This window comes from Mobula hypostoma, chromosome 19, assembly GCF_963921235.1.
Source record: "Mobula hypostoma chromosome 19, sMobHyp1.1, whole genome shotgun sequence".
Lineage (NCBI taxonomy): Eukaryota > Metazoa > Chordata > Chondrichthyes > Myliobatiformes > Myliobatidae > Mobula > Mobula hypostoma.
In genome coordinates, this window is record NC_086115.1 from 47,118,270 (window position 1) to 48,093,444 (window position 975,175).

At 40.0% G+C, this 975,175-nt stretch overlaps 3 protein-coding genes across 6 annotated transcripts; 1 reads left to right on the forward strand and 2 right to left on the reverse strand.

The window, feature by feature from the left end:
- Positions 1 to 120,324: 120,324 nt before the first annotated feature.
- On the reverse strand, positions 120,325 to 122,091 carry foxi1 (forkhead box i1). The gene is made up of 2 exons (XM_063071198.1): positions 121,497 to 122,091; positions 120,325 to 120,854 (listed from the first exon to the last, which is right to left on the reverse strand). Exons 1-2 carry the CDS (start codon positions 122,089 to 122,091, stop codon positions 120,325 to 120,327), a joined length of 1,125 nt encoding a protein of 374 aa, XP_062927268.1.
- A 272,532-nt stretch (positions 122,092 to 394,623) lies between these two features.
- Positions 394,624 to 970,140, reverse strand: dock1 (dedicator of cytokinesis 1). 3 transcript variants are annotated; one of them, XM_063071820.1, is made up of 53 exons: positions 969,944 to 970,140; positions 908,862 to 908,945; positions 898,434 to 898,474; positions 885,522 to 885,577; positions 877,282 to 877,378; positions 867,142 to 867,290; positions 861,785 to 861,920; positions 838,237 to 838,394; positions 832,992 to 833,073; positions 830,435 to 830,570; positions 829,202 to 829,274; positions 821,817 to 821,896; positions 814,798 to 814,923; positions 812,181 to 812,305; positions 811,820 to 811,918; positions 811,644 to 811,716; positions 810,478 to 810,581; positions 809,477 to 809,654; positions 789,820 to 789,917; positions 787,922 to 788,011; positions 786,851 to 786,951; positions 785,641 to 785,775; positions 780,394 to 780,502; positions 778,681 to 778,751; positions 775,616 to 775,722; positions 772,954 to 773,081; positions 757,116 to 757,271; positions 755,438 to 755,533; positions 622,041 to 622,142; positions 620,121 to 620,215; positions 574,519 to 574,597; positions 562,034 to 562,134; positions 535,911 to 535,969; positions 526,880 to 527,028; positions 521,360 to 521,445; positions 521,033 to 521,189; positions 519,285 to 519,325; positions 517,697 to 517,787; positions 513,901 to 514,020; positions 501,416 to 501,505; positions 501,218 to 501,322; positions 467,268 to 467,409; positions 461,232 to 461,313; positions 449,607 to 449,691; positions 445,216 to 445,302; positions 436,082 to 436,258; positions 433,077 to 433,160; positions 422,335 to 422,472; positions 411,663 to 411,808; positions 406,284 to 406,482; positions 404,773 to 404,911; positions 400,877 to 401,022; positions 394,624 to 395,817 (listed from the first exon to the last, which is right to left on the reverse strand). In XM_063071820.1, exons 1-53 carry the CDS (start codon positions 969,984 to 969,986, stop codon positions 395,725 to 395,727), a joined length of 5,724 nt encoding a protein of 1,907 aa, XP_062927890.1. In that variant the 5' UTR covers positions 969,987 to 970,140; the 3' UTR covers positions 394,624 to 395,724. The 3 variants fall into 3 exon arrangements, with proteins under 3 accessions (XP_062927890.1, XP_062927892.1, XP_062927891.1); XM_063071821.1 differs by lacking the exon at positions 757,116 to 757,271 and having other exon boundaries at positions 394,626 to 395,817; XM_063071822.1 differs by lacking the exons at positions 877,282 to 877,378; positions 885,522 to 885,577; positions 898,434 to 898,474; positions 908,862 to 908,945; positions 969,944 to 970,140 and adding an exon at positions 876,548 to 877,197.
- Positions 671,594 to 725,208, forward strand: LOC134359016 (inhibitory synaptic factor 2A). Of its 2 annotated transcripts, XM_063071823.1 has the most exons (4): positions 671,594 to 672,003; positions 682,035 to 683,171; positions 695,453 to 695,524; positions 723,949 to 725,208. In XM_063071823.1, exons 2-4 carry the CDS (start codon positions 682,042 to 682,044, stop codon positions 724,136 to 724,138), a joined length of 1,392 nt encoding a protein of 463 aa, XP_062927893.1. In that variant the 5' UTR covers positions 671,594 to 672,003; positions 682,035 to 682,041; the 3' UTR covers positions 724,139 to 725,208. The 2 variants fall into 2 exon arrangements, with proteins under 2 accessions (XP_062927893.1, XP_062927894.1); XM_063071824.1 differs by lacking the exon at positions 695,453 to 695,524.
- Positions 970,141 to 975,175: the final 5,035 nt, after the last annotated feature.

Sequence of the window (975,175 nt, forward strand, 5' to 3'; positions counted from 1 at the left end):
TATTAGATAAAGGAGGTACCTAATGAAGTGGCCACAAAGAGCATAGTAATTTTGTGTCTTGCAATGTACTACTGCCACAAAACAAATTTCATTACATATTTCAGTGATGATAAACCTGATTCAGACTCTGAAAAAGTTAACAGTCACAGACCATCTGTAAAAGTTTATATCTTATTAAACCGATTTCAAGATTATACGAAAGCAACTGCTGTGTTTGGACAAAAACAGTTCTACTTGGTTAATAGTTGAATAATAAGACCATTATAAGTAGGCCATTTGATCCCTCAGGTCAACTCCACCATTGATTGGTATAATGTGATTTTCCTCCAGCCCACTTTTTTGCTCTTTCCACATAATCTGTGGTTGCCTCACTGATTAGAAACATATCTATCTCAGTCTTAAAATATCTAAAAGATTTGACCTTAACAGATCTCCATGAAAATGAGTTCAAATACTTATGACTCTGTGAGAGACGAGAGTCTTACTCATCTTAGTCTTAAGTGGGTGGTCCATTTTGGAACAATCCCTTGATACCCAAGTTCATCTCTGAACCATGTAATATGAAATAAATTCTTTCCTTATATTTGGGGACCAAAACTGTTTGTAGTATTCTAGATATGGTCTGAATTAGTTCCTTGCACAATTGCAGTGAAATTTCTCTATTTTCATTCTCCAACCAATGTGAAATAAGGGCCAATATTCCATTAGCTTTCCCTATTGCCGAAGGACTTGTATACCAGTTTTCTGTGTTTCTTACACATGGAACTTCAAATATCTTTGTGTTGCAATCATCTGTAGTTTTTTCCCATTAAAATTACTCTACATCCTTCTCTTATACTTCCTTCCAAATGAATAACTTTACATTTTCAAGCATTGTAGTCCATTTGCCAACTTCTTGCTCATTTACGACCTTTGTAAAATGCTTTGAATCCTTCTCAAAACTCACTTACTCACCTACTTTTCATTTTGTTTACGAACTTGGCTAGTAATAACAAAACATGAATTGTTATAAAATGTGTTCAAGTAATTTTCAAGTAAAATGTGTTCTTTTAATTGATCCTTCAAGTTAATTACTTGAACACATTAATATGAAACAGAATATTATTCTTTGGTAAATATTTCATTAAAATGTACACAATATACCTGCTACCTTGTCTACGTATAAAATGCAATACAATATAATATTGCACCAAGCTTCAGTAAATGTTGCCCTGTTGACCAGAATTTCTGAGCATAGTGTTAACTTTTCAAATAAAATAAAATCATCTCAATTTTGACAAGTCTTGACATTATCCGAATTTGATCAGTTTGCAATCCAATTTTCACCAAGAAAAATGTCAGTGCATTACATATTATTGATAGAAAGCCATTTTCTATCCGGACAGTTTCTGTAAATAAAGTCACGATTGTTTAAAACAAACCACGAGAGGTACTGTTAAGTGATTGTTCAAATACCAGATTGCATTATGTGCTTTTATGACAGAGAATGCAGTTTAGTAGAATTTCCCTTTTTGCATTTAATACACTTGATTGTGCACAGGAAATGTCATAACTTACATTAATATCTGTTATATCTGTTAATTCTGCTTCCTTATTTGAACAATATACCAGGGCTGAAAGCTTAAAATTTATGTTCTGTTTATGTAATAATGAGATAAAGTGATTGAGTTAGGATTTAATAAATATGGTTGCCAAAAGCAGTGTAATTGAAAGCCAGTGGGTTTTACTAACATATAAATATTAACTACAAAATAATATTGACAGCAGTTGTTCCTGTTTCAATAAATAACTTGGAAAATATAAAATAAGAAATTACAAAATGACATGATCTGAGGAACATCTCTACACTCAAATTACTAAGAAATAACCCACAGAAGTAATTACGATATTAATTCCTGATTGTAAAGATCACGTTTAAAAAATTATATTGATTTTATGATTAAACAAAACAGAAACTGACAATGTACAGTTGAAGCTGTAAAATTTCTGCCAGGAACGTGTTTGACTTTTGTGTAATGTCAGAAGCCAGCTGCTTGAGTATCAGCAATAACAAAGCCATCTCTTAATGAATAGACCCTACTGTAAATATCGGTGGTGGAAATTACCCTTTTGCAGGGAGCAGTAGTACTTTAGGAAGTAACTACACATTAAAACCACATGGTAACATTGACAGTTTAAACACAAATATCCCACGAGGATTGCTATCTTTAGTGCAGATGTCAGTGCTCTTTAGCCTATCATAATACTGAGGAAACAGGCCCATGAAGATGTGACATGTAAAAACACTTTCACTGTACTCATGCTGTAGTTTAGTTTCACAGATCAGGCTTGATATGTCACCCAATTAACCAATCTTCTTATCTGACTCTACAGATATCAAAAAATTGGTAGAAACACTTCGCAAGTAAGGCAGCATTTGTGTAGAAAACGCATCAAGTTTCCAGCAGTTTCTGTTTTTTTTTAAATTTCAGATTTTCATCATCTCAGATAGTTCTGATTTTTATGCGTTGCTCTATATTCTGTGAAGACTCCTGCTTTTATTCAAAAATTTACATCTACAGTATTTCATATCAGACACTTTTATGGCAGCGTTTATAATCTACATATTCCATTAGTCTGTGTTCCAAAGTCGGAAAGACATTTGTTAGAGCTGTCTTCAGGGATCACCCTGTTCCACCAGTATTACTTTCACTGGACATTCAGTGGAATCTTTATGTGTGTTCAGCAACTCAGGATTTGCACCATTTTTCAAGTGTAGTTCTTAAGTTAGTCTCTATCAGGACTTTTTTTTTATTCCAGTCAGTAATGAACCATTTAATGAGAACATCCTAGAAGTTACAACAAAACACCTAAGGAGCAGAAGAGGATTTATTGGTGCCTTCATCTTCCCAGAAGAGCCATGTAATTGTGATAAAACCAGAGCAGCCTGAATGGTGCCTGCACAAAATATGTAATATATATTCTGCTTCTCTGGGCTTTCTGTGTAAGACCAACTATTTCACATATATCCAAAACCTAGTAGAATGACAGCAAGTCCAGCTGCTTGAGAGTATCAACTCTCGGGACATTTCAGAAGAGTTTGTGTTCTGATTAAAAAGTATTAAACCTGCAACATTAACTTCATCCCTTTCTCTGCAGATGCTGCTTGACCTCCTGAGTAAGTCCAGCATTCTTTGTTTGACCTTCAGCTGCTGCTTTCTCCCCTCACGGTCGTGGCTCACAGCCTCTGGTTCCTGGTTGCCCAGGAGCCAACTCTCACACAAAATGCCGGAATTTAGCAGTTCAGGCAGCAACCAAGGTGCGGAATAAAGAACCGACATCTCAGGCCAAGATGCTTCATTGGGACTGGGAAAGAAGGGGGAAGGAGCCAGAATAAGAAGGTAGTTGGCTTCTTCCCCCTTCCTTTCCAGTCCCGATGAAGGGTCTTGGCCTGAAACATTAGCTCTTTATTCCTCTCTATAGATACTGCCTGACTTGCTATGTACCTCCATCACTTTGTCTGCGTTACTCTGGGTTTCCAGCATTTGCAGAATCTCTTGTGTTTACAAATTCTCACAATTGGTGCCTTCCATCCTGAAGATGACAGCTGTGAGAGAATGCCTGCAACAGTAGTGCGATCACTGGAGTCGAGAAGGATGTTCTCCAAAGGGATTGTCCGCACGTGGCTGTAGAGGTCAGTCTGGGATCCACATAACCGTGATGTTAGAGTAGATTCCCTTATTGGAGAATGTCGATGTGGGACTTTGTTGAATGTGGGGAGGCCGATGGAAGGGCAGACACCTTGACAGATTGGGATCAGGGTTCAGTGGCATGGAATACAAGATGACTGGGGACCTGTAACTGATACAGTCTTCCTCCACCTTCACTGCCATTGTGATGTGTCATCATCTTCCACCAGCTCCACCGTTGAGATTTTGGTTGGACGGCTCTTTGTTGGAAAATTCCCCCTTCATTGCAGCACCATGGGTGATCCTAATCAGAGCTAAGTGCAAATTGCTAAACTCCGGATGGCATTGCTCTTGACATGTGGGGAACTCAATAGCCTTTCCACCATAACAAGGTGAAGAACCTTGGAGAACAGCTTTGCTTGCAACAGTCTTGCCTTTTGTTGAAAACAAAGCTCTTGGAACTCAGTGGGTGGATGAGGAATGCCTCTGGCTCATTGACTGCATGACATGTTATTTAATTTATTGTACCAAAATAGCTGTTATTTCTTTTTAACAGCTAGCATTTTCCTCTACTTACCTTTCCTAAATAAAGCTAAGAGGAGGTGATAGATAGATAGGTGCAACAGGGAGGCAGTCACCCCTAAGCAGCAGGAGGCAAGTACCTAAGTGACTAAAAGGAGAAAGAAAAGGAATAGGCAGCCAGTCCAGAGTATCCTGTGGCTGCTCCGCTCGATAACAAGTATACCGCTTTGGATATTGTCAGGGGGAAGCTGCAGCCACCACGTCCCTGGCTCTGAGTCTGGCTCTGTGGCTCAGAAGGAAAGGTGGTAGTGTTAGAGGATTCCATAGTTAAAGGAGCAGACAGAAGAGTCTGTGGATGTGAACAAGACAACCAGATGGTATTTTCCCTTCTAAGAGGGCATGGCTTTAAGGTAAGAGGTGGGAAGTTCAAGGGGGATATTAGAGGAAGGTTTTTTACTCAGAGAGTGGTTGGTGCATGGAATGCACTGCCTGAGTCAGTAGTGGAGGCAGATATACCAGTGAAATTTAAGAAACTACTAGACAGGTAAATGGAGGAATTTAAGGTGGGGGGGGGTTATATGGGAAGCAGGGTTTAAGGGTCGGCACAACATTGTGGGCTGAAGGGCCTGTACTGTGCTGTACTGTTCTATGTTCTATGTTCAAAGGTCGGGGTTGTCTTAGATCAGGTCCACAGCTTTCTAAAAGGAAGGGATATGCAGCCAGGAGTTGTGGTACTAATGACATGGTGGGGGTGGGGGGGAGAGGTGAAGGAATGAGGTCTTGAAGAGAGAGCATATGGAATTAGCAAGAAAGATGTTAATAAGGTTGAAAGAGTACAGAGAAAAGTTACAAGGCTATTGCTGGATCTGAGTTATAAGGAAAGATTGAAAAGGTTAGGACTGTATTCCTGAGAACTTAAAAGAGTGAGAGGAGAGTTTTTAGAGGTAGCAAAATTATGAGGGGTATAGATTGGGTAAATGCAAGCAGGCTTTTTCAGCTGAGATTGGGTGGGACTACAACCAGAGGTCATGGGTTAAGTGTGAAAGATGAAAAGTTTAAGGGGAACATGAGGGGAAACTTCTTCACTCAGAGGGTTGTGAGAGTGTGGAACAATCTGCCAGCACAAGTGGTGAATGCAAGCTTGATTTCAACGTGTTAAGTGAAGTTTGGATAGATACATGGATGGTCGGGGAGATGGAGGGCTAAGGTCCCGGTGCAGATCAAAGGAAGTAGGCAGTTTAAGTGGTTTCAGCATGGACTAGATGGGCTGAAGGGACTGCTTCTGTGCTGTACTTTTCTATGACATGACCCTATGACTCTAAAAAATCTGAAGAGCGGGACCTCCAGGGTAGTAATCTCTGGATTGCTGCCTGTAACATTTGCCAGTGAGGGTGAGAATAGGAAGAATTGGCAGACGAATGTGTGGCTGAGCTCTTGGCCCAGGGTCGGGGTTTCAAATTCCTGGATCATTTAGATCTCTTCTGAGAAAAGTTTGACCTCTACAAATGGGATGTATTAAACCTGAAGCTGAAGGGGACTAATATCTTTGCGGTCAGGTTTGCTAGAGTTGTGGTGGAAGGTTTAAACTAATTTGGCAGGGGTTGTGAACCAGGGTGATAGGGCTGAAGATGGGACAGTTGGTATTCAAGTAGATGCAGTTTGCAGTGGGACTGTGAGAAAGGACAGGCAGATGATAAGGCAAAATTGCAGTCAGTGGGATGAATGAAAGTGTAACATGGGAGCAAAATCAAAAAGGGCGATGAATACAGGACTGAAGGTATTATATTTGAACTCAGGAAGTATATGGAAAAAGGTAGGAGATCTTTTAGCACAGTTAGAGATTGGCAGGTACGACATTGTGGGCGTCACTGAGTCGTGGCTGAAAGAAGATCATAGTTGGGAGCTTAACATGTACACCGTATTGAAAGGACAGGCAGGTATTCTGAGGGGGAGTGATGGCTCTATTGGTAACAAATGAAATAAAATCTTTAGAAAGATAACATACGTAGGATTGGACGATGTAGATTACTTATGGGTAGAATTAAGAAACTGCAAGGGTAAAAAGATGCTGACATGTCCAAACAGCAGCCGGGGTGTAGGATACAGATTACAATGGGAGATAGAAAAGGCAAGTAAAAAGGGCAACATTGTGATAGACATGCGGCATTTCAGTATGCAGGTAGATTGGTAAAATCAGGTTGGTATTTGGATCCTGAGAGAGAGAATTTGTAGAATTCCTCTTAGATGACTTTCTAGAGCAAGGTGCAGTTAAACCCATTAAGGGAAAGGCAATTCTGGATTGGGGATTGTGTAATGAGCCAGATTTTATTAGGAAGCTTAAGGTAAAAGAACCCTTCAGAGACAGTGATCACAATATTACAGAATTCATCCTGTTTGAATCCCCATGAAGTTTGATAGGAAGAATATGATGTCAGATGTATCAGTATCAGTAATGGGAATTACAGAGGCATGAGAGAGGAGCTGGCCAAAGTTGATTGGAAAGAGACGCCAGCAGGGATGACAGCAGACCGCAATAGCTGAAGTTTCTGGGGGCAATTTGCAAGGCAGAAGATAGATACATCCTGAAGATGAAGAAGAATTCTAAAGGAAGGATGAGGCAACTGTGGCTGACAAGGGAAATTAAAGGATTGGAAAGCTTTCAAAACCTACCTTAAGACAACTAAAAAAGCCATGAGGAGGGAAAAGATAAAATATTGAAGAAAGCTAACCAATACTATAAAAGAGGATCCCAGAAGTTTTTTTTAACATATACTATATAAAGAGTGAAAAAGATGGGAGATTAGATACCAGACCACTGGAAAATGAACCTGGAGAGGTAGTATGGTGAACAAACTTAAGAAGTATTTTGTGTCAATCTTCACAGTGGAGGACACTGGCAGTGTGCCAGAAATTCAAGCGTGTCAGGGGCAGAAGTGAGTGTAGTTGCTATTACAAAGAAGAAGGTGCTTGGGAAGCTGAAAGGTCTGAAGGTGAATAAGTTACCTGGACCAGATAGACTACACCCCAGGGTACTGAAAGAGGTAGCTGAAGAGATTGTGGAGGCATTAGTAATGATCTTTCAAGAATCACTAGACCCTGAATGGTTTGGAGGTTTGGAAAATTGTAAATGTCACTCCACTCTTTAAGAAGTGAGGGAGGCTTAAGAAAGGAAATTACAGGCCTGTTAGCCTGACTTCATTTGTTAGTCCATTATTAAGGATTATTATCCTTTAGTAGAGTACTTGGAAGCACGTGATAAAATAGGCCAAAGTCTGCATGGTTTTCTTAATGGGAAATCTTGCTTGACAAGTCTGTTGGAATTTGAGGAAATAACTGGCAGGATAGACAAAGGAGACTCAGTGGATGTTCTTTACTTAGATTTTCAGTAGGTCTTTGACAAGGAGCCACATGTAAGGCTGTTTAACAAGAGAAGAGTCCATGGTGTTACAGGAAAGATATTAGCATGGATAGAAGATTTTCAGACTGGCAGGAGGCAAAGTGTGGGAATAAAGGGTGCTGTTCCACAGTAGTCGGTTTCAGTGTTGAGACCGCTTCTTTTCACGTTATATGTCAATGATTTGAACAATGGAATTAATAGCTTTCTGGCCAAGTTTGCAGACAATATGAAGACAGGTGGAGGAGCAGGTAGTGTTGAGGAAGCAGGGTGTCTGCAGAAGGGCATAGACAGATTGGGAGAAAGGGTGAATATTTGCAGATGCAATATAATGTAGGGAAGTGTATATTCATCCACTTTGGTAGAAGGAACAAAGGTCTAGACTCCTCGAAATGGGGAGCAAATTCAGAAGTTGGAAACGAAAAGGGACTTGGGAGTCCTTGTGCAAGCTACTTAACTTGCAAGTTGAGTCTGTAGTGAGGAAGGCAAATGCAATATTAGTATTCATTTCAAGAAGATGAGAATTTAAGAGCAAAGACATGATGCTGAGGCTTAATAAGGCATAGGTCGGACCACAAAGGAGTATTGTGAGCAGGTCTGGACTCCTTATCTAAGAAAATATGTGCTGGCATTGGAGAGGTCCAGAGGAGGTTCATGAGAATGATTCCAGGAATGAAAGAGTTAACATATGGGGAGCATTCTATCTGATTGGAGGCCAAGTTATTGAGTATATTTAAAGTGGATGTTGATAGGTTCCTGATTAGTCAGGGTGTCAAAGGTTACCAGGAGAAGGCTGGAGAGTGGGTTTGAGAAGGATAGCTTGATGCAAACAGGAGGTTTTGGTGGATTCTGGTGCAGCAGATAGCTTCCTGTACTTGACTCTTTGGGTGCAGCTTGAACTCCCTACCAACTCACTCCTTGGACTCATCCTTTCTGCATCACAGCCATTGACGGACATTGATGGTCAGAGAACGCACAGGGCCTGTGCACATGGGCATTGGAGAGCACCGCGAGTCCATCCAATTCCTCTTTATCAACTCACCTAACACTCCTGTCATCATGGGTTACTTCTGGTTCTCCACTCAAGACCCTCACCTTGTCGGGTCATCCAGTTCACTATTGAGTTGGGGACCCAACTGCCTGTAATCTCAGCTGACTTCATTCTTTAAGTCCAAGGAAACAGAGGAAACTCTCCACATCACCAGACTCCCACAGGAATGCTGCAACTTGGCAATTGCCTTAAGTAAGAGGGAAGCCAGAACCCTGCCACCTCACAGACCACATGACTGTGCGATTGACCTCCTCCTGGGTGCCATCCCTCTCTGAGGTCATCTGTTCTCCCTTTCCCCTCTTGAGACTCAAGCAGAGTCCTAAGAGCTACAGTATGGCTCACTCAAGCGTCCCAGTCCCCAGCCATTGCTGGCTTCTACTTTGTCCAAAAGAAAGATGGGGGCCTTCAACCCTGCATCAACTATCTGGACGCAACAATTCACCACTGAGAACCATTACCCTCTCCCCTTGATGGATAGCACATTCAAAGCACTTTGCAGGGCCCAGATCTTCACTAAACTGGATCTACAGTGCGCGCACATTCTAATCTGCATCCGACAGCGGACGAGTGGAAGACGGAAGTCGTCACACCCCCTGACCACTATGAATATCTGGTGATACCTTTTGGACTTTCCAACAGTCAGCTTTCATCAACAAGATCCTTCGAGACACATTGCATGGGTCCATCTACCTCAATGACATCCTCATCTTCTCCATGGATCAACAAGATCACATCTGTCAAGTCCATTCAGTCCTTTAGCATTTCCTTGAAAATCAACTCTACTGCAAGTTAGAGAAATGCCAGGAAAAAATGTCCTTTCACCCCAATGCATAACCATGGACCCAGAGAAAGAGCACGCTATCATTGAATGGCCCTGACCACACTCTCTCAAACAGCTATGGCATTTTATTGATGACTGCATTGGCGCTGCTACCTGCACCCATGCTGAGCTCATCAATTTCAGCAACCCACCCTGTCCTCAAATTTACTTGGTCCATTTCTGACACCTCTCTCCTCTTTGTCGATCTCCCTGTTTCCAGCTCTGGATATGACTCACTGACTCTCACAACTATCTTGACTATACCCCTTCCCACCCTGTCACTTGTAAAAATATCATCCTTTTTTCTCAGATCCACCGTCTCCGTCACATCTATTCTCAGGATGAGGCTTTTCATTCCAGAACAACTGAAATGTCCTCCTCCTTCAGACAGTGGCCCCCTTCCTCCACTATCAATGCTGCCTTCACCTGGATCGCTTCCATTTTGCACACATCTACTCTCATCCCATTCTCCCACCGCCACACCAGGGATAGGGTTCTTCCCTATGACCCCAGAAGCCTCCACATCCAGAACATAATTCACTTTAACTTCCACCGTCACCAATGGGATCCCACCACCAAGCACGTCTTTCCTTCCCCCTCAATTTCCATTTTCTGCAGGGATTGCTCTCTCCACGACTCCTTTGTCCATTCGTCCCTCCCCACTGATCTCCCTCCTGGCATTTATCCTTGCAAGTGGAGCAAGTACCACACTTGCTTCCACACCTCATTCCTCACTACGATTCAGGGCCCCAAACAGTCCTTCCAGGTGAGGCGACACTTCACCTGTGAGCTTATTAATGTCACCTTCTGTATCTGGTGCTCTCAGTGTGGCCCCCTGTATATCGGTGAGACCAGTTGTAGATTGGGAGGCCGCTTTGTTGAACACCTTCGTTCCATTTGCCACAAAAACCAGATTTCCCAGTGGCCACCCATTTCAGTTCTACGTCCCATTTCCTATTCTGACACGTCAGTCGATGGCCTCCTCTACTGCCACAATGAGGCCACATTTAGGTTGGAGGAGCAACACCTTATATTCTGTCTGGGTAGCCTCCAACTTGATGGCATGAACATCGATTTCTCAAACTTCCAGTAATTACCCACCCACCCCCCCCTCCCTGCTCTCCTTCACTATTCCCAATTCTTGTTTCCCTCTCACATCTTGTGTTCTGACCTGCCCATCACCTCCCTCTGGTGGTTTTCCCCTTTCCCCTTGTTCCATGGTCTTCTGTCCTCTCCTATCAGATTCCCCCTTCTTCAGCCCTTTATCTCTTCCACCAGTCAGCTTCCTAACTCTACTTCACCACCTCCCCCTCTCCCAATTATACCTATCACTTGCCACCTTGTTTTTCTTCCTCCCCTCCCCCACCTTCTTATTCTGACTTTTTCTCTCTCCCTGTCCAGTCCTGATGAAGGGTCTCAGCTCAAAACGTTGACTGTTTATTCCCATCTATTGATGCTGCCTGGCCTGCTGAGCCCCTGCAGCACATTCTGCGTATTGCTCCAGATTTCCAGTATTTGCGGCACCTCTTGTGTCTTGGGCTTCTGCAATTTCTACCACTGTTTCATCAGAAACTCGAGCCAAATCACTGCTCCTCTCACCTCCCTCACCAAGACACCTACCTCACGAATAACCAGGTCTGCTGCCATGGACCACACTTTTGAGGAGCTCAAGAGATAGTTTACGAACACTCCCATTCTCTTCTAGCCAAACCCTGTGGACGATTTGTGGTCTTCCTACAAAGCAAAAACAAATATCATAAATGTCTGCGATATTTCACTCCAAGATAAGCTCAAAGCCTTTCATGCATACTTTGACTGGGGATTAAACTACACCTGTGCGAATCACTGCAGTATCAGCTGACCCTGAGATCTCTGTCTCATTGATCAATGTTGAACATCTTTCCAGAAGGTGAACCCTCTTGAGGCATCAGGTCCTGATGGTGTAACTGGTAGGTCTCTGAAAACCTGTGCCAAACAACTGGTGTGAGTGTTCAAGGACATCTTCAATCTCTCACCGCTGTAGTCAGAAGTTCTCACCTGATTCAAAAAGGTGACAATAATACCAGTGCCTAAGAAGAGGAGGGTGAGCTTCAAATCTACTACGATAAAGTTCTTTAAGAGATTGGTCATGGCCAGAATCAACTCCTGTTTATTGACTATAGCTGAGCATTCAATACAATCATACCCTCAGTTCTAATCAACAAGCTCCAAAACCTGGGCTCCTGTATCTCCCCCTGTAACTGGATCATTGATTTTCTCACTGGCATACTACAGTCTATGAAGATTAGAAATAACATCTCCTCCTCGTTGACAATCAATATTGCTGCACCTCAGGGATGCTTGCTTAGATCGCTGCTCTACTCTCTCTACACCCACGATTGTGTGGCTAGGCACAGCTCAAACACCATCTATAAATTTGCTGACAGTACAACTTTTGTTGGCAGAATTTCAAATGGTGATAAGGAGGTGTATCAGAGCGAGATAGATCAGCTGACTGAGTGGTGTCTCAGTGACAACTTTGCACTCAATGCCAGTCAGAGCAAGGAACTGATTGAGGACTTCAGGAAGGGGAAATCAAAGGAACACTCACCAGTTCTCATCAAGGGATCAGAAGTGGAAAGGGTGAACAGTTTCAAGTTCATGGGAGTCAATATCTCTGAGGATCTATACTGGTCTCAACATATTGATTCAATTACAAAGAAGGCATGGAGGTGACTATATCTCATTAGGAATTTGAGGAAAATTGGTAAGTCACCAAAGACGCTGGCAAATTTCTACAGATGTACGGTGATGAACATTCTAACTGGTTGCATCACCATCTGGTATGGAGGGGCCACTGCTCAGGATTGGAAAAAGCTGCAGAAAATTGTAAACTCATCCAGCTCCACCATCAGCACTAGCCTCCCCAACACCCAGAAGACTTCCAAAAGTTGATCCCTCAAAAAGCCGGCATCCGTCATTAACTATCCCCATCACAGAATGTGCCCTCTCTTCATTGCTGCTATCAAGGAGGAAGTACAGGAGCCTTTATACTTTACACTTTATTGTCACCAAACAATTGATACTAGAACGTACAATCATCACAGTGATATTTGATTCTGCGCTTCGCGCGCCCTGGAGTACAAATCGATAGTAAATATTAAAAAGTTAAATTATAAATCATAAATAGAAAATAGAAAAGGGAAAGTAAGTTAGTGCAAATAAAACTGAGACGCAGGTCCGGATATTTGGAGGGTATGGCCCAGATCTGGGTCATCCTGAAGATATAAATCAATGTTTGAGGAATAGCTTCTTCCCTAGTGCCATCAGATTTCTGAATGGCCAATAAATCCATAAACACTAGTTCAGTATTTTTCCCTTCTCCTTTTGTGCTACTGTTTTAATTTTTTTATATAAACTTCTTTTTGTAATTTATAGTTTTATTATTATGTATTGCAATGTTTTGCTGTCGCAAAGCATTGAACTTCATGACATATGTCAGAGATGTTAAATCTGATTCAAATTGTGGTGGAGGATATTTCATATACCAGGATAATTTATACTGGATTTTTTTTCTATAGGAAAGGTGTCAAATCACTTAATATGGTTTAATGTCCTAGAGTGCTGAATAAATCTGGCAATTTATCCACTCTTAAAGATGTTGGATCATGTTAGAGGGTCAAATATATTTATTTTATTTAACGATACAGAATGATTAAAGGTCCTTTTGACCCAATGAACCCAAGACATTCAATTACACTCATGTGACCAATTAACCTACTAACCCGTAAGTCTTTGGAATGTGAGAGCAGACCAGAGCACCCGGAGGAAACCCAGTAAAATGAATAAATAATGAAATGTATAAATCATCAGGTCCCAGTAAAAGATAGCCCATGCTCTTAAATGAAGCTAGAGAGAAAAAAATAGATAATCATTTTTCTAATCCTTTTTGGCTTTATAGATGTGCTGTCCAACAAAGGGCCAAACAAAAAGATATATTAACAACAGGCTAGACAGACACATATGGATGATGGGAACATTTCTTGGAAAATATTCTGAGGAACTGTATAAAGCAGCCTTTAGAGAAACATATGCTAATAGGGACAGTTACATTGGCATGCTAAAGTAATATTCAGCTATAGCTACAGAGGTAACGAGGAATGTCAAAGACTAACACACATTGATGCAGTATCCGTGAATTTTGTCGAGGCATTGAAACTTTCATCAAAAAAATAAAAGCTCAGAAGATGCAAAAGAAAATGTTTCACTCCATCATGAAAGTGATAGTTTTAGTGGCTGTGTTGGCGAAATACATATGATTTTCTTTTCAGGTTCAATGTTCAGCTTCTTGAATATCTGAAGAGCCTTAATTTATAAAACTATAGACCAAGATCTGGAAACTGGGATTTATTTATTTTGGGTTGAAATGGAGCACGTAGACTAAATTTGTGCCATCATTTCTATGATTCAGATAGGTAGATAGATATACTTCATTGATCCCGAGGGAAATTGGGTTTCGTTACAGCCGGACCAACCAAGAATAGAGCATAAATATAGCAATACAAAAACCACAAACAATCAAACAACAAAATGAGAACTATGCCAGATGGAAAATAAGTCCAGGACCAGTCTATCGGCTCAGGGTGTCTGACCCTCCACGGGAGGAGCCGCAGGTTCGATGGCCACAGGCAGGAAAGACCTCCCGTGCCGCCCAGTGTTGTATCTCGGTGGAATATGGCCGAAGTCCAACAGTAAAAAGTTCAATATCCGGTCTACAAACATGTTCCTCGATCATAATATGACCTGGATTGCACCATCTGTTGTTAACCAGAATAGTAAGCACCCAACTCCTTTATACTTACTGCTCTCAGTGCACTTCCAGTCAGCCCGAACGGTCTGGAAGCTGTCCATGGAAAAGTTTTGGTTGGGTATGTCCTCATGTAGCCCCGTTCCAGTGAAACACATAACACTGCACTCCCGAAATGTTCTCTGACGCCTGGCTAGCGCCATGAACTCGTCCATTTTATTACCCACCAAACTCCTCTTCTCCATAAGTCTCTATTGTGTCGATCCGGTCCTCTTTCCTCGACTTTGTGATCCCCCTCTGCATCCTCTGTGTGTTTTCCTCCAGATTTCAGCAGGGGTGTCCGCCGCTCTGCTTGCTAAACCGGCAACCCACATTCTTTAATGTGTAATACTCACTAACTAATTTTTGGATCTGCTTAAGTCTCAGGGCTGTTATGAAATACACAGTGATAAAGTGAATTTCATTTTGGATCCTGTTTTAAATTGAAACAAATGGTCTTTGCTAAATAGAGAGTATAAATACATTTAGTATAAATATTCTTGCAAAGGATATACTTGTAAACCTGTGGCAAAGCTTTTTAAAGGCAATTTTTGAGGGGGGGGAGTTAATACCAGGGTAAGGAATTTCAATGTTATCGTACAACTGAATTTAATAATCTCTTCGTGCATTGAATGTTCCAACTTTTAATTTCAGTTCACATTACAACTGACTCTCATTTTCCTACAAATGTTGAAGGCTGCTATAAAACATTCTTTAATGATTCTTGAACGTACTCAAGTGATCAGATTACAATTGCAGTCATTTATTCATTTATTACCTTACTGTTCATTTTTGAAACCAGATTCCCAGATAGAACTCGTTCATGTTATTCCATCCTTCAATAACATGGAATTTTCTTGTGGGCAGTTTTCAATGATGTTTTTGTTCTTGCTTATATTTCATTTTAGTCTTTAGTTCTATACTTCTTTGATTCAATCAAAATGATTTAAATGCACAGTTTGTATTGTTAATTAATAGCGTCAGTTTTGTTTTTGTGTATAATGTTTTGTGAATATTCATGTAGTTATCACGTGTCTTCTCTGCACCTTTCCTTAAACGCTCTGGTGCCTGGGAGGCTGCATTCTGCATTTTTCCAGTTGTTTTTTTTTGCAATTACTGCTCACATTCAAAGCCACCAAACTGTACATCAAGTGTAACCTAGAAATTGTATAACCTAGAAACACAAACACTAGAGCAACACACATGAAATACTGGAGGAACTCAGCTAGTCAGGCAGCATCTATGGAAATGAATAAACAGTCGATGTTTCGGGCTGACTCTGTGTGTTTTATTTTGGATTTTCAGCATCTGCAGACTTTCTCATGTTTAAGACTAGAAATTGCTTCACCATGCAGGAAAAGCATGGTTGATTTTAGCTCATCTTGGCTTCGTATCCTATACTCTTGACTGGTTAATATCAGAATATGCAAAGTTTTTATCTATTATTTTAGTGAGAGAGAGGTGTCCACTTTTCTAGCAATTCAAAAGATTATTAGCTAACTGTTTCCCTGAAGGCTAGGCTCTAATCACGGTCACGACTCACAATTCCTTTGCCCTAATAAATCTTTTCAATCTATTTTAGTTTTTTTATTTTAATATTTTAGGGGATACATGTTTAGGTTGCGCAATTGTTCCTCAATCTGTTCCTTGCAGCAGAGTTAACATCCTGCGACGATGCACAGCTCAAGGCAGAATGGCACATAGTACTCAATTGTCGTCCATCCATCAATTTGCAATGGTGTTTCAAGAAACATTTTTCCCGATCGTTCAATCGTCTGGTTAAATATAAAAAATTAGAAGCAGCTGTAGGTCAGATGGCTCTGTCAACCTACTCTGCCATTCATTTAGATCATAAATGACCTTTTAGCCCAGGCTTTTCACCTGCTCGATCCCCATATCAATAGATTCCATTAATATCCAGATGTCTACCAATCTCTGAATGAACTCAATGACTGAGACTTCACTGTTCTCTGGTACAGCGAATTATAAAGATTCACCATGATCTGATTGAAAATAGTTTTTTTTCAGCTCAGCTGGTAAAGGACCAATCCCTTCTTCTAAGACAGTGACTCCTGGTTCTAAAACATCCTCCCTGCATCTGCTGGGTCAATCTCTGTAAAAAAAAATTTGTCCATTTCAATCAATTCATTTCCTAGGTTCAAGCAAATAAAGACCTAGTCTCTCAGTCTCTCATCATGTGGCAAATAGATCATTCTAATTATTTTTGGGCCTACCTGTAACATTTAGTAATCAAAACCATTGGCAAACAAATGTTTAAATGACCATAATCCCATGTACAATAAAACACAGAAGTACCAAAATTATCTACTGATTTAGGAATTCTCTGCCCCGAAGTCCTCATGAAGTTTCATCTAGTTGGGATTCTGATTGAATTCAATGAGAATTTTAGGCATACTGATTAGGAAGTTAAGTGAGTTTCTTTCTTGAATGATCCTTCCTTAGTTCTGTGTTAAATTATGTCTAATCATATCATAGACATAGAATCTACAGCTTATTACAGGCCCTTCAGCCCACAATGTTGTTCCGACCATGCAACTTACTCTTGAAACTGCCTAGAATTTCCCTACTGCATAGCTCCCTATTTTTCAAAGCTGCATGTACATCTTTGAGTATCTTAAAAGACCCTATTGTATTCGCCTCTACCACTGTCGCTGGCATACCCACCACTCTTTGCGTGAAAAACTTACTTCTAACAACCTCTTGTATCTACTTCCAAGTACCTTAAAACTATGCCCCCTCGTGTTAGTCGTTTCAGCCCTGGGAAAAAGCCTTTGGCTAGCTACACGATCAGTGCCTCTCATCGTCTTATACACCTCTATCAGGTCACCTCTCACTCCAAAGAGGAAAGGCCAAGTTCACTCAACCTATTCTCATAAGGCATGCTCTCCAATCTAAGAAAATCTCCTCTGTATAAACACTCTTATTTTTATTTATTTGTTTATTATTACAGTACTATCTGACGTGGCCACATGGTTAAGGCATTGGACTAGCGACCTGAAGGTCGTGGGTTCGAGCCCCAGCCGAGGGAACGTGTTGTGTCCTTGAGCAAGGCACTTAATCACACATTGCTCTGCGACGACACTGGTGCCAAGCTGTATGGGTCCTAATGCCCTTCACTTGGACAACATTGGTGTCGTGGAGAGGGGAGACTTGCAGCATGGGCATCTGCTGGTCTTCCATACAACCATGCCCAGGCATGCGCCCTGGAGAGTGAAGACTTTCCAGGCGCAGATCCATGGTCTCGCAAGACTAACGGATGCCTTTAAACTATCTGACAAGAAAATCATTTACTTCAAATTTAATCATTTTGGAATGTCTCTAAATGTCAAAAATATTTAAAAATATAAATTAACAAAACATTTTACCTCTGGAAAAACCTCAGCTCCAATTTAGCTACCCCCAATACTCTCAGGTGTGACTATATACTACAGTTTATCATTCAATATTCTGTACGCTGCACTATACTGGTCCGAAGTGCCAGTGAGAATCTGCTAGATCCCAATCTTCCTTAGCCTTAAGCACATGACCAGCTCTGGGCCCTTACACCGAAATGCTCCTGGTTATAAATCCCTGACCACCAACCTCTCAAGTCTTACATTGTCTCTGATGGCCGATTACCCTTATTATGGGCCTTAATTTATGTTTTTTTCCATGTGAATGCTGCATAAATGATATTACATGTCTATGTTGCTGCTGCAAGTTTTCATTGCACCTGTGTTCACATATGCTTACGCGAGTAAACTCAACTTTGACTTTGATTTTGTCTTTGAGTAGTCCAACACAAACCAATATCTGTGTGACGAAGGTTACCCAAATTCATTGTGGGATATTTATAACCCCCTAACTTTTTACTCTTGTAAAGATAAAGTGAAATTATACAGTGTATTTTATTGAATATACTGCAATTACAACAGAGGAGAAGTCAAATTATTGTGAATCTTTGTTAAAGCAATTATTATGTCTTCTCCTCCTGATGATTCATATCAAGATCTCTAATAACCAAGCAACTTTCCTTTAATCTTGCTGTAATTAGTATTGTTTATAGCCCTCATTTTTTTCCATATCTATTAAGAGGGTCTGAGGAAGAAGAGAGAATTAAGATTGCAATTTTACATTCTCAATTTTCAATCCATGTTCCTTCTGGTGCAAAAAACTGCTGGAGGAACTAAGCGGGTCAGGTGGCATTTATGAAGGCCAATGGATAATCGATGTTTCAATGCTTAATAGCCTCTATTAAATAGTAGCAATTGCTTACACTAGTTGGAGAGACTGGGATCAGAGTCAGTCGACAAAGGGGCTTTCAATCCTTAATTCTCCACTTGAGAGGGCTGTGGATACTTGCCAATGAATATATTCAAGATTGAGATGAATAGCTCAGTAAATTATTATCTGAATCTGACTTTAAAGTATAAGTCATGTTTTATAATATCCATTCACTTTGCTACTTTGCGCTGATGAATTAGATTTCTGAAACTAGAAAACGATTTAGGTGGAGAGAGAAGGAAAGTACTCAGAATCACAGATTTATTGTAATCATATATTTAGTTTATTTTACAGTGAAACAAATGTGCAATAATAATGAAATTAATATATAATTTTGTTCTTTCTTTCTTTTTAATTCTTTTTATTGAATAAGTATACAAAAAGGTAAGCCATATAGGCACTAATACACTGTTAGAATATAATAAAATTACAGAAGATATTAATACAAAAAAAACTACACAATGTAATTTAAACATAACGTACCAAAGTAACATAATAGTATACTAATTTTTATATATATATCAATAGAGAAAAGGAAAAAAAAACCCCCAAAAAAACCCACCGTGCAACTAACTAAAAGCAAAGCAAATCAATGGGCTAACTTGAAACCAAACAGAGTTAAAAAACTTAAAATCAGTCCTCAATCCCGACCTCCATTAAAAACAGTAAAAAAAAACAAGAAGGGTATATATTACATTAAATGAAAATATTGAATAAAAGATCTCCAAGTCTGTTCAAATTTAAATGAAGAGTCATAAAGATTGCTTCTAATTTTCTCCAAATTCAAGCATAATATCGTCTGAGAAAACCAAAAAAAGGTAGTTGGAGCATTAAGCTCTTTCCAATGTTGTAAGATACATCTTTTCGCCATTAAAGTAAGAAATGCAATCATTCTACGGGCTGAAGGGGAAAGATTACTGGAAATTTTAGGTAGTCCAAAGATAGCAGTAATAGGGTGAGGAGAGATATCTATATTCAATACCTTGGAGATAATATTAAAAATGTCTCTCTAAAAAGTTTCCAGAGTAGGGCAAGACCAAAACATATGAGTTAAAGAGGCTATCTGCCCCGGACATCTATCACAAAAAGGATTAATATAAGAATAAAAGCGCGCTAACTTATCTTTGGACATATGTGCTCTATGAACAACTTTAAGTTGAATTAGGGAATGTTTAGCACAGATAGAGGAAGTATTGACTAATTGTAAAATCTGCCCCCAGTCATCCACAGAAATGATAAATCCCAATTCCTGTTCCCAATCTACCCTAATCTTATCAAATGGAGCTTTCCTAAGTTTCATAATAATATTATAAATCATAGCCGATGCACCTTTCTGACATGGATTAAGGTTAATTATAGTATCTAAAATGTATGTAGGAGGAAGCATTGGAAAGGAAGAAAGTATAGTACTTAGAAAATTTCTAACTTGTAGATATCTAAAAAAATGTATTCTTGATAAGTTATATTTATTAGATAATTGTTCAAAAGACATAAGACAAAAGACAAAAGACATAAAAATAAATCCAAAAACCGTGAAATACCCTTAGTCTTCCAAATTTGAAAAGCACGATCCGTAAAAGAGGGAGGAAAAAATATGTTACCTAAAATAGGAATCGCTAACCCAAATTGATTAAGATCAAAAAATTTTCTGAATTGAAACCAAATACGTAAGGTATATTTAACTATCAGGTTAGACACCTGTTTAAGGCGTTTCAAATCAAAAGGAAGAGAGGAACCTAAAATAGAGCCAAGTGTATAACCCTGAACAGATTGTAATTCCAATGCTACCCATTTAGGAATGGATAGTATATCCTGGTCAAGTAACCAGAATTTCATATGTCGAATATTAATTGCCCAATAATAAAATCTAAAGTTAGGTAATGCTAAGCCTCCATCTCTCTTAGCTTTCTGTAAATGTATTTTACCCAGTCACGGGTTTTTATTTTGCCAAATAAATGAAGAAATTTTAGAGTCGACTTTGTCAAAAAAAGATTTTGGAACAAAGATTGGTAATGCCTGAAATATATATAAAAATTTTGGCAAAAAAAACATCTTAACTGCATTAATACGACCAATCAAAGTTAAATATAAAGGAAACCATTTAGATGAAAGTTGAATAATATGGTCTATTAATGGTAAAAAGTTAATCTTAAATAAATCTTTGTATTTACAAGTAATTTTAATCCCAAGATATGAAAAATAATTATTAATCAATTTAAATGGAAAGTTATAATATAAGGGAAGTTGTTTATTAATCGGGAAAAGTTCACTCTTACTAAGATTTAATTTATAACCTGAAAAAAGACCAAATTGTGCTAATAGTTCTAAAACAGCCGGGATGGATTTTTGAGGATTAGAAATATATAAAAGTAAGTTATCAGCATAGAGTGATATTTTATGGGACTTTAAGCCCCAAGTTATCCCAGTAATATTTGGAGATTCTCGAATGGCAATCGCAAGAGGTTCTAATGCAATATCAAATAATAAAGGACTAAGAGGACAACCTTGTCGAGTGCCTCGAAAAAGAGGGAAAAAAGGTGAACTTAAAGAGTTAGTATGGACCGAGGCCACAGGAGAATGATATAACAGTTTAATCCAGGATATAAATTTCGAGCTAAAATTAAACATTTCAAGCACCTTAAATAAATAAGGCCATTCTACTCTATCAAAAGCTTTCTCAGCATCTAAAGAGATAACACACTCATAATTTTGTTAAAGAAAAGTAAACAATTACGATCATTCAGGTTAGCAAAAGCTGTACTTTAGGAAAAGCAATTTAATATTTTAGTTATTTATTTAATATTTTAGGGTGATAGAGGCTCTTAGATAGAACATAGAACATAGAAATCTACAACAATGTTGTGCCGACCATGTAACCTACTTCAGAAACTGCCTAAAATTTCCTTACCGCATAGCCCTCTATTTTTCTAAGCTCCATGTACCTATCTAAGAGTCCCTTAAAAGACCCTATTGTATCCGCTTCTACCACCATCACTGACAGTGCATTCCATACATCCACCACTCTCTGTGTGAAAAACTTACCTCTGACATCCCTCTGTACCTACTTCCCAGCACCTTAAAACTATGCCCCCTCGTGTTAGCCATTTCAGCCCTGGAAAAAAGCCTCTGGCTATCCACAAGATCAATGCCTCTCATCATCTCATACACCTCTATCAGGCCACCGCTCATTCTCCATCGCTCCAAAGAGAAAAGGACAAGTTCACCCAACCTACTCTCATAAGGCACACTCTCCAAACCAGGCAACATCCTTGTGAATCTCCTCTGCATTCTGTCTATAGTATCCACATCCTTCCTGTAGTGAGGTGATCAGAGCTGAACACAGTACTCCAAATGGGATCTAACTAAAGTCTTATACGGCTGTAATATTACTTCATGGCTCTTGATCTCAGTCCCACACTTGATGAAGGCCAACACACCATACACCATCTTAACAACATTGTCAACCTGCGCAGCTGCTTTGAGTGTCTATGGACATGGACCCCAAAATCTCTCTAATCCTCAACACTGCCAAGTCTTACCATTAATATTTGTAAAGACATTTGATAACTAATCTAGTTAATTTGGCACAACAGGCTGAGGGGCCTGTTCCTGTACTGTATTGTTCTATATTCTATTTAACAGTTGTGATTTAATTTGAAACTCTTATTAAAACATTTTCTCTGTCAGCTAGTCTGCATATGCCTTCTTTAAGGTATTAGCATCTAGCAAAGGCATAACCAGGGTTTCCCAACCTTTCTTATGCCTTGGACCAATACCATTAAGCAAGAACCCCATGGACCCCAGTTTGGGAAAACCTCTCCCCCAGGCATAACAATTACTCCCTGGTCATAAAACAAGTCTTTTGTTTCTGAAATAAAAATAACAACATTCCAAAGAGCAGATTAGACCTATTTTGTGTTTACAATTATTACCAGTCCTATCCCTGTCACATGAGTCCTTGAGGTGATGCTGCTGAATCTGAATTTACCAGTAAATATTGGGCAGTCTGCATCTATACATCAGGCAGCAGCCTGGAAAGACACAACTGGTTCTTTCTGGTATGATGCAATTCATCTGTGACATTGTCTGCTTTCATTAAATTTTCCCCCATTGTAAAATAATAATTCACTGATGTTGTGCACGAGGTGTATTGTTGATATGTAAATAAAAGGCACCCACTCAAACACTCCCTGTAAGTTGACCGCAAAATATCAATTTGCCATACTAATCAGCCCGAGTTTAATTTCAGCTAAATAGATATATTTACATTTACCCAAGCAACCCACTGCTTCTGTTAAGAAGGGACAAAAAAGTAGAAGTTGGGGTAAGAAGATCAAATAACATTTAATCTGATGTCTGCAGAAACAAGAATGATCAAAAGACGCATTAGATCAGACAAAAATGTTTTTTGTTTACACAGTGTTAAGTATGTTAATAAAGTACTCTCTTGTTTATCTCAAGTGTTTGCACTCAGCTGAAAATTCATCTCCCTACATCGAAAACTCCAAATATTATTGCTCAGTAATAAACTTTGCTTCAGTTAATAAATGATTTGTGAGCATCCTGCCCATAACATAAACGCAAAAATAACATACAGGGCAAAATTTTTTTTAATTGAAGTTTAAATAATACAAAAATGATTCAGAGAAGACATTGTTTTCTTTTCTGAGAGGTAGGAGGGCAGGATCATTGTTGTCCCGTAGACCACGAGTTTGTGGCAGGTCAGGGACCTTGAACGTCAAAGATCCTTTTCTGCAACAGAGCAGAATCTGTGCAGGCACCCTTCCTACTACATAAGAAAACTACCACCTACAATATCACTGAAAATCACTCTATTTTCACTGAAAGTTTACTCGTGCCAAACTGTATCAGTCTCCACTGGTCCTTTGGATTCATCAGCTGCATGGAGAGGGGAAGCTTGCTACATGGGTAATAGCTTGAACGCCATATTATACTGCCCAGGCTTGCTTATCTAAACGGCCAGGGTACAATATCCATGGTCGAACTTGACCGACGGAGGCCTCATCATCAGCATCTTATCATGACTCCATAACTCCATGAGAATAGCGCTATGACATCTCCTGGTCCTCCAAATGAAGAGTAGAATAACTAACCTCTGTTGACTTCTTTTGGTGCTGATTCCTCAACACTTACAGCTCTCGCTGCTTAAGGAAAGCTATAAACACCTGTAAGGACAATACACACCCATGCAATCATCTGTTTGAACTTCCTCCATCTGGCAAACGTTATAAGATTTTCTATGCCCGCACTTCCAGACTGAAAAATAACTTCTTCCCCAGAGCTATAATTGCTCTGAACCAATCGATCAAGCATCATCCACAAATTTGTTATATTGCTACTTTAATACTAGTTTTATGGCTGTCATGCATCTGAGTTGCACTTTTGTACCACAGGACATTGCTTGTACTGGCTGGTGACTTGATTTTATTTATTGTTTAATTATTTATTTTATTTGTTATTTTATAGCATTGAATATGAGAGTTGCAAACTCACTTTTGCTGTATTGGTGCATGACAAATTGTACTATGCAATGACAATAAAGATATTTCATTCATTCATTCATTCAAAAACTGGTCAGGAAACGTAAATTAGTTTTCTCTTGGGCATCTATGGAAATGAATGAACAGTCAACATTTCAGGCCGAGACCCTTCTTCAGTATCGGATGTTTAGATTATTCATCCATTTGCAAACACTCAGCAATATTTATTCATTATTGATGATTTTATGCTGTGCTACAAATTAATGAAGACTGAAAGACTTAAGTAACTCACAGCTGGGTTAATGTAATCTACTTCAAATCCAGCTGCTTCAGTCCTTCAATTATACCTTGTTTGCCTTTCCCAAAGTGTTTTGGTGGTGCTACTGAAAACGTAGAGATTTGAGTCAAGGACAGCTTTCCTACAACCTTCTTTCTTAGCCTGCTATAGTTTGTTACAGGACATGTGATTCTTTGAAATGGTAAGTGGATTATTAATTATGGCCAAAGTATTAGTTAATCTGTTTCAGGGTTTATTCAAAACTTCTCATTGGTCAGGTTTTTAAAGACAAAGGGCTGAGGAATGGCAGCAACTTCCATTCTAATAATTCTCGCCCAGCTTGGAGAAGTTTCTGGCTTCTACCCAACACCTCCCAGCAGCAGTACAGCTGAGAGCAGATCACAACAATGTGGGTGGGACTGAATCTACATCTCTCTGTTACTTTATTTGTTGGTGGTCTAACAAGTTGCAGCACTAATTTTCCCTCTATGTTCACTTTTGTACACAACAAATAACTTATGGAGAAACTAACATTAGTAAGTCTCCAGTTTTCATCAAATATATAGTCTGTGTTGCAATCAATTTATTTTGTAATTCTTGCTCATCATGATGATCCAAATGTTGATTTTATTTTCAGTATGCTGCTGATTACTATGAAGAAATCCATCGAGGAAGACTGGTGGTCCAGTTATTAAGGAAATGATGATGAATGCCTTCTTTGTGTAGCACAGCAGAGCAAACACAAACTGTAACCTTAGCACCTCACAATACAGCATTAAGCTGATCTCACTGGATTGTACAAAACGGTCTTTTTGTGTACCTTACAACAGATAGTCTCTGCCGCATGTCATTTGAAAAGTTCAGGTTTGAGCTGTACAGAGCATAAATATTTTCAGCTTGCCTGTATTTAATGTTAGACTTAACAGCTCCAACATGAACATGATCCATCATGAAACACATTAATGCCACAACTCACAACTGATAATGGTGAGCCAGAGAGATTTACCACATCAAATCATTTGACAAGTAAATCATAGCAAAAATAAATTCTGCAGATGAAGGAAATGTGGAATAAAGATAGAAAGTATTGAAAATACTCAGCAGCTCAGGTGGAATCTGTGAAAGCAAAAGAAGAACTAAGTGTTTAGATAACAAAAGAGCTCATTATTCAGATTGATGATCTTTTGTCAATTCTGATGGAAGGTTATGGATATGAAATGTTTAGTCTGTTCCTTTGATCACAACAAACCTGCTGTGCATTTCCAGAATTTACTGTTTTCATTGTCACAAAAACTATCTCAATGAGGAACTGACACATGGAATGGCTACAGGTTAGTATCATAATCATCAACATCATTCTAATACTTTAGGAAATTGCAGCAATGTTAAGACACAATGAGTCCTTTTTATTTTATTCATTTTTTGGGGATCTGGACATCACTGGCATTTATTGCTCATTCCCCGCTGCTCTTGAGAAAGCCATGATAAACTGCCTTCTTTCTGTCCTACTGAGCAAGCTAATCATACTGGGCTGTCAGGCAAGGAATTCCAGAACTTAAATCAGTTTCAATGAAGGATAGTTAAATGTTTATAAATAGTTTGGTGTGTATCTTAGAAAGCAAACTGCAGGTGGTGCTGTTTCCAGCAACAGCCATCCTTGACCTTGTTGGCGACAGAGGACGACCGCGTGGGAAGTACTATTGGACAAGTAACTACTGTGTTTTTTGTAGATGCTGGATTCTGTGGCTACCGAGCCCTCATTTATAGAGGGAATTAATGTTTAGGGTGGTTAATGAGGACCAATACAGAGGTTCTCTGTCCTCGATTATGTCAAACTTCTTGAGAGTTGTTGGTGCTACACACATCCATGCAAGTAGAATTTTCTATCACATTACTGATCTATGTCTTGCAGATGATGGAAAGGTCTTAGTGTGTGAGGAGGTCAGTCACTTACCATAGGCTATCTATCCTCTGACTTGCTTTTACTGCCAGTGTTTTGATATGGCTGGTCCAGCAAAGCCTCTGGTCAATGGTAAACTGGTGGGAAACCCTTCATGTAAGTGACATTGAATGCCAGGTGAAGCTGGTATGGAACTCTCTCTCATTGGAGGTGGCCTGGGCATTGTCTGACACTCTTGGAGCACCAATGGGACTAGCTCAGATGGACGTCTTGTACTGCATTGACGAGTTTGGCCAAGGGACTTGTTTCCATGCTGCATACATGTACATCTCAGGTTGAGAATAAATCTGCAAATAATTGACTGTGTTACAGTTTGATATGATATAGCTACCGAAAAAGATCTATATAAATCCAGAATATTGTAAAACATAGAGTTCAAGAAATGCAAATAATTATTGCATGATTGTTCTCAGTTCTATTGCCTCCTCTCACAAGGCAATAAGTTAAAATAAAGCATCCATTCTATATACTTTAACATTTTGATCTTTGCCATGCCCAAATGCCAGCTTGGCGCCTAACTCCATTCACTCCAAACAGGCAAACAAAAAAAAATCTTTTAAAACTTTACAAGTTATAAAAGCAGACAGAAAGACCATCTAAATGACTACTGTTATGGCAGTTTGCTGTCTAAATTATTGAACATGGGTGTTATTAACATAGTGATAAAACTGATTCAGAGTGCAATTAAATGTCCAGAGGTAGGTATTGTGTTAGTAGTTTATTTTATGACAGAGGATGCTTTTGTTTAATCCCTGAATCGGATTGTGGTAGAAGACTATTTTTATGAATAAATTAATTATTATAATATTCAAATTATCTGACACTCACTGGATTCAGCTGTGATTTGTTTATTTTATATTTTTCATCTTTAAGTTAATGGAATATCTCACTCCAGCTGTGTTTTTATGTACTTTTTAATTAACGTGTTTAGATAACAGTGGCAGTGTTAGCTGTGAGGAGGATGGTAAGAGGATACAGGGTGACTTGGATAGGTTGGGTGAGTGGGCAAATTCATGGCAGATGCAATTTAATGTGGATAAATGTGAAGTTATCCACTTTGGTGGCAAAAATAGGAAAACAGATTAGTATCTGAATGGTGGCCGATTAGGAAAAGGGAAGGTGCAACGAGACCTGGGTGTCATTATACACCAGTCATTGAAAGTGGGCATGCAGGTAAAAGGCGAATGGTATGCTGGCATTTATAGCGAGAGGATTCGAGTACAGGAGCAGGGAGGTACTACTGCAGTTGTGCAAGGCCTTGGTGAGACCACACCTGGAGTATTGTGTGCAGTTTTGGTCCCCTAATCTGAGGAAAGACATCCTTGCCATAGAGGGAGTACAAAGAAGGTTCACCAGATTGATTCCTGGGATGGCAGGACTTTCATATGAAGAAAGACTGGATGAACTGGGCTTGTATTTGTTGGAATTTAGAAGATTGAGGGGGGATCTGATTGAAACGTATAAAATCCTAAAGGGATTGGACAGGCTAGATGCAGGAAGATTGTTCCCGATGTTGGGGAAGTCCAGAACGAGGGGCCACAGTTTGAGGATAGAGGGGAAGCCTTTTAGGACCGAGATTAGGAAAAACATCTTCACACAGAGAGCAGCGAATCTGTGGAATTCTCTGCCACAGGAAACAGTTGAGGCCAGTTTATTGGCTATATTTAAGAGGGAGTTAGATATGGCCCTTGTGGCTACGGGGGTCAGGGGGTATGGAGGGAAGGCTGGGGTGGGGTTCTGAGTTGGATGATCAGCCATGATCATAATAAATGGCGGTGCAGGCTCGAAGGGCTGAATGGCCTACTCCTGCACCTATTTTCTATGTTTCTATGTTTCTATAACTTCATATTGCAGTCATCAGTTTCAGATAAAAGTCAGTCATTGTGAATTCCCAATGAACAAGGAATGGAACTACAATCTTCTGCTTGAAACAACTTTTTAACAAATCTAGTCATAAAGAAATAGAGCAGCTCAAGAAAGTTAAGATGCTTCCGTGTTTTGTCATTGCTTACCATGAAGAATAGGAAAGATAAGTTAAATTCCAGCTTCTATTATACAGAATACAGTTCTCCATTTAATGTATTCAGCTGAAGTGACTATATTAATAAATGAATAAATCCACATATTAATGTCTTTTTGGTTAAAATTGGTGAATTGGTGAAAAAAGATGATTCTCAAAATATCAATAAAATCTGTCAATATATGCTACAGTAGCACAGTAATAGGATTTAATTCGTTGTTTTACCTTAAATCTCTGAGTCGATTTATAAAAAAATGCCAAAGCCTCAGACTACCAGGTAAATCAAACAAATTAGGTTCCTTTTAAGCTAATTGTTCTCTTGATTTACGTCTGGATATAGCTAACTTGCTTGACATAGGTTAAATGTGCCTGAAGTTCTGGGTTCAGGTGGTTCAAGCTAGCCCAAACCTCCTTGCAGGGCAACACCTGACAGGCTTCTAAACCTAGGTGGAGCAATTGCTGCAGGCTATGAAGCACTATGGTTCTTCTCTAAAAACAAAAGACCAATGACCTTTGGTCATCCAATATTTGCTAGACACAAATATCTGCCTTTTTCTAGGCACTGGCCTTTTTCAGATTGAACCAGATTCTGTAAAACATATTGTTCACCGTTTGGGCTATGATTCAAAATCTGAGACCTCTGAGCATTTGGCGGAGGAAAGTAGGGATGGAAGACCAGATAGATATTCTATTATGTTCAGGTATACCTCCTTGGAGCCTTCCTGCAAATATTCCTATCCCATCACCAATTCAGTTAATTCCCAGGAATTTCCTATACAAGTTCATGGGAGTGAAAATCCAATATAAAAAGTAGTTTCTGTTTTCTTTTGTCTGTACCAGACCCAAAGAAGATCTGGCACCATTCAGTCTCACTGTTCACAGTCCATGTGAAATAAATCATTAGTATCAGTCTAGTCATTTCCTAGAGTCAGGAATCCAGCTAGATTGCTTCTATTGACCATTTGAAGACTCAAGAGAGGCATTCTGACTAAAAGAAAATGAAGAACTAGTCTACTAGTTCTAAGAGGTAAATGAAGAGGAGATGGTGAGATGAGGGCAGGGGTGATTGGAGGGGTAGTATGTGATCAATTCCTCCCTGGAAATTGGATGTTTAACTTAAATTAAATCATGAATGTATTTAATTTCAATTTTGATCTGATACCTCCAGGCCAAGTTTTCAAAGACACAACCAGAAGCAAGAAGGATGAGCTTTCTCCCCAATTAAAATTAAATATTAATCATCAATTCTATTGGCCAAGGTTTGGATTGGGGTGGGTGGGGCACAAATTAGATCAGAGCTTCAATTGAGGGCCTCAGCTGGAACACTGGAGGATCAGACTAGGTGACTTAGTGCCATGAGGACATGGTTCATAAGGGCTAAAAGTAAACACTGGCCTTAACTTTGAGGTGTTGCAACCCAGCATTGGACTGGAAAGAATTAATTGCTTAAATGCATTCAACAATTGTCACTCACAGGTCCAATATTCCTGGCATTGTTTAAGTGGGTGTGTTGTACAATGAATAATATCACACTATGTAGGTTCACAAGAGTAAAAGTACCCAACCGAGAAATGATCGTACTCACAATATCACTCAAATATTAAATACACAACACTTCCCACTTCCCTGATATTATCAGAGCCATCCAGGGAAAATAATAAATCATCCTCATTTTTGGTCATTTAGGTGTCTGATAAATACAGTGCCCTACTTTTCAATTTTAAATTAGCAGTGCGAAAATCTATAAATTAGGAGTTCTGTTTTCCTGAAATTTCCTCTTGTTGAACACCATATTGGCACTGGCAAGATGTAGATGCTTCCAAACACGTGTAGAGAGCTGGTGAGGGTTAATCAACTCGATTTAAATGCAACTAGCAATAATAAGGTTTCTACACTTTGCTATGTTGGACCATCAAGGCATGGCTTGGTTATCTGACGCTGAGTGGAAAATACATTGGCCTCCTTTGAATAAGGCTGACTGATCGCTGTAAACTCATGTTATTTTGGAGGACAACAAATCTAGCAAGCTCATGTGACAGCTTACAGAGTTGCCATAGGTAACTGATTTGGTTCCAATATTCTATCAACAGATTTTTCAACTTGGATTCAATTCAACTCAAGAGGTTTTGCCAGCTCAAGTGGGATGGGCAACTATTGGAATTAAGTAAACAAAGTACTACTTACTTCTTTGAACACTGTTGAATGTTACTTCCAAGTGTCTTGACTGCTTGATATTTTTTTCACACTTCCATAACTCCCTGCTCCCAAGTGCTTGCAATGTTTGTATTTATTCAGCTGCTAAAAAGGGGGTGATCCTTCCTTTATTTTGTCTTCCTTCCATTTAATTAAAGTCCAAAGTTCAAAGTAAAGTTATAAGCAATCTGTGTATATACTACCTTATACTATCTTGTCGTTTATTTTCTTGCAGGCATTTACAGGAAAATTAAAGAGATATATTAGAATCTACAAAAAAAGCATAACTGAACAACGGTTGACAAAAAAACAATGTGTGAAAGAAGGCAAACTGTGCAAATTATAAAAATGTTGATGACAAAAGACCATAATACACCAGAGTAAAATTAGGACCTTTAACTCATTGAGTCTGTTCCGCCATTCCATCATAGCTGATTTATTTACCCTCCATTCTCTTCATAACTCTGGACTCTCTTAAATGAAGTTTAGCTTTATTAGTCTCAAATACATCAAAACATAGTGTGGCGTGTGGCCAAGTGGTTAGGGTGTTGGACTAGTGATCTGAAAGTGGTGGGTTCGAGCCCTGGCTGGGGCAGTGTGTGTGTCCTTGAGCAAGGCACTTAACCACACAATGCTCCAGTCTCCAGTCTACCCAGCTGATAATGGGTACCTAGTGATAGATCTATCCGGGGGCGAGGGGGGGGGTGCTCACAGTCGCTTCACGTCACAAAAACTGACATAAGCATAAGCACTGGTCTGATGGGCCACAAGACTTGTGACAAACTTTAATTAACATCAAAACATACAATGAAATATATCTTTCTGTCTCAACAACCAACACAGCCTGAGGATGTACAAGTCGTGCCATGCTTGCAGCTCCAACATAACATGCCCACAACTTACCAACCCTAGTGGACGAAACTGATGGCATGCTCATGATTAAAGGAGAAAACCGTCATCATTATATGACGTGCCATATGGCGTAGGCAATCATGAATTGAATATAATTGTTCTTGGCAAATTTTTCTACAGAGGTGGCTTGCCATTGCCTTCTTTACAAGATGGGTGACCCCAATCACTCTCAATATTCTTCAGAGATTGTCAGCCTGGCATCAGTAGTCACTTAAACAGGACTTGTAATGTGCACCGGGTATTCGTATGAACATCCACCACCTGCTCCCATGGCTTCACATGACACTGATCGTGGGCGGGAGTGGGGGGGGGTGCGGGGAGGTGCATAAGCAGGAGCTACATCTTGCCGTAGGGTGACCTGCAGGTTGCCTCATACCTCCTTTGGTAGAGACATATCTTCACTCTGCCACCGGATATGAGAGAATGGGTTATTGTGAAATGGGTGGGAGGGGTGGATTGATGCGATCAATTAGAGAACTGGCATAGAGTTGATGGGCTGAATGGCCTGCATCTATGTCATTAGGAATATGAAATCATTATCAACGGGCAATGCATTTTGCTAATACTCTGTAGCAGGTTACATTCAGGGTTTGACCAAATAAGATCAGTCTCCTAACGCTAAGAGATTTAAGTGATCTAGAAATATTTCCACCATGCCAAAAAATTAAACTATCTTTTGAATCCATCCATCTTGGCACCTCACCAATTATGTTATTCATTTAATACTGCCACTTCTAACTAGGAAATGAGTTAGTGAGTGGAGGGATGGAAGGACGGGTGAGGAGGTTCAGCTATCCCCAACACTTCAGTTGATCTGTACTGACCCACATGGTAATTTGTAAAAATTCACTGTTTTTCTTCCCTCCCTGGAAAGAAAAGAGCTTCTGCTCAGACTCTTCTGCTGCTTCAGCCATGTAACGCATGTTTATAACCCCACATCTGACTTTCCTGTAGCTTGATGCACATGCATGCAAAAGAACCTTATCAGACACATTCTGTACTGTCATTTTATTTAGCTGGATTAGGTGCCATTTGAGTGAAGCTTGGCAAATTTAGGAAGTATCAAGCTGAACTCATATTTTTATGTTAGATAAGAGCTGGTATTTATATTTACCTTACCTCACAGTGGCAGACCAGGGATCATTGAATGTCATTCTTCATGCGTGCTTTAAATTATTGAAAAATTGTCAATCACTGTGAAATGAAATATTGAATAAGTCAGATGTGTATATCTTTTCTCAATTATTCCATTTATTAGTGTTCCAAAGCACTGCCCCACCACAGAAGAAACAAATAATTGCATTCGTTAATATCTGAGTTGCAGGCATAATTTTTCTGTGCATAATTACTCTTCATATGTTATTGTCTTTATTAAGGTATCAGCTGCTGAAATATAGGCTTAATAGCATGGGTTAAATATTATCACCAAAACATATTATCAATCTTAATAGAAGGTATTAAAAACACCTTTCCTTCCTTTAGCAATTTCTTAGCTTTGGTTATTCCCTCAATTTATACCAGTGAGGTTTTTTTTTTAATTGTTAATAATATATTGGAATAAGCAGCTGCAATGGTTCAAGAGGAGGCAAGTTACAGCTCATCTTTAAAATGAGTCTTAAGTCAGTTTACCAGCATTTTAACTACAACCTTCTGAGAGTCTACCATGTTGCCAGTGGTTTTGTATTTCATTGGCATAGAATCTAAGGTTTTTTTTTATGTTGCCTAATGACGTGCCCTTGTGTGAAATATGTTGAGATCCATCTAGTTGTAGTATCATGTATCAAATAGTGTTAGAGGCTTTTGTGTTCTTTATGAAGTAATTTGCCCACTTAGTGGCTTGAACAGCACAATGGAAATATTTGCTGTCTGTAGGCAGAGTGTGGGTGGAATCAGTGTTTGGGTACTTGTCCAAAGAATCTTGTGAACAGCATAATATCTATATAAAGTTGCTTTGGGAATATGTTGTAGCTTGACATACATATCTAAGCTGCCCTGTATTCAGGTTTTTTTGTGATCATGGAAGGTATGAACAGTATGTATTGTATTGAAAAGATTTTCTTATCAGGATATTGTTTGCATATGGCAAATGAGCAATGAAGCATTCTATATGTTTATAATGATTTTTTCGACGACATGTAACTCTCAAAACTGGGTTAATGTGTTTAAGTTCAGAATCTAAGTTTACTCTGTGCTATAAAGCGGCACATTCTTTAATTGATGTTCTTTTGTTCACTGAAGTTCAGAGAAACAAAACTTGAACTTGGAGTCAGATGAATACTCAAATCTATTTTGGGAAAAAGATGACAATTGTGCTAAGTGCAATCTCTGGACTCAACAACAAAATCTAGGGCAATATTGCACACATGCTAGTTTTCTTTTATTCCTTAATGATGTTGTATTCATGTACATTTTGTGCATTAAGACTGAGTTTCATAATTTTGAGGATACACAGATATAAATCAACTTTGTAATATGATTTTACCAACTAGGATGATCAACCAAAAGTTTCAAGCAATTACTTACAGCATAACCTCCTTTTAAGTAGATGAGTACAAACACGTTCATTTTATCACTTGCCCCCCACTGATACCTGCTTATCATATCTCTGTTAATCCCTTTTCACTTAGATAACCCATTCTGCCTCTTAACCACTCTGGATTTTATTTTTATTTGCAATGGATAATGCAACATCAATGGCCTTGACTTCTCCACTTCCATCACCCTCTTCAACCCCACGTCCTTCCAACTCACAGCAGTCGACTCACCTCATACCGATCCACCTTCATCATGAAACCTCAGACATGGGCATTGCAGTTCTGGGCAAGTGGCTGTGGTCTAGCACACCAGCCTCCACATAGCGAAGGCCAGATGGCAACTCTCAGACACCTCCTCACACCTTCCCCTGGACCATGACCCTCTAATGAATACCGGGTCAGATTGCTATAGATCTCACCATCTCATGAGATCTCCCTCCAAAACCTCCACCTTGAAAGTGACCATTCCATTCCTCCCTACATCTATGACACCCCTCATGCCCTCCACCATTTTGACAATTGCCTGGCCCCTTCTGCTTCATATTCAGAATGGACATCCATTCTTTAAACACCTCCTTTCCCAATCAGGAAGTTCATAGGGATCTCCACTTCTTTCTGGAATAAAGAACCAACTAGCTCACCTCTACTAACTCTTTCATCCACCTGGCAGAGATCATTTTCACCTTTAACAACTTCTCTTTCAATTCCTCCCACTTCCTACAAATCAAAGATGTAGCCATGAGCACTTGCAGTGTCCCAACTGTACCCATCTTTCACCATCTTTGAGGTGCAGTCTTTATTCTGAACGATCCCACAGCTCTTTCTCTGCTATTAACAGTTGTATTTGTGCTGCTTCCTGCACCCATGTGGAATTTGTGATCCTTATCATCTTTGCTACCAACTTCCACCCTACCCTCAATTTCACTTGGACCAATTCTGACCCTTTTCTCCCTTTTCTGGATTTTTGTGTCTCCAACTCTGGAGATAAACTATCCACTGTTTTTACTATAAACCTACTGACTCTCAAAGCTAAGTTGATTACACTTCCTTCCAAAATGTCTCCTTTAAAGGTGTTATCCATTTTTTTTAGTTTCTCTGTCTCCACCACATAGTGTTCTCAAGGTGGGGCTTTACATTCAAGGACTTCTGAAATGTCATAGAATCTTAGAGTCATAGAACACTACAATACTGAAGCAGGCTCTTCGGCTCATCTAGTCAATGCTGAACTATTAATGTGTCTCGACCCACTGACCTGCACCAAGCCCACAGCCCTCCATACCCCTTCCATCCATGTACCCATATAAATTTCTCTTAAATGTTGAAATCAAACCTGCGTCCATCATTTCTACTGGCAGCTCGCTCCACATTCTCACCACCCGTAAACTGAGGAAGGTCCCCCTCATGTTCCCCTTAAACATTTCGTCTTTCACCCTTAACCCATGACCTCTAATCAACCAACTGCAGAGGAAAAAAACCTGCTAACATTTACCCTATCTACGCCCTTCATAATTCTGTATACCTCTATCAAATCCTCCTCCTTCTTCTATGTTCCGGCGAGTGAAGTCCTAACTTAATCAACCTTTCCCTATAAATGAGGTCCTCAAGTCCTGGCAACGTCATTGTAAATTTGCTCTGCACTCCTTCAGTTTTACTTAGATCTTTCCTGTATGCACTTGACCAAAACTAGACGCAATACAGTACTCCAAACTAGGCCTTACCAACGTCTTATACAACTTCAACATAACATCCCAACTCTTGTACTTAATACTTAGATTTATGAAAACCAAAAGCTTTCTTTATGACATTATCTACCTATGAAGCCACTTCCAAGGAATTATGGATCTGTATTCCTAGATCCCTCTGTTCTACCACACTCCTCAATACCCTACCACTCACCATATAAATCCTACACTGGTTTGCCCTCCCAAAATGCAATACCTCACACTTGTCTGCATTAAATTCTACCTGCCATTTTTCAGATATTTTTCCAGTTGGTCAAGATCTTTCTGCAAGCTTTGTAGTCTTCCTTGCTGTCCACTACATCCCCAGTCTTGGTGTTATCCACAAATTTATGATCCAGTTTACCATATTATCATCTAGCTCAGGGTTTCCCAACCTCTTTTATGTCATTGAGCCATACCATTATCAGAGGGGTCCATGGCAGGGAATCTCAAATCTTGATTAGTGGTATTGATGACAACAGACCCAGCACCAATCCTTGTGGCAAACCACTAGTCACAGGCTTCCAATCAGAGAGGCAACCGTCCACTACCACTTTCTGGCTCCTCCTGTGAATGCAATGTCTAATCCAATTTACTACTTCATCTTGAATAACAAGCAACTGGAAATCTCCTATACAGGACCATGTCAAGGCTTTGCTAAAGTCCGTGTAGATGATATCCACTGCCTTGCCTTCATCAACTTTCTTAGTGACTTCCTCAAAAAAATCTGTAAGATTGGTTAGACACAACCTACCATTCAAAAAGCCATTTTGACTATCACTAATCTATCCAAATACTTATAAATCGGCTCAATTAGAATATTTTCCAATAACCTATCCACTACTGATGTCAGGCTCACCAGCCTATAATTTCCTGGCTTAATCTTAGATCTTTTCTGAAACAATGGAACAACATTAGCAATGCTTTGGCATCTCACCCATGGTTAAGGACGTTTGAATTATCACTGCTAAGGCACCTGCAATTCTGCACTAGCATCTTACAGGGTCCAAGAGAGCACGTTGTGAGGCCCTGGGGATTTAACTACCATAATTTTCCTCCATGACTGTGTTAGCAGTGAGGAGGATGCTAAGAGGATGCAGGGTGACTTGGATAGGTTGGGTGAGTGGGCAAACTCATGGCAGATGCAATTTAATGTGGATAAATGTGAAGTTATCCACTTTGGTGGCAAAAATAGGAAAACAGATTATTATCTGAATGGTGGCCGATTAGGAAAAGGGGAGGTGCAACGAGACCTGGGTGTCATTATACACCAGTCATTGAAAGTGGGCATGCAGGTACAGCAGGCGGTGAAAAAGGCGAACGGTATGCTGGCATTTATAGCGAGAGGATTCGAGTACAGGAGCAGGGAGGTACTACTGCAGTTGTACAAGGCCTTGGTGAGACCACACCTGGAGTATTGTGTGCAGTTTTGGTCCCCTAATCTGAGGAAAGACATCTTTGCCATAGAGGGAGTACAAAGAAGGTTCACCAGATTGATTCCTGGGATGGCAGGTCTTTCATATGAAGAAAGACTGGATGAACTGGGCTTGTACTCGTTGGAATTTAGAAGATTGAGGGGGGATCTGATTGAAACGTATAAGATCCTAAAGGGATTGGACAGGCTAGATGCAGGAAGATTGTTCCCGATGTTGGGGAGGTCTAGAACGAGGGGTCACAGTTTGAGGATAGAGGGGAAGCCTTTTAGGACCGAGGTTAGGAAAAACTTCTTCACACAGAGAGTGGTGAATCTGTGGAATTCTCTGCCACAGCAAACTGTTGAGGCCAGTTCATTAGCTATGTTTAAAAGGAAGTTAGATATGGCCCTTGTGACTACAGGGGTCAGGGGGTATGGAGGGAAGGCTGGGTTCTGAGTTGGATGATCAGCCATGATCATAATAAATGGCGGTGCAGGCTCGAAGGGCCGAATGGCCTACTCCTGCACCTATTTTCTATGTTTCTACCTCCTCCTCTGTAATCTGTACAGAGCCCATGACCTCACTGCTGCTTTGCCTCACTTGTGTAGACTCTATGTCCATCTGCCAAGTAAACACAGGTGCAAAAAGTCCATTTAAGATCTCCTCCATTTCTTTCAGCGCCATGCGTAAATGACCACTCTCATCTCCTAGAGGACCAATTTTGTCCTTTGCTATCCTTTCGTTCTTATTTGGAATTCTCTTTCACCGTATCTGCTAGAGCAATCCCAGTACTTCTTTTAGCCCTCCTGATTTCCTTCTTAAGTGTTCTGTTGAAATTCTTACACTCCTCAAGTATTTCATTTTCTCCCTCCTGCCTATACCAGCAATGCAGCTCCATCTTTGTCTTCACCAGGGCCTCAATATCTCTCAAAAACCAAAGTTCCCGAAACTCTTTGTTTTTGCCTTTTATTCTAACAGGAACACACAGATTCTGTACTCTCAGAATTTCACTTTTGAAGGCTTCCACTTACCAAACACACCTTTGCCAGAAAACAACCTGTCTCAATCTCTACTTGCCAGATCTATACTGATAGCATCAAAATTCGGCTTTCTCCAATTTAAAACTTCATCCTGAAGATCAGGCCTATCCTTCTCCAGACCTATCTTGAAACAAATGGAATTATGATCACTACATCATAAAGTAAATTATGATCACTATGATCAAAGTAAATTGGAAGGAATGCTGGCAGGGATGACAGCAGAGCAGCAATGGCGTGAGTTTCTGGGAAAAATGAGAAAGGTACAGGATAGATGTATTCAAATGGCAAAATAGTACAATTGTGGCTGACATGGGAAATCAAAGCTAATGTAAAAGCATAAGAGAGGGCATACAACAAAGCAAAAATCAATGGGAAGAGAGAGGATTGGGAAGCTCTTAAAACCCTACAGAGAGCAACTAAAAGAATCATTAGGAGGAGAAAGATGAAATATGAAAGCAAGCTAACAATCAATATCAAAATAGTTAGTGAAACCTTTTTCAAGTACGTAACAAATAAAAGAGAGATGAGAGTGGATATAGGACTACCAGATAATGAGGCCAGAGAAATAATAACAGGGGACAAGGAGATGGCAGATGAACTAAATGAGTATTGTGCATCAGTCTTCACTGTGGAAGACACTAGCAGTGTGCCAGATGTTGAAGTGCGTGAGGGAAGAGAAGTGACTGCAGTTACTATTATAAGGGAGAAAGTGATCAAAAAGCTGAAAAATCTAAGGATACATAAGTCACCCAGACCAGATGAACTGCACCGTAGGATTATGAAAGAGATAGCGGCAGAACCTGTGGAGGCATTAGTAATGATCTTTCAAAAATCATTGGACTTTGATATGGTGCCAGAGGACTGTAAGATTGCAAATGTCACTCTACTCTTTAAGAAATGAGGGAGGCAGCAGAAAGGAAATTGTAAACAGTTAGCCTGACCTCAGTGGTTGGGAAGATGTTAGAGTCAATTGTTAAGGATGAAGTGATGAACTACTTGGTGACACAGGACAAGACAGGACGAAGTCAGCATAGTTTCCTAAAGGGAAAATCTTGCCTGACAAACCTGTTGGAATTCTTTGAGATTACAAGTAGGAAAGATAAAGGGGATGCAGTGGATGTTGTATATTTGGACTTGCAGAAGGCCTTTGACAAGGTGCCACACATGAGGCTCTTTACCAAGTTAAGAGCCCATAGTATTACAGGAATGTTACTGGCATGGTTAGAGCATTGGCTGATTGGTAGGACCCGTGTCATGGTGAGGCCAATTGCAAACCAGGTGAGCAACATTTCATATTTCATTTGGGTAATCTACAGTCCAATGGTATGAGCATTTAATATTCCATTTCCAGGTACCTCACACCCCTTGTGTTTCTTTTCCATTCCTGTGGTCTACCTAAGCTCTCTCCTTTATTTTACCTTTTCCATTCCATGTCCCCATTACCACCCTGTTTTCATGATTACCTCCCTGCCTCATCTGGCTCATCTGCCTATCACCCATACACCCATCTGGGCTTCTTCGCCCTTGGCTTATCCTTCCTTTCCCTTCCACCCATCTGGCTCCATCTATCCATGATCTCTCCCTTATTTGGTTCCAATTATCACCTTCCATTCACTGCTTTGGCCTTAACCTTTCCCCCCTCACCTGGCTTCACTTCTGTACATGGTTCCAGCTAACACCTACAGCCTCATGTCTCACTCCTCCCTCTCACCAATTCCATCTGACTCATCCTGATGAAGTGTGCTGACCTGAAGTATCAGCTATTTCCTTGAGTCTGCTGATGCTGCTCAACCCCAACGACAGCAGTTTGCTTTTTGTTCCAGCAAATAACATCCATTGTATCTTAATATCTCCTTTCTAGTTGATCACATTATAATTACGCTTTGAGAAATAAACAGACTTCTAGAGAATCGTTGTGTTTAATATCAAATACATATTCAAAAGTGGATAATCTACAAAGATAACATTAAATATTACAGTTGAATATCAATTCAAATGCCAAACGGCAATAAATGATTCCATTCCCATCAAATTAGCTTGATAGTACAAACCCATTTTTTTAAAACTTGTGAGCATAATTTTCTGGTTTCACCACCAACCACCACAATATCAACAACATAACACCAGAACAAGAACATAATCTGTCTTTTTGGATATAAGAAGAACAGTAGGGATGTGTCTCACATTGTTTGGGCTTTGCTCGCTAACTCTCATGTCCATGTTCTACAAGTGAAATTATAGCCAAGAAATTGTTGCTTTCTCCATTCTGCAAGTGTTACTGTCAAAATCTGTTTATGTATTGAGTTTTTCAGCCCACTTCTAGTAAACTAGAGCCACTGGAATAGAAACAGTACTAAGGAGGTTTCTTGTCAAGCTTTAATAATCTGCAGGAGGTATTTTGGATCTGTGAGATTTTTTTCTGAAAGGAGTATGGACATTGGTCCATAAATGTGAGCTCTATGCCTTGCGGCAAGGCACTCCTGTCAATGGTAATCAGATCTTCTGACAATGCAAAATCTCATGCACGTTCAAGCCTGAGTCGGTCTGATCCTGTGCTATAAGTTTCCAGAGACATTCACTTTGCCCAGTTTACATACTTCCAAGGAATATTAATGTAATAATCATATGGTGCAGTTAATAATCTGTTGACATTTTCTTCTTCATGTCAGAGTTATTCAAAGATGTCAAATTCAAGACTTCTGATTCAAGTCCCAGATGCCAATTCCAGCTCTTCATATGTTCAGCAATTTTGTGAGCAAAAGTGCTTCAAGCTAAAGTGTGCATGAGTAAGTGTAACAGAAACCTGCATGGTGTCCTGTTACAGCAAATTCTAGATCCTTAAGTGCTTAGCAAATTACATGAGCAAACCTAATCACCAAAATGTTTTCAAATTCACGATGAATTTTGAGTGCATGAACCTCATATATAAATATAGTAAATACTTAAAGTTTCAAACGCAGCCCTTGTCCAAAATGTCCACAGAGCTGAAAAGCAGCTAGAAATTCTTGCAGTGTATCTGTGATTTTGGTTGAAATTATGCCAATTGGCAGTCACTGAAAAGTAGCGAAACAATTCGTCGGCAGACCTGAATTTGGGACAAAGACCAGGTCGATGATAGGTGGATGCAGACAAGAAAAACAAAAGGCAGGAGAAGCCAGACTGGGGGGACTTGAGATTGATGATGGAGGTAGCTGCTGGAGGCTGATAGACATGTACACAAAAGCTAGCAAGTAAGGAAGGTGATGATGGGGAGATTAAGGGAGAGATGAAGGGTAGATGGAACAAGATGGGAAAAGGAATACATTGGCTGAAGATTGTAAGCAGTAGATGCAAGAAGGAGAGGGAATGAAAATGGGTGATGGGGGAGGGAAGTTGAAGGGAGATATGGAATGGGAACTAAAGTAAGAGGACCAGAAGTGGAATTTGGGATAGGGGGCAGCACAGAATGTAAGGTTTACCTGAAACTGAAAAATTCAGTGTTTATACCATTGTGTAGTGGACTACCTAGGTGGAATTTGTGTTGTTCTTCTAGTTTGGTTTTGGGAGTTAAAATAGCCATGAGCCCAAGATGGCCATTACGGACAGAGATCAGATAGTCTAGTATGTAAACCTTTGCCTCACCCAGAAGGATTCTTTATGTCACTGAATGGTGGTGAGATTGGAGGTGGGTCAATTCTCTCTACGACTCCCTTAATGGCTCATTCCTCCCCATCCCTGGTTTGCTCACTTTAAAACTGCAGGAAGTGCGGTCCCTACACATGTTCCCACTGCTCCATTCTAAATGGGCTCACTAGGACCCCACCTCTCCCCTATCTAGTTCCACCTGCTCTTCATTAATGCTTCCCATTAATACCTTCTTAATTTACCAGATTCCAATGCCAGTAGCCTTTGCCTTCCCGGTTATCACTCTCCATCTTCCCTCTCTCCACCTTCCCTCTCAGCTCTCTCCCACCTAGCTCCATCTACCTTTAGTTTACCTTGTCTTTCTACCCTATCAGCCACCTGCCTCTCTTTCTCAACTCCTCCCCTTCACTTCCCCTACCAGCCTCCATCTCCTCATCAACCACTGCCCCTTCCACAGTCTACTTATCATCCACTGGCCCTTTCTTCACCCTTCCTCCTCTCCTCATTATACCAGCCATCTTCTGTCTCCAATCTGAGACCTGATGTAGAGTCTCAAGTAGAGCCACTCCGGTTCCTTTCCCTCCACAGATGCTGCTCAGCCCATCGAGTTTCTCCAGCAGTTTGATTTTGCTATTCATTATACAGTAGATTCCATGCCATAATCTGTTACCAATATTTGTGGCTAAATGAACAGCAAAACAAACAGGCTTTTTATTTCTTGATGAATAAGCAAATGATAAGTGGCAGCCTAAGAATGTGTGATTTATGTTGCCCTGTTTTATATAGGGGCAGTGCCAACCCTTTGTGAAACAAATAAGGTTGAGTTTCTGTAAAGCACAAGATTTGAATTCTTAGTTCTCTCTTGCCTCAAACATTGCCACAACATATGTTTTGGATCATACTTCAATATCATTTGATGCATGATGAAGTTTGTTTTGTAAATGTTGGGAAGACTGAATTCGGTTTGAATCAATGACATCCACATTGAATATGATCTGCTGTCTAAATGGTGCTTGTCGAGAGATCCAAATCTGCGTTTTTGGTCTAAGAACTTCCAGGTCTGAACTTGTGCTTGCTGTTAGATCTGTTCATTTTATTGGCTGTTTCCTGTGTAACTAATGCACCTCCTACTGATTCACTTACACGTTACAAACAAAATGAAAGTGAAATCCTTCTCAGTAGCAAAATTACCACCGGTACTGGAATGCAGTGAGCTTTTTACCCTAAGGTTCTGGTTACCAAAACAATCTTTTTTCACTTCCAAAATATATCATCCAACTCTTTCCCTCGCCTTCCCTTCCCTCCTCCCCCATCCCCCCACCACCACTGAAATTGTCAAACATCTTTTTTTTCAGTTTCATCATTTTGCTGCGGTGCTCCTTGAAGTTAAATCTTCCTAGCCATTCCCTACACAAGTTCAAATTCATTTTCTGCTCCATTGCTGGTATTCTATCCCAGTCAAGATCCTTTTAATTTCATAGTTCAAAGTTCAAAGTACATTTATTATCAAAGTATGTATACCATATACAACACTGAGAATCATCTTCTTGCAGAACGTCACAAAACAAAGAAGCACAATAGAATCCATGGAAAAAAAAACACACCACAAAGACAGTCAATCATCCAATGTGTGAAAAAAGAAATAACAAATTGTGTAAACAATATAAAAGAAAACAAGTATTCGACAGAACGTGAACTGCAGAGTCCCTGGAAGTGTGCCCACAGACAATGGAGACGGCTCTTGTGGTGCATCTGTGGTTTTGGTTGAAATTATGTTGATTGGCAGTCACTGAAAAGGAGTCAAATAGTAACTATTTGGGGACTCGCAAATGAAAGCAGAGAGCCAGTGTTCTCTGGTAACGTGTTAAATAAAGGTCTTAAATGAGGAACTGAACATCCCAGTAACAGTGTTATGTACTCAATTCATAACATGCAGTTGAGCGACAGGTTCAAATTCAAATTCAAATGAATACGTTAACTAAGCTAGCTAAAGCTTAGTTAACGTATTCATTAAACAGCGACACATGAGACTGCAGATGCTAGAATCTGGAACAAAAACCAAACTGTTACGGAAACTTGATGAGTCGAATGGCATCTGTGGGGGTGGAAGGAATCGTCAATATTTTGGGTGGAGAAACTGCTTCAAGGCTGATAGTGGAGAAAAAAAGATAGGCAGTATAGTGATGACAGGGATAGGTGATAAGAGATTGAGGAAGTGTAAAGGATGAATGGCAGATGGAGGCAGGTAGGGTCTGGAGGTGGCAGATGTGGATTTGGGACATAGAGCAGATGGATGATTGGTGGATGCAGACAAGGAAAGCAAAAGGCAGATGGAGCCAGGCTGGGGATATTGGAGGGTGATGTTGGAGATAGCCGCTGGAGGATGAAAGACATGCACACAAAGACTAGTAATGCCGAAATCTCACAAGTAAGGAAGGTGATGATGGGGAACATTAAGGGAGAGATGAAGGGCAGATAGAAGCAGATGAGTAAAGGAATACAGTACCGGTGAGGCCTCACCAGTGCTTTATAAACTCTCAACATTACATTCTTGCTTTTATATTCTAGTCCTCTTGAAGTGAATGCTGACATCACATTTACCTTCCTCACCACAGACTCAATCTGCAAATTAATCTTCAGGGGAAACTACACAAGGACTCCCAAATTCTTTTCCACCTCAGGTTTTTTGTATTTTCTCTCCATTTAGAAAGTAGTCAACTCTTTTATTTCTTCTACCAAAATGTGTGATCATACACTTTCCAACACTGTGTTTCATCTGCCATTTCTTTGCCCATTCTCCTAATCTATATAGGCCCTTTTGCAGCCTGCCTATTTCCCCAAAGCTACTTGCCCCTCCACCTGTCTTCACATTGTCTGCAAATTTCGCAACAAAACCATCAATTCCATCATCCAAATCATTGATATATAATGTAGAAAGAATCAGTTCCAACACAGACTCTGTGGAACACCACTAGTCACCAGCAGCCAACCAAAAAAGGCTCTCTATTCCCACTCTTTTCATCCTGCCAATCAGCCACTGCTTTATCCATGCTAGAATCTTTCCTGTAATACCATGGGCTTGCAGTTTGTTAAGTAGCCTTGTCAAGGCCTTCTGAAAATTCAAGTACATAGCATCAACCGATTCTCCTTTGTCTATCCTGCTTGTTATTTGTTCAAAGAATTCCAATAGATTTGTCAGGCAAGATTTACCATTGAGGAAACCATTCTGACTATGGCCTATTTTATCAGCTGCCTCCAAGTACCCCAAAACCACATCCTTAACAATTGACTCCAACATCTTCCCAACCACTGAGGTCAGACTAACTGACCCATAATTTCCTTATTTCTGCCTCTTTCCCTTCTTGAAGAGTGGAGTGACATTTGCAATTTTTCAGTCTTCCAGAGCCATTCCAGAATCTAGTGATGTTTGAAAGATCATTACTAATGCCTCCACAATCTCTTCAGCCACCTCTTTCAGAACCCTAGGGTATACACCATCTGGTGCAGGTGACTTAACTATCTTCAGACCTTTTCAGTCTCCTAACAACCTTCTCTCTAACAATGGTAATTTCACGCACTTCATGAGTCCTGACATCCTCAACTTCCACACTGTGCCTTCCACAGTGAAGACTGATGCAAAATACTTATTCAGTTCATTTGCCATTTTCTTGTCCCCCATTACTACCTCTCCAGCATTGTTTTCCTGTAGTCTGATATTCACTCTTGCCTCTCTTTTACACTTTAAGTCACTTTTTCCGAGCTCTGCAGCCAGAGAGTTGGCACCAGGAAGGCACAGTTCTCTGAACACACAGCCCCCAGCAGCTAACCCACTGCTCCCAACGTTCTGTGTTCTCCTGCCACATTTCAGTCAGGGACACCAGTCTAGAATCAGTACGTCTCCAGAGTCACAAAAATCCAGAAACCTAAATGTGCACTTGCTTTCCAGTCCGCGTCCTTGGGATATCAAAGAGTGGCCGGTCATGAGGCCCTGAAAGTGGGTCCCATTCCCGCAAAGAACCAAAGTCAGAGTGTAACTCCAGGTCAGGGTCTTCAAAAGAGCATTGAAGAGGGGAAAAAAGAGGCATCTAAGATAAATCGAGCTGTTTCCGAAGATGTAAGCAAAAGAGTCTCCATTTAGTGCCATCTTGACCTCGCTCTGCCTCCGTCTTCTGTTCACGAACAGCATTGCAGGTGTCTGGTTTGTCGTCACATGAGCAGAGGTCCGATACACAAAAAGGAAGTTGTCCACCTTGTAGTAGAGCTTTAATGAACTTCTTGAAGGTTTGGACAAAACTTTCAACTAACCTATTCATTGCGGGATGGTGAGGAGCTGATTTGAAATGTTTGATGCCATTTTTCTTCCTGAATAGTCCAAACTCTTCTCACGTGTGTTGTGGTCTGTTATCACTCACAATTTGTTCCGGTAAGCCACTTCTGGAGAAGACAGTCCTCAGATCAGAAACAGTCTTGTCTAAGGTGGTTGACTTCATTGGTATGACCTCAGGCCACATCAAATGAGCTTCCACAGCAATCAGAAACACAGAGTCCATGAACAGCCCAGCAAAGCCAATATGCACTTTTTGCCATAGTGAAAATGGCCACTCCCAAGGATGTTACAGGACCTATGCAGGCGCATTTTAAACTTTGTGGCATCCCAAACAGGTTTTGGTCAAGTCTTCAATCTGTTTATTTATTCCCAGCCACCACACGTAGCTCTTGGCAAAGCTCTTCACCTTGACTGTACCCAGGCGACCTTCAAGCAGATTTTCTAATGCTCTGGTGTGTAGTTTAGAGGGAACCACAACACGAGATCTACACATCAGCACTCTTTGACATACAGACAGTTGATCTCATCTCACTGAGAACTCTGGAAACATAGGATTACCATGAGCTGGCCATCCTTGCATGGTGATGTCATAGACTTGTTTCTCTTTGTATTTCAGAATTTGTTACTGGAAACTGGTCCACCAATGCTGTGTGGAACACTTCTGCTGGGTCACAGAATGAAGACTTTTCTTCTTCAGTTGCTAACAGTGGAAGAAACCTGTGATAGGAGTTTACAAGGCCAAGTATGACCTAAGCTGTGACACATTTTCCAGTTTGGGTGCCTGCAACACTGCTTCAATCTTCTCTTGTGACTTATGTAAGCCATGCTTGTTAATGACAGTCCACCATATGAGATTTCATTCTCAAAAAACTCACTATTCTCTCTCTTTGCACGCAGAAAACACTCACTCAGCCTGATCAGCATTTTACCAAGGTACCGAAGGTGCTATTCATCATTCTTGCCTGTCACAATGATGTCATTGTGGCAGGCAAGGTTTCTGGGAAATCTTGTAACACTTGGTCCATGGCTCTTTACCAAATTGCTGGAGTTGGTGCGACGCCAAAGACGAGATGATTATATTGGAACAGTCCCTTGTGAGTGTTAATTGTGAGGAACTTCCTGCTTAACTGCTGAATGTCCATTTGCAGATATGCTTGTGACGTCAATCTTTGAAAACCTCTCTCCCCCCCCCCCCCTTGCCAGACATGTAAAAACGTCTTCTATTCGTGGCAGGGGATATTGCACGGTATACAGCACAGGGTTGGTGCTCACTTTGAAGCCCCCACGTATGTGAACAGTTCTGGCTTCCCTTTCTTGATCACCGGAACAATGGGTGTGGCCCAAAGACTCCACTGAACCTTGGAGATAATGCCAAGTACCCCCAAGATTTGCAGTTCAGCATCCACTTTAGAACGTAGTGCATACGGCACTGAACGTGCTTTATGGAATCTTGGTGTTGCTGCTTCAGCCAGTTCCATTTGGACCTTCATGTCTTTGAGTTTATTAATCCCCTTCTCCAACACCTTCTCATAAGCATTAAGCAGCTGTGACATTCTTTGGTTAGTGCTACCATTTCAGCTACAGTTCCCTGTCAATGACACATTGAGAGCTTTGACTGTATGCCAGTCTAGTTGGATTTTTCTCAACCATTCGCATCTGTAAAGTGCTGGCCCTGCACTCTAGCAGCTGTGTTTTACCTCCATACATCACAATCACTTTCAGTTTGCATTTGGGAGACACTTTTTCACCTGTGCAGGTGAATATTCAAGATTCATTTATTATCAAAGAATGTATAAATTACACAACTTTGAGATTTGCTTGCTCACAGGTAGCCGCAAAGCAAGAAACTCTAAAAAACCCAATTAAAGAAAAATATAAATAAAATACCAACACTCGAAGCACAAGAAAAAAAATCATGCAAACAATTGAAGCGAACAACATCATTCTAAACAAAAACTACGTCCTCGGATCTGAACCCTGGAGCAGTCTGGATTGGACATAGAGCCCCACTTTTCAGTTTATCATATTAGTGGGCACGGAGCACAGCAACCGGGGCAGTCTTCATAACCTCAGTGCCATGGAGATGAATGAGCGAAATTGGTTCTTGCCTCCGATCCTGATACCTTGTCTTTTCAAGTTATCCGGGCCAGTGTTTAAATTGACCTGACAGCAAAAGGTTCCAAACCCCTGGAGAGAAGAGTGAAGATCACAGACAGCGAGCAAAATTGGCTCTTGTCACCGATTTCGGCCGACGTTTAAATTAGCTAAACAGCACCTTGTGCCTCACACTTGAATCCAGGGACTGCTGCTGTGAAGGGCCCCGGGCCTAGCCCATGCTGCCCAGCGACTTGCTCCGGGCCCAAATTTCACCACCCATCGACTCACTCTGGGCTCAGGTTTTGTCACCCTGCCCAAAGCTGCTCTCAAGCTCTTCAAATCATCTCAGTGCCCAAAGTGATCCAACCTTGCACCCAGGCCAATTGAACGAGCGGTGAAACTTCTCTCCTCAGGGTTCTGCAACACTTCTTGACTCATCTCCTGAAGTGGCTTTGCCATCATTTGCCCCTCCACTGTTAGCATCAAAAATTTAACACAATTTCCTGAGAAGAGGTAATTTTAGTGATGGTTTTAGTCGGATTTCCTAAGAATAGATATTTTTACTGATGTTTTTAGTCGGATTTCTTAGCTTTCTGACTACCAGAAGCTATCTGACACATTCGGTAGCACCATCTTAACCGGAAGTCTTCAGTATCATTGAGGTGATTTCTAAAAGTAGCTTAGAAAACAGCCTATTGTAGTCAGCTTCTGAAATTATAGGCAAAGCTGACCCTGTATCCAGCTCCATTTTCATTTTTACACTTTGCGATCTGCTTCAGTAATGCTATGCAGTTCTAGGCATGGCAGTGCAACTTTGTCATACTCTGTGTTGTCCGATTCAGTTTCACATTCAGTCACTTTGTGCCTCTGTTTAGTTTTGTGTTTGAAGCCTTTCACTCTGTGTGTTTTTTCACTCTGGTTGTGCTTTTTGTCTGACTTGCATCCTCTCTCTCCGTGACCTTGTCTTTAACACTTCCTGCAATTTTTTTTCTTTGAACCAACAGTCATTTACATTATGGGAGGATTTATCACATTGATAACAGTTTTGGCTTTTTTGCACCATTCAGGGACAGTTTGTGCATTTCACATTCTAAACGCTTTTTCTGTCATTCTGCTGCAGCCTCTAACAATATTACAATGGTCAATGCCCATTCTAAGGTTAGGTCTCTTTCGACCAGTAGCCTCTTCTGAATGCTTTGACTGTGCATGCCACAGCCAAGCATGTCCCTTAATGCATCAGAAAGTCCATCTCAGTATTGGGAAGGTTTGCACAGTTCAGCAATGCAATCACAAATGCTTTCATCCTTTGGTTCCGTTTGTGAATTTTAAATTTCAGCTATTATTAGTGATTTAGGCCTCAAGTGATTTTGTAAAATTGTAACAATTTCGTCGAACGTCTTGCATGCTGGCTTTTCAGGAGTTACTAAGTTGCATAAGAGCTTGTACGTTTTAGCACCCATTAAGCTAAGAAGCGTGGAGGCTTTCTTTTCCCTGTTCTCATGGTTTGATTTACAATAGTTATACGATTCGATTCCCATTCTTCAATATCACTATCAAGTTCATCAACTTTTCTGACTAAGGCCACTGTCATGTTATTTTCACTTTAACTTTGCTAGTTGTGTGACTCTCACTGTGTACCGTGCACTATTATTCACACATCCATTTGTTAGCATCCGTGACAGACCTCTCTGTACTGATTCACTCTTTCCTCTCGCTGTCTCTCTCCCTTCTTCTGAGTTCTGTCATCTGATCTGATGTTAGCTGACATTCAGGTTTGTACTTGTCACCAATTTACTGTGTCTGTGCAACTACATATCAACTAAATAAAAGCACGCACGCGGAGATGAGGTTAACTGGTGTATTATCTTTGCAGTGAGAGAGGACAAAAGATCAATGCGCATGGGTTAGTTATCAGTCAATAAATAGTGCTAAGGGGAGTCATTGCACTAAAAGAAATAGATCCATACATTACACTTACAAAAATCCCAAACCTCATAATTGTTCTCAATATCTATTGCTTGAACATCGTTATGGTTACTTCTAGCTTATCTGATTCCTAATTCAAGCCTATTGACCCTCTATTATTGAAACTGCACTGACAGAATTATATTTGTAACTATTTTCTTAATTGTGCAACATTTTGTAGGTTATTTGTGCATTGCACTTTACAATTCCAATGCAACGCATGAGACCTGAAAACTTATCAAGGTGCATTTGGGCACAGCAAGGTGCCGTTCACTTGCTGCTGAAGGCTATATAGTACTTAAGGAGCAACCTCTAGAGAAAGGCCCAGTGCTTGGTGTAATTACTGCCATGAACACAGAAAGCTCATTGTAGTAAACCCTTACATTCTTTGAAGTGTTTAATTTGCTGGACAGCATGCCATCAAGCAAGCAGTAATTGCTGACACATGGAGAGGAAAGTTATTTAATCGAAGCATCACTTTATCAAAAAATACTAGGTGGGTCATTCTAAAGGGAAATGATGTGTTTTAAAATCATTAGCAGCTGCCTCAAAGTTCACGATAAAAGAATACCTTCGAAAGGAAACGTTGACAAGAAATGCTTTGAAAAGAAAGAAAGTGATAGAGATATAACAGAAAACTATTCTTTGAAAAAGTATTATTGCTTCATTGCTACATTTCTATTTTGTTATCAGAATAATCTTCAGCTCATAGATGGTAATGCGGAGTGGTGGTTATGGAGAAAGGTTAAGATCCTTATCAGCCCATCAGCAGAAAGATTTAAGTGCAGGGTCCACAGTTTTTGGAAACGTAGGTTAGGTAGGCCAGTAGTTATCTCCATAAAAGCAGCAGGTAAATCCCCTGCTGAGTTCAGTCTCAATGGCAGGAAATGCACACCAGAGACTGAGCTCTGCTCAATATACAATAGAATGATTCTTAAAGAACCCATCATTACTTCTATTATTATACTAAGAAACACCTCTTACATGTCTATGGAGGGCAATTTTGAAAGTGTTTGGAGCTATTTAATTGTTAGACTGGCCAGACTGATTTATCTCGTTGCTTGGGGCTCATTACTAGAATCTTCACAATGTTTCTCTGATAAATTAGAAATGACTTTTGTGATAGTTTTGCTAAAGAAGCCTTAGGGTTTACTTTGTATGAGGTGTATTAAATAATACTACCTTAATCGTATCAACAAGGTTTCTTTCACTGTTTATAATTTTGCCACACCAATTCCTCCAAAACATATTAAACAAGCAAAGATGGATATTGTTACCTATACAAAATGGCAGATGGGATTTTAAAAAAAAGTACAGTTAAAATGTTTGCAGCTTACTTCATTGAGCAGAAATAGAGCCACTATAATAAGACTAGTGTTCATGCATTTAATTTTGTTAGAACATTTTAAACTTACATTCTGATGCAATTTGCATTTCACTACTGCACTATATAAAATAGATGTAGCACTATTCAAGTTCTTTATCTAGATGATATAAAAATGAAAAAAATTAGATAATATCTTCCAAGACCTAAGGAGGCACCGAAGTAATTCTTGGGCAGTGAAATATTTTTGAAGAATTCCAGTGCACGGACATACATACCATATAGATCCATACGCTCTGATATGATACATGACCAATGACATAAAAGCTGATCCCAGATGGCAGCCTTGCTTTAGCGCTTTACTGAAAAGATAGTGTATTGAGTCATAGAGATATACAGCTTTGAATATGGCCTTTTCGGTCCAATTTGTCCGTGCTGAACAAGTTGACTGAGCTAGTCCTAATTTCGATGTTTAGCCCAAGCTTTTGCATATTCAACCACTGATAAACCAATCCCTGCAGTCTCACTAACACCCTCGTGAATCCTGTAAGCACCCTCTTTAGTTTAGTGGCAGAAAATACATATCACTCCAAATGCAACCTTACCAATATCTTCTACAGCTGTAACAACCCCTGTGCTCATTATCCTAACTGATGAAGGCAAGCATCCACACACATTCTTCACCTCCCTGTCTACCTGTATTGGCACTTTCAAGAAACTATCTACCTGCATCTCTAAGTCTTTCTGCTGCAATGCTCCCCAAGGCCCTACCTTTTACAGTGTAAGTCTCTTGTTTGATCTTCTCAACAAAATACAACATCTTACATTTATCTAAATTAAACTCCATTTGCTATCCCTTAGCCCAGGACCCTGTTATATTCTTAGATAGCCTTACTCACTGTCCACTAAACCACAAATTTTAGTATCCTCCACAAATTTACTGACATTGCCACCTAGATTGTCCCCCAACCCATTAATATAAATGACGAACACCAGTGGACCCAATGTTGAACTTTGCACCATACTGCTGGTCACAAGACTCCAGTTTCAAAAACAACGCTCCAGCACAATCCCATGTCTCCTCTTCAAAAAAAATCAGCCAAGTTCGTGAGACATGATTTTCCAAACACACAATCATGCTGACTAACCCCAATCAGCCCATTGCCTTTCCAAATGAATATAGATTCTGTCTCTCAGAACCCCCTCCAATAACTTTTCCACCACAGTAGTTAGTCTCGCCATTACGTAGCTTCCATGTTTTCCTTGTGGCCTTTATTAAATAAAGTGATACATTAGCCATTCTCCATTCTTCTGGCACCTCATTGTTTTTATCCATGATAGCACTACCTCCATACTTGATCTAGACCTGGGAATTTATCTACCTATATGAATTTTAAGACAGCACCTCTTCTTCTGGGCTAGGAACTCTTTTCAAGACATCACTGTTAACTTCTTTGAGTTCCCTTGCATCCACATCTTTCTCCACAGTAAATGCAGGAGAAAAATATTCATTAAGTACCTCTCCTATCTCCTGTGGCTCCACACAAAGATTATCTTTAAGAGGCCCTGTTCTCTCCCTAGTTACTTCTTAGCTCTTTGCTCATAATATTTGGATTCTCCTTTACCTGAGCTATCCTGTGTCCCTCTTTTTGTCCTAATTTCCCTCAGCATTAAATTGTAGTTTACCATTAAAGATTAGATTTTTTTTTAAATCCTTAGAAATGTTGTAGCAATATTAACTCTTAAAAGATCTATCCAATTAATCCTATTTGATTGTTCCTTTCACAGACATTATATTTCCTTTGAAAATATATCCACCTCTTCTCTGCGGTGCAAGGCATTCTTGTGAATTACGTTTTTGTTGCAGAATCAAAAGTATCATTTTTACAAATAAGTTTTAATGGGAAATACTTCCAATTTTCCTCTTTATGACTTCTGCATTGCCATCAGTGGATGACCTGATGTAAATCAACCAATGGAGAATTTGGGGTAATGCATCACATTTTCTTAAAAGAGAGCTGGGCAGATTTGGTTCCCTGCAAGGCTATGGGCAAACTGAGCTGCAGCTTCACCTTTGAATTTCCCCAACAGATTACATTAATGTACTTCTCACCAATATCTTGATATTATTTCATTAACATGGTATGCCCAACAGAAAGACCCAGAACATTTCTGATGATGGCCTAAACTCTTGGCCTTAAATCCATGAAGCTGATCAGAATGTCAGTCATGTCACATGATACAAGTGGGCACTGCCAAAGAAGGCAAACTTCCTCAGCCCTAGAGCACAATTGGAGCTGAAATAATTTCTAGGGCTTGACCAGGATGCACAAAATAACAACCACAGCAGATCTCCTTTTCATATGGTGTCCTACCATGCTCTTAACCCACAGTAACATCTTCACTCCTTCACATCATTGTGTTTTGAAGTCAAACTTTGTAGAATAAAGCATAAAGAATTTGGTAAATAGTAGAGAATAACAGTTCTAGAAAGAGTGAAGAACTGAAATAAATCACTACTGGTTAAAAATAAAGTATTTTATAAATTAATAGGAACAAAAACACCAAATTCCATAAACCTGATGACCTACGTCCCAAGGATTTGAAAGAAGTGGTTTTAGTGACTGGGTGCACTGGTCATCATTTTCCAAAATAACAATGATTCTAGATCAGTTGCCTCAGATTAGAAGGTAGCAATGTAGTCTTAATACTTAAGAAATAAGAGATGGGGAATATATAGAAATGCAGACCAAAAGCAGGTAACTCCTGGGCCTCATCTGTAAATGTCTCAGGCTTTACTACCTGCAAATAGTAAGGACAAGCAGCTAGACAGTAAACAAGAAAGGAGCCAAAGGTACTCCTGCTCCTCCAGATTCCACAGAAAAATGTAATGTTAGTTGGTTTTCACTGGCTCCGACCTCTCTTCCCAGCTGGTTGAACAAGTAGAAACTTCTTAACAACTCCCCTTGCAAACCACTGTTAAAATAGTTTTCACCTTCCGTAGATATCAACAAGACACATGGATATATCTAATCCCTAATCCAGGAGAAGCATGGTGGGAGGCGGTGGGATACAGTTCTTTCTCTTTGATGACCAGTTTAGTGACATTTGCAATGGGCGATAGGTTTGATGGTGGGAATGAGACATGCAGGGACATCTTTGCTTTTCCCTCTTATTCCACAGGCACCGCAATGAAGCCATTTAAATGTTCCCCACCACTCCTCAGCTGCTGATGCTCTCTGCATTGAGTTAGAAAGTGAGTTAAGTGCTAAAATGAACAATCTATTGCCTGAGATCAACACCTCGCCATCCCCACTGGCTCTTAGTGGAAATAAAAGCTGGCAGGTTTCTAGCTTTATAACAGAGTGAAGATGCTAGAATCTGGAGTAAAAACATGCTCATTTCCTCCAGCACATTGCTTTTCTGCTTCAGTTTGTCAGAGAGTTTCCAATTAGAATCGAAACAATCCCAGCCAATTCAAACACAGCAACCTTTAACCTTTAACAAAATACTTCCTTGTTTGTGAAACGTTTTGGGGGCTGGGGTACAGGAAGTTCATAAAAGATCCTCCATATATTGAAATCCCTGAAAATTGCTGATTTTTTTGTGTATGTTAGAACAGTGTTGAGGGTCACTCCAACTCCTGTGAAGGTCACGAGAAATTCGATTCCAAGATTTACAGACATGCTGTGTTTCCTTCTGTAACACCATGCATGCATTGTCAATTGTAGGTCAATGCTCCCATTTGAAAAGCTGCAGATCCTTATAGTTATCAGCATGTAGTACAGTAGGTGTAATGTTTGCAACCAGCTCTAACAGCAATTCCAAGTGACCTGGCACTGTTACTATCAAATGAATTGATATTGAAATGGTGAAAGTGGGGTAGAAGTGCATTTCCAGATGGTCAGGTGACTTCAGACCTTGCTAGAGGCGTGTTCTTTGTGAATAGATGGATTTGAAGTTCCTTCATGGCTATTGCCAGATATTTCTGCAAGGACATGAATAAACTCTGTGAATCCCTGTTCTTTTTAGATGCCTGCAATAGATGCCTCTTCCCTCTCTGCCTACACAGTGGCTAAAGGAAAATTACACGGTGTCTTCTCTCTCTGACCCTGAAGTTTAGATCAGCAATGAGATGGAGCAGATATCAGATGATCCCTGTTGACATGCTTAGTGTGAAGTAGAAGAAATATTGTCGAAGATTAGGTCGATTATATAGTACAAGCATATTGAAGAAATGCTTACCTTGGTTCATCTATAATGACTGTCTTGATTAACAGAAAGACAGTGCTTTGATGGATAGAATTGCATCTACATACAGTCAATGTCTGTATGTGTGGTTTCATCCACTGGGATCTTCTTCGTCAGATATCTTCAAAAAGACTCCTTTTTTGTGTTCCTGATTGCCATTGCATTTCTGCCAACAAGAAGTCATGCGCCAGTCCAAGCATTAAAAGAATAAACACCAAAGGTTGTTGCTTTTCATGCCCTTTTTAATAGAAATTTCAAAGTTCGAAGTTCAAAGTACACTTACTATCAAAATATGTATACCGTCTCCAACCTTGAGATTCATTTCCTTACAGGCAGCCACAAAATAAAGAGACACAATAAAACTCATCAAATACACAATGTGCAGGAAAAAAACATGCAAACAATAAAAATACCCAACTAATGTTCAGAAATAAAGTTCACAAAAGCAAGTCCACAGCCACAAAGCCATTCACAGCCAATCCAGGAGACTTTCCATTGCAGGCCACAGCCTCAGTTCAGCATAGAAGTGAGTAAACCTCATGAGCAGTGAACTGAACACCAGCCTGTCCCTCTGCTCTGGACCCAAAACCCTGACCTTTTCAATCTGGCCAGGCGCTTAAATCGGCCAAATCTCGGCTTGTTCCTCACTCTTGTACCCAGGCCCCGCTGCTTTGATCTGCCTCAGGCCCAGAACATGCCACCTCAATGCGAATGTGTGTCCTTGAAAAAGTTAGGGAAATTCTTGCATCTTTCTTTCCGCAGAGGACAGGGTCTGTAATGGATCTTTCTTTTCATCCTGGGAACTTCCCTGAATATTCATCCTATTGCAGTTAGAGTACTTCCAAACTGTAACCAATTCAAACATTTTAATTATTACATAAACATTTTTTACATTCAGAAATAGAAATCTGCAAAGTAAAAAAAGCAAGATCCAATAAAGAATTAATAAGGCATGCATGTATTAAATCCTGACAGCAAAATTGGAAAACAAAATAACTTCAGACATTTTAAAAAGTGAAGAGTGGTGGCACTTCTCCTGTGCCCATTTAAAATAGCTGATGGTGGACCTCCCTATAGTTTAATCTATTGGGAATTTCTTCCCCAAAATATCCTTTAATGGAACTCTATGTGGAACTTTTATGTAGCTGATCTAAACTGCCTACCTGTAAACCAATTATAAACCTGGCTAAGTAGCACTGTACCTGATTTTCCAGTCATCTAGTACTCGCTGCGCTCCAGCATCAGGGGTCCTAATAACTGGAATTCATGTCTCCGTCAGGTAAGCAGTGGTTTGAATAACGCTGTGGGAGGCTAAATAGGCAGGGTGGGCTCTTTTAAATATTTCAATGGCTTTCAGAAATTCTGTATTGTAATATGTCAAGAAGAGACATAATGTGAAATTGCTATTGAATAGTTTTCAAAAGACTGTTTATTCATACAGTATTAATTAGAGAACATCAGAACATCTATCAGAACTCCCACTTTGAAATTATCACCTGCTTAAGGTAGGTGGACAGTCTTACATTTCCTGTTTGCCCCAGGCACAACGTGCAAATTAATCTACGGAATGAACAAGTCATCCTCCAATGTAAGTGTTTAGAAATGTTATCAAAACTCTGTTCTGTAGCCAACATATGCAGTGCCATTAAAATTAAAAACCTCTTAGAAGAATGTTCAATGTGTGTTTAAGGAAATTGGCATGTCATCGAAGACTCTGACAAACCTCTGCAGATCACACTAAAAAGCATTCTGACTGGTTGTTTCACAGAGTGACATGGAAACTCCAATGCAAAGGAATGCAAGTGGCGACAGAGAATCATGGACTCAGCCAGTTCCATAATTGGGACAGCTCTCTCCACCATGAGGGACACCTATCAGAGATAATGTCTCAGCATCAGGAGCCCCCACCGTATTGACCACAGGAGTGAGGATACTTGGACAAGAATTTAAAATCATTTGTCCAGTGAGAATGCAACATAGGAGGGTCAAAAGCCTTGAATACAAGCCTCTTCATTGCAGGCCAATATAATGTTCTTGATATCACATCGTCATGGATGGTATTCCGTTTAGCATCAGGGTAGATTCCATTTATAGTCAAAGTTTGCAGCAATAGTACAAGATATTATTGACTACATATGAGAGATGTGGAGAGGAGAGTATGTTGACTAGCTGTATCACAACCAGGTATGGAAATACAAATGCCCTTGAATGGAAAATCCTACAAAAAGTATTGTATACAACCCTGTCCATCACAGGTAAAGCCCTCCTCACCATTGAGCACACCTATACAAAAATGTTGTTGCAAGAAAGCAGTATCCATCATCAGGGACCCCACCACCCAGGACATCCTCTCATCTCACTGTTGCTCTTTTGGAAGAAGATACAGGAGCCTCAGAACTCACATCACCAGGTTCAGGAACAGTGATTACCCCTCAACCATCAGGCTCTTGAACTAAAGGGGATAACTTCACTCAACCCCATTTGCCCCATCATTGAAATGTTCCCACAACCTACAGACTCACTTTCAAAGACTCCTCATCTCATATCCTTGATATTTGGTGTTTACTTATTTATTATTATTATTTCTTTCTGTTTGTATTTGCACAGTTTGTTATCTTTTGCACACTGGCTGAATGACCAAATTGGTGCAGTCTTTCATTGATTCTATTATGGTTATTAGTTTGTTATGGGTTTATTGAGTATGTCTGCAAGAAAATGAATCTCAGGGTTGTATATGGTAACACATAAGTACTTCAAAAATAAATTTATTTTCAACTTTCAACTTTGAAATCTCTTATTGTCTTCTGTCTTTTCAACAAAATCTCAGTAGGAGGAAATAGTTGGCCAGAAGGAATCAGAAGAAGGTTTTTGACTATTTCTTCTTTTGGAAATCCTTGTGAATCAATAAAAACATAAATAGTTCTCCCATGCCTCAAAGGGTTGTACAAGATTCAAGATTCATTTATTATCAAAGAATGTATAAATTTATATAACCTTGAAATTTGCTTGCTCACAGGTAGCCACAAAGCAAGAAAACCCAAAAGAACCCAATTAAAGACAAATAAAAATAAAAGACCAACATGCGATGTGCAAAGGAAAGAAAAAACAATCATGCAAACAATTGAAGCGAACAACAACATTCCAAACCAAAAGTAAGTCCTCAGATCCGAACCCCAGAGCAGCCCAGAGTTATTATATTAGCAGGGACAGAGCACAGTAACTAGTGCGGTCTTCACAGCCTCAGCACCATGGAAATGACTATCACGGAGAATGAGCAAAATCGGTTCTCGTCCCAACCAACACCTTTTCTTTTCAGTCTATCTGGGCCTGCGTTTAAATTGGCCCAACAATGAAACAGTGAAAGGCTCCACATCTTGGAGAGAGGAGCGAAGATTGGGGAGAGCAAGCGAAATTGACTTTCACCACTGATCTGAACCAGCATTTAAATTGTCTAAACAGCATAAGGTACCTCAGACTAGGACCCAGTGACTGTGAAAGGCTCCGGGCCTAGACCATGCTGCTCAGTGACTCGCTTCAGGCCCTGATTCCATCACGCAGACCAAAGCCGCTCTCAAGCTCTTCATATACTTTATACTTTATACTTTATTGTCGCCAGACAATTGATGCTAGAGCGTACAATCATCACAGCGATATTTGATCCTGCGCTTCGCACTTCCTGTACAAATCGATAACAAGTATTAAAAATTTAAATTATAAATCATAAATAGAAAATAGAAAAGGGAAAGTAAGGTAGTGCAAAAAAACCGAGAGGCAGGTCCGGATATTTGGAGGGTACGGCCCAGATCCGGGTCAGGATCCGTTCAGCAGTCTTATCACAGTTGGAAAGAAGCTGTTCCCAAATCTGGCTGTACGAGTCTTTAAGCTCCTGAGCCTTCTCCTAGAGGGAAGAGGGACGAAAAGTGTGTTGGCTGGGTGGGTCGTGTCCTTGATTATCCTGGCAGCATGGCTCCGATAGCGTGCGGTGTAAAGTGAATCCAAGGGCAGAAGATTGGTTTGTGTCAGATATCAGCTTGGCGCTCAGAGCAATCCAACCTCACGTACAGGGCCAGTTGAATGAGCATTGGAACTTCGCTGCCCATGCCCCGACTTCTCCTTTTGACGCACGGAGTGATCCAATCTTGCTCCCAGGACATCGGAACTCTATCTGCAAGAATTCTGCAACACACTATCGTAACTCACCCCCTGAATTTGCCTCACCATCACTCGCCCCTTCACTGTTTGCAGTGATAACTTAACATAATTTACCTCAGAAAAGGTATTTTTAGTGATGGTTTCAGTCAGATTTCTTAGATTTTTGACTACCAGAGAGCTGTTGCATATGTTCGGTAGCGCCATCTTAACCAGAAGTTTAGGGGTTGCCCAGTTAGTTTCTTTCCAGTCCTACTGGGGCAGACTTTTGCTATATAAATTTTCTTTTTGTCCACATTACCTTTCTTCCAATGTGCATGGGAGGAAGGTGTTTAGGATTGTGAGTGAGGAGAGTTAGTTAGATAGACCCCTTTCTGCAGCCTACGATCAATAGATCCAACTCCCACCTGTGAACTAGGAGGTGAATCTGGCTTGGTGTTAATTGAGACTTTCCAAGTATCTGTTTAAATGATTCATATTGTTCAGATTGATAATACCTCTATTTTCCATGTTCTTATCCACCATAGTGCCAGCTGGTGGAGTAGTGGCATCTGCATCGGACTTTGAGGTGAGTGGTCACAGGTTCGAATCCAGCCGGCTCCTTGCTGCTTTCCATCTGTGCTGGGTTGAGCATTGAGCTAGCAACTTGGCCTTGTAAAAAACAGCCAAAAATATAAATAACCAGCAAGTCTGTCACCCAATGTGCCACAAGGCACAGAACGGAACAACATACATACCCATCCACCCTAAAGAGGACATTTTAATATTTAAGCAACACACATAAAAGTTGCTGGTGAACGCAGCAGGCCAGGCAGCATCTCTAGGAAGTGGTGCAGTCCACGTTTCAGGCCGAGACCCTTCGTCAGGACTAACTGAAGGAAGAGTGAGTAAGGGATTTGAAAGTTGGAGGGGGAGTGGGAGATCCAAAATGATAGGAGAAGACAGGAGGGGGAGGATGGAGCCAAGAGCTGGACAGGTCCCTTTATGTATAGATGAAAAATATGTACACCATTATTTGGCATCTGTAACAACATTTAAACAAATAATTTGGGTTAGTTGATCTCTAGCTTATTTTTTTCCTTGAACCTGAGCTCTTCAGATTTTTTCAGTTGCTGATCTACCTGATTTCAGAGATGGAGGATTATAAATTGCTGCACATACCTGAATCAGAGCAGGTGACAGATCCATCTGAATTCTGCAGATTTCTCCGTTCTCCACCTAAAGGCATAGATTCTTTGTTGGGGTGTGGTACATAGAGCATGGACGCCAACCAGAAATAGTTCCAAATGGAAATCTCATGTGAGTGATCACAGCAAGTACTCACAAGGACACGTTCATGCCTCCAGGAAAGACAGTGTTAAAATGTGGTGTGACTGAGCAATTTTCTCTTTTCTGTGCAAGGCATTGGTACAAAGCTTCCAATCACATATTTTACAAATCCAGGAAAGGCTACAGAATAACGGGGGGAATGAGGAGTGCTTTCATATGTGCTGGATGTAAAATAGACTGGGTTTCATGTGAGTAAGGCTTGAATTGTTTGGTTTGAATTGTTCTCCGACCTCGGTAATTTACTTACAAATGTTTTGGCATCATATGAGGAGACATCATCAGTGCACTGTTGATTGCAGTGTGTCCCCTGAATGCTTGGCATTTATATACTTATCAATCAGCTGATTTGTCACCATTTCAGAGACTCAGTTGTGATGTGGGGAGGAAATCTCACTGCTAATTGGTTGTGCGGCAAATTTCCTGCATTGTAGTCTGGAATTTTGTCTGTGTTGGCTCATAAATGGGATCAAGGTCTATATGTTTGTTTACAGAATTGTTTGCAGAAAATCAGGCTTCTACAAATTCTCTTGCATGTTGTGTGTTTGCTTATGCCATGACTTCCACTGATGCCCAATTGAATTTGTGCCCCTCTCGATCTTTATGCATAGAGACTAAGCTTGAAATGCCCAGAGCCTAGTGCTCTTGAGATTAGTGTGGGTAGGGGATTGATATGTATGGGATAGAGTAGGTAGGGCCTAGCATGGGCAGGGTGTGGTGTAGATGAGGACCAGTGCGGTTAAGACCGATATTGTACATGACAGTCAATTTAAGTTCAGAGCACCTGCCCAGGATGGAATCGTTGACGACCCCAATTCTTTTCCCTTCTTCCTTCAACTCATTCTTTCCCTGTCATGTTTGAATCCCTGAGGACGGGGGAAACAAACTGGAACATTTGAAGCAGTTTCTAAACCTATAACCTTCTCCACCAAGAAGGTCAGAGGTATCTACACAAGACAGTCATCAACAGTTCCAGGAGGAAGATTGCCATCACCCTATCTAGAACAATTAAGAAAGAGTTGCACAGAATGGTCTTGCCAGTAATTCCCATATTCTGTAAGTTAATTAGTTAACCTGTCTGCACCCACAATTCAATAAAGAATAGTCCTATTTTACAATCCCACTTGTGTGGCCAGATTTGGGCAATTGATGGCAATTAGTAGTGTTACAAAGGTCAATATAAGCTCCCATTCTGGCAGCCACTTCAGTGATAAGGAAATCAGCTCTTGTTGCTTCTTGATGCAGAGTTTGAACCATTATCTATAGAAAAGATAAATCTAGTTGGAATAAATTATTTGATTTTAGAATAAATTATTTGTAGGGCTGACCCTACAAGTGTATCTTTTGTAAAAACTAAACTTCTGTCATGATAATTTTAGCAATGAATTGCTTTGTATATAAGTGGATAGTTTTAAGTTCAAATTCTATGAATGTGTATTTTGCCATCATTGAAAGCAAATTATGTTGTCCATCCATTCTTAACACACAGGAATCAACATATAATTTTTTGATAATTTTCTACTTCCCTTTTCTTTCAAAAATGTGACACATTCAAAGAAAATGGAAATAAGCAACTGTTGAGTCAGGAAGTGAACTGATCTCCCAAGTCTGTCCTCTTGAGCCAGCCAGTTTCAGACGCCGTCTATAAATCATACAGTTTCACATAAGTATTATATAACCCCAAAACATTTGAAGTATCCACAAGTAGCCGTAAATGATTAACTCAGAGTGTTTTACTGTCTTTTTATTTATATCTGTCCTAGTCAGACAGCTGTCAAGTGAACTGTCTGATTAGACCGATATAAGGTGTGGGAATGAGGTTTTGTAAATTTAGTGACAATATTTGTTTCCCGTATCTATCTTTAATATTTTTTTGTATATATTGTACCTCTGCATCCAAAGCTGTAAAATTATTAAAACAATTAATTATCCTCATTTAAATTGTTTCAATAATCTAAACCTTATACACATGGCTAACCTTTCCACCAGCCTTGTTTCTCAGGCCATCCCCTAAGAATGACCATATCCTAAAAATGATAATTTATCTTCCTTTGGAGAACTGGCCTGTGCTGCATTTGTTCCAATGGCCACTCCGATCCACTGAAGCAATTTGTAAAACTGGGTGAAAATACGTTAAAAGACCCACACCATTTCATGTACTGAATTGAAGCCTTGGTGAATCCCATTGGACCTCAATGCTCAATAAATTGTTGTTGCTCTCTGTACTGGGAAGGCAGTCAGCACTTAGAATGCCTTCACCACTGTAACTATGGTGTGGTGACAAAAGAGACTGCATGCAGGTAAGGAAAAGTATTGGGGTGAGAGGACATGATATGCTTCAGTTTGCCTTGGTGTCCCTATCATTAAAACTGGAACTATCAGCTTTCATGCAATTGGTGGACTCCAAGCCACCACAACATGGGGCTGAACATGAGGGCACTGATCATAGGATACAAAGCAAAATTGATTGTAAAACAGATTGCAATTAGTGAAGGAAGTTGCACTAAATCACTTTGCATAAAGCTGAGCATTGAAAAGTGAGACTGGAGATGATAGCAAGACATTAATGCGACAGCATGAAACCTTTATCTCTGATTTCTTTCCTGAAACTTGCATGATGCACTCTAGGTATTTTTTTAAATAGGTTAACAGTGAAGGCTGTGATTTCCCTCAAAAGCCTTAATTTCTTACATTGTTAGAGCAAACATATGATTTTAAATCATATTTAAGTCAACAGGTGGACAAGTGCCAGTTTCCCCAAGGTGCATTATGCTCAGGAGTGTCCAGGCAAACATCTTGATTATCAGTGATCAATACAGAACCGATTACAAATATGTAAAAGACATATGCAAAAAGATTCAGTTTCTAGACATGTAAATTACAATTAAATCTTTCCTATCATACTCTATCTTTATGGCAGCGTGCTGACTATTTTTCTCTAATGGTAGCCCTAAGGTACATAAACAAGTGTTATTTCAGATGAACTGAAAAAATGTTACTTAATTATCATCAATAATATGAATAGAAGCAGGGTATAAACTTTCCTGGGCTTAGCCATTCCAGAATGAATCCTGCTTGTCATTAGTCCATTGTGCCTTTATCCTGTCCTGCCAGTAGATCTAGATTCAGAATAAAGCCAACTGCAAGGTCTTAAGATTTATGTTCTGCAAAGCTTAGCTGCATTGCTCTCTTTTTGTGGATTATAGATTCCAATTTGTGTTCAATATGATGCGTGATGCACAAGTGCACACCTGTAAGCTATATCTGCATTATTCAGAGTTCATTTATTACTATGCAGTAATTGTAGATAACATATACAATCCTTTCACCTCCAGAAGAATGCAGAATAAGCACATCCACATGGAAAACTGATATAATTGCTTCAATTTTCTAAATTGGATTTCAATGTCACAGTGGGTCATCCATATTACTTCTCTCAATTCAATGCTGGAAGTAGCTTCACATTTGAATGTTTCTTAGACAGGAAGCCACTATAATTAAATTCAAAATAGTTATCAGTTTCCAAACTGTAGTTGTATGTCATATGACCTAGTGCAATGGAATGAGATAGACAAGTAGCCAAGAGAATGCAAGCAACTTAAAAAATGTCTCCTATTCTTCACTGTATGACTTCACTGTAAATGAAGAAGTGTTACCTGTACTGATGGGGAATAACTATACTGTGTGTGCTGGGTGCAGGACAGGATACAAAAATAACACGTGGTTAAGTTTGGGCTGGGTTCAGATGTCTTTTGTTGGCATTTTTAATTTTAGGTCCAAGCCTACTCCTACTTGCCAGACTCAAAAATCCGACTCCAGAAAACCTGCAGAACCAAACCTCTTTCCCATTTTAGCAAAATTATTAAAAATTTCCTGTACATTCACATCCAAATCATTTGTATAAATTACAAAAAACAAAGGTCCCAATAGCAACCATGTAGACACAAGCCTCCACTTCAAATAACAACTCTGGATCATCATCCTCTGCTTCCTACCACTGAACCCATTATGATTCCAATTTGCAATGTCCTTCTGGGCCCCTTGCAATATAACCCTCCAGATTAGGCTGCCTTTATGAACTTTGTCAAAGACCTTGATAAAGTCCACGTAGACAACCTCCACTATCCTATTCTACCCTGTTGGTTATCTCCTCGAAGAATTCCAAGAGATTTGTCTGACAAAGCCATTTTGACTGGCCCAAATCAAATGCTATCTCACCAAATACTGGTAGATCTTGTCTCTCAGAATCTTCTCCAGCAACTTACTCGACACCAATGAGAGATACACTGCCCTTTAGTTTCCTGGCTCATCTTTGCTATCCTCTTTAAATAATGGGTACCACATTAGCCACTCTCCAATCCTCCAGAACCTCATCTACAGCCAGAGGTGAAACAAAAATCTTTGCAAGGGCCACCACAATTTCTTCTCTAGTTTGCTACAAGGTTGAAGAATATTTTAGGTTCGGCCCTGGGGAATTATCTATCTTAATGTACTTGAAGATCTCCAATACCTCCTCCCTGTTAATCTGAATGTGGTCCAAAATAACACCATTACTTTCCCCCATTTCCTCAGCTTCCATTATTTCATCCACAGTAAAAAGCGAAGAGAAATATTAAAGAATTCGCCCATGTCCTTTGTTTCTATACATAGATGACATGCTGATCTTTAAGAAGGCCTATTCTCACCCTAGCCATCCTTTACATATTTCCTCATATTCCCTGCCAAATATTTCTCATATCTGCTTTCTGCTCTCCTGATTTCTTTCTAAGTGCACTCCAACACTTCCTGTGATCATCAAAAGATTCATTAGTTTCCAATTGCCTTTGCAGTGTGTATGGAGTAGCAGAGTTTTCAACAAGTGTGTTTATAAGTATTTATTCTTCAACTAAAGTCACCATAATAAAAATGTTTATTTTGTCATTATCTCATTCATTATTTTAGTCATCTTATGTACAAATTGGCTGCTGTTTTCCCTATAATATAAAATAACCATATGTTATTCAAGATATAATGTTTTTCAAGACATAATGAAGTTATGAATGATGCTATATCAATGCAAGATATGTTTTTATCTTTCAGAGTAGCAGCATTCAGTTTGTGCTTGCAATACTCATTGGGAGATGAACTTTGAACCATTACTGTCAAAGTTCAAATGTGCTCCACTAGAATTCTGCCCTGCAGCTTTTGTTCAATGATAGTGTTTGGTGGAAAGGGGCAAAGGTTAATTCCATGCTTTGCATGCAATCTTCCTGAGTGTGCAACAATTGAATATTTTCATTTTGAGCTACAGCACCCATGGATGAACACTAACACTATAAACAAAGCTGTATTACTAATTTCCTTTGGCCCAGGATGTTCAGGGAGCAACTCTTCTGCCTGAGCCTCAGCTTGGAACAGTATGTGAAGAGTCCATATTTCACTGGGGACACAGATATATACTATTTCTCTGGCAACAACACTAACTTTAGAGCAGACTAAGGACTGTTATACCAGTGACTGTTACATTTGCAGTTGGTTTGAAATGTTATCTGGGCCAGAACTGAAGAATTTTGAAGCATTTCATAGATTGCCATTCAATGCTGAACATTCCATTTGAAGTGAGCTGATTGTATTGAAATCTATCTCGCTATGTAATACAGTAAACAGTAAGGTTCAATGCAGGTGGTCGTTCAGAAATTCTGATGATTCAGCATTTGACTTACTCGTCAGTCCATAATGTGAACCAAGGGTTCAGAATGCAAGTGGGGTCGAAAGCCCAGGCATCCGGTTTGCATCAGGGATGGGGTGCAGAATATGGGCTGGATGTACAACTAGAGTTAGGGATAGGTCCTGGAACACCAGGGTCAGGAACATGGAGCAGAAGCCAGGATCCAGAATACTTCTATATTTTCAGCTCCCTTTTAACCCACTGGACAATTAATATATTACCATGTAACACATGACATAAAGGTGTGTTTAGGTATTAATAGAAGTAACATCCTATAAACTAAAATATCTGCTGGCTTGGCACTACCAAAGTCCCTTGGGTTTCAGATTATCAGATTTTACTGGAGAAGGGGAAATAAGCACATGGAATTTTGTGACTTGCAGCCTTTCCCACATTGCAGTGTTCCACTGACTGCAGGAACATCACTGCAGGCTGCAGTGTCAACTCTATGGTACACCATAACTGAGAGAAATCCCACAGATCAATGCCTGTAATCCTGGCAACAGTAATGGGTCCTTCAGTCTCTAGCACCCAATGTACCGTTTGTATTTTGGGACAGCATTGCAAGCTTAGCAGAGCCATGGGCAACAGGAAATGTTTTTCTATAACATGGACCACAATTTCAGTGAGCAACCCATACAGATGTAAACAAGCATGTGAACAAATGCAATGAACGCCAGTTATCCTAGGCAAAGCATGAAATATGACCAGCAAACCATTAACTTATTCAGATTCCACCACTTTGAAAGCCCTGAAGGACCGTTGTAGTGCTTGTCGGCATTCAAGATTCGCAGAAGTTTGCTGTGAATCTTTGTGGTTGCGAGAGTTCACCCCTCTCCACTAGCTACATGCTGGGCAACATCGACCAGGGGTAGTTGGGTGTGGAGAAGGAGGAAAAGAAAAAGCAGAAGAAAGAAGGTGAAGATGAAGATGACAGCTCATTTTTGAACAATTCACCTGTCTGTAATATTTACAAATGCTTTATGGCTGAGAGTGGACAACAGACATGCTTCACTGTATCTTTGCAACATTACTTGGTATGTCGCAGGAAACAAATAATCTTGCTGGTTTGCTGTGACACTCCACCAATCCCTTTAGTAAACCAGCATCCCTTGCCAATTAGTCAGTGAGGAGAGCTTATATGTCAAAAATCTGAACTTCCATAGCAGCATACAACCCTTATTTCTCATTCACCCAGTGTCTAGAACAGGCTCTCCCTTGCACTAACCAGTACATCACTTGCTTCTCCATAATGAAAAAAATAAAGAACAACACAATGAAGTTCTAAAACAATATCATAAATCAAGGGATGACAAATTGCAAACAAACATCGTTTGTGAATTCCCTTTCCACTTGTGCAGAGAGAGCTGTTTCCAATGAATACAAATGATTGCTGATATTGTGTGGAGTAGATAGCAGACAGTGCTGAAGGACACCCTGGACTTCATCATCTCGGAATGGACAGAAATGTCCTGGGCTGCCTGACTGAAAAGCAAACACAGGAACACTCAACAGGGCAGGAGTGAAACCACAAATGCTTTATGGCTGAGAGTGGACAACAGACATGCTTCACTGTATCTTTGCAACATTACTTGGTATGTCTCAGGAAACAAATAATCTTGCTGGTTTGCTGTGACACTCCATCAATCCCTTTAATAAACCAGTATCCCTTGCCAATTAGTCAATGAGGAGAGCTTATATGTCAAAAATCTGAACTTCCATAGCAGCATCCAGATGTACTGTGAGGTATTGCATACTGGTTCTCTGGTGAAGGCTGGGACATCAGACAATATCTGTTCATTATGGCTGGGTCCACACGTACTAATGCAGTCACCAACCATGTCCATGCTGGAAAGGATGGTCACACTGTAAAAAGACCTGTAGTGTTGGTAATGGAGCCCTCCATGCTTTTTGACATGGCACACAGGCCTTCCGGCTCCATTTCCCCTAACTCTCTTTTGTCAGTTGTCATATCAAGTTATTGATCTGAAACTTCTGCAGCCAAAAAACTAATCCCACCTACTGACAAAAGAACCTGCAATAATCTCTCCTTCTGCTCTGGTTGTAAATGGGTGTGTAGTGAGTCATCAGACACATTAATTATGCAAAATACCTGAAGCTGGTCTGATGGCTGGAAGCATAAAAAAAATGAAGCTGAGAGATAAATTCATCCTTTTATCTATTCTGACATTGACTCCAATGGAATGTAGCTTAGAAGCAGAGTATACTGTCCAGGTGGTATAGTATTTTATCGCCAATTCAGCATCACTGTTCCAAAGATGAATTTTGAGGCCAATATTTTTGTTTCTTGGGTGGTCTTCTCCCTTCTATCTCAACTAGCTATTTTACAAATTGTGACTGTTCTTGAGGATGGAGTTACAGTGAGAAGAGATGTTGAAGAATTAAATGTGTAATTAGGCTCCAGTTTTGTTGTGGGATGAGAGAGAAGTGGATTACAAGAACAACAATAAGGTATACTTGCACCCTTATGCTTATAGCCCTATTATTGATTTAATAGTAGCTGCTCCAAGAAAGGCAACATTTATTTCCTCAATGAGGCAAGCACAACCTCGCTGTCTGCAAATATGCACTACTTTCCCTCACAGGATAGGTAGGTGTGCTGTAAGGAATGGTATGCATGCATTGTAGTGAAATTCCTGTCATGAAAAGCTGCTAGTAAATACAATCTTTGAAATACAGGTACAAGGCTTGCAGTGGTGCGAGATATCAAGAAGTACAGTGAAGAGGATGTAAGTTTAATGAGGTAGATAGAGCTGTGGTTGTGTGGGCAGTGTCTATTGCTTGCAATGCAATTGATTAGATAATTTGAAGATGTATTTTCTAATCTATACCAAGCAGCCACTAATTTAAATGCTTGTGAGCAATCAAGTCCTCAAGGTATGATTTCTGGCATGGATTGACACAATTATCTTCTCCAGCAGCTTTTACAGTGTGTGTTTGGAGTATCTCACATTCCCCTTGTGGAAACAAGCCATCTGTCCTTCTGTTGTCCTGCGCTGTGGTTTCTAATACAGCATCAGCGAATATGGTACCTATTTCCTCTTGTCAGAATACCCTCACCAAACATATCCGAATTTGAGGTTCTGACTGACTTTAAGTTCTCCAATTTGGTTCTGAGTTCAACCACATACGAAATTAGACCCTATTGAAAGCAGTGTGTCAACGATTGACATATTTAGCCTTGATTACAAACAACAATCACATAAAATAGCAGGCAGCATGAAATATTACCAGTATGGAAGCAAACGATGGGTCTTAATATCCTGCTGGTGAAAGCTATCTAATTTATTTGCCATGAAACAGATGTTCAATTTGAATGAGAAGAGATTGGTGGTCTGGTTGGTACAAATCCAGCTCTCTTTTCTGGTTCTGATGAAAAGTCTTTGACCTGAAATGCTTACTCCATTTTTCTTTGCAAAGAAGCTGCCTAACCTGCTTTGTACTTCCAGAATGTTCTGATTTTGCTTCAGATTCCCAGCTTCTGCAGTCTTTTTGATTTTCATTAACTATCTCCAGCTGGTTAGGGAAAGCAGACTGCTGAAAGATCTCAACGGGTCAGGCAGCATCTCTGCAGACAAAGAGATGGTCGATATTTCTGGTTGAGACCCTGAATCAAGGCTACAAACTGAAACATCGCCTATCCCTTTGCCTACTCAAACACTGACCAGCTAAGTTCCTTCAGCAGATTGTTTTTCTGATCCAGATTTCACTGCCTGCAGTTATCTTGTATTGTGTATGTGATTGATCTCATGGCTCCAGTGACAAAATTATAGTTTTAACTTTAAATTAGGAGGAGGAGAAGATGGCGACGCGACGGCAGCACGCGCGGCCACTTCGGTGGTGATGTCTGTTATCTGTCAAGTAGGGGACCGTGCACAATTCTGATTTGATGGAGACAGATGTGAAAGTATGGAGGAACATCTGGAAAACTTCTGAAATGCCCGCTTCACTGCCGCTGGTGGTAACCTTTGTGGTAAACTTTGTGGTAACCTGAATCTCCGGAGCAGAAGGCCCCGAAATCCTCGGCTTTGCGTGTTTCAGGGGCTGGGGTGAGGTTGTAGGCGCTAGGGAGGCTGTATCGGAGAGGCTGGTCGGAAGCTCAAAGTTTTCCGACGGATGGACTCAGTGTCGGCTGTGGTCGGCTGCTTCCAAGGCATCGGCAAGTTGACGGTGCCTAGAGGTTTATGGCAGGGAGTTTCTCCCTTTTGCTGCCTGCTATCGGGGACTCGGGAGTCGATCGGCTCGGGGACTTTTGAGACTTCATTTACCGTGCCCATGGTTTGTTCTTCATCAAATTATGGTATTGCTTTGCACTGCTGTAACTATATGTTATAATTATGTGGTTCTGTCAGTGTTAGTCTTTGGTTTGTCCTGTTTTCTGTGATATCACTCTGGAGAAACATTGTATCATTTCTTAATGCACATATGCATTTCTAAATGACAATAAAAAGAGGACTGAGTGTTCTCATAATCTAAAATAATCTAAATGTGAGATAACAGGTTAACATTAAAATTGCAAACATGTCATTCCTCAGGTCCTGAGTGAATAGCTAGACATTTGGTGGCTGTCTAATGTTTATTTTGCACAGACATAAAGTGACTCAACAATACAGAACTGTGCAAAAGTCTTTGACATCCTAGACTTTTTATATAAATTTTGTTTTGGATATTTTTTTTTGTCTTCTGCATTAGTGTGTCAGGAGCAAAATTTAATTTCCAAACATTCATTTTCCAAAAAATTAAATGTTACGAAGAAATGTATTCCGTTAAAGAAACGGTTCAAATAGTTCAATTTATTATCAGAGAATGTATATAGTGTACAACCTGAAATTCTTACTCTTTGCAGATATGCATGAAACAAAAAAACCCAAAGAATGAATGACGGAAATATCAGAACCCCAAAGACTCCCCCCCCCCACCTCCCATGCACAAGCAGCAGAAGCTTCAACCCCCCCTCCCCCACTTGCACCAGGAAAAGCAACCCCCCCCCACTCCATGCAAACAATAGCAAAAGCCCCAAAAAGAACTTGATCTAGCGTCCATTAAATACTACAGTCCATAACCCAACACTTCAGTATCTCAAACAGGCTGTCTCTTGCTAGTGAAAAATAAAAGATCCCATTACAGTTAAACTAGTCCATTGTGCATGCAACATTGGAGCTCATACTGGAGTAGTCAAGGGTGTATCTCTTTACTCACATGCTGGACCCACAGTCTGCGTGAAAGCACCCACCACTTTCCAAACTCCCCTCAAAGACCATCTTGAATGAGTTGGCTCTCTCAGGAGTATTGGCCCTTCCTCCTTAGAGCTATTCATCTGGACAAAGCACTTCATCCTGCAGCATCTTTCCTGGCACCCCATTCGGCAGCTCCTGCCAAAAAACTCCAAACAAGTCTACTGTCTTTCAGAAAACTCTTCCCCACAGCTCTCTAGAACCTTCTCTCACATCCCACAATCCTGATTGGCTGACTCACATTCCTAAGTTAGCCAACATGGGTCCTTATCTTAGCCAAAGTCAAAACACTCTTTCCAGCATGACACATTGCTTTTACAGAAAACAGTTAATGTCAACTACCTTACAGCATAGCAGTAGAAATCTTAAACAGGCCATTACAAGTAATAGACTACTTCTCAAATACATAAAAAATTGATTTCTTTGTAGCTAAATAGCCCAGTGCATGATTAAACAGCAATATCAAACCAGGATGCTAATGATCAATGACTTAATGTGGTGAGGAAGGAGTCAAACTGGGTAAAGGACAACCAAACTAAAAGGTGAGGGTCTGGCAGATGTGACAGTTTAACCTTCCAATCATCAATTCTTACACCATGGCAAAAATGAACATAGCAGTAAGACACAAATTGGTCATTCTGCATCAGTAAGGTCTCTCTCAAGCCGAAAACTTATGGCAGACAGGAGTTTCAAGGTGTGCTGTCCAAGCTCTTCCGAAGAAGCACAAAGAAATGAACAAGGTAAAGGGCCAGAAATACAATGGTTGACCTCGAAAACTGAGTGCAGCAGCCGAGAGATTCATCAAACTGACGTCCTTTCTAAATCGGACGAAGTTCAGCAGCTCTGAACTCACGGTACACCCCTCCAGAGTCCAGAGATGCCTTGTCAGAAGTGGTCTTCATGGAAGAGTTGCTGCCAAAAAGCCATTCCTCCCAAGTGGTAACAAAACCAAGAGACTTTTTTAGGCTCAAAAACATAAGGTCTGGGGTGCAGAACAATGTCAGCAAGATGAGTCAAAATTTGAAACTTATGGCTCAAATGTGAGGAAATTTGTCCATAGAAGAGATAGAGAGTGCTACATAGATGAGTGTCTACAGCCAACGGTGAAGCACTGCGGAGGTTCCCTGCAGGTTTGGACCTGCATTTCTGCAAATGGAGTTGGTGATCTGGTCAAAATTAATGGAATCCTCAATGTTGAGAAGTACAAGCAGATTCACATCCATCTTGCAATTTTGCAGCAGAACAATGCCCCCAAACACAGAGCCAAGGTCATAAAGAACTATCTTCAGCGAAAACAAGGACAAGGAGTTCGACAACAGATGGTGTGATCTCAGCTGAGCCCTGACCTTAACATCATCAAGGTTGTTTGGGATTACCTGGAGAGACAGAAGCAAACAAGGCAGCCAATGTCTGCAGAAGAACTGTGGCAAGTTCTCGAAGATACTTGGAATAACCTACCAGCTGACTTTCTTATAAAACTGCATGACAGTGTACTTGAGAGAACTGATGCTGATGCAATTTCAAAGACAAATGGTGGCCACCTCAAATATTGATTTGATTTCATTTTTTACTGTTTACTGCTCTTTATAGTAATTTTTTGATATTTAGAAAATTTTCATTATTTTTGAAAGCATCTTCGCTTTACAGAATTTCTTTACATGTGCCTAGGATTTTTACACAGTATGTTGCTATATCATTTGCCAAAAAATAATATTGAAATCATTATATTATTATTATAGATATGCATTAATTATTTGGAGGTGAAATCAAAGTTGCTTTTTATAGATGGAAAACAAGTACATTGTCCATGAAAAAAATAAGATGAGAATCAGAATCAGAATCAGGTTCATTCTCATTGGCATGTGACATGAAATTTGTTAACTTAGCAACAGCAGTTCAATGCAATACATAACATAGAAGAAAAAAAATAATAAATAAAATAAGTAAATCTTATTCAGTATACTTTATATAGTATACATATATCGAACAGATTAAAAATCATGCAAAAAATCAGAAATACCATACACTAAAAAATGAAGTAGTGTGCTGTTAAAATATTTATCAGCAACACAAACATTAAATGCTGAAAACTCAAGTATTAGCTATTTTAAAATCTTATATAGAGTTTCATATGAGTTTCAGAACACATCACTATAAAGATAGCAGTCTATTTGAATTGTAATATTCCTTTCTGCTGTTGAAGTGTTTACTTATTTCACTCCTTACTTTTGTTCTGCAGAATTACCTCAGGTACAGATAAAGAAAGAGCTTATACTTGATGATACTCATTTTAAAAACCTTTTCTCCATTTAAAGTCAAAACAGAATTCAGAGAGACCCTGAAGGAAGACAAAAAGGTAATTATAAGTGTATTAACTTGTGGAAGATTTGCTCCAGCCCTGGAGGTGTAAAATGTGCTAATCCTCTATTTCAAGGGGAAGTGATGTGCTTCATACACCTGCACCTCAGTCACTGAGTATTCGATTATTCTCCTCTCATGAAGAATACACCTCATTTTCAAAGTTCCGTTTACAAGTCTTAACAAGCTGTGTGTTTTGGAAGGTGTAATTTTGTAGATCATTTAAAAAAAATCTCTTCTGTAAACAATGTCTAAAATAGCAGAGCTTAAAATCAGAAAAACAAAAATCACCAGCTACCAGACGGAATTACAAGTTGCAATGCATGTGTTGTACAAGATAAAACTGAAGGGTAATTAACTTTGGTTTATTCTTCTTTATGATAAAACGTTGATCAGAAAGAACTAAATTTAATGCCCCCATACAAAATAGTTCAGAATCTTGATAACTTTTCTCATTTATTTTGAATTTTGAACTGTTTTGGTTGTTTCTTTTGTATAGTTCAAGCTCTTATTGCCATTTTAAAAAAAAGTGGCTAAATAGAAATAAAGACTTTAGTGTATGTGCAATACTTTAAAATAGAGGGTAGTTAATATAACTAACATCTAAATGCTGCCAATTATAAGATTAGACTTATTGCATCGAATACAGATGCTTATTGGTATAGGACAGCATTCTGCAGGCACCTTCATGCCCCTGACTTGGATTCAGATATGGAGCCAATTGCCAAACTACTCATGATTTTCATACTGTTTGGCAGGAGAAACCATTTTGCGTCAGTACAAGAATGTCACCATAACTGTTGCATAAATCTGCATCCCACCTTTTGGCTCTTCTTCTACCTTGTAAAGTCCTGATGCAAGGTTTCAATGCAAAACATTGATATTTCCTTTCCATACACAAATGATGCTCGACTGCTGAAATCCTCCAGCAAATTATTTGTTGCTGCAGGTTCCAGCATCAGCATTCTCTTGTGTCTCTACTTCGACCTTATCTGGCAGCTTCTGTCTCATTCTGTTTAATATTTTATTTTCTTTCTCTGCTGCTTCACTTTTTCCCTTAGTCTCATTACTGGCATCCTGCTATTGTCCATATTGATGTATGATCTAGTCTTCTTTCTTTTCCCCTCTTCCATATCTTCATTCTGATTACTTTTCTGTTAGCGCAGTGGATTATTACTTTTACTCAGCAACTAAGTCTAGTGAATGTCCCTTCCTGACATTGTAATTAGCTAATACAATCACTCTTGGTCTGCAAGTTAATCCATACATGAGGCTCGAACAACTGATAATTTGCCAGTAATTTTCACTAAATTCATATTTATTAGATGAGGTGTAGGAAACAAAACATCGCATTAGTGATATAGGAGATACTGGTGTGCTTTGACATTAAAATCAGAATCAGGTTTATTATCACCGGCATGTGACGTGAAATTTGTTAACTTAGCAGCAGCAGTTCAATGCAATACATAATCCAGCAGAGAGTGAAAAAATAATAAATAAAATAAAACGTTATAATAAACCAACAAGTAAATCAATTACGTATATTGAATAGGTTATTAAAAATGTGCAAAAACAGAAATACCGTATATTTTTTAAAAGTGAGGTAGTGTCCAAAGCTTCGATATCCATTTAGGAATCGGATGGCAGAGGGGAAGAAGCTATTCCTGAGTCACTGAGTGTGTGCCTTCAGGCTTCCCTATCTCCTAACTGATGGTGACATAGAGAAAAGGGCATGCCCTGGGTGTTGGAGGTCTTTAATAATAGACGCCGCCAATATGAGAATAATAGCAAATTTACTGGGCAACTTGTGTGTTTGATGCTGACACCAAGGAATAAATTCACTGATTGTACATTCCAAGCAGGGAGCAAACCCAAGGTCACAGAGACTAGAGATTGGGATGCAATGCTAATTTTCACACCAATGTTCCTTAAGTGTACAGGTACTGTAAATTCACCATTAAACATCACATATAAAACTGTTCAATTCTTCAGCACTTTCTTTAATCTCAATGCTTTAGCAATGCAGAATGCTAAAGAACTTACCTTGCCCTGTCGTGTTGCCAAAGGGTGTACAATATTATTATTTTTACTGAGAACCCTTTGAGATAGTGATGTCAAAATTGATGTTGTCCTTTATTTTCCAGAAGTAAAGATCAGAACAAAGGAAATAAAGGTAACATTGGGATGGTAAGTAGGGTAGGTTGGGAAGAAACAGCAACATACTTTATATTTTATTGATACTAGGGCGTACAATCATCACAGCGATATTTGATTCTGGGGTACAAATGCTGAAGAGATGCTTGAATACACCTGATTCTAATTTGTTACTACCAGATGGGAGGAGGCACAGAATGCACACTCAGTTGTGTTAGGAACAGTGTCTTCCTCTGTGCACCAAATTTCCTTTGGAATGCCAAAGGTATGCAGGAGATCAGTATAAGAATCAGATTTATTATTACTGAATTATATGTCATTAAATTTATTGTTTTGCAGCAGCAGTAGAGAGCAAAGATATAAAAAATATGACAAATTACAAAATAAATAAATAATTCAAAAACGAAGGGATAATGAAGTTAAGCTCAGGGGTTCATGAACCATTCGTAAAGTTGATGCAAATGGGAGAAGCTGTTTCTAAGACAACAAGTGTGGATCCTGTACCTCCTCCCCAATGATGGTAATAAGAAGAGGGCATGTCCCAGCTTGTGAAGGTCCTTAGTGTTGCATTCTTGAGAAACTGCCTCCTGAAGATCTCCTCCGTGGTGGAAAAGGTTGCATCAATGGCCGAGTTAGTTGAATCTACAACCCTCTGCAGCCTCATGCAGTCTTGTATTTTGGATCCTCCGTACCAGGCTGTGATACAACCAGTCAGAATTCTACATATCAAGATTGTTATTGCAAGTCCATTCAACCAGCCATATCATGTGAGTGTCACCAGGTAAGTGACAAGTTAAGAAAAGAAAGCTAACTATGAGCGATAAGGCATTCTGACATGGAGAAGGAAATCCTGATGAACAGAAAAGATATAATGAATTGAGAGTCATCAGGAAAAACCAATTTGGAGAATATAAAATATATTTTAAAAAAAAATATATATATAATACAAAACAAAACATATAGGTACAAGTATATTCATTTAATTAAGTACTCAGATTATTATTTCAATATTATTACTAATACATGCATTATTATTAATAACAGTGAACCAATTCTATGTAATTCTTCAATACTAATAGGACATCCTACCTCAGCAGGACCCCCAGTTAATTCTCTAGATAATCTTCTTCTATGATTTTTATACATTTCCTGAACTCTCTTAAAACATTCTTCTTGGTTACAAACTTTTTTAAGGATTATAAATAAATGGTATAAATAATTTCAGTTTTGTTCCCAGATAATATAATTTCAGAAGAAAAGGTATCTTAAGAACTTCAGAGAATCTTAATAAACATATTGGTTTAATCAAAACTACACCTATAGGAAATGAGAAAAAGAATATTAGCAGAGTACATATAATTATTTTATGCTTACTAATGTACTTCTTACTTTGGAAGGATTGATAATACAAAATAGAACTCTAATTCACACGTTTTTGCTTATATTCAAGCTACAAAAATATGAATCTTGAATGAACTATATTAAATGACAGTGATACTGCAGGTCAGACGGATTTAAAAAAAAGACTATTGTCTACTACTCCATCAATCTCTTGGCCAGCAGGACAAAAACCTTCAAACTGACGGTAAACTGATGACTAGTAGGTCATCTCAGATTATGGAGTCATAACCTCAGCATCTATTGTTGCAATTCATCAGGCTGGAGTACTGTTGGTGGTTTTCAAAGATGGTTAAAAAACTGATTAGTGATCTGTAATTCTGTTTGGCTAACCTTTGACTTCTGATATTTAAAAAAATTTGTTCACTATATGTGCTAATGAGAAGTGCAGATGCTCACTGCAGTCCTGTATGTGAAGGTTTAGTGGTCCCATTCAGAATTTGCACTGTGGTTCCCCAGAGGGTGGCAGCATCCGGATAGCTCACACAGGTAATGTAAATGTCTCTGGATGCAGAATCTTTTTCTGTAAATATGAGAGCAGAATGTGAAATTATGTAATTGACACAACTCATGCTTCTTGGAAGACATTAGACTCAGATATCAAATGTACATTTCATCTTTTACAGTGCTGTGAAATGAAGCACCTCTCTCTGCTTGTAATAGTCACTGTCTGCCCTTAGCTGTCATCAGACTGTATTGAACGTAGATATATAACTGCCTCCTGAGATTTCAGTGTAACGCGTTACATGACTTGGTATTTCTCAATGACTAGCATGAACAGGTGGGCAATAAAATTTCCATGTAGAAAATACTCCTATAATCTGGTATTGCACACTGTGGTTTACAGTCAAGTTCATTAAATGTGTTGACAATTCCTCCATTTTTGTTGAGGTCAATTCATGCTTATTTTCTCCATTTTCTTATGTTTTGATTTATTTTCTGTGTGATATATCAGATTTGAAACGCCATCTCACTGTTGCGCTCAACAAACCTCCCACTATGGTTATGAAAGTAATTCTTGAGTATGTAAGGTAGTTGTTTTCTATCAAAGGAAGCAAAGAATTTGATCACGGAAAAATTGTGATTATACTTGTGCTGCAATCTGGAAAATGCAAGTAAAATTTGAATATCAAATGCAGTTCAAACTGCAAAACTCTGCCTTCTTTCTGAAAGATCCTGCCTTGAAGCATTGTGTCATAGGGATAGTTGCTGCTTCAGTAAAGATTTCTCCAAATGGTCTAATATTGAATAGCAAGATTGGAAAATAGCTAGTGGATAATATTTATTTATGATACAAGTGCACAAGAGTTCAATTGAATAAATCAATTGTACATGTTCTGTCATCTCTCTGTGCCTTTTTGTGTTTCTCTATGCATGTTAAACAGTTTAGCTTCAAATTAAGTGTTTTCTTCTTCTTCTTCTTAAGATAACCACCTGTACTGAGGCATAGGCTGCCAACAATAGCTCACCAGTCTTTCAAGTTGTCCCCAGGTAAAGCCCATCTTTGAAGATCTTCATCATCTGGAGCTTCTGTTTGCGTTTCTGCTGCACTGGGTTTTTATGAGGCGGGGATACTAGTCCCATGCCCAATCCTCCTTTCAAAGCTGGGCATGGAACCATACATGGTAGTGCACACACATATACAAAATATCAAGTTAGTAGTTCATCATATGAAAAACCAGAGACTTTTTTTCCCAGGCAGAAATGGCAAATAAAGATAATGATAATGATTATCTTGATCTTTATCTAATATGGGGGGGGGGGCATAATTTTAAGGTGATGGGAGGAAAGTACAGGGGCAATATCATGGGTAAGATTTTTCAGAAAGTGGTGGATGTGTAGAATGCCCTGCCAGGGTGGTGGTGGTGGTAGAGACAGATACATTAAGGACCTTTATATAGGCACTTCGATGACATAAAAGAGAGGGCTAAGTGGGACGGATTAATCTTAGAGTCGGCAAAACATTCTGGTATATCAACATGCATGACTGAACATTTCAAGGAGTTGCCTGGAAGACCAAAACCACACATTTTTTCTGACTTTGCAGAAAAATATAGCATAAGTCAATGTCTCACATTTCCATTGCAAAAACCAGCATGAAACAGATGAAAAGCACAAGAAAACTAGTACCATTGTCCATAATACTTCCTGAGCAAAAATTGCATTGCTGTAAGAGCCAGAAAGGGACAAAAACAGTTTACGATCGTGCAAACAAATGGGTTTATGAACCTAAAGTGCACAAGTGTTTTTTCACAGCAAATGCATGGTAGAATTTGATGAATTTATAGTGAAGAGGAGGACATAAAACAGAAAAGTTTTGAAATATTCAACAGTCAACAAGCATTTGTGAAGTGAGAAGTTGTCTTAACATTTAGATTGACAAGTACTCAACATGAAATCAGGATTTGATAAAGATCTTGCAGAGTTAATGGATAAGTGATCTTTCCCCTCACCTGGTCTCACCTATCTTCTCCCTCCACCTTCTTGTTTTGGCTTCTGTCCTCTTCCTTTCCTGTCCTGATGAAGGGGCTCAGCCTGAAACATCAACTGTTCATTCCCCTCCATGGATTATGCCTGACTTGCTGAGTTCCTCCAGCACTCTGTATCTGTTGCTCAAGATTTCCAACACCTGCAGGATCTCTTCTGTCAATAATAGGAAATAATGCTATCTGTCAGGAATGCAGCAATTAGCCACCGAAATACTTTAGGAAGTTCAAAGAGTACACTCTGATTATTATGCAAAAGGAACTGATAGCCTCAAATATAGTCACTAAAATGGATTAAGGCAAATTATTGCTTCAGAAAGATTTCACAGAGCACTACAGCACAGAAATCGACCCTTCAGCACATCTGTTCTGTGCTAAACTTTTATTCTGCCTTGGCCCATCAACCTGCACCTGGACCATAGCCCTCCATACCCATCCTATACATTTACTCCTATCACTTTTATCTAAATCAGCGGTCGCCAACCACCGGGCTGCAGACCAGTACCGCGGGCCGCGAGGAAACAATATGATTTGGCGATATGAAACGATATGAGTCAGCTGCACCTTTCCTCATTCCCTGTCACGCCCACTGTTGGAACCTGAATGCACGCGAGGTCATGACCCACGCGTCATCCATGTCAGCGCGGGAAGAAGATCAACTGCTGGAGCTTGCAAATGACGGTGACTGAAAAGTACAAACGTATGTTTGACATAACATCTCTGCCGGCATTCTGGATCAAAGTCAAGGCTGAATATCTTGAGATAGCCACGAAAGCACTGAAAACATTGCTTCCATTTCCAACATATCTCTGCGAAGCGGGCTTTTCTGCAATGAATGCAACTTAAACTAAATTGCGGAATAGACTGGACATAAGGAACCCATTCGAGTATCACTGTCTCCCATCACCCCTTGATGGCACCGTCTTGTTGCAGGGAAACAAGCCCAGGGCTCCCACTGATTCAGCAATATTGGTGTGTTGCAATGATTCTATATGTTCATATGGGGAAAATTTGCGCTGTGTATTTAATACTAAATTTGTTAGATATACCCTTTTAGAAACAAAATTGAGTGTATTAGTGACTTATGAGTGACTTAGTTGACTTATCACCTATATTCTGGTCATGATTAACACCTCCCCCCCCACCCCCGTGGTTGGCCTGTCCACAAGAATATCGTCAATATCAAACCGGTTCGCAGTGCAAAAAAGGTTGGGGACCCCTGATCTAAATGACTACCGCCCAGTGGCGCTGATGCTGAACAGCTGGTAATGGTACATGCCAAAAACCTTATTTCTGCCACACTGGACACTCACCAACATGTTCACCGACAGAACCACTCTATGACAAATGCCAGAGCAGTTGTCATGCACCCAGCCCTGACACACTAAGAAAACAAGGGCACTTTTGTCAGAATGCAGTTTCTGAATTTCAGATTGACGTTCAACCCTATTGTCCCACAGACCGTGGTGAACAAACTCAGTCTAAATATACCATTGTGCAACTGGACATTGAATTTCCTAACCAACAGACCTCATGTAGTCAGGGTGCACAATCACTCCTCCCTCCTATCATCCTCAATCTGGGTGCCCTCCAGGGCTGTGTGCTGAGTCTATTGCTATACACTCTACTCACACACGACTGCACAGCCAAATACCTGAGTAATCACATTGTCTTTCTTTCTTTTTAAATCTTTTTATTGAGTAAGTATACAAAAAAGGTAAGCCATATAAACATTAATACAATGTTAAAGTATAATAAAATTCCAAAAGATAACAATACCAAAAAGAAAATACTACAAACAATGTAATTTAAGCATAAGAAACCAAGATAACATAATAGTATACTAGATTTTATATATATCAATGGAAAAAAAGAAAAAAAAAACCCCAAAAAAAAACCCACCGTGCAACTAACTAAAAGCAAAGCAAAGCAATGGGCTAACTTGAAACCAAACAGAGTTAAACTTAAAATCACGTCCTCAATCCCGACCTCCATTAAAACAGTGAAGAGAAAACAAGAAGGGTAAATATTACATTAAATGAAAATATCGAATAAAAGGTCCCCAAATCTGTTCAAATTTAAATGAAGAATCATAAAGGTTACTTCTAATTTTCTCCAGATTCAAACATAAAATCGTCTGAGAAAACCAAAAAAAGGTAGTTGGAGCATTAAGCTCTTTCCAATGTTGTAAAATACATCTTTTCGCCATTAAAGTAAGAAATGCAATCATTCTACGGGCTGAAGGGGAAAGATTACTAGAAATTTTAGGTAGTCCAAAGATAGCAGTAATAGGGTGAGGAGAGATATCTATATTTAATACCTTAGAAATAATATTGAAAATATCTCTCCAAAAAGTTTCCAAAGTAGGGCAAGACCAAAACATATGAGTTAAAGAGGCTATCTGCCCCGAACATCTATCACAGAAAGGATTAATATGCGAGTAAAAACGCGCTAACTTATCTTTGGACATATGTGCTCTATGAACCACTTTAAATTGAATTAGGGAATGTTTAGCACAAATAGAGGAAGTATTAACTAATTGTAAAATCTGCCCCCAATCATCCACAGAAATGGTAAGCCCCAATTCCTGTTCCCAATCTACCCTAATCTTATCAAATGGAGCTTTCCTAAGTTTCATAATAATATTATAAATCATAGCCGATGCACCTTTCTGACATGGATTAAGGTTAATTATCGAATCTAAAATATATATAGGAGGAAGCATTGGAAAGGAAGTAAGTATAGTACTTAGGAAATTTCTAACTTGTAAATATCTAAAAAAATGTATTCTTGATAAGTTATATTTGTTAGATAATTGTTCAAAAGACATAAGGGAACCATCTAAAAATAAATCCAAAAACCGTAAAATACCCTTAGTCTTCCAAGTTTGAAAAGCGCGATCCGTAAAAGAGGGAGGAAAAAATATGTTACCTAAAATAGGAATCGCTAACCCGAATTGATTAAGATCAAAAAATTTTCTGAATTGAAACCAAATGCGCAAAGCATATTTAACTATCGGGTTAGAGACCTGCTTAAGACGTTTCGAATCAAAAGGAAGAGAGGAACCTAAAATAGAACCAAGTGTATAACCCTGAACAGATTGTAATTCCAATGCTACCCATTTAGGAATAAATAGTATGTCCCGATCAAGTAACCAAAATTTCATATGTCGAATATTAATAGCCCAATAATAAAATCTAAAGTTAGGTAATGCTAAACCTCCATCTCTCTTAGCTTTCTGTAAATGTATTTTACCCAGTCTCGGATTCTTGTTCTGCCAAATAAATGAAGAAATTTTAGAGTCAACTTTATCAAAAAAAGATTTAGGAACGAAAATTGGTAATGCCTGAAACACATATAAAAATTTTGGCAAAAAAAACATCTTAACTGCATTAATACGACCAATCAAAGTTAAATATAAGGGAAACCATTTAGATGAAAGTTGAGTAATATGGTCTATTAATGGTAAAAAGTTAGTCTTAAATAAATCTTTATGTTTACAAGTAATTTTAATCCCAAGATATGAAAAGTAATTATTAATCAATTTAAATGGAAATTTATAATATAAGGGAAGATGTTTATTAATCGGAAAAAGTTCACTCTTACTAAGATTTAATTTATAACCTGAGAAAAGACCAAATTGTGCTAATAACTCTAAAACAGCAGGAATGGATCTCTCAGGATTAGAAATATATAAAAGTAAATCATCAGCATAGAGTGATAATTTATGGGACTTTAATCCCCGAGTTATCCCAGTAATATTTAAAGATTCTCGAATAGCAATTGCAAGAGGTTCTAATGCAATATCAAATAATAGGGGACTAAGAGGACAGCCTTGTCGAGTACCACGAAAGAGAGGAAAAAAAGGTGAGTTTAAGGAGTTAGTACGAACCGAGGCTACAGGGGAGTAATATAACAGTTTAATCCAGGATATAAATTTCAAGCTAAAATTAAACATTTCAAGCACCTTAAATAAATAAGGCCATTCTACTCTATCAAAAGCTTTCTCGGCATCTAAAGAAATAACACACTCAGGAACATTTTGTGAGGGAGTATAAACGATATTTAACAATGTACGAATCACATTGTCAAGCTCACCATTGACGTGACAGTGGTGGAACCCACCACCAACAACGAAGAGAGAAAATGGAAGAGCTCAAGGCCCATTGTCAGGTAAACAACCTTTTCCTCAATGTCAAACAAGATGAAGGAGATGGTTGTCTACCTCAGGAGAACTCACACCTCTCCTTTCCCTCTTTACATAGGCAGCACAGCAATAGAAACTGTGAGCAGTTTCAAACGCCTGGCAGTTCACATCTTACACAACCTCTTATCGTCCTAAAACACATTATACACAATCAGGAAAGCTCACCACTCCCTCTCCATTCCGAGGAGGCTGAGGAGAGTTGGACTATGCCCAGTTATATTCACATCATTCTACAAATAGCAGTAGTCAGCATCTTAACAAGCTGCTTCACTGCATGGTAAGGCTGATCAATACTTCCACCCACTAACCCACCCCTCCGTACCCCCAACCACCACTACTTTATCATTTCCTGTCTGTCATCTTATATACAGACACTCCTGTGCCTAACATCACTTTATGGACATACAATCAATCTGTGTATATAAGATATCTGATTTATTTATATTTATTGTGTTTTTATTAGTATTGTGTTACTTACCTTATCGTGTTTCGTTTTTGTGCTACATCATATCTAGACTAATGAATTGTTTCATTCTCCTTTACACTTGTGTACTGGAAATGACATTGAACAACCTTGAATCTTGAAATGTTGAACTCGATCCTGCATCCACCACTTCTATTACCAGCATGATGCACACTCTTACCACTCTCTGAGTGAATTTTCTCATGGATTATTTGTCTGTAAGAACTCGGAGTTAATGGACTCCTATTTTATACATTTTTGTTTAGGTGTTTTATGCAATGTTATCAGGCAGGAGGTACAGGAGTCTGAACATCACACTCCAAGGTTCATCAATCACTTCTTCCCATGCCATCACATTCTTGAACTAATCTGGAAATACTGTAACCCTAATTTGGGCTATATTGCATTTCTTTCTCTCAACTTACTCTAATGTTGCTATATTTATCATCTAATTTATGTATAATTTGTTAATTCATGTTTGTCACATTTGTAATTGACTGTGCTGTTGCTGCTGCAAAAAGTTAATAAAGGCGGGAGGAGAAGATGGTGGCGCGACGCAGCGCGCGTAGCCTCTCCGGTGAAATTATATTGTATTGTTAAATAGGGGCCGTGCACAATTCTGATTTGATGGAGACAGCCGTGAGAGCACGGAGGAACATCTGGAGTAACTTCTGAAATGCCCGGTTCGCTGCCGCTGCTACTGTGCGATCGAGAATCTCCGGAGGGAAGGCCCCAAAATCCTCAGCTTTGCCTGCTGCTGGCAGCCGGGGCTGGGGTGGAAGCATTTGGCAGAGATGGTGCTTGGTGCTTGGTGTCAGAGGGCTGGTCGGAGCTCGAAGTTTTCGGACGACTCAGAGTCGGACTGTGGTCGGGTATGGCAGGGAGAGTTTTCTTCCTTCTTCCATCTGCGTGAGATGTGAGTCTTTCGAGAGACTTTGAAATTCTTACCATGCTAAATGGCCTGTTCTTCATCAAGTAAAGGTATTGCTTGCACTGTTGTAACTATATGTTATAATTATGTGGTTTTTGTCAGTTTTTCAGTCTTGGTCTGTCCTGTGTTTCTGTGATATCACACCGGAGGAATATTGTATCATTTCTTAATGCATGCATTACTAAATCACAATAAAAGGGAACTGCGTGTCCTCATAATTTAATCTAATCAAATCTAATATTCATGATATTTATACCAAGTGTATGTATGCTTTTGACAATAAACTTGAACTTGAAATTAGTGATATTAAGCACACACTTATTCCATCACATTACCAAAGTCAAGTGATGCTACTGGCAAATCAGTGAGAATTGTATAACAAATGGCATTGCTAGGGTGAAAAAGTAAAATACTTCAGATGCTAGAAACTTGGAACAAAAATATAATACACTGGAAATCTCAGTAAGCCAGACAACACTTGTAGCGGGGGAAAGAAAGTTAGCACTTCAGGTGGATGGGAGATCGTGTTCTATCTTTTATTATAGAAACACTCAGGTTGAGCAATAAGATGTCAATTAGAAAATGTTTGGTAAGCTTCAGGAGGGCTCTACATTCCATGACAATATCTTTGTCCTCTCACCTTAAGCAATGCCCTCTACAACTCGACCTGGGAGAAAGAAAGTGGCCGTTCATCTTATCTATTCCCATCGTGAGATTATCTACCTCTATAAAGTCATGTCTCAGCCTCCTAACTCCAGGGAAAACAGCTCCAGCTTATCCAGCCTCTCCATAAAACTCAAGCTCTCAAGCCCTAGCAACATCCTTGCGAATCTTTTTCTGCATCCTTTCCAGTTCAATAACATACCTCCTATATCTGGGCAATCAGAACTGTACACAATGCTCCAAGCGCAGCCTCACCATCCTCTTGCAACATGACATCCCAACTTAAGAAGGGAAAGCTGTGTAGCATTTTAGTTATGTGTTTAATTCATACACATGTGCATAGAGTCATCGACTGGTTGATTGAACCAGTTGGACGTGTTCCATTGCACTTCCTTGGCTCAGTGTGTTTCTCTGTATACTTCGCATTGCTGAGGTTTGAGGTTAGGAACTCGTACAGATATATACGCAATTACAGTGAGCTTAAAGAAATTAGCTCCTATATCCTGGTTATTAAAAAAATGCCACAAGCTAGGAGCAGATTAGAGTTCATCCAGAAATGTTAATAGGACAAAAGGAAATAATGCAGCAAAAATAAATTGCTATGTTAAATTAAGGGGTGTGGAACCATCCAGTCACAGTTAGCATTTAAAATTCAATTAGACCAGGTTTTTTCAAATCAGGGTTTGCTTCCTTTAAGGAACATTATGGTATGGCTGCCCATTCGCTCTTAAATAAATTGCAATATCGTTGTGCCAATTTGACAATTGGCTATGTCAAAATTGAAACACGAACATTTATTGCTGTTTGAGTTGTTTTGGCATTCAAAGATCACACACGATTACACATGTAGGAACTTCATTTCCATAGATACTGCCTGACTTGCTGAGTTCCTCCAGCATTACGTGTGTGTTACGCTAGATTTCAGGCATCTCTTGTGGATAGACAAATACCTTCTTTCATCCATAAATTTTGCACAGAAATAATTTGACCTCCGTTAGATTGCACCAGAAATTATTTTTAAATGAAATGCTGCCTATCTGGAATCAGGACAACACTTCCACGTGCTTTCTATGTGAGCCCATCTGACATTTTTCCAGCATCAGGAAATGTTAGCATCCACCTAATGACTTTATCAATATCAGTTTTCTCCCTTATTAAAATAAGTGAGTGATTAAAAGTGCAATTTGTGATTGTTACTGAATGATCACAGTACCACAAGGATTACACGCACCACATGATTGCATATATCTCTGCTTAAAGGGAGCATTTTGCTGGCTTCAAAATACTTGAATAGGTACCTTCAGAATGGCAGTTTGCCTGTCCCTGATCAAGTTGTATTTTGTCAGGATTTACTCGCTAAGGTCATTGTTTAATGGGTGTCCGTGATGACACTGCTGGCAGCAATCTGTTATCAGAGGAGAGGGCATGACAATTTCCGTTCATATGGGAGTGTTGGAAACCTCAGGGCAAGAGGCAACAGTAAAGAGGCTAGTCTCACAGTCTCTGCGGCACACCCTACGGAATCCTCTCTGATAGTCACTGGAGCAAACCACCAGCTAAACGTGTGTATTAATACTGGATCAATATTACAAACTCTGGTTTCCAGTGTTCTGCTTGATCGAAGTCAGTAGCAGCATCTTCAATCCAGCCTGTGCACAGATGCAGAGGATTCCCTACTGAACCTAGAAGAGCAGAATGTTCTCCTGCAGCACTCCCAGATCTCAAACCACTTAGGTGAATGGGAAATATAGAAGAAAACTTTGTTGTTACATTTTTATAACATATCTTGGTTGTTTTAAATTGATGTTCAGTGTGTGGTTGTGTTTTCTAGCTTTCTAAGTATAAGGAAAAAGAACAAAAGTAATTTGATGTCTTTTATCCGTATTACTTAAGAACTTAAGAAATAAATGAAGGAATGGGCTATTCTGCACCTCAGGCCTCTCCATCTTTCAGTAAATCATGGCTGATCTTATGTCTCTGCCCCTACAGTATCGTATGTGTTCAAGTGAATGGGGCTATCTTAGACTGCTGGTTTACTGTTAAGCCATCAGATACCTGGCACCTTGGTTCAATTTGTCACGGAACACCCTTAGACACAATTGTAAATTCAAGACCAGAGCAATACGTCAATTGTGCCTGCAACTGATTGCCAGCATATTCCATGTTTTCCCGCTACACATTGCAGGAGATACAGACTGACGTTTTTTTTTGCTACCTCACAGCTACAAACAGACTTGCTGCTTATTTCTGAACCCATTGTTTCCCACCCAAGCTAAATGGCACTTAAAATTGTGATCCTTCTTTGCAAATACTCCTATGCCCTTGCTACTGTTTTTCCCTTCTTGAAAGTTTCTGAGATGCCTGCCTTAGAAAATAAATCATAGAGCACAGAACACAGATATAGAACAGTACAGGCCATTTGGCCCACAATGATGTTCCTATCTTGGCACTAAATGTCCTCCTCTTGTGTATCATCCATGTCCCTCCATCACATTCATATCCATGTGTCTATCTAAAAGCCAGTTCAACTCCACAAAACTGCTTGATTCCTCTACTACCTTGCTAATCTATTTCAGGCACTGACCATTCTATGTGTAAATAAGCTTGCTCCTATTATTGTCTTTAAACTTCCTCCCTCTATCTTTAAAATCATGTCCTCTGCTGTTTGACATTTCTACCCTGGGGAAAAAAAGATTCTGACTGTCTACATAATTTTAATATCACTTCATAATTAAAAAAACACTTTCAGATCTCCATGCATTATCTGAGACTCTAAAGAGACAACACAAGATTGCCCAACTTTTCCTTACAGCTCATACCCTGTAATCCAGGCAACATCCTAGTAAACCTCTTGTGCATCCTTTCCATAGATTCCATATCTTTCTTATAATGGGATGATCAGAAATGTACATAATACTCCAAGTGCAGTCTGACTAAAGTTTCATGTAGCTCCAGCATGACTTCCTTACTCTTAAACTCAACAATGAAGGCATGCATCCATATGCCTTTATCCATTATCAATCTGTATAGCCACTGTCAGTGAACTATATACGTGGAACCCAAAGATCCTTCTGTACCTCAATGGTATTAAGAGGCCCACCATTAACTGTATATTCGCTCCTAGATTTGAACTCTCAAAGTACAACACGTCACACTTGCTCAAGTTAAACTGCATATGCCACATCTCTGCCCATATCTGTAACTGATCTATTTTCCCTTGCATTCTTTGATAGTCCTTTACACTGTCCACAACTCCAACAGTCCTGGGGTCATCTCACAAATATTCTAATCTATTTTTCTGCATTTTCCTCCAAATCTTTGATATATATCATAAACATTAAAGATCCCAGCACCAGTCCTTGAAGAACACAACTGGTCGTGGACCTCCAGCCTGAAGAACAGCCTTCCACCTCAACACTCTTTCCTCTATGGATAAGCCAGTTTCAAATCCAAATTTGCAAGTTATCCTAGAACCCACGCATCTGCACCTTCTGAATCAAGCTACCTCAAAGGAAATTATCAAATACCTTATTAAAGTCCATGTAGATAACATCCATGACCTTGCCCTCATCAAGCTCCTTTTTCATCTTCTAAGAACTTAATCAAGTTTGTAAGACACGCACAAAGCATGCTGATGGTCCCTAAACAGGCCATGCCCTTCCAAATGCACATGAATCCTATCACTCCAATGGTTTTCCTATCACTGACATGAGATTCACTGACCTATAATTAACTGGATTATCCCTATTTCCTTTCTTCAGGAAAGGCTCAACAATTTCTACTCTCCAGTCCTCTGGGACTTCACCTGTGGCTAGAGAGGACACAAAAATTCTTGTCAAAGCTCCAGCAATAAGCTCACTCATGCCTTTCAATATTCTGGGATATATGCCATTCGGCCCTGGGGACCAATCAACCTTAAAGCTTTTCAGAAGACCCTACACTACCTGCTCCTTAATCTCGAAAACATTACCATGCCCCACTTTTTTTTCTCCATTATCCTCCAGTATTGTCCCCTTTGTAAATATAAATGCAAAATTCTCATTTAGTGTCTCAGCCACTTGCTCTGGCTCCAAGCACAAATTCCCTCCTTTTTCCTTCTCCTCAGTTATTCTCCTTTTCTTAATATAAAATGTCTTGGGATTCTCTATGACCCCATGAGGATAGCAGTAACATTCCCCTTATCAGTAGTGCAACTCCTCCATCTCTTTTACTTCCTTCTCTATCACATTTTAAAACAACAAAACCTGAGAATGTTGAGCTGCTTGTCCTGTCCTTCATGCATCCAAGTCTCTGTAATGGCAATAACATTGTAATTCCATGTATTGATCCAGGCTCGAGGTTCATTTTCATTATCCATAATAATCATAGCATTGAAATAAACAGACTTTAGCCCATCAGCTCTACCATGTCGATTAACCTGCCCTTTGCTGTTGTTCCTATTCATCAAGCTATGGCCTTTCATGCATTTTTAATTTAGTCACACTGATGAGTGTCAGTGCCTTCAGCTCCCAAGTACCTAAGCTCTAGGATTCTCTCTCGAAGACTTTCTACTACATAGACCTTTTTCACTCTTGAAGATACATCTTAAAACCTAGCAACAACCTTGAAGCTCTCTCTGTGGAAAGCCATTGTGCATTTTACAACTGGAAAGGCTCTTTCTAAATACAAACTTTGTTGTAGGTAAGTAATTGGCTTCAGAGGAGGTAGTTGAGGTATCACGTTGAACATTGAACTTAGAACATAGAACATGGAACATGGCCCATGATGTTGTGTTGACTGCTTAACCTACCCTTAGATCAATCTAACCCTTCTCTCCCACATAGTGCTCCATGTTTCTACCATCCATGTGCCTATTTAAAAGTCTCTTTAATGTCCGTAATGTATCTACCTCTGTCACCAACCCTGGCATTGCATTCCACAAACCTAGCAATTTCTGCAAAAATACTTACCTTTGACATCCCTCCTAAATTATCCTCTGATCATCTTAAAATTATGCCCCTTTGTATTAGCATCTCTGCCCTGGGGAATGCTTTGGTTTTTCACTTGATCTATGCCTCATATCATCATGTATCCTCTATCAAGTCACCTCTTATCCTCCTTCACTCCAAAGAGAAAAGCCCTAGCTCACTCGACCTATCCTCCTAAGACATATTCTCCAGTCTAGGCAGCATCCTATTAAATTTCCTCTGCACCATCTCTAAAACTTCCACATCCTTCCAATAATGAGGCAACCAGAATGGAACATAATATTCACTGAACAGAACATGAATATTAACATATTCATATTAAGTGTGGTCTAAAGAAGGTTTTATAAAGCTGCAACATTACCTCATGACTCTTGAACTCAATCCCCAACTAATGAATGCCAACACATCATACATCTTCTTAACAACCCTATCAATCTGTGCAGTCTTTTGAGTTTACTGAGTAGTTTAAAGGGAGTGTACATTTTGTTTTCAAACAACAGGTCATACATTATCAGTAGGATCTATTGCAATCATATTCCTCCATCCACCAGCTGAGTGGAACTGCCCCTGCCTGGTTCAATACTTACCAATCCCACATCGTAGACAAAAGAAAATATAGATATATTTCAGGCACTTGAGAATTATCATGCATTTAGAGTTCACACTAGAAGTAGCACTTGTGGTGGAATTAGTAAAAGCATTTTTCATTAGTTTTCTTATTGGAGCAATTGAGAGTTTGGGGGTTAAAGTCTTAAGGTTTATGAATAGCCAGCCATTAAATTATGTGAGAATAGTTATACACTTATGGCAATAAAATTCTCAAACTTCTATGATATTCCATTGGACTCAACAGTTGTGCAAACCTAAACTAGATACTAGTTACAGCCAGATCTTGAGAGAGGGTCTTAAATGACTTTGGGGTTTAAATATTCAGGGTTATATAATGATCACGTGTCTATTCAAATTCTCATTAGCAGGTTAATATTTTACTGATGACCCTGAATTTATTACTCCTAATCCTCTTCCGTATTCAGACAGCAGGCTGCACAGCGATTTACTTCTTCTCCATTTGACCAGTTTAATGCTGCTTTTCATGATACATCTCATCTCACATCATAGCTGATACACAACAGGTTCATCTGTATTGCTTCAAAGACTTCCCTGCAGTTACTTGACTTCTAATGATTTTATTGTAGAATGTTAATGAGCTAATGAAACTTGGAAAAGTAAGTGTATTATCAATGCTTCTTTGATCAAACTTTTGTGAATAATTCACACACAACCCAATTCCTCCCTCAGACGAAAACCAACACATCGACCACTCAGAACCCCAACCCACCAATCAGCAACAAGAAAGAAAATACGAAAAAAAACTGAAAGGGAGCAATATAAACCACAGTCTAATAATTACATTAATCTTTGAATTTCAAAAACATGTTCCCGTCAGAATCCAACTCAGTCCTTCTGTGAAGAACAACTGCCGTGCCACTGACCTGCAGCCCTAGGAACGGTGTCAACCTGGCTACCAACCCGTCGACACATGTCCTCCATGGAGGATGACGACTGACCTCCTCCACATTTGCCTCAATGCTTCAATCATCGATTCTTCAAAATGGAGCCGATCATAGTCTCTGGTTTTCTTCACGAGGTAGCTCTCGGTCCTCTCTGGGGACAGCAGACTGCTAGATCATTCAGTCAAACTCCAAGCTGCATGTCACAGTCTCCAACAGTTCTGAAACGTAATCAATACAAAAAAAGAACGAGCAGATGCATAGAAAAATGAAATAATTGAAAGGTTTGGCTATCAGGAAGATGTTGCCCAAGGAATTGTTGCTCACTGGAGCCATATTGACCAGAAGTGGTGCTGTTCAAATTGAGTTCCTGCCCTGTCCTTTTCATGAAAGAATTTGCAGCTATGGGAGGTGCACTTGGAGTAGCTGGAGTACACGTTGTGCATTTTGTAGATTAAACATACAGCAGCCACAGTACATCAAAGTTGGAGGCAAAAGCAATATTTCCGGTGATTGATGGAATGGTGATCAAGTTGGTTGCTCTGTCTAGAATAATGCTGAGTATTATTAGAATTATAATTATTGACATCAGTGGAGAACTTTCCATCATTCTTCTGATGCGTACCTTACAGATAGTGGAAAGATCTCAGAATACACAGCTTCTGACCTGCTCATGTAGCCACAGGACATTGTGTGGATGGGCAAGTGACTTTCTGGTCAATGGGGACTGATGGTAGGAGACCTGACCATGGTATTGCCAAATGAATTTCAGGAGCAGGTGATTATGACATGAAGGTACCTGCTGTTTATTGGCACATACATAAATGTTGTCTAGATCTTAATGCTTGCAGTTTTGAGAAACTTCATTTGCTAAGGAATTGCACATAGAATTGAACATTGTGCAATCATCAGCACATATCCTTGCTTCTTATGAATGATGAAGGTCATTACTGATAAATTAAAACAAAAATTGCACCTGAATTAATAGGTTCATACTCTGCTTAGATAGATAAGGAATGATTTGCGATATGACAAAATGGGGGCGTGTAAGAAAATTTTTTAAAGGGAAGAATATACTCTCCATGGCTACTTTATTAGGTACACCTGTACACCTGCTGATTAATGCAAATATCTAATTACCCAGTCATGTGGCATCAACTCAATGCAAAATGTTGTGTTCAATTCTGAAGGATAATGTAGAACACATGAGGTTATTCAACTGAATTTTATGGATAATGCTACTTGTACAATGTGTAAACTCCTACGTGGAAGCGGCTAACTGAGTGGAATAGGGTTAACCCATTAACTACCGCAACCTCTCCCCTTCTTGAACAATAAAAAGAAAAACTACATATGTACTTCTTGTTCATAAAACTGCATTGAAATTATAGTCATTGAAATTGAGTGATTCAGTTCACTTTACCCATAGCACATAACTTATTTTCCTTACATAAACATAGAAAAGAATTGCCAACATTATAACTGTCTTTATCTTTGTTTGCCTCCTTTTTTCCATCAATTCCATTTTTTTTCCCAGGAACAGTTTCATTTTGTGAAATGTTTTCAACATTAGAATTCTTTTAGAAAAAACACTAAATCTAATGGAGGTCAGGATAGACAACCTGAGCACTCCAACAAAGTGAGAGGATTACTCTGCCTCTTTATTCACTTCCCTAAGCTATCAGGCTATGGATTCTATCTCTGTGGTGGAACAAATAAATGACCATATCGGGTATAGAATGCTGGAAGTGTTGGAGCAGATGGAGATTCTTGAACAGGTGCACCCTGTTCAGGTAAGCAGTCCTCAACATAAGGATCAGTCCACTCTATTTCTTTCTCTACCTTTTACAGACTTTGGAGGTGCACAAGTGCACACCTGTTCTGCCTGATGGTCTGTGGCAATCGTGATGCGTGCTGCTGGACTATTGTTCCTTCCGCTGATTGCTCTGGAGCCGAAACAGTGTCACCACTCCAGAGCAGCGACAAAGACTTTGTTCTGTGTCTGAGATCATGTATGCTCTTCACTTTCTCACACTGTGTTGTCTCAAAATTTCTCACCTCATCTAAGAATAGTAAGTGGGGTTGGAGAAGGGAAGGAAGAACAAGCAGGCTTATTCTCGTTCTCTGGCCTATTGACAACTCTGATAGACTGTAGTCATTTGCAAGACGTGTAGAGCAATAAGCCAGCAGTGCTTTGTAGGCGTCTTTTGCCTTAACAGTTTGCACTGTTCCTTCCGCTTCTCCATTTTCCAGTGGGTAACCGTGGACTGCTTGTCTGCTGTTTGAACTCTTACAAGAGGAGCAAAACTCATTCTGATGGTTTGGTTGGAGCAGTAAAACTTTGAAGCAAACTGTATGTCTTTAAAAATGATGCACTTAGCAAAATTGACACTCACTTCCCATTGGCTGTTTCATTTGCTTCAAAATACTGTTCCAATAGCTCAGTATACATGAGCCAATCACCTGCTGTGTAATCAAACTCATCAGTCTTTCTGATGTATCCAGACATTTCTGAGTTGTTTTAATGATTATTATTACCCTATACTTATTCTTTATGAACCCTGAATTCTTCCATTTATGGCCTTTTTGTTTTAACTCGGTATCTCTGCACATGCTGGACTGCTTCTTTTAAACTTGACCATTCCTTGCAGCATTCTTCTTTAGTTCAAACTTCACGCTTCACTTTAATAAGTTGGTAGTCATCTTGGGTTCATTTTAAAAATACCACATCACCAATGTTATGTTTTGTAACTTCAAAACATTAAATTAGTTCAAAGGAAGATACAGGAGTCCGAAAAGCAGGTGTAACTTTGTCTTTACATTAAACAAGGTGCACACATATCATCTGATGAAGTATGCAGCTCATATATCTTTACATATAACCAGTAATTAGTTAAACAAACAAAGATATATACACATGCAAGATTACTCAAATATAACTAAAATATTAAATACACAACATCAACATTGAATCTACCTGACTACTTCACCCTGACTGCTAAGTAAATGCTGAATTTAAGAGTTGTATATGGATACATGCTTTGATAATAAATGAAACTTTGACCTTTGGCTTAACCTTCTGGACCAGTCTCCCATGTGAGACATCATCAAAGTTCTTGCTAACATCCAGGTAGACAATGTGCACTGTCTTCCCTTCTTCAATCCCTTTGAAAAATTCTGTAAGATTGGTTAGACTTGAAAAGCCAAGCAAAAAGCCATGTTGACCTTTCCTAATCAGGCCCTGTTTATCCAAATATTTATATACCCTGTCCCTTGGAATATCGTCCAATAATTTATCCACAACTGAGGTCAGGTTCACTGGTCTGTAATTTCCTGACTTATTCTTAGAGACTTTTTGAACAACAGAACAACATTAGCTATCCTCCTGTCCTCCAGTAGCTCACCCATGGTTAAGAAGCTTTTAGGTATCTCTGCCAGGGTCCTTGCAAATTCTGCACTAGCTTCCTACAGGGACTGAGGGTACACCATGCCAAGCCCTGGGGCATTTGATAAGGTACCCCATACAAGGCTTATTGAGAAAGTAGGGAGGCATGGGATCCAAGGAGACATTACTTTGTGGAACCAGAACTGGCTTGCCCACAGAAGGCAAAGAGTGGTTGTAGACGGGTCATATTCTGCATGGAGGTCGGTGACCAGTGGTGTGCCTCAGGGATTCGTTCTGGGACCCTTACTCTTTGTGATTTTTATAAATGATCTGGATGAGGAAGTGGAGGAATGGGTTAGTAAATTTGCTGATGACACAAAGGTTGGGGGTGTTGTGGATAGTAAGGAGGGCTGTCAGATGTTACAGCAGGACATTGATAGGATGCAAAACTGGGCTGAGAAGTGGCAGATGGAGTTCAACCCAGATAAATGTGAGGTGGTTCATTTTGGTAGGTCAAATATGATGGCAGAATATACCATTAATGGCAAGACTCTTGGTAGTGTGGAGGATCAGAGGGATCTTGGGGTCTGAGTCCATAGGATACTCAAAGCTGCTACGGAGGTTGACTCTGTGGTTAAGAAGGCATACGATGCATTGGCCTTCATCAACAGTGGGATTGAGTTTAAGAGCCGAGAGGTAATGATGCAGCTACATAGGACCCTGGTCACACCCCACTTGAAGTACTGTGCTCAATTCTGGTCGCCTCACTGCGGGAAGGATGTGGAAACCATAGAAAGGGTGCAGAGGAGATTTACAAGGATGTTGCCTGGATTGGGAAGCATGCCTTATGAGAATAGGTTGAGTGAACTCGACCTTTTCTCCTTGGAGCAACGAAGGGTGAGAGGTGCTCTGATAGAGGTGTACAAGATAATGAGAGGCATTGATCATGTGGATATTCAGAGGCGTTTTCCCAGGGCTGAAATGGCTAGCATGAGAGGGCATAGTTTTAAGGTGCTTGGTAGTAGGTACGGAGGAGATGTCAGGGGTACCTTTTTACGCAGAGAGTGGTGAGTGCATGGAATAGGCTGCTGGTGGCAGTGGTGGAGGCGGAAATGATAGGGTCTTTTAAGAGACTCCTGGATGGATACATGGAGCTTAGAAAAATAGAGGGCTATGAGTAAGCCTAGGTAGTTCTAAGATAAGGACATGTTCGGCACAGCCTTGTGGGCTGAAGGGCCTGTATTGTCCTGTAGGTTTTCTATGTTTCTATGTTTCTATATATCCACCCTAATTCCCTTCAAGATAGCAAGCACCTCATTTCTACTGACTCTGTTTGGCTCCTGAGTAAATACATATGCAAAAAATTCATTTGACATCTCCCTCATCTCTTCTGAGACCATACAAGATGACCACACTGATTTTCAAGAGGATTAGTTTTGTTCTTTGCTCTTTTTTGTTCTTAATATAGCTATATAAAGTGCTTGGGTTCTCCTTCACCATGTCTGCCAGAGAAACCTTATGTCCTCTTTTAGCTCTCCTGATTTCTCTCTTAAGCATTCTCTTACAGTTCTTAAACTCCTTCGTTTCTAATTGGCTATATCTGATACACAACTTTTTTTTTTCACTCAGACCTCAATACCCTGAGATAACAATGTTCCCTCAACCTGTTAGCCTTACCTTTTATTCTAACAGGAAAAAACAGATTCCCGAATTAATATTTCATTTTTGAAGGCCTCTAGCTTATCAAACATCTCTTTTCCGGGAAACAGCCCATCCCAGTCCAAAGCTGGAAAATCTCTTCCGATGCCATCAAAATCCTTTTCCATATAGTTAGCTTGAAACTAATGAAATTATGATTTCTTGATCCAAATCTGAGTACATTCAGATTGGAGGATTGTGACTCGTGGTGTCCCACAAGGATCTGTTCTGGGACCTCTACTTTTTGTGATTTTTATTAACAACCTGGATGTGGGGGTAGAAGGGTGGGTTGGCAAGTTTGCAGACAACACAAAGGTTGGTGGTGTTGTAGATAGTGTAGAGGATTGTTGAAGATTGCAGAGAGACATTGATAGGATGCAGAAGTGGGCTGAGAAGTGGCAGATGGAGTTCAACCCGGAGAAGTGTGAGGTGGTACACTTTGGAAGGACAAACTCCAAGGCAGAGTACAAAGTAAATGGCAGGATACTTGGTAGTGTGGAGGAGCAGAGGGATCTGGGGGTTACATGTCCACAGATCCCTGAAAGTTGCCTCACAGGTAGATAGGGTAGTTAAGAAAGCTCATGGGGTGTTAGCTTTCATAAGTCGAGGGACAGAGTTTAAGAGTCGCAGGGTAATGATGCAGCTCTATAAAACTCTGGTTAGGCCACACTTGGAGTATTGTGTCCAGTTCTGGTCGCCTCACTATAGGAAGGATGTGGAAGCACTGGAAAGGGTACAGAGGAGATTTACCAGGATGCTGCCTGGTTTAGAGAGTATGCATTAGGATCAGAGATTAAGGGAGCTAGGGCTTTACTCTTTGGAGAGAAGGAGGATGAGAGGAGACATGATAGAGGTGTACAAAATAATAAGAGGAATAGATAGAGTGGATAGCCAGCGCCTCTTCCCCAGGGCACCACTGTTCAATAGAAGAGGACATGGCTTTAAGGTAAGGGGTGGGAAGTTCAAGGGGGATATTAGAAGAAGGTTTTTTACTCAGAGAGTGGTTGGTGCGTGGAGTGCACTGCCTGAGTCAGTGGTGGAGGCAGATACACTGGTGAAGTTTAAAAGACTGCAAGACAGGTATATGGAGGAATTTAAGGTGGGGGGTTTATATGGGAGGCAGGGTTTGAGAGTCGGCACAACATTGTGGGCCGAAGGGCTTCTAATGTGCTGTACTATTCTATGTTCTATGTTCTATGTTCAAAGTGTTTCCCTTCTACTCATTCCCAAGTGGAGAACGAATATTGTGTTGTCTCTTGTTGGCACTTCTGCATATTGATTAAGGAACTTTCCTAACATTTAGCAAACTCTATCCCATTCAGTACCTTTGTCATATGGCAGTCCCAGTCCCTCCTTACTGCAACTGCTCTCTCTCTCTCTCTCTCTCTCTCTAGAAACCCTGCACCTCTAAATCTCAGTGACTACTGGAAGGTCTATATTATAGTCTCATTAACATGGCCATCCATTCTTTATTCTCCACTTACACCCAAATTTCCTTAGTAGACAAGCCTTCCATTATGTCCTCTCTGAGCACTGCCATGACATTTTCCCGGATGAGTAACACCACTCCCTCCTCCTCTATCATGCCCAGAACAATGTTACCACAGAATATTGAGCTGTCAGTCTGGCCCATCCTGAAACTAAATGTTACTAATAACTGCAACATCATTATTCCACATATGGATCCATGTTCTAGTTTCAGCTGCCTCACATACAATATTCCTTGCATTAAAATAGATGCAATTTTGCCTCTATTTTCCTTAATCCATGAAAAGAATAAACCATCACATCTTGTCTCATTAGCAAATTCCATGCCTTTTGGTTTGAAACACTTTCCTCAGAAGTTCCTAAGATCGGACCATTCTACTGGTAATATCCTAAACCCAGTTTAAAGATTACCTTCCATCCACTTGCCATCAACGGAATCAACAACTTCCACCTCTGTGATGCCACTTGGCCCAGTCCTTGGTTATGTCCAATCACCACTCAAATGCTTTACCTGGTTTGAATATCCCAATGCTCTACACACATTGTACACCTTCCACCCTTGGCTAACTCAAAGATTTCCATTCTGGTTTATCCTGCACTAATTTAAAGCTTGAATACTTATTTTTATTTTTAATGGACCAACCATTACTTGTTTAATTGAACTCTGCCACCTTATAAATGTTCCTCCGTCCTGGGTCTTTATCTCTCTGGTTATTTTTCTTTCTATGACCACATCACTCTCAACTGTGCTTTCATGAAAGTAGGCCCCACGTTCCGGCATTTCTTCTCAAAACGATTGCACCTCGGTCCCTTTAAAGTTCGAAGTAAAATTAATTATCAGAGTACATACATGTCTCCACATACAACCCTGAGATTCTTTTTCTGCAGGCATACTTAGTAAATCTATAGAACAGTAACTGTAAATTATAAACATCAGCAACTGTAAACAAGTTGTGCAAATCCAGATATAAATAAATAGCAATCAATAGCCAGCATGAAATAACAATATAACAAAGTCCTTGAATGAGTGTAGCTCTTGTTCAAGAGCCTGGTGGTTGAAGGGTAGCAACTGTTCTTGAACTTAGTGATGTGAGTCCTGTGGCACCTGTACCTTCCACCTGATGGTGGTAGTGAGAAAAGAGCATGGCCTGGGTGGTGAAGATCTTTGATAATGGATGCTGCTTTTCTATGGCAATGTTTCATGTAGGTGTACTCAATGAGTGGGAGGGTTTTACCCATGATGTGTGGGGCTGAATCCACTACTTTTTGTAGGATTTTCTGCTCAAAGGCATTGGTGTTCCCATACCAGGCCATAATGCAGCCAGTCAGCACACTTTCCACCACACATCTATAGAAGTTTGCCAAGGTTTTCAATGACATGCCAAACCTCCGCAGACTCCTGAGGAAGTAGAGGTGCTGTCATGCTTTCTTCACAATGACATTTATATGATGGTCCAGGACAGGTCCTCTGAGATAGTGACACCCAGGAATTTAAAGTTATTAACCCTGTCCACCTCTGATCCTCAGATGATTACTGGCTCATGGACCTCTGGTCTCCCTCTCCTGAAGTCTACAATCAGTTCCTTGGTCTTATTGACATTGAGTGAGAGGTTGTTGTTATTACACCACTCAGCCAAGTTTTTAATTTCCCTCCTGAATGTATGCTGTTTTTGCCAATCTGAAATGACTGGGACTGCAAGTGATGAAATCCAGAATTCAATTGCACAAGGGAGTATCGCGACACAGGTCTTGGAAGCATCCTGCTTAACAACCATCTCCTTGACCAAGTTTTTGATATATGTGATGAATGGTGAGCCTTAGTTACAATGTTCATCACTGGTCCTTCACACAAGCTTGTAAAGGAACAGGCAAGCTGTTGAAATGTGACATTCACTTTGAAGTCAAGAGTATTAACAGTGAAAAATAAGTTCATAAACTAAGGAGAATTCTAAATGTTTTGTTTTGCGTTCTATTTGTCAAGATAAGAAAAAATCAACAGAATTATTTGCATGAAATTGCATTACAGTCAGGTAGAAAATAAATATGATTGAACACCTCCAAGTCAGAATCCTGCCTAAGTGTTACAATCTTATAATTTACTTACTTTGGTTAATCTTTATGAGGTGCTTGTGTGATAGTAGAATTAGTCTCTGTATCGCTAGGCTAAGGTAGAATGCTATGCAAGGTTTCCACTTCTAATCAACATGCAAAGATTCCTGCTGCAGTACACACTGGTAGACATCAGAAAAGAACAAGTTAGCTTAGCTGTGATATTTCCCACAGTCAAATAATCTTTTGAATACACTAATAACAGACAATATCAGGAAACAACACAATAGAGTATATTAGAAGTGCAATGGTACTGGACAAAGTCATCCCATTTTGTGATTCTTTACCTTTTATTCAGATTCTAGTTTGTCAGGATGCTGTGCCAACAGACAAACACACACAAAGTGCTCGAGGAACTCAGCAGCTCATACATCATCTATGGAGGGGAATAAACAGTCGATGTTTTGGTCCGCGATCTTTCATCAGGAATTATTGTGTGCGTGTATTAGTCAGGTAGCATTAGAAAGACAGATACATTGTAATGTTTTGTTAAGAAATAAAGAAGAGTTTAACACAGATATTTGATGACCATTGTGGGTTGCTGAGTAACAATAATATAGAAGGAATTTGTCAATAATACAGAGAAATTTACAGAATTAATTATGGCCACAAAAATAGGGCACTTTAAAAATCAAAGTTAACTGAAATTAAAATTAATAACAGCGCACAAATGAATAAAATTTCATGGAATACATTCAGGACTCTTTTCCAAACATGAAGCCTGGTTCTAGGAAATAATTTTAAGCAAGTAAATAATGTGGATGTTGGACATTTCGTGGCCAGTAAGTCTCTGAACTGGAGATTCGAATCATACGGGTAGAATGATCTGCAATATTTATGCATAAGGCATGCCTAAGTTTCTTTTATTCTGGGATTTTTACCTAATGTCATATAAGAGAAGAAACAGAAATAAAGTTAAATAGTAAGTCATAAAGAGCAACCTATATTCCAGTCATTTGTAAAGTTTCACTGAAAAGTTGTATTAGCAAAGCAGTTTTCAAGATGGTTATTTAATGCAGTAAGGTACAAAGTTAAGAGAAACCTCTGACGGGAGACGATGAGCTTGTCCAAGTCTAAACTTTTCAATCTGTACAAAAAAGGAATGTTGTCGCTTCAGTTTTAAAGAATATTGTTTACATCCCAAACATCTTGGATAAAATAGACTCAACTACATCATTTAAAAAATTACCTGTGGTTTAATGAAATTAATCTTGTAACAATGCAATTAATGCACTGTAACTCATGCTCATATTGCCAAATAGTAGAATTTAATACGCCTGTAAATGATCTGGCCCAAGCCTTCTGATAGAAACAATGGTGACATGTGCCATAATTCAAATCAACAACTTGGAGCAATAAGCTCGTCTCTCATAATCGTAGTTTAACAGGAAATCTGCAGATTATAGTGTCTATCCCAGCTCATGACATATGAGATGGATGGTGACCCTTAGTTGCAATGATCTCTTGTTCCTAACACTACAACTTCAGGAAGTGTTGTCTTTTTTTCATTGTTTTGCCCGTGGTGTGACACCTAACCTTTCTTAACATTGCTGTTCATGTATTTCACTCAGTGAGCATTAGGAGGATATAAAGAGTGGAAGAATGTTCCTTTCTCCTTAGCAGATTAGATTGTTGAAGGAAAGCATGCAGCATTTAGGGTCTGTAATTAAGAACTCCTCTATTTGGTCTTGATCCCCTGAGCCTGAAACCTTTCATTAAAGTATTACAGGTTCACCCCTGTCCAGAGATATATGACCAAACCCAAACCCTCAGGCATGTTAAAAACAAAACTCCAATCTACCTATCCAGGACCAAGTCAAGCAGACCTGGGTTAGCGCAATTCCGGGACTGAGGTAAAGTAGCCTTGGGGATACTGCAGTGCAGTGAAGCATACAAAATAGAAAACTAAACTCACAGTTTTCTATATTGTCAAGGAAACGTGGATGAAGTACTTTAATAGGAGCATGTACTGTATTTTAGTTCATTCTCTCTGTTGTAAATTCTGTTGTATAATACATTATCACAAAGTATATGAAGGATATAACTTGTGCAAGATGGCACTTTCGGACACCATGTTATTTGCATGAAGTATCAAATGTAGAACTGATACAAAATTATTTTACTTTCCTTTCAATAAAGCAGACTTCACTTACATTACAATAATTTACCAGAGAGATTTGATTCTGATAGTGTTTTTGTTAATGGATTTATTTCATTTCTACTGTTTTTAGAACTTTCATAAAATCCATGAGTAATATTAAAAGATATCAAACATTTGCAAGCTATACTAGTTATAAATTCATCACAGTAACATAAAATGTTCATAAATAATCATTTTAATTTTCAAATTTCATATTGATTCACAGATATATAAAGCTAATATTGATATATAAATACTATCACAATAAATTTATCAAAGCCTGATTTCTGATTTATGATGCTGGTGCTGTTAAAGCTGTATTTTAAAGTATATTTGGATACTGTCATTAACTGTCACAAAACTAACTACACATAAGTTCTACGCTGACAAGGAAAACGTAATATTTGGAACAAAGACAGCCTTGTAAATTCAAAAAGATGAGTTGTGCTTCTTAGAAGCTATAAAAATAGGAAGTGAAATAGGATTTGGGAAAAGAGTTGCAGAAACCAAGGCTGTGGTAAACTGTTAAAATGTGGGTTATGACCAAAGGAAAAATGGCTAGAGTCACTTATCACTTTAGTGCAAGGGTGTTTATTGGGTGCATCAAGAATCAAACTTACAAAAATTAACAAAAATAGTGAAAAGAAAGCTGCCAATATTTTCAAAAAGATATCTACCAGAAAACACAATAAAAACTCCGTACTTATTCATATCCAGTGTGAACTCCTGGCAGCCCTTATTTCCCTCCCCTACTGAGGGCAAAGAGCTCTTTTAATTTTGCACTAGGACATATTATCTTTAATTACGAACGAAGTTAACTTAAGACCACACATGAATGAGAATATGATGCACCCCACAATGTAGTTACAATCATATCACAAACTAAACAGAAGCATCTACCTTAAATACAGTATACAAATAACATGTACACATTTACACATTCCTATTACTAACGAAATGGAATTTTCCACCATGTATGGCAGGAAAGGCAGCATAAAGCCAAACCGAGCTAGGACCAATTATGAGAATATATTGCGGAAGACAATGGAGTGCGTACACAGTGCGACGACAGCAGAATGACAAGGCAATATTTGTGTGTGTGTGAATGCGCATAAGGAGTGTGTTTACCAAGTGCTCTCCGTCATATTTTCAAAACCGCAAACAACTTGAACAATGGAGAAGCATACAACATGCCACAGGAGGAAGAAGAAGTGGTACAACCAGCAGCTAGCTTGAGAACCATTTCTACTCCTAGCTGTGGCATGTTGCATGATATTCTTAATTGTTTAATCCCTCTACTTTCGTATTTGCTTTTTGCAAAGTAGGGAAGTTGGGGAAGCAAATGATTCAGATGAAGTTCACAATATCTAAGTGCAAAGAAAGTAAAGGCAATTTAGGTCCATGGGTATTGCAACAATTGTTGAATAAGATTTTGTGTGTTGTAAACTTGGACGAAATAAGTGGGAGATTATCTATGTTGGAATTTGGAAGGCAATGAAAAGTACTGAAAGTTAAAGAAATATAAATGAGTAGAAGTGGAAATGAGCATTTTTTTAAAGATAGAATCCAATGGTTTTGATGGGTTGAGGTCAGAGATAGGGTTGAACCCTTGATCAGAGCAAAGTGATATCCAAAACTATTTCATTAAATGGAAGATTAACATAGAAACAGCACTGCAATTATTTTAATTGTGTCAAACCAAAGTGAAATAAATGAAACAAGATTAAATGATAATTTAATGTAATAGATTATCCCATTTGTATTATTCAAATATCTATACTCTGCTGCTACTCAGTAAGAACAGGAGTAGCATATTATTAATATTCATCTGTCTAGAACAGTGGGTGATATCCCCCCCCCCGGGAGTCATGGGCGTTTCAAAGGGGGCAATATAGATGAAGGGGTGGTAGGGTGGTGGGGGAGTTATGTGGTAGAAAGGAAGGGCAACTGAGGGATTACAGGCTTAATTTGAGAAATGAATGACTTATTAGAAGCATTGGATCCTCAGTGCCTCAAAATTGATTACAATGATCACGTATTCACTCACTTGATAACCCACCATTCTCTTAGACTTTGCTTGAAGCATGTTATAGCTGTTGAAAAACAATGTGACATTTCTGTATTTGGCATATCATGAGAAATCAGTATTGAAGAAATTATGTTATTTTGGGGCCCAGTCTGCACATTATTTCCATTCACTACTATGGTATGATTCCCATACTCCAATCACGCGGTAATGAAATTCCTGTAAATTAGGGTATGGTGTTCAATGGGGTAAAGTTCAGAATCTGCCCTAATGAATGGTCTTGACCACATTACTCTAACCCACAGCCCAACGAGATACCACAACCATTTTAAGCACCTTCGGGCAGAGAGTCAGGTTTTGCCTGCACTCTTGATGATGTCATAACTTTCCCCTTTATACGAGGGGTGATTGTGAAGTTCGTGGCCTAAGACAGAAGGAGTCAATTTTTGAAAACCTAGCACATTTATTTTTCAACATAGTCCCCTCCTACATTTACACCTTAGTCCAGCAGTCATGGTGCATATGGATCACTTCTTTGTAGAAGTCGGCGTCCTGGACCTCCAGAAAGTGGTCCACAGCAGGGGTGATTGATAAGTTCATGGCCTAAGGTAGAAGGAGATGAGTTATTAACTTCAAACTTTCTGCATAATCACTCAGAGTTGAACTGCACGTGCATGTAACAAGAGCTGTACAACTCATCTCCTTCTACCTTAGGCCACAAACTTATCAATCACCCCTGTTGTGGACCACTTTCTGGAGGTCCAAGACACCAATTTCTACAAAGAAGGGATCTGTATGCTCCACAACTGCTGGACTAAGTGTGTGAATGTAGGAGGGGGCTATTTTGAAAAATAAATGTGCTAGGTTTTCTAAAATTGACTCCTTCTACCTTAGGCTACGAACTTATCAATCCCCCCTCGTAGATCACAATGCTTGAGGTTCAACTTTAATAGTAAGCAATTGACAGTCGTTATTCATCCAAAATTAAAATGGCAGAAGCAGGCCAAATGAAAATGACGTGTAGACAGTATAGTGTGGAGTATCTGAAATACAGACTTATACCAGCACCAAGCAACCAACAGTAACCAATGTGTCTGTTGTGTGAAAAAAGACTTTTCAAAAGTAGGCAATGAAACTGTCCAGGTTCTTACACATTTGAAGAGAATACACTCTGATAAAGCAAACAAGAACTTACTTTTTTCAGACACGTTGTGAAAATTTGCAGAAATGGGAAACTCTTCAAAACCTGTTTGCCAGCGCTTCACAACAAAACAGTGATGGTTTTCCTGCTTCATTGCTGATTTCTATACCTGGAAAGCCCCATGTAATTGGAGAAAAACTGATTCTGCCAGCAGTCATGGGAGTTCTATGAATGGTTTTGCATAGGTCATTAGACCAAATAAAAAGCGATAACTCTGAGACAATGTCTGAGAGTGTCGATGACATATTGTGCAACATACTTAAGACAACAGAATTTGTTCTGCAGTTGAATGAGTCAACGTGACTGGGCAACAAATCTTCATTTCTTGCTTATGTTTGCTTCATAAAAGATGAAAGCATAGTTCAAGAGTTGTTATTTGCAAGGGGACTAGAAACAGATATGAAAACAAAGTCAGATTTTGGGGTTGTTGAGCAATTTCTCAAAGAGAAAGGCATTCTGCTCACCAAAATTCTTGCTTACAGCACTCTCAATGACAGAGCAGCACCATGGGATTATTACTTTCCTGTAAAAAAGCTGTACCTAACGTATTGACTATTCACTCTGTAACTCACATCTTGTTGCAAACAAAAACACCTAAGTAATCAGCTATATGAATCATTGAATACTGTTATCAAAGTAGTAAATAAAATCAAGTGCCACACTCTCAATTCTCAACTATTTTGAGAGCTTGGTATTGAGAATGGTTGCTGTTGCAAACAAAAGTCAAATGGCCCTCAAAAGGAAAATGACTGAGTTGTTTTTATACACTTTTTGAAACTGATAAAGTTCTATGACTATTTGAATTCTTCATTCAGAAATCAACTCAAGAATATCAGGCATGACTGCTTATTTGTCAGACATATTCAGAGTTTAATGAAATCAATCTTCAATTGCAAAGAAACAACATGAACCTTATCAAAGTCAAATTAGTTGTCTCCACTTTTCTGTCCAAGTTAACCTTATTTAAATGCAACATTGGCTGTCGCAACATTTTTCAGTTTCCGAGCCTCTCTGAGTTGGAAGAGAAAGAAGGATGATGATCTCCAGATGCTGATCTTCAAGTACACTCTGCCCTCCTAGGTGAGTTGCATAAAAACATGTCAGAGAGATTTCAGGGTCTTCTCTTGATCCAAATTCCAGATTAGGTAATAGATCTATTCCTGAACACTTGTAATGAGGAATTAACAGGAAGGATGGAGGAAGAACTGATCTCACTGCAAATTAATTAAGCTGAAGCCGAGGTTCAAAAAGTCTATCAAGACTTTTGATTGCAGAAAGAAATCTCTGAACATTATCCTGCACTGTGAAAAAAGGTCAAAATGTTCGTTATTGCCTTTTCAACATATATTTAGTGGAGCACGGGTTCAGTGTAGTCGTCCAACTGCTTTCAAAGCAATGAACAGATTCTAAATTACTAAATATGGGGATATGAGATTTCTTCTGAGTGATATTCAGCCTGATGTTGAGAAGCTGATATCTCTGCACCAAGCCCATCCATCTCATTGAAAGGTGGAAAAGCGAAGTAGTGAATAGTTGGACAACTAAAGTACGCTCTAAAATTGTTAATGAAAATTGTTTTACTGTAACTATCTTTAAAAAATGTCATTTGTAGATTTGAATAATTTTTGCAATTATTTGTCACTGCTTTGAATTTGCAGCTCCTATTTCTCCACTGTTCATCGTAAATCAAAATCCTTTATAGTTTTTATATAGTGGCTGGAAAGGAAGAAGGTGTGCATTCCACCTCACCTCCATTCTAAAGGCATGTCCGTGTATCCTGAGGCTTACTCTCTGGTCTAGACTCCCCCACTATAGGAAACATCCTTGCCTCTTCCACTCTATCTAGGTCTTTCAATATTCAGTAGGTTTCAGTGAGATCCCCCCTCATTCTTCCAAACTCAAGTGAGTACAGATCCAGAACCATCATCTGTAAACCCTTTCAATCCTGAAACATTCTTGTGACCCTGCTCTGGATCCTCTGCAACATTCTGTCTGATGAAGGGCCTCAATCTAAAACGTCGATTGTTTACTCTTTTCCATCAATGCTGCCTTGTCTGCTGAGTTCCTCCAACATTTTGTGTGTGTTGCTTTGGATTTCCAGCATCTTCAGATTTTCTTGTGTTTGACGATCTTTCATAGTTACAGAGCACAAATCTGCTCACAATACTCCAAGTGTAGTCTGATCGATGCCTTATAAAACCTTAGCATTACATCCTTCTTTTTATATTCTTGTCCTCTCAGAATGAATACTAGCATTGCATTTGACTTCCTTACCACCACCTCAACCTGCAAGTAACCCTTTTGGGAATCTTGCCTGAGGATTCACTAGTCTCTTTGCACTCTGATTTCTAAATTTGCTCCCCATTTAGAAAATAGTCCATGTCTTTATTCCTTCTACCAAAGTACATGACCATACACTTCCCTACACAGTATTCAGTCTGCCAGTTCTTTGCCCATTCTCCTGTTGTGTCCAAGTCCTCCTGCAGTCTCCATGCTCAGCACTGCCTGACCCTCCACCTATCTTTGTATCAGCCACAAAGCAATCAATTCCATTATCCAGATCATTGGTGCATAATGTGTAAAGTAGCAGTCCCAAAACCAATCCCTGATCAACATTACTAGTCACTGGCAGCCAACCAGAAGAGGCCTCCTTTATTCCCATTCTTTGTCTCCTCCCAGTTGTCCAATCTTCTACTCTTGCCAGTATCTTTCCTGTGATACAATAGGCTCTTATTTTGTTTAGCAGCCTCATGGCTGCACCTTGTCAAAGTCCTTCTGAAAATCCAAGAAGACATTTGCTGACTCTCCTTTGTCTATCCTGCCTGATATTTCCTCAAAAATACTACCACTTGTGAAGAGGCCCTTTGGACTTTGATTATTAGTGCTCAAATACCCAGCAAATCACTTCTGCCTGTTCAATGTTCATGCCCTTCTATTTCCTACACATTCATGTGCCGAAGAGCCTGGTGAACATCTCCATCAGGCTGGCCTCCATCACCATCCCTAGCAGCACATTCCAGGGTCACATCACAGTCTGCGTAAAAATATTGGCCCACACATCTTTGACCTTAACCCCCTCTCACTTTAAATGCATGCACTCTGGTATTAAGCATTTCAACCCTGGTGTAAAGATACGGGAGATCTATTCTACCTATGCCTCTCATCATCTTATATATCTTTATCAGATTTCCCCTCATTTTCTGCCACTCAGAAGAAAACAACCTATGTCCAGCCAACCTTTCCTCACGGTATATGCCCTCTAATCTAGCAGCATTATGGTAAATCTCTTCTGGATTGTCTCAAAAGTCTTGGCATCCTTTCTATAATTGGGGGTGGGCAGAACTGGTGCAATATTCCAGATGCAGCCTAACAAGAGTTTTATAAAATTGCCACATAACTTCGCAACGCTTGAACTCAATTTGTCAACTAATAAAGGCAAGCATGCCATATGTCTTTTTAATCACACTATCAGCATATGTAATCACTTTCGAGAAGCTATGGACTTAGACCCCAAAATCCCTCTTGCACATCAACTATATTAAGGGGCTTGCTATTAACACTGTACTATCTCTTTGCATTCAGTTGCTAGTTTTCCACACAATCCGCAACACCACCAATCTTTATATTGTCTACAGATTTCTGTGTCTGTCCATCCAGTCATTTATATATATCTCAAACAGTAGAGGTTCCAGTATGGATCCCAGCCAAAAAGGACTATATGCAGATCTCCAGTGAGAATGAAGTTCAAAGTTCAAAGTAAATTTATTGTCAAAGACATATACATCACCATATACAATTCTGAGATTCATCTTATGGGCATAGTCAACAAATCTAAAAAATAGAAACTATAACAAGAGCAATGAAAGATCAACCAGAGTGCAGAGAACAACTAACTGGGCAAATGCAAATATAAATAAATAGCAATAAATAATGAGAACCTGAGATGAAGAGTCCTTGAAAGTGAGTTCGTTGGTTGTGGGAACATTCCAATGGTGGGGCAAGTGAAGTTGAGTGTAGTTATCCCCTTTTGTTCAAGAGCCTGGTGGTTGAGTGGTAGTAATTGTTCTTGAACCTGGTGGTGAGAGTTCTGAGGCTTTTATACCTTCTACCCAATGGTAGCAGCAAGAAGAGAGCATAACCTGGGTGGTGGGATCCCTGATGATGAATGCTGAGTTACTCCAATAGTGTTTCCTGTAGATACGCTCAATGGTTGGGAGGGCTTTACTCGTGATGTAGTGGGCTGAATCCACTTCTTTTTGTTGGATTTTCTGTTCAAAGGCATTGGTGTTTCCATACCAGGCTGTGTCACAATGGTGGGGCATTGGGAGCAAGGGTGGACCCAAATGCAAGACACATCTTGTGAGGTTACTTAGATTTAGTTTATTGCTGGATACCAGGAGAGCAAGGCAGGAGCAGGAGTAGCGAACTGGACAAGGACTCAGGACTACTACTAGTCTGGGACCAAGGGTCTGGGCCAGGACTCAGAATTGGATCCCAGAACTAGAGGAGACATGAAGAGGCTAGGGTATGGACTCCGAGCCAGGGACTGGGCAAGGACCCAGTACCTGGATCTTGCCCCAGGCTCGGACCCCAGAACCAGGCACGGACATCTCATGGGCTAGGGAGAGGAGGAATATGGGAACACAGAGCCTCGGTCTCGGGAGAGCAGGTACATGGACACATACACAGAGCAGAGCCTGGACCCCTCCTTGGGTACAGGACATAGGGCCGGGACTCATGACCACCCCCCCGCGGGGCAACGGCAAGATGGCCTGACTTACCCCATGGAGGCGAGGACAAAACAAGACAAACACCAAAGAACAACACAATTCCTATCTAGCTCCAGCGATAGAACTAGACTGAAGCGCAGACGAGGGCTGCAGATGAAGGCTAGAGGTGAGGGGGGCAGAGAAGGGATTCAGCCAGGTGGGTAGGACAGGAATCACAGACCGCCGGGGCCAGGACTCGACTCGGAGCCTGGAAGCCGCCGGGGCCAGGACTTGACTTGGAGCCTCCGGGTAGTGGCGAGCTCTCGACTTGGTCCGGGAACAGTAGACAGCGATTCCCTCCGGCAGGTTAACTGATGGACCCACCTCGGTGAGGTAACTTTGCAGGCTCGCTTTGGCGCGGTAACTGGACAGGGTTGCTCTGGTGAGGAAAGGCGAATTACCGGCACTCGCTTCGGGCGAAGACAAGGCTTGCTCCGGCCAAATGACATTGGCACACCGTGACTTTACAGACACTCCTGCCCCGAATGGCTGAAAGCCAGAGACTATAAACTACCGGTTCAGTCGAGAGTAATTGCCTCCAATCACCAAAGCCGAGGGACACGGGAAAACAGGGAACTAAGGGGAAATAGGGAGTCAATGGTCCGGATCATAACATAAACAAAGTAAATTTAAAGGGACCCTGATCCGGACCATGACAGGCTGTGATGCATCCTGGCAATATACTCTGCACTACACGTCTATAGAAGATTGTAAAAGTTTTAGATGTCATGCTAAATCTCCACAAACTCCTCTGGAAGCAGAAGCACAACCGTGCTTTCTTTGCAATTGTCCCATCAACCTCTACCCTCTGCTTTCTATGGTCAAGCCAATTCTGAGTCCACTTGGAAGAAGGGGGGGAAAGGGGCTGGGGGAGCTACTTGAAGGAAAACTCAATGTTCATGCCATCAGGTTGAATGCTGCCGAGATGAAATTTGAGGTGTTGCTCCTCTATCTGGGAGAAATTCTGGGAATTTCCTGGTGCCAACCATTTAAACTCCTATCTCTAATCTCATTTTGATATGCCAGTTCATGGCCTTCTCTTTTGCCACGATGAAGCTACTCACAGATTGGAAAAACAAACCCTGATATTCCGTCTAAGTAGGCTCCAACTGATAGCATGAACAACTGTTTCTGCTTTGGGTAATTTTTTCCCTCCTCTTCCGCCCCCCCCACTTCCCTCTTCTTCTATTCCCCACTCTGGCCTCTTACTACTGCTCCTCACCTGCCCATCACCTCCTCCTAGTGCCCCTCCTTCTTCCCTTTCTCTCATGGTCCACTATCCTCTCCTGTCAGATTCCTTCTTCTCCACCCCTTTACCTTTCCCACTCACCTGGCTTCGCCTATCACCTTCCAGCTAGTTCCCCTTTCCGTTCTCCTATCTTTTTATTCTGTTGTCTTCCCTCTTCCTTTCCAGACCTGAAAAAGGATCTTGACCTGAAACATCAACTGTTTATTAATTTCCATATATTCTGCCTAATTCCTTCAAAATTGTGTGTGTGTTGCTCTGGATTTCCAGCATCTGCAGAATCTCTGGTGTTTATGATTTGCTAAAACTGATGTAGATAACATCCACATTTCGGCTTCCATCACCTCCTCAAAAAACAAAATCAATCTAGTGAGGTATAACTCCACACAAAGCTCAACACATTTTAAGTATTCATAGTAAACTATTGTGAAGACAAGAAGAGTAAGGTTCAATTTTTACTGTTTTTGTCAGTGAAGTGAGTTTGTTCTGGCTTGGTTAACAGGTTTATTTCAGGCTTGAAGAATTTGCTTTGATGTAACAAATATTTCAGGGAGACTGGGGAAAGACCAACTGCATTCAGAGTAGCAGCAGTTGTTATAAGCTCGGCAGCTCACTTCAGACTTCAGACTTCAAACTTGAGTCAGTATGAACACACAGCAATCCGAGGGGTAGGTAATTCATAAGAATGGGTTTAACATTTAGCAGTAAATTCTATTTCATCTATAAGTACTTCGGATTAATGAGAGAAGATGGCCAGTGACCTATAAATGCTGTTTTTTTTCTTCCTTAAACGATTCAATTGGAAGCGTTCTTCTCACTCTCCACGTCGTTCTACACTGCAATCTGCCATGTTCCACTATTGTACAATCTACGTGAAATACTTTGGACTTCCTTTAGCTGTCAACGAAGTAATATATTGAGGTACAATTAAATAATAAGTACAATAACTAACGATAGGCAGCAGCATAATTCATTTGGATTGTTAAATGTTTGCCTTTGCAACAACAATCACTAAGCCCTAGAATACTCTGAGGTATTTTTTGGTTGTATCTAGTACAGGTGAGTAGAAGTGTTATTTTAGAAAAGGAGTTCATTTTTCCCAGTGGATATTATCTAAGAAAATGCTTTCGCCTCTGTTGAATACTCAAATGTTAAAAACTGGAATTACGATTTTTGGCATTTTCCATATATTTGCAGCATCTATGCGGATGTCCTAATGCCAGAGGTTAACTTGAAAACAGCAAACCTTATGACAAATGATATTGCTAAATTCCACGTTGTTAACCTGTACATTAGCACAGACGGCTTGGCGTTTGGCGATTTCCCATAGTTTATGTTAATATGTAAGGACGTTGTTAGTATCAGTTGCACTAGAAACGCGCTTTTAACTATTTATGCTGCGGGTCATAATGTAAAATGTCATTGGATTTTCACGGCATCTGTTGATGGCAATTTGTCTATTGACTGCTCAAAGAATGTAAGATAAGTCTCGCTGACGACTTAAGTTGCCGATAATTTATTATTTCATTTTAAAGATTGGTGCTTCTAGTCCTCTCGTCATTTAAGCGCAATATGGCAAAGGGGGGGGGGGGGGAGTTCATTCGGCCGTAGTTTAGAAAGTTCCCATTCTCTCCCTCATCTCCATATCCACACACGCAAAGGTAATCTCCAGTGTCCTATCCTGCAGGGAAAAAAAAATGGCTTTTGTTACTCTTTCCGCTGTTTAAATAATTCTTCGAAATATATTTGATCATAATCAAAAGATGATTATGCTGTTTCTAAATTTTGTTCACGCTATACTCCATGACACTTGTGGAATAACTGAACATGCAATACTTTGTCGGTTGCCGAAATCCCTTTGCACAAATCACTTGAGGGTGTTTGAAGGGCTGGGTGCTTCCCTATTGCTGATGAGTGCATCCTGAAGAAAGTGTACTTTAAATGGCATAATGCGTTCACCAGACGCGAGGTCAAAAGTATTTGGCTCGGATCGCAAGCGTTCCCCATTGCGTGGGACATTCAGTCATTTAACTGAACTAGCGCAAAGATGCGCAGAGATCAATACAAACCACAGCCCTGTTCAGTTTCGCCTTGCCGTACAAAATGCTCCGTGAGAGGATGGACGTTCTACCAAATAGCGTGGGAGCGATGTATTGTCGGTATATGTCAATATGATTGTAATTTCGACTTTGGGCAACGAAATTGAAAGCAGATCTGCAGACATTGAAAGACCACCCATTCTCCTCCCCTCAGTAAGGCCAGACAAACCGCTTCGCCACCCCTTCCCAAACCTCCAAAAGTGGCGCAAAAAAAAATGTACAAGTGGGCGCAAAACATTATCGCTTTACATGGTCTCCCTCATAGCTAAAGAACGAGGCGCGTAAAAGTAAACAATGATATTTGTTAGGCCAACATTTCTGCTTGTTGCCTCATTATGTAAACTTAAATCACAAAATATTTAATTTTATTCTCATTTCAAAGCTAACAACTAAATTCAATCTCTAGGTTAACTATATAACGCATAATGAAAACATAATCAAATCAATGGAAGGCTCAAAGCTAATTGTCTTACTGTCCTCGCTGGATTTCTAGAAATACCCGTCGACTGCCATTACATTTCAGTTTTCCAGTGTGTTTATCGTCCCAATCTGTGAAGATTCTTGTTTGCATCAGGATTTGCTTGGATACTCTGTTGTTGTATTGTCGCTTGATTTTTAATTACTCTGAAACTCGACCTCCTACCGGCAAGCAAAAAGAGCTTTGTCCTTAATTGGAAGGGAAGGCAAATTCAGAAATGAACCCAAATAATCCAATCAATTTGCAAGGAAACAAAATATGTGCGCACATTTATCAGTGGCCAAGAGTAAAGCTGAACTTTCGAACCAGGCTTTGAGATTTCGCTTAACACCCTGTTGATCCAAAGTGACAAGCAGTCAGTACACCAGTCTCAACTTCTAAAACGGAGCTGGCAGCAGACACGTGAGTCCATTCATTCCGTGCCTGGAAGTGGTCTGTACGATTCAAATATTAAATGCCTCGAGAAATCACAGAACAACTGTGGTTATCTAGTTTAGTATTTCATGTCACCATACATGAAAGTAATTGGCTTTTTCCCTCATATTGGGGGATAGCCGTTCAAAGCATTTTGTTCAAAACAAAATGAAACTAACTTTTAGTATGTAAAATGTCACTGGATTTTCACGGCATCTGTCGATGGCAAGTTGCCCGGGTTGAAGCTATAAGTCAAACACTAAACTGTATAAACAATAACTCACATATTATTTTCTTCTATTTTACGTGAAGTTAATTTGGATCACATTCCAAAGGGAAATTGTGCGCAGGCCATAGGTATAAAAACGTAGTGTCAAGGGCAATAACAAAAGTGTGTACCGCTAGGATGTTCATATTCACTGAGAGCCTTGTACTGCGATTTTATTAAATAAATAATATTTTTTTTAAAGAATACAGACAATCTGTTTCTGCAAAGTATGTAATTAAATATCGGCGCTGCGGTGGGGGGAGCGCGGATTAAACTTTTCAAAATCTGTATGAAGAGCTACTCACTAATGTATTGCTCAAGATATCGGGCGAGATCCCACACAATTAACGTTCTAGCTCACATCAGCAGTGTCCTAGCACGGGTTAGGTATTGGCGGACGTGCAACTTTTAGGGATCTGGTCTCTACATCGGGAATAGCATTCCCAGCGTCTTTGCTTTGATTCGCCCCTTTCCCCCCCATCCCTTTAACCACCCCTTTAACCACGTTTTAAGCATCTATCCTATTATTTGGATATCGTTGGTCGAAATCAAATTGTTTCTGATAAGGCTCACTGGAAGCGTCCCGGGACTTTTTTTTGGTGAAAATTATTAGTAAAATTTAAGTTTGTTGATTTCATTTATATTTCAACCGAAGGTTGATTAAACAGGTCGGTGTATTTGTTCAGCAAGACGCGTCTTGTATACCCGTGTAATTAAATTAATTAATTCAACGTCTACAATAAACCTCAGCATTTCCTGAAATATATTTACCCGCATCCGTTTATATTCTACAATAACATAATCTTCCCTTTTTTTGCATTTACTGGTGCTTATAGTGAATCCGATTAAAAGAGTATGCATAAATTGACAAAGAATTAATCAAAAGATTATGAATTAATCAGTAAAAACTGAACTCAAGTCAGCATAATAGAGAATGTGATAATTAAGAGTGCTTCATTTCAAGATTTAAAATCTCTTCAATTGTGTAGATTTCTCTGTTATCCGAAGTATTTCTCGGTATTCCGATCAAAATGACAAAGAAATCCGAGTTTTATTTTTGGTTCCAGTCATGCCTTTAACAAATAGCATTTCGCATAATAATACGCGATTAAAGATAAGTAGTCGTTGCGCACTAACAGTGGTGTATCGTATTTACCGAGGAATGAACCAGTGGTTTGCAGTAATTGGAGCTCCTAAGTCATCATTTACTTTGATTTGTTACGACAATGAAAGATTAACCTGAATTTTCTTCCGTTTATCACCCGTACTTCCACTTGAAATTTTTATATTAATTCTATAACATGCATTCACAACTGCAGCGTCAATAAAGCGGCGATTACACTTAAAGAGCGAGTCGGTCCACGCTGCCGCAAGCTGAGGGATACCCGAAACTCCAGTTTCTCTTCAGCCGGTCTCTCTCCAATAGATTCGGTTTCAATTGTTGTTTATTTGCTTCAGCCAAAGTAAACACACCCAGTTTCCGGGTAATTTCACCAGACTCGTTTGCCAACCCAAATAACTAAGTTAATTGATGATAACGTAATCTGTGGAATATAACAATTTAAAATTTTGCCAAAACACACTACAAATATCAACTGCAAAACATTACGGATTAAAAATAAGTACAATAAATATTATTGTAATGTATACAATCTGCAAAGTGCTTTGGTAATCGCAAAAGGACGTCTGACATTGTGTTTGACGGGTCAGATCCCAATACGATAAAGTGGCACAACTTTAAAGCGTTCGTTCTGCACTTTTAGCCTTCTCAAGCCTCGGATAATCTTTCAGCACGAAATCAACTTTTCCGCCTTCGGTTTGCCGTTTTATTAATTTGCATTCAATCCACTTTAAAGCATCAGAACATCCCATCTTCGAGAGTCTGTTTCTCTTTCCCACGCTTTTCTTTACAACGGAATACAGTATTTAATAACGTCGAAATTGTGCGACAGCTGTAGAAAATCTGTAGAAACCAAGCTTGTCCTTTCGTTGTTCAGTAAGAATCCATTTCTCCTTACTTAATAAAATGATAACTGTGGTCTACACACCTTGTCAAAAATTTTAAAGAGCACTAATTAAGATTATACTAATTAGAGTACCAACTGTGTACATGCACACGCTGTATGCTGGCGACTCTCTTCAGTTCAGCAATGTTTAATGTTAATTAAATATATTTCCCCAACAGGTAAATAAATAGACGCCGGACTTCACGTGTTTGTCAATTTTGATAGGTAAAGGGTTGCGTAATTAAATAATTATTTATACCAACACTTCATATATCAAAATTTACACATACATACATACACACACACACATACACACAGAGCTAGATTAGATACTTTATTGATCCCAAAGGAAATTAGTGTCCTAGTAGCATTACAAGTGCACAGATGTACAAATATACAAATATTAAAAGGGAAGTAAGAAAGAATAAATAATAAGTTACCTCAAACAGTCTAACGGGGCGGGGGGGGGGTGGCGTCATCACTTCCCCAGCTATAGATTGACTCATTATAGAGTCGAGGGCAAGAATGATCTCATATATCGCTCTTTGGAGCAGCGCAGTTGCCTTAGTCTACAGCTAAAAATGCTCCCCTGTTCAGCCAAGGTGGCATGCAGAGGGTGAGAGACATTATCCAGAATTGCTAGGATTTTCCGTAGGGTCCTTGTTCTACCACCGCGTCCAGTGTGTTCAGTTTAACTCCTAGAACAGGGCCAGCCTTTCTAATCAGATCTAATCATATATATAAATATAACAATACATATTCCAAACAAAAGAGATATGGTCGCCTTCCCTCTTTCCGTGCCTAGGATGACAAGCTTATCACAACCATTTCAAGGGATTTCGGCTAAAGCCTGGGTTTAAAGTTAATGACGAGTCTAAAAAGTGATTAAGCACCATTTGAAACAATATATAGCTTTGAAAAATATTCCAGATGTGTTGTGCAGTATCTAGAACTTTCACACCTTTAAATTCATGTTGCTAAACTGCGTCACGCATGAAAACTACCAGAGGCTTTGTTTAAATAAGGTAGGCGGTTTAATTTGCTAGGTGAAAACAAAAGGAATGGCAGTTTAACTAAACAGAATACAAGTGAAATGTTGCAACACAACTTTAGCACCACAGAGCAGAATTATCAGACAGAGAGACACTGCGCCAAATACATACAGGTCAGTCAAACAGTTTAGTGAACGCAAGTCCAAATGCCTTCATCATAAAAAATTAATGCGGAAAACTTGGTATTTCAGCTTTACGAAACTATGTAACTTTCAGTGTCCGTCAATGGATAACAGCCCTCCAGGGCAAAGATCTGTGACCAATAGATACATTACGTATTCATCTAAAAATAATCAATTTATTGTTTGCTGATTGTATTATTTGCCGTCTACGCGATTGAAACAATTTTTGTTTGACAATCCAGCTTTTTAAAAAAAATCATTTTGCATAGTGATGCTTATGTAAACAAATGATTTGTGACGAAAGGCCAGGTAAAAGTAAACATAGTTCTGTTGATGCTTTATATCAGTATTAAGGGCACTTGTAACACAGGAGATCAAACCGTTTACGGCAAACTACACTAAACATATTACTTACAAAGTTATTTTCTCTCTATAAAAAGTATTTTCTCTGTTTCTCTCTAGGATTTTTACACTTTGTATTTCCAATTTTTCTGTTAAACCTCCGTGCCCTCTCTGCTGTAGATTAGATTATTGACGCTGAAGTTGCACAGGGGCCGCTAAATCCAGTTTGTTGATTTGGAACAGTAGATTGATAGTAATTCAATCGATTGTGAATGTCCACTGTGTTGTGTATTGAGTTATGTGAAGGTGAATATGAATTGAGTCCGGACAGGTTTTGTCGACCTTGTGATAACTCTCCCATCAATCCGCTTGAGGAAATCGGTCTGTTCATCCCATTGTTCGCACTGATCACAGAACTCATATTAGTCACAAAGTTACTAAAGCAGGAATTGGATTGCATGCTTGGAGGAGGCGAAGGTTTAGAATCGCTTGTGGTTCCGGGGGAGCTCTCCAGTCCGGGGGAAGTAGAATCAAGGACACTGACTGTGTCTGAAGGTCTAATGACCCCACCATTGTTGTCGTCGGTCTTATCACCAGCCCCGTGATCACTGGGACCTGTGGTGTCGGATCTGCGTTTTCTCTTCCTCCTGAAATTCCCGTTGTCAAACATTTTTTCACAGTTGGGATCCAAGGTCCAGTAGTTACCTTTACCTGGAATGGCAAACAAGAAGAATCAACGTTTAAATTGTGCGACTTGGCCATTGACTGTGAAACTTGTTTAATGTCAAAAGAAAAATTGTCGTCAGTCTTGGTTTCCTGGCCGTAGAAGCAGAAAATGTAATCTAAACCAAGAAATGGCGGAAAAAGTAGTAAGCGTGAGCATGTAAGTGTAGCTGATGAGATCAAAGAGGTTCTCTCCGCCATTAAGCATACATAAACACATACACACACCACCTACCCTACCGCAACCCACTCCTGCGGAAAAAAAAAACAAACTTCAAATGAAACTGGCTTTGTTTTGACAAGTAACAGTAACTTCTTCAGTTTTAGCAAACATCGGGATTTTTGAAACGCCCTCATTGGAATCACAATTTTACGCCGAGTTGATTTTATACGCTTAATCTGACTGCATTTGGAGTGCAATGTTAGCAATTGAAGACAAACACCAGTAAATTCCTCAATAACTACTTGCAAACCTTAAGAGATGCTTGTTTGATTTTTTAAACATATTATATAATTAAATTTCTCAAAACAGTGTGCCAGCTCTGCCACTACGCCAGATTGTTAAACTGCGTCTTTACTCAATTTATACAAAGTTGAAGAGCCACCGGTCAAGAAACCAGCAAACTGTACCTGGATCATCCTCGTCCCTGGGAACTTTTTTGAAACAGTCGTTGAGAGACAAGTTGTGGCGGATGGAGTTTTGCCAGCCCGCTTTACTTTTCTTGTAGAAGGGGAAATTCTCGGCCACGTACTGGTAAATCTGACTGAGCGTCAGTTTCTTGTCGGTGGCGTTCTGGATGGCCATAGCGATGAGCGCAGAGTAGGAGTAAGGCGGACGAACCATTTTGAAAAGTTCTTGCTGGCTGGGTAGGGACAGCCATCCCAGCTCAGTCCCTCCGAAGCCCGAAGGGGTTGACAGGAATTGGCGCTGGCCAGTCCCGTAACCCGACGGGATGTAAGCAGCTCCATTGCTCCCTGGAAGATAAGGAGGAGAGTTAATGGCCGGTCCGTTGAGCCAAAGGTAGGGGTTGGTGGTCGGGGTGGTGTAGTCGGCCAGCCCATAGCTCGGTGGGTGGGGAGAGGGTCGCTGAGGATGGTGATGGTGTAGATTCTGCGGGTACATGCTGAAGTTGTCGCAGTATAGGGCCATGTCCAAGATATCCTGCGCGCTGGAAAGTTGGTGAGGGGAAGCATTTGGCGGAGCTTGCTGTCCAAAGGCGTTCATAATCCGCTAGGCACGCTGGTTTAGGCTTTAAATTTATGGACAGGCGTGGTGTTACACTTGCCCTGATCCCTTGCAGCTGAAGAATGGGAGCCAGAGCCAAGTGCGGTATTTAAGTAATGACTAGGTGCATCGCCTGCAGTCTCAACTCGAACAGGTATATCAATCTGACTGCCCCTCCCCCAAACCGTCACTACTAGCAGATCTCCGTGTCCCTCGCAGATCAGGCCAGCCTCTGGAGGGAACAGCACCAGGACAAAATATTCTAAAGTCTTACTACCTCATAACTGACATAAGTGCACTCTGGCCGATATCTATACATATTTAGCTTAAATTTCATGTATGGATCATAGTTGACATATTGCAATTTTAATACGGCACAGTTCTAAGTATTTGACACTAAGTCTACTGGCCAGCGCTTCAAAGTTCACATTTGCGTTTAAGAGCAGAACGTTGCACTCGTCTCTTAGTTTAAAGATTTCATTCGATTTACCTGTGCAACTTTTGGCATATTCTCACTTCGAATCTGGGGTCGCAGTCCTGTCTGTATCAGTGTTCTCCGCGTGTTATTTCCCTCCACAGAATGAGGCGCTGTGAAATCGCTTACCGACTTTAAATAACTAAATGCAAGCAATCTTTTAGAAATTACCGTAAACATCATTGTGTGTGTGCAAACTCGGTCTGAGTTGAATTACTTAATAATAAGCAACTGCTGTTGCAGAAATAAACAGTTACATATTGATCAACATACACTGACCAGAGCAAAAGTAGGACAGTTAATTTGTATTGTATATGCAAAACACATAACAGTTTTCGTTATTTATCGGCAAACGCCTAACCTCTGCTAATATTTCTAGTTTATAGTACTGTTTGAACTCTGAACTCTATATAAAGAAAATATGAGTGCTTCAACGAAAAAAAAGGAAGGCGCAAAATCAAAAGTTTTATAAACATGCTTGCGCTATTTTGCATTATAATTGCCTGAGGACGAACCTACTTCTTACTTACAACATAAGTTGTTCATTTTTGATAACTGACTCGCAAAAAGAGATTGTACGTTACTGACCCCTATCGGAGATCCAGGTACACCATGATCAAACCGATTTTACAAAGGGTTAAACATATCCAGCGAGGTTCTGCAGGGAGCTCCTTTTGCTCCTAGTAAGTTTCAACAACAATCAATAAGGCAAATGATTAGCTATCCTGATTTTACTGTTTTTATTCACAGGCTCCGGATGTTGTTGGCATTTCATTACTTTTCCAGCTGATCCCGGAAAGGAGTTGGCTGTTGGTAAAGATATACCCACAAATGTCAGGTGAAGGGTTTCTAAGTTTAACCCATAGATGATAGGTAAGATATAAACCGAACAGCGGGTCGAGAGGCATCTGTGGAGGGAAAGAGATAGACAACACTTTGGCTCAAGACGGAGAATGATAGCAAGGGTACAGGAGTAAGAGGCTGAGATGAAGTAAAAGATGGAACTAGTTGGGGTGGATGACGATGAGCAAGGTAGGAAATTCTTTCAAATTTCTATAGATTGATGGTGGAAAGAGTTCTGACTGGTTGTATCACAGCCTGGTAAGGAGACTGCAATGCACAGAAGATACAGATAAAATTAAACCCTTGTTTGCAATACAAAGCAGTGAAGAGAAAGGCTGTGCAAAACAAGATATTAATGCAATAAAAAGAACTCAGCCTCTCTCTCCTTATCTCCTTACCTGCCCATCACCTCCCTCTGGTGCTCCTTCCCCTTTCTTTTCTTCTGTGGCCTTCTGTCCTCTCCCATTAGATTCCCGCTTCTCCAGCCCTCTATCTCTTTCACCAATTAACTTCCCAGCTCTTTACTTCACCCCTCTCCCTCTCCAGATTTCACCTATTACCTGCCATCTTGTAATTCTTCCTCCTCTCCTCCTCCTTCTTAGTTTGACTCCTTCCCCCTTCCTTTCCTTCTCGGACTGAAATGTTGACTGCTTACTCTTTTCCATAGATGCTGTCTGGCCTGTTGAGTTCCTCCAACATTTTTTGTGTGTTGCCTTGGAGACAAATTGTCATACGGAGGGCATTGGGAGCACACCCAAATGCAAGACACAGACACTGAAGTACTAGGAACAGGACTCGGAATGTCAAGAAAGTAAGGGAAATGGGGAAGAAAGGACACTGGACATTGACTAGGAGCTGGGACAGGAACACAGACTTGGGCTAGGACTTTGGCTGGGTAAGTGGGACCAGGACGAGGAACTGGGAACTAGGAGCCTGGGTTTGGACTCTGAGCCAGAGACTGGACAAGGACACAGAACCTGGGTCTTGACTTGGGCTCGGAGCCCGGAACTAGGCGAGAACATGACGTGGCTACAGGACTGGACATGGCTTGAGTTCTTTGAGGCTTGGGTTCTCTGAGGCTTGGCTACAGGACTAGACATGAGACTCCTGGACAGGATGAGGGAACCCCAGCACAGGACGAGAGAACCCCAGCACCGGGCTGGGCGAGGCACATGGACAGGACAAGAACACAAAGCCTTGACTTGGTCGAGGGAAAACAGGAACGCAGAGCCTTGGCTGAGGGAGAACAGGAACGCAGAGCCTTGGTCGAGGGAGAACAGGAACATGGAACGCTGAGCTGGGACCCCTCCTTGGGAACAGGACTTGGGGCCGGGGCTCTACACAGAGTCAGGACCCCTCCTAGGGAGCAGGACGTAGGACCAGAACTCATACGCAGGACACTGAGAGACAGATTGCCGCTACCTTGAGCGGAGAACGGCCTGACCTACCTAGTGAAGGCATGGACACAGAGACAGTTCCCAACTCAAGGTAGCGGCAAACAGCCGGACCTACCTAGTGGAGGCGAGGGCACAAAGAGACGGTTCCAAACAACGAAAGACAGTTCCTTATCTAGATACAGCAAAGCCAAGATCTTGCCCTGATGGTGTTACAGGCAAGGACACAGGTGAAGGTAGCAGGTGAGGCTTCAGGCAAAGGTAGCGGGCGAGGCTACAGCCAAAGGCTATGGGGGCAGGGAGGGGAAGGGAACAGTTCAGCAACTGAAGCTGAACCCAGGAGTTGTTTATGTAGCCAGCCCAAAATGAGAATCATGTGCCTCAATTAAGGCACACAACAGGACAAGGGAAAACTGGACAACCTGGAATAAGGATCGATGGACCGGTCCGTGAACTTGAATGTGGACTTCACAGACCAGACCATGACACAAATCCATTTATTATCTCCTTTTATTATTCTCACATTATTATTGCCACTTGTAAGACATGTACATGTGAAAAGTTTCATTCCACATGCCGTCCAGACAAATCATTCTGAACTCAAGTACACTAAGATAGTACACAAGGAAAAGTAATAGCAGAATGCATAAAATAATGTCACGGTTACAGAAAACGTGCAGTGCAGGTAGACAAATACTACAAATGTTTGTATATATGGGCTATCATCAGGAAGATTGAGAGATCAAGACTTCATCTTTATCATACAAGATAGGTACTCTGTTGTACTCCATTGCTGAGTTAAGGTGAGTGTTGTGTAGGTTAAAAAACCTGGTAATTGTACGAAAAAGTTGTTCCTGAGTCTGAACACATGACATTCTGCAGATGCTGTAAATCCAGAGCGACATGCAGAAAGCTCAAAATGCTGGTGGAACTCAGCAGGTCAGGCAGCATCTATGAAAATGAATAAACAGTTCATGTTTCGGGCTGAGATTCGTCATCAGGATTGAATGTTCCTGAATCTGGTTGTATGGGACTTCAGGCTTCTGTGCCTCCTGCTCGATGGTAGCACCGAGGTGGGCATGGTCTGGATAGTGGGGTTCCTCAGTGCTACCTGCCTGAGGCGCTGCCTCATGTCAATGCTTTCAATGCTGGGGAGAGCTATGCCTGTGATGGACTGCTGTCTCCACCACTCTCTGCAGTCTCATGCATTCATGTGTGTTGGAATTGCCATATCAATCCATGATGCAATCAGTCAGGATATGGTTTGTGACATGTCAAATCTCCTTGGGCTCTTTCAAAGCAGAGGTACTGGTAAGCCTTCTATCTGATTGCATCTATGTTGGGAGCCTGCAACAGATCACCCAAGATGTTAATGTCCAGAAACTTGAAGCTGCTATCTCTCTCTACCTCTGACCCACCATTGAAAACTGACATGTGGTCTTTTGGCACTGACTTTCTGAAGAAAATTATTAATTTCTTGGTTTTGATGTTACTGAGTAAGAGGCTGAATTGTGGCACCATTCAGGCAGGTGTTCGATCTCACTCCTGTGCATTAATTCATCACCACCCATGATTTGGCCAATGACAGTGGTGTCTTCAGCGAATCTGTAGATAGTGTTGGAGCTATGCTTTACATCACAGCTCTGAATGTAAAGAGAGTAGAGCAGAGACTTAACCAAACATACCCGTGTTGTGTTGATAGCCAATAAGTAGAAGATGCTGTTACCAATCCGCACTGATTGTGGTTTTCCAATGAGGAGGTCAAGGATCCTGTGGCAAAGAGAGCTACAGAGACCCAACTGTTGGAGCTTGGTGATACGTTTGATGGGGTGATTGTGTTGTAGTGTGATATGTAGCTGCAGTGTGAACAATAACCTGTTATTCAGATGGTCCAGAACAGAAGGGCAAGCCAGTGAAATGACACCTGTAAGCAAAATTACCTAATTCCACCTGCAGCATGTTTTTTCCACAGGCTCACCTGCAGATCATACTGTAACACTTCCTATTTGAGTTAAATGCTGCTGTTCTAATATTCTTCTGCTCCCCTCAAAGGAGTTGACACTTTGGCTCGATGATGAAGGTAGTATGAGTGATATGCTGTGATGTGGTATACTCTGGTGCTGGTAATTACCCTCAGCATTTCACAAATGCCCCAGTTTGGAGCTGTCAGATTTGCTCTGTCTCTGTCCAATGCAGCATGACGATAGTACCTCCACTGTAGATTGTCGTGGTGTCAGAGAGCCGTACAGCATAGAAACAAGCTCTTTGGTTCATCATACCCATGTCACCCATTTTGCCTATCAACATTGATCCCATTTCCCAATGATATGCCAATCTTTGGTGATTTGCATGCTTGTCCTGAGGGTATCACCTCCACCACCTCTAGGCAATGTAATCCTGACTTTAACCACCCTCCGTGTGGAAAAAAAATCCCTTTAAACCCCCTCTAACCTCCTGCATCTCATCTTAAACCTATGCACATCCTGCCATGGGAAAAGGATTTTTATTATATACCCAATTTATTTATTATTTCATACACCACAGTCAAATAATTATGACATTGATAATCTTGGTGAACATGGAATGGTACTGCTGGGTTGGAATGGTACTGCTGGGGCTGGTGCTGTAGGAACAGAATATAAATAAACTTCTATTGACTTCCTTTATAGGCCGTAGTAATGGGATATGAGCTTTGGAGAAATTAACAGCTGAAATTCCAAGGTTCTGAGTAACCTGTTGTATTGTGATCCTTTTCTCAATCCAGTTTCACTGGATAACTATCCCATTAAGTGGAAAACAAAGAAAATGCAGATACTGGAATCCAAAACAAAATAAACAATATGCTGGAAGAACTCAGCCAGTTAATCAGCCTCTGCGGAAAGAGAAAACAGCAAATAGGTTAAGGACACTTTCTCTGGGCTCAGAATATTCACAAACCCTTACATTCACTGCCTTCCATCTCCACAAATGTTGTTTAATTACAAACACGAGAAAATCTGCAAATGTTTGAAATCTAAAAAACACACACAAAATGCTGCAGAAACTCAGCAGGCCAGGCAGTATCTATGGAAAAGAGTAAACAGTCAACGTTTTGGGCCTTCATCAGGACTGGAGAAAAAGATGAGAAGTTAGAGCAACCATGAGCAAATCTCCAGATGCTGGAAAGTCAAGCAACACACACAAAATGCTGGTGGAACGCAGCAGGCCAGACAGCATCCATAGGAAGAAGCACAGTCGACGCTTCAGGCTGACACCCTTCGTCACAGCAAGAAGGTGGGGGAGGGGAGGAGGAAGTACAAGATAGTAGATGATAGGTAAAACCGGGAGATGGGGAGGGGTGAAGAAAAGAGCTGGAAAGTCAATTGGTGAAAGAGATAAAGGGCTGGAGAAGTGGAATTTAATAGGAAAGGACAGAAGGCCACGGAAGAAAGGGAAGATGGAGGAGCACCAGAGGGAGATAATAGAACATAGAACATAGAACAGTACAGCACAGTGCAGGCCCTTCAGCCCACAATGTTGTGCCGACCCTTAAACTCTGCCTCCCATATAATTCCCCACCTTAAATTCCTCCATATACCTGTCTAGTAGTCTCTTAAATTTCACTAGTGTATCTGCCTCCACCACTGACTCAGGCAGTGCATTCCACGCACCAACCACTCTCTGAGTAAAAAATCTTCCTCTAATATCCCCCTTGAACTTCCCACCCCTTACCTTAAAGCCATGTCCTCTTGTATTGAGCAGTGGTGCCCTGGGGAAGAGGCGCTGGCTATCCACTCTATCTATTCCTCTTATAATCTTGTACACCTCTATCATGTCTCCTCTCATCCTCCTTCTCTCCAAAGAGTAAAGCCCTAGCTCCCTTAATCTCTGATCATAATCCATACTTTCTAAACCAGGCAGCATCCTGGTAAATCTCCTCTGTACCCTTTCCAATGCTTCCACATCCTTCCTATAGTGAGGCGACCAGAACTGGACACAATACTCCAAGTGTGACCTAACCAGAGTTTTATAGAGCTTCATCATTACATTGCAACTCTTAAACTCTATCCCTTGACTTATGAAAGCTAACACCCCATAAGCTTTCTTAACTACCCTATCCACCTGTGAGGCAACTTTCAGGGATCTGTGGACATGTACCCCTAGATCCCTCTGCTCCTCCACACTACCAAGTATCCTGCCATTTACTTTGTACTCTGCCTTGGAGTTTGTCCTTCCAAAGTGTACCACCTCACACTTCTCCAGGTTGAACTCCATCTGCCACTTCTCAGCCCACTTCTGCATCCTATCAATGTCTCTCTGCAATCTTTGACAATCCTCTACACTATCTACAACACCACCAACCTTTGTGTCATCTGCAAACTTGCCAACCCACCCTTCTGCCCCCACATCCAGGTCGTTAATAAAAATCACGAAAAGTAGAGGTCCCAGAACAGATCCTTGTGGGACACCACTAGTCACAATCCTCCAATCTGAATGTACTCCCTCCACCACCACCCTCTGCCTTCTGCAGGCAAGCCAATTCTGAATCCACCTGGCCAAGCTTCCCTGGATCCCATGCCTTCTAACTTTCTGAATAAGCCTATCGTGTGGAACCTTGTCAAATGCCTTACTAAAATCCATATAGATCACATCCACTGCACTACCCTCATCTATATGCCTGGTCACCTCCTCAAAGAACTCTATCAGGCTTGTTAGACACGATCTGCCCTTCACAAAGCCATGCTGACTGTCCCTGATCAGACCATGATTCTCTAAATGCCTATAGATCCTATCTCTAAGAATCTTTTCCAACAGCTTTCCCACCACAGACGTAAGTCTCACTGGTCTATAATTACCCGGACTATCCCTACTACCTTTTTTGAACAAGGGAACAACATTCGCCTCCCTCCAATCCTCCGGTACCATTCCCGTGGACAAGGAGGACATAAAGATCCTAGCCAGAGGCTCAGCAATCTCTTCCCTCGCCTCGTGGAGCAGCCTGGGGAATATTCCGTCAGGCCTCGGGGACTTATCCATCCTAATGTATTTTAACAACTCCAACACCTCCTCTCCCTTAATATCCAAATGCTCCAGAACATCAACCTCACTCATATTGTCCTCACCATCATCAAGTTCCCTCTCATTGGTGAATACTGAAGAGAAGTATTCATTGAGGACCTCGCTCACTTCCACAGCCTCCAGGCACATCTTCCCACCTTTATCTCTAATCGGTCCTACCTTCACTCTTGTCATCCTTTTTTTCTTCACATAATTGAAGAATGCCTTGGGGTTTTCCTTTACCCTACTCGCCAAGGCCTTCTCATGCCCCCTTCTTGCTCTTCTCAGCCCCTTCTTAAGCTCCTTTCTTGCTTCCCTATATTCCTCAATAGACCCAACTGATCCTTGCTTCCTAAACCTCATGTATGCTGCCTTCTTCCTCCTGACTAGATTTGCCACCTCACTTGTCACCCATGGTTCCTTCACCCTACCATTCTTTATCTTCCTCACCGGGACAAATTTATCCCTTACATCCCGCAAGAGATCTCTAAACATCGACCACATGTCCATAGTACATTTCCCTGCAAAAGCATCATCCCATTTCACACCCACAAGTTCTAGCCTTATAGCCTCATAATTTGCCTTTCTCCAATTAAAAATTTTCCTGTCCTCTTTGATTCTATCCTTTTCCATGATAATTATAAAGGCCAGGGAGCAGTGGTCACTGTCCCCCAGATGCTCACCCACTGAGAGATCTGTGACCTGACCCGATTCATTACCTGGTACTAGATCTAGTATGGCATTCCCCCTGGTCGGCCTGTCCACATACTGTGACAGGAATCCATCCTGGACACACTTAACAACTTCTGCCCCATCTAAACCCTTGGAACTAATCAGGTGCCAATCAATATTAGGGAAGTTAAAGTCACCCATGATAACAACCCTGTTATTTTTGCACTTTTCCAAAATCTGCCTCCCAATCTGCTCCTCTGTATCTCTGCTGCTACCAGGGGGCCTATAGAATATGCCCAGTAGAGTAACTGCTCCCTTCCTGTTCCTGACTTCCACCCATATTGACTCAAAAGAGGATCCTGCTACATTACCCACCCTTTCTGTAGCTGTAATAGTATCCCTGACCAGTAATGCCACCCCTCCTCCCCTTTTTCCGCCCTCTCTATCCCTTTTAAAGCACTGAAATAAGAGCTAGTAAGAGATTTGAAAGGGGGAGGGGGAGATCCAAAATGATAGGAGAAGACAGGAGGGGGAGGGATGGAGCCACGAGCTGGACAGGTGATTGGCAAAAGGGATATGAGAGGATCATGGGACAGGAGGCCCAGGGAGAAAGAAAAGGGAGGGGGGGGGAAAACCTAGAGGATGGGCAAGGGGTATAGTCAGAGGGACAGAGGAAGAAAAAGGAGAGAGAGAGAGAGAGAAAGAATGTTCACCAGCAACTTTGATGTGTGTTGCTTGAATTTCCAGCATCTTCAGAATTCCTCGTGTTTCCATAGTGTCAAGATCTCTCAGGATCTATCCCTGTCCCAACATATCAATGTAGCTATAAAGAAGGCAAGATACTTCATTAGGAGTTTGTAGATATTTGGTTTGTCACCTAAAACACTCAAAAACTTTTATAGATTTACCATGGAGAGCATTCTGACAGACATCCACACAAGACAGGACAAATCTGTAACCAAAGCTTTTTCTCTCCATTTTGATCCTCCGTCCACACTGAAAAGGTGTTTTCCTCCCCTGAAAACGGAGCTTTTCTAAAACACTCTCCAGAGTGTGTAAATCTGAAAACGCTGGTTGGGCGGTGTAGTGTTTAAAAAACCTGTCATCCCTTTCATTGGTGAAGAGACTATGGCTGTAGGAAAAGTTTCCAGGGTGACCCCTTTGTGGGAGTGGGGAAGATGTTGGTGGGGCCACCCAGGGGTCTGTGTGTCCGTATGTGTAGCTATTGTAGGGTCTGTGAGGCTGGTATTGTCGCAGTGAAAGGTATTGGGGGTGGGGGGAAGCCATCATATTCCTCAACATTGCAAATCCCTCTGCAACAGAGTTAGTCAGTTTTTCAATGTTCGTCTTCAGCCGGGTCATACTGTCCATGAACTCCCTGTTGGTTGCCTCCATACGCTCCAGTATTTGTTTTTTTAGTTTTAAGTCCTCCTGCCCGAGAGCCAACAGCTGTCTGTCGTTTGGCAATTTCCTTTGCCAAGTTTACGGACAAGTTTTTCTATTATCTAACTGGACAAATGCGCACCAAGTATACCGTTTCCCCTTTGCTTGTTTTCTGTAGATGTGTCCTGCGCATGCCCAGTAGGAGGAGTTTTGCCCAAATACCCGTTTTAATGTGGACGGAGGTATTTTCAAAAACGCCTGGTGTGGACGCCTATCGTTTTTACGCAAAACCGGCGTTTTCAAAGTTATCCGGTCTAGTGTAGATATAGCCTTGGAAATACAGAAAGTAGCAAAATTAGTTAGCTCCATCTTGTGTAATAGCTTGCGTAGTATCCAAGACATCCTCAAGGAGCGATGCCTCAGAATGGTGATGTCCACTATTAAGGACCCCCATCGCCCAGGGCATGGCCTCTTCTCATTGTTACTGTCAGGAAGGAGGTCCAGAGGCCTAAAGCTGTCAGCTCAGTGACTCAGGAACAGCTTCTTCTCCACTGCCATATGATTCCTAAATGGATATTGAACCCATGAACACCACCTCATTTCTTTAATATATATAATTTCTGTTTTTGCACAATTTTTAATCTATTTAATATGCATATGTAAACTTACTGTAATTGATTTACTTTTTTTTCTGTCTGCGTAGCTTCCCACCTGATGGTAGGAACATCGATTTCATGAACTTCCAGTAATTGCCTTTCCCCCACTTCACCATTCCCCATTGCTTTTCCCTCTCTCACCTTATCTCCTTACCTGCCCCTCACATCCCTCTGAATCTGCTCCCCCTTCCCTTCCATGGCCTTCTGTCCTCTCCTATCAGATTCCCCCCTTCTCCAGTATCTCTTTCACCAATTTATTTTCCAGCTCTTTACTTCACCCCCGCCCCCCCCCCCGGGTCTCACCCATCACCCACTACTTTGTACTTCTTCCTTCCCTCCTCCACCTTCTTACTCTGACTTCTCATTTTTCCTTCTCCAGTCCTGATGAAGGGTTTCAGCCTAAAATGTCAACTGCTTACTCTTTTTCATAGATGCTGCCTGATCTGCTGAGCTCCCCCAGCATTTTGTGTGTGTTGCTTTGATTTCCAGCATCTGCAGATTTTCTCTTGTTTGAAAATGCTGAGAGAACTCGGTTAACTATGAAAAGACAAAACAGTGAATAATTCATGTAGGGGACACTTCCTTGGGGGTCAGAATATTCAATGACCCTTGCGTTGACTGGTTTCTGTTTCCACAAATGGTGCTTAATTGGCCGAGTTCTTCCAGCATTTCTAATTTTATCCTATTAAATTTCTCTTCCAAGTTAATGCCATAATCAGATAGTATATACGCATTTGGTGAGATTTTATCAATATATCGCTTTTTCCAGATTAAAATTATTCACACAAAGCAGCCAATAAAAGAATAATTATTAATCTACTTTTTGGCAAAAATATTTATTTTCATTTCTTGCTGTGCAATTCTATCTCAATGTTTATATTAGATTTGGAACATGAAAGAATTTGTCCCACCAATGTAAACAATGTCACTTGTTATTTAAATCACTTGAAAAAATATATTTCCAATTACTTATGTTGTCTGTCATAGCAGGAATAACTAAATTTATTCATTGCCGTAACTTGAATATCCAGATAGATGGTTCCAGTTGTGAAATGCATCTAATTCATAATTCTCCACACAATCTAATTACACCCATCAAAGATGTTGGACTTTCTTTATGCACTCTAGATATTCCAACATATTTTGAAATCAATTCATTATTTTTGAAATGTGCTTACTGAATTATAACATAGAGCACCTTGACAGTCACTGTAATATCTTACAGTATATGGATGTATAAAATAATTTGACAAAAATGAAAATATTGGGCTTATCAGATCAAATGGTATCCAAGGAGAGAAAAGGTGTTAATATTTTAGATCAACGGCCTTTCATTAGAACAGGAAAATTGAGAAAACAAGTGTGCGTTTAAGAGGAGGAAGAGTCAGGAATTTGAGAAGATGGTCAAGGACTACATCTGCGGCATGCTGCCACCCACACCGGATCTCTTACATTTCCCTACCTTCACAACCGCTTGACAGAGAAACCTGCTGCAGATTGGATGGCTGCTTTACAGATATTGGTTGGAAAGGGTGACCCTCATGTTATAGTTGCATATTACTTAAATTATCCGTCTCGCTCTGACTTCATCATCAAAGAACTCCTACTGTTCCATTGGAGCCCAGCGTAAGTCCCAGGAATAACATCTCAACTGTCTAGACCAGGGTTTCCCAACATTTCTTAAGCCAAGGACCGATACCATTAAGTCAGGGGTCTATGGACCCCAGATTGGGAACCCCTGGTCTACACACTTAACAGCCCTACAGTTTCAGTTAACCAGCCTTTCCTGTTTTGTCAGTGTTGGCAGGTTATGATGTCAGATCATCCATAAGCTGTGTTCTGCAACTCAATGTTTCAGCATTCTTTTATCTCCCCACTGATTTCATTTATCTGCCTCTAGGTACAACCTTCTAATCATTCTTTTTTTTCTCTATAGATACAGACACATCTTCTGGTCAAGATAATGCTAGTGACCAATGATTTCTTGGGTGACATCTTCTTGATACCCAATCTCTTCAACTATTTCACTTCTTCTATTCCTTCTGCTTGTTTTTTTTGTCTTGATTGTGTTTCAGAAACTGTTGGAGCCTGCGACGTGCAGTTTGAAGTTGGAACGAGTGATCTAGCTTTCTTTCTCTAGGAAGGATCGCAAGCACGAGCTTTCTTATGCAGATGACCAGGGATGGGGAGTGGGACCATGATCCAAACCATTTTGAAGCATTGAGGAAGACTGAATCATCGAGGTGAATGCAGAAGAGGCGAGCTGTCGCTCGCCATGGTGGTTGATGGCGGTTGGTAGCCAGATTGGTGGCGTGGCGGTCAGTAGGCAACAGGTCAGCGGCACAGCAGTCGCTCTTCACAGAAGGACCAAGTTTGAGCAGCCGCTCTCTTGGGCTCTGGCTGGAGGATGTTTTCAAAATTATGAAATTTATGTGATTATTGGACTGTAGTTTATATTTTTTTCCTTCAGTTTTCTGTATTTTCTTTCTTGTTGCTATTTGGCAGGTTGGGGTTCTGGATGGTCGATCCGTTGGTTTTTATGCAAGGGTGGGGTTGGGAGTTGGGGGGTTTGTGTTGTTGAGGTTCTGGCTGCTGTCTTCCAGGTGGGCAATCAGTTGGTTTTTGTGCAAGGGATGGGCTGGGGGTGTTTGGAGTTTGGTGTTCCAGCTGCCATTTTCCATGTGGGTGGTCTGTTAGTCTTTTGTGCGAGTGATGGGGTGAGGTGTTTGGTAAGTTTTGTTTGCTTCTTTTTCCTTTTCTTGTGTGGGGGGGGGGGAGGTTGATGCCTTTCTTTCAACAACTCCCAAACGTTTTCTGTACTTCATGGCTTTCTGAAGAAGGCGAATATGAGAGTTATACTGTACATACATACATTGACAATAGAATGAACATTTGAACCTTTGAACTTTTGAATGATCTGCTGAGTTCCTCTAGCATTTTGTGTGTGTTAGTCCAGTTCTTTCATTTTTGTTTGTTTTTTTTTGCTTTTTGAAATCATAGACCAATTTGTTTCAATGAAGTTGTCTGAGCAAATAATATCCGCCTGGACATTAGGAGGGAATTTCTGTTTGTTAATTGTTTAGTGCAAAAAATGTTTTACTTTTATATGATCAAATTATTCTGTTTCACCAAGTAGGAAGATCAGCGACTTGTCTATCAAGTGTCAAGTCAAAGAAAAATAAGAATACCACAGAGCAATTGCAAATTTCCAGATGATCAATCATTAGCAATATTGATAAAAGCACACAAGTGCAACTGTGGACCCAACCTTGGAAGGTGGATACACTAAGCTCAGATCTGGAGTGGGATGGAATCTGGGGTAGTCCCGGCCTTAGGCAGTAATGATTTTTTTGAATGGATAATTAATTACGAGCAAACTATTAGCTGCAGGCATTTACCATGAAGTTAATTGGTAGGGGAAATACTGTATGCATTTCTTTATATTCAGTTTTAATCACTTACTTAAGAAAAACAGGCAAATGACTGACTCAAGAGACTGAGATGCTGGACATATTGAGCAACATACACAAAATGTTGGAGGAACTCAGCAGGTCAAGCAGCATATAGGGAGGGAAATTCCTTGGTTCACTGTCCACTCCTTTTAGATTCTTTCTTCAGCCCTTCATTTCCTAACTTCTTACATCATTCCCCTTCCCCACCCACCCATCTTCTCCCCACCTATCACCTGCCAGCTTGTTCTACTCCTCCCTCTTCCACCTCCTGCACCCTTCCTTTCCAGTCCTGATAGAGCGTCTCAGTCTGAAATATCAACTGTTTATTTCCCTCCGTTGATGCTGCCTGACCTGCTGAGCTCCTCCAGCATTTTGTGTATGTTGAAGGAAAATGACTTCCTGCTGATATCCTGTTAGAGAATAATTATAAGATCTTTGCAACAAAAGGAGTTATGGTGGTGGCTAAAGCTGTAAGTGTTTTCTTTGGTAAGTGTTCTTGATCTTAATTATAGGATCAAAGACACATACAGTTTTGAGAATGTAAGGATAAAAATGTGAGCAGAGAAAAACTTGGTTTATGACGTAGTGGCAAATCATGTCAAAGATTAATTAACTGCCTTTGCAACTTAGCATACTGTTCCTTTGTGTTTGCTAAATCATTCAATATAGGTATGACACATTATCTACCTCAACATAACAAACCAGCTCTCTACGCATACTTCTTGATGCCTTGGCATTTAGATATTTATCTCTTTCTTAAAAATATTCAGCAGATTTGTCTCTGCCTCTGTATGTTGTAGTGCATTCCACAAGTTAACTATGGGAAGGAATTTCTCCTTATTTCAGTTCTAAATCTTGTGCCCTGTAACCTGAGACTGTGGCCATTCATTCAGAGAAATGAACTCCCCACATTACATCTGCCTAGTCCCATCAGAATTGTATAAATTCCAATTTGAACCCTTCTAATTCTTCCAAACTGCTGTAAATACAAACCTAGTTGAATATGTTCTCGTATGGCAGACTCACCATCCCAGGAATCACTCTGGTGATCCTTTACTGCATTCCTCCATAGCAAGTGCATCTTCTCTTAGGTAAGGAGACAGAAACTGCACATAATGCTCTAAGTGTGTCCTCAACAGAGTCATATGTACTAGGAGTATAATGTTCTTGCACTTTTTCAAAACTCCATGTAAAGAAGACTGATGATCTAAATGGAACCAATCACCATCTGCTATGCTAAATTCTTCTTTATCTGAAAGTTTCTCTAAATTTTCTCTGCTCTAGGGAGAACAGTCCTGCTTTCTCCACACTTTCCTACTTTCACAAGTACCTAAACCCAAAATTTTTGAATCTTCTGAAGGCTTGACTTCCACCTAAATTATGGTGACCAGAATTGCAGGAATACAAGAATTTCAACTGCAGCAATGATTCAGCTGTGGACAAGGCAGTTTTAAAAAAATATTTGTCATATTGGCTTTGGTTTATACTCTGTACCTCTACTTATGAATTCATTTTTTCTACCTTCCAACATACATTGCTTCACTCTTCTGTGTTATGCATTCACCTCTTCTGCCACCGTTTTAACGTCCTCATCTATTTTAGCTCAAACCTCCTTCTTTCTAAGCTTTGTGTCTTCTGTAGATGTTCATTCACCCCTCAATTCCAAAATCTGAAGTAATGCAAACTTAAGAATTTCAGCATTCACCAGGATCAGTGATCAAAACATTTCTGTACCACAAAAGTTGTAGTACTTAAACCTAATGCTAATACATACCACAGTATATTAATTCAGTATTAAACCAAAAATATTGAACTCAAGCTGCAGTTTACCCTATGAAGATCTAAATATTATGTCATTACAGTGGAATCATGTATGAATTAATAAGGGCCATGTAATTTCACAAACTATTTAAGAAAAGCACGACAAACACAAAATGCTGGGGAAACTCAGCAAGTCAGGCAGCATCTTATACAACTTCAGCATGTTGAAGTTGTATAAGATGTTGGTGAGGCCTAATTTGGAGTATTGTGTGCAGATCTGGTTACCTACGTACAGGAAAGGTGTAAATAAGGTTGAAAGGGTACAGAGAAAATTTACCCCATGTGTCCTCATCAAAGTCCTGTGTATGAGAAGAATAATGTTCTTGTATCTTTATTCAAAACATCATATAATAAAGACCAAACATCTAAATGAAAACAATTGCAGTACTGAGTTATAACCTGAGTCACAAACTGAGTTATAAGGAAAGATAGAATAGGTTACAACTTTATTCCTTGGAATATATAAGATTTAGAGAGATTTGATAAGTGGTTAAGGCCTTGGTCTAGTGATCTGAAGGTCGCTAGTTCAAGCCTCAGCTGAGGCAGCGTGTTGTGTCCTTGAGCAAGGCACTTAACCACACATTGCTCTGTGACGACACTGGTGCCAAGCTGTATCGGCACTAATGCCCTTCCCTTGGACAATATCGGTGGCGTGGAGAGGGGAGACTTGCAGCATGGGCAACTGCCGGTCTTCCATACAACCTTGCCCAGGCCTGCAACCTGGAGACCTTCCAAGGTGCAAATCCATGGTCTCATGAGACTAATGGATGCATATAAAGAGAGATTTGATACAGGTACACAAAATTATACGGGGTATGGATAGGGTAAATGCAAGCAGGCTTTTTACCACTGAGTTTGGTGGGACTACAACTGGAGGTCATGGGTTAAGGGTGAAAGCTGCAAACTTTAAGGGGAACATGAAGGGAAACTTCTTCACTTAAGGGCCGCGGGAGTGTGGGATGAGCTGACAGTGCAAGAGGTGCATGTGAGTTCGATTTTAACATTTAAGAGAAGTTTGGATGGGTACATAGATGTTAGCGGTGTGCAAGGCTATGGTCAAGATTCAAGTACATTTACTCAATTCAAGTCCATTTATTATCAAAGAATGTATAAATCATACACCTTGAGATCTGTTTGCTTACAGGCAGCCACAAAGCAAGAAACACAAACAACCCACTTAAAAGAGAGACCATAAAAGAGGGAGAAAAATCACACATCATGCAAACAGTAGAAGCAAACAACAGAATTCCAAACCAGACAGGTTCCTTAGATCCACTTCCTGGAGCAACCAGAGCAGGCCCAAGCCATCTCAGTTCATCATATTTGGGAGGCAAACTTGGCATGAAACTCGCAGAAATGACAGCCACTGGAGAGAACAATGAACATTGCGGGACAGCGAGCAAAATCAGCCTTGCCTCCGGTCCCAATGCTCAGGTTTTCCAGTCTATCTGGACCAGCATTTAAATTGTCTGAGCACCGAGCAGTGCCTCGAACCAGGACCCAGATCCTGGCGCAGGGACATGTTTGGGCCACATAGGCCAAAGTTATTCTCGATCTCATCTAATCTGCTCGGCACTTGGAGCGATCCAACCTCTCACCCAGGTTAGGTGGACAACCACCAAAGCTCTTCCACATTGACTCATCTCCAAATCATTTACTCCAACAGCAACAGTGATACAAATTCTGTCTGCAACCACATCTTGAACACATTGTTCCTCATCTTTGCGATGCACCTGCATGCCTCTTCTTTCCAATCAGCTTCACCTCCGCTTCTTCATTGTTTGCAGTTCCAGTGCAGGTTGATGGGAGTAGGCAGCTTAAATGGTTCAGCATGGACTAGATGGACCGAGGGGCCTGTTTCTGCGTTGTACTTTTCTAGGACTCTATCTATGGAGAGGAATGCAAAGTCAATGCTTTGAGCTAAGACTCTTCATCAGCGCCATTTAAAAAAGGGGCCATCCATAAAGAATTTCCCACTGGAAGATGATTCGAACAGTGATATGATAATCAGCAGATTTATCTGTTTTCAGAAAGTTCAGCAAGGGAAAAATTTTGGCCAGAGCACCACTCTGTTTTTCAAAATAATGCCATAGTATCTTAATGTTTTTACCTGAGACAGGCAGTCACAGTTTAACAACTCATTGGAAAGATAACACTTTCAACAATCCTGCAGTACTGTACTGAAGTGTGAGCTTAGATTTCTACACTCAAGATTCATTTTACTGAGTTCTTTCGCCTACAGAGAATATTTGCCATTTAAAACATCTTCAAGATTTGTATATGCATCATGTTTTGGTAATACTATGATCTCACACCATTTTTATATTATGAAACCATACAACCTAATCAATGACTTTGTCACTTGCAACTTATCATAAAGACAAAATTTCCCTTATGTTCATGATATGTTTAGTGCAATATATTATAATTCCTGTTTACTTATATCTTTTTACAGCATTGTTATGTGAATAACTGGTTATTTGTCTTGCTTATGCTGTTTTATTGCTACATGGTTTAAAAAATTCATCTCATGGTGTCAGTGAACTTACTAAGAATACTTTCAATGGATTTACCTAGTGGGTCTATAAAAATGGATTTTATTGAGATTGTCATGCAGTGGTAACATGAAAGAAAATTCCAAGTGAGTGAGTAAATCAGTGGTTGGAGCTCAGCAGGAAGTTTGTCTCATGTGGTAGAGTCATTTTTTTTTCCCACAAGTTTACATTTGTGCCTAAGAATATATTATGTTGGAAACAGAAGTTCTAGTCACTGCTATAAGTAATCTATCACCTTTACATGTGTGACTGAAGTACACACTATCTAAAAACATTGTAATATAGCCTAGGGGTAAAAGCCATAGGGCCTGCACACCCTGCTTGAACTAAATAGGATATCTATGTCATTCTCTCAGTGTGGCTTTAATCCTTTCAGAGGCTGACAGAACATTTGTCAGCATGATCTCAGATAGAAATTGTCTAGTTCTTTGTCTTAATATGTATGAACATCCATTTACAGTTATACTCAGAGTCACTCAGTACAATGTTTCTTTACATAATAATGGAGCCATACAACATAGGAACAGACCCTTCAGCCCACCAAATTCATGTTGACCCATTTCCACCATTTTATTATCTCCGCGTTCTCCCCATTTTCCATCAGATTCTAGCTTTTATCTACACACTGAGGGAAATTTACTAAAAACATTTAATAATGGGTTAAGGGTGTACAACGCGCTGTAAGGTTTCACTGCTAATGTAATGGTTTCTCTGTAGCAGCAATGTTTGGGTTATGACTAGAGATAATGGGGGCTTTAAAATGGGTGCCATCCAATGTCAGGCATGTTGTTCTTTCTTGTGAGTCAGAGAGCAGGGATTTCATGGTCTTTTGTCGGGGAGGGATGAAGAGAGAAGACGCGAGTGGAAAGAGTTGGTAGAGCGCCAGACGGAGTGGACTTGGAGCGAGGTTCCGAAGACCAGCAACACTCGGAGGAGGTCAATGGGGAATGTGCGTATTAGATTGTTGCGTTAAAATGAACCCTTTTTCTTTTTCTTTTCTTTACTAACCCTGTAGTCAGATTAAGATTTATAAAGTTCAATCATTTAATTGCATATGGTGTACTGCCTGATATTTTGCACTTCAGATTTGTAACCGGGCCACACATCACGTAGCATCCACACTAACAAGATTTCTCAATTTGGCTGGGCCAGAGGCCATCTTCCTCCGGACAAATGCATGCTGGTTGAACCTGAGGGTTACAGGTGAAAAGCTAAAGGGGAACATGAGGGGAAGCTTCTTTACTCAGAAGGTTGTGAGAGTGTGGAACAAGCTGCCAGCGCAAGTGGTGCACGTGAGCTCGATTTCAATGTTAAGAGAATTTTGGATAGGCACACAGATGGCAGAAGAATGGAGGCTATGGTCCCACTTCAGGTCAATGGGAGAAGGCAGTTTAAATGGTTCAGCATGGACTGGATAGGCTAAAGAGCCTGTTTATGTGCTGTACTTTACTATGACTCTAACGCTTGAAATGTTTTTGTTTTCTGGGAGGAAATTGGAGGATATGGAGGAAACACACACACACACACTGGGCTTGATCACTCAGATGTGATGGTTCAGATCTGGCAAAGAATATGACATTCAATTTATTTAAATGTAGGTTCTCAGCCTGTACAATAGGGATATAAAAATATTATTTTAAGGTATTGTGCTTTAGTGTTTAAAATAGTTTCTAAATGTTTTAATTCTTAGAGATATAGCATGGAAGCTGGCCCTTTGCTCCAGCAGCTCTATGCTGACCATTGAGTAGCATTCTAACTTCAGCCATTTTGTTCTCTCCACATCTGGACACTAGGGCAACTTACAGTGGGCAACTAATTTACCAACCTGCATACTGTAGTTTTGGGATGTGGGAGAAAACTGGAAGACTGGAAGAAAATCCAAATGGTCGCAGGAAGAACATGCGGGCTCCAAACAGAAAGAAGGGTGTGAAATCAGGATTGAATGCACGTCACAGGACCAGCAAGGCTGCAGCTTTCCGAGATGTGCCACTGCACTGCTCTAATTAATAAAATACTGTATATACAACTTTTATTCCTCTTAATTAATAGTTTTTGAATTTGAGTTTTCATAGAATTTTAAAACTGTTAACATGTCTCAAAGCTTTGTCAGATGTTGAAACCCTGTCAGAGATGATCCGTGGGCTGAGGCTTCTGGAATAGGCTGCCTGAGATCTTGGTGCCACAGAGCACCAGTGAGGTTGGCTTTACGTGTCTCAGCAAAATCAGCAAAGGTGATGTTTGTACAGGGATGAGCTTGTTACACGTCGCATGGAATGTCTTCACCTTGCCTTCGCATGGCATATACAGACTATGTTGAAGGTGGAGCACCTGTTTGGGCCTTAACCATAGAGTTATACAGTGTGCTAACTGGTCATTGTAAATTGTCTCATGATTAAGCTAGGATTAATCAGGGTTGTGGAGTGATACGCGCACACCTCGCTTAAAGTAAAACACAAAGTTAGACTCACATTTTGACTCCCGTGTCTTCCTTTGAATTATTTAATGTTTTGAAGTTACAAAACATAACATGAGGTTGCTGGGGTGGTGTGGCACAAAGGGCCAGAAAGGCCTACTCCACGCTGTATTGCTAAATAAACATTTTTAAATGGCAAGAGGACGTGTGTCCCAAAGGGTACATGTTATCCCAGATGTCCTACAGGTTTCCTTTAAATTTCTCCCTTCTTAAATCTATGCCTACTAGTTTTAGACTCTCCCACCTTTGGAAAAAGACTGTGACCTAGCTCTGAACAGCCGTTTTGTTTCACTTTCTTTTAAGCTCAGGCAATATTGGGCTCAGGAAACACAAAAGGATATGCTTCTTTATAAATATAGTTGCTTATGTAATGTACTTTGCAATAATCTATCAGAGATGTCAATCTGAATGTTAGGCCACAAGACAAAACCACAAGATTAATTTCTGTGCTTTCTTGAGACATTTGTTTCTCTTAGTCATATCCTAAAGTCTTTATTTAATTTTTCAAAGTGCTCCTGGAAGATGTATAAACTTTTTTCACTTGACAGAAAAGTTTTTCCAGTCTTTATGAATAAGAAGCTTCCTTTTAAAGAAACACTTTCAAATTGTGAATGCTTTTTCCTCTTTTGCCAAACGGAGACCTCGAACACTTCACGTACATTGACAAGCTATTTATAAAGTTACCAAATTAGATAATCAGTATTATTTTAAAATATTTTTCACATTTTATTATAGATGGCAAAAATCATAAATTTAGTTTTCTGTTGAAGTTACATGCAAAAAATTATATCTTTGAAGGAATGGCAGATATAGAACTACAAATTCTACATGCAACAGGAAGATAATCATGACAGACAGAATGGTAACAACTAATTTTCTTCAGCTCCACATCTGATAATTCACTCAGAGTTTCATTGACAGTTGGTATTTCCCATATAAAACACACTGCTGAACAAATGAAGTAGTTGTATTTCTCGGATATTATGTGCACAAATGAAATGACTGAAGGCTGACAATTGATGACATTGGTCCTTGTATGACTGTATTTCTTTTTGTATTCTCAAATTGTGTCATAAGCACACAGCCAACACACTTGGTGAGTCAAGGAACAGAGGTTTTATGAACTAGAAGAACCAGCTGCATCTTCCCAGAATGGGCTTTTACATTGGTATACATTGGGTGCATTATCTTGGGAGTTTTCTATGTTCAGCTTGTTTGTATTCAAAAGTCTAATCACATCACAGAAGCCATAGTTTAATAGGGACTCTTGACGACAGGCAGATACTGCAGGTTCACAGAATTTCTTTTAAACCAAAAAAAGTTAACACTCCCTTACAGATGGAGGCCAAGCATGGAGGACTTACTAATTTAGTGTTATTATGACCATTTGATGTATGAAATTGTATTGCCACACACTTGAAAAGCAAGTTACTTTACCATTGCCATATACAAAAGGTAAAAAGCAAAAAAGATTGCTACATGTATATTGCTACATCGAAACGTACAGTGAAATGTGACACGTGTGTCCACAACCAACACAGTCCAAGGATATGCTGGGGGCAGCCCACAAATATCACCATGCTTCTGTCACCAACATAATATGACGACAACTTTAGAACTCATATGTTTTTTTTGGAATATGGGAAGAAACTGGAGCACATAGAGGAAACTTACACGGACATTGAATTCTCAAGGAAGTATCCCATGTCCAGTAAAATCTGTTCACATAAACCCTCATAGTAGATCCCATAAACCTAATGAAAGCCTGTACTTGGAATATCTCCTGCTGAGCGGTCTTGTGGTGGTCAGTTTTCAGCATCAGAAATGGATGTCACCCAGCCAGAATTCCAGATGATGACGTGATTACATCAGGTGTGTGGATGAGTAAGAGATCGGCCCAACCTGGAAACCTTATGAAGAAATACAACCCAAAATGGATTCAACAGTTTCTCTCCATACATCCCCCTACCTGTGGATAGCCATTACTTTTGCACCCATTTTTGATTCTCAACCAAACAAGATGGTCGAAAGATTATCAATTTGGAGCTGCTGTTCGCTTGAGCTTGGGAGAAGTATAATTCATTAAACCCTAAAGCCAGCGAGAAGCCCCAGGCTATAGTAACCAGACTGTATTTTGGCCCTGGCCCATGCACAGAAGCAGGGATAGGTTATGTTCATTCTTTGTATGTAGTTTTCTGGATATTAATTATAGGTTTAGATATGTGTCAGCTTCAATAGAAGGCAAGATGTCTGAAATTACCTTTCTATGCAATGAGTAAGAGTTTTGGGAACTTGCACTGGGGCTTCAGCATTACTGGTAATATTCATGTGTCACGATGATGGAAACAAATACTACTGTATTAGAAGCAGGTATTTAACTCATAATTTGATGGTCAACTGCTGTTCTAGCTTCAGGAAATATAGGGATCTGTTACAGCACAGATCATAACGTCCTTAAAGCCACTACAATTCTGGTATACACAGGCATGGCAGCAATCTGAATTGTCACGGCAGCAAATGTAACTTGGATGGTGGAAGTATGAATTGCCTCTGAGTTATTTCAGTCTACGCTACAGTTCAGGCTGAAACTTCAGCTTCCAGGTGCTGCATAATCGGTCCTCTTAAAACAGAGGTGCTCATTGCTTCCAAAAGCTATTGGCACTCAATGCAGATACATAGGGAATAGTCTGTATTGACCATCTATCACTCATTTATACCGATCCTACAATAATCCCATTTTTTAACTCTTCCCCACACTCCCTTCACTCACCCAACCTTTTTTATGCCAATCAATTATCACTACCATTAACCGAGGGGTCCATGTTAGGAACCCCTGCTGTAGTCCCTCAGCACTTCCCAACCTTCTCACCTTTGGGATGTGAGAATAAATCAGACCACCTGGAGGAAACCCACATAGTCACAGGGAGAATTTGCAAACTCCACACAAGCAGCACGACAAGTCATGATTGAACCTAGTTCTCTGTTGCTATGAGGCAGCAGCCCTAGGAGCTGCACAACTGTGTATCAGATCTTTGAGTTGAATATAGCAGGGATCCCCAACCTTTTTTGCACTGCGGACCAGTTTCATATTGACAATATTCTTGCGGACCAGCCAAACCGGGGGGGGGGGGGGGGCGGGCGGGTAGGGTTGCCAACGGACAAGAGCAGCAGTCAAATACATTGTTTACCCCGAGAGACTACAATGACCATGAAGCCTTGAGCGGGCACCAGTGCTCATGTGTGTACGTGCCAATTTTTTCTACAAATTGTTTTGGCAATTCTGTTCGGTGGGGGTGTTAATCACGACTGGAATATAGGTGATAAGTGGCTAATACACTCAATTTCATTTCTAAAAGGGGTTATCTAACGATTTAATATTAAACACACAGCGCATATTTTCCTCGCATGAATATAGCGATAAGTCAGTTATCAGGGGAGGACAGGGGAGCTTGAAGTAAGTATTGAACGAACTTCCAGTAGAAGTGGTAGAGGCAGGTTCAATATTATCATTTAAAGAAAAATTGGATAGGTATATGGACAGGAAAGGAATGGAGGATTATGGGCTGAGTGCAGGTCGGTGGGACTAGGTGAGAGTAGCGTTCGCCACGGACTAGAAGGGCCGAGATCGCCTGTTTCCGTGCTGTAATTGTTATATGGTTATATAAGTAAGTCAACAGCATCATAACATTTTAAGTAATGTTTGGATATTAAACACACAGCACATATTTTCCCCACATGAACATATAAAATCATTGCAACACACCAATATCGCTGAATCAGTGGGAGCCCTGGGCTTGTTTCCCTGCAACAAGACAGTGCCATTGAGGAGTGATAGGAGACAGTGATACTCGAAGGGGGTTCCTTATGTCCAGTCTATTCCGCAATTTGGTTTTCATTGCATTCATTGCGGAGTTATGTTGGAAATGGAAGCAACGTTGTCAGTGCTTTCGTGGCTATCTCAGGATATTTAGCCTTGACTTTGAGATCCAGAATGCCAGCAGAGATGTTATGTCAAACATACTTTTCAGCCTGCCATCATTTGCAAGCTCGAGGAATTGATCTTCTTCCCACACTGACATGGATGACGCGTGGGTAATGACCTCACGTGCGTTCAAGTTCAACAGTGGCCGTGACAGGGGATGAGGAAAGGTGCAGCTGACTCATATTGCCAAATCATATCGTTTCCTCGCAGCCCGGTAGCGCATGCTTCATGAAGATTGTCCTTCTGCTGCAGCAGACACATCTTCTCATGTTATGCAAGCGGAAGAAAACACATCTTCCCTTTCTTGCTGCATAGACAGAGGCGATAGTGGGAGTACATCCATGATATTTCCCGTATGGATTTCTTCAATCACCACCCCTAAAACAGAGAACTTAGTGTATACCCTACTGAATACACAGAGTAGCAACACTTTTGTAGACCAAGAGGTATGTGAGAAGATGGGGGCAGGATTAGAGCCAGTCAAGTTAAAGCTTACCACTATGATGGGAAAAGATTCCATTGTTCAAAGTGGAGGAGTTAGTGGGCTTAAAGTTGGAGGGTTTTCCTCGCAAAGTTTTATCAACTTGCCACCTGCCTATACCAGAGATTTCATCCCACTTGAGCGTTCCCAATTCCTACCCCTGAAACGGCTAAAAGGTGGAAACATCTGAATGGAATAGTACAAGAAATACCAGAGTTGATGGATTGCGAGGTCTGGCTCCTGATAGGCTACGACTGCACGAGAGCGTTGGCACCACGGCATGTCATCACAGGAGGTGACAATGAACCATATGCCATCAAGACTGACCTGGGTTGGAGCATTGTCGGCAGTTCACCACGAGTCGCAAAGTCGACAGAAGTGACAGGTCTGTGCCATCGTGTATCTGTCAAGGAATTTCCACCATTGACACCAGCCACTGTCATTAGAGCCATTAAATCAGACTTCAGAGATAGAAACCCTGGGGAAAAGAGCATATCACAAGTTGACCACAAGTCCCAGGTCAATGAGCCACAGTCTTCGGAAGTGCAATCCCTGGAGAACACGCGTACCGTCGAGAAAGGAGAGGGTTACAACTTGGGGCAAGTAAAACACTCACTGCCTGAGAAGCTTCAACAGTTAAAGAGTTTTGTCTCAGGGTGGAGACTCATGAAAAAGATGAAACAACTACACAGCTTGAGCAGGAAACAAAAGCTTGCCGGCAAGAGACTATAAACTTGAATGAAAAAGTCAAAATTTCAGTGAATGACAAATCTCTCCTCCTGGAAGAACTTGAAAATGTCCAGGAAATGTCAGACAAAGTCAAGAATGAGAGAGAGTACCTGGAGGCAGAATTACTAAAAAATGTCGACAAGATTGATCAATTAACTGAAGCACTAAAGACACTTCATATGCAGAATAATTCACTTGTCAATGAATTAGATTGCTTCAGAGAAGAGAAACATCATTTGATCAAAGAAAGAGAAGCCCAGGAAACAAAGGTGGTAAAAGAGGACAATTTTTTGGAGACTTAAACTGTTCTCAAAATGGCATACATCATTGAATGTGGTTGCCTGGATCCAGCAACTAGCAAAGAGAAGCAAAACAGCAAAACCCATAAATGTCGAAGACATAAGAAAGGCCAGTCTTGTGCTTGTAAAATTGGCACAAAGGGAGGCCTTCATAGAGGAAATGCGAATACTGAGTCATGACAAACTGCCACACAGCCATCCACTGTTCCAACTTGACCCAGTATTGCAAGATGGTGTTCTCAGGGTGGGAGGGCAATTAAAGAAAGCTTCTTTACCTCTCGACTTGAAGTATCCAGTAACCCTACCAAGAGATGGTGTGGTCACACGTCTGATCCTAGATTACTGCCATGGAAAAACTCAGCACCAAGGCAGAGGACAAACCCTTAATCAACTGAGCGGAAATGTTTACTGGGTTGTTGGTGGCAGCAAAGTTGTGTCGAACTACATCAAACAATGCGTTACGTGCCGGAAAGCTCGCAAGCCAACAGAAACGCAAAAGATGGCGGATCTTCCTGCTAATCATGTTGATCCCTCGCCACCATTCTCGTACTGTGGGATGGATTGGTTTGGACCATTTCACACTAAGCAAGGTCGTAAAGAGTACAAGAGATACGGTCTCATATTCAACTGTCTGTCCTCGAGGGCAATGCACATAGAAATGTTGAAAGATTTAACAACTGATGTCTTCATAAATGCTTTACGGTGTTTTATAGCTATCTATGGAGCTGTAAGACAAATCAGATCAGATCAAGGGACAAACTTTGTTGGAGCAAAAAATGAACTGACAAAAGCCTTAAAGGAAGTGGACAAAGACAGACTGATGGTTTACCTGGCCGAAAGACAATGTGACTTTACCATGAATGTACCTGATGCCGGTCACAGGGGAAGTGCTTGGGAACGGCAGATCAGGACAGTTAGGAGTGTCCTAAGCTCAGTCCTCTTACAGAGCGCTAGAAGATGAGATGATGCTTCTTTGAGAACCTTTTTCCATTTGGCCATGTCAATTATAAACAGCCGCCCACTCACCACTGACAGCATCAATGATTCCAAAGGCCTAGAGCCACTTACACCAAACCATTTACTTACCATGAAAACCTCTGTCCTACTGCCTCCACCAGGAAAATTTATGGCAAAAGATCTGTATGCCAGGAAAAGGTGGCGCAGAGTGCAATATCTGACACAGCAATTCTGGAGTAGATAGAAGAAGGAATATCTATCAAACATCGCCTTCAGACAGTGCTGGCACTCTTCAAGACGAAATGTGAAGATTGGAGATATTGTCATCGTAAAAGAGGAAGGGATTCCTTGTAGTGAATGGAGACTTGGAAGAGTGCTTGATGTTTGTGAAGATGAAGATGGACTGGTGCGAAGAGCCATGATACAATTAGGAAATAAAAATCTAGGAAAAGAGGGTCAACGACTCATTAATCTGTCCATTCTTGAACGTCCTATTCATAAACTAGTTGTCCTTGTGGAGAACAACTAAAATGTGTTCCGATGGAACTAATTTCTAAACACACCTGTGTGGAGAGTTTAAAGTATCCGTCTTGACCTAAGAGTTTGTTACAAATACCAATTATCTGGTTGTGGAAATTACTAGATTTATTCAAATATTTGTATAAAGGTTATCATAAATCATAGTAACTTGGTGGGAGTGTAACTGTCTCATGGACAAGTTTCATTGAAATGTTTATTTTATGTTTTTGTCATAAATTCATAATTTATCACCTTAAAGTATCTTATGTCAGGTTTATTTAATGCAGAGTGTAATGGGTCACATGACCAGAGTTTGATGAAAGCATGACTGTGGTATTATGGGTCAGAACCACCATGGAAGCAGAGAAAGACACATGGCCCTAAAATAACCTCACTGCATGTGGTCCAAGAGGTGCACATGATAATTGTTTTTCTTAATTTGTTTATATAATGTTGTTGAGGTGTCTTTATATGAACAGTGTGATACGTTTTAGTGATTTATTTGATTTCAGCATACTCCTGATGTGCTAACGTGTTTGGGCCTGTTTATCGGCGGACACTAGCTTGAGAGAATTTAAAAGACTGAGGGATATATGTTTCAAACTTTATGTCCTTTATTTTCTTGTAGTTTTCACCGTGTCTATTGAAGAGAGAGAGAGAGAGAAATAAAAATAAATCTCCAAGGACATCTGTATGTTGTGTGGGCATTATTTCATTGGACTGGTGCAGTTACAGATCCTTTGAAATGATAACACCAGGAAATTTAAAGTTGCTGACCTTCTCTGTCTCTGATCCTCTGATGAGAACTGGCCCATGGACCTCTGGTTTCCTCCTCCGGAAGTCAATAATCAGCTCCTTGGGTGACATTGAGAAAGAGGTTGTTGTTGTGGCATGACTCAGCCAGATTTTCAATCTCCCTTCTATATGCAGATTCGTCACCGCCTTTGACTTGGCCTACAATAATGGCATTGGAGCTTGTGCTTAGTCACACAGTCATAAATGTGAAGCAAGTAGAGCAGACGGCTAAGCTCACAGCCTTCTGGTGCACCTGTGCTGATGGAGATTGTGGAGGAGATGTTGTTGCCAATCTGAACTGACTGGGGTCTGCAAGTGAGGAAATAAAGTATCCAATTGCACAAGGATGTATTAAGGCCAAGGTTTTATTGTTTAGTTTTGAGGGGATGATAGTACTAAAGGCTGAGCTGTTGTCGATAAAGACTATCCTGATGCGTACACCTTTGCTGTCCAGATGTTCTAGGGATGAGTGACGAGCCAATGAAATGACATCTTCTATGGACCTGTTGCACCAGTAGGCACATTGGAGTGGATCCAAGTTGCTTCTCAGGCAGGAGTTGATGTGTTTCATCACTAACCTTTCAAAACATTTAATTGCTGTGGATGTAAGTGCTATTGGATGATAGTGATTGAGGTATGCTACCAGGTTCTTCTTAGGCACTGTATAAGTGAAGCCTCCTTGAAGCAGATGGGTACCTCGGACTGCTAAAGTGAGAAGTTACAGATTTCAGTGAATATTCCAGCTAGTTGATCAGCCCATGTCTTTAGTACTTGGCCAGGAACCCCATCTGGCTGGTTGCTTTTTGTAGGTTCACGCTTCTTACGGATGGCCTCAAAGACTGAAATCACTGAATCATCGGGGAGCTGTGGGAGATCATGATGGTTCCTCCATGTTTTGATGGTCAAAGTAAACATAGAAGGCATTGAGCTCATCTGGAAGCAAAGCCCTGTTTTCATTTATGTTGCTTGATTTTACTTTATCAAAGGTGATAGTATTCATGCCCTGCTTCAGCTGATTCAAGTTTAGTCCGGAATTTCCACTTTGACCATAAGATGGCTTTCCGAATATCATACCTGGAGCTCTTGTAACTTTCTTAGTCTTCAGACTTAAATGTTTCTAATCTGGCCCTCAGCAGTTCGCAGAGTCATGGTTCATCCAGGGCTTCTGATTGGGGAAAGCTCTGAATGATTTTGTGGGGATATACTCACCTACAACTGTTTTGAGAAAGTCTGTGAAAACCATACTGTGTTCATTCAGATCCACAGATGAATCCTTAAACACAACCCTGTCCATGACTCGAAGCAACCCTGTAGCCACTCCCTTGCCTCCTGCAACCACCTCTCTGTTGTCCTAATCTCTGGAGCCTTGCTCTTTAACCTCTGTCTGTATGCAGGTGAGAACATGACAGCCAAGTGATCAGATTTCCCAAAATGCCATCTGGGCATGGAACGGTAAGCATTCCCTATCTTAATATCAAATACAAAATGCTGGAGGATCTCAGCAGGCCAGGCAGCATCTGTGGAAAAAAGCACAGTCGACGTTTTTGGCCGAGACCCTTTGGCAGGGGCGTGTCTGGTCTCCTGAGTTCCTCTAGCATTTTGTTTGTGTTGATTGGATTCCCAACATCTACAGATTTTCTCTTGTTTGTCCTTAGAATATCTGTGCTGTAGTATTTTGGAACTTCTGGTGCTACAGGTTATATGCTGATAATAATAATTGGGCAGGAATTTCTTCAAACCTGCCTAATGGAAGTCCCCAACTATGATTTGAAATAAGGGTGCTTCATAAGCCTTGTGAACTGCTCCATCGATCATTTAGCACCAAATTCTATTGATCAGGACTGATACCAAATAATTGCAAATGCCACTACATTTTCACACATTTGCCATTGATGCAGCACCGATGTTAACATCTCACAATTATGAACATTTATAATTTTCAGGCATATCAACCAGACACACTGCAATACAATGACATTCTTTCTCCCTGGCAAGACAACAATGTGGTTAGAGAACTACCACCAGCAACTATACATTGGCAATGGTTAATAACATGGCTATGAGCTCCATGACCTAAAGTAGAGAATGCTAGCCTTTAATTAAAATGGCTGCCATAGAGATTGTGCCAGCCGTGGTGAAGAGATCTTTGAAGTTGCTGATCTCCACATAACTAAACCTGCTGCTCATATCTCAGTTCCCTCTCATCCCTAAATTTCTTCTAAGATATCGAGATGATCCAGACAAGTCCTGACCTCTTTAACTATTCAATAATAACCTGTACTCCAATCTCTGGTTGCTGAGCGACAACAAAATGAGGGGAAGGGACACTACGACCAAAAGTCAGACCTACTAGCTCCCTGCAGACACTCCATTTCTTGTGGAGTGTAGTTTAGCCACAGTATGGGGAAGTGTCATTCCTGAAAGGAGGCCAGCTCCCTCAGGGGTGAAGTTACCTTCATCCCGCTCCAGAGGGCAGCAGTGATAGTCATCTTCAGTTGTGCTAAATTAGAGTAATACCTCCCAAACCCATGAAGTACAATCCTGAAATTCCACCCCTTGATTAGGCATCAATATGACAAACAACATAATCAGTATTGCCTGGATGCTACAATTATGATGAGAAGCAGAAGTTCAAATTTCATGCACTACTGCCTCAGTGCAAGTTTTGCAGTCCAATTCAATTTCTCCTCAATGTAGATAGACAGCATCCATCACTTCTCGGGGCTGTGAATTCTATCTTTGTAAACTAAATGAGGCATTCTCAGTTCTCTGTGCCTGAAAATGAAATATTTTCACTCAATTGGAAATCAGACAAAAGGAATTTAGACATGACTGTGAAGGAAAGTAATAAATTTAGTAGGTGCAATGATGAATCCTTTTCTTCCACAGTAGTTAAATCAAATTGCTGGTGCAGAGAAGGCACCTTTCTATTTTGCAGATAACCCAGAGGACGTCTGGATGGACCACTTGATTAAACTTAATGTAAATTTTCTCCCTTATATCTTGAAGAAGAATTTACCAATTGTTTTATATATTATAGAAGGGTTCTGTGGCAGCTTAGCGGTTAGTGTAATGCTATAACAGTACCAGTGGCCTGGGTTTAATTCTGCCACTGTCTGTAAGGAGCCTTTCCATGACCACATAGGTTTCCTCCACACGCCCCGGTTTTGACTCATGTTCCGAAAGATGTAAGGGTTAGTAAGTTAATTGGTCACATGGCTGTAATTGTTCATCATGAGCTCATTGGGGCCAGAAGGGCTTGTTATCGTGCTGTATCTCCAAATAAAAACTAAAATAAAGGAAATTTTCTTTAAAGCTAGCACCAGGTTCCAAAATGCTTATTCTATGATGATTTAGCAATTTACTGCCAAACTTAATGACAATTAGAAATTTTGCAAGATTCTTATTTTTATGAAATGACAAACATGAACAGAGTAAAGAGCCACCTAAAATACAGAGTAATCCTAAGTACATGCAGTACTGTGCAGAAATCTGAGGCACATGTACATATAGCCAGGTTGACTAAGACTTTCACACAGTACTGTATTTGTCAACTTGGAGCAGAGAGCGAGTTTGTAATTTTGGCTCGAGCAAAAGATGTTGGGAAGGGTGAAGTGCTGCTGGAGGTGTGTGGGACAGGTGGCAGAAAAGGAGTGCTGGGGCGGGGTTTGGTGCTTCTGCTCTGAGACATCATGCAAAGTCATTTGATTCCAAACAATAGATTTATTGGTCATTGCAGATTGTCTCTCTGGTACTTTCTGCTCCCTCCCCTCTCCCTTGCCTTTTCCCAATCATGATTCCCCTCTCCCTGCTCCCTTCCCACTCTCAGTCCACAATAGAGACCCATATCAGAATCAGGTTTATCATCACTCACATATCATGACATTTGCTCTTTTTTTGCGGCAGCGGTATAGTGCAATACATAACCTCGAGGACAGTGAGGAAATGGTCGGAGGAGGCTTATGAGGCGCTCCAGGGTTGTTTTGAGGTGACAGACTGGCAGGCACTCTGTGTGCCACATGGAGAGGATATTGATGGGCTCACAGAATACATCACTGATTACATCAGCTTCTGTGTGGACTGCAATGTTCTGACAAAAACTGTCCTTTGCTATTCAAGTAACAAGCCATGGGTGACAAAGGACATTAAGGACATCCTGAACGCTAAAAAAAGGGCGTTTAGAGATGGAAATAGGGAGGAGCTGAGGGCAATACAGAGGGACCTGAAAGCCAGGATCTGGGAGGCTGAAGACAGATACAGGAGGAAGCTTGAGCGGAAACTCCGGCAGAACAACATGAGAGAGGTCTGGAGGGGGATGAGGACCGTCACTGGGTTCCGGCAAACTAGCCACAGAGGAGCTGAAGGCAGTGTGGACAGGGCCAACGAACTTAACCTGTTCTTTAACAGATTTGACATTGTGGCCCCTGCCCATCCCCCACATGAGCCATCTGTTGTCGGCCCCCAACCAACACACATTCCACTCTCCCCTCCCACCCCTCCTCACAGTCCCCCACCCTGCTCTCATGACTATACCCCTCCCCCACACAAAACCACCACGGTGGACTTCATGGCTGAACAGGTGAGAAGACAGCTGAAACGTCTCAACCCAAGCAAGGCTGCAGGACCGGATGGTGCTCAAAGCCTGTGCCCCTCAGCTATGTGGAGTACTTCGCCATGTATTCAACCTGAGCCTGAGGCTCCGGAGGGTTCCTGCACTGTGGAAGACGTCCTGCCTCGTCCCTGTGCTGAAGATGCCGTGCCCCAACAGCTTCAATGACTACAGACCGGTGGCATTGACCTCCCACTTCATGAAGACCCTGGAGAGACTTGTGCTGGAGCTGCTCCGGCCTGTGGTCAGGCCACACTTAGATCCCCTCCAGTTCGCCTACCAGCCCTGACTAGGAGTTGAGGATGCCATCGTCTACCTGCTGAACCGTGTCTGCGCCCACCTGGACAAGCCAGCGAGCACTGTGAGGGTCATGTTTTTTGACTTCTCCAGTGCATTCAACACCATCCGCCCTGCTCTGTTGGGGGAGAAGCTGACAGCCATGCAGGTGGATGCTTCCCTGGTGTCATGGATTCTTGATTACCTGACTGGCAGACCACAGTACGTGTGCTTGCAACACTGTGTGTCTGACAGAGTGATCAACAGCACTGGGGCTCCACAGGGGACTGTCTTGTCTCCCTTTCTCTTCACCATTTACACCTCGGACTTCAACTACTGCACGGAGTCTTGTCATCTTCAGAAGTTTTCGGATGACTCTGCCATAGTTGGATGCATCAGCAAGGGAGATGAGGTTGAGTACAGGGCTATGGTAGGAAACTTTGTCACATGGTGTGAGCAGAATTATCTGCAGCTTAATTTGAAAAAGACTAAGGAGCTGGTGGTAGACCTGAGGAGAGCTAAAGTACCAGTGACCCCTGTTTCCATCCAGGGGGTCAGTGTGGACATCGTGGAGGATTACAAATACCTGGGGATACGAATTGACAATAAACTGGACTGGTCAAAGAACACTGAGGCTGTCTACAAGAAGGGTCAGAGCCATCTCTATTTCCTGAGGAGACTGAGGTTCTTTAACATCTGCCGGACGATGCTGAGGATGTTCTACGAGTCTGTGGTGGCCAGTGCTATCATGTTTGCTGTTGTGTGCTGGGGCAGCAGGCTGAGGGCAGCAGACACCAACAGAATCAACAAACTCATTCGTAAGGCCAGTGATATTGTGGGGATGGAACTGGACTCTCTGACAGTGGTGTCTGAAAAGAGGATGCTGTCCAAGTTGCATGCCATCTTGGTCAATGTCTCCCATCCACTACATAATGTACTGGGTGGGCACAGGATTACTTTCAGCCAGAGACTCATTCCCCCGAGATGCAACACAGAGTGTCATAGGAAGTCATTCCTGCCTGTGGCCATCAAACTTTACAACTCCTCCCTTGGAGGGTCAGACACCCTGAGCCAATAGGCTGGTCCTGGACTTATTTCATAATTTACTGGCATAATTTACATATTACTATTTAACTATTTATGGTTCTATTACTATTTATTATTTATGGTGCAACTGTAACGAAAACCAATTTCCCCCTGGGATCAATAAAGTATGACTATGACGATGACTATGACTATAAAATTACTACAGTTCTGTGCAAAATCTTAGGTACCCTAGCTATGTTATGTACTGAAGGCTTTTGCACAGTACTATATACAACATATTTCTAATGGCATATTGGTTTTACAACTATGATGAAACAGTTTTATTAAACTCTATACAAGCATATATCCTATCCTAAATGCAGCAGAATTATCTGATAGACAACACTGTTAAGTACCATTCAACTACAATAACTAATATTTTCAGGTTACAAGAATCTGAATTCATTCAAGTATAGATTTGATTCTTAAAACAACATCAACCTCAAGCATGCAGAAATTATAGAGAATTGCATACTATAAAAGACCATGAGATATATTGATTTAGAATTTGTTTCAAGACTGTTACGTTCTGTTTCTTAAATCCCTCAATTTGTCATTGCATTTAGAAAACTCCAGATCCAACTTGAATTAGTTTATGCCAACTATGGGTTTGGACAACTCCTCTTAGAATAGCTAGAGATCCATACTACTACTCAAGTAAGACAAGTTCGTCCTATTGTTTTCATAACGACGTCAGCTATGATAAAGCAGTGTGATCTGTGTTTTGTTCAGCTGGACCTCCAGTAACCCCTGACAGCCCCATTTCTCCCACCTTATCCACTGCCATATTTTTGCTGCAAAGTTTTCCCAACATTTAGTTGGCACTGGACGGAAAGAAGATGAGTTGCTGTGCACTATCTTGTAGTTAGTATTGACTGCATAGCATTGAGGATAATTTTATATTCTATAGCTAACCAGACTATATGTGGGTAGGAGTTATTGGTAAAATTGCCATGGCTAACTGCATTTTGTCACGTACACCCTAAGAGCACTCAAGAAGTCAAACTTGAACTTGGACAACGAAGTCAGTTTGATTTATACTACGTACATCATAAAGAACATTCATCTCCTCCATAAACAATAGAACTTGACCTGCAATATCTTCCATCTGCAAGATACAGTGCATAATGTATCAAATCAGCTGCAGCAACATCTCCTTATTCTGCAGCCTCTGTCACCTTGAAGGACAAAGATACTAGGTGCATGGAAACACCACTGTGTCCAGGCAGCAAGCAGAACCAGCGACTGGGGTTCAATTCCTGCTGCTTTCTGTAAGGGGTTTGTACGTTCTCCCCACATGCTTTTCCTCCGGGTGCTCCAGTTTCCTCCCACATTCCAAAAGTGTACAGGTTAGGATGAGTAAGTTGTGGGCATGCTATGTTGATGCCAGAAGCATAGCAGCACTTGTGGGTTGCCCCCAGGACACCTTGTTAGTTGTTGATGCAAATGGTGCATTTTGCTGTAGGATGTGATAGTTTGATGTACTTATGACAAATAAAACTAATCTTTACACTATGTCCAAGTCACCTCTGAGTCATATTCTATCCAATCTTGGAAATATGTATTTCATCATTGTCACTTGGGCAAAATACTGTAGCTGACTCCCTAGCAGCACTGTGGATGTACATGGACCACAATGGACACAATCCACAATGTACACACTGTGGATGTATATGGACCACAATGGACACAATCCACAATGTACACACTGTGGATGTATATGGACCACAGTGGCTGGGGTGGCTCAATAGAAATGTCACTGTCACATTCACAAGGGCAGTTGGGGGCTTGATTGTAAATGCTGTCCTTTCCTGAATGTCTCATGAATTAATAAACAAAGTAGTAGCTATAGTATAAATGGCTTTAGAAAAATTAGCTCTACTGAACTGTGTTTTCACCGATCTATTTAGCTCTGATTCTGCATTCCGTGACAAAATAATTTCTCTTGCTGAAGTGCAGATATTTTGCAGCTCAAGGCTTCTCACTAAGTGATGGTGCTGCCCTCAAGTGGTTTGTTGAAGTTCCATGATTTAGCTATGATTATAAATTATATTTGATTTTTCATCTGTTCCCTTCACAAGATTTCAAATAATGTTAATGTAATTGTTTTAAATTATACAAATCATATTTTCAAATATTAGTGCTTTCCTCCAGCTATTTCTACAACAAAATTGATCCATGGCTGTATTTTTATTTCTCTAATCAATATATTTGATATGGTAACAAATAGTAGTTTATTAAAGTTTAGAATAATGTTTTCTTTTTAATCGTAGAATGACAATATTAGAATGGATTAGCGCACACAGATTAGTTTGAGTCCACACAAATATCCCAGACATATGAGAAAATGCAATGCACTGCTTAGAACAGCTCTTCCATACAGTAATAGGAGGTTCAACCATTCCACCAATTGAGAAGAATTACGCAAAACAAAACATGTCACTGGAAATACTCAATAGGTCTGTCAGGTAATGTGGTGAGAAAAATGGAGTAACTGTTTCAGGACAATGACTTTCCTCCAGAACGAAGAACAATTAGTAATGAAACAAGTCTTGCTGGCGGGTGGTGTAGTGGCACCTGCAGCGGACTTCGAGGTGAGTGGTCCCGGGTTCGAATCCGGCCGGCACTTGCACACTTTCCATCTGTGCTGGGTTGATCAAGGAGGCCTCGTAAAAAGAGAAATGGGAAGGATGCCCTCGAACCGCCACATGGAACAACAAACAAGTCAAGAATCAGAGAAGTGAGCGGGATAGAGAACATGAAGCCACTGTCTTTAAAATGATGGACACGACCAGCATTAGAATGGCATATATGGTAGTTGTGCTGGTTGTGAGGGGTTGGTGAAGGGTAGTTAATTGCAGATCACCTATCTGCAGGTGACATCTATAGGAGGTGAATGTAAGCAGACAAGTGCTGAATGCTGAAAATGTAAGATACTAAATACACAAGAAACAAGAAAAAAAATGGAAATCTGAAACAAGAACAGAGAGTGCTGGAAGTGTCCATCAGTTCAGGCAGCAACCTTGGAGAGAGAAAAACGAATTTAAGGTTGTAGGCTGATAATCTTTAACTAAAATTGGCCTGTTCTGATACAAACTATAGAGATTCGCTATTAGAAACTATTGAATTCAGTTTTAAGTCTGAGGGTTATTACGTGGCCAATCAGGAGATGGGATGTTGCTCCTAGAGCTTAGACTTGGCTTAGTTGGAAACAGAGTGGAATTGGGATGAAGAATTAAAGTGATGGGCATCTGGAATCTCAGAACTAACTGAGATGTTCTGCAAAGCTGTCAACCGGTCTCAATGGATTATGCAATATGAGGACCATATTACTGGAGGTGGGATGTTATGTTGAAGTTGTATAAGACATTGGTGAGGCCTAATTTGGAGTATTGTGTGCACTTTCGGTCACCTGCCTACAAGAAAGATGTAAATAAGATTGAGGCAATACAGAGAAAGTATACAAGGATGTAGCCGGGTCTGGGAGTGTGAATGAGATGCCAACACAAGTGGTGCATGCAAGCTCGATTTCAATGTTTAAGCCAAGTTTGGAGAGGTACATGGATACTAGGGGTATGGTGGGCTTTGGTCCCGGTGGAGATCGATGGGAGTAGGCAGTTTAAATCATTTGGGACAGACTAGAAAGACCAAATGGCCTGTTTCTGTGCCTTACTTCTCTTTGACCACTTTTATTTATATATTTTAGTCTATTGAGATACAGCACAGAATAGGCCCTTCTGGCCCTTCAAGCCACACCGCCCAGCAAATCCCCCGATTTAACCCTAGCTTGATCGTGGACCAATCTACGATGCCCAATTAACGTCCCAACCAGCACGTTCTTGGACAGTAGGAGGAAACACACATGGTCACGGGGAGAATGTACAAACTCCTTCCAGGTAGTGGCGGAAACATCAACAGTGAATGAATGTACACATTTGGTGCACGTCACTTCCTCCTTTATTACTTGGTCCCAATACCTCTTACCCTTCCTGTCTCTTCTTTCCACTCTTTTGGCCTTTTGGCCCCTCCCTCTCTTCTGCTGTGGGCAAATGACCATTTACAATACTTTGGACTGAATAAGAGGCATGGCCTATCCATCTGTTCATGTGAGGATTTTTCTGCAAATATATTCCTTGCAGCTGTTCCAGGGAAGATTGTTTTAAAGTAGCTTTCAGTTTACTTTGGAAATAATCGTTGATTCAGCATTGTTCACTGCTGATCACATAAAGGCATCCGTTAGTCTTGCGAGACCATGGATCTGTGCCTGGAAAGTCTTCACTCTCTAGGGTGCAAGCCTGGGCAAGGTTGTATGGAAGACCAGCAGTTGCCCATGCTACAAGTCTCCCCTCTCCACGACACCAATGTTGTCCAAGGGAAGGGCATTAGGACCCATACAGCTTGGCACCAGTGTCGTTGCAGAGCAATGTGTGATTAAGTGCCTTGGTCGAGGACACAACACATTCCCTTGGCTGGGGCTCGAACTCACGACCTTCAGGTCGCTAGTCCAATGCCTTAACCACTTGGCCACATGATATTTCCTCATCAGGCGACTACAGAATGAATACTGAAGCTATTGAGCAGGACTGCTCCTGGATTCAATCTCTAAAGGCTGGATGTACAAATCAGAAGTTATACCAAATAAAAGGAGTCCTGTCAAGATATCATACACAACAGCCAGTTTTCAGTCTATTGACAATTCTTTCTTTTATTCTCTCCACTGATTACAAATTCAGTATGTGTTCTTCATAATTATGGACTGATACTTTGAATTTATCTCACTGTAATATCTCTGCTGGTAATTGTACTTCAGAGTGTAAGTATACAGTGCTTTCCAAGTTTGAGTTTACTCATCTGAGTGACATTATCTCACTCCAGAGTTCAAGAATATTCATTCTGTGCACTCTCATTCATAGTATTGTTTTATAGGTGATGTGAGACTGGTTCTCTGCAACTGTTCAGACAAGCACTGACTTGCTTTCTTGCATTTTTTCACCGACACAGGAAACATATGGCGTTGAAAGATATTTTAAACAGAGGCAGGTTTTCCCCATACAGTACTGTGCAATAGTCTTAGGTGTGTGTGTGTGTGTGTGCGCACACATACATATATATACTTTCCAGCTCTTAGCTTCATCCCTCCCCCACCGGTCTTCTCCTATCATTTTGGATCTCCCCCTCCCCCTCCCCCTCCCACTTTCAAATCTTTTACTATCTCTTTTTTCCGTTAGTCCTGACGAAGGGTCTCGACCCAATACGTTGACTGTACTTCTTCCTATAGATGCTGCCTGGCCTGCTGCATTCTACCAGCATTTTGTGTGTGTTGCTACATATATATATATAGCTAGAATGCCTAAGTTTTTTTCACAGTACTGTATATTGGTTAAAATAGGAAGATGGTTGGGAAACATAAATAAGAGTACTGAGCTTTGTATTAGCTCAGTAGCATTAAGTGTTATTTGGTAACTGGAAAGACGTAATATACAGTACTGTGCAAAAGTCTTAGACATCTAGCTATATATAGATGTTCGCAAGACTTTTGCACTGTACTGTATATAACTTGATTCACATAAGGTCACCCATCACGTGCTTTAGTACTAATTTTCCATGCATTTGGAAAGATAAAGGAAACTACATTTTCTTTTAAAAATTAAATGATAATTTAAAAATAAATATTCAGTAAATTGAATAATCAAGAACGGAGAACTTCAAGTTGTACTATTATTTTTCACCACAAGAGGATGCAGTTCTTTCATGAGCTACACACCAAAATGATTGCAAATCAAAGTTTAATGGAGTATTGTGAAGTATCTAGATCAGGGGTGGCCAACCTTTTACTTTCTATGCATCAATTTTTTCACGCATGAGTTCAGATGCGATTTTTTTCACGCATGAGTTCTATATTAACATATTTTTACTTGAATTGGATGGGGGTACAAGAGTTATATGGTGCATCTGAACTCATGAGTGAAAAAATTGACACATGAGGATACTTTCCAACCCCATACAGGCAATTTTTGCTGATAATAACCTACAAAGTAACATAAATAATATTGACAACCTGTGGGTGAAATGGACTCTTAAAATATGGAAAACCATTATAAAAGAATATAAACTAGAGAGAGACATTGCAATTCTTAAATGGTGTGCATATGACTTGGATTTTACGCCAAGTAAACTGGATGCTAGATTTAAGGACTGAACAGCTAAAGGAATAACAGCTATTTGCAATATAATGAAAGAAGGAGCACTGTTCAGTTTTGAAATGCTCAAAGAGAAACACCTATTAGAAAAACAAGACTTTTACCAGTATTTACAGATGTGACAGTATGTTACTAGGACAGTTAAAAATGTAACCAAGGCAAGTACATGTCTGATAGAGCTATTTAGAAAAGCATATAATTCAGACAATGGTAGTAGAATAATTTCAAGTGTGTATAAGGTTACGTCAAATCTTAAAACATATTCTACTTCATACATTAAAACAAAGTGGGAGAAGGAAGGAGGGATAATAACACCTGAGGAAGACTGGACAATAATATGGAGGTATCAATGGAAGTGTACCAGTTCACAGAAATGGAGGGAGTTCAGGTGGATAAACTTGATAAAATATTTTATTACACCCTCTCAGAAATCCCATTATGATAGTAACCCCCCTGCTTGCTGGAGAAATTGTGGAAATCAAAATGCAAACAATTATCATATTTTCTGGGAATGCCCCGTTATCAAAGACTATTGGAGTTGGATACATAATGCCCTACAAGACATCTTTAAATGTGAAATACCCTTAGAGAGTAAGACCATATATTTTGGGTATATAGCTCAAGAATGGTTGAAAAGAGATAAATATTTAATGAATGTACTGCTGGTGGCTGGTAAAAAGACCCTTACCAGGAAATGGTTATCACAGGAGAGCCCAACTTTAAATGTATGGATGGAAATTACAATGGACATTTACAAAATGGAGAGGATAACAGCATCTGTTAATCATAAGTTGGAACAATTTTATTCATACTAGAAAAATGGTTTAACTACATAACACCTTATAGGCCTGATTTTATTCTCACAAGTCAATGAATATGTTGTTAAAAAAAAATCACTCCCTACTCTGTACATAGTTTTCTTCTTTCGATTGTTCTTTCTTTCCTCTCCTTTCTATAAGTGTATATCTCAGATTAATATTATGTGGAGATTTGTGACAAATATGATTATATGATATATATGTACAGTATCTGAAATACATCTTATGGAAATATTTTTTTGATGATGAAATTCAATAAAAAATAAATTACAAAAAAAAAGAAAAAAATCGACGCATGGAATGTAAAAGGTTGGCCACCCCCGATAGACAATTCCCTTTAGCAATTTGATGCATTCAGACAACGGTGGCATTTGAAATCAGTCCAGCTGGATGTGAAACTATCACAATATAATGAAAAATGCAAAGCACAAATGAAATACAATGTACAAGCATGCAAACCTGTTTGAAGAATATCAACTCAGGACATAGCTGAACAAATACTGCAGATTTGAACATGAGAAACAATTTTCATTATTCCAGAGGCCATGCATAAAAATGACTAAATTACCTCATTGATAAAATGTGACTAAAGGTTTTTTTTTACTCAAAATAATTGGAGTGTGCATGCCTTTAAATGCTTTATAAATTCCTATTTATTACCACTTCTGTTGATCAAGATATGAAAAGCATCACATTTGTAGTAATTGTAATTCTATTACATATTATCGGGGTACTGATTGTGGATGATCAGCCATGATCACAGTGAATGGCGGTGCTGGCTCGAAGGGCCAAATGGCCTACTCCTGCACCTATTGTCTATTTAATCAGCAACAATGTAGCAGTAATTCAATGCAGAAAAACATGCAGACACGGTCAAGAGGTTCAGCTGTCGTTCAGACCAAACACCAAAATGGAGAAGAAATGTGAATTTGACCGTGCGATGAATGGTGTGGTTTGTGTATTGCAGAAACTGCTGATTTTCTGGGGATTTCATGCACCATAGTCTCTAGAGTTTACAGAAAATGGTGCAAAATCATAAAACATCCAGCGGCTGGCAGTTCTATGACTCAAATAATTACGCATTACAATAGTAGTGTGCAGAAGAGCTCATCTGAACGCACAACATGTCGAACCTTTAAGTGGATGGGCTACAGCAGCAGAAGACCACAAACACACACTCACCGGCCACTTTATTCAGTCCAGGAGGTACCTTATAAAGTGACCACTGACTTCATGTGGGGAGGAATGTGTTTTAAATTTTAGTGACATTCTATGCATTCACACCATTTTAAACCCAGCAACCATGAATGGGGGGAAAAACACATTTCAATTCCCCTTTGCCCATTTGCTAATAGCCTTTTCCTCACTCTCAAGTTCTGAGGGTTCTAAAAAAGCAACTTTTTATTGTCCTTGTTTTATATCCTGAGAAGGCTGCGGCGGCAGTCCTCCCTCAGTCAACATTGCTCTTGTGATTATGTTGCAATTAGAAAGATGCTAGATAGGGACATTTCCTGATAATGAATCGACATTAATGAAAAAATTAATGAAATGCTATGATGATGTCAAGGGGGATCTGGAAGTGATATCAGGGAGTAGGGAATACTGTCAAACTAAGTTTCACAAGTTATTGAATGTGTATCTTGTAAGAAATATACTGTACAACCAAACAATAGACCATAGATATCAATGGCAGTTACATCAATTCTGTTTTTCAAAAAGCAAAGCTCTTTAAGAGCTACAGCATTTGCACCATAAGCAAGTGCTACATACTTCATCATAATTTTGATGTGAGCTTTTTAAATACCTAAGATTTTTGACACTCTCATTAGAGAGTACCTACACTGTGATCCGCCATGATGTTGAAATGGCTGATTTTATTAAGCAGGAAATCCATGGTAAACTATTTTACTGGAAATGGCTATTGCTTATAAGTTACATGGCATCCTTCTCCAAGGAGCGCCACATTATTGTGAAGAGTAAGAATTTCAGGTTGTAAGTTGTATCCATTCTCTGATACTAAATGGAACATTGAACCATTGGAGAGGCTTGTGAGCTCATTAGGTCCATACTGGGGACTCCCATGACGGTAAGATCAAGGGGAAGATCCCAGACAAAGAGTGATCCAACCAAGACCTCAATAATGGAGCTAGAGGAAAATAATGATGCATCACAACGGCATTGATGGCAGAGCCAGCCTGCAGCAGTGAAAGTTCACAGGCATCATGCATTCCATGCCAATGCTCCATGATCCCGATCATATGGACAATATGACAGCTGCTTGTTCATCAGCCTCCTCCATTAAACAAGGTCATGTGCAGGTGGTCTCTATGAAGGGAATTCTCCCTAACACCAAAATAAATGGATCCCAGATTAGCCTTCATAGTCACCTGAGGACCCATCAACAGCCAACCCTTTACGAGACCATAATACTCAACTTGAGTGATCACATTACTTCAACTAACACTACTACAACTACATGACATAAGCGGACCGAACAACTATCAGCCTGGACCTGGATATCATGGGATGATGTATTCTCAAGGAATTCTGAAAGGAGATATAAACTGGAATATCTAACAGAGTATTTCAGTCATGACTTTACTCTCAAGCGAAGGTTAACAGATGAAGCAGATGGCTGAGGACTGTCCTGTTAAATTCTTGCTGTATACTTGGATTGAAGAGACTTTTCTCAAGTTATGTTGACAGTCCTTCCCTTTGTAAGTATGATTCCAACTATTGTAGATTATTCTTTTTGGCACTTATTGATTTCTGTCTTATCCTTTTTGCCACATTCTTTCAAATGCTGCCTTGATGTTAAAGACATTTACTTATCCCCTGACTCTTAGGTCTTATGATCAATCCTGGATTAATCTTTGAGCATGTTATTGGCAAGTAATTGATGTTTGATTCCCTTCCATCATTTTGCTGATAATTAAGAGGATTCTGTTCAGGCATTAATTGCCTGATTGGATTCATTTAACATTCCTTGAAGGAGACCTGAACAAATTTACACATTGTTAGATAAATGCTGGTGCCATGTGAATCTCTTAGTGGTCCACTCTTTCCAGTACACAGATTATCAGCCTTTGTCCATTTATGTGTAGATTTTTGTAAAATACTATTGTATTTCTTTTCTCCCTGTAAATGCCTGCAAAAACTGAATCACATAGCAGTAATGTACGTGTACTTTGATAATAAATTTACTTTGAACTTTGAGTTGTGTAGAAATGCAGAGTTTTTGCTGTGTCTTGGAAACCTTAAGACTTCCAAGTGCGCCTTCGAATGATCGAAATTGGCATCTCTCAGTCCAGAGTCGTCAGCAGAAAGCTGAATTAGATGGTCCACTTTGGTCACTTGATAGAAGAGATCTGTAAAAAAAATTAAATTAGTTGTTACCTCTGCTCTGGAGATCTTTTATTCAATATTTTCATTTAATGTAATATATACCCTTCTTGTTTTTTTTACTGTTTTTAATGGAGGTCGGGATTGAGGACGTGATTTTAAGTTCTTTAACTCTACTTGGTTCCAAGTTAGCCCATTGCTTTGCTTTGCTTTTAGTTAGTTGCACAGTGGGTTTTTTTGGGTTTTTTTTTCCTTTTCTCTATTGATATATATATAAAATTAGTATACTATTATGTTACCTTGGTATGTTATGTTTAAATTACATTGTAGTTTTTTTTTTGTATTAATATCTTCTGTAATTTTATTATATTCTAACAGTGTATTAGTGTCTATATGGCTTACCTTTTTGTATACTTATTCAATAAAAAGATTTAAAAAGAAAAGTTGTTACCTCTGCTCAAATGCTGGGCTCCAACTGAGAAGACATTTATAAAATATCATCACCCACTGGATGTCTATTCTCATATTATTCATAGATATTGAGGAGTTTTAAAAATACATCCACTGTTTTTTGCTGCTTGATTCAAGCAACAGCTTGAGCATCTCTTATCTAGCAATGCCCACTCTGAATAAGTAAGAACTCTGCAGATACTGCAAATTTGGAAGAAAAAGCAGAAAATGCTAGAGGTAGGCAGCATCTATGGCAGGAAAAACAGAGTTAATGTTTTGTGACTCTTCATCGGAACTGCTTCTGATCTTAATCAAATTACAAATTTCAATAACTTCTGAATTCAAATTCTCCTCCAAGTCTTTCTACCCCTCAACTTTTCTCTGCTCTCATCTCTCTCCTTCAGTCATTTGCCTTGCTGAGTTCTCATTTACACCTCTGATGTTTCCTTCTCTGACCCAAACCATATATGCTCAGCAGAGCCCTCATCTGGTTGAACAGGGAACACTCCATCACCTCACTCCTTTTGATCTCAACAATGTCCTGCATTTCTAAAAAATCCTGCCCTCCAAAATAGTTAAACATTAGCATCATGTACACCTCTTATCAAGCCTTCATAAGCAGTGCCTTTAGATGTACTTGGGTATGACATTCCAGAATATTTTTCTTTCAAAATCTACCTCACCAAATGCTCTTCATGACCTTTTCAAAAACTCATTTCTTTTAACAAGTTTTGGGTTACCATTTTAAACATTTTTCATTATTTGGCTCAATGTTTGTTTTTTTTTAAAGCTACCATAGGACATTTATGGACATGGAAGATAAACACTGCTGTTATTTGATAATTACATTACCGGATGCTTGCTCATTGTTTGGCAAATTTATTAAACTGAATTTCTCAACGATATGTCGTGTGTCTGAAGTTGCATCTTGTGTTTTATTGTGAGCACTAAAATTATTACTGGTTTAAATCAGTACCCTTTATTCACCAACCCACCAGACAGGCTAAATTGAATAGGTAAGATGAGGTAGTTGGAAATAATATTGAACTACATGTGCTTTAAAAATCACTGCCTTCAGTATTTTTTTATGATAAACTGAGAGTTTATTAAATTTAATTACTGTATTTTTGAACTGTGTTTACTGTATTGACTTGCCTCAAATGCAGTTTCTTTCCTAGCTTACCAATGGACTCCATAGATCATATTTTTGAAAGGCATCGTGACTGACAGCAACACCTATAGGTGAATGCATGTATGTGAAATAGGAACAATCAATTTCTATCTCACACCATCTCTTCAGTATAATGGGTTATTGTATATTAAACGTTCTGCTACTATAGTACACTGTCCCATTTATTGTTAAGAACTCCAACTGATGACAATAAAAAGCGTTGACTGAACTGCAGAGAAAATATTTTCCCACTCTGTCACAATGGCTTCGATACAATGTAGTCACATAGTGTGAAATCTGGCCCTATGAATACCCAAAAACAGACGTAGTAACATATGGAACCTTCAAGATAATTTCACTTACAAGTGACGCTTTGAGTTGTTGCTTTCTTATTGATTATTCATACACGGCACCATTCAATATACAAAACCTATCTACTTACTTTAGCCCTCATGAAGTGTTTCATGAGTGATTTCACTTATAATTTCAAAAGGTTTGTTGTAATTCTTATTGTGTCAAATAACCAGGAGGTACAGGACATGGGTTTCGTCAACTTCAGGATATATTTGAGAAAATAGCTGTTAAGTAATAACATAATGCATTCCAGCAATTCCTACAATACAACAAATATAATAATAGGTTAAAATTCTTCAGCTCTTTTCCACCTACACAAATCTTGAGTAAAGCTACATGCACTTCAGAAACAAGTTGGAAACACAGATGCCAGCATCTTGAGTGCCTACAACTTATAATTTGTATAAAAAACCTTTACAACATACAATATATTTCTCACAACCTACTCATTTGTGTCTGTCACTGAGTTATTTAGGCCATTGCCATGTTCTTCAAGCTGAAGATTATCAAACCAAAAGTTAACAAAAAGAACACAAAAAGACATAATAAGAACGAGAAAGTCTGCAGCTGCTGGAAATTCAAAGCAACACATACAAAATGCTAGAGGAACTCAACGGGTCAGGCAGCATCTATGGAACTGAATAAACAGTAGACATTTCGGGCCAAGATCCTTCAAGACTGGAAAGGAAGGGGGAAGACATCAGAATAAAAGGGTGGGGGGAGGGGAAGGAGGATAGGTGAAGCCAGGTGGGTGGAAAAGATAAAGGGCTGGAGAGGAAGAAATTTGATAGAAGATAGAGGATGATAGGAGTAAGGGAAAGAGTGGAATCCAAGGGGAGGTGATAGGCAAGTGAGAAGAGGTAAAAGGCCAGAGTGGAGAATAGAAGGAGAAGGAATGACGAGGAATTTTTTTGATCAGAAGGAGAAATCGATATTCATGCCAACAGGTTGGAAGCTACCCAGAAGGAATGCAAGGTACTCCACCCTGAGGGTGGCCTCATCATGGCACAAATAAAACTTTGCTCGGGACAGCAAGGGACGAGAATATAAAGGTAGATGAGAAACAGAATGCATATGACAACCAATTGGTAGTGTGTGGGGTGGAAGAGTGGAGAGTCAGGGCTAGGTTATTTACAGAGAATGTGAAAGAAAGAGTGAACATCACTGTTATGGAAAGAGAAGAGACACAGACACAGGATTCTGATTCTTCTTGAACCTGTTAAGGTTGGATGTTTTTACCACCTCCATACAAGAATTTATTATCAGTATTTTACACATATTATCTTTTATTTGTTTTATATCAAACTATTTTCATACATCCTTCCATTGCTTGTGAATCCATCATATTTCAATTATTAGCTTCAATGATGCATGCAAAACTTTTTTAAATTTGAAGCAAGGCAGGTGTGTACATGTGTGAAGTTATTTAAAATCATAATACTGATTGTTAGGCAAAAAGAACACATTCTTTTTAGATCAAGTGGTCATTTTTCTCTACCGAATGTACAGTACTTCCAAAACATTTAAAAAGGGAAATTAATTTTTGCCTGTGAAATAGGGCATAATATTTTTAAGAAAGGGGAAACAAACATAAGACCTAGGAGCAGAATTATGCCACTCAGCCATCAAGTCTGCTCTGTCGTTCCATCATGGCTGTCAACCCACAAAAAAAAAATAATGAGTTGGTGTTCATGGGTTCATGGACTGTTCAAATGTCTGATGGTGGAGGGGACAAAGCAGTACCAAAATCACTGAGTGTGAGTCTTCAAGCACCTGCTACCCCATTGATGGTAGTATCAAAACCAAGGCATGACCCAAGATGACCATATGACCATAACATATAGAATCAGAATTAGGCCATTTGACCCATGATTCCATCATGGCTGATTTATTATCACTCTCAGCCCCCTTCTTCTGCCTTTTCCCCTTAACCTTTGATGTCCTTACTAATCAAGAAATTATTAATCTCTGCTTTAAATATACCCATTGACTTGGCCTCCACAGCAATCTGTGGTAATGAATTCCACAGACTCACCATCCTCTGAACCATAGAACCATAGAACACTACAGCACAGAAAACAGGCTATTCGGCCCTTCTAGTCTGTGCCGAAACATTATTCTGCTAGTCCCATTGACCTGCATCCAGTCCATTACCCTCCAGACCTCTCCCATCCATGTACCTATCCAATTTATTGTTAAAACTTAATAGTGAGCCCACATTTACCACGTCAGATGGCAGCTCGTTCCACACTCCCACCACTCTCTGAGTGAGGAAGTTCCCTCTAATGTTCCCCCTAAACCTTTCCCTTTTCACCCTAAAGCCATGTCCTCTCATATTTATCTGTCCTAATCTAAGTGGAAAGAGCTATTCACATTTACTCCGTCTATACCCCTCATAATTTTGTAAACCTCTATCAAATCTCCCCTCATTCTTCTATGCTCCAAGGAATAAAGACCTAATCTGTTCAATCTTTCCCTGTAACTCAACTCCTGAAGACCCAGCGACATCTCCTGGCTAAGGAAATTCCTCTTCACCTCTGTTCTAAAGAGATATGCTTGTATTTTGAGGCTGTGCCTTCTTGTGTTAAACTCTTACACTTTAAGGAAACATCTGCTTCACATACACTCTGTCTAGACCTTACAATATTTGATAGATTTCAATGGGATCCCCCGTCATTTTCTAAACTCTACCAGTACAAGCCCAGAGCCATCAAGCACTCCTTGATGGCTGCATCACTGTCTGGTATGGAGGGGGGGGGGTGGTGGCTACTGCACAGGACTGAAAGAACCTACAGAGGGTTGTAAATTTAGTCGGCTCCATCTTGGGTGTTAGCCGGACCTCCAGCACCCAGGGCATGTCCTTTTCTCACTGTTACCATCAGGTAGGAGGTACAGAAGCCTGAAGGTACACACTCAGTGATTCAGGAACAGCTTCTTTCCCTTTGCGATCTGATCCTTAAATGGACATTGAACCCGTGAACACTACTTCACTGTTTAAATATATATTATTTCTGTTTTTTGCACGATTTTTAATCTATTCAATATACATATACTGTAATTGATTTGCTTTTTTATCTATTATTATTTTATTATTTTTTTCCTCTTCTATATTATGTATTGTATGGAACTACTGCTGCTAAGTTAACAAGTTTCATGACACATGCCGGTGATAATAAACCTGATTCTGATTCTGATTCGTATGTTAACCTTTTCGTTCCCATAATCATTCTTAGGAACCTCATCTACACCTCTGCAATGGCAGAACATCTTTTATTAGGCAGAGTGCCCAAAACTGCTCAAAATACTCCAAATATAGTCTGACCAATGCCTTATAAATCCACAGCATTACATCTTGGCTTTTATAGTCTATTCCCCTTGAAATGAATGCTAACATGCCATTTGCCTTCCTACCATTGACTCAACCTGCAAGTTAACCCTTACGGAATCCTGCGAGTCCCTTTGCATCTCTGACTTTTGAATTTGTTCCCTGTTTAGAAAATAGCCTACCATTATTACTTCTACCAAAGTGCTTGATCATTCACTTCTCTATACATTATTCTACTTGCCATTTCTTTTCCCATTCTCCTAATCTGTCTAGGTCCTTCTGATGACTCCCTACTCCTCAAAACTACCTGTCCCTCCACCTATCTTTGTAGAAACCTCTGCAGAAACCCCGAAACCTGGCCATGTTGGATTGTTGTCAACTAATAAAGCCAATTTCCAAGCCCCTTTCATCTCTCTGAAGTCATGTAAACTTACCATCACATGAAACTCTCCCTACTCTTTATATCCTGAGAAGCAATCTGCATAATTGCAGTATAATCATCAAGTAAAATCCCAAACATGAGAAAATCTGCAGATGCTGGAAATCTCAGCAAAACACACAAAATGCTGGAGGAACTCAGCAGGCCAGGCAAGCATCTATGGAAAAGAGTAAACAGTCAACATTTCAGGCTGAGACCCTTCATCAGGACTGAGAAGAAAGATGAAAAGTCAGAGCAAGAAGGTGATGGTAGGAGAAGAGGTAGTACAAGGTGGGAGGTGGTAGGAGAAACCAGGAGGGGGACGGTGGTGAAATAAAGAGCTGAGAAGTTGATGGGTGAAAGAGATAAAGGGCTGGAGAAAGGGGAATCTGATAGGAGAGGGTAAGAACACCATGAAGAAAGGGAAGGGGGAGGAGACCAGAAGGAGGTAATGGGCAGGTAAGGTGAGAGAGGGAAATGGGAATGGGGGAATGGTGAATGTGGTGGGGGGGGGGAAATTACCGGAAGTTCAAGAAACCAATATTCATGCCATCAGGTTGGAGGCTAACCAAAAGGAATACAAGGTGTTGCTCCTCCAACCTGAGTGTGGCCTCATTGCAGGAGTGGAGGCCATGGAGTGACATGTCGGATAAGATAAAATTCCAGATTGTTTATCTCTCAGTAGAAATTAAAACTTTGGTAGAACAGAGGGCTCTGGGGATACAGATCTATAATTTCTTGAAAGTGGCGCCACAGAAAGATAGAGTAATAGAGAAATCCTTTGACATATATCAGAGATTTGAGTGCAAGGGTACCTCATAAATCAGAGTATTAACTACAGAGGTTCGGATGTTAGATGTTATATTACGTTGGTGAGCCCACATTTGGAGGATTGTGTACAGTTCTGGTGACCTAGCTACAGAAGAGTCATTGAGAAAGTGAGTTACAGGGAAAGGTTGTATAGGTTAGCACTTTATTCCCTGGAGCGTAGGGGAATGAGGGGAGTTTTGATAGAGGAATACAAAATTATGAGAGGTATTGATAGAGTAAGTACAAACAGAGTTTTTCCACTGAGGTTGGGTGAGACTTGAACTAGAGGTCATAGGTTAAGAGTGAAAGGTGAAATAATTAAGGGGAACCTGAGTGGGAACTTCTTCACACAAAGGGAGGTGCAAATGTTAAATGGTCAGCAGAAGTGGTGGATGTGGGTTTGATTGCTAAATTTAGGAGAAGTTTGGATAAGTACATGGCTGGGTGGGTATAAGACCACAAGACCATAAGATATAGAAGCAGAATTAGGCCATTTGGCCCATTGAATCTGCTCAAGCATTTCATCATGGCTGATCCATTTTCCCTCTCAGCCCTAATCTCCTGCCTTCTCCCAATATCCCATCATGCCCTGACCAGTCAAGAATCCATCAACCTCTGCCTTAAATATACGTAAAGACTTGGCCTCCACAGTTGCCTGTGGTAATGAATTCCAGAGATTCACCACTTTCTAGCTAAAGAAATTCCTCTTCATCTCCATTCTAAAAGGATGCCCCTCTACTTTGAGGCTGTGTCATTTCATCTTAGTCTCTCCCACCAGAGGAAACATCCTCTCCACATCCATTATCGCAGCCTTTTAACATTCGATAGGCTTCAATGAGGTCATCCTCAGTTCTTCTGAATTCCAGTGAATAAAGGCCCAGAGCCATAAAACACTCTTCATATGACAAGCAGTTCAAATATGGAGTTATTTATGTGAACCTCCTTTGAACCCTTTCCAGTTTCAGCACATCCTATCTAAGTTAAAGCATCCGAAACTACTCACAATACTCCAAGTGAGGCCTCACCAGTGCCTTATAAGGCCTCAATATTACATCCTTGCTCTTATATTCTATTCCTTTTGAAATGAATGTTAATATCACATTTGCCTTCCTCACCACTGACAGAGTCTGCAGATTAACCTTTAGGAATTCTGCACAAGGATTCCCAAGTCCCTCAGAATTTTTGAATTTTCTCTCCATTTAGAAAAGTGTCCACCCTTTTATTTCTTCTACCAAAGTGCATGGCCATACACTTCCCATTACTGTATTTCATCTGCCACTTCTTTGTCCATTCGCCTAATCTAAGACCACCTGTAGACTCTCTACTTCCTCAAAATGATGTGCCCCATCCACTTACCTTCATAGCGTCTGCAAGCTTTGCAACAAAGCCAACCAAGTCATGGGCATGTAACATAAAAAGAAGTGACCCCAACACCACTAGTTACCAGCATCCAACCAGAAAAGGCTCCCTTTATTCCCATTACCAATCAGAAACTGCTTTATCCATCTTTCCTGTAATACCATGGGCTCTTAACTTGCTTGGAGAACTGAAGTTCAAGTGTGGGTCGATGGGACTAGACAGAATAACAGTTCAGCTGGACAAGATAGGCTGACACTTCTGTCTCTGTGCTGTATGACTATCTTCAATATTACTTCTCAGCATGCCACTGATTAAATGGCCACTTACACAAATGGAGCTAGTCTCTACTCCAATACTGTTCACTGGATATAAAACAAGGAGCTTGTACATAATGGTGGATTATGCACAGTGGAAATGCAATGCCCATCACTCAATTAAAGCAAACCAAGTATCTGGTACAAAGATTCATCACTGGAGTTAAAATGACCATCTTTAATCAAAAGGGCATCAATAAGAAAGCGGTCCAAAGATAGGTTGTGGGGAAGGACTCTTCCACAAGTGTTTTATTTACATTGCATTATAACCATTCACCAGGATGAGTATATTTCATTAGGAATCCTGATGGAATGTTCTCCACCTACAGCATTATCTCTATTGTCTCTGATAGACAATATGCAGGTTGCTGAGTATTCCCAGCATTTTTTGTTTCATCATCATCATCAGATGCCATGCCCAGTTTGAACTTTGACTGCCATGGCCCACACACTCCTGTTTCGGGTCAGTGGATCAATTCACTGGTATTCATTTCCAGTTCTCTGGCTGCTGTCTCCATCATCATTTGTCTTTGTCTTCCTCTTGCTTTCTTCCCTTCAATCTTTCCCATAATTACTGTGCATTCTAACTCCTCTTTCCTAATCACATGTTCATTGAAGTCACGTTGCCTTTTCATAATCTCATACATTATTTCTCTTTTTGTGTTTGCTCTGTTCATGACCTCCTCATTAGATAGTCGTTTCATCCATAATATTCTTTGCATCATCCTCAAAAACCACATCTCTGCTGCTTCAATTCATTTCCTCATGTTACTAAATATTGTCCAACATACTGAGCCATATAACATAACTGGATAAACATAACATTTTGGTGCTCTGAAGCGGGTTGTCATGCCTAGTTTAGTGTTGGTCAGTATACTCCTCATTCTCGTAAAGGTGTCTTTCACCATCCCTATTCTTCCTTTGATGTCCATGTCACACCTGCCATCTGATGTCACCCAGCTTCCTAAGTAGCAAAAGTTCTGTACTTGTTTTATGTCTTCCCCGTTTATTCTCAGCCTGCAGATAGGATTCTCCTTCTTTTTGGATATCACCATACATTCTGTCTTTTTGCAATTGGTAGGTAGACCCATTTTTGCACTTTCTTCAACAACTATATCAATTAAGTTTTGTAGTTCTTCCTCCGTACTTGCAATTAACACTGTCATCTGCATATCTGAAATTATTGATGTTTTCACCGCCAATTTTGATTCCCAAGATGTCTCTTATTTTTTGTAAGATTGTTTCACTGTACACATTAAATAAATCAGAGGAGAAAACACACCCTTGTCTAACGCCTCTCTTGATTTTCGTAAACTGACTCACTTCTCCATCTATTCTTACAGCGGCAGTTTGTTCCCAGTACAGATTTCTGATTAGGTGGAGGCCTTTCGAATCTAGATCTAGAGTTTTCTGTAATATTTCAAATAACTTATTGTGCTTCACTTTATCAAGTGCTTTTGTGTAGTCGATAATACAAACAAATCTTTTTGCACTTGAATAGCTCGTTCTGATAGTATCCTTGACATCAATATTGCATTTCTTGTACCTTTATCTTTCACAAAACCACATTGTTCTTTACCTATTTCAGCTTGTATCTTACTTTTAGCTCTTGTCATCAAAATTCTTAGAAGTATCTTGGTGATATGGCTCATTAAACTTATGGTCCTATGTAATTCACATTCTATTGCTCCAGGTTTCTTAGGAAGAGTGATAAATACTGATTTTTTCATCTCTTCTGGTATTATTCCAGTATCATAAATGTCATTGATTAAATCAGTAAGATTTTCGATTCCATAATCTTCAAGGGCGATAATTTGTTCTATTACTAATTCATCACAACCTGCTGCCTTTCCTTTCTTCATCTTATTTATTGCATTACGAACTTCAGATTTTAAAATACTTGGACCTTCAATGTTTTTCTTAATTTCTGGTTTTTTGCCTTGATTGTCTTCAAACAATTGACCATGGTTTTCTTAGCAAATAGATTCTAGGAAACCTAGTATCTAGCAACAGTGGTTTGCTATTGCCTACCGTTGGGCCAACTAAAGAAATCGCCATTTCTCCCTTACCAAATGTTCATCCGCCACTGACATTTGAGGTCCTAGCTCATCCGCCTTTTCCGTCATAAGTTCAGTTACTGAACCTGCCAGATCTGCCATTGGCCTTCGCGCGTATCATGAGCAGGAACCCTTGCAGGTGCTACTGTTCCAGGTCAGAGCGGCCCTGGGAGCAATGAATGACTAAGGGGTAACTCCACTTTCCCCAAAGCTCTGAAAGACCCCAATCAGAGCCTCATCACTGGTTGCAGCTTAGAGTCATACCCAGGACAGATTTTTTGTTTACCGTTTCCAATTTCCAGCAGTATTTTGCTTTCCTGTGCAGTATTCATTTTAGCGTGGCATCAGACTAATACTGTATTTTCATTACTTCATTAACAATAGCCTTTTTGTCACTTATATAAGATGACAGTAGTATTTTGCACTAAACGCTATATTGGTACCTTATAAAGCTTAAGACACTCATTTGTGCATTGAAGTGGTAAACTGTAAAGATTGTATCTTAAAACAGCAGTTCAAGGTAATTGGTTAAATGTTCGCTGTAGTATAAGAAGAATTGTACTGTTGCAAATTTCTCTGAATTCTTTTTCACAACAGATGACAAATTCACTGGGCAGGCAAATTACTGAGGAGCAGAATTTGTTTTAATGGTGGTATTAGAGTTCATAGCAATCGTTTTCTCATTTAGGACAATTTAGTTTCAATGTCATTTGGCATGAATTCGAGTTCATTTAATTGGAAAAAAATCCAGACTTTGTCTTTATATCCAAACACAATAATTAAGAACATCTCGATCCTTGTGTTTCTACGAATTATTGAATAAAAAGCTAATGTGCAAGATGAAGGTAAATTCAAGCTACTTAAAATCAATTGCCTAACATTAAGTGGGCCAAATTCATTAAATAGGTGATAAGGTTATTTAAAAATCAATCAGCAAACTTTAATTAGACCAAACTCATTAAAGGGGTGACGATCACAAGTTGCATAGACAGGCTCTATTTATGGGTAATAGTGACTATGAGATGGATGGGTTGTCCTAGAAAGCCATCTGTTCCATGAATGACCTTCAGCAAATTAAATCTGCAGTTTTTACCTGATCTGATATAATTACGACACTGTCCTATGGCAATGCAAAAAACATTATGAAGAGAGATATCAAAGTTTAACTCTGAACCAGCAGCAACTCTGGAAAAATAAAAGAAAATGATGAAACCAAGATTTTAGAATAAGATCTGCCTTCTTAAATTTTCCAACAAGTCACCACTTTCTTAAAGGCAAATAGGGATAAGTATTAAATGACCATAGTCTATGAATGAGAGAATAATTAGCCTTGCAGTTAAGTGTAATTAATTTTATTCATTTTTCTCACAAATTAGTATGAGATCATCTGTCCTGCCCAGTGTATGATGGCTCTTAGTATAATTCCTTCAAACCCATTCCTCCATTTCTTTCCTCGTTCCGTATTTTCCACTACAAGGTCATCACCACTTCATGTTGATTCTCCTCATGGTCACCAGGGATAATTTACAATAGCCATGTAACCTACCCACCAGTGTGTCTTTGCGATGTTGGAGTGAACTACAGCACCTGGCAAAACCTATGCAGTCCAGGGAGCAAACTCCACGCAGACGGCACTCATCAGGCTTAAAGCTGGGTTTCTGTATATGTGAGGCAGCAGCTGAGCCTCTGTGTTTTCCTTAGATACCGAGCCAAAATAGAATACCTTCACTGCTTATTTTTGGGCTAGTGAAGGTGAATTGGAGCAGAAACCTGAATTAATGGATTTTATCACTGAATTTGTCAACCTTGGCCTGAAATGTACTCATCATTTCCTGTCAGCTTGGATGTGTATGAGCTCCTGACTGGTTAGCATCGTCCTGATATTGAAGAGCTTGGGCACTGTAGGCTTTACTGAGCCCAGAGGTGATACCTGACCATCCTAAGCCAAGGGACCAGATGCATATCAAACCTAGCTCTTCTAGGTTTATCCAGAGTCACTTTCATTTGATTTTCATTTATCCATCCAGATGCAAGAAAGCAAGTTAAAGGCAATGCAGGGATAGGGCCTCAGGACTGTTGCCTGAGGGCTTAGCTATTTACGGACTGTTTACTCTTGTGGGACAGCTACAGCAGCGAAGATTTGAGGTTGTCTGAAGTCATAAATTTTCACACAAGTGTTAGCATGGCTACAGGGTAAATACTGGGATTGAACTAAATGTTCATCTCTGCACCTTATCCACCACAATCATATCTGTAATTCAGAGACCACTGTATCACAGTATTCAACCTATTTAATCATATATGTTTGATCTTCATGTGCATGATGATGCTGATACAAAAATAAGACACCAATGCATTTGACCATTTTATAAACAATGACTTTGGCAGTTGGTTATACATGCAGATAGCCAGTTATTTGATGAAAACTTTGTTCCCATTGACACTAACCCAAACTTAACTGCAAATCGGATTGGATACAATAGGGATGTGTCCAATCAAATTGGAGTGGCATTGTAGCATGGCGATGATTCAATTCCTGCCACTGTCTGTAAGGAGTTTCCATGACCAAGTAGGTTTCCTCCAGGCACTCTGGTTTCCTCCAGGCACTCTGGTTTCCTCCCACATTCCCAACCATGGGTGGGTAGATTAATTGGGTGTAATTGGACGCCATGAGCTCTTTAGGCCAGAAGGCCTCTAAATAAAAATGGAAGGCATACTCACGAAAAGCCACCAAATCAGTTTAGATTCACGCAGGAGCCTAAGATTTTAATATTAAGCTGCTTTTACACTGCAACTGCACAACACTACTGAGCATATATATGAGTATGTTAAAATTCTCTGTACATCTAGAATCAATACTCAAATTAGCACAGATATAAACAGTGAAACTCTGCAGGAAGGGGAAATTTCGCTCCCTGTTGTTACAGACATGCTTTAGCCCAGAAAATGAGTTGACAAATTGGGCTCAAGTGCCAGCAAAGCCTGGGTTCCTGCAGAAACACAGATGGTCAACATAAGCATAGTACAAACTTGTTACATTCCCTGCCTTTGGCAGTCAGCCAGATGCAGAAACACTCTGAGTCTTTTGAATAGAAAAGGAGGACACAGAACTTACTTTTCAGTGTGTTTTCATCAGGAGGTATGTGAAAGGCAAGTTCCCAATTTTAGATAACATATTCGTTTTTTCTGTCTTTGTAAGAGCCATTTTTGCCTGCCACTATTTTTCATCTTCCAGCGCACATAATCAGACCTGCAGCACATGTCCCACAAGAACAGATTATATACACATTTAAAGAATAGCAACAAATTACACCAACCATAGTAGCTTATATGACTTCACTCTATCAGAGAACTCCCCTTTGTTCCACCTATCACTCTCCCCACCTCCACTGTTACCTACAGTCAGTGGCTACTTTATTAAGTACCACCTGCACCTAATAAAGTGGCCACTCTGAGAATATGTTCATGGTCTTCTGCTGCTGTATCCCATCCACTTCAAGGCTCAATATGATGTGCATTCAGGGATGCTCTCCTGCACACCACTGTTGTAATGCATGATTATTTGTATTACTGTTGCTTTTCTGCTAGTTTAAACCAGTCTGGTTATTCTCCTCTGACCTCTCTCATTAACAAGGTGCTTTCACCCACAGAACTGTCACTTACTGGGTGTTTTTTTTTTGTTTTTCACACCATTCTAGAGACTGCCGTGTTACATGAAAATTCCAGGAGATCAGCAGTTTCCAAAATACTCAAACCACCCTTTCTGGCACCAACAATCATTCCAAGTCACTTAGATCACATTTCTTCCACGTACTGAGTAACAAAGGAACCTCTTGACCATATCAGCATTCTTATAGGCATTGAGTTGCTGCCACATGATTGGCTGATTAAATATTTGCATTAGTGAACAGGTGTACAGGTGTAGCTAATGAAGTGGCCACTGAGCGTGTAGTACCTTGTGTCTCTCTGAGGGCTGAAGAAGTTTCCCTAATTAGAGATGTTAACTTTTCTCTCTCCGCAGCTGTGACTCGATCAGCTTAACTTTTCCAGTAGTTTCCATTTTTATATCATGCTGTCTCATTTCTCCTTGACATGTTTTGTATAGTTTGTGGAACCTTCAGAGATGGTGCAGAGGAGATTTGCCATGAAAACGTGTCCTATGATGAAAGGTTGAACCTGCTAGAACTTTTCTCCTTGGAGTGAAGGAGGATGAGAAGTGATTTAATAGAGGTATATAAGATTATGAATGTGGGCATCTAGCACCTTTTTCCCAGGGTAGCATTGGATAGTATCGAAAGACATCTATTTAAGCTGAGCAGAGGAAAGTTCAGGGCAGGTCAAAGATATGTTTCTTTTTAAACAAAGATTAGTAGGTGCTTGGATTTCACTGACAAGGCTAGTGGTAGAGGTTGGTACAATAGGGACATTAAAGAGACTTTTAAATAGGCAGGTGGATTTAAGAAAAATGGACGGATATGGTCTGTATAGGAGAGAAGGATCAGATTGATAATGAGAGGAAGCAACAGACACATTATGTTGGAGGAACTCGGCAAGCCAGGCAGCGTATAGGGGAAAGAGTATACAGTTGACATTTCAGGCCAAAACACTTCATGTTTGCATGATTGATAATGCTGTTCTGTGTTTGCAGATTGATAATGGATTAGGTTTACATACAGTAAGTCCTCATAAGTCGAAGGGCCCGTACTGTGCTGTACTGTTCTGTGTTATATGTTCTATATTCTTCCTGAAGAAGGCGGCAATGGCAAACCACTTCTGTAGAAAAGTTTGCCAAGAACAATCATGGTCATGGAAAGACCATGATCACCCATGACACAGCACATAATGAACAAACAAACACATTCTTCTTGACTTGCTCATCATCACCAGTATTTTCTGTATAATATTTCCAGAAACACAATGAAGTGACAACATTAAAAATTAATCATCCGGGCAATCAAAAGATGCTGTACGTTTGTGTCAATAGCTGACGGTTGAAGTTCAGTAAGGGAAAAAGAAACTCACCTCAGACCTGTAACTGAGGTTCCTTAAATAGTTTTTAATGTACACTTTTAATATCTTCTTTAAATTTAGAATTCATGAAACCTATACTACCTACAATCAAAATTGATAACCAAAATTTCTAAGCTCTGTCACTTGTGATATATGTGTTATGTAGTAATGTATTAGTTCTGAGCAGTCTTTAAATTTACCACAAATTATGTGATAAATCTTACACTGCCAATCATTGCCAAGCTAGTAGATGAAATGTTAAAATTAGAAGATAGATTCGTAGGGAACACCAGCATATTAGCAGCACTTTGTTATAATTATTCACTGGGCAGGTTAAAGTTACAATTGTCCTATACTTTGCTTCAGCATTTTTGCTTTCCCCCACTTTTTAAAAAGCTAATGGTCTCTTATTCATAAAGGGGAAAGAAAAGTAGATGCAAGGAAGCAATAGAGCGAAAACTTTACCTCAACTCCCCCAGCAGGATTTATGTAGCCATATTTTTATATTCTTAATATTTCCACTAATATAAAATAATTCCTGTTCTTATTACAAAAGGAGAAATACATTGTTATTTACAGAGAATACATTATCACATCAGGTCCACTGGAAAGTCAAATAATTTCAAACATAAATAGTTTCTAAAAGGCTCAGACATAAGCATTTCAGTGAAAGTTTGATATGTGCATTGAAGCCCAGAACAGCTGAAGTCTCCCAATTCCACTGAGACACATTACAAAGCTAAAATTTTTCTAAATTTCCAAAAAAAAATTCAGGGATGTACCTTTGGGCTAATGCCTGTGCTTTTACCATTAGCATTTCCAAATGGAGAGATAAATTTAAAGATTAAACTGTCTAATCTTTTTAAGAGTTGGCTCCTTTATCAGGAGGTGAATCTTAGGTGAAACTATTCATACACTGCTGATACCTTCATGCCCCACTAAAATCATTCTAATCTCAAGACAAAGCCTTGCATATGGGCACATCATCCTTCGAAGTAAGACAAATCAGTTTTTTATTAAACTCCAGTATAAATTAGATGATGTCAACAAATGCCAGAGACTTTCATTGTTAGAAAAGTTCATAGATAGAAACAAAATCGCTGCTCTAATTCTGTGAATCATGTTAATAGTTTGTGACTAATATTGAATGTAGTACTTATTCTATCTCAGTGAAGTGTGTTGGAAATAGAGGTATTTAGTGTTCCAGTTTCAATAATCGATATTTTCTATACCTTACACAATAAAACTCATTTGGTAAACAGCTGGTGAATAATGTTTTATTATAGCATGAAATATGTAGTTGTTATCCCTTAAGGATAAAATGAGTAACAAAGAAACCAAGATATCACAACATTTAATTTTCTTTATAAATATAACTGTAAAACCTGCATTCTGGCTTACGGGGAACTGAAAAATTACAGTCATATCTATTGCAATGCATGGGGAATTCCATCATTTTGAATGCAGAAAGTATAGGAAAAATTAAATATATTTGAGCTGCATTCACATTATGTAATCATGTAAACAAAACAATTCCAACTAGTGATTAATTTTTTTCCTGTTTGGATTTTTCTATCCATTTGATCAATGGCAAAAATAGCTATCTCATTTACTTACAAACTTGTATTGAGTTCGTAACTATTTATCAAGTGCGTGTATCAGACTGTGGGAATTAAATATGACTACACTGAAATGTTGAGCAATTTTTTTTCTTAAACCATGGGACAAGAACACTGGTAACAAGTTCATTATTAATATTCTTGATATTGCTATGACATACTTTTCTTGGAAATATTATTAAGAATGTATCAAAGAAAATTAAACAAATGTACTGCATTGTGCAACAATTTTCTTAAATTAATCATGTTAGAATGAACATAAAAGTTAGTTGATTTAATTCAAAAAGAAAATAAGGATGTTTTCCATAATTGATAACAACTTAGGTATCTAAATCAATTGCATGCTGTACAGCTATTAGATCAATTAGAAGTAGAATTTTTATCCAAAATGATTCTCAGTGTACAGCCTTCTGAGTACCCACTCCCAAATACAGAAGAAGAAAATAACAATATTTAGTAATTATAAAAATACATGTAGATACTTCAAAGTTGATGTGAAAGCAACTTTAGTAACTGTGACTTTAAACTACAGAATTGGCCTGATGACCCCTCTGAATATGAACATTTATTTTAAATACAAAAAAGGACCCCTCATCTCCCCACTTCAGCCCACCACATCAAGTAGGCAAAAATGTGAATCATTTATTATACTTGGAAAACGAAGCACGTAATGAGGGGAAGGCAAAAATTTGTTCACCTAAACATTTGTGACAGACTGCAGTCATCCCCAGATGCTTAACTGGCAGCAGCTGAGGAAATGAGTAGAAAAGTTATGTGCCTATTGAGCTGTAGTTTCTCTCGATAGGTCATCTCTTCTTTGCTGCACCTTCAGGGCAAGACGTAAAAGCAAAGGGATTGACAACTCACAACCTCGGGGAAGCAGGTGAAACAACTTAGGAAGCACTTTACTAAGCCAGCCGGGGCCCAAACATGTGCAAAGAAGAACTTGGTGTACAATGGAAGGCATCCACACTGGAGAAGGCAGCGACTCAGACAGAATGTAACTCTATATTCCCTGTGTCACTATTATTGATGAAACAAGAGCTGAGACTGAGAGGTTTTTAACACTTTGCATAGTTCTGGGCATTCAACCATCCCATGTCCTTGCTATCAGACTCCTAGATGGAAGATTGCGTTTTTTCCTGTCACATCTTTTGCTGTGAAGATTCCTTTCCCAGCTATAAATCACCTACAGTTTGGAGAATAACAGCATCCATTAAGGCTGTGTCCAGACCAATCCATAACTCTTTCAATATTTTTTCTTTAAAACAAAGAGCATGATCTTGGGCCTCCATTTGTCAGGGCTTCGAGGCTCACTTTGTCAGACTATGCTTTTAATCAGATTTTTATCTGAGTCAAATACCAAGAACTGTGAGCACAGAACTTAAAATAAAACCTTCAGGCAGAGAAAAGAAATTAATCTCTGAATTTGCATTTAGCTGCCTAAAGGCCTGAAGCAATCAAGTATTTAAAACCTCCCACACAGACTTAGAAGCCAGAATTCATACTTTCATTACCTGGTTTTTGAGTTCATTAGGAGCCCCACAGTTTCCATTTACTATGAATCAGAAGTTGCATGCAATCACCTATCAGTCTTCTAAAAAACTTCCATTAATGAAAATATATTTGGTACTTAACAACACTCCCTGGAGAACACATGCACAGTGTATGTAAAAAATCCAGACTTAACATCTGGGAAACAATGTTTAATTTAGTAGTTACAAATCAGTTCACACTTGAATAATGCTAGCATCTTTCAGTTTGAATATTTCCTGTCCAATATTAATTTAGTAAAGTTTCCTTGTAATACATTATTAGTTTAATGATAGTTAACATTGATTTATTAATTAAATAATCAATTTTGCACATTGGTTGCTTATGCACAATTTTTCATAAATTCTACTGTATTTTTTTATTTCCTTGTAAATGCCTGAAAGAAAATGAATCTCAAAGGTAATATATGGTGACATACACGTACATTGATATAAACTTACTTTGACTTTGAAATGAGCCCCAACTAATCTTTGAGCCCAGGTTGTTGTTTTCTCCTAAAAAAAATTAATGTGCATGAATGAGTTTCTGATAAAAATGTTAGTGGATTTTTCATTCATATTGCTCTAGGTTTGCCAGAGATCTTTGTATTCTTTTTTGCCATAAGTGAGATCCCAGAAGACAGGAGACCAGCCAGTGTTGTTCCTCAGTTTAAGAAGGACAGTAGAGAAAAATCTGAAAATTAGAGAAAATTATAAGCCAGTGACCTACCATCAGTGGTAGGGAAATATTTGAAGGTGATTCTTAGGGTTAGAGGCTACTTCCATTTGGGAAAGCAGACTTCTTAGGGATAGTCAGCATGGCTTTATGTGGGTGTGTTCACATCCCACCATTGTGGGCACGTGACCAAGTGGTTAAGGCATTGGACTAGCGACCTGAATGTCGTGAGTTCGAGCCCCAGCCAAGCCGGGCAACGTGTTGGGTCCTTGAGCAAGGCACTTAATCACACATTGCTCTGTGACAACACTAGTGCCAAGCTGTATGGGTCCTAATGCCTTTCCCTTGGAAACACTGGTGTCGTGGAGAGGGGAGACTTGCAGCATGGGCAACTGCTGGTCTTCCATACAACCTTGCCCAGGCCTGCACCCTGGAGAGTGAAGACTTTCCAGGCGCAGATCCATGGTCTCACATCTTACAAACCTGATTGAATTTTTTGAGGAGGTAACAGAAGTGATTGATGAGGGTGGAGCAGTGAATGTTGTATATACATGGACTTTACTCCCTCATGATAGGCCGTGCCAGAAGATTAAGGCACTGGGATCCATAGAGAATCAGCTGACCAGATTTAAAATTGTATTAGTCATAGGAAATAGTGGATAGGTGTTATTCTGAATGGAAGTCTCTGATCAGTGGTATTCTGCAAGGATCAATGTTGAGACCATCGTTGTTTGTTGGATGAAAATGTAGGTGGGTTGATAAGTCAGTCTGCAGATGACATGGCAATCAGTGCAGTAGCAGATAGTGAGGAAGGTTGTCAAAAGACAGAGCAGGATACAGGCCAATTAGATGGAGAAATGGCAGATAGATTTTAATCTGGAATTGTGAGGTGTTGCCCTCTGGGAGATCAGATGTAAGAAGAAAATATATAGTAAATGGCAGGACTTTTAGGAGTGTTGATCTACGGAGGGAACAAGTCCATAGTTCCCAGAAAGTGGCTACACATGTTAACAACAGGAATTCTGCAGATGCTGGAAATTCAAGCAACATACATCAAAGTTACTGGTGAACGCAGCAGGCCAAGCAGCATCTATAGGAAGAGGCACAGTCGACGCACTGGTCGGGGTCCTGGGCTGGGTACAAAAGTCAGAAAGATATGTTGCGACTACATCAGGAGTATTGTGTGTGGTTCTTATTGTCATCTTAGAGGAAAGATGTGAACACTTTGGAAAGGATTCAGAAGGGGTTCACTAGGATTTTGATTGGATTAGAGAATATTGGCTATTGGGAGAGTTAAGACAAACTTGGGTTATTTTCTCTGGAGCATCAGAGATTGGGGGTGACCTGTTAGAAGTTTCTAAAATTATGAGAGGCTTAGGGTAGATAGTAAGAGTCCTTTACCCATGGAGGGAATGTCAAATTCTAAAGGACATTGGTTTAATGTGAGAGGAGGAAATTTCAAAGGAAAATTGAAAGGCAAGATTTTTTTTCAAAATGCAATGGTAGATGCCTGGGACACGGTGCCAGGGGAAATGGTGGAATCAGATATGAGAGTAATATTTAAGAGGTATCTAGGCAGGCATATGAACAGGAAAGGAATAGAGCAAGGGTTCCCAAACTGGGGTGCATGGACCCCTTGCTGAATGCTGTTGGTCCATGTCATAAAAAAGGTTGGAAACCCCTGGAATAGAGGGACTCATGCAGGCAGAATTGGTATGGTTAGTACAGACACTGGGGCCAAAGGACATGTTCATGTGATGTAGCTTTCAAAGTTCTATATTTATGTAGTTTCTGATTTGGCAGATTTGGCAAATATTTCGAAAGGTTCAATTAAAAAATACTTCCTTGTTTTTTTTAACCCAGAAAACACACATCAAGATTAAATTGTGAACAAAACTTTGGCATAAAGTCTGTCATATTCATTCAGTTCAATGAACTTTATGGGTTTCAATGTCAGTATTTCCAAAAACTATCCAATCTTGTTCTCTATTAGCTCAGAACACATAGCAGAATTTTAAATTTGACATGAAAATTTTCAGCTCCCAGGCCTTTATTGGCATCTGTAGTTTAATTTTTTAATCACAAGAAAAAATTTTCTGATGGGCCAAGTTCATAGTAGTGGTCAGAAGGATAAGAATAATATAAGTTAAGCACCTCCTATCCGGTATGCTTGGGGCTGGAAGTGTTTTGGATTTTGGAATATATAATGAGATAGCTTGAGATCACCATAATTGCCGATTCTGAATTTACGTGTTACTGGTAAGCAGTTTTTGTCTTTCATTTCTTCATCACATATGTGTACTGAACAGTAAAATGTATTACATACTATTAATATAATGTGAGCAGGGTGACAAAAACAACACAGGAGTGTAGGGAAAATACCTGAATCAGCTGTTGAAAAACAACAAACAATGGCAAGCTTTCAGTCTCCACCTACGATGCCATGTTTTGATTAAAAGGTTACAGTACACTGGATTGGTATTTTAATTTTTTTTAGGTTTTATGAAAGGTATAAAAGCAGTCAGCATTGTAGACTTGTTCTGGTGTTAGATTTTCATTAGCGACAATCTTTGTAAATTCATCAATGAATTTCACTGCTGCTTCGTGATCAGCAATCACTTAAAAAATTTAACGCCATGCCTTTTCTTAAACTTCTGCAAGCAGCCTGATGAATACTCACAACTACCTTCAATTCTCAGTTTGTGAAAGATATTTGCTTGTTTCATGATCAGCATACTGTTAAGTGACATGTTCACTACAACGCCGATGAATCAACTCCTTCAATACATGATCGAAATCTTCATTTTTCAGTTTTTACAGTGTTTTTCAATTTTTCATTAACTTTTGTTCATTGCATATGTGAGGTCGCTTCTCAGAACTGCATGTGGAGCACAGGGACCTACGCATCACCTGGGAATCTTCCCAATGCCTTGTGGAATTTTCCATTTGTGACATTATGTCAGCAATCAAAAATGTTCAGACTACAGAAGTTTTTGGATTTTGGATTTTCAGATAAGGGATACTCAACCTATTGAGAAATACTGGCTGCTCTATTGTTCTTAAGATTTTTTGATAAAATGTTGCACCAGACCATGCAAATAAGTAAGAGTTTAATATCCTCAACAAAGGTTGTTCTGTTGATAGCTCTGCAATCAGCAAGACTAAAGAGCCAACAGATACTACAATGATATTGGAGTGTCATTGCTTCTTGAAGTAACAATCCAGTATGAAGAAAATGGAGAACAAGAGTTCTCTAACAGGAACAGTGATGGTCACTGGATGTGATGGTTGCGTTGCCGAGTTTTAAATGATTTGCACCATGTATAGAATGAGTGGGAATGTTTGCTGGTAAACAATACATTGCCATATTAAATGCTGCTTTTAGTTTAGAACAGGGGTTCCCAACTTTTTTTAATACCGTGGACCAATACCATTAAAGCAAGGTGTCCGTGGACCCCAGGTAGGGAATCTCTGGTTTAGAAGTTGATTGAGCTTCATTAAAGGAGGTTGTTTTAAAGCTCTCCCTCAGTAATTTGTAACATTGAGCCAAAATGTTAACTTGGAACCAATTTTGTGTTAGTGTACATGTCCTAAAGGTTTACACGGCAGTGGTTCGTATGATACTCTCAAGCATGATAGGCACTTGGAATCCCTACATAAAATAGATTTTGAATCCTACAGTTGCTTAACTGGTATTTAATTACAAATAGGAGCATTTTTCCACATGCATAGAAAATCCAGGGATTAGCATCCGGTGAGTTCCCCGCTCTTTACTCTAACCAAGCACTTTGTCTTGTGGTATTTAATGGGATTACCACTTTGTATGTTTTGTCAGTTTCTGATTAAAAGGGAAGTTTGCTACTGAGAAGTGTTGTTTAACATTTGCGGTGTTTGTTGGTTTCATAAATCTACAGGAACGATATGGCTGAAGCTGGGACTGTGTTGACCAAAAACTGAGAGATAGAAGCCTTTAAATACTGAGCATAATAGAACAAGGGGAAGAGCAACAGATTTAGAGGAAGGGAGAGATAGGAGCCCATTGTAAAACTTTTCAGAAGCGATTTTCCCAAGTGGAGGGTACTTGGCTTCTGCAAAGAGGATATTAGTAGAAATAGAACACATGCAAATGTTGTTTGAGATCCCCTTTTTCTCTGCTGGGCTGGTTGCAGTGGGGTGTTTAAGATGACTCTCTGAAGAAGATGGGCAATGTGACATAAAGCTTTCAGTAGCAAGAAGGACCAAGGAAGAATTACACCATATCCCTGTCCCCAAATGCCCCTAAATTCTTTGAAAGAAGCCAGTGTCGGCGATAGAATTTCATCTCCTGTCAATGTTAGCACTTCAATTTTCTTTTGGTATCTCTGACATACAGAGACTTTTTAAAAACAGCTGCAAGTGATAAAAATACAAAAAGAATTAAAACACATTTAAATAAGTAAAAATAACTAAGAATCAGAATCAGGTTTAATATCGCCGGCATAAAGCATGAAATTTGTTGTCTTTACGGCAGCAGTACATTGTAATATATAATAATAGAAAAATAAGCTATGGATTACAGTAAGTACGAGGGGTGATTGATAAGTTTGTGGCCTAAGGTAGAAGGAGTCAACTTTAGAAAACCTAGCACATTTATTTTTCAACATAGTCCCCTCCGACATTTACACACTTAGTCCAGCGGTCGTGGAGCATACGGATCTTGGACCTCCAGAAAGTGTCCACAGCGGGGCTGATTGATAAGTTCGTGGCCTAAGGTAGAAAGAGATGAGTTATACAGTTCTCGTCACATGCACTTGCAGTTCAGCTCTTTGAGTGATTATGTAGAAAGTTTGAAGTTAATGACTCATCTCCTTCTACCTCAGGCCACAAACATATTAATCAGCCATGATGAGTTATTAAATTCAAACTTTCTGCATAATCACTCAATGAGTTGAACTGCATGTGCATGTAACAAGAGCCGTATAACTCATCACCTTCTACCTTAGGCCACGAACCTATCAATCGCCCCTCATATATATGTATATTAAATAGCTAAATTAAATAAGCAGTGCAAAACTGAAATAAAAAGTAGTGAGGTAGGGTTCATGCGTTCAATATCCATTCATAACTTGGATGGCAGAGGAGAAGAAGCTGTTTGTGAATTGTTGTATATGTGCCTTGAGGCTTCCATCCTCCTTCCTGATGGTGGTGATGAGAACAAGGCATGACCTGGGTGATGGGGGTCCTTAATGATGGATGCCGTTTTTCTGAGGCATCACTCCTTGAAGAGCTATTTTCCCAACCTGGAATGCTCATGGAAATTAATAGTGTGTCTAGTGTTGTACTATATCTATCTAGTATGCGATCAAAGAATCAGATTCCCAAGTATGCTGCAGTAGACTGTTAATGAGGCAAAGCACTGCTGCTGGACTCCCATTGCTGTACAGCAATCAATCAGTATGATGGCTGCTAATACATCTGTTAATCAACATCTTCCAGACTTATTTGAGACTGGGACTACCGTCTAGTCAAAACAGCTAAATTTCTGTAGTTCCCTTCAGCACTACTAACCATAGCTAGCACTACTTGGTTTATGAACACTGATAAATAGGATAACAATGACAAAAATAGAATGATAACATATCAGAAAGGGATATTAAAATTGATTTTTTTTCTCGAGGCACACAGAATGGAATTAGGTCCTTTGTACCATCTCATCTATGCCAATTAGGCTATCTTCCTGAATTAATCCCATTTACTTGCATATGGCCCATATTCCTCAAAACCTTTCCTATCTATGTACCGGTCCAAATGTCCTCTAAATGCTGTAAACGTCCCTGCCTCTAACATTTCTTTTGACAGCTCTTTCCTTATACCCACTTACCTGTGTGAAAAACCTACCTCTCAGGCCCCTCTCACCTGTTGGACCTGGAGACTTTTTTGATCCACAGGTTCCTTTAGGGCTCCAAGAATGAGTTAAAAACTTGCTGCTTTATATTCATTTATTTAAAGAATAAGCCAAGGAACAGGTACAGAGTATATGAGACTGAAGGGAAGAACCTCAGGAAACAATGAAGACAAGATACTAAGAACACATGCAAGATGCTAAGAACAAAGACTAGATGGTGATTTTCACAGAAACTGACACTCTTATACTGAGGTAAGGGCACATTCTTGAGAGAAGTGAAGGGTCAATTAGAAGACAAACAGGCATAGCATGTTTAAGACTTAGCGAATGAAAAATGAAAGATGATAAACCGCTATGTAACTGTTATATCGCTTTGCCACCAGTAAGTGGAGTCTAGCTCCACATATTGTGAAAAATACAAGTTAAAAATGTTAGTAAAACTATACATTAATTCTTGCTAAAAAGTTATTAAAAATAAAAATACAACCAATTCCAACACACCTTAAACCCATACCCTCTCGTTACAGATTACGCTACCCTGGAAAAAAAGGCAGACAATCCATCTTTCTACAGGATGTCCCCTCATATTCTTTTTAAGGAAACAAGATTGCTCAGAAGCAATTTTGTGCCATTGGACAGGGAAATGGATGAATTGTCATCGAAGGCAGCTCACTATCTGCTTCTCAAGGAAGGTTAGGGATAGACAATTAAATGCTGGCTCAGTCTGCAAAAGTTACATCTCTTGAATAAGTAAAAGAAAGGAAGTTTGCAAGGGTTTGTTAGGCATTACAGACAAGGCTTTGATAGAACATAGGAACAGGCCTTTTGACCCATAAAGCACTGCCTGACTAATGACGTTCATGTAAATAGCCAAAACAATCTAAAGGACAGTAAAGGCCTTCAAAATCCAACTCTGAGTGGATGAAGTGATTTCTTCCAAAATGTTGTCATAAAGTACGATCGTGAAGAATTGTGGTCATTTACAATTTTTACGATTTGCAGCATTTAAGTACTACCTGATGCGTATTATGGATAGAATACAATTCCAGAAGGCTTATTCACGTGAAAGATAAATTATTTAGTTCAATACTAATTGAGCTGAATGTGTAAATAATTGATGAATTGAGGCAGGATGAGCAGAGTCATATCCTGTGGCTCTGTACCCTAATGACTCCTTGATTCTACAGCTCATATATACTTCATGATTTGCTTATTTTGCAATAGAGTGAAGGAAGTTTGAAATGAATTATTTCACAACTATAGTAGACCCTGGTTTGATGGCACCTTGATACCACAAGATAGGAAGAATAGAGAGAACTTGGAAGAGATAATACTTAGAAATAATAGATTACACTGGGATATATCTTCTGTCATCTACGCTCAGTGGCCACTTTATTAAGTACAGGAGTGGAACCTAGTGCGGTCTTCTGCTGTTGTAGCCCATCCACTTCAAGGCTCAACATGTTGTGCATTCAGTGGTATGTTCTCCTGCGGACCACTGTTGTAACATAGAAAACATAGAAACATAGAAAATAGGTGCAGGAGTAGGCCATTCGGCCCTTCGAGCCTGCACCGCCATTTATTATGATCATGGCTGATCATCCAACTCAGAACCCAGCCTTCCCTCCATACCCCCTGACCCCTGTAGCCACAAGGGCCATATCTAACATCCTTTTAAACATAGCTAATGAACTGGCCTCAACAGTTTGCTGTGGCAGAGAATTCCACAGATTCACCACTCTCTGTGTGAAGAAGTTTTTCCTAACCTCGGTCCTAAAAGGCTTCCCCTCTATCCTCAAACTGTGACCCCTCGTTCTAGACCTCCCCAACATCGGGAACAATCTTCCTGCATCTAGCCTGTCCAATCCCTTTAGGATCTTATACGTTTCAATCAGATCCCCCCTCAATCTTCTAAATTCCAACGAGTACAAGCCCAGTTCATCCAGTCTTTCTTCATATGAAAGACCTGCCATCCCAGGAATCAATCTGGTGAACCTTCTTTGTACTCCCTCTATGGCAAAGATGTCTTTCCTCAGATTAGGGGACCAAAACTGCACACAATACTCCAGGTGTAACACATGGTTATTTGAGTTAATGTCACCTTCCTGTCAGCTTGAACCAATCTGGTCATTCTCCTCTGACGTCTCTCCTTAGCAAAGCACTTCCACCCACAGAATAGCCACTTACTGGTTACTTCCTTTCTGCAGCATTTTCTGTCAACTCCAGAGACTGTTGTGTATGAAAATACCAGGAAGTCAACAGTTTGTAAGATACTGAAACTACCCAGTATGGCACCACTAGCAATTCCACAGTCAAAGTAACTTAGATCACATTTCTTCCCCATTCTGACGTTTGGTCTGAACAACAACTGAACCTCTTGACCATGTCTGCATGCTTTTATGCATTGAGCTGCTGCCATATGATTGGCTAATTAGATATTTGCACTAATGAGCAGGTGTATAGGTATACCTAATAAAATGGCCCTGAATGTATATAAGTTAATGGGCGGCCTGATTGAGGTTTAAAAGATAGTTAGAATGGTGGGAATATAGCATAGAAAGAGAAAATAATACTAGAGTTTATTCTCTCACATCTATATAGCTAATAGGCAGTTTGTTGCGATTTTACAAGAGTGGAATTGATGGGGTAAATGAAAAGTAAGTATTTTCACTGTTTAAAGGATCAAGGATAAAGAGGTTAAAATTAGAACTAGATCTTTCAAGAGCAAAATTCAGAAATATTTTATAGGCATAGTCTTCTACTTACAGCAATCAATAGAAAATCAACTGCTAGGTATTATACATGCGAGATTTAAAAGTTTTGGTAACCTTTAAAGCAGATCAGTTAAAGGTGATAATACAGATTGCAATCATAAACTAGCCATTATTTCATTGGTGGAACAAGCTAATCAGCTGCTCCTGATCTATATGCTTATGTCCCTTTCCCCTAACAGTTGCACGCTTACACTATCTGAGGTTTTCATATAGTTGAGGTGAAGGATACTGATATAAACAGAATCTTCAGTGGGCTCCTTGCTGCTGTTGCACATCATATCTAAGTCATTACAATAACAACAGCACAACCCTCTCAGTGGTTGAGATAATTGTTTGCCCAGTTTGCAGACACTTCTATTGTGTGCTAGTTTCTCAGGAGTATGTATCAGTGTATCTCTTCCAATGTGTTTGCATGGGCAATATACCTTCAATCAATGAACAGTCCGCACAAGCTGCAAGATGTGAGTGAAGTGACGTCAAATGTGAGACATGCGAATGTTAGGTAAAATCCTAATTAAGTATGTCAGCATACGATTGGCAAGTATGTATCACTTTTAAAATCACTAGGAGATGAGATTTGATAGGTTGACCAATCAATAGGGATGCAGACTTCTTACAACAACACAGCTCTTCTCATTCACTTCAGTGTCACCCCCTCTCACCGCCATTTTGCTGTGGTCTCGGTGGGCTTCCTTGATCATTTCATCGACAAAGGCGTCAAATGATTGTCGGGAAATCTGAGTGTTTGTTCACGTGTTTAATTGAGTCTTTCAAGAAGATGTGAGAAACACAGAAGCAAAAGCATTAGAAGTATATTTTTACTAGGAAAAGTTCTTCAACCCAAAATATTAACTCTGTTTTTCCATCCCCAGCTGCCTGGCATGCTGGATACATGATGCATCTGCAACATGATTTCATCACTTGGAGCCACAAAGCACTTGATCTTTTGAGGTACAAAATGGTGTTCATTATCATTGGTACCAGTGGGTGATGATCAGTAAAACTTATCTCTGATTATGTGACAGAACTCACAGCAGTCTGATTAGTGCTGGATGCTAAAAACATTGCTTTTCAGGGAGCAGCACAAATTTTGTGTGCACTCTGCATTGGGTCAAACTGTTGCATCTTCCTTCTACTTCATAATCCCAGTAATGTTTATTCCACACCCTCCAGTTTTGTCTCCTGACAGTTCCTATGCATGTTGGATATACAAATTTAAAGCTAAGGGAAGGATTTTCACCTTTTTCTTTACAGTTCAAAGAACATGGACATTGCTGGCTAGGCCAGCGAGTATTGTCCTTTCCTTGTTGTCCATGAACTGTGGAAGAGATTAAGAGTTACCAAGACTGACAGTCTAGAATTGCATTATAACAGTCTGAGTAAGGACATCCAATTTCCTTCACTGAAGGATATTAGCAAACTGGATGGGGATTGACAACAATCTGGTAATTTCTTTGACAAGGTTTGTACAAAAATTCCACGTGATATATTTTCCCAGCTGATGTGCTGGGATTTCAATGTATTTCTGGATCAATGGTCATGAACTCTGACTGGTAGCCCAGGAACTTAATCACTCCACTACCATATCCATAGCTACCTTGATTTACTGCAACACAGTAGTGAGGTATTCAGTGGGTAAGCAAGAAAAGCCTTGCTGTTTAAGAGAGTTCAGCTCTCACTTATGATTTATTGTGCAAACGGAGTCACCTGCAGAACTCCAGAGATTTTTACCTGCTTGTTTCTAAGGCCTCATACTGAAGGGCCACAATTTTTTCTTGGTTTCTATGTTCTGAGAAATATATGTATAATTCAACTCTTTGATCAGGAAATGGGCTGCTCTAGTATTCTGTTGGGTTGATGAATGAGAGACTGGCAGAGTTAATGCAGAATGGCTTCATCCCTATATTTGGGAAAAAAGTACTATTGCAATGTGCTCCACCATCAGAAGTGTGAATAGAACTCACCCTCAACAAAAAGGTACGCATAATTATTTCAAGGAAGCTGTATTACCATTGGCAAGGATGAAAGAAATCACTAATTTGTGACAAGAATTAACAAGCCTTTTTCAGTCTGCAGCCCTCCACCTGACACAGACAGCCTGGGAGAGATGATCTGCGAACAGCATTCTCGTCATATTATCAATAATGACAAGGGCAAACAGCACCATTATTTAAAACCTGAAATGATCACTACAACTACAGCTAATATTTGCTCTCACATTTTGACATTGCAGCATACTGGGGAATAGTGTTCAAACAGGAAGTTGGCTGAGACACACCATGAAAAGTGACGAAGTTTAACATCAATGTTATCAGAAAAAGTCAGTGTAAATACTGATTACAAACTAATTCAACAGGACTGCTGTATACACTGTAAAATTCAACTACATATTACGTAGCATACAAACTGCTATCTGAGTATTGCGTACTGTAGGAGAGATGTTGACGCTTTGGAGAGGGTGCAGAAGAGCTTTACCAGGATGCTGCCTGGTTTAGAGGGCATGTGCTATCACAGAGGCTGGAGAAACTTGGGTTGTTTTCTCTGTAGTGTCTGAGGTTGAGGGGAGATCTGATAGAGGTTTACAAGATGAGGAGAGGCATAGACAGGGTGGACAGAGGGCATCGGTTTCCCAGGGTTCAGGTGCCTAATACCAGAAGGCATGCATTGAAGCTGAGAGGCAGTAGGTTCAAGGGAGATGTGAGGGGTAAATCTTTTACTCATAGAGTCATGGATGTCAGGATGTGAACTGCCTGGTATGATGGTAGAGGCAAATACATTGGAGGCTTTTAAGAGACATTTGGATAGGCACATGGATTTAAGGAAGATGGAGAGATATGGACATGGTGTAGGTAAGAAGGATTAGTGTTTGTGTGTTTTTGATTTGCTTTTCAGCTGGTCCTGCACAAAATTACGGACTGAATGGCCTGTTCTTGTGCCATACTCTTCTATGTTCTTTGTTTTATGCACTACTTTTGACAGTCCTGAATAAAGTTATGAAAAGCAAATGCATTGGTTTACTATTCATCTTAAGATTTTAGAGCATTTTACTTTTCACACAATACAATGCATTGGTGTATTATTCTTTTACTACTAAAACTGAGCGACTGCTAAAAGAATGCCTTATGATAAACGACGAGACTGTACAACTTTAATCAGTGTTAATATTTAATACAATGGTTTTCATTAAGTGTTACTAAGTAGCCTCGGGAAAGATTATGCTGAAGTTATTTATTTTATTTAGCGATACAGCGTGGAATAAGCACTTCTGGCCCTTCGAGCCATGCTACTTCAGCAACCCCACAACCCCAATTAACCCTAACCTAATCACGGAATAATTTACAATGACCAATTAACCTACCCAGTACGTCTTTGGACTGTGGGAGGAAACTGGAGCGCCCAGGGAGAACCATACGTTCCACAGGGAGGACGTATAGAGACTATTTACAGAACGGCGCTGGAATTGAACTTCAAAAGCCAGAACACCCCAAGCTGTAATAGTGTCACGCTAACCGCTACACTACTGCAAGTTGTCCTCACACCAGTCAGGAATTTTCATAAATAATATGATACTTGGACTTACACTGCGGAGGTATTTGTTCCTGCATGGCACAATGTGGACATATACCATCATTCTTTCACCATAATTCTTTCAGCGAAGTTAGGAATTGTGAAATTAATTCATCAAATGTCACCCATTTTAGTGAAGCTTCTGGGCCTCTGCCTAACTGCAAGAGCAAACGTCATCCAAATAAGAGTTACCAGATCTGCTGCAGCTCTTTAAGAAGAACATGGCCACTTGCTTCACGGATGAGCCTTCATTGAATGGCTCATTTCAGGCTGGAATTTTTTCTACTATGGCCCAGAGCGGTGCTTCTGAACAGTCCGTCTGACCACCCTGCAAGCTCTCCTGTTCTTGGAGTTCCCAGCCAATTGAATTCCATGGTGTTTACACATATGTAAAATGTCAGTTCAGCCTGTAATAAGCAGTAGCAAGAAAATGAAGCTTCTGTTTAAATAATGCTCATGCATTTTTTTGTTACAGCATTTTACAATCTAATACACAAAGTACATATGCTCAACTATGTAAGTGTGTAAGGAATTCACATACATAATGTTATTTATTTATTATTTATTTTTTTATCTCTTCATCAAAAATATATTTAACTGCAACCACCTTCAAAATTAGCCACACGAGGTTAATGGCAAATACACTGGTCAATACTGCTTTAACACTCCAGTACTTTTTCCACTCCCTAAGGAACCTTACAATCACTATGTGAAGAGAATTTTAACACTTCTTGTACACTGTGTTAACCAAATGCAGAGAATTATATTTTGAAACAGGTTCTGAAGATTCAGCTTTCCGTACATTTACATAATTAAATATTTTCCTTTTAGTTATGAATTCAGAAGATAAATCTGGAACAAAATGGAATTTGATTAATTCTAACTCATTTTCTTTTCAATTCCAGCCATTTTCTTGATGTTTATCTTGAGCTGATCCAATGGCAGTTCATAAAAATCTGTCAGTTATTTCATCTGGTTTAGATAAAGTTTCCAAGGCTCTCATCTCTGACTCATAACCTGTTTTATCATAATGAAAATCGTGGGATGCACTGGACCAGGGAGATAACATCAAATAATTGACAGCTCCCGTTCTATCTCATTTTAACCAATTGCAATTTTAAACTTCAGATAGCAACAGCATTCTTTACAAACCAGTAGATGCATTTTAAAATGTATATTGAGCACTGTTGATGTCTGACATTTAAAGTCAAATCTCGAATGAAGCAGTTACAGTGGAGCAGTAGATAAAGCTAGACGAGATCCAGAATCATTCATTTTAACACTTCCTTTGGTTTCACTGTTTTTAGGCCACATGGAACCATGAGTCTTTTCAACCTGACAATATTTTGACCTGTATGTTAGCTGGTTAACATACTGAAGATTAAAGCAGCTTTACTTCCCGTTTGGAATTGGAGAATATTGACAACAACCAATTAGTCCTGACGAAGGGTCTCGGCCTGAAACGTTGACTGTACCTCTTCCTAGAGATGCTGCCTGGCCTGCTGCGTTCACCAGCAACTTTGATGTGTGTTGCTTGAACCAATTAGATTGGTTGCTTGATTGCCTGAGGGCATCAGAAACAAATATACTGTTACTTCCATTGTATATTGAGGAATATATATTTTCAAATGGGTTGAACATTTTAAGGAAAGTGTTTAGTTTTTCCAAAAGAAATAAAATATAACAAATAAGCAGCTAATATATATCTTACAAAACTATAATTGTGTTCCAAGGAACGTTCCGAAGCATATCCACAGCTATCATTTGTAAAGGCTCAAGTTAATCAAAACTGTTTCTTGAAGTTTATTTTAAATGTTCCTGACAAACTGACTTAATGAAGTTTCAGAAGATTTGAGTTTATTAAACACATGCTGGAAACTGCAGGACCCAAGTGAAAATTGTGATCTATTTTTACCATTTATCCTTGGCTTCTTATTTATTTACAGATGATGAATTTGATGAACCCTTTTAGTTATTATTTGTGTTTAGAGTGAAGTACGTTCCCTAATGTAATAACATTTATTGATATAGAGAAAGTAAAGGGCATGAATGAAGGACAAGCTTTGGTTCAGTCAGATGGGATAGTCATCCTGAGCAAAGAGAACAGCCTGTATCTGGGATGAACATGAAGCATCTCCAGCTACAGCTGGTAAAAGTCCATGATCTTCAGTAGGTGAAATCACTGAAGAGTATTTGCTAGGATGAGATCTTCATGGACAACATGTTTAAAGAGGTCATCACAGGGCAGAGTAACACCCACGCAAGCAGAACACGATTGGTTGACCATCAGGCAGAGCTGAGGAAGACAGGTAATGCAGAAATCCATTTGGGACACCCCATTTTGAATACAAATGAAGAAGACAACTTCTCAGGGGAAGAATCAAGTCTGTGGTGCCATGAGCAGCTAATCTGCATTGGAAGGGAGGAAAAGAGTGGGAGAGCTACAGCAAAATGAAGGACTTACAATTGCATGAGGGACAGAAAGGCATTTCTACTGCTGCAAATATGACTCCAGGATGATGTGTTGCCTCTTGCAAGGTCAAGGATATCATAAAATGGCTGCAAGGCAATGTGGGAGAGAAGGATGAACAAGCAGTGGTCATTGTACAGTTCGGTACCAACCACAAGAATTAAAACAAAATTGATGAGGTCCAGTAAGGAGAATGTAGAGAGTTAGGAGATAAATTAGAAATTAGGATTCAGCAGATTTTAATCTCTTGATTACTCTTAGTGCCACATGCTAGCAAAAGCAGTAACACAAGGGTAGATGAGATGAATGCAAGCCTAGAGGAATGGTTTGGGAGGGTGAGATTTAGATTATTCAGATATTGTACAAGTTCTGGGGAATATGGGACCTGTGCAACTTAGAAAGATTACACTCAAGCGGGACTGACACCAATATCATTGTGGCAGTCTTTGCTCGTTGTGTTAGTGATGCTTTAACAGCATAGCTGGGGCATGAGCAAGGAGTTGGAGAGAAATTGTAAATGAAAGTCAAAAATATAAAGCATAAGGGTAAGGCGCACAAAAGAAAAACATGAAACATACAGAGATATAATAATTAACAGATTGGGTAATGAGGAGAAGAGTGAGAAAAAGACAAGATTAAGAGTTCTTTATCCAAAAGTAAAATCAATGAATTAAAAGCACTATGTAGGCATAGTGGAAAGAAAAGCTGGTGAGGTAGCCTTACTGATAAGAGTTGAAGGAAGTACAGCCATGAGAAATAATCTAAGCAGTCCATTTGGATGGAACTAAAAATAATAAGGGAAAGACAACAGTGGTAGCAATGCTGCATTGGCTTCAGGATAGTTATTATAGTGGAGGTTAAAAGTAAAAGTCAGAAAATAATGGGAGCATGTGGAAAGAAAAGTGTATTAACCATGGGTAACTTTAATCTGCATATAGATTGGGTCAGTACAATTGGACGTGGTAGCCATGGGAATGAATTCAAAGAGAACATTCAAGATAGTTTTGTAGAGCAATATATTATGAAACTAAACAGGGAACAGGCTATTTTGGATCTGGTAATGTGTAACGAGACAAGTTTAATAAATGAGCTCAAAGTCAGAAACACTTCAACGAAGTGGTGATCACAGCATGAAATGTTTTAGCAACCACATGAAGTGAGAAATATGGGTCTGAAGTAGCTGTGTTAAATTTAAGTAAAGGGAATTACGAAGAAATGAGGATAAAATTGCTAAAGTGGACTAGGCAAGTAGATGAGCATGTAAGACAATGTAAGAAGATGATTCATGTCACCCAGCAAAAACATACCCCAATGAGCAGGAAAAATTTAAAGGGGAGGATGAGTCAATCATGGTTAACCAACAAAATTAAGCAGGGTATTAAGTTAAATGAGAATACATACATGGTAGCAAAAATTGGAATAAAGATTGGGATAACTTTAGAATCCAGCAAAGGAGGACCAAAACATTCAGTGGAAAATAACAGGGGGAAAATTAGAAATATCATAAAATGAAAATAAGAGCTTCTTTAAGTACACAAAAGGAAGATATCAAAGTGAACACTTTGTTTCTCAGAGATTAAGGCTAGGGAAGTGATTATGAGAAGTAAGGAAATGGCAGAGAAATCAAACAGTTATTTTATAGGAGTTTTTATGGTAAAATATACTACAACAAGGCATAATTAAAAAGAATTACCATCACTAGAAAATTAGTATTTGGCAAATTAATGGAACTAACATCTGATAAGTCCCCTAGAACCATGATTGCACCCCAAGATCCAAAATGAAGTGCTTGCAGAGATAATGAATCTTTTGGCCATGATCTTCCAAAAAGACTTCAATTCTGGAGAAGTGCTGGAGGACTGGAAGACTGCCAGTTTTATACATTTATTCACATAACTATAGGTCAATGTCAATTATTGTAAAAATATTAGAACGAGTTACTAAGGAGGTAATAGGAGAACATGCGGGAAGTCATAATCTGATCAAGCAGATTTCAGTAGTGAGAGAGGCAAGAATAAGGGGCCAGTCATAAAAAAACTAAATTGCCTGGGCATTTCTTTTCTCAGAGGTTAGTGAATCTTTGGAATTCTTTGCCCAAGGCTGATGGACTCCAAGTCATTAGATATATTTAAGGTGGAAATAGATAAATAATTGATGGCTAAGGGGAATTGACACAGAATAGATAATACTTACATAAATCAACCATGGTCATATTGAGTATCAGGGCAGGCTTGATGGGTCTGCTGGCCTAACCTTGCTCCTATTGCTCATGCTGCTCTCTGTAAGGGGTTTGTGCATTCTTTCCGTGACCGTGTGGGTTTCCTCTGGGTGATCTGGTTTCCTCCAACAGTCTGGTTGGTAGGTTAATTGGTCATTGCAAATTGTCCTGTGGTTAGGCTCAGATTAAATCAGTATCAGAATCAGAATCAGGTTTATCATCACCGGCATGTGACGTGAAATTTGTTAACTCAGCAGCAGCAGTTCAATGCAATTCATAATCTAGCAGAGAGAAAAAAAATAAATAAAATAAAACATAAAAATAAACAACATTAAAAATGTGCAAAAACAGAAATACTGTATATTTTAAAAAGTGAGGTAGTGTCCAAAACTTCAAAGTCCATTTAGGAATCGGATGGCAGAGGGGAAATTGTTTCTGAATCACTGAGTGTGTGCCTTCAGGCTTCTGTACCTCCTACCTGATGGTAACAGTGAGAAAAGATCATGCCCTGGGAGCTGGAGGTCTTTAATAATGGACACTGCCTTTCTGAGACACCGCTTCCTAAAGATGTCCTGGGTACTTTGTAGGCTAGTACCCAGGATGGAGCTGACTAGATTTACAACCTTCTGCAACTTCTTTCGGTCCTGTGCAGTAGCCCCTCCATACCAGACAGTGATGCAGTCTGTCAGAATGCTCTCCACGGTCCAATATAGATGTTTTTGAGCGTATTTGTTGACATGCCAAATCGCTTCAAACTCCTAATGAAGTATAGCTGCTGTCTTGCCTTCTTTATAACTATATCAGTATGTTGGGACCAGGTTAGATCCTCAGAGATCTTAACAACCAGGAACCTGAAGCTGCTCACTCTCTCCACTTCTGATCCCTCGATGAGGATTGGTATGTGTTCCTTCGTCTTACCCTTCCTGAAGCCCACAATCAGCTCTTTTGCCTTACTGACGTTGAGTGCCAGGTTATTGCTGTGGCACCATTCCATTAGTTGGCATCTCTCACTCCTGTACGCCCTTTCATCACCACCTGAGATCCTACCAACAATGGTTGTATCGTCAGCAAATTTGTAGATGGTATTTGAGTTATGCCTAACCACACAGTCATGTGTATACAGAGAGTAGAGCAGTGGGCTAAGCACACACCCCTGAGGTGTGCCAGTGTTGATCGTCAGCAAAGAGGATATGTTATCACCGAACCGCACAGACTGTGGTCTTCCCATTAGGAAGTCAAGGATCCAATTGCAGAGGGAAGTACAGAGGCCCAGGTTCTGCAACTTGTCAATCAGGATTGTGGGAATGATGGTATTAAAGGCTGAGCTATAGTCGATGAACAGCATCCTGACACAGGTGTTTGTGTTGTCTAGGTGGTCTAAAGCCGTGTGAAGAGCCATAGAGAATGGTTGGGAATTAGGGAGTGGCTGGGTGTCATGGCCTAAAGGGCTGGAATTGCTGATTCTGTGCTGTATCTCAACAAATAAATTAAAAAAGCGATACCATGTGTGCCAATATAAAAGCCCAAGAGGGGGCATACAATAGAGCAAAAATTAGTGGGAAGTTAGAGGATTGGGAAGCTTTTAAAAACCAACAGAAGATAACTAACAAAATCATTAAGATGGTAAAGATGGAATAAGAGGATATCAAATGTTTCTTCGGATACATAAAGCGTAAAAGAGAGGAGAGAGTGGACAACAGACCATTGGAGAATGATGCCAGAGAGGTAGTAATGTGAGACAAGGAAATGATGGATGAACTGAAAACTATTTTGGCAGAAGTTGATAGATTCTTGGTTGGTCAGGGCATGAAGGGTTGTGGGGAAAAGGCAGGAGATTGGGGCTGAGATGAAAATTGGATTAGCCATAATGAAATGGCAGAGCAGACTCGATGGACCAAATAGCCTAATTTTTCTCATATATTTTATGGTCTTAAATATTAGGTTTAATTACTTAAAGTTCAAAGTAAAATTTATTATCAGAGTATATACATGTCACCAACACAACTCTGAGATTCTTTTTCCTGTGGGCATATTCAGCAAATCTGCAGAACAGTAACTGTAAACAGGATCAATGAACAACAAACTATGTAAATACAAATATATATTAATAGCAATTAATAACGAGAGCATGAAATAACAAGATTAAGAGACCTTAAGTGATATCATTGGTATTGGGAACACCAGAAGTAGAATGAGTGCAGCTATCATCTTCTGTACAAGAGCCCAATGGTTGAAGAGAAGTAATTTTTCTTGAACCTGGTGGTGAGAGTCCTGAAGCACTTGTATGTTCTACAGCAAGAAAAGAGCACGGCCTGAGTAGTGAGTATCTTTGGTGCTTTTCTATGGCAACATTTCATGTAGATTTGCTTGCATCATACACCAGGGTGCTCTCTTCAGTTACCTGATTAGGAAACCATTGACTTTGGCCAGGAGCAGATGTTGTCAGGTGGTGCCCAACCTTCAAAAAGTGTTTCAACCCTTAACTCTACATCCTCTGGTTGGCGGACCAGCAGTGGTGGCCAGGCCACTGCCCGTCTGCTCCTGACCTCCAGCTTTTAACTCCTCATGCCTGCTCCATATCCAGCAAGAGCCTCTTTCTGCTTCCTCCCCCATCCTGCGAGCTGCTTGGTTCTTGCTCTTTTCATCAAGACCCAGTGCCGACAGCAACCTCCATGGCATCCTTGCTGGGAACCCTCTATTGTGAATCTCCACAGGGAATAGCCACGTCTGCCACCCTTTGTCCCTGCATTTCTAAACCAAGGGCCTTTCTCTCATGAGCCTCCTCGCATCCTTCCTCCCGTGGTACTGTGAACTCCACCAGGACGATGTCTGTTCAAAGTGTGGTTTGCACCACCTTCAGGAACTGCAACTTCCTCCCCACATCAACCCTCGTTTCCCATGATTTGGATGTTGGCAGCAGACTGGATTTAGGCCTCTTTAATACGACTGGCATGGCCATCCCCTTGATGAAAATTACTGCCCTGTTTGCCACTCTGCCAGTTGGTCTCTTTTTACACCTCTCCCGTTCAAGTGTGTCAGCAATGGACAGCAGGACCTTGACGTGGCACCACCTATACCAGCAATGGTTGGGAGGGTTTTACCCGTGATGTACTAGGCTGAACCCACTACCTTTTGTAGCATTTTCCGCTCAAAGGCATTGGTGTTCCGAATGCCATTGTGCTGCCAGTCAATATACAGTACTTTCAACCACACATCTATAGAAGTTGAAGTTTGCCAAGGTTTTTGATGACTCTGCAGACTCCTGAGGAAGTAGAAGTGCTGTCATGCTTTCTTTCCAAGTTCTTTTTATGTGATGGGTCCAGGACAGGTCCTCTGAGATAGTGACACCTAGGAATTTAAAGTTACTGACCCACTCTACCTCTGCTTCTCCGATGAGTATTGGCTCATGGACCTCTGGTTTCCCTCTCCTGAAGTTTACATAGTCATAGTCATGGTCATACTTTATTGATCCCAGGGGGAAATTGGTTTTCATTACAGTTGCATCATAAATAATAAATAGTAATAGGACCATAAATAGTTAAATAGTAATATGTAAATTATGCCAGTAAGTTATGAAATAAGTCCAAGACCAGCCTATTGGCTCAGGGTGTCTGACCCTCCAAGGGAGGAGTTGTAAAGTTTGATGGCCACAGGCAAGAATGACTTCCTATGACCCTCTGTGCTGCATCTCAGTGGAATGAGTCTCTGGCTGAATATAATCCTGTGCCCACCCAGTACATTATGTAGTGGATGGGAGACATTGACCAAGATGGCATGCAACTTAGACAGCATCCTCTTTTCAGACACCACCGTCAGAGAGTCTAGTTCCAACCCCACAATATCACTGGCCTTACGAATGAGTTTGTTGATTCTGTTGGTGTCTGCTACCCTCAGCCTGCTGCCCCAGCACACAACAGCAAACATGATAGTACTGGCCACCACAGACTCGTAGAACATCCTCAACATCGTCCGGCAGATGTTAAAGGACCTCAGTCTCCTCAGGAAATAGAGACGGCTCTGTCCCTTCTTGTAGACAGCCTCAGTGTTCTTTGACCAGTCCAGTTTATTGTCAATCCGTATCCCCAGGTATTTGTAATCCTCCACCATGTCCACACTGACCCCCTGGATGGAAACAGGGGTCACCGGTACCTTAGCTCTCCTCAGGTCTACCACCAGCTCCTTAGTCTTTTTCACATTAAGCTGCAGATAATTCTGCTCACACCATGTGACAAAGTTTCCTACCGTAGCCCTGTACTCAGCCTCATCTCCCTTGCTGATGCATCCAGCTATGGCAGAGTCATCAGAAAACTTCTGAAGATGACAAGACTCTGTGCAGTAGTTGAAGTCCAAGGTGTAAATGGTGAAGAAAAGGGGAGACAAGACAGTCCCCTGTGGAGCCCCAGTGCTGCTGATCACTCTGTCGGACACACAGTGTTGCAAGCACACGTACTGTGGTCTGCCAGTCAGGTAATCAAGAATCCATGACACCAGGAAAGCATCCACCTGCATCACTGTCAGCTTCTCCCCCAGCAGAGCAGGGCGGATGGTGTTGAATGCACTGGAGAAGTCAAAAAACATGACCCTCACAGTGCTCGCTGGCTTGTCCAGGTGGGCATAGACACGGTTCAGCAGGTAGACGATGGCATCCTCAACTCCTAGTCGGGGCTGGTAGGCGAACTGGAGGGGATCTACGTGTGGCCTGACCATAGGCCGGAGCAGCTCCTTGATTCAGCGAACTTGAATATAGCGTTGGAGCTGTACTTAGCCACACAGTCATTTGTGTAAGAGAAGGGAATCAATTATACTGTGGACAAAATTGTGAATGAGACATTGGTGAGTGGGAAGCTGAGCTGTACAGAGGATACAAACAGTTTACAGAGATAAATTGATAGTTTAGTGAAAGCTCCATTAATGGGGGAAAGTGTGAAGTTATCTATGTTGGAAGGAAGGATGTTAAAAAGATTACACATCCAGTGGAAGACTGCAGAAGCCTGAAGCAGGGTAGAACAGGCTCAAAGCCAAACTTCTCCTATTTCAAATTTCAACATTCGAAGTACAATTACTATCAAAGTATGTACACATTATACAACCTTGAGATTCATCTCCTTACAGGCAACCACAAAACAAAAGAACTCTTTCAGAAAATGACCATCAAAAACCCAATGCACAGAAAGAAAAAAAACATGCAAACAATAAAAGTAAGCAGAACTGAAGTTTTATGAAAGACACAAAGCCAAGCATCACCACAGAGCAGGCCACAGCCTCAGTTCATCTCAGAGCCGAGTAAATGTCACGAGACCACAGATGCGAAGCCTGGCATGACTGCAACTGGTTTATGATAATGGAGCTGACATGTCCCTTGTATATTTCTATATCAAAAGCCATTTTTACATGAACAGGCCATTCGCCCAATTCATGAAACTCCACCAGAAGCACCAATAGGCTGGCTTCAGTCTTATTACTACCTCGTAATCTACTTTTCTTGAATTGCCCAGACTAGCAGTTTAGTCTATCTGTGATAGTTATCCGGTCATAGGGACACAGTAGCCTTTTGCATTAAAGTAAGATGCATTCCTTGGTAAAGAATGAAAGATAGTGAGACTAAATAATTAAAATATCAAGTTAAAAGGCAAGGTTTTTAGATATGCAAATAAAAATAATTCAGCACATGAATACATTTAAATTTAAAACACAACATAAGTTAAAAATAAAAAAAAAGAATGTGAAAAATATCTTGCAGGATCTTAAAGCTATTGTGTTGCAATAAACATGTTCTACAAAAAAAATACTTGGGGGAGAACAGTATGCTGTTACAGTACCAGTGGCCCAGGTTCAATTCTGCCATTGTCTGAAAGGAGTTTGTACGTTCTCCCTACGACCAAATGGGTTTCCTCTGGGTGTTTCAGTTTCCTCCCACAGTCCAAAGACCAATAGGTTAGTAGCTTAATTGGTCACATGGGTGTAATTGGGTGACACTGGCTCTTTGGGCTGTTAGGACCTGTTACTGGGTTGTATCTCTAAATAAAGCATATAAAATTAATTCCAGTTTGAGCCTATTGTTGCCGCAGGCATACACAGAGTATAATTACTATGAAAATTAGCTTTTTGCAGCAGCAGCACAGTATATAGAATGAAAAGTAAATGAGTGTGAACTGTTGAGGACAAAGGGAAACAAAACTTATGAATAATGAAGAATGGTAATTAAAAAGCAGAAAGAGTGAGTATTTTCATTCTCATAACTTCTTGCTGACAACAAGTTATAGAACATTTCCAGTCAGATGTGGAGATATCCAGTTTAAAAAATGTGTATTTTCCCTTTATTCATATAGTATGCCAGAGAAGATGGGGTGAAAGAAAATGGGATAAAAATTCTACCCCTATATAAATCCCACTGTGAATAGAAAATCATATTAATCAGGAGTTTGTTCATATAATTCATGTCCTATCACCAGTTAGTAATATTTATTTTCTGTTTTTTGGCAAGGTTTGTGTTTACCAGCGATGTTTTTCCAGTATCAAAGTTACCCACATATCATTAACAGTTGTGGCTCATTATTGGTGAGATTTTCCACCACATTGGTCTGAATTATAACAGCCACCTTCCACTAACAAAAGAAGCTTCTATTTTACTAATGCTATGGCAGAAGATAAGAATTTACTAGACACCACATCTTTCACCCAGACACAGAGAACCACATAACAAAGAACAACACTTACACAGAGGGACTAGGCTGCACTTGCACAGAATAGTACTCAAATCTATGATCTCTTAAAACTTCAGTTACAAGCTCATACAAATGCCCCAAATGAACTTACAATGAACTTCAAGATTATATCTACTCTCAAGATCACTCCAGATCACCTGTTTTGATAGGTGTCACATATCAGTTTGATGACCATTGCTGGATTTGGAGCATCAGTGATGCTCTCTGTACTTCAAAATCTTTTGCAGAACTGGCACTAACACTTACTAAAATTGCACACTGCCCCAAGCTGCAGGCATAAGAGCCAGGAGCAGAAATAAACCATCAACTATCACCCACCCACACTTCAAAGAAAAACGCACCAGGCAATAAGACCAGGGCCGATGCAATTTTGCTCACAGTATCACTCTTCTGCTTTTCCCCCAGAACACCTGATTTTGTTATGATTTCATTAATCTCTGCCTTGAATATTTCAATAATTCTGCCCCCACAGCTCTTTAGGGTAGAGGAAGGAAAAAGAATCATATTATCGCGAGAAAGAATTTCTCCTCATCTCTGTCTTAAATTGACAAACCTTTACTCTGAAACCAAGTCCCAAAGTTGTAGATACATTGGGAAACACCCACCTACCCTCCTGAATGAATGTCATAATCTTAAGTGCAAGAAAGGATCACTTCTCATTCTTTGGAGCTTCAATGAGCACAGGCCCGACCTACTCAATTTTCCTTCATACATCAATCACTTCATCCCAGGAAACAATCTAATGAGCTACCTCCAATGTAAATATATTGTTACTTAAATATACAGTCCAAAAATGGTGTGTGGTGTTCACCAGCGGAGGTTATCAAATCTTCTCTAGAATTAAGACTGTTATGATAACTTCTTGCCAGGAATATTTGGCAGTGTCTCCATAACCCAACCACCTGAACAGAGTACACTGTGATTCGCAAGGACAATCTCATTAATTCTAACCTATCATGGATTAGATTAGATTAGATTGGATTATGAGGACACGCAGTCCTCTTTTATTGTCATTTAGTAATGCATACATTAAGAAATGATACAATGTTCCTCCAGAATGATATCACAGAAACACAAGACAAACCAAGACTAAAAGAAACTGACAAAAACCACATAATTATAACATATAGTTACAACAGTGCAAAGCAATGCCGTAATTTGGTGAAGAACAGATCATAGGTACGGTAAAAAAAAAGTCTCAAAGTCTCTCGAAAGTCCCATCATCTCACGCAGACGATAGAAGGGAGAGACTCTCCCTGACATGAGCTTCCAGCGCCGCAAATTTGCCGATGCAGCACCTCGGAAGCATTCAACCACAGTCCGACTCCGAGTCCATCCGAAAACTCCGAGCCTCCGACTAGCCCTCTGACACCGAGCACCGAGCACCATCTCTGCCGAGCGTTTTGACCCCGGCCCCGGCAACAGGCAATAGGCAAAACCGAGGATTTGGGGCCTTCCCCTCCAGAGATTCTTGATCGCACAGTCGCAGCAGCAGCAAAGCGGGCATTTCAGAAGTTTCTCCAGATGTTCCTCCGTGCTTTTCACATCTGTCTCCATCAAATCAGGATTGTGCACGGCCCCTATTTAACAAATACGATATCATTTCGGAGCAGCCACGCGCGCTGCCTTGCGCCGCCATCTTCTCCTCCCCAACTCCAACTACCAACTTCCAACTTCTAATAAACAACACTATTCACTGGCTGGGAGAACGCTGCTGTTGTGTCTAAGACTAAAGATGACCAATCAAGCTGATTGTGCAAAGATTGGCAGCGGCAAAAGATTCAACAAGAGCTTGTCAGGTAAATTTGATTTTTGATTTAAGAATTGCCGATGCACATTCATATTTATATTAGAAACCTCTTTTAAAATTGTGCTATTGTCAATGTAGTCCACACTTCAATTTACGAGTTCCTCAGCTACTCTAAGCCCCAGGTCCCAGTGACCTTTAGACCATGGCCCTGCAGCTATTCCGCAGAATGGATGGGTCCACGGTCAGTCAGGACTGGAGAAAATGAAACTCTGGACTGGGTTACCAACCATCAGTCAAAGACAATTTCAGCTACTTATAAGAAGCTCTGAATTGGCAAAGATGTTTAAAAATAAATCTAATTAATTGATGTGGCAACACAAATGTCAAATAAAGGGTAAAAATCAAAACAAGTCCAGATAAACTAACTTTTTTTTCGAAAATGAAGTTGGATGTCCACGTTCTGATCTCTCACACATCTGTGTTACATAAATGCAGTTACACCTCAAGTCACGGAAGGTATTTCACTGAATTGTTGGCAAAAGGTGAGTACTATCCTGTTCATTAAAAACTTAAGTGTGTGTTTTATTTTGTATACATGTACATTCACTCATAGTTAAAGATTCTAAAATTGAAAGTGCATAAACTCGTCCTCTACAAAGTTCAAAGTACATTTTATTATGAAAGTATGTATCCACTATACAACCTTGAGATTTGCCTCCCTTCAGGTAGCCACAAAACAAAAATCCCAATAGAACCCATTGAGATCCACTGAAGACCACCAAAATGCCCAGTGTGCAGGGAGAAAGAAAAAACAAATCTTGCAAGCTGAAAAAACAAGCAAACAGCATTGACAACTGAAGTTCACAATGCCAGACGTCATTGCTGCTGATCCAGAAGACCACTAGTTGCAGGCCATAGTCTCAGTCCCACACAGAGGCAAGCAAACATCACAACTAGAAGCAAAAATGAAATGTTCTTACAATATTAACCAGAAAATATAATTTAGAGCAAAAATATCCAGCAGCTTTGCTACAAGGATAATAGTAATGGCAGTATATTGTTTTCTGAAATGTTCCAATAAGATAAAGATTACTTTTATAGAGCACATTGAAAAGCATTATCTTCAATCGTCAGGATGTCACATACAATTCTCTTCACAACCTATTCAGACATCACTTTAAAAAAACTTTGAAATAATGAAATTTCACTTCTCTGGACTGGAGGTATAATAGAAATTTTTAAAAATGTAAATTCAATCTATCAGAAATCAAGTTAATTGAAAAAGGAAAGAACAAACATAAAAGAGGGGGAAAAGAATTGGTTATTATTCTCTTGAGTCATACAGAAAAAGTATTTAAGTTACATCTTGATTTTCCAAATGTGAAATTACAATTTCTTAATGTCTTCACAAATATTTAATAGACTAACTTGATGAAAAAGCCCATGGTCATGATTTTCTTTCCTTTTTGCTACTATCTAGTTTGTAGTTGAAAATGGACTATTGATAGCTGTTCCAGTTTATAATATGGCAAGTAGAATACTCACAGGCTAATGTTAAAATTCACAACCATTATTTCATAATGCAGTGTTTCTTTATGGATGAATATGACACCGAAGAACTATTCAAATATATGCAAAGTTCAAAAGTTCAAAATTCAAAATCAATTTATTATCAAAGTACATATAGGTCACCATATACAATGTTGATATACATGTTCTTGCAGGCATACTCAAAAAATCCATAATAGAAAAATAACCATAGTAGAATCAGTGAAGGACCCTACCAACCTGAGTTTTCAACCAGGTGTGTGAAAGACACAAACTGTGCAAATACATAAAGAAAGAAATAACAAAAAATGAGCAATAAATAGCGAGAACGTGATAGTGGGCCCTTGAAAGTGAATCCATAGGTTGTGGAAACATTTCAATGATGGGTCAAATGAAGTTGAGTAAAGTTATCCCCATTGATTCAAGAACTTGATGGTTGAGGGGTAATAACTGTTCCTGAACCTGGTGGTGTGAGTCCTGATGCTTCTGTACTTTCTCCCTAATGGTATCAGTGAGAAGAGAACATGTCCTGTGTGGTGGGAGTTCCTGATGATGGATGCTGCTTTGCTGTGACAACATTTCATGTAGATATGCTCAATGGTGGGGAGGGCTTTGCCTTTTTGTAGGAGATTTTCCATTCAAGGGCATTGGTGTTTCCATACCAGGCTGTGATGCAGCCTGTCAATATACTCTTCACCATACATCTATGGAAATCTGTCAAACTTTTGGACATCATGCTGAATCTTCACAAACTCCCAAGGAAGTAGAGGCGATGCCCTGCTTTTTTCACAATTGCAGTTACGTGTTGGGCCCAGGACTGGTCCTCCAAAATGATAACACCTAGGAATGTGAAGTTGCTGACCTTCTCCAGCTCTGATCCTCCGATGATTTGCTGACTTGAGTAAGGGGTTCTTGTTATGACACCACCAGCCAAATTGTCAAACTCCTTCCTACATGCTGATTCATCACCAACTCGAATGTAGCATTGGAGCTGTGCTTAGCCACACAGTCATAAGTGAAAAGTGAGTCGAGCAGGGGGCTAAGCACACAGGCTTGTGGAGCACCTGTGCTGATAGAGACCATGGAGGAGATGCTGTTGCCAATCCGAACTGACTGGGTCTGCAAGTCAGGAAAATTAGGTATTCAGCGGTATTGAGGCCAAAATCTTGAAGCTTATTGATTAGTTTTGAGGGACGATGGTATTGAATGCTGACCTCTAGTTGGTAAAGAGCATTCTGACATATGCATCTTTGCTGTCTAGATGTTCCAGGGGTTGAGTGAAGAGCTAGTAAAATGGCATCTGTTGTTGACCTATTGTTCTCGTAGGCAGATTGGAGCGGATGCAAATTGCTTCTCAGGCAGAAGTTGATGTGTTTTATCACCAACTTCTCAGAACACTTTATCACAGTGGACGTAAATGCTACTGAATGATAGTCATTGAGGCAGGCTATCTCATTTTTCTTAGGCACTGGAATAATTGAAACCAGCTTGAAACAGGCGGATACCTCAGACTGCCGAAGTGAGAGGCTAAAGATCTCAGAGGGCACTCCAGCCAGCTCATCCGCACAGGTTTTTAGTACTTGGCCAGGTACCCCGTCTGGGCTGAATGCTTTTCATGGGTTTGCCATCCTGAAAGCTGCTTGCACGTCGGCCTCAAAGACTTAAGTCATAAGATTATTGGGAGTTCACAATGGTTCCTCTATGTTTTGACAGTCAAAACAAGCATAGAATGCATTGAAATCAGCTGAAGGTGATGCCCTGTTGTCACCTATGTCACTTGACTTAACTTCATAAGAGGTGATAATATTCAAACCCTGCCATAACTGTTGAGCGTCCTTCATTGATTCAAGACTAATTTGGAATTGCCACTTGGCCTATGAGATGGTTTCCAGAGATCAAACATGGACCTTGTGTAGCTTTCTAGGTCACCATAACTGAATGCCTCTGATCTGGTTCACGCAGATTGCAGATCTCATGGTTCATCGAGGACTTCTAGTTGGGGAAGACTCTGACTGAATTAGTGTGGACACACTCGTCCACAACTGTTTTAATAAAGTCCATGACAACCATGGTGTATTCACTCATACAAGTCATTCATTCAACATACAAGTTGTATGCGCATTCAACTTACAAACTAAAGTGAAGGTAAAATAAACTCTCTCCACAAGAATCATCTGCCATCCTTTTCTGGAATGGTTTATCTATTGTCTTCATTTGCCATTTAATTTACACCATAACAATAAGCTTGTACTTCAATAATTACATTAGTACCTCTGTCAGTTTAATATTCTGTACTGGGTGGCTAAGCACAGTGCAAATACGTACCACTTACTCATTTACAGATGACTCCACTGGTGTTGGTAAAACCTCATATGGTGATGAGGAAGCATACACGAGTGAGATATATTGGCTGGTTGAGTGTTTTGTAACTACAGCCTCTCACTCAATGTCAGCAAAACCAAGGAATTGAGTGTGGACTTCAGGAATGGGAATTTGGGAAAACACCAGCCCTCATTGAGGGGTAAGGGTGAGCAGCTTCAAGTTCCTGGGTGTCAGCATTTCAGAGGATTTATCCTGGGCCCAACATACTACTCTAATCACAAAGGAGGCATGCCAGTGGCTCTACTTCATTACAGGTTTGAGGATATCTGGGATGTCACCAAAGACTCTTGCAAATTTCTATAGATGGATGGTGGAAAGCATTCTGGCGGGCACTCTGGTATGGCAGCTCCAATGCACAGGATTGCAAGGATCCACCGAGGTTTGTAGACTCCTGCAGTTCTATCACGGGCACAATCCTCCTCCTCATCAAGGACATTTTCAAGATGTGACGCATCAAGGAGGTGACACCCCATCACTAAAGGCCCTTAACATCCTCTTCTCATGACTATCATCAGGGAAGAGATACAGGTGCCTGAAAACCCACACTCAATGAATTAGGCACAGTTTCTTCCCTTCTGCCATCTGATTTTTAAATGGTCCATGAACCCACAGACACCACCTCTTTATTCCTTTTTTAACAATTTATTGTAATTTGATTATTTTTGGTATTATTGTAATTTTGTACCTCTGCACAATGACATGGAGGCACAACCCATATACAATACATTTCACATCCTATAATAAAGTTTATTCTGGTTATGATTTTTGTAGCTCTGTTTCTTCACTCATCAGTGCAAGTAGTTAGAATGATAATAAGAATGTCATCCTCCATTGGTAGTACCATAATTTATAGTAGCTGTTAAAATATTTACGCTAGCTAACGATCTAAAAAGAAATGCTGGAAGTCACCTTCTGAGACAGTCCTTTGGGATAGAGGACACTTGCTTCTTTTATGAGTTTTGGGCCAGCTGATATGAGAACCGCAGTCTCTTCTACAGCTGGGGCTGGAGGAGTGTCTTCTTTATGCTTCTGATGCATGACCATCAGGTTCTCAATATCATGCAGAATTTTGCTTCTCTGCTTTGAGCAGTCTTAGATCAGAGATCCCTATGAATCACTTGAGCACATTCTTGAATCATCCGTCCACTTGCTAATTCCTCCCGCCACAGAGTTCAGAGGATTGCTTATTCTGGGAGTCTGGTGCTGGATGTGCAAGTACGTCAACTGCCCTGCATCAGTGACCAAGAATAAATGATACCATAATGCTGGGGATAGGATCCTGATGTTGATTCACTTCTCCTTCCTGTGAATTGGTGACATTTTCCTGGTACTTCTTGTAGGTGGTACAGGGTATTCGAGGCATATAAGGAGGCAAGCATCATTACTGCTGCATAGATAGTGATTTTTATACAATAGTGGCTCCACATTCTACTTGTTTCTGCAATTTATTTCCACTGAAATCAACAGCAGCAAGTTTTGAAAGGATGCAGAGTCGTTATTTAATATTGTGCTTACGGCTTTCTCTGTCAGATGAATTTCTTGGCAGGCAATTTGAAATTGCTGCATATGGACTGTGAGGGGAAGCTGGTTTGAGTTACTTGATGGGAAATAGTGTATTGAGACTAGATTATCTTTGTAAAGAAATTCTGAAAGCAGGAATGTATTGAATGACAAAATATGGATCATGTTCAGACAGGGAGATTTAGTTTAAATTGGCATCGTGTTCAACACAGACATTTGGACCAAAGAGCCTCCTACTGTGCTTTATTGTTCTGTATATTTTATTATCTCCTCTAATGCAGCAAAATGTCCTATGGTGTTTTAAAGGATTATCACCAACAAATATCAACACTGAACCATGTCAGGAGATAACATTGTAGATGAAGGAAAACTTGTATAGAAGTAAATTTTAAAGGAGGAAACTGTAGAGAGTTAGAAAGGTTTGGGGAAGGATTATCATAGCTCCAGGGTTTGGCAGCTGAAGCTATGAAACTAATTTTGGATTGATCAAATTCATTTCTTGAGGAACAGTATAGTGGTAGGTGAAAGATGCAGAGCCAGAGAAGGAGAAAATAATTGAGGAATTTGAAAAAATGTGGAAAAAATTTAATTGAGATATTATTAACAAAATAACTTTAACAAAATAGCTTGTTTAAAATTGATCAGGTTGATTGCTCACATCAGATTGATCAGCTAGTGTCTAATACTTGCAAATAATGGCCCAATATTTGTTGAGAAGTTGTAATCAGACGACTAGCATCCATATATTCTGATGATCTCTACACGGGTGATTCCCTGCATTAGGGAGTGTTCAGGTAATGGAAATTCAACCTAGTGAAATTCACATTTTGAAAGTATAAATTTTGAAAGCTCAATAATTTTTTAGGGTTGTAAGAATACAATCGAATATTTTTCAGAGAACTTAACTTTAAGGAAGAAAAAGACCACCAAATCTTTGAACATGGAGACAATTATAAAAGGTAATATTTTAAACTCTCTACTAGCTCACCCTTGTATGACAAGGAAAAGAGGAGGTAGCAGAAATAACATAACAGACCCACTAGAGCAGTTGATCCCAACCGGGGGTCCATGGACCCCTTGATTAATGTGGGGTGCATAGCATAAAAAGGTTGTGAAGCACAAAGATAAAGGCAGGAGGAATAGCTGTCAGGTCTTATTAACCTTGTCACTAACTGGTTTGCCAGTTATTGTTGAGTGTAACAAACTTCATCAAAATATGAACATGAACTACCATATTCAAATAAAATTAGACACACTCAGTCAGGTATTGCTTGATATGAACAATTGTACTGCTATGTAGAAATCTGTTGTTTCATTCTGCTTGCCCCTGTCATTCACACCCTCATTTCATTCACAACGTTGGTAAATGCGAGATCATCCACTTTGGAAGGAATAATAGAAGAGCAGATTATTATTTAAATGGTGAAAGATTGCAGCATGCTGTTGTGCAGAGGGACTTGGGAGTGCTTGTGCATGAATTGCAAAAAGTTGGCTTGCAGGTACAACAGGTTATTAAGAAGGCAAACAGAATGTTGTCCTTCATTGCTAGAGGGATTGAATTCAAGAGCAGGGAAGTCATGCTGCAACTATACAGGGTACTGATGAGGCCAGTACTGTGTGCAGTTCTGGTCTCCATACTTGAGGAAGGATATAATGACTTTGGAGGCAGTGCAGAGGAGGCTCACCAGGTTGATTCCAGAGATGAAGGGGTTAACCTATGAGGAGAGATTGAGTTGCCTGGGACCAATCTCTCTGTAATTCAGAAGAATGAATGGGGATCTTATAGAAACATACAAAATTTTGAAAGGGATAGATAAGATTGAAGTAAGAAAGTTGTTTCCATTGGTAGGTGAGATTAGAACTAGGAGACATTGCCTCAAGATTCAGGGGAGAAGATTTAGGACGGAGATGAGGAGAAGCTGTTTTTCCTAGAGAGTGGTGAATCCGTGGAATCCTCTGCCCAGGGAAGCAGTTGAGACTTCTTCACTAAATATATTTGAGATACAGTTAGATAGATTTTTACATAGTAGGGGAACTAAAGGTTATGGGGAAAAAGCAGGTAGATGGAGCTGAGTTTATGGACAGATCAGCCATGATCTTATTGAATGGCAGGACATGCTTGATGGGTCGGATGGCCTACTCTTGCTCCTATTTCTTATGTTCTTCTGTTTTTCCTTATGACTCGCTGATGCTTTTACATTGGTTCCACTCAATCTATATCCTACCATCTAATCTGTGGGGTTGTTTATCTGGAGTTAGGTGCAACTTTTCTCCCATCATTTAGCAAAGGCCATTAAACTAATGTGGATGTTTACGCATCTCAACTGGCTCCAGTCTACCTAGATTAATACAGCTAGGAGTTAATTAGGGTATTGAAATAATGGCCCTGCCGATGACTTGGTCACCTGCATACACAGGATCTTATGAAATTACAGTACTCTGCAAAAGTCTTAAATACCTTAGAGTTTTTATACAGTTGCCGACGGTATAGCCTCCTCAGAGCCCTTCATCAAGGCTGTCTGGGCTTACCTGGAGAGACAGAAGCAAGTAAGACAGACAACACCTGCAGAAGAACTGTGGCAAGTTCTACAAGATGCTTGGAACAACCTACCAGCTAATTTCTTATAACACTGCACAAAAGTATATTTAAGAGAATTGATGCAGTTTTAAAGGCAAAGAGTGGCCACATTAAATATTGATTTGATTGCTTTTTACTGTTCACTGCTCTTTATAGTAACTTCTTTAATATTTAGAATCTTTTCATTTCATTATTTTTGAAAGCATGTTTAGAATCTTTTCATTTCATTATTTTTGAAAGCTTTTATACATGTGCTAAGACTTTTTCACAGTACTATAGCTTAAGGTAGGAGTTGAGATAACAATATACTGGATTATACTTCTACTTTTCCAATATTGTCACAGAACAGTACATCGACTCCTGAGCCTATGCTATAAACAAGTTCCCATATATCCTCGATAGATGGTGGAGCACTCAGTCCTTACTTTTTTTTCATCATGAAGTGTTTCTTTATTAATCTGAGGATATTTCAAGTCCGTGATCTCTTCCAGAAGGCCATTTTCACTGAAGTAGTAGAAGGAGACATCTTCCATTTGCAAACATTTACCTCGATGGTGAAACTGGAGTTAGATGCCTAGCACTGCGTTATCCATCTACATTGGTGCACGTTGATGTCTCTGTTCAGGATTGAGGAATTCTGGTGGTTCCAGCAGTTACTCTTCATATGACAAAATGTCTCCTTCCAGCTCCTACTGATAATAATCAACTTCATTTTCCAGATACATACAGCCCTCCTTTATCATTACCTTTCATGTGTTTCACTCTGATTAGTACAGCAAAAACACTTCTGGTCTCAGAAGGATGCTTCCTTCCTAGCCATGAAAGCAGGATTCTGGACAAAGTAGTCAAAGCTTTCAGTCCCCTTTATTGGGTCTAGTTCCTTTTGCATAAAGTTGAATGCCCCTATCCTTAAGAAGCTTTGAGTTAGTCATCTGTATAGAGGTAGAAGAAACTGTGCTAGAAAATAGTTATCATTGTTCCATGAGACTTTGGATAATTAAAATTGAATTTGAAATCAATCCATCAGATTAGTGCATTCTTTAATTCAATTTGGCCATTGTTCAGATTGAAAAGACAATGTTCAACTTATGCATGATTTAAATTAAAGTTAATTAAATTTAAATCTATCAATTGGATGGATGTAGCTTTTTAATGTTAATTTGCACACTGGTTAGATTGAAAGCTCTAAATTTATAGAGGGACATTCTGCACATTTTGTCTACCCAGCAGTCTTGGGGGTGGCATGACTGCAAGAGGAGGAAGAGAACTCAGAATAAGCAGCCTCATTCACCTTGGATATAGATCAAACTTTACTGACACATTGAATGAAAGCACGACTGAGCTTTGTGACCTGCTGCAACTATAATTGAGAGTACAGAAAGCGCTTGCAGTGGCTGTCAAGGTTATTGATTCCTTCAACAATTTTGCCACAAAATGAGCTCTGGTTGTGCTTGGGGACAACAATAGTTTCTCAGAGATGCAGTACACACTTGTATCAGGGAAATCATTAAGGCGCTCTATACCACCCATGGTTCATTCCATATTCAGAGTAGAGTAAGGTGAGAGAAGGCTAACTAACAACTGCCTGCAAGATCTAGACTTATTCCATTATTGCAGCTTTGCATTCTTACAAGCCAAAAGGATAGAAGAGAATAAATACACTGTTGGATATTGGTAATGTAGAATACTACAAGTCCAGTTCCCTGGTTTGCTGGTGAGATCATCGGCAGAGGAGCTGCATCGAATTGGTTGTAGCACAGACTAGGCCTCATGCCTTGTGCTCTCCTGTTGCAGCCACCCAGGAGAGGAGGTGCTGGAGGCACTTTGGCACAGAGTCCATGCTGGATTGGAGTCGGTACTGCCTTCCAGTGTTTGCTCGGTGGAAGACAAAGCGGAGGGCTCAGGGTCTTAAGCTGTATTATATATTTTAGTGTGACTCTTTGCTTATGTTACTCTACGTTTCAGGTTAGTGATCCTTCGCCGTAGTTTTACTTCTGCTTTATTACAGGTCAGTTACCTGGTGCCAAGAGTTAAGTGTTCTGGGAGTGAAAGAGGGACCTCCATGCAGCCTGAACCACAGTTCCACAAAGAGTGTTGCTAAATGGTCAGTGTGCCTGAGCAATCCCTCCACTATGTGAAGAAGTTGGCATTGTGCCTGAGTGTGGATCCAGGTTTTTATTTATTTATTTATTGGTGTACAGCCTTGAGTAGGCCCTTCTTGACCTTTGAGCCGTGCTGCCCAGCAATCTCCCAATTTAATCCTAGCCTAATCACAGAATAATTTACACTGAACAATCAACCTGCCAACTGTTATGTCTATGGACTGTGGGAGGAAATTGGAGCACCCAGAGGAAACTCACGTAGTCACGGAGAGGAGGTGCAAGCTCCTTGCAAGCAGAGCCAGGAATTGAACCGAAGTCACCTGTACTGTAAAGCGTTGTGCTAACCACTAGGCTATCGTGCTGCCCCAGTTTTTCTTTTACTGCCTGTCCACAGATTCACTCTCATGAGGACCAACCACCAATTTTTTAATTGTTATAACTAAAAGCAGTTAAAGCAGAAGCAATTGATGCAACATACCAGAAGAGCGTTGATGAAATGACAGCGAGGGATTATTAAACAGTATGGAGTGCGTCATATTGGACTTAATATTGTAGAACAAATTGAGCAATGAACAGAAAACAATGAGTGGGAATAAACAGATGAATTTTAACTTGTTTGATTGTGATCAGTGGGGTGCAGCAATTCACCATATATATTAATGAATTGGATGAGATATATGCTAAGTAAATGGTAGCAAATCTTTCAAACTCACTGCCCAGCAAAACTATGAAAGCTTAATCACTGAGTACATTCAAGTTGGTGAATTTTTAAATATTAAGAGACTGTGGGGTTAGGGCAAAAAAAAAAATTGGCATGAGCAAAAGAATGGTTTATTTCTGCTTCTGCCCAATGTCCTTAAATGTAGAGGGAAATGATGGAAAGAGAGAATGTGAGACAGTGACCATTGGTTTTGCTGGAACTTTGACAGAAATACCCCTTCAACTAAATCTGTTCCCTTTTCTTCAACAATCCCACAGTTCTTTCATCTGCTCTTGCAACCTCTATCTAATTGCTTTCCTTCACTTCAAACTTATTGCCTTCTCTTAACTAGGAAGGCAATCATCAACATTAAATCCTGAGTAAACAGCATATCAATAAACAAGATAGGGCTTCACATCTAAATTAGTAATGCAGACTTTTTGTAAGGATTTACAACACTTAGGAAATCAATGAATACTTGATTAGATATATTTATTCTCAACATCTTGTGAGCTTCAATCTTCACAATGGCACAAAGAGTTCTGCGTGTCTATTTGAAGTATGAATAGCGATATGTTAACATTTAAGAACTTGAAAAAGTTATGGTTATTGAAGGCACAAATGTTAATTTTAACACAACAAGCCTTCGGTCATTATTTGCCAAATCTGGTGCCTTTGGGCCGGCTCTCTAGCAGTAATAACATAGGAGGTTGAGAGCTTCTTCGTGAGGATCCAGTTATGGACTTTGTGAATTACTTTGAGCTCTCTGAACCTGCAGGGGGCAAGACGTACGCTGCAGTCTGGAACACACTGCCATACAACAGAAAGGCTACAGCGATTCAAGAAGCTGAGTCTGCACTAAGTTACTGTGGATGTTTAGGAATGGACAATAGATGTTATTCTTTCCAGTGACAACCAAATCACATAGTGAGGTGAAGGGAGGAACGTAATGAGAGGGAGCCTTTAACACCTGAACCACTGGATGACCAAAGAGTGACCAAAACGGTACAGATTTAGGTGTAAATTGTGGGCGAGGTATTGCCAAAAAAGGAAAATAAAATTGTGATGACAAAAATATGCTGGCCAATATTCTTTTTAACTATTCTACTGATAGTATGTCTTATTAATAGCACTACCATTCCTCTTTTTCCTCTTTGCCTGTTATTCCTAAGATTTGGAGTGATCATTTCCCAAAGCATGCCACACATGATGTCTCCTGCTTCTGTATACTCTCCGGAGACCTGGAACCATTTTGTGTGGATGCAATTCCCTTGGTCTCTGGAGGTGTCCACCACTTCCCAGATTTCACAGTATGCACATTCCACTCCACTGAGCTTCCCTGCTATGCCTCACGTTCAGAAATTAGTCAGAAAACACGTACCAGTCAGCTGCATTCATTTGGCCAATGTCACTGTTGAAGTGTGACATCACATTTTCAAATTGATGTCAGTTTTCTGTTGCTTCTGCTGACCGTGTTCACCATTGTCCTACCACACAAGAGCCCCCTAAGTCACCAATCTGATGATTGTGCACTCTGTGGCCCTCCACACATGAGGGACCACATGCACCCATGGGAACCATGCTGTAGGAGTTAAGGACCCTGCACCCAGCGCCTTTCCTAACCAGACATTACGAAGATCCATATTGTTATTCATACATTCAAAAGAGAAATGTGGAGCTAATCTACACATCCACAAGGAAATTCCCAACTTGCATTTGTGACCTCAAATCCTCAAGCTCAGTTTCTTTTAGGGGGCTTTGCTGAATCCACAGTGAAGTCAAAGCAACCCACACTCTCAAGCTACCAACATTGGAATCATTGAAGTCTGCGTCTACAGGTATATCCCATTTATTATAAAAATTGTGATATCACCGTGTAGGAGAAGGCATAAATGCGTTTTACTCCCCAAAGCCAGACTTAACACGTTTTTCTATTGGACCACAGGAAAAGGCAGGCAGACCACCCACTGTAGCCTTCTCTAAGGTCTGGCTGCTCAGGTCCAAGAGATCTCCACTTTGACTTCCAGCCAGGCCTATTTTAGCTGTGGCCCTTGGGGATCTCTGTAGCTCCTTGAAGTGAGAACATAGATTTTGCAAGTGACATCATCTACCAGCCTATGAACCTACCTTGCAGTAAGACTACGAGCACACCATTTGTGCTGGCTTCTACAAATAAACTGCACTCTCTAGTGTTAATAAAATAGTCTCTTGCACATATGGCCCAACAACACTATTTAATCAAATGATACCTTTGAGTACTGCTATCCTTTAGGAGCTTTTTGAAACAGGATTCACAGCATATACTGCATATCAAAGATTTAATGCAAAGTAAGTAGTGTAATTTAATTCATGGATTTGTTTGCTTAAGTACAGGAATGACACTTGAACTTCAAGGCAGACACGTAACCAACCGAGCAAACGTAACATCAGTTCAAATTGTTCCAAAGTTACATTGGAAGGTGCATAAAAATTGCATTTCATTCTGTACATCTGTACATTAACACTTTTTGATCAGGAACGTAGTTTAATTAATATATTCTGGACACTTAGCAGTTGAGCATCCGGCATGAGAGATGATTAATATGCATTTCAATCTCTATTTCTAAGGGAATATTCCTTTTGCTAAGGTCGCTGTTAAAGATATTAAATTCATCATTATCATGCTACTCCATTGTGCGTTTCACTGGCTGGTTTTTATAAAGATTTTGAAGTTTACTGACTTCATTTAACCAAAATTGTTCAGAACACATTTTTCTTTTATGAACCTACCTATAGAAAAGTGCTTGTTTCTTCTTCATTTCCACAAACAAAATAATGTAGAAACAATCTATTTTCACATCACCATATATACAATATTTCACCCGTTTGGCTACTTTATTTGAAAAACAAGTCAGAATATAACTTGTTTGAACCAAAGCACCAGAAAATATTAGTTTCCAAATATTATAAAATTGTAAATATAAAACAAAAGGCAAACTTTGTTGAGTGAATAATAAAAATAACAGACATGCTTAACACATTTGAAAGATATTTCAAAATACTATTACATTGAGCTGTTCAAATAATAATGAATGAATAAATGTACTTTCTATTCGTCATCGCTAAGTAGATCTTCAGAAACTGATTCATTGTAATCATTAAACTAAAATTCCTGCTGCATTTAAAATGTCAGGAAAGTGTCCAGACAGGCACCAAAAAGTACTTTAATTCGTTAAATTAACAATTTAATACTATCTTTATCATCACTTAACAGTGCCTCATCCTGAAGTAACCAGAGAGAAATGTGGAGAAAAGTGAATGTGATGTGGATGCATGACAGTGAGAAGATGACTATGTGATGAATGTTTCATGTAATAGGCTCTATCTGCAAAGTATTCTCATAAAAACCATTTACAACGCAATGACTCAGAACCAGTTATATGACCTTATCCATGTGAAATTTGAAGAGCTACTGTGGCTTTCACTATAGCTGTATGTTTTACTTTATTTGATTTTTTAACTGCAACTTTCTTTTGTGGATTATATGGATAAAATTCGGACTAGTTCTATGGAGCTGGTAGCAATTCCCAATCAATTTTTTTTTCATAAAACTAGATAGTACAGTTTTCTCCTTTTTTTATTCTAGTCCAGAAATATTACTTCAATAGCACCCAAAATTAGCATTTAATTTGCAAGTACTCATAGAAGTAAATTGAGTATGGTTTTAGTGGCTGATAATTACAACAAAAAGAAAATTAAGATTGAACTTCATCACATGCTGAAGTTCCTTTTCAGTATAGCAGCACAGAATATTTTGATGTTTGAAAAAAGCTAGTGGTTAATTAACAATGCACAGAGTGGTTAGATAAGGGTGTGCTCTTATAATTTCTTGATGTGAAAATTCACAATTTCAGCTGCATTGTCAAAATGAAGGACTGAATTGAATGGTGTCTCAGCCAAGGCACCCAGTACAGTTTCTGGTGACAAATTAAGCTGCAACATTGTTGAGACTGCTGGTTGATCTTTCAGGCATTAACTACCTTGTGAAACAAATGCAGATGTGAAAGGAATATTTAATACAAGAAAAAATATTAAATGAGGTATATAAATCATTATAGTTGTAACATAGCACTCTTTAAAGAAGATGTTCTGCATATAAAAATATTCTGCAAATTTTCTTATGAATCTCCATGAACTGAACAATTTCTCATGCATTATAAAGTTTAGTTTAATATTTTAAGATTTTTCACTATATTTATACTGATGACGGTTTACTGTAATGACCCGAAAAGAGCTAAAATAAATAATAAGTTTCATATCTATTGTAAAGTTTCTAAATTTCTGAGCACTGTCCTAACTCAGATTTTGATTAATATGCTTATAATTAGTTATATTTTTGAAAATATTGTAATTGGTTTATGTTGAAAATATGTTTGTCAAATCAAATTTACATTGATTTCCCAATGTTTAAGTGAATTCCTAAACTTATTCTCATATGTTTGCTGCATTTCAAACTAGTATCAAAATTGATTTGTATGTTAAGTATTTATTTAGTAGGAAATTCTTTCTGATTGTGCCTTCTAAACAATGTACAAATGCTACTTGAAATATATATTTAGTTACAGTCTCGTAATTCATAATGTTATAGGCAGGAGTCATAATTCAAAAGTTTAATAACAGTCCAGGGTAAATCAGTCTTCATGCAAAGGAGGCATTCCTTTTACTTAACAGGCAGGCAACATCTATGAGGAGGGAAGCCAAGTTCAAGGTCAATGATGTTTTATCTACAAGGAGTCAAGGGGTTGGGGAGAGGATAAGCAAGTCATGTTGAGACCAATATTGCGCCAACCAGGTGGAGCATCTTAAGGGGATGACCAGAGTACAGAGCTGGTGTACTGGAGCTCCTGCTCCAGTTTACCAAGTTCTTATCAGAACTCTTAATAGAGATTACATTCATATTCTAAGCCTATTCTAGTTCAATGTTCAAAGTAAATTTATTGTCAAAGTACACATATGTCACCATATACAACCCTGAGATTCATTTTCTTGTGGATATATTCAGTTAGTCTATAGAATAATAACCTTAAAACAATCAACAACAACATGGCATCAGACTTCAGGGAAAATCTTTTGCTCTGAGCAAATGCCAAAAATGCCCCAGCATTCTTGGTCATTATAAATCCACAGCCCTGGAAACTTGTGCTCCCTCTTATTTCATAGGCAGTGTGTGCTTCTTACTTTTCCATTGAGACTCAGGCCTATAAGGTGTAAATCTGCATTGTCTTTAGTTTTCTGATACCTATTCATAATCTGGTTGATATTTTCATAATTTCCCTGAATATAGGAGACAAATAAAAGTCAACTATACTGATAGCCTGTAATCACATATATGATCGGGCTAGGTAAGGCTGAGAGATAACCACCCTAAAGGATGTTCATGTACTAGATGGGTCTTTTGCAACATTCTGGTAGACTCTGTAACTTGCATTGTTTTGCATGTTTATTTAATTGCTAGATTTGAAGCCATATCTCCAGATCAATATACAGTGTCTCTTGATACTTTAATAATGATAATAATATAAACATGAAATACTGGAAACATACTGCAGGTAATTCAGCATTTGTGGAAAGAGAAATAATGTTTTAGTTTGAAGACCTTTCATCAGTCCTTTCCCTTTAACTTAACTACAGTACTGCAGAACCCAATAGATTTATCTGTCTTATTTTGTGCTTCCTATAATGTTCAATTATGTTTAATAGATTTTATAGATCTTTATTAATGATGTAACATTTTCTTTATTCTGTGATATTGAAATGTATGCTTCAAATAATAATTATATATTTTTTTGTTCCCAAACTATAACAATTATGTAATATTTAGCAAAATTCTGTGTTTTTTAGAAATATTTCATTGCTTCCTGATTTCCATGGAATAATACAGATGTGCAAACCTTCGGGGATGTTTTACAATACAGTGATAAGAGCCACCTGAGGTGCTGAATTCATTGAATAATTTATCACTACACTTTGCATTGGCAATCACTAAATTATTAAATGCATTGATGTTTTCAAATTGTCAAAAACATCAAGGAAGAAAAATAATTTACTGTAAGACCCAGTGGTTTAAAAATTGCATTTTCTAATGATGAGAGAATGTTTCTGTGTGAATAATTCATCCTGAATTTTCTCAGCAACTTCTTCCCCTATTAGCTTCCTAAACTCAGAAGTGTTTTCACCAGTGTTTTACAGATAAATTAAAGCAACTTAACCTTTGCCAAACATGATGTCAATTCTAATACATACCTTTGACCATTTCTGTATAACAGATTTTAATTATTATAGATTATTGCTATCAGGCAATAAATTAGAATGAAGGGTTTTCTTTGTTCATGATATTGTGGGTAATTCAAACTCTCAGCCAACTGGTGGCAGCATTTTCAAGAGTAAAATTCATTTTAAAAGCTATCAGGTTTTAAGCAGCCGCCATAGAAGCATTTTGTTTGTGAATTGAACTTATGATGCTAAGGATATATCCCAGGATACACTGGGACTCATGTAAGCTAAGGTCATCAGGTGTTTCAGGACTTTCAACACCAGGCACCCTCTCCCAGATGACCCAGCCAGGGTTAACCAAGCTCTGGCTTGTGTTCCAACAGCGTTGATCCGCAGGTCACACCTCTTGATCCATAGCCACCTGGAGGCTCGCTCAGCATTCTCTATGACGGTCCTGATGGCTCTTCTCCTTGCAGCCCCGAAATACCAAGGAGAGAGTAGGTTTTCACAGCGAGCAGGCAGCAAAACCTCTACACTCCACCTCTACAAACTCGTATCAAGCCCTCCATCCCTGCCTCTGACACTGCTCTACCAGCTCCTGGTATTTGGTCCTCTTACCCTCAAACGCCTCCTCATTCTGGTCTTCCCAAGGAAATGTCAGCTCTACCTGACCACCTGCTTCGAGGTTTCTGACAGAGTGACCATGTCAGACCTCAGTGATGATGATGTGATGAAGTCAGGAAACTTTAATTGCTTGCCAAGATCAACTTTCAGTCGCCAGTCAGACATTGTGGTGAGCAAGCCTGATGGTGAACTGGGCTGAAGCTGTGGTTGGTCTCCAGCTTTGACAAAGCCTATCAGCCCTCTGGGTTGGCAGAGGAACTTACTGTTGTTAACAGCCAAGGAGGTATTTTCTTCCACTGCCTTCAGCACCTGGTCATGGTGCCAGCAGTAGCGGCCTTCTGCCAGGGCTTTTGGGCCGATGCTGATGGTGTGATCCAGGGTCCCTCTGCCAGGGCAGAGAGGACATGATGCTGCCTCACTTTTTCCCCAAGCAAAAAGGTTCACTGGACTAGGCAGAAGGTCATACACAGCTTGGATTATGAACTTGATGTGCTCGGATTCTGCCTACCAGATGACGGACAGGGGATCTTCCACTTCTGTGCACCTTCTCACCTTATCCAAGCTTCCTGCTGCCCTGTTCCTACCATCCCGGTGGTATACTCTGCTTCGACAGCTGGTCAAACCTCTTCCTGGATCTGCTTCAATTTGTCTCTACCCTTAATTGAAAATTATTATCACAATAGCTAAATCACCATAAGGCGGGAGGAGAAGGCAGCAGCACACCATGCGCGCGCAGCTCTCCGGTGAAAATGATGTAGTATCTGTTAAATAGGGGGCCATAGACAATTCTGATTTGATGGAGACAGATGTGAAAGCACAGAGGAACATCTGGAGAAATTTCTGAAACGCCCATTCACTGCTGTTGTTACTGTGAAATCGAGAATCTCCGGAGGGTAGGCCCCAAAGTCCCCAGCTTTGCCTGCTGCTGGCAACCGAGACCGAGGTTGAATCGTTTGGATAGAGATGGTGCTTGGTACTCGGTGTCAGAGGGCTGATCAGAGGCTCGAAGTTTTCGGACAGTGGTCGGGCATGGCAGGAAGAGTTTTCTTCCTTCTCCCATCTGCGTGAGATGTGGGACATTCGAGAGACTTTGAAATTTTTACTGTGCCATGGTCTGTTCTTCATCAAGTTATGGTATTGTTGCACTGTTGTAACTATATGTTATAATTATGTGGTTTTGTTAGTTTTTTCAGTCTTGGTCTGTCCTGTGTTTCTGCGATATCACACCAAAGGAATAATGTATCATTTCTTAATGCATGCATTACTAAATGACAATAAAAAAGAGGACTACGTGTCCTCATAATCTAATCTAATAATTTAATCTAATATTCAAATTTCAGTATTATATTTTCTACAATCTCATGTGTTCTGCAGTAATTTGCATATGAAATAAAAAACCTGTTTCAAAAGGAGTCTATTCAGTGATGCTGCAGTGATGTACCTTTCTGCCAGATTTCTTCTATGGAATTGGTTCTGATGATGCCATTTTGCATTCCTAAGCTTCCAACACGTCTTCCCAATTTTTCAAAGATTTCCCCTGCGCTGAAGTAATGCTACCAAGTCAAGTAGGGCTGAGCAGTGGCATAGTGGTTAGCAGAATACTTTACAGCACTGGCTGTAAGATTGGGGTTCAATTCCTGTCACTGTCTGTAAGGAGTTTGTACATCCTCATGACTGCATGGGTTTCCTCGCTGTGCTCCTCTTGCATCCTACATTCCAAAACTATGCGGGATAGGATTAGTAAATTGCAGGCATACTATTTTGGTGCAGGAGGCATGGTGACACTTGAGTTATTGATACAAATGATGCATTTCAATGCATGTTTTGATGTTTCAATATACATAATATACATAAATACATATACATAATTCAATAGACATAAATAGAGCTAATTTTTAAAAATAATTCTTTCCTCAAAACTCAATAGGATGCCATTTGCCATTGCCTTCATTTCCTATCTGCTGCCTGTTGTGTGAGATCAGCACATCTTACTCTACTCTCAACTTCCAGCATTCCGAAGGAACTATTCACTGAGTTACAACCTGGCCAGTTTTCAGTAACTCCTAAAACCTTACCATGAAATGCAATTGTTCCCCTTTTTGGGAGCCATTTGGATGGGGAGAGGGGATCAATTTTGGGGGACAACTCTGTTCAATTTGCAGGCATTATATTAAATTTCAGTTGCCTGTCATTTTATTTTTCTGCCAGACTAACATGTTGAGTTTATCTTCCTGGCCTCCTACACTGTTGTATTGAAGCTTATGCTAAGTTCAAAAAAGAATAGCAACTTATAATCACAACTCATATTACAGTAAGACACTTTACATCTTTCTAAATCCAGTTTTGAATTCATTTCTGGCCATAATTCTCCTTCTAATTTAATAACAAGAGCAGTTTACAGATATTCTGTTACTTCCATTTATAATCCTAGATCCATTTTTGTTTCTTTTTTTAATCCTATTACACTCTATTTTTGCCTTTCACCATTATCCTTTTTATCGTTTAATCTCTTGCCTTCCACTTTATCATGGCCTTCCTCTTTGTTCTTTCCTCTCCATTTCCTTGCTTTAGTAGTTGGATAAGACCTGATACATCTCTAATTTATTTCATTTCAAGTGAGGCGTTGATGTTGTTACGTACCCCGTAACTGGGTTGCCAAACCAGCAGAAATGGATCACTCAGTTGGAGTCTGGAGTACTAGAACTAAGAAAGTTTTATTACAGAAACAAGCAACACAGTAATCGAAAGGATAATAAATGCAACAGTTCAGTGATGATAAACACACATGTGCACAGAATTAAGATAACAGCATCAATCAAGCTCTATCGTTGTCTAGGGGTAAATGACCAATTTCAAAATGACTCAAAGTTCAGTCCAGTTTAGTAGCTCAGTTCGCAGTAATCGTTGCCATGGCGGTGGACAACGTGGGGGAAGAGAGAGATAGAATAGGAACAACTCATCATTCAGAACGGCTTCACTCACAGACCAGCAAGATGGCTCACAGACCAGCGAGATGGCTCACAAACAGCTTTTGGGCGGGTCCTTGGTGATGTCACCTGAGGTCACCGACTGTGACCCCTCCTCCAGATGCGGTCGATCCTCTGCAGTGAACCCGGCACCCAGGCAAGGGCGGACACACACCGGGTTCCCGCTGATCGTACCTTTCCACCCTGTGCGTTGTCCGGTACTTCTCACCACTCGTGAGAGGCGCACCGCTTCCAGGGTCTCGTTACCTCGGGTGGCGTGTGTGTCTGTCTTAGCGAACCTGTCCCTTTTTATACCCCTGCTGGGGTATCGCCTGTCCATCACTTCAAACAGTTCAGGGTTCAAAGGGGGGAGCCGCTCCAGACAGCTCTTCCTCCCACATCCCTTCATTACACATCTCCAGACGCTGCTCCATTGTTCCTTATCTCTCCTTCCCCTGAGGGCAGGTGGCAGACCAACTGCTGATGCCACTGATGCTAGCCCAGGCCAGCAAACATCTTAATTTTATGTGTATTCTCGTAACAATGTGAACATTGATCCACACTTCACAGGCATATTTGTTCTCTGTACTGATATATGAAAATACATTAGATCCACCTTTTCTTTATACCAGCTAATAGAGAACTTGCAATAAAGTGCCAACATAAAGCTCAGAGACAAAGTTCTCCCCAGGGGCAAATCCTTCAATTCACGAATCCAATCACGTGAACTGGGGGCATTAGTTAGGGTACATTCTGATATGGGGCCAGAATAAACCCTAACCATGAAACTGCAGCAAAGTATAGCCAACAGACTTTAGACCAAAACACCATAAGATATAGGAACAGAATTAGGCCATCTGGCCCATTGAGTCTGCTCTGCCATTTCATCATGGCTGATCTATTTTTCCTCTCAATCTCAAACTCCTGCCTTCTCCCAATATTCCTTCATACCTTGACCAATCAAGAATTTATCAATCTCTGCCTTAAATATGCATACAGACTTGGCCTCCATGGCTGCCTGTGGCAAAGAATTCCACAGATTCACCACTCTCTGGCTAAAGAAATTCTTCCTCTTCTCCTTTCTAAAAGGACACCCCTCTTTTCTGAGGTTGTTTCCTCTGGTCTTAGACTATCCCACCATAGGAAACATCCTCTCCGCATCCACTCTATCAAGGCCTTTCACCATTCGATAGGTTTCAATGAGGTCACCCTTCATTCTTCTGAACTCCTGTGAATACAGGCGCAGAGCCATCAAACACTCTTCATAAGACAAGCTGTTCAAATCTGGAATTATTTACATGAACCTCCTTTGAACCCTCTCCAGTTTCAGCACATCCTTTATAAGATAAGGGGCCCAAAACTGCTCACAATACTCGCAAGTGAGGCCTCACCAGTGCTTTGTAAAGTCTCAACATTAGATCCTTGCTTTTATATTCTAGTTCTCTTGAAACGGATTCTAGCATTGCATTTGCCTTCCTCACCACAGACTCCACTTGCAAATTAACATTTAGGGAATCCTGCACAAGGACTTCCAAGTCCCTTTGTGCCTCAGGTTTTTGTATTTTTTCTCCATTTAGAAAATAGTCAACCCTTTCCTTTCTGCTATCAAAGGGCATGACCAGACACTTCCCGACACTGAATTTCATCTGCCACTTCTTTGCTCATTCTCTAAATCTGTCTGTCCTTCTGTAGCCTCTCTATTTCCTCAAAACTACCTGCCCCTCCACCTATCTTCTTACCATTTGTAAACTTTGCAACAAAGCCATCAATTGCATTATACAAATCATCAACATATAGCATAAAATGACCCAACAAAGATGCCTGTGGAACACCACTAGTCGCTGCTAGTCCATCATAAAAAGCTCCCTTTATTCCCACTCTTTGCCTCTGCCAATCAGCCACTGCTGTATCCATGCTAGAATCTTTCCTGTAATGCCATGGGCTCATAGCTTGTTAAGCAGCCTCGTGTGTGGAACCTTGCAAAGGCCTTCTGAAAATCCAAGTACACAACATCAACCAAATCTCTTTTGTCAATCCTGCTTATTATTTCATAAAGAATTCCAACAGATTTGTCAAGCCAAGACTTTCTCATAAGGAAACCAAGCTGACTATGGCTCACTTTATCATGTGCCTCCAAGTACCCTGAGACCTCATCCTTAATAATCAACTCCAACATCTTCCCAACCACTGAGGTCAAACTAACTGGCCTGTGATTTCCTTCCTTCTGCCTCTCTCCCTTCTTCAAGAGTGGAGGGACATTTACAATTTTCTGGTCTTCCAGATCCATTCCAGAATCTGGTGAATCTTGATAGATCATTACTAATCAGAATCAGAATCAGGTTTATTATCACTGGCATGTGACGTGAAATTTGTTAACTTAGCAGCAGCAGTTCAAAGCAATACATAATCTAGCAGAGAGATAAAAAAATCTAATAAAATAAAACATAATAAATAAACAAGTAAATCAATTACATATATTGAATAGATTTTTAAAAATGTCTAAAAACAGAAATACTGTATATTTTTTAAAAAGTGAGATGGTGTCCAAAGATTCAATATTCATATAGGAATTGGATGGCAGAGGGAAAGCAGGTGTTCCTGAATCACTGAGATGTCCCTAAAGATGTCCTGGGTGCTTTGTAGGCTAGTACCCAAGATGGAGCTGACTAGATTTACAGCCTTCTGCACCTTCTTTAGATCTGTGCAGTAGCCCGTGGACCGTCACCTTGTCACAGTGGAGAAGCTTGTGTGGTCCTGTGATCCCAAGAGCGATGCCGTCTGGAGCTATGCTCCTGGTAGGGTCACCCATGGCGGTAAGGTCGAGGGTGAAGTCCCTGACGAAGAATGATCCAACCAAGACCTCAACGGTGGAACAGGCAGACAAAGTTACTTTGAACTCAACGGCTGTGAAGGCAGATGAAGGCTGCAACAAATCCATCAGCTCCAATCGTCGTGGCTTCCATGCCATTGGAATCAGTTGGTTGACTTGTGAAGTATTGTGTGCTTCTTGGAGTGCAACATCAAGTACATGTTAAACAAATACACGCACAGGTGTCTTCGCTCTGTACGGAACGAAGACCATAATCCTCGACCTCGAGGGATAGCCACGACGACGAGTAGCCCCTCCATACCAGACAGTGATGCAGTCTGTCAGAATGCTCTCCATGGTACAACTATAGAAGTTTTTGAGCATATTTGTTGATATGTCAAATCTCTTCAAATTCCTAATAAAGTATAGTCGCTGCCTTGCCTTTTTTATGACTACATCAATATGTTGGGACCAGGTTAGATTCTCAGAAATCTTGACACCCAGGAACTTGAAGCTGCTCACTCTCTCCACTTCTGATCCCTCTATGAGGATTGGTATGTGTTCCTTCGTCTTACCCTTCCTGAAGTCCACAATCAGCTCTTCCGTCTTACTGACGTTGAGTGCCAGGTTGTTACTGCAGCACTATTCCACTAGTTGGCATATCTCACTCCTGTACATCCTCTCGTCACCACCAACAATGGTGGAATCATCAGCAAATTTATAGATGTTATTTGAGCTATGCCTAGCCACACAGTCATGTGTATATAGAGAGTAGAGCAGTGGGCTAAGCACACTCCCTGAGGTGCGCCAGTGTTGATCGTCAGCAAGGAGGATATGTCATCACCAATCCTCATAGATTGTGGTCTTCCAGCCAGGAAGTTAAGGATCCAATTGCAGAGGGAGGTACAGAGGCCCAGGTTCTGAAATTTCTCAGTCAAGATTCTGGGAATGATGGTATTAAATACTGAACTATAGTCGATGAACGGTGTCCTGACGTAGATGTTTGTGTTGTCCAAGTGGTCTAAAGCCGCGTGGAGAACCATTGAGATTGCGTCTGCCGTTGACCTATTGTGGCGATAGGCAAACTGCAGTGGGTCCAGGGTCCAGGTCCTTGCTGAGGCAGAAGTTCAGTCTAGTCATGACCAAACTCTCCAAGCATTTCATCACTGTCAATGTGAGTGCTACTGGATGATAGTCATTAAGGCAGCCCACATTATTCTTCTTAGGCACTGGTATAATTGTTACCTTTTTGAAGCAAGTGGGAACTTCCACCTGTAGCAGTGAGAGGTTGAAAATGTCCTTGAATATTCCTGTTTGTTGGTTGGCACAGGTTTTCAGAGCCTTACCAGGTACTCCATTGGGACCTCCCGCCTTGCAAGTGTTCACAGCCTAACATCGATCTCTGACAGAGATCACAGGGTCATCAGGTGCAGAAGGGATATTCACAGCTGTAGTTGCCTCCATGACCACTTCAGCGACCTCTTTAAGAACCCTGGAGTGTAGACCATCTGTCCAGGTGACTTATCTACCTTCAGACCTTGTAGTTACTGTGAAGTTACTATTACTAAGGAGAACCTTCTCCTGACACCTGGAACTTCCACCATACTGCTAGACTCTTCCACAGTGAAGACTGATGCAAAATACTTATTCAATTTGTCCACCATTTCCTTGACACCATTACTACCTCTGCAATTCTTTTCCAATCAATTCCGATCAACTCCTCTTTTGTACCTCTGTAATTTCCTTTACTCCACTGTAATAATGATACACCTGACCTTAGCTTCTCCTTCTCAAATTTCAGGGTGAAGTCGATCATTTTATGATCACTTGCCCCTAAGAGTTCTTTTACCTTATGCTCTCTAATCAATTCTGATTCTATGCACAACACCCAATCCAGAATAGCTGATCCCCTAGTGTGCTCAATCATGAGCTGCTCTAAAAAGCCATCTCAGAGGCATTCTAGAAATTTCCCCCTTTGAATCCTGCACCAACCTGATTTTTCCAATCTACCTGCATATTGAAATCCTTCATAACTACTGTAACATTGACCTTTTGGCATGCATTTCTATCGTACAAGTTGTAACTTGTAGACCACATCCTTGCTGCTGTTTGGGGGTCTGTATATAAATCCCATCAGGGTCCTTTTATCTCCTTTTTAGCTCCGCTTGTCTCCAGCTGTCAATGTTTCAGAATACTTCTGGTATTTAAAAGTATTTCAAACCATTTAAAAATGATGACAATTAAACTGTGGTGTCTAAAAAGCAAAATATGTGAAGCGACTTAGATAAACTTTGTCAAATAAGATACCTAAAAATACCATTATTTCCAGAATTCTGTATTTTATTCAGGTTTCCACATTTGCTTCTGTGTTATTCAATTGACATTCCTGACCTAACATCAACATATTAGAAAAATTATTATTTCATCAATGTTTTCCAGTGCAGATCAGTACCAGGCAGAGTTGTCATGAAGCTGCTGACAGGAAGATTTAGTGCTTTCAAAACAAACACAGAATGTGTAGGATAAACCTGCATTACGGAATGGTGTCTAGTCTGGTTAGTCAAACTGAAATCAAATGCACTGTGAATTTCAAATTCAAATCACATATAATGCAAGCATGAAGTACAGTTATGCAAGACTATTCCTAATTAATTCTAATCAGACACTTCAGCTCTATCTCATTAAAGCCTTGGTCTAAACAGGAACAAAAGAGTTGAATTTCAGAAATGAGGTGACAGTGACTGTCCTTGACACAAAGGATACACTTGATTGAATGTGGCATCAAAGAACCCTTATAAAATTTAAAAATAATATGAAACAAAGGGGTAAACTCATCATTGGTTGCCATATCTAGAAAAAAGATGGTTCTGGTTATTGAATATCAATTATCACAGTCCTAAGAAAATGCCTCACAAATGATCAACTTCACCTGTATCTTCACTGATCTTTCTTGCTTCAGAATGGCATTAATGATTGTATGAAGTTTAATTTCATTTATAGCTCATCTTTTATGCAATAAAATGTAGATAGTGGTCGAGAAAATAGGAAGCAATTTTCACACCATACAAGTGTTAGACAATGTCCATTTAAACAAGGGAGACTTCAATCACATTTCCATGTTATGTCATGTGATTATATAGCATTTCCATCGCTCTTTTTTTTTCTGGCAAGTCCTTCAGTAATTTCCTATCTGCACCAAAGCATTCTGGCTTAGTCCCACAGCTCATCACCATGTTTTTTGACAGGTGGATTTATGCTTACCATCGGGTGTCCATCTTGTTGCTTTTCCAGTGGTAGCATTGGCTTCCATCTGAAATATATGATCACTCCATCTCCATCACCTCAGAGTATTAATGGCAAAGAATGGTTTTGGTTTGAGTTTGCTCTGCCCAAAAGATACAAAAGATTTTTCTGAGCTGAGTTATATGAGATGTAGGCAGTTTAGACCGTTATTTCCCAACATTCAAACTATAGAGAACTGTTCAAAGCATACAGCTCTGATACATCTTGAATTTGTTTTTGGTCTTGTTTCTTAATTTCTTCCAGGGTATGTTTTAAGTTTCTGAAGACAGCAATGGCTTTGCCGATTTTGATTTGGATATCTTGGCTTTGTTCTACCATTTTGGCTAATGGTACTGTACAGATAAATGAATGTCTTGCATTAGTGAAAAGGTGAACCAAGTGTAGCCCTCATGTTGAGAATAGTCACTGTCTGTTCTAGTGACAATGAGGTAATTGTAAAGGTCACAATATCTCTTTGGCTGCTTTTAAATTTTGGCCTAATTTGCTGGTTAAGTGTATTGAATCAGATTGGTGTTTTCTTGTTTTTTTTGGGTTGGATATATTGTAGGAAAGTGCAATCATCTGCTAAGTCAAATTATGCAGGGAATGAGAAAAGTATCCATCTGATGCCTCTTGGCATGTCATCTGTTGTGCGCCACATTTTCTAATTCATTGCAATGCTTATCACATTCCTGTTTAAATTTCCAGTTTGGGCACATTGTGATAAACATTTCACATGATGTTGATTAGAAGTTCTTCCCGATGTTGAGAAACAGACTCCATATGCTTGGAGAATTTAGCAGAGTGGAACAGCAATTGGTGCCTCAGCGCTTACAGTTTCTGTGAAATTTACAACTTTTCCATGTGACTTTGGATATCCTGGTTACCTCTCACATCCCAAAAATGTGAGTAGGTTAATTGTATATTGTAAATTGCCTCATGAGAGAGCAAAAAACAAAAAGTTACTGAGTACAAAGGAGAGAAGAATGGGATTAATGGAATTGCTCTGCTCAAAGCCATCACAGGTTCAATGAGCTGAATGGTTTTTCTCTAGTTAGTTAATTAAATCAATGAATAGTCTTGTGAATGACTTTCAAGTCCATCTCCAAGTCTATGGAGTCTATAGAGCTGTTGCCATTCTGAGAATTGTTCTGTCATGTTTTCTGGAATAAAAACTAACCTATGAATCACCACTCTTTCGAAAAGTTAGCTTACTCTTTACTGAGAAGACTTTCAGCTGCGTTTGATTTATGCCAGACGGTGACCTTACACATTGCCTTGCCAGGCACAAGTAACAAAATGTATCACCACACTAGCTTGAAAATCAATGAGTGTTCCTTTCCTAGACATGTTCACTGTAATCCTGTTGGTTCACCCATCTGTTTTTTTTTCTCTTTCCTAAAATGATGTGAGTACTTTTATTGTTTGCATGATTTAGGTTTTTTTGCACATTGGACTATTGACAGCCTTCTTTTTTTTCTAATGGGTTCTTTGGCTTTCTTTGTTTTTGTGGCTGCCCGTAAGGAGTCGAATCTCAAGGTTGTATTTCAATAATAAATACATTTTGAACTTTGAGATAGTTTTATCTTCATGGATCCAATAGTTACTACAACACTCCACGTACTTCATGTATAAAGTGTGGTAGCACAGCAATTGGTGTTGGTGTCTCACAGCTCAGGGGACTTGAGTTTGATCTTGAGTTTGTCTGTTCTCCCTGTGACTATATGAGCTTTGTTAATGGCACCAGTTTCTGCCCATGTCCCAAAGAAATGCTAATAGGTTACTTTACCCTTTGTGCAGGGTAAGGATTAGAGTTTTAGAGGCAATTTGTTGAAGAACATTATTTTAATCCAAGGAGTAGTTGGAAGCTGGAATGCACTGCCTGAGTGGGTGGTGGAGGCTAAGGCACCACCAAGATGGAAAATGTAAATAGGTGATCACTTGTATTACCAGTGCATACAGGCTAAGTATGGGCAAATGAGTGTCATTAGGTCATCAAATTGCTAGCATAGGCACGGTGAGCCAAAGAGCCTGATTCTGTACAAGATGACACTGCGTGGATACTCAAGGAATCAAAGGGGAAGATGTGATGGCAGGGAGTTGAGGAGAAACAGAACTGGACTTACGGGATTGATCTGCTGTGAACTGCAGTACACTTGGAAGACTGAAAGGCTTCATTCCCTGTTGTAATAATTAATCTATTCCTTTCTTTTCTTCTCACCTTGGCTTGAGCAGGCTCCATTGCACCTTTTCTAGATCCTTGTCATTTTGGCCCCCTCGTTCCTCTTCTCTTCATCAAAGTCATTAGCTGTCTAAGCTAGTTTTTCAACTGCAGAGTAAAGGCGTTGTATATTTTAGGGAAATTTAGCTGATTAACATTGATGTTTTTTCCTGGGGACTAGGCTTCTCAGTTTTAACTTAGTTGAAACTCACAAGCTGATGGTTGCTGCCAACTTTGGCTCCCATTCTCAGAGAGGATCCTAAATATGTAACCTTTCATCTATGATTACAGTATTTGCCATTAATCACGTACTCAGTCTTGTTCTGATTTTTACCATTTGGAAAACACCGTGTTCACTGGGAACTTCTCAATGAAAATAATGAGAATATGGCAACTAACAACAAAATGCTCACACTTCTTCATTTGCGATACCATAAACCACAATCTCCCATTACCCCATCATTAATTTTGTTGTCCACACAGATTCCCCATGATGATAGACCACACCATCATACTCTTGTTAACTTTACCTAAGGAGTATAATAGCATTTGTTACTTGCCCTTTTATCAGTCACTTTTCAGAGCAGAGCATTTAATCAGTGTCTGTATACCTCTCCATCTGTCTGGCATTCATAAATCTGCTGCTCAAGGCTTTTCACGCAGTCTGGGACCACCGCAATTCCTTCTTCTAAAACATGACAGTACTCCTGTGGTGGTCCATCATTCAGTTATGTAATCCCAGAACCTCCCATCCAAAGGTACTGTGAGATTGCCTTCTCACTGTAGACAGTGTTGTTCTTCAAGGCAGCTCAACACCACTTTTTTACATTAATTTAGGGTGGACAGTAATTGTTAGCCACCACCAACATTTAATCTCACCTTAATTAAACAGCTTAAAACATCAAAATCCAAGTATAAAGCCTAGTATGGTCAGACTAGTAAAATTCTTCCCCACTATTTCAGAGTCCCTCATGCGAAAACATGGTTTTTCCTATAAATCGTTACACTAGATGTGTGTTGGTAATAATTCCTTTGCCCAAGGATATGATAAATAAATATTGACTGATTTAGGCAGGTACTTAAAGCTGTAGAAATTGGATTGTATACATACTATAATAAAACATGCAAGTCTAATAATGACCAAGACGCCTATTAATTTTAATGTTATATACAACTTTTGTCTCTTCTACTGAGTGGCTGCTAATCTGTTAGGTTAAGATATGTCTCCATGCTCATGATATTTGTAACAAGAGGCTTGATAAGTCAGATTCTTCATGGAAGTGCTGATGGCAACTGCTGGAATTTCCTCTTATAATGTCACCATTTTCTGATTTAAACATGGGAGTCCCAAACTTTCTGGATGCCCTTCATCACCCAAATGCAATCCAATGTTGAATTTAGAGTCATAGAGTCATAAAGAATTACAGCACAGAAAAAAGACCTTTCAGCTCATCCCGTCTATACCTGAAACCATTTAAACTGCCTTCTCCCATTGACCATAGCCCTCCGTAACCCTACCATCCATGTACCTATCCAGATTTCATTTAAACATTGAAATTGAGCTTGCATACACCACTTGTGCTGGCAGCTCGTTCCACAGTCTCATGACTCTCTGAGTGAAGGAGTTTCCTCTCATGTTCTCCTTAAACTTTTCACCTTTCTCATGAATTTCTCATGAAGCCCAGCAGCAAAAAGCAAACTTGTAGCAATTCCTCGGTGGTAATATTGGATGATCACAATGAATCTGTACCAGGTTTGATCAGATGAAGAAACAATAACCACAACACCCTCCCCATTCATTTCAATGGAGAAAAATAACTAGAAAAGAGCAACATATTAGGCATTTTACATACTGTTAAAATAATTGAACTTAACAAAAACTTACAATTGTTCTGAGTATTCTTAAATGGTTTTAATTGTTTCTTTCTTTAACATTTAAAAAGTACTTATAATTCTTTAAATTGCTTTATGTTTAAAAGTTTTGGATGCTTCTCTGATTGTCAGGGATATTAACATATAGGGTATTGCCATCTAGGATTAGGTAGAATGAAACAGCAGGTTGACACCAAGGATCAATAAAAGTCAAATATGGATCTTTTTATATAATGCCTGTTTGTTGCTGGCAAAACTTTCCGACCTACATGATCTGACAATTTTTCAGACAAGCTGAATAGACAGTACTAAATTGCTTAGAGATTAAATCATATAGAAGCAGACATTTATGTGTGAAGTTTATGGAAAATTTATTGATTGTTAAGACCACAGTGTTTATTCCATGATGAATAGAAGATCCAGATACGTGAATATCCAGATGCTTTTAGTATTTGCATGAGTAGCCTCTGCCATCTCACGCAGAGTGGTTTTCAATTTATTCAGCTCTCCTTTGGGTCCCCAACACAACCCCTTCCCGAGCTTACCACTATTACACAAATATAGCCCTTACTCATTATCTCACAAACTGACCCAACAGCCAAAACTTGATACACAACCTGAACCATTGTCTCCACCTGACCACTAACCCTCTCAAACACAACCATCGCTTTGCAACCCCTGCACTCCCAGTACTCTAACCATTGATCATTGTCCTTCCCACAGCACCAGACATCTGCAGCAGTCTCGTTCCTCTAAACTTCTTCCAGTCTATGTCTTCCACCCAGTACCCGTGACCCCTGCTTAACCTGGCCTCAACCCTTTCCACTAATGCAGTCCGGAAGGTTAGGTGAATAAAAACTGTAATTAATGTAGGGTTAGTTTGAATGGATGGTCGAAGGGTCAGTTTCTGTTCTTTATCACTCAAAATCTTCATGATAATGAATTGACAGAGTGTGCAGATAAAGTCTAGACTCCTATAGGACTTCAGTTTTGAGTGTTATTGAATTTCATAGTAGTTAGTTGACAACCAGATTACAACTAATTAGTGTGAAATTCTTTGCAACTGGAACTAATTAACCCTTGCTAATCAATAACACACAATTTGTTCCAGATCATATCTAAAAAAACCTACTTAAAATAAATCAAAAATTGAATGTAACATTAAGAAGATGCAGTGGCTGATTACCTAGACCAACTATGAAGTATTGTTTCTCAATATCAATTTGTAAATTGTAGCCTTAAATACATTTGCTTTGATAGTAATATTTTATATGCAGGAAGATTTGTATAATATCTTGTAGTGATTCATGTAAGATTAATTTTATACATTAATCACCGGCATGTGGTATAGCTTTTGGATATGTGACTCTCCATGTATTATGTACTGTGTACAGTCATAAATGCCTGGACCATTGTGGATAATGATACCACAAAATGAGGAACTGTTTAGATGATGTTCCAGACTTCTTCTGTGCAAAATAGGTAATTAACACTTGGATTATATGGTTCAATGGTTCAATTGTTCCATTTAATATCAGTGAATGTATACAGTATACAACCTGAAATTCTTACTCTTCATAAACATCCACCAAACTTAAGAAAAACCCCAAAGAGTAAATGACAGATAAACATAGGAACCCAAAGCCCCCCCTCCGCCCTTCCCCACACAAGAAGCAACAAAAATCAACCCTCTTCCCTTCCCCTCTCCTCATTTGGTCCAGCATAAATAATCAGCTCCCACCCCACCAACCACCATGCAAGCAATAGCGAAGTCCCCAAAGAGACCATGATCTAGAATACATCAGAAAAAACACTGTTCATCCCAAAGCTCTCTCTCTTTTTCTTTTTCTCTCTCTCTCTAATGAAGGAGAGAGAGGTATCACTTCTTCCACAGCAAGCTCACTGTTTTGATGTTACAGTCTGCAGGGTCGCTTTATTTTGAGTTTTTCTGACTCAAGAATCGGCAGCAAACTCTCTCACTATGAGAGAGAGCGAGGGAGAGATTGCTTGAGTACAGAGGCCTCTGACAGCTGCATCCGCTGTCCCGATGTTCTGATCTCCTTTAGACCTAACATAACCAGAATTGATTTCAACGTAGTTTGTTGGTCAGAATTAGAAGGTAGAGAGAAATATATTTTTTTCAATCATTTTTGTTTAGTTTAATGCTTGAGGCATTTAAAAACTCAGAAATTTCTCACAGCTTTTAAAACCGGATTTAGGGCCTTGCAGGATCTAAAAGGTTTCTGGTGGGGTGGGGGAGGTGATTTGGGTGCAGGTTTTTCTTGCTGTACATAGGCCAGGCCATACCACATGACATATATAGATAATGCAGGTTTTAAAATGGAAGGAAAGCAGGCGATGATTCAGGATGGGTGGACATCAAGCCAGCAAGATTTGGTCCATTATTTCATGTAACTCATCTGTCTTTCTACAAATTTCCATATAAATGTTGTAATCAATGGTAGGAAAATGCCTTTCCAAATTTGCTCTCAATCCTTCATAGCACATTTTTAAAACAATTTCTTCCATAGTTCAAAAAGAAAAGTAGAAATTGGTTTGAGGTATGTTTTGTGATTGTGATGTAATGCCTCGTTACTGCTGTATGGCTCCCAGGGATCAATGAGCAGCAATTACTTTACTCCAATGTTAGATGAGATTCTTCAGTTAAATTGTTCCACTGACTGATGATGGCAGCAGTTACCAGATGGCCAAGAAGCACCAATGCTTAACAGTTACAGTGGACCAATATCAAATGAGATTTTATACTCTTTATTTTGGTTCAGCAGACCAATCATTGACTAAAATAAAATCTATACAAAGAGAATATTGCATGTTTTTTTGATTGATCAATTAGGACCACAATACTGGAGTGGTCATCTTATTATGTAAAAATACATGATATACTTAGAATAACTATCAGCCAAAAATTGCTTGTGTATGGCTGTATCGCATTTTATAATCAGAAGATAAAGATACTTTCATTCCATTGATCAGAGCTGAATTCTAATCCAGGTTGCAAAGGTAAAATGAGAATGCAGGCAGCCTAAAGGTCATCAATCATATCTTAAAGAGGATGATCGAGTCAGCTGTTTGCTATTCATGACCTTTTCTTGTCCTTTCATTCTTATAAATCAGGATTAATTTAGCTACGTTAATCCTAAATTATTTTCAGGACAAAGGGCCGTGGGTAGAATTGCATTATGCCCTAAGAATTTACAGAACAATCCATAACACTCATTTTTAAAAATTTAGATGTTACATGTAAGATACTAAGAGCTTCTGCTACGTTTTTGACAACATCAAGAGGAACTTGGTACCTGGTTGATTAACAGAATACCCCGAAAAGCAATTATTGAATTCATACTGATGAGCAGATGTAAAACTAAGAAGAAAATGAATATATGAAATATTAATATTTCACATATTAATAGGCATATGATAAATAATTAGGGGAAAATACAGTTTATATAATACAGCATGTCCATTATTTACAGAATACTATGTATTTTTAATTTAGTTCAATATATACAATGGTTTGGTTCTTTTCATGGAAGTATGACTTATATTTGAATGTGACTTATTGGTGCTGTTCCGACACCAGCTGTTCCTTAGAAACCACAGGTGCACTTCACTGATGCAATTTCATTCTGTCATTTTGCGTCTATGTCATTAATCAATAAGCATCTGTTTCTTTTTAATTTATACAGATAACTAAATTCAGAAATTAATTTCAGTCAACTGCTTCTAGATTAATGAAAAGTGTCTTATGTTCACTAAGTAAAGCGTGTATATTATGTATATACAGTATGTTGCAGTTATCAAACATCAGGACTTAATTTAAAAAATGGTGCAATAATTGGGACTCAACTTATTGCTCACGATCAACAAGGTAGGTTGCCCGACGCTGGTATTTGATAAGTGCAAGTGGCTGTAGAAGGCACACAGGTACAGGAAGCTCAGGAATAAATCAGAATCGGATCTGTTATCACCAGCATATGTCGTGAAATTTGTTGTTATTGGCAGCAGTACATTGCAATACACAATAATAAAAACTGTGAATTACAGTAAGAAATATACAGCATATATATATATTAAAACATTAAATTAAGTAAGTAATGGAAAAAAATGTATTGAGGTAGTGTTCATGGGTTCAATGTCCATTCAGAAATCTGATGGCAGAGGGGAAGAAGCTATTCCAGAATCAATAAGTGTATGCCTTCAGGCTCCTGTACTGTACCTCCTCCCCGATAGTACCAATGAAAAGAGGGCATGTCCTGGGTGATGATAGATACTGCCTTTCTGAGGCATCACAACCTGCTATCTTGATAGAGTCTGGCATATATATGACTCCAGTCCTACTTCAATTAAGTTGATTTTTACCTGCCTCTAAAATGACCTAACAAATGACATAACCATTCAGCTGTACCAAACTGCTCAAAGAACCATCAGTACAGAAACAAACTGACCAGGTATCCTTGTTTGTAAATCCTTAAACTGTAACGTATCTCCTGTCCTCTGTCACCTCCCCATCAACAAACTTATTCTCTCATATTTTGCATTTACTACAGGTCGACCTTCACTAATCCGACACCATTGGGAGCTGAGGAGTGCCTTATTAGTGAAAATGCCAAATTACAGAAGGATCACATTAAGCATAATCAGCGCTGGATTATCGAAGGAACCGGATTACAGGTAGTCGGATTAGTGAAGGTCGACCTTCATTAAGATACAGAGCAACCATATATTTAATTTGTTCAAAGAGAATATCTTTATGAAAAACAAACTAATATAAAGAACTAATCCAATCACATAATATTTGGTGAAAAGCTGAAAAGACAGTCAGAATAAAATTATGAAGATTGCCTGCTAATCCGGAATACATAGCAATCAGATGACATAACACAGTACAAAAACTATCTGATGATGAATAGTGGCAAAATTCAAGATAAAGAATTCAATTAACTTAATTCTGAATGACTAGGAATGCTTAGAATATTAGTGCAGTATCATCAAGTTGGTAAACAAGGAGATGCAAAGTGGTTAATATAGTCTGCCTGATCAATTGAGATAAATCGCTAGCTAGTTTTAAGGAAAACCTAGCCAAATACATATATGAAGAGGAAGAGGCGGATAATGGTAACAGGGGAAGTTGAAGTAAAGTGGGACCAGTCTCTTGTGAACTGTAACCACTAATGAGGACTATTTAGACCAATTAACCCAATTCTGTGCTGTATATTTTATGTCATTCTATATAATTTAAGAAAGACTCAATTATTCCAAGCTTTAATGCAGAATAACAGGCACCAGATTTCCATTACTTGCAAAATAAGCAGTATGAAGGCTCAGTTAAGGGACATGGCACTATTTGTCCTATCTCAGCTCACCTATTATTCATTTATTCAGCTTCAATTAGTTTTTAAACTACTCATTATTTATCTTATTTGTGAATATGCCTTCAGGAAATGCATTATTTTCATTACGTGCTCTAAAAGCTGCAAATCATAATTATTGAAGTGGCTATCACCATTTAGGATCCCGCGTATGACATTAATATGGAACAAGTCTGTTAGTCAACTTTCATACTGCGTTGGACTTGTTACCTCTGGATGTCTGAGATGCTATACTCCTAATATTGTAAATAGGGATGCAAAATATTGCCATATCCATATTTTTCTCATTAATATGCATATTTAAAGAAGCATAGTGCTATGCTTCCACTATAAATGAACTTTTTTTGTCAGAAGCTTAGAATAACATTACATTTTTAAAATATTATTCTGATGAAAGGTGGCGGTGTGAAGATACATCTCTTTTGAAGGAGGTGTAGGGTGCTTCTTCCCTCCACTAGCCTACTGGACACCCTTGGGCAAGGTGCTTAGCCTACACCCCCTCCAATCAAGGTCACGTGAAGTCATGGGAGCTGGTGGTGGATGGCTGTATGAGCAGCTGGTGCATATCTCAAGTCCTGGTCATGTGACCATCGACACCAGGCAGACAATCTCTGAAGAGTATTGATAATGGTTGGGGTCACCCCTCCTGTAAGGAAACTGCCCAGAAGAAGGGAGTGGCAAACCACTTCAGCAGAAAAAAAAGCCAAGAGCAATTATGGTTATGGAAAGACCATGATTGCCCACATCATACGACACGGCTCATAATGAATGAATAAATTCTGATGAAAGAATTACTCTCTTACTACTGCACTAGAGTGTTGCTCGAGAATGTTATACTTAAGAAGTGGGTTTAAATCCACATATTTTTATTTGACTCCAGAAGGAGAACCAATAGAAGAACTGTTGACCTCACACTAGACACAGCAGGCACCAGGGAAGAGCTACTGTACCCCTGCTCTTATTTTACTTGCTCTATTGATGTAGGGAAGTTGTTGAAGCAGTGCCCAAATATTTCATGATGGGATAAGACATTATTTTCCAATACTAAATGATTGCTCATTGTTTGCATACATTTCAAAGGTGTCAATATCTTGTAAATAGAAAAGCAAGCTAAATAGTGGCCAATTAATACAAATCAGATTAACGTAATGTGACTTCCGGAATCTTTGCAAAGTGAGTTAAAATTCAAACTGATTCATGTAAAGGTAAAGCAGAATTCACACAGAGTTAAATATGGCCAGAGTTGAAAAGAGAATTTGGAAAATAGTCGTGGGATTATAATGATATCATAATCTGTTGTAAATCCAAAGTCTTAATGAGCTTATGTAAATAATCGTTCCATTCAGGAGAACTGCTTTGGGTTCCAAGCAATATCCTGTAACTTACTCTCTGGATTATGTCCTATGAAAAATCAAGCAAAATTAATTAAAAGAATAGGCAGGCTGGATGTAATATTTTCCAACCATTTCCACCTAATTATCAAGTGCAAACAAGATTATAGCAGAACCAAATTTGCATTAGCACTTTTATTTGTAGGATGTAAATATTTTGTTTCCTCCTTGGCATAGGAATATTTTCTAAGAGGCGAGTTCTACAGAAAATGCACAAGAACAGTCTCTTTGGCCCACAATGTTTTGTCGAACTGATTAAATTAGTAATCAAATGTCCAACTAAACTAATCTCTTTTACATACATAATGACTATATCCTTCTATTATCCTCTGATTCACATGCCTATCTAAATGCCTCTTAGAAGTCCCTTATGTATCTGTCTTTACCAGGCAGTGCAATGCAGGCACTCATCATTCTCTGTGTAAACAAAACTTGTCCCTCCCTTCTCCTTTGAAATTACCCCCTCTCACCTTAAAAGCGTGCCTTTCAGGAATTAGACATTTCAACCTTGAGGAAAAAGATACTGTCTGTCTACTCTATCTCTGCCTCTCATAATCTTATAAACCTCTATCAGATCTCCCCTCAACCTCTGCTGCCACAGAGAAAACAACTCAAATTTGTTCAACCTCTCATTATAGCACATGCCCTCCAATCTAGTCAGCTTCCTGGTAAGCCTCTCTGCACCTTTTCCAGAGCTTCAAAATCCTTTCTGTAATGCGGTGACCAGAACTGCAGGCAATACTCCAGATGTGGCCTTACTAGAGTATTAAAAAGCTGCAACATAACTTCCTGACATTTAAACTCAATGCCTCAACTAATAGAAGGAAGCATGCCATATGCCTTTTTAACCACTCTTTCAACCTGTGAAGCCACTTTCAGAGAGTAATGAGCTTGGACCCCAGATTCACTCTGCTCATCAACGTTGTTATGGGTCTTGCCCTTAACAGTGTACCGTCTTTTTACATTTGTTCAAGTTCAAGTTTAATTATCATTCAACCATATATGAATACAGCCAAACAGAAGTGTCCCTCCTGGGCCAAGGTGCAAAACACAATACCAACAGTCACCTGCATGCACAAGATACATGCACGCATTTGAAAAAGCAGTAAACATACAGTCACACTGAAGGTATGTATAGTCCATCCCTGAGTGACATGTCATGTAATTTGATGGTGTATGGGTGTTGTCAGCAAGAACAAGCAGTTCTCAGCGGTCTGCAGACAAATGCACGCAATCCAGGTTGTCTTCCACTGTGTGAACACTAGAGAGCAGCACTGCAGGAGAAGCCAGCTTCCAATCCAGCATGCACGCCGCGCCACACTGCCTCCAATGTCTCCACACCTAGACTGCTACAACAGGTATTTGACCTACCAAGATGCAAAACTTCACATTTGGCCAGGTTAAATCTGTCATTCCTTCGCCCATATCCACAACTGATCAATATCCCACTGAGTTCATTGTCAGTCTTTTACACTATCTGTAATGTATGGATCTATATCTTTTAGAGCAATGAACCCCCCCCCCACTAAATATTGAACTGTTGAACTGTTGTCTGCACATGTGCATTGTTCTCCCTCTCTCGCTGCAATGTAAATACACCCGCTAAAGCCATCTCCCACGTCCATGCTTCTATTTAATTGATATGTAGTTGTACAGACACAGCAGATTGGCGATGAGTATGAACCTGAATGTTACCAATTGCACCGACAGTATAGGGCGAAATAACGAGAGTTAAACAGCACAAGAAAGCCTGTCACAGACACTAACAAAGGTGTGAGTATGGTGTAGTATGCAGTGAGAGACGTGCTGAACTTAAAGTGAAAATAACATGGAGATGGCTTCAGTCATACAAGTTAATGTATTTGATATCACTAATTAAGGCTGGGAGTCATATATCGAGAGGTAGGAACTGTATTGTATTGCAAACAATGTGGAGGACCATTATAATACCTTCAGAGCCTACAGCAAAGGATGCAGCAGAACTACAAAAAAGAAGATTAGAATGTGAAGTGCACAAAATGTCCTTGAAATGGTGTATTGATGTGGCAAATCTTCCCATGATGCAAATGACTGTTGGTTCAAAGAAAAAGTCTACGGAAAGTGTCACAGACAAGGCCACTTAGAGAGAGTGTACAAGGCATAAAGTTACTGAATGTAAAACAGAATCAGACAACATAGAGTCTGACAAAGGTGAACTGCATAGTATAATTGAAGCAGATCACAAAATCATTTAGATTACAATAGATGTGTCTGGTGTAAAACTGAAAATGGAGCTGGTTACAGGGTCAGCTTTGCCCATACGTCCAGAGGCTGACGACGGCATACTGTTTTCTAAGATACCATTAGAGAAGACCTCAGTGATGCTATAGAGTTATAGAGGCAAAAAAGTGTCTCAAAGGCAAACTGAAAGTAACTGTGATGTATGGCGGCCAAACACAACAGTAAGAGTTTTTTGTGTTGAAAAGCGGAGGGCCAGCCTTTTCGGATGTGAATGATTGAGAAAAACCTAACTAGACTGGCACTCAATCAAAGCTCTCAATGTGGCATCAACAACTGCAGCTCAAATGGTAGCACTAACCAGAGACTGACACAGGTGCTTACTGCTAATGAGAAGGTGTTTGAGAAGGGAATAGATAAACAGATTGAAGATTAGGCCAAAAGCTTTTCAGAATGCCAAAAAGATCTAAATGCGCCTTCACAGGCACCTTTACACCCATGGGAGTGGTCGTTAGCAGCATGGCAAAGAGTACTTATTGACTCTGCTGGGCCATTCACTGTGAGTGACAGCAGACCACAATACATGTCAGAAGAATTCCAACTGTTCATGAAAAAAAATGGCATCAGACATTTCAGGTCAGCCACTCACCACCCATAAACAAATGGGTTAGCTGAAAAGGTTCATCCAAAACTTCAAAAAGTCCATTAAAGTGATGGACAAGAAGGACATTTCTCTAGAGCACAAGGTGGACAACCGTCTTTTCATGCATTGGACCTCTGTTCATGCAACGAAAAATCAAACACCTGCAATGCTGTTTGTGAGCAGGAATCTAAGATCTTGCACAAACCTCCTGAAACCAAACCTCCGGAGGGAAGGTTGCCAAGTGAAGCAGCAAGGAGCATCGAGATTGGACAGGAAGTCCGAGCGTGTGATTACTGAGAAAACAAGAGGACACCTGGCAGGATAGTTACAAGAACTGGATTACTGATGTACACAATGGATGTTGGAGATCAGAGATGGAGGCATCATGTGGACCAGATACTGGATGCTCCACCGAAGAACACACCTGAGTCGATTGCAACAAGACGAACACATTACAGTTTCCGGACTTACCTCCCTGTGATGATCATGTCACTGACAGCAACATGACGTGGAAACTGAGAATGTGTCTTAGACAAAACACCTACAAAAGGCCACTCCACAGGTCCAGCGGTTATCATTGTTATCATTGACAAAACTGCTGCCAAACTTGATGCCACTCCGCAGGTCCAGAGGCGCTATCCTGAAAGAAACAGGGCACCACTCAAAATACTGAACCTTTAGAAGTATGAAGTTAGTTATGGACTGTTACTGTGAAAGCATCTGTATTTGGAATATGGGTTTATGAAAGGGAAATTGAATGCTTTGTGCATATACAATTTTATGTTGCTTTAATTTAATAGGGAGGAAGTATAATGTATGGATTTATTTCTTTTAGAGCAATAATCACCCCCCTCAGCACTACGTATTGATCTGTTGTCTGCACATGTGCTGTTACCTATGCATCTGCATTGTTCTCTCTGCCTCTCTCTCTCTTTCATTGCAATGTGAATTCATCAGTTAAAGAATCTCCTGTGTGCGTGCTTTTATTTAATTGATATGTAATTGTACAGACGCAACACTATCCAGGACACCAATCTTTAGATCACCTGCAAACTTATTAATCCACTAACCTACATTTTCATCCAGGTAATTTATATACATCACAAACAGCAAAGGTCCCAGTACAGATCCCTGCAGTACACCACTAATCACAGACCTCCAGCTAGAGACAAACCCCTCTGTCTTCTATAGGCAAGCCAGTTTTGAATCCGAACAGCCAATACATCATTGATATCATACATCATAATCTTCTGGATAAAGCTCCCGTGAGGGACCTTGTCAACCCCGTTACTAAAATCCATGTAGACTACATCCACAGCTTTACTTTTATCATTCTCCCTCATCACCTCATCAAAAAGCTCAAATGAGTTAGTAAGACACGATTTGCCCCACACAAAGCCATGCTGATTAGCCCTAATTAAGCCTTGGCTTTCAAAATCTTCTTAAATTCTATCCATAAGAATTTTCTCCAATAACTTCCCCACCACTGATGTGAGACTCACTAGTCCATAGTTTCCAGGATGATGCTTGGTTCCAGGATTAGTTACTCGCCAGTAGTCCAGACCACACCTGTGGCTAGTGAAGACATAAAGACATGGTCAAAACCCCAGAAATCTCTTCTCTTGCTTCTCTCAATAACCTAAGGTAGATCCCATCAGTCCCTGGGGATTTATCCACCTTAATGTTCTTTGAGACCCAACACTACCTCCGCCCTTACCTCAAAATGCCTTAGCATATCAATACATTCGGTATTGATCTTCCTGTGCTCGTTGTCCTTCTCCTTGGTAAATACTGATGTAAAGTACTCATCCTCCACATTCAAGCAAATGTACCCCTTTATCCTTGAGTGGTCCTACCCTCTCCCTAGTTACCACTTTGCTCTTGATGTATGTATAGAATGCCCTGGGATTCTCCTTAATCTGACTTGCCAGAGTCATTTCATGGCCCCTCCTGGCTTTCCTAATTCCCTTCTTCAGTTCTCTGGCTTCTTTATAATCCTCATGGCTCTGCTTGATTTTAGCTTCCTAAGCTTTACATGTTTCCTTTTTCTTCTTGACTAAATTCATCATCTCTCTCAACATCCAAGGTTCTCTTACCTTGCCATCTTTGTTCTTCTTTCCGACTGGACCTGTCCTTTACCCTGTACAGATGGTCTTTAGATACCCCCCACAATTCAGATGTGGACTTTCAAAAATAGCTCTTCCAATTAACTCTCCCTAGTTCCTGCCTAATGCTCTAGTAATTTGGCATGCTTCAATGTAATGCTCTCCCACAAAATCCTCACTTATTCTTATCTATAGCTATATTAAAGCTTAAGGAGTTGTGGTGACTGTTGCTGAACTGAAAGTTTGGTCACCTGGCCAGGTGCATTACTGAACACCAGGTCTGCTACAGCCCTTCCTCCTGTTGTATTTAAGAAACATTCCTGGATGCATCTAACAAATTCTGCCCCATCTAAACCTCTTGCACTAAGAAAGTTCCAGTTTGTATTAAGGAAGTTGAAGTCGTCCAACAACCATTTTTACATATTTCTTTCATCGGCCTGCATGTCTGTTCCTCAGTGCTGGCTATTAAGGAGGGCTGGTGTCCGAGGTAGAATCCCATCAGAGTGATTGTACCTTTCCTATTTTAGAGTTCTATCCATATCAACTCAGTGAATGAGCCAACCATTATGACCCATCTGAGTGCAGTTGTGATATTGTCTCTGAAAAGTAGTGTAACTACCCACCTCCACCTCTTTTACTTCCCTCTCTATCTTGTCTAAAACATTGAAACCCTGGGACATTAAGTGTCCTCTCTCAACCAAGTCTCTGTAATGGCCACAACATCATAGTTCCATGTAATGATCCATGCTCTAAATTCATCACCTCTACCCAAAATACTATTAGCATTAAAATGCACACACATCAATCAATCTGCCCCATTGTATGTATTACAAATACAGTAGAGATTGTGCCAAAATCAATTTTCGTACATAATTTGCACCTTGAGATGCTTGAAAGTGTACTGTAATGCTTTTATCATTACAATGTCTGCAACATGGTAAATCACTGCTATATTTAATACTTCCTCCTTGACTCCAGCATGGGCATGCCCTAGATTTATGGAAGATTACTGATATGTGTATATAAATAATGATTTTCAGTTTAAATTTAGCTGTTGTCCTTGTGGGGACCAACAAACCTTAATAAACCCTTTGCCTCTAAACTGTGAAAGTGAAACCGATATATTTCTCCCTACATTTATTCAATATTTGCTGTAAAATGCAGTGAGATTGTGTTGCATGGGATCTTTGTTTTGTTGTCTAATTTTATTTGTAGAAACAATGCAACATGCAAGACTTTTTGAGGTTAAAGAATTGGGGAAGGGGCTGGAATCTTTTGCTTTATTTGCGCTGAATTGATTGTGCAAGGAGTGAGCCCATGATGTTCAGATTACAATTTTTAGATGGGAGTTTCGTATTAAAGCCTTGCTGTTGTATCATTAAATTCCTTGTCAGATTTCATGTCTGTCCAGTATGCAATCCAGCTCCGAGCAGCCAACTCTGAGCTGCTGTGTGTAAAACTAATAAAAGACTTTCTCAGATGTTCTCTGTGTTTGGAGTGTAAGATGTTATCTTTGTTTGGAGTAGAAGAGGTCATCGTTGACAGTGAATGATGATCTCAAGCCACACTAGGTCTGGTATGGCCTGGATATTGCCAGGGTGATCTCAGCATATAGCTGCTTGTTGGACATGGAGGTTGACAGGCCAGAACAAAGACAACAGTTAAGTATGCATTTGGGATCACAAATGCAACCATCTTGAGAGAAAATGACTTGTTCTCTATGGGCCATTGCGCTTCTCCCTAGGCAGTAACTCAGCTGATCTAATCATACTCTGAGAGAAATATCTTTGGAGTGGCGTATGTTAAGCAGCATATGTTGAAGTAGCATAATCAGAAACCTTCACCATTTAATGGTGCAAGATATTTGTGTTCACAAATGGATTTAACCACCATTTTCATATTAGCAAGGAAAAGCTCCAGGCTCTATATAAAGCCCTGTACTGCAATGGAGATGGACTCTCCTGTGCTTCTAAACGTTCATATAGTGTTCTAGGCAGGCCTTCCAAAATCCTAAGCTTCCCATGTGACTCTAATTTTAGTCTATGACCTGATCCAGTCATGGTTCTCATCAGGAGCCTTCCAGAACTGAATTCATGCATGTTGTCACCCTCCAGACAGCTTGAAACTTTGGTTATCCTTGAAACTTCCCCTGCACCCCAACAGTGATTGTGAGTGGCAGCTTGAATGATGGAGAGTTTCCTTCAATGACTGTGACTCAATAGGTGAGGGAGGACTGGGTGGAAGCAGTGGTGTGACTACATGGAACAAATAAGAGCGTGATCATAAATGGGGGGAGATAATTAGAGTGGTAAACTTAAACCATCCATGTTTTATAAAACACACAAGGAGGAAGTTGTATGTGAGACAGAATAGAGATGAACACATCATCATCTTAAATGACTTCCATGCAATTATTCCCACCTACATCAATATCAGTGACTTTAATTTCCTCTAAAGCAGAGGGGTCCCAACCTTTCCTATGCCATGGTCTCCTACCGTTAACCAACGGGTCCATAGCATTGTGTAACCTTCATACACTTGCACTATTCCAATTTTTAGATGGGAGTTAGAAGATAAGACCATAAGACAAAGGAGCAGAAGTCAGCCATTCTGCCCATCGAGTCTGCTCTGTCATTTTTCATGAGCTGATCCATTCTCCCATTTAGTCCCACTCCCCCGCCTTCTCACCATAACCTTTGATGCCCTGGCTACTCAGATACCTATCAATCTCTGCCTTAAATACACCCAATGACTTGGCCTCCACTGCTGCCCGTGGCAAGAAATTCCAGAGATTCACCACCCTCTGACTAAAAAAATTTCTTCGCATTTCTGTTCTGAATGGGCACCCTTCAATCCTTAAATCATGTCCTCTAGTACTAGATTCCTCCATCATGGGAAACAACTTTGCCACATCCACTCTGTCCATTTTGTAATAAAATCATGGTGTTGTATCATCAAATTCCTTGTCAGCTTTAACATCTGTCCAGTATGCAATCTAGCTCCTAGCAATCAAATCTGAGCCCCTACCTAGTCAAGAAGACTGGTGGGGTCCACATTTTGGAGTAGAATAAATATATGCAGGTCAGCTCTTAATTGTGACTGGTTGAGGAGGTAAACAATGAGTAATCAGTGTTTGTAGCATGGTGTGCTGCAGTTGTTGATATGTTGGCTGACTGTAGCTAAACATACAAGGTCCCAGCTCTGCAGCCAAGCTCAAGCATTCTGTGTGCGAGCTGCATCAGACAACATGAAATCGTCTGACCTTCATGCATCATAACTCCAGCACTCATAGTGCAGCAAAATGAAATTTATCTTCTGGTCTGGTTCACAAAACAACTTTCAGCTTTTATTTTTGCTTGGAGGCACAAGTGACTACAGATGCTGTAATCTGGAGCAGAAAACTAACTTCTGGTAGAAATTGTAGAGGCTGAGAAATGGAGAATGCAGAAAGAAGATAGCTAATATAAAGAGGTGAGAGGCAGGGGCTGGTCAGCAATAGGGGGATGTTGGGCATATGAGGGTAGAGGGAGGGCAAGACTTGAGTGACACTCAATGCTGGCTGATAGGTAGAAACAGATAAGGAAAGAGAGGAAAATAAGGGAGGCAGATGGTGCTTGTTTCAAAGTTCGAAGTTCAAATTACATATATTATCGAAGCTGGTGTACATTATACAACCTTGAGATTTATCTCCTTACAGGCAGCCACGAAAAAAAAGAAACGCAAAAGAACCCACAGAAAAGGAGGGGAAAGTAGAGGTAGAGAAAAAGGCTGGAAGGACAAAGTGAAATACTGTCTCCATCTCCCTCCCCCCCCCCTTCCTCATATATTCCATCTGCCCACTTCTACTTCCTCACTTGGTTCCACTAATTGTCTGCCATATCTTGTCTTACCATTTCCATTCTCTTCTTTACACCGGCTATCTCTCCTGTGACTTCTTTGTCCTGTTGCAGGGTCTTGATTCTAAACATCAAACACCCTTCTGCCTCCACAGATGCTGCCTGACCAGCTGAGCTTCGCCAACAGTTTGCTTTTAACTTTGTTTGCTTTTCTCATCCTCCACTCTTTAAACTATTGACTAACTCAGCAGCTCATATTTGCAGGACAAAATTTTAGCGACAAATTCATATTTTTAAAGTATTCACTCAAAAGTAATTTCAAAAGTTTGAATGATTTGTGATTTATGAACAATGGGCTTGTTAATTAAACTACATACTTACTGAAGTTCATCATCCCTACTGGGGCACAGGCTGCTGACAGCAGCTTGCCAGGGTCCTCTGTCCTGGGCCAGTCTTACAGGTTGTCCCCAGGTGTAGCTTATCACCTTCCATGTGAAGATTGTTCCTCTCCCAGGAATAGTCATAGTCATAGCCATACTTTATTGATCCCAGGGGGAAATTGGTTTTTGTTACAGTTGCACCATAAATAATAAATAGTAATAGAACCATAAATAGTGAAATAGTAATATGTAAATTATGCCAGTAAATTATGAAATAAGTCCAGGACCAGCCTATTGGCTCAGGGTGTCTGACCCTCCAAGGGAGGAGTTGTAAAGTTTGATGACCTTAGGCAGGAATGACTTCCTATGACGCTCTGTGCTGCATCTCGGTGGAATGAGTCTCTGGCTGAATGTACTCCTGTGCCCAACCAGAACATTATGTAGTGGATGGGAGACATTGACAAAGATGGCATGCAACTTGGACAGCATCCTCTTTTCAGACACTACCGTCAGAGAGCCCAGTTCCATCCCCACAACATCATTGGCCCTACGAATGAGTTTGTTGATTCTGTTGGTGTCTGCTATCCTCAACCTGCTGCCCCAGCACACAACAGAAGTTCGGAGCTCAGGTTGGCATTTCTGTAGCTCTGGGTTTTTACAGGATGGGGTTGCTAGACCCATGCCCAGCCCTCTTCCTTTCACAGCCAGACCCAGGACCATCAATGCTGGAGTTTAAACAACAAAGACTACGTAAACTTTACCAGTTTATCATCAGATGTTGTGGTGTTTGGCAGAAACTTCTATCATGTATAATAGACCTGCTACTCTGTCACTTAACAACCATTGTGAAGTTAGCACTGATACCCTACATTTCACAGACACTTTGTCAAATTCCTGTGTGAAACAACTGTTTAAAAGTAACATGAAATGGTAATTTTAGAGTTGCTGCATGACATTACTTGTGAAAATTCACACAGTGTAATCGAAGAGTTGTGTGACTGGACTAAGGATTCTAAGACACGATAATTAATATTGTTAGCATGGTCTTAGATGCTGTTTTCACCACCCCGCCCCCCCGAGACCTAAAAAGAACTTTAAGTTCTGAAATATATATTTGTACATGCTCCTGGAAGATGGTCCTGCACCAACCTTTCATTACTTTTTTAAAACACTTTTTTACATTTATCAACCACAAAGATATGAATGCTGAGCTGAGTATCTTCATACACAGGATCTAACACCTACCAGGGTAAAACAGAGTCAGATGCAGGGTAGAACTCTCACTTAAATTCCAAAATGCCATGGCCCAACATCAGAAGGTAATATCCAAGTGCATCTTTGCAACATTTTTGCCCCTTCTCATTTAAAAATCTGGTTTAGAAAACATGCTCACCTTAGAATGCATGGAAATGTAATTTTTTTTTACTAAGACTATTAATGCAAATGTTCCATATGGCACCATTTTGTTCTACAGGCCTACCAGGAATGGAATTGCAACTGCCTCAAATTCACCCATTTTCCTTTCAGCCAATAGATAGATTTCATCTAGTCAATTGGGATTGGAATCCTTGAAACTAGCTACTAAACCACTCAGATCTCTACAAACAGCTTTTTTTTTCTCCTTAGCTCGTTGAGAATTGCAGCAGCATTATATAGATATTAGACTTCAGAATGCAGAGTGTTTGGAGTCCTCAACCGTGCAGGCCCTGGAATTTCTTCCTATGTCTGGTATATTTTTATCATAAATTCCAATGGTTGGCCTAATTTTGCTGATGTCATGTCATGTCTAACCATCCTTACAATTTCATTACTCTACACTTTAAATTAACATAGGTGTAGGAGCCATGAATCTATTTTCATCTCCAAAGTTATGTGAAAGAGTGCCAGCAGTGGACTTGGAATGCAGTGATGGGGAAGGTTATTCCATGTCATGGTGTTTAACACTCCAGAAAAGGGAAACTTTGTGTTGAGTTTGACTGTGGAGAAATTTTTCAAGGAGTATCACTTAATGCTTAGCTTTTTTTCAGTGAGCAGATCTCAGTACTTCACTGATTGGAGTCATAACTCAACTCAGAAGGGAACCAGTGTTGATCATGGAGGATACAAAATCAATATTTCATCAGGTTAAAGTACCAGTGAAAGATACATATCTGCTGAGGTTTCTTTGGTGGTCTGATGGTGACCTCACCCAAGATATGGTGCACTGTAGAATGGTGATACATCTCTTCAGAGCAACTTCATCACCAAGTTGCATCAATTTTACTCTTAGAAAATATGCAGAAGACAATGAAAATCAGTTCAGCTGCGAGATGGTGAATAAGATTTTCCATTGCTTCTATACTGATGACTGTCTTATGTCAGAGACCTTTGAGGATGAAGCAGTGTCTCTCTATCATGACCTTATATCCATCCATGTTAAAGGTGGTTTTCAACTCACAAAGTGGATAAGCAACAGACATAGTGTTCTATCTGTGATACTAGAAGAATAAAGAGCAAAGGACATGAGGGATTTGGATTTGGATCAAGACATACCTTTGGTGGATAAAGCACTCAGTGTAAGATAGTGCAGTCAGACTGTTACTTTAAAGTTTAACATCACAATCCAAGGCAGACCACTTATCAGGCGGGATCTTCTTCACAGTTAGTTCCATCTATGATCCCTTAGGAATCTTGAGTCTGGTGGGGCTATCTGCTGAGAAGATCCTGCAAGATCTATGTAAGAAAGGCTTCGCTGGGATATTGCTATACCAACATTAGTCGCTCACAAATGGACAAGCTTGCTGGAAGACTCTGCCAGTTGTGAGACTCCAAGGTCATTAGGTCATTAGACTTGTTCTGGAGCTGCTCCAGCCTATGGTTAGGCCACACTTAGATCCCCTCCAGTTCGCCTACCAGCCCCGACTAGGAGTAGAGGATGCCATCGTCTACCTGCTGAACCGTGTCTACGCCCACCTGGACAAGCCAGCGAGCACCGTGGAGGTCATGTTTTTTGACTTCTCCAGTGTGTTCAACACCATCCGCCCTGCTCTGCTGGGGGAGAAGCTGACAGCGATGCAGGTGGATTCTTTCCTGGTGTCATGGATTCTTGATTACCTGACTAGCAGACCACAGTATGTGTGCTTGCAACACTGTGTGTCTGACAGAGTGATCAGCAGCATTGGGGCTCCACAGGGGACTGTCTTGTCTCCCTTTCTCTTCACCATTTACACCTCGGACTTCAACTACTGCACAGAGTCTTGTCATCCTCAGAAGTTTTCTGATGACTCTGCCATAGCTGGATGCATCAGCAAGAGAGATGAGGTTGAGTACAGGGCTACGGTAGGAAACTTCGTCACGTGGCGTGAGCAGAATTATCTGCAGCTTAATGTGAAAAAGACTAAGGAGCTGGTGGTAGACCTGAGGAGAGCTAAGGCACCGGTGACCCCTGTTTCCATCCAGGGGGTCAGTGTGGACATGGTGGAGGATTACAAATACCTGGGGATACGAATTGACAATAAACTGGACTGGTCAAAGAACACTGAGGCTGTCTACAAGAAGGGTCAGAGCCGTCTCTATTTCCTGAGGAGACTGAGGTCCTTTAACATCTGCCGGACGATGCTGAGGATGTTCTACGAGTCTGTGGTGGCCAGTGCGATCATGTCTGCTGTTGTGTGCTGGGGCAGCAGGCTGAGGGTAGCAGACACCAACAGAATCAACAAACTCATTCGTAAGGCCAGTGATGTTGTGGGGATGGAACTGGACTCTCTGACGGTGGTGTCTGAAAAGAGGATTCTGTCCAAGTTGCATACCATCTTGGACAATGTCTCCCATCCACTGCATAATGTACTGGTTGGGCACAGGAGTACATTCAACCAGAGACTCTTTCCACCGAGATGCAACACAAAACGTCATAGGAAGTCATTCCTGCCTGTGGCCATCAAACTTTACAACTCCTCCCTGGGAGGGTCAGACACCCTGAGCCAATAGGCTAGTCCTGGACTTATTTCCTGGCATAATTTACATATTACTATTTAACTATTTATGGTTTTATTACTATTTATTATTTATGGAGCAACTGTAACGAAAACCAATTTCCCCCGGGATCAATAAAGTATGACCATGACTATGACTATGAAGTGCTTGGATTTTGGAGAAGGTACTGCTGCACAGTTATACCACTTAACAGATGCAAGCAAAGATGGCTATAGAGCAGTGACCTGCATAGTGTTCCACAAAACTTCTTCTCAGGAGCACAGTGTTTTAATTATTGGAAAATCTGGGGTAGCTCAATTGAAATCAGTTTCTATCCCTTGTATGGAGTTCATCACTGTTACGATGACAAGCTGTATGGGCACGTTGTGGAGGAAGGAGTTGCACAAGCAACTTTAGGACGCAATGTTTTGGACTGATAGTATTTCTGTGTTGAAATATATCAAGAATGATTCTTCTACGTTCCAAACCTTCATTGATAACCTAAGGTGTCACAAGCATCTCAATGGAGGTATGTAAACTCTTAAAGTAACATTGCAAATGTAGCCTCCAGAGGGCTGAAGGTGAAGGCTTCTCTGAAGAATAAGTCATGGGTGTCAGGACCTCAGTATCTTCTTCAGCCTGTGAATCCTGATTGTTTTGGAAAACTTCTGCTGGATGATTTGGAAGCCAAGAGGGTTGATACGATGAATGTCATGCAGATTGAAGAGGAGGTGGATGCAGTAACACATATCATCCATCCCTTCTCATCTTGGACCCATTTGAGAAAGAGAGTGCCCTGGATTCTTCGATTTAAGAACCTGCTTTTGTTTCTGAGTTGGAAGAGGAAGTAATTAAATATTGTTCTTGCTGACATGGATGAAGAACAACATGGGTATTCTTGGGAAGAGAAATTGAGAAGGTCAAAGATCGGATTGGCTGAGATTGGCTTTCAGTGGAAAAGTTCAGAAAGGCTGAAGTGGGGATAGTTTTTGCCGAAGAAAGCAATTTCCAGATGAATTCTCGAGTTTGCAAAGGGGAGGAAGTGTGAAAAGGAGCAGTCATGTTTTCGAGCTCAATCTAGTATTTGAAGATGGTGTCTTGAGAGTTGGTGGACAGCTTGGTAAGGCAGCCATGCCCAAAGAGTCTAAACATCCTGGAATACTGGCAAGGGATCTTCATATCTCAGACCTCATTCTGAGGCACGTATATTAAGAGGAGGGCCATAACTACATGTTATCCTGGTTGCACCAAAAATACTGGATTCCCGGACATCAACCGACTGAACTTCAGTACTCCTCTCACCTCTTCAAATCTTATCCCCTCCGAATGCACTGCCCTCAACTCTCTCTGCACGATCTCAACCTTGCCATCAAACCCAGACAAAAGGAGTGCTGTTGTATTATGGTGGACTGACCTCTACCTTACTGAGGTCAGGCAGCAACTCTCAGACACTCCCTCTTACTTACCCTTGAAAAGCAACCTCATCAACTCCAGAGATCTCCCATCCGCTGCCCCTAACCTCATAATTCCCTTACCCAGCACTGCTCGTTTCTACCTCCTACCCAACATCCACAAACCTGACTATAAAGGCAGGCCCATTGTTTTTGCCTTCTCCTGTCCCAGCGCATCTGTAGATATGAACTTCCCACTATTCAGGACATTTACATACAGGTGCATAAAAAGGGCCCGAAAGATCATTGGGGACACAAGTCACCCCAACCACAAACTGTTCCAGCTGCTACCTTCCAGGAAACTGTACCACAGCATAAAAGCCAGGACCAGCAGGCTCCAGGACAGCTTCTTCCACCAGGCCATCAGACTGATTAATTCATGCGGATACAATTGTATTTCTATGCTATAATGACTGTCCTGTTGTACATACTATTTAATTACAATTTACTATAAATTGCACATTGCACATTTAGAGGGAGATGTAACAATTTAAGAAATAAAGTCAATTCGATTCACTGAACTTTTGTCAGCATACCTCAACTGCATTTTATCCCCTTTGGTTCAGTGCCTTCCCTTCTACATCTATGACACTACTCATGCCTCAACAACTTCCAGTTCCCTGCCCTGACCACCTCATTTTCACCATGGATATCTAGTCCTTATGCGTTTAAGGTCAAGAAGACCTGAAAGCTCTTCTGCTTCTTTCTCAACAGACCTGACCAGTTCCCCTCCACCACCACTCACCACCATCTGGCAGAAATGGTCCTCACCCTCAACATTTATTCCTTCAGCTCCTCACACTTTCACCAAACTCAAGGTGTTGCCACCGGCACCTGCATGTTCCCTGACTACAGCTGCCTGTGGAACAGTTCATGTTCCAAGTCTCCCCTGCTATTGCTCCCCAACTCTTTCTGCTCTACTTTGACAACTGAATTGATGCTGCTTCATGCACGCATGCTGAGCTCTTTAATTTCATTAACTTTGCCTCCAACTTCCAACCTGCCCTTAAATTCACTTGGTCCATTTCTGACAACTCTGCCACCTTTCTCAACCTTCCTGTCTCCACCTCTGGAGACAAACTGTCCAGTGATATCTGTTATAAACCTACTGATCGTCATGGCTATCTTGACTATACTTCTTCCCATCCTAACTCCTGTAAAAATGCTATTCCCATTTTTCAGTTCCTTCGTCTACACCACATCTGTTCCCTGGATGAGGCTTTCCTTTCCAGGACATCAAAGATGTCTTCCTTCTTCAAAAAACAGGTTTTCTCTTCCTCAACCATTCATGCTTCGCTCACCCACATGCTTCTATTTCCCCGATATCCGTGCTCACCCCATCTGCCCACTGCCTTAACAGGGATGGAGTTCCTCTTGTCCTCACCTACCACCTCATGAGCCTCTGCACACAATACATCACTCTCTGCAAATTCCACTTTTTTCAATGGAACCCTACCACCCCCCCCCCCCCACCACCGACTCTCCGCTTTCCACAGGGATCAATCCCTCCATGATTCCCTTGTCCATTCATCTTACCCACTAATCTCCCTCGTAGCACCTATCCCTGCATGCAGCAGAAGTGCTACCTTTGCCCATTCACCTCCTCCTCACCTCCATTAAGGGCCCCAAACAGTCATTCTAGGTGGGCAACACTTCACCTGCAAATCTGTTGGAGTCGTCTACTGTATCCAGTGCTCCCGATGAAGCCTCCTCTACATTGGTGAGCCTCGACATAGACTAAGGGATCACTTTGACAATAGACAATAGACAATAGGTGCAGGAGTAGGCCATTCGGCCCTTCGAGCCAGCACCGCCATTCACTGTGATCATGGCTGATCATCCACAATCAGTACCCTTTTCCTGCCTTCTCCCCATATCCCTTGACTCCACTATCTTTCAGAGCTCTATCTAACTCTTTCTTGAAAGCATCCAGAGAATTGGCCTCCACTGCCTTCTGAGGCAGAGCATTCCACAGATCCACAACACTCTGGGTGAAAAAGTTTTTCCTCAACTCTGTTCTAAATTGCCTACCCCTTATTCTCAAATTGTGGCCTCTGGTTCTGGACTTCCCCAACATCAGGAACATGTTTCCTGCCTCTAGCGTGTCCAATCCCTTAATAATCTTATATGTGTAAGGGTTTTTTTTTATGTCACTGCGTAATCTAATTAAAATGGCTTCTTTGTTATGGATTACCTATTGATAACAAGATGTTATAAACCAATTGGGATAGTTGTTATGTTTTTGCTGTATCTGTAAGATATTGTATGCGCGGGGTTTTGGGGCAGAAGGGGGAGAGAGAGAGACAGAGGATGGACCAGGTGCTGTGAGTCTGCTAACGGGGTCGGACCCCAAGCGGGGCATTCGGCGAGGAGAGGAGACGGAGATAGACTCGTGTGGAGCGTCTGGTCGACCACCATTGTTGGTCCCAGGCGGCCGGACGGGGTGGTCCAAGGTGTCGCAGGGTGAAGAAGAAGGGTCCTGAGCTCCAACTGTTTGTGCACGAAGAGATTGAACTTTGATAAGTGTGGCGCCTTTTATTTTCCTTTTATATTTTATTCTCTATTAATTATATAGTTCTAGTAATATCTATAAATTGTAAATCATTTAATCGTATCTGGTGTATTGTCTGTTATTTGGGGCGGGGTGGGGTACATCACACAGCATCCACACAAACTAGTTACCCAGTTTGGTGGGGCTGAGGGCTGTTTCCCTAGACGACAGCGAGCCAAGTGACCCTGAGGCCGGCCAGGCGGGCTACATTGTGTGGGCTTTTGTCCAGGATTGGATCTACTGGCATGCTGTGTGGTTGCCCTGTTTAAATCAGTAATGTGTGTCTCTGTGGGTTATTTGCTGGTTACTGCTGTATGCGTTGTGGGTGCGGTCTTCGTTCGAGTTCAGACTAGCATTGACGAGTTGGAGGTGGAACTCGGGGCTGTCCATGCTGTTGGGAGTGGGAGGAAAGAGTGGTCTGATTTGGAGGTAGTGTCTGCGAATAACTGTTCTAGCTCTGGCAGGCTCTGCCTGGCATTTGGGATAGTGTCCACCCCAAAAGGAGCGGAGGCGTGTGAGACGTGGGCGGAGCGGATCTCTCAGTTGTTAGATGAGTGGCAGTGGTCGGCTGAGGGAGAGCAACAGGGATTGGTTGAAAGTTTAAGTAGGCGGGCTGGTGACGGTGTTAGAGCTGTCAGGTTCACTTACACCATAGTGACAGCTGTCAGTTATTTGAAAGAAGGGGGAAAGTTTTCAGTGTGTCTTCTCTGGCTAGGAGGGTGGCTAAATTGCTTGCAGTGCCAGGGGGATCATTTCAGGGGATCAGCCCCTCCTTCAGTTGTTCAGTTGATCAGAGAGGTGTCGGAAAACTTAGTGGAGGCCCAGTGGGGGAACGGCTTGGGGTCTCTGGGGAAGCACGTTCCCAACAATGTACCGATGAACTTCTGAAAGGAAAAGACCCTATTCCTGAAGGCTTAGAGGGACCACGCCCCAGGGTGTTTTTATGGATAGAGGGAAGCGATGCTAAAGCCATCCTCGACCCAGGGGCGCAGGTCAAGTTGTTGTACAGTTTGTTTTACAACTGGTGTCTGAAGCATTTATCCTTGACAACCGCAAGGGCACCGGAGATTTTGGGTACCAGTGCCAGTAGTTATCCAGAAGATGATGATTGGTTAATGACCCTGGAGTTCATGGGGGCATTGTCTGGGCAACCAGCGTGTCGAGTTGCTTCTGAGGACGTGTGTAGCAGCCTTGAGCCAGAACCGAATTTAAGCGAGACCCAGCGGTGGTACGGCCTGGGGAAAGTAGCTGAGGGTGAGACCCTCTTAGTAGATGCTCGAAACTACCACGAGGGAGGGGACTACCACTGAGGAAACTACCTCAGTGAGAGAGAGGTCGCAGCAACTGGACCCTGGCGCCGTGGAGGATGTAGGCAGTGCGTGTGTGGATTATGTGACATGGTTTAATGTGCTGGATCTGAGGAGTGGATGTTGCCATATCCTGAGGAGTGCAGCTGTCGAGCCGAAGATGGCCGTTATTAGTTCCCTAGGATTATTCCGATCCGAAAAGATGCCCAGGGGCATATCCGGAGCCCCTGCATCCTTCCTGCGGGGCATGAGGAAGAACATGGGGGAAGTGAAGGTGTGTGGAGTTTTGGCATATGTGGATGACTGTCTAGAGCTTGGATTCGCCTGGGGGGACTATGAGGCGAGGCAAGTGGCTGAGCCCAGGCGACAGAAGCAAAGTGTCACATTTGGAGGAGTTTGGTGCAATGTGAGAAAAATGACCCGACATACCAGTTGAACTTCCTGGTGTTGGAACAGACGGTGGTGGACCTGGGGATGGAAACCCAGGATGTCAATCTGAATGAGACACGGGAGAGAGAGGATTTGCACCGTTGAACTGAGTGTTCAAAAATGCCGGCCAGAGACTGAGTGCCGCACTTGTGGGGCGACATTTGCAGACTTGGAATTCACACTCGTCAACATGGAGAAGGAGCAATGGAATTCCGAGCCGACACTGCGGTCACGTACTGATGAATTAATCCAGCGAAAAGAAACAATGACCCACCTTCGAAGGGATCAGCAGAAACTCAAGACGTCGATTCTGAAAAGATTGGAAGACTTACAAGTTGGGGAAGATCAAGGAAGTGTTCTGACTAAGCCAACAGAAAACTGAGAGCCCAGGGAGGGGAGCTTGACTACACTCCCGAGGAGGTGAAGAAATGGAAGACAGATTTGGAAAAGGGAGGCGGATGCTTGAAAGGAACCTGAGGATGACTATTGATAGTTTAAATGAAGTGGAAAAACTGGAAGTTGACCTGGAAGAAGCTGGTGGGGTAACTGCGTCCCAGATTGAGATGTCCAAGAACCCTGAGTCAGAACGGCTGAGGCTGTGGCGAGAGTTGAAGGAGTGCCCGACGAAGCTGCCGTCTCGACTGCAGGAGGCTGAAGGGGTACCCCGGCTAAATGTTTCAGTTTGGAGAAACTCAAACAGCAGCTACCGATCGAGGGAATGAGGAAGAATACAGATTTGAAGGATGATGTGCTGGACATGTGGTACATGCTGCCTTTCACTAACTTCCCCGTGATTGAGGAAGAGACCTTTAGCCCTTCTCCCACTGAGTCAGGTGCAGTGGGGAGGGCTAGCTGTGGGCAGTCTGAGTTACAGCAGGACCAGGAAGGAAAAGAAGCGGGGCCCCGGACACGGGACAAGGGGTTCCTAGTTGTAATGGTGGCCTGAGTGAGAGAGGAGATGGCAAGCAGGCCTGAGGTATCCCTAGTAGTGTCTGAGCCTTTAAGATTTAGGTGAGGGGATACGGAGGTCTTGGAGGATTAGGAAGCTCTCAGATAGGTTGGCCTACGTAGCGCCCGTGGACGGGCGGAAGGTCCACTATTTGGGAAACAATGTCATTATGTATATCTGGATGGGTTTCTGTGTCTGTAGGACTGGTTGGTGAGTTATTTGGAAATCATGAGGACGTGACTTTATTTGGTGAGGGGAGAGTGTAAGGGTTTTTTTTATGTCACTGCGTAGTCTAATTACAATGGCTTCTTTGTTATGTTAACTGCTGAGAAAGTCCTTCCCACTAGCAGTTTGTTTTGGATTATCTATTGATAAGTAGATGTTATAAACCAATTGGGATAGTTGTTATGTTTTTGGTGTATCTGTAAGATATTGTATGCGTGGGGTTTTGGGGCAAAAGGGGGGAGAGAGAGACAAAGGATGGACCAGGTGCTGTGAGTCCGCTAACGGGGTCGGACCCCGAGCGGGGTGTTTGGTGAGGAGAGGAGACGGAGATGGACTCGTGTGGAGCATCTGGTCGACCACCATTGTTGGTCCCAGGCGGCCAGTCGAGATGGTCTGAGGGGTCACAGGGTGAAGAAGAAGGGTTCTGAGATCCAACTGTTTGTGCACGAAGAGATTGAACTTCGATAAGTGTGGCGCCTTTTATTTTCCTTTTATATTTTATTCTCTATTAGTTATATAGTTCCAGTAATATCTATAAACTGTAAATCATTTAATCATATCTGGTGTATTGTCTGTTATTTGGGGCGGGGTGGAGTACATCGCACAGCATCCACACAAACTGATTACCCAGTTTTGTGGGGCCGAGGGCTGTTTCCCTAGCCGACAGTGAGCCGAGCGGCCCTGAGGCTGGCCAGGGGGGCTACATATGTTTCAATCAGATCAAGATAGCACTTCCTCTCCAAACACAAATGTGGGATTTCCTGGTTGCCAATCATTTTAATTCCTATCCCCATTCCCGTTCTGAGCATCAGTCCATGACCTCCACTTCTGCCACAAGGAGGACCCTCTCAGGTTGAAGGAGCAACACCTCATATATTCCTTCTAGATAGCCCCGAGACTGATGGCATGAACCTCTATTTCTCCAGCTTCTGGAATTTTCCCCACCTTCTTCCGAATTTCTCAATTCACCACTCTGACCTCTTACCTCTTCTCCTCACCTCCTCTTAGTGCCTCTCCTCCTTCCCTTTCTCTCATGGTCCACTCTCCTCTCCTACAGATTTCTTCTTCTCCAGCCTTTTACATTTTCCACCTATCACTTCCCAGCTTCTTACTTCATTCCCACTCTCCCACCCACCTAGCTTCACCTATCACCTTCTAGCTTGACCTCCTTCTCCTCTGCCACCTTATTCTGGCATCTTCCCCCTTCCTTTCCAGTCCTGATGAAGGGTCTCAGCCTGAAACATCAACTGTCTATTCCTTTCCATAGATGCTGCCTCACTACAGATTTCTTTCAGCACTCTTTGTGTGTTGCTATGACCTATGGACTCACTTTCAAGGACTCTTTACAACTCATGTTCTCAGCATAATTTTCATTTGCACGGTTTATCTTCCCTGGCACGTTGGATTTTTGTCAGTCTTTGTATGTTAAAGTATTGCATTTTGTAAAATTCTGCTGTATTTTTTCCTGCAAAAAAACAAATATCAAAGTAGCATGCAGTAACATATATGTACTTTGATAATAAATTTATGTTGCGTGTTTTTCTCTGAGTCTTTGGTTTTATTTTGTTTGTTCATCATCCACGAACATCAATCACAGATCATTCAAGAACCTAAAACTAGAAATGATATTAATTTTTAACATGACATACATATCTCATAAAAACAACATACTGTAAACTGAAAATGGGGGGCACATGTCAAGTAAGGATAATTTCTGTTTTAAATCGCTCAAATTTACAAATAAAAGACCAGGGTTTCTTATCACATTAGAAAACTTGGAACTCATCTCCTCCCTAACAAATGAAATACAAATACTTGCGATTGAAAAATCAGTGTTTTGGAGGACAGGGAATTTGACAAATGGGTGTGAGAGATGGAGAGAGGTTGGTGTAATATTAGTCAGTGGATAGTACACTTTCCTCTGAGTTCAGAAGTTTCTTGGTTCAAATCTTAGCCAAAGAATTGAGAGCAAATATATGGCTAGACTCTGCTGCAGAACTGAGGGAATGCTAAACTGTGGCTGGTGTTGGGTTCTCTTTTCATGTTTAGAATAAAGGGCACTTTAACTTTCTTCTGTGGAGAAATTTCCTTATTTCTTGAAAATATACATCCCTTGATCATGCTAAATAGTTACTTGTGGTGGTTTGTGGTAGTTCAATGCCCTTCGAGAGTAAGTGTGGGTAATTGGCTCTAGCGTGCTTTGGGACACACAAATGTTATAAAAGATGCTTTGAAAATGCAAATCCTTCATTTCTCTGTAAAACGTGTGCACCTATTTGCAAATGTAGAGGAAAATACTGGACCATTACTTAGTAAAATTGTTGAACTGGTCTCTAATAAGCTCCCCGCTGAATGTCCAGCTCAGTCCAAGCTCATCATTAAGGTAAAAATTTGCAGGTTTTATTTTCTGAAGCCAAGTGTAAAGCATCCTATTACTGGTCGAGCACCCTTTATCCAAAATGCTGGTGGCTGGAAAGTGTTTCAGATTTTGGATTTTTTTGGATTTTGGAATATTTGCATTGATATAACGAGATAGCTTGGGGATGGGACCCAATCCAAACACAAAATGCATTTATATTACATATACAGCTTATGCACAGCCCTGAAGGTAATTTTATATATTTTAAATAATTTTGTGCATGAAATAATAATGTATATATTGAACCTTCAGAAAAGTATGCTCTCTCTACCTCAGCTCCCCGGGTGGACAGTCAGTGGCCATTTAGCATTGCCATCATTCTCAACTCTGAAGTTGTGTGTTATGGTAAGCAGTCTTTGTGTTACACTTGCTCATCACACATATATGCTGATGCAGCCATACAGCGCGTTAGATTTTCATCAGCGACAATTTTGACAAACTCATCAATAAATTTTGGTGTTGCTTTGTGATCTGTGGATGTTTTATCACCAGGAATCTTTAAAAAATTAATGCCGTGCCTTTTCTTAAATTTCTGCAACCAGACTGCTGAATATTCATGATTACCTTCAATTTTCAGTTCATCGATTTTCAAAAAATTATTGTATAAATCACATTTTTTTCTTGGATACAATCACTACAATCAATAGCCTGTAAATCCCCTTTTGGAGTTCAGCTGTTGAGCCACCTGTACATGCTGGCATTTTTGTGGTGTGAACTGAAGGTTCCGGACAGTTCCAGTATTGCATGTACGAACCGAATCAAAGCAGCGGAACCCAGACAAGAGAGCCGGTGCAGAGCGGGAAATGCACCAATCTTTGGCTATTGCTGGAGCAGACTTGGAGGCGATTCGATGCTGCAGAACTGGGGTGAGGTGAGCTCAGGTGATGCAGTGTTGGGGCTGCAGGGCCCAGTCCTAGGCCCAAGAGCAAGGAAAGGCCTAACGTTTGACTGACTTAAGCCCTGGGCTAAATAGAGGCTGAAGGGCCTGGGCCCAAGAGCATATCGAAGCGGCAAGGCCCGAGTCCAAGTCCGAGGAACAATCTGGGGTTTGGACAATTTAAGCACCGGGCCAGACTGAAAAGGTCAGGGTGTCAGGGCTGGAGGCGTGGGACAGTCTGGTTCAGATTGCTGCTCTTCAAGATTTACTCATCTTTGTGCCGAACTAAGGCTGTGATCTGCAACAAATGGGCTTCTGTATCGGCTGCCGTGATGACTAACTTTGTGGCTGTGGATTCACTTTCATGAACTTCAGTTCTGAATGTTAATTGCATACTTTTATTGTTAGCATGATTTTTTTTTTCCCTGCACATTGCATGTTTGACAGTCTTTTTTAATGGGTTCTAACTGGGTTTCTTTGTTTGGTGGCTGCCTGCAAGGAGATGAATCTCAAGTTTGTATATAGTATACATATTTTGATTACAAATGCACTTTGCACTTTGATAAAGTCTTTTTTATATAGCTGATTGGCTCATATGTATTTTAACTGATACACTGCAATTCAAGAGTCTTCCACCTGACTAGCTGATGTTCGAATTATTGACTTTTAATCATTTGTAAAATTCTTATCAGATGAAAAGTGAACAAATTAAATATAACACTCAAAAATTCATTTGTTATTTCCTTCTTCAATCTTCTTCCCATGAATTTAATTTACACTCAGAATGTAATTTCTAATATAATATTAACATTATAAAGTTAGCTCATAGTGATATGATTAAATCACCCACAGAATTGCCTTCTATGTCAATGAGTAACTGAAGTAATATTTATGCCTGGAGGCATCGGCCTCAAAATTCTAAACTTAGAGTTGATCTTGCAGAACTTCTGAATAAAATTAAGTTTGAGTGACATTCTGCCAGCAGTTCCCAGGATGCTGCAGTCTGAATCAAATATCGGAATCAGAATCAGAGTCAAAATCAAAATCAGAATCGGATTTAGTAGTGGTGGTGTCTGTCATGAAGATTGTTGTTATGTGACAACAATACATTATAATAAAAACTGTAAAGTACAGTAAGTGTGTGTATATATATATACAAATAAATTAAGTAAGTAGTGCGAATAGAGAGAAAAAAAAGCAAAAATAGTGAGGTAGTGTTCATGGGCTCAATGTCCATTCACAAATCTGATGCAGAGGGGGGGAAACTGTTCCTGAATCATTGAGTATGTGCCTTCAGGCTCCTGTTTCTCCTCCCTGACAGTAGCAATGAAATGAGGGCATGTCCTGGATGATGGGGGTCCTTAATGATGGATGCTGTCTGAAGATGTCCTGGATGCTGAGGAGGCTAGTGACCATGATGGAGCTGACTAAGTTCACAAAATTCTGCAGCTTATTTTGATCCTATAAGCTCGCTGTGGGAATTATACCGTTTTCTTTTGATACAATGATTGGTGTTTGTTTGCAATTTAAATGCTTTTTTTAATTGCTTCTTATAGTTTCAAACACAAGAGATTCTCAAATGCTGGAAATCTTGAGCAACACGCACAAAATTCTGGAGGAACTCAGCAGGTCAGGCAGCATCTATAAAAGGAATAAACAGTGGGCTTCTTTTATCATTTGTTCCATTTTTAAATGATTATATAAATATCATGGTTAGAAGAACAGGATAGAGTAACTCATCCTGATACCCCAAATCTATCCATAATTCACAAATATTGGAATTCACTTTGAAAAGCTGCCATGAAATGAAATGTGTAGCTTTTTAATGTTAATATTATATTAGAAATTACAGTCTGAGTGCTAATTAAATTTGTAAGGAAGCAAAATGAAGAAAGATAAAACATTAGGCAAAGCAACCTCGAGGAAATATGCAGATGCCGGAATTTCAAGCAACACACATAAAAATTGCTAGTGGAACGCAGCAGGCCAGGCAGCATCTCTAGGAAGAGGTACAGTCAACGTTTCGGGCCGAGACCCTTTGTCAGGCAAAGAAACCTGTTTGATTGATAGCCACTAATGATTAGCGGCTGCTATGAATACCATCTACAAAATGCAGTGCCAGGTAGTTGTGTAGGCTACTGTAGCTACACTTTCAAAATCCATGATCCTATTATCAAGAAATTCAAGGGAACCTAGTACATGGTAATACTGCCACATGCATTATGTCCTTCAAGTTGCATGCAAAATTAACTTGGAAATATAAAAAATATTCTTTAACTGTAATGATCCAAATGCTGGAACACCTGACCAAACAGCGTTACAGGTATATCTTGAACAGCAGATTCACAGAAATTCTGAAAGGTGGCTTACAACCAGCTTCATGGAGGGAGCTTGAAATAAATGCTGCCCTTGTGAGCATTACACGGATCCTGAAAAATAATTAATTAGAACATCTGTTGGTTGTTAAAACCTAAATTCCAAAAGCAGAAATATTTAATTGAGTGTCCTTGAGAGCAGAATTATTTGCCTGGAAATAATCAAAATGCAGAAAGGAAAGTTTCACACTAAATTATTCCTGACACTCAGAAATGCAAGCCACCAAATCTGATGTTCTCACAAGGAAAAAAATCTTCAACCAGCTCAGCACTGTCTATGCCAAATCTTAAACATGGTGATACATAAAATTACTTGGAGCATATGCTATTAACTCAAGTTATTGATTAATAAATGGATGGACATTAAAATGCTAACAAACAATTAAAATCTTGAAAATATAAAATAAAGTATGTCCAAATATTAATCAATTACAGGTATAACAACTCAGGCCACAGTGCAACAAAGCCCCTTCAGTCACAATGCCAAATATCACTTGTTATTAGATGCCATACATCCAGTTAGTCTTGCATACAATTGGGGAAGTGGGACTCCTGTACCCAAATCTGCTCTGCATAAGGACTGACTTATCTGTGGTCTTATCTCAAAACCAATCCTTTATTGCTTTGCATTTAGAAATATTTAGTTCCAGAATCTGGTGCAAAAAAAAGCAACAGTGGTTGTATCTTAGAGCAGTTCTCAGAATTTGGGAAGAATCCATCCAATTGAATTAAATTATTCAAGGTTCACAGAGCAACATAATCCAAAGTTCCTTTAGAACAGGGGTTCTTAACCTGGGTTCCATGGACCCCTCCGGAGTTTGTGAAATTGGATCGAATACAATATTTTCTGTCAATTTCTTTTAAGAGAGACATCTGCGAACACCTGGAAACACTTCAGAACTCTTTCAAAAGTTATTTCCACCCTGATGGCATGAAAGTTGAACCATGGATCCTCGCTCCTTTTCTCTGTGATATAAACTGTATCGAAGATGTTGATCTAGCCAAAGGTGAACTCATTGAACTCAGGAGAAAAAACTAACTCATTGGAGTTTAACTCATAAAGCCTTGGAGATAACTGGCGGTCCTAGAGAGAAGCCAATCCTCACCTTGTAAAGTGAGCTATGGAAGCTTTAATACCATTTGCAACAACATATTTTTGCAAATCAGGATTTAAACACTGGTAACCTTTAAAACAAAAAATCAAAATTGGTTGGATGTCCACCGTGACATGCATGTTGCTTTGTCAAAGACCACCTCAGAGTTTAATGTTCTTATTCAAGCAAAGCAACAATAGCCTTCACACTGAAATTTCTTTAAAAATAAAAAAAAATTAATTTGCCTATATTTTAAATGTATAGTTTTGCTATTTAATGAGTTAATAAAGATACACACATATTACTATATCACAGAATTGTTTTTATATATATTTTGCTCACTGTATTTCAATATAATTGGTTTCTTTTGTAATCCTATGCATTTTGTTTTATATACTTCAATACATTATTCTGAGAAAGGTCCATCACCTTCACCGGACTGCCAAATGGGTCCATGGCATAAAAAAGTTTAAGAACCCCAGTTTTATAATGTTATTCAGATTGGGTAAAGGCTAAAAATTAACTCTTAATAATAATAGCAAAAGAAAAAGTGTGGCTGTGTTTTAAATGGTGTTAATGTTCAAATAGATTTAGATTTTCTTGCTTGTAAGTCACTGAAAGCAAATGTGCAGATGTAACAGGAAAATTATATGTTTTCCCTCTTTTTGGAAGAGAATGTAAGTATAAGAATAAGGAAGCCTTACTACAAACATACAAGGTCTTGATGACCTGGATTGCTACCTACAATTCTGATTTCTGTGCGAGTTTCATGAAGTTTCACCAGGCTGGTTCTTAGCATTATTATTCCTCTGTCATATAATGAGAAATTAAACTGTATTTTGTATAGTTCAGGAGAATGAAAGCTGACCTCATTCAAATGTTGAAAATTTCTAGAGTTCTTCAGGTTAGATGTCCCGGCAACATCCTTGTAAATTTTCTGTGTACTCTTTCACTCTTATTGATATCTTTCTAGTTGTTAGGTGACAAGAACTACACACAATACTTCAAATTACGCCTTACCAATGTCTTACTCAACTTCAACATGACATCCCAACTCCTGCACTATATACTTTGATTTATGAAGGCCAATGTGCCAAAAGCTCACTTTAAGTCCCTGTCTACCTGCGTTCAAGGAATTATGGATCTGTATTCCCAGATTCCTCTGTTCTACTGCACTCCACAATGTCCTACAGCTCACCGTGTAAGTCCTACCCTGGTTTGTCTGCCCAAAGTGCAATACCTCATACTTGTCTGCATTAAATTCCATCTGCCGTTTTCCAGCCCATTTTTTCCAGCTGGTCCAGATCCCACCTCAAATGTCAATAGCCTTCCTTGCCGTCCATTACGCCCCCAGTCTTGGTATCATCCACAAATTTGCAGATCCAGTTTACGACATTGTCATCCAGATTACTGATATAGCCGACAAACCAGAGCAGATACAGCACCAGTTCCTGTGGCACACCACTAGGCTCAGGACTCCAATAAGAAAAGCAACTTAAACTCTCTGCCTACCACTACCACTTTTTGGATATTAAGGAAATCCAAAGGTATGGGAAAAGAGCAGAAAAAATGGTGTTAGAGATAAAAGATCAGCCAAATTCTCACTGAAGGTTAGATCAGCTTCAGATGTCCTAATAGCCTAGTGCTGCTCCTATTTTGTATATTCCTACATATAACTGCTATAGGATACTATAACTACGATGCATTAATGTGGACTCTACATTCTAATCACTTTATATAGTATTCTGTAATTTTAGCAATTTTAGCAGATTCATAATGCTGGAGGAACTCAGCAAGTTAGATAAGATCAATGGAGGGGCATAAACAGTTGACATTTTAGCCCAATACCCTTCATCAGGACTGAAAAGGAAAGGGGGCAGATGGTGGGGAGAGGGCAGCCAGCTCATACTCCTTCACCTGCCCATCACTCCCCTTTAGTTTCCCTCCTCCTTCCTTTCTTTCAAGGTCTTCTTCTTCAGCAGTTTCTCTCTTCCACTTATCCCCTCCCAAATTTTACTTCATCCCCCGTCCTTCACCTGGGTTCACCTATCACCCGCCGGCTTGTACTCCTCCTCCTCCTCCCTCCTCCTTATTCTGGATTCTGCCCCCTTCACTTCCAGTCCTGATGAACGTTCTCGACCTGAAACATCCACACCCTCACAGATCCTACCTGACTTACTGAGCTCCTCCAGTATTTTGAGCGTGTTGCTCAAGATTTCCAACATCTGCAGAATCTCTTGTATTTGACCCTTAACTGTAACCCTACCTCACATGTTCCTTTACAGTCTGCACTTTAGCTTCTAATTTTCATTGTCTCTTACAGTTCTTTTTAATCTCTGACGCTTTCAAACATAAATCTTCCCAGCAACCGTACAGAAGAATCTATTCCCTTAAATACAAAAGATTAAGCCTGTTAACACTCTTTGAAGGTGGTAAAATTTGCCCTGAGCCCTCATTTTGCACCACAAATATTGCACCCATGGTTACTTGATGAAAGCAAACCCTCTGTGTATCAGCTTCATTATAACCTTGCCTTCTGCTGTGTCTGTGAAATGGTTCTTTGTAAATAAATTAGGCCATTGACTTCTCAAGTGAGTATCATCTTTCTTGCTGTTTTAACTATTATCATACTAGAGGGTTTCGATGTAGAAGGTTCTGAGATTAATGGCATTTTGAAAAGCTAATGAATGGGTTTCATTCTGCCAATATTTTGTGGATTAGCATTTTCAAAGGCATTAGGGATGAATCCAGATTTTTTGGAACCAAGGTTTCAGAGGGAAAAAAAAGGAAAGAAACAACTTTTTAAAATGAAAACAAGCAAGTTATTTTAGCACACAGTCTGTTTTAAAAGTTCATTAAAAAACCCCTCTGTTCCTTATGCCATTCTAGAATAGAAAATTGGACAACTTTTAGTCACGTCTGTTTCTCATGCATTCTATGTACAGATATGTCAAGACAGTATCCTGTCGGTAAGCAGTCAGGGTGGTATATATTCCCGTGTCAGTAATATTACATATTTTCTCAGTGTGCACTCTTCATATTGTTGGTTTTTTGCCAAAAAAATGCCATCCAATTTTAATGTCTTACCAGCCTGTTAACTCCAAAGCAATGTTGCCAGGTTGTTAAGGCAAGAGATCAGATTTTTTTCTAAGATGGATCTTTCGAACAGTTTGTCCAGCTGCTTCTTCAAGCTACACATCTGCTGCCAGACTTAGTCATGTAAAGTACTAAAATCTACTTTAAATATATGGGATCAAAATAAATCAGACATTGATTGAAACTGGATTAATAACTGTGTAGGTATCTGCTCTTTCCACTTAAACTTTCAATGCAATTACTAGCAACACAATGCTGGAGGAAATCTGCTGGCCAGGCAGCATCTATGAAAAAGAGTATAGTCGATGTTTCCAGTCCTGATGAAGGAACTCAGCCCCAAACGTCGACTGTACATTTTTCCATAGATGCTGCCTGGCCTGCTGAGTTCCTTCAGCATGTTGTATGTATTGTTTGGATTTCCAGAATCTGCATAACTTCTCTTGTTTGTAAATGCAATTACTATCTTTCATTAAAAATTAGATTCTGTGAAGATTCAGCAGGTTGAAGTTTGATCCGTTCAAATTTGTGTAAAATGCAGATGATTGGCATTTATGTTAATATATGCAAATGCAATTCTGAATGAATATTACATTTTATCTTTGAACATCTACACTTCATTGAGTAAATAAATACTGGCAATCTTAAAGCTTTACGGATGTAGATTTTTGACACCAAAACAATATGGTGGATTTTTGCTAATTAGCTCAGGTGTTATCTAATTAAAAGCAATATTCCATTTCATGTTTTCTAAGCTTAATTTATGGTATTGGGATAAGACTAAATGAGATATTAGGAGCCTCACTTCCTTTAAAATATAACCAGTTTAAAAAACATATCACCTTCAGCCCTTCATCTGAGGGTCTGCACTTGTAGTGGGCAGCCTTTGCATGGGCTCTGTTACATGACATTAGCAAAATAGTTATTAAAATTCAGATAAATTGCAGAGCTGGTAGAAATTAGAGACTTATAAAAGGTGACTGAGATTTATTCTTATAATATGTTTTAGCTGTAAGCTTTAGAAATTGCGTGTTCACAAACCCATATTGAACTAAATTAGGAAATGCATGGATGAATTATGCATCCAGGAATTGAATCTTATTAATTTCATTACATGAGACATGTTCCTAATCTATGTTCTGACAGATGATTTCTATTTTCCACATCTTCAGTTTTCTATCTGGGGAGAGGCTCATCTGATTAAGAATCAGCTACTGTGATACCATTGAATTAATTTTAACTCCTTCAGTCTTGCACCAACTCAACCAGAAGAACGAGGTAAAATGGTGCTAGCACGATGCTCAGAACTTTCTAGCCCCAGTGTAGCCAAACAGAACTTTTAAGTTCGCACATTCAGGATCCTAAGTAGTAGGTCCTTTTGAAATATGTTGCTCAGGGTTCAATGGTCCAATTGTTCCATTTAATATCAGAGACTGTATCCAGTATACAACCTGAAATTCTTACTTTTCCCACAATTCCATGAAACAAAAGAAAAATCCCAAAGAATAAGTGACAGGAGAACATTAGGACCTCCAAAGACCCCTCCCCCTCCCACACACAAGCAGCAGCAAAGCATCAACTCTGCCCCTCCCCCTGCCCCTACCCGCCTCAGCAAAAGCCCCCTTACTACATGCCACACAAGCAATAGAAAAGCTCACAAGGAGACCATGATCTAGCATCCAACAAAAAAAGCACCGTTCATCCCAATACTTCAACACCCACAGGCTCCCTCTCTAATGAAGGAGAGGTATTGCTCCTGCTACAGCGAGAGGGATTTCAGCAGATTTCTTTTTCAATGTTAGAGTCTGCAGTGTCACTTACTTCGACAGCAGCGTACACTGGCTTTGATGACTTCCAGACTTAGTGACTAGAAGCTAAGCCCAGGTGAGGCCAGTGAGCCTAGACATGGATATTGTGTGGATAGCAATGGTTAGTTTAATAGCAGTCACAGTTTCAAAGGAATAGATTTAGGAAAAACAACTAGGATTCATTCATAAAGTTAAACATAAAAATCTTGAATCTGCTGCCGGAGGTATCCGTATATTTCAAAGGAGACATTATGACATCCTTCTATGGTAGACTAGTTAAAAACAGTGGCATATAAACGCTGGGCTTGCCCATTGACTTCCTTTGGGGGAGAGCCACTTAAAAATGAAGGCTTCTGCATTCAAGAGTTAGTGATTATTGTGAAGTTTTATGTACTCTCAAGCGCCTTCAAAAATTAATTTGTTTTAGAGACTTTTAACTTTTTGAACTTGTTCCCTCCTCATCCTGTCTGTCTTTCCCAATATTTATTTTGTACTTGCTTTGCATCTTTGTGGTGATTGTATGGACATGGTGGGCCAAACAATTTCCTCATGTACCACAGCCATTCAATAATCTTCTTTTTCTGTTGAAAGGCAGTGATTTTTGCCCTATGCGTTCCTGATGCCTTTTGAAGAGCAAAAGTTGGATTGCATACAACTTTAGAAAACATTTCTGATGAAATATTCACAAGATGAATCTCCTGTGCCATTTCTTTGCTTCTAACAGTAAAATCCAGGCTGGATCTGTTCTCCTGCATTTTTGAGGTAAGCCCTCCAATTAGGACCCCCAAAGACCCCTCCCCCTCCCACACACAAGCAGCAGCAAAGCATCAACTCTGCCTCTCCCCCTGCCCCTACCCGCCTCAGCAAAAGCCCTCTTACTACATGCCGCACAAGCAATAGAAAAGCTCTCAAGGAGACCATTTAACAGTGGAATGTCAGTTCTTCCTTGACATCTTTCTTAAGAATTCAGAATTCATGAGAGTCAATCATTAAAATAATTCCATTGTGCCCACATTTGGACGGAGCAAACACTTGTTCTGACACTATTTCACCTGCAATTACAGGATATCATATCTTTAACCTGAATTCGTAGACAATCAGGGTTGATTATTCTTATGCTCTTCTTCAGAGGAGTTCCGATCAATTCCAAAGTTAAGATTCCAAAGTGTAATTACCACATTTTTAACTAATTGGGCTAATTGAAATTTATTCTTAAGAGAAATCTGAAAATATGGATGATATTAATACCCCATTACCTTAGGAAATAAAATAAATTTGTTTATAATTGTAAAAAATGTTGGGAAACACTATGGATCATTACTGAACATGCATTAAACTAAATATAGTTTAAGTCAGATGGAAGGTCTTAATATCTTTCCTCATCAAGAACATTTTATATACTATCCTAATAGTTTTAGCCATAACAGTAATAGTCCTTATGGTCATGAGTGGAGAAAGAGATTGCCAAATCAGTACCAATTAATCTTGAATTATAGACTCTTTTATGTGAATTAGTGTCCATTAAGAAATGGATAGAAACAGTCCAAACCTAATTAATAAGAAACCTCATGGATGCACCAAAAGATTTTCCTGCTGTTAATTTAAGATAATTTAAATTATAATTTCAGGACTAAAAGCACTGATATTGACATATACCACAATGGTGGCTTAATTTGAATGATTAAAGTTCAAAAACTATTCCTACTCATCACATGCTGTTAGTAATTTGTTCTGTACTACGTTGTGTGTATCATAATAATGTATTTAATGTCAGCAATTAGAAGACAATTTATGTTTTTTCTTCTTTTCCTCATTCTACACCTGCTCTAACAAAGCAAAGCATTGGATGTAAATCCCAAATTCATCTTCATTTAGGGTGTCTAGTCATCCGGTCAAGTCGAATTTGTTGTTACATGCACAAGTACAGTGAGATAGAGGTACAAAAAAAAAAGCTTATTTACAGCAACACCACAGGCAGGTTGGTTCAGATAACATGCAAAACATACCTTATACATAAATTGTATATAATTTGTCTAACAGTTAAGAGGAAAAAGGAACTGTGTAAAACAAGGTATTCGTGAAATAAAAATGCAATTAGAAACAAATCCTTAGTAGTGGAAAGCAAGGTTTGAGGTAGGATTAACAATATGCAGATCAGTTCTAGAATCTGATTGCTGTTGAAAAGTTGCTGTCCCTCAACCAGATGGCTCTTTATCTCTTTCCTGACTGTAGAAGAGAGAAGACTGCATGTACCAGATGGTGGGGGATCCTTGATGATAGATGCCTATGTGTGCTGTTAATGGTGGGAAAAGTTGTGTCTGTGATGGGCCAAATGGTGTCCACTACTTACTGCAACTCCTTGCGTTCCTGTGCTTTGCAATTGTTGCACCAGCCCATGATGCAACCAGCACACACACTTTCAACAGTGCATCAATAGAAGTTTTGTCAGAGTATTTGGTGATATGCCAAAACTTCGTTAGCTTCTAAGAAGGGAAACGTACTGGGATACTACATGTATGTGGGGCCCAGGACAGATCAGCCAAGATGTGAGTGGTCAGGAATTTGAAGCTGCTAACTCTCTCCAATTCTGATTCACCATGAGGACTGCCACGTTGTCTCCCAACTTCCCTTTCTAAAGTTAACAATTGACTACAGAATAGATTAAATAATTTAATTCAAAGAGCTAGCCAAAGAACTCTGATTATATAGATATCCTGTAGGAACAGTTGCCGGTCATGATTTCATTTTCTATAGTGTTTTATGTAAATCTCACTCACAAACATAAGAAATTCTGCAGATGCTGGAAATCCAAAGCAACACATACAAAATGCTGGAGGAACTCAGCAGATCAGGCAGTGTCTATGGAAATGAATAAACAGTCAATGTTTCAGATCAATCTTTCTTGCAGCCCAGAGAGAAACAGCAACCAACTGCAGTATGTGGTTTTGCACATTGCAGGTTCCAACTTAAGTGATATAAAATGCTGATGTCAGAGATGAGCTGGAGGTGATGTGCCAGAAGATCCGATTTCCCACTCTGTCACTGGACTTACCAATGAGTTATTCACACTGAGCTTTATACTAGCACTATCACTCATATGATGAGTGCAACCCCATTCACCCATCACCCAGGATATACTTTCTTCTCATTGCTGCCATCAATAAGGAGGTACAGAGGCCTGAAGACAGTCAACATTTCAGGAACAGCTTCTTCCCCTCGAACAATAGATTTCTGAATGGACAATGAATCCATGAATACTACCTCAGTACTTTTCCCTCTCTTTGTGCACTATTTATTTATACAACTTATATATACAGTACTTAATGTAATTTATAGTTTTTATTCTTATATATTGCAATGTACTGCTGCCACAAAACAACACATTTCATGACACGCCAACGATAGTAAACACGATTCTGATTTGAATGAGGACATTGATCCTGTGGGGAAAAAAAATATGAGGAATGGAACCTGGGTTCTGATGCCTGAACACTGTTTAAAAGTGCTATGCCCTCTCCTCCTTGTAGGATATGGCCTCTTGGGTTGAGAGGTTCAGCTTAACCTGCTCTCTATGTCAAGATCAGGTTAGTGTGGGAGAAGGGTCCTGCAGGTGGTGGGTTTGGACAAAGTGCCACATCTAAAATAATCCAGCACATTGTTCTGAAGAGAATAGCGATATAAGCAGAATGCAATTATCTGAAATTTCTAAACCACCAAAAGCATGTCTTCTGGCAACAATTTTAGGTTAGTAAGCCTGACTGCAGAGTGATTAGTTTTGCATCTTCCACTCTTCTACATTTTAGTGACAGTATGTTTGGTGTTAATAATTTAAATTGCGCTTTTATTAGGGAAGTGGTTCTTGATTAATCATTGGAAATAGCAAAAATCCTGCTTTAACATGGGCAGGTTGGCTCTTCTGCATTTGACTCACATATAGTCACCCTCATTAATAATTTTCCAATTTTCATTCTTGCATAATTCATTTCATACAGTTAGTCATCTCTTATTCTAATTAGTAGATTAGCAGGCAGCAGCAATATCATCAATATGCTTGCAACAACTGTAAAATTCATTTGGAAACTGGCAATAAGAAAAAGTTAATAGGCAGTGTTTGTGGGCCAAACAACTGAACTGTGATAGTAAAAAAATTAGCTGCTTGAAACCACAGAGAAGACAGGGTTGAGCAAAGTGTTTATCTTGGAATTAATTTTCTTCAATATTATTCTGTTTTCTCAACCATATGTAAAAGCATTAAGCACAAGAGTTGGTTTGTGAGATGAACCATGCAAGCAAGCCCTCTGGACATATTAAATTTGTATTGTTAAAAAACCTAATGTTTTCTTTATTTCATTGAAACTTCAGCAATTTTTTAAAAGTTCAAATACTGTTGAATAATAACATTCACGATGTATTTTCATTTTCAATGTACAAGTTTTATTTCATGAGAATAGCACAAATGTACATGAACAATAACATATATTTCACTCACATGCTTTCAAGATATGTCAGATGTTTATTAATTAAATGTTCATAGAATGAAATGTACCTTTTTGATTTACACAAGCTATTAACACGATAATTTTCAGAAATTCATTCTCATAAACGTGATTTAACCTTGTGGGCTTCAAGTGTTTTCACTGAGGTAGATAATCTTGCATTAAGAGGTAGGAAAACAAAAAGTTTAATTTATAAGGAATTTGTAGTGTAGTAATATATCTCAAAGTGCTTTACAGGAACAATTATCAATTGATATTTGAAACTATAAGAGAAAGTAATATTTTATAATAAAAGGATTTGTTTTAAGCAGTGCCATGAACATTCAAAGATGTGGAAACTGAAATCAAAACAGAAAATGCTGAAAAGATTCAGCACCTTACACGGAAACTGATGAGAGAGAGAGAGAGAAAATGTTATTCGGTGCAGTATTTCAGAAAGGTCTTGATGAGAACACTGCTTCTTCTGAGAGTTGTAGCCAGTGATGATTTCAATGAGAAACAAGAATATTGGAGCAAGATATTAAAAAGCCCAAATGAATCTAGAATACCACAGAGGTAGGATACAGAGCAAGGGATGATTTGATTATAAGGCAACAGTACTCAGGACAGGCAAAATTCTGCAATTTGTAAGCAAGGGGGAAAACCTTCATTACCCAAGTTTGCTTTAAGCCTTCATCCACAATAGCACAGAACTTGGAAAAATGAATTGACATTCTGAAAGCAGGTGAGGATAAGGGTGATGATAGCTGATCCAAAGGCAAAGATAAAACAACAGGTATTTTGATGGATGAGTGACCCGGGGACAATGTTATTAACAATCAAACACGTGCTCAAATTTATTTCTTAAGAATATAAATACATAATTGACATCTAGTAGTGATGAAATTATCTACGTTTATCCATATTCTGTTTTGAATGATTTATCTACGTTTATCCATATTCTGTTTGAATGATTTAGAGGCACATTGTTGACTTAATGCTTGGTGATTTTCTAGAAACTACAGTATTTTCCCAGAATTTTACACCTACTCAATAGCAGTAGACAGCTCATTGTTCTCTGGCTCTGAAATTCAATTCCATCGACTTCCATCTTAGCAGCACTGACTGGGGAATAATTTCTAGACAATTACCCTTTTGATTTTTATTGCTGAAAAGTTCTGGCAAGCCTAGAATGTGCATAACTTCATTATTGTAAAAATAAATGAACGCACAATTCTTTGAGAGGTTGCATTTCTGTGCATGAATACTGGATAAGGTCATAAAAGGGTACTTTGACAACAGCGATGTTCAGGTGCTCCTGTTGTAAATGGCAAATGTAATATTAATTATATTAGTGTTAGGAGTGACATCATTTTTGCCATTTTGCTGTCTAATCAAGCTCACATTGACAGGTGGCATACAGAGCAGGAACTTAAATGTGTCCATTGTTTTTTGACACTAATTGCCTAAGCTCACACCTGAAGAATAGTCATAGGAGTGATGTATATTACAGGGAGCTCTCTCCTAGTATGTGCCCTGCCTGCAGGACAGAAAAGGAGAAAAACCAAGTGATACATTTCATGTTCTTCAAATAAATCAATAAAGCAAAACAAAACAGCTCTTAGCATGAAATAGAATCTTTTCATGATTAATCACAATAATAAGTCATCTATAGAAAGTTAAGGCGTGAGTTTTGCTTTCTATATTTTGATGCAAGGGAAATCATGAGTTTCATATTTACATTGCAAGAGTACATATTCCCTTCTCTGGATCTCTTTCATTAACATTCCTCGATGGGGGTGCATTCAAAGACAGAGAGTAGTAGATTGTAGTTGACACAGATCGATGCACACTTGATAAATGATGCCTCATGTTAGTTAATCATAAAAGAGCGTTGTCTTAAACAAAGATGTCTAACTTCTAGATATATCCTAGGGTCTGGAAATCCTGACATGGTTATGGCAGAGTGTAGCTAAGGAGGAACCTCTGAATCAAATGGGAAAGCGGGGGGCGGGGGGGTGGAGAAAACAAATTTAAATGACACAATTTTACTCAATGAAAACAGAAAAGTAGTTTGTTGCAAGGTAGCAGTAACTATTAGCCCATGATACAGATAAGAAATATCAATTATATAATGACCTTAGTAAATAGATCTGTATAAGAATAAAACTTTTGCCAGCTAGGCAATTGAAGGAATCTTTCAGCTGCTACATCAGAGTCTCCAGTCAAGGTGGCTGTGACACATTTTTTCTGCCTGTCAATGATGGCAGTAATCAGACAAAACCTTTATGGCACAACATCATTTCAGATAACCAGAAGGGATTTTTTTAAATATCAGAGCACTGAAGTTGGGCAAGTATTTGTAAATGAACTGATGTTCCTTGCTGGGAGACAAATAAATCATTACTTTTGAAATATATATTTAACTAAATTGCTCTTTGCAAGTAAACCTGTGAAACTTCATAACATGGCAGAGCCACCTAGTTCCACAGGACGATTGCGGTTCCATGGTCCATTGTGCAGTCGATAGAATGTCCTTTGCCTTGCAGCTCTCTTTCAGCCACTGCGACAAGAAGCACTTAAATTTGCTTAACATCCTGAATGTGCAAAGGAAACTATCAAAAGCAGATAAGCTAAAAGTTGCAATCGATGCCTTTGGAATGCTGTCTTCTCTGAAGTCTCTCGTAAGGAAAAAGGTTGCACTAAAGCAGGGGTTCCCAACCTTTTTTATGCCATGAAGCTTTACCATTTACCGAGGGGTCCGTGTACACCAGGTTGTGAACCCCTGCACCAAAGGGTAGTTTCAGGATAACAAAATTTACTCCACATTTCTCAAAATGTTATTATATTCAGTTAACTATGGCTTGTTTACAAATGATAAATAAATGATGCTATTAACATGTAACACAAATTAATTCTGGACACCCAAGAGAATATTTTGCAATTGCATTGGGTCCGATACTGAACATTTATTTCTTGTTTTTGATTGAAACTTTTTTTTGTGGGGGGAAGAGAATCAAATGAAGAACCATGATGTGACGTCCAGTAAATGACAATTGAGCATTTAATTGACATCATCCTTATATTTTAAAAACCTAAGTGTAGAGAGAGGAAAAGAGATTTGTAGTCTTGAAAGATGGAACCTTGCTGGCTGTGCATCAGCGTTGCAGACTGCAACCTGTGACTTTCACCCTAGAAACTGCAGTGTCTCCGATTTCTGTGAACGAGCTGCTGGAAACATAAATCCAAGATACTTGATGTGACAAATGATGCTACAGCTGTCACTACACTCCTGACTGGACACAACGTAGAATCCAATAGAGAAGTCTCCAGAACTAGGCTGAATAGACACTACTCAAGTCCTTGGGTTCAGCAATCCCATTAATTTCAGTGGGGAACACACATCAAAGTAGCTGGTGAACGCAGCAGGCCAGGCAGCATCTCTCGGAAGAGGTACAGTTGATGCTTCGGGCCGAGACCCTTTGTCAGGACTAACTGAAGGAAGAGTTAGTTAGTTTTGAAAATCTCTTAGTAACTCTTCCTTCAGTTAGACCTGACGAAGGGTCTCGGCCTGAAATGTCGACTGTACCTCTTCCTAGAGATGCTGCCTGGCCTGCTGCGTTCACCAGCAACTTTGATGTGTGTTGCTTGAATTTCCAGCATCTGCAGTATTCCTCGTGTTTATGTTTTTAACTTCAGTGGGGATTCCAGATCTGGATTAGTAGGTTTTTTGTCTGAACACTGAAAGCTGACATATATTTCATTCCACAAAAATATTCACTCATTTCTTGGCCAACTTAACAGTTCATATACTATTGCGAATTAAGCCTTGGTTCGCTGGTTCCTCTAATCCAGCACAGTGTGGTTAAGTGGTCTGACAGGGTGCGGTAGCTTCAGTAGCTGAAACAAGTTAGTAAGGTTAGGCTAGGTGACAAATTTTTTTTCAGCACTATAAATGTTCAGAATCATTGACGACATACAGCAATAGTATGTTCACAGTGGTCAACCCACAGTCAGTCACTATCAAATTCTTACAATCCGTATTACACTGGAGACTATGCAATCCTTAAAATTTTCTGATGACCTACTTGTGCTTATTTACACACACCTTTTGACCTTGTAAGGGTATTCCCTTGTTTCTTTTTGTTAAAGTTTAGAGGTTTTTCTGATGTGAGAGTATTCACATCCATTATTTCCTACTTTCAGATTCCTGTGCAGTAATTTCACAGCTTGTCTCCTGAAATTTATTCTTTGTTTTCTCTTTCTTCAGTACCCTGCTAATGTTATGCAAATTCATGGTGAGTTAATAGCTGTTTCCCCGTTGTTCAAAACTTTTGCTGCCTTACAAGCAGAATTTATTTAAGTTGCGCCTTAACTGGTCCCAAAAAGCCAATTGACCTGTTCCAAACTAAAAGTGTAGCCAATGGCACTCACAAAAGCCCCAGCTATGCCTGCCTTTTCGTCAGCTACTTGGATCAGCCCATGTTCCAAGCCTACACTGATAATGTTCCCAAATTCTCTCTCCGCTACACTGATGACTGCAATTATGCTGCTTTCAGCACCCATTCTGAACTAGACAATTTAATCAACTTTCACCCTGACCTCATAATTAACTTGATCTATCTCTGACAGCTCTCTCCCCTTTTCAATCACCCTGTCTCCATCTTTGGAGACGGACTATCTATTGACATCTTTTACAGACCTACTGACTCTCATCGCTATCTCGAAGAGACCTCTTCCCACTCTGTCACTTGTAAAAATGCTACTCTCTTCTCTCAGTTCCACCACGTCTGTTCTCATGATGAGGCTGTCCATTCTGAAACATCCCTCTTTTCTCAAAGAATAGTGTTTGCCTTCCACCGCCATTGATGGTGGCCTAACTTGCAGAATCAGAATCAGTATCAGGTTTAATATCACTGGCATATGTCATGTAATTTATGTTATGTGGCAGCAGTACATTGCAATGCATAATAATAAAAATGGCAAATTACAATACAAACTGTGTGTGTGTATGTATGTATGTATGTATGTGTACGTATGCACCAGACAGTGATGCACCCAGTGAGAATAATTTCCACAGTGCAGTGGCAAAAATTTGCTAGTGTCTTTGGTGACATACCAAATCTCCTCAAACTCCAAATGAAATATAGCCACTGTCATGCCATCTTTGTTTGTCTTTGCATCTCCTCCATTTCCAGAACATCTGCCCTCACCCCGTCATCCTGTTATTGTAACATAGATAAAGATTCGCTTTCCCTTACTATCACCCCACGAGCTTCTGTATCAGGCATATTATTCTCTGTAAGTTCTGCCATCTCCAACAGGATCCTATCACTAAGTAAATCTTTGCCTCCCTCAACTTCGCTGGTTTTCATCAGGTTTGCTGTTCATATGACTCTCTTGTCCACTCATCCCTCCTTACTGATCATTCTCCTGGCACTTATTCATGCATGCATAACGAACGCTACACCTGCCCCTATACCTCCTCCCTCACCACCATTCAAGGCCCCAAACAGCCCTTCCAGGTGAGGAAACATTTCACCTGAGAGTCTCTCACTTATTGTATCTGATGATCCCAGTGTGACATCAACAAGATCTGTTGTAGATTGGGGGACCGCTTTGTCATGCACCTTCACTCTGTCTGCCATAAAAGCCAAGATCTCTCGGCGAATACCCATTTCAATTTGACTTTCCATTCCCAATCTGATATGCCTGTCGTGGCCTCATCTACTGCCATGATGTGGCTACATTGTGGCTGAAGAAACAACACTTCATATTTTGTCTGGGTAACTTCCAACCTGATGGCATGAATAAAGATCTCTCTAATTTTTGGTAATTACTCACCCTTCCACTGTCTCTCTTTCTTCATTCCCTATTCTTTTATTCTCTGGCCTTCTCTCTTCTCTGTCCATCACCTCCCTCTGGTTCTCCTCCTCTTTCCCTTTTTTCTATGGTCCACTGTCCTCTCCTATTAGACTTATTCTTCTTCAGCTCTTCATCTCTTGCACCTATCTCCTCCCAACTTTTTACTTCATTTCCCCCTTCTCCCACCTAGCTTCCCCCTCGGCTGGTCTCACCAATCACCTGCCAACTTGTACTCCTTCCCTTTCTCCCTTCCCACCTGTTTATTCTGGATCCTTCCCCTTGCTCTCCAGTCTTGATGATAGGTCTTAGCCTGAAATGTTGACTGTTTATTCCGCTCCATAGACACCGCCTGACTCCAGCATTTTGCATTTTTTTCAGTTGACTTGCATTCCTTCCTTTCCATTTAGTACTGGCACTTACTGTACAAACTGTATTGGAGAGGGGAGGTTAAAAAATATGGTTGGCTAATTGAATAGAAGACTTTAATTTTGTTTTAAAATTCTGAGGTATATCCAAATTTGGTGCGATGTGATATAATTCTTTGTATTTCTGAGCGATTGGCCATTTTAGGCAGTAAATTTCCAGAGTACTTGTAAATCTGGATATTTGTTCAAAGTCTCTGTTGTCTTATCACCAATGGTATTATAAATTTAAATGTTTTGTTATATGATATAATAACAATAATATAACATTCTATGATATTATAATAAAAATAGTGTCACATATTTGGATGCTATATTCTATGCTTCAGTTTTCAAGTACAGTAGTACATTAGTCTGTAAATTAAAAGAGGGAATGTTAGGAACACTCAACAAGTCATGGAACATTTGAGCAGAGACAAATTGAGTTAGTGTTACAGGATCTAGTACACAAGTAGTACACTAGTAGATGAGGCCACGACAGGCATTTGCAGTTACAGCAAATAATTAGGAAGACTCATGCAGAAGGTATGGTGTAAAAAGCTTTGATGTAACTTTATCAGGTGTTGATGAAACTGCTCTTGCAGTACAGCATACACTTTTTAAGGAAAGTTGTGCTTTCTTTGGAGGCAATGCAGTAAAGATTAACTAGGTTGATTCCTGAGTCAAAGGAGATGATGTAACAGAGCTTTGACCAGCAGCTAATCTGCACATCGGAAGTTTGGAGAGAAGGGGACTTAAAACAGGTCCACTGCCTGAGGATAAAAGACAGCAGCAGCATAATAGCTCTTTGACCAGTGACCAATCAGCATCTGAGATTGATTGATAAGAGCAAGTTAAAGGAAGGCATTGGAAGAGTGGTGATCTTGAGGCTTTAGCAAAGAGAGGCTTCACTCAGAGAAAGCAAAGGAAAGAAAAGAAAAGCTCAACAAAACACACAAAATGTGTGTGTACAGTTGACATTTTGGGCTGAGACCCTTTGGAGTGGCTGAAGAGATTGTTGAGGAATTACTGATGTTCCTTTAAAGATCACTAGATTCTGGAATGGTTCTGGAAGACTGGAATATTGCAAATGTCACTCCACTCTTCAAGAAGAGAGAGAGCCAGAAGAAAGGAAATTATAGAATTTTTTTTTACCCCAGTGGTTGGGAAGATATTGGAATTGATTGTTAAGGATGAGGTCTTGGGCTACTTGGAGTCACATGATAGAATAGGCCATAGTCAGCATGGTTTCCTCAAGGAAACATCTTGCCTGACAAATCTGCTGGAATTCTTTGAAGAAATAACAAGCAGGATAGACAAAGGAGATTCAGTCAATGTTGTGTACTTGGATTTTCAGAAGCTCTTTGCAAGGTGCCACACATGAGGCTGTTTAAAAGGCTGTGAGCCCATGGTATTACAAAGGAAGATTCTAGCATGAACAAAGCAGTGGCTGATTGGCAGGATGCAAAGAGTGGGAATAAAGGGAGCCTTTTCTGGCTGCCTGCCGGTGACTAGCGGTGTTCCACGTGGGTCTGTGTTGGGACTGATTCTTTTTATGTTATATGCCAATGATTTGAATGATGGAATTGATGGCTTTGTTGAAAGGTTTGCAGATGATATGCAGAGAGGTGGAGGGGCAGGTAGTTTTGAGAAAGTAGAGAGGCTACAAAAGGACTTAGACAGTTTAGGAAAATGAGCAAAGAAGTGGCAGATGGAATATAGTGTTGGGAAGTATATGGTCATGAAAGGGTTGACTATTTTCTAAATGGAGAGAAAATATCAAAATGTAATGTTGAAACTTTATAAAGAACTGGTGAGGTCTCACTAGGAGTATTGAGAGCAGGTTTGGGCCCTTTATCTTAGGATGTGCTGAAACCAGAGAGGGTTCAAAGGATATTCACAGTAAGCACCCCCGTGCATTTGCTCATTGCGGCCAAAAAGTTCTATTTTAACTTCATCAGTCCACAGGACTTGTTTCCAAAATGCATCAGGCTTGTTTGGATGGTCCTTTGAATCTTTTGAATAGAACTTTTTGGCTGCAATGCGAGAAGGTATGTTTTGAGAAAAAAGGGTGCAGAATTTCATGAAAAGAACCCCTCTCCAACTGTTAAGCATTTTGGTGGATTGGTCATGATGAACTCTCGATTTCATAAAGAGACCGTGCACAACTGTGAAAGGAAAGAGGAGTGGGTATGGGACTAATAACCTCAACCTGTAAAACCCAGAGCTACAGAAACACCAACAGAGCCACTGGGGGCCTCATCCTTAGGACAGGAAAGATCTTTGAAGATGGGCTACACCGAGGGACAACTTAAAAGACTGGCCTGTGACAGAGGACTCTGGCGAATTGCTGTCAGCAGTCTATAGGGAGGGAATGAGAAGTAGTGTTAAAGTCAGGATTTGATCAGTTGTGACTCTTTTGAATGACAAAGCAGGCTTGAAGCCAAATAGCCTATTGCTGTCCTTGTTACTTGCATTCATTTGTCAATGATCTTTCAACAGAACTGAAATAAGTTAGAAACAGCACTTAGGTTAAAAGGAAGAGCAAAGGGCAGAGAGAACAAAGGAAATGTATTTGATGGAGTAGAGACCGGGTCTGTCTGATTGATATGATTAAAGGTAATGCTGTTGGGTTATTAAAATCTAGTGCAGATGATTTATCTGGAAAGGTATAAATAGGAGACAACTGAGAATAGAAAGGGAGAGAAAGTGAAGTGTACTGGGATAAGAATATATAAACTGGAGAAGCAAAACACCACAGGTGCTGGAAATTTGAAATAAAATTGGAGAATATGGAAAATTCTCAGCTGCTTGGGCAGCATGGATGGAGGAACAAACAAAATTAACTTTGCAAATGGAAAATACCAGTTACCCAATGAAGTCAGAAAGGTAAATGGGGTTACTGTTTCTTGTCTTTGACAAACAGAGATAAATTGTCAAAATGATATTTTCTCTATTTTCTTCTCTCCAGAAATGTTTCATGAGATGTTGACCATGTTCTGAATCCATTGCCTTTAATTTTAGATTTGCCATATCTTAAGTATGTTTTTTTACATGGGTTGGATATTCTGGATGTATACATGATTTAATCTGGATCTTCTGTGTAGAGTTAAATAACAGGTAAATGTTTCCCATAAGTTGTAGGGATGTGAGTTCTTCAAAAGTTCTGCCTGGTCTTTTTTTTTAAACATATATCAACTATGATATATGCATACATTAATACAAAGTTGTAATGAGTGCATTTTTTTCCTGTTGCTAATCATGATTGATGATTGGGTACAAATGCAGACAGAGAAAAGAGTTCAATTGTACCATAGAGGCAAAATTCAAAAGGACAAAGAGTGCAGGTCTAAAGGTGCTGTACCTTTAGTATGCATAGCATTCGGAGTAAGGTGGACAAACTCGTGGTACAATTAGAGATTGGTTGGTCTGACATTGTGGGCATCATTGAGTCGTGGCTGAAAGAAGCCATAGTTGGGGGCTTAACATCAAAGGGTTTATTTTGTACCGAAAGGACAGGCAGGAAGGCATAGGCGGTGGTGTAGCTCTGTTGGTAAGAGATGGTCTTAGATTATGAGGACACTCAGTCCTCGTTTATTGTCATTTAGAAATGCATGCATGTAATAAGAAATGATACAATGTTTCTCCACAGTGATATCACAGAAAAACAGGACAAACCAAAGACTAACACTGACAGAACCACATAACTATAACGTATAGTTACAGCAGTGCAAAACAATACCATAATTTGATAAAGAACAGACCATGGGCACGGTTAAAAAAAAGTCTCAAAGTCCCGAGTCGACCGACAGCAGGTGGCAAAGGGAGAAATTCCCTGCCATAAACCTCCAGGCACCGACAACTGCCGATGCATTGGAAGCACCCCACCACAGCCGACACTGAGTCCGTCCGACCAAAAACTTCGAGCCTCCGACCATCCCCTCCGATACGGCCTCTCAAGCGCCATCCTCTGCTGAGCACATTTGACCTTGCCCGGCCGCCAAAACAAGCAAAGCTGAGGATTCGGGGCCTTCTCCGGAGATTCTGGACCACCCAGTAACAGCGGCAGTGAAGCGGGTATTTCAGAAGTTTCTCCAGATGTTCCTCCGTACTCTCACATCTGTCTCCATCAAATCAGGTTTGTGCACGGTCCCCTACTTGACAAATAACAGACATCACCAACAAAGTGGCCACGCTCGCTGCGTTGTGCCGCCATCTTCTCCTCCTCCTTATGGAATTACATCTTTAGAAAGAGGTGACAAAGGGTCAGAGAATGTTGAATCTCTGTGGGTGGAGTTAAGAAACTGCAAGGGTAGAAAACTGTTATGGGAATCAACTACTGTATAAGCCTCCAAATAGTAGCCAAGATGTGGGGTTAAGATTGCAAAGGGAGCTGGAACAGGTGTGCAATAAGGATAATGTCACAATTGTACTCGGGGACTTCAATATGCAAGGGAATTGGGAAAATCATGTTGGTGTCAGCTTGTACTTGTGCTTACTCAGGGAAAGGCAATCTTGGATTGGGTGTTGTGTAATAACCCAGATCTTATTAGCAAACTTAATGTAAAGGAACCTTTAGGAAGTAGTGATCATGATATGATTGAATTCACACTGCAATTTGAGAGGGAGAAGCATAGGTCACATGTATCAGTATGGCAATGGAATAAAGGGAAATATAGAGGCAAGAGAGAGGGCCTTGCCCAGGATTGGAGGAGGATACTGGCGGGGATGACAGTAGAACAGAGATGGCTGGTTTCTGGGAATAGTCCACAAGGGACAGGATAGAATATGTCCAATAGAAGAATAGTTTGCAAATGGCAGGGGTAGGCAACCATAGCTGAAAAGGAAAGTTAAGGCCTGAATAAAAGCCAAGGAAAGGCATATAAGGTTGCAAAAGTGAGTGGGAAGTTGGATGATTGGGAAGATTTTAAAATCCAACTAAAGGCAACTAAAAAAGCTATAAGAAGGGAAAAGATGAAATATGAAGGCAAATGAGCCAATAATATAAAGCAGGATACTAAAAGTTTTTTTCAGTTGTATAAAGAGTAAAAGAGAGGTAAGTGTTGATATTGGACCACTGGAAAATGATATTAGTGAGGTACAAAGAAATGGCAGATGAACTTAATGGTTACTTTGCATCTGTCTTCACTATGGATGACACCAGCAGCGTAACAGAGGCCCATGAGTGTCAAGGAGCAGGAGTGAGAGCCATTACTATTACAAGGGAAAATGTGCTCGGCAAACTGAAAGGTCTTAAGGTGGATAAGTCAGATGAATGACATCCCAAGTCCTGAGAGAGGTTGCTGAAGAGATAACATTCGCATTGGCCATGATCTTTCAAGAATCACTTGATTCTGGCATGATCCCGGAGGACTGGAAGATTGCAAATGTCTCTCCACTCTTTAAGAAGGGAGGAAAGCAAAAGAAAGGAAATTATAGACCAGTTAGCCGAACCTCAGTGGTTGGGAAAATTTTGGGAGTCTGTCATTAAGGATGAGGTTTTGGGATACTTGGAGACTAATGATAAAATAAGTCAAAGACAGCATGGTTCCTGTAAAGGGAAATCTTGCCTGACAAATCTGTTAGAGTTGTTCGAGGAAGTAATAAGCAGGTAATAACAAAGGAGAGCCGGTAGATGTCATTTACTTGAATTTTCAGAAGGCATTTGATAAGGTGCCAGATATAAGGCTGCTTAACAAAATAAAACCCTATGGCATTACACGTCAGATACTGGTATGGATAGAGGAATGGCTGACAAGCAGGAGGCAGTCAGTGGGAATAAAGGGGGCCTTATCTGGTTGGCTGCCCATGACTAGTGGTATTCCTCAGGGGTCAGTTCTGGGACTGCTATTTTTCAAATTGTTTGTCAATGATTTGCAAATGGAGTTGATGGCTTTATGGCAAAGTTTGCAGATGATACAAAGATAGGTGGAGGTACTGCTGAGAAAGCAATACAATTGCAGTAGGACTTAGACATATTGGAAGAATGGGCAGAAAAGTGGCAGATGGATTAAAGTGTTGGGAAATGTATGATCATGCATTTTGGTAAAAGGAACAATAAATGAAGACTATTATCTAAATGGGGAGAAAGTTCTAACATCAGAGGTGTGGAGGGCCTTAGCAGTCCATGTACAAGACTATCAGAAGGTTAATTCACAGTTTGAGTCTATGGTAAAGAAGGCAAATTCAATGTTGGCATTTATTTCAAGGGGAATAGAAGATAAAAGCAAGGAGATAATGCTGAGTCTTTGTAAGACACTAGTCAGGCTATACTTGTATTGTCAACAGTTTTGGGCTCCATATCACAGAAAGGATGTGTTGTCATTGGAGAGAGTCCAGAGGAGGTTCAAAAACATGATTCTGGGAATGAAAGGGTTAACATAATCAGAGCATTTGGCAGCTCTGGGTCTGTACTCGCTGGAATTTAGAATAATGCGTGGGGATCTCATTGAAACCTATCCAATATTGGAGGGACTAGGTAGGGTGGATGTGGAGAGGATGTTTCCTATGGTGGGGGTATCCAGAACTAGGGGGCACAGTTTCAAAATTGAGGAGCAACCTTTTAGAAGAGGTAAGGAGGATTTTTTTTTGCCAGAGTGTAGTGAATGTGTGGAATACTCTGCCACAGACTGCAGTGGAGGCCATGTCTGAGGGTATATTTAAGGCAGAATTTTATAGTTTCCTGATCAGTCAGGGCATCAAAGGATATGGCAAGAAGACAGGTGTATGGGGTTGAGTGGGATTTAGGATCAGCCATGATGGAATGGCAGGGCAGACAGGATAGGCTGAATGTCTTATGGTCTTGTGGTCTTATAATCCATTTTTCTATTGCATTTTTGTTGTTTCTTGACTGGGTTTTCTCTGGTAATAGATCTATACCATGTTTTATTTCCTTTCAAAAGTCACTGCTTGACCTTCTTGGACTATGTTAACCTACTTATTTGACTACAGTTGGTAAAAGGATATTTCCATAATGCAATTGCTTGAAGGTTAATGATTTTGAGGCTGATCTCTGTGGTGGTCAGGGAGAGGAAGTGACCATTTTTGCTGAGGAAGGGCTGCAAAATGTATTGGGAAGAATCTCTGTCTAGGAAAACACCATATATATTACATGCATAATGCAGAACAATCAGAATGTCATATCTTCATAATTAGAATATGAATTACATTTATAGTATGATGATCAAAATTAGGTAGACTGTTGTAACAGGCAAATTATGACAAGAGAATGAATTTATTTTAATTACATTTAACATGGGTTCTTGTAGAGCATTTTAGCTTGAGCTGAATTTTTCTTCAGCACAGGTGCCCCTCAGGTTCAAACTCTTGATTAGTTTATGCTTACACTGATCATCATTGGTTCTTTTCCATTGCAGTGGCTTTCAGGTAATTAATATCAACGTTGGAAGGAATGTAGGCTTTCTATGCGAGTTGTTGGATTCAGACTCTTAAGGCAACTCCATTGCTAACCATTCGATCAAGGCCTTTACTATAAGGTGGCCAAAAATGAATTAATCTGCCCCAAAATTAATAGCCTTGGGCTCACTGGTTCATTGACTCTTATTGGTGATAATGCAATTATTACACTCATAATCATATCTAAAAATGTTTGTCTCGGACCTAGGTTCATGGCCCATTATAACAACCATTGCTTTATCCCAACTCTCTCCTTTTCTTTCTCTTTCTGATTTACTTACCAATGCCTTAACAAAAATGTCATCCTCCATTTCAAATCCATAACCATATTCTCCAGTCTCAGCTAAGGTAACTACACCTATTCTTCCTCTCTCCCACCCTATCAATTGCCCAGTCTCACAAAAAAGGCCTTCTCCACATACATCTTGACTTGTCTTGAATGAGCCACACTTACATACAACTTTTCTCCTCATGCAGGTCCTTCCTCGTTGGACATCGCTCTGTTTCTCCTGCCCAAATCTCAATGTTTATAGTATGCTTCTCAACTTCCATTCATACATTTGTGGATTCCACATCTACACATTTCAGAATCGGTAAAGGTTTATTATCACTAACATACAATATTGTATAGACGTCTTAGCCACACATACACAACTAGGTTGCCTATATATGGGTTTTTGCATGATAGTGCAGTAATTTTAAGAATTGCAATGCATTGTTGCTGCAAAAAAAAAGCATGTTTCATACCATGTGGTGATGATCAACCTGATTCTGATATGGGTCTCTATTACAGACTGAGAATGGAAAGGGAGCAGAGGGAGGGGAGGGAGCAGGAAGCACCAGCAAGATGTACAGTCGGCCCTCCTTATCCGCGAGGGATCCATTCCGGGACCCCTCGGGGATACCAAAAAACGTGGATGCTCAAGTCCCTTGTTCTACCTGGCTAAATGGTTGGACCTTAGGACCCAGCGGAACCCCGGACCTCATTTAACCTGGCTAAATGCGGGGGACATTAGGACCCGGCGGTGGAGCTCTGAATCCGCAGAGTTTCTGTTCACGAAAATAATCACGATCACAATTTAAAATAAAGTGGAAATAATAAAGCGATCGGAAAGAGGTGAAACGCCATCGGTCATTGGAAAAGCGTTAGGCTGCAGTCGGTCAACGATCGGAACAATTTTAAAGGATAAAGTGAGAAAAGCCCTGCCCCAATTAAAGCTACATTTTTTTTTAAAGCAACGCAGTGGTTTAATTATTGGGTTTTGGGGTTTTGGGGTTTTGATCCTTCACATCAACCCGGTCGTGATGGAGAGCGCTCGGCATTTCCTTTCCCGAGCCCGGCTGAAACATAAGTTTCTTAAGTGTTTTATATGCATAGAAAGGTAAAATATATACTATATACTAAGACAAACGTTTGACCAACTGACGCTAAATAATACCAGATGTATCTGTTCCGACTTACTTAGTAAGATAACTTCCGGTTTTTTTCGAACCCGATCCATGATAACCTACGCACATCCTCCCGTATACTTTTAATTATCTCTAGATTACCTATAATACCTAATACAATGTAAATGCTATGTAAAATAGTTGTTATACTGTATTGTTTAGGGAATAACGACAAGAAACAAAGTCTGTAAATGTTCAAACAACAAGTGCTGGAAGAGCAATTCCGGGTTTTCTCGATTCGCGGTTGGTTGAATTCGCGCATGCGGAACTCGTGGATAAGGAGGGCCGACTGTACTGTAATGATTAACAAACCAATTGTTTACGATCAATTGACCTTCCCTGGTATCCTAGGGCTGGGTGCATCTACACCTGTGGCAAACCCTGTCCACCCCGGCATTCCTTCTCTGATACCTGTTTCACACCAATATTCCCTCTAATGACGTGTACGCAAAAATCTTGTGCTGTGCAATATTTTTGCCCAGTGACAACATCTGTGCACTGAATTTTTAAGTAGTAAACCCAAAGCTATACTAAGGATAATAAACTACCAAGTCCAATTTGTTGTTCATTGTTTAACAGAAATTAAATAACTGTCAATAAGAACGTTGATCTCCATTGGATTTGACCATTTTTGCTCTGTTCATCCGCACTCTCACTAAACATGCGTAGCAGGTCTGTTGTGGGTAATGAAGGATTTTCTCACCAGAGCTTTAGTACACCATCCATATGTGATTTTTCTTGCTAAATGATGCTTCAAAAAGTCAAGTTTCCAAATGTCAATGCACTTCTCACTTGTAAATTCTCCAGCAACTTTTTCATCACAACAATACATGGAGATAACACTAGTTTCCATAAGACATAAGAGCAGAATAAGGTCATTTGGCTGATCTTTTCTTCCCCTAAGCCCCACTCCCCCCCCCCCAGCCTTCTCCCCAAAACACTTGATGCTGTGTCCAATCAAAAACCTATCAAGCTCTGCCTTAAGTACATCCAACAACCTGACCTCCACAGGTACCTGTAGTAATAAATTCCACAAATTTACCACCCTTTGGCTAAAGAAATTTCTCTGCATCTGTTTTAAATGGACACCTCTCTGTCCTGAAACTGTGGCCTCTTGTCCTTGACTTCCTGACCATGGGAAACATCTTTACCACATTGACTGTCTAGGCCTTTTAACATTCAAAAGATTTCAATGAGATCTCCCCACATCCTTCTAAATTCCAGCGAGTACAGACCCAGAGCTATCAAACATTCCTCGTATGATAAATGCTTTCATTCCCAGAATCATCCTTGTGAACCTCTGCTAAACCCTCTCTAATGCCAGCACATTCTTAGATGAGGAGCCCAAAACTGGTCACAATACTCAAGGTGAGGCCTCACCAGTGCCTTATAAAGCCTCAGCGTCACATCCCTTACCTTCCTCACCACTGCCTCTACCTGCAAGTTAACCGTTAGGGTATTCTGCACAAGGACTCTCAAGTCCCTTTGCATCTCAGATTTTTGGATTTTCTCCTCACTTAGAAAATAGTCTGTACATTTATTTCTATCAAATTGCTTGACCATGTATTTTCTGACATTATATTTCATTTGTCACTCTCTTGCCCATTCTCCTAATCTGTCTAAGTCCTTCTGCAACCTACTTGCCTCTCCACCAATCTTCGTATCATCTGCAAACTTGGCAACAAAGCCGTCTATTCTGTCATCTATACAACATAAAAAGAAGCGGTCCCAACACTGATCCTGTGGAACACCACTAGTAACTGCCAGCCATCTGGAAAAGAATCCTTTTATTCCCTCCCGCTGCCTCCTACCAATCAGCCAATGTTCTAACCATGTTAGTAACTTTCTTGTAAAAGCCACCTTGTGTGTGGCTCCTTGTCAAAGGTCTTCTGAAAGTCCAAATATACAACATCCACTGCATCACATTTATCTACCCTATTTGTAATCTCCTCAAAGAATTCCAACAGGCTCATCTGGCAAGTTTTTCCCTGAAGGAATCCATGCTGGCTTCGTCCTATCTTGTCCTGTGTCACCAAGTACTCCACAACCTCACCCTTAATAATTAACTTCAAAATCTTCCCAACCACTGAAGTAAGGCTAACTGGTCTATAATTTCCTTTCTGCTGCCTTCCTCCTATCTTAAAGAGTAGAGTGGTATTTGCAATTTTCCAGTCCTCTGGCACTATGAGAGTCCAATGATTTTTGGAAGATCATTACCGATGTCTCCACAATCTCTACTGCTTTGGTCTATCGGCTTTTTGAGCACCTTCACTGCTAGTGTCTTCCACAGTGAAGACTGATGCAAAGTACTTATTTAGTTCATCTGCCACCTCCTTGTCCCCTGTTATTATTTCTCCTGCCTCATTTTCTAGTGGTCCTACATCCACTCTCATCTCTTTTTTTTTATGTATTTGAAAAAGCTTTTACTATCCACTTTCATATTGTTTGCTAACTTGCTTTCATTTTATATTTTCCCTCCTAATGATTCTTTTAGTTGCTCTCTGTAGGGTTTTAAAAGCTTCCCAATCCTCTGTCTTCCCATTAATTTTTGCTTTGTTTTATGCCCTGTCTTTTGTACTGTTTCTGTATTGTACATAAATATTTCTCATAGCTGCAGGCTCCTGACCTCGTGAGCTATCAGTGTAGCAGTTTCTGCTGTTTCATTAAGCTATTCCGGTTTAAATGAACTAGTAGTTCTTTTGCACTTCACGCCCTCTGCTTCTTTGGAATTCAACATAATGAATCAATAATTTCTTCAAAAAAAATAGTATACATAAGGCCATTCTAAAATCTGCAGACAAATCGTCATGTGTTGTCAACACCGTCTGCATCAGAAACCAGAAAAGAAAATGTGATCATGAAATGTACTTCACATGCCAACAAGATAGAGGCTGACAACCTTTTATGCATAGTTTAAAGTCCTTTGGGCACTAGTAGCAAAAGATGTGTGTGTGCGCACACCTTAAAGGGAATGTTGTTCCACCCCCTCCTGTGGTGATGGAAATGTTCACCATTCCCAACATCCTTTGTGCTCACCAGATTTACAAATGTACTCTCTGCTCCACATTGACAAATACAGTACTGTGCAAAAATCTTAGGCACCCTAGTTGTATCTATGTACCTAAGACTTCTACACAGTATTGTATATCATGAAGTTTATTGTTTCTTCTCCACATTCAAGCAGGTTAACTCTCTCGTCTGTACCTACAGGACCTACAAATTCCAATGAGGTTTCACATTGTGATCCCTCTAACCGCCAATAAATTAATGGAATCACCTTTCTCCATGTATGATCACCTCTGTAATTTCCATGCATCGGTAAATTATTTTCTTGACAATACTGCTTCATCCTACAAACACAACCACAGCATGTGTGTTAATCTAGGTAATTCTGGCCAACCATTTCATATTATAGGCTTAGTCAGGGATGCACATACTGTATATAAAGTCACAGAGACAATAAGAACAGAAATATGGTTTTTAGCCGATTGAGCCGACTGATAGTCAGCCGACTGACTATCAAACCTTCTTATTCTAATCCAGCATTTACCACATCACTTCGTCCCTGACCCCAAGATTCTACCTACACAATAGGGAAATTTACAGAGTCTGACTGGCCTACGTACTTGAATGTTTATGGAATGAAGGAGGAAACAAGAACACCTGAACCCAGACATTCATAAGAAGAACATACACTCAATGGCCATTTTATTAGCTACAAATAAAGTGACCACTGATTGTATGTTCATGGTCTTCTGCTGCTGTAGCCCATCTACTTCAAAATTCAATGTGTTGTGCAGTCAGTGATGCATTTCTGCACACCCCTTCCATAAAGAGTGGTTATTTGACCTACTGTTGCATTCCTGTCAGCTTAAACTAGTCTGTCCATTCTCCTCTGAGCTCTCTCATTAACAAGATACTTTTGCCCATAAAACTGCTACTCACTATATATATATATTTTTTTTTTTGTTCCTCATCCCATTCTCTGAAAACTCTAGAGATTGTTGTGCATGAAAACCCCTGGAGATCAGTAGATTCTGAGATACTTGAACCATCCCAGTCGGGCACTACAATCTTAGTCAAAGTCACTTAGATCACAATTCTTCCCCGTTCTGGTGTTTGGTCTGAAGAAAAGCTGAACCTCTTGACCATGTCTGCATGCATTTATGGGTTGAATTGCTGCCACATGATTGGCTGATTAGATATTTGCATTAATGAGCACACGTGCAGAAATACCTGGTAAAGTGGCCTCTGGCTGTATAAACTCCACAAAGCTGGGACCTGAGGTCAGGATTGAACACAGTTCTTTGATGTAATGAGGAAGCATATAGTATATATCAGCCACGCTTGGGAGCAAAGAAAAGCAGTGGGATATGGTCCATTGTAACTGAGGTCAGTGGTACTTAATACTTAAGACCCATCACCCCTACAGGGGCATAGGCCACTGATGGTAGTTCAGCAGAGTCCTCTGTCCTGGGACAGTCTTTCACGTTTACTCCAAGTGTAGGCCACCTTCTAGGCATTTCCACTCCCAGGGATGAGGTGTTTCGAGCTTCTGCTGGTGTTTCTATAGCATTAGGTTTTTCTGAGATGGGGTTGCTAGCCCCATGGCCAACCCTACTTTCACAACAGGACGTGTCCCAGTCCATGGCAGAGTTCAGGTCAGTGGTACCTGATGTTTAATTGCTTTTATAAAGAGAAAACAAACAGGTGCACAAAAGTGACACATTATGAATGTTTGTAAATCTTTTGTAACTGTCTCTTAAGTCCAGCATGACTTCTCCTGGAAGCTATACAGATTGCTTCCATAAAAATTAAACAGAGCTTAACAGCCAATTCTTCTTTACAAGGTTCAGTTAAAGTAAATAGACTGATACTCTTCATTAAAATAACAGATACATTCCAGATGTCTAAATTGCGTATTCTCATTTTATTGTAGGAACAATCATTTCCAGCTAATACTGCTTTTTGTTGAACTGATAAGTAAGGTTCTTGTTCAGAGCTGGATATTAAACTGCATGTATATGGCAATCATTAGTGAAGTTGTGAAAAAAGATGTAGTTAGAAGGAACAGTTAAAGGAGATGGTTTATGCTTCATGTTTACCTGACATTAACTAATAACTCTAATCATTTCACTATAGCTGCTTTTTGACTTCTGCATGTCCCAGCATATTCAGTTCAACTTGCAAATTTTAAGAGATTTTTAACTATGAATGCTAACTCCCATCACCTCAATGGATAAAGATGTTTTACCATGAACATTATAAGCTTTCATTTGAGTTTCGTAAAGAATGGTCCTTTATGTATATATAAACTAAATACACTTAATTCTAAATAAAGCTTAAACAAAGCAAGAATGCACAAAAATGTCACTGTGAAACACTGTGGTGAAATCTTACACATGAGCATTACAGTGTTTTGTTTTTAATTTTATTCATCTCATTGTCTCTTTTAATATGTCTGTTGGTTCCATGAGTGAACTACTTAAATAAATAAACTTGAAACAAACATGCATTTAAATAATGCCTTTCACAATTTTAGTATGTAACAAAATTTCTGAATTTTGATTAAATGTTTCTGAATTATGTTACTGTAATGTCGAGAGTATGACGGAAGGTCGTACATGCTATCACGGGAAACAATGAAATAACGGCTAGGTAATCTGATTTATAGTGAGGCTGATGAAGGGTCTCATCCCAAAACATCAACTGTTTATTCATTTCCATAGAAGCTGCCTGACCTGCTGAGTTCCTCCACCATTTTGTGTGTGTTGGTCTAGATTTTCAGCATCTGCAGACTTTCTCACGTTTATGCTTTATATTGATGCAATTTGAGCGATCAATAGTGTGTGGGGTAGATTACCAGAATAACTCTCTGCATTGTTTCACAAAGTTGGACCACAGAATCTTTACCATTCATCTTAGAGAGCAGACAGGGCAGATTTAGTATCTCCAAAAACATTGCACTCTCAAAGTACCATGTTAGAATGTCATTTGTATTCTGGTCAGGGAAAATTCGTTAAATATTTCAGCTACAAATAACATTGGTTACATAAAGTCCTGTCAGCTGCAGCTGTAAAAGTACATTCAGTGTTGACTATTACATATCAGGATGTGTTTTATTTTATCTTAGAGTGCAGCACAGGTTCACTGTAATGATATTGGGACTAAGAATTAAAAACAAAACAAGTCCTGCTTTGCCTTTATTAAAGGAGATGGACAAATTATATGTGGAAGTGTTTACATGGTTTACAAATCAAGCAATTGTAGAAAAATTAATCATAGGATACCTCAACAAGATGGCATCCATCAGTAAGGACTCTCATCATCCAGGACATGCCCTCCTCTCATTGATGCCATTAGGGAGGAGGTTCAGGAGCCTGACATTTCAGTAAGTCACTTAACTTTTCAGACAATGCACACAAAATGCTGGAGGATCTCAGCAGACCAGGTAACATCTATGGAACAGAGTACAGTTATGTTTTGGGTGAGTCCCTTGGTTCTTGGTTCTTGATCCTCCAAAATATTCCGCATGGAATTTAAACTGGAGGTGGCGGAGGGTGGACTTAAGGAGGAGATTTTTGAAGAAGAAAAGCTGCCTTAAATTTAATTGGATTTGGTTGTGTGGCTATGGTGGGATGAAGATTATTCCATGCATTAATTGTGCGGGGGAAAAATGAATTGCTGTACACATCTGACTTGGTAGTTAGTATTTCAAATTGAATTGAGTGCCCTCGGCTGCTCCTAATAGGGTTGGGTTTGGTGTGGGATTGGTAGTCTATGTCGAGCTGACCATTTAACATTTTGTAAAAACAGGTCAGGTGGTGTGCTTCACATCTATCTTGGAGAGAGTTCCACTTTAATGAATTTGAAAGTTGAGTAACACTCGCTTCTCTCTCATAGGTATTTGTGACAAATCGGGCTGCCTGTCTTTGGACTCGCTCGGTGGAAGTAGTGGAGCAGGACTGGAGAAAAAAAACTGAGGGGTAGATTTAAAAGGTGAGGGAGGGGAGAGAGAAACACAAGGTGATAGGTGAAACCTGAAGGGGGAGGGGATGAAGTAAAGAGCTAGGAAGTTGATTGGTGAAAAAGATACAGGGCTAGAGAAGAGGGGCCAGGATCTGATAGAAGAAGACAGAAGGCCATGGAAGAAAGAAAAAGGGGAGGAGCACCAGAGGGAGGTGATGGGTGTGCAAAGAGATAAGGTGAGAGAGGGAAAATGGGATGGGGTATAGTGATAAAAAGGAGGGTGGGCATTACCGGAAGTTCGAGAAGTCGATGTTCATGCCATCAGGTTGGAGGCTACCCAGACGGAATATAAGATGTTGTTCCTCCAGCCTGAGTGTGGCTTCATCACGACAGTGGAGGAGCCCATAGATAGATATATTGGAATGGGAATGGGAAGTGGAATTAAAATGGGTGGCCACTAAGAGATCCCACTTTTTCTGGCGGACGGAGCATAGCTGCTCGGCGAAGCGGTCTCCCAATCAACGTTATGTCTCACCGATATACAGGAAGCCACACCAGGAGGACTGGACACAGTATATGACCCCAACAGGCTCACAGGTGAAGTGTCGCCTCACCTAGAAGAACTGTTTGGGGCCCTGAATGATAGTGAGGGAGGAGGAGTAGGGGCATTCCTCCGCCATCAGATTTCCGAATGGACAATGAACACATGAACACTTCCTCAGTACTTTTTCCCAGCTTTTCTGCACTACTTAATTATTTTTAATATATTTTTATACTTAATGTAATTTATAGTTTTTATCACTATGTATTGGAATGTACTACTGCCACAAAACAACACATTTCATGACACACGCTGGTGATATTAAATATGATTCTGCTTCTGACTTACTCAGATGAGGGCATGGAGGAGCTTGTGTAGAAATTCAATGGACCATGAAGACATCATAAGGGAGGAACAGAAGGGCTATTACGGAAGATAAATGAATTATTCTGATTGGTGCATCACATTCCCTGTTTGGTTGCCACCTGATTGTGCAGAAATGAGTTAAGTCCAGAATATTGGTTTGTATTCTGTTATTATCAGGTAACAAAAGGATTCCAAGAATTCAGCGCCCTCTGTTAGAGTACACATGACTTGCTGGTCAATCTTGGTCTGCAACCTGGCAGAGAAATTCCTTCAGTTCTCTCCATCCCCTGCTCTGTGACTTATGACATACTTGTTATCTCAGTTCTGATGAAAACTCATCTACCTAAATGTTAATTTTGTTTTTCTCTCCACTGGGTGCTACTTCATCTGCTCAGTATGTCTAGCATTTTTTTAAAATTTCAATTCCAGCGTCTGCTGTTCAATTTTCAATTCATTTTTAAATGGATGTACAGGGAGGTGAGTTATGTGAGTACTGCTAACATAACTCATTGAGAGCAAATAGGTTGGGAACTATCACAGTAGCATGTAGAAGTACCAGCAGCTCTCAATTTATTTCAATTATTTTTAGGCTTGGGATTTTCTAAACTATGTTTGTAAAAGGCTAAGGAATTTATGACAATTGGAGCCTTCAAGGCTGATAAAAATAGTTTTTGTTAAGTGAAATACCAGGGGATGTGAAGCTTCGACAGGTTGATAGAACTGAGGCAACATCATCCATAATGTAATTGAGTTGCTAAGCAAGCTCATGGGGTTGAATAAACAGCTCCCATCTTCTCAGAAGCATTAGTTCACTGAAAGACATTTTTGCCCTGCATACACACATCCAGAGGTTAAAGAAAGTATCTAATTAACTGTTTCTAAAGGCTTTCAATCCTGCCCTTCAAATGATCTAAGTTGTTCATATTGATCGCAAAGAAAATCGCTGATACTTCTTCAAACAAACTGTCACATGCATTAAAATGGTGTCGGTCAGCATTTTAATCTAATAACTGGCAGAAAATCCTTGATCTCATCATATGTAACATCGGTGCAGGTTTTTTTGAGCGTACAATCCATGCAAGTACTTGAAAGCTTAGGAATTGTCGATCAGTATTTCTCCCCATTTAGTGCACATTGAGCATAGATAATGTCAGTGGTCCTGAGCAGCAGTCGAAAGTAGCTTGTGTTCATTCACATCATGTCAGCCTCTCTTCAGAGGGGTGAGTATTGAATCACTTGGGCTGCACTTTAGAGACAGGTGGCAGCACAAAGCAGCCCATTTGTACTGTTGCAGAGATCCCAATTGAAGAAGAAGATACGTAGAGGGAGAACCTGCACAAAAAGGTCCCAGGAAGCATCAAACCTGAAATGAAGTAGCGCTGGGAGGAGATGGCCGTGAGGTGTATACCAGGTGGCGGAAGTTCCCAAGGAACAGATTCCTGAGCGCTTCTAGAAGTGCTTAATGATTTCATGTGTCTGTTCAAAGTCTTTGGAAACAGCAGCAAATCTAACCTACAATGAACCAAATATCACTATCCCCAGAAATGCATACAGCTGTGTCTCACACCTCATGCACACCGACTTTGAAAGGTATTTCATGTAGGCACACTGCAACACACGCATTCACTCTCCTTGGCCAGAGGTTGTGGGATGCAGCGGAAGAATATAAATAACAGGGAGCTAATGAGCAGAGGAGAGGATGCAAGTGATCTTGGGTTCAGCCACTACAAAGCCAATGCCCAGTGAAGTGTTGGAAATTACTGAGAACTACAGCTATCTCATAGCTAATCTTCTTCATTATATTCCAATCATACAGGCCCATTGAGTGGTGCAGAGAGTGTGCTGCTTCAGGACTATGGGGTGGTGGAGGTATAATTTGTCCATCTGCGCTGATCACCACATCCTTGACTAAGCTGTTCCACCATGAACACGATCTGTTATGAGTCAACATGATGCTTTCAGATCAGGTCATGCATCACACATATCTCCGCTGCACTGCTCAGGTGTGTTTCCAGGGTACAGGAACTAGCGACCCTTGTGCCTGTTTTGTGTTCTATCGCTGAGCAGCGGTGAACCATCTGATTAGTCTATCAGCGTTCTCTTTGGGAACTAGTTGACCTGATCAGCAATTCTGATCTGGCTATTGTTCATGATTGCACATAATTAAAATAAATAAATAAATAAATGTGAAGAATGTAAGGAGATGCTAGATGATGTGCATTTACTCTGTGAGCAAAGAACCTGTTTCAACCTGTCCACGTTCCACTCAGCTGCCCCCTCCTTCCATCATTGTTCTGGCTGCTTTTGTTATTCTAGAAATATCAACTGCCCAGATGTTCAGCATAGATTTATTAGAGGTAGAAAAAAATAGCACCACCCCACCGTATCTGACATGAACGCACACCTCAGATACTGACACTTGATAGTGTTCAATTAGAAATGTGTTCTGCTTGCATGTACATGACTTTTCTGGAATTAACTGACTGCAGTCAGGCCGGGGAGAAAGCGTGGAACATGTCTTAGCTCCTTGGAGAGCAAGCACATCCCAATCTGTCTAATATAACTCAAGCCTGTAATTGAAGACCGATTAGTGTTGACTTGACATTGCTGAAACATTGTGCAAGCTTCCTAAAAGCAGGTTCTAGTCTGCATGACTTTGACATAGTTTCTTGTGTATGGTCTTTTCAAATGGAAATTCCAATACTTGAATCAAATTCAAAGTGAGGACATTTATTGTGGGTGACACAAGGATATTGACATCCAATGTTGTCTGTGTGGAGTTTGCACATTCCTCCAGTGTTCCCCAGAGGCTCACTGGTTGGTTAATTAGCTGTTGTAAAATGCCCCTAGTGTTGAAGTGAGTGGTTGAATCAGATGGTGGGGAGGAGGGAAGTTGATGGGAATGTGGGGAGAGTAAAATTTAATGTGTCCAAATCGGTGCTTGATGCTCTGCATTGACTCAATGATCTCAGAGTGCTTCATCCATTGGATTAAAAACTGCATAATAAAAATGTCTTTTGAGCTATGAATCTTGTATGATCTCAGATGTTTGCTAGTAGATTTAATATTACAATGAAATCACAGGGCATATTAAAAACATACCACATAATTGAATTTCTAGGGCAATGTCTCCAAAATTATTTCTCTGAATGTTACTGCAAGAAAAGAATGACTAAAGGCTGATTTATACTTCTGCGTCAAATCGACGCCGTAGGTGAGGTGTCGCCATGAACCCTATGCAGAACCTACGCGGATCCCTACGCCGTAGCCTGATGCGCACCTCTCCCAAAATGTAACTACGCGTCACGGCAACACAGACCGCAACAACTCTGATTGGTCCGCTTGGTAGCATCGCATTTCCTCCTACGCTGCAATAGCTTCCCATTGGGCGACTGAAGGGCAGGGAAGGAACTCTGGCTGCAATGCTTTCCATAAAGCTTTACAGATCTCCGAAATTATGGAGGACACATTTCGTTTTTACGAAAAAAGACGCTCGCTTTAAACTTGTTTACCCTAAGAAAGACTACCATGACCATGAAGCCTTGCACGGGCAGGTGTGTGCGCATGCACGACATGCCCGAATTGCAGAACGACGCAGACACACCAACGCACAAGTATAAATGCTCACAACGCGCATAGGCCACTTGAGTAGGCTACGGTGTCCATTTGACGCACAAGTATAAATGAACCTTTAATTTTCATCACTTGAGATCCAGCCTGCTACAGTGGTGTCATCTGTAAACTTACAAAAGGAATTAGAGCAGAACTTGGCTATACGGCTGTGAGTGTATAGGGAGAAGAATGCTGAAGATGCAGTCTTGCCGGGCAGCAGTGTCGAAGATAATTGTGGTGGAGGTGTTTAACCACAGTGGTCTTTTGGTCAGAAAGTCAAGGATCCTTTTGCAGAGGGGGCTGCTCATTCATAGATCTTTGGAGTTTGGTGGTAAGTTTCTTTCAAAACATGGTATTGAAGATGGAGCTATAGTCAGTAAGTATCTTCCTCTTTATTGTAAACTGTCTGTGAATGAAGAAGGTCTGGGAAAGAAAGCAGCTATCCTTGTTAAAGATGAATCCGAGTAGCTGCATAACACAGTGATCTATGGGCTGTTCCCAGGGAAAATACCAAGACAAACATCAACTACAGCCCTAGTGACCTACCATTAATAGTGCAAATCCCATGCTGCTTTGACTTAAAAAAAATGCATCACCTCACATTTACCTGTATTGAAATCAATCTGCCACTCCCCTACCCACTCCCAAAATTGATATAGTTTTATTGAGTATGCCTGCAAGAAAATAAATCTCAGGGCTGTTTATGGTGGCATATATGTACTTTGATAATAAATTTACTTTAAAATTGATTTTCCCTGCGATCTATGATATTGTCTCCAAAGTGATTTCTCTGGAAGTTATCTAGAAGAAAAGAATGAGTTAATTTTCAGTTTGACACATAGAAAAAAGAGGGCATTTCCACTTTTATCTAACTCGATTTTGTTTTTCTCTGACTATCTCTAAAAGAGGCTTCAATACATTTTCCTCTGTGGCAAAAATCTATATCTTACTCAAGTGTAAACATGGAATGTAAGTATTGACAAGGTATTTAACCACAGGGGAGATACAAACTTACCTTTGCCCAGTTCTCATCTAAATGCATGAGTGACATGCAGCTGAGGTAACTAGATAACAATCATGGACAGAATCATTGAGCTGTGCTTAACTAAATAATGTGCCTTTCTCCCACTTCATCTCACTTCTATTGGAGATGTTTCTCTGACTTGACTTTCTGTGATTCCAAGTTTTAGAGGTCAATTTATTTAGTAATATGTACTCAAGTATTTTTTTCACAGTGTGGAATTTGAATAAGAATATAAGCAAATATAATTTGCTTATTTAGATTAAAGTTCAATGTCCTGATCTCCAGTGCCCAAGCTAGAGTTTGTCATTACTGTCCCATTTTAACAACAGTGGGGGAGAGATTTATTTAGAGGAAATTTTGCAGTATTTAGCCATCATTAATTGTGCAGTTTGCTGTAGATGCACTTAATCACACTCTGGAATTTTTGCACTGGCTAACTGTGATTAATAAATCCATAACTGAAACTCTTAAAATGAAGGTGGTCTTTGCCTGAGCCCACTCTTGGATATTATTGCAGTGAAGGTGTTACCAAAACATAGTAGAACAATTATCAGAGCTAACACTCAGCTATTTAGATGTTGATTTCAAACTTCATGGAAAAGACGAGGGGCCTTTAATAGCGACAGATTCAGAATCTGAATCAGCGTTATTACTATTGGCATATGTCATGGAATTTGTTAACTTAGCAGCAGCAGTTCAATGCAATACCTGATAATATAGAGAGAAGAAGAAACATAAATAAATAAAGTACAGTAACAATATATGTACTTATATTAAGTAGATTAAAATAGTGCTAAAACTGAAATAATATATACTTAAAAAAGTGAGTTCGTGTTCATGGGTTCAGTTTCCATTTATGAATCATATGGCAGAGGAGAAGAAGCTGTTCCTGAATCACTGAGTGTCACCTTCAGGCTTCTGTACCTCCTCCCTGATGAGGAGAGGGCACGCATTGGGTGATGGGGGTCCTTAATAATGGACCGCCTTCCTGAAGCACCGTTCCTTGAAGATATCTTGCGTACTATGAAGGCTAGTACCCAAGATGGAGCTGACTAATTTTACAACTTTCTGTAGCTTCTTTCAGTCTTGTGCCGTAGAAAGTGATGCAGCTTGCCAGAATACTCTTCACAATACATCTATAGAAATTTCTGAATATTTTAGGTGACAAAACAAATCTTTACAAACTCCTAATGAAATATAACCACTGCCTTGCCTTCTTTATAGCTGCATCAATATGCTGGGAGCAGATTAGATCCTCAGAACCTTGGCAACCGGGAACTTGAAATTGCTCACTCTCTCCACTTTTGATCCCTCTATGAGGAGCAGTTCGCTTCCACTCATCTTATCTATCTTGAGGTCCACAATCAGCTATTTCATCTTACTGACATTGAGTGCAAGGTTGTTGCTAATTCACCACTCAACTAGTTGATATGTCTTGCTCCTGTATGCCCTCATACAGAGATTCCATCTGTGATTCTATCAACAATAGTTGTATCATCAGCAAACTTATAGATGGTATTTGAGCTGTCACAGTCATGTGTATAGAGGGAGTAGAAAATTGGGCCAAGTACACACCCCTGAGGTGCGTCAGTGAGGAGGAGATATTATCACCAATCCACACAGATTGTGGTCTTCTGGTTAGGAAGTCGAGTATCCAATTGCAGAGGGAGGTACCGAGGCCCAGGTTCTGTAGCTTATCTACCAGGACCATGGAAATAATACAATGTTAGGTGGAGAGGCAGGTAGTGTTGAGGAAGTAGGGAGTCTCCAGAAGGACTTAGACAAATTAGAAGAATGAGTAAAGAAGTGGCAGGTGGACTATAATGAAAGGAAGTGCATCGTCATGCACTTTGGTAGAAGAAATAAAGAGGTAGACTATTTTCTAAATGAGGTGAAAATTCAAATTCAGAGGTGCAAATGGACTTGGGAGACCTTGTGCAGGATTCTATAAGATCATAAGACATAGGAGCAGAATTAGGCCATTTGGCCCATTGAGTCTGCTCCACCATTCAATCATGACTGATCCTTTTTTTTCCCTCCTCAGCCCCACTCCCTGCCCTTCTCTCCATGACCTTTGATGCCAAGTCCAATCAATGACCTATTAGGCTCTGCCTTAAAGACACCCAATGACCTGGCCTCCACAGCTGCCTGTGGTAACAAATTCACCACCCTCTGGCTAAAGAAATTTCTCTGCACCTCTGTTTTAAATGGACACCCCTCTATCCTGAGGCTGTACCCTCTTGTCCTGGACTCCCTCATCTCTACTCTGTCAAGGCGTTTCAATATTCAAAAGGTTTCAATGAGATCCCTCCTCATTCTTCTAAATTCCAGCGAGTATAGACTCAGAGCCATCAAACATTCCTCGTATGACAAGCCTTTCATTTTCGATATCGTCCTTGAGATCCTCTGAACCAAAGCCAGCACATCTTTTGAGGCCTCACCAGTATCTTATAAAGCCTCAGCATCACATCCTTGCTCTTGTATTCTAGACCTCCTGAAATGAATGCTGAAGATGAACTTGCAAGACGAGTTGGTGGTCAGGAAGGCAAATGCAATATTATTATTCATTTCAAGAGCGTAAGAATATAGCCGGTTTGTGGTGTTGTGGCATGCACACCAGACATTGGAACAAGTGGTCTTGGGTTTGAATCCAGCTGGCTCCTTGCATGCTTTCCATCCATGCTGGGTTGAGCATTGAGCTAGCTACTAGGCCTCATAAACCAGACAAATGCTAAAGAACAGCAAGGTTGCCACCCGATGCGTCAGTGAGGCACTGGAGAATATATAATAATTCTTCAGAATATAAGAGCAAGGATGAGATGCTGAGGCTTCAAAAGGCATTGCATAGCACTGGAGTGTTCTGAGCAGTTTTGGGCCCCTTATCTAAGAGAAGATGTGCTGGCATTGGAGAAGGCACAGATGAAGTTCATGAGAATGATTCCAGAAATGAAAGGCTTAATGTATGAGGAGTATTTGATGGACCTGTACTCACTTAATATTAGAAGAATGAGGGGGGTGGATTTCATTGAAACCTATGAAATATTGAAAGACCTGTGGTTGTGGAATAGACGTTTCCTGTAGTGGGGGGAGTCTAGGAACAGAGGGCACAACCTCAGAATAGAGTGACATCCATTAGAATGAAGAAGAAGAGAAATTTATTTAGCTAAAGGACGGTGAATCTGTGGAATTCATTGCCACAAGTGGCTGTGAAGGCCAGGTCTCTGAATGTATTAAAAGCGGAAGCTGATAGTCACGGCATCAAATGTTGCAGGGAGAAGGCAGGAGAATGAAGTTGAGAGGGATAATAAATCAACCATGATGGGATGGCAGAGCAGACTCAATGGGCTGAGTGGCCTAATTCTGCTTCAATGTCTGTAGGTCACACAGTATCTGTGGGTAGAGAACCAGTCTTATATTCAAAATTCAAAGTTCATAAGTTCAAAGTAAATTTATTATCAAAGTACATGTATGTCACTATATACAACCCTGAGGTTCATATTCTTGTGGGCATACTCAATGAATCCATAATAGAATAATAACATTAATAGATCAATGAAAGATCACACCAACTTGGGCCAAAGATAACAGACTGCAAATACAAAAGGAAAGGGAAAATAATAATAATAATAAATAAACAATAAATATTGAGAATATGAGATGAAGAGTCTTTGAAAGTGAGTCTATAGGTTGCGGGAGCATTTCAATGATGGGGTGAGGGAAGTTGAGTGAAGTTGCCCACTTTGGTTCAGGAGCCTGATGGCTGAGGGGTAATAACTGTCCCTGAACCTGGTGGTGTGAGTCCTGAAGCTGTTGTACCTTCATCATGCTCTCTGATGGCTGCAGCGAGAAGAGAGCATGAATTGTGTGGTGGGGTCCCTGATGGATGCTGCTTCCCTGCGACAACGCTCCGTGTAGATGTGCTCAATGGCAGGGAGGGCTTTAACCCTGATGGACTGGGCAGTATCCACTAGCTTTTGAGGGATTTTCCATTCAAGGGCATTGGTGTTTCCTTACCAGGCCATGATGCAATCAGTCAATATACTCTCCAGTACACATATATAGAAGTCTGTCAAAGTTTTAGATATCATGTCGTAAGGAAATAGAGGTGCTGCTGTGCTCTCTTCATAATTGCACTTATGTCTGGGACCAGAACAGTACCTCCGAAATAATACCATAGAGGAATTTTCTGATGAGGAATGGTTCATGGACCTCTGGTTTTCACCACCTGAAGTCAATAATCAGTTCCTCAGTCTTGCTGACATTGAATATGGGGTTGTTATTATGGCACTACTCAGCCAGATTTTTAATCCCCTCCAAATGCTGATTTGTCACCACTTTTGATTCAGCCTAAGGCAGTGTGTTTGCTGCAAAATTGAATATTACATTGGATCTGTGTTTAGCCACACAATCATAACTGTAAAGCGAGTGGAACGGGGGGCTAAGCACATAGCCTTGTGGTGCACCTCTGCTGATGGAGATCGTGGAGGAGGTGTTCTTGCCAATCCAACTGACTGGGTCTGCAAGTGAGGAAATTGAGGTTCCAATTGCTCAAGGAGATATTGAGGCCAAAATCTAGAAGCTTATTGAATATTTTTGAGGGGATAATGGTGTTGAATGATGAGTTGTAGTCAATAAAGAGCATCCTGATTTGTGCAACTTTGCTGTCAGATGTTCCAGGCCTGAGTAAAGAGGCAATGAGATGAGATCTGCTGTGGACTGTGGCTCTGGTAGGCAAATTGGAGCAGATCCAAGTAGTTTCTCAGGCAAGAGTTCATATGTTTCACCACTAACTTCTCAAAACACGTCATCATTGTGGATTTAAATTCCACTGGATAATACTCATTGAGGCAGGTTACCATATTCTTCTCGGGCGCCGGTATTATTGAAGCCTGCTTGAAGCAGGTGGGTACCTCAGATTGCTAAAGCAGGAGGTTAAAGAGCTCAGTGAACACTCAAGTCAGTTGATCAGCACAGGTCTTGAGTACTCAGCCAGGTACCCTGTCTGGACTGAATGCTTTTCATGGGTTGACCCTCCCGAAGGCTGCTGGTATGTCAGCCTCAGAGACTGAAATTACAGGATCATCGGAGCTGTGAGAGTTTGTGATGGTTCCTCCGTGTTTTGACAGTCTAAGTGGTGACTGAAGGCATTGAGCTGATCTGGAAATGAAACCCTGTTGTAGCCTATGCAGCCTGATTTAACTTTACTTGAGATGACTGTATTCAACTTGCCACAACTATCGAGCATCCTTCGTTGATTCAAATTTAGTCCAGAATTGCCACTTCGTCCGAGAGATGGCTTTCTGGAGGTCGTAGCTAGAAGTCTTGTATTTAGGATTTGTGGTCTAAGGGATAGTGGAATGATCAACACTGAAGAAAAATGAGATGAAACATCTCGTGTAATAAGGGATCCTCCTTCCCCCCTTATTCAATCGTGGAATTATGTGGGTTGAATGCAGGTCACAACTAATTTCCAATGAAGAAAGACTTCTTGTCTAACGGTTGTGACTGTGGTGAAGTTTTTGGAAATGTGATGTTAATTAGGGTCCTTTAAGTATTTCTGATCAGGTGTAATTCAGCAACTATTTTTTTTAAGTCAGAATAATGTACAGGTTGGTCGCCACCTTAAGTAATGTTGTTCCTATGGAGTTGCTATCTTTGTTCTTTCCAGATGGTGGAGTGTGCCATTTTGCAAGTGTTGATGAGGAAGCCTGAGTGGATTTTTGCTATTTGTTTTGTAGATGGTACATACTGCAGGCACAGTGCAGGAGCAATCAGCAATGTTGATGGAGCTGGTAATCAAGTGTACTGATTTTGCCTGTGAGGGCAAACACCCTCAATATTATTTCAACGGCATTCATCCAGCCAGTGGAGAATGCTCTTCAGTATTAGTTGAAATCTAAATGCCGCTGTACTAGAGTGTCCGTTGCAGCGCTCTCGTGTTCCAGAGGCCAGGAATTTGAGGGTATCTTCATGAGCACAGACAGAATGCTCCAGGTATGGCTCCAAGGCAGGAGCTTCAACTTAAACAAAAACATGTATCAGGGTTTAGTCCATGAGAAGGACATATAACCAGAATTTTCAAATTATCATAAAAAATGCTTTTCAACAGAGCCCGTCTTCCCCTTGTCTTTTGTTCTTCTCCGGAACCAAGCTTCAAAATTTAAAGTACCTTGTTTTCACCCACAGTTTCTGATGCATTTGCAACTTTAATGACTAATCTCAGTCTCTGCTGCTTTGGTTTCTTTTCTTCTTTCTGCTTGCTGCCATTTGGTAGGTTTCTGGATATTTTTCCCCTATTGATCCCCTGCCCTTTTTCTTTACAGGATGTGTAAAGGTTACTTTCTCTCTTCATCTCAGCTTTATTTATTAATCCATTTTGGCTCACATCTGTTTAGTCTGTGTGCAATGACTTCTAGTTCGTGTTTATCTTGTGCACTCTGCATTATGCCTCCTTTAAACAAACTTTACTTCTCTTCCACTTTAGGAGAGTCCTGGACCAAGTGTCAATGCCAAGGATAAGTGATCAGCCACGGAGGACAAATGAGGTGAAATTACATAGTGGTGGACCTTTCTAACTAGATGCATCGCCATCTGGTATGGGGTGGGGTGGATGTGCTACTGCACAGGATTGAAGGAAGCTGCAGAGTTGTAAAATTAGTCAGCTCCATCATGGGTACTAGTCTCGATATAATCCAGGTCATCTTCAAGGAGCTGTGCCTCAGAAAGCTGGCGTCCATCACCCAGGACATGCCCACTTCTCATTGTTACCATCAGGAAGGAGGTACAGAAGCCTGAAGGCACACACTCAGCGATTCAGGAACAGCTTCTTCCCCTGCCATCTCATTTCTGAATGGACATTGAACCCATGTACACTACCTCACTACTTTTGTTATTTGCTATTTAATTTAGCTAATATATATACCATAATCCAGTATCCTCTTTTCTCTCTATTATCAATTCCCTCTAAATCAATTCTCTCTAAACTGATTCTCTCTAAATCGGGAGGAGAAGATGGCGGCGTGACGCAGCTCGCAGCGGCCACTCCAGTGGTGATGTCTGTTATTTGTCAAGAAGGGTGCTGTGCACAATTCTGATTTGATGGAGACAGACGTGAGAGCACAGAGGAACATCTGGTGAAAGTTCTGAAATGCCTGCTTCATTGCCGCTGCTACTGTGTGGTCCAGAATCTCTGGAGGGGAAGGCCCCGAGTCCTCGGCTTTGCTTTTTGCTTGGCGGCCGGGGTAGGGTCAAAGCGCTCGGCAGAGGATGGTGCTCGGAGAGGCTGTGTCGGAGGAGCTGGTCGGAGGCTTGAAGTTTTCGGACGGACTCAGAGTCCGCTGCGGTCGGGTGCTTCCAATGGTGCTGCATCGGCAAGTTTGCGGCGCTTGGAGGTTCATGGCAGGGAGAGTTTCTCCCTTCTGCTGCCTGCGTGAGATGATGCGTCTATCGGGACTTGAGACTTTTTTTTACCATGCCCATGGTCTGCTCTTTATCAAGTTATGGTATTGCTTTACACTGTTGTAACTATATGTTACAATCATGTGGTTTTGTTAGTTTTAGTCTTGGTTTGTCCTGTGTTTTCTTGTGATATCATTCTGGAGGAACGTTGTATCATTTTTTTAATGCATGCATTTCTAAATGACAATAAACGAGGACTGAGTGTCCTCATAATCTAATAATCTAATCTTGATTTGCATTTTACTGCTTCCGCAACGTTAACAAATATCATGACGTATGCCGTTGATATTAAACCTGATTCTGATTCAGTTCTTAACCATGAAGAGCAATTGATTCCAAGTTGTATTCAAGAAGGACGAAGTTAGAGCTAAAGCAATCAAAGGACGATGAGGAAAAGGAGGAACAAGGTACTGAATTTGGATGATCAGCCATGACAATATTGAATAATGGAGCAGGATTGATAGGCTGAATGGCACATCCTGCCTCTACTTTCTTGTCCAGCAGTAAGCACCATATGTTAAAATGGTGTGTTCTACAAATAAAAATTTGGTGTATGGGGTGTCAGGGAGGGGTAGCACCTCTGGTGGGGGAACATGTTGTGTCCTCTTCAAGGTGGTTAGTCCACCTTTGGTCCCCACCTGGCACTCAGCTCTCACCTGTGGCTCCCCATAGCTGTTTGCATGTGACAGCGGCCACACCCCGGGCAACGGCTTCGACAAGCCAGCTAAACCAGGTGAGGGTAGCCGACGGGTCTCAAACCCTCGGTGTGATAGGGAGTTGTCTATCCCAGCATGTGAAGACAGACTCCAGCGGATTGAGCGGACGAGACCAATGGAAGGTCCAACGGTCAAGAAGGCGGTCTCTGCAAGCGTCGTGGAACGTGTAGAGCAGAACAAGACACAGAAGACGTCCTGGTCATCCACTGCGCCTAGTCCCTCCAGCTGTCTCGACTCTGTCTTGCCACTGGATCCAGATGGGAATTGGGAAGAGAGAGTGAGGCTGACGCTGCGCAACTCTCCCTCACTTAAATCCAAATCGAGTGCTGGTCTCGACACCATCATAATGGTGTCAAGGTCCTCATCGACGTCATTGATGGACGAACAACAACAAATAAAAATTATTGACTAGTCTTATATGTGTAGTTTCTGAACTTGAATACTATTGATTTGTAAATCATAACATTTACTAAAATGTCATCACTATTTCCCATTGGGATTCCTGTAAAATATTTGGATCACTTGCAAGATCAGGACCCTATTTCCTTGCCCTTGAATACAAAGGAGTTAAGTATTTGGTAGAATCAAGCGTGACACCCATTCTTTTCATTTTTAAAATGAGTTCTAATTATTATGCATTATTCATCCTAATGTAGAATTCATCCTAAGGCAGAGTGGTGAATTTAGAATTATATATTTTTAAAAGAGCTGTCAAACAATTAATAAACATGTGATTAATTGCACAATAATTTAAAAAAACTAATTACATTTTTGTTGTGTTGTCAAACAACCTTTGAATATCAATTTTTTTACATGATCTAATAGAAAAGATTTTGCCTTGTTAAGCTCTAATGAACTCTTGATATCATTTAAAATTCTTTTATTCATGACCTTCTATGGGTGTGCCTCACTATTTTTTGTGATCTTATCCAGTCCTTCAAGCTACAGTTTGTTAACTTCCTCCATTCCTAGCTGCTTGTGCCTAATCGGAAATGGTGCCCTTGCACTTAGAAGAGACATTCTTTTGGATAAGATGCTGAAGAGCGAGACAGTGAGGGTGGTGAGTCAGGGTAGACTAGTATGGGTTTGAGTACTTTGCTCTCCCTCTGCTTTGATTGTTTTTGACAGATTCAGAATAAGTGTCAGGGTCAAGTGAAAGGTAAAATTTAGTCCTGGATTGGATCCGAATTTAAATAGAACTTGAAACCCAGAGTAGAGTCGGTTAATATTAATCCTGAACCAAAAGATAAGTACTCAGTAGATTATGCAGCATGAGTAGAGACAGGAATAGAGTTAACATTTCAGGTCAGAGACCTTTCATCAGAACTAAGGAAAGTTAGAATTCTAATGTGCCTTAAGACAGGGGTTCCCAACCTGAGTCCAAGGACTCCTCAGTTAATGCTTTTCAGTGCTGGCTCAGAGAAGGGTGATGAAGGTGTGATAATTGTAACTAATATGTCCAGAGGAGGTGTAAATGGAGACAAATTAAGGGCAGAGAATAGGTAAACAGACAGTGCCTGAAAATGTCTTTCTATTCTCTCTCAGATGCCACCACATTAGTTACAGGTTTCAAAAGGTACATTTAATGTCAGAGTAATGTATACAATATACACCCAGAAATTATTTTTCTTCACAAACATCCATGAAAATAGAGGAGTACCCCAAAAAATGAATGATAGTTAAACGTTAGAACCCCAAAGTCCTCCCCAGTTCCACCCTCCACATACAAGCAGCAACAAGGCAAGGACCCGCCCCCCACCAACAAAAAGCTTCTGCACCCTTCTCCGAGCACCCAGGCGTGCAGCAAGCATCAATAAAGATACAGACTTGCAGTACCCCAAAAACTACTCATGCACCGGGTAATTTGACATACCACAGCCTCCCCCTCCCCCTCCCTCTCCCTCCTCTCCACGATAGCGAGGTAGAACAAGAGGAAAGCAGTAACATAATGCAGAATATATTGTAATAGTTAAAGAGAAAGTGCAGTGCGGGTGGACAAATAAGGTGCAAGGACGATAACATGGTTGTGGAGAATTCAGCTTGTGAGAGATCATTAACAAGTCTTATAACAGTGGGAAGGAAGCTGTCCTTGAGTTTGGTGTTATATTTTCTCAAGCTTCCATAACTTCTTTTGAGAGAATGACAAAGGTAGGAGAGGTCCTTGATTATACTGGCAGCTTTCTGGAGGCAGTGGGAAGTGTAGATAGAGTCAGTGGAGGGGAAAATGGATTGCATGGTTGGCTTGGCTGTGTTGACAATTCGCTGTAGTTTCTCAGGGTCTTGGGCAGAACAGTTTCCATACCAAGCTGTGAAGCATCTATATAGAGAAAAAACTACTCAACAGGTTAGACAACGTCCATGGAAAGACAAAGTTGTGAGTCTGTGACCCTTCTTCAGAGCTGGGAAAGAGATGCATGCTAGTTTTAAATGGGTGGGTGTGGAGTGGTGAAAACCGTGCTCAAGATTTGTTTCCTTTCTGTTTCTTTCTGACTGAGAAAAGACCTTGTTCATTGTTCACTGTGGAAAATTAAAGGATTTTTGACCTTTAACCTGGTGGGCTTGATTTCATCAATTGTTGGAATCAGTGGAGTTTAGGACCTAGCAGGGGCTGCCAGTGCACATACATCACATGGCCCCTGATGAAACTAAGATGGTAACCTGTGAGTAAAGAGTTTCACATTTGTGCAATGTATTGTTTTCTAGCACCGATGATCATAATGAATGTTATAATAGTGACTGTTAACTGGAATAATTGCCACCTCTCCTCCAATCAATTTGAAGGTGATCCTGTGGATCATCTTCAATATGCGCAGGCTGGAAAGAGACCTGGATAAACATCTGAAAGGAAAGGCTTTGAAGAACTCTTGGAGAGGTCATGGGACTGGGATTAGCTGGACTAAATTCACACAGAGCTGAAATAGCTTTCCTTGCTTGAACTGATCCTGCTGTCATTTTGAGGTGACCCCATGTCTGCAAGTGAAAGTTGGTCACAGCCTGTAAGAGCTTCTCTTGGTAACTGAGCATAATTCCTTATTGAGCCCATGACAGCAGAACACCTGTGCTGCAATCCTGATTTATGGGATGGAGCTGCTGCTTGCAATGGCCTTGAAGTGCTTCTTACCTAAAAGCTGACAAATTTTTCATGTAATTCACCAGAAATATTTTAACTTTAAGTGCAAAGCCCCTATGAGATTGAAACCACTTTCACCCTTGCTAATTGCATTGTTCTTGCTGGCTGGCTGCCCCTCAAAATTCAGAGGTGCAAAGGGACTTGGGAGTCCTAGTGCAGGATTCCCTGAAGGTTAACTTTCAGGTTGATTCAAGAATAAGGAATACAAATACAATTTGTCATTCATTTTCAGGACTAGAATATAAAAACAAGGATGAAAGAATGAGGCTTTATAAGACATTGGCCAGACAGCTATTAGATCAGGGGTTCCCAACTTGGGGTACACAGACCCCTTGTATTGGCACATAGTATATATAAAAAAAAGTCAGGAATCCCTGATTTAGAGTATTGTTGCAGTTTTGGGCCCCGGATCTTAGAAAAAATGTGCTGGGATTGAAGAGGGTCAAGATGAGGTTTACAAGAATGAAATGGTTAATGTGTGAGGAGTGTTTAATGGCTGTGACACTATCTGCTACAGCTTAGAAGAATCGGGGGATCTCGTTAAAACCTAATGAATATTGAAAGACCGAGATAGAGTGGATGTGGAGAGGATGTTTTCTGCGGTGGGAGAATCTAGGACCAGAGGGCACAGCCTCCAAATAGAAGGATATCCCTTTAGAATAGGGATGAAAGAAGAATTTCCTCAGCCAGAGAGCAGCAAATCTGTGGAGGGCAAGTGACTGCATGTATTTAAAGCGGAGGTTGATAGGTTCTTGATTAGAAAGGGTGTGAAAGGATTTGGGGGAGAAAACAGGTGAATGGAGCTGAGAGATAAATTAACTGAGCCATGATCAAATGGTGGAATAGATTCTAAGGGCCAAATGGCCTAATTCTGCTCCTATATCCTTGTGGTTCTTCAGATTTCTAACTCAAACCGGCCATTGTTTGTGAAGTGTTTTGAGTCACACTGGATATGAGCCAGTGTCGATGATACAAAGGAGAAGGTGTGCCTTAAGGGAAAGAGCAATGTACTTTCAGACAGTACCTGGACATCAGCGAGAGCTGAAGGGGAAATTTGGTAAAACTGCCCAGAATGAGCAGGGGGCCTAGAGGCCTGTGTGTGGAATTTGAGCCTTCGGGATTTCCACAAAAGAACTGTTGTGTAGAACCTGTGTGTTATGCTTAATTATCCAAAACAGAATATGGTCCTGGAGAACAAATAAGACTGTGGATGCTGGAATACGATGCGTCTTCAAATGCTACATTTTTGCAATGCTGCTGTAGGAAAGTTTTTTCATTACAGTGTGCTTTATTTTTATTACATGTACTTGTGCATATGACAATAAACTTAACTGCCCTTGAATCTGGGGTAAAAACAAGAAAGTAGGAAAAGCTTAACCAGTCAAGTGGCATCTCTGAAGTGATAGACCAGCCAGCATGTCAAGTTTCTCTGATGAACTTGTAACATGAATATGAAATATGTATGAGTTGAGTAATATCCTGGATTTGCTAGGTATTAGTGACAGACATGACTATTAGAGGCCATCTCATAAAGCAGGATCCGTGCAGGATGTGTTTGTGCTTCAGCTCATGCAGAATAGGCCTTGCCAGTGCCACACTGGATGATGACTAGACCTGAGACAAGGCATGGGCAACATTGACAGAGAAGGCAAAGCAACATATAGGATTAGAGTATGCTAGGATAGAACCTTGGCCCCAATCTCTTTGCTTTAACATTCATGCAACACACGCACAAAATGCCGGAGGAACTCAGCAGGCCAGGCAGCATCTTTGGAAAAGACTACAGTCAATGTTTTGGGCTGAGATCCTTAAACAGGACTGGAGAAAAAAAGATGACGAGTTAGATTTCGGTGGAGGGAGGGGAGGAATCATCTTTTCTTATGACATAGAAAGATGACGTTAGGCCCGACAACTCTGCACTGGCTCACAGACCAATCTGTTTAATCCATCTCCCTCAATTATTTAACCAAATCTGTGCTCTCTTGCATTTAGTCACCGAGGAATACAGACCCATTGACCCAATGGGTCCATGCTGAACACAATGCCCCACAGCTGGTCCCAATTTCCTGCATTTGGCCCATATCAATTGGCACACCACCCCTCTATGTACCTAGTCAAGAAATAAAGTTCAAAATACATTTATTATCAAAGTTATGTACATTATATTCAACCTCGAGATTTGTCTTCTTACAGGCAGCCACAAAAAAAAACCCTAATTGAACCCATTAAAAAGGAAACCTTCAAACACCAAATATGCCAAAAAAACATAATGTGCAAATAATAAAAAGTAAGCAAATAGCATTCAGAACTAAAGTTCATGAAAGTGAGTTCACAGCCACAAAGCCAGTCACAGATAGTCCAGGAGCCTGTTAGTTGCAGGCCAGGCTCAGTTTAGTGCAGGCGAGTAAACCTTGCCAAGCAGCAAGCTGAACACCGGGCAGTCCCTCACCTCCGGCTCCGATTCCCTGACCTTTCCAATCTAGCCTGGTGCTTAAAACAACCAAACCCCGACTCATATCTCACTCTTCGACCCAGGCCCTGCTGCTTTGATATGCTCTCAAGCCTGGGGCGGCCTCCTCAATTCAGCCTGCACCCAACCTTTCCAATTTGTCCCAGTGCTTACATCAGAAAAAAACATCAGCTTATTCCTTGCTCTTGGGCAAGGGCTCAACTCTTGACTCTTAAGACTATCAGAGCATAGACATAGGAGCAGAATTGGGCTATTTGCCCATCAAGACTGCAAAACCATTCCATTATGGCTGATTAATTATCCAGCTCAACCCTATTTTCATGCCTTCTCTTCGTAACCTTTGACAGGCTGACAAATGAAGAATATATCGGCCTCTGCTGTAAATATACTGGCCTCCACAGCAATTCATGGCAGTGAATTCCACAGTTTCACCACTCTCTGGCTAAAGAAATTCCTCCTCATCTCTGTTCTAAATATACATTCCTCTATTCTGAGGATATAGCCTCAGGTCCTAGACTCACTCACTATAGGAAACATCCACTCCACATCCACGCTAACAAGGCCTTTCAGTATTCAATAGGTTTCAATGAGATCCTCCTTCATTCGTCTTAACTACAGTGAGTACAGGCTCAGATCCATCAAACACTCTTCATATGTTAACCCTGTCATTCCCAAAATTATTCTCATGAACCTCCTCTGGACCCTCTCCAATGCCAACACGTCTTTTCTTAGATAAGGAGACTAAAACTGCTCAAAATACTCCCACTGTGGTCTGATCAAAGACTTAAAGCCTCAGCCTTACTTCTAGGTTCTAGTCCTCTCAAAAATAAATACTAACATTACATATACCTTCTTTAACACTGACTCAACCTGCAAGTTAACCTTTAGGGAATCATGCACAGGTACTCCCAAGTCCCTTTGCACCTCCGATTTTTGAAATTTCTCCCTGTTTAGAAATTAGTCTAAGCTTTTATTCCTTCTACCATAGTCTATTCCTGACATAACTTTAAACATTTTCATTATTCATTTTTTTTATTCTCTGACGTTCCAGGGATTGAAGACTAACCTGGCAACCCTCTTCCAATGATTCAGGCATTCTAGTTGTGGCAATGTTTTCATAAATCTTCTTTGCACTCTTTCCATTTTAACCATGCCTTTCTATAATGAGGGCCTCTGTTAGTTGGGGTCAACCATGCATGTTGTGCCCCAGCCGTCTATGTGATATGTAAGCCAGTGCAGTACAATATGTAGAGCATGCTATTGCCTGTGTAGCAGACTCCCTCTCTCCATGCAGCTGATGAATCCAAAGGAAAGACAAAGACCAGTGCAGTTTGGCACCAGTGGCATTGTAGGAGATGCGAGTCAGCATTGGACCAATCTGTGACTGCCTTAGGGACTCCAGTTCCAAATTCTTCCTCTGTGTTTACTCCCAAAGCCTTTCCCATGAAAGGCTTTGGGAGTAAACGCTGAGGTAGCCCCCCGGCCAGTCTCAGGGTTGCTCGGCTCGCTGTCGTCTAGGGAAACAGCCCTCGGCCCCGCCAAACTGGGTAATCAGTTTGTGTGGATGCTGTGCGATGTACTCCACCCCGCCTAAATAACAGACAATACACCAGATATGATTAAATGATTTACAGTTTATAGATATTACTGGAACTATATAACTAATAGAGAATAAAATATAAAAGGAAAATAAAAGGTGCCACACTTATCAAATTTCAATCTCTTCGTGCACAAACAGTTGGAGCTCAGGACCCTTCTTCTTCACCCTGCGACCCCTCGGACCTCCTCGACCGGCCGCCTGGGACCAACAACAGTGGTCGACCAGACGCTCCATTTGAGTCCATCTCCGTCTCCTCTCCTCGCCGAATGCCCCGCTCGGGGTCCGACCCCCGTTAGCGGACTCAAAGCACCTGATCCACCCTCTGTCTCTCTCTCCCATCTTCTCCCCCAAAACCTCGCACATACAATATCTTACAGACACACCAAAAGCATACAACTATCCCAATTGGTTTATTCGTCCTCTTATCAATAGGTAATCCAAAACAAACAGCGAGCGGGAGGACTTTCTCCGCAGTTAACATAACAAAGAAGCCCTTTCAATTATAACATAACAAAGAAGGCATTTTAATTAGACTATGCAGTGACGTAAAAAAAAGAAACCCCCCTTACACTCTCTCCCCCCACCAAATAAAGTCATGTCCTCATGACTTATAAATAACTCGCCAACCAGTCCTACAGACACAGAAACCCATCCAGATACACACAGTGACATTGCTCCCCAAACAGTGCACCTTCCACCCGTCCACGGGCACTACATACACCAACCTATATGAGAGCTTCCTAATCCTCCGAGACCTCTGTATCCCCTCACCTAAACCCTAAAGGCTCAGACACTACTAGGAATACCTCGAGCCTGCTTGCCAACTCCTCTCTCATTCAGGCCACCGTCACAACTCGGAGTCCCTTGTCCTGTGTCGGGGGCCCCGCTTCTTTTCCTTCCTGGTCCTGCTGTAACTCAGACTGCCCACAGCTAGCCCTCCCCACTGCACCTGACTCAGTGGGAGAAGGGCCAAAGGTCTCTTCCTCAATCACAGGGAAGTTAGCGAAAGGCAGCATTTACCACATGTCCAGCACATCATCCTTCGAATCCGTATTCTTCCTCATTCCCTCAATCGGTAGCTGCTGTTTAAGTTTCTCCAAACTGAAACATTTAGCCGGGGCTATCCCTTCAGCCCCCTGCAGTCGAGACGTCAGCTTCTTCAGGGACTCCTTCAACTCTCACCACAGCCTCAGCAGTTCTGACTCAGGGTTCTTGGCCATCTCAATATGGGACGCAGCTACCCCACCAGCTTCTTCCACCCTGACCTGAGAAGCAGCAGTTAAAGAATGTTCAGCCTCCGGTTTCTTCTTCCTGATGACGTCTTCCAGGTCAACTTTCATTTTTTCCACTTCATTTAAACTGTCGATAGTCATCTTCAGGTTCCTTTCAAGCATCCGCTTCCCTTTTCCGAGATCTGTCCTCCATTTCGTCACCTCCTCGGGAGTGTAGTCAAGATCCCTTCCCTGGGCTCTCGATTTTCTGTTGGCCTGAGCCAAAACACTACCTTGATCTTCCCCAACTTATAAGTCTTCCAATCTTTTCTGAATCAATATCTTGAGTTTCTGCTGATCCCTTCGAAGGTGGGTCATTGTTTCTTCTCGCTGGATTAATTCATCAGTACATGACGGCAGTGTCGACTCGGAATTCCGTTGCTCCTTCTCTATGTTGACGAGCGTGAATTCCAAGTCTGCAATGGTCGTCCCACAAGTGCGGCACTCAGTCTCTGGCCGGCATTTCTGAGCACTCAGCTCAGCGGTGCAAATCCCCTCTCTCCCGTGTCTCATTCAGATTGATGACCTGGGTTTCCATCCCCAGGTCCACCACCATCTGTTCCAACACCAGGAAGTTCAACTGGTATGTCAGGTCATTTTTCTCACATTGCACCAAACTCCTCCAAATGTGACACTTTGCTTCTGTCGCCCGGGCTCAGCCACTTGCCTCGCCTCATAGTCCCCCCAGGCGAATCCAAGCTCTAGACAGTCATCCACATATGCCAAAACTCCACACACCTTCACTTCCCCCATGTTCTTCCTCATGCCCCGCAGGAAGGATGCAGGGGCTCCGGATATGCCCTTGGGCATCTTTTCGGATCGGAATAATCCTAGGGAACTAATAACGGCCATCTTCGGCTCGACAGCCGTACTCCTCGGGATCTGGCAACATCCACTCCTCAGATCCAGCACATTAAACCATGTCACATAATCCACACACGCACTGCCTACATCTTCCATGGCGCCAGGGTCCAGTTGCTGCGACCTCTCTCTCACTGAGGTGTCTTCAGCAGTCAACTCCCCTCCCTCGTGGTAGTTCGGAGCATCTACTAAGAGGGTCTCACCCTCAGCTACTTTCCCCAGGCCGTACCACCGCTGGGTCTCGTTTAAATTCGGTACCAGCTCAAGGCTGCTACACACGTCCTCAGAAGCAACTCGACACATTGGGTGCCCAGACGATGCCCCCATGAACTCCAGGGTCATTAACCAATCATCGTCTTCTGGATAACTACTGGCACTGGTACCCAAAATCTCCGGTGCCCTTGTGGTTGTCAAGGGTAAATGCTTCAGACACCGGTTGTAAAACGAACTGTACAACAACTTGACCTGCGCCCCGGGGTCAAGGATGGCTTTAGCATCGCTTCCCTCTATCCGTAACGACACCCTGGGGCGTGGCCCCTCTAAGCCTTCAGGAATAGGGTCTTTTCCTTTCAGAAGTTCATTGGTACATTGCTGGGAATGTGCTTCCCCAGAGACCCCAAGCCGTTCCCCCACTGGGCCTCCACTAAGTTTCCCAACACCTCTCTGATCAACTGAACAACTGAAGGAGGGGCTGATCCCCTGAAATGATCCCCCTGGCACTGCAAGCAATTTAGCTGCCCTCCTAGCCAGAGAAGTCACACTGAAAACTTTCCCCCCTCTTTCAAATAACTGACAGCTGTCACTATGGTGTAAGTGAACCTGACAACTCTAACACTGTCACCAGCCCGCCTACTCAAACTTTCAACCAATCCCTGTCGCTCTCCCTCAACCGAGCACTGCCACTCATCTAACAACTGAGAGATCCGCTCCGCCCACCTCTCGCACGCCTCTGCCTCTCTTGGGGTGGATACTATCCCAAACGCCAGGTGGAGCCTGCCAGAGCTAGAACATTTATTCGCAGACACTACCTCCAAATCAGACCACTCTTTCCTCTCTCTCCTAACAGCATGGACAGCCCCTAGTGCCACCTCCAACTCGTCAATGCTAGTCTGAACTCGAACAAAGACCGCACCCACAATGCATACAGCAGTAACCAGCAAATAAGCCACAGAGACACACATTACTGATTTAAACAGGGCAACCACACAGCATGCCAGTAGATCCAATCCCGGACAAAAGCCAACACAATGTAGCCCCCTGGCCAGCCTTAGGGTCACTCGCCTCGCTGTCGTCTAGGGAAACAGCCCTCAGTCCCACCAAACTGGGTAATCAGTTTGTGTGGATGCTGTGTGAGGTACCCCACCCTGCCCAAATAACAGACAATACACCAGATACGATTCAATGATTTACAGTTTATAGGTATTACTGGAACTATATAATTAATAGAGAATAAAACATAAAAGGAAAATAAAAGGTGCCACATTTATCAAAGTTCAATCTCTTCGTGCACAAACAGTTGGAGCTCTGGACCCTTCTTCTTCACCCTGCGACCCCTCGGACCACCTCGACTGGCTGCCTGGGACCAATAACGGTTGTCAACCAGACGGTCCACACGAGTCTGTCTCCGTCTCCTCTCCTCGCTGAACGCCCCACTCGGGGTCCAACCCTGTTAACGGACTCACAGCACCTGGTCCATCCTCTGTCTCTCTCGCCCGCCTTCTCCCCCAAACCCCGCGCATACAATATCTTACAGACACACCAAAAGCATAACAACTATCCCAATTGGTTCACTCGTCCTCTTATCAATAGATAATCCAAAAATAACTGCTAGCAGAAGGACTTTCTCTGCAGTTAACATAACAAAGAAGCCCTTTCAATTATAACATAACAAAGAAGCCATTTTAATTAGACTACGCAGCGACATAAAAAAAAGAAATCCCCTTACAGTTGGTATAGCCATAAAGCAGCAGAGGTTTAAGATTGGAGTTTTCCTTGTCATTGATGAGCTGCCAACCACAGCTGCGAAGGCCCATCTGCCCAAAGCAATTGCTTTTAAGGCAATAGTAAACCACCTTTGTTTCTTCTCCTGTCAGTAAAAATGGGTCTGCCAGGCTTAGTTGCTAAGTCACATGTGAAGGCCAGTAGGTGGACTTGGTTGTTAGAGTCTCTTTGAGAGCATTTAATAGGTAGTGGGAGCTTAATCCCACTACAACCGTCAGCAAAAACAGCCTTAAGGAACTGTTACAACCTCTATTATTTCTATAATAGAGCAAACAAAGCCGTACACAGTACTCCAAGTGCAGCCTCACCAATGACTCGTACAACTGCAACATTATGTCCCAATTCCTGTACTCGGTCCCCTGACTGATGAAAGTCACTGTGCTAAATTCCTTTTTCACCACCCTGTTTATATGTGATGCTGCCTTCAATGTCCTATGTGCTAGTACTCTTATGTCTCTCTGTTCATTACACTCTCTAGTGCTCTTCTATTAATAATACAAGTCCCACGCTGGTGTGACTTTTAAAAAATGTATCGCTGCACATTTATCTGTATTGAAATCCATTTTCCACTCCCCAGCATGCTTCCTAACTGATCAAGATTGACCCTGCAATCTATGATAAACGTCACTATCAAAAACATTTCATTCCATGTCATCCACAAACGTCTGATCAAGCATTTGCATATAATTAATGAAGGACGAAGGTCCCAAAGCTGATTCTGTGGTATACCACTAGTCTCAGCCTCCATTCTGGGAATCAACCTTCAATCACCACCCTCTGCTTCCTACCTCTGAGCCAACTTTGAATCCACTTAGCTCTCGCTGAATCTATGAGACCTAAACCTCCAGACTGGCTGGCCATGTGGGACCTTGTCGAAGACCTTGCTAAAGTCCTAATAGACAATATCCATTGTCTTACCTTCAAATACCTTTTTGGTTACTTCTTTAAAAATCTCTAACAGATTTGTCAAGCATAACTTTCCACTCAAATGCTCCTCCTAATCAGACTCTGTCTATCCAAATGCTGGTAGATCCTATCACTCAGAATTCTCTCTGGTAACTTCCATACCATTGATGACTGGCCTCTTGTTCCATGTCTTGTCCTTGTTACACTTCTTAACCCTTACACGCTGTTCGGGTCAAATTTGACCCATTTTGACACTTGACAGCAGTAAAAACACACTAAATGCCATTTTTTAGCCGAAATTTGATGACTTTTCCTAAAGTGGCCCAAAATGCGCAAAAATGAAAATATTTAAATATTTTATACTTCTGAACAGGTGCTACAAATTTCTGTACATTGAGGCTGTTCCGGGTCAAATTTGACCCGTATCTATTGAAATGGATTTTACATCTCTGAAACACTAGTTAAGGATTAACCACCCATTTATTAATGTCAGATAAGCTATTTATACATTCTAAATAGATCTGTGGTTCAAAATTTGGTATAGACACTTGTTATGAGGGGATTCTTGGGCCGGATCAAAATTGACCCGGACCATACTGTGAAGGTATAGAATATGAACTGTATGTAAGGGTTAAACAGCAGAGCAACATTAGCCACCTTCCAGTCTTTCGAAACTTTGCCAGTGACTAATAATGAAGCATATATCTCTGCAAGCGCCTGCACAATTTCTTCTCTTAAATTTTCAAGGATGTACTTAGTCAGGTGCATTGGCATAACATTGCCCATTGACAACCTCTGATTCTCCCATCAGCCACCTCCACTGGGGGAAACTTAGAATAGCCAAATGAACTACCAACCATCAGGTCTTTGGGACTTGGGAGGAACCCAGGCATTCAGGGGAAATCAGGTATTCACAGGGAGAAGGTACAAATTCCACGCACAAAGCACTGAAGGTCACCTATTGATCCGAGTTGCTGAAACCTGAGATAGTTGCATTACCTTCAGTACCTCAGCAGCACTGTTTCTGAATGCAATGTGGATATCCAGTTGCTAAATGACTGTACGTAGAAGTCATGGTTACAGTGTTAACAAGAGGGATTTGAGGTCAGTGTTAACAAGAGGGATTTGAGGTGTGGAGTACTGTTTCACTGAATTATTTTATGTTTCTGAAGAAGGGTCTTGGCCCGAAACATTGACTGTTTTCCTCTCCATAAATGCTGCCTGACCTGCTGAGTTTCTCCAGCATTTTGTATTTTTGATTCACTTTTTTTGCAAGCTAATGTGAACTAGTGTGCATTTTTATCAGATCTCTGGGCTACTTTGTATACTTATAATGAGTTTTAAGATGATTACTTCAAAAATGAAAAATACTTTTTGTATTTTTTTTCTCACGGTAACACGTGGAAGCTGCATCCTCTCTAACATGCTGGTAGAGAGAGTTTTATTTGGGTTTTCTTTAGCGCTGGAAATGGTTACATCCCGACACGCGGGACAGAAGCAAGGTTGCATTGTGTATTTCACGGACCAGCAAAGACCGGTCGGCTTAGCGAACAGAGCGGTGGACACCCCGCTGAAATCCGGAGGAAAACACACAGGGGGGATCACAAAGCCGAGGAAAGAGGACTGGGTCAAGACAACAGAGACTTTTGGAGAAGAGGAGTTCGGTGGGTAATACTGTTCTGACTGACCGGAAGTGCACTGAGAGTGGTAAGCGTAAAGGAGTTCGGTGCTTACTGATCTGGCTAACAACGGATGGTGCAATCTGGGGTATATTACGATCGAGGAACGTGTTTGCAGACTGGATATTGAACTTTTTACTGTTGGACTTCGGCCACATTCCACCATGATACAACACTTTGTGGCACGGGAGGTCGTTCCTGCCTGTGGCCATCGAACATGCAGCTCCTCCCGTGGAGGGTCAGACACCCTGAGCCAATAGACTGGTCCTGGAATTATTTTCCATCTGGCATAGTTTGCATTTTGGTGTTTGATTGTTGGGGTTTTTTGTATTGCTATATTTACGCTCTATTCTTGGTTGGTGCAGCTGTAACGAAACCAAATTTCCCTCGGGATTAATAAAGTATATCTATCTATCTATCTATCTATCTATCTTGTAAGAAATGTCTGACCTGAAGATATTGCAAGAAATGTGAATACGAGAGAGAGTATTTAGTTACTAATTTCTCAAAAGACATCAATCTGCCATCTTGGAACAGATCCATGAAGGAATTAGTAGTAGTGGCATCTGTTAGTCTCGTGAGACCATGGATCTGCGCCAGTCGAACATAGGCTTATAACCAGTAGACTGCTGCTTTCCGTGTTGTACCGTTGCAGTGAGCTGACACTGGAGTGTCCTCTCCAGGGCGCAGGCCTGGACAAGGTTGTATGGAAGACCGGCAGTTTCCCATGCTGTAAGTCTCCCCTCTCCACAACATCAATGTTGTCCAAGGGAAGGGCAAGGGGCGATACAGCTTGGCACCAGTGTCATCACAGGAGTTGCCAGAACGAGGTTGAAAGCAACGTCGGACTGCCTTAGGGACTCCAGCTCTGGATTTGTCCTCAGGGTTTACTCTCGAAGACTTTCCCATCAGTGGGTATGGCCGCAAGGCAGCGGAGGTTTGAAATCAGAGTTTCCCTCTCTTAGATGGATTGCCTTCCCAGCTGACGAGCTCCATCTACCTGAAGCACTGGTTTTAAGGCACCAGGACCCGCCTTCACCCCTTCTCCTGTCAGTAGAAACAGTTCCACTGGGCTTAGAGGCTAAGTCACACGAGAAGGCCAGGAGTTGGACTTAGTTGTCAGAGGCTATTTGAGGCGCTTGCTGTGAGGAGAACTTTTAGGTAGTGGGAGCTTCCTCCAAAGAAGAAATGTAGGATCATTTAATGAAGGTTTAAATAAATAATTTTGATAAATTAAACTAGAAAGTTTAAATTTTTTGAGATTAAAAAAATTACGAAAGTGGAACCAAATTTGTAATGACTGCTTAATCACAGGATATAAATTTAAATTAGCAATTTTGGCCAATTGTACAGGTAGAGAAGCTCCTAATAACAAGGATAAGTGAAACTGTTTTACAGTTTTCAATTCCAAGTCAGCCCGAGGTGGTCATTCATTTTTATCAGCCCAATATAACCAAAAACACATATAACGTATATTAACAGCCTAATAATACATTCTTAAGTTAGGCAGAGAAAGACCTCCATCCTTTTTTAATTTTTGTAAATGATATTTACCAATTCTTGGTCTTTTATTATTCCAAACAAAAGATGAAATAATAGTCAACCTGATCAAAAAACTTCTTAGTTAAAAAAAAGGGATATTTTGAAATACATATAAAATTTTTGGTAAAATCATTTTAACTGCATGAATTCGGCCGGCTAACAAAAGTGTAAGTGGATTCTGTCTACAAAATAAGATTAAGCAAGATTGGGAGAGAGAGCTTAACATGACCTTGATAGCAGAGGATTGGTTGCGGATTTTGAAGTTGGTTAACTCTTCTTTGATCTGTGCCAGTCACTCTTTAATTCAATATAATATTGTACATTGTTACTATCTGAGAAAGGAGAGTCTGTCTAAAATGTTTCCTAATGTTGATAGTCAGTGTGATAGATGTAAAACCAAGACAGCTACATTAACATACATGTTTTGGTCGTGTTCTGTATTGAAACATTTTTGGAAATCTATTTTCTCTATAATTTCTAAAGTTTTAAAAATTAATTTCTATAGGCATCCATTAGTCTCGTGAGACCATGGATTTGCGCCTTGGAAGGTTTCCAGGGCGCAGGCCTGGGCAAGGTTGTATGGAAGACCAGCAGTTGCCCATGCTGAAAGTCTCCCCTCTCCACGCCATCGATGTTGTCCAAGGGAAGGGCATTGGGACCCATACAGCTTGGCACTGGTGTCGTCACAGAGCAATGTGTGGTTAAGTGCCATGCTCAAGGACACAACATGCTGCCTCAGCCAAGGCTCGAGCTAGCGACCTTCAGGTCACTAGACGAATGCCTTAACCACTTGGCCATGCACAAACAAAAAAACTAATTTACAACCTAATAAATTGACAGTTTTGTTTGGTATAATCCCTCAATATATCCATTGTATTTCTCTATCAGACCAACATGTAATTGCATTCATTACATTATTGGCCAGAAGGGCTATTTTGTTGAAATGGAAAGATGCTTCTGCTCCTACTTGATAGAATGGTTCTCTCAGGTGATGCTATGTCTTAGTTTGGAAAAAATCAGAAGTCGAACTTTTGATCCTCGATTTGATTTCGAGAAAAGGTGGGGTTCATTTGCCCGCTACTATCATCTGATTTGAGTTAATTAATATGGTTTCCTTCCGATTTTTGTTTTAATGGATTTGAGTTGGCGGATTGCTGTTTTTCTTTTATGGAAGCTTGTATAATGTACAGCTCCAGGGTTGTGCTCCCAATGGGGTTTTTTCTCGTTTTTATTTTAGTTAGTAAGGGATTTTTTTTTCTCTTAGTTAGTAGGGGTTCTTTCTTTTCTTTCTTTTCTTCTTTCAAAAAATATTCTTAACAATTTATTTTTTCTTATTATTATTGACATATTGCTTAGCTTTGTTAATCGGTTATTTGCTAATTTAATTCTTCATTGTACATATTGACTTGATTACCTTAATGTATTTTTGTTGATCTTTAATAATAAAAATGAGAAACAGAGTAAGCTTTAGTAATTACAGATGCACTTACTTGACTAGCCTGAGGTGAAGAATTTATCTTGAATACGAGTCATTGCACTATTGGTTGTGAATGCAGTTTTAGTCCAGAATTGCGTGACCATGGGAATTAATCACTTTCCCTTATGTAGGCTAGTGGAGGCCTTGGGTTGTACTGAATATGATTCATGTACTTCAAGTGGATGCTAAGTCACCTAGGCACAAAAGTGCCTTTAAGCTCACCAACATCAAAACTTGGAGTTCTGATAACTTTATAGTTCAAATTACCTTTAGTGTTCTCTTTATAAGAAGGTAACATTAAGATATGAAAGCATTCAGCTTGTATTCAGCAGGTTCAAAATAAGACTTACATCCAAAAAAATGGGAGAGAGATGAATCGCTCAATTGTAATCTGATATGCCATATGATGTAGGTGATCATGGTCTTTCCATGACCATGATTGATCTTTACAAATTTTTCTACAGAAGTGGTTTGCCACTGGCTTCTTCAGGGCAGAGTCGTTTCAAGACAGGTGACCCCAGCCATTATCAATAATCTTCAGAGGTTGTCTGCCTGGCTTCAGTGGCCTGCATAGTCAGGACTTGTGATGTGCACCAGTTGCTCATGTGACCGTCCACCACCTGCTCCCATGGCTTCACGTGACCCTGATCAGGGTGGGGTGGGTGGAGGTTGGCTAAGCAGGTGCTACACCTTGCCCCAGGGTGACCTGCAGGCTAGCAGAGGGAAGGAGCGCCTTACACCTCCAGCCTATCACCCAGAGAGAAGAATACCCATCCCTAATGAATTATGGAATTCTGAAATTTTCTGTTTTAAAAATGTTGCCCCCTTTTCTGTTGAAGATTGAAACATTTGATAGCTGAGCTGGTTACCTACATATCATGAAAGGCATTCTACAAAGATGACTTATTTAAAAAATGCAAACAACAGGAATTCTGCAGATGCTGAAAATTCAAGCAACACACATCAAAGTTGCTGGTGAACGCAGCAGGCCAAGCAGCATCTCTAGGAAGAGGTACAGTCGACGTTCAGGCCGCGACCCTTCGTCAGGACTAACTGAAGGAAGAGTTAGTAAGAGATTTGAAAGTGGGAGGGGGAGGGGGAGATCTAAAATGATAGGAGAAGACAGGAGGGGGAGGGATGGAGCCAAGAGCTGGACAGGTGATTGGCAAAAGGGATATGAGAGGATCATGGGACAGGAGGTCCGGGGAGAAAGACAAAGGCGGGGGGACCTAGAGGATGGGCAAGGGGTATAGTCAGATGGACAGAGTGAGAGAAAGGATGTGTGTGTAAAAATAAATAACGGATGGAGTACGAGGGGGAGGTGGGGCATTAGCGGAAGTCAGAGAAGTCGATGTTCATGCCATCAGGTTGGAGGCTACCCAGACAGAATATAAGGTCTTGTTCCTCCAACCTGAGTGTGGCTACATCTTTACAGTAGAGGAGGCCATGGATAGACATGTCAGAATGGGAATGGGATGTGGAATTAAAATGTGTGGCCACTGGGAGATTTATTGGGAGGTGACTTATTTTCCTGTTTCGTCTCTTGCATGGTTGCTGATTTAACTCTTCAAAATGTTAGAAAAGCTCATGTAATATCTGTAAACTGTTTATTAATAGGCATTTGATGCCCAGAACACTCTCGAGTTGATTATTTTAAATCTCATTCGTGTGTTCCACTACAAGAGGCTGCCAGTCGTTTGATTATTTTTCCACTTGTATAACCCATGCATAATTTACAATGGCCAATTAACCTACCAGCATGTCTCTGGGATGTGGGAAGAAACTGGATCACACAGTGGAAACCCATGTGATCACAGAGAAGATATGCATACTCCACACAGTTAATGCCCAAGGTCAGAATTAAACTTCAGTCTTTGAAACTTAGAAGCAGCAGCATTAACTGCTGTGCTAAGTTCTTGGCACAGTTTCCATGTTGAACTACCAGAATCATAGAGCCATACAGAACTGAAATCGAGCCTTCTGCCCACTTGATCTGCTCTGACCATCAAGTGCCATCATTGCATAACAGTTAGCGTGACACTCTTTAAGGGTTCAACTCCGGCACCGTCTGTCAGGAGTTTGTACATTCCCTCTGCTAGCACATGGGTTTCCTCCTGGTGCTCCGGTTTTCTTCCATGGTCCAAAAAATATCAGTTTGTAGGTTAATTGCTCATTGTAAATTGTCCTGTGATTACGTAGGGTTAAATTCGTGTGTTGCTGGGTGGGCTGGAAGAGCCTGTTCCATACTGTATCTCAAAATAAATAGATAAGAGTGTCCACTTGCACTAATGCTACATCTATTCTCCCCATATTTCATTTGGACTCTCCCTCACCCCTTTCAGCTTTCACCACTCACCGACACGTTTGGGGCAATTTAAAATATACTGGTTGCCTTTGGGATGTGGAGTACGTAGCAAAAACCTTTGTGGTTACAGGAAGAAAATGCATACCCTACATAGACAACAGCAGAGGTCATTGCACCCGTGACCAATGGTGACATCTTGCAGACAGCTTACAAAACTATTAGATACTCTTCTTCAAAATATCTTTATTATTATTATTATTATTCTGAAATGCTATTGATTGCAGCTTGTAATTTCCATTTTAAGAATGTATTTTTGAGCCAACTAAATGATCTGCACCTCTTTGAACTCCTGGGGAATTTGGTAAGGATGAGAGCGGAGAGTGCGGCTACAGCCATTGCTGGGGTCGACCTGCATCAGTTCCTAATAGTGGAACATGAACCTATGGCCGGCTTCATTACTCCGCGCCAATTAAAACATCGAGCAAGATTAAAATCATCCAGGGTGAGATTGGAAAACGAACAGGCGTACAGCGCTGTCTGCCTGCATTTGACTGCTCTTTTTTTTTGCTGCTGCAGTGAGCAGAAGGTGCAGAAGTCTTGGGTCCCATCTCACCATGTTCAGGAGCAGCTGCTGTCTGATTGCCATCGGGCTTTTGGACGGGCTCCACTTGCCTCAGTGCTGAGTGCACTCTGCAGCTGTGAACTTACTTCAGGGACTCTGCAGTTAATATTATTTGTTCACTTTTTATTGTTTGCATGATTTGTTCTTTTTTCATACATCGGGTGTTTGATGGTCATGTTGTGTGGGGTTTTTCTTTAAGTGGATTCTTTTGTGTTTCTTTGTTTTGTGGCTGTCTGCAAGTAGACAATTCTCAAGGTTGTATACTGTACACATACTTTGATAATAACTGTACTTTGAACCTTGAAGATTGAACCTGGAGGTTGAAGCTGTGCGGCAACAGTTTACAAGTTGTATCACTGAGCTGCTTTGCACGTAGTTAATGGGCATTGAAGGCTTTTGAAGGTGTTCAGATGTTTATAGCTCGAGGCATGGGAACTGGGCAGACAACCTCTAATAGTAATAAGAATTCAATTTCCTTTCAACATCAAATTCAGTCTCTGGGGTCTAAAGTACAAACATTGGTGAAACGGTTAAATTTCTTGTTCTTTTTTATTATAAGTGAAAAGATTTAGAGAATAAAGGAAGTGGGATATTATTGGAAAGCTCTCTACTAGTGCCACCAGTTTCCTATCCCAATCGGGCTAGAAACAGACCATATGTTATCCATTGCCCCCACAGATAAGCATGTGAACCATTGGTCACAAGGCCAGGATCAAGATTTAGCCCAGTGGAACCAACATTGGGTAGCTAGCAATTAAATATGGCTATTTGAAAATTCAGAAATGAGATTTACTGGAAATTTAATTGCATAATACAATGATTTGTGTACTCTGTGATTCAATTTCAATGAAAACTCATTCAGAAGGCAATATTATAAACTTTATCAAATCCATATTTTTTCCTTTTGGGTCACACCTGCTTCTGCCTATATTAGCTAATATTAGAAGCCCAGCTATCAATCAGCATGCCACTTACAATTGGATGCCACTTATAAATAACATTTTTGCTGATGCTTGTCTGGTCTGCAGACTGAATATGTCACTCATGCAGAAGCTGGTTTCATGATGTTTGTTCAGCCTGCTTCACTGTTAACTAAAGGGGAATCCAAAAACTCTTGCTGGAAATCTTAAAATGAACAAAAATGCTGAAAAGTTTCTGGTCACCTTTTGTTACAGCAAAGGAAGTGAGGACCTTCAGAGGGATCCCAAAAAGCTGGGGTTAGAGATTAAAGAGACAGGATGTTGATGGTGGCAATCTCCACTGAGAATTGAAATAGGACCATTCTGATGAATGTGAGACTGTGAGGATGGTGCAGAGGGAGAGCTATAGGAAATGATTGAGACTTGCACAATCTGGTTGGTTCAGGGAGCAGCATAACGGTAGATGATTTCCTGGTATTGACGGAAGGAGATTAAATAAGCATGGCAGATGATTATAATTTGAGCAGAGTTTAACATGGAAGAAAGCTGTTTTGGGAATGGAATGCAGGAAATTAATAAGAAAGATTTGAAGACTGAGCAAATAAAAATTACAAATGAATGAAAAGGGAATCTAGCCATGCTTAATGATACTTACATAAATACAGTGATATATGGAAAATAGCAGAAGGCACTGACACACATGCACTGAGAGAGCAGCCAACATAATAAATGACTCCCCCCCCCCATCCCCAGTTATTCTCTCTTCCCCGCCCTCTTTCATCAGGCGGAAGGTACAAAGGTAGGAGATATCGGTGTTCATGCTATCGGGTGAGAGGCTACCCAAACAGAATATCAGGTGTTGCTCCTCCAAACTGAGAATAGCCTAATTGAGGCAGTAAATGAGGCCATGAACCAACACACCAGAATGGGAATGGGAGGTAGAATTAAAGTGGGTGGTCCCCGGAAAATCCTACCTGTCGCAGACGGAAAAAAGATGATCAACAAAGTGGTCCCCCGATCTATATTGAATCTCACGCAGGAGGTCGCACTGGGTCTGCAACTTCTGCCATTTTCAATGGGATCCTACCACCAAACACATCTTTATTTCCCCAACCCCCCACCCCACTCTCCGATTTTCACAGGGATTGCTCTTTCCTTGATTCCCTTGTCTATTCGACCCTCTCCACTGATCTCCCTCTTGGCACTTATTCTTGCAAATGGAACAAATATTACACCTGCCCATTCATTTCATTCCTCACCACCATACTGCAACCTTGTCCTTGCAAGTGAGAAAACACTTCACCTGCAAGTCTGTTGGAGTCATATACTATATCCGATGTTCCTACCATGTTCTGAGGAGACCTCGGCATTTTGTGTGTGTTACTACAAATTTGATTTGTTATAATTTTCTCATACAAAATATCGAATCTTCTGCACTTTCAGTTTAATTTGGTTTTACGGTGAAACTCACTAGTCTGGTACCCTTGTAACATGACAGACCAAAGAAAATTTAGACCACATAAATTGACGGCTGATTATCTTCTTCTGAACAGAATGTACCCAGGTCACATCAGGGTTCTGAGAGCTGACCATAACCCAAACTTTCCCTAAATTAATCTCGCAGTTGGCTGAGATTGTAAAAGTTACACAGATTAGTACAGATTTTAGTTCATTTTCAATCCTAGTTCAATCTTATTTTTGATCTAGTTCATTAGTATAGGTCAGAGCTACAGATTCAAAACAGAAATTCGGGGATCACACAAACATAAGAAAATCTGCAGATGCTGGAAATTCAAGCAACACACACAAAATGCTGGTGGAACGCAGCAGGCGAGGCAGCATCTATAGGAAGAAATACAGTCAACGTTTCAGGCCGAGACCCTTCGTCAGGACTAACTGAAAGAAGAGCTAGAGTTGAGAGGGGGAGGGGGAGATCCGAAATGATAGGAGAAGACAGGAGGGGGAGGGAAGAAGCTAAGAGCTGGAAAGTTGATTGGCAAAAGGGATACAGAGTTGGAGAAGGGGGAGGATCATGGGACAGGAGGCCTAGGGAGAAAGAAAGGGGGAGGGGAGCCCAGAGGAAGATGGAGAGCAGGCAAGGAGTTATTGTCAGAGGGACAGAGAGAGAAGGAAAAAAAGGGGGTGGGGAATAAAAATAAATAAGGGATGGAATAAGAAGGGTAGGAGGGGCATGAATGGAAGTTAGAGAAGTCGATGTTCATGCCATCAGGTTGGAGGCTACCCAGACGGAATATAAGGTGTTGTTCCTCCAACCTGAGTGTTGCTTCATCTTGACAGTAGAGGAGGCCATGGATTGACATATCAGATTGGGAATGGGATGTGGAATTAAAACATGTGGCCACTGGGAGATCCTGCTTTCTCTGGCAGACAGAGCATGCAACTGGGAGATCCTGCTTTCTCTGGCCATTCCCATTCTGATATGCATCCATTTTAATTCCACGTCCCATTCCCATTCTGATATGCACCCATTTTAATTCCACATCCCATTCCCACTCTGATATGTCAATCCATGGCCTCCTCTACTGTCAAGATGAAGCCACATTCAGGTTGGAGGAACAACACCTTATATTCCATTTGGGTATCCTCCAACCTGATGGCACGAACATTGATTTATCTAACTTCTGTTAATGCCCCTCCTACCCTTATTACCCCATCCCTTATTTATTTTTATTGCCCCCTTTTCCTTCTCTCTCTGTCCCTCTCATAATCACCCCTTGCCTGCTCTCCATCTTCCTCTGGGCTCCCCTCCCCCTTTCTTTCTCCCTAGTCCTCCTGTCCCATAATCCTCCCCCTTCTCCAACTCTGTATCCCTTTTTCCAATCAACTTTCCAGCTCTTAGCTCCATCCCTCCCCCTCCTGTCTTCTCCTATCATTTTGAATCTCCCACTCCCCCTCCCACTTTCAAATCCCTTACTCACTCTTCCTTCAGTTAGTCCTGACGAAGGGTCTCGGCCCGAAACGTCGACTGTACTTCTTCCTATGGATGCTGCCTGGCCTGCTGCATTCCATTAGAGGATCACAGACTGGTTGACTAGAGAGTTTCAACCTGCATTCTAGTTCTTGTGACTGTTATTTTTCTTTTGAACCTTGCAGTAAATTCTTGATGAAGGTTAAATTCCGCAGTGTGATGTTAATCTTTAGTATAAAATAAATAAAAAAGTCTGATTGAAATAATCTTTCGAAGAAATTATCAACAGCTCTGTATTACTGCCTGATGATCACATTTTCAATGCTTTATTTAACCCTGTTTGCAGAGCAGAAAAGTTCTGAATCCTGTTAATGATTTCACACTTGAGTACACAAAATAGAAGCCAAAGGAAAGTCTTAATCTAGCAATTTGAATCTACTTCAGTTTCAGATTATATAGATTCATCTAGTGTAAATGTCAGCAGAGGGCTTGTTGACTTTATAGACCATTTCATTGGGTTATTTAATCAAGTGATTCTGTTTAGATATAGATATTACTGCAGCCTGTTGTTATGATGATTCAAACCGGTATCCTTGTGGTTTGTGAGGAGGAAGCAGGAGGAATTCAATGCCCAGGAGACAGACAATGCATATCAGAGGACATGCATTAAAAGTGAGAGGGGCTTGGTTCAAAGGGGATGTGAGAGGTCAATTTTTACTCAGAGAATCATGCGTGCCTGGGATGCACTGCCTGGTGTGGTGGTAGAGGCAAATACATTGGAGGCTTTTAAGAGACGTTTGGATAGGCACATGGATGTAAGGAAATGAAGGGATGCGGACATGGTGGATATTGTGGGCCAAATGGCGTGTTCCCGTGCCGTATTGTTCTATGTCCTATGTAATCAGTACCTAGGAGCTAGGAAAGCACAGGGTAGAGTGGAGTTAGGTGGGCAGGTATTCACTGTGAACTCATGGAGAAGCGAAAGTCTTACTAAGGAAGGGTGGCTGGGTGCTTGAGTGTCCCATATGAGAGAAGTAAGCTTAAAGTGGAATTATTTAAATTGCTTGAGTAGTTGACTGGGGCAAGAGTGTCCAATCATAAGTGCAGTTTGGAAAAGTGTAAACTAATTTTTCTTAACTATGAAACTATATCTCGTTGAAGACCTAAACCATGGATTTCAAGCTGTGTCCATTTTCCCCTAATGATGGAGCAGCTCTGCTTCTAGATTTTAGCTTCCCCTACCGTCCTTGTGTTTCTGTTCTGTTTCACATCTCCTTGCTGTACTCGCCACTCCCATCCACACTAATGACATAGTATCCTGTGAATTAATATTTAGAAAGAACTAGGTCTTAATTCCTAATTCTGAATTCATTGAAGGATTCTTCCATATTTTAAAAATAAATCTGTCGGGAGTCCTTCAAGCAATCTAGCATAACCTTGCAGCTCCCTGTGAGTATTGTTAGCTTTCTTCTAACCGAGTGAAATGTTCTTGCTCTACCTGCATTTCCCATTCGTAGATTTTATAATCCTTCAAGTTTTTGATTGATAAAGGAATCAATAAACCTTGGTAGGGCAAACTGCAGGTAATATATCATTCATTTATGATTTTTGCAGTGATAATATCTATGCTTGTCAATAAATATTTCTGGATATTATAACCAAGGTCAGTTAGTTATAAGTATGATTGAAACTTTAAAATATATATGATCTGGCAGTTGATCGGCCTTTTAACCTTGGGATGTCAGAAACTATCATGACAATGGAAATTTATGATTAAAGTTATCAAATTAAGGTTAGAGAATTTCCCTTGATTTCATCGCAAAAAATAATTTCAAGTTCCCTCTTGTGCCAAGATGAGGCCACTCTCAGAGTGGAGGAGTAACCCCTTATATTCCATCTGGGTAGTCTCCAACTGAATCATGAATATCACTTTCTCCTTCCAGTGAAAAGATTCTCTCCCCCCCCCCCATTCCCTACTCTGACATTTTACCTCTTTTCACCTGCCTATCACTTCCTCCTAGGTCCGTTCCTCTTTCCCTTTCTCCTGTGGTCCACTCTCCACTCTTATCGGATTTCTCCTTCTCCAGTCCTTGACCTTTCCCTCCCAGCTAGCTTCACCTAGCACCTTCGAGCTGCCTTCCTTCCCCTCCCTCCACTTCTTTATTCTGGCATCTTCCCCTTTCCTTCTCAGTCCTGAAGAAGGGTCTTGGTCCAAAACATTGACTGCTTATTTGTTTCTATAAATGACGCCTGACTTGCTGAGTTCCTCTAGCATTTTGTGTGTGTTGTCCTGGACTGTTGCTGATTTATTGATTTCCATCTCAAGGGTTTATATTTCCATGTTTATCTGAAGAATGAAGCAACAAGCACTGGGGCACTGTTGGTATCCTCAACTGTCCAGTCAATTTAATAATGGCTGAACCTGCAATTGCTCAACTTTCCATTGGCAAGCTTGGGAATCAGGCAATTAAAATTATTTATTTAACCTTACAGCGGTCAAAATTAATATTGCATTAGGTTATTGTTTTAATAGTCCACTGTTAATTTATTGCAAATAGGTAACTTTCTATTGAATCCTAAAGCCAAAAATGTATTTGATTCTGGAATGAATCTTAGATTGGACAGTCGAGCTCTCAATTTCTTTCTTGTTTTCATTGTACATTTATTATACTGGCTTGCAAGAATCTCCTCCAAGATCATTTTTTAAAATATATTCGGATGAGATAATTCTTCCACCATCTAATCCTTAAGTGATAACTATTCCTTTCCAAATTATTAAGAAAACATACCTTTACTAATGATGGAACACTAATTATGGTATTTTGTTGTTGAGATTTATATTAGTGGCTCATTTATTAATGTTCACTGTCTTACAGCTCTGGCAGGAGGAACTTAAATAATTGCATCATGTTAACATTGGGTGGTGGGGTTTCTACACAGGAGGTGTAATGGGGTCCTTCCTTCTGCTAGCCTGCAGGTCACCCTCGGGCAAGGTGTAACATCTGCTTACCCCCCGCTGCCCGATCAGGCTCACGTGAAGCCATGGAGCAGGAGATGGATGGTCATAAGAGCAGCTGGTGCATATCACAAGTTCTGATTATGCGACCATTGACGCTGAAGAGTATTGATAATGGCTGGGGTCACCCATTTTATAAGAACACTTGCCAGAGAAAGGCAATGGCAAACCACTTCTGCAGAAAAAATTGCCAAGAACAATCATGGTCATTGACAATGATCACCTACATCTTACAACATGGCACATAATGATGATCTCATATGACACGGCACACAATGATGATGTCATATGATATGACAATGAATGAATGAACAAACTTTCCATGATTAATTCAAACCTTGCAAAACAAGTAACAGGGTGCAAATGTTGGCTGTGAAGTTTAGAAATCTAAAACTAAATGTACTGGAAATCTGAAATAAGAGAAATGACTTGAAGCTCTCCGGCCCAAGAAGCATCTATAAAAGAAAAATAGGATTAACGTCTCAGGTTGAAAATCTTTGTCAGATTTAGGAAAGAGAAGTAAAAGTTTTAATTTTGCATTGTAGAAAAAATGACTGAGGGGACGTGTATGACAAAGGGAATATATGTGATAGGGTAAGACCAGGTCAAAAGGATTAACAGGAGAGTTGGAAGATGATTATCCTTCCTTTGTCAATGTTGTGTGTTACTATTGGATCAGTTGTGGAGCATGCCCAGAGGTCAGACTGTGCTAATGGAGACAGAAACTGAACCAACATCACTGACGTATAAAATCGCAAAAAAATGGCCAGTTTCCTTACAGACAGTGAAAGCAAGTGCAAGAAGACAGCGCTGAGTCAAAAGAAAGCATGGCAGAAGGAAAATGTAGTGTTGTTCCTTAAGTTTGTGTTGGACCTCATGGTAACTCTATAAGATGTCTTAATATTTGGGCTTCATGGTTGCCACAACAGTAAGACATCCAAAGAATATGTTTACATGCATAACCAGTTTCTGTAACTGGAAGGGCACAAGTAAAGGCTGATTTATACTTCTGCGTCAACTCGACGCCGCAACCTACCCAAGTGGCCTACGCGCATTGTAAGCATTTATACGTGCGTTGGTGTGTCTGCGTCGCTCTGCAATTCGGGCACGTCATGCATGCACACACACCTGCCCATGCAAGGCTTCATGGTCATGGTAGTCTTTCTCGTGGTAAACAAGTTTAAAGCGAGCGTCTTTTTTCGTAAAAGCGAAAAGTGTTCTCCATAATTTCGGAGGTCTGTACAGCTTTATGGAAAGCATTGCAGCCAGAGTTCCTTCCCTGCGCTTCAGTCGCCCAATGGGAAGCTATTGCAGCGTGGGAGGAAATACGATGCTCCCAGATGGACCAATCACAGTTGTTGCGTTCTGCATTGCTGCGATGCGTAGTTACATTTTGGAAGAGGTGCGCATCAGGCTACAGCCTAGGGATCCACGTAGGCTCTGCGTAGGGTTCGCGGCGGCGCCGTAGATACGGTGTCGAGTTGACGTCGAAGTATAAATCAGCCTTAAAGTGTGCAGAGTGGGCAGATTGTGACAGTGAAGGTGCAGCATTGATTTTTTTTCTGGTGTTACTACTTGCATCCTCATTAATGCTGTATGGCAAACACCACACGCCTTACATATAATTTCATAATTTTGTTTATTTTTGAACTGAAGGCATGAAAATTGACAGTTCTGAAGTGAAACACAATACTGAGCATTTCTATATTGCTTTGAGCTGGCCAGTGGTGTGGCAGCCACAGCGGATTTTGAGGTAAGTGGTTCTGGGTTCGAATCTGGCCGGCTCATTGCACGCTTTCCATCTTTGTTGGGTTGAGTGTGGAGCCAGCAATGTGGCCTGATTAAAAAAAAACAGACAAATTCTAAAGATACGGCAAAGTTGCTGCCCGATGCACCACAATGCATTCTTCAATGGTTTGAACGGGGCGCGACTGCACAAGCACGTGGAGGTTAGCCAGTGAGAACAAAGAGAAGAGTTTGAAAAGGAGAGATTTATACAGCGGGCATCAGAGAAAAGGGAGACAGAGTAGGATGGCTTTGGCTCAACGGGACTTCGGTGATAAAGGGTTGAGATGAGGTAGGTTATCTGTGTAGAATACAGACAGAAAGAATGTGTGTGAGGCTAGTTTTCTGTGCTCAGTGTCAGTTATGGGAGGTCTGGGAGACTCCCAGCCTCCTGGATGGACAGATCTGCACCAGGTGTGTCGAGCTGCAGTTCCTTAAGGACCGCGTTAGGGAACTGGAGATGCAGCTCGATGACCTTCATCTGGTCAGGAAGGGTGAGGAGGTGATAGAGAGGAGCTATAGGCAGGTAGTCACTCCGGGGCCTTGTGAGACAGTTAAGTGCATAACAGTCAGGAGGGGGAAGGGCAAGGGGCAGGTGCTAGAGAGTACCCCAGTGGCTGTCCCCCTTAACAACACGTACTCCTGTTTGAGTACTGTTGGGGGAGATGGCCTACCTGGGGAAGCAACAGTGTTTGCGGCTCTGGCCCTGTGGTTCAGAAGGGTGGGGAAAGGAAGACGATGGCAGCAATGATAGGGGACTCTATAGTTAGGGTCAGACAGGTGATTCTGTGGATGCAGGAAAGAAACGCGGATGGTAGTTTGCCTCCCAGGTGCCAGGGTCCAGGATGTTTCTGATCGCATCCATGATATCTTGAAGTGGGAAGGAGAACAGCCAGAGGTCGTGGTACATATTGGTACCAACGACATAGGTAGGAAAAGGGAGGAGGTCCTGAAAACAGACTGCAGGGAGTTAGGAAGGAAGTTGAGAAGCAGGACCTCAAAGATAGTAAACTCAGGACACTGTGACAGTGAATATAGGAATAGAATGAGGTGGAGGATAAATGCGTAGCTGAGGGATTGGAGCAGGGGCAGGGATTCAGATTTCTGGATCATTGGGACCTCTTTTGGGGCAGGTGTGACCTGTACAAAAAGAACGGGTTGCACTTGAATCCCGGGGGACCAATATCCTGGCAGGGATATTTGCTAAGGCTATTGGGGAGACTTGAGACTAGAATTGCTGGGGGGTGGGAATCAAACTGAAGTGACGGAGGAAAGAGAGGTTGGCTCACAAATAGAGAAAGCCTGGAGACAGTGTGAGAGGGAGCATAGGCAGGTGATAGAGAAGGGATGCACTCAGACCGATGGTTTGAGATGTGTCTATTTTAGTGCGAGGAGTATTATGAACAAAGCGGATGAGCTTACAGCGTGGATCAGTACTTGGAGCTATGATGTTGTGGCTATTACAGAGACTTGGATGGCTCAGGGGCAGGATTGGTTACTTGGAGTACCAGGCTTTAGATGTTTCAGAAAGGACAGGGAGGGAGACAAAAGAGGTGGGTGCGTGGCACTGTTGATCAGGGATAGTGTCACGGCTGCAGAAAAGGAGAAAGTCATGGAGGAGTTGTTTACAGAGTCTCTGTGGGTAGAAATTAGGAATAGGAAGGGTCAATAACTCCACTGGGTGTTTATTTTATAGATCATCCAATAGTAACAGGGACATCGAGGAGCAGATAGGGAGACAGATTCTGCAGAGGTATAATGATAACAGGGTTGTTGTGGTGGGAGATTTTAATTTCCCAAATACTGATTGGCATCTCCCTAGATTGAGGGGTTTAGATGGGGTGGAGTTTGTTAGGTGTGTTCAGAAAGATTTCTTGACACAATATGTAGATAAGCCTACAAGAGGAGAGGCTGTAATTGATCTGGTATGGGGAAATGAACCTGGTCAGGTGTCAGGTCTCTCAGTGCAAGAGCATTTTGGAGATAGTGATCACAATTTTATCTCCTTTACCATAGCATTGGAGAGGGATAGGAACAGACAAGTTAAGGAAACGTTTAATTGGAGTAAGGGAAAATATGAGCTATCAGGCAGGAACTTGGAAGCATAAATTGGAAACAGATGTTCTCAGGGCAATGTATGGAAGAAATGTGGCAAATGTTCAGGGGATATTTGCATGGAGTTCTGAATAGGTGCGTTCCAATGAGACAGGGAAATGATGGTAGGTACAGGAACCATGGTGTACAAAGGCTGTTGTAAGACGAGTCAAGAAGAAAAGAACAGCTTATGCAAGGTTCAAAAAATAGGTAATGATAGAGATCTAGAAGATTATAAGGCTAGCAGGAAGGAGCTTAAGAATGAAATTAGGAGAGCCAGAAGGGGCCATGAGAAGGCCTTGGCGGACAGGATTAAGGAAAACCCCAAGGCATTCTACAAGTACGTGAAGAGCAAGAGGATAAGATGTGAGAGAATATGACCAATCAAGTGTGACAGTGGAAAAGTGTGTATGGAACTGGAGGAGATAGCAGAGGAACTTAATGAATACTTTGCTTGAGTATTCACTACGGAAAAGGATCTTGGCGATTGTAGGGATGATTTGCAGCCGACTGAAAAGCTTGAGCATGTAAATATTAAGGAAGAGGATGTGCTGGAGCTTTTGGAAAGCATCAAGTTGGATAAGTCACCTGGACCGGAAGAGATGTACCCCACCCTACTGTGGGAAGCGAGGGAGGAGATTGCTAAGCCTCTGGTGATGAACTTTGCATCATCACTGAGGACGGGAGAGGTTTCAGAGGATTGGAGGGTGGTGAATGTTGTTACCTTATTCAAGAAAGGGAGTAGAGATAGCCCAGGAAATTACAGACCAGTGAGTCTTACTTCAGTGGTTGGTAAGTTGATGAAGAAGATCCTGAGAGGTAGGACTTATGAACATTTGGAGAGGCATAATATGATGAGGAATAGTCAGCATGGCTTTGTCAAAGGCAGGTCGTGCCTTACGAGCCTGATTGAATTTTTTGAGGATGTGACTAAACACATTGAAGAAGGTAGAGCAGTAGGTGTAGTGTATATGGATTTCAGCAAGGCATTTGATAAGGTACCCCATACAAGGCTTATTGAGAAGGTAAGGAGGCATGAGATCCAAGGGGAAATTGCTTTGTGAATCCAGAACTGGCTTGCCCACAGAAGGCAAAGAGTGGTTGTAAATGGGTTATATTCTGCATGGAGGTCAGTGACCAGTGGTGTGCCTCAGGGATCTATTCTGGGAGCCCAACTCTTCGTGATTTTTATACATGACCTGGATAAGGAAGTGAAGGGATGGGTTAGTAAGTTTGCTGATGACACAAAGGTTGGGGGTGTTGTGGATAGTGTGGAGGGCTGTCAGAGGTTATAGCAGGACATTGATAGGATGCAAAACTGGGCTGAGAAGTGGCAAATGGAGTTCAACCCAGATAAGTGTGAAGTGGTTCATTTTGGTAGGTCAAATATGATGGCAGAATATAGTATTAATGGTAAGACTCTTGGCAGTTTGGAGGATCAGAGGGATCTTGGGGTCCGAGTCCATAGGACGCTCCAAGCTGCTACGCAGGTTGACTCTGCAGTTAAGAAGGCATACAATGCATTGGCCTTCATCAACCGTGGGACTGAGTTTAAGAACTGAGCGATAATGTTGCAGCTATATAGGGCCCTGGTCAGACCCCACTTGGAGTACTGTGCTCAATTCTGGTCGCCTCACTACAGGAAGGACATGGAAACCATAGAAATGGTGCAAAGGAGATTTACAAGGATGTTGCCTGGATTGGGGAGCATGCCTTATGAGAATAGGTTGAGTGAACTCAGCCTTTTCTCCTTGGAGCAACAGAGGATGAGAGGTGACCTGATAGAGGTGTACAAGATAATGAGAGGCATTGATCATGTGGATTCTCAGAGCTGAAATGGCTAGTACAAGAAGGTAAAGTTTTAAGGTGCTTGGAAGTAGGTACAGAGGAGATGTCAGGGGAGATGTTTTTTATGTAGAGAGTGGTGAGTGCGTGGAATGGGCTACCGGCAGCGGCAGTGGAGGCAGAAACGATAGGGTCTTTTCAGAGACTCCTGGATAGGTACATGGGGCTTAGAAAAGTAGAGGGCTATGGGTAACCCTAGGTAATTCTTAGGTAAGGACAGGTGGAAGGGTTTGTATTGGCCTGTAGGCTTTCTATGTTTCTATGTTTCTAATGCACAAAGAGGATCAACAATTAGATTGCTTTGGAAATTGACATGCTCAGGAGCTGCTCCTTCGTAAGGTGTTACTTTCAGAGTGGCACCATTCCCAATTTATTGCCTGGTGAAACTCTGTTTTTCCAAGCATTACTTGTCATTAGTCTTTTACAAACCAATTCAATATTTCATCAGTCTTTTCTTCACTGTGTAAACTTAAAGGTCCTTTTCTTTGCCCACTTAAAATTTTTGTACCCTGCTGCACTACTGTGACAACATTCTGTCCCTTCGTAATACTACTGATCATTTCTGTACTTTCCTCCACTAGTATTTCAGAACTTGGTGATTTCTTAGTCGTTATGTATGCGATGCTTCTGCAGAGTTTTCTGATAGATTTGAACCTGAAGTGCAGATATTGGAGGGAGCCATCAGCATTTCCTGAGATGGAGGACACAAATGGCTTTTTCAGGACCGTGAGGTGGCTGGGGTGCAGCAGTCACCATTGTTATAAGGATTCAAACGTAGGCACTTTCTACTCCTGAAAACAAATCTCAGGAGCTGGAATGCTGGGAACCACTTTGGCATTTCCAACAACCATTGTTCTCGTAGCTTGGAAACTCAGTTGCTTTCATGGTGAATATCATCACCATTAATGAGACGAGACAGGAGAGGAGAGGTCAACTCAAAGTACAAGATAATTGGTCTGCCTTTTACTCCAGGGGCAAACTACAAGGAAAGCATTGTCTTCACAGGAACCTTTTCACCATCAAGAATGACATGGTCTGCTGATTCACTGACCCTCCTTGTATTACCAAATGTCTTGTGGTAGCCTGACTCACAGTAACAATGAAACAGCTTGCCACACCCATCATTAGAAGCAATGGATGAAATAAGGTGTTCTACTGGACCATGTATAACCTGTAAAATTAATCACAATGGGAGCCACACTGATTCTCCTCCTGACATCAATGCCAGAACTAGAAAGAGCATGTATCTTTGGAAGTATGAATAGCAAGGGAAGAATAGGAAAGCTAATTCTGGTGGAGTCCTTGTCCTCATAAAATACCTGGAATATTTGCTTGCCATGATATTGTTCTATTGTATCAGAAGCACATTTGCCATTCTCGAGCCAGGCATTCTAGGTTATGTCTTCATGCAAATGAGGGGCCTCAAGGATACTGCATCATTAGTGTCATTAATGGATGCTGATGATTGTTGGTCTGATCACTATCTAATCCAATTTGTCATCTTCATCATTCTATACCCTTACACATTAATATTAGCAGGAATACCTCTGCGGTGAAAAATAGTGCCCAAAGACTCAAAGAGTTTGCAAAGGAAGCCGAGTTCACTCAGAAAGTCTGATATCGCCAACCTGCATGAGCTGCAGAATGACCACAATAGTTGATCTACTCTGAAGTCCACCACAAATGGCACTTGCAAAGATGGTTAGTTTTTTTCAAAGTCAAGATTGGTTTAATGAGAGCTAATTCCTGAAAGAGTAAGGTTTTCTTGGACAAGGGGGCAAAGTAAAATATCCTTGACCTCAAAAATGGATGGTGGGCAGAATAAATATAGGAGATACATCAGCTTTCTCTTGTGCACAGTTCCTTCTGCGCTATCAGGACAATCAGTAGGTCGAACTATATTAAGAACTAAGGACAGAGCAGAACTTCACAAAAAAAACACATATGATCATATGAAACAGCATTGGACCAATCAGCTCCTTGAAATTACTGCACTGTTAAACAATATCATGGCTGATCTGCCTTCTCGGACACTATTTTCCAATTTCTTATATTCCTAAGTGTTTTAATATTCAGAAATCAGTTGATCTATTTTGAGTGCAGCAACTTGACCAGCATGGCTCTGACATTTACTTCTCTCCCACACAATACCTCCTGCGGAGAAATGTCCCATGCTTGCCAACTTGTCATTTCTCAAAATCGAGATGAAGCATCTTCGAAGTCACAAAGACCTCTAGCTTCGCACCCACTCACCCTGTCAAAAACTTCTCTGTCTTGCATATGATTCTTAAAGCATCTTGGAGCCCCAAAGCTTATGGAAACAAGTTACATTTGTCCTTAGAAGGTTTAGGAGAAGACAGATTACTGTTGTTATCTCCCCGAGGAAGAACAGCTTCTACTTTAACTCATTAACAGGAATTGTGTGAATCTCTCAGCATTGCCAGATTTACTATGCTCCAGATCATCATGCATATTGACAACAGTTTGGGCAGCCCTTCAAAACCTGGAGCTCTTCCTGAGTTGCAAGAGCCTTGATGTTCAGTAGTGGTTGACGTTCTGCAGCCAATGCAGCTGAGTGTTGCTATAACAAATCAGAAAGAGTTAAGATGACATTGCTCTTGGCATTTTTCAAAATGAGTTATGCTGTCTGAATCACTCAGAGGTTCCCCCCAACCCTCCCCACCCCCAGTCCTCACAGGACAAGGTATTCTATTTTGCTTACTGTGCAACTTAACAAATTGCTGAACAGAATCCTTGCCTGAGGGGCTCCAGGAGGAGATGAAGTAGCAGATACTGGAGGAGGAGTCATAGCAAAATACAGCACGGAAAATAAACTCTTCATCACACCTCATCTACACCAGCCGTCAACACACATTTAAACTAATCCAACATTAATCTAGTTTCCAATATTACAGTTTAGCTCCTCCCAGAATCTACAATTCATCAGTATATTAGAGCAATTATAGAGTGACCAGTTAATGTACAAGCTTGCATGTCTTTGTTTTTCACAAGATGTTTTCGCAGCGAGGATTCACAAAGGCAGCACTGGAAGTCGTGATTCAACCTGGGCCTCTGATGCTGCGAGTTGGCAGCTCTTTCAACTGCTCCAAAATGCCCTCCAGGAGGAAGAGTGAGTGGAGTAGGAGGATGTTAAAGTGGAGCTGAGACACCATCAACAGCATCCACAGCATGTGCCGGTGGAAGATTCAACTGTGTCGTACATAATGGATGCTGGTATCCAAGTTCCAGAGCATTCTGTAAAGAGAAAGGTCTCGTGATGGGGCAAACACGAGGAAATCTGCAGATGCTGGAAATTCAAGCAACACAGATAAAAATAAATGCTGGTGAACGCAGCAGGCCAGGTGGCATCTATAGGAAGAGGTACAGTCGATGTTTTGGGCCGAGACCCTTCGTCAGGATTCCCATCTAATAATGGGAATGTGTTGAAGTGAGGGCACCATTGTGAGAAATTATTGAATAGGGATTATCTGTCTATAAATAAAATGGCAAGGTCAAGCTTTAAAATCTCTTAGCTTCTGTGGTTATGAGACCTGAAGCTGCTTTAGTTCCCTGTAAGTCCTGACAACATTAGGTATTGATAGAGAAAATAGTAGAAAAAAATTCTCTTTATTCTGTTTCTTCCCTGTCTGATTGGTATTGATACATCAGCTAAAAATGCAAATCATTTGCAACAAACTTTAGTGACAGTCCACCATATTACAATAAGAGTTGATTCAGAAAGTCGCTTGCTGTGACATTTCCATAATTTTCTAAAATATCCTTCCCACAAATTGCATACTTCGTATGATTCTCCCACTTTAAAGATTCCTGTAAGATTACATCCTTTCTAACTGCGGCATATTTGTCAGTATTTGTTAGCTGCAAACCTAATATGAAGCATATCTTCAATATATTGCTTGCCTGTTACCGAATTCATTTAAGAATAGAAATTTAATAAATTTCAAGCGTTAATGGTATTCTTTACAAAAACCTCGAGCTTCAAGGTTCACTAAACACATTGATGTTTAACGGAGGTGTAGAAGCAAATTCTAAGGATCCTTAAAATTAATGTCCTATATTCAGTGGCTGAAATTCATGGTTATATAAAATTATCCCCTGCTGAATTAGTAGTGATCTCCACCATGCGACGTATGATCAAAAATATCTGTTCTGGCATTAAATCAATACCTCTGCTATTTTAGTGAAGGGCTTGCTGAGTATTTGGGTAAACATAACAGGAGAAAATACCGCAGCCTTTTCCAGATTTGCTTGGGTGCAGGCTATATTTATAAAATTTTATTCTTATTATGACTAGGTGATTTTTCAAATTGGAAAACAATGAGGATATGCACAAAGATGCATTTATGTGTCAAGTATAATTTATTTCAAAGATAAGTACAGTGTACGAGTCATTTGGTTTATCCATCCTGAAACACCCTGCACTCCATCACTCCAGTAGCTAATTGTTTCTCAGATGTATTCAAGGTCTATTCCTGCACCACTGCATAGATGGTATAGTAGAAATGTTAATAACTATGTAGAAGAATACATCACATTCGTCCCTTTATCAGTTTCCAAATGTCCTTAGAGAACTTAGTTGCAAATATTTAATTCTATATTTACTATTTGCAAACTGTTGGCTACTGTGCATTCCTTTGTGAAATGACTAATCAGGTTGAAAAGCCCAAGTCTTGTACTGACTCGAGGATTCTACCTGTACTTTCTTTATTAGTTGAATGGCTGTCGCATTTCAATAGCCAGTGTGGGACTTGGTACTCAAGACATGATCTGACCTGTGCATTGTCGAATTTGTAATGATTTCTTCTGACGTATTCAACGTGTTTGATTCTGCAGTTCAGCATACTGATAACTCCTCCATGTTGTTTCAATATGATTAGTGCTAAACTAACTTCGACCTTTTTTGTCTCTTTCTGTGTCATTTGTTGTTATTTCAGCATATAAACATGCAAAATAAAAACACCTTGCCCAGCAAGCCTGCTCCATGACAGATCGGCATATGAAACATTGGACTTTGACGCACCAATATCCATATAGCCTCAAAGACCGCAGAAATAATAAAATATTGGGCTTTGACCCACTAATATCCATATAGTCTCAAATATAGACCACAAAAAGATCAAAATTAACAAACTTCTTTTATGGAATGAAGATGGAAAATTCCTCTCAACAATGTCAATTCACTGAAGGCCGGATGGAAGATCATATTGCCCATGATCCTGTTGAACAATCATATGACAAATATGTGATTTCCAAGATTCATGTATTTTAAAAGTGTTTACATAATTCCAGTCATTCTCAGGGGGAAAACTTACTGTTCTGTCATCTTAAGAATTTGCTTGTTCTTTGTACGGTGTTTTATAATTATACAACTGAAATCAGCAGATCATTCAGACAATAATTACAATGAGGAAACCAATTTAGCCCACCCTAATTCATCCTTCTAAAATGACCCTTAAGTTCCGTGAATGCAGCATCTAATTATTTCTTCAGTGATTATAGGATTTCCATTTCTACTCTGTCTGGAAGCCTATTACATATGTTGATTACTCTGTGTAAGAAGATCTTCCTGATGATTGACCTTAAATTCACATTAACTATGACATTAAACTAAATGAAATGAAAATAAAATTAGCTTAAATTGTGAATCATGCCTGCACCTCATCAAGAATACTGTTTTCCAGTTATAAAGCAAAATTTGACTTAAGGCTTAAAGGTTTTCCCAGAGCTTATTTTGGTTTGAAGGTGTATAAAACCAGCAGCTGTATCTGATGAGGTGTGGGTTGTGGATCAGAATGAGGAAAGGAAAGGGATTCACTGCCTTACAGTAGACTGCACTCAAATTCCATGCTAGAATCCATAGAATGTAAAAGTGATCCCAAATTTATCATTTTCAACCTAAAAGATATCCCATATAACCTAATCTTTGGTGACTGTTGTATTTCATCATGGAGTTAAAAATAGGCACAGTGGTGCCCCCATTCCATTTGAAGATTTTCACTGAAAATATATTTGTTAGTATTTGGGTCATTTCTTCAAAGCTACCTATATCATTGCAGAAGTTTCACAAAGGAAATTTCTATCTTTATGTATGTTCTAGAAAGAAGAGCTGCAAAAATAAATGCAATAACTGAGAATTTGCTGTTTTCTTTAAGCAGCTCTGATTGGAACTACGGGAGTTTTCAACAAAAATTACAGCATGTTTGAGCATATCTCTATAAATCTGGAGGTCCTAGCCATTCAGACTGTGAATCAGTGGCTATTTTGCAACTATACCCCACTGTCGAACATGACCGCAGTGACCGAGTAGGAGCTTGCTGTTGTGTTGTATTTCCTCGGGGCTTTTCCCATTCTATTGTCATAACTTCACCAAAAGCCATCAATCATAGTTTTCAACATCTCTTAGCTATATGTAAAGATGTTAATCTTGTTCTCTGCTCTAAATCCCTTACAGTAAATCTCACAACTAAGGCAATACGTTTTAGTCTCCTTGTGTTGATTGCACACTTATTTTTGCATAAGGCTAGTGATTAATTTTGTGTTTACCAATTCAGCCTATTTCAGTTCATTACATTTGATGCAAGATGAGGATGAATGATCATTAATGATCATATCACAGCATCGTTTGGAGTATTTGGAAGTATAGAGAGTACTCATGATCTTTCAACCCATGTGAATCTTTCATACATGAGACAAAAATTATTCACCTGTTTAATGTACAATTAAAATGCAGTCATAAACATTAAAACACTGATTCATCAACCTGTGGACACACTTTCAAGGAATCTACAATACTTATTTTCAGTATTATTTACTTGATTGTTTTTTGTATTTGCATAGTTAGTCTTTTTTTGCACATTGGTTGTTCGTCATTCTGCATGAGGACAGTAGTTTTTCATTGATTCTGTTCTTTGTTCTACCGTGAATGCCTGCAAGAAAATGAATCTCAGGGTAGGATATACTGACGTATCTGTACTTCGGACTTTAGATTTGTATTTTGATGTTCAGTTTTCAGGGAACCACTGTAATTTATTCTTCCCGTGGCAGGTTCTATCCCTATTCAGAATTAAATAGGAGAAGCTGGTTGATTTCTTGAAGACACAGTGGGTGCAGGGTCTCCCATAACCCTGTCTTCTGTAGATAGATCACATAAAGTGTTCAGCTGCAAAAGAACATTAACTCATCGTCATTCATCAATCCTGAGAGATCCAGGTAATTCCATTGTAAAATCCAATTGTTTCTCAAATTATTTGAAAGATTTTCTGCTTGAGAAAATAATTCTTATTGCTTTCAAGCACAGCTTGTTTATTTGATAACTGTTGGAGAACTCATTTCTCTTCCCCATTGAGAAATTGATTCTTCAAAGGGCATACATGCATTGCAGAAGTCTCTCTAGGGATAAAAGCCTAAAGATTAAGTGCCACTGAAATATATTACTCCTTATTAAGCAAAAGTACCAGTTATCCTGCTGGCTCATAGCTACAGAGAGCTGGGTTTGAATTTGATCTTAAGTGCTGTCTGTGCAAAGTTTATATGTTCTCTTTGGGACTGTGTGGATTTCCTTTGGTTGCTTCAGTTTTTTCCCAGATCTTAGGTTACTTGGCTGACTACTGTAAGTTAGTATAAAGTTTAGAAAATTCAAAGTAAATTTATTATCAAAGTACATACATGTCATCATGTACAACCCTGAGATTAATTTTCTAGCAGGCATGCTCAATAAATACATAATAGAATAATTACCATAATAGAATCAATGAAAGACTGCACCAACTTGGGTATTCAACCAGTGTGAAGAAGACAACAAACCGTGCAAATACAAAAATAAAGAAAGAATTCTAATAAATAAATAAGCAATAAGTATCAAGAGCAGGAGATGAAGATGAGTCCCGAGGTCGTGGGAACATCTTAATGGTGGAGCAAATGAAGTCATCCCCTTCAGTTCAAGAGCCTGATGGTTGAGGGGAAATAACTGTTTCTGAACCTGATGGTGTGAGCCCTGAGGCTCCTGTACCTTCCTCCTGATGGCAGCAGGGAGAAGAGAGCATGACCTGGGTGGCTGGGGTCCCTGATAATGGATGCTGTTTCCTGCGATAGCTCTTCGTGTAGATGTGCTTAGTGGTGGTGAGGGCTTTACCCGTGAATGACTGGGCCATGTTCACTACTTCTTACCCCATCCCTTATTTATCCATTATTTTTTTCCCTTTTTTTCTCTCTCTCTTTTTTCTCCCTCTGTCCCTCTCACTATAACTCCTTGCCTGCTCTCCACCCTCTGGGCTCCCCTCCCCCCTTCTTTCTCCCCAGGCTTCCTGTCCCATGATCCTCTCCCTTCTCCAGCTTTGTATCCCTTTTGCCGATCAACTTTCCAGTTCTTAGCTCCATCCCTCCCCTTCCTGTCTTCTCCTATCATTTTGGATCTCCCCCTCCCCCTCCCACTTTCAAATCTCTTACTATCTCTTCTTTCAGTTAGTCCTGATGGAGGGTCTCGGCCTGAAACGTCGACTGTACCTCTTCCTATAGACACTGCCTGGCCTGCTGCGTTCATCAACGTTTTTTGTGTGTGTTGCTTGAACTTCCAGCATCTGCAGATGTCCTCGTGTTCACTACTCGTAGGATTTTCCAATCAAGGGCATTGGTGTTTCCATACCAGGTTGTGATGCAGTCAGTCAATATATTCTACATCACACATCTATAGAAGTTTGTCAAAATGTTTGATATCATGCCAAAGATATAGGACAGGTTAATAGGAACAAAAATCAAATGGGAATGAGCATGTGTGAGAGAGAATAGTTGTGAAGATACATGGAAATAAGGACAGAAGGAATAGTCTATTGGGATTGTTTCGCTCAGAGATGGCATGTTCCTGATAGGATGATTGTGCTATATCTATAAAACCAGAATATCTTCCTCTCTTGTGCTTCCAAATCCTCTAACACACCTTGATAACAATGATCTCCTCTGAACGCCACCTCTGCGATCAAGATGCCAGCAGCTCAATAGCATGGTGGTTCATTAAATAGTGGCTCTCCATAGGGGATACTGCAGTTCAAAGTTAAAAAAATTATTGTCAGAGTACATACATGTCACCACATGCAACCATTAAAAGATTCTTCTTCTGGCGGGCATACTTAGCTAATCTATAAAACAGTAACTGTAAACAGGATCAGTGAACAACAAGCTGTGCAAATGCAAATATAAATAAATAGCAATAAATAACAAGCATAAAATAACAAGATAAAGAGGCCTTAAGGTGTGAACACCAGAAATAGAATGAGTGTGGTTATCCTCTTTTGTTTAAGAGCCTGATGGTTGAGGGGTAGTAACTGTTCTTGAACTTGGTGGTGTGAGTCCTGAGGCTCCTGTACCTTCTACCTGATGGCAGCAGCGAGCAAAGAGCATGGCCTGGGTGGTGAGGGTCTTTGATGGTGGATGCTGCTTTTCTAAGGCAACATTTCATGTAGATGTGAATAATGGTTGGGAGGGTTTTACCTGTGATGTAAGGGACTGAATCTACTACCTTTTGTAGGATTTTCTGCTGAAAGGCATTGGTGTTCCCATACCGGGACATAATGCAGCCAGTCAGCACACTTTCCACCACACACCTATAAAAGTTTGCCAAGGTTTTTGATGACATGCTGAATCTCTGCAGAACCCTGAGGAAACAAAGGTGCTGTTATGCTTTCTTTGGAATTATATTTATATGATGGATCCAGTTTAATTCCAGGTGACAGTGACATCCAGGAATTAAAAGTTACTGACCCTCTCCATCTCTGATGAGTACTGGCTCATGGACCTCTGTGCAGTAAAGGAATTACTAAAAATTTTAATACCAAATTACAGACACAGTAACCTGGTCTCTCATTACAAATTAATTATATTGGGCACCTGTGAATCCAACAGAGATGGTCACTTGACTTTAATCTTTGAGAGAATTGCAAACCCGGAGCATCAGGACACTGAACACGTTCAACGATAAGCCACTAATCGATAGGAGAATGGACCCAAGTCATTTCATTCAGAGCTGAATATTCATTGTTCGTATTTCATTTAATGTTGTGCTTAAGGACGCTCCAGCAATACTTTGAGCTGACCTCCATTCACTGAGAGATCTGAATGTCTTTTGAGAAAATTGAACCTGTTCTGGGTAGACAGGAGTGAAGGGGAGCTCTCTTCTGACACAGGAAAAGTACTTTTTTAGATGACCACTTAGATTCAGCATTCGCTGAGATTTAGTCCACATCAGTATTTACTTCAGACACCCTACTGGTATTTTGTATTTCAAAGCAGAGCCAATTAAGCTTGTGGCCTGGAAGCACCTCACTGAAACTCTGACATCATAGGACTCCAATCAAAAATTGCCTTTTAGTTCTCGAAAGGTCATATGATAATTGGAGCAGCTGGAAGCCTGCCCTGCATTTAGGGTGATCTTAGTTGATCTCTGTTGGCTTTAACTCCTCTTCTGTGCTGGTTCCCCTTAACCCTCAATTCTTTGATCTTACAAATATTTATCTATCTTCACCTTAAATATACTTAATGATCTAGTCTCCACTATTTTCAGGGGCAGTGAACTACAAAGATTTACCACCCTTCTGTATGAAAATGTAGAGTCTCTTTTCTGAGATCTAGTTATTCATGTACCCTGTTTAATTTTCAGAATGTCTTCAGTTTCCAAGCAGTATATTATTTTCTGCTGTCACAAGCAGTTTCAGTCCACAATTAGCAAATGACTAGTAAGATTGGACTTCAACTCATATTCATCCACCAAAGTCATGAATCTGTCCATTGATAGACACATTGGTATTGCACTGAGATTTGTGACAATGAGCTGAATGCATTTCTGGTATATTTTGCCTTGGAAAAGGGAGAAACTTAGTTCAGAATATTTTGAGCTACCAAAAGAAGCAAGCCGAACACAATTGTCACAAATACAGCAGTTGAGTGCTTAAGTTATTTTCAAAGTTCCTTAATCTAATTTGGAATGCAGTTCAGTAGCTTAAAAAAAGATCTTCCTTCCGAAATATTCAGTGTTGCCATCTATTTTCATGGGAGTCAAGTTTGAAATCATATAGATTAACTTTATTTCATCAAGCATTGGATTCTGGAAAAGTATGGACCTACTGAAGGAAAGGAACTAAATTTATGAAGGAGTGTGTGAGTGCTTCTTTTCCAATGTGGTGTTGACATGAAGTCTGGTCTGCACTTTCCATCCAGCATAAAAGACTTCAAAACACGAGTTTGCATATCGTGCGGCTGTCTGGGCTCACTGACACTACTTTGTCCCAATGGAATTGGTGTACTCTTTCCATGTATGTGCTTCGTCAGTACTTTGGTGGTGCCAATTGTGAAATTCTTTCATTAGCACATGAAATAATTTCAGGAGACCCATACGCAGCCAAGGCAGTTGCAGGGGAAATCCATTGTGTATCTTGAAAAGCTCTGCAACGCTCCTATTTGATTAGAGTAGATTTGGACATCCCAGTTGAAAGATGGGCAGTGGGAAAGACTTCCTATATGTTAGGGTGCATTTTAATTATTGATATTAAAATGAAGTGGGAGTGGGAGGAGATGACTCATCCCAAGAAACTGATGGCTACTGTAAATTCTAGTTTAGGAATGTTGATGGAGGTGTAAGAGAGAATAAATTACAGGACAATAAGTGGGCAATAAGATTGAGCCAGCAAATAATGGCCTTGTATGTTTTGGAAGATATGAAAAAATTGAGTTGCTGTTGTGATCTTCACACCAACAGAAGCCATAAATGGGATGAGGTGGGAAGGAGACAGATACACACTATGTGCCTAAAAGCCAGCTGTACTCTTTTTATGTTTTAATGGCTACAACAGAGTGTCTTAGAGTGAATGAGGTACAGTATATGAGTTTATATAACAGATATTAACTGCATAGGTCTTTCAAGGCCGTTCAGACATGGTCTGCATGTTCAGGGTTAAGAGCTGTGAGTTGGCATGAGAGGCTAAAGTCAGACTGGTCTATCATTTGGGAAGTTAGAAACCTAAGGAAATTCATGTGTCCACATGGCTTGATGCACCACAGAAGGAGAAGAGGAGCTTGTGTTTGCTTGAATAGAGCACACCTAAGATTTCCATGTGAAGTGATTTGCTGCAAAATGGGAAGCATTTGTCACAATAGGTGACAAATTTGTCCATTACAGACGCAGTACCTCTGCCTCTGAAAACATTTTAAATGTGGAGTGGTGCTTCTGGAAAAATGGAGATTGTCCTAGTTCATCTGTGTACTGGTAGTTAATAGTGTAATTCACCTGCCATTCAGTTAGCCACTCATATATGGAAGGAGTTCACATACTGTACAAGCAGGGGATCAATAAGGTGCAGTTGAGACTCCTACATGCTAGTGGCCTGGTGCGCTCTATGTGCTCAATTTTGACCCGGCCCAAGAATCCCCTCATAACAAGTATCTGTACCAAATTTTGAACCACAGATCTATTTAAAATGTATAAATAGCCTATCTGACATTAATAAATGGTTGATTAATCCTGAATTAATGTTTCAGAGATGTAAAATCCATTTCTATAGATACGGGTCAAATTTGACCCGGAACAGCCTCAATGTACATTAATTCTTAATTAATGTTTCAAAGATTTAATATCCATTTCAATAGATATGGGTTAAATTTGACCTGGAACAGCCTCAATGTACAAAAATTTGTAGCACCTGTACAAAAGTATAACATTTTAAAATATTTTCATTTTTGCGCATTTTGGGTCACTTTAGGAAAAGTCATCAAATTTTGGCTAAAAAAATGGCATTTAGGGTGTTTTTACTGCTGTCAAATGTCAAAAAGGGTCAAATTTGACCCGAACAGTATGTAAGAATTAAGTTCCTGCCTATCTTTCTCCAGTGTGCTCTGTGCCAAATGAATTCCCAACAAACCAGCAAGAAATTAATAATCTCTTTAAGCAACACACACATAATGCTTGTCCCTGCTGTTCAAACCCTATAAGTTCCCTTGAGCAGAATGCACAGTATAGTAATTGCATACTTGTGAATCACTTTCACAGGGGAGGTAGCAGTTGTTTTGAAAAACGTTTGACTTCACCCCTTTAAACTCTATGCTTCTATGTACAGTACATGCAAGGAATAGCATGATATAAATTCTTATTCTCTATTCAAGGATCCTGAACATATTTAGTGATCATTTTTATGCCCCGATTCAATCTGGCGGTGCTTAAAAAATCATGCACTGTGATTCTGAAATCGGGTCAATATCAGGTAATTAGCAGCACAGCATTCGTGAGATCCTTTTGTATGGAAATTGATTTTCTCATTTTCTACACCACAACAGTAGTTACTCTTCAAATTTAATTAAATTTGTAGTTTGAATTTCCTGAGGTGATGAATGGCACCTTGCTTTTTAATACCTTTTTTTTATAATGAGGAGTTCTATTTTAAAGGTATTAAGTAATCAGGGATTATTCATGTGCTTATTAAACTGAATCTACCTTGCTTCTGAAGCCTCTGCTTACTTTTTACTTTAGAGGTAAAAATAATTTCTGATACTGCACATTGCATAGATTCAAGTTTTTCAACACAGAAGTGGGCCCTTTGATCGAACATCCTTGCTGACCAAGGTGTCTATTTATGTCTTTCGCCTGTGTTTGGCATAAATCCTTCTCTATACTTCCTATCCATGTACCTATCCAAATGCTTTCAGAAACTAGCACCTTCTCTGGCAGTTCATTCCATATACCCACCTCACCTTAAATCTATGTCATCTAGTTTTAGATATCCTTATTCTGGAAGAAAAGACTGTGACTATCTACCCTATCTGTGCACCTCAGGTGTTAATCTTTCCTGCACTCTCTTTTTGCTTGAGCACATCACTGATTCTTGAGACTTCGGCTAAAGCATGTCCCACTAAGAAAAGTGCTAATTCCATTGAAAATGAATAAGATTTCCTTGTTTAAAATAATCAGGGTTGATCATCTGAGGGTCTTTTGCACAAATGCAACATTTTATCATATGTTTGTTTTTAATTTTATAAATGATATGATCATATTATAGCCCAGTACCCACAAAATCAGTTGTCCTCAAACAAATTATCATTTCAATTTGATAAAGAAATGTGGAAAAAAATTATTTAAAATGTATAATATATATGCCAGATGAAAGAGTAGAGTGAAAAACCTCTTTAAAACTAAAAGCAGTGAATTTTAAACAATATTTACTCTTATTTTGTGGTTGCTCAAAATGTGTCCCAAGTTTTTATCAACACCTTTAGATATTTATAAAATAAAAGCAATAAAATCAGGCAACCGTATGGTCAACTATATTCGTGAGGACCCCCCCCCCCTTTCCACCCTCCATATCTGCTAAATGCAACAAGGTCAAACAAGCTCCTGTAAGTTTGCTATTTTTTCAATAATTTTTACATATTTATTGATGTTGTGACTGTCACAACCATGATGTGTCAACACTGTCTCTTTTGTATAGAAAGAATTATTCTAAATTATGACATAAATTTATGCATTTTAAGTAGAGGCCAGAGGCAGCCAGCAACAGAGGGAAAACAAGATGGCTGCTGTATACAACTCATGCATGTCATGTAAAAAAGTGTGTTTTGTCACTACCGTCAGGCGTCAAAACTGTCAGGTTTTCTGCAGACACATAGCTTGATGGTGTTGACAAAAACATCCAAATCATCCTCAATGGAGGCTTGAATATAATTCATGATCACAATAAACAGTAATATGGCTTGTAATGTTTCATTAACCTCTTTATTTATAATATACATAATTTCCCCTTTATTTCTTCCACACACATACAATATTTCCTTACTATATGTATCCCCAATGACTAAAACCATAAATGAATTTAATTGCACCATTTCATAATCATTTTATAAGATTTCATCAAATTAAACATAATTAAATTCATAGTAATGTTGCACAATTTCATTGTAATTTCATTAAATTCTGACCTTCCTTTTATGTATTTTAGGAAGTTATGGCTAGGCAGCAGCTATCAGTGGAGGAGCGAAGGAGAAGAAACAGGGAATACCAAAAAAAGCGGAGAGTGAAAATATATAGTGAGCCAGAGTTAAAGGAGGAATACCTGAGAAAGGAAAAGTAAAGATGGAAAAAGAATGAAAGGGAAAAGAGGAGTAGGAGAAAGGCATGGAAACATAGACAGCAAGAGTCAAGGGAGCGTAGGAGAAAGGGCCCAGAAGGCCCAGAAACTCCCCCAGATAGTTCATTGGATCAGACTATAGAGGAGCCAGTTCGCAATAGGCAGTCTATAGCAGGGGAAAGGGAAGGAAAGAAAGAGAACAAGAGCAAGATACTTGAGAGAGATGAAAGCTTTGAAAAATAAACTTCAAGAGATAATAAAAGATAGGAACAAACTGAAAACGTGTTGGCGACGAGAGCAAGCTAGAAATAAAAAAACACAAGAATCACCAAGAAAAAAAAACAGAGCAGGTGCTACAGGGAAGCAAACTCAAAAACCCCCTCCATCAAGAAAACCCTGCTCCTCCACAACTGTCTCATTCAAGAACTTAATCAAAACAAAAATAATTTACAGTTGCCCTGCAAGTTTGCTCAAAAATCAAAGAACTTGACTCTGTCAGGCAGGGTTCTAAAGAAATATCACCTAATACACCAGACAAAGCAGTTTGGGCTCACATACAACACACTGCGAAAGTATTCTACCTATAACATGCACACCAGAACTGCAAACAATACTCAAAAGGTTCAAAGGTTCATTTTATTATCAAAGTATACAACTCTGAAATTCTTCTTCTCCAGGTAGCCACGAAACCAAGAAAGAAAAGAATGGCAACATGATCATCAACCCCAAATCCCTCTTTCCTACACAAAAAAACGAACAAGAACGGATCAGGCACATCAACTCCCAAACCCCCCATCCGCACACAAAAAGATGAGAAAAATTAGGCGAAAAATACAGAGTACAGTATAAAAAAACTCCGTGTAGTCTTAGCAAAAACTTGCAGAACTGTAATGTAACATTTGACCTCTTGTACGCAATGTCTTCAATGATGAAAGCAAGCATACTGTACAGTTTCACCTCTCTGTCTACTTCAATGTCACTTTCAGGAAGCTATGCCCTTGTACCCCAAGGTCTCACTATTTATTAACACTCCCCAGAGCTCTGCCATTCACTGACTTCATTGAACTTCCCAAAGTCTGTCACTTTGCACTTGTCTGAGTTAAATTCCAACAACTGACTTTCCCATTTGATCTAGATCCTGATGCAACTTTAGACAATCTTTTTTGTCCTCTGTATCACCAATTCTCATATCATCTGCAGACTTACTAATATTGCCACCTTCGTTCTCTTCCAAATCATTGTATCTGAGAAGCAATAAAGATTCCCTGTGGCACACCACTAGTTACAGGTCTCCACATTGAAAAACCACGTTCCACTACCATCTCTCAGTCTCCTACCATCGAGTTAAATTTCTGTCTATTTGCTGTCTCATCCTGGATCCCATAGACTCTAATCTTCTGGACCAGCCTACCATATGGGGCTCTGTCCACACAAACAATGTCTATTGTCCTGTTCTCATCAAACCTCTTGGTTACCTTCTTAAAGAAGCTCTATCAAATTTGTTAGCATCACAAAATCTCCTGTAAGATTTTGAAGTTTTCTGGAATCCATTTTGTAATGTTTGTCACGGTAAGGTATACTGTAGTTAACTCTAGTGCCAAAATACCTTGTTTATAAGTTCCACTTGAAAGGCTAATTGGCACAACTCTGGTTTAGGAACCAACCGAAATGCAAGAAAAGCAAATTTGATAATTGAAAAGGCCAGTAGAAGATGGTGGCACCAATTTTATTTGGTTTGCTTCCAGAAACAGATTAAACACTCTGTGTTTGGAATGGAATTTGACAGCCCTTGAGAAAGAGAGTGGAGACTGTGGCTTTGTGATTGACCTGCACCCGTTAATTGCAGTATAGGCAGAGAGCCAGTGTGGTTGATTTTAGCATCCAGCTGGTTTATTGTACAGATCACTGGGGGGAGGGGTGCAATATCATGAATGATTGGCTTCAGTTCAAGCTAGGCAGCACTACTTAAGCCTAACCTGCAATGCTTAAAAGGGACATACATTGAGTCTGGGTCAGGTGCTGGCAGTTGCGCAGGAAGTGAACCTGACCCGCAAAATACTGTATCGTAGAGAAGGGTAGCTCTAAGGTCTTTGGGTTGCTGATTAGCTGGTGGAGCTGCAAAATTGGAAAGATGTTCTGTGTACACAGTAAGGCAGAAATGAAGTCAGAATGGACCTGGAAGCAATAGCTTTGGTAGTCAAATGATTATGGTTAAGGAACTCTGTATTTCTATAATGGGGACAATTGTGTCATAGCAAATAAACTGGTACACAGGAAAGATGTGAGTTTGTTCCTATTGGAGATATTTTCTTGCTTTCAGTCCTCCTTGTAGGGGCTAAAATCACCAGATGACTTGCTTAGCATTTTCAGCAATCGCTACTTTTGTTTTATTTCTGAACAAAACATTATCACATTGTTCACTGCCACTTCCACTACAAGAACAACCTTCATACTTTTTTGTCATCAGATCTGAAGCATTGAAGAGCTTGATTTGTATTCAGTCATGTGCTAATTTGCATGCTAATCTAACCTTCTTTGCTCTATCCAAGATCATCCCAAAATTACAAAGGCACAATTGTCTGAATGGCATCCTTCTGTACTTCAGCCACTCTATGATTCCAATGTCTTTAGATCTCCCAGATTGATTTAAATCAGCAATCTCAATTTCTGATTTCATCCTTTGGTATTTGTTATCAGTATAAAATTTGGACCTATGAAGTATTTCAGTTGCTGTTGGTTTGACTTTGACTATAATTTTCTTGACCACTTCATCAGATAGAACATTGGCTAGATGCACAACTTAGTGCCAATAAATTAGTGAGCTTTGTTTAAGTATTTGAGCTCATTTTGTTAAAGAGTATGGCGCTTTCTCCTCAGATCATTACATTTTGTTCTTCGGCATTTGCCTCTCTCACTACTGCAGTGCTATTAGCTTTGAAGAGCATACCTCGTCATTCTAGATGAATACCAAAACGCAGTTGCATACTGTCATGTTTTCTGAGTTTCCTCTGGTAAGCCACTTGAATCATTCCTGCCTTCTTGCCTTGAGCCCTTTTCTCCCATACTGCTTGCTTCAGTACAGCCAACTCCTGTCTTATGACTGTTCTGGTTACAGAAATCCACTATTAAAGAATTCACAAATCCCGGTCCAGAAATATGAGAAATTGAAAAAAATTCACTCAAGTGGGATTCGTTTGAAAAATTAAACACAACAACACAAAATATTTTTGTCAGCTCTCGTTCTTTGACACAGGCAGATGATGGGTTTTGCATTACAAAAATGTTGCTCCACAGCCCATTTTCTAGGAATGCAACCAACACCCCTCACCTCTCTTTCTCCATAAATCAGGGGTCGCCTGTATTGAAGACCATAAAAACATAAGGCATAGGAACAGATTTAAGCCACGGCCCATTGAAACTACTCCGCCATTTCATGATGGCTGATTTATTATCCCTCTCAACCCCATTCTCCTACCTTCCCCTTATAACCTTTGGTACCTGACTAACCAAGAATCTGTCAAACTCCGCTTTAAATATATCCAATAACTTGGTTTCTACAGCTGATCATGACAATTAATTCCATAGATCCATCACCTTCTGGCTGAAGAAATTCCTTCTCAGCTCTGTTCTAAATATACACCCCTCTATTCTGAGGCTGTGCCCTCCGGTCTTAGACCCACCCACTATAGGAAACATCCTTTCCACATCCACTCGATCTAGGTATTTTAATATTCAATAGGTTTCAGTGAGATTCCCCCCTCATTCTTCTAAATGCCTAGGGAGTACAGAACTTCTAAAGCTCCTCAGCCTTTAACAATTTCATTCATGGTATCATTCTCGTGAATCTTCTCTGGACTGTCTTCAATGCTAGCACATCTTTTCTTAGATAAGGGCACAAAACTGCTTACAATACTCAGTACAGTCTGACCTATGTGCCTTATAAAGCCTCAGCATCACATCCCTGCTCTTATATTCTAATCCTTTTGAAATTAATGCCAACATTGCATTTGCCTTCTTTACCACTGACTCAAACTGCAGGTTAACCTTTAGGGAATCCAGCACAAGGGCTCCCAAGATCTTTTGCACCTCTGATAATTGAATTTTCTCTCTGTTTATAAAATAATCTATGCCTTTATTCCTTCAATCAAAGTGCATGACCATTTATTTCCCTTTACTATATTCCGTCTGCCATTTCTTTGCCCATTCTTCCAGCCTGTCCAGGTCCTTCTGCAGACTCCCTGCTTCCTCAACGCCATCTGCCCCTCTTTGTGTCGGCTGCAAACTTGGCCAGAAAGCCAACAATTACGTCATCTAAATCATTGACATATAACGTGAAAAGAAATGGTTCCAGTCCTGACCCCTGCAGAACACTGGCAGCCAACCAGAATGGGCCCCTTTATTTTGACACTTTGCATCCTGCTGGTCAGCCAGTTTTCTATCCATGTTAGTATCCCTCCTGTAATACCATGGTTCTTATCTCGTTAAGCAGCCTTATGGGCAGCACCTTGTTAAAGGCCTTCTGAAAATCCAAATAAACATCATCTACTGACTCTCCTTTGTCTATCCTATCTGTTACTTACTCAAAGAATTTCAACAGGTAAGATCTGCCCCTGAGGAAACCAAACTTTAGCCTACTTTATCATGCCCCTCCAAGTACTTCATACCTCATCCTTAGTAATGGACCCCAACATTTTCCCAGCCTCTTGAAGTCAAGGCAACTGACTGATAATTTCCTTTCTTTTGCTTTCCTCCCTTCTTAATGAGTAGAGTGGCATTTATAATATTCCTGTCCTCCAGGACCATTCCAGAATTTAGTGATTCGTGAAAGATCGTTAGTAATGCCTCCACAATCTTGTCAACTAACTTTTTCAGAACCCTGCTGTGCAGTCCATCTGGTCCAGGTTATTGTCTATCTTCAGATCTTTCTGCTTCCCAAGCACCTTCTCCTTAGTAATACTACTATACTCACTCCTGCCTCCTGACACTCTCGAATTTCTGGCATACTGCAAGTGACTTCCACAGTGAAAGCTGATGCAAAATACTTCTGAAGTTCGTTTGCCATTTTGTCCTGCATTGCTACCCCTCCAGAGTCATTTTACAGTGGTCCAATATCCATTCTCATCTCTCTTTTACTCTGTATATATCTGATAAAACCTTTGGTATTCTCTTTGATATAATTGGCTACATTCATATTTCATCCTTTCTCTCCATATACCTTCTGTTGCTTTTTAAAAGATTCCCAATCCTCTAACTTCTCACTAATTTTTGCTATACTGTATTATATGCCCTATCTTTAGCCTCTATGCTATTTTCTACATCCTTTGTCATCTATAGTGCCTCATCTACATTTAGAATGCTTCTTTTTTTTGGGATGTATCTACCCTGCACCTTCCAAATTGCTCCGGAAACTCCAGCCATTACTGTTCTACTGTCATCCGTGCTAGTGTGTCCTTCCGAACAACTTTGGCCATCTCCTCACTCATGCCTCTGTAATTCCCTTTACTCCATGGTAATACGGATACATCTGACTTTAGCTTCTCCCTCTCAAACTGCAGGGTGAATTCTATCACATTATGATCACTGCTCCTAAGGGTTGCTTTACCTGAAGCTCCCTAATCAATTTTGCTTCATTATGCCATACCAAATCCAGAATTGTCTTCTCTTAGTGGGCTCAACTACAAATTACTCTAAAGAGCCATCTGGCATTCTTCAAATTCTCTCTCTTGAGATCCAGAACCAACTCGATGTTTCCAATTTATAGTACCTGCATTTGAAATCCCCCATGACTATCATAACATTGCCCTTATTGCATGCCTTTTCTATCTCCCATTGAAAATTATATCCCACATCCTGGCTATTGTTTGGGTCCCTGTATATAACTCTCATCTGCATCTTTTTACCCATTGCCGTTTCTTAACTCTACCTGTAAGGATTCTACATCTTCCAATCCTCTGTCAGCTCTTTCTAAGGATTTGATTAAATTTTTTTACCAACAGAGTCTATCTGCTTGTCCTTTCAATACAACGTGTATCCTTGGATGTTAAGCTCCCGACTATGATCTCTTTTCAGCCTTGACCCAGTGATTCCAACAAGAGTGAAGTTTCACTGCTGTTGTGCTTTCATTAAGTTGTAGATTTTTTATTCTTACTACCAGTGTAGTGTTTTGGAATTTTCTTGCAACTGTGTTAATGGATATAAAAGAAACTCATTGAAACTGTCTTTTATTATGACAGTTGATTCTTTAAGCTGAACTGAAACATTATTATATAAATTAATCATGTGGCATACATTTTAAAGGTAATTGCAGCCACAGCAATTTTTTGGTTACACAGAACAGTTACTGTAAACTTGGCTTCACTATTCAATACAAGGATGACAAATATGATTTTCAGTTCATGTTTGCATTTCAATCTGTCAACCTCTGCCTTAAAAATATTCAAATTCTGCCTCCACCACCCTTTACAGAAGACAGGTCCAAAGTCTCTCAATGCGTTGAGAAAAAAGTATTTAAATAGGTGACCCTTTACTTCCCTGGTTCTAGGTTCTCCCACAAGAGAAATAAGTCCCCCTGGCATCATCAGAACCCTTCAGAATTTTATATACTCTTCTGAAGCTGACTCTTTCCAAGTTCCAATGGATACAAGCCGAACCTATTTAACTGATGCTTATAAGACAACCTGCTCTTTTCAGTTAAATAGTTTGTCACTGTCAGACACTGCTGTATTACAATATAGCAAGTCAGAAAATTGCTGCCTGTTATTCCATCTGGAAAGTGCTCAGATTTCCATCAGTGTCCATCTGTAGATTTACTTCATTTGGGCACAGCTTGCTCCTGTACCCTGGGATGTAGAATATCCAGAGGTGTTTCCTCCTCCACCTCCTCCTCCTGCTGTAGGGTAAGGGCTCTCCTCTTATTTGGGTCACACAGCACAGAAACAGTCCTTCAGCCCTTCAGCCCAACTGGTCTGTACTGACCAATTCCCATTCTCTCCTCTCCCCCCTCCCATCAGGCAGGAGATGCAAATGTTTGAATATACACTCACCGCCAGGCTCAAGGGCAACTTCGATCTCACTATTACTGGACCATTGAGAGGTCCCCAGGTATGATAAGGTGGACTCTGAACTTCACAATGTACCTAGTTATAGCCTTCCACCTCATTGTCTGCTTGCACTGCATCTTTTCTGTAACTCTTAACAATTTATTCTGCACCCTCTTATTGCTTTCCCTTGTATTACCCCAATGTATGATGTGATCAAATGGTCTGTAAGAACGCCATGCAAAACAAAGTGCCTTGGGCACATGTGTCAATAATAAACCAAGTTGCCAGCTAAGCAAGTGTTTGTCGGTGTTTGGCCTATATCCTTTTAAATCTTTCCTATCCATCTATCCGTGGGCACGTGGCCAAGTGGTTAAGGCAACCTGAAGGTCGTGAGTTTGAGCCCCAGCCGAGGCAACATGTGTTGTGTCCTTGAGCAAGGCACTTAATCACACATTGCTCTGTGACGACACCGGTGCCAAGCTGTATGGGTCCTAATGCCCTTCCCTTGGACAAGGTTGGTGTCGTGGAGAGGGGAGACTTGCAGCATGGGCAACTGCCCGTCTTCCATACAACCTTGCCCAGGCCTGCACCCTGGAGAGGAGGACTTTCCTGGCGCAGATCCATGGTCTCGCAAGACTAACAGATGCCTTTACCAGGTACTTTTTAAAAGTCATTGAATGACTGCCTCAACCACTTCGGATGGAAAAGGCTGCCCTTTGTCGCCAGATTATACAGGATGAAACAATGACAAACTGAGACAAAAAATAAAAATAAAAACAGGAAAACTGGAAATACTGAACAGGTCAGAGAACATCTGTAGAAGGAAATACAGTTACTGCTTCAAGCTGAGGAAGGGATGGAGAGAACAATAGAAATGTCTGACCAAGAGTTGGAATAAGACAAGTCATGGTGGTGCTGGCGGAGAAGGTGGTGAAGGCTGGTTAATTGCAGATGTACAAATGAGATATAAATGAGGGATAGTTGAAACAGAGGAGAGTAAAACAGTAAAAGAAATGTTGGAGTATAATCACAAACAAAAGAGAATCTGCAGATGCTGGAAACACAAGCAACACACACAAAATGCTGGAGGAACTCAGCAGGCCAAGCAGCATCTATGGAAAAAAAGTACAGTCGATGTAATAATGTTGGAGAAATAGTGAAAGAACTGACATGTGAAACACTGCAAGCTGTAAATCAGAAATTAAAACAGTGACAGAGTACTGAACAGGTAAGGCAGCATCTGTGGAGAGAGAGGAACATGGCTAATCTTTCAAGTTGATCATAGAACTGGTTATTTATGAAACACATGGTGTAAAGTCCAGAGAGCTCTAAGATGCTGAGATGAAGGAAGAGATGTGTGCCTCGAGTTTCATTAAAATTGTGTAAGAGGGCAGAGTGGATGGATCTTAAACTAATATTCAACTGGTTGCTCAGGGTTAGGTGGATGAATCATTCAGTTCTGTGTTTAGCATTTGTTGCAGAGCGCGACACTTCTTTAGCATTGAACTAGGAGCACTGAATTGGAAAAGATGCAAGTTGAATTATTGATTCAACTTGAAAGAGTGTTTAGATCTCTTGGACTTGATGAGGGCAGAGTAAATGGGCAGGTATTGCATTCCCCACAGCTGCTTGTGAACTTGCTGTGAGAAGGGGAACAGATTGTTAGAGATGAAAAGGAACCAAAGCACAGAGGAAACAGATTGCTGAGGTATCTGGGGACAGTAAGATGTATCTGGTGGTGGCCTCACATTAAATTACAACGATGATGTGTTTGAATTTGGGAGCTGGCTGGTAAAAGGTGATGGCAAGGGGAGCCCCATCCTTAGCTGGGAATAAAGGAAGTGTAAATTGACATGTGGGCAATGGAACAGATGCAGCTGAGAACCCTGTTAACTGTGTTAGAAGAAACTATATATAGGGAGCCAGGGTACTGTTTTGGAAATACTGATGTTAACAGAACTGTGTGGTCCTATGTGGAAATCACTGCTGCATACTCTCTGAGCAATGCAGATGGTAGCACCCTGCCCCTGAAATTATTCTCTATGGTGCTCCTAATGGACCCATCCTATGCAGCAACTGAAAGTAGGTGGGTACTGTAGATTGGCCCAGAATGAGCACATTATGGATGCTTCTTCAATTAAAGATTTTATTAGCGGGACTCCGACACATTGCATGCTTTCAGGCAGTGACAATCCCTGTCATTCACTAAGAACTCTGAGCCTGGAGCATCACAGAACTGCAGCCACCATTGCCTGAATTTCTGGGAAATCTGCAATCATGCTATCTGTTAGTTTCTGAAGGAGAAGTCCGCTTGTGTGCAGAGCAACAACACTGCAGTAAAGAACAACCCCATGATCTGTAGCCTGTAAAATGAATGCTCCAAAGGAGAAGTCGTTCAGAGTGACTGTGACTTTCACTTGTACAGGTGGAGCAGTAATGGGCACACTTCATTGGCGCATCCTACACCTTGGTGGTCATCTCTGAATGCTTTGCTTTGCAAAAAGTAGTTGCTAGGAGCATGGGCAACACAATAGTGCATCAAGTGGTGAAGTGACATAGGGCCAGAGATCTCAGTTCGATGCTGCCTATGAGGAGTTTGCCTTTCACCCAGGTGCTCTCATTTCCTTCCAATTCATACGGATGTACTGGTAGGTTTAGTGGCTACTGTAATTTGTCCTTCTTGGCAGGAAATTTGGGAGCATTGATGGGCAGGTGAGAAAGAATGGGTAACAGATAAATAAGTGGCAGAATGGGACTAATGAAAATGCTCTGAGAACCAATATATTCTTGAAGAATGAGAAACATGGGAACTGGAAGCATCTTGGTGGATACCTTGCCTTTGCTAAGATCTTCCATCTTCTGGCAAGTTCTTATTACCTCTTCGTCTACTCCTGTTGTACTAGAGACCCAGTGAGACCACAGCTAAAGCAATAAAAGGCTACAGTGACCTTTGTGCTCACCCAGGCACACTGGAAAACTTCAACCCACAGTCTTAAGTCCAGTGATATGAAGTCAGCTCTCCTCCAAATCAATCCCAAACATACATGCTAGTAATTATATTGTAGGGTAGAAAAATCTTCCTCCACTCTTGGCAACCAGCATTCTTGCCTTTTGAGCACGCTGGGTATTATTTAGATATTTGTGAATTAATTTCACGGTGGTTCCACCAACTGGATGTTCCATGAATGTTGAAGTCACCGATACGTACTCAGTGTGCATATTGTGTAGAGGTGTCACGTCTAGTAAAACATGTGCAGTGAATTCCTTGAGAATCTGTAAGGACACAATTGCATTTTGTGATTGGTTTTAGACTTGTAATCCATAGAGCAGCTTCTAAAATGGTTTTGCTCTGTGGTTGAATTCCTTGGCTGCCACGTTTGATGGTGAGATAACAACGTAAAAAACAAATACATGCAGTGCCGAGATGACAGTTTGTTCATGAAGCCTGATACTTTCAGCCCACGACAGCTCTGTCATATGTACTCACTCAATTATTTTTGAAGAGGTGTCTAACCACATGGCAAAATTACAAAAGATAACACTTTGTGGAATTTTCCCTTATTGCTAAATGTAATTGAGCAATCTTCCAGATATCTATTCAAAACTCCTATAAAAGATCAGCATAATATGACTGGGTGTAATTTTTATTATACATGATTTTTTCGGGAGAACAAGAAAAAAGAAGCCATAAATATACTATTTATTTCAAGTGGTTAGTTATTTTAATACTTCTGTGCTGTAGGACTCAAGTAACAGGTTAGGCTAAATAAGCTTATTCTAAGTTAATATTTGACAGTGTGTTAAATGCTTGAATCAAAATCTGTCTTAATCAATTTGAACGAGGACCATTCAGAATTACCTTCACATTTACTTATAATCACACAATCTCTTTCCATTTGAATGAATAAAGGAAAACATATAATCAGGGAGTTTTTTGTATGTGAAGGCAAGCTGCTGCACCAATGTTTTTACATTTCAAGTTCATTATAATTGTTAAAATACATTGGCAACATCACATTCAGTATGCGACAAACAAGGTTAAATATAATGGTAAGGCTGTAGAACTGATGGAGTATTACTGATGTATGCAGTTCACTGGTGACTGATTTTTAAGTAATTGCAAAGGTATACATTGAGTACTGTTGTATTAGCTTCAGCCTCTAATGAGTTTTGGATTTAGCAGCACAGCACTGCCAGTTATTCTGTTTGTCTGAGGGATGGCATATTCCAGGCTCTGCAGTATGTAACTGGTCAAGCTCTGGCTGTGGGACAAGGAAAGGGATAATATTTTGCAGACGTTTGTTATTTTCAGGCTTTGTGCCAGCAGTGGGATCATAAACACAGCAGGGGACACGGATTACGTGTAGGAAGATAGCGGCGCGCTCAGATACAGCGGCTTCTGCAGGGTCAGCCAAAGGTGTTTTTGTCTTTTTGAAACATTTTTTACGATCACAAGACCCTGCTGGACATTAAGAACTTAGTGTACTGCAGTTCTATCTTATCAGTGAGTTGCTTGTTGGCAGAGAAACTGAAGGAGCTGGACTTGGTGTGGACTGTGATGGAAAGGTATTGGTGTGTGAGGGAGCTGTGAAGTCTAACAGTGAGTGACCAGCTTAGTTACTTTCCTTGGGATCACAAGACCCTGTTGGAAATTGCTGGTGTGGAATGCTGCAAGTCTAATTCATTGGTTTATTGACGAACGGTGGGGGAGCTACGTGGCCTCGGTTGCAAGGACTAGGCTTCAAGCCGCCTGCTTGCAGCCACCCAGGACGAGGTGTTGGAGTCGGGCGCTCCACCAGTGTGGCACAGTGTCCATGCTGGAGTTGGTGCTGCACCCCCCCAGTGTTCGCTCAGCAGAAGACAAGCTGTATTGTGTTCAACTGCAGACAGCTGCAACATTCACAGACTCGAGGACTTGGATTACATGAGGAAATCTGCAGATGCTGGAAATTCAAGCAACACATACAAAATTCTGGTGGAACGCAGCAGACCAGACAGCATCTATAGGAAGAAGCACAGTCGACGTTTCGGACTGAAACCCTTCGTCAGGACTAACTGAAAGAAGAGATAGTAAGAGATTTGGAAGGGGAAGGGGGGAGGGGGAGATCCGAAATGATAGGAGAAGACAGGAGGGGGAGGGATGGAGCTAAGAGGTGGAAAGTTGATTGGCAAAAGGGATACAAGGCTGGAGAGGATTCATGGGACGGGAAGCCTAGGGAGAAAGAAAAGGGGAAGGGAGCGCCAGAGGAAGATGAAGAGCAGTCAAGGAGTTATTGTGAGAGGGACAGAGAGAGAAAAGAGAGAGAGAGAGAAAGGAAAAAAACAATAAATAAATAAGGGAGGGGGTAAGAACGGGAGGAGGGGCATTAACGGAAGCTAGAGAAGTCAATGTTCATGCCATCAGGTTGGAGGCTACCCAGACAGAATATAAGGTGTTGTTCCTCCAACCTGAGTGTGGCTTCATCTTGATAGTAGAGAAGGCCATGTAGAGAAAGACATATCAGAATGGGAATGGGACATGGAATTAAAATGTGTGGCCACTGGGAGATCTTGCTTTCTCTGGCAGACAGAGCGGACTTCTTTCAGTTAGTCCTGACGAAGGGTCTTGGCCCGAAACGCTGACTGTGCTTCTTCCTATAGATGCTGCCTGGCCTGCTGCGTTCCACCAGCATTTTGGATTACATTTCCTTTTGTGTGACTGTATTTTACTGCTCTTATATGTACGATGTGTGCCTTGTGCTGTGTATGACTGTTGGTATTGCGTTTTGTACCTTGGACCCGGAGTGATGCTGTTTCATTTGGCTGTATTCATGTATGGTTGAATGATAATTAAACTTAAACTTGATGAGTTATTATTTTTTTATCTGTTAATGATGTTAATGAATGGAACCTTGCCTGCTTCATGATGCCTTTGAAATCCAGTGTAGTGTTTCTTTGCTGGCAATGGTCATTGGCAGGTACAGTGGAAACCTGTCACTTATCATTACAACTCTGATTATTAGCAAGGCCCTAAATTGTCTGCAGCTCTCTGCCACAGGATAGGGAGACCCATACCTCTCCCTAGAGAACCTTTGGCAAGTGCACACGTAAAGGTCAACTGCAAGTTGCAAAAGATGGGAGATGTGAACCATACCCTGCAATTATCTAGCAGCAATGAAGGAAATAGTTATCAGTTATATTCTTGTGATCCAGTATGACAGGAGAAATATCAAATTAGTGTTGCATGACAATTGATATTCTGCATGTACTACACCGAAATGTACCTTTCAAAGGTGCAGCTGGAAAGACCCTGAGGTAAAAAAAAATGTAGTTTGTTTTTACTTTCACCGCTGCAGAACACTTGGATATTACCTGTTGCAGAAGATTATGAATCTTTTGGTGGCTCTTTGTAGCCCCACAGAATGCTGTAGATAGGGATCTCTAACCCAGGACAGTATAGGGTATGTGTGATTGGTTTCTCCAGGCTTCTATTACATCAGCTGCAGTTCTGGATGACCTTTGTGACTGGTATGGTTTCAGCTGAAATGAAACCTCGACTTGATTGAAACACAAGCTCCTGATCCTTACAGATTAGATGTGGTAAGGATGTTTCCTCTGAAAGGAGAATCAGAGGGATGAGATTATTTTTCCTTTCTCAAAGGATGGTGCAACCGATTTTTGAATAGTTTAAAGACAGAATTTGATAGAAACATCTAAGGAAAGAGATGTCTAATCACAAACGAGAAAATTCGCAGATGCTGGAAATCTAAGCAACACACAGAAAATGCTGGAGGAACTCAGCAGGCCAGGCAGCATCTATGGAAAAGTGTAAGCGGTTGACATTTCAGGCTGAGACCCTTCATCAGAACTGGAGAATAAAGCCTGACTTCTGATCTTTTTTCTCCAGTTCTGATGAAGGTGCTCAGCCTGAAATGTCCATTGTTTACTCTTTTCTATGGATGCTGCCTGGCTTGCTGAGTTCCTCCAGTATTTTGTGCATGTTGTAAGGAAAGGGATGGATGAGAATGCAGAACTGAGATAGCAGTCAGATCAGCTATATTCTTATTAAATAGCCAAAAGGTTCTGAGGAGCAAGTTGGGCTACTTATGTTTTTAATTTGTATGTTTAAGGCGATTTTCTTCTTGAATGAAGGTCAGCAAAATAAAATGCTTTAAACCTTTAATAGACGACACTGTAAGATCCTCCCTAATTCACCCAAATATTTGAACTCAAACTTGAAATGATATACCTTTTGTTACATTTTGTCTGGCTGGTTTCAGGAAAAGTATAGATCTGTTCTCAGCTTCTATCTTGACACGGCTTTCTAAAAATATATAGTGGTGAGCCATCAAAATAGTGGCAGTTTCCAAGATATAAATGTGTACTTGAAAGCAGAGACATAAAGTTGTTTTTCTTCATCAGTGGGACAGGTTACACTGACTATAATGGCTACATGCTTGGAATAGATGCTGAGTCATTTGAAAATGTCCAAGTCTACAGCTTTCAGAGATTCATAGGGTTCTGTTGACAAACGGCAGCAAAGGATCGATTGATTAAACGGGGATCCCCAACCTTTTTTATGCCATGGACCCCAGGTTGCGAACCCCTGGATTAAAGGCAGATAAAGAGAGCTGAGGTTGCTGATCAGTCTGGATCATCTTGAATAATATTGATTTTACTGGCCAACGTTTTGTTTCAATGCATTAGTTGTATTTGAAAATGCCTTGAATTTTGCAGCCAAATCATGATGTACAGTGCATGAGACCTTGGTGTTATTAGTATTTTACTGGTGGACCCCATGGCACTGCATGCAGAGAGAAGCAAAATATAAATTGGAGCAAAAATATAAATTGTGGATCTGTCCTATGTTCTCATGGGAAGTTAAGTGTGTAGTTTATAAAAATAAGAGAGGAGATTTTAATCGAGTAGGTATTATTATCGTATATATCATGTATTATTAAAATAAAGGGCACGGTGCAAATGTAATATACAATGCAAAAGAGCCAAAATTGAAATGCATTTATAAAAACATGCAATTGTATTGTACAGTTCTAAATTGTTATTCAGGAGCAAGAAGAATGGGAGTTTAAAAAATAAATATGAAACATCAATATGTAAGTCTGCAAATATGTAAATTCAGTATAATTATATCTTGAATGTATTTGTTTGAACAGAATGGGTTGTTTTGGCAGAACTAGCTAAGAGTATTTTCAGGAGTAGAGGTGTTATGTTGAAGTTTTACACAACGTTGGTGAGGTTGAATTTAGAGTATTGTGTGCAGTTCTGGTCACCTACCTACAGGAAAAATATCAATAAACTTGAAAGAGTGCAGAAAAAAATTACAAAGACGTTGCCAGGACTTGGAGAACCTGAGTTATGGTGAAAGGTTGTATACGTTTGGTCTTTATTCCCTGGAGTTCAGGAGAATGAGGGAAGATCTTGTAGAGATAGACAACATTATGAGGGGTATAGATAGGATTGGTCATAGTGGTCATAGGTTTAGGGTGAAAGGTGAGATGTTTAAGGGGAATCTGCGAGGGAACTTCTTCATATAGAGGGTGGTACCAGCGGAAGTGGTAGATGTGGGTTCAATCGTAATATTTAAGAGGTTTGGATAGGTACACGGATGAGAAGAGTTTGGAAGAATATGGTCTGGATGTAGGTAGATGGACTAAGCACAGTATTAAGCCAGCATGGAAGATGTGAGTCGAAGAGCCTTTTTCAGTGCTGTAGTACTCTGTGACTTTACATAGAAAAGTAAATATTTATTAAGTGATGCTTGAAAGCAGATATGAGGAAAGGATAGTGTGGGAAAATTTAGAGAGAACATGGAGTGAAGGAGACTGAGAAACAAACTCTATGAAGGGAAACAGTTAATGAGAGGTATAGCATAAATAGCAAAAAATATTCTTTGCATGTTGGGGGTGTTTCAGGGAACATAGATTTAAGGTGTGAAGAACACACACAAAATGCTGGAGAAACACAATGACTCAGGTAGCACCTAGAGAGAGAAATAAACAGTCAACGTTTCAGGCTGAAACTCTTCATCAGGACTGGAAAGGAAGAGGTCAGGAACTAGAATAAGAGGGTGGGGGAGGGGAGGAGCACAAGCTGGCGGGTGATAGGTGGGACCAGGTGAGGGGCAAGGTGGATTGGTGGGGGAGAGGGGATGATGTGAGAAGTTGCAAGGAGATAGTGGAAACATTAAAGGGCTGAAGAAGAAGACAGTGGACCATGGAAGAAAGGCAAGGAGGAGGGAACCACAAAGAGGTGATGGGCAGATACGGAGAAGGGGTGAGAGGGTAACTTGAATGGGAATGGAAAATGAGAGGAGGGAGGGAGTGAAATTACCAGAGGTTGGAGAAATTGATGTTCATGCTGTCAAGTTGGAGGCTACCCAGATGGAATATGAAGTGTTGCTTCTTCAGTCTGAGTTTGGTCTCATCATGGCAATAGAGGAAGGATGGACTGACATAGGAACATTTATCAGAATTGGATGAGATGTCTAATTGAAATGGGAAGTGACAGGGAGACAGAGCGAAGATGCTTGATGAAGTGATTTCCCATTCTGTGTCTCTCTCATCAAAGTAGAGGAGGCCACACCTTTTCTACTCATCCCCATCATTCCTCTTCCCTTACCTACACAACTTCTCACTTGCCAGCTTATACTCTTTCCCCTCTCTCCCACATTCATAGTCTTGCTTCTGCCCCCTTCCTTTCTGGTTCTGATGAAAGGTCTTGGTCTGAAACATTTACTGTTTATTTGCCTCTATAGATGCTGCTTGACTTGCTGATTTCATCTAGCATTTTATCTAGATTTCCAGCATCTGCAGAATCTCTTGTGTTTAGGGTGAGAAGAAAGTAGTTCGTGGAGATTAGTGGGGAGGTTTTTCACACCAAGTATGTAGGCCTCCTTGGTTTAGGGGTTGTTGGGGATGTCAACAGATAATTTGAAAAATAAAATTAAAATGAGCGGTACAATGGAGCTGAACCTCTCAGCTCCAGCATTTGGGTTCAGTTCTGACCTCTTGTGCTCTCTGTGAGAGGTTGTATTCTTCCTCTGTGTCTGTGCATTCTCCACCACCCCACAAAGGGGAAGAATAGCCCACTTCAATATCATAAGGAAATGGAAACCTTTATGTTCTTTGAAGTTGCATCAACATAGTGGTTGAATTATTGCACTTGTATCCAGAGGTCAGACCTCTAATCTGGAAATATGTTAAAATTCAAAGATTTCAGCAGAGTAATTTAAATTCAATTGAATAAATCTGTAATTGTAAAACTAGTATCAATAACAGTAACCATGAAACTACCAAACTGTTATAAAAACAAATGTGGTTCACTGATGCCCTTCAGGGAATTAAATCTGCCGGCATTACCCGACCTGGTTTCAGTATGACTCCAAATCAGTAATGTGGTTGACTCTTTAAATGCCTCTTCAATTCAAGTAATTAGTTATGCACACTAGAAGTCATCCTGGCCAGTGACATCCATATCTCACAAACAAGTAAAAAGGTTAATTACAGGTAACAGCTCAGTCAGCATTCACAGAGGTTCAGATAAGTTGCAAATAATCCGTTTGTAAATGTATTCTAAACATATTTGGTTTCCTTTAGCTTGATACGCAATTATCTTGAATCACTGTGTAGCTGATTAGTGTTACATATGCTCTGCATAAATAAATGTGAATATTATATAAAATTATGAATCTAAAACATTCATATTTTTGTTATAAATATTTTGTAATAGCCATGAGCAAATATAATATGCAGATCTTTATCATGGCCTAAGGTGCGTATGTAACATTGCAGTAATTGTCTTTGTTTTTTGCATCAGTCTATAATTCAGCCTTCTTTAAAAGGTACTTTCCAGGTCAGTGGCAATGATCATTACCTTGGACCTTATAGCTATTGTGTTTTACGTGTTCACATTTCCTGAATGTTATACAAGTCACAGGGCAATACAGCCATTCACATTTGTGAGTCTGTTGATGCCCTAATAAATTAGAGACAAGTTCTACTGCTGGATGTTTGGTATCTCTTCCCAAATAACTGTCATTAAATTGGTTCTGACTGCTCAAGGTTTAACATGACTGGAAGTGCTAAAAATATTGAATTTTTTGGTTCCAATTAATCAAGCAGTCTTTTAGGGGAAATTTCTAATTATTCCTTGTTGAGAAGGTCAAGAACTTCTCAATAGTTACAGGAAGGGCCAGTGTTTAAGACAGAAGTTCCGATATATCTAACCTTCTTCAAGATTTAAACATCATCATAAAAGCTGTTCTTCAGCCATTTTACTTTACTGCAGATGATATTTAATGAGTTTCTGTATTTACAGGATCACTTGCATTCATTCTTGATCACAGAGATAGTGTAAGAATGACTGTCTTCGACATTGTTTACTGATTGAAGTTTTATCTTACAAATTTTAGAGATAATTTATTCTAGGAAAATCTAGTACTGCAGTTTACCATCATTATATCTGATTGCTTCTGTAGGTTGCCTTTCAAGATCGATGACAACTTGCTTCCATTTCCAAGTCTGCAGGTTCTGCAGACAATGACACAGCTGGGGCACCCAGAGGGTAAGTTGGGAGGTAATGTACCTCTTTTGCTGTTCATGCTGAACTGCTGTGTACTCGTGATACAAAACTATAGATTTCAAATTCTAATCTGAAAGCTATTTCTCCACCTTGAGGAATCATGGGTCTGGGATGCCCAAGGATCATTTTAAATATTAGACATTGTTAAGGAGGCTTTAGAGTACTTACATTAGTGTATGTTTTTGGAGTCTGGTACAATTTGGGTAGTCAGTAATAATCCTGAGCTTGATACTTTGTACACCAATGTACAACCTCTCAAACAATACTCTTTCATATGATTGATTTCCTGTGAATCATAACCTCTGGGTACTTATTTTCACTTCTTATGAGTTTTTTTCTCCATTATATCTTACCCCTGCCACTCAAAAGTATTATCAAAGACCTGGTCTTTGATCTTCCAAAATCCTGACCCCGCTCTGTGATTGTGGAAGCCCTGTTATGTGTTACCTTGTTGACCTTCTTTGCAGTTTGTTTGTTTTTTGCTCCATAATACCATGGCACTGCTCTCAGCTATCTATACAAATTCACCATTAATAATCATGGGCAATTTCAAAAGAGAACCGAGAGAGACCTTTTAGCTTAATTTGTTGTGACTGTCACATCTCTTGCATCTATTCAGTCTGAGGGTCAACAGTTCCATGAGGCCTTCTTTATTGTTTCAGATATTGCTCAGTAACACTGTTAAAATTCACAACCCTATAGCATTTCTTGCTAGGGTTATTGTATATGGTCCATGTTGCACTGATCTTCTCAACACAAGAGATTGTTGATGCCAACATTTGGAACATAAAACAAATAGATGGATGAACTCTGGGTTGACCTATTAAATTCCTCCAGCAGTTTGCTTTTGCATATAAACTGTTTCTGTAACCTTTTTCTCAGTTTCTCTGTCTCCACCACATCTGTTCTCAGGATGAGATTGTCCATTCTAGAATAATGAAGATGTCCTCCTCTTTCAAAGGACTTTCACCAACTGTCTCTCCTCTATTTTTGCTGCACATCTGCCTTATCTCACCCTCCTGCTGTCATTACAGGGTAAGAGTTTCCTTTGTCCTCACCTAAAACCCCACAAGCCACCATACCTAGCACATCTTTTCTTGCAACTTCCATCCATTTCTAAAGGGATCCTACCACAAAGCACATCCTTCCTTCCCCCACCTGCCTTCTGCAGGGATTATTGTCTACGTGACTCCCTTAGAACATAGAAAACCTACAGCACAATACAGGCTCCTTGGCCCACAAAGCTGTGTCGAATATGTCCTTACCTTAGAAATTACCTAGGATTACCCATAGCCCTCTATTTTTCTAAGCTCCATGTACTCCTTGTTCACTCATCTCTCCCCACTGATCTCCCTCCTGGCACTTATCCCTGTATGCCCCTGCCCCTACATCTCCTCTCTCACCACCATAAGGGGGTCTAAACAGTTCTTCCAGGTAAGATGTTCCTTCACCTGAGAGTCCTTCAAGGTTGTCTACATATCCAGTGTTTTCAGTACAGCTTGTCAATGACACTTCACGCAGATTAGGGGACTGTTTCATCGAGCACCTTTACTTTAAAAGGCAGGATCTCTGTTTGGCTACTCACTTCGATTTGACTTCCTATTCCTATCCTAATATGTCTGTCCATGACCTCACCTACTGCCACGATGAGGCCATGCTCAAGTTGAAGGGGCAACACCTCATATTCTGTCTGGGTAGCTTCCAGCCTGATTGCATGAACATTGATTTATCTAACTTCTGGTAACTACCTTTCTTTTTCCTTCCCCCATTCCGGTTACCCTCTCAACCCTTCTCCTCATCTGCCCATCAGCTCCCTTTTCCCCATCCTTCTTCCCCTTCTACAATGGTCCACTGTCCTCTTATCAGATTCCTCTTTCATCAGCCCTTTACCACTTCCAGCTTCGTCAGCCACCCCTCCCCCATTCACACACCGATCAACAGCTAACTTGCACTCCTTTCTCTCTCCCAACCCTCATTCATTTCTGTCTCCTTTCTTTCCAGACCTGAAGGCTGTAAGACCAAACGGCACAGAGCAGGATTAGATCATTTTGTCTATCAACTCTGCTCCACCATTCAGTCATGGCTGATTTATTATCCCTCTCACCCCATTCTCCTGTCTTCTCCTTGTGATATTCTGAATAATCAGGAACAAATCAACTTCCATTTTAAACATACCCAATCACTTGGCCTATGAAATTCATTGCACATAACTATCCGATGAATGAAACAGGAGACGCTGATTTAAAAATGGGTGTGTGAGGTGTTTATTTAACAAACAATGCAACACTAAATTGGGTGTCTAGTTAAACAAGTATTTGTCTTAGCTATCCAAAACCACTACACCATACATTCAGTTACACTTTAAATGAACAGATACTCTGTTTAACCTCCCTGATATATAAAACCCAAGAAGTAAGCATACTACGAACAGATACTTAACTAAACAGACTTCGGGGTGGGAGGGGGGCTGGCTATGTCTGCAATGCTCTTTCTTCTTTGCTACCCATGGACCAGGCTGAATTGGAAGATCTCAGTCAGCGCTGTATTATTCTGAGTGAATCACTATTGATGGCTCAGAGTAAGAGACCATAAGATATAGGAGCAGAATTAGGCCATTTGGCCCATTGAGTCTGCTCCACCATTCAATCATGGCTGATCCTTTACTCCCCTCCTCAGTCCCACTCCCCGGTCTTCTCCCCGTAACCTTTGATGCCATGTCCAATAAAGAACTTATCAAGCTCTGCCTTAAAGACACCTAATGACCTGGCTTCCACAGCTGCCTGTGGTAACAAATTCCACAAATTCACCACCCTCTGCTAAAGAAATTTCTCTGCACCTCTGTTTTAAATGGATGCCCCTCTATCCTGAGGCTGTGCCCTCTTGTCCTAGACTCCCCCAGCATGGGAAATATCCATACCACTCTGTCTAGGCCTTTCAACATTCGAAAGGTTTCAATGAGATCCATCCACATCCTTCTAACTTCCAGCAAGTGCAGACTCAGAGCCATCAAACATTCCTCATATAACAAATCTTTCATTTTCGATATCATCCTTGAGATCCTCTGAACCAAAGCCAGCACATCTTTTCTCAGATGCGGAGCCCAAAACTGTTCACAATACTCAAGGTAAGGCCACACCAGTGCCTTATATAGCCTCAGCATCACATCCTTGCTCTTGTATTCTAGACCTCTTGAAATGAATGCTAACATTGCATTTGTCTTCCTCAGCACTGACTCTTCCTGCAAGGGTATTCTGCATAAGGACTCCCAAATTCCTTTGCATCTCAGATTTTTGGATTTGCTCCACATTTAGAAAATAGTCTGCACATTTATTTCTACTACCAAAGTGCATGACCATGCATTTTCCAACACTGTATTTGTCACTCAAAGCAAGCCACTTAGAAACATAGACATAGAACAGTACAGCACAGTACAGGCCCTTCGGCCCACAATGTTGTGCCGACCCTCAAACCCTGCCTCCCATATAAGACCCCACCTTAAATTCCTCCATATACCTGTCCAGTAGTCTCCTAAAGCTCACCAGTGTATCCGCCTCCACCGCTGACTCAGGCAGTGCATTCCACGCACCAACCACTCTCTGAGTAGAAAACCTTCCTCTAATATCCTCCTTGAACTTCCCACCCCTTACCTTAAAGCCATGTCCCCTTGGTTTGAGCAGTGGTGCCCTGGGGAAGAGGTGCTGGCTATCCACTCTATCTATTCCTCTTATTATCTTGTACAGCTTTATCATGTCTCCTCTCATCCTCCTTCTCCCCAAAGAGTAAAGCCCTAGCTCCTTTAATCTCTGATCATAATGCATACTCTCTAAACCAGGCAGCATCCTGGTAAATCTCCTCTGTACCCTTTCCAATGCTTCCACATCCTTCCTTCTCATGACTTCCCATAATGACTGAAGCCCACTGAGAAGAAGGGTCTCAGTCTGAAATGTTCTTCCACCTCGAAAGATGCAGCCTGACTTGCTGAGTTTCTCTAGTGTGTGCACACTCACCTGCTGGATCTCTTGTGTTTGTAACTAATTTCACATTTTAAAAAATTTGTTAAAACATTGGTCTCTCTCAGAATTAAATTCATACAAGTACCAAAACACACTGCATTTCCTATTTGAGGGACATTTTAAAAGTCAACTGTAACTTCACAATTATTTGCTTTCCTTAACTTAGCTCTCCACAGATTGTTGAGCAATTAAAATAACATCTTGTAACAGTTGCTTAAAATAACATATGTTCATGTGACACTAAGTTTGCCAGTGTTAACTCACACTAGACCTGCATTTTCACTCATTAACACTTAATTTGCAGGACAATTTATCTCTAAAAATACTGCATTCTAAAACCTTACACAATTATGCTCTTTCACAGATTTTACTTGTGATGTACTAACTTCTTCCAACAGAAACTTAAAGGATGAAATTCTAATACTTTCAGTTTCATGACTGTGAATTGAGCCTTAACTTGAAAATTATTCCATACTTAATATGATTTTAAATCCACTGCTTGAATGAATCTCTGTTAAGACAAGCAAAAAGCTTTTTTTATATTCCTGTATAAAAGAATCTTAAGTTTGCTAATTGAGGGAATAATTTGAAATTTGTACCCCTCAAGATATGCACTTACTGGCTTTGTCAATGTACTGAATGATCTTTCTTTACAATATACAGTGGCATGCAAAAGTTTGGGCACCCATGGTCAAAATTTCTGTTACTGTGAATAGCTAAGCGAGTAAAAGATGGCCTGATTTCCAAAAGGCATAAAGTTAAAGATGACACATTTCTTTAATATTTTAAGCAAGATTATTTTTTTATTTCCACCTTTTACAGTTTCAAAATAACAAAAAAGGAAAAGGGCCCGAAGCAAAAGTTTGGGAACCCCGCATGGTCAGTACTTAGTAACACCCCCTTTAGCAAGTATGACAGCTTGTAAACGCTTTCTGTAGCCAGCTAAGTGTCTTTCAATTCTTGTTTGGGGGATTTTCGCCCATTCTTCCTTGCAAAAGGCTTCTAGTTCTGTGAGATTCTTGGGCCGATTGGCATGCACTGCTCTTTTGAGGTCTATCCCACAGATTCTCGATGATGTTTATGTAAGGGAACTGTGAGGGCCATGGAAAAACCTTCAGCTTGTGCCTCTTGAGGTAGTCCATTGTGGATTTTGAGGTTTGTTTAGGATCATTATCCTGTTGTAGAAGCCATCCTCTTTTCATCTTTAGCTTTTTTACAGATGGTGTGGTGTTTGCTTCCAGAATTTGCTGGTATTTAATTGAATTCATTCTTCCCTCTACCAGTGAAATGTTCCCCATCCCACTGACTGCAACACAAGCCCACAGCATGATTGATCCACCCCCGTGCTTAACAGTTGGAGAGGCGTTCTTTTCATGAAATTCTGCACCCTTTTTTCTCCAAACATACCTTTGTTCATTGTGGCCAAGAAGTTCTATTTTAACTTCATCAGTCCACAGGATTTGTTTCCAAAATGCATCAGGCTTGTTTAGATGTTCCTTTGCAAACTTCTGACACTGAATTTTGTGGTGAGGACGCAGGAAAGGTTTTCTTTCCATCCCTTCCCACCGATCTCCCTCCTGGCACTTATCCTTGTAAGAGGAACAAGTGCTACACATGCCCTTACACTTACTCCCTCACCACCATTCAGGGCCCCAAAAAGTCCTTCCAGGTGAGGTGACACTTCACCTGTGAGTCGGCTGGGGTGATATACTGCGGCCACTGCACCCGGTGTGGCCTTCTATATATTGGTGAGACCTGATGCAGACTGGGAGACCGTCTCGCTGAACACCTACACTCTGTCCACCAGAGAAAGCAAGATCTCTCAGTGGCCACACATTTTAATTCCACATCCCATTCTCATTCTAATATGTCAATCCACAGCCTCCTCTACTGTCAAGATGAAGCCACACTCAGGTTAGAGGAACACCACTTTATATTCCGACTAGGTAGCCTCCAACCTGATGGCATGAATATTGACTTCTCTAACTTCCGTTCCTACCCTTCACGCCCCATCCCTTATTTATTTATATTATATATATATATATATTTTTTTTCTTTTCCCCCCTTCTTTTTCCTCTCTCACTCTCTTTTTTCTCCCTTTGTCCCTCTCAGTATAACTCCTTGCCTGCTCTCCACCCTCTGGGCTCCTCTTCCCCCTTCTCTCTCTCCCTAGGCTTCCCGTCCCATGATCCTCTCCCTTCTCCAGTCTGATATCCCTTTTGCCAATCAACTTTCCAGCTCTTAGATCCACCCCTACCCTTCTGTCTTCTCCTATCATTTCGGATCTCCCTTCCCTCTCCTACTTTCAAATCTCTTACTATCTCTTCTTTGTTAGTCCTGACGAAGGGTCCCGGCCCAAAACGTCGACTGTACCTCTTTCCATCGATTCTGCCTGGCCTGCTGCATTCCACCAGTAGTTTTTGTGTGTGTTTGAATTTCCAGCATCTGCAGATTCCCTCGTGTCAAGGTCTTCTTCTGATGACTCTTCGATGAAGGTCATATTTGTGCAGGTGTCGCTGCACAGTAGAACAGTGCACCACCACTCCAGAGTCTGCTAAATCTTCCTGAAGGTCTTCTGTAGTCAAACGGGGTTTTGATTTGCCTTTCTAGCAATCTTCTGAGCAGTTCTCTCGGAAAGTTTTCTTGGTCTTCCTGACCTCAACTTGACCTCCACCATTCCTGTTAACTGCCATTTCTTAATTACATTATGAACTGAAGAAACGGCAACCTGAAAACTCTTTGCTATCTTCTTATAGCCTTCTCCTGCTTTGTGGGCATCATTTATTTTAATTTTCAGAGTGCTAGGCAGCTGCTTAGAGAAGCCCATGGCTGCTGATTGTTGGGTCAAGGTTTGAGGAGTCAGGGTATTTATAAAGCTTTGAAATTTGCATCACCTGGCCTTTCATAACGATGACTGTAAACAAGCCATAGCCCTAACAAGCTAATTAAGGTCTAAGGCCTTGGTAAAAGTTATCTGAGAGCTCAAATCTCTTGGGGTGCCTAAACTTTTGCATGGTGCTCCTTTCCTTTTTTTCCACTCTACAATTGTACCAAACAAAAATAATACACGAATCTTGCTTAAAATGTTGAAAGGAAAGTTTCATCTTTAACTTTACGACTTTTGGAGATCAGTTCATCTTCTACTCATTTAATTATCCACAGTAACAGAAATTTTGACCAGGGGTGCCCAAACTTTTGCATCCACTGTATTCACAGCTGATAGGTCTATGTAATCTTATGTTCTCTAAATATAAAATGATTTATCTTTTGCAGGTATACTTATGTACATATCAGTAATTTAGGCTCTAGAGTTGAAAAAAATCATAATCCAACATACTAGGCAAGTGAACAATGATAACAGGACTAGAACAACAGGAATTCTGCAGATGCTGGAAATTCAAGCAACACACATAAAAATTGATTTTTATAACAGGACTAGAAACATTTTATATAGGGTTTTTCAAATTATGAAATATTTTCCAATTCGCAAGTACTAGAATAACAGTTGTGGTTTTGTTGCTTAATGGCACATAGAGTAAATATTATCTACTTATGAATAAATACTTCAAACTCTGAAACTGTTAAGGTTTTTGTTTTATTTATAGGGTCAGTTGTGAATTATGAATGATCTAGATTCATGGTTACCATTATTACAGAAAATGTTAAAATTATGTTTCAGAATTGATAAGATTATTAAAAAACTGTAGAAAGAGTTAGCATTACTTGGCATATTCCATTTCCCATGTTTGACCCTATTAAATGAATCTAAAACATGATCTTTAGCAAATTAAAAAAACAATAGTTTACAGTCAGTAAGCTTCAAAATCTAAAAGCTGTTAGTATAGGAATTCATTTGCAGAATTATACTAAGCCAATGTAAGAAAAGTTGACATCATAAAACAAGTATTAAAATTTTCAGCATCATATATATATACAAACTTCTGTACATAATGATTACACCCCATAAACAAAGCAGAAATTTGATCATTTTACCCGTCTTATTTGAAAGTAAGCAAATCTCTTTATCTGAGAATGAAGTAATTGTCAAAAAGCTATTTAAACATAAAGCAAGTAATATATTCCTGTGCTTCTAATGCAAGAGTGATTTTAAATCAGTTTCCAAACAAATGGCAGAAATTTCATCCACTTGGCAATCTTCTCAATATTTATTCCACAAAAGAAGTTTCCACTGTAACTTTCAGCTGTTTATAAGCTAACTCAAAGTTAATATTTACTACAGCAACAGAATCTGCAGGTGAAGAAAGTGGTTTTCTCTTCTTACTGCTGTAAAAAGGATAATTCCAATTGCTAACATTGTATGTACAAATGGGGTAAATTATTTAGTACAGTTTCTTTGCTGAAAAGAGAAAAGAATGGAAATGACTGAAATTTCTGCCTTTTGGAATTGAACTCTATAAGCCAGACTTGGGAGTGAGTACAGTATCAGAGCATCACTGTACAATTCCAGAATCCACAGATGCTTGCCTTCGAGCTGACTTTGGAGGAGGCGGAGGTGGTGTCTTGCTTGGCAGAGGAGGAGGACCCTGTTGCAAAGAATAATTTTGGTGAGCTGCTATTTTTATGTAGCATTTCTAGCAGTGACCTTTGGATCTTTAATCACGAGTAGACAATACATTTAATGCTAATGTGCCAGCACAACGCAGATTATTGGCAATTTCAATTCATTGATGGTATTAATTTCTGTTTTATTTCTTGCTGCTGTCTGAACGTTCTGTGACCGTGTGGGTTTTCTCCCACAGTACAAAGGCATGCCAGTTGGTAGGTTAATTGGTCACTGTAAATTGTCCCATGATTAGGCCAAGATTAAATTAGGGGATTGCTGGGCAGCACAGCTCGAAGGCCTGGAAGGGCCTATTCTGCGCTGTATCTCAATGAGTAAATAAATAAACAAACAAACAATGGATCAGAATTTACAATAGACAATAGGTGCAGAAGTAGACCATTCGGCCCTTTGAGCCTGCACCGCCATTCTGAGATCACGGCTGATCATCTACTATCAATACCCGGTTCCTGCCTTGTCCCCATAACCCTTGATTCCCCTATCCATAAGATACCTATCTAGCTCCTTCTTGAAAGCATCCAGAGAATTGGTCTCCACTGCCTTCTGAGACAGCGCGTTCCACACCTCCACAACTCTCTGGGAGAAGCAGTTCCTCCTCAACTCTGTCCTAAATGACCTACCATTAATTCTTAAACCATGCCCTCTGGTACTGGACTCTCCCAGTATCTGGAACATATTTCCTGCCTCTATCTTGTCCAATCCCTTAATAATCTTATATGTCTCAATCAGATCCCCCCTCAATCTCCTTAATTCCAGAGTGTACAAGCCCAGTCTCTCTAACCTCTCTGCATAAGACAGTCCGGACATCCCAGGAATTAACCTAGTGAACCTATGCTGCACCTCCTCCACAGCCAGAATGTCCTTCCTTAACCCTGGAGACCAAAACTGCACACAATACTCCAGGTGTGGTCTCACCAGGGCCCTGTACAAATGCAAAAGGATTTCCTTGCTCTTGTACTCAATTCCCTTTGTAATAAAGGCCAACATTCCATTAGCCTTCTTCACTGCCTGCTGCACTTGCTCATTCACCTTCAGAGACTGATGAACAAGTACTCCTAGATCTCTTTGTATTTCTCCCTTACCTAACTCCACACCGTTCAGATAATAATCTGCCTTCCTGTTCTTGCTCCCAAAGTGAATAACCTCACACTTATTCACATTAAACGCTATCTGCCAAGTTTCTACCCACTCACCCAGCCTATCCAAGTCACCTTGAATTCACCTAACATCCTCATCACATGTCACACTGCCACCCAGCTTAGTATCATCAGCAAACTTGCTGATGTTATTCGCAATGCCTTCCTCTAAATCATTCACGTAAATCGTAAACAGCTGTGGTCCCAATACCGAGCCCTGTGGCACCCCACTAGTCACCACCTGTCATTCCGAGAAACACCCATTCACTGCTACCCTTTGCTTTCTATCTGCCAACCAGTTTTCTATCCATGTCAATATCCTCCCCCACAATGCCATGAGCTCTGATTTTACCCATCAATCTCCTATGTGGTAACTTATCAAATGCCTTCTGAAAGTCAAGGTACACCACATCCACTGGATCTCCCGCGTCTATCTTCCTGGTTACATCCTCGAAAAACTCCAATAGATTAGTCAAACATGATTTGCCTTTGGTAAATCCATACTGGCTCGGCCCAATCCTATCACTGCTATCAAGATATGCCGCTATTTCATCTTTAATAATGGACTCTAGCATCTTCCCCACTACTGATGTTAGGCTAACAGGGCGATAGTTCTCTGTTTTCTCCCTCCCTCCTTTCTTAAAAAGTGGGATAATATTACCCATTCGCCAATCCTCAGGAACTGATCCTGAATCTAAGGAACATTGGAAAATGATCAACAATGCATCCGCAATTTCCAGAGCCACCTCCTCTAGGATGCAGACCATCTGGACCTGGGGATTTGTTAGCCTTCAGTCCCATCAGTCTACTCATCACCGTTTCCTTCCTAATGTCAATCTGTTTCAGTTCCTCTGTTACCCTATGCCTTGGCCCATCTATACATCTGGGAGATTGCTTGTGTCTTCCCTAGTGAAGACAGATCCAAAAAAGTACTTATTAAATTCATCTGCCATTTCTCTGTTTCCCATAACAATTTCTCCCAATTCATTCTTCAAGGGCCCAACATTGTTCTTAACTATCTTCCTTCTCTTCACATACCTAAAAAAACTTCTGCTATCCTCCTTTATATTCCTAGCAAGCTTGCGTTCATACCTCATTTTTTCTCCCCATATTGCCTTTTTAGTTAAGTTCTGTTGCTCCTTAAAAATTTCCCAATCATCCATCTTCCCACTCACCTTAGCTCTGTTATACTTCTTTTTTAATGCTATGCTATCTCTGACTTCCTTTGTCAACCACTGTGTCCACTTTCCCCCCTTTGAATCTTCCTTCTCCGGGGGATGAACTGATTTTGCACCTTGTGCATTATTCCCAAGAATACCTGCCATTGCTGTTCCACTGTCTTTTCTGCTAGGATATCCGACCAGTCAACTTTGGCCAGCTCCTCCCTCATGGCTCCATAGTCTCCTTTGTTCAACTGCAATACTGACACTTCTGATCTGCCCTTATCCCTCTCAACTTGCAGATAAAAACTTATCATATTATGGTCACTACCTCCTAATGGCTCCTTTACTTCAAGATTACTTATCAAATCCTGTTTATTGCACAACACTAAATCCAGAATAGCCTTATCCCTGGTCGGCTCTTGTACAAGCTGCTCCAAAAATGCATCCCGTAGGCACTCTACAAACTCCCTATCCTGGGGTCCAGTACCAACCTGATTTTCCCAGTTCACCTGCATGTTGAAATCCCCCATAACTACTGCACATTTCCTTTGCCACATGCCATTGTTAACTCCCTATTCAACTTGCACCCAATATCCATGCTACTGTTTGGGGGCCTGTAGATAACACCTATTAGGGTCTTTTTGCCCTTACTGTTCCTCAGTTCTATCCACACTGACTCTACTTCTGCTGATTCTATGTCCCCCCTTGCAAGGGACTGAATCTCATTCCTCACCAACAGGGCCACCCCACCCCCTCTGCCCACCTTTCTGTCCCTTCGATAGCACGTATACCCTTGTACATTCAATTCCCAGGTCTGATCCCCCTGCAGCCATGTCTCCGTTATCCCAACAACATCATAGTTACCCATTCGCACCTGAGCTTCAAGCTCATCCGCCTTATTTCTGACACTTCGTGCATTCAGATATAGAATTTTTAACCCATTCCTTCTCTCTCTGTTTAAATCGCTCCCTATTGTGCATAACCCAGCTCCCCGAACTCTCACCGGGCTATACGCCCCTTGAATTTTGTTGTCCTTCTTAAATTTACTTACTGTTTCTGCACATTTAACTCCATGCTTCGTCAGACCATCCCTCTGCACATGTATCCTCCTTATCACTCGTTCCGCCTCACCTTTCTCTACTTCACACTTAATATTCCGGAACTGTGTAGTCCCCACCTGTCCTTTATACTTCATCTTGCTATCCTCTCTCACATTCTGGATCCCTGCCCCCTGCAAATTTAGTTTAAACCCCTCCAAGCAGCACTAGCAAACTTTCCTGCAAGAATGTTAGTACCCCTCCAGTTCGGGTGTAAACGGTACCGTCGGAACAGATCCCACTTTCCCTGGAACAAAGCCCAATTATCTAAAAACGTGAAGCCCTCCCTCCTGCACCATCCTCTCAGCCACGTATTGATCTGTATAATCTTTCTGTTCCTTGCCTCACTCGCACGTGGCACAGGTAGCAATCCTGAGATTGTTACCCTGGAGGTCCTGCCCTTCAGCTTTGCACCTAACTCCCTGAACTCACTACACAAGACCCCCTCACTCTTCCTGCCCACGTCGTTGGTCCCTACATGGACCACAACATCTGGATTCTTGCCCTCCCTCTCGAGAATAACCTGCACCCGATTTAGCATGGACGTAATGCTGTGACAATTCTTATGTGCAAATATTACCATAACTACAAAAGACGAAAGATAAATGTAATTAAATATATAACTTCAAAAGCTGATTTCTGAACTATACCACACATTGGTTGGGCAAAAGCAGCATTTTACTTTTGGTCTCAATATTGAAATTCAGTGGATACTTTGATATTGCTATGTTTATTTGTGTATGCATACTAAATATTACCACTTTGTCAGTGAAAATCAAACACTGTAATGATGAGTTTCATTCCTTCAAGCTTTAGTTTCTATTTTTTTTATATATATTCCTTATTTCACTAATCCAGCCTTTCATTCCCTTTAAATATACCTGATTAAGCATGTTTCTGCCCAAATCCTTATATTGTTTAGTTTTGTATTGTTTAGTTTGAAATATTTCCAGCTCACCAGTAGGGGAATATGCAATTGCTTGATATAGTCACTCACATAAGATCAAATTTAGCAAACTGCCATGCAGAAATGCTTGAAATTTTAAATGTTACAGGGCAGCTTTAACACTAACTTTAACACCTAGCAGAATAAGCGATATTTCACTTCTATCAGGTGATATACTTTTTGCACAGAAATGTCAAATTAGATAATTCACTTATGAAGGCTAGTGGTAAAATTGCTGGTTAACGAACTGATTGTTTTGCTGCTTTCTTGTGTTATTAGTTTAATATACAATAAGTTTTAAGTTGTTTTTAATATACGTAAATATTGCACATGTACCTCCTCTCAGTGAATCTCTGAAGTTCTACACTTACATTGGTGGAGGAGGCCAGATCATTAGGGGTATTTAAGGTAGGGAGAGAGACACATTTGACAGATCAAGGAATTCAAAACAATGGTTACTGGCACTGATTAATATTTGGCACCAGCATAGATCAGCCACGAGGAGCTTTGTAACTTACTCCTGCTCTTACCTTCTTGTTTAGTTAGCCTGTGACATTGGTATCAGTCTATTGACCAAAAGTGGTCTATGTGTTTAAAAGAAAATTTTTCAGAATATATAGAAATACTTTAATTATGAAAGAAGAATTATCTTGCTGGTTAACTATAGGTCTATAGTTACCCTGGTTTGATGAGGGAGGGGTGTGGTTGGAGTGGCGAGTTCCTGGCTATCGGTCACAGTTCCATAATCACCAGTGTTGCCTTTGATAGGAAGAGGAGGTGGTATTCCAGTCTGCTCAGAAGTAACAGCACCATTCAGCTCCATATCTAGAAATGAACAGGTTGAAATAATGTTGGAATTTTCATCAGGATGCATTCAAATTCTAACTTCTTTCCCCAGCTTTTATTAGATTCCAGATTATTTCATGAATTTAATGTAAACTCCCAAGCTGTCATGCTTCGAAATGAACGCACCTTCAATTATTAGTCCTGGCCTCAGAATATATATATCCAGTAACTTTACCATTGTATCAATATTACCCTGGCATTGGTGCTCATTCTGAGGTAATTTTGTCAGAGACTACCTTCAGATGCCATGAGCCACTAAACCAAATACTTCAGAATGTTTCAATCTGATTAATTTTGACTAATGTTTTTATGTGGATGTCCATATACAACATATAAAAAATTATGCATTTACACTACAAAGGGAACTATTAATAAGCACTAGAATTGTTCCTTTATAAATGTGAAATAAATATTTTCTTTTCATAAAGGTAGAAAAGAAACATGCATTCTTCCACATTTCTTCACACTATTTTAATTTTGTGCACATATACACAATTTGAATATTTCATTTGAATATGGTTGCTGGCCTTGGTTGGAAAATGTGCAGGTTAGTGGTTTACTATTTAAATCCTTTAGAGCCATTCTTAAATATCCGATACCTATGGCTAAAATTTTAAAAACTTTTATTTCTTTCATGCAGGTACAAACACGGTACCTACTATATGAAGAAATAATGTAACATATATAAAATAACAATGTACAATTGTTTTGCATCCCATGCATGAAGACACTGCTGACACAAAATTGAAATTCTTTTCAATAAATTCAAGCAGTGCGACACTCTTGGATATCCTTGAACCAACAGAAGGTGAACTTGAGAACAGGGTTTCAGGATTCACTCTTTGAGACCTAGCCATTGCTCGCAGACCGTTCTACTTTGGGAAGACAGCCATGGTATCTACACCTCTGGGATAAATATCAGCAAGAGGTGTCAGGTGAAGCTGCAGGAGTACTACATGAGTGACTGGTGGACATACTGTGTATTCAATTAAAAAAAAATCAAATGAAATTTCAAAGACGTAAATGATATGCAACTTATTGATGATTACCCTGCCAACATATCATTCACTGACAACCCTGGATAATGTGTTTTCCATCTAATGCTAATTCTGCCTACCCAATGTACAGAATTCAAAGACAATGCTGTCAGTAACAACACTCTGTGACCACTTTATTAAGGACAGGAGGTATCTAATAAAGTGGCCACTGAGTATACTGTATGTTTGTGGTCATCTGCTACTGTAACCCATCCAGTTCAAGGTTTGACATGTGCATTCAGGGATGCTCTTCTGCACATTACTGTTTTTAGCACATGGTTATATGAGTTCCCATTGTCTTTGTATCAGCTTGAACCAGTCTGGCTGTTCTCATCTTACCTCTCATTAATAAGGCATTTTCGCCCACAGAACTGCCACTCACTAGAATTTTTTTGTTGTTTTTTTTTGCACGATTCTCTGTAAACTTGAGAGACTGCTGTATGTAAAAATCCCAGGAGATCAGCAGTTTCTGAGATACCCAAACCACCCCATCTGGTACCAGCAATCATTTCACAGATCACATTTCTTCCCCATTCTGAAGTTTTGTCTGAACAACTGAACCGATTGACCATGTCTGCATGCTTTTATGCATTGAGTTGCTGCCACATGATCGACTGATTAGATATTTGCATTAATGAGCAGGTGTACTTAATAAAATTGCCACTGTGTAGTCAGCATTAACATCAAGAAAACAATTTTAACACTGATTGTAAAATATAAATTGTAATAGATTCTGCCCCATTTGAAAGTTAAAGCAAGAATAGCGTGTACTGATTTTTTTTTCTCTCTTTTTTAGGCTGTGGTAAGTTTGTGCCAATGGAACTATTTTCTTACTCTGTGTACTGCTCACAGCTCCAAACACTTCCAACAAATCTGTATTTCTTGTCTACAGTCCTAGCCTATTGTACATACATTCTATGGTTGTTGTGTACTATCTTCCTATTGCCCTACAAACTGTTTCATTTAAGTGCATGCAGCTGAATTCATGCTGATTATGGATTTAATCCATTCAGAAAGATCCTTAAGTACTATTAAATACTTGTTAACATTACACTTTCAATTGTTGACCTAGACATGTTGCTCTGCTCCAATGGGCGCACTAGATGGTTTTAAGCTATTGTGTGACAAAGACTATTTCATCAAACATCAGTAGTGTCCAAGGCACTTACCCAATGGACAGCTCATTTTTTCAGGGACATAAATGTACTGCCCTGGACTTCCTAGCAGTATACGATTGTCAGGAATTGTAGATGCATTTGGGTTGACAATCAAGAATGTGGCATTAGGGCTCCTGGGGGCTTGAAGGGTAAAAGCTAAGTATGGGACTCACTTTAGTGGGATACCATTTTAACATAAAACTGGGAAGATCCAGTTTTATCACAACCAAGAGAAAATCTGCAGATGCTGGAGGAATTCAGCATGCCAGGCAGCATCGATGGAAAAGAGTAAACAGTCGACGCTTCGGGCCAAGACTCTTCATCAGGACTGGAGAGAATAAGTTGTGAAGTCAGAGTAAGAAGGTGTGGGGGGGGGGAGGAAGAAATACAAGGGAGTAGGTGATAGGTAAAACTGGGAAGAGGAGGAGGGGTGAAGTAAAGAGCTGGAAAGTCAATTGGTGAAAGAGATAAAAGGCTGAAGAAGGGGGAATCTGTTCTATTCAACAGCTGTTGTAATTTCTGTTGATATATAAACAATCTGGGATTATATTTTATCTGACATGCCAGGCCATGGCCTCCTCTTCTGCTGCGATGTGGTCACACTCAGGTTGGAGGAGTAACACCTTAAATTCCGTCTCGGAAATCTCCAACCTGATGGCATGAACATCGATTTCTCAAGTTTCCAGTAATTGTCTCCTCCCTTCAGCATTTCATTCCCATTTCCCTCTCGCACCTTATTTTCTTACTGCCCATCACCTCCCTCTGGTGCTCCTCCCCCTTCCCTTTCTTTCATGGCCTTCTGTCCTCTCCTATCCAATTCCCCCTTCTCCAGCCCTTTATCTTTTTCACCAACTGACTTCCCAGCTCTGCTAAGTTCCTCTAGCATTTTGTGTGTGTTGTTTGAAGATCCAGTTCCGCTAGGAGTATGTAAGGATTTTTGCTCCTGGGACAACTTGGTCTGATCTATGTCAGATGTGCAGGCACAGCACATATCAGGAAGTCACCTAATTATATCTTGCAAAGAGATGCAAAAGGACTTGGAAGCTGATATTATCATGTTAAACTCCATGGCAAGTACAGTTTTAAACAGGATGCTGAATTGAATACCCCATGAAATCTAATTTCAGGCAATTTCCCCACTCACTAGCTAGAAGTATGATACATAATTGAACATTCCAAAGAAACAATAGAACCATAGACTTATAAAGCATAGAAACAGGCCCTTCTGCCCACCACAACCCTGCTGAGCTTTTTACCCATCAATCTATTTACCTGAAATAGGGCCATATTCTTAATGCCTTCTCTAAGTGTCTGCCTAAGTGTTTCTTAATAATTGTAATTGCATATGATTTTATCACTTCCTCTGGCATTTTGTTTCCAACAACTGACCTCCCAGTGTGTTCAAAACTTAACTCTTAGGTCCCCTTTAAACTTGTTCTTCTCACCTTAAATCATCTTGGTTTTGATACCCCACCATGGGAAAAAAAACCTTCTTTTCATAAAAATTATTTCTGAACTTACAGTAAAGTACTTACTCAGGCCAGGTTGTAAGGAAAATGACAACTTAGCTCTGGGAGTTACTGGATTTGATACTGAAGATGCAGAAAACCTTCTATCAGCCGCCAGTATATTAATCACTTGGCTCTTTGGTCTTTGTGGTCGTAAAGGACTGATCTGAAAAAGAAGAGGCAAGTTGTGCCATCATGAAAAGCACTACAGTTTTAATAGAGTCAACTTCTATTACAGACCATGAGCAACGTCACATGAGAATTTAAGGATCAATTCTGATTCAGGACAACTTAGTATTATCATATCAATTCATGTAAAAGCAGCAATATTTGACCTGGTTCATCTTATAAATGGGCAAGGGACGGGGCTGGGCAGAGAGGATATTCCAAACTTTGATGTCTTAGTGAGAATAGTAGAAGGAATGCTGCAATCATTAGTATGCTAAAGTAAGGAAGGCAAAAAAAAAGTTAAAGTTTTAGCAACACACATCAAAGTTGCTGGTGAACGCAGCAGGCCAGGCAGCATCTCTAGGAAGAGGTACAGTCGACGTTTCAGGCCGAGACCCTTCGTCAGGACTAACTGAAGGAAGAGTTAGTAAGAGATTTTATCTCAGTTAGTCCTGACGAAGGGTCTCGGCCTGAAACGTCGACTGTACCTCTTCCTAGAGATGCTGCCTGGCCTGCTGCGTTCACCAGCAACTTTGATGTGTGTTGCTTGAATTTCCAGCATCTGCAGAATTCCTGTTGTTTGCGAAGTTAAGGTTTTAACTTGTTAGTATTGAACTGTCTTTTGATTGCAACTGAATCAAATGCTAATTTAATCCATACATTTCTAACTTCATGGTTTCTAAAAGGGTGAAAATAGCAATTATTACAAGTAGTAAGAAATTAATTGCACAAAATTGTTAAATGGGGCTTGTGAATAACTGGATGAGTGTGTTTTGATTCAGGTGCCTTACCAATTTTGTTTTGAAATGTACCTAGCTTAAGACATCAAAAGGATTAAATACTCATCCTGAATCTCTTTCATGTTTTGTGATCTTCCTTTTGCGTGCACTTGCTATTTTTTCCTAATTTCTCAATAACTGACCACTGCCACGCTCTTAGTTACTTCTCAGGCATTTTACTTAAGCATTGAATTTCTTCATTAAACATCTGTACTGATAAACATAATGTTGTTGTGAACACTGAATGCAAATCCATTATCCTTCATTGACAATCAGATGTGAGGTTAGGATGTTAGGTAGTTTACTACTCAAAATATAGAGAGAGTTTTTTAAAGATGAAAATTTTCAATAGCAATTTGCATAACATTTTTCAATGTCAACTGTTCAGATTTTTAATGCTATGTTGCCTCGTTTGTACTTATAAAGCACAATGCTGAATGTTTCTTGCAGTCATTAAAGCAGTAGCTCCTAATTATTTCATGGCTCACTGTACCTGCATTTTAAATAGACGGGAAAAACAGTGAATATTTAGAGGAGTTATTTAATACAGTAATTGACAGAAACTCAGTTCACAAATTATCATGCAATTACCGTTTCAGACAGAATCACTGCTTCTGTAGATTGGCTGGAAATATCAGTTGCTTTAAATTCTTTGTCAAACATTTCTTGGTGTTTGCTGTTCCTTTTTTCTTTCTTTTTCTCTCGCTTGTCCCTGTCAAAATCATCCTTATCCAATTTATCCTGAGATCTTGAATGCATCTTCTTTGGGAGAAGAGGCTCCAGAATAAATCTAAAATAAATGATATTGAACAAAGGAAAATATATAAATAAACTTGTTATAACTGGTTAAGGGTGCTACGGTAGTATAGTGGTTAGCGTGCTGCTGCTACAAGCTAAGTGTGTCAGATTTCAGAGTTCAATTCCAGTGCCGTCTGCAAGTAGCTTGTACATTCTTCCCATGATCGCATTGGTTTCCTCTTGGGAATGTGGGAGGAAGCCAGAGCACCAAGATGTACCAATTAATAAGTAAATGGTCACTGTAAATTGTCCCATGATTAGGCTAGTGTCAAATAGGTGAGTTGCCGGGTGGCGTGGCTCACTGGGCTGCAAGGGCCTGTTCCGCTAAAAGATTTAAAAAATGCCTAGAGTATGATCAAATGTATTTCAAATCCATCAAATCTGGAGCAAATGTATTTCTCATGAAATCTGTAAATTTCCAATGCAGCATCTATAATCTAAAGAATTTTGTTAAGCAATTTATTTGGATATTAAAGTGAAATACTCAGACATTATTCCTTCTTTACTGAAAAGGGAAATGTAAAACCTAACAAGGTTAGTACTTTGTTTGAATTTTCCAGTTTATATTTTAATGTTTTCAATAATTTTTTTGCTGGTTTTTTGCTGGCCAGTATTTTCCCACAAGCATGCTGCTTAACCATCTGCTAAATCCATGACTCCCTTGAATGAGTCTCCTTGCAGTAGCCATCCAGATTCTCATTATCAATGCTTTCCTGACATAAACCTCATCAGATTTCTGATGCCAAAACACGCCTCCAAGAGAAATGTCAAAAACAAATTTTACAGCCTAACAGTCCATGACTCCTGCATTTCAAAAAATTAATTTTATTAGCTTGATAGCATGCCTATAAAAAGTATTCCCCTCCCTTGCAAGGTTTTCATGTTTTACTGTTTTACAACATTGAATCACAGTGGATTTATCTTGGCTTATTTGACACTGATTCACAGAAAAGACTCTTTTGTCTCAAAGTGAAAACAAATTTATACAAATTGGTCAAAATTTATTACAATTACTAAACACAAAATAATCAATCGCATAAGTACTCACCCCCTTCAAATCAGTATTTAGTAGATGTACCTTTGACGGCAATTACAGCCTTCAGTCTGTGTCGATAGGTCTCTATCAGCAAATGGACACTGCAACTTTTCCCCATTCTTCTTTACAAAACTGCTCAAGCTTTGTCAGATTGCATGGAAATTATGAGTGAACAGCCCTTTTCAAGTCCAGCCACATATTCGCAATTGGATTGAGATCCGGACTCTGACTTAACGTTGTTGTTTTTAAGCCATTCCTGTGTAGCTTTGGCTTTATGCCTGAAGTCATTGTCTTGCTGGAAAACAAATCTTCTCCCAAGTCACAGTTTTCTTGCAGACTACATCAGGTGTTCCTCCAGGATTTCCCTGAATTTTGCTGCATTCATTTTACCCTATACCTTCACAAGCCTTCCAGGGCCTGCTACAGTGAAGCAGGATGCAGCCACCGCCATGCTTCAAGGTAGGGATGGTGTAATTTTGATGATGTGTGGTGTTTGGCTTACGTCAAGCATAGCGTTTACTCTGATAGCCAAAAAGCTCAATTTTAGTTTCATAAGACCATAGAACCTTCTTCGAACTGACTTCAGAGACTCTCACATGCCTTATGGCAAACTCCAGCTGAGATTTCATGTGAGTTTTTTCCAACAGTGGCTTTCTCTTTGCCACTCTCCCATAAAGCTGTGACTGGTGAAGCACCTGGGCAACAGTTGTTGTATGCGCAGTCACTCCCATCTCAGCCACTGAAGCTTGTAATTCCTCCAGAGAGTTCTAAGGTCTCTTGGTGGCCTCCCTTACTTCCTTGCATGGTCACACAGTTTTTGTGGACAGCCTGCTCTGGGCAGATTTACATCTGTGCCATATTCTTTCCATTTCTTGATGATTGACTGAACTGTACTCCAAGGGATTTTCAGTGGCTTGGAAATTTTCTTGTATCCAGCTCCTGATGTGCTTTTCAATAAATAACCTTTTCGTCGAGTTCTTTGGAGTGTTCTTTTGTCTTCGTGGTGTAGTTTTTGCCAGGATACTGATTCACCAGCAGTTGGACCTTCCAGATACAGGTGTATTTTTACTACAATCAGTTGAAACACCTTGAATACACATAGGTGATCTCTATTTACTAATTATGCGACTTCTAAAAACAATTGGCGGCACCAAATGATGATTTGGTGTGTCATATTAAAGAGGGTGAATACTTATTCAATTAATTATTTTTTATTTTATCTTTGTCATTAATTTAAATCACTTTGTAGAGATCTGTTTTCACTTTGACACAAAAGATCCTTTTTCTGTTGATCAGTGTCCAAAAAGTCAAATTAAATCCACTGTGTTTCAATGTTGTAAAACAATAAAACATAAATACTTCCAAAGGGTGAGGGGTGAATATCTTTTATGGGCCCTGTACTTAAAAAAAAAAATTAAAGCTAATTGGAAGCATTTAAGTAAATTAAATTCATTTGAAAACTGTAATACTTAATACAACTATTCCTGTCCGTTTTCAATCTGTCCCTGCACCAGATCTTATGGATAGATTCCCTCTAAACTAATCTAAGCTTGTAGGAAGTTACCACACTGCTGTTTGAATTTTTTGACACATATGTTAAATGCTACCATTTCTCTGGAAAATACATGACAATATTTCAATTCAGAAAATGTATGTTAAGATATTATAATACATTCTAAAATGTGTTTTATGACAGACTGGAATATCAAAAAATAAAATTATTTCTTTGAAGTGAAATCAGTGTTTATATTCATCCTCCAGAACACAATGATGTAAAACTACTGCAGAATTTTAAATTGGAATAATTATTGATTACGTGATATGGATCAAAGCATTATGGCTAACCAAAAGAAGATGCAAGAGATAAATTATGTAGCAATCTGAACCACTGTAAATTATTTATAACTTTCTTAGGAAAAATAATAAGCTTAAAAATGAATTTCCATACTACTGAATGACTTAATTTCTAATCACACCTGATTAGCCTCTGGTTATATTGTTTATGACTTACAAATTTTTAAAATGATAATTTATTACTTTTAACCAACAGGATTTTTAAAACCATTTTTGTATTGTTGACAAATCAAAACTGCTTCACAATTCAAACTATACAACCAATGATCAACAATTATTACACTAGTTCAATATTCAAGATTGCTTACTGTCTTTCCAGTACACAAGTGAAAAGGAGAACAAAATAATTGTGACTCCAGATCTGGTGTACGACAAAAAATACTATAAGATAAAGGACACAATAATAAAAGAAACACAATAAATATAAATATATAGATTGTGTGTCCATGAAGTGACACTAGGCACTGTAATGTCGGTACATAAGGTGACTTTGACAGGGAACGATAAAGTAGTGGTGATGGGGTGGATTAGTGGGTGAAGGTGTTGATCATCAGCCTTGCTGCTTAGGGAAAGTAACTGTTTTTGAGTGAGGTGGTCCTGGTGTGGATGCTACGTAGCCTCAACTCTAATGGGAGTGGAACAAACAGTCCATGAGCAGGATGTGTGGGATTCTTCATGATGATAGTGGCCATTTTACTGCACTAGATGTTACTAAGAGTGGGAATTATGAAATCAAACTCATTTTCGCTTGTCATTTCAGTAATACTTCAGCAGATTATTAAGATTTCAGAGCTTCTAAAATTGCTTGGTCTCATTTATTGCTTTTGAAACTTGTGTAACATTATGACCATTGTTGTTAGTCCTCTTTGTGAAAACTAATGTGTGGAATGAAAATAGAGTATGTTCCCCACTTTCTAGTGATCCAAAGTAACTCTTACTATTCTTTTATTATGTTCCAATTATCCAGTTAGTTCCTCATAAGGTTCTTATCAGAGTCTGGGATTTGCTGCCCAAAGTCTAATACAATCAAAATTTACTGTGTTGATCATTACATTCTGTGTGGTCATTAAAGCTCTGGTTATTAACCAGCTTTGGTGAATTGTTAAATAAAATACACAATGTAGGATCTGCACATTTGACAATCTTACAGAGTGCTCATATTGCAACATCATTTTCTGCTGTTTTTACTATCTAACAAATCTGTTTTCTCTCTCTCTGGTGGTCTTCAACTATTGCTTTACTTGTCATTAATCACTTCTATCAATATGCTCCAAATTTATTACTGCTAGACTTAAAATTACCTAATCTAAAAGCTGATGCTTCATTCCTTAACAATCATCCAATTTTGCAGTTCTGTTTTCAACAAATAATAAAATCTTCAAAATCCCATTGATCCAGAATTCTAAGGTAGCAAATGTTTGATTATTAATAAAAAAGGATGTAAGAAAACAGGATACAACTAACCAGTCTGATGTCAGTAGGGAAAATACTACAATTGATTATTAAGCCAGTGGTAATTAAAAACATATAAATTATAGAGTCGGGCAGAGTCAATGTGTATTTTTAAAAACAAAATCATATTTAACATATCTGGTATTTTGTTTTGAAGTTATAAGAATAGCAAATGAAGAACCTGTGGAATTGGTGTGTATCTTGAAGCTAGGCAGGCTATCCATAAATTTTCACAAAAGAGATTTAATGGTTAAAAAATGATTATTCTGCTACAGTTGTTAACTGACTATTTTGTTTTATTTAACCTTCACCCCACACATTACTTGTTTAACTTTTACCTCTAATGCTGTAATTGTCCTCTTTTCACAATGTTTTAGAAGGATCAGTTATAGGGTCACTGCAGTTCATGGTATATGGTTATTTTAATATAATCATGTGCAGATTACAGGAAAAGTGCGATCTCAGGTGACATTATGCTTTGTTACCTCAGAATGCATGGATGAAGCTGCACCCATATTTGCAACAAGAGTAAGCTTCACATGCAGGTGTCGATGGAGTAGGACAAAATAATTTGCATCTTTATTTCCTATAGTTATGTCCATAGAGCTCCCAGATGTTGTTAATGAACTTGTATTCCTTAGATCAATGGATATAAGATAGGACACAATAATTCAAGGCATTTGTATTCCTTGGATTATAAGGTGACCTCATTAATTTCTTGCTCAAACTGTACTCATAATGCACAAACATATTCATCTGTTAAATCATCCCAGTTAAATTTCAGAGAAACTTGACAAATATAATGTGATCACATTAACTGTAAAACATACCCATCAGAACCTGGCCTGGACGGGGTACTGTCAGATGACATGGAGGAGACTGATGCAACAGACAGAGGTCTTGGAGTTGATGGCATTGTGAAGGAACGTACCATTGAACGAGGCCGACTTCCTCTGCGCTCATCCAGAGTTTCAGCCTGAGAGTACAAGAGTTACTTTGTAGAAACAAATCATCTTTTGAATATATTTAAATGTAATGTTAATGGTATTTCAAGAATAAACATGATCCTGTTACATGCAACTATTTCAAACATCTTGAATGTTGTTCAATAACATGAGAAAATTCAAAATTGAGCTCTTTAATTCCCTACAGTGTTTATTTTTTTTTCTACATCAAAGTTGGTTGCTTTATCAATCTGGAGGCAGCCATCTGCAGGGAATTATGACCCACAAAGCCTAGTTGGGAATGTAAGTTTGCTTTGACAGCCTAAGTTCTGTGTTTGGGTTGCAGAACGGCCAGATGCTTTCTGTAAAATTCCAGGACAGACCACAACACAGTGAATCGAACCTCACTGAATGCAACCTGCTACTCACTCTGATGAAACACTTCTCCCTATTGGGCAACATTTGGGGAAAAAAAGCACTGAAAGCAGCACCAGAATGCTTTATGGATGGGTGTCTTCAATGCCTATCACCAAATGTGACTTGCTGGTCAAATCTTTAATAACATCTGCCCATGAATTTGGCAGTAGTGACCTGGATGCCCAAGTTCTTCTTTTTAAGATTTTGATGACTTCTTCCGGGCTCTTCAGAGGAAATAGTTTACCTTATCCAATGCTACTGAATCCTTTTATCATGTTCTTGTCTTTTCCCTGCCTGTTAGCTGTCTATAGAAGGAGGAACAAGAACTGCCAGTTTATCTCAGAAAGATAGAAGCGTTATCTATTTGCATGATTCATTGATGATAAATTTAAGCAAATGTGAGAGACCGGGTACATTTTGTTTACAGCTATAGTTCTGAAAAATAAAAATTTAACATCTTCAGCCAGAAGTTTTTCAAGTGCCTGTCTTACTTAAGTAATGATGTGTAACCTTGTTCCATTCTATTTGTGGAAGTTTGTTGCACCCAAGTGCTAACTTTGTAATGTACTTTCTGACCTGTGGGAAGGGATTGTATCTTATTTTCAGTGGTGTTTGTTCATGGGCGTTGTTGATTTTGGCAACAGAAATAACATGAAAGGATTTTGAAGTTTATTTGAAAAAGCGAACTTGCTGTCATGAAAGATATCTGCTCAATCAATATAGCTCCATTTACATATTGAAAAGAACCGTTAGCCTATATTATATTTAAGTCGTGCTTGACTTAATCTCACCAGCTCTTGATCCAGACACAAGATCTGACATAATAATGTAGTAACGTATCAAGAGATCAGCTATGATCCTATTGAATGGCAGTGCAGGCTCAATAGACCAGATGGCTTCCTCCTGTTCCTCCATTATGTTACGAGCTTCAGAAGTCAAAATATACCAATAAACCCTATATATATCTTTTGACTGCTGTTGAAATTGGAATAGATTATAACTCTCAAGAGAATGTATTAGGCAATCAGTCTTGTCACCATTATGGCTCCTGATCTCAACCAGTAAGGTGGATTGATGGGAAGAAGTTTTTGGTATGTTTCCAGTCCTTAAGTTATGAGAGTGTTTTTAACAGTATTATCAGGAATCAAGGAAAAAAGGATACAAGCAGATCTCTTTTCATCACTGACTAGCACATGAACTTAGACAATCTACACTCTTGGAGAAGGAATTTTGTAAAATAAGTAAGTTACTTAGAATAAAGTCGTTATTGCAAGTTTTAAACCAAGGTTGCCTCATCAGATAAGCATAAAAATTCTTTGGTGCCATGTGCTGAAAGGGCGTGGTGAACAGGAAACACAAGAGACGGAGGGACGCTGAAAGCTGGAACAAGAATCAAACTGTTGCAGGAACCCAGCGTATTTGGGGGGTAAGGAACTGTTAACATTTCAGGTCAAGACCATGTATCAGGACTGAGGGTGTAGAGACAAAATAAACCCTGAGGGCGCGAAGGAGGGCTGGTAGATGATAAGTAAAGTCAGGTGATGGGGGGGGCGCGGTATGTTGGGACAGATGGAGCAAGATGGGGAAAAGGGAGGTCTGGAGTTAGGAGACAGTGCTGGGTGACACCTTCACTTTATTTTCCTTATCTTTTTTCACCTTTTACCCACTTGCTTCTGTCTCCCATCTTTGTCCTTCCTCCACCTGGCTCCATATATGTATCTGTCACTATTCACCCCTTCTTGATCCACCTATCATCTACGGGCTCCTGTCTCATCCCCTACTCTTTTTACTGGCTATCTTTCCTCTCTACCGTCAAATCCTGAAGTAGGGTCTCAACCTGAAACATCAACGATTCCTTGTCCTCCATGGATGTTGCTCAATCAACTGAGTTCCTCCAACAGTTTGACTTCTGGTGAACAGTCTGTTCACAGCAAATACTACCAAAGTGATTAACTTCACTGTTGTTTGTGCACACCACTGGTGCACAAATTTAAACACATTACTTGCTACACTGTTCACTCCTAGACATTTATCAAAAATCTTGAGATTTACTGAACATATCATGAATCACAACCTTCCCCACGTGAACTTGTTTAAAAAAAACCATATGAGCTGCTTGCTACCTGCAGCATTGTTACTCTATGCTTTAAAAATAAGTAATTCTCATCATTTGATACATAATTTTACATTTATAATGATTAATATTTATAAATAGACAAACCAGAACTTATATTATGTTCATGAAAGCAAAGATCCATATTTGTATCTTATCATATTTAGTTATCTCATGATGTACAGAATTTCTAGCCCAGTGATACACATTTCTTTCCATTTCACCAATGTGTTTCTAAGTATCAATGAAAACTGGGGAGAAAATTGAAACCCCTTTTTGTTTCAATAATGCACCTGCAGACTAAAAAGCAGAGAGTAACATAGCACAGAGGCCCATCTGGCTCATTGTGCTTCTATAGCTCTTTGGAAGATTTACAGGTAAGATCCATTCTCCTGCTCCTTGGGCAAAACCTGCAAATATTTTCTTTTCAAGTACATATCAATTTCCTCTTGATTGTTGGAAATAAATGTTTCCAGCTTCCTATAAGACAATGCATTTCAGCCTGTAACAAATTACTGAGATAAAAAAAAAATCTCTCCTTACCTTGTAATGAATTATCTGGTTGCTTACCATTCTGCCAGTGGGAACAGGGAAAAACATTATACTGCTCAAAACAAGAAAATATTGCTAAACAGGAGCAACGACTGAAACTGTTGCTCGATAAGCAGCAATATAGATTAGACTTTCCGCAGTATTGCCTACATAGAGCCAGCTGTAGCTATTGTTGTTTGTTTTCTTGCCATGGTTTAAACCAGGGAAGGCTAACCTATGGCGCATGCGGCAAAAGTGGCGCATTGGATGATTAGAAGTGGTGCATTGCACCCCAGTGATAATAATAAAAAAGTAAGCCTACTCATGCAAAAAGTATCAACCAAAAACCAATTTGTAGAGAAAGAAATCTATAACAGGAATTCAAGTAGCTTAGAGCTAGAAATGGGTTTTACTGAGAATAAATCTAAAACCTAGCAATTATTTTTAGCGATTTTATTATTTCGTGCACATCTTCTGGCGAATGTTATCCTTTTTCACATTAATCTGTTTTCAATTTTAAAAAAATGTTCAATGAGTCAAAAGTAGGAAAGAAGGACTTTTGTTCTGCAGTCATTCCATGACTGCTCAATACATGTCTGATACTGGTTTGATCCTGAGGTGCCAGGCGTCTGCACCAGCGGTGCGTTGCAGGTTTTTGCCAGTCAGTTTACAATTGACATTCGTGCGCTACGGAGTTGTGCCTTGTTCGTCCTTTGTGAACATTTGCAGTTCTGTACTTTTTTCGAAAATTAAGCCTTGTTGTTACATTCAGTTACCCATCACAGTGCAAAAGAAAAGCAGGACGTGATAGTAAGTGTGAACTCAATGAATAGTGGGGAAATGAGTTCTTGTTTATAGCGAGTCCGTCAGGAAAACCGTTGTGCATTGTTTGTGAAAACACCTTCTCACATAATAGAAGACATGATCTTAATAGACAGTATGAAACACAACATCAGACTGAAATAGAAGGAAAACTGAAGCTAGTGCTTAGGTCCGAGTTACGGAAAGAATATGTGATTAAGAAAAAGGAAGAAATCGAAAGAAGACATAATATATTTGTTAAAAGTCTCATTAAAGTAACTAACGTTTATCTTGTTTTTATATTAAATCAATATATCATGTAAAATGCTAAATATGTCTATAATAACATATTTTTACATGATTTGAATGGGGGTACAAGAGTTGTATGGCGCATCTGAACTCGTGCGTGAAAAAATTGATGCATGGAATGTAAAAGGTTGGCCATCACTGGTTTAAACATATCAGAACAAAACTAATGTGAACACGAGGAATTCTGCAGATGCTGGAAATTCAAGCAACACACATCAAAGTTGCTGGTGAATGCAGCAGGCCAGGCAGCATCTCTAGGAAGAGGTTTCGACGTTTCAGGCCGAGACCCTTCGTCAGGACTAACTGAAAGACGAGATAGTAAGAGATTTGAAAGTGGGAGGGGGAGGGGGAGATCCAAAATGATAGGAGAAGACAGGAGGGGGAGGGATGGAGCCAAGAGCTGGACAGGTGATTGGCAAAAGGAATACGAGAGGATCATGGGACAGGAGGCCCAGGGAGAAAGAAAAGGTGGGGGGGAACCCAGAGGATGGGCAAGGGGTATAGCGAGAGGGACAGAGGGAGAAAAAGAGAAAGAAAGAATGTGTGTATATAAATAAACAACGGATGGGGTACGAGGGGGAGGTGGGGCATTAGCGGAAGATTGAGAAGTCAATGTTCATGCCATCAGGTTGGAGGCTACCCAGACGGAATACAAGGTGTTGTTCCTCCAACCTGAGTGTGACTTCATCTTTACAGTAGAGGAGGCCGTCAATAGACATATCAGAATGGGAATGGGATGTGGAATTAAAATGTGTGGACACTGGGAGATCCTGCTTTCTCTGGCGGACAGAGCGTAGGTGTTCAGCAAAGTGGTCTCCCAATCTGTGTCGGGTCTCGCCAATATATAGAAGGCCACATCGGGAGCACCGGACGCAGTATATCACCCCAGCCGGCTCACAGGTGAACTGTCGCCTCACCTGGAAGGACTGTCTGGGGCCCTGAATGGTGGTAAGGGAGGAAGTGTAAAGGCATGTGTAGCACTTGTTCTGCTTACAAGGTTAAGTGCCAGGAGGGAGATCGGTGGGGAGGGATTGGGGGGACGAATGGACAAGGGAGTCACGTAGGGAGCAATCCCTGTAGAAAGCAGAGAGAGGGGGGGAGGGAAAGATGTGCTTAGTGGTGGGATCCCGTTGGAGGTGGTAGAAATTACGGAGAATAATATGTTGGACCCGGAGGCTGGTAGGGTGATAGGTGAGGACAAGGGGAACCCTATTCCTGGTGGGGTGGCAGGAGGATGGAGAGCAGATGTGTGTGAAATGGGGGAGATGCATTTGAGAGTAGAGTTGATGGTGGAGGAAGGGAAGCCCCTTTCTTTAAAAAAGGAGGAAATCTCCCTCGTCCTGGAATGAAAAGCCTCATCCTGAGAGCAGATGCGGCGGAGACGGAGGAATTGCGAGAAGGGGATGGCATTTTTGCAAGAGACAAGGTGAGAAGAGGAATAGTCCAGATAGCTGTGAGAGTCAGTAGGCTTATAGTAGACATCAGTAGATAAGCCGTCTCCAGAGACACAGACAGAAAGATCTAGAAAGGGGAGGGAGGTGTCGGAAATGGACCAGGTAAACTTGAGGGCAGGGTGAAAGTTGGAGGCAAAGTTAATGAAGTCAACGAGCTCAGCATGCGTGCAGGAAGCAGCACCAATGCAGTCGTCGATGTGGTGAAGGAAAAGTGGGGGACAGATACCAGAATAGGTTTGGAACATAGGTTGTTCCACAAAGCCAACAAAAAGGCAGGCATAGCTAGGACCCATACAGGTGTCCATAGCTACACCTTTATTTTGGAGGAAGTGGGAGGAGCCAAAGGAGAAATTATTAAGAGTAAGGATTAACTCTGCTAGATGCAGCAGAGTGGTGGTAAGGGGGGAACTGGTTAGGTCTGGAATCCAGAAAGTAGTGGAGGGCTTTGAGACCTTCCTGTTGGGGGATGGAAGTATATAAGGACTGGACATCCAGGGTGAAAATAGAGCAGTGGTGGCCAGGGAACTTAAAATCATCGAAAAGTTTTAGAGCGTGAGAAGTGTCACAAACATAGGTAGGAAGGGATTGAACAAGGGGGGATAAAACCGTGTCGATGTATGTAGAAATGAGTTTGGTGGGGCAGGAACAAGCTGAGACAATAGGCCTGCCAGGACAGGCAGGTTTGTGGATCTTGGGTAGGAGGTAGAAACAGGGAGTGCGAGGTGTGGGAACTATAAGGTTGGTAGCAGTGGATGGGAGATCCCCTGAGCGGATAAAGTCGGTGATGGTGTGGGAGACAATGGCCTGGTGCTCCTTAGTCGGGTCACAATCGAGGGGTAAATAAGAGAAGGTATCCGTGAGTTGTCGCTGTGCCTCGGCAAGGTATAGGTCCGTACGCCAGACTACAACAGCACCCCCCTTATCGGCGGGTTTTATGGTAAGGTTAGGATTAGTGCAGAGGGAGTGGAGAGCAGAGTGTTCGGAAGGAGTAAGGTTGGAATGGGAACAAGGTGCGGTGAAGTCGAGACGGTTGATGTCCCGTCGGCAGTTAGCAATAAAGAGATCCAGAGCAGGCAGAAGACCAGAGCGGGGTGTCCATGAAGAGGAGGAGGGTTGAAGACGGGAGAAGGGGTCATCGGTGGGGGTAGAAAACTAATGTGAATGTGGCTAGCTGACAGTTGAAACTCAGTGTTTGGGTATCAGACTGTGGGAGTGGTGGGTTGTGGAGGGGGTGCTGTGTGAGGCGAGGTGGGGTAGTAAAGGTGGAAAACAGGGCTGAAGGACTGCATTGCTTTTTTAATGTTATACTTCAAATTTACTGAAGCCAAACATTGCAAGATAGAAGCATTAAGTATCAAACCAATATGCAGACTGAGAAATTGTTTGTCATCTACAAAGACACTTTGCTGCACGGCATCAATGACCACTTTGAAAGTAGATTTATCACTTGAAAACATTCATGTCCATAGCCCAACACATTGAGGCTGTTAAATTAGCGTGATGTATTTAAACTGACACACCCAAAGCAAAATGTTAGGTAAATCAGCCAGGGGACTATGGGGTTGTCAGGGAGGTGGCTTAAAGTGATGGGTGCCTAAAAGGATTGTGGCCAGTTCCAAGAGGAGTTATAGATGAGCCTGGTGGCTGGTAGGTAGGTTGGATTGATATATCAGAGAATGGAATGGGTGGTCAAAAAATCTGAGAACTATGCACAATTGGGGGTTTGTACCTTTGTGCTGGCACAGAGGAATAACGAGCATGAGGAAATTCATGAGATGGATTTCCAGTACCATGACAAGACGTGATTAAGGAGGCTTCCTTTACATCATTCTGCTGCAGATCAAGTAGTACTATTAAAATCAGGTTGTACTGAGACAGGCTAACAATAGATGCACACAGAAATATTTTACCAGGTGTGCATGAAGACTAATATCATTCACTGTTTATCTGACATGGAAAATGCATCATCTCTATAAGTGTGATTTGCCACCCAAATCTCAGAGTGGCACTATTCAACCTGAAAATGACTGTAATCACATTGGTCCCTGGAAAAATAAATAATCTTCATATGCATTTGTTTATAAAGCAGATGGCCTTACAGCTTAATCTTTCACTTCACATATTTTTATTATTCTCCCCTCAAGTCTTAATTGGAATTAATAGTTCATTTTTTCCTTTTGAAATCCTTTGCTGAATTCCAAACTACTTTCATTAGATTTTTTTGGAAATTCTGTACGTCTCCTTTGTGGATTAATAGTATTTTTCCCTTATTGCTTTATTCCTTTAAAAAATAATTTCCTTGTATGTCACCGTATTATTATGGATTTGGTTTGCCCAATGTATGGTCAGTGGCCACTTTGTTCCCAGTGGGCAAACATTGTTATTTCGATTCCATTCCTGTTCTGACATGTCAAATCACATCCTCCTTTTGTGCCAAGTTGATATCACCATCAGGGTGGAGGAGCACACCTTATATTCCACCTGAATAGCCTCCAAGCTGATGGCATGAATATCAATTTCTTCTTCTGCTTAAAAAAAAATTCCCTCTCCCTCCCCCTTCCCTCTTCTTCTATTCCTCACTCTGGCTTCTTAACACTTCTCACCTGCCTATCACCTCCCCCTGGGTCTCCTACTCCTTCCCTTTCTTCTATGGTCCACTCCACTCTCCTATTAGATTCCTTCTCCAGCTCTTTATCTTTTCAACCCATTTGGCTTCATCTATCACCTTCTGGCTATCCTCCTCCTCCTCCCCCCCCCCCCACGCCCACCATTTTATTCTGGTATCACTGCCTTCCTTTTCAGCCCCGAAGGAGGACCTCAGCCTAAAACATCGACCGTTTATTAATTTCCATAGATGCTGCCTGACCAGCTGAGTTCCTCCAGCACTTTGTATGTGTTGCTTTGGATTGCCGGCATCTGCAGACTTTCCTGCTCAGAAAAGTATTAATGTTGCTGTATCCAACGAAGGCCAGTTAAATATCAAAGGCAAAGTACACTTGCTTGTTCATAGGTGGAAGTGAAGTTCTACAGCTCTGATACTCCATTATGGTGACAGGTATTTAGCAACAGAAGTGAGTCAGTGAGACTGACGCTGGAGATACAAGAGAATATGAAGCAGCAATCTTGTAGACAAACTCTGTTGGGGGCATGGGAAGAGGGAAGGAAATGCTGATGTTTCAGAATGAATCCCTACACTAGGACTGTGAGTGGACAGGGCAGATGGCCAGGAGGAGACCCTCCTCTTCTCTTTATACTGGCCACTACCCTCCTCTCCTTAGTGGCCAGCAGTTGATTAGTGGATTGAGGCACAGTGGAGAATGACAGGTAGATTTAGCCAGATTGGGGTCGGAAGTGGGGGGGGGGGGGGGAGAGGGTGGAGTTGAGAGGCAGAGGCTAGTGGAGGCAGGCAAGGAAACAAAGCTAGGTGGGGGAGGAGAGTTTGGGGTGCAGGTAGCTGCTGGAGGGTGACAGGTAGGAACACAAAAGCTACCAGTGTTGGAGTCTAATACTGAAGGAAGATGATAAGAACCTTTAGAGGCTGTTAGCAAAACTGATAGGGGGTGAAGGGGGTATGGGGAAGGGGACAAAAACTGGAAAATTAGAGGTGGATTAGAAAGAGGTGGGGATGGGGTTCTCCACATGCCCCCATCACATCTTTCTATTCCTCCCTTTCCCCTCACTAACCCCTCCCCGTTCTAGCCAAAACCCTCCCCTCCCTTGTCTGCTCTCATCTGCTTATTTCTCCCCTAAGCATTCCCATTATCTCGTTCCTTAGCAGATTGCTGTATTTGTGTTCCTATATATCACTCCCCAGAAGCTGTCTCCACCTTCATATTCCTTTCCCCTCTGTAGCTCCATCAGCAATTTTTTCCATTTTTTCCTGTCTCTACCTATCATCTAACTGTCTCTGAATCGCAAAACCACCCGGCTCTAACTGGCCATGACCCTTCTCTCCTTCCAATCCACCAATCACCTATCTCACCACTCTTCCTTTCCTCTTTGTAAACATCTCCCATCTCCATCTCAATCGTGATGTGAGGTTTGACCCAAAATGTAGACAATTCCTTTCTCCTCATGGGTACTGCTCCACTGCAGAGTGTTTATTACTTTTATGTTATTCCCTAGGGCAGATATAAGCTTTGAAACTTCTGTCACCATCTTTCCCTTTGATATGCAGGGTCATAAAGTGATGGGAACATCAAGATGGCTAATGGTCAAAAGATAAAAAGTATTAATATAGCAGATTACTGATCTACAACTACAGAAGTATTTGGGTTTTTCCAATGGCTCAGTGGGTTCTCTGATACTAATTATATCAAGTAATTCATGCTAAATATATTGATATTCAAGTGCTATAATTGGCAGCAGAGAATCTTAACTAAAGAGCATAAAGGTGCACTGATGCAAAGAAAATGTTCTCAGAAATCTAGAAATGCAAAACAGAAATAATAGACTGAAAACATTCAGCCAACACACTTAAAATACTGGAGCAACTCATCGAGTCAGGCAGCAACCAGCATTTTGTGTGTGTTGCTCAAGATTTCCAGCATCTGCAGAATATTTTGTGTTTAAAATATTTACCAAATTTGGCAACATCTGTGGACAGATGAACGAGAGCTCAGAATTAATTTTCCACGACAATAAGCCTACCATTGCAACTCTGTTCTGCCTGGGATTGGTATTCAATAACCAGGCTGGAAACACTGACATTGGTCAGGAAATTTTACCCCATGTCAAGGCGAAATTAATCTTTACCTCAAATAATGGATTACTTAGCTCTGGAAGGCATAGGAACTTAGGAACTGTACCAAGCAAGAATCAATTATCTCAGTGAAGAAAGATATGAGAAAATTAATAAGGAAAAAGAAAACATTTGCATTAAATTTACTCTTGAGAACAATACATAGCAAAGTTTGAGAACAAAAAGTTTTACCAAAGTTTTGACTCCATATTGCTTCTCCACTTTTTCTTTCAACTGTTTGAAACAGGTTTCCAACCTCTCATGGAAAGGCCGCAATGCTTCTGTTACCTTCTCACCATGAATTCGGACACCCTCACTAAGGAACGGGATCTAGAAAATGACAATGGCCAGGATGACAAAAATATAGAATTTAGAACAGAACTACAGAACATTATGCCAGATTCAATGAAGGTTATCCCAAAAGCAGAAAGTAATGGAATTTCATGAGTGAACTACATCTAATATTGATCAAGTTTCTACAATTCATGTTGGGCTTGGAGTAAAAATGCCTTATAAGCCAGCCCCACCATTACTCTACCTTCCAATCATATTAATCATACTTTGTATTAAAAGTACAGAAGTCTAATTAGTGCTCGCCAATAAATATGGCTGTAAGTTTTTTAAAGTCACTTTCGGTTATTAAAAAATTACCCAGAAGAGATAAATTAATTTAAAAAGCATGCTTTTGGTGATAAGTCCATAAACTACATCAAATTAATACATTAAACAGTCAAGGAGTATTTCTAAATTAAACAGTAAAACTCAGGTTCATTAAAGATGTTGAATAAATGATTTGGAAAGGAATTTGAAGAGAAATTTTAAGCTCTCTGGCAGTTCAGAAAATTAGTGCATTTTGCACCCAGTCCAAAAACATTGTCAAGTGTATTGGATGAATTGAAGTATATACAAGTAAAATTGCGAAGGAACAGCTGGGATAAATCAAGCTGCAATATGAAAATCTTGATAAAAATTTCAGCAGCAGTTGGGGTGAGACCTAGGTGGAGATGTGCAATGTTGCGAAGGACAAAGCAGATAGTTTTGATAACAAAGCTGTTATTATTTGTAGTTTAAACAAGTCCTTGAGGTTGTAGAGTATCAGAATCAGCATCAAAAGAGTAGATTATAAACTTATTACTATTGAGTGGTGATGCTAGCTGAGATTATCCGGCTTAAATCAACACCTAGAGGAACTAACTAGTTGACATTCCAAATGTGTGAATACCCACTATTTCATAATACATTTAAAATACTTCCAGATACTTATGCTTCAGCGCCTTAACAAGCCTATGGTTTAATAGGGTTGATGGTAATTCCTCCAATAAGTGTGCCTGGAACCAGGAGACAGTGTCTTACTAGAGGGAAGTGAATCTTTGGAATTCACTAAACCAAGCAGCTAAAGAGGCCCAAGTATTGACGCCATTCAAGATAAATCAATTTATTTTCAGAGAATCAAGGAATATGGATGGATGCAAAAAAAACTAGGCTTGAGGTAAAATATAAGCCAACATTTTGAGATGGGACAGAATGACTATTCCTGTTTCTATTTCTTATCTTCATTTTTTTAAATTAAGTTTTGAGTCCAGAGACTGATTTTTAATGCTACTTCATCTAGTTTTACTTCTCTTACACTCACTATTTTTTTTTGTAATTTATTTTTTATTGAATTTCATCATCAAACAAACATTTCCACAAGATGTATTTCATACACTGTATATATATATATCATATAATCATATGGGTCACAAATCTCCACGTAATACTTATCTAAGTTATATACTTATAGAAAAGAGAGGAAAGAAAGAACAATCGAAAGAAGAAAACTATGTACAGAGTAGGGAGTGATCTTTTCTTTTTACAACATATTCATTGATTTGTGAGAATAAAATCAGGCCTATGAGGCGTTATGTAGTTAAACCATTTTTTCCAGTATCAATAAAATTGTTCCAAGTTATGACTAACAGATGCTGTTATCTTTTCCATTTTGTAAATCTCCATTGTAATTTCCATCCATACATTTAGAGTTGGGCTCTCCTGTGATAACCATTTCCTGGTAAGGGTCTTTTTACCAGCCACCAGCGGTACATTCATTAAATATTTTTCTCTTTTCAATCATTCTTGAGGTATATACCCAAAATATATGGTCTTACTCTCTAAGGGTATTTCACATTTAAAGATGTCTTGTAGGGCACTTACACTTACTATTAAGTGAAGCATCCTGGCTAATTATTGATCTTTGTTCATATATATAAATGGATAAAAAGTCTTTTTTAAAAATGAAATGCTTAATGTAAGCTCATACATTTCCAGATTGATTTACTAGATTTTCAATTGTTAATTTCAGCCTAATGTTCTAAATTTGTGTTACTAACATACTCTTTTCATTTCTCAATGCAATTTTTATAGTTTTATAATTGTACTATTGGCTTGAAATTAAATGATTTGAACAGTATGTACTGATAACACAGAAATTTGCTGAATATATTGCATGTAAAATGTGACGTTATCTTTTCTTTGCCTTAGTTGGATTGGATGACTTGTGACAATAAAATGCTTGCTCACAATAAATGGTAGGTGCTGGCAAATAATAAATATTTTGCAATTATTTTTGCATTCACTATAGACACCACGCATTCCTTGTTGCTCAGTTTGAACCTAGACTGTCAACATTAAAGCATTATAACCTTGAAATTAGTTTAATCTAAATCAGGGGTATTAAAACATCACTGTTTCAAGAAATGGTATTAATATTGGCTTCGTGGATACATTAAGAGTGCCAGTCAAGTCCTCTGAGAGTGATCTGAAGACCTCAGCAATGCTGAACTCAATGCCGGGAGACCTGTTACGGTATTTCAGAAACAAATAAAAAAGCTGCAGAGCCTGAAGATCTAAAACAAAAACAGAAAATCGTGGAAAGATTCAGCAGGTCAGGCATCGTATATCGAGAGATGAAAGGAGTTATTGTTTCAGGTCAATGGTCCTCCATTAGAACAGAATAAAAATGTAAATCAAACATGATTTTTGCTTTTCAATTACTGTTTAATTCACCATACTTGATTTCTAAATTTCAAAGTTTTGTGGAAATACAACTTTCTTTTCTTCTTCACAGCTGATTTCTAAACTGATAAGTCCTTACAGCCATGTTCTGCTTTTATTTAAGTTGCAAGAGCATAGCAGAATATTACTAGCTCTGAATGAATAACAGATTCTATAGCTGTCAAGTGGTGGTAGACTCATGTTTAAAACACAGATAAATGGGACTAACTCAGGAAGGCTGTTACAAGTAAGTTTTTCATTGCTCCTGTGCATACATGTGCGAATGAAAATAGACTCAACATTGACTTTGACCTTGGGTTGGCATGGGCAAGTTGATCCAAAAGTTTTTCGTGCTATATGACTTGAATTTGACACGTTGTCTGTAACATATGATTTTCCAAGATTATCACAGGCTTCACATCACATGCTTGTGAGGAAGATCCTGCAATGCTAAATGGACTGGGAACATCTTGCTGTACCTAAATTTGGTGTCTAGGTCAATGTCAGGAAGGCCATCTAGCTTTACTTCTTACGCTTTATACACAATGGTATTGGTACAATTTAGAGTTAGCCAGAACGGAACAGAATGCATTTCAGAGGTAACCATTGGAGAGGGTCAGGTTAAGATTTCCTCTACCAAAGAATATTAATAAATTAATTTTTCTAACAACCCAGTAATTTTTCATGGATATCATTGTTCAGACTGTTTTTTTCCCTTTGTCTGAATTCTATATTATTAATTGGATTTAAATCCCATTGGTCTTGTGATGGGTTGGAGTTTGGGATTTTGGACGGATGGTCTAAGTTTAGTGACATAGAGAAGTACAGGACAGAAACAGACCCTTTGGCCCATCTAACCCATGCAAAACTATTTAAACTGTCTACTTCCATCGACCTGCACTGGAACCATAGCCCTCCATACTTTTACCACCCATGTACCTATCCAAACTACTCAAACATTTAAATCAAGTTGGAATGCACCACTTGGGCCGGTGGCTTTGCTCCACACTCCTACAACCCTCTGAGTGAAAAAAGCATTCCCTCATGTTCCCCTAAGCTTCTCACCTTTTACCTTTAACTGATGATCTCTAGTTCTAGTCCCACCCAACCTCAGTTGAAAAAGCCTGCTTGCATTTACCCTCTCTATATATACCCCTCATAATTTTGTTACCTTTATCAAATCTCTCCTTAATCTTCTACATTTAGGAATAAAGTCCTAACCTATTCAATCTTTCCTTATAACTCAGGTCCTCCAGTCTCAGCAACATCCTTGTAAATTTTCTTTGTACTCTTTCAACTTTATTTGTATCTGTCCTGTAGGTAGGTGACCAAAGCTGCACACAATACTCCAAATAAGGCTGCATCAATGTCTTAGACAACTTCAACACCTATACTTAATACTTTGATTTACGAAGGCCAATGTGCCGAAAGCTCTCTTTACGACCCTATCTACCTGTGACACCATTTTCAATTAATTATGGAACTGTATTCCCCGATGACTTTGTTCTACAGCACTCCTCAGTGCCCTACTGATGTACAACACCTCACACTTGTCTGCATTAAATTCCATCTACAAATCTTTCAGCCAATTTTTTGCAGCTGGTCCAGATCCCGCTGCCAGCCCTGACAGTCTTCCTCACCATTCACTGCACCATCAATCTTTGTGTCATCCACAAGTTTGATGATCAAGTTAACTACATAATCATCCAGATCGTTGATATGGATGACAAACAACCCGGCACCAATTCCTGCAGCACTCCACTAGTCACAGGCCTCCAATCAGAGAGGCAACCATCTACTATAACTCTCAGACTTCTCCCACAGAGCCAACGTCTAATCCAATTTACAAGTTCATCTTGAATGGTGAGTGACTGAACCTTCTTGACCAACATCTCATGTGGGACCTTGTCAAATGCCTTGCTGAAGTCCATGTGGACAACATCCATTGCCTTGCCTTCATCAACTTTCTTGTAACTTCCTCGAAAAGCTCTATAAGATTGATTAGACACAACCTACCATGTATAAAGCCATACTAACTACCCTAATCAGAGCGCATCTATCCAAATAGTCATACAGGTTGACCACCTCATTTCCTGAGCCTTGCTGGATTAAAAGAGGTCACACAGTAAGAATATCTTAGGAGCCATAGCTAGGGTTTATTTACATAAAATAAGTAAAAATGAGCACAAAATATTGGGACTACCACCAAGTGCAACGTAAATAATAAAAATAGCATACTTTTGTCCATTATCGAGCATCATGGAAGAATATCTTAGAAGCCATAGCTAGGGTTTATTTACATAAAATAAGTAAAAATGAGCACAAAATATTGGGACTACCACCAAGTGCAACGTAAATAATAAAAATAGCATACTTTTGTCCAAATGAGTCTAGCCACAGATGGTGCTGCGTGCGCTACACACGGTGCCATCTGGTGGCCACCCAGTGAACTATGCCTTGTAATTTCATTCCCATTAAAAGAGATGCTGAACAATGAGTTTTGGGATAATCAGCGGTCAACCTGTAAATTAGGTCCCTTAGAATATCTTCCAATAATTTTCCGACTGATGTCAGGCTCACTGGCCTATAACTTCCTGGTTTATTTTTAGAGCCCGCTATGCACCTCCCTTTTTCTTTCTTTACTAGGGTTTCCCCTAAACCTGTTATCTTATAGTTTATTCTGACAGGCACATACAAGCTTTGTACTCTCAAAATTTCATTTTTGAAGGCTTCCCACTTACCAAGTACACCTTTGCTAGAAAATAGCCTGACCCAAACCACACTTGAGGGTCCTTTCTGATACCATCAGAATTTGCCTTTCTCCAATTTAGAATCTCAACCTGCGGACCAAACCTATCCTTTTTTTCCTGCTGTGCCACCAACATGTTATTTGTTGTGATTTTGCCCAGAAATGGCCACAGATATGATTTATTCTGAGGTAACTCAATTTTAATCACTGTTCCCTTCCACGAACTCACTGGCTTCCATGTTCATCTCCATGGCAAATACAGAGAAGTATTCAAGACCCTGTCATCTCCCATGGCCCCAAATGTAGATTATCACATTGATCCTTAAGGGGATCTATGCTCTTCTTTGTTAGCCTTTTGCTCTTAAATATAGTTTTAAGATATTTTAAGATACTCTTTTAACCTAATCCTATTTGCCAAGGCTATGCTATGGCCGCTTTTTGTACTTGTAATTTCCTTTGTTAAGTGTTCTGCTACATCTCTTATACTCATCAAAGGGCTTGCTTGATCCCAGCTCTACCTATCATATGCCTCATATATCACATGCAGGGGTTTGATGTTTGAAGTTTGTCTTTAAACGGGTTGCTTCCATGGTTCTTCTTTGTTTTGTGACTGTCTGTGGGGAAGACAAATCTCAGGGTTGTATACTGCATACATACTTTGATCATAAATGTACTTTGAATTTTGATAAAGATTAGATAAAGATAAATGTTAAAGGTAAAGATTAGCTGTATTTATCACATACACATCGAAACTCTGAAACATACAGTCCATTTCTTCGTTTGTGAAAGCAACCAACACACCCGAGCACGTGCTGAGGGCAGCCTGTAAATGTTGCCATGATTCCATGTATGCCAACATTGCATGCTCACAACTTACTAAACAGTACACCTTTCTAATGTACCAAAGCAACTGGAGGAAACCTACATAGTCACAATGAAAACTTACAAACTCTTTATATCAGCAGCAAGAATTGAACCATGATTTTTGGTGATGTAAAGGATAAACTGCTGCTGCTAAGTTAATAAATTTCACGTCACATGCCGGTGATAATAAACCTGATTCTGATAATGCCAACTGCTACACTACTGTGCCACCTGGTACTTAGAGTGAAACTGTTCTCCTTGGCAGAAGAGTAAAGAACACAGGGATAAAGAATGAAGATGTTTGGCAAAAGATCAATGACAGTTAGGAACTTATTTTCTTTTCTCTCTACATCAAAACATCCCTCTTCTGTGACCCTCAACTACAATCCAATACCATCAAATTCAACAATGCCAAAAGTACAGGAGGCTTTCTTAATCCCTGTGAACCCTAGAACTTACAGGACCTCAACTCTTATTCTATGGACCCACTACCCATTTGCCTATAATTAGGAATTCTCTCTGGCCACTGCGATGCCAAAGATCCTTTTGCAGTACTCCTTTATCCAAAGATTACTTCCAATAACAATCCTTCAGTCATTCAGCTCTTGAATCAATCAGTACAACCCTAATCACTACAGTTTATCAACTGTAACCACTTCAATCAATTTGCAGTAAAATGGATTTTTGTTCTAATTAGTGGCTTCACCACTTGTCCACACCTATTGGGAATGCACGCCAGCATCAGAACTTTTGTCTTTGTAATGGCATTTCTGTGGTCCTAATAGCTTCCAATGCAGTGTGCTGCTTGCAGCATTTAATTATCTCTATTTGTGCTTATCTTAATATTGTTAATCATAGCCCTAACGAGGCAATCATCCAGCTCTTTTTGTAAATGTTAATTGACACAGCAGCAACTGACTGTCTCATCTCAATTTTAGCTATTCCATGGAGAAAATTAAGTTTTCCTGTTCCACTTGTTTCTGCCATTTATATGCATTGCTTGTTTTCACTTTAAAGAGATTCAAGTGCCTTAACCATTTCAGTTCTAGATGACTCAGAGAAATTCTGATCTCTCTGAGCTGGCCAGATGTGGGGCTGGAATATATTTTACAGTATTCAAACATAAAAGCAAAATCCTTGGATATTGAAAATATTATGTAAAAAGTTGAAAATACTCAGCAACTCATTTCTTTTCAGACAGTAATTGCTAGTAATGATTGACATTTTTAGATGCTGTTAATGACACCTGCTTCAGCTCCACAAACTATTCTCATTTACCTTGCATGCCATACTTTTTGTCATTTGATTATTCCTGCATTTTACCATACTACATAACTTGCCTTTCATCTCCGCCTTTCCCTGTCTCCATCCTTGTCTAAAACCTTTTACATCTCCAACTCTGAAATTCTGATGACAATTTCCAACTTGAAACAGTAACTCCGCTTTTCTTCTTAGAATGAGAATTTAAAAAGATACTGGAAATCTAAAGTAAATTTCAGAAACATGCTGGAAACACTCAGCAGGTCATGCTGCATCTTTGGGAAGAGAAACAGCTAATGTTTCAGGTCAAACACCTTTCGTCAGCATTGTGAAGGAGAAAAAAAACTAATTAACGTGGCTGTGGGGGGGGAGGTTGTGGGAGTGGGGGCAGATACAGCTGAGGTAACAAAGAGGATAAAGCTGTAAGTAATCTTATCTTGTCAAAGAGTGGGTGGGAACAGTTACAGAGTAAAAACATGGCCATAAGAATGTAAAAATTGCAAAATGTAGAGCAGGAGTCGATGTTGACTATGTCAGGTTGGCATGTCCTCCTATTGTGGGAGAGGAAGTTACTAAAGGAATAGTTCCTGTGAAATATTGCAAGGTGAAAAGAGGGGAAGATGTGTCTGGTAGTAAAATATCTCTAGGCAGAAATTGCAGAGAATGGTCTGTTGAAACACACCCACCAATCACCTCACTCTTAAAGCACTTCCCTCGTACTGCAACATTGTCCTTTCAGCTGTTCTCTTCTCATCATCCATGGACCCAAATAATCTTTCCAGGTGACGCTGAACTTCCAAGTTACTTGCACTTCTTCCAATCCAGTGTACTATGTTCAGTATTCACAACGTGTTTTCAACTCTTGGGGAGATTAAAGGCAAACTGGGTGACCACTTTGTGAAGTATCCACATTCAAACCACAGGGATGAACCTGAGCTTCCTGGTCCTGTCACTTTAATTCCCAATATCACTCAGGTCGACTGGTCTGTGGCCTCCTGTACTTTTACTAGTGCAAGCTTGAGGAACAGATCATCTTCTTTCTGGCCTCAATGCAGCTTTCCTGACTCAATAGTAAACAATTTTTCTGTCTGGGTCAGTCATCATCCATCTGTGACACCCACTCAGCTGTTTTCTTCCCCTTTTCCTCTTTTTGAAGTGGGGAATTGGAGGATATGCCCGGCCTGACCTGCTGAATTTCCTACTCTACACTTGGACCTCATATATTCTTTTGTCTATGTTCTCACTCTCTAACTGCACCATTCACTTATTGACCTGATAATCCTGATTAGTGCTCATCTCTGAAATCACTCCAATTTTAACTAATCAGAAGTTCACCTCCTCTTCCATGACCCCTGCAGCTTAACAAGCTTCTTTTTCTCTCATACTCAGTTCTGACAAAGGGATTTTTGGTCTAAAATATTAATTCTGTTTATCTACCCACAGATGTGGCCTGACCTGCTGATTACTTCCAACGTTTTCTGTATTCTTTTTAATAAATTCATAAGAATAAATTTATTTCTGTAATCTTTATTTCATGTTTTCAATATTCATAATGTTATGCTTTTGTATTTTATCATGGGAGGTAGAAAATGAAGCACTATAAACATAATATGTAATAAATACTTCAAAATAACTCCAAGTTAATATTATATTTATATATCTGTTTTTAAAAAAACTTTATTTACTATCTATTCTTCCCAGTTTATGCACTTTAAAACCATTTTCCTTCAAGAGTTTTAATTAATTCAACTAACATAAAACGAAGCACATGCTTAATTTATTTTACAAAAACCAAATAACTTATTTTGAGGAATTGAAATCACTCTCCATTAGTTTATTATCCAAAACCATGCTTTTTATATTCCATGGCACAATACTTAGTTTAACTTCAAACACGATAGGAAGTAATACCTGCAGTACTCACCTCCCTAACATATGGGCATATGATGCTTTACCCAGAATTATAATCTGACAAACAGAGTAAAGAACACATTTATAATTCACTGATACTTCAGGTGCTTTGGCAGCCGGAACTTGGCTTAAGAGATTGACTTTTTTTGTTCATTTCACATAGAGATATAATTAGCAGATGTTACACCCTTATAAATAAAATAAACAAATAAAGAACAGTTTTTGCATCTAGTAACTTGACATCCTAATGGAATAAAGTGCAAAAAATCTGTGAGTATATATTACTGTTTTCTTTGGTTGAAGCCAGATACTTTGGGCACAGTGACAATACAGGCAAATTACTGGCTAGGCTAACCTCACAGATGGATACCCAGAGAGTGAGCATGGATTAGCTTCGGAAATGGACCCATCTTCAATTGTCTGCAATTCACTAATGAAACATTTGCATTTTTGTCTCTAAAAATAAACTAAACATCTGAGAGCTGTTCCAACACTGAAGTCAAGCTTTTAATTCCAGCTTACTGTTAGCTCTCCTGCATTTAAAATTGAGTAACAGATTATCTTGAATAGAAATAATATGTTATTTTCCTTTGTACACTGTTTCGAACTCTTCAGGTTTTTAATACATCTTTACTTTTCATTATTAGTTCTATCATCACCCATGACATGAATGAATAAGTTAGGCCATAATAGCATGATTAGAGTGTTATAGAAAGAAAGCAAGGTTACTATGAACTTTAGGAAAAGATAAAATAATTTTCCATCTGTCAACAAAGATGGTAAAATGCTGAAGGTTATAACATCCTGGGTGAAGGATTTTATGAATTCCTACCATAGATTTGACTGAAAATGCCACTGAAGCACAAGAAGCTATGACTGAAAGATAGAATATGGGGAAATATACATTGACATTGAAAATATAACTATGTTGTTTATTTCCATGGAGGGATTATCTATTGTCGCTTCTGTGGCACAATCTGTGCGTATGATCTAGTGACATTTATTTTGTCAGATGCAATGACGGCTAACTTTCCACCAGGAAAACTGCTGAGCTTATTTTCTATCTCCAATGAATTAAGTTTATCCCCTTCAACATTTAAATTCATAAAGGCTTTACCTGCCATGCTATCAGGTCTTTGAGCTTTTCAATTTTTTCATGGTCTTCAGTGTGTTCTTGCATGTATTTTTCAGTGAAAAATGCCTTATTTGAAAAAGGAGCACACAAACAATTTTTATTAAAGGCAATTAGAATCTATTTTTAAGCAGTATTTCACAATAGAGCTTGTAGGTCTTGAAGTGACACTATAATAACTGGAAATGTGATGGGAATTAGAACTTAAACATATCAGCTTATAACTGCAAGGATTAGTATACACACAGGAATATTTGAAGAATATTAGGAACAATATACAAAGATTTGTTCAAGTAATTAATTTATCTAAACCCCTATTCTAAAATGTTATGTACAGTATGTAAAAGGACAGGGCAGATATGTTGGGCAACCCACCCTGACAGACTCCAGTGCACCTGATTCTGCAGTTACTGATTTTACTGTCAAAGACGTAAAATCAGACTTTCAGAGGGTGAACCCATAGAAAGTATCGGGCTCTGATGGTGTCCCTGGCTGTGTCGTTAGACCCTGTGCAAACCAGCTGAGAGGACATGTGAAGACATTCTTAAGCTCTCCCAGTTTCAGGCTGTGGCTCTCTCCTGCTTTAAGAAGACTACTATCTTCCCGGTACTCAGCAAAGCAAGATATTGTGCCTTAATGACAACTGCCCAGTGGCTCTAACATTTACCTTCATTAAGTGTTGAGAGGCTGGTCATGGCATACATCACCTCCAGCTTTCCTAACAACCTCAACCCACTGCAATTTGCCTACTGCTGAAACAGGTCTGCAGTAGGTGTGTCCTCCCTGGCCCAACACTCATCTCTGGAGCATCTGGATAGTAAAGGCACTGCTGTCAGACTACTGTTTATTGATGACTGCTTTGTCTTCAGGGCTATTATTCCAAACTCACCACCGAACTCTGGACCCTGGTAGTTAATGCCTCCCTCTGCAATTGGATCCTAACTGTCTGACCAAACGACATAATCAGTAAGGACAGACAGCAACACCATCACAATTATTCTAAACACTGCTTCTCCACAAGGTTGAGTCCTCAGTCTCCTACTCTACTCTCTGTATTCCTATGACTGTGTGGCCAAATTCCAATCTAATTCCATTTTCAAGTTTGCAGATACCACCACTGTAGTAGGCTGCATCTCAATTAATGACAAACTGGAGTACAGGAAGGAGATAGCGAGCTTAGTAACAAGGTGTCATGACAACAGCCTTTCATTGAATGTCAATGAAGCAAAATTTTTTCATGTATTGCATTGCACTGCTGCCACTAAGTTAATAAATTTCACGACATATGTCAGCGATATTAAACCTGATTCTGAGTTCTGATTCCGCTCTGCATGTGGCTGCGAGCTGCTGTAGATTTGTGGACACAGTACAGTGCAGCACAGCACAGGAACCAGCCTCCCATCCATAGACTCTGCCTATACTTCCCACTATTTCAGTAAAGCAGCCAGTATAATCAAAGATCCTACCCACCTGGACATTCTCTCTTCTTTCCTTTCCCACTGAGCAGAAGACATGAAAGCCTGAGAGTACGTATCACCAGGCTGAAACACCTATGCCACTGTTAGAACATCCTTAAATGAATCTCTTGTAATGATAAGATGAACTCTTGACCTTTTAATCTATCTTGTCATGATCTTGCACTTTATTGTTTAACTACATTGCATTTTTTCAGTAGCTGTTATACTTCACTCAATGTATGGTGGAATGATTTGAACTGTATAAGGAGCATGCAAGACAAGCTTCTCACTTTATCTCGCTGCATGGGACAATAATAAATCAATATCAATTAATGTTAAGTAACTGGTAAAGTTTTCAAAAAGTGGCTTTAAATCTCTCCGTTGCAGCTGGTGTGAATCAAATTCAGGCAATTATGTAAAAAAAATGGTGACGGAAAGCAAATGAATTAGTTGATTAAAAATTTCACCTAAATCTCCTTTGCTGGTCTGCCTGTGTATAACCATAGAACCAGAAAAGTGACTGATATGAAACTCTGTGAAACTAACAATGGCAATAATGGATGAACAGTTATTTACTGATGTGTACACAGTACATGAGCATATAATTTAGAACAAGAAAATGAATTTTGATACTGAAATTTAAGAACGGTTTAAAAGGGTATGGTGGTTAAGTTACCAGACTAGTAATCGGGAGACCAGAGTTGAAATCTAATCAGAGCAGCTGTAGGAGTTAAATATACTAATAATCACGAATTAAATAAAAAGAAAAGGTCACCATGATCACAAAACTAAAGGCATAATTTCCCATTTTTACTTTGTTTATCCTTTGTGATTTCAGACCAACCAAGGTCATTAGATGGCTCAGCAAGGGTGATTAAGAATAAGTAATAAAGGCTAGCCCTACATTATGTGTAAGAAAGTAAATAATAGATAAAGGAACAGAATTAGGCCATTCAGCCCACTGAGTCTGCTCCACCATTAAACCATGTCTGATTCTTTTTTTGAATCTCATCCTCCAACTTTCTCCCCATAAATCATAATCAAGAACCTATCAATCTCTACCTTATATACACCCAGTGACTTGGCTTTCACAGCCCTATATGACACCTAATTCCATGGATTCACCACACACTGGCTGAAGAAATTCTGAAATAGCAGGAATTAAAATTGAGAATTTCAAAAGGCCATACTTTTATTTTGAGGCTATGTCCTTGGATCCTAAGCTCTCCTACTAATGGAAACTTCCTTTCTGTGTTCAGTCTATCTAGGCCTTTCTGTAATGCCACATATTCTTCCAAAATCCATTGAGTAGAGGCCCAGATACACTGATTGCTCTTCATACATTCAGCCTTTCATTCTCAGAACCATTCTTGTTTACCTCCTCTGGACCCTCTCCAGAGCTAGCACATATTTCCTCACAAACAGGCCACAAAATTATATACAATATTTCAAGTGTGGTCTGACCAATACCTTATAATTCCTCAGCTATATATCCTTGTTTTTAAATATATTATAAAAAGTAGTTAAACAAACCTTTTCATAATTAGTGAAACCTCCCATGACCGCAGGATCCACAATTCCATTCAGCAACATGGAGAGAGGATTAATAGGTAAGTTTGGATCATTCATGTGTTGTTGAACCATGTTATTGATCTTTTCATTTGTTAATTGCATTGTTTCTATTGCATTCTCCAAAGGACTGATCTCAACCTGCAAGACAGACAGTACATAATCTTCAAAATGGTATGTTTTGCTTTAAATCATTTTTTAAACACTTCTAAAAACGTTCTGATAATCTGGCAGAATGTTCATCAAACTATACCTGTATATTAAAACACTATGTTTTCTTTTAGATATGTTTTTCCCATTATTATCTATCATATTTATAATTTACAAACAGAATCAAAATTCAGGATACAAATAACTTATAAACAGATACAAGAAATTTTCCGTAACATAATGAGACACAACTATTTCAAATTATGTCAGCTCTAGGGGTTTATTTTCCTCAAAGCAATTTCTCTTAGAAGTCACCAAGCTACGAATTGTGCATAAGGTACAATCAGATGAGTTATATAAAATTAAGCCCATTGAAATGATTTAGTTTGCTCGATATAATGTTATCACATTGTTCCTAAGGCAATTAAAGTTATGTTGTGGATAATCTATGTTTTTGGATTGTAGTGAGTTGTTATTCAACAATCAGGTTTAAACCACTAGGATGCATGGTGCCAGAGAGTCAGTCAGAATGCTAGAAAAGTACAGCACCAGAAGAAAACCCTTCGCCTCATCTAGTCAGTGCTGAGCCATTTCCCTAATCTCTAATTAGATCTCCAATGCTTCACTCTAACGAGTACCATTAAATATTGCATAGAAAGATGACCTAGATTTTGCAGTAAACACTGAGTGAATAATAATGCTGTATTTACATTTCTCATAGGAATTTTATGCTTGTGAGTGACATCCAAGCTAGTAGGAGTTTGATGGAGTGCAAAAAGCTCCACTGGTTTTCAAGGCCTCTGAAAAGGCCAAGGAACGAAGAAAAAAAATCCATCTTTGTGTCCCATTATAAACAGTATTCTTCAGCTGTGAACTCCAATTTTCTCCCTGGCAACTCAAAAAAGTCTTCACAACCTTGGTGTATTTTTGGCACCAATTTGAGTTTTGAATCTCATACCTGTGCCATCACTAAGACATTTGTAGTATCATTGAATTCTGTCCCATTTCAAAGTCAAAAATCAAAGTCTTGTGGCAGTGCTCCTTGTAAATATGCTTAATGGTGAGGGCTTTGCCTTTGATGAAATGAGCTGTATCCACCACTTAGTGTAGACTTTTCTGGGCATTGGTGTTTCAATATCAGACTGTGATGCAATCAGTTTACAAAACTCTCTACTGTGCATCTATAGACATTTGTCAAAGGTTTAGGTGCCATGGCGAATCTACGCAAACATCTAAGGAAGTAGATATACTCTTATTCCTTCTTTCAGGTGCACTTAGGCAGTGGTCCCAAGGTAAATTATCTAATACGATAACACCAAGAAATTTGAAGTTACTGATCCCCTTCACCTCCAATCCTGTCATAAGGACTGGATTATGGATCATGGATCATGGATCATGGATCATGGACCATGGGGCATCTTTCACCTATAGTCAATAATCAGCTTTTTCGTTTTGCTGATGTTGAGCAAGGTTTGACTAGATTTTCAATCTACCTCCTATATGCAGATTCATCACTTAAAATCAACTTACTTTGCCAAATTATTGTCATCTCTCCAGCTGGTGCAGCATCAATTTTTTTTGATGGGAGTCATGTGAAGTATCTCATATATAATGCAACATAAGTGGAAGCTGTTATGTTATACCCCTTTAACCAATATATGGGTACTGAGAGTAGCTCCCATACCCAGCCATCAACACCACTTTAGTTACAATAAAAGGAGTCTGGAACAGGCAATCACCTGTCTACTCCATTTGAATTGATGTGTTTGCACCAGTCCACTGTCACACTAAGCACACTCAACAGATTCACAATCGTCTGTAGCATCCTGCACAAAATAGCCAAAAGGACGACTTAGCCCTTGGCTGACTAACTAGAGGAAGAGGAAGAATGATCTGGAGGTGGAAGAGAACTTGCCCAAGGGGAAATATTCTTCTTTTCCCCTTGGGGCTTAAATGTAAGGCATTCAGGAGAATTGCCATATAGGTAAGTTGCTTTTGATTGTACATTTGAAAGGGCTTTCCCTTCCATTGTCTGAAACCTGCACAGTGGAAGGGAAGCCCTTTCCAGATGTGCAATCATAAGCAATTTAACCATCCTGCAATTCTCCTAAATACATTACCAAGCTAAAGGTGTAGCCATGGTCATTCACATAGGTCCCAACTATGCCTGCCTTTACATGGAACAGTCAATGTTCCAAGCCTACAATGGTATCAGTCCCCAACATCTCCTATGCTACACTGACAACTGCATTGGCGCTGCTTCCTGCACCCATATGGAGCTCGCCAACTTCAACAACGTTGCCTCCAATTTCCACGCTGCCCTCAAATTTACTTGCTCCATTTTTGATACCTCCCTCCCCTTTCTCGATCTCTCTGTCTTTATTGCTGGAGACATCTTATCTACTGATATCTTTTATAAACCCACTGATTCTCACAGCTAGCTGAACTATATCACTTCCCACCCTGTTACTTGTAAAAATGCCATCCCCTTCTTTCAATTCCTCTTTCTCTGCTGCATCTAGTCTCAGGGTGAGGCTTTTCATTCCAAAACTAAGGAGGTGTCCTCCTTTTTCAAAGAAAGAGGCTTCCCTTCCCCCACCATCAACACTGCCCTCACCCGCATCTCTTCCATTTCACACACGTCTGCCCTCACCCCCATCCTCCCACCACCCCACCAGGGACAGTGTTCCTCTTGTCCTCACCAACCACCCCACCAGCCTCCACATCCAGCACATAATCCTCCGTAACTTACATCTTCTCCAACGGGATCCCACCACCAAGCACATCTTTCCCTCTCACCTCCTTCTGCTTTCTCCAGGGATCGCTCCCAATGCACCTCCCTTGTCCACTTGTCCCTCCTCACTGATTCCCCCTTCTGGTATTTATCCTCGCAAGCAGAACAAGTGCTACACCTTCCCCTACACCTCCTCGCTCACTACTACTCAGGGCCCCATACAGTCCTTCCAGATAAAGCGCCACTTCACCTGTAGGTCTGGTGGGGTTATTTACTGTATCCGGTGCTCCCAGTGTGGCCTTCTATATATCAGGGAGGCCCGACGTAGATTGGGAGACTGCTTCACCAAGCTCCCATGGTCGCTGTGCTAGAAAAAGTGGGATCTCCCAGTGGCCACCCATTTTAATTCTACTTCCAATTCCTTTTCCAACATGTCAGTCCCTGGTCTCCTTTACTGCCGCAATGAAGCCACACTCAGGTTGGAAGAGCAACACCTTATATTCTGCCTGATAGCCTCCAACCTGAAGGCATGAATATCGATTTCTCGATCTTCCAGTAATGACCCCCTCACCATTCCCCATTCCCATTTCCCTCTCTCACCTTATCTCACTTGCCCATCACCTCCTTCTGGTGCTCCTCCCCCTTCCCTTTCTTCCGTGGCCTTCTGTCCTCTCCTATTAGATTAACCCTTCTCCAGCCTTTTATTTCTTTCACCAATCGACTTCCTAGTTCTTTACTTCACTCTTTCCCCTCTCTCGGTTTCACCTATCTCCTACTGCTTTGTATTTCTTCCTTCCCTCCCTCCATCTTCTTACTCTAACTTCTCATCTTTTTTCTCCAGTCCTGATGAAGGGTCTTGGCCAGAAATGTCAACTGTACTCTTTTCCATAGATGCTGCCTGGCCTGCTGAGTTCCTCCAGCATTTTGCTTCTTGAACACCATAATTATGCACATACACCATTAACTGGCCATGCAAAAAAACTGCTAGAATTTATTCTCAACACTCAAAGGAAAGTGCAAAACAGTACTGTCAAGGTTACCTAAAGGGACTCATGAATTTGGTAACAATGTCCCACCAATGCAAAAATATACCCTGAAAGCAAAAGTGCTCCATCTTGCAAGTCAGATGGCTAAACAGCATCTGTGTTTTTTGGCATCCCCATTAAGGAAAAAACATGTAAGAATGCATTTTTACCATCCAGTATCCTTTCCTTAACATTCTGTTGAGTTAAATGATCTTTAGCAGTTTGCTTTATAGACAGTTGTGCAGTAACAATGTAACATTGTTGATTATTACTAATAAATGGTGCATGATATTCTGTTCCTCCTGCAGTAAAGGCAACATGTTTTTTGCTTATTTTTCGTACCTGTCTGCTAGTGATTAGTAAACTCAAAGCCTAAATCTCTCATCCAATTCATCTCCAGCTTCTCACACTTTGGAAAAAAACCCCAATTCTTTTTTGGGGTCAAACTATGCCTCACTTTTTTTTCCATTGAACACCAACTGCTTCAATTTTGCCTCCATTGAAACTTATTGCACCAATTTACATTTACTTTGCCACTTAACAATCCACAAATCAAGGTATAGTATATAGCTCTTTCTTAAAGTCATTTTTTACAACAGTGAAATGCTGCAAAGTGTGGTTATGATTCTTGGTTGACACCATGTTGTAATCCAGCGGTCCCCAGCCACCGGGCTGTGGACCGGTACCGGACCGCAAAGCATGTGCTACTGGGCCGCGAGGAAACGATATGATTTGGCGATATGAGTCAGCTGCACCTTTCCTCATTCCCTGTCACGCGCACTGTTGAGCTTGAACGCACGCGAGGTCATTATGCATGTGTCATCCATGTCAGCGCGGGAAGGAGATCAACTCCTTCAGCTTGCAAATGACGGCGGGCTGAAAAGTATGTTTGACATAACATCTCTGCCGGCATTCTGGATTAAAGTCAAGGCTAAATATCCTGAGATAGCCACAAAAGCACTGAAAACGTTGCTTCCATTTCCAACGTATCCCTGCAATAAATGCAACAAAAACTAAATTGCGGAACAGACTGGACATAAGGAACCCCCTTCGAGTATCGCTGTCTCCCATCACCCCTCGATAGGACCATCTTGTTGCAGGGAAACAAGCACAGGGCTCCCACTGATTCAGCGATATTGGTGTGTTGCAATGATTTTATATGTTCATATGGGGAAAATATGTGCTCTGTGTTTAATATCTAAACATTACTTAAAATGTTATGATGCTATTGACATAAGTGACTTATATAACCATATAACACATTACAGCACGGACACAGGCCATCTCTGCCCTTCTAGTCCGTGCCAAACGCTACTCTCACCTAGTCCCACCGACCTGCACTCAGCCAATAACCCTCCATTCCTTTCCCGTCCATATACCTATCCAATTTTTCTTTAAATGATAATATCGAACCTGCCTCTGCCACTTCTACTGGAAGTTCGTTCAACACTTACTTCAAGCTCCCCTGATAATTGACTTATCACTATATTCATGCGAGGAAAATATGCACTGTGTGTTTAATATTAAATTCATTAGATAAGCCCTTTTTAAAAATGAAATTGAGTGTATTAGCTGCTTATCACCTATATTCCAGTTGTGATTAACACCAACCCGCCCCCCGTACAGAATCGCCAAAAACGATTTGCAGAAAAAAAAATCGGCATGTACACGCATGCGCACTGGTGCCCGCACAAGGCTTCATGGTCATTATAGTCTTTCTCGGGGTAAACACCACGTACTTGATTGCTACTCTTGTCCGTTGGCAACCCTACCCTCCCATCCCCCCAGGTCGGCCGGTCCGCAAGAATATTGTCAATAATAAACCGGTCCGCGTTGCAAAAAAGGTTGGGGACCCCTGTTACAATCTGCCAGGAAGAACAAATACCATTATTCTATTTCCTATCATCCATTCAATCACAAACCAAAACAATTAAATTAATCTAATTCCAAACAATCTCATTGAAATTAATAGATTTATATTGTTATGTTTGTGCATCTATATCCTTAACACCTAACACCTAGAGATAACTTTACTGACAATGGTTGTCTGTCTTCAGACTTATCATTACATTTTTTAATTGTGTACTGAATCTAGCTGGCTTCTGCTGTTACATTTTTAAATTGCTTTTATTTATATCTTCTATTGTAAAGACCAATACAGGATAGCTGTTTAATATGTATTTTCCAAATTTCTGATAACAATATCAAAATATTGCTATGCTACTCCAATGTTTGTATAATTATGCAGATGTATATATTAGAGCAATATCACAAAGAGTCTGGTAAACATAATCTTTAGAGATTTGGGTGTGAAAGTACTGGTCATGGTTGGACAGATGGTCAGATTCTCACATACAAAATTTCAAATGTATCTGATTTTCAATTTCCAAAACTAGGTTGAAGTGTTCACAGATGGCTGATAAGATTGGAAAGTAAAATATAATACTGCCCTCCTGTGAATGAGTCAGCAGAAATATTTCAAAAATAATACTAATGCTATTGCAATAAATAAGAATATAATTTTGTTTACATGCCTTTTTAAAATAACAATTATTTTATCTACACTATTCTGCACAAAATACAAATTTTGAAAATTAATTCACTGAGCTATCCCTTAGCAATGTTCCTCTATGAAGCTAGTCTTGCAAGCAGGATAATTTGATGAGGTCTTCCAAATACATACCACTTCATGCAAACCCAGCAACAGACAAATTACATCAAAAGAAATTTTAGGACTTAATATAGTGGTGACTTAATTCACTCCACTCCTTTCAAATAATAAAAATTAAAATGGAGAGATAGACAAAGAGCTGGAAGCATAAAAAAAATTCTGACTCAAATTTATTCACACATACAGTACTATTAATGGCTACTGGCATTTTACAACTGTGCAGTTGGCACCGCTATTTTCACTCCAAACTGTGATCATCATTCACGATTAACAGGTACAAAGTGTTTAGATGCTGAAGTAAAACATTACTGCATCTGGGATTGAAGTTCAATATTTGACAAAGAAAACATTAACCATTTTTATCAATTCTCTATCAATTCTGTTTTTCCTAATTGCATTGAAGAATATTTTTGAGGCATTAACAAAGTTTTCTGAGTAAGGTTTTGACCAATTGATTTAAAGAGGGTAAGAAAATGAACTGGTCAACCACAATTACAAATTAATGCACTTCAGAGAAGTCTTAAAGGAGATCTCACAGGAGCAACACAAAATTATTCAAGTATACTTTAAAAAGGACCAGTTCATTAAGAAGTATTTTTTAACAATGCTTTAAACTGATCAGTGTGCAGAAACTCAACACATATTCTATTTTGTTCTTCAGCTTCACCTATTTATCACGTACAAAGTATTAACATGAACAAGAACATAATACCTGCAAATTATTGGAATATTACATATACAAGTTACTTTATTATTCACAAACAACAGGAATTCTGCAGATGCTGGAAATTCAAACAACACACATCAAAGTTGCTGGTGAACACAGCAGGCCAGGCAGCATCTGTAGGAAGAGGTGCCGTCGATGTTTCAGGCCGAGACCCTTCGTCAGGACTAACTGAAGGAAGAGTGAGTAAGGGATTTGAAAGTTGGAGGGGGAGGGGGAGATCCAAAATGATAGGAGAAGACAGGAGGGGGAAGGATAGAGCCAAGAGCTGGACAGGTGATAGGCAAAAGGGAATACGAGAGGATCATGGGACAGGAGGTCCGGGAAGAAAGACAAGGGGGGGGACGGGACCCAGAGGATGGGCAAGAGGTATATTCAGAGGGACAGAGGGAGAAAAAGGAGAGTGAGAGAAAGAATGTGTGCATAAAAATAAGTAACAGATGGGGTACGAGGGGGAGGTGGGGCCTTAGCGGAAGTTAGAGAAGTCGATGTTCATGCCATCAGGTTGGAGGCTACCCAGTCGGAATATAAGGTGTTTGTTCCTCCAACCTGAGTGTGGCAATCACATTTTAATTCCACATCCCATTCCCATTCTGACATGTCTATCTACGGCCTCCTCTACTGTAAAGATGAAGCCACACTCAGGTTGGAGGAACAACACCTTATATTCCGTCTGGGTAGCCTCCAACCTGATGGCATGAACATCGACCTCTAACTTCCGCTGAGGCCCCACCTCCCCCTCGTACCCCATCTGTTACTTATTTTTATGCACACATTCTTTCTCTCACTCTCCTTTTTCTCCCTCTGAATATACCTCTTGCCCATCCTCTGGGTCCCCCCCCCTTGTCTTTCTTCCCGGACCTCCTGTCCCATGATCCTCTCGTATCCCCTTTTGCCTATCACCTGTCCAGCTCTCGGCTCTATCCCTCCCCCTCCTGTCTTCTCCTATCATTTTGCATCTCCCCCTCCCCCTCCCCCTCTAACTTTCAAATCCCTTACTCACTCTTCCTTCAGTTAGTCCTGAAGAAGGGTCTCGGCCTGAAACGTCGACTGCACCTCTTCCTACAGATGCTGCCTGGCCTGCTGCGTTCACCAGCATCTTTGATGTGTGTTACTTTATTATTCAACTTGTTTATTATTTTCATATGCTACAACACTACTACAGCTACCAATTTGCTAAGTCATGCTTGCACTTCAAGGTGCCCTTGATGAATATACTAATAGACAAATGAGTTAGGCACAGTAAGCAATTAGGCCCCTTAAGTCTGCTCTGTGCCACTCAATTAAGAGTTTAGCTGATCTCAATGGAATATCAACTTTACTTTCACTGCTTCAATATTCAAGAAATCTTGGAGGAAGAAAGCTCCCAGTGAACCTTGTGGAAGAAGTGCAAGCATGTCTCATTCTGTGCCCTAGTGTGCATACTGGATTGGAAGAAAATCTTGGGAGGGTTTTGAAACAAAGAGCAAGGCTTGCTGGCTCTTCAATTATCAGAGTTCCTTTCTCACATCCATTCCCCTCAACGTAATTCTCTTTGATACTGCTTAATTTCTGAACACTTTTGAGGATGAAATTTACCCACCAGTATATCAGAGAGTCAAAGAGGGGCTTCACCGTTCTCCAACCTGCATTTTCCCTCTTTAGTTCAACATGATTTAGTTTGTTGCATGTACCATATTCACATATATCTTTTGACCAAACTGCCTATAAAGACTATGCAGACAAATTATATTCATTTTATCTACATGCTCAATTAGGAAGACAATTTAATATGGATATTTGAGTCATGCTTACCATTGAATCAGAAATTACTTCAAACCATCGCAGAATGCCAGGTAATTTGTATGCTGTCACATAAGTGGTTCTTTCAATCCACATATTCTGTGGAAACAATTTTAAGCAATTAGCCTGAGCTTTGGAAAAACAAAGTTTTGTAGAATCACTCACCACTTCGACATTTAAGTCTATTCTATCCTTAACTGCACTAGCAACAGCACAATTTAAAAATATACCTGACTCTTGTTGATTATTATTCATATTGTATAACACAAAATACTTTATTGTATCAGATTTTATTCATGTCATGTTTGGGAGCTACAATTATAGTAAGTTTAATTACTTACTAACTACTACAGTGAACACAAGTGTAAAAAGTCAGTACAATCATTTCTAAATAACAGGATTATTTGCCACTGATATGGATGATAAAATCTGTGTTGAATAAATTTTCTTAACGAATGAATGCTTAAATAATCAAAAGTCTGGAAAAATAACAAATATTTAAGGTTGTATTAAACCGTTTAGATAATCAAAAATACAAAGAAGCTTGAGTGATCATAAACACTATAATAAATTGAAATCTATAATAATTATTCTGCAGTTTCTTATGTTGACTATTTATTGGCTGACAGCATAAACATAAATGTCTACACTGATAAATCATACTGGTATGGAAAATTAAATGAGATTATAGAAATTAAAGTACAGTTGAACAGTAATTTAGAATAAAATTAATTAAACAGCTAATATTTGCAACATCATCCTCTCTTAGCAGAGGAACATACCGTTTTATAGAAAAGTGCACTACAAAATTAGCATTGTTAGAAAGAGTATTATTAACAGCTATTTCTTCTTGATTTTAACATTTGTGCCTTTTCTACATTTTCCATGCATCTATTAAAAAAGTCCTTTTCATTTGTATCATGTAAATGAAGTGCGGGAAGCTTCCAGACTGGATCAGAATTTAGCTTAATAAGACACAATGAAGTTGAATTAGAGTTGGAAGGTAGTTTGTAGCAAAGGATAGCAATTAGTGAGGTACCCTGGGAACAATGCTAAGGTCTTGAATGTTTACACTGCATATAAAAATTTAATCAGTTTCATGGTTTTGAAAAGCAAAGACAAAATGATTCATCAGATCTATGAACAGGGATGAAACTCAATAAAAGATGAATAGCTTATCCTAGTTTCTAACTATTCCAACAGATGACCGTGAAATAATTTGCAGGCTTTGTAAACAGCATGTTTTGCTTCTGATTTCTTTAGTTGGGAGTTTAATAAATTAGCTTACCAATTAAAAGGGAATAAGGCCGACAAATCCAGGGCAAGCATCAAAAAGGGCCACTTTTCAACATAATTGTATAAGGGCTAAGAGAGTTGTAAAAGAGCGCCTGAAGGCTTTGTGTGTCAGTGCCAGGAGCATTCGTAACTAGGTGGATGAATTGAAAGTGCAGATTGTTATTAATGATTATGATATAGTTGGGATCACAGAGACATGGCTCCAGGGTGACCAAGGATGGGAGCTCAACGTTCAGGGATATTCAATATTCAGGAGGGATAGACATGAAAGAAAAGGAGGTGAGGTGGCGTTGCTGGTTAGAGAGGAGATTAACGCAATAGAAAGGAAGGACATAAGCCGGGAAGATGTGGAATCGATATGGGTAGAGCTGCATAACACTAAGGGGCAGAAAACGCTGGTGGGAGTTGTGTACAGGCCACCTAACAGTAGTAGTGAGGTCGTGGATGGTAATAAACAGGAAATTAGAAATGTGTGCAATAAAGGAACAGCAGTTATAATGGGTGACTTCAATCTACATGTAGATTGGGTGAACCAAATTGGTAAAAGTGCTGAGGAAGAGGATTTCTTGGAATGTATGCGGGATGGTTTTTTGAACCAACATGTCGAGGAACCAACTAGAGAGCAGGCTATTCTAGACTGGGTTTTGAGCAATGAGGAAGGGTTAATTAGCAATCTTGTCGTGACAGGCCCCTTGGGTAAGAGTGACCATAATATGGTGGAATTCTTCATTAAGATGGAGAGTGACATAGTTAATTCAGAAACAAAGGTTCTGAACTTAAAGAGGGGTAACTTTGAAGGTATGAGATGTGAATTAGCTAAGATAGACTGGCAAATGACACTTAAAGGATTGACGGTGGATATGCAATGGCAAGCATTTAAGGATTGCATGGATGAACTACAACAATTGTTCATCCCAGTTTGGCAAAAGAATAAATCAAGAAAGGTAGTGCACCCGTGGCTGACAAGAGAAATTAGGGATAGTATCAATTTCAAAGAAGAAGCATACAAATTAGCCAGAAAAAGTGGCTCACCTGAGGACTGGGAGAAATTCAGAGTTCAGCAGAGGAGGACAAAGGGCTTAATTAGGAGAAAAAAGATTATGAGAGAAAACTGGCAGGGAACATAAAAACTGACTGTAAAAGCTTTTATAGATATGTAAAAAGGAAAAGACTGGTAAAGACAAATGTAGGTCCCCTACAGACAGAAACAGGTGAATTGATTATGGGGAGCAAGGACATGGCAGACCAATTGAATAATTACTTTGGTTCTATCTTCACTAAGGAGGACATAAATAATCTTCCAGAAATAGTAGGGGACAGAGGGCCCAGTGAGATGGAGGAACTGAGCGAAATACATGTTAGTAGGGAAGTGGTGTTAGGTAAATTGAAGGGATTAAAGGCAGATAAATCCCCAGGGCCAGATGGTCTGCATCCCAGAGTGCTTAAGGAAGTAGCCCAAGAAATGGTGGATGCATTAGTGATAATTTTTCAAAACTTGTTAGATTCTGGACTAGTTCCTGAGGATTGGAGGGTGGCTAATGTAACCCCACTTTTTAAAACAGGAGGGAGAGAGAAACTGGGGAATTATAGACCGGTTAGCCTAACGTCGGTGGTGGGGAAACTGCTGGAGTCAGTTATCAAAGATGTGATAACAGCACATTTGGAAAGCGGTGAAATCATCGGACAAAGTCAGCGTGGATTTGTGAAAGGAAAATCATGTCTGACGAATCTCATAGAATTTTTTGAGGATGTAACTAGTAGAGTGGATAGGGGAGAACCAGTGGATGTGGTATATTTGGATTTTCAAAAGGCTTTTGACAAGGTCCCACACAGGAGATTAGTGTGCAAACTTAAAGCACACGGTATTGGGGGTAAGGTATTGATGTGGACAGAGAATTGGTTAGCAGACAGGAAGCAAAGAGTGGGAATAAATGGGACCTTTTCAGAATGGCAGGCAGTGACTAGTGGGGTACCTGCAAGGCTCAGTGCTGGGGCCCCAGTTGTTTACAATCTATATTAATGACTTGGATGAGGGAATTAAATGCAGCATCTCCAAGTTTGCGGATGACACGAAGCTGGGCGGCAGTGTTAGCTGTGAGGAGGATGCTAAGAGGATGCAGGGTGACTTGGATAGGTTGGGTGAGTGGGCAAATTCATGGAAGATGCAATTTAATGTGGGTAAATGTGAAGTTATCCACTTTGGTGGCAAAAATAGGAAAACAGATTATTATCTGAATGGTGGTCGATTAGGAAAAGGGGAGGTGCAACGAGACCTGGGTGTCATTATACACCAGTCATTGAAAGTGGGCATGCAGGTACAGCAGGCGGTGAAAAAGGCGAATGGTATGCTGGCATTTATAGCGAGAGGATTCGAGTACAGGAGCAGGGAGGTACTACTGCAGTTGTACAAGGCCTTGGTGAGACCACACCTGGAGTATTGTGTGCAGTTTTGGTCCCCTAATCTGAGGAAAGACATCCTTGCCATAGAGGGAGTACAAAGAAGGTTCACCAGATTGATTCCTGGGATGGCAGGACTTTCATATGAAGAAAGACTGGATGAACTAGGCTTGTACTCGTTGGAATTTAGAAGATTGAGGGGGGATCTGATTGAAACTTATAAAATCCTAAAGGGATTGGACAGGCTAGATGCAGGAAGATTGTTCCCGATGTTGGAGAAGTCCAGAACGAGGGGTCACGGTTTGAGGATAAAGGCGAAGCCTTTTAGGACTGAGATTAGGAAAAACTTCTTCACACAGAGAGTGGTGAATCTGTGGAATTCTCTGCCACAGGAAACAGTTGAGGCCAGTTCATTGGCTATATTTAAGAGGGAGTTAGATATGGCCCTTGTGGCTAGGGGGATCAAGGGGTATGGAGGGAAGGCTGGTGTAGGGTTCTGAGTTGGATGATCAGCCATGATCATAATAAATGGCGGTGTAGGCTCAAAGGGCCGAATGGCCTACTCCTGCACCTATTTTCTATGTAAGAAAAGGAAATGACAGTTAAGAGCTTACTGAATCTATACATAGCAAAACTGAGTAAGAAATTGTTGGCAAATACAAGTATCTATATGATAAATGTACAATTTAGAAAAAAACATAATTTATTACAGCAAATTCATTGTCTGGATCTTTCTCTCCTTTCCTGACTGGTCTTGAATACTGGAATCGTTGCACTTCATTCACAGCGTAAAAACTGTAAAACAAAATCAACAAATACATTACAAAAATGTAAATAAGCCAAAATAGGATAAAGTTGAGCATATTAAACTCTTCTATAAATTTTAGAGTACTCCTATGTTAAATAAAGAATTAAAATTTTGTTTATTACAAGAACAATTTAAGTACAGTCACCTTTCTGTAAAATATCTTTAATACTTTATATCTTGACATTAAAACTTAATTTATCAAATATGAAAGTAAAACTGGCAAACATCATTTATTCCTTGTGCAAATTTATTAATAAGGCAGCAAAGGGGTTTGGCATGAAATAATCATCATTAAAACATGTTGTAGAGGTTACGGCTTTCGAGACACTCCCATGATATGTACTCACAAACTCTTAGGTAATCATTTTAGTTTCTTCGGTTCTGACAATGACAGCTGGCATACTAGGTATTGCCAGAAGAGCCACAGTCTGAACACCAAAACATCCACAATTGCTCCAAGTCATTCATTTGTTTTTGCCAAATTTCATAATTTCAAAGAGAATTTGTGCTGTGGCACCACTGCACCAAAATTCATTCCCATGCCACATTAATCGAGTTCTTATAGTTCAAAGGAAATGGGTTAACATTTGAATAACAAAGGAGGTTTCAGACCTCATGCAGGAATAGGCTTTAAAAGATAACATATATTACTGGTAAATTCCACCAAGCTAATGACTGGGTAGAGTTTCTGATTAGTCTACGCTAATTAAGAAGTGATTTTTGTCACGTGCACAGGGAACTTAGATCTCAGAAATGTGTGGACTGAATAAACAATCAAAGCTGAATCATAACTGAGTGTCAGGTATTTTCCTGTTGGTAGCTGTAACCACTAATCAACTAGAAATTCATGACTCACTTGAACACTCATTAGATGGACTTTTCCCTGTTTCCCAACAGGTTTCTGTGGTTAGTCTTTTCAATAGCTTACAATTGTGTTGCAACAGGTCTACCACTTATTTATAAAATACATGAGCATCCTAATTAGTCATATACCCGATCCTTTTTCCGGTAACATAAATTAATCCTCTTCAAGAAATATCACCTGATCCCAGATGGGAAATTACAGGTCTTCTAAGACACTGACACTCAGTCGTAGAGGAAGAAGTATGTTTTACATAAGCTCACACTTGGTCAGAAATTCTGTGTGTGTGTTTGGTGTGGCTGGGGGTGGGGGGGGGGAGGGCAGTGGAGGTGATTTTTGTCAACAAACATTCTCCAAGATGACAAAGATAGAGTCTTCAGTGGAAATAACAGCCTGGCCTGTTTTGAGAAAAAACTGAAAGCAATTTTAAAATCATATCTGTATTTCCCCTGTATATAGTGTTTTCATTGGTTAATTCTCACAGGTTTAAAGCACAGAGCATTGAACAAGAGAGAGAGAGAGAGAGAGCAGCTAGATGTCTTGGTACATATTGGCACCAATGACATAGGAAGGAAAAGCAATGAGGCCCTGAACAGAGAATTTAGAGCTGGGCAGAAAGCTGAGAAGCAGGACCTCCAGTATAGTAATTTCTTGATTGCTACCTGTGCCATGTGCTAATGAGGGTAGAAGCAGGATGATTTGGCAGATAAATGTATGGCTGACAGCTGGTGCAGGGGGCAGGGCTTCAGGTTCTTGGATCACTGGGATCTCTTTTGGCGGATGTATGACCTGTACAAAAGGGACAGGTTGCTCCTGAACCAGAGGGAGTCCAATAATCTCAGGGGCAGGTTTGTTAGAGTAGTTGGGGAGGGTTTAAATTAAAATTTGGCAGTGGGGGGGGGGGGGCGCAGAACCAGAATGAAGGGACCCAGGAGAGGACGGATGGTTAAAAAAAAGCAAAGATAGCATGCAGCCAGTCTGTCAGGAAGGGCAGGCAGTTAAGACAAAATTGCAGCCAGCAGGGTGAGTATCAGTGTATTCGGGACGCAGAATCAAAAAGGATAGCAAATACAGCAGTCAAAATGTTGCATCTCAATGCACGGATTATAAGAAATAAGGTGGATGACTTTGTTGCACAATTACAGATTGTCAGGTATGATGTTGTGGCCATCACTGAACTATGGCTGAAGGATGGTTGTAGTTGGGAGCTGAAAGTCCAAGGTTACATGTTGTATCAGAAGGATAGGAAGGTAGACAGATGGGGTGGCGTGACTCTGCTAGTAAAGAATGGCATCAAATCAGTAGAAAAATATGACATAGAATCGGAAGGTGTTGAATCCTTTTGGGTTGAGTTAAGAAACCACAAGGGTAAAAGGACCCTGTTAGCAGTTATATTCAGGCCTCCCAACAGTAGCTGCTACTGGGATGTGGACCACAGATTACAACAGGAAATAGAAAAGGTGTGTCAAAAGGGCAATGTTATGATAGTCATGGGAGATTTTAACATGAGTGTTGATTGGGAAAATCAGGTTGGTAATAGATCTCAAGACAGTGAGATTGTTGAATGCTTACGAGATGGCTTTTTAGAGCAGTTTGTCATTAGGCCTGCTAGGAGATTAGCAAAACTGCATTGGGTGTTATGCAATGAACTGGAGGCAATTAGGGAGCTTAAGGTAAAAAATAGTCCTTAGGAGCCAGTGATCACAATATGATTGAGTTCAACTTGAAAATTGATAGGGGAAATTTGATAGGTAAAGTCTGACAAGCAGTATTTCAATGGAGTAAATAAATTACAATGGTATGAGAGAGGAGTTGGCCAAAATAAATTGGAAGAAGTTGCTGGCAGGGATGACAGCAGAGCATCAATAGCGTGAGTTTCTGGGAAAAATGAGGAAGGTGCAGAACAGATGTATTCCAAAAACAAAGAGATGCTCAAATGGCAAAACAGTATAACTGTGACTGACAAGAGAAGTCAAAGCTAATGTAAAGTGTGTGTGTGTGTGTGTGTGTGCGCGCGTGTGCATGCGCGCAAAAGCAAAAGAGAGGACATACAACAAAACAAAACTTAGTGGGAAGATAGAAGATTGGGAAGCTTTTAAAAACCTACAGAGAGCAACTAAAGGAACCATTAGAAGGGAAAAGATGAAATATGAAAGAAAGCTAGCAAACAATATCAAAGTGGAGTGTACAAATCTTTGTAAAAGCTTTTTCAAGTACTGTATGTAAAAAATAAAACAGTGGATATAGGACTCAGAAAAACATGAGGCCAGAGAAATAATAATAGGGGACAAAGAGATGGCAGATGAACTAAGTAAGTACTTTGCATCAGTCTTCACTGTGGAAGATACTAGCAGTGTGCCAGAAGTTGTAGTGTGTGAAAGAAGGGAAGTAAGTGCAGTTGCTATTACAAGAGAGGAAGTGCTCAAAAAGCTGAAAGACTTAAGGGTACATAAATCACCCAGATCAGATGAATTGCACCCTAGGGTACTGAAAGTGGTAGCAGTAGAGATTGAAAACATAGAAACATAGAAAACCTACAGCAAAATACAGGCCCTTCGGCCCACAAAGTTGTGCCGAACATGTCCCTACCTTAGAAATTACTAGGGTTACCCATTTTTCAAAGCTCCACGTACCTATCCAAAAGTCTCTTAAAAGACCCTATCGTATCCGCCTCCACCACCGTTGCCGGCAGCCCACTTCACACATTTACCACTCTCTGCGTAAAGAAACTTATCCCTGACATCTCCTCTGTACCTACTCCCAAGCACCTTAAACCTGTGCCCTCTTGTGGCAGCTATTTCAGCCCTGGGAAAAAGCCTCTGACTATCCACACGATCAATGCCTCTCATCATCTTATACACCTCTATCCGGTCACCTCTCATCCTCCGTCACTCCAAGGAGAAAAGGCCGAGTTCACTCAACCTGTTTTCATAAGGTATGCTCCCCAATCCAGGCAACAACCTTGCAAATCTCCTCTGCACCCTTTCTAAGGTTTCCACATCCTTCCTGTCGTGAGGCGACCAGAATTGAGTATAGTACTCCAAGTGGGGTCTGACCAGAGTCTGATATAGCTGCAACGTTACCTCTCGGCTCCTAAATTCAATTCCACGATTGATGAAGGCCAATACACCGTATGCCTTCTTAACCACAGAGTCAACCTGCGCAGCTGCTTTGAGCATCCTATGGACGCGGGCCCCAAATTCTCTCTGATCCTCCACACTACCAAGAGTCTTACCATTAATACTATATTCTGCCATCATATTTGACCTACCAAAATTAACCACTTCATACTTATCTGGGTTGAACTCCATCGGTCACTTCTCAGCTCAGTTTTGCAATCTGTCAATGTCCCGCTGTAACCTCCGACAACCCTCCACACTATCCACAACACCCCCAACCTTTGTGTCATCAGCAAACTTACTAACCCATCCCTCCACTTCCTCATCCAGGTCATTTATAAAAATCACAAAGAGTAAGGGTCCCAGAACAGATCCCTGAGGCACACCACTGGTCACCGACCTCCATGCAGAATATAACCCGTCTACAACCACTCTTCGTCTTCTGTGGGCAAGCCAGTTCTGGATCCACAAAGCAATGTTGCCTTGGATCCCATGCATCCTTACTTTCTCAATAAGCCTTCCATGGGGTACCTTATCAAATGCCTTGCTGAAATCCATATACTAATTGAGGAGGCATTAGTAATGATCTTTCAAAAATCACTGGACTCTGGCATGGTGTCAGAGGACTGGGAAATTGCAAGTGTCACTACACTCTTTAAGAAAGGAAACTATAGCCTAGTTAGCCTGACCTCAGTGGTTGGGAAGATGTTGGGGTCAATAGATAAGAATGAGGTTATGGAGTACTTAGTGACACAGGACAAGATAGGACAAAGTCAGCATGGTTTCCTTACGGGAAAATCTTGCCTGACAAACCTGCTGAAATTCTTTGAGGAGATTGCAAGTAGGATAGATAAAGGGGATGCAGTGGATGTTGTATATTTGGACTTTAAGAAGGCCTTTGACAAAATGCTACACACGAGGCTGCTTACCAAGTTAAGAGCCCATGGTATTTCAGGAAAGTTACTAACATTTTTAGAGCATTGGCTTATTGGTAGGAGGCAGCAAGTAGGAGTAAAAGGATCCTTTTCTGGTTGGCAGCCAGTGGTGTTCCACAGGGGTTGGTGTTGGGACCATTTCTTTTTATGCTGTATATCAATGAGCTAGAAGATGGAATAGATAGCTTTGTTGCTAAGTTTGCAGATGATACAAAGATTGGTGGAGGGGCAGATAGTGTTGAGGAAGCAGGTAGGCTGCAGAAGGACTTAGATCAGGTGAATGGACAAGAAAGTGGCAAATGAAATACAATGTTGGAAAATGCACAGTCACGCACATTGGTAGTAGAAATAAATGTGGAGACGATCTTCTAAATGGGGAGAAAATCCAAATATCTGAGATGCAGTGAAATTTCTTTAGCCAGAGGGTGGGGAATTTGTGGAATTTGTCACCACAGGCAGAGGCTAGGCCGTTGGGTGTAATTAAGGCAGAGATTGATAGGTTCTTGATTGGACACGGCATCAAAGGTTATGGGGAGAAGGCCGGGAATGGGGTTGAGGAGGGACAAAAGGATCAGCCATGATTGAATGGCGGAGCAGGCTCGATGGGCCAACTGGCCTAATTCTGCTCCTATGTCTAATGGTCTTAATATCAACAGAATAACACCCTTTCACAATGAAGCAGTTTATTAAACACCAACAGCAACGTCTTCTGTTAGCTTAGAAACAAACCTTTGTGCAATCACAAGGTCGGCCCAATCAGAAAAGTTTCTATAATCTGGTTATCTGTCTGGAAACTAGCAAGAAGTTCATTCAAAAGAAAAGCAAAAACCTTCATAAGATTGAGAGTGATCCATTTGGTATGATTGTCCTTATTGGTGACTACCCTTTTCATTGGATAACCAAGTGGAAAAAGATAATGGAATCTTCACAATTGCCTACCAGCAATTCCACGCATGAAATATCCTTTCAGAGAATGGGGCCCCAAGGGAGAAAAAGACAGATATTTATCAGAGTATACTGACTTTCATTTTTCTTTGAAACAATGACTGGCAGTTCATAAATACTAATGCAACTGTGCATAACAAATCTGACAATGGACAAATGACCACATTAGCCCACCCCACAAGCTACCCACATTGCTCACAACCCCTTCTACAAGAAGAAGTGATTTGACTTACAACTAGATCTCATATTTAAGTAATTTTTGAGTTCGCCCTTCAGTTCTGTCAGCCAATTCTCCAGGTTAAAAAGCAATTATTATTATTGTCCAATGTTCAGAGCCAAATTTCTTTATACTATTCGGTTTGACTTGAACAGCCAGCAGTGAGTAATGACTCCAATGTTCCTGGCCTTCAGAAACTTTTACTTTGGTTGAGTATTTAATCAAGCTTTGCCAAGTCAGTTCAAAACATTTCAAAACTACAGAATACTCTTGCGGCTTATACAATTAGCAGGAACCTTCATTACAATCTGTAAATTGGTAGACCCAGGTAAACAGCACCTCAATCTTGAGCAGAGCTGAAGCATCAGTAGAAAGAAGTAACCAGAGAGATCACTGCCAGAAGTGATACCTGAGAATTTAGTTCTGGTGTGAAAAGGTTCAAAGATTTCATGTGTCTGGTCAAAATCTATGTAGGCACTAATACACCACTACATTCAATGTTCACTACATACATGGTTAACATTACACGCACATACACTGCACTACATGTTAAAATATTTCGCTCTTTAGCCGAAAGTAGCTCAAAACTACACACTGTAGTAGACCGAAGAAGACCATTTCCACACTCAAAAGATGCGTATCCTGTAAGTGTACTGGCTATACTGGATGCTATGGCAGTTATGCTCAATGGTGGATCAGGGATCGTTCAGTATGACTGTGTTCTGGTATCCCAGGCAGACTCATCCCACAATGTCTTCTGACTCATACTATGAAGCAAGGTCCAATTTACCAGTCCTTCCCTTTCTGAGACATTTTCATGCCCGTGCATTTATCATTTCATATACATGAGAATACCCATTCAAAAAGAACAGAACTGATAACCGCCAAATTTAGAGGAAGAAATCAATTGTTTAATCCAATCCACTAGATAAGATCCCAGAACATTATCTTTAGTAGAGGGTGGGATCTATTTAAATGTCTTCAAGGAAACAATATACATGACAAGATTCTATATTAAAGTTGTAAGTGGTTTAGTTTGATTGGAAATAGTTGTCTTAATTCTGAATAAAACAAGAGTGAAGGCATGAGTCAGCTGTTGCAGATTAAGAACTACAATAAAAGTAATGGCAGTAAACCGGCAATGGATAACTTTTAAAGAATGAATGTATAGTTTGCACATAATATATACTTTTTCAAGGCAACTAAAAATGGGCAAGATGGTTCAGTCAAGATTCACAAAATAGAATGTAAATCAGGGTTATTTTCATTATCTTATATGGTGTGAAAAACTTACAATATTGCCTAAATTGCAAAATTATATGCCTTTACCTTTCAGGTTGAAGAAAATTTTGAATTTAGAAAAGATGAATTCTGGTAAGAAAAGGGAATACAGAATAGCCAGAAACATATTAAAATGCAATTCATTCTCTCTCTCTCTCTCACATATATACAGTTAATGTGCAGGTTACGCAAGCAATGAAGAAAGAAAGGTACGTTTGCAACTGAGAGATTGCAGTGAAGGTTCAGAAGGTTGATTCTTAGAATGGTAGCTGTGTCATATGAAGATAGCCTAAGCTGATGAGGCCCGTCCTCTCATGAGTTTATACGAATATACCAAGTTTTCTAGAGTATACCATGGTGGGTGTGATGTGCAGGATTAGATGTCAGTCTCAAAATGGGGAGTCATTCAAGAGAAATAAGAAAAGATTCTTTTACCCAGAAGATAGTGAATTTATGGAATTCACTAACCAAGGCTGGGAAGGCAGCTTGGTAGTGCATTCTTAACATCCTATATTGAAGCACTGTGTGTTAAAAATCTTTCCTTTCTGCCTCTAATTGCTGCTACGCAGTAAAAAAAACACATAGCACTCTTAGACTCGTCCAATCTACCCCATAAAAATTGGTTCAACATTCCTAAAGTCTTCTTAAGAAAGATCCTAAAAATTCCCAAAGATGTCTTAAGATCAAGGAATCTTTACTTTTACAGTTGCTCAAATACATGGTAGGAATGGAGAATGATTAGAGAAGAATCTGTCAAAGGCTGAATATGAAACTTTCTCCACAATGTAAGTAAGTGGATGCAGCAGGTCAAGTCTGAAATCTGGTTAGCAATTAATCCATATTCTCTAAACTACTCTCATGGATTTCAGTGAGTAGGAAGAATCAATAATGACTGTTACAATGCAGAAGAAAGGAGAAGGTTCAATTCACTAGAACAATTTCCTAACAGAAGAAATCAAATATCAAAAAGGAATAGACCACACGGACAGTAGTAATAATTGCCATAAATTGAAAACTATTTAAAAATCAACAATTAATAGTGATCAGACCAATAAAGAATTAATGATTCAGAAGAATTTTTTCTACATTTGCTAATATTAAGGGAAATATTTTCTGATAGCAGACAAACACGAACTGAAAACAGGGTCAGAAAATGACTGGTAAACAGTGTGGGAGTAAAAAAAGAGGACTAGACTCTAATAGCTGAGGCACAACAAGCGCTGAAAGAAAGAACAATGTGTTGCCACAGTTGAAACTTATATTTATCTGATATACAAGGATCTAGATTCTTATAGAACCAGCAAAAAAACTGTAAGAATATTAAGCAATTTCATATTTTTCCAAAATGTAAGATGGGTGGAAAATATTTCTAGTTAATTAATGATTCAATTGTTAATAATAATGGGTGTTCAGTTGTAGACAGATTAGCAGCAAATCTTCAAATCCTCTTTGAAGATTTGGCATGTTAGTAACTAATATAATAGTTGATTTGTTTTTGCTGTACTTTGTATTAATACTGTCTTGTCTTATAATAGAGTTGCAGTGTAGAACATTGTTATTTAGAAGGATGGTATATAATTCAAGAATATTTTATAATATGAATGTAAAATACAAGTATGGGCTTTACAGAAATGTTTTTGAGTGATTCCCATGCAACCAGCGTAATAATGCAACTGGCATCCCTATTCCCTGTGGATGCCGCATGGCTGAGAGTATTCTCAATAAACATTTTTAAAGCAATATATTTGTTCTTCTATTTGTCCATTAAACATTTCAGCATTCACTATGAAGGAAAACGCATATATAAAGTCTTCCTCCACTTCAAACACTCATTCTTATCAGTAATTCCATCACCTCCCATTTAACAAACCAAAATTTTCATCTGTAGTAACACAAACAAAATGCTGGAGGAACTCAGCAGGCCAGCACCTATGGAAAAGAGTAAGCAAGTTGACATTTTGGGCTGAGACCCTGAAACATCCTGATTTGAGTGGGCAGTTAATCCAATGCTTTGATTTCTAGCACCTGCAGAGTTTCTCTTGTTTTCATCAGCAGTCTTCACCTTTTTTGTTGTCCCTGATGTTTCCCATTGGAAATTTTGACATTTATGGATCTGGTGTTCAGTGGGGATGAGCACGAATACTGGAAGCTTCAATTAGTGAAAAAAAACTTGTGATTACTGAAGGATTCCATTGGTCAGAATGTTGCTCAGTGCAAAAGGGCAAAGGGCTGAAAGAAGAGGTATCTGTGATGATGGATTAATCATTTATGAGCAGAACAATGTTGTATCCTTTATGGAGATTTATCAGGCCTATGTTTGTTTGGAGGTTCAGAAGGAAGTGGAATGTTCCTTGTAAATGGGACCCAAGAGTGAAAGAGGCTGCCTAGTGAATGTAGACACACTTAGTGTACATGGTAGCTTATTGTTGAAATGCTGCTTAGTGAAGAGGATGAAGCTTTGTAAAATTGCTGTTAAAAACACTGATCGATAGAGATCAGGGAAAAATAATGAAAAAAGGTTTTTATAAGGGAATTTTGCAGATCATTTGAAACTGTGGCAAAATCTGATCTGCCTACTAGGAATAAAAATGGAATACTCGGCACTATATATCAGTAAGGAAGTTATAAAACATTTGTGATTCTATAATGCCAAAACTTGAAGAGTAAAATGGAAGTTACACTCAGTAATGAACTGCAGGGTGTTCAAAGCCTGTAAGTTTCTATCACATATTAATTTTCCCAATTTCTCATATTTCCTTATGACATTGAAGGTAGCCATTTGGGCAATCGGCAATCGCCTCTGATCTGGGCTGACAATTACGTGCCGGGCGGCACCTAATTAATTAGCTTGTTTGTTTCGGCTTTTTTCTTAAAGATGTGCTGGGTGCGTCCCGGCTACCGCTGCATTCTTCGCGGATCGGTATCGGTTCGCTGCCCGGAGGGTGGGGACCACTGCACCACCCCAACCTGCGACGACTCAGCCTAACACACCATCATCAGTGTGCTTGGCGCTGTCCCAATTCCGGTAAGTGATACTACACTATACATACATTATTTCTACCTTATATCGGCTGTGTATTTTGACGTGTTATTTGGTACGATTTGGCAGCTTCATAGCTTAAAGGTTACTGGAGAGAGTGTTTTGCCCAGAGTGCTTGCGTGAGATTTTCTGCCAAGAGCTTGCACCGTGTTTTTGCCGACAACGCTTGCGTGAGATTTTCGCTACAGGAACAGTGCAGGCAATCATTGTAGAGAAGTATTTCTAATTTATATAGGCTGTGTATTTAAAATATCATTCCTGCTTTTACTATATGTTACTGTTATTTTAGGTTTTATGTGTTATTTGTCATGATTTGGTAGGTTATTTTTGGGTCTGCGAACGCTCACAAATTTTTCCCATATAAATAAATGGTAATTGCTTCTTTGCTTTATGACATTCCAGCTTACGAACCATTTCATAGGAACGCCCTACCTTTGGATGACGGGGGAAACCTGTATTCATATCCATTTTTCAGTAACATGTCAGAAAACATAATTAGTAATGCAATTGTAAAGAGTAATCTGCCCAGCTGAAACCAATCATTTAAATGAGAAGAAAAGTCACAAAGGTTTATCCTGTGTGGTGGGGTCTGAACTTTGGGAAAATATTGGACATTTGGTTTTAGGGATAGATCGCTCTCAGGTAACGCATCACATTAATAAGGGACAAAGGGAGAGGGAGTTGAGTTTCACAGAAAAGAGAAATTATTCTAGGAATATTTTGAAATATAGAATTACAAAAAAAGTTATAATGGGTATTAGAGCATAATGGGAGCAATGATATTGAGAACAGGGAAGAGTAAATAAAATGCAGTCTAAGATACAATCGAATGAGGGTCGGTGCATTAAACAGGTGGAATAATTTTTCTTATCTGGAAGGATATTGCCATCTGGATCCGAATACTGTTGTTATAGTTATAGTTCATCTCAATTGCCCTTTGAGAGAAGACATTAGGAAATCAAAAGGTCTTCTATGATAGTCCAATAACTGTTAAGATCATTTTCACTTAGACTAGTTTTTCTTTTGCAAATTCCAGATTTTAATCCAGGTTTCTGAATTACTAGTTGGTAGTTTAAACACTGCATCAGCACCAGAACCCATGCTCAATAAAAATGGAGAAACTTTTACCTTAAAATTTGCTCTGAGACATTCTTGTTCTTGAACTTTGGTGGTAGTTCACGTATGGTTTGCACTGTGAAACACTGAATATCTGCAAGAGTTTGTTAAGGCATCCACGTAAAGTAGTTCTACTTGAAAAAGAGCTCCAATAACTCGTGCATGTGACAACCTTATGACAACTTTTAAGCACCCTGCAACAACTCTTTTCCATCTGTTATATTTCTTTAGCTACGATCTTCTAATTTCTGCTTCAGCTCCAATTTTGAATCTCTTGTTTTCAGTACAATATTCATTACTTGCACATAACCATTTTCCTAATATGGTCTCCATTTCCAATTTTACAAGTTCAATGGGTGTATCTGTCACACTGTGATTTCACCATTGAAGCAAGACTCTCCTGGAGAAAGACAATAACCTCCAGCCTCTTTCTAAATTGTATATGTAAATCCCTGTCATTTACTCTTACTACACTGGGCTTCACAACTAACTGTCCACTGAATTTTAGGTAAAATTGAATTCATCTGCTCAGGACTTTTGCTATTAAACACCCCATTTTTCTTAACAAAGCAAGCGTTGTCCCAAGCCTTATTCTGACCTTGTTCTGATCCCATTTTCTCTTCTCTTTCTCACCCTCCAACCCACCTTATTTGTCAAACTGCAGCTAAACTTCAGTCCTTTCCTAGACCTGAAACTCTGGAATAAGCCACACATCAATTCCCTTCCTCACTGGTATATTTTTTTAACAAATTCATTTTAGAATGTCGATCAGGTTTCAGTAAATATATCCAGCATCATCTTACCTTTTTTTCTTGAACTCTCTACTACTACTACAGGAAAAGTACTAGCATAGATAGAAGCAACACACCCAAAATTCTGGAGGAACGCAGCAGTCTTGGCAGCATCTATGGAGAAGAGTAAACAGTCGACATTTTGGGCCAAGACCCTTCATCAAGACTGGAGAAAAAAAAATGAGAAGTCAGAAAGATAAGAAAGATGACTTCTTATCTTTTTTTCTCCAGTCCTGATAAAGGGTCTCAGCCTGAAACGTCGACTGTTTACTCTTTTCCTTAGATGCTGTCTGGCCTGCTGAGCTCCTCCAGCATTTTGTGTGTGTTGCATGAATTTCCAGCACCTATAGATCTTCTCTTGTTTGAACATGAGTATTGGGTAACTGGCAGGAGGCAAAGTTGGAATAAAGGCAACCTATTCTGATTGGCTACTGGTGACAAGTGACGTTCCACAGTGGTAGCTATCTGGACTGCTTCACGTTAAATGTCAACAATACTAATGATGGAATTGATGGCTTTGTGGTCAAATTTGCAGATGATACAAACATAGGTGGAGGGGCAGGAAGTGTTGAGGAAGCAGAGAGTCTGCAGAAGGACTTGGACAGATGCGGAGAATGGGCAAAGTAGTGGCAGATGGAATGTAGTGTAGGAAAGTGTATGGTCATGCATTCTGGTAAAAGGAAAAAGGCAAAGACTATTTTCTAAACAGGGAGAAAATTTAAAAAAAAATCAGACCTGCAAAGGGACTTGGAAGTCCTTGTGCAGGATTTCCTAAAGGTTAACTTCAAGTTGATTCAGCAGTAAGAAAGGCAAATGCAAAGTTACCATCATTTCAAGAGGATTAAAATATAAGAGCAAGGATGTACTGCTGAGGCTTTATAAGGCATTGGTCAGACCACACTTAGAGTACTGTGAGCAGTTGTGGGCCCTTTATCTAAGAAAAGATGATTCTGAGAATGAGGAGTGCTTGATGGCTTGGCCTGTACTCGTTGGAGTTCAGAAGAATAAGAGTGGAATCTCATTGAAACCTGTTGAATATTGAAAGGTCTGGAGAGAGTGGATGTGAAGAGGATATTTCCTATAGTGGGTGAATCTAGGATCAGAGGGCAGAGTTTCAGAATAGAGGGACATGCATTAAGAATAGAGAAGAGGAGAAATTACTTTAGCCAAAGTGTGGTGAATCTGTGGAATTAATTGCCAGATGGCTGTGCAGGCCAAGTCATTAGCTATATTTAAGCTGGTTCTTGATAAATCAGGGTGTCAAGGTACATGGGAAGAAAGCAGGAGATGGGGTTGAGAAGGATGATAGGAGTGGCAGAGGAGACTTGAAGGGCTAAATGTCCTAATTCAGCTCCTATGTATTATGGTCTTATTGTCTTATAGCTCGTCAAAGTCTGAAAAATCCATGCAAAACTTACTTTCCTTAAAATAACTAGCAATTCAAGCATCCCCCGCCTTACTTTCATTTATTTGACTGACATTATTTCTGATCGATCATACCAATGATGTATATGTTCAAGCTTCATACAAGTATCATACGCTATTGTTTCACATTAAACAATAAAGTAAAAATACAATTATATTCAAAAATTCCAGTTTCCATCTTTCTTATTGTAATTTCATTACAAAGTGATGCAAAGGTATTATTGTGGTATTTGAAGCAAATAATATTAAAACAAATACGTCAATCATGTTGGAAACAACACAAGAAATCTAACTATAAGAATACTGTAAGTATATTAAAACAGTAAATCCATAGAGAAAAGTATAAAGGCCAGTATGTCAACAACGTCTTAAAAGAGAATAATCTGTTACATTTCTAATTTTCATTGCTTTAAATAAAACATGCTGCAGACGAAAGAGAAACTGTATCCTTATGGGATATGGGTTAGGAATACATCTCTCAATTTAGGCAACTATTTGGTGACTATAGAAATAATATCATTTACTGGAGGTTGCATTAGATAATAAAAATGCTGTAGTTGGAGATCTGGAAATGAATGCTTATATGCAAAAGCTCTTGCTCACTGTAAAACTGTTGAGAGATGTGCCTGTTAGGTGAAACCAAGGTGATCATGGGAATAACCTGTAATCAAGATTTTCTGGGAGTGAATGGGAGCATTTAGAGAGTTATGACATAGACAAAGGAATATAGACAAAATAATGCCAGAGTTGTAAAATGTAGACTTGAGGACATCCTCAGCAGGTCAAGTTGGTCATGTCTACTCCCAGAGAAAGAATGAAAAATGACTGATATCAACAGAGACATCAAGTTACCTGAAGTTGTAGCACTCAGTATTGAGTTCGAAAGGCAGGAACATACCCATCCAGATGCTGAGGTGCTGTTCTTCAGGCTTGTGATGAGCATCACTATAACAGCATAGCAGGTCACAGACAGGCAGGTGAGAGTGGGAGTGAGATGGGGAATTATTGTGACAGGCAATGAGAAACTCAGTTTTACCCCTGTGGACTGAACGATAGTGTTCCACAAAGCTATCACCAAATCTCCATTAGAGAGGAGACCATATTGTGAACACTGAATCCATTGCACCACATTGGAAGAAGTACAGGTGAATTTGGAAAGACTGGCTCACTGGACGTGTGAAGGTTAGAGTTAAAGGACCAGTGTTGCCTTGCCCGCTGCTGCAGGAGGAGTGGTTGTGGGAACAGAGAAGTGGGCCAGAGAATCACAAAGGGAAAGATGCTAAAAGGTAGAAGACAGGGGATTTGTCTGCTCACAAGCAAGAGAAAATTTGCAGATGCTGGAAATCTAAGCAACACATATAAAATGCTGGAGGAACTCAGCAGGCCAGGCAACAAAAAATACAGTCAGTGTTTCAGGACGAAACCTTGGTGGAATCTCTTTGAAGATGGCGGAAAATATAGAGAAGAATCTGTTGAATGTGGAGGCTGAAGGTTGAATATTCCATCTGGGTAGCCTCCAACCTGATGGCACGAACATCGACTTCTCTAACTTCCGCTAATGCCCCACCTCCCCCTTGTACCCCATCTGTTACTCATTTTTATACACACATTCTTTCTCTCTCTCTCCTTTTTCTCCCTCTGAATATACCCCTTGCCCATCCCCTGGGTTCCCCCCGCCTTGTCTTTCTTCCCGGACCTCCTGTCCCATGATCCTCTCATATCCCCTTTGCCAATCACCTGTCCAGCTCGTGGCTCCATCCCTCCCCCTCCTGTCTTCTCCTATCATTTTGGATCTCCCCCTCCCCCTCCCACTTTCAAATTTCTTACTAACTCTTCCTTCAGTTAGTCCTGACAAAGGGTCTCGGCCTGAAACGTCGACTGTACCTCTTCCTAGAGATGCTGCCTGGCCTGCTGCGTTCACCAGCAATTTTGATGTGTGTTGCTTGAACTTCCAGCATCTGCAGAATTCCTGTTGAACGTGGAGGCTGGTTGGCTGGAAGTTAATGACCAGAGAAGTTCCTTGTTCAGTCCAGGAGAAGGGATGAGAACAGTAGCACAGCAAATTGATAAGACACTGTTAAAGGTTCTGCCAACAGTGACAGTGGGGAAGCTACAGTTCAGAAAGAAAGAAGATATTTCAGAAAGCCTCATCATATACATGGAAATTCTCATCATTAGACCAAATATAGTGGAGACAGACAATTAGGAGAACGGAAAAGAAGCCTTACAGAAGGCAAGCTGAGGTGAAGGCTAGTCAAGGTAGTTGTACCAGTTGGTCAGCGTGTAATGTATGCTAATAGCCAGTCTATCTCCTCAAAGGAGACAGAGATCCAAAAAAAAGGTAGGAAGATGAGGGTAGGGTGGGAATTGACAGCAAAGGTAATGAAACTATTGAATTCTGCACGAGTACAGGAGACAGCACCAAAATATATGTCAGATTTGTTTTTAACCGAAATAAATATTTATCAATGAATCCTCCTGAAGTTCTTCTGACACAAATATGCTTTCAGTAAGATTCTATATTCCTAAACAAAAAAGGCAAACAATGGAACAAGATGTCATGATATGAAGTTTGAAACAACACCATTTGAACATAATAATGCTGTCATCAGGATTTTAGTAAAGTACAACTGGTTTGTGAAACTTTCACTGAAATTGCTGAAATTACTCAGCCATAGATACGTACATTCTACTCTTTTAAGTTTGAGCTGTATCAGTCATTTTGAGATACATAAGGATGATGTGACTTTGTCAACAATTACTCCCAGAGTTTCCAGATAAAGCAATCTGAGCTCATGATTTAAATGTGATGTAGTAGTATGGTGGAGCTAATATGTGTCGGCCGGCAAGAATGTGAAAAAGTATATTTTCAGCCACCAATTCGAAAAAGAAGCACTGGCTATTTCCTGCTCCTTCTTGACCTTGCCTGCAATTTTCATGCCGTCTCTGTTGAGATGTGGGTATCAGAGATGAGCTTGAGTTCAGATGCTGGTGGAACTATCCCTCTAAAGTCACACTGCAACAGCAGATCACAGGCATACCGAGCAGAGGAGCTGACTGTGAAGTGTTTTCAGTCCTTTAGCTTGACACCATTTTTCTAATAATTTTGTTTATTTATATCTAATTATTATTTACGCACCTATCAAAGACATTTAGAACAATTAAAACACTTTTATAATATTGTGATATCAGGTGGTTTTCAGAGCACTCCTGAAGCCTGGTAGTCTGCTTTGCCTGTTAGATATGAGGCTTATCCGGCTCTCTATATTCATAACAACTTAATGCTAGATGTGGAACTGAGGGAACAGCAAATTCACACAGTTCAGATCAAGGGCAATATACCTACCAGTATGTACTCCTGTTAAGTGCATTAAAATAAACCTTCAAAATAGAGTACCTAAGAAAACAAGGAAATAGAGCAGGGGTAGGCCACAGATCCTCACAGTCAATATGACAATGGTTCACCTATTCCCAGTTTAAACTCCTCTCTTGTACTAGTTCTTCATAGCAATACAATTCCTTGATCTTTCAAAATATTTAATTGCTGCTCCTGATCTAGCCTCCACAATTCTTTGGAATGTAGAATTCTGGAGATTCACTACTTTCTGTGAAACAAAATTTCAAAGCACCTCTGTTTTAAATGACCACCCTTTTTTCTAAAATAAGAGGGCACAAAGTCTTACTCACTAGTGAAAACATATCAATATCTATCCAGTCCTGTCACTTTAGGATCTCAGATACTTCAATAATGCCACCCTTAAAATGAAATTCTTTGTTCAAAAAAGTAATACATTCACTTGAAATATACACATCCAGCACATAATAAGGATACACTGCCCAGCAGAATTTTTAATGTCATCACTTGGAGGAGAAGTTGTCTTCATTTTTTCAGCATTGGGAAAAATGGTGAAAAGTCTTGCTTCAAAGTCTTCACGTCTCTCATACTCTTTTCCTCTGTAAATGAACATCTTGTTCTAGGAAAAAATAGAAAACAAAAATTATAGAGTTTTAAAGCTGCTCAGTTCAGTTAAATGTTCTGCAGTTTTACTGTTGCATTACTGATAATGAACTTTTGCCACCTTAAGGCATGAGAACAAGAAACAAGGAAATAAGTGGGGTAATGGGATTATCTGAGAGTTGTTGTAGGCTCAGTGGATTGAATGTTCTCCTCCAATGCCTTGAGCAAAGTTGAATCTTTTTCTTGGCACAACAAATATTATTGATACAAATATTACTTCCTGGATTTTTTTCAAGCTAAATAAAATCTATACACTCCCCACCTATTCTGGCCAATTTTTGTCTCCATAATTTTGTCTGCAATCTATTCTTCTGTGGTCATCTCCTTTTTGCTTTCATGTTTTCAAGTCTTACTTTCCAAGATGATTCAATATTATGCAGGGACATTCAGTTTTACAATCTTTTTGTCCTATCCGTATTAATGAAACCCATTTTTATTTTTTCATTATACAGTGGAATTCAGATTAATTGGAACTTGGGAATTCTGATTAAATGATTGAAAATGCAGTGAGCAGAACAGTTCTGAATCCTCTTACTGCTTATCATACGCCAACTATCAGTGACAAAAAGCACTGCTTTTTGAACACAAACACATGTAACTGATGCTAGCTAGAAACTTTGGCGACAGTCTCCTAGCCCAAAATGCAGCATAGTATCCCAACTAAACAAAGGGAATCCTGACTATTTCATTGGTCAGTGTTTGTTCTTTAAGAATGGTCCAAAATAAGCAGGTGGCTCAGTTAAATGATGGCCCAATTAACTGGAATCCACTGCTTTTCCACTCATTGCCTCTACTCATCTACCTCACTTCTAGCCCAGTCATCTTCATCCATGAATCCTGAGAGTATAAGCTCACAGCAGCAATTAATTATCTATGATGGGAATGATCTGAATGGGTACTATTATATAAATCCATTCTCCAACAACATCATACCATCAAAACTCCATTGAATAAAATATAATGGTATAAAAAGCCATTGTGGTTCATAAGAAATATAGAGAAACAAATTTGTTTGAGACAAACACATTCTACACACAGCATTTAGTCATGGAAAGAAAGGGGGAAATATTGCTGACTACGAAAGAACACAGTAAAGTTAGCTTACACATTTCTTTCAAAATAACATATCGGAACATCAAGATTTTTTTAGACATTGCCACAAACTCCACTTCCTCTCTACCAAAGGTCTTAAACAGAACAAAATGAACCTACCTGCACCCATCTGGTGCTTCACTTCACCATGCCTTTGGTTAGCATTCATTCTATCACCAAGACAGACTAGATTTATGTCCGCAACAGTCACTGACAACTGTGCTTCAGTTCATGTGCTGTTGAGGCCTGATGACTTACGTAACTGATTATTCTGAAGTACTCACAGTTAGCCATCATGATTCTACCTTCAATAAGCCCATAATCATACAGACCACTTCTATGTCCCAACCTGTTAACATGTGCTTCTTGAACTATATTGACTCGAGGTTGAGTGATACCTAGTTTTTAAGATTCTCAATTTTATTTTAAAAGCCTTTCCTAGACTTTAAAACAGAAAGTCTTTCTTCTTTATGTGATCTCCTCCAATACTAAATTTACTGAGATATATGTCCCTCTGTCTTCACTGTTGATAGGGCTTATACAAATATTTAAACTCCTCAACCAATGAAAATATTTTCAACTGATTAAATATAGTTCAATATTTTCTTCCAGTAGTGAGCAGTGAGTACATTTCCATGGAAGGTTGTAACAGGAAAGCAGCATCCATCATAGGGGACCCCTACCACTCAGATCATGCTCTCTTCTCATTGTGGCTATCAGGAAGAAATCACAGAAGCCTCAGGACTCACACCACCAGGTTCAGGAACAGTTATTACACCTCAACCATCAGGCTCATGAACGAGAGGGGATAACTTCATTTGCCCCATAACTGAACCGGTCCCACTACCTATGGAGTCACTTTCAAAGACTCTTCATCTCGCGTTCTCGGTATTGATTGCTTATTTAATTATTACTTTGTTATTTCTTTTTTTCTGTTTCTTTTCATATTTGCACAGTTGGTTGTCTTTTGCACTCTGGTTGTCCACCCTGTTGGTGTGGTCTTTCATTGATTCTATTATGGTTATTGGATTTATTGAGTATGCCTGCAAGAAAATGAATCTCAGGGTTGTATATGGTGACATATATGCACTTTGATAATAAATTTATTTTGAACCTTGAACTTCTTGAAATTTGACAATTGCCATTGAATTTTATAAGAGATACAAACTTATCTTTGGAGACATAAGAGACTGCCAATGCTGGGTTCTGAAGCAACAAAAATACTGCTGGAGAAACTCAGCAGGTGAGCAGCATAGTTAATGTTTCAGGCTGAGGCCCTTCATCTGAACTGAAAGACAGAGGGACATTACCAAATAAAGTGGCTGAAGAAGCTAGAGCTGGCAAGTAGATCCAGGTGAGGAGGGAAATTTGGAAACAGTGACAGAGCCTGTAAGGTGACAGGTGGCACAATAAAGGGCTACAGATGATGGAATCTGATTGGAAAGGAATATGGAGGACGGAGGGCAGATAGGAGTATTAGGGCAAGGGTACCTTACTATTCCTTTAAGTGGGAGGGGTCTGTTGCTGTTAAATAGATAAGAGTGGATGGAGGAGGGGTTAAGAAAAAGGATGACGGGGTTGGGGGTTGTTGGTGGGCAGATCAAGAGGAGGGAGAAAAGGGATACATCAGGGGCAGGGGCAGTGAAATTAGAGAATTAAATGTTTATGCCTCAGGTTATAGTCTACCCTGCCAGAAAATGAGATGCTTTTCCTTCAGTTTGTACTTATCTTCACCCTGGTAGCGGAGGAAGCTTAGAACAGCCAGTACTGAGTGAGAATGCGGAGAATTAAAATAGCTAGTAAGTGTGAGCTCCAGGTGGCCATGATGTTTGGAGCATAGGTGTTCTGTAAGGACCTAGCCTGCGCTTGGCTTCACCTGTGTAGTGATGGCCACATTACAAACACCGAATGCGATAAAGGAAGTTGAATGAGATGCACCGGAATCTTGGCCTCACCTGTAAGGGCTGTTTAGGGCCCTGGATGGTGGCGAGGACGGTGTAGAGTATGCATTTCAGCCCCTTCAGCTGAAGGTGAAAGGGCCTGGGAAGGGGAGGGATAGTGGGAAGAATAAGTGAACCATAGAGTCACAGCGAGAGTGGTGAGAACATTTTGGTTGTTTAATAACACTTCTCTTAGCAGTACTACTGAGTTAAGATTATTTAAAGGTAAAAGATTTCTCTATATTTTGATGAAAGAATTACAGACAATTTAAAAATCATTGCTGTCCATTCCACATCTAAAGGTATAGTTGGCATCTCACGCATACACTGAAGCCAAAGGTGGCTTAAAGTAATTTTCATGACAAGCTGAAAACTCACCTGTGAGACAGAATAGGTACGGAAGCTGTAATTGATGACACTGAGAAATGTCAGATGTGACTTCCACGTAAGCAAATGTCAGGAGAACAATGAATTATCGCAATGGGAATTCTGGCTTTATGGAGGGTTGCAGCACATCTATGGATCTGATTTACTCTCGCCACTTCAATGTTAGTGTGGAAGGCTAATTCAATAGTTGGACATCAAAAATGGTTGCTTTCATTAACTACAAAGAAACTCATGGGACTGCTCACGATATAGTCCAGGAAAGGACTTTTTTGGGGTTTCTTAAATTATCCTACCCATTGCCAGCCTACCTAAGCGCACCTCAGAATTCAAGGTAGCTGCTAGCCAATGTCACCCTTCTAAAACTGGAAGGTTGCTGTCAAACATCTGTCTGCTGCCTACAAATCAGCAGAAACATGTTGCTGAGACCGAGTTCAAAGAGAATTATTTTCAATCCTGCAAGCAAAATATTGAGATGCAAAGCACCCTTTCAATCAATTTTATGCTGATTTTGTTACAGATAGACTTCCCACTTAAGAATATTGAAAATGGGACTTATTGGGTGCAAATACATTAATTAAAATATTTTAAATGTTCAAATACATTTTGTTAAAATTGTATCAATAAAACACATGTTAAGGTTTCATATTTTTTGTGTTCTCTTTCATCATCATTACAGGAAATACAAGAGGAAATGTACAGTTTCTTAATATATTCACATACTACTCAATGTCAATAATATCTCTCACTGAGATAACATCTGCCACTTAATGTATGCAGAGTGAAAGAGAAAGAATATTCTTTTTGATTGTAATTTAAACTCCAGGAGAAATCTAAATCTTTTTAACCTTCACACAATGGAGCTCATGCTTTTCAAAGGTCTTGAACAGTTGTATTGATTCGATTATTCTATTCACTTAACATCTCTGTAAAGGTCAAACCAATAAATTGACAGAGTAAATGATTCTAACATAAACCATGGCATTTTAAACTTGGAGATTTAAAGACCAAGGTGGAAAATCTGCTGCTTAGAAATTCCAGTGCACCTAAAGGAATGTGATAATGTAATGGAAAAATTATTGTTTTAATTGTTCTCCTATTACATCAAAAGTAACTTCTGATTAAGGCTTGAATCAGAAGCTATCAGATGTTTAATAATTTCTTGATCCTCTATCTGCTATTCTGTTCTCTTCTGTGGCTGGGATCAGTGAGGGAGGAAGACAGGGAATACGCTGCTTCAAGGCATTGGTAGTGTACTGATTGTGTCTTCTTGCTTTGAGGAGCAAGAGAATTTAAGAAAAGGTGCAATTAAAGCTAGTATTACAGAATGGAAATGGGGTAAAGTATTAGAGTCACTTTTGCTTTGATCAGGATGTTGATCAAAGATGTTGCTGTTTGGTAACAAAAAGGAACTATAGACACTACTTGTGGCACCTGGAAAGGAGCAATGAAGTGCTAAGTCGTCACTTTCACGGAGTGGATCAAGAGCTGGGCAGAATCAGGAGAAGTGCAGAACTAAATACCATTTTCTTTGGCTGTATGCATGGGTAGTCATATTATGTTGAATGGCAATTAAATTTGAACATGACTTGAACTTGTATTTGTGGAAGAAGTTGCTTAAATTGGAAGAAATCGGGGATAAACTGTTGATCAGGTGGGGAAGGGTGTGATTGGAGATGTGGGTGGCCAAGGAGTTAAAAATAAGTAGTTTATTTATCTTTCTACAAGGTGCCCCGACTGATGAAGTAGAATTAAAATGATATTTTTTCTGGATGAGCATTAAAATAAGTAGGTCTTAGAAAACATTGCCTATGTTCACCTGAAAACAGTGTTGTGCCAAAATCATGGTGAGCTAGGAAATGTAACTTGGATATTGCTAATTTTCCTCACAGGAAAATTTAATTCAGAGTTGCTTAAAATATAACTTACTTCTAGTTATACCATTTTCATACACAGAATGCCAAAAAATCTGTTATGCAATCACATTTCTGGCCTTTCCATGACTTTTTTTTTTGTAATATGACACTTGGATAAGTTTTGCTGGTATTCATAATGAAACATACGGATTTATGAAGTAGATTAGAAAGAGAAGTAGGCTACTTGACCCTTAAGTATGTCTGATCCACTAATTTATTGGCGTAAGGGAGGGACGGTGTGTAGCCTCGGTCATAGCCAGGACTAGGCCTCAAGCCACAGTATCACCTGTTTATAGCTGCCCAGGACAGAGGCGTTTCCTCTTGCATCCACTCTATACCTCATACTTCTTCTCTCAGCCACCTTCTTTTAAACTGAACAAAGACAGAGTTCCCCCAATCCTCACCTTTCACTCTGTGGGCTTCTGCGTGAATGGAACAGTAATGGACATCAGGGATATGAATGAATTGGTGAAGTGATCATCTATTTCTGCCTTATTTTATATAAAGAAATTGACGAAGCACATATTTGATATGACTATTAAGAAGAAAATTGATTGTCATTATTTTTAATGCAAGTTCTACTTGAATTATGCTCTTGAATGTGATAAGCTTCATTTGGCATCTAAGAGGCTTACTACAGTATTACAATTGTTTTTACATTGAAAATATACATTGAATGTTTGCTTTACTAGATTAGACTAGTTTTTGTTCATAATTCTATTGAACATTCAAAAGAAATAACCATAATATTAAACTACTGATACTGAAGTTCTGAAAAAGAATATATTGTGATAGTCTCCCTGTGCAATATTATTATTTCTTTTATCAGCACACCCTTTTCCTCTAGATGCAGTATGTTCCTCCAAAGTTTAATTGCTTTAGCTGATTATGTTAACTACATTTAATTAGGTAATTAAAGTAAGGATAATTTCAATCATGTTGATATTTACCATGTCGTACAGTGGGAGATTATTAAATTCAGAAGATTTAATTTGAATCCAGCAAGTATGTTCACATTTAGTTCTGAATGCCTTAGAAATTCGCCAATGAAACTTAACAAATTTAAAATTCATACAGCATGAAGCAGGTGATCTCAATCGGCACCAACCATCAAGCACAGTTTTATTCTTCCCTTATTTCCCCTCAACTTTCCTTGGATTCCATCACTCAATACATGAGGACTGATTTACCATGGCCAACTACTGTTTGTCTTTGAGCTTTGCGAGGAAACTGGAGCACCTGGAAATGTATCTCAGGGTTGTATGTGGTGACATATATGTACTTTGATAATAAATTTAGTCTGAACTTGAACTTTGAAAACTTGGTATTAAGTGGCATGCAACAGAAATCAGATTTCCTTTTGGGAAGTGCATTTATGCTTTTCTCCGACAAGTCTGAGTTTTTGATGCAGCATGAAAGGACCATGAATGAGGCATCAGGGATATGAATAAACTGGTCAAGTGATTGTCTATTGTTATACAATCATATTAAGGCATATTTAAATAAATAACAGAAATGAAATGAATAGTAAATTAGAAACACGATTTCAATGGCAAATAGAAAAAGAAGAAGAAAAAGGGAAAGACTGTTTTAAAAAAATATAAAATATTTGCATTAAAAAAACTCCAGTAACAATTATACATCTGAGGTATTTGTAATTATTAACTAATTGCCAGAGAGTCTGATTCACAGTAATGAATATTCTGCATATTATGTATTTGCAATAGAATGGTCATCACTTTATTGAAACAAGTCTGGCTTGTATCAATCATTGCAAAAGAAAAAAAATCACGACATTCATTTCAAGATAATGGTGAGATGTTGCTTTCATGAACGAAAAGTGGTAGTCTGCCCTTGCTCGAGTTTTTCCTGTTTTCTCAAGCTAGACAGATAGGTAACTCCAATCTCAGTGTAGTTGTAGTTGACAGCAGTTTTATTATTCACCAATGTGCTACAGTATGCCAGCAGCTGGTGTAAAATGACAGTTCTTGGCGTTCTAACGAAAGGCAGATTCGCATACTGATGAACTTCCTTCAACTTCTAACAAGTGCTTCTAACTACTAAATGATATGTACAAATGATATAAAATGTGCGCCTTGATGGCAAAACCTAACTGCTTAACAAAGTGACAATGAACAATCAACAAAGGCTGTGAACTTATAATTAAGGAGTGAGGTCTTGTCATTAGAAATAAGAATCCAAATCAGGAAAAAACATAACACTCCCCACCTGGTATTTGTAAAAAGTGCCACCAACTGAACCCATGGCTTTCACAAAAAAGACATTAAACATATTAGAGTTGATGCTCCTGATCAATTGAATAGCACAGTCAAATACTAAAGAGTATTAAGACCATCAATTGTATTTGAATAATAGGAGTAAAATTCTGTCCTTCAAGCTCACTACCCAAACTTCAAAATAAGCCAATTAGATCATATCAAATATAAAACAGATAATCCAAGAAAGATGTAGAATCTGTGCAAACTTAAAATATTGTCTTAGTTTTTACAGTTTGGTAACCAGAGTTCATGTAATCATTTCCCGATAATCTATTTTTCCACTTGTACTGTTCATTTTCTTCTTAAGTAATTTTAGGACGTTTCTTGAGCATGTGTGTAAGTGAATTAGAGCTAGCTGCTTGAGCTGTCTTGATGGAACCCCTTATCCATCATTCTCAGGAAAGTAAGGTAGTCCACTGAAGGAGTTAGTTTGTAGTCATCGTTTGTATGGACAAAGACAGATTCACCCATGTTTGCTGTGGTTTTTGTCAAACTTCTTTGTTGCTAGGTCAGGGCGGGAGAGACAGGAGGATAAGAGACTGGGGCACCCGTTTTCTGGAATGCTAGTTCTGACGATGTTCACAGGTGAAGGTTTGTGTGCACTCCCTTGGCAGACATCTCCTACTTTGACCCACCCCAGTGCTAACCTCTGTGCAAAAGGAGCTTTCGGAGGTCCATTACATTGCTTGAGTACTTTGTGTACTTGTATGATGTTCCTTCCTAGCAGAAGAAGGATCTCAGCCTTTGGATTGAATGACAGTATCTTGCTGGCTCAGGACTTGAGGTGAAGGTGATGAGTCGTTGGTTTTGAAGTGGGGATTTCTTTCTTGTTGTCCGGAAGTTCACCACGCTCAGTGAGTCTTTTCATCGACAGATTCAATAATAAAGTCTCTTGTGACACACCTGCACATGTCCCAGCTGTATAAGGTGAGGTACCATCGGTTATGTTGAAGACACTGAAAAAATGTGATTTAGCTAGGGACTTATCGCTTTGATCATCCAAGACAACATGTATCCTCATCCTCTTCTCACGATGGCCTATGGGATAAACATTGACAAGGCAGGTCTTTGAATGTGACTTACTGGCAGTGTTACCCTCAGACCGCAGTATAGGAAGAGGTGGAAACTAGAGAGGAAGGGGATTAACCTCTCTTTTCAGCATGTTGTTCTTCATAGACCAGGGAGGTGGGCCAGCATGAAGAACTGCAATGTGTTTGTTGTGGTCACATCAGAGCACTGGATGATAGCATTACAATCCCTCACCCAGTGGTTTTCTCTATGTTTAATTCAGCCTGTCAAACTTTAACAGCAATTTCTCTTTCTGTAAATGATGCCCTAGCTAGCACTATTTTGACCCTTGCACAGGCTTTCAGTGGATCCATCAGACGGTCTAGATAATCAAGTTGACCTGGTTTCAAGGCTTCTCTTCTCTGTTGCCAACATTTTAACTTTATGTCATGTGGGAGTTCGCAGAACCAATATGAAATCCGCTGTGGATGGAAACGTAGTTGAGCGCGTCTTTTTACTATTCCGCTCTCACTCAAGAGTTTTCTCCGTTTTCTCAAGCTAGACAGATAGATAACTCCATTCCCAGCATAGTTGTAGTTGAAGTTAGTTTTTTATTATTTACCAATGTGTTACAGTACACAAGGAGCAGTGTAAAAAGACTGCATTTCTCGACGTTCTGACAAAAGGCAAATTCAAATATTGATTAAAATTCCTGACTTTTAAAAAGTGCTTCAAACTACCAAATGTAATGTACAAACAATATAAAATGGCTGCCCTGATAACGAAAGCTAATTGCTTAACAACGTGATAATGAGTAATCAAAAACAGCTGTGAACTTACAATTAAGCAGTGAGATCTTGTTATTAGAAATAAAATAATAATCCACATCACGACAGACAGACATAACAGGTAGAATGACAAATCTTGGTCAATTTAGATATGTTAATTTAACTGTTCATCTGCTCCTCTCCTGAAGTAGTTCTACTCATATGCTGCATGACTGGTGCTTTGTGCCATGCTCTAATTTTGAGTGGTTATGGTTAGTAGTTGGATAGGAATTGACTAAAATTCTTGACAAGAAAAAAAGTTGTTCAAACACAAAAAATACTGGTTCAGTGACACTTGGAGTGTTATGTCGAATTCTGGGGTGACACTGTAGGACGACATAAAGGGTATTGGCAACATAGATCCAAATGGATTACTCACATTTGTAGTGGATCTAAGAATTACCTGAGACATAATTCAGATGACTTGACTGTCAAAAAAACTATGAAACACAAGGAAACCCTATAATCTTTAATTGACATTCTAGCTGCATTCAGCTGTGGCAGCGTGTTTGTACCCTTGAGCAAGGCACTTAAATCATACATTGCTCTCGTCTGCGCAAGGAGTGGCGCCCCACATAGACTTCCAACCTGCACCTTGTAAGGCATGAAAATGCCCAACGCAGGCCTCCCATGGTCTGAGTCGACTTTCCCCTACATTCAAAGTACATGCTAATTTCAATGAGGTGTAAAACTTGAGAGTGCAGTCAGCATAAAGGAAGCTCTGTGATGTCAAAAATCACATGGTATATTTAAATTTGGAGGTAACTACTCAAAAATGTGCTGTTGTTTACTTGAAAAACACCAGTCAAATTATACAGACACGAACTCAAACTTGAATAATCTTGTATGCAAGCGCTGCCATATGCGATAAGCACATTGCTTCTGATGGAAGTTACACAGCAAATTTGAGCTGCCAGTTCATTTACAAGGTTATTGTTGTTTGCTAGCTTTTTATCTTTGAATTGAAATCTCTATTTATGACATCAGTTAACACGAGCATACACCAGTGAAAGCTAATCTGTATGTCGAAGATAAAAGGTGACAACAGTCTCTACAGATTAACAATAATGTAATGTTGCTCTTGAGGAATAATTATCGTAGTGTAGCGGTGTGCTACACACAGCGCTAGAATAACCACACGGAGTCGGTGAGTTAGAGTTGCGATGAAAGAGATTTATTCAAACTTCGCGGCCTGCTTTAAAGCCTTCCCGTTCCCGCCCTCCCTGGGCGGGATTGCTGTGGGGAATGCATATTCCCAGACCCTTTCTGCGCGCAGGATTTTCCCCCTGCTGGTGAAGATGGCCTGGCGCCCTTTTTGGGGCCGGCCCTCTGCCTGCGCGCGCTGTTGTGAGCCGGTTCGTGTGTGCCAGAAAGTGGGTCGTCACATAACCCCGCCCCAGAACCGGCGATACCTCCCCCAATGTCCACAGTCTGGATCGGCCTCTGTTTGGGAGGTCTGCCCCTGCGCCGCGGTGCCTGAGCCTGGACCGGTTGCGCCAAGCCCACATGAGCCGGTTTGAGTCGGTCCACTGTGAATACCTCCTCTCTCCCCCCAATGTCCAGCACGAACGTGGACCCGTTGTTCCTGATCACCTTAAACGGTCCCTCGTAGGGCCGCTGTAGCGGTGCCCGGTGTCCGCCCCGTCGTACAAAAAGAAACTTACAGTTCTGCAGGTCTTTGGGTACGCAGGTCGGGCTCTGTCCGTGCTGTGAAGTGGGTATAGGGGCCAGGTTACCGAGCCTCTCCCGTAGTCTGTCCAGGACTGCTATGGGTTCTTCCTCTTGCCCCCTTGGGGCTGGTATGAACTCTCCTGGGACGACCAGGGGCGCGCCGTACACCAACTTGGCCGACGAGGTGTGCAGATCCTCCTTGGGCGCCGTGCGGATTCCGAGCAGGACCCAGGGAAGTTCGTCCATCCAGTTAGGCCCCTCCTGGCGGGCCATGAGAGCCGATTTCAGGTGACGGTGGAAACGCTCCACTAGTCCGTTCGACAGTGGGTGGTAGGCAGTTGTGTGGTGTAGCTGTGTTCCTAAAAGGCTGGCCATAGCCGACCACAGACTGGAGGTGAACTGGGCGCCCCTGTCGGAGGTAATGTGCGCCGGTACCCTGAAGCGGGCTACCCAGGTTGCGATCAGTGCTCGGGCGCAGGATTCGGAGGTGGTGTCGGTGAGCGGGACTGCCTCTGGCCATCTGGTGAACAGGTCTATCATAGTTAGGAGATACCGCGCTCCTCGTGACACTGGCGGGGCCCCACGATATCCACATGGATGTGGTCGAACCTCCGGCGGGTGGGTTCGAACCGCTGCGGTGGAGCCTTGGTGTGCCGCTGCACCTTGGCCGTTTGGCACTGCATGCACGGTTTGGCCCATTCACTGACCTGCTTACGAAGTCCATGCCACACGAACCTGTTGGCGACCAGCCAGACGGTTGTCCTGATGGAGGGCTGCGCTAAGTTGTGAATGGACTTGAAAACCCGCCGGCGCCAGGCTGCTGGGATGACGGAGCGGGGTTGGCCGGTAGCGACGTCACATAGTAGGGTCCTCTCACCTGGGCCCACAAGGAGGTCTTGAAGCTGTAAACTGAAGACTGCAGTCCTGTAACTGGGGATCTCAGTGTCTGCCTGCTGTGCCTCTGCCAGCGCTGCATAGTCCACCCCCTGGGACAGGGCCTGTATGGTAGGTCTGGAAAGTGCGTCCGCCACGACGTTGTTCTTTCCAGAGACATGCCGGATGTCCGTCGTGTACTCGGAGATGTAGGACATGTATGTCGCTGCTGGCAGGACGACCAGGGGTCGGACACCTTAGTGAACGCAAAGGTAAGCGGTTTGTGGACTGTGAACGCGGTGAAGGGCCTACCTTCTAAGAAGTACCTGAAATGCCGGATTGCCAGGTATAGTGCCAATAGCTCCTGGTCGAAAGCACTACATTTGAGTTCGGGTGGTCGTAGGTGTTTGCTGAAGAACGCCAGGGGTTGCCAGCGACCCTCGATGAGTTGTTCCAGCACTCCACCGACCGCTGTGTTGGATGCGTCCACCGTGAGGGCAGTAGGAACGTCCGTTCTGGGTTGCACTAGCATCGCGGCGTTTGCTAAGGCTTCTTTGGTTTTACCGAAACCGGTTGCGACCTCTTCATCCCAGGTAATGTCCTTGCCCTTACCCAACATCAGGGTGAACAGGGGGCGCATGGTTCGGGCTGCTGAGGGGAGGAAACGGTGGTAAAAATTCACCATACCCACGAATTCCTGCAAGCCTTTGATTGTGTTGGGTCGGGGGAAGTGGCGGACCACGTCTACCTTGGGGGGCAGCGGGCTTGCCCCGTCTTTAATAATCCTGTGGCCCAGGAAGTCGATGGTGTCGAGTCCAAACTGGCATTTGGCTGGATTGATTGTAAGGCCGAATTCACTCAGGCGGGAGTAGAGCTGGCGGAGGTGGGACAGATGCTCCTGCCGACTACTGCTGGCTATGAGGATGTCGTCCAAATAGATGAATGCACGTCCCACCGCGTCCATTAGCCGCTGGAAAGTCTGTGCGGCATTCTTTAGACCAAACGGCATTTGGAGGAATTCCAAAAGTCCGAACGGGGTGATAAGTGCTGTTTTGGGGATGTCGTCCGGATGTACAGGGATTTGATGGTATCCCCGGACGAGGTCTACCTTGGAAAAGATCCTTGCGCCGTGTAGGTTTGCTGCGAAGTCTTGAATGTGCGGCACAGGGTGGCGGTCTGGCATTGTAGCCTCGTTCAGTCTGCGGTAGTCACCGCATGGTCTCCAGCCCCCGTTGCCTTGGGCACCATGTGAAGGGGGGAGGCCCATGGGCTGTCAGACCGTCGTATGATCCCTAATTCTTGAACTCCTCCTTCGCCAGTTGGAGCTTGTCCGGGGAAAGCCTTGCAGCACGGGCGTGGAGGGGTGGTCCCTGGGTTGGGATGTGGTGCTGTACTCTGTGTCTGGGCATGGCTGCCGTGAACTGCGGTGTCAGTACTGATGGGAAGTCCGCCAGGACCCTGGTGAATTCATCGTCGGACAGCGTGATGGAGTCCAGGTGTGGGTCTGGCAACTGTGCTTCACCCAGGGAGAACGTTTGAAAAGTCTTGGCGTGGACTAATCGCTTCCCTTGCAGGTCGACCAGCAGGCTGTGGGCTCATAGAAAATCTGCCCCCAGCAGTGGTTGGGCCACGGCGGCCAGTGTGAAGTCCCACGTGAACTGGCTGGAGCTGAACTGTAGCCGCACCGTGCGGGTGCCGTAGGTTCGTATTGTGCTGCCATTAGCGGCCCTCAGGGTGGGTCCCGGTTCTCTGTTGCGGGTGTCGTTGGAGGTTGTTGGAGGTAAGATGCTGATCTCTGCTCCGGTGTCGACCAAAAAGCGGCGTCCCGACTGCTTGTCCCAGACGTACAGGAGGCTGTCCTGATGGCCAGCCGCCGTAGCCATCAGCGGCAGCTGGCCCTGGCGTTTCCCGGGAATTTGCAGGGTGGTCTGCAGCGGCGGGTCTCTGTGCCCCACCGCTGGTGGTAGAAGCACCATTGTTCGCTGGGCTCCTCACTCCCGTCGCCTGGTTTTGTAGGCTCTGCTGCCGGGCCTGGTCTGGTCTGTCGGTGGGCACGCGACTTGGTGATCTGTGTGATGGATGCCCCTCTCTCTTTCCTGGCATTCCACAGCACATCTGCTCGGGCCACCACCTCCCGGGGGTTGCTGAAATCTGCGTCGGACAGCAGCAGGCATATGTCCTCGGGCAGTTGCTCTAGGAACGCCTGCTCAAACATGAGGCAGGGTTTGTGTCCTTCAGCCAGGGCCAGCATCTCGTTCATTAATGCTGACGGCGGCCTGTCTCCCAAACCATCCAGGTGCATTAAGCGGCGTGCTCGTTCGCGCCGTGAGAGTCCGAAAGTCCTTATGAGCAGGGCTTTGAATGCTGTGTATTTGCCGTCCTCCGGGGGCGACTGTATAAACTCCTCAACTTGTGCAGCTGTCTCCTGGTCGAGTGAGCTCAGCACGTAGTAGTAGTGAGTGGACTCCGAGGTTATCTGCCGAATGTGGAATTGTGCTTCTGCTTGTTCGAACCATAATTGGGGTTGCAGCGTCCAGAAGCATGGCAGTTTTAACGAAACTGCGTGAACAGATGCAGCGTCGGTCATCTCTGGTCCAAATATCGTTTGGGCCGTCGGGGTCACCAATTGTAGCGGTGTGCTACACACGCGCTAGAATAACCACACGGAGTCGGTGAGTTAGAGTTGTGATGAAAGAGACTTATTCAAACTTCGCGGCCTGCTTTAAAGCCTTCCCGTTCCCGCCCTCCCTGGGCGGGATTGCTGTGGGGAATGCATATTCCCAGACCCTTTCTGCGCGCGGGATTTTCCCCCTGCTGGTGAAGATGGCCTGGCGCCCTTTTTGGGGCCGGCCCTCTGCCTGCGCGCGCTGTTGTGAGCCGGTTCGTGTGTGCCAGAAAGTGGGTCGCCACAGTAGGATACTTGGTCTTTGAAGGAAGCGTGGAGGCCTTCCATCCATATCTCTCTCTCTCTCTCACGCACACACGCACAGAATCAGGTTTATTATCACTGACATATGTGGTGCAGCAGAAGTACATAAAATACACTATAAGTTGCAATAGGAACCTTACAATAAATAAATAAATAAATAAATAGTGCGAAAACAGAGCAAAATAGTGAGCTAATGTTTATTGGTTCATGGACCTTTCAGAGGTCTGATGATGGAGGGAAAGAAGCCATTCCTAAAATGTTGAGTGTGTGTCTTCAGGCTCCTGTACCTCTTCCCTGATGGTAGTGATGAGAAGAGGGTATGTATTAGGTGGTGGGTTTTTTTAAAATCATGGATATCACCCTTTTTGAGGCATCACTGTTTGAAGATGTTCTCAATGTTAGAGAGGCTAATGGCCATGATGGAATTGGCTGAGATTACAAGCCTCAGCAGCTTTTTCAGATCCTACGCATTGGCACCTCTGTACCAGAGAGTAATGCAACCAGTACGGTACATCTGTAGAAATTTGCTGGAGCCTTTGATGACATACCAAGTCTCCTCACACTCAAAATGAAATATAGCCACTGCATTAATACCTTGGGCCCAGGATAGATCTTCTGAGTTGTTGAAAGTTAAAACTGCTCACCCACTGCTGATCCCTCAATGAGGACTTGTGGTTGGGCCCACTAGGAGACAGGCAATTCTGGACTGGCTGTTGTGTTATGGACCAGATTTGATTAGAACTAAATGTGAAGGAATCCTTTGGACCCAGTAATCATAATATGATAGAATTCGCCTTGCAGTTTGCGAAGGAGAAAGTCAGATGGATCAGTATTACAGTAGAGTAAAGGGAATTACAGAGGCATGAGAGAGGAGCTGGCCAAAGTTGATTGGAGGGGACACTAGCAGGGATGACGGCAGAGCAGCAACGGCATCAGTTTCTCAGAAAGCACAGGATCCCAAAGATGAAGTAGTATTCTAAAGAGAGGATTGCATAACCGCGGCTGACAAGGGAAATCAAAGACCTCATAAAAGCTAAAGCGAGGGTATATATTATAGCAAAAATTAGTAGGAATTTAGAAAATTGGGAAGCTTTTAAATACCAACAGAGGACAGGTAAAAAGCCATAAGGAGAAGAAAGATGAAATATGAAGGTAAGCTAGCCAATGATATAAAAGACGATATCAAGGTTTTTTCAAATATATGAAATGTGGATATAGGATCACTAGAAAATAACACTGGAGAGGTGGCAATAGGGGACAAAGAAATGGTGTTTGAACTTAGTAAGTATTTAGCATCAGTCTTCACTGTGGAAACAGTAGCAGTATGCCAGAAACTCGAGAGTGTCAGGGCGCAGAAGTGAGTGTAGTTGCTATTACTAAGGAGAAGGTGCTTAGGAAGCTGAAAGGTCTGGAGGTAGATAAGTCACCTGGACCAAATAGGCTACAGCCCAGGGTTCTGAAGGAAGGAGCTGAAGTGATTGTGGAAGCATTAGTAATTATCTTTCAAGAATCACTAGTTTCTGAAATGGTTACAGAAGACTGAAAAATTGTAAGTGTTAATCCATTCTTCAAGAAGGGATGAAGGCAGAAGATGAGAACTTATAGGCCAGTTAGCCTGACTTTAATAATTGGGAAGAGTCCATTACGAAGGATGAGGTTTCAGAGTACTTGGAGGCACATGATAAAAGAGACTGAAGTTGAGCATGGTTCCTTGTAACTGTTAGATCTGATATATCTGTTAGAATTATTTGAGGAAATAACAGGCAGCATAGACAAAGGACAGTCGGTGGATGTTCAGAAGTCCTTTGACAAGCTGATGCACATACCTAACAAGGTAAGACCCCATGGTATTACAGGCAAGATACTAGCATGGGTAGAAGATTGGTTGACTGGCAGGAGGCAAAGAGTAGGAATAAAGGGGGACTTTTCTGGTTGGCTGCCAGTGACTAGTGGTGCTCCACTTAGGTCAGTGTTGGGACTGCTTTTTAACATGTTATACGTCAATGATTTGGATGACAGAATTGATGGTTTTGTAGCTAAGTTTGCAGACGATACAAAGATAGATGGAGGGGCAGATAGTATTGAGGAAGCAGCAGTCTGTGAAAGGATCAAGACAGATTGGAAAAATGTGAAAAGAAGTGGCAGATGGAATGTAGTGCAGAGAAGTGTATGGTCAAATACTTTGGTAGAAGGAATTATGGTGTAAACTATTTTCTAAACGTGAAGAAAATTCAAAAATCAGAGGCGCAAAGGGACTTGGGAGTCCATAGCGACACACACAAAATGCTGGAGGAACTCAGCAGACCAAGTAGCATCTGTGGAAAAGAGTAAACAGTAGATGTTTTGGGCTGAGACCCTTAATCAGAACTGGAGAAAAATGATGAGATCAGAGTAAGAAGGTGGGGGAAGAGGAGGACAAGATAGTAGGTGATCGGTGAAAACGGGACAGTGGAAGGGGTGAGGTAAACAGCTGGAGAAGGGGAAATCCAGATAGGAAAGGACAGAAGGCCATGGAAGAAAGGGAAGAAGGAGGAGCACCAGAGGGAGGTGATGGGCAGGTAAGGAGATAAGGTGAGAGAGGGAAATGGAAATGGAGAATGGTAGGGATGGGGGGCATCACTGTAAGTTTGAGAAATCGATGTTCATGTCATCAGGTTGGAGGCCACTCAGATGGAATGTAAGATGTTGCTGAGTATGCTCATTGTGACAATAGAGGAGGCCAAGGACAACATAGATGCTGCTTGACCTGCTGAGTTCCCCCAGCATTTTGTGTGTGTGCATTTCCAGCATCTGCAGATTTTGTCTTGTTTGTGATTGGAAGTCCATATGCAGGATTCCCTAAAGGTTATCTTTCTGGGTGACTCGGTCATAAGGAAGGCAAACACAATGTTCACATTCCTTTCAGAGGACTAGTATATAAGAACAGAATGTAGTGCTGAAGCCTTCTAATTCTTTAGTCAGTCTGCACTTGGAGCATTCAGAGTAGTTTTGGGCCCCATACCTAAGAAAAGATGTGCTGGCATTGGAGACGGTCCAAATCAGGTTCACAAGAATGATTCCAGAAATGAAAGGGTTAACATGTCAGGAGCATTCGATAGCTCTGGTCCTATACTTGCTGTAGTTTAGAATAATTGGGGAGGGGGAGATCTTATTGAAATCTATTGCATATTGAAAGGCCTAGATAGAGTGGATGTGAAGAGGATATTTCCTATAGTGGGTGAGTCTAGGACCAGAGGGCACAGCCTCAGAATAAAGGTGCATCTACTTAGAACAGGGATGAGAAGGAATTTCTTTAGCCAGAGGGTAGTGAATGTGTGGATTTCATTGCCACAGATGGCTGTGGATATCAATTCAGAATACATTTAAAATAGACGATAAGTTCTTGATTAGTCAGGGCATCAAAGGTTACAGGGAGAAGGCAGGAGAATGGGATTGAAAGGGATAATAAATCAGCCATGATGGAATGGCAGAGCAGACTTGATGGGCTGAATGGCCTAATTCTGCTCCTATGTCTTATGTGAGTATTACTGGTCAATAGTTGTTGAGGCAGCTCACCCTGCTCTTCTTGGGCACCAGCATGATTGATGCCCTTTTGAAGCCAGCGGGAATCTCCAGCTGCAGTAGTGAAAGATTACAGATGTACTTGAACACTCCCGCCAGTTAGCTGGAACAGGTTTTCGGTACCCTACCAGGTACTTCATCAGGGCTTGATGCTTTGTGAGGGTTCACACTCTTGAAAGATGTTCTGACATCAGCCTCTAAGACAGATACCACAGGGTCACAAGATGCTGCAAGGATTTGCACAGCTATAGTTTCATTTTCCCTTTCAAAGCATGCATAAAAGGTGTTCAGCTCATTGGGGAGTGAAGCATGACAACCATTTAAGATCAAACAACAGGAATTCTGCAGATGCTGTAAATTCAAGCAACATACATCAAAGTTGCTGGTGAACGCAGCAGGCCAGGCAGCATCTATAGGAAGAAGCGCAGTCGACGTTTCAGGCCGAGACCCTTCGTCAGGACTAACGGATGTTAGTCCTGACGAAGGGTCTCGGCCTGAAACGTCGACTGCGCTTCTTCCTATAGATGCTGCCTGGCCTGCTGCGTTCACCAGCAACTTTGATGTATGTTGCTTAACCATTTAAGATGTTAGGTTTCACCTTATAGGGAGTAATACCATGCAAACCCTGCCATAGTTGTCATGCATCTGATTTAATCTCTAACTTCACCCGGAATTGCTTTTTCACTCCCAGATAACCTTCTGTCGTTCATATGTGGACCTCTTGTAAAGTTCTGGATCACCAGTCTTGAATGCCACAGATCTAGTCCTCAGCAGAATGTTAATCACACTGTTCATCCACGATTTCCGCTTTGGCTATGTCCGGTATGTTCTCAAAGGCACACACCCATTCACATAGGTCTTGATGAAGTCACTGATGACTGTAGTATATTCATTCCTATCTGAAAAGGAACCCTTAATATGGTCCAGATCACTGATTCAAAGCAGTCCTGAAAATGCTCCTCTGTCTCTCTTGACCATACCTTCAAGGAGGATGTTAAAGGAACTCATGGTTTGTGGTCAAATCCAGGCTTTATTTCCTTGAAAGAGCAGAACTTGTCAAATATGCTGTGAAGACTTGCATCTACTGAAATGTACTTTAGAAGATGAACGTAAACCACTGTAGTCCATCTGGTGAAGGTACTATCATATTACAATTAGTGAATTCATGGATATGAACCCAGAGACAATGACAGAACTGCAATGCTGGATGGTATGTGACTGGAAAAGGAACTGCTGTGTGGTGGTTTTACACTCATCTTCCGTCGGATGGTAAATTTCAAAATGTTAATAATAGGGGAAGAAGTGATTATAATGTAACTGAATTTTAAAGGGTAGGGGCCATTGCCTGGTATGAAAATTGCTTGCCACTTACCAGCCTGTATATGAACGTATTCTTGGGCTTGTTAGGGAGACATAGGCTGTTTTATTTTCTGAGAGTTGTAAATGGAATTGAACACTGTGCATTCTTTAGCAAAAATTCCGATATTTGAGAAAGTCATTAAAATGGGTGAAGGTGGTTGGAACCAGGTCACTGATCTGGGAAGTTGTGCATAAATACCCTGGGGCTGAGAAAGATTGATTGGCAAACTGGTATATTTGTTTATTATTGTCACATAATAAATATATACCAAGATACAGTGAAAGATTTTGTTTTGCATGGCATTCACACAGTTCATTTCATCACATTGGTATGCTGAGGTAATATAAGGGAAAAGCAGTATGAGAATGTGGAACGTAATGTTAAAATTAGAGATGAAGTGCAGAGTAGGCAGATAATAAGGTGCAAAGCCAGGATGAGGTAGTTTGTGAGGTCAAGAGTCCATCTAATCGCAAGAGCTCGGTTCAATAGTCTCATTATAAGACAATTGGACAGACAGAAGCTGTCCTTGAACATGGTGGTACATGCTTTCAGGCCTTTGTATCTTCTGCCTGTTGGGAAGGAAGAAAAGGGGTGGAAGGGGTCTATGATTATGGTAGTTGTTTTCTTGAGGCAGTGAGAAGTACAAAGAGATTTCATGGAGGGCAGGCTGGTATTTGTGATTTGCTGTGCTGTACCACAACTCTCTGTAGTTTCTTACAGTCTTGGGTAGAGCGGCTGCTATACCAAGCCATGATGAATCTGGATAGTATGTTTTCTTTGGGACATGTAAAATATATTGGTGAAGGTCAATATGGACATGTCAAATATTATTAGCCTCCTAAAGACATAGACTAACAGCCAGCAACTTTTCTGTTGTGTGTCATACAAATCTCATTAGTGGACAGCTTCCAATGATTCCACTGACAAATTTTATACAAACTTCTTGAAGCTAACTTAATCAAGTGATGTCTTGACTTCAAGGGCATTGTATTTCACCTCATGAGGTGAGGCTTCATGATGTTGAGTACAGAGAAGAACACAATGAATCTGAGTTTCACTCTTGCTCAATACTATCGGCTATTCTAGTGATTTGTTCTTTAAAATTTAAATGAAGGCATAGCATTCATTCATATAAATTGTAGCCAAGATGCAAAAGTGATGTCATCAATATACGGCCTTTGTCGTCCATTAACTACCTTGGATTAGCTATGGCGTCTTAAATAAAATTGGCACTGAAGACTACTGCAGAATAAAGATAAAATGACAGCTATTAGAATACCTGGAATAAAGTTGGACAGTGCAATGTGTTAGGTCACATCCAGGAATGAAACAGGATAAGCATGATCTCATTTGGTTGGGGAAATTGAAGGAGTGCAATGTTGTTGATTGGTTTTGGGTTAGGCTTCATTTCAGAATTGATATGAGGTGACTGCAAATTAAGTAGATCTAATCAATATGACCCTGCACTATGGAACATATGAAATCCAAGCAATGGAAACGCTTGCTCCCTCAAGAGGGAATGGAATACAGTCAGGTCTCTCAAAAAGATTAAATAACTTTCCTTATGTAACAGTAAATGTGAATATGCATTCTGAATTTAAATAGAGATGTGTTTCAATAGTGTGGAAAAAGTCAAGAATAAGGTTAGTATGGGAACTTGGTGTAGAGGGAAAATGAAATGTTGCTCTGTAGTAGTTGTGTGGCTTATGTCAGCTTAAAGATGTATGCAATTACATTATATCTAGTATTTAATTAGAGAAAATCTGTCTTTTTGACCCTAAAGCTCATGATAGACTGAGCTGAATATCATGTAACCTTCAGTACATTAATTAGTTGGAAGCAAAGTTAAATCAAGTGAATAAAAACATCAACTAATTTAGTATATAAAAAAAAGAATTTTCTAAGTGTGGCAGATCTTATTGTTGTAACATGAGATATGCCCCAAAACAATTTTTTAACCAAATATTTACATCTTAAAGAATTAAGATGAAACTGTGGAAAAAGTGGCCGTAGCTCCCAGTGCCAATGCGAAGGCTAATGCTAACGAAGCACTGGGAGGCCTACATGAAGCCATCGGTGAGCTACTGACTACACATCCTGACAGCTTTGTGGTGATTGCTGGGGACTTTAACTGCATCAGCTTAAAGACTGTGTTCCCCAATTCCGGCAATATATGGAATTCAAAACCAGGGGAGACAACACATTGGACTTGGTTTATACCAACACACCACAGGCATACAAAGCAAACCCCCGCCCCATCTTGGCCACTCTGACCACATATCTGTCATGTTAACACCAGCATATAAACCACTGCTTAAACGTGTGAGAGCAGAGGAAAGAGAGATAAGGGTCTGGCCAAAAGGAGCAGCCTCAGCACTACAAGACTGTTTTTTGCACACAGACTGGGACACATTCAAAACAGCAGCCTCCTATGACGACCATACAGACATTGAGGAGTATGCGGAGGCAGTAATCAGCTACATAGCCAAATGCACGGAGGATGTCACTGTGATGAAAACCTTCACCGCACGTGGTTATAAAAAGCCATGGATGACAACAGCGGTGCGTTCACTACTGAAGGCCCGTGACACAGCCTACAGATCGGGGGACAGGAGTGCGCTTCGCTCAGCCTGGTCTGCGCTTTCACTAGGGATCAGGAAAGCGAAAAGGCCTACGCAGGCAAAATAAATGGACACTTCTGTGACACAGCTGACACCAGACGGATGTGGCAGGGAATTAAAGTTCTGACAGACTACAAGATCAGGCAGAAACTGATGACAGTGACCCCTCTCTACCAGCCAGGCTTAACAATTTGTTTGCCCGCTTCAAAGCATCAAACACTACAGCAAGGGGGAGAGCCAGTCCCTTTTTACCATCTGACCAGCCGGCTCTAATCATTGATCCAGAGCAAACACGGAGGACCCTTGCCAGGGTCAACTCACGAAAAGCGGGAGGTCCCGACAACATCCCTGGACGTGTGCTCAAGGAATGTGCTGATGTATTAGCAGATGTCCTGACAGACATTTTCAACATCTCCCTTAGTCAAACTATTGTCCCCAGATGCTTCAAAACCTCCCCAATCATCCCTGTAGCAAAGAAATCAGTTGTAGCCTGTCTGAATGATTACCGTCCCGTTGCCCTGACCCCCATAGTGATGAAATGTTTTGAACGGCTTGTCAAGCCTCATATCACAGCCAGCCTCCCCTCATCACTGGATCCTCTACAGTTTGCTTATCGTCCAAATCGCTCTACGGAGGATGCAATATCCACCACACTGCACACAGTTCTCTCTCACTTGGACAACAAAGACACTTATGCCAGAATCCTGTACATTGATTTCAGTTCAGCGTTCAATACCATCATCCCGCAGAGACTAGTGGAGAAACTGTCGCTGCTTGGCCTTAGCACTGTCATGTGACGCTGGATTCTGGATTTCTTGACAGAGAGACCACAGTCAGTCCATGTTGGCAGGAACATCTCTGACTCCATCACACTGAGCACTGGATCCCCACAAGGCTGTGTGCTTAGCCCATTGCTGTTTACACTGCTAACACATGACTGTGCAGCCAGATTCAAGGAGAACCTGATCATTAAATTTGCAGATGATACCACAGTGGTGGGGCTCATCAGCAAAAATGATGAAACAATGTACAGGGAGGAGGTCAAGCACCTAGAGAGCTGGTGCAGGGATAACAACTTGATGCTTAATGTCACCAAAACCAAGGAGATGATCGTCGATTTCAGTCGGTCTCAGCCCGAGCACACACCCCTCAGCATCAGCGGCTCCACAGTGGAGAGAGTGGAAAACATCAAGTTCCTTGGGGTACAGATCTCGGACAATCTCACCCAGTCCAGGAACACCACTGGGATTGTGAAACGGGCCCAGCAGAGATTACACTTTATGAGGAAGCTTAAACAAGCATCACTCCCCACCAACATCTTAACTACATTCTACAGAGGCGTGGTTGAGAGTGTGCTGACCTTTTGCATCACAACCTGGTACTCCAGCTGCAGTGCTGTCGACAAAAAAGCCTTGCAGAGGGTGGTTAGGGGAGCAGAGGAGGTTATTGGGGTCTCCCTATCTTGTGTCCAAGACCTCTTTCAAAGTCGATGCCTCCAGAAGACACGGTACATCATTAAAGACCCCTCACACCCTCTCCATGAACTGTTTGTTCTTCTGCCATCAGGCAAACGTTACAGGAGCATCAAAACTAAAACCACAAAGCTACTGAACAGCTTCCTCCCACAGGCAGTCAGACTGCTAAATAGCTGCTCTACCTGACTCTGCTTTGGACACTTTTAACTTGCACTGGACACTTATAACTTGATTTTAATTGACATGTGGCTGTTGTGTTTTACTATTTATTGTTATGTTTATTATTTAGTGTTGCGTGTTATGTTATGATTGCACTGCTCCTGAGAAACGCTGTCTCATTCTGCCCTGCAGAGCTGATGTACGGTTAGAATGACAATAAAGTTTTTTGAATCTTGAATTTCCCATATTTTGGGAGCAATTTTTCAATGAAAGCAGGCAACCAAAATGAAATTCACCTCTTAGGTTCTGGCCACCTGACAAAAAGCATTTGAAGAACAAGAGTTCAGACTTGGCACAAGACTCAGTTTACAGGCAATAGTGATCCCTGCCCTTCCATGCAGTTCTGAAGCATAAGCTATTTGTTGCAGGTTTCTTAATGCATTCTACAGATACCACCAATAACTCTGAAAAGATGGCTTGATAGGGTAGATGTTGTGAAGATACTTCCTTGAACTAAATTCTTAAGGGAATATATCAACTGAGATGAGGTGGAATTTGATGGGCATAGTGACTTTAGCAGCTATTTCTATTGTGAGCATGCAGTCATTGAGGGATATTTAACTCTACAGTGACGTTGTACTGATGTTCTTATAGTATACGCATTCCCTTTTCCTTTCTCATAACTAGGTGTTTATCCTGATCCAATTTCCCTGCTGATACTCACAACAAGGGAAATGCTTCTCAATATACTCTGTTCTATGAGCACAGATCATCAACTACTCCTAGATTTCTTGCTATCCATTTCTACTGTCATCATTGCAGGCCTACAAATACATTCTTTCCCTCTGCCATCCAATTCCTAAATGGACAATACCTCACTTTTTTTTAATATACAGTATTTCTGTCTTTTGCACTTTTTAAATCTATTCAATATACTGTAATTGATTTACTTATTTATTTATTATTATTATTATTATTTTTGTTATAATTATTTTTTCTCTTCTATAGTATGTATTGCATTGAACTGCTACTGCTAAGTTAACAAATTTCATGTCATATGCCGGTGATAATAAACCTGATTCTGATTCTGACCTATTTATTTGTACAGCCCTCTGCAGTTGCTACAGGAAGCTGTGTGCTTGGTACTGAAACAGTTTGCAATGCATACATTGTAGATGGCAACAAGAGCACAAGTGCTACGTACATGTAGTGATGTCAAATAGTGTACATTGAGCATTGAGCTTTTGTGAGCATACAAGTCCATTACAAAGCTGAGACTTCTTGTGGCACTGGTTAAATGGTCTAATTTTCTTTAACTTTCCATCACTCTTGTCCTAAATTTCTTTCTGATCATCTGTCTCATCCCAACTCCAATCAACTACCTGAATGCCCTATCATCTACCTGGTTGATTTCCTTCAAATTTTTTCTCTCCCAACCATCTACCTAACCATTGCCAATTAATTCCATGTCATGATTTTCTCTATATTAATTACTTTATGACTATCTCTACAATTCTTTTATTAATATTTGAACTTGTTGTTTACTTTTTGGTTTATTTGAAACTTCCTTTTTTTCTCAGGAAAACAATATTGAATTTTCTGATATCATTCTGCAATATATAAGCGAGGATTCAACAATAGTCTTGATGATTGGTGATCTGACTATAACCTCACTAATTATTTTACATCTTTCCTGCCTCTGGTCCCTGTCTTCCATCGTCAGCAAAATACTTTTGCTGTCTTTTCTCATTTTCCCTTCCACCCTTAAATGTCATAACCAGCTTCCTTTTCCTAAATGCCACTCCAAAGTACCTCATCCTTCAGGAGTTGTGATATTTAGTATTTTAGTGAAGGTGTTGGTAGGGTGCACAGCTAATGCCTGCTGGTATATGTAAACAAGCCAAAGCATACTTTCTTGAAAATGCAATTGCATATGAGGACATAGGAAAATCAAACTAATTAAAAGTATTTTAGGATTGCTTCATGTTTCTCCTCTTGAAATTAAGCTTAGGAAACTGGCTTAAGCTGCAAGCTTCAAGTTATCAGCTCATGTCTTCGTACATTTGGAAGAAAACATTTCCCACCATTGAGACTAAGCCAAAAAAAAGGACCATTATTAGAAAATCTTATTTGAATGACCAGCTAAATAAGATAGCATCAAATATTTTCACCCTTAGAATGCTTACTTCACATGTTATAAAACTTCTCTAGTTTATATTTTGTCATCAGCTTTTTCCAATTTTCCAACTTGGCATGAATGTTTGAGCTCAAAGACTATGGTGCATGACATGCATTTATTCAACTTACTTGCTCTGAATGTTGAATATGTTTAAAAGTACTTTTATAATGAATACAATGCTCGATTAAAAAATGATAGTAATAAATTATATTGAGAGATGGTTCCCAGGAAAAGTAACGTATTATTTAGAACAATCTAAAACAAAGATATAATAATGTTTCATAATATCGATTTTTGCACAGAATGTCGTATTTTTTCAAAAAACAAAACTGAATTAGTTTACATATTACTTGGTTCTTTTTGACTTACTATCATTTCGTGAAATGAAGATTTGCTGATTATCCAGCTGAGAAATGACATTTGGAAATACAAATCAAAAGTCAGAATTTTCATTAAATTAATTGAAAACTCCTACAAATATTACATAAATAATATTGACAACCCGTGGGTGAAATGGACTCTTAAAATACGGAAAACTATTATAAAAGAATATAAACTGGAGAGAGACATTGCAATTCTAAAATGGTGTGCATATGACTCGGATTTTACATCGAATAAACTGGATGCTAGATTTAAGGACTGGACAGCTAAAGGAATAACAGCTATTTGCAATATAATGGAAGAAGGAACACTGTTCAGTTTTGAAATGCTCAAAGAGAAACACTTATTAGAAAAACAACACTTTTACCAGTATTTACAGATGTGACATTATGTTAATAGGACAGTTAAAAATGTAACCAAGGCAAGTATATGTCTGATAGAGCTATTTAGAAAAGCATGTAATTCAGACAACAGTAGTAGAATAATTTCAAGCATTTATAAGGGTTTGTCATATCTTAAAACACATTCGACTTCATACATTAAAACAAAATGGGAGAAGGAAGGAGCGATAATAATATCTGAGGAAGACTGGACAATAATATGGAGGTATCAATGGAAGTGTACCAGTTCACAGAAATGGAGGGAGTTCGGGTGGAAAAACTTGACAAGATATTTTATTACACCCTCTCAGAAATCCCATTATAATAGCAACTCCTCTGCTTGCTGGAGAAATTGTGGAAATCAAAATGCAAACCATTATCATATTTTCTGGGAATGCCCCGTTAGCAAAGACTTTTGGAGTTGGATACATAATGCCCTATAAGACATCTTTAAATGTGAAATACCCTTAGAGAGTAAGACCATATATTTTGGGTATATACCTCAAGAATGGTTGAAAAGGGATAAATATTTAATGAATGTACTGCTGGTGGCCGGTAAAAAGACCCTTACTAGGAAATGGTTATCACAGGAGAGCCCAACTTTAATGTATGGATGGAAATTACAATGGACATTTACAAAATGGAGAAGATAACAGCATCTGTTAATCATAAGTTGGAACAATTTTATTCATACTGGGAAAAATGGTTTAACTACATAACACCTCATAGGCCTGATTTTATTCTCACAAGTCAATGAACATGTTGTAAAAAAAAGATCACTCCCTACTCTGTACATAGTTTTCTTCTTTCGATTGTTCTGTCTTTCCTCTCTATAAGTGTATACCTCAGATAAACATTATGTGGAGATTTGTGACAAATATGATTATATGATATATATGCACAGTATCTGAAATACATCTTATGGAAATGTTTGCTTGATGATGAAATTCAATAAAAAAAATTAATTGAAAACTAGTCACGTAATTATAAAGAATAAGACTTTGAATTACAAATGTGCCTTCCTACAAATAAGCACAGAAACATTGATGCCTGTGTTCAAACTATAAGATTCTGCTACTCAAAGCTATCTAAAATATTTTCTGAACGTCAATGAAACACTAACTGAATTACCTCAGCTACATCATTCAAGTATTAAAAACATCTGCGGTCCCTCATATGATCCTAGTTTGATCTAAGGATGCACTGGACTTTCTGACACAACTTACAAATGGGACAAATACAATTTACAGTAATCCTTTGCACTAAAACTAATTTTGGAGAAATTCCAAACTTTATATTACATTTATAATATAAAAGTCAGCCAGGATATATGGCCTGATGGCTTTTAACATCATCTACCTTCTCTTTTTTCATGTACCTTGACTGAATAAAGAATATGTTTCTTTAGGTCCTGGTCTTTGGCAATGTTTTGTTTTACAACAAATGAAACAAAATAGGTTTGGAAAGTAAATTGTTTATGCATAGATGTCACCAAGTCATTAATATAAATTTACTATTAAATATGAACAGCAGAAAAAAATCCAAGGAATAATTTGAATTATTATTTAAAAATACAGTTACAGGGGATCCACATTTCTATAGAGATATTCATACACTGCACTATTGTTGGCAAAATCATTTGCCAATTGTAAAGAGACTGTATCACCACAAATACAAGAATTCTCCTTTCCACAAATTATTTTAAATGCACAATTTAAATTTTCCTACAGAACAGTTAATACTGAATAATCATACAACAGCATATATTTCCATTCTGTCTTAACTTGCATCAATGCCAGTTCACTCAGAATCCTCATGATGACGACCAATGCTTCATTTTTAAAATTTTAATTCTTAAATCAGGGTCCTCACATGGAAAGTCTCTTCATACTGTTGCAGACTCCTAAGGATCATAGACTGTACAGCTCTCTGAATGTTTCGGCACATATGGCCTTCAATGCTTTCTTTACACCATTGTTTCTGATCATTACCAGTTAGGGCTTCAGCCATCTTGGTCTTCTACTTCAAAATTCTCTGATTATTAGACCATAAGACATAGGAGAAGAATTAGGCCATCTGGCCCATCAAGTCTGCTCTGCCATTCCATCATGGCTGATCCTTCCTTCCCCTCATCAGCCCTACTCCCTGGCCTTCTCCTCGTAACCTTTGATGTCATGTCCTATCAAGCTCTGACTTAAATACACCCAATGACCTGGCCTCCATAGCTGCCTATAGTAATAAATTCCACAAACTCACCACTGTCCAGCTAAAGAAATTTTCCACATCTTTGTTTTAAATGGACACCCCTCTATCCTGAGGCTGTGTACTCTTGTCACAGACTCCCCCAGCAAAGGAAACAACCTTTCCACATCTACTCTGTCTAGCCTTCAAAATTCAAAAGATTTCAATGAGATCCCCCCCCCCATTCTTCTAAATTCTAGTCAGAATAGACCCAGAGCTATCAAATGTTCCTCGTATGATAACCCTTTCATTCCCAGAATCATCCTTGTTCCCCTTCTGAACCCTCTTTTCAGATGAGGAGTCCAAATATGTTCACAATACTCAAGGTGAGGTCTTAGTTTATAAAGCCTCAGCATCACATTCCTGCTCTTATATTCTAGACCTCTTGAAATGAATGTTAGCATTGCATTTGCCTTCCTCACCACCGACTCTACTTGCAAGTTAACCTTCAGGGTATTCTGCACAAGGACTCCCAAGTCCCTTTGCATCTCAGATTTTTGGATTTTTTCCGTTTAGAAAATTGTCTGCACATTTATATCTACTACCAAAGTGCGTGACAATGCATTTTCTAACATTGTATTTCATTTGCCATTCTTCTAATCTGTCCAAGTCCTTCTGCAGCCCACCTGTTTCCTCAACACTACCTGCTCCTCCACAAATCTTTGCATCATCTGTAAACTTGGCAACAAAGCTATCTATTCCATTATCTAAATCATTGATATACTGCATAAAAAGCTGTCCCAACACCAACCACTGTCGAACACCACTAGTCATTGGCAGCCAACTAGAAAAGGATCCTTTTATTCCCACTCGCTGCCTCCTACCAATCAGCCAATGCTCTAACCATGTTAGTAACTTTCCTGTAATACCATGGGCTCTTAACTTGCTAAGCAGCCTTGTCAAAAGCCTTCTGAAAGTCCAAATATACAATATCACTGCATCCCTTTATCTATCGTACTAGTAATCTCCTCAAAGAATTCCAATAGGTTTGTCAGACAAGATTTTCCCTTAAGGAAAACATGCTGACCTTGTCCTATCTTGTCCTGTGTCACCAAGTACTCCATAACCTCATCCTCATCCTTAACAATTGACTTCAACATCTTCTCAACCACTGCGGTCAGGCTAACTGGTCTGTAATTTCCTTTCTGCTACTGTCCTCCTTTCTTATAGAGTGGAGTGACATTTGCAATTTCAGAGAGTCCAATGATTTTTGAAAGATCATTACTAACGCCCCCACAATCACTACCGCTACCTCTTTCAGAACCCTAGGGTGCAGTTTATCTGGTCTGGGTGATTTGTATACTCTTAGGTCTTTCAGCTTTTCGGGCATTTTCTCCCTTGTAATAGTAACTGCACTCACTTCTCTTCCCTCACACCCTTCAACATCTAGTGCACTGCTAATGTTTTGTACAGTGAAGACTGCTGCAAATACTCATTTAGTTCATCTGCCATCTCCTTGGCCCCGTTATTACTTCTCTGGCCTCATTTTCTAGCAGTCCTATATCAACTCTCATCTCTCTTTTATTATTCACATACTTGAAAAAGCTTTTACTATCCACTTTGATACTGTTCGCTGGCTTGCTTTCATATTTCATTTTTCTCTCCTAATGATTCTTTTAGTTGCTCTCTGTAGGGTTTCAAAAGCTTCCCAATAATTTTTGCTGTATGCCCTTTTTTTGCTTTTATATAAGGTTTGACTTCTCTTGTCAGCGAAGGTTGTGCTATTTTGCCATTTGAGCATTTGTTTTTGGAATACATCTATCCTACTCCTTCCTAATTTTTCCCAGAAAGTCACACCATTGCTGCTCTGCTGTTATCCCTGCCAGCAGCTCCTTCCAATTTACTTTGGCCAACTCCTCTCTGATACCAACATAATTTCCTTTACTCCACTGAAATACTGCTATGTCAGACTTTTACTTTCTCCCTATCAAATTTCAAGTTGAACTCCATCATACTGTGATCACTGGCTCCTTAGGGTTCTTTTACCTTAGGCTCTTTAATTAATCCAATCCACCCAATCCAGTATAGTTGATCCCCTAGTAGGCTCAATAACAAACTGCTCTAAAAAACAATCTTATTGGCATTTAACAAACTCACTCTCTTGAGATCTATTATCAACCTGATTTACCCAATCGATGTGCCTGTTGAAATCGCCCATGGCTAACATAACGTGGCGCTTTTCACACACCTTGTCCATTTCCTGTTGTAATCTGTGGTCCACATCCCAGTTATCGTTGGAAAGCCTGTATATACTGTAACTGAAATTTGAGTTCTTTTACCTTTGCAGTTTCTTAATTCAACCCACAAGGATTCATTTTCGGATGCTATATCACATCTTTCTACTGATTTGATCCCATCTTTACCAGTAGAGCCACACCACTCCCTCTGCTTACTTTCCTATCCTTCCAATACAATGTGTAACCTTGGGCATTCAACTCTTAACTACAATCATCCTTCAGCCATGATTCAGTGGTGGCCACAACATCATACCTGACAATCTGTAATGGTGCAACAAGATCATCCACCTTATTTCTTATACTTCGTGCATTGAGATATAATACTCCGTGTACTGTATTTGCTACTTTTTTTGATTCTGCATCCCTATGCACTGATACTTACCCTGCTGGCTGTGATGATGTCCTATCATCTGCCTGCCCTTCCTGACAGTCTGACTGCATGCTAACTTTGCTTTTTTTTTAACCATCCGTCCTATCCTGAGTCCCTTCACTCTGGTTCCCACCCCCCCTGCTAAATTAGTTTAAACCCTCTCTAACAGCTCTAACAAATGTGCCCATGAGAATATTGGTTCCCCTCAGGCCCAGGTGCAACCTGTTATTTTTGAACAGGTCATACCTCCCCAGAAGAAATCCCAATGATCCAAGAACCTGAAGCTCTGCCTCCTGCACCAGCTTCTCAGCTACACATCCATCTGCCAAATCATCCTGTTTCCACCCTCACTGGCACATACACAGACAGCAATCCAGAAATTACTACCCAGGAGGTCCTACTTCTCAGCTTTCTACCTCCCTCTCTAAATTCTCTTTTTTGATCCTCTTCAAAAATCTATCTTTGATGCATATGCCTAAAAGTTGGTGGTTTGAAGCTGTGCCAATTTTTAAACGCACCTGTAATGCTTTGAGATATTTCCTTGCTATATTAACACAACTGCTGTATTAACACAATGTTTTATTATATTCTCATCCAAAAATGTGCAGAAAATATACAAGCATACTTGTCAGTAGTAAGTCCTGATATAACTTTCTGAAAAGTATCTTCAAACAAAATTGTTACATGTGCATCTGATAGTTTGGAAAGAGTAAATAAGGAAAGAGTATTGCCTTAGCTTGTAATATAGAGTGGAGGAATGTGTATTTAATTCCAATAATATCAGTTGATATGAATAGAAATATTTCACAATTTGAGAAGGATTCCAAAGCAGGCCAGAAAGAAAAAACAAACAGGCACAAAAAAGTAAAAATAAACAGTGGCTGGTACATATTACTGTAGAGGAGTGTAGACTAGTACATAGCACAATTAAAAATGATGTTTTATCGTGTTGGAAATTTAATCTGAAATGTATGGGAAGTTCACAAATAAACCTGTGAGATTTTGTTAGATTTTTGAAATTTTTGTTCAGTATACACAGCACACTTTGAAAAGTTTATAGTAGCCAACCGAGTGAACACATATAACAAGGAAATCTTAAAATTACACAAACTAGCAAGTTTTAAGTCAAAACAATCTAAACACTGCATAGGGAAGGGAAAATTGCGATGATGAAGTATGTGGCTTCTACAGGACTGTCAATTGTCAGATACAGAAATCACATTTTTGACGTAATTTAGAAAAAATTGTTTCCTTCTGTATATGCAAAATTGTAAAAAAATAGTTCTGTTTAGTATATGCTTTTACTTTTTATGAAAAAACCCTGAAAAGAAACTCAGTAATTCAACTGTGTGTTGGTGATGGCTCCTCTCTGCTATTTATAATAGGAGCAACTGATGTAAAATTAGTGAATAAAAAGCATAGAAAAATAATAACAGTTAAGATATACTTGTAACATGCTCCAAGGTTAAAAATTAGTTCAAAAATTCAGCTATAAGAAAAAATGTTGAGGTATTGTTGATAACAAAATGGGAATAGAAGCAACACAACAGTGAATATGTCTACTGCACTGTCACAGCAGATTTGACAAGTTGGATCGCAACGTTGTTTAGTCTTGTTTACAAGTGTTTTTAATGCAAAATGATTATAATTTATGCTTTAGCATGTGTTATAATATTCCTGAAGTTTCTTATATTCTCCAATTAGTTATCCAAAGCACACTTTCTTTCTACATTTCTGGTTCTTAAAAACGTTGTGGTTGGGCAGTGACATCTCTGTACAAAGTATATCTATATATTTAAATAAATAATTCAAGCCTCTCTTTTTTAAATGTAGTCAAAATAATTTCTAGCTTGTCAAAATTAAATATGAACATGTTCCTACCCTGATAAACGAAGGAAAGCCTTGGCCATAATACCCAACAGCAAAGTAATCTGGTTTTGCTCGTATCACTCTGACAATGCTCTCATAAAACTGAGCTTGTTTTTGCTGTAAAATTAACACAAAGTCATGTAATTAATTAACCGTTCAAAAGCAAGAAATAATTACTAATTATTTTATGATTTGCAATTAATATCTTACCAGCAATTCACTGAGTTGTTCGTAATCAAACAATTCATTTTCATATTGTTCTGCCAGTTCTTTGCCTAAAGAAATGGCCTCTTCCCACATCTGATAAGTATGAGAAAATGTGGAATACAAAATAAAAACATTAATGATTTACAATCACTCATAAATAAATAATCAGTAGAATCTCAATGCACTTATAACTCACGAAAAGATTAGTACATCCCACGGCAACAATTCTTTCTGTTAGTAAAGATTCAGAATAAATGTTCCAGGTCTTTTGCTTTGAATGATTATATCATTGTCATTCATTTTAATATTTTACTGCCTAGAAAATGACAGTCAACTGTTACAAAGATCATTGTACACTTAAAAGAATTAGATTATGTTTCACCCCATCTGTGGCAGTTAATATATGCTCTTGACCTGCAAGTCTATGCAAAAGATCATGGTACTGCAGTTGGAGAATTTGAGAATCATGGCCTTTCGTTAAATTCATGGTTTGGGTTAGGAGATCAAGGCATCAGGATGAAAAATTGGGATTTAGCCATCTTAACATAGATAGAACATGAGTGAATCACTCCTGGTATCAAAACTAAATAGATTTGTACCTTCTCTGTTGTACGTCCTGCATTGGGCTACGCTTTTCTCAAAGTAGCCTGAAAAGGTGCTGACTAGAATGGCTACCTGTTGCAGACATCAGATCCTATATTTGCATATTAAAATATTCTAATATGTTTTCCTGCTACTAATATATACCTCGATCATCCTTAACTAATTCAAGAAATGCTGCATTTGTAACTGGGTGTGTACTTACTTCCCTCTCATTTGAAGAATTCATGGAATTTGTAGTTGCAGAGAAATGGAGCTACCAGTCCAATTTATAGTCTATTGAATATCAATAACAAAATTTCTGCTGTGTGTATATTTCTTAATAATCTCAAAGGAGCACAAATTAATAACTAATAAACTATTGTGCAAAAATAACCAAATATTATTAATTCAATTTTTGAATAGGTTCATTGAACAATTATATTTTTGTTTGTGACAATAAAATTAATGTTTTAGACATGCCAACTAATAAGAAATGTAGTATTATACAATAGGTTACTTAAAAGAAGTATTTAGTTTAGCAGGTAACAAGGAGACCAGGAGAAGGAACTCAGATTTTAAAGTTCATATTTTAATAATGCTATAAAATATCAACTAAAATTAACGATGACACAAGAGACTGCAGATGCTGGAATCTGGAGCAACAAACAAGAAGCTGGAGAATCTCAGTAGGTCAGGCAGCATCTATGGAGTTGCAGAAGTTCATGACCTTGTAACAAGTTTATGCCATTTAAAATTCCCGTCAATGCAGTGCGGTAGAATTCAACTTTAATACAGTCAGCTGGCAGGAGCTATGACTAATATAGAAGGACGCATCTGAGTAAACTGGAGAAAAGGGAGCAATAATAACATTAATGTGAACTGAATGAGGCAGAAATAAGAAGCTAAGAACATCATATAGTTCTTTGAATCTTGACCATTCCACATAATTGTCTGGAAAGACATGGATCTATCAGGCAGACGCAGCACAGATTCAGCAAAGGCAGGTCCTGTTTGACAACCTTACTGGAGTTCTTTGGGGATATAATGAGCACAGTGGATAGAGGGGAACAGATAGGTGTTATTTACTTGGGTTTCCAGAAAGCATTCGAAAAGGTGCAACATAAAAGTCTTATCCATTAGATAAGGATGCATAGAGTTGGGGTGATGTATTAGCATGGATAAATGACTGCTTAACTCATAGAAAGCAGAGAGCTGGGATACATGGGTTTTTCTCTGGTTGGCAGTCAGTGGTGAGTGGTGTGGCACAGGAGTCAGTGCTGGGCCTGCAACTGTTCACAATATACATTAATGATCTGGAAGAGGGGACTGAGTATAGTGTATCTAAGTTTTATGATGATACTAAATTGAGTGGAAAAGCAAATTATGCAGAAGAGACAGAAAGTCTGCAAAGAGATACAGAGAGGCTAAGTGAGTGGCGATGGTCTGGCAGATGGAGTATAATGTTGGTAAATGTGAGGTCATCCACTTTGCAAGGAACATTAAAAGAGCAGATTATTATTTAAATGGTAAAAATTTGCAGCATGCTGTTGTGCAGAGGGACTTGGGAGTGCTTGTGTATGAATCACAGAAGGTTGCTTTGCAGGTGCAGCAGGCTATCAAGAAGACAAATGTTGGCCTTCATTGCTCGAGGGACTGAATTTAAGAGCAGGGAGGTCATGCTGCAACTGTACAGGGTACTGGTGAGGCCACACCTGGAGTACTGTGTGCAGTTCTGGTCTCCTTACTCGAGGAAGGGTATACTGGCTTTGGAGGCGGTGCAGAGGAGGTTCATCAGGTTGATTCCAGAGATGAGGGGATTACATTATAAGGAGAGATTGAGTCGCTTGAGACTGTCCTCAGAATTCAGAAGAATGAAAGGAGATGTTATAGAAACATATAAAATTATGAAAGGGATAGATAAAATAGAGGCAGGAAAGCTATTTCCATTGGTAGGTGAGACTAAAACTAGGGGATATAGACTCAAGATTCAGGGGAGTAGACTTAGGATGGAGATGAGGAGGAATTGCGTTTCCCAGAATGGTGAATCTGTGGAATTCTCTGCCCAATGAAGCAGTGGAGGCTACCTCAGTGAATATATTTAACACAAGGTCAGATAGATTTTTGCATAGTAGGGTTATGGGGGAAAGACAAGTAGGTGGAGATGAGTCGATGGCCAGAAGGCCTACTCATGCTCCTATTTCTTATGTTCTTATATCATAGTTTATGTTACGTATCAAATTCATTTCTTCATCAGAGCCCCATTTATGATTCTCTTTCACTCATCACCATCTTCAGTTTGTTGATCAAGTATTCCCAGACATCCGACTCCCAATTCTGTAATTTAAGAAAGTACACAATGCCTGAATCTGCATTCTGAGAGTGTACCTCCTAGTTCTAGACGCTACAGCCAGGGTAATCAGCATCTAGCTAATCAATCCCCTTAGGAAAATGATTAAATCTAATCATCTTTCATTATTCTAAGTTCTAGAGTATAGAATTAACCTGCCAACTCTTTCCTACCCAAGAATCAATCTAAAAATCATCCTCTGCAAAGAATATCTTTTGTAAATTAGGTACAGAAATCAAAATTGAATGCATTGCTTCAGGTTCTGTTTCACTAAAGCCATGTACAACTGCAGCAAGACTTGTAGGCTTTTATACTCTAACGTCTTTTTCCAAGAAAGCTAACATACCATGTCTTTTTTGATTACAGCGTCTTAAAGCTAAGTTTCCAATTTTTTTTTACAGCAGGGTAACTAAAAAGTTCTACAAAAATCAGATCTTCTATTCTTCCTATCAGATTCAATCTCAGTTTCTCAGATATTACTCCTGCTGGCACCTTTGTGTATTCACTTACTCAGAAAATTTCCATTCAGTCATTGCATATGTCTTCCTTATGTCTTATGATTCCAACTGGCTTTTTTTAAAATAAAACAAGATATATCAGCTGAGAGCTTGCTAAGAGTGGGTTGCTGATTGCTAACTTCAAACTTCTCACATGCTTGGTGAAACATGATCCATAACTTAGGTAACACGACCATGCATGGAATATGGGCCAAAGACAAGATTCCTCCAACAGGTTTGTAAAAATCTTTGATGGCTGCTACTGATTTGCTGTCAAATTTACTGTTTTTTAATTAATTCTCATCAAATATCAATCAAACAACAAGACTTAAAATACTAAGTTTTAAAAAGTGCAATCACTTAACATATTACTTAAAAGAAATATAACCTACTTTATTCTCTCTGGAGACTAATTCCCGAGCATAAGTGCTGGAAAATTCTGCCAGATCATGTTTTGCCACTGCATTTCATCAAATATACAGCTGTAGCATGTGAGAGTAAACAGTGCCGACAGAGTTTGGTATGTCCAAGACTCTCAAGGGAACTGAGAACTCTAAAAATTCTGGTTGTCATTTACAAGAGTAAATGCCAGCAGTTCTGCAGTCAATAGTCAGTAAAGCGGGTATTTCCCAATAACGTACACAAATATGTTCAATGGGCATTCCACTAGGATGTTTGTCTTTGGATCTCATTGCAGCCTTGATTCAAATAAGTAAAAAAGAGGTCTAGGAGTTGACATGAAGATGTCATATAACGTAATGTGTCATCAAGCAGTCCTAGTAAAGTTGAAGTTATTCCATGGTTTTTAAGTCTGGAGAAGAATCTGGGAAATACTGCAATTGATGAACCCATTATATCTATAGCTATCACTTTTACAATCCTGGAATATCAACAATGAACTGGAGGTTTGCTAAATTTTAATCCTATATCTCCAGTACTTTTTAAAAACTAATCTATACATAACTAAAATTCTCATTCTGTGTATCTGTTTGTGCCCTCAAATTAGCCCAAACGGTGCATTAAAGCGGCACTTTTTTTGACTAAATGGACCTAAAATGCACTAACTTACAGAATGCATGCAAAGGTCAGGGTTATATTCGTTTAAAATTGCTCACTCTTCAACAGGCCCCGCTTTCCACCCGATTATAGCTTTGATGGAAACCACGACGCGTGCGTGCAGCCAGCCTCAGTAGCGCCTCACGATGCTCACAGCAGCCAAAAGCAGGCAAGGCCGGGGATTTTGAGGCCTACCCTCCAAAAGATTCCCGACCACGCAGTAACGACAGCAGCAAATGAGCATTTCAGAAATTTCTCCAGAAGTTCCTCAGTGCTTTGATGTCCATTCTCCATCAAATCAGAATTGTCCATGGCCCCTATTTAACAGATACGATTTCATTTTTCACCGAAGGGCTGCGCACGCTTAGGCGTGCCACCATCTTCTCCTCCCACTTATTAGATGTTGGAGGAAACAAGATTGAGAAAAATGAAAATGATGAAATCGAATTACCTGAAGATGTGATTCTGCCAGCAAAAACTATGGAAGAATGTATTGATTTCATCTACCCGACATTTGACAATCCTGCAGAACTGTTCTTGAGGAATTCTATCTTGGTTCCTCTCAATGAAATGAAAACGTTAGAGTATTCCTGAAGGGTGGCAGATCAACCAGAAAAGTTGTCATCAAAAGTGTTCTTCGTTTAACAAGGAAGAGCTATATTTGTCTTGCTATGCATCTTTCTTCTTTAATAAACTGAGTTTTTCTTCTTTAATTTCCAAAGCAAAGCGATAGCAAGAGCATTCAGGGAAATTTAATGTTTATTCTGGTCACATCAGACTGCACTATCTTCCTCTCAAAGGTGCCCCAACGGGTCATATAATTTAAGTTCCTTACTTTCATTTAAGTCCCTGGTTCTCAAACATTTTAGACATCTATTTTTCATACTATAATGATAAATGCAAAGCAAAATAATTGCTCAAAAACTGAACCATTTCTTTATTCACTTCATTTAATGAAGGTGAAGTTTAAAAATAAGCTTGGGGAATAAGAGAAGAAAAATGTCATCACAGCATAGATGGGAAAAAGGATAAATGGTAGAGCAATAGGAAGGGTTGGGGTATGTGTGGCAACAGGCAGAAAACATTTATGGTTAAAACAAAGTAAGAATCAAATTACCAATAAAACCACAATAGCTCATAGCCTGCTGATGAGGAACTTATAAATGTATGAAACAGATGAGTTAATGCAATATTTAAAATATGCAAAATCAGTGTACAATTTACAAACACATCAAGCTTGCATGAATGTTAAAAATCTGAAAAAATATTGTAGCAGCACACATATGGAGTCATAGAACACTACAGCACAGAAACATGCTCTTTGGCCCATCTAGTACATGGTAAAATATTATTCTGCCTGGTTCCAATGACCTGCACCTGAACCATACCCCTTCCATCCATGTACTTATCCAAAATGTTGAAGATGTGCCCAGTTCACCACTTTCGACTGGCAGATTGTTACCTTCTGAGTGAAGAAGTTCCCCTTAAACATTTCATATTTCATCCTTAACCCATGACCTCCAGAGTCCTAGTCTCATCCATCCTCAGTGGAAAAAGTCTGCTTACGTATTTATAGCACTCATAATTTATATTGCATCTATCAAATCTCCTCTCATTCTCTTATGCGCCAGAGAATGATGTCCTAACCTATTTAACCTTTCCCTATAACTCAGGCCATCAAGTCCCAGCAACATCCTTGTAAATTTTCTCTAATCATAAGACAATTATCTTTCTCCTGTGAGATGCTACTTCAGTCAAACCCAAGATCTTAAAGCTACCGAAGCTTGTGTTTGCAAGAGGTGACTGAAATTACTATTTGCCCCATCTTATCCTGTTTCACAACTACTGAATCGCCCATCTTTAATATCATTTCTAGGCATTGTTGTTTGCCCTGAAAACAACAAACTGCGCTTCCTGAAAAGGTACACAGATTATGTTCTTGCATCTTCATTGGCAACACCATAATTATGAGAAAACCTCCTAATTTAGCTAGATTTCAACTATGTTCAAAGTTCAGTGTTCAAAACAAATTTATTATTGAAGTACATATATGTCACCATATACTAGCCTGAAATTAATTTTCTTGCAGACATTCACAGTAAATAGAAAGAAACACAATGGAATCAATGAAAAACCTTTCACGACAGAAACTGACAACTAATCAATCTATGCAAATAAAAAGAAAAAATAACAATAAATAAATAAGCAATAAATATTAAGAACACAGGTTTTTACAGTCCTTCAAAGTAAATCCATAGGTTGTGGAACCAACTCAGTGATGGGATGAGTCCCCTCTGGTAGTTGAGAGGTGATAATTGTTCCTGAACCTGGTGGTGTGCGACCTGAGGCACCCTGTACCACCTTCCTGACGGCAACAGTGAGAAGAGAACAAGGCCTCAATTGAAGGGGCCTTTGATGATAGATGCTGCTTTCCTGAACTCTCTTGGTAAGTAGTATAGACAGCACTTAATCACTTGATGTTCCAGTTTGGGAGTACAAGAGTGCGACAAGACCGTTATGTCTGAACACCGCGAAGAGCTTATCATGAAACACAAACTCCTTTCTCTTGCCTTCCCTGAATGTTCTGCAGATCTACATATCTGGTAAATCGGGAATCCTTCAGGCTGGACTGGCATATCCAGCGTGTTTTGAGTGAACCATGTACCTGTGAAACGCAGAACACAGCAATACCTCATTTCCCTCAGAAACTGCAATATTGCACTTAAATCCTCAACCTTGTTCTCTAGTGACTGTATATTTGCTAACAGGATGTTGGGTAGAGGAACTACTACACCCTACTGTTTTAGCTTGGCTTGGAGTCCTCCCCACCTCCCTGTCTTCCATCCAAGGTTATGTGCCTTCGTCTGCATAAAGTTGTTATATCTGCATTGCTGAACGTTAAATCTGCCGAGTCCTTCAGAAGCTCATTTAGATGGTTCAAAAGTATGTTACTTAAAAGGAAATTACAGGCTGCAGATTGCAGTGACAGTAGTCCAGAAGAAATAAATTTTAAGTTTTGTAAACTGCTCACAAAAAGTCACCATGCATCACCAGTGCCATCATGTAATAATTGCCATGTTAGCTCCACATATTTGTTGAAAGAATATAAAAACAGAAAATGTGACCTTTCAACACTTTTTAAATTTTAACGTTATCGTGCAATCAATGAAAAATTGTGTGATTATAATTATGTTGTTAGTGTTGGCAATTCAAGAAATGAGACAGTTAAAAAACGGTTCTGATCTGGTTCAAAATTGCATGGGAAGAATTTGAGCATTTTAATTAGCATAATTTAGTTCCTGGAAACCAGACCCTGTTAAGTGCCCCAAGTATTTATGGGGTGTCAACTGAAGTAATAGCATGAATTTAAAAATTATACAATTGGCAGATATTAACAAAGTATATTGCGCTTAAGTATGATTATGTATTTCAGAATACGTAGTCTGCATTACTAACAGACCCTAGAATGCCAGAGTAATCTTGAATGGCCTATTTTTCCTGAGAATTTTTGCTTTCCTTAGGAAAGACAGTTTTGAAGCTGTTCATTGAAATGAGCTTGTTACCTGAAAGAATTAAAATTAAATGTGTCATACTGCTTAACGTAAATAATAACAGAATTTTATCTAGTTCTAAGAATAGGATGTGTTTTTTTTGGTTCAGTTTTGCTAACATATTCAAAATGAAGTCCCTAGTATTTTCTGAGGCTGGCTGGTGTGGTGGTGTAGTGGTATCAGCACTAAACTTCAAGGCAGATGGTACTGAGTTCAAACCCAGCTGGTTCCCAAACTGGGCTGCAGCTGTGTCTTCGTGGAAGAAAGGCCCAGCAATCTACTTCCGTATCTTGCCATGAAAACCCTACAGACCCTGCGGTCCATGAGGTCATGAAAAGTCGGACTCAACTTAATGACTGAAGAGCAACAAAGTATTTTCGACTGCTGGCTTCAACTATATCGGTGCTTAAGAAGAACGTGGTAACCTGTCTATCGTTTACATCCACCATGATGGTGCCTTGAGAGTTCGTGATTGAAATATAGACTCCTGTCCGAGAAGCGACTTGCATTTCGCTCCTATTTGCCTACTGTCACAACAGGCCAACAGCAGATACCATTTCATCACTTTTCATTCATATCTGGAACATCTGGACAATGAAGCTGCATACATCAGGATGCTTGTTATCAATTACAGCACAGCATTCAATACTTTCATCCCCTTAAAACTAATCAATGAGCTTCAAGACCTTTTGTGGGATTCAATACCACCCTTGTACAAACATATCCTTGATTTCCTTACTTGCAGACCTCAGTCAGTTTAGATTGGCAACAACATCTCCTCCATAATCTCCATCAGCATTGGTGCACCATAAGGATGTGTGCCTAGCCCCCTGCTCTCTTCACTCTATATTTAAGACTGTGAAGCTAAGCACAGCTCCAATGCCATATTTAAGTTTGCTGATGGCACCACTGTCATTGGCCAATACAAGGGTGGTGATGGAACAGCGTATAGGAGGAAGATTAAAATTACAGCTGACTGGAGCCACAAGAACCGCTCTCTCAATATCAGCCCTACGTGACTCCCTTGTCCATTCGTCCCCCCCATCCCTCCACACCGATCTCCCTCCCGGTATTATCCTTGTAAGCGGAACAAGTGCTACATATGCCCTTACACTTCCTCCCTCACTACCACTCAGGGCCCCAGACAGTCCTTCCAGGTGAGGCGACACTTCACCTGTGAGCCGGCTGGGGTGATATACTGTGTCCGGTGCTCCCGATGTGGCCTTCTATATATTGGCAAGACCCGACGCAGCCTGGGAGATCATTTCGCTGAACACCTACGCTCTGTCCGCCAAAGAAAGCAGGATCTCCCAGTGGCCACACATTTTAATCCCATGCCCCATTCCCATTCTGATATGTCTATCCACGGCCTCCTCTACTGTAAAGATGAAGCCACACTCAGGTTGGAGGATCTTATATTCCAACATCTTATATTCCATCTGGGTAGCCTCCAACCTGATGGCATAAACATTGGCTTCTCAAGCCTCCACTAATGCCCCACCTCCCCCTCGTACCCCATCCATTATTTATTTATATACACACATTCTTTTTCTCTCTCTCCTTTTTCTCCCTCCATCCCCCTCACTATACCCCTTGCCCATCCTCTGGGTCCACCCACTCTTTTCTTTCTCCCTAGGCCTCCTGTCCCATGATCCTCTCATATCCCTTTTGCCAGTCAACTGTCCAACTCTTGGCTCCATCCCTCCCCCTCCTGTCTTCTCCTATCATTTTGTATCTCCCCCCTCCCCCTCCCACTTTCAAATCTCTTACTAGCACTTCTTTCAGTTAGTCCTGACGAAGGGTCTCGGCCCAAAACGTCGACTGTACCTCTTCCTCGAGATGCTGCCTGGCCTGCTGCGTTCACCAGCAACTTTTATGTGTGTTGCTTGAAATTCCAGCATCTGCAGATTTCCTCGTGTTTGAGCTGATGATTGACTTCAGGAGAATGAAACCTGAAGCCTATTAGTTAGTTTTCATTGGCGGGATCAAAGGTGGACAGAGTCAGCAACTTTAAATTCTTTGATGTTATCATTTCAGGGGATATGTCCTGGGACAAGCACTTAAGTGCCATAATGAAAAAAGCACAGCAGTGCTTTGACTTCTTTAGAAATTTAAGCAGATTCAGCATGATCGTGTGGACAGTCAGAGGCTTTTTCCCAGGGATGAAGTGGCTAACACGAGGGCACAGCTTTAAGGTGCTTGGAAGCAGGTACAGAGGAGATGTCAGAGGTAAGTTTTTTACGCAGAGAGTGGTGAGTGCATGGAATGGGGCTGCTGGCGATGGTGGTGGAGGTTGATACGATAGGGCATTTTAAGAGACTCCTGGATAGGTACATGGAGCTTAGAAAAACAGAGGGCTATGGGTAACCCTAGGTAATTTCTAAAGTAAGTACATATTCAGCACAGCATTGTGGGCCAAAGGGCCTGTATTGTGCTGTAGGTTTTCTATGTTTTTATGACATCTAAGACTTCGACAAACTTCTATAGGTGTGAAGTGGAAAGTATAGAACATAGAATAGTACAGCACATTACAGGCCATTCAGCCCACAATTTTGTGCCAACCCTCAAACCCTACCTCCCATATAACCCCCCACATTAAATTCCTCCATATACCTGTCTAATAGTCTCTTAAACTTCACTAGTGTATCTGCCTCCACCACTGACTCAGGCCGTGCATTCCACGCACCAACCACTCTCTGAGTAAAAAACCTTCCTCCACTATCCCCCTTGAACTTCCCACCCCTTACCTTAAAGCCATGTCCTCTTGTATTGAGCAGTGGTGCCCAGGGGAAGAGGCGCTGGCTATCCACTCTATGTATTCCTCTTATTATCTTGTACACCTCTATCATGTCTCCTCTCATCCTCCTACTCTCCAAAGAGTAAAGCCCTAGCTCCCTTTTTCCCCGATCATAATCCATACTCTCTAAACCAGGCAGCATCCTGGTAAATCTCCTCTGTACCCTTTCCAATGCTTCCACATCCTTCCTATAGTGAGGCAACCAGAACTGGACACGGTACTCCAAGTGTGGCCTAACCAGAGTTTTATAGAGCTGCATCATTACATCACGACTCTTAAACTCTATCCCTCAACTTATGAAAGCTAACACCCCATAAGCTTTCTTAACTACCCTATCTACCTGACTGTATTGACTGGCTGCATCACAACCAATGCCCTTGAATGGAAAAGCGGACACAAAGTAATGGATATGGCCCAGATCATCACGGGTAAAACCCACCCTACCATTGGTAACATCTAAGGTAGAAGGAGATGAGTTATAGAGGTCTTATTACATGCACGTGCAGTTCAACTCTTTGAGTGATTATGCAGAAAGTTTGAAGTTCATAACTCAATTCCTTCTACCTTAGGCCACGAACTTATCAATCACCCCTGCTGTGGACCACTTTCTGGAGGTCCAAGACGCCGTCATCTACAAAGAAGGGATCTGTATGCTCCACGACCGCTGGACTACGTGTGTAAATGTAGGAGGGGACTATGTTGAAAAATAATGTGCTACGTTTTCTAAAATTGACTCCTTCTACCTTAGGCCACAAACTTATCAATCACCCCTCGTATGTAATTACTATATTAAACTAGACGAAAGGCACAATACTGTGCAAGAGTCTTAGGCACCACAGATTTCCTTATATGTTTTCAGATAGTATGGCCTCCAGAGAGCCTTGATTGCAACATCATCGAAGCTGTCTGGAGTTACCTGGAGGGACAGAAACAAGTGAGACAGATGAAGTCTGCAGAAGAACTGTGGCAAGTTCTCCAAGATGCTTGGTAAAATCTAACAGCTGACTTTCTTATAAAACTGCATGACAGAGTCACCATCATCAGGTGCCGTGCTCAGTTTGAGCTTTGACTGCCGTGGCCCACACACTCCTGTTTCGGGTCAAGTGGATCAATTCATTGGTATTCATTTCCAGTTCTCTGGCTGCTGTGTCCATCATCATTTGTCTTTGTCTTCCTCTTGCTTTCTTCTCTACAATCTTTCCCATAATTACCGTGCATTCTAACTCCTCTTTCCTAATCACATGTCCAATGAAGTTACGTTGCCTTTTCATGATCTCATACATTATTTCTCTTTTTGTGTTTGCTCTGTTCATGACATCCTCATTAGATATTTGTTTCGTCCATGATATTTTTTGCATCCTCCTCAAAAACCACATCTCTGCTGCTTCAATGACAGAGTACTTAAGAGAATTGAAGCAGTTTTAAAGCCATAAGGTGGTCACACCAAATATGGATTTGATTTAGTGTTTGATTGTTTACTGCTGTTTATAGTGAATATTTTGATATTTAGAAAATGTTCATTTCACTAGTTTTGAAAATATTTTTGCTTTACAGAACTTTTTTACATGTATGAGACTTTTGCATAGTACTGTACAAATATTTCAATTGAAAACCACATCTTTACAAAATTTTGATACAGCTTTACAAAATCATTTTACCTTTCCTTTATCGAAGTAATGAATAATTTCGTGGTAAAGCTGTTCCTTCAACTGTCCTTGAGTTTGAGCTTGGTATCCATCTCTCTGATTCAGGTGAGCTGCACATGGCTCCTCAGACCACTTTAACAAACGAGCAAGATTAAGGATTTACTGTACTTTATAACTGGATATGCTAATACACAAATACACACATCTATCTACATTGATCAACATCAATCAAGACAGCATCATCAACATATACAGGATAACTGAGGAAGGGAAAAGAAGATATAATGAGAATACAGCTTGGGATTAGTTTTGAAGAAGTTTAACAAAAGTAGGTGATGTAGAGTACAATTAAGAAGGGAATTAGAAGGGCAAAAAGAGAACATGAGATCTCCTGCCAGATAAGGTAAAAGAAAATCTTAAAATGGGAGATGACCAAGATCTTAAATGAATACTTCCTGTCTATTTTGAAAATGGAGAAGGACATGGAAGCTAGTGAGCTCAGGGACAGAACAGTGATATTTGTAAACATATTGACATTATGATTGAGGAGGTACTGGCAGTCATGAAGTGCATAAAGGTAGATAAATCACTTGGGCTCAGGTGGGTGCACTTTAGAACACTGTGGGAAGCAAGGGAAGAAATTTCTGGAGCCACAGCTTCCCTGGCAAAAGACTGGAGGATAGCTAATGTTGTGCTTTGTGGACCAAAGGCTGCAAGGACAAGCCAGTGAACTACAGGCCAGTGAGTCTTACATCCATGGTGGGATGGTTATTGGAAGGAATGTTGAAAGACAGGATTTATTTGCATTGGGAAAGGAATTGCCAGCATGGTAAGCATTTTCGAGCTGAACTTCAGCAAAACCTTTGACAAGGTGCTGCATGGTAGACTGGTCCAAAAGGCTACAATATATGGAATCCAGAGTGAGCTAGCCAACTGATACAGCATTGCTTTGGTCAAAGGAGTTAGAAGGTGGAACTGGAGGGTTGTTTTCCAGATTTGACACCTATAACCAAAGGTGTGCCACAGAAATCAGAAGTAGGTCCCCTGTTGTTGGTCATATATATTAATATTTTGATAAAGAATGTAAGTGGCACAATTATTCTATTGTCTACCAAAATCCATAGTATAGTGGACAGTTAAGGTTATTTAAGACTACAACAGGATAATGATCAACTGGGAGAATGGGCAAAGGAAGGGTAGATGACAAGTGCAAAGTGATGCATTTTGGGAAGTAGGCTAGGACATAGACAGTGAATGGCAGGGCAGGGTTGCTGAATCAAGGATACAGGCACACACAATTCCTTGAAAGTGGGAACAAAGATAGACAAAGTGATGAAGAATATGTATGGTATGCTTGCCTTCTTTGGCCCTGGCACTGGGAACCGAAGTTGAGACATTATGTCACAGTTGCACAAAACTTTGACTAAACCAATCTTGGCGTACTGTATTCAGTTTTGGTTGCCACGCAAGAGAAAGGATGCGATTAAGCTTGGAAAGGGTGTGGAATTTACAAGGATGTTGCCTGGATTGGAAGACTTGAATTTTGAGGAGAGATTGCATGGGCTAGACAAAAAATATTGAGGAATGACATTTTGGAGGTTTAGGAAATGATGATGACCATAGATAGGGTGAGATACTCAGTCCTTTTCACAAGAGTAGAGGCAGTCTATAACTACCAGGCATTGGATGAACGCAAGAGAGAAAAGATTTAAAGGAGATCTGAGAGGCCAGCTTTTCTACTGACAGAGTGGTGGGTATTTGAAATGAGCTGCTAGAGGTGGTGGTAGAGGCAGGTACAAACAGAATATTTAAAAAAAAAGATTCATACAGGAATATAGATAGGTAAGATTTGGAGCAATCTGGGCCAAACACAAGAAAATGGGGTTAGCTTAGATCTACATCTTGGTCAGCATGGATGAGTTAGGCCAAAGAGTCTACTTCACTGCTGTAATAACTCCATGGATCTAGCGAGCTAAGTTATATAATTGCTACATACAATCATTGTTACTTAGGGGACACTTAAGCCATGCGTTAACATAGGAGAAAGTAGTTTTTCCATCACTGTTACGGAAACCAAGAGAGGAATGATGTGCTGTACCTATAAGGTCAGGAGGACCACCAAACATTACAACCACGCTAATGTCTCAGATGACAGTGGAAACAGATAACTATGGCAGACAATGATTCATTTTGTACACCTTCTCAACTTAAACCAGTGATTAGTTAGTTTCACAGAAAATACTGCAAGCAGTTGCTTCCATGAGACTTGGAGAGTAATAATGATGAAAATTTGGAAGGTGCAATGTGGGGACATACACCAAATTAAATTTAATAATTGGTGATTAACATACAAGATGTAGAAATAAAGCCCTCAAGTGAAACACATGGTAGTTTGCCTAGGTTGGAAGACCTCACTGATATGAAAGGAGTCACTATTAACTGTAAGTTTCTGTTGGAACTAGGTACTAAGATTCAATCACAGTAACATTTTGAGTAGTGAGAATCTTGTTTGCTATGAAATTCACAATTTTCAAGATAATACAAAGCATTGTTAGTTGAGTTTAAAATTTGAGAAAATCAGATTGTGGAAATACTGAGCGTCACTTGGGTAAAAGATTAGATAGTAGGTAGCAGGATCTGAAGAGCAATAATTTGTTCAGGATCACTCTGGGAGTAGAAATCTGGGTATTAGGAGATGAGCAGCAATGGTGAGAAATGAGAAGGATCTGTATTTCTCAAGGAAGTTTTTTGACGCATTGACTTAATCAGAAGACCATAGCTGGGGGGAGAAATCAGAATGGTTGCAAACAACTAATAAAGAAGGGCTACTTAAGTAGGATGCTGTAAGAAGAAAGAAGTAAGGAGAAATCCAATTGACAGAAATGTTTACAGAGAGACTGTTTGCAACAACAGGCTGGAGAGAAGGTTTGTAAATGATAATAATGCTAAAGATCAAATCTGGTTTCATCAAATAGTCTCAATGTACTTACAAGGAGGTACATGCCTGCTCACTCGCATTTCAATGGCAAACTTAAAAGGCATGTTTGGAACATGTGATTGTGGTGCATCTTGGCCTTTTTTTTTGTATTTACACCAACTACTTGGAATGAAAAAAACATTCCATTTCCTCTGCATCAGCCACATTAATAAGGAAACAAAATATATCGTACTTCCACTAAACAACCATATTGAGAAAAATAGCATTAACTAGCAGAGTGCTTTGGAATTGAAGTGAGACAGCTAATGAGAGGAACTGCCACATTAATTAGAGCTGATGCTGGGCCAGCACTGATTTCAGTAGAATTGACAGATTTTCCATGACTCAGTTCCTCATCTGAACTGAGAATTCCGGTGGCAATACTTCTAACTAACTGCCAGCAACTCAAGAAGCAATGACTTGGAAGAAAGCAATGTGGTCATGTGAGAGGAAGATTGAAAATTAGAAAAATGACAGAATTTTTCATTTGTTCAGGAGATAGTATTATGACATGGCTTTTAAACCACAAATTTACAAAGAAAATTACTGTTTTCTTCTAGCTCCTTGTGAAACATTTTTACATAAGAGAGTGCTGATATAATAACAACTTCCAACATATGAACTGATTGATGCTTTCAAATCTGTGAAACAAAGTTGACATTTGGAATGCAAGGTTATTTTCTTAACTACAATAAACAAAGACAGACGGTTTGCTGACTAAACCCATTACCTGCTTTATTTTGTTTCCTTCATTGTTACTGACACCATCATCATAATAATAGTTTTCATGAGTTTAGAAAGTAATTTGATTCTCTGAATTAAAAAAAATACCTTTAGCAGCTTTGCATTAAGTAGCAATGTGTAGGCAGCTTCAGTGTAGTTATCACATTCTTTGTGCAGGTCACACAGCTTGTACAGATATCTGAGAATGCAATATAATCAGTTTTATAATAATCATATAATCCAATTTAGGAAGATAATGCTTCAGCTATATGCACTTTGGCACGAGTACACCCAGAGTACTATTTAAGACTAAGACATAGGAGCAGAATTAGGCTATTTGGCCCATCGAGTCTGCTCTACTATTTCATCATGGCCGATCCATTTTCCCTCTCAGCCCCAACCTCCTGCCTAAGTATCAGTTTCTTTAATTAAGGAAGTTATTGCATTGTATGCCGTTCAGAGAAGATATACGAGCCAATTTTTGGAATGTGCAAGTTACACAGGCTAGGCTTGTATCTTCTGGAGTTCAGAGGAATGATAGGGGATTTCATTGAAACATATGAGATATTGAGTGGTTTTGACAGAGTGCATGAGAAATGCTGTTTCTATTAAAGGAGAGAATGTACAACTAGGTGTCACTGTTTAAACATAAGACACAGTCAATTTGAGACCAGAAATGAGGTCAAACTTTTCTCTCAGAGGGTCATGAGTCCATGGAATGTCTTTTGACAAAAGAAAATGAAATGAAAATGTTAAATGGAAACCGTCTTTGAATGTTTTTAAGACAGAGATAGACTGATCTCGATAGATAAAGGGCAAAAGGTTACTGTGGATATACAGTAACGTGGATTTGAGAATACAATCTAATCAGCTATTCCATTCAGTGGAGGTCAGTAAGAGGACATTGGAATTAAAAGTGTGGTAGGGTTGTGAGAGTAAATATAGTTGGATATTTCAGAAAATAGAAGCATTACGCTATGGAAAATTAGTAACACTTGCTTAACATATTGCAATGGCATATATTGTCATCAATGCATAATGTGGATGTAAGACCAGATTCTCACAAAATATATTTGTGCAATTTATGCAGATTGGTGTCAGCTAGAACTCTGTTGGTAGCACTTCCGCCTGAATTAGAATTATCTGGGTTCAAACTCAGAAATCTGTGTAGACTAGGGTGGTATCATCTTTCAGATAATATCTCCAGCATTTCAAAACTGCATTTACTGAGTATAAAGAACATCTGGGCTTCATGTAAAGAATGTTAAAGGGAGCACATCTGTGATTTTCTTTCTTCAGAAATTTATAGCATAGTCCTTTTGCATCCATTTGGGTTATTATTGGACTCCCTCTACCTTTTCATTTTGTGTTCATGATCTGTGATTGACAAGAGTTCACCCTGAATCACTGAAGTAATTGATGAAAGTGCACAAGTTGCAAGCAAAAAATTAAATATTTTCTAATTAGTGCAATGTCAATAATGAAATAGCTTCCTATCTTTTTTCCAGAAATCCAAGTTCTGATACGAATCAAGCCTGATTGCCAATTGGAATTTGCTTGTTCAATGATAATTAGAAGACCCAACAAAGCTCAACATTCACATACTGACCAACTGTTATTCATCTAATGGAAAGGAATGTTTTCTTTGGCAATTCAGAACTTCAACTTAATTGTGTTGTGAAAATATTTTGCATACCTGATGTACATTTCTTCTCTTTCAATTTCTTTGTAAAAGTTCTGAAATGCAGATCAAAGGATTTTTACCAGTTTTCTAACACACACAGGCTTTTCAAATGTGAAAATATGTACTTAAAAATAATAGCTTATAAATTTCAGAATCTTTGTTCACTGGCAGAACTATAACATAATTTCAACCTGCTTCTAAATATAACCAACCTCTCAGATTGAAGTCAATTTCAAAACTGTTATTCACAGTTGGTGTTCCTATTCTAATGAAGTAGTAGGAATTAAAGAGCTATACTGACAACTCATCATGGTTCCAACCAGTTTGGTGGATACATTGAATGTATATATATTTCAAGTTTTAATTATAAGATGCAATGCTCTCATAAGAGCAATGAAATTATCACATAGCTTCCCATGAGATTATCAATGTGGGCTCTCTTTATAGTTATGATTTATCAAAAATGTTTTCTTCATTCTACATTCAAAAGTTCATAGAATATATTTGAGAACTATTCCCTTAAGAGGTTAAGTGTTGGGATGTCAAACCGCATTTTCACAAAATTTTATTATCATTCCCCGATTTGCTTATTACTCAGATAAGTGTTTTATTAAAACATAGACAGTTTTAGCAAAACTTTCTGTATGCATTGCTATTAACAGAGAATAGACAAGAGGTCTGGGAATGCATATTCAAAGACAAACATAAATTACCAGCATCCAATTCCCAGTGGAATTACACGATACAAGAGGCAGCATAACTAGCTCTTTCCAATTATTAAAAATACATTTCTCAAATAATGATAAAACTGACAACATTGTCTAAAGTAATGAGCAATTTTTGGGACACCAAGTGTCTCTGATAGGCCCATCGCTTCCTTATGTAAGTGAACAGTAATCTTTCAATACCTGAAGAATCAGTAGATCGCCTTAACAAACCATTCAGGAGAAAAAAAAAATGAGCATTTCTAAATGCAGCATGTAATGGATATAATCCCACCAAAACAGTAAATGGTAGTTCAAATAGCTATATTAAATTTAAGATCAACTGGGGATTTTTGTAGCGAAAGGCTATGGAAACTAGATGATGGACAAAATAATTCAGTGAGATTAGATATACTTAATTTCTCAGTTCTATTCATCAACATCTCTTGAATAATGATTTGATACAGAGTAAATGCATATACTAAATACCACTGTTATATCTAAAGTACATGCATTTACTCTGTTCAGTGCAATGTAAAGTAAATTCAACAATTCCAAAAGTATCTGCAATGGAAACAACTCAGGCTGGAGCTAGGACTTCTATGCTGTTAACTTGAAACAGTCATTTCCAATAAAAACCAAGCAATCATCTAAATTACCCTGAAGAGAATCAAAAGCTGAATGTTAAACATGCATTATTTTTTGCTCTAGCCTTTTATTTTCCAGAAAGAAAACTTTACGTCATTATAGGTGTCCCATAAACACCGCAGGGCTTTTACTTTATGATGCCATGATGATGTTATTTCATGCTTCCTATTTATTGCTATTTATTTATTACTGCATTTGCACAATTTGTTTACAGTTTACAGATCCTGTTTACAGTTCTATAGATTTGCTAATAAGAAATCTCAGGTTGTACATGGTGACATATATGTACCCTGATAAATTTTACTTTGAACTTTGAACAATATTTGGGGATTAAATAAGTATTAATGAAACAAGTGAACTATAGAGTACATTCCAGAAGCTGACAAAAAAAATCACAAAAGCTCTTACCAATACATTAACTGTACAGCTCATTCGGTTTTCTTTGTTTTCATCGTGCATAATTGTTCTGTAATCCAAAAGCCTCTCCATAAGCCTGACAACTAGCATGACAAAATTTTCTCCACTCTTAGCAAGGTACTTATGCTTTCGACAATGTTCCAGAAGGCTACATAAAATAGTAAATGTCATATTTTATTTTAGGCATATAGAAAAATAATTTCAAAGATACTGTAAGTAATATAACGTCCATCTCACAAATATTTTCCAATGCTCACAAACTGTTCATTGTACAAAACCTAAGTATACAATACTTTATTATTTACAATTGAAACTTACATCTTCTCAAACAACACTTTGTACTGCTCATCCCCTCTGCCTCCTTCCACTTCATGATCAAGCTTGGTGATGATCTCATTTTCAAACTGTAATCAAACATATGTTAATATTTAACAAATATTTTATTAGTGTTGGATATTTCAGTATTTTATTTATTCCTGGTAACATCACAGTAGATTAATGTTTGAATATTCCAAACAACATTGCACAACTTGCAAACTATTTTCCGCCATTAAACAACTTGGACTGATTATCTTTTGATTCTTTTGGACTATCAGCAGGAAAACTGTATTATCTTGTTCTAAGGAGCCATTATTTTTGCTCTATCCTTGAACAATTAGGGTTTAATGGACTGGGACTTCACAAATGCAAATCTCATTACCTTTCTTCTGTCCTTTGGGACCAAACACTTGTCCATAGCTTTTCCCCAACCGCATCCTAACTCTCCTTAGTTACAATGTCATATCATCTCTTGACTGCCAATTTCTTGTTATCTCATTCTCACTGATTTCCTGAAAGGACTTTCCCTCCATCTTAATCACCCATGGCCCAGATCCTCATCATGACTCCAAGCCCTGATGTATGATACACTAACCGTGAAATTTTAGTTGGCTTTGAACCTCCAATACCTGACCTTTTGCTTGATTGCCAGAGTTATTAAATTACACACATAAGCAGTACTTCAGCTAAAGCATAATTCAAACAAAAATATCAGAAGCTAGTGCAATTTTGTAATAGGAAGACTCCTGACTGAAAGCAAAAGCAGTTTAACTCCTTTTTTAGAATTCAAAAAACAGAAAAGAACATTTATGAAAAGGATCTGTTGTGATCAAAATTATACTCTATTTGAAGTTACAAAATTAACAGGAACTTAATTACCTTTTAACACATAATGGAGAAGTACTGATATATTCTCTGAAGTACCAAGTAGGAGAGCAACACTGCTGCAGGACAGGATCAATTTGATTAAGGAAAGGTGTAAAAAACAATAAGGTTGTTGTCATGGAGGATATCTGCTTCCCTAATATAAACTGGGACGTTCTATGTGCAAGAAGTTCAGATGGAGCAGAATTTGTCAGGTGTATCCAGGAGGGTTTCTTAATTCACTATGTAGAAAGTCCAACAAGAGGGGGGGCTGTGCACTGAACCTGTGTTGGGTAATGAGCCTGGCCAGGTGACTGACCTTTCAATGGATGAGCAGATAGGGAACAATGACCACAGCTCCTTAAGTTTTAAGGTAACTATAGCTAAAGTATGGATAATTATGTGACAATATCACCATCAGTGATATTGACCCCAATAACTATGGGAGAGTATTAAATTGGAGCAGGGCACCTTAGACAAATTGGAAGAATGGGCATAAAAGTGGCAGATGGAATACAGTGTTGGGAACAATAGCGCAGTCTATTATCTAAATAGGGAGAAAATTCAAACATCAGGGGTGCAAAGGGACTTAGGAGTCCTCATGCAAGACTCCCAGAAGGTTAACACAGGTTGAGTCTGTGGTAAAGAAGGCAAATGCAATGTTGGCATTCATTTCAAGGGGAATAGAATATAAAAACAAGGAGATATTGCCGAGTCTTTACAAGACACTAGTCAGGGCGTACTTGGAGTATTGTCAACAGTTTAGGGCTCTATATCTCAGAAAAGATGCATTGTTATTGGAGAGAGTCCAGAGGAGGATCACGGGATGATTCCAGGAATGAAGGAGTTAACATATGAGGAGCATTTGGCAGCTTTGGGCCTGTACGCACTGGAATTTAGAAGAATGCGTGGGGATCTCATTGAAGCCAACTGAATATTGAAAGGACTAGATAAGGTGGATGTGGAGCGAATATTTCCTCTGGTGGGGGCATCCAGAACAAGAGGGCACAGCCTCAAAATTGAGGGGCGACCTTTTAGAACAGAAGTAAGGAGGAGTATTTTAGTGAAAGAGTGGTGAATCTGTGGAATTGTTCTGCCACAGACTGCAGTGGAGGCCAAGTCCGTTGGTATATTCAAAGCGGAAGTTGATAGATTCCTGATTGGTCGGGCCATCAAGGGATATGGTGAGAGGGCAGGTGTATAGGGTTGAATGGCTTCTGGGATCAGCCATGATGAAATGGTGGAGCAGTCTCAATTGGCTGAATGGGCTAAAACCACTAGGCATGCATTAAAGATGAGGGGGGTAACTTCAGAGGAGATATGAGAGGTAGGTTTTTATTTTAAACCCACAGAGTGGTGGGTGCCTGGAATGTACTGCCTTGGGTGGTGGTACTGGCAGATACATAAGAGACTTTTAAAAGACATTTAGATAGGCATATGAATGTGAGGAAAATGGAAGGATACGGATATTGTGTAGGCGGAGGGGATTAGTTTAGTTGATCATTTGATTATTAATTTATTTGGTTCAGCACAATACTGTGGGCCGAAAGCTCTGTTACTGTTCTATGTTCTATTACAGGCATCAAATGTTAAGTTCTATTTCAAATACTTACATAAAACATTTGGCTTATTAGAAATTGGAGTGGAAGTATGATACCCTCAATCCTGAGGGACTTCCTAAAAAGCTGTAACACCGCTGGCCCGTCATCTAATCACTACAGCACTGCAGTTTATGGTATTGTAAAAGTTGTACTTTTTGATAAATGCTTCATTTGTTATAATATTCTGCCATATTGATGAAAATAGTTGGGGATGAGCAAGTCAAAGGAGACATTTGAAAATGGCAAGGAAAACAAAGCAGAAGTTAAATTTCAGTGTAGCAGTAATATGATGGTGAAAATAAGAATTACTGCTGGTGAAACAGATAATGTGAAAGACGAGTTAGAAATGGAACTGTGGTAGTAGAAAACTGATGGAGGGGCCTATAAACTGACGAGCAACCAGAGAGCATGTTTGGTTTGAAAATGAACATATGAATGGTAAAATCAATATTCACTGAAGAGCCAGCAGTTTGACAATAAGGCAGCATTAGTGTAGGGCAGAATGTGAATGAAGATACAAGCTGCGGCACTCTGAAAATATTTAGGCTGTGGAGATGACTAATGAGCAAATCATCTAGAGTGTAGTAGGAAAAACAAAATGATAGGAGATGTAGATTAGAATCTTGGCTGTGGTGCTGTAGAGATTGAAATAAAACTCTGATGCTTGTTGCCATCAAATACGCAAAGTAGCTTCAAGTATTTTACACCAATTATACACTGATATCATGCTGTGTTAACGATAAATGGATAGAATCTTCCTTATGATTATGTGTGTAAAGTGCAGCGAAGATTTTCATCATATTTTCCCATAGATAAAAATAACAATGTAAACACGAGATTCTGCAGATGCTGGAAGTCTTGAGCAACACACACAAAATGCTGGAGGAACACAACAAGTCAAGCAGCGTCTATGGGGGGGCCAATAAACAGCCGACTTCTTGAACTGAGATCGTTCATCAGGTGTGGAAAGCAAGGGGGCAGAAGTCAGAATAAGAATGTTGGAGGACGGAAGGAGTAAAAGGTGGCAGGTGATAGGTGAGACCAGGAGAGGGAGAAGTTGAGTGGGTGGGTGGGGGTGGGGAGATGAATAAGAAGTGGGATGTGATAGAGAAAATAAAGGGCTGAATTAGAAAGAATCTAACAGAAGGGGACAGTGGACCATGGAAGAAAGGAATGGATGAGGGGAACCAGAGGAAGATGATGGGCAGGTGAAGAGAAGAGGTGAGAGGGTAATCAGAATGGGGACTATCAAAACTTACTGTCATCTTTTTAAGGTATTGTTTCGGTCATCTCTTAACCTTATCAGTTCCAAGAATAGTTCTCATATTTTAACCCTCTTCTCCAAAATGAACATTTGAAGTATGATACCTAAAGTTGCCCACAATACTTCGATTAAGGTCGTACCTCAATCTCTGGATTGCTACACAGGCCACATGTAAATTAACACAGGGTGAACAAGATCAAGAGATAAACGCGTGGCTCAAAGATTGGCGTGGGAGAAGTGAGCTTGAATTCGTGGGAACTGGCACCCGAGTTGGGGATGATGGCATGGGCTCCACCTGAAACATGCTGGGATTAGAGTCCTGGCAAATCACATAACTAGGTTTGTGGATAGGGCTTTAAATTAAACAGTAGGGCGGTGGGTTTAACAGCAATGAAACCAGATTCCTGAAGCAGACATTATTCTGAACTTTGTCATGGGAAGAGACCATCATGCAGCTATAGTAAAAGATTCAAGAGTGTGCCTAAAGCCTCCTTGGCAGAAATTAAATATTCTAATGGACTCTTGGGAATTTCTGACCCATGATACTCCAACTGGAAAAATTGCATGTGAACTGATAGTGACAAGATTAAGACCACACACTGTACACGCAAGGCCCTATAAGAGCAATAGAAGGAGCTGATCACCTCACTAAATACCCACCTGATAACCCTATTGCCCATTACCCATCCCATAGGTGAAAGGTGTAGTTTTCACATTTGGCTTACTGGTAACCATCTCAGGAATTGGAGTAGAAGTATGATGCCCTCAATCCTGAGGGACTTGCTAAAAAGGTGCAACACCTGCTATTCCATCATCTAATAACTTGTTGCACTGGAGTTTATGGTATTGTAAAAGATCTATTTTTTGATAAATGCTTCATTTGTTATAATACTCTTCCATGTAGATGAAAATTAAAAACTTATGCCTCTAAATCCAGCCTGACAACACATCAGCAATAAAAGAACAAATGCAAGCATATGTTTTAATGCATTAAAATGATATTTATCATAAACATCAACATACATAGATATTACTTTAACATATGCAAACCTATGTCAATACAAATACATAAATTACAGCAGAATACATACATAAAACAACAAAGCACAAACATATAAACAGTTCAAATAAATATTCGCAGCATTGACAAATCATTGTAAGCAACTCCACAGGATATCTATAGTACACTCCAAGCTTTACATATAATTTCTGTATAATATTTACTTACAGAAATAGTAGATTAATAATATCAATAGCTTTAAAGCAACTTATTCCTATCACTCTAGTTACAGAGGTCTAATTATTTTAAAATGTAAGTGATTAGACTACTTTGATGGAGTTGCGTTATCAGAATTTACATTTTTGAAATATCTAATTTCTGAACACAACCTGGGAGAAAAATAAATCTATCAAAAATGAAAGATGAAAGACCATCTGCTTCGCTTATATTTTATCTTGATTACAAAATTCATACTTTAAAACTGTTGAATGCACCTTGTAGAACTAGAGAAACATCTGTGCTAGTAAAACATAATGCATAAGGAGGATGTGTTCTCCATTTGAATGCTTGTGTGACTTCACTGGTACACTACACACACTTCATAAATGTCACTGCACAGAGTGAAAAATCAATATAATTCTGAAAATAACATTAATTTTGATTAAATAAATTGACTCACTATATATCCTTTTTATTTATTTTATAGCACAGCCTTTTGCATTTCTGAATCTTAATTATAGAATTGTGATGTGATAAGTTACAACCTTCAGGATTTAAAGAAGATCACTTACCATCTGGAAACTTCTTGTTGAGTGAAATTCACATTGCATCATGTCAAAAAATATTGCAATTGTGGCTTTTCTCAGTTCCGTTTCTGGAATAAGGGTCATCTCCAAGATTGGACCCACCATTTCTGGGATAAATTTGATTTTATGTTGACCTTGAAGGAAATAATTTCCCTTAAGTAAAAGTTTATTTTCCAATGCTATGACAACAGATACAAATTTAATTAACCTGATATGATAAATATGATCCTGAAACAATTGAATTGTTGTAAGATTTAATCTGTCTTCTCTAGTGACTCTCAAGGGGACAGATTTGCTTTTGCATTGAGTCTGTTAGATATACATCAGTGTAATACCTCACCATAACTAGGATTTCTGGAATACTGTGGAGAACATCATGAAGAAAAATAATACAGGGATGGTATTAGAAAAAGTTTGATGATTAAACTAACTCTCTAATATTCTGTATTTTAATTTTTTCTACGCCACCTTAGTTTTTGATTTAGTTTTTGAGATTAAGAGATCAGAATCAAGTTGATTATCACCAGCATGTGTCATGAAATTTGAGAACTTAGCAGCAGCAGTTCAATTTAATACACAAGAATATAGAAAGAATAAATAAATAAATAATCTGTCAATCCCAGTAAGTGCATATATTTGGATAATGGAGTTGATGGCTCTGTGGCAAACTTTGCGGAGATACAAAGATAGGTGGAGGGGTAGGAAGTGCTGAGGAGGCAACACGATTGCAGCAGGATGTAGACAAATTGAAAGATTGGGCAAAAAAGTGGCAGATGGAATACAGTGCTGTGAAATGTAGGATGATGCATTTTGGTAAAAGGAACAATAGTACGGACTATTATCTAAATGGGGAGATGCAGAGGACATGGAGTCCTCGTGCAAGACTCCCAGAAAGTTAATTTACAGGTTGAGTCTGTGGTAAATATGGCAAAGGCAATGCTGGCATTTATTTCAAGGGGAATAGAATATAAAAGCAAGAAGATAATGCTGAGGCTTTATAAGACACTAGTCAGGCCACACTTCGAGTATTGTCAACAGTTTTCGGGCCCATATTTTAGAAAGGATGTGTTGTCATCAGAGAGAGTCCAGAGGAGGTTCACAAAGATGATTCCAAGAATAAAGAGGCTAACATACGAGAGGTGATTGATAAGTTCATGGCCTAAGGTAGAAGAAGTCAATTTTAGAAAACCTAGCACATTTATTTTTCAGTATAGTCCCCTCCTACATTCACACACTTAGTCCAGTGGTCGTGAAGCATACGGATCCCTACCTTGTAGAAGTTGGTGTCTTGGAGCAGGGGTGATTGATAAGTTTGTGGCCTAAGGCAGAAGGAGATGAGTTATTAACTTCAAACTTTTTGCATTTTCACTCAGAGTTGAACTGCACGGGCATGTAACGAGAGCTGTATAACTCATCTTCTTCTACCGTAGGCCACGAACTTATCAATCACCCCTGCTGTGGACCACCTGGAGGTCCAAGATGTTCTCATTACATGCACGTGCAGTTCAACTCTTTGAATGATAATGCAGAAAGTTTGAAGTTAATAACTCATCCCCTTCTACCTTAGGCTACGAACTTATCAATCACCCCTGCTGTGGACCACTTCTACAAAGAAGGAATCCGTATGCTCCACGACCACTGGACTAAGTGTGTACATGTAGGCGAGGACTATGTTGAAAAATAAATGTGCTAGGTTTTCTAAAGTGGACTCCTTCTACCTTAGGCCACAATGTTATCAATCACCCCTCGTATGAGGAGCATTTGATAGCTTTGGGCATATACTCACTGGAATTTAGAAGAATGCAGGGGGGGGTCGCATTGAAATTTACTGAATGTTGAAAGGATTAAAAGGGTGGATGTGGGGAGGATGTTTCCTATGGGGGAGGGGTATCCCGAACTAAAGGGTCCAGCCTCAAAATTTAGGGGCGATCTTTTAGAACAGAGGGAAGGAGAAGTATTTCTCTCTCTCTCCATCTTGTTTTACGGCAGTTGGCACCCAGTTTAATGGTGCATTACCGCCACCTTCTGCTCCGGAGTGTGCAAAAGACTTTCTAAATTCTAAATCCCTTCACCCAATTACACACCCACACATACCCTAACCTATCATCTTTATCCTCTCATCTTTGGCCATCCTAGCACCCTATTCCTGTTTATCTGTCATATCCCATATAAAAAAAACCCTGTACCCCTCGAAAGCTAAAAATACCCTAACCTGTGCTCTCTCACCCATGCCCAGCAACCCTTTTAATGTGAATTCCTGCACCCCCAAGTCCCTTAGTTTAATTCTCATCATCTCTCTCTGTATCCCATACTTCCTGCAACTCAGAACTACATGTTCTACTGACTCCTCTTCCTGACATTCCCCACACAATCCTGTCTGGTGTTTCCCTATCATTTTCAATGTTTTGTTTAATGCACAATGCCCCAGCCTTAACCTAGTCCACACAGGTTCCTCTCTTCTGTATCCACTACCTACTCTAGTACCTGCAACACTTTTTTGTATTTGATATAAATGCCTCCCTTTCCCCTCCCTGTCCCATCTTTCTTGCCACATTTGGTTGATTTTTTCCCAGGTTACGCACTTAAACTCTGCTTTACTGATACTAATGTGCATTTCTATATCTTCTTTCTTTTAACGCTCTCTTTGCCAACTCATCCAAACTCATTCCCCTTCACCCCAACATGTGCTGGAACCCAGAGAAATTTTACCTGACCTCCCTCATCTGCAGTTCTTGTAACTAACTGAAGGACTTCGTAAAGTACATCTTGCCGACTGTTAGAGTGAAAAGACCTTAAACTTGCTAGAACTGAGGAGGAATCTGAGCATATCAACGCTTTGACTTGACTAGCTTTCTCCACCCATTGCAACGCACCAACCAGCATCTCCACTGTAAACACTCCTAACTTATTAGATGTCCTTCTGCTGATTCCAATTGCTTTTGCTGGTATAGCCACCCCAGGCCCTGTCACTCCTGTTTCAGGTTCCTTAGCACCATCCGTATAAATCTGAGTATAATTACTATACTTTTCCATCACATGACAGTTAAATGCACTTACCAAATCAGTTTTATATTTTCTTTTCCTTTTTACCTCTAACAAATGCCAGTCTACATCAGGCTATACAAGCTTCCATGGACCTACAACCGGATAAACTACTGAAGGACTTATCCTTAGAACACACACTCCACATTTTTTAGCAATATCATTCCCTACCTGACTAAAGTTATCCCTCTGAAACCTCCCATTTTCCCAGCACTCCTGCAACACTCCTTTAGCAGGGTGAGAATCATTGTGCCGCTGCAAATTAGCCCAGTAGTTTGCCATCAATTGCATCCTTCTTAGTTCCAAAGGCATTATTCCCATTTCTACCTGTAGGGCTGACACTGGTGACGTTTTAAAAGCTCCACTGCACACTCTCAAAGCCTGAGCCTGAATCACATCCAATTTCCTTATAAGAGACCTAGCTGCTGATCCATATGCTATATTTCCATAGTCCAACACAGATCTTACTAAAGCCACATACATTCTCTTCAACGCTGAACAACTTGCTCCCCATTCCCTACCAGTCAAACATCTCATCACATTTATTACTTCTTTACATTTCTCCTCAACTTTCCTGATAAGGTCTGCCCATGTTAATCGTGAATCAAATATAACTCCTAGAAACTTAAATGATCCAACCCTTTCTAATTCAATCCCATAATCCTTAACTTCTTCCCTACCTCAATTCTTTTCCTGGTGAAAAATAAAGCTTGAGTTTTTTCTACTGAAAATCTACATCCCCAATCATAACCCCACTCCACCACTTCAACAATTGCTCCTTGTAGTTTCCTGATCATATGCTCCATGCTCCTGCCTCATTTGCACAAGGCCCCATCATCCGCAAACAGTGACCGACCTATATTCACTGGTACCTCTGTGAAAACATCATTGATCATAATGATGAAAAGTAACAGGCTAATCACACTACCTTGAGGTGTGCCATTTCCCACTATATACTGTTTTGATAATTCTGATCCAATCCGAACTTGAATTTTTCTACCAAACAAAAAATCTTTAATCCAATTAAAAACTCTCCCACCAAACCCCCATCTTGTGCAGTTTAATTAATAACCCTTCCTTTCACATCATATCATAGGCTTTTTCAATGTCAAAAAACACTGCAACTACTGATTCTTTATTTGCCTGGGTCTTTCTTATTTCAGTCTCTAAGCTATCACTGAGTCCATGGAATTCCTTTCCTTCCTAAAACCACTCTGATAACTTGCCAGCATTCCCCTCTTTTCAAGCTCATACGATGACCTTTCTGTTATCATCCTTTCCATTATCTTGCATATATTTGATGTTAATGCTATTGGTCTGTAGCTGGTGGGATTTGATGGATCCTTGCCAGGTTTCCTTATTGGAATTACTACTGCTTCTTTCCATGCACTTGGTAATCTTCCCTCCTCCCACACTCTGTTATAAAAATGCAGCAACTTCAAGAGCGCTTCTTCTCCTAGACTTTTTTAGCATAACATAGCATATCAGATCTTTCCCTGGGGAGGTTGGTCTCAATCTCTTTATTGCTCTTACTATTTCTGCCAACGCAAATGGATCATCAATTATACCATCTGTTTCTTCCCTCCTGTTTAAAACACCTGGGTGTTGACTCATTGTGCTTTCCCATCCCTTCTCCCTTCTTCAGACAAATTTTCTGAGCTATGTATCTGTACAACGACTTGGCCATCTCAGCCTTATCCCTACTGGAGACTGCTGTTTCCTCCTCAGACATCATTACTGGAGATTCCCATTCCCTTCTATCTCCCCCCATCCTCTTAATCATTCCCCATACCTCTCCCAGAGGCTTTGTTCTTCCTATTTTGTTGCAAAAACTCCTCCAACTTGCCCTTTTAGCTTGACGTATAGTTCTTCTCACCACTGCCTGTGCCTTCTTATATTGAATCAAATGCTGCATTTCAGCCAGAGAGTAGTGAATCTGTGGAATGCTCTGCCACAGACTGCGGTGGAGGCCAAATCCGTGGGTATATTTAAGGTAGAAGTTGATAGTTTCCTGATCAGTCAGGGCATCAAAGGATATGATGACAAAGCAAGTGTATCATGTTGAATGGGATCTGGGATCAGCCACAATGGAATGGCAGAGCAACTCAATGGGCTGTATGCCCTCTCATCTCCATCTGAGATTTTACCAAGAATGGTTGTATATCATCAGCAAATTTATAGATGGTCATTTGAACTACAACTAGCCACACAGTCATGGGTATAGAGGGAGTAGAGCAATGGGCTGACTTGTTGATAGTCATCGAGGAGGAGATATTATCACCAATCTGTACAGATTAGGAAGTCAAGAATCCAATTGCAGAGGGAGGTACGGAGTCCCAGGTCCTGTAGCTGATCAATCAGGACTGTGGGAATGATAGTGTCAAACGGTGATTAACACAGCCTCAATAGTAGAGAAGGCAAAACAGTAACTAAACTACCTGAGGTGCTTAAAGAGAGATAATCTGCCCTAAAAATTGCTGGCCAATTTATTACTATGAGAGATAGGGAGCATACTGACATTCAGAATGACAGTGTGTTGTTCTAGCTACAACATGACAGACCACAAAATACTCCAAATTTGATTGGGACAGCTCAGCACATCATTGGGGCTCAACTACCAAGTCTGGAGACAGTCTACAACTCTTGATGCTTATGGAACACTTCTAACCTCATTAAAGACTCATCCCACCCCGGACACCGTCTGTTCAATCTCCTGCTATCGGGGAGAAGATAGAGAAACATCTTTGCTAAGACAGTAAGACTCAAAAGCAGCTTCTTCCCGAGGGCTGTTGTACAGCTGAATAATGCTACACCCTGGTCTGCCAGTGGCCTTTGAGTGTTATGGATTATCTAAGTCACTTGTTGCATGTAAATTTGGGATTTTAAATAATTTAAGCCATACCACAGGAATTGTAAATATCTGTTTTGCATGGACTAAAGTAGCACCATAATCTCATTCAGCAATAACAATAAAGTTCCATACTATTCTATAAAGGGCAAACAGTTGTTAGTACTTCTCTTGTTTGTCAAAGATCACAATTTTGGCAATAATACTTAAAAGCAAACTCAAGTGAAATCTTACTTCACAATTTTCATTAATTTCAATGTTACCTGGAATATGACACAAAAGACCAAAGGAAGTTTATTGGCTGTTTCTTTAATCAATGGCTTTTTAAAAGTAACTCATGAGTATTACATGCCAAATTTGGTTGTATAACAGTAGTTTCAACTGTTAGAAAGTCCTATTGATACATTTTTAAAAAAAAATCTCTTTCTAAACCTAACTTTCATTTGTAAGGCCAGTGATGTTGTGGGGATGGAACTGGACTCTCTGACGGTGGTGTCTGAAAAGAGGATGCTGTCCAAGTTGCATGCCATCTTGGACAATGGCTCCCATCCACTACATAATGGACTGGCTGGGCACAGGAGTACGTTCAGCCAGAGACTCATTCCACCGAGATGCAACACAGAGCGTCATAGGAAGTCATTCCTGCCTGTGGCCATCAAACTTTACAACTCCTCCCTTGGAGGGTCAGACACCCTGAGCCAATAGGCTGGTCCTGGACTTATTTCCTGGCATAATTTACATATTACTACTTAACTAATTATGGTTTTATTACTATTTAATTATTTATGGTGCAACTGTAATGAAAACCATTTCCCCCGGGATCAATAAAGTATGACTATGACTATGAAAACATGCAATTAACATTACAATCAAAAGAAACAAATTATGTAACACAAAAAACTAAGTTTTTTGTTCAAGTCTTGCAGTTAATTATTACAAATTTAAATAACCTCTTTTAATGGAATAAGATCACAAAAGATAGCTTACAAAAATATTAAATAATAAATATATACATTATCCAAATATATAAAACCCATTTCTTAAATAAGATTGTTTTGCATAACAGATATTCAAAAATAATCTCCATCAAAATTAGACTTTACCAATATTTCCACTTAAAACATCTTTCATTACCAACAGCTTCAATTTTCCAGCATTTTTATATTAGCAAAGACATCCCAAGATGCTTCATCATTGAGTCTAATAAGTACACCTTAGTTCAGACGATCAAAGCTTTGGTCAGAGCAGTATTTAAGGGAGCATAGGACTGCAGAGCGGCTTTGAGAATTCCAGAGCTTACAGCCTAGGCAACTAAGGGCAAAGACATTAATGTTGAAGCATTTCCATCTGATAATGCTGATGGGGTCCAAGTCAGGGTAACTATTCTATAGCCCTGTAGGACTAGGGAAAATTACAGATAAACCAATGTATCATTATTTTAAAATTGTCTGTTTGGAAGAAAATAGGGCAATGGTTGAACAGAACTTAGCTCAAATAGGACAAAAATATAATCTACAAGGAACATCTGGCTTTGAAGTCAGAAATCTGGTGTACAACCTCCTTGCCCGTAAGATATATGCATTTGTTTTATTTATGAAATAAAGTGGCGAGCCACAAGTAATTAATTTACATTTCCAGTAACTTTGAAGTTTTTTATCATGTGAACTGTACTACAATTATAATGCAAGTTCAATTTTGTGCAGGAGGATGTTCATTCTACTTCCCCCTTTAGGCAACTCTAGCTATCCAATGTTGAAATATATAATGTCAAAAGCTTTCATTTTTAGGGTGCTACCTTTGTTTATAGTATCCACAGAGTACTGTCAGGCACCTCAGTAGCATAGAGGTTAGAGACTGATATCATTGCTCTGAGCATTCTGGAATTTGGAGTTCAATTCCGGCGCCGTTCTGTAAGGAGTCTCTGAGCATCCTCCCTGTGGAATGTATGCAGTTTTCCCAGGTGCTCCAGTTTCCTCCCACAGTTCAAAGACATACAAGGTAGTCAGGGATGTGGGGTTGCAGGGTGGCGGGGCTCCAAGGGCTGGAAGGGCCTACATCACGCAGTATGACTAAATAAAATAAATTTAAAATAAATAATTATAATGCTACATTTTCTTTATGTTTAGTTATGGTAGTGGGATAAAGCTGCATTGTTGCTGAGAAGACTACATGCCACAATAAAGCTGATGAAAGCTGAGGATTGAGAGAGGATTTGGTGGTTGGGGACGTAAAATAGAATAAGTGCTTTTTGCATCAAGTGCTTTCTAAAGTATGTGAATGCTTAAGCTACAGACAAATCTTTGTGCTGATGTCTCAATTCTTCTACTGATTTAAGTCCCTCACAAAATCAGCAATCTTATTGCTAATTTTTACACTGCATAGCTCTATTTATATTAGTACAAAAGTACCCAAAAATGAAGTCTGGTAACTACCATTTCAAGGTCCCTTTGTGATACTCCAGAAATTCAACTAGTTATTTTTCAGTCTCTGTCACAATTTTCCTGTCAGATTTGTATCTAATTTATTTAATTTCCCATGCAATGTTCCTTCTGGAGCACTGCAGGGATATTTAGACCAAGTTGTTAGGCCGGTGTTGATCCCAACAGGAGCAATCTCAACTTTGTGTCAGAAGTTTGTATAGGATTGTGGGATACTATATTATGAGGTTTATTCCTTTCCAAAATACGAATAAGGGTGCTTTCCTGCTGAACTCAAAAATGTATCCTTTAACAAAGTCAAAGTCGAGTTTAATGTCATATGCACAGGTATAATGAAAAACTTACTTGCACCAGGCCTATTGCGGATTATTTAGTCATTAACGTCATTGCTATTTTAGAACCTTACTTCCATAACAAATAGGCTATTGTTTTTGCCGACAAAATAATTAACTATTTTCAAAACAAACATCAAAAAATTTAAAGCATTTTGGGATACCCTGAGAATGGATGACTGGGTGGACGAATCAACAATTTTCCTTTCTCTTTAATTTTGCCCACATTAATCTTCACATTAAAGAATTATGTTAACTGGTTGGCTGACAGGAAGGAGAATTCAGAGAGAACATTTATTCTCCTCTCCATTTCAAAGAACATTAACAGTCCATACTCATTTAAATGCACAACTTACCAAGGTTATACCACATGTCTCTAATCTCAAATCCAATTTGTCTTCTCATGTCACCATATCTAAGAGAGAGATAAAAATTATAAATACAAACTCTCTTTGTTTCCACAGATGGCTATTGACACACTGAATGTTCCCATCAATTTCTGTTATTTGGCTTTAGGTTTATAAACTGTTATGGGAAGACACATGGATTATTTAAAAAAACAGTAAAATACATTTGCCTGCACTGTGTACATACATCTATTGATGCTTCTGGACACATCTTCAGTGATGTTCCTGGAATCATTGGGTGTTTCGGGTCTTTCAACATCATACAACCTCCTCCAGGTGACCGAGCCGGTGCTGATCAGACCCCAGCTTGTGTCCAGATGGCTAGCTACTCATGACTCCATGACTGCCCTCTTTTGAGCCACAGCCATCTTGAGGCCCTCTCTGCCGCATCGGTGGTACTGCGGATGGCTCTCCTCTTCCTCTCTCCCTTGATGCCCAAAATGCTAAAGGCCCTAACTAAAGAACGGGCTATGAATCCCCTACAACCAACCTCCACTGGGAGACACCTCGCTCTCCATCCAGTCTGCTGACAGTTGCTGACCAGTCCTGCGTACTTGGAGAGCCATTACTGCCCTGGTATCATCCTTGCCAGAGTTCTTTTGCAATCAATTCTGGCCAACTCCTCTCTAATGTCTCAGTTATTCTCTTTACTCCATTGTAATATTAATACATCTGACGTTAGCTTCTCATTCTCAGATTTCAAGGTGAATTTAATCATATTATGATCACCTGCCCCGAAGGGTTCTTTTGCCTTAAATTCTCTAATCAATTGCACAATACCCAATCCACAATAGCTGAACCCCATGGGCTCAACCACAAGCTGCTCTAAAAAGCCATCTCATAGGCATTCCAGAAATTCCCCCTCTTAGAGTCCAGCTACAAACTGATTTTCCCAATCTACCCACATATTGAAATCCCCAAAGACTATTGTAACATTGCCCTTTTGATGTGAATATTTTTTCTCCCATTCAAGTTTGTCGACCACATCCTTACTACTGTTTGGGGGACCTGTATAGAACTCCCATCAGCGTCTTTTTACCTTGCAGTTCCTTAGCTCAATTCACAAAGGTTCAACACCTACTGACCCTATCATCATCATCATCAGGTGCCGTGCCCAGTTTGAGCTTTGACTGCCATGGCCTACACACTTCTGTTTCGGGTCAAGTGGATCAATTCTTTGGTATTCATTTCCAGTTCTCTGGCTGCTGTCTCCATCATCATTTGTCTTTGTCTTCCTCTTGCTTTCTTCCCTTCAATCTTACCCATAATTACCATGCATTCTAACTCCTCTTTCCTAATCACATGTCCAATGAAGTTACGTTGCCTTTTCACGACCTCATATATTATTTCTCTTTTTGTATTTGTTCTGTTCATGACATCCTCGTTAGATATTCATTTCATCTATAATATTTTTTGCATCCTCCTCGAAAACTACATCTCTGCTGCTTCAATACATTTCCTCATGTTACTGGATATTGTCCAACATTCTGAGCCATATAACATAACTGGATAAACGTAACATTTCAGTACTCTGAGGCGGGTTGTCATGCCTAGTTTAGTATTGATCAGTATACTCTTCATTTTCATAAAGGTATCTTTTGCCATCCCTATTCTTCTTTTGATGTCCATATCGCACTTGCCATCGGATCTCACCCAGCTTCCTAAGTAGCAAAAGTTCTGCACTTGTTTTATGTCTTCCCCGTTTATCCTCAGCCTGCAGATAGGATTCTCCTTCTTTTTGGATATCACCATACATTCTGTCTTTTTGCAATTGATAGATAGACCCATTTTTGCACTTTCTTCAACAACTATATCAATTAAGTTTTATAGTTCTTCTTCCGTACTTGCAATTAAGAGCGTCATCTGCATATCTGAAATTATAGATGTTTACCCACCAACTGTAATTCCCAAGATGTCTCTCATTTTTTGTAATATTGTTTCACTGTACACATTAAATAAATCAGGTGAGAAAACACACCCTTGTCTAACTCCTCTCTTGATTTTCGTAAACTGACTCACTTCTCCATCTGTTCTTACAGCGGCAGTTTGTTCCCAGTACAGATTTCTGATTAGGCAGGTATTTCGAATCTAGATCTAGAGTTTTCTGTAATATTTCAAATAACCTTTTGTGTAGTCGATAAAACAAACAAATCTTTTTGCACTTGAATAGCTCGTTCTGATAGTATCCTTAACATCAATATTGCGTTTCTTGTACCTTTGTCTTTCACAAAACCACATTTTTTTTATACCTATTTCAGCTTGTATCTTACTTTTAGCCCTTGTCATCAAAATTCTTAGAAGTATCTTGGTGATATGACTCATTAAACTTATGGTCCTATGTAATTCACATTCTATTGCTCCAGGTTTCTTAGAAAGAGTGAGAAATACTGATTTTTTTCATCTCTTCCGGTATTATTCCAGTCTCATAAATGTCATTGATTAAATCACTAAGTTTTTCAATTCCATAATCTTCAAGGGCAATAATTTGTTCTATTACTAATTCATCAGGACCTACTGCCTTTCCTTTCTTCATCTTATTTACTGCATTATGAACTTCAGATTTTAAAATACTTGGACCTTCGATGTTTTTCTTAATTTCTGGTTTTTCGCTTTGATCGTTTTCAAACAATTCCTGAATATACTCAGTCCATCTGTTCATAATCTCATATTTTTCCATGATAATGGTACCATCCTTTGCTTTCAAACATCCACGTGAAGAACAGAGGAGCTTTTTACCAGTGATATTCTTGATTTGCTGATGTAACCTTTCTGGATCAGTAATAGGGATTTCTTTCTATTTGCTCACATTCCTGGTTTAACCATTCTTCTTTGGTTTTTTGACATAAGCTTTTAACTTTTTTATCTAGGGACTTATGTTCTATAGGATTTGTTTTCTTCCATCTCCTTTCTTCCATTAGATTTTTGATTTCATCTGTCATCCATTTATTCTTTGTGCTTTTTTCTTTTTTAGGAATCACTGACTTTGCTGATTCTACCAAGGCACCCTTTAGAGAGTTAAATTTCATTTCTATGTAATTTCTATCATCTTCAACAGATTGTATTTTTTAGACTTTGAAATCTATTCCTTACTTTAATTGTAAGTTTTTGTCTTAAGTTTTCTTCTTTAATTAATTGCAAGTAGTCAAGGGATTGTTCAGGTTTTTGGTTCTTTAGTTTTTTAAATTTTATTTTTACATGATATACTACTGGGTTATGGTCACTATTACAGCCGGCACCTGGATACGTTTTGCATTGAGTCACTGAGTTTCTAAATCTTTCGTTTATAGTAATAAAGTCAATTTGATTTCTAGTGTTATCACCTGGACTTCTCCAGGTCCACAAGCGACTTGGATGGATTTTAAAGTAGGTATTCATAATGACCTGATTATTCATCTTGCACCATTCTACCCATTTCTCACCTTTTTCATTTCTTTCCTAGTCCAAATTTTCCTATGGTATTTCCATCAGTAACTTGTCCTACTTTAGCATTTAGATCTCCCATGACAATAACAATATCTTGAGATTTGCATCCATTCTTTGCTTGTTCAAGCTTTTCATAGAATTTATCTATATCCTCATTTGTTCCATCTGTTTTTGGTGCATATACCTGTATAATTGCTAAATCAATGGGTGTCCTCTGAATCTAATAAGGAGCACTCTTTCTGATATTGCCCAATGTCCTAAAACACTTTTTGCCATGTTTTCAGCCATAAGAATTCCTACTCCATGAGTATGGGATGTTCCACAAGAATAAATTAGTATTTTATTTCTATTCTGACATGTTCCAGCACCTATCCAAAGAACTTTGCTAATTCCCATGATGTTAATCTTTAGTCTTTCCATTTCATTTATCACATTGTCCAATCTTCCTGCTTGATATAGGGTTCTTACATTCCAAGTGGCAATAATTTTCTTTTGTGTTCCTTGAACTTTATGAGCAGTAGCTTGATGACGGTCGGGGATCCCCTGCTGACCAGAATCAACCCTACTGAGCGAAGCATCTTCAGAATTGTCTTGAATATCCCCTTGACGCTGTTGTTGTGTGATACAATTTGTGAGTTTGACCATGGTTTTCTTAGCAAATAGATTCTAGGAAACCTAGTATCTAGCAACGGTGGTTTGCTATTGCCTACCGTTGGGCGAATTAAAGAAATCACCTAAAGAAATCACCATTTCTCTTCCCAAATGTTTATCCGCCTGTAATATAGCCGTTGACATTTGAGGTCCTAGCTCATCCGCCTTCTCCGTCGTAAGTTCAGTTACCGAACCTGCCGGATCTACCATTGGCCTTCGCTCGTATCATGAGCAGGAACCCTTGTAGGTGCTACTGTTCCGGGTCAGAGCGGCCCTGGGAGCAATGAATGACTAAGGGGCAACTCTACTTTCCCCAAAGCTCTGGAAGTCCCCAATCAGAGCCTCATCACTGATTGCAGTTTAGAGTCATACCCAGGACAGTCTGACCCAATATCATCTCTTTCTAGTGATTTCACTTCATATTTTACCAACACAGCAATGCCACCCCCTCTGCACTTCCGCAGGTCCCTTCGAAACAATGTGTATCCTTGGACATTAAGCTCCCAGCGATACTCTCCTTTCAGCCATGATTCAGTGATGCCTACAACATCACACATGCCAATCTGTAACTGTTGTACAAATTCATCTACCTTATTCTGTATACTGTGTGCATTCAAATATAACACCTTCACCCTTTTTGATTTTGTCTACTTTTTACGTTGCAACTCATCCTGTAGACTGCAATTTTGCCCCATCAACAGCCTCTCCTCATTACACATTGCCTCTGCATGTAACCCAGCTACCTAATCTTCAGCACTACCACTCCAGATCCCATCCCCCTGCCAAGTTAGTTCAAACCCTCCCGAACAACTCTGGACAACCTGCCTGCAAGGATATGTCAATTCCTTTGGATCATGTATAACCTGTCCCTTTTGTATAGGTAGTACCTTCCCCAAAAGAAATCCAAATGATCCATATATCTGAACCCTTGCCCCATCCCATGCACCAGTTCCTCAACCACACATTCATCTGCCAAATCATTCTATTTCTACCCACACTGGTATGTGGCACAGGCAGTAATCCAGAGATTACTACCCTGGAGGTCCCGTTTATCAGCTTTCTGCCTAGCTCCCTACATGACCTCCTCACCTTGTAAAGGCATCCGTTAGTCTTGCGAGACCATGGATCTGTGCCTGGAAAGTCTTCACTCTCTAGGGCGCAGGCCTGGGCAAGGTTGTATGGAAGACCAGCAGTTGCCCATGCTGCAATCTCCCCTCTCCACGACACCAATGTTGTCCAAGGGAAGGGCATTAGGACCCATACAGTTTGGCACCAGTGTCGTCACACAGCAATGTGTGATTAAGTGCCTTGCTCCAGGACACAACACGTTGCCTTGGCTGGGGCTTGAACTCACGACCTTCAGGTCGCTAGTCCAATGCTTAACCACTTGGCCATGTATCCTCACCTTGTATACCTGTGTTATGGGTGCCAATACGTACCAAGACTTCTGGCAGCTCATCTCTGCACTTGAAAATGCCATGGACCTAATCTGAGACATCCCTGATTCTGTCTCCAGGAAGGCAACATGATGTCTGGGTGTCTCACACTCACAGATAACTTCTGATGGTAAGGATAACATCTACAGATGAATTACACACAAATAACAAACAAAAATACACTAATATTAAATATTATAAAACCATAAGACACAGGAGCAGAATTAGGTCATTTGGCCCATTGAGTCTGCTCCGCCATTCAATCATGGCTAATCCTTTTTTTCTATTTCCTCCTCAACCTCAGCTTTCGGCCTTCTCTTTGTAACCTTTGATGCCCTGTCCAGTCAAGAACCTATTAATCGCTGCCTTAAATACACCCAACGACCTGACCTCCACAACTGCATGTAGCAACAGATTCCACAAATTCACCACCCTTTGGCAAAGGAAATTTCTCTGCATCTCTATTTTGCAAGGGCCGTCCTCTATCCTGAGGCTGTGCCCTCTTGTCCTAGACTGACCCACCATGGGAAACATCCTTTCCACATCTACTCTGTCTAGGCCTTTCAAATTCGAAAGGTTTCAATGAGATTCCCCCTCATCCTTCTGAATTCCAGTGAGTACAGAGGCAGAGCCATCAAACATTCCTCGTACGATAACCCTTTCATTCATGGAATCATCCTCGTGAACCTCCTCTGGACACTCTCCAATGCCAGCATGAGGAAATCTGCAGATGCTGGAATTTCAAGCAACACACATAGAAGTTTTATATGTGTTATATGTATAAACTTTTATGTGTGTTGCTCCAATGCCAGCGCATCTTTTCTAAGATGAGGGGCCCAAAACTGTTCACAATATTCAAGGTGTGGCCTCACCTGTGCCTTATAAAGCCTCAGCATCACATCCTTGCTCTTGTATTCTGGACCTCTGAAATGAAGACTAACATGGCATTTGCCTTCCTCACCACTGACTCAACCTGTAAGTTAACCTTCAGGGTATTCTGCACAAGGATTCTCAAGTTCCTCTGCATTTCAGATTCCTGAATTTTCTTCCATTTAGAAAATAGTTCACACATTTATTTTATTACCAAAGTGCATGACCATGCATTTTCCAACATTATATTTCATTTTCCACCTTCTTGCCAATTCTCCCGATCTGTCCAGGTCCTTCTGCATCCCACCTGTTTCCTCAATACTACCTGCCCCTCCACCAATCTTCATATCATCTGCAAACTTGGCAACAAAGCCATCTATTCCATCATCTAAATCATTTATATACTGCATAAAAAGTGGTCCCAACACCGACCCCCTGCAGGACACCAATAATGCTCATTGTAGGTTTTTGAATTGATAAGCAAAAAGTATGCCTTCATCTACAATGCCTTCAGCATTACAATTCTCAGCATATCCAAATGCTTTTAAAATAATGTATTGCTCATGAAACCGTAAATGAGAGTGTATTAGGATTGACAAGCAATCTATCAACCTTCACGAGCCTGATTGAATTATTTGAGGATGTGACAAAGCACATTAATGAAGACAGAGCAGTAGATGGAGTGTTTATGGTTATACATATAACCATACATACATATATACATATGGTTATACGTGTTTGATAGGATTCCCCATGGTTGCCTCATTCAGAAATTTGGGAAGCAATGGATCCAGGTTGTTATGGATTCAGAATTAGCTTGCCAACAGAAGGTGGTTGTAAATGGAACATATTTCATTTGGAGGTCATTAACCAGTAGCATTCCACAGGGATCTGTCTGGGAACCCTGCTCTTTGTGGTTTTTAAAAATGACCTGGATGAGGAAGTGAAAGGGTAGATTATTAAGTTTGCAGAAGACACAAAGGTTGGTGGAGTTGTAGATAGATCAGAAGGTTGTCGTAGGTTACAATGGGACATTGACTGGTTGCAGAGCCAGGTGAGAAGTGACAGCTGGTGTTCAAAAAGGAAAAGTATGAAGTGATTCACTTTGGAAGGCTGAATTTGAAGTCAGAGCACAGAGGTAAAGGTAAGATTTTTCGCACTATGGAGGAACAGTGCAGCCTTGGGATCCATATCCATAGATCTTTAAATTTGCTGCACAAGTTGATGGTGTTGTTAATAAGCCATATGGTGTGTTGACTTTCATTGGTCACGTGATTAAGCTCAAGAGCTATAAGGTAATGTTGCAGCTCTATAAAATCCTGGTTAGACCACACTTGGAATATTGCATTCAGTTCTGGTTGCTTCATTATAGAAAGGATGTGGAAGCTTTAAAAAGGGTGCAGAGGATATTTAACAGGATGCTGCCTGGATCAGAGACCATGTCTTAAGAGGACAGGTTAGGTAAGCTAGAGCTTTTCTCTTTGGAGCGAAGGAGGTGACTTGATATAGGTGTACAAAATGATATGAGGAATAGATTGAATAGATAAACAGAGACTTTTTTCCAGGGTGGAAGTGGCTACTACGTGAGGCATAATTTTAAGTTAATTGAGGAAAATATAGGGAGGAACGTCAAAAGTAATTTTTTACACAGAGAGTGGTGGGTGGGTGGAAAGTATTGTCAGGAGTGGTGGTAGAGGCAGATGGTAGATGTTATTGAGGGAACACAGACCAGTCATCATCAAAGGATCAGAGTGGAAAGGGTGAGCAGTTTCATGATCCTGGGTGTCAACATCTCTGAAGATCTATCCTGGGTCCAAAATATTGATGCATTATAAAGAAGGCATAACAATAGCTATATCTCAATAAGAGTTTGAGGAGGTTCACAACTTTCTACAGATGTACTATCGAGAACATCACTGTCTGGTATGGAGGGCCACTGCACAGAATCAGAAAATGCTGTAGAATGTAGCAAGCTGAGCCATCTCCAGCACTAGCACTAAGCTCTCCAGCACCAAGGACATCTTCAAAAGCCAATGTCTCAAAAAGGTGGCATCCATCAAAAAGAACCCCCTTCTCCTCGGCCATCAGTTTTCTGAATGAACAGTGAACCCATGCACCTCATTATCTCTTTATCTTTTTGCTTTCTTTTCATACTATTTATTTCAAAAAATGTTTCTTATTGTGATTTATAGGTTTTTTATTGTTATGTATTCAAATGTACTGCTGCCGCAAAATAACAAACTTCACAATGTATGCCAGAGAAATTAAACCTGATTCTGATACCAAAAACAAGAGAAAATCTGCAGATGCTGGAAATCCAAGCAACACACACAAATGTTGGAGGAACTCAGCAAGTCAGACAGCATCTATGGAAAAGAGCAAACAGTTGACGTTTCGGGCCAAGACCCTTCATGAGAAGAGAAACTAACTAAGAACTGGATTGATTGAAGCGATGCACCCCGAGACCTCCTAAAGACTGATTGTTCACTAGGAAGATATACAGAGTGAAGTTCATGCATGATATGTACCACTATCACATGAGAAAAGATTCTAAGCAGCTTGTTATTGCAGACATGGCAATGAGAAGGCGGAGCTTAGGAGGGATGATGGCGCCTAATTGCGACTCCTTTGTTTGCACCTTCGGAAACAGCTCTATTTCCACCTTTAATATCTTTATTTTTCCCTTTCAGGGTTCTTTTGAAGACCCTGACCTGGAGTCACACGCAGGCTTTGGATCTTTGCGGGAATGGGACCCATTCTTGGGGTTCCACAGCTGGCCGTTATTCGACATGCCAAGGGTTTGGCCTGAGAGTCTCCATCATGTTCAGAAGCCTAACATCTCGGAGCTCTGGAGATGGGCGGATCCAGGGTCAGTGTCACGGCAGGAGACTGGTGTGTCGCTTTCACTGTGGATCCGAAGACCCGAGGTCTTTGTGATCTTCGGACACAGAGCTCGAAAAAAGCGACAAAACGGACTTTTAACATCTTAAACCAGCAGGTTGTTGTTATGTCTCCCACTCACTGTGAAAATGGGGGACACCTCCCTCTCCCTTGCCAGGGAGAGAGAGAACTTGTGGGTTGTTGAATGTCGGATGAAATGTGAAGCCTTTGAGGTAACTTTGGTCTGTGTCTTTGCTAACACTTAGCTCACACTTGTGCTCGGTAGCGGGTGCGCTTTATTTTGCCAGTGATTGTTGCTCGCTGCCACTTACGTGCGGGAGGGGAGAGCTTGGGGGGGACTTTGGGGTTCTCACGTTTAACTGTCATTCATTCTTTGGGGCACTTCTCTGTTTTTGTGGATGCTTGTGAAGAAAAAGCATTTAAGGATGAATATTGTATACATTTTTCTGACATTAAATTTGACCTTTGAACATCATTATTTAGTATTAACTGTTGCAACAAGCAAAATATCTGAAAGAAACTACCACTAAGTTCTACCTTTATTTTCACATATCTACAGAGTGAGGTAGAATTACACAGCATAATTATAATACAGAGTGATCAGTTAATTGAAGCAACTCAAAACCTGCATAAGCACATGAATTAAATAGCTGAGATTCTTTGGAGAATTGTGAAATGTGTAACTTTGACTTAAAATTATAATAATTTAAAATTATAATTGTAGACCCCAAGATAATAATATCTAGTTTCCTGATACCTTATGTAGGTGTCCACATTAAATATGAAATTCATAAGCATTTATTTCAGTACTTTTCATGGTCAAAGACATCTCTTACAGCATATAACACACACAAAATGCTGGTGGAATGCAGCAGGCCAGACAGCATCCACAGGAAGAAGCACAGTCCTGACCAGCATCTTGTGTGTGTTGCTTGAATTTCCAGCATCTGCAGATTTCCTCATGTTTGCTTCCTACAGCATATACATTTCTTTATTTAAAGTATAATTGTTTAAAGCTATCACTGTTTTTCAATTTTCTTCTGAAAACACTGGTTCTACTTAGTTAGTTCCGATGGTGGTAATGATTACCTACCATCTCACTAAAATGAAATAGAGGACAAAATGATGAAAACACTTAACAGATTAAACTGCATCTGTGGAAAGAAAATGGGGCATTTCAGGTTGAAGCCCCTGCATCAGAATTTCAACCTGAAACATTAATTCTGTTTCTCATTTCATGGAACTAATTTGGCTTGGTGAGTGTTTTCCACAATTTTGCTTTAATTTTAGATTTCCAGCATATGCATTTGATTTTCATGACACTGCAATGACCACTTGATGGATGCACAGACATGGAAGGCATCTGCAAGGATATCAAGTTCAGGGACTGAGAGGTAAGCTTACATTTAAATAAAAAGACGCTCACTTTTTTATTTCAGCCAACTGAAAAGACAAATATACTCATTTCAACAGGAACATTATGAGTGCTTGCCCTCAGATATTTCTCATGGAATCATTCAGACTCCATCTCCAGTTTCACATGGCAGTTATATTATTTCCTGCTGAAACTTCACAAGGAATATTCATGTATTAAGTATCAGTGGGCCAACACCCTGACCAGAACTATTGTTGAAGAAAAATAAATTGCTTGGCAGGGTGGAGAATAAGGAGAAACAGGAGCGAGGAATCCTTGAGGGCTTTGTGCCCAATATATTGAGCAATCACACTGGAATTAATTTTTTATTTGTTGGAGCCATTTCCTGGCTACAACCTACTGCTGTTATTGTGACTGGTATCCACTGGAATGATACAACAAACAGCAGGTTCAAGTGAAAATGAGCAAAGTAGGGTCAGGAAGGTTAAAGAGTCTGTTATGATGAAAAGTCATCTATCTGAAACATTAACTGTGTTTCTACAGGACTGTGCAAAAGTCTTAAGCACATACTGTATATATAGCTAGGGTGCCTGAGACTTTTGCACAGTATTGTACTGTACTGCTGCAAAATAAATTATGACATATGTGTGTGACGATTCAGCGGATTCAGATATGGGTATCTGTTGTGGACTGAGAGAGGGAAGGGAGTGGGGAGAGTGAACTCATGGTTGGCAGAAGGGGAAGGGAGATGGGAGGGAGCAGGGAGCACCAGAGAGACATTCTGTAATGAACAATGATTAGTTGTTTGGAATTAATTGGCGTTGCCTGGTGTCTCAAGGCTGGGCATGTCTGCACGTCTGCCACCTGCAACATCTTTTGCTCCTGCTAGATTTGCAAACTTGTTCTCCTCTCCACATTGACAAATACAGTATTGTCCAAAAGTCTTAGGCACCCTAGCTATATATATATATATATATGCCCAAGGCTTTTTCAAAGTACTATATCTCTACAAATGTCTCCTGATGTGCTGAGTATTCCCCCAGCATTTTCTTTTATTTCAGATATCTGGCATCTGCAGTACTATTTCTAATCAGTACCCTGCAATTCCTTTCCACTGGTAAGTCAGATAGAGCTTGCCGCTTTTGAAATAAGACTCCTTTTTTCCACCCACCCAAATTAAAATCAGCAATAGAATGTCAGCATGTATTTGACTGTCAACCATAAACTAGACCAATTATGTTCTCAGTTTTTTTCCATTTTCAGCACAAGATGTACTGATGTTGTTCCCCCCCCCCCCACCTTTTCCTTCTCCCTGGGCCTCCTGTCCCATGATCCTCTCATATCCCCTTTGCTAATCACCTGTCCAGCCCTTGGCTCCATCCCTCCCCCTCCTGTCTTCTCTTATCATTTTGGATCTCCCCCTCCCCCTCCCACTTTTAAATCTCTTACTAGCCCTTTCTTCAGTTAGTCCTGACGAAGGGTCTCAGCCCGAAACGTCGACTGTACCTCTTCCTAGAGATGCTGCCTGGCCTGCTGCTTTCACCAGCAACTTTGATGGATGTTGCTTGAATTTCCAGCATCTGCAGAATTCCTCATGTTTGGACTTTCCTCTCTTTAGACTGGAAGCATAATGTTCCACTCAGGCCAAGATTCACTGAAATTTGGAAGTGGGTGGAACAATCTAATTTTGACACTATAATTTAATTCACCAATTTCCTACTGGATAATTTCAGTAAAACCTAAAGAGAAAACAATGGTTTTGCAGGAAATGAATGATAAGATGTTTTCTTCTACATGACATTTCACACATGAAGGAATCAAAAGCATTAAGCACATGCTGTCATTTTATTTACACATAAAATGCAATAGATCCTTACAAAGAAAAAAAAACACAACTCCCTGGACGTCGGCTTTTTCTTATTAAGAAAATAGGTTTCAAGATACAGGATAACACAATTTAATCAAAAGACACAAAGTTCAGTAGATTTATAGAACAAATGATTTAACTGGACAGGTAACTATGGAAGTTGATTAAACAAATTTCATGCCTGTTGATCTAATTTTTTTGTATATATGTTGACAGCTGTCGTCTTCTGTTATGTTGTTCACTGATAAACCACTGTACAAGCTGGCACACAAATGATGTCTCATTAAGCTTAGGTGAATATATATTTTCCTTGCCTGATAAGTTCTAATAGATTAAAAATAGGTTTTGTTATCGTACGAAGGGCCTAACACTTTGCAGCTGAAGAGATTCACATCTGCGAAAGTGCTGTGCTACAAAGGCTGCTTGAACTATCATTGACAATGAACTTGTATATCAAGGTTCATTGCTTTCCAAAAATAATACGTGATTTTAAAAAATCTGTCTTCATTTGATCCCAAATAACTGTGTTCAAAACCTATTAGAATACATAAAAATTGAGATTTTTTTGCTGCACCTTACTTGTAAAATAAATTAGTTGTAGCATCCCACACCATCTGTCTAGAATGCTCCTAGTCTTCAACTTTCACCCCTGACCCAGAACATCACCCTCTCAAAGTTCAAAGTAAATTTATTATCAAAGTATATATATATATATGTCACCAAATACAACCCTGAGATTAATTTTCTTGCGGGCACTCACAGTAAATGCAAAGAAATGAAAATAATAATGATAATAATATCAACAACAAATAAGCAATAAATATTCAGAAAATGAGATGACATCCTTAGCATGGCATAGATCAGGAGATCCCAAACTGGGGTCCAAGGACAGCTTACTTAATGGTATTGATTTATGGCACAAAAAAGGTTGGGAACTCCTGGTCTAGATGGCAGAGATCCTTCTTGAAGGATGCTACCTTAGTGTGACCAGCTATCCATGTAGATGTGTTTAATGGTGGGTAGTACTTTACACGATGGACTAAGCTGTATCCATTACTTTTTGAAGGCTTTTCCGTTCAAGAGCACTGGAGTTTCCTTATAAGGCCATGATGAAACCAAACAACGTACTCTCCACCACACATCTATAGAAGTTTGTCAAAGTTTTAGATGATATGCTGAATCTTTGCAAACTTCTAAGAAAGTAGAGGCACTGTTGTGCTTTCTTTGTAATGGCGCTTACATGCTGGACCCAGGACAGGTCCTCCGAAATGATAACACCGAGGAATTTAAAGTTACTGACCCTCTCCACCTCTGGCCCCCAATGAGGACTGCCTCATGGACCTCTTGTGTCCACCTCCTGTCGACAAATAATCATCTCCTTGGTCTTGCTAACATTGAGTGAGAGGTTGATGTCGTGGCACCACTCAGCTGGATTTTCAATCTCCCTCCTACATGCTGATTCATCACCACCTTTGATTCGGCCAACAAAAGTGGTGTCATCAGCAAACTTAAATATAGCATTGTAGCTGTATTTAGCCTCTTAGTCATAGCCATAAAAGCAAGTAGAGCAGGGGGCTAAGCACACAGCCTTGTGTATCTGTGTTCATGGTGATTACGGAGGAGATATTTTTGCCAATCTGAACTGATTGGGGTCTGCAGGTAAGGAAATTGAAGATCCAGTGCACAACGAGTTATTGAGGCCTAGCTCTTGCAGCTAATTGATTAACTTTGCAAGGATCATAGTACTGAATATCGAGCTGCAGTCAATGAAGAGCATCCAGATGAATGCATCTTCACAGTCCAGATATTCCAAGAGTAAGTGAATAGACAATCAAATGGCATCTGTCGTTGGTCTGTCATATTGGTAGTCAAATTGGAACTGACCCAAGTCGCTTCTCAGGCAGGAGTTGCTTGAAGCAGGTTGTCATTTTTGTCAGCTGCACTAAGCCTCCAACACTAGTCACATCTTCTCCATCTGACCCTTTTCTACCTTACATGGGGACCACGCACTCTGTGATTCCACAATCTGATAAACCCTCCCACACACTCTTCCCGGAACTTCATCACTTTCCCTTGCAATTGTAGGTGCAACATTTGTTCTTACATCTCTTCCCTCACCATCATTCAGGAATCTACATGGCTCCTGCAGGTGAAAGAAAAAGTTGTATATACAGCGCTTGGTGCCGCCATATGGTAATCCTCTACATTGACAAGGTGAATTGTAGAAAATGCAACCAATATGCAACACCCCTGTGTTCTGTCCACAATGGCCATCCTGAGCTTCCATGTGCATGCTATTTTAATTCCCCTTCTATCTCCTGTACTGACACTGACCTGCCAATCCTTGGCCTCTTCCAGTGCCAGGGCGACTTTAAATACTAACTAAAGGAATGAGACTTCATATTCTATCTAAATTAAGTTGGTGCTGGTAACTGGCGACTCTGCGCGTGCTCTCCTGAGCAAACTGCCCTTTTCACTATCCTATACCTGAGAAACCCTTCTAAACCTTCAATCTGCTACACCTAGCAAGAACAACAACACCCTGGTGAAGCTACTGACCCAGTTGGAGACCACCGTGCCAGAAATGCTTCTTAAACTCCGGACCGCACCTGGACCTGACCAGCGAGGCCTGGTCCGAAGCCCACCACGTTCTTGGAGACCCACAGTCTGCTACCATGCCGGAGTGCTTGGAGACACGGCCCATTCTGAGAGCATCTCCGGAGAAGACGACCACACAGAAATGACGTCGGAGACCTCAAGGTGCCCCAGATGCTTCCCCGGAGCGACCACCGTAAAGCCCTGTTGGTGGATATCCATAGCTGCCAGAAGTGAGGCCTCCGCCGCCGACCTCGGAAATTGAGCACGAGGCTCAGCTGGAGCGGAGGCCTCCGCAATTGTGACTCAGTTTACGGACTTGTTTCAGCCAGGAGCCCAGCCCTCCGGGATTAAGTGTCGGCTTCGGGGCCTGACCCAATCGACAGCCCGGGCCCCCAGCAGCTGGAAGTGGCAGCGGAGCCTCCCCCGTCACTTGGCCCGACCCGGAGTGCCTGACAACGCGTCCACCAACCTCAAAGAGCTGACAACACACCGCATCGATGGAAACCTGGAAAAATGCACTATTTACCGAGGAAGCATGGGAGAAGAACTGGGCTGCTGGTCAGATTGAAGCTGAGGGGCTTCAGGGTTCCTATGCCCACCGTCCTAGTAGCTAATGTGCAAGCCATAGAGAACAAGGTGGATGATCTTAAAGGGAGACTCACCTACTGCAGGGAGATGCAGAACTGCTGTGTATTCTGTTTCACCGAGACCTGGCTCTCCCCTGCCACCCCCGACTGTGCCATCCGACCAGAGGGATTTTCGACCTATCGGATGGACCGCACAGTGTCTTCGGGCAAGACGAGGGGAGGTAGTGTCTGCCTACTGATCAACACTGCGTGTTGCTCAGACACAGTGGCACTGACAAGCTCCTGCAGCCCAGACCTGGAACACCTATCGGTGAAGTGTCATCCCTACTATCTGCCATGGGAATTCACCTCGGTCATACTGACAGTGGTCTACATTCTCCCCCAGGCAGACGTTGAGTGTGCTTTGAACATACTGTATACCAACATCAGTGAACTTGAGACCAGGTATCCAGAGGCTTTGCTTATTACAGCCGGGGACTTTAACCAGGCCAACCTCAAAAAGGCGCTGCCAAAGTTATACCAACATGTCTCCTGCCCCACTAGAGGCCCGAATATACTTGACCACTGCTACACAGTAGTCAAGGATGCCTACTGTTCTGTCCCACGACCTCACTTCGGAAAATCGGACCATCAGGCCGAACTCCTCCTCCCGGCTTACAAACAGAAACTGAAGTGGGAGGTCACAGCATCAAAAGTAGTGTCACGTTGGAAGGAGGAAATGGATGAGGTCCTCCGTGACTGCTTTGAATCGGTGGACTGGTTAGTATTCCAGGTCTCAGCAGCTAACCTCAATGAGTATGCCTCAGCTGTCACGGACTTTATTTGGAAATGCATGGAGGACTATGTGTCTCGCAAGATGATCTGGGTATTCCCTAACAGGAAACCTTGGATGAATTATGAGGTCAAGTATCTTTTGAAGGCTAGAGCTGCGGCTTTTAGGTCCGGGGATACCAGTCGTTACACGGAATCCAGACGTGAACTCTGGAAAGCCATTTAGGGTGCCAAGAGGCAATATCGAGCCAAGTTGGAAGCCCAGGCTAACCAGGGAGATGCCAGTAGACTATGGCAGGGTCTAAATGAGATCACTGGGCGCAAAGAAAAGGCTGGGAATATCAATAACTGTGGCGCTTCTCTTCCTGACGAACTTAATGTATTCTACACAAGATTCGTTCCCTCTGGATGAACCGGACCTGGTGGCATCAAGATTCATCGTCACCGAGGAGGACGTTAGAAGGGCCTTCCTGAAGATAAATCCAAGGAAGGCGACGGGCCCAGATGGCGTCCCGGGACGGGTTCTCCGGGCCTGTGCAAGCAAGCTAGCTGGAGTGTTTGCTGACATCTTCAACTGCTCCTTGCTTCAGTCTAAGATCCCCTCGTGTTTTAAGAAGGCAACGATAATCCCAGTGCCGAAGAAGAGCAAGGTGGCATGCCTGAATGACTATCGATCTGTGGCTCTGACATCAATTGCTATGAAGTGCTTCCAGTGATTGGTTATGGCACACATCAACCATAGCCTACCAGTCAACCTCGACACTACAATTCGCCTACCGGAGCAACAGGTCAACAGCAGATGCCATATCTCTGGCCCTACATTCCTCCCTAAAACACCTGGAGAATAAAGACGCATATGTAAGGCTCCTTTTCATTGACTACAGCTCTGCCTTTAATACCATCATTCCAAATAAACCGATTCCTAAGCTCCAGAACCTGGGCTTTAGCACTCAGATCTGCAGCTGGATCTTCAACTTCCTCACAGACAGGACCCAGGCTGTAAAAATAGGGGACAAGCTCTCCTCTACAATCACCCTGAGCACTGGTGCCCCACAAGGCTGTGTACTCAGCCCCCTGCTGTACTCACTGTACACCCATGATTGTGTAGCCAAGTTTCCATCGAACTCAATATATATGTTTGCTGATGACACAATTGTAGGCCGTATCTCGGGTAATGATGAGTTTGAGTACAGGAAGGAAATTAAGAACCTGGTGGCATGGTGCGAAGACAATAACCTATCCCTCAACGTCAGCAAGATGAAGGAATTGGTTGTTGACTTCAGAAGGAGTAGCGGACCGCACGACCCAAGTTACATTGGCGGTGCACGTGGAACAGGTCAAAAGCTTTAAGCTCCTCGGGGTCAATGTCACAAATGACCTGACTTGGTCCAACCAAACAGAGTCCACTGCCAAGAAGGCCCACCAGTGCCTTTACTTCCTGAGAAAACTAAAGAAATTTGGCCTGTCCCTTAAAACCCTCACTAATTTTTATAGATGCACCGTAGAAAGCATTCTTCTAGGGTGCATCACAACCTGGTATGGAAGTTGTCCTATCCAAGACCGGAAGAAGATGCAGAAGATCGTGAACACGGTGCAGCACATCACACAAACCAATCTTCTGTCCTTGGACTCACTTTACACCGCACACTGTCGGAGCAGTGCTGCCAGGATAATCAAGGACACGACCCACCCAGCCAACAGACTTTTCGTCCCTCTTCCCTCTGGGAGAAGGACCAGGAGCTTGAAGACTTGTACGGCCAGGTTTGGGAACAGCTTCTGTCCAACTGTGATAAGGCTGCTGAATGGATCCTGACCCGGATCTGGGCCGTACCCTCAAAATATCCGGACCTGCATCTCGGTTTTTTTGCACTACCTTACTTTCCATTTTTCTATTTTCTATTTATGATTTATAATTTAAATTTTTAATATTTACTATCAATTTGTAATCCAGGTAGCGGGAAGCGCAGAATCAAATATCGTTATGATGATTGTACGTTCTAGTATCATTGTTTGGTGACAATAAAGTATAAAGTATAAAGTATCTGTGTGGTCATAAACTCAATGATATGAACACTAAGCTTTTCAATTTCAGGCAGTTCTCACATGCAGTGTATTAAATAATAATCTCTTTCCTCATATCCCCCTCTGACCCTTCTCTGGTCACCTCATTTTGTCCCATTCCCATAGTCCCTCTCCAGAGCCCCATTACCCATTTACATATCCATCTACTTCTTGGTTATATCCATTCACTACCCACATAATTCACCCACTGGCACCCACATTTCCATCTGCTTCTGGCCCCAACTGCCCTACACATTTCTCACAATGGCTCTCACAATCAACTTCCTTACTCATCATATTACATAACTGATAGCTTTTGTATTTCTGTTGTCACCCTCCTAGCTTTCTCTGCTTTCAGCTCTTCATAGAAACATAGAAAACATAAAAAACCTACAGCACAATACAAGCCGTTGGGCACACAATGCCATGCCAAACATGTACTTACTTTAGAAATTACCTGGTGATACCCATAGCCCTCTATTTTCCTTAGCTCCATGTACCAATCTGAGAGTCTCTAAAAAGACCCAGTTGTATCTGCATCCACCACCGTCTCCAACAGCCCATTCCACCCACTCACCACTCCCTGCATAAAAAACTTAACCCTGACATCCCCTCTGTAGCTACTTCCAAAGACCTGTGCCCTTTTGTGTTAGCCATTTCAGTCCTGGGAAAAAGTCTCTGACTATCCACACGATCAATGCCTCTCTTCATCTTATACACTCTATCAGGGCAACTCTCACCCTCTGTCGCTTCAAGGAGAAAAGGCCAAGTTCACTCAACCTATTGGCATAAGGCATACTCTCCAATCTAGGCAACATCCTCGTAAATCTCCTCTGCACTATCTCTATAGTATCTACAGTGGCATGCAAAAGTTTGGGCACCCCGGTCAAAATTTCTGTTACTGTGAATAACTAAGCGAGCAAAAGATGAACTGTTTTCCAAAAGGCAAAGTTAAAGATGACACATTTCTTTAATACTTTAAGCAAGAAAACTTTTTTATTTCCATCTTTTACAGTTTCAAAATAACAAAAAAGGCAAAGGACCTGAAGCAAAGGTTTGGGCACTCTGCATGGCAGTACTTAGTAACACCCCCTTTGGCAAGTATCACAGCTTGTAAACGCTTTCTGTAGCCAGCTAAGAGTCTTTCAATTCTTGTCTAGGGAATTTTCACCCATTCTTCCTTGCAAAAGGCTTCCAGTTCTGTGAGGTTCTTGGGCCGTCTTGCATGCACTGATCTTTTGAGGGCAATCCACAGATTCTCCATGATGTTTAGGTCAGGGGACTGTGAGGGCCATGGCAAAACCTTCAGCTTGCACCTCTTGAGGTAGTCCATTGTGGATTTTGAGGTGTGTTTAGGTTCATTATCCTGTTCTAGAAGCCATCCTCTTTTCATCTTTGGCTTTTTTACAGACGGTGTGATGTTTGCTTCCAGAATTTGCTGGTATTTAATTGAATTCATTCTTCCCTCTACCAGTAATTGTTCCCGTGCCACTGGTTGCAACACAAGTCCAAAGCATGATGGATCCACCTCCGTGCTTAACAGTTGGAGAGGTGTTCTTTTCATGAAATTCTGCACCCTTTTTTCTCCAAACATACCTTTGCTCATTGCAGCCAAAAAGTTCTATCGGTCCACAGGACTTGTTTCCAAAATGCATCAGGCTTGTTTAGATGTTCCTTTGAACCTTTTGTAATGAGGTCACCAGAAGTCAACACAGTACTCCAAATGGGATCTAACTAAGGACTTATATAGCTGTTGAAGTGCATCCTTTGATTTTTTTGACACAGGTTGGTATCTGGGGCAGGGGAGTGGCTGAAGGAGGAAGGAAATGCTCTCTACAATGGTAAAAAAAACTCACAAAATATATTAGATGTGTGACACTTTGAAACTTTACCAGGCCAATATATTTCTTGTGTTTCAGGTTTTCCAGGTGCTACTTCATGCCAGCATAATTCAAGTGACTATCCTCTACGATCAGTGGATTTTTTTTGGGGGGTGGGATTGAGTGTTGGATAATGAGATTGATAGAGATGTAGTGTCTGGGAAGTCCACCTGCTTTCTGACATATTCTGTCATCTGATGACTAGACCAAATATGATGTGACTCTGAATGTCATAAAAAAGTTTGGGAACCATTGATCTAATGCACCGAAGTTCTACTGAGCTGAATACAATGTCCGTACTAAATAACTTCCATGCGCCTGTCACAAAGTCTGCTTACGGCTGTTTCATTTTTAATTTTTTGTTACATTGATTGTTTTTATTTTGTATGGATATATGCAGGAATATGGAGTTATGTTACTAATTATCCACGTCTGAATGTCTGAATTTGGTTCAGGGACCAAATGCCCTGCCCTGACCAGGGTCATATATAGCTGGAACATTACCTCTCGGCTCTTGAACTCAATCCCACCGTTGATAAAGTCCAATGCACCGTATGCTTTTTTAACCACATAGTCAACCTGCGCAGCAGCTTTGAGTGTCCTGTGGACTCTCACCCCAAGATCCTTCTGAACCTCCACACTGTCTTACCATTAATACTATATTCTGCCATCATATTTGACCAACCAAAATAATCACCTCACACTTATCTGGGCTGAACTCCATCTGCCATTTCTCAGCCCAGTTTTGCATCCTGTCGATGTCCTGCTGTAACCTCTGACAGCCCTCCACACTAATTACAACACCCCCAACCTTTGGGTCATCAGCAAATTTACTAAACCATCCCTCCACTTCCTCATCCAGGTCATTTATAAAAAAATCACAAAGAGTAGGGGTCCCAGTGCAAATCCCTGAGGTACACCACTGGTCACCGACCTCCATACAGAGCACGACCCATCTACAACCACTCTTTGCCTTCTGTGGGCAAACCAATTCTGGATCCACAAAGTAAGATCCCCTTAGACCCCATGCCTCCTTACTTTCTCAATAAGCTTTGCATAGGGTACATTATCAAATGCCTTGCTGAAATCCATATACACGACATCTACTGCTCTACCTTCATCAATGTGTTTAGTCACATCCTCAAAAAATTCAATCAGTTTCGTAAGGCATGACCCACCTTTAACAAAGCCAAGCCGACTATTCCTAATCATATTATGCCTCTCCAAATGTTCATAAATCTTGCCTCTCAGGATCTTCTCCATCAACTTACCAACCACTGAAGTAAGGCTCACTGGTCTATAATTTCCTAGGCTATCACTACTCCCTTTCTTGAATAAGGGAACAACATCTGCAACCCTTCAATCCTCCAGAAATTCTCCCATCCCCATTGATGATACGAAGATCATCGCCAGAGGCTCAGCAATCTCCTCCCTCGCCTCCGACAGTAGCCTGGGGTATATCTCATCCGGTCCCGGTGACTTATCCAACTTGAAGCTTTCCAAAAACTCCAGCACATCCTTTTTCTTAACGTCTATATGCTCAAGCTTTTCAGTCCGCTATAAGTCATTCCTACAATCACAAAGGTCCTTTTCCGTACTGAATACTGAAGCAAAGTATTCATTAAGTACCACCACTACCTCCTCTGGTTCCATGTATACTTTTCCATTGTCACACTTGATTGGTCCTATTCTCTCACGGCTTATCCTCTTGCTCTTCACATACTTGTAGAAGCTCTCTCCTACTTGCCTTTGTCTCTAAACTTTACCCCCACCCCAACCGGCTCAACTTGTCTATAATACATGGCATGGTGGCACAGTGGTTAGTGTAATGCTTTACAGTATCAGCGACCTGGGTTCAATTGCCACTGATGTCTGTAAGGAGTTTGTATGTTCTCCCCATAACCATGTGGGTTTCCCCCTGGTGCTATGGTGTCCTCCCACATTCCAAAGACATGAGGGTTAGTAGGTTAATTGGTCACATAGGTAAAATTGGGTAGCATAGGTTCATTGGGCTAGAAGGGCCTGTTACCATACTGTATGTCTAAATAAAAATAAAAATAAAAATAAAATAAAATAAGCTTTCAATGCCCTCCCCCCCCACCAGTTTACCAAATATGTCTGGCCCCTGCTTTACCATTCCCCCTCCCCCTCACTTTGTTATAGTGGTACAGGGTTTTGACCAGAAATGTCAATTACTTTCCTCGCAGATGTTGCTTGACCCACTGAGTTCTTCCAGCCAACTGCCTATTGCTCTGGCATCTGCACTCTCGTGCTTTTAATTGTAGCATAGTTGTTTTTAATTGAAGCTATTTTTTCCTTAGATTACACTTAATGGCAGTGATGTGCCTTTTGGCAGGATGTCTATTTTTGATTATTTGATGTCCCTTCTGGAAAAATTAAATAGATAAAGATATGAACATTGAAATTATATAACAAATAAACCTTAGTTCAGTGCTACACGTATGAAAAATCATGATTTTCCAGAATGAAGCATGATTATAGTGGATTCATGCCATTCACGGAAATCAGCGCAGCATTTCTGGTTGTAAATTATATTCAGATTGCTAAATCGTTTTCCTTTTTTGGAAGTGTTCCAAAGAGAAACTCATTAATATGGTTTTGAACTACGCCAGTCATTGTGCACTCTCAGCCCAATGAAATTTTAATAGGACTGTCACTTCTGCAGCAGTTCAGTTAAGGAGGTCAGGGTGTACCCACTGAGTAAATTCCTGCCTGGTTATAACAATCTGACTCAGGCAGGTTTCCTTTTCAGGATCTTCTGCAGATACCCAATTCCATCCCACCATCCCCACAGATGAGCTCATGACTCTTGCTGTAAATAGAAAGGGGAATAAAATCCAAAATTACCAGGAAAGGGAAAAAACATGAATTAAAAAATAATGAGATATAGAATAATGGACTATCAGAAATAATTGAAATTTAATGTTGAGTCTGCAAAGTCCCAGTGTGCCCAATTAAAAGAGGAGTCATTCACTGAACATGAAATGATGTGGGAGACCATGCTCCAAGAGATAAAAGGGGGAAATGACAGAGTTGCATGTCTGGATGCCCTTGTCATTGGAAGGTGCTTCTGAAGAAGGCTTCAAGATGTGCTATATTAGATCTCATAGATGACACATTATGTGGCACATTGCACCAATGATGGATGGATGAAATGGTTGAAAAGGTGCTTCTCTGCTTGGTGTTAGAGCTATATTTACCTGGGTAAGCGGAAAATGTTCCATCACATTCCTGATTGTGTTTCATAGACAGTGAACAGGCAAATATAATATAATAACCAACCTTTATCCTGAGAGCTGTGTTTATGGTTAATAGTGCCTCCCTGGTGAAATGAGAGGTCTTTCTTCTCTGTTGAGAGTTGCTCATTACTAGTGTGAGGTGAATATTACATGCCAACTTTCAACGCAAGCATGAATATTATGTCAGTTCTCCTGTATGACAACGTGCTGCTTCAGTATCTTAGGAGTTGTGAATAGTGCACAGAAAGCAATAAGCAGCAAACTTCTATACCTTTAGCTTATCAAATAAGTCACCAATGCAGAAAATGAATACAGTTTTGTTGGATGTTCTGAAGTAGAGATGAATTGCCTCGATTACAATCCTCTTTCTATCTGTGAGGAATGACTCTACAAGGCTGCTGTAATGGAGCAGCTTGATTACTGACACAGTTAGTTCTGAAGTATAATTGCATTGGCAGATCCCATAGTTATTGCTTTATCTGGTGTGCTCAGCTGCTTTCTTGGCATTAATTTGTAAATGTCAAATTGGATTCTGTGTTGGACAGAACTCCAGTAAAAGGTTGAGATGGATCATTCAATTAGTGCTACAGGGTGAAGATGCTTGTTGTTGAGAAAGGGATGCTCATGGAGCTTCCTTCTCCAGCTTGTTTTTAATTGTCACTACCATTAAAAGATTGTAGAGGTTGGATCTGATCTATTAGTTGTGAAATTAGTTGTGTTTATGCTGAAGTTTTTTTTAGCCATATTGTGAAAATGAGCTCAATTACATTTCCTTAGTGTTAGTTATTCAACTCATCACATGCAGCAAAATCATGCTGGCAGTTATGTCATCCAGAAATCTTCAGACTGATTAGCAGAACTGCCAATGAATCATTCTTGATAATGGTGATAACTGATAGTGGCGAATCACATTCCCTTCAAACTCTGCACCACCACCACCACCAGTACCAGTGCCCTGACCCACCTTCTGCACAAGTGTATCACTTTGTGCTCTCACTACCTTTAGCATTCCTATTAACCTGCATTCAACATGAAGGAGTACTGGTTCACTGGCTGAGAGAGAGAAGTGGATAATAATATGGAGCTTTCTTGCACATAACAGTAAGCATACATTATTTAATCCAGCATAACAAAGAAACGCCACAAAAATATGACCTGGAATTTCTAAGTATGCTATAGTTTTAGGAGGGTTATGCTAACCAGGATGATTATACTAGAACGACATGACAATTTGCTTCAGTTATGCGAATGTATTGTAGTCATGTAGTCATGAGTTGAACCATCGAGCTATGTTTTCAAGACCTAAATTATTTACACTGCAGTTTAATATTCTAGCATTAGTTTAGTCTTCTGCCTGAAAAAATATAATCAAAAAAGTATTGATACTGCATTTCACCTTATACAAACAAAATATCCATATCCCAGAGCATATCAGTTCGGTAGCTTGTGCCATCTGCTTGATTTAGCTGTGGCCCTGTAGATGTTTTTCCTTGGAAACAGCACTGGCACATCAGCAGAAGTGTGACTAGTGGAAAGACTGGCTGCAAATCTCAGATCCTCAACAAATTATTCCTCAATAGTAGGCAAAACTTGCCCGAAGTTCTGTGCAGGCACTCAAAATCAAAATTGAAATTGCCTTATATTTGACAGCCAACAATATATCTAAATAATAGGGATCACCTTTACCACATTCCTTTCCTGCAGTTGCTAGCCTCGTCAGCCCTTGGAGGTCTGATAAGCCAAGATGCAAAATCAGCTCTAAGCTCAGCTGTTGTCTCAAGGGAAGTGTAACTCCCTCCCATCCCACTTCAATGAAGGGTTGAGGAAGAGGGCAGAAATCAGACAAAGTATGACAGCATGCACTTTGATAAATGGAATCTAAAAGCCGGTTATTAATTAAATGGAAAAATATTGCACATGAACGAAACACAGAGATTTTGGTATTCTGGTGTTTGAATTGCAAAATGCTGCAGGCAGGTGCAGCAGGTGATTAGAGGGGCAAACTGCAAATTACCCAATTGTCCTTTATTCCAAGGATGTTGGCTATTAGAAACAGAACAGCATAATTACAATTGTGCAGGGTGCTAGTTAGGCAATACTTGGAGTACCGTGCACAATTTTATATAGAAATGATATATACTGTAACTGGAAACACCTCAAAAAGTTAGCGCCTTGGTGAAAGAATTGTCCGAACAAGAGCATCTAAAGAAATTAGACCTACATTCTTTGGGTTTTAGAAGGATAACAGATGATCATCTTTTAAGATCCTTTGAAAGAACAAATTTACAGTGAAACATCCGTTGAAATTGTAAGTGAAAATGTGTTCATCTCGAACAGAAAAAATACTCTAGTTTCTGAAATAAAAATCTGTTCATCATTTGGTTGGACTTACTTGCTGATTATTTTTGCACGTTTCGCACTGGAGAAGTTCTCCACCTGAAGTGATTCTTGAGTGAGAAAGGCAACAGCCAGGTGAAAGTAGTTGTTCCATAACTGTAAATTAGATAGTAAAATAAAGTTTGAAACAATAAAAACAAATACATGAAGTGTAGAATTATAACAATTATTGATGATTTTTGGCTTTGATTTTTCAACTGCAGAACTGCATTTATACTTCCCCAAATTATACAACAGAGATAATGGTGAGAATGTCACTGTTTATCATTAAATATCAAATTGGATCAAAAACACCTGCAATAGTATATGCAAAATCAACTACGTAAATGTGTAAATTTCTGTCCAGTTGTTCACACTGGCACAAAAGTCTCATTGAGACTTGGCAATGAATGAGTAATATTGCTGCAACAATATACAGTACTATGCAAATGTATTAGGCACATATATAGAGCTAGAGTGACTCTTGCACATTACTGAAGTGATTTAATGTCTTGTATTGTATGGTTGGGAAAAGGGGACAGGAGAAGGGAGGGAGCAGGAAGAACCAGAGAGACATGCTATAATGATCAATAAACCAATTGTTTGCAATTAAATAACCTTGCCTGGTGTCTCAGGGCTGAGTGTGTCTGCAGCCATGTCAACCCCCGTTCCTGGCATCCCTTTTCTGTCACCAGTCCCACACCCCTCCGATGGCATTCCACCCTCGCTATTCCCAACATCCTTTGCCCCTGACACACTTATATACTTGTTCTCTGCTTCACATTGAAAATACAGTACCGTGCAAAAGTCTTACGCACCACATACGTAGTAAGATCTTTGCACAGTACTATAGATTTCTGCTAAATATGCCAGAAGAGTTAAACCTTTTCTGTTATAGTGCTAGATAATCCCTTATCTTTGCAGTGAATTTGAAGATTTTACATGATTATATCTCAATTGTGCTTTTGGTGCCTATTATAGTCCACATTTCAGAAGAATATAGAAGGACAGGGATTGCTGTGAACCAGTAGAATATGAGCTGTGTGCTAGTACAAGATTTTACATAGAACATAGAATAGTACAGTACAGTACAGGCCCTTCGGCCCACAATGTTGTGCCGACCCTCAAACCCTGCTTCCCATATAAGCCCCCACCTTAGATTCCTCCATATACCTGTCTAGTAGTCTCTTAAACTTCACCAGTGTATCTGCCTCCACCACTGACTCAGGCAGTGCATTCCACGCACCAACCACTCTCTGAGTAAAAAAACCTTCCTCTAATATTCCCCTTGAACTTCCCACCCCTTACCTTAAAGCCATGTCCTCTTGTATTGAGCAGTGGTGCCCTGGGGAAGAGGCACTGGCTATCCACTCTATCTATTCCTCTTATTATCTTGTACACCTCTATCATGTCTCCTCTCATTCTCTTTCTCTCCAAAGAGTAAAGCCCTAGCTCCCTTAATCTCTGATCATAACGCATACTTTCTAAACCAGGCAGCATCCTAGTAAATCTCCTCTGTACCCTTTCCAATGCTTCCACATCCTTCCTATAGTGAGTTGACCAGAACTGGACACGGTACTCCAAGTGTGGCCTAACCAGAGTTTTATAGAGCTGCATCATTACATCGCGACTCTTAAACTCTATCCCTCGACTTAGGAAAGCTAACACCCCATAAGCCTTCTTAACTACCCTATCCACCTGTGAGGCAACTTTCAGGGATCTGTGGACATGTACCCCAAGATCCCTCTGCTCCTCCACACTACCAAGTATCCTGCCATTTACTTTGTACTCTGCCTTGGAGTTTGTCCTTCCAAAGTGTACCACCTCGCACTTCTCCGGGTTGAACTCCATCTGCCACTTCTCAGCCCACTTCTGCATCCTATCGATGTCTCTCTCTTTTAATGATCAAAAACATTGCCACAGATAGGCAAGGGCCAAGGTGGCTCAATGAAGGTGATAGTGAATTTCAACAGTGATATCTGCTTTTACTGGAAGGTGTTTCCAAGCCATGAGAAACGGTCCACAGACCTATCATAGACCTTTCATATTGAAGGGTGGAGTAGTGCAGGACTTTTTTTTTAGTAAACTAATTAATAATGACCTTGGAGCTAGCTTTACAAACATGCAAGTGTAAGCAAGTGCTGACTGCATAATGCAAGACTTATGTCACCTTGGTTTTGGAGTGGAGGCAATGTAATTTGAAAAACAATTCCAATATGTTCCATAGATTAGTTCCACCCAGTGATCTGGGGCAATATTGCAACAAAGAAAAACTATTAGGTTAATGATGCCACTTTGTTTGGCACCAGCCTTCAACAGCAGTGGATCTATTGCGGAATCACGAAATAAAATCACATCGTGCATGCCATTGTACAGCATTCAAATCTGAGACTGATACTCCAAAGTCCTTCTCAAATGATGAAGTAAAAGATTGCTACGAGGTCACAAACCTTCATGGACAATGGTTGACACTACTTTCTGACTTCTTATAACTGCTGGGTAGTGAAGGTCACACCTGTTGCACCTCAGTACTGAAGGAATCTACATTGTAATTCAGGAATTAAGTCTTTGGCCACTGGGAGGAGTTAGGTGATTACAATAATTTTGCTTGCAGCAGGCAGAACTTCTGTGACTGATGCAACTGGATTTGTCTTCTTTCCTGAAAGTAGTCACAATTGCACATCCCTGACATTTGTTTTTAAGATATGGGACTGTATTATGGTGACTAGAATTATATGTAACATTCTCTAACTGTGGCTGAAGCAGTGTTTCATAAAGTTCGAAGATTACTTCTCTACTCTGATATTCAATGGACCACCCAATGAAGTAGGATCTCAGTTATCTTAACCATCATGTAGGTTTCATAAAGTCATAAGGCACTGCAACACTCTTTGGCCTGACTTATGCACGCCAACCGTGTAGCCTGATAAAGTGGCCACTGAGCGTATGCACTCTTGTTTTGGACATGCCCTCTCTGGGAATAAAACCATGTACTTTCACCCTGCCCGCACCCCTCCTGATCTTCAGTAGCTCTATTCTTGCAATTTTTGCAACAAAGTAATAACAGGCCATACTTTCAATTTGATACTTGGTTATAAAATTGGCAAAACAAATAATCAAATATTCAATTTTACTTAGAAGTGAAATAGGAATTTCAGAATTTCCAGTTAATATTTAGTTATATATAAAGAAAGTTAAACAAGTAGTGCAAAAAGAGAGGAAAAAATACTGAGGTAGTGTTCATGAGTTCATTATCCATTCAGAAATCTAATGGCGGAGGGGAAGAAGCTGTTCCAGAAGCATCATGTGTATGTCCTCAGGTTCCTGTACCACCTCTTTGATGGCAGCAATGAAAAGAGGACATATCCTCAGTAAAGGGGTCCTTAGTGTTGGATTTGTGATTTATTGTCACATAATGTGATATTTTAACAACAACCCAAATGTCATATACCACTTCCAATTCAAACAAACATTGTTGCATTTCACAGTCAATCAAAATTATTCCAGTGGTACAATAAAGTGATTAAAAAAGTAAAGATTAAGGTAAAAAATTTACCTAGCTGCAGGACAAAAACTCTGATGAATCCGGGGTGTCCCATAATGAGCTGCCCAGGAAAACATTGCCCAGCAATGCTCTAAAATGAATAATCTGCAATGTGCTTATGTCATTGTTGTATGCCTGTCATGGAAGTTGTGTTGGAATTGCAAAGGTGACTTATGACAGAAGTGGCTCTGCCAAATTTTACAAATTAACCTGGAAATTCCTGCCATGGATTAAATCAATCTCTAACTGCATAGCATTGCAAAAGACACTGTTCTCAGAGTGAATATCTGAACAGTACTATCCTGAGTACAGTTGAATGGAACTCCTGCTAAACATAAGAGGAATAACTTTATATGACTATTAATAAACTAATCTTGCTATTTATTACTAAAACTGACCTTAGTAAAAGTGACCTAATGACAATGTGTCTGTTTATAACAAAGTTAAACTGTCTCTGAAAGTCCTTAATCTGTTTCCTGCTACTAACACAGCTGACTATAACTACCATTTTTCCAAATTCCTTACAATGGTAATCCAGCTAGATGCAACTGAAGGCAACTTTTTAATTGTATCTAATTTATCAAAGCTAAAAAAAACACTGACAACAGCTTCTCTTCCCAGTATCCCCAGGACCTCTTTTTAGCATCTCTTATTTCTCATCTGGATTGATGCCCAAGGAATTATCAACCAAAACAACCTATTGTAACTTTCCATTCATAATTTGTCAATACCCAGCTAAACCTCATAATCATCTTGTTGATACTTCCCATGCGATTAAACTGCTAGAATATCCAATACTAGAGAAGCATAACATTCTCCAAGTACATATTGAGAAGATTAACTTTGGCCCAGTTACAATCTCCTTTCCATAAACACTAATTCCACTCCTCTCCCTCAGATATCCAAAGATGAATGAGTTTGGATTCAACATGAATATCATATTTCACTATGGAAGGATATTGGATCTCATCTTTGTATCATCACTAAATCTGCTGATATATACTTCAATACTTATCACATGCCTTATGTACTGGTGAAGTCCTCACCCATGCCTTTACTATCTTTGGTTATCTTATACATATCTGGCTAGCTTCCGTCTTTTGTTCTCCATCAACTTAGTCATGAACACTAAAGTCTGTGCCTAGCTTTTATCCAGACCTAGACACCTAATACTCCCGTGCTTCAACATCCAATTAAAACTGAAATCCATGTATTCTATTCCTTCCTTAGCTTTGGTCCTCCCTACACTGCCATACCTACATTTGCTATTTCTCCAAATTCAAACTTGTGCTCCTCTCTGAATATACAGTGGCATGCAAAAGTTTGGGCACCCCGGTCAAAATTTCTGTTACTGTGAATAGTTAAGTGAGTAGAAGATGAACTGATCTCCAGAAGTCATAACATTAAAAATGAAACATTCTGTTCAACATTTTAAGCAAGATTAGTGTATTATTTTTGTTTTGTACAATTTTAGAGTGAAAAAAAGGAAAGGAGCACCATGCAAAAGTTTGGGCACCCCAAGAGATTTCAGCTCTCAGATAACTTTTACCAAGGTCTCAGACCTTAATTAGCTTATTGGGGTTATGGCTTGTTCATAGTCATCATTAGGAAAGGCCAGGTGATGCAAATTTCAAAACTTTATAAATATCCTGACTCCTCAAACCTTGTCCCAAAAATCAGCAGCCCTGGGCTCCTCTAAGCAGCTGCCTAGCACTCTGAAAATTAAAATAAATGATGCCCACAAAGCAGGAGAGGGCTATAGGAAGATAGTGAAGTGTTTTCAGGTAGCCATTTCCTCAGTTCATAATGTAATTAAGAAATAGCAGTTAACAGGAACGGTGGAGGTCAAGTTGAGGTCTGGAAGAACTGTTCGTAGGATTGCTAGAAAGGCAAATCAAAACCCCGTTTGACTGCAAAAGACCTTCAGGAAGATTTAGCAGACTCTGGAGTGGTGGTGCACTGTTCTACTGTGTAGCAACACCTGCACAAATATGACCTTCATGGAAGAGTCATCAGAAGAAAACCTTTCCTGCATCCTCACCACAAAATTCAGCATCAGAAATTTGCAAAGGAACATCTAAACAAGCCTGATGCATTTTGGAAACAAGTCCTGTGGACTGATGAAGTTAAAATAGAACTTTTTGGCCGCAATGAGCAAAGGTATGTTTGGAGAAAAAAGGGTGCAGAATTTCATGGAAAGAACACCTCTCCAACTGTTAAGCATGGAGGTGGATCCATCATGCTTTGGGCTTGTGTTGCAGCCAGTGGCACGGGGAACATTTCACTGGTAGAGGGAAGAATGAGTTCAATTAAATACCAGCAAATTCTGGAAACAAACATCACACCGTCTGTAAAAAAGCCAAAGATGAAAAGAGGATGGCTTCTACAACAGGATAATGAACCTAAACACACCTCAAAATCCACAATGGACTACCTCAAGAGGTGCAAGCTGAAGGTTTTGCCATGGCCCTCACAGTCCCCCAACCTAAACATCATCGAAAATCTGTGGATTGCCCTCAAAAGAGCAGTGCATGCAAGACGGCCCAAGAACCTCACAGAACAAGTTTGCGGATGACACGAAGCTGGGTGGCAGTGTTAGCTATGAAGAGGATGCTAAGAGGATGCAGGGTGACTTGGATAGGTTGGGTGAGTAGGCAAATTCATGGCAGATGCAATTTAATGTGTATAAATGTGAAGTTATCCACTTTGGTGGCAAAAATAGGAAAACAGATTATTATCTGAATGGTGGCCGATTAGGAAAAGGGGAGGTGCAACGAGACCTGGGTGTCCTTATACACCAGTCATTGAAAGTGGGCATGCAGGTACAGCAGGCGGTGGAAAAGGAGAATGGTATGCTGGCATTTATAGCGAGAGGATTCGAGTACAGGAGCAGGGAGGTACTACTGCAGTTGTACAAGGCCTTGGTGAGACCACACCTGGAGTACTGTGTGCAGTTTTGGTCCCCTAATCTGAAGAAAGACATCCTTGCCATAGAGGGAGTACAAAGAAGGTTCACCAGGTTGATTCCTGGGATGGCAGGACTTTCATATGAAGAAAGACTGGATGAACTGGGCTTGTACTCGTTGGAATTTAGAAGATTGAGGGGGGATCTGATTGAAACGTATAAGATCCGAAAGGGATTGGACAGGCTAGATGCAGTAAGATTGTTCCCGATGTTGGGGAAGTCCAGAATGAGGGGCCACAGTTTGAGGATAGAGGGGAAGCCTTTTAGGACCGAGATTAGGAAAAACTTCTTCACACAGAGAGTGGTGAATCTATGGAATTCTCTGCCACAGGAAACAGTTGAGGCCAGTTCATTGGCTATATTTAAGAGGGAGTTAGATATGGCCCTTGTGGCTACGGGGGTCAGGGGGTATGGAGGGAAGGCTGGGGCGGGGTTCTGAGTTGGATGATCAGCCATGATCATAATAAATGGCGGTGCAGGCTCGAAGGGCCAAATGGCCTACTCCTGCACCTATTTTCTATGTTTCTATGTTTCTATGTTTCTAACTAGAAGCCTTTTGCAAGGAAGAATGGGCGAAAGTCCCCCAAACAAGAATTGAAAGACACTTGGCTGGCTACAGAGAGTGTTTACAAGCTGTGATACTTGCCAAAGGGGGTGTTACTAAGTACTGACCATGCAGGGTGCCCAAACTTTTGCTTCGAAGAGGCCCTTTTCCTTTTTTGTTATTTTGAAACTGTAAAAGGTGGAAATAAAGAAGTAATCTAGCTTAAAATATTAAAGAAATGTGTCATCTTTAACTTTATACCTTTTGGAAATCAGATTATCTTTTACTCGCTTAGCTATTCACAGTAACAGAAATTTTGACCAGGGGTGCCCAAACTTTTGCATGCCACTGTAATCAGTTAATTTCCACCGGTTAAACATTCAATTGCCTCGGCTCCAAGCTCTGAAATTTCATAGTTAAAAGGCCTTCATGTTTTGACTTCTCTTTACACTTTTGAAATACTCTTTAAAATCTCTAACCTTGACCAAGCTCTTGGTCATCTCAGAAATATAATATTATGAGTGACATAGAAAGGGTAGAGAGTAAAAATCTTTTTCACATAGGTTTAAGGTAATAGAAAGGGGTTTTAAAGATGAACCCAGAATGTTTATTTTGTGTAAATTTTAGTAATTTGCACTGTACTGCTGCTACAAAACAATAAATTTCAAGATGTATATCAGTGATAATAAACCTGATTCTGTTACACATGGAGTTGATGACATCTGGGTGGCAATACCAGAGGAGCTGATGGAATCACATACAACGTTACATTTAAGAGGCATTTAGATGGAGATTTAAATAGGTAAAAATGTGGCCTTAACACAGGCAAATGGGATTAGCATAGCTGGGCAAAATACTCAGCTTACACATGGTCGAACAAATTTTCTGCTTTATGACTCTAACTTCAACCTGTTACTGACGAATTGAATTGACTTTATTTATTACATCCCTTACATACATGAGGAGTAAAATCTTTATGTTACATCTCCATCTGAATGCGCAAAGTGCAATCATAGTAATTTTAACGATAGCAATGATACCGTCTGTGACTACTTCGGTACTAAAAATAAATTTGTACTTCTACAATAGTGTGAAATAGTTAACTTTGCATTAATTTAGACACACTAGCCTTTGGCATTGCATTACAATAAAGTTCTCCATATTCTCCAAGTAAATACTAAGCTCAAGCTTTTGAAATAACTTCATCTCTTCAACTATTGATGAGCAAGAGAGATAATCTCAAAATTACTGAAATTTATAGTTAACTCTTCATATTCTTTAGTTACAATAAATTGAAACTTGCAAAAGGGTTATATTTCATGGGCTAGAATTTTTTCCGAATTTCTTGATGAAGTTGCATATTGGGAGAACGAAGAAGTTATGAGACAATCAGCAAAAATGATTTAACAAACCAGTTTTTGAAATTATAGTACCTAAAGAAATGACACTGCATTTTGCAGGATATATGTAAATCAATATTCTCAGAGTTTAAATTTTCCATTTTGCGGGAGCAGAGTTAATCCAACTGCTTATTTGAATCACACTCCTGTGTCTGTCAAACCACTTTTCTAAACATGATGAACACAAAAAGATTTTACTTTTGAGTCTTTCTGAAAAATGATTACCTGAAAAACTATCAATGTACTAAGAAAATGGATCATGATGACACAAACATTGGTGGAGAGGCCAGTAGTGTTGAGGAAGCAGGGAGTCCACAGAAGGACTTAGACAGATTAGGAAAATGGACAAAGAAGTTGCAGATCGAATATAGTCCTCTGCCGTATGGTCTTATGGTGAAGTCTTATGTTAATACTACTTGTTTGAATAAAAAGGGCCACACTTTAAAAGTAGTTTGTTGCCAATGAAGCAGTCTGAATATCAAGCAGTCACAAACGTCACTTAAAAATAGCATTTCTGTTATTTTTTTCCTTCTTTCTAAATTAAACCCCCATGAACTGGCCAAGTTTCAAATGATACAATTCAAAGCTGAAATTGTTCGTCCTTCGTGAACATTTGCAGTTTTGTACTTTTTTCCGAAAATTAAGCCTTGCTGTTACATTCAGTTATCCATCACAGTGCAAAAGAAAAGCAGAAAGTGATAATAAGTGTGAATTCAATGAACAGTGGGAAAATGAGTTCTTGTTTTTAGCGGGTCCGTCAGGAAAACCATTGTGCATTGTTTGTGAAAACACTTTCTCACATAATAGAAGACATGATCTTAATAGCCACTATAAAACACAACATCAGACTGAAATAGAAGGAAAACTGAAGCTAGTGCTTGGGTCTGAGTTATGGAAAGAATATGTGATTAAGAAAAAGGAAGAAATCGAAAGAAGACATAATATATTTGTTAAAAGTCTCATTAAGGTAACTAACGTTTATCTTGTTTTTATATTAGATCAATATATCATGTAAAAATGCTAAATATGTCTATAATAACATATTTTTACGATTTGAATGGGGGTACAAGAATTGTATGGCACATCTGAACTCGTGTGTGAAAAAATTGACGCATGGAATGTAAAAGGTTGGCCACCACTGGTTTAAACATATCAGAACAAAATTAATGTGAACACGAGGAATTCTGCAGATGCTGGAAATTCAAGCAACACACATCAAAATTGCTGGTGAACGCAGCAGGTCAGGCAGCATCTCTAGGAAGAGGTACAGTCGACGTTTCGGGCCGAGACCCTTCGTCAGGACTAACTGAAAGAAGAGCTAGTAAGAGCTTTGAAAGTGGGAGGGGGAGGGAGAGATCCAAAATGATAGGAGAAGACAGGAGGGGGAGGGATGGAGCCAAGAGCTAGACAGTTGATTGGCAAAAGGGATATGAGAGGATCATGGGACAGGAGGCCCAGGGAGAAAGAAAAGTGGGGGGGGGTACCCAGAAGATGGACAAGGGGCATAGTGAGAGGGACACAGGGAGAAAAAGGAGAGAGGGAAAAAGAATGTGTGTTATGTAAATAAATAATGGTTGGGGTACGAGGGGGAGGTGGGGCATTAGCGGAAGTTTGAGAAGTCAATGTTTATGCCATCAGGCTGGAGGCTACCCAGACGGAATTTAAGGTGTTGCTCCTCCAACCTGAGTGTGGCTTCATTTTTACAGTACAGGAGGCCGTGGATAGACATATCAGAATGGGAATGGGGCGTGGAATTAAAATGTGTGGCCACTGGGAGATCCTGCTTTCTCTGGCAGACAGCGCCTCCTGTCTTCTCCTATCATTTTGGATTTCCTCCTCCTCCTCCCACTTTCAAATCTCTTCTTTCAGTTAGTCCTGACGAAGGGTCTCAGCCCGAAATGTCGACTGTACCTCTTCCTAGAGATGCTGCCTGGCCTGCTGCGTTCACAAGCAATTTTGATGTGGGTGGCTTGAATTTCCAGCATCTGCAGATTTCCTCGTGTTCGCTAACAGAAGGTGTTTCACAGTTACGAAAAAAGGCAGTGCGCGTAAAAAAACAGCGCACGCCCTGAGCAGCTGCTCCTCCCCCAGATTCAGATCTGCATTCTAGCTGGCATTGTTAAACACGTGCCTGTGAGCCTCTGTGTTTTATGTCGATTTATTTTGAGCATCCGTTTGCAAGATGAGTTCTAAGGTATCTGAAAAGCCTGAAAGAGCTCGTAAGGGTGTTACACTTAGCATAAAACTAGACAGAATTAAGCATTTCGATCGTGGTGAACGAAGCAAGGACAAAGTGAGTTTGGCTTGTGGAAGTTGACGAAGGTGATGTTGTCATCCCATGACCAAGAACTGATAGATGAAGAGCTGATGCAATTGGAAGAGGAAAGAATAACAATCGAAACCAAATGCAGTAGCGAATGGACCGAAAGTGAAGTCGTCCAGGAACTGAATGTGAAGCAACTGCATGAGATTTTCGCTGCAATGATAAAGTACGACTTTCATTTTGAAAGGGTATGTCGATTTAGGGCATATTTGCAAGATGGTTTGAGTGCTTACAAAGAACTCTATGATAGAAAAATGCACGAGGCTAGCAGTCAAGCACACTGTCGTTTTTCAAGCCTTCCACACTCAGCCACAGCAGACGACAAACCTCGACCTTCAACATTGAGGCAGGCAGACATAGAAGAAGATGACTTCCCTGCCCTCATGGAAACAGACGACGATGAGATGACACCCCAGTGGTCCCAACCTCCGGGCCGCGAACAGATACCGATTCGTGGAGAATGCAGCAGTAGCCAGGACGCACCCAGCACATATTTAAGAAAAAAGCTGAAATAAACAAGCTAATTAATTAGGTGCCGCCCAGCACGTAAATATCGGCCCAGATCAGAGGCAATTGCCGATTGCGTTGCCTCTGATCTGGGCTGACATTTATGTCCCGGGCGGCACCTAATTAATCAGCTTGTTTATTTCGGGTTTTTTTTCTTAAAGATGTGCTGGGTACGTCCCGGCTACCGCTTCATTCTCCGCTAATCGGTATCCGTCCGCGACCCGGGGGTTAGGGTGGCGGGACACTGGGGTGTCATCCCGTCATCTGTTTCCATCAAGGCAGGCAGGTCATCTTCTTCTATGTCTGCCTGCCTCAATGTCGAAGGTTGAGGAACGCCGTCTGCTGTGGCTAATGTGGAAGGCTTGCTTGACTGCTTAGCCTCGCGCATTTTTCTATCATACAGTTCTTTGAAAGCACTCAAACCATCTTGCAAATATGCCCTAAATCGACGTACCCTTTCGAAATTAAAGTTGTACTTTATCATTGCAGCGAAAATCTCATGCAGTTGCTTCACGTTCAGTTCTTGGATGACTTTACTTTCAGTCCATTCTCTACTGCATTCAGTTTCGATTGTTATCCTTTCCTCTTCCAATTGCATCAGCTCTTCATCTATCAGTTCTTGGTCATGGGATGACAACATCATCCTCGTCAACTTCCACAAGCCAAAGTCACTTTGTCCTTGCTTCGTTCATCACAATCGAAACACTTAATTCTGTCTAGTTTTATGCTAAGTGTAACACCCTTACGAGCTCTTTTAGGCTTTTCCAAACCTTCGAACTCATCTTGCAAACGGCTGCTCACAGGCACGTGAAGCACGTCTAGCAATGCCGGCTAGAATGCAGTTCTGAATCCGGAGGAGGAGCGGCTGCTCGGGGCGCGCGCTGCCTTTTTTCGTAACAGTGAAAACACCTTCTGTTAGTGAAAACAGGTAATTAATGTAGGTCTTTCGTAACAGTGAGGTTTCGTAAAGTGAACATTCGAAAAGCAGGGGGACACCTGTACTGGCGACTCCCTTTTTATGGCCAATTGGTATTGAAAATTTGTCCTTACAGAATTCACAAATCATTATCCAAAAATTTGAGAAACAATTCAACTCAGGATCCATGAACAGACAATATAGCTTCAGGTTACAGAAAATCACTATACAGCCCATATTCTTGGAACGCAATCCCCTTCCTTCACTGTAATGTGGGGTGTCACTCTTTTTTGTTTGTTTACCTGTAGTTCAAAGTTTGTTTGATCAAGAAATTTCTTGTTCAACATATCTGCATACTGATTTATTGCTCGCAAAAAGACTCTGAAAGACAAAATAAACATACTGAATTACCACACAAAATGTAACAATGACAAAATGACCCAAAAGTTTAATGTTGTACATTTTAAAAATGACAATTTAATTAAAGATATAGCACAGTGTTAATCTCATTGAGCAGAACCAAACTTTATTTTTCAGAAACCTTTTTGTGAAATAGGATTTGCGTGGGATTAATTTATTTGAGTTGATGATGGTCAGCATGAGTTTGATGAGCCAAGGTGCCATGATGTATAATTTCATGGCTCTATGCCTCGAAAGCTTGTTGAATTTTACTGATACCCAATATCAGAAAAAAAAGAATGACTTTTCTTTCTGGACAACGTGAAGAGGTATAAGACCAGGAAGGTTTCTTCATGCTTTCTGTGCTAGAAAGTATATGATTAGGACCCTTCTCCTGTAGCTCATGAAAACATTTATCCTGACAGAATCCAGATACACTTTTAAAATTGCAGCTGTGCAGTCCACACATGGAAGGCTTTTCTTTAGAATACTAAGGAATAGTAACCTCCTGCCCTAATGGAAGACAACGCCACCTGCACAGTAGCTCCATGTGTTACATCCTCCCCAACTATGACTGCAGATTACCACATGGAAAGGTTAGAAAATGAGTTATGTGCATCTCTGATGACACACTCAGCATGAACATTTAACAGTAGGCATCAGCCCAGGAAGCTGACTACCAAAGTGAAACCACTCCCTCGGCTCTTGGGAAGGCAGAGACTTGGATGTCAGAGGCTTAAGATGCTAAAATTAGAGGTGCTTTCCAAACACAGACACTTATTTCATGCAGTGGAAAGCTTTTAACATGATAATAAAATTACTGAGTACATTTCCTGCTATGCAGTTCTTTTATTTGGCATCCTCCTACTCCAGTTTGCTGCATGTATGCCCTGTTCCAGGTATTTCTGCAGCTATGCTTTCACAACAGGAATTAATGCCACCAACTTTTACAGTTATACGTGAGGTTAAATAACTGCCATTGACACTGCGAGCTCCAATTTAGAAAACCTTCAGGGGAAAAGAAATATCAACCCACCAAAGCATAAATATTATAAAAAATGTTAGCATCTGTTAATGTATGGTTACGGAGAGCAGTAATTGTTAATGGAAATGACAACACATAGTATTCAGCCACCTGCACCTTTTTCTGGTGTTAATTCTCCAACTGGGATAACCTTTTCTAAAATATAGTTACTTTTTTTGAACTGTTTATCCAATTTCCTGTCTTATAACTAGAAAATTCATCAGATGTAAAGCATTCATGTGTCAATATACATTAAAAATTATAATGTACTCAAAACTTAAAAGTACAAACAAAATGTACAGAGAACTGAGAGTAATGGAATGCATTGACACAGGAATGTTGAGATTTAGCATACAGAAGTGCAGAATGTCACTTCTTGGTAAGAATGAAAAACTATATAATCTGTACAATTCTAAACAGTGCGGCACTGAAAATTTGGGGTACAAATGCAGAAATCTTTGGAGATAGAACAGGTTAAGAAAGTTAACACATCATTCAAGGAACTTGGCTTTATGAGCAGAGTTAAAGGAAACAAAAACACAAAATCTTTAAAAAAAAGAGTAAAATCTGACGACCGGCATTCAACTTAATATAGTACCTGTTCCCTTTCCACAGATACTAGCAAACTGCTGTTTGCAGTATTTTGTGTTTATAACTTACTATTCGGCTATAACTGGGACATTTTGTCTAATTCTGTGCACCACAATTCCTGTAGGTTGTGTAGAAAGTCAAAGAGGATGCAGGGTGGACGGGTGGATCCTTAATAATAGTAAGGGCCCTGTGTATATAGTGCTTCTGATAAGTGTTCCCGATGGATGGTAGGGAGATGCCTATGATCCTCTCAGCTGTTCTCACAGTCCTTTGTAGGGACCTCAGGTCCAATGCTCGGCTGCTCCCATACCAGATGGAGATGCATGGAGATGCAACATGCCAGGATGCTCTCAATGGTGTTCCTATAAAACACAGTTAAGATGGGATATGGGAGCCTTGCTTGCCTCAATCATCTCAGGAAGTGGAGGTACTGGTGTACCTTCTTGTTCAGGGAGGTAAGATTACTTTTAAGGAGCTGATGTAAAGTTCAAAGTCCAAAGTAAATTTATTATCAAAGTACATATATGTCATCATATACATCCTGGAGATTCATTTTCTTGTGGGCATTCTCAATAAATTCATAATAGAATAGTAACCATAACAGAATCTCCGCACCAACTTGGGCGTTGGCAAATACAATAAATAAATAAATATTGAGGACATGAGGTGAAGCATCCTTGAAAGTGAGTCCATATGCTGTGGGAACATTTCAATGATCGGGCAAGTGAAGTTGAGTGAAGTTATTCCCTTTGGTTCAAGAGCTTGATTGTTGGAGGGGAAAAAAACTGTTCCCAAACATGGTGGTGCGAGTCAGCAGCAAAAAGAGAGCATGACCTGGATGGTGGGGGTCATTGATGGTAGATGCTGCTTTTCTACACCACTACTTCATGTAGATGTGCTCAATGGTGGGGATAACTTTACCCATGTTGGACTGAGTTGTATCTACTATTTTTTGTAGGCTTTTCCATTCAAGAGCATTGGTGTTTCCATACCAGGTTGTAGTGCAGCCAGTCAATATACCCTCCACCAAACATCTATAGAAGTTTGTCACAGTTTTAGATACCATGCTGAATCTTTGCAAACATCTAAGGAAGTAGAGGCACACCTGTGCTTTCTTTGTAATTACATTTGCATGCTGGGCCCTGGATAAAATGATAACGCCAATGAATTTAAAGTTGCTGATCCTGTCCACCTCTGATCCCCTGATAAGAACTGGCTCATGGACCTCTGGTTTCCTTCTCCTGAAGTCAATAATTAGCTTCTTGGTCTTGCTGACATGGAGTAAGAACAGGTTATGGCTATTGTGAATCCCAACCTTAACATCACATTAGACAGAATGTCTCACAGATATGACTGGGAATAAGCAGCCTTAAAGGTTAGTGAAAACGGGCTCAACCAATTCTCAATCTGAAATGGCTGTTTCTCACATCCATTTTGTACTTACTTTTTGTTCAAATGCATCTCTTCCTGAACATCTCTTCATTATTCCTCTAAATATTCTTTTCAATTCTCATTCACAATCACCCCTTTTCTTTCCTTAGAAACTGAGAAACACCTACTTATTTAAAAAAAAGAGAACAACTTTCTTCTGATTGGAAATTACTACTCTTTAAGGCATTTTTAAATTCTGCTGTAACATAGATAATGATAGATTTTTCTTACGCATTGCCACCTTTTCAGTGGAAATGCTCTGACCTTGCTAAGTTCCTCATTTCCTGCTCATCAGGCATTGACATCTTCATTAAGAATACAATCAAAAAAATGTATACTACCATATCTTTTTAAGAGTATTTAGTTTGCAGCATACCATTCAGTTCAACTTGAAACTCTTGCTCAAGACATTCTTAACAAACATTAATAATAATAGAATAAAAATAAAGTTATGCAAAGAACTGCTCAGCATACTTCATTATGAAACAAGTTTTAGTTCAAAGTTATCTGGGAAAATTTGAAACATAATATAAACATTTTTAATACATGTATCGAGAAGCAGGCTGTGCCAGAACTAGCCAAGCAACATTGGTAGTGTTGAAGGGTTGAACAGTGTTTGGAGATATTGATGGGAGGGTTTGTATGATTTTTTTTAATAATAACCTCTCACGATGGGGGACTTGTTCTATTTCTATATCTGCACATGCTGCTTGGTCCATTGAGTGGTTCCAGGATTTTCTGCCTATGTTCCACAAACACAGTAAAAGCTGTATTTTTGCTTTTCATCCCTAGTTATGCTGTAACTCAGGTCTTCCCTCTTTACAGATGAAAAGTACTGGGCTTTTCCAGTATAGTTCTTTATTTCATATTTCAAACTAGTTTCTGTACAGTTCCAGAATTTTTTTCTCTCCTTCCTTAGTCCAGGAAAGTTAGCTACCATTGACAAGCTTACAATACACTCCCCCAGTTAATACCAATCTGTGTCACTTTTTCTCATTAGATCTCTGTCACTGACACACACTTTGTTCACTCCATTCTCTTCAAAGTTTAAACCTATCTACTTTCTATCTTTCCCAATAATTAAGAGTCAATGACATGAAGCATCAACTGTTTCTCTCTCCAAAGATGCTACCCAACCTGCCGAGAATTTGCAACATACTCTGTTTACATTTTAAATGCAAATAATTCACTAGCATGGAACAAGTTTTTCAATGATTTGATTTAAAGTAGTATTATATCCATTCTGTTATTTGATCATTTGGAAAAAAGCCAATGATTTAATAAGATAGTTATCCTAAGATAAAAATTACTCTCAGATAAAGTGCAGCATAGGCATTACTCCATTAAGTATCAGAAGAGTTGCTTTTCTGAACCTGCTGCAGGGAACAAATAATAACTACAATGTTTCTAACAAGTTTGGTACAGGAGATTCTTAACATTTATATTGTTTTTTTCTGGGATACACCCACCCGAAAGTGATGTAGCACAGACGCATGCCCTTCAGCCCACAAAGGCTGCACTGATCATCAACCACTCACTTACAATAATTGCATATTAATCTATTTTTTTTTAACTCTTCCCACATTCTTATCAACACCCCCTTACTCCAGATTTATCCTCTCACCTCCACACCAGGGGCAATTTACAGCATCTAGATAACCTACCAACCCACCATATCACAGAGAGAAGTGTGGATAAGAATATGGAGAGGAGGGGTATGGAGGGCTACACTGCAGGTGCAGGTTGATGGGTTGGGCCAAATAACAATTTGGCATGGACTAAATGGCTTGTTTCTGAGCAGTAGTGCTCAATGACTCTGTAAAAGTAATTAGCAAATTTCCCACTTTATACACATTATCAGATATTTTCATGCTTAATATTAAATTAAAAGACAATATTTATACTGTATAAAGTACCATGCAAAAGTCTTAGGCACATGTATATATGGCTAAGGTGCCAAAGACATTGGCACAGTACTGGAGCTACGAAATGTTTATCAATATTAAAAAAAAAATTAAGACTCACAGATAATGCTGTTTTAAGGGCAAATAAGATGAGATGGATGTTTTCCCACAAATCAAATCAAAACTAACCCTTGCAGGAAAAGATATAAAAAAACAACTTGCAGTACTATGCAAGAGTCTTAGGCACTATATATATTTACACACACATAGACTTTTGCAGAGTACTGTATAGGATCAAAATACACATTGTTTCTGAAGAAATTGCATAATGTAGGAAACAAAGACATCTAAAACAGTGTGGATTTAATTTATTTAACTCATTTACACTGCTAAGTGAAATACAGAAATACCAAGGCATTAACTGTCTATCTCTAAATGCCCTTGAATTGAGCAGTCTGTCATGAAGCTAGAGTGATACATAGTTCAGACTAAGTATGGATGGTTGCTTTCCTTTCTGAAGGGTTATTAACGTACCATATGGATTTTAACAACAAAACAGCAGCTTCATGGTCACCATTATTGACACTCACTTTATATCCCAGATTTACTTAATTAATTAACTGAAATAAAATTCCCCAGCTGTCATGGAGAGACCCAAACATATGTCTATGGATCATTAGTCCAGGTCTCTGGATTAATTATCCAGTAATGTAACCACAATGCCAATTTATCACATTACGTAAATCAGAAGACATAAAAATAAACTTCCTCGTTAAGTTGAACTTAAATAACAATCTCCCTCTCTCTCTCACTCACACACACACACACACACACATACATTTAGAGATACAGCAAACTTCAGGGAATTTGAAACTACCACCATAAAAACATGCAATCGCCTTTTGGACAATGCACTATCCACCAGCTTTATGATTGCAATGAATACTGCTATATTATAATCATATTTTGAGGCAGCAAGGAAACAACCACGAGTCTTAATCGAACGAATTTGAGGAGAAAAGGAACTCCAGTGAGAAAGAAAATCAAAACGTTTCTTTTGTGTTTGTTGCTCAGGAGAATTGAGTATTCTAAGTTCAAAGCTTACAAATTGCTGACATTAGTTAGACACAGTATGAATCTTTGTGCTTGTTAAAACTATATCAAAGGGTGGCACACCCCAATATCAGTTTCAATTCTTTAATATAGACTTTTACTTCAAAGTTTACTTGTATCAATGAAAGGTTAGTCTTTCACCTGAAACATTAGCTGTATTTCTTTTACTGCGATGCTGCCTGATCTAGTCCGTGCTGCTAACATTTTGTTTTTAAAACTAATGAACAATATCTACTGAGCTTAATGGAAGTAATATTTGGTTGTAAAGTTGACTAGCATTCAGAATCACTTCTCTGATAATAACAGTAACTTCTAGCGTTTGAAGATGCAGACTAAACTGAAAATAATCTAAAAGATGTAGTTATTCCAACTCTAGCCTTTCTCCAAAGAGTGTGCAGCTAGTTTTGCCAAGACTATCAACACAGAATCACTAACCTGTCAACTTCAAGTCTTCATTCGTTTCCATAAAAAAATTAGACACAGACATTGCTCAAAGAGCTTGCAATTGCTTACTGTCACAGTTACTGTGAAACACTCACCCTCCTCACTCTGGCACCACAATCAAGACCTTATAATGACATTTTAGTTTATGACATCCTAACTTCCAGCAAAATCAACATGCGTCACAATCTTTATTTAATTCTCTGAACTTGTAAAAACTGGAAATGCTTACTTCCACATTTGCTACTGTCAGTTTTTCCATCTAATTAGCATCTCAGCCAGGCTGATGCTATTTATTTTATTTAGAGATACAGCACAGTAATATGTCCTTTTGACCCAAAGTTCAAAGTAAATTTATTATCAAAGTACATATACAGTGGCATGCAAAAGTTTGGGCACCCTGGTCAAAATTTCTGTGACTGCGAATAGCTAAGCGAGTAAAAGATGACCTGATTTCCAAAAGGCATAGTTAAAGATGACACATTTCTTTAATATTTTAAGCAAGATTACTTTTTTAATTTCCATCTTTTACAGTTTCAAAATAACAAAAAAGAAAAAGGGCCCGAAGCAAATGTTTGGGAACCCTGCATGGTCAGTACTTAGTAACACCCCCTGTGTCAAGTATCACAGCTTGTAAGCGCTTCTGGTGGCCAGCTAACAGCCTTTCAATTCTTGTTTGGGGGATTTTCGCCCATTCTTCCTTGCAAAGGGCTTCTAGTTCTGTGAGATTCTTGGGCCGCCTTGTATGCACTGCTCTTTTGAGGTCTATCCACAGATTTTTGATGATGCTTAGGTCAGGGCCTAATGTGAGGGCCATGGCAAAACCTTCAGCTTGCGTCTCTTGAGGTAGTCCATTGTGAATTTTGAGGTGTGTTTAGGATCATTATCCTGTTGCAGAAGCCATCCTCTTTTCATCTTCAGCTTTTTTACAGACAGTGTGATGTTTGCTTCCAGAATTTGCTGGTATTTAATTGAATTCATTCTTCCCTCTACCAGTGAAATATTCCCTGTGCCACTAGCTGCAACGTGATCGATCCACCCTCGTGCTTAACAGTTGGAGAGGTGTTCTTTTCATGAAATCCTGCACCCTTTTTTCTCCAAACATACCTTTGCTCATTGCGGCCAAAAAGTTCTATTTTAACTTCATCAGTCCACAGAACTTGTTTCCAAAATGCATCAGGCTTGTTTAGATGTTCCTTTGCAAACTTCTGACACTAAATTTTGTGGTGAGGATGCAGGAAAGGTTTTCTTCTGATGACTCTTCCATGAAGGTCATATTTGTGCAAGTGTTGCTACACCACCACTCCAGAGTCTGCTAAATCTTCCCGAAGATCTTTCGCAGTCAAATGGGGGTTCTGATTTGCCTTTTTGAGAGCAGTTCTCTCAGAAAGTTTTCCTGGTCTTCCAGACCTCAACTTGACCTCCACCGTTCTTGTTAACTGCCATTTCTTAATTACATTACGAACTGAGGAAACGGCTACCTGAAAACGCTTTGCTATCTTCTTATAGCCTTCTCCTGCTTTGTGGGCATCATTTATTTTAATTTTCAGTGTGCTAGGCAGCTGCTTAGAGGAGCCCATGGATGCAGATTGTTGGGTCAAGGTTTGAGGAGTCAGGGTATTTATAAAGCTTTGAAATTTTCATCACCTAGCCTTTCCTACCCATGCCTGTGAACAAGCCATAGCCCTAACAAGCTAATGAAGGTCTGAGACCTTGGTAAAAGTTATCTGAGGGATGAAATCTCTTGGGGTGCCCAAACTTTTTCATGGTGCTCATTTCCTTTTTTTCACTCTAAAATTGTACAAAACAAAAATAATACACTAATCCTGCTTAAAATGTTGAAAAGAATATGTCATCTTTAACTTTATGACTTTTGGAGATCAGTTCATCTTCTACTCACTTAACTATTCACAGTAACAGAAATTTTGACCAGGGGTGCCCAAACTTTTGCATGCCACTGCATGTCACTATGTACAACCCTGAGATTCATTTAGTGGCGGGCATACTCAGTAAATCCAAAACCATAGTTGAATGAAAAACTGCACACAAAACGGACACACAACCACCGTGCAAAAGACAACAAACTGGGCAAAGACAAAATCAAAAAAGTATTTAAGGACACAATAATAATAGTTTATAAATAAGCAATATATATTCAGATCATGAGATGAAGAGTCCTTGAAAGTGAACCTATAGGTTATGGGATATGTTCAATATTGGGGTAAGTGAAGTTAGATTAGCCCCTCTGTTTCAACAGTCTGATTGTTGAGGGTTAATAACTGTTCCTGAACCTGGTGGTGCAGATCCTGAGGCTCCTGTATCTCCTTCCTGAAGGCAGTAACAAGAAGAGAGCATGGCTTGGATGGTGGGGATCCCTGATGATGGATGCTGCATTCCTGAAACTCCGCTCCTTGTAGATGTACTCAGTGGTTGGAAGGGCTTAACCCATTATGGACTGAGCTGTACCCACTACTTTTTGAGGCTTTTTCCAATTAAAGGCATTGGTGTTTCCATACCAGGCTGTGGTGCAACCAGTAAATATACTCTCTACCCCACATCTTTCAAAGCTTGTCAAAGTTTGAGATGGCATGCTGAATCTTCTAAGAAGTAGAGGCACTGCTGTCCTTTCTTTGTAATGGCAGTTGCAATACGTGCTGGGCCTAGGACAGCTCCTCTGATGTGATAACATCAAGGAACTTAAAGTTGCTGATCCTTCCCAACTCTGATCTCCCAATGAGGATCACCTCGTGGACCTCTGGTTTCCTCCTCCTATAGTCAATCATCAGCTCCTTGGTCTTGCTGATAAGTCAGAGACCGATATTGTGACACCACTCAACCAGATCTTCAAACTCTGTCCTATATGCTGGTTCATCATCATCTTTGAGTCAACTAATAACAGTGGTGATGTCAGAATACTTAAATATGGTTTTGGAGTTGTGCTTTGCCTCACAGTCATATGTACAAAGCGAGTAGAGACTAAGCATACAGACTGCACCAACCAATTAAGCTCATGTGACCATTAACCTACTAACCCCATATGTCTTTGGAATGTGAGAGAACATGCAAACTCCTTAAAGACATCAGTGGAAGTTGTTACGTACCCCGTAACTGGGTTGCCAAACCAGCAGAAATGGATCACTCAGTTGGAGTCTGGAGTACTAGAACTAAGAAAGTTTTATTAAAGAAACAAGCAACACAGCAATCGAAAGGATAATAAATGCAACAATTCAACAATGATAACCACACATGTGCACAGAATTAAGACAACAGCATCAATCAAGCTCCATCGTTGTCTAGGGGCAAATGACCAATTTCAAAATGACTCAAAGTTCAGTCCAGTTAGTAGTTCAGTTCGCAGTAATCGTTGCCATGGCGATGGACAAGGTGGGGGAAGAGAGAGATAGAACAGGAACAACTGATCATTCAGAACGGCTTCACTCACAGACCAGCGGGATGGCTCACAAGCAACTTTTGGGCGGGTCCTTGGTGATGTCACCTGAGGTCACCGACTGTGACCCCTCCTCCAGATGCGGTCGATCCTCTGCAGTGAACCCGGCACCCAGGCAAGGGCGGACACACACCGGGTTCCCGCTGATCGTACCTTTCCACCCTTGTCGTTGTCTGGCACTTCTCACCCACTCGTGAGAGGCGCACTGCTTCCAGGGTCTCGTTACCTCGGGTGGCGTGTGTCCTGTCTTAGCGAACCTGTCCCTTTTTATCCCCCTGCTGGGGTATCGCCTGTCCATCACTTCAAACAGTTCAAGGTTCAAAGAGGGGAGCCGCTCCAGACAGCTCTCTCTCCCACATTCCTTCATTACACATCTTCAGACGCTGCTCCATTGTTCCTTATCTCTCCTTCCCCTGAGGGCAGGTGGCAGACCAACTGCTGATGCCACTGATGCTAGCCCAGGCCAGCAAACATCTTAATTTTATGTGTATTCTCGTAACAAAGTGAACCTGGATCACTTGTGCTGTAACAGTGTAACACTAACTACTAAGCTACCAGAGGACATCACTAGAAACCACATGTCCTCAATGCAAGACGTGTGAGTAACTTGCCTTAGAAAGTGCAAACACTGATGACAGAGCTACATTACTCAGAAGTTTCTCTATTTAGCTGCCAACATTTTCCTATATAACATGGACAATATTGGGATTTCCAGGAAATGCATTAAATGGTGAATTTGTAGTCAGGATTTCGCTACCTTTACTCCAATTATATTCTTGCCATAGCCTCTTCAAGAAATACAGCAAATTATTACAAAATTGCATCAATTTCTCACAAACTATGGTAAGTAATGTGCCTAACAACCTTTGCTAATATCACTACCATTTCTACAACTGTAACAACCAGAAGAGACTAAATAATAGTCAATTTAAATCTCTTAAGTTGTTTGACTGTATTTGAATGTCTGCATTTTAACTGTTGATAACCTGCTTTAATTATTTTCAAGAGTTCAATAATGTTAAATAGTTATCTATCACAGTTTTCTGAATGATTTAAGGTCAGAAAAACATTGAAAATATTTGATAGCTTTAAGAGGACTTAGCCAAATGTTGTTTTTCATCATCAGTGATGCTCGTCGCTTTGCTCCTGATCCTTTTTCCTGCCCTACCATATCCAGCTTCACATATTAAAAATGTGAAATTATGCCTTGGAAGGCTTGACAATGCACGGAGGAACAAACAAGATCTGAATGGTAAGTTCCTTTTTTGTTGTGAAAACTGTATTACTTAAATATGAGCTTCACACATTAGCTGGCAGGGAGTATAGGTAAGTTTATGTTAAAGTACATTCTAGGTCATTCATCCCAATTAGTTAAGGTCACTCAAAAAGCATTCAGCTCATGCTACCCTCTTTCAAGACTGCAGCATTTAAAAACACAATTCAATGTCTTTTTCCAGCCAGTTACCACCAAGACTGACCCGAGATTGGTATCTCTAATAATGTCCATTGGCTAAAATTTTAAAAATGGTACTGATTGAGAATACCTAATCCGAAATGCTTGGAGCTAGAAGTTTTTAGGAATTTTTTTATTTTGAAATCATTTCCCATTCTGAACTTATGTGCTACCAAGTAAGCAGTCTTTGTTTGTCTTACGTTCATCACATATGTGTACTTGACAGTAAAAATTATTACATACCATCAGTATAACAAAAATATAACATGAGCACAGTGGCAGAAGCAGCACAGCAGCATTGGGAGAATACCTGAATCAGCTGTTGAACAGCAGCAAACAAACGCAGGCTTCCAGTCTCCACCTACGAAGCCATGTTTTGATTAAAAGATTTCAGTATACATTATTTGTATTTCATTTTTTTTAGATTTTATGCAAGGTATAAAAAGAGTCAACATTGTAGACTTGTTCTGGTGTTAAGATTTTCATCAGTAATGGTCTTGAAGTTTAATTCTGTTATGTAAGTTATAAAAACAATCAGCATCGTAGATTGATTCTAGGGCTAGATTTTCATGATCAGCAGATGCTTGAGATTTGTAATGTCATGCCTTTTCTTAAACTTCAGCAACCAGCTTGCTGTACCTTCAATTTTCAGTTTGCTGTGATAGATCTTTGCTTGTTTCAGGATCAATGTATCGTTAAGCAGAATATGTTCACTCTGACACTGATGATACATGATTGAGCTCTCAAGATTTGTACACTGAAAGAATTGAAGACCAGAATGCACTGCTTAAAAGGATGGTGGAAGTTACAACGTTCAACACATATGAAAGGTCTTCATAGATGGTCCTCCAGGATTGAAGCTGACTCCAGTTCTGTGACATGACTAATGCAGTAAATGTAGGCACACCTGACTAGTTTACAGACAATTTCACAGGGCCAAAGGTGCCTTCTGAGATAAGCTTGTGCAATTACCTAGTTTTCTGCATTAATTACTGATAAAATGTGATCTGATCTTCATCTAAGTCACAATAATGGACACACACAAGTAAAACGAAAGGCAGAATGCATATTATAGCATTATAGTTACAGGGAAAGAGCAGCAGAGATAAAAGATACAAAATGCAAGGGCCACAATGAGGTAGACTGGAAGATCAAGAGTTCATCTTAATCACATGCCAAGTTCATTCAAGAGTCTGAGAACAGCAGGACAGAAACTCTCCTCGAGTCTGGTAGTGCATGCTTTTAAACAAAAGAAGAGAGGAGAGATTGCCTTGAGGTTGGGGGTGGGGTGGGTTGATCCTTGATTATGTCGGCTGCTTTCCTGAAGCAGTGGAAAGTACAGACTGATTTAACAGAGGGGAAGGCTGGTTTGTGTGATAGACTGGTCTGTGTTGCTATCTCTCTGCAAGTTATTGTAGTCTTGCGGGGGGGGGGGGGCTGTTGCTATACCAAGCTGTGATGCATCCATAGAATGCTTTCTATGGTGCATCTGTAAAAATTGATGAGAGTCACCGGGGACATGCAAACTTTAACAACTTTCTGAGGAAGTAGCGTCATTGACATGCTTTCTTAGCTGTTGTGCTCTCATGGTTGAACCAGATCAAGTTGTTGTTGATATTTACACCTAGGAACTTGAAGCTCTCAAACATTTCTAGCTCAGCACCAAGGTCCAGATAGGGGAGTATAATTTACCCTGCTTTCTGAACTCAATGACCAGCTCGTTTGTTTTGCTGACATTGTCTTCACACCATGCCATAAACTCTCTAGTATAACTTCTTGCAATTCAAGTACCATGATCTAGGAGCTTGATGCACTATTCTAAAACATCAATTTGTTTGCAGAAGGCTTCATTTAAAAACTTCACTGTCTGATTCAGAATACCAGTAATTTTAACTTCAACTATTAATTTTGTTTGTTAATGAAAATCCACACTAGAGCCTTTTGCTCAGAGTAAACCACGGATTTATCTTGACATTTATTATGATGCACTGCAAGTTGCTACTGTTGATGTTATTAACATCAATCTGCTGCTTTGCAGGTCAGACAATTATATCACAAAGTCACATCTGCCACAAATGCATCTTTCAGTTAAGTCAATAAATGTCATTAAAATAAGTTAAAAAGTAGTAATTAGCCCTGAAAAAAGATCATCTTTATTATAAGATCTGAGAGTGCTTATGCATACAATTCAGAATTTAAATTAATTCTCTATCATACAGCTTCTGTAATTTATTTCTCCTAAGATCTAATGGATTATAAATCAGTTTAACTACCCCTGGGCATTAGGGGAATGAGGTAATATATGCTCCTATTGCAATGAAGCTTGACACTTTGTTTCAGGTCAACTGGAGCATTAAATAGCCTAGAGATCATAATGTTGTCTCTTGCACTCTGTATGGCTACTCCCTTGGCTTTCTAAATCCAACATGCTGCATGGAACAATCAGTTCTGCAAGATAGCATATTATCTATTGCAAGCAGGACAGATTTATGATAAAGCTGTGTTAACTGGAATGTCTAATTTGTTTTATTCAAAATAATTTTCCTTTGTTAATATTAGCATATTTGAATTACATGAAACATCAGGCTTTTTAAATAACTTCAGATAATGGTACCTTTTTCTGGTGAAATATTAATTATCTATTCCTGAAAACAGTTTCCAGGAGCTATGAAATTAGTACATAAACCAGTAATAGGAGGATTCCAATGTCAAAATAGGAAGTATTCCAGAGTAAATCAGGAAGGTTAGCAACTGATATATAACGTTGAACAAAATACTACACTAGAAAAAAACAGATTTCATTTAGTATAATTACCATAAAGGATTCTTTCTTGGGACATATATAGTCAATCTCACATATTTTAAACTGTTCAATTCCCAAATAAATTTTCAACACTGTTGCTTTGTGGATAACACTAACAGCTCTTCACTTTACACCAAAATTCTATCATCAACTTAACTTGAGAAACAAATTGTTCTAGCATAACTTCAAACAGTAAGAAATTTAATTCACAAACAATTCTAAATCTTGTGATGATGGACAACAACGGTTTATTGCTTAAGACGCAATTGTTGAATGTCCAGCTCTGTTTTATTAATTTTGCTCGAAAATCCTGTGGATATTCACACATGACCAAAAAGAGTATACATGTCTATTACAGATGTAGTTAAGACTACATCAACTGCATGGTGAATGAGGTTCTAAATTTTAAACCATGCGAGCGTACATCTAACAGCATGCAAGAACGATTTTTAAACTCGAAACTTTACTTATGATATCAGATTTCTATGTTTTTTCTTAAAATTATTTGCATGCATGGTTATGAATTCATGAGTCCATAATCCCTCAAACCAAAGTCAATTGTATATTATGAACATGCTTTCATATCAACAAAAGACCAGTCAGAATCAGAGGTAATATTACGTATATATACCCCCATTTTGAAAATTCCAACCAGGATTACTAAGTATGAAACAAAAGCCAAATTTGCCAAATATATGAAAGAAAAGATGACGATTTGTATTGTGAACTTTAAAAAAAATTTTTTTATTCAATTTTCAAATTTGGTTACATGGAATAATAATATCTACCCTCCCTCCTCCCCTTAATCCTTCCCCCCAATACATACCCCTACCTAATTGTGAACTTCTGACCTGTTTCTCTTCAAGCTTAAATTTTACTTGGCAATTATAAAAGTATATTTAAAATTTTAAATACATTTTTTACAATTTTTAAATAGCTTTCTGTTATTTTTAAGAATTACAACTTTATAATCAGTTCAATATTTATTTGTCTTCAAATCTTAACAGCATCAATTTAAAATTTACATTTATTTTCAAGGGATGTTTTACATATATATTAACTTGGATTTAATTATGCTGCCATTTCTCCCATTGTATGATACATATAGATATTTCCCTAAAATAACTAAAACAGAAATAACTGAGAAATATACTCAGTAACATCCTCTGTAAATCTGATTACTGACTAAAAATTCAAAAAAAAAGCTCCTATGCTGTGGAAGTATGTAACTAGCGGAGTTGCCCAAGAGTCAGTTCTTGGAGTTCAATTATTTATGATTTATATTAATGATCTAGGGAAGAAGTAGAGTCCAAGATACCAAATTCTGCTCAGGTCATGAAACTACGTTGGTCAACATGTCCTTACGAGGATACTTGGATATGCAAAAGATTTATTTTGTTTTATTTATTATTGAGATACAGCATGGAGTTGGCCATTCCAAACATACCACCAAGCAACTCCTGATTTAACCTAACCTAATCACAGGACAATTTACAATGACCAATAAACCGAACACCAGGTACGTCTTTGGACTGTGGGAGGAACCCAGAGCACCTGGAGGAATCCCATGTGGTCACGGAGAGAACATACAAATTCCTTAAAAGTAGCAGCGGGAATTAAAAGTGTTGTGCTAACCAAATTTAGATAGGTTCACAGAATAGGCCAAAACTTGGTAAATGAATGCAATGCCCTGGATCATATTTTTACTGTTATGCTGTATATATTTCATTTTGGCAGTCTCAGAAAGTCTACACAGATGAAGCAGTAGAAGGAATGAACAATATTCTAATCAAACAACAAACAACAAAGTCCTGACGAAGGGTCTCGGCCTGAAACGTCGACTGCGCCTCTTCCTATAGATGCTGCTTGGCCTGCTGCGTTCACCAGCAACTTTGATGTATGTTGCTTAAATATTCTAATCAACTCACTGACCAATCACATCAACCATCACCTGCAACATATTCTGTTGATCCTGCATGGATGTCCTTGTCCACGTTAGAACCCAATATTCTGGGAATGAAAAATGTCATCTACCATTCCAAAAAAAAAACAACTGATTGGAGAAATTAAAGATCAAGAGGAAAAATCTATGATAGAATGCAAGGGAGTAATGTTTAAAATGGCAAATGCAGATTTTAATGTACATCTATAAATGATGGGTTCAGAGGCAAAAACATAGAATCATTATCTACAATCAGTGTCTGAGAAAATGGGAGAAATAGTTATGATCTGAGATTATTGAACTTGAGTTGAGTCTAGGAAGCTATATAATGCTAAATGAAAGTATGATGTGCAGCTCCTAGAGGTTTACTTGAACTGTGCAGGTGTCCACACATAGAAAAATAGAGCACACAAATTGGGTAGAGAATTAAATCGAATGAGTGGACATTATCAATAAAATTATTACTTAATACCCTCATTGTCAAAATAAACATTGGAAGTAAAATCATCTCATGTAGCTGATTTTGCTAACTATTACTTTTTTATATACATTGGAATTGCTGAAATTGAAGAAACTGAAATAATTTCCAAATATTAATATACCTTCTGTGAAGTGCAGAAGTTTGGAACTTACAGATTTGGAAAACAAGTCCTGCTGAGGTTTCCTAGAATAATACTGGAGAACATTTTTTTGAAATACTGTATATGCCAGGTTTGATATCAATGTCTTACTTAAAAACATAATACTTGTTTTGAGTTAATATTTTTTTAAAGATGATTAGCTTTAATTTTAATTACTTTTAAATTTATTTATATTTTTTCATTTTTATTACATTTAAGCTTTATTACTTTTAGAAACTTGTGGGGAAACTGTCCTTGCTGGGATTCAATACACTTCCCTCAGCAATTGGCTACAGGAGTTTTTAACAGTACGGCCACAGTCAGTTCATACGGACAGCAATATCTCTCGCCCCATTATGCTGAGCATTGGCAGCCCACAAAGCTGTGTGCTCAGCCTGCTGCTGTCCACACAGCTGACGCATAACTGTGTTGCAGGATCCAGCTCAGACCCTGTCATCAAGTTTGCAGATGACACAACAGCGGCTGATGATGATGAGATGGTGTATAGAGAAGTACTGGAGTAGCTGGTGGATTGGTGTGAGAAGAACAACCTAAGCCTGAACATGGAGAAGACAAAGGAATGTGCAGATAAACCAGTCCCCCGCAAATACATGGCTCCTCCATAGAGACAGTTAAGTGCATCAGGTTCCTGGGAGTTCATACCATGGATGACCTCACCTGGTCTCTTACTACCACCTCCAGAGGACTCTGAGAACAGCTGAGAGGATCATAGGGGTTTCTTTACCATTCATCGGGGACATTTATCAGGAGCGCTGCATACATAGGGCCCTGGGTAATATTACGGATCCCACCCATCCATCCAACATCCTCTTTGACTTTCTATCATCAAACAGGAGATTACAACGCATAAAATCAAGAACGGTCAGGATGAGAACAGTTTCTTCCACCAGGCCATTAGGCTTTTGAACTCCCAGCCGCATCATATTCGAATTGGCACTGGTTAATTTGTTCCATACCTTACAATACCTTATGGCTTTGTTGACAAGTTAGCAGATGATACGAAGATTGGTGAAAGGGCAGGTAGTGTTGAGGGAACGGGTAGGATGTAGAAGGACTTAGACAGATTAGGAGAATGGGCAAGCAAGCGGCACCTGAAATACAATGTTAAAAATTGCATGGTCATGCACTTTTGTAATAGAAATAAATGTGTGGACTATTATCTAAATAGGGAGAAAATCCAGGCATTTGAGATGCAGAGGGATTTGGGAGCCCTTGTGCAGAGCACCCTAAACTTGCAGGTAGAGTCAGTGGTGAGGAGAGCAAATGCAATGTTAGCATTCATTTCAAGAGATCTAGAATATAAGAAAAGGAGTGTGATGCTGAAGCTTTATAAGGCTCTGGTGAGACCTCACCTTGAGTACTGTGAACAGTTTTGGGCCCCTCATCTTAGAAAGGATGTGCTGGCATTGTAGACGGTCCAGAAGAGGTTCACAAGGATGATTCCAGGAATGAAAGTGTTATCATATGAGGAACGTTTGATGGCTCTGGGTCTGTACTCACCGGAATTCAGAAGGATGAGGGGGGATCTCATTGAAACTTTTTGAACGTTTAAAGTCCAGACAGAGTAGATGTGGAAAGGATGTTTCCCATGCTGGGAGAGTCTAGGAAAAGAGGGCACAGCCTCAGGATAGAGGGGCGCCCTTTCAAAACAGAGATGCGGAGAAATTTCTTCAGCCAAAGGGTGACGAATTTGTGGAATTTATTGCCACACGCAGCTGTGGAGGCCAAGTTGTTGGGTATATTTAAGGCAGAGATTAATAGGCACTTGATTGGATATGGCATCAAAGGTTACAGGGAGAACGTCGGGAACTGGGGTTGAGGAGGAGATAAAAAAAAGGATCGGCCATGATTGAATGGTGGAGCAGACTCAATTGCCCAGATGCTCCTATGTCTTATAATATTTAATAATAGTGTACTTTAGTTTGTTATTTATGTGTAATTCATCTGTAGATTTTATCCTTACCATCAGAAGTTATTGTGTGTTATGTGCTTTACACCAGTGGTCCCCAACCACCGGGCCGCAAAGCATACGCTACCGGGCCGCAAGGAAACGATATGATTTGGCGATATGAGTCAGCTGCACCTTTCCTCATTCCCTATCACGCCCACTGTTGAGCCATTATGCACGTGAGGTCATTACCCGTGAGTCATCTGTGTCAGGGCGGGAAGGAGATCAACTCCTTAAGCTTGCAAATGACGGCGGGCTGAGAAGTATGTTTGACATAACATCTCTGCCGGCATTCTGGATCAAAGTCAAGGCTAAATATCCTGAGATAGCCACGAAAGCACTGAAAACGTTGCTTCCATTTCCAACATTTTTCTGGGAAGCGGAGTTTTCTGCAATGAATGCAACAAAAACTAAATTGCGGAATAGACTGGACATAAGGAACCCCCTTCGAGTATCGCTGTCTCCCATCACCCCTCGATAGGACCGTGTTGTTGCAGGGAACCAAGGCCAGGGCTCCCACTGATTCAGCGATATTGGTGTGTTGCAATGATTTTATATGTTCATACGGGAAAATATGTGCTGTGTGTTTAATATCCAAACGTTACTTAAAATGTTATTACGCTATTGACTTAAAAGTGACTTATATAACCATATAACAGAAACAGGCGATCTCGGCCCTTCTAGTCCGTGCCGGATGCTACTCTCACCTAGTCCCACAGACCTGCACTCAGCCAATAACCCTCCATTCCTTTCCTGTCCATATACCTATCCAATTTTTCCTTAAATGATAATATCGAACCTGCCTCTACCACTTCTACTGGAAATTCGTTCAACACTTACTTCAAGCTCCCCTGTCCTCCCCTGATAATTGACTTATCACTATATTCATGTGAGGAAAATATGCGCTGTGTGTTTAATATTAAATTCATTAGATAAACCGTTTAAGAAACAAAATTGACTTATCACCTATATTCTGGTCGTGATTAACATGCGCCCCCCGAACAGAATCGCCAAAAACAATTTGTAGAAAAAAAATTGGCACGTACACACATGCGCAGGTCACGCATGCGCACTGGTGCCCGCGCAAGGCTTCATAGTCATTGTAGTCTTACTCTGGGTAAACACAATGTATTTGACTGCTACTCTTTTCCGTTGGCAACCCTACCCACCACCCACCACCGCACCCGCCCCCCCCCCACCCCGGGTCAGCCGGTCCGCAAGAATATTGTCAATATTAAACCGGTCCGCAGTGCAAAAAAGGTTGGGGACCCCTGCTTTACACTATGGTTCGAAGAAACATTGTCTCACTTCTCTATAAATTGTATAGTTATATATGTTATATACATGTGCGTAGTTAAATAACAATAAATTTCACTTGACTTGAAATATGCAAGAGCATGAGCCTTAAGTTAAACAACAGCAACTCAAAAATCCTCTATCAGCCTGTTCCCGATGCAAAAATTAGCCGCAGGGAAACAAAGGTTCATGAAGAGACAATATAATATGCAGACTATTTTCCATTTTTACAAAAGCTACAATGCATCGAACCAGACATCCTGATGAAATTCAGCCCAGTTTATAAAATTGCCAGCACAGCATCAAACAATCTGAAGAAAAGTATTCAAGGATCAAGAACCATTACAGTCCTAACAATAGCAATGAACCACATCATTTAGGAAAGGAGCAATGGGATTCATGCAAGACTGCAGGTAGTCTAACAACTACACAGTGGGATGGCTGGTGCCACCATTATTCCAATAAACTTGCTTCACAGGTCTTTAACGTGTAACCAGAAAGTTGAGCCTTTTCAGCAGTGAATTTTAACAGCAATTTTAAAGCTTTTTTTCATGTCATGCACCTTTTTTGATCATGTCCTTAAGGCTGAAGGAATAGCTGTATGCTTTCATGAAACTGAAGCACAAGATGAAATATTTATAGTTAAGAAACAGATGTATGACTTCAAATAAATATAAAATGTAGGTCATCAGCATAAAAGATATTCAAAAAGAATGGAGGCCTACTACTAAATATATAAACAAATAAAAAAGAAATCCTCATTTGGAAATCTTAAATCAATGTAACATTTCGATGATTTGGGGTGCCACGGTAGTGTAGCGGTTGGCACGACACTGTTACAGGTTGGATCGTCATAGTTTGGAGTTCAATTATGGTGGTGCCTATAAGGAGTCTCTGATGTGCTCCCCGCAGAATATGTGGATTCCCCTCAGGTGCTCTGGTTTCCTCCCACAGTCCAAAGAAATATCGGGGAGGTTAACTGGTCATTGTAAATTGTCCTATAATTAGGTTAGTGTTAACTGGGGCTGTCTGGGGTTGCTGAGGCAGTGTGGCTCAAAGAGCCAGAAGGGCTTCTCCATGCGGTTCACTAAAAAAAGTAAATACAATGAAACATTAGAAATAGAAACTGGTGTAATTCACACTCCTCTTTGAGCACAATTCCTACAAAATGTTGCACACTGATTTGATTCAGCGATGAAAAATTAGGCAGGAGCTTAAATGCTCAAGCAAAAATAAAATGCAATCAAACAACTACTGTACATAGAGTAGTGTGCAAAATTCTTTGGCACATTTATATAGTTACGGCACCTAAGATTTTTGCACAGTACTGTAATAATTTTGTGTATTGCACTGTCCTGCTGATGCAAAAAAAGCACATTTTATGATATATGTAAGAGATGATAAACCTGATTCTGATATGGGTCTCTATTGTGGACTGAGAGTGGGAAGAGGGCAGGGAGAGGAAATCATGGTTGGGAAAGGGGAAGGGAGAGGGAAGCACCAGAGAGATATTCTTGAATGATCAATAGACAAATTGATTGGAATCAAATGACCATGCCTGTTGTCTCAGGACTGGGTGTGCCTGCACCTGCGCCACCCCTTGCCCCGGCAGTCCTACTCTACCACATGTCCTACACTCCTCCTGCGTTGCTCCACGCTTGCAATTCTCAGCATCTGCTCCTGCCAGATTTACCAACCCTCTCACCACTCCATGTTGATAAATGAAGTACTGTGCAAAAGCCTTAGTTACATACAGTTGAAAGAAAAATTTTGTGAATGCATTAATTACTCATAAAACGTTAACTGATATTCATCTATGTCACAATAATAGACAAACACAACTTGCTAAACTGATAACATGCAAACAATTGTATTTCTAGTCAATACTGAATAGAGCAACTAAACAATGGCAGTGTAGGTTCAAAAAAGTATGTGAACCTCTGCTACAAAAGCTACTTGGAGTCAGGGTTTCCAGTCAATGTTGAGATCGGAGGTGTTGGTTGTAGAGGTGCCATGCCCTTTATAAAAAAGGCTCGCCAAGTCAAGTTACTGACACAGCCTACTCTTCTCAAGAAAGATCTGTTTATGTGCACCATGCCTTGATCGAAACAACTTTCAAAAGATCTTAGAAGAATAATTGTAGGGATGCATGAAGCTGGAAAAGGCTACAAAAGCATTTCTAAAGACCTGAGTGTTGATCAGTCCACAGTAAGAGAAATTGTCTACAAATAGAGAAAAATCAGTACCGTTGCTACTCTCCCTAGAAGTAGGCATCTTGCAAAAATCACAAGAGCACAACATGCAATGCTGAAGAGGTAAAAAAGAACCTAAGTATAACAGCAAAAGACCTACCGAAATCTCTAGAACTTGCAAAAGTCTCTGTTCATATGTCCACTATAAGAAGAACACTGAACAGGAATGGTATTTATGGAAGGACACCACAAAGGAAACCACTGCTTTCCAAAAAAAAACATGTCTCAAGTTTGGAAAAGACCACCCAAATGTTCCACAACGCTTCTGGGACAATATCCTGTGGACAAATAAAACAAAAGTTGAACTTTTGGGCAGAGATTCATAGTGATATGTTTGGAAGAGAAAGGGCACTCACACCAACACCAGCTGTGAAGCATGGTAGAAAGGGATCATGGTTTGGGGCTACTTTGCTGCCTCAGGGCCTGGAGAGCTTACAATTATTGAGGCACAATGAATTCAAAATTATATCAAGAATGTCAGGGCAGTGGTCCAACACCTGAAGCTTAATAGAACAAGACAACGATCTGAAACACAGGAGTAAATCAACAACAGAATGGTTTAAAAAGAAGAAAATTCTTTGGAATGGCCGAGTCCAGGCCTTAACCCAGTTGAGATGCTGTCACATGACCTGAAGAGTGCTGTTCATGCAAGGTACCCCAGATATACTGATGAACTGAAACAGTTTTGTATGGAGGCATGGTCTAAAGTTCCTCCTTGTCATCTTCTAGTCTGATCAGCAGCTACAGTAAATATTTGGTGGAGGTTATTGCTGCTAAAGGAGGTTCTACCAGCTATTAAATATACGGGCTCACATACTTTTCCAGCCTGGACTGTGAATGATTAAACAATGTATTCAATGAAGACATGAGAAGTAGAATTTTTCGTGTGTTATTAGCTTAGGCAGATGTGGTTTTCTATTATTGTGACTTTGAGATGAAGATCAGACCATGTTTCATGAGTAATTAATGCAGAAAACCAGGTAATCGCAAAGAGTTCACAAACTTATTCTTGCAACTGTTTGTGCCTAAGACTTCTGCACAGTACTGTAAATTGAAATGATCAAATAGTCACATAAATTGCTGAAGTGATTTAATGATTTGGTGTTGTATCAACATGAATTTTAGAGTTGCCATTTATATTGTTTTAAATGCTACATGTATATTAAATGAAGCAACATGAAATATATCTCACCTGCTGTAAATTGAAAACTGGTATTTTCATCTTATTAATGCTGAATCAACCTAAAATTTGCTGCATTCTTAGTTAATCAATAGAAACAAGGCATGTTAAAAAGTTCTGACTACTGAAGGATTGCTATATGGGTGGAAGTTCTTCTTTTTCTGGATGAAGGGTTGAACCATGGTCCAATATGTCCTTTCAGGTGAAGACTAAAAGATACCATATCAAAGAAAAGTTGGGCAGTTAACCCTGATGATATCGCATATAATTATCTCTCTACCAATATCACTAGAAGATTATACAGTCATGATTAAAACATCATTGTGTGCGAGTTTGCTATGTACAAAATGTCCCTCATGTTTTATACATTACTTTTGAAAAAAACATTTTACTCCCTGTAAAGCATTTTCAGAACAATTTGAAGGTGTTAAATATAAGTTTTGGAGGTTAGGTTTTAACTTGTATCTGCACCGAAGTGAAAAGTAGTTCAAAAATGAAACAACTATTGTTAATTTGTTATTTTTTCTTCTTTATATTACTTAGATTTGTCTAAACTATAATAAAGGTCTACCTTTGTATTTTAAAATGGTGACAGTACTCTAGTCTGAAAATTCAAGAGCACTCTATATCAGAAGAAATTGCTTCATTGCATATCTTCAAGCTAAGTCTTATTAAAGGTGGCGCTTGCTCACATGAATTCTCCTTTCATAAATGATAGGATTCATTGCTATTATTGAATTGTAACAGGAGCATTTTGTTTGCTTTCCAAAACTAAGATGGCGCTGGCAAGACTCAGTGATGCTTTACAGGCATCAAACAAAGCCACTATTTTATTAATTACACTTTTTTCTGAACTACTATCACTGCAATTCACAACCTGTAAGTTCTCTTTGGGAGTTGTATTTTTGAACCATCTGTAAGATTTGGCATTTTTGTGGTATCTTGAAGAATTCAGCGAACTGGACTCTTGAGAATGCAGGTATGACCGTGACATCCATTGCTATAGCGGACGCGGGGCCCGATTGAGGTGGCAGTAGCAAAGAACAAATTCATGTTTGGCCAATTTAAGTGCAGAGCCAGATTAAAAAGATCAAAGCATCAAGGCCAAGTACAAAAGATAAACCACTATTCAGCTCACTACTCCATGAGATTTACTTAGGCTGCTGGACTGGCTTCATTTGCCTCAGCGCTGAACTGCTCCGTGCTGTGGCCTGCTGCCATCGGGCTCCTGGACAAGCTGCAACGCTGAACCAGCTCTGTGGCTGGAGACTCATTTTTGGGTTCTCTGTGATTCATGTTGCGTAGTTTCCTTTCTTAATATATGCATGATTTTGTTCTTTCTTTTTTTGGCACATTGGGTCTTTGACAGCCTTTATTGTGTATGTTTTTTTTAGTTGGTTCTATTGTGCTTCCTTGTTTTGCAGCTGGCTGTAAGAAGACGAATCTCAAGGTTGTATATAGTATACATCAATAATACATGAACTTTGAATTAGTAACATCCACTCTCTGTTTTCCTCTATATCTGCCGCTTATTTATCTTAATGAATAATTTGAGAGTCGCTAGATGGAAAATGATGAAAAACAATGTAAAACCATAAAATTTTGTAAAATACTAAATAACAATCAATTGCACTCCTGCACCATTTTCCTCAAATGTAGCACTTAAATGTCATCAGCATTTAGGCTTTGCAACCTTCATTTGTTTGCAGAAAACCAACAAATTTGCTCCAATCTGGATCTGGATGCAGAGATTTCTTTTCATCTCTGTCCTGATTGACAGACTCCTTATTCCAAGACAATAACCCTTGGTTTTATAAGGCCATAAACTCTGAGATACATGAAATCAGCACCTGTCCTGTCAAGTCCTGCAAAAGTTTTGAATGCGTCAATGAGATCACCTATTTATCTTCCACATTAAAGAGAATGCAATCCCAGTATACTTTGTCTCTTCTCATGCGCTAGACCCACAATCTCACCTTCTTTGCACTCCATCTATTACAATTCCTTTGACAGTGAGAACATCCAAGTAGATGACAATTCAGATGCCTTCTCAACAGGGCACTTTAGAATTAAGAGCAAGACATCCTTTCTCTTGTATTCAAATCCTCTTTCAATAAAATACAACTTATCAATTGCTTGCCTACTAACATTCGATAATTTGTGTACAAGGATTCCCCAAGCCCTTCTGAACAGTAATTCCTTTCAAACCATCATTTAAAAAGTACTCCACTTTGGTATGATTTCTACCAAGATTCATACTTTTCTACATTATCTTCTGTTTATCACATCCTTGGCCATTCACTTAACCTGCCAATTTGCCCCCGGAGCCTCTCTACAGTTTCCTTACCATTCACACTGTGTTATATCATCTGGTTATCATAATTCATTTTCTCAGCCAAATCACTGATATAGCTGAGGTCACAGGCATCCAATGCTGAAAATCACTTGAAGACACAAGAAACTACAAATGCAGTAATTTGAAGCAAAACACAAACTGCTTGGTTTTGGTGCATCCCAAAACATTGACCATCCCTCCACCTGACCCACTGAGTTTCTCTCAAGGGTTGATTTTTTTTTGGCACCTTCTATTCCTTTTTCCTGTTCATTAACTAATTCTCATTCTATTCTGGTGTATTCCTCGCAATACCATGTGCTGTATTTTTTAAATAACTTCATGTGGCAATTAATTAATAAGATCCAAAGATACTGTACTAATCTGTTTTACCACAATCTATTATGCTAGATGTAACTATAAAACATTCTTAACATATTTGTCAATCATGATTTTCCTTTATAAGTCAATGTTGACTATGCTCATCCTATAATAATTTTTAAATGTCCAGTTACCACCCTCTTAATAATAGCTGTCAGCATTTTCCTTATCTCACACCAGAATAATATGATTCGATTTTCTTTCAACACACTTCCTTAAATGACAAAATAATGCATCTACTATATTTGTGGACATCTCTTTCAAAACACCAGCACACAGACATAGGTATTCATTACCTTTCAGTCCCATAATTCCTCCAATACTTTTTTCTAACGCTCATTGCAGTCCTTTATTCACACCAGACCAATAGTATCTTGCTATTTCCTGTAGAATTTCAATGTTTTCTTCAACGAAGACTGACAAAAGTTTTGTTAGTTTTCTCTGCTATTTCCTTATTCACTGCTATAATTTCTCCTACCTTAGTTCACATTTAACTTTAACTCATCTATTTTATATATTTGTAGAATCGCCGTAGTCCACCCTATTTTTCTTACTAGTCTATTTAGCATTCATATTACTTATCAATAATTGATCCTCCCTACCTGAATTCCAAAATTTTCTCAATCTTCAGGTTTACTGCCTTTGTTGGCAACAGTCTGTCTTTTTTTGATCTAGTACTATTTCTAACTTCGATTGATAGCCATGCCTCGATCACTTTTTCTTTTGGCGCATTTTTACCTTAAAGGGATAAATATCACCTCTATTAATTAGCCCTTGATGGCTTATTATTATACTTATTAATAAAGTTTACCAATTTATCATAGCCAATTCATACCTCGTGCCTTCAAGATTTGGCATTATTTTTTTCCAGATTTAAGGCCCTAGTTTCAGATTTATCTGAATCACTTCCAATCTATATACATGAAATTCTATTGTATTATGATCACTGTTCCCAAAAGGCCTCTTTGCAATCATATCACTTAATTTATCATTATTCATAAACAGGATTAGATTTCAAATAGCTTGTTCCCTCATTGATTTCTTAACAAACCAACCCGAAACTAAACCTCTCTTAAACACTCCATGAATTTGTCCTTCATACTATTGATGATAATTTGGTTTACCTGGCCTATAAGTACATGGAAGTCTTGCAAGATATGGTAGATTACAAGCACTTCGAATTCTCTTCCATTTTTTCCATATACCTGCCTCACTCAGTCACCTTCTCATCCCTCTTGACTAACTACGTCAACAACATTTAATCCAAGATACGCTTGCTTCAGAACAAAACGTCTAGTTAAATTACCCCTCTCTGATGCATCACATTCTATTAATTTTATCAACTCCGAATCCAAATTTCTCAAGACGCAGGATCTAATACACATATTGTTGCCACTTGTCACAATGATTTTTATCAACTTCTAGGTACTGCAACTACCTTACCATATTTACCTGCAGTCAATTCACATAAACCTGTCAATGTTGCCTTTCCGAGGCTCTTCGTCATTGCAATCTGTACTGTGCAGACGCTGCATTTATACTGGGTTTTAAACCCTTTTATTTTATTCTTACTTTATTCAATTTATAGTCTGTATGACCATGAGACATAAGGGCAGATTTTGGCCGTTCAGCACATTGAGTTTGTTCCGCCACTCCATCATGGCTGATTATCCATTACTACTTACATAAAGAAGCAACCCAAATATTAACATTGGAAGTAAGTACTAACTGGAGCACTGGAACTCTTCTGCTATACAAGTTGATGCACTGGAAGTCATACAAGTGAACATGGTTGGCTGGTGTAAATATAGTGCTACAAGCTTACACAGGCATTTTGTATTATAAATGCAGTCAATGGAATATATAATATGAAAAACTCACAAGAAGTTAATGCAGATATTTAGTATATATTTAGAGTGCAACATTCCCTGTCCACGTATTTCATCAGGCAGCATTTATTGTACATCAGTAAAGTTAATCAAAATGATCATAAGAAACAAGAACATTGAAGTATATCATAAGGGACTGCAAAGTAAAGCGCAACATATAAGTAACAAAGTATTATAATCCATTGATAAATTAAGTGGTTGGATCATTTTTTAAAAAACAACCAAGAAAAATGATGTAAGAAGCATCTATGTGTTTCTACATAACATGAATATTTAACATTCTAGACTGGAACGTCAACTTGCAAATAAAACCTTATCAATGACATTACACTACAGAATGAATATGTATAAAAATGCCACCAGCTAAATAACTGTTGAAAACAACTTGTCATCTATAGAAATACTAAGATATAAAAATGCTAGAGAAAGCAACACCCCATATATTTGACAGTTTTGTTTTACTGTACTACTACAGCACACACTATGCAAAAGCCTAACTCAATCTTTTGACTGCAGTAATAATATTTAATGTATTTAAGCAAGATACTTTGATTGATATCAGTTTCCATAATGGGCACATTGGCACATGTAAATGACAAATGAAAACTAAGTTGATGTTAATGATTTTCTGTAATCTGAGATTACTCCTACTGATAGTAAATTTAGCAGACAACAAACCGGAAGAAAGAAAATACTCAATGTGGCAGTATCCATGGAAAGAGAAATAGAGGTCCAGAAATTGATTGTATATGCTAATAATTCTGTGTGATATTAGCACATCTGAGACTTCAGCACATGCCCCCACCTTGATAGTGCACAAGTTTTGAGAGTCGCAGTGGCAAATCTGTCACCACACTCGACCCAGTGGAATCCATCAGTGGAGCACAATCTTGCTGTAATTAGTCAATATTTAAACTGAAGTATTTGCTCCTGGGGCCTGTGTCAGATTAAAGCAAGTAAAGGATACACCTGTCCCTTAATCTGAATGGAGATTTTTATAGATATATTGTAAGGGTCACGTGCTGCATTTTTCTTGCCATTTCAATTTGTTTTAAAATAGTTATGGTAATTTCTTTAAGTTTTTTTAACTTGCCATTTGGCTTTAAATTAAACAGAAATTCAGAAGCATTTTAAAATCTTGATGGATGGCTGAATGCCTTTGCCACCTGACAAAGCCTTTCTAAGTTATTTCAGAAGTGATACCTGTTTTTTCCTACACTTAATAATTCTCATATTTTAGTATCTGGAATTAGTTTGCAGGAATTTCCATCTTCCAAATACTAAATGCTTAACAATAAACCAAAAACTCACATCAGCATGTGACAAAGCACACTCAGCAAAAGTTAGGCCAATATTAAGTATACAGGTTGTGGCCGTTTTTTTGCAAGAGTAGTTCAAAAACTTACATATGCAAAAACAAGACCATGATCCAAAAGTGTTAACTTTGTTCTTTATTCTCCACATGATCTGTAGAGCATTTTCTCAACATTTTTCTGTTGCAAAATGCAGAGAACATAACAGCAGAATTAGGCCATTCAACCCACCTAGTATGCTCCATCATTCCATCATGTCTGATTTACCTCTCAACACCATTCTCCTGCCTTCTCCCTTTGAAGCCCTGACTAATCAAGAACCTATAAACCACCATTTTAAATATACTCAATGACTTGTCCTCCACAGCTGTCAGTGGCAATGAATTCCACAGATTCACCACCCTCTGGCTGAAGCAATTCCTCCTCACCTCTGTTCTAAATGGACATTCCTTTATTCTGAGGTTGTACCCTCTGCTTCTAGACTCGCTCATGATCAGAAATATCCTCTCTACATCCACTCCATCTAGGCTTTTAAATATTTGATCAGTTTCAATGAGACTCCCCCTCCCCATTCTTCTAAACTCCAGTGAGTGCAGTCCCAGAGCCATCAAACACACCTCAGACATTAACCGTTTCATTCCTTAAATAATCCTTGTGAACACCTTCTGGACCGTCTCCAATACCAGCACATCTTTTCTTAGATAAGAAACTGCATGCAATACTCCAAGTATGGTATCACCAATGTCTTATAAAGCCTCAGCATTACATCTTTGCTGTTATATTCTAGTCCTCTTGAAATGAATGCTGACATTGCATTTACCATGCTTACCACCAACTCAACCTGCAATTTAACTTTTAGGAAATCCTGCACAAGGACTCCCAAATCCCTTTAAACATCTAATTTTTGAATTTTCTTCTCATTCAGAAAATAGTCTACACCTTTATTCCTTCTACCAAAGTGCATGACCATCTGCTACCACCTTTACCATTCTCCTAAACTATTCTAAGTCCTTCTGCAGATTCCATTTTCTCAAAACTACCTGCTGCTCTGCCTTTCTTTGAATTACCAACAAACTTGGCCACAAAGCTATCAATTCCATCATCCAAATCATTGACATATAACAAAAAAAGAAGCAATTCCAATACTGACCCCTGTGAAACACCACTAGTCACCAGCAGACCAGAAGAAAAGGCCCCCTTTATTCCCACTCTTTGCCTCCTGCCAGTCAGCCAATCTTCTATCCATGCTCGTATCTATCCTAAAATACCATGGCTAGAAAAGTACATAAAATACCATGGTATTTCCTAAAAGGTGGGAGGAGAGAGAGTAGAGCGTCTGCGCGTGCGCAGCCCTCCGGTGAAAAATGATATCATATCTGTTAAATAGGGGCCGTGGACAATTCTGATTTGATGGAGAATGGACGTGAAAGCACAGAGGAACATCTGGAGAAATTTCTGAAACGCTTGTTTGCTGCTGTCGTTACTGCATGGTCGGGAATCTTTCGGAGGGTAGGACTCAAAATCCCTGGCTTTGCCTGCTGTTGGCGACCGAGGTTGAGGTCAAATTGTTCGGACAGAGATGGCGCTTAGTACTCGGTGTCGGACAGCTGATCAAAGCTCGAAGTTTTCGGATGACTCAGAGTCAGACTGTGGTCGGCATGGCAGGGAGAGTTTTTCTTCCTTCTCCCGTCTGCGTGAGATGTGGTACATTTGAGAGACTTTGAACTTTCACCGTGCTCATGGACTTCTTCATCAAGTTATGGTATTATTGCACTGTTGCACTATTGTAACTATATGTTATAATTATGTGGTTTTGTCAGTTTTTTCAGTCTTGGTCTGTCCTGTGTTTTGTGATATCACACCAGAGGAAATATTGTATCATTTCTTAATGCAAAAATTTCTTAATCTAAAAAAAATACCATGGATATCTTGTGAAGCAGCCTCATGTAGCCCTATTCCCAGGTTTGGTGAGGAAAGGTGAATAACATTTGATAAGATCCATGTAAATTTGTTTATACTTGACTGTAAATCTAGAATATCAGTTATTTAAAGTGTTTTACATGTGGATGCTTTAGATTTTCTCAAGTAAACTGATCAGCGCTGGATAGCGTGATTTTGAAGTTCCTTAATCTGCCTACTAGCATGAGCGAGGAGAATTCATTTCAAGGACTAACCTATATGTGCTTGGAAGTTAAGCACGTGTGTGCCAAATAATTGCCACTACTGTATTGGTTTTGTATATTTTGTTTTAGTTATTTTCATACTGCATACGTAACAGGAATGTGGTCCGAAGTTAAACTGAGATTGTAATAGCGGGAACAGATTTTTAAAATTTATTTTGTTGTTTTTATTTTGATACCCTCTTTCTGCAATGAAACATCTAAAACAGATAAAGGAATTTAAGACCCAAAGAAGTATTGTTGTCCTGCGTGTGTATTTTTCCCCAGGCTGCATAATACATCTGATCTAAATAAATAATTCAAATTTTGCATACAAACTTAGTGATTCAGAATTTAGAAATTACTGCCATACCTTGCAGTGCTTCTCTGCTCAATAAAATTGTAGCTGATCTGACTGAAACTGTTCTATATTCCAACTTAGCACCAGTAATATTTTAATCACCTTCTTTATCAAAGCTCTATCAACCTCAGTGTTAAAAATATCCAAAACTTAGGTTAAAATGATTTTTGAGAACAAAGAGTGCAAAGACTCTCAATGCTCTGGGCGGGGGGGGGGGGCGGGGGGAGAGAAACATCACATTCCTGCCTTAAATGGTCATTGTTTAATTTTTAAACAGTGATCCTTGGTTCAACAAAGGGAATATCCTCTCCACATCTACCTTGTCAAAATCCTTCAGGACCTGGTATGTTTACATGAAGTTACTTCTTACTCTTCTATACTCCAGCAGATACAAGGCGACCATGTCCAAATTTTCTTCTTAAGGTATTTTGAAATATATATTATTGCACTGACCATCAAAACACAACGTATTACAAATCAGTCTAAGAGACAAAATAAAAATTTCTAAGGGATACAAATCTTTGCACAAAAGAGGCAAATGAGGCTCTCTCCTCCATCTTTATATCTTATTTACTTGAGTCAGCTATTCCAATTTCTCCAAGACATCTAAAATTCCATCTTTCCATTGCTCAGCTGCAGCAGTGCATCGTTTCTAAGATCTTCTCTTTTGAAACTGATGTCTTTTGAATTTGAAGTACTTCACTTCCCAAATGTAGGAAATAATTTATTCCATGTGATTTTTTTTTAGGAGCTATCATGATCTTGTAATGGCTTTATAGCAGTTTTGGTTTAATTGTAACAGCCCCTTTTTTGTTACCAGCTTCATTTAGTGACAAACGTTCCTTTGCCAGACGACTTGAAGAAGATGAAATGTGCAAAAATGGATTTAGGCCACTGGGTTTGAGAGGTAAGAATGCTTATAATGTTATTTTGAGAGGTTTTCTTTACAAGTATGAACTTTTGAAGAGAAAACTTTACACCTACTCTGCTAAACGAGGGTACTGTCTCATTGAGGAACAACTGCTGACAGAAAAAGAAATAGGAAATGTTCTTCATCTAGAACAGTGCCTGAGCTTTAAAATTACATACATTTGGACAAAATGAAGATAAATTAAAGCATAAATAAACTTAAATGATTTGCTACATCTATTTTTAGATTTTTAAGTATATATTTCAAAATTTGCCAATATAGTTCCTTAACTCTAGAATCAGACTCACTATGCAAGAGGGTATCAAGTGAGCCTTCACTGTGAAATAGAACAAATGAGCTAAAACCTATGCATACAGAAGGTTCATTTGTAATGGACTAGCAAATCTACTCTGCAACCATTTCTTGGAATGAGCTTCATGTGTGCAAAGCTTATGAACAGAGCAGCTGTTGTGTTAAAAATTAATTCACAGATGCTGCTCTTAGGAACAACATGACAGATGTGATGCTAGACTGAGAAAGGTTTCTGATATAGAAGATCAAAAACAGAACAAGGAAACATTAAACTGTAACGCACATTAAAAATCCCAAATATTTCAATATTTGATGTAAAACTCACATATTAATCCCTAACAAAGAACTATTTCACTCAAGATCTACATGTCCAAGTTCATCACAAAGAAATTCAGCCTTTTGTTTTCGAAAGGCAGCCAAATACATCTAATAACAATCACATTGATACTTGCTACTTCAGACTGCTTTTCAGTAACTACTGTCAAGTATCATTTTCATTACTTCTCAAAACATGAAGTTACCATTTCTATAGAATATCTTATTGTGAAGACCGTCAGAGGAATCAGCACAATTTAGCCCCCTCATTAACTAATTGTCAGATAGTTGGACAAATACAGCACTCCAATATCAAAAGAGTCTTGTAGATATACAAAAGATGGATTTCAAAGTGTCTATTATTTTGTTAGAATGTGGTATTGTTATTTAATATATTTCAAAAGATTTATTTGTTTGCTTAATAACGACGACTGCTGACCAAAAGAAAATACAAAAGGAATACAGTAATACCTTCTGAGGCCAATGATGGGCAGATAGTAAATGCCAGCCTTGCCAGCAATGCTGATATCTCAAAACGCAAGGAAGTATTTTAAAAAAGCTGACCTCTGAAGAATAAGTCTACAGAAAAAATTAACAATGGACCTTTAACAATAACCTAAATTAAATTTTCGTGAAATTAAATCTCTTGCATGTAGTAGTTACATGTGTAGTATTGGAATCTACTGCATTTAACATCTCCTACAGTCTCCTGAGCAACATACAGAAAATGCTGGAGGAACTCAATAGGTCAAGCAGCATCTATGGAGGGGAGGAAACAGTCGATGTTTCGAACTGAGACCTTTCATCAAGATATTCCCCCACATTATTAGTAATTTCCCATACTTCAGAATCTTGGTAACCAACTAGTTGCAAAATTAGGTACATTTCTAGGATATGAAAAAGCTAGCATACCATTAGCTAAGCTCCTTGCATATGCAAACTCCTGGGATTGCACATGACTAATTGACAAGGCTGCTACCTTTATACTGCTTTTACAGAGTCTCTCTCTTTTCCTGCTACAACTGACAACTTATTTTTTTGCCTTTGACAACAACGTGTCTATTTTTTCTACTTTGTGAAGATGACTAATCTAGGAAGGAAAGCAGCTGCTACACCTGAGGTGGGATATATGGCAAATATGGGTGTTCCCATCTCAAAAGGACACCCTTCTCATTACTCGTTCATCAACACTGTTTTCTCTGTCCCTCTAATACTTGCCTTTCCATTATCTCCTAATTGTCCCAACATCATCCTTTTATTTCTATTAACAAATTTCAATCAAAAAAGATTTCAAATTCTCTAGATATCAGAGACACTGAAAATGTATAAAATATGAAGAACTTTACAGCCAGCAAACCTGAGTGCATGTCTTTACGGCTCTCAAAGTTCTCAGGATTATTTCAGCCTTTCATTCAGTTCGTAAAACCAGGAATTTTAGTTTTGGCGATAACGTTTATCAGTTCTCTACATGCTACTGTTTATATTGATAATGTGTCAGTGAGATTTAGCCCGCAATTCCTTTCTTTATTCCTTATTGTAACATCATAATATTCAGGAGGAGGAGATAATCTTCACACAGAGAGGTTGTTTGTGGTTCTACTCCATCTTTACCCTGTCAACAGCTTGTAAGTGATCTAGACTGCTGGCAAATTTGGTACCTTTTATGAAATAGAATTCAATATTAAAGCTTATTGCTGGCAACATAAAGACCATCCACTTTCATTTCCATAATTTAATACAATTTGTTCCTGAATGAGCTTAGATGCCCCTGAAACCCTCATCCATTCTTTTCTCAATGATGGACTAGTTCTCTATCACATTTCTTGTTTTACGCTCCAAAAAACTGAAATCTTTCTAAATGCTGCTGACAATATCCCAGTTCATAACAAAATTACATGCATCTATGTCCAATGGGTCTGTTCTCCAACACCAGCTTCTGGCAAAGTAAAAAACAGAATTCACAAATCTTCATAACTAGCCCCAGATTTTACTTTTGCAGCATTGGCAACTGTACTCCCAGTTGTGAAAGTTCTAAGCACTGGAAATAACATTCTTAAGACATTCTGTCTGTTACTTTCTCGTCATTCTTTTTTAAGATACACTTTATCTTTTGACCAAGCTTGCGATCATCATTGACTTCTCTTACTCAGCACTATTTTTTTCTGGCCTATTTTATATGCAAAATGTCTTGAGATGTTTTTACTTTGTTAAATTTGCTTCATAGATGGATGTAATTATTGCTGCTTTATTTCTTGAGAGTTATCTTAGTCACAACACCGTTTTTTTCTCTGCAAATACAAATTGATTCTATGATTTATCTTGCATTTGAGATCATTGGTTTAAAAGGAAAATACTTTGAAGCTTCCTGCAGCAGTGGTGAAGCAAATTCCTTTCTATAATCCTTTTCAGTCAGACAAAACCTAGTGGTCCAGATTTTATAGACAGTTCTGGAGTCAACTGTGAGCATTTATTCACATATATACAAGTGAGTTTTGACGTGTGAATTGAAGCATGGAAGTCCTAAAGTTCTTATCAAGTTCCCACCAGCAAATCTGTCACCATGTTCCATTGCTGGAATTCAGACTGGGAAATGTATTCAAAGCTCTTGTGCAGAATCTACAACAAGCTCATTCACACAGATAGGGGTTGAACTGCAAAAGAATGGCAGTTGGGGCATTCAGAGACGCTGAATTTCAAAGACCTCAAAGATAGAGCATGGCTTTTCAGTTTATCAAAGATCTTCTCAGCACTTTTTGTGCATGGGAAACACACAAGACTGCAGATACTGGAATTGGAGCAACAAGGAATCTGATGGAGGAACTTAGCAAGTAGCATCTGTAGGAGGGGTAGTCCTGATTCAGGGTTCCAATCTGAAATGTAACAACTCCTTTTCCCTCTCAGATGTTGCTCAATCCACTAAGTTCCTCCAGCAGCTTATATGTGCATGGGATAAATCCTCTGAGAACCACACAGCAGTTAGGTATGATGGGTGGGCACAAAAAAGTCCCCTGCAAACATCTACAGATATCCGCCTTCCCTGCTGAAACTGTGTCAGGTTAACACATTGAAATCAATGGGGCAGTGTAGTGAGAATAGTAAATAAAGCCTATTTTTATTAAAGGTGGTTTAAATGTTCTCATTCTCTTAAATGGATTTTTATTTGTTCCTTTCATTTTTTCCACAGACATTCAATTTAAACAGTGGGTATGACAACCAATGAGCTGTCAACAGTGTTGTTGTCACTGTAGCCAGCTATGTGCTGGGAGAAACCCAGTGCTGCAGCTCACTGATGGCCAGCAGCAAGACTTGCACTGGAAGACTGCACGCTGGAGCACACCATAAGGAACAACATGATCAAAGGCAAAGGTGGACTGGTGAATTTGAGATAGTGGAAGATCTTTCACAATGTAATTTATAATCTTCACTGAAGTGAATCTAGGTTTTTCAACTGTTGGTGTTATTATGGTTAGACTTTTGTACATTTAATTTGTAGAAGGAAAAAAGTTGATTGAAACAGATTTGTTGCTCTGGATTATGCTGATCAGACTGTGTCCTATCTGCTATATGGATGCTTTGCAATATGTCCATAAACCTTTTGGAGAAAAGTCTCTCTTTGCACCTATGACTGTGTGGCTAAGTATAGCTCCTACACCATATTCAAGTTTGCTGATGACACCGCTGTTGCAGACTGTATCAAAGATGGTGATGAATCAGCATACAGGAGGGAGATTGAAAATTTGGCTGAATGGTGTAATAACAACAACCTTTCACTCAATGTCAATAAGACCAAGGAACTGATTGTAGACTGCAGGAGAAGGAAAACAGAAATGCATGAGCCAATACTCTTCGGAGGATCAGAGGTGAAGAGGGTCAGTAACTTAATTCCTGCATGTCACTATCTCAGAGGACCTGTCTTGGACGCATCAAATAGATCTAATTGCAAAGAAAGCGTGGCAGCATTTTACTTCCTTAGGAGTCTGCAGAGATTCACCATGTTACCAAAAACCATGGCAACTCCAATAGATGTGTGGTGGAAAATGTGATGACTGGCTGCATTACAGCCTAGTACAGGAACACCAATACCTTTCATTGCAAAATCCTATAAAAGGTAATGATTTGGCCCGGTACATCATGGGTAAAACCCTCTCTACGATTGAGTACATCTACATGAAACATTGCCATAGAAAAGCAGCATCCACCCTCAAAGATCCTCACCTCCCAGGCCATCAGGTAGAAGGTACAAGTGCCTCAGGACTTGCACCACCAGGTTCACAAACACTTACTACCCATCAACCATCAGGCTCTTGAACAAAAGAGGATTACTACACTCATTCTATTTCTGGTGTTCCCACAACCAATGGGTTCACTTTAAGGACTTTTTATCTTGTCATTTCATGCTCTTGTTGTTTATTGCTATCTATTTATATTTGCATTTACACAGCTTGTTATCAATTGATCCTATTTAATTACTATTTTATAGATTTGCTGAGTATGTCTGCAGGAAAAAGAATCCTAGGGCTGTATGTGGTGATAGACTTCAACATCATTTCCCATTTCTCAGTCTGCATCTGCACCTGATCTATTTTCCACTCTATCTTTTGCCAGTCTTCTGTACTATTCACAACAACACTATATTGACCACTACCCTCTGTTTTCTATTGGCAAGCCAATTCTGAATCTAAATGGCCAAGTCACTATGGATCTCATGAATATCAACAGCTCTACCTTCATCATCACCTATCATCTCCTCAAAAGCCTTAATCAAGTTAGTAAAATATGATTTCTATTTTATCCTGGATAATGGACTACCTGACTGGCAGACCACAATATGTGTGTCAGACATGGCTATAAGCAGTGTTGGGGCCCCACAGGAGTCCGTATTGGTTCCCTTCCTGTTTAACTTGTACACCTCGGTCTTTAGATACAACACTGAGTCATGTAATCTGCAGAAATTCTCTGAAGCCTCAACAGTAGTGGGTGTATAAAGGGAGGATGGGAGGATGAATACAGGGTCCTGATGGATGACTTTGTCAAATAGTGCAAGATGAATCATCTGCAACTCAACATTAGTAAGACAAAGGAAATGGTGATAGACTTTAGGATGACTAAGTCTGCCTTGCTCCCTGTTACTATTGATGGTGAGCACATGGATGTGGTGAGGACCTGGAAGTACCTGGGGAGACACCTGGATGACAGACTTAAGTGGAGTACCAACACAAAGGCTGTGTACAAGAAGGGCCAGAGTCACCTCTACTTCCTGAGAAGACTGAAGACCTTTGGAGTATGCAGGCTTCTCCTTCACATGCTCAACCAGTCTGTTGTTACCAGAACAATCTTCTATGCGGTAGTGTGCTGGGGAAAAGGCATCAACATGTGTGTTGCCAAAAGGCTCAATAAACTGATTAGAAATGCTGGCACTGTTATAAGAGTCAAACTGGATACACTGGAGGCTGTGGTGGAACAAAGGACCCAACGGAAAATCCTGGCAATTCTGGACAACGTTTCTCACCCTCTTCATGCCACCTTGACTGAACAGAGGAGCATTTTTAATAATAAGTTATGGCCACAAAGTCATAGTTCCACATATTGATCTATGCTCTGAATTCATCATCCTCATCCTTAATATTCCCAGCAATATTTACACTTCAACCTATCTGCCACACTGTGCCTGTTAACTTTCTCCTGCCCGTTTGTACTGGGGATAACACCAATCTTCCTCTCAATCCCTTCCTTTCCTCTCAATTCCTCCATTTTCTAATCTGACCGAAGAAGGAAGTCTGAGAGTCGGAGCGGGAGTGTGGAGGAAGACATTTTTGAAATTTTCGGTTTTTTTTCTCCATCGACATTCAGAGAGGTGGGACTGCGCAGGCGTGTGACGTCGGGCAGTGCAGCGTGGCAGATTTAAAAGGAACAGAGCCTCATACAGCGGGCAGCGGAGTTTGCGGGCGGCGGAGTGAGCCAGGAGCAGAGTGAAGGCTTAAGGGCTTCGGCTCACCGGGCTTAGGCGGAAACGGGCGAGGCGAGGAAGGTTTGGCATTCAATTTCTGTTGTTATTTGAGGACAGGGGCAGTATGAATGTGAGGGCAGTTTGTTGTTCTCGGTGTTGGATGTGGGAGGCCCTGGAGTCTCCAAGCCTCCCGGACGTCCACACCTGCACCAAGTGCATCGAGATGCAGCTCCCAAGGGACCGCGTTGCAGAACTGGAGCTGCAGCTCAAGGACCTTCGTCTGGTCAGGGAGAGTGAGGAGTTGATAGAGAGGAGTTATAGGCAGCTGGTCACACCGGGGCCACGGGAGGCAGACCAGTGGGTCACGATTAGGAAGGGGAAGGGGAAGAGTCAGGTAATAGAGAGTACCCCAGTGGCTGTGCCCCTTAACAATAGGTACTCCTGTTTGAGTACTGTTGGGGGGGACAGCTTACCCGGGGGAAGCGACAGTGGCCGTGCCTCCGGCACAGAGTCCGGCCCTGTAGCTCAGAAGGGTAGGGAAAGGAAGAGGAGGGCAGTTATGATAGGGGACTCGATAGTAAGGGGGTCAGATAGGCGATTCTGCGGACGCAGTCCAGAGACCCGGATGGTAGTTTGCCTCCCTGGTGCCAGGGTCCGGGATATCTCTGATCGTGTCCAAGATATCCTGAAGTGGGAGGGTGAGGAGCCAGAGGTCGTGGTACATATAGGTACCAATGACATAGGTAGGAAAAGGGAAGAGGTCCTGAAAGGAGAATATAAGGAGCTAGGAAGGGAGTTGAGAAAAAGGACCGCAAAGGTTGTAATCTCGGGATTACTGCCTGTGCCACGCGACAGTGAGAGTAGGAATGCGATGAGGTGGAGGATAAATGCGTGGCTGAGGGATTGGAGCAGGAAGCAGGGATTCAAGTTTTTGGGTCATTGGGACCTCTTTTGGCGCAGGTGTGACCTGTACAAAAAGGACGGGCTACACTTGAATCCTAGGGGGACCAATATCCTGGCAGGGAGATTAGCAAGGGCTACTGAGGTGACTTTAAACTAGAATGGTTGGGGGGTGGGAATCAAATTAAAGAGGCTAGGCGAGAGGAGGTTAGTTCACAACAGGGGGATGGGAACCAGTGCAGAGAGACAGAGGGGTGTAAAGTGAGGGTAGAAGCAAAAAGTAGTAAGGAGAAAAGTAAAAGTGGCAGGCCAACAAATCCAGGGCAAGCATCAAAAAGGGCCACTTTTCAACATAATTGCATAAGGGCTAAGAGAGTTGTAGAAGAGCGCCTGAAGGCTTTGTGTGTCAATGCCAGGAGCATTCGTAACAAGGTGGATGAATTGAAAGTGCAGATTGTTATTAATGATTATGATATAGTTGGGATCACAGAGACATGGCTCCAGGATGACCAAGGATAGGAGCTTAACATTCAGGGATATTCAATATTCAGGAAGGATAGACATGAAAGAAAAGGAGGTGGGGTGGCGTTGCTGGTTAAAGAGGAGATTAACGCAATAGAAAGGAAGGACATAAGCCAGGAAGATGTGGAATTGATATGGGTAGAGCTGCATAACACTAAGGGGCAGAAAACGCTGGAGGGAGTTGTGTACAGGCCACCTAACAGTGGTAGTGAGGTCGGGGATGGTATTAAACAGGAAATTAGAAATGTGTGCAATAAAAGAACAGCAGTTATAATGGGTGACTTCAAACTACATGTAGATTGGGTGAACCAAATTGGTAAAGGTGCTGAGGAAGAGGATTTCTTGGAATGTATGCGGGATGGTTTTTTGAACCAACATGTCGAGGAACCAACTAGAGAGCAGGCTATTCTAGACTGGGTTTTGAGCAATGAGGAAGGGTTAATTAGCAATCTTGTCGTGAGAGGCCCCTTGGGTAAGAGCGACCATAATATGGTGGAATTCTTCATTAAGATGGACAGTGACATAGTTAATTCAAAAACAAAGGTTCTGAACTTAAAGAGGGGTAACTTTGAAGGTATGAGACCTGAATTAGCTAAGATAAATTGGCAAATGACACTTAAAGGATTGACGGTAGATATGCAATGGCAAGCATTTAAAGATTACATGGATGAACGACAACAATTGTTCATCCCAGTTTGGCAAAAGAATAAATCAAGGAAGGTAGTGCACCCGTGGCTGACAAGAGAAATTAGGGATAGTATCAATTCCAAAGAAGAAGCATACAAATTAGCCAGAAAAAGTGGCTCACCTGAGGACTGGGAGAAATTCAGAGTTCAGCAGAGGAGGACAAAGGGCTTAATTAGGAAGGGGAAAAAAGATTATGAGAGAAAACTGGCAGGGAACATAAAAACTGACTGTAAAAGTCTTTATAGATATGTAAAAAGGAAAAGACTGGTAAAGACAAATGTAGGTCCCCTACAGACAGAAACAGGTGAATTGATTATGGGGAGCAAGGACATGGCAGACCAATTGAATAATTACTTTGGTTCTGTCTTCATTAAGGAGGACATAAATAATCTTCCAGAAATAGTAGGGGACAGAGGGTCCAGTGAGATGGAGGAACTGAGCGAAATACATGTTAGTAGGGAAGAGGTGTTAGGTAAATTGAAGGGATTAAAGGCAGATAAATCCCCAGGGCCAGATGGTCTGCATCCCAGAGTGCTTAAGGAAGTAGCCCAAGAAATAGTGGATGCATTAGTGATAATTTTTCAAAACTCATTAGATTCTGGACTAGTTCCTGAGGATTGGAGGGTGGCTAATGTAACCCCACTTTTTAAAAAAGGAGGGAGAGAGAAACCGGGGAATTATAGACCGGTTAACCTAACGTCGGTGGTGGGGAAACTGCTGGAGTCAGTTATCAAAGATGTGATAACAGCACATTTGGAAAGCGGTGAAATCATCAGACAAAGTCAGCATGGATTTGTGAAAGGAAAATCATGTCTGACAAATCTCATAGAATTTTTTGAGGATGTAACAGTGGATAGGGGAGAACCAGTGGATGTGGTATATTTGGATTTTCAAAAGGCTTTTGACAAGGTCCCACACAGGAGATTAGTGTGCAAACTTAAAGCACACGGTATTGGGGGTAAGGTATTGGTGTGGGTGGAGAATTGGTTAGCAGACAGGAAGCAAAGAGTGGGAATAAACTGGACCTTTTCAGAATGGCAGGCAGTGACTAGTGGGGTACCGCAAGGCTCAGTGCTGGAACCCCAGTTGTTTACAATATATATTAATGACTTGGATGAGGGAATTAAATGCAGCATCTCCAAGATTGCAGATGACACGAAGCTGGGCGGCAGTGTTAGCTGTGAGGAGGATGCTAAGAGGATGCAGGGTCACTTGGACAGGTTGGGTGAGTGGGCAAATTCATGGCAGATGCAGTTTAATGTGGATAAATGTGAAGTTATCCACTTTGGTGGCAAAAATAGGAAACCAGGTTATTATCTGAATGGTGGCCGATTAGGAAAAGGGGAGGTGCAACGAGACCTGGGTGTCATTACACACCAGTCATTGAAAGTGGGCATGCAGGTACAGCAGGCGGTGAAAAAGGCAAATGGTATGCTGGCATTTATAGCAAGAGGATTCGAGTACAGGAGCGGGGAGGTACTACTGCAGTTGTACAAGGCCTTGGTGAGACCACACCTGGAGTATTGTGTGCAGTTTTGGTCCCCAAATCTGAGGAAAGACATCCTTGCCATAGAGGGAGTACAAAGAAGGTTCACCAGATTGATTCCTGGGATGGCAGGACTTTCATATGAAGAAAGACTGGATGAACTAGGCTTGTACTCGTTGGAATTTAGAAGATTGAGGGTGGATCTGATTGATACTTATAAAATCCTGAAGGGATTGGACAGGCTAGATGCAGGAAGATTGATCCCGATGTTGGGGAAGTCCAGAACGAGGGGTCACAGCTTGAGAATAAAGGCGAAGCCTTTTAGGACCGGGATGAGGAAAAACTTCTTCACACAGAGAGTGGTGAATCTGTGGAATTCTCTGCCACAGGAAACAGTTGAGGCCAGTTCTTTGGCTATATTTAAGAGGGAGTTAGATATGGCCCTTGTGGCTAGGGGGATCAGAGGGTATGGAGGGAAGGCTGGTGCAGGGTTCTGAGTTGGATGATCAGCCATGATCATAATAAATGGCGGTGCAGGCTCGAAGGGCCGAATGGCCTACTCCTGCACCTATTTTCTATGTTTCTATGTTTCTATCCTCTGGTTCCCATTCCCTGCCAAAATAGTTTAAACACACCAGCCATGACATTAGCTCCCCTCAGTTAAGGTGCAAACGGTCCCTATTTTCAGATTACTCCCGCCCCAGAACAGGTTTCAATGATCCAAGTATGTGAAATTCTGCCCTGTATTAGTTCTTCAACCATTCATTCAGCAACTATTGCTTTTTATTCCTACCCTAACTAACACATGTTACTGGGTGTAATCAAGATAGCACTACATTTGAGGTTGTGCTTCTCACCATCTTTCCTAACCCTCTATGCTCACTGTGCAAGACCTCTTCCCTTTTTCTATCTATGTCAATGGTACCAATATGCACCAGGATCTCTGGTTGTTTAACCTCTCCTTTGAGACCTTCTCAAGCCTAGCACTTGCACTGCTTGCCTATTTTTTTTATATGTGCACAGCCTGAGCAGATTAATGTTTCCAGAATTCTTCCTTATTTCAAATTTCCATCAACCACACTGCGCTCTGTGCTCATTCACCTCTTTCTAATTATAGCATGTCCTCCATCCAAATCGTCTGAAATGAGATAGCTTTTACCACAGCCAACTGCATCATTCACTCTCTTAGATTCATTTTGTTTTCTCTAACTCACCTCCTTCTATACAACTTAAAATATGCTTGTTTTCTAACTTATTTTTAAAATGGAGACCTTGTTTCAGTCTCCATTGAGGACTAAGATGATAAATTTTTTCACCCTGTGGATGGTGAACCTTTGGAATTCTCCTTTGAAGGCTCAGACATTTAGCTCATTCAAAACAGAGAACTGACTGATTTCTGGACAAGCACAATGGAGATAGTGAGGCAAAGCTATTGAGCTATAAGATCAGCCAATGAATGATGGAGCAGGCTCAAAGAGCCAGATGCACTTATTTCTTATGAAATGACATTGTAAATGTGAGAAAAGGATATAGCAAGTCTATGTGAAAGTGCACAATTCCATCTGCTATACTCTCTCCTTTGTGCCTTTAATTCTCAACATTATTGACCTTTCCATAACTTCTGATCTCATCAGTTGTTTGTTCAGCAATCAGGTGACGTAATCATATTATGCTATGGTAAAGGTTAAAAAACTTTGATTTGTTGCTATTGATGAGTCTAAATGGTTCAGAGTTTAAAAGTTCATCTTAGTTTTGTAGAAGTTCTTCATAGGGCAAGAAAATCTTTATTTAACAAACTATCTTCTTCAATTTTTTTGAATACAGATCAAAATGAATGTTAAAATTCATTCACCCCATCAAGTTCAGATAAATTTTTCTTGGTCTGATTTTTCTGTATTTTCTTTTACCAGGGTTGCTGAAAATGCGATCTCTCTACATTTCTGGTCTTCAGTTTATCACAAAGTATTTATTTTCGTTTCCTCTGCATAATTCAATTTTCTGTGCACATTAAGATGGGAGAAAAAGTATATTTCCAACTTTTTTCTGACTTTGATGGAGGCTCATTAACCTGATTGTCAACTGTCTTGCACACAGAAATTCAGTACGTTTAGTATTTTCTACTCGAAGGAATTAAGAAAAAAAAACAAAGGTTTGAAGAATCCAGATTCTATAATTTGCTTATAATCGGTAAAACAGGATTTTAAAAATGATGTACTAGAAAACCACTACCAGAAAACTGGCAACACACATAAAAGTTGCTGGTGAACGCAGCAGGCCAGGCAGCATCTCTAGGAAGAGGTGCAGTCGACGTTTCAGGCCGAGACCCTTTGTCAGGACTAACTGAAGGAAGAGTGAGTAAGGGATTTCCAGCATCTGCAGAATTCCTGTTGTTTGCGACCAGAAAACTGGCCTTTTCAATTTCTGGTTAATTATACTCATTTGCTTCTTCCAGAGAAAAGTACCATTTTCAATCAAAACTGGAATAGATGTATCCCAATAAAAGTTCAGTCGTTATAATACTTACTTATTCTGCATCATATTCATTATAACCCAGTCAGGAAGGTAGACATTCTTTCCAATAAGATCTTTGAACATGATGAATGTCTCCATCAGGAAATCCTACAATGGAGCACAATTGTTCAAGTTTTCAAATAATAGTTCCAAATGGTAAGATGGTTTACAGTAAATACTTTATACTTTTATTTTAGCAAATGATACATTTTAAGCAAGCTTCACTTTTTCTTACAACTTCAAATGCATGATTTCAAATGCAATCAATGACTCAAGATTGACATGAGTTACAGCCCAGTGATAACACTCTCCCCTCTGAAATGAGTGTATACTCAAGTCCCGCCCTAAAGAATTGACACAAAATCTAGTGTGGCACTCCAGTGTAAAATTTTTAAAAACTGTACAAAAGCCAGTTTTTTTTGCTAGCCTTTGATGCAGTTTCTTTATGTTAAAGAGTTGTGTCACTGCAGAATAATTTCTATATTAAAGCAAGTCTATATTATTCTGTCATTGCAAAGTCCAGCTATTAGACTCATTCACTGAACAAAATGCCTTCAAGTAACATTTTTAATATATTTATCATCTGTAGCTTCTAAAATCTGAAGTTCAAGGTTTTTTCATATTTTGCAACAAAAGTATCATCCAACTTTTTTTGCATTTACTTAAATGTAATTTTTAAAGATGTGACCCTGTTCTATAAGATCATGTTTAGATTTAAAATATTTGCTCAGAATTTTGACAGAGCCTAAATGAGATTGTGTCGCCTGAGATATACCTGATCTTTCTTTGTTTTAATCAACTTTGCCAATGGAAATATATTTTTTCAGCAGCTACCAATTTTGTCTAGGAGCTTTTCTTCAAATAAGTTTGAAACATATACATTCTTCAAACATTACCATGCAAAAGCATGTGATAAGCATGAGGTGGCATTCCTGCAGAAGATTGCACTGTGAACCATGTGAGAATGAGCAGTGCGACATAGGAACAAACAATTAATGACTGGGAGATAACGGAAGAATCAGTCCTAATGAGTTGATGATACAGCCATAAACACGAGGAAATTTGCAGATGCTGGAATTTCAAGCAACACACATAAAAGTTGCTGGTGAACGCAGCAGGCCAGGCAGCATCTCTAGGAAGAGGTACAGTCGACGTTTCGGGCCGAGACCCTTCGTCAGGACTAACTGAAAGAAGAGCTAGTAAGAGATTTGAAATCTCTTACTAATCTCTTTCAAATCTCTTACTAGCTCTTCTTTCAGTTAGTCTTGACGAAGGGACTCGGCCTGAAACGTCGACTATACCTCTTCCTAGAGATGCTGCCTGGCCTGCTGCGTTCACCAGCAACTTTTATATGTGTTGATGATACAGCCACACCTTTTCTTTTCTGTTCAATGCACCATAAGAGCAGTAGAGAATCGGGGAAAATAAATCTATTTGCCCAAGAGCCTCTGTCCTGGTTCTACTTATGACTGCTAAATGGAATGATGGAAAGCATATTCTGACAATTAAGGATTTAGTGAATGGCAATCACGCAGTAAGCAAGAAGAGCACAGGAAGTTCAAAAGGTAAAAGAAAGATAAAGTCATAGGATTGAGAAATATCAGGAGGAAAACAACAAAAAGCCAAAAAGGTTCTAAATGTGATGAGAAGTATGGTGTATAGGAAGCATGAATGATTGATGACAACAATCAAGCAATCAAGCAGTAACTTACAGCATTCTGCAAGAGCAACTATAGCACACTTGTCAGAAAACTAAGCTTTTTTTTAACATAATATATTTGAAATGCATTCCAGGTTAAAGCAAATTCACAGTTCATCACAATATTTTGGCACAAATGTGCTCCAAATACTACTATGCACCTGTTAGTCATCCACAAATCTTGATTCTGAAAACTAAATGAACAAATATGTGAAGGATGTCATTTCCACTTACCACAACATCTGATCGCATACTCCCGTAGGTCTTGATTAAATTGGCATAATGATAATCTTCCATCTGCCTAAGGATGGCAGTCATACAAGCAACAAAGTTCCCCTGGATTAAAACAGACACAGTGTTGTTATTTTCAGATCACAAAAATCAATGCCTTTAAGCATCATGCAATGTATCATCCATAATATTTTCACCTGTAAGTATCCCTTTCAATATTTCCATAAACTCTCTTAAATTTGAGTGTAATTTCAGTTTTACAGTTGCCAAATTGGTAAAGGAAATTCAAATTCATGATCTATCCTATACACTCAATGAGGTACTGAGTCTTTGGTACTCATAACAAGTTTGACTGAATTTAGTTACAAAAAGGCATTTGTCAGATTGCCTAATGCAAAAAAATACAACGTAGGCTAACCATTTTACTCTCAGTTCTATCCCCAAGTCAGGGGCCACTTTACAAAATGATAAATTCATTCAAGTTTTTTTCAGAGAGAAAATAGCTACTAAGCTGTACAAATGTCAAAGGTTGAAACCCAATGTTTGCAAATTACCCATGTTTTATATTTTAGGGGAGGTCTATCACAAAAAAGGGTATGCTTCAATAGTACAGAAGTATTGCTCTATGTCTCTATAACTCTACAGTACAAATATTTTAATAGCACTTACTGATACTACAAATGATTTATTCAATAAATGAAGAACACACATGCCATTTTATACAAAGGGAATTATTTTGGGTGAATTAATTTCAGAAAAATGGACCAAGTAGACTCACTGTTTCTGCCTGCTCCTGCCCCACAGAACACGTGTCTGCATACCTTGAGTCAGTTTTATCCCCCTTAGTTCAATCCCTTTCTACCAACATTCGTGATACTTCACACGCTCTCAATCTTTTCAATAACTTTAAGTTCCCTGGCCATGATCGTCTTATAACTATGGATATCCAGTCCCTATACACTTCTATTCCCCCATCAGGAGGGCCTTAAAGCTCCCCACTTCTTTCTGGACAACAGACATAACCAGTTCCCCTCCACCACAACTCTCCTCCATCTGGCAGAACTGATCCTCACCCTCAACAATTTCTCCTTTGGCTCCTCTCCCTTCCTTAAAATGCAAGGTTTAGCCATGAACTGCTGTGTGGGTCCTAGCCATGTCTGCCTTTTCGTTGACGATGTGGAACAGTCCATGTTCCAAGCCAACACCAGCATCACTCCCCAACTATTCCTAAGCTACACTGACAACTGCATTCATGCGGCTTCCTGCACCCATGCTGAGCTCGTCAGCTTCATCAACTTTGCCTCCAACCTCCAAGGTCCCCTCAAATTTACTTAGTCCTTTTCTGACACCTCTCTCTCATTTTTCAATCTCTTGTTTGCCATCTCTGGAGACAATCTATCTACTGTTATCTTTTATAAACCCACTGACTCTCATAGCCATCCGGACTATACCTCGTTCCACCCTGTCACTTGCCCTTCCCTTTTCTCAGTTCCTCCATTGCATCTGCTCTCAGTAAGAGGCTTTTCATTCCAGAACAATTGAGATAACTCCTTCTTCAAAGAAAGAGGCTTCCTTTCCTTCACTATCAACTCTGCCTCACCTGCAGCTCTTCCATTTCATGCACATCTGCCCTCACCCCATACTCTCACTGATACCCAAGTGATAGGGTTCCTCTTAGTCTCACCTACAATGCCACAAGCCTCTGTATCCAGCACATAATTCTCTGTAATCTCCATCTCTCCATCTCCAAAAGGATCCCACTACCAAGCACATCTTTCCCTCCTTCCCAATTTCCGCAGGGATCATTCAATATTCAACTCTTTTGTCCACTTGTCTCTCCCCACTGATCTCCCTCCTGCCACTTATCCTTGCAAGCAGAGCAAGTGCCACACCTGCCCCTACACATGCTCCCTCACTACCATTCAGTCCATGGTGTCCTCTACTACATTTCAAGTCTACTTCCCATTCCAACATGGCCCCCTCTACTACCAAGATGAGGACCATGGTTTTGATTTCCCAGAAGAACAGAGATGAGGAAATGTGGTCTCAGATGTTCATGAATGAGCATCAGCTTGCTCATTCTCTGGGCTATATTAAGGGGGGGGGAGTAATTAACCAAACCTCCCTGATTTTTTTTCGATAGTTAGCATCCTATCCATCTCCCTGTAGAACTTTTGGCATAGAGGTCCAATCTTCAAACCTGCCACCTTCTTGTTTGGCAATGCTAATGTTAGAGTTAGTGATTTACAAAATAAATGTTATACATGAGGAAACAAAGACAAGGGAAAAAAGGTTAAGTGAGCAGAGAGAATGGAGTTAGAAACAGGAGTAATAATGAAGAGAAAAATGGGATGAAGACAGGAATAATGAAGAGATTAAAACAGAACAGAGTAGGAAAAGATTACAAAAGGAAGAAAAAAAAACAAGAAAATAGAACGCAAACAACAGGAATTCTGCAGATGCTGGAAATTCAAGCAACACACATCAAAGTTGCTGGTTGAACGCAGCAGGCCAAGCAGCATCTGTAGGAAGAGATACAGTCGACGTTTCAGGCCGAGACCCTTCGTCAGGACGAAGGGTCTCGGCCTGAAACATTGACTGTACCTCTTCCTACAGATGCTGCTTGGCCTGCTGCGTTCAACCAGCAACTTTGATGTGTGTTGCAAGAAAATAAAACCGGAGGTATCAATTGTAATTCTGAGGAAAGACATTTAAAATGAAAGAGAATTAAAATGTTAAGTGTTTCTGATCCACGGTTTCATCAAGGCTGATTTATTTCCCACCAAACTCCATTCTCTTGCCTTCTCCCTATAACTTTTCACACCCTGACTAATCAAAAACCTGTTAACCTCTGCCTTAAATGCACCCAGTGACCTGGCCTCAACAGCTGCTTGTGGCAACAAATCCCACAGACTCACCAACCTCTGGCTAAAGAAATTCCTCCTCATTTCTGTTCTAAGTGGACATCCTTCTATTTTGAGACAAAGACCCTCTGGTCCTAGACTCCCCTACCAAAGGAGACATCCTCTTCACATCCACTCTATCTGGAGTGGATGTGAAGAGGATTCAACTTCTGGTTTCAACTTTCAATAATTTTCAATGAGATTAACCCTCATTCTTCCAAATAACAGCAAGTACAGACCCAGAGCCATCAAACTCTCCACATTGGGAAACCTTTCATTTCTGAAATTATTCTCATGACCCTCCTCTGAACCCTCTCCAATGACCAAAACTGCTCACAATACTCCAAGTAAGGACTCGCCAGGGCCTTATAGAGCATCAGCATTACGTCCTTGCTTTTATATTCTAGTCTTCTTGAAAGGAATATTAACATTGCATTTGCCTTCCTCACCACCAACCTGAAAATTAACCTTTAGGGAATCCTGCACGAGGACTCCCAAATCCCATTACACCTTGGATTTTTGAATTTTCTCCCCATTTTGAAAACTGTATATGCTTTTATTCCTTCGACAAAAATGCATGACTATATAATTCCTGACACTGTATTCCATCTGCCACCTCTTTGCTTATTCTCCTAATCTGTCTAAATACTTTTGCAGCCACGCTTCCTCAATTCTATCTGCCTTCCAGCCATCTTGACATTGTCCATAAACCTGGACACAAAGACATCAATTTCATTTGCCAAATCATTGACATAGAACGTAAATGAAGCTGTCCCAACACAGACCCCTGTAGAACACTATGCCAATCCAAAAAGGATCCCTTTATTCCTGCTCTTTGCCTCCTACCAACCAGCCAAAGCTCTATCCATGACAGTATCTTTCCTGTAATCCGCTGGGCTCTTACCTTGTTTAGCAGCTTGATGTGTGGCACCTTGTCAAAGCCCTTCTGAAAAATCAAGTACACAACATACACTGATTCTCCCTTGTCTATCCTGCTTGTTACTTCTTCAAAGAATCCCAATAGATATGTCAGGCAAAATTTTCCCTTGAGGAAAACCTGCTGACTACAGCCTATTTTATCACGTGCCTCCAAATACCCTGAAACCACATTCTTAACAATTGATTCGAACATCTTCCCAACTACCGAGGTCAGGCTAACTGGCCTATAATTTACTTTCTTCTGTTTCCCTCCCTTCTTGAAGAGTGGAGTAACAATTTTCCAGTCCCCTGGAACCATGTTGGAATCTATTGATTCTTCAAAGATCATTATTAATGACTCCACAATCTCTTCAGCTACCTCTTTTAAAACTCTTGAGATGTAGTCCATCAGGTCTGGGTGACTTATCTACCTTCAGACCTTACAATTTCCCAAGCACCATTTCCTTAGTAATAGTAACTGCACGCACTACTGCCCCATGGCATACTACTAGTGTCTTCCAAAATGAGGACTGATGCAAAATACTTATTCAGTCCATCCGCCATTTTCTTGTCCTTCGTTACTGTCTATCCAGCATCATTTTCCAGCAAACCAATATTTACACACATCTTCCTTTTACTCTTTATATATCTGAAAAGAACTCTTGTATTATTTTGACATTATTGGCTAGCCATCCGTTATATTTCATCTTTTCTCCCATTATGTTTTTTTTTAAATTTGCCTTATGTTGGTTTAAAAAAAATTCCCAATTCTCTAACTTCTCAACGATTGTTCCTCTATTATATGCCCTTTCTTTGGCTTTCATGTTGGTTTTGACTTCCCTTGTCAGCCACAGATGCACCATCTTTCCTTTAGAATACTTCCTCTTCTTTGGGATGTACAGTGCTTTCAAATTGCCTTCCAAATTGATCGCAGAAACTTCAGCACTGCTGCTCTGCCGTAAACCCAGCTAGTATGCCCTTCCAATCAACATTGCCAGCTTTCTCTCATGCCTCTCTAATTCCCTTTACTCCATTGTAGGACCGATACATTTGACTTTAATTTCTCTCTCTTAAATTGTAGGGTGAATTGTATCATATTATGATCACTGTTTCCTAAGGATTCTTTTACCTTAAGCTCCCTAATCATATTCAGTTTATTACACAAAACCCAATCCAGAATTGCTGATTCAGTTGCATCATCTTTCATTAATTCTTCAAAACTTTCAACATTTGATGTATTTTGTTTTGCATATATCCGTAACCTATGATGTTAAAACAGTCAAATGCTTGGACTATGGAACACTTCGTTCACAATTCAGATTGCAAAATTAAATTCTGCTATTAATATTCAAGTCCTTGATGTATGCCAAAAATTATTGTACTTCAGTTTTTAAGCACTGAACAACTGCAAAATCATTAAATTCTTGCATTTTATGGGTAAAACCTAGCTCATCAAGTTCACTCTATTCAGTTTCAATGTGATTGCATTTCTCACTGGTCCATCTATTTTAGTTTCCTGTTGCCAGGTTTGAAATTTATTGGTGCAGTGTTTTCCTTCCTATTGAATTTTCAATCAGCACCCTAAGTTGTATTTGTATGTAGAGCTTGAATACAATTATAAAATTAATAAGCTTCATACTAATTTCCTAAGTAGCCCTGAAAGATTAAACAGTTGACATACTCGTCCATTGCAATACTACAGATTAGGGTTTCCATCACTACCAAAGGCCTTTGACTTAAGTACTCAAACAATCTTTGAGAGATTTTTTTTTAATTGCTCCTCTAGATTCACATTCATTTTGACACCTGAAATCATGGAATATGGCACAGAAAGAAAGAATCAATATGTCTGGTTTGCACAAGGAAAAGAGAATTTCTTCGATGAGAAAGTAAACTAAATTCAAACTACTTTAACATGTATGGTAAAAATGGACCATCACACTTCAAGTAAGAAGATAAACATAAATAGGATGGATCCAGTTCCATAGCATTTTGTGTGTGTCATTCAAAAATCCACTGCAAACTGTGAGTCCTGAGCAAAAGGCATATTGCAGAGTTAGAACCAGATCTCTATTATCAGAAGGTGATGTTCCACCACTACATGTAATGACCTACAGGGCAAGAGGCAAAGGTAACCTGGTAACAATTAAACAAAAAGAAACAAACACTTTTTTTTAAAACTCCATTCTCTTCTACTTACAACATATCTTTGAATGACAATATAAAATTCAATGTAAGAACATAAGAAAGAGGAGCAGGAGTAGCCATGGTGGCTTGTAGGATTATGACTGATTTACTTGTTAGCCTCAATTGTTCTCATTCACCCGCACATGGATGTACCCCTTGTTCCCTACCTATGCATTTGTCTGTCTAAATGCCTCTTAAATGTTGCCATGATATCTGCATCTACCACTTCATCCGGTAGTGCATTCCAGGACCTACCACTCTTTATGTTAAAAAAAAATACTTGCCTCACACATTACCTTTAAACTTTTCCCCGCCCCCTCACCTTAAACCTATGTCTTATGATATTTAATATTTCCACTCCATGCTCCATTATCTTTCCCCTCAGTCTCCAACAGTCCAGAGCAAACAATCCAAATTTAACCAGCCCACATCAAGGTGTACCTCTTCTACACACTCTCTAAACCCCCTACTTCTTTCCAGAAGAGTGGCAACCAGAACTGCACAAACAGTCCAAATATGATTTAGGGGAACATCGACTCAGACCATGAGAGGCCATGAGAGATGCAGATTGGAAGTCTGTGTGGGGCGCCACTCCTCGCACAGACACTAGAGCAATGTGTGGTTAAGTGCCTTGCTTAAGGACTCAAACACGCTGCCACAGCTGAGGCTCGAACTAGCGACCTTCAGATTACTAGACGAGCGCCTTAACCACTTGGCCACATGCAACACAAATATGATTTAACTGAAGTATTACAGAGCTGCAAAATGACTTCCCAATTTTTACGCTCAACACCTTTTTTTTAAATCACATCTTCATAATTGCCCAGTCCACTTGAATTTCCACTTCCAAGGACCAAGAGTTACAACTCAAGGTCAGTTTGTATATCCTGAGGGTCCTGCCATATATTGTATACTTTTCTATGGCATTTAACATCCTAAAATACATCACCTCACACTTTGTCCAAATCAAATTATATCTGCCATTACTCTAAACAGATTTCCAAATGATCTACATGCAGTGGTCACTTTATCAGATACTTAACATACCTAATAAAGTGGCCACTGAGTGTATTTCTGCATGTTCCTGGTCTTCTGCTGCTGCAGCCTATCCACTTTAAGGTTCATTGTGTTGTGCATTCAGAGATGCTCTTCTGCACACCACTGTTGTAACTTGTGGTTGTTCAAGTTACTGTCAGCTTCCAGTAAGCTTGAACTAGACTGGCCATTTTCCTCTGACCTCTCTCATTAGCAAGACATTTTCGCCCACAGAACTGCCGCTTACTAGATGTGCTTTTGTTTTCCACACTATTCTCAGTAAATGTGTGAGCACATAGCTACCTGAAGGTCGTGAATTCGAACCCCAGCTGAGGGAACGTGTTGTGTCCTTGAGCAAGGCACTTCATCACACATTGCTCTGCGACAACACTGGTGCCAAGCTGTATGGGTCCTAATGCCCTTCCCTTGGACAACAGTGGTGTCGTGGAGAGGGGAGACTTGCAGCATGGGCAACTGCTGGTCTTCCATACAACCTTGCTCAGGCCTGCGCCCTGGAGAGTGAAGACTTTCCAGGCGCAGATCCATGGTCTTGCAAGACTAACGGATGCCTTGTTTTATTCTCTGTAAACACTAGAGACTGCTGGGCATGAACATTTCAGGAGATCAGCGATTTCTGAGATATTCAAACCACCCCATCTGGCACTAACAATCATTTAACAGTCAAAGTCACTTAAATCATATTAATTGTGCAGTTAATTTAATTATTTCACTTAATTATTTGATTTATTTAATTATTTCATTTACTTATGTATTAATTAAATAGTGGATTGGTGACTGTACAGATGTTAAACCCCAAGCAATCCAAATTCAAAATAGATAAATGCTTGAAATATGAAAATAAGTACTTTGATGTTTTAAGATAATAAACCTACAGTGAGTTTTACTTAGTAGTCAGCAGCAAGATGTATTGCACCTGAAAAATTTGTGAATAAAGATAAATATGTAACTACAGGCCTCAGAATATTTAAATATCTAGTCATTTGTGCACAAGATAAATATTTCACCAATATCTGAATAACACAAATAAAAATAAATATAAATAAACAGAAATAGCCAATTTGAAAAACAAAGACTGATTCTGGCCAGGGCAGTCTTGTCAAAGAAGACTGATGGTGAAAGAAGAGCACTATTTAATGAGATGACCTTAATCATTATCCTTTACTCATAATGGAGAAATCTTGATCAGATAATGCTACAAAACGGCTGTTAAGAAATGTAACATATTCTACATAACATATGCAAGGTCTTATTAGAGCATGGTAAAATATTTTTAACTGTATTCTGTCACCACTCCAAAGAAAATGCATTAATGTGAATTTCCAGTCACGTCACATTGCTGCTTTCATCCATCAACTTGTGATCTGAAGGTACCTATCCATATAAAAATATGTATGAAAGCAGCATAAAATCATTCTGCATGCATGCAGTTAGGATAGCTGTCTCACCAGATGCACAAAAACCCATTTTCTACAAACAGGTTTTTACAGTTTCAGAATGAATAAAGTGTTACAAGGTCTCAGATTTCAACCAAATTTAATACTTTTGTTTGTCAAGCAGATTTAAAATTAGATAACTGGGATATTGGCATCGATTTCCCACAAGAATAGAAGTTGCTGTCTACAATTAGACCAAACAGTACCATTTGATCCCAATCTGCATTTTTTAAATCTAGCAAAACAATTGCTATCTCAAATGAATGATCAATTTAACTCATTCTAACAAAATCTCACTTCATTTTGTAGCTCTGCCTGACAACATAGCTGAAGGTAGTGTTTACAAGATATGGCAGTCAGTATTCTACAACTAAATACAGATCATAAAATATCAGGATTTAATCGACTTGTTTTATTTATAATAAATGTAGTGACAGAGCAGGCAAAAATAATGCATGAAAGTGCAATACATAAAATAAACGTTTATCCCAGTAAGTATTATTGGTAAGTAACTTGGAACTTAAGTTTTGGTTGGAACCATTTCTCAGAGAGAATAACTGAACTTTCTTGCTGAGGATAAGTAATAACAATTGGAATAATAAAATTGAAGCAAATATAGTATAGCATCTAACAGATGTATCCATCTATAGTCAATTCAGAAAATTCATTAAATTAATAGCTGGTGATTATTAAGTGAATGCCCACATAAACAATGTATTTCATCGTGCACAGTAGATATAAATTTCATATTCTTTGCAGCATAAGTTGGAGTTCTGCTATATTATACAGGCAAAGTTATGAAGTAACAATAATTCTACACCTTATGGATTTGAAGTTCAAGACACTTATATTGACAATATTGCGACCAAGACTACCATGATCTTGTCTTTCTTCTAAAATGTTCCGAGAGGCAATGAAATCATCACTCTTTAGGAGCACCATGATCTCATCAGCCTCGGTAAAAGGATAAAAGGTAAATTGAGACATCTATGACTGTATGCCTCGGTAAAAGGATAAAAGGTAAATTGAGACATCTATGACTGTATTGGTGATAAATACTGTATAAAACCATATCAGTCTCTGCAGAAAGGCTATTTCTCTCTGATATGACTATTGGATAATAAACATAATGTAGATAATAACTATATAGTGCACATGCGCCGGTCGTGCATGCAGCCTGGTACAGCAGTTCCGATCTATTCTTACTTTCTTTTTCTTCTTCTCACAAAGCCGAGGAAAGAGGACCGGGTCGAGACAACAGAGTCTTTTGGAGAAGAGGAGTTTGGTGGGTAATACTGTTCCGCCTGACTGGAAGTGTACTGAGAGCGGTAAGCGTAAAGGAATTGGGCGTTTACTGCTCTGGCTAACAACGGATGGTCAATCCAGGATATATTACGATCGAGGAACGTGTTTGCAGACTGGATATTGAACTTTTTACTGTTGGACTTCGGCCACATTCCACCGTGATACAACACTTGGAGGCATGGGAGGTCGTTCCTGTCTGTGGCCATTGAACGTGCAGCTCCTCCTGTGGAGGGTCAGACACCCTGAGCCAATAGACTGATCCTGGACTTATTTTCCATCTGGCATAGTTTGCATTTTGGTGTTTGATTGCTGGGGTTTTTTGTATTGCTATATTTACGCTCTATTCTTGGTTGATGCAGCTGTAACGAAACCAAATTTCCCTCGGGATTAATAAAGCAGATCTAGCTATCTATCTATAAATTTTATAAAGTGACAGTGATTGCCTCATCCTACAAAACTTGTAGATTTACAATCTATACAAATGAAGAACTCTTGGAAATGGTATGCTCAAATTGAAGGATTAATTAATGTCTGAGCAGCTCGTGACTGTATTACCTACATTACATACCTGATGAACTATTTTTGATTAAATATTCCTCAAATCTTTTATATTCATGATTTTTTAAATCATGTCACTGCAATTCTGGAATTCTACCAGCAGAACATTGATAAAATCTGCAAAACTGTGAAAAATGTCTATTTCCACATCAGCTTACTCAGTCAATATAAATCATTAGGCTCACTGCCATCCCCTAGGTGCTGGGTCTTTGGTGCATTACTTATTTTGTCAGATATGTGGGGAGGTAAAGAGCACGAACCAGACAACATAGGGTAGGATTTGAGACCAAGGGCTGATAGATAAACAATACCTGCAACATTAAATGTTTTACAATTTAAGCTTTTCTCCCCAAGTTCGTTTCTTTGTGGCCTCAGATTCTGCATCAAACCATATAGAGTTGTGACAATGTTTAATGATTCACCAAATACTGTTAATGAAACAGTTTCATTAGTTTTCACAATTCATCACATTTGTGACCATTTTTCTTCAACTAAGGAGGAGACTGAGATTAAGTTGAGCTATTTGGAAAAACGCCCCTGCTCATTAGCAAATTATGCTGTGGACTTTCTATGTCCACCTGAGAAGGTGGGTGGAAATTGGATTTAATAACTGAAATTAAGTTTGATATTTCTAATAATTATATCACATTAGGACTAGATAAGTGGCAGAGCAAGTTAATTTTAATGTGCAGGAAGCACAAGATGAAAGTCATACAGCTAACATTATCAAACAGATCTGTAATTCTTTATCATGAGACAAAAGTAGAATTGTTTTTTTCAAAACAAAGGATACCAAAAATAGGCCAGTCAATGTACACAGCTGATTTACACATGGTCATAAACTGAAAGGATTTTCTTTAATGTGTATTCAATTACATGTATAAAAAACAAAAATTAGAGCACAACTGCTGCTCTCAAGAGGATTGATTAGTTAATTAGTTTTCAGTTCCTTTGGATCAAGTGTGACCTTAAATAAAGAGCGACTTTGATAAAATGTGTATTAAGGACTGTGTAAGAAAGAGGACACTCCAAGTGTTTCCAAAACAGAAGCCGTGGATGAAAGGGAAGATTCACTCCCTATGAAGTCTAAGACTGCAGCTTTCAAATCAGGTGACCCCGACCTTTATATCAAGATATGAACTCTGTAAAGCTAGCCGAAACAGCAAGAGACAATTATCAGTCCAAAATCAAGACCCAGATCAGCCATCAGTTGTGGCAGAGATTGCTCTCTACAATAGCCTACAAAACAAAGTTATGCAGCATCGCCAAATAGAGTTCATCCCAGAAGGGAACTTGTATGTCACCACTCAATCAAACAACCTCCAATCACTTGAACCCATTGCCACCATGGTGGACACAAGATCAGGCTTCTGCTGTGTGAATCCATACAAATCATTTAGCCTGGATGTTATTCTTGGCCATGTCCTTCAATGTTTTACATCAACTGCTGGGAGGATTTGCAGACATTTTTAACCACTTGTTTCAATATGAGGTTCCCACCTGTTTTAAGAAGACCATTATCATTCCAGTATCTGAGATAAACAAGATAACGTGCCTTAATGACTACTGCACAATAGCACTGACGTCCCCCATAATGAAGTGCTTCGTGAGGGTGGTAATGACATGCATTAACTCCAGCCTCCCAGACCTCAACCCACTGCTAATCACCTACCACTGAAACAGGTCTACAGCAGATGGCACTTTCCTGGCCTGACTCTCATCTCTGGAACACCTAGCCAGTAAAGGTACCCATGGTAAAACTATTGCATATTGACTACAGCTCCAGCATCATACTACAATTCAAAGTAAACTCATCTCCAAACGACTCCCTTAGGAGTCAACACCTCACTCTGCAACTGGATTGTTAACTTCCTCATTTAACAGAATGCAACAGGTATAGGCAGCAACACCTCCGCCACAATTATTCTCAACACTGGTGCTCCACCAGCTGCTCCACTAGCTTGCATCCTCAGCCCCTTACTCTACCCTCTATATATTCATAACTGTCTGGCCAGATTCTGCATTAACTCAATTGACAAGTTTGCAAGTGATACCACTGCGGTGAGTGTTTCCCAAATAATGATGAATCTGAGTACAGTGAGGAGATAGAGAGCCTAATGACATGGTGTCATGACAATAGCTTTTCCTTCAAAGTCAGCAAAACAAATGAGCTGGTCACTGACATCACAAAGGTGGGCAGTGTAAGTGCTCCTGTGTCCTTAACAGTACTAAGGTTGAGAGGATTAAGAGCTTCAAATTCCTCGGAGTGAACATCATCAACAGCTTGTCATGATTCAACCATGTTGATGCCACGGCCAAGAAAATGTAACAGCGCCTCTACCTCTTCAGGGGGCTAGAAATTTGGCATGTACCATTGATGCACTATAGAAAATAGCCTATCCGTATGCATCACTAGCTAGTGCGGCAATTATTCTGCCCATGACTACAATTAACTGCACATCACAGAAACCAGCCTCCCTTCATGGACCTCTGTCTATACCATAAGACCATAAGACAGAGGAACAGAATTAGGCCATTTGGTCCATTGAGTCTGCTCGCCATTTCATCATGGCTGATCCATTTTTTCTCTCAGCCCCAATCTCCAGACTTCTCCCCGTATCCCTTCATGTCCTAATCATCAATAACCTATCAACCTCTATCTTAAATATACATACAGATTTAGACTTCACAGTTGCCAATGGCAAAGAATTCCGTAGATTCACCACTCACTGACTAAAGAAATTCCTCTTCATCTCCATTCTAAAAGGACACCCCTGTATTCTAAAGCTGTGTACACTGGTCTTAGACTTTCCCACCATAGGAATCATCCTCTTTACATCTAATCTATCAAGGCCTTTCAATATTTGATAGGTTTCAATGAGGTCACCCCTCATTCTTCTGAATTCCAGTGAACACAAGCCCAGAGCCATCAAATGTTCTTCATAAGACAAGCAGTTCAAAATTGGAATCATTTTCATGAACTTCTCTTGAACACTCTCCAGTTTCAGCACATCCTTGCTAAGGTAAGGGGCAGAAAGAGATGTTAGTGATCAGGAAATAGCAGGTGAGAAGAGATAATTTGGATGGAGAGTCACAAGAATGGGCGGAGAGAAAGGAGAAAAGGTAGAAGGGAAGATAGAGATGTGGAAGAGAATATGAGAGATTAAGTGCAGGAGGGGAGGAAGAGAGAGAATAAAGGTCAACAGCAGAGTCACTTTCAATCAATGAATTTAATCCGACAATGCAGAGCAAAATAATTTATGTTACATGGTGTGGTTCCTTCTCGGGAAGCACAACACACATTCAAACAAGAATTAATGGTGATACTTCTGCATTAGCTCAAAATTACCAAGGAGAAAACTTTAGCACACAAAAGGAAAAGTTGATATTCATGTAAATAGCAACAAAATACAAAATCTCCAAGAAATTACGTGGATGCATTCAAACTAGGTTTTGCGGAGGCATTTAATGAGGTGCTACAACAAAGGTTATTGAAGAAAGTAAAATCTCATGATGCAGGAAGTATTTAGATTCAAGTTTAAATTATTTAAGATCTTTTGCAATCAGAAAAGTACAGAGGCAAATTCATTTAACGATGGAAACAATTTTGGTCATCTGGCTCTTGTAGATTTTTGTTCAATCCCTTAACAAGAGTTTTGAGAGCTGCCAATGAAGACTTCCTGAAAGCATTTCATACTCCTTTCTTTGACAAGCAAGATGGAATTGTGTGACAGATGAATACGTTTTTATCTTTGGATAAAAAAGCAAGGAAGACCCAGAGGTTCAATGTATGAAGCAGTACATTGTTTCTTTTTTTGCTGGCAACATGTTTACTTCTTAAATTGAGAAATAAATCCTTGATCTGACACAGTCTCAAGAGAAACTATATAAATATAAATTGCACATTTGGTAAAATGCGGCAATTTCAAAGAAAATAAATCTATTTAATGGCATATCAACTTTGAAAGAAAAGGAAAGAAAACGAAGTTTTACAGTATTTGCATGCCAACCTTTTTGTCTACTTTTATCTGACAACTATATATAGCATATAATGCATAATAACATGGACATAATAACATAATAATTGGAACAATGGTGCAATAGCAAAGAAATAAAATGACAAGTGACTGGTAGATGGCAACATGCATGGTCACAGCAGCCGCTCTGGCTCCAGTCAATGGTGAAATTTCTCATCTTGTTCAACTTTTCTATGATTGACAAAAACTGCTGATCATAAAGAACATTAAAATCTGCAAGTCTAATGAGCTGGATAACAGAGGTGCTGCACAGTTACGGCCTGATGCGAGGAGTGGGCCCTTGCAGTGTCACGGCCTGCTACAGCTACTCAGGGAAGCCATGCATAAGGACGCAGAAGCACAGTAAGCGCACTGGTATTCGAGCCAGACTTAAAGACGACCCCGGCAGGCCCATGCTCCTGACAATCCTGTTCACTACTCTCTGATTGCTAGAAAATACACTGGATTACCTGCGTCTGCATCTGAACCAGGGGGATATGAGGAACAGCTGCACACTCATCCAGACAGAAACGTGGTTCCAGAACACCAATCCAGACTCGGCCATCCAGCTAAAGGGCCTGATCTCTTTTCGGGTGGACAAAAATGCTGCAGAAGTGGTCTGTATGTCTACATCAATCAGAACTGGTGTGTGAACACCTCAGTAGTAACAGCCCAGTGCTCATTGCATATAGAATTTTTAGTGGTGAACTGTAGCTCCTTCTACATACCGAGGGAGTTCACGGCGATTGCGATTGTTGCTGTTTATATATTCCAGCCCCAACCCCTATTCTTGTGCTGGAGAAGTGCTGCAGGAGTCTCCTTCTTTATTGTTGCTGGTGACTTCAATCAACTTAAAAACATTCCTGCCAAACTTCTACCAGCACTTTGCAACCAGAGAGAGAATACACTTAGCCAATACCAAAGTTCATGGAGCCTACAAGGCTGTCCCCAGCCACCCCCCACCTCAGATACTCAGAAGACATATCTATTTTGCTGATCCCTGCATACAGACCCACTGGTTAAATGAGTCAAACAACTTTTCAAGGAAACCAGGACCTAGCCAGAAAGTGCCACCTTGGCACTACAAGCTGTTTTGAAAGCAGACTGGAGCATATTGTTTGTCATCATTGATGAATATGCGGGATTTATGAAAGGCTACATAGGAAAATGAATTAAGGAGGTTACTGTGATTAAATACTACACCACCAAGGTAAATCACAAACTATAGCTGACCACAGAGGTTTGTGCACTGCTTAGGGATCTGAATGCTGCGTTCAGATCGCAGGGTAAGATAACTTCAAGTTTAGCAAGAGCTGCACTCTCCTGTGCCATCTGGAAGGCAAAGCCAAAGTACTCCCAGAAAATTCACACACACCTTGTGATACCAGGGACGTGTTGTGCATATAGCAAGATATACAAGCCAAAACAAATTACAAATCCACCCTGGGCATCACTGACAGTGACACATCCTTTCCTGATAAGCTAAATGCCTTCTATGCACGATTTGATGTGATGAATGAAATGACATTGAGAAAAGACCTCTCTCCCTCGAGGATACAGAAACACCGTCTGGCCACAGCCGAGGTAAAAAGCATCTTAGCCAGGGTAAAACTACGCAAAGCTGCGGGGCCAGAAAACATAACATGAGTATCTCTCAGAGCTGGTGGGTATACTGTCCTCATTGGAAATCAACACCCGTCTCTGTAACCGGATCTTGGACTTCTTGGTGGAAAGACCCCGGTCCATCTCAGTTGGTAGCAACATCTCAAGCTCCTTCACGTTGAGCACTGGTGCCCACCAGGGCTGTGTGCTCAGCCTAATACTGTTCACGTTACTGACTCGTGACTGCACTGCCAGACCCAGCTCAAACAGCATCATCACGTACACTGATGATACAACAGTTGGTTGGCCTCATTAGCAACAATGATGAGTCAGCATACAGAGGTAAAGAGGCTTGTCAAATGGTGTGAGAACAACAACCTGAGTCTCAACGTGTACAAGACAAAAGAAATAATTGTGCACTTCAGGAAGGCACAGGTCAACCACTCTTCATTGCACATCAATGGGTCTGCCGTGGAGACAGTGAAGAGCACAAAGTTCCTTGGTGTGCAAATTAAAAGACAATTTAACCTGGACCCGCAAGGCTCCCTGCCCATTCTAACAACTTTCTAGCACCATTGAGAGTGTCGTGTCTGGCTGCATCATTGTGTAGTACAGAAGCTGCAAGGCAAGACCCTACGGAGGACAGTAAAAACCACCAAGAGGATCACCAAGGTCACCCTCCCCACCATTTGTGACATTTACCGGAAGTGCTGTATACAAAGTGCCTAAGGCATTGTTAAGGATTCTTACAACCCATCCCACAATCTCTTTGATCCACGACCATCAGGAAGGAAGTACAGGACCATCAGGACTAGGATTGCCACACTAGTTAACAGCTTCCTCCCCATGTTGTGACACCAATGAATGCCCTGGCCACCACTGAGGTCTTGTCATGAGGACAGTGAGCTGTTTACTGTGCTGCACACTTCATATGCATTTTGTGTTATACTTATTTATGATAATATTGCCGGTTGCACCAAGGCTTGGAAGAATGCTGTTTCATTTCATTATACATACAGCATGTACAGTGAGATGACAACAAACTTGAACTTGAAAGATAAGAGTTGCTTTGCAAACCACCTCTGATAAGTAAATATCAGTGAGCCTGAGCTTCTAGTCACCCGTCTCTTTTATTCTCTGACCTACTGCCATTCTAACCTCTGTATTTGTTTTCAAAATTGCTCCTACAATCAAGTCTGAAGAACAACAGCTCATTTTCAGCCTGGGAGTGTTAGCAATGAATTCAACAGCTTCATTTGACCATTCCATTTTATATTGCTTTCTGTGCAGATGTTGCTATATCACATTGATTCACTTTTTCCTCCAACTGCTGATTTTACATAACATCATCTTGACAAATAATTAGACAGAATGAAGCTACTAGTATTGCTGCCTCACAGTGCCAGCAAACACAGGTTCAATCCTGACAATGGTGCTCTTTGTGAGGAACTTACACATTCTCTGTGATTGCAAGTATTTCATCCAGGTGCTCCGCTTTCCTCTTACATCCTAAAGATATCATGTCGGTAAGTTAACTGGCAACTAGAAACTGAGTAGTTAAATCGGGAGAAGCTGTTGAATATGTGGAGAAATTTAAAGAACGGGAGAGTGCAAGGTTGGTATATATGAAAGATTGACGATTTGCTCTGACTTAATGAGCTAATGGCCCTGATTCTCTGGGACTCTATAACTTTGGTCTGCAATCTATCAAAGACATTATTTTTGTTCTGTCATTTTGCCCTTCCCCAACCACAACATCTTGCAATTAATACCCTTGTTTTTTTTTTCAACTTTCATGTTTGATTCAAAACATTAATTCTGTTTCTCTCCCCAAAGATGCCGCTTGATTTGCAAGTCGCTTCTAAGAGTTGGTGAGACCACACCTGGAGTATTGTATGTAGTAGTGGTCCCCTAATCTGAGGAAAGACATTCTTGCCATAGAGGGGGTACAAAGAAGGTTCACCAGATTGATTCATGGGATGGCATATGATGAAAGACTGGATCGACTAGGCTTATACTCTCTGGAGTTTAGAAGATTGAGGGGGGATCTGATTGAAACGTATAAAATTCTAAAGGGATTGGACAGGCTAGATGCAGGAAGATTGTTCCTGATGTTGGTGAAGTCCAGAACGAAGGGTCACAGTTTGAGGATAAAGGGGAAGCCTTTTAGGACCGGGATGAGGAAAAACTTCTTCACACAGAGAGTGGTGAATCTGTGGAATTCTCTGCCACAGGAAACAGTTGAGGCCAGTTTATTGGCTATATTTAAGAGGGAGTTAGATAAGGCCCTTGTGGCTAAAGGGATCGGGGGAATGGAGAGAAGGCAGGTATAGGTTTCTGAGTTGGATGATCAGTCATGATCGTACTGAATGGCGGTGCAGGCTCGAAGGGCTGAATGGCCTACTCCTGCACCTATTTTCTATGTTTCTATGTTTAACATTCCACTTTTGTTTTGAATTTTATTGGTCCAATAATTAACAGGAGGGGCAGCTCATGGATAGCCCCACAACAGTGATGTTACAATGCAACAATCTAACAGTTAAGACAAGCCAAATCATCTATAATTATATTCAGCCAGTATTGCTTAGTGCCTCCTCCCAACCAACACAAATTCCAGTATACTGCCAATTTAACATAAATTCTATTGACATCAAAAAGCACTCTGGATACAACTAATGTGTTCCAACAACCTTTTAGTTATAATGCTCCAGAACTAGCCAAATCCTTGAATTTGGTTTCCACCAGGATCATTTGGCTCCAGAGCATACTAAGGTCCTGTCTAAACAAGGGCAGAAAAAAATCCCAACATTGACAGCTGAGGTATAGACATTGAAATTAACCCACTTTTCAACCAAATATGACATTAAATAGCTTTGGACAAATTTCAACAAGTATGTGAGGGAAAATCTCCTTTGGCTTAATTCATACCAAACAAAGGAAAACAGTTGTGATTGGTGGAAGCCAATTATCTCACACCCTGGTCATCACAGCAGGAGTTCTTCAGGACAATGTCCTAGAAACAAATGTCTTTAGCTGCTGTCATTTGTTAATACAATTTTAACTGGCAAAGTTGTGCCTGCGACAATAATAAACTTATAGTCATAGTCACAGTCATAGTCATACTTTATTGATCCCGGGGGAAACTGGTTTTCATTACAGTTGCACCATAAATAATAAATAGTAATAAAACCATAAATAGTTAAATAGTAATATGTAAATTATGCCAGGAAATAAGTCCAGGACCAGCCTATTGGCTCAGGGTGTCTGACCCTTCAAGAGAGGGGTTGTAAAGTTTGATGGCCACAGGCAGGAATGACTTCCTATGATGCTCTGTGTTGCATCTTGGTGGAATGAGTCTCTGGCTGAATGTACTCCTGTGCCCACCCAGTACATTATGTAGTGGAGGGGAGACATTGTCCAAGATGGCATGCAACTTGGACAGCATCCTCTTTTCAGACACCACCGTCAGAGAGTCCAGTTCCATCCCCACAACATCACTGGCCTTAAGAATGAGTTTGTTGATTCTGTTGGTGTCTGCTACCCTCAGCCTGCTACCCCAGCACACAACAGCAAACATGATAGCACTGGCCACCACAGACTCGTAGAACATCCTCAGCATCGTCCGGTAGATGTTAAAGGACCTCAGTTTCCTTAGGAAATAGAGACGGCTCTGACCCTTCTTGTAGACAGCCTCAGTGTTCTTTGACCAGTCCAGTTTATTGTCAATTCGTATCCCCAGGTATTTGTATTCCTCCACAATGTCCACACTGACCCCCTGGATGGAAACAGGGGTCACCGGTACCTTAGCTCTCCTCAGGTCTACCACCAGCTCCTTTGTCTTTTTCACATTAAGCTGCAGATAATTCTGCTCACCCCATGTGACAAAGTTTCCTACTGTAGCCCTGTACTCAGCCTCATCTCTCTTGCTGATGCATCAAACTATGGCAGAGTCATCCGAAAACTTCTGAAGATGACAAGACTCTGCAGTAGTTGAAGTCCGAGGTGTAAATGGCGACCCATCAGTCTACTTCAAGCACAGATGGCTCATATCAGTGAACGGTCTTACTTTTTTCCTTCAACTATGATTCATTTAATTCAGCCAAAGGGACTGAACTTCAGAGAAACCTCCCATAAACTGTTACCCTGCGTCAGTCCTAGTACACATACTCCACTGTATACAGTCTAAACCATATCCCTAGCCTGAGCTCGTCTATGTTCTTGTGTAGATGTCATTCTGCAACTCACAAATGGTTTTTGTTTTGAGAAGACTGGATACTTTTCAAAAGTTCTGTGACCATTCCAAGAGATAACAGGATAGAAAATAAATTTTTGTCTATGTTCCTTGATCATTCACCTCTTCACCATTTTCTTCAAACTCACAGCCTCAAAAATCTTCCGTTTAACAACTTACTGCATGTTTCACCAAAAGCCTCAGAAAACTCGGTGGAACCACTTACTGCGGCTTTCAGAGCTCTTTAGTCCCCATATGCTGATTCACTTGATTTTTAAAGTGGGTTCTTAAAGTGTTTTTTTCATCTTCCTTAACCTGTGAAGGCTTTTTAAAGCAGAAAAGCCATGTTTCTTGGAAGGCATAATATCAAATGTGCTGCAATCAATCAAACATTTTCTACAAATTTAATTTAGTTGTATATTTTAGAGAAATAAGTGTTTCAACAGTTATATGGCTTGAAATCCATAGCTAGAAATATAGGAAGGCGAAGCAAGCCACACACACAAAATGCTGGAGGAACTCAGCAGACCAGGCAGCACCTATGGAAAAGAGTACAGTCGATGCTTCAGGCTGAGACCCTTCATCAGAACTGTTTAAAAAAACAATCTGATAGGAGAGGACAGAGGCCATGGGAAAAACAAAAGGGGGAGGAGCACCAGAGGGAGGTGATAAGGTGAGAGACAGAAATCGGAATTGGGGATAGTGAAGGGGGTGGGTATTACCAGAAGTTTGAGAATCGATGTTCATGCCATCAGGATGGAGGCTACCTGAACGGAATATAAGGTGTTGCTCTTCCAGCCTGAGTGTGGCCTCATGGCAACAGTAGAGGAGGCCATGGACTGGCATGTCAGAATAGGAATGGGAAGTGGAATTAAAATGGGTAGCCACTGGGAAACCCTGCTTTTTCAGGCAGACGGAGCGTAGGTGCTTAGCGAAGTGGTCTCCCAATCGGCGTCAGGTTTCACCAATATACAAGAGGCCACACCAGGAGCACTGGATACAGTAGATGACCCCAACTAACGCACTGGTAAAGTGCTGCCTCACCTGCAATGACTGTTTGGGGGTCTGAATGGTAGTGAGGGAGGAGCTGTAGGGGCATGTGTAGCACTTGCTCTGCTTGCAAGGTTAAGTGCCAGGAGGGAGAACAGTGGGGAGGGACAAATGGACAAGGGAATCCGTTTGCCAGAAGATGTGGCATCTCCCAGTGGCCATCCATCTGGTGCTCCTCTCCCTTTTCTTTCTTCCATGGCCTTGTCCTCTCCTATCAGAATCTCCCTTCACCAGGCCCTGTATCTCTTTCACTCATCAACTTCCCAGTCCTTGAAATCACTTCTCCTTCCCCCTTCCCCCCCACCGGTTTCACCTATCACCCGTGGTTCTTCCTCCCCTCCCCCAACTTCCTTACTCTGACTACTCATCTTTTTCCCCCAGTCCTGATGAATGGTCTCGGCACAAGTCATCAACTATACTCTTTCCCATAGATGGTGCCTGGCCTGAGTTCCTCCAACATTTTGTGTGTGATCTGCAGATTTTCTCTTGCTTGTGAAGGCAAAGCAAGTTCTTTTCTGAAATCTTAATATCATGCCCAATTATTACCATCCTACCTGCTTGATTACCCATTTCTTTCTTTTATCTCCACTTTCCCACTCAATCAGGTGTTCACCTTCTGCTTTCTCTCAACCTTGGGCCTATGTATTTATCCAACTGACAACATGGCATTATCTGACTTCTTCAATATATGTGTGCAATAAAAATGCATGCACAATTAAGGTTATCAGGTCAGAATCAGATACATTTTGATGGTCAATTTTCTCAGCGATCCCAAAACCCATCTTCTTTAATTGTCTGTTCTGCAGTAATCCTATACTATTGCTTTCAGCTGGCCTTCCTTACTCTTACAGAGTTAGTTTTTGCAATATTGTTATTGAACTATTTTCTTTGTCAAAAGGTTCACATGTGCCCATGACCATGGAATCATAAGTTACCTATGATCCAGAAGCTGAACTTTATTGAAAACCTCTTTACTCAGCTGCACAACCTGATTAGGAATTATTTCTGTTTAAAATAAATTACTTATTCACTAAAAAAACTAATATCATTTTCAAAATTTGTTCATTCGTTATGTGCCATGTTGTATGATGTAGGCAATCATGGTCTTTCCATGACCCTGATTGTTCTTGGCACACTTTTCTACATAAGCAGTTTGCCATTGCCGCCTTCTGGGCAGTGTATTTACAAGATGGGTGACCCCGGCCATTATGAATACTCTTTAGAGATTGTCTGCCCAGCATCGGTGCTCACGAGCTGCTCATACGACCATCTACCACCTGCTCCAATAGCTTCATATGTCCTTGATCAGGGGCTAAGCAGGTGCCACATCATGCCCAAGGGTGACCTGGAGGCTCAAGGAGGGAAGGAACACCTTACACTCCCTAAGGTAGAGACCTTTTTCTACCCCACCACATTCCAAAATAGACAAAACTAAACAGACACAATAGTTAACATTGTAAAGATAAAACAAACATTTATAACTAAATCAAATGAATGTACTTCCTATAAATGAATTTAGAAAATACAGAAAAAAACATAGCACATGACATCACAACAACTACAATGTAAGTTTGCAATAGACTGAACAGGAATTTCAAACTTGGCATAAAAGATACCAAAACAACAATATTTCTTCTTTCTCTGAGAGTAAGAACGGCAGGAAGCATAATGACCCTGTTACACAGCCATTCCTGAACAAAGCTGTCTGCACGAGTTACCTTTGTCACTGGCCATGAAAATGCTTAGTGGAAGCAGTCATAGCACCATGTGGTTGGTACTCAATGGTTAATGTTTCTAACCGCCTACTTAAGGGCATGTATCCCAAGATTTCTTGTGATCCTTTCACAGTTTGAGCCTGAACAATGCCTGAGTCTAGATAAGAGAACCTAATACAAGATGGAGAATGGCAGCAGAGGAGGGCACCTATTATAATCTAGTGTTGTCTATCAGATAGACAATTTCTTTTCTGGAAAAAGGTCTGTGTCTGTGTCCCCTCTTATCATCTTACTTCCTCATCCATCTAAAAATAAAAGATGGAAACATGTCTCAGCTAGCTACAAAATTAGACTGCCAAACCAAGTCAATTTAGACTGAAAATACGGCATTTATCTATATATTGAGGGTGTGGGAATACATCACTATTAACTAAAAAGCCTTATTTTGCAGATTGACTTGATAGTAAGTTTCACTTTCTCAATTTTCAATTATTTTTCCAGGTGGGCAGCATAAGAGGGAGGCGATATATTAAAAAAATGTTCTAATTGAGCAATCATGAATTTCACTTTGAAGGAAAATCATGGTTATGTAAAGTTGTAACTAGATACTGCTTTTCATACTTTATTTATTTAGCATGATTAGGGGTCAAAATGGAAAGTGACACTAAATTAACTTCCACTCTGATAGTCATTTCTCATAAAAATTCTTAAAATAGATAAATCACAATAAATTTGCAGGCAAAACCAACGTAATGCAAGAGTTGTCGGAAAAAAGGGAAATAAAAAGGAGTTCCTTATGTACATTTTTGAAATTAAAAAGTGGCGTAACAAATGCATTAGTTTCATGACCATAAGGACACTATTTAGAGGTTATAGTTTGACAATAGAACCATTTAATTAGAATATATACACGGGTGATAAAAAGAAATTGATATCATCCAATAAAACTCAAATATTCTAAATGTAGCTATCAAAATCCATTGAGTTTTTACCATCAAATTTACATCAACTATTAAAGGTTTAAAACTTAGATTAGATATTTCTTTTGAAAATGCATCAAACACTAATACATGCACATTAAAATGCGGCCCTACACTTATGCTATCAACTTGCAAGTCCCAAACTCACTGGGAAAAAAAAACAGAATGCTGATTCTACCAGTTTTTACTTAATGTTGATTTCCACGTATTTCAGCTTGAAAAATACTCCTCACATTAAAGTTAGATTTGGCACTGGAATTGCAACTGCAACAACTTCTATTTAAAATGTCAGGCTGTATAAAAACAACAGCAAGATAAATATCAAACAAAATATTATTTTTTATTAAATTTAGCATTTTTAAATATTTAGGTATTGGCATTTCCAAATTAACTTTTTGCCTCCGAGTGATTCTTAAAAAGCTTTAAATTATGCATTTGGATTTTAGGAGTATTTTTAATGTTTGATTGCAGCAACATTTAAAAACTAATAAAGTCTCTCCCAGCTTTTGTTATCAGCAATACTGGTAGTAAGATTCTGCCATAAGTGAAAACTTTCTTACGCACTTCCTGCTCAGGATAAGCCCATTGTAGGAAGATATATTTAGTTTCCTGATATCATTTCCAGTATGACAGCTAGTATTTTGTGCCCTGTACATAAATTGCACTATTACCTTCAGTCCTTTGCTCTTTCACCACTCCACCCAAATGATTCTAATTCTGCATCCAATCTGCTGAACCAAGATTATTTCATACCACTATATGGATCACACTCTTAATTAATAAACACCTCCTCTTTACAAATGATTAATAAAATAAAACTTGAAAACAGCTAAAAAAAAACTCTTAAAAAACAGATTGTGTCTATGCATCTTATCCCCCAATCCTGATGGAAATCAATCCTCATGCCACATCTAACACAGTGCAAGATCTGAGGGCATGTTCCCAAAACAAAGGTTATGGAACATCAGCTCAACCACTAGATTGCAGTGGACACCAATGTCACTAGAATCTGGGAAAAGGTTGATGGAACAGGACCGTAAGTTTGAGACATCCAGAATACTATAAGTATACACGCTGAGAAATCTCAACAATTCAGTGTTGACTCATTTCTATCTCAGTTGTTTCCATTGAAAGAAAATTTCTTAAATTTAAATTATAAAATGAGATTAAAATAATTTATTTGGACTTAATGACAGTATTAAATGCACTGTAAGGCAATAATATAAGACTAATATTTTTGTATGGCTCAAAAGAAAGCAATACTATCAAATTTGTGTGTCACAATGGAAAAAAACTGTCCTTACTTTCTAAAGATACAATTTTATCATTTATGAGCTTTAATTATTATATACTCAGCTTGTCTTATAACATAAAGTGCAGGGAGGTATTCTGCAAGATGAAGTTCAAATGTATGAAATTTAATATACCTGATGAAGCAAAAACAAAACTTATTAGAACAAAACAAACATTATAAGGCTAGCAGGAAGGAGCTTAAGAATAAAATCAGGAGACCCAGAAGGGGCCATGAGAAAGCCTTGGCGGGCAGGATTAAGGAAAATTTCACGGCATTCGACAAGTATGTGAAGAGCAAGAGGATAAGACATGAAAGAATAGGACCAATCAAGTTTTACAGTGGAAAAGAGTGTATGGAACCGGAGGAGATAGCAGAGGTACTTAATGAATACTTTGCTTCATTATTCACTATGGAAAAGGATCTTGGTGATGCTAGGGATGACTAACAGTGGACTGGAAAGCTTGAGCATATAGATATTAAGAAAGTGGATGTGCTTGACCTTTCGGAAAGCATCAAGTTGGATAAGTCACCGGAACTGGACGAGATGTACCCCAGGCAACTGTGAGAGGTGAGGGAGGAGATTGCTGAGCCTCTGGCAATGATCTTTGCATCATCAACGGGGATGGGAGAGGTTCCGGAGAATTGGAGGGTTGTAGATGTTGTTCCCTTATTTAAGAAAGGGAGTAGAGACAGCCGACGAATTTATAGACCTGTGAGTCTTACTTCAGTGGTCGGTAAGTTGATGGAAAAGATCCTGAGAGGCAGGATTTATGAACTTTTGGAGAGGCATAATATGATTAGGAATACTCAGCATAGCTTTGTCAGCGGCAGGTTGTGCCTTACAAGCCTGATTGAGTTTTTTGACGACATGACTAAACACATTGATGAAGGTAGAGCAGTAGATGTAGTGTATATGGATTTCAGCAAGGTATTTGATAAGGTAACCCATGCAAGGATTATTGAGAAAGTAAGGAGGCATGGGATCCAAGGGCACACTGCTTTGTGGATCCAGAATTGGCTTGCCCACAGAAGGCAAAGAGTGGTTGTAAATGGGTCGTATTCTGCATGGAGGTCGGTGACCAGTGGTGTACCTCAGAGATCTGTTCTGGAACTCCTTCTCTTTGTGATTTTTATAAATGACCTGGATGAGGAAGTGGAGGGATGGGTTAGTAAATTTGCTGACGACACAAAGGTTGGGGGTGTTGTGGATAGTGTGGAGGGCTGTCAGAGGTTACAGCAGGACATTGATAGGATGCAAAACTGGGCTGAGAAGTGGCAGATAGAATTCAACCCAGATAAGTGTGAGGTGGTACATTTTGGTAGGTCAAATATGATGGCAGAATATAGCATTAATGGTAAGACTCTTGGCAGTGTGGAGGATCAGAGGGATCTTGGGGTCAGAGTCCATAGGACACTCAAAGCTGGGTTGACTCTGTTCTTAAGAAGGCATACGGTGCATTGGCCTTCATCAACTATGCGACTGAGTTTAGGAGCCGAGAGGTATTTTTGCAGCTATATAGGACCCTGGTCAATCCACACTTGGGAGTACTGTGCTCAGTTCTGGTCGCCCCACTATAGGAAGGATGTGGAAACCATAGAAAGGGTGCAGAGGAGATTTATAAGGATGTTGCCTGGATTGGGGAGCATGCCTTATGAGAATAGGTTGAGTGAACTCGGCCTTTTCTGGAGGATGAGAGGTGACCTGACAAAGGTGTATAAGATGATGAGAGGCATTCAAGGCATCAGTTAGTCTCACTTGGATTTGCGCCTTGGAAGCTTTCCAGGGCGCAGGCTTAGGAAGACTGGCAGTTGCCCATGTTGCAAGTCTCCCCTCTCCACGCCACCGATGTTGTCCAAGGGAAGGGCACTAGGGCCGATACAGCTTGGCATCGGTGTCGTTGCAGAGCAATGTGTGGTTAAGTGCCTTGCTCAAGGACACAACACACTGCCTCAGCTGAGGCTCGAACTAGCGACCTTCAGATCACTAGATCGACGCCTTAACCACATGGTCACATGCCAACACATGAGAGGCACTGATCGTGTGGATCGTCAGAGGCTTTTTCCCAGGGCTGAAATGGCTAATAGGAGAGGGCACAGTTTTAAGGTGTTGGAAGTAGGTACAGAGGAGATGTCAGGGGTAAGTTTTTTTACGCAGAGAGTGGTGAGTGCAGGCGACAGTGATGGAGGCAGATACGATAGGGTCTTTTAAGAGACTCCTGGACAGGCATATAAGGTTTAGAAAAATAAAGGGCTATGGGTAACCCCAGGCAATTTCTAAAGTAAGTACGTATTTGGCAGAGTATTGTGGGCTAAAGGGCCTGTAGGTTTTCTATGTTTCTATGTTATATATGGGTCCTTCTTTGGGAAGCTGATTTAAATTAATATATTGAATTATTATGTTGGATAACTGCAGGCAAATTGTCAATTTTGCAAAAGGTTCAAATACTCAAGTACAGAGATAGAAATTAAGAAAGAAGCCAAGATAGAGGGGCCTCAGGGCTCCAGCCACAGACAGTTGTGAAGTCCTTGTCATTGGATGTCACCTTTGAGAGCAGGTTGACAATCTGATTGATGGTGCTTGGCCTGTTGCAGCTTTAAATTCTGTGCTCCATGGCTAACTTCACTGTAGTTCATTCTTTGGCTTTGGGCACTTCTCTACTCACTCTAAATGGAAGGACGAGGATGAGCAAGGCACAGCAAGTAATTGATGTCATGGCCAAAAAGCACATTAACACCTCTACTTCATTAAGAGGCTAAGGAAATTCAGCATGGCGCTTAGCAATTTTTATTAATGCACCATAGAAGTCTCTAGAGTTTCTTGCAATAATGTGCAAAAAGTTGTGGACATAGCTCTGCATAACATGGGAGTCAGCTTAATCTCTATGGACTCTGTCTATACTTCTCGCTGCCTCAGTAAGGCAGCTACCATAACCAAAGACTCCACTCACCCTGGGCATCCTCTGTCCTCCTTTCTCCCATCAGGCAAAAGATACAAAAACCTGAAAGCACATACCACCAGGCTTAAAGACACTTCGATCCCACTGTTATTCGACTTTTGAACAGACTTCTTGTGTGATTTGATAGACTCTTGGCATCACAATTTACCTCGTAAAAATCTTCCACTTTTCATTACATGCAGTGCACCCTTTTGGATGCTTTTACATTCTAATCCGCACTGATATTGTTTTATCTTAATCCAGCTGAATCCCCTTGATCAGCATAAATTGCATGCAAGTCACGCTTTTTACTCTGTGTTAGTATATGTTACAATGATAAACCAAAGCAAAATTATACGGCATTTGTCAGAATGTTTTTTGTTTGCTGCAAGAAATTGTGGTTCAAGCATGGGGCGATCAGAAATAATTAACAACTATTAAAAGCCAAATTAGCAATTTTAAGTTACTAAATAATTAGAAAATAACAATTAAACCACAATTAAAAACAGCAAAAAGCAATTAAATAAAAGGTAACTTGCCATGATTATTGCCTCCTAAATGTTGCCTCCCACAAGCCTAAATGCCCCAGTTAAATTGATCTATTTGAAACTAACAAGATCTTGGATTGTGGAGCCAACAGCCATCCAAACTGAATGAGTGGGAATGAACATATTTATCTAAAAAGACAGTATTAATCCGAAATCATTATCCTTGCAAATCACTAAGTTTTCAGATGTACAGATGAAAGAAAATTTTACTTTTAACTTCCAACATTACATTAAAATGATTGCATTAATAATCTAATTTGTTCTGTAGGTAAACAATCCATGTTTATTTACTCCACATTGATTTGCCAGTTAATGTTTTCCTTTTCAATCATTTTCCTCAATTTATTAATTTTTTTGAGATCTGAGCTTTGCTACCAAGAACAGTAGTCACTTCTCATCACTAGTGGCCCTTAGAAAGATGGAGTTGAACCACTGCCTTGATCTACTGCATTCTTTTTGGTGAAATACTCTCATACACTGTTAAAGAGGGATTCCATGGTTTAACAATCATCAAAGATCATCTATATTTTGAAACGTTTGATGTGTAATTTGGAGAAAACGCTGATGTCCCTAAGCAACTTAGCCAAATTGGTGACGGAGATCATGACTTTTGGTAATACTTGCAATGCAACATAGATAACTAATTGCCAATCATTTTGAAGATGATAATACTGGAATCATTGTCCGCCGACCATGGAGAAAATTAATATTTAACTTGTCTGATCGGACGTCACTCAAATTAGTTGCTTTGTTCTTAAACGCATTGGGCTTCTTAAGAAGTTCAAAGTAAATTTATTATCAAAGTACATATAAGGTCACCATATCCTACTCTGAGATTTGTCTTCTCTATTGACTTCTCTAACTTCCATTAATGCCCCTCCTCCCCTTCACATCCCATCCCTTATTTATTTATTTAATATATTTTTTTTATTTTTCCCCCTTTTTTTGTCCCTCTCACTATAACTCCTTGCCTGCACTCCACCCTCCGGGCTCCCCTCCCCCCTTCTCTTTCTCCTCAGGCTTCCCGTCCCATGATCCTCTCCCTTCTCCAGCCTGGTATCCCTTTTGCCAATCAACTTTCTAGCTCTTAGATCCACCCCTCCCCTCCTGTCTTCTCCTATCATTTCAGATTTCCCCCTCCCTCTCCCACTTTCAAATCTCTTACCATCTCTTTCAGTTAGTCCTGACAAAGGGTCCCTGCCCGAAACGTCGACTGTACCTCTCCCTATATATGCTGCCTGGTCTGCTGTGTTCACCAGCACTTTTTGTGTGTGTTGAGTAAATTATTCCGTCACATTTCTGACTTGTGTCTTACAGATGGTGGAAAACATCCGGGTATCAGGTGAATCATCTGCCACAAGGTACCCAGCCACTTATCTATTCTACAGTATTTATGTGGCTGTTCAAAAGTGGCCCTCAAGGTGAAGAATGGTAATGGCAAAGGTAATGCCATGAAACATCAAGGGTAAGTGACTAGATGCCCTCTTTTTGGATATGGTCATTGTCTGGCACTTTTTTGTGTAAATGTTACTTGCCACAGATCAGAAGTCCTTCTCAACTCACCAGTCCTTTCATTCATAATTGGAACAGGGCGATGAAGAGGTCTGTAATCGAATGATCCTGACAAAATCCAAAATGGGTATCAGTGAACAAGTTACGTGTTGCTGCTGATTTGTGCGGTCAATTAATACCATCCATGATTTTGTTCATGATGAAAATAAAGTTATTTATTAGACTAGATAGATGTACTTTTCATTCACAGGAAATAGCAATATTGGGTAGATACCACTGTTGCAACTGTACCTAGTCACTTAGCCAGAGGTGCATTGAGCACAGCTCTTCAGTACTATTGCTGGGACGCTACCTGCGAACACCACCCCAACCCCCAACATCCACTCGCCCCACCTAACTTATGTTGTGTCCTGTTTTCTCAACAGTTTCTTGATATCATATACAATGAAATGTATCAAATTGACTGGACTATTTTCTATCCTGGTGACATTTCCAGAAAGAAGCTATGATGGATCATATATTTGATAGTGTCAACTGCACATGGTTCAAAACCAAAATTAAAGTCCGGTTTATTACCATGCACACAAGTATATGTATGACCAGGTGCAATAAAAACTTACTTGCAGCAGTCACGAGAAAAAATCATATAAACATAACTTATATGCAGTCTGTACAAGAAAGAACATAAACAAATATACAAGAAGATAGAATACAGGACGAAGTACTCCATAGAGTAAAGTAATTAAAGTGGTTGTAGTGTTTTAATACTGAGAAAGAGATTAGGGCTATGCAGGTTGGCTCAAGAACTAAGTAGCTGAAGGTAAGTAGTTGTTCTTGAACCTGCTGGTGTGGGACTTCAAGTTTCTAGCTTGTCTCTAGCATTCATATGCTGGGCTCCACTATTATTAGGATGTTCATAAAGTCATTAATTGAATACTCCCATTCTAAACTAGATGTGGTAGGGCTTAAAACTTTGATTTGATCCATTTATTTAACTCAGTCTATTGTTTGCTGCTGTAAATATGATTTTGTGGTGCCACTTCACAAATAATAATGGTCAGCACCTTATTTTTAGGTATATCTGATGCTGCTCCCAGCACTGATTTCTGCACCTTTCACTAAACGATAGTTGATCCCCTGGCTTGATAGTAATGGGAGAGCAAGGGATATACCAGGCTATGACATTACAGACTGTGGTGATGCACATTTCCAATGACCTTGCATTTTTTTTTAAAAATTGTATGCAGAAACTATTAATTTTCTTCAGTTGATTTCATATCAGTTTCTCATTCCATCACTGTTAAAGTCTGCAGTCAACTTTGTTCAGAAGAATTACAGAATTACATAAAGTATATCAGCTATTTATCCACAAAAGTATAGACTGTAAAAGTTCCAATGTAGAAGTGATCCTGCACTTGATTTCAATCCAATGAAACTGCAAGAATAATATCGTGTGAATGTCAAGTAAATAAATGTTATATTGATTTTGGAGTTCTTCAGCTAATTAAATAGCAGATTTATGCTGACAAAACTGAAAAATAAAGATTAATCATCAACGTTAAGTTATCATACCCAACTTTCAATATAACCACTTGGAATGCTCCTGTTTGGAAGCACTGAATACAAGTACTGAATATTTTAATTTGATATTTATTGTTATCCACATAATAAGGACTAGGCTCTTTCTCTCCCCGAACTGTCCCATATTGATTGGCTTGCTAAGCTGTTTCAGAAGCAACAGTCAACTGGAATAGTGAGCCTGGTATCAAAGAAAGATGAACTAGAATAAGGATGAATGGTTTCTTTCCCCAAGAGAAATTAGTAAAATAGATGTTTCTATTAATAAATAGTAGTTTAATGATAAATATTAATATTTAATATGTTAAACTTAAATTCCCCACCTGCCATGTTTGGATTGAATTGTATCCCTATTAAGCAATTCAAGCCTCTAGCTACCACTCCAGTATCTTACAACACTATTTTATATTATAGCTCCTTGTCGAGTATCATAACAGGTGAATAGATCATACAAATTCCAATAGACAGTATAAAGTAGATATTAAAGAATATCTAAAAATCCTTTCTGGAGCGGCCTGGATCTCACTGCAAATTGAAAATCATGTTATTTTCAAAAATTCATACTACAGATTTGATCTGTTTATAATACATTTTCAACAGAACTAGCATTACCTGAATAATTCCAAAGTACAAAACGATTGAAAATAATTACCTCAATTCGGAAGCAATTAGGGATGAGATTTATACAAATATTTAAAACCAGGATTAAATCACTGAATGTGGAAGGGGTGTAAATATAATAAAAGCACAGCAGTTACACACATAAATTGAAGAAAAAATATCTAAAAGAGTTCAACTAAGTAGATAATCTGAGTTGGCTTTTACTGATGGGATAGATGTAAAAATTGGGTGGGGGTGAGGTGGGGTGGGGTGAGGTGAGAGAAGTTTCTGTATAAAGATGCTCAATTAAGGCTGAAATGAAGAGGAATTTCTTTTCCAGAGAGCTGAGAATCTTAGGAATTCTACACCAAAAGCACTGAGGTATATTCAAGGAAGGATTAATAGCAGCCCATTAATATTGTATAGCCAACTGGCAAAGTTTTTAATACACATTTTTGTAGATCGGTTTTGTTCTAGCCATCCAGCATTATAACATTATATCAATATTACGCTGTTGATACATAAAGTCTTGCCATAGGAAATCAAATTAGTTCACAACTGCAAATTACTGGATAATCAGCTTTTACCTTGGTCAATAGATATTAAAATCTGAAAACATATGGAAAATTGGGAATTTTCTAAGTGTTGAATTTGTTGCAATGCTGAGGGTGCTGCAGTGCTTTATGTACAGAGCTATAACTTTCAATCAGCAATATGATAATTGTCTAAGATTTTAAAACATTTTTCTTGAGGGATACAGGTTTCCCTTGCCATCCGAAGGTAGAGCATTCCTATGAAACAGTTCGTAAGCTGGAAGGTCGTAAAGCGAAGTAGCAATTACCATTTATTTATATGGGAAAAATTTGTGAACGTTCGCAGACCCAAAAATAACCTACCAAATCATGTCAAATAACACATAAAACCTAAAATAATAGTAACATATAGTAAAAGCTGGAATGATATGATAAGTACACAGCCTATATAAAGTAGAAATACTTCTCTACAAATGTTGCCTGCACTGTTCTCCGTAGCGAAAATCTTACGCAAGCACTCTTGGCAGAAACACGGTGCAAGTGCTCTCGGAGAAAACACTCTCTCCAGTAACCTTTAAGCTATGAAGCTGCCAAATCATACCAAATAACACATAAAAATACACAGCCTATATAAAGTAGAAATAATGTACGTACAGTGTAGTATCACTTACCGGAATTGACAAAGCGCCGAGCACACTGGTGATGGTGTGTTAGGCTGAGTCGTCGGAGGCTTGGGTGGTGCAGTGGCCCCCACCCTCCAGGCAGCAAACCGATACCAATCCACGAAGCATGCAGGGGCCCAGCGGTAGCCGGGACACACACAGCACGTCTTTAAGAAAAAAGCTGAAATAAACAAGCTGATTAATTAGTGTCACCCAGTACGTAATTATCAGCCCAGATCAGAGGCGACGCAATCTGCAATCGCCTCTGATTTGGGCCGACATTTACGTGCCGGGCGGCACCTAATCAATTAGCTTGTTTATTTTGGCTTTTTTTCTTAAAGATATGCTGGGTGCCTCCCGGCTACCGCTGCATTCTCCACGAATCGGTATCTGTCTGCGGCCTGGGGGTTGGGGTGGTGGGACTCTGGGGTGTCATCTCATCGTCGATCAGGGCAGGCAGGCCATCTTCTTCTATGTCTGCCTGCCTCAATGTCGAAGGTCCAGGTTCATCATCTGCTGAAGGCTTGCTTGACTGCTTAGCCTCGTGTATTTTTCTATCATAGAGTTCTTTGTAAGCACTCAAACCATCTTGCAAATATGCACTAAACCACCGTACCCTTTCAAAATTAAAGTCATACTTTATCATTGCAGTGAAAATCTCACGCAGTTGCATCATGTTCAGTTCCTGGACAACTTCACTTGCGCTACGCAACCGGTTTCGATTGTTATCCTTTCCTCTTCCAATTACATCAGCTCTTCATCTATCAGTTCTTGGTTATGGGATGCCAAAACCTCTTCAACATCATCTTCGTCAACTTCCACAAGCCAAACTCACTTTGTTCTTACTTCGTTCACCATGATCGAAACACTTAATTATGTCTAGTTTTACGCTAAGTGTAACACCCTTACGAGCCCTTTCAGGCTTTTCCGATACCTTAGAATTCATCTTGCAAACGGCTGCTCACAGGCACATGTTTAAGCAATGCCGGCGAGAACGCCGTTCCGAATCCGGGGGAGAGCAGCTGCTCGGGGCGCGCGCTGCTTTTTTCGTAATAGTGAAAACACCTTCTGTTAGCGAAAACAGGGAACTAATGTAGGTCTTTCGAAACAGTGAGGTTTCGTAAAGCGAACGTTCGAAAAGCGGGGGACACCTGTATTGGTAAATATACTGGGGAGTACTTTCCTGCTCTTCTGCAAAAGTATGAACTTTCTTTTACATTCACCTGAAACTTCACCTTTATGCAGACGCTGTATGCATAAGTGCTTCTGGGAATGCTCTGAAAGCCAAGCTTTTTGAAGACAGATGAGGACATCAATCAAATTTTCAAAGCTTTTTAATATACCTATCATTGAACCTATTGAGAAACCAACCACAGTAGTATACTTCAGCCCTGTATAGTTTTTAAAGGTCATTTCCAATTATTTAATATCAGGTTATACCGAGGGTTATGTAGGCATTGAATAAAGAAAGCTTGTTTTTGTCAAATAAACTAATTTTGATCTACAATAGTCCAACTGCAAAAAGGTATCACTGTTAAATATGTTAATCAATCAGTAAAAATGATGTTCCAAATCCTTAATGAATTGCACTAGTTCATGGCAATGAAGGCAGGGAATCAGAATTCATTTTTATTTAGAAATACAGCACAGAACAGGCCCCTCTGGCCCAACGAGCCGCACCGCCCAGCAACCCACATATTCAACCCTACCCTAATCACAGGAAAATTTACAACAGTAAATTAACCGACCAGCCAGTACGTCTTTAGACAGTGGGAGGAAACTAGAGTACCCAAAAGAAACTGATGTGTTTCATGGGGAGGATGTACAAACTTCTTGAGATATCATTGGAACTCAACTCTGAACTCTGATGCCCCAAGCTGAAATCGCATTGTGCTAACTGCTACACTACAGTAGTGCCCCAGTGGGTAAGAGATCAATTGAGATTTTAATGAACAGTAGAATAGGGAAGACTTATCTTTTCCTGCTTCTAACACTTAGGTTTTACTTAAATTTAAGTCACTCAATGGTTGAATAGTTATAAGAGCATATGACATAGGAGCAGAATTAGGATATTCAGCCCATCAAGTCTGCTCCACTATTCCATCATGGCTGATTTATTATCCCTTTCAACAATATTCTCCTGCTTTCTCCCAACAATCTTTGATGCCCTATTGATTTATCAACTGTGTGCTGCTATGTAACCATCAGAAGAACAAAGAGTGAATTGAACAAAGCATCACACACCAAACGCTGGAGGAACTCAGCAGGTCAGGCACCATCTATGGAACAGAGTAAACAGTCGACATTTTGGGCTGAGACCCTTCATCAGAACCCTTTCCAGCATCTGCAGACTTTCTTGTGTTTGTGATTGAACAAAGCATATTCAAATATGAAAACATCCTTCTAAAAATAATTTCCATGGAAGTATCCACAATACTTTTATCTTACTGATCATCAGTGCTCTTTGAGGGAATGATTTATTATTTTAGCCACAAGCTGCTTTGTTCAGATGTCAGAAATCTAGAACTAGAATAAAACTAATTCAACAGCACGACTCAGCCTCAAGCTCCAAACTAGTTCACTTGCACAGACTTAGACCTAGAATAACAACATAAACAGCAAAGTAACAAGGGATTTAATGGGAATACAAAATACAGTACATAAGGGGTTAATCAGATCAGATCAGATCAGAGAGCTAAATATGTGGCTCAAACATTAATGTGGGAGTGGTACCTTTGAATTCATGGGACATTGGCACCAGTATTGCAACGAAAGCAGCTATTCTGATGGGACAGGTAACACAAGAACCACGACAGAACCAGGGTCCTGTCATATCACATAACTAGGCTGTGGATAGGGCTTTAAAGTTAATAGTGAGTTTAACAGATTGGAAAATTATGGGCACAGTAAAACAGAAGGAGAGTGCAGCAGAAGTTACTAGTCTCCAGAATAAAGAATAAGAAAAAGCTTAGAAGGTGATAAAGAATTTAATTTCAAGCAACATGGAGACAAAATTGAAAAGAGGTGCGGTGAATACAGGACTAAAGTTGTTATATGTGAATGCATGTAGTATATGACATAAGGTAGATGATTTGCAGCACGTTTAGAAATTGACAGATATGATGTTTCGGACATCGATAGGGAAGAAAGATGGGCAGAGTGGGTGGGGTAGCTCCGTTGATTTAAAAAAATGAAATCCTTAGAAAAAATTGACAGAGGATCAGAAGAAGGAGAATCCTTGTGGGAATGATAAGAAACTGCAAGTGTAAAAAGACCCCAATGGGAGTTATATATTGACCTCCAAACAGTAGCTAGGATCTGGGGTACAAATTACAATGGGAGATAGAAAAAATGTTACAATAGTTATGGAGGATGTAAATATGCAGGTAGACTGGGAAAATCAGTTTGACGCTGGATCTCAAGAGAAGGAATTTTGTAGAATATCTATGAAATCAAAAAGGCGCAACAGCACCTTTATTTCCTGCGGAGCATCAAGAAAGCTCAACTCTGTCCCAGGATACTGACGGACTTTTACCACTGTACCATTGAGAGCATACTCACCAACTGCATCTCAGTGTGGTATGGCAATTGTCCCGTATCGGACCGCAAAGCACTTCAGTGTGTGGTGAAAACTGCCCAGCGGATTATCGACACCCAATTGCCCACCATTGAGAACATCTACTATAAATGCTGCCTGGGCAGGATGAAAAGCATTATCAAGGATGCATCTCACCCTAACCATGGACTTTTTACTCTCCTCCCATCCGGTAGGCGCTACAGGAGCCTCTGCTCCCGCACCAGCAAGCACAGGAAGAGCTTCTTCCCTGAGGCTGTGACCCTGCTGAATCTCACATCTCAGCGCTAAGCAGTATTGCACCCATATTCTACTGTCTCAGTACTTTTATATTTGTGTGCTGTCACACTTTTTATTCGCAGTTATTTTATAAATAACACTATTCTTTGCATTTCTGGTTAGATGCTAACTGCATTTCATTGGCTTTGTATCTGTACTTGGCACAATGACAATAAAGTTGAATCTAATCCTAATCCTAAAAATGCCTTTTTGGAGGAGATTCGTGAGCCCACCAAGGAAAATGCAATTCTGGATTGGTGCTGTGTAATGAGCCAGATTTGATGAGTTAACTTAAGGTAAAGGAATCCTTCAGAGGCAGCGAATATGTTAGAATTTCCCCTGCAGTCCAAGGGAGAGAAGCTCAAATTGGTTGTGTCAGTATTACACTTGAGTAAAGTTAATTAAAAAGCCATGAGAAAGGGGATGGCCAAAATCGATTGGAAGGAAATACCAGCTGGGAAGACAGTAGAGCAACAATGGCTGGTGTTTTTGGGAGTAATTGGGAAGACACAAGATTGATTTAGATTAGTTCAGATTAGATTATGAGGACACGCAGTCCTCTTTTATTGTCATTTCGTAGTGCATGCATTAAGAAATGATACAATATTCCTCTGGTGTGATATCACAGAAACACAGGACAGACCAAGACTGAAAAAAATGACAAAAACCACATAATTATAACATATAGTTACAACAGTGCAAGCAATACCGTAACTTGATGTAGAACAGGCCATTAGCACGGTAAAAAGTTCAAAGTCTCTCGAAAATCCCACATCTCACGCAGACGGGAGAAGGAAGAAAACTCTCCCTGCCATTCACGACCACAGTCTGACTCTGTGTCATCCGAAAACTTCGAACTCCGACAAGCCCTCCGACACCGAGCACCATCTCTGCCGAACGTTTCGACCCCAGCCCCAACCGCCAGCAGCAGGCAAAGCCGAGGATTTTGGGGCCTTCCCTCTGGAGATTCTCGATCGCACAGTAGCAGCGGCAGCAAACCGGGCATTTCAGAAGTTACTCCAGATGTTCCTCCGTGCTCTCACGGCTGTCTCCATCAAATCAGGATTGTGCACAGCCCCTATTTAACAATATGATATCATTTCACCGGAGAGGCTACGCGTGCTGTGTCACGCCGCCATCTTCTCCTCCCACCTCCCGATTTATCCAAAAGAAGCAGTAGCATTCTAAAGGGAGGATAAGGCAACTGTGGCTGAGAAAGACAGCGTAACAGCAAAAAGAGGACATAGAATGGAGCCAAATTATTTGGACTCTAGAGGACTGGAAAGCTTTTAAAAACCAGCAGAAGGCAACTAAAAACAATAAGGACAGAAAAGATGAAATTTGAAGGTACAGTAGTTAATAATATTGCATCAGTTTTCATTGTGGAAAACACTAGCAATGTGCCAGATGTTGAAGGGTTTGAGAGAAGTGAGTGCAGTTACTATTACAAGGGAGAAAGCGCTCAAAAAGTTGAATGACCTAAGGGTACATAAATCACCCGGACCAAATGAACTGCAGCCTAGGGTTCTGAAAGAGGTAGCGGTAGAGATTGTGGAGGCATTAACAATCTTTCAAACATCATTGGACTCTGGCGTGGTGCCAGAGCACTGGAAAATTGCAAATGTCACTCCACTCTTTAAGAAAGGAGGACAGCAGCAGAAAGGAAATGATAGACCAGCTTGCCTGACCTCAGTGGTTGGGAAGATGTTGGAGTCAATGGTTAAGGGTGAGGTTATGGAGTACATGGTGACACAGGACAAGGTAGTACTAAGTCAGCATGGTTTCCTTAAGAGAAAATCTTGCCTGACAAGCCTTGTAGAATTGATTGAGGAGATGACCTGTAGGATAGTTAAAGGGGATGCAGTGGTTGTTGTATATTTGGACTTTCAGAAGACCTTTGACAAGGTGCCAGACATGAGGCTGCTTAACAAGTTAGCAGCCCATGGTATTACAGGAAAGTTACTGGCATGGTTAGAACACTGGTTCTAACCGTGGCAAGAATAAGCACAGAATGGCAAAAGGTGAATGGAAAAAAAAAACTTAAAGGGCCCCTCACAAGAGCAATGGCAAAATGCAGCGTGTATCTCAGAAGTAAGTCAGTAGCTTCCTCTGATCCGAGGATATTGGCTGACTGATAGGTCAAAGCTGGACACAGAAAGAAACATTAAAATTGAAGGGAAAAGAGGAAGATATAACGTCAAGGCATTCATTGTGATAGTGGCCTCATGGGCAGTTGATGTTGTCTGGAAGCAATTACTGCTGCTTCTGTGTTACTACTATTGCTCTCTCTGTACAGAGAGCCAACTTCACTATTACTGAAGTCAAGTGTTTGGTGGCCATCTTCTTGAAGCATATCTAGAGTACAGAAGCTCTCCATTTCAGTTGATCAATGTATACAACCAGATTTAACGAAAAAATGGTTGATCACCTTCTATCAGTATGCAGCACTCCTGGCAATAACTGTTCGTCAATCTATCCAGTGACTTCAATTGCATTAACAATGTGAATCACAGATCTGATTGAGTCAAAGCAAACCATGTCACCACATGGAAATCTTTGGCAGCCCACAAGTGGAGCCCCGGTTCAGGCCAAGTCGCTTGGGTCAGTCCTGAGCAGCCTTCCAACATCACTGCAGTGTTCACCTTTGACCAGTGCTCACCATTGCCTCCACCTCAAAACTTCTATGGTACTTTACAGGCTAGACAACCATGAAACCCTCCAATGATTCCTAATGCACTGGCAGGAGGTGGTTCTTTAAGTTCAAATGTGTTCAGAAAGCTGGAGCAGACAGAATTGAAACCATAATCACTTCCTGATGCAATTGATAGGAAATGCATGTGGAAAAGGAACTCCTCGAAGTAAATAGCAAGAAAGCCTTGTATTTTGCTTCAGAGTTTCCCAAAGACATCTTACAATACTTTTTCAACAAGATTCAGAGAGAGAGTTCTTAACACTATTCCTAATCATACACAAGAGGCATAGACGACTACAACACAGAAAAAATTTATTTGACCCACCTAGTCCATAGCAAACTTCTAATCGACCTGGACCATGGCCGTCCATACTCCTCCGTCCATGTACTTATACAAATTTCACTTAAATACATGGAAAAACTATTAATGGCTGCTGGAAAATTATGAATTCAGTGAAAGGCACAGCTTGTTTTCCCAGAACAATATGCTATTGATTGGCATATTCCAAGGTACAGGAATATGCTGAGGGTTGCACTGAAGCTTGTTGCAGTTTCCAAGTGCCTTTTAAATATTGCTAATGTATCTGCCTCACACACTTTCTTTGGCATTTCATTCCACATAGTCAGCAGCCTCTGAGTGAAAAAAAGTTGCCAAAATGCTCCTATTTTTAATTTCTCCCTTCACACTTAAACATATGCCCTCAAGTTCGTGATTCCCCAACATTGGGAAAAAGACTACATTTACTCAATCTATCCCCCTCATGATTTTATACATGTCTATAAGATTACCTCACATTCTCATACCCTACCATCCACAAAGTCCTACCTGCTCAATCTCTCTCTGTAACTTAGTCATTGAGTCATGATAACATCCTCAAAAATCCAGGAAAGAATTCAGAATCTACTGTACTCCTCCAGTCAATGGGGCAGATGTATAGAGCTCCAAAAGCTCTCAGTCCTTGCTACAGAATCCTCTGAGATCATCCTTGGATGGAGCCATGCTTTATGGAGGGGCCGCTATGCTTTGCAGAGGGTACACTATGTTTTAAGGAGGAATGCTACGTTTTGTGGAAGAGAGCTGTAGCCTTAAATAAAACAATGGATCAGTAATATCCTCACAGCATAAAATACAAAGGAACCAAAAAATACTTTTATACCGAGTTTTTCAACTTGAAATGCTCCTTTTGGTTCTACTGATCTGCACCACCCATCTCTCAGAACACTTACCCTTTAATCATAAATCGTTTAGTCACAGTCTATACAAAACAAGGAACTTTGCAGGTAAAAAAAAAAGTGGGTCCTGAGTGAGTACTCAAGGCCATTTGGAAAACGCCAATCAAAGGTTTCAAAGAAACACCAAGACCTTGCTTAGTTTTTGGCAAAAAAGGCCCTTTTTATTGAATCTTCAAATATTGCAATACGCCATGCCACCTTTCTCTGGGAAGAGATGTAGGGGTTTTGGTTTGAGCTTCATTTCCAGTAACCACGTATCACAGGATGCTTGCTCTAAAGGCTATGTATGGACACGGGAGATGAACATCACCTACTGCTGGAAAACCGTTAATTCAGTAAAAGATGCTATCTAGTCTGCCCTGAATGCAATAATGTGCTAAAATGAAGATTAAGCCCCAATATACATCTTTAAATATAAACCACATGCCCAGCATGTAAATAGAACACTGTACGGTAGTGTAATGGGTGACAAATGAAACATACTATTCATAATTGTTCTACATAGTTCACAGACACAGCCATTGCGTTGTTGTGTTCACTTCAACAGATGAAGTCTGACGTAATGACTTCAGCGTAAGGCCACTGCTTTTTGTCTGTTTGTAATGGAAGTAAAGGACTACGACTTATGTTAAGCATAAAAAACGACTCTTGGATGCTTTATTCACAATATCCTACAATAGTGACCCCCTATGCTCTCAGATAATTCCAGAGTTTCTCAAGGACATGTCAACCAACACACTCGCTTTGAAGCTTCTGGAGTTTTGGAAGAGGCACGCTACCATGTGGTTTGCACAGGCAGAAGCCCAGGTCACGCTGCAAGAAATCACCATGGACAATACCAACTTTTACTACATCAATTGATAAACTTGTTGCCAGTGCATCCAAAACCAAAAACTTATCACATGTCTGCACACTTTTCAATTGCTTAAACCCAACATGGGTTGATTATTAAGCCTGCTGAATGCCAGTTCGAGTAGTCTACCACTGACTTTCTCAGCCACCCCATTTCTGCAGAAGGTGTAAAGCACTTGCTGTCAAAAAGTCACCACTATCACAGACTTTTCAATACTAAAGCCCTGCAACAGTTTTTAAGTATCGCGAATTTTTAACACCATTTCATTCCACAAGCTGCTAAACTGATGCTCTCCTTTTATGTTGTCTCTCTAGCGTCAACGACAGCTGTGGACGTGGCTTGAGCTTTCATCATCATCTGGATAGCACAGTTTGGCACCCCATCTGATATTGTTTATAATAGAAACTGTTTTCCATAATTCACAAACATCATCACTGAATTGTCCTGTTCACTTTAAGAGACTGTGTCTGACGTACTGATATCAGCGTAAGGCAACGCTTTTTTTTATCGTTATGGAAGTAAAGGCCTGCAGCTTTTGGTAAGCATGTAAAACGATTCTTGACTGTTTTATTCACAAAATCCTTCAACGCTTACTGTACTCTTAATATTAAAGATCTCAAACAGAATTCAAAGTAAAGGCAAATTGCAACCTACCCAACAACAGCGGAGAACTGTTACTAACTCATTACTGGGTTAGATTGGCCAGTAGATTGAAAATTCTGGTAGTTGAGGAGAGACCAGGACTAGCAGAACTAGTAATATCCCCAACCCTTAAAATAGCTGGATGATACAGCTAAAAACAATTAGCCTTCCATAATTCCCAAGGTTCTCAGCATCTTTCCAGAATCATTAAACCAACATTAATGGATAGAAATTTTAAAACTGATATACAAGAAAGGAGGGAAAAATGGGGAAAACGGTTGCCAACAAACTGCTGAAACCGAAGTATAAGGAGTTTCTGTTTATTGATAACGTACTGATCAACATGCAGAGACAATTATTCTCACTATTCAAAAGTCTTCCTATTAACTCTCCATGCTTCAAAGTCATTAAAGTCAATATGTTTAAATATGTTGTACAGAGTTGGGCTGAGAAGTTGCAGATGAAGTTCAACCCAGAAAAATGTGAAATACGGCCAGGATGACATCTGCGTACAATGCTCCTTTATTTGACATCTTCTGGATAGAGCATGAAACCATATATTTCACTACTTTTATGCCTTTTTTTTTTGTCATGAATGTGATTCTTGAACTGTTGGAGCCTGTGATTTACAGTTGGGAGATTGTTTGGGTGTTTCAATGCTCTGCAGTCTCCAAGGGGATTCTGCGAGACAGAGGCAGCATGTGGGAATCCTGTGGCAAGAAGGCTGTGGGTCGATGTTCGATTCTATTTTACTAATTAAAGCTTCCATTGTTCGCTGATTAAAGCGATAAGGGAAATTGAAATGCATGCGTTTTTATCGTTGGGGGTAATTGCTGTTGCCAGATGGGAGGAGCCTGCCTTTTTATCATTGGTGAGATTGTTCTGCTATGGAAAGCGAGAATGTTGTTCAGGTTTTCTCCATTTTGGATGTGGAGTTGAACGCCGGACTTTTTTTTTGTATGTGTGTCATGGGTGTTTTTTGTATTCTGCCTTTTTACTGCCTTTTTACTCGCTGGTGAGATTGTTCTGCTCCCAATTTTTCACCCAATCTTTCTCGTTCTTTGTGTGCGGGGGGGGGGGTTGGGGGTTGATGTGCCTATTCCGTTGTTGTTCATTTTTTTGTGTGGGGAGGTGGGATTTGGAGGTTGAAGATTGTGCTGCTGTTCTTTTCTTTCTTGGCTTCCTGATTATCTGGAGAAGAAAATTTCAGAGTTATATACTTAGAACCTTTGAAATGATTTCATTTGGAAGGTCAGATTTGAAGGCAGAATACAAGGTTAATGGTGGGATACAGCAATGTGGAGGAACAGAGGGATCTTGGAATTCCCAACCATAGATCCCTTAAAGTTCCCACACAAGTTGATAGGATTGTTAAGAAGACATTGGTCAGCAAATTGAGTTCAGGATCTGTGAAGTAACGTAGCCACTCGATAAAACTCTGGATTGACCACACATGGAATAGTGTGTCAGTTTTCGTCACCTCATTATTACAAGGATGTGGAAGCTTAAGAGAGGATGCAGAAAAGATTAATTAGGATGCTGCCTGGATTAGAGAGCATATCTTATGAAGATAGATTGAGCAATCTAGAGCTTTTCACTTTGGAAGTGAAGGAAGGAGAGAGGTACAAGATGATACAAGGCATAGATTGAGTGCATAGCCAGAGACTTTTTCCCAGCACTGAAATGGTTAGCATAAGTTAGTGTAATTTTAAGGTAATTGGAGGAAAGTATAGAGAGGGAAATTTCTAGTAAATTCTTTACACAGAGTGGTGGGTGTGTGGAACACCTACAAGGTGGTGGTCGAGGCCGTATATTAGGGGTATTTAAGAAACTCTTAGATAGGCATATGGGTGATTGGAAAATGAAGAGCTATGTAAGAGGGAAGACTTCGATTGATCTTAAGAGAACGTTAAAAGGTTGGCACAATATTGCTGGCCAAAGAATCTGTACTATACTGTTCTATATTTTATGTTCTATGTTCCATCTGGTACTAAACCCCTTATGACAGCATTAAATGCCACATTACAGAATATTTTTGACAACACTTCAGACTTGATGACTTTATTTTAAAATCATATTTTGACTTCAGATCTCCTAGCATTCCATATCTTTCCAACCTTACACTCCACTATATTCTCAGCTTAAGTTTTCTAGTGATTTTAACTTATTGCATCCTACCCCATCTTTTCACTTTTCATAGTGGCAGAACATTTTGCCATCAGTATCTTACTCCTTCCAAAGTTCAAAGTATATGTTATCAAAGTACATATACTACAGAGGAGAGGTTAACACCCTGACACAATGGTGTCAAGATAACAACTTCTCCCTCAATGTCCAAAAAACAGAAGAGCTGACTGTGGATTACAGGAGGAATGGAGACGGCCTTGCCCCAGTCAACATCAGTGGGTCTGCAGTTGAGAGGGTGAGTAGGTTCAAGCTTCTCAGTATACACATCACCGAAGATCTCACCTGGATTGTACACATGAGCTGTGTGACAAAACAGCACAACAGCGGCTCTTCCCCCTTAGGTGACTGAAGAAGTTCGGCATGAGCCCCCAAATCCTCAAGACCTTCTACAGGGACACCACTGAGAGCATCCTGACTGGTTATATCATCATCTGGTACAGGAACTGCACCAACCTTGATCACTGGGCACTGCAGAGAGTGGTTTGGACAGCCCAGCACATCTGAGGATGTGAACACCACTCCATCCAGGATATTTACAGCAGCAGGTGTGTAAAGAAGCCCTGGAAGATCATCGGGGACACCAGTCATCCCAGCCATTAACTGCTTCAACTGCTTCTGTCTGGCAAACAGTACCGCAGCATTAAAGCCACGACCAACAGGCTACAGAACAGGTTCTTTGTACAAGCCATTAGACTTATAAATACCTATGTCTGTACACTATGACGGAGTCATAACACAAAGATTTTACTTCCTCACGTTGTGGAACGGATATAAAATTTAAATAAATAAATTCAAATACTGTACGTTGACATATACAACACCGATATTCATTTTCTTGTGGGCAAAGTCAACAAATCTATAGAAAAATTACTATTATCAGAATCAATGAAAGACCGCCCAACTAAGGGGTACAATTAGTGCAGAAGACAACAAACTGCGCAAATGCCAAAAGAGGAAACAGTAATATAAATAAATAGGTAATAATTATTGAGAACATGAAATGAAGAGTCTATAAAAGTAAGTCTAATGGTTTCAAATGTTTCAATGATGGGGCAAGTGAAATTGACTGAAGTTATCCCATTTGGTTTAAGAGCGATGGTTGAGAGGTAACACTGTTCCTGAACCTGGTGGCGTGTCCCAAGGCTTTTGTACCTTCTTCCTGATGGCAGCACCAAGAAAAGAACATAACTTGGGTGATGGAGTTCCATTATGATGGATGCTGCTTTCCTGCAACAGTGTTTCATTTAGATGTGCTCAATGATTGGGAAGGTTTTAGCCGTGACAAGATGAGCATATCCACTATGTATTGTAGGATTTTCCATTCAAATGCATTGGTGTTTCCATACCAGGCTGTGATACAGCCAGTTAATATACTCCCCACTATACATCTATAGAAATACATCTAAGTTTTAGATGTCATGCCGAATCTGCAAACTCCTAAGGAAGTAGAGGGGTTGCCGTGCTTTCTTCAGAATTTCACTTACATGTTGGGCCCAGGATAAGTCCTCCGAAATAATAATACTTAGAAATTAAAAGTTCCTGATCTCCAACCTCTGATCCTCCGATGAAATACTCTCTTGAAGTTTCTCTATCCCTTTTCCTTATTAAAGATATATTGTTACAAATAACGATTCTAAATTGGAACATCAACCAATTTTTACACCTACTGATGCTAATATCATAATCGAGGTTTAGTAACGTAATTACAAAATACCGCATAAATTGTTAATCTGCATTATTCTACTTCATGATGAAGGATACTGGCTTTAAATGTTGACTGCTTATTAACTTCCGTAGGTGCTGCCTGACCTCCAGCACTTTCTGTGTTATTCTACTTCATTATGTCTTCTGCAAATAAAGAAGAAATGTGTCTTCTTATTCTTTTCAATTTCAAATAATCTTGCAGCTAAATCTTGCCCCAGTGAACTTCACTCTTCAAGTTTGCTCACTCTACATATTATATCTCCTAATCAATACCACCTTCTTCTCCTTCCTACTGCCATACTTACCTCGGCAAAGCATTAGTGCTTCTTCAAAACAAACATTACTTGTTAGGTCACATATTTTTGTCTGTGCTTGTGAGCTTCTGCTCTAAAACACTGAAGAATTATTTTTTAAGCAGGACAAAAACTTGATTTGGCAAATTGTTAAGGCTGTGTGTAGATGACTGGGAAAAGCATCATTATACTTTTGAGGCATTAAACCAGTAACTTTCATGCTTTACAATACCTCCTTCAATGGAAAAGTTCTGAATAAATCAGTTTCCTGAAATTTTCTGATTTCTAAACTTCCCTTCAATTGCACGATAAAATTTTAAAAGATCATATTTTCATTTGTATTATAGCATTTATCAACTCCCAGCAACCGCAAACATTTTACTTGATGTGAAGCTGAAGTAAATTATGTATATTGGTTAAAAATGCGAAGCATCTGGAAGGAATTTGCATCCAGAAATCTGTAATAACCCTGCAGAACACAAAGTCCATTTAGACTCATTCAGTACAACATTCTGATAAAAATGTCTCCTACAGCCCTTTAACAACCCTCATAAACTCTTCTGTTACATGTCAGAGCCTTCTTGAGCATGTCACCTAAGGAAGTTTTATAACTCACCGCGTACATTAAGGCCTTCAGGAAGACAATCAATAAAACCTTACAGACATAAATCATCACTAACAATGACAAGTTTAAATGATTTTTGAACATAAACACAAAATGTCTATTCATGGGACTGCAAGTCACTTTGATGTATCTATCAAATTATATCGTGATTAACCACAAAAATTACATTCACACAACGGATGTAAATTACAAACAACAGTAACACATGACTGCCAGTCCTGAAGAACAGTCACAGGCTGAAACGTTGACTGTTTACTCTTTTCCATAGATACTACCTGACCTGCTAAGTTCCTCCAGCATTTTGTGTGTGTTGATTTAATTCTACTAAACTCTAATAAATTCATTGAGAAAAAATAATTTCTGCTTCAATTCACACTTATTCCTCCAAGAGGACCTTGTTGTGGTTTGGAGGCTTGTCTGCCTTAGTGACCCAGAATCAGGGCCTTATGCTTTAGCTTTTGGTAGGATCACCGACGGCAAGCACCTCAAAGGGTAGAGGCCAGACAAAATGTTGCTCACTGTTTCTCCAGTTTCGGGGGTTCAGTCTAGAGCTAACAACCCTGACTAGTTAAACAAAATTGCTACAGAAACAGCAGTAAAGACTCCTTCTACGTCTGTGTGCAATGGTATTCCTGAGTCTTCACCCAGGACTTGCATGGCTGACAGTAGTGAAAATCAAGTGAAGCCACTGACACGATGAAGCCTGAACACTGAGAGACAGATGGAAGACCTAAATTGCTGCCCTAAATGCCAGCAGGCATAACGGGCAGTAAGTAAAATAGTCACACAAATTAAACTAATAGATTCTGATTAAATATAACATGAATATTCCATGAGCTGATGTGTAATTAAAAAGTCACTTGAAAAAAAATTAACCTGGGCTAAAAGGGGTCATATAAGAAAGTTGTCCAGCGCAACATGCAAAATTTAGTTCCACATATATATAATAACAAAGGACAGATACTAACTAGCAGCAATTCAAATGAAATGCATCTGCAATTTCTACAAGTTATGATCCCCAATAAGGAAAAAATCTCCAGAGTCGCATTACAAGTCTAAGAGCAGTGACCTATTTAATGTCATTGAAGATGCAGCAATATGAAAAGAATTGCTTTTAGCTCACCAACTAATGATCCTAGTGCTCCCAACTGACTAAACTGATGAACGACTCCCAATAGTTCACACTGTATGCGTCAACTGATGCAGACAGCAGTCTTTCCACAATTAAAGCTGCTAACTCTCAAGATGCACAGCTCTCACACGACCCCTAGCTTTGTTTTTATCTCAATGCAAATAAGACATATGAGTTTGTAATTTTGCTTAAAACAAAACTTAAATGTAGCTTCACATATAAAAAGCCTTTTAAAGAAATCTTTATAACAGTACTATTTTGAATAAGACTGTCCTGCCACTAAATTACAGGGCAAAGCAATAATTAATAAAATACCCATGAAGCTATGGTTAAACTGATAGTATGCAATAACTCTTGATGGTCTAACAAATCACAAATCAAAAGAATAGAAAAATGTTAACTGAAAAGATAATATTATAGCTTACTGAAAATTTGTATTATTACAATTTGTCCATTACAATTGAGTGGCCTGCATGTCAGATTCAACAAGTTCCTCATCAAAATTCAGTTATATTAGGAAAGGGGTTAAAAAGCAGTAATATTCTAAATCTCCTTAGTGGGGAGCCAGCAGCCTGCAATACTTCCAGAATTGATTGTTTTCTCTCAAATGTCAGCATGGAACATGTGGGCAGAAAACATCCAATTAAAAAAAACTGCAGCAAAATATCATTTTTCAGTTTCACTTCAAGAAGCCTGGAATCAGTTTGTGTAAAAGCTTGCTGGCATGTATCCACTATAGAAACATCTTCAGCCAAAATGATAAGGAGGCGAGGTCTTGCTTTGCATGCACAGCTTGCCAGTAGCAGCTGATAGGAATTGGTCTTCCCCAGCAGCCTGGAGAGCTTGTATACGGCAATCTCAGTAACAGGAAATTTCATAAGTGTGTGGCTGCCTCTAGCGAATGCACCGTTGGTCACAGCTGGCTAGATGTCTCAGTATTATAAAGGGAAAGGTGCCGGCTAAATGCTATGGAGCGGAGGGAACTTTAAGCAATAGCTTAAAATGCAGCCTGGAAAGTAAACTGATACTTCATATTTCACAGTACTGGATTATTACAGAGAATCTACGTACACATGGATATCCACAACAGAAGCAGTGCACAGACATCACTCTTTCATTTCTAATTTACCTAAAGGTAAGCAATCATTTAGAGTCTAGTTGGAAAATTAACTTAAATTAATTCTATCGTATCCAATTTAAAAATGCAGTTCATGAACATATATACCAATTAACAGAAATACAAATATTTAAGGTTATCTTGAATGAAAATTATGATATGCAAATACTTTGACTGCAACCTAAGTTACTTTTAGATGTAAGATATCCGGATTGTTTTTGACTAATGTAGAAACCAGACTGTTATACAAATATCCAACTCAAATGAGTTTCTTCACCTGAATGCAGTGGCTTGCCTATCATCTAATAATTTATAAGTGTCTGCTGGACAGAAGTGTAATTTAGAAAAGAGGTGAGCACAATATCATTTGTGATTCAATGTCCAATGAGATCCAATGGTTCATGTAGAGAAGCAAAAAATAAAAAATAACAATTTGTAATAACTGGAACAATCAACATACTAATTGGGGACCATGTTTTTGGTTGTGTGCACGTTAACCCGGAAATTCCCTATAAAGATGCAGCAAACCAGCGCTTCTCTGCTACTGAAAAGATGAATAATTTCCATTGCCTTTAAACCCTTCCTAAAAATGTTTCTTCACAGGAACTTCATCAAAATAAAAGTATTCTTCTATAATAATGCAGAAATTTTAGAAAGAATTCCATAATGTCAATGCTCTAGTGTGTAACAAACGGTTGGGCTGAAAAGAACAGCAGTCCATATTACCATTTGGTTTCATATCACTGCTTGGCTGCAAGGAAAGAATTACTTCACTTTAACCCCTTCAGTTCCTTATTAAAGGTTATTTTACCCACTAACATTAGTATTATTTAAGATATACTTCATGAGGTTTGTAAGTGAGGCTTAAGGAAACAATTGTTTCTTCTGTTTAAACAGTAATGATTTGAGATCATCCTCTGCTTACTGCAAGAAGTCTTGCAATCTAGCTGAGGTGAATTATCTTTCTTTAAAAGCAACTAGTGCAGTCATTTATAGACATTTTTTTTTACACATGTGATTTATTTGAACTTATTTCTTGGAAATAAATTAGAAGATTAATTACCAGAGTTAGATTTTATGGAAAAAATGATCACAACAGAAACAGATCAATGGGACTTAACAAATGATGGTTAACAACATGCTTCACCTGTTAAGAATTATTTCAGAATTGTTAAGCAAGTGTCAATTAAACAATGAACTAATAATTCACTTATAATTTTCCTACACCAACAAATAGAGAACAAAATTAACCTTAATATTTAAGAGCAAACTGATAAGGATCAACTATTTCAGTTTAAGCAAATCATAGCTATTTGAAAGCTTTAAGAACAAAATATTAAGTATTTACTTTCTGTAAGCAATAGTCCGTTAATCTCCTCACTTATATTTTAGCACCCTAAATGTAAACATAAAAAGTAAGCCTTTATTTTGTAATCACTCTAATTATTATGAAGTAAAATTCACTAAGTATTTCTGGGAATGATCTTAATACATTATTTTACAATGAAAAATGCAAATACAATTTTATTTTTTTAATATGAATTCTTTACAGATTCCTGGGTAAATTTAATTACTGTTTTATAGTAATTCATCCATGGTTCAATGTTTTGCAACTAGAATCGATAAATTTCTATAGGAAGAATCTAAGGCCATATAAATACTCTCAAAACAGCTTAATAGCTTTACATGAATATGAGATTTCATAAAAGATTTTGAATAGATACCAGAAATCTATTCCTGCTATAGTTGGGGAATAAAAAACAGCCAGAAACATATCTCTAACCCAAAAGTAACACCATGATGCACAATCTTCTTCGTGTAGAAATCATAACTTGTGTTATTTTAATAGAACTATCCCATTTAATTCAATAGTCATATATAGCTGAACTATCCACACAATCCTCAAAACAGTATATCGTAAACTAGTAAAGCAAAACCAGAGATCAAAACATTAATAAATAATTGCAATTTATCTTGGCTTTGAAGTTTAGTATTCTTTATACATCATTTTATTCATTAGCTAGAAATATTCACAGCATGAATATCTGATGAAAAAATAGCTCAAACCAGAACAGGCAGTTTTCTGTATTTATTTTATTTAGAGAGACAGTGTGCAGTAGACATTTCTGGCCCTTCGAGTCTTGCCACCCTGGCGACCCCCAACAACAGATTTAACTTTAACCTAATCACAGGACAATTTACAAAGACCAATTACCCTACCCAGTGCATCTTTTCCAGAGCACTCTCAAAAAAACCCACATATTCCATGGGGAGGACTTACAGAGACTCCTTACAAAGGACGCCGCAACTGAACTCTGAACTCCGATGCCCCAAGCTGTAATAGAGTCACATTAACCGTTATGCTACTGTGGTGCCCATTAAATCCCACAAAATCTGCAAGGATTATGTATTAGTTTATACAAACCACAATCCCACAAGTAAGTTATTTTACATGTGCACTTTATATCTGTAGAACATCCATTTTTGTATCAATTTCAAAGTCAAGTTTCCTGTTCCTAGTTTCAAGACACTATAATAGCACTTTCCAAAATACTCAAAGTGATTGTTCTGGAATCATGAGGAATTACAGCAATATTTATTCATGTTATTTTCTTAAAATTCATATTTTGGGATCTGGAGATTCTGGCCAGGCCAGTGTTAATTGAGCATTCCCAACTTTCCTTTAGAATATATGCATTGCTAAAGGTGGTGGATGCTTTTGAGAAAGCATCTGCTGAAAATGAGAAGTGCTTTCAAGGCTTTTAACACATGATTACACTCCTCAAATCTATATCTCAAAATACAGAAGAAGGAAACCTAAATGATTGCCTGTGAAATTTTCTCATTCCACTTTTGTTGCTTAATTTATCACTTTATAATGATCAGCTACAATACAGGTAATGACCTGTCAGTCATACTTCGGCTGTTAGTGGTCTTACTCCAGATCAGGGCTAAGGGTTTAAGATACATCCTTTGAAATGTAATCTTTGGTTTTCATGTAGACTGACTTTCCAGTGCATTACTAGGGGAACGTAATTAGTACACGGCATCAACCGAGCCCTACCTGCTGTCTCATTTGGAAACAATTCACAGGAGAGAAGGAAACTTATCCGTGCAGGCCAATATTAATTCGTCAATCCATCTCTGCTCAAAATTATACCATCTTTATCAATTATTACTTGTAGGCTTTTACTGTATATGCATTTATTGCTGCCTTTTCTACCAATTCTGTTACTACACTTCTAACATACTTCATTGGCTATAAAGTGCTTGGAATTACCCAGTGGCTTTAATAAACCAAGTCTTTCATTTTCAAGTTGGATGATGTAAAATGCATATTAAAATAAATAACTACACATTATATAAATAATGTACTGATAACTCCTAAGAGAACTGTGTGAATGTAAACACAAATCTGTTGCAATGGTACACAGTTAACTGGGGTAAAAATAGGAAACTTTTATTCTGGAAGTTGAAATTATTTATTTTTCTATAGTCACCAGTTTAATTTTGAACTATACTAACAAAATAAGCCGGTGACAGTGTAAATTAGATCCTTGCAACATTATCTGATATTTTTAGATTTCTTTTAAATGCAATTTGAATACAAATAACTTGGCAGTAAGTCAAGAGCTATTATTGTTAGAATACTTAAAATAAGTTTGTAATTGGAAAAGAGAAAAAACAAACAGAAATTTTTGACAACTTCTTTGTTTTAACAATAGGATATCTTTGTGTTCAAGTTCCGAAGTTATAATTTAGGATGAGAGCATTCTGAATTGTTGCCCATCCGATGACATCAGTCTTTGGCCTGATCATCTTTCAGGCTGGGTCACAACAGAATCACACTGGACACTGCATTGCTGAGCAAGAAAAAATGCAAATTACCTTTTACAGAAGGTGCCAAGAAATGTGATATCTTAAAAGAAAGCACTGAGATACGAATCATAGCATGTGAAGATTCTTAGTGGATCAAGAAAAAAATATAAATATATACCCCCAGTTTCCACAAATATCAATCCCACAGCACTTTGTTGGGGTGACAAAGTGGCTTCAAAAGTACAAAGACCAATTTATGTCAAGTACTAAGCACCAAGTATATCAAGTATATGTCATTCTGCAATTCTCATTCCATCTATCATAACCTTAAAAGTGCATTAGAATTCTAGGTTAAGGATAGAAAACCTATTTCTGTGCCTTCATTAAGCTCTCACCCAAACTTTCCCAGTATACCTAGAAAGCACAGAATGCCTTCAATCATTTTTAGGATATGATAAAAAAGGGTCCAAGAAGAATACAAGCATCGATGACAATATAATCTCTCTGTACTGAAGTTCTAAATGCATCTAAAATATGAAGATAAAATTCAGTCTATATGTAATCGATTCCTTGATTTGGGAAACATATTTTGGTTAACAAATAAGTCTGCTGGAAAAGCAGTTGCAGTAAGGTTTCAAAGGAAAGAATGGAAAGAATGTTTGTGACAGGAAAGGATTAAAATTTCCATATAAGATTCAGATAAATTATCCTTCCCTTCCTGGCCCCAGTAAACAAATAATATCAACAATCACAAGAGATATTTATTCAAACCTGATGAAGTGCACATTTTTATCTAAAACAGACAACCACAGCATTGCTGTCAAATTGGCAAATTTTAACTTCCTAAGCAGATGAATCGGTTTCATCTGCTGGTTCTTTGAATGATGTATGTTTGTACTTAGATCGTGCATTCATCCAATCAAAGATCATACATTCCTTGTAAGAATTCTATCACTCATTTCCAGTGTTGGTTTCCATTTCAGATATAGACCAACAGCAATGGAACATGTGAAATGAAGCATGATCATGAACAATTGCGTTGTTGTATCCTGAAATACACTCATGAAATAAATGCTCAATCTTTCATTTCAAATAGTTTTCTCTACTCTTAAGTCAAACCAGCCATGATCCAAAGCACTAATAACAGCAGCCCTTTCCTGTTCAATAAAATTATCGATTACAAACTCTACAATTATCATGGAAGTTTAAGCAACAGTGAATTCATAATATGAGAGATTCCAGTGAGGTGACTTACAATGCCAGGTAGTAGGGGCAGAATGGTGAAATGTATTAATTAAAACAAAAATAAAACCTAGAATTAATTGTCAGTTACATGTAAACATTTTGTTCCAAGGTTGAAGAAACTTAGGTGAGAAGACAGATTGCTCTTTGTATGTTTGAAAAACTACTTATTTAAAATGATTACAATGAGAAATAGTTCCCTATAATCTCTAATATTTCTTTCTGTATGCATATATGAGTTAAAGGCAAAGCTTGTATTAGTTGTTCAAACCTATTGAGAAAGTGGCAGGAAGCTATAATTCTTCTGGTGATGGGACTCCAGCAGTGATGTTGGGTAGGGAGTACCAGGATTTGGTCTCAATAGCGATTAAGAAATAGAGATGTATTTCAAAGTCAGTATGGTTTGCAATTTAAAGGAGGATCGCTAGGTAATGGCATTCCACGATCTTCCTCCTACTGTCTCTCTTTGTGGCAGACATTTAAGATTTGGGAGGTGCTGCTGGAATACTGCACCTGTAACTACAATATACTTTGTAAATAATACATACAGTGTCTAAGTATGGACTGAGTACCAATCATGTGAGTCTCTTTGTCCTTTATGGTATTAAAACTTATTGAACATTTTGGGAGTTGCACTCATCCAGTAAAGTGGGCAGAATGCCATTAAGTTCCTTGTGTGGGCTTTCTAAATGAAACAAACTTTGAGGTGTCAGAATATGCAGTCTGTGAACTGTTTTAGTAGTGACCTGATGCATATCGTTGGTTCAGTTAAGTTGCTGGTGGTCACGCCAATGACTTAAGACACCACTCAAAAAAACAGAACTCCTGCAAACATGTCTTGTGCTGCATGCTGCAATGATTTACCTCCAACACCTATATAACCAACTACCTTTGTGCGAAGTACTGCTGCAATAATTGAAATATCACCTCTTTACAGCCCCAGCTTTCATTTTACTAGGGATTCTTATCAGCTCACCTAGTTAAATGCTGCTTTAGCAATCTCACCTGCTCTCTGAAATTCAGCTTACTGGTTCACAATCAGACAAAGGCTGCAATAGTATCTGGAGCTGAATGGTTCTGGTAACATTGAAACATCATCTGTGTGAATGTTCCATTTGATAGACCTGTTAACAACATCTTTGCTGAATGAGAAAAGAGACTGGGCAGTATTGCACCATATTGGATTTGTTCTGCTCTGTGTAGATATGACATAGTGAGCATTTTCTCCACGTTGCATATTGATGCCAGTGTTGAAACTATACTAGAACAATTTGTCTGGAAGTACAGCTAGCTTTTGGAATACAAACTGTTAATACTGTTGCTGAGGCACTGTCTGGCTACACAGCCTTTGCTGTATCTAGGACTCTTAGCTGTTTCTATATATCACATGGAATGAATTGAACTGGTTGTGGAATAGATTTGGAGTCATTGAGCATCAAAATTATCCTTCTGAATCTTCTGATCCCCAATGATCAACCATTCTTTTACAAGGAGCACACTCAACAGTTCTGTTGCAAGTATTTAAAAGTCATTTCACATGCTGAATCACATCTCTGGGTAATCCTAACTGCCAATGCGATAACATGTTTGCAAAGACTGTGATGGAGGCATCTGGCATTATCTGAAAGGGAAGTTCTACATCTTTGTTGCTTTGACTGACTGTTGGACTGACCTCCAAATGTAAGTACCAGTTGAAGCGAGAGGATTCAAAAGGGTGACAAATGCAGGACCGAAGGTGCTGTATTTAAATGCGTATAGCATTCGGAGCAAAGTGGATGAACTTCTGGCGCAATTAGAGATTCGTCGGTATGATATTGTGCCTATCACTGAGTCGTGGCTGAAAGAAGGCCACAGTTGGGAGCTTAACATCAAAGGATACACTTTGTATAAAAAGGACAGGCAGGACGGCATAGGCAGTGGCGTGGCTCTGGTGGTAAGAGATGGAATTACATCTTTAGAAAGAGGTGACACAGGGTCAGAGAATGTTGAATCTCTGTGGGTGGAGTTAAGAAACTGCAAGGGTGAAAAAAAATTATGGGAATCATATATTGACAACCAAGTAGTAGTCAAGATGTGGGGGTGAGATCGCAAAGGGAGCTGGAAAAGGCATGTAAGGAGGGCAATGTCATAACTGTAATGTGGGACTTCAATATGCAAGCGGATTGGGAAAATCAGGTTGGTGTTGGAGCGCAAGAAAGAGAATTTATTGAATGCCTACGAGATGGCTTTTTAGGGCGGCTTGTGGTTTTGCCTTCTTGGGGAAAGGCCATCTTACATTGGGTGTTGTTTAATAACCCAGATCTTATTTGGGAAATAAATGTAAAAGAACCCTTAGGAAGCAGTAATCATAATCTGATTGAATTCACACTGCAAATTGAGAGGGAGAAGCACAAGTCGCATGTATCAGTATCATAATGGAATAAAGGGAATTACAGAGGCACAAGAAAGGAGCTTGCCCAGGTGGATTGGAGGCGGATACTGGCGAGGATGACGGCAGTACAGAGATGGCTGAAATTTCTGGGAATAGTTCACAAGGCATAGGATAGATATATCCCACAGAACAAAAAAGTTCTCAAATGGCAGGGGTAGGTAACCATGGCTGACAAGTTAAGGACTGCATATAAGCCAATAAAAGGGCATATGAGGTAGCAAAACTGAGTGGGATGTTGGATAATTGGGAAACTTTTAAAATCCAACCAAAGGCAACTAAAAAAGCCATAAGAAGGGGAGAGATGAAAAAAAGAGGGCAAACTAGCCAATAATATAAGGCAAGTTGCTAAGAGTTTTATCAGTTATATAAAGAGTAAAAGGGAGGTGATCATTGATATTGAACCACTGGAAAATGATGCTGGTGAGGTAGTAATGGGGGACAAAGAAATGGCAGATAAACTTAATGGGCATTTTGCATCAGACTTCACTGCAGAAGACACTAGCAGTGCGCCAGAAGTTCCTGAGGGTCAGGGAGCAGGAGCTAGTGCCATCGTAATGCTAGGCAAACTCAAAGGTCTTAAGGTGGATAAGTCACCTGGAGCAGGTGGACTACATTTCGTGTCTAGAGAGAGGTTGCTGAGGAGATAACAGATCCATTGGTCATGATCTTTCAAGAATCTCTTGATTCTGGCATGATCCCAGAGGACTGGAAGATGGCAAATGTCATCACACTCTTTATGAAGGGAGGAAAGCAAAAGAAAGCAAATTATAGGCCAGTTAGCCTAACCTCAGCGGTTGGGAAAGTGTTGGAGTCTATTAAGGATGAGATTTTGGGGTACTTGAAAACTAATGATAAAATAAGTCAAAGTCAGCATGGTTTCTGTAAAGGGAAATCTTGTCTGACAAATCTGTTAGACCTCTTCGAGGAAGTAACAAGCAGAGTGGACAAAACAGAGGCAGTGGATGTCATTTACTTGGATTTTCAGAAGGTATTTGATAAGGCAGCTTAACAAGGTAAAATCCTATGGTATTACCGGGGAGATACTGGCATGGATAAAGAAATGGCTGACAGGCAGGAGGCAACGAGTGGGAATAAAGCGGTTCTTTTCTGGTTTGCTTCCAGTAACTAGTGATGTTCCTCAGGAGTCAGTATTGGGACCGCTACTTTACACATTGTTTGTCAATGATTTGGATAATGGAATTGATGGATTTGTCACAAAGTTTATAGATGTTATGAAGATAGGTGGAAAGATAGGTAGTCCAGAGGAAGCAAAGTAATTACAGCAAGACTTAGACAAATTGGAAGAATGGGCAAAAAGCGGCAGATGGAATACAGTGTTGGGAAATGTATGATAATGCGTTTTGGCAAAAGGAAAAAAAGTGCAGACGATTATCTAAATGGGGAGAAGGTTCAAACATCAGAGGTGCAGAGGAAATTAGGGGTCCTCGTGCAAGACTCCTAGGTTAATTTACAGTTTGAGTCTGTGGTAAAGGAAAGTGCAAAGTTGGTATTTATTTCAAGGGGAATAGAATATAAAAGCAGGGAGATAATGCTAAGGCTTCATAAGACACTTGGGAGTACTGTCAACAGTTCTGAGCCCTATATCTCAGAAAGGATATGTTGCCATTGGAGAGTCTAGAGAAGGTTCACTAGGGTGATTCCAGGAATGAAGGTTTACACATGAGGAGCATTTGGCAGCTTTGGGCCTGTACTCACTGGAATTTAGAAGAATGCAAGGGACATCATTGAAACATACTGAATGTTGAAAGGACTAGATAGGGTAGATGTGGAGAGCATGTTTCCTACTGGTGGGGGTATCAAGAACTAGAGGGCACAAACTCAAAACTGACTATTTAGAATGGAGGTAAGGAGGAAATATTTTAGCCAGAGAGTGGTGAATTTGTGAAATGCTCTGTCACAGACTGTGGTGGAGGCCAAGTCTGTGGGTATATTTAAGGCGAAAGTTAATAGTTTCCTGATCTGTCAGGGCATCAAAGGATATGGCGAGAAGGCAGGTGTATTGGTTTGAGTAGGATCCAGGATCAGCCAGGAAGAAATGGCAGAGCAGACTCGATACGCTGAATGGCCTAATTCTGCTCCAATGTCTTATGGTTTTCTCAAAATCGACATGGCTGGGTAGTCTGGAGTTATTCTTATTCTGTTTAAACATGACAGAATTAAGCTGTGGATTTGAAATCAGACACAAGCCATTCTGGATAAAGTGGCAAATTTCCTCAATTGAAGAATTAATGAAACAGATGGGTTTTATGGTAATTATTAAAGGCCACTATTTTTTATAAATGATAATTAAACTCATGGCTCCGTGTTGTTTGAAAAGGCTTTTGCATGGCTAGTCTCATAACATAACCACTATACTACAATTCCTTCTAATATATTACTATCTCGAATACTTGTCTATGTTTGCAACTTACACAATTTTGCATTTATATAAAATGCATAATGATATCAATTTAATAGAAATGATTCTTTCAGGACTTACTATAATAAATCTGGACACAGTTTAAGTTTTGCTTTGAAATGTTGTTTTCATTTGTAGGTAAAACATGGTGAGTAAGGAACCAAGTAAATGCCAACTCACAGAAAAGGAGAATGAAACTGAGCAAACAACTTCACCAGCACTGGAGATGAAATATGCTCAAGATCCAAATAGACATATTAAAAAAAGGAATAAAGCATTACAGGTGAGATTTAAAGATATCCGTGAAGCTCAGAATGAACAGGAGAAGAGACTTGCTGCAACACAGCAAATGGACAAAAAAACAATGAAATCTATTTCTTGTAAGGCAGCTTATCGCAAATACATGACAGTGCCTGCACGAAGGTCAATTCCAAATGTTACCAGAAGCACAGGTGTGCAGACATCTCCTGACCTCAAAAAGCGCTATCAGACATTTCCTTTGGAAAGGAAGAAAGTAAATATCATTAAAATTGCTCCCACTTTAGAAACGTTCAGGCAACAAAACAATAGTTTCGCTGTTGAAATTAAAGATAACCTCAATAATGACTTGGGAGCACGTAATACAAGCAGTTCAAAGAGAAGCAGCCAGAAGAATCAACACACCAGTGTACATACTAATAACTTCAACAAACTGAATGAACAAGGTGGCAGCATGCGACTGGATACTCCCAGTAACAAAGTTCACGAAATGCACAATTGTACTGAAGACTCAACTGAACAAAATTACCAACAGTGCAATATGACAATGTATGATAAGGCATCTTCAAGAAATCAGAACTTTAATCAAACTGAATTGCAACTAGCTGATCTCACTTCCTTCCATTTAACAGACAGCATCTGTGAACTTACTCAGACTGATCCCTCAAACTCCTTACAAAAACTGGCTACATGGGAAGTGCCTAAAAGAACTTTGTCCCCAGCCAGCCACCAACCTCAATCAGTGAATGGACAACTCTGTTCACTACAGTCTCCTCAAAGAGAAGAGTTCTCTGAATCAACTGTAACAAATATTGCACCTAGAGATGAAGATCAGTCTAATCAAACAACAGTATCTGTACTGGAGTCACATCAACAAATTGTACCTCTTACAGAAGCTGTGGATCTGAAAGCTCAGCTACAAATAATGGAAAACCTGATTAGTTCCAGTCAGGAAACTATTAAGGTGTTGCTTGGGGTTATTCAAGAATTAGAAAAAGGCGAAGCCCTCAGAGAAGGGTAAGACTACACAACATAATTTATATATGTTTGCATAGAAATGAATGTTCCAATAATAGAATATATAGATCTATTATATAGTTATGCAGAAACAAAGAACCAGTTTCAAAAATATTAATGAATGCATACTGCATAATACAGATTTCACTGATATGCAAAATATGAGATTGACAATGCAATCCAAAAATCCTAAAGCTTGAACTGACAAGTAACGTAAACAGCAATTTTCCACCTCCGAGCAAGAATGAGGGGATGTAATGTACAGCCAGTGGACTGAAGTTGTACAGCCAACTATGCGGCATTATATAGCAAATTAATTATTACACAGGCTTAAATGCATATGGGATTCTGATGTCATAGTAGTGAATAATAATAAGAAAGTGTCCATATATTCATAATATCCAGGTTCAAAGTAAATTTATCAAAGTACATATATGTCACCATACACAACCCTGAGATCCATTTTCTTGTGGGCATACTCAATCCAATAACCATAATAGAATCAATAAAATACTGCACCAACAGGTTCCCAAACATGTGCAAAAATAGAAAGAAAAAAAAACATAATAATAGATAGATAGTTAACTAAATAAACAAACGAACAAGCATGCAAGCAATAAATATAGAGAACATAAGATCAAGAGTAATTGAAAGTGAAGAGTAGGTTGCAGGACAAGCTCAGTGATGGGCAATTGATGTTGAGTGAAGTTATTCCCTTTGATTCAAGAGGCTGATGATTGAAGGGTAATAGCTGTTCCTGAATTTGGTGGTGTGAGTCCTGAGGCTCCTGTACCTTCTCCTGATAGATACTGGATATGGTAGCTGTGTGTGATGGGAATTCAGTAGGTGATGTGTGCAATTGTAGCTCATTATTGCAGAACATTAGATTTGCACTCCATTTGTGCATACGGGAAGTGGAACAAAGTGATTACTTGAGGAATGATTGCATCTCCAAACTTGAAAGTCAGTACTTGACACATCACAATACAACAGCATGTTAGTTATATTCAACCATTTTATTTTCCAAAATTAAGGAAAATCTGTGTTAGAATACTGGAGAAAATAATTACTGGCAATTGTGTTTTACATTCTGTGTAATTAATGCTATTTCCATTTGCAACTAACTCTTAACAAAAACACTGGAGTCTTGTTCTCCCTCTCAACCAGAGAAATGCAGACCACTGATTTCCAAAACCATGAATTCTGTACCTTCCAGTTCTGATGTTTCATGCAATCACAGTTTCAGTTTGATGCAGCTAGCATTTTATGTTATTTTTACTCAAACAAACCACATTCAACATACCTATCCATGAATTCACCTCTACCATTTCATGTTTTTCAAGTCCTGGCATGAAGTCTATGGAATTAAGGGAAACAAGTAGTGAGATCATGGAAACTGTACAGATCGAAAAGGAGGAGATCCTTGCTGTCTTGAGGAAAATTAAAGTGGATAAATCCCCGGGACTTGACAGGGTGTTCCCTCGGACCTTGAAGGAGACTAGTGTTGAAATTTCAGGGGCTCTGGCAGAAATATTTAAAATGTCGCTGTCTACAGGTGAGGTGCCGGAGGATTGGAGAGTGGCTCATGTTGTTCCGTTGTTAAAAAAAGGATCGAAAAGTAATCCGGGAAATTATAGGCCAGTAAATTTAACGTAGGTAGTAGGTAAGTTATTGGAGGAAGTACTAAGAGACAGAATCTACAAACATTTGGAAAGACAGGGACTTATTAGGGAGAGTCAGAATGGCTTTATGCGTGGTAGGTCATGTTTGACCAATCTATTGGAGTTTTTCGAGGAGGTTACCAGGAAAGTGGATGAAGGGATGGCAGTGGATATTGTCTACATGAACTTCAGTAAGGCCTTTGACAAGGTCCCACATGGGAGGTTAGTTAGGAAAATTCAGTCGCTAGGTATACATGGAGAGGTGGTAAATTGGATTAGACATTGGCTCAATGGAAGAAGCCAAAGAGTGGTAGTAGAGAATTGCTTCTCCGAGTGGAGGCCTGTGACTAGTGGTCTGCCACAGGGATCAGTGCTGGGTCCATTGTTATTTGTCATCTATATCAATGATCTGGATGATAATGTGGTAAATTGGATCAGCAAATTTGCTGATGATACAAAGATTGGAGGTGCAGTAGACAGTGAGGAAGGTTTTCAGAGCCTGCAGAGTGACTTGGACCAGCTGGAAAAATGGGCTGAAAAATGGCAGATGGAGTTTAATACAGACAAGTGTGAGGTATTGCATGTTGGAAGGACAAACCAAGATAGAACATACAGGGTTAATGGTAAGGCACTGAGAAGTGCAGTGGAACAGAGGGATCTGGAAATATAGATACAAAATTCCCTAAAAGTGACGTTACAGGTAGATAGGGTCGTAAAGAGAGCTTTTGGTACATTGGCCTTTATTAATCAAAGTACTGAGTATAAGAGCTGAAATGTTATGATGAGGTTGTATAAGGCAATGGCGAGGCCGAATCTGGAGTATTGTGTTCAGTTTTGGTCACCAAATTACAGGAAGGATATAAATAAGGTTGAAAGAGTGCAGAGAAGGTTTACAAGGATGTTGCCGGGACTTGAGAAACTCAGTTACAGAGAAAGGTTGAATAGGTTAGGACTTTATTCCCTGGAGCGTAAAAGAATGAGGGGAGATTTGATAGAGGTATATAAAATTATGATGGGTATTGATAGAGTGAATGCAAGCAGGCTTTTTCCACTGAGGCAAGGGGAGAAAAAAACCAGAGGACATGGGTTAAGGATGAGGGGGGAAAAGTTTAAAGGGAACATTAGGGGGGGGCTTCTTCACACAGAGAGTGGTGGGAGTATTGAATGAGCTGCCAGACGAGGTGGTAAATGCAGCTTCTTTTTTTAACATTTAAGAATAAATTGGACAGATACATGGATGAGAGGTGCATGGAGGGATATGGTCCGTGTGCAGGTCAGTGGGACTAGGCAGAAAATGGTTCGGCACAGCCAAGAAGGGCCAAAAGGCCTGTTTCTGTGCTGTAGTTTCTATGGTTTCTATGGTTTTTCTATGGTTCCTTCACAAGCATTCTTTCTTATAAACACAATGGAAAGTTCCTCACTTATAAAATAGCCCTCAAAATGAGGCCTGTAACCCGGATTCAAGAAAAACAAAAACTAAAATATGGAACAATTAAAGTAAAAGCAACTCTACTAAAACAAAATATATAAAAAGAAAATTTCAACAGGACAGGCAGGATCTGTGAAAAGAGGAACAGAGTTCATGCTGCAATTTGTCAGAACCAAAAGCAAGTTATACATGCCAGAGACTCTACTGATTCTATCATAGTCATAGTCATAGTCATAATCATACTTTATTGATCCCGAGGGAAATTTGGTTTTGTTACAATTGCATCCACCAAGAACAGAGTATAAATATAGCAATATAAAACCATAAATAATTAAATAGCAATATGTAAATTATGCCAGGAAATAAGTCCAGGACCAGCCTATTGGCTCAGGGTGTCTGGCCCTCCAAGGGAGGAGTTGTAAAGTTTGATGGCCACAGGCAGGAATGACTTCCTATGGTACTCATTGTTGCATCTCGGTGGAATGAGTCTCTGGCTGTATGTACTCCTGTGCCCAACCAGTACATTATGTAGTGGATGGGAGACATTGTCCAAGATGGCATGCACCTTGGACAGCATCGTATTTTCAGACATGATTGCTCATCTGCAATTTACTGATCCACAGTCCTGGAGCTAATCAAAGGAGAGTGTTGCAGAGCTTATGTGCCATGCCATAATTAGGTCTAAAACAGGCCTGCCCACAAAACTCCTGAAATAAACTTCTTATGGCCAACCAAGTCATGCCTACAATATTGATGTCTATCAAATTGTCTGTGGTATGTTTCTGAACTTTCTTGCAGTTAGATACATTCAAAAATAAAAATATAATCAGGGAAATGCAAAACATGAGAATATTAAAAGATAGCATTTACTGAAACTACTTAATCAGACCTATAATATTCACTGATAACAGAAATGTAAGTACTACATTGCATGCTTGCAACCTCGGTTCAACCTTCAGTATATTACTAACATACTACGTGGCTTTTGTTTTAAATTACAAGTTGTTCCATGCAAGATCAAGGCTCTGGTATCAACTTGAGAATAGGGGGGAAGCTGACTTGATAGTGGGGAGCATGAAGAGGTGCCTTCCTCCGCCAAATTAACAGCAAAAGATGAACACTTTGATCACTATTTCAGTTACGGTCAACAAAACGAAAAGGCAGAAAATTTTTAAAAATCATCTCTGTAATGTATCTGGCTAGTTCAGTTGCAGGCCATACAACTGTAATATAAACTCAATATTTACCTTCCCCCATTGGCAAGACCTCACTCTCCAAGTTATTCATACATCTACACATTTCTTCAAACCCTCAGTCAATTTACATTTTCTTCTCTATGATTCTCCTTAAGAACTACTCCTCAGATCAAGATTGGTTGCCTGATCTCTTAGAAAAAGATTTTTTTGTGGCATGAACATTACTTTCATTTCCCATAGCTGATGGTGAGTTACCTTGTAAACAAAGCTCCTCTCCTTCTGGTAAAAGTATTCCCACAATGCTGTTTGGTGGCATTAATGTCCAGCAATGATTAAAGAACAAAAGATTTCCAAATCAGTGTTACGTCAAACATGGATAGGAACCTATACTTGGTGGTACTCTCATGTATGGAGGTTCCAGTTTTTGAAGGGAATCTAGACAAGGAATGAATATTCCATGGTGCAAAAGGAATGAATATTTAGGATAGTGAATATGATTCCATCTAGTCCAATTGCTTTGTCCCACATCAAGTTTCTCAATATTATTAAAATACATTCATCCAAATAAGGAGCCAATATTCCACAATGCATTTAACTTGTGCCTTATAGATAATGAGTGGCTTTCAGAAGTTAAGTAATGAGTCACTCTTTGCAGCACGCCCAGCTTTTGACATGCTCTTGCAGCTGTAATAAGTGGATTGTCCAGTTGAATTTCTGGTCACTTGTGACACTCAGCATTTTGCTAGCAGAGGTGGGGGCTGGGGGGAGTGAACTCATTAGTGCTTATGTCAATGAATGTAAAGGATACACATCCAGTTTTCAGTTGCCAGATCTGCTGTAATTATATTATCATATAATTCTAATGGCATACAACACCGAGGGAAGTGTTCTCGGTGTGAAGAATGGACTTACATCATAAGAATCATGAATACATACATTTAAAGATTGATACCGGAATGCAAGGTCAAACTTATCCCTTATGGTATTTATTGCACACTTGTTGCTATATGCCAACACAATTACTAGTGGTGAAATAGAATCAGGTTTAATATCCTTGGCATATGTCATGAAAACTGATAGCAGAGGAGAAGAATCATTTCTGAAATATTGAATGCAAATCTTCAGAGACCCGTACCTCCTTCTTGATGGTAGCAATAGGAGGACAAGTCCTAGGTGATAGATAGGGCTCCTTGCTGATAGATGCTGGCTTTTTAAGGCATCACATTTTGAAAGTCACCCTCATTGCTGGGGAGGCTACACCCATGGTGGACCAGGCTGAGTTTACAACTTTCAGCAGCTTTTTCTGATCCTTTACAGTGGCCCCTCCATACCAGTGATGGAACCAGTTAGAATGCCCTGCAAGGTACATCAGTAGAAATTTGAACCAATCTTTGGTGACATACCAATTCTCCTCAAACTTGTAGATATATAGCCACTGTTTTGCCTTCTTTGTAATTGTGTTAGTACGTTGCGCCCAGATTAGATCCTCAAGAGGTGTTGACATCCAGCAACTTGGAACTGCTCACTCCATCACCTGCTAAAACCTCAATAAGGACTGGTGTGTGTTCTCTCGTCTTCCACTTCTCAAGTCCACAATCAACTCGTTGGCATTAGTTGCATTAAAAAGCAACGCTGTTGCAGTGACACCGCTCACTTAGACTTAAAAAGTTTGCTGCACTATATGTTGCCAATTCATGATAAATACAATTTGCTCTATTTTAATACCAATCATGTCCTCTCTTTGGACAGGAGAGGAAAGGGAGAAACAATGAATTAGATCCACAAACATATGCAGGCTCAAAGAGTGAAACTGTAGAACATCTAATTAAGGTATGCAACCTTTCAATAATATCATAGTACAAATACAATTACAAAACCCATTTAAAATGCAGTTTTAGACAGCTCTATTAAGGAATGGATAAACCATCTTGTGCATTGTGGCTTCACAGATATGTAAACAATCCTGAAAATTTGGTGCACTCATTTTTTTTTCTGATAATCATATCTGACAATAAAGTTCCAACAAAAATGAAAAATCCCACAATCATTACTTGATGGCATAAATCACTTAATACAAAACATTTTTTTTTATTTTTAAGTTAAACTTCTACCAGAAGAAAAATTCCTTCCTTTTTAAAATCGATGAACAAAATCTACACTATTGTAAGCACCAAGAATATTATACTGAGAGCCATTTCAACTGTAATAACATTGAAGGGAAATACAACAAATGTTTCTTTCAAAATACACACTGCTATCTTTTGTTGTTAGCAATCCTCAATACATCTAAAATTTAAGTTTCATTGCTGCCTAAGGGCCACTACAAATTGCAAATACAATATTGTTTACGATATTTCTATTTCTTTGGGGAAATTGTTTCTAACCTCCAACTACAAAAAAGTGTTATAAAGAAGGGAGCTTTGAGCTCTGACATATGCTAATACTTTTGTGCCTGAGCTTTTCACTTTGTATGAACTCTTTTTAACCTTAAAAAAGCACAATATCTCTTATCTTTACAATTTCTATTGCTTAGAAAGGTTGATCATACACTATCAAAAAGGTCACTTAGCAGACAATACTTGAATTAGTCAGGATATCAAGGGACATCTGTGAAGACAGAATCATATTTGACTTTCAGGTCAATGTGCTTTCATTAAAATCTGTAAATTTTAAAGGAAAAACTAGTTTTAAGATGCACATCAAATACAGTGGACACCTCAAAGCAATGGAGAAGCAGCAAAAATGCCACCTTCACAAAACTGTTGTAATTGATTGTTAAGAATGAGATTACCTGGAGGCACATGGCAAGATAAGCCAAAGCCAGCATGGTTCCCTGAAAGGAAAGTCCCGTCCGACTAACCTACTGCAATTTTTTTAGGAAATTACAAGCAAGGTAGACGAGGGAGATGCAGTGGATGTGGTGTACTTGGATTTTCAGAAGGCCTTTGACAAAGTGCCGCACTCAAGGCTGCTTAGCAAGATAAGAGCCCATGGAATTACAGAGAAGTTACTAGCATGGGTGGAGCATTGGCTGATCGGCAGAAAAATGTGAATGGGAATAAAGAGATCCTATTCTGGCTGGCCGCCGGTTACTGGTGGAGTTCGACAGGGGCTGGTGCTGGGACCGCAGATTTTTACGATGTATGTCAATGATTTGGACTATGGGATTAATGGATGTGTGGCTAAATTTGCTGATGATACAAAGATAGGTGGAGGAGTGGGTAGTGTTGAGGAAACAGAAAGCCTGCAGTTCAGGGGAATGGTCAAAGACGTGGCAAATTAAATATAACGTTGGAAAGCATATGGTCATGCACTTTGGTGGAAGAAAAAAATGGGCAGATTATTATTTAGATGGGGAGAGAATTCAAAATGCAGAGATGCAAAAGGGACTTGGGAGTACTTGTGCAAGATACCCTAAAGGTTAATCTCCAAGTTGAGTCAGTAGTGAAGAAAGCGAATGCAATGTTGGCATCATTTCTAGAGGTATAGAATATAAGAGCAGGGATGTGATGTTGAGGCTCTGTAAGGCACTCGTGAGACCACACTTAGAGTATTGTGTGCAGTTTTGGGCTCCTTATTTTAGAAAGGATGTGCTGATATTGGAATGGCTTCACAGTAGATTCACAAGAATGATTCCAGGAATGAAAGGTCTACCATATGAGGAACATCTGGCAGCTCTTGGGCTGTCTTCCCTGGGGTTCAGGAGAACGAGGGTAGATCTCATAGAAACATTCCAAATGTTAAAAGACCTGAACAGATTAGATATGGCAAAGTTTTTTTTTCCATGGTGGGGGAGTCTAGGACAAGCGGGCACAACTTCAGGATGTCCATTTAGAACAGAGATGCAGAGAAATTACTTCAGTCGGAGGATGGTAAATCTGGAATTGTTGCCATGAGTGGCTGTGGAGGCCAAGACATTGGTGTATTTAAGGCAGAGACAAATATGTTCTTGATTAGCCTGGGCATCAAAGGGCATAGGGAGAAGGCAGGGGAGTGGGGATGGCTGGAAGAATTGAATCAGCCCATGATTCAATGGCAGAGCAGACTCAATGGGCTGAATGGCCTACTTCTGTTCCTATATCTTACGGTCTTATAAATTCTGGAAAAATGCAACACTATAGGGATTCATGACAATCCCTGGGCCAATAATCCTCAAACTGGCAAAAGAACATCCAAATCAGTGAGCATTATGGTGCTAACAGCAGAATGTCATGAAATAATCCAATCAATAGAGCTGTTTTTCCCATTACACTTATTCTGTCCCAACGGTGGCACAGTATGCAGAACCCACCTGGGACTTCATTATCACAGAACCCACATGCTGGAAACATATCGTTCTCAACCCTAAGATACTGCCTTGTTAAGTTGAAATTATACGACAAGTGAAGGTATTCTTCGCAAGAAAATTTGAAACAGTTCCCAGATCTGGCTTTGAAAGGGTTCCAAGTATGGAAGAATAACAACATTTTTCCAAATAAAGTTGATGTGTGACTTGACTTAAGATTCAGGCAGTATTGTGAGTTTTATGGTGGTGCATATAGTTCATTCAGCACACAGGTGGTGGATGGTAGCTTATGTGCTAGTCATACAGGTTGCTTTAAATGGAAGCGTGTTATTGAGAATTACATTCATTCATCAATATGTTGAGAATTGCATAACTGCCCTGACTTGTGCCTTACAGCTCGCAGAAAATCTATAGGGAGTCAGGAATTGAACCAGCCATCTCTGGATATCAGCTTTTAACTTGCTTTAACAGGTTTGGTACATAATTGGGTAAACCACAATGACCATGAATATTGGATAGTTTTCTCTTTGCTTTCACTAAGACTATTCAATGTCACGTACGGCCTTGACAAAGAGATTCACACTCTTCTCATTTCTAGAATTCAGATCTTTTATCCACGTTTACCCTTAAGTTATAATTTGGCAAGAAAAAAAAAATTAACTACGTGGATGAAGTTATACGCCGCTAAGCAGTATTATCAACACATTCCACTTTTCTGAAGGTTGAGACTGAACTAGAGAGTGGTAATTGATGGAAACAGTTTGCTCCGCTTTTGATGGATTAAATATATCAAGCAATGTTTCGAAGGTAGCAGGATTGATTATTGGTCAGATTGTAAAATTTCTAACTGTACTCAAGTCATGGGAAAGTGGTACAGGTACTTCTAAAATGCAAGAATATGGAGCAACAGTTCAGATAAATAAAAACAATTTGCCCAGAATAGACTTTGCGATGATGAAGACAATTTCTTAGCTGAAAATATTCTAATAAGTCCATCGCACTCACAGTGATGAAACTGAGGTCGAAGCCTTCTCTTTTTATTAGCTGCTTAATTGTCATTACCATATCTGACCACACATGATAGTGCCTTGTAGGATTATCTTGTGTTTTTATAACATGTCATATCTGCCATTTAAGACAAATGACTCCTCAATATTAACTTCAGTAGTATGATTTGATTCTTGTTCTGCATTCCTTGTTGAACCACAGTAATTACCTGGCTTGATGAAAATTGTAAAATGAGGGTTAATTAGGCTTCAACGGCAGAGATTGTGGTGAAATTTTGGTGAAAGTTTTGTTGTTTCTATTTGTTCTTACAGATGCCAAGTTTTGATCTATTAATTTTGAATCTAGCCCTTTTCGCATGATGGGAGTGCAAGCACAATGTAGTAAGCCCTCAGAATGCTGAAAGGACCATCTCCACAAAGACTGCACGACGGTCACAATCATGGAGAGATGTATTTGTGACAGACAGGGTGGTGAATATGAAGTCAAGCAGGCTTTCCCTTTATGTTGGCTTTCTCACATTCTGCTGCATTTCAGAGGATAAGAGATCACAATTAGGTTTTTTAATCACTGTCTTAAATTATGTAAGGTTTGTCAGTTCAGTGCAAAGGTATAAATTACACGATTATAAAATTTTTTAAAAATCTCTGAAAATAAATAAATAAATGTAAGTAACTAGCACAAATAAAAGGACTAAAGACCATGACTGTTCAAAAATACTGATGACAGAGAGGAAGAAGCTATTCCTGGATTGTTGAATGTGGGTCTTCAGATTCCTGAACCTCCTCTCCAATAGCAGTAACGAGAAAAGAGCCTGTACCAGATGGTAAAGAACCTTAGTGATGGATGCCACATTTTTGAGGCACTGGCTCTTGAAGTTGTCTTCCATGGTGGAAGAGAATTGTGCCTATGATGAAGCTGGCTGAGTCTACAAATCTCTGCAGCCTCTTACGATCCTGTGCATTGGACCCTCCACACCAGACTGTGATGCAACCAGTCAAAATACTTTGCAGTGTAGATATATGGAAATTTGCATGAGTCTTTGGTGATATGCCACATCCCCTCATATTCCTAACTAAGTAGAGTCTCTGGTATATGTTTTTCATGATTGATTCAATGTGATGGGCCCAGGATAAATCCTCCAACATGATGACACCCAGGAACTTAAAATTTCTCACCCTTTCCACTGCTGACACCTAAGTGGTGTATGTTCTCTTCAAGTCCACAACTGGTTCCTTGGTCTTGCTGACATGAAGTGCAAGACTGTTGTAGAAATAGCACTCAACCAGCCAGTCTCTCTCGTTCTTCTACACCTCTTTGTTGCCATCTAAAATTTTCCCAAAACAGTATCATCTATGTATTCATAAATGGAATTTGAGCTGCACTAAGCTATACAGTTATGAGTGTAGAGAGAATACAGCAGCAGACTAAGCACACATCTTTGAGGTACACCTCTATTGATTGAAGTAGAAGGATGTTACCATCGATCTGTATTGACTGAGGTCTCAGAATGACAAAGCCAAGGATCCAGAGGGAAGTATAAAGGCCCAGATTTAGAAGCTTGTGTTTAATACTGAGGGAATGATGGTACTTAATGCTGAGCTTTAGTTGACAAACAACAGCCTGACTTATGTTTTGCTATTGTCTAGGTACTCCAACACAAAGTGGAGAGCCAGTGAGATTGTGTCCACACTAACCCGGCTGTGTAGTTGGCAACTTACAGCAGGTCCAGGTCCTTGCTCAAGCAGGAGTTAATTCTAGCAACAACCTACCTCTCAAAACACTTTATTATGGTAGATGCAAGTGCTACTGGGCAATATTTGCTGAGGTAGCTCACTCTGCTCTTCCTGGGCACCAGTATGATTACTATCCATTTGAAGCAGATGGAAAGCACACACAGCAGCAGTGAAGGACTAAAGATGTCCATTAACACTCCAGCCAGTTGGTCAGCAGAGGCTTTCAGTATCCAGGGCCTGACACTTGGTGAGTGTTTACCCTATAGAAGGATGTTCTGACATTGGCCTCTTGGGCAGAGATCACAGGGTTGCTGAATGCGGTGGGAATTTGCATAGGTGTAGCATTATTCTCCCTTTCAAAGCATTCAAAAAACATTTTGAACCTTATAGGAAGTAATTATATGCAAAACCCTGCCACAGCTGTCATGTGTCCAAATGTGTATTTAATTTCACTTGAAATTGCCTTTTTAGTCTCTAAGACATTGCACAAAGGACTAACAAGATGAGATGTTAAGAAATGCCTCCTCCATTTGGAGAATCTAGAAATACACAACAGTATGTCAATACATAACAGGTTAATAATTTAGAACTCAAATGAGTAGAAGATCTTGGATTTGGAGCACAGCTTCAGCCAATATCTTAATGAATGGCAGAACAGGTTTAAGCTTCCGAGATACAACTCTTGATTCTATTTCATACATTATTCTTACTAATATATTTTTATTTAATGCAAGTTACATCACTGAATTTATCAGCCATGGTTGATCTGAATCTATCTCTACTTCATTAATCAAGGATTCTCAACTCATAGTCTTATAAACTAAGCTAAATAAAAAAATTAAATCTAATATCAGATTTTTGTTTATCATCTGGAAATCAAAACCTTTTCCCCCTAATTATTTTGTAGCATTTCTCTGGAAACTAATTAAATACAGCTTTACATTATAATGCTCAATTTTATCTTTACAGTCTCTCCTACAGAACAGGACAGGACACTGCAAACTGTGACACTTGTCGAAACAGTGCATGCATCATTTATAGGTAAGCTTGCAAACAAAAGAAAAAAAATTCTATCAATATTTCAAGAACATAAGTTTTAAACATTACTAATCTGCAACAACATTTTATTTCCAATCATCCTTTGAATGTCTTTGACTATATGCACTTCACACCATGTTTGGAGGTTCAATTAAAAGTACTGTATGATTTGTGCATGAAGATAACATAATTTGTGATATTCTTCTCCTTCCTAAGCTATCTCTTGGCATTGAGGTGACTTGCTTCGACTCCAGTTCTGCGGGTTCTGAGATGGCTGATGAAGCCACCGTGGAACCCACAGACTCTGCCAGAGGTAGGACAAGAGGTGGTTGATGAGGCAGGAGGGTGGTAGCTTGGATGATGGTGTACTCCTTCTACCACTCGTGCTCCTGACTAACAAATCTGAGATTATCAATGCCATTCTTATAAGCTTGAGTTTGTGGAGATGTTGCACTTCTTTAGAACCTTTTCCTCTGTCCACCTAGTAATCTTTTACTGAACAGAGCTTGGAATAGTATTTTGGGAGTCTGGTGTCGTACAAGCAAAGTATGTGACTTCCTAAATGAATCTGTGGATTTCTATCTGCAGATAATAGCTTGTTTATCCCGCTTGTGGATTTGGAGGTCTTAGCAGAAAGGATATTGAAGACGTCTCTTTAGGGCAGATTGGCCCAAGTATATTATTATTTAATGGATCCTTACTTGCAATGAACTGCAATCAATCAATCAATCAATCAATAAATAAAAAATCAATCAATTTCAGGTGATAAGAAAAATTTCAATAAAATTCAAAAACAGATTATCTAGATGTATCAGACTGCTGTTTCTGGGAACCAGTTCAGCATCATTTGGCTGCCACATTTATTATAGGTGCAAATAACCAGACTCAATTGCAATTTATTTTATTTACTCATTCACAGGATCTTGCATTGCTGGGTAAAATAACATTTATTGCCCATTCTTAGTTCTCCCTCAACTGGGTGCAGTTAAGAGCTTCGGGGTCACAAAGGGTCGTAAGTGGTAAAGACATGAAAGCCATTGATGAACAAGAGTTTTTAAAACAAAAATTAATTAATTTCATGATTAAAACTGGCTTTTTTTTTCATTCTCCTGCTATATTCATAAAACTTTAACTTGTGTCTCCAGGTCAGAAGCCCCGGAATGAGTCCAGCAACATAACTACTGTGCACATGCTACACAAACCAGTAGTAGATAATTATTTTTGAAAAGATAAGGGATGATAAAAATCTGCTGTAAAACTCTGGTTGTCTCACTCATATTGAAATGTGTTAATGGGTCGCAGCATCAGTTAATTAAGAGTTGTTACATATTCCAAATGGAAGTTCCATTCATGTGGCTAGGCCATGCTCCCGGTAACAAATATTAATGAATTCTACATTTCTGCCATTCTACAATGGGCAGAAATATCTCCACATCCACATAGAAACAAAACAATGGACATCACACTAAATTACATCATGGTACATTGAAGAACATGAAATAGCCCCCAACTACCTTAATTTAACACTTCATGAATTCCAGCAATCTCATTTTCATTCCACTTGTGCCTGTCTAATTTTCTTACTTGTAAATAAAGCCTGAGGTTATTCTGTGTTACAAACTGTCAACATAGTGCTTACTGTCAATCAGATCAGGCAGGAGAGCAATATGGATGTAATACTAAGATTAATTGTCATCCTTTGGCAAGCACACCATGTCTGGCACATTTAAAAATGCTCAATTTTATTGCAGAGAGAAGGAATGTAACATTTGCATTTATATAATGCATTTTCTACTTCAAAATGGTCAATAGTCAACTAACTACTTTTTGTTGTAACAGAAGAAATATAGCAGCCAAATTATATACAACTCTCTCAGAAACTGATAATAATTCCAATAATTTCATTAATATTAAAATTAGCCAATAGACTGGGAATAACTCCCTGCTCTTGAAAATCATTCTATATGATGAGCAGAGTGACTCAGCTTTATGCCCCAAGAAGCGATAGTTGACAATACTCCATATTGAACCTCAAGTTTCCTAAACCTACAATGACTTGAGCTAGAAAGCAGAATAAAACCAACTGGCCTACAAATAGAGAGCATAAGACCATAAGACATAGGAGCAGAATCAGGCCATCTGGCCCATCAAGTCTGCTCCACCATTCAATCATGGCTGATTCTTTTTTTTAATCTTCTCCTCAACCCCAGTTCCTGGCCTTCTCCCCGTAAGCTTTGATGCCATGTCCAATCAAGAACTTATCAAACTCTGCCTTAATACACCCAACGACCTGGCTTCCACAGCTGCCTGTGGCAACAAATTCCACAAATTCACCACCCTTTAGCTTAAGAAATTTCTCCGCATCTGTTTAGAAAGGGTGCCGCTCCATCCTGAGGCTGTGCCCTCTTGTTCTAGACTCTCCCACCATGGGAAACATCCTTTCCACATCTACTCTGTCTAGGCCTTTCCACATTCGAAAGGTTTCAGTGAGATCCCTCCCCCCCCATCCTTCTGAATTCCAGTGAGTACAGACCCAGAGCCATCAAACATTCCTCGTATGATAACCCTTTCATTCCTGGAATCATCCTTGTGAACCTCCTCTGGACCCTCTCCAATGCCAGCACATCCTTTCTAAGATGATGGGCCCAAAACTGTTCACAATACTCAAGGTGAGGCCTCACTAGTGCCTTATAAAGCCTCAGCATCACATCCTTGCTCTTGTATTCTAGACCTCTTGAAATGAATGCTAACATGGCATTTGCCTTCCTCACCACTGACTCAACCTACAAGTCAACCTTCAGGGTGTTCTGCACAAGGACTCCCAAGTTCCTCTGCATCTCAGATTCCTGGATTTTCTCCCCCATTTAGAAAATAGTCTGCACATTTATTTCTAGTACAAAAGTGCATGACTATGCATTTCCCAACATTATATTTCATTTGCCACTTTCTTGCCCATTCTCCTAATCTGTCTAAGTCCTTCTGCATCCTGCTTATTTCCTCAACACTACCTGCCCCTCCACCAATCTTCATATCATCTGCAAACTTGGCAATAACGCCATCTATTCCATCATCTAAATCATTTATTTACCTAACAACAAATAACTTTCTATTCTGAAAAGTTAGTGAGAAGTGGTGGAGAAAAACATGATTTTGGTTTTCCTGCAATTTTCACAATCAATGCTAAATTAAGACAATAAGACCATAAGTCATAGGAACAAAATTAGGCCATTCAGCCCAGTCAGCCTGTTCACCATTCCATCATGGCTGATTGATAACCCCTCTCAACCCCATTCTCCTGCCTTCTCCCCTAATTTTTGATGCTTTGCCTAATCATGAACGTATCAACCTCACTTTAAATATACTCAATATCTTGGCCTCCACAGTTATCCGTGGCAATGAATTCCACAGACTCAACACCCTCTGCTGAAAGAAAATTCTCCGCATCTCGGTTCTAAATGCATGTCTCTCTATCTGAGGCTCTGGCCTCTGATCATACTCGCCCACTAAAGCAAAAATCCTCTTCACATCCACTCTATATAGGCTAATCAATATTTGGTAGATTTCAATGAAATAACACCCCCCCCCCCCATCACCACCATTCTTCTAAGCTCCAGCGAATACAAGCCAAGAGCAATCAAATGCTCATCATTAACCCTTTCATTCTCACAATCATTCTTGTGAAATTTTCTCTGGACCCTCTCTAATACCAGCACATCTTTTCTTACATATGGGGCCCAAAACTGCTCACAATACTGCAAGTGAAGTCTGACCAATACCTTATACAGCTTCAGCATCGTATCCTTGTTCTTATATTTCAGTCCTCTTGAAATGAACACTAACATTGCATTTGCCTTCCTTACCACCAACTCAATCTGCAAGTTAACCTTTAAAGAATCCTATACAAAGACTCCCAAATCTTCCTGCAGCTGTTTTTTGAATTTTCACTCCACTATGCCTTTATTCCTTTTACCATAGTACACGACCATAACTCTCCCTACACCATACCCCATCTGCGACTTGTTTGCTCATTCTCCCAATCTGTCCAAGTCCTTCTAGAGATTCTCTGCTTCCTCAAAACTACCTGCCCCTCAACCTATCTTCATATTGTCTGCAAACCTGGCCACAAGGCCATCAATTCAATCATCCGAGTTATTTGACATATAATGTGAAAAGCAGTCATGATACTCATCCTTGCAAAACATCACTAGTCACCAGCAAACAACCAGAATATGCCCCCTTTATTCCCACTCTTTGTCTCTTGCCAGTAGGACAATCTTCAATGAATGCTAGTATCTTTCCTGTAATGCCATAGGCTCTCATCTTGTTAAGCAGACTCATTAGTGGCATCTTGCCAAAGGTCTTCTGAAAATCCAAGTAAGTATAAACTAACTCTCCTTTGTATATCCTGCCTGTATTTTCCTCAAAGGATTCCAACAGATTTGTCAGGCAAGATTTCCCCTTAAGGAAACCATGTTGACTTTAGTCTGCTTTATCATGTGCTTCCAAGTACTCCAAAATTTCATGGTTAATAATGGAGTCCAAAATCTTCCCAACCACTGCAGTGAGACTAAATTGCCTATAATTTCCTGTTGTCTGCCTCTCTCCTTTCTTAAAAAGTGGAGTGCCATTTACAATTTTCCAGTCCTCTAGAACCATTCCAGAATCCAGTGATCCTTGAAAGATCATTACTAATGCCCCCACAATCTCTCCAGCTCCCTTTCTGCGGTGAATTCCATCTGGCCCAGGTGACTTATCTACCTTCAGACCTTTCAGCTTCCCAAACACCTTCTCCTTAGTAATAGCAGCTGCACTCACTTCTGCACTCTGTCTATCTCAAATTTCTGGCATACTGCCAGTGTCTTCCACAGTAAAGACTGATGTAAAATACTTATTAAGTTCATCCATCACTTTTTTTGGCCCCCATTACTACCTTTCCACCGTTATTTAACAACGGTCCAATATTGACTCTCACCTCTCTTTTGCTCTTCATATATCTGAGAAAAAAACTTTGGCTAGCTTACCTTCACATTTGATCTTTTCTCTCCTTATTGCATTTTTAGTTGCCTTCTTTTGATATTTGAAAGCTTCCCAATGCTCTAACTTTGCACTAGTTTCAGAATCAGAATCCGATTTTTTGTTATATTTTCTGCCCTCTCTTTTGCTTTTATGCTGTTTTTGACCTACCTTGTCAGCCATGGATGCATTATCCTCCCGTTAGAATACTTCTTCATCTTTGGGATGCATCTATCCTGTGTCTTCCGAATTGCCCATAGATATACCAGTCATTGCTGTTCTACTGTCATGCCTGCTAGCGCCCTCTTCCAATTAATTTTGGTCAGCTCCTCTTTTTCGACTCTGTAATTTCCTTTATTCTACTCTAATACTGATACAACTAACTTTATCTTCTCATTCTCAAACAAGCAGGGTGAATTCTATCATTTTATGATGACTGCCACCTAAGGATTTCATTATCTCAATCTCCCAAATCAAATCTGGTTCATTACACAACCAAACTAGAAATGCCCTTCCCCTAGTGGGTTCAACCAAAACCTATTCTTAAAAAGCCATCTCGTAGGCATTCTACAAATTCCCTCTCTTGTGATAAAGCAATAACCTAATTTTCCTAATCTACCTGACATTAAAATCCCCATTTCTATTGTAACATTGCCCTTTTAACATGTCCTTTTGATCTCCCATTGAAATTTGTACCGAACATCCTAGCTACTGTTCGAAGGCCTGTATATAACTCCTATCAGAGTCTTGCAGTTTCTTAAGTCTACCCACAAGGGTTCTACATCTTCTGATGCTATGTTACCTCTTCTGAAGAGTCTGATTTCATTTTTTACCAAGGGAGCCACACCACCCCTTCTGCCTACCAACCCATCCTTTCGATACAATGGGTATCCTTGGATGTTAAGCTCCCAACTATGATCTTCTTTCAGCCATGACTCAATAATGCCCAAAACATCATACCTGTAACTGCGTTACAAGATCATCTACCTTATCCCAGATACTGCATGCATTCAAATATAACATCTCCAGTCCTGTATTCATCCCCTTTTTCAATTTTGCCCCTATGTTACACTTTAACTCATTCCACTGATTGCAATTTTGACTTGTCATCCACCTGTCCTTCTTCAGTCTCACTACACATTGCATCTACTTGTTTTGTAGCATCCCCATCCTCAGCCCGATCACTCTAATTCCCATACTCTTGCTAATTAAACCCTCCGCAACAGCTCTAGCAAACCTGCCCATAAGGATATAGGTTTCCCACTGGTTCAGGTGTAGGCGAAACATTTTGTACAGGTCATTCCTTCCTCAGAAGAGATATCAATGATCCAGAAATTTTAAACCCTGCCCCCTGCACCAATTCATCAGCCACACATTCATCTGCCAAGTCATGCTATTTTTACCTCACTGGCATGTTGCACAGATTATTTAACTTGAAGGACCTGTTCTTCAGCCTCACTGTACAGCACCTCTTCCCCCTTTTTACCTATGTCATTGGAGCCAATGTGCACTACAACCTCCGACTGCTCACCTTCCCTCTCGAGGATTGTCTTCAGCTGCTCCGAATCACCCTGGACCCTAGCATCTGGGAGGTAACACACCATTCTGGTATGTTTTACATGGCCGCAGAATCACCCAGTTACCCCCTTACCATAGAGTCTCCTATCACTATTGCTCAGCCTGCTTTTACCCCTTTCTGCAGAGTGTCATAGCCACTCAATGTGTCACTGGCTTGCCTGCTGCTGCTGTGCCTTCGTATGTCATCAACCCAGCAGTGCCCAAAGAGTTAAAATTAAAACTGCCAAACAACCCTAGCATCATGTTACTGTATATATCGTCGCACTCATTATATTGCTAAGTACTAAAAAGTCAATTTGGTCCAGACCTCTTAACAAAAACAGATTATAGTCATATTATTCTGGCATCATGCAACTATCAAAATAATACAGTGAACTAAATCGACCTGTCATTCAACAATTACTGTACTGTCTTTTCATATCTTTGTATGACTACTTAGTATTGCTCAAAAAATTGCTCATTGCTAACGGTCTTAAATTACCTATGCAACATTTGCAGTATTCTGTCTTTCTTCCATTTTTCTAATGAGAGACAGCAAGATTTCATGCATTGCTTATTGTAAAAGGATGTGCTGCTTGTTGCCAAGCAATATACAAGTTGAAGTAAGGACCATCTATGTACAATTCTAAAGACATATGATATATTTGCTGTTTCAAATAGGTCTAAAAAAACCCAAAGCAACTAATTCAAAACAAAAGGAAAATTTCCCAGGAATATTTATCCTTCAATTAATCTCCTAGTTAATTGCTGCTGGTGGGAAGTTGTTGCACCTACCAATAAAATAATTTTCTACATTAAAACATGTGACTGGATGGTGAAATAAAAATAAAAAATTATTTCACTGGCTGTAAAGCACTTAGGACAGTGTCAAGATCGTAAGACAGAAAAGTTTTTGGAGGGAGCTCCAAAGTTTAGAGGCTTCACAATTAAAAAGTTACCACAATTGAGATTAGGTCAGCTCAAGGTAACAAAATTAGAAAATTTGAATTACAGTCAAACAAATGCAACAAGTATGAGAATCCTTAGAAAAATTACTTTACAAGAATCGAGAAGGTCAAGCAGTAGATCAGCACAGAAAGATAATTGCTTTTCAGGACTGGAGTTTCAATTAGGCCACGGAGAACACAGTTTCGTAACTGAGCAGTTACAAAAGGTCCTCAGTAATATACTTTTAACGCATGTTCAATAGTAGCAAAGACATGCATCCTTCATCAGCAGATGAGCCAAGGCAGGGTGGAGCTAAATTGCCAGAAGCTCATCTTTGGGTTGAAACTGATACAGAGATTATTCAATCTCATACAGTTGCCAGAGAGAGATATAACCCATAAAGGCAATATGCAGTACAATCTAAAGACAATGACTTTGGACTTATCAATATTTAGCTGATGGAAATTTCTACATACTCAATAAGTCCTTGAGGTTAGCTAATTAGCCAGTGGAGGTGTTCCGAGTGGTGGTAGTGTAGAGCTGGGTTTCATCAAAAGTGTAGAAACTGCTTTTTGTGATTTCCGATAATGTTATTAAGAGGCAGCACACCAGTTTAAAAACTAGAGAGTACAAGATTAGCTTTCTGAATTGAACAAGTATTAATAGTGAGAGGTGAGGTAAATCATTTCTTCTGACTAGATTATTAATGGGAAAAGTACTATACCAACAATTGGAATACAGAAAGAAAAAAACATTGGATAAATATGATCAACCATATCAAAGGTAACAGAAAGCTTAAAAAGAGATGTAGAATATGTTTTTGTGTATTGTTATCTACATCTCCTGACATTTAAAAATTACACGGTTTGTAACAAAAATTGGAAAGAACCTTTGGTAATGGGCAGAAAACTGGCTGGAGGAATTCAGACACAGGAGATGCAGATGCACAAATCCGCGTGAGGATATGGCATAAATGTTACCAACCACCTAAAGTAAAACTGACTTTCATTACCATCTTTTTTTGGTGAAATAACACTCCAGCAATGAGTTCAGAAATCTAATTTTCAGAAAGTATTCATGGATATTTTGTTGACCAGACTGAAAGGACAGTTAACACAGAAATTCACAATTCCACACACCTCCAGTGTAAGACCATAATTTATAGCAGCAGAATTCGGACATTTGGCCTATCCAGTCTACTCTGCCATTTCATCATGGCTGATCCAATTTTTCTCTCAGCCCCAATCTCCTGCCTTTTCCCCATATCCCTTCATGCCCTGACCAATCAAAAATCTATCAACCTCTGCCTTAAATATACGTTTGTACATGTACACTTGGCCTCCACAGCTGTACTCTCTGGTTAAAGAAATTCGTCCTCATCTCCATTCTAAAAGGATGCCCATCTAATCTGATTCTGTGTGCTCTGGTCTTAGATTCACCCACCATAGGAAACATCCTTTCCACATCCACTCTATCAAGGCCTTTCACCATACTATAGGTTTCAATGAGGTCACCCATCATTCTTGTGAATTCTACTGAATACAGGCCCAGAGCCATCAAATGTTCTTCATTTCACGAGCCAGTCAATCCTGAAATCATTTTCGTAAACCTCTTTTGAAACCCCTCCAGTTTCAGCACATCCCTTCTAAGGGGCACAAAACTGCTCATACTACTCCAAGTGAGGCCTCAGCAGTGCTTTATAAATATTGAACATTGTATCTTTCCTGTTATATTCTAGTCTTCTTGAAATGAATGCTAACATTGCATTTGCCTTCTTCACCACAGACTCAACCTGCAAATTAATCTTCAGGGAATCCTGCACAAGGACTCCCAAGTCTATTTGCACCTCAGATTTTTGCATTTTCTCTCCCTTTAAAAAATAATCAATCCTTTCATTTCTTTTACCAAAGTGCATGACCATTTACTTCGTGACAAACACTTCCATCTACCAATTCTTTGCACATTCTCCTAACCTATCCTTCTGTAGCCAATCTACTTCCTTAAAACTACCTGCCCTTCCACCTATCTTTGTATCATCTGCAAACTTTGCAGAAAAGCCATCATCCAAATCATTGACATATAACGTAAAAACAATTGGTCCCAACATAGACCCTGTGGAATACCACTAGTCATCAGCAGACAGTCAGAAAAGGGTCCCTTTATTCCCACTCTTTACCTCCTGCCAATCAGCCAATTTTTTTTTATCCATAATAGAATCTTTTCTGTAATACCATGAGCTGGTAGCATATTAAGCAGCCTCATGTATGGCATCTTGTCAAAGGTCTTCTGAAAATCCAAGTATATTACATCAAACTATTCTCCTTTGTCTATCCTGCTTGCTATTTCTTCAAAGCATTCCAACAGATTTGTCAGGCAAGATCTTCCTTTGAGGAAACCACGATGACTGCAGCCAATTTTTCAGCTCTCAAAATAACTTGTTTATATCTATCCTCCCTGCAAAATATTTAGTTACATGTGCACCTTAATAGCACATTCTAATTCTACCGCTCACCTAAACTAGAAGCAATTCACCTAATTAGCTCATCTTTGGTGTGTTAGAGGAACAACCAAAATTACAGGAAGAACATGCAAACTCTACACACTCATTACTAGATATCAGAATTAAACTTGGATCTCTGAAGCTGTGGAATGCTGCACTACCTGCATCGTGTCTCTGCCCCCCCACCCCAGAGGTCATATCCCCAACAATATTTTCTTTAATTAATTTCATATATTTAAGAAATTTACCATTATATAACAGACAGAAACTTAAACTCATCATAGTTCATCTTAGTCCCATTTACACAATGTATTCATTCATTGTATATCTGACCAAAAAGCATTGGAATGCATATTACACTGCATTCACCAATTTATCCATTTGTACAGTAAAGATCAATTTATATAACACAGAGAAATAAACTGAATTTCCTCTAATCTCCATGCACATACTGGAAATGAAAATTTTAAACAATTTCAAATAATTCATGAGTAACATGAACTAATCCCCATGTTCCTTGTTATAATTTCTGTTACTTACATTAATGCTCTTGTTATAAACAAAATATTATTATGCCCCTGGCAACATATGTATTTATTTTGTTCCAACAAACTTGCATATTTCATAATGTAAGGCAACAGTTTCAAACAAAACTTTAAAAATATTGTTTTGAATAATGTAATGAAACTGGACAGAACTAGATTAGAGCTACCAATTCTGGATATCACACAAGAGGATAGGACTGGACCTAGAATTGAGATTTTTGATTGGAGAAAGGCTAACTTCGAGGAGATGCGAAAGGATTTAGATGGAGTAGATTGGGACAATTTGTTTTATGGGACGGATGTAACAGAGAAATGGAGGTCATTTAAAGGTGAAATTTTGAGGGTTCAGAATCTTTATGTTTCTGTTAGGTTGAAAGGAAAGGTTAAAAGTTTGAGAGAGCCATGGTTTTCAAGAGATACTGGAAACTTGGTTCGGAAAAAGAGAGGGATCTTCAATAAATATAGGCAGCTTGGAGCTAATGAGGTACTTGAGGAATATAAAGAATGTAAAAAGAATCTTAAGAAAGAAATTAGAAAAGCTAAAAGAAAATATGAGGCTGCTTTGGCAAGTAAGGTGAAAATAAATCCAAAGGGTTTCTAAAGTTATGTTAGTGGCAAAAGGATTGAGGGATAAAATTGGTCCCTTGGAGAATCAGAGTGGACGGCTACGTGCGTAGCCAAAAGAGATGGGGGAGATTTTGAACAATTTCTTTTCTTCGGTATTCACTAAGGAGAAGGATATTGAATTGTGTAAGGTATAGGAAACAAGAAGGGTATTTATGGAAAGTATGACAATTAAAGAAGAGGAAGTATTGGCGCTTTTAAGGAATATAGAAGTGGATAAGTCTCCGGATCCAGACAAGATATTCCCTAGGACCTTGAGGGAAGTTAGTGTAGAATAGCAGGGGCTCTGACAGAAATATTTCAGATGTCATCAGAAACGGGGATGGTGCCGGAGGATTGGCGTATTGCTCATGTGGTTCCATTGTTTAAAAAGGATTCTAAGTATAAACCTGGCATTTATCAGCCTGTGAGTTTGACGTCAGTGGTGGGTAAATTGATGGAAAGTATTCTTAGAGATGGTATATATAATTATCTGGATAGACAGGGTCTGATTAGGAACAGTCAACATGGATTTGTGTGTGGAAGGTCATGTTTGACAAATCGTATTGAATTTTTTGATGAGGTTACTAAGGAAGTTGACAAGGGTAAAGCGGTGGATGTTGTCTATGTGGACTTCAGTAAGGCCTTTGACAAGGTTCCACATGGAAGGTTAGTTAGGAAGGGTCAATTGCTAGGCATTAATATGGAAGTAGTAAAATGGATTCAGCGGTGGCTAGATGGGAGATGCCAGAGAGTAGTGGTGGATAACTGTGTGTCAGATTGGAGGACGGTGTGTAGTGGTGTGCCTCAGGGATCTGTACTGGGTTCAGTGTTGTTTGTCATATATATTAATGATCTGGACGATGGGGTGGTAAATTGGATTAGTAAATATGCAGATGATACTAAGATAGGTGGTGTTGTGGATAAGATAGGTTTTCAAAGCTTGCAGAGAGAGTGGGGAAGATTCAAACAAGAGGACATCAGTTGAGAGTTAAAGGACAAAAGTTTAGGGGTAACATGAGGGGGAACTTCTTTACTCAGAGAGTGGTAGCTGTGTGGAACGAGCTTCCAGCACAAGTGGTTGAGGCAGGTACGATGTTGTCGTTTAAAGTTAAATTGGATAGCTATCTGGACAGGAAAGGAATGGAGGGTTATGGGCTGAGTGCAGGTCGGTGGGACTAGGTGAGAGCAAGAGTTCGGCACAGACTAGAAGGGCCGAGATGGCCTGTTTCCGTGCTGTAATGGTTATATGGTTATAAGAGGAAAATGTCAAGATCTTGAATGGGCTGCAGACTAGTATTAGAATTATAGCCAAATTTCCACAAGAAATTTTATGGAAACTGGGATTATCTTGTCCAAGTACAGTTTAAGTAAGAAGTAATGCATGAGAAGCCTTAAAAATTATGAACATTTTGGTATATATTAGGAAACTGTTTCTACTAGTAGGTTTAATGAGCAGAAAACAGATTTATGTTTTAAAGGCATAAGAGGTGGAAATAATAGGGAAAAAAGCCTATGCACTCAATTATAATTCAGAGTCCACTACTGAAAGAATGTATGGCAATGATGACAAAATCAAGCAAAGTAATGTAGTGTAGACTGAATAGCCTTTTCTCATAGTCCATCATGTGAATTATCCCATCATTATTTCTATTGTAAAATGTAGTAGGGCGTTTTCAATACTTTAAACAAATTGATATTAGGTCTTTTTAATAACCAATGTGGATTTTGACCTTAAATACCATGAATATTTTTCCTGTCATCCTTTAATGAATTTAAAGCAATCACTGTTTCTGGTATTCCTGTAAATTTAGGCATTAAGACTTTGTGAACTTCAAAAGTGGAACTACTTGTCAGAAACAAAATTAGCATTGTCGTCAGTTTGCAAAGCACCCAAGACTGAAATTATAAAGTTAGTTCACAAATAAATACTTCAAAAAATTCTATATACTGATATGCATATAGTACATCATCTACATCTCATAAGATATGGCCATAGTACTTAGGAGTTATTAAGCATGTTTTGATTTGGCTGTCCACATCTTATTTTTCATCCCTCACTTTACTCTCCATAATCTCTTCATTATCCATGTGTGCCCTTTCTCCATCCTGGTCATTTATCACTCCTACTCACTGCTACCCATTTCCCCACCCCACCCCAACCCCAATCAGTGTCCCTATTTTACTTTTCATCTTGTATTAAAATTCCCACATGTTCACGGTCATTTCTATCCTACTGCTTCCTCCAGCTCATTAGCATATTCCGTACTGCACATCTATTTTCAGTGCATCATCATCAAAGCCACACCTTCAACTGACTCAGCCCTGAACTGTGGAATCTTTTCTTCAAGTCTCTCTATATTATCTCTGTCACCTACTCTGAGATACTTCAGAAACAAATATTTCTCTGACAAAACTTGTTTCTATGACAAATCTGTTGACTACCCGTCACAACATCTTCTTTTGAAACCTGTGTCAAATTTTGTTTTAATAATTAATATGGATTTTTTACTAAATTAATGATGCAATGTAAAAGTGTCCTTTTGTTGTAACAAATAGATGAGATTATTAGCCAAATTTTGTGATCCAAACTGAAAATTCAGATGCCATTTTAAGAGGAAGATTAATGCACACATGCACAAAGCTTTCATCAAAAGTAAACATTTAAATATTTATAAAGCAACGTTGAGCACATTGAGAAGAAATCAGGTCAACACTATTAGCAGTCAGTGCAGACATTTCAGGGCGAATCATATTTAATCAATTTAAAAATTGATGTAATAACAAATAAGTTAATGAGGAATAGTAATTAACATTACATATATGATCTCATAAAGCTCAAGATTTGATAAAACGTCATGCATTGTCCTTGTTAGCAAAATCAAAACCCTTGGTACAAAACAAGTTTTTTAACGATATCAACTAAGGGTCAAAAATGGCATTCCGGTGCATTTCTTCCCCTGCCGGAGAGTGATGTATCCAGTGCTCATTCTTTCAAATGCTTACAGTTGAAGTCAAAAGTTTACATACACCTTAGCCAAATACATTTAAACTCAGTCTTTCACAATTCCTGACATTTAATCCTAGAAAACATTCCCTGTCTTAGGTCAGTTAGGGTCACTATTTTAAGAATGTGAAATGTCAGAATAATAGCAGAGAGGATAATTTATTTCAGCTTTTATTTCTTTCATCATTTTCCCAGTGAGTCAGAAGTTTACATACACTTTGTTAGTATTTGGTCGCATTGCCTTCAAATTGTTTAATTTGGGTCAAACATTTTGGGTAGCCTTCTACAAGCTTCTCACGGTAAGTTGCTGGAATTTTGTTCCATTCCTCCAGACAGAACTGGTGAAACTCAGTCAGGTTTGTAGGCCTCCTTGCTCGCACACGCTTTTTCAGTTCTGCCCACAAACTTTCTATCAGATTGAGGCCAGAAAATGATGTCAAGTCTGGTTCATCCTTGGGAGCAATTTCCAAACGCCTGAAGCTAACACGTTCATCTGTACAAACAATAGTACCTAGTGTAAACACCATAAGACCACGCAGTCGTCATACCGTTCAGGAAGGAGACACATTCTGTCTCCTAGAGATGAACGTGCTTTGGCGTGAAAAGTGCAAATCAATCCCAGAACAGCTAAGGACCTTGTGAAGATGCTGGAGGAAACAGGTAGACAAGTATCTATATCCACAGTAAAACGAGCCCTATAATCGACATAACCAGAAAGGCTGCTCAGTAAGGAAGAAGCCACTGCTCCAAAACCGCCATAAAAAAGCCAGACTACAGTTTGCAAGTGTACATGGGGACAAAGATCTTACTTTTGAAGAAATGTCCTCTGGTCTGATGAAACAAAAATTGTACTGTTTGGCCATAATGACCATCATTATGTTTGGAGGAAAAAGGGTGAGGCTTGCAAGCCGAAGAACACCATCCCAATCTTGAAGCATGGGGGTGGCAGCATCATGTTGTGGGGGTGCTTTGCAGCAGGAAGGACCGGTGCACTTCACAAAATAGATGGCATCATGAGGAAGGAAAATTATGTGGATATATTCAAGCAACATCTCAAGACATCAGCCAGGAAGTTAAAACTCAGTCGCAAATGGGTCTTCCAAATGGACAATGACCCCAAGCATACTTCCAAAGTTGTGGCAAAATTGCTTAAGGACAACAAAGTCAAGGTATTGGAGTGGCCATCACAAAACTCTGACCTCAATCTGATAGAAAGTTTGTGGGCAGAACTGAAAAGGCGTGTGCAAACAAGGTGGCCTACAAACCTGACTCAGTTACACCAGTTCTGTCTGGAGGAATGGAACAAAATTCCAGCAACTTATTGTGAGAAGCTTGTGGAAGGCTACCCAAAACATTTGACCCAAGTTAAACAATTTAAAGGCAATGCTACCAAATACTAACAAAGTGTATGTAAATTCTGACCCACTGGGAAAATGATGAAAGAAATAAAAGCTGAAATAAATCATTCTCTCTACTATTATTCTGACATTTCACATTCTTAAAATCATCCTAACTGACCTAAGACAGGGAATGTTTTCTAGGATTAAATGTCAGGAATTGTGAAAAACTGAGTTTAAATGTTTTGCCTAAAGTGTATGTAAACTTCTGACTTCAACTGCATATATATGAAGAACATTGGTGTTTTAAAATGTGAAAGGGTAGAAATATATGAGGATATATTAGACTACAAGGTACTACACAGGCTTGGCACATGTAAAGCTGATGACAATGGTTTTCAACAGGAAGTACTGTATATGGACAGGCAATATTATTTAAATGGTAAATTCAAGAACTGAGAAACCTGGGACATCTGTGCATGAATCTTGAAAAGAGATTAATAAATCAGTTTGGATTTGGGGCTTTATAAACAGAGACACCAAGTATTAAAACCTAGAAATTGATCCCATCTTATTTTAACCACAACTTCACCTAAAGCTTTCACGCGTTAGAAAGAATGAAAATAAAAATAGTATAGCAGTTTGTGTTAAATACTTATGTCAAAATGTATTATTTGCTTGATTCAAGTAGAAGACAAGAGTTGATAATTTTTCCAAAGTTTACCAAGTTATGAGCTACATTACATTCATACATACAGTACCTCATTATAATCCTGTAAACGTTGCGGTGTTAGGGACATTGCTATTCATGTCTTTCTTTCTCCACAGCTGTGATTTATTAAAATCACCTGTGAATGATGGAATTAGTTATTCCCATTCAACTGTAACCAGTTGCAGTATAACAAGAGGATGGTCTCCATTTCAGCGCATTACAAAGGCATCTTAATACCTAGAATGGTTCAACTTGAAAGACATTATGTCAGTAGAAAATGTGAACTTGAATACATAGATTTCTAGAACTCATATTGATAACATACAAGGCAACCTTGAAATTACAAAACAATAACAATAATTTTATGGAAAACAGCTAGTCAAGAAATCACAGCCAAACTAAAACTTTATGACACAGCTTCCAGCTAGATGCAAATTAACTTAAATATATTTTAAAATAATGCTACTGTGTGAACCAAACCCCAAAAGTGGTAATATGGTGCACTGAATTATGAATTTGTCACGGTTTATTATTAAATATATTGAATATTCCAACAAAACTTCAAAGGCCAAAAATATTAATCATGTTTTACTTTACATAGACACTGGCTGAACTCTGACAGTTCCAAATTTTGTTTTGTCTAGCATCTTCAACATTCCCATTCTAAGAATTCCTTTGGTTTTACAGGTTCAAAACTTCCAAGAAATACACAGAAGCATAACTTTTGCAATGACAGATCAAGAGGATTTTAATAGAGGAAAAGTTAATAAATTCTTATTTATCATGCCTTTCTAGGGGATCATGAAGCATAAAACCCAGGAGCTTTTGATGTCACACTGTTCACCATTAGAACATAGAACAGTACAGTACAGGTCCTTCAGTCCATGATGCTGTGCCAACCTTTGAATCTACTCTGAGATCAATCTTCACATAGGCACATGGATGAAAGAAAAATGGAGGGCTGATTACCTTAAATGTCTCTAATGTATTTGCCTCTACCATCACCCCTGACAGCACATTCCACACGCCCACCACTCTGTACAAAGAAAGCCTACATCTGGCAACCCCTTTACTTCCCGCCAAATCACCATTAAAATTATGACCTATCTTATTACCCACTGCCTTGGGAAAAAAGTCTCTGGTTGACCACTCTATCTATACCATTCAGCTTATAAACCATACCACTACAAAGTCACCTCTCATCTTCCTTCACTTGAAAGAGAAAAGCCCTAGCTCATTCATTCTCATACGACATGGTCTCTAATTCAGGGAGCACTCTGGTAAATCTCCTCTGCAACTTCTCTAAAGAAGAACTGAGCATAATATTCCAAGTGTGATCTAACCAGTTTTATAGAGCTGCAATATTACCTTGAACTCAATCCTCCAATTAATGAAGGCCAACTCACCATATACCTTCTTAACCACTCTTTCAAACTGCAAGGCAACTTTGAGGGATAGATGGACATGTACCCCAAGATCGCCGGTGCTCTACACTGCTAAGAGTTCTGCCATTAACCCTGTGCTCTGCCTTAATGTTCAACTTTCCAAAGTGTATCACTCTCATTTTCTCGAATTAAATGCTATCTGCCACTTCTCAACCCAGAGGTGAATCCTATCAATATGCCATTGTAACTTACAACAACCTTCTACTCTATCCACAAAACCACCAACCTTGTGTCATCTGCAAACCTACTAACCCACCCTTTCATTTCCTCGTCCAAGTGATTTATAATGATCACAAAGAACAGGGGTCACAGAACAGATCTCTCAGAACACCATTGATCACCAACCTCCAGACAGAACATTCTCCATCTACAACCATACCCTGCCTTTTATGGCCAAGACAATTCTGAATCTACGCCATCAGTTTTGCTTGAGCCTATTCCTCCTGACTTTCTGAATGAGGAACCTTGTCAAACACCTTACTAAAATCCATATCCACAGCTGAACCTTCATCAGCTTGTTTTGACACTTCTTCAATGAATTCAATCACACTCATGAGACACGGCCTGGATCTCACAAAAACTTGCTGACTATCTCAATTCAGACTATTTGGCTTCTCCAAATAATTGCAAATCCTATCAGTAAAAATCCTCTAATAGTTGGCCCACCATGGAAGACCCACTAGTCTATAATTCCCAGGATTATCACCATTAACTTTCCTGAAAGTTAGGGCACTCCTGGTCAAAATTTCTGTTACTGTGAATAGCTAAACGAGTAAAAGATGACCTGATTTCCAAAAGGCATAAAGTTAAAGATGACAAATTTCTTTAATATTTTAAGCAAGATTACATTTTTATTTCCATCTTTTACAGTTTCAAAATAACAAAAAAAATAAAAGGGCCCAAAGCAAAAGTTTGGGCACCCTGCATGGTCAGTACTTAGTAACACCCCTTTGGCAAGTATCACAGCTTGTAAATGCTTTCTGTAGCCAGCTAAGAGTCTTTCAATTCTTGTTTGGTGGATTTTCGCTCATTCTTCCTTGCAAAAGGCTTCTAGTTCTGTGAGACTCTTGGGCCATCTTGCATGCACTGCTCTTTTGAGGTCTATCCACATATTTTCGATTATTTTTAGGTCGGGGGACTGTGAGCGCTATGGCAAAAACTTCAACTTGTGTCTCTTGAGGTAGTCCATTGTGGATTTTGAGGTGTGTTTAGGATCATTATTCTGTTGTAGAAGCCATCCTCTTTTACTCTTCAGCTTTTTTTTTCCACAGACAGTGTGATGTTTGCTTCCAGGATTTGCTGGTATTTAATTGAATTCATTCTTCCCTCTACCAGTGAAATGTTCCCCGTGCCACTGGCTGCAACGCAAGCCCAAAGCATGATTGATCCACCCCCGTGCTTAACAGTTGGAGAGGTGTTCTTTTCATGAAATTCTGCACCCTTTTTTCTCCAAACATACCTTTGTTCATTGCGGCCAAAAAGTTCTATTTTAACTTCATCAGTCCACAGGACTTGTTTCCAAAATGCATCAGGCTTGTTTAGATGTTCCTTTGCAAACTTCTGACGTTGAATTTTGTGGTGAGGACGCAGGAAAGGTTTTCTTCTGATGACTCTTCCACGAAGGTCATATTTGTGCAGGTGTCGCTGCACAGTATGACAGTGCACCACCACTCCAGAGTCTGCTAAATCTTCCTGAAGGTCTTTTGCAGTCAAACGGGGGTTTTAATTTGCCTTTCTAGCAATCCTACAAGCAGTTCTCTCGGAAAGTTTTCTTGGTCTTCCAGACCTCAAATTGAGCTCCATCGTTCGTGTGAACTGCCATTTCTTAAACACATACGAACTGAGGAAACGGCAACCTGAAAACACTTTGCTATCTTCTAATAGCCTTCTCCTGCTTTGTGGGCAACATTTATTTTAATTTTCAGAGTGCTTGGCAGCTGCTCAGAGGAGCCCATGGCTGCTGATTGTTGGGTCAAGGTTTGAGGAGTCAGGATATTGAAAAAGCTTTGAAATTTGCATCATCTGACCTTTCATAACGATGACTGTGAACAAGCCATACCCCTAACAAGCTAGTTAAGGTCTGAGACCTCGGTAAAAGTTATCTGAGAGCTCAAATCTCTTGGGGTGCCCAAACTTTTGCATGGTGCTCCTTTCCTTTTTTTCAATCTAACATTGTACAAAACAAAAATAGTACACTAAACACATCAAAGTTGCTGGTGGACGCAGCAGGCCAGGCAGCATCTCTAGGAAGAGGTACAGTCGACGTTTCAGGCCAAGACCCTTCATCAGGACTAACTGAAGAAAGAGCTAGTAAGAGATTTAAAAGTGGGAGGGAGAGGTGGAGATCCAAAATGATAGGAGAAGACAGGAGGGGGAAGGATGGAGCCAAGAGCTGGACAGGTGATTGGCAAAGGGGATATGAGAGGATCATGGGACAGGAGGTCCGGGGAGAAAGACAAGGGGGGGGGAAACCAGAGGATGGGCAAGGGGTATAGTCAGAGGGACAGAGGGAGAAAAAGGAGAGTGAGAGAAAGAATGTGTGTAAAAAAATAAATAACGGATGGGGTACGAGGGGGAGGTGGGGCATTAGCGGAAGTTAGAGAAGTCAACGTTCATGCCACAGGTTGGAGGCTACCCAAACGGAATATAAGGTGTTGTTCCTCCAACCTGAGTGTGGCTTCCATCTTTACAGTAGAGGAGGCCGTGGATAGACATGTCAGAATGGGAATGGGATGTGGAATTAAAATGTGTGGCCACTGGGAGATCCTGCTTTCTCTGGCGGACAGAGCGTAGGTGTTCAGCAAAGCGGTCTCCCAGTCTGCGTCGGGTCTCGCCAATATATAGAAGGCCACATCGGGAGCACCGGACGCAGTATATCACCCCAGCCGGCTCACAGGTGAACTGTCGCCTCACCTGGAAGGACTGTCTGGGGCACTGAATGGTGGTAAGGGAGGAAGTGTAAGGGCATGTGTAGCACTTGTTCCGCTTACAAGGATAAGTGCCAGGAGGGAGATCAGTGGGAAGGGATGGGGGGGACGAATGGACAAGGGAGTCGCGTAGGGAGCAATCCCTGCGGAAAGCAGGGGGGGGGAGGGAAAGATGTGCTTAGTGGTGGGATCCCGTTGGAGGTGGCGGAGGTTACTGAGAATAATATGTTGGACCTGGAGGCTGGTGGGGTGGTAGGTGAGGACCAGGGGAACCCTATTCCTAGTGGGGTGGCGGGAGGATGGAGTGCGAGCAGATATGCGTGAAATGGGGGAGATGCGTTTGAGAGTAGAGTTGATAGTGGAGGAAGGGAAATCCCTTTTTTTAAAAAAGGAGGACATCTCCCTCGTCCTGGAATGAAAAGCCTCATCCTGAGAGCAGATACGGCGGAGACAGAGGAATTGCGAGAAGGGGATGGCATTTTTGCAAGAGACAGGGTGAGAAGAGGAATAGTCCAGATAGCTGTGACAGTCAGTAGGCTTATAGTGGACATTAGTGGATAAGCTGTCTCCAGAGACAGAGACAGAGACAGAAAGATCTAGAAATGGGAGGGCTGTGTCAGAAATGGACCAGGTAAACTTGAGGGCAGGGTGAAAACTGGAGGCAAAGTTAATAAAGTCAACGAGCTCAGCATGCGTGCAGGAAGCAGCGCCAATGCAGTCGTCGATGTAGCAAAGGAAAAGTGGGGGACAGATACCAGAATAGGCACGGAACATAGATTGTTCCACAAAGCCAACAAAAAGGCAGGCATAGCTAGGACCCATACGGGTGCCCAAACTTTTGCATACCACTGTATACCACCTCCAATCTTCTAGTATTACAGTCTGTGGCTAATGAGGATACAAAGATCATTGCCAATCTCTGACCTCAATTCCCATAGTAACCTTAAGTATATCCTATCCAGCCCTGTGGATTTAACTATCATAATGGTTTTCAAAAATCTTACATGTCCTCTTTCTTAACATCAACATATTCCAACATATCAGCTTGTTTTATGCTGTTCTCACATTCGTAAAGGTCCCTCTCACTGCTGCATACTGAAGCAAAGTATTCATTAAGAAGGTCCCCAACTTCATCCAATTCTAGGAACACGTTTCCTCTTTTATCTCAAATTGGACCTACCCACATTCTAGTCATCTTTCTGTTCATGTACATGTAGAGAGCCTTGGGGTTTCCTTCATTTTCTTCAATAAGCCCTTCTCATGTCCCCTTCCAGTTCTCATAAGCCCCTTGTTAAGCTTCTTCCTGGCTACCTTGTAACTCTCTCGAGCTTAGAATGATCTGTGCTTCCTAAACCTCAAGTATGCATTTCTCATCCTCTTGGCAAGATGTTTCACATCTTTTGTCAACCATGGTTCCTTCACCCCACCACCCTCTCCCAGCCCCAATAAGGCACACCTACCCACAACGCCAGACAAGTGCTCCCTAAACCAGGGGTCCCCAACCTTTTGCACACCGCGGACCGGTTTAATATTGACGATATTCTTGAGGGACTGGCTGACGGGGTGGGGCGGGGGGGTATTCAAGTTCAACAGTGTGTGACAGGGAACGAGGAAAGGTTCAGCTGACTCATGTCATTTCATATCGCCAAATCATATCGTTTCCGCGCAGCCCGGTAGCACATGCTCGCGGCCTGGTGCTTGGGGACCACTGCCCTAAACAATCTCCACATTTCCCTTGTGCATTTCCCAGTACATCTTTTCTCAATTTATGCTCCCAAGTTCCTGACTAATAGCATCATAATTTGCCTTCTCCCCATTAAATACTTTCCCATACTGTCTATCCCATCCCTTTCTCAGGCTATGCTAGAGGTCAGAAAGTTGTGATCACTGCTCCAAATGCTCACCCACTGAGAGATCTGTCATCTAACCAAGTTCATTACCAAGTATCAGATCTAGTATGGCCACTCCAGTAGTTGGCTTGTCTACATATTATGACCCCATGAACCTTTCTTCCCAGATCTCAGCTAAACACTTTTAAGCACTGAGGGCTGCAGAAAAAAAAACAAAGTACCTAACTTCAGGATAAGTGCACAAAATCAAATGTAGTTATTGCATGTTTAATTTTAACCAGAAATTATCCAATGACTATCACTTAATATAAATTCATAAAATGTTGTAAGTATTCAGAAGCAGGCCACCTCTTGGGAAGAGATAGAGAGTAAATACTTCAAGTCAAAGATCCTACATGAAAACTGGGAAGGAAGTCCGACACTGTTCTGAAGAAGAGTCTTCAACCTAGAGCATTAGTTTTGTTTTCCTTCCCGCAGATATAGTGTAACCTTTTCTACTGATGTATTATGGACAGCATTCTAACAGGTTGCATCACCATCTCGCATGAAGGGACCACTGCACAGGATCAGAAAAGGCAGCAGTAAGTTGTAAACTGCCAGCTTCATCCTGGGTATGAGCCTGCCAGCATCGAGGACACCTTGAAAATGCAAAGCCTCAAAAAAGATGGCATCTGTCATTAAGGACACCCGTCACACAGGACACACCCTCTTCTCATTGCTCCAATCAAGGTGCTGGTACACACTCAGTGTTTCAGGAGCAGCTTCTGCCCCTCTGCCATCAGATTTCTGAATTGGTAATGAACCCATGAACACTACTTCAGTACATTTTCCTCTCGTTTTGCACTACTTACTTAATTTAATTTCCTTATTTTTATATACTTATAGTTATTGTAACTTAGTTTTATTGCAACATACTGCTGCAGCAAAAGAACAAATTTCACAATCTATCCCAGTGATATTAAACCTGATTCTGATTACCAATTAAATATTTAGAGTATCTGCAGTTTTTCTTCCATTTGCACCACAGCTTAGTTTATCCACCTCTGTTCAAATGTATTTTGTCATCTTACATTCAGATATTTTACAAATGAAAAATACCTATTGTTTTCTTCCAATGACATATATCTTCAGAGACTTAAAAAAAACAGATTATCAAATCACAAACAAGCCTCAAACACAAGAAACTGCAGATGCTAAAAACCTGCCTCCTGGGACTGATGAAAGTCTCATTCCAAAATGTCAACAGTCGATTTCCCTCCACCGGACTTATTGACTTTTTTCAGACTCTGAAATGTACCCATAAGTAGTTTTGAATCTAGAGACTGCACTGACTTTCATGGTTTAAAACATGTATTGTGGTGCATCTATCTTCTATAAAGCTCTGGAACATCATTATACCTTTTGATCAATTATGTATTTCTTATAATTTCATAAATCAAGATCTGCAGATAATTTTAAGATTATGTCCCTTGTTCTTAAGATCCTCTTAAGAAAAGTGGTTGCGTTCTACACAACCAATTTTTAAGCACATCACAAATTCCCTTAAGAAAGTGGCGACAAGCCCAGTATAGTTGAATTTAGAGTCCCACTATTAAGTTCACGCGACAATGAAAGGTAAAGGATGAAGTGATGACAACCTGGTAGAAGGGCAAACAGAAAAAGAGAAAAGTTCTGGTCTTAAATGCTATTAAGACAGCACTGAACAAGGATCTGAACTCCAAAGATCGAGAAACTAGCAGAACAGTACTTTGGGTGCAGACAAGAAATAAACAAGAGCAAAGAACATGCTGGCAGTAGTAACTCTAGCCCCATAATATAAGCTAAACATGAAACAATGCAATAATCACTGGGGATTCAATCTTTGAATTGCATAGGATAGGGAAATCAAATTGCTAGGACACAAGAGACTGCAAGTGCTTCAATCTGAAACAACAAACTGCTGGAGAAATCCAGCAGGTCAAGAAGCATCTGCTGGGGGAAAGGAACTATCAATGTTTGGGTCAATCCCTGCATCAGGACTAAAAATTGAGAGGGAGATAGCCTGTATAAAGAGGGAAGGAGGAGTAGCAAAGTACAGCACTGGGCATAAGCACTAGAAGATTTTAACTAATCAAAGTATATCTAAAGGAGAAAATAGGAAAACTTACATTAAATGCAGTAATTAGGTTGCAAAATCTACGAGGACTTTTAAAAAGCCACAATCATAAAAGTAAACACTGGTTGTTTAGAATTACAACATATTCAATACTGAGGAACAAGGAAGTAGCAGGGACGTTAAAAACATAATTGTATTTCTCCCTATACAGAAAGATAAAAAAATGTCAAGAAAGTAAGTAGCCATTGAACACAATAAAGTAAGGAACCGAATACAATTACTATCATTTAAGAAAGTACAAAATCAGCTGATGAGCTTGAGGGGAAGAAAACTCTGGATCTGCATTCTGAAATTCAAAGAGGTGACTGCAGAGAGAGTGAAGAATTGACTGTCATTGTCCAATTTTTTTTCTAAGTTCTGCAGAGATCCCAGCAAATTGAAAAGTAGCAGCATTCGAGAACAGATGTCACCTGAACATTTGTTAACCGTTGAAAATAATAGACCACTTGAAAAAAAACCTGATCCAGTTAACTCAACATGACTTTATCAAAGGGAAATAGTTTAAAATATATTTGAATTTTGAAGGATGCAACGAGCTGCATACAGTGTATAAATGGCAATCAGTAGATATTGTATTTGCATTTTCAAATGGCATCATCAGGTTTTCACAAAATTTGCATCACAAGGGCTCCTGAATTTGAGAGTATTAACTTTACATTGATACAGAATTAGCTACAAGCAGAAAACAATTTGCATGTTGTAGCTGGTGAGGTATCCTCAGTTATTTCTAGCCTAGGTAATGAGACCAAGTGAACTGTGTTTGATGATATAAAATAGATGAGAAGGTAAATAGGACAATAGAAAGAGTACAGAGAGGAATAGAAAGAGTATAGAGAGGAAAAAGGTACATTTAAATACGTGAATAAAAAGGTTAGTGAAAGCACTTTCAGATAAAATGGTAAGTTATATTCAAGTAGGGAAAATAGAAAAGCAGAGTATTTTACAATATAATTAAATGTAGTGTTACATTAAATGCAAAACTGTGCATCTTAACTCAAGAACAGGAAACTGGCAAGACTTCAGTTTGGTTCAAGACAAAGGAAGATAAAATAAAATTTAGCCTATATTCTCCAGAGTTCATGACAACAAGATGTAATGAGTCTTTCAACATTCTGAAGGGATCTGAGGAAATAAATACTGTGTGTATATTTTTCTTGATGTGGAAGTCTAGAACCGGGGGCATGGCCTCAGTATATGAGTATTAGCTGTTTCTGTGATCTCTTAGAGAAGTAAACCATTAGAATTATCTACTCCAAAGTGCTACAGATACTGAATCGTTCAGTATATTCATGGATAAAATGAATACATTACTGGATTGCAAGTGAAGCCAAGTAAGTAAATCCAATCAGCCACCAATCTGCAGTACAGTAATACAGATCAATCATCTCATGGCCTTGGCGTGTCCTAGTTATTTTTATTGTGTGTTTAATTCACTATGGGTTAGATGGATTAAGTCAAGTGTTGAAACTTTAGAGATCAATAATATGAATAAAATGACAAGCATTTCCAACCTTTCTAAGTGGAGACCAACATTCAATATAAGTTTTACATTAATATTGTTGATCAAAATTGCATTTCCCTAATTATATTAAGCTTTCTTCTTGAAGTGAATAAAAGCACAGTATTAAAAATATCCCAGCGAAGTCAGAGCCAAAGTAAAAGCAAAAGAGAGGGCATACAATGAAGCCAAAGCCAGTGGGAAGATAGTGAAGCTTATAAAAACTTGCAGAAGGATATTAAGAAGGTTATTAGGAAAGAAAAGATGAATTATGAAAGGAAGCTGGTGACTAATATCAAAGAAGATACTAAAAGCTTTTTTAAGTATATAAAGGGTAAAAGACAGTCGAGGGTAGGACCAATACAAAATGACGGTGGAGGTATTTTAATGAGAGACGCAGAGATAGCAGAGGAACTGAATGCGTATTTTGCATCAGCCTTCACAGTGGAAGACATCTGCAGTATACCAGACATTCAAGAGTGTCAGGGAACTGAAGTATGTGCAGTGAAAATTATGACTGAGAAGGTGTTCAGGAAGCTTAATGGTCTGAGGGTGGATAAACCTCCTGGACCTGATGGAATACACCCTCAGGATCTGCAAGAAGTAGCTGGAAAGATTGCGGAGGCATTAACAATGATCTTTCAAGAATCGATAGATTCTGGCATTGTACCAGATGACTGGAAATTTGCAAATGTTAATCTGCGATTTAAGAAGGGTAGGAGGCAGCAGAAAAGGAAACTATAAACCTGTTAGCCTGACATCAGTGGTTGGGAGGTTGTTGGAATCGATTATTAGGGATGAGATTACAGAGTACCTGGAGGCACGTGACAAAATAGGCCAAAGCCAGCATGGTTTCCTGAAAGAAAAATCTTGCCTGACTAACCTACTGCAAATTTTTGAGAAAATTACAAGCAGGGTAGACAAAGGAGATGCAGTAGATGTGGTGTACTCGGATTTTCAGAAGGCCTTTGATAAGGTGCCGCTCATGAGACTGCTTAGCTATATAAGATCCCATGGAATTACAGGGGAAGTTAGTAGCATGGGTGGAGCATTAGCCAATCGGCAGAAAACAGAGAGTGGGAATAAAGGGTTCCTATTCTGGCTGGCTACCAGTTACCAGTGGATTTCCACAGGGGTCAGTGTTGGAACCGCTGCTTTTTACGATGTATGTCAATGATTTGGACTATGGGATTAAATGGATTTGTGGCTAAACTTGCCAATGATACAAAGATAGGTGGAGGAGCGGGCAGTGTTGAAGAAACAGAGAGCCTGCAGAGAGAGTTAGATAGTTCAGGGGAATGGGCAATGAAGTGGCAAATGAAAAACAAAGTTGGAAAGTGTATGGTCATGCACTTTGGTGGAAGAAATAAACAGACAGACTATTATTTAGATGAGAAGAGAATTTAAAATGCAGAGGTGCAAAGGAACTTGCGAGTCCTTGTGCAGGATACCCTAAAGGTTAACCTCCAGGCTGAGTCCATGGTGAAAAGCCAAATGCAATGTTGGCATTCATTTCTAGAGGTATAGAATATAAGAGCAGGGATGTGATGTTGAGGCTTTATAAGGCACTTGTGAAACCACACTTAGAGTACTGTGTGCAGTTTTGGGCTCCTTATTTTCGAAAGGATATACTGACATTGGCGAGGATTCAGAGAGGATTCATGAAAATTATTTCCGGATTGAAAGGGTTACCATATAAGGAATATCTGGCAGCTCTTGGGCTGTATTCCCTGGAGTTCAGGAGAATGAGGGGGGAATCTCATAGAAACATTCCGAATGTTAAAAGGCCTGAACAGATTAGATATGGCAAAGTTATTTCCTATGGTAGGGGGGTCCAGGACAAGAAGGCGCGACTTCAGGATTGAAGGACGTCCATTTAGAACAGAGATGTGGAGAAATTACTTTAGTCAGAGGGTGGTAAATCTGTGGAATTTGTTGCCATGAGCGGCTGTGGAGGCCAAGTCATTGGGTGTATTTAAGGCAGAGATAGAAAGGTTCTTGATTAGCCAGGGCATCAAAGGGTATGGGGAAAAGGCAGGGGAGTGGGGAATGAGTAGAAGATTTGGATCAGCCCACGACTGAATGGTGGAGCAGACATAATGGGCCGAATTGCCTACTTCTGCTCCTATCTTATCGTCTTATGGTCCAAATAAATTGAAAAGGAAACTTCATTTCTAATGCTAGCAAGAATTTAACTTCGTTACAAATCTTCAATGAATTTGTACAAGCAAAATTTACGATTATTATGGATACAATGTCTCATTAGAATATACAATGAATTATGATGTAACAACAGTTAATTGATTAAAATTACATTTATTATTTCCTAGTGTTGAACTGGATTTCAAACAACAAGAGGACAAGTTTCAGCCCATTATGAGAAAACTACATTCGACTGAAGAAACTCAGGTTTCAACCCTGCCTTATTCACAAGAATTTTGTTCATCTGCCTATCAAAAGCAAAAACCTAGCAAGACTGAATCAAAAAAGCACGGGAAATGGAAACTGTGGTTTCTTTAACTAAACCCATTAAAATTTCTAAATGTTAACTCCATTCATATGAAGTGAACCCTTTTTGACTTATTTCAAAACTGAGCTGAATATTCAATTACCTGAAATTTAAAATCAGTCAATTCAGGGCAGCATTTAATTCAAGTCATGCAATATTCAAAATTTTAGTTCTAATGTCATGGATAATAGGGAAACAATTTTTTTTTATATTTACAGTTCACAGACAGACAGCAAAGTAACAATTCCAATCTATTAAATAATTATTATTAATCCTTTAAATGATATGATTTGGCCTGTTGATGTTCATCCGCCATATCATATTCTAGAATACCTTCTTCCATTAAATAATGCTGCAAAGAATTAGAGAAAAGCTTACTTTTACAGGGATTTCACATTTATGTTTCATTCATAAATCGTAAAGGTATAAAATTAAGATTTTCAAGCACTTTGCAACTTTGGGAGGAAAAGCACAGTTCTTTAAATAGGAATGTCCAGGCAAGCATCAACCATGTTTCTTATAAAGCTTTACAAACAAAAATATAACTTAATAAATCTGCTTATAAAGAATCACACCCAACATTAATAAGGCATAACGTTTTTCCAATTTGCTATTATGTATTCTCCTTGTAAAAAGTATTAAGTGTTCTCTTATGTATAAGTACTGATGCGTCTTTAAGCATTTCCAGTTGATAACTCTGGCACAGGATATATTTTTTCTTCACGAAGAAAAGTAACCAAAATTTTGATTGAATAGAAATATCAACCACAGATGAATGCACTTATCGAAAGGCAAGGTGGGGGATAAACTATTAGCAAACACGATAGTGGCTTTACAAGCTGTATAAAAATTCAGTGTATAGGATATGGATTTCTTTCCTCTTTATTATAACTACTAAATGTCACAGACTATTAGAAAATATGAAGTGTCTTTTGTTTTCACATAAGTATTTTGCACTACAAAAATGTTTCATTTTGTTTAACAAGCTTAAAGAAGCATTTGAAGTTAAATATTAACATAACAAGTGTATATTTGTAAAGCAACATAAATGAATATGAAACAGTTTAACTGTAAACACAATGAAAAGAACTTTCATATTTAATGCAATATTATGAAATTATTTTAACATCTTTGTAAATCATAATAAATGCCATTAATTTTACATAAGCTTCAATATTGTTTTAATCAGTAAATCTAATTTAAGCAAATCTTAAAACCATAATATTTTAACAAAGGTTTTTTGCTATTATAAAAAACAGCGTAATTCTATTTTTTATTTAGAGATGCAGGACAGTAACAGGCCGTTTCATCCCAACACGCCTGTGCTGCCCAATTAAACCCACGTCACCAATTAACCTGGTAACTTGTACCTCTTTGGAATGTGGAAAGAAACCAGAGCACCAAAGGAAACTCAAATAGTCAAAGGGAGAACATACAAACTCAGGTCACTGGCACTGCAATAGTGTCATGCTAACCACACTACACTGTCATGTTGCTCCTAATATTCCTTTTAAAATTCTGCAAATTATTATTCTTAAAGTCAAATTTGTAAGCTGAAGCAAATCAACTATTTGAGCTGTACGTTTATGGGCAAGATCCAAATATTAGTGTACCTCAAATTTCAATATACAGTTACCAATTTTCAATTTTAATTTTCTAAATTTGTTAGTGACTAAATTTTAAGATAATGTAATAGTTATTTACAAATTTCATAAAATCCCCATTGGAAGATGACTTATCACATCGTTGCACAGTTGAAGGTATTGATCCAAAAAGGGTAGGAAATTCTTATATGCTACTATACAAGAAAATCCAACATCTCAACATTTTTATTCAACCTTCCAAAATACGAAACTGCGTAATTGCATTCCTCTATTAAAAAAGACATTTGAAACATAACCAATCTTTATCTTTCTGTGTTGCATCCCAAGCATTTGGAATACAGACTGACTTTTCCTCTCTCAGACTAGAAGAAAGGGAAGATACTAAAATATTCAAAATTAGAAAAATAAGACTGCAAGGTGTAAATTAGCTGTAGAATGTACAGTGTCTGCGGAGGCACAAAACCCTAGCATGACAGAGATCGCATGAAAAATTAGAAACCAGCCTTTGAAAATATATTTCCTGTTCAATCACTAATGATTGGTGAGGAATTAAAACGTATGTTCCGGTGAATACTACAAGTGTGCACAGAACTCCATAATATTCGCTATTACGGAAGTGCCCTGTGATAATCTACCAAATGCCATTGTGGAGGACAATGAAGTGCACTTGTAGTGAGAGCTTCCCAGAAGTATATAATACTTAAATTTGATTACATCAATCCATGAAACACTGTCTTAAAACCAATACCAATTTCTTTGGTGATCAATACACCAACCACTGCTGCTCCTTGGCCTCACAGCCAAGCTTCAATTCAGCAGCGCTATTTAATGGGATCATCCACACCTTTACATATTGGTTGGTGGCTTATGTCAACTGTAAATATCAGGTGCTATCAGTAACAAGCGCAAGTTAACAAATTTAGTAGGTCACTTTTTTCTTGTTTTCAAAGTTGCTTCTGAATGGATTGGATGGCTTTCCCTTTGGAATAAGCATGACTAATGACTGGGCTGAGAGCCTCCAGATCAAATCAAACTTCTAAAAGAAGATGAACGTACTGGCTAAAAGAATTCTAGAAATGTCATTTCAATCTAGTGTTCTGACAACTCTCCTTCCTATCTGAACCTCAGGAAGGAATTAAAGGACAAATATGTGTTTCAACAAACATACTCAATGAAATATACTTCTCAACACAGCCACACGTACAATGCAACCACATATCACAAGGATAACATTGATGAATTAGCAAGATGGATTTAGAAATGAATTTTAATATATCTGATTTCATAAATGGTGTAAATTAAGAGATTAATATTCCATTGTTTTCAATCAATAATGGCACCAGCAATGTCAAATTCAAATGTGCCAATTACATTTCATTCTTCTGCCAGAGCCTAGCAGATAGGGAAAAATGCGTAGCTTTATCTGGGTTTAAATGAAGCAGAGTAGCATTGACTACACACACATTATTTGCAAATGCTCCATATCAGCTCAACCAAAAACTCAAAGGGATTCCACTTCATCTGGCTGATGTGCAAGTATAGACAGCTATATCTCATGTTCTCAAAACAGTCATGATGTTTTTATTCTACCAGTGAACAAACTAAAGTGCCAGTGAGAACATGGTTCATGACTTTGGGCACAAAGTTGTATCACTGATATGCCAAAATACTGCTTCCCACCTCTGGATGCTCCAGAAGGACTCAAGAATGATTCTCAAAATTTCCAATTCTCTTTTACATACAATAAAGGTTGGGGGGTTGGGGGGAGGAAGACACAAGAGTTCTTCCCTCCCCCACCCAAGCAAGTAGTGAGGTAAAAGAGAACGAATGAAAAGCTCAGAAAAGAAACTAGAGAAACTCCTTCCTGCCTAAACCACCCAGGATAAACTCATTCAAGTACCAGGAACTGCAACTATCCACCATCTATCTCAAATCTTATCTTTTCTCTGCGATTGACCTTTGAGCAAATGCAAACACCACCAACCAACAAATTCTCCAAATAAAATATTTTGTAATCATGCCACATTCCACGCATATGACAACAGCCAAAGGCGCCCCTATGTATCACATGCATCCCTGATGGCCATATCGTCATTGAGGAAGACTGCCAACTTACAGTTATGCTTCAAATGGCCTTACATTGCTTTAACCAACTCTGGACATAGTGGAGTGCAAAACATCAGGGCAGTAGCGATCTAGGCTGAGTAGTGGACAGTCAACTACACAGCAATATAGTGAGATAATAAATGTTAATCAAATTGCTATTGCCTTTTCTCAAGGAATCATACCAGCAAACCTAGTAATCTGCTACAGAGGAAATTGCTGGATTTCCATTCCGCCCTGGAAGTATGCTTTAGTACTTTGTTATCCACAGCAATCAAAGCTCCCCTGAATGTAAATTACCTTTACTTGTTCCAAGCAAGAGATTCCATGGCAGAATGGTTAAGTCTACAGACATAAACCACGATCACTATGGAAAAGGTGGACTCATTCCGCATGAAACACTGTGCAAAGTCTGTGATTAGCTCAAAAGCAGACTTTCTTGCAGAACTACCAATACACAAAGCTTTTTTTTTGCACATATGCATGCACTTTAGTCAGTACACTGCTTCTTTGAATTCTTCACTCCAAGTTCTTCTGAGCAGAGCCTTAAGGTAACTTTTCCCCATTGTGAGTTCACAATATACCTTTTTCTCAATAACTGGCTGATATGTCATTACTTGAAACTAATCTCTGGAGATTTACTGATTTCACCTTTGACATATTCTCAGAGATGCATGCAGTGCTGATAAGTGAGGTGCCAGTAATGAATGTGAAATCAAATAATGCTCTTTTCACCATTACTCCTGTCGACCATCCTGTAGCCTTGGTAAGTTGTAACTCTTGGATATCCGAAATGAAATATGAATTAGGGGGATTATGGTGAAGGAGATGGGGGAATGTCTACCCCCACGCTGTCTGGAAATCAAGCAATATTATCTGACAAGGGAAAAATATAATGAAACAAGGACAGATTATAGCAACAATTGATTCAGCCCTGATATTATCACACTTTCATTAGCTATTCTAATGAAAGTTAGCCATCTCTCTTGAATGGGAATTAGGGTAGAATTGACTAGAAATAACCTCTATTATTTATAGTCAAGAGAATAGAGGTGCATGAAATTATTTATATGAACTGGTTGTCATAATAGCTAGCAGTGTATTCAAGCTCGGTGATATAAATACAAAGCTTGTCAGAAGTGCAATTTATACATTAGGTACAAGTTCTGATTTTTGTCAATTCATTACAGTTGCTGGTGTTTCTGGCAATAGATGAGCTCTTTCTTTGAACCATCATATATCAGGTCATGAAAATACTTCCACAATGTTATCATAGAAGGACTTTCATATTTTTTGCCCTGATAACAATGAAGAAACAATAAATATTTTCTAAATATGCACAGTATGCAGCTGAAAGTGAAACGATTGCATTTTTTGTCATACACTCACTACCCATGAACTTCTAGGAGGTAGAGTTCACAAATTCTGTTGTTAAAGCAACATTAGTGTATTACTGCAATGCATTTTTTTCCAGATGCTACACACTGCAACATAGTGGCAGCCCATTAAGTGAATGATCAGGATGCTGGACTCGGTGCCAATCACGTAGACTGCTTTGTCAGGATGCTATCAAGCTACTCGGGTATCAATGGGTTTGCACATATTCAGGGCATTCTGTAACATTCCTCACCCAACCAGAAGGTGGAAAGGCTAATCATTTGCTCTTGCAATTACAGCATTCCTGTGTGTAGTCCAGTTAAATTATGAGAAAGTGGGTGACCTGCATATTGAAGATGACCATTGCTTATGTTTCTGCAACGTGAATGCTACTCAACAACCATAAATGAATGCCAAATGTTTTCTGTGTCTTGATGCTTAGACTATTTCATTCTAAGAAGCTGCAAATGCAATTGAATCCTACAAGACTTTAAACAGCTAAACTTATGGCCTTCTGACAATGGGAAAGTCATGGATAAAGCACCTGAGAATTACACTGGACCTATGACTCTGAAGGGTTCCCAAAGCGATGCCCTAAAAATAAGATGACAGACTTTAACAAAAACCTTCCTTCTCATTAGGCATGAATCCAGCCAAGTTCAGGATGGCTGCAATAACCCTACTCACGAAATTTCTTCAATATATGCTTTAACCAAGGTTATAATGGAGACTTGAAGGGAATTATCCCATCAGTTTGAAAGTTTGAACATCAGTGAATAAGTTGCAAGTGACTTAACAAAAGATGGTGGGGATCGGGGGAAGACATCAGGAGGAGGCCAAGATGGCTACTTGGCACTTTGCAGCTTAAACCTATTGCAAGTATTTCCACCCTCTCTTGGGTACACATCCCAGAGTCCACCATCATTGACCATGCTGATGTTCTTAAAGTCTTCTTCTCCTTTTGATGGAGTAAATGGAGAAGTTCTTCTATACTCACGACCGGGACCAGTATGAGTAGGAGTATTGATATGATCCGTTGGCTGTTGATTTGACTGATAAGAGAATGCTATACAGTATCATTTGTGGTTAATGATGCAGTTTGTATAATATTGCATATGAAGATACTGATTGTCAATCATGCAGTAGTAGAGGTCCAGGTGCTTTCAATGATAATACTGCAACAGACTGTTGCAACTGTTTGTTCTTAATGTCCTTCTAGTGCGTTTCTAGAGGTTTCCTTCCCACCTTAGGAATACAAGATCTCCACTTAACAATTCTTCAATCAACGCATCTAATGCATTTTGAAATGAATGGTGTCTATTCTCACCCCCATTACTGAGTCATGCATCAAGAAAGTCAATGTTCCTGTAAGATTGCCAACATCTGCTTCAGCCACTGTATACTTTCTCTCAAAAGGTCCAGTCAACAGGTTGGTTAGCCCTGTCTGTATGATGAAATCATTGAAATGAGCAGGCATCACAAAAAAGCCACATAATCATGAAGAAAGTGCAAACAGCACACAAACAATAGTTCAAAGGTTTCAAAGGTACATTTAATGTCAGAGAAATGAATACAATATACATCCTGAAATTCTTTTTCAGACGTACCTGAGATCAGGATTAATTTTGGCTCTGTGGACCAGTGAAATGGCAGCACTATCTATTATACCACTATACCTCCCTTCAATAAATAAATGCCCCTTTTAAAAAAAATTATAGTTTAATGCCAAGATGAAGATAATTAAACAGTCTGATGATGCAATCATATACAGGTCGACCTTCTGTAATCCGGCACCACTGGGACCTGAGGAGTGCCAGGATTAGTGAAAATGCCGAGTCACAGAAAGATCACATTAAGCAATAGCTAACCGCCTCATCATACCTTTAAAATATCAAAGGATTCAAAGGTTCATTTAATGTCAGAGAAATGTATACAATATACATCCTGAAATGCTTTTTCTTTGCAACCATCTACAAAAACAGAGGAGTGCCCCAAAGAATGAACAACAATTAAATGTTAGAACGTCTAAGCTCCTCCTCCACTCCCCTCCCTCCTGCGCATAAGCAGCAGCGAGCAACGATCCCTACCAGCAAAAAATAAAGCGCACCCATTACCAGCACTTAAGCGTGAGCTAAGCGATAGTAAAGACACAGACTTGCAGTTACCCCAAAGACTACATTGCACTCGCAGTTACTGAGGGAATCCTCGTTATAGTTTCTTTTCCTCCGCTTAGTAGTATGCTTAAATTCAGCGGGTCACCACATCTGATCTGAGGTTGTAGGCAAAAGTGAACAGAGCACCGGCCGGGTGACGTCAGAGGGCAGTGCGCCACTGCCGGCAGGCAGGCGAGAAGGCGGACCGACCCAGCGCACGCCAGCCCCTCCCGCCGCTGGCCGGTGAGACGGGCGGGTGCTGGGTGGCCGCGCTTCACGCAAATGAGATTAATGAATGCAGGAAAACAGGCAGGAATCACCTGTCTGTGCTTACAAGAGCGCTCCAACACGTGAACAAATCCAGCACAACCAAAACAATGCACAGCAGATTGGTATGGTGGCCCAGAAAATTTGAAATTACAGTTGTGCAGAAAATTTGAAATCAGTGCAGATTATTGAAGGAACCAGATTACAGGTAGTCGGATTAGTGAAAGTCGACCTGTACTGGATTCCTTTAATATTTTAAATAATTATGTGGTGGAGGAATTCACTCAATAGATCTTCAGAACAACAGAGCTTACCAGAAAGAGAAATGTTGTCTTGAGAAATAAGTTTCATATTTGAAGGTTTTAAAATATTCTTTGTTTTCACCATTGGTGTGCTCACAGATCAGGAAAACCCTACCAGATAGCCTCTCTCAAGATTAAAGATCTCAGGATGCCCCAGAGTCATATCTTACATAAAAACAGAAATTATTCAGCATTTTCATCATTTTATTGATTTTTTTCTAACTAGAGATTTTATGTCTCAACATTAAAACAAGTAATTTTCAACATAATCTCTAAATTATATTGCTGTGATGGAATAACTAAATCTGTTAAAATAGAACATTCCCAGTTTAACATTCATGACCAGAAGATGGCCTACTAGTCAGAAAAATGTGTTTGGGTGGGATTGAGAGAATGGAGAATTGAAAATAAATAGAATAATTGGGAAATTAGACCAGGTACTTTTATATCCCTTGTATTATTCCTCTAACTGTAGGTACAGTATATCAGTAATGACCTTATTACAACAAAAGGTTATTTCTAAGAGTTTAAACAGATCATGACAGTAATTTCGAGCAGTCACCAACAGCAGAGGTTTTAATCCAACCAGTCATACACTACATTTTTAGCCAATTATTAGAACCATTCTTGTTTCGGTATTTGCTCGTCCTATTTACCTCGACTTCATTTATCCAGATGACCCAGGTTGCTTCACCAGACTACAAGTCTATCATAAATGGTGAGAACAGACTTTGGCTTTCTGTCATTTTAGCTTAGTCCTCATTCAGTAGAATCACAGGTGATCTGACTTCTTAGTGCCCACTTTGCTGCCCTTTTTCCATCTACGATATCTCCAAGACAATGGATTCTCAATCTGTAAAGCACCTTCCTTTAAAATACCTTCTGGAAGTCCAAATACAATGAGTCTACTCTCTGCAGAGATTTCCTCAAAGAGAACTAATGAATTACTTGTTACAAATTTCTGTTTCATAGAAGGCCATACAACTTATGAAGATTATGCTGTCTCTCAGAGGAATCCCAATAGTCCCAATCACCTACTTATTTCCCTGTAACCTACTAACTCCCCTCTGAGTTGCCTATCACCAGCCATCTCGGCCAAGAGTTATTTAAAGTAGTCAATTAAACTACCAACCACCACATTTTTGGGATGTGAGGAGAAACCCAGACATGTGTAGAAACTCACATGTTCACAAGAAAATGTGCCAAATCCACATAGATTCCAATGGTCAAGACCGAATCTAAGATTATGTGTGGTGCAACTGTGCTATGTTTATTAGATTAGATTAGATTATGAGGACACTCAGTCCTCGTTTATTGTCATTTAGAAATGCATGCATGCATTAAGAAATGATACAATGTGCCTCCAAAGTGCTATCACACAAGAACAGGACAAACCAAAGACTAACACTGACAAAACCATACCATAATTTGATAAAGAACAGACCATGGGCACGGTAAAAAAAGTCTCAAGTCCCGATTGACTCCTACAGTCCCTGATAGCAGGCGGCAAAAAGGGAGAAACTCCCTGCCATAAACCTCCATAAACTGACAACTGCCGATGCGTTGGAAACACCCGACCACAGCCGACTGAGTCCATCTGAAAACTGAGCTTCTGATCAGCCCCTCCGATACAGCCTCCCGAGCGCCATCCTCTGCCGAGCGCCTTCGACCTCGTCCCAGCTGCCAAAACAAGCAAAGCCGAGGACTCAGAGGACTACTCCTCTGGAGATTCCGGATATTAATGGACAAAAAGAAACAAATAGTTTTCTCATTTTTAATCAAGTTCTTCCATGGATTCAGCTTCCAGGGCCAAACATTAAAATTAATTTTCTACAACCAACAAATCACTGTACAGCAATTTATGTATGGATAAGCTTCTATTTTTTCCACGTGGCAAACACAAATTATACTTTAGAGTGCACCTTTAATCTAGTGGAACATCCCAAGATGTTTCAGAAATATCATACAGAATTCTTCATCAATTACAGCTTGAGATATTAGGGCAGTTGGAAGTTTTCAGGAATGTATTAAATATAAACAGGATTCAGAAAGAAATTTCAGAGCTCACTGCCCAAGTGTCTGATGCAATTAAAATCGAATAAGTTCAAGAGGTCAGAATCAAACATTTAGATACCTTGGAACTTAGTGGGGATGGAGGCAATTATAGAGAATGTGAGGAACAAAAGCATTTACATCTAAGACTATAGGTGGAAGTTTTAAAAATTATTGCACTTTTTAAAATCTTTTCTATTTATACTTTATCCCCACAAAAGGCTGCAGAGTAGTTTTAAAACTGCCTCCCTCCAGTACCAAAATCTCTTCCCTCCATGCCAAAGGCATTGGATATAGGAACCACTGGACCATTCACAAATGAAAAGCTGTGAATGAACCTAGAGATTCATAGTCTGCTGAGGGCTTGACTTGTGGCATTCAAGATTGGTAATACAGAGTTATACAAGAAGTTCAGGTATTTCCGATTGAGGTTACAGACAGAATTTGATGTACGTCAACAATGGCAGGATTTGCACGCTATTACTTCCTACAAAGTGAAACTTAACATCATTAATGGCTGGGATTCATCACTCCCAATAAGCGCAATGCCGTTTATGCACACTTTGTAAAGGAGAATAGAACTACAAATGTACGAATCAGAGGCACCTGTGACCCTGTGATCTCTGTCTCAGAAGCCAACATCAGATCATCGTTCAACATAGTGAACCCTCGCAAGGTGTTAAGCACTGAATACATAGCTGAAAATCTGTGCCAACCAACTGGTGGAAGTGTTCAAGGGCATCTTCAATCAGTCACTGCTATAGTCAGAGGTTTCCACCTGTTTCAAAAGGGCAACAATCATACCAGTGCCCAGTTAGAGTAGGGTGAGCTGCCTCAATGATTACGAGTGGAACTCACATCCACTGTGATGAAGTGCTTTGAGATGTTGGTCATGGCTACTGCCTAAACAGGGACCTCAACCTGTTGCAATTTGTCTATAACCACAATAGGTCTACAGCAGACACCATCTCATTGACTCTGCGCTCAGCCTTAGATCATCTAAACAATAGTAATACCTATAGTGCCTATAAAAAGTATTTACCCCCCACCCCCCCGTGGAAGTTGTCATGCTTTATTGTTTTACAACACTGAATCACAGTGGATTTAATTTGTCTTTTTGTTTTACTCTTTCATGTCAAAGTGAAAACAGATCTTTACAAAGAGATCTAAATTAATTACAAATATAAAACACAATATAATTAATTACATAAGTATCCTTCCCCCTTTAAAATGACACACCAAATCATCTCTGGTACAGCCAGTGGGTTCTAGAAGTCATATAATTAGTTAAATAAAGATCACCTGTGTGCAGTCAAGGTGTTGCAATTGACTGTAGTAAAAATACACCTGTATCTGGAAGATCAAACTGCTGGTGAGTCAGTATCCTGGCAAAAACTACACCATGAAGACAAAATAACACTCCAAGCAACTTCACAAAAAGGTTATTGAAAAGCTCAAATCAGGAGATGGATACAAGAAAATTTTCAAGTCACTGAATATCCCTTGGAGTACAGTTCAGTCAATCATCAAAAAAATGGAAAGAATATTGCATAGCTGTAAATCTGCCTAGAGTAGGCTGTCCTCAACAACTGTTGCCTGGCTGCTTCACCAATCACAGAGTGACAAAGAGAAAGCCACTGCTGGAAAAAAACTCACATGAAATATCAGCTACACTTTGCCAGAAGGCATGTGGGAGACTCTGAAGTCAGCTGGAAGAACGTTCCATGGTCTGATGAAAACAAAATTGAGCTTTTTGGCCATCAGACTAAACACTATGTTTGGCATAAGCCAAACACCGCACATCATCAAAAACACACCATCCCTCATTGTCAATGAGAAGATGGCGGCGCGCCTGCCTGTGCGCAGCCCTCCGGTGAAAAATGATATCGTATCTGTTAAATAGGGGCCGTGGACAATTCTGATTTGATGGAGAATGGACATGAAACTACAGAGGAACATCTGGACAAATTTCTGAAACGCCCGTTCGCTGCTGTCATTACTGTGTGGTTGGGAATCTTTCGGAGGGTAGGCCTCAAAATCCCCAGCCTTGCCTGCTTTTGGCGACCGAGAATGAGGTTGAATTGTTCGGACAGAGATGGCGCTCAGTACTCGGTGTCGGAGAGCTGATCAGAGCTCGAAGTTTTCGGATGACTCAGAGTCGGATTGTGGTCAGCATGGCAGGGAGAGTTTTTCTCCCTTCTCCCACTGCGGGACATTTGAGAAACTTTGAACTTTACTGTGCTCATGGACTTCTTCATCAAGTTATGGTATTGTTGCACTGTTTGTAACTATATGTTATAATTATGTGGTTTTGTCAGTTTTTTCAGTCTTGGTCTGTCCTGTGTTTTGTGATATCACACCGGAGGAAATAACGTATCATTTCTTAATGCATGCATTACTAAATGACAATAAAAGAGGACTACATGTCTTCATAATCCTACCGTGAAACCTGATAGTGGCTGCATCATGCTGTGAGGATGATTCCCTGCAGCAGGTTCTTGAAGGCTTGTGAAGGTATAGAGGATAAAATGAATGCAGCAAAATACAGGGAAATCCTGGAGGAAAACCAGGATTCTAGCAAGACAATGACCCCAAGCATAAAGCCAAAGTTATACAGGGATGGCTTAAAAACAAAGTCAATGTCCTGGAGTGACCAAGTCAGAGTTCAGACCTCAATCCAATTGAGAATTTGTGGCTGGACTTCAAAAGGGTTGTTCATTCATGATCCCCATGCAATCTGACAGAGCTTGAGCGATCTTATAAAGAAAACTAAGGAAAAAATGCAGTGTCCAGAAGTGCAATGCTGAGAGAGACCTATCAATACAGACTGAAGGCTGTTACTGCTGCAAAGGTGCATCTACTAAGTACTGACTTGAAGGGGGTGAATACCTGAACAATCAATTTTGTGTTGTATATTTGAAATTAATTTGGATCCACTTTGTAGACTTCTGTTTTCATTTTGACACGAAAGACCCTTTTACTGTGATCAGTATTTAAAGAAGCCAAATTAAATCCACTGTGAATCAATATTGTAAAGCAAGGGTCCCCAACCTTTTTCGTACTGCGGACCGGTTTCATATTGACAATATTCTTACGGACCGGCCGACCGGGGGGGGCAGGGTTGCCAACATACAAGAGTAGCAGTCAAATACGTTGGGTTTACCCCGAGAAAGACTACAATGACCATGATATCCAAACGCGGGCGCCAGTGCGCATGCGTTTACGTGCCGATTTCTTAAAAATTGTTTTTGCCGATTCTGTTGGCGGCGGTGGCGTGTTAATCACGACCAGAATATAGGTGATAAGTGGCTAAAACACTCACTTTCGTTTCTAAAAGGGTTTATCTAACGAATTTAATATTAAACACACAGCGCATATTTTCCTCGCGTGAATATAGCGATAAGACAATTATCAGGGGAGGACAGGGGAGCTTGAAGTGTTGAACGAACGTCCAGTAGAAGTGGTAGAGGCAGGTTCGATATTATCATTTAAAGAAAAATTGGATGGGTATATATACAGGAAAGGAATGGAGGGTTATGGGCTGAGTGCAGGTCGGTGGGACTAGATGAGTGTAACGTTCGGCACGGACTAGAAGGGGCGAGATCGCCTGTTTCCATGCCGTAATTGTTACATGGTTATATAAGTCACTCATAATAGCATCATAACATTTTAAGTAATGTTTGGATATCAAACACAGCGCATATTTTCCTCGTATGAACATATAAAATCATTGCAACGCACCAATATCGCGGAATCAGTGGGAGCCCTGGGCTTGTTTTCCTGCAACAAGACGGTCCTATGGAGGGGTGATGGGAGACAGCGATACTCGAAGGGGGTTCCTTATGTCCAGTCTATTCCGCAATTTAGTTTTCATTGCATTCATTGCAGAGATATGTTGGAAATGGAAGCAACGTTTTCAGTGCTTTCCTGACTATCTCAGGATATTTAGCCTTGACTTTGATCCGGAATGCCGGCAGAGATGTTATGTCAAACATACTTTTCAGCCCGCCGTCATTTGCAAGCTCGAGGAATTGATCTCCTTCCCGCGCTGACATGGATGACGCGCTGTGAATGACCTCGCATGCGTTCAAGCTCAACAGTGGGTGTGACAGGGAATGAGGAAAGGTGCAGCTAGCTCATATCGCCAAATCATATCGTTTCCTCGTGGCCCGGTAGCGCATGCCTTGCGGCCTGGTACCGGTCCGCGGCCCGGTGGTTGGGGACCGCTGTTGTAAAGTAATAAAACATGAAAACTTCCAAGGGTGGGAGGGTGAATATAGGTACTGTATATCAGGCTGCTGTTTATTGATTACAGTTTGAGGAGGCTTGGTATGTCACTGATGACACTCACAAATTTCAACAGATGTAACATGGAGAACATTCTAACTTGGTGCATCACTTTCTGGTATGGTTGGAGACACTGCACAGGATCAGAAAAAGCTGAGGGGGTACAGGAGCTTGAAGAAACACACTCAATGTTTCGGGAACAGCTTCTTTCCCTCCCCCATCAGGTTTCTGAATGGACAGTGAACCCATGAACACCACCTCACTATTTTCCCTCTCTCTTTGCACTACTTAATTATATTTTATGCAATTTTTGTAATTTATAGTTTTTTAAATATATGTTGCACTTTACTTCTGCAGCAAAACAAATTTCATGACATACAGTCGCCAACGATATTAATTCTGATTCTGATTGTTAGTCAATCAAGACAAAAGAGATACATTGAAAAATGCAGCAGAATTGAGATGCTGATCATACATCATCTAATTAAATGGCACAACAGACCCAAATGGCAGATTTAGAGTATATCATTTTAAAGAATAATACAACAGATGCACTTAAATGCAAATTTTCTCAAGAAAAAGTTTTACAAAACAATTATTTTGAAATTTTAAAAACTCTGAAGCTAATGTAAATATCACAGAAGTATTATATGTTGTGTATAGTTGCAGAGATATCACAGAAGTATTATATGTTGTGTATAGTTGTCTGCATTGCCTTAGTCACAATTTACATCATTTTATTGTTCTTCCATAAAAAAATCAAGGCTATGCATCTTGAATTTCAAAATTAGGTAACCTTGGAAAATATGACTGACAGGAATTACTTTTCCAATAATAGCTTCTCTTTTAGGAAGTGAGATTTATTCTGATGGTATCATACCAGTTCAATAGATTAGAAATATCACTAAAGCTAAATATACTAGATAAAAGTAAGTTTTAATGAACATTTTAATATATTATTAATAATTCTGCTTTTCTGACTTGCAGAATTGATTGTATACTTTGACAGTAATAGTAAATAATTCACATTAATCAAATTGTTGTCAATCAAAGCCATTCACTGTCAGTCAAAGCCATCCACTGGTTATCTGCACATAATTTATGAAATAAATTAATACTTGTTATTTAGGAAGCTATCTATTAGCTTATGACTATTCAACTTATTCATATGCTTTCCAGGATCTGTGAAGTCATTTGGAAAGCCAAAATTATCAATGCACTCGTACCCCAATGAAAAACAAACATTTTGTTCTGTTTACTTTTAATTATCCAATATTAAGCAATCCATTTTATAAACAAGGTAGAATAAATAACCAAATCCACAAAAGTAATCTGATATTAATTAATGTGCTCCAGTGTCCAGTCTATAGAAATTGAAATAATATTTCATTGCCGCATATACACTAACAAAATGTAAAACAATTTAGATTTAGAATTTTGTAGCTTGCATTTGTGCTTTACAGAAGAATAAAGAAGGTTTACTAAAGACAGTTTAAAAGCAGAATAATGTTCTGCATGGACTAGATGGATCTGTTTCTGTGCTGTTATGTTCTATGACTCCCAAAGGCCTATATATTCGTAGGGCATTTCAGTTTACAATACCAGTTACAGAATTTGTTGTTATTTTTGAGATATGAGAAAAACTGCTAAGCAAGTACAAAACAGACCTGAGAGACATTTGGTTATTCACTGCATCTAATTTCAGTCGCAGTGAAATAGACTGACCAGTGCTGGCACAAGGCAGAGACAAGACTAACTGAAAGCTAGAAGATTAATAGACAGAATACAACATAACTTAAAAACTCAGAACCGATGAAGGGTCTCGGCCCGAAACGTCAACTCATTTCCATTGATGCTGCCTGGCCTAGTGAGTTCTTTCAGCATTTTGTGTGTGTTGCTTAACTAGAGCTTCAGTGCTGGTTCATTTGCCAAGAGTTCACCGACTTTGATTTACTATCTTCCCAGTGTATTTAGAGAATTTTGTGTAGACAGCATAAGTAGTATTTTCCATTGCATTTAGAAACTGACTGTGGGTAGCAAAGGAGAAGATCTGGAGAACATGGATCACTGTTTCCAAAGTCAGAGATCCAGCAGAAAATCTGTAATCTAAAAGGAGACAATGGATGGAATGAATGCAAGAGCTCAGCAATTTACTGACAACTACGACATATCTGGGTTCTGGAACATCCGGACAGAAAAGGTGCGTATATCAGGATGCTGCTCATTGACTATAGCTTGATATTCAATACCATGATCCCCTCAAAACTAATCACAAGCTCTAAGACCTAGGGCGCAGTCGCTACTTGTGCAACTAGATCTTTAATTTCCTCATTTGCAGATCCCAGTCAGTTCAAATTGGCAACATCTCTTCCACAATCTCTATCAGCACATGTGCACCACAAAGCTATGTGTTTAACCCCCACTAGCCCCCTGCTCTACTTGCTTTATACTTATGTCCATGAGGCTAGGCACAGCTCCAAAGCCATATTTAAGTTTTCTGACAACATCACAGCTGTTGGCGGAATCAAAGGTGGTGACGAAACAGCATTTTGAAGGGAGAATGAAAATCTGACTGAATGGTGCCAAAACAGCAAATTCTCACTCAATGTCAGCAAGACCAAGGAGCTGATTATTGACTAGAGCAGGAGGAAACTGGAGGTTTATGACTCAGATCTCATCCGGGGATCAGATACGGAGAGGATCAGCAACTTATAATTCCTCAGTGTTATTTATCATTTCAGTGGATATCTCCTGGGTCCAGCACGTAGCTGCAATTACGAAGAAAGCACACCAGTGACTCAACTTTATTAGAACTTTGCAAAGATTCTGCATGTCATTTAACACTTCGACAAACTTCTGTAGATGTGCAGTGCAGAATATATTGGCTGGTTGGATCACAACCTGATATGAAAACACCAATGCTCTTGAATGGAAATTCCTACAAAAAGTAGTGGATACAGCCCAGTCCATCATCGATAAAGCTCTCTCCGCCATTAAGCAAATCTCCATGGAGCACTGTCACAGGAAAGCAGCATCCATCATCAGAGAACCCCACCAGCCAGGCCATGCTCTGTTCTCGTTTCTGCCATCACAAAGGAGATACAGGAGCCACAGGACGCACACCACCTGGTTCAGGAACAGCTATTACTCCTCAGCCATCAGACTCCTGACTCAGAGAGGATAACTTCACTCAACCCAACACCGAACTGTTCCCACAACCTAAGGACTCACTTTCAAGGACTCTTCATATCATGTACTCAGTATTTATTGTTTATTTATTATTATTAGTTTGCTTGTATTTTTGTTTCTTTGTATTTATTGTGAATGCCTACAAGAAAATGAATCTTAATAGTTGTATATGGTGACATATATATGTCCTTTGACAATAAGATTACTTTGAACTTTCAAAATGTACCTGCATCCCAAAACCTCTATTCCAATGGAAGAACAGAGGTGAAACTCAAAGACAGTGACAGAAAATACCCTCTGAAGAGAAAATTTCAAATACCCCCCAAAACAGAACATAAGTGTCCTGAACTCGATCAACATCAACAAACTCTTGCCAGCCTTGCTACCTACCACTTTTAACTGATGAGAAGTTGAGAAGGCATAGCACAACTCCAAAACATGGTTTCAGGAACAGAAAGAACCCCACTAAAATCCTAAAACTCGATGAAGAAGCGACATATACCACATCTCACTTATGATAAGATAAGCAGGAAAATTAGACATATCAATATCAACACTATCTTTCATTTTATGACGCCAAACTGGTATAGAATGTATATTTTCATAATTATATTGATTTAATCATAACTTTTCATCAGAAATTGTACCCTGTGAAAAATATTCCTATTATGCAAGAATGTGAACGATGCATAAGACCTTAAGACATAGGAACAGAATTAGGCTACTCGGCTCAAGTATGCTCTGCCATTCTATCATGGTTGTTTCATCATCTCCCTCAACCCATTACCTGCCTTCTCCCCGTAAGTTTTGATGCCCTTATCAATGAAGAGCTTATCAACCTCTGCTTCAAATATACCCAGTGACTTGTCCTCCACAGCTGTCAGTGAAAATGAATTCCACAGATTCACCACCCTCCAGCTAAAGACATTCCTTGTCACCTCTGTTCTAAAAGGACCTCTTTCTACTCAGAGCCTGTGCCCTCTGTTTCTAGATTACCCCACTATAGGAAATATTATTTCCACTTCCATTCTATCTAGGCTTTTCAATTGGATTTAATTTGCATATGAGAACCGTTCAATGCTCACAGTGCTTTTTTTTAAAATTACTTCAACAACAGTAAACCTCGTAATAAACTATCAAGAATGTAAGTTATGAAGGCAATAGCCCAGTACATCACAAACATACCACTCCCTATCATTGGTAGTGTCCATATGAGGAGCTGCCTCAAGCAGGCAACATCATCAAACATCATCACCACCACCATCTTGACAATGCCATCTTCTCACTGCACAGAAGAATGAAGTACCACACTATGATGCTGCTTCAAGTAAGTGTTTCACTTTTGCAAAGAAGTACTTATGACAATGAACTGACTTTATGACTTCCATCCTCCGAATTTCAATGGTTCCAGAGAGGCAGATTTTCCAGCAGATGAAATTTTATTCCCATTAATTCACCAGCATACTTTCAAATTGCTTTCTTCTTGGATATGACACAATAGTATTACAAATTTTTACAGCAAACCAGATGAGATTGAAGTGAGCACAGAAAATGGGGACGGAGCCTTTTAAAGGGAAGGCAGGAAATGAGGGAGTGGTGTCCTTAAAAGCAGTGTGTGAAACGGAGCCCACTGTGTTTAAAAGTAGTGCAGCAAATGGGGCCCATTATATTTAAAAGAACATAGGAAAAGCCACTTAGCCCACAATGATATGCTGAATCAGCTAAAAAGCAGATCAAAATCACCCAAACACTAATCCCCCCCCCTACCTACCCCTCCATCTACCTTACATCCATGTGCCTACCTAAACATCTCTCAAAAGCCTCTAATGTATTTGCCTCTACCATCATATCAGGCAGCGCACTCCAGGCATCCACCACTCCGAGTGACAAACTTAACGCTCACATCCCCCTTGAACCTACCCACCCCCCCTCCCCACATCTTCAATGTATGCCCTCTGGTATTAGACATTTCAACCCTGGGAAACAGATATTCCGTCTACTCATAATCTTATCAATTTATCCAATCTCCCCTCAGCCTCCATTGCTCCAGAGAAAACAACCCATTTATCCAGCCTTTCATGATATCACCAGTCAGTATCCTGCTACACCTCTTCTGCACCCTCTCCAAACTCTCAACATCCTTCTTATAGTGGGGCGACCAAAACTATAAGCAATTCTACAGAGTTTTATAAAGTTGCAACATAACCTCTTGACTTTTGAACTCAAAGAGTCGGGGAAACAGAATCTGTTGTGTACAGAGAGGCCACAGGACCATAGCCCCCAAAGTGTTTAAAGGGTAACAACAACTGGTGAATCTAGAGAAAGTGCAGGAAATGTGGCCCCACAGAGTACAAAGAGTGTACAGGAAACTGGGATCCAGTTTGTTTTAAGGGACCACAGGAAACAAGACCCTGGTGAGTTTAAAATGAGCATGGAAAGCTATTTCCAGTGATTTTTTTAAAAAGAACAGGAAACAGCACCCAGAGAACCAGTTGCCAAATTATCAGGCTTTGCGAATTATCAGATTTTTTTTACCTTTTATATATTTCATGAAATTATGTTTTTCAATGCCTATTCAAGAAAGTCAATCTGCTTCCACCCTTTGAACAATTTAAATAAGCAACACCAATCAGACATGTTCTAAAAGGCATTAAAGTATGTTGAGCCAAGTGGGGCAATTAGAAGGAAAGAAAAATAGCAAGCTTAAACTATATAATACACATTGGAATTATCTGCAAAGGTAAGAAGGCATAGGCATAAAAGTTTGGAATGTAACTTTTGATTTTGGTTAGGATAGTGGGTGTTGTCAAATAAAATGCAAATTTTTATGCAAGCAAGCAAGTTTATTTGTATAGCACTTTCCTCAAACACAAGGCAATTCAAAGTGCTTTACATAGAACAAGATATAAAAATCAAACATCAAATTTCAGACAATATATAAAAGAATAAAATCACACAAAAATAGATATGATAAATACAAGTTACAGTGCAGGAGATTCTAATTAAAAGAAAAGTTTTAACCTCAATTTAAAGGAGCTTAAAGTTGGGGTAGACTTCAGATTCTATGGTTTCTATGAAAGTTTATTCCAGATAGGTGAAGCATCGTATCTAAAAGCTGCTTCACCATGTTTAGCTTTGACCGTGGGAACGGTAAGCAGACCCGCCACAGCTGACCTGAGAGCTCAGGAAGGTTCAGCAGTGTACTGGAGATGTAGTTTGGCCTTAGTCCATTGAGTGCTTTATAAACCAGTAGTAATATTTTAAAGTCAGTCCTCTGATGGATAGAAAGCCAGTGGAGCAACCTGAGAACTGGAGAAATATGTTCCCTTTTCTTGGTCTTAGTGAGGACTCTAGTAGCAGCATTCTGAATGAGCTGCAGCTGTCAGAGGGATTTGTTTTTACAGTGACCTGTAAAAACGTCATTACAGTAGTCAAGCTTAGTAAAATAAATGCATAGATGAGTTTTTCTAGATCTTGCTGAGACACAAGCCTTTTAACTCTCACTATATCTTTTAAGATGGTAGCAGGTTGACTTTGTAATTGTCTTAACGCACCCAGAGCTCAGAGGCTACAACACATCAATAACTCTGAGCAGACAAAGATGCAAAGAAACTACTGAGAAGCTTGAAGGAGTAATTTGGGAGCTGGGAAAGAAGAGCCAATGTGAATTAATACACATCCACTAAAGCAAAAAAAAATCCCTCAATCATAACAGGACCTTACAAAAATAATTTTATAAATCAATCATAACTATTCACTTTATTACTTTAGCCTATTCCATCAAGAATACGTAGCTTATTATTAAGTTAAGGAAAACTTCTTTTCTTGACTGATGCTGATACAGTATGATACAGCAAGGTATGTGCACAGTGATCCATATCATAAAATCAATTCCACTGAAGTAAGGAAACACACACAAAATGCTGGAAGAACTCAGCATGGCAAGCAGCATCTACAGAAAATAGTACAGTTGACAATTATGGCCACGACCCTTTGGCAGGATGTCTTGGTCCGAAACGTTGACTGTACTTTTTCCCATAGATGCTGCCTGGCCTGCCGAGTTCCTCCAGGATTTTGTGAGAGCTGCGTGGATTTCTAGCATCTGCAGATTTTCTCTTCTTTCCCACTGAAGTCAGGAGTTACTTTAACCTCTGTAGTACTAACAGGCAACACTGTACCAGTGCAATCCGTCTCAACTTCATACTAAGGTGAACTGTTATTACTGAGACGAGTTATCCATGTCAAAAGTGAGCCCTAACAGACCAATATAGAAATTAATTTTATTTGCCCAGTTTAAAGTTAGTGAAATCACCCATATGTTGTATACATTTCTCTGACATTAAATGCACCTGTTGAAACCTATTGAAATGCCACCCAACCAACACATACACCCATCAAGAATCCAACATAAGCACATAATTGAACCCTATTCATATGCTGCCTAATATGCAAAAAATTCTGTAAATACTCAGAAGGTCAGACCATGCCTATAAGAAGAGAAACAGAGTTAACAATTCAGGTTAACGCCCTTCATCAATGTTAACTTTTATGTTAACTGTTTCTCTTCCCAAAGTTGAGCCTAACCTGCTAAGTATTTACAACATTTTTTTGCTTTAATCTAGATTTCCGGCATCAGTTTTGATTTTCATATGCCACCCTGATTCATTGACCATAGATGTGAGATTTACACAGGAGTTACAACAGCATCACAACAGCTACCAATTCATATTAATACTCCTCCAGCTCTTGCAGAAGGTTGCAAGGAATGATTAGCTAGCTTCATAGCATGTTTATGATGTGAATCCAGCTGAACGTAGTGGATACAGAAGCTATACTATTAAACAACATTCTATAGTGGTATTAAAGAGCAGCACTCCAGAACTTACTGTAGTCCAGTCCGCTAACAGTACGGATACTCATCCAACCATTTGGAAAGTTGCCTAGGAATATCCTGTTCAGAAAAGCAACACAAATCTAATCCAGAAAACTACCAACTATGCACAACGTAATGGAAAGTATCTTCAACTATGCTATCAAGTGGCAATTACGCACAATAACATAACATACAATGATCATTTTGAGTTTCACCAGGACCATCCTGCTGCAGACCTCATCACAGCTCACTAATTGAAAAAAGGAGCAGAATTCTACTTTGACGTGCAAGTGACTCAATATCCACAGAACTGGAACAAATAATTACACAGAAATGCTAGGAAACCAAGCGCTCAAAGGAAAGCAGAAAGTAAATTAAATTAGTATTGGTCAGAAGGCTAGACAAATTAATGACACTTAAAGTGGGTAAATCCCAAGAAGCTGAAGATCAGCTTCCAGAGACCTAAACTACATTGGATGCATTGGTCATCATTATCCAAAATTCTTGCCAAATTATGGAATAGTCTCTGGACATTCAAAATTAGCAAATGCAACTTCACTATTTATTAAAAAAAAGGGGGAGAAAACGAAATCACAGACCGGTCATTAAGATCAGAAGAATATGTCATATGCCTTTATAAAGGGTGCAATAACAGAATAGTTACAAAATATCAATTAGATAATCAATACACACTTACGAATGTTAATCATACTTGATAAGGTTATGAAAGTTTTTGTCTTGAGTTTGTAAATGGTAGAAGTGATAAAGGTGAACGAGTGAGGGTGGTGAAGTTCAAATTTCACAAGGCTTTTTTTAAATCTCATATAAAATTAAAATACACAGACTAGGTCTAGGTCTTGCTAAAGATGGGTGTCAGAATTGTCACAAGAGGAAAGAATGGGCTACTAGGTTAATACTAACCAGTACTTCAAATGAAAGAGGATCTCAATGAAACAAATCTAACAGGGCTTGACAAATCAGATAAGGGTAGAATATGTGTTTTAGCAAGGTTATCTAAAATGTGGAGTCCGAACCGTGGGAATTAGTAAGGTATTTAGGAAAGAGGAGAGGAAAGATTTCTTCACTCAGGACACATAGAACATGCAATTCTCTACTAGAGAAGGAGATGAAGACAAAGTTAATGAATATATTTGGGAGTGACATAGTCTAAAAGCCATCAAAAGGTACAGGGAAAGAGGAGGCATATGGTAATGAGGCATTAGATGCTGGAGTTGGCTCAACTAGTTAATTAGCTGACCAGGTGCTAAGATCATACCTCCTACAATGAAAGAAGGTTGTCGTGTTTGGAGGCCAATCATTCCAGCCAAAGAATATCACTGTTTGATTTCCTCAGCATAGATGTCGACCCAATGACCCTTCCTTACATTATACAGGTCACAAGAATATCTCCTGATGATTGCATGATGATCAATTCCATTTACAAGTTCCTCAACAAATAAAGCAAATTAAGCTAAAGTATCAGACAATAACCACCTCCAAGAGAAAATCAATCCACCTACCTTCTGCCTCACTGAATTATGTATCAGTCACATCCTGGCGGTCATCATTTACCAGAAATTTAACTCAACTAGCCATATTAAAGACTGTGGCTACGAGACTAAGTCAAAAATTTGGTTGTCTTCACTCCAAAGCCTTTCCATCACCTATAGTTCACAGCTTAGGAACACAACAGTAGACTTCATTTACTTGGATAAATACAATTCCAAGAACACACAAGCTTGATACTATCCAGTACAATGCAGTCAACATAAACAATACCATGTCCATCACCACATTTATCTCACCTTTTATCAGTGCACAGTGGACTACAAAATACACCATGATTTTTTGTACCTCATCCAGGCTACTCCAACACTACAACCTCACTTTCCACCTCTGATGTTTGCGTCACCCTGAGCAGGGTGAATGTACGGAAGGCAGTTGGTCTGGTTGGAATACCTGCCCTTGTGCTCAGAGTCTGTGCAGGGCAGTTGGCCGGAGTCTTCAAGACTTTTTTACTCTGTCCCTGGCCCAGGCAGTTGTCCACATAAGCTTCAAGATCGCCACCATCGTGCCAGTGCTGAAGCATTCCACTGCCACGGACCTGAATGACTTCCGTCCAGTTGCACTCACCCCCATCATTGCAAAGTGCTTTGAGAGACTGGTTCTATCACATCTGAAATCCTGTCTGCCCACTACCCTGGACCCCCATCAATTTGCCTATCAAATCAACAGGTCAACAGAGGACGCCATCTCCACAGCACTTCACTCTGCCCTGACCCACATGGACAGCCCCAACTCTTACGTCAGAATGCTGTTCATTGACTTTTAGTTCGGCATTCAATACTGTGATCCCCTCCAAGCTGATTGCCAAACTTCGCCAGCTTGGTATCAGCTCATCCCTCTGCAATTGGACCTTGGACTTTCTGACTAACAGACCCCAATCAGTGAAGTTAGACAACCTCTCCTCCTCCACTCTCACCCTGAACACTGGCGTGCCTCAAGGCTGTGTGCTGAGCCCTCTTCTGTACTCCCTTTTCACCTATGACTGCGTTCCTGTACATGGTTCTAACTCCATAATCAAATTCGCAGACGACACCACGATGGTTGGCCTGATCAGAGGGGATGACGAGACGGCCTACAGTGACGAGGTCCAGCACCTGGCAGCGTGGTGTGCCAACAACAGCCTGGCCCTTAACACCCAGAAGACCAAGGAGATCACTGTGGACTGAGCATGCTAGGAGCCACACTCACGTCCCCATCTACATCAACGGAGCTGCAGTGGAATGTGTATCAAGCTTCAAATTCCTTGGTGATCCTTTCCGAGGATCTCACCTGGTCCCTGAACTCATCCATCCTGAACAAAAAGGCGCAACAGCACCTTTATTTCCTGCGGAGCATCAAGAAAGTTCACCTCTGTCCCAGGATACTGACGGACTTTTACCGCTGTACCATTGAGAGCATAATCACCAACTGCATCTCAGTGTGATATGGCAATTGTCCCGTATCAGATCGCAAAGCACTCCAGCATGTGGTGAAAACTGCCCAGTGGATTATTGGCACCCAATTGCCCACCATTGAGAACATCTACCATAAACGCTGCCTGGGCAGGGCGAAAAGCATTATCAAGGATGCATCCTACCCTAACCATGGACTTTTTACTCTCCTCCCATCCGGTAGGCGCTACAAGAGCCTCTGCTCCCGCACCAGCAGGCACAGGAAGAGCTTATTCCCTGAGGCTGTGACCCTGTTGAACCTCACATCACAGCGCTAAGCAGTACTGCACCCATGCTGTAGCACTTACTTTTTATTCGCAGTTATTTTGTAAATAACACTATTCTTTGCATTTCTGGTCAGATGCTAACTACATTTCATTGGATTTGTATCTGTAGTCAGCACAATGACAATAAAGTTGAATCTAATCTAATCTTCACATGAGGCAGAAAAAGATCACAAGAACAGGGGAATGCCACAATCTGCAGGGTCCCCGCAAGACGCACATATTCCGGACTTGAAAGTTTTTAACCAATCTTTGATCATCATTGGCTCTACAATGCTGAAGCTCATTGGAAGGCTTCAGGGTGATGGCTCATCATCATGTCCTCTATGGCATTTATAGCTGCACAACAATCTCTGATCTTCCCTCAATGCCCAAATCCTGGAAAAAAATGACTGAAATCAAATAAATTTTACTCTCTACATGGAAACTAGCTGACCAGCTGAGGATCTGAGTAGAAAGTATTCCAAATTAACAAAACTGAAATAATAAGTTAGTTATCGATGGGTGTAAAAATTAACACTGACAAACAAGACACATTGAAATAATAACATTAATAATGAGTTAGCTACATCATATCCACATAAAGTATTATAATTTTGACCCATCATCCTGGCAAATTTTATTTTGTTCAAAATAATAGCAAGACATCACCTCTAAAATGCTTCCAAGACACGTATACAATTACAGCAAAATCAAAAAAGACTTCCAGTGACAAGCACATTAAGACTACAGACACAACACAGAAAATCATATGGAAACTGGCAAACATGAGGAAATCTGCAGATGCTGGAAATTCAAGCAACACACACCAAAGTTGCTGGTGAACGCAGCAGGCCAGGCAGGATCTCTAGGAAGAGGTACAGTGGACGCTTCGGGCCGAGACCCTTCGTCAGGACTGTCCTGACGAAGGTTCTCGGCCCAAAACATCGACTGTACCTCTTCTTAGAGATGCTGCCTGGAAAATGGCACTTCTTTTTAATAAATATAGTCTTGTAAGCAACTGAATTAAAAACAGATCACTTGGGGAACACTGATATATCAAATTGGTTCTCACGACAAATATAGGATCTGAAATCACAATGCAAAATTACTAACTATCCATTTAGCCAACAAAATGCTTTTACAACCAACTCAATTAAGTTTGACATTATCAAAACTTTCTTACATTTTTTTATCCTAATGTCTGCTGTAGAGCCTTGCGTTACCCTCATCTAAAAGTTTCAAAACACTAGTTTACATTAAATTTTCTACAACAGCACCAGAATGGGATTGTATGAACAATCTTCAACCACAGTGAAATTCACTCTATCTGGTTTAATTTCCTCAATTGTATAATCTTTTACAGGACTATTAACATATCACACATCAATTAAACCAATATTTTTATCTAATAAGTTCACACTAAATTTCTGAGAATAATTATTCCAAATCACAATCTAGTATTAAAACAAAAGTGCAGAAATGATTTGGTATGCATTTAAACACCTGAGCTGTCATTCCTCAACATGTTTCCTTCCTTCCTGAATGTAAGGTAGCATAACCAAATGAGTACAATGAAATACAGTCAAAACAGTGGGCTGCAGAGCAGACACCTCAGGCTAGGGTTTTTATTTGCATCATGAATGACCTCTCTTCCAGTATACGATCAGAAATTTATAAAATTTGAACAAGGCTATAGTTCAAGTACTATATACAGCTCTGGTCGTTATAACAAAGAGCATGATTGCAATGAAGAGGGAATTCACCAGGATGTTATCTACATTGAAACACTTAACAGACTGGTTGGGTGGAGGTGTATCCCCTGAAGTAAAGGAGGCTGAGAGTGGATGAGGTAGAATGTAAGAAATATTTCCCTGTAGTAGTTTTGTCAAAAACGAGAGGGCATAGAGAATTTAGAGAGCTAGGTAGAAAGCTAAGAAGTAGGACCTCCCAGGGAGTAATTTTGGATTGCTACCTGTGCCATGTGCCAATGAGGGTAGAAACAGGATGATCTGGTAGATTAATGCGTGCTGAGAAGCTGGTGCGGGGGGCAGGGCTTCAGATTCTCAGATCATTGGAATCTCTTCTGGAGGAATTCAGACCTGTTCAAAAATGATGGGTAGCACCTGAACCCAAAGGTGAACCAATATTCTCATGGGCTGATGGGGAGGGTTTAAACTGATTTGGCAGGGAGGTAGGAACCAGAGTGAAGAGACTCAGGATAGGATGGATGGTAAAAAAAAACGATAGCCTGCAGTCAGACTGTCAGAAGGCAGGCAGATGATAAGACATAACTACAGCCAGAAGGGATGCAGAATCAAAAAGGGTATCAAATGCAGCACACAAAGTGTTATATCTCAATGCACGAAGTATATGAAATAAGGAGGATGATTTTGGTGCACTATTAACATATTATTAGGTATGACATTGTGGCCATCACTGAATCATGGCTGAAGGATGGATGCAGTTGGGAGCTGAACGTCCAAGGTTACACACTGCACTGGAGGGATAGAAAGGTAGGTAGAGGGGGTGGTGTAGCTCTGCTGGTAAAAAAAAAGGGCATCAAATAAGTATAAAGATGTGACATAGGATCGGAGGATGTCGAGTCCATGTGAGTTGAGTTAAGAAACTGTACGGGTAAAAAGACCTCGATGACAGTTATACACAGCCCCCCTAACAGTAGCTGGGTTGTGGACCACAGATTACAACAGAAAATAGAAAAGACACGTTAGAAGGGCAATATTATGATAGTCATGGAAGATTTCAACATGTAGGTCGATTGGGAAAATCAGGTTGGTAATGTATCTCAAGAGTTTGAGCTTGTTAAATGCCTACAAGATGGCTTTTTAGAGCAGGTTGTTATTGAGTCCACTAGGGGATCGGCTATACTGGAATGGCTGTTATGTAATGAACCGGAGGAGATTAGGGAACTTAAGGTAAAAGAACCTTTAGGAGGTAGTGATCACAATATGATTGAGCTCAACTTGGAATCTGATAGGAAGAAAGGAAAGTCTGACGTAGCAGTATTTCTGTGGAGTAATGGAAATGACAGTGGTATGAGAGAGGAGTTGGCCTAAGTAAATTGGAAGCAGATGCTGGCAGGGATGACAGCAGAGCAGCAAAGGAGTGAATTTCCAGGAAAATTGAGGAATGTGCAGGATAGCAACATACACAAAATATTGGAGTAACTCAGCAGGCCAGGCAGCATCAATGGAAAAGAGTACAGTGTTTTGGACCAAGACCCTTCATCAGTCCTGCTCGCAAACAATATCAATGTGGACAGTAAAAATTTTTTCAAGCCGGCAAACAAATGAAAAACGAAAGATCAGAATTGACACAGGACTACTAGAAAATGAGGCCAGAGAAATATCAGTGGGGACAAGGAGCTGCCAATGAACTAAGTGAGAATTTTCCATCAGTCTTCACTGTGGAAGACTCTAGTAGTGTGCCAGATGTTGAAGGGTGTGAGAGAAGAGAAGTGAGTGCAGTTACTATTACAAGGGAGAAGGTGCTCAAAAAGCTGAAAGACTTAGAGGTACATAAGTCTCACAGACCAGATTAACTGCACCCTAGGGTTCTGAAAGAGCTAACTGTAGAGATTGTGGAGGCATTAATAATAATTTTTCAAAAATCATTGGACATTGGCATGGTGCCAGAGAACTAGAAAATGGCAAATATCACTCCACTCTTTAAGAAAGGAGGAAGGCAGCAGAAAGAAAATTATAGACCAGCTAAGCCTGACCTCAGTAGTTGGGAAGATGTTGGAATTAATTGTTAAGGATGAGGTTATGGAGTGCTTGGTGATACAGGACAAAATAAGATAAAGTCAGCATGGTTTCCTTCAGGATCTTGCCTGATGAACCTGTTGGAATTCTTTGAGGAGATTACATGTAGGAAAGAAAAAAGGGATGCAGTGAATGTTGTATATTTGGACTTATCAGAAGGCCTTTAACAAGGTGCCACACGAGGTTGCTTACTAAGTTAAGAGCCCATGGAATTACAAGAAAGTCACTGGCATGGTTAAAGCATTGGCTGACCAATAGGAGGCAATGAATGGGAATAAAGGGATCCTTGTCTGGTTAGCTGCCAGTGACTAGTGGTGTTTGCGGGAATCTGTGTTGGGACTGCTTCTTTTATACTGTATATCAATGATTTATTGATAGAATAGATGGCTTTGTTGCCAGGTTTGCAGCTGATACAAAGATTGGTGGTGGGGCAGGTAGTACTGAGCAAACAGGTAGGCTGCAGAAGGACTTAGACACAGGTTAGGAGTTTAGACAAGAGAGTGGCAAATGACATACAATGTCCGAAAATGTATGGCCTGCACTTTGGTAAAAGAAATGAACGTGCAGACTATTTTCTAAATGGGGAGAAAATCCAGAAATCTGAGATAGGACTTGGGAATCCTTCTGCAGAACACCCTAAAGGTTAACTTGTAGGTGGATTCGGTGATGAGGAAGGCAAATGCAATGTTAGCATTTATTTTAAAAGGCCTAAATACAAGAACAGGGATGTGATGCTGAAGTATTGTGAACAGTTTTGGGCTCCACATCTAAAATGAGCATTGGAGAGTGTTCAGAGGAATTTCACAAGGATGGCTCCAGGAATGAAAGGGTTATCATACGAGGAATGTGTGATAGCTTTGGGTCTGTACTTGCTGGCATTTTGAAGGATGAGGGGGGATCTCACTGAAACTGTTTAAATGTTTGAAGGCCTAGACAGAGTAGATGTGGAAAGGATGTTTCCCACAATGGGGGGGAGGGGGGTGGAGTCTAGGACAAGAGGGCACAGGCTCAAGACAGCAGGGCATTCATTAAAAACAGAGATGCAGAGAATTTTCTTTAGCTAGAGGGTGGTGTATTTGTGGAATCTTTTACCACCAGGCAGCTGTGGAGGCCAGATTGTTGGGTGTATTTGAGGCAGAGCTTGATGGGTTCTTGATTGGACATTGCATCAAAGGTTATGGGAAGAAAGCCGGGAAGTGGGGCTGTGGAGGATGAAAAAGGATCAGTTATGATTGAATGGCAGAGCAGACTTGATGGGCCAAATGACCCAATTCTGCTCCGATGTCTCATGGTTTCAGGTGAAGGGCAAGAAGATGAAATTTTTAACCTGAGGATACTCGGAATTCAGATCACGTTCGCGGAGCGGGAATGGAGGAAGTGGAGGGCAATGCTTACTATCACTTTATAGAAACATAGAAATCTACAGCGCATTACAGGCCCTTCGACCCACAATGTTGTGCTGACCATGCAACCTACTCTAGAAACCGCCTAAAATTTCCCCATCACATGACCCTCCATTTCTCTAAGCTCCATGTACTTATCTAAGAGTTTCTTAAAAGGTCCCATTTATGAGATTTAAGATATAGAAACTGTAGGCCATATAATGCACTGATGACCCACTTTGTGTTAATTTACCTAGTCAATCCAGTGATATATTTTCATGTTGAAAAGTATATTGATTCCAGTCTTGAATACTCTAAATGACTGGGCAATCACAATAATTTATACTTTTTCTTAAGACTATGTCCAACTCAAGTATTTCACCAAGGAAATAGCTTATCGCATTCCATGCTTTCAATCCATCTTAGGATCTTGCACATTGTATAATATCACTTTTCATTTCTCTAAATTCCAAAAGTGATGGGCTAATCTTATTTAATCACTAATCATAAAACAAACTCTAACCCAGTAATCATTCTAATATAGATAACATACTTCATCTCAGGCAATGGCATCAATTATTTTGCACTGCACCAATGCTTAATCTAGCCAAAACGACTTAAGAGCAGTTACAACACCTCCAATACAATTTCAAACACTGATTTCAACAGGAACTTACTATTAAATCAGAATCACGTCCCATGGAGATGACTGTCCTGTTTACAGTTCTCAGCAGCTTCTCCATTATTATCTGGACATGTCGCTGTGTTGGTCCCTAAGTTAGAAATCAATGCAGTGTATTAATAGAGGCAATGATGGAAACAAGATATATTTATTATCCAAAACTATTTTTATGCCAAGAAATAAAGCATAGTCATAGAAAAGTACAGCATAGAAACAAGTTTTTCGTCCAATCTAGTCCATGCCAAAACTATTTAAGTTACCTACTCCCATTGACCTGCACCAAGACCATAGCCCTCCATACCTCTACCATCCATGTGCCTATCCAAACTTCCCTTAAACATTGAAATTGGACTTGCATGCACCACTTGTGCCGGTAGATCGTTCCACAATCTCACAAACCTCTGAGTACAGAAGTTTCCCCTAATGTTCCCTTTAAACTTTTCACCTTTCACCATTAAGCCATGACCTCTACTTGTAGTCCCACACACCTCAGTGGAAAAAGCCTGCTTACATTTACCTTATCTTTACCCCTCAAAATTTTGAAAACTTCTGTTAAACTTCCTCTCAATCTTCTACATTTTAAGGAAAAAAGTCCTAACCTATTCAATCATTCCTTATAATTCAGGTCCTGCAGACACAGCAACATCCTTGTAAATTTTCTCTGTACTCTTTCATCCTTATTTACATCTTTCTTGTAGGTAGGTAAAACTGCACATAATAGTCCAAATTAGGGCTCACCAACGTTTTATAAATTTCAACATAACATCCCATCTCCTGTATTCAATACTTTGATTTATGAAGGCCAATGTGCCAAAAGCTTTCTTTATGAACCTTATCTACCTGTGACACCACTTTCAACAAATTATGGACCTGTATTCCCAGATCCCTTTGTCCTTTGTTCTACCACACTCCTTAATGCTCAACCATTCACTGTACAAGAACTACCCCGGTTGGTCGCACTGAAGTGCAACAGCTCGTGCCTGTCTGCATTAAGTTCCATCTGCCATTTTTCCAGCTGATTCAGATCCCTCTGCAAGGCATGATAGCCTACCTCACTATCCACTACACCCCCAAGCTTGGCGTCATCTAGAAATTTTCTGATCTGGTTAACCACATTATCATCCAAATCGTTGATACAGATGACAAATAATAACGGACCCAGCACCGTACCCTGCGGCACTCCACTAGTCACAGGCATCCATTCAGAGGCAACTATCTACTACCACTCTCTGGCTTCTCCCACAAAGCCAACGTCTAATCCAATTTATTAGCTCATCTTGAATGCTGAGCAACTGAACCTTTTTGGCCAACCTCCCAAGCAAATCCTTGTCAAATGCCTTGCTAAAGCCCATGTAGATAACATCCACTGCTTTGCTTTCATCAACTTTCCTGGTAAATTCTTCAAAAAACTCTGTTTGGTTAGACATGCCTTACCTCGCACGAAGCCATGCTGACTATCCTTAATCAGTCCATGTCTGTCCAATTACTTATACATCCAGTCACCTTCCAATAACTTTCCCACTACTGATGTCAGATTCACCGGCCTATAATTTCCTGGTTTATGTTGAGAATCTTTTTTAAACAGCAGAACAACATTGGCTATCATCCAATCCTCTGATACCTCCTCTGTCACTAAGGATGATTGCTAGGGCTCCAGCAATTTCTGCACTTGCCTCCCGTAGGGTCGGAGGGAACACCTGGTCAGGCCCTGCGGATTTATCCACCCTGGTTTGCCTCAGGACAGCAAACACCTCCTCCTCTGTAATCTGCATAGGGTCCATGAAGTTGATGCCGCTTTGCCTCACTTCTATAGACTCTGGGTCCGTCTCCTGAGTAAATACAGATGCAAAAAATTTATTTAAGATCTCCCCCATCTCTTTTGGCTCCAGACATGGATTATCATTCTGATCTTCCAGAGGACCAATCTTGTCCCTTGCATCCTTTTGCTCTGAACATACCTGAAGAATTTCTTAGGATTTTCTTTCACCTTCTCTACTTGAGCAACCTCATGCCTTCTTTTAGAACCTCCTGAGTTCTTTTAAAGTTTTCTCTTGCACTTCTTATACTCCTTAAGCACCTCATTTATTTCAACCTGCCCATACCTTCTATGCACCTCGTTTTTTATCTTAAGCAGGGCCTCAATATCGCTTGAAAACCAAGGTTCCCTACACTTGTTATCTTTATCTTTTACTCTGACAGACACATACAAGCTTCGTATTTTCAAAATTTCATTTTTGAAGGCCTCGCACTTACCAAGTACACCTTACCAGTAGACAACTTGACCCAACCACACTTGCCAGATCATTTCCGATACCATCAAAATTGGTCTTTCTTCAATTTAGAATCTGAACTCGAAGATCAGTCCCATCTTTTTGCATAATTACTTTGAAACTAATAGCGTTGTGGTCACTGGATACAAAGTGTTTCCCAACACAAACTTCTGTCACCTGCCCTGTCTCATTCCCTAGAAGGTCAAGTGTCACACACTTTCTCATTGGGAGCTCTTTGTACTAATTAAGGAAACTGTTTGACAAACACATTTGACAAATTCTATCCCATCTAGTCCTCTTATAGTATGGGAGTCCCAGTCAATATGTGGAAAATTAAAATCACCTACTATAAAAACCTTATATTTCTTGCAACAGTCTGCAATCTCTCTACAAATTAATTCCACTAATTCCCGTGGACCCTTTGGTGGTCTGTAATATAGCCCCTTTAACGTGGTCATACCCTTCTTATTTCTCTGTTCCTCGCTAGACAAGTTCTCCAGCCTGTCTTGAATACTGCCGTGACATTTTCCCTTACTAGTAACACCACTCCACCTCCATTAATCCCTCCTGCTCTGTTGGTTCCAAAACGACGGAACTCTGGAATATTGTACTGCCAGTCCTGCCCCTCCTGCAACCAAGTCTCACTAATGGCTACAATATCATAATTCCAGGTGTTGATCCATGCCCTGAGCTCATCCGCCTTTTGTACAATATTTCTTCCATTGAAGTATACGCAGCTCAAGACACTAGTTGCACTATGCTCAACCTTTTGATTCCTGGTTGTCTGAGGTCTGTCCAACATCTGTCTCCACAACCTTTCTACTAACTGGTCTGGCACTCTGGTTCCAATTCCATTTAATTGCACTCACATTCCAAATAGCATTACAGTAATGCCAATGCCTCAAGTAGAGTTTGCAGGATCAGATGCAAAAAGCTGTGAATAATAAGTTTGCTGGTAAGAAATTTCATGCCAAACACTACTTTTGAAGTTAATAGCAAAGAAGCAGATTAAATCATTAATTAGTCAAAAAAAATTATTTTATGTGAATCACTTTGAAAGCATTAATATAATGACTTAGAAACCAGAAACCATATAATCAAACCCTAGCTCATAATGGAGCATAAAGGCTACATACTAAATGAAAGTGAATCAACTTTTGCTCCAAAAGCTCCATCAATGCACACAGTTTGCTGTTCCTATAAGGAGACTCAGTGTTCGATGTTCTTTTTATTCTTTCCACTTGAAATAGTAAACTCCAAACAAAAATTGAAATGTTGCATTCTTGATTTTTTTAACAGTAACAATGGTGATTGGATAGTGATATTCAGTCTTTGAATAAATTTCATCCTTTACATTGGATTTAGATAGCAGCTGTGAAAATAAAGTATTAATAAATGTTTCACTAAAGGCAAAACCATAACTTTTACCTATCCACTGAAAACAAATAATTAAATTTGTAATTGGGCATTTCTCTTCTAACTACATACCATAAGCAGTTACAATAAACAAATGTTACATAACCCTCATCAAATCAACCCCATCTTATCCAGATGTACAGTTTGATCACCCCCATTAAAATTTCTGTTACTGTGAATAGCTAAGCGAGTAAAAGATGAACTGATTTCCAAAAGGCATAAAGTTAAAGATGACACATTTCTTTAATATTTTAAGAAAACTTCTTTATTTCGATCTTTTACAGTTTCACAATAACAAAAAGGAAAAGAGCCTAAAGCAAAAGTTGGGCACCCTGCATGGCAGCAGGTAGTAAAACCCCCTTTGGCAAGTATCACAGCTTGTAAGCACTTTTTCTGCCAGCTAAGTCTTTCAATTCTTGTCTGGGGGATTTTCTCCCATTCTTCCTTGCAGAAGGCTTCTAGTTCTGTGAGATTCTTGGGACATCTTGCATGCACTGTTCTTTTGAGGTCTATCCACAGATTCTCAATGATGTTTAGGTCAGGGGACTGTGAAGGCCATGGAAAAACCTTCAGCTTGCACCTCTGGAGGTAGTCCATTGCTCATTGCAGCCAGAAAGTTCTATTCAAAAAGTTCAAAGGAACATCTAAACAAGCCTGATGCATTTTGGAAACAAGTCCTGTGGACTGATGAAGTTAAAATAGAACTTCTTGGCTGCAATGAGCAAAGGTATGTTTGGAGAAAAAAGGGTGCAGAATTTTATGAAAAGAACACCTCTCCAACTGTTAAGCACGGGGGTGGATCGATCATGTTTTGGGCTTGTGTTGCAGCCAGTGGCATGGGGAACATATACTGGCAGAGGGAAGAATGAATTCAATTAAATAATAGAAAATTCTGGAAGCAAACATCACACCGTCTGTAAGAAAGATGAAGATGAAAAGAGGATGGCTTCTACAACAGGATAATGATCCTAAACACACCTCAAAATCCACAATGGACTACCTCAAGAGGCGCAAGCTGAAGGTTTTGCCATGGCCCTCACCCTCCCCTGACCAAAACATCATCAAGAATCTGTGGATAGACCTCAAAAGAGCAGTGCATGCAAGTCGGCCCAAGAATCTCATAGAACTAGAAGCCTTTTGCAAGGAAGAATGGGCGAAAATCCCCCAAACTAGAATTGAAAGGCTCTTAGCTAGCCACCAGAAGCGCTTACAAGCTGTGATACTTGCCAAAGGGGGTGTTACTAAGTACTGCCATGCAGGGTACCCAAATTTTTGCTTCAGGCCCTTTTCCTTTTTTGTTATTTTGAAACTGTAAAAGATAGAAATAAAAAAGTAATCTTGCTTAAAATATTAAAGAAATGTGTCATTTTTAACTTTATGCCTTTTGGAAATCAATTCATCTTTTACTCGCTTAGCTATTCACAGTAACAGAAATTTTGACCAGGGGTGCCCAAACTTTTGCATGCTACTGTATAATTCGCTTTATTACAGGAGGAGTTGTGACCAACTTGAACAAATTTAAATCATCAACAAACAGTTAATTCTCTACATCAGCTCCAAGAGTAATTACTAAATGCAGCAGGTGAAGGTGGAGGCTATGGATGCTTGCAAAGAGACTCTGTAATGATCTCCCAGCTAAGTAATGGCAGCTCTTGGTTTCAACACGTATTGATGACAAAGGAACTATTGACCCCACATGATTTCCAGACACTTGATTTTGAAATTGTGAACAAGGAATACCACAACATCCAACCTGTCGATTCGAAAAAATTTGAAGTTGAGGTATTTAGTGAAAGTCTTGGAAGTTGCACTGGAGTTCCAATACTAATTTTCAAATTAGCTTTGCAACATTGTCAATTCCACTGCCTTAGAGCAGAATAATAAGACTGAAATGCAAAGCCTTGTGTCAGTCTGTTATTTGTCTTCTTTGAATGGCTGGTTTCAACCAGCAAATAGAAATTATTTCTCTTGGTCACTGAAGATCCTCACTGTGAGCCAGATGGAAGCCTGACGATCAAGACTCTGGAGAGGTTTCTCATCAAGTTTTTCTGCCAAACAGCATAAGCACAGTGAATAACAAAGAATGCTAAAAGTACACTGTCCCTGTCCTTTTTTTTATAGGAACTTGGGAATTTCCCAGTCAGGCCTAACACTTTCCTTCTTTTGATGGCTACCAGAACTTTATTTTACTCCTTCAAAATACACACCAGCAAAATTGAAGTCCATATTTAGCTCTGATGCCTTTACGTTCTTTACACATGTCCCTCAATGCACAATAATTAACTTCTGAGTTATTTATTAATCATGCATTGATCGACTGAACCCTGGTGTGTTGACAGGAAGGCCATCATTGCACCACCATCAAGAAACTAGAGAAAGTTCTTAGCTTTGCAATTCGATTGTATGTTAATTATAGACCTGACAGAAATTGCGAAATTAAATATAAATAGGCATTCATGATCTTAATGATCAGTGAATGATCTCGAACAAAAATAAAACATTTCACATCAGCTATACAACAGGTAAGAGGAATATAAAGGTGAGATAATTATTCAACAAGATAAATAAAATGCTCTACAATTATTTTATATAATTCTGAAATTATATTTAAAGGTTGTTGAATACTCAGTTACAAAGTCCAACCAAATAGATTGAACATCAGTTTTAAGAAAACTGAGAATCTATTAATTTCTATTCTGCAAGGCTTCTTGATGGTAAACTCTAGGAAATGCTGCCATGATGCCCACATGTTTATGCCAAAACATTAATGAATTTTCTTAAACAAAATTAGATGCTCTATTATTGTTGCAAAAATATAATTGAAGAAAACCACTGGCACAATAAGACAACCAAATAAGAAAGATAATAGCCAATTATAATAGAGAACACCAAATGAGAGATAAATATAGTGGCTTCTGGTTAATTGGGACACGAAGGACTACAACATTTTGGCCCAATTAAGCGACTGCCCCAATTACCCAAAGTTTCACAGAAATAGTTATAAAGGTATCCAAAACGAAGAAAACCTGAATAACAAATTATGTATTTAAATGAAAAACAGAACAAATCAGAACACCATCAATACAACTACAGTACTATAAAACTGTATTAGTTCCCTATAGTTATCAATGAAAGAATTATGTTCCTGAGTGCTTCTGATTGACTGCAAATGAACAAATCAGTACAGACACCTAGGACAGATAATGGACTGCCTTCGTATAATACTTTAGACAATTGCATTCTCCAAATCTTTATTTTCATTGTAGCATTTAAGATAATTATTGAGTCCTTCAAATTCTTTGTAATCCCTAATTGTTCAAACAGTATATTAATTTCATTTTCACTCCTCACCATTTCTGGCATTCCAAGCTTCCCCATCTGAAACCACAATGACCAAAAAAATTCTGAATTGCCTTATGGCTTATTTCTCGCCAATGATCAGTGACAAAAATCGCTGCTTGTTGAACACAGAAACATGCAACTGATGGTAATTAAAAACTGTTCTGTGTAAGAACAGTGAAGTGTCTAACAGCCACACAAGTGCACGCAACCGACGCTAGTTAGGAAATGGTCAGCAACAGTTTCCTGTTCCAGTTAATCTCCATAGTGCCCCAAATAAATGAAAGGAATCCTTACTATTTTCTCAATTAATTTTTTGTTCTTTAACAGTTGTCCCAATTAAGCAGCTGGCCCTATTAACCGATTGCCCAATTAACCGGAATCCATTACACGTTTGTGAAAGTCATAATCAGATTAAGTGCACAACAAATATGAAAACCAGATATAAAAAGACGTAACAGGCAGCTCAAATGAAAAGTTATATTTAACAAATATTTGTGGAATCAAAATTCAAAGTTAAAAGTAAATTTATTATCAAAGTACATACAGTGGATGCAAAAGTTTGGGCACCCCGGTCAAAATGTCTGTTACTGTGAATAGTTAAGTGAGTATGTAGAAGATGAACTAATCTCCAAAAGTCATTAAGTTAAAGATTAAACATTTCTTTCAACATTTTAAACAAGATTACTGTATTATTTGTTTTGTACAATTTTAGAATGTAAAAAGGAGCACCATGCAAACGTTTGGGCACCCCAAGAGATTTGAGCTCTCAGATAACTTTTACCAAGGTCTCAGACCTTAATTAGCTTGTTAGGACTATGGCTTGTTCAGTCATCGTTACGAAGGGCCAGGTGATGCAAATTTCAAAACTTTATAAATACACTGACTCCTCAAACCTTGGCCCAACAATCAGCAGCCATGGGCTCCTCTAAGCAGCTGCCTAGCACTCTGAAAATTAAAATAAATGATGCCCACAAAGCAGGAGAAGGCTATAAGAAGATAGCAAAGTGTTTTCAGGTAGCCGTTTCCTCAGTTCGTAATCTAATTAAGAAATGGCAGTTAACAGGAACAGTGGAGGTCAAGTTGAGGTCTGGAAGACCACGAAAACTTTCTGAGAGAACTGTTCATAGGATTGCTAGAAAGGCAAATCAAAACCCCCGTTTGACTGCAAAAGACCTTCAGGAAGATTTAGCAGACTCTGGAGTGGTGGTGCATTGTTCTACTGTGCAGCGACACCTGCACAAATATGACCTTCATGGAAGAGTCATCATCAGAAGAAAGCCCTTCCTGCGTCTTCACCACAAAATTCAGCGTCACAAGTTTGCAAAGGAACCTCTAAACAAGCCTGACGCATTTTGGAAACAAGTCCTGTGGACTGATGAAGTTAAAATAGAGCTTTTTGGCTGCAATGAGCAAAAGTATGTTTGGAGGAAAAAAGGGTGCAGAATTTCATGAAAAGAACACCTCTCCAACTGTTAAGCACGAGGGTGGAACGATCATGCTTTGGGCTTGTGTTGCAGCCACTGGTAAGGGGAACATTTCACTGGTAGAGGGAAGAATGAATTCAATTAAATACCAGCAAATTCTGGAAGCAAACATCACACCATCTGTAAAAATGCTGAAGATGAAAAGAAGATGGCTTCTACAACAGGATAATGATCCTAAACACACTTCAAAATCCACAATGGACTACATCAAGAGGCGCAAGCTGAAGGTTTTGCCATGGCCCTCACAGTCCCCTTACCAAAACATCATCAAAAATCTGCTGATAGACTTCAAAAGAGCAGTGCATGCAAGTCGGCCCAAGAATCTCACAGAACTGGAAGCCTTTTGCAAGGAATAATGGGCTAAAATCCCCCAAACAAGAATTGAAAGACTCTTAGCTGGCTACAGAAAGCATTTACATAGAAACGTAGAAAACCTACAGCACAATACAGGCCCTTCGGCCCACAAAGTTGTGCCGAACATGTCCCTACCTTAGAAAATCCTAGGCTTACCCATAGCCCTCTATTTTTCTAAGCTCCATGTACATATCCAAGTTGTGATACTTGCCAAAGGGGCTGTTACTAAGTACTGACCGTGGAGGGTGCCCAAACTTTTGCTTCGGGCCCTTTTCCTTTTTTGTTATTTTGAAACTGTAAAAGATGGAAATAAAAAAGTACTCTTGCTTAAAATATTAAAGGAGTGTGTCATCTTTAACTTTATACCTTTTGTAAATCAAGTTATCTTTTCCTTGCTTAGCTATTCTTGCAGGAAAGTTTGCTAGTGCTGCTTGGGGGGGGGTTTAAACTAAATTTGCAGGGGGCCGGGATCCAGAATGTGAGAGAGGATAGCGAGATGAAGTATAAAGGACAGGTGGGGACTACACAGTTCCGGAATATTAAGTGTGAAGTAGAGAAAGGTGAGGCGGAACGAGTGATAAGGAGGATACATGTGCAGAGGGATAGTCTGACGAAGCAGGGAGTTAAATGTGCAGAAAGAGTAAGTAAATTTAAGAAGGACAACAAAATTCAAGGGGCGTATAGCCCGGTGAGAGTTCGGGGAGCTGGGTTATGCACAATAACCAGCGATTTAAACAGAGAGAGGAGAAATGGGTTAAAAATTCTATATCTGAATGCACGAAGTGTCAGAAATAAGGCGGATGAGCTTGAAGCTCAGGTGCGAATGGGTAACTATGATGTTGTTGGGATAACGGAGACATGGCTGCAGGGGGATCAGACCTGGGAATTGAATGTACAAGGGTATACGTGCTATCGAAGGGACAGAAAGGTGGGCAGAGGGGGTGGGGTGGCCCTGTTGGTGAGGAATGAGATTCAGTCCCTTGCAAGGGGGACATAGAATCAGCAGAAGTAGAGTCACTGTGGATAGAACTGAGGAACAGTAAGGGCAAAAAGACCCTAATAGGTGTTATCTACAGGCCCCCAAACAGTAGCATGGATATTGGGTGCAAGTTGAATAGGGAGTTAACAATGGCATGTGTTAAAGGAAATGTCGCAGTAGTTATGGGGGATTTCAACATGCAGGTGAACTGGGAAAATCAGGTTGGTACTGGACCCCAGGATAGAGAGTTTGTAGAGTGCCTACGGGATGCATTTTTGGAGCAGATTGTACGAGAGCCGACCAGGGATAAGGCTATTCCGGATTTAGTGTTGTGCAATAAACAGGATTTGATAAGTGATCTTGAAGTAAAGGAGCCGTTAGGAGGTAGTGACCATAATATGATAAGTTTTTATCTGCAAGTTGAGAGGGATAAGGGCAGATCAGAAGTGTCAGTATTGCTGTTGAACAAAGGAGACTATGGAGCCATGAGGGAGGAGCTGGCCAAAGTTGACTGGTCGGATATCCTAGCAGAAAAGACAGTGGAAGAGCAATGGCAGGTATTCTTGGGAAAAATGCACAAGGTGCAAAATCAGTTCATCGCCCGGAGAAGGAAGATTCAAAGGGGGGAAAGTGGACACAGTGGTTGACAAAGGAAGTCAGAGATAGCATAGCATTAAAAAAGAAGTATAACAGAGCTAAGGTGAGTGGGAAGACGGATGATTGGGAAATTTTGAAGGAGCAACAGAACTTAACTAAAAAGGCTATACGGGGAGAAAAAATGAGGTATGAACGCAAGCTAGCTAGGAATATAAAGGAGGATAGCTAAAGTTTTTTTTAGGTATGTGAAAAGAAGGAAGATAGTTAACAACAATGTTGGGCCCTTGAAGAATGAATTGGGAGAAATTGTTATGGGAAACAGAGAAATGCCAGACGAATTTAATAAGTACTTTGGATCTGTCTTCACTAGGGAAGACACAAGCAATCTCCCAGATGTATGGATGGACCAAGGACATAGGGTAACAGAGGAACTGAAACAGATTGACATTAGGAAGGAAACGGTGATGAGTAGACTGATGGGACTGAAGGCTAACAAATCCCCAGGTCCAGATGGTCTGCATCCTAGGGTACTAAAGGAGGTGGCTCTGGAAATTGCAGGTGCATTGGTGATCATTTTCCAACGTTCCTTAGATTCAGGATCAGTTCCTGAGGATTGGCGAATGGCTAATGTTATCCCACTTTTTAAGAAAGGAGGGAGGGAGAAAAGAGAGAACTATCGCCCTGTTAGCCTAACATCAGTAGTGGGGAAGATGCTAGAGTCCATTATTAAAGATGAACTAGCGGCATATCTTGATAGCAGTGATAAGATTGGGCCGAGCCAGCATGGATTTACCAAGGGCAAATCATGCTTGACTCACCTATTGGAGTTATTCGAGGATGTAACCAGGAAGATAGACGCGGGAGATCCAGTGGATGTGGTGTACCTTGACTTTCAGAAGGCATTTGATAAGTTACCACATAGGAGATTGATGGGTAAAATCAGAGCTCATGGCATTTGGGGGAGGATATTGACATGGATAGAAAACTGGTTGGCAGATAGAAAGCAAAGGGTAGCAGTGAATGGGTGTTTCTCGGAATGGCAGATGGTGACTAGTGGGCTGCCACAGGGATCGGTATTGGGACCACAGCTGTTTACGATTTACGTCAATGATTTAGAGGAAGGCATTGTGAATAACATCAGCAAGTTTGCTGATGATACTAAGCTGGGTGGCAGTGTGACATGTGATGAGGATGTTAGGAGAATTCAAGGTGACTTGGATAGGCTGGGCGAGTGGGCGGAAACTTGGCAGATGGCGTTTAATGTGAATAAGTGTGAGGTTATTCACTTTGGGAGCAAGAACAGGAAGGCAGATTATTATCTGAACGGTGTGGAGTTAGGTAAGGGAGAAATACAAAGAGATCTAGGAGTACTTGTTCATCAGTCTCTGAAGGTGAATGAGCAAGTGCAGCAGGCAGTGAAGAAGGCTAATGGAATGTTGGCCTTTATTACAAAGGGAATTGAGTACAAGAGCAAGGAAATCCTTTTGCATTTGTACAGGGCCCTGGTGAGACCACACCTGAGTATTGTGTGCAGTTTTGGTCTCCAGGGTCAAGGAAGGAGATCCTGGCTGCGGAGGAGGTGCAGCGTAGGTTCACTAGGTTAATTCCTGGGATGTCCGGACTGTCTTACGCAGAGAGGTTACAGAGACTGGGCTTGTACACGCTGGAATTAAGGAGATTGAGGGGGGATCTGATTGAGACTAATAAGATTATTAAGGGATTGGACAAGATAGAGGCAGGAAATATGTTCCAGATGCTGGGAGAGTCCAGTACCAGAGGGCATGGTTTAAAAATAAGGGGTAGGTCATTTAGGACAGAGTTGAGGAGGAACTTCTTCTCCCAGAGAGTTGTGGAGGTGTGGAACGCGCTGCCTCAGAAGGCAGTGGAGGCCAATTCTCTGGATGCTTTCATAAGACCATAAGACAAAGGAGCAGAAGTAGGCCAATCAGCCCAACGAGTCTGCTCCGCCATTTTATCATGAGCTGATCCATTCTCCTATTTAGTCCCACTCCCCCGCCTTCTCACCATAACCTTTGATGCCCTGGCTACTCAGATACCTATCAATCTCTGCCTTAAATACACCCAATGACTTGGCCTCCACTGCTGCCCATGGCAACAAATTCCATAGATTCACCACCCTCTGACTAAAAAAAATTTCTTCGCATTTCTGTTCTGAATGGGCGCCCTTCAATCCTTAAGTCATGCCCTCTCGTACTAGAATCCCCCACCATGGGAAACAACTTTGCCACATCGATTTTGTCCATGCCTTTTAACATTCGAAATGTTTCTATGAGGTCTCCCCTCATTCTTCTAAACTCCAAGGAATACAGTCCAAGAGCGGACAAACGTTCCTCTTATGTTAACCCTCTCATTCCCAGAATCATTCTAGTGAATCTTCTCTGTACCCTCTCCAACGTCAGCACATCCTTTCTTAAATAAGGAGACAAAAACTGCCCACAGTACTCCAAGTGAGGTCTCACCAGCACCTTATAGAGCCTCAACATCACATCCCTGCTCCTATACTCTATTCCTCTAGAAATGAATGCCAACATTGCATTCGCCTTCTTCACTACCGACTCAACCTGGAGGTTAACTTTAAGGGTATCCTGTACGAGGACTCCCAAATCCCGTTGCATCTCAGAACTTTGAATTCTTTCCCCATTTAAATAATAGTCTGCCCGTTTATTTTTTCTGCCAAAGTGCATAACCATACACTTTCCAACATTGTACTTCATTTGCCACTTCTCTGCCCATTTTTCCAATCTATTCAAGTCTCTCTGCAGACTCTCCGTTTCCTCAGCACTACCGGCCCCTCCACCTATCTTCGTATCGTCAGCAAACTTAGCCACAAAGCCATCTATTCCATAATCCAAATCGTTGATGTACAATGTAAAAAGAAGCGGCCTCAACATGGACCCCTGTGACACACCACTGGTAACTGGCAGCCAACCAGAATAGGATCCCTTTATTCCCACTCTCTGTTTCCTGCCAATCAGCCAACGCTCTATCCACGTATGTAACTTTCCTGTAATTCCATGGGCTTTTATCTTGTTAAGTAGCCTCATGTGTGGCTCCTTGTCAAAGGCCTTCTGAAAATCCAAACATACAACATCCACTGCATCTCCCTTGTCTAGTCCACTGGTAATTTCCTCAAAAAGTTGTAATAGGTTTGTCAGGCAGGATTTTTCTTTAAGGAAACCATGCTGAGTTCTGCCTATCTTGTCATATGCCTCCAGGTACTCTGTAACCTCATCCTTGACAATCGACTCCAACAACTTCCCAACCACCGATGTCAAGCTAACAGGTCTATAATTTCCTTTTTGCTTTCTTGCTCCCTTCTTAAATAGCGGAGTGACATTTGCAATCTTCCAGTCTTCCGGAACCATGCCAGAAACTATCGACTTTTGAAAGATCATCGCTAATGCCTCCGCAATCTCCACAGCTACTTCCTTCAGAACACGAGGGTGCATTCCATCTGGTCCAGGAGATTTATCTACCTTTAGCCTATTCAGCCTCCTGAGTACTTTCTCTGTCGTAATTGTGACTGCGCACACTTCTCTTCCCTGCCACCCTTGAGTGTCCGGTATACTGCTGATGTCTTCCTCAGTGAAGACTGATGCAAAATACTCGTTCAGTTCCTCTGCCATCTCCTTATCTCCCATTACAATTTCTCCAGCATCATTTTCTATTGGTCCTATATCTACTCACACCTGTCTTTTACTCTTTATATACTTGAAAAAGCTTTTAGTATCCTCTTTGATATTATTTGCTGGCTTCCTTTCATAGTTAATCTTTTCTCTCTTAATGACCTTCTTGGTTTCCTTTTGTAAGGTTTTAAAAACTTCCCAATCCTCTGTCTTCCCACTAATTTTTGCTTCCTTGTATGCCCTCTCCTTTGCTTTAACTTTGGCTTTGACTTCTCTTGTCAACCACGGTTGCATCCTTTTTCCACTTGAAAATTTCTTCTTTTTTGGAATATACCTGTCTTGCACCTTCCTCACTTCTCGCATCAACTCCAGCCACTGCTGCTCTGCTGTCTTTCCTGCCAGTGTCCCTTTCCAGTCAACTTTGGCCAGTTCCTCTTTCATGCCACTGTAATTTCCTTTACTCCACTGAAGTACCGACACATCAGATTTCAGCTTCTCTTTTTCTAATTTCACAGTGAACTCAATCATGTTATGATCACTGCCTCCTAAGGGTTCCTTCACCTCAATCTCTCTAATCACCTCTGGTTCATTACACAATACCCAATCCAGTACAGCCGATCCCCTAGTGGGCTCAACAACAAGCTGTTCTAAAAAGCCATCTCACAGACGTTCTACGAATTCTCTCTCTTGAGATCCAGATTTTTCCAATCTACTCACATGTCACAATTATCATAACACTGCCCTTCTGACAAGCCTTTTCTATTTCCAATTGTAATTTGTAGTCCACATCCCTGCAGCTGTTTGGAGGCCTATAAATAACTGCCATCAGGGTCCTTTTACCCCTGCTATTTCTTAGCTTAACCCATAAAGATTCTGCACCTTCCGATCCTATATCACCTCTTTCTAATGATTTAATATCATTTCTTACCAATAAAGCCACGCCTCCCCCTCTGCCTACCTTCCTATCCTTCCGATACACCGTGTATCCTTGGACGTTCAGCTCCCAGAGACATGCATCCTTTAGCCAGGTCTCAGTGATGGCCACAATATCATACCTGCCAATCTGTAGCTGTACAAGATCATCCACCTTATTCCTTATGCTGCGTGCATTTAAGTACAACACCTTAAGACCAGTATTTGATACTTTTCCCTTTGATTTCACTGCAACTTTATTGCACTGTATCTCATCCCAATGGCTACAAATTTGCCTCAACACCTGCCTGTCTTTCCTGACATCTTTACTGCTCACTATCTTAGATTTATTTCTGTTTTCCCCTTCCTCCGCTCTATCATTCCGGTTCTCATCCCCCTGCCAAATTAGTTTAAACCCTCCCTAACAGATCTATTAAACCTTCCGGCCAGGATATTGGTCCCCTTCGGGTTCAACTGTAACCTGTCCTTTTTGAACAGGTCATACTTCCCCCAGAAGAGATCCCAATTATCCAAGAATCTGAAGCCCTGCCCCCTACACCAGTCTCTCAGCCATGCATTCATCTGCCTGATCCGACTATTCTCGCCCTCGCTAGCACATGGCACAGTTAGCAATCGCAAGATTACTACCCTGGAGGTCCTACTTCTCAGTTTCCTTCCTAACTCCTGGAAATCTCTCTTCAGGACCTCCTCCTTTGTCCTGTCTATGTCATTGGTACCAACATGTACCAAGACAACTAGCTGCTCACCCTCCCCCTTTAGAACATTCAGGACCCGATCCGAGACATCCCGTACCCTGGCACCTGGGAGGCAACACACCATGCGGGTATCTCTGTCAGGCTCACAGAATCTCCTGTCTGTTCCCCTGACTATGGAATCCCCTATGACTACCGCATTTCTCTTCTCCCTCCTTCTCTCCTGCACAACAGTGCCAGGCTCAGTACCAGAGACCCGGTCACCGTGGGCATCCCGTCAGGTCATCCCCCCCAACAGCATCCAGAACAAGATATTTGTTGCTGAGGGGGACAGCCACAGGTGTGCTCTCCACTATCCAGGCATTTCCCTTCCCTCTCTTGACAGTGACCCAATTTTCTGACCCCTGTAGCCTAGGGATGACTACCTCCCTGTAGCTCCTGTTTATCATCTCTTCACTTTCCCTGATAAGCAGTAGGTCATCAAGCTGCAGCTCCAGATCCCTAACACGGTCTCTGAGGAGCTGCATCTCGGTGCACCTGGCGCAGATGTGGCCATCAGGGAGGCTGGAGGTCTCCCAGGATTCCCACATCTGACACTCTAAACAAAGCACTAACCCTGCAGGCATGCTATCTAATTCTACAGGAATGAAACAGGAAAAATAAGTCTACTCACCCACTTACCTCGCCAAACAGACGAACTTTTTAAACCATTAGCTCGTACCGTTAGCTGTGAGAGCCCTGCTGTTCCTGTCTGTCCGGGCCGATTCGCGAAAGGGGGAGTGGAGAAAAAAAAAGTTGGTGCTTTGCTCTCGCCTCTTCCCGTTTACCGCCGAAGCCCATTGAAGCCAAAGCCCTACACTCTGCTACCGCTCCGACAGCTGCCCGCTGTATAGGGTGGTCTCCTTTTTAAACTCTCCGTGCGGTCCTGTTGACGTCACGCGCCTGCGCAGTCTCGTCCTTCTTGCACTCGAAGAAGTTTTTTTTTTAAAAAACTGCCTTCCTTCAGAATTCAGCTCCCACGACGCTCTGTAGTCCCAATCCAAAGGAGAGCCGTTGGTAGCAACCTGCCTTTTTAAACTCTCCGCGCGGTCCTGTTGACGTCACACGCCTGCGCAGTCTCGCCCTTCTTGCACTCGAAGAAGTTTTTTAAAAAAACTGCGTTCCTTCAGAATTCAGCTCCCATGACGCTCTGTAGTCCCAATCCAAAGGAGAGCCGTTGGTAGCAACCTGCCTTTTTAAACTCTCCGCGCGGTCCTGTTGACGTCACACGCCTGCGCAGTCTCGCCCTTCTTGCACTTGAAGAAGTTTTTTAAAAAAACTGCGTTCCTTCAGAATTCAGCTCCCACGACGCTCTGTAGTCCCGATCCAAAAAAGAAGGAGCTAGATAGGTATCTCATGGATAGGGGAATCAAGGGTTATGGGGACAAGGCAGGAACCAGGTATTGATAGTAGGTGAACAGCCATGATCTCAGAATGGCGGTGCAGGCTCGAAGGGCCGAATGGTCTACTTCTGCACCTATTGTCTATTGTCTATTCACAGTTACAGAAATTTTGACCAGGGGTGCCCAAACTTTTGCATGCCACTGTATATGTCACTGAGATTCATTTTCTTGCAGGCATTCATACAAATACAAAGAAACATAATAGAATCAATGAAAGACCACACACAAGCTGGACAAACATCAACCTGCAAAAGACAACAAACTCTGCAAATACAAAAAGAAAAACAGATACATAAATGGATAAGCAATAAATCTTGAGAACATGAGATGAGGAGTCCTTGAAAATTATACTAACCCCATCCTTCCTGTAGAGTACTTCAAGGATATTGCTAAGCAAATGGCAGCAAGCTTCCAGCTCCTCTTGCTTTTCTAAATGATACTTCAACTGGTCTGTCATCATAGGTAGAAGGATGTCTCGGCATTCTAGACACAATTAATAATAGTATTCAAAATATTAAAATCTGCTAACTCAAATTATTTAATTTAATAGCACTGCTTATAACCTAAAAACATACTTGAACAGTATTTCATCTGTGTCTCATTCTTGCAAAACATCAGACCTTCAAATACTAATGCATTACAAATTATGAGTCTTCACAATGGTAAAATTTGAATTTTTCAGCAAAGGATAGCTATAACAGAAAAATTACTCTTTAACATAACATCAAATGTATCTGAAGTTACTGACAGAATTAAGTTTGGTTTTTAATTAAGCAGGTAGTTTATAATACAAAATCTGAAACAAATTAATTAAAATAACGGTGTAATTCCATATTCTTGCACAAAATTCTCTGCTCTTTCCATCCTGAGTTATTGCTTGTGTCTTTGTCATGGATCATCATGAATTGTATACAGGATGTGGTATGGAATTTCATTCTACCACTGTGCTCCTACCCTCTAAGATTCTTTGATGCTATGCTTTAGTCTTGTCAAATTTGTTTCTAATTCAAGTATGTGTTACTGAAAACTGCAGGCTTGTTTTCCTTAATTGATAAGGATTTCAATATACTGATGTGTAAGTACTAAGTATCAAGACAATGCCAAAACTTAACGTTTCACAGATATTTGTGTTATTGAGAAGGAAAATCCACATTCATTACAAATAACAAACAAAGAGAAGAGTCTACTATTTCGAAAACTGGATAAATTGTTAGGCACAGGGCTGGATTTGATAAATTAACTAGTTTTAAATATCCCAGACCTTTCATTGTTCTCTCTGTTGAAATGTCCCCCATACTCCAGAAAGGACAAAGGGCATAGCACAGGCTCTGACTACCTTTTCGCAATATACTTATAAGTAGGTTGTCACATGGCTAAATGGTTAATATGATATCAGCGTTTGAAGAAAGAAATTAATACAGACTAGCAATGATTATGGAAAAATACTGCAAAAGGTTCTGAGGTACATAAAATATCAGCCTAGAAAGGCATAAATTTGATAAAGAGTCATCAAAAATTTGTTAAGAGGAAAAAAAAGTATCATTCAGAGTGGCAAATCTCATGCATTCTGACTGAGCTTGCTCAGAAATTTAAAAGCCCAAGGGATTCAAGGGAAAATACAGGAGAGATTGCAAATGCTGCAACTCTGGATTAGGACTGACCAAGGGCCTCAACGTAAAACATCAACTGATCATTTCCCTTCCTAGATACTGCTTGCCCTGCTGAGCTCCTCTGGTATTTTGGTATGTTGATTCAAGGGGAAATGGCTGGTTAGTTTACCAAGGGCTCAGTGAGAGAAAGCAAATGCTAATATTCAGAGCTTGTTACTGGACAGTAGCAACACATTACAAAGAGAAACAAGCATAATATAATCTTAATCTGCTACATTAAATCACTTAGTCTCATTTTTATCAGAGCTGTTCACTTTCCTTTATCCACCCTCCTATCCCCCACCTTATTTGGTCTTGAAAAATAACTTGTTTTCTGTCTTTACCAGTTCTGATGAAAGATTCAGACCTGAAATATTAACAGTTAATCCTTCCACAAATGATGCCTGATCTCAGCGCTTTCAATATTTTCTCTTTTATTCAGAATCTGCAGCTTTTGAATGTTGTGTAACCAGCAAAATTGATACGTGGTCATAATTAGCTTATAGCATTAACACAAATTTAGCAAATCATCTGTAGTAAAACATTCATAAAAGTTGCTGGTGAACGCAGCAGGCCAGGCAGCATCTCTACGAAGGATCTCAGCCTGAAACGTCGACTGCACCTCTTCCTAAAAATGCTGCCTGGCCTGCTGCGTTCACCAGCAACTATTATGTATGTTGCTTGAATTTCCAGCATCTGCAGAATTCCTGTTGTTTGTAGTAAAACATTATTTTGTTTAAAGTGTTTGAGGCTTGAGTAGGACATTAATTTTAATCACAAAATTAAAGACATGCTCTATATACATAAACTTAAAAGCAGCTACACTGATTAAGCTTGAAAAGCTAAGTGAAATAGTTAAATTTTCAAGGCAATTGCTTCAGCAGCAGTGAATACTTCAATATGAAAGTCGTAATGTAGATAAAGCACAATAGAAAATTAAATATTTCCCATGCACTCAAGCAATGGCTTCATTACCTCATTCCAAATTTAATATCAACCCCAAAGCCATGATAATTTACATTTTAGTGATTTTTATGTTAATTTGAAAGCCATTAAGTTGCTGGATAAAACAAAACCAGAAAAATAATGCATGGTTAATTTACATATCAGCTCTGGAATTTCTTGACAGTATCCTGTAAAATAAAACTTCTAGAGCTCTAAGGGGTTTATTTACACAATGACATTTTCCTTAAATTTCTGCTTGGAGAAATAAGAAACAAAACTTGTAATAAAAGAATATTACTGCTTTTGTAAAGGGGATTTAATTGGCTCAAGCATCAACATTAAGAGAAGAAATATGCATTAAAGGCTGGCAAAAACACTATTGCCACAGAAACACCATTTCAGTAAATAGAAAGTCCTACTCACCATGCTGAGTGAAGAGGTCACTGTGTACAATTTCTATTAAACAGTAAAGCTTCTGACGCACAAGTCTACCCGGTGGAACATTGTGAATGAAGTCTGTAAATAATTTGCTGTCAGAAAGGTAATTAGATACCCATGAGTAAATTATAATCCAATTAGGGCCCTAAACAGATTTTTTAAAAACACTTTTTAAAGTTCACTCTTAATAAAAGCCTTCACAAGTAAAGACTGATTTTCTACAACATATATCCCAACACTACCTGCTATCATTTGTAATTTCAAGAAGTAACATAATGCACATCACCTCAGTGCAAAATTTAGCTAATAATCATTTGCAAATACAATTCTTCTTTGAATACAATATCTAAAATTACAAATATTGTCTCCTATTCTTTTAGATCCATTATACCATTAAATAAAGAACTGGATCAACTTCATGAGTTTACTTTTTTGCCAATTGCCAAATAAAGTCAGGGTCAAAGCAATACAGCATGGATACTGGCTTTCAAGCGCAATCAGTCCATGCTAACAATGGTACCCACCCAGCTAATCCCAACTTGCTGCATTCAGCTAATATCCCTCTAAGCAATGATCATCCATGTATCCATTCAAGTGTCGCTTAAATGATAAAATGATACTATTGTACCAGCCTCAAACACTTTTTCTGGCAGCTTGTTCCATACACTCACCACCTTACCATTCATTGTATAAGCTCTAAGCTGATTTGACTTTCTGAAATGTATCATCACATATTTATCAGTATTGAAATCTAACACACTGTAGGGCAGCAAATACTTTTCACCTGATAAAATAAATGCCCTCTAAAACATCTTCATTTTCTTCCCTTACCACTTGAGCTACCTTGATTTTTCCCCTCAATAAACACAGAGGAGAAATATTAATTAAAAATCCCCCATTTCCTGTGGCTCAAGACGTAGGCAACCCTGCTGATCTGTAAGTGGATCTACTCTTACCCTAGCCACCTTTTTAACTCTTAATATCACTAAATAACCACTTAGTATTTGCTTTAACCTTACCTGCTAGATCCATCTCATATGCTCTCTTTGCCCTCCTGATTTTAAATCTTAAAATTATCTTCATCTTTTTTTTAAAATAATCAAAGGACTTGCTTGATCTTGACTTCCTAAACCCAATGTTTGTGCTTCCTTCTTTTTCTTGACCAGTGGCTCAATATTTCTCATCTGCCCACATTCCTTAAGCTTGCCAGGTTTACCCTGGACTCTTAACAGGAACGTGATGCTTCTAGATGTAATATCATCTTTTTAAAAGCCTCCCACTTGGCATTTGTTCTCTTCCATTCAGGAAGACTTTCCTAATCTAACTCTGCTAGATCCAAATCAAGGATAGCGAAACTGTTGATACTGTATATCAGAAAGGTTTCCGGGATTAATAGAACATGTAGTGAGAAAAATGAAGTGTCCGTCAATTCACCACCAAATCATTTAAGTACAAGTTTATTGTTATTCAACTGTACACACGGGTACTGCCAAATTAAACAACATTGCATAACAGAGTACATAAAACTCACATACAACACAACATATAACATACATTAACATATAATAAGATGCAGTTATGACACAAGTTAAAAAGTAAACTATATAATATTATTGGTGCTTCATACATCATGAGACTTGGGTGGTGCCAGGCAGTTTAGTAGTCTTACAACCTTGGGGAAGAAGCTGTTTCTCATCCTAACAGTCCTTGACCCAATGCTAAGGTACTTCCTGCCTAAAGGTAGGGAGTCAAAAACATTGTTGGATGGCTGGGAAGGGTCACTAACAATGCTAATGCAATACCATTAGCTAAATATCTCTGATTGGTTGAAGAGAGGCCCCCCCCCACCCCTAGGATCCCTTCAACAGTCTTCACAACCTTGTGTAGGAAATTGAGCTCAAATGCCTTGCAATTCCTAGACTAGACAGTAATACAACTGGTCAGGAGACTTTTAATAGTGCTCCTGTAAAAATTGGTTAGAATGGGGGTGGCAGGGGGAGGGAATGCCTCACTCACCTCAATCTCCTCAGGAAGTGGAGACGCTGCTGTGACTTCTTAACAAGAGGTGGTGCTGAGGGACCAGGTGAGATTGTCCACTAATTGCACTTCCAGATACTTGGTGCTCCTAACTCTCTCCACAAAGAAGCCATTTATATGCAGTGAGGAGTGGTCAGCATGCACCTTCCAAGAGTACACAATCTTCTCTTTGATTTCAGACTCAAGTTGTTGCGCTCACATCATTCTACTAGCCACTCCACCTCCTCCCTGCACGCCATCTCATCACCGCTGTTGATGAGGCCTGCCACTGTTGTGTCAACTGCATTCTTGATAATTTGGTTTGCATGACTAGCAGTGCAGTCAGGTGTCAGTTGCATGAACAACAAGCTCAGCACACAACCCTGAGGGGTGTCAGTGCTTAGTGTGATGGCACTAGAGATGTTGCTGTCAACTCTGACTGACTGTTTTTTTTCTATCAAGAAGTCCAAGATCCATTTAGAGAGAGGTGTTTAGACCCAACAAGAACAGTTTACCCACGAGCCGCTGAAGAATGATCAATTTTAAATGCCAAGCTGAAGTCAATGAACAGCACCCTGGAGTGCGAAGCACCATTTTTCAGATGAGACACAACGGAGTAGAGTACAGAGGCTGTGGTCTTATCAGTGAACCGATTTGAGCAATAAGCGAACTGGAAAGGCTCCAATGTAGTAGGAAGATGGGAATTAATGTGGTCCATAATTGAAATGGGATCCGGGATATAACGCTCTGCATATTAAAGTTATAGAAGGCTTGAGGATTATAAACAAAATCATGCCAGATAGTTACGCTTTGGTCCACATCCTGAAATGGTAATTATTGTTCACTTCTCATATGTAGCCAATATCAGGAAACACAAAATTAAATTAAACTTACTATCTAGTTAATGCAAACTGAATGCTTAAATTATAAAATGTATCTACTAATTCCAAATAGTCACTTTCTGCGGTACCTTGTGTTTAGAGTGTAGAAATAGTAGCTTTGTTAAGAATGACTTGTGACAACTCATTCCTTACCTAAGTTCTTTGGAATCAAACACCAGCTTCACATCATTGACAATTGTTGGAAGGTACTTCAAAGCTGCCCCCTATAAACAAAATAAATAAACAGCTCTGAAGACAAACTGTTATATTTCAAATATACAGCATTAAACACTGAATATTGTGATGAACAATATACAAGTATCTTTGAACAAATTGTTTGCATAAGTATTAAATATACTTCAGCAAAGTTTTAAACATGCTTATGCTAGACGCAATGTATTAATCAGAATTTTGTCATTAAGAATAAAGTGAAACACATTTAGCAATGTCTCAAGATTTGCAAGTGTTTTCATTTCCCCTCCCAATTTATCAACTTTTGGTCTCCTCCACTGTACGCTAATGTATCCATTCTTTGCAACTAATCAGTCAAATAAATTAGTACCTAAAATCCCACAACTGCTGATACCACTCTCTCAACTAAACAATTCTCTTAATGGATTACAAAATTTTAGACACTCAAATACAACAGCAGAAATTCTTTCAGATACTGAGATGCTGTGCTATGAGGTAATTCTAAGCTTATTGTTATCTGAGAACTGAAACAAAATGTTATCCTGAATTGTCTTTAGGGCTCAATTACGATGCAAACTGAATAGACAAACTCTGCACTGGACCACTTGGGATTTTCGAAAAATGCTGTTATTTTCACTAGAGAAGCATTGTAAAATGTAGTTCTACAAGAATTATGGAAATTTTAAGGTTACATAAGTTCATTTCTTTCTTGAGGCAATCAGCATAACGAAACAATATATAATCAGATCACGTTGTGATAATAGCAAAGGTTCAGATGTTCAACGTATTTTCAACTTTAACATTTAGACAGGGAAATGCTAAGATTGAAATGTAACAGATCAGATTCTACTGCATCTCTGTCGCTGGATTCCACAGTCTAGTGAAGGTTCCAGGTGATACTGAGCTAAGGACCATCTGATTATGAACTTTACACCACGGCTGATGTACATTTGACAACCCCATCCAATTGAGTATGATCACTAACCTTCCCTAAAAATGTAAACCTCTGTATAGTAGAGATATATACATCCAGAGAAACAGAAGGTTGATATAGCAAGCTCTAGGAAGGTCATAAGGGAAGGTTCTAATGGTCAGAGGCTCAGGGTCCCTACCCATGCTTGGTCACCATTTCATGGCCCTCTCTGCTTCACAAAAGTACCATAGAGTAGAAGACTAGGGAACATTGAATCCTGCATGGCTACAGAAGATTCAAGTTGCAGAAAAGAATGCATGGTGCAAATGGAAATCTTCTGCTAGGTAAAGCATGCCAATTCTAAATACACTTCTGTTAAAGCCACAGTGATTGTAAGATATTAAAATAGATCTTAATATCTGAAAGAGTACCAGAGCTTAAACGCCCAAAAGAAGATTCCTACTATGAAGTTGTTCACCAATGCAACCAGAGTTAGAAATTGTTGGGGGCAAGGGAGAGAAAAACATGCTTTTATTTTACAAATATGTATTAATATTCATACATTTTAACATCAATAAAGGATTGTATTTGTATTTATATTTAAATACAAATACAATGCTTAACATACACTTTGCAGACCTCATGTAGGTTTGCAGAAATAATCTTCCATACTTTAAACAATCCATATTTGCAATTTAAATCAAGCAGAAAAAAATATGGAGCAGCTTTTAATAACTTTAAAAATTTCAAGTACAATATACCTTAACTATTACTGTTTGATCTGAAGTGCTGCTCATCATGTCATTAATTGATCTGAACAACTGTCTCAAGGAATCCATAAAGTCACTTTCGCCTTTATCTTCATATAATCTTGAAAGAAACAAACAAACCTGATCAACATTTTATAAGTCTGGCAAATTCAGTAAAAATGAATTAACTTGTCAATTAATTCAAAATAATTTTCAATAAAATATTCATTAAATCTTTCTGGTTGTTAACAACATGGATTTATTATTAAGTGCAAGCAATGCAACAGTATTACAAATTTAGTGATAAGTAAAATCGTGGTTATACAATATTATTCTGGATTTTTTCCTTGTAATTTCAGAAATTGAATCGCATGGAATTTAGTTATTCTGCGAAAGTTATCTGAAGAGATTATTATTTTCTTTACCCATAACTTAAATCCAACACCATCTTAAAAAAATAAAACTTTACGTATGAATTCCTTAGATGTAACATTATACTTGATCCCTTTATGCTAACTTTGGTGAAAATTTGCAGATTGAATATTATGTACAAAAATGGGAACATATCCACTTTGGTAGGAAGCATAAAAAAGCAGAGCATTATTTTAAATCAGATGACAATATTACCTTATGAGAAAATATTGAGCAGAAATGACTTTTACTGTCCGGAGATTAAAATAATGTAAGTGCGAAATAGAAAGTTTTGAGATTGTTTGACTGCTAGATACTGGGGGGATATTTCCCGTCAGGAAGGATTCTGCAATTTTGCAGTGGACATTCAATTTGCTGGTGCTATGGATAGCGAAGATGGTTACCCAAGACTAAAGCGTTTTGTAGAACAGATTCCAAGTTGGATGGAACATAGGCTGATAAAAACAAATCCTAATGAGCCTGAGGTGGCAGATTTTGCAAAATTAAGTAGCGATAAGATATATACAGTTAATGCAAGGATACTAAGGAATGTTGATGAACAGAAGGACCACAAATTCCAAATCCATAGTTCCCGGAAAGTGGTAACACAGGCAGATAGGGTGGCAATGGAGGCATTCAACAAGCTTTTCTTCACTGATTAGGGCATGGTATATAAAAGTTGGAATGTTGTGTTGCAACTTCACAAAACACTGGTTAGTCTGGACATGAAATATTTTATGCAGTTCTGCTTACCACACTATAGGAAAGATGTGGTTATGTTGTAGAGTACACAGAGGAATTTCTCCTGAATGTTGCCTAGATTGGCGGTACTCGGTTATAGGAAGAGATTGGATAAGCTGGGTTTATTTTCCCTGGAGGGTGAGGGGTGACCTGATAGAGGCATCTAAAGTTATTAAAGTCATAGACGCACAACTTATAAAATGATAATCTTTTTTGCATGCGCTTATACAATATTTGATACAGGGCTATCACAATCAAGCTGGCATGGGTTTAAAGGTGAAAGGAAGGTGTGTTTAAAAAGATTTGAGGGAAATCTGTGGGGAGATTTGGTTGATAAAGGATATATACATAATGAGGGAAAATGCTATTCGAGTAGACAGACAAAAAGGGTGGCTTAACAATTTGGGCCAAAATGTCAATTTCTGTGCTGTACTTTCTATGGGTACATGAGGTTCAGTAGAATCAGCAGAGCATAGTAACCTATGGACCGCAGGTCAATGGACTTAACACAGATGGGTAATTGATGGTTGGTGGCTGAAGGGTCTTTTAACGTGCTGTATGATTCCATGACTGGAATAAAGGTTAACTTGCAGGTTGAGTTGGTGATGAGAAAGGCAAATGCAATGTTAGCATTCATTTCAAGAAGTCCAGAATACAAGAGCAGGGATGTGATGCTGAACCACTGGTGAAGCGTCACCTTGAGAACTGGGTACTGTTTTGGGCTCCTCATCTTAGAAGAGATGTCCTGGCATTGGAGAGGGTCCAAAGGAGGCTCACTAGGATGATTCCAGGAATGGGAGGGTTAACATATGAGGAACGTTTGATGGCTCTGGGTCTGTACTCACTGGAATTTAGAAGGATGAAGGGAAACTCATTGAAACCTTTCGGATGTTAGAAGGTCTAGACAAAGTAGATGTGGAAAGAATGTTTTCCATAGTGGGAGAGTCTAGGACAAAAGGGTACAGCATCAGGATAGAGGCATGTCCATTCAAAACAGAGATGCAGAGAAACTTCTTTAGCCAAAGAGCGGTGAATTTGTTGCCACATGCAGTTGCGGAGACCAGGTCATTGGGTGTATTTAAAGCAGAGAATGCTAGGTTCTTGATCGGACATGGCACCAAAGGTTATGGGGAGAAGGCAGGGAAATCGGGTTGAGAAGGAGAAAAATAAGGATCAGCCATGATTGAAAGGTGGAGCAGACTTGATGGGCCAAATGACCTAATTCTGCTCCTATGTCTTACGGTCTTACATAAAATAACATCGTAATGATTTGCAAAGCTGAAATAAAACTGAAAATGCTGCAATGATCAGCTGATCAGTTACTAAAGGCTAATAAAAAAAATCAATTTTAGGTCAATGACATTCCATTAGAACTGGGTTCAGTCTAATGAATTACCATCACCCTGAAACATCAGCTGTGTTACTCTCTCCACAGATGTTGCCTAACCTGCGGTACATTTGCAGTGGATTGAAACCTGCTATTTACCTGCAATTTGTACTTCAGGGTGGCTTAAATTTCTGTGTTCCTGATCAAAAAGTGAAGTAAAACATGTGCTGAGGGATAGACAGCATTGTAGCTGACCAATACTTCGTCGCTGGATGCAGCTTTAAGTTGGAAAAAAGGTAAGCGTACAACATAACACTTTATTTCATTATCTTTACTTATCTATAGCACTCTAATGTGTTTTGTTTTCATTTTCATGGACTTTATTTGAAAGCTTTCTTTTCAAATCAGTTACATCTACAGAAGCCTGAAGACACACTCAACACTTAAGGAACAGCTTCTTCCCCTCTGCCATCAGATTTCTCAATGGAGAATGTACACTACTTCACTCTACTTCACTAGTTTTTTTCTTTTCTGCTCTCTTTTAGCACTATTTATTTAATTAAATTTTGTTATATATTTTCTTCTTACTGTAATTTGTAGGTTTTTTATATTATGTACTGCACAGCACTGCTGCCGCAAAACAAATTTCACGACATATGCCAGTGATACTAAAAACCTGATTCTGTTTCAGATTCAACACCAAACAACCCTCCTGAGAAAACTAAGTTAATTGATTATCAGAATCTGAATAAGTTTAACATCACTGGCATACAGTACTGTGCAAAAGTCTTAGAGACTGAGATTTTTATATGGTTTCAGATGGTATGGCCTCCACAGAGCCCTGACCACAACATCATCAAGGCTGTCTATGATTAACTGGAGAGACAGGAGCAAGACAGAGAGCCAAAGTCTGCAGAAGAACTGCAGCACGTTCTCCAAGATGATGGAAACAACCTAGCAGCCAATTTTCTTACATAACTGCACAAAAGTGTACCTAAGAGAATTGATGAAGTTTTAAAGGTAAAGGGTGGTCTCAACAAATATTGATATAATTTAGTTTTTTTACTGTTTAATGTTCTTTATAAAGTCTTAATCAAGCTAGTACGAAAAGATGACTACCTCACTCTTATTCATGTGTATATTAGCTGCCATCATTATAATAAATGCAGAACATACAGAAATTACTGTCTTACCCTTCAAACCAGTGGTATACTATTTAAAAACAAACAAATCATTCAATTAGGCATGATGCCAATTACAGAGAAATACACTCCATAGTATTAGCTGAACTTTCTTACTTTCCATTATGTATTCAAGTTCTCGCTTTCTCAGGATGCCACCAACTATGTCCACCACACCCAATAAATACTTGCTTTCTATACAGCAATAACTTCTATGATCCATCCTATGTACCATACACAAGGTGGCATTTCACTACATTTGATTACAATTAAGCTGGTGACAACAGAAGGAATTAAAGTTTTGATTTAACTTTCCTCCAGCTTTTTGTGTTTGCTCTAGGTTTCAGCATCAACAGTCTCTCTGTCTCCATTCAGAGTCAAATACCACTACAGCACATCTAGTCCATGTCAAACTGTTATTCTGCTTTGTTCCATCAACCTGCACCTCAAAGATTCAAAGTGCATTTATTATCGAAACACTATATACTACCTGAGAACCATTTTCTTGCAGGCATTCACAACAGAACAAAACAAATTCAATAGAATCAATGAACATCATCCATGCACTTAGCCAAATTTCTGTTAAATGTATCCACATCCACCACTTCCACTAGTAGCTCATTCCACACTCTCACTACTCTGAGTGAAGAAGTTCCCTCTCACGTTCCTCTTAAATACTTCACTTTTCATCCTTAACGTACGATCTCTAGTTCTAGTCACACCCAACCTCAGTGGCAAAAGCCTGCTTGCATTTAAGCCTATGTATAGCCCTCAGAGTTCTGTATAACTTTTTTTTTGATTTTTCAATTATTTTAAATTATACAATTAACTATCAACTGAAGATTGATAAAACTTCGACAAACTTCTAAAGATCGCTTCGGGTCTTCTGCAGAAAGCACTATTAGCTTCTTCATGCCTTGGTGACAAGCCCATTTAAAATCTCTTTTCAAAAGAAAGATCTCCAAAAGTGCCGAAGTTTTGAATTGGCTTTCAGCTGTCAGTCCAAATTACATCCTCAGATTTCTATGATAATTTCAATCATCCAATTATTCTGAATCAGAGATAGGACTGCTAGTTTTAAGGTAAAGCTAACACCACCAAGAAATTCAATATTAGACATGAGGAATTTGAGTTGGTTTTGAACAGTGTTACAATAACCTATCAATTACATTGAAGTTAATGCAGATTTTGATAGACAATTCCCCTTTATAAATTGCCTCCGTCAATTTCCAATTTTTATCCTGACTTAGTGAAAAAAGTGCAAAAGAATGTTTGAAAAGTCATGCCAGAAATGAACTCCCAAATGAACAAAATTGGAGGACTGCATTTGAAAATCAGTAATCAGTTTCATGACCAAATCTTCAGATGAATTTAAGGATTGATGAACAGAGGACAAGTTCAACTAGACACGTAAAGAATCTATGAAAAATACTAAACTCTGTTATCTGGTCTTAAATATGAATATGGAAGGTACAATTTTCATAAATAAAATTAATTATTTTATGAGACTTGAAATCAAATTAGTTGCAATATGTAAAACAATTTTCCATGGGTATATGAGTACAACTATTAAATTCGTGAAAAAATCTTAATACTTACTGATTAAAGAGTATTCTTGAACGAACAATGAATTTGAAGACATATTCTAAGGATTTCATTGCTTTGAACAGTTGGTCTGTCACACTTGGCTTCTCCGAGTTGTCCACATAGTTTTTCAAAACAGTGGTGAGCTTCCTAAATGAAAATTACAACGTTGTCAATTCCAAAACCCATCACTGAATTACATTTTGATCTTTAAAAATGTTTCTATATCAACGTCTGAACCCTTATGATGCAACACTTCCCTCATCTCTTGTGATACAATGACTAGTAGCCAAACAACAGACATAAGATCTTATAATGTTTTTTACTCTGTATAATTTCACAATATGGTATCTCAATTCTCTCCACAATATACTACAGAATGATACATTTAAGAAATGTGGTATCCATTTTTAGCAGAAGGCACCAAAGGATGGTGCAGAGTACAGGCCTAATCATGAATCTAATCAATCTACCTTAAACCCAAACTTCAGTGTTCTGTTTTTCATTTCAAAAAGGGCTCTGAAGAGTATTGGCTGGTAGGAGAAATATTGTTTCCTTGATCCTCTCCTAATTCATTCAAAATCAACAGTTATAAACTGCAGAATGTTATTGTTAAAACTGAAATTCTCTCTCTACTTTTTTTCTCATGTGCTTTCTGGCTTCCCATCCCCTGTGAAAAAGAAATTTCATTGTAACTTACTTGGGTAAAAGAGTTTCTTCTGAATTCTCAATTGGATTTTTTTTTACCTCTATTTATAATTTGAGAATGGAAATATTCTCTCTACACCTAATAGGTTGCCCTTCACCTTTTTCCTTAAGGCATTCAAAATATTGTTAAACATATTTATGAGAACATGCATGGCACCAGCAATTTTCCAGTAATGAAACATTCTTTGTGGATGTCCACTCAAATGATTTTTAGACTGCCTTTCTAAGATTGCCAAATGCAGCAATAGGAATTACGCTGAAGAATTCCAGTTACAAGTGTAGAATTCCAAGGAATTAGTGACCTAAAGGAAAGTTTTAATTGAACCAGGAATCCTTTTATTAGTTATAAAATAAAGTGAACATGTTTTGTGGAAACTTCTTATAGAAGAAATGTATATTACTTATAACAAAAATCTTGAAAACATGCTTTAACCTAAGGTAGAAATGAAACAGAATATATTCTAATCAGCATATATAACATTGCAAACATGAAATGTCAGATTTTAAAAAAACATACGTGTAAGCCAAAGTTGCGCTAAAGTGCTTTTTGATATAGGTTTCAAGAACAGGGTTGAAATGCTGGAATTTTCTATCAGCAATCAGTCCAATTATAAATACCTGGAGAGGGAAAAGAAACAAATTAGTTTAAATGAATAAAATTATTTTATAGAGACCATATTCTTAATAAGTCTACATCTAATTACTTGATATGCTGTGGGTGATAGATACATTTGTATTAAATTTGTATAACAAATTTGAAACTCCAAATAATATCGAAAATAAATTAAAATGATTTACACTGGGAGCTAAGGCAGAAAATAACTGCAAAATCAGATGCCGTTAATCTGGATCAACACACACAAAGTTCTGGGAAGAACTCAACAAGTAAGGCAGCACCTATGGAGGAAAAAGAACAGGATCTGATTTCGCCATAGAATGGTGAATGTTTACTTCTGTTCATGGATGCTGCCTGACCTGCTGACTTGCTCCAACATTGTGTGTGTGTTGCTCTAGAAAAGCAAAGAGATCAAGGAAGGAAAGACCAGAGTTTTAAGCTCAGACAATTGAAGGAATTGCCATTAATAGTGGAAAATAAAATCAGCAAAATCAAAAACAGCCAATGCTGGAACAGCACATTGTTGTCAAGGGTTGCAGTGCCAGAGAAAGATTCATAGAGAAAGAGAGATAAGACAATGAAAGAATCTGCAAACAAGAATGAAATTTAAAATTTCAAAGAAAACTTATTAAAAAAAACCTGTCCTCAAGGTAACAACACAAAAAGATGAGATTCAACTCCATCTACAATATTAGCATCTAATATTTCAAAGTAGGCCGACAGAAAAAAGATTTGATTGACCAGCCATAAGACCTCCAATATCATCGTAATAATTAAGTTCGTTATTAGTTTGTATTTTACTGTGAAGAAGATTCTGAAGCTTGAGAATAAACTGCAGCAAATTTTACCTTTATCAATTCATTAACATTATTTGAAGACCAATGATTACAAAACTAATTCATAGCTATTTAAGCTTAAGCTAGTTAACAAAAGAAATATGAAAATATGAATAGCACCAAAGATTTTACTTACCAAAGAATCAAAAACTAATGTGTCAAAAGTGTCACTGTCAGAATTCTCCATCATGATATTAAAAAGTGCATCAAGTGTATCTTGCAAAAACTGAAATATATACAAACAAGGTTAAAGTTATTTTTATTTTTTTAAACTTTTTGGTTAAGCACCACAGTAAAAAACACCCCATTCTCTGAGTATTTCATTGCTTTAATAAAGCACAAACACAAGAAAAAAGCCACGCAGACGACGCTGGGACGAGTGCCAGTGATGCCCAATTTTCTTTCTCTTTCTTTGTATCTATCAGTAGAGTTTCTAAAGTAGTTAATCATTCAATTTGAAATGCTACAAGTTATTTAGTTATATTAACCATAAGTTTACAATGCATGCCATCGCACTGGCTATCCACACTGTCTTGGATCTCCTGGACAATAGTAATACTTATGTCAGACTGCTGTTTATTGACTACAGCTCAGCGTTCAACACGATCATAGCCTCAGTTTTAATTCTTTTTTAAAGTACAAAACCTCTGTACCTCCATCTGCAACTGGATCCTTGACTTCTTCACTGGGAGACCACAGTCCGTGCAGATCGTAAATAACATCTCCTCACTGACAGTCAGCATTGGCACACAACAAGAACATTTGCTTAGCCCACTGTACTAGTTGCATGATTGTGTGGCTAAGCACAGTTCAAATAACATCTATAAATTTGCCAAAGACACAACTATTGTTTGCAGAATTTCAAATGGTGATGAAGAGGTGTACAGGAGCGAGATGGATCAGCTGATTGTCTGGTATCACAGCTACAACCTCACACTCAATGTTAGTAAGATCAAAGAATTGATTGGAGGGTTTCAGGAAGGGCAAGTCAAGGGAACACACATCAGTCTTCATCAAGGAATCAGAAGTTCCTCGGTGACAACATCTCTGAGGATCTGTCCTGAGCTCAACATATTCATGATATTACAAAGAAAGCACGACAGCATTCTTTGTACATGAATTGCCATGTAATTCTTACCACGTATTGCAATGCACTCTTGCTGTAAAACAACAAATTTCACGACATATGCCTGTGATATTAAACTTGATTCTGGTTCTGCCTTGAGGTTACAGAGAACAACATGGCAGACCCCTTAGGCATCAATAATGAACTAAAATTTTAAGGACCACAGACCATTGAGATATTTACAACTTATTTGTTCAATATTATTTTTTAATTGCCCAGCCTGTCTTCTTTTGCAGTTTGGTTATTTGTCAGATTTTGTCTGTTTATTCAGCTATTTGTAAAATTGTATTGCAATTTTTTTATCCTTGTAAATATGCAAGAAAGTGAAGCTCAATGTAATATATGATAACATATACATATTTTGATAATAAATTTGTTTTGAACTTTGTGATCTACCTTTTTTCAAGAATTCATGAATATAAATATATAAAGAAAACTAATATTGAAATACCTGCATGTGTCTTCTCTGAACTGAGTTGTCACTCTAGTTAGAGGAGAATGCAACAACAAAGTCTCACAATATATAATGATATGATTGGATAATCTAATTCAACTGTGTTTCTTGAAAGATAACTCATCTGGTCTCCCATCAAATGTCAAGGGATTTACTGCAACCACTTCAGGGCAGGCACAGCTTTTGTTCAGCATCTTATCTCTAGTTTGGAACTTTTGTTAGTGCAGTGTTTCAGTAATACTGCAATGAAGTGCCACATCCAGTTAAGTTCTTTCATTTCAAAAGCAAAATTATACTTGGAGTTTAAGTATTAAAACCAATTGCAACTTTGCATCTTAATGAGTGGCTACTTTTTGTCTTAAATTATACTCACACATGAATGCACACAAATCTTAGCTTAGGAAATTTAACATACATGACATCTAATTTTTTTCAGAAAATGGAAGCCAATTACCTTAACAACCTCCTCTCCATCCACTTTCATCAACTGCCTCAAATTCTGCTGCAGCAAATTTGTGTTTGACCGCCATTTCAGAAGTCCCAAGAGGTCCACTGTAAACAAACCACATACAAGGATGTTTCTTATTAATAACAAAGTAAAATGGCAATTTTAAAAAGTCTGAAACAATGTAAACAAAAAGTACTATGCAACTGCAGTGTGTGACTGGTGCAGGTCCACAATCCTTTATCCAAAATTCTGAAATCCGAAAAGCTCCAAAAACCGAAGTTTTTTCGTGGGAGTGTGCAGCATATCATAACAAGGCTTGTTTGGCACGCCAACAGCTGACGTCATCAGGTGTGACGTGGCAGCACTAGTAGAGGCCGCCAGACGTCAGTTGTGGCTCAGCGCTCGTACTGGTTACACGTGCGTTTGCTGTTCGCTGATATTTTGTGTTCAATGTTGACTTTGTGTTTAATTTCACTGTGAAAATGTCAAAAAGAGCTGCAGATACCCCTATGGGTAACAATGAGAAAAAGAGAAGGAAGCATCTATCATCATCAATAACGCAGAAAGTGGAGTTATTGTAGAAGCTTGATCGTGGTGTGTCTGCGCAGCGTCTTACGGAAGAAGATGGTGTCAGAACTTCACTGTATATATGATTTAAAGAAACAGAAAGACAAATTACTGAAGTTTTATAGTGACAGTGATGACCATAAGCTAATGAAAAATAGGAAAACGCAGCACAGGGCAAAGAATGAAGATCTTGACCATGTGTTGATTGAGTGGATTAGACAACGAAGAAGCGAACGTATGCCACTGAATGGCATGTTGATCATGAAACAAGCTAGAATATACCATGAAGAACTGAACATTGAAGGTGAGTGTCAATATTCAGAGGGTTGGCTGCAAAACTTTAAGAAGCGTCATGGTGTAAAATATCTGAAAATCTGTGGTGAAAAAGCTTCTGCTGATCATGAAGCAGCTGAAAATTACATTGACGAATTTGAACACAAGTGAAAAAATCTCCATAGACGATATGGTGGAAATGTGTGATCAGTTAATTGCTGGCCTTGAACAATGTGCATTTATCAGTGAGCAAGAGTTTCTAGCAGTTTACTCAGTTAAAGAGAGATTGCTTAGACATAAACCTATGTCAATCAGACAGATGGCACTTGAAGTCTTTAAAAACGCCATCTATCGTAGTGCTGCTTCATAACTTGAGGATTCTGTTCCTGGCCCATCAGATACCTGGAGAGTATTTAGCGTAGTTTACCAGACATTATGCAACTTAACGAGAGGTACCTGTATGTATTTAGCTTAGTTTGAACCTGTATATGTCCTAGAGTATTTACGTTCTACATTTATTCCAATAAGTCATTTACCATGCGTTTGATTCGGTTTGTTTGAAGCTGTATATTTTTATGTTTTATTGAATGTTTTTATTGGAAATAAAATGTACTAGTGTATTTATGGTCTATAATTATCCCACTATTTCATTTATCAGTATATTACTCTATAAATAAACTGTAATAGCATTTGTAAAAGAGCACATATCGGGAAAACCCGGAAGTTCTCTCCAGCACTCATTGTTCAATCATGTACAGACTTTTTTTCTTGTCATTATTCCCTAAACAATACAGTGTAACAACTATTTACAAAGCATTTACATTGTATTAGGTATCATAAGTAATCTAGAGATGATTTAAAGTATATGGGAGGATGTGCATAGGTCCGGAGCTCTCCCGGGTCCTAAAGACCACCCGCACTGGGACAGGTTAATTATCAATATAATTATCAATTTTCCGAAATCTGAAAAATTCTGAATTCCAAAATGCAACTGGCCCCAAGGATTTTGGATAAGGGATTGTGGACCTGTACTAATAATTTCTTTTGTCCACAATGATCTACGGAAATGAAACAAAATAGAACATTTACTTGCAAGTGTATTGTCCACAGTCATCCATTATGGACACAACACCTGCAATTAAACTGTCATTTTGATTTTATTGAGAAAAAATAAATTATTTAATTATGCTCTATTTTAAATGAAATCTCATCATTAATCACAAAATAAAAAAATTCAACTTGTTAGTGTAATTCAGTCTGCATCTTTTGTTAGAAATAAAATATGAACTTCATATTTAAATGCAAAACCAAACTTTATTAAACCACGAAACAACTAGTCGGAACTCCATTTTGACCTTAAAGCTCCAGATCCTCTATGCCTAGACTTAAAGAGAAACTAGGCTCTTTACTGTTGGACTTTGCAAACATTTTATTCCATAAAATACAAGACTGTAAGACCATAAAACATAAGAGCAAAATTACCCCATTCAGAAGCATTCTCCTATCTTCTACCTGTAATGTTTGTTATCCTAACTAACCTAGAACCTATTAGCCTCCACTTTAAATATACCCAATGACTTTCCCTCCAGTTGTCTGCGGTAATGGATTCCACAGATTCACTACCATCAGCCTAAAGAAATTCCTCATCTCTTTTCCAAATGGACATCCCTCTCTATTCTGCACCTGTGCCTTCTGGTCCTAGACTCCTTCACTATAGGAACCATCCTCTCCACATCCATTCCATCTAGGCCTATCAATATTTGATAGGTTCCAATTAGATCTCCCCCTCATTGTTCTGATTTCCAGCGAGTATAGTCCCAGAGCCATCAAATGGTCCTCATATAATAACCTTTTCACTCCTGGAATCATTCTCATGAACCTCCTCCGGATCCTCTCCAATGCCAGGAGATCTCTTGTTAGATAAGTGACCCAAAACTGCTCACGGTACTCCAAGTGCGGTCTTACCAATACCTTATAAAGCCTCAGCATTATATCCTTGCTTTCATTTCCGAGTCCTATTGAAATGAATGCCAACAATGCATTTGCCTTCTTCACTACCCCGACTCAACCTGCAAATTAACCTTCAAGGAATCCTGCACAAGGACTCTCAAGTCCCTTTGCACCATTAATTTTTGAATTTTCTCTTGTTTAGAAAATAGTTTAGAAGATACATTTCCCTACACTATATTCCACCTGCCACTTCTTTGCCCATTCTGCTAATCTGTCCAACTCCTCCTGCAGTCTCCCTGATTTCTCAACACTACCTCCCCTCCACCCAACTTCATTATCACCTGCAAACTTGGTCACAAAGCTATCAATTCCATCATCCAAATCTTTGAAATATAATGTGAAAAGAAGCGGTCCCAATACTGACCCCTGTGGATCACCACTAGTCACTGGTAGCCTACCAGAAAAGTCCCCCTTTATTCCCACTCTTTGCCTCCTGCCAGTCTACCAATATTCTAGCCACGTTAGTATCTTTCCTTTAATACCATGGGCCCTTATCTTGTTAAGCTGCCTCATGTGCAGCACTTTGTAATAGGGCCTTCAAAATAATCAAAGTAATCAAACTCCACTGACTTTGTCTACCCTATCTGCTACCTCCTCAAAGAATTCCAACAGATTTGTCAAGCAAGATTTCCCATTAAGGAAACCATGTTGACTCTGACCTATTTTATCATGTACTTCTAAGTACTCCGATAACTGGCAATAATAATGAATTCCAACATCTTCCCAACTATGGAAGTCAGGCTAACTGGCTTACATTTTCCTTTATTCTGCCTCCCTGCTTTCTTAAAGAGTAGAGTGATATTTTCAATTTTCCAGTGACCCAGAACCATTCCAAAATCTAGAGTTTCTTGGAAGATCATTACTAATGCCTCCACGATCTCTTCAGTACCTCTTTCAGAACCATGGAGGGTAGTCCATTCGATGCAAGTGACTTATCTGCAGTACTGTACAAAAATCTTAGGTGGCAGAGAAGAAGTGCTAGGAGTGTGAAGGGCAGCACAGGTGCAGACACACTCTGCCCTAAGACACCAGGCAATTGATTCGTTGACCAACACAGAATGTCTCTTCCCGCTCCCTCCCCTCTGCCTACCCCTTTTCCCAACTATGATTCTCCTCTCACTGACCCTCTTCCACTTTCAGTCCATGTTAGAGACCCATATCAGAATCAGGTTTACCATCACTTACACATGTCATGAGATTTGTTTTTTCCCCCAAAGCAGCAATACATAAATTACTACAGTACTGTGCAAAATTCTTAGCCACCCTAGCTATACATATGTACCTAAGCGTGTCTACTATAGTAATGCTTAAGAGGCACTGAGACAGACACATGAACAGGCAGGAAATTGAGGGATACAGACCATTTGAAGACAGATAGGATAGTTTAGGTTGGCACTTGGAAAGTTCAGCACAAAAACAGTGGGCCAAAGGGCTGTATTATTGAGCTGTTTTATTCTAAATTCTGATTATAATAATGAATTTCAAATCTTAGAATCATAGCAGCTAAAACCATTGGCACCAATGATTGGGGAATTAAAATTGGATTTGATGGGGAAAAAACAGAATAGCACAGATTTCCTGTAGGATTATAGGGATGGAAGAAATGACGGAAGTGTGAAAGTGCAAGTAAAATAGCATCACAGACCCTGAAGAAAATGCTAATTGCATTGGAAGGAAAGCCATTTATTTTCATTTCGAGGACAGTTGTCCTAGTAATTTTGTGTTTTTTTCCCATTAATAGCTCTGATTTACTATTCTGTACAAATCCTGGTTCAAAAACCTGCCAGGATTTGTTGACAGGGCTCATGGATGGAATAACTATTTGGATAGCACACTTAGAACAAACTGGGGCAGGCAAGGGAGTGTGCTTGGTCTTCTGATATTTTGCAATTTGTTTAGAGTTCTTTTTTATCTTATGCAGAATAGAAATTCAAGGTTTGTTGGGACTAATGGGTGACTATTGGGGTGGATTTTTTTTCCAACTTAAAAGTTGGCAGATATCATTTAATGTAGAGATGTGAGAGACAGCGTAAGTGATACAATCTTAAAATGCCCGCAGGGACAGAGTCCTTGGCATATATCTGGATAAATACTTGAATATGCTGGAATACATATGAATTTAATGAAGGACAGGAGATATATGCATCGTAAATAGAGATGCAAAGTTATACAGAAGCAAAAAGCTGTTAAAAGCCTTGATGTTGCACTGTAAGGTCCCAACTAGACTACTGTATCAGTTTAGTTCACTTCATTCTCTGAACCTTGTGAAATCACCAAGGGTGGTGCAGAAAAGCTTTGTTCAAATAGTTCCAGGAAGCAGGGAACGGGGGTAGATTGAGGAAGCTGGAGAGATCTCATCATAATGGAGAAGATTGAGAGATTTGAGATATCTACGTTTAGATAGGTTGAGTGGAGAAAAACCTTTTCATTTCACAAAAATATGAAGAATCAAACATGACATTAAAAACTTGTAGCAAATGATCTGGAGCTGATCTAAGGAACATAGTTAGTAATGTGTGATAAAGTGCCTGAATTTATGATGAAAATCAATTGTAGCTTTCTAAAAGAAAATGGTGATGTATTTGAATGTAAAGTATATGGAGGATGCAGGAGGAGGAGTGGGGGAATAGAGCAAACTAGATTGTTTTATGAAAAGGAGGCACAACTGTGATAGGTTGAAAGCCATACATCTCTCGTATAATGATCCTATAGTTCTGTAACAGATAATGGGTTAGAACCTTTAATTTTACAAGCATACTTCAGTATTTAATAGATCGTTAAAATAGTTTACACTGGATCACACATTTAAATAGTTTATGCATGGCCAAAGAGGCAGATTTTAAGGAATATTTTAAAGAATAAGAGATAAGAGGAAATAAATTTTAGTGATGCAATTTCAGAAGCAAGAGTTGGAAGGCATGTTGGCCAACCAACATAGCAATTAAATTTTGTGAATATCATGAACCAAAATTGGTGATGTGCATGTTTTAGCAATTTTCAACCACTGCCAATTTCATGTAATTCTTTTGTATCTATTTTGTATCTAAAAGTGCTGTCACTTTTTTGTGTGGAGGAATTACTTTCTTGCATAAATTAACAAAATTGTTCATTTTCAAATTTGCTACTTAGTACTTTAGGAATTACATATGTAATATCCTGGGTAAGATCTATGTTGAGGTACTTTTACTTGAGCATTTTTCTGTAAAAGCGGTGTATCCTGCTAGTAAGAGTGTCCAGGTTTCGGCTAAGGACAAGGAGCCATGTTGTTCAACTTAGGAATGCGGTGTCAACCAATTGGGGTTGTCTTGGTACCTGTTGTAACTTTCTGCTCCGGGGAGCGCTGGGCAGAAGAGATTTCTGAAGGACAGTAACCTGGTTTTGTTTTTTTTTTTGGCAGAAGCTGCGGAGTGGGGCACAAGGGAATATGCCGCAAAATTCCATTCGAAAGAGAGTCCTTATTGTAAGAAGTGCTTTGTGCAGATCAATGGCTCCAAGTAGGAAGGTGCCAATATTCCTGAGCGAGCCAATTGATTCAAGATGGTCTTCAAGGGAAATTGAGACTGTGGCTGTTACCATAACACAGACTCTGGTTCAGTGCGTGAGTAAAGCTATACATCCAACCACTCCAGAAATGAGCTCCAACGTTTAGGTGCACATTAAGACAAATTTAACTGTAATGGGTCCTTCTCATTTTCTTTTCTTTTTCTGTAACTGTTTGCTAAAGTTGAAAATTTGGTAAATATATTTATATTGTAATTTTATTTGGTATACGACCTGTTAATTTCTTTGCATAATTCATTATTTACACAGCATTCGCTACAATCAATGTTCCTCCCCAGAAGATCCCAAGTTTCCTGTTCAGTTGAACCCCAAATCATAACAACTCGAGATGAATACTGCTTATGAAAGGTGGCCTTCTCACCGCTCAGTCACATGGCTGTCATCGGAGTTAGCTAACGAGCCAGGTTTGTATGCTAGCCTGGTGAGAGGGTTGCACTCTCACTGACATTCTGGCAGACTTTTAAGTGATAGACAAAGCAGTTAAAATAATGACAAACGACTGATAAAATGAAACACTTAACAAATTATTACTGTTCTGTCATTTCAGAAGTATTTTGTTATATATGGTGAAAATGTGCCTGTGAATAAGTGTTGCTCCTTCACTACTGATACAAGAGTTTGAATCAATTGTCAGATTTATGGATATTATGCTCAGCTTTCTCCCTGAGCAGTTCAGTATTCGGTAAATTAGCATTTTAATTCAGAACCTCTAGGAGATGGAAAATGACAGTATCAATATTTCTTCTGAACAGGCGATGGAGATCCATAGTGATGCCAAAATTCACTGTCTGAGTTCTAACCCTGGTTCGTGCTTATGATGAAGTTTAGAAATCCAAGATTTGGAAATGAAAGCCAGACAAATCACCAGAGCTTGCTCAAAAGAAATATTAATATTGTTGATTCATGGAGTCATAAAAAATTACAGCACAGAAACAGGCCCTTTGGTCCATCTAGTCCATGCTGAAACCATTTAAACTGCTTACTCCCATCGATCTGCACTAGGACCATGGTCCTCCATACCCTACCATCCATGTTCCTATCCAAACTTTGCTTAAACATTGAAATCGAGCTTGCATGCATCACCTGTACTAGCAGCTTGTTCCACTCTCTCATAACCCTGAGTGAAGAAGTTTCCCCTCATGTTCCCCTTAAACTTTTCACCTTCCACCCTCAACTCATGAACTCTGGTTGTAGTCCCACCCAACCTCAGTGGAAAATGTCTGCTTGTATTTACCCTATCTATACCCCTCAAAATTTCGTATACCTCTATCAAACCTCCATTCAAATCTCGTATGTCCTAAGGAACATAGTCCTAACCTATTCAATCTTTCCTTATAACTCAGGTCCTCCAGACCTGGTATAATCCTTGTAAATTTTCTCTAAACTCTTTCAACCTTATTTACATCTTTCCTAGAGGTAAGTGATCAAAACTGCACACAATACTCCATATTAGGCCTCACAAACATTTTATACTTCTTCAACATAACATCCCATCTCCTGTACTCAATACTTTTATTCATGAAGGCCAATGTGCCAGAGGCTTTCCTTACCACCCTATCTACCTGCGATGCTACTTTCAACAAATCGTGGACCTGTACTCCCAAATCCCCTTGTTCCACTGCACACTTTAGTGCCCTACTCTTCACTGTGCAAGACCTCCCCGTTGATCCTACCAAACTGCAACAACTCGCACTTGTCTGCATTAAATTCCATCTGCCATTTTCAGCCCATTTTTCCAGCTGGTCCAGATCCCTCTGCAAGGCATAACAGCCTTCCTCACTGTCCACTACACCCCCAATCTTGGTATCATCCACAAAATATCTGATCTAGTTAACCACATTATCTCATCCAGATCGTTGATAAAGATGACAAACAACAATGGACTGAGCACCGATCACTGTGGCACTCCACTAGTCACAGGCCTCCAGTCTACTATCATCTACTACCACTCTGGCTTCTCCCAAAAAGCCTATGTTTAAACCAATTTACTACCTCATCTTGAATGCCGAGCAAATGTACGTACCTTCTTAACCAACCTCCCATGAAGGCTAAATTCCACTACCTTGCCTGCATCAACTTTCCTGGTAACTTCCATGAAAAACTCTATAAAATTGATTCGACATGACCTAGCATGCACAAAACCATGCATGCTATGCTTAATCAGTCCAAGTGTGTGTGTGTGTGTGTATATATCTGGACCTTTAGAATATCTTCCAATAACTTCCCACAACTGCTGTCAGACTCACCAACCTATAACTTCCTAATCGATTTTAAGAGCCTTTCTCAAACAGTAGAACAACATTGGCTATGTTCCAATCCTCTAGTACCTCTATTGTTGCTAAGGATAATTCAAATATCTCTGCTAGAGTTCTGAGTAGGCACATTGATCAATTGTGGCCACAATGTGCAATAAAATGCTCATTTTGTTTTATTTCCACAGAGGGCAATTAAACATACTGCTATGTTTGGAACGAACATTTGTTATTAAACAAATAACATTCAGTTAGTGATCACAGTTCAGTTTTCTTAGATGCTCAAAAATAAGGTTTAAGCAGAGCTGCCATTGTCGGAGTGGGCTGGGGTTAAAGTGATCAGGTTTTGACTCAACGGGTTTTCATTTAACAGGCTCTAAGTTTCTCATAAGTTAATTTTCTGCATCTTTGTCTACTAGCACATAGTGCGGTATGAATGGATCCAGGGTTATTAGTATGTTCAATGTGTGAGATGTGGGAATTCTGGGAGACCTCCAGTCCCCCTAATAAAATATCTGCATGAGGTGCATCGAGCTGCAGCTCCTGAGAGACTATTTCAAAGAACTGAGCAGCAGCTCGATGATCTTTGACACATATTGGAGAATGAGTATGTGATAGATAGGAGCTACGGGGATGTAGTCACACCTAAGTTACAGGAAGCAGGTACCTGGCTGACTGTCAGAAAAGGGAACGGGAATAGGCAGCCAGTGCAGCATTCCCCTCAATATTAAGTATACTGCCTTGGATACTACCAGGTAGGAAGCCGCAGCGACCGAGTCACTGTCACAGTCTGGCTCTGTGGCTCAGAACAGAAGGGGAGTAGAAGAGGAGCAAATAGGAAACTTTGTGGATGTGAAAAGGACACCTGGTTGTTATGTTGCCTCCCAGGTGTCAGGATCCAGGGATGACTCAGATCGGGTTCACAGCATTCTAAAAGGGGAGAGTGAACAGCTAGAAGCTGTGGTACATATCGGTACCAATGACATAGGTAAAAAGAGGGATGAGGTCCTGAGGAGAGAATACCAGGGAGTTAAGTAGAAAGCAAAAAAAGCAGGACCTCAAGGACAATGATCTCTGGATTGTTGCCTCTACCATGTTGCATTGTGGGTAAGAATAGGAGACTTGTCAGATGAATGCATGGCTGAGAAATCTACGCAGGGGACAGGGTTTCAGATTTCTGGTTCATTGGGGAAGATATTACCTATACAAAAAGCACGGGTTACACCTGAACCTGAGGGCGGTATCAATATCCTTGCAGACAGGTTTGCTGGAGTTGTTGTGGAGGACAAAGTAATTTGGAAGGGGTATGGGAACTATAGTGATAAGGTTGAGGATTGAACTGCTGGTATACAAATAGATGCAGTGTATATGAGACTGTGAAGAAGGACAGGCAGATGAGAGGGCAAAATTGCCACCAGTGGAATGGGTTGAAGTGTAATATTGGGGCAAATCTAAAAGGGTGATGAATACAGGACTGAAGGTGATATATTTTAATGAACGCAGTATGTGGAATAAGGTAGGAGATCTTCTAGCACAGTTAAGAGATTGGTTGGTATGACATGGTAAGCAGTATTGAGTCATGGTTGAAAGATCATAATTGGGAGTTTAACATCTGAGGGTACACATTGTATCGAAAGGATAGACAGATAGAGGGAGAGAATGTAGTAACTATTGGTAAAAACGTGAAATCAAATTCTTAGAAGGAGGTGACATAGGATAGGAAGATGTAGAATTGTGTGATTTAAGAAACTGCAAGGGTAAAAAGACCCTGATGGGATATATACACAGGCCTCCAAACAGTAGCTAGGATGTGGAGTATACACTACAACAAGAGATAGAAAAGGCATGCAAAAATGGCAATGTTATGTTAGTCATGGAAGATATCAATATACACGTAGATAGGAAAATTCCTGTTTGTGCTGGATCCTAAGAGAAGGAATTTCTAAAATGCTTATAAGCACCTGGTGTTTGAGTCAATTAAAGAAAAGGCAATTTTTATTGGATGTTATGTAATGATTTAACACAGCTCTAGTATTTGGCATGCCTACACTGAGAAAAAAAGATCCTTTTTGCCTTTTCGCTGCCTCCCATATACTCCTAGTTGATATGTAGATAGAATTGACCATTAGACCATAAGATATAGGAGCAGAATTAAGCCATTCAGCCCATCGAGTCTGCTCCATCGTGGCTGAACCCAGATCCCACTCAACACCATACACCTGCATTCTCGCCATATCCTTTGATGTCCTAACCGACCAAAGGATGTAATCAAGGAACAAAAGAGAACCGATGCCTTAATCACAAACTACACAATTTCAAAACTGTTATGTGAAAGAAGATCATTAAGGTCATTTTGTTCATATTAGCCAACAAACACAAATTTAAGAAAATAAAAAATGTGCAAGTTGATTTGATTTTTGTCCTTGCCACAATTTTCCTGAACTAACCCTACCCACAATTTACCTCAACAAGACCACAAGCTACGGGAGCAGAATTAGGACCCTTTTGCCTAAGTTATGACTCTGTACACACAGCTTTCTCACTATAACAACTCCAAAGTTTCACCAGACTTGTCTCAATCTTAAGTGTACAATATCTTACTGTCAAATTCTAGACTCCCCTATGAGAAGAAACAAGCTCCCAGCGTCTAGCAGTCATGCCATCTCAAAACCTTGCACTCTCAATTACATCACCCTAATATTTTTATCTCCAGAGAATAAAGGCCAATTCTGTTCATTTTCAGTCACAAGAAAATCTCCTTATCACATTTAATGTGCCATTTATTTTATGCTTGAAAAATGGGTATGTTCCTACGTTTCCTCGTGTTCCATCTGCCAATTTTCAGCAAACCTGATGAAGGGACCAAGTGTAATGATGTAAGTAATTAGTAGAAAATGGAAATAATGAAGACCATTGAACTTACAATTTGCCATCTTTTCTCTTCTGAAGTTTTCCAAGACCTTCCTGAAATTTACCAATGATCCATCTACAGTGCCTACAAAAAGTATTCAAACCCCACCCCCCCCAAAGTTTTCATGTTTTATTCTTTTACATACTGGAATCACAGTAGGTTTTCCAAGCTCAGTGGCTGAGGTGGGAGAGACTGTGCATACAACAACTGTTGCCGGCTGCTTCACCAGTTGCAGAGTGGCAAAGGGAAGGCCATTGTTGATAAAACCTCACATGAAATATCGGCCAATTTGTCAGAAGACGTGGGAGTCTCTGAATTCAGTGGAAGAACTTTCTATGCTCTGATGAAAATAAAATTGAGCTTTTTGCCCATCAAACTAGACGCTATGTTTGGCGTAAGCCAAACACTACACGTCATCAAAAACACAGCATCCCTACCGTGAAGCAAGATGGTGGCTGCATCATGCTGAGGGGATGCTTCCATTCAGAGGGCCCTGAAAGGCTTGTGAAGGTATAGGATAAATTGAATGCAGCAATACAGAAATCCTTGAGGAAAACTTAGAGAACTGCAACTCGGGAGATGATTTGTTTTCCAGCAGGACAATGACCCTAAGCATAAAGCCAGAGCTACATAGGAATGGCTTAAAAACAACAAGATTAATGTCCTGGTGTGTCCAAGTCAGAGTCTGGACCTCAAACCAATTGAGAATTTGTGGCTGGACTTGAAAAGGGCTGTTCACTCATGATCCCCATGCAATCTGCCAGAGCTTGAGCAGTTTTTTCAAAGAAGAATGGGGGAAACTGTAGTGTCCAGATGTGCAAAGCTGAAAGAGACCTATCCACACAGACTCAGAGTTGCAATTGCTGCCAAAGCTGAATCGACTAAATACTGACTTGAAGGGGGTAAGTACTTATTCAATCAATTATATTGTGTTTTATATTTGTAATTAATTTAGATCACTTGCAGAGATATGTTTTCACTTTGACACAAAACAGGCTTTTTCTGTCATTCAGTGTTAAAAAAGCCAAATTAAATCCAAATTATATCAATGCTGTAAAACAATAAAATATGAAAACCTCAAAGAGGGGTGAATACATTTTATAGGCACTGCATTAAAAGTAACAAGTAACTTTTTAAAAATCATTTATCTGATAAAATCGTGACAGCCTCTTTTACTCTAAAAAATAATTAACTCAGCCTAGCCAATTGCAACAGATAACAATTGTGCAGCCCTAGTATTATCATAAATTTCTAATTAAATCAATTCCTCCTTGTAATGAATGGTGTGTCGTCCACAAATAAACAACAGATCTCACATATCTAGTGAGTTATACAATTCCAATACAAAGTTCCAGCTCTTATAGGTCATGCATTGGACAAAGAAGTGCATTACGTGCTTTCTCAACATCTAATTTATCTCCACTGCTACCTTCCTAGATCTGTGGAAATATGCTGCAAGATTTTACTGTTTCTCTTCTAATTATCTCACTTTCCTGCCTTGTTCACTCTTCTTATATGCATTATCTCACACATTATTTCCTATTGTTTTGTCATTCTATTCCATCTATTAAAAAGTTTACTGCAGTTGAAAACTAGACTTCATTATAACCAAATTATTAATTTTGATATTAACTGCAAACTTCTAAATTACAATTCCTATGTTTACTGCCAATAAAGAGAGCAAATTTAATTACAGAAATTGACATCTTACCAATTCTCCAAACAGTGCCAAGTATGAGAAAGAGCAGAGAGCAAACTGAAAGCAGGGGCACGGCTTATACATCAGTGTACACTATATATTACTTATTACTTATTTACATAAGAACATAAGAAATAGGAGCACGAGTAGGCCATTTGGCCCGATGTGTCCGCTCTGCCATTCAATAAAATATGGCTGATCTGACCATGAACATCTCCACCTATCTGCCTTTTCCCCATAACCCTCAATTCCCCTTCTATGTAAAAATCTATCCAACCTTGTCTTAAATATATTTACTGAGGTAGCCTCCACTGCTTCATTGGGCAGAATTCCATTGATTCACCACTCTTTGAGTAAAGTAGTTCCTCATCTCTGTCTTAATAGACAAATCCTATAGACCATAGGCCTATAGACAAATCCCACCAGTGACTTTTTTTTTCCCTTTACTATTCCTAATCTCTACCAAGATGGATTTAACATTCTGCCCCTTAGATCTTATATAGTCTCTCACTATCGCCCTGACCTTATCCTTAATTAAGAACGGTACCCCACCTCCCTAACCTTCCTGCATATCCTTCCGTATTACCTGTTATCCTTAGATATTTAATTCCCAATCCTCTCCACCCTGCAACCATGTCTCTGTAATGGCTACTAAATCATATCCTTTTTAAACTGATTTGTGCTACGAATTCACTGACCTTGTCACAAATACTATGGGCATTCAGATAAGGTGGCCTTTCAGTCATTGTGCCTTTAAAATCTAGTAATCTTTGCCTCTTACGCACTTGACTTTTCTGTACTTTACGCTTACTTTTCTCTTTTTTAACTTTTGCTTTTATCTTTATCCACACTTTTCTCTTTTACTTTATCCATACCTCTCCAATCTGTTGAACTCACCCCTCTGCCCCCCCACCCCCCGCTATTTGGTTTAAAGCCCTATCCACAACCCTAGTTATGCAATTCGCCAGGATCCAGGTCCCATCATGGTTCAGGTTCAGGTGGAACAGCTCCCTCCTTCCCAATACTGCTGCCAATTTTCCACTTCTCCCACACCAGTCCCTGAGCCATGCATTTAACTTTCTAATCTTCTTAACACAGTGCCAATTTGCAGATGGCTTAGGTAGTCATCCAGAGATTACCACCCTTTTCGTTCTGCTTTTTAATTTAGTTCCTAGCTGCTCAAATTCCCTCAACAGAATCTCTTTCCTCATTCCATGCATTCCAATTATTCACAACAAAGGTTCATTTCATTTCACGGCAAGCAGAGAGACCTCGTGGCCTTCAAAACTCTTTAGGGTATCATCAATCCATAAGCACTGCTATTCAGACAGCCCACATTCAAATCTGTACCACAACTGAAAGGAATTCCTCTCTCAGTGCCCATGTGGTGTTGCACCAAAGCCTGCATATCCTGCAGGACACATACAACAATATGAGAATAGTCCTAGTGTCCACGCTCTTTGGTTCAGTGCACCTGCTCTAGTTAAACCATAAGAAACAAAACAACTGTTGTTCTCTGGCAACATGTTTTTTTTTCCTTCTCTCCTTTCAACTTTCTGAGCAACTGTTTCCTTTGCATTGTGTTGATTTAGCCTTCAATCATCACTAACACCTTCACACAACACTTCCAAGAAAATGCAGGAGATACAACATTTAACCTCTATCATTTCATTGTTAATAATCAAAATCAATCTTTCCAAGTAAAATATAAAATGACACATGCTTTATTCAGATTAATGTTTTCATGATCAAATGAAGATGAGCTCTCCTCAACCAAGAGCAAAATAGTTGAGCACTTTGTGAAACATCTCAAATTAGTCCACAAATGTGACTCTGAACTTCTTATCATCCTGTCATGTCATTAGGCCATCAGGCTCCTATACTTTCACCAATCATCCCTTCTGTTCTTGAATCTGCCCTGTTTTCTATGCTTCATAAATATTCTCATCTGTTCTTTCCTTTTCTCTCTCCTTTCTGCAATTGTGATTTGATTTCGACACTGAAATATGAGAAAATCGGCAAATGCTGGAAATCAAAAGCAACACACACAAAATGCTGGATGAACTCAGCATCTATGGAAAACAGTAAATAGCCAACATTTTGAGCCAAGTCCTGATGAAGGGTCTTGGCCTGAAACATCGACCGTTTACACTTTTCCATAGATGCTGCCTGGCCTGCTAGTTTCAACTCTGTATCATTTTCCACTGATGATGCTCAATCTGCTCAGTAATTTTGACATCTACTATTTTATAGGTTTCAACACTTCCAGCACCGGCAGTTTTATTTCTTACCTTTCTATTAAGTATTACTCTTGGGCCTGTTGGCAATTGAATACATTTTCAAATAGTCAAAAAGCAACTAAAGACAAAAAAATCACTTTAAGATTGATGGAACTGTGCAGCAATGCCAACAAAGTGTTCTGTTAACACAATTTCTCCCAGTGGAGGTTGGTTGTAGGGGATTCATAGCCCATTCTTCAGTTAGAGCCTTCAGCATTTTGGGCATTGAGGGAGAGAGGAAGAGGACAGCCATCCGCAGTATCATCGACGCGGCAGAGAGGGCCTCAAGATGGCTGTGGCTCAAAAGAGGGGAGCCATGGAGTCATAAATAGCTAGCCATCTGGACACAAGCTGGGGTCTGATCAGCCCCGGTTGGGTCATCTGGAGGAGGTTGTATGATGTTGAAAGACCCGAAACACCCGATGATTCCAGGAACATCACTGAAGATGTGTCCAGAAGCATCAAGAGATGTATGTACACAGTCACAACTCTACAAAAGTGACAGAAATCTACTGTTCCCCGAAAGTCCTCTAAAATGGGGAATGCCAAATACTCCATTCAAATGCTACAGAGCAACAATGCTCAGATTTAGATCTCAGTGCCATGTAGTAAACTAAGTATACAGTTTATTACTTTAGCTACTGTTTATCAGTGCCCTGAAATACCAAACATACCTGCCAATTATGTTTAATTCAAATATTTTTCAATCATTTTGAGGATATCATTTCATGATTTCAATCATTTTCAATCAGCAAAAGGATAAGATGTGAGAGAACAGTGAAAAAGTGTGTATGGAACTGGATGAGACAGCAGAGATACTTAATAAATACTTTGCTTCAGTATTCACTACAGAAAAGGATCTTGGCGATTGTAGAGATGACTTAAAGCAGATTGAAAAGCTTGAGCATATTGACATTAAGAAAGAGGATGTGCTGGAGCTTTTTGAAAAGTTGGATAAGTCTCCGGAACCAGATGAGATATACCCCATGCTGCTGTGGGAAGTGAGGGAGGAGATTGCCGAGCCTCTGGCAATGATCTTTACATCTTCAATAGGGACGGGACAGGTTCCGGAGGATTGGAGGGTTGCAGATGTTGTTCTCTTATTCAAGAAAGGGAGTAGAGATAGCCCAGGAGATTATAGACCAGTGAGTCTTACTTCAGTGGTTGGTAGTTGATGGAAAAGGTCCTGAGAGGCAGGTTATATGAACATTTGAGGAGGCATAATATGATTAGGGATAGTCAGCATGGCTTTTGTCAAAGGCAGGTCCATGCCTTACGAGGCTGTTTGAATTTTCTGAAGACGTGACTAAACACATTGATGAAGGTAGAGCAGTAGATGTAGTGTATATGGATTTCAGCAAGGCATTTGACAAGGTACCCCATACAAGGCTTATTGAGAAAGTAAGGAGGCATGGGATCCAAGGGGACCTTGCTTTGTGGATCCAGAAGTGGCTTGCTCACAGAAGACAAAGCGTGGTTGTAGATGGGTCATAATTCTGCATGGAGGTCGGTGACTAATGGTGTGCTTCAGGGATCTGTTCTGGGAACCCTTCTCTTTGTGAGTTTTATAAATGACCTGGATGAGGAAGTGGAGGGATGGGTTAGTAAATTTACTGATGACACAAAGGTTGGAGGTGTTGTGCACAGTGTGGAGGGCTGTCAGAGGTTACAGCGGGTCATCGATAGGATGCAAAACTGGGCTAAGAAGTGACAGATGGAGTTCAACCCAGATAAGTGTGAGGTGGTTCATTTTGGTAGGTCAAATATGATGGCAGAATATAGTATTAATGGTAAGACTCTTGGCAGTGTGGAGGATCAGAGGGATCTTGGAGTGAGAGACCATAGGACACTCAAAGCTGCTGCACAGGTTGACTCTGTGGTTAAGAAGGCATACGGTGCATTGGCCTTCATCAACTGTGGGATTGAGTTTAAGAGCCAAGAGGTAATGTTACAGCTATAAAGGACCTTGGTCAGTCCACACTTGGGAGTACTGTGCTCAGTTCTGGTCACCTCGCTACAGGAACCATGTGGAAACCATAGAAAGGGTGCAGAGGAGATAAAAGGATGTTGCTTGGATTGGGGAGCATGCCTTATGAGAATAGGTTGAGTGAACTCAGCCTTTTCTCCTTGGAGCAGCAGAGAATGAGAGGTGACCTGATAGAGCTATATAAGATGATGAGAAGCATTGATTGTTGGAAAGTTAGCTATTTCCAAGGGCTGAAATGGCTAACACGAGAGGGCAGTTTTAAGGTACTTGGAAGTAGGTACAGAGGAGATGTCAGGGATAAGTTTTTTTTACGCAGAGAATGGTTAGTGCATGGAATGGGCTGCCGGCCATGGTGGTAGAGGCGGATATGATAGGGTCTTTTAAGAGATTCCTGGATAGGTACGTGGAGCTTAGAAAAATAGAGGACTATGGGTAACCTCAGGTAATTTCTAAGTAAGTACATGTTTGGCACAGCATTCTGGGCCGAAGGGTCTGTACTGTGCTGTAGCTTTTCTATGTTTCTATGTAAGATTGTAATTTTGCCAATAAACTTCTATTCGTTTACAACTTGAGTTATAGTTGAACACTTGGATAACTTAACAAAGGATCTAGCGCTTTTCTGGCACACACTACGAATAAACTCTTCTCAGGCTTCCAGCCAAGTACAAGTGTCGAGTTTAACCGACGTTTTGATGACAGACTCCGCCATCTTCATCAGGGACAAAGCCTAGGCACAAGTAGTTCAGCTGAGTATATATACTCACACAACGGAAAAATCAGGAAACCTAACAATGAGGAGGAACCCTACTGTCTGTCTTCCCTGTATTTCCACAGTCTCTGGAAGGATCGCCAGGATGCTGACAGCTTATTTATTTTCAGTTGACAGCTGAAAGAATTTTTGACAGAGTGTCAAAACTGACCTAGGATCAGGACGGCTGGCATTTACATGATTCCCTGTCAATTCAGAGCAGGTGTATTGGCTGGACAGGGCACACAGTGGAAATCCACATCAAGGAGCATCGGAGGTGAATCTGTTTAGGTCACCCAGAGAAATCAGAGATAGCAGAACTTTGCATGTGGAATGACCACAGGATTAACGTCGACGGTACAAGACTACTGTGCCGCGCCAATGACTTTTGGGACCGCCTGGTGAAGGAAGCCATTGAAATAAGGCTGGAGAATAAGAGTTTTTGCAAAGACGAAGGTCTCGTTCTAAGTAAGAACTGGAATACAATTTTAAACCTGACTAGTTGAGGACTAACCAATCAAGAGGGACGGACAACGGGAGTTGAGTATGGCAGGACTTTCATATGATGAAAGACTGGATCGGCTAGGCTTATACTCTCTGGAATTTAGAAGATTGAGGGGGGATCTTATTGAAACGTATAAAAGTCTAAAGGGATTGGACAGGCTAGATGTAGGAAGATTGTTCCCAATGTTGGGGAAGTCCAGAACGAGGGATCACAGTTTGAGGATAAAGGGGAAGCCTTTTAGGACCAAGAGGAAAAACTTCACACAGAGAGTGGTGAATCTGTGGAATTCTCTGCCACAGGAAACAGTTGAGACCAGTTCATTGGCTATATTTAAGAGGGAGTTAGATATGGCCCTTGTGGCTAAAGGGATCAGGGGGTATGGAGAGAAGGCAGGTCCAGGGTTCTAAGTTGGATGATCAGCCATGATCGTACTGAATGGCGGTGCAGGCTCGAAGGGCCGAATGGCCTACTCCTGCACCTATTTTCTGTGTTTCTATACCACTGGACTAGACATGCCCAGGCATCATCCCTGATGAAAATGGCAGCGTATGACATTGAAACATTGGTTAAAATCAACACCTGTATCCATCTGGAAGCCTGAGGGGAGTTTATACTTGGATAACTTCCTTTTCTACTCATACCATAAAAACAAATGGTTTAAATTACCCAAAGAAAATAAAATCACTCCAATAAATCTTACAGTAAAAATTTGGAAATGTATATAATACATTACACAAATATCCAAAATTCTGATAGCAGATAACTGAATGTTTAATATATTTTTAAAACTTTTTTAAATGTAATTTTTCACAGAATCAGCTTTCAAACTGAACTACATTCAACACTCAAGTCATTCTTTTTTGTATCTTACCATTCTGTGTGAGTTTTGTTGAACAAACCAAAGTGGAAATCTGAAAAGAGTCTTTGCTGATGGCTAAATTTCCAGAACCATGCATACTTTTCCCAGTGTAGCCTTTTTCCTCAAGTTCTGGTTTAGTTGCGACTACATTTAAATACAGTGATGCATCTTCCAGCTTTTTGGCATCCCACTGTTCAGGAGAAAGATTCTATATGTTATATTTCACCAAATATTGTTCTTCTATTTTATCAGAGGCCCTGACCTGGGCCCAGTATGTAAGTACAATTATAAAGAAAGCACAACAGCGCCTCTACTTCTTTGAGTTTGCGAAGATGTCATGACATCCGAAACTTTGATAAACTTCCATGGATGAGTGGTGGAAAGTATATTAACTGGCTGAATCAAGCCTGCTATGGAAACACCAATACACTTGAATGGAAAATGTTATGGACACGGATGAGTTCTTCACATGTAAAGCCGAGCCATCATTCAGCTTTAATACATGCAGCTTTGTTGCAAGAAAGTAGCATCCATCATCAAGAACCTCCCACCACCCAGGTCATGCTCATTTCTCATTGCTACCATCAGAAGGAAGGTACAGGAGCCTCAGGACTCTCACCACTAGGTTCAGGAACAGTTATCATCCCTCAACCATCAGGTTCCTGAACCAGAGGGGATAACTTCATGCAACTTCTCTTGTCCCATCACTGAAATGTTCCCAAAACCTATCAACTCACTTTCAAGGACTCATCATCTTATGTTCTGAATATTTATTGCTTACTTATTTATTATTATTCTTTCTTTTTGTATTTTCACTGGTTGAATAACCAGTTGGTGTGGTCTTTCATTGATTCTATTATGGTTATTATTCTATTATGGATTTATTGAGTATGCCCACAAAAAAATGAATCTCAGGGTTGCATATCATGACACGTATGTACTTTGGTAACTTTTATCCAAACCTTTAAGTTGCTACAGAGCTGCCCATTAAAGGCCATCATAAACTAACATACCTTGTATACAATAAGATCGTGTTCTCCATCTTTCAGCGTTGTTCCATCAGCCCTCATTAGTTTCACAAATGCTAATGCAAATATCTTTTCAGATTTGTCTTTAGCTAAGTAAAGGAAGAATAAATGTTTCAATTCATTCTTTTTTTGTGAAACGGTATCTTTAAAAAAAGATTCCAAAGCCACAACAATATAAATGATCCGACAAAATGTCTCACAGTACTTTCCTTTCTAATGCGTCACAAAGAGCAATTTAAAATGCAGAGAACATATAACTTGTATTTGGTAATGGAATCACTGTAATGCCAAGGAAATTCTTATATTCCATTCACAAAACAAGTATCCAAATTATCTAGTTTGTTCAAAATGCTCATCAAATAAGAGATACTTCTGCTTTTAGGTAGTACATCCCAGAAAGATCCTGTCAATGGTCATATCCTAAACCCAATATTGCTGAATTGTGGTGATAGCATACTTCATATTATATTTCATAATTCTGCCAATATGCCATCTCTCAAGGTTTTCCTTAGTTCTTTCTCCATTTATTTCCCACCAGTCTTCTCTATCAGATGTCCCTCAATTCCCCTAATTACCTGACACTCAGCAACACTTGGGCATATTACAGACACTAATTAACTTACCAGCATAATTTGGAATGGGGGGGGGGGAAGAAATAATACTGAATGAAACCCTGCGTTCATAAGAAGAACATGCAAATTCCACGCAGATAGTACCACTGGTCATGATCAAACTTGGGTTGCTGGAGCTCAGCAGCAACAGCATTATCTGTTTATTATTGAATGTCCCTTTGAAAGATGTGATGAGTGAGCTTTGTGAGCTCATTTTATGGAAGAAGGGAATCAGGGAACACAGAGAACATTCTGAACTAATTTTCCAGTTATCACTTCAGCAGTTTTAATTGTTGTATATTTGTTGGCTACAACCCTATTGTGATTGCTCAAAGCATTGTTCAAAATTTCCTTGAGCTAAATCACTTAGTAACAGGAGCATGATCTTGCTTGAGAGTAACACCATTGTATCCCATCTTAAATTTGTAAGCTGCAGTTTGTCAGCATGTCTGCTTTGAAGCAATCTTGTCAAGATAATTTTTCCACTTCCTTAAAAAATGAATAATATAGGACAAAGTAGCAATCACTTTCAGCACTTACAATCCTGAGATGATCGATGTCGGAACGTGAATCTTAAATGACTCCGATTTACATCTTCAATAGGGATTGCCACCTACAAAATTAAAATATTATGTACTCCAGCTATGGTTTAAAAAGATAATTAAATATGGGGATTTTAAGATACGTACTTCCAGGTTACAACAAGAAAAACATACCTTTACAGTCTCAAACCATCGGGGTTGCTTTACTTGATAGTAAATAACAGATTTATATTCAGAGATACCGTCATCCCCAGCACCAGGAAAAATTACGTTCTTTTAAAAAAAAAGGAAATGTCAATTCACTTTCAGAGCCATGTTAAAATGTTTCAGAAATTGAAAAGTTAAATAACAATAAGACCAAGTATGTGCCGTATTTTATAACTGTATATTTTTTATAAAAATTATTGATCAATCTTTCAAGATAAAATGGAAATGTCCTAAGTTTCAGGGTACAAAAACATTAAGCGAGCTAAACGTTGGAATTGAATCGAAACTATTTACAATACTACAGATGTATCATCCAGAATAGTCATACCTCCAAACGCTTGCCTTCTTCATCGTACACCATCATTGTGACTTCCACATTCTTGGATGTTGTTTTATTACCTTTATCAAACTCTCCTTGCAATAATGTAACATAGATGTCATTACGGACATCCCCTTGAAAAAGTAAGGATAAACAATCCTAAAATAATCGTATTTTTGAGATTTTATTGGAATAAAATATTTTCCAGAAACAATTCTCATACGCTGTACAAATGTCTGATGTTAAACGCTACTCATCTTGTTCTCAAATGTCTTCAAAATGGTAAATTTGCCGTTGTTGCCCTGTCATATGCCCCTACATCCAGTACTAAAATTTTACATGTTCAAAGGTAGATTTTATAGCATCTAATTGCAAAGTTAATCCAGGCAAGAATCCCACCAGTGCCTTCTGCTTCTTAGTTTGTGATAACTGTTCTTAGATTTTTCTTCAAATGAAGATAAACAAGGCAATGGGTTATTACCTTAATCCCCTGAAATAACTGGAGTTCACACATTTTGTCACACAATGGTGAATATGGTTTAGCAACAGATTGATCTTATCGTCAAATAAAACTATGGCAATTCCCCAGCATATACAAGATACTGGTAATCATAACCAAGACCCTGATCAATAAAGATCAGGCAGATATATCCAGAAATCATGGAATTTTTCAAATGCCATATCTGTTAAGTCAACAGCACAGACTCAAACTTTCAAAAGAACAAATTTAAACTGTTGCCTGAACAACAACAGTAGGACATCTTTACAGCTATACACTGTAAAACAAATTTGATATCATCATATAATGTAGTGACACAGAGATAGAACAAAAAGACTAGTGCTTCACAGCTCTAATGATTCAGGTTTGAACCTGACTTCCAATGACATCTGTGTGGCACGTACCAGTGATCACATGGGTTTTTCTTGACTCCTCAGACTTTCCTCCCACAGCCCAAAGGTGATCCGGTTAGTAGATTAACTAGCTACTGTAAAACAACCCTGATTATACAGCCGGTAGAAGAATTGGGAGTTTTGAAAGTCACATAAGAGAGAATAAGTTACAGGAAAATATGATGGTAAATGGGACTGTTCTGACAACCAGCATACACATGATGGTTTAACAGCTTTTATCTATAACACAAGAACAAGGAGACATTTTAAAGTTGAGAAAATGACCTTGAGCAGCACAAATCAAACAAAATTCTGGACCCAATGGCAGGGGGAAAAAGAAGAGGTATTTTCTTTGGAAACTCCTGTAGACCCAATAATGAAAAATTTCTACCCAATTTTGGCTTGAAACTGCTTCTCTAATTCTGTCAAATGTATAGTCCAAAATCATTCTGGACATCTGAGTATAACTTAATGCTGCAGTGACATCTGAAGAGGCAGCTAAGCTTCACAATTCAAATATGCACATAATGTTAGGGATCATTCTGGGGCTATGACTTACGGACATAATTATAGATTAACTAAAATGAGAGTCAATGTTCAGAAAATAAAACCTGCACATAATTTATTTTCCAACTTATATTTTGTGGCTGCTGAAACCAATCACTGTGTGTGGAACATTCAAATACTGCCCCATTGAAAACTGAAACTGCACAAGGAAAGACAACAGATGAACGTTCCTTATACTTACACATTGTTAAAGATGTATTCCTGCCACTTAAGGCATAGTTCAGGACAGATCTGTTTTGGCATTTAACCTTCCGGTTAGCTGTTTATTCATGGAACCACCCTTCAACACTGTATATTTTGGATGTTGGAAGTTTATACCCAAGGGGGTTTTGGAATTGAATAGCCATTTGGGATATGCTATGATTATAAATATGCAACTCTGTTAATTTACCTGACTATATTCTAAATGTTAAAGTTAAGTAGGTGATTATAGCAATTTAAACATAAAATGCTGGATGAACTCAGCAGGCCAGGCAGTCGACATTTCAGACCAAGACCCTTCGGCAGGACTGGAGAAAAAAGGATGAGGAGTAGACTTAAAAGGTGGGGGAGGGGAGAGAGAAACACAAGGTGGTAGGTGAAACCAGGAAGGGAAGGGAAGAAGTAAAGATCTGGGAAGTTGGTTGGTGGAAGAGATACAGGGCTGGAGAAGGGGGAGACTGATAGGAAAGGGCAGAAGCCTTCTCTCCCTTGAGACAATTGCTCAAGGCAATTCAACGTGAAGAGGCCAAGGTCTCGGAGGCTATTTTGGATCAGCCATTGTATGAGTGGGACAATGGAGCAGTCTCCGAGGCCTGAGGCTTTGGCTCGAAAGTCTTTGGGAAAAAGACAGTTGAGGAGCAGGTAAGAACAGATAGGCTTAGGCTTTTTGTTATAGCAGTTAACTAAAAAGATAACTAATTACAACTAATTAAAATAAATAAGGGATGTAGGCCCTCATGCTTTGAGTTTCTGCCACATCATTGGCAGATTAGATACTTACATTAATGAGGAGGTGTACTGAGTGTACTCCAAAACCAACGTTGGTCAATTTGATTATTGCAATAATAGTTAAATCATTCTGCTATTTCTTAATACACGGTATATTTTAATATTAATATAGTTATAATAAATAGAAGTCTACACTGAAGCAAGAGACAATCACATTTAAATCACACCTTAAACTTACCAGGCATTATTATTTCAGGAAATCCCATTTTCCTTGCAACTGCTGTGGTTCTGTCAACAAGGTGAGGAAAATCTTTTCGGATCTGATGAACATCCCCTAAGAGCAGTTTCATTGTAGCCCACAAACCTGAACAAGAAAATTAAATATAAAATTGAACCAGACTACAAATTATTTTGCCAAGTAAGATTTATTTATTAAAGAAAAAGCTGCTTTTGAGATTCAGTCACAGAAATATTGAAATTTAAGTGTTTTCGTGTTGACACATTGCTCACTTGCCCAACTAATTCCCCAGAACTATATTCTACAGTGAGACATAGAGATCTAAGAACTTCTCATGAATACATTCGTCTAAGTCCTCCCTTATCAGCGTTCATTTCAATATCATTACATCAATTGCAAAATTCCCCAATATCACCTGTCTGTAGTTTTTACACATCCCTGTCATTTGCTTTTTTTTTTACCTCCCCCTCATTTTTTGGTGGTGTGTAGAACAATCTTCTTGTTTCTTCCAAGAACTTCCTTTACATTTGAGCTCTGATCAAAAGCTCATAATTCTATTGGCTGTTAGTACATGTGTCTCACCAACCTTATTCACCACATTTTGAATGCCTATAGATTAGCTTTATTTGTTACACATACGTACATCAAAATATACAGTGAAATGCATCGTTTGTGTCAATGACCAACACAGTCCGAGGACAATCCACAAGTGTCGCTATACTTCCAGTGTCAACATAGTATACCCCCATCAGTAGTTCTTTGGAATGTGGAAGGAAACCAGAGCAGCAGGAGGAAACCCAAACGATCCCAGGAAGAATGTACAAATTCCCTACAAAAAGCAGCAGGAATTGACCCCCAATCATTGATCGATGGCACTGTAAAACCTTCTGCTAACCACTATGCTACCATGCCACTCTGTATTCATGTAAACCCAGCATTACCAGTAAGTCACCTAAACCTTGCAATTAAAATATTACACAACTGGTCATTCAGAGCTTTGGCTAATAATTCACAGACCCAAGTTGAAATCCCACTACAGCAACTATGGAATTTATAGTGGTGCTAGAAAGTTTGTGAATCCTGTAGAAAATGCTCCATTTCTGCATAAGTACCACATAAAATATGAGAAGATCTTCACATAAGTCTGAAAACTAGACAAAGAGAACCCAATTAAATAAATAACAAAGAAACTTTGTACTTGTTCATTTATTTATTGAGAAAAATAATCCAATATTACATGTATTTGTTGGAAAAATTATATGAACCTCTGGGGTAATGCCTTCTGCAAAAGCTATTTGGAGTCAGATGTTCCAATCAGTGAGATGAGATGGGAGGTGTGGGTTGTAGAGGTGCCCTGCCCTACAGAAAAGACACAAAGTCAGGTTACTGAAAGACCAGCTCTTCTCAATAAAGATAAGCTTATGTGCATCATCCCTCAATCAAAACAGCTTCCAGAGGACCTTAGAAGAAGAACTGGAGAGATGCATGCAGCTGGAAAAAGCTACAAAAGCATGTCTAAAGACCTGAGTGTTCACCAGTCCACAGCAACAGAAATTGTCTACAAATGGAGGAAACCCAGTACTGTGGCCACTCTCCCTAGGAGTGGGCATCCTGCAAAGATCACACCAAGAGCACAATGTGCAATGGTGAAGGAAATGAAAAAGATCCCAAGGGTATCAGCAGAAGACCCTCAGAAATCTCTAGAACTTGCTAAAGCCTCTGTTCATGTGTCCACTATAAGAAAAACACTGAACAAGAATGATGTTCATAGAAGGACACCAGAGGAAACCACTGCTCTCCAAAAAAATCATTGCTGTACGTCTCAAGTCAGCAAAAGACCACCTGAATGTTCTACAACACTTCTCGGACAATGTTCTGTGGACAGATGAGACAGACATTGAACTTTTTGGCAGAAATGCACACTGTTACGTTGGAGGAAAAAGTGCACTACACACCAACACCAAAACGTCATCCCAACTGTGAAGCATAGTGGAAGTAGCATCGTGGTTTGGGGCTGCTTTCCTGCCTCGGGGCCAGATAGCTTGTTATGAGCACTTGCATGGGCCCCAATTATGCCTGCCTCTTCGTTGGTTATGTGGAACAGAAAATGCTCCAAACCCATACTAGCACTGCTCCCCAACTTTTCCTTCACTACATTGATGCTGCTTCCTGCACTCATGCTGAGCTTGTCCATTTCATCGACTTTACTTCTAACTTCCACCTAGCCCTCAAATTCACTTGGTCCATCTCAGACACTTCTCTCCCCTTTCTCGATCTCTCGGTCTCCATCTCCGGAGACAGAATGTCCATTGACATCTTCTATAAGCCCACTGACTCTCATAGCTACCTGGACTATACCTCTTCCCACCCTGCCACATGCAAAAATGCCATTCCCTATTCCCAGTTCCTTCACCTCCGCCACATCTGCTCCCAGGATGAGGCTTTCCATTCCAGGACATCTCAGATGTCCTCTTTCTTTCAGGATCGTGGTTTCCCTTCTACCGTCATCAATGATGCCCTTAACCGCATCTCCTCCATTTCCCGCACTTTGGCCCTCACCCCATCCTCCCGTCACCACAACAGGGACAGAGTTCCCCTTGTCCTCACCTACCACTCCACCAGCCTCCGGATCCAGCACATTATCCTCCTCAACTTCCGCCACCTTCAACAGGACCCCACCACTAAGCACATCTTTCCCTCTCCACCCGTCCGCTTTCCGCAGGGATTGGTCCCTCCCCACGGATCTCCCACCCGGCACTTATCCCTGTAAGCGCAAGTGCTACACCTGTCCCTACACCTCCTCTCTTGCCACCATTCAGGGCCCCAAACAGTCCTTCCAGGTGAGGCAACACTTCACTTGCGAATCTGTTGGGGTCATCTATTGCATCCGGTGCTCCCAGTGCAGCCTCCTCTACATTGGTGAAACCCAACGCAGATTGGGGGACCGCTTCATCGAACACCTCCGCTCCGTCCGCCACAACAGACAGGATCTCCTGGTTACCACCCACTTCAACTCTGCTTCCCATTCCCATTCGGATATGTCCATACATGGCCTCCTCTACTGCCATGATGAGGCTAAACTCAGGTTGGAGGAGCAACACCTCATATACTGTCTGGTAGTCTCCAGTATGAAAATCGAATTCTCCAACTTCCGGTAATTCCCTCCCCCTCCCTTTCCCTATCCCAGTTTCACTCTGCCCCCTCCCCCAGCTGCCTACTACCTCCCCTTTGGTCCCACCTCCTTCTACTACCCATTGTGTTATCCCCTATTCCTTCTTCACCTTTCCTGCCTATCCCTCCCTGCTTCCCCTCTCCCACCCCTTTATCTTCCCCCTTACTGGTTTTTCACCTGGAACCTACCAGCCTTCTCCTTCCCACCTTCTTTATAGGGCCTCTGCCTCTTCCCTCTTCAGTCCTGACGAAGGGTTCCGGCCCGAAACATTGACTGATCATTTCCACAGATGCTCCCCGACCTGCTGAGTACCTCCAGCGTGTTGTGAGTGTTGCTTTGACCCCAGCATCTGCAGAGCATTTTGTGGTTACAAGTTTGCTATTGCTGAGGGAGCAATGAATTCAAAATCGTAGCAAGGTATTTCACAGGGTATCAGTCCATTACCTGAAGCTTAATAGAAGTTGGATAATGCAACAAGACAATGAACCGAAAGATAAGCATAAGTCAACAACAGAATGGTTTAAAAAGAAGAAAATTTGTGTTTTGGAATGGCCTGACTTTAATCTGATAAAAATGTTGTGGAAAGACCTGAAGCAAGCAGTTTGTGGAAGGAAGCCCACCTACATCCCAGGGTTGAAGCAGTTTTGTAAGGAGGAATGGCTTAAAATTCCTCCAAGCCAATGTGCAGGACATATCAACAGTTACTGGAAACGCTTAGTTGAAATTATTGCTGTACCAGTTACTAAAGCAAAGGTTCACAACTTTTTTTCCAACAAATACTTGTAATACTATATCATTTTTCTTAATATATAAAAGAACAAATATAATGTTTTTGTGTTATTTATTTAATTGAGTCCATTATCTAGTTTTAGCACTTATGTGAAGATATGATCATATTTTAGGTGATACTTATGCAGAAATAGAGAAAATTCTAGTGTTCACAAACTTCCCAGAAACACTGTACATTCAGATGATAATCTGGAATTTGAAAAAAGAAGTTGTAAGTAATTTTAAAAAATCCAAATGCTGTACATTTAAAATAAAACTAGGAAACGCAGTTCAGGCCGTATCTACGTTAAAAGAAAAGGTGCTGACATGTTAGAAGAAACAAGCCTGAAATTGGACATGAAATATTAGCTGCTTCTCTTCCCACAGATTGTCCAGCAATCATTTCCAACATTTTCTGCTTTTATTTTAATATTAAGTAATCCCAACCACAAACACCATCTGACTGCCCCATTAAAAAATCTGGTTCACTGAAGTTCACCAAGGCGAAAAATCTGTCATCCTGACCTTGTCTAGCCTATATTAGCCACAACCATAATGCTCCTGAAGCGGCTTGGGCAACCTCACTCACCGCCACTCTAAACTGATTTTACGACTGACAGACTCACTTTCAAGGACTTTTTACAACTCCTGCACTCCGGATTATTTGAATATGCACAATATTCTTTTCAATATTGGACAGTCTATGTATATTTCTTATATAATATTCTAATGTATTTCTTTTTTCCTTTTTTCTGTAAAAGCCTGAAAGAAAATGAATGTCAAGCTAGTGTATGGTAACATGTACATACTTTGATAATAAATTTACTTTGTAAATACTTACCCACCTCAAGTAGTTGACTTTTAAATTCCTTTTGAAGTACTCCGAACTATTCAGCAAGCCACTCATGTAGAGCGTGTGAGTCAATATGCCATTTATGCTATTTTCAAGCAAAAGAAAATACTGGACCAAATTCCTGGCATTAGCTTAGATGTTGTATATGGATATGGGCACCGCAATGTTGCTCCCAGCCCAGTCCATCATATAAAGTTCTCCTTACAAAACTTGGGGAGTTGGCATCTTAAATTAAAGATGCTTGAGAGTGCAAATGTTGGAAATCTGGAACTACACACAAAGTGCTAGAATTCAGCTAGTCAGACAGAATTTATAAAGAGCAATGGCAGTCAATGTTTCAGGTCGAGAACCCTTATCAGGAGTGTGAGGCGGGAATTTGCAAAGTAGGCATACCTCAAAGAGACTTCACAGCGGAGCAACAAAATGGAAACACAAGCGATTTCAGATGCTAAAAATCTAAAGCAATACAGAAAATGCTGGAGAAATTCATTGGATTAGACAGCATCAATGGAAAGAAATGAGCAATCAACGCTTCAGGTCAAGACTCATGAGGACTCCTACAAAGTGTTTCAACCCAAAACATTGACTGTTCTTGTCCCTTTATAGATACTATATGACCTGCTGAGCCCCTCCAGCAGTTTATGTGCTGTTCCAAATTGAAGAGAAGAATTGCAAACAGATCAAGCAAAAGCTACACAGCCATTTTCACTTACCTCACAAACAACATGCTGCACTCATCTATCACTATCCCTTGGTTCTTCCTGTCCCTCTCGATGGCTAGACCCATCGGACATGGGAGCAGCGTAACATACAGGCTAGAGAGAGTATTCCTTCGGTCCACAACATTGACTCAAAATCCCATGACATCTCATTGCACCATATCACAGCTTCTCCTGTTCACCACCTATCATCTACTATCAGCTGATGAATAAGTGTATCACACTGTTGAACAACACCTCGAAGAATCATTGAAATTAACAAGGATATAGAAAGGTTTTTCAACCCTTATCCCAAGAGTGGATTTCTAACCTTAGCCCTGCAAAACAGGCATTAGACTGGGTCTGTAGAGGCAGTGAGTGAACCAGCACAAGTGATAAACCTACTTACCCCCATTCTCTCAATCTTACTACACAGTGGCATTTATCTATGAAGTCAAAGTTGAGTTTAATGTCATACGCACACATACGAGGGGTGATTGATAAGTTTGTGGCCCAAGGTAGAAGGAGTTGGTTTTAGAAAACCTAGCACATTTATTTTTCCTACATTTACACACTTAGTACAGCAGTCATGGAGCATACGGATCCCTTCTTTGTAGAAGTCGGTGTCTTGGACCTCCAGAAGTGGTCCACAGCAGGGGTGATTGAGATGAGTTATTAATTTCAAACCAGAGTGGGGAATTGAAAAAGAGGCAAAGGGATTGGGGGGAAATAATCAGAAGTTGGGAAAATCGATGTTCATGCCAGCAGGCAACATAGATGGAATGTGAGATGTTGCTCCTCCAACCTGAGAGAGACTCATCATGGCAGAAGTGGAGGCATGGACCAATACGTTGGACTAGAAATGGAGATAGGAATTAAAATGGTTGGCCATCAAGAAATTCTGCTTTTTGGGTGATGAGCAGAAGTGCTTGACAAAGCAGTTCCCCAATCTACATCAGGTCTCGCCAATGGAGAGGAGATCGCATCCGGAATACCAGAAACAGTAGATGACCCCAACAGATTCACAGCTGAAGTGTTGCCTCACTTGGAAGGATTGTTTAGAGATGAGGGAGGAAGTGAATGGACAGGTGTAGCAGTTCTGCTATTTGCCCAGATAGGTGCCTGGATGATTTTAATTAGCCATTTAAACATCCAATCATGTCTTTGGAAATTGGGAGGATATTGAAGCATTTCATAATGCCCAAGCAATTGCAAAGGAGATACCAGAGGCCTGGATCCAAGCCACATTTTGTGGAAATGCAAAACGGCAGCAGTGTTTGCTCCACACAATAGTGTCCACTATTATATATAAAAAGTATGATTTTGCTTAGATCGAAGGAAAGCTTCAATGCAAAACCTGGTAAACAGGACAGGCATAACTATTCAACTGGCCACTTAATGTTTTGCCATTTTTTTCAGTGCTAAAGTTAATGCAAGTTTGTACAGTTGTCAAAATCACAATGTTCTGATTGAGTAGAAGGTATTTTAATCACAACGTAATAATGCCCGATTCCATTTTGTAACATACCTTGACCCTTGTGGTTTATTTCCTTGGCAGCAATGACTTTATTGATCACAGTATGAAGGAAGTCATTCTCCCCAGCTACCCTGGATGAAAAATAGGATATGTTCAGCTGCTTATGTCCAATGGCATCATCCAGTGTTAGCCTGGTGGATGCACATGATGACTAACACAACAGGAAACAGAAGTCACGGTACAAGGGTTCACAAAATACCATTCCATAAATAAAACAGTTATCATAAGCCAATGCAAATGGAAAGACAGATGAATAACAAGGAAGACACAGGAAGATAATTAATCAAGAAAATGTTGAATGCTCAAAAATAATCACAAATTGTCATTTACAAACATTTTCATGCAACACCTTAAATCTTTTCTCAGGGGCATAATAAAAAAGTCACCCAATATGCACACAAGCTGCAAGCACACAAGAGTAATTTCAAAATACAAGTGAGCCATACTAAATTAATTAGAAAAGAAAGAGTAATTTAATCTACATGGAACATCTGTTGTAAGAATATGATAATGATTGTTTAACCAAAATAGGTTCATCTTTTCAATCCTTCATATTGATTGATTATGATAGCTTACATTCGCAATTAAAATGTCTACATGCATATTTTAGTTCTAGAAAAAGTACAAATTGCCAAAGCTTGATTCCTAGTCTCATGTTTGCTTGCATTAAACAATTTACAAGGTCAGTTTAGCACTTTGTAAGATAAAAACAGGTTAAGAGATAACATTTTTGCAGAACAAAGCCTTCCCACATGCATCATTACCAAGGACATCATATTAAATTAGCATAGAAACGGCCCTTTATATGGTTACAGCTGTACCTGATAGAGAGGACAGACAATTTAGAATGCTGTAATGATAGAGTATTAGAGCATATAAAATGTTTTCTTTGACTTAAGTACAGAGGTAAAGAGGATAACAGGCGACCATACTCGTGTTTCAACAACTAAAGTAATCCAAAATTTTTGAGTAGCTAGTAAGCCAAGTGGCCAGACAGCAACATGCATGCAACCCATTCTGAATGTATGAATTCTACTGAATTTTATATCAAAGCTGGTTACCCTTAAATACATAACCCTAACCTTAATGGATTTCATACACACCAAGACATTGAAATATTTTAAATCAGTATAAAAACACAAAAATCACATAACCTATCTCTTTTGACTTGTAGGAAATTATGAATAAATTAATTTTCCTATTAAAATTTGACTTGTCTGTAACACTAAAGTTCACTAAACTATCCAACAGGGATGCTTTAGCTGAGATAACAGAAAAGCTATGAAAGGAACAAATCACTAAATTAAATGGCAATATTTAATAAAATCTATGGACAATTTTTTTAATGCCACAAAATTTATCCAAACTCTAACTGAAGCAAATTAAAGGAAATGCAATTTTATGCAATAAATGTAGAGAAAACTGAGCACAGAGCCAGTCTTATAAGCTGATAATTTTTACATTTACTTGCAACTAAAAACAAGCTTAGTAATTGTCATAAACTTCACCTCCAAATGCAAGATTAATTATTGTCCAATGAGCATTAGATCATAATAATTACATCCACATTTTGAGATCGATATACAAAAATGCACAGTTCTGTTCTAAGTTTATACATGATTGTGAAGTTTCAATTTTGAAGTGTTCTAAACTATAGATTACACCCTACTCTGCAGAGATAGGTAGTAAATAACTTTAAGAGTTTTCATCTCTTATCCTTGACAGGATGACTCTCTAAGATCACTTCTACCTCCGACAAACTAGTCACCAGGTTGGGAATCAGTAAACAAAAACATTTAATATCTTTTAGTGCTATGCCTTATGGAGAAACATAGAAACATAGAAACATAGAAAATAGGTGCAGGAGTAGGCCATTCGGCCCTTCAAGCCTGCACCGCCATTTATTATGATCATGGCTGATCATCCAACTCAGAACCCCGCTCCAGCCTTCCCTCCATACCCCCTTATCCGTTGTTCCACTTTAACAGGATTACAGGATTAGTTTACATGCCATATTCCTGATATTTGGTATTTGCTGAATTGAAGATAACAAGTAGCCAAGTTTAAAACTTCACATTTCTTTCATGTGCAGGAACACGTTGCTTATCTACAGTTTATAATCAGTAAATAGTCAGTTGATTAAGTCAGATTCCAGATCAGTGAAAGTTCCAAGACGTCAAACAATTGATAAGAACATGAAGCCATCAAACAGACGCAAAAATATCCCTCATGCCAACTCTGCCATTCAGTATAATCCGTTTGCTAACATTTGCTACACAACTTTTGTTGACCTCATGAAAGCCTTCGACACTGTCTGCCAACAAGGCCTGTGGAGGATCATGTCAAAGTTCGGCTGCCCCGCCAAATTCATTCAGATGGTATGCCAGTTCCATGATGGCATGATGGCCAGAGTGCTGGACAGCGGAGTATCCTCTGAGGCGTTCCCAGTCACCAATGGCGTCAAACAGGGTTTTGTGCTCGCACCCACACTGTTCAGCATGATGCTTACTGCCATGCTGAATGATGCCTTCCAGGACAGTGATGCTGGAATCAGCGTCAAGTAGAGTGGATGGGAAGCTCTTCAACCTGAGGAGACCAAGCTATTACCAAAGTGAAGGAGACTGTTCTGAGAGACTTCCTCTTTGCTGAAGACTGCGCCCTGTATGCTGGCTCGGAGCCAGAGATGCAAGTCAATATGGACAAATTCTCCACGGCTTGTGACAACTTTGGACTCACCATCAACATCAAAAAGACCAAAGTCATGCACCAGCCTGCCCCTCATGCACCGTACAAAGAACCCAAAATCACAATCAAAGAACAGAAACTACAGGCAGTGAACCAGTTTACTTACCTTGGCAGCACCCTCTCCCGAGCAGTGACTATTGATACAAAAGTTAACTGCAGAATAGCAAAGGCAAGTTCTGCCTTCGGTAGGCTGCACTCCACTGTATGGGAACATCGAGGACTCAGTACAGCAACAAAACTGAAGGTCTACAGAGCCGTGGTACTCACTACCCTCCTGTATGCCTGTGAAACGAGGACTGTGTATCGAAGGCATGCAAGACAACTCAAACATTTCCACATGACTTGTCTTCACAGAATATTAGGCATCAGATGGCAAGACAAACTACCAGACACTGAAGTTCTCTCTAGAGCCAGTCTGCCATCAGTCCACACACTGCTGATGAGAGCACAGACCCGGTGGGCAGGTCATGTCATCCGCATGCCAGACGAACGCACACCCAAGCAGCTCCCTTATGGGGAACTCTCTGCTGGAAGATGCTCGCATGGAGAGCAGAGAAACGTTACAAAGACACACTAAAGGCTTCCCTGAAGTCATTTGACATAGACACGACCTCTTGGGAAACACTGGCACAAAACCGCCCTACCTGGCGCAGCCTCATCCACAAGGGCTGTCAAGCTTACCAAGCAAGGCGCATTGCTGAAGCACAACATAAGCGCGAGCTGCGCGAGTCCAGAGCCACCAGCGCAACAACTGCGGTGCCTACACATATCTGCCCAACATGTGCCAGGACATTCCGTGCCTGAATTGGCCTGACCAGTCATCTTCGGACACACCACATCCAGTCTCAAAGTGACTAACGGTGTCGAGGTCTTCATCGACGACAATAGACGAACGAAGTTTGCTGACATTACTTCTCCGTATAAAAACATACCCTGTAATTCCTCAATCAATCTCAAGAGGGAAGGAGATCATTGCAGAAAGAGACTGAAGTCTTTAACACCTTCCTGATGGGGGATAGAGGAATAGAAACTGAACAGCTATAGTGAAGATCAGGAAGGGTCCCGATGCAGGACTTGGATGAGGAACATCAACAATTCAGCTCATAGACATTGCTTGAGTTCACCCAGCAGATACTTTGTTGCTTCAATCTATCAATCTCAGACTTGAATAGACTCACTGACTGAGCTTGCACATTATTCAGTTTGAGTGAGGCAAATATCTAAACTAATATTCAACTGAAGAAAGAAAATCATATTAGTATGGAGAACAAATTGACCATCATAGGTTGGGGAATCAGATAAAAAAATGTATAATGAATAAGGAGTGGCAAACATTACAAAATATTTTATAATCCTCAATGAATATACATTCCATTAAGAAACAGAGAAACTGTGGGAAAAGTTTCAGATAGAAAAGAAAAACACATATTAAAAATTGCCAGAAAACAGGCCAGAGAAAGGAAGAATCTTAACAATCTAAGGAAAATTTTTAAAAATTAGAATACAAGTTAAAAATTAAAATTAGATTTAAGAATTTCAACAAGCACATGGAGAGATCCAGTGAGGTGGCAGTTATTGTTATTCCTTAGAAGCTAAGAGTGGCAGAACAATAATGAATAAGTAAACAGTAGAGATGTTAAAGTATTTTGAAATTACCTCCTCTGAAAAGTAGTATTTGACCACATCTTCATACCTCATAATACCTAAAAATCTATTGACCTTTGTTTTCAATTAACATCGTAACAGAACATTCACACCCTCAAACACAGAAAGAAGAAAATTGTGTCGTTAATCGTAGATTTCACAGCCAGATGAAACAAATTCTCTACTTGTAACCCGTCAAACCATTAAGATTTCAGTATACGTTGATGAGATCTCCTGCAATTCTTGTAAATTATACTGAATGCCACCATCTAGCCAATTGTTCATCATACAGAATACCTGCCATCACCTGAACCAATATAGAGAATCGTCACTGCACTCTCAATGACATCCACTCTTTTGTACATAGAGCAGAACCATGCACAAATCTCCATGCATGGTTTCACTAAGACCCTGCACAATTGCAATATTTATTAGCCCTGTATTCAATTCCTTTCATAATAATGACTAACATGCAATCCATCCTCAATCATTTCCTGTATCTGCATGTTGGCATTCAGCAATTTTCTTACAAATCAATTTAGGTCCTATTGAACCCACTCTACTCTGCTTTTTATATTATGTGCGCCACAGTGATTAACCTACATTTTTCCGTAACATATGCTACCCATTATGTTTACAGCAACTCTTCAACTTGTTGAAATCCCCTTGAAAGAGCTTTACATCTTCAAACTCACATTCCCACCTAGACGTGTAACATCAGTAAACTAGGAAATGTAATATATTGAACATTCAGACAAGTCATTGATACGGACTGTGAAGCACATAATCTTAAAAATCTAGAAACAATTTGTTTATACCCATGCTTTGCTTTTGGTCTAATAACCAATTCTTAATCCATTTCAGTATATTACTGCTAATTACAGTGTTTTAACATCCTCTAATTATCAGCCTCCTGGGAGGGACCTTCAGGAACAGCTGCAAATTCAAATACACCACATTCACTGGTTTGCTATTCCCCATTCTATTATTGCATCCTCAAAAAAGGACTCCAGCAGATTAGTCAGACATGATTTTACTTTCACAAATCCACTTTGAGTCTGCTAAATATTACTATATATTCCAAGGCATTCTAATTTTACATTCTTTATTTAATTCCAGCTGCTATGTTTTTCCAAAACTCTGACCTGTCAATCAAGTTCCTGGGATTTACTAACTTTAAGAGGGTTTAGAGGGAAATCAGCATAACAAGGAAATGAGATGAATTGCCTGTGTATGGAGCCACAGAAGACGGCCAAGATTTTTAATGTCTACTTCTCCTCAGTGTTTCCTAAATGTAATATGAAGGATTCCAAAGAAATGAGGATAATAAATATTTGATTTGTCATTAGCCACTACTGAGATTCCAGAAGAATGGCTAATTTTGTTCCACTGCTCAAGGGTAGCAAGAAGCTTGAGAACAAGCCAGTAAGCCTCACTTCAGTTGTAAGGAAATTACCGGAGGAAATCCTGAGACAAGATCTGCCACCACTTGCACAGTCGAGTATAGTCAGCATGGTTTTGTGCATTGGAGGTCATGTCTCAGTTTTTTTAAAGTAACAAAGGGTATAGATAAAAGTAGGGCAGTGGATGCTGTCCATATGGATTTCAGTAAGGCCTTGGATAAGGTCTCACATGGCAGGATGATCAGGAAGGTTAGGTCACATAGAATTCAAGGGGAGCTTGCAAGGAGAATTCAGAAATAGCTTGATGATAGGAAACACCTGGTGATGGTTAAAGATCAACTCCTCCAACTGGAGGACTGTAACTAGTAAAGTTCCCAGGGATCAGTATTGGGACCAGTTATTCATTATTAATTTAAAACATTTGGATTTAAACATACAGTATAAGGAACAACTAGCAAGTTTGCCGATGATACTATATTAGGGGGCCTTCGTAGTTAAGCAGGTTATGACGAATTGCAGAGAGATCTTGATCAGGTTGATGGGCTGAGGAATGGCAGATGGATTTCAGCTTGCATAAAGGTAAGGTGACGCATCTCAGACAGTCAGACCAGGAGAGGGCCTAGATAATGAATTGTAAGGCACTAGCAAGTGTTGTGGAACAGAGGAACCTGGGAGTAGTACAAGTGCACAGTTTGCTGTAAGTGGGCGTGCAAATAGACAGGGTATGAAGGCAGCATTTAGCATGATACTCTTAATCAGTCAGGGCACTGAGGTTAGGAGTAGGGTCATTACACTGAGGTTCTATAGTCATCGGTGAGATCACACTTGGAGTAATATATACAGTTTTAGTCATCTTGTTATTAAAAAGACATTGTCAAGCTGAAGAGGGTGCTGAAGAAACTTATAAGGATACTGCCAGGACTAGAAGGCTTGAGTTGAAAATGTTTGAAAATTGGTCAATATCCTAATCTATATAAATATTCTGCAAAATGTGTCTGAGCACAGAGTCTCTCTGGCCATTAAATACGTTCTATCAGTGCAGCCAGATGATTAAGGATAAAAAAGGTTTGCAATGCAATGTTCTGCACTTTACAGCCCAGGAGTCACATCTTCACATACTACTCTGGAGAAAGCACAGCTCAGCACAGGCAGCCAGTAACTTAAGGAAGCAAATGATCTGATCTGCATCATAATACAGAGAAACGTGTGCCTTTATTAAGGACTGTAAAAATTTAACATGCCAGTCCAGCATATAGCAAATGGAATACTGCAGAAAGGAAGTCACAGATACTGCACTATGAATCAAACACTCCCAAATACCCTCAAATAGATAAGTTTGATGAATACAGACAAAATGCAGATAAAATACAAAGTGAAAAGAAATTAGGAAAGCTATATAGACTAGTACATGCCTATTATACTGTGTTTCTAAAATTCAATGTTATTGAATTCAATGGAACTAAATTTCAGAATTGGAGCACAAGAACAAATTTCTACACCTAAAGCCAAAACAAAACCAAATTTAGTTTGACTGCCGGTATTTTGGCTGAAAATATGAAATATCCAAAAATAAATACTACTTACGGTTGGAATGGAATGAAATGTTGTTTGTCCTCATCATCAATTTTCCCTGTAATTATGTCAGTGACATCCATAACTGAAATAATAAGAAAAAAAACTGTATCTACCTGCTTACAATAAAGTTTCCTACAATTATTTGGAAATAAGGAAATATTGGGCATGTTTGTTATCAATTAGCTGGTTCAGCACTTTCATTTCCATAAACACTCCTTAGAGACAAGCTCCTTTTGGATAATCTAAGTGTATTTGAAGTCTTCAACATGCCAAAGAAGTGAATAATCCCAGAAGAATTATTAACCACATTCAAATCAAATGTAAAATGAATCAATCCCATATTCACACAAGATTAGGAAAGCCAATTTCATGCTCTGGCAAGTTTAAAGGGAGGATTGTCTATAAGACCATACTCAATTTAAAGGAACCAGGGCCCTGGCTGAGTGGAAGGGGACGTGGGAAATGTCTGCGTGGAAGGGAAGTATGGGATTCCTAAATGGATTATTGTAAATTTGCTGTATATTCTTCTCTTCCCATAAGAAAATACTTTACATGTAGGTGAATTCCACTTTTAAGTAAAAAAAAACTACTTTTCAATCCATGTGGAAGAACTCTCTGAAAATAATTAATTGTTTACATTTTTCCTAAGATTATTAGACATTAATAAAAAGGAAGTGTTACATCATAATAAAAGATAAATTAGTTTCAACCAAAAAATGTTTTTATATAATTGAGGGGTTTGCACAGGATATTTACTTGGTTTACAGCATTTGAATGGAAAGTCACAATGGACCTAATTATTTTTGAGTGCTTGTTACTTATTAGAGACTCTAGACATTTCCATTCAGAAATACATAGATATTACTATGCACAAATAAGCCAGTGTGCTCAATTGTAATGTATACTATAATGTACCATTCTGCAAAAGGCTAATTTTAATGGCACTTATAGTTTGTATACCTATGCCTATGTCACAATTAATTTGAATCGTCTGCCCATACTGGGGTTCACCCACAGGCTCTCAATGTTGCTGCACATCTGGTCCCCTTGACGCTAAATGTAAAGTTACATTGATCTGTCAATAAAAGCATTGAAAAACTTGAAGCCCACATATACTCTATCAGCTTACTAAATTAGATGGACATCTGAAATAATCTTAAGGGAAATGAACAAGTACTTGGCCATTTGTTTTTCTCTTGCAAAGAATTCTATCTGTTCATTATCATGTAGCTAAGGATTTACCAGCAACTCCAAAGGGTCTTCTCAATCCTGTTGTAAATTTCCTGGTGTTATTGTCCTTCAGCTCCATGCGACCCACTCTGACAATCTGGCACACAAAGCTAATTTTTTCTCTTTTAAGGTCTTTACTGCCAAGATCCTATAAAATATAGAGGGAATAACTCAAATAAAACAAGATCTCTGAAGACGTGTATATGCATAAATATCTTAACCTCTCTTCCCCCTATAGAAATATAGACTCTCCTATATATTTAAAAGTCATTTTAAACAATGAGAAGCATATTCACCTTAACAAAGGTAAGTATTGCTGGCATTTAATTTTTTCCACAGATTGCATGAAAAATATTTTGACATTGTTTATAACCCAACAATTGCAGAACTTTTGCAAGCACACAAAAGTTTTTTTGTTAAGCCCACAAAGAAATAGAAAGCTATTATGTCTTTAATTTTTCCAGTTCAGGCATCTGATCGTCAGACCAGAACTGCTGTGAAGGAAAACTGCATCAAAATTAAATTACTTGTCCTTCCAGAATATTTGAGCCAATCTTAAAATGACAATTTGTAATTTTCTACACAATCGCTATCCACTTCATCACAGAAATGCCAGTGTAAAAGTTTGGTAAAAGGTCTGCTCAAATTTTATAGTTTTAGTAATGTTACTATGTGGAAACAATCTTGTAATTCAAACTATTGTCTGGGATTACAAGTATAGAAATGCACTGGAAAGTAAAATGAAGAACCTAACCCAGTGTTTTAATTCACCAGATAAATCAGGCGTGTAACGTCTCTGCACCCTACAATCTCTGATTATATAAATACATCATGTTCTTTTAGGAAATGTCTCTTTAGTAGCCACCTACACCACTTCTGACAGATCTTCTGTAGATTTAAGACACGTAAATGAACATATTTGATGTATGAATAAACTCTTCTTGGTCTTCCAGCCAGGTATCGATTATAACCAAAGTTTTGATGACAAACTCCACCATCTTCATCAGGGATGATGCCTGGGCATGTCTAGTCTGGTGGTATTTATATCCCTGTAGTCCACTCCTCCTGATTGGTTAGACAACAATTATACCAGTGCCTAAGAAGAATAATGCGAGCTGCCTTAATGTCTATCGCCTGGCAGCACTCACATCCAGAGTAGTGAAATGCTTTGAGATGTTGCTCATTACTAGACTGAACTCCTGCCTCAGCAAGGACCTGGACCCGCTGCAACTTGCCTATAGCCATGGAGAGCATTCTGACAGGCTACATCACTGTCTGGTATGGAGGGGCTACTGCACAGGATCTAAAAAGACTATGCAGAAGGTTGTAAACCTAGTCAGCTCCATCTTGGGCACTAGCCTACAAAGTACCCAGGGCATCTTTAGGGAGCAGTATCTCAGAAAGGCAGCGTCCATTATTAAGGACCTCCAGCACCCAGGGCATGCCCTTTTCTCATTGTTACCATCAGGTAGGAGGTACAGAAGCCTGAAGGCACACGCTCAGCGATTCAGGAAAAGTTTCTTCCCCTCTGCCATCTGATTCCTAAATGGACATTGAATCCGTGAACACTACCTCACTTTTTTAACATGTGTTATTTCTGGTTTTTGCACAATTTTTAATCTATTCAATATACGCATACTGTAATTGATTTACTTATTATTGTATTAGTTTATTTTTTTTTCTTCTTCTATATTATGTATTGCATTGAACTACTGCTGCTAAGTTACCAAATTTCAGGACACATGCTAGTGTTACGGACATAAAAAAAACTCAAATCACAGCTTCTGTGGGTCAGATGATCTGGGACGCACGTCAGCTAGCATTCACAGGATTCCCTATGAATGCAGAGCAGCGTATATTGGCCAGATGGGACATGTAGTGGAAACCCACATCAAGGAGACCAGGAGGTGTATCCGTCTGGATTACTCAGAGAAATAAGCGGTAGCAGAACATTACATTTCTCCCCTCTTTTGACTCTTTCCCCCTCTCACTCCTCCCCCCGCCAATGGCTTTTAGGACCGCCTGGTAAAGGAGAGCATTAAAATAAAACTGAAGGAAAAGAATTTTAACGAAGACGAAGGTCTCGCCCTAAGAAAGGAATTCAATTGTAAACAAGTTGGAAGAGTAGAAACCTGATTGGGTGAGATCTAACTAATCAGAAGAGACAAGACTACGGGAGTATAAATACCACCGGCCTAGACACGCCCAAGCATCATGCCTGATGAAGATGATGGAGTTTTCCTTCGAAACATCAGTTATAATCAAGACCTGTACCCAGCTGGAAGCCCAGAATGTTTATTAGTCATAATATGCCAGAAAAGCACGAGCTATTTGATGTTACCTCCTGATGTGCAATATATTCTCTTTCTGTTAGTGACAACCTATTAAGTGCACTTTTTCCATGGTGTGACTAATCTGTTTGGTTTTCTATATGCTAACTGCTTAACTATTTTGTAGACAAGCATCATCATCAATCATTGCAACACCAATTTAAAATAATGCTAAATACAGAGGAAATACACAAAAGAGTATCAACTATTACTTTTTTTAAAAAGTGTGAATAACTTACTGTAAATACAGCTCTTAGGTTGTTTAGCCGGTCTATGTCTTTAGGAAGGCCCGAACTTGCCCATCGAACTAGGTAGTTTTCACTACATAAATAAGTTCATAAATGTTATTCTCAGCATGCACGCATACAAACCTTCCTAGTTTTTCCTATTGATGCATCAGAAGCAAATTAAAATGCGTTTTAATTCATTTTCATAATAGGAATCATTCTTCAAATGTTTTAAACATGCAAAACACAAAATCAAAAAAATCTTAATAAATTATCTGTGATAACTAAAGATTGAATGAGCATGCATTGTCACATACAAAATGCATTTGCTTTTGAAAATGAAAATAGAAAGCAGAACTGTGATGTATTTGAAGAATAAATAGAATTTTACTGAAGTAAATAATTTTTAATTAACTATTTGAGAATAGTGTTTTACATAACTATAGCAGGTCTTTCTCCTCAATACATCTGTGTTGTACTCAAGCCTCCTCATGTCATTCCTCAGCTAATCGCGGTATCATCTTTCCACTCCTTTCTTTGTTATTTACCTTTTATATTATCTGTGCTAATTTCCACATACCAAATATTGTCTTGGTTAAAAAGTTTCAAATAAATACCAGGCTTCATTTCCTAATGACTACATGGCAGGTATGAACAATTGTTATTATGTTTCCCAACAAGCAGAAACATCATCTAACTTGAACAAACTCTAAATAATATATTGCAATTATGTTCCCAGTTTCCTAAAGAAAGCTTTAAACTTTATCCATACAAACAAATCATTTCTCACAGTTCCTTTAGTGTCTCTTGACCTTTATTACATTGGGCCATAACTCACTGGGAAATACAAGGAACTCAGGAATCCCACAGGAATGAGAAAAATCCAAAGTTCTGGTTGGTCACGTCCCATAGACTAGTTTCCAAATGAGGCCCAATACTGATTCCACTAGGAGGCCAGTGAATTACTTTAAAACTGCAGCAATCTCTATACACTTGCATGAAGAACCGTCCCAATAAGCCTACACCAAGTAAGTTCTGGTGAGTCAGAAAGCCCTTTGTTTAACTAGAGTGGAATAAATGCAAGGGCAAGTATCATATTTTTATATACAGTATTCCAAAGTTTTACATTATTTAATTCAGATTTTTAAAAACAACTTGTTAAATTTTTCAGTGATTAATTTTTGATGGATTTGGAATAATGTTTCAGAATGATCTTGGCAGCTTTTACAGTTGATAAAGTCAAGGATCATATATTGCAGCTTTATTTTAGGCTATTTGTGAGTGCATCTTGGTCTAGTTCTTATCACATAGACAGTACATTAAACAAGCCCCATTAATTGCTTTAGATCAGGACAGCTCAGAACAGCCAAGTCAACTTCAACAACACCTGGCGATCATTGGAAATACAAACCCCATTTCCAGAAAAGTTGGGATATTTTCCAAAATGCAATTAAAACAAAAATCTGTGATATGTTAATTCACATGAACCTTTATTTAACTGACGAAAGTACAAAGAAAAGACTTTCAATAGTTTTACTGACCAACTTAATTGTATTTTGTAAATATACACAAATTTAGAATTTGATGGCTGCAACACCCTCAACAAAAGTTGGGACAGAGTTAAAATAAGATTGAAAAGTGAACAGAATATTCAAGTAACACTGGTTTGGAAGACTCCACATTAAGCAGGCTAATTGGTAGCAGGTGAGGTATCATGACTGGGTATAAAAGTAGCGTCCAACAAAGGCTCAAGTCTTTGCAAGTAAGGATGGGTCGTGGCTCACCCCTTTGTGCCAAAATTCGTCAGAGAATTGTTAGTCAGTTCAAAAGGAACATTTCTCAATGCAAGATTGCAGAGAATTTAGGTCTTTCAACATCTACACTACATAATATTGTGAAAAGGTTCAGAGAATTCAGAGACATCTCAGTGCGTAAAGGGCAAGGTTGGAAACCACTGTTGAATGCGCGTGATGTTCAAGCCCTCAGGCAGCACTGCCTAAGAAACCGTCATGCTACTGTGACAATTATAACCACCTGGGCTCGGGAGTACTTCGGAAAACCATTGTCACTCAACACAGTCCATCGCTGCATCCAGAAATGTAACTTGAAACTGTATTACGCAAGGAGGAAGCCATACATCAGCTCTATGCAGAAAGGCCGGCGAGTTCTCTGGGCCCGAGCTCATCTCAAATGGACCGAAAGACTGTGGAACCGTGTGCTGTGATCATATGAGTCCACATTTCAGCTAGTTTTCGGAAAAAAAAGGTGTCGAGTTCTCCGTGCTAAAGATGAAAACGACCATCCACATTTAACTAATTTCCCCCGGGATCAATAAAGTATGACTATGACTATGACTACGTTATCAGTGAAAGGTGCAAAAGCCAGCATCTGTGATGGTATGGGGGTGCATCAGTGCCCACGGCATGGGTGAGTTGCATGTATGTGAAGGTACCATTGACTCTGAAGCATACATTAGGATTTTAGAGAGACATATGTTGCCATCAAGACGACATCTCTTCCTGGGACGTCCATGCTTATTTCAGCAGGACAATGCCAGACCACATTCTGCACGGGTTACAACAGCGTGGCTTTGTAGGCACAGAGTGCGTGTGCTTGACTGGCCTGCTGCCAGTCCAGATCTATCTCCTATTGAAAATGTATGGCGCATCATGAAAAGGAGAGTCAGACAATGGAGACCACGGACTGTTGAGCAGCTGAAGTCTTATATCAAGCAAGAATAGACAAAATTTCCAATTGCAAATCTACTACAATTAGTACCCTCAGTTCCAAAACGATTAAAACGTGTTATTAAAAGGAAAGGTGATGTAACACAATGGTAAACATGCCTCTGTCCCAACTTCTGTTGAGTGTGCTGCAGCCATCAAATTCTAAATTTGTGTATGTTTACAAAATACAATTAAGTTGGTCAGTAAAACTATTGAAAATCTTTTCTTTGTACTTTTGTCAGTTAAATAAAGGTTCGCGTGAATTAACGTATCACAGATTTTTGTTTTTATTGCATTTTGGAAAATATCCCAACTTTTCTGGAAATGGGGTTTGTACAATAGGCAAGCATGTTGGCCAAGGCAAGAGAGGAATTCAATATAATTGTTTCTAAAATATATTCCCTTAGATACAAATTTAAGATTTGAATTTTCTTTTCCTTTAGTTACCTGTTTGTTATTTTAGCTATATCTCTAAACTACTCTGCTCCTTTAATGCATTTGGAAACAAGCTTGAATATTCAACCATGTAGCACAATGTACCACAACAAAGAATTAAATTTCAAGACAAAGTATGAATCTGGGCAGGCATAGTCACCCTCTGGGCACTTATCCCTGCAACCATATTAAGTACTACATCTCCTCCCTCATAACTATTCAGCACCCTAACCAGTCTCCCCAGGTGAGACAGCACCTTACATGCAAATCCATCAATGTCATTTATTGTATTTAGTGCTACTGGTGTGGCCTCTTTTACATCAGTGATACCCAACGCAGATTGGGGGATTTCTTCATCAAGCACCTTTGCTCCATCCATCACATCAACCAGCATCTCACAGTGGCCAAACATGTTAATTCCACTTCTCATATCCACACCAACATGTCTTCACCACTGCCATAATGAAGCCAGGCATAGATTGGAGGAGCAACACCTCATATTCTATCTCGGTAGTCTTCAACCTGATGATGTGAAATCTAATTTCCATTAACTACCTCCCACCTCTTGCTCCTCTCTCTCCCCCTGTCCTTTATTCTGGCTTCTGCCCCTTCCTTTCCCATCCTGATAAAGGGTCTCTGCCTGAAACCCTGATTGCTTATTTTCCTTCAAAGGTGCTTCCTGACCTGCTGAGATCCTCCAGCATTTTTTGTGTGTGATTTGGATGAAGGAGCAGTGTTTTGTATATTTAAAGTTACAAGTTACATCAAGATGTAAAGGAAGTTCCACAGAGCAGAGCGAGAAATTATATTAGGGCATCGATCTGTTAAATGAGTTGGACAAAATCCCATAAGGTAGAAGATTCCTCCAGAATGCATCCAGAAAAAAAGATAAATTTCCTTAGTAATGCAGAATTGAAAACTATGGAATTGAAAAGATTTTCATTTCAAGATTATAAAATGAGAAACGTTATAAAAAGACATTTTTTAAATCAACACTAAGGAAGTTAATATATAAAATGATTGATATACAGATTCTTGGCTCTATGTACATAACTTAATACTGCTTCTGAGGAAGGATAATATTGATCTTGCTTGGTTAGAGTACAAGTTCAGCAGAATCACTGGAAAGAATTAAAGCCTTATATTTAAAAGACCTGGTACATAAGCACGTCTTACACTCTGCTGAGCACAGGAGGTTAAGTATAGACCTAATTAATTCTGTTCAATAGGATAGTTACAACTTCTTTTGTGGAAGAAACTGGAATAGAATAACACTGGAAGGAACATTAGAACATGAGCATCATGGTGGAAAATTGGTGATATTTTCCCACATAAAGGATGGGGAAAAGTGGAGTGTTCTTACTGTTAACGCGAGGTCAAATGAAACTTTCAAACTGAGACTAAAAGATCTTTTTTGCTGAGTAAACAAAGAAAAAGAATCAGAGGCAGATAAACAGAATGGCTGAAAATGGTGCAGAAGTCAAATGACTTTCTACTCCTATGTAAATTAATCACCTGCCCATATACAATGTAATCAGATTTCACCAATGCACTTTTTTTTATTATTTCTGTCTCTATTAAACCAAATTAACTATCTAAAGCAGAGAATGTAGAACAGATTTTAATTAACATTCCAAAACAAAGTGCTACTGAAGAATATGTTCTAAAAGCAGTATAAGAAATTCATGTGATGCATGCTTTGTTCTTCAGATTACAAAACAATGTTCTGTCTGAAATTACAATAACAGTACTAAACATAATCAATGCAATATTCCACAGTCATCTTATCTTGAAGAGTTATGACGGTAAGGTGCTATACAATAATTCAGGATACAATATTTTATGAGTGAACAACATAACCCATCTTTCATGCTTTTAAAAAAAGTGCTGCAAAGCATATATGTAGAGGAAAATTAAATATTACTCTCTGTGTAAATGCAGAAGAGAATGCTCGATCTCCTTGCTTTGGAATTCATTGATTATTCAGTTTTCATTGATACATAATTTAAATTAAAGCATCTTTTTTTACCTTATTCAAAATATAGATTTCATCACACCCTCAAGTTACCCTCTTCATAATTAAGCTGACCACCAACCTAATAAACTTGGACTTAATCGGGTCATATAAAGACATCAATACTTCAGCGTCTTCCCCTATTTTGCAGACAACATTCTTCAGAGTTACAAACAGACTGAAAGAAGGTGTGGCAGCAAACTTCGCTTGTCTGTTTATGTCAATATTGTGTTTCTGAGACTGCAAATAAGAAAAATGAGAGGTCATTTTAGACACCAAGAAAATACCATGCATTTCATTAGCCTCTTTTTTTCAATTCAGTACTTTGTATACACATTACAAGTGAGTAGCAAAACAACTTACACCACCACAAGATAGCAAAAAGAATAATCATTATTTCCTGAAGCAAGTTAAAATGCTCAAACAGGAGGATTTTTGATGTAATTCAGTCACTTTCAAGATGCCATCACAGCCTTAAATCTATTTAAAAAAAGTTCAAGATTTACCTGAGATCTGACACAAGATTTATGACCGACCATACAAAAGTGCTCCATGCCCTCTTGTAAGCTTCTGAAATCTAATCTAACAAAAGCAGGATAACTCAAGGTGCCAGAAAAACACCACCAATGTTGTCTCACAAAATCCTCCAAAATAGATAAGCAACATAACATCTTTTATATTTTATGCTCCGATCTGTAAAGGCAAGACTGCAATGTGCCTTTATCACCACCCACTTGAACCCCAAGGTCCCTCTGTTCATTAACATTCCACAATAACAATCTCTTACTCAATGGCAGTAAAAGTAAAGAACTGATTGTTGACATCAGGAAAGGAAAAGGAGGGCAAGGATGAACCAGTCTACGTTTGGGACATTAACGGTGGAGAGAACCAGCATCTTTAAATTCCTGGGTATTTACATATCAGATGATTTGTCCTGGGCCCAACATATATAGATGCATTCACAAGGAAGGCATGCCCAACATCTTGACTTTCTTAGGAGGTTGAGGTTCAGCTTGTCACTGAACTCTAATGCACATCTACTGATGTTCAGTTGAAAATATCCTGCATAATCGCACCTGGTCCATATAGCAATTTGAATGCACAGAAACACAAGAAGCTACAGTGAGTATTGGACACTGTTCAATACATTACAAGCACATCTCTCCCCACCATTGGTAGTACCTACATGAGGTGCTGTCTTAAGAAAGCAAAATGCATCATCTAAGATCCCCACAATCTGGGTCTTGTCATCTTGTTGCAAATATCATTAGGCAGCAAGTACAAAAGCTATAAGTTCCATACTGCCAGGTTCAAGAACAGGTACGTTCCTTCAACCATTTGATTTTTGTACAAATTTGCACAACCCTAATCAAAGGTTCAAAGGTTCATTTATTACCAAACTATACAATTCTGAAATTCTCCTTCTCCAGATAGCCATGAAACCAAGAAAGAAAAGATCACGATCATCAGCCACCAAATCCCTCCTCCCCGCACAAAAAAAATGAACAAAAACTGAACAGGCACATCAACCCCAATTCCCCCTCTCCCACACATTAAAAAAATCGAGAAAGATTTGGCAAAAAACACAGGATATAAAAAAATTATGAGACAGAAAAAAAAGTCTGTAGACCAAGTCCATATCCAAAACCTAGAAAATCTGGGTAACATTCTCTGGGGAAAGTGGCAGGCCTTCCCTCTCTGGCAGTCAGCGATCAAAAAGCAGTCTCCTCGACGGCAGTTGAGCAATCCCACCAGGGAGCATAAGGCAGGCAAGCTGGCACTCACCCTCCGCATTCGACTCAATGTTTCAATCTCCCTCGTCGTTTTAATCGGCAAACGATGGAAGCTTTAATCATGACAGTATAACAACACTATGCACTAAATTGATGTTTTATTGGTCTATTTCCATCTTTTTAAATAAAAATAACATATGTTTTTCTTGTGAATGCTGCTTATATGACACACTGCACCTGTGGTGCAGCTGTAAGCAAGTTCTAATTGCACCTGTGCACACTGTACTTGCACATTTGACAATAAACTTAACTCTGATTTTGACATTATTTTGCAGTATATGTCCTTCCTCTATTTCACTTCTCAAAGTCATCTTGCAATTTTCAAGATTAAATTCTACCCGCCAATGTTCCAGCCAACTTTTTATCAAATCTATAACTTTCATCATTCACAAACATATTAATTATACCTCTTACATTCACATCCAGGTTGTCAAGATATATCACAAACAACACTAAACCCTGCAGTAAACTACTGGCCATAGATTTCAAATCAGACAAATATTTTTCAACCATTGCCGTTTATCTCCTATCACCAGACCAATGTTGGTTCCAATTTGCAGTTCACTGGGGATTCTTAACTTTCTGGACCAATTTACCATGTGGGGCCCTTGTCAAACATCTTACTAAAGTCCATTTTACTAACATCTTACTAAACCCCCTGGCTTCAAACTTCTTAGTTCTCTTCTTAAAAAAATTAATGAGGCAATGTTGCCCCACACAAAATTATGCTGAATATCCCTGATCAGTTCCTAATTCCGAAATGTACGTACATAAATCCTGTGCTCAATATTTTCTCCAATATGCTCAATATCACTGATCTGATGCTCAGCAACCACAGTTACCAGGCTGCCCTTCTTAAATAATGGAGCAATAGTAGCTATCATCCAGTCTCCAGGTACCTAACCCGTGGCTAATAAAGATACTAAATATATTGCAGGGCCCCACTTACTTACCAATCTGCTTTCCAAAGCAACCTTGGACACATCTCATTCTGACCCTTAATAATACAGCTCTTCCTTCTTAATATGAACATGTTCCAGATTATTCATATACCATTCCTTGAACTCTCATCTGTCGTGGTGAAATCAGAAGGGGTATTCATTTACCTCACCCACATCTCCTGGCTCCACACATATATTAATTGGGAGATCAAGCAGCAACTGTGGAGGCAAAGATTCCACACATAGGATCTCAACCCAAAACATCAACTATCCCTTTGCCTTCACAGATGTTGCTTGATCTTCTGAGTTCTTCCAGCAGTTTGTTTGTTGCTCTTGATTCCAGCACATGCAGTCTCACATCTCCACACTGAAAACAAATAGCTTTTAAATAGATGTGTATATCTGAATCTAACAAAAAAGATCATTCTCTGAAAAATTAATTTAAAATGCCAAAGTGCATAATTGTTCATTTACTATTTCCACCAGAAAGAGAAAAAACATTCTTGGGAACAATTATAATGTTCAAATAGAAAGTTCCCTTAAAAATAATCAGAAAAATCTCCTAAAATATGAAAATGTACAATGTGTCAAGTTTCAATGACTATTTAAAATGCTCTTCTAAATTTTTAAGTTTCCAGATTTTCACAGGAACCCCTTTGCTAAAATCTCTCTTCTCAAGGATTAAAAACCGTCCTCTCTAAAATATCTCTCCTGGTCATATTTGCTGGTAGTAACCATGTTGACTACATCTAAAGCAGTCAAAATGGATTTCATTGCATTATACAGGTTTATATGTAGAATTATATGCTTTCAAACAAAAATAAAATATTTTGATTAGTTTCCATTTTTAATCTATTCACATTGAAACTTGTGCTCTAAAACTTCATTTAACTATGAAATGGTAATGCTAGAGATGAAGAAGATTGAATGCTTGGGATCAATAAGGCTCTATAATTTAATTTGGAAGTGACAATAAAAGCTGTATTAACAATGAAAGAATAAATAATTTGTCCAGCTTTGACAATTTCATAGTACACGGATTGTTTCTTAGCAAACCCTGCCTACTTGTTACCTCCAAAACAGCACAATCCCTGCTCCAAGATGGATCTCATGTTCTAAATGTGATCACTCGAGTTGTATGATATTGTCCTAAGTTGGTAAGCCCTCAGTTCTCCGAAGCTGATGGGCCCTCAGGTGGTTGTAGAGGCTGATCTGTGTTCCACATATTCTGGTGTAGTGTGGGAATAAGCAGTGGCTGTGGTTAGTTGTTGGGTCTTTTAGTTGTTCAGTCTTTCCTTTCCCAGTTGCCTCTGCGGTGCAATGAGGGTAACTCTCAGGTAGCACAGCTCCCTCTTGAGCAGATTTTGTCCTGGTATATCTATTGATTGCAATGTCTTCCTAGTTGAATTTCTTCAAGCTGGGTTTGATAGTATCATTGAAGCATTTTCTTTGCCCACCAGGGACTCAATGACTTTGCTTGAATGGGGAGTAAAGGATCTGTTTGAGGAGACGTGTATTAGGCATCCAGATGACATGACCTATCCATCGTAGATGGTACTGCTTTATCGGAGGATCATTGTGGAGAGGCTTGTGGGTTTCTGAGATCCTAAGAGTGATGCTGTTTGGAGTTTAGCTTTCAGACACTTAGCTCCTGGTAAGGCTACTAAGGGCCAAGGGGAGGTTACAGACAAAGAGTGATCCAACCAAGATCTCAACGGTGGAACTGGCAGAGAATGATTATACATCGCAATGGCAGAGAAGGCAGAGGAAGGCTGCAGCAGTGAAGGGTCCACTGTTTTTCTTGCATTACATACCACTGGACGCTGACCCCAATCTGTCAATGACCGTGTGGTAGCTGCCCATGCATTAGCCTCCCCATGTTAAATAAAGTCATATACAGGTGTTCTCCTTTAAGGGAATCCACCCTATCTCATATTCCATAGTGCAATCAGGATGTTATTGAAAATATGCGAAATAAGGAGGTAAGGAATGGAATATTTTCCAATTCCGTTAACAATTCCTTGGCATGTATTTTTTTTTTAATCAACTTTGTTATTGGTGGACCACATTGGGACAAGATTTTCTCAGAGCATTATGCATAATGAAATCACAGAAATATTTATAAACAATAGATACATATTGTGGTTCTGAAGCATTAGAAGAGAACACAAAATACTGCTGGGAGGAAGAGCATTTCTTGCAATGTTGATTAACAGAAAAGTTTGAGTTCCAAACAATATGTCACATCAGCAGTAATAGTACCAATGGGTCATTTGCTACATTTACTCAGGGCCGTATGTGCAATGAAATCATAAACCTATTCATAAAAAGGCTTACAATCTCTTTGTAAATATGAAAAACAGAACTTCTCATCATGCAATGAATATGACAAGTGAAACTACTGCTGCAGCAAAGCACATCAGAGAGCCAATCATGAACATGAAGCTTTCAGAAAATTGCTTTTTATATTTGAAGCTAAATTTTGTTCACAGATCTACTCAAGAAGCAAATATGTCACTGATATTAAGTGTAAACTCCAATAAACTTTATTCATAAAAAATTATCAAAAATTCAGTGGAATCACTTTCTCAATTGTTTTGTGTTGTCATTCTTTTGCCTAGACTTAGCACAGATCCGAAGGTCACTGTAAAGTGAGACAACTATCCAATATAGAAACATAGAAAACCTACAGCACAATACAGGCCCTTCGGCCCACAATGTTGTGCCGACACATGCACTTACTTAGAAATTACCTAAGGTTACCCGTAGCCCTCTATTTTTCAAAGCTCCATGTCCCTATCCAGGAGTCTCTAATAAGACCCTATCGTATCCGCCTCCACCACTGCCACTGGCAGCCCATTCCATGCACTCACCACTCTCTGCATAAAAAAATTATCTCCTCTGTATCTACTTCCAAACACCTTAAAGCTGTGCCCTTTTGTGTTAGTCATTTCAGCCCTGGGAAAAAGCCTCTGACTATCCACACGAACAATGCCTCTCATCACCTTGTATACCTTTATCAGGTCACCTCTCATCTTCCGGCGCTCCAAGGAGAAAAGGATGAGTTCACTCAACCTATTCTCATAAGACATGCTTCCCAATCCAGGTAACATCCTTGTAAATCTCCTCTGCATCCTTTCTATAGTTTCCACATCCTTCCTGCAGTGAGGTGACCAGAACTGAGCACAGTACTCCAAGTGGGGCCTGACCAGTGTCCTATATAGCTGTAACATTACCTCTCAGCTCTTGAACTAAATCCCATGGTTGACGAAGGCCAATGCACCGGATGCCTTCTTAAGCACATAGCCAACCTGCGCAGCAGCTTTGAGTGTCCTATGGACTCTCACCCCAAGATCCCTCTCATCCTCCACACTGCCAAGAGTTTTACCATTAATACTATATTCTGCCATCATATTTGACCTACCAAAATGAACCACCTCACACTTATCTGAGTCGAACTCCATCTGCCACTTCTCAGCCCAGTTTTGCAACCTATCAATGTCTCGCTGTAACCCCTGACAGCCCTCCACACTATCCACAATGCCCCCAACTTTTGTGTCATCAGTAAAGTTACTAAACCATCCCTCCACTTCTTCCTCCAGGTCATTGATAAAAATCACTAAGAGTAGGGGTCCCAGAACAAATCCCTGAGGCACCAACCTCCATGCAGAATACGACCCATCTGCAACCACTCTTTGCCTTCTGTGATCAAGTCAATTCTGGATCCACAAAGCAATGTCCCCTTGGATCCCATGCCTCCTTACTTTCTCAATAAGCCTTGCATGGGGTACCTTATCAAATGCCTTGCTGAAATCCACATACACTACATCGACTGCTCTTCCTTCATCAATGTATTTAGTCACATCCTCAAAAAATTCAATAAGGCTCATAAGGCATGACCTGCCCTTGACAAAGCCATACTGACTACTCCTAATCATATTATGCCTCCCCAAATGTCCATATATCTTGCCTCTCAGGATCTTTTCCATCAACTTACTAACCACTGAACTAAGTCTCACTGGTCTATAATTTCCTGGGCTATCTCTACTCCCTTTCTTGAATAAGGGAACAACATCTGCAACTCGCCAAACCTCCGGAACCTGTCCCATCGCCGTTAATGATGCAAAGATCATTGCTAGAGGCTCAGAAATCTCCTCCCTCACCGCCCACAGTAGCCTGGGGTACATCTCATCCAGTCCCAGAGTCTTATCCAACTTGATGCTTTCCAAAATCTCCTAATATTTGTCTAAAAAGCTAACTATACCAGGCAATCTAATGAAAATCCAACTACCATGCCCAAAATTTTGTTAGGCTTGATAACCTATAAACATTATGTTAGATTTGATAACCTATAGGCAAGTTGATCATCTGCTCAATCGATTGATCATGTAATCAGCACAGCAGTGATTTGTGCATTTGATTTTGTTTGCAAATCATTTAATATTGCATAATGCCATCAATTCCCAATGTAACAACAAACAAATTAAGTTTAAAGTTAAGTAGGATTTATAAGGTCAGATTTTAAGCAGCCTAGACCAGGAGTTCCCAACCAGGGTTCCAGAGACACCTCAGTTAACGATAGGGGTCCATGGCATAAAAACGATTGGGAACCCCCAGCATTGACAGAAATTGTATCTGTTTGTGTCAATACTTCCAATAGACTGCAACCAACAGATTCTCACATCAAACTCTTAGATTGCACTCTTAGATTGCAGGATACATTACTTTTAAAAGAACAATAGAATGCTTAACTGCTGAATTAAAATTTATGTACTTCCTCTGCACTTTATGTCTGCTAGTGAGGGCTTACATTCAGTGGCCACCTTTATTAGGTACCCCCTATACCTAATAAAGTGGCCACTGAGTGTATTTTCATAGCCTTCTGCTGCTATAGCCCATTCATTTCAAGGTTCAACGTGATTCTCTTCTGCACACCTCTGTTGTAACTTTTGCTAATTTGAGTTAATGCCACCTTACTGGCAGCTTGAACCAGTGTGGGCATTCTATTCTGCTTTCTCACCTTTCACCCACAGAACTGCGATTCACTGGATTTATTTCTTTTTCACACCATTCTCTGAAAACTATGGAGACTGTTATGCATGAAAATCCCAGAAGAGAGGCAGTATCTGAGATACTCAAAGCACCCCATCTGGCACCAACAGTCATTCCACAGTCAAAATCACTAAGATCACATTTCTTCCCCATTCTGACATCTGATCTGAACAGCAATCGAAGCTCTTGACAATGTCTGTAAGCTTTTATGGAGTGAGTTGCTGCTACGTGACTGGCTGATTAGATATTTGCATTTATCAGATGCACAAGTGTACAATAAAGTGACCCTCTACAAATAAAAATCTGCAATGAATTTTTAGTAATAAAGCTGCAGCTTACAGGCAAACAGGATAGCATTTCCAATGTTATTATCACCAAATCATAAAAAAATTGTCACTTTATTCTGCAAAAAAAAATTACATTACTATTTCACTATTTGGAGCATCCATAGTTCTACAAAAAAAAGAGATTGGCTATTTTCCAGTATGGCCACCTTTTTCCTAGGGAAATTTAAAGTACGAAAGGGAGCTTCTGGAATTATTTTCATCTTTACTCCAAATAAAGTTTGCACTTTTACAAAATGTCATGGTAGTATCACCTATCCAGAGCATAAATGCTGCTTGGTAATCAAAGTTTCAAAGATTTATTTATTATCAAAATATGTATGCAGTATACCACTCAGATTCATCTTCTCCAGATAGCCACGAAACAAAGGAAACAATGGAAATCAGTTTGAAGCAGCAAACTCACCTCCCCGACAAAAAAAAATGGCTACGATAATCAACCCCCCACAAAATCCCCTTCCCCGCATAAAAGCCACAAGAACATCGACCCACCCCCCCAAACACCGGTCCCCCACACAAAAAACTAACGAAACGCAAAAAGAACATCCACCCCCAAACCCCTCTTCTCTGCACAAAACACAAGGGCATCGATCCCTCAAACCCACTCCCCCCACACAAAATCAAAAAACGAGAAAGAATGGGTGAAAACACAGGATATGAAAGGCATAAGACTAAAGAAGTCCATTGTCTTAATCCATAAACACAGAACCTTGGTAACATCCTTCAACATCATCAAAAGAGAGAAACACCGCTCGAAAGTAGATGCCTACCTCCAGGCTGCCACAGTGAGCCACCACAGAGCAATAGACCACACGGACTCCTTCTCTGTCAATAGAGGGATCCCATCAGTGATCAAAAAGCATCTAGTCAGTCCTGACCCCTGACTTGCCTTCCGCATTCGCTTCAATGTTTCCAGCTTCCTCAACACTTCTCTTCGGTGAATAATGGCTGCTCTAATCGACAATAGTGGAAATTGAGTGCAATAAAGTTGGACTTCACCTGAACGCTAAAAAGACATAGTACATGGCACTTAACTGTGACGAAGGTATTCTCAAGACTGTAAAGAACAATACCATTAAGAAAGTATTTGACTACAAGTACCTCAGGTCAAGGATGATGAATTCAGAGAAGGACATAAAGATACAGAAGGTGCTGGCAAAGAGGTCTATGAACGACATGAAGGAAGTCTGGAAGTCGAACTTGACCAGAGGGCTTTTAAAGAGGATTTTCATAGCAGTCATAGAGTCCATTCTTACGTACGGATGCGAGACGTGGACACCCACCAATACTATGCGAAAGTCTCTAGATGGCTGCTATACACGAATGCTCTGGATGGCTCTTGACGTGAGTTGGCAACAGCACATGATGAACGTCCAACTCTATAACGAACTACAGATGCTCACCGCAAAAATCAAGGCGAGAAGACTGCAACTAGCGGGGCACTATCTACTCCACCCTGAGCTACCTGCCAGTCTAGTCGTCATATGGGAGCCCAAGCATGGGAGGATGAACGCTGGGCGCCCTCCCAAGACTATGGTCAACACGCTCCTAGAAGACAGCGGTGTGGCTAATGTAGATGAACTGAACACACTGAGGAGGGAGAGGGAGAAGTGGAGAGTCCGTCATCGTGCCCGACGTCGGCCCCCTAGGCCTGAGTCGATGTAGTAGTAGCAGTAGTAGTAATCAACGAATTTGAATCGAACATCAGCTTGCGCCCCATCTCAAATATTCTTCGCCTCAAGGCTTCGAGCTAGAGCTCACGCTCACTTCCCAGAATCTTCTTGGAGACAGCAAAGAACTGCATTACTCAATTGATCTCCAAACTGTAAATCACGGGCTCTAACAGTTCCACAAACATATTTAAGATGAAAAACAGACATAGAAGAAGTGAAATAAGCAGTTTGTGGTCTACCTGGAAGATGTTGACAGAGGAAGCATTGTACACAGTCTTGACCGGACAAAATGAAAAATTGTTTAAAAAAAAGTAAATAGGACAGATGAGTAACCACAAATTTCCCACGCAACTGCAAAAATCCATGGCAAGCACTTGAACGTTTTACAAGGGCTTTGTTTTTTTACAAAATGATTTTAGTTTAATACTATCTGACATAAAACAGAAATATTATTTTAAAAAGTTGAAATAGCTGTCAAATTGTGGAAGATCCAGCTCTTCATCTCAAAGAAGTACTTTGATGTCTGACTGAAAACTCCGAACAGGGGATAACTGGAAAGCAGTGAACTATGTGTCATGGGCAATGTTAAGGTGTAAAATTCTTTAATCTGAACACAACAGTTGTGAAAACTAAAGTACCTTTTCTTAGTTTAGCAAGTGGACATCACTAAATAGCTGCTGGCATAAATATTACAGTTAATATATCTAATTTGAAACAGATGTTCCATTTTGAATATCTTTGATCTGAAATAGCTAACATGTTAATGTGTGGAAAGAATAACAAGCCATAGAGTTAATTAAGCCACATACACATACATAAGCACAACAGTACGCAGGGTCGGCTGTTCAGTCGCTATAGATTGCTGGAAGATAGCAATAGTTTCTCTGAGACTTTAATCTAAAATCATAACTTTAAATTGATTCATACTGTTGGCTTCTAAATCCAACAGAGATTTTCTATTTACACGAAATGTATGCAAACTTGCTCTATCCTTTTGACGTTAAATATGAACTTGTATACACTTCACACCAGTTGAAAGCCAATTTAAGAATGGTATTAAGAGATTTATCCTGGCAAAAGACAAAATTCAAACAATTTCAGTGATTAAAAAATTATACTTCCAGAAATACTTTTGTACTTCATAGCAAAATCAACTACCTTCTTAGTCACTGCACCTGCAATAAGCTATCTATTTCTCAATGTAACAATGCAAATAAAAAATAGCAGCAATTGCACAACAGATTACTGGACTTCATACTCAACAACTGCCTCCATTTCCATGTCAAACTTAAAAATTCTCGAAGAATCAGATTCAGGTTTATTATTATGGACTTGTACATGGTGAAACTTCTACCTAAATGATTTCTGCCCAGCGCCATTGAGCCTAAACAATTGCTGCTCAATGGCACTGACTTTAACAATCATAAAGTGCATTGAGCAGCTAGTTAACAGATCATATAAAATCCTGCCTTCAAGCTGCATTGGATCCATTCTAGTTCTCCTACCATAGTCTGGAGAAACATTGTTTTGTTTGGTTGTATATATGCACAGTCAGATGATAAAAACTTGAACTGAACTTGTTTTGTGGAGCAACACACATCAAAGTTGCTGGTGAACGCAGCAGGTCAGGCAGCATCTCTAGGAAGAGGTACAGTCGACATTTCAGGCCGAGACCCTTCGTCAGGACTAACTGAAGGAAGAGCTAGTAAGAGATTTGAAAATGGGAGGGGGAGGGGGAGATCCAAAATGATAGGAGAAGACAGGAGGGGGAGGGATGGAGCCAAGAGCTGGACAGGTGATTCACGTTCCAAGAAAGAATATATGGCTGTGATAACGAGCCTGAGTCAAAATGTGGTCGAAAAGTTGAAGAGCCGAAGAAATTGCAGATGGGGAGCAGTGAGAGATGGCTTCACTGAACTCCCGTCAAAGAAAAGATTTAAACTTCTTCAGTGTAGGCATCACCAGAAGAAGCTTCGCAGTAGTGAATTTAAAAACGCAAAGGTGAGGAATTCTGCAGATGCTGGAAATTCAAGCAACACACATCAAACTTGCTGGTGAATGCAGCAGGTCAGGCAGCATCTCTCGGAAGAGGTACAGTCTGTGGAAGTAGTCAATGCAAAGATATAAACTGCAAAATAAATAAGTGCAAAAGAAATAATGTGTTCATGAATCATTCTGAAATCTGATGGAGGGGAATCAAATTTGTAACCATTTACATATAATTTTATTAATGCACAATGAAACGCACGTATTTGCTGAGAAATTGGACTTTATTTCCTATTCACTGTTTGGGAACTGCAAATTGTGTCACCCCCAAGTCAGAAAGCATAAAAAATAGACTATAAAATTGGTGGTGAACGCAGCAGGCCAGGCAGCATCTCTAAGAAGAGGTACAGTCGACGTTTCAGGTCAAGACCCTTCGTCAGGACTAACTGGAGGAAGAGATAGTAAGAGATTTGAAAGTGGGAGGAGGAGGGGGAGATCCAAAATGATAGGAGAAGACAGGAGGGGGAGGGATGGAGCCAAGAGCTGAACAGGTGATTGGCAAAGGGGATATGAGAGGATCATGTATCCCCTTTGCCAATCACCTGTCCAGCTCTTGGGTCCATCCCTCCCCCTCCTGTCTTCTCCTATCATTTTGGATCTCCCCCTCCCCCTCTCAAATCTCTTACTAACTCTTCCTTCAGTTAGTCCTGACGAAGGGTCTCAGCTCGAAACGTCAACTGTACCTCTTCCTACAGATGCTGCCTGGCCTGCTGCATTCACCAGCAACTTTGATGTGTGTTGCTTGAATTTCCAGCATCTGCAGAATTCCTGTTGTTTGCGCTATAAAATTGGGCCATCTTTACTTTCTGACATCATCATCATGACTTTAAGAGTTAACTCCCCTTTTAAGTGTTGAAACCAATCTGAACAATTTCATAAACAACTGCTACTATAGCGGGACAGGTATCTAGCATACCATTCATGTACTGACCCACACTGCTCATAAAAAGATCCTATCTCTTCAGTGACCAGATTATGGAAAATGTGGTAAAGGGAAAGCTGTGCAAAAGCCCTCCAAGAAAGTTTCCCCCAACTAACAACAGGACCAATGATGCTCTATGATCTCTGATAGCTCCAGTTCTCTATTACCCAGCAACAAACACCAGATCTACAGATCGAATGGTCTGTGAAATAAACCTCAGAATTCACCAAATTTATAATCTTTACAAAGGCCTAAACCATTAATCATTTTATAAATGAAAAAAAAATGGGAGGACTTTTAAACACAGAACAATAACCAACTTAAAATAATACATAGTTCATTATTTTCATTGAACATTGATTGTCATTCATTACAATGAACAATGCATAACACAGTAAATATAATCGGCAAAAATATAATGGCAACTATTAGGGTGAAAAACATCTAAAGGTGACAGAAATAAGCTTAAACACATCCAAAGCAGGCAGATTTTTCTCTAAACACAAGTGATTCTGCAGACACCGAAAATCCAAAGCAACAAGCACAAGCTGCTGAAGGAACTCAACAGGTGGGACAGTATCTATGGAGAGGAATAAACAATCGATATTTCAGGCCAAGACCCCTCATCAAATTTTGTCTTTTATGTATGACTTGTGAATTAGAATCTGGCACAAACAGGTCAATTTCTAGGCAATAAGTCCAGTCCCAGTTTACTTGTGATGTCACCAGCTTCAAAAACAACATTGGTTTTGCCTCACCCCTTCCAAATCCTATTTCCTTGACACTGTTAAGTTTATTCTCGATAGCAGCTGTTATTTATTTTGCATAGTAGTGAAGACAAATTTGATCTTTCAGAGACAAGCACTGTTAAACTTTTCTGAAAATGAACAACACATTATTTTCTTTGCAGTCTCTTTTCAGGATTCATGGAGGCACAACCTAATGGAAATATATTTTCAGACTGCTACCTTTGTGATATGTGCTATCTTAAGGAAAATGCACAGAATACCTTTAAAAACATACTTATAATGATAACTAAAATTGTGGAATTATTTAGCAATTGGAAAATAAATTCAACCACTCTCAGATTACTATTGTTACATACTGAAAAGGCTTCTTATATTCATTATTAACAGAGTCCTAAGTAACTTGCATTACATCAATATGAGTTACATAGACTCCATTTTAAAACAAGACTGCATTAACTATATGAGATAAAGTGTTATCACACATAAGAGGTTATAAAAATCGTCTAGCTAAAGTCCGTAAAGGAGCCGAACGGTCCAAAGCTGGAGATAAACAGGTATTAAGATCTCCGCCCCAAATCAATGAAAACTCGTTCAAATTCGGAAACTGATCAAACAATGATTTATAAAATTCCGGACAATCCATATTAGGAGCATAAACATTAACCAAAACTACTTTTTTATTAAATAGTAAACCACTAACCAATAAAAATCTACCATTCGGATCAGAGATAATATCCTGTTGTATAAAAGTAACTGAGGAATCTATAAAAATAGAGACGCCTCGAATCTTAGCATTGGAGTTCGAATGAAATTGTTGTCCCTTCCAGAATTTGAAAAAACGTAGTCTGTCCCCCCTCCGTACATGGGTCTCTTGTAAAAATAAAATTTGTGCTTTAAGTCTCCGGAACACTTTAAAAACTTTTTTCCTTTTAATAGGATGATTAAGACCATTAGTATTCCAGGAGACAAAATTAATAATAGACTCCATAAATCCTAAAGTCAACCCACAACAAGGAGGATTGACAATAGGCGCGACCCACAAACCCGGAGAGGAAACAGAACATACAAAAGATACCGGGGAAAAGGACGCAACCAGTACTTCAATAATGTATATAGCCCAAAGAGAAACAAACTAAAACGTGAAGCCCCTCCCACCACCACCCACCCCAAGACCCCAAGGCAAAATCTAAAGCAGACCCGCCAGAAAGAAGCAAGCGCTAAAACTACCCCCATGACTTCCGGTATACGCTCCCTAAAAAAAAGGTATAAATATGAAAAGGATCAGCTAATTGTAAAACAGTAAAAAAATAAGTAAAAAAAAGTTAGCTCAATTAAAATACACACAGAACAGAACAAAAGCCGGAAAATATATATTAAAAAAAAACCACAATAAACCTCAAACTCATGAATAGACACAGCAACAAAAAAAATAGGATTATTAACATAAAATGATTATAAAAAGCAAAACAGAATAAAATTTAAAAAAAAACTACAAAATTTAAGGCCGCACAGGAAATACGTAAGATGACAAAAGGGAAGTAACCACCCAGAATCCCCTGGGAAAAGAAAGAAATGACGCAGTTAAAAAGAAAGTTTAGCAGCCATATTAAGAAATCAAAAGTAAACTTTTCTGCCCAAATAGGGCACAGAAAAGTTAAAACCAACCAATTCACAGCCTCCGATCAACGGAGATAATTAAAAAAAGGCAATTAAGATGTTGAAGATGAAAGTTGATCCAGATAACTCTGGGCATCCAATGGAGAATCAAAAAAACGAAGGGCTCCATCTAACATGCGAATCCTTAGACGTGCAGGGTACAGCAGCGCTGGTCTTAAATCCATCTTATAGAATTCCGACATCACGGATCTGTAACGGACCCGTTGGTCCCAGATTGGTTTACTGAAATCTTCCACGAATCGGAACTTAAGATCCGAAAAATCAATGAAACCTTTAGATCGAGCGAATCGAAACAGTCTCTCCTTGTCTTGAAAATAATGAAAACGTAAAATAACATGCCTAGGTCTATCTGACCTAGACGAGTATGATGGGATTCTGTGAACACGATCCAGTAGCGGTGGTTGGTCAGGAAATACAGTAGGGAATGCATCTTTTAAAAGTTGAGAGAAATATTTCATGGGGTTGTTGGCTTCAACAGCTTCCCTCACGCCAATCATTCGTAAATTCTGCCGTCGCATTCTAGATTCCAAGTCAGAGTTTTTAAAAGTCAAAAAGTCAAGTTTCTTCTTCATTACATTAATTGTTTCTTCGATTTTCCCCATCTTAAGCTCACTTTGTTGCGCGAATTTTTGAAGATCAGATATAGCCGACTGATGTTCCGCAATACATGTTTGCATCTTATCAATTAAATCGGCAATTTTCTGGAAATTAGTTGAGATTTCCGTATGAATCAGGTCTTTAACAGAGCCTGCAATTTCCGTACGAATCATCTCCCTAACAGAGGTTGAAATTTCCCTCTGAATTAACTCCGATATCGCTTTCAAAGTCACCGGTGATTCAGTCGGGGGGAGATCCGTAGCTTTCGGTTTAACCGGAGGTTTACCATCCTTGCCGTTTTTCCCGTTCTTAGACATAGCAGATCTATGTATCTGCTACAAAATGTCACTTAATTGATAGAGAATATTGAAAAAAGGAACCCCACATTAAGTTGTACGTTTACATAGCACAGACACCGAAAAATAAAAGATGTCCACAAATTACTTTGCTGTGTTGCTACTTGCTTAGTACCCCATTTAACAGAGCACAAATTTGTAAAATAAATAATGGTCTTGCTGAGAAATTCACTTGGATAATTTTTATATAATTTTTAGTCTTCTTCAGTATTAAAATGTTAAATAACCTGACAGCAGGTTATTTTGCAATGCAGTCCACTGTAATTGGATCATTTCCAAGCATCTGCAAAACATGTTTCAAGTAGATAAATGCTACAAGATTGGCACTTCCTAAGATTGCTTGTGTTTCAGGACTAAGGCTAAAGGAATATTAACTCCCAAATTCTCTTTGGAATTACTTAACGAAACAGCAACTACAGCCTTTCAGATAATGTTCAGGATTTTATAAATCGAAGAAATCTTTAACTCGTATCAATAATTTTTATATAGTTCAGAATCAGAATTAGGTTTATTATCACCGGCATATGACGTGAAAATTGTTAACTTAGCAGTACCAGTTCAATGCAATACATAATATAGAAGAGAAAAAAAAATAAAAATAAAAATAATAATAGCAAATAAGTAAATCAATTACAGTATATGTATATTGAATAGATTACAACATGCAAAAAACAGAAATACTGTATAAATAAAAAAAAGTGAGGTAGGGTCCAAGGGTTCAATATCCATTTAGGAATCGAATGGTAGAGGAGAAGAAGCTGTTCCTGAATCACTGAGCGTGTGCCTTCAGGCTTCTGTACCTCCTACCTAATGGTAACAGTGAGAAAAGAGCATGCCCTGGGTTCTGGAGGTCCTTAATAATGGATACTGTCTTTCTGAGACATCGCTCCCTGAAGATGTCCTGGGTACTTTGTAGGCTAGTACCCAAGATGGAGCCAACTAGATTTACAACCCTCTGCAGCTTTATTCGGTCCTATGCAGTAGCCCCTCCATACCAGACAGTGATGTAGCCTGTCAGAACGCTCTCCACAATACATCTATAGAAGTTTTTGAGTGTATTTTGTTGACATGCCAAATCTCTTCAAACTCCTAATGAAGTATAACCGCTGTCTTGCTTTCTTTATAACTACATCGATATGTTGGGACCAGGTTAGATCCACAGAGATCTTGACACCCAGGAACTTGAAACTGCTCACTCTCTCCATTTCTGATCCCTCTATGAGGATTGGTATGTGTTCCTTCGTCTCACCCTTCCTGAAGTCCATAATCAACACACATCAAAGTTGCTGGTGAACGCAGCAGGCCAGGCAGCATCTCTAGGAAGAGGTACAGTCGACGTTTCCGGCTGAGACCCTTCGTCAGGACTAACTGAAATAAGAGCTAGTAAGAGATTTGAAAGTGGGAGGGGGAGGGGGAGATCCAAAATGATAGGAGAAGACAGGAGGGGGAGGGACGGAGCCAAGAGCTGGACAGTTGACTGGCAAAAGGGATATGAGAGGATCATGGGATGGGAGGCCTAGGGAGAAAGAAAAGGGGGAGGGGGAAGTTACAGAGAATAATATGTTGGACCTCGAGGCTGGTGGGGTGGTAGGGGAGGACCAGGGGGACCCTATTCCTAGTGTGGTGGCAGGACGATGGAGTGAGAGCAGATGTGTGTGAAATGGGGGAGATGCGTTTGAGAGCAGAGTTGATGGTGGAGGAAGGGAAGCCCCTTTCTTTAAAAAAGGAGGACATCTCCCTCGTCCTGAAATGAAAAGCCTCATCCTGAGAACAGATGCAGCAGAGATGGAGGAATTGCAAGAAGCCTCCGAGTCCAACATATTATTCTCCGTAACTTGCGCCACCTCCAACGGGATCCCACCACTAAGCATATCTTTCCCTCCCCCCCATCTGCTTTCCGCAGGGATCGCTCCCTACACAACTCCCTTGTCCATTCGTTTCCCCCCCCCATCCCCCCACACTCATCTCCCTCCTGGCACTTATCCTTGTAAGCAGAACAAGTGCTACACATGCCCTTACACTTCCTCCCTTATCACCACTCAGGGCCCCAGACGGTCCTTCCAGGTGAGGCGAGACTTCAGCTCTGAGTCAGCTGGGGTGATATACTGCGTCCGGTGCTCCCGATGTGGCCTTCTATATATTGGCGAGACCCGACGCAGACTGGGAGATCGTTTTGCTGAACACCTACGCTCTGTCCGCCAGAGAAAGCAGGATCTCCCAGTGGCCACACATTTTAATTCCACGTTCCATTCCCATTCTGATATGTCTATCCACGGCCTCCTCTACTGTAAGGATGAAGTCACACTCAGGTTGGAGGAACAACACCTTATATTCCATCTGGGTAGCCTCCAACCTGATGGCATGAAAATTGACTTCTCTAACTTCTGCTAATGCTCCACCTCCCCCTCATACCCCATCCGTTATTTATTTATATACACACATTCTTTCTCGCTCTCTCCTTTTACTCCCTCTGACTATACCCCTTGCCCATCCTCTGGGATTTCCCCCCTCCCCCTTTTCCTTCTCCCTGGGCCTCCTGTCCCATGACCCTCTCATATCCCTTTTGCCAATCACCTGTCCAGCTCTTGGCTCCATCCCTCCCGCTCCTGTCTTCTCCTATCATTCTGGATCTCCCCCTCCCCCTCCCACTTTCAAATCTCTTACTAGCTCTTCTTTCAGTTAGTCCTGACGAAGGGTCTCAGCCCGAAACGTCGACTGTACCGCTTCCTAGAGATGCTGCCTGGCCTGCTGCATTCACCAGCAACTTTGATGTCTGTTGCTTGAACTTGCAGCATCTGCAGAACTCCTCATGTTTGCATTTTTAAGTCCATAATCAGCTCTTTTGTCTTACTGATGTCGAGTGCCAGGTTGTTGCTGTGGCACCACTCCTCTCCTTGGCATATCTCACTCTTGTACGCCTTTCGTTACCACCCGAGATTCTACCAACAATGGTTGTGTTGTCAGCAAACTTACAGATGGTATTTGAGTTGAGCCGAGCCAAACAGTCATGTGTATATAGAGAGTAGAGCAGTGGGCTAAGCATACACCCGAAGTGCGCCAGTGTTGATTGTCAGCAAGGAGGATATGTTATCACCAATCCGCACAGATTGTGGTCTTCTGGTTAGGAAGTTGAGGATCCAATTACAGAGGGAGGTCCAGGTTCTGCAACTTCTCAATCAGGAATGTGGGAATAATGGTATTAAATGCTGAGCTATAGTCAATGTACAGCATCCTGAGTAGAAGTTTTTGTTGTCCAGGTAGTCTAAAGCCATGCAGAGAGCCATGGAGATCGCATCTGCCGTTGACCTATTGTGGCGATAGTCAAATTGCAATGGGTCCAGGTCCTCGCTGAGGCAGGAATTCAATCTAGTCATGATCAACCTCTCAAAGCATTTCATCACTGTCGATGTGAGTGTTGCTGGGCAATAGTCATTTAGGCAGCTCACATTATTCTTCTGAGGCACTGATATAATTGTTGCCCTTTTGAAGCAAGTGGGATCTCCCACTCTAGCAGTGAGAGGGTGAAAATATCCCTGAATACTCCCGCTAGTTGGTTGGTACAGGTCTTCAGAACCTTACCAGGTACTCCATCGGGACCTTCTGCCTTGCGAGAGTTCACTCTCTTTAAAGACAGCCTAACATCGGCCTCTGAGACAGAGATCACAGGGTCATCAGGTGCAACGGGATCTTCACAGCTGTAGTTGTGTTCTCCCTTTCAAAGCGAGCATGGAAGGTGGTGAGTTCAGCTTGCAATGAAGCATTGCTGCCATTCATACTATTGAGTGTCGCTTTGTAAGAAGTAATGTCCTGCAAAACCTGCCAGAGTTGCCATGCATCCGATGTCACCTCCAACCTCATTCGAAATTGTCTCTTCACCCTTGAAATAGCCCTCTGCAAATCATACCTGGTTTTCTGGTACCGGCCTGGGTTGCCAGACTTGAATGCCACAGATCTAGCCTTCAGCAGACAATGTACTTCCCGGTTCATCCACGGCTTTTGGTTTGAAAATGTACAGTAAGTCTTCGTAGGCACACACTCATCCACATAGGTTTAAATGAAGTCGGTAACAACTGCAGCATACTCGTCCAGGTTGAAAAATGAATCCCTGAATGCAGTCCAGTCCACCGATTCAAAGCAGTCCTGTAGGTGCTCCTGTGCTTCCCTTGTCCATACTTTCTTAGTCCTCACTACTGCAGTCTTCAGTCTCTGCCTATACTCAGGGAGTAAAAGTACAGCCAGGTGATCAAACTTCTTGATGGTGGTGTAGCAATGGTCCAGTGTGTGGTTTCCTCTGGTATTGCAAGTGATTTGTTGATGGTAGTTGCTTAGTGATTTTTTCAGACTGGCCTGGTTAAAATCTCCCAAAACATGGTGAAGGCATTAGGGTGCACTGTTTCATGCATGTTGATCCCATTGCTCAGATCATCTAAAGCTTGATTGACATTTTTACTGCACATTTGCCAACAATAGCTTTTGTCAAGGGCTGCAGGCTGTTCTACGTGCGGCATCAGCACCTGTTGCTGTCTTCAAATTGCAAGGTTGTACAATATGCAGCATACAACTATTAAGTCTCTGCAAAATTGGAATAATATTACAGGACACTCCCAGACTGAAGCAGGCACCAGGACCACATAGGACATGCAGCACACAGCAGACCTTTCGGCCCAATGAGCATTTATTTGTCCTCCGAGATTTCTCTTTGTTTCTTATTTGAATCCATCAGCAAAGCCAACTCAGCTTCCCCATCTTGCTATTAAACTTATTGGCTGCATTTAAATCATTAAAATAGATTATTTAAATAACTGGTAAGCTTACATTTCCACTGCTATTAACACTCTGCATTGCATACAGCTCATTTTGTCTAATGTCTGAAATTAAACCAACAGGATCCCACTAGACAATAACTGAGGTTCAAAGAGAGATCTTTCTCTGCATTTAGTAATTAAATATTAAATATATTTAGTGAGGGAGTGCAACATAAGTTCACAAAGTTAATTCCCGGGATGGCGGGACTGTCATATGTTGAAAGGTTGGAGCGACTGGGCTTGTATACACTGGAATTTTGAAGGCTGAGAGGGGATCTTATTGAAACATATAAGATTATTAAGGGATTGGACACGCTGCAGGCAGGAAGCATGTTCCCGCTGATGGGTGAGTCCAGAACCAGAGGCCACGGTTTAAGAATAAGGGGTAGGCCATTTAGAACAGAGTTGAGGAAAAACTTTTTCACCCAGAGAGTGGTGGATATATGGAATGCTCTGCCCCAGAAGGCTGTGGAGGCCAAGTCTCTGGATGCTTTCAAGAAAGAGATGGATAGAGCTCTTAAAGATAGCGGAATCAAAAGTTATGGGGATAAGGCAGGAACTGGATACTGATTGTGGATGATCAGCCATGATTACAGTGAATGGCGGTGCTGGCTCAAAGAACCGAATGGCCTACCTATTGTCTATTGTCTACATCAGTGTTTTACCCTCCATATATCACACTATTTTTAAACAACTTCAGACCATGTGTTAAAATATGATCTATGAAACGAATTCAATTTCACATAAGTAACAGCAGGGAAAATGAACAAAACAAAACAAACGCAGAAACCTAACAACAAATACAAAGCAGCACAAACAACATTCGGAACATTAGTTCAAAAATATTTTTCTTTAGCAATAGTTTAGTTTGCTAATTTACACATTCCTGCAAAATAGACAGTACTTTTCATTAGCAACAATGAACACCATCTATGGAAGGAAAGGAACAGTCAGTGCTTTTGATTGAAATCCTGCATCAGGATCTTGCTTTTCACTAGATGGCCTAGGCCCAACTAAGAAATCTACTTTCTCAGACATCCCACCCTGCAAAAACTCATTTCAGGGAGGTAGCACCATCAATTTGCAGGAGACTTCCGGGAGAGGTGGGATGTCTGAAATAGAGTAGCTCCTTAGCAGCTGGCCAGCTAGTTTAAATTACGTTAGCTATGCTAATGAACGAATGACACCTGTTAAACTCACCTCAACATGTCTTTTACATTTTAACCCACCATGGGCAACAGAAAAGTCATTGTTGCAAACAGTGGAGCGAGCAACACTGTCATTATTTTGACCCCTATTAGGCAGGAGTACACTTTAGTGTAGTCTGGGGTGATGTAAGTTTTTTTTTTGGAACACTCTGCAATGGCGCGCTCTCGCTCGCGCTGTCTCTCTCTCTCTCTCTCTCGTAGTCACTCGCACGCTCTCAAACGCTCTCGCTTGCTTTCTCACTCGCTCGCTCTCTCTCGCTTGCTTTCGCTCTCGCCCACGCACTCTCGCTTGCTTTCTTGCTCACTTTCTCGCTCACTCGCTCTCTCTCGCATGGTCGCTCTCGCACTCTCTCTTGCTTTTCTCTCGCTCGCTCTCAAAAAAATTGATTTCCGTGATATTGTATATAATTTGCGGGCATCAGGGAGCCACTATTAATATGCGGGAGACTCCCGGAAGTTCCGGGAGAGGTGGGATGTCTGCTTTCTTCTCCGTGAAACAAAGGAAATAAAAAGAATCATTCAAGATACTGTATAAAGAGAATTGAAGATGCAGAGAAAGTGGCAGAAGATTCCAAATAAAGTGGCCAACATAAATCCATTTTTTACTCAACCACATATCTTACTTAGTGAATTATCCAATTTCACACAATACAACAGTTATGGCTTTGTAATCAACAACTGCTTACAAATTAAAAGAAAAACAATCAAGCACATCTCAGTTGGTGTCTGTCAAGTAGGGAATTTTATAACAAAGAAATGCACATTTCTGAAAATAGTTATATCTTCAAATAACTCTAATTTAACCACGGAAGTACTATGACTAACAGGCAATGACAAAGCGTCCTTTATCCTGGTCTGCACAGACACACATGTGGGAAATTAAATGAACTCAACTGACAGTTTACAGGAAATTCATTCAAAAGGAATCAAGGGTTTTAGCTGTTGAAACACCCTCAGATCTATGGTACTGTTCCTTAAGTGAAACAAGGGTCATAGCTGGTGGTTCGTTTCTTTTAAATTTTATTATCAAATTTCTTAGAACATTTAAAAAACATGGAACACTAATTTTGAGATGTAAATTGCAGTCAATAATGCAATCATTTCAGTTGCTTTACATGTGAACAAATGTATGAAGGAAAGTGGAAATAGGGGGAAAACAGGAATTTAGGAATTATAAACAAGTTATATGTATTAGTTGGAAAATGTACTGTTTTATCTCAGTAGTCAATTTCATAATATCCTTCTTGCTCATTTGATTATAATTTACACACAGAATGTAAAAGGCTTACAGGATACATTGTACATTTATTTTTCTAAGCAAATCTCAAAATGATCCATTATTATTTGGATATTAAAACAAAAGGTTTGCCTATTGTAAGGTACTCTGACACACAATCACAATTAACAGATTATGTATAAATATTAAAAACAAATTTAGACCTACCAGCAGTTTATTTGTTTATTTACCTTTTCCTCCTGGATTCTTTCTTCTATCCTTTTTAATGCCACCTCATGTGCTCTAAACAGACTGATGGTGCTAGTTTGGTCAGGGTCTAAAATATTGCCATCTTCATCACGAACCACCAGATCCAGGTCAAGGATTCTAAAATCAATTAGAACAGAATGGTAGTAGCATCAAAATAGAACAGATTTCCTTCTAAAACTATCTTAACTCCTGCAAGAGCATAATCCATGTTGATTTATATATTTTTATTTCTTCTGCACAAATTTCCCTTTATTAACAGGTCTGCAAATATTATAGTACTGCCCAAGTCTGGCCACTTCCATGTTGTGGGCATTGAACCTGGATTATGACAAAATATTCTTACATTGCTGGATAATACTCCACTACAGTTTGGAGTTTTGGTAAGCATGGTACAAAAGGTGATCTTTCCCATTCACCAACACTGAAACTAGCTCTTTTTTTTGTGCACAAATCAAACACTTTTATTTTGCCATATCATGTGGACTACAATTGCAGTATATAGTAAAAAAACAGCAATTATGAAAAGTACTATCAGCTATAAATGCATTCCATGCTGAGTATGAAGAACCCGCATGCTCACATTTCCTTGAGTTTGCATGTCATGACTTGAAACCGTAATAATATATTAATTCACCATGTATTTTCATTTTAGCAATGCCTTAAGACAGTAATTTTGATATTCTTTTCTGTGATTTATTTTAGTTCCCCAACCATATCGCAGCCACCACCCTGCGTTCAGACATTGTCCTTGTGTCTGAGTCTACTAAGCAAGTGGTGCTGCTGGAGCTGATAGTCCCATGGGAAGATCGCTTGGAAGAGGCCTTTGAAAGGAAGCTCTCCAAGTACGCAGGACTGGTCAGCAACTGTCAGCAGGCTGGATGGAGAGCGAGGTGTCTCCCAGTGGAGTTGGTCGTAGGGGATTCACAGCCCGTTCCTTAGTTAGAGCCTTCAGCATTTTGGGCATCGAGGGAGACAGGAAGAGGAGAGCCATCTGCAGTACCGCCAATGCAGCAGAGAGGGTCTCAAGATGGCTGTGGCTCAAACAAGGGAACCATGGAGTCATAAGTAGCTAGCCACCTGGACACAAGCTGGTGTCTGATCAGCCCTGGCTGGGTCACCTGGAGGAGGGTGTATGATGTTGAAAGACCCGAAACACCTGATGATTCCAGGGACATCACTGAAGATGTGTCCAGAAGCATCAGTAGATGTATGTACACAGGTCCTATCTGCCAAGCAATATCAAAGCAAGGAGAATAGTATGTACAAAATTAGACCTTAGAAATAATTCATAATAGATTGACCTTAGGAAGATCTTCTCCATTGCTGGGGTTAATCAATACATAATATCATTCTCCACCTGTTGTTCATTAAAATAACAGAGCCAATAATTTTGAAATCATTTCTATGTGCATTGTCATAAATTTAACATGTAAATTTATGCTACAAACAACCTATTATGCAGCTGCAAAATGGAATCAGCTTTTGTCATGAAATTATTCATTTGCTTTCTACATATTTCTGAAGGTCATCATACCATTGGGACATGAGCTTTTTAAAAATAATTTTAAATATCAAAAGAAATTTGCATAAGTATTTTTAGTGGAACAGATCATTGTGATGACTGAGGATAAAGATAACAGTTTGATGTTGATGACATGTACAGTATATTGAGAATAGTTTCAATTCATTCATTACTGAGGTAGAAAATGTAAGCAGTGAATAACTTTAATTAGGTTTTGAAGCTTAACTAAACTTGACATTAATAAGAACACAAAAGAATGAATTACTTAAAGTTGAAGATTTTGATGTTGAGTCCTGAAGACTGCAACATGCCAAAATGAAAGATGTTATTCCTCAAGTATTAAACAGTGCAGGAGACCACATTGTGTAAAAGGTCAGACTAAAAATGGGATGGTAAATTAAAATAGAAGGTAACTAGCAGACTGAAAATAGGTGTGATCACCCAATCAGTGCAGATTTTCTGCAACATCAAATACAGCATTTAGATTGGGAAATATGCAAATGAAACATTGCTGAACTCGGAAAGAGTACTTGAGCCCCAGGATATTGTGAACAGGTGGTGAAAGGCCAAGTATTGCATCTCTTGCAGCTGCATGGAAAAGTGGCGTAAAGTGAGAAAACAGTAGGGTTGGACAGACAGCAATCCCTGTAAAGTGTTGAAAAGGAAAGGCAAGGGATGCTATGTCTGATAGTGAAATTTTGTTGGAACTGGTAGAAATCGCAAGTTTTGATTCAGGAATGTTGAGACTTGTTGACAAGGTAAGACCCACAGAACTCTGTTCTTGCTCTATTCAGAAGAGGGAGTGAGACCAGAGGTAAGAGAAATAGATGAAATGCAGCTAAAAGCCTAGTCCACTTTGATTGCTGTCTTTATATGACTTCCAGCATCTGTAGTTTTTGGATTTTCATATCATTAATAAAACCCAATCTCAAATAATACTTTACTCAACTTTGCTGAGATATAAAATTTAAGATAGTTGGAAATGGTGAACATCTGAAATACAAACAAAACTATTGAAAACACTCAGCTGGTCAAGCAGCTTCTAGGGAAAGAAAATAAGATATCCACAATAAAAAGATCCATGATCCATGATCTCCATCAGCACAGGTGCACCACAGAATGTGCTTGCCACCACCACCCACCCCCCGCTCTACTCACTTTACACCTATAACTGTGTGGCTAAACACATCTCCAACACCATATTCAAATCTGCTGATGACATCACTGTTGTGAGCCATATCAAATGTGGTGAGATCAAAAATTTAGCTGAGTGGTGTCATAACAACAACCTCTCACATAAAGTCAGCAAGACCAAGGAACTGATTTGTTTACTTCAGGAGAGAGAAAGCAGAGGTCCATGAGCCAGTACTCCTCAGAGGATCAGAGGTGGAGAGGCAATTTTAAATTCCTTGGTGTAACCATTTCAGAGGACCTATCCTGGCCCCAGCACATAAATACATTTGGGAAGAAAGCACGGCAGCACCTCTACCTCCTTAATGTCTATGGAGATTCAGCATGACATCAAAAACTTTGACAAACTTCTGTAGATGTGTAGTGCAAAGTATATTGACTGGCTGTGTCACAGCTCAGTATGGAAATAACAATGCCTTTGAAAAGGTGGTGGATTCAGCCAAGTACATCACAGGTAAAGCCCTCTCAACCATTGAGCACACTTACATAAAATGCTACCACAGGAAAGCAGCATTCATCATCAGAGATCCTCACCACCCAGACCATGCTCTTTTCTTGCTGCTGCCATCAGGTAGAAGGTACAAGAGGCTCAGGACTCTCACTCCCAGGTTCAAGAACAATTACTACTGCACATCATCAAGCTCTTGAACAAAAGGGGATAAGTACACTCATTTGCCCCATCATTGAAATGTTCCCACAACCAATGATGTCACTTTAAGGTCACTTTATTTTGTTATTTCATCTTCTTGTTATTTATTACTATTTATTTATATGTGCATTTGCAGTTTGTTGACTTCTGCACTCTGGTTAATCTTTCGTTAATCCTATTATAGTTACTATTCTATCCATTTGCAGAGTATGCCTAAAAGAAAATGAATCTCAGGGTTGTATGTGGTGACATATATGCAATCTGAAAATAAAATTTACCTTGAACTTTGATGAGTTAACATTTTTGACAAAGGTTCTTCAACTTGAAATATTAACTGTGTTTCTCTTTCCACAGATGCTCGGATTTTTGGGAAATAATTACTCTAAGGGAAGAGACTGAAGAGATCACCTGGAATGGAGCCAAATATTGGTGGCTGCACCAATTTGAAGGCAGCAGGGGAATACCCATTTCCCTTTAAGCCACTAATTCTTAATTACATACATATTATATACTTTTCTACAATTGTTTTCTGCTTAATTGAGATGACTACCACAATGGTCAAGATGATATATCTAGAACAGGGCTTCCCAACCTTTTTTGCAGTGCGGACCGGTTTCATGTTGACAATATTCTTGCAGACCAGCGGACTGGGGGGGGGCGGGATGGATGCCAACGGACAAGAGTAGCAGTCAAATACATTGTGTTTACCCAGAGAAAGACTACTATGACCATGAAGTCTTGCGCGGGCAGCAGTGCACATGCGTTATTTGCGAATGCGCGCACGTGCCCATTATTTTTCTACAAATCGTTTTTGGCGATTCTATTCGGAGGGGGGGTGTTAATCACGACCGGAATATCGGTGATAAGTGGCTAATACACTCAATTTCATTTCTAAAAGGCTTTATCTAACGAATTTAATATTAAAACACACAGCGCATTTTCCTCGCATGAATATAGCGATAAGTCAATTATCAGGGAAGGACAGGAGAGCTTGAAGTAAGTGTTGAACAAACTCCCAGTAGAAGTGTCAGAAGCAGGTTTGATATTATCATTTAAAGAAAAATTGAATAGGTATATGGACAGGAAAGTAATGGAGGGTTATGGGCTGAGTGCAGGTCGGTGGGACGAGGTGAGAGTAGCGTTCGGCAGAGACTAGAAGGGCAGAGATGGCCTGCTTCCGTGCTGTAATTGTTATATGGTTATATAAGTCAATAGCATCATAACATTTTAAGTAACGTTTGAATATTAAACACAGCGCATATTTTCCCCGTTGAACTTATAAAATCATTGCAATGCACCAATATTGCTGAAGCCCTGGGCTTGCTTTCCTGCAACAAGACGGCCCTATCGAGGGGTGATGGGGGACAGCGATACTCAAACGGGGTTCCTTATGTCCAGTCTATTCCGCAATTTAATTTTTGTTACATTCATCGCAGAGATATGTTGGAAATGGAAGCAATGTTTTCAGTGCTTCCGTGGCTATCTCAGGATATTGAGCCTTGACTTTGATCCAGAATGCTGGCAGAGATCTTATGTCAAACATACTTTTCAGCCCGCCGTCATTTGCAAGCTTGAGGAGTTGATCTCCTTCCCGTGCTGAAATGGATGACGCGCGGGTAATGGCTCAACAATGCGTGACAGGGAATGAGGAAAGGTGCAGCTGACTCATATCGTCAAATCATATCGTTTCCTCACGGCGCGGTAGCGCATGCTCTGCAGCCCGGTGGCTGGGGACCGCTGATCTAGAATTAGCAAACAATGTATGGAAAATAGAGTAAAATAAAAAATGGGCACAAATACATATAATCTGGCCCCACAGAAGCAAACGACCAGCAAAACACTGCTCCAATTAAAATATTAATATAATAAAATTTATAGGGCTTCAATCATTTGTATTTAGCATTTCTAATATTGCATTAGGAATACTATGACCAATTTCTCTACATGTTACAAAATGTTAATTGATCTAGATATACCTGTTGCCATAATCTATTTTGGCAGTGACTTTCTGCTTTAGTTCCTTCAGCTCATCTTGCGGGAGTGTTCCAGAAAGTATCTGTGATCGCCATTCAATAAGATCATACATCATGTTCCTAACTCGGCTGAACATCTCTTGATTATTACTCTAAAGCAAGATAAATTTAAAGAGGAAATTAGATACAAGAAACAATTAACTTTGATAGACTACACCTAATTTCATTCAATATTACCAAGTAATATCTCAAAACTGAACGGCATGATTACATTTGCATTTAAGTTACACGTGGTTGTGCTTTAAGCTGAGTGGAAGTTGAAAAGCTTCATAGGTAGGCCATTACGAAGCTGGTGCAAGACATTCTGAGTGAAGGGGAAAGACCATCATGATCCACATCAATACCTAAAATAGAAGCAAAAAGCAGTTTGGCAGCCAAAGAGGATGTTAAGAAGGATTACTTCCAGTGTCAGATGCTAGTTAGCAAAGAAATGGAAGGATATAGCAAGTTAATGCATGACTGGACAGTACAGGACAGAGTTTCCATTGGGACCAGTCCTGCAGCAGGAACTATAAAGGTGTTCAAGATGGATGGGCCTGCACCTGAACAGAATTGAAGCCAGTATACCTACAGAAAGAAAACCAATATTTTATGAGAATATTTAGCAGATTTAGCAAAGTGTTGGTCACAATTAAAAGGCAAAGAGGGAAAAAGGGGACATCAAACATTACTGATACGTACAATTAGACTTAAATGCAACACAGAATTGAGCACAAATTGATGAAAATGAAACATTTAAATTAGGTTTCGAATGCTGATGTTTACATAGATTAATTGTAGTTGCTGAGGTGCGAATAGCCAAATGATAATATGATACAGTGATAATGGTGACCTTGCTCCAAATAAAGTCAACTGCTTTATCTTCCCAATTTACTGTTTATTCAGGAACGATAAGGAAGAATGAAAAACAGACACATCAATAATTCCTCTCTCCTTCCACAAAGGCAGCTCAATCTGCTGAGCTCCTCTAACAATCTTTTTTCTCCAACGATCGAATCTATTTGGCTGCAATTATAAAACATTTGCGGAATTATTATGCAATTCGATATATTTTATAATCAACCAAATAGAAGAAAGGAAGCAAAAGAACAGATTGACACTGAAAATGCGTTAGTGGAGATTATGAGAGACTGTAACTATAACATTCTAATTTTCTACTCTTTCTTGCAAAGTTGCTAACCTCATACTTCCCTACATCATATTCAGTTAGTTATATTTTGCCCACTCAATCTACCTTCATCATTTGCTGACTGGGCCCCTTTCATAAGGTACTTCCCCATCTACCGGTACTTGACTGCAATACAGTGGCATGCAAAAGTTTGGGCACCCTGGTCAAAATTTCTGTTACTGTGAATAGCTAAGCGAGTAAAAGATGAACTGATTTCCAAAAGGCATAAAGTTAAAGATGACACATTTCTTTAATACTTTAAGCAAAAAAACTTTTTTATTTCCATCTCTTACAGTTTCAAAATAACAAAAAAGGAAAAGGGCCCAAAGCAAAAGTTTGGGCACCCTGCATGGTCAGTACTTAGAGCTGCTTGCCTTTGGCAAGTATCACAGCTTGTAAACGCTTTTTGTAGCCAGCTAAGAGTCTTTCAATTCTTGTTTGGGGGATTTTCGCCCATTCTTCCTTGCAAAAGGCTTCTAGTTCTGAGAGATTCTTGGGCCGTCTTGCATGCACTGCTCGTTTGAGGTCTATCCACAGATTCTCGGTGATGTTTAGGTCAGGGGACTGTGAGGGCTATGGCAAAACCTTCAGCTTGCACCTCTTGAGGTAGTCCATTGTGGATTTTGAGGTGTGTTTAGGTTCATTATCCTGTTGTAGAAGCCATCCTCTTTTCATCTTTGGCTTTTTTACAGACGGTGTGATGTTTGCTTCCAGAATTTGCTGGTATTTAATTGAATTCATTCTTCCCTCTACCAGTAAATTTTCCCCGTGCTACTGGCTGCAACACAAGCCCAAAGGATGATCCATTCACCCCCGTGCTTAACAGTTGTAGAGGGGTTCTTTTCATTAAATTCTGCACCCTTTTTTCTCCAAACATACCTTTGCTCATTGCAGCCAAGAAGTTCTATTTTAACTTCATCAGTCCACAGGATTTGTTTCCAAAATGCAGCAGGCTTGTTTAAATGTTCCTTTGAACCTTTTGAATAGAACTTTTTGGCTGCAATGACCAAAGGTCTGCTTGGAGAAAAAAGGGTGCAGCCATCACCAACTTCATCAAGATCAAGATAGCACCAGCGAACAACGATTCCTCAAGTGACATCTTCCAGATAGGAAATCTCTCCAATTATTTCATTTTTTCTTTGCCTTCTGCTTGTTATTTTTGTCTTGCTTGTGTTACAGAAGCTGTTGGAGCTGGTGATGCACAGTTTGGAACTCGATCAAAGGATCCAGCGCTCTGTTGTGTCCAGTGAGCTGACTCATGGGGATCAGAGACAGGGCGGCAGAAAGGACCAAGAACCTAAGCTGGCATGTAAAAGACCAGAGATGAGGGACAAGGTCATGAACAACTCCATCTCAAAGTTAGATGGAAGATTGAAGAACCAAGTTGAACGTAGAGAGGTGAGCGATGGCTCCCTATGAAGGCCACCAACAAAGGTCAGAAGCCGAAATGGTTCAGACCCAGGTCAGCGATCACTCTTTAATGAAGGACTGAGTTTTTAGTGGCCACTCTTGTCGTAGGTAGACGAAAACATGTTTCCGATACTGAGATTTATGTGACTATTGAACTGTACTTTATATTGGTTTCCTTCAGTTTTATGGTGTTTTCTATCTTGTGGCTGATTAGTGGGTGGGTGGTCTGTTAATTTTTTGTGATGGGGGTTGGGGGGGTTTGATGCTACTGTTATTGTTTTTTACTGCAGGTGAGGAGGTCAGGGATTGTTATTATTGCTTTTTTTCTGCCAGTGAGAGGGTTGGGGATTGTTATTTTTGCTGCTTTTTTCCTCGCGAGTGAAGGGGCTGGGGATTGTTATTGTTGCTTTTTTTTCTGCGAGTAAGGGGGTCAGGGATTATTATCATCATTGTTTTTTTCTGCAGGAGAGCGGAGAGTAATTTAACAGTATTGTCACTGTTTTTTTCTGAAGGAGAGTAAGTGGGAGATTTTGAGGTCTGTGAGTTTTGTTTCTTTCCTTTTTCATGCAAGGGGGAGTTGATGTATTTTCTTTCATCAACTCCCATGGTCTTTCTGTATTTCATGGTTATCTGGAGAAGGCAAATATCAGAGTTGTATTTGACATGCATACTTTTGACATTAAAATGAACCTTTGAAGATCTACGTAGATGTGGGTGTCTGTCTTTAAGAACAGAGTTTTCCCAAAACAGAAGCCCTGGATGAACCTGAAGATTTGTAGTCTGCTGAAGGTTAGATCTGTGGCATTCAAGACTGATGATCCAGAATCCAACAAGTCCAGATATGGCCTACAGAAGGCCATCGTGAAAGCAAAAATGCTTGTCCGTGTGAAGTTAGATATAATCACATGCAGAACAGCTATAGCAGGATTTGCATTCCTTTCAGGCAAAATCTAGAAGTATAAATGGCAGTGGTATTTCACTCCACAGTGAACTCCACCACCTTTTATTCAATGCTTTGAAAGGGTGAATAACACTACACCTGTGCAAATCCTACAATATCTGGCAACCCAGCAATCTCTGTCCCGGAAGCCGATGTCAGAAAATCAAAGGTGAACCCTTGCAAGGCATTAGGTTCAACTGGCCAGGTACTGAGAATCAGTGCCAACCAATTGGCTGGAGTGTTCAAAGACATCAGCTTCTCATTGCTTCAGTCTAAAGTTCCCACCTGTGTCATAAGGGCAGCAATCATTCTGCTACCAAGGAAAAGCAGGATGAGCTGCCTCAATGACTATCACCAGGTAGCACTCTCAGCTGTATTGAAATGTTTTCAGAGGTCGGTTATGGCTAAAATTAACTCTTGCCTGAGAACGACATGGAACCGCTGGAATTTGCCAACTGCCACAACAGATCTGCTGCAGACATAATCTCACTGGCTCTGCTTTACAATAGCAAAACATACTGTATGTCTGGCTGATGTTTATAGATTACAACTTGGGATTCAACACCATCAACCCTTAATATTAATCAGCAAGCATCCAAATCTGGGCCTCTACAGCTTTCTCTGCATCTGGATCCCTGATTTCCTTATTGGGAGATCAGTCAGTGTGGAATGGTAATATCCTCTCCTCAAGGAAAATCAGCAAAGCTCAACTGTCATCTATAAGTTCACAGATGACACCTCTGTCATTGGCAAAATCTCAGATAACGACGAGGAAGCATTTAGGATTGAGATATTTCAGCAGGTTGAGTGGTGTCACAACAACGAGCTTACACTCAACATCAACAAGATCAAGGAATTAACTGTGGACTTCAAATAAAAGGAGGATGGGAGAACAAACCAGCCCTGATTGAGAGGTCATCAGTGCAAAGGCTAAGCAGCTTCAAATTCTTAGGGGTCAACATTTTGGAAGATCTATCCTAGGCCCAACTCTCTGATGCAATCATGAAGAAGGCACCAGCAGCTACAGCTTATTAGGAGCTTAAAGAGATTTAGTACATCAAAGACTTGCAATTTTCTATAGGTACACAATGGAGAGCATTCTGACCAGTGGCATCACAGTCTGGTATAAGACTATAAGACATAGGAGCAGAATTAGGCTATTTAGCCCATCAAGTCTGCTCCACCATTTGATCATAGCTGATTTATTTTCCCTCTCAACACCATTCTCCAGCCTTCTACCCATAACTTTGATTACCCTTTCTAACGAAGAACACATCAACCTCTGTTTTAAATATACCCATACCTCAGCCTCCATAGTCATCAGCGGCAATGAATTCAACAGTTTCACCACCCTCAGGTTACAGAAATTCCTCCTCACCTCTGTGCTCAAGGGACTTCCTTCTATCCTAAGGCTGTGCCCTCAAGTCCTAGGCTCTCCCACTATTGGAAACAGCTTCTCTACAAACTCTCTATCTAAGCTTTTCAATATTCTATAGGTTTTAATAAGAAACCTTGATATTCTTCAAAACTCCAACGGAGAGTCCAATCCACAGGATTGCAAGAGGCTGCAGAGGTTGTAGGTTCAGCCAGTTCCATCACAGGCACAACCTTTTGAACCATTGATGACATCTTCAAAAGGCAATGCCTCAAGGTGGCCCCTCAAAGTGGCAGCTTCCATTAGTAAGGAGCTTCACCATCTGGGCTATGTCTCATTTTGCTACTACCATTAGGGAATAGGTGCAGTAGTCTGAAGACCCACGCTTAAGAATTCAGGAACACCTTCTTTCCTTCCATCATCAAATTTCAGAATGATCTAAGAATTCATGAACACTACTTGATTATTACTTTCTGTTTGCACTATTTATTTTGTAATTTATAGCAATTTTTAATTCTTTGCACTGTGTTGTTGCTGCAAACAACAAATTTCTTGATTTACAAGTCAGTGATAATAAACCTGATTCTCATTACCTTGCCAAAGCCTGATAAATGTTTACCAAATTCCTTTTAATTTGCTTGCACTTCCTAGCCACTGAAACTGTTTCAATCACATGCATGAGGCAGTGCATTCTAATCGTATGTAATCACTCCAAACTACATCAGGCACTAGCCCAATACTCCCTCGAACTTGCTTTAAACTCAAAGCTTTTATTTATGTAAAAGTAGGAGACAAAATTCAAAAGGAATCCCTTAAATCCTTGAGCATCAACCAACTTTCTACTCATGTAGACAAACATTTCTTTTTCCAAATGGTCCAAAAGACAATCTTGAACACTTTCTGAAAATTTGATGCTAATTGTCCAATACACATAATCCTGGGTCGGGACTGCTAAGTGTACTCAGGAATAAAAAAAAATTTTAAAAATTAAAAGACAATGAAAATATAACATGAAAAGGAAAATTGTAAGATAACAGGAAAAGTATATATACTAAAGCAAGTTTCAGTTAATGTTGTTTAAAAAAGGATCGAAAAGTAATCCGGGAAATTATAGGCCGGTGAGTTTAACATCAGTAGTAGGTAAGTTATTGGAGGGAGTACTAAGGGACAGAATCTACAAGCATTTGGATAGACAGGGGCTTATTAGGGAGAGTCAACATGGCTTTGTGCGTGGTAGGTCATGTTTGACCAATCTGTTGGAGTTTTTCGAGGAGGTTACCAGGAAAGTGGATGAAGGGAAGGCAGTGGATATTGTCTACATGGACTTCAGTAAGGCCTTTGACAAGGTCCCGCATGGGAGGTTAGTTAGGAAAATTCAGTCGCTAGGTATACATGGAGAGGTGGTAAATTGGATTGGACATTGGCTCGATGGAAGAAGCCAGAGAGTGGTGGTAGAAAATTGCTTCTCTGAGTGGAGGCCTGTGACTAGTGGTGTGCCACAGGGATCAGTGCTGGGTCCATTGTTATTTGTCATCTATCTCAATGATCTGGATGATAATGTGGTAAATTGGATCAGCAAGTTTGCTGATGATACAAAGATTGGAGGTGTAGCAGACAGTGAGGAAGGTTTTCGGAGCCTGCAGAAGGACTTGGACCAGCTGGAAAAATGGGCTGAAAAATGGCAGATGGAGTTTAATACTGACAAGTGTGAGGTATTGCACGTTGGAAGGACAAACCAACGTAGAACATACAGGGTTAATGGTAAGGCACTGAGGAGTGCAGTGGAACAGAGGGATCTGGGAATACAGATACAAAATTCCCTAAAAGTGGCGTCACAGATAGATAGAGTCGTAAAGAGAGCTTTTGGTACATTGGCCTTTATTAATCGAAGTATTGAGTATAAGAGCTGGAATGTTATGATGAGGTTGTATAAGGCATTGGTGAGGCCGAATCTGGAGTATTGTGCTCAGTTTTGGTCACCAAATTACAGGAAGGATATAAATAAGGTTGAAAGAGTGCAGAGAAGGTTTACAAGGATGTTGCCGGGACTTGAGAAACTCAGTTACAGAGAAAGGTTGAATAGGTTAGGACTTTATTCCCTGCAGCGTAGAAGAATGAGGGGAGATTTGATAGAGGTATATAAAATTATGATGGGTATAGATAGAGTGAATGCAAGCAGGCTTTTTCCACTGAGGCAAGGGGAGAAAAAAACCAGAGGACATGGGTTAAGGGTGAAGGGGGAAAAGTTTAAAGGGAACATTAGGGGGGGCTTCTTCACACAGAGAGTGGTGGGAGTGTGGAATGAGCTGCCAGACGAGGTGGTAAATGCGGGTTCTTTTTTAACATTTAAGAATAAATTGGACAGATACATGGATGGGAGGTGTATGGAGGGATATGGTCCGTGTGCAGGTCAGTGGGACTAGGCAGAAAATGGTTCGGCACAGCCAAGAAGGGCCAAAGGGCCTGTTTCTGTGCTGTAGTTTCTATGGTTCTATGGTTCTATGGATGAAATTTCTCCCACATTCATAGGAAACATAATCAAACAATTTAACAATTATAATATTCTCCTTCCGCATTAAAATATACTGAAACATTTTATTTTTTTAAAAAACCACAGGAAGGTAAAGCAAATTTCAGGCTAACTGGAACACTTTGGGGCCAGTACGTTTTGACCCAATTAAGTGGCAGCCCTAATTGTCTGAAGTTTCAGGGAAATATTTAAGAAGGTATAAATGAGACAGACTACTATTTAACTCAGCAATAAATTATGTATTTAATTGCAATGCAGAACAAATTAGAACAGTACTAATACTACTTCAGTACTATAAAATGTATTAGTTCATAATGGTTACCGACAGAGGAATTCGTCAAGTGTACACTGGCGTGTTCTTTTGAATGAACAAATTCAGTGCAAACACCTCATGCAGATAATGGACTGCCTTCTTTGCCTTCAATAAATTTCATTACCAACAATAAATTTCCTGGCATCGTGTGTAGTCATTAGCTCAGGTTCAGTTGTGTCACTCTCATCACTTTCCTCACCTTCCCCATTTTGGTGTTTCAAAACAATGCTTTCAACGATTGCAACCCCAAATCTTCATTTTCATTGTAACATTCAAGATGATTGTCAATACCTTCAAATTCTTCATAGTTCCTAACTTATTGACGTAGTAAAACGCTTCATTTTCATCCTAGCCATTTCCAGCATTTCAAAGCCTGACTGCTTGAAACTGCAATGAGTAAAACCAGCTATAAATTGTCTTGCTATCACTGTGGACTTTTTTCAGACTTATGGATTTTATAGTCTATGTTTTTTTTTAATTGCCCGTTCCTTTTCAGTTTTGTTGTATAAGGGGAGGGTGATGTTCTGTTAGTTTTTTGTGCAGGAGAGAGGTTGTTTGGGGTGGGGAAGGGTTGTCGATGTTCCTGTTCCGTTTTGTGCAGGGTGAAGGGTTGACGATCCGGATGCCATTCTTTTTGGACGGTGGGGGGGGGGGGGGGGCAGTGATATTTCTCTCCGAAGGACTTTCATGTTCTTTCTTTATTTCATAGCTATATGGACAAAACAGATTTCAGAGACGAATGGGGATATATGTTTTGATAATAAATGAACCTTTGAACAACCACTGACAAACTACTGCCTGTAAAAGGTTAACCCTTGCACTCACTTCCTTGGCTGTTGAAGTAGATTTTCTTCACTTGTTTCGAGAATTTGTTTCACCAACTATCTGCGATACCTCTTTAAATTATTTTTATAATTCCCATATCTACTGGTTGCACCGAGGGTGAGGAAATTAGCTAGTAGAAATTCCAGCTGTATGTTTCTCAGACATTCTACTTGTTGACAGTGCTACACAACTGTCAACAAGCAGAAGAATTGCAGTAGCTCCATATCCCAACTAATTAGCCATTTAAGTTTGGAAGTCATCCATGCATTCTTACTAGCATACTACTCGATTGGTAAACTATCCATGCTTAGCCCTTAAAAGATCAAGGTTTAATATTTTTCCCATCAATCCACAATTTTTTTTCTTCAGCTCCTGACATGTTTAAACTACACACAGTTATTCGATCCACTGCTTTCTTTGAACCTGGTGATGTTGCATGTTTGTAGCAAAGGGAAACACCCAGCATGGCACGATAAAAAATGCCTGTTTCATCGGCATTGTAGATATCATCTGCACAATATTTTAGAAGTAAGTTGGGGAGTTTTGTCAATTTGCATGTTTCTGCACTTACAACAGCATTACTACTTTTCGCACTGTGTGTTTTCTTGAATATAATGTGGAGCCTACCTCCAACAAGACAACCATAGGTTGCTTTAAAATCTTCGTGACACAGCTTCTTAGCTAACACCTCTTAATTTGTTTAAACATTGACCCACTGACACATACGCCTCGTCCAGTTATAATGGAAAACCATTGATTGAGGGCCTCTTCAACATCTGAATCTTTACCTTCACACCTTCGTTTTTGGGATGTTCTCTGTTGTCCCTCATATAATGAAGATTCTTCTTGCAGTTTATCTTGCTGATGTATCGCGCGTGTAGTTGTAAATTTAGGCACTCCAGTTATCTCTGCCGGCTGACAATGTGTGGTGGTAGATGGATGACTTTTAATTTGGTCCAGTAGACTTTTTTTTAAAGCTAGTGTCAAAGCTTGTCATGGCATCTTGGCAAGAGTCTCAAAAACATTTTTAGTTATTAAAAAAAAAATCAAAAACCACTGCCTTTTGAATCTGCATCCATCAGCCCAAAATAACACAAGCACACACAGTTGTTCACTCCACACACAGTGTAGTATCTAACAGGCACACAAGTGCACATATCTGACCTTCTCCTGACTCAACTAAGCAGCATGGTGTCCCAAATAAACAAAGGGAATCCTGGCTATTTTCTCGATTTGTTTTTGTTCTTTAAGCATTGTCCCAAAAAAGCGGCTGCCCCAATTAACCAATGGTACATTTAACCAGAATCCACTGTATATGATCTTTTTCAATTTGTAGTTTGTTTGTTCAGGCACTAAGAGATTTGCAACTTTAAAAGTTTTTAGGCTACAATTTATTTTAGTAGCCTTCATTGTCATGTTTATGAAATGGCACCACCAATGTAGGTAACTAACGTGCATCATGTTAAATATTAAAAACTCTAACCACAGGAGTTTTAACAAAATAACATTGTATTTCACTCACAACATACAAATGCCGCCATATACTTGACCATTCTCGAAGGGTTGTAGTAACTTCCTGAACCAGTGGAAGGTCATTTGGTGTAACAGTTTCATGTTGCCTTGAATAAAATACAGAATAGCATTATTACATTCCAATTTATAAATAACTTCTTCAATTTATGATCCCTGCTTCCAGCACACAATTTTTCATTAAAAAAATAAGTTTCTCAAAAAAAATGCTGCATCTATATCCCATAGGGTTTGTTACGAAACATAGAAACCCTACAGCACAATATAGGCCCTTCAGCCCACAATGCTGTGCCGAACATGTAGTTACTTCAGAAATTACCGCGAGTTCCCCATAGCCCTCTATTTTTCTAAGCTCCATGTACCTTTCCAGAAGAATCTTAAAAGACCATATCATATCTGCCTCCACCACCGTCGCCAGCAGCCTATTCCACGCACTCACCACTCTCTGCATAATAAAACTTATCCCTGACATCTCCTCTGTACCTACTTCCGAGAACCTTAACATTGTGCCCTCTCGTGTGAGCCATTTCAGCCCTGAGAAAAAGCCTCTGAGTATCCACATGATCACTGCCTTTCATCATCTTATACACCTCTATAAGGTCAACTCTCATCTTCCACTGCTCCAAAGAGAAAAGGCTGAGTTCACTCAATCTATTCTCATAAGGCATGCTCTGCAACTCAGGCAACATCCTTGTAAATATCCTCTGCACTCTTTCTACAATTTCCACATCCTTCCTGTAGTGAGGTGATCAATACTCCAAGTGGGGCCTGACTAGGGTCCTATATAGCAGTTACATTACCTCTCAGCTCTTAAACTCAGTCCCACAGTTGATGAAGGCCAATGCACCGTATAACTTCTTAACCACAGAGTCAACCTGCGCAGCAGCTTTGAGTGTCCAATGGACTCTCACCCCAAGATACCTCTGATCCGCCTCACTGCCAAGTCCTACCATTAATGCTATATTCTGCCATCATATTTGACCTACCAAAGTGCACCACCTCACACTTATCTGGGTTGAACTCCATCTGCCACTTCTCAGCCCAGTTATGAATCCTATCGATGTCTTGCTGTAAACTCTGACAGCCCTCCACACTATCCACAACACCCCCAACCTTTGTGTCATCAGCAACTTTACTAATCCATCCCTCCACTTCCTCATCCAGGCCATTTATAGAAATCACGAAGAGAAGGGCTCCCAGAACAGATCCCTGAGGCACACCACTGGTCACCGACCTCCATGCAGAATATGACCCACCTACAAACACTCTTTGCTTTCTGTGGGGGCAAGCCAATTCTGGATCCACAAAGCAAGATTCCCTTGGATCCCATGCCTCCTTACTTTCTTAATAAGCCATGCATGGGGTACCTTTATCAAATGCCTTACTGAAATCCATATACACTACATCTACTGCTCTACCTTCATCAATGTCATTAGTCACATTCTCAAAAAATTCATTCAGGATCGTAAGGCACAACCTGCCTTTGACAAAGCCATGCTGAGTATTCCTAATCATATTATGCCTCTCCAAGTGTTCATAAGTCCTGCCTCTCAGGATCTTTTCCATCAACTTACCAACCACTGAATTAAGACTCACTGGTCTATAATTTTCTGGGCTATCTCTATTCTCTTTCTTGAAAAAGGGAACAATATCTGCAACTCCCCAATCTTCCAGAACCTGTCCCATCCCCATTGATGATGCAAAGATCATTGCCAGAGGCTCAGCAATCTGCTCTCTCGCCTCCCACAGTAGCCCGGGGTACATGTCATCTGGTCTCAGAGACTTATCCAACTTTTCAAAAAGCTTCAGCACATCCTCTTTCTTAATGTCTATATGCTCAAGCTATTCAATCTACTGTAAGTCATCCCTACAATTGACAAGATCCTTTTCCATAGTGAATACTGAAGCAAAGTATTCATTAAGTATCTCTGCTATCTTCTCCAGTTCCATACACACTTTTCCACTGTCACATTTGATTGGTCCTATTCCTTCACATCTTATCCTCTTGCTCTTCACGTACTTGTAGAATGCCTTGGGGTTTTCCTTAACCCTGCTCGCCAAGGCCTTCTCATGGCCCCTTCTGGCTCTCCTAATTTCATTCTTAAGCTCCTTCCTGCTAGCCTCATAATCTTCTAGATCTCTATCATTACCTAGTTTTTTTAACCTTTCCTAAGATTTTCTTTTCTTCTTGACTAGATTTTCAACAGCCTTTGTACACCACAGTTCCTGTATCCTCCCATCCTTTCCCTGTCTCACTGGCATATACCTATGCAGAACGCCACACAAATATCTCAACATTTGCCACATTTCTGCCATACATTTCCCTGAGAACATCTGCTCCCAATTTATGCTCCCAAGTTCCTGCCCGATAGCTTCATATTTCCCCTTATTCCAATTAAACGCTTTTCTAACTTGTCTATTCCTATATCTCTCCAATGCTATGGTAAAGGAGATAGAATTGTGATCACTCTCCCACTGAGAGACCTGACACCTGACCAGGTTCATTTCCCAATACCAGATCAAGTACAGCCTCTCCTCTTGTTGGCATCTACATATTGTGTCAGGAAATCTTCCTGAACACACCTAACAAACTCCACCCCATCTAAACCCCTTGCTCTAGGGAGATGCCAATCAATATTTGAGAAATTAAAATCTCCCACCACAACAACCCTGTTATTATTACACCTTTCCAGAATCTGTCTCCCTATCTGCTCCTCCATGTCCCTGTTACTATTGGGTAGTCTATTAAAAACACCCAGTAGAGTTATTGAACCCTTCCTGTTTCTAATTTCCACCCACAGAGACTCAGTAGACACAATCTCTCCATGACTTCCTCCTTTTCTGCAGCCGTGACACTATCTCTGATCAGCAGTGCCGCGCCCCTGCCTCTTTTGCCTCCCTCCCTGTCCTTTCTGAAACATCTAAAGCCTGGGACTCTAAGTATCCATTGCTGCCCCGAGCCATCCAAGTCTCTGTAATAGCCACAACATCATAGCTCCAAGTACTGATCCACGCTCTAAGCTCATCCGCTTTGTTCATGTTGCTTCCTGCATTAAAATAGACACATCTCAAACCATCGGTCTGAACACATCCCTTCTCTATCACCTGCCTATCTTCCCTCTCACACAGTCTCCAGGCTTTCTCTATTTGTATGCCAACCGCCCCTTCCTCCGTCTCTTCAGTTCAGTTCCCAGCTTCGCCACCCACACTCCCCCCCCCCCGCAATTCTAGCTTAAAGTCTCCCCAATATCCTTAGCAAACCTCCCTGCCAGCATATTGGACCCCTCAGATTCAAGTGCAACCGGTCCTTTTCGTACAGGTCACGCCTGCCCCAAAAGAGGTTCCAATAATCCAGAAATCTGAATCCTTGACCCCTGCTGCAATCCCTCAGCCACACATTTATCCTCTACCTCACTCTATTCCTATACTCACTGTCACGTGGCACAGGCAGTAATCCCGAGATTACTACCTTTGAGGTCCTGCTTTTCAACTTCCTTCCTAACTCCCTATAGTCTGTTTTCAGGACCTCCTCCTTTTTTCTACCTATGTCATTGGTACGAATATGTACCACGATCTCTGGCTGTTCACTTTCCCACTTCAGGGATATCGTGGACGCGATCAGAAACATATAATGCAATCCACCCACTGACCCTCAATACAGGTGCTCCGCATGGCTGTGTCTTAAGCCCCCTCCTTTACTCTCTGTATACCCATGACTTCGTTGCCACCCACAGCTCCAATCTGCTAATTAAATTTGCTGACGATACATTGACTGGCCTAATCTCAAATAATAACAAGGCAGCCTACAGAGAATAAGTCATCACCCTGATATAGTGGTATCAAGAAAACAACCTCTCCCTCAATGTCACAAAAACAAAGGAGCTGATTGTGGACTACAAGGGGGAATGGAGACAGGCTAGCCCCTATTGAAATCAATGGTCTGGGGTTGAGAGGGCAAACGGTTTTTAAGTTCCTCAGCATACATATCACTGAGGATCTCACGTGGTCTGCACATACTGTCTGTGTGGTGAAAAAAGCACAACAGCGCCTTTCACCTCAGATGGCTGAAGAAGTTTGTTATGGGCCCCCCCAAATCCTAAGAACTTTCTACAGGGGCACAATTGAGAGTATCCTGACTGGCTGCAGAACTGCCTATTATGGGAACTGTACTTCCCTCAATGCAGGACTCTGCAGAGAGTGGTGCAGACAGCCCAGCACATCTGTAGATATGAACTTCCCACTATTCAGGACATTTACACAGACAAATGTGTAAAAAGGGCCCGAAGGATCATTGCGGACCCAAGCCACTCCAACCACAAACTGTTTCAGCTACCATCCGGGAAACAGTCCCGCAGCATAGAAACCAGGACCAACAGGCTCTGGGACAGCTTCTCCCACCAGGCCATCAAACTGATTCATTCACGCTGATACAATTGTATTTTTATGTTATATTGACTGTCCTGTTGTTATTACAAATTACTATAAATTGCACATTGCATATTTAGATGGAGACGTAACATAAGAATTTTTTAAACCGCAAAAACGAGGAATTCTGCAGATGCTGGAAATTCAAGCAACACACATCAAAGTTGCTGGTGAACACAGCAGACCAGGCAGCATCTCTAGGAAGAGGTACAGTCGACGTTTCGGGCCGAGACCCTTCGTCATGACTAACTGAAAGAAGAGATAGTAAGAATTTTGAGAGTGGGAGGGGGAGGGAGAGATCCAAAATGATAGGAGAAGACAGGAGGGGGAGGGATGGAGCCAAGAGCTGGACAGGTGATTGGCAAAAGGGATATGAGAGAATCATGGGACAGAAGGCCCAGGGAGAAAGAAAAGGGGGGGGGGGAACCCCGAGGATGGGCAGGGGGTATAGTGAGACGGACAGAGGGAGAAAAAGGAGAAAGAGAGAAAGAATGTGTGTACATAAATAAATAATGGATGGGGTACGAGGGGGAGGTAGGGCATTAGCGGAAGTTTGAGAAGTCAATGTTCATGCCATCAGGTTGGAGGCTACCCAGACGGAATATAAGGTGTTGTTTCTCCAACCTGAGTGTGGCTTCATCTTTACAGCAGAGGAGGCCGTGGATAGACATATCAGAATGGGAATGGGGCGTGGAATTAAAATGTGTGGCCACTGGGAGATACTGCTTTCTCTGGCGGACAGAGCGTAGATGTTCAGCGAAACGATCTTCCAGTCTGCGTTGGGTCTCGCCAATATATAGAAGACCACATTGGGAGCAACGGACACAGTATATCACCCCAGCCGACTCACAGGTGACTCCTCATGAATGTGAAGGATGCAAGTAATAATTTCAATTCAAATTCAAAGTCACTCATTACTACCTCAGCAACATCATTTTCCAGTGGTCCAATATCAACCCTCACCCTCTTTTACGCTTTATATAACAGAAAAAACTTATAGTATCCTGCTTTATATTATTGGCTAGTTTGCCCTCATCTATCATCATTTCCCTTTTAAAAGCTTTTTTATTTGCCTTTTATTGGATTTTAAAAGCTTCCCAATCATCCAACTCCCCACTCACTTTTGCTACTTTGTATGTCCTTTCCTTGGCTTTTATGCAGTCCTCAACTTCCCTTGTCAACCACGGTTGCCTACCCCTGCCATCTGAGACAACTTCTGTGGGACATATCTATCCTGCGCCTTGTGAACTATTCCGAGAAACTTCAGCCATCTCTGTTCTGCCTTCATCCCTGCTAGTATCCTCCTCCAATCCACCTGGGCGGTGTTTCACCTGACTGTATGATCTGCAGATTTTTTGAAACTGTAAAAAAATTTGTTTCCATTTCCTTTGATCAAAAGAAATGAATGTGATTAAGTTAAATTCTTTAACGGAAATGTTGTACTTCAGAACTCAATTTATAGTCTAGAGTTCACTTGGAAGAAAAAGTTCCTCTAATTTATTAATCCTGCAAGTCATACTATATACTTAACTCTTGAACATCACTGAACTGGCAAGTGGTAACTGGGCAGAATTCCATTATACACTTGTGTTGCTAAAATGATTTTGGAGAGTCAAGAATCAAGCAATCTGTTTCAGGATACTCAGCCTATTCATTTGACTGCTTAAAGGAATGGTGGTCCCAGCAATATTGAAAAACTGAAATTTGGAGTTAGCAAATGCATTGGATATCAGAAGTGGGTGACTATCTATCTGACACACTTAGCACAAATACTATTTGCCAATCATCACCCAGGCTGAATATCATGTTGTTCTCACAGGAATAGGCTGCTTTATTTCCTTAAAGAACTGTGAATAGAATAATCACTAAAATCATCAATAAGCAGCACTTCCCTATCCATTTGAGCCTAAAAAGAAGGGTTGTCATTGATGAAGTAGCTGAAGATATTTGGGGCTGTGCCATTGCCCTGAGAAATTCATGTACCAAAACCCTGTAGTTATGATGACTGACCTTCAATAAACATAATCATCTTTTTGTGCGCAGGAGAGGACTATTAATTTTCCCTGTATTGCACTGACGTCCGTTTAACTGGGGCTATCAGATAACATATTCAGTTAAGTATAGCTTCGATCGTTAGTGAATCTTGCTTCACCTACTTTCATGCAGAAATCAAATTACACACAGAAATCCTAAAATTCCCCACAAAATTTGGGTTTTTCCCATTTTTCAACAACCTATAAATAAATTGAATTTAAGGATTATAATAATTACATATAGAATTTAAAATATCCAGTTGATCTCAGCTTCAAAGGAGACACTCCCTGAAAGTGGTTTGACATTTTCCATACTTCACACTGCTATTCTTTTTGCCAAATTTATATCACACCACTAAGAGCAATTCTGTTCTTTTCTATAGCATTCCATGTTACAGCAATCTACAAAATAACATTTTTGCCATCTTCTTTGTTATTTCTGAACATAACCAGAATCAGGTATAATCTAACTGGCATATATCAGGAAATTGGGTGTTTTGTGGCAATAAATACATTGTAATACATAATAATAAAAACTATAAATTACAGTACGTATATATAAGTGAAAATTAAATTAAATTAGCAGTGGAAAAAGAGAGAGGGAAAATACTGAGGTAATGTTCAAAGGTTCATAGTCCATTCAGAAATCAGACGGCAGGGGGGAATAAGTTGTACCTGAAATCCATGCCCTGGGTGATAGGGGTGCTAAATAATGGATGTCACCTTTTTAAGGCATCACCTTTTCAAGGCAACTCCTGCCTCCAGTTCTCAACCCTTTCCCTATTAATCCAATCACGACTCAAAACTCTTTTGGGCATCTTGACTGAAATATAGTAAGACTTAATATCACTTATTCCTTTATAATTGATGCTGCGTGTTCAGCAGCAACTTGTTGAATTGACGCTGCATAAATTCCATAGCTTTAATATTATTTTAATACTTGAATATCTAAATCAGGAATTAGTCTGACAAATATGAACCACCAGGAAACCTAAAGGATAATACAGCAAGTACAATCAACTACTGCTCTCCTTCCAAAATGCATTGCAGTTTAACAACCCAATCTTCCAAAAGTAATGTGTTACCAACATGCTAACTACTTTGAAAACCATTTGTATCTGATCTATTGTTGTTGAATAATGACAACTGCATATACAGTATTGTGCCAAAGTCTGAGGCACCCTAGATTGATTAAGTATATTGTTTAAGATGGTATCGCCTCTACAGAGCCCTGATCTCAATAGCACCTAGGCTATCTGGGATGAACTGGAGAAACAGAAGCAACCAAGACAGTCAAAGTCTGCAGAGGAACTATTGTCCAAGACGCTTGGAACAACCTACCAGCCGATTTTCTAATAAAACTGCGTGATAATGTACCTAAGAGATTTGATGCAGTTTTAAAGGCAAAGATGGTCACCTAAAACATTGATTTATTTTTTTACTGTTTTACTGCTCTTTATAGTAATTTTTTGACATTTAGAAACTTCATTCCATTATTTTTGAAAATATCTTCATTTTAGTTTTTTTTTACATGTGCCTAAGACTTTTACACAGTCCTGCAATTCTCACTTAGTTGACACATTGCTTCTTCAATCTCCTTACTCATCACAAGCCACCTTGGTTCTTGCACCCATAAAACATCATCCTCATATAGTATGTAGTAAGTAGATTCAACACATGACAAAATGAACCAATATTTTCCATGTAGTGCTGATTAACTAAAATAGCAAACAGCTGTTTGGAATTAAACATCTACTTGGATTCACAAGCTCACCCTTTGCCTTCAACTGTTGCTTCTTTGAGTTGAATATACGAAGCTGGAAAAATACCCTACAAGAAAACAATACTTAATTAGAACAATTTCATTCTACAATCAGAAGTGACATTTTACTATTGACATCAGATCTTAGAAGTTACTACATATTCTGCCAAGATTAATGCTCACAGCAAATTGAAATAAAGAAAATAAATCAGTTAACATTATAGTACGTTACTGTCACACATTCCTTACATATGTATTCATTAATATACCAAAGAGTCACATTAATCAAACATTGTAGTCAATGTTCCAAAACGGCAATGAAGCCATTTCATTCTGTCAACAATCTCAGACGGGTAAACAAACAACACCATCTAAAATGATAGAATTTATTTATACTACTAGTGCACAGGAACATCTTGAAAAAGTCAAAAATAGATGAACATGAAGGAACCATAAATTTCATCCCTTACAAACTCTTAATATTATTGTTTCCATAAGAGCTTTAAGCTATCCCTCAGTCAATAATGGAAAAAAAATTTCAGGGCTGCCATAGTGGCATAGTGGGTAACACAGTGCTATTATAGTTCAAGACATGCCAGAGTTTAGAGTTCTATTCCTGCGCTGCTTGTCAAGAGTTAGTATGTCCTCCCCATGGAATGCGTGTATTTTTCCCGGATGCTCTGGTTTCCTCTCACAGTTGAAAGACAAACCAGGTAGATTAATTGATCATTGCAAGTCATCCAATGATTAGTCAAGGTTAATCGGAGTTGTGCGGTTGCTGGGGCATCGTGGCTCGATTTCGCATCTACTTCATGCTGCATCGCTAAATAAATAAATTCGCGCTTCATCGCCTGACTAACTAGGTCAAGGAACTGGAGCTGGATGCATTCACGACCATCCAAGAAGCTGGAACCCTCACAGATGAGACTTTTACTGAGGTGATCTTACCTAGAGTTCAGGATTCATATGGTCGCTGGGGGACCACCAGAAGTAAGGGCAGTAAGCAGTTAATGCAGGGTTCCCCTGTCGCCATTCCCCTCAACAACAAATATAACCCTTACGACACTGCTGGAAGAGGGGGAGGGGAATGACCTCTCAGGGCACAGTCCAGTGACACTTTGGCTGGCTCTGAGGCTCAGCTGGGAAGAGTTAAGGTCAGGCAGAGCAATACCAATGTGATTCAATAGTTAGGTAGACGGACAGCAGATTCTCTGGCTACAAAAGAGAAACCAGGATGGTGTGTTGCTTCCCAGGTGCTAGGGTCCAGGATGTCTCTCAGAGCAACTGCAGAAGATTCTCAAGAGGGTAGGTGGGCAGCCAGAGACACCAATGAGATAGGTAGAAAGGGAGAAGAGGTCCTGCGCAGTGAGTATAGGGGTTAGGAAAGAGACTGAGGAGCAGGACCTCCAAGGTAGTAATCTCTGAATACTCCCAGTACCATATGCTATTCAATGCAGAATAAGATAAATGCGTGGCTGAGAAAGTGGTGCAAGGGGCAGGTTTCTGGGTCATTGGGATCTCTTCTTGGGAAAGTATGACCTTGGGTTATACCTGAACCCAAGAGGAACTAATACCCTTGCAGGCAGGTTTTGTTAGAGCTGTTGGGGAGGGTTTAAGCCAAATTGAGAGGGGGATAGGAACTGGAGTGATAGGGCTGAGGATAGGGCAGTTGGTATAAAAGTCAATGCAGTATGCAGTGAGACTGTGGGGAAGGACAGGTAGACGACAGGACAAAATTGCAGTCAGTGGGATGAGTTGAAATGTAACACATGGGCAAAAATCGAAAAGGGTAATGAATACAGGAATTAAAGTGTTATATTTGAATGCATGTAGTATATGAAATAAGGCAGATGATCGTGTGGCACAGTTGGAGATTGGCAGGTACGACATTGTGAGCATCATTGAGTCGTAGCAAAGAAAAGATCATAGTTGGGAGATTAACAGACAAAGATACACCTTTTATTGAAAGAACAGGCAGATACACATAAGGGGTGGGGTGTCTCTGTTGGTAAAAAGAATGAAACTAAATCCTTAGAAAGACTCCTTGTGGGTAGAAACTGTAAGGGTAAAAAGCTCTGATGTGAGTTATAGACAGGATACAGGATCCCAAACAGTAGCCAGGACATGGGATATAAATTTCAAAGGGAAATAGAAAAGGAATGTTATGAAGGCAAAGTTAAGATAGTCACGGAAGATTTCTATGTGTAGGTACTTTACAAAAATCAGGTTGGTCCTGGATCCCAAGAGAGGGAATTTGTAAAAAGCCTACAAGATGGCTTTTCAGAGCAGCTTGTGGTTCAGCCCACTAGGAGAAAAGCAATTCTGGATTGGGTGTTGTGTAATGAACCAAATTTGATTAGGAAGCTTAAGGAATTCTGAAGAGTCAGATACGATAGCATTCACCTTGCAGTTTTGGAGGGGTAAGATAAAGTCAGATGTATCAGTATTACAGTTGACTAAAGGGCATTACTGAGCCATGAAAGAGGAACTGGTCAAAGTTAATTGGAAAGGGACAACAGCAGAGATGATACCAGAACAACTGGACCTTCTGGGGACAATTCAGAAGGCTCAAGACAGATACATTCCAAAGATGAAGAAGTATTCTAAAGTGAGGATGAGGCAACCATGGCTGATGAGGGAAGTCAAATACAGCATAAAATAACAAAATATAATATAGTGGAAAGTTAGGAGTTTGGAAAGCTTTTAAAAACCAGAAGGCATGCCAATAAATTCCACAGATCCACCACTCTCTGGCTAAACAATTTCCTCCTCATTCCCTGTTCTAAACGGACATCGCACTATTTGGAGGCTGTGCCCTCCGGTCCTACACTTATTCGCAATAGGAAAAATCCTCTCCACATCCAATGTTGTCAACCAGCTGCACATAGTTTGCTGCTTCATAGTTGCCAAGAAAATTTTCAACAACATCCTTGAACGCCCTTTTGACAATTTGGCGACAATAAAGTATAAAGTACAAAAGCCTTCCATGCGATTTTCTCCAGTCCCATTAGAAGTTCTTCAGACTGCCTGTGGATGGATGACCTGTTTGATTTGTGGACCAACGAAAATGCTTTCCTTAATCTTGGCATTAAATATTCTGGGAAACATCCGCCTCAAATATCGAAATCCTTCATGGAATTTTTTTGTGCCTGGTGACAAGAGATTCCATCCTTACAGTCTTGAACCCAGTAACTCTGCTTCTGCCTTTGACAAACTCAAGACTTTGACCAGGTTAACTCAGACTGAGTAATTCCGGCAGCCCAATCAGTGGCGGGAACACAGCACAACAACAAAGTTTCTTGCAGGTCAGCATAGCCTGCTTAAAAGGAGAGCTTTGCAGGCGTTCGGGCTCATTCTGGCTGTTGAATCAGTGGTCCAAGCAGATTACATCGACAAGGTTTCTCGCAGGTCGATGACGCTTGTTTAAAGGAGAGCTTCACAAGCATTCAGGTTCATTCTGGCGACCCAACCAACAGTGGGAGCACAGCACAGCAAATTAAGTAAAAGTACAGGAGGGACAAGTGGGGCAACCATTGTTTTGAATAGACCATTGTGTTGAGAGTAGGACTGTCAGGCTCGAAAGAAGCACTGGCTCTGAGTAACTTTCTGTTAACGTTCCCTTTTTTTTACTGTACCTAGTGTAGTAAATGGCCACTGTGTGTTCTTCATGGATGCTGGAGGGGAACTACATCTGCGTGAAGTGCATCCAGGTGCAGCTCCTTAAAAACAGTGTTAGGGATCTGGTGCAGCAGCTGGATGACATTTGGCTTCTACAGGAGAGTGAGAAGATGATCGATCAGAGTTACAGCGGAGTAGTCACTCTGAAGCTGCAGGAGGCGAGAAGCTGGTTAACTGTCAGGAGGAATAGAAATGTGAATAGGCAGATGGATGATGTTGAATCCTTCTGGGTTGAGTTAAGAAACTGCAAGAGAAAAATAGTCTCCAAAAAAGAGGGGTATCGTCCTGTGGAGTGGTCAAATGGGTCCAGTCGTCAAAGTGGCAAGGCTTTGGCTCAAAAGGGTTTCCCAGAGAACAGGCGAAGGCAAAATAAAAAGGTAAATTCATTCCTTATTTCTTTTTTCTTATTTAACCTTTGAAAGAATAGGGGATCTGTCTACCGGGCCAGCGTTCTGTTTTGGGTGTCAGATATGGGATTTCCGGGAGTCTACCAGCCTCCCCGATGGCCACATCTGCAATCAGATACAACTCCTTAGAGACCATGTTAAAGAACAGGAGCTACAGCTCAATGAACTTTGGCTTGATAGGAAAAGTGAAGAGGTGATACAGGAGCTACAGGGAGGTAGTCACCCCAAGGCTACAGGTAACAGATAAATGGTTGACTGTCAGGAAAGGGAAGGGGAAACATCAGATAGTTGAGAGAACTCCTGTGGCAGTCCCCCTCAGCAATAAGTACTCCATTTTAGGTACTGTTGGGGGGGGGGGAATGTACCGGGGGAAGCAACAGCCCTGTGACTCAGAAGCATAGGGAAATGTACAGGGTATCAGCAGTAATAGGGGACTCTATAGTTAGGGGGACAGATGTGGAACTCCGTGGATGCAAAAAAGAAACATGGATGGTAGTTTGCCTCCCAGGTGCCAGGGTTCACGATGTTTCTGAACCCCTTCACAGTATCCTGAAAAGGGAAGGTATGCAGCCAGAGGTCATAGTACATATTGGTACCAACAACATGGGTAGAAGAGGGGAGGAGATCCTGAAAACTAAATACAGGGAGTTAGGAAGCAAGCTGAGAAGCAGGACCTCAGGACAGTGAGGATAGGAATAAAATGAGGTGGCAGGTAAATGTGTGGGTGAAGAATTGCAGCAGGGGCGAGGGATGGATTCAGATTTCTGGATAACTGGTACCTCTTCTGGGACAGGTGTGACCTGTAGAAAAGGAACAGGTTGCACTTGAATCTGAGGGGGACCAATATTCTTGCGGACAGGATTGCTACAACTGTTGGGAGTGGTTTAAAAATATGGCAGGGGGATGGGAACCAGTATAATATGGCTGAGGTGAAGCCAGCAGAATAACAAGTAGATGATGGGTGTAACATGACTACAAGGAAAGACAAGCCAATGATTGGGTACAAACGCAGACGGAGCAAAGAGTTAAATTGTACCATGAGGCAAAATTCAAAAAGGCATAGAATGCAGGACTGAAGGTGCTATATTTAGCATTTGGAATAAGGTGGACGAACTCATGGCGCAATTACAGATTGGTCGGTATGACACTGAGCCTCACTGAGTCACAGCTGAAAGAAGGCCATAGTTGGGAGCTTAGCAACAAAGGATATACTTTATATTGAAAGGACAGGCAGAAGGGTATAGGCGGTGGTGTGCCTCTGATGGTAAGAGATGGAATTACATCTTTAGAAAGAGGTGACAAAGAGTTAGGGAAAGTTGAATCTTTGTGGGTGGAGTCAAGAAACTGCAAGGGTAAAATAATGGGAGAGAATCGTGTATCAGATTCCAAATAGTAGTCAAGATGTGGAGTTGTGATTGCAAAGGGAGCTGGAAAAGGTATGTGATAAGGGTAATGCACAATTGCAATGGGGGACTTCAATATACAAGGGGATTGGGAAAATCAGGTTGGTGTCGGATCGCAAGAAGGAATTTGTTTAACGCCAACGAGATAACTTTTTAAAGCGTATTTGGGGGAAGGCTATTTTAGATTGGGTGTATTGTAATAACCCAGATACCATTAGGGAGCTTAAAATAAAGGAACCCTTAGGAGGCAGTGATCATAATAAGATTGAATTCATACTGCAATTTGAGAGGGAGAATCACAAGTCACATGTATCAGTATCACAATGGAATGAAGGGAATTACAGAGGCATGAGAGAGGTGCCCTGATGGATAGGAGGAGGATATTATCGGGGATTAACAGCTGAGCAGAACTGGCTGAAGTTTCTGGGAATAGTTCACAAGGTGCAGGGACTGATCTGTCCCACAGAAGAAGTAGTTCTCAAATGCCAGGGGCAACCGTGGCTAACAAGGGAAGTTAAGAACTGCATAAAAGCCAAGAAAAGGACATATAAGGTAGCAAAAGCAAGTGGGAATTTAGATAATTGGGAAGCTTTTAAAATCCTACAAAAGGCAACTAAAAAAAAAGCTACAAGAAGGGGGTAAAAGATAAAATCTGAGGGCAAACTAGCCAATATATAAAGCAGGATACTAAAAGCTTTTTCAGTTATATAAAGAGGAAAAGGGAGGTGAGAGTTGATATTGAACCACTGGAAAATGATGCTGCTGAGGTAGAAATGGGGGACAAAGAAATGGCAGATGAACTTAGTAACTACTTTGCATCAGTCTTCACTGTGGAAGACATAAGCAGCGTGCTAGAGGTCCATGAGTGTCAGTGAGCAGGAATGAGTGCCATTGCCAAAGTGTTCGGCAAACTCAAAGGTCTTAAGGTGGATAAGTAGACCAAAGGACTACATCCCAGAGTCCTGAAAGAGGGTGCTGAAGAGATAACGAATGCATTGGTTATGATCTTTCAAGAATCACTTGATTCTGGCATGGTCCTGGAGGACTGGAAAATTGCAAATGTCACTCCACTCTTCCAGAAGAAATAAAGGCAAAAGAAAGGAAATTATAAGCCAGGCAACATAGACAAAATGCTGGAGGAACTCAGAAGGGCAGGCAGCATCTATGGAAAAAAGTACAGTCGATGTTTCAGGCCGAGACATTGACTGTACTTTTTTCCATAGATGCTGCTTGGCCTGCTGAGTTCCTCCAACATTTTATGTGTGTTGCTTGTATTTCCAGCATCTGCAGATTTTATCTTGATGAAAATTAAAAGCCAGTTAGCCTAACCTCAGTGGTTGGGGAAGTGATGAGTCTATTACTAAGGATGAGATTTCAGGGCAATTTGGAGAGTAATGATAAAATAAGACAAAGTCAGCATGGTTTCTGTGAAGGGAAATCTTGCCTGACAAACTGTTAGAGTTCTTCAAAGAAGTAACAAGCAGGGTGGACAAAGGAGAGGCAATGGATGTTATTCACTTAGATTTTCAGAAGGCATTTGATAAGGTGTCACACATGAGGCTGCTTAACAAGACTCTATGGCGTTACAGGAAAGATACCGGCATGGACAGAGGAATGGCCAACACGCAGGAGGCAGCCAGTAGCAATAAAGGGAGCTTTTTCTGGTTGGCTACCAGAGAATAGTGGTGTTCCTCAGGGGTCAGTATTGGCACCGCTACTTTTCCCATTGTTTGTAAATGGTTTAGATAGTGGAATTGATGGCTTTATGGCAAAGTTTGCAGATGATACGAAGATAGGTGGAAGGATAGGTAGTGTTGAAGAATCAATGCAATTGCAACATGGCTCAGACAAATTAGAAGAATAGACAAAAATGTGGCAGATGGAATGCAGTGTTGGGAAATGTATGATAATGCCTTTTGGAAAAAGAAACAGTAGTGTGGACTATCATCTAAATGAAGAGAAAAATTCAAACATCAAAGGTGTGGAGGGGCTTAGGAGTCCTTGTGCAAGACTCCCAGAAGGTTAATTTACAGGTTGAGTCTGTGGTAAAGAAGACAAGTGCAATGTTGGTATTTATTTAAAGGGGAATAGAATATAAAACCACAGAGATAACACTGAGGCTTTATAAGATTCTTGTCAGGCCGCACTTAGAGTATTGTGAACAGCTTTGCGCCCCATATCACAGGAAGGATGTGTTGTCATTAGAGAGAGTCCAGATGAGGTTCTCTGGAACCCTGTAACTGGAGGTATGTGCAGGGATCCGTTGTTGTTTGTCATCCATATCAACACTCTGGATTATAATGTAGTAAAGTGAATCACCAATTTTTGAATGACGTCAAGATTGGGGGTGTAGTGGACAGTGAGGAAGGCTATCAAAACTTGCAGTGGGATCTGGGCCTGCTGGGAAGGTTGGATGAAAAATGGCGGATAAATTTGATGCAGATAAATGAGAAGTGTTAAGGTTTCCGAGGACAAATCAGGGGAGGACTTAAACATTGAGCACTAGAATACCGAGGAGTATGGTTAACCGAAGGATCGAGAAACACAGATCCATAATTCCATTACAGTGGGGTCATAGATAGATAGGGCCATAAAGACTTCTTTTTGGCACCAAGGCCTACATAAGTATAAGTATTGAATACAGGAGTTAAAGCCATATGTTGAAATTGTATAAGGCATTAGCGATGCCTAATTTGGAGTATTATGTGCAGTACTGGTCACCAATCTATAAGAAAGATATCAATAAGATTGAGAGTATAGAGAATATTTACAAGGATGTTGCCGGGACTTGAGGAGCTGAGTTATAGGGAAAGGCTGAATGGGTTAGGACTTTGTTCCCTGGAGCGTAGGAGAATGAGGGGAGATTTGGTAGACATACAAAATTATAAGGGGTATAGATAGGTCAAATGCAATATTTTTTCACTGATGTTGGGTGGGTGAGACTAGAATTAGAGGCTAAGGGTGAAAAGTGAAACATTTAAAGCAAGGGCCCCCAACCTTTTTTATGCCACGGAGCCTTACCAATAACCAAGGGATCCATGGACGCAGTTTGAGAACCCTTGGTTTAAGGGAAATATGAGGGGTAACTTCTTCACTTAGAGGGTGGTGCAAGTGTAGAACAAGCTGCCAGCAGAAGTGGTGGATGCAAGTTCAATTTCAACATTTAAGAAAAATTTGGAAAGATACAAGGATGGGAGGACCATGGAAGGAAGAATAATTGTTTGGCGCACACTAGATGGCCAGAAGGGTCTGTTTCTGTGCTATGGTGTTCTGTGATTCTACATAGGTAGAGGGAAAGCACCAGGTCCTTTCTTGTAATTTATCTTTCAACTCTGATTATGCTGATGTCAAAAGGGAGTGCATATTTAGACTAATGGAGTACTGTTCATAAACACTGAAATGTAAGTAGGAAAATTGTTTTCAGGTTGTACCTATATAGAATCACAGAACACTATTGCACAGACCCTTCTGTCTGATTCTTGCTTCCTAAACCTTAAGTAAACTTTTTTCTTCTTTGACTAAATCTGTCAACCTCATCTGTCAACCACGGTTCCTTCACCCTACCGTCCTTTCCCTGCCTGAATGGGACAAACCTACCCATTTACTCCTTGCAAGTACTCCTTAAACAACCTCCACATTTCCATTGTGCATTTCTCTATCTGTTCCCAATTTACACTTCCAAATTCCTGCCTAATTATCATCATAATTCCCCCATTCCCAATTAAATACTTTCCCATCCAATCTGCTCCTATTCCTCTTGAAGGCTATGGTAAAGGTCAGTGTGTTGTGATCACTGTCTCTAAAATGCTCACCCAGTGAGAGATCTGACAGCCGAGCAGATTCATTGCCCCGTATCAGATCCAGTATGGGCTCACCTCCAGTATGGCCTGTCTACATATTGTGTCAGGAATCTTTCCTGAACACAACTAACAAATTCCAAATACAAGAAAATCTACAGATGCTAGAAATCCAAGCAACAGTCACAAAATGCTAAAGGAACTCAGCAGGCCAGGCAGCATCCATGGAAAAGAGTAAGAGCCGACGTATTGGGCTAAGACCCCAAATTCCACTGCATCTAAACCTTTCGTACCCAGAAGATGCCATATATCAGGGAAACTGAAGTCACCCATAACAACAACACTGTTGTTTTCACACCTTTCCAAAATGTCTGACTCCTGATCTGATCTTAGGCTGTTTTCAGGTATCTCATAGACAAGCACTCTAGATCACTATGTTCCTGTAACCTAAATATATCTTAATATTTATCATTGTTTCTTTTGACTTCTTTCTTGATCTCAAATGCATTGCCTCTGCTTTCTCTGGCCATTCATTACTCTTTTTTAAAACTGTGGCACCATATGACCAGTTCTTCATTTGTTTTGTATCATGCCTGTAGCAAAGAAAATTGAAATTGTGGTCTCAGCTTGCATCTCTGAGTAGCCTGAGTTGAACCTCATGATTTATCCACTTTTAAAGATATGTTCTCACTTAATGTTTGTAATATCCAATATCCTGTATTGTTCCTCTCTAATATCAATGTTTGCAGCACTTGTAGCACAAATGTAAGTTGATTTTTACATATTATTAAATATGCATTATTCTTCTATCTTACATTTAAATGCACAATCCCCAAATTTTATAAATTCAGTGCACTTTAAAATGTTAGGAAATCTTTCTATTTTCTCTATGACAATTAAGAGTAATGCATATTTCTTAAGATAGACTTTTTGTTATGATTAATAAACTCAAGCAAAAAAAGCAGAAACAATACATGGCAATCCTGTTTAATGCAGAGATTGTTTAAGGAGTACTTGCAAGGAGTAATGGATAGGTTTGTCCCATTCAGGCAAGGAAAGAACAGTAGGGTGAAGGAACCATGGTTGACAGATGAGGAACATATAGTCAAAGAAGAAAAAAAGTTTACTTAAGGTTTAGGAAGCAAGAATCAGACAGAGATCTAAAGATTCGGAGCAAGAAGGCTACAAGTATGGTTGATTTCTCAGAGCGAAGGGAGTTTTTTTTACTACTCAGGGTAAAAGAGAGGCGAGATTGCGCAGGCGCGTGATGTCAGCCAGTACAGCACAAAAGGTTTAAAAAGAAGACCACCATGTCCAGCAGGCAGCAGAGTAAGAGGCAGCAGAGTGCTAGGGCTTTTAGTGGGAAAGTGTGCATGGAACCCGGGGAAATAGCAGAGGTACTTAACGAATACTTTACTTCAGTATTCACTATGGAAAACGATCTTGGTGATTGTAGTGATGACTTGCAGCGGACTGAAAAGCTTGAGCATGTAGATATTAAGGAAGGGGATGTGCTGGAGCTTTTGGAAAGCATCAAGTTGGATAAGTCGCCGGGACCGGATGAGATGTACCCCAGACTACTGTGGGAGGTGGGGGAGGAGATTGCTGAGCCTCTGGTGCTGATCTTTGTGTCATCAATGGGGACAGGAGAGGTTCCAGAGGATTGGAGGGTTGCGGATGTTGTTTCTTTATTCAAGAAAGGGAGTAGAGATAGCCCAGGAAATTATAGACCAGTGAGTCTTACCTCAGTGGTTGGTAAGTTGATGGAGAAGATCCTGAGAGGCAGGATTTATGAACATTTGGCGAGGTATAATATGATTAGGAATAGTCAGCATGGCTTTGTCAAGGGCAGGTCATGCCTTACGAGCCTGATTGAATTTTTTGAGGATGTGACTAAACACATTGATGAAAGAAGAGCAGTAGATGTAGTGCATATGGATTTCAGCAAGGCATTTGATAAGGTACCCCATGCAAGGCTTATTGAGAAAGTAAGGAGGCATCAGATCCAAGGGGACATTGCTTTGTGGATCCAGACCTGGCTTGCTCACAGAAGGCAAAGAGTGGTTGTAGACGGGTCATATTCTGCATGGAGGTCAGAGCGATTGGAGGAAAGTAATGCAGGGGGATGTCAGAGTTTAAGTTCTTCTTTTTAATAACAGCATGTGATGGGCATGTGGAACACAATGCCAGGGTGGTGGCGAGACCGACAAGTACATTAGGGTACATTTAAGAGACTCTTAGATAGGCACGTGGATGATAGAAAAATAGAGGACTATGTGGAGGGAAGAGTCAGATTGATCTTAGAGTAGATTAAAAGGCCTGTATTGTGCTGTAATTTTCAATGTTCCATGAACTTCACTAAAAATAAACATGATTTTTTTCTTATGACAATTTCAAAGATTTGTGAGGGAAAGCAAGCTGGAAACAAACAAAAGAGTCAGAAAGACTTTTTTTTTTGAGTTGAGTGGTGATAAGGTACATTTTGAACAGAGAGGCAAGAACCTGTGTACATAATGGGTAAGCAAGGCAGTCAAGATGGTGAATTCACAGATAGGCATATGGGGAGGAGAGAATGGGAATGGTACCAGAAGCTGGGAGGTGATAGGCAGAGGTGAGAAAATGCTGATGATAACAGAATCTGATAGGAGAGTAAAGTGAGGTGTGGACTATAGGGAGGGAGGTGGAGAGAGCAGAAGGGAGTATTGGGAAGGAAACCAAGGGAAGAAGTGTGGGGGTGATGGGCAGACTGAGATAATGCATGAGGATAAAGGAGACATTGTGATGGGGAACCAAGAAGGTAGGACAGGAGAGAAAAGGAACAGAAGGGAAACAGTTACAGAAAATGGAGAACTCAGCATTCATATCTCCAAGTTGGAGGTTGTGTAGGTGAAATAAGAGGTTCCTCATTGGCATTTAGCCTCAACTTGGCAGTACAGATGGCCAAGAAGACATGCCGGTGTGAAGAAAGGAGAAGAATTAAAATGGCTGGCAAATGGGAATCCAGACAACCCTGGTGGATGGAGCAAAGGTGCTCGGCTGTTATCTCCAGCTTAGCCAGTGGTGTACCAGCAAATTCCAATAACTCGCCAGTTTTGCCTTTTACAATTGATACAGTCTCCCAACACCAGGATCAGACAACCAAATCAATAGTTAAAATCCTTCACACATTACACAGTACAAACCATTTATAATTAGGGCAATTACTTTGTGGTGATTAAATCAATTACATTAGTGCATAGGTGTCTGGCATTTTTATAGGCTGAAATACATAATGTCATCTATTGTTCTGTAAAGAGTAACCTTAGTCAGGAGTGCTGACATCAAAATTAATCTCCAGAAGTATTTTAGTGAGAGCAGTAAATCTATTGAACAGGCTCCCTAAAGAGATGGCGGAAGCTGACAGTACTCATTCATTCAAATTAGAGAAGTTTACAAATATAAGTAGTTTGAGACATGACATATACTAGATGTGGTAACCTTGGAAGGGACAAGTAAGTAGATGCCCTTGGTTTTTTCATGTTTAGTGATTTTCATGTTCTAACACTTTCATTAGAGAATTTTCACAACAGATTTTAATATACAAAGAAGCTGTTTACTAAATCCTATAACAGATACACATATAAACTTTATAATGCTCACCTTTCTGGCTTTGCGCCTATGTGTGTACCCTCTATACCACCCTAAAAAGAAAATATTAAATACTGTTAATAATCTGAGATTAAAATAGTCTTTGTTTACCTTTGTAATATCTGCATCTCAACTATGCACCTGAATGAAATCAGCACCATGAACCAAACAGAGCAATCAAGATTTTTAAAAAGGATGTATTATGAAAACACAAGAAAATAAAATGACTAGGAGGCCACTCAGCCCTTCAAGCCTGTCCCACCATAGCTGATTTTCCCTGTGCTCGGTACCAGTTTCCCATAGCCCTCAACATGCAGGTAGACTGGAGGAATCAAGTTGGTACTGGACCCCAAGAAAAGGAGTTTGTGGAGTCCCTCCGAGATGGATTCTTAGAACAGCTTGTACTGGAGCCTGCCAGAGAGAACGCAATTCTAGATTTAGTGTTGTGCAATGAACCGGATTTGATCAGGGACCTCGAGGTAAAGTAGCCATTAGGAGGTAGTGACCATACTATGATAAGTTTTAATCTACAATTTGAGAGGGAGAAGGGAAACTCGGAAGTGTCAGTATTACAGTTCAACAAAGGGAACTATGATGCTATGAGAGAGGAGCCGGCCAAAGTTCAATGGAACAATACCCTAGCAGGTATGACAGTGGAACAGCAAAGGCAAGTGTTTCTGGGAGTAATGCGGAAGGTGCAGGATCAGTTCGTTCCAAAGAGGAAGAAAGATCCTAACAGGAGTAAGGGGAGGCCTTGGCTGACAAGGGAAGTAATGGACAGTAGAAAAATAAAAGAGAAGTATAACATAGCAAAGATGAGTGGAAAGCCGGAGGATTGGGAAACTTTTAAAGAGCAGCAGAAGGTAACTAAAAGGGCAATACGCAGAGAAAAAATGAGGTACGAAGGTAAACTAGCCAAGAATATAAAGGAGGATAGTAAAAGCTTCTTTAGGTATGTGAAAAGGAAAAAAATAGTTAAGACCAAAATTGGGCCCTTGAAGACAGAAACGGATAAATTTATTATGGGGAACAAGGAAATGGCAGACGAGTTGAACAGGTACTTTGGATCTGTCTTTACTAGGGAAGACACAAACAATCTCCCAGATATAACAGTGGCCAAAGGACCTAGGGTAATGGATGAACTGAAGGAAATTTATATTAGGCAAGAAATGGTGTTGGATAGACTGTTGGGTCTAAAGGCTGATAAGTCCCCGGGACCTGATGGTCTGCATCCCAGGGTACTTAAGGGGTGGCTTTAGAAATCGTGGACACATTGGTAATCATTTTCCAATGTTCTATAGATTCAGGATCAGTTCCGGTGGATTGGAGGGTGGCTAATGTTGTCCCTCTCTTCAAGAAGGGAGGAAGAGAGAAAACAGGGAATTTTTAGCCTGACGTCGGTGGTGGGAAAGATGCTGGAGTCAATTATAAAAGATGAAATTACGACACATCTGGATATCAGTAACAGGATCGGTCCGAGTCAGCATGGATTTATGAGGGGGAAATCGTGCTTGACTAATCTTCTGGAATTTTTTGAGGATGTAACTATGAAAATGGATAAGGGAGAGCCAGTGGATGTAGTGTAGCTGGACTTTCAGAAAGCCTTTGATACACATAGGAGATTAGTGGGCAAAATTAGGGCACATGGTATTGGGGGCAGAGTACTGACATGGATTGAAAATTGGCTGGCTGACAGAAAACAAAGAGTAGCGATTAACGGGTCCCTTTCGGAATGGCAAGCCGTGACCAGTGGGGTACCGCAGGGTTCAGTGCTGGGACCGCAGCTGTTTACAATATATATTAATGATTTAGATGAGGGAATTAAAAGTAACATTAGCAAATTTGCCGATGACACAAAGCTGGGTGGCAGCGTGAAATGTGAGGAGGATGTTATGAGAATGCAGGGTGAATTGGACAGGCTGGGTGAGTGGGCGAATGCATGGCAGATGCAGTTTAATGTGGATAAATGTAAGGTTATCCACTTTGGTGGTAAGAACAGGAAAGCAGATTATTATCCAAATGGAGTCAAGTTAGGAAAAGGGGAAGTACAACGAGATCTAGGTGTTCTTGTACATCAGTCACTGAAAGCAAGCATGCAAGTATAGCAGGCGGTGAAGAAAGCTAATGGCAAGCTGGCCTTCATAACAAGGGGAATTGAGTATAAGAGCAAAGAGGTCCTTCTGCAGTTGTACAGGGCCCTGGTGAGACCACACCTGGAGTACTGTGTGCAGTTTTGGTCTCCAAATTTGAGGAAGGACATTCTTGCTATTGAGGGAGTGCAGCATAGGTTCAAAAGGTTAATTCCCGGGATGGCGGGACTGTCATATGTTGAAAGATTGGAGCGACTGGGCTTGTATACTCTGAAATTTAGAAGACTGAGAGGGGATCTTATTGAAACATATAAGATTATTAAGGGATTGGACACGCTGCAGGCAGGAAGCATGTTCCCGCTGATGGGTGAGTCCAGAACCAGAGGCCACAGTTTAAGAATAAGAGGTAGGCCATTTAGAACGGAGTTGAGGAAAAACTTTTTCACCCAGAGAGTGGTGGATATATGGAATGCTCTGCCCCAGAAGGCTGTGGAGGCCAAGTCTCTGGATACTTTCAAGAAAGAGATGGATAGAGCTCTTAAAGATAGCGGAATCAAAGGTTATGGGGATAAGGCAGGAACTGGATATTGATTGTGGATGATCAGCCATGATCACAGTGAATGGCGGTGCTGGCTCAAAGGGCCGAATGGCCTACTCCTGCACTTTTTGTCTATTGTCTATTTCCAAATCTTTCAAAACTTGATCTACTTCCTCGTTAAATACCCTCAATGAATTTGCCTTTAGAACCCTCCAGATGATTCATCACCTTCTGCAAGGAATTTCTAATCTGACCTAATCTTGTAATATGTCCCCTCATTTGATCTTCTCCTATCTCAACCAGACTGCCATCCCCTCTAAGAATCTTCTACATCTCAATAAGATCACTGCTCACACTTTTAAAGTCCAAAGACTGTAGATCTAATTCTGTTAACCATATGTGATAGAAACTCCTTTGGTCCTGTGTGAAAGGAATTCCTGTAGCTGTTCATATTACAGCCCAAATGAAAAAATAATTCTTATGACATTAAAAAAAAATCAAATTTCTGACTGAAAATATTTTTGATGAACACAAACTAAGAGCATTACTCTTAAAATGTCAGTTACTAAAATATGGAAACCACAGGAGTTAAGTTTTTTTCATACAAAACATATACTTTTGAGGAGCAAATGGGAAAGAAAAAAGTCACTCTTCATCAAATCAAAATACCTTTTCTGAACTTACTCAGCATACATCTCACATAAATGAATGAAAGGCAATTAGTTGCAGACTATCATGGTGGCTCCAAGTCAATGCAGAGAACTTGTGTACAATAGTGTAGGGGTAGCATGGTAGTGTAGTGGCTAGCATAACCTTATTACAGCAATCAGTTACCCACATTCAGTTCTGCCACTGTATGAAGCTTGTATGTTCCCCTGTGACCATGTGTATTCCCTCCAGGTGCTCCTCTTTCCTCCCACATTCCAAAGACATATGGGTTTGTAGGTTAATTGGTCACGTGTAATTGGGTGAGGCAAACTCATTGGGCCCTGAGGGCCTGTTACCACACTGTATCTCTTAATAAAGTAAACATTTAACTGGATGAATACACCTTGTTTCTTACCACCAAAGCTCATCATCATTTTTCCCGTTTTAAACATTATTTTCAACAAGATATACAGTATAGCAAACATATTCTTCATGCCACAATGCACCTATCAAGCTCATGGCATTTTGTAGTTTGACAAATGCATGATGAATTACTCACTCGGTAAAGTAGGTATAAACAGCTTCTACCTTTTTGTAAAAAGCGTAATAAATTGTTTTCTGTGCACATTCTCTACAGTTTCATTATAAATAAGCACTTTCAAATTAGTCATTATAGATCAATTCATTTTAAAAACAAAAATTACATAAATTTAAAATAAAATCAAAGCACTTATCTAAAACCTTCACAGCTCAGAGAGGCAACATAAATCTATTACTCACATCATATTTATAATATTGCTTTCACAATTCAAATGGTGACATTCAAAAGGTATTAGTCTATCAAACTACAATTACGCGATATGAATAGCTAAAAACTGCAGATACTAGAAATCTGAAATTAAAAACTGGAAAGGCTGAAGATACTCAGCAGTTCAGGCAGCTTCTGTTGAAGACAAAACAATAGAATTAACTTTGTTTCTATTTTAATTGCAAGACAACATAATATTTATAGATATGTTTCATTTCTAACAGGCTCCCTGGGAAAGAAACAATAAATGAAGCACGCCTTGCATGTTAAATAATTTTGCATTTGATATAAAAATTTCAAAGTTAAAGATAGTTGCATAATAATATGATCAGAACAACTCACAGTAAAGTTGGTATTGGGTCCTATCTAAATTGCATTCATCACTTCAGACCATTCCAAAGTCTTTTACAGACAATTAAATGATCCTGAAGTGTGACTACTGACATAATGTAAGAAAAGCTAGTCGACTGTTACACAAGCCTCCACAAACAGGAATACAATATTGATCCAATAACCTTGTATGTTTATGTCTCATTGAAAGTATAATTACTGGCCAGTAGGCTAGGAAATTCTGCTCTTTTACAAAACCCAATCCCCGGTGAGCACTTCTTTACCCAAAATATTTATCTTGGGATGTAGCTAAACATTCACTTACAGCACTTCACCAGTTTACTTACTTACACAAAAAATTAAGCATCATCACGTATATTCATAGCATCATAGAGTCATTTAGTTGTATAGCATATAATGAAGCCTTCTGGCTCTCTGCATCTCTGACCATTATTATGCCGATCCTAATCAACTTTCATTACTTGCCTATCCCTCTACACATTGCTCATTCAAGTACTTGTCCAGATCCCCCATAAATGTTGTTACCATTTCTGCCTCCACCACCTCTTCTGGTAGCTCAATCCAGATATCAACTACTCTGAAAAAGTTATTCCCTCAGATCACATCTAAACCTTACCATGGGAAACAGACTCAGGTTCTGCACCCTGTCTATTCCTCCCATAACTTTATACCTATATCATGTCATCTCTCAGCCACTTTTATTCAAAGAGGACAGATCCAGGCTATCTAATGTCTCCCTATAATTCAAGTCCTCCAATCCAGGCAACATCCTTGTGAACCTTTTCTGCATCGCCACTAGCCTTTCTGTCATTCAGCAACCAGAATTGCACACAACACCCCAAGTATGACCTAAACAACATTTGTACAACTGTAACATGACATCCCATTCTAGCTACTCAATGCCTCGGCCATATGCCTTCTTCAGCACCCTATCGAATTACAAACGTTTGTATGAACATATCCCTAGAGCTAGCTCTCTGTTCAACAACACGCTCCCCAGAGTCCGTCATTCACTGTGTATTTCCAGGTGTGGTTCAACTTCCCAACAATGCATCACTTCACAACTGTCTGAAGTTAAATTCCATTTGCCATTCCCTCAGCCACTTTCCCCAATTGTTCTTATTGAAACCTTCGGCAATCTTTTTCACTGTCCACCGTACACCACCAATTTTGCAAAATTACTAATTATGCTACCTATGTTCTCATCCAAATAATAAATGCATATGACAAACAGCAAAGGGCCAGCACCAAATACTCTGGCACAGTTCTGGTCACAGGCTTCCAACCTAAAAAAAACAAGCCTCTAAAACCGCCCCTGCCTCAATTTTTCATCCCATTGGCTATCTCACCTTGGATCCCACACATTCAAACCAGCCAGCTTACCTTGCAGGTTCTTGCTAATTCTAGGTAGACAATGTCGACCAACTTATCCTTGTCAATCCTCTTGGTCATTATATTTGAGACAATTTCCTCTGCACAAAGTCCTCATCAGTCCTTGCCCTTTCAAATGCAAACAAATCCCGTCTCTGAGGATCTCGTCCAATAACTTGCCCAGCACTGTTTACCGACTCAATGGCCAATAGTTTTGTGGCTTATCCCTGCTGTCCTTCTTGAATAAGGGCATAACATTAGCTATCCTCCAGCTCTTTTGGTACCTCACCAGCAGCTGATGAATTTACAAAGATTTCTACCACAGCCCCAGCTATCTCCTCTCTTGCTTCTTATGATACATCCTAGGATACATCAGGTCAAGCTAAACTTCTTCAACAACAGTTGATGGAGTTGATGGAGAAGATCCTGAGAGGCAGGATTTATGAACATTTGGAGAAGCATAATATAATTAGGAATAATCAGCATGGCTTTGTCAAAGGCAGGTTTTGCCTTACGAGCCTGAATGAATTTTTTGAGGATATGACTAAACACATCGATGAAGGTAGAGCAGTGGATGTAGTGTATATGAATTTCAGTAAGGCATTTAATAAGGTACCGCATGCAAGGCATATTGAGAAAGTTAGGAGGCATGGGATCCAAGGGCACATGGCTTTGTAGATCCAGAATTGGCTTGCCCACAGAAGGCAAAGCATGGTTGTAGATGGGTCATATTCTGCATGGAGGTCGGTGACCAGTGCTGTGCCTCGGGGATCTGTTCTGGGACCCTACTCCTCATGATTTTTATAAATAACCTGGATGAGGAAGTGGAGGGATGGGTTAGTAAATTTACTGATGACACAAAGGTTGGGGGTGTTGTGGATAGTGTGGAGGGCTATCAGAGGTTACAGTGGGACATTGATAGGATGCAAAACTGGGCTGAGAAGTGGTAGACGGAGTTCAACCCAGATAAGTGTGAGGTGGTTCATTTTGGTAGGTCAAATATGATGGCAGAATATAGTATTAATGTTAAGACTCTTGGCAGTGAGGTGGATTAGAGGGATCTTGGGGTCCGAGTCCATAGGACACTCAAAGCTGCTGCACAGGTTGACTCTGTGGTTAAGAAGTTATACAGTGCATTGGCCTTCATCAACCGTGGGATTGAGTTTTAGAGCTGAGAGGTAATATCACAGCTATATAGGACCCTAGTCAGGCCCCACTTGGAGTACCGTGCTCAGTTCTGATCACCTCCCTACAGGAAGGATGTGGAAACTATAGAAAGAGTGCAGCGGTTATTTACAAGGACGTTGCCTGAATTAGGGAGTATGCCTTATGAGAATGAGTTAAATGAACTCAGCCTTTTCTCCTTGGAGCAGTGGAGGATGAGAGGTGACGCTATAAAGGCATATAAGATGATGAAAGGCATTGATCATGTGGATACTCAGAGGCTTTTTCCCAGGGCTGAAATGGCTAACAGGGGAGGTTTAGGTGCTTGGAAGTAGGTACAGAGGAGATGTCAGGGGTAAGTTTTTTACTCAGAGTGGTGAGTGTGTGGAATGATCTGCTGGCAACGGTGGTGGAGGCAGATACGATACGTACTTTTATGAGACTCCTGGGCAGGTACATGGAGTTTAGAAAAATAGAGGGCTATGGGTAAGCCTAGGTAGTTCTAAGGTAAAGACCTGTTCGGCACAGCTTTGTGAGCCGAAAGGCCTGTATTGTGCTGTAGGTTTTCTATGTTTCTATGTTTTTTAACAGCATAAGCTTTAAAAACAAGCTTAAATGGAAATTCACTCAACTCTCTTGACTTTATAGTTCTAAATGGAAAACACTCAAAATAAGGAGTGTGATCAATACCAGAAGACAATCGTGCAATTATTTACTGGATCAATAATGAAAATGCCTCACAAATAATGCTTTTGCCATATTTACCTGCAACCTCATTACTTTTCCATTAAAGTGAAACAATGGAACACTAATTTGCCTTGAATGAATTTGGACAGGATTTTATAAATCAATGACTTCTATTGTATCTAATTAAACAACGTTCACATTTTTTTAAATGCTTCGTGTCTCAGTCCTCTCGTTTGTAGCAGCACTTATGTAAACAGGAGCAAGTACACTGCACCACCTCCCCCCTCCCACCCAGCCTCACCTACAAACTTGTAGATGAAGCTAGAGCAGAATCTGACCACAAAGTAGTGAGTGTATACAGAGTAGAGTAGGAAGTGAGGACACAGCCTTGTGGGGCACCAGTGTTGAGAATAGTAGCAGTCAAATTATTGCTCCCTATTGTCACTGATTGTGGTCTCTTGGTCAGAATGTCAAGGATCTAATTAGAAAGAAAGGTGTTGAGTTCCAGGCCTAGGAGTTGGAGAGGAGCTTGTTTGGAATTACAGTATTGAACACAGATTTGTAGTCAATAAACAATAGTGTAACATAGGTGCCTTTAGCACCCAGATGCTCCAGGTAGGTATAGGGCCAGGGAATTGGCATCCACCATAGACCTGTTTTAACAGTCAATGAGTTGAAGTAGGTTGAGGTTGGATGGGAGGCTGGAGTTGAAGTGTCCATGACCAGCCTCTCAATGCACTTCATGATGGCAGACGTCAGAACTGCTGGACAGTAGTCATTAACGTAGATTAGATTATTTATTATGGGTCCCCGGATGATAGAAGCATGTGGCAAACTCAGATTGAAATAGAGAGAGGTTAAAAATGCCTGCAAATACCCCACCAGTTGATCTACAAAGGATCTAAGGGTATGGCCAGGGATACCATTTGGGCCAGCTGTTTTACATTGGCAACTCTCAGATACACTGATACAATGGTGACTGTAAGTTCATGCGCATTGGAGGCTGTCAGGTTAAGTGGCGACATTCCAATTCCCTACTGTTTAAAACATGCATAGAATGTGTTAAGCCCAAAGGGATTGGTATTGGTATTGGTATTGTATTGGTATTGGCAACGTTAGCTAACTTTGTTTTGTAGCATGGTATCATATGTAACCCCTCCCAAAACTGATGGCTTGTCTGGAATACTATATTGGACTGGTATTGTTTCTTGGCATCCCTGATAGCTTTCTAAGGGTTGGACATTGATTTCTTATATAGTCAGATTCAACTGATTTGAATGCCCCAGCCCTGGACTTCAACAGGAAGAGGATTTCCCAGTTCATCCATGGTTTCCAGCTTGGGATTGACCTCTTTAGTACACAGTCCTCTACACACTTGCTGATAGAGCCCATGACAATGGCAACCTACTCATCTCCACTGGCTGCTGAGTCTTCGAACATAGGTTGTTGATCTTAACTTGTAAAATTCCAAGTAGAAATGGATTATTTCAGACGCTCAAGACTCATGACTGTAAAGGAGGAATTAGATGGCAGACAAAATGGTAGTGTAGTGGTTAACACAACACTTTACAGTACAGGCAGCCCGGGCTCAATTCCCGCTGCTACCTATAAGGTGTTTGCATGTTCTCCCCATGACCGTATGGGTTTCCTCCAAGTGCCCCGGTTTCCTCCACATTCCAAAGCTTACTGGTTGGTAGGTTGATTGTTCATTGTAAGTTGCCCTATGATTAGGCTAGGATTAAATTGAGAGATTGCTGGACAATGCGGTCCCATGGGCCAGAAGGGCTTAGTCCAGGCTGTATGTCAACAGATAAATAAATAAAACAGCTGCAAGGCAATCAAAGTGTTGTGAGAGACAATGAGCATTAAATGGGAGAAAGTCCAAAAGTATAAGTAGGAAGATGCAGTGGAAAATATGTACCACTTCCTTCTCATAAACTTAAAAGAAATGCAAGAGACATTTATAATCAGCAATTGATGCAAAAATTCTAAATTTTATTCAAATATCAATTTCAAAATTTATCTCAATTATAAATATTTTAGGTAATTTGTTTTCTACAAATTTCAACAACAATAAGCTCATCCACACCACAGAATTTAAATGTTTTCATTTTGACACCAAAATGCTTGACTTTTCATAAAGAGATGCCAAGGTCAAATATGGTGTAGGCAAATGTTCAATGAATTGAGTTTAGAAAGTTAGCAATCAGAATAATAATCCACACTATTGCAAACCTTTGTGCATCTGATGCTTAAACAGCGATTAAAACAATTTTGTGGGGTTTTTTAACCATTAAATGATGAATAAGCTAAAATACAAAGAAATCCAGTACCCTCCTTTGGTTTTCATCTCATAGCATTATGTAACTTCTTTGGTGCACTAAAATAATGATGGAGTTAGGCAAAAAGTATTGAGAAGTGCTATAATTAAATTCTGTAAAAGCATTCTATTTCATCCCTTCCCCACTTACCACCAACCAAATCATCCTGTGGAAAATCAATATAAATTGCCTAAGAGCTGACACTTGAGGAGGAGTTTGATGTTTCTTCACAACATCACAAAGGAGTGAATGTCCTTTCCAGAATTGTAAGTTAACAACTCTGGCTGGAGCTATTACAAATCATTGATTAGGTTATCATAACATAAAGAGTGGCTAAAAGATTATACATGAATGTATCTTCTTAAGATGTGAACATTATTTCCATCACTAAAAAATACAGAAAATAAATGTTCTCTTCAAATTAAACCATCAACTTAGGGTTCACAAAATACTAGTACTTGCCTTCATAGGTTTCCAATATGTGCACTGTATCACCAATCTGTAGAGAAAGTTCCATTTCCACCTTGGAGTCATAATTGTATATAGCTAAAATAAAAAAAAACAGCGAATGATGTATATTTAAATGTTCATTTGTTCATAATAAAATTACACACATTTTTCAACTCTGATTTTTTCTTTACATGTACGATATTAAAATGTTTCAAAGATTTAACATTTTGCATGAAAAATAATACTAATAAAAATGGGAGAGCAGGAACAGAGAGAAATTGAAAGCAGATGAGAGGAAGAAGTGAAAAGAACCATGGACAGGACTAAGAAAAAATAATTAAATGGGAATTAATTCTGCAGTTCTGCTTCAGACCACAAGAAAATGACTGATAATGTAAGTAGAACTCTGTGGCAATTCTATTAGCTCTTTCTTCAGGGCAGTAAAATTGCAAAACAACTTAAGTACATTTTGTTTCAGCTGAGTATTCTGGTATATTCAAAAACAACTTCACCAAGCATGCTTGTCGCTCACGATTTTGTTTATATTGGCTATGCAATACAGAAATATGCCCTCCGATCAGGGTCGCGTGAAGCCATGGAAGCAGGTGACAGATGGTCGTATCGGCAGCTAGTGCATATCACAAGTCCTGGTTCTGTGATCGCTGATGGCAAGTAGACAATCGCTGAAGAGCATTGATAATGGCTGGGCTCAACCATCTTGCAAAGACGTTGTCCAGAAGAAGGCAATAGCAAGCCACTTATGTTGAAAAATTTACAAAGAATAATCATGGTCATGTAAAGACCATGACCGCCCACGTCATATGACACAGCACATCATGATGATGAATATTTATGAGATCTTGTTATCTGCATTTATTCAACCATACATGCCAAAAGAACAACAGTATTTGAATGTAATATACAATATGTGGCAAACTATGCATGTAGGACCAATGTGATGTATGCTTTTTATTCAAAAATCCATTACTTCTAATTATCACAATTCTGAAGCATTTCCACGTGATATTTTTCTCTAACATACTTTAAATTAACCCACACCAAAATATGTACATTTTACTTCAATGTGTAATAGATAAAATTTCAGACATGAACTATAATAGGAAAATAAAATGTAAAAACATCACAAGGATCTCTTGTTCCCACTGCTATTATAAATCTACTGCATTTAGCTACGTTATAACTGAAACTGTGCATTCTGGACTTTTCATGCAGCTGAAGCAACAATCTCACTTTTAAGTCCTACAATGATGTCTTCATCAGAGTTATGAAGACATTTTTATCTTAACATGAAGGCAGTAAAACTAAAAGTTCTATGACTTTGATGAATTCTTTTCATTAAAAAAAGGAATGTTCTTGGAAATGACACAGAGAGAAACAAATCTTACCATAAAAGGAATATTAAAAAGGACCTTCATTTTCAATTTGGGTTGAAACTGAAGCTTCTTTTAAATTTTAATTTAACTTGTATCAAATGTGGATGAGTAACAAAACTAACAATGAATCTCCAGCATCAGTAGACTTCATTTTCAAGTTCAAGTCACCATTCTTCAAGAACATGAATCAAAATGACACCCAGATTATTAGTTTGTAATAAAACTGCATACAAATCTGAAACATTAATAGTATTTTTAAGTAAAATATATAACCTCATCTTCTAATGCAAAATCACTCCTTACTCCATATGCAAACAGGATGTTGTAGAATACGTGTATCTGACTTGTGAGGAATAACATTTTCTAACATTCATTTACACTTTTAATAAAGACTTTTTTTCAAATATCCAAGCTATTCTAATTATGTCCACGATATATTTCTCATTTCAATTACAGATCAAGCTGATTATTTTATATTTATTTTCAACGCAGCACGCGCCGCCGTTCCGAATGAATATTGATATGTGTAATTAGGGGTGCCGTGTACGATCCGGATTTAATGGGGACAGCCGTGAAGCATAGAGGAACATCTGGAGAAACTTCTGAAATGCCTGCTTCGCTGCCGCTGCTGCTGTGCAATCGAGAATCTCCGGAGACGAAGGCCTCAAATCCTCGGCTCTCCGTAACACCTGGTGCCGGGGCCGGGGTCGAAGCGCTCGGCAGAGATGATGCTCGGTGCTCAGTGTCGAATAGGTGGCCGGAGGCTCGGAGTTTTTCGGACCGACTCGGAGTCGGACTGTTGTCGGATGCTTCCGGGATGCTGCATCAGCAAGTTGGCAGTGCTGGAGGTTTACCGTCTGCATGAGATGATGGGACTTTCGAGAGAGACTGGGTCTTTTACTGTGCCATGGTCTGTTCTTATCAAGTTACGGTATTGCTTTGCACTGTTGTAACTATATGATATAATTATGTGGTTTTTGTTAGTTTTTAAGTCGGTTTGTCACGTGTTTTCGTGATATTATTCTGGAAAAACATTTTTATCATTTCTTAATGCATGCATTACTAAATGACAATAAATGGGGACTGCGTGTCCTCAATCATAAAACTGTTGTTCAGTTGCCCGACGCCGGCCCCCTAGGCCTAAGTCGACGTAGTAGTAGTCGTTGTTCAGAAAGACAAAAGCTGGTACTGATTTAAATGAACTGCATTCATTTCATTTAAATGAAATTTCTACTGTACAACACACACAACTAACATGTTCTAAGCAACAAATCTGTACTTAAAATACTGGACCATTACTAATAACAATTTGCACCAACACAGAATTTCAATTGCAATGAAAAGATGTCAAGACATTCTTTTGGATGTACGGATGGAAGGCAGCATAGAAGCAGTAGGTACTTGAAAACAAGGATATAGGTTTCAAAACCAACTTTACTAGAGTACAAGCTTACTCACATCAGTGCAATTGAGATAATTAAGAATTTGAGAGAATAGAAAACACTCCTTCTACCAAGTTTTACATTAAGCATATATTTCGCCAGGTGGTGAGCACTGGACCGTCAAATTTTAAGGCAACAAAACACGAATAAAGATTTCAACAAGTGAGCTGAGAAAAGGAGAGTCAGGCATTAACATGGAGGTAGGAATCATCACATGTTACTGATATGGACTGTACTTTAGTGTTGTGTTCAGCACTGAGCTAAGTTTTAAAATGGGTTGACACAGTGCAGAAAATTGCCCAGGATATGAATGGCAATGAGAAAGCTAACCTTGCAGGAGATCCAAAAGGAATGTGTTCAGCCTTCCCATCCATTTGTAGGGAATTCTGATCACCCATTTATTGGTTGATAGGTAGTGACAAATCTGAGATCATGGAACATTCAAGAAAGGTGGGTGGTACAACAAAACCAAGTTAGCAACATATAAATAAAAGCTTGTGCATCTCTGAAAGATATTATCAAGAAGTTTGAGAGGTAATGGTGTAGGACTGATAAAAAGCCATTGCAGCCAATTCTCTACACACAATTCCAGAGGTAAGGATAACTCAAAGCAAGAGCAGCCTCTGTGAGTTGAAGAGCCCTGTGACAATAATCTCTGGTCAATTACACTGAAGATTACAGGCAGGTAAAGCAGGATAGAGAGGAACAAATAACAATGATCAAAGACATTTGTATCTTTGGTAAAATAGAGCCACACTTATGTACCCTGACCACTAGTTTATGTAGATTAATTCAAATTAAGAACCTTCAGAAAAAAAGTGGGACATACATTCATTGGGCACTTTATTAGGTACACCTGTACACCAGCTCATTAATGTAATTATCTAATCAGCCAATCATGTGACAGCAACTCAATGCACAAAAGCATGCAGACACAGTCAAGAGGTTCAGTTGTTGTTCAAACCAAACATCAGAATGGGGAAGAAATATGATCCAAGTGGAATGATTGTTGGTACCAGAAGGAATGGTTTGAGTATCGCGGAAACTGTTTATCTCCTGGTATTTTCACACATAATGGTCTCTAGAGTCTGCAGAGAAGAGAATGAAAAACTAAAAACATCAGGTGAGCGGCAGTTCAGTGGTCAAAAATGCCTTGTCAATGAGAGTTCAGAAGAGAATGAAAAAGGAGAAGGAAGCTGAAAGGAATGTGACATATCACTGTGGCGTATGCCATAAAATGTGTTGTGACAACCTCCTCCTTGAAGGTAGCAACAAGAAGAGGGCACATCCTGGGTGATAGATGTCCTTAATAATAGATACTGCCTTTTTGAGGCATCACCTTTGGAAAGTGGCACCTGCCTCTAGTTCTCAAATAATCCTACTAATCCATATGTCTTTAGAATATAGGAGGAAACCAGAGCACCCAAAGAAAATTCATACATTTACAGGCTGAGTTTTAAAACTCTTTACAGACAGTGGTGGAACTGAACCCAGGTCGCTGGTGTTTTAGTAACATCACACAAACCAGTATGCTACCATGCCGACACCTAAAGCCTTAACAAAATTCATATTTTAAAACCTAAAATAATCTATCAACTAATAATTTTGATTTAATACAAAAGTCAAATCATTCAATTGCAGAGGGAGATCACTCTATTGACGCTGAGAACTATCTCTTTTATTGATCACTTTTTCAGTGAAAACAAGAATCTAAATCTTTTCCAGATAAAATGTTACATACAATAACTATTACGTATATTGTGAAGTAGTTAACAGAGTCAACAATCTAAGCCACTTACTTTCTACAGGCATGTAAAATGCAAGAACAGCAAGGGGAAATGTGAGTATTTAAAGAGACTGGAGAATTTGTAATGTGGATAATGAAGATGCAAAAGAAACTCCCAGAAAATTTATAGTCACGAGTCCAGTGAAATTAAGAAAAATAAATACTATTAAGTAAAAAAAAATGCTATCTCTGAGGCTAAATAACCAGAAAACTACATCCTACGGTTTTGTAAAAGGTAGGCATGGGCAATGCGTGGTCTACTGATCATCATCCAAATTTTGGAGACTCTGGAAATGTTTCTCTATAAGAAAAAAGATTTATTATCATTGACTTACATTACATGAAATTCATTGTTTTTCAGAAGTACAGAGCAGACAAAATTACTTTAGTAACAATATTGTGTTCACGGGTTCATGGACTGTTCACAAATCTGATGGCGGAAGGGAAGAACCTGTTCCTGAATATGGATTACAACAAATGTAACCATCTCCACCTATCCCTCCAACCCCAATCCATTCCAATTTAAGAAAGGAATGAGAAAGAAACATCTCACTCTATTAGCGTGGCTTGGCTCTTTATCTGTTTGATTCATTGAAGGAAAAAATATTTATTGCAAACCATTTTTTTTAATATATAAACGCTAGCTATTGCATGTGCATTATTGTAGTTTCCCCAAACCACCAGAGCCTTCACCTGAATGGAAACCCTTGCATTAAATTGAACTGATCACTTTTAAATCATGTAAAATTTGATATAATCATACCTAAAAATTCTTCATATGCTTATTAATTAATCATTTCTCATTAAGCAGTACAAGGTCTAAAATAGACTGTTTTACAGGTAATTCCTCATCCTTTAGAAACCTATCGTGTATATTTTCTGGGAATTCAGTCTCTAGGGAGTTGGAATTAATTTGATTTTCCAATCTACATAATATCCATATGATCACCTTTGTGCATCTCTAATATTCTCATTTATACCACCTTACATCAAAATTACTATTCTGAAATCTATTAAGCAACCTGCATCAATACTATTTTCCCCACTGTTTCTTGGTTCCATTCAAACCAGTCCTATACTATGCCATGATCTGCCAAGTCAAGATACTTCCCATATCTATAAAATTCATTTCTTATTTACAGTACTACATTATCTCTCCTTTAGCACTCCTTCCTAAATGTTAAATACACCAAAATATTCAGTTTCCAGCTTTACTAGCCCTGCAGAAAAAAATTACCTGATGACAATTAAATTACTTTTTTATGATTATTCTGCTGTTAATTCATCTAGCTTGCTATGTTGGCAGTTAGAAGTAGTTTAGTCAAATGTGATCTGCAAACATTTTTCTAACCCTGAACACATTTGCTTCCTGCCAATTTTCCCATTACCTATATTTTATGTTTACCATTTCTATTGTTTCTCTCTTTCCTGACTCTCTTTACTGATTTCTTTCCTTTCCTTTTATCATTTTAATTACTTGGTATATTTGCAATCCAGAAATTTACTTTTTTCAGGATGCCCATATTGCTTCAAACATAAACACTTAGCCATATAATTTTTTTCAATAAATGTTTTTCATTCTTCCTATCCACATGGATAAGTTTATATTTGCTCATATTATTCTACATTTACCACTACTTTGATCACCTGTGTAGGTTGCAGTCTGGTTTTGCCACTTTTTATATCAGCAGGAAATGTAGATGCACAACATTCAGTTATTAATAAAGATGTAAGCATCCAAGATCACAGCACTAAACTCCAAGGTTGCATACAGGAATGTGTCTTCATAAAAATGGCCACTTATACCTCGACTTAATCTAGCATTATACCCCTCAACCCCTTGATGCCTAATTTGGTGAGCTACTGTATCAAGTGCATCATCTACCCAATTCCAGACCCCAGACTCTGTTTCTTCAACAAACTAATCTCACTTTGGATTGGAACCATGCAGACTACAAGGAATTAAAAGATGTATAATGGAAAAACAGTTCCTAGGGTAAAACACTCCACAGATTTGATTTAGCATCATAATCTAAAAGTATATGAAGTGTTTATTTCGTTGAAACTACTCATCTCCCTGAAAATATACTCCCACTGAATTTTGGGAATTAATACTTACTCACAATTTTGTCCTTTTGACTGAAACTCTGCTACAACCCTCATTGTAGGTTTAACTTTTAATGTATCAGAAGATTTATATCACAGCAGTGTGATACAAATTGACAAAATGGTAGTAATTTATTTGGTGCAAATGCAGCTTTACAGATGATTGGTATATGTACATAATTCAATAACTCAAAAGTTCCAAGTAAAATTTATTATCAGAGTACATACACGTCACCACATACAACCATGAGATTCTTCTTCTGCGGGCATACTTAGCAAATCTATAAAACAGTAACTGTAAACATAAGGAACTACAAACTGTGCATATGCAGATATAAATAAATAGCAATAAATTACAAGCATGAAATAGCAATATAACAGTCCTTAAATGAGTGCAGCTGTCCCCTTTTGTTCAAGACTCTGATGGTTGAGGAGTTGTAACTGTTCTTGATCCTGATAGTGCATGTCCTGAGGCACCTGTACCTGTACCTGATGACAGCAGTGAGAAAAGAGCATGACTTGGGTGGTGAGGACCTTTGAAGATGGATGCTGCTTTTCTATAGCAATGTTTCATGTAGATGTGCTCAATGGTTGGGAGGGTTTAACCATGATGTACTGGCACTACCTTTGGTAGGATTTTCCACTCAAGGCCATTGTTGTTCCCAAACCAGGCTGTAATGCAGCCAGTCAGCACACTATCCATCACACGTTTATAAAAGTTTGCTGAGGTTTTTGATGACATGTGGAGTGGTGTCTCAGAAAGGCAGTGTCCATTATTAAGGACCTTCAGCGCCCAGGCCATGCTCTTTTCTCACTGTTACCATCAGGTAGGAGGTACAGAAGCCTGATGGCACATACACTGTGATTCAGGAACAGCTTCTTCCCTTCTACCGTCCGATTCCGATTCCTACATGGACACTGAAGCTTTGGACATGACCTCACCTTTTTTTAAATATACAGGATCTGCTTTTGCATTATTTTTAAATCTATTCAATATATGTAATCGATTTACTCATTTATTTATTATGTTTTATTTTTTTTCCTCTCTGTTAGGTTATGTATTGCATTGAACTGCTGCTGGTAAGTTAACAAGTTTCACATCACATGCCGATGATAATAAACCTGATTCTGATTCCTGAGGAAGTTGAGGCATTGTCATCTTTTCTTCACAATAATAATTAAATGATGGTTCCAAGACAGGTCCTCTGAGATAATGACACCCAGAGATTTAAAGTTACTGATCCTCCCCACAACTGATGCTCCAATGATTACTGGTTCATGGACCTCTGGTTTCCCTCTCCTGACATCTACAATTAGTTCCTTCGTCTTATTGACATTGACATCCTGGTCAAACCACAAACAAGAGAAAATCTGCAGACGCTGGAAATCCAAGATGCTGGAGGAATTTAGCAGGCCAGGCAGCACCTATGGAGAATAGAACAGTCAACGTTTTGGGCTGAAATCCTTCAACAGGACTGGAGAAAAAAAGCTGAGGAGTAGATTTAAAAGGTGGGGGTAAGGGAGAGAGAATCACCAGGTGACAGGTGAAACCTGCTGAGTTCCTCCAGCATGTTGTGTGTGTTGAGTAAGAGGTTGGTGCTATTATACCACTCAGCCAAATTTTCAATTGCCCTCCTGTATGCTGATTTATCACACCTTTTGATATAGCCTGCAACAGTGCTGTCATCAGCAAACTTGTATATGGTGTTGGAGCTGTACTTAGCCAAATAGTCATAGGTGTACAACTGGTAGAGCAGGGGGATAAGTACACTTCAGCAATAGTAATCACAAACAGAAATAGTACTAACTGAAGAGAACTAGCCAAAGAACAGGGATATGTAATTTATTTCAAAACAAGCATACTCCAAGGATATCTTATATAAATCTCAGCATCTTTGGCAAGCACATTTTAATTCCACGTCCCATTCCCATTCCAATATGTCAAACTATGGCCTCCCCTACTGTCGAGATGAAGCCACACTCAGGTTTGAGGAACAACACCTTATATTCCATCTGGGTAGCCTCCAACCTGATGGCATGAACATTGATTTCTCTAACTTCCGTTAATGTCCCTCCTCCCCTTTTTACCCCATCCCTAATTTATTATTTATTAGTATTTTTTCTCTCTTTCCCTCTCACAATAACTCCTTGCCTGTTCTCCCCTCCTCCTTTCTTTCTTTCAAGGCCTTCTGTCCCATGATCCTCTCCCTTGTATCCCCTTTGCCAATCTACTTCCCAGCTCTTGGCTTCATCCCTCCCCCTCCTGTCTTCTCCTATCATTTTGGGTCTCCCTTTCCCCCTCCTACTTTAAAATCTCTTACTATCTCTTTTTTCTGTTAGTCCTGACAAAGGGTCTAGACCCGAAATGTCGACTGTACTTCTTCCTATAGATGCTACCCGGCCTGCTGCGTTCCATCAGCATTTTGTGTGTGTTGCTTGAATTTCCAGCATCTGCAGATTTTCTCGTGTTTGCTAAGCAATTGTAATATTTTCTTTCCATTTAGATATGGATTTTTAAAAATAATCAAACAACTGGTGAGTTTTATTCAATGTTACCATTTGTTCAAGAACAAAACTACAAAAAAAAATCAACACAAAATCTTAGTTGATGCAAGTTTAAGGAATAGTTTCTTTACAGCATTGGCACCGTGAGCCATAAATTTCTAATGTTTCCACAATTCCCCAGGTGCTCCAATTATCTCCCACATCCCAAAACCACAGAGGTTGGTAGCCTAACCTAACATTTATCCCAAATGTGTAGGTGAGTGCTAAAATCAAAGAATTGATTATGTGACGAGAATACACATAGATTAAGATGTTAGTTGTCCTGTGCTGGCACCAGTGGGATCAGCAGTTGGTCTGCCGCCTGTCTTCAGGAGAGAGAGAGATAAGGAAAACAATGGAGCAGCATTTGGAGATGTTAATGAAGTGACGGGAGAGAGTAACGGAAGGAGAGCTGTCAAGATCGGCTCACCCTTTGAACCCTGAACTGTTTGAAGTGATGGACAGGCGATACCCCAGCAGGGGGATAAAAAGGGACAGGTTCGCTAAGGCAGGACACACACGACACCCCGAGGTAACGAGACCCTGGAAGCGGTGCGTCTCCCACAAGTCGGTGGGAAGTTTTTGGACGGCTGGTCGCGGGACAAGCCATAGACGCACAGGGTGGAAAGGCACGATCGGCGGGAACCTGGTGTGTGTCCACCCTTGCCTGGGTGCCGGGTTCACCGCAGAGAAACGATCGTATCTGGAAACGGAGGGGTCACGGTCGGTGACCTCAGATGACATCACAAAGGACTCACCCGAAAGCTGACTGCGAAGGTCTGTGTGGAAGCCGTTTTGAATATTCATTCGTTTTGCTCTCTCTCTCCTTCCCCCCACTGTCCATCGCCACTGCAGCGATTACCGCGAACTGAACCGAACTAAATTGAACTGAACTTTGCGTCACTTTGAAACTGGTCATTTACCCCTAGACAACGATAAAGCTTGATTGATCCTGTTATCTTAATTCTGTGTACATGTATGTTTATCATTGCTGAACTGTTGCATTTATTATCCTTTTGATTAGAGTACTGTGTTGCTTGTTTCTTTAATAAAACTTTCTTAGTTCTAGTGATCCAGACTCCAACTGAGTGATCCATTTCTGCTGGTTTGGCAACCCAGTTACGGGGTACGTAACAATTAAAATAAGAAATGACATTACTGTAGGATTGACATAAATAGCTGGATGATGGACAAAATGGATTCACTGGGCCGTGGCATCCACTTCCAAGACATCTCTCATGACTCAGTCTACATCTCAAAGGTCTCCACCTTTTAAATCCCTTAGGTGAAAATTGAGATACCTGCGACTATATTTTGAGTGAGCACAGTGGACAAAGCAGATGATAGCGGGTATTTTAACTTTCCACATTCTGACTGGGACTCCCATACTGTAAAAGAGCTAGATGAATAAAGTTTGTCAAATGTGTACAGAAAACTTTCCTTAATCAATACACAGAGGTCCCAGCTTGAGAGAGTGTAACACTAGACCTCCTATTAGGCAATGAGACAGGGCAGATCACAGAAGTTTGTGCAGAAGACTGCATTAGTTATCATAATGTGGATAATGAAGATACAAAAGAAACTCCCAGAAAATTTATAGTCATGAGTCCAGTGAAATTAAGAAAAATAAACTACTATAAGTAAAAAAAATGCTATCTCTGAGGCTAAATAACCAGAAAACTGATAAATTCTATGAGTCTGCTGTTCTACATCCTACGGTTTTGTAAAAGGTAGCCATGGGCAATGCATGATCTACTGATCATCATCCAAATTTTGTAGACTCTGGAAATGTTTCTCTATAAGAAAACGATTTATTATCATTGACTTACATTACATGAAATTCATTGTTTTTCAGAAGTACCGAGCAGACAAAACTACTTTAATAACAATGTTGTGTTCATGGGTTCATGGACTGTTCACAAATCTGATGGTGGAAGGGAAGAACCTGTTCCTGAATATGGATTGCAACAAATGTAACCATCTCCACCTATCTCTCCAACCCCAATCCATTCCAATTTAAGAAAGGAATGAGAAAGAAACATCTCACTCTATCAGCTTGGCTTGGCTCTTTATCTGTTTGATTCATTGAAGGAAAAAATATTTATTGCAAACCATGTATTTTTTTTAATATACAAATGCTAGCTATTGCATGTGCATTATTGTAGTTTCCCCAAACTACCACAGCCTTCACCTGAATGGAAACCCTTGCATTAAATTGAACTGATCCCTTTTAAATCATGTAAAATTTGATATAATTATACCTAAAAATCCTTCATATGCTTATTAATTAATCATTTCTTATTAAGCAGTACAAGGTCTAAAATAGACTGTTTTACAGGTAGTTCCTCATCCTTTAGAAACCTATTGTGTATATTTTCTAGGAATTCATTCTCTAGGGAGTTGGAATTAATTTGATTTTCCATCTACATGTTACCCAAATAATCACCTGGTGAGTTTTATTCAATGTTACCATAAGCAGTTCAAGAACAAAACTACAAAAAAAAATCAACACAAAATCTTAGTTGATGCAAGTTTAAGGAATAGTTTCTTTACAGCATTGGCACCGTGAGCCATAAATTTCTAATATTTCCACAATTCCCCAGGTGCTCCAATTATCTCCCACAACCCAAAAGCATAGAGGTTGGTAGGCCAACAGGCCACTGTAATTTATCCCAAATGTAGGTGAGTGCTAAAATCCAAGAATTGATTAAAATAAGAAATGACATTAATGTAGGATTTACATAAGTGGTTGGATGATGGGCAAAATGGATTCAGTGGGCCGTGGCATCCATTTTGTAGTATTGTAAAACCACAAAAATTGTAGTACAGAAGTTTCTGGAGTCCGAGAACAAGAAGAACAGTAAGCAAGTACTGAAAAGTACAGCAAGTAATAAGAAAGGTTAATAGAATACTAGCAAAGGACACAGAATATAAAAGTAAAGTCAGATTCAGCTTTTGGTTTACTGGTTTTAGTCTCCAGTGGAGGCAGTACCAATAATTCAGTAGATTGATTTCTGTGACTACGGAGTTGTTGCATGAACAGAATTGAGCAGGTTAGGCATACTCAAATTCAACAATAAGATGTAATCTAATAAGTTCAAAGTAAGCTATCAAAGTACATATGACACCGTATTCAACCCTGAGGTTCATTTTCTTGCAAGCATAGTCATTAAATCTCTAATAGAATAATAACCATAATAGAATTAATGAAAGAACACACCAACTTGGGTGTTATCGACAATGAGATGAAAAGTCCTTGAAAATGAGTCCATTGGTTGTGGAAACATGTAAATGATGGGGCAAGTGAAGTTGTGTGAAGATATTCCCTTTGGTTCAAGAGCCTGATGGTTGAGGGGAAATAAATATTCCTGAACCTGATGGTGAGAGTCCTGGAGCTCCTGTACTTCTTACTGATGGCAGCAGTGAGAAGAGAGCACGTCCTGGGTGGTGCGGGTCGCAGGATGGTGGATGCTGCGTTCCTGTGGTAACGCTTCATGCAGATATGCTCAACAGTGGGGAGGGGCTTTACCCGTGATGAAATGGGCAGCATCCACTACTTTCCACGGAATCAGTGAGGGGAGAAACTTGTAAATCCAGATTAAAATGTAGAGAGGAGGCGATCACAAAGAATTCCACAGGTTCCACGCTGGGAAAATGAAGTAACAGTCGCCGAAGACCTTATCCGTCGAGTTGGCCCGAAATTCACGTAGAAATATCACAAGGTGACAGCCACGGAATATACCCTGGCACAAGTGGTTACCACATAACATACCCGAAACCATGTAAGGGTTAACAAAGGTGGCCGCCACAGGGTACTCCAACAAAATCCACGTATGGATCATACGAAGTGACAGTCACTCATCCAATGCCCACTGGGTGCTGTTTGATTAACCCAATTCTCCAGGCATGGCAAAGTATCAGACTTTACGCATTGCTGCAGCAAGCTACTGCCAGCAGCTTGCGGTCCAAAGCTTCGACTCTCTCTCTCTCTCTCTCTCTCCTCCGAAAGTCCCCGCAGTCTGTCGCAGCTTGTTATACTGATGCCATAGTCCTGCCTCATCCAGGCATTTTAAAGTTTATCTGATTGTTATCATACAGCAGCTATTCTTAACTTAGTTCAACATTTCAGTGCTCAACTGACAACATATTACCAATGCCAAAATTGCTTAAGTGTTTTGGATGGCCCAAGATTGTGAAAGATGGTATAGGAATTAGAAAATCATGAAATGATTCAGCACTGGAGTATATTCAACTTATCATATCTGTGCTCTCTCCTCGAAACATCAACATAATTATTCATACTCCACTGTTATCAACAATTTACTAGTTCCTGGTATCAACCCATATCATAGATTATACTGTGAAAGTCCATAAATGCTACATGCTTAGGCTTTGATTGTGCTGGAATAGCAACCTTTCCAGATGAGTACGTTTGTGGTCTTCTGCTGCTGTAGCCATCCACTTCTAGGTTGGTTTGATGTGTTGTTCAGAGATGCTCTTCTGCACACCATGGCTTTTTGAGTTACTGCTGCCTTCCTATCAACTTGAACTAGTCTAGCCATTTTCCTCTGACCTCTCTCATTAACAAGGCGTTTTCAACCACAGAACTGCTACTCACTGGATGTTCAAGCAACATACAAAAAAATGCTGGAGGAACTCAGCAGTCCAGACAGCATCTATGGGTCTCATCCAAAACGTCGACTGTATTCTTTTCCACAGATGCTGCCTGGCATGCTGAGTTCCTCCAACATTTTGTGTGTGTTGCTTGGATTTCCAGCATTCTCAGATTTTCTTTTTTATTCCTGGATTATTTTGTACTATTCTCGCTAAACTCTAGAGCCTATTATGTATGAAAATCCCAAGAGATCAACAGTTTGAGATATTCAAACAACCCCTTCTGGCACTAACAATCATTCAAAATGGTCACAGTCATTAGGTCACATTTCTTCTCCATTCTGGTATTTGATCTGAACAGCATCTGAACATCTTAACCATGTCTGAATGCTTTTCTGCACGAGTTGCTGCCATGTGATTGGCTGATTAGATATTTAAATTAGCAAAATGTACAGGTCTACCTAATAAAATGGCCAATGTACAGTCCATTGGCTTTATTATGGGTAATAGTAAGGCGAATATTTGATGAAATGCAAGTAGAGTAAGGGAATATAGAGAGATCTGATATGGGTAACCTTAGAAAACAGACCTTCTGACTTAAAGAAATCGGATTTAGACAGGATCTGAGAAAGGAATGATTTAAAAAGAACCCATTGGGTGGTATGTGGAATGAGCTGCCAGAGGAAGTATTTGTGGCAGATATAATGATAGTATTTGAGACACATTTGAATATGTACATGGTTGGGAAATGTTTGGAAGGTATGGGCCAAAGATGGGCTAGTGGATGAGACTTAATTGGGCACCTTGGTCGGCGTGGAGAACTTGGGCCAAAAAGCCTGTTTACATGCTGTATAACTTCATGCCACACACCAAGATTTTTAATTCACACTAAAATGCTGTATGTTATTTTAATAAAATTTCCTGTAAACTTCAAAGGTTCAAATTAAATTTATTTTCACAGTACATATACGTCAACATCTATACAACCCTGAGAATAATTTTCTTGCAGGCATACTCAATAAATCCATAATAGAATAATAACCATTAGACAATCAATGAAAGACCACACTAATTCGGGCATTCGACCAGTCTGCAAAAGATAACAAACTGCAAATACAAAAAGAAAGAAATAACAATAAATAAATAATCAATGATGGATGCTGCTTTCCTTCAACAACACTTCATGTAAATATGCTCAGTTGTGGGGAGGGTTTTACTCGTGGTGGACCGTATCCACTCATTTTTTGTAGGATTTTCTATTCAGAAAGAGTAAGATGAGGGAACACACCAGTCCTCAACAGGGAACAGAAATGAAAAGAGTGAGCAGTTTCAAGTTCCTGGAATTCAATATCTCTGAGGATCTATCCAGGGCCCAACATATCAATGCAGCTATAAAGAAGACATAACAGCAGCTATATTTCATTTGGAGTTTGAGGAGATTTGGTATGTCACCAAAGGCACTCTCAAATTCCCACAGATGTAATGTGGAGAGCATTCCAACTGACTGCATCATCGTTTGGTATGGGGGGGAGGGGCTACCGCACAGGATCGAAATAAGCTGCAGAGAGTTGTAAACATACAGTGGTTCTACAAAGTTTGTGAACCTTGTAGAATTTTCTCTATTTCTGCATAAATATGACCTAAAAGCAAGTCCTAAAACTAGATAAAGATAACTCATTTACGTAAGACAATAAACATTATACTTGTTTATTTATTGAGAAAAATGATCCAATATCATTTCTTGGAAAAATTATGTGAACCTCTGGGATAATCTCAGAGCTATTTGGAATCAGGTGTTTCAATCAATGACATGAGATTGGAGGTGTGAGTTGTAGAGGTGCCCTGCCCTATAGAAAAGACACAAAGTCAGGTTACTGACAGAGATTGCTCTTCTCAAGAAAGATCTGTTTATGTGCACCATACTTTGATCAAAACAACTTTCAGAGGACCTTAGAAGAAGAACTGGAGAGATGCATGCAGCTAGAAAAGGCTACAAAAGCACTCCTAAAGACCTGAGTGTTTATCAGTCCACAGTAAGCGAAATTGTCTAGAATTGGAGGAAAATCAGTACTGTGACTATTCCCCCAGAAGTGGGTGTCCTGCACAGATAACACCAAGACCACAATGTGCAATGCTGAAGGAGGTGAAAAAGAACCCAATGTTAACAACAAAACACCTGCAGAAATCTCTAGAACTTGCTAAAGTCTCTGTTCAAATTGAGGGCAACGCAGCAAAAATATCACCCTTCACTCCAATAACCGGCAGTCCAGATTTTCAGCCTGGCATAATGGATTCTGGATTTAAACTTTGGATTTCTAAGGGTATTTTCCATCTAGATTTGTTTGATGAAAGAACGATGATGTCTTTTAGTCAAATAGTACAGAAATTTAACATACCCAACAAGGATCTTTTTCGTTTCTTTCAGATAAGAGATTACATACAGAAAAAAAAATCATTGTTAACTGATTTCTATAGTTCTGACATAGAAAAGAGGGTGTTTTGTTCTAAGGGTGAAGTCTCTATTAGTACTTTTTACAGCATCCTGAGAGAATGTTCTTGTGGAGAGGCTGAGCTGCTGGGAAGGGTTTGGGAGGGAGAGCTGGGAGTAGAAATTACAGCTGAAACATGAGAAGACATCTGTGATAATGCAAAGAATATTTCAGTTTGTAACAGAACTAAAGCATTGCAACTCAAAATTCTGCATAGGGCCCATCCGACTCCAGATTGTCTTTCGAAATTTAAGACAGGGGTTTTTACAATGTGTTCTAAATGTAAAGTAAATACTGGAACTTTCACCCACTGTTTTTGGACTTGTCCCAAACTTCAGGCATACTAGAGTGATATTTTGGGTGAAATGGAAAAGATTCTGAAGATAGAGCTTGAACTGGACCCAGTGTCTTTTCTCTTAGGCTTACCCAGCAGTCGTATTATTAATGCACATCAGAAAAAACTTTTTAACACCCTGACTTTTTGTGCGAGGAAGAACATTTTACTTTGTTGGATATCCGATAAGGCCCCTGGACTTTTTGGTTGGCATAAATTAATCATGGAATACATTCCTTTGGACTTTTTGACATGTATGGTACACTCAAAAACAAACAGTTTTCATAAAACATGGCAACCTTTTCTGCAGTATATAGATGTAAACTTGTCTGCTATACTAATAAGGGCTTTTGTATAGGATGTTGTGGTGATGTCTATATTTGGATGGAAGTGTTCTGATGCCTGATACCTGTGAGGGGAAGAAATGTAAATGTAAGTGTATCTGGAAATTGAAATTTTTGTTATGCTGAGCAAAAAAAAAACTTTTTTAATTATATTAAAAAAAAGTTTCTGTTCATGTGTCCACTATAACAAAAACACTGAACAAGAATGATGTTCATGGAAGGACACCACAGAGAAAACCACAGCTCTCAAAAAAAAATGCTGCACATCTCAAGTTTGCAAAAGACCACCTGGAAGTTCTACAACACTTCTGGAACAATGTTTTGCAGACCAATGAGGCAAAAGTTGAATGTTTGACAGAAATGCACATTGCTATGTTTGGAGGGAAAAGGGCATTGCACACCAACACTAAGACCTCATCCCAAATGTGAAGCATGGTGGAAGGAGCATATGGTTTGGGGCTGCTTTGCTGTGCTGGGGCCTGAACAGCTTGCAATCATTGAAGGAACATTGAAGTCAATATTGTATCAAGACATTTTACAGGAGAATGTCAGGTTAGCAGTTCATCACCTGAAGCTTAAAAAAGGTTGGATAATACAACAAGACAATGATCCAAAAGACAAGAGTAAATCAACAGAATGGTTTAAAAAGACGAAAAATTGTGTTTTGGAATAGCCAAGTCAGAGTCCTGACCTTAATCCTATAGAAATGTTGTGGAAGGACCTGAAGCAAGTATGACCTTTTGTAACTTTCTTGGTCATCAGACTTAAATGCCTCTGATCTGGTTCTCGGCAGATCGCAGATCTCATGATTCATCCACGGCTTCTGATTGGTCAAGACTCTGAATCACTGGTGGGGACGCACTTGTCTACAATTGTTTTAATAAAGTCCGTCATGACCATGGTGTATTCATTCAGATCCACAGATGAGTCGTCGAACACAGCCCAGTCCACTGACTCAAAGCAATCCCATAGCACTCCTCTGCCTCCTGCAACCATCACTTCGTTGTCCTAATCTCTGGAGCTTTGCTCTTTAGCCTCTGCCTGTGCTATGCAGGTTGGAGAAGCAAACCCAAATGATCAGATTTACCGAAATGTAGTAATTGGACATGGTTTTCTTCAAACAATCCTGGTTGGTCCCCGACAATGATTTGAAATCCTTCAGGATTCAGGATTTCTTGTTTGAAAATGGCATTGTGCAGTATCTCAATCACTTGAGTATAGTCGACCGCTGGTGGTATGCAAATTGCACTCAGGATTATGGAGGAAAATACCCTGGGTAAATAGAACAGACAGCATTTGAAATGTTCAAGGCCAGGGGAGTACGAGCTCAACAAAGCCACCACACTGGAGCACCACCGAGATTTTATCATGAAACACACACCTCCACCTTTTGCCTTTTCCGAATCAGCAGTTTGGTCCATACAGAAAATTGAGAAGCCTTGCAAATGCGCTGAATTTGGTGTGCTAGGGAAAAGCCCAATCTCAGTCAAACAGAATACAACAGTCCCTCATTTCCCGCTGATACAGCAATCTTGCCCCCGGTCCTTAGTTTGGTTACAAGATGCTGGCTCGGTAGGGGAACTTCATCCATCTGCGTTTCAGCCTGGCTTGGAGTCCCCCCTCCTGCCTCACCTCTGGCCATGGCGATGAAAAATGTCTGGTCTGCTGAGACCTTTGGACAACCATGAAATCTGTAGATCATTAACCTAATTTAAAGATACATTGCTTAGAGGAAAATTACATGCTATGGCTTGCAGTGAGATTAATTTGAAAGAAGTATATTTAAAAGTATATTTAGAAGTATTGGCCGCAGCCCACAAAACATCACCGTGGTTCACCAGTGCCATTGTGATCTAATTCCCTTTTCAAGGCATGCCAAAGTTAAGTGTTCCTTTCATATTTCTCTGCCATTTCCATTATCTAAAGTTATCATCTTCTTCAGTGAAATCAATAACTCAATCATCCTCTTTAACAAAACAAGATTAACCTCCTTCTTTTACACAGTGTTCAACAGATAGAGCAAGTAATTCATCCCATCTCATACTATAGTTATGTCTGACATAAACCACTTCTTGGTCTTCTTTCATTTAATCACATCAACAATCTATTCCTTTCTCCAGGAAATATATCTAGTTTCCTTTTAGATGTCTTTACTACTTGCGTAAACTATTGCTAGTGTGTGTCAAGATGTTTCACTTGAATGGTCAAATAAAGATAATGGTGGTTACCATTATCTTTATCACATTATCGTGTGGGCACGTGGCCAAGTGGTTGAGGCGTTCGACTAGTGATCTGAAGGTCGCTAGTTCGAGCCTCAGCTGAAGCAGCATGTTGTGTCCTTGAGCAAAGCACTTAATCACACATTGCTCTGCGACGACACTGGTGCCAAGCTGTATGAGCCCTAATGCCCTTCCCTTGGACAACATTGGTGTCGTGGAGAGCGGAGACTTCCAGCATGGGCAACTGCCCGTCTTCCATACAACCTTGCCCAAGCCTATGCCCTGGAGTGTGAAGACTTTCCAGGCACAGATCCATGGTCTCGCAAGACTAACGGATGCCTATGGTTACCATATATTTAAAGCCTATAGATCTAGCTACTACTATTAGATCCTCTCTACAAATATTCCATTAAACTCCAGCAATTTTATTTGTCCACCCCACAAATGACATTTCTCTTCAATAAACCAGCCTTTCCCAAAGACCATTTTGGGAACAAACCCACAAACCACAAGTTGATCCGGTAAACCTTCATGCAGTTTCTCAGTCACAAGTATATCCTGCCTAAGACACAAGACCTGTCACAACATTGCATAAAAGGGCCTTACCAGGTTCTATATAATTGGAGCAATGTTTTTGTACTCAAGTCATCGTGCAATGAAGAGCAACATAGCAAACGCCTTCCTAGTTGCTTGCTGAAACTACCTGCTAGCTTTCAGTAATTTGTACACAAGGATACCCAAAACCTACTGAACATCAACACTTTCAATCTATCCCCACTAAATAAGATACTCCACCTTCCTATTTTCCTACCAGAATGAATGACTTCACATTTATTTACATGATATTCTATCTGCCATCCCCCTGAAGCTTTCCAGTGGACTCTTCACATTCACATTGTTGGATTGGTTTGTATCATTTGCCTTATTTGAATCATTATCAGGAATTGTGAACTGGAATCCCAATACAAATCCCTGCAACATCCCACCAATCAGACACCCAAAATGAAAAAGACTTTTTATTCCAACTCTGTTTTTGACTAATGTTTATTATTATACATCTCAATTTTAACCTTAATACTCTTGAGCAAAATAGAATTTAAACGCAAGTATGTAATGACCAATATAATGCATTGGTCAGTCTGCATTTGGAGTACTGACAGCAGTTCTGGGCCCCTTATCTAAGAATGGATGTGCTGGCATTGGATAGGGCCCAGAGGAGGTTTACGACAATGATCCCGGGAATAAAAAGATTAATACACAAGAGAGTTTGATGTCTCTGGGTCTGTACTTGCTTAAGAAAAAATGGGCGGGGGGGGAGGAAATCTCATTGAAACCTACAGAATACTGAAAGGCCTAGACAGAATAGATGTGCAGAAGTTGTTTCCAATAGCGGGAGAGCCCTGGAGGAGAGGGCACAGCCTCAGAATACAGATGAGGAAGAATTTCTACAGCCAGAGGGTGGTGAATCTATAGAATTCATTGCCACATTCACCTGTCAAGGATAAGACACTGGGTATATTAAAAACAGAGATTGATAGGTTCTTGATTAGTAAGGGCTTCAAATGTTACAGGGAGAAAGCTGGAGAATGGGGTTGAGAGGGAAAATAAACCAGCCATGGTCGAATGACAGAGCAGACCCGCTGGGCCAAGTGGCCTAAATCTACTCCTATATCTATGCTTTTTATGAGCAGCTGATCACTACAAAATATGACATCCTCATTGACCTCCAGAATGGTGGAGAGGAAAAATCTTATTTTGAGAAGCACTATGAACTTAATTTTTCACCAAATTCCTGGTGTCAATACCCTCAAAATCTTGTGTAGTATGATTCGACTATACTCCAATGAAAGTAAGCCTCATCTATTCAACCTTTCTACATCAAAGCCTTTGTCCCAGGAATCAATCGAGTAAACCTCTCTGCACTGCGTCCGATGCAAGTACGTCCATCCTTCGCCATGGAAATTAATGATAAATGCATTACTTTCATAAACACATTGTAAAACTACATCAGAATTGCCTACTTCCATACTCCAACATACCCTGCAATTACGACACAATGTACTTTCGCAAAAACCTTTTGTGCTTCATACACAAAGATCCACAGATTCATTTGTAACACAACATCTTATCATCGCAATTCATTATTTTTTCATCCTTCTTTCTAGAGCAAATAATCTCAAATTTTTCTACATTATCCTCTATTTGCCAACTTCACACCACACTAATCATTTATTTTTATATCAGGAGCAGATATTCAGTCTCTCCATTCAAGTCATTACGATAATTTGTAAATAGTTAGACATCCATCAATGATCCCTATGAACCATTAGCCACAAACTGCCAATCCAAAACAAACCCATTTTGACTCTGCATTTTCTGTTGGCCAGAATACAACTGTTCAATAATATGTCAACATACTTTGATTTGATCATTAGGAAGCTTTTAAGACCAAAAACTGCATACTGAGTGAAAGGACTCTTAGATTAAGCAATATCTTTGGATCTAAAGTATAGCTTTAAGGAAGCCTGCAATGTTAGCAGACCCCATGTCCAAGTCTGCCAGAACCCACGATTTAAAGAAAAAGTAAATTAATTCTTTTATAATGAAGAATAAAGTTTGATGCATTTCTAGGCAGCAAGCTGTAAGATGTGACGTAAACCAACTGCAACAACCTAGAACAACCCTAAGGCAAAAAAGTTGAGAATAGCAGGAACCTTGACTTCAAGTGCAAGATCAGTCCAGAACATGTGCAAATCTACAATTACTATCTAAAAGACTGGATCTCGACTGTATTGTTGAAGCACAATGCCTTGTAATGGAATCTTGAAGAGAGTATGACTCCCAGTAAACCACCAGAAATTAATCTTCTGAGAAAAGTCCTTGTATGCTGCCTACTGTATGTTCCATGTGGATGCCTCCAAAACCTATGTTCCAGCCCAGCGTCATCCAGCTACAACAGTTATAGCACTAGACAAGAAAACAATTCATAGTGTAAACAATCAACTGCGGATCACAATGCAGCAGCTGTTTGGGATTGGCCCATTAGTGAGCATAATTTCAAACTAAAAAGCATTAGTAAAAAGCTGGTTGGTCCACAAATTAACAGCAGCTATCACATTCTAAGGTAATGAAGTTGAAAATCACATGTTAAAAATCAGTTGTTCAGCTGTTGTTGGCATCAATTAAGGACATTTCTGCCCGAATTATGATTCTACTGTCACCAGAAATCCTGCTCTGAAGTAAGAGGTCGCATTTCCCAGAATCAATACCATCTAGGAAGTAATGTAATTTTGCTCAGCTCTGGATTAGGTTTATTTTCAATTGTACATCATTATGTTTCACCATAAGAACAAATTTATGTCATCAACAAAATAGTGAAAAGAAAACTCAATAATAAAGTCTTTAAATGACACAACAATTGTAGGCCATATCTCGGGTAATGATGAGTTTGAGTACATGGTGGCATGGTGCGAAGACAATAATCTATCCCTCAACGAAGGAAGACGAAGGAATTGGTTGTTGACTTCAGAAGGAGTAGCGGACCGCACGACCCAATTTACATCGGTGGTGCGCAAGTGGAACAGGTCAAAAGCTTTAAGTTCCTCGGGGTCAATATCACAAATGACCTGACTTGGTCCAACCAAGCAGACTTCACTGCCAAGAAGGCCCACCAGCGCCATTACTTCCTGAGAAAACTAAAGAAATTTGGCCTGTCCCCTAAAACCCTCACTAATTTTTGTAGATGCACCGTAGAAAGCATTCTTCTAGGGTGCATCAGAATCTGGTATGGAAGTTGTCCTGTCCAAGACTGAAAGAAGTTGCAGAAGATCGTAAACACGGTGCAGCACATCACACAAAAAAGAGGACCTGCCTCTCGGTTTTTTTGCACTACCTTACTTCCCATTTTTCTATTTTCTATTTATGATTTATAATTTACATTTTTAATATTTACTAATTTTAACTATTTTTAATATTTAATATTTGTAATCCAGGGAGTGTGAAGCGCAGAATCAAATATCGCTGTGATGATCGTACATTCTAGTACCAATTGTTTGGCGACAATAAAGTATAAAGTACAAAGAGGAATGTGCAAAATTAACTGTTTCCATTTTCAATGGCAGATCCTAAGAGACAGAAGCAAGCACTGTTTAAAAGAATGATTACTTTCTTACAATTATTTTTGAAAAGTTTGTTTTAATTATTTACAATGCAAGTCAAACAAGTACATAATGGTAAAGCAGAATTCAGTGCTCGGGTTCCTCTGGAGACCAAATCCAAACAGAGCAATTATTAGTCCAGATCTTTGGCTTAAAATACAGAACAACCAGCTTTTAAGACTTAAGTATGATAGTCAAGATTACCTATGATGTGCTGATAGACTCCCACTGTAAATCAAAGAACAACATAGAAACAGTCTATGTTTTGGGCCAAGACCCTTCTTCAGGAAGGGACTTAGTAAATAAATTCTTTAACATGTTACACTATGTTATAATAAAGTTGAGAATGTGCCAGGATAGACCTAGAAATACAAGAAACTCACTGAAATGAGTGTAAAAGTGCAAGTTTTTCTCACTTGTTTTAAATCAGTGAGTTTATTCCAAATGTGTGCAATTACTTAAATTTGGTATCTATGGAAAGAGAAACCAGCTTTCATCAGAACTCAAAAGTGAGAAAACAATGGAATTTTCAATTATAGAGAGCAGAACGTACTGAAAAGAAATAGAATATTTGTAACAGGGTGAAGCACAAGGTTATCCAGTTGTCATAAATAATGTTGGGTCCTTCCAGAAGAGGCTGATGAATGTTTGTTGACCCGTGATAGAAATATAAGTGAAGGAAGATGAAGGAGTACAGTAGAGAAAAGAGCAATGCTGGAACTCTGAGATACAGTACACTGTAGACACTGGAAAACTTAAATAAAAGAACACTCTGACAGATCAAGCAGTATCTACAAAGTTAATACTGCACTTGGATGATCCTGTATCAGAACTGTTCCATTCTGACTAACATGTAAGGCCGGTTAGGAAAAACCGTTGAATTACAGAATTGACCCCTGAGGAAGTACTGCACAGAAGGAAGAATCACAAACACTATTTGTTCTCCATACTCCTCCCACTCTCTGCAACTTAAAACTCTTTTTTTCCAACTTTTCCCGTTCTGACTGAAGATCATCAGCCTGAAAAATTGTACATATGATACTTGACCCCCTGTGCATCCCTAACATTCTCTGCTTGGATGTTAGAACTGCATTTGTTTCCCTTTTCACCAATCAGTGAATTGTTTGGACAGCTGGTGGACATGATGGTGAAAACTCACTTGCTGTCAAAGCCATTCTTGAAGTATATCAGGCCATTAAAAAGCCCATCCATTTTATTATACTGCACAAAGACCCTCAGCTGAAAAGTGGCTTGCAAGTAGATAACTGAAGTGCAAAGGCACAATGGAAGAAACTACTATCAAAAAATAATAATAATTTGTCAGGGAAAAAAGTGTTGTTTAAAAGGACTTGATACATAAAATTCCAACCATCTGGGACATGATGCTTTTTTAAAATCCCTAGTGTGGAATGTGTGCCCGGGACTAAAATGTAACAATGGTGTGCAGCAAGAGCCAGAAGACCAGAGTGCTGGTATATTTCCTGCTCCATTTAAATTTATAGGCTTACTCCCAAATTTATTATAAGATAGGGTAACATGTTAAAGGATTTATTTAAGAAGACTCTTCCTGAAGAAGGGTCTCAGCCCAACAAATCGACTGTTTACTCTTTTCCAGAGATGCTGCCTGACCTGAGTTCCTCCAGCATTTTGTGTGTGTTGCCTTTACAGAAAGACTACTATTTAATATGTAAAATACAAATGTGTTTAGTATTAATTAAGGGGGAGGGGGATTATGCCGGCCAGCTCTAAGAACATTTCTGCAACTCATTTCAAAACACAAATGAGTCAGTAGCATAATTCTTGGGATGGAAGGTATACAGTTGAGAATAATGCCGATGGATTCTTTACCCAACCCCGCAGGTAAACTAACATCATATATGACTAAAGCTAGCATTATCCAAAATGATAGCAACATCTCTTGAATTATATGACCACTATGCTACAGAAGCAATGCAAAATTATAAACATTGATGTCAATACATTATTTTCTACTTTACACAGATCTATTCCTTGCCATCAAGTGATCGTTCCATGATAACAGTCACAAAAAGATCCAAACACGAGGAAATCTGCAGATGCTGGAATTTCAAGCAACACACATAAAAGTTGCTGGTGAACGCAGCAGGCCAGGCAGCATCTCCAGGAAGAGGTATAGTCGATGTTTCGGGCCGAGACCCTTCGTCAAGACTAACTGAAAGAAGAGCTAGTAAGAAATTTGAAAGTGGGAGGGGGAAGGGGAGATCCGAAATGATAGGAGACGACAGGAGGGGGAGGGATGGAGCCAAGAGCTGGACAGTTAATTGGCAAAAAGGATATGAGAGGATCATGGGACAGGAGGCCTAGGGAGAAAGAAAAGGTGGGGGGGGGGGAGCCCAGAGGATGGGCAAGGAGTATAGCCACTCTCAGGTTGGAGGAACAACACCTTATATTCCGTCCGGGTAGCCTCCAACCTGATGGCATTAATGTTGACTTCTCAAACTTCCGCTAATGCCCCACCTCCCCCCGTACCCCATCTGTTATTTATTTATATACACACACTCTTTCTCTCTCTCCTTTTTCTCCCTCTGTCACTTTCACTATACCCCTTGCCCATCCTCTGGGCTTTTTTCCCCCCTCCCCGTTTTCTTTCTCCCTAGGCCTCCTGTCCCATGATCCTCTCATATCCCTTTTGCCAATCAACTGTCCAGCTCTTGGCTCCATCCCTCCCCCTCCTGTCTTCTCCTATCATTTTGGATCTCCCCCTCCCCCTCCCACTTTCAAATCTCTTACTAGCTCTTGTGACCAAACCAGTTATCAGAAGATTGATGCCGATAAGAGGACAATGGGGGAACCTTCAGAAATGTTAATGAGAGACGAGAGGGATTAACGTAAAGGAGACACAGTTCCGAGTATTGTCAGAGACTGGGGGCTTTGAACCCTGAACTGTTTGAAGGGTGATGGACAGGCGATATCCCAGCAGGGGGATAAAAAGGGACAGGTTCGCTAAGGCAACGGACACACGACTCCACGAGGTAACGAGACCCTGGAAGCGGTGTGCCCCCCCCCCAAGGTGGTGGGAGTTTGTGGAGGTCTGGTCGCGGGACCAGCCATAGACGCACAGGGTAGAAAGGTACGGATCGGCGGGAACCTGGTGTGTGTGTCCACCCTTGCCTGGGTGCCGGGTTCACCGCAGAAGAACGATCGTATCTGGAACGGAAGGGTCACAGTCGGTGACCTCAGAAGACATTACCAAGGGCTCGCCCAAAAGCTAACTGCGAGGAATATCGAAGGTCTGTGTGGAATCCGTTTTGAATATTCATTCGCTTTCGCTCTCTCTCTTTTCTCCGCCCCAACGGCACAACAGTGATTACTGCGAACTGAACTGAACTCAATTGAACTGAACTTGACGTCACTTGAAACTGGTCATTTACCCCTAGACTGCGATAGAGCTTGATTGATCCTACTATCCTAGTTCTGTGTACATGTGTGTTTTATCATTGCTAAACTGTTGCATTTATATCCTTTTGTTTAGAGTACTGTGTTACTTATTTCTTTAATAAAACTTTCTTAGTTCCAGTAATCCAGACTCCAACTACGTGGTCCATTTCTGCTGGTTTGGCAACCCAGTTACGGGATACGTAACACTCTTCTTTCAGTTAGTCCTGACGAAGGGTCTCGGCCCAAAATGTCGACTGTACCTCTTCCTACAGATGCTGCCTGGCCTGCTGCATTCACCAGCAACTTTTATGTATGTCACAAAAAGATGCACGATTTCACACTAATTTTGAGAAAATTGAAAACACTAACATGTTATACAATTTCTTCAACTGGAAGTGATTTTGAAATCTAATCTTGATACAAGTCAATGATACAAGCCTGCTACTCCCACCCAAAAATGGTATGTGAAAAATTATGCAAGCATGAATACAGAACTGAACAAGTTTATGCTTGCTTACTCCATCACTCACACTTATACAATTAGGTGGGCGCTGTTATAATCCATGGTTTGTTGTTTTTCTCTTATATTTTAAGTAGTCATCATACAGCAAAAAGGACAGATTTCTTTCAACTTTACTTTTTACCGTTAGTTGAAAATACTTTTATAATTATATTGGAATCAAGTCTCACAAATCTAATTGAGGTTTTTTTGAAGAAGCAACTCAGAAAATGAGTTAAGTCAGGGTAGTCAATGTGGTACATGTGAACTTCATAAAAAGCTTTTGACAAAGTCCAACTTGGTAGGCTAGGCCAGAAGGTTAAGCACAAGCAATCCAAGACATGCTACCAGACTGGATCCAAAATTGACAATGATAAGTGTCAGAGGGTAATGGTGGATGTGTGTTTTAGCGAAAAGGAAAGTTTGTAACAAGTTGTGTATCAGTGGGACCTATTGTTCTTTGTAATATATAAATCCTCAAGAGGACCGCAAATTTGTCACAAGGCTTGGTGGCTTGTGTGTCTCAATGACCCAGAGGCCTATGTTGACGAGAGTCAGGGCCTTGTGCTTTAGCCCTTGGTAGGGTCACCCATGCCAAACAGGTCAAATGGTAGAGGCCATACCAAGAGTGGTCCACCAGTCCTCCAGCTTTGGGGGTTCAGCTCAGAACTAACAACCCTGACAGGTCAAAAATATTGTTACAGAAACCTGTGTGCAACAGTATGGACAATGATGGAGGACCTTCATTACATTCCTAAATGCCCGCAGGGTGATGGGCAGTAACAATATATAAGTAACTTGGATAGGTGGTCTAATTAGTAAGTTTGCATACAATATGAAAATTGGTGGAGTTTCAGATAGCAAAAAAAGACTAAGGATATAGCAGGACACAGATCAGTTGGAAAATAGGATGGAATAATGACAGATGGAATTTAATCCAAATTTGACCTCACATTGTCAAGTCAAATTCTCATTGGACATTTGGAGTAGACTACAGAGACCTTAGCAGAGTTAGATATAGAAGTCCATACTACTGAAGGAGGGTTGTTGAGAAGGCATTTGGCATGCCTTTATTCACACACCAGGGCATTGAGTACGGGAGTTAGGACACTATGTTTCAGCTATACAAAACACTGGCTGGACAGAATTTGGCATTTTCTGTACAGTTCCAGTTGTCATACTACAGAAAGAACATAATAGCAACACAAAGAGCACCGAAATGATTCACCAGGATGTTGCCTGAAATGGAGGGCTGCAATTATAAGGAGATTGGGTTTATTCTCACTTGAACACAAAAGCCTGAGTGACTAGATGTTTGTAAACCTGAGCTACAGAGACAGACATATGGCATCTTTTTCCTTTGTCACTAGAATCTAGTACAAGTGGGTACAAATTTTAAACGAGGATAGAAAAATTTAAGGGAGATCTGAGGTACAAGTTTTCATACAGAGGATTATGGTTATTTCTGATGAGCTGCTGGACAACTTGGCAGAGATAAATACAATTACTGTCTTTAAAAGACATTTGCACAGGTACTTACATAGGAAAGCCATATAGAAAGATACTGGACTAATTTATGCAGATATGATGAGCGTAAATAGACATCACAGTTCAGAGGGAAAAGGCGGACCAAAAGGACTGTGTCTATTCTGTATGGTTCTGTGATTCAATACAGAAAGGTTTATACTAATTAAACGCTAACAGCAGGCAGATCATCCTTTCCAAAAATTCTAAATTAGCAAACTGACCAATTATTGCATTTGACTATCTGTGGAAAAAAGCCACATAACAAGTGGCATCAAATAAATTTCACAGGCCAGGATAAGGGGAAATTTCATGTTTATTGTGCTGCTACAATGAAAGCTTTCAACACTAGTAACTCGCAGGGCATACTGTCATCCAAAGTTCAGCTTAATACCCTACAACTCATTTAATTTACTTTCTTTGAAACCAAGATTGTCCTTTATTCCACATTTGAGATATACACAACTGGAAGGTGTAGTCCAAACCTGTCACTTGGCACACAGACATTATTTAGCCAAGAGAAAAACTCTCATCTCTTTCAATTATGCGAAAGTAGTATCCTGGATAGGTCCTTAAGTAGAAGTTTTTTTAACCAGTTCTTTAATTATCTTTCCTCTTTTTTGGCCTCTTCATGTACTATTTACTGAAGTTAATGTAGAACAGGGATCCCCAACCCTTTTTTGCACCATGGACCAGTTTAATATTGACAACATTCTTGCGGACTGGCCGACGACGGGGGGGGGGGGGGTCAAGTTCAACAGTGAGTGACAGGGAATGAGGAAAGGTGCAGCTGACTCATATCATTTCATATCGCCAAATCACATCACTTCCGCGCGGACCGGTAGCACATGCTCGCCGCCCAATGGTTGGGGACCACTATGTAGAAGACTACGCTTATTTTGAAGCTGTTACTACTCTTCATTGATTAGCTGCAATAGTACTTAAGGGCCCTAACAACAAACAGCCCCCAAACAGGTATTTCCATTCCTCACCAGCAGCAAATAGGAAAATTTATCACTAAACTTTAAAGATCATACAAACTTCATGTGGAATTTAACCATCATAAATGGACCAAAAGCAGTCAGAGCATCTGCTCAAGAAAAAAGCCTGTTAAACTAGGACAACAGGAATACTGCAGATGCTGGAAATTCAAGCAACACACATCAAAGTTGCTGGTGAACGCAGCGGCCAGGCAGTATCTCTAGGAAGAGGTACAGTCGACGTTTCAGGCCGAGACCCTTCATCAGGACTAACTGAAGGAAGAGTTAGTAAGAGATTTGAAAGTGGGAGGGGGAGGGGGAGATCCAAAATGATAGGAGGAGACAGGAGGGGGAGGGATGGAGCCAAGAGCTGGATGGGTGATTGGCAAAAGGGATATGAGAGGATCATGGGACGGGAGGTCCGGGGAGAAAGACAAGGGGGGGGGGAACCAGAGGATGGGCAAGGGGTATAGTCAGAGAGACAGAGGAAGAAAAAGGAGAGTGAGAGAAAGAATGTGTGCATAAAAATGAGTAACAGATGGGGTACGAGGGGGAGGTGGGGCCTTAGCGGAAGTTAGAGAAGTCGATGTTCATGCCATCAGGTTGGAGGCTACCCAGACGGAATATAAGGTGTTGTTCCTCCAACCTAAGTGTGGCTTCATCTTTACAGTAGAGGAGGCCGTGGATAGACATGTCAGAATGGGAATGGGATGTGGAATTAAAATGTGTGGCCACTGGGAGATCCCGCTTTCTCTGGCGGACAGAGCATAGGTGTTCAGCAAAGCGGTCTCCCTGTCTGCGTCGGGTCTCACCAATATATAAAAGGCCACATCGGGAGCACCGGATGCAGTATATCACCCCAGCCGACTCACAGGTGAAGTGTTGCCTTACCTGGAAGAACTGTTGGGGCCCTGAATGGTGGTAAGGGAAGAAGTGTAAGGGCATGTGTAGCACTTGTTCCACTTACAAGGATAAGTGCCAGGAGGGAGATCAGTGGGGAAGGATGGGGGAGACGAATGGACAAGGGAGTCGCGTAGGGAGCGATCCCTGCGGAAAGCAAGGTGGGGGGGGAGGGAAAGATGTGCTTAGTGGTGGGATCCCGTTGGAGGTGGTGGAAGTTACGGAGAATAATATGTTGGACCCGGAGGCTGGTGGGGTGGTATGTGAGGACCAGGGGAACCCTATTTCTAGCGGGGTGGAGGGAGGATGGACTGAGAGCAGATGTGCGTGAAATGGGGGAGATGCGTTTGAGAGCAGAGTTGATAGTGGAGGAAGGGAAGCCCCTTTCTTTAAAAAAGGAGGGCATCTCCCTCGTCCTGGAATGAAAAGCCTCATCCTGAGAGCAGATGCGGCAGAGACGGAGGAATTGCGAGAAGGGGATGGCATTTTTGCAAGAGACAGGGTGAGAAGAGGAATAGTCCAGATAGCTGTGAGAGTCAGTAGGCTTATAGTAGACATCAGTGGATAAGCTGTCTCCAGAGACACAGACAGAAAGATCTAGAAAGGGGAGGGCCGTGTTGGAAATGGACCAGGTAAACTTGAGGGCAGGGTGAAAGTTGGAGGCAAAGTTAATAAAGTCAACGAGCTCAGCATGCGTGCAGGAAGCAGCGTCAATGCAGTCGTCGATGTAGCGAAGGAAAAGTGGGGGACAGATACCAGAATAGGCACGGAACATAGATTGCTCCACAAAGCCAACAAAAAGACAGGCATAGCTAGGACCCATACGGGTGCCCATAGCTACACCTTTAGTTTGGAGGAAGTGGGAGGAGCCAAAGGAGAAATTATTAAGAGTAAGGACTAATTCCGCTAGACGGAGCAGAGTGGTGGTAGAGGGGAACTGATTAGGTCTGGAATCCAAAAAGCAGCGGACAGCTTTGAAACCTTCCTGATGGGGGATGGAAGTATACAGGGACTGGACATCCATGGTGAAAATAAAGCGGTGGGGGCCAGGGAACTTAAAATCATCAAAAGGTTTAAGAGCGTGAGAAGTGTCACGAACATAGGTAAGAAGGGATTGAACAAGGGGGGGATAAAACCGTGTCGAGGTATGCAGAAACGAGTTTGGTGGGGCAGGAGCAAGTTGAGACAATAGGTCTGCCAAGACAGGCAGGTTTGTGGATCTTGGGTAGGAGGTAGAAACGGGAAGTGCGAGGTGTGGGAACTATAAGATTGGTAGTAGTGGATGGGAGATCCCCTGAGTGGATAAAGTCGATGATGGTGTGGGAGACAATGGCCTGGTGCTCCTTAGTGGGGTCACGATTGAGGAGTAAATAAGAGGAGGTATCCGCGAGTTGTCGCTGTGCCTCGGCAAGGTAGAGGTCAGTACGCCAGACTACAACAGCACCCCCCTTATCAGCGGGTTTAATAATAAGGTTAGGATTAGTGCGGAGGGTGTGGAGAGCAGAGCGTTCCGAAGGAGTGAGGTTGGAATGGGAACAAGGTGCGGTGAAGTTGAGACGGTTGATGTCCCGTCGGCAGTTAGCGATAAAGAGATCCAGAGCAGGCAGAAGACCAGAGCGGGGTGTCCATGAAGAAGAGGAGGGTTGAAGACGGGAGAAGGGGTCATCGGTGGGGGTGGAAGAGTCCTTGTCGAAGTAGGCTCAGAGATGGAGACGGCGGAAGAAGAGTTCCACATCCTCCAACCTGATGGCATGAACGTTGACTTCTCTAACTTCCGCTAATGCCCCACCTCCCCCTCGTACCCCATCCATTATTCATTTTTATACACACATTCTTTCTCGCACTCTCCTTTTTCTCCCTCTGTCCCTCTCACTATACCCCTTGCCCATCCTCTGGTTCCCCCCCTGACCTCCCGTCCCATGATCCTCTCATATCCCTTTTGCCAATCACCTGTCCAGCTCTTGGCTCCATCCCTTCCCCTCCTGTCTTCTCCTATCATTTTGGATCTCCCCCTCCCCCTCCCACTTTCAAATCTCTTACTAACTCTTCCTTCAGTTAGTCCTGACGAAGGGTCTCGGCCTGAAACTCTGACTGTACCTCTTTCTAGAGATGCTGCCTGGCCTGCTGCGTTCACCAGCAACTTTGATGTGTGCTGTTAAACTAGGATCTAGTATTATATCCCACTGACATAATCTAGTTGTAATTTATGTACCAAATATTCAAACTTTCTGCACCATTATCTCCAATATATTAGGCTCAGGTCAGATTATGAACAAAAATAAACAAATTTATATGACCATAAGACACTGAAGCAGTGGACATTCAGTCCATCGAGCCTGTTCAGCCGTTCAATCATGGCTGATTTATCTTCCCTCTCAAACCCATTGCTGATCAAGAACCTATTAACCCTTGCTTTAAATACACCCAATGACTTGGCCTCCACAGCTATCTCCTGCAATGAATTTCATATATTCACTATCCCTGGTGATAAACTTTAAGGGAATGGGGGATTCTCAGATTCCTGTAAACAATGGATTCAGTACTGACCATCTCTGTGACTCTGCAACCCCGTCTCCCTCAGATCCCACCGTCAGCTCCTGGGCCCTCAGAGGCTCCATCTTCCTCTCACCCCAACCCTCTCCTCCCCACTGACACCACCAGCCTCTCTCCCCCTCCCCCCTCTGATCCCACTTTTCATCTGTGTCAGGTCTTTACCATCCCCTCCGACCTTCAACTCTCTGAGGCAGAGCGCTCTGTCCTCAGTAAGGGCCTCACCTTTGTCCCCCTTCACCCACACCTCAGTGAGTTCCGCGTTTGCCATGACGCTGAACTGTTCTTCCGCCAGCTCTGTCTTCGAGCCTACTTCTATGGCAAGAACTCTCCCACCCCCACCGATGACCACTTCTCCCATCTTCAACCCTCCTCCTCTTCATGGACACCCCGCTCTGGTCTTCTGCCTGCTCTGGATCTCTTTATTGCTAACTGCCGATGGGACATCAACCGTCTCGACTTCACCGCACCTTGTTCCCATTACAACCTCACTCCTTCTGAACGCTCTGCTCTCCACTCCCTCCACACTAATCCTAACCTTACCTAACCTTACTATAAAACCCACCGATAAGGGGGGTGCTGTTGTCGTCTGGCGTGCTGACCTCTACCTTGCCGAGGCACAGCGTCAACTCGCGGATATCTCCTCTTATTTACCCTTCGATCATGACCCCACTGAGGAGCACCAGGCCATTGTCTCCCACACCATCACCAGCTTTATCCGCTCAGGCGATCTCCCACCCACTGCTACCAACCTTATAGTTCCCACACCCCGCACTTCCCGTTTCTACCTCCTACCCAAGATCCACAAACCTGCCTGTCCTGGCAGACCCATTATCTCAGCTTGCTCCTGCCCCACCGAACTCATTTCTGCATACCTCGACACTGTTTTATCCCCCCGTTCAATCCCTTCCTACCTATGTTCGTGACACTTCTCACACTCTGAAATTTTTCGATGATTTTAAGTTCCCTGGCCCCCACCGCTTTATTTTCACCATGGATGTCCAGTCCCTATATACTGCCATCGCCCACTAGGAAGGTCTCAAAGCTCTCCGCTTCTTTTTGGATACCAGACCTAACCAGTTCCCCTCTACCACCACTCTCCTCCATCTAGTGGAATTGGTTCTTACTCTTAATAATTTCTCCTTTGGCTCCTCCCACTTCCTCCAAACTAAAGGTGTAGCCATGGGCACCCGTATGGGTCCCAGCTATGCCTGCCTTTTAGTTGGCTTTGTGGAACAATCCATGTTCCAAGCCTATACTGGTATCTGTCCCCCACTTTTCCTTCGCTACATCGACGACTGCATTGGCGCTGCTTCCTGCACGCATCTTGAGCTCATTGACTTTATTAACTTTGCCTCCAACTTTCACCCTGCCCTCAGGTTTACCTGGTCCATTTCTGACACCTCTCTCCCCTTTCTGGATCTTTCTGTCTCTATCTCTGGAGACAGCTTATCTACTGATGTCTACTATAAGCCTATGAACTCTCACAGCTACCTGGACTATTCCTCTTCTCACCCTGTCTCTTGCAAAAATGCCATCCCCTTCTCGTAATTCTTCCGTCTCCGCCGCATCTGCTCTCAGGATGAGGCTTTTCTTTCCGGGACGAAGGAGATGTCCTCCTTTTTTAAAGAAAGGGGCTTCCCTTCCTCCACCATCAACTCTGCTCTCAAACGCATCTCTCCCTTTTCAGGCACATCTACTCTCACCCCATCCTCCCGCCACCCCACTAGGAATAGGGTTCCCCTTGTCCTCACCTACCACCCCACCAGCCTCCGTGTCCAACATATAATTCTCCATAACTTCTGCCACCTCCAACGGGATCCCACCACTAAGCACATCTTTCCCTCCCCCCCCCCCCGCTTTCCGCAGGGATCACTCCCTACACAACTCCCCTGTCCATTCGTCCCCTCCCATCCCTTCCCACTGATTTCCCTCCCAGCACTTATCCTTAGCCTCCAACCCGATGGCATGAACATTGACTTCTCTAACTTCCGTTAATACCCCACCTCCCCTCGTACCCCATCATTTATTTTTTTTTCTCTCTCTCTTTTTTCTCCCTCTGTTCCTCTCAGTATACTCCTTGCCCATCCTCTGGGATTCCACCCTCCCCCTTTCTTTCTCCCTAGGCCTCCCGTCCTATGATCCTTTCATATCCCCTTTGCCAATCAATTTTCCAGCTCTTGGCTCCGTCTTCCCCCTCCTGTTTCCTCCTATCAATTTGGATCTCCCCCTCCCCCTCTCACTTTTAAATCTCTTACTAGCTCTTCTTTCAGTTAGTCCTGACGAAGGGTCTCGGCCCGAAACGTCGACTGTACCTCTTCCTAGAGATGCTGTCTGGCCTGCTGCGTTCACCAGCAACTTTGATGTGTGATGTCTGTGACTGCAGTCTGTTTGAATAATGTCTCACAACTGCTTTCTTTGGAGCAAGATAAGGGTTAAAGTTCACCCAGATCCACATAAGATGTCTCTGGGCTTTTCACACCTTTTCATTTTGACAACAGCAGTACCTGATGGAAGACAGAACATTCCTTTCTTAATTAAAGCATAAATTTGACGGATGTTCTTATCTTTGTAATTAAATTGTGGCTCCAGCAAACCAGGTAGGACATTCCTTTCTTTAATTAAGGTGGCTGGAGTGTCTAACAAATTGATTGTACTTTTGTATCAATAGTCCATTGACTTGGCCGGAATGGTTATCAAATTGATTGTTCTTTTGTATCGGTGGCCTTATAACTTCTGACAATTCTGACATCAGGCAGTGAACTTGTTGAACCGCCGGGGAGATGAGATTGGTTCTCTCCCTGATGTCAGTCCAAGTTCACTCGCCGGCTGAGCTCAAAGAAATAAACGGGTGAAAAGATAAGTAACGATCTTTTTGTACTGTCATTATTTGATCCAGTAAAGTTATGTTTACACTGGCTAAAGAAATTACTCCTTATTTCTTTTCTAAAAGGATATGCTTTTATTTCAACGTTGTGCCTCTGATCCTAGACTCTCCTACTACTGGAAACATACTTTCCACATCCACTGTACCAGGCCTTTCAATATTCAGGAAGTTTCAATGAGATCCTCCTTCATTCTTCTAAACTACATCAAGTACAGGGCCAGTGTCATTAACAAACCTCATATGTTAACTTTTCTTTATTCCCAGGATCATTCTTGTAAACCTCCTCCGACTCCTCTCCAATGCTACAATATCCTTTCTTAGATATGGGGCCCAAAACTGATCACAAAACTCCAAATGTGGTCTGACCAACATTCTATAAGACTCAGCATGACATCCTTGCTTTTATATTCAAGCCCTCTAGAAATGAATGTTAACAAAGCATTCACCTTCCTTACTACCAACTCAACCTGCAAGTTAACCTTTAGTTAATCCTACACTACGACTCCAAAGTCCCTTTACACCCTCAATTTGCTCTCCATTCAGAAAATATTCCATTCCTTTATTTCTCTCTGCAATTCTGTATTCCATCTGCCACTTCTTTGTCTGTTCTCCCAATCTGTCCAAGATCTTCTGCAGACTTCTTGCTTCCTCAACATTACCGACCCCTCCACCTATCTCTGTAACATCCACAAACTTGGCCACAAAGCCATTGATTCTATCATTCAGATCACTAACATACGTGAGAAGTAGTAGACACCAACACCAACCCCTGCAGAACACTGACAACCAACCAGAAAAGGCCTTCTTTATTCCTAATCTTTACCTCCTGCCAGTTAGCCAATCTATTGATGCTAATATTTTTCCATGGGCTCATATTTTGTTTAGCAGTCTCATGTGTGGTATCTTGTTCAAGGCCTTCCGAGTGAACATCATCTACTGACTCTCCTTTGTCTATCCTGCCACATATTTCTTCAAAGAATTCCAAAAGATTTTTCCGGCAAGATACTCTCTTCAGGAAACAATGCTGACTTGGGTCTACTTTATCACATACGTCCAAGTACCCTGAAGCCTCAGCCTTAACAATGGACTCCAGCATCTCGACTCATGTCAAGCTAACTGGCTTATAATTCCTTCCCAAATGTCGATTCATCACCACCTTTGATCCAGCTTATGATAGTGATGTCCACAGCAAACTGAAATATGGCTCTGGAGCAGTGCTTAACCACACAGTCAAAAGTGTAAAGAGAGTAGTGCAGGGGACTAAGTATACTGCTTTATGGCACACCTGTGTTGATTGAGCTTGTGGAGGAGAATTTGCTGCCAATCCACACTGACTGGAGTCTGCAAGTGAGGAAACTGAGGATGCAATTGCATAAGGAGGTATTGAGTCCAAGGTCTTGAAGCTTATTGATTAGGTTAGAGAGGCTGATAGTACTGAATGCTGGGCTATAGTCGATAAGGAACAACCTGATGTATGCACATTTGCTGTCCAGATGTTCCAGGATTGACTGACGAGGCAATGGACTGGTTGGGCACAGGAGTACATTCAGCCAGAGACTCATTCCACCAAGATGCAACACTGAGCGTCATAGGAAGTCATTCCTGCCTGTGGCCATCAAACTTTACAACTCCTCCCTTGGGAGGGTCAGACACCCTGAGCCAATAGGCTGGTCCTGGCCTTATTTCCTGGCATAATTTACATATTACTATTTAATTATTTATGGTTTTATTACTATTTAATTACTTATGGCGCAACTGTAACAAAAACCAATTTCCCTCGGGATCAATAAAGTATGCCTATGACTATGACTATGAAATGGCATCTGCTGTGGAACAAACCGGACCAGATCCAAGCAGATCAACTTCTCAAGCAGGTGTTGATATGTTTCAACACTAACCTGTCAAAACACTTCACTTTGAATGTAAGTGCTACTGGACGATAGTCAATAAGGCATCATCTTTTTAAGGTGTCATGGATGCTCCTGAGGTTAGTGCCCATGAGGACGCTGGCTTAGTTCAAAATTTTCTCCCGCTTTTTTCGATCCAGTGCAGTGGCCCATCAATACCAGACAGTGAAGCAACCAGTCAGAATGCTCTTCACAGTGCATCTGTAGAAATTTGCAAGTGTCTTTGGTGACATACCAATTCCCCTCAAACTCCAAATACAGCCACTGTTGTGCCTCCTTCACAATTGCATCAATATGTTGGGTCCAGGAGAGATCTTCAGAGCTGTTGACACACAGGAACTTGAAACTACCCATCCGTTCCACTTCTGATCCTTCAATGAGTACTGGTGTGTGTTCCCTTGACTTACCCCTCCTGAAGTCTACAATCAATCCCTTAGTCTTACTAACGTTGAGTACAAGTTTATGGCTGCAACACCACTCAACCAGCCGATCTATCTTGCCCATGTATGCCGCCTCATCACCATCCGAAATTCTGCCAATAATAGTTGTGAAGTCAGTAAATTTATAGAGTCACTTACTATCATAGAAAAGTACAGCACAGAAACAGGCTCTCTAGCCCATCTAGTCCATGCTGAACCATTTAAACTGCCTACTCCCACTGAACCATAGTGCTCCATACCCCCGCCCATCCATGTACTTAACAAAACTTCTCTTAAATATTGAAATCGAGCTCACATGCACCACTTGAATAGGCAGTTTGTTCCACACTCTCACGACCCTCTGAGTGAATCAGAATCAGAATCAGGTTTATTATCACCAGCATGTGTCGTGAAATTTGTCAACTTAGCAGCAGCAGTTCAATGCTATACATAATCTAGCAGAGAGAGAAAAATAATAATAAAATAAAACACAATAATAAATAAACAAGTAAATCAATTACATATATTGAATAGATTATTTAAAAAGGGCAAAAGCAGAAATACTGTATATTAAAAAAAGAGGGGGAATGTCCAAAGCTTTAAAGTCTATTCAGGAATCGGATGGCAGAGGGGAAGAAGCTGTTCCTGAATCACTGAGTGTGTGCCTTCAGGCGACTGTATCTCCTACCTGATGGTAACAGTGAGAAAAGGGCATGCCCTGGGTGCTGGACGCCTTTAATAATGGACACTGCCTTTCTGAAACACCACTCCCTAAAGGTACTTTGTAGGCTAGTGCCCAAGATGGAGCTGACTAGATTTACAACCTTCTGCACCTTCTTTAGGTCCTGTGCAGTAGCCCCTCCCTACCAGACAGTGATACAGCCAGTATAACTATAGCACAACTATAGAAGTTTTTGAGTGTATTTGTTGACATGCCAAATCGCTTCTTAAACTATAGCCACTGTCTTGCCTTCTTTATGACTACATCAATGTGTTGGGACCAGGTTAGATCCTCAGAGATCTTAACACCCAGGAACTTGAAGCTGCTCACTCTCTCCACTTCTGATCCCTCGATGAGGATTGGTATGTGTTCCTTCGTCTTACCCTTCCTGAAGTCCACAATCAGCTCTTTTGTCTTACTGACATTGAGTGCCAAGTTGTTGCTGTGGCACCATTCCACTAGTTGGCATATCTCACTCCTGTACGCCCTTTCATCACCACCTGAGATCCTACCAACAATGGTTGTATCGTCAGCAAATTTGTAGATGGTATTTGAGCTATGCCTAGCCACACAGTCACGTGTACAGAGACAGTAGAGCAGTGGGCTAAGCACACACCCCTCAGGTGCACCAGTGTTGATCGTCAGCAAAGAGGACGTGTTATCACCAATCCGCACAGACTGTGGTCTTCCAGTTAGGAAGTCGAGGATCCAATTACAGAGGGAGGTACAGTGGCCCAGGTTATGCAACTTCTTAATCAGGATTGTGGGAATGATGGTATTAAATGCTGAGCTATAGTCGATGAACAGCATCCTGATGTAGGTGTTTGTGCTGTCTAGGTGGTCTAAAGCTGTGTGAAGAGCCGTGGAGATTGCATCTGCCGTTGACCTATTGTGACAATAGGCAAACTGCAATGGGTCTAGGTCCTTGCTGAGGCAGGAGTTCAGTCTAGTTATAACCAACCTCTAAAAGTATTTCATCACTGTCGATGTGAGTGCTACTGGGCGATAGTCGTTAAGGCACCCCACATTATTCTTCTTTGGCACTGGTATAACTGTTGCCTTTTTGAAGCAAGTAGGAACTTCTGCCCGTAGCAGTGAGAGGTTGAAAATGTCCTTGAATACTCCCACTAGTTGGCTGGCACAGGTTTTCAGAGCCTTACCAGGTACTCCATCGGGACCTTCTGCCTTGTGAGGGTTCACTCTCTTTAAAGACAGAGTAACATCAGCCTCTGAGACAGAGATCACAGGGTCATCAGGTGCAGCAGGGATCTTCACAGCTGTAGTTGTGTTCTCCCTTTCAAAGCGGGCATAGAAGGCATTGAGTTCATCTGGTCGTGAAGCATCACCGCCATTCATACTATTGGGTTTCGCTTTGTAGTAAGTAATGTCTTGCAAACCCTGCCAGATTTGCCATGGATCTGGTATCGTCTCAAACCTCGTTCAAAATTGTCATGAAGAAGTTTCCTCTCATGTTCCCTTAAGCATTTCACATTGCTGCCTTAACCCGTGACCTCTGGTTGTAATCCCATCCAACCACAGTGGAAAAAGCCTGCTTGAATTTACCCTATTTATACCCCTCATAATTTTGTATATCTCTGTCAAATCTCCCCTCAATCTTCTACATTCCAAGGAACAAAGTCCGACATATCAGACATTGGCCTCCTCAACTGCCGTAATGAGGCCACACTCAGGTTTGAGGAACAACATCTTATATTCCTTCTGGGTAGCCTCCAAACTGATGGCATGAAGATCAATTTCTCAAACTTTTGCTAACCGTCTTCCTTCACCATTCCCCCATTCTTGTTCCCCTCTCTCATTTAATCTTCTTACGTGCCCATCAGCTCCCTCAGATGCTCCTTCCCCTTCCTTTTTTTCCATGACCTTTTGTCTTCTCCTATAGGATTCCCCCTACTCTAGTCCTTTATCTCCTTCACCAATTCTTCCCAGTTCTTAATGTCACCCCTCCCACTCTCCTGTTTTCACCTCTCACTTACTACCTTGTACTTCTTTCTTCCCTCCCCCCCCCACCTTCTTTTCTCATCTTTTTTCTCTGGTCCTGATGAAGAGTCTTGGCCCGAAACATAGAACATAGAAATCTACAGCATATTACAGGCCCTTCGGCCCACAATGTCGTACCAACCATGTAAACTTCTCTAGAAACTGCCTAGAATTTCCCTAATGCATAGCCCTCTATTTTTCTAAGCTCATGTACCTAGCTAAGAGACTCTTAAAAGATCCTATTGTATCCTCCTCCACCACCATCACCAGCAGTGCATCCCACGCACCCATCACTTCCTGTGTGAAAAACTTACCACCGACATCCCCTCTGCTCGGTACCTACTTCCAAGCACCTTAAAACTATGCCCTCTCATGTTAGCCATTTCAGCCCTGGGAAAAAGCCTCTGGTTATCCATATGAAAAATGCCTCTCATCATCTTATATACCTCTATCACATCAGATCTCATCTTACGTCACTCCAAGGAGAAAAGGCCAAGTTCACGCAACCTATTCTCATAAGGCAAACTTCCTAATTCAGGAAACATCCTTGTAAATCTCCTCTGCACTCTCTCTATAGTATCCACATCCTTCCTGTAATGAGGTGACCAGAATTGAACACAGTACTCCAAGTAGGCTCTGACTAAGGTCTTATGTAGCTATAACATTACCTTACGGCTCTTGAAGTCAATCCCATGGTTGATGAATGCTGACACATCATATGCCTTCCTAACAACAGTGTCAACTTGCGCAGCAGCTTTGAGTATCCTATGGACACAGACCCCAGGATCTCGCTGATCCTCCACACTGCCAAGTCTTACCATTAATATACTATATTGCCTTCAAATTTGACCTACCAAAATGAACCACTTCACACTTATCTGGGTTGAACTCCATCTGCCACTTCTCAGCCCAGTTCTGCATCTTATCGATGTCCTGCTATAACCTCTGACAACCTTCCAGAATACCCACAACACCCCCAATCTTTGTGTCACCAGCAAGCTTACTAACCCACCCTTCTACTTCTTCATCCAGGTCATTTATAAAAATCACAAAGAGGACGGGTCCCAGAACAGATCCCTGCGGAACACCACTGGTCACCGACCTCCAAGAAGAATCCAACCATCGGCAACTGCCCTTTGTCTTTTGTGAGCAAGCCAATTCTGGATCCACAAAGCAAAGACTCCTTGGATCCCATGCTTCCTTACTTTCTGAGTGAGCCTCGCATGGGGAACCTTATCAAATACCTTACTGAAATCCATATACACTACATCCACTGCTCTACCTTCACTTATGTGTTTTGTTACATCCAAAACATCAGCTTTTTATTCTTTTCCACAGATGCTGCCTGGTCTGCTGAGTTCCTCCGGCATTTTGTGTGTGTTACTTGGCTTTCCAGCATCTGCAAAGTTTCTCTTGCTGGCTATTCAATCTTACCTTATTACTCAGGTCATTCAGTCCCAGAAACTTCCTTGTACATCGTCTCTGTATTCTTTCAACCTTATTACATCTTTCCAGTAAGTCAGTGACAAAACTGCACTCTTAATGCTCCAAATTAGGCCTCTTGTACTACTTCAAAATAAGATTCCATCTCCTGTACTCAAAACTTTGATCTATGAAGGCCGATGTGATGACCCTATCCACCTGTGCCACCACTTTCAATGAATTATGGACCTGTATTTTTTTTTCTTCTATTGCACTCCTCAGTGCCCTAGCATTCAGTGCAGGACCTACTCTGGTCCAACTATAGAGCTACACCTCACACTTCTCTGCTGCCATTTTTCAGCCCATTTTTCCTGCTAGTCCTGATTCCACTGCAAGCTCTGATGGCCTTCCTTGCTGTCCACAACCTGTCTTGGGGTCATCCACAAATTTGCAAATCTAGTTAGCCATATTATCATCCAGATCATTCATGCAGATGCAAACAACAACAGACCCAACACCAGTCTCTGCAGCACTCCACTATAAGTTAAAATCACCTACTATCACATCCATATGTTTCTTGCCACAATCTGCAACCTCTCTACAGATTTTATCCTCTAAATTCCACTGACTATAGTACCCCATTAATGTTTTCTTATTCCTCAGCTCCATCCATAAAGCCTCACTAGACCAATTCTTCAGTCTGTCCTGACTGAGTACTGCCGTGACATTTTTCCTGACTGCTGATGCCATCCTTCCTCCTTTGTTCCCTGACGCTCTGTCGCATCTAAAACAATGGAATTCCGGAATATTTAGCTGCCAGTCCTACCCCTCCTACAACCAGGTTTTTGGAGCTTGTTCATTAGAACTGGTGGCATGATTGTGTTAAACGCTGTGCTATAGTCAATAAACAATAGCCTGACATAGGTATTGCTATTGTGCAGATGATCTAATGCCGAGTGGAGAGCCAATGAGATTGCATCCACTGCAGACCTATTGTGGCAATAGGCAAACTGCAGCAGGTCCAGATCCTTTTTTAGAGAAGAGTTAATTCAGCCTCTCAAAGCACTTCATCACAGTAGATATGAGTGCCACTGGGCAATAGGCTTTGAGGCAGCTCACTGTACTCTTCTTGGGCACTGGTATGATTGTCACTTCTTTGAAGCAGGTGGGAAGCTCCGACTACAGCAGCAAGAGATTGAAGATGCCCTTGAACGCTCCCACTAGTAGACCGACACAGGATTTCAGACCCCTACCAGGTACACCATCAGGGCCTGCCTCCTAGCAAGGGTTCACCCTCCTGAAAAATGTTCTGATGCTGGCCTCCAAGACAGAGATCACAGGGGTACAGATGTTACAGGGATTCGCACAGGTGTAGTTCTATTCGCAACAGTCCAGTTAGGGTTGAGACAAAAAAAGTTGTTATACATCCTATTACTTAAAAAAGAATGCAAACAATTAGAAATAAAGCACATAAATTTTAAAAAATATAGTGATAGAAAGACTTCAATTATACTAAAATAGATGCCATGGTAGTACAACCGTTAGCGTGAAGCTATTACAGCTCAGGGCATCACAGTTTGGAGTTCAATTCTGACATCATCTGTAGGGAGTTTGTAGGTCTTCCCAGTGAATACACGGGTTTCCTACAGGCGCTCTAGTTTTCTCCCACAGTCCAAAGGAATACCGGTTAGTAGGTTAAATGGTCATTGTAAACTGTCTCATGATTAGCGAGGATTAAATTGGGGTTGCTGGTGGCGCAGCTCAAAAGGCAGGAGGGGCCTGTACCACACTGTATCTCTAAATAAGTAAAAATAAAAAGTAATTAGGAGTTATTAACCTGGGCTAAAGTACGTAGAGCAAGAAAAAAGCAGCAGAATAAGACCTCATGATGAAATAAGACAGTGGTTGCAGTATGAGGACAACTGGATATTTGCAATTATAGTAGCTTGAAATTTGAGATTTGCGATAATAGTGAAGTTACTCACGTTGGCCGTGATTGCTTTAAAGACGATAGCCATTTTCGACATCTGCATAGGAGTGTTGCAATTCTTTACAAGATGGCTCATTACATTTATATTTTGATATTTCTTTATTTCTATTCCTCTGGACCAATTACATAAGTAAACATAATTTTAAAGTCATAATAATCTATACTGTACCTTACTGTACAAAGTATAACAGTTCTTAAGCAGTAAAATAACTCATTTACAGTTGAACAATTTTCCAGGCTGTGATAACTAACTTTAACAAAATGTTAAAATACTTCAGATTATAAATATTAACTCTTTATTTAAGGTGTCACATGGTATTATAGTGAATTGTCCAGTGAACCAGGTTGAGATTCAAGGGAGCAATCAAAGTTTCAGGTAGGTAAGAGCAGTGGAACCCCAAGTTTCAGGACAGCACAGGAAACATCATCTCGTATACAAGATGCCAAACCACTTGGCTTTCTGAATAGTTGGGTAGCAGAGTTTTACTATATTTCAAGCCATTTAAGTTGTACGTTAAGTCTTAACTCAGCTCTTTCCCTCTCCTTCTTCGCATTGGCATCCCAGTCTCCCCCACTATCATTCTATTTGCCAGTTGAACTTGTCACATTAAACATCTTCTCCATGAAATTCCATCAAATCAATAATGTAGCTGTGGGAACCAGAGAAGGTCCAAGTTTAAACTTCAAATGTTTCTTCACCTTTCCTCTCTCTACTACATCATCAATCTCTGACCCTTCCCTTCCTTGACTTTTCTACCTTCAAGCTCGTGACCATAATCCATGACAAACCAAACTGGTTTGCTGCAAGAACCATTCCATTTTCCCAATTCCTCTTGTTTTGTCACTTTGATCTAATGATATTATTTTCCAAACAAATGTTTCCAATACATCTTCATTTTTCCTAAACAAGTTCCCATTAACTGCAGGACTCTTAACAGTACGTGTTCCATTTCTTGCGTTTCTGCTATCAATCCCTCTGCTCCAACTAGAGCAAGGATAGGTTTCATCTTAATTTTCCACCATGTAATGTAGCATGCTCAACAAATCCTCTTGCACAATTTCCACATCTTCAAAAGATTTCCACTAGCAGACTTACTTCCATGGCTTTCCCCTTTCAGTAATCTGAAGAGACCATTCCCTCTGCACTTCTGCCGATACCTGCAGTACCTGCCTTTATACCCTGTCCTTTCCTCACAATCCAAGGACCCTAACATTCTTTCCAGGTCAAACAATTATTCTATTTACTGTATTTATTTAGTGTTTATTTCCCATTTACTTTACTGTATTCAGTGCTGACAATATGATCTCCCCCACAATGAAGTCAAATCTAGATTTGGTTAATCTGAAGCAAGGGTTCCCAACCTGGGGTCAACTGACCCCTTGTTTAATGGTACTGGACAATGACATATAAACCTGGGGTCAACAGACCCCTTGCTTAATGGTATTGGACAATGACATATAAAAGGTTGGGACCCATGATCCAGAGGACTCCTACATTCAACCCATAAAGACGACTTGAGCTTCCAGTTGCCAGTCACCTTACAATTACAAACACAAAAGTTCACATAGAACATAGAAATCTACAACACATTACAGGCCCTTTGGTCCACACTGTTGTGCCAACCATGCAACCTACTCTAGAAACTGCCTAGAATTTCCCTAACGCATAGCCCTCTATTTTCCTAAGCTCATGTACCGATCTAAGAGGCTCTTAAAAGACCCTATTGTATCTCCACCACCACCGCCGGCAATGCAGTCCACGCATCCACCACTCTCTGTGTGAAAAACTTACCCTTCACATCCCTTCGGACCCTAATTCCAAGCACCTTAAAACTATGTGTCCTCATGTTAGCCATTTCAGCCCTGGGAAAAAGCCTCTGGCTATCCACACGAAAAATGCCTTTCATCGTCTTATACACCTCCATCAGGTCTCCTCTCATCTTCTATCACTCCAAGGAGAAAAGGCCAAGTTCACACAAACTATTCTCATAAGGCACGCTCTCCAATCCAGGCAACATCCTTGTAAATCTCCTCTGCACTCTCCCTATAGTATCCACATCCTTCCTGTAGTGAAGTGACCAGAACTGAACACAGTACTCCAAGTGGGGTCTGACCAAGGTCTCATATACCTGTAGCATTATCTCATGGCTCTTGAACTCAATCCCTCGGTTGATGAATACCAACAAACCATACGCCTTCTTAACAACACTGTCAATCTGTGCAGCAGCTTTGAGTGTCCTATAGACACAGACCCCAGGATCTCTCAGATCCTCCAGACTGCCAAGAGTCTTACCATTATTATATTCTGTCTTCAAATTTGACCTACCAAAATGAACCACCTCTCACTTATTTAGGTTGAAGTCCATCTGCCACTTCTCAGCCCAGTTCTGCATCCTATCATGTCCCGCTGTAACTTCTGACAACTTTCCAGACTATACACAACACCCCCAACCTTTGTGTCATCAGAAAACTCACTAACCCACCCTTCTACTTCTTCATCCAGGTCATTTATATATTTTTAAAAAACCACAAAGAGGAAGGGTCTCAGAACAGATCCCTGCAGAACACCAGTACTCACCAACCTCCATGGGCCTACTTGGACAGTCATTTGTGGATCTTGGGGAGGAGGCAGAAGTGAGCAGTGCAGGGTAAGGGAACAGTGAGTTTGGTGGGAGTGGATGGGAGCTCTCCAGAGTTGATGAGGTCAGTGATGGTGTCTGAGACAGTTTTCTGGTGGTCTGGAGTGGGGTCCTCTTCAAGTGATAGGTATGAGAAAGTGTTTGAGAGTTGCCACCTGGCCTCAGCAATGTAGAGGTCAGCCAGCCACACTGTAGTAGTATTGATTGTGTTCATATTTGTTCAGTATTTCATTAAAATATATAATTTGTTACACCAGTTTGTCTTTTTTTATATACCTTTTTAACTATTTCCATGAAACTTTTGGTTAATTGTGGCAGCTGCTTAATTGGGCCAAAATGTATTGGCCCTGATGTGTCACAATTAACTGGAATCCACTGTACTTATTTGAGGCTTATTCCTCTTTGTGATTTTTTTTATATATAAATGACTGTCCAAGTAGGCCCATTGTTTCTGCCTGCTCCTGCCCCACTAAACTTGAGACCTCATCCCTCAACACAAGATGGAGAAGATGGCACCAGCGAACCACATGACCAAAGGCGACATCCTTCAGACAGTTCGCAAAATTACTTTTCTATTTTACTTGCTTTACTGCTTCTTGGGTCTTGTGCAAGATTTAATCAGCGTTGTTTGTGGGATGGACACTATAATTCAGGCTATGATGTGTTTTCGTTTTCTGGTTGCTTCCTTTTTTGTTGCTATCTTGTGTGATTTTGATCAAGGCGAACTGGCTGTCAACGGACATCACAGCACAAGATTGAACTGAACTGAACTGAGCTGAGCTGAGCTGAAATTGGCCATTTCTGAACTGTTGTCTTGCCTTTATGGCTTGAAATTTTATATTCTGCGTTTTTCACTCATTGTTTTGCTGTTTGCACAATTTGTTCTTTTCTTGTGCGTTGACCCACATCTCCTCCATTTCCTGAACATCCACACTCATGCCATCTTCCCAAGCCTTAACAGTGATAGAGTTCCTCTTGTCCTTACCTACCACCCCATGAGCCTCTGTATCCAATGCATCATTCTCCGCAACATCTGCCATCCCCAAAGGGATACTACCGCCAAACATATCTTTACCTCCTCCCCTTTTCCACTTTCTGCAGAAATTGATCCCTCCCTGATTCCCTAGTAGATTCATCACTCCCCGCAAGTGACCAAAATGGTACACCTGCCCTTTCACCTCCTCTCACACCTCCATGCAAGGCCCCAAAGTCTTTACAGGTGAGGGAACACTTAACCCGCAAATCTGCTGGGGTCATGTATTGTGGCCTCCCTCTACATTTGTGAGACCCGTCGTAAACTGGGGGACTGCTTCATCAAGCCCCTCCACTCCATTCTCCAAAAGCGGAACTTCCCGGTGGTCAAACATTTTAATTCCCATTCCAGGTGTTCCACTTGTGCTATGATAAGGCCACTCACAGGGTGGAAATATAACACCTCATATTCCAACTGGGTAACATACGACCCGATGGCATGAACATAGTCACCTGCCCATCACATTTGGGCCTCCGCCTCCTTCCCTTTCTCCTATGGTCCACCCTCCTCTCCAATCAGATTCCTTCCTCTCCAGTCCTTTACCTTTCCTACCCACCTGGCTTCACCCATCTTCCTTCCCCTCCCCGCAACTTTCCATCTTGTCATCTTCTCCCTTCATTTCCAGTCTTGAAGAAGGGTCTCGGCTTAAAATGTCGACTGTTTATTTATTTCCATAATGGCTACCTGACCTGTTGATTTCCTCCAGCATTTTGTGCGTGTGTGTTACTTTGGATTTCCACCATCTGCAGGGTGTCTCCTGTTTACACCTACTCCCAAAGCAAATCTAAAGTAATCTACACTCCAACTGTCTGTATATTCTGATTAACACTCTCAGGTTTGGGTCAAATCAGGCCATGCCATTTCAGCTTAACACTTTAGCAATTCAGAATGAACAACCACATGTGTCCTCTACTCAATCAACATCTGGTATCTCAATCTCAAAACAAAAATAATAGTATGTTTAAGACAGCTACATTTATGGCAATAGTCAGAGCAAGTATAGGAAAGCATTTGAGCACTCTGGCTAAGGAGGAAATTAAGTAGAAAATGTCAGGAAAACTTAAGTTTCACTACAACTGTCGAAAGACAGGTACATACTTTATATCTTGTTCATATAACAAAAAGAAATCATTCAGTCAATTAGATCCATGATCTCAAGGAAGCAATCCCACTATAAACACTACACAGACATCAGCAGAAGTCAGGATTAAATCTGGCTCTGAAACTGAAGCAGCAGTATCAACTGCTATGCAACCAGGTCAAAGAATGAAATGGATATTAATATGAACCCATCAGCCCTAAATATCTAAAATGGCTCAATGGGCTGTAGATTCCTTGTGATATAAAACTACAATCTTCCAATTTAGAGATAAGAATGCTACCACTGAACCACAAATAATGTGAAAGGTAAAATTCTGTTTTATTAAAAGAATTGCACAAGTACTATAAAAGATATGCTGCTCATTTAACAACAGTAATTAAGCTGTCTTTCTTTTACTTCCACAAAAAATACACAAATATGTCCAACTGTGCTCTGGGAGGTTGCTTATTACAATGGCATTCCTGCATTTGAATAACTTTTCTTTACAGGGTCAAGCATGAATCCAGGATCCAAGTTCTTAATCCATATTAATATATACTTGGCAGTAACACAGTTCAAATTAAGCATTAACACTTAAATGTGCATATTTTGATTCATCAATAAATGGCACTATTCAAAACACAAGTTGTATGATACCCAGCAAACACCATCAGCAGTATTTTCCACAAAATGGCAATCTTATTTGACAAGAGTAAACTTGCTCTTCAATAAGTTAATAATTGGTTCGAATGTACACTGGAAGTCTTGAGAATACAAAATGTGGCCAAATAAAGTAATGAGACAGCTGGAAATGGATTGCTGCATTAGTAGAATTACATAAGAATAAAGATACAAGCAAAGCATAAGGACTGGGTCAATTTCCCTGTTTTTATAGTGCACACTCAACTAAATATTAATGCATGTGTCTCCCCCGAACCCCCTTCCTGATCCTCATTCTTTCCTTGCCTCTGAAACCGGCAGCAAGCTTATCCAAGATTAATTTCTAATACTGTTCTCGATGCTCTCGACAACACAATGTTTAAGTTCAGATTACATCTATGCTTATTGCTCACTGACCAGCTGCATATTATTTGACCACACAATTTATTAAAAAGCTAGGTACTCAAGTGCATTCATTTTTGCAAACAAATGGCTCTTAATGATAGCCAATTAAAATTTACCATTTCTGCAGTTCTCTGGGTACTATAGTCTGGGGAAAAATACTATAAAGGATGTGTTCCCTGAACTGCATGGGAAAATACCACTCTACATCAAATTAGGAAAAAAACTGAATATCAACAAGAGCAAAATACAACAAAACAAAAACAAATGTTATACTAACTAGTCATGTTAATTTCAAAAGAATTGAAATATGTTTTGTTCTTGACAGGGCTGTTATTTATTAACAAACATCTTGCACAATTTCATGTTTGATTTAATTTAAGTGATTTCATTATTTATAAACAATTAAAGGGTATATTAGATAAGATTTTAAATGAACAGCGTAGGTTGCTACAAATAGCTTTAAAATGTAGTTTTATTTGTGAACAACACAGGTTAGATCACAAATAAACACTATGGTTAATCTGTTCACCAACTGAGAATACATGCTCCAGTCCTTGAGAAAATATGGATTAGATTTAATAGAATGATTCTAGGGATACAGGATTTCAATTTAGGGCTTAGACTGGGAAAATATAGTAGGAAAAGAATGGGAATATAGGAGGCCTTCTCTGGTTGGCTGCTGATGACTAATGTGTTCTGATTATTGACTTCAGGAGAAGGGAACCAGAGGTACATGAGTCAGTCCTCAATGGACTGGGAGAGTATACTGACTGGCTGCATCACAGCCTAGTATGGAAACAGAAAGGCCTTGAATGGAAAATCCTTTTTTTTTTCCTTTTTCACTATTTTTATTGATATTATATAAATTACATGAATACAAATACAAAATTCATAAGGATACAAGTAAATAATACAAATTACAATACATTTAAATCACAGTAATATGATCATAGCATCCCATATTCCAAATCAATCATGTATAAAAAAGATTGAATTATGAAATGAAATGAAATAGAATAAAATAATTGTGTTTTATTTAAAAAAAATCTACCCCCACTACCAAAATGAGCTAGTTGGTAAAAAAAAAAGAAAGAAAAATACCTTACCATATGATATTATAATAATAATGGCTCAGATCCATACTTCAATAACAGTTCAAAGATTGTGAAAATAATTCAGAAAGGGCCCCCATAACATTAGAAAATCATGTTTAGAATCAGAAATCGAACAACGAATCTTCTCTAGATCAAGGCACAACATAACATCAGATAGCCATTGAACATGAGTGGGTGGGGCAGCCTCCTTCCACTTGAGCAATGTCGCCCTCCTGGCCATAAGAGACATAAAGGCCAATACCCGCAAATTAGATGGCTTCAATTTTGTAGCACTATCCTCAACAATACCACACAAGGCAGTCAAAGGATTGGGCTTAAAGCTGACATTGAAAAGTTCAGAAAAAGTTTGAAATACATCTTTCCAAAATTTTTTAAGGCTTGGACATGTCCAAAACATATGAATTAGTGTGGCTACTCCATTAGTACATCTATCACAGTAAGGGGGAATATCTGCGTAGAAAACGGAAAGCTTGTCTTTAGACATATTAACTTTATGTACCACTTTGAATTGTAATAAAGAATGACTTTGAATTGTAATAAAGAATGATGAGCACATAATGATGAAGAATTAATCTATTTTAAAATAATCTTCCAGCTCTCATCAGATATGAAAATCTGTAAATCCTTTTCCAAATCTCCTTTAATTTTATCTAAAGAGGCCTTTTTCAGTCCCAACAGTAGACCATAAATGTAAGATATTGAACCATTATCAAAAGGTTTCAGATTAAAAATTGTATCTATTATATTCTTATCTGGACTTGTAGGAAATGTAAGTAATTGAGATCTTAAAAAATCTCTAATCTGTAAGTATCGAAAAAAAAGTGAGTGTTGGAAAGGTTAAATTTCATTGAAAGTTGCACAAAAGAAGAGAGATTCCCTCCATCAAACAAATCCTGAAATCGTTTAACACCCAACCTATCCCATTCTTTAAAAGATAAGTCAATTAAAGATGGTTTAAAAAAACAATTAGAAAATATAGGACTTGAGGGGGAGAATCTCAATAAACTGAAATGTTTTCTAAACTGTAACCAAATCCTCAATGTATGTTTAACCACCACAGTTTATTTAAAGATAAAGGAAGCGAGGATCCAAGTAAAGAAGTAATGGAAAATTTAATAACAGAGTTGACTTCCAAAGAAACCCATGTATGGCAATTCTCATGGTTAATGCAATATATCCAGAACGTAAAATTACATATATTAACTGCCCAATAATATAACCTAAAATTGGGTAAGGCAAATCCTCCGTTCTGTTTGGTTTTTTGAAGGTGAGCTTTATTTATACGAGGTTTTTTATTCTTGCATATATAGGAAGAAAGAATTGAATCCAAAGAGTCAAAAAAAGATTTAGGAATAAAAGCAGGCACAGCTTGAAAAAGGTATATAAATTTAGGTAAGATATTTATTTTAATAGAATTGATTCGGCCAATCAGTGATAAAGAGAGAAGTGACCAATTAGGAAGTGTTTTTGTTTTATCATAATTCAATAAACCTAAAAAATTTTCCTTAAATAAATCTTTATAATTCTTAGTAATTGTTACACCTAAATACGTAAATTGTTTTCCTAAAATTTTAAAAGGAAGGTTAATATCAGTTGGTATTAAATTGTTTAAAGGAAACAGTTCACTCTTCTGTAAATTTAATTTACATCCTGAGAACTGACTAAAATTAGTCAGTAAACAGAACACAAATGGTAAGGAGGTTGTAACATTAGATATAAAAAGCAATAAGTCATAAGCATAGAGCAACACTTTATGAATAGTACCTCTTCTTAAAATACCAGTAATCTCTTTAGACTCTCGAAAAGCAATTGCTTAGGGTTTTAATACCAAATCAAAAAGCAGAGGGTTCAAAGGGAAATCTTGGCTAATTCCACATTGGAGTTTAAAGGGTTTAGAGTTCTGAAAATTAGTAAGAACCCGAGCAGAGGGAGATAAATAAAGTAATTTAATCCAATGAATAAAATTAGGTCCAAAATTAAATTTTTCTAAGGATGTAAATAGAAAGTTCCATTCAACTCTGTCAAAAGCCTTCTCCGCATCCAAAGATATCACACATTCCGGTATTTCCTTAGGTGGAGAGTACATTAACAATTAGCAAACGCCGTATATTAAAATGTGAATATCGATTTTTAATAAATCCTGTCTGATCATCCAAAACTATAGAAGATATAATATTTTCAAGTCTGCGAGCCAACACTTTAGATAAAATTTCAGTATCAAAATTGAGTAAAGAGATAGGTCTATACGAAGAACATTCAGTAGGGTTCTTACTCTTTTTGAGAATGAATGAAATGGAAGCTTCGTAAAAAGAGGAAAATCCTACAAAAAGTATCCTACAAAAAATCCTACAGTCCTGTCCATCCCAGGTAAAACCCTCCCCACCATTGAGCACATCTACATGGAGTGTTGTCACAGGAAAACAGCATCCATTATCAGGGACCACCACCAATGTTTATTCATTTGGGGGAAACAAGGAAGAATTATAGACAGGGTGACTGGGACATGATCTGAAATTAACATACTCTGATAGTCACAAGAGCAAACAGATGGAATTAGCTGATTATCAATTAAAAAATAATGAATTCTAGTAAATATGCGATGGGCATGTGAAAAAAAATAATCTCTCTCATTTGGATGGAAAAAAAGTCATACATCGGAGATACCATAATTGGAAAGGAAAGACTGAATTGATAAGACAGATTTACTTGGTAGTGTAGGAATACAGGACGATCGATCCAAAACTGGATCTAACCAACAATTGAAATCACCGCCCAATATGAGAGAATATGAACTCAGCCCAGGCAATAAAGAGAAATAAACGATCAAAAAACTCCACATCATCCGAATTGGGAGCATATACGTTAGGCAAGACTACCACCCTGGTCATGCTCACTTCTTGCTGCCACCATCATACCACTGGGTTTAGGTATAGTTATTACCCCTCAACCATCAGGCTCTTAAACGAAAGGGGATAACTTCACTCGCCCCATCACTGAAATGTTCCCACAATCTACCGGCTCACTTTCAAGGTCAAAAAAATCTGCAGATGAAATCCAAGCAAAACACACAAAATTTAGGAGGAACTCAGCAGGCCAGGCAACATCTACGGAAAAGAATAAACAGTTGAAGTTTTGGGCAGAGACCGTTAATCAGGGCTGGAAAAAAAGTTGAGAAGTTAGAGGAAGAAGGTGGGGGGAGTGGAGGAAGAAGAATGTGGTAGATGATGGGTGAAATGGGGAAAGGAGGAGGGATGAAGTAAAGAGCTGAAAAGCCAATTTGTGAAAGAGATAAAGGGCTGGTGAAGGGGGAATCTTATAGGAGAGGGCAAAAAGACCATGATAGAAAGAGAAGGGAAGGAGCACCAGAGGGAGTGATGAGCAGGAAAAGAGATGAGGTGAGAGAGGGAAACAGGAATGGTGAAGAGTGAATGGTGAATTACTGGAAGTTCAAGAAATCGATGTTCATGCCATCAGGTTGGAGGCTACACAGACGGAATACAAGATGTTGCTCCTCCGACCCGAGTGCGGCTTCATTGCAGCAGTAAAGGAGGCCATGGGCTGACATGTCAGAATGGAAATGGGAAGTAGATTGGAAGACCGCTTCGCCAAGCTCCAATGCTCCATCTGCTATAAAAAAAAACAGGATCTGCCAGTGGCCACCCACTTCAATTCTACTTCCCAATCTGACATGTCAGTCTCTGGCTTCCTCTACCGCCGCGATAAAACCACACTCCTGATGAAGGGTCTCAGGTCAAAATGTCAACTGTTTTACTATTTTCCACAGATGCTGTCTGGCCTGCTGAGTTACTCCATCATTTTGGGTGTGTCACTTTCAAGGACTCTTCATCTCATGTTCTCAATATTTATTGCTTTTTTTCTTGTTGTATTTGCAGTGTTGTTTTTTGCACATTTGCTGCATGCCCAGTTGGTGTGGTCTTTCATTGCTTCCATGATGGTTATTTTTCTATTACGGATCCACTGAGTATGCTTAGAAAATTAACCGCAGTGTTGTATATGGTGTATTACTTCGATAATAAATTTATTTTGAATGTATGCAGGCAGCAGTACTGGGTTCGCTACTTTTCACACTGGATGTGAATTGATAGCCAAGTTTGCAGATGATACAAAGAAAGGTGGAAGGGCAGGTAGTGTGGAGGAAGCAGGGAGTCTGCAGAGGGACTTAGATAGGTTGTGAAAATTGCCAAAGAAATGGCAAATGAAATGCAGTGGTGTAGGGAAGTGGATGATCATGAATTCTGGTACAAAAAAAAAGTACAGACTTCTAGTTGCTGGTGAACGCAGCAGGCCAGGCAGCATCTCTAGGAAGAGGTACAGTTGACGTTTCGGGCCAAGACCCTTCGTCAGGACTAACTGAAGGAAGAGCTAGTAAGAGATTTCAAAGTTGGAGGGGGAGGGGGAGATCCAAAATGATAGGAGAAGACAGGAGGGGGAGGGATGGAGCCAAGAGCTGGACAGGTGATTGGCAAAGGGGATATGAGAGGATCATGTGACAGGAGGCCCAGGGAGAAGGAAAAGGGGTATAGCGAGAGGGACAGAAGGAGAAAAAGGAGAGAGAGAGAAAGAATGTGTGTATATAAATAAATAACGGATGAGGTATGAGGGGGAGATGGGGCATTAGCGGAAGTTAGAGAAGTCAATGTCCATGCCATCAGGTTGGAGGCTACCCAGACGGAATATAAGGTGTTGTTCCTCCAACCTGAGTGTGGCTTCATCTTTACAACAGAGGAGGCCGTGGATAGTCCACATTGAAACTTACTGAATATTGGAAGTCCTGGATGGAGCGAAGGTGAAGAGAACAACTCCAGCAGTGGGAGATTCTGTGACCAAACAGCACAGTCTCAGAATGAAAAAATGTCCCTTTAGAAAGATGGGTAGGAATTTCTTTAGCCAGAGGGTGCTGAATCTGTTAAATAATTGCCACAAACAGCTGAGGCAACCAAGTCACTGATATACTTAAAGTGGAGGTTGATAGGTTTTTGCATAGTAAAGGTCTCAAAGGTTACAGGGAAAATGCAGGGAACGTGGTTGAGAGCCAAAAACAAGTTAGCCACAATCAAATGACGAAGCAAACTCAAAATGCCAAACAACTAAATCCTGCTTCTGTATCTTATGGAGAAGATGGGGTTGACCACCTCAGTCCAACAAGGCAGCATGACTGTTCCATCACATGTACAACATCATGATGGGCTAGAAAATATAAAATGAGGGTAACTGGAGAGAAACTGTTACCCCAAGTAGATGATTCAAGAATCAAGGGATAGAAATGACAAATTCAAAACTCAGACAAAAGAGTTGGGATTAAGAGGCAGAAGCAAAATGTGAACAGCAGAGAAACTTTGTTATGCAGCAAACTGTTAAAATCTGGAATTCTTTCCTGCAAAGGTGATGAAAATATATTTAAGACTTTCAGAAAGGAATTGAAAATACACGAGGAAAAACAGTGCAGGACTGCAGAGAAAGACCCAGGGAAAAGGAGTGAACAGATTGTTTTACAAAAGTCAGCAAAGGTTTTCTTTGCTGTAACTAATCTACAATTCATCATAGTTCTTCCATGATAGGTAGAGGTGTTCAAATGCTTTCTTCGGTAACCGCCTAAATTAATTTCTCTTTAAATTAACTTCAATAAAATGACAGATTATCAGCCTACTTCATGCAATCTTGTTCTATGCAATTTTACTGCCATTTTTCTTGAATTACAACATTCCTATATTTCAAAGCACTTAATTATCTCTAAAGTGTTCTTGGGACAGCTTGAATGGGACACAAGTGCTGTAGAATTTCAAGATTTTCTTTTATCACTTTCCAGTAAAGCATTATGAAAACTGATTACCTATCCTACAAATTGAAATATTTCAAACAAAACCTTATCCATAGAATATTTCTGAAAGCACAATCTGAAATAGCAACAGAAAATGATGGAAGTATTCAAAGTTCCAGGCAGCACCAATGGAAGTAATGCTACTGTTTCAAGTTCGCAAGTTAACTCTTATTATCTCCACAGTGATTATGCCCAATTTGTTATTTCTTACTTTTTATTCCATACTGAACAACATATCAAAAGTTGGACAGAAACGGAGCACGGGAGAATAAAAACATCTGACATTTAAAAAACGGCCGCCAATGAAAAGAGTCGGACCCATACCTGTCTAATTTTGTTATATTTCATTGTTTCTAACAATGGTAGTGCCATAATTGTGGTATAAAATGTGAATGGGAATACCCGCAGGGTGTGTTTTATCGCCAGAACTATGAACTATTATTTCATGACGTCATATGACTCTCAAAAACGATGAACTGGCAGGAACTTCCAAAACCAGCACACTGTGGGTCAACTACCAGCACGTGGTAGGGATTGCTAGGGCACTTGTTGGGGCCGATCGAATGGGGTCATGGGAAATGCTTCTCAGTGTCATCTCAGCCTGCGTGCCGATATTCACGGCCGCTGGTCATCCGAATTATCTGAAGTTGGCTCATCTCTGTCTCCAGAAGATGCATGCATTGGCAGATGACAACTCTTGAGGTTCATCAGAAGTTCCAATCTGGATTCCATGTATCAGATGCAGCAGCCAATACTGGGCTGGCCTTGGCTCTGATCTTGTGATAGAACAGACACTAATGTGCTCACTAAAAAGCCACGGGGGTCTAACGCAAGGAAGGATATCAGAGCACCAGAGAGCAGTTTGGACTATGTCTTCCACTGTGTCATCCTCTTACAACCTTGCCATGCAAGCACTGACCGCGAATAGTTACACAACAGGTGAACAACATAAGGAGTTGTCCACCTCCAGAACGAGTAGAGATGAGGCTGACCTTGAAAAAGTCACAGCAAAACTGGACTGTTTCCTGCCATTTTTGGATGATAAATCATTGCGCAACATCATCACACGGGTTTATGCAAATGAGGATGTCCATGTACATGACCTGCTCGCAATAGGAAATGATATAGTTAGGAAGATGGACGGACACTCTGTTTTCTCGTATTTGCACAAAAGGAGTTCAAAGGTCAAGACACCAGCATCCAGCAGGTAGTCAAAGTTGCTGAAGACCATACCATAGATCCAGCGTTGTTATTCCGGAGGTTCCTAGTTGTGTCACAGACAGGTGATCTCCGGCTAGACGAAGTAATGAACTATGAACTCTGTCCATATCCGATGTCTTTGTTTGAAGCAAAGAACATCTTGCGCCAGCCAGGTAAGCCATAACTGGCAGAAGCGATAAAGAACTATGTCACCTCCAAATCGGACAATGCTGTCACACAGACGGTTCCAGTGACAGATCACTATGTTCTCGATGGGGCATCACTTCTGCACCGCTTAAAATGGACAGAGGAGTGCACCTGCAGTTCAAATGCAGATGACTACGCCTCATTCATTATCAAACACTATGCCAGAGCCACCATAGTTTTTGATGGTTATGGGGTTGGGCCAAGCATAAAGGACTGTACTCATCAGCGTCGAAGTAGAAATTTGAATGCGAACAAGGTGAACATTACAGGGGCGACAAAATTTGTTGGAAAAAAGGAAGACTTCTTGTCAAATGAGGCAAACAAGCAGGTAATTATCCAGCTCATTATGGAACGTTTGCGACAGAGAGGCTGCAAAGTGATTCAAGCTGAAGGAGATGCCGACGTTGAAATCGCAAAAGCAGCCATCACAATGTCTGCTTTCAAATCTACCACCCTCATCGGAGAAGACACAGACCTCCTCATACTCTTGCTCCACCATGTAGTGGTAACAAACTGCACTGAACCCTACTTCCGCTCAGACAAGGTAAAATCAAATGCCTATAATATCAAGGTCCTTAAGCAGATACTCTAAGAAGCAGCTTGTATTGATCTATTGTTTCTCCAGGCTTTTACCAGATGCGACTCAACGTCCAGAGTATTTGGGATCGGAAAGAAGTCGGGGTTCCAAAGAATCATCAAGAAAGAAAAGGGAATCAGAGACTGTTCAAAAGCGTTCTGTTCACCAAAGCAAAAGTCAGGATGTTGTGGAAACCAATGGCTGTAGGGCAATGGTGGCATTATACAATAGAAATCAGAACGTCTCCCTGGCACCTATCAGATACGATAAGCTCTGCAAGAAAGTTGCGAGATCTAAGACTTTCGTCACACATGAAAGACTGCTACCAACCACCTCAGCCTGTAAATTTCGCTCCCTGCGGACTTACTACCAGGTTATAGAGTGGATGGGCTGTAGTGATGAAATGGAGCCGTCTGAGTGGGGATGGAGAGTAGAACGGGAAAAACTCGTTCCAGTGATAACAGACAAAAGCTCTGCTCCAGAGGTACTTATTCAGATGATTCACTGCAACTGTTTGGGAGGGTGCAATACACTAAAGTGTACCTGCAAAAAGCATGGGCTGGAATGCACCAGTGCATGTGGGCATTGCCAAGATGGCAACTGTGACAATATGACAAATGAGCCAGTGATAGAAGGGGATGATGAACAAGACTGCATCTGAGAAGCCATAAGGTAGCATATTATGGGTTATGACATCAGTACTTAATACCAGAGTTATCCCTTGATTACGTCATTGATGACGTTATGACGTCAGTGCAAATGCAACTTTCATTCCAGGAACTACTGTTATGTGAAAAGAGCATTCATTAAAACATCAGGTTTAAAAAAAACTTGCAATTTGATGGTTATCAGTCAGATTTTTGACGTTTTTCTGCTGGCGGCCATTTTTTTGATGTCATTTTTGGAGACTTTTCCGTGTGTCAAAATTGTCCAACTTTTGATATGCTGTTCTCCACATCGAATAGTACAATAAACGATCATAAAACGTTTTTCTGCAATGGGGGGGTTAGGTGGTATATTGACCCTCCTATGAAAAACTCTATTCACAAACATGACAGAAGCGATCAATAAACGACGAACCAAATCGTTAAGTACACTTATGATATCACGTTTCCTTAAAAAATGTTTCTGATTCGTTTTAGAAAGTTTCCGGATCAGATCACCAATATTTCCCAACGAACAAGAGAGATAATAAATAACCACTCAGTAAAAATCTCAGGTGTGTGCAAAAACAGTGAGATTGAGGAAAACAGGAATAACAGATTACAAAATCATCTGCATATTTCTCTTAAAGCATTATGTACTAAATATTTTAAATCCGAGAGCCTGTTGTTTAGAAGTTATACTGAAGAACGCCACAAAATTAAACCAGAACATGGCCTTTGAAACTGACACACCTCGAACCTAATTTATCTCATTTGATAGGAAAGTGTAAAGAGACCGGATTCTCAGCATCAATTCACTCTCCTTGTTAATTATTCTCCTAAAGAGAAAAGCGATTCCGAAAGACCAAAGGATTAATATCCACGTCTGCAACTCACTGGAAAGGAGTGCGAAGGGCCCGGGATTTGGATATGTGGAAAGAGGGGAAAAATGAGGGGATTTTTTAAAAAACAATTAAAATAGTTTTAAACTGCTAGACATTCAAATCGGAAAATACAAATGGCTGGAATTCCGTGAAGGAATGCCACTCACCGACTCCATATTTTTCTTTTTTGGTTGGGACCCAACGCGTCATTGTTGTGGTTTAAACTTCCTCAACTTCCACTTTTTCCAGCTTTTCTCATTTGTCCTGAAAACTCCAAGCCGCCATTTTCCACAGGAGGAAAAAGAAAGTTCCAGTCATGTGCCTCGAGCGTCACCGATCGTAAAACTCGCGGAGATCAGTGCGTGAGCAAGCGGCCGGCTGGCCGGCAACTTTCCAAAAAAAAAACTTGAAGGACGAGTTTCCGCCTCCCGCTACAACATCACCGACTCGCAGTATGTTCCCTGCCCACTGGAAACTGCGAAATTTACTTTGTTGCTCTCCAAAACAAGCCTTCCAAGTGGGGCGCTGCCCGCAGCCTTGTGGTTAATGGAGCGAAAGGTTCGGGATCCTATCAGTCAGATGTTAGGTTTTTACTTTTTAGTCGGGAAAGTTTAAAACCATATCGTGTTAATTGTGATAACGATCAGGATGTTTTTGTTTTAAGTTATAAGAGAAGCTACCGAGCTGAGGGGGAAAAAATACTCACAACAATGTATTCCTTTAATAAAGGATATAGACTGGAATATATATCCGTCGCAGGTGTTGGAAGTCTGAAACAAAACTCAGAATAATGAAAATAATCAGAAAGTCGGGCAGGGTGTGTAAAAGGAAACGCAAATCAACTGCCAGTAAAGAGGAAGAAAGTTTCCAATGAACTGTTCTACTTTTAAATTGAATTTAGACAATGATTTTCCACAGCTCACAGACAATGCCCTTTACAGTAAATGAAGTGTATTTTTAGTAACATATGAGGCGCTGGAGGAACTCAAAGGGTCAACTGCATCTATGGAGATAACCTGTTTAGAAAGGTGGAGGGAAAGTGTGAACAGCTGAAAGTTGATACCTGGTTCCAGGTCTTGCTTCACCTGAACTAGAAAATGTTTTAAAAGAAAGCAAGTTTAATTTGTGGGGGGTAATTGGGGAGAATAAAAATAAAAAAGAATTGGTGTTAGTGCTGGCTGAAAAAGAGTGAATCAATAAAGGTGTGTCTGGGAAACTCTAAAGTTATCTGAACCATCCAGTTCATGCTTTCCTCTTGCTGCTGCCATCAGGGAGAAAACATAGGAGATTCAGGACTCACCCACCAGGTTCAGAAATGCATTGCCCCTCATGCTCTTGAACCAGAGGGGATGATATCGAAAACATAGGATGAACAGTCCCTGAAAATAAGTCAATAGGTTGTGGGGAAAGTTCAGTGATGGAGCCAGTGAAGTTAGAGGGGATAAATTCATCTTCACTTGCCCCATGACTGAACTGTTCCCACAACCTATGAACTCATTTTGAAGGACTATCAATCTTATGTTCTCAATATTTATTGCTTATTTATTTTTTTTCTTTCTTCTTGTATTTGCACAGTTTGTTGTCTTTTGAACACTGGTTGTCCACCCTGTTGGTGTGGTCTTTCATTGGTTCTATTATGGTTATTTTGTTTATTGAGCATGCTCACAGGAAAACAAATCTCAGGGTTGTATATGGTGGCATATATGTATTTTGATAATAAACGTAAAATACAATGCTGGAAATAGCTGAAAATTACCTGTCATTAGTGACCAAATATGCACATAGCTAGGAGGAATTCTTGGCAATTATGTTGTCTTTGACAATTCTGAACTCAACATGGGTGGACAGTAACAGTAAATGTCAAAACAGGACATCATCCATTTTGGGGGGAAATGTTTTCAAACCACTAAATAATACACTTTGATAACTACAGAGAATGTTATTAAGATGACAGAACTCTATAAAGTGCAGGAAGTATGGCCATTACCATTAATGAAATCTGTTTGAATAGGTTGCGTTGCAAGTATTGCGCGTATGGAATCGAATAAGATAATTCAGTTGTTTTGGTCCAAAGTTGTGGTTACAGGATTTGCATGAAGGAGTCATGGTTTGTGATTTGGGCAATTGTGAATGGTACCCACATGAGCACTCACATTACATTGACCACATCCTCTTTGAAAAATAAATTATGCGCAAAAACAAATTGTCTGCAATGAATCAGAGAATGCATTTGGTTTATATAGAAGTGTGCCTGATATTAAAGGATGATACCTGACTACTGTTTTACAATATTTAATGATTTATTTTGCAAAATGTTGGATCTTAACTTCAATTTTAGGGATGCATTTCTAAATTTCAAGTTTAAGTTTATTTTCATCTGACTGTACATACATACAACAAAATGAAACAACTCTCTGCTGGACCACGGTGCACCCACAATACATGTTTCATGTTCTGTGTATGATACAAAATATAAATAATGTAAGTTAATAAAATATAATCCAAAATACATGTGAAGTACACAGCAGAGATAAACAGTAAACTGTACTGTAAACAGCTCCCTGTCCTAGTAACAAGACCTCAGTGCTGACAGAGTGTTCATTAGTCTCACAGCCTGGGGAAGAAGCTGTCATCCTAGCCCTGATGCTCCTGTGCCTCCTGCCTGATGGTAGTGAATCAAAGAGATTACAAGATGGGTGGTAGGACTCTTTAACAATGCTTCAGGCCATTCACATACAACGCTCCTGATAAACATTATTACATATACCAGCAAATGCAACGTCTGCATATGCGAAAATTTCCCTTTAGAATATAATGCCAAGAAGGGTTATCTGGGACACTGACCTTTTAGATCTGGGTGATTGAAATTGGGAACAGGGTCTATGTATGTTCAGAATCCAATAGTGCTAAGAAGACTCTTGAGACAAAATCACTTTGAGAGAATATTGGGAACATTAAGATGACATTTGTGTTGGGCACATGGCCAAGTGGTTAAGGTGTTCGCCTAGTTATCTCAAGGTCGCTAGTTCGAGCCTCAGTTGTGGCAGCATGTTTGTGCCCTTGAGCAAGGCACTTAATCTCACATTGCTCTCGTCCCCACATAGACTTCCAATCTGCACCTTGTAAGGCATGAAAATGCCCGACACAGGCCTCTCATGGTCTGAGTCGACGTCCCTCCCCCCCCCCCCACAAGAAGGCATCCTGACATGTATTATCTTGGAAGGACCGGGAAGAGTTAGCAACCGATATATCAAAGACAATGAGCATTGGAGATGGATCTGAAATGAGGAAACACCAGGGTTGCAACTTAAAGACTGAAATATGCTAAGCCACATTTGGAGCTCTGTGAATTGTTGGGTGGGAGGACAGAATGTGCATGATGAAAGATATTTTGGAGCACTAGGAGACATATAAACCAGCTGAATTGGGAGCTAATGATTTTCTGCTTTACACTTAAGTTCCACCTGGTTTTCATCTTTCACTTTCTCTTTAAAGTCCACAATCTGTGTAACCTGTCTTTCTGGCCCCTTAAACTTTCTGCTGTTTTAGTCACATCATCAATGGTTGCCGTACCTTCAGCTATCTATACCCTAGGCTATGGGATTCCTTCCCTGAATGACATCGCCTGTCTCCTCTGCTTTATTATCTATTTAAAATATGTCAGTCATCATGTTCCAATATATGGCTCTGTATCACATTTTATTTGATAATGCTCCTGTGAAATGCCTTGAAGAGTTTTATTGAAGGCACACAAAGCAGAAGTTGTTATAGTTTAATCTGTCAAGTGCCACCAGTCCACTTTATTCATCAGTTAACTCCTCTGGTCAGTCCACAAACACGTTTTAAGCTGCCAGGTATCATCATCTCTGTATCTGTGCTTGCTTTATTTATGTTTCTGCATTAATGTACTTTGGATAAATGTTGTTTTGTTCAATTTAGCACATACTAAAAGGCTAAATACTTTTGGTATGTATCCTTTGGAGTTTGGAAGATTGAGGGGTGATATTATTCAAACATATAAGGTCCTAACGAAGCATGATAGGATAGATGTTGAGTCCTGACGAAGGGTTCCGGCCCGAAACGTCGACTCATCATTTCCACTGATGCTGCCCGACCTGCTGAGTTCCTCCAGCGTACTGTGAGTGTTGCTTTGATACCAGCATCTGCAGATTATTTTGCGTTTAGGATAGATGTTGAAATGTTTTCTAGAATGAGAGTTACAAGCAAAAGAACAGGGCTGCAAAATAAGGTTCTACTCCTTTAAACTCAGGAGTGTAGAATATTCTTTTCTTAGAAGGTAGTGAATCTCTGGAATTTTCCGGTCCTGAAGGTGGTGGAGCCCAAACCACTAGATACATTTAAGGTAAAGATGGTTAAATATATGTATTTTTTTCAAGATGGCACCGATCTGCAATCTCTGTCAATATCATGGTTCAGATTTAGTTGTTTTTTGTTTCAAGTCTATATGGATGGTTTTAGGGACAGAGAGCAGAGTTAGAGATCAGGTTAGGGTTTAGGGACACTGATGGGGGATGTTAGAGGTACATAGAATATAGAATAGTACAGCACAGTACAGGCCCTTCAGCCTACAATGTTGTGTCGACCCTCAATCCCTGTCTCCCATATAAACCCCCCCACCTTAAATTCCTCCATATACCTGTCTAGTAGTCTCTTAAATTTCACTAATGTGTCTGCCTCCACCACTGACTCAGGAGTGCATTCCACGCACCAAGCACTCTCTGAGTAAAAAACCTTCCTCTAATATCCCCCTTGAACTTTCCACCCCTTACCTTAAAGCCATGTCCTCTTGTATTGAGCAGTGGTGCCCTGGGGAAGAGGCGCTGGCTATCCACTCTATCTATTCCTCTTGTATACCTCTATCATGTCTCCTCTCATCCTCCTTCTCTCCAAAGAGTAACGCCCTAGCTCCCTTAATCTCTGATCATAGTCCATACTCTCTAAACCAGGTAGCATCCTGGTAAATCTCCTCTGTACCCTTTCCAGTGCTTCCACATCCTTCTTATAGTGAGGCGACCAGAACTGGACACAGTACTCCAAGTGTTCTGCGTTTAGGGGCAGGGAAATAGAAGAGTTATACATCAGGCCTTCGCTCCATACTCGGTGTTCCCTAGTCAAGGACCAGCAACATGGCCAGGTGACAATGGACAACCACAGTCCAGGCTTCTGCTCCATGCTCAAAGGCCAAATATACGGATGGGAGACGAAGAACATCTGTAGTCTAGGCTTCCACTCCACACTCAAAGGCCAGCAACATGGATAGGTGACAAAGGACATCCACAGTCCAGGCCTCCACTCTGTGCTCTAAGTCCATGTGAACAGGAAGCATGAGGGCCGATCAGTCAGCGTGCCTGGAGTTCATTTGGGGTTCAGGATCTCAT

Coding starts and splice junctions, on each gene's coding strand:
- foxi1 (XM_063071198.1), bottom strand. CDS start 122,091: ATGAACGCCTTTGGACAGCAAGCTCCGCCAAATGCTTCCCCTCACCAA. Junction 120,855..121,496: donor CAGGGACGAGGATGATCCAG/GTACAGTTTGCT, acceptor TTGCCATTCCAG/GTAAAGGTAACTACTGGACC.
- LOC134359016 (XM_063071823.1), top strand. CDS start 682,042: ATGGTGAGTAAGGAACCAAGTAAATGCCAACTCACAGAAAAGGAGAAT. Junction 683,172..695,452: donor GGCGAAGCCCTCAGAGAAGG/GTAAGACTACAC, acceptor TTATCTTTACAG/TCTCTCCTACAGAACAGGAC. Junction 695,525..723,948: donor AGTGCATGCATCATTTATAG/GTAAGCTTGCAA, acceptor ATTATTTCCTAG/TGTTGAACTGGATTTCAAAC.
- dock1 (XM_063071820.1), bottom strand. CDS start 969,986: ATGACGCGTTGGGTCCCAACCAAAAAAGAAAAATATGGAGTCG. Junction 861,921..867,141: donor AAAATAGATTATGGCAACAG/GTATATCTAGAT, acceptor AATTGATTTTAG/AATCCTTGACCTGGATCTGG. Junction 517,788..519,284: donor AGAGAAGAAATGTACATCAG/GTATGCAAAATA, acceptor TTGCATTCTCAG/ATATCTGTACAAGCTGTGTG.